The following is a 935038-nucleotide window of genomic DNA, read 5'->3' as shown; positions in this document are numbered from 1 at the left end:
GCTTTCCGTGACCGGATTCCTTGTCCTCTGCGGACAGACTGTTGGCATCTCATTTGTTCCAAATGTTGTCTCCTCTCCTGTTGTTCATTATTCGGTGCCTCTGTGGGATCTTTCTCTAGTCCTGCATGCTCTCCAATCTTCTTCTTTTGAGCGCTTGTTGTCTGTTGATCTCAAGTTCTTGTCTTTTAAGGTGGCTTTTTTGGTGTCCATTATCTCGGCTCGGAGGTTGGGTGAGCTTTCTGCTTTGCACTGTTCCCTCCCTTTTTGTGGTTTGTGGACAACTCTGTGATCTTGTGTTTGGATCCTGGTTTTCTGCTTAAGGTGCATTCTCGGTTTCATACCTCTCAGGAGTTTGTCTTGCCTTCTTTCTACCCTTTGCCTTCTTCTCCTGCTGCGCAGTTGTTGTTGCACACTCTTAATGTGAAGCGTGATTTGTCAGTGTGTGTGGACCGGTCGGCGGCTTTTTGATCCTCGGGCAGTCTGTTTGTGAAGTTTAGGTTGGCTGGTTGTGGAAAGGCTACTTCTCGCCTTACCCTTGGTCATTGGATCAAGTCCATTGTCTCTTTGGCTTATCAGGGCTCTGGTTTGCTTTTTCCTTTCCATTGCCGCGCTGGAGCGCTTTTCTGGTTGAATCCCTTGACGCGCAGGAGCGCTTTTTGCTTATTAAACCCTCGCCGCGCTGGAGCGCATCCCCCTTGTGTAACCTAGCCATCCTGTAGCGCTTTCCATCGCCTGCCTGCCAGGCTGAAGCGCTAGTGGATCAGTTCATTGACTATTGGTTTGCCTTGCTTATGATTTCTTGTTTGTGTTCACATTGCCACTCTGGGATCCTGTTCATGACTTTGTCTTGCCCACGCCAGAGAGTTGTTGGTTTTGGCACTACCGCCCTGGAGCGCCTGTGTCCTTACCTGTAACCTTGTCTGGCCTCAATTAGCGCGGGTACCTTTCCATGTCCTGGAACATTGGGGCGCTTCTTGGTACTGTTTTCTTTCCTTGCTTCCTTACCACGCAGGAGCGCTTATGTTACTTTGAATCCTCCTTGTGATAGCGCAGGAGCGCTGGTTGATTTTTAGTTGAATAGCGCATGAGCGCTTATTACTGTTCCTCGCTTTTCTATCCTGTTTTCCTGAAGATGGCAGACCTGCGACGTCCCCACATGAGGTAACCATTGACTCACGCATGAGTGCATGTTAGAGTGAGTGATAACGGGTTGTGTGTGTTGATGCTAATAGGTGTTCCCTTGTCTCCCTATCCAGCTGCTGACCACAGTTCATCAGAACAGGGACGTCCTCTACTGCTTCCCAGCATCATCCTGCCATCCCTTAACTACCTTCCCCACTCCCATCTTCATCCTAGTTTGTGGTTAAATCTAGAGTAGGGTAAGGTGGGCGTGGGGGCGATAGCTCATGTCATCTCTGCGAGATCTCTCCACAAGAAACAGGTAAACTTGTGGGGTACCGGACAGAATACAAAGCCCAAGTTAACCATCTCGCCCGGACAACATGAGCGATCCCGAGATCACTCACAAGACATTGCAGCTATGCTTGCAAACATACAGGCAGAAAACCTCAGCCTGCCCCAAGACATGACCGCCTTACAGGGTCAAATGGCGGCTGGGGTTACGGGTCCCTGGGGTCCTTCTCCTTCTGCTAGAGTGAATCAGGAGGAACCGTTACGGCCTCCCTTGTTCACCTATGGGGGCGCCTCTTCCTCTCCTCAGCCAGACAACGCCATACATGTCATAGCCCCCCACCCTGTGCAACTAGCTCCACCCGAACGCTTCTACAGCGAGAGTACCAAGTACAGTGTCTTTCTTCACCAGTGCCACCTGCACTTCATGGCCAGAGCCACTGCCTTTCCGAACGGCGCTTCCAAAATCGCTTTCATACTCTCGTACATGGGTGGCGACGCTGCACAATGGTCCATCTCCCTGGTGGGAAATGAGGTGTCTACGGCGAATGTTCGCCCGTCATACCTTTTTCCAAGTCGCGGACAACTGCTTAATCTGAAACCGGGCAACACTGACCTGCTCCATTATATTACCACTTTCAGTAGACTCGTCATAGAAGCCCACTGGCCCGAGACAAAAAAGGTATCGGTGTTCTTCAGGGGTCTATGTGATGACCAAAAGGACCTAATTTCACAGATGCCTGATCCCCCGGAGGAGATTGGCCCTTTTATCGATCTGGTGGTCAAGGTGAACTACAGATTACAGGAGCGAAGAAACGAGAAAATCAAAGGAGGTGACAATTGGTACCTGTCCTTCAAGGATAAAACCAAAGATGAGACCACCTTTTCCGGTGACGTGCCTGAACCGATGCAGATAGGCGGTATACGAGGACCTCTCACCAATGAGGAAAGAGAGAAAAGGAGACGACAAAACCAGTGCCTATACTGTGGAAAAAGCGGGCATTTTGTCAGGGAATGCCCAGTTAAACCTACCCGAGCCAAAGGAAGAAGGCCCTTTGCACTGCCGGTATCCAAGACGGACAAGGCGGGAAACAGAGGAACCCAGTAGGTAGTGGGGTCCAACTACTGGGTTCTTCGTCCAGCAAGACAACGACCCCTGCCTTTTTCAGTGACAACCATCAATTAGGAGTGGAGGTTGTCCTACGAGCCGGGACAGGGCAGGTCTGGCAGGTAACCGCCCTCCTTGATTCAGGTGCCACCGGCAACTTCATTGACACCCAGTACATGAAGACCCTGGGTATGGCCACGGTAAAAAAGCCGAAACCGGTACCAAACAGAGGACTTGGTTATGGCCCTCGACAACGACCACATGGAGTCTATTGCCTTTGATGTAATCGACGGCCCCCAGTTCCGAGTTATTCTGTGCCTGCCATGGCTAGTGCGCCACAATCCACGGATAGACTGGGCTTCCGGAATCCTAGTCTTGGATTCAACCTACTGTAATACCTCTTGTTATGGTCCTACCAACCCCTCTTGTGTGCGTACCATCCAGGCCCACACCCTATCCATGACAGGAACCGACATGGTCACGCAGGACATCGTACCAGAAGCATACCTCGACCTGGCTGCTATTTTCGACAAGAAGGTTGCCAACACCCTCCCGCCTCACCGTCCGTTCGACTGCAGGATTGATCCGATTCCTGGCTCCACGCTTCCTTGTAGCCGGATATACTCACTCACCGAAAAGGAAAACGAGCACCTCCGCTCCTACCTGGATTAATACCTGAGGAATGGGTTCATATGCCATTCTAGGTCACCTGTGTCGTCGTCCTCTTTTCTTAGTGGCCAAGAAGGAGGGGGGATCTCAGGACATGTATCGACTTCAGGGCTATAAACGCCATCACCATTAAAAATAGGTACCCGTTACCGCTGAACTCCAACCTCTGGACCAGGTAAAAGACGCCACCATTTTCACCAAACTGGATCTCAGGGGGACTTACCACCCAGTCAGAGTCCGGAAGGGTGACGAATGGAAAACCGCATTCAGGACCAAATTCAGCCTCTTTGAATACCAGGTCATGTCTTTCGGACTCTGCAACGCCCCCGCGACGTTCCAGTTCTTCCTCGACGAAGCTTTGAGGGACTTTATCGACATTTTCTGTATCATGTGTATATATATATATATAGACGATATACTGCTCTATTCTCAGACCATGGCAGACCATGTCCAACATGTACGTGCTGCCCTCCAACAGCTGGCTCGACATGCTTTGTACGTCAAACTGGAGAAAAGCATCTTTCATACCGAGTCTGTTGTGTTCCTAGGACATACCATCACCCCAGCCGGTATCCAAATGGATAGCAGGAAGGTAAATGCTATCCTGCACTGGCCATCCCCAACCACGGTGAAGCACATACAGAGGTTCTTGGGATTCGCCAATTACTACCACCGCTTCATCACAGGCTTCTCTTGGATCGTTACTCCCATCACTCGTTTGCTGCACACAAGGGGGATCAGTTCTGCTGGGATGATCAGGCCGAGCATGCCTTTAAGGAGCTAAAACTGAAATTCACCACAGCCCCTGTTCTGAGGCACCCCGACTCTGAACAACCATTCACCATGGTGGCCGATGCCTCACAGGACGCGTTAGGGAGTGTGATGTCACAGAGGGACGTTGAGACAGGGCTTCTACACCCTGTAGCGTTCTATTCGACGAAACTCCTACCAGCCGAACGCAACTACACCATCTCTGACCGAGAGCTTTTGACCATCAAGACTGCATTCGAAGAGAGGCGCCACTAACTGAAGGACGCAAAACATCCAGTGGTGATATACACGGACCACCGGAATCTTCAGTTCCTTCGCTCAGCCCGTGCCCTCACCTCCAGACAATTACTATGGACTCTGTTTTTTAATGAGTGACTTCCGCATCACGTACCGACCTGGAAAAGAAAATGCCAAGGCCGAAGCTCTATCCCGCCTTGAAGACACCAACGACTCTGTGATTACCCCTGAGCCATTGCCTATCATTCCCGAACAATGTTTCCAGGGTGTTGTGCTACCCTCTGATTTCCTCTCCCAACTCCAGGACGACATCACAAGGATAAATCCGTCTTCCCTGGTTGAGATCCACAAAGGAGTGACCACACAGAATGGGTTCTTGTATAAAGGAGACAAGTACTACCTTCCTGTTATAGCTTTTCAACAGCAGGCCCTGCAATTGTGTCATGACCATGTTTTGTCCAACCAAGACTGTGGACCTCTTACAGAGACATTTCTGGTGGCCTACATTGGAAGAAGACGTTAGGGTTCATGTCGCGTGTTGTGCCATATTTGTCCAGGGAAAGAACTTGTCTGGACCATCCGTTGGGCTGCTGCATCCCATTCCTGTTCCTCTTCATCCCTGGCATACCATTTCTATGGATTTTGTAGTAGAACTGCCGACCACCATGTCCGGGTACACTACTGTCCTTACCATAGTGGATCACCTCACGAAAATGGCACATTTTGTGCCGCTGAAGAAATTACCTTCGGCAGCAGAATTGGCGGTGATATTCCTGCAAAACGTGGTTAGACTGCATGGCATACCATCTGTGGTGATAAGACTGGGGTTCGCAGTTCGTGTCTCGTCTCTGGAATGAGGTGTGTGCTGCCATGGAATTGGACGTTTGTTTGTCATCGGCGTACCACCCTCAGACCCACGGCCAAGCCGAAAGGACTAATCACACCATGGAGCAGTATCTCGGTTGTTTGCTTTTGTCAGCACACAAGGAATGGACAGAAGTGCTTTGGATGGTGGAATTCGCCTATAACAACAACAAGCACTCTGCCATCGGTATGTCTCCCTTCTTCTGCCTCCTGGGAAAACATCCCAGAACTATGCCATGGGAAGAACCACAGAATAGTCCCTTGCCCACGATCCAGATGTACCATGCCAAGCTCTGCACACTCTGGCAGCAGGCCCGGTTTGAGCTGGCCAAAGCCAAGGAGTGCTATAAACAGTATGCAGACAAAAGTAGAAAGGAGGAACCCACCTACAAGAAAGGAGACAGGGTGTGGCTCTCTATTCAGACAATCAATTTGCACAGACCCAGGAAACTGTTGCCCCGTTTTGTTGGTCCTTTTGTGATCGAGAAGGTGATCAATTGTGTGTCCATGAAGCTCTTCTTGCCTCCTCAAATGAGGATACACCCCGTCTTTCATGTCTCCCTTCTGCCTCCTGTTCACCCTGAGTGCAATGTGTCCTCCCCTCCTGCTCCAGTTCATTCGGATGATGACATTGAATACGAGGTTAGGGTCATCCTTGGTTCACGACGTACCCGGGGTAGGCTCTTTTACCTGGTTTATTGGAAGGGGTTTGGTCCAGAGGAGAGGTCCTGGGAGCCTTTGTTGCATGTTCGCTACGCTCTCCGGTTGGTTCGCGCCGTTCATATCAGTCACCCACTCAGCCCTCACCCTGCTACTCCTGTGTAATTCTGCTGTTGCAGGCGGGGGTTCTGTTTTGGGCAGGGGTGCTGTCATGTTTCGTAGGTGCCCCCCTTCCCCTGTCACCTGATGCTTGCGTATGGCTGGTGCTGCTCATGCGGGACGCGATGTACTCGTTTGTTTCCGGCCCCTGCAGGTTAGCGGTCCAGCTTTCCTGCCGGAGCCGCTCTGATATCACCTGCACTTCCGGGGGAACCCGATAACAGCTGCGGGTTCCCCCGGTCAGGCGCTTCGTATTGACGCCGTCCTGTTCCACGTTGCTTGATATTACCTAAGGACTCTGGTGCGCATTTCAAAAGGTAACTGCCCACCCGCGCTGGAGCGCATTTTCTTGTTGCTGACCTCGCCGCGCTGGAGCGCTTTATTGCTTATTAAACATTGCCACACTGGAGCGCTTTTCTGGTTAACCCCTTGCCGCGCAGGAGCGATTTTTGCATATTAAACCCTCGCCGCGCTGGAGCGCATTCCCCTTGTGTAACCTAGCCGTGCAGTAGCGTTTTCCATCGCCTGCCTGCCACACTGGAGCGCTAGTGGATCAGTTGCATTGACTGTTGGTTTTGCCTTGCTTATGATTTCTTGTTAGTGTTCACATTGCTGCGCTGGAGCGCTGGGGGTCCGGTTCATGACTTTGTCTTGCCCACCCCAGAGAGTTATTGGTTTTGGCACTACCGCGCTGAAGTGCCTGTGTCCTTACCTGTAACCTTGTCTGGCCTCAATTAGCGCTGGTACCTTTCCATGTCCTGGACCATTGGGGCGCTTCTTGGTACTATTTTCTTTTCTTGCTTCCTTACCGTGCAGGAGCACTTATGTTACTTTGAATCCTCCTTCTGATAGCGCAGGATCACTGGTTGATTTTTAGTTGAATAGCGCAGGACGCTTATTGCTGTTCCTTGGCTTTTCTATCCTGTTATCCTGAAGATGGCAGACCTGCGATGTCCCCACATGAGGTAACCATTGACTCACGCATGAGTGCATGTTAGAGTGAGTGATAACCGGTTGTGTGCATTGATGCAAATAGATGTTCCCTTGTCTCTCTATCCAGCTGGTGACCACAGTTCATCAGAACAGAGGGATGTCCTCTACTACTTCCCAACATCATCCTGCCATCCCTTAACTACCTTTCCCACTCCCATCTTCATACTAGTTTGTGGTTCAATCTAGAGTAGGGTAAGGTGGGGGCGATAGCTCATGTCATGTCTGCGAGATCTCACCACAAGAAACAGGTTAACTTGTGGGGTACCGGACAGTCAAGGACGAGTAGGACTAAGAGTAATGAGGATTAACGACGAGTAGGATTAAGAGTAATGAGGATTACCGGTAAGTAATCTTAACATCGTTGTCTTCGCAAACATAACCAACATTCCCAAAAATACAAAGAACTGCATAGACCTATATCACAATGTAGTATTTTTCTCAAACCATTCTTTACTACATTGGCATGCCCTTGCATAAATACATTAAAGATGACAAGTATAGAGTTCTTCATCCATATTAAAACCAATTGGTTCTTTGCTATCCATCTCCAAAATAAACCATGAATCTAACCTGCGTAATTTCTTCTCCCTATCGCCTCCTCTTTTTCTCTTGGGAACTTGTGTTACACAACTCTATCTTGAAACTGAAGGGTTACTCTGAAGGTTTTGTTCGAAATGTCGCGCAATGGGATAGATTCAATCTTTGTGATTTGTCTGATGTGCTGTAGTATTCTCTTATGTACAGGTAAAATGGTACTCCCCATATATGATCTCTTGCAGGGACAAGTAAGGATGTACACCACAAAATCAGATTTACATGTTAGGCTGCCTCTCACTTTGATTTTCTATCTGAAGGGTGTCACCAACATTGAAAGGGTCTCTCCGTTCTTGCAGGCTTTGCACTTAGTGCATTTCCTGAATCCCTCTTGTTGTGCCAACCATGTCTTGAATCTTGCACTTGTGCAATATTCACTTCTGACTAAGTATTCCCTCATCGATTTAGATTTCCTATAACTTATGGGACGCCTGGGCATCTGCTTACTTATGATGGGGTCTTCTCTTAGTAGATGCCAATGTTTCTGCTTGGCTTGCCTTACACCCTGCAGTGTTCCTTGTTGTATTTTTTTATAAATCTATGTGGTCGCGTTGTGTCTTTTTTCTTTACACGTGTTTGTAAAGGATTAAACATAGAATTATTCATATATATATATATATATATATATATATATATATAATATCCCTGCATGATGCGGGGTTTGGGGCAAAGATTTGCCTGTGGGCAGGCCATGCTCTCAATCAGCTAATCCCCCTCCCCCACGGGACTCCTGTGGTACTCCTACCCTGTCCTCTTATATGGTTTTCTGTGCACAAGGACTGAGGTACCTTTCTTGAATAAACAGTTGATAAAGTAATGGGAGGGTGATACTATTTGGACTATTCTGTGGCATCAGCGTTTATTGAATAATTATGGATTTACTGGATTTGGCACATAAAGGTCAAAGTTTGCAGAAAAAATGTGTATGGCTGATATTGATGAAAAAACTGTTAGAATGTCCTACATAATTTGCATTTTTGCTGCATAATTTAGATGACCTTGGCATCTAATTTGGTCCTCCATGCTGCATAATCCTAGTAGCCCTGACAATGTTATAGCTCTCCAGAGTGGTTTGGGCACTGTCATTACGATGATGAAATCCATATTTCTCAAGTAACTGTGGGTTTTTATACACTGCATTTTGTACAATAAAAGCACCAACACATGATATATATCGCCACTGGGTAGTTATAGTTTGACCACAGTTCCATAGGAAAAGCATCTTTGGATTTGCTAATAACTTTGGCACTGTTTGATGAATGTTCGAAAACTTTCCATAAAATATTCACATCCACCTCAGCTCTTGCCTGGAAAATTTCAGGGTGATCCATCAATGGGGGACCGGGAAAAAGAGGGAGACGTTAAGCCTCAAAATCTTTGTATATTTCACGCCGCAGATGATCTACGGGACCAGCAGAACTCCAGATGAGATCTGATAGGCTGCCAGCTCATCAACCATGTGTCATGCACCACTGCAATGCCTAACTATTCTATGAAATTGGGAAAACAACCTTTACAACGCAACCATTACATCGCACTACACTCACACTGCAGGCATTACATCACAACATCCTTTACAACACATGACACTACAACGCAGGCATTACAAAGCATGACACTACATCGCATGTCACTACAACGCAGGCATTACAACGCATACTATTGGAGTTATAATAGTAATTTTTAACCCCTACATTATCCAATAACTTACCCTACTGTTGCACCCCCTGGAGTTAGAATAGTAATTTTTACCCCTATACTATCCAATACTTACCTTAAATGCAATGTAATGGTATGCGTTGTAAAGGTAGTAAGCGATGTAATTGAATGCGTTGTAATGGTAGTTTTTTTAAATGCAATGTAGTGTCATGCGATGTAATGGAATGCGTTGTAGTGGATGTTGCGATGTAAAAACTGCGTTGTAAGTGCATGTGTTGTAAATGTATGCGTTGTAACGTCATACATTCTATGAAATCTGTTTTCCCAACCCTGCCCTAAAAAAATTATTAAAAAGATATATGGGGGCAGGCTAGGGCTACCCTTGCCCCCTATCCCAAGTCCTGATCGAGAGGGGGGGGTCCCAGAGATACCTCCCCGGGACCAAAAACATAAATAGATATGTATATATTGTAAGTTTGCTGCAAATTCACAGTGGATCAGCAGCAAAATAAAAAAAGACTCGGGCTTCAGCACAATAAAAATCAAAACCCGTCCCACTCCACACCCCCGGGTTGGCCACTACCCAGAGGTGGTGCAAAAAATTCAAGGAGGGAGGCATGCAGTCCTCCCCCAAGATTTTTACAGGCCCTGGGATCCCCATCCCCTGGGGTGGCTTTGTTAATATTAAGGGAAAGGGCAAGCCTTGAAAAAGACCCCATCTCCTGGGACTGGCCAATTACAAAAGGAGAGCGATACCTGCGTGGGACTTCCTCCGGAGCCAATGATTTGCCCTGGGAGCCTCTACCCCCAGGGTCCAAAACAGCTGCTGTGTCCCTTGGAACCCATTCCCTGGGACACTGCTATTTACTGCCCAGCAAGTGCAGGCATACTGTGCCCGCACTCTCCCAGGCAGAAAACGGTACTGTGTTCCTGCCCTGCGGACGCAGTAAAATATGCTGATCCCACCCAGGGAGCGGAGAAGTGGTGCTGGCTCCCAACATTACCCAGTGTGGTTCTGGCAGGGGATGTGGCTGGGGCTGCAAGGGCTCTAGAAGTTTAAAAAAAATCACCTATTAAACATTGCACTGTGTGAATTAATAAAATATACAAAGCCAAAGAGATGTGTTTTATGTATGTTTATATGCTTTATAAAGCCAATATGCCCACTTTTTATATTTTGGTGTTGAGGCCTGTTTGGCTCCCTGCGCACCCCTGGGGAGTTGGGAGCAGGAACTGGCACCCACCTTGCGCTCACACCCCTGGGTGCAGGGTGTGGCACCCAAACTCCACTCTGCTCCCAACACCCCACAGTATACCCAGCGGGTGGTGTTGGGTAGCAGCGGGGCTTGGGTGCAGGGCCTGGCCTCAGGCCAATCCTGAGATGGAGTTGGCTGCCTGTGAGAGGTTAGATGCCTGTCCTGGCCAAAGGTCAGTCGGCCATCCTCATGCTGACCTTGGGCAAAGGCCGTGCGCACGTGAAACTGACTGTCCACGGGGGACTGGAAGCAGGCTTAGTTCTATCCAGGCCCTGAGGTCAACACCGGGTCATGCACGGCCTTTGGCCTTGTTCGGTGTGGGGGTGGATTTACTTAAGGGGATAAAATATTACTGTACATTATTAAAAAAAAGCTACAAAAGTAATAAAGGTGACATTTTAGTTAGGTGAAAATGTCAGTTAAAACGTACCTTAAATTCATGAGTTATAGTTATCTCAAATAAGTATAAATCTATACTAATATAATAAAGAGAGAGCCCAAACCTTTGAGGCGGGTAATCTCAGGAACCACAGCACCAATCACAACACCTAATACAGGTTCGGAAAGGCGTTTACAGCAGAAGGACATAGGCTATGTAATCGCCCACCATATACATTTAAAAGGTAAAAGAACCGTGCCAGCAAAGTAGTCCCTTGTTGGCGTGTCTGCGTTGTGCTGTGGGCGTGTGCTGTGGGCGTGACAAACGCTGGGGGGCGTGTGGTACGTTCCGCCCTTCAGGCCATGTCTCATATCGTGTGCTAATCCCACCCTGCTCCCTTTAAATACCCCTGCACCCCATAATCATAACCCACCCTTACTTCTTAAAATACCCCAACACCCTTAAACACTAACCCATCTTAACCCTATAAATATACCCTGTACCCCAAAACCCAAACCTATCCCTAAACCCTAAAATATGCCTGTAACCCAAACCTAGCCCTGAACCCCATAAATACCCCTGTACCTCAAAACCCAAACCTACCCCTGAACCCTAAAAATACCCCTGTACCCCAAAACCCAAACCTAGCCCTGAACCCTAAAAATACCACTGTACCCCAAAACCCAAACCTACCCCTGAACCCTAAAATACCCCTGTACCCCAAAACCCAAACCTAGCCCTGAACCCTTAATATACCCCTGTACCCCAAAACCCAAACCTAGCCCTAAACCCTAAAAATAACCATGTACCCCAAAACCCAAACCTACCCTTGAACCGTAAAATACCCCTGTACCCCAAAACCCAAACCTAGCCCTGAACCCTTAAAATACCCCTGTACCCCAAAACCCAAACCTACCCGTAAACCCTAAAAATACCCCTATACCCCAAAACCCAAACCTAGCCCTGAACCCTAAAAATACCCCTGTACCCCAAAACCCATACCTATCCCATAACCCTAAAACTACCCCTGTACCCCATAACCCAAAACTATATCTGAACCCTTAAAATACCCAAACACCCCAAAACATATACCTCAGTACCCCCAAAACATATACCCCTATACCCATACTTACCTTATCCAAACATTTAAAAAAAAAAACATGCTTTTACCATTCATGCATTTACAACGAATTTCGTTGTAAATGTATGCATTGTAAAAGCATATAAAATGTAATGGCATGCGTTATAATGGCATTGCGGAGTCATGGTACTTTCGTAATGAAAGTATGCGGAGTGATGGTATGCGGGAAGAAAGTTGCGGAATAATGGGTGTTTATCCTGCCCCGGTAAGTACATTTGTGGCACGGCGGCCCACATCTCCAGCAACATACTCATATTTTTTCACCACCCATTTGAAAAATGCACAGGTCTCTCTCATTGATGGCCAGCACCGACATACACTTTTAGACACACCTCCCGCCACAAGTTCTAGAATTGCGAACTTTAGAGCTGGAGAGCTACGTTCGAATCTCGGCATCAGCTCAACATCCTGTGATTCCAGGCAAATCGCTTTGTCTCCCCGTGCCTACCACAAATGAATGTGTTCTTCTGTAATGTAAATTGTGCTCATGCCATGTTGTCGAGTTCGCGCTATATAATATTGCAAGGAAAAATAAAGTAGGGAAACTCGAGTTCACACACTACTGAACGCGCACTCTTAAGTGCATCAGCAGTGCACTGTGAATCGGAGCGTTTCACAGGCATGTCACAGATAAGAAATGCTATCAAAACGAAATCCTACATAACAATATACTACTGGCCGGCAGCAATTCATACCCAGACAACGTCGGGACGGGCTGCTAGTTGTGCCATAAAGTAACTATAACCCGCGCTCTATCTGTGCACCGCTTATGACCTCACACATTAAGTCACTCATGACATGTTCTATGACATTGATAACATTACTGAGGACAACTTAACTGACATCATTGATGACAACACTGTGCATGGCGGGGGCGCGTCTATGTTTGCAAAGGGTGTGCCATTATAAAGTGCGCTGTAGGGTGGGGAGTATCCCTCCTTTTCAATTGTTTTTCACTCCTTTGTTTATGATTGTGGTTATTCTAATCCAAAACTCACTGCAGCATACAGTAATTCACCTCACGAGCAGTGACGGTGATGTACAGTCATGTAATCAATTCATCGCAACAAAAGGGTCGGTGAGATGCAAAAGTATAGATATGACAGATGTTAATGATATCCTCTGATGCAGTGCTTTTAATAAAAACAAGTTAAAAAAAAGTGCACTGTAAGAACACCAGATTACCACAGGTGTCGCTTACTACAATCTGTATCAAGCAAATTTCTGAGGGGCACCATACATTGTATGGCAACTACTAGGATCAGATTCTGAAGTCCTGGAAATGCCCAATAGAGATTGTGTGGGAGTGCAAGAAAGATGATTCTGAGGCTGACGACCTCCCACCTCCCTTTAATGTACACACGGACTTCTACTTGGACCTATCTCCAGAAGGTAAAGTTCAAAAATAAGTTGAAGCATTGGACTTACCCTTGTCCAATGCTGACACAAGATCCTCCTCTTGACTGAAATCTTTCAGCTTTCTTCTGCAAATACTTACCCCTTGCTGCCTTTCAGCAAGGTGCTATTCTCCCTAGTTCTGGCTGCCTGGAAGAAGCCTTTTTTGGGCACAGCAGTCAATAGATAAAAAGCTTGATCCCATAGGCGTTGGCATCCTGACCCAAAACTTATGTCCACGCATGCTTCATTGCAGAGGTTGGTGGTCATCTGCCAAATTAAACCCCGATTCTATCGCCCCTCTGGTCTGGACGATAGTTTAAGAAGCTTGGCTGTGGCAAGAAATGTCTTTACATTATGCAGCCTAGCTCTGCACTCCGCTATTACCATGTGCGTTCTTGGCCTACAACATCCACATTTCGTGTGAATTCGCATAAATGACCTTAAGTGGTCCTCCTGAACATACACACAAACCATTGTCCGGGTTGGTTTGGAAGCCTCCAAACTTCTTGAATGTTGCCTGAATTCTGTGCACAAGGAGGCTCAGTCCATGGCCCTGGTGGTTACTTTTCATCCGCATGCCTGGAAGCACTCCACAGGCTTTTGGGAGATGTTGAGGTGGCCCTAATGTGGGTGCCTTTTCATGGTGAGGGACTCTTTGAGGAGAAGGAGGACTCCTCAATAGAAGTTGTTATGAGCAGTCAATCCACAGCGTGCCCCTTCTACCGGCAGTCCTGATCTGTCTAGAACTTGTTGAAGAGTTCCCAACGAAAACCTTCCCAGCCTGGGCAGACCACACAGCAATTATTCCCTTCATGTGGGCTTGGGACTTCCTCGAAACAACTCTAAATCCTGCCCTTTCCACCACCAACATCAGGTGGAGGAGGGGTCTCCCACTTCACCCCTAGGTGGAAGACCAAACTGATGGACAACTGACTGCTCCAGCTGGTCTGCCTCCCGGGTCGACCCCCCCTCCTTCTGCAAGTAAATTGTATCAGACATTTACCACCATTCAGAGGCAGAGGTTCTCGCCCTGTTTATCAAATGGACCAAATAAGTGGTATTTTTTGAGAGTGGCATTAACATTTTACCTCATTTACTGTTTTGCGCCCCAAACATAAATGGTGGCCTCAGACCAAGGTTGGACCTACAGCTCTGAAACATACTTTTGCTGGAAGCCTTTCTTCGATCTCGGGGAGGACTATCCAAATCCGATTGGCCAACAGGGCCATTGTTCAGTTAATCAACAGATTATGAAGTGTAGGCTCCTCGGATCTTGTCTGGGTAGACTCTATGCCTGTGGCAATGAGCCTTACTGCCGGACATGTTCCCAGTGGCGATTCACCTTCGGTGCACTCTGTGTGAGCACCGACACTGGATTGACACGAATGAGAACTCCATCCAGAGGTGACAGATATGATCTCAAGATTGGGATGTCCATCCTTGGATCTCTTCACCACAATAGGAGGGCCATCATTTTGTGCCACACATTTTCCTCCTAATTTTTTTCTGGGGAATGCCATGAGAATCAACTGATCACAGGGTTTACTCTATGCATTCCAGATCCACTTCTGTCAACTCCTGTAGAAGGTCATATAGACAAAGCACGGCTGATCCTGGTCACCCCAGATTAGGCAAGCAGGATTTGTTACGCTGATCTGTTTAAAGTCTGTACTCAGGCTTCACTTTTTCTGTTGGAGCAGGGTCAAGACTGGTTTGTATATGCCTTTGCCAAACTGAGGTGGCATGGTTGGCAAAATAATTATGGGCCGTAATGCTATATGAGCGATTGCCAGTGATTAGATTTATTTTAGGCATTCCTCCTATCTCCTTTTGTGCGTTTTAAAAGTCTGCATTCAGCCCTTTCTTCTTCTCACACACAGCCGACCTGCTTTCAGAGCAGGTGGTCAGGTCCTCCACGTTGGTCCACTGACGCAGCGGGCTGCATGCATGGAGATTGAGCAGTGTCAACTAGAAAACTTCTGACTGCCATTGGAAGTGATCAGAAATGAGTGCCTCAAAAAGAAGAGCAGTGGGTGTATACGTTTTTGTACAAATTTATCTGGTTATATAGTTTTAATTCAAAGGGTACAAAACAACATTCACATAAACAATGGCAAAGATTGATTGTATTTCAAATAGAATTGTCTCAATCACTTTTGTAAATAGCCCATTTCTTTAATCTAATTACAAATTGAAATTATCATTAAATATTCAATAATTAATTCCTATATAACAATGTTTTGGCAAATGGGTTAGATATGTCGACGTTTCGGTCTTGTCTTGTGATACATCTAGTATACCATCTTCAGGACAAAAAAAATTCCTATGTGAAATGAAGACCCTCAAGATAGGATCTGCTAAGGACCTTAAAGCAATTAATCCAGGTAGATAATGGATATCTCAGAAAGATTGTTGCCAGCGGTATGTCTAAATTACAATGTGTGGCCTAGATAGAATTTTCGCCGTTTTATATTTGGCGAGTCGACGCTTGCGTTGTTAAATGTGTGTAACACCATCGGAGATCGGCTTCCGGGCTGAAACGAAACAGCTGTTGTACCCTTTGAATTAAAATGATTTTACCACATAAATGTGTGCAAAAAAGTATACACCCGCTATTGTTCTTTTTGATACACTCATCTGTGATCTCTTTAATTGATTTCTATAATTCATATATCTGAGGCCACTAATCTGGCCACTCACAATTTGTTTTTACTAAATTAAAGTTGACTATTTTTAAACAAAATCCCTTGAAGGCACCGTTACCTGTTATAAATCTTCTTTTACCCAAGCCTCCAAGGTTTTATTGGGTTGCCCAATTTCTTAGTAGTGCCATTGGAACTGGCAGACGTGATCTTGGCTACCAGGAAACACGCTACAAAATCCATATATGTGTGCCACTTGTAGAAAGCTGGCTCTGTATATGCTACACCAAGGTAAGATATAGTTTGCACAGAGTCCAGTGTATCCCCAGAGGTATAGCAGAGGCTAAAGTAGGTAATACCTTACTCTCTTTTGTGGTAGTGTGGTTGAGCAGTCAGGCTTATCAGAGGGCAGTGTTAAGCATTAGTTGTACACACTTAGGCAGGGGCGTATGGTGACATTTGAAAGTGGTGGGCGCAAACTGATTTGCATACTGCACCGTAGCGAGCGAGCTAGCCCGAATCCCATAAGGGGAGTTTGGGGGGGTTACTCCCCCCTGAGAAAATTTTGAAAAAAGAGAAGAAAAATCGTGCATTTTCAAGCAAATTTGAGAAAGCAGGAAGGTTAATAAAGCAATTGTGAAAGTGCAGTTATTACATTAATAGATGGCATAACATAGGTAGCTGCTTATTCAGTATAACCACAGAGCTTCATACATTCTGTCCTATTACGCTCAGGTGCTGAATTCAGACTATAAGACTTTCATGAAAATCTCAGCTCTAAGAGTAGAAGAAGTTGCACAGCAGTTGGGAAACAGCCTTCACAAAGCATTGGGAACCACGCCTTACCTTTACCTCGTTTCCATTAGAACGCATGTGACTTTATCACGCATGTCTTTCCACACAGATTATAGTGTTTAGGTGAAACAAGATGTACTTAATATGCCATTTGATCATTAAAATCTGTTTAGTCCCCAAATAGAACAAACACTAGAAAAATTTTAAAAACAGAGATAACCATGCATTTCTGAGTACCTCACGCAGTATTTTTTTTATTCAACAAACAAGTAGTACGTGCCATGGAATGATTAGAAGTTGCTTTTGAAAAAACAGGATTTGCTCTGCTCAGTCATTGTCATAACACATGGGGCATTTATTTCACATTATGGCATGTGGCGGTAGAAGAGGTTGCATTGTAAAGCATGTTGACAAAAGCAGTGGCATACGTCATTACACTGGTTTCATTGGAGAGCATGACACGTGCCTTTTGGTGTCTGGTTTCCTTGGCTGGATCTCGTTGCAGTCCGGGGGACCCTTCAAACTGAGGCTGCAGGCATTGAGGAGGAGTCTGGGAGAGGTCCTCCACTGGTGCAGACGAGGTCAGGATCGCCAGGGCGGCGTCTCAGGATAAGTGGTTCACTCGGACCTTGGGCGTTGGTTGCAGAATGGTGCAGTGTTGCGGATCCGCCTGGATCCAGAGACTGCTGTTGGTTTCTTTGCTGGACAAATCCGGTGTCCACAAGAGACTGGAGTCTTTGTCGAAGACAGCACAGGTCCTCTGGGGTTCTTGAGGTTGCTGGCTGCAGGCCACGCTGATTTCTGGAAGCAGGGTCGCTGGAGGACGAGACCGGAGTAGGTCAGTTGTCTTATCCACTGCTTCACTGCTCTTCTGTCCTTCTTTGGTTGTTGAATCTGAAGAGGCAAGGTTAAGGAGTTCCCTTAAATACAAGATTTATGGGGTTTACAGATGTGTCTAGGTTGGGACCACTGGGTCCCTTCCCTATGGTGTCTACACCCCTTATTATACCACCCTCCAGTGGGAGGGGGGCATAGGCCTCTTCCTGACTGGGTGAGTCCCCTCATCTTCAAGATGGAGGAGACAGATGTGTGCTTCACTTCGCCGCCCTCATCTGAGGGGTGGGGTTGGCAAAGGTGAGCACACTTCCCTTCTTGGCTAGGTTTTCCCGCCGATACTCCTGCCCAAAATGGGGGTCAGAACGTGTGGGGATCAGTTGTTGATATCAGCAAAAGGCTGGGGGTTGCTAACCAAGGCGGCAGGCCTTTCAAGCTTTCACTTTGTGGACCCTGCCCATCCTGAGGTAGGAGGCATGACACCTTGTCCTGGTTGTTTCAGGAACCAGAAGTGTAGGCTCTCTATCCAGGGTCCAGAAATCTGTCTGGTGGTGGCAGATGGCTGGTAGCCAGTCATGAACCACACCAGGTCAGTCGTTTTTCAGGGGGCATCTCTAAAATCCTCCGTGAGTGCATTTTACATTAAATCCCACACTGGCATCAAACTTCTCAGCATTCAGTAAAGCCATCATCATGGAGCTGTGGAGTTCGTAATGACATCCTCCAAACCCATGGACTCAATATGGCTTCACTGCACTTACAATGTCTCAGAATAGACTTAGACACAGTATGGGGCATATTGCTCACACAGCTATGCCCTCACGTGTGGTATAGTGTACCCTTCCTTAGGGCTGTGAGGCCTGCTAGAGGGGTGACATACCCATGCACATTTTAAACTTCTTGTTAGATTTGGGGGTCTCTAGTTGGCACCAATGTTCCCTCTAATTTTTTCCTCTGTGAGCGGGACTGTGGGGTCTAGATGCGCTGCAGCCATGGTTATGTGTGCCAGGAACCAGACCGTGCGTGTGGGTACAGCACCAAATATCACTCCAAACTCATGCTTAAACAAGTGAAAAGACTGCATTTTCACACATAAATCGCCACGTTAAGGGTCTTATGGCAGTTAATAAGTAAAGAAAAAAACGCGAAAAAAAGATAAAGGAATACTCATGAAATCTCTCATGAAAACATATTGCTTTAATTTATTAAGATTCACATCGTACTTATTAATGAGAGGATTTAAAGGTTGAGTGATCTTGCCATTGGGTGTTGCGGACATGTTCAAGCATTTTGGAGCGGGAATGTATCATTTTGGTAATCCATCTTTTAGTCTAGCACGGCAAGATGCATGCTGGGAGAAGCAGTTGTTTAACCCCTTCGATGCTCATGACGAGCTCAGCTCGTCATGAGGTACACCTCTCGTACGCTCATGACGAGCTCGTCATGAACCGCGGGTTTTTTAAAAGTGCCGCGCACAGCGGGAAAATGCGCAGCACGGATGGGGTTAAGCAACGGGTATAAGACCACGGTAATAACGTACTCAGCAGATTTAAGTTTGGCTTGAGGTGAATGTCAACACCTGAGGGTAATTTAACAGGACGGAGAGTTGTTAAAACAGGGTTTCACCGGCAGTTGAAACGCTGAGTGAAATGCAAAGCTCGTGCTGCGGCACGCTCATAAAAGCAACATGCCGTAACTGGAGAATGAGCATGTTTTTGAACTTTGTGTTTTGGATGGAGTTTGATGTTTGAAGAAAAAGCGCAGTCATGGTAAGCGCAAACTAAACCTGTTGGGTAGTAGACACGAGAACAAAGTTTAATTTAAAAGGGACGGTTTACATTATACATTTCTGTACATTAACATAGCTGCAGATACTGGAGCTCAATTGGTGATTTTTTTCAATGTATTTTTGGTAAATTCGAATTAAGTGTATACAAACGTGGCATTTATTGTTTATCCCTTTGAATACCTCTGAGTAACACGAGATGTACGTCACCTACCAAATTGCACAACATAGATGATGTTGGTCTAAACATTAATATAATGACTTTGTATTATTTTCTAGATGCCCCTGACGAAGGGATTTTTATGTCCCGAAATGCATTGGGTTCTTTTTTTAAATAAACATCATGATATGCGGAATCAACCTGTGCCTTGGAGTTTGTTTGAATATTCCTGTAGCAGAAAGTGTATGGATAAAACGAATTGAACCAACGGTTTAAAAGGATAAAGAATCAAACAGATAAAAATGTAAAAAATGGTTAAAAGGAAGATGAACATGGTTGAAATTTAATTCATTGGATTCATACTGAGGTGATGGCTGTGCAACTTGGTGGAACCTGTAAAAAAGTTCCCCCCTGTTTTTGTTTAGGTTTGCAATTTAGACACACGCCATGACATGAATTGGTTACACAGGCAAGTACACTTCGGGTTTAGAAAAGCACAAGACTCCAATGATAGTACCATTATAAGATTTTACTGCTGTAGGTCTATTGTTACTGGTTTTATTGTATATCTGGATGCACAAACAGAAAGAAGCAACAAAATACCAGCCAGGCGGCACTCGTTTTGGATTATTTTGGTAATCCATCTTTTAGTCTAGCACGGCAAGATGCATGCTGAGAGAAGCAGTTGTTTAACCCCTTCGACGCTCATGACGAGCTCAGCTCGTCATGAGGTACACCTCTCTTTTTAAAAGTGCCGCGCACAGCGAGAAAATGCGCTGCACGGATGGGGTTAAGCAACGGGTATAAGACCACGGTAATACCGTACTCAGCAGATTTAAGTTTGGCTTGAGGTGAATGTGAGTTTAACACCTGAGGGTAATTTAACAGGACAGAGAGTTGGTAAAACAGGGTTTCACCGGCAGTTGAAACGCTGAGTGTAATGCAAATCTCGTGCTGCGGCACACTCATAAAAGCAACATGCTGTAACTGATGAAGGCTGATAGCCAGAAACCGGTCCTTGGATGCTTGATTCCGGTTTTATTGTATATCTGGATGCACAAACAGAAAGAAGCAACAAAATACCAGCCAGGCGGCACTCTAGGCTAAGCAGAGAGATTTCTAACTTACGTGATACCTAAAAGAAATGCAGCAAGTCCAAAAGAACGACGTGTGCTTTACAGGTTGTTCAATTGAACTTTGGTCAGCCAACTTCAACTAGGCACAGCCGGGCCGCCTTTAACACTGGTGGCGCCCTGTGCGACAATGTTTGTTGGCGCCCCCCAATGGCCACCTCTACCACAGATTCCCTCACTAGCACCCTTTAACAGCGGCCCTCAAGTCTCCAGAACCACTGGCTCTCTGAATCATTTAGTATTATAGCACCACTCATACCAGTGTACGGTGTCAGAGCACTTTACATAATACACACGTTGCACAGAGACAATCATAGGGGTGTAAATCAGTGTACTGGAAGTGATACATCAGACAAGACTACAGGGTGTAGTGTAGGAGTTATCGATACTAGTAGGCAATATAGTTTAAGAGTGCTTATTCTGGAAAAGTACGAATTCAGAATTCAAAATGTGACACCATTGTTAGAGGTTCTCTTTAAAACAAGAATTGTTTTTTTTTATTTAAATGAACCCTTTTGGCAAGATTAGGATAATAAAAGACTGGCCAATAAAACATATTCCTCTAACATAATACTTGCAGTTAACACGCAACTGTTTGATGACAGTTAATAGCTCAATGCTCTATATTAGGATTTTGACTTACAAACCACAAGTAACAAAATGAGCTCTCTTACAGAAGCAGTAACCCACTGACCTATTTACATTTATGCACTTTGTTATCTGCATGGTACACGTTCTTTGCAGCAGGCATTTTAACCCACTGTGCGACCTTTGGATGAGTCTAAACTTCCACTAGACAAACCTCTATCTCTTTCCAGCAAGACGATTAATCACCAGAGCTATCTAGACATTTTAATTGATGCCTGAAAATTGCTGGAGGCCAGGAACATGCACGGCAGCCAACTCTTCACACGAGGACAACACCCTTATTACATGTATAGTCAACTGCATGCAGCAAAGCCTGGCAGTGGCCTTCGTCTATCTCCATGCACAGCTCACAACCTGGCAGCCAACTACTGCTGTGTGTAACTTTTAGGAGGCTTGGGTGCAGCAAGCCCAAAAGCACGATGTGTTCTTTTTGCCAACGGGGGGGGAGGGTGTTCCCAGGGAAGAGATGAAAGCAGGGGGATACAATTTACGTGTTTGGCAGTGTTATTCTCAAAGATAATCTATTTCTAAGAATTGGAAGTCAGGCGTTGCCCCGTTGCGGGCACACGTTAAAGCGTTACTATAACTGCCAGAGCCAGTCCTCCGGGGAGTGAGTAGGCTGAGACCAGAAACAGCGAGCAAAGGAAGTGCTGTGCAATTTTTCAGCAGTTACCAGCACCCATAAGGTGTGCGATGAAACAAAGTTAGGCTACCGCTGGCCAAACTCCGAAGAACGATAGGTGGTTCGGCGGAACAGTCCAAGGCCCTAGGGATGACGTCTGACCACTCTGCAGGGACAGAAGTCGCTAGACCCCCGTCACACTCTCATACATTGCACTCTGACAATATGTTACCAAGAAATGTTCCCAGACTATGTCCCCAATTGAGATATTTCAAACAGTCAGCCAGTGCGCTCTGAATAAAATTAGACATTGGTTTACCCCCTCCTTTCTTTTGTTGTAGATCAGTCAGTCGGTCAGTTAAATATCTTTATTCGATTATTTAAAATCATAAAAGAACGAGCAATACACGGGAACATTTCATCATGACACATAATATAGATCAAAATTTTGTTTAAAAAACCCTAAAAACAGATCATTAACCGACAATGTACGCTAATCTGTAGGCAACATTTTGGAACTGATTACCATATTTGGTTCAGGAAAAGAAAACTTTCCTGCCACTTAATTGTCTTCTCAGCAGCTCTACTATTTAACAATCGATAATGTACTAACGAACTAAACTTCATACATTTCAGCCCGAGTGCCCTTGTGTTTTTCTGATAGACAAGTTATTGCAGGGTGTGTTGCTCCATATACATAAGAGTTGTAATTTGGTGGCTCTGTACGTTTCATTATGAGAGACGAATTTGTTCACGGCGTATTATCCATCCTATTTAGTTTAGGGCCTCACTGTTTTTGAAGCTTTTTGACGAGAGGTCACTACGTCCCCGTAGAAATATCAATTTGCAGAAATATCCTCTCCGCGTTATCGATTATTGCTATATCAAGGTATGTTGATGTGGAGGGAAAACAGTGAATCCATACTTACATTGATAATAAAGTCATAACCGATTTTGTCAATGTGATATTTGTATTGGTCAATATTTCAATTGCGATACCCAACCACATGGTTAGGTTAACTTCATGTACTTTGAGAGTGCACTATCGCAGTATATGAGTATAGGGACGGGTGGGGAGTTATGCCCGAATGATTTACAATGGATGCGTGGAGCATGTGGAGCGTTGTCACAAGTCCACCAAGTACACACGGCCGTTTTAATTTTAAATCTTACCCCTGCTACTCATTAATAAAGGAATAACCTTTAGGCATTTCTTGAGGTAATCTTATGCATCCTGTTACAACTAGGACCTCTTAGCAGGAGCAAATTTTGGTTGGAAGCGCAATCTAAATTACGAAAACAATAACTCTTGGAAAGACCCCATACAAGTTATCTAAAAGCAAGGCAAGAACAGCAAGTATTTTAACTTTACCTCCAGTCTTTGCGAAATCGCTTGTATTTATTCCTGCTTGCTATCTGCCCATGTCAGTCTCCTGACCTCATCCTCAACCCTCCTCTCTCGCATCACAAACCACGTGGCCCTTTGTGAAAACATTTGGTAATTGCAACCCCGTCATGCGCTGTAATTAACAAACATTTTCACAATGGCTCACAATCAGCCCCCAACCGCACTCCCTTAAGAGAAGACATTTAGCAAGTTCAAAAGCACGGACTTGCTAAATGTCTTCTCTTAATGGAGCGCGGTTGGGGGCAAATTGTGAGCCATTGTGAAAATGTTTGTTAATTGCAGCGCATGCCGGGGCTGCAATTACCAAATGTTTTCACAATGGGCCACAAAGAGCCCGCAGCCACAGCCGTAATTACTGTTTTTGCGCCGCTCTCGTTTTAAAAGCGGCGGCGCGAAAGCACTCACAGGATGTGTGCGTTCTTCCCTCGGGACTCTGCGCACTCGGTGGTAAGCAAGGTGCGCGCGCGCGTTACAGGGAACACTGGTTGGCACAGGTAGGTACTTGTGACAAATAGGGACCCTCTCCTCTAGTCAGGACAAGGGGATAACACTCCTAAAATAAACCCTGCTCACCCTCTAGGTTGCGTGGCGCGAGCAGTCAAGGCTTTACTTCAGAGGCGTTGTAAGTTAAGCAGTTGTGACCACATACAGTAACCCAGTGACAACACTACAAATAGACATCACACAGGTTTTATATAAAAAATAAGTAGACTTTATATAGAGTTACCACAAGACCATAAACGACAAAAATACACACTATGATTACTTTAAGATGGAAGATTTAAGCTTAGTTCAGTTCCGTTCTTAGATGAGACACTCTGCGTCAATGTACCTTAAGTTGCGGTGCACTTCCACGACAAGCAATGTCGCAGTGAGGGAAAATGCGACAAAGTCAGGTGCAAAGAAATAAAGATGTGAATATCTTCCAGATGCAGCACGCTTCTCGGGGATGCGAGAAATCCTCGGTTCGATGGTTGGACTGCAGTGGGGACACCCATACGATGCGACAGCAACAGCTCCAGCGGCGATGCTCTTCTCCACGATGCGGGAAGCTTTCGCTCGATGCGACAACTACAGCGGCGACATCCAAGATGCGACGGCAGCGCGCTTCTCGGCGATGCGAGGTGCTCTTGGTCGATGCCGTGCAACGCGACAGTTCCAGCGGCGACACCCTCCTTCGGAGTTGAGACGCCAGGCACAGCGACGGCGACACGCTCCGACCTCATTGCGGGATTCTTCTCCTGATGTGGTGCAGTGCGACAGCTCCAGCGGCGACACCCTCCTTCTTCGGAGTTGCGACGGCAGCAGCAGGGACGGCAACATGCTTCCTCTTTGTTGCAGCACGCTTCTCTCCGATGCGGTGCAGTGCGACAGTTCCAGCGGCAACACCCTCCTTCGGAGTTGCGACGGCAGGCACAGCGACACGCTTCTTCTCGTTGAGTCGCGCTTGCAGATCCTTGCGACACGCAGTTCCTCAGAAGGCCCAAAACAGCAGCAGGCACTTCCACAAGAACTCTGGGGAACTGGGGGGGGTGAAGTCTGTTGTCCCTGAGACTTCAGCAGGAGGCAAGCTCTTTTCCAAGCCCTTGGAGATCCTTCACAAGTTGAAAGCAGAGTACACAAAGTTCCTTTCTCCTTCCTTTGGCAGTAAGCCAACCACTGCAGGGCAATCCCCCAAGCAGCACTGCAGCACTTCAGCTTGGGAATAGTCTCTCCTCAGTTTCTTCAGGTTCCTCTCCTCAGTAAAGGTTTCTTCATGTAGTCCAAAGTGATCTAATTTCATGGGATCAGGGTCCCATATTTATACCCCAAAATCCTTTGTTCTTTGAGGGGAGAGGGGCCTTTGCCCACTCCAAACCAGTTCTGAAGCCCTCTGTTTACCAGACTTCTCCTTTCCTGTCACAGTGCAGGGCAGGCACACCAGACGCCCCACAGGGGGTGGAGCCAGCATTGTGGAAGGCAAGTACAGTACTGGAGCACTTTGTTTACAGGACTCCTTCTCTTCTATCAGTGTGCAGGGCAAAGAGATCAGCCGCTCCCCAGGGGGTGGAGCCAGCATTGTGGAAGGCAGGCACATCCCTATTCAAAATTCAGGTGCAACTCCTCCCTCCCATCTAGATGCAGAACTCTCTATTCACCACTGGGTGACTCAGCCTGTCTCCTGGAATTCCCCAACCCTGTCACTCACAAAACCAGACATAGGAATACACAAACTAGCAGAGGCAGGTTTGAATGGTTAGACAAGCAAATACCTACTTTCTAAAATGGTATTTGCAAACACAGAATATTAAAATAAACTTTACTAAAATGTGTATTTTATTATTCTGAGTTCAGGCATACTAAACTTGAATTTCTACCATGTTCTCTGAGACAGTTAGGATTATAAAATGTAATAACTCTAACAGCTCATTCTAGCCTATGGAGAACAGGTAGCCTTGCAATAGTGAAAAGCGAAAATGGCTGTAATTCACTATTAGGGCATGCCACACACATCAGGGCTTGTCCTACCTTATACTTACAATGCACCCTGCCCTTGGACCTACCATAGGGGTGACTGATATGAAGACAAGGGAAGGTTTAGGGACTGGGAATTGGGTGCACTTGCCCAGTCAGCATGACGGTACCAGACTGCACGCAGGCTCTGCAATGGCAGACCTTAAACACACTTTACAAGGCTGCTTCGGTGGGTGGCACAACCAGTGCTGCAAGCCCACCAGCAGCATTTGCTTTTACACGCCCTGGGCACACTCAGTGCACTAGACTAGGGTCTGACAAGTAAACCAAATAGCCAAACATGGAACCACTGATTATTACATCAATTTACAGTAGGGAGCACTTGCACTGTGGTACTGAATAGCAGTGGCACAGTGACCAAAGCATCTAACACCAGCAAAAATACATGAGGCAACAGCAAAAATGGAAGGGAGACCCACGCCAATGGTGCCAGGTCTAACACTTCTCTAACCCAGCTATCTTAAGACAGCTGGTTTAGAGAAAGCGCAGGCCTCCAGTGCTCTTGAGAGCGCTGAGAAAGGCTGCTCCCTCTAATCCTGGTGCTTCTCTCATGCTGGTTACCAGATGAGAGCAGTGAGAGGATTGTTTGAGGGAATTCACTGGAGCCCGAGGAGACTGGAGGGAGGAGGACATCGGAGGTTGTGCAGCAAGCATGGTGGTTTTTTTTTAACTTTCTTTTACTCACCTTACATGCATGCTCACATGCACCAACACCACATATGCCCGTCCCCCCACTCTGCCTGCATGCCAGCCGCTGCTAGCTGACACTACAAAAACAACAAGTATTTGCAATGCAATTGGTCTAGCCTTTGGGACCTTATAAGTATTTGTCCATGCAGCCATAGACTGAATACAGCATTTCTAACGGACAGTGTCTACAAAAGTGCACCAATAAAAAGGAAGGGAACACTGCAAGATAATTTCAAGTGGCCTGAAAGAAAGATGACTACCTATGCCTCGACGGACCGAAAACGCAATCCAGTATTGCTAAGAGTGAGAGACCTTTCTGATCGTAGCAAATCCTCTTGAATGGCCAGATCAATTGAACGTAGCCTCTTCATAGGAGCCTTTCCAAGTCGTCTAAGGTATTGGAACTACCCTCCTCCCCCTCAAAGAAAGGACAGGGGTCCTTCGCGTACAGTTTCATCACAGCCTAAGTAGATCTGATCGGCTGGACATTGGGACAAACAGCTAACAACCTTTATGGACGCGACAACGAAGGACAAAAAAAATATTCACACGGAGAGAGTACTCATTTATCAACACACAGAAGGATTGTTAGTGAAGCAAAATCCACTGTTTTAACCCCTGAGGCCCAAAACCTGCTTTTAAATCGCAGCAAAGCGTGAAATTTACAGACTTCTTCAGTTCAGTGCCCTTCGGTTTTTAGGCGGGCAGGCATTTGAATGAGTTACCTTTTAAATGTGAGGAGAAACGGAGCACGTTTGTGAATTGGGGGTTCAAAGATGGTGGGACACTCTAGAAAGGTAAGAGTCCTGCGAGCAGTTAAAAGTAGGTTACAGCCCAATTATGAATTACATTTGCTGAAATAAGCTGCCAACTATCTGTGATTCGTGGCAAACGAGGAGACTTGAGTTGGTAAAGACCCTTTCTCCCTGCTCTGTGTCTGTACAGAGATATGATTACCATTTTAGCAAACATGGCGCTTGTTTACTTACACATCAGTTAAATCGCTGCGGCACTAGAATCGATCACATGTAGAACAGCTGAGCTGAACTTCACAAAGTATCTTGTATAAGTCGTGGATAAGTTCACTGAAACGAGAGCGAGACCTGCATACTGCCCAACGCTAAACCAATATTAAGAGTCAAATCAAATCAAATCAAATATTTCTTTATTCGGCATCTAAAAAATACCATACAAGTGCATAAAAGGGTTAAAAACTTTAAAATACATTTCAATTCATTACATTTCATTTGCACAGGGTCACTCCGTTAATGGGCAATACAATCAGCTCCTCCCTCTCGAGTTCCTTATCCTGACCGCCATCTTAATAAAATTCGTAATACAGAACAGAGTATCAGCATCATTAGCCTTTTGCAGGAACAATAAAGCTACCTTGGAGTGTTTAAACTTTGCTCTTTTCAAGATTCCGACCAGGAACTTGCGCCTAGGTAGTGTATAAAATGAGCACAATAAAACAAAATGAAGGGTATCCTGCGGAGACCTATTGTCGCAGCCGCATATTAAGAGTCATCTGAAAATCAGATGTGTGACATAGTTGCAGTTAGGGATATCCTGAACTTCTAACATGACTACAGATACAGGTGTGTGCTGCATAACTCTAGAATACATCAATATATTTTAATTCATTTATTTGGGAAAACAGACGATCATACAAGTTGACCGTTTTCCCCCAATCTGTCAAAATTATCCACAAATGTCTACATACTCTAGATAAATCAGTTGCTGCTTTAAATGTCAGCCACATCATGGTTAAATTTTCATAAAATCCCGTGCCAATTAAAAAGGGAATGAGAATACCCAAATCAAATTAATCTGAAGTGGTGCCATTTTCCAAAAACCCATTCATTCAACATAGCTGTAAGTTAAAAAAAATAACAGCCTCTTCCTGAAGGAGTGGTTTCCAGTCAAAAACAGCCAGTCAGCGCCAACAGACCGGCTTTTGCTGAGGAGCCGGCCTCAAGTTACTTCAGTGTGTGTGATCAGTGCCTGCAACACTCCGATTGATCCATTTCAAACCACGAACATCCATAGTAAGAAAACAGGGACAAGGAGGATGGTCTGTTTCCAAACCACATTTGACTCGTACTTGGCTTCATAACTCAGTGTTACTTTCAGGCCCCCAAATGAGACGTTAAAGCCGTATACAAACCCGACTCAGCAATTACACTACCCGAGATTCAGTTGCCCGTTCCTTTAATCATTTATATAATGCGTCGTACACCATCTAGTCAGTGGTCCCATGGTGCTGGTTGTGGAAAAGTAAATTTTGCCATGTTCTGTGTCCCTACGCCTCATCCATCATATGTTATGTGTGCATGATCAATATGCATATGTTATTCCCCATTTCTGATTAAAGACGCAATTACAGTTGTGTCCACCTCTGGTATGTTAGTTTCCAGTCCTCGTGAATACTACGAATATCAGGCCTATGTAAAGTAATGTTGCCACGTTTCTCAGTGTGCACGTTATTCCATTATAAAATCCCCGTTTCTAGGCCTCAAAAGGGCCCGGACCCTGGATTCAGCTCCTGTCTCCTGAAAGCCTCGCTGAGGAGCGATACAGCCCCCACCTGTATCCTCGACCCTTCACTTACTTCCTGCCTCGCAGTGCCCGGTGCAGCTTGGCTCTGCCTCTGAGTCTGCCAAAAGTATGTTATAGTTCCAGCTATCAGTTCAGTCCTCCTCTTCTGCATTCCTAAGCTACTGAACTGCATCAATAGTTTCCGTCATTGTCTAGCCTACTCGGCTCCACGTTAGAGAAATACTGTATTTAATGGTCATTTAGTATTCTTCATCACGCACTACATGTAGAATAATGCATGGTCCAGTCTTAGAGTCAAGTTAGCCTCTCCCCTCATGACTTCTAGTTCATATCAACATGTTCCCTAAATATCAGATACCAGATAGGGTTTAGGTACATGTCGCTCCGACCCTCCAGACTCTAGTCTCTGCTCCTAGCACAGAGTTCGTAGCCCCCAGCTTCTCCTAGTAATACGTCATTGCCAGTTTTCGCGCACCATTAGGTTAGAGGTCCCGGCTCCTTAGGTAGCCCCCTCCTATGTTTCCGCCCATTCATGACATATTCTGTTACGTTCGCATCACATGTCTATGTATACTCCCAGTTACACCTCTTTTTACTGTTATCTTTCGCGACTGCTACGCGTCACGCCTTCTGCTCCACCCACTGTTACGCCTACTGCAATGTAATGCTATGTGTTCGCGCTATGTATATAAGTCAATGTTTTGTTATTAAATGTTAGCGCGCTCATCCCAGACCTAGCCCCAGCAGCTGCTGGGCCTCTTTTCCCCTGCTGGGCCCCAGTTGTCCTGCTGGGCCCTGTCATTCTGTTCCTATGCAGGTTGTCCTGATCCTGTCCTTATGCTGTAATAAACCTGCAGAAACTCCTACTACCTCGAATCTTGACTCTTATTTATTGAGCTATCTGTTATGCTATAAGTCTAGTCAAAAATAGGGTATTATTTCTTTATTTACCACATAATGGCGCCCGAATAGGGACTTGCCCTTTCCCCACGCGTCGGTGAAGCCACGCCGACCCCCTGACCCTCTGCAGTCGTGACGGAACCATACCGTGCACTGGCAGATATTTCTGCTCCAAGTATCCCTCAGGCCCACGGAGGAGACGGAGGAGGCGGTCCAGCATCCAAACGAGACGGTGGAGGAACGCGGCGAGTCCCGACCAGAGCCCAAGCCGAGAGTCCAAGGTCCGAGGTATCCGGAGGCCCACCCGTAACTGAAGTCCGAAGTCCGAAGTCCGTCGTAGTCCAGTCCCGTCCGAGGTTTTCCGTTCCGTATTGCCCGGTGAGTACCATTGCTGGGGTAGTATCTAGACAGGGTCAGTCTAAATTGACTCCTGGTCCGTGGGTTGGTGGTACCCAAGCCCACAAACGAAGTGTTCACCTAGGTGGATACGGGTCTTGATGCGTTCCTTTATGGGACCGGTATGTTCCGTACTGTTATAGCAGTGCATCCAGCAACTCTAGTCTGTTCCGTTCTCGAGAATTCTGTTCTGTTTCTGTTTTCAGTATTTTCAGGTAGTATTCTGTTCGAACTGTTATGTTATGATGTTATGATATTGTTTAATGTATTTCCAATGTCGTGGTATGCCTGAATTGTTTTCCCAATTGTTATTGTTTTTCGTGTATTGTATTGCGTTCCGATTCAAGTTTAGAATGCCGCTCTTTTCCAAGTTACGTCAGTTAAAAACCAGAAAGGGTCTGTTAGAGGAAGCAGTTCCTGTCCCGCCTAGGGACAGTCCAGGTCACTTTATGTATCAGAAACATGGCATAAGCGCCATAATGTATCTAGATTTGTGGGTAGAGTATACCAAACAGTTAGAAGAAAAGTATAGATGGCCCGTATCGGGTACATGGGATGCCGAATGTATCATGCGAGTAGAAGAAGCATTATGGAAAAAGAAAGCCAGACAGTCACAGAAAGATGCCATCGAGTTATGGCGTAAGGAAGCTCATAAAAGAACGGAAAAGGAAGTCAGAAAGTCAGAGTTAAGTAGAGAATCCCAAGAACGAGCCCAAGAAAGAGAATTAATCGAGATAGGTGAACAAGTCAAAACCGAACAGTCAGACCGACAGAGGCATGCCCTTATTAAGGGTATGTATCCTCTTCTTGCCGAAGGCTTGCCAAAAGCGACCCCAGAGGCATCCAGTAATTTCCCGCCACCATTAGTTCCGACCAAGCTACGTCACAAACCGACCGCAGCTGATATTTTTATTTCGTCCTATTTGGACGACACAGTCCCCGAATATGCCAATCCTGTTCGCGCTCCGCCAGTCCCTGTAAACCAGGTAATTCATGTTCCTCCAGACACCGGAGTACCTGTTACGGTACCCCCGGTCCAGCCTATAGTTCCACTTCCCACTCTGCCAGGACGTAGAGCCTCAGTAGACGACTCCAGTTTAGGGGCCGCAGGAGGAGGTCCTCCTCAAACCCCGCCGCCACACAAGCGTTTATCAGCACTCGAATTACATGCTCAAGCATCACAGCGTACTCCTAAAAGTAATAAGTCTGTTACAGAAATCAGGCAAGCCCTTAACGAATGTGTTTATGATCCAGTTCCAGGCGAATATACTATGGTTTTATATTCCTTACGTGTAAGGAGAGTGACCGAGTATCTAGTCACCTTGCCGAATATGAAAGAAGATCTAGACAGAATATATCGTTTCATCCGTACAGGGGATGATCCAGAAAGTATTGGCGAGATTATGTCTCAAAGGAAAGCCGAGATTCAGCTCATGATATTAAAGTTCCTGATCAATTGTCTAATACGAGAACAAGATTACCCGTCTAAAGATCCCGCCAAAATGAGAATCCTGACAAGGTGGAGTGATAATATAGCCGAGGGTAAGCACAAGACCGTCAGTGCCATGGAGAGTATGTACAAGAAAATTCGTAAAGAAATAGTAAGGTTACACGAACAGCGTAAAGCAGCACAAGTAAGCGAGAAAGAAAGTATCTCTGATCCTGAAGAGGAAGAGAACGAGAATCCCGCCAGAATAGCGTATGTAGGAAAATCCAGATTTCCAGATCGCCATTTACGCCTAGAACCCAAGTCTGTTTTTCATCATCCAGCACCAGAACAAGGTTCTCTAGAACAAGTATTTCAAGCTACCGATCACATTCTGAAATCACGAGTCGGTTATAGTGAGTTAAGTACCATGCATGAACAAGAACTAGCCCGATCAGCAGTCCGATGGATTACTGATTCTACCACTTTTCCAGACGAAATAGTGGCACAAATGTTTCTGAAACTGCCCCCAGCCGAGCAACGACTGGTGGGTATGTATATGATCCAGCACCTCATTACTCTGTATGAGGGTCAACATTCTGATCCAGGCCCGTTACACGATATCCTGAACGAGTTACTCCAGTATAAATGGAGAGGTCTAGGTACCGATTTAATTATTGTCATTCTAGAACAGCGCCACAAATATAGAACGTTTTTGAACCCGCATTTTGTTCATGTCTCACCCCCAGAAAGTAAATCGTTTTACATAGACAGACAGAATCCGTTACGAGAAGTCCACCCAGTCCAAGGGGCGGGTGGCGTAAATCAACGAGTGTTTGTATACACTCCGATTTCAAAGATGGAACTTCTTGAAATGAAGAAATTAATTCCCTGTCATGACAAAGATCCAGCAGGGTTCCATAGAGAATTAAAAGACATGCTCCGTATGGGAGAATACACTTACCCAGATATCATTAAAATGTTAAAGGTCCTGTTACCCGCAGGGGTGTATGAAAAGTTAAAAGAAAAAGAATGGGAGGTGGGAGAGAAAAAGATCGATTGGGCAGCTCTAGAAGCTGAAGACAAGGCACGAGTACCAGGTACCGGTCTTGGAGATAAATGTAAAGAATTACCAGAATTATTGATTCAAGTTTTACCCAGATTATTGACAACTAGGAAAGAAGACTGGGATGCAATCTCAGCCTGTAAACAGAAGCAAGATGAAGACATTAGTGATTTTTATTCTAGATTCGAGAAATGTTTCAGTATTAACAGTGGTCTTAAGACAAGTAGTGAGTCATACCCTCATCTTTTCGTTACCAAATTAGTCGAGAATTCAAGTCCACAAATTAAAAACCGAGTTTTGAAAGTCGAAAGCACCTGGCAAGCAAATACTCCGTCCCAGATGCTCCAGATGCTCCAGTATCACCAGAATAGAATCAGAGAAGAGCAAGAACACGAGAGAAAACGTATGAAAGACACGAAAATGAAAGTGCTAGTTGCACAATCTGTTCCTCAAGACAGTCAGAAGAGGGGTCCGAATCAAGCCAGTCATCCTGCGGCTCCCGTTAAAGGGAACTGCAATTATTGTAAACAGCCAGGTCATTTTATAAACGAGTGTGCAGTTCTGAAACACAACATAGCTACTGGTAAGACTAAAGAAAGACCACGTCCGCCTAGACAAGAACAAGTTTCACAGATTCCTCAGCCACAGAATGCACAACAGACAGTTACAGTACCGCAGCCTATTGCTGCAACACAGCATGTTACATCGCAGATGTACCAGTATGCACAGTCTGAGTATCCAGAGTACCAGTCATATTCATGAAACAGCCTAGAGAGGGAGGTAGGCTTGCCTCTCATCGAGATACCTGTAGATCAAGAAGGTCCCTATGTTCACAGCCAAGTATTAGGGAAAGACAGAAAATTTTTGATCGATACAGGGGCAAGTAGGACCACAATTAGTCATGCCGAAGTTCCAGGGGCTCCGCTCTCAGGCTCAAGAAATGTTTCCCTTGGATTTTCAGGAAAACCCATCGTTAATGAGATATCAAAGCCAGTTACTCTAGAAGTAGGTCCATTGTCCCGTACTACTGATCTGTTACTTACTAAGTCATGTCCAGAAAATCTGTTAGGTATTAAGACACTGAAAGAGTTAGGTGCAGTTATTTGCTGTTCCCCAGAGGGAATACGTCTGTTCCTACGTGACTTTAAGGGTCACTATGTGTTACGAGATTTTGATTCAAGATTGTCTAATGTTCCGCAGCATTTATGGGCACAAGGTCCAACTGATGTAGGTTACATGCAAATCACACCCCATCGTGTGACTCTCAAGCCAGGTGTAGTGTTACCCCGAATCAGACAGTACAGATTGCCACCTGAGGCTGTAGCAGCCTTATCCAAAATTATTGACGAGCTCATGGCTCAAGGAGTAGTTGTAGAAACTGACTCCAATGTATGCAATTCTCCGATCATTCCAGTCATGAAACGTACTGATCCAAATGCACCCCCAGTATATCGATTAGTGATTGATTTACGAGAGCTTAATAAATGTATAATTCCTCAGTACCCAGTTGTTCCAGACATCTCTTCCCTGTTAACAGCCATTGATTCCGAAGCCATGTTTTTCACTGTCATTGACCTCAAGAATGCATTTTTTAGTGTTCCAATTCATCCAGACAGCCAGTTTCTTTTCGGATTTTGTTTAAATGGAAGGAGCTATATGTTTACACGCGCTCCTCAAGGTTTCACAGAAAGCCCTAGTATTTACAGTCAAGCACTCAAGAGACAACTAGACAATATTCACATGCCAACTGACACTGCCCTGCTCCAGTATGTCGATGATCTACTGATCACAGCCCGTTCTGAACGTGCTTGCGAGCGAGCATCACTTACAGTTCTGTATTTTCTAGCCGAGATGGGGCACAAGGTGTCACCTTCGAAGCTTCAATTTTGTGTCCAGCAAGTGGTATACTTAGGACACTTGCTGTCCAAGAGGGGTAGGCAGTTGACACCCGACCGTATCCAGTTAATAGCGAGTCTTCCCCAGCCCAGAACCCAGAAGGAGGTACGTGCCTTTATCGGCCTTACTTCTTATTGTAGACAATGGATTCCCCAGTATGCATTTCTAGCCAAGCCACTGATACAGTTAACGACACAGGAGGCAGCCGTATCGACTGTCCTCCCTTGGACATCTGAACATACACTTAGTTTCAACGAGTTAAAGAAAGCCCTATGTCAAGCTCCAGTTCTAGCTACACCGAACTACAGTAAGCCTTTTACACTTTTTGTTACTGAACGCGAAGGTACAGCATTATCTGTTCTCACACAAGATCAAGCAGGTCAATACAAGCCCTGTGCTTATTTTTCGAGCACATTAGATCCAGTCGCCCAGGCGTTGCCTGTGTGCCTCAAGTCAGTTGCAGCCACAGCACTAGCTATCAGACAAAGTGATTCCATAGTTTTAGGACATTCCCTGACAGTACAAGTTCCACATTCAGTAGAAGTTCTTTTAAACCGAACACAAACTCAGCACTTGACAATTGCACGTTTAACAGGTTATGAATTGACACTGTTCCAGCCACACATAGAAATTAGACGCTGCAACGTTCTGAATCCTGCTACACTGTTACCATCAGTTAATTCAAATCCAGACCCACATGATTGTGTGGAAGTAGTTAACATTACGACAAAGCCAAGACAAGACCTGACAGACATTCCGTTACCAGATCCTGACCTGACACTTTATGTGGATGGTTCATGTATGAGAACTAGTACAGGAGAACTAGTCGCCGCGTATGCAGTGACTACTGACACTGAAGTTATTGAAACACACCGTATTGATACTCTGTCCGCTCAAGCAGCAGAGCTAGTTGCTCTGACACAAGCCTGTATACACGCCAAGAACCTGAAGGTTAATGTTTACACAGATTCACGTTACGCATTCGGAGTTGTACACGACTTCGGAGTGCTCTGGCAGGAGAGAGGTTTTATGACTTCTCATGGAACCAAGATTCAGCATGGTCTCCTTATTCAAGCCCTGTTAGATGCCATACATTTACCGACATCTATTGCTATCATGAAATGCAAAGCACATACGAAAGTTGCTGACATTATTTCCCAAGGTAATGATCTAGCAGACCGCACAGCCAAGCTTACAGCACAGACTCCAGACATTCCAGTTAATCAGACACATATTCCAGATCTGATTACATGCATGACAGTTAAGGACCCTACTCAAGATGTCATAGATATCCAGTCACATGCTACTCCCGATGAAATCAAGAAATGGTCTGAACAAGGAGGGGTCCAGACAGATCAAGGATGGTTAACGAAGGGTAGAGCCACATGGTTTCTCCCCGATTCTATGGTTCAAGTCATTATCAATACCGCACATAGTCCAGCACATTTAGGAGAAAAAGCTATGTTAGACAGTATCCAGAACATTTGGTTCAACAAGCATTTACGAGCTGCAGCCAAGCAGAAAGTCCGTACCTGTATGATATGTTGTCAGTTTAATCCAGGTAAAAGTGTCCCGGTGGAACAAGGTGGTTTCCAGCCCCCTGACCACCCTTTTGAGGTCCTCCAGATGGATTATATTCAGATGGAGCGATGTCGAGGTTTCAAGTATGTCCTTGTAGTAGTATGCGCTTTGTCCAGGTGGACAGAAGCATATCCAGTCCCAGATTACACAGCCGCGACCACTGCCAAGCAGTTGGTTCGTGAATTTTTCCCTAGATACGGACTCCCTAGAGTCGTATATTCTGATAACGGTCAGCCATTCTCCTCCGAATTAATGAGACACGTTTCCCTGTTGTTAGGGTACCAGTGGAAGTTCCATTGTGTACGCCATCCAGAAGCAGCTGGACTAGTCGAGAGACATAATCAGACTCTGAAAATCCGTATAGCAAAAGTCTGTAAAGACAAGGGTGTGGACTGGTTAGTAGCTTTGCCAGTCGCTCTGTTTTACATGCGTATGGTCGCACATTCCAGATCAGGTCTGTCCCCGTATGAGGTCGTATTCGGCCGCCCCCCTAACATGTGGGGTACTCCTAGACCCCGAAGTATTACCGATGTTTCATGTAATATGCTGACAGATTACCTAGCTTCCTTGATGTCTGCCCTCAACTCATGTCGTTCACAGGTTGCCGCCGCATTTCCAGACAATACCGAGGTGGCACCGCACGAGATCGTTCCAGGTTCCTTGGTGATGATCAGAAATTTTGACAGATCAAGTCCGCTGGAACCACGTTGGAAGGAGCCACGTCAGGTCCTCTTGACCACCCGAACTGCCGTCAAGTTGGAAGGCAGGAAGGGGTGGGTACACCTTTCTCATGTAAAACTTTTCAAAGGACCGAAGTCAGTCTTCAAAAACATTTCCAAGAACATTTCCCAGGATTCAAAGGATTGCCAGAACATTGTTTTAAAGGACTGTCCCGCACCGGACATTATTACAACCCCTCCCTTGTTAGAGAAAACTCCGCAACAGGAGTATAAGTTAAAGCTCAGGTCTAATAAGTCAGCCAGTTTGATTGTATAAGTCCTCCCCTAGGTGAAACGGTTAAATTGTTTCTGACATGTATAAAATAGACCCCCATAGTGAGAGAGTCAGTCGAAGTTCACTTCAATGTATCGTTTTTCTGAGTTTCATATTATTTCTCAGCATAATGATTTCCTGCACCAGCTACGCATTTTTCCTGTATTTACCAGTTCCTCATGTAAATATGTCTGCTAATGCTACAGTAGAGCACACGTTTAGTGATCTGCCTCCTCACGAATATTCATACCGCCTCGCAATGCGTAATAACACATTCATCCGTATGTTACATTATTAACACCAGACCAGCAATGCCACTAATTGTTGGGTGTGTGGTCGACTCCCCCCTTTCCAGACACCGAAGGGAGTTCTGCCACTGTTTCCTTATCCATTCTCACATAATGGTTCGTGTGGAGCATGGTCCACGTTAACGTCGTCCTCAACAGATATGTCTTTTCTTAACAGTACATGTTTTCCAGACAAGCAAGGTTTTCCCCACAGGACAGGTTTAGATCTAGAAAATGAAGTATATAATTTAGGTAATTATTCGTCGAATTTCATGGTCCTGAATGTTCAGTCTGATACTACTCCAGACTTACCTACTATTTCAGTACTACCAGTCAAAGGCGAATTATGTGTCCAAAGTTATGGTTCTATACACATAGGTCATAGTGAATGTACTACTGTTATTCAGTATAGTGACAGTGGGAAATCTGTTTTCAAAGCTTCACGTCATTCTTATTTTATTTGTGGTCAAACTGCATATGTCCGTCTGCCCCTCGATTGGGAGGGAACCTGTTACATTGCCTTCCTACTGCCACCTGTTTTCCTAGCCCCATCTGATTATCACAGAAACACACATCTAGTACACATTAGACATAGAAGGGAGTCCCCAATTGTCGATTATACTGAAACTACTCTAGAACAGTATCCGCATGGGGATGGAAAGTCCTGTCCTTCCTAGGTATTGCAGTAGCGATCATATTCAGCTGCTGCCTCTGTATACAATGTGGCCCTGCGATTTGCAGCATGTGTGCTACCTCTTGTATTCCTAGTCCCAAGCCCCGTTCTAAATCCCGTTCCAAGACAATTCGAGACGAGCAAATGGTACTGTATGAAATGATAGATGGTATCATGAAAATTGATGTTTCCTGATGGAAACGTAGTGACAAGGAGGGAATGTGGAAAAGTAAATTTTGCCATGTTCTGTGTCCCTACGCCTCATCCATCATATGTTATGTGTGCATGATCAATATGCATATGTTATTCCCCATTTCTGATTAAAGACGCAATTACAGTTGTGTCCACCTCTGGTATGTTAGTTTCCAGTCCTCGTGAATACTACGAATATCAGGCCTATGTAAAGTAATGTTGCCACGTTTCTCAGTGTGCACGTTATTCCATTATAAAATCCCCGTTTCTAGGCCTCAAAAGGGCCCGGACCCTGGATTCAGCTCCTGTCTCCTGAAAGCCTCGCTGAGGAGCGATACAGCCCCCACCTGTATCCTCGACCCTTCACTTACTTCCTGCCTCGCAGTGCCCGGTGCAGCTTGGCTCTGCCTCTGAGTCTGCCAAAAGTATGTTATAGTTCCAGCTATCAGTTCAGTCCTCCTCTTCTGCATTCCTAAGCTACTGAACTGCATCAATAGTTTCCGTCATTGTCTAGCCTACTCGGCTCCACGTTAGAGAAATACTGTATTTAATGGTCATTTAGTATTCTTCATCACGCACTACATGTAGAATAATGCATGGTCCAGTCTTAGAGTCAAGTTAGCCTCTCCCCTCATGACTTCTAGTTCATATCAACATGTTCCCTAAATATCAGATACCAGATAGGGTTTAGGTACATGTCGCTCCGACCCTCCAGACTCTAGTCTCTGCTCCTAGCACAGAGTTCGTAGCCCCCAGCTTCTCCTAGTAATACGTCATTGCCAGTTTTCGCGCACCATTAGGTTAGAGGTCCCGGCTCCTTAGGTAGCCCCCTCCTATGTTTCCGCCCATTCATGACATATTCTGTTACGTTCGCATCACATGTCTATGTATACTCCCAGTTACACCTCTTTTTACTGTTATCTTTCGCGACTGCTACGCGTCACGCCTTCTGCTCCACCCACTGTTACGCCTACTGCAATGTAATGCTATGTGTTCGCGCTATGTATATAAGTCAATGTTTTGTTATTAAATGTTAGCGCGCTCATCCCAGACCTAGCCCCAGCAGCTGCTGGGCCTCTTTTCCCCTGCTGGGCCCCAGTTGTCCTGCTGGGCCCTGTCATTCTGTTCCTATGCAGGTTGTCCTGATCCTGTCCTTATGCTGTAATAAACCTGCAGAAACTCCTACTACCTCGAATCTTGACTCTTATTTATTGAGCTATCTGTTATGCTATAAGTCTAGTCAAAAATAGGGTATTATTTATTTATTTACCACATGGTGATTAAACACAATTATGCTCATACCTATGCAGGTGGGGAGGGAGGGAGAAATCCCATCACTATATAATCTGAAGCTCCGCTCCTGCCCTGCACCGGCCCTGGCACCTCCAGCTGCTGCTCTGAGCCGCTACTGTCGCCGGCCTCCCACGTCAGCGGATGGCTCCGCCTCCCTACAGCACTGCTCGGAGTCGCTGTGCCTCGCTCCGTTGGTAGAGAATGTTTTTATCCCCAAGAGACAACTGCCGTGAAATGGGAGCCGCTCTGAGAGGAAGCAGCACCGACCAACTAAGGTTTAGTTACGCTGCTGGCTTGTTTAGCTGAATGATAACAAGGAAGTAGTCCCTAAATGGAATAATAACAGCCCAGCAGCGTAACGAAACAGTAGTTGGTCGGTGCTGCTTCCTGCAAAACGGAAGCAAAGCGCAAGTGACGTTTTGCATGGTGAGCCAACCGTAAACAAGATAAGAAGAGCCATGCAATGTTAAACAAATGTCGAGCAGCAGGACATATTAGCCGCCAATAGGTGGAGTTTCACTCAACAATATAGATTACTTTAAGTCTCGGAGAGACAGCGCATGCGCTGCCTAGGCGAGACCTAAAAAGGGCCAAGTCCAACATGCCCTCCCCTCCAGCCAAATGCCAGGGTACACTAAGCAATACCTTGATGGACTTCCCTGCTTGGGTGATAGAACATGGGTGAAGGCCCTCTCAGGGAGTGGACTTGTCAGTTATATGCTCTATAAACTCAGTTGGATCCCTCTGTCCATACTCTCCTGAGCCACTGGACTCACCCATGGGGAACCCTTCTCCTCCCCTGTGGACCCCATCTGTGCAGCATCTAACCTTAACTTGCTCACAGGTGCATCCCAGCAGGATGAACCAGCATGGCCAGCAGTGTGATATGCCCAGTCCACCCCTTGGACTAAACTTCTGTCCCCATCCCAAGGAAAACTCTGCCCGTAAGGACAGCTACCAACAGAGGCCAATAACATCTGTCAGTGTCAATAGCTGGGTCCGACCCAACCAAGGACCTCTGACCTCTGAAGTTTCTCCTAGTGGGCAGCAATAGGTGGACAATAGATAGGCACCGCTTTTCCACTCCTCACCAGTCCTAGGGTGATAGACTGAGACTGGCCGCTCAGCTCAGGGTCTGTACCCTGAAGCAAAACAGGTGCCTGGCAAGCCAGAACTTCCAGGTGGGAACCGCCCCCTCCCCCCCCACCTTTGGGTGACACAAAACCTGTGTCATGCAGGGGTTGCCTGGTGCAGGTCTCCAGCCCTCTAGAAACTGTACATTCAAACTAGGTGTGCATGCTTTACCCAGTTTGATATCTCGCTTGACCCTATCTGCCTAAGTGGAGCAAAGCTTACTTTAGGGCACGTTTCTTCTATATGTATAATACAGAGGAAGCACTGCAGATTTCCCAATACGCCCTGCAGATCTATACTATGAACGTCCATTCATATTATAAGGCCTTCTACAGGTCAGCACAAATCCTTGCAGAGTCCCTCCGGCGCCAAGCTACAGATCATAACCTGTATTTGTAAAGCACACGTTCACACAGAAGGCCCTCTCGGCTCTGAATAACAGATGGTTATGGTTACCCAACAGTACTCATTTTATTGACCTCAGAAGGATGAAAGGCTGAGTGGACCCACTGGGATTTGAACCTGTGACCATGAAGTCAAACACAGACCCCTCCAGAGGGCATCTTAGTCCACTAAGACACCAGAAGCGGATATCTGTGAGGAATTACCAGGCTGCACACAATAGTAGTCGTACACGTGTGTGTACGGGTGTAACCAGCCAAGGGCCTCTTACCCTAGCTCTGCAGCAGCGGCCTTGTGTTCAAAGGTGGACACTGGAGGTAAACATGCTTGGTCTAACTATTGTGAATTTACAGTGAGTGAGGCTCGCTCACAGTAAATATCTTAAAACCGGGTAGTTGTAGACGAAAAATCCTGGTGAGCTACAGATAGGCCAAAGAAGGTATCTGCTACAAGTTCATTCAACAGGAAACTAAAGGAGAAATTGTTCAGGAGGGATCAGATATTGGAAGCAGCGATTAAAAAAGCAAAGGGTGTGGAGCACAGCAGTGTGGATTAAGGCCAAGAAATCGATACTTCTGTAGGAAAATAAAGAGAAATAGAAGAAATGAAAAGAGGTAGATTGCGACAAGATGGATAGGGGTAACAGAGCACAAACTAACAGCAGCCGGGCATGGAAGGGTGGTGCTGTGAGTCCTGAACACATCTGTCCCAGAGGCAGACGTGGAGCAGGGTGGGCGATGGCTGGGAGCTGTGGGAGAGGGGCCCTCTGCCAAGGTTTGTTGAGAGAACATTGTGTGGGGGACAAAGGAAGCAGGTGATGTGTGTCAAAATATTCAAGAAACGGTGTCAGTGAGTGGGAGAACAAAAGGTGAGCATTGCCGGGGGGGGGGCAGGAGGGGGGGGTTAAATGAGGCCCATGAGGGTTTAACAATGGACAGAGAGGGAGAGAGTAAAATAGCTTGAATGGAGAGAGGAGGCAAAGAGAGACCTCACTGAGAAAGAGAAACTGAGGGAAGGCCAATGAGGCATTCACTCACTCGGGCACTCTGCCCCAGGTGATATCTGAAGAAGACTGAATTATAGATAAAATGAAACGAAATATAGCCACATTTTCTGACCCAGGGTGAGAGCAGTTGGCTATGAAGGGAAACCCAGAGCTCCTGGGAATGTCATGAACAGAAAGAAGGGCAGGGGGTGAGTGTGTGTTTATGTCAGAGAAGAAGGCTTCAGCTTCAAGGGGGGGACATCAAAGGGATGGAAGAACCACTGATGGCCCTTGAGACCCAGAACAACCTCACACTACTGTGTCCTCACCCCCAGAGCTCTAACTCTGCTTCTCAGGTTCCCTGCCTCCGATTTTTAAATAATTAATTAGTATTTTTACATTTGAAATTGAGGTGTTTCTTTTTAATTCCTCGTTGCCAAGTTTTCAGCCAGTCCTTTCTTTCTGATTCACAGATGGGCCTTTGCACACTAGGATTTCCCACCCAATGTCTGTAAAGTGGAACCACAAGTCCCAGGATGCAGTTGTGTAACAGCCAGGCCTTGCTGGGGAGGGTCTTGGCTGCTATGCATGTGCAGCTTGGGGGAGCCTCCCCTGCCAGGCGCGTCGCTGACACTTTGTATGCACCTTGGTTCAGCCCCCCACTCCCCAGGGGGAGGGGGACAGTGGCTGGACCGGGGGTCTCAGTGGAGGCCTCCCCTGGGAAGCAGAGCCCGGGCACCAATAAGGATTGGCTGGAGATAAGGAAGGAGAAAGAGCGGGCCCACCAGAGAAGGGGCTGGGCCAGCTCAGCTGTAAATCTAGGGTTAGGAATGTGGCAGGGGATAGGGGTATTTAAAGGTGGGCACCGGGCACAAGGCCCTCTTTCTCCGGGAATTGAGTCAGGAGAAGTCCTGCCCACCCACCCGTGAAAAAAAACAAGAGTTCGGGGGGGGCTGGCCAAGGTGGTAATAATTGTCGCAGAGGCATAGTGGACTTGCAAGAGGTCCTTTGGCGGAGGAAGGATTAGCAGGGAGGACGTACAAAGCGATCCAAGAGGAATACAAAAGCAGGCTGTGAAGCGGGCACAGACCGCAAACAGGGCAGTCAGGACTCAGGGGGTCACTGGCAAGCTCCCCGAGCTCCCCGGATTCAGGTGAACCGGAAGTAAACGATTGAGGGCGGAGCCGGTGGCAGGGGGGAAGTGGGGAGACCAATTACCGGGTCACCTCGCAGAGATGGATGGGGGAACAGGAAATCAGGTTGGATGGGCGGGAAGCACATCGGCTTGCCCAGGTAACAAAGGGTACACAACGGAAGCGAAGAGTAAATGGGCGGGGGTGGGACAGACGCTTACCCGGAAGGAATGTGTGGACACCGGAAGTGAAAGGTCATCCGGCCGGGTTGGAACCCTATGGTTACCCGGGAGTGAGTGGACACCGGAAGCAATAGGGGCCGTCCGGTTGGGTTAAAGCAGACGCTTACCCAAGAGTGCGTGGCAACCGGGGGTAAAAGGTTACACGGTCGGGCTGGAAGCGGAAGCTTGCCCGGAGTGAAAGGAAAGGGTGCGTCCACAGGGGTGATGGGTTACCTGGGCAAGGATAGCTGCACTGAATGTAGGGCACAGTGCAGAGCAAATGGGGTTAAGGACGGTGATAGGTCACCTTGGCGAAGGTAGCTGCACTGGATGTAGGGCACAGTGCAGAGTTGATGGGGTGAGGAAACAGGCTTGCCAGACAAAATAATGGTGTGTAAAGGATCGCTTGTAAGTTGGAAATGCCTAATAAACTGCGGCCTCAATTCTTCCATAAAAACAAAAAAACTTGTGTGGTCTGAAGTTATTGGGATTCGGGTGGTGCGACCATGTGGGGAGTGCCTCTGCTGAGTGTGGGGTCTGTGGCTTCCGGGTTCCCTGTCAGTTTCAGAGGCGCACCCTTTCAGTCCCGGCCCCCTGTCTGTGTCCCCCGTGCGGGCGCGAGGCTGGCCCTTTAAATGCTGCAGCTTTGCTGTAAACAGGGCCGTGCTTCCTGCAGCCTGCCCCTGACAGAGCCTGCACCGCCCCCCGCACACCCTGCGCCCGCCCCCGCTGCCAGCACAGCCCTCGGAGCCCACCCGGTGCCAGCACCGCCTGCCAGGCCCCGGACCCTGCACCCACCGCGCCCAGGAGCCCCCCCTCCCCCCGCAGGACCATGGCGGGGCCCTCGCTGCTGCTGCCCCGGGCCCTCCGGGGCCCCCGCCTGCTGCTCCGCCTCAGGACCCCCTCTGCCGCCCTGCAGCGCCCCCAGGTAACGCCTGCTGCTTTGCACGCCTGGGGATAGCGCCTCGCACCAGCTGAGCGGCTTCGGAGCACTTTAGGGCGAGGGGGTGGGCAGTGGATGGGGGGATAAAGGATGGCAGAAGAGAGAAAAGTTTGTGTAGACGCGCCCCTCCCCTCTCCAATGCCTGGCAAGCCCCCCCTCCCCACCCACCGACCCGGGCTTTTCGGAACTCTCTGCAAAACCAGATGCACGACTAAAGGCACGACTAATTCAAGTCATGCACACACGTGTCTCAGCCGTGCACAGACCTGCAATGCACACACGTGTCCCAGCCGTGCACAGACCTGAATGCTAACACGTGCCCCAGCCGTGCACAGACCTGCACGCACACACGTGTGCCAGCCGTGCAGACCTGCATGCACACACGTGCCCCAGCTGTGCAGACCTGCATGCACACACGTGCCCCAGCTGTGCAGACCTGCATGCACACACGTGCCCCAGCTGTGCAGACCTGCATGCACACACGTGCCCCAGCCGTGCAGACCTGCATGCACACACGTGTCCCAGCCGTGCACAGACCTGCAATGCACACACGTGTCCCAGCCATGCAAAAACCTGCATGCACACACGTGTCCCAGCCGTGCACAGACCTGCAATGCACACACGTGTCCCAGCCGTGCAGACCTGAATGCACACACGTGTGCCAGCCGTGCAGACCTGCATGCACACACGTGCCCCAGCCGTGCAGACCTGCATGCACACACGTGCCCCAGCCGTGCACAGACCTGCACGCACACACGTGTGCCAGCTGTGCAGACCTGCATGCACACACGTGCCCCAGCTGTGCAGACCTGCATGCACACACGTGCCCCAGCTATGCAGACCTGCAATGCACACACGTGCCCCAGCCGTGCACAGACCTGCAATGCACACACGTGTCCCAGCCGTGCACAGACTTGCAATGCACACACGTGTGCCAGCCGTGCAGACCTGCATGCACAAACGTGTCCCAGCCGTGCACAGACCTGCAATGCACACACGTGTCCCAGCCGTGCAAAAACCTGAATGCACACACGTGTGCCAGCCGTGCAGACCTGCATGCACACACGTGCCCCAGCCGTGCAGACCTGCATGCACACACGTGCCCCAGCCGTGCACAGACCTGCACGCACACACGTGTGCCAGCTGTGCAGAACTGCATGCAAACACGTGCCCCAGCTGTGCAGACCTGCATGCACACACGTACCCCAGCTGTGCAGACCTGCATGCACACACGTGCCCCAGCTATGCAGACCTGCATGCACACACGTGCCCCAGCCGTGCACAGACCTGCAATGCACACACGTGTCCCAGCTGTGCAAAAACCTGAATGCACACACGTGTGCCAGCCGTGCAGACCTGCATGCACACACGTGCCCCAGCTGTGCAGACCTGCATGCACACACGTGCCCCAGCTATGCAGACCTGCATGCACACACGTGCCCCAGCCGTGCACAGACCTGCAATGCACACGTGTGACAGCCGTGCACTGACCTGTATGCACACACGTGCCCCAGCTGTGCAGACCTGCATGCACACACGTGCCCCAGCTGTGCACAAACCTGCATGCACACACGTGTGCCAGACGTGCAGACCTGCATGCACACACATGCCCCAGCGGTGCACAAACCTGCATGCACACACGTGCCCCAGCTGGGCAGACCTGCATGCACACGTGTCTACGTGCATGCACACACACACGTCCCAGCCGTGCACAATCCTGCATGCACACACGTGTCCCTGTCGTCAACAAGCCTGCATGCACACACGTGTCCCTGGCGTGCACAAACCTGCATGCACACACGTGTGCCAGCTGTGCAGACCTGCATGCACACACGTGTGCCAGCCGTGCAGACCTGCATGCACACACGTGCCCCAGCTGTGCACAAACCTGCATGCACACACGTGTGCCAGCCGTGCAGACCAGCATGCACACACGTGTGCCAGCCGTGCAGACCTGCATGCACACACGTGCCCCAACTGTGCAGACCTGCATGCACACACGTGCCCCAGCTGTGCAGACCTGCATGCACACACGTGTCCCTGCCGTGCACAAACCTGCATGCCCCCAAGTGTCCCACTCTTGCATCTACCTATCTTCACCCACGTGCCTCACCCAGGAAGCACTCTTCCTCCCGCCACAGTTACCCATCTGATGGCACACTTCCTTCTCGCCTTAGCACACCCGTTTTGCGCCCCCCACCCCACCCCCACCCCCTATGCCAGCTCCACCATGCCACCCCCCAGACCCGGCACATGGTATAGTTTCCGGCGCGCTCAGCTGGCCCGGGCATTTTCTCCGTCCTGGCACCTTTTTGTGCCTGCAGCTGGAAAGGGGCCCTTGAAACATGAGGGGCGCATGCCTCATGCCAGGGGGGACCCAGCCCGTAAGTGACGTGTAGGTTCAAGTTCAAGTTCATGCATTTATATAGCGCACTACTCACCCAGAGGGTCTCAAGGCGCTAGAGGGAGGGGTTCATTGTTTGTCGAATAGCCATGTTTTCAATTCTTTTCTGAAGGAGATGTGGTTCTGAGTAAGGCGGAGGTGGGTGGGGAGTGAGTTCCAGGTCTTTGCAGCCAGGAAGAAGGATCTGCCACCCATGGTGGATTTTCGGATGCGCGGGACTGCGGCGAGGGCTTGATTGGATGATCTTAGTTGGCGGGTGGGATAGTAGAAGGACAGTCGGGTGCTGAGGCATTCGGGTCCTAGATTATAAAGGGCCTTGTGTGCGTGGGTAAGGAGGCGGAAAGTAATTCTTTTGTTGACGGGAAGCCAGTGGAGGTTTTTTAGGTGTCCGGTGATGTGCTCTTGGCGCGGGATGTCTAATATGAGTCTCGCTGATGCGTTTTGGATGCGCTGGAGTTTTTTCTGTAATTTTGTTGTAATTCCGGCGTAAAGTGTGTTGCCATAATCCAGTCGACTCGTGACCAGAGCATGGGTGACAGTCTTTCTTGTCTCGAGGGGGATCCATCGGAAGATCTTTTTGAGAATGCGAAGGACGTTGAAGCAGGAGGACGAGACGGCGTTGACTTGTCTGGACATTGAGAGAGAGGAGTCTAGAAAGAAGCCGAGGTTGCATGCGTGGTCTGTGGGTGTGGGTGCTGAGCCCAAAGCGGAAGGCCACCAAGAGTCGTCCCAAGCTGAGGGGGAGGATCCTAGGATGAGCACTTCCGTTTTGTCTGAGTTGAGTTTAAGGCGGCTCTGTTTCATCCATTCGGCTACTTCTTTCATGCCTTCGTGAAGATTGTTTTTGGCGGTGTTGGGGTCCTTGGTGAGGGAGAGGATTAGCTGGGTGTCGTTGGCGTAGGAGATGATGTTGAGGTTGTGTTGGCGTGCGATGGAGGCGAGAGGACTCATGTAGACGTTGAAGAGGGTGGGACTGAGTGAGGATCCTTGAGGTACGCCGCAGGTGACTTCGGTGGCTTCTGAGTAGAATGGGGGGAGACGGACTCTCTGAGTTCTCCCATCGAGGAACGAGATGATCCAGTCCAAGGCTTTTCCTTGTAAGCCGATGTTGTTGAGGCGTTGTATGAGGGTGTTGTGACATACAGTGTCGAAGGCGGCGGAGAGGTCGAGTAGAATGAGGGCCACTGTTTCTCCGTTGTCCAGGAGTGCCCGGATGTCGTCGGTCGCCGCAATGAGGGCGGTTTCGGTGCTGTGTTTGGCTCGAAATCCGGATTGGGATGGATCAAGGAGGTTGTTGGCTTCGAGGAAGGCAGCGAGTTGGCTGTTGACGGCTTTCTCGATGACTTTGGCCGGGAAAGGGAAGAGGGATATGGGTCGGTAGTTTTTCAGTTCTGAGGGGTCTGCTGTGGGTTTTTTCAGAAGGGCGCTGAGTTCGGCGTGTTTCCAGATTTCTGGAAAGGTGGCAGCGTTGAAAGAGCAGTTGATGATATCGCGGAGTTGGGGTGCGATGATGGAGTCAGCTTTGTTGAAGATGTGGTGGGGACAGGGGTCAGAAGGAGAGCCGGAGTGGATTGAGTTCATGAGGCGAATGGTGTCTTCAGAGGTGATTGGGTTCCAGGCGCTGAGGTTATTAGTTGGAGGAGTGGGATCTAAAGGGGGTGGGGCGGGTTGATCACTGGGAGAATTTTTGAAGCTGTTGTGGATGTCGGCAATTTTGTTGTAGAAGAAGGAGGATAGCGCATCGCAGAGGTCTTGGGAGGGAGTGATGTCGTTGGATGCAGCGGTAGGGTTGGTGAAATCTTTTACGATATTGAAGAGTTCCTTGCTGTTATGAGAGTTGTTGTCGAGACGGTCTTTGAATGATGATTTCTTGGCGGATCGAATCAGTTGATGGTGTTTGCGGGTGGCTGTCTAGAGGGAGGCCATGTTGTCTGAGGTTGAGTTCGTTCTCCAATTCTTCTCCAGGGTGCGGCATAGCTTCTTGGATTTTTTAAGGTCATCATTGAACCAGGGAGCCTTTTTGCTGGAAGATTTCAACTGGTGCTTTTTCAGGGGTGCTAATTCGTCTGCACTGTGGGTAATCCATTGCCTGAAGTTGGTGGCCGCTTGGTTTGGGTCCATTTCAAGGGTGGGAGGGTTTTGGTTGAGAGATGTGAGGAGTTGGTCGGTGGTGATTTTGTTCCAGTTTCTCCGAGGAATAGATTGTGGGCGGTTGTGGGTCAGGGTGGTTTTGTAGCTGAAGTGAACACAGCTGTGATCCGTCCAGTGGAGAGCTGTAGTGCGATCGAAGGAGATGTGTTTGCTGGAGGTGAAGATAGGGTCGAGCGTGTGTCCGGCTGTGTGAGTGGGGGTGTCAACAAGTTGTTTGAGTCCGAGATTGGCCAGATTGTCCAGAAGGGTGGTGGTGTTGGTGTCGAGTGTGTTTTCAAGGTGATAGTTGAAGTCTCCTAGAAGAAGGTAGTTCTCGGAGACGAGGGCGTGCGGGCTGACAAAGTCTGTGATGTCGTCGCTGAATTGAGAGCGGGTGCCTGGAGGCCTGTAAATGAGGGTGCCTCTAATGGTGGTCCTGGGGTCGGTGTGGATCTGAAAGTGGAGATGTTCGGCGGTTGCAAGATTGTCGTCGGAGCTGGTTGTGATTTTGATGGTATTTCTGTGGACGATGGCGATGCCTCCTCCAGTTTGATTGTTGCGGTCCTTTCGAATAATCTTGTAAGAGTCTGGTATGGCTATGGCGATGTCGGGGGCAGAGGATGCGTTCAACCATGTTTCAGTAAGGAAGGCGATATCAAGTGACGTAGTGTCAATAAGGTCCCAGAGTTCCGTTGCATGTCTGTGGATCGAGCGGGTGTTCAGTAGGATGCATTTCAGGCGGGTGGGTTCGGAGATGTGTGTGGAGGAAGTGGGTTTGGTGAGGGTCCTGAGGCAATTGAACTTGCAGGAGAGGCAGGCGAATGGGCCGTGGGTACGTTCTGGGGTCGCTACACAGCAGGGCAGGGCAGGGCTTTAAGTGGGCCGGTGCCTAAAAACAGGTGCTGATATGGGTCTCGATCGGGCTCTCACTTTTTGCCCTCTGGGTGAAAAAAGAAAATCCTACCCCTGCAGCGGCGCCGCCTTCACTGCCCCTGATGCATCTTTAAAGAGACGCCTTAGAGCTCTTTCACCCTCTCATCAATGCAGAACTTAAGCGTTTTCACTGTTATTGTTTGTTTATCTTATGCAACTAGCAATCATTGGCAAAGCCAATAGTCCTGGCTTGTTGTGGGTGTTATGTTACTTGAAGCATTATCTGCATGCAATGATGGAAATGGCTAAGGACGGGTGGCGCACTATGCTAAGCACAGATTTTTAGCTTGAGTGTGTTTAAGCCACGCCCTTAATGACATCGGCCACACCCCTTTGAGAGACCCTCCAGTTTTTTCATCCCACTCAGTGCTTTCAATTGAAAAAAATAAGTGCAGGTACTCAACAATATGAGATGTGGACTAGGGGTGGGGGGAGGCTTGGGGGGTGATGGCAGGTCTATGGGGGCGGGGCTATTTGCAGCGCTAAGGGACCCAGCCAGGGGCATACATTTAATGTGATTGAGATTGAATTGGTGTGCAGATGTGCATGATGATACGAAGACATTTCTGGTATATTTTGAGTATTCCATTTCCCCTGTACATACAAAAGGGTACATTTAATATTAAAGTGGGCTTCTGATGGTGCAACACCTAGATCACATATGACTTGCACAAGATATTTATTTTCCTTAACATTTTTGGGAAACGTTTAACTTTGGTTAGCCCTCTGGTCTCAATGCCACGTAGCAGACACCACCAGCCCCTCCAAGGTGGCACAGCTTTGCCTCAAAGTTTCTTACCTGCTGTAATAAGTTATGGTTCCCCACCAGTCCATATTCGAGAAATAAATGAGCTGTATCAATTCAGGAAAGCCATCAAGACTCATCTATTCCCTTAAAATAACTGTGTCCTTTCTGTTCTCAGTTTTGTTTTACTCAGGATTAGCGCCGGGACGACCCTTTGCTGGGGCAGCTGTGCGCTTTACAAATTTTATAACATAACATAACATAATGTCTGATTCTCTCTTTCTGGAGGCGGGCAAGCTGCTGGAAGCTTGAGCCAGGATGCCCGGCTCTGGCTCAGTTCCAGGTCCTCTTGCCCCCTCATGCCCACCATGAACTGCCCTCTGAATGTGCATCTGCCTGCCAAGCAAATTCTAATCTCACGTGCAAAGAATAAAGACAAAATAGTGACCTTTATTGCAATACAGGAGAGAAAGAAAGATACAGCCATCTAGAGGCTGACGTGCACAATGTGAGAGAAGACTTTCTTGGATCAATCCCAGCTTCCCCACATGACCAACTGTGTGATCGTAGACAAATATTTTATCTTACCAGCCTCCTTTTTCTTCTTTAGCACAAATGATAGAATATCCAGAAGCCCGAGTTCAGGATATGTGCTGTACAATCACATCCTGTGTTAGATTCATTACACTTTGAAGTTGCTTCAATCATGAAAACAAAATAAGCCAAAGATAATGAACACCTGAAAAGTGACTTTCTTCCTCGATCACTAATGGCATTGTCGTCATGGTGGGAGCACAAACCCCTCTCAATGCGGTGATATAAGCTGGTGCACCAAGGTGAAATGCTCACAAATGAAAAAACAGACACTTTTATTTCAATGGTAATGTTTTCAGGGCTCGACTTATGTACGAGCTTTTAAGGCCTAGACTTCGTGGTTCGGCCCTGACTGGGGTCTCCTTGTTAATTTGCTGGTTCACCCACCTATACCCCTCTCAGAGCCAGCTCATTAACCCAAGAGAAAGCGGCCTCTAAAAAACAAAATACAATGGTGTTGAAACACTACGGAGAAAGCAGATCTGCACTGGAGGGAGTGTGGCCTCGGACTTGCTACAAGCAAACCCTTGACTACGGAAACACCCTCTACACCGGAACCACAGCCAAACTGCAGAAAAGACTTCAACGCATCCAGAACGCCTCCGCACAACTCATCCTAGACATCCCCCGACACAGCCACATCTCCGGACACCTGAAAGACCTGCACTGGCTCCCCGTCAGCAAGAGGAACACGTTCAGACTCCTCATCCACACACACAAGGCCCACCACGACCTGGGCCCCAAGTACCTCAACGACCGCCTGACCTTCTACACGCCCACCCGTCAACTACGATCGACCAGCCACACCCTCGCCGACGTCCCACGCATCCGAAGAACCACCGCCGGAGGAAGATCCTTCTCCTTCCTGGCAGCCAAGACGTGGAACTCCCTCCCCATCCACCTCCGTCTTACCCAAGACCACCTCTACTTCAGGAAGCAACTCAAGACCTGGCTGTTCGAGCAGTAACGGACCCCCCTCCCCCCAAGCGCCTTGAGACCCTCCGGGTGAGTAGCGCGCTATACAAATGTCATTATTGATTGATTGATTGATTGATTTCACGTGTGCTTCATGGGCAGAGTGTGCTAATGCAGGGCTTGTCGGGCGTGCAGCTATATAGCTGCTACGCTGGACAGTGCAGACACTCTCATTCAAGAACATGCACAGGGTCACAAAAGCATTCATGCACGCAGACAGAGCATTTAGTACATGTGCATTGCTACCAAGGTTTCAGATTGCTCATGTGTGACATTTTCATGTTTTCAGTGTAATTATGAGTGACATTCAACGACTATCAGTGACACTTTCTCGCCAGCAAAACCAAGCAATGAAGATGAGGGAAACATAAGCCCTCAGGATAGTGAGGACGAGGCACACGTAGTTCACAAAACCGGCCCTGGCAAACTGCTCAGCTGACACCCCCTGGGGTGAGGGAGAGTGCAGCTGAGCAGTTTGCGAGCGCCTGTTTCGGCTGAATTTGTTACTGGGGGCGATATTGCTGATCCCTGGTAACAAAACCGCCTCCACCCTAGTGGCCTACCGGGGAAACGCCCGGTGCCTGCTATGGCCAGTCTGGCCCTGGCCAGGCTATATTATTTCAAAAAGACTTCAGCTTGCTTATCTCTATGAAAACTATCAGCTATCCGCTGAGCGGTCCACCCCAGTCCGGCTCGCCGTCCGCTACCTGCCCAGCCCCGCTGGTGGCACCAGATCACACAAGCAGCCTGTCAGAGCCAACACTACACTCAGCTGACCTAGTGACCTGTGCCCTCTGGTTCATGTACCATGCAGGAGAGGCCTTACTGAAACACACTTTTCTCACCGCTCTCTAGTAACCCTGGTTTTAGGGCTAGCTATATTCCTGATGTGTATCTGCTGTCTGGTTTCTGTGTGTGACAGGGCTGGGGAATTCCAGGAGACAGGCTGGGGTTGACAGGTGGTGAATAGAGGGATTACACCAGGATGGGTGGGGGAGTGCCCCTTGACTCTGAATAGGGCTGTGCTCTGCCACCACAATGCTGGCTCCACCCCCTGGGGAGCGCTGATGATTCTGCCCTGCACCTGGTCCAGGAAGAGGGAAGACTGTCAACAGAGTGCTCCTGACTGTACTTGTCATCACAATGCTGGCTCCACCTCCTGCGGAGCGTCTGATGTCCCTGCCCTGCACACTGAAAGAAGAAGCCAGGGCCTGAAAAACAAAGTGCTCAGAGACTGACTGGATTAGGCAAAGACCCCCCTGGCTTGCGAGAACAAAAGAAATGGTGTATAAAAGTAGGAGCCCTGCTCCTAAGAAATCAGATCGTGCTCTTGTCAAGAAGAAGCTCTGCCCGAAGAGGAGGAACTGGGAAAACTACATGGAGGACTACTGTCTCTGATCCTGAGAGAATGGCCTGTGGTGGGTACCTTGCTGAGAGAAGGAGAGCAGAAGAAGACTGGAAAAGAATTTAATTCAACTTGTGCATTTTTATGAACAATCTCCAAGGGCTTGCTGGTGAACCTGCCCCCTGAACTGCGCCCCAGGAACAGTGGGCGCTACCCCCTGAAGAAAGAAGCTGCTGCTGGTGTCGCCTTTCTCTGCAGCACTGCCCACTGAAAGCTGAGGGTGTTGTGCCCCGCCATCGCGCACTTTTAAGAGCCGTGCAGCCCCCCCCTGTCCTGCCAAGCACCGTGACTCCTGCCCGCTGAGCCGCAGCTCGCAAAGTGAAGGTCAGCCCCGCCTGACCCGAGCACCGTGACTGTGCCCCTCCGAGCCGTAGCTCGCAACGCAAAGCGAAGGACCCGTCTGGCCCAAGCACTGTGGCCCCCGAGCCGTAGCTCGCATCGTGAAGAGCGGACTGCTGCCCGAGTTAGCTTTCCCCCCTGTGGCATCCTGTGCGCAGCGCCCCGCCGCTGTAAGAGACAAGCTGCGGCCCGAAGTGCAGCTTGAGGACGTCCCGCACCGTGCCACCACGGCCCTGAGAGGTATCCGTGTCACAGCGCCTCGCCGCTGTGAAAGCCTAGCTGCGACCCGTTGTGTGGCTGGAGGACGTCCCACACCGAACTACAAACGTCCGCTTCGATCTTCAAAAGACCAAAGGTACTGTAAATCGAATCACGGTACGGGTCGCATTCTATCACTACGACTCACACTGCCTGGGTGCCTTGAGGCCCCTGGTACGCCTCGACTTTTGCGCTGTGCGAGTCTTGCCTCGCACCGCCTGTTTGACCATAGGCCCCTGGTACGCATCGAGCTGTGCACACACCCTGCTGGCAATTGTAAACGTTCTTGTGCCCCTACGCCTAAAGGTACGAGTCGCACAAGCTTAGTACGACTCATACCCCTTGTTCTGTCTCACGCGAGATGGGTGAGATTCGGTAGGGCCTTTTGCCAGTGATCGTAAGAAGTGCACAGGAGCGCTCCAGAGGGCCCAGGCCTTGAACAGCAGTACCTGAAGTACAGTGAAGTTGTTTTGAACAGTATTTCACCCTTTTAAAGACTGGACATTGGAATATTAAGAACTGCGGCATCTTAAGAGTAACTGGAATTGTAAAACCTGCATTTGAAGCCTGCTTGAGAGTTTATATATAAAGCCTATATATTTTTACAAAACTACAGTCATTTGTCCCTGTGTGTTGGGTTAATGATTTATTGTGTGTGTTGCACTAAATGCTTAACCGTATGTACTCTGGAGTTTAGCCTTGTCTGCTCGCGCCATGCCGCCTAGAGGGGGAGCAAGGGTTATTTCTAGGAGTAGTCCTTTGCCCTGACTTAGAGGAGAGGGTCCCTGCTTGTCACAAGAGAATACTTGAGCCAACCAGAGACCCCCAATTCTAACAATTATCAAACCGCATGACAATACAGCTCTCCATGCCTCACTACGGGTGTTTCTACGCGCTGTAAATATAGGATGGTAGCATTATCCAATCTCATGACTCTCAGTTTACCAGCCTTGGAAAGATGTCAGGACAAGTGGACCTCACAAGGATTCAGGTTCATGAACTGCAGGTCACTGAAGAACCAGTGAGAGGCCCGTGCCCCTCCCTCCCTCCTAGAGGCCCGTGTCCCTCCCTCCCCGCTAGAGGCCCGTGTCCCTCCCTCCCCGCTAGAGGCCCGTGTCCCTCCCTCCCCGCTAGAGGCCCGTGTCCCTCCCTCCCCGCTAGAGGCCCGTGTCCCTCCCTCCCCGCTAGAGGCCCGTGTCCCTCCCTCCCCGCTAGAGGCCTGTGTCCCTCCCTCCCTCCTAGAGGCCCATGTCCCTCCCTCCTAGAGGCCCAAGTCCCTCCCTCCCTCCTAGAGGCCTGTATCCATCCCCGCTAGAGGCCCTTGTCCCTCCCCGCTAGAGGCCTGTGTCCCTCCCTACTAGAGGCCCGTGTCCCTCCCCGCTAGAGGCCTGTGTCCCTCCCTACTAGAGGCCTGTGTCCCTCCTTCCCTCCCCGCTAGAGGCCTGTGTCCCTCCCTACTAGAGGCCCGCTAGAGGCCTGTGTCCCTCCCTACTAGAGGCCCGTGTCCCTCCCCGCTAGAGGCCTGTGTCCCTCCCTACTAGAGGCCTGTGTCCCTCCTTCCCTCCCCGCTAGAGGCCTGTGTCCCTCCCTACTAGAGGCCCGTGTCCCTCCCCGCTAGAGGCCTGTGTCCCTCCCTACTAGAGGCCTGTGTCCCTCCTTCCCTCCCCGCTAGAGGCCTGTGTCCCTCCCTCCCTCCCTCCTAGAGGCCTGTATCCCTCCCTCCTAGAGGCCTGTGTCCCTCCCTATCAGAGGAATGTGTCCCTCCTTCCTAGAGGCCCGTGTCCCTCCCTCCCTCCCTCCTAGAGGCCTGTATCCCTCCCCGCTAGAGGCCTGTGTCCCTCCCTTCCTCCTAGAGGCCCGTGACCCTCCCTCTTAGAGGCCCGTGACCCTCCCTCTTAGAGGCCCGTGACCCTCCCTCTTAGAGGCCCGTGTCCCTCCCAGCTAGAGGCCCGTGTCCCTCCCAGCTAGAGGCCCGTGTCCCTCCCCGCTATAGGCCCGTGTCCTTCCCCACTAGAGGCCCGTGTCCCTCCCCGCTAGAGGCCCGTGTCCCTCCCCGCTAGAGGCCCGTGTCCCTCCCCGCTAGAGGCCCGTGTCCCTCCCCGCTAGAGGCCCGTGTCCCTCCCCGCTAGAGACCCGTGTCCCTCCCTCTTAGAGGCCCGTGTCCCTCCCTCTTAGAGGCCCGTGTCCCTCCCCGCTAGAGGCCCGTGTCCCTCCCCGCTAGAGGCCGGTGTCCCTCCCCGCTAGAGGCCCGTGTCCCTCCCTGCTAGAGGCCCGTGTCCCTCCCTCCTAGAGGCCCGTGTCCCTCCCTCTTAGAGGCCTGTGTCCCTCCTTCCCTCCTAGAGGCCTGTATTCCTCCCCGCTAGAGGCCCGTGTCCCTCCCCGCTAGAGGCCCGTGTCCCTCCCTCTTAGAGGCCTGTGTCCCTCCCTTCCTCCTAGAGGCCTGAATCCCTTCCTCCCTCCTAGAGGCCCGTGTCCCTCCCTCCCTCCTAGAGGCCTGTGTCCCTCCCTCCCTCCCTCCTAGAGGCCTGTGTCCCTCCCTCCCTCCCTCCTAGAGGCCTGTGTCCCTCCCTTCCTCCCTCTTAGAGGCCTGTGTCCCTTCCTCCTAGAGGCCCGTGTCCCTCCCCGCTAGAGGCCCGTGTCCCTCCCCGCTCGAGGCCTGTGTCCCTCCCCGCTAGAGGCCTGTGTCCCTCCCTCCTAGAGGCCTGTGTCCCTCCCTCCCTCCTAGAGGCCCGTGCCCCTCCCCGCTAGAGGCCCGTGACCCTCCCTCTTAGAGGCCTGTGTCCCTTCCTCCTAGAGGCCCGTGTCCCTCCCCGCTAGAGGCCCGTGTCCCTCCCCGCTCGAGGCCTGTGTACCTCCCTCCCTCCTAGAGGCCTGTGTCCCTCCCTCCTAGAGGCCTGTGTCCCTCCCCGCTAGAGGCCCGTGACCCTCCCTCTTAGAGGCCCGTGTCCCTCCCTCCCTCCCTCCTAGAGGCCCGTGTCCCTCCCTCCTAGAGGCCCGTGTCCCTCCCTCCTAGAGGCCCGTGTCCCTCCATCCCTGCTAGAGGCCCGTGTCCCTCCATCCCTGCTAGAGGCCCGTGTCCCTCCATCCTTGCTAGAGGCCCGTGTCCCTCCATCCCTGCTAGAGGCCCGTGTCCCTCCATCCCTGCTAGAGGCCCGTGTCCCTCCCTCCTAGAGGCCCGTGTCCCTCCCTCCTAGAGGCCCGTGTCCCTCCCCGCTAGAGGCCCGTGTCCCTCCCCGCTAGAGGCCCGTGTCCCTCCCCGCTAGAGGCTCGTGTCCCTCCCTCCTAGAGGCCCGTGTCCCTGCCTCCCTCCTAGAGGCCTGTGTCCCTCCCTCCCTCCCTCCTAGAGGCCCGTGTCCTTCCCTCCTAGAGGCCCGTGTCCCTCCCTCCCTCCCTCCTAGAGGCCCGTGTCCCTCCCTCCCTCCTAGAGGCCCGTGTCCCTCCCTCCCTCCCTCCCTCCCTCCCTCCTAGAGGCCCGTGTCCCTTCCTCCCTCTTAGAGGCCCGTGACCCTCCCTCTTAGAGGCCCGTGACCCTCCCTCTTAGAGGCCCGTGTCCCTCCCTGCTAGAGGCCTGTGTCCCTCCCTCCCTCCCTCCTAGAGGCCCGTGTCCCTCCCTCCTAGAGGCCCGTGTCCCTGCCTCCCTCCTAGAGGCCCGTGTCCCTGCCTCCCTCCTAGAGGCCCGTGTCCCTGCCTCCCTCCTAGAGGCCCATGTCCCTCCCCGCTAGAGGCCGGTGTCCCTCCCCGCTAGAGGCCCGTGTCCCTCCCTGCTAGAGGCCCGTGTCCCTCCCTCCTAGAGGCCCGTGTCCCTCCCTCTTAGAGGCCTGTGTCCCTCCTTCCCTCCTAGAGGCCTGTATTCCTCCCCGCTAGAGGCCCGTGTCCCTCCCCGCTAGAGGCCCGTGTCCCTCCCTCTTAGAGGCCTGTGTCCCTCCCTTCCTCCTAGAGGCCTGAATCCCTTCCTCCCTCCTAGAGGCCCGTGTCCCTCCCTCCTAGAGGCCCGTGTCCCTCCCTCCCTCCTAGAGGCCTGTGTCCCTCCCTCCCTCCCTCCTAGAGGCCTGTGTCCCTCCCTCCCTCCCTCCTAGAGGCCTGTGTCCCTCCCTTCCTCCCTCTTAGAGGCCTGTGTCCCTTCCTCCTAGAGGCCCGTGTCCCTCCCCGCTAGAGGCCCGTGTCCCTCCCCGCTCGAGGCCTGTGTCCCTCCCCGCTAGAGGCCTGTGTCCCTCCCTCCTAGAGGCCTGTGTCCCTCCCTCCCTCCTAGAGGCCTGTGTCCCTCCCTCCCTCCTAGAGGCCCGTGCCCCTCCCCGCTAGAGGCCCGTGACCCTCCCTCTTAGAGGCCTGTGTCCCTTCCTCCTAGAGGCCCGTGTCCCTCCCCGCTAGAGGCCCGTGTCCCTCCCCGCTCGAGGCCTGTGTCCCTCCCTCCCTCCTAGAGGCCTGTGTCCCTCCCTCCTAGAGGCCTGTGTCCCTCCCCGCTAGAGGCCCGTGACCCTCCCTCTTAGAGGCCCGTGTCCCTCCCTCCCTCCCTCCTAGAGGCCCGTGTCCCTCCCTCCTAGAGGCCCGTGTCCCTCCCTCCTAGAGGCCCGTGTCCCTCCATCCCTGCTAGAGGCCCGTGTCCCTCCATCCCTGCTAGAGGCCCGTGTCCCTCCATCCCTGCTAGAGGCCCGTGTCCCTCCATCCCTGCTAGAGGCCCGTGTCCCTCCCTCCTAGAGGCCCGTGTCCCTCCCCGCTAGAGGCCCGTGTCCCTCCCCGCTAGAGGCCCGTGTCCCTCCCCGCTAGAGGCCCGTGTCCCTCCCCGCTAGAGGCTCGTGTCCCTCCCTCCTAGAGGCCCGTGTCCCTGCCTCCCTCCTAGAGGCCTGTGTCCCTCCCTCCCTCCCTCCTAGAGGCCCGTGTCCTTCCCTCCTAGAGGCCCGTGTCCCTCCCTCCCTCCCTCCTAGAGGCCCGTGTCCCTCCCTCCCTCCTAGAGGCCCGTGTCCCTCCCTCCCTCCCTCCCTCCCTCCCTCCCTCCTAGAGGCCCGTGTCCCTTCCTCCCTCTTAGAGGCCCGTGACCCTCCCTCTTAGAGGCCCGTGACCCTCCCTCTTAGAGGCCCGTGTCCCTCCCTGCTAGAGGCCTGTGTCCCTCCCTCCCTCCCTCCTAGAGGCCCGTGTCCCTCCCTCCTAGAGGCCCGTGTCCCTGCCTCCCTCCTAGAGGCCCGTGTCCCTGCCTCCCTCCTAGAGGCCCGTGTCCCTGCCTCCCTCCTAGAGGCCCGTGTCCCTGCCTCCCTCCTAGAGGCCCGTGTCCCTTCCTCCCTCTTAGAGGCCCGTGACCCTCCCTCTTAGAGGCCCGTGACCCTCCCTCTTAGAGGCCCGTGTCCCTCCCTGCTAGAGGCCTGTGTCCCTCCCTCCCTCCCTCCTAGAGGCCCGTGTCCCTCCCTCCTAGAGGCCCGTGTCCCTGCCTCCCTCCTAGAGGCCCGTGTCCCTGCCTCCCTCCTAGAGGCCCGTGTCCCTCCCTCCCTCCTAGAGGCCCGTGTCCCTCCCTCCCTCCTAGAGGCCCATGTCCCTCCCCGCTAGAGGCCCGTGTCCCTTCCTCCCTCTTAGAGGCCCGTGACCCTCCCTCTTAGAGGCCCGTGTCCTTCCCTCCTAGAGGCCTGTGTCCCTCCCTGCTAGAGGCCTGTGTCTCTCCCTTCCTCCTATAGGTCTGTGTCCCTCCCTTCCTCCTAGAGGCCCGTGTCCCTCCCTCCTAGAGGCCCGTGTCCCTCCCCGCTAGAGGCCCGTGTCCCTCCCTCCCTCCTAGAGGCCCGTGTCCCTCCCTCCCTCCTAGAGGCCTGTGTCCCTCCCTCCCTCCCTCCTAGAGGCCTGTGTCCCTTCCTCCTAGAGGCCCGTGTCCCTCCCCGCTCGAGGCCCGTGTCCCTCCCTCCTAGAGGCCCGTGTCCCTCCCTCCTAGAGGCCTGTGTTCCTCCTTCACTCCTAGAGGCCCGGGGAGAGACACGGGCCTCTAGCGGGGAGGGGGGGAGGGGGGGGTCTGAATAGGCCCCGCTGGTTGGGTGACCCTCAGGGTAGGGGTGGGGGCGTCACCAGCAGCCTGTGACGGCGCAGCTCGCGGGGCCTTCACCCTGGTTGATGTGTAACTGCAGTAATCACTAACCAGCCTCTTAAAGGAGTCAGGACGTGCTTCACCCCATGGTCACGGGTCCTACAGCCTTTCAGCCTGCTGAGGTCGATAAAATGCCATGGAATCGCTGACAAGAGGCTGTGGAGTCGGTGCCAGGGTGCCCCGTCACGGTGTCTTCAGGCACCCTTTGGAATATGCCCCATGTGCCCTGTGCTCTGTGTCTTACATTTTAACCCCTTGCTTTCCTCACTTCTCTGCACAGGATACTCCGGTTCCTTCTCGTTCCCTCCTAGGGTGAGCACCTGGCATGGGGGCAAATTCAGGAGAGTGAGTGTAAAAAAGCAGCACAAAGGGTCAACATTCAGGACAGAAGGTCAGAACTCGGGACAAAAGGTACATTTTACAGGCACATCCGAGGAGGTCGCTCAATATCACAAAAGTAACTAGACAACCAACACAAGTGCAAATAAGTTTATATTAGGTTGAGAGAGCCTTGCACTGCATCGGTTGTGTGCCTGAGGGAATGCACCTGGGTAATATGCGCCAAAATGAAACCTCCACCCCCCCAGGGCGTGGCCCCTGGCGAGGTGACAGGAGCCCCTAAACTAAAGCAGGTTGCCTTGCCCTGGGCTCTGGCAGGAGGAGGCGCAGCAAATTCTGTCACTGCGCAGAGGCCCAATGTCATTCTGTAGGTGACAATTAACCCGACATACAGAATGATAGAGGGCCGATGGCAGCCTCTGCCAGGTGGGGGAGGGGCTGCTGCAGCCCACTGATCAGATCAGGAGCTTAACTGGCCCCTGCAGTGAGAGAAAAGCAAAACCAGAGGGGATGACGGACGGAGTGTTGAACATTGCAAGCCTTCACCCCAGTCAACTGATCTGGGTTTAATCCATCACCGTTCTTTAGCTCACTCCGCCACCCCAGTTCAGACATGGCCATATGCAAATCAGTCTGACCCTGTGCCTCATGGGAACAGCCAAAAAAATGGATTTAGGTCCAGATCTCTGCACTGGGGTGAATGTATGACATTGTTCTGCATTCTGTCCATCAATTGTTGTTTTTGCATTTGTCACCCCGAGTGGGCTGGGGATGCTCAGACGTGAGTCCCAGGCTCTCCACACCTCTGGAGTCAAGCTATCCTGGCTGATGAGGGATGAGGATGCTTGTTTCAAGTCCAGGGAGGACCTGGCTTTGGCAGTTCGGGCTGGACTGTTCCCATTGGGCGCAGGGTCAATACTGATTTGCATATGGCTGGGCTGAAACTGGAAAGGCATGGTGAGCAAAAAAACGATGGACTTAGGCCCAGATATCTGTACTGGGGTGAATGTATGACATTGTTCTGCATTCTGTCCATCAATTGTTGTTTTTGCACCTGCAGGGAGAGTGACAGGACTCTCAGTCTACCTGTAGGGGGCAGCTCGCCCCAATGTTCAGATGATAGAGGGCCGATGGCAGCCTGTGCCAGGCCGGGAGGGGCTGCTGCAGGCCACTGACCACAGCAGGAGCCGAGCGGACCCCTGCAGTGAGTGACAGGACTCTTAGGCTGCTTGCAGGGGGCATCTGGCTCTAAAGTCTGAAATTACGGACAAAAGGCGTCCATGTTAGAATTCTTCACGGACAAGAGGCCCAAATTATGGTCAGTCCGTGAAATTTACGGACTGTTGGTCACCCTAGCTGCTTTTTTACAGGTTCGTCTCTTCCTGCTTCTCTTCCTCTTGACAAAGGACGGCCGCGCCTGCTCGCAGTTACTATAAAACACCTGACCCTGCTCCTGCTTTTCAGACAACCATCTAGTGCACGCCTTCTTTCCAGCTCCGCAGCAGCAGGGCCTTTCTTCCACTTTCCACTGTTAAACTAGTTATTCATTGTCCAGGTTAGATTAGTGCGGTTCGCTTTACCTGAGCCTCCTGCAGTGCATTATTTTCTGATAACGTCACGCCATAGCGATCACCTTTCCTGTGGTTTCCTGTTGCATTACGTTGACAGTTTTATTATTTGTGTTTTTTCCTCCACACGTATTACAGGTTCTGTTCTGCCCATTGAGGTGTCTTAGGTAGCCCGCTGCCTCCTGGTGCTCTGGCCATTTTTCTTGTTGGGCCCCAAACTTTAGGGCCACCTGTTTTTGGGCAGACTCTCGGCAACTGCGGGTCTAAATCATGTTTGAAAGACCGTTCATTGGACCAGGCCTCCCTAAGGGTGACCCTTCTGGACATGGGCTTTGTCAGTGTGGGGACAGTAGAGGTCAGGATTGCTGGGGAGACGCCTCGTGGTGTTGGGCGACTCGAGCCGCGGGCGTTGAGTGCGGAGTCGCTGATATTCGGGTTCTGGCCTTGGAGTCTTTGTTGAGCAAATCTGGTGTTCACGGGAGACAGAGTGTGTAAGGTGAGTGCAGGGCAGATCCTACGGGCTCTGGGGGCTGCTGGACACAATTGTCTCTTTGCTGTAGGTGGGTCGGAAGCAGACATGCCGGTAGGGCTGGGGCCAAAGCATTAGATGTCCTCTTCTTCCTGGGTCAGCACGGCTCTTCGGTCCTTCTTCTTTCTTCCTCGAATCTGAGGAGACAAGGTTCAGGATGGCCCCTAAATACTAGATTTAGGGGCGTAAAAGGGGTGTGTAGGTTGGGACCAATGGGTTCCTTCCTTGGGGTGGGTACACCCCCTATTATCCCACCCCCCAGTGGGAGGGGGACATGAGCCTCTTCCCGATTGGTTGAGTCCCCTCATTTTCAAGATGGAATTAACTGAGATGTGTGCTTCACCTCACCTCCCCCACCTGAGGGGTGAGATTGGCAAAGGTGGGCACACCTCCTCCTCCTAGCTTGGTTTCCCAGCTGATTTCCCTCCCTAAGTTGGGGGGGGGGGGTCAGAACCGGTGGAAGACAGTTGCTGGGGGTAGCAAAAGGCAGGGACAACTCACAAATGCAGCAGGCCTTTGAAGCTTCCCCTTCGTAGACCCAGCCCATCCTCTGCCCAGAACAGGCTTTATTTCTGGACCCAGAGAGCGGAGGGGTACATAAACCTTGTGGCGTAGTTTCTATAAATCTATATAGAATCTGCGCGTTTAGAAGACATAAACTACTGGATTGGTGTCCAGACGGATTCCAGACACCTCCAAAGGAAATGTTAGCCTTTAAGACCAGCTAGGTCACAGTTGCACTATAAGCCCCCCTAACCTTAACAAGGAGCAAATAGTTTGATCCTTTAGGGATCGTGGAAACACCACAGTACTTTTCGCTCAGTCACTCGTGCTCACTTGGTCTCTGAGAGATACACAGAATAAATGATGGGGATGTTTTCAATAAGCATTTGTTGAACCAGCGTCATTCTAGTATAAAACATGTGTGCTGCAACAATCCTCAGACAGAAACAGATGTAGAAGATTACAAGCACCAACAGAGTAAATAAAAGGTAGAATTCTACCATGGTGCTAAAACAGTGAATATATGCAGGCATATAGATACAGGGCAGTAATCAAGCGTACTCCTACTGTGTGGACCCTGTCCAAGTGTACCCAAGTGTACCTAGCATGTATGTGGGTGTACATGGCCTTGGAAAGCGACAACCCTATTACCTCATGGGAGAGAATGAAGGACCCCATCTTGGTCTCCAGTTGGACACCCCACAAGGATTGTCAGACCACTGCGTGCTGGAGTTTCTACGGGCAGGAATCTCAGTGTCCTATGTCAGCGTGGAAGCTTCTCCTTTAACTATCTAGTGTTCGGTATGATTCTTTTATACCAAAAAGAAAACCTCTGGGTTCCTTACACAATTGGTATGTTGTGAGTATGATTATGCGAATGAGCCTAGAACAATACCTGCAATTATGCAAAGTAGTTCGCCCTAGGATGAAGATGATCATGACTTTTACGCAGAGTATTTTCATGCTGGGATGTAAGTCATGTGCAGGGGTCTTTTCTAAGAATCCTCATGCATAATAAATTAGGCTAGTTTCCAGGAAACTGATCGACATTTATTCAGCATATAACTGGATAAAAGGTTAGTGCTAGAACCGTTATCCACAGCAAGGTAGGACATATATAAGTAAAAGGTTGTGTAGTTACCTTGGCCTAGATTGGCTTACACTGGGGTTCATAACACCTACAGCCATTCAGGAACCACACCAGGGCTGGCCGTTTTTCAGGGGGCATCTCTAAGATGCCCTCTGAGTGCATTTTACATAAAATTCCTCACTGTCATCAGTGTGGGTTTAATGTGCTGAGAAGTTTACTACCAAACTTCCCAGATTTTAGCCTTTATGGAGCTGTGGAGTTCGTAATAACCAACTCCCAAACCATTTTCTCTTTATGGCTTTACTACACTTACAATGACTAAGAATAGACTTAGACACTGTAGCGATACAGGGCTCATGCCACTATACCCTCACCTGAGGGCTAGTGCACCCTGCTAGAAGGTGGCTTACCTAGGCCTCGTGCAGTGGGTTGCAGGCATGGCACACAGGGATGTGTGCCCTGCAGACTCTTCACTTTTCTCTGCACCAAAACACGCAGCCTGCAATGGCAGTGTGTGGGTATTAAGGTACAGGGCCCCTTAGGGTGGTACAATAGGTACTGCAGCCCTTAGAGGCCTTCTCTGTTCACAGTGCCCGTGGTACCCTTTGTACCTTTTACAAGGGGCTTACCTGTGGCCAGAGACGTGTCAATTGTGGTTACAAAGATATAGTTTTGGGAAAGAGCACATGCACTCAGAACTTGATTGGCAGGGACCCGGGGCACATCAAGTCAGGTTGCATCAGATGTCAGGCAAAAAGTGGGGGGGTAAACATGCAAAACAGGGCTATTTCCTACACAAGCCTGTTTACTGTCGTACTAATGGTTCCTCTACCCATGGTGAATCTGGGTCAGTCTTTAATGGTAAAGCATATTGGCCCTTGGCCATGTAAGGGGATTATGGGAGCATAAGGACTCGCCAAGATGGTCCAGTATTTATACAATCAATCAATCAATCATTTGTGACCGCCTGGACCTCGTCCCGAACGGTCGCTCCCCCACGCTCCCTGGCTCCAGCTCGCAATTATCTCTGCAGCGCCCACAGCTGAAGCACTTTCACTCAGCACTCGTGTGTGGTATCGTAGCTCTGTTGACTATAGCTGTGTAAATTAATAGCGCCTGTGCATCGTAGTTTATAGCGCTTGTGGTAGCGCTTGTGCATCGTAGTTTATAGCGCTTGTGGTATCGAAGCTCTGTTGACTGAATAGCTGTTTAAATTAATAGCGCTTGTGCATTATTGATTTTTGGTAAGCCCTCCTTCATTACGGGCATTGTGCTGGGTTTCGCTTTGAATCCCTCCCACCATTTTGTTGTTGTGCTTTCCCCTGGCCCGCCTCCCCGCTACCGCCTCCCAGCTGACCCTCCCACGCTCCGCCCACTCCAATATCCACTTATGACAGATGACTCAACGTGCAGCGTCCACGCGCTGCGGCCGCGCCTAAGGTGCGCCAAAGGTAAGCCCGTCTTCGCCCGTCCACGCCTGGACCGCGCCCAGCGCCTGTCCCCCTGGTCCCCGCCACACCCATCCCACTAGAGTTACTTATGATGCCGCAACTCTCCTCGCCCTCAACCCCGGACGCACACCTCATTGCTGCGTTTGCTTTCCATCCCTGGTCGTACCCACGGCCCTTTCGCCTGTCTCTCATGCAAGTTCAACTGCTCCAGAACCCTCACCAAATCCACTCCCTCCGCAAAAAGCACCGACCCTGACCGCCTGAAATGCTTACTGCTCAACACCCGCTCAGTCCACAGACATGCTACTGAACTCTGGGACCTACTCGACACTGCGTCACCGGACATCGCCTTCCTGACAGAAACATGGATGAACACTTCTTCAGCACCCGACATCGCCATAGCCATACCGGAATCATACAAGATTATCCGTAAAGACCGCACCATTCAGACAGGAGGAGGCATCGCCATCATTCATAGGAACAGCATCAAAATCACGACTAGCTCCGACGACAATCTTACAACCGCCGAACATCTCCTCTTTCAAATCCTCACTGACCCTAGGACCACACTCAGAGGCACCCTCATTTACAGGCCTCCAGGCACCCGCACTCAATTCAGCGATGACATCACAGAATTCATCACCCCACATGCCCTCGCCTCTGAGAACTACATTCTGCTAGGAGACCTCAATTACCACCTTGAAAACAAACACGACAGCAACACCACCACCCTTTTGGACAACCTGAACAACCTCGGACTCAAACAACTCGTTGATACCCCCACCCATATAGCCAGACACACGCTCGACCCTATCTTCACCTCCAGTAAGCACATCTCCTTCGACCGCACCACAAATCTCCACTGGACGGACCACAGCTGTGTACACTTCAGCTACAAAACCACCCTGAGCCACAACCGCCCACAACCTATTCCTCGGAGAAATTGGAACAAAATCACCTCCAACCAACTCCTCGCTTCACTCAACCAAAACCCTCCCACACTCTCATTGGACCCTAACCAAGCGGCCACCAATCTCAAGCAATGGATCACCCACAGTGCTGACGAATTAGCACCCCTGAAAAAGCACCAAATCAAATCAGCAAGCAAAAAAGCTCCCTGGTTCAATGATGACCTGAAAAAATCCAAGAAGCTATGCCGCACCCTGGAGAAAACATGGAGAAAAAACCCAACCAATGACAACATGGCCACCCTCAAGGCAGCCACCTGCAAACACCACCAACTGATTCGTTCAGCCAAGAAATCAGCATTGAAGGATCGTCTCGACAACAACACTCACAATAGCAAGGAACTTTTCAACATCGTAAAATAATTCACCAACCCCACCGCAGCATCCAACGACATCACTCCCTCCCAAGTCCTCTGCGATGCGTTATCTTCCTTCTTCTACAACAAAATTGCAGACATCCACAACAGCTTCGAGAATACTCCCAGCGATCAACACTCCCCACCCCCCTCAGATTCAACTCCACCAACTAACATCCTTAGCGCCTGGAACCCAATCACCACTGAAGACACCATCCGCCTAATGAACTCAATCCACTCTGGCTCGCCAACCGATCCCTGCCCCCACCACATCTTCAACAAAGCCGATTCCATCATCGCACCCCATCTCCGTGATGTCATCAACTGCTCGTTCAACTTTGCCACCTTCCCAGAAAGCTGGAAACATGCCGAACTCAGCGCCCTTCTGAAGAAACCCACAGCAGACCCCTCTGAACTTAAAAACTACCGACCCATATCCCTCCTCCCATTCCCGGCCAAAGTCATTGAGAAAGCCGTCAACAGCCAGCTCGCCGCCTTCCTTGAATCCAACAACTCCCTCGACCCCTCTCAGTCCGGATTTCGAGCCAAACACAGCACCGAAACCGCCCTCATCGCTGCAACAGACGACATCCGAAACCTACTAGACAACGGAGAAACAGTTGCCCTCATTCTACTCGACCTCTCAGCCGCCTTCGACACAGTCTGTCATAGCACCCTCATACAACGCCTCAGCAACATCGGCATACAAGGAAAAGCCTTGGACTGGATCACCTCGTTCCTAGCTGGGAGAACTCAGAGAGTCCGACTTCCCCCATTCAACTCAGAGGCCACTGAAGTCATCTGCGGAGTCCCACAAGGATCCTCACTCAGTCCCACCCTCTTCAACGTCTACATGAGACCACTCGCATCCATCGCACGGCAACATAACCTTAACATCATCTCCTACGCCGACGACACCCAGCTGATCCTTTCCCTCACCAAAGACCCCAACACCGCCAAAACCAATCTACATGAAGGCATGAAAGAAGTAGCCGAATGGATGAAACACAGCCGCCTAAAACTCAACTCAGACAAAACTGAAGTGCTCATCCTAGGGTCCTCCCCAACTGCCTGGGACGACTCATGGTGGCCCTCCGCTCTGGGCACAGCACCCACACCCACAGACCACGCACGTAACCTTGGCTTCATCCTAGACTCCTCTCTCTCGATGTCCAGACAAGTCAACGCAGTCTCATCCTCCTGCTTCAACGTACTTCGCATTCTCAAAAAGATTTTCCGCTGGATCCCCCTCGAGACAAGAAAGACCGTCACCCACGCACTGGTTACAAGTCGACTGGATTATGGTAATACATTATACGCAGGAATCACAGCAAAATTACAGAAAAAACTCCAACGCATCCAAAACGCATCAGCAAGACTCATATTAGACGTCCCTCGCCAAGATCACATCACCGGACACCTAAAAGACCTCCACTGGCTTCCCGTCAACAAAAGAATTACTTTCCGCCTTCTCACCCACGCACACAAGGCCCTCTACAATCTAGGACCCGAATGCCTCAGCACACGACTGTCCTTCTACGAACCCACCCGCCAACTAAGGTCGTCCAATCAAGCCCTCGCCACAGTCCCGCGCATCCGTAAATCCACCATGGGTGGTAGATCCTTCTCCTTCCTAGCTGCCAAGACCTGGAACTCCCCACTCACCTCCGCCTTACTCAAAACCACATCACCTTCAGAAAAGAACTTAAAACCTGGCTATTCGACAAATAATGAACCCCTTCCCCAAGTGCCTTGAGACCCTCTGGGTGAGTAGCGCGCTATACAAATGACCGAACTTGAACTTGAACTAAAGCGCACTACATACCCGTGAGGGCCTCAAGGCGCTGGGGAAGGGGGCGCTACTGATCAAACAGCCAGGTCTTGAGTATCCTCCTCTCGCCATGGAGAATCCTTGTGGCTCTGGAGGGATCAATAGACCTTTTCCACTGTAGGTGAATTAGAGCTGTTCAGAATCTTCAAAATATCACTGCCATTTCGAATTTGAATAGTCCATGATGAGAGGTTGGAAAGTTTCTAAACCTTTATTCAATTAAAGGTTAGTATCTCTGAGTATCTTTATTCAGTTTAGTAAGTTTACAGAAATAAAAAAGTTTGGTTAGAAGTCAGCATATGATCAAACAATACACAGTGTTCCATAAAGAAACCCAATAAACTAAGGACATAATCTAGATAGAACCCATGAAGAGTTCTTTGGAAAAGAGCAAGAGAGATGAACTTCTCGTAAGAGGAGTTCTGGAAACTCACCCGAGTTCCCTACAGCTGCGGTACTAACTGTATATGACGGAACGATCTCTGCAGGAGCATTGGTCTCAAAAAGCAGAAATACGTCCGCAACCCTCCATAACGAAGAGTTTCAGGTCACGAAAAATATCCAGCAGCAGGACTGCCCAGAATAAGGGATGGGGTGGAAAAATGAGAAAAAGCATTGAATAACTAGCTAGGAACACTCACTAATATAGGTTTATAGAAATGTAACAATTTTGAAGGCGTGTTCGGGTAATGTCAAATAAGGATCGTCCGTTTTGGTGGTGTCGTTCGTATGATTACTCTTCTTCCTATTCCCATAGTCTGCATTCTTGTCGTCACATTTGAAACAGTTCTGCTCCGGCACTTGCTGCATGCGATAAAGTTCTCATGAGAACTCTTACCTAAACTAAAAGATTAACTAGAAGCTCGATGCGTAGACAAAGGCTAGTTAGTAATATGAAATCAACTATCAATATTATTCAGAAGCAGCACCCATAAAGTCTCTAAATCGTCATTCCTTATGTACAGTTTTAATAAGTTCATTGTATTCTAGTGAATGAGCTAACATGGGGCGAGGAGCTGAATGAACGTGAGGTTGGAGTCAACACATTTCTAAACATCAGTAATGCGAAGCAGTTGCACAAAAATGTTTTACTGATGAAACTGTGAGCAAGAGTCGAAAGAAAGGTTTTGGAACTTATTAATATATGCAATAAGGAATGGTTTCCTGGTGCAAAAAAGTGTAATTAGTAAATATTATAGTAAGATTCTTAACTCTACATGTGATTACTAATGCATTATACACAGTTTACTTATTAAGGTTTCACACGTTATGCATTTACATTTTTCATGCAAGTTATTTCCTAGTATGAACATTTCTGCAGCATTTAAACACATTCTAAATTACAATTCTAATGCAATTGACTAGTCGGTTTTCAAACTTTGTTCTATTTCTCTCAAGATTGCGAGAGAGTCTGTGAGAGAAAGGCATCTTGAGTACTGTTGACCACAGCATCGTGTTCAAAACCCCCTCCAATTATTTATGTACTCTTCCTACCCACTCCTTTTTAGGGGTTCACTGCCACAGTACTAGTCTGTGTAGTGTTTGTGAAGTCCTCCAGCAGTCAACTCTTGCATGCGTCGCTGGTTAGTGGAGGAGGAGCCGCTCCGGGTGGTGTGGTTTTGCACGGCCACGGGCATCCTTGGCCTTCATAGACAACCCCTTCGGCCAGCAGGCACCAGTCCCTGTCCTATTCCTTTTTCCACCCGTCTAGTTGTGGGTCTTGCTCTGCACCCCAAAATTTAACAATGTTGCGTTTTGCAATGGACATGCCCAGTGTTACCCACAGTTGGCTCATACGTGGTAGCTCTGTCTCTCCCCACACATTCAGGAGGCACTATTTTGCCATTGGGTTGAGGGAGGACCCACATACCTCATTTAAGCACTTAACCACTGCTCCCCAGAAGACCTGTTACCTCGGACAATCCCATGGCACATGGTGGAAGGGGCCCGCTTGGTTGCAGTGTTGTCTACAATGGACCGTCGTGACTCTACCCATTTTGAACAGTGGTGCATGAAGCTTGAGTGCCAGTGGCGCAACCTTGGGTCAGTTAGCTAAGCTGCGGCCGCACCAGTCCGAAGGAGCTGTGCTGGAGGTCCTGAGCCCTTGATGCTTGGGTCCAAACACAAGGCCTACAGCGAAACAAGCCGGTGCCCACCAGGGGTGGCCGCGGTAAAACTCTTCGGATGCTGTTGATCTTCTCTTGGTACTTGGTTCTTAGGCAGTCATGGACGGCAGTTGGAGATCTGCTGACACTTACTGGCCGTATGTAGTGTAATGAAACTCGCGTCCTATCGAGTACTGTGATACCCACAGCCTCTGATGTCAATGCAAGCCTCTGCTGGGCAGACGCATCTGGACTCTTGGACATCACCTGAAGCATGATGGTTCACGTCTCGCCCCATGACAAATCGGCTCCTTTGTAGCCATCTCTCCTTCTGAGTAGCTTTTTTATTTTATTTTTTGGGCAAGGGCACCTCCAGTTCCCCTCCTATGCTCCCTCGAAGTGGGGTACAGGTAGCCTGACCTGGCAAACTAATTAAATGTCCTCAGGTTAATGGTTCCACATCTTGCAAGGGGAGTTTTTGGTTAGTATCCCAAACTTGAAGTACCAAGGAATCGCCTGGTTACTGTTGTGGGACTGCGGCTGCGGCTTCTGGTCAGGAGACATTGACACAGTGACTGGAAGTTGCTGTACCATTTTTATACCCTTATTGCAGTAATGCACAAAATCACAATCTTAACGCAGACTGTTCCAGTGATGGTCTTTCTTCCAGGACATGAAGACAGGGGGAAGCTGGGTGTCAATTCTCAGGAGCAGCAACTTGCTCCCACTGGTTCTGCCCCCCCACTTTGGGTGGGAAAATCAGTGGGATAACCAAGCTAGGAAGAGAAGTATGTTCACCTTTGCCAACCACACCCCTCAGGTGGGGGAGGAGAGGTGAACACATCTCAGTTCCCTCCACCATGGGGATGAGGGGACTCAGCCAGTTAGGGATTTGCGGTGCCTTGTGACTTGAAATGTGTTGGTACTGTAGTGAGAGCCTACCATTGTTATGTCACTTGTCCACATCCTTCCCAGTGGAGGGTGGCATAATAGGGCAGTGTACCCACCCCAAGGAAGGAGCCAATTGTTCCCGACCTGCACACCCTTTTTGACACCCCCTAAATTTAGTATTTAGGGGCAACCCTGAACCGTGCCATGTCAGATTTGAGGAAGATAAAAGGACAGAAGAGCCGTGCTTACCCAGGCAGAAGAGGACACCAACTGCTTTGGCCCTAGCCCTACCGGCCTGTCCCATCTACGACCTGCCTACAGCGAGAACCTCGGTGAGCCCAGCAGCCAGAAACCCCCAGAATATGGATGACCTGCCGTGCCACCATCTTACAGACTCTGACTTCTGTGAGCACAATATTTGCTCAAAGCCAAGACTCGCCCACAGAATCCTGATTCAGGTGACTCCGATTCTTCAGCACTCTGGTTCGGGTTTTAGAAGCGCAACACCACAAGGATGTCTCTCCAGTGATCCTGACCTGGGATCTGGTGATCCCCGACCTCCCTCAAGGTGATGCCTGTAGCCTCAACCTGAAGGGACACTCCGTCCGGAGCTGGTAAGAAGACCCAACACCAAAAGAAACCCCTGCACCCGACACCCCATGGCCTTGAGTGGCCCAACAGATGGTGTCCCGGCATCCCCAAGAACCCAACTTACCTCTTCAGCTGATTGTCTCCTTCAGGAAGTCTCCCTGCCCGAGCCTGTAGCAACTTTGTCGAACCGAAGGTCTCCTTTGGAAACCACGGGGTCCCGACGTCGTCCTGGCACACTGCACCAGGCTGCCCCTGTGCCACTGGTGATGCAACTCCTGTGCTGATTGTTGGCCCCTGCAGTGCTGAACTTAACTCCAGGAGCATTGTTCCCGCACCCAAGTAGCCTGCTTGTCAGCAGTCACTAATCTAATGCCCTCTTAGCCACATTGGCTAAAACTGGACACCTGCACTCTGCACCCAGCTGCCCCAGTGCTGCTGGTGGTGCAGCTTGAGTGCCTACCTAGACTTTGAGGAACCTTGGTCCTAACCCCCAAAACTCCCACTTGTAAGATGTTTACTTACCTGTGAAACCGATTGCCATTTTTTGTCATAGGAACCCATGTTATGAGATTTTGGGCCTAAAAAAGTTCTAAGGTTTGAACTGATGTTTGTATGGAGAAAAGATAACTAAACTCTATCTCTCAGTGTGGTATGTAGGCATTCCACCCCAAGTAGTCAATGTAATCTGAAAGTAGTCAAAAAATATTCTAAAACTAATCACTGTGTAATTTAAGCTGATTTTTTAAGTCATACCAACCTGTAACACTTGCAAATCCATTCTCAATTGCATTTCTGTGTAAAAGTTTACAATTGAAAGTAGATTTTACCTCCCTGTACCAAGCCCTGCTTGGTTTTAGAAACAAAATACATGTATACCCTTTTTATACCTAGCCAATTGGCTTGGATTCTGTCTCTGAGTGTGTGTGATCAGTCCTTGAGTGTGGGAATAGAATAAATGCTTAACACACCCTCTGGAAAAGCCTAACTACTCTCCAACACTACCACAAAGGGAGCCATTAGTACTTGCCTAATTTACCCTCTGCTATACCTCTCGGGACTCCCTAGACTCTGTGCACATTATACCATACTTTGGTGTAGTATATACAGAGCCAGCTTCCTACGCTCTTCACCTCAGGTTACTCTAAGCGTCTTTTGATGGATAATGTGGTGTGTGTAGCCCAGGATACACCTCGGTCTTAACCTCAGGTTACTCCAGGCATCTTCTGACTCTTCGTGTGGTCTGTGTAGCCCAGGATACACCTCTGCGTTCACCTCAGTTTGTTCCAAGCATCTTCTGATGGTTTGCTTGGTGTTTGTTGCCTAAGATACTCCTCTGTCTCCACCTCCTTTTACTTCAAATATCTTCTGACGGTTTGTGTGGTGTGTGTAGCCCTGCGTACACCTCTGTCTTCACTGTCCTCTCTTGCTCTTCACAGGCTGGTTTCTCCGTCTCCCCGCCTAATCCTTTTTTTGTTGCTTTGCAGTTCCTGGTGGGTTGTTTGCAGATACATCTCACATGGTATCCTTGTTTTACTCAATGTACTGATTAATTGTCAATACGATTAGCACGAGGTGTTGTTTTTGCACGTGCTTCTCTAGCTTCGTTTTTTCTTTACTTAAAAAAATCAAAGGTATCCGTCAATCAATTTCACGTTGTCTTTCGACAGATGAGCTGTTAGAAAGGCGATCCCAGGGGAGGCAGAAGATGTCTGACTGACCACCCCGAGACCCACCTCTCCTTCTGGAGTTGGCCGAGTGCCGTCGAGAGGCCTCCTGGGTGAGGCTCCTCTCCTAGAATCGTACAGCCGAGCAATCCCACCCCTACAAATGGACACCACACCAGAGGATGGATACTGAAAGACTTTATCCGCAATCAAGGCAGGTTTCTCTCAGCAATATGTATACAAACGGATCGAGGGATCTTTAATGTCTCGGTAATTGGGGGAATAGGGTAGCGGGACAGTCTTAGTACCAGCCTGGCAATGGAATACCCTACGCTCAGCTCTCAATCCTCGAGCTGGGGGGTTCCGCAAGGTCGAGCCGCGACGTCGTCAGCAGAGCTTCGAAGATGGGTTCAGCGAGGTCGGGCCGCGGCAGTGCCAGCAGGGCTCCGAAGATGGTTTCAGCGAGGTCGGGCCGCGGCAGCGCCAGCCGGGCTCCGAAGATGGTTTCAGCGAGGTCGGGCCGCGGCAGCGCCAGCAGGGCTCCGAAGATGGTTTCAGCGAGGTCGGGCCGCGGCAGCGCCAGCAGGGCTCCGAAGATGGTTTCAGGGTTCAGAGTAACGAGGTCTTCTCAGGGTCAGCCGCGATTCGATCCGCAGGGCTCTCGACCCCAGGATACAACTCCTGACCCATTCCAGAGCTGCCCCAGATATAGGTCTGGGGTCCTTTGATGTCCGGACCCTCGCGCCTGGGGGTCGGAGGGGCTGGGATGAGAGTGTCCAGACACCCAGCAGGGGGGTGGAGCCAGCGCCCAGGGAGGCCGGAGGGCGATCGAAACCAGGCGTCCGGGGACGGCTGGAGGGCCATCGAAACTCCCCTCCTCCTTGATCCGTCAAGTGGCCGCTTTACCACCTGGTCGGATCTTGGTGCCTCGATGTCGGGGCTTCGCTGGGGCCGCGGCCGAGGTCGGGCCGAGGCCACGTGGTCCGGACGTGGAGGGCCCAAGATGGAGTCGGGGCCTGGGATGGCGGCCCGGATTAGGGCGAGACCAGCAGTGTGGGGCGAGTAGGAGTCGCCGCGTTCCTGAGGGGGAGAGCCGGGGGTCGCCAGGAGTGGCGGCTCTCATTGAAGGCTGGAGAGGGTAGCTTCAGGGGGGAGAACAGGGGTCGATGCCGTCCAGGGCCCGCCATGCGGGGGGAGTGGGACCACGCCACGAGGCCGGTCCAGCACACGTCCCCCCCAGCTGAAGGCAGGGAGAGTCACCCATCTTCTTGGGGGTTCTCCTCGCCGAGGCGGAAGAAGCGGGACAGGCCGTCGGCGTTGGCGTGGTCGTTGCCGGGGCGATGTTCCACACTGAAATCCATCCCTTGTAGAGAGATGGACCATCTCAGCAATTTTGGATTCTCTCCCCGCATCTGCATCAGCCACCGCAAGGGCCGGTGGTCAGTTTGCACCCTGAAGTGGGTGCCAAAGAGATAGGGTCGGAGTTTCTTGAGGGCCCACACCACGGCGAAGGCCTCTCGTTCAATGGTGCTCCAGCGTTGCTCTCGGGCCAGCAGACGTCGGCTGATGAAGGCCACCGGTTGATCAACTCCTTCGGGGTTGATTTGGGAAAGGACCGCCCCGACACCGTGCTCTGAGGCGTCTGTTTGGACTACGAATTCCCGGCTGTAGTCGGGGGCTTGCAGCACGGGGGCGGTACACATCGCTATCTTCAGAGTCTCGAAGGCGGCCTGACACTCGGGGGTCCAGTGCATCTTCTGTGGTTGCTTCTTGGAAGGGTGATTTCGGTGAGGGGGCCCACAATGCTCCCATAATTCTTCACGAAGCGCCAGTAATACCCAGTGAGCCCCAGGAAGGCTCTGACGGCTGTCTGGGTGACCGGGGGCTCCCATGCCATGATGGCGTCGATCTTGGGTTGAAGGGGACCCACATGGCCGCTCCCCACTTGGTGTCCCAGATAGGTCACGGAACCTTGGCCTATCTGGCATTTGCTTGCTTTGATGGTCAGTCCGGCCCGTCGGAGGGCCGTCAGGACCTTCCAGAGGTGCTTAAGGTGCTCGGCCCAGTGGAGGCTGTACACCTCAATATCGTCCAGATATGCGGCGCTGAACTCTTCTAGCCCTGCCAGCACCTTATTCACCAGCCTCTGGAAGGTTGTGGGGGCGTTTTTCATCCCGAAGGGCATCACTCTGAAGTGGTAATTGCCATCGGGGGTTGAGAAGGCGGAGCGCTCCTGGGCGCCCGGGGTGAGTCCGATCTGCCAGTAGCCGGAGGTTAAGTCGAATGTACTCAGGTAGCGGGCCGCCCCCAGGCGGTCGATCAGTTCATCGGCCCAGGGAATGGGGTGGGCATCGGTCCGGGTGACGGCGGTCAGCCCCCGGTAGTCTACGCAAAATCGCAGTTCGGGAGTGGCGCCAGGGGTGGCGGCTTTTGGGACCAGGACGACGGGACTGGCCCAGGGACTGTCGGAGGGTTCGATTACCCCCAGGGCCAGCATCTTGGAAACCTCCGATTGAATGCAGGTCCGAACTCGGTAGGCCCGGTGTCGCACAGGCGGGCTGTCCCCGGTGTCGACATCGTGGACGCACCACTGGGTGACTCCGGGGGTGAGAGAAAACAAGTCTGGGAATTGGCAGTCCTGGCGCTGTTCTGGGGTCAGGGCGGAGGAGAGGGTGACCCCCTCTACGGAGCTGTCTTTCTCGGAGGTGCTCAGGAGGTCTGGGAGGGGTTCGGAGTCTTCTTCGGCCCCGCCATCAGTAGCCATCAGCAGGCTAAGTTCTGTTCGGACAAAGTGAGGCTTGAGCCTGTTTGTGTGGAGGACCCGGAGGGGGTTCCTGGGGGACTCCATGTCCACCAGGTAGGTGACAGGGCTCTTGCGCTCCACCACTTTGAAGGGCCCAGTCCACTTGTCCTGGAGGGCACATGGTTCGACCGGGGACATGACCCAGACCTGTTGGCCCGGCTCGAATTCAAGGGACGAGGCGTTTTGGTCATACCAGCGTTTCATCTCCTCTTGGCTGGCCTCGAGGTTGTCTTTGGCAAGTTCCCGGAACCGCCGAGTCTAGTTTCGGAGGGTCAGGAGGTACCGGTAGATGTCGGGGGGAGCATCTTTGACTGCGGCCTCCCAGCCTTCTTTGACCAGGCTGAGGGGGCCCCGGACGGGGTGCCCGTACAATAGTTCGAAGGGGCTGAACCCCAGAGACTTCTGAGGGACCTCCCAATAGGCGAAGAGAGGGCAGGGCAGCAACACATCCCACTGGCGTCGCAATGGCTCTTCCAGGCCCATGATCATCCCCTTGAGGGTTCGGTTGAAACGTTCCAGTCCATTCCCTTGGGGGTGGTAGGGGGCCGTAAACTTGTACGTGACCCCGCACTGTTGCCACAGGGACTTCATGTATCTGGAAATGAAGTTCGCACCCCGGTCACTGACGACCTCTCGGGGGAAGCCCACCCGGGAGAAGATCCCCATCAGCGCCCGGCCCACCACAGGGGCCGTCACGGTCCGGAGAGGGATGGCTTCGGGATAGCGGGTGGCATGGTCCACCAGGACGAGAATAAAACGGTGCCCTTGAGATGTTCGGGGCTCCAGAGGCCCCACAATGTCTATCCCCACCCGCTCGAATGGGGTGTTGACGACTGGAAAGGGTTGAAGGGGGGCCTTGTGCCTCCCTCCACTCTTCCTGCTGGCTTGGCAGGTTGGGCAAGTCCGGCAGTGATTGTTCACATCATTCTTCATTTTTGGCCAGTAGAAATGGGTCACCAGGCGGCTGTAGGTTTTGTCCTGCCCCAGGTGCCCGGCAAGGGGCACATCGTGTGCCAGGTTCAGGAGGAAGTCTCTGAACCGGAGGGGGACTACCAGCACCCGGCTGGCCCCCAGTTCGGCAATCTTCTGTTCGCTGTAGAGGAGATCGTTGTCCCAATAGACCCAGTGGGACCCCAATGGGTCTCCGGCGGCTTGAGCGGTGGCTTGCTGTCGGGTCCCCTCGAGGGAGGGACACGCTTTCTGTTCTTGACGGAACTGTTCTCGTGTGGGGTCACCTTCTTGGCGCCATTGGGCTAGTTCCGGGAGGTCGCCGAGCTCGGCAATTGCTTCACCAGTGGGCCTCAGTGGACCGGGCTCGGCGTCTTCGGGGTCGGAGGGCGGTGGTGGCGCGGGCCACTCCGGTTCTTCGGTCGGGGTGGATTCAGTCGGGATGGTGGCCCGGGCGGTCATGGATCGGGTGGTCGCACAGACCCACTCGGGGAGGCCTAGCATTCCCAGATGCTCTCTCCGCTCGACGTCGGCCCAGGGGAAACTTTCTAGGTCGTTCCTGAGGAGGCAGTCCACGGGGGCATCGTCCCGGACGTTCACCTTCAGCATGCCCGACACTCCCCCCCACCATTCGAGGGGATTCGGTCCGCCGACCGTACTGGGCACAGCACATTGGGCAGGATCTGGGCCGGGGTCACCAAGTGGCAACGGACGGCCGTCACGCTGGCTCCGGTGTCGCGGAGGGCTTCGGCCCGGCGCCCAATAATGGTGACCCACTGGCGGTATTTCTGAGTGTTGCCGGGAATCGGGGCCCGGGGGACCATGTCTCTTTCGACTAGACATACCAGGGACATGGCGGCGGGCTCCCACTCGGCCTGGTCTTCGTCATAGTTCTCTTCTTCGCCCCTCTCTTCTCCCAGGGCGGCGGCAGCGATCTGGCGGTTTGGAGGACCGGTGGTGCCGGGTCGTTGGTTCATCGGGCAGTGGGGGGGTCACTGGCATAGTGACCGGGCCGCTGGCATCTGTGGCAGGTAACGTTCGCGCGGGGCCCCGGCCGTGCTGGGGGGGGGGCCTCTTCTGGCCAGGGATGGCGAAGTGTGGGTCGGAGGCGGCCCCCGGGGTGGACTCTGGGGCGGCACCATGGGGAAGTCTCGGTTCCTGTTCTGGCCCCCTCCACCGCCTCGTGGGCGGTGGGACCCCTGGGGAGCTTGGCCGTAGTCGCCCATCAAGTCCCGGGGGACCCGGGTGCTCACCCATCGATCGGCCTCGACGGCGAGCTTACGGGGCTCGGTCAGCTTGCTGTCGAGGAGATGCTGTCTGAGTTCGACAAAACAGTTGTTGGCGAGGTGCTCCCATATGATGAGGTTGAACAGCTGCTCGTAGGTGGTGACCTGGCTGCCTTTGATCCACCCCTCTAGGGCTCTACTATAGAAGTTCACGTACTCCACCCATGTAGTACCGGGGATTTTTTTACAGTCTCGGAATCGCTGCCGGTACATCTCGGGGGTTAGCCCATAGCGAGTGAGGAGGGCGGCTTTCATATGTTCGTAAGAGGTCATCTCGGCGTCTGGGAGCTCTAGCAGGGCTTCTCTCCCTTCGCTGACGAACTTCCCCCACAAGCCGGCACCCCAGTCTTTTTGGGGTACTCGATGAGAGGCCATAGCTACTTCGTAGGCCTTAAACCCTTGTTGGATGTCGTCGTTTTTATAGTATTCTTTGACGACATCCTTGGGGATGTGGACCTTCGTGTCCGCAGGAGGAGGGGGGCTCCGGTTCTCGGAGGTGCTGGTCTCACCATTTTTGGCCTTGATCTCAAGCTCTTTTAAGCCACGCTCGTGCTCGAACGTGAGCTTCTTCTCCTCTAAATCCCTCTGTCTCCGTTTCTCTTCCAGGTCTCCTTGCAGCCGTAGTTGCTCAAGGGCTATTTTTTTCTCGGCCAGCTGTTTATTCTGAAGAGATCCTGCATTTTGACTGTTTGAGCTAGTTCTTGCATTTTACGATTCATTTTAAAAATGGCACGGTTTCTTGCACCATGTTTGTAAACTGGGTTGTTACCAACATTCTGTAACTTTCATCATCCCTGTCATTATCTTCTCATGGAAGGCAAAAGTGAGTGATGGGTAGGACCAATAAATGTGAAGTGTCCACTGCTTTTCATGGCCGCCTTCTCAAGCGTCTTGACTCTGTACCATCCCCGAGCCTGAAATCATTGTGTGATCTTCGTACCTGACCGCTCTGTTTTGTTTCAAAAGCTGAAGGTTTATCCCTGCCACTCCACCCAGTGCTCTTGCACATGCGTATATCCTGTTAGGTTAGGTTAGGTTTTTTCTCACTTTTTGCTAGAACTCTGACAACTGGAGCAGTGGGCTCCTCTCACCGAAGCTAGCTTTCATTTTCAATTTCAATATATTTTTGTTGTTGGGTGGGCAGATTGCCTCTCCTTTCCGGTGCTGCTTTGCTGTCTCCAGCTCTGAATTCAATGGAGTCTTTGGTCTCTGATCAAGGAGCATTGTGCATGCGCACAAACCCATCAAGGATTTATAAAGCGCTGCAAATCATCCATGGCAGTCTCAAGGCACTGGAGTTGCTGACTGCTTCATGGTGATCTGTTCAATCAATGGAAACGTGGGGGAGCAAGAAGAACACTCATCAAGCATTTGCAATGCAATAGGTCTCGCATGCACGCGAGTTTAAGCTATTGGCATTGTAAATTACAATGCCTTTTATTTATGTTTTAAAAACGAAAACAAAAATAAAAGGCATTGTTATTTGCAATGTCAATAGCTCAAACTCGCGTAACTGCGAGACCTATTGCATTGCAAATACTTGGCATGATAAGGCGACAATCCTGTTTACGTCATTACGCTTCACCGAGATGTCAGCACGGCGACGAGAACCTAGTCCACAGCCTGACGTCAAATGATCAAGTGGCTGTTACTATCTATTGTAAAGAAATATTAGGAGTGCCCAGTGAAATATGCCTTGCTTAATCTTCAGTTGTTCATGAAGGTTAGTCACTGTATGGATCATTATTTAAAACTCAATGTACTGATTAATTGTCAATACGATTAGCACGAGGTGTTGTTTTTGCACGTGCTTCTCTAGCTTCGTTTTTTCTTTACTTAAAAAAATCAAAGGTATCCGTCAATCAATTTCACGTCGTCTTTCGACAGATGAGCTGTTAGAAAGGCGATCCCAGGGGAGGCAGAAGATATCTGACTGACCACCCCGAGACCCACCTCTCCTTCTGGAGTTGGCCGAGCGCCGTCAAGAGGCCTCCTGGGTGAGGCTCCTCTCCCAGAATCGTACAGCCGAGCAATCCCACCCCTACAAATGGACACCACACCAGAGGATGGATACTTAAAGACATTATCCGCAATCAAGGCAGGTTTCTCTCAGCAATATATATACAAACAGATCGAGGGACCCTTAATGTCTCGGTAATTGGGGGAATAGGGTAGCGGGACAGTCTTAGTACCAGCCTGGCACCGGAATACCCTACGCTCAGCTCTCAATCCTCGAGCTGGGGGGTTCCGCAAGGTGGAGCCGCGACGTCGTCAGCAGGGCTTCGAAGATGGGTTCAGCGAGGTCGGGCCGTGGCAGGGCCAGCAGGGCTCCGAAGATGGTTTCAGCGAGGTCGGGCCGCGGCAGCGCCAGCAGGGCTCCGAAGATGGTTTCAGCGAGGTCGGGCCGCAGCAGCGCCAGCAGGGCTCCGAAGATGGGTTCAGAGTACCGAGGTCTTCTCAGGGTCAGCCGCGATTCGATCCGCAGGGCTCTCGACTCCAGGATACTACTCCTGACCCATTCCAGAGTTGCCCCAGATATAGGTCTGGAGTCCTTTGATGTCCGGACCCTCGCGCCTGGGGGTCGGAGGGGCCGGGGTGAGAGTGTCCAGACACCCAGCAGGGGGGTGGAGCCAGCGCCCAGGGAGGCCAGAGGGCGATTGAAACCAGGCATCCGGGGACGGCTGGAGGGCCATCGAAACTCTCCTTCTCCTTGATCCGTCAAGTGGGCGCTTTACCACCTGGTCGGATCTTGTTGCCTCGATGTCGGGGCTTCGCTGGGGCCGCGGCGGAGGCCACGTGGTCCGGACGTGGAGGGCCCAAGATGGAGTCGGGGCCTGAGATGGCGGCCCGGGGTAGGGCCGGACCAGCAGTGTGGGGCGAGTAGGAGTCGCCGTGTTCCTGAGGGGGAGAGCCGGGGGTCGCCAGGTGTGGCGGCTCTCTTTGAAGGCTGGAGAGGGTAGCTTCAGGGGGGAGAACAGGGGTCGATGCCGTCCAGGGCCCGCCATGCGGGAGGAGTGGGACCACGCCACGAGGCCGGGTCCAACATGAGCCTAATAACTGCTTTTGCTATTGTTTCCCTTGTCCACAGCTGTTTGCCGTCATTAAATACCCACACCACTGGACTGGTATGAGAGTTATATGTTAGGCTGTGAATGGATTTCATGTTAAAAAAAAGTTACATCTGCAATTCCTGTAGTTCTTGGTGTATAAGGTAGGCGTGGGCGGTAAATTCCGTTCTGCTTGCGGAATTTGCGGAATTTGCGTTCCGCGGAGAACCCGAAATTGCCCAAAATTCTGTGCTTTATTGCTTGTTCCCGTTCTCAAAATGCGTGTTCGCAAGATATTTCCCCCAAGCACGCAAACGGCAATTGCGAAGAGGAAAAAAGCATCGCGACCAAGTAATTCCGCGTGTTCACGGAATTTCTGCGTGTTCGCTGAAATTTTTTACCGTTTCACGGAGATTTGCGTAACGTGATTATCCAAATTCCGCCCACCCCTAGTATAGGGTCAGACTCCTCTTTTTCGCGGTCACAATGATGCAGTTTTTCCACACTCTTAAAAGAAGAAAAATGTAGATTAGACAGTGTGCAGTACCTGTGCCAGCCTCTCCTGTGCTCGGGCTGGGCATCTCCTGCGTTCAAAGCCCGGGCCTGGTTCATGTTGCGTGTTGCTGTGGCACACTCTTCCCGGGCTGGTTAACGCTGCTCAGTGAGTAGGGTCTCGCCCCCCAGGCCTCACCAGGCAGCCAGCTTTCTACGTCATTCTCTTCAGGGCATGAAGTATGTGACTGAAACACACATCTCCATTAAATAAGCCATATTTAGAATAATTGGTTTGGTAATTGAGGCAATGTAAACATTTTCTGCTACTTTGGACGCCCCTTTGCATTTCATACTCCTTCTTTCTTGGAGTACAATGTCTAGGTGCTCATGGGACTGGGGCTGAGATGGTGGTTGTGGCCTTGGGATAGATGACCCACCTTGGCTAGGAAGGCTGTGCTTCCCTTACATTATCCTGCAGTAGACTGTGTGATTGTGAGTCCACTGGAGGTTCACCAGCAAGGGTGTGATGCCCAAAGGATGAAGGCAACCTGTCCATCTTTGCTTTACTCCATCTCTCTTGAGTGCTCTTGTGCAAGCCGCTCAACCTTTGACAGCAGGTGTGAAAATTGCAAAATTCTCCCACCCCCCCATGCACCCCAAGGTTTATTGGTGGCCTTTATCTTTACAAATGGAATAAAGCCATAGAATGGCAGTCAATGACTGACAGAAGTGGTAGAGTAAATACATGTTGAGTTTCTAAGGTTTCAGCAGAAAAAGCTCAGAAGAATAGAACTGAGAAGTCGCACAACCAGTATGCCAAGGAATATACAGTTATATGCTGTTTATTTTGGATGTTTGAGTTCCTGTCTCATTCCATATTCTCACTTCATTTGTGCACCACCATTTCTACATTTTCTTGTACTTGCTTATTCGGTGCAGCTTTTGGTACTGATAATTCTTGTTGCAAGTGCAGGTACTTGTCCTCAATTCCCTTCCTAGTGTTGATGTCGCTCTCTTCTCTTCCTGCTAGAGATGCTATTCTGCAGCCGCTGGAGGGGACAGTGATGAGGTACTGAAGGCTCAGCAAGTGGACGAAGCCAGAAGGAAACACGCCATCAGCTCGCCAACCATCTTCTCTAAAATCATCGACCGTATCATCCCCGCGGAGATCGTTTACGAAGACGAGAAGGTGATGTTCGTTCTGGGGCAGGGGCATCCTTCAGGGGTGGTCAGGACGATCAAGTTGCATTCAGAGCCCTCTGTGATCCTGTGTAACCTGCTCACCTCACATTGAGCCAGTTCTGTGTCCAGGGTGGGGGGTCCTTCTGGTTGAGGCAGGATGCACGCGATTCAATCATGTCTTGTTCAACCAGTCTGGGGACAGCTTGATCTAAATTCACTAGGGATTCGCTGTGTATCTTTCATTTGCTCAAGATATGATTCTCCTACTTTCCTTCCTGCTCTTCATGCACACTTGTTGACTAATGCAAATGGGAACTATATTTGTCATCTTTGAGAATTTACTAAAAGTAATTGAGTACCACCAAGGTGGCTCTTGCTTTAAAAGGGATAGAGATTTGCGGTGAAGACCGAGAGCTTCAACGCCTATGGGGCCGTGGAGATCTCATTAGATCTGTTCAATCGGATCAGGAGGCGTTGGACCTACATGTCCCTTCCATGGTAAACCAGCCGCTATCCCCGCCCTGAGTGACCCGACTGCATGTGAAGATGGTGTCCTCACTTTTTCTTTGACGCAACCCGCGCAGTGATCCAGTGTGCACACTGAGGGCGAGGTCTGTCCATGAGGACTCTGAGGTCCAGAACCGGTCTTGTGACCTGGAGGGGTGCAGCTGGCATGCCCTTTGTCTTGGCATGGGACTGTTGTCCATGATCTGGGCTGTTAACACAAAGCGGAAGAGGAAGCATTACAGGTTTTTAAATTATTATACTGAACAGCCATTTTTCCTGGTTCAGGTGGAGTGCAGTGTCTACTGCCCCACTCGTTTAAAGGCCCCCTTATATGAGCTGACATCATGGTGTGTGTGTGATTGTGCTTTTGTGTGTGTGTGTGCATGCATGCGCGCATGTGTGTGTGTGTGTGTGTGTGTGTGTGTGTGTGTGTGTGTGTGTGTGTGTATGTCTGTAAAGTATGGATAGTCTCAAGACTCTGTATTGTGGTAAGTGTATGGTTGCTGGGACCAGTGGGATCCATTTAGACAGGACATACATTTTTTGTATTTTGCACTTCATTTTAATCTTTTAGATACTCCTTCTTGGAGCCAGCATTATCGCTACTGGCTGCAAGAGCCATCACCTTTCACAAAGTCTGTGCCTGCACTACAGTCAGAAATTGAAATTTGAAAGGAACTGTGGTAAATAAATAATTAATTACCGGTACTATTTTTGAATACAGTGAATAGAATAGATAGCTCAATAAATAAGAGGCAGGATCCGATGTGTCCGAGTCAGAAGGATTTATTCAGGCAAAAAGGAAGGGACAGGAACGGGACAGCCTGAAATAAAATGGAGAGGCAGCTGCAATGCTTCATCGACAGTGCAGCATATATATAGTACAATATTACATTACATTACATACAATAGGCGTAGCAGTAGGCGTAACTCGTAGCACTCGCGAAAGATAAGAACAGAGTAGGCGTGAAAAGAAGGCGTGTACTGAGACATGTGATGTGAACGTCACAGAAGTGTCATGAATGGGGCGGAAACATGGAGGGGGCTACTCGAGCAGCTGGGACCTTTAACCTAGTGGTGCGCGCAAACGGGCAAGGACGTGTTACCAGGGAGAACTGGGGGCTATGACTTCTGCACTAGAAGAGGAGACTAAAGTCTGCGGTGTCAGGACGACATGTACCTATATCATATCTGGTATCTGGTGTTTGGAGTACATGTTGATAGAATCCAGAAGTTATCAGGGCAAAGGCTACTTGACACTAAGGCTGGTGCATGCATTATTCTACATGTAGTGCGTGTGCTAGGAATATTCTATGAATATTAATACAGTATTTTCTCTTACTTGGAGACAGAAAGGCTAGACCATGGCTGAAACTGTTGATGCGATTCAGTAGCTTAGGAATGCAGAGAAGGAGGGCTTGACTGATAACTAGAAGCATAACATACTCTTGGCAGACAGGCGGGCAGAGCCAGGCCGGGCCGGGCACTGTGCTGCACGAAAGGAAGTGAAGGGTCAGGGATGCAGGTGGGGGCTGCATCGCTCCTCGGAGAGGGTTCAGGAAACAAGAGCTTGAATCTGGTGTCCGGGCCCCTTTTGAGGCCTAGAAACGGGGACATTTTACTGAATTAACGTGCACACTGTAAAACGTGGCAACATAGGCCTAATACTCGTTGCTTTCACGAGAACTGGAAACTGGCATACTAGAGTTGGACACAACTATAATTGCGTCTTTAATCGATCATAAGGGGATACATGCATATCGATCATGCACATATAACATAAGATGGGGAACACGTAGGCACATATAACATGGCAAAATTCACTTTTCCACATTCCCTCCTTGTGCCCTACGTTTCCATCAGGAAACATCAATATTCATGATACCATCTATCATTTCATATAACATCATTTGCTCGTCTCGAATTATCTTGGAACGGGATTTAGGACTAGGAATACAAGAGGTAGCACACATGCCGCAAATCGCAGGGCCACATTGTAAACAGAGGCAGCAACTGAATATGATCATTACTGCTATACCTAGGAATGACAATACTTTCCATCCCCAGGCAGATATGATACTCCAGAGCCAACCGGACCATGTCCAGGTGCCTGGATTCTGGTGTAACTGATGGGCAATTTTATGAAGTCTGGTTATAGCTGAATAAACAGACGGCGCGTTATTAGGAATGAAAACGCAGCAACTAGATCCGATGACTCTACAAGCTCCTCCTCTATCGGCCAATATGACGTCAAGAACGAGACGATTTTGGAGCACAACAAATCTCATAGCAGATTGCTCTTCAGTTAAGTTACCTAGAGCGGAAGTAGTCTCATTCACTACTGCTTCAAGGGTTCTGGTTAACCTACGTATTAACTTACTATTCTGGACAGGGCCTATAAAGAAGAAGAAACCTTTATTGAAATCTTGATACTGTTCTAGAGTAGTTTCAGTTTGATCGACAATTGGGGACTCGATCTCCCTTTTATGTCTAATGTGTACCAGATGTGTGTTTCTGTGATAATCAGATGGGGCTAGAAAAACTGGTGGCAGTAGGAAGGCAATGTAACATGTTCCATCCCAATCGAGGGGCAGACGAACATATGCGGTCTGACCACAAACAAAATAAGAATGACGTGAGGCTTTGAAAATGGATTTCCCACTGTCACTATACTCGACCATAGTAGTACAATCACTATGTCCTACATGTGCGGAACCATTCTTTCTGACACATAATTCGCCTTTGACTGGTAGAACTGAAATAGCAGGTAAATCTGGAGTAGTATCGGACTGGACATTCAGGACCATGAAATTCGAGGAATAATTACCTAAATCATATACTTCATTTTCTAGATCTAACCCTGTTCTATGGGAAAGACCCTGCTTGTCTGGGAAACATGTGCGATTCAGGAAGGACATATCAGTTGAAGATGACGTTAACGTGGACCATGCTCCACACGAACCATTATGTGAAAACGGATAAGGAAAGAGTGGCAGAACTCCCTTCGGTGTCTGGAAAGGGGGGAGTCGACCACATACCCAACAATTAGTGGCATTGTTGGTCTGGTGTGAATAGTGCAACATTCGGATAAAGGTGTTGTTACGCATAGCAAGACGATAGGATAACTCGTGAGGAGGCAGATCACTAAATGTGTGCTCTACTGTAACATTAGAAAACATATGTACATGTGAAATCGGAAAACATAAATGTAAGGCATAACTTATGCATGTAACCATAAGACTTAGGAACAATAAAAAGAATAGAACGATAATACATCTCTTAGAGTTTTGACTAACTCTCTCACTGTGTGGGTCTGTCTCATACATGTCAGGAACCTGTCTAACCGCTTCACCCGAGAGGGACTTAGACAATTAAACTGGCTGACTTATTTTACTAGACCGGAGTTTTGCTTTATACTCCTGCTGCGGAGTTTTCTCTAACAGGGGAAGTTTGAATTCAGAGTCTGTGTTTGGGCAGTCCTTGAGCATAGGGCAGTCTTTGATAAATGTCTTTTGTCGCAATCCATGGAATTTCTTGATGTGGCTGGTATGCACCCAGCCTTTGCGTCCCTCGAGCTTGACGGCGGTCCTTGTTGTTAATAACACCAGCTGGGGTTCCTTCCAACGGGGCTCCAACGGACTTGAACGATCAAAGTTGCGCACCAGGACGACATCCCCCGGAACGACTTCATGCGGTTTCACCTCAGTGTTGTCTGGAAATGCAGCGGCAACCTGTGAACGACAAGATTGTAGTGCAGACATCAAGGAAGCTAGGTAATCTGTCAGCATATTACTGGAAACGTCTGTAATCTTTCGGGGCATAGGTGTACCCCACATATTTGGAGGGCGGCCGAATACGACCTCGTACGGGGACAGACCTGATCTGGAATGTGCAACCATTCTCATATAAAAAAGAGCAACTGGCAGGGCTATTAACCAATCTACACCTTTTTCTGTACACACTTTAGCAATGCGGATTTTCAAAGTCTGATTATGTCTCTCTACGAGACCGGCTGCTTCAGGATGGCGTACACAATGGAACTTCCACTGGTACCCTAACAGAAGGGAAACTTGTTTCATGAGCTCGGATGAGAATGGCTGGCCGTTATCTGAATACACGACCCTAGGTAATCCATAGCGGGGAAAATACTCACGAACCAACTGCCTGGCAGTAGTCGCAGCTGTGTAATCTGGAACTGGATATGCTTCTGTCTACCTGGACAAAGCGCATACAACTACGAGGACATACTTGAAACCTCGACATCGCTCCATCTGAATGTAATCCATCTGGAGGACTTCAAAAGGGTGGTCAGGAGGTTGGAATCCACCTTGTTCCACCGGGACACTTTTACCTGGATTGAACTGACAACATATCATACAGGTACGGACTTTCTGCTTGGCTGCTGCTCGTAAATGCTTGTTGAACCAAAGGTTCTGAATACTGTCTAACATGGCTTTTTCTCCTAAATGTGCAGGACTATGTGCGGTGTTAATAATGATTTGAACCATAGAGTCGGGGAGAAACCATGTGGCTTTTCCCTTCGTCAACCATCCTTGATCTGTCTGGACCCCTCCTTGTTCGGACCATTTCTTGATTTCATCGGGAGTAGCATGTAACTGTATGTCTATGACATCCTGTGTAGGGTCCTTAACTGTCATACAAGTAGTCTGATCTGGAGTGTGTGTCAGTGCCGTGTTAACTGGGATGTCTGGAGTCTGAGCTGTGAACTTGGCTGTTCGATCTGCTAGATCGTTACCTTGGGAAATGATGTCAGTGACTTTCGTATGTGCTTTGCACTTCATGATAGCGATAGCTGTCGGTAAATGTATTGCATCTAACAGAGCTTGAATGAGGAGACCATGCTGAATCTTGGTTTCATGAGAAGTCATGAAACCTCTCTCTTGCCAGAGCACTCCAAAGTCGTGTACGACTCCGAATGCGTAACGTGAATCTGTGTATATGTTTGCTTTTAGGTTCTTGGCACGTATGCAGGCTTGGGTCAGAGCTATGAGCTCTGCTGCTTGAGCAGACAGGGTGTCAATACGGTGTGTTTCTATAACTTCAGTTTCAGTAGTCACAGCATACGCGGCTACTAGTTCTCCTGTACTTGTTCTCATACATGAACCATCCACATAAAGTGTCAGGTCGGGATCAGGTAATGCAATGTCTGTCAAGTCTTGTCTTGGCTTTGTCATGGTGTTAACAACTTCCACACAGTCATGTGCGGCAGGATTTAAAGTAACTGACGGTAACAGTGTAGCTGGATTTAAAATGTTGCAGCGTCTGATTTCTATGTGTGGCTGGAACAGTGTCAGTTCATAACCTGTTAAACGTGCAATTGTCAAGTGCTGAGTCTGGGTTCGGTTTAAAAGAACTTCCACGGAGTGTGGAACTTGTACTGTCAGGGAGTGTCCTAACACTATGGAATCACTCTGTCTGATAGCTAGAGCTGTGGCTGCAACGGACTTGAGGCACGCAGGCAGAGCCTGGGCCACTGGATCTAACGTGCTCGAAAAATAAGCACAGGGCTTGTATTGTCCTGCTTGATCTTGTGTGAGAACAGATAATGCAGTACCATCACGTTCTGTGACAAAAAGTGTAAAAGGCTTACTGTAGTTCGGTGTTGCTAGGACAGGTGCATTACATAAAGCTTTCTTTAACTCGTTAAAAACAAGTGTATGTTCCTGGGTCCAAGGGAGGACAGTCGATACGGCTGCCTCCTGTGTCGTTAACTGTATCAGTGGCTTGGCTAGAAATGCATACTGAGGAATCCATTGTCTGCAGTAAGAAGTGAGGCCGATAAAAGCTCGTACCTCCTTCTGGGTCTTGGGCTGCGGAAGACGTGCTATTAACTGGATACGGTCAGGTGTCAACTGCCTACCCCTCTTGGACAGTAAGTGTCCTAAGTAGACCACTTGCTGGACACAGAATTGTAATTTGGAAGGGGACACCTTGTGCCCCATCTCGGCCAGAAAATACAGGACTGTAAGTGACGCACGTTCGCAGTCACGTTCAGAACGGGCTGTGATCAGTAGATCATCGACATACTGGAGCAGGGCAGTGTCAGTTGGCATGCTGATATTGTCTAGTTGTCTTTTAAGTGCTTGACTGTAAATGCTAGGACTTTCTGTGAAACCTTGAGGAGCTCGTGTAAATTTATAGCTTCTTCCATTTAAACAGAATCCGAAAAGGAACTGGCTGTCTGGATGAATGGGGACACTGAAAAATGCGTTCTTGAGATCGATAACTGTAAAGAACGAAGCTTCAGAATCAATGGCTGTCAATAGAGAAGAAATATCGGGAACCACTGGGTACTGGGGTATGATACATTTATTAAGTTCTCGAAGGTCGATCACTAATCGATAAACTGGAGGTGCATTTGGATCAGTACGTTTCAGAATTGGAATGATAGGAGAATTACATACATTGGAGTCAGTTTCTACAACCACTCCTTGAACAATAAGCTCGTCAATAATTTTGGATAAGGCTGCTACAGCCTCAGGTGGCAATTTGTACTGTCGGATTCGTGGTAATACAACACCTTGTTTCAGAGTCACACGATGGGGTGTGATATGCATACAACCTACATCAGTTGGACCTTGCGCCCATAAATGTTGTGGTACATTCAATAGTCTTGGATCAAAATCACGTAATACATAATGACCTTTAAAATCTCGGAGGAACAGACGTACTCCTTCTGGGGAGCAGCATATGACTGCTCCTAATTCTTTTAACGTCTTAATGCCTAACAAATTTTCTGGACAAGATTTCGTTAGTAATAGATCTGTAGTTCGGGACAATGGACCAACTTCTAGAGTAACTGGTTTCGATATTTCATTAACAATAGGCTTTCCTGAAAATCCAAGGGAAACATTTCTAGAGCCTGAGAGCGGAGCCCCTGGAACCTCGTCATGACTGATGGTAGTCCTACTTGCCCCTGTATCAATCAGAAACTTTCTATCTTTCCCTAATACTTGACTGTGTACATAGGGACCATCTTGATCTACAGGAATCTCGATGAGAGGCAAGCCTACCTCCCTCTCTAGGCTGTTTCATGAATACGGCTGATAATCTGGGTACTCGGACTGTAATAATAAATTCTTTATTCGGTTAATCACGAAGATAACCATAAAAGACAACAATTTCAGCAATTATAAAATACAGTTACCCGTAAAAAAACAAGAATTTTCAGAAAAGAAAAAGAATACAGTTAATACAAATATGCATACATTAAAAAGTCATTGTTTTTGTTTGTGGATAAAGCTACAGGTTTTTCCTATGGTTCATGATAGACTTTAGAAAATTTGTGACTAAATAACAAAGTTCCTCGGACTCTAGTGATTGCAGGCGATAGAAAGCCGGTCGGCACTGTCTCAGACCCCACCTCTTGCATATCGGGAGGATCCAAATCTTTCTGTGAGGCTGGTAAAATTTACAGAACATGATCACATGGATGTTCGATTGAGTAGATGTCCCGTCGCAAGGACATGGGGGCAGGCTATGTTCCCAGGTCTTATTTGTAGGAAACACGACCAGTCTGAAAAAAAGGTTCAGTCTGAACCTAGTCAGCAACATCCTCTCGTATAACTTAGTCTGTAAAGTAAGATATTGTTGGATACCAAAGGAATGTTGGACTATATTCGCCTGGATGACTGATGGTTTTGCAGCGTCACTGGACAATCTTAGTGTTTCCAGATGTCGTAAAGCAAGTTCTTTGAGCTCTTTTTTTGGGAGGGATGAAATCGCCTCTGGTTCGAGGTAGTATTTCTCGGCCCAAGGTCAATGAAGAAAGATCTAACATAGCGTAGCCATTTCAGTCTAGGAGAGTGATCAAGTGAGGTTATATCAGTCACGATCAGTTTGGTTAGTGTGTTTGTATCCGATACCCAGATACGTCTCCAGAGCAACAAAGGTTGGATTTTGATGAGATCCTGGAGATAAGGAATTCCGAGTTCCAAGTGCATGGCATAGATTGATGTGCCCTTTGGGGTAGCAAGGAGAAATCTGATGAATTTATTTTCGATTTTCTGAAGAGCGCCAACCTCCGTATGGCCCCAGATTCCTGCTCCATAAAGAGCAATAGCCTGACACTTGGCTTTGTAAATTCTCAGAAGTTCAACTGGGCGTCTCCTACCTAGTTTCTGTGAGAAAGATTGTAAGGCCGCTATCGAGCGATTAAAAAGATGACATCTGTTTTCCACAGCTGGTTTCCATGTTAGCTTGTGGTCTATCATGATCCCAAGGTATGGGTATTGGGTAGCTGTCTCTAGAGGTTGGTTATCCAAAAAGATGTTTTTAGTATCTTTCTTCGCCCCCCCCGTGATCATAACAAAAGTTTTTTTTATATTGACCTTTAGATCCAGTGAGCTCATGAATGAGGTATACCTGTTGAGTGAGTACTGGAGTTCACGAGGGGTTCGGGCCAGGATGACAGCGTCATCCGCGTAAAGGAGCGCAGGGATTGGTCTCTGTTTCATTTTTGGGATGTCCTGAGCCCCCCTCAACATCTCTTCTTCCAGACCGTTTGTGTAGAGCGAGAAGAGGAAGGGGGCCAGGACACAGCCCTGCCTGACTCCCCGCTCCACCCGGAACGAGTCCGTCAACTCACCGCTCTTTCCAAAGCGAACTCTCGCCGAGGCCTCAGAGTATAGCTCTCTCAGGAGATCCAGCAAGGAAGGCTCCACACCCATTTCTTTTAGGACTGCCCATAATTTGGAATGTGAAACACAGTCAAAGGCGGCAGATAAGTCTACATAAACCATGTAGACCGTAGCTTTCTTGGCCTGCATATATTTAGCCATTATGAGACTAAGATTCAGTGCCTGCTCTACTGTCCCGAGGCCTTCTCTGAAGCCAAATTGAAGATCAGAAATGATGGCTTTTTCTTCACTCCACTGTTGGAATCTCTCCAAAATGACCCTCCCCATCACTTTACCGAGGGAGTCCAGAAGCGAGATAGGGCGGTAGCATTTTGGATCCTGGCGATCCCCCTTTTTGAAGATGGGGACCATGACTGATGTTGTCCAGGAATCCAAAATGCCTTCACTCGCTGCAGCTGTGCAGACTCTTGTAAGGATAGGTGCCCACAAATCTTGATTGCACTTAAAAAGATCGACTGGGACGCCATCGGGGCCCGGAGCTTTTCCTGTCTTGCTTCTATCCAGGGCAACCAGGATTTCCGAGATGTCAAAGGCTACTGGGATTGGGTATTGAACCTCGTTGTTATGACTTAGTCGATAGTCTGTGGTTTCATGTGTTTTAAATATATTCTCAAAATGGGCTATCCAGGTTCCTTCATCGATAGCCACCTCTATCTTAGGTAAGTTGTTGTCTGTTAGGTATGGGGATCTAACCGTTCTCCAGAAGTCCTTGCCATTTTTTGATAAGGCACTCTTATCTAATTCTTTCCAGAGTTTGTCTTTCATTTCCTGTAGTCTTGTCCTACGATCATTTTTATATTCTCTTCTCAAACGTTGGATGAGACCTGCGTCTCTTGGCTTTTTATGGAGAGCGGATTTCAAGTCAGTTAGGGCCCTCGTACAATTGTGATCAAACCAGCCTATTCTTTTGTGGTGTTTATTTGTAGATTTCCCTGTAAGTAGGTCCTTGGCCACGGCCAGAATTTCTCCGAAATTTGAGAGAACCTCTGCATGGCTTATCACTGGGTCCAGGCAGTTAATGATCTTCGAATATGCCTGGCTCACTAATTTCTTCGTGAGCTTTTGCGGGTCAATCTTCTCCCACTTTATGGAGTATCCGTTGTATTTCCCCAGCTGCAGGCTTTCTTGTGCGAGAGCTTTCGCTATATAGGGGGTTTTAGATTTATAATCTGGTAGATGGAGCTCCATCCTGAGGGCATAGTGGTCGCTTAATGTGTTTACCAGAACTTTGTGGTCCGTGACCATTGTAATCAGTCTTTGAGAAAGCAGGATGTAGTCCACTGTTGTCTGGTGGCCTCTACCCACATAGGTTGGATCGAATTGGTGTTCCTTCGCCTTTAAGGAGTTGGTAATCACTAGGTCAAACTCTGACAAAATGGTATTCATGGCTTTGCCGGGTTTGTTATGGGCGAAATGAGCTAGTGGGGTTTCTTGTTCGTCCACGAATCCACATTGGGAAGCTGCCGCTATGCATGGATGGAGATTGAAGTCACCTCCCCAAATGAGATGAATCAGTTTGGAGGAGGTCTCCCGCTGTAATAGAGATACTAATCTCTCCTGCATATTTTCAACGAAACTCAGGAAATCATTGTCCGAAAGATTGTTATAGGTGTTAACAAGGATGATCGTACTGTCTTCTTTTGGGAAGGAGAGAGAAAGAATCTGGCAGTTAGGATCAGTGAGAAGGTTGATCACTTTTAAGCGGGATAGGGTGTTGGCGATATAAGTCGTTAGTCCACCTTTGGGTCTACCTATTGTACTACTAATCGCTAGGGAGGAGTAGGTTTTATACCCTAATAGGTGAGCCTCCGAAGTTAGCCAGGTCTCTTGGAGACAGATAATTTCACCTTGTTCGAGGAATTTGACAGCCACAGGGTCTTTGATCTTGGATCGTAAACCTGCTATGTTCCAGAATAAAAATGGTGTTGTGTGGAAGTTAGTATTTAAAACTGAGATTGATGGAGTCGTCACGATATTGTTTGTTACCAGAGGAGAGACTGGGAGGATAGGGTTAGTATGCTGTGTATCTGTTAGTGGTCAGTCCACCATTTCCAGAGAGCTATATCTATTTGCTACAGGGATGTTATACCAGGATTCCCATCTTGGCGGTTCTCTACGAGGCATTCTCTGCTGGTGGTATCCCCATTCTCCCCAGTTTGGTCCATGATGTCGTGGGGTAATTGTAACCCAAGGGTTTTCCTGCTCTCGGGGGCGAGGGGGAGCGTAATGTCTGGCCTCGTAAGCTATGCGTTGACGCTGGGGTCGTTCTATCCAAGGAGGAACTGAGTCCTCAAAGAAGTTACTGTTTATAGTCTGAATAAAAGGATAGAAAAAGGAAAGAGGTTTGATTCTAATTCCTCCGATTTCATTGGATTGATCCCAAGAGCTAATGTAGTCTGCCGCCCAGGGATCTTCAAAAGTAATAATAATACAATCCCCTGAGAACTGTTTGATACCTTTACCCACCCATGAGGTCCTACGCAAGGAGGAGATTCTTCCGTGACAATTTGGTGGCATAGGGCGATTTGTCTGTAGCCAGTGATGTACTTTGTTTTTTAAAGACCATGGAGGTTCCACCGTATTAGGAGCTAATTCGGGGACTCCAATCATCACCGCTACGTAAGGGGCAGCCTCAGGGGGAAGATCAAGATGAGTTTTACTTTCTCCAACTCCTCTTGAAGTATTTCTTTGAGTCGGTTGGGAAAAGGGGTTAAATGCCTGTGTCTTGGGGGGTGCGTTTTTTTTTGGGGCTGATTGTGTCACAGTAATTGCGGGTGCCTGATGATGGTGGTTATCTTTTTTTGGCATAGTTGACACTGCGCAATTAGAGTTTGCAGTAACTGGAATCGACATAGCTGTCGATATAGGGGTGGGAAGTGAGGGTATCGTTATAACTGGCTGTGATGTGATAGTTTGAGGATTGGACGGTTTAGGATTTGTGTTCGGGGGATTTGGGAGAGTAGTGTGAAAAGGATTTGTACCCCCTGTCTTTTGTTGGGGAAGTCCCTGTTTGAGGTCTGGCGTGGAGATAAGCTTCGCGATATTAGTCTCTATCCTTGCTAGTTTTTGTTCTAAGGGGTGGATAAGTTGTTTAAAAAGTGCGGTCAGCTTATTTATAAGGATAGAGTTATCGTGTTGCTCTGCGCTCTTCTCTGCGGGTAATTGGGTTTGTGAGACCAATAAAATCGGAGTAAGACTTTCTTGGTGGTCGTGATGCACTGTTGCAGTGCAGAGTTGTTTCTGGGGTGGTGGTGGTGGGATGGGGATAGAAGCTGTTAAAGATGTAGTAGGGATTGTTTTTGTAGAAGTGTTTTTGCTGATTGCTCCTTCCCTCCTGCCTCTGGCATAGGTGTCCTCCCTTGATGGTATTTGGGTAGGAGATTGGCGAGGTAGCTCGGGAGTCTTCTCTAGGTCTGAGCCCAAGGGAGAGTCAATGAGCTCTGACACTGAGAGGTCAACATTGTTGGGAAGGCTACGTCTGCCTTCGCATACGATCCCCGGTGCCTTTATGTTAGTCTTCGACACAGGGGTTCTGGCTTGAGCTAGATTACCCAACGAGGATCTTTTAGCGAATTCTAGGTCTAGTGAGACTCTATTTTCCATAAGGGAAATGCTTTGATCAATGAACGTGTTTGCTTTGGTAATAAAGTCGTCCATGGGGCCCACTAGACTTCCGACGCTCCCTGGGGCTAAAGTCTTTTTCCCTCTCGTAACTACCATTGTATTAGATAAGAGGTCTTGGAAAGGGTGATGCTCTGCTCAATCTGATAAATAATACTAAAATACTGGTGTTCTGGAGTTCATATGAGGCAGGTAACTACTTACAGGAAATGTGGCCCAGCCCAGTCCCTCCAGTCCTCGAACGGCCTCAAACGGCCCGCTCTTTGCCCGGTCTTCGCCCCGGGCTGCGGCCCGCGCGCGTCCCGCGAGGCGCGTTCCCCAGGTTGGGTTAAGAGGAGTGGCTGAAGGTGGAGGCGTGGCACTGGGAGGGGGCGCGGCTGCACACGGGAAGAGGACCAGCTGGAGTTGGTGTATGCTGGTCCTCGCAGTCCCGGGGCCGGCGCCTCTCCCTCCTCTGCGGCCACGAGGTCTTCTCAGGCTCCCAGCCGGTTCCACAGGTCAAGGCGGGGTGGTCAGCGACTCCAGTCGCGCTAACAGCACACGCAAAGGAACAACAGCAGGCAGTTATTGAACGAGTGGCACCCGCGAAGCGGGTGCCGCGAGAAGTTAAAGGGCTCGGCTGGAGGCGTGGCACTGGGAGGGGGCGCGGCTGCACATGGGAAGAGGACCAGCTGGAGTTGGTGTATGCTGGTCCTCGCAGTCCCGGGGCCGGCGCCTCTCCCTCCTCTGCGGCCACGAGGTCTTCTCAGGCTCCCAGCCGGTTCCACAGGTCAAGGCGGGGTGGTCAGCGACTCCAGTCGCGCTAACAGCACACGCAAAGGAACAACAGCAGGCAGTTATTGAACTCGGACTGTGCATACTGGTACATCTGCTGTGTAACGTGTTGTGTGGCAGCGATAGGCTGCGGTGCTGTAACTGTCTGTTGTGCATTCTGTGGTGGCTGGGAAGTCTGTGGAACTTGTTCTTGTCTAGGCGGACGTGGTCTTTCTTTAGTCTTACCAGTAGCTATGTTGTGTTTCAGAACTGCACATTCACTTATAAAATGACCGGGCTGTTTACAATAATTGCATGTCCCTTTAACGGGAACTGCAGGATGACTGGCTTGATTCGTACCCCTCTTCTGACTGTCTTGTGGAACAGATTGGACAACTAATACTTTCATTTTCGTGTCTTTCATACGTCTCCTTTCGTGTTCTTGCTCTTCCCTGATTCTGTTCTGGTGGTACTGGAGCATCTGGAGCATCTGTGACGGAGTATTAGCTTGCCAGGTACTTTCGACTTTCAGAACTCGATTTTTAACTTGTGGACTTGAATTCTCGACTAGTTTAGTAACAAAAAGATGAGGGTATGATTCACTACTTGTTTTCAGACCACTATTAATAATAAAACATTTCTCAAATCTAGAATAAAAATCACTAGTATCTTCGTCTTGTTTCTGTTTACAGGCTGAGATGGCATCCCAGTCTTCCTTTTTCGTGGCTAGTAATCTTGGCAAAACTTGTATCAATAACTCGGGCAATTCTTTAGCTTTATCCCCAAGACCGGTACCTGGTACTCGTGAATTATCTTCAGCTTCTAGAGCTGTCCAATCTATCTTTTTCTCTCCCACCTCCCATTCTTTTTCTTTGAGTTTTGCATATATGCCCGCAGGCAACAGGACCTTTAACATTTTAATGATATCTGGATACGTGTATTCTCCCATACGGAGCATGTCTTTTAATTCACGGTGGAACCCTGCTGGATCTTTATCGTGACAGGGAATTAACTTCTTCATTTCTAAGAGTTCCATCTTTGTGATGGGGGTGTAAACAAATACTCGTTCTAGACCACCACCCTCTTTCTTGACTGGATGTACTTCTCGTAACGGATTCTGTCTGTCTATGTAAAATGATTTACTTTCTGGGGGTGAGACGTGAACAAAATGCGGATTCAGAAACGTTCGGTATTTGTGGCGCTGTTCTAGAATGACACTAATTAAATCGGTACCTAGACCTTTCCATCTGTACTGGAGTAACTCGTTTAATACATCATGTAGAGGACCTGGATCGGAATGCTGATCCTCATATAGTGTGATGAGGTGCTGGATCATATATATACCCACCAGTCGCTGCTCGGCTGGGGGCAGTTTCAGAAACGTTTGAGCCACTATCTCGTCAGGAAACGTGGCGGAATCAGTAGTCCATCGGATTGCTGATCGGGCTAGTTCTTGTTCATGCATGGTACTGAGCTCACTATAACCTATTCGTGATTTCAGGATTTTATCTGTAGCCTGGAATACTTGTTCCAGGGAACATTGTTCTGGTGCTGGAGAGGGAAAAACTTTCTTGTAGTCTAGATATGAATGTCGGTCGGAAAGTCTAGTTCTACCTACATACGCTATTCTGTCGGGATTCTCGCTGTCTACCTCTTCACTGGAAGAGTCATTCTCTTTCTCGGTTGCTCTACTTACTCTCTCTTTCTCGTGTATACTTACAATTTCTTTACGGATTTTCCTGTACATACTTTCTATACAACCTTGTGTCTTGTGTTTTCCCTCGGCTATATTGTCACTCCACCTAGTCAGGACTTTCATTTCTTCCTTGTCTTTATCAGGATAATCTTGTTCTCTTATTAAACAGTTAATCATAAATTGCAGAATCATACTTTGAATATCGACCTTTCTGTGTGCCATAGCTTCGTGAATACTTCCTGGATTCTCCCCTGTACGGATAAAACGATATATTCTGTCTAGATGTTCTTTCATGTCGGGCAGGGTGACCAAAAAGTTGGCGACCCGTCTTAAACGTATTGAATACAGGAGCATGTGATCCTCCCCTGGTACTGGATCATATGCGCAATCAGTAATGTTTCGCTTGAGATCTGCGTATGTAGTCACTTTTGGCGTACGCTGTAACGCTGCTTCTCTCAGCGTCATTCGTTTTGTTTGAGGCGGGGTGATAGGAGCACCTCCTACCGCTCCTCCTGAACTAGAATCGTCTTTTAAGGCTGGACGTGCTGGTAAAGTAACCGGCATCACACGTGGTGCGGACTGGTCCGGGGGTACTGGCACATTAACTTGGTCCCCGGAACCAGTGACTGGAGGAACAGGAATTACATTATTAACGGGAGCAGGCGGGACAGGATTTGCATATGCTGGGACTGTGTCGTCCAAATAGGACGAAAGAAAAATATCAGCTGCGGTCGGTTTGTGACGTAGCTTAATCGGGACCAATGGCGGCGGGAAATTACAGGGTGCTTCCGGGGTTGCTTTTGGCAAGCCCTCGGCAAGAAGAGGATACATACCCTTAATAAGGGCATTTCTCTGTCTGTCTGACTGTTCTGCTCTAACTCGTTCACCTTCTTCGATTAATTCCCTTTCTTGGGCTTTTTCTGAGGATTCCCTACTTAATTCGGTTTTTCTGAATTCTTTTTCGGTTCTTCTATGAGATTCTTTGCGCCATAACTCGATGGCATCTTTCTGGGACTGTCTGGCTTTCTTTTTCCATAATGCTTCTTCTACTCGCATGATGCACTCGGCATCCCATGTACCTGATACGGGCCATCTATATTTCTCTTCAAGATCTTTCGTGTAGTCTGACCATAAGTCTAGATATATTATGGCATCTAAGCCATGCTTGTGATACATAAAATGTCCTGGACTGTCCCTAGGAGGGACAGGAACTGCTTCCTCGAGTAACCCTTTTCTGGTTTTTAACTGACGTAACTTCGGGAACAGAGGCATTTCGGGAATACACTTGAAACACAATACACAATAATCACAATAATAATATAGCGAACAAAACTCTCATACTGTGGTAAATAAATAATTAATTACCGGGTCTATTTTTGACTGGATACAATATAAACAGATAGCTCAATAAATAAGAGTCAAGATTCGAGGTAGCTGGAGTTTGCAGGTTTTAATATAGCATAAAGGACAGGAACAGGACAACCTGCACAGGGAAAGGATGGCAGCTGCCGGGGGCAGGATCGGGATGAGCGCTAACTTTAATAACAGTGCATAACATATATATACTAAAACATATTACATTGCATTCAGTACAGTAGGCGTAGCAGTGGGCGGGGTTCATAGCAGTCGCGAAAGATAAGGCATAAAGTGGGTGTAACAAGAGGTGTGTACAGGGCGTATACATAGACATGTGATGTAAACGTAACAGAATATGTCATAAATGGGGCGGAAACATGGAGGGGGCTACCTAAGGAGCCGGGACCTCTAACCTAGTGGTGCGCGCAAGCTGGCAATGACGTGTTACCAGGAGAACTGGGGGCTATGACTTCTGCACTAGAAGAGGAGACTAAAGTCTGGAGTGTCAGAGCGACATGTACCTAAAGACTAGCTAGTATCTGATGTTTAGAGAACATGTTGATAGAATCCAAAAGTTATCAGGGCAAAGGCTAACAGACTCTAAAACTGGTGCATGCATTATTCTACATGTAGTGCGTGTTGAGGAATATTCGATGACCATTAATACAGTATTTCTCTTACATGGAGACATAAAGGCTAGACTATGACTGAAACTATTGATGCGATTCAGTAGCTTAGGAATGCAGAGAAGGAGGGCTGGACTGATAACTAGAATCATAACATACTCTTGGCAGACTGAGAGGCAGAGCCAGGCCGAGCCGGGCACTGTGAGGCAGGAAGTAAGTGAAGGGTCAGGGATACAGGTGGGGGCTGTATCGCTCCTCAGCGAGGGTTCAGGAGACAGGAGCTGAATCTGAGTCTGGGCCCTTTTGAGGCCTAGAAACGGGAACAATTCAATGAATTAACGTGCACACTGTAAAACGTGGCAACGTAGGTTTACATAGGCCTAATACTCGTAGCTGTCACGAGAACTGGAAACTGGCATACTAGAGATGGACACAACTATAATTGCGTCTTTAATCGATCATAAGGGAATACATATGCATATTAATCATGCACATATAACATAAGATGGGGAACACGTAGGGACACAGAACATGGCAAAATTTACTTTTCCACAATACCACGACATAAAAATACATGAATAACAGTTCGAACAGAAATACTACCTGATACACTGAAAACGGAACACATGAATTTCTTGAGAAAATGAAACTTACTAGAATTACTGGATGCACTGCTAAAACAGTACAGAACATACCGGTCCCATAAAGAGACACGTCAGGACCCATACCCACCTAGGTGGATACTTCGTGCTGGGTCTGCGTACCCAAACCCATCGGACCAGGAACAAACTAATGCTCCTGTCTAGATACCCCCCTGTGACGGTACTCACCGGGAAAGCAGAAACTGGAAGGCCTCGGACCGGACTGGACTGCTACGACGTCGGACTACGAACTTCGGAAACTTCGGAAACTTCGGTTACAGGTGGGCCTCCGGATACCTCGGACCTTGCACTCTCGGCTTGGGCTCTGGTCGGGACGAACCGCATTCCACACCGCTTCGTCTGGATGTCGGACCGCAGCCTCCGTTTCCTCCGTGGGCCTGAGGGAGACTTGAAGCAGAAATATCTGCCGGTGCGCAGTAGAGTTCCGTCACGGCTGTAAAGGGTCAGGGGGCCTGCGTGGCATCGCCAGCGCGTGAGGAAGGGGCTCGTCCCTGTTCGGGCGCCATTATGTGGTAAATAAATAATTAATTACCTGTACTATTTTTGAATACAGTGAATAGAACAGATAGCTCAATAAATAAGAGGCAGGATCCGATGTGTCCGAGTCAGAAGGATTTATTCAGGCAAAAAGGAAGGGACAGGAACGGGACAGCCTGAAATAAAATGGAGAGGCAGCTGCAATTGCTTCATCGACAGTGCAGCATATATATAGTACAATATTACATTACAATACATACAATAGGCGTAGCAGTAGGCGTAACTCGTAGCAGTCGCGAAAGATAAGAACAGAGTAGGCGTGAAAAGAAGGCGTGTACTGAGACATGTGATGTGAACGTCACAGAAGTGTCATGAATGGGGCGGAAACATGGAGGGGGCTACTCGAGCAGCTGGGACCTTTAACCTAGTGGTGCGCGCAAACGGGCAATGACGTGTTACCAGGGAGAACTGGGGGCTATGACTTCTGCACTAGAAGAGGAGACTAAAGTCTGCGGTGTCAGGACGACATGTACCTATATCATATCTGGTATCTGGTGTTTGGAGTACATGTTGATAGAATCCAAAAGTTATCAGGGCAAAGGCTACTTGACACTAAGGCTGGTGCATGCATTATTCTACATGTAGTGCGTGTGCTAGGAATATTCTATGAATATTAATACAGTATTTTCTCTTACTTGGAGACAGAAAGGCTAGACCATGGCTGAAACTGTTGATGCGATTCAGTAGCTTAGGAATGCAGAGAAGGAGGGCTGGACTGATAACTAGAAGCATAACATACTCTTGGCAGACAGGCGGTCAGAGCCAGGCCGGGCCGGGCACTGTGCTGCGCGAAAGGAAGTGAAGGGTCAGGGATGCAGGTGGGGGCTGCATCGCTCCTCGGAGAGGGTTCAGGAAACAAGAGCTTGAATCTGGTGTCCGGGCCCCTTTTGAGGCCTAGAAACGGGGACATTTTACTGAATTAACGTGCACACTGTAAAACGTGGCAACATAGGCCTAATACTCGTTGCTTTCACGAGAACTGGAAACTGGCATACTAGAGTTGGACACAACTATAATTGCGTCTTTAATCGATCATAAGGGGATACATGCATATCGATCATGCACATATAACATAAGATGGGGAACACGTAGGCACATATAACATGGCAAAATTCACTTTTCCACAGAACTACCCTATACCCGGTCCTGGACTTTTCACACTGGACCAAGATCCCCTGACTGGAAAATCAGTATAAAGGTGAGACCCAAACCATCACACATTGTACCATTTCCAAATTCTTCTTGACAGAGGAAGAGAGTCCTCCTCTGGGCACTCAAAGCTACTGTGAGCCAGGGCTGTTTTTTTCTTACCAGCCAGAGTCCCGGACATGAACTGGCTGAAAAGCTGTGGGTCTGTCTAGCACCCAGTAACCTGCCTGCCTCCTCAGAGTGGGAACAGGAGGGCATGGCCCTGCAGGAGAAGACACTATGGAGATGGAAAAGCTCAACTGTGCACTTATTACCGGGAATATAACGGACGCCAACCAGAACCCTTACAGGTCTGCTGCCCTCCCTGCATAGTTCATGTAGCAAACTGTGTGAAGAGTCAGCCCCTCACCCCAAGCGACATGGTGCCAACCAGCATCGCTCTGGCATGACCAGTGGGACCTCTTCTGCTGCTACCACGACATGCTGTACGTACTGTGAGGCCGACAACACCTCTGTAGAGGACGACTCCCTCCTTCACAAGACCCTCCCCAGCCCCATGTGCAGCAACTGCTAAAGGCCTGGTGTGAAATCTGTCGTCAGCAGCAAGATCCAGGAGACTGGCTGCTATCTGCAATTGTGTACCCTCTGGGAGGCATAATTGTATGACTGCACCACCGACTTATGCGCCAAACTGCGTCCCAATGAATATGAAATAATGAGTCTGTAATAAGTGAATCAGAGTCATTGTTTTAAAGCCAGAAAGACTGATGTGCATGTTAGACTTACAGTTCCAGACCAATTCTAACCACGCCCTAACCTACATGCCCCCCTGGCCTCCGCCCGCCCTTCACCGATGCTATCGTAGACCTCATCGCTTCCCAGGCTCTCGCATCCACCGATTACATCCTACTCAAAGACCTCAACTTCCACCTGGAGAGCCCCAGTGACCAGCACACTGCCTCCCTCCTGGAGAACCTCGTCAACATTAGACTCGAGCAGCTAGTCACCGCACCGACCCACACAGCCGGACACACGCTCACCCCTTTTTCTCAGTCAGCGGGAACATCACCTACAGCCACACCACCGAACTTCTCTAGACTTACAACCACTGTGTGCATCTCACCTTCGTCATGCCCACCGTATTCCACCGCCCTTGCCGCCCCCACGTTGTAGCTGGAACAAGGGCATTAAAGAACTTCTCATTGACTCTTCAGCATGACCACACTCCCAACACCAACACCGCAGCATGCAACCTTCACCAATGGATCTCCGACTACACCAACATGCTGAATACGCCAGACAAGTGTTGGACCTGGCCCTTTTTGGCAGGTTCACCCCTAAACTTTTTGCTTTTTCCTAGTCTGTTTCTGGAACCTAGTGTTGATGATTTTAGGCCTCTGCGCACTTTTTCACTGTGGTACAGTGTAAAGTGCGTGTGCTCTCTGTGTATGTGTGGTGAGTGACCTGCCCTCCCATAGGAATGAATGGGGAGTATGTATGCCCATGGTAGTTCCTGATGTGTGGGGAGTGCAGGGTCGAGTTTGATATGTGTGAACTCGTGAGATTGAATGCTGCGTAATGGTGTATGCGGCATGGTTGTGTCTAGTCTAGAAGTGCCACTTTGAGAAGTTGGCATATTTGTGTAATTTGTGCCTGGCGTGTGATTGGCTGGTGAGCCTGGCCCAGAGTGCCTGGGCCTGCTTGTGGATTGACTGTCTGGTTTGAGGGTGACAGGGGCTGCAGAGCCCCAGGAGGTTGTCTGAGTCAGCCCATGGATGAAAGGCAGCATCTGCTTTCAAGGAAGTGGGTGGAGATAGCACCTGAGAGTGAATGAGGCTGTGCCTGCCTGCCACAATGCTGGCTCCACCTCCCCGCTGGGCGACTGTCACCTCTGTCCCTGATACTGAAAGGACTTCCCTATAACCAGTTCTAGCTGGTTCTCACACTGCCTGCACAAAGACTTCAAAGACTTTTCTTTGTATAAGAAGGGGCTGTGTCCCCTTCCAAAATGTTCTTGATTTTGGACTTGAATCTGCCAGGGGCGTGCTGCTGCTTGGGCTCAGGGGAATCCCTGGGCCCTGCCCAGCCCCTGGACATCTGATGGACTTTCCTGTCCTGGGAGCTGCTGGGCCCCACCTTATGCCCTGGACTATTGAGGTCCTGGACCCCTGAAACACTTTGCAGGACTTTGTGTGCCTTTAGCGCTGGGAGCGCTTTATCCCTGCACTAAGCGCCTGGGAGCGCTTTTATTTCCACTGGGACCTTGTTGGTCCTCTAGCGCTTGGTAGCGCTTTTATTTTCGTTTATTTAGTTAATTTACGGGTGCCACCCCGTTTTTATTTAATTATTTGAAGCCGGTGCCCACCCGGCATTGCCTCGTGTTGATTTCACCGCCGCTGGCCTGGAGATCGAGAGAGAGGAGCTGCGCCCGCCTCCCTGCCAAGGGCCGCACTGCCATTGGCGGCCCTCAGCGCAGGAAGCCTGGCAGATTTTTGGTGACGTGGGCGGGGCCTCGAGGCTGTCACTTCCACTTCCTCCTGCCCGGGGGAAGCCTGCTTTGGTATTCGTTGCCGGTCTCCCGTGTGGAGAGGGAGACCGGAAAGGCTGGCCGCGTCACGAGGAAGGAAGGCTCGTGGTGCTTGCGGGGCTCCCGTGTGCTGAGGGAGCCCCGAGAACGAAGGAGAGCCGCTACCCAGCAGAGAGGCCGCCGCCCGGAGGAGCCCCGCCCAGGAGACAGCCCGGTGAGTCGGAAGGGCTGGGGGGGGGGGCTCGGTGCGGCTGCAGTTGGTGCCGGAGAGTGGCACATGGGGCGAGAGCAGAGGTAGGGCGGCCCCAGCTGGCAGTGGGCCGCCCCAACGTTTCAGCAGAGCCTGAGGCTCCAATGCCCACATCGGTGTACACGAGTCCTGAGAGGGCTCCGGGGGCATTTCTGTGTTCATGAGTCCGAGAGGGACTCGAACGACGGGGCCATATCTGTTTTGAGAGCCTGAGAGGCTCGTGGCACCATTATAGTTTCGAGTCCCCAGAGAGGGGGACTCCAACGGAGGAGCATACTATAGTGTGGTGCAATTAGGGCGGCCCCAGTTGGCAGCGGGTCGCCCCAACGCAGTCCAGAGCCCCGAGAGGCTCCCTGAGGGCATGTTTTGTGCCAATGCCTGAGAGCTCCAACGTTTGGGGCACATGTTTTAAGAGCCTGTGTGGCTCCAACGTTGGGTACGTGTTATGCCAGAACCTGTGTGGCTCCAACGTGTGTAGAGTGAGTTCAGAGCCTGTGTGGCCCCAACAGTTGGCGCAGTTCGCGCCTAAGGGTCAGTGAGGACCCTGTCGCAGTTTGGATTCTCAGCTGCCCAGCAATTAGTGGGCAGCTGCACCGTTTAGGTCTTGGGATGTTCACAGGTGCCCAGCAAGTAGTGGGCACCTGCACCGTTTAGGCCCCTGACTTTTGGACTACAGGGCGTCCTAGCCCCAACAAGGCCAGTTGGCCTAGGGACTGCCACCGGTGGTGGCTTATGTAGGTTTTGCGCAATTGTTTGGTTTTTCCTTGCACCTCTGAATGTTTTAGGTATCATGTGTCTTTGCGCTATTGAGTTGTGTTTTCCTTCCTGGCACCTCTGAATGTTTCTGATGCATCATGTGTCTTGTTATTACACTGCTGAATGTTTTAGGCATCATGTGTTTTCTTTCCCTGCACCTCTGAATGTATTTTTATGCATCATGTGTTCTTTCTTTCCTTACACCTCTGAATGTTTTATGCATCATGTGTTTACCTTTTTCCCTACACCGCTGAATGTGTTTTTGATGCATCATGTGTAATGTGTTCTTGCTGATACCCCTAAATGTATTTTATTCTTAGGTGGTTGTGTTTTGCCTAGTATAGTTTATACTAGAGAGGTTAAGTGTCCATGCGTGATCTAGACCTATGGTTATTAGTATTGCGTAGCGTGTACCTACCTTTACCAGTAGTTTACTGGTTGTGATTTATAACTGTTATTTTGTGCTACAGTGATTTTATATCCTTTTATTCTAATTTCTGACAATATTCCTATTTCTAAAAGTGTTGATTCTGACAGTGGCCCATGTGGCCCTGTCCTGTAAATAATCCCTTATGAATATTGCCCGTGCCAGTTGGCACAATGTACATGTGTGATTTTTATCTGATGTGTTTTGACAATACAAAAGTTATTTTCATATAACCTTGTGTGGAGTTCCTTTTGTGGTATGCCTAGTATGTTGTTGCTGTTGTGTGCTGGCGCAAATGCTTTACACATTGCCTCCGAGTTTAGCCTCACTGCTCGTGCCAAGCTACCAAGGGGGTGAGCAGGGGTTATCTTGGCGCGTGACTCCCTCGCCCTGACTAGAATGGTGGTTTCTGCCTGGCTTTGGCGTCAGCCTTAGCCTACCAGAAATAGCCAGTTCTAACAACAAGCAACACTCAAAGAAAGCCAGCTTGTTCACTCCCACCCTCTACAAGTCCAGAAGTACCTGCAGATGACTCTGGAAGAGATGGATGAACAACAAAACTTCAGAAACCCATGCAACCTTCAAATCTGCTGTCAAAGCACACCACCTTCAACAACAGCAAAGAAATCTTTACCATCATCAAGCAGTTTGCCAGACCTAACAGTGAGACCACAGATGTACCACCCTCCCAAGACATCTGCAACAAACTCTGCACCTTCTTCCATCACAAGGTCAGTCAGATCTATGACTGCTTCGACCCCAAGACCCTGCTGCTACTCCTGCCATCACCACACACAGCCACGTTGCACCCCAACATATAGTGCTCAACTGGACTCCACTCACCACAGACGACACACCCAAGACCATGAAGAGAATCCACTCAGGAGCCCCATCGGATCCTTACCTGTACCACATCTTCCATAGAGCAGCCTCCTCCATCGTTCCCCCATCTGCACCGCACCATCAACTGCTCCATCGAAACCACCACCTTCCCCGATGACTGGAAATGGCCTGTGAACACCCCCCTGCTGAAGAAGCCGTCCGCCAACCTGAAAGATCTCAAGAACTTCAGACTCCTCTCCTTCCTCCCCTTCCCAGCCAAAGTCATCGAGAAGGCCATCAACGCCCAACTCTCCGAGTTCATAGAAGAGAACCACGTCCTGGACACCTCCCAATCTGGCTTCTGAAGCAACCACAGCACGAGATTGCGCTCCTTGCCGCAACTGACGACATCTGCTCCCTCCACGACTGGGACGAAACCACAACCCTCATCCTACTGGACCTCTTGGCCGCCTTCGACACCGTCTCCCACCGCACCCTAATCATGATAATCATGATTTATAAAAATGGCAAATGCCTAAAACCAGTGCTTAATTTGAGCTGGTGGTTTTCAGCACCAGCACTTAATTGTCAACACCAGCTCTTATGACAGTCTGCCACAAGGTGGCGCTGTCTGTCCAATTTCCAGATGAGCACAAAAACATTTGTATAAAAGAAACCAAGAGAAAGAGGGTTGAGGCAATGGCTACCGCAACAACATTTGTATATTAGTTCAATACCATTAAAAATGGCCAATGCCTGCCGCCCAACTCATTCGTATACATCTAAATCCAGTATTTGTAAAGCGCAAACTACTTACCCCTAAGGGTCTCAAGGCGCTGGGGGCCGCCGGGGAGATTAAGTGAGCGATTGCCCAGGGTCGCAGGGTGCTGGGATGGGCTCGGCGGCCACCGGCGATCGAACCGTGGGCTCTGCGCTCCGGAGTCAGCCGCTCTGGCTGCTGTGCCATGCATCCTCTCTTATAGCTTAGAGTTCCTGGAATAGTCCAAATTGTCGCACTTGTAGCAGTGGGTTGCTTTGTAGGCACTGTCATTGGCAGCATGTCAGGGGCAATGTGTGGGGCAAGTTGCAGTGGCCTGATGAGGGCCCTGGTGCATTTTTTTTTTTTTTACAAATTAAACACTGGGTGAAACGCTTCTACATATTAAAGAAATTAATTTTGTTTATTTTAAATACATCTTCCTTTTACTTGATGTTTGGTGCTGTGTTGGTCAGGGCTCGCTGTTGGCTTGTAAAATCGTCCACCTCTATTTCCCATTGAGCTGCCTTGAGCAGAACTTCTGAGAAGTTCTGCTCTTATTCTCTGTCCCCCACCGCCATCTAGTGGTCTAAAAAATACTGCAGCCTAATAGCCTTGACCCTCCTATTGAAAGTAAATGGCGTCAAAGGGAGCTTTTCTCCCTTGAGTCCTTTGGCAGCTTCCATCGACCTTGGATGGGTTACACACGTCACTTGGGGTACCTCTGGCAGGGTTGGTGTTTTCCACTCGGCAACAACTTTTCTGATTGGCATAGTTCTTTTAATGTGATCTTCGGCCGGATTTAGTTCCTTTCCCATCAGTGTCCGAACAGTATCAGCCTGGCTGGATGTGAAAGTCAGTTCTTTCCCTATGATTGCCTCAATAAATATAAGAAAAATTACAGAAAATTCTTAATTTTAAAGAATATTGTGCTATCACAACTAGTCAACACTGGCATGACTTAAAGACTACTCCACAAGGTCGCTGCCTGCTCCCCCATGTAGATGTTTGGACATTACTGGCAGATGTTCCATTTTGCAGCACTTTAGGTCAATTATATTCGTACAATTTTTTTAGAATTGAAATACAATTTAACAAAGAGACTTGGGGCACTTTACCCCCTCATTACAAGTGGCCCAGATACTTAGAACCCCTGTGTGCCCAGAGATCCGAGTCACACGTTATGTGAATGTTATTACACCCATTCATTACTGGGTGTAATAATGTTTGGTTCCCCTGCCCTGTAAATGTCAAACCTACTGGAACTTAAGAGAGGAAGTGACTGCAAGTTACCGAAACACGTTTTTTTGCTGTTAGAAGCAACAGAATCCACTTTTCATTCTGCAGAAAGTTGTAAAAGGAGCCGCTTATCGCCCCAGATGAATTCTGACCGCTATGATGGTTTCTTCTTACATGGGGCCCCTTCAGTACTGACGACTCTTCCAGGCCAGTCCTAATGACGTCCTCGGTGGTCAATGATACAGCTGAGGACTGTGATCCCAGCAGCACAGATCAAAACTTGGAGGCTTGAAACTTGCTCCCCTTGAGGGGGAGGAGTCCTCCTATGGATGTTCCACTACATCCAGGACGAAAACAGTTCATTGCACTGGTCTGAATCTGGTTGGAAATAAACACCACTTCATGTGGAAGGGGGGAGGGGAGTCATGTTCTTCCCAAGGATGTTTAGGGCGGTACCTTGGGGAAAAGCGCTTTCTATAGTACATAGTCTGGTAAGAATGCGAATTTTTTTTAATACTGGCATCATAAAAAGGGCCCCTGGTTTCATAGTGTTTTGTTTTTTTACATTTCTTTCTGTTTTTATCCACATTTTTTTGTCAATTTTATCTACGTTTGTCCATGTTTAGTTTATACTTAGTGTAAAAAATGACACTTTAATAGGAATACTTTCACATTTATTTAACCAACAAATATTTGCTCCTGTTTAGAAGCCCAATGGATTTTAGCTGTTTAAAGTGCCATCGTCATTTGAAACCATTGCATTGTAGAACCGCGTAGACAGCTGCACTGCTGCAGTTGTTTCAGCTTCATTCGAAACGTCTTTACATTTTTTTAGCTTCCCTGCCTGTCAATCTGTACAGCTATTAATTTAGCACTTATGATTGACAGTAGTGAGTATCGCTCAAAAGAAAACCTTTTATCTGTATCTAAAAATAAATTCAGATTGGAAAATAGGTGTTTTTCTCTCTGTATTTAGCTGTAAAAATCAGTAAAAACGGAAAACTGGCAGCCTTAATCATAATGCACTTTGCAATATTCCATAATGCGCCTGCTACCACCTTAGCAAGTGTTCTCGTAGCATCATTTAGTACACAGTGCCCGGCAAGCTTTCATAATGACCACGGGATATCATGTTACTAGATTTGTAAAGCGCATGGCTGCCCCAGCATGGGGTGTCCCAGCGCTATGCCCAGAAATAACATTGCAGGGTGGGGAAACGGGAGGCAGCGACTAGACAGGGAAAAGCCAGGTTTTTATCGCTTTTCTAAAAGCCGCGTGATTCTGAGGGCTCCTGATGGTCGCAGGGAGAGAGAGCCAGAGGTCTGACGGCAACGCCCTCAAAGAGCGCCTCCCCCCCCCCCCCGCTCTTGCTCTTTTGCCTCGGGGGACACATGCTAAGTGCAAATACGCCAAGCACCGTGTGCGGCGCGTGTATAATACACGAGAAAGTCATATAGAATAGGAGACACTTGGTGGATGAAGATTTTGTGGGCGATGCATACGGTCTTGAAATGAATTCTTTTGTCCACCGGCAGCCAGTGTAATTTGGGGAAGGGGTTCGATACCGAGCAAGATTTAGGGAGCACAAGGAGAGTGCCGCTATCCAGATTGCAAATTTCTTAAGTGCCCACAGGCAAATCCACTGGCAGAATCCACTGTTTCGCTGTTGCAAATGTTGATGTAAGCAGAGTTTATCCTCAGTAGAGTTGCTGGGATCAGCGTAGCATAAGCTGCATGCCATTCACTTTGAATTATGGGAAGACACATGCTGCTCCACATGGCCCAGTTGTAACTGGCGTGGTGGACTGCACTTCCGCTATGAGCCTTAATATGCGCTAGGTTGTGATCTGAGATTTTCGTCTTGTACTCGCCTGAGACCCTGTCGTGGCAGCTCCACGGTAGCAGGAGCCCCACAGCGAGAACCAAGGGACACCGTCACAGGAGGATATGTGTGGCAGGAGTTTCATGTAGCAGGCCTCAGTCCACAGGAGAGGTCAGAATTCCAGGGGTGCCACATGAAAAAGTAAGCAGGGGAATTAACCATAGCCATATGGTTGTTTCCCCTGTTTACTTTTTCATGTGGTACCTCTGGATTTCTGACCTCTCCTGTGGATTCTCCATCTGCTTCAGTTAAGTTTCCATTATCAGCAAACACTGTTTTCCCCCAGCCAATTGCCAGCTTGCCAGTTTTTCACAAAAACTGTGACATACATGCTTCCAGTGGCGGCTACATAAGATCCAAAGCAAGAAGGGGAGGTGGGGGAGGGGGGTTTGACTGACAAAAAAACTTGAGAACTTACCTGCCGCATTGCTCCTCTCCCAATCCTGATGCCGGTCTGGTCCCGGGCTGATCACAGGCTCCCAGATGCCAATTCCTGATGCTGCTCTCATGCTGTGAATGCTATTCCCAGCATGAGAGCAGTGCTAGGATTGGTCTGAGCACCGCGATTCAGCGCTCAGACAGGGTCTGGGAGCCTGTGGCTTTTCTCCTCCAGGCTGTACAACACAGCTGGGTGGAGAAATGCTAAGTGCGCATGACAGTTTGGCTGGTGTAAGACGGCCGGCCAAACCATCATGCGCACTTAGTAGTGCCCATCACCCCTCCTGCCCACTGTTGTTTTACAGAGTGCATGGCCCTGCCCAATGACGCGCTTGCTGCCAGCCACAGGTAAGAAGAAAAATGAAGTGATAATAAAATTGGTTAATCATTTTATTGTTCAAGTGTTTAATTCTGCTGCCAACAAGTGGGGCGACGCTCCTCCTCCATAATGGAGGATCCACCCCTGCATGCTTCAGACTTTAGAAAGCTCTTTTCAGCACCACCCACGGTTTTTGCCTGACTCTCGATAGTTGGGCTGTGGCTCCGTGGGTAAAGTCACTCCACTTGGATCAGACCTTCTGTAGGTGTGCATCCAACCCAGAATCCCCCTGCCTGGTCTGCTGGCATGGAGAAGGCACGAGCACGGGAAAGACGGAGGCAGCGGGGCAGGTCTTGTGCCAGAAGCTGGAAGGAAGGAGGAGCAGAAACATTGTGCCCATCTTTGTCTCCCATCCTCTTCCATAATGCGGGAAACATCCTTTACAACAAAACTTTTTTCACACAGTACCTTTACAACGCAGGAATTACAACACAAGTCGTTACAACGACTTGCGCTGGAGGGCGCTGTAGGATAGGGAATAGTCTAATTTACTACCCAAAACCTTCCCTACTATCCACAGGGACTGGAGTTGGAATAGTAAATTCAACTATTCACTATCCAGCGCCCCCCAACGCAAGTCGTTGTAACAGCATGCGTTGTCAAACCTGCGTTGTGAAGGCATGCGTGGAAAAAGCATGCGTTTTAACACCATACATCCCCATAATGCTTTGCTCATCATCAGCCACTTGGTGGCGCCTGCCCTTTATTTTAGCACAGTGATACTCAAAGTACGGCCCAGGGGTCGTATGTGGCCCTCCTGACCTTTACTTGCGTCCCTCTGGTCAACAGTAGCACTGGGCTGGTAAGCATTTATTTAAATGTTAATTGTAGGTAAAGAGAGGAATTAACTAGGAAGTCCTGAACTGCTTAACTTTAGGAAAACTTCCATTTATAAAGAAATCTTGCAGCAAGCGGGTAAAAACATGGTAACATCTCTTCAAAATTGAAAAGTGTAATTTATGAACATGCAGAACCTTTCACCTTAGTAAATCAGATTCTATCAGTGCATTGAGAAATATATTTTTTAAAAGTGATAGTTTTCAAACTTGAATTTAAAAACATGCATTGCAGCATTTGAAGTAACTTTTGATCCATGTGAGCAAGAAACCATTTCTTCAAATCTGTTGATTATGCAGCAGATGATGGATTAAGTGACAAATACGGCAAGTCCATAATTATGCAGAAAACACTACAGCCGCAAAGTGTTGCATAATCTTAGTGGGACTGACTGTAATCTGGGAATGTGCATTGAACTGTAACAAGATATCAGAATATGAAATGCTCACATTTGTTGCCCTACCATATTGGTGAGGATTGGTGAGGCCTGCACAGTAAGTTACTTGAAATAACATGGTTATTTACTTTGCCACAGTCTCTGGCCTAGAATAGAGAGACACATGTCCTCTAGTAGGCATTATCATTTCACATTCATTCTTATTTAATGGTCTGATATTTATGATTCCCTCTTGGCTGCTTATCCAATGAGGCGTGCACTACCACTATTTGAATAGTATAATGCGTGCCCCATTCTACAGTATATGACTGCGCTCATCTTACACAGACTAAATAAACCACATAAATGCTCTCAGAATCCCCACACAGAAACATCCATAACTGAGGTGCAGATGGCTGCTCACAGCCCTGGGCCCTGGTGCCACTGCACCTGCTGCATCATTGGAAGGTAAAACCCTGTCTGCACTCCCCCAGCACACACCACCCAAGTGCAGTTTGCCTCAGACACAAGTTAGTGATGCCTCCAGGCTGTTTTGTTACTGGCATGACCAGTATTGTAATGTCTCGGCCAGTACAAAAATAGGGAAAATCACCTGTAGCCAGGATTTCCCCACTTATCGGTGCATAATCAACACAGCAATTTTTAAAACAATGCACTTATGTGTTCTCGAGGTTCCTTAATGACTCCAGAGTGATAAATAAAGCAAAGTGAAAAACCATGACAGCGTTCTGCTGTCGAGACGGAGGAAGCCCTTAACAGGTGCATTCCCTCTCCATGGCTTCTTCTGATGTGGGTTGGAGAGCCTTAAGTGATGTTTCGGTGGTCCTGGCCCACCGCTAGAACCTGGCCTGGCTGGGAAGGAGAAGTTTGTGCTGTGGCTCCGATTCTTTTGGCGCTGTAATCATCTTTTGATTTCATCAACCACAAGTCTTTACTAAAACACTGGAGCGGACTGTGCGTTCTCTCACTTGCGGATTCTCACCATTTACCATCACCCTGTGGCGGTCGACCTCCATCCTTACATCCGCAGCATTCTCTGGCTTCACTCTTTATATTTCGAGAGAGAAGTCTGGTATGATAGTTCCTCATCTATTAGGATTGGGTAATTTCTATTAGAGTCAATTTGCACGCTTCCCCATAGATTAGTATTCCAAGTGGTTTTGACAAATGTTTTATTCTTGCCTGACTTTGCTGAGGTTCGTCTTTACCGGAATTTCACTATTCGGGACACTGTTTCTACTAAAGAAAAAAACATTTGTCAAAAACACTTGGAATACTAATCTATGGGGAAGCATTCAAATTGACTCCAATAGAAATTACCCATTCCTAATACATTAGGAACTATCATACTAGACTTCTCTCTATACTTATTACAAGCCCTGAAGAAATCCCTGGATGGGACGAAACGCGTTGGCGGTTTCAAAAGTTTTTTTTTTTTGTAGAGTTTTATATAGCACGAACTAGACCAGAACCGAATCAGGTATCCGAGCGCTTTACATAGCACAAGTTACGTTTTTACATGAGGACACACACTTTCATTTTTAGGCACGGGGAGTTTAAGTGATTTGCCCAGAATCACAGGAGGTTTTGGCGTCGTTACCGAGGCTCGAACCGAGATCCCCAGGTCCGAGGTCGAGCGCCTTAGCCGTTAGGCCAACTCCTCTCCCTTTTTTACGATGAAAGATAAAGGATGAATTGGAATATAACATCGACTCGTCTTTGAAATAACTCTGCATCTCTTGATTATATAAATTGCTATATTGTGTGTATGAAGTGTGCTGGGCTATTCTATGTGTTTACATTTGGGTAAGCTGTTTTTGGACGAGCTTCCTAAACCTTTGGGGATATAGGGAATTCTGCCTCCAGCCCTTGTTTGCACCTTTAAGTTAGCATAAATAGGGGACCCCCTCTTATATACTTCTGGCCGGGGAAAAGAGAGGAAAACAACAATCCAGTAATACAAAATTCTCTCGTGGCCTAAATACTTTTCATCTTATGACATAGTTCTCATACTTCATAAGAGTCCTTCAAAGTATGACAGAAACTTTCTTCAATTATGTTTACAGTAATTTATTCATTTTTTGTATCAAAAACTATTTTCACTTTTTTTAAATATATATTTTTCATTTGGAATTCATTATGTTCTTTAGTCAATACATATAAATAGTAGAATACAAATCATCATGTTTATATTTCTCAAATTTTATATACAGAACAAAAAAGATACCCAACATACCGCACACCTACATACTTAAACACACTTGCATACTATTCATATATACGTCTACACACATCCCTTCTCATCCAGAGCAGTCTCTTTTCTTCTGTGGCTAAGGTAACACAGATTGTTATGTGAATTTCCACTCCAGGTCGACGCGCGTTTCGGTGGGCTTGTACCATTTTCCTCAGTTGCACCTTTTTGTTCCTTTGCCACCGAAAAGGGAATTTAAGACTTGGTCGGGCATCAATGCTTTTGATTCCCATTTGTATGTATTCTTTATATTTCTGCCAACAACCCCCAGATTCTATTCATAGTTGATGCTATCAGGGTTGTGTCTGCCTCCAGGCTTAGGCTCTTCCTTGGAGAATCTGAAAGAGATTCACAGGAGCAAGATGGAGATGGGTCACAGACAGGACCCGTTGGAACCAGACTTTGAGCTTTCCTAATCTGGAGCATACTCTCTTATCGTGGTCACAACGACTGCTGCGACAAAGCCTACTCATTAGACGATATGAGTTTGAGACGAGCAATCTTGTTTGATTTCTAGACCCGTAGGGTATTGCAGCGCCGGCCGGACGGTGAGCACCGCCCTATGATGAACCATGACATCTCCTGGGGATGTGTGAGGGCACCATAAACAGTCTCACTGACTGTCCCTATTCAGTACTCTGGCCCAGGCACTCTCCTCCTTTTGAGAGACTGCCTCCCTCTCTATCCTTTCCAGGAACATTAACCTCTTGTTGAAATTTGAATTCTCTTTAGGAGCATGGGCTTCTGGACCAGGCAACCAGGCTCCCTGTCCCCCGTACCTCCTCCTTGTTAGCAAGGGGTCCTTCTTGATACAACTATTTGTATCCAGACTGATCGATCGCCAGTGAAAGCCGGACGACAGTTCTGGTTTTGCCATAGGTCCACAATAGGTTCTCACAGCTTTCAGTGTAAGTGCTTTAAAAATTGAAGAGATGGAGGCATCTAAGGGGAGTGGAGCCCAGGGCCCATATATCTCACTCTGACGATGCCGCGTCATACCGTGCTGTAGAAAGCTGTGTCGAGTGCATAGAAAAATGATGGTGTTCGCTCATTGAAGCATTTACATTTTCCATCTTGGACACCAGATCTGCTGACAGGGAAATCAAGCATATGATTCGATGAACGCTACCAATGCTGGAGAAGTGTAGTCAAAGGGATTTAACTTCTCTAGATGTAGGGAAAGCAAACAAACAGGCCTGTGGTTGCAGTGGATAATCTCTTGTCATCCATGACTTGCCAGCTTGACCCAACCATGGCTGTTTCTTTTAAATACTCCATTTCAGCCACTCAACTGCCATGCTGATGGCCACTTACCTTTAAGAAAAGAGACATTAAAACATGCCATTGAGGTCTGCAGAACTTGTCCCCTGAGAACTCCCTGCATTTGCCTGAATACAATATAGTGCTTGCATCTGTTGTACAAAGTTTTTTGCACGTGTGGCACCCTGGACTCAGACTTGTTTTACAGAAAATCTTGCTTGGGTTTTAGAGCAATGGCACTCCTTGAAGGCTGTCTCTATTGCCACTGGTTGTGAAGAAGGGGTAGCTATTTGTCCACAATCACAGCAAATTATTCCCTTTAATGACTGTGGCCCTTAAAAACAATCATGTAGTCCAATACATTTTAAACAGAAGTTAAGTCTTGAAGAGTATTTTGTTTTTAAATATTCCTAGCATGTTTTGTAAATTGGCGCTGAGCTCTATGTGAATTGACTTTTTATCCTGTTCCAGTGCCTTGTGTTTCGAGATGCAAACCCCCAGGCTCCTGTTCACCTTCTACTCATCCCAAAGACTCCTATCGCAAGGATTAGTGATGTGTCTGAAGCGGACACTGGGGTGAGTAGCAGCTGGATGGCATATTTCCGGGTTCTAGGTGCTGCCAAGAGCTGGTAGATTTCCAGCGCTGTTTAAGTGCTTTAGGTACTCCAAAGTCCCTGGTCAGAGGCCTGCGGCGCTGTATGTTTTCAATGTGCCTCCGTGTCATCGAGAACCCTGGGTGGGGGTGAATGTGCCTCAGTGTCATTGAGAGCCCTGGGTGGGGTGAATGTGCCTCAGTGTCACTGAGAGCCCTGGGTGGGGGTGAATGTGCCTCAGTGTCATTGAGAGCCCTGAGTGGGGGTGAATGTGCCTCAGTGTCACTGAGAGCCCTGGGTGGGGGTGAATGTGCCTCAGTGTCACTGAGAGCCCTGGGTGGGGGTGAATGTGCCTCAGTGTCACTGAGAGCCCTGGGTGGGGGGGAATGTGCCTCAGTGTCATTGAGAGCCCTGAGTGGGGGTGAATTTGCCTCAGTGTCACTGAGAGCCCTGGGTGGGGGTGAATGTGCCTCAGTGTCACTGAGAGCCCTGAGTGGGGGTGAATGTGCCTCAGTGTCATTGAGAGCCATGGGTGCGGGTGAATGTTCCTCAGTGTCATTGAGAGCCCTGGGTGGGGTGAATGTGCCTCAGTGTCATTGAGAGCCATGGGTGGGAGTGAATGTGCCTCAGTGTCACTGAGAGCCCTGGGTGGGGGTGAATGTGCCTCAGTGTCATTGAGAGCCATGGGTGGGAGTGAATGTGCCTCAGTGTCACTGGGAGCCCTGGGTGGGGGTGAATGTGCCTCAGTGTCATTGAGAGCCATGGGTGCGGGTGAATGTTCCTCAGTGTCATTGGGAGCCCTGGGTGGGGGTGAATGTTCCTCAGTGTCATTGAGAGCCATGGGTGCGGGTGAATGTTCCTCAGTGTCATTGAGAGCCCTGGGTGGGGGTGAATGTGCCTCAGTGTCATTGAGAGCCCTGAGTGGGGGTGAATGTGCCTCCGTGTCACTGAGAGCCCTGGGTGGGGCGAATGTGCCTCAGTGTCACTGGGAGCCCTGGGTGGGGGTGAATGTGCCTCAGTGTCATTGAGAGCCATGGGTGGGAGTGAATGTGCCTCAGTGTCACTGAGAGCCCTGGGTGGGGGTGAATGTGCCTCAGTGTCATTGAGAGCCATGGGTGGGAGTGAATGTGCCTCAGTGTCACTGGGAGCCCTGGGTGGGGGTGAATGTGCCTCAGTGTCATTGAGAGCCATGGGTGCGGGTGAATGTGCCTCAGTGTCACTGGGAGCCCTCGGTGGGGGTGAATGTTCCTCAGTGTCATTGAGAGCCATGGGTGCGGGTGAATGTTCCTCAGTGTCATTGGGAGCCCTGGGTGGGGGTGAATGTTCCTCAGTGTCATTGAGAGCCATGGGTGCGGGTGAATGTTCCTCAGTGTCATTGAGAGCCATGGGTGCGGGTGAATGTTCCTCAGTGTCATTGAGAGCCCTGGGTGGGGGTGAATGTGCCTCAGTGTCATTGAGAGCCCTGAGTGGGGGTGAATGATCCTCCGTGTCACTGAGAGCCCTGGGTGGGGCGAATGTGCCTCAGTGTCACTGGGAGCCCTGGGTGGGGGTGAATGTGCCTCAGTGTCATTGAGAGCCCTGGGTGGGGGTGAATGTGCCTTAGTTTAATTGGGAGCCCTGGGTGGGAGTGAATGTGCTTCAGTGTCACTGAGAGCCCTGGGTGGGGGTGAATGTGCCTCAGTGTCACTGAGAGCCCTGGGTGGGGGTGAATGTGCCTCTGTGGTATTGAGAGCCCTGGGTGGGGGTTAATGTGCCTCAGTGTCATTGAGAGCCCTCGGTGGGGGTGAATGTGCCTCAGTGTCATTGAGAGCCCTGAGTGGGTGTGAATGTGCCTCAGTGTCACTGAGAGCCCTGAGTGGGGGTGAATGTTCCTCAGTGTCACTGAGAGCCCTGAGTGGGGGTGAATGTGCCTCAGTGTCATTGAGAGCTCTGAGTGGGGGTGAATGTGCCTCAGTGTCACTGAGAGCCCTGGGTGGGGCGAATGTGCCTCAGTGTAACTGAGAGCCCTGGGTGGGGGTGAATGTACCTCAGTGTCATTGAGAGCCATGGGTGGGAGTGAATGTACCTCTGTGTCACCGAGAGCCCTGGGTGGGAGTGAATGTACCTCAGTGTCACCGAGAGCCCTGGGTGGGGTGAATGTGCCTCAGTGTCACTGAGAGCCCTGGGTGGGGTGAATGTGCCTCAGTGTCGCTGGGAGCCCTGGGTGGGGGTGAATGTGCCTCAGAGTCTTTGAGAGCCCTGGGTGGGGTGAATGTGCCTCAGTGTTACTGAGAGCCCTGGGTCGGGTGAATGTGCCTCAGTGTTACTGAGAGCCCTGGGTGGGGGTGAATGTACCTCGGTGACATTGAGAGCCCTGGGTGGGGTGAATGTGCCTCAGTGTCACTGGGAGCCCTGGGTGGGGGGAATGTGCCTCAGTGTCACTGGGAGCCCTGTGTGGGGGTGAGTGTGCCTCAGTGTCACTGGGAGCCCTGGGTGGGGGTGAATGTGCCTCAGTGTCACTGGGAGCCCTGGGTCGGGGTGAATGTGCCTCAGTGTCACTTAGAGATCTGGGTGGGGTGAATGTACCTCGGTGACATTAAGATCCTGGGTGGGGGTGAATGTACCTCAGTGTCATTGAGAGCCCTGGGTGGGGTGAATGTGCCTCAGTGTGATTGAGAGCCCTGGGTGGGGGTGAATGTGCTTCAGTGTCATTGAGAGCCCCGGGTGGGGGTGAATGTACCTCAGTGTCATTGAGAGCCCCGGGTGGGGGTGAATGTGCCTCAGTGTCATTGAGAGCCCTGGGTGGGGGTGAATGTGCCTCAGTGTCATTGAGAGCCCAGGGTGGGGGTGAATGTACCTCAGTGTCATTGAGAGCCCCGGGTGGGGGTGAATGTGCCTCAGTGTCATTGAGAGCCCTGGGTGGGGGTGAATGTGCCTCAGTGTCATTGAGAGCCCTGGGTGGGAGTGAATGTGCCTCAGTGTCACTGAGAGCCCTGGGTGGGGGTGAATGTGCCTCAGTGTCATTTAGAGCCCTGGGTGGGGTGAATGTGCCTCAGTGTGGTTGAGAGCCCTGGGTGGGGGTGAATGTGCCTCAGTGTCATTGAGAGCCCCGGGTGGGGGTGAATGTGCCTCAGTGTCATTGAGAGCCCTGGGTGGGGGTGAATGTACCTCAGTGTCACTGAGAGCACTGGGTGGGGGTGAATGTGCCTCAGTGTCACTGAGAGCCCTGGGTGGGGGTGAATGTGCTTCAGTGTCATTGAGAGCCCTGGGTGCGGGTAAATGTGCCTCAGTGTCATTTAGAGCCCTGGGTGGGGTGAATGTGCCTCAGTGTGGTTGAGAGCCCTGGGTGGGGGTGAATGTGCCTCAGTGTCATTGAGAGCCCTGGGTGGGGGTTAATGTGCCTCAGTGTCATTGAGAGCCCTGGGTGGGGGTGCATGTGCTTCAGTGTCATTGAGAGCCCTGGGTGGGGTGAATGTGCCTCAGTGTGATTGAGAGCCCTGGGTGCGGGTGAATGTGCCTCAGTGTCACTGAGAGCCCTGTGTGGGGGTGAATGTTCCTCAGTGTCATTGAGAGCCCTGGGTGGGGTGAATGTGCTTCAGTGTCATTGAGAGCCATGGGTGCGGGTGAATGTACCTCAGTGTCACTGAGAGCCCTGTGTGGGGGTGAATGTTCCTCAGTGTCATTGAGAGCCCTGGGTGGGGTGAATGTGCCTCAGTGTGATTGAGAGCCCTGGGTGCGGGTGAATGTGCCTCAGTGTGATTGAGAGCCCTGGGTGGGGTGAATGTGCCTCAGTGTGATTGAGAGCCCTGGGTGCGGGTGAATGTGCCTCAGTGTGATTGAGAGCCCTGGGTGGGGGTGAATGTGCCTCCGTGTCATTGAGAGCCATGGGTGCGGGTGAATGTACCTCAGTGTCATTGAGAGCCCTGGGTGGGGTGAATGTGCCTCAGTGTCATTGAGACCTGTGGCTGGGGGTGAATGTACCTCCGTGTCATTGAGAGCCATGGGTGGGAGTGAATGTGCCTCAGTGTCACTGAGAGCCCTGGGTGGGGGTAAATGTGCCTCAGTGTCATTGAGAGCCCTGAGTGGGGGTGAATGTGCCTCCGTGTCACTGAGAGCCCTGGGTGGGGCGAATGTGCCTCAGTGTCACTGGGAGCCCTGGGTGGGGGTGAATGTGCCTCAGTTTAATTGAGAGCCCTCGGTGGGGGTGAATGTTCCTCAGTGTCATTGAGAGCCCTGGGTGGGGGTGAATGTGCCTCAGTGTCATTGAGAGCCCTGAGTGGGGGTGAATGTGCCTCCGTGTCACTGAGAGCCATGGGTGGGAGTGAATGTGCCTCAGTGTCACTGAGAGCCCTGGGTGGGGGTGAATGTGCCTCAGTGTCATTGAGAGCCCTGGGTGGGGGTTAATGTGCCTCAGTGTCATTGAGAGCCCTCGGTGGGGGTGAATGTGCCTCAGTGTCATTGAGAGCCCTGAGTGGGTGTGAATGTGCCTCAGTGTCACTGAGAGCCCTGAGTGGGGGTGAATGTGCCTCAGTGTCACTGAGAGCCCTGAGTGGGGGTGAATGTGCCTCAGTGTCATTGAGAGCTCTGAGTGGGGGTGAATGTGCCTCAGTGTCACTGAGAGCCCTGGGTGGGGGTGAATGTACCTCAGTGTCATTGAGAGCCATGGGTGGGAGTGAATGTACCTCTGTGTCACCGAGAGCCCTGGGTGGGAGTGAATGTACCTCAGTGTCACCGAGAGCCCTGGGTGGGGTGAATGTGCCTCAGAGTCTTTGAGAGCCCTAAGTGGGGGTGAATGTGCCTCAGTGTCACTGAGAGCCCTGGGTGGGGTGAATGTGCCTCGGTGTCACTGGGAGCCCTGGGTGTGGGTGAATGTGCCTCAGTGTCATTGAGAGCTCTGGGTGGGGTGAATGTACCTCGGTGACATGAAGATCCTGGGTGGGGGTGAATGTACCTCAGTGTCATTGAGAGCCCTGGGTAGGGTGAAAGTGCCTCAGTGTCATTGAGAGCCCTGGGTGGGGGTGAATGTGCCTCAGTGTCACTGGGAGCCCTGGGTGGGGGGAATGTGCCTCAGTGTCACTGGGAGCCCTTTGTGGGGGTGAGTGTGCCTCAGTGTCACTGGGAGCCCTGGGTGGGGGTGAATGTGCCTCAGTGTCACTGGGAGCCCTGGGTCGGGGTGAATGTGTCTCAGTGTCACTGAGAGCCCTGGGTGGGGGTAAATGTGCCTCAGTGTCACTGAGAGCCCTGGGTGGGGGCGAATGTGCCTCCGTGTCACTGAGAGCCCTGGGTGGGGCGAATGTGCCTCAGTGTCACTGGGAGCCCTGGGTGGGGGTGAATGTGCCTCAGTTTAATTGAGAGCCCTGGGTGGGGTGAATGTGCCTCAGAGTCTTTGAGAGCCCTGAGTGGGGGTGAATGTGCCTCAGTGTCACTGAGAGCCCTGGGTGGGGTGAATGTGCCTCGGTGTCACTGGGAGCCCTGGGTGTGGGTGAATGTGCCTCAGTGTCATTGAGAGCTCTGGGTGGGGTGAATGTACCTCGGTGACATGAAGATCCTGGGTGGGGGTGAATGTACCTCAGTGTCATTGAGAGCCCTGGGTGGGAGTGAATGTGCCTCAGTGTCACTGAGAGCCCTGGGTGGGGGTGAATGTGCCTCAGTGTCATTGAGAGCCCTGGGTGGGGGTTAATGTGCCTCAGTGTCATTGAGAGCCCTCGGTGGGGGTGAATGTGCCTCAGTGTCATTGAGAGCCCTGAGTGGGTGTGAATGTGCCTCAGTGTCACTGAGAGCCCTGGGTGGGGGGGGAATGTGCCTCAGTGTCACTGAGAGCCCTGGGTGGGGGTGATTGTGCCTCAGTGTCACTGAGAGCCCTGGGTGGGGGGGAATGTGCCTCAGTGTCATTGAGAGCCCTGAGTGGGGGTGAATGTGCCTCAGTGTCATTGAGAGGCCCGGGTGGGGGTGAATGTGCCTCAGTGTCATTGAGAGCCCTGGGTGGGGGGGAATGTGCCTCAGTGTCATTGAGAGCCCTGAGTGGGGGTGAATGTGCCTCAGTGTCATTGAGAGCCATGGGTGGGAGTGAATGTGCCTCAGTGTCACTGGGAGCCCTGAGTGGGGGTGAATGTGCCTCAGTGTCACTGAGAGCCCTGAGTGGGGGTGAATGTGCCTCAGTGTCACTGAGAGCCCTGGGTGGGGGTGATTGTGCCTCAGTGTCACTGAGAGCCCTGGGTGGGGGGGAATGTGCCTCAGTGTCATTGAGAGCCCTGAGTGGGGGTGAATGTGCCTCAGTGTCATTGAGAGCCATGGGTGGGAGTGAATGTGCCTCAGTGTCACTGGGAGCCCTGGGTGGGGGTGAATGTGCCTCAGTGTCATTGAGAGCCATGGGTGCGGGTGAATGTTCCTCAGTGTCATTGGGAGCCCTGGGTGGGGGTGAATGTTCCTCAGTGTCATTGAGAGCCATGGGTGCGGGTGAATGTTCCTCAGTGTCATTGAGAGCCCTGGGTGGGGGTGAATGTGCCTCAGTGTCATTGAGAGCCCTGAGTGGGGGTGAATGTGCCTCCGTGTCACTGAGAGCCCTGGGTGGGGCGAATGTGCCTCAGTGTCACTGGGAGCCCTGGGTGGGGGTGAATGTGCCTCAGTGTCATTGAGAGCCATGGGTGGGAGTGAATGTGCCTCAGTGTCACTGAGAGCCCTGGGTGGGGGTGAATGTGCCTCAGTGTCATTGAGAGCCATGGGTGGGAGTGAATGTGCCTCAGTGTCACTGGGAGCCCTGGGTGGGGGTGAATGTGCCTCAGTGTCATTGAGAGCCATGGGTGCGGGTGAATGTGCCTCAGTGTCACTGGGAGCCCTCGGTGGGGGTGAATGTTCCTCAGTGTCATTGAGAGCCATGGGTGCGGGTGAATGTTCCTCAGTGTCATTGGGAGCCCTGGGTGGGGGTGAATGTTCCTCAGTGTCATTGAGAGCCATGGGTGCGGGTGAATGTGCCTCAGTGTCATTGAGAGCCCCGGGTGGGGGTGAAGGTGCCTCAGTGTCATTGAGAGCCCTGGGTGGGGGTGAATGTACCTCAGTGTCACTGAGAGCACTGGGTGGGGGTGAATGTGCCTCAGTGTCACTGAGAGCCCTGGGTGGGGGTGAATGTGCTTCAGTGTCATTGAGAGCCCTGGGTGCGGGTGAATGTGCCTCAGTGTCATTTAGAGCCCTGGGTGGGGTGAATGTGCCTCAGTGTGGTTGAGAGCCCTGGGTGGGGGTGAATGTGCCTCAGTGTCACCGAGAGCCCTGGGTGGGGGTGAATGTGCTTCAGTGTCATTGAGAGCCCTGGGTGGGGTGAATGTGCCTCAGTGTGATTGAGAGCCCTGGGTGCGGGTGAATGTGCCTCAGTGTCACTGAGAGCCCTGTGTGGGGGTGAATGTTCCTCAGTGTCATTGAGAGCCCTGGGTGGGGTGAATGTGCTTCAGTGTCATTGAGAGCCCTGTGTGGGGGTGAATGTTCCTCAGTGTCATTGAGAGCCCTGGGTGGGGTGAATGTGCCTCAGTGTGATTGAGAGCCCTGGGTGCGGGTGAATGTGCCTCAGTGTGATTGAGAGCCCTGGGTGGGGTGAATGTGCCTCAGTGTGATTGAGAGCCCTGGGTGCGGGTGAATGTGCCTCAGTGTGATTGAGAGCCCTGGGTGGGGGTGAATGTGCCTCCGTGTCATTGAGAGCCATGGGTGCGGGTGAATGTACCTCAGTGTCATTGAGAGCCCTGGGTGGGGTGAATGTGCCTCAGTGTCATTGAGACCTGTGGCTGGGGGTGAATGTACCTCTGTGTCATTGAGAGCCATGGGTGGGAGTGAATGTGCCTCAGTGTCACTAAGAGCCCTGGGTGGGGGTAAATGTGCCTCAGTGTCATTGAGAGCCCTGAGTGGGGGTGAATGTGCCTCCGTGTCACTGAGAGCCCTGGGTGGGGCGAATGTGCCTCAGTGTCACTGGGAGCCCTGGGTGGGGGTGAATGTGCCTCAGTTTAATTGAGAGCCCTCGGTGGGGGTGAATGTTCCTCAGTGTCATTGAGAGCCCTGGGTGGGGGTGAATGTGCCTCAGTGTCATTGAGAGCCCTGAGTGGGGGTGAATGTGCCTCCGTGTCACTGAGAGCCATGGGTGGGAGTGAATGTGCCTCAGTGTCACTGAGAGCCCTGGGTGGGGGTGAATGTGCCTCAGTGTCATTGAGAGCCCTGGGTGGGGGTTAATGTGCCTCAGTGTCATTGAGAGCCCTCGGTGGGGGTGAATGTGCCTCAGTGTCATTGAGAGCCCTGAGTGGGTGTGAATGTGCCTCAGTGTCACTGAGAGCCCTGAGTGGGGGTGAATGTGCCTCAGTGTCACTGAGAGCCCTGAGTGGGGGTGAATGTGCCTCAGTGTCATTGAGAGCTCTGAGTGGGGGTGAATGTGCCTCAGTGTCACTGAGAGCCCTGGGTGGGGGTGAATGTACCTCAGTGTCATTGAGAGCCATGGGTGGGAGTGAATGTACCTCTGTGTCACCGAGAGCCCTGGGTGGGAGTGAATGTACCTCAGTGTCACCGAGAGCCCTGGGTGGGGTGAATGTGCCTCAGAGTCTTTGAGAGCCCTGAGTGGGGGTGAATGTGCCTCAGTGTCACTGAGAGCCCTGGGTGGGGTGAATGTGCCTCGGTGTCACTGGGAGCCCTGGGTGTGGGTGAATGTGCCTCAGTGTCATTGAGAGCTCTGGGTGGGGTGAATGTACCTCGGTGACATGAAGATCCTGGGTGGGGGTGAATGTACCTCAGTGTCATTGAGAGCCCTGGGTAGGGTGAAAGTGCCTCAGTGTCATTGAGAGCCCTGGGTGGGGGTGAATGTGCCTCAGTGTCACTGGGAGCCCTGGGTGGGGGGAATGTGCCTCAGTGTCACTGGGAGCCCTGTGTGGGGGTGAGTGTGCCTCAGTGTCACTGGGAGCCCTGGGTGGGGGTGAATGTGCCTCAGTGTCACTGGGAGCCCTGGGTCGGGGTGAATGTGTCTCAGTGTCACTGAGAGCCCTGGGTGGGGGTAAATGTGCCTCAGTGTCACTGAGAGCCCTTTGTGGGGGTAAATGTGCCTCAGTGTCATTGAGAGCCCTGAGTGGGGGCGAATGTGCCTCCGTGTCACTGAGAGCCCTGGGTGGGGCGAATATGCCTCAGTGTCACTGGGAGCCCTGGGTGGGGGTGAATGTGCCTCAGTTTAATTGAGAGCCCTGGGTGGGGTGAATGTGCCTCAGAGTCTTTGAGAGCCCTGAGTGGGGGTGAATGTGCCTCAGTGTCACTGAGAGCCCTGGGTGGGGTGAATGTGCCTCGGTGTCACTGGGAGCCCTGGGTGTGGGTGAATGTGCCTCAGTGTCATTGAGAGCTCTGGGTGGGGTGAATGTACCTCGGTGACATGAAGATCCTGGGTGGGGGTGAATGTACCTCAGTGTCATTGAGAGCCCTGGGTGGGGTGAATGTGCCTCAGTGTCACTGGGAGCCCTGGGTGGGGGTGAATGTGCCTCAGTGTCATTGAGAGCCATGGGTGCGGGTGAATGTTCCTCAGTGTCATTGGGAGCCCTGGGTGGGGGTGAATGTTCCTCAGTGTCATTGAGAGCCATGGGTGCGGGTGAATGTTCCTCAGTGTCATTGAGAGCCCTGGGTGGGGGTGAATGTGCCTCAGTGTCATTGAGAGCCCTGAGTGGGGGTGAATGTGCCTCCGTGTCACTGAGAGCCCTGGGTGGGGCGAATGTGCCTCAGTGTCACTGGGAGCCCTGGGTGGGGGTGAATGTGCCTCAGTGTCATTGAGAGCCATGGGTGGGAGTGAATGTGCCTCAGTGTCACTGAGAGCCCTGGGTGGGGGTGAATGTGCCTCAGTGTCATTGAGAGCCATGGGTGGGAGTGAATGTGCCTCAGTGTCACTGGGAGCCCTGGGTGGGGGTGAATGTGCCTCAGTGTCATTGAGAGCCATGGGTGCGGGTGAATGTGCCTCAGTGTCACTGGGAGCCCTCAGGTGGGGGTGAATGTTCCTCAGTGTCATTGAGAGCCATGGGTGCGGGTGAATGTTCCTCAGTGTCATTGGGAGCCCTGGGTGGGGGTGAATGTTCCTCAGTGTCATTGAGAGCCATGGGTGCGGGTGAATGTGCCTCAGTGTCATTGAGAGCCCCGGGTGGGGGTGAAGGTGCCTCAGTGTCATTGAGAGCCCTGGGTGGGGGTGAATGTACCTCAGTGTCACTGAGAGCACTGGGTGGGGGTGAATGTGCCTCAGTGTCACTGAGAGCCCTGGGTGGGGGTGAATGTGCTTCAGTGTCATTGAGAGCCCTGGGTGCGGGTGAATGTGCCTCAGTGTCATTTAGAGCCCTGGGTGGGGTGAATGTGCCTCAGTGTGGTTGAGAGCCCTGGGTGGGGGTGAATGTGCCTCAGTGTCACCGAGAGCCCTGGGTGGGGGTGAATGTGCTTCAGTGTCATTGAGAGCCCTGGGTGGGGTGAATGTGCCTCAGTGTGATTGAGAGCCCTGGGTGCGGGTGAATGTGCCTCAGTGTCACTGAGAGCCCTGTGTGGGGGTGAATGTTCCTCAGTGTCATTGAGAGCCCTGGGTGGGGTGAATGTGCTTCAGTGTCATTGAGAGCCATGGGTGCGGGTGAATGTACCTCAGTGTCACTGAGAGCCCTGTGTGGGGGTGAATGTTCCTCAGTGTCATTGAGAGCCCTGGGTGGGGTGAATGTGCCTCAGTGTGATTGAGAGCCCTGGGTGCGGGTGAATGTGCCTCAGTGTGATTGAGAGCCCTGGGTGGGGTGAATGTGCCTCAGTGTGATTGAGAGCCCTGGGTGCGGGTGAATGTGCCTCAGTGTGATTGAGAGCCCTGGGTGGGGGTGAATGTGCCTCCGTGTCATTGAGAGCCATGGGTGCGGGTGAATGTACCTCAGTGTCATTGAGAGCCCTGGGTGGGGTGAATGTGCCTCAGTGTCATTGAGACCTGTGGCTGGGGGTGAATGTACCTCCGTGTCATTGAGAGCCATGGGTGGGAGTGAATGTGCCTCAGTGTCACTGAGAGCCCTGGGTGGGGGTAAATGTGCCTCAGTGTCATTGAGAGCCCTGAGTGGGGGTGAATGTGCCTCCGTGTCACTGAGAGCCCTGGGTGGGGCGAATGTGCCTCAGTGTCACTGGGAGCCCTGGGTGGGGGTGAATGTGCCTCAGTTTAATTGAGAGCCCTCGGTGGGGGTGAATGTTCCTCAGTGTCATTGAGAGCCCTGGGTGGGGGTGAATGTGCCTCAGTGTCATTGAGAGCCCTGAGTGGGGGTGAATGTGCCTCCGTGTCACTGAGAGCCATGGGTGGGAGTGAATGTGCCTCAGTGTCACTGAGAGCCCTGGGTGGGGGTGAATGTGCCTCAGTGTCATTGAGAGCCCTGGGTGGGGGTTAATGTGCCTCAGTGTCATTGAGAGACCTCGGTGGGGGTGAATGTGCCTCAGTGTCATTGAGAGCCCTGAGTGGGTGTGAATGTGCCTCAGTGTCACTGAGAGCCCTGAGTGGGGGTGAATGTGCCTCAGTGTCACTGAGAGCCCTGAGTGGGGGTGAATGTGCCTCAGTGTCATTGAGAGCTCTGAGTGGGGGTGAATGTGCCTCAGTGTCACTGAGAGCCCTGGGTGGGGGTGAATGTACCTCAGTGTCATTGAGAGCCATGGGTGGGAGTGAATGTACCTCTGTGTCACCGAGAGCCCTGGGTGGGAGTGAATGTACCTCAGTGTCACCGAGAGCCCTGGGTGGGGTGAATGTGCCTCAGAGTCTTTGAGAGCCCTGAGTGGGGGTGAATGTGCCTCAGTGTCACTGAGAGCCCTGGGTGGGGTGAATGTGCCTCGGTGTCACTGGGAGCCCTGGGTGTGGGTGAATGTGCCTCAGTGTCATTGAGAGCTCTGGGTGGGGTGAATGTACCTCGGTGACATGAAGATCCTGGGTGGGGGTGAATGTACCTCAGTGTCATTGAGAGCCCTGGGTAGGGTGAAAGTGCCTCAGTGTCATTGAGAGCCCTGGGTGGGGGTGAATGTGCCTCAGTGTCACTGGGAGCCCTGGGTGGGGGGAATGTGCCTCAGTGTCACTGGGAGCCCTGTGTGGGGGTGAGTGTGCCTCAGTGTCACTGGGAGCCCTGGGTGGGGGTGAATGTGCCTCAGTGTCACTGGGAGCCCTGGGTCGGGGTGAATGTGTCTCAGTGTCACTGAGAGCCCTGGGTGGGGGTAAATGTGCCTCAGTGTCACTGAGAGCCCTGGGTGGGGGTAAATGTGCCTCAGTGTCATTGAGAGCCCTGAGTGGGGGCGAATGTGCCTCCGTGTCACTGAGAGCCCTGGGTGGGGCGAATGTGCCTCAGTGTCACTGGGAGCCCTGGGTGGGGGTGAATGTGCCTCAGTTTAATTGAGAGCCCTGGGTGGGGTGAATGTGCCTCAGAGTCTTTGAGAGCCCTGAGTGGGGGTGAATGTGCCTCAGTGTCACTGAGAGCCCTGGGTGGGGTGAATGTGCCTCGGTGTCACTGGGAGCCCTGGGTGTGGGTGAATGTGCCTCAGTGTCATTGAGAGCTCTGGGTGGGGTGAATGTACCTCGGTGACATGAAGATCCTGGGTGGGGGTGAATGTACCTCAGTGTCATTGAGAGCCCTGGGTGGGAGTGAATGTGCCTCAGTGTCACTGAGAGCCCTGGGTGGGGGTGAATGTGCCTCAGTGTCATTGAGAGCCCTGGGTGGGGGTTAATGTGCCTCAGTGTCATTGAGAGCCCTCGGTGGGGGTGAATGTGCCTCAGTGTCATTGAGAGCCCTGAGTGGGTGTGAATGTGCCTCAGTGTCACTGAGAGCCCTGAGTGGGGGTGAATGTGCCTCAGTGTCACTGAGAGCCCTGAGTGGGGGTGAATGTGCCTCAGTGTCATTGAGAGCTCTGAGTGGGGGTGAATGTGCCTCAGTGTCACTGAGAGCCCTGGGTGGGGGTGAATGTACCTCAGTGTCATTGAGAGCCATGGGTGGGAGTGAATGTACCTCTGTGTCACCGAGAGCCCTGGGTGGGAGTGAATGTACCTCAGTGTCACCGAGAGCCCTGGGTGGGGTGAATGTGCCTCAGAGTCTTTGAGAGCCCTGAGTGGGGGTGAATGTGCCTCAGTGTCACTGAGAGCCCTGGGTGGGGTGAATGTGCCTCGGTGTCACTGGGAGCCCTGGGTGTGGGTGAATGTGCCTCAGTGTCATTGAGAGCTCTGGGTGGGGTGAATGTACCTCGGTGACATGAAGATCCTGGGTGGGGGTGAATGTACCTCAGTGTCATTGAGAGCCCTGGGTAGGGTGAAAGTGCCTCAGTGTCATTGAGAGCCCTGGGTGGGGGTGAATGTGCCTCAGTGTCACTGGGAGCCCTGGGTGGGGGGAATGTGCCTCAGTGTCACTGGGAGCCCTGTGTGGGGGTGAGTGTGCCTCAGTGTCACTGGGAGCCCTGGGTGGGGGTGAATGTGCCTCAGTGTCACTGGGAGCCCTGGGTGGGGGTGAATGTGCCTCAGTATAATTGAGAGCCCTGGGTGGGGTGAATGTGCCTCAGAGTCTTTGAGAGCCCTGAGTGGGGGTGAATGTGCCTCAGTGTCACTGAGAGCCCTGGGTGGGGTGAATGTGCCTCGGTGTCACTGGGAGCCCTGGGTGTGGGTGAATGTGCCTCAGTGTCATTGAGAGCTCTGGGTGGGGTGAATGTACCTCGGTGACATGAAGATCCTGGGTGGGGGTGAATGTACCTCAGTGTCATTGAGAGCCCTGGGTGGGGTGAATGTGCCTCAGTGTGATTGAGAGCCCTGGGTGGGGGTGAATGTGCTTCAGTGTCATTGAGAGCCCCGGGTGGGGGTGAATGTGCCTCAGTGTCATTGAGAGCCCAGGGTGGGGGTGAATGTACCTCAGTGTCATTGAGAGCCCCGGGTGGGGGTGAATGTGCCTCAGTGTCATTGAGAGCCCTGGGTGGGAGTGAATGTGCCTCAGTGTCACTGAGAGCCCTGGGTGGGGGTGAATGTGCCTCAGTGTCATTGAGAGCCCTGGGTGGGGGTGAATGTACCCCAGTGTTACTGAGAGCCCTGGGTCGGGTGAATGTGCCTCAGTGTGATTGAGAGCCCTGGGTGGGGGTGAATGTGCCTCAGTGCCATTGAGAGCCCCGGGTGGGGGTGAATGTGCCTCAGTGTCATTTAGAGCCCTGGGTGGGGTGAATGTGCCTCAGTGTGGTTGAGAGCCCTGGGTGGGGGTGAATGTGCCTCAGTGTCATTGAGAGCCCCGGGTGGGGGTGAATGTGCCTCAGTGTCATTGAGAGCCCTGGGTGGGGGTGAATGTGCCTCAGTGTCACTGAGAGCCCTGTGTGGGGGTGAATGTTCCTCAGTGTCATTGAGAGCCCTGGGTGGGGTGAATGTGCTTCAGTGTCATTGAGAGCCATGGGTGCGGGTGAATGTGCCTCAGTGTCACTGAGAGCCCTGTGTGGGGGTGAATGTTCCTCAGTGTCATTGAGAGCCCTGGGTGGGGTGAATGTGCCTCAGTGTGATTGAGAGCCCTGGGTGCGGGTGAATGTGCCTCAGTGTGATTGAGAGCCATGGGTGCGGGTGAATGTGCCTCAGTGTCACTGAGAGCCCTGTGTGGGGGTGAATGTTCCTCAGTGTCATTGAGAGCCCTGGGTGGGGTGAATGTGCCTCAGTGTGATTGAGAGCCCTGGGTGCGGGTGAATGGGCCTCAGTGTGATTGAGAGCCCTGGGTGGGGTGAATGTGCCTCAGTGTCATTGAGAGGCCCGGGTGGGGGTGAATGTGCCTCAGTGTCATTGAGAGCCCTGGGTGGGGGTGAATGTGCCTCAGTGTCATTGAGAGGCCCGGGTGGGGGTGAATGTGCCTCAGTGTCATTGAGAGCCCTGGGTGGGGGTGAATGTGCCTCAGTGTCACTGATAGCCCTGGGTGGGGGTGAATGTGCATCAGTGTCACTGAGAGCCCTGGGTGGGGGTGAATGTGCCTCAGTGTCATTGAGAGCCCTGGGTGGGGGTGAATGTGCCTCAGTGTCACTGATAGCCCTGGGTGGGGGTGAATGTGCCTCAGTGTCACTGATAGCCCTGGGTGGGGGTGAATGTGCCTCAGTGTCACTGAGAGCCCTGGGTGGGGGTGAATGTGCTTCAGTGTCATTGAGAGCCCTGGGTGCGGGTGAATGTGCCTCAGTGTCATTTAGAGCCCTGGGTGGGGTGAATGTGCCTCAGTGTGGTTGAGAGCCCTGGGTGGGGGTGAATGTGCCTCAGTGTCACTGAGAGCCCTGGGTGGGGGTGAATGTGCTTCAGTGTCATTGAGAGCCCTGGGTGGGGTGAATGTGCCTCAGTGTGATTGAGAGCCCTGGGTGTGGGTGAATGTGCCTCAGTGTCACTGAGAGCCCTGGGTGGGGGTGAATGTGCTTCAGTGTCATTGAGAGCCATGGGTGGGGTGAATGTGCCTCAGTGTGATTGAGAGCCCTGGGTGCGGGTGAATGTGCCTCAGTGTCACTGAGAGCCCTGTGTGGGGGTGAATGTTCCTCAGTGTGATTGAGAGCCCTGGGTGGGGTGAATGTGCCCCAGTGTGATTGAGAGCCCTGGGTGCGGGTGAATGTGCCTCAGTGTGATTGAGAGCCCTGGGTGGGGGTGAATGTGCCTCAGTGTCATTGAGAGCCCTGGGTGCGGGTGAATGTGCCTCAGTGTGATTGAGAGCCCTGGGTGGGGGTGAATGTGCTTCAGTGTCATTGAGACCCCGGGTGGGGGTGAATGTGCTTCAGTGTCATTGAGACCCTGGGTGGGGGTGAATGTGCCTCAGTGTCATTGAGAGCCCTGGGTGGGGGTGAATGTGCCTCAGTGTCATTGAGAGCCCAGGGTGGGGGTGAATGTACCTCTGTGTCACTGAGAGCCCTGGGTGGGGGTGAATGTGCCTCAGTGTGATTGAGAGCCCTGGGTGCGGGTGAATGTGCCTCCGTGTCATTGAGAGCCATGGGTGCGGGTGAATGTGCCTCAGTGTCATTGAGAGCCCTGGGTGGGGGTGAATGTACCTCAGTGCCACTGAGAGCCCTGGGATGGGGTGAAAGTACCTCGGTGACATTTAGATCCTGGGTTGTGATAAATGCATCTCCCCTCCACCTTCATCCCTGCTATGGGTGGGAGGAATGTACGATAGTTCCACTGAACGCCTTTGCGGGAGAGCACTGGGGAGTGAAGTAACTACATAAAAATGCTTCTTTTCCTCTGTATTTTCAGCTCCTGGGGTACTTGCTGGTAATCGCCAGCCAGATAGCAAAGAAGGAGGGCCTCACTGAAGGCTACAGACTGGGTGAGTGCAAATAATGGGAAAGGGCTTAAAAATAATCCCATTTGTCTCTTTGTGCCTCCAATATAAACAAGCATTTGCAATGCAATAGATCTTGCATTACTGATAGTTTCAGCTATTGGCGTTGCATGATTGGTTGCAATGCCAATAGCGCAAACTTTTAGTAATACGAGACCTATTGGACTGCAAATGCTTGTTTTATTTTGTATTGTGATTATGCCGTGGCTAACTGCCGCCGATTAAATAAATGAGTGACGGGGAAATAGAAACAGTGTTGCTTTGAAGTACGGAAAAGGCATCTTTGGAATCCCCGGTTCAGGCCCGTTCCCACACATATCTACAGTAGGAGTCCCCACCCCTAATCTCAGCATGATGGCTATCGCGCAGCTGGACATTCCGCTGGGAACAGAAATGCGGGTGATCGGTCGGATCTAAGGGTGTGAGGGCATTGATTAATCCCCGTTCCTTTGAAGTGAGGCGAGGTCCTACTGTAGGGGCAATAAACTGCATCTGTTGGGCTAAGTGATGGCCTGGGATCAGGCCGGACAATCGGGCAAGGAGGAAGGGGTTATCAAAGGGCCTGTTCTAAGGGTGGGATGAAAGAGTGAGGGGGCAGAGGTTTCAGCACGGGATGTGGCTCTGAGACAGGGTCGTGTTTAGAGGTGCGTTTATGACCCAAGCAGGAGAGACCGGGGGCTGTCAGGGCGCGGGGGAATACTTGCGAGGCTGGGGAGTGAGGGGGAGAGACGTGCAGGCTATTGGCAGTGGGCAGAGCGGTCATGACACACAAAATGGCTGCTATCTATGTTCGTGATGGGGCCTAAAAAGGGGACAAGATGGCGTGGCCACTGTTTCGTGACTTTCGCTTTACTTTCAACAGTGGCGAGGGTGAACATAAATGAACGCCGCTTATGTACATATACATTGTCATTTTCCACAGTCGCCGCTTTTTAACATAAGTCAGTTCATTTCCGTGTTTATCATAACTAACAGGGTGTACATATGGTCAATGAGATAGCGTTTGTCAGTACTGGCGGATTGCATATAACTATGTGTAGCCGATGCGACATACGAGGTGGAATACATATGAATTTACATTTGTCGTGTTTAAAAGTGACCGATGAAACATTTTGAAGGCAACAAAAGTGGTTGAGGGAGGGATTTAGTCCAATACAAGCAATTAGTCAGAAAGGGGGGGTAGAAAGTTCAGAAAAAGGGGGGGGTCTTCGCCACAGTGTCTTTTTAGTAGCGAGCCATCACTGGTAGGCTCTGGTAGTTCGTTTTCTTCCGTTGGCGCTGTTGAGCACCGGCGGTGGAGCTATAGGTCCAGCTCGGATCCTTCTTTACACGTCGCAGGGTGCGATCTGTCCTCTGCTGTTAGACCACAGTCCTGTTTCCTAACTAATCTTTTTAAGGGTGCCTCATGCTGAGCACCTGCATTTCTTTCTCCTTCCGCGGCAAACCCTACTCTACCTAAATGCTGTTCTTCTTCTCTGAGTCAAAATCCACGTGAAAAGAAAAAGGGGGGGGGGGGTTTGTCGGATAATCGAGGGAAGAGAGGGCGGAGTGGGACCAGATCTTCGAGACAAACCAAGGGAGCAAAGGGTGATGAGCAGGCAGGTCCATCAATCGGGCTCAAAGGGGCGGGGACTTCTGGCACGCGTGGGTCAACAAGCAGAGGGCTTCAAGGCAGCCCTCCATCCTTTCATTTTCCCCGTTTGAGAGTGGTGCCTCGTCCCGCGTCCCGTTGCTCTGCGGCTCCACCTTAGGTCGAGGTCACACGTGCCTCATGATCTGCGGCCAGGTTGTGCGTCACGTCCGGCCCCTCTCCTCCGGTGACTGTGTATCTTTGAATGGGTAAAAAAAACAGGTTTTAGAGAACTGGCAGGAGAGGACATTTATACATTTCAATTCCGCCCCAAATCTAAGTAGTTGGGGGTACGTTCATCGGTCACGGTCAGAAGTTATCACTGTGGAGCATGTATACAGTCATGTCTACTGAGTTCATACTAAGTCTATTTGGCGTTCATTCATGACGTATAAAGAGAGAGGTCAGACTCCTATCAACTGTGTATTCCCTCAAACTCGAAATCGGATCCTTCGGTAGAGACTCGTCTCTCTAACCCAAGCCCTGGCAGTCTTCCATCATCATGAGAGAGGGGTAGAGGCTAAACATTCTTTTCTCGGGGGGCAACAGTTAATCAGGGCCATCAGTTATACTTCGGGATATGGAGCTGGGGTCAATCGGGAGGAACGGGGACGTTTTGGACATCCGTGTTTGGGTGCAGTGAGGTGGGGCAATCTGGGCATTGGGGATCGTGTTTCTAACGAACTGAGAACAGAAAGCCACTGACATATAGTCCTCCTATAAAGAGGCCAGATTAGGGGACATCATTCGTCTTACCTGTCCTTTCCTTCATAGCCAATTCAAGTTCCATCATTTTACAGAAAGGAGAGGTAGTAATATGGCAAATTACAATTGTTTTAGTTTCTGTCAATTTGCCGAACAACTTTGTGTTCGAAAACCAATTAGGCTCGTGCCGGCGGGGCACAACGTTACCACACAAAGGAAGAGGGAACAGGGGGACCCTCGGAGGGAGAGTCGTCCGCATTTTAAATGACCTATTCGGTACACGTACGACATGGAGAGAGAGAAAGAGAGAGAGAAACGTGTACAATAATAGGCCATTTAGTGCGCACACAACACAAAACAGTAGGGGTCATGTTATATAGAAACACAGACTGAGGGACGACGTAAATCCATACACTACGTACACATGAATTCAGGCGGGGGGTAGTACATGTATTATATACAAAAACCCAAGACACAACATAGAGCAGTACTTGGCCAAAGAGATTTCCTCCTGCATGCTGCGCATCCTTAGTATCCTATTTAATTCACCTGGCTGTCTTTTGCTGTTGACCTCGGTTGCAAATACTTAAACCTTTGTCAATTGTTCGGGAACTAACCTGGTCGGGCTAATACTCACGGTGGGATCTTCGAATCGTTTTTATCGAATGGGTATCCAGGCTGAGGCAACGGAGGGTGTCAGTCGGGAGAACAATGGGCAGCTTTGAGTTTCACGTCTATGAGGGTGCAAGAAGGAGGTGGTAAATCTTAAGCATTGGCAATATTCCTAGTCTTCCAGGAGGAGGGTACTTGGGTAAACCTCTCCCCGGAATATTCCTGAACCTTCCCCTATTTAGTTACCGTATGAATCTACTCATAGGTGCACGTCATTCTTGGTTGCATTATTTGGGGTGCCGGTTGGAGTCATATTTTTGTCATACTGAAATAACTCCCCAAGTTTCTGCTTCAGGCCACCCTTCCAGTCGCTGGGTTCAGAGAGAGAGAGAGAGAGACAGTCGTTTCGAAGTAAGGGAGTGTTATATCTTTGTTTGTTCGTCGTGTATAAGCACCATGTTTAGACCCCGTTTCCCCATTCCATCGGCCGTTCGATCATCACTCAAAAACATCTTTCTTATCAAGTCAAACGTGTGCAACGTGTATCCAGTCGAGTTATACACATCCGGGCATACACGCGCGCATTCATATCACACAAATTCGTCACGTTCTCAGGGGCAGTCCCCATGGATAATATATAATTTTTCCCCGCGGAACCATGGCGTGTTGTTTAGGTCTTCTCCATTCTTTAATCGATGTTCCGATGTGACCTGCAGAAAGAAGGGGAAAAGAAGGGGTGGGGGCAGCGTTTTAAAACACATCCGCGCACATAAACCCGAAAAGGCTTTTACTTACCACATACTTGACCTATCCCCACGGGATGCAGTCCCTTTCATCTCGGCGTTTTAAGCCCAGAGGGACTGGTAGTGCGGGAGAGATAATCATTGATGGACTGTGTATTGCATAGATCGCCCAAGTGTGGTATTGCGGATCGTGTGTAGGGGAGGGTCAAAACAAAAGGGCAGTCAGTGTAAAGTGGGGGTGCACGGAAATTAGAGGGGCTAGGTAGCATTCCTTCGGAGTGGCTTAGGGGCATCTGAAACAACTTCCCTGATATATGTGGCATATAAAGTAAAGGCTAAATACCGGGACCTTTATCGATTGCTTTACGTTGCACAAAAGCAAAAAAAAACACACGCAACAAACCTGGACCATTCACATTTGCAATATTTCTGTGTACTTTGCTTTTTTTAACCTTTAAGTAATCGAATTGCTTTATTGCACCTGTATTTTACGTATATCGGAAACAATGGCCATTTATTCGAAACTTACCAATCCAAGTGCTACAACTATGTTTGCTTTTCACAAAAAAAACTTTTATTTCAAAGTGTTGGCGTACAAATGCGGGCCTACAACCACGTGGGCCGGCCACGGAGCAGACTGGAACTGTACATGAGGGCATATTTATTTGAGGAAAACGTAACGGAGTCGGTAGTCGTTGATTTCATAAAGGTACGATAAGTGCAATAATATCATATCGAAAATTCATTGTGGGCAAGTACCATAAGTGTCGGAAATTCGAACTTTCAATAATACTGTAATCAATGACGCGTCAGAACTTAATATCAATTCATTGTCCGAATGTTCAATCAGTACCCATCCCCTCCCGCCATGCGCTTCAAAAACTGCATACATATCCCATGATATCAAGGCTGAGCATCCGGAACACAACAGGGAGTTGCGAGTTTCGTTTGTACCGGCGCCATTTTGGGTGGGGTCAGGCAGGTCCATGTATAGTCAAAATGTCTCCACCAACTCATGGTTGGACCAGAGCCTCTTTCGGCAGTCCAAAAGTTTCGTTAAAGGGCAACAGAAGGGACCGGTGACATGAACCATCAATCAAAAAAAAGGGGGGGGGGCAACAATCTTTCCTACCGGGTCATACTGGTGTTCCACCGGAACTGATCAAATCGATAGTCTGCAGTATTTTTGGTCATTCAAACTGAGGCTGGCGTCAGCATGAGGGCGCCAACGTCTCGTGGCTACGTCTTGGTCGTTCTGCGGGCAATCATGGCAGTCGTTCCCCATCGTGGGGCCTGGGGCCCCTGCAGGTCTCATAGAATCTTCAAAGCTGAGGAGAACGCTTCTGGACGGGGGCCCATTTTCTGGTTGACAGGCAACCAGGCCATCTTTTCACGCCAGGCCCATTCCTGCAGAGTCGACCACCATTTTTAGGAGTTCTGCAGCTACCGGCAGTCACTGGGTCGCAAGAGCAGACGGACTCCATCCTGTCGGGCCAAGCGTTGTTGCACCGCCACAGTGGATGAGACCCTGCGGGGTGAGTGGAGCGTCGCTGCACTGCAAGAGTGGACGAACCCTTGTCGGGTGAGTGGAGCGTCACTGCACCGCAAGAGTGGACGAACCCTTGTCGGGTGAGTGGAGCGTTGGGGGTGCAGCTGAGGGGCCTCCACCTGGGGAGGTGGGAGAGGCTCGTCCGCGCCGCCTCTTCCTCCCAGTGCACCCCACGCCGTCTCGCTGACATTCGTTATGGCTGGACCAGGCGATGAAAGAGGGGGGGGGTCGGAGGCATAAGCAAGACATCCCCCCCCCCCCCCCCGTGGCCTGCAAGGCGCCGGAAGAAGAGGAGTATAGGGAGACCAGAACATTCCGGGCCGGGCCATTCTCCCCACGACTTCTCCGGCCGATGGCGGCCAGCCGCTCTTTGCCATGGCCACAGGAGCGGGTCCCCTGGTCAGCCAACCGCGGGGCTCGTCGAGCGGAACGCTGGTACATCCTGGGGCAGACCTCGGCGGGTGGTGTCGCCTCCGGGCTATTTGCGCAATGGTCCTCCACCCCAGGCCGCCACCGACGCTACCTCGCCAGCTGATGGCTTTTGTAGACTTTCTAACGCCCAAAAACCTACTAAAAAGTAGCCCAAAGTAGCCCAACATTGCTACTTTGAGGAAGGAGGGACAGGAACGGCGTCAAGCAGACGGCGAAATGCATTGTGGGTTTGTGGTTGCAGCCGTTTGCCATGTAAATAGTTGCTTAATATATAGTTGTACAATAAAACGTTTTAACATGTTACTTTGCTGGAGTGTTGTATATTTATAATATTTGCGTAGGGTTTGTCGTTATTTGGGCGGGGTGGGCGGTGGAGCCGGGCTGTCTTGCAGTCATCATGGCGTTGAGTTCGGCTCTTCTCACTAGTTTCATATTTCTCCTGAGGGGTTGTTCCTAATGTTTCTATTTTATTAGGGGTGTCCTCCGGTGGAGCCAGATGATCTACCTCTAATAAATGGTCCGGGCTGAACCAACTACTGAACAATGGGGGGAAGATAGGCATGACGGGTTACAATGGGGACAAAAGTCTGCACTACCTATCCTTCACTACTTTGCGGAGACTAGGTAGAATATTTCTATTCTACAGTGTTCGCAAATAGGGAATACCCAAAGAGAGAACCAATTCCAAACTGTCAGTGTTCGGACAAATAATCAATCAATCAATATGAGGAATAAAAATAGGCGCGACGGGTTACAACGGGGGCAAAAGCCTGCGCTACCTACCCTTCACTATCTGCAAAGAGAGAGATCTTCCTGTTCCTCCCTGTTTGTAGGCAGAGAAGATCCTTTCAGAGAACCAATTCCGAACGATCAATGTTCGGTCAAACAATCAATCAATGAGGGATAAAAATAGGCACGACGGATTACAACGGGGGCAAAAGCCTGCGTTACCTATCCTTCACTATGTGCAAAGACTAAACAGAGTATTGCGACTCTGTGCTTGTTTGCAAATAGAGAATGATCCAAAGAGAACCAATTCCAAAACAATAAATGCTTGGATAACAATCAATCAAATGGAGAGGGAAGTAGGCGCGACGGGTTACAACGGGGGCAAAAGCCTGCGCTACCCACCCTTCACTATCTGCAAAGGGAGAATACTCCTATCCTTCCCCGTTTGTAGACAGAGAATCTCTCGGGACAAAACAATCAAATGCGTAATACTAGTATTTTCCAATGACAATCAAGCAATCAATTCGCAATTCGTCGTGTTACACGACCTTACCCGGACCGTATGGACAGTTTCTCGTCTTCCGCTTCCAGCGCCCGATCGTCCTCTATTCTCCGTAATTGCTGTGGCACTCCTGATGGTTCCCAGTCAGGACCGTAGATCACTCGAGAGAGGTCTGCTCGGAACCAGTGAAGTTTGGATGATCGGCTGCCAGACAAGGGTCTATCGGGCAGGAGCTCTTCCCGATCGTTGCAGTCGTTCACTCTGTCGTTGGGACCTCTCCCACTGGATCCACGTGTCGCTGATGGGCCCCACGTTTGGGACGCCAATTGATGAAAAAGGGTCAGGCAGATCAGGTCGATTACCCCTTTTCAAGATTTGCCCGGCGTTAGCCGCCTCTCACCCAACTTACTGTTACCAAATAAAGAGGCAGGCGCTGGAGACTGGAAGACAGGAAACAGGAGTTTATTCCGACGGAGCAGAACACGTCAAATCAGACAACAGGGTATCTTCTCGAGGTGCTCTAACCGCATCTCTGAGGCCTGGCCTCTTATACACAGTTTTATGGCTTTATTACATTTGTCAAAAGAGGTGGGACTGTCTCCAGTCCCCAGAAAAGCACAGCGAAACGCCACTTTGGGCTATACCTATTTACAAATATTCATTTAAACTTATTCCACATTTGTCCATAGTGATCCAATATTCATCATCTGTGTTCCAAATCTTCCACAAACGAGACAACGCACTTCGTGTACACGTTAATTTCCAAATTTCTAATATTCTCATGGTGTCACCAGGACTTAGACCAAGAATATGAAGAAGACGTGAGTTCATTTCAGGCAATATTTATTATCTCAAAACCCAATGCATTTCGGGCATCCAGCCCTTCTTCGGGGGTCACTGTAAGTTATAAAAATGCAACATGATTACCAGGCTGTTAATCCCTGTAGATACAATTAACATTATTTAAGCATGTCCGACCTTATTTATCCCTTGTTCCTCCTAAAAAAGACATCCCAATCTATTCTCAATGAAACTCCACATGTTAACATAAAAGTGCAACCTCAGACTCGAACCCCTGTTGTTTGCGCACTGTATCATGCTGCATTAGCGCGCTAAGCCACCCCTTATCCTGATAACATCCACCCATTTTTTCAAACTCAGTTTAAACTTTTTTTAGCAATATTCTATCAAAATACGTGAAAACCAAGTATATCAGATGATATAAACACTATATTTTGTACCATGAACTGTAATCATACGTATAACAGAAAACAAACAGTGAATCCTACCTTGTATCACGTTTAAAACGAACGGTGTTTAACCTGAACAGCCCTATCTAGGAGCCACTAAAAGAGGCCCCAGGTCCTTCGCAATTCATAAATAAACTGTTCTCCTTAACCCACACGTACCTGATATCTAAACGTTCATGGCTACATTGCCTCACCGCTGAAAAAAGAGTTACTGTTCCACCCGTTTTCCCTCTTTTAAAACAACATGTCTTGCGCTCCGATAGGTCCAAATTAGATGAAGGTTCCCACTTATTACATTTGTGACATCCGTGGTATTGCTTTGAAGTATGGAAAAGGCATCTTTGGAATCCCCGGTTCAGGCCCGTTCCCACACATATCTACAGTAGGAGTCCCCACCCCTAATCTCAGCATGATGGCTATCGCGCAGCTGGACATTCCGCTGGGAACAGAAATGCAGGTGATCGGTCGGATCTAAGGGTGTGAGGGCATTGATTAATCCCCGTTCCTTTGAAGTGAGGCGAGGTCCTACTGTAGGGGCAATAAACTGCATCTGTTGGGCTAAGTGATGGCCTGGGATCAGGCCGGACAATCGGGCAAGGAGGAAGGGGTTATAAAAGGGCCTGTTCTAAGGGTGGGATGAAAGAGCGAGGGGCCAGGGGTTTCAGCACGGGATGTGGCTCTGAGACAGGGTCGTGTTTAGAGGTGCGTTTATGACCCAAGCAGGAGAGACCGGGGGCTGTCAGGGCGCGGGGGAATACTTGCGAGGCTGGGGAGTGAGGGGGAGAGACGCGCAGGCTCTTGGCAGTGGGCAGAGAGGTCATGACACACAAAATGGCTGCTATCTATGTTCGTGATGGGGCCTAAAAAGGCGACAAGATGGCGTGGCCACTGTTTCGTGACTTTCGCTTTACTTTCAACAGTGGCGAGGGTGAACATAAATGAACGCCGCTTATGTACATATACATTGTCATTTTCCACATATTGTGTGTTGGAAGGTGCAGTGTTTGTTTTTCTCCCAGTGCCACTCCTGTCAGGAAGAGACAGTCAAGCCAACAGCGGTGGAGGTGAGGCACAAGAGAGGCATGGGCAACAGGTGCTTTACGGATCAGGAGGCTGCAGGGAGTGCCGCCGATCCCCACGGCTCCTTAGGATTAATGGCGGCAGCTTTGGGGCTCCAAAAACAGAAAGGAAGTGTGGGCTAGGGGAACATGCAGCTGCGACCCGAGAGGGGAAAGAGAAAGAATGGTTGGTGGAGTGAGGAAGGGAGCCGGCTGCTTTACGTTTTTTTTGGCAGGGCTGCCTCTGGTTTCCTAGGCAGGCCCCACCTCTGTAAATGTAAATGTGGGTGTACTTGTAAAGTGCACTGCGACTCCATGGAGTATCCTGGCGCTGAAGACCGCTGCGGAACCCGTCCTGGTTTTCCCTGTGAGATGGTCCCTTTCTGGGTATCTCCAAGGTGAAACCAGGCATCCCCGGCGTCTGTGGGGGGCCGTTGTAGAGATGAGGCAAGCTTAATGCCCAGAGTTGCCGAGTGTGTTCCCTGGTTAGAGTAGGCACAGAGGCGAGAATTATCGAGTCCGTTTTGACCCTGGTCCACGACCCTGCCGCGTCGGGAATTGAACCCTGATCTCGGGCCGTTCTCTGCTTACGGGTCTGCCGCCTCTAACCAGTGAGCCACACCACTCCACTTTTCTGAGAAGTCCCGCAAACACTTTAGTGTCTTGTGAAGCGATAATGAAAAGGCGGCACCTTATCCGCTCCTGGGGCCGTATTACAATCAGTGCCCCGGAGGCTCAACTAGCATTTGCACCTGCTTTGCCCGCTCCCGGGGCACCTTGGTATTATAGAAAGGGGCACAGATGCTTGTGCGTCCCCTTCTATAATACAGATTGCGATGGCCCACTTAAAGCGCCAGCGCTACCTTCAGAGGATGCTCACTCATTTGAATGGGGGCGTGCCCTATGCAAATGAGGGAATTCCTTTGACTCTAGAGACGCTGGTGCAGAGTCAAACAAGCCCTCAGGAGGAGCAGCTGCTCCGTGTTTTCACATGAATGCGCTGCCCCCAGAGCAGCGCGTGTTCGCAGCTGCCCCAGGGCCTCTCATAAATCATAATAGTGCGCATTGTGCTTGTTTGCGCCCAGCGCACCTTTTTAGGATGCAAACAATCACAATGCATAATACAGCCCCTGATGTCTATTGCTAAACAGCGGGAAACCAGATGGTCGGGCCATCTCCTGTCTGCTCAGACACGTCTCCTTGAAAAAGCAAAGTGCCTGGAAGTGCCTCGCTCGCAGGATGTGCTTGCAGCCCCTCCCAGGGGTGCAGCTGATTTACATGTGTTAATGACATTCTTACTTTACTGGTTTCAGCTGAGCTCTCTGTACAAGGGTGCACTTCATTATCAGGGCACATGTCATAAAAAAAGAAGTGGGGGAAGTAACCTAGTTAATCAGTATGCAAGTGACATCGCAGCAGGTGACATCGCAGCGCGTGACATCGCAGCACTTGACATTGCAGCGCGTGACATCGCGGCGCGTGACATGACTGCGCTTGACAGCACAGGAACTGGCTTCACAAGAAGTGACTTCAGATCTTAAGCCCTCACATATATGTTTAGCAGGTCTACCATGTGTACCTTTGAGCACATTTCGAGTATACTTGCAAACCCTCCTGATTTAGGCAGAAGATTCACACTTTTGTACGCTACACATAAAACAATGTTACCTTTTGTCAGCATTAAGCTTTCTCTAGCCATAGTGCTTTAAAAGAAAAAGTGATATTTAAATTATTACAACGCCTGCTCAGGGGTAGTAAGCGCTATATAAATGCTATTTATTTTGTGCAAATTCTGGGAAAGATCAACACATCTGACGTTCTTACAGTGAATGCAAATCTCCTAAACGGCCTGACAAAGTGAAAAGCTTCATCTTTAAAGCATGTGTGAAGTGCTAACACGGTGTGAGCCTTTGTTTCCCCTCCACCTTCATTTGCATCAGGTGTGAGGCTCCTGACTGCTGCCAGCCAGGAGACTCCAACAAAAGGAGGCCTGATGACCCCTGAGACTCGGCCTTTGTTATGGGCCCAGCAGGAGTCTGAAATGAGAAAACCCCATCCCTGCCTGCACCTTGTTGTAGATGGAAAGCAGATAACAACGTGCTGCTGAAAGTGTCTCAGTGTTTGGAAATTACACCGGGACGAATTCAGCGTCTTTTCAGTGGGGCCCAACTTCTTGGCAGGGTTAATGGCGTCCACCCTGTGAAAAAAGTGGGGGTACGCCGTCCACCCGCATGTACCCCGACTCGTGCCCTGTTCATTATGTGTTTTAACCAGGGCCCGACTGGAAACCCAAAGCAGCCCTGGCAATTTTGTCCGACCAGCAGGTGGGGGGTCGGGTGGGGCGGGCGGGGGTGCAATACTAAATTCTGAAGCTCTGCTGCCTTTGTTACGGGTGCCGATATTGCAGCGCCACTGAAAAACCAGTCCCGGTAACACAAGGATTGGTAATGCCTATGTGATTAATAATGAGCTGTTTTGGGTTTTAAGTTGTAGCTTGGTGAGCAGTTGCATAGCAATAAAGAATGGTGTAGCATTGATTAATGAATGCATCAAAACCTTCATTCAGCAGGATGTATGCTTGGTATATCAGCAAGCAGGTAGGTTTTGTTTAAAAAAAAAGTGAGGATTCCGGGGTAATGTGGACAATATCCCTCAGGCTGCTATGATTCTTAGAGCCTCGTCTTCTAAGGTAGACGCAGCCAGAAAGTTGTTTTAAAGTGTGTGTGCGTGGGGGGCATGGGGGCACACATAATGGCTAGATGAAATTATGATACAAATCTAGAGATTTGTTTAGGGAAAACGTTGCGTTGATGGCATTGTTGTGAGACACAAACTTTAGATGACAGTAAAACCTTCAGTGATTGAGGATCATTCCTTGGAATATGCATTGCAGGTCCGTGGACGCTGCCCAGGGCTCCGAATATACTGTACTAAATCAAATGCAGGCATCTGGGTGTCAGTCGTCACGCTAATATGCCTTTTTTCATCTTCCATCAAAATACATTGTTTTACAAATCTAAACTATACGGTGACCTTTTTAGGTTTCGCCCTCACATTGCTTGGGCTGTGCTTGTGAAATCTGTTGTATTCAGTATGAATCTTAAAAGGGACTTACATCCCGCCTCCTCTCTTTCCTGGCTTCTCATTGGTTCCTTGCATGCCACTGACCTTTTCTCCATTTCTATTGGCTGTAGCATATGTTCCTGCATTTACCAAGGCTTGTTCCTCATCTGCTTCTCTCATCAGTTTCCCGCTGCAAAAATACTGTTAACATCTGCTTTGGTGGAATTAAATTTTCATAACGTTTTGCCTTTTACCCTTGCAGCATATTTATATAACAATTTATCACCTGGGGCGTTTAAGTGATTTGCATAGAATCACAGGATGTTGCGCGGCACCACCGAGACTGGTAGCGGAATTCCCAGTTCTCAAGTCAGCCGCTCTGGCTGCTACGCCACATCCTCTCCACTTCTGTGTTATCTGTCAGGGAACTCTTTCCCTCTACCGGATGATGATTGATGAAAACAGGTCTTTCTGTATTACTTAGGCGAAACCGATGCATTACCAATGCTTGTTCTATCAGCAAACGGGTTGGCAGCAGCCGCTTTGACATCGAATGTTTTTTGTAACGAGGTCTTAGACTTTGAACTTTAATCTTTGTGTTTATCCAGAGAGGACCAAAAGCAGCTCATAAAAACTGAGCAGTGCTGAAAGAGGAAAATGGCGAATCATGTCACTGCAACATAGGTGCTTGACCAAATACATCTTCACAAAGCTGAACAAACACGTACATTGGAGCGTTTTGTATATATTCATGGTTAAATGCATTTTGATGATTTAATGAAAGAAAAGTAACAGCATTTTACTTTAAAGCAAAGAGCAGAAAGGACTCAATTACAGCTTTAACCCCTCCTGCGCTCATGACGAGCTGAGCTCGTCATGAGTTGTGCCGCTCGCACGCTCATGACGAGCTCAGCTCGTCATGTAACGTGGCTTTTTGAAAAAAGCCGCGCAGTGCAAAAATAGCCGCCGCACGCATGCGGTTAATATGACGGAGAGAACATCTTTGCTGTCGTTTTCATATGTGTTGAATTTTCTAAATAAAAGTGTGAGAGAAACAGAAAGTGGATAAGGAAGTAAGAATGAGGTAAAAAAAGAGGGGGCATTAGAGAGCGAGAGATGTGGTTTGAAAGAGGAGAGAGAAAAGCAGCGGGAGGGGAAGAGAGAGAAAGAGAGTGCATGTGAGAGAGAAACAGGGATAGAGATGGTGATTACAGAAAAAGACAGAGATTGTGAACCTTAGAGGGAGAGGGCAAGCAAGATTTATAGACAGACAAAGATGTGATATGTAAGAAAAGAATGGAGTGAGGATAGAGAAAGAGGCAAATAGCTATAGATAGGTGCATAATAAAGAGAAACATTGAGAGAGGGAGAAAGAAAGGTGGAGGGATATATAGAGCGAGTGGAGATGAGAGCGATTATGAGGTGCTGAGAGAGGGAGGGGAGAATGCGACAAAGAGTGAGAGAGAGAGATCAAGACAGTGGGAGAAAGATGCAAGCCAGCGAGTGTGCACCCAAACAATAAAAGCAGTGCTCCTGCGCGTGGATACCAAATAAATATTACCGCTCCAGCGCAAGCGCTGCCAAACAACAGAATGAAGCGTACCGGCGCATGGAATAACACAACAGCAATGGCCGCGCTCCAGCACTTGTCAAATTAGGCAGTAAATACCAGGTGTGCCTCTAGAGTTGCGGATAAGACACGAAGTAGAATGCTGACATGGTATTACTCACTGCGATCCGTGGTAACCAGTCGATTAGGGACTGGGCAAGGAGTGCGGCTTCACAATGCCACAATCTTGAAACTCTTGGGTCGGAACCAAGGCTTTAGAAAAGGATCATGAATCCAGGAACGTAGCGAAATACGAAGCAGACTCGCGAAGTTCAACGCAGGTTTAAATGTGCTGTAATCTAGAAGTCCATTCCACACTGCTGACCTCACACATGACATGATTGCAACAACTGTTCAGCTAACATAATAGCAAGGATCTGCTTAGGCAGTGAGTTCCTATTTGTATACAGCACTCGCAACGCCGATAAGGTGACGTTAGATACCAGTCATACAGCCTTTCCTAAGGGTTGGGAATCAGCATTCAAAGGATGGCTAATGTGCAGAAGCTTGACATTAATGCAGAGGGTGCTGAAGGAACAAGCACAGCGCAAGCGCTGTGCAGGCAATGAAAAGGAGTATTTACGCAAGGTGGATGGAAACAGTACTTGGTAGCCGGGAAACTGATAAGAGAAGTACATGAGGCAAACGCGAGTAGCAACACGAACCAGTATGCTACAGCCAATAGAAACGGAGGAAAAGTAAGCGACAAGCCCAGGAACCAATGAAAAACAAGGAAAGCAAGGGTGTGGGATGAAAGCCCCTTTTAAGATTTATATTAAATACAACAGATTTCACAGCTGTGCAGGTGAAATTTAAAAACAGCATCCACAGCTGCAAAACCGCCCCCACCCTTCCAGCCTCCTGGGGAAACGCCCAATGTCGCAAAGGCCAGTCCCGCCCCGGTTTTAACAGACATGTATGCTCTTTCCCGGATGGTTCTGGGAAGTTCTGAAGACAGTGGTTCACATTTACTATGTATTCCCACCCTTGTGGCCTGTCACACCGTCAGGCCTGCGGTGCAACACTGCAAGGCTCCTCCTTTCATCACTTGGTTCCCTTCTTTGGCTGACTCCCGCAGCACAACCTACCTCTTACGACTTCCACCCCTACCCCCATTAGTCTTGTCACAGTTCACAGTATCTGGGCTGACTGTTTCCCGTACCGACCGGTAAGTGGTGGCTGGTGGGGACCATCAGGAAGGCAACTCAGCGGTGACCAGAGCAGGAGCTGTACTCTGGTCCTGGGGCACTCTGTGAAGTCAGATCTCAGGTCACTACACAGGGTTCACTTCCGCTGAAATTCTGGAATTCCTGAGCCTTCAGCATAGCGCTTAATTTGAGCCGAGGGTATCCGGTGCTCAGCACCGGCACTTAATAATGCTCAGGTCTGGTACTTATGGCAGTCTGTCACGTGGCTGTGCTCTTTGTCTGATTTTGAGATGAGCACAGTAACAGTCATTTTAATGTGTATTTAATTAAAAAACACAACTAATACCTGCCACCCACACCATCCTTATAGCTTTGTGGGCCTCGGATGGTCTGAATTCACATACTTGTAGGAGTGCGATGGTTAGTAGTTGTGTTGGTAGCACTAGCAGGGGCAGTAGATGGTGCAAGCTGCAGTGTCCTCCTAATGAGGGCCCTGGCACTTATTATATATATGATTTCTTTTTACAAATTAAGTGTAAGTGTACCATCTCACTGTGTTTGTCTCCACCTAGATTGGTGTACCCTCCCATCCATTCTCCCCTACCTTTTCCTAGATATTCCTAGATATTTCCACCCCCTTGACTCCCTCCTCCCCCATTGCATCCATTGGTGGCTGTAGACTCTTCCACCCCCTGCGTCATTGCGCTCCCCTTGTGGTGAGTGAGACATTGGTTTGTGTACCCTTTCTTCAAACCTAATAATGCCTTCTCTTCTAATACTGCCTTTCAGTCATCAACGACGGCAAACATGGCGCCCAGAGTGTGTACCACCTGCACATCCACCTGATTGGCGGGCGCCAGATGACCTGGCCACCCGGCTAACCCAAGGCCTCCACTGCGGACAGACCACCTCGCACCGGAGGAGGCGCCCACAGCTGCAGGCCTGGAAACATCTCCCAGGACTGGTTGACCCATAGTTTGGAGGGATGCACCGGTGGTAGAAGAAGAGGCTAGCGCTTGGAGTGTGCCCGCACAGTTTCTTGGCCCCCTCTGGACAGATGGCCACATGGAGGTCGGTCTGCTCCACCGTCTTGTGCCTGTCTGAGCCCCGTGAAGACACGTACGGCCTCCTCGGACCTTCCTCCAGTTACCTGCTTGTGATTGTTGGTTTGCAGTAGAATGCAAGGGTTTCAGGTTTTACGATGCATTGTTTTGTTTCTGTTGTAGAGCACCTGTTATAAGCACGTTAAATACAACTTATTACAGTTACAAACCAAGATGGGTCAAGTGGGTCAGTTTTTATTACACCAGCAGCAGCAAAAGCTGTGGCTTTCGGTTCTCCAGGGGGTCTACTGCCACCCCAAACATGGTACTATGGCGATACATTACCCAGGGTGCTGGCGTGCGCACAGGAAAGGTGCCAAGTAAACAAAGGGGGGTGGGTCCGAGCTACTCTTATACAAAATCAAATTGGCAAATCTCAATTGTAGATTGTTAAGATAACATTTTGACTCCTAATTGCTCAAGAGAAGAAAGGCTTAAAAGACTATTTTAACAGTGTCTCTGGGAAGTTTTTCCGAAACCTCGGGCCCAAAGGGCTGGAATTGTAGCAGCCACAGCCTATTACCACTGGTGTCCCAGGACCTTACCCTACGGTTGGGCCCAAAGCTGGACACCAAGCACAGCCCTTTAGCACTTGCCACCAGGGCAGCCCGAGGCTTAATCAGGGAGGCGGTGTAGGGCAGAAGTTCAGGATGCAATGAAACCAGTATTAAGAGTCAGTAAATCAAGGTACTGCCACTGCTGTTACCTGTAAGAACAAGCACTTGCAATGCAATAGGTCTCGCATTCACGCGGGTTTGAGCTATTGGCATTGTAAATGACAAAGCTTGTTTTTTATGTTTGGGTTTAAAACATAAATAAAAGGCATTGTCATTTACAATACTAATAGCTTAAACTCTTGCAAATGTGAGACCTAGTATTGGTTGTTGTGGTATTGATGGTGGTATTAGTGGTGGTGGTATTGGTGGTGGTGGGGGTGACTTAAGTGGGGGTGGTGGTGGTGGTGGTGGTGGTGATATTGGTGGTGGTGGTAGAATTGGTATTGGTTGTGGTATTGGTGGTGGTGGTATTGGTGGTGATGTTATCGGTGTTGGTGGTTTTATTGGTGGTGGTGGTATTGGTGGTGGTATTGGTAGCGGTGGTTGTGGTATTGGTGGTTGTATCTATGGTGGTGGTGGTGGTATTTGTGGTGGTGGTGGTGTTGGTGGTGGTATTGATGGTGGTGGTATTGGTGGTGATGGTGGTATTGATGGTGGTGGTATTGGTGGTGTTGTTGTTAATTAAACAGGCTTTAGAAAACAACCCCTGTGACGTGGCTTTAGTACAGATGACATGTAACACAGATATGCTGTTGTCAACTTCAGCCCATTAGCACAGGATTATGTACTACCTGAAATTCACATGACTTAATTCGCTAATCATTTCTAAATCCATTTTACTTGGGGGGTTGAAACAGACATGAGATAATGCCGGGTTAACATGATAGAAAACAGCCGCCCGTGTTACAGGGGCGGCCGTGCTGCTTAAAAAGTGGTTTCAGCTGAAGCAGCACATGTCTGGCCTGCAGTAAGAGAAATTCAATAAAGTAAATAGTGCTTACAGACTAAATATCAGGTCCCATGTAACAACCAAAGTAAAGGGGCCAGTAGCTGTGGGAGGTTACAAATGAGACAAGGCTGTACTAAGGAGGAACTAACAAGCCTATTAACTAATCCGAAGGTAGCATTTACGGAAGAAAATGACAAAAGCAAATGAAAAATATGGAAGGAGAGTGGGCATGGCTTCTCCCCCATACTCTACTACAGCAGTCTCGCAGAGCGAGCAGCAGGTTTGACCTAAAAAGTACTTTACTTGTACCTCATAACAGAATACTTAATGTCGATACACAGTTCAGAGGGCAGCGTAACTAGCACATGCGTATCTGGATGCCTGTGATTGCTGGGGGAGACTTTTCATTCAGTACTCAGCTACTTCCCCAGTTGGGGTATCCCTCACGGTTCTGGTCTGTCCTTCCCATGGCCACTTCCGTATGATAAATGAGGGTAACACATAACACAGGTGTCCATGTTCACACTTCTCCCTACACCGCCACTCTGGTGCAGAATGAGAGTAAAAGAAGTGTCCGGCCCAAGTGTCCGAAGGACTCCATCGCAAGTTCTTGCCTGAGGAGTAAAGGGTCCCATTTTCCTTGGCACATTAATGAAGGATGCAGAGTTCTTCCTGTTTTATGTATCACACGAGCATTGGCTTTGACCGTTTGAATGACAGATGCATGCATGGCTTAACCATGCATGCCTCTACAATTAAGGACGAACAACGAATGCTTCTGAACAATGCATTCCTTTACCACATAAACCTTTACCATGCAATTTTGTGGTGAAGGCATGATTGGTAAAAGGATGTGTGGTAAAGATCACACCCCAGCCCCTCCGCCCTGAGCCCTAAAACCCTGCCCCCTGCTCTATAAACAACCTGAGTCCTAAAAACTACCCCCACGCCTAAAACTACCCCGACCCCCCGCCCTGAATCCTAAAACCCTGTCCCCTGCCTGTAAACAGCCTGAGCCTTAAAAACAACCCCATCCCTAAATCTACCCGGACCCCCATCCTGCTCTGAGCCCTAAAACATGGCACCCAACCCTATAAACAGCCCGTAGCCCTAAATATTTCCCCACCCCTAAAACTACACCCCCCCACTCCCCCAAATTCTAGCCCCGGCCCCGCTTACCAGTCTGTCTCCTATCCTGATCATTCCTCTTCCTGCGCCTGCCCATCCACATCTAGAGCGCGCACTTAACCACGCACATGCATGGTTAAGGCATATGCATGGTCAAGGCAAGCTTGGTTGCGTGGAAACGGCACGTGTGGCTCTGCCTCCGTTGTAAATGTAAATTCCCGCTTTGATCCCTGAGGCTGGTGGAGACAGCAGAATCCTGAATATTTTGGAAGCTGTCAAGAGCAATCTTAATGACCTTGTCACTGAACCTCTTCCCTTCCCGCACAACTCCGCCTGGTAGCTGCTGCCCCTGACCCTCGCAGTTCGAAGCCCTCCACCCGCTGGCACCAGCCTGCGCCTCATCCCCGGTGGTCCAGTGGGGAGCATCTCTGCTCTGCTGCTGCTCTGCCCTCTGTCTCTCTGCTTTCTATCTTTTTCCCTCTGATCTCTTTTTACCTTCCTTTCATCTTTTCTGCTTTTTGTCACTTTCTCTCACCATTTGCACCTTTTCACTCTTTGTGTCTTTTCCTCTCTGTGTCCCCGTTGCTGCTCGTGCCCCGCCCCTCTCGAGCACCGCTTTCCCACTTCCCAGCTATCCCGTCCTTCCCCTCATACTACTCAATGGTGGCCATGCCATGCCGCAGGCAAAGCTGTTCGCTCCAGGACCGCGCCCAGCTCCATGGACCCTGATCCTCGGACCATTCACCGCTACGACGCCAGCACCCTCCATGCCCTCAACACCAGCTGCCACTCTGCCTGCTACCTCGCATTGCTGAAGAACACCCAAGGCCTGTTCACCTGCCTCACCTTCCTCCGCATATCAGACCTACTGACCACATGACCCTCAAGAACCAGAGCCGACAACCTCAGATGTATCCTACTCAACAGCCGCTCCCTCATTAAAACGTACGCCATTGAGATCTGGGAACTTCACAGAAACATGGATGAACTTGAGCTCAGTCCCGCACATTGCAACTGCCATCCCCGACAGATACAAAATCATTCACAAGGACCACGTCTTACCGCCGGGAGAAGTCATCGCCATCATACACAAAGACACCCTCTGACGAGCACTCACCCGAAATGGAGCACCTCCACTTACAGATCCAGACCAAACGGAATGCCACCCTCCACGGCACTCTTGTCTACAGTCCTCCCGGACTCCACTCCCCCTTCAGCAAAGCCATAACCGACTTCATCACTCACCACGCTTTTGCCTCGATGTACTATATCCTCCTAAGCGACCTCAATTTCCGCCTGGGCAACCACAGAGACTACAACACCGCATCCCTACTGGAGAACCTCGCCACCATTGGACTCAAACAACTGGTCAAAATACCAACCCACTCAGCAGGGCACACGCTCGACCCCATCTTATTCGCAAGCAACAGCGTCTCTGTCAGCCACACCTCCAAGCCACACTCGACCGACCACCACTGCGCCCACTTCTCCTTCACTAAACCCCCGTAGGCCACCACGCCTACTGCAACTTGCAGAAGTTGGAACAAGGTCACTGAAGACCAGCTCACCACCTCCCTCAGCAAGTCCCCACCACAGACATCCACGGACGCCAACACCTCAGCACACAACTTCCACCCCTGGATCTGTGACTGCCCCAACCCACTGGCTGCCCTTAAGAAACCCTCAGGGAAGCAGCCCTCCAAAAAAGCCAGCTGGTTCTTCTTTGCCCTCCAAGAGTCCAGGTGCACCTGCAGACGGCTCAGAAAAGATGGAAGAGCAGCAAGATCATGGCAGACCACGCTTCCTTCAAATCCGCCATCACCGCACACCACATGCCTCATCAGAACAAAGAAAGCAGCCATCGAGTAACGCATCTACGCCAACTTACACAACAGCAAAGAACTCTTCCCTGTTGTCAAAAAAGTAGACATTCCTCCATCCCAAAACCTCTGCTACCACCTCGCCATCTTCTTCCACCGCAAGATCAAGGTGAGCTACGACAGCTTTGCAAACCAAGACTCACCCACCCCCCCGCAACCACTGCACCCATGTCTCCAGTCCCCTGCAGACCTTGGCCAACTGTACTACCCTCGCATCTGATGACACCTTCAGGATCATGAAGAGCATCCACTCCTGAGCCCCCTCGGATCCCTGCCCTCACCACCTCTTCAACACAGCCGGCACCTCCATCTCACCCAAACTTTGCTGCACCATCAACTGCTCCATCATGCCGCAACTTTCCCGGAAGACTTGAAGCCCTTTATGCTGAAGAAACCTTCTGCCAACCCGATGGATCTTGAGAATTACAGATCCATCTCTCTGCTTCCCTTCCCAGCCAAAGTAATTGAGAAAGCCATCAATGCCCAACTCTCCAAGTTCGTCGAAACATTATCCTGGACTTTTCCCATTCAGACTTCAGAAGCAATACCAGCACTGAAACCACTCTCCTCACAGCTACAGATGACATCTGCACCCTCCTCGACTGAGGCGAGACTGCAGCTCTCATCCTCCTTGGACTCTCGGCTGCCTTCGACACCATCGCCCACCACACCCTCTGCGCAAGACTCCACAATGCTGGCATCTGCGACAAAGCCCCAGAATGGATCTGCTCTTTGCTCACCAGATGAACGCAATAGTCAGACTTCTACCATTCAAATCAGAACCCACAGAGATCAGCTGCGGAATGCCTCAGGGATCCTCCCTGAATCCCCAACCTCCCCAACCTCTAGAACACCTACCTGCCTTCTTGCAGCCATCGTCAGAAGCCACGGACTCAACATCATCTTCTACGCCGAGGACTCCCAGCTGAATCTCTCCCTCACAGACGAACCCATAGCCGCCAAAAGCAACTTCCATGATGGGATGAAGGCAGTTATCACCTGGATGAAGGACAGCTGCCTCAAGCTTAACTCAGACAAGACCGAAGTCCTAATCCTGGGCTCCTCCCCCTCCGCCTGGGATGACTCTTAGCAGCCCGCAGTGCACAGAATCCCCCCACACCCATGGACCACACACGAAACCTCGGCACCAACCTTGACTTTTCGCTCTCAATGAAACCCCAAATCAACTCCATCTTGACCTGCTTGCACAGCTCCTCCTCCTTCGTAAGATCTTCAAGTGGATCTCCGCCGAGTTCAGGTAAAGTCACCCATGCGCTAGTCAGCAGCAGACTCGACTATGGCAACGCACACTACGCCAGCACCACCCTGAAACAAAAAAACGAACTGTAGACCATCCAGAACGCCTCCGCCCGACTCATCCTGAACAACCCATGCTGCAACCAGATCATTGGCCACCTGAGAGACTTTCACTGGCTGACTGTTAACAAGAGAATCACCTTCAAGCTTCTCACGCACCCCTACAAAGCCCTCCCCAATTCCAGACCTGCATACCTCAACTCCCGCCTCTCTTTCTACATTCCCGTCATACATCTCCGCTCTGCCCAACTGGCCCTGGCCACCGTTCCACGGATCCGCAAAACCATGGCTGGAGGAAGATCCTTCTAGTTCCTCACTGCAAAGACCTGGAACTCCCTGCCTCTGCACCTTAGGCAATAACCATTGCTGCCGCAGTTCAAGAAGGGCCTCAAGATATGGCTCTTTGACTGTACCGCACACCCAGTCCCCTCTCCCCCCCAGCGCCTTGAGACCCTCATGGGTGAGTATGCGTGCTTTACAAGATTCTGATTCATTGATTGAGTTTGACTGGAGCAAGTCTAGCTGCCGGGTCAGGGGCTACCATCAATAGATAATTTTTGAAAACATAAGGAATCGTCCAAGACCAGCGCTGTCATGTTTGATTAGGAGTTGGGAGCTGTGATGCAACATTTGGGGATTTCTTTAACATGACACCCTTGTTTCAGATTAAAAAAGAGACTGCATATTGAGATCTTCAGAATAATACAATGGAATGATAGAAGGCTTCAAAGAAAGATTTGTATTTATTATTCTTGAAAGGGATAGGCCTCATGGGCCAACACGTGTTTCACGACATGTCATTTCATCAGGGCCTATATGCACTCACAGCGCAATAACGGAGTTACATACTGCAAAATTGCTGTTCTTAAATCACAAGTGTAAACGTAAAATAAAATTCTTGATCCCAAGAAATACATAGTTCATCATCAGTTTAATGGTACGATTTAGGATCAGAGAATAAGCCTGACGAATCCGCATTCAAAGGTTGGTCATCATTGAGAAATCACAGCATGGTAATCTTTGTAGAGTGTTCTAGGGGTCTGCCTCAGATCAGATCTCCAGAAGTTTCGCTCTGGAACTTGAGTAGAAAGTGTGAAGATGTTATGATGTGAAGACACGAGGGATTCAGAAGTGTGTCATGACCAGAGATTAAGAAATTCAATCTTATGAACCGTAAGTTTTGATGGGCCCTAGTAATCCGATGATTGATAAACTAATTAGTTGGCAGAGATCTACAGTCAGTGAATGAGTCTCACACATTTGGAGGTCAGGGTGAGCTCTCATAACAGGCTTCATGTGACATGGGTGAGAAGGACAAAAAGCAGAACTCTAAAGGTGGCTTGACTCGAAGGTCTATCACTGCTGCGTAGCCGGCTTCTCCTTCTCCAACGAGTAGCTCGTAGGCTACTGATAGCTCTCCGGCTGCCTTTGAGTAGCTCTCCTGTGTGCAGCTCAGCCTACTAAACTAGAGGCTTTTGCTAGGCTGAATTAGTAAATTTATACCAACGTTGAGAAGGGATTATTCAAGATGGAAGGACGTGCATTGTCAGTACTCTTAAATGTTGTTTGGATTTTCAAAATACTTTTAAAGCCGAGTGATGAATCATGTGACGTTCAGGTGACTTATTACAAATAGTCAATCAATATAGTTATTTCAGGAACAGGTCCATACAACTATTAAATATATATAAAACAAATATTTTAAAATCAAAGTGTTTGATAGTAGTGCAAGAACATGGTAAGCAGCTACAAGTAATAACAAATAAACATGTAAATGTTAAAAGTATTAACATTAACCAAATAGTGTACATTGATAAAAAGGTTTTTTACAAACAGTATGTATGCAGACAAAACGGTAAGGAATATTATACTAGTTAACATATATTAAAGAAAAGGTGATCTAAGGAGGCTTCATCTAGTTGTGCTTACAGTAAGATTCCAAATGCTTTTCTTATACGCCTCACTTCTACGAGGTAGTAACCAAGATTTAAAGCCATCTCACTACTGCAGTCAGATCTTAGGATCCTATAAGGTTCAGCATAATGTCTTGGGCCTAAAGCAGAACATAGTAGCCTTATCCAGGACCTCCTGGGATTAATATATTCTGTGCAAAAAAAAGTAAATGTGCTATGTCCTCAGTACGACCAGACCATAGTGGACAATTTTGCGTTTTCTGTCTAGCGGGGTCCCACTTATACGTGAAATCATTTAAAAGTAACTTGCCAAGTCAAAGTTTAATTAGCAAGGTGCACGCCAGATGTAGAATAAAATAATCATTTGCAATGCAATATGTCTCGCATTTGCAAGAGTTTAAGCTATTGACATTGTAAATGACAATGCCTTTTATGTATCTGTTGTTTTTAAAACAGATAAATAAAAGGCATTGTCATTTACAATGCCAATAGCTCAAACTCTTGTAAACTGCGAGACCTATTCAGTTTCAAAGAAGCGGCAGCCACTGTCCCTGGCTGTTTGGGAAGTGAAAGCTGAATGTTGCAGGAAAGCATGTTGTGCCTTTAGTGGAAGAAACTTGTTAAAGAAAATAGTGCTCCAGATTAAATAAGATGTACCGCGTAACAGAAGTAAAAGGGCCAATACATAGAAATGCCTACATAAGTAAAACCTTAATTGATGGAAGCTTTATCAGATGAACTTACAATATATGCGAGAGTTAAATGTATAACAGCAGGAAAGCTCAGCGAGTTGAATGGTTACCACTGATAAATGCGGTTCATGACTAGCAGGTGATACAGCGGTAATTTCACGGTAATTTCTCAATGCAAAACTTCATCTACCTCTATTTTACAGCTGAAAAGGTGTTGGGCCCTTGACACCATGTATTACCTTCAGGAGACTTTACATAAAAATGAAAAGTAACAAATATTCAATTATTATTTAAGCCAATAAAGAGAGTTGTTGAGTATTTTAAAGGGTTTTATTTTCTAGTCAAAAGTAATTTTTTTTCTCTGACCCTTTATTCATTAGTCCAATGTCAATCAGGTTACAGAATGTTGAAAACAGGAAAAATAGAATTCAATACAGAACATATTATAAGTTGCATACAAAGCATTCCATAAAGGAAAGGAATAAGGCATCAAATGTCAATCAGAATTCTTTAAAGAGTTCAGGAAATATAATTCAAGAGTGAATTATGCAAGGCTAATCAATAATTAATAATTTGCAAAAATCTCCCATAAAGAGAAATAAATGCATAAGACAAACAAATCCTTAAAAAAAACTAGTTAATTAGTCAAAGCATAAACTTAGAATTCAAGTCCACAGAGGAATGTGATCTGCCTTGCCAAAAATATGACGTTCAAGGACTTCTCTGAAAAAAATATGCGCAAGAAACCCCACACCTCGCCTCGGACGCAATCTTCTCCCAGGCTGCAGCAATCTTCTCCTGTGATGTTTCTCGTACCTAACCCATATGATGTCTGGTCTAATCTGCTCCCTCTCAAGAGCTCACACGCCCCTCTAAAGCCTAAGAGCCTAAACCCAACATGCCTCCAAAGAGGTCATTATTTATACTCTAATTCTTGGCAGAGTACACCAAAAAAATTCAGATTCAGTAAAGCTTGTACTTGATTGTTTAGCATAGATGGCATGAGGGTCCCACCATTCTGTTCTCATTGCAAATTCCAAACCATACCGGTTTTAATAAAAGAAGCATTAATGATTAATACATTTATATGTTTCAGCAACATTTACTGGGAAAAAAGTTTCAGTCTATTTCCTTCTTCCTGTCACATTGCACGCAGGAAGGATACTTTAACTAACACTGGTACATTAGCACGATCACATGAATGTACAGTTCATAGTGGCCTTGACTCCTCTACTTGAGGCAAGCTGGCACAATCTGCGCATGCTCTCTTCTTTTTAATACAATTCACAGACTTGTTGGATTCACAGGCAGACATTTTGTCTTAGGCCCAAAAACAAAACAAACACAGAAATAGTATTAATTTACGAAATAAAACCCATTATGTTTTACCTTCCCCGTACTAATACCCTATAGAAATGACTACCTAGCAAAGCTATTAGTTTAAAGCAGCTTTTCTTATTATTTGTGTACAACATGCAAAAATGTGCAATGTGCAACATAGCATTATACATGCATTAGTGTACATTTTCAAAGCGCACACAGTTAATACATAGTCATAGCAACATACTTTAATGTTTTAGATAGCGTTTCATGCAAAGAGCGTTTTGCCCTACGTATAGTGTTTGGTTCATGGTTAATTAACACACATTATAAAAAGATGTGTTATGAACTGAACATGTTTTTTTAAATATGCAACAAAGCCAAAGTCTCTTCAGACAGGAACAGGGGTGTAGATTACAAGAAAAACGAGCTGGGAAGAGAGAACACATTCTATCTATGATTATCTTCAAAACTAAAAAAAAAAACACTTAAATCACAAGTTTTCTCTACACTGCAAAAACAAATGTTAATTCAGCACAACCATTTCAGACTGACTAGACTTCATTTCATGTCTCATGTGCCATGTGTTTTCACTTGCACCAAAATGTGCGTGTCAATTTAAATGCAGTCTTTTTGAAGCACAAAAGTAAAGCAATGGTTAATCTTAATGAAATCTAGCTCTATCACAGGTTCCCAACAAACAGTTGCCATTTTACACTGACAAGGCTAAGTTTATTGCCCTTTGCATCCTTTTGTGAGGGCTGACAACAGATCCTAAACAGCCTTAGGGTGGGTACCAGGCCATGCAAAGCAAATAAAGGACGGGGCGCAGCCCCAAGAGGGGGAGAGCCGGTAGAAACCGCATAGAGATGTTTTAGAGGCAAGCACGCTGAAAACAGACACTGGCAGTAGTCCATACCGAAGAAACGCAGAGCTCAAGTAAAGGTAGAGACATTCGAACACGTAGAAATTTTACTGGAATGAAAAAATAAATTGAAATATTTGTAAAGCGTTACAGTTGCCCGAAAGGGCGCCCTGGTGCTACAGTAATGTAGGAACGACAGCATGCTAGCCTAATTAATGCGTATTAACGAGCCATGTTTTCAATTTTGACAAAAGTGAGTCTGGACAGAAAAGAGACACCGGAATAGCTGTATATGTAGGCAGTCGCTGCATGATAACAAGACAAACAGACACATGGATGAAATCCACACATGTGACGAAGCAGGAGACCAACATGCGGGGGCTGCAGGTCCTATCCTCTAGTACTCACTCGCTTACAACAGCTGTAAGAGCCCTTTTAATGGTATGCTGACTAGACAAAAGAATAACTTGATTGGCCGAAGATTCTCTTACAAGTGAACATGTTGAAGAGTGAGAGAATTCTGGACAGGCAGAAGAGACACTGATACATATAGAGAAATTAAGTAATAAAGTTTAGAAAGGCAGAAGAGAGGCAACTGAAAGATAAATGGGCATTGGGAAGGGCGGAAACGAAACTCAGATGCGTGGACAGGTGGTAGTCTGATAATGCTGAATACGCTAAGGAGAGACTGACATCTGGTGAAGATATAAAGCTGTGATTTGGACAGGAAGAAGAAAGAGACTTGGACACATATGAAATACATGGGTATTTACAAAGGCAGAAGACAGACATGGATATATAAAAGCAGAAAAACAGATATGGATATAAAAGAGAGGCCGACTGAGAAATAAGGAATGTAAAAAAAGACCGCGACACATTTGAAAAGGGAGGTAAGATAAATGGGCATGTCGAAAGGTAGAGAGATGGAAATAGTGTTTTGACTGGAATGTGAATTTGGGGGCTTAGGGTGTCCCCTGTGTGGAATTCTGGGGTGGGTTCAGTTGGTAGTTGCCCGACGTTGGGAGCCAACAGCTTAATAAACTAGAAGCTCCTTACCTCAGTTTCTGACCATTTTAGGGGTGAGGGGCTGGTCTGTCAGCTCCAGCGTCTTCCACTGGATCAGTTGTGCCTCATTCATGCTGTTGAGGCTGCCCTATGAGTGTCCGCTCTAAACCAGCTGCTGCGCGCTATGTTGTAGTAGCAGTCATTGTTGGTGCATTGTTTTCTCTGCAGTTTGAGGTGGGTGAGCAGTGTCCTGGTCCTGCATCCCCTTGGACTACGATTTTGAGAAGTTGCTGTTACAGTGCACATATGTGCACACGTCTTTGCGGCAGCCATGTGAAGTTCAGCATTGGGGCACTGCACCTGATCTACTGTAGAAACACGTAACGTGTGCCACAAAGCAACGATTGTGAATATGGTTTGTGAAAGTGAAAGCGATGAACAACACCTAATTAACCAAGACCTGGAGATCCTGTTTGTGTTTTTAATAAGGAAAGCTGCCCCGCTCTTCCCCGCACACTTCCCATGCCTGCTATCGTTGGCACAAGGCGATTAAAATAAAACTAGGAGGACTGCGGCTGGCTGGTCTGTGGACGTGCTTGCATTTGCAGGGAGCAGACCTAGGCAGCATGAGGGGCGGAGAACAGCACGCCAGAGCCCGCTGGCGTAAGCTGGGAAAGCTGCCCGCTCCTCCCTCATGCCTTCAATGCCTGCTGTCTACGGCGTGGGGCCAATTAAAAAAAAAAAAAAAGGACTGCTCGCCATGCTGCGTGGTAAATATGGCGGGTCACACTCACTGAATGTAAAAAAAAAAGAAAGTGCTGCAAAGGGACTTTTAAAGCGAAAGTGGTCTGGCGTGCATAACTAATTGTGACGGCCATTGTGGAGGGAAGGTGGGGGGCGGGGCGGGGGTTGTTGTTGAAAATAATGTTGTCCTCCATTGGATGGTTACTGTTTTGTGTTACAGGCACCCTTGTCGATGCTTTGCGAGAGTTTTAAAGTTGAGACTTCTACATCCTAACATGTCCACGGCTTGTGGGGCTCGAGACAGCTGTGTGTTCGTGGGTGTGTTCAGCACATCACTGCGTTGATAGCCAGTTGTTGGAACAGCCATGAGAAGAACAGTAAGAGAGGGAGCGAGCTAGCAGGAGTAGTGCTATGGTGTGCTATTGTGTGTTAATGCTGGCCAAAATAGCTTGTGTAACAGTAAAAACAGTATCAAAGGGCATGTGTATGGCCAGATAATAACGCACAAGGGGCGGCATATTATGAAAACAGAAGGGGCCTCATGGAGACAGAGAGGGAGAGAGGCAGCGGCATGTAATGAAAGCAGAACGGGCCTCAGAGACAGGGAGGGAGCGAACGAGCAGGAGTTGTGATAACGGCGCGTGCCGTACGCGTGCACATCTCCTGTCCTTCGAGTTATGCTAACGCCGAGCCGTACAGGTGCACATCTCCTGTCTCACTTCGGCAAAGAAGTCGACAACAATAGATCTCGCCAAGGCGGGCAGCGCATGCGCTGATCGCTAGGCGAGAGCAAAAAAACATCCATGAATAATTCTAATGCAGGGACAGGCTTACAAATCAAGAAACCCTCCGTCAAACCACTAGTCTTTGTATTGCGATGGTATGACCCAACTGTAAAGGCCCAGTAGTTTTCTTTAACATTTGCCTTGAAATTAACATTCATCTGAGATGGATTTAACCAGAGCATACCCAGGCCTAGCAGATTCAGATGGGTTTTTATGAAATGTACCCAAGGAATGGTGGTACTATTCCTTAAAGATAAAACTTCCTCAAAAGCAGAACTGTATATAGGCATTTCGGGGGTGCACCATAGTCTAACCCAATAAAGTAAAGGTCTCTGCTTAAAAAGGTCCCCTGTTCTTGTAAGGCCATTGTCAAAGAAAAGAGGGACTGATGGAGTAATTTGTGGTCAACAAAACAATGATTTAATAAAAAAACTCCTTTAACGGACAGCCCATGAGTACTCTACACTCAGCAACCTTCTGCCCCCTAAGAGGCAGCTGATTGCATCTTGGCCCTGTACGTTTCAGTGACCGGGGACATATATTTAGGTGTTGAGGCTTTGAATCGTTTGGTGACTGAGGTTGCAACTTGTAACAGAGTAAATTCAGATTTTAAAATATGGCCTTCCATTTTGCCGGTTTATTGAACCTCATCCCCGGGTAGTCAAATCGGTCAATCTGCTGAAGTTCTGCTCCGCACATATAGGACCCCCGGTTACAAGTTTTTTTGGGATTTAGAATCATAATGTTGGTTTTGGAGGTGTTATCTTCCAAACCTCCAGAGTTGCAATTCGCCAAGCTGTTTACTAGGTTCAGCAGCACTCTAGGAGGGTGGTAGAGTAGCATGGTGACGTCTGCAAATAGTAAGGCGAGAATGGGGCATCCCCCACCACCCCCAGTTTTGGGCAATAATGAACAACGTTTAGTAAAAATTCCACCAGGTCATTGATACAGAGGGTGAACAGAGTGGAGGCAAGAACACATTCCTGCTGTACCCCAAGTACAATTGGTTTAGGATTGGTTAGCTCCCCCCTGCTCCCCCACCTTACTTGTACGTAGGTCTTATCCTGCAGTCTGATTAGTGTTTAATAATATTGAATCGATGTCCGTGCTGGCCGGTGATGACTATGGTAAGCTTCTCGAGACCAGGTCAAAGGCCGCCCTCAATGCAACAAAAGCAATATACCAATGATCTTTCGAGAGGGCCACGTACTTTCACCGCAGGGGATTTAAATGACTTATTACTAATACTATTACCTCCGTGCCACGAGGATTGAAGATACAGTTGTTATGTATTCCCTATGAAAAAGGATTCCAGATTGACAAAGACTTTTTAAAGTTACTGCTGCCAACCCTGCCTGATGCACTGAGGTGATCGCTGCTCGCAACCCTGCCTGATGCACTGAGGTGATCGCTGGCGGCAACCCCGCCTGATGCACTGAGGTGATCTCTGCCGGCAACCCTGCCTGATGCGCTGAGGTGATTGCTGCTGGTGACCCTGCCTGATGCGCTGTGATAGCTGCCAGTGACCCTGCCTGATGCGCTGAGGTGATCGCTGCTGGCAACCCCGCCTGATTCACTGAGGTGATCGCTGCTGGCAACCCTGCCTGATGCACTGAGGTGATCGCTGGCGGCAACCCCGCCTGATGCGCTGAAGTGATCGCTGCTGCCGACCCTGCCTGATGCAGTGAGGTGATCGCTGCTGGCAACCCTGCCTGGTGCGAACGCTGCTGGCAACCCCGCCTGATGCACTGAGGTGATCGCTGCTGGCAACCCTGCCTGATGCGCTGAGGTGATCGCTGCTGGCAACCCTGCCTGATGCGCTGAGGTGATCGCTGCTGGCAACCCTGCCTGATGCGCTGAGGTGATCGCTGCTGGCAACCCCGCCTGATGCACTGAGGTGATCGCTGCTGGCGGTCCTGCCTGGTGCACTGAGTTGATTGCTGCCGGCGACCCTGCCTGATGCACTGAGGTGATCGCTGCTGGCAGCCCTGCCTGATGCACTGAGGTGATCGCTGGCGGCAACCCCGCCTGATGCGCTGAAGTGATCGCTGCTGCCGACCCTGCCTGATGCAGTGAGGTGATCGCTGCTGGCAACCCTGCCTGGTGCGAACGCTGCTGGCAACCCTGCCTGATGCAATGAGGTGATCGCTGCTGGCAACCCCGCCTGATGCACTGAGGTGATCGCTGCTGGCAACCCTGCCTGATGCGCTGAGGTGATCGCTGCTGGCAACCCTGCCTGATGCGCTGAGGTGATCGCTGCTGGCAACCCTGCCTGATGCGCTGAGGTGATCGCTGCTGGCAACCCCGCCTGATGCACTGAGGTGATCGCTGCTGGCGGTCCTGCCTGATGCACTGAGTTGATTGCTGCCGGCGACCCTGCCTGATGCACTGAGGTGATCGCTGCTGGCAGCCCTGCCTGATGCACTGAGGTGATCGCTGCCGGCAACCCTGCCTGATGCACTGAGTTAATTGCTGCCGGCGACCCTGCCTGATGCACTGAGGTGATCGCTGCTGGCAGCCCTGCCTGATGCACTGAGGTGATTGCTGCCGGCGACCCTGCCTGATGCACTGAGGTGATCGCTGTTGGCAGCCCTACCAGATGCACTGAGGTGATCGCTGCTGGCGACCCTGCCTGATGCACTGAGGTGATCCCTGCTGGCGGCCACATATAATAATATTTTCTGATGTGCTAACTCTTTCAAAGCCAGTAGTATTAGTATCTCGGGATAACATAAGTAGCTCTTGTCACGGAAAAGCTTGAGACGCCTGCTATGGAGGATTCAGGAAGCAAGCCCTCTGCTGAGGTACCCTCATGCAGAACCATTCAAGTTCATAGTTCTGCTCCACTACTTTTGTAAACTATGGGATTACTTCAGTGAGCATTTGTTATTAATGTACTCTTTTTTTCCAAACTTTATTTTGAGTTCCTTGGTAAATAACATCATAAAACATTACAAACATACCGACCTAAAGCGTAATCAAAGAATAAGTCAAAGTGACCTATAAAGCATGAAGGAGCGAGGCAAGGAGGGTAGCTCTGCTGAAGAGTCTCGGGTGGGGCGTGGCACAGCACAAGAGACAGTGCAGTACCACAATATACAACAGACCAAGGAGGGGGGGCGTCTGTTTTTTTTATAGGACATGGGAAAACCACTGTCACTCAGTATGTAGTCTCACACATTACGAAACCTCACCAGAAGGCTGCAGACCATTCAGAGCTCTGGGCCAGACTCACTCTGAGCCTCCCATGGCGCACCCACAGCGCACCACACCTGAAGGAGCTACATCGCCTCCCCATTTACAAATGGGCACAAGCGGCTCACCCACACTTTAAGGCACTACATAACACTGGTCCTTTCTTTCTTTTGTAAGCTTTTTCGATTGTTGTTATACCAATCATAGAAGCACCATACTATAACACACATAAAAGTGTCATTATAAATTTAACAGGTTAAAATGTATTTACAGAACAACAGTAAAACCGGCGCCATCAAGAGGGACAATGCCCTTACTTTACACATCAAATACCATGCTTTTCCTCTGCTGCAGCTCCTTTTTAAAACTCAGCCACCCTCCTTGCAGTATGTTCATCTTACAAAAACGGCAACCTAATAAAAGCTGGGCGGCATTGCCTTACTCCCAAAGATTTTAAAAGTGGAAGTAACCACACTCTCCTCAACTCTGTACAGAATTTACAGAATACAACAAAATGAATCGTAGACTGCTCAGAGTGGTTATCACACAGGCAGGGTATCAGATTTCAGGTCCAGTCATTCATAGTTGGTATTGACAGTAATCTATGACTGACACCCAGTCTAAATCTCGTCGGAAGCATCCTATCGAAAGTTCCAGGAGCGAATAACAAGTAAGGCTCCATCCCCACACAGGTGAGAGTTAGTTGATGCAGCCTTACTCTAGGTTTCAACACTTCATCTGCCAGTCTTATTGAACTCAATAATTGAAGGCTGGTCCAATATACTTCTATAATCGGAAAGCAACAACCTAGGCAATCATAACTAAAGTTCAATAATCAACACGAAAATATTAAAGGAAAAAGAGCTACCAGTGAAATCAGTTTCTGATATTTATTAACATATATATTAAAAAGAGCATAAATTTCATATACATAAAAAATCATAACAAATCAATTAATCATAAAATAGGAAGTGGCAAAATAATTCTCGAGAATTATTTTGCCACCTCCTATTTTATGAACTATTTTTGTGATAGTTAATAATTGTGTGTTGTATTGGTTTAAAAACTTTTTTTCTATGTATAGTGATTAATTGATTTGTTATGATTTTTTATGTATATGAAATGTATGCTCTTTTTAATATATATTTTAATAAATATCAGAAACTGATTTCACTGGTAGCTCTTTTTCCTTTAATATTTTCGTGTTGATTATTGAACTTTAGTTATGATTGCCTAGGTTGTTGCTTTCCGATTGTTCACTTTCCCTGACCTAAGAATCTCAAACTCCATGTAATCAGGGGGTCCTTGATAACTATACACCAATATACTTCTATAACCGCATCTGTTTTCACAAACCTTCCAGACACTGCCGCTCTTCCGGACTCCTACGTTCATGAATCCCACGCTTATGGAAACCCAGATCCGGCAGTCAAGACTTGTCCTACTTCGCTCCTAAAGCGTAGGACAAGCAAATGCTACCTATAAGAGCCTCCTCCTCACTTCTTGATTTCCATAGGAATATGAAGACCTGGCTTTTCACATTTTTCATAAAGACTTTTCAGGTCACAAGATAGCTTGTGATGCTTCCGTTAACCCACCATGCACCAGGACAAAGACTCCACCTCAGATTGATTTTTACGCCATTGGGTTCATGCTTTCCAGTGCCAACTCCAGAACCCACAACATTTTCAATGGGACGACCATTGAAGATTTGGTTCCAGCGACTGCAGAAGTCAGTAGCAGAGCAGCAACCTTGTTTTGTATTCTGCTTTAAGCAGCATCGACATACATTCTGTTAGAAATGAATCCAACACCTTCCATGACCTAGGTTGTGCTAAGAATGATTGTTGGGGTGGGTGTTATTGAAAGATTGCCCTTCCAATTCTGCTCCAAATGAAACTCTAAATCCTCGTACTGCGACCTTTATTGTGTGTGCAAGCTCTGCTTGTCTACTGTGCATCTAAAGTTACCTCTGGTACCTACACAGGAGAGTCTGGGTTCACCACAAGATGGAGCGTAAGAGTTCACCTGACATATGGACATATTCGGCCCAAGGATAGCAGTGGCACAGAGGTAGAGGAGCCAGGGTCTTCAGGATCTGGGGGGAGTAAAGCCCAGAGGTTCTGTCCTCCAGTGCCTGTGAAGAGCTGTAAGGCAGCATTGTGATTGGACAGGGATTCTGGAAGGCTGTGTTCTTCACTTCCTGCTGCAGAGCGGACGGAGGAGAGGCGGTGGCTGGTGATATTAAGGTAAGTGTTTTAAAAAAACAAATGTATTCCCCACCCTCCCTTCGTCTCCCTGCCCCACCACCCCAATTGGGTAGCATCCGCTGCTGCTAACAAAGTGCATAATCTCACACGACGCGAGCAACAGAACTCATTTTATGTTTGTTTGAGGTCTTTCTGTGCTCCCGCTGTAACATTTTTACCCAAACAGAATCTCAACTACATGCCATAGCATATTGGTGTAATCTTAGGCATTTTATGTAACAAACATAATGGGAAATGCTGGAAATTACGCAATAATACACTGGCGTAAGCGACATTTCGCCCAGACCTGCTGCTCAACTCAGGAGACTGAGCAACCACTTCATCCACATGCGGTAGACCAGAATTGGCAAGACATTACACCCCCCCCCTACATATCGCATAAGCGTAGGGACTCCTGAGTGTAGCGGTGCAATAAAGAGGAAAGCTCAACCTTAAAATTCCTTGATTGTGCAGTAAGACTCAGTACTGTAGATTAAAGTGACCTTCCATACACATGATGTGAACTGGCACGAGCGGCCTGCTGTCGGACTCAGAGGCCTGTGCATGCGCACACGCGCTGTGGAAGGAGCTTCACTTGTAAATCCATGGAGGTGCTGTTGCCTTCGTTCATCATCCAATGATTGGGCTGTGAATACATTCAAATGTGATCTCTAATGCAATGTAATTCCTGGACATGTATTATGTTACAGAATCACACTGCCCCTGTTCCAGCCTATGTAATGGGGGGTGGCAAATCAAAAACCCAACCCTGAGCCAGCTGACACGGGAAAAGGAGTGACTACTCCCATGGATTTGCCGTCCCCGCCCCCTCCCCCCCACACCCAATTTCTTGGGCTGGAATATGGGCAGTGCGGTCACACACAACGAAAGGTCATATGAAGCGTATGAGAGGCAAGCGCAGGGCCGCACACTTTAAGAAACAGTTGATCGCAGTGATGTAAATGATCTGTCTCCAATCTCTGTACTGCCTCTCTTGTCTTCATTCCTTCCCTCTATTCTGCAGTCCTGCAGCAGCCCACCTCAACCTGCAATCACACTTCTGACTCTCCCACCCCAAGAAAGCCCTCTGGCATATGTCATCTATTGACCAAGACTTTTGTGTTCTTGAATCGCAGCTCCAACAGACCGAGGGCCTTGTTTAGATCTTGGCGGACGGGTTACTCCGTCACAACGGGGACGGATACCGGCCGCCTAAATCTAAATCCTATAGGATATAATGGGGTTTATATTTCAGTGCACGGGATATGCTTCACTGTTGTGATGGAGTAACCCATCCTCCAAGATCTAAATCAGGCCCTGAGTGTGTGACCAGGATCGGAGAGTGCCAGGCATGGTTTGCATTTATTGTGAGTGTGACATAATCAAATCGGCTATAATCAAATCAGTCTTAACTTTGCTCCAGTGGGAACAGTCCACCTGAACTGACAAACCAGGTCCTCCCTGAACCAGAACACAAGCAACCCATTACTGGTATCGCCCTACTGAGGGCTCACCAGCCAGATATAGCTTGGTTCTAGTGATAGTGTGTGTGCGGGATCCACATTTGGGCATACCTGTCCCACTTAGGGCGACACACTAAGGTATACAAAAAAACTGATGAACGGAATGCATAAATGAATCTCAGCCACTGGTAATCCCTCTGGCCGCATTCAGATCTATTGTTATTTTGCACACCATGCCACCTCAGTTTCGACCCAGCTATATGAAACTCCGTCTTGACCCTGCGCCAATGGGAATATTCCAACCCGAACTGCCACGTCAGGTTCTCTTTGAATCTGAACTCAAGTAACCCACGACCAGTTTCGCCAACACCAACCTAATCTCACTTAATTTCCTCATTATCCTTGTTCTGCGAATTTCCCCAAATTAAATAGTTTGCTTGGCAGCGTACTTAAATACTGTTCATGAAAAACTCTTACAGGGGTAGCACAGAAACAACTTGAAGAACCAGACCGTGAACGCTATTGTTTGCCGCATTTATGTTTTATGCTCAATTTTTTTACCATGAAATGTGTCCTGTTTCCTTAATGGATGGAGGGATACATTTCGTTCTTAACTATAGTGCTAAATGCTGGATTCAATTTTAACTGAATTTTGCTAAATTTCCTGCAGTTTTTGCGAAATTTAGTGTAATTACTCAAAATGAAATTGCTCTACTTTCGCACACCTTTAATCAGGATAGAGATACATAGTTAGAACACTACCGATTGGCCAGCAGTGCATATTTATATCATAGTGCTGATCAGAATGGAGATACATGGTCCAAGCTCTCTGGATGTCTTGGAACTGGGATAACAGTGCACGGTGAAGGTGAGACTAGTGACACAAAGACAGATATCTCAGTCCTGAGAAAGCATGCTATGGTAAGTTGTAGAGTGCACTATCACCGGGTGGGTATCTTGGCGCGGAGCAGATGCACGGCTAGCCTCACCGTGGGCGGGGGAATTAATCGAAGAGCCAAATCTTCATCTTCTTGTGGAATTCCAGAAGAGAGGAGGAGGCTCTGATGTGTGTGTGTGTGTGGTGGAGTTGTCCAATGCTTTGGGAGCGACATAAGAGAAGGCCCGTCCTCCTGATCTGTTTCTGTGAATACGTGGGATGGGTACGTGTAGGAGTCCAGCAGAGCAGGGCTGTCTGTACGGTTTGTGGAATGGGAGCCAATGTTCAGGTAGGCGAGGACTGTGTGCTTTGAACGCTTGAGTGAGAAGTTTGCACTGCGGATGTTGTGTATCGGGAGCCAGAGAAGCTCTCTGAGGTGTGGTGTGATGTGGGACCTACATGAGAGGTTGAGGGTAGTCTGGCTGCCAAGTTCTGTCTGGTCTGTAATCTTCAGTTGAGTTATTTGCTGTATCCAACATAGAGAGAGCTTCCATAGTCCAGCTTCAAGGTGATAAGGGTGTGTGTCAATGTGTTGCTGTTGTTGCCAGCATCCATTTAAAGATTTTCCTCCGCATATTCAAGGTGTGGAAGAAGGATGCTGTGACGGCATTGGCCGCAGTCATGTCCAGTTTCCCATCAATGATGATTCTGAGTTTCCTGGTGTGGGTGTCAGCTGGCCACCAGGCAGAGTCTCAGAGCGAGATGTTCTTGCCAAAGATCACAACGTCTGTCTTGTCACTTTTGCTCTTAAGACAGTTGGACTTCATCCAGTTGGCAACTTCTGTCATTCAGGTGATGAAACTGTTCTGTTTGTCCATAGTCTTGTCAGAGATGGAGAACAAGTTGTATGTCATCTGCATATGTTTATGTCTTGTGCACAGATTTAACTGGCCAGGGGTATTATGTAGCTATTAAATAGATTTGGGCTGAAAGACGAGCCTTGTGGCCCTCCACAGATGAGTTTGTGGGCTACCAATGAGAACAGGGCCAGGCTGTCCGCTTGTGTTCCGCCCATCACAAAAGATTGGAGGATGAGGGCTGCTGTGTCTCCTCTGTCCAGGAGGAGTGCTGTTTCTGTGCTGTGGTTGGGTCTGAAGCCAGATTGAGTGGCATTGAAAAGGTGATTGTTGCTGAAGTGGTTGGTGAGGTGTCTGTTAAGTTTTTCTGAGGCTTTGTACGGGAAGGGACGATCACCCAGTAGTTGGCGAGTATGAATGGGTCTGCTGAGGGTTTCTTGATAAGGGGTATGACAGCGGCATGTTTCCAGGCATCTGAGAAGGTGGCTGAGGAGATGTAGGCATTGAGTATCGGTGCTAGAGCTTCACTGATTAGGTGGACCCCTCTAGTGAAGGCATGGTGGAGGCAGTGGTCTGATGGGGCCCTGTACTATATGAATTTCATGGTAAATGATGGTCTCATCCACAGTGACTACATGACAAGAGATTTGGCTCTCTTCTTTGGTCAAGGTGGGAAGTTGAGCTGTGAGGGCAACATGATCAGGTTGAGGGTTAAAGTTGCTGTAGATAAAGACAATTTTGTCGCTGAAATATTGAGAGACTTTTTGCAAGGGTCGTGTGAGAGCGTGATGCATTTGGAGCCGGCTGCTGGAGTGGTGAACTTTTTCACAATGGTTGAGGCTTATTTGCTTCTATTTTTCGCATCGATGCAGTCAGCAAGTGCTGTGCACTTAGTGTTAAGGATCTGTTGGTGGTAGCGTGTATGTGGATTTGAAGGTGTCCTTGTCTGTATTTTCTAGGCTCGTTCTCCATTTGTGCTCTAGTTGCTTACGGTGACGTTTCGTTCCTCTCTGTACCAGCTGGCTTGTGGCTGGACTCTGCCCACTTTGTTACGCTTGAGAGGGGGGCAGGCAGAGTGTCAGCACATGCAGGGATCCAGCTGTTGAAAGTTTGAATGGTTTACTGCAGGCTGCTGTTGTGTTCACCCTTGTGTCCTGAGAGAGTGGTGGTCCAGTCCTCTTCTGGGATGTTTTTTCAGCTCCTGCAGACAGGACTGGTGGTGGTAGGTCTGTGTTGGTGCTGGACGTGCCGAATGTGGATACTGAATCTGATGAGGATGTGGTAAATAACTCGGGACCAGGATGTGTCAAGAGGCATGAGTGGGTTCCAAAACTTGTTTGGGGCAGGCCGAGGTTTTCTAACAGGGCCACTGAGTTTGAATTGGTAATGTGTTCCAGTTGAAAGTTCAGGTCTCTGTGATGGATGAAGGTGCTGGAGTCCTAGACGAGGGATGTGATGAAGCCTGTGATGTCACTGGCAACGTTTCTGTAGGGTCCTGGTAGTCTGTATACGAGGGGCTGAAGTTGGCTGTGATGTTTAGCTGATTGTGAGGTGGTCCGTGTAGCTAGTGGGTTTTTCCGCCATGGCAGTGCAGCTACTGGGTTCCTTGAATATGATGGTGACTCCACCTCCGGGATGGACCATGAGGTCCTGGCTGGCAGTCTTGTAGCCACTTGGGATGGCTGTTGGATGTCCAGTGCAGAGGCTGGGATAAGCCAAGTTTAGCAGGTCCGAGGAGTGGTTGTGCAGAAGGTTCCATATATCTGTGATATATTTGCTAAGTGAATGGGCGTTGAGGAGCTTGCATGAAAGTATGGAGTGTTGGGTGGGTGGTGTCTGGATTCTGTGAGAATCAGGGTGTGGGGTGTTGGTTGGTATTCCTGCTGTGGTGGCAGGTGCAGGGTGTGGGGGGTGCACTAGGCTGCTCCCTCTGTGGCGCGGCACCAGTGCAGCGTCTGTGGTTGAGTGCAAAGGAACAAAGCGGGGTAGCGGTGGGTGTTGGAAGGACCAGGGCGCCTGGCGCTGGGTGCGGACGGGCACAGTCGGGCTTGCCTTTGGTGCGCTGCGGTGGCCATTATTTAAGTCCTGGGCGGGGCCAGGGGCGCTGTGGGCGGGGCTGGGAGTGGCACAGAAGGCGGGAAAAAGAGGTAAGGTGAGCACATGGAGCAGCAGGAGTGTGCCGCAGCCCCGGAAGAGGAAGAGCACTGAAGAGTTGAGGAGAAAATGGCAAAAGCAAAGCAAAAATGAACAAAAGTGTTGAAAGTGCAAAAGCTGAGAAATGAAGGGCATGAGTGAGAGAGACGAGGAAAAGAGCAGAAGGGAAACAGGTAAAATGCAGCCATGAAGCAAAAAGCAAAGAATGCCAAAAAGAGGAGAGACCTGAGCAGTTGTAAAGAGCAAAAGGCAATAGAATAGGCAGACTTAAAACTGTGGCAAATGGCTCTGAAATAAATGATATTCCAAAAAGAAAAAGCAAAAACAGATGGAAATGAAATGCAAAAACAGATTAAATTGACAATAAAATTACAGCAACAGAGGCAAGAACAAACCTAAGTGAAGTGGTAGAGAGAGGCGGGGAGTGGGGTCAGAGTTGACTTTGTCTGGTCGCAGGACAGGGCACAGGTAAGTCCTAGAGGCTACGGTTATGCACCGGCCTAATTATTCTACACGTTACATAGCTGTGTGTCTTTGCACTGACCACCATAATTATGCGGCAGAGAAAGACCAAAATTAAGCAGAAGAAGTGATTAAACCACATGGTATAAAAAGCTAAATTGTGTAGCAAGGAAATGTGAGTTATATGGTATGTTAGGTGTTAACAGGTTAATTATGCAAACCATTCTCTTGCGTTATTGCCTAGCTATTTCGACATTTTAACACCCTGATTTTAACCTATATTCTTGCTACAAAAAATAGATTTCTTTAAAAAAAATCAGTATATATATTCAGGAAATCCCATTTTAAATATTATTCACCACAAAGCACTGATTTTGCTTTGCACGGAGGCTCATTTTAATAAACCAATTCTTTCTACTTCCCAGAACAAAACAGATTTGTGTACAACACATTTGGGGCCAGATGTAGGTGGCCAATTACCGGTCGGTAACGGCCGAATTCGGCCGTTACCGACCGGTAATTGGATTTTGAGATGTAGGGCATGCATTTACAGAATCGGTATTTTACCGATTCTGTATTTACCGATTCGGTAAAATTACCGAATCGGTAAATACAGACTCGGTAAAATACCGATTCTGTAAATGCAGATATAGCTGGCACATGTCAGAGTGCCACAGGGCTTTAAGAATCGGTATTTTACCACCCAATCCAATTGGGTGGTAAAATACCGAATCCAGGTGTGCATGCAGATGTGTGCATGCACACCTGTGCCATGTGACACACAGACATGCCCTTAGGGCATGTCTGTGTGCCACATGGTGCACATGCCTATTTTTGGGGTGCCAGAGGGTGTCAAAGTGACACCCCCTGCACCCTTGCTAAAATCGGTATTTACCGATTCTGTAATTACAGAATCGGTATTGCCCATTGATTCCTATGGGCTGCAAGGCCCATAGGAATCAATGGGCAATACCGAATCGGTATTTACAGAATCGGTAAATACCGAATCTTAACGATTCGGTATTTACCGAATCTGAAATACCTACATCTCCCCCCCTCTATTTTACCACTTCTTAAATACCGAATTGGTATGATTCGGTATTTAAGAAGTGGTAAAATAAAATTACCTACATCTGGCCCATAGTGTTTTACTCAGCACTAATTAAGCCTGTCTGCATATACATCTTGTATTAAGTGCATTCCTTTATTTATTTATTTATTTATTTTTAAAGTTTTGTATAGCGCTAGCTAGACCCGTAGGTATCAGAGCGCTTCACATACATATTGTGCAAAGCCGAAGGGCCTAACAATACCTAGAAGGCTGACAGTAAGTAAAACCACGGATAAAGAATACAGTATGAACAATAAATAACTGTGCAATGGAGGAGGAGAGAAAAAAAGAAAAACAAGGTGATTAGCATAGTCCGTTTGCCAACAATCCTTGAATGGGAGTCAACTCGGGATATTGAGGTCTAGGTTAGTTGACGTTGTTCAGGAAAGTATTTATTGGGGAGATGGATTTAGAGGTCTCTTTTGAAACAAGAGAAGGAGGGGTTGCATCTGAGGACTCCCGGGAGAGCGTTCCATATACTGGGAGCGTTGCCAGAAAACAATCGGTATTGGGTGGTTTTCTTTTTCATTTTTGGTGGAATGAGAAGGAGTGAGCTGGAGCTTCTCAGTGTTCTGGTTTGACCTGCTCTAACAAGTTTGTTGTTCAGGTAGTTGGGGGGCTGAGAGTGGAGGGTTGTGTGTGTGATGCAGGCCAGCTTGTAAATACATCTCCCTTCCATGGGAAGCCATTTGAGGGAGTAGAGAGCTGGAGTGATGTGATCAAATCTTTTTACTCCAGATACAAGTCGAGCGGCCATGTTCAGCACTGCCCTTAGAAGGGTTGGTGAGCTTTTGGAGTCCCTGTAAGGATGGTGTTCCCGTAGTCGATTTTAGAGAGAACCAGGGATTTGAACTACTGTCTTGAGGTCATCATGGGGAATAAAAGGTTTCAATTTCTTGAGGTGTTTTAGAGAGAAAAGAGCACTTTTTGCAGAGTTGTTGATGTGGGCCTCCATTGATAGGTTCTTGTCAAGGGTGATGCCTAGAAACTTAACTGAGTCGGATAGAACGATGTTTCCGTACTAAATCTTGTTTTCTGCTTCAAGTTTGCCAAACGTTCATAATGTACAACCACTGGAGGCCAATTTACATCCTTGCTTTGTCACATGTCTTCCAAAAATTATAACTTCAGAGTGTAATCTGGGAGAATCGGATGAAAGTAAATTAAACCTGTCCGTCCTAGATCACATGGTTAGATACAGTTTGAGAAATACAGGATTGAAGCTGTACTTTCACACTGCCCCATGTCAGTTATGATTAGTTCATTCATTCCTGGGTTATCTTTGCAGTCAGCTGCTTGCTGTGTTTTCCGATTATAAACTCAAGACTACAAGACCCAGAATGCACAGTGAATCCAAGACGGGATGACAAAAACTTGCTCCTGACAGGGAACAATATGACCGCTCTAGAAGCAGCAAGACAACAACCAGTTTTAGTTTAAATGAAATGAAAAATATATAAAGTGTTTTACCCCCGAGGGCATCGAAGCACTATACCAGAAACAGGGTGTTGTAACCGGCCTCGTGGCGTGGTCCTACCATGGTGGGCCCGGGACGACATCGGCCCTCCATCAACCGCTGTCGACCCCCCTGAACACGAACTATCGACAAGAGCAGTCCCTGGCAACCCACGGCTCTCCCCCCTGGGACCCCGGCGGACCCTGCTCGCCAACTCTGGCGGTCTGGCGACCATGCCAGGCCGCCCTTTCCGGGCCGACTCCATCTTGGGCCCATCACGTCCCGAGCACGTGGCCGCAGCCACCCCTGGCCCCGGCCCCGGCGAAGCCCCGACTTCGAGGCACCAAGATCCTCCCAGGTGGTAGAGTGGCCACTTGGCGGATCCCGGAGGAGGGGAGTTTCGATGGCCCTCCAGCCGTCCCCGGACGCCTGGTATCGATCGCCCTCCAGCCTCCCTGGGCGCTGGCTCCACCCCCCTGCTGGGTGTCTGGACACCTTCATCCCGGCCCCTCTGACCCCCCGGCGCGAGGGTCCGGACATCAAAGGACTCCAGTCCTATATCTGGGCCAGCCCTGGATGAGGACGCCAGTTGTATCTTGGAGTCGAAGGCCTGCTGACCTTGTCGCGGCTAATCCTGATCCGAACTCATGTACCTGGAACCGACGAGGCCCTGCTGACGCTGTCGCGGCCTGACCGAGCTGAACCACCTTCGAGGCCCTGCTGACGCTGTCGCGGCCTGACCGAGCTGAACCACCTTCGAGGCCCTGCTGACGCTGTCGCGGCCTGACCGAGCTGAACCACCTTCGAGGCCCTGCTGACGCTGTCGCGGCCCAACCAAGCTGAACTACCTTTGAGGCCCTGCTGACGCTGTCGCGGCCTGACCGAGCTGAACCACCTTCGAGGCCCTGCTGACGCTGTCGCGGCCTGACCAAGCTGAACCACCTTCGAGGCCCTGCTGACGCTGTCGCGGCCCAACCAAGCTGAACCACCTTCGAGGCCCTGCTGACGCTGTCGCGGCCTGATCAACGCTGAACAGTATCAAGGCCCTGCCGACGCTGTCACGGCCTGACCCCTTGAACTATCCACGCACCAGTTGGTACCAAGACTGTCCCGCTACCCCCTTTTTCCCGAAACCAAGACTTTACGGATCCCTCGATCCCTGTGTGATAACCTTACGAGAACGTGCCTTCATTTCTTATATAAAGATTCTTGAGAATATTCCTTTGTGTGGTGTCCGTCTGTGGTAGTGTGATTGCTCAGCTGTTACGATTGTAGGAGAGGAGCCTCGCCAAGGAGGCCTCCCTACGGCGCTCGGCCTATTCCATAGAGGGAGGTGGGTCTCGGGGCGGGCAGTCAGACATCTTCTGTCTCCCCTGGGATCGCCTTTCCAACATTGGTGGCAAGCGACGGGATCCGAGCCCGCGCAAATCGTACAGCGAGTAACCCGCCACTACTAACAGAGACCCACAACCACGATGACTACTAAAGAAGCCGGAACGACCACGGAATTCCAGAAGGAACTATTAGAGGAGTACACCCATAAAGAACTCAAACAATTTTGCAAAGCCCTGGGTATCGCTACCACCGGACTAAGCACCAAAGAAGATTTTAAAGAAGCGCTGCAAACGTGGGTGGAGACCGGAGCGACCCCACCCCAAGCTAACGATGACATTGTCCTAGAAGCTCCCCCGAGTACAGTCCTAGCACCAGTGGAAGAAAGAACCACCAACAGAGAACCGGGCCTCTCCCACGAAGACGCCCGGGAGCGAGAGAGAAATCGGCTCCATGAACTAGAGCTCGCCCGACTCCGGCTGGATGGAGAACTCCAATTGGCCGAAAAGAAAATGGCCATTGAGCAACTACGATTACAGGGAGATTTGGAAGAGAGGCGGAGGCAAAGAGAATGGGAAGAAAATAAACTCACGTACGAGCACGAGCGTGGCCTCAAAGAACTAGAGATCAAAGCCAAGATCGAAGAGGCGGGCGCCGCGGTAACCCAGGACCCCACACCTCCGGCCGACCCGAAGGTCCACATCCCCAAGGATATCGTCAAGGAATACTACAAGAATGACGATATCCAACAATGGTTCAAGGCGTATGAAGTTGCCATGTCCGCGCACCGCATCCCGCGGAAAGATTGGTGTGCCGGCTTATGGGGGAGGTTTGTCAGCAAAGGAAGAGACACCCTGCTGGAGCTGGCCGAGAACGTGATGTCCTCCTATGATCACATGAAGGACGCCCTGCTCACCCGGTATGGCCTCACCCCCGAGATGTACCGACAGAGGTTCAGAGACTGCAAAAAGATCCCCGGTACCACGTGGGTGGAGTACGTAAACTTTTATAGCCGGGCCCTGGAAGGCTGGATCAAGGGCAGCAAGGTGTCCACCTACGAACAGCTGTTCGACCTCATCGTTTGGGAACACCTCTCCAACAACTGCTTTGTTGAGCTCAGGCAGCATCTACTCGACAGCAAGCTGACCGAGCCCCGGAAGCTGGCCGTCGAGGCCGATCGATGGGTGAGCACCCACGTCCCCCGGAGCCCGATAGGAGAAACGGGACGGAACGGCCAGGGGCACCCCCGCCAGCGTGGCGGCGGAGGAGGCCAGAGCAGGAGCCGAGACTTCCCGTCGACCCCGGGCCGGAGTCCGCCTCGGGGGTCCCTCCAGAAGAACACCTCGCCATCCCTGACCAGAAGAGGGCCCCCTCCAGCACGGCCGGGGCCCCGCCCGAACATTACTTGCCACAGATGCCAGCAGCCCGGTCACTATGCCAGTGACCCCCTCTGCCCCATGACCCAGCGTCCCGGCACCACCGGGCCTCCGACCCGCCAGTTCGCGGCTGCAGCCCTGGGGGAAGATGGAGAAGGAGACGAAGAGGTCTACCATGAGGATCAGACCGAGTGGGAGCCGGCCGCCATGGCCCTAGCCTGCCTGGGCGAAAGAGACATGGTCCCCCAGGCCCCGCTACCGAGCAACACTCAAAAATACCGTCAGTGGGTCCACATCAATGGACGACGGACCGAAGCCCTCCGGGACACGGGAGCCAGTGTGACGGCCGTCCGCTGCCACTTGGTGACCCCCGAACAGATCATACCGAACGTACGATGCCCCGTGAGGGCGGCCGACAATTCCGAGACCCTGTGTCAGATGGCCCGAATCCCCTTCGAGTGGGGGGGGGTGTCGGGCACCCTCAAGGTGACCGTCCGGGACGACGCCCCGGTGGACTGCCTCCTCGGAAACGACCTCGAGAGCTTTCCCTGGGCCCAAGTCGAGCGGAGAGAACATCTAGGAATGATGGGACTACCTGAGTGGGTCTGCGCGACGACCCGATCTATGGCTGCCCGGGCCCCGCGACGACCGAGGTCGCCCCGACTGAAGAGCCAGAGTGGCCCGCGCCACCACCGCCAGCAATCAACGAAGAATCCGGTCCTGAGCCCGAGCCATCGGAGCACCACCAAGAAAGCAGCGCCGAACTGAGCGACATCCCCGAACTAGCCCAATGGCGCCAAGAAGGTGGTCCCACCCGAGAACAATTCCGGCAGGAGCAGAAGGCCTGCCCCTCCCTCGAGGGGACCCGGCAACAAGCAGCAACCCAAGCTGCCGGGGACACCTCGGGGTCCCACTGGGTCTACTGGGACCACGGCCTCCTGTACAGCGAACAGAAAATTGCCGAGCTGGGGGCCAACCGAGTGTTGGTGGTCCCCCTACGATTCAGAGACTTCCTCTTGAACCTGGCACACGATGTGCCCCTCGCCGGGCACCTGGGGTAGGACAAAACTTACAGCCGCCTGGTGACCCATTTCTACTGGCCGAAAATGCGCAACGATGTGCACAACCACTGCCGCACCTGCCCGACATGCCAAGCCAGCGGAAAGAGCGGGGGGAAGGTGAAGGCCCCGCTCCAACCCTTTCCAGTAGTGACCACCCCCTTCGAGCGAGTGGGGATCGACATCGTGGGGCCCCTGGACCCCCGAACCTCCCAAGGACATCGCTTTATCCTCGTCCTGGTGGACCATGCCACCCGCTATCCCGAAGCCATCCCCCTCCGAACCATAACGGCTCCCGTGGTGGGCCGAGCGCTGATGGGGATCTTCTCCAGAGTGGGGTTCCCCCGAGAAGTCGTGAGTGATCGGGGCACCAACTTTATATCAAAGTATATGCGGTCCCTCTGGCAACAGTGCGGGGTCTCGTATAAGTTCACCACCCCGTATCACCCCCAAGGGAATGGACTTGTGGAGCGGTTTAACCGAACACTAAAGGGGATGATCCAAGGCTTGGAAGAGCCCCTCCGCCGCAAATGGGACGTCTTGCTGCCCTGCCTCCTGTTCGCCTATCCGGAGGTACCACAGAAATCCCTGGGGTTCAGCCCCTTCGAACTCTTGTACGGGCACCCTGTCCGCGGTCCCCTCAGCCTGGTCAAAGAAGGCTGGGAAACTACAGTCCAAGACGCACCACCGGATGTCTACCGGTACCTCCTGACCCTCCGAAGACAGACTCGGAAGTTCCGGGCCTGCCGAGTCCAATCTTGAGGCCAGCCAGGAGGAAATGAAACGCTGGTATGACCAGAACTCTTCATCCATCGAGTTCGAGCCGGGCCAGCAGGTCTGGGTCATGTCCCCGGTCGAACCGTGTGCCCTCCAGGACAAATGGACAGGGCCCTTCAAAGTGATCGAGCGCAAGAGCCCCGTCACCTATCTAGTGGATATGGAGTCACCCCGAAACCCCCTCCGGGTGCTGCATGCCAACCGGCTCAAGCCTCATTTTGCCCGCACAGAACTGAGCCTGCTGCTAGCTACAGACGATGGGGCCGAAGACGACTCCGAGCCCCTGCCCGACCTCCTAAGGTGCTCTGAGAAAGACGGCTCCGTCGAGGGAATCTCCCTCTCCTCCGACCTGACCCACGCACAGCGCCGGGACTGCCAAGAGCTGTTGGGGCAGTTTAAGGACCTGTTCTCACTCACCCCCGGGGTTACCCAGTGGTGTGTCCACGATGTCGACACCGGGGACAGCCAGCCAGTGCGACACCGGGCCTACCGAGTTCCCGACCAAGTTCGGGCCTGCATCCAGACAGAAGTTACCAAGATGCTGGCCCTGGGGGTGGTCAAACCCTCCGACAGTCCCTGGGCCAGCCCAGTTGTCCTGGTCCCCAAAGCCGCCGCACCTGGCACCCCTCCAGAACTCAGGTTTTGTGTTGACTACCGGGGATTGAAGGCCATCACCAGAACCGACGCACATCCCATTCCCCGGGCCGATGAACTAATCGACCGCCTGGGAGCCGCCAAGTACCTCAGTACCTTCGACCTCACCGCCGGGTACTGGCAGATCGGCCTCACCCCTGGCGCCCAGGAGCGATCGGCCTTCTCAACCCCCGATGGCCACTTCCATTTCAAGGTGATGCCCTTCGGTATGAAAAACGCCCCAGCAACCTTCCAAAGACTGGTGAACAAAGTGCTGGCGGGGCTGGAAGAGTTCAGTGCCGCCTTTCTAGACGACATTGCTGTGTACCGCCTCCACTGGGCCGAGCACCTGGAACACCTCTGGGAGGTCCTGATGGCCCTCCGACGGGCCGGACTAACGGTGAAAGCCAGCAAGTGCCAGATAGGTCAACGGTCCGTGACCTACCTGGGACACCAAGTGGGGAGCAGCCACGTGGCTCCCCTCTGACCCAAGATTGACGCCATCCTAGCCTGGGAGCCCCCGGTCACCCAGACCACCGTCCGAGCCTTCCTGGGGCTCACTGGATATATCGGCGCTTCATAAAGAACTATGGGAGCATTGTGGGACCCCTCACTGAGCTGACCTCGAAGAACCGGCCCCAGAAGGTACAATGGACACCCGAGTGTCAGGTGGCCTTCGAGACTTTGAAAACAGCCATGTGTACCGCCCCTGTGCTCCAAGCCCCTGACTACAGCCGGGAGTTCGTAGTCCAAACCGACGCCTCGGAGCACGGCATCGGGCGGTCCTATCTCAAATTGACCCCGAAGGGATTGACCATCCTGTGGCCTTCATCAGCCGGCGGCTGCTGGCCAGAGAGCAGCGATGGAGCACCATCGAGAGAGAGGCCTTCGCCGTCGTATGGGCCCTCAAGAAACTCAGGCCCTACCTCTTCGGCACCCACTTCCGGGTCCAGACTGACCACCGGCCCCTGAGGTGGCTGATGCAGATGCGTGGCGAAAACCCAAAACTGCTACGATGGTCCATCTCCCTGCAAGGGATGGACTTCACTGTGGAGCATCGCCCTGGCAACGACCACGCCAACGCTGATGGCCTGTCCCGCTTCTTCCGCCTCGACGAGGAGAATCCCCAGGAAGATGGGTGACTCTCCCCGCCTTCAGCTGGAGGGGACGTGTGTTGGACCCGGCCTCGTGGCGTGGTCCTACCCCCTCCGCATGGCGGGCCCGGGACGACATCGGCCCTCCATCAACCGCTGTCGACCCCCCTGAACACGAACTATCGACGAGAGCAGCCCCTGGCAACCCACGGCTCTCCCCCCTGGGACCCCGGCGGACTCTGCTCGCCAACTCTGCCGGTCTGGCGACCATGCCAGGCCGCCCTTTCCGGGCCGACTCCATCTTGGGCCCATCACGTCCCGAGCACGTGGCCGCAGCCACCCCTGGCCCCGGCCCCGGCGAAGCCCCGACATCGAGGCACCAAGATCCTCCCAGGTGATAGAGTGGCCACTTGGCGGATCCCGGAGGAGGGGAGTTTCGATGGCCCTCCAGCCGTCCCCGGACGCCTGGTATCGATGGCCCTCCAGCCTCCCTGGGCGCTGGCTCCACCCCCCTGCTGGGTGTCTGGACACCTTCATCCCGGCCCCTCTGACCCCCCGGCGCGAGGGTCCGGACATCAAAGGACTCCAGTCCTATATCTGGGCCAGCCCTGGATGAGGACGCCAGTTGTATCTTGGAGTCGAAGCCCTGCTGACCTTGTCGCGGCTAATCCTGATCCGAACTCATGTACCTGGAACCGTTGAGGCCCTGCTGACGCTGTCGCGGCCTGACCGAGCTGAACCACCTTCGAGGCCCTGCTGACGCTGTCGCGGCCTGACCGAGCTGAATCACCTTTGAGGCCCTGCTGACGCTGTCGCGGCCTGACCAAGCTGAACCACCTTCGAGGCCCTGCTGACGCTGTCGCGGCCCAACCAAGCTGAACCACCTTCGAGGCCCTGCTGACGCTGTCGCGGCCTGATCAACGCTGAACAGTATCAAGGCCCTGCCGACGCTGTCACGGCCTGACCCCTTGAACTATCCACGCACCAGTTGGTACCAAGACTGTCCCGCTACCCCCTTTTTCCCGAAACCAAGACTTTACGGATCCCTCGATCCCTGTGTGATAACCTTACGAGAACGTGCCTTCATTTCTTATATAAAGATTCTTGAGAATATTCCTTCGTGTGGTGTCCGTCTGTGGTAGTGTGATTGCTCAGCTGTTACGATTGTAGGAGAGGAGCCTCGCCAAGGAGGCCTCCCTACGGCGCTCGGCCTATTCCATAGAGGGAGGTGGGTCTCGGGGCGGGCAGTCAGACATCTTCTGTCTCCCCTGGGATCGCCTTTCCAACACAGGGCTCAACCACAGCTGACCTAAAGAATCAAGATGAAAAGAGCCAAGTCTTAAGGGATTTTTTTATGTTTAAACTGTTTTTATTGGAATTGTTATATCAAACAGTGCTATTTATAGAGAAGTTGAAATAGCAATAAGCCTTGCACGGCACTGACGGCATTGCAAATTAAATTTTACAGTAACAGGGGTTATATCCACATTTAAGGTGGAGCGAGGTACCAATAGGTAACTATTTTGATTGCAGTTTCGATAATCAAAACATTCCGTGCTGTGTGGCGCGTGATAGTAGATGCCCCCCCACTCTTTCTACGATAGTGTTCGACCGAGTTCAGTCTCCCACCTTCGCTATCCTGGCGTGGTGGCCGCAGCATATGATAAAGCTCAGTGATAAGGTGCACGTTTGTTGTTTTCGTGTGAAGCCATTTCTCATAAGGTGTTAGCTCTCGTTGAGTCCCTGGGCGCACCAGCGGGTGTCTCACTCGGTGGAAGCGATACCTTTCGGACTCGGGCAGTGTAAATGCGATCTGAGATCCTCAAATGTCAGGGTGCCCTCTACATCGAACATATGCCCGATGGATCGACAGGCCTGAGCCTCCCAGTGGTGGAACACCTTTTGATCTAAACCAGGAGAGAAGTCCTCATTGCCAGCTATGGGGGTTAGGGATGACGGGAATGAGGTTAGGTCATGTTTGACCGCTGTAGCATCCCATGCCCTTAGGGTCGTGCAAATGATTGGTGAGTTGTATATACCTTCTGGACGCTGTGTTTTGGGCAAAAAAGGGAACCCCCTGTCAGGAACTGTCCGGGACTCTGTTGGGAACACAGCCAGGGACTTGAGCAAGGACTGTGGGCTGGGTAGAAAATGTACCGTGCGCAGAAAGACTAGTACAGCGCTCCCCAGGATCACACAGGGAGTCAGAGGAGAAAAAGGGATCCAAAGAGGAATCCTGCACAAGTGAATAAGATGGCTAAGACTCAGAAAGGAAGGGCACTCACGAGGCAATTTAGCATTCAGACTAACTACAACCAGGACAGACGTGCAAGACATATATATAAAATAACATTAATAATAAAAGGAATGTAGGGTAAAACACTCGGGAGCTGAAGCTCAGTACGTTTGTCACCCACAATTGCTGTTACAGATACTGACTGCAAATGCCCACATATAGGATAAGCATGCAAAGGCAGGGTCTGTGGAGCTTATACCTATGATGATGTTATAAATGTAACTCAAAGACAATAATCACAGTGAACAAGAAACGCCACCTAGGTAGTCAGGTGTTCCCAGGGATCCTGATAATCAAACAGGAACACGCAAGGCAGAAACAGCAAGGGGGTAGAACACAAGCACAATAGACAAGGAGCTAGCAAGGAGGAGTGCTTAACGGGAAAGGAAGGAAATGACAGGGCACGCTTGGCAGAAAGCAGGTAACACACATACAAGGCAACAGAAGCAAGACCGCAGAATAGAAAGACCGAAATCCAGAACTGGAACTAAGGAAATGAGAAGAAAAGCAGGGACTGGAAGAGGATATACAGAAGGGAGGCTACAAGGGTATACTAGAGTAATATTGAATCACGAGTCAAGAAAACAAAGTAGCATAGAAGGCAGTGCTAGGGAAGGATCAATAATTGAGCTAAGGCTCAGGAGTCAAGGTAGCACTGGAGGCATTGCTGGTTCAGGAACAAGGGAATGTGCTGCAGTTCAGGAATAAGGAATACTAAAGCTCAGGAGTCAAGGAAGCAGTACAGGCAGTGCTAATTCAGGAATAAAGAAAACAGCATGAGCTCAGGTACAAGGAATAACTAAAACTCAGGAAATACAGATATCAAAGGCTCAGGAAACACTGCAAACAAAGGATCGGTCTCACCAGTATACAGCTCCAATGCACTGAACTGAAAGGAGCTGGGGCATGAAAGAGATCACAATAATTACATGCATCATGTGTGAGCAGGCTAGAGTAGCCAGTCACAGGTGATCTGAATTCCTCCACCCATCCTTGGCCTGCAGGGGTGAAGACAGAGCAGTGAGCAGGGAATTCTAGGTAATGGAGTTTCCAGAATGAGCAGGCTGGCTTCCACAAAACCCGGCATGGATTGGGAATGGATCGCAATTTGCAAGTAGAATCTAAATGGCTGGAAGTCAGTATCTAAATGAAGGAGAGGGTCTGGAAGCTTATTAGACCACTGAAGAGGCCCACAGTTCAGGCCCCTGGTGGTGGACACGAGAACGCAGGGAGCAAGCCGTGACACCCCGTGAGCGCCCGCTCCATGAAGTGCCAATGTTTCTTTGATTCGCTATGCGACCAATCCAGCAGAACACGCATTTGAGTTGCCTAGAAATAGCGGGTCAGGTCAGGGACCCTCAGTCCCCCTTCTCTATGCGGCCTATAGCTCAACTCCCTACTCATTCAGGGCTTCTTATTGGCCCATACGTAGGAACAAATCTCCTTCCGCAATTGTTTGAGAATACCGGGGGGGAGGGGGAGGCCCTACGGGAAGATTTTGAAATATTTATAGAATTTTGGGTAAGATATTAATTTTGATCGCTGCCACTCTTCCCAGCCAGGAGAAACTGAAGGGTCCCCATCTGCCCATTTCTCTCCGCATCTTGGGACAAGAGACGCTTGTAGTTCAGGGCTGCTGTGTTAGGAGTAGACTTCGTGAGGAGAATCCCCAAGTACGGGATAGATTCTGCTCCCCATTGGAGTGGAAGCAAGCGTGCCAGACTCTCCATGGTAGCCCGGTGGAGCGAGAACCCTCTGGTCTGTGACTTTGCCACATTGATTTTTAAGCCAGAAGCCACTGAGATCCTCTCTAGCTCAGCAAAGAAAGCGGGGATGGAGATCTGTGGATCCTCCAGCATGGCAACCACATCATCGGCATATAAGTATGGGCTCCCCCCCCAAATCGCGCACCAGAGATCTGTGGGTTCTCCCGCACTTTCTGGGCCATCGGCTCCATGTTGAGCGTGAAGAGCAGCGGGGAAAGTGGGCACCCCTGAAGAGTACCCCGGGAGATCCGGAAAGGGTCTGAAGAGTGCTCATTAACCGGCACCGTAGCTGTTGGTTGACTATAGCCACTGCTTACCCATCTGGAAAAGTGGTCTCCCACACCAAACCCCGCTAGGTTGGACTTCATATATCCCCAATCCACCCGATCAAACGCTTTTTCGGCATCAATCGATTTCATGATCCGTTCTATGTTTTGGCGCTGTGCTTTATCAAGGAGATGGAGTAGCCTTTTCGTGTTGTTACTACACTGTGTGGTAGCTATGAATCCGCACTGTTCAGGGTCTTTCAACCCTGGCATCATCTCGCCTAGGCGTGCTGCTAGTATGCTCTTAAAAAGATTCAGATCGACATTTAATAAAAATATTGGTCTGTACGAGGCACAGTACCTAGCATCCTTGCCCGGATAACTACAATTGAAGCTTCGATCATAGTAGAAGCATTGACCCCGAAATCTCCTATTGCATTATATAATCTAGCGAGGATGGGGGCTAGTGAGGCACAAAAGGTTTTGTAAAATGTATTGGAAAAGCCATCTGGGCCAGGCGATTTTTGCAATTTGAGGCAGGTTATGAACGAGAGGACCTCCTCTATTCTGCTAGGAGTGTCGAGGCTAGCTGCCTGCTCTGGGGTAAGTGTTGGGAGGCTATATCCTTGTACATAGGAGAGTGAATCTTGCTCAACTAGTGATTGTGTGGAGTATAGTTTAGCGTGAAAATTCCTAAACGCCTTCGTTATAGTTTTAACATCCGTGAACTCATTACCAGCCTCATCACACACAGCGTGGACAGCAGTCAACTGATGCTGTGCTCGAAGCTTGTTGGCTAAAAGGCGCCCGCACCTGTTACCCCCAACATGGAAAGAGTGACGCAATTTAAGTGCGGCATATTCAGCCCTATCTAGATCTATACCCGTGAGTTGTTTGCAAGCCGCCTCGAGCTGTCGCCACACTCGTGGAGCCTCAGTTCGCTTATGAATGCGTTCAAATTCTTGTACTTGCTCGGAGAGATCCCTTCGCTTTTTTTTCCTGATTCTATTGTCTGTCTCGGAGACTGCTATGATTTCTCCTTTGACGCATGCCTTGAGTGTATCCCATTGTGTATTAATTGAAGTTTCATGGGTGTCATTGAATGTGAGAAATTCTATCTTAGCATTTTATCACATCTGAACGGTGTAGGAGGGTATTCCGCAGCCACCATGTGAAAGACTGTTTCTCTGAGGGGGAGAGGGGGAGCATGAGAGTCAGCGCAGCGTGGTCGGAGTGTGAGCGCGGCTCAATTACTGAAGCTTGTGCGCGGGGAGCAGGGAGCGGGAACTGATGAAGTAGTCAATCCTAGCATACGATTTATGCTCGTGTGAGTAAAAGGTGTAGTCTTGGAGCTCAATATATCCACTAGTTCCAGGTCTTGCAGCCATTCCCGTCCTGCTTGTGTAAGGGCTCCACTCACCCTGTGGTATTGCACGGAGTGGTCTAGCTGGTTATCAAATAGTACGTTTATGTCACTCCTCCAGCAATAGCAATTGGTCAGGGGCGGCGGCGAAGCTCATCACTGCCTTCTTTAGAAATGCCTCCTGGCCCTCATTAGGTGAATAGATGTAACCTAGTGTGTAGTCGCATGCGTTAATGGTGATCGTGAGGGCCAGAAGTCTTCCCTTAATCTCTGCCTGCTTTGCCCCCACTTTGCCCCTGAAAGAGCATTAAAAAAGAATAGCCATCCCAGCTGATTTAGAAGAGTATGAGGAGAAATACTGTTGAGGGAACGCCTGTGACCTAATTCGATTTGTGTCTTTGGCTAGGAGGTGCATTTCTTGCAAGAGACAAATGTGTGCTGCTGAGTGCTTTAGGTAGGATAGAACGGTCCTCCTCTTAATCGGGCTGTTCAAACCCTTCACGTTAAGGTTGAAGATCTTAAGCTTGTCTAGCGAACCGTTAAGGGCCTATAAGATCTGTGTGGTGGGCCGGTGGTCCCTGAGTGCTCCCATCTAGCACCCTCCGGGCAAGCTGGTGCAGCCACCTTGCGGTCAACCAGAACTTCATGTAAATGTAAATGTAAATGTACAGGAATTTATAAAGCGCAAATCACCAAGCGGTTTCTAAGCGCTTGCTTAGGGAACCCGTCCTGGTATTCCCCTGTGAGATAACCCCGGCAGGGTATCCGCAAGGTGAAAGCCAGGCATCCCGCCGCGAGGGGCCGTTGTGGAGATTAAGCAAGCTATTGCCCAGAGTCGCAAAGTGTGAACCCGTGAATCGAGTAGGCACCGGAGCGAGAATTGTCGAGGCCATGGACAATTTAGGACTCAAGACCCCACCGAGCCGGGAATTGAACCCTGGTCCCGGGCTGACCTCTGCTTCCAGGTCTGCCTCCTCTAACCAGTGAGCCACACTTCTCCACTTCATATAGGGCAAGAGAGGCCCACGGCCCAGGAGAGAAAACAAAATGAAGATAAGAAGAATAGAAAACCTCAACATCAGAACTCCTGCGACATAGTCTCAGGGAACTAGAGTCCAACATTTTGGAGTATGTGTGGACCAAAGCCGATGCCCCGGCTTTAAAAGGGTACAGGGAATTGGAAGGGGTACCTGTGGCCAGTGTCCCCCTACCACCCCCAGGCATTTGTGTAAAAGTTTTAGCAAAGATGAGCTCTCAAAGTCTGCTTGGAACCTCCATTTACTCCGACTGTCCATCGCCTAGTGGTTCCCGGGTCAGAGACGCCAGGACTGCCTGGTGCTCCTTGGTTATGGTTGCTAGGTCTGGTTTCAGAGATCCAGTTGAGGCTTTGATTCGAAGCCATCCATGGCCGCTGCTTCTGTTTCTATTTGGTCTGTTGGGCCATGCCTCCTCTTCCGTAGGATCTGCTATTGCTAATATCCTGCTGGACCCAGTGACCGATCTAGGTTGATCCAACTCACCATTGTAAGAGAAGATCAGTCTGAATGGGTGGCCCCATGAGTATGACACCCCGTAGGTGTGCTGTGATAGGTCGGAATGCTTTCCTTTTTTAGTAGGGTCGAGGCTGCTAAGTCCTGATACAGGGAAGGTTTCTGATCTTTATATTTGAAGGTGGTAGCATCCCTAGCCGCTTGTAGGATTCTCTCCTTCAGTTGGTAATCATGGATGCAGGTTAGAATGTTGGATGGGGGAGCGAGTTACTTCTTTGAGGACCTACTCTGTGCGTGCGGTCGAGCTTCATGGGAAAATCTTCTGGTTCCCCTAGCAGCGCACGAAACATGTCTACCACCATGGCCTCGATGTTCGCGCCCTCTAGCCCGGCTGCAAAGCCTCTGATTCAGATATTGTTATGACAGGACCTGTTTTCAAAGTCCTGTGCCTGGAGGTCTAGGTTCTGCTCCCATAGACGGAGGATATCCGGCTGTAGACTCTCGAGCTCTTCTGCTCTGTCCATCTCATGATCCTCTAGGGCATGGGTACTCACAAACGTTTGCTCGGGGGCCAAATTTACAGTGTGATTTTTTTGCCGAGGGCCGCACCGGTGGGGGCAGGGTCAGTGAGGGAGGGGCGAGGCCTAGAGCAACAAAAAAACTGTGACCATGAGGTTGAAAACAGGTCCCTGAAGCGGACGCCTTCGTCCACTCAGCCAACATACCCTGCATACACGCATCTCTCTCCCTCTCTCTCCCTCTCTCTCTGTCTCTCTCGTCTCACTCACTCTGACTGTCTCACTTCCTCTCTCTCTGTCTCCTCCCTCTCTCACTCTTTGTCTCTCTCCCTCTGTCCGTATACCTCCCTCTGGCTCCCTCCCTCTGTCCCCCTCTCTCTGTCGCCCTCCCTCTGTTGCCCTCCTCCCTCTGTCTGTCTCCCTCCCTCTGTCTGTCTCCCTCCCTCTTTCTCCCTCCCTCTTTCACCCTCCTCCCTCTGTCTCCCACCCTCTGTCTATCTCCCTCTGTATGTCACCCTCTGTCTCCGTCCCCCTCCCTCTGTCTTTCTCCCTCTGTCTGTCTCCCTCTCCCTCCCTCTGTCTCCCTCTGTCTCCATCTCCCTCCCTTCGTCTCCCTCGCTCCCTCTCCCTCCCTCTGTCTGTCTCCCTCCCTCTGTATCCATCTGTCTGTCACCCTCTGTCTCCGTCCCTCTGTCTCCCTCCCTCTGTCGCCCTCCTCCCTCTGTCGCCCTCCTCCCTCTGTCGCCCTCCTCCCTCTGTCGCCCTCCTCCCTCTGTCTGTCTCCCTCTGTCTGTCTCCCTCCCTGTCTCGCTCCCTCTGTCTCCCTCCATCTCCCTCTGTCTGTCTCCCTCTCTCTGTCTCCCTCTCTCTGTCTCCGTCTCCCTCTCTCTGTCTCCCTCTCCCTCCCTATGTCTCCGTCTCCCTCCCTCCGTCTCCCTCTCCCTCGGTCTCCCTCTCTCTGTCTCCTTCCCTCTGTCTCCCTCTGTCTTCCTCTCTCTGTCTCCCTCTCTCTCTGTCTCCCTCTCTCTCTGTCTCCCTCTCCCTCTGTCTCCCTCTGTCTGTCTCCATCCCTCTGTCTGTCTCCCTCTGTCTCCCTCCCTCTGTCTGTCTCCCTCTATCTCCCTCCCTCTGTCTCCCTCCCTCTGTCTCCCTCCCTCTGTCTCACTCTCTCTGTCTCCCTCCCTCTGTCTCACTCTCTCTGTCTCCCTCTCTCTCTGTCTCCCTCCCTCCATCTCCCTCTGTCTGTCTCCCTCCCTCTGTCTCTCCCTGTCTCCCTCTCCCTGTCTCCCTCCCAGTGTCTCCCTCCCCCTCCCTCTCCTTCCCTCCCTCTCCCTCTGTCTCTCTCCCTCCCCCTGTTTCCCACTCTCTCCGTCCCTCTCTCTCCGCCCCTCCGTCTCCCTCTGTCTGCCTCCCTCCCTCTGTCTCTCTCCCTCTCTCCCTCTGTCGCCCTCCCTCTGTCACTCCCCCTCTCCCTCCCTCCCTCTGTCTCTGTCTCCCTCTCTCTGTCTCCCTCTCTCTCCCTCTGTCTCCATCTCCCTTTCTCTGTCTCCCTCTCTCTCCCTCCCTCTCCCTCTCTCTCCCTCTCCCCCTGTCTCCCTCTGCCGGTCTCCCTCCCTCTGTCTGTCTCTGTCTCCCTCCCTTTGTCTGTCTCCCTCTGTCTCCCTCCCTCTGTCTCCCTCTCTCTGTCTCCCTGTTATTCTGTCTCCCTCTGTCTGCCTCCCTCCCTCTGTCTCTCTCCCTCTCTCCCTCTGTCGCCCTCCCTCTGTCACTCCCCCTCCCTCCCTCTGTCTCTGTCTCCCTCCTTCTGTCTCCCTCCCTCTGTCTGTCTCTCTCTGTCTCACTCCCTTTTTCTCCCTCCCTTTGTCGCCCTCCCACTGTCGCCCTCCTCCCTCTTGTGTGTCTCCTCTGTCTCCCTCCCTCTGTTTCCCTCTGTCTGTCTCCCTCCGTCTCCCTCTGTCTGTCTCCGTCTCCCTCTCTCTGTCTCCCTCGCTCTCTGTCTCTCCCTCTGTCTGTCTCCCTCCCTCTGTCTCTCTCTGTCTGCCTCCCTCCATCGCCCTCTCTCTGTCCTGTCCCTCTGTCTCTGTCTCCCCCTCCCTCCCTCTGTCTCCCCCTGACTACCTCCCTCTGTCTCCCTCTCTCTGTCTCCGTTTCTCTCTCTCTGTCTGTCCCTCTGTCTCCCTCCCTCTATCTCCCTCTGTCTGTCTCCCTCTGTCACCTCACCCCGCGTGTGTGGCAGCCTGGGCTGAGACTGCTTCCTGGGTACACACACAGCCGCACCCGAGTACTTCACAGGTCTTTAAAAGACCATTTACTTGTTAATGAGGCTCTGTTGTATTTTACTTCTTCTTAGTGCCCCTGCATCTCCACTCTGACTTTCGCGAGTCTCTCGGAGTCCGCGCTGCTGTAACCGGCAGTGTTTGCGGACACTCTTTATTTATTTATTTTTTAAACACAGGTACGATGTTTGCAAGGCCCGCTGGCTGCCAAGGAAGGCTTGCCGGGCCGTACTATGAGTACCCGTACTCTAGGGAGTTGACCCTTTCCCCACTGAGTCTATGTCACGTCGCGCCTCTCTCATATCTGCAGTTCTCACTTCATGGTGGTGAGGTCCTCCCTCAAGGAGGAGAAGAGGGATTCCAAGAAGGAGCGATTGACTGGCCCCTCTGTGTCTCCTCCTCCCTCTGTCTCCGCTGAAGGTCCCTGGGTGTGTGGATTCTCTGATTGGGGCACCTTACAAAGCATATCCTTAACTGGCCTATCTTTTTTTGGTCTGCTGGATGCAATATCTGGACGTGTCTCTGAAGCTATATTCTGGCTTCTCTGGTCTGCAACAATTGGAAGCCTCTGGATTCCACCAGCGAGCTATGCAGTTCAATTAACACTCCGGCCTCTGGCACAGCTGGTCCAGATGGGTGGACCCCACTGTTTCCTTAGTTATTAGGCCCATTCTGAGCCTGAGTCTGGCCCGCGAGACCTTAGGCTTTGAAGTCGGTGTGGCCCCCACAATCTATCAGAGGGCCGCTCTTGCTCTGGTACAGTAGAGTGTTAGTGTATGTTTGGACTTTATGGTGTCTCTTTTATCTCTCGCTCCGGAGGAGGGGCGCTATGTCTGGAGACTTCCTCCGCTTCATTGGGCCTAACTGTGCTCTGACCCTAACGTGCTACCGATCTCTGTCCACGTCTTCACCTTAGGCTCTTGCTCGCTGCGCCTTGGGCCTAGATCTCTTTTTGCCTCAGATAGGGTCTCCCACTTGTCCCAGTCGTTCCACGTGTGTCACTTAGTACTATCCACCAACACGGGGAGCCCCCTGTTGCAGCTGGGGATCTGGGCTGGTTTCAGACCGCCACTGGAGGAGGGCTCATCCTGGGGTGTGGTTTATGAGATCGGATGGCTTCACTAGAGCTCCCAAAAGACACACAATTGATAGACGGAATGCAGAACAAATCAAAACATTCACCTCCAGTCAAGAGATCTGATTAAATTCATCATTCTTTTGCTCACCATGCCACCCGAGTGTAGACCTGGCCATATGCAAATCAGTCTTGGCCCTGTGCCTATGCCCTCATGGGAACAGTCCAGCACGAACTGCCAAGCCAGGTCCTCCCTGGATGGGAAACAAGCATCCTAGGACCGGTTTCTGGGTTTCACCCCTCTTCAGCCAGGATAGCTTGATTCCAGTGGCACAGTGAGCCCAGGACCTACGTCTGGGCATACCTGGCGCACTTAGGGTGAGAAATGAAAAGACTCCCAATTGATGGACGTAATACAGAACATTCACCCCCAGTCAAGAGATCTGGGTTAAATCCATCATTCTTTTGCTCACCATGCCACCCCAGTTTAGGCCAAGCAAAAGAATGATGGATTAAGCACAGATCCTTGTGACTGGGGCTGAATGTTTGCATTGTCCAGCATTCTGTCCATCAATTGTTTCTTTTGCATATGGGGCCCTAAGGGGGCAGGGTATGCCCAGACGTGGGCCCCGTGCTCAGTACACCACTGGACTCAAGCTTGCCTGGCTGATGAAGGGTGATGCCCAAAAACCGGTCCCAGGATGCTTGTTTCCGGTCCAGGGAGGACCTGGCCTGGCATTTCGGCTGGACTGTTCCCATGAGGCACAGGGTCAAGCCTGATTTACATATAGCTAGGTCCAAAGTGGGGTGGTGTGGTGAGCAAAAGAATGATGGATTAAACCCAGATTCTTGTGGCCGGGGGTGAATGTTTGCATTGTCCAGAATTCCGTCCATTAATTGTTTCTTTTACATATGGTGCCCTAAGGGGGAAGGGTATGCCCTGCCATGGGTCTCGTGCTCACTACACCACTGGATTCAAGCTAGCCTGGCTGATGAAGGGTGATGCCTAGAAACCGGTCCCAAAATGATGGAATTTAAATGTTAAAATACATTGATTGGGAGGAGCTACGCTACGAATCAAGATGGCCGCATAAGCTCCCGGCTCTGCTGAACTCCGCCAGCAGCTCGATTATCCTGTCTTTAATCCTGACCTTACACCTGATTTCCTTGTTTATGAAGGTCTACTGCTTCCAAAGGTGCAATCCCGAGATTTCTACCTCATCGGCTGACGAAGATACGCCGTGTTTCCATTCTCGGCCTAACAACGTGTGGAAGCCGGGGCCTCGATTTCTAGACTACCCGAGTCCGAGTTGAACAACATCGGCCGTGAGACCTGGACTGAGCCCGGTCTCCCGAAGAGTGCCTGAATTGTTGACTTTTCGTGGCGATCCTTTGACCGATCTACACCCGGGACACGTCATCGTGCCACGCCGGCTGCTGTGGTGGGGGCCCGGTGCCCGGAGACCTTGCTGCCCCCTCGGGGTCGACGGGCTGGGGTCCTCTCTGACAGCGAAGGTGTGTTCTGTAAGACGAGGAGCGCCCATTATTTGTTCTCAGATTTGCGCGGCCTGCGACTCCGGAGCAGCCGGCCTCCGGGGTTCAAGTCCGGCTCTGTCGCCTATTGAGTGGAGATGGAGCGGACGGAGGGCACGCCATCGCTACAGGCCGTTTTGGCCGCCATTGGGGCGCTCCATTCGCACACAGTCGCTGTGTTCCGGACACTGATGGTGAAAGTGGACGATATCCTGGAACCTGAGGACGACACCTCGTTTAGTTTCCAGCGGTGCATTGCATATCAGAAGTCGAGGTCCCCGTGCATAACCCGGAATTCATGAACCTTGAAAGTCCCCTATCACCGGCAAGCCAGCCCGTGCTTCTCGCTAGCGTCTTTTGTCTGACCCTGCTGCCGCCTAACACATCTATAGACGGTCTTCCATGTGGCTACGAGTTCCTTGGTGATGGTTTCGGATACTCGCTGTTCTTGGACACCTTTCCTCGTTCGAGTCATGAACTTTTATCCTGTATTCGATCCTCCTGTGCTGAAAAGAACTTTTATGGACGCTTTGCCTTTTTCCTCAAAATGGCGGCTCGAGTGGCAAAGACTCTTCTGACGGACCGTACAGGCCAGGGCTGAACTTTATCGCTGGGATCCGATATACTAGCTTTCGTAATGCCGGGGTTGTGCTTGTATTGTGATGGGAATTGGGTGGTTGTTGTTTATCCTCCCCTGACTGGTTTGTATAATTGCTGAATATTGATTTTACCATGTCTCGGGGTGGTCGCTGTTGGCGGGGGGTATTGGAGACCGGGAGTGTGTTTGCTTTCTCTTCCTCCGCTTTCTCTTTTCCCTTCCTTTAGGGTAGTTCTTGGGCGACAGGCACGCTGCTAGTGGGGTTAGGCCGTAGCCATTGCAGGGGTGCAGGGTGGGGGGTTAGGGGTGGGTTTTTTTATTTTGCCTTTCTTTTGTTCTATGGCCCCTTTTGTCTTTCCTTTTCCTTCTACGAGAGATGGGCTGTCTATTTTTCATGAATCCTTTATTGTCCGGGTGTCTTCGCTGGCTTAATTATCCTGTAACATTGTGGACGAGGTCGCGCGGGTGGGATTGCTTTGATTGATTCATAGATTGCTTATTTCCTTTTTCCGTTATGTGTACCCGTGATGGGCCTTTTATTTCCTACAGTGATTATTGTTTGTATATTTCCCCCGCCTGGCCCATGTTCTGTATTTCACTGCGAAACACCTGATGTTTGTATTGCCTACTCTTGTCTTACTGTTAAAATTAAAAAATATATAAAAAAAAAAATACATTGATTGAAAAGTTAAAATGGACGGCCCTCCCTAAGGGGTGAGGTACCACTTCCTCATACACTATGTATCCCAACTTTTAAGTACTTAATAAGCGTTTTTGCCCCAAAACTTAAAAAAAAGAAAAACGGTCCCGAAATCCTTTTTTCCGGTCCACTGAGGACCTGGCCTGGCAGTTCGGGCTGGACTGTTCCCATAACGAACAGGGTCAAGACTGATTTGCATATAGCTAGGTCCAAACTGGGGTGGTGTGGTGAGCAAAAGAATGATGGATTAAACCCAGATCCTTGTGACCGGGGATGAATGTTTGCATTGTCCAGCATTCCGTCCATCTAATGTTTCTGTTGCATTCACGAGAGCTCCGGCCTCGCAGCCGCTCACCCGCCCGGGCTTGCTACGGTCGGCTTCTCTGCTGAGTCTCGGGCCTTGTGCCTCTCATGCCCCGGTGCAGTGGTGGCCTGCACTTTCCTCCCTAGGCCCCGTTCGGTGCTAGGGTGACCAACCGATCGTAAATTTCATGGACCGTCCGTCATTTCATTGCAAAGTCCGTTGTCTGTCATAATTCTTTTTATGGACTCTGTTTGTCCGTAATTCTGGGGTTTACAGGAATCTGCAATGCCCCCTTTGAGAAGCCTCAGGAGCTTTATTACAGCGCTCACTGTTGGAGGCCAACTTGCTTCAACAGCACCTCCCAGACCTTGCAGAGTGTCAATTAGCCCCATTGTCATTCTGCCTGTGGCGATTCTCTCATACAGAATGACAATGGACCATGCTGAAGTTACAGCGTGAGGTGTTTCTGTGCCTGCATTCTGCTTTTAAACATCAGTTACAGCTATGGTGAAATCCTTAACCTGTTCCATGCTCATGACAAGGTCAGCTCGTCATGCAGTACACTGGAGCTGTGCTTATGACGAGCTGACCTTGTCATGAACAATGGTAAATATCGATTTGCAGCACAGGAGAAAAATATCTTGTAGCATTGAAGGTGTTAAGCATTCGGAGACACCCATATAAGAAACGTTCTTGCTAACACACTTAATAGTAAAATTCTATCCGCTGTTCAGAGGGATGAATAAATCCCAACAAACTAGGTTCAACTTAAGTGCAGCTGAATCACAAGCCAAGCTTTGGGGTTCCCAGTGCCCTGCATTTTCAAATGAATGACAGGTCTAATGGCAAACACTTCTAAGTTTCTGTGCCAGGCTACAATTATTATGCCACTATAAACAATGTAACTGGTGATTAATGTATTTCATTGAGAGACATCTGAGCACTGACTGATCCCAGTTTTAAAGTAAAGTTGAGAAATAATGTGCCTCTTGCAAGGCACAAAGTGTAACATGCAGTTCAAAAAAATAGTTTTTAAGTAGATAGTTCAGTGGGTTGATTTGGATAATAATAACTCTGTATTAATTAGTAAGAACAACCCCAACCACTATGTTATGTTTTAAACCCTGAGTTTGTATTTCTCCAGTCCAAGCATTCTTAACATATAATTGGAGCAACTGGAATTATGCACTGTTGTGGCCTCTGTTTTCTTCTCGTAATTATTGATTTGTCGCATTTACCATATAACCCATTTTCTGTTGCATAATGTTCAGATTTAAACCCCAAAAAGTTATTAGCTCAAATGGATCAAAAGTTACTAAAAGAGTGGCAAATTATGTTCAGGCGTAGTGGAAAGCCCTTCAATGGCCATCTTTCCGTTGCCTATTTATGTATTTAGTTGTTAAGCTGGTACTGATGAGGGTAAATCTTTGCTCAGACAGTATTTCCAATTTACCATGTATTAAAATAACACAATAAACAGTCATACTAAAAAATATGTGCCGCATTATGCTGCATAATTTTCTTTTACTTGCTGTATAATTTAGTCAACCTTTTTGTATAATTCCAGTGGCCCGGCGTGTAATGCCTACCTATATGAATGACATCTAACTCATACATCTTGCAGCCCTCGTTGTCTTAAGAAGCATTTCCTCTACGTTGACGTGCACACTTATGAGTCATTGTCTCTGAATAAAATGTGTGTGATGTGAAGCGCTCTTGACACCACATTGTGATGAGTACCACTATAAAAAAAATACACATTGGGAGAAGATATATGGAGAAAAGAGGAACACTGTTGAATGGTGGTTTTGAAGAAAGAGGGAGTATGCATTCCGTTTCTATATACGTGTTATTTTGAGGCTGAATCCTGTTTTCAAAGATTCAAAGTTCCATTCAAATGACAGAGTTGCTCCAATTTAGAAAAAATACTTTATTAGTGCAAATTCGAACATTGACAGCTGACACGTGTTTCGCCCTATATGGCGAGTGGCGCCAGGGCTTTCTCAAGGCTATTCCAAATTCATTTATACATTCTGTGTGTTATTCCAATTGTCATCATTAATTAGTACACCCGGCATCAGAAGTTACTGAGGCTTAAATTTGGAGTTGAATCTCCTATGGTGTAAAATATCTTTACAGGGGTGCAGTATGTGGCAAAGAATCCCGTCGACCTGTTGAATGGTGGTACTGACGGAATCCTTGGACAATTTGACTCGGGTGCGGGGTGGCGGTACCAACAAAATTGTCACCCCGGGTGGAACCAGCAGTAAAGCTGGCTCCGCCAGGGGTGCAATTATTTGCTGAAACCACACTTCTGCACATCATTTGTGCACTATATAGTTTTAGCAGTAAAATTGCACAGTCATTTTGCTTCCATGCAATAGAAAATGTTCTGCATGTAAAAGACAGTGCTTCCTTCTGACCTACAATAATGGCTCAACAGCGTATGCAGTTTCTAGCCTGTAGCACACTTCTGTGCATCAATGATAATCTGTAGTTTAAAGCTCACAGAAATGAAATAGCCCAATCAGTATACTATTTCCCATATAAAGGTAAAATAAGGAGAGATGATATAGGCTAGTCAGGGCATTATGTAGTAATGTCAACTCTTTGCTAACCGCTCTGACCCACCGTAATGCCATACACCGAAGACGGCTGAAATGCCAGAAACCGGTCCCCGGAAGCTTGTTTCCTTCCCAGTGGAAGAATTGGCTTTTGTAGTCTGGTCTGCCCTGTTCCCATGATGCACTGGGCCAGGGACAGACTAATTTGCATACAGCCAGGTTCTGAAACTGGGATGGTGCAATGAGCTAAAAATCGGTGTTGGATCTAGCCCTGATCTCTTGACTGGGTGAGAGTACTCTGCTTAATTCAGAGACTCTGTCCATCACCACCCCTTGTTGTAAATAATTTTGTCCACCCTAAGCTTGGAAGGGTATACTCAGATGTGAGTCCCTTGCTCATTGCACCATCAGGTTTCAAGCAAGCTGGGCCGACGACGGCTGAAATGCCAGAAACCGGTCCCCGGAAGCTTGTTTCCTTCCCAGTGTAAGAATTGGCTTTTGTAGTCTGGTCTGCCCTGTTCCCATGATGCACTGGGCCAGGGACAGACTAATTTGCATACAGCCAGGTTCTGAAACTGGGATGGTGCAATGAGCTAAAAAACGGTGTTGGATCTAGCCCTGATCTCTTGACTGGGTGAGAGTACTCTGCTTAATTCAGAGACTCTGTCCATCACCACCCCTTGTTGTAAATAATTTTGTCCACCCTAAGCGTGGAAGGGTATACTCAGATGTGAGTCCCTTGGTCATTGCACCATCAGGATTCAAGCAAGCCGGGCCGAAGACGGCTGAAATGCCAGAAACCGGTCCCCAGAAGCTTGTTTCCTTCCCAGTGTAAGAATTGGCTTTTGTAGTCTGGTCTGCCCTTTTCCCATGATGCACTGGGCCAGGGACAGACTAATTTGCATACAGCCAGGTTCTGAAACTGGGATGGTACAATGAGCTAAAAAACGGTGTTGGATCTAGCCCTGATCTCTTGACTGGGTGAGAGTACTCTGTTTAATTCAGAGACTCTGTCCATCACCACCCCTTGTTGTAAATAATTTTGTCCTCCCTAAGCGTGGAAGGGTATACTCAGATGCGAGTCCCTTGCTCATTGCACCATCAGGTTTCAAGCAAGCCGGGCCGACGACGGCTGAAATTCCAGAAACCGGTCCCCGGAAGCTTGTTTCCTTCCCAGTGTAAGAATTGGCTTTTGTAGTCTGATCTGCCCTGTTCCCATGATGCACTGGGCCAGGGACAGACTAATTTGCATACAGCCAGGTTCTGAAACTGGGATGGTGCAATGAGCTAAAAAACGGTGTTGGATCTAGCCCTGATCTCTTGACTGGGTGAGAGTACTCTGCTTAGTTCAGAGACTCTGTCCATCACCACCCCTTGTTGTAAATAATACACTCAGCAGTCTGCAGCCAATTATGGCTCTTGCAGGCTGGTTAAGAACTCCCTTTCCTGCTTCAAGCTCCTACCCTCACACAAGGCCTGCCTGTTGTGGGTCTTATTCATCACTCAGTACTCTCCAGGCCCTAAACCAGTCATTACCAGCTGAACAGATAAGGAATACGTGAAGCGATCTGACACATAAAGCTGTCCACTCGGAGGAAAGTACTCTGGTCTAGCACTGCAGGTCTACAGCTTCATTCTATGCTTGCTGCTTTCCATCTCAAAATGGCACTCACATATGAGATGCTGGTAACGAAGTCCATCCTTGCAGATCTTCCATACCATTTCTTTTACCAAACATGCCTGCTGAGGACCATGAATTGTAAACGAAATATCAGACTGGACAACCCAGTGCAGTAACCATATAAATAAATTATGATCCTATGAAATACCACAAAAAGACCTGCAGAGTTGCTGAAAGCTGCGTGCATACTGAAAACTCATGAAGTGCACGATTGGCACAACATAATATCAACTTATTTTGACTGGAACTTATGTTGTTTGTCTATTTACTTATATACTATTGTGCGATCTCCTCTGATGTTTCTGTAAAAGGTATCTTTTGTCCTGAATTTTGGTCTTCTGTCTTGAAATTGTGTCCTGAATTTTGACCCTTTGTCCTGAATTTATACACTCACCGTCCTGAATTTGCACCCATGCCAGTTGGTCACCCTACTCGCTGCAGGACTCTGATCTCCGTTCAAACCCGCTGATGCCAGGGTGATCTTCTTCAGCCTCTAGGCCCCCGCGCTGGTGTGTATCGCTGGCAGGCCTCGATTGCTGTATGTGTGCCCCCCCGCGTTCACCAGGCCTCAGGTACCTCTATTACTCGTGGTGGCCGAGTCCTACCGGTCGCCTTGGGCCCCAGGCAGGTTTTCAATCTCTGGGGGGGGTAGGAGAGTTCCGCTTTCGCCTGGTTCTCTCCCCAGGCCCTCCCTGTCAGTACCCGGCCCTCCAACCTGTAGCCGTAGGAGTCCTCCCACTGCGGCCTTGCCGCGTCACACTGGCTGCACTCGCCTGGAATCCCTGTACGGGCGCCACTCCAACCACGGGGTTGCTGCTTCCAGAGGCACGCCCGACCAGCAGTGCCCCCCTGAGGGGTGGACAGGTTCAAAGCTCAAGAAATGCCCTGATTGGCCCGGCGGGAGTGGAGAGACAGAAGAACGCGTCTTACTGCGCCGCCAGCTTGGCCATGCCCCCTTTTTCAGCCATTTGTTGACAAAGTAAAAGGATCCAAACTGGTGATAAGGGTAGGCAGGGAATTCCAGAGCCTGGCAGCAGCCCCTGAGAGGGTTTTAAATCTAGGGCTGCTGTCTGTCCTACCAGAGGAGGCGCTGAGGGACCTGCCAGGGACTGACCAGTCAAACATGGCAAGCGATGTTTAGACCCTTTATAATGGAGCGCTTGGAAGCCTAAGCAGACATCCTTATAAAATAAGCGCCTCCTGGCAGGGACCCAGTGCAGCGCCTTGATGCCCTGTCTAGTCGACAACGCTTTGAGATATCAAGAATAGTGCGTGCTGCGCCTTAATGCCCTCTCTAGTCGACGACGCTTTGAGATATCAAGAATAGTGCGTGCAGCGCCTTGATGCCCTCTCTAACCAAGGACGCTTCTGGATATCAAGAATGATGCATGCAGCGCCTTGATACCCTCTCTACCTGAGGACGCTTCTGGATATCAAGAATGATGCGTGCAGCGCCTTGATACCCTCTCTAACCGAGGACGCTTCTGGATATCAAGAATGATGCGTGCAGCGCCTTGATGCCCTCTCTAACCGAGGACGCTTCTGGATATCAAGAATGATGCGTGCAGCGCCTTGATGCCCTCTCTAACCGAGGACGCTTCTGGATATCAAGAATGATGTGTGCAGCGCCTTCATGCCCTCTCTAGCCGACGACGCTTCGGGATATCAAGAATGATGCGTGCAGCGCCTTGATGCCCTCTATAGCCGACGACGCTTCGGGATATCAAGAATAATGCGTGCAGCGCCTTGATGCCCTCTCTAGCCGACGATGCTTCGGGATATCAAGAATAATGCGCGCAGCACCTTGATGCCCTCTCTAGCTGAGGATGCTTCGGGATATCAAGAATAATGCGTGCAGCGCCTTGATGCCCTCTCTAGCCGACGACGCTTCGGGATATCAAGAAGAATGTGTGCAGCACTTTGATGCCCTCTCTAGCCGACGACGCTTCGGGATATCAAGAATAATGCGTGCAGCGCCTTGATACCCTCTCTAACCGAGGGCGCTTCTGGATATCAAGAATGATGCATGCAGCGCCTTGATACCCTCTCTAACCGAGGACGCTTCTGGATATCAAGAATGATGCGTGCAGCGCCTTCATGCCCTCTCTAGCCGACGACGCTTCGGGATATCAAGAAGAATGCGTGCAGCACTTTGATGCCCTCTTTAGCCGACGACGCTTCGGGATATCAAGAATAATGCTTTTAGCGCCTTGATACCCTCTCTAACCGAGGGCGCTTCTGGATATCAAGAATGATGCATGCAGCGCCTTGATACCCTCTCTAACCGAGGACGCTTCTGGATATCAAGAATGATGCGTGCAGCGCCTTCATGACCTCTCTAGCCGACGACGCTTCGGGATATCAAGAATGATGCGTGCAGCGCCTTGATGCCCTCTCTAGCCGACGACGCTTCGGGATATCAAGAATAATGCGTGCAGCGCCTTGATACCCTCTCTAACCGAGGACGCTTCTGGATATCAAGAATGATGCGTGCAGCGCCTTCATGCCCTCTCTAGCCGACGACGTTTCGGGATATCAAGAATAATGTGTGCAGCGCCTTGATACCCCCTCTAGAGGACGACGCTTCGGGATATCAAGAATAATGCGTGCAGCGCCTTGATGCTCTCTCTAGTCGACGACGCTTCGGGATATCAAGAATAATGCGTGCAGTGCCTTGATGCCCTCTCTAGCTGATAATATTTCGGGATATCAAAAATAATGCGTGCAGCTCCTTGATGCCCTCTCTAGCCGACGACTCTTCGGGATATCAAGAAGAATGCGTGCAGCACCTTGATGCCCTCTCTAGCCGACGACGCTTTGGGATATCAAGAATAATGCTATCAGCGCCTTGATGCCCTCTCTAACTGAGGACGCTTCTGGATATCAAGAATGATGCGTGCAGCGCCTTGATATCCTCTCTAACCGAGGACGCTTCTGGATATCAAGAATGATGCGTGCAGCGCCTTCATGCCCTCTGTAGCCGACGACGCTTCGGGATATCAAGAATGATGCGTGCAGCGCCTTGATGCCCTCTCTAGCCGACGACGCTTCGGGATATCAAGAATAATGCGTGCAGCGCCTTGATGCCCTCTCTAGCCGACGACGCTTCGGGATATCAAGAATAATGCGTGCAGCGCCTTGATGCCCTCTCTAGCTGAGAATGCTTCGGGATATCAAGAATAATGCGTGCAGCGCCTTGATGCCCTCTCTAGCCGACGACGCTTCGGGATATCAAGAAGAATGCGTGCAGCACCTTGATGCCCTCTCTAGCCGACGACGCTTCGGGATATCAAGAATAATGCTATCAGCGCCTTGATGCCCTCTCTAACCGAGGACGCTTCTGGATATCAAGAATGATGCGTGCAGCGCCTTGATGCCCTCTCTAGCCGACGACGCTTCGGGATATCAAGAATAATGCGTGCAGCGCCTTGATGCCCTCTCTAGCCGACGACGCTTCGGGATATCAAGAAGATTGCGTGGAGCACCTTGATGCCCTCTGTAGCCGACGACGCTTCGGGATATCAAGAATAATGCTTTCAGCGCCTTGATACCCTTTCTAACCGAGGATGCTTCTGGATATTAAGAATGATGCATGCAGCGCCTTCATGCCCTCTCTAGCCGACGACGCTTCGGGATATCAAGAATAGTGTGTGCAGCGCCTTGATGCCCTCTCTAGCCGACGACGCTTCGGGATATCAAGAATAATGCGTGCAGCGCCTTGATGCCCTCTCTAGCTGAGAATGCTTCGGGATATCAAGAATAATGCGTGCAGCGCCTTGATGCCCTCTCTAGCCGACGACGCTTCGGGATATCAAGAAGAATGCGTGCAGCACCTTGATGCCCTCTCTAGCCGACGACGCTTCGGGATATCAAGAATAATGCTATCAGCGCCTTGATGCCCTCTCTAACCGAGGACGCTTCTGGATATCAAGAATAATGCTTTTAGCGCCTTGATACCCTCTCTAGCCGACGACGCTTCGGGATATCAAGAATAATGCGTGCAGCGCCTTGATGCCCTCTCTAGCCGACGACGCTTCGGGATATCAAGAATAATGCGTGCACACCTTGATGCCCTCTCTAGCCGACGACGCTTCGGGATATCAAGAATAATGCGTGCAGCGCCTTGATGCCCTCTCTAGCCGACGACGCTTCGGGATATCAAGAATAATGCGTGCACACCTTGATGCCCTCTCTAGCCGACGATGCTTCGGGATATCAAGAATAATGCGTGCAGCGCCTTGATGCCCTCTCTAGCTGAGAATGCTTCGGGATATCAAGAATAATGCGTGCAGCGCCTTGATGCCCTCTCTAGCCGACGACGCTTCGGGATATCAAGAAGAATGCGTGCAGCACCTTGATGCCCTCTCTAGCCGATGACGCTTCGGGATATCAAGAATAATGCTATCAGCGCCTTGATGCCCTCTCTAACCGAGGACGCTTCTGGATATCAAGAATAATGCTTTTAGCGCCTTGATACCCTCTCTAGCCGACGACGCTTCGGGATATCAAGAATAATGCGTGCAGCGCCTTGATGCCCTCTCTAGCCGACGACGCTTCGGGATATCAAGAATAATGCGTGCACACCTTGATGCCCTCTCTAGCCGACGATGCTTCGGGATATCAAGAATAATGCGCGCAGCGCCTTGATGCCCTCTCTAGCCAGTGACTCTTCGGGATATTAAGAATAATGGGTGCAGCGCCTTGATGCCCTCTCTAGCTGAGGATGCTTCGGGATATCAAGAATAATGCGTGCAGCGCCTTGATGCCCTCTCTAGCCGACGACGCTTCGGGATATCAAGAAGAATGCGTGGAGCACCTTGATGCCCTCTCTAGCCGACGACGCTTCGGGATATCAAGAATAATGAGTGCAGCGCCTTGATGCCCTCTCTAGCCGACGACGCTTCGGGATATCAAGAAGAATGCGTGGAGCACCTTGATGCCCTCTCTAGCCGACGACGCTTCGGGATATCAAGAATAATGCTTTCAGCGCCTTGATACCCTTTCTAACCGAGGATGCTTCTGGATATCAAGAATAGTGTGTGCAGCGCCTTGATGCCCTCTCTAGCCGACGACGCTTCTGGATATCAAGAATAATGTGTGCCGCACATTTTGGAGCACTTGCAGCTTATCCCATGAGGAGGTCAAGATGTTCAATTAAAGAGCATTGCAGTAGTCGAGTCTAGAGGAAACTAAAGCCGTGACCACTAGGTGACGCCATTCCACAGGAATAAAAGGAAAGAGTTTCCTACCTCTCTTGATAATATAGTTCACTTCATATAAAGGGACATCCTGGCTCGTCTCGAACACCCATTTTCACCTGTGTGTCCCTCGCCGGACACTTTGACCTGTGTTGTGATTGGCCTTTGGTGCTGGGAGAGATCTGTGACAGGCTGCTGGTGGTGGTCTGTGCTCCACGGTGGATTCGAGTAGAGGTGGGCGAACCACTGAAAGCTCGAGTTAGATGCCTGGCTCTGACTCAGCTCGAGGTCCTCTTAGATCTTTGAGCCCAAACGAAGGATGTGGCCTAGTGGCTAGAGCTGCCGACCCTGCTTCTTGGGGACCCAGATTGTAATCCAATCTTGACTCAGCAGCCTACTGATCCGGGCCAATCTCCCTGCCCGAAAAAACCTGACCTAGTTTGTGTCTGTTGTTAAGCACTTTAATGGTCTCCTAGGTTACGGTTTGTGTACTTAAAACAGCTATAAAATGTTCCTGCTGCACCTCAGCCAAGCTCTCATCTCATAAGCCAAGAATTAAAAACAAAGCATTAACCTTTGTGCAATGTAGCTATTAGATGGTTATCACTCTCTTACACAGTGTGAAATCAGAAAACCTGGGAGCAATCCTGGCTTCCCTGCTTGACCAAACTATGTGATCCTGGGCTAAAACTTCCTGTAACAAAGTCTACTTTTGTGTTCATTAGGTAAAACCTTTAAATGCTGGAGTTCAGGCTGGCTACTGCACAAAACCCTCTTCTGACTTAATATCCTAAAATGTTGCTCCATCTATGATAGGAATCTGTGCACACATAGGGTGCACATGACCCCCGACTTCACAATACAGAGCTACAATGTTTGTTGCATGATTTACTTGGCAAACAGTGTCAGTCAGGCCTCGGCTCGTGGACAGGTTCTTAGAACTAGAGCAAACCCTTGGCCCTCCCTGTTCATGTGTTGGCTCGCCCACCTCTAGGTTCAAGTGCCACCAGGTGAGAGTACTGGACCGGCCCAGCCTCCGTTGTAGCTCCCGGATGTCACCCACAGATGCACTGGTGAGAATGAGCAGTTCCGAGCAGAGGTCTGTGAAGGTAGATCCAAGGGTCCTGGCACTGGATGCAGAGATGAAGGGAGCTGGAGATGTCTGTCACAGACGCACCAGTGGGAGCAGCCATGTGAGCAGTGAAATAGTTTAAAAACACTGAAGGCAGCAGCCTGCAGGCTCTTTTTAGGTCCCGCCTAGCGACCCAGCGCATGTGCTGCTCGCTTGGCGACATCTATTGTCGTTGATTTTTTGACGGAAGGGGGACAGGGGATGTGCACGCGTACGGCTTGTTTCAGCAAAACGCGCATGGCACGCTTTCGCTTTCCCTTCCTCCCCCCAGTATTTCAGCACAACACGCGCACGCCTTTCTCTTTACATCTTTTCTCCCAAAAGCTGCACTGCCATCTTCGGCTCTCTGCTCGTCGGATGCCGTATCCATGTCCGATGAGCTCTTGATCCCATCTTGTCCTCTGCTCTCTTCCCTTTCTTTACTCCTTCCTCTCTCTGAACCTAAATGGGCACCTATCACTGTCGCCGTTACCACGACTTCCTATCCTCCATTATCAGCACCTTTTTTCTCTCTTCTTGTTGGCCAAGTTCCCTTTCTTGTTATCTGGTAGTAGTTGGCCTGCGTTTTATCACGTGCCCAAGATCTGATAAAAGGGGTTCGGAGGAAGAAATGAGCCAGGTGGATGCGACAGGCACCAGCAGGTCTCACCCCGCCCTGCCCCTTAAGGGGAGTGTTAATGAAAACACACAGCCGGTGTGCACAATGCCCTTTGTGTCAAAACTTATCTAGTGGGCACCGATGGACAGAATTTGTGATATCTGCAATGCAATTGTGTGAAAAGATGTTTGTTTTTACACTATTTTTTTAAATCTGTTTTTTCCACGGATGACCCCAGACCGGTTGCCATAGAATTTATGCATTGGAAGACAAGGGTCCTAAGCTTATCGAAATAAAGAAAGTGAATGAAATATAGGTCATAATAGGAAGCTATATTTGTCCTCTGTCCAGCCGGACAGGGTATTTATTTTAAACACAATCAAAAACACTTATATGAATAGTTAAAGGCACAGTCCTGTACCTTACTCAAGAGGGACAAACAGCAAATGGGGAAAAAGGTTTCCACAGGCAAAGAGCAATACTGGCCACTTTTACATCAGTGTTAAATTAAAGGTTTTGCAAGTCAGTGCTAAACACAACTAGGGTACAACACAATGGCTAGATTGTGGAAGCACTACTTATAGTCGACGTTTCGATCCCTTTACGCTCTAATTACATGGGATCATCATCAGGACAACGTAGATGGACGGTTTTACTTGTTGAAAGTACACTTTCTAATTCAGCCCTTGGTTATGACTTTCTTCCTCTTTTCTTTCTCTCTTCCTCCTCAACAGGCGGTCGCATTATAATTACAAACAGTCAAATGTTTTTCAAATGTTGGGATCGAAAAGTCGACTATAAGTAGTGCTTCCACAACCTAGCCATTGTGTTGTACCCTAGTTGTGTTTAGCACTGACTGGCAAAAACTTTAATTTAACACTGATGTAAAAGTGGCCAGTATTGCTCTTTGCCTGTGGAAACCTTTTTCCCCATTTGTTGTTTGTCCCTCTTGAGTAAGGTACAGGACTGTGCCTTTAACTATTCATATAAGTGTTTTTGATTGTGTTTAAAATAAATACCCTGTCCGGCTGGACAGAGGACAAATATAGCTTCCTATTATGGCCTATATTTCATTCACTTTCTTTATTTCGATAAGCTTAGGACCCTTGCCTTCCAAAGCATAATTCCCCACGGTCCTCAGCCAACTGTTTGGGTTCCCTTGTTACATTAAGAAAAAAAATAGAATTTAGGCAGGCGGAGAGAAAGAACCCAGTCTGTAAAACACTGCATATTGTGTGCTAGTCTGAGCTGTGGTTTCACATCTCTGTTTAGTTTCTAAAGGTAAATGAAGTTTAAAGACGATAAATCTTTTTGTCCGTGTAACTCAGACTGGGACTCTTGGCATTAGTTTTGTTTGCGTTTTACTCCCTGTCGTTAACGACTTTTTTCCCAGCCTAGTTTAATAAATCTTACTAATTGTTTGAATTAGTACTGTCCCTGCAGAACAAATTGTCCGCCATTCAATAGAAAAATAGTCCGATGAACAACTTTTGTTTAACTATCCCTTGCTCTCTGTACCGACTACTTTCTTCCTCCTTATGCAACTCCTCCTCCCTCCCACACCTACACACCCCCCCTCCTGACACCCTCCGCACCCCTCTCCCCTCCCTTACCAGCCCATTTTTCCCATCCCACCCCTCTTCACCTACCCAATTCCCCCCGCCCTACTATGTCCACCGAGCCCTCCCTTGCTATACTGTAAAATTGTTATTATGTAACAACATATTTGTTCTTCTAAATGGGTTTCACTATCCTCTCCTTCCCTCTCTCACTACGTACTCTAAATTTTTCATTTTACTTTTTCAGACCACCTTGTATAATTTGTTTCTCTCATAACAATTGTTGCTCTTTCCTGTTTATAACCATGCAAATGTAAAGCGCTCTGATACCCTCGGGTGGAGCTAGCGCTATATAAAACCTTCAAAATAAAATAAATAAAATACCTAGCTTTATAAAATGTTGTTCCTCTAGAAGTTGATTCAATTAATCTACACCTGGCAAGGCTGAGAACCAACTGGACCTAAACTATTTTATTAAATTGGGCAGTGCGCCGATAGCTGTCTACTTCAGACTGAGAAATGGAACACGATAATAAGAACAATATTCCATTTTGATTTTTTACTGATTGTGTTTTTTTATTGCATATTGTCATAGTGTTTCGCCATCAGGCTAGCTCAGTGACTTGAACGCCGGCCCTAAGACATGCAGTGGCTGCACAATTGAATCCTAGCAAGGCTGGTCCCCTTCCATCCGTCTGGTGCAAATAAATGGAGGAACTTCGCATTTGTAATTTATTTGCAGCACTTAAAAAAACACTCTTCCCTATGTAGCGCTACGTAAAACATTGCTTTTAAAGATGCCAGCAAACACCAGCTTAACAATAGGAGTTGCACGTACATCCGGTGACGTGCAGTCGAACTGTAACATAAGCAGATGGTGGACTGAGCAACATGTTTTAAGCTTGACCGCCACGCCCTTTACTCAAAACCTTTTATTGCAAAAACTGGGAAAAGTGGGAGAAGGTTCCAAAGTACGTTTGAAGTATTATGCTGCAGCATTGAACCAAAATAGCTTCGATAGTGGAAAGCGGTGCTTTCAATTGACAGCACAGAGATAGAGATTTCCTCTGACAGTGTGGGTGTGCTAAGAAGGAGAGGCTGAAAGTTAACATTCAGACAGATGTGCTTGAACAGGGTCTGGCAGCGGATCAGGGCCAGGCTTTACAGTATCTTGACTCGCATCGGAGTCACGGGCAGCAGTGCTTTAGCAGGTGGGGGTTGCCACAGGCTGGCTTCCTTCCTGGCTATGAACCCAGATCAGAGCAGCTTGATCTGACCCGGGTGGCCCACAGTGGCCTTCCGCATGGCGAGCTCTTCCATCAGGAGGCTGAGCAGCTTATTTTTTTTTTTTTTTTTTTTTTTTTTTCTGTATTCAACTTTATTTTTTTTTTATTTCAAAATATTTTTATTGAAAATAAATTTTACATATCCATAGAAAAGACATTCTTAATACTTGTACTGGTCTTGCAAGATTGCGGCCTGGCGGGGCCTGAGAGAGAAAAAAGGAAAAGAGAGAGAAAAAGAGGGGAGGGGGGGGGGGGGGGTAGGTTGGTTATCGTTCCAGGTATGCGTCGAGAGCTTCCCACATATTCTCCTTGGCCGTATGATTTGCCGCCTTTTGCTTGGCGGTGATATTATCTGCCCCCCTGAGGAAGGTTACCCAGTTGAACCAGCGCTTGAAAGTGGCTTTGCTGGTGTCCTTCCAGTTACCCAGAATCGTTTTCACTGCAGCCGTTAGAAGGACATCGACCAGGTCTCGTACTTCTTTGGACTGGAGTTCTGTTGCTAGGAATGCAGTGGCTGCCCCGGCTAGTCCTCTTTGTATCTTACTTCCCGTTATTGTGTCTATGACGTTGTAGACCTTGCCCCAGAAAGCTTTGACTTTGGTGCAGGGACCGCAAAAAATGGAGCCAAACCCTCGTGAAAATAACCCACCACAAAAATAAGTACTCGTGATTATATATTAATGTAACTCAACTAAATAGATTACAAAGGAGTAATAAAGATTTTTTTTTTAAAACCACTTAGATTTTAAAACAAGGTTCTTCCTAGTGAATGAACGCTCGGAGGTTCGGATTGATTTTTCCAACTATCAGAAAAATGGATGGCGAACCAGGTGAAAACGTATTGCAAACAGATGAATTTTAGCAGAACTGTGCCCAGCGTAAAAGCGTAAAAGGTGTTGTCTAGTCTGTTCCTTTTATTCACCTACATATGTTCGTCCTCAGGGCGGTGCAGGGGTTTTTGCCTGCACAAACAGCCTGAAAATAGGAACACCTCGTGCTTACATTACTTCGAAACGACAAAATGGTCGGAAAATGCGCTATAGAAAAACAAGCATTTTCAATGCACTAGGTCTCGCATTTGCGAGAGTTTAAGCTTTTGGCATTGTAAATGGCAATGCCTTTTATTTATGTTTTAAAAACCAACAAGTAAAGAAAAGGCTTTGCCATTTACAATGCCAATAGCTCAAACTCTCACAACTACGAGACCTATTGCATTGCAAATGCTTGTCTACCATGGTGACTGAGATCAGGGACAAAGTATTCCGTGGAGGTTAATAATAAACTGGAGCCTACACAGAGGTCTGGGCGGCTGGAAATGCTGTCACAGGGCAGTGCAGACCAATGACCACTAGCAAGCGAGGGGGGAGTGACATAACCGGTTCAAAGAACACAACTTCTCATGAAAAAATTAGAAAAGAATAAAAAAGGAAAGATCTTTTTTTGTATAGTTAATATATTCAAGAATGTTGTATTTCCATATTCAATAAAATGTCCCAAAATATTACAATGTACCAGTGTTTACAAATATAACCACGTCTTCCTAAATTGTATTCTCTGAATGGCTAACTGAAACTTTGATTCCTCAGACAAGTACATGAGTGTGGCGGTAATTTATACCTGTATAGGGACCATAAACACTGACTAGACCCTATAGGATCATTAATTCCAAATAGGGCCCACTGTTTTTAGTTAGGTTCGTGCACCCATAGATAACATTTGTTCCATGTAGGGCAGTACTAAACCTATTTTAATTCACTGACTCACACTCACTTTACTACCTTGACCACTTACCCTCATGCACCTTACGGCTGTCTCTTAAAAGATCTCCGGTAAAGAGCCCTCTCGCGGGAGCCTGTTGGGCATTGCAGCGCCGGCCCGACGAGGAGCACCGCCCAATGATGAAGCTTGTTTCCGGTCCAGGGAAGGCATGGCTTGGCAGTTCGGGCTGGACTGTTCCCATGAGGCACGGGGTCAGACTGATTTGCATATGGCCATGCCTGAACTGGGGTGGCAGAGTGGGCTAAAGAACGGTGATGGATTAAACCCAGATCTGTTGACTGGGTGTGAGTGTTTGATTGGTTCGGATGCTCCGTCCATCACCACCCCCTTTTGTACCGCTTTGTTCGCCACAAGTTGGCAGGGTATGCTCAGACGTGAGTCCCTTGCTCACTTTGCCACTGGATTCAAGCAAGCCGGGCTGAAGACGGATGGAATGCCAGAAGCTTGTTTCCGGTCCAGGGAAGGCATGGCTTGGCAGTTCGGGCTGGACTGTTCCCATTAGGCACAGGGTCAGACTGATTTGCATAAAGCCATGTCTGAACTGGGGTGGCAGAGTGGGCTAAATAACGGTGATGGATTAAACCCAGATCTGTTGACTGGGAGTGAGTGTTTGATTGGTTCGGATGCTCTGTCCATCACCACCCCCTTTTGTACCACGATGATGAAGCGTGACATCCTTCAGAGTGTGTGAGGGCCAGCCATAAGAGACCTGTTCAGTCCCCCAGGAACTGCATATCCTTTTCAATTACGTGATATTATGTGTGCCAGGACCCTTGCGATTCTGGGCGGACTCTAAACAGGAATTTTCCTAATCTGCTTGGAGGGGTTAAGGTGTGGTTATAAAAGTTATGACGCAATGCGTGCAAAGTGTGCTCGCATGTCGAGGAATAAAGACGCCTGTTACAGAGCTCCATGTGTCTGACATGTTCATTTACATGCTCCCAGAAGACGCAACAGTGCCGCGGTTGGTTGGCATGGAAACGCCTGTGCAGTTTGTTAGAGCTGTCTCTCTCCATACACTTCTTTAGTGCTGTTTATACACCGCATGCGCTGCAGTTTTTCATATTATACGAAGAGTCCATGGTCAGCAGAGGGAAAGTGCCATCGCCTTCTGCCTCTCAAAAGGGTTAGCCTGGTCCTGTCCATGCTTGGAAAGCCTCTCTGAGCCTTACAATTACTTCCAGGGATCTTGAGGATTACCTTAACTGCACCCCTGACCAGAGGACTCAGACACAGTTAATGGCGTCGACCTGAGTCAGCAACCGTTGCCACATATTCAGGGTAAGTTAGCAGGGGGTCCTTAGGCATGTGCAAGCTGTGCACCTGCTCAGCTTCCTGCTAGAAGAGCTCGCCATGCAGAACGCTACTGTGTGCCACCCGGGTCAGATCAATCTTCTTCTCAGGGGCTGCCTTAGGCATGTGCAAGCTGTGCACCTGCACAGGGCCACCAAACCCCAGGGGCCACCACGCCAATATATATCCTTAATATAATAATCCTCTGAGGATGGATACACATTTGTGTGGTGGCCCCTGGCAGGGATTTGGCGGCCTCCGGCTCTGTTCCACTTCCAAATGCCCTGATCCCCCCCCCCCCCCCCTTCACTGGCCTACGGGCCTGCGTTCCTACTGGTTCATGATTAGCTTCTTCTTTTTCCCTGCCCACTGCTGGCCCTCTGGTACCTTCCTGAGCTCCAGGGGGCTCTGCCCCACCCGGACTCCCTCTACCGGGGCCCCCTACCTACGCTCCCGGCCCAGGGCCGCCATGAGCCTAAAGCCACCCCTGAAGTTAGTCTAGAGATATCCCCATTTGAACCCCTGTCCATACTACTCCAGAAGGTACATGGTCTCCGGCGTTGCACCTGCTGTCGTCTGTGGTCAGTCCTAAGGACTCTGGACCTCTGAGTACCTCAGTGATTCTTCAGGTAAAGGTCCTTAAACCATTTGTGCCAATCTAGAGGACATCGCAGTGGCCTGGCACCAGCATTACTCCGAAGTGATGGCTTCTTGCTAAAGCCTCATATTGTGGTTAACGCCACGGATTTTACCACTGAATATCAAACCTATAAGTACCTCGATATGAGAATACCAAAAAAAATATATCGAGGACCACAATATCGAAAGGGAAGTGCATATAGAGAAAGTGTAGCTTTGCTCTTCCTAACTCCACATCAATACGTCTTGAAGATATCATCAAGGTATATATATGTGGAGTTAGGTATAGAAAATCTACACTTACCTTTTGATAGTTTAGTTTCAATATTTTTTCCTTGATATTTCCTTATCACGATATTCCCTCTTCGATAATAGTCAAAACTCAGAATGGAAGTTGCTCAGCTGCTCATTGGTCTCCTGGGTTTGAGGCTAGTAAATATTTTCCATTTTTCCATAAGTCCCATGATGGATGCATGTCTGAGGTTAGAAGGGACTTTCTGGGAAGATAGGCCCTGATGAGACTGGTAATAATACAGGCCAGTACACGACGGTTAATGTTCCCCATCTCAGCACTGACCCGTATCAGAAGGAGGAGACGAATATTTGGAGGAGGAAAGAATCTTGGCAGTATCCTTTGACTGATCTGACTTGAATTACAGGAAGGTTATTTTTCCACACAAATGGGTTTGTTTATGAAAGCCTTGTGTCACTTGTGCACCACGTAAAGTGGTACTTGCATGATGCAGGGCTTTGAAACAGATTTATGAAGCCATACAAAGTCACCCTGCGTGGCTTTGAGGGGCCTCATAAATCATGAGTAAGGTGACGCAGTGCAAATGGCGGTGTCGCCTTACTCCGTGCTCAGGAGGCATTCCGTAAGCTTGGTTTAAATTGGAAGTTTTTTATTTTTTAAACCACTTTATATTTAAAAAAAATAATAATAATAATCATTATCAAGTACCAATGATGCTTTTATGTGATACCACAGTTTTATCATGAATCTTGTTTTATGCAATTTTGTAATGATTTTAAATAATCACGCAATAAACTACTTTGACTATGACATGGGCTTTGCAGTAGGTTTTCCCCACGCAACACGTATTGATTTTGACGCTGCCCCAGATTTACAAAATGATGTAAACCTGGGGAAGCGTCCAATCCGTACTCATCCTAAGGTGAGACGTAACGAGGAGAAATATGTTTATTTCTTTTTACAACCCATCTTTTTGAGGGCTATTGCCATGAGAACCATCTACCAGGATCCCAGTTTTTCGAGGGCAGTGGTCACAACCCGGTGGAGTTTTGCAGTTAGGGCCTCATGGGGCTCAGCTCCAAAGACCCTAGTACTTCCACTGCATGTTAACAAGTTTAGTTGAACTTTTCTGGAAGCTGTGACTTTGTGCTGGGCTCTGCTTTGAAAACGGCAAGCTTGTACGATTCAGTCTTCTCCCATTTGGACTTACTCCTTAGAGCAGTGCTTCCCAAAGTTTTCGGAACCATGACCCATTCTTTAGAACGACAACCTTTCGCGACCCACCTAGCTTTAATGGTCATGAGGCAAGGTTTTTTTTTTAATGAAATAACAGCAACTGTTTGTAAACATCATCATCTGGACCATGCTCTTAGAGATCATTCTGTGGCCAAAATATTGACCTGCCCATAAAAGTGGCCAATGGTGAACTGTACTGGAGTCTGGCCGTTGAACACTTGTCAGATTGGGTCGCTGGCCTGTGGCATCCGTTCGCTGAATTCACAAGGCTTCAGAAATATCTTGGTATTGATACGTGTGATTTTAGCAAATCTGAGAAACGCCTTCTGCAACAGAGTAGGGGGGGTAAGCCCTCATATATATTTTCATGTTAAAATGAAGCACATTGGTGCGTTTTGGACTCTATATGTAAATGTAAATGTCATGGTACTTATAGAGCGCACTGTCACCAGACGGTCACCTTGCGGTGTCGCCTATTCGGCTTCCTGGCGCTGATACTCATACCGCTGTGGCACCCCTCCTGGCTTTCCCTGTGAAGTGTCCACTCCTGGGCACCCCCAGGGTGAAGCCAGGCATCCTTAGCGCTGTTGGGGCCGGTGTGGAGGCTAAGCAAGCTATTGCCCAGAGTTGCAGCGTGGGACCCGTGATTAGAATAGGCACCGAGGCGAGAATTAACAGGTCCGAGGAAATTGAGCCCGAGACCCCGCCGAGGCGGGAATTGAACCCTGATCCCTGGCTAGAACTCTGCATCAGAGTCTGCCGCTCTAACCATTGAGCCACACTCCTCCACATATACATATATATGTATACTTATTTCTCTCAAAAGTCTTGAACCATATGGGAAAGTATGTTGACGTTTCGACCCCCAAATCACTTGTGAGGTCTCTGAGGATACCTTACAAGTGATTTAGGGGTCAAAACGTCAACAGACTTTGCCATATGGTTCAAGAATCTCTAGGGAAATAACTGAATCATTGGGAAGTGTGCAGTTTATTATATGTCCAGTTTGTATTCATGTATATAAATATAAGCACTACGTCACCTGCACTATTTTATTCACTTTTTTCACACTTGAATATACTGTGTGTTAATACATGCGAAATATTGCAATTAATACATACATAGTGTCATTCATTTGGGAGCCCAGAAACTTTTTTGTGTGTTCTCATCATCAGGCGTCCTACAGTAATTGATTCTTGCAATTCATTTGTGGAACAGAATTCAATCATAAAGGATACAAGGCTTTTAGATTTTTAAGCATGGAGCTCTACACAACATGTGACATTTGTGATGAATTTAATATGTCATACATAGGAGGCATAGTTGTGTATGATCAAGTATAAGGAGCACATTCTCTGTTGAAATGGCTTTGTGAGTTAAAAAGGCAGCAGCAACAAATACTAAAAGGTTTAGCCGGAGTCTTGCTTGGGAATACTTGCAAGGGTTTGTTTAAAACTGGACTTAGGGACATTGTTCAGCACCTTTTGAGTGGTTCACAAACGGGGATAATCATTTTGATATATTTCATACACACAGACTAGGTGTAAGGAATTGAATTATGTGAATGAATGAATTGAAATATTGATTCAATTACTAATCAATATTCATAAAAGTCAAAATACATGATAAAATCAACAATCATAATAAATAAATAAAAAAAAATGGTAAATTGATACTTGTATAGCGCACTACTCACCCGCAAGGGTCTCAAGGCGCTTGTACGAATACCGCTGTGGAACCCATCCTGGCTTTCCCTGTGAGGTGTCCACTCCTGGGCAACCCCAAGGTGGAGGCCAGGCATCCTTAGCGTTGTGGGGGCCGTTGTGGAGATTAAGCAAGCTATTGCCCAGAGTTGCAGAGTGGGACTCCATGATTGGAATAGGCACCGAGGCGAGAATTATCAGGTCCGTGGAATTTTTGAGCCCAAGACCCGCCGAGGCGGGGAATTGAACCTTGGTCCCAGGCCAAACCTCTGCATCAGGGTCTGCCGCTCTAACCATTGAGCCACACTTCTCCAATAAACTATATAAGAAGAGATTAAAAAACCTAAAAAGCAAAAGAGCATTCCAAAAAATTTCAATCGGCTCACATCAGTATGACAAAATTGGATTCAAAACACAATTTACAAGCTCAGGGCAGCATTCAAATGCAAGGCATTTTTCAGAAAAGAGCCCACAGCAGTGACAACAGCCAGTTAAGCAAGCAGCTGCTAGTAATAGGCTAGATCCGGCGGCCGGTCTTTCAGATGCTTGGCACCTACACTATGGAACTCCCTCCCTTTTTTCATTCGCGCTGAACCCGACCATAACACCTTCAGACGGCACGTAAAAACGTGGCTCTTCTCTCAGATTTAGTTCCCTCCTGTGCTCAACGCTCTGATCTGCTCTAAGCGCTGGGACACCTTTTTGCCGAGGCTGCCATGTGCTCTATAAATACTCTAATCTAATCTAATAAAAAGCCGGTCTATACTGATGAATGAATAAGCACTTATAGAGCGCATCGCTACCCTAAGGCATCCCAGCTCTGATAGAAGCCCCAAGATTTTAATATCCCCTATGGAATTCATTAATTTTACGGAATAAGGTAAAATGTTGACGAGTCTGAGGCGAAGTCCCATCACAGGGGCATAAGGATATTGTACTAGGATCATACTGTCCTGGTGCGAAACAAAGCCTATGCCGGGTGGCCCCCGGTCGAAAAAAGACCTCTCCCATGGACTTTCAACTACGAAGAGATAAGGCTCATGGCCCACATAGGTTTGGATGCTCATACACGCTCTCGCGGTTGGCTCCTCCAGTGCTGCGTTCTCTCTCTTCTCAGCTGCTTGACTAAGGAACAGCTCTTTAACCTTAGGGACATCATTCTTACTAATCAAGAGGGGAGGGAGATACAATTCTGAGCATCCCAATGAAGCAGCAAGATTTTAATAAACTCCAGCCATGGAATTTTTTGGCCACACTCACACCACAGAAAATCTAAAATTACTGCCCTGTTAAATGCTGTAATCCACAAGAGCAGTGGGGCTAATTTGACTTGATTTTCCACATATCACAAGTCAAGCTCATCGTGTATAAAGGGGGTTGAGCTTGAAGGGAACATCCCAGTAATTTTCTATAAACATGAGTCTCCGCCTGTTGTACATTAGGGCAGCTCCAATACCCCAGATGGCAGGAACTTATGTGAGGACCGTTAAAATGTATTTTTTATACATGTGTATTAGTGGGAGAACTGGTTTGCTACCTATCCTTAGGGACAACCTCATTAAAGCCCCACAAGCCTGGTTAAAATGCTGAGTTCTATTGGCCAAGCATGGGGTACAGGTATAATGTGGTCAAAGGTAACTCCCAGATAAGAAAATGAGCTTACCCTTGAGATGACCTTCCCTTTGATGGGTATTGGCCTTGTTGTTTATCCGACATATCATATAATGGAATTTAGTGATGTTTAGATCAAGTTCAACCTCGTCCATTAAGTTAACGAATAGGTCCACCAACCCTTTGAGACCATTCAAGGTACGAGATAATAATACCACATGGTCTGCGTATAACAATGTCGGGACAAGTGAGGTTTTGATTTGGGGCACGTCCTCTCCATTCAACACCAGGAAATTATCCAAACCATTTGTGTATAATAGAAATAAAAGGGGCGTCAATACACAGCCCTGTGTAACACCCGCAGAAGGCAGATGGCATCCGTGCATTCCCCCTCTTGGCCATATCTAACAGAGGCAGCGATATCAGAATGAAGAGCCCGTAAGAAATCAATTAATTCCTGGCGCACGCCCCGACCGGCAAGTGAGAGCCACAGCTTTCAGGGCTGGACTAGGAATTGAAACAAGCCCTGGCAAACTGATTGGGATGTATGACGTTTCAACGCATACTTTTACAATGCATGGTATTACAACGCATTTTTTACAACGCAAAATCCTTTACAACGCATTCCATTACAACACATGCCATTACAACTAATTTTCTAAAAACTACCATTACAACGCATTCTATTACAAGGCATACTCCCTTTACAATGCATACCATTACAACGCATACCATTACATTGCATGTATAGTAAGTATTGGATAGTATAGGGGTAAAAATTCCTATTCTAACTCCAGGGGGTGCAACAGTAGGGTAAGTGTTGGATAGTGTAGGGTTAAAAATTACTATTCTAACTCCAGGGGGTGCAACAGTAGGGTAAGTTTTGGATAGTGTAAGGGTACTACGCGTTGTGATGGTATGCGTTGTGATGGTATGCGTTGTAATGATATGGGTTGTAATGACTGTGTTGTAATAGCATGCAATGTAATGGATCTTGTGTTGTAAAAGTTTCATTGTAATGGTAGTGCGTTGTAAAAGTTGCGTTGTAAAGGTTGTTTTCCAACTGATTGGCCAGGCTCCCCTTTGGGGGGGAAGGGGGTGCCGCCGAGCTCTTTGCTAAGGCCGGTTTTGTTACCGGGGCTGATATTGCTGGCCCCGGTCACAGAAACGGCTCCTAGGGATCCAAAACCAGCCCCCACAATGGCGGCCCACTGGGAAAACGCCCGGTGCCCGCTACGGCCAGCCTGACAGCTTTGACCCGTTAACCTGCTCAAATGTACTGCTCTGGTCCATGAATGCTAGGTCTATAGACCCTTTTTTTGCCCCTGCATATTCCTCTACCAGCAGATTGAGATTTAGGCACTGTTCTTGCGTGCCTCTTCCTTCTCCAAGCCCACACTGAGTGGGGCTAAGAATGTTATCAAGTTGGGCCCAGTCATCTGTGCTTTTCAGAACAACTCTACCCATCACTTAAATGATGGAATTTAATAGTGAAATGGGCCTATAGCAACATGGATCCTGTCTGTTTAGTATTTCAAAGACTGGTCTAATAGTGGCAGCTTCCAAGGATCTAGGGATCCCCTCTGTTTGTTTATAGAGATCCAAAGGGATCCGGTCAGGACCAGGCGCCTCACCGGACTTGCTGGCCTCTATTGCAGTGATTACCTCCTCCAGTGCAAAGCTGATGCACAGGGGAAACAATGTGCCACCTCAACTCTATCCCCAGGGAGCACCAGCCCTGGTGAATAGATCCATTCAACATGTGTTGCCCATTGCTCTGTTGGTATATATGTGCCCTAGTCATCAAACAGATATGGAGAGAACTGCTTCCCTTTATCTACCTCCCAGAACCCCTTTGCATCACCGGAGTTAGAGGATGCACTAGAAGGGCCCACACATCCTCTTTCATGGTTTGTTTCTCCTAATAAATAAAATATTATTGTTCTCGCTGGAGGACAAGCTAGTATTTCCACATATCCAGTGACATACTTTATTTTGCAACTGTGAAGTGGTCTCCTCAATGGTGGAAGCTAGACTCAGAACCCCCGCCATTATAACAACATCAGGAATGCATGTGGGTGGTAGGCTCAAAGTGGCAGAACATTCACCTCTTGGGGCCTTCCACTTAATCCTCCTACATGTCCCCTGTTCATCCCATGCTCACACTGGTTACTTAGGGTTGTTGCTGTGATGCTTTTGGCCAATATGGGTGCCCTGCTGGGGGCCCTGTTGTTGTATGAGCATTATTTGTACGGAAACCTAGGCGGAGAATGGGCACATTTTCCCCCTAATCAACTTCATTAATCCCTAAGGCAACTGGTTGGTCTATATCCTCAGAAGAAAGCCCACTAACTGAGTCACATTTCTGTAGCAGTGTGGGGATGGCTAATTCCAGACTGTGCAATGTTTCCACTATAAGGGGGACACACTGGCTATCATGGGTTTTCCATTTGTCCGAAATAGTATCCCATCTTAATGGTAATTGAAACTCAACATCTACCTTAGGCCTGGGTGGACCCTGCTTCCTTGGGTTCCTGGCAGGGGGTTTCCCTCCAACAGAATGCTTATATATACATTTTCTTTTAGCTAGAGGGGAATGATCACTAGCATTCAAGGCATCTGCATCACTTTGCCCTAATAGGACCCCGTCAGCGGGCATAGGTGAGTTGGTAATACACCTGGGCCCGAGCTATCCCCTCCCAGTGAGGTACCCGACTGAGGGGGTTATGAGCACCATTTATCTGGTAATAGTGCGAATCATGCGTACCAAGTAGGAGTCAAAAGTGTTCATTAGGGCTTTATCGTCCGCGTCCTTAGTCTTGTCCATATCTAAATGCAGTTTTTGTTGCTCATGTCCAGTCTTTCACCAAATCAGGGTTCACTCGGAAACTACAACTGAGGCAAAGATAAAGAGGGGTTGCCCAGCTCATCCTCTTCCAGGGGATGACGGGACCCAGGATAGGCTCGCCCTTGGCACAGGCTTTACCCGAGTATGTTCCTTGCAGCAGGAGCCCGCGACGCACTTTCGGGTGCAGGAAGGGGGCGTGACCTCCTCCTCCCCTGGTAGATGTCGCCTCCTGGTGCAATGAGGGCTGGGGCTCTGAGTCCCTGGATGCATATGTCAGTACTCTTTGGATCATTTGTTGGATGGGGTGACAACCATCTCAAATAATAATCACAACTCTTGTCATGGTGAAGCACAAGAATAACTAAACACACCCGTGCTTACCACTCTGGTAACCTGGCACATAGCAGTCAGACTTCAATTAGAGGCAATGTGTTAAGTATGTATACAACACGCAGACATTATTAAAGTGAAAACTTCACACAGGAAAAATTCCAAAGCAGTTTAGAAAAATGGAGTAAATGTTAATAAATAAAATGACACCAAACTACAAAACTTCAATCAGTAGAACTTGAGTTTCGTTTTTTTTTTTAATTTTAAGGTAAAAATGTTGCCAAAAGGCACAACGCACCAACTTCAGGTATTTGGTCATGCTGGACTGAGACAAAGTCACAAGTTCAGGCTGACTGCGAAGGAGCGCGGGCTGGATAAATGACTGGCTGGATACACAGCGAGTGGACAAGTTTGTGCCGCTGGAAGCTTTACCTTCTGACTTTGATGCGAAGACAGTGCGATGGGGCTCTGCGCTATCCTATGTCACACAGTGTTGGTTCCGGTGAGGCTTTCAGTCTGCGACTGCGCCTCTCTGTGGGGACTCTGTGTTGCTTGGAACTGGATCTGGTTAAGCCTTCAGTGTTGAGCTGCATAGCGTGACTCTGCAGAACCTTGTCTCGAATCCAGTGAGGTTTCCAGTCGGGAGCTGTACATCATGCATCTGTGTTGTTCCATGTCGCTTGCCGTTGGACCGGGTGAAACCGTCAGTTATTATGGGTGTTGTGCACTCTAGCTCCAGTCAAGGGTCAAGGACCTTGAGGACAGCTCTTAGGGGCCAGGACTCACTCCAGCAGAGGTGATCCAGCTGTACTCCAACAACCCTCAATACTCATCTTGCTTATTTCTACTCATCGGTGGGGCCCATAGCACCGCAAGTCACACACACACACACACACACTACTCCTGAATCAGTGAAAAAGAAGGCGAGCTGCTGGTGAGCGGGGTACCAGATTCTATACTTTATACATTATATAAATTTCTAAAATTTCCGATATGCTCACATGTTTATAAGTAAAACCATGCATCAAGGTACTCCGCTATTTGGTTGATGGCCCAACTAGTAGAAGTCAGTTGATGGCGATTAAGAGCAGCTCAATCACAGTAATCCCATAAACTTTTAACATTTCAATTCTGTCATGACGTTAAATAAATAAATTGGACTCGAGTTTAGATTTTCAATAGTTTATCTACTTCATTTAGGAATGGAAATGTAGCAATTTATTTAGAAAAGAAAAATTAAAGCATTTTATTTAGTACATGTTAAAGAAATGAAAATTAGAAACGCATATTACCCATCTGTGATAAGCAAATGACAAAGTCGCACAGGTTCCCAAAACTGTCTCTCTAGTCTCCTCAATGCCTCCCTTCCAAAATAAAAACTCTGCAATTGATCATCTCTTCTGCTCCATCAAAGTTAAAGTCCAAAAATATTTCAAAGTCTCTAGCACCATTAAATTGTCCAAACTGACAGCATGTCGTGATGCAAAATAAAATCCGTGGAACAACCTTTTTTTTCTCCCTTTTACGCAAGCTCTTTCATACCCATTTTCTCTAACTATCTAACTTCAAATTGAAACTTTTAGGGTCCACAGTTCTTTCTGATTGGTCCATTAGAGGGGTGGTGATGATCACCTCATGTACTCCTTGTTCAAACCAGTTTGCATTTTAGCAATGTCATCCTGTAATTCTTTCCCATGGCATTCATCTCAGATTTGTGCTTGTCGTTTTCCCTTTGCAATACTTTTTGTTATTATTTTTTATTACGCTTCCTTTCACACGGTCTTAGAAGCAGTCATCCTTTGGCATGCATCTGTGTCCTAGGCCACGCTGACCTTGACATCACTCACTCCGTGCACAGGCCATTCTATTCACACGTTCTGCTCTCAGCGCATGCGTGGGGGCCATCTTTCCCGAAGTGTTGTCAATAATTCAATAATCGGCCATTTTCCCTGGCCAGGCAGTGCAGGCCTCAATGGGAACTAATGCGAAAACAAACACAACAGATATTAGATTGAGAATGATAGCCCTTCTGTTTACCTCCATCCATACTAATTTTCCCAGTTAGTTGGTACCTAGCAAAACCAAACTGATAGCGTCAATTTACTTACCAATTGTATTTTCTCTTGCCACAAAACTTTTATATCAAGCACAATTTAACAAGCTTATTTTATTATAGCTCTATATTAGTATGACTTGTTCAATTTTATTGGTATATTATTTTCGCAAAACACCAATTAGTTTCTCACGTGTAATGTAAAATCTATAGGTGTATTTTTGTTGATCAGTTTACATGCTTCTCTCTGTTAATGTCGTTATAGTTATGGGAGATTAACTTTACAAGGGGTACACAAAAAATTTTGTCACTCCCCTGCTCCATCAGTCAGCAGAGGGGACCATGTCAGATGCAGTTGGTACTGGCCAGCTGGAAAGCAAGGAAGGCCTCTGGAAGCTTGTTGTGTCCTTGTATCTTAAACAGGAGGACAGCAAACAGACTTGTGGAATCTAAAACCTGGGCTTGCCGTTTTGGTTGATCAACAGTTTAGGGCAGTGAGCTGAGCACCTGGCACTGAGTTAGGGGGCGCTGAGTTGTGGGGCACTGTGTTAGAAAAGAATTTGGGGCCAGATGTAGGTAATTCATATTTACCGACTCTTAAATACCGAACTTTACCGATTCGGTATTTAAGAGTCGGTAAATATGAAGGGGGGAGATGTAGGTATTTCCAGATGTTGAAATACCGAATCTTTAGAATTCAGTATTTACCGATTCGGTAAATACCGAATCGGTATTCCCTATTGATTCCTATGGGCTGTGAAGCCCTTAGGAATCAATGGGAAATACCGATTCGGTAATTACCGAATCGATAAATACCGAATTCTGCAAGGGTGCAGGGGGTGTCACTTTGACACCCTCTGGCACCCCAAAAATAGGCATGTGCGCCATTTGGCACACAGACATGCCCTAAGGGCATGTCTGTCTGTCACATGGCTAGGTGTGCATGCACACATGTGCATGCACACCTGATTTCGGTATTTTAACACCCAATTGGATTGTGTGTTAAAATACCGATTTTGTAGGGCCTTTGGGACTCAGAAGAGTCCCACCTACATCTGGGATTTACACAAATACCGAATCGGTATTTTACAGAATCGGTAAATTTACCGAATCAGTAAATTTACCGATTCTGTAAAAATATGCCCCTACATACCATTTCTTCAATACCGGTCGGTAACGGCCGAAAATACCGATTTTTGGCCGTTACCGACCGACCTACATCTGGCCCTTGGTTTCAAAGCATCAGCTGCAGGATTCAGGCAACAATAAAAATGTCAAGAAACCGCTGGTGATCAAAGGTTCTGTTCCTGCTGGAAGGACATCAGAGTTTTGTCCAGCGATAGTTTTGACTGTAGCGCAGAAGGTTAATGCGCCTTCTGCAAAGAACGTGTCCCATGCAGATGACAGAGCAGGATTTATGTGGCTAGCTCAGTGGGTTTCTGTTTTTGTCACAAAGATCCTTCAGTTACTCGCTGGTTATATATTGCATTTCTAATATAGCACAGTGAGCTATAAACTGACCTCAGAGAAGAGCTGCATGCAAACTTTATGGTATGAGTTGGAACATTATGTTATTTCTCCACTCTTTCATTGTCATATTGTTGCTAAAAAAAGACTTGGTTTACATTCTTATAGGTAAATTCAAACCCAACCCCTGGGATGCGCTTCAATTAAATTTTATTTTATTTTATTTATTTATGCGTTTTTATATAGCGCGGACTTTACCCAAAGGCGTCAGAGCGCTTCACAAAAGGAACAGAAAATTACAAATGAACAAATTACAAAAGCAGACGATAAGTTACATGAGGTAAAAGTGACAATTGTGAGCAAACAAAATACATGAGGTAGCAAACAGTGCAATACAGGAGGAAAGAGTGACACGTGTGCAGGTTACAAGAGAAAACAAAGTACATTTAGAGGTAATATACTGCAATATATGCTAGACACAGAGGCACAAGAACAAACGTTACGTAGGCAATGGTGGCACTTGTGCAAGTATCAAAAGCAAACAAAATGTAAGAGGAGCAAACTGTGTGTTACAAGAGAAAGTGACGTGTGCATGTTACAAAAGAGAACCAAACACAGGTAAAAGGATAATACTGCAATAAATGGCATACACTCCAACCACACGAACACACTGGGAAGGCACTTCCATAGTCATGGAGAATAGAGTTTTCAGTGATGGGAGGTCTTCCTTCAGATAATAGAGAGGCCGTGAATTACTTTAGGAGGTGTCTTTGGAGGAGGAGAACTTTGAGGTCAGTTTTGAAGGCCTGGGAGGAGGTGGTGGTCTGTAGCTGAGGCAGAAGTGAGTTTCAGATTCTCACCGCGTTGCCTGAAAAGGATTGGGAGCCGAAGCTTGTGTTTCCACAATCCACTCTTAAAATATACTGCCCAGGAGTATGTTGTGCCATTCACTGGGAATCTATTATATGTAGCGGGCAGGTATATGCCAATTTGACAGGGTTTAAAGGAAAGAGTGCATGCACTTTACGCGTGTTTTTCAGCGATAAATTGCAGAGAGTCCTTAAGCCAACATTAATAGGTTCAAAAATCTGATCGTGCAGAAAGGGCAGCGCGAGGACTTTTGCAGCCACAAATCTGCTCGCGAGCCACCAGGGGGTCCCGACCCACAGAGGGGGATCCCAGTCTGAAAGCAGTTTCTCCAAGAGTCTAGTCATAATCTGGTGCCGGCCAGCTTGGCTCCATTGATGCACTGCTGGGCAGGGATGCCAGGCTGCCCCTTGTGTTCCCTGGAAGGGTCCCTGCCCCCCGAGCTGAGGCCGGCCTGCGGTGGGCAGCTGGGCAGACGGTGGCCCACATCTTGGTTGCACATGCTGCCGGGTGATGGCTTCGTCTCCAGCCAGCTTTGGGTAGACCACTTCCAACATGTTTGCTCTGGCCTCGATGAAGAACTGTCTTTTCCATCAGAAGCAGGACGAACTTTTTGCATTTTTTTTTGGTAAATTTAGAAAATGTTTGGCTCGGAAATATTCTACAGATCGGAGAGTTTCTCCTCCAGTTTCACCTTTGTCTCCTTTTTTCTTTAACAGTGCTGCACTTTTTTGGGAAATGGGGTTTGGACGTTCGGGTGAAAGTTGTTTTGCATCATCCGGTATTTTTTTAGTTTTATTGAGCCTTTGCTTCAGCCCATGTGTCATTTATGGGGCCTGAATTCTTGCAGAGTTTTCTCTTTATTGCATAGTAGGGTGGGGGCTCTTTTGATCCTCTCTTCAGTCGATGGATAGCCATTTCCTCTCTCCCATGTTGCTGAGGGATATGTATGGTAAATGTGTAGTAAACTCTTCTACATCCCTATCTTGCATCTGCCAGGAGTTACAGATCACACTGGGGTGTCCCTGGACGCTTCCGGCTTTACTCCGCCTTATGGTGCGGAAGTGACGATGAGTCCACGGTGCAGGGGGATTGGTTGACTTTGAGCTGTCATGGGTGTTGCTGCTTTGTAGGTCTCGCGCCTAGTGGTGCACTGTGCAGCAGTGCTCGTGCAGCATGAGACATTTAGTGGGTGAAAAACAGGGAATCTGAACTGACCTAGGAATCTCACACGCTCGTGCGTGTGTGTTTCCTTTTCAGCGACCCCATTGGCCCTAGCGCACGTCTTTTAATGAAAGACTGCACGCTATTGGCCAAAGGCGGGCGCATTGCTCCGCCCACAGCCTATTGGTGTCTATTACATGCTTGGTGCGCGTAATAGACACCAATAGGCCGTCATGTGGTTTCAATTATCGTGCCCAGACAGGGGCGCGATAATGGAAACCGAAACCAGGGCTCGCTGTGGCGTGTGTGCACCACTTGCGGGTTTCAAACACCCCAAATCACTTTCCCTGCCACTTATTACTTTTTGACTCTACTCCGTTGTCCTTTAATATTGACCCATGTTCCCCCGTCTTGAGCTTGTACTGACTTGTTCTATCGCTTGCTTTGCCTAATTTGTTTTGTATATAATTTTAAAGGCACATTGGTGTTTAGACAGCACGGTATGCCTATGGGTATTAACAAGTTGCACACAGATTATTGTGCAGATTTACCCAAATATCGTCCTCTCACCCGTTGTACACACCCGTCCTTCAAGCAGGCAATCTCCGCACCCCTAACTCCGTTGCGCCTCTGGAAGTCCGCTCACTCCTAACCCCACGCTCTGTCTCCTCCACTACAATGACCCCAGCTGCCTTGTCCCCCTTTTGATTTCAAGCTGCTCCCCCCGTGGTACTCCCATAATCCCCCTCGCTCTCCATCCAACTCTTTTCATGAACAACTTCCCTTCACCCAGAGTTGTCTTTTACCTTGTTCCCTCGTCTGTGGAAGGCTCTGCTCCGGTCCTACTGGTGTGGGAGCGGCGCGCGAGTGATGGGAAGCACTGGCACAGACCGCACTCCGCACCTGCAGGCACCTACTCCATCACAGACAGGAGCCGACGAGGCTCAGGAGGCCCCCGCCCCCCTCTCCACCATCTGCGGCCTCTCTGCAGGTGAGGGCATTAATACTCTTGTTCTTAAATGTGGCTGTCATTGAACAGTTTTGTCCCAACTAAATAAAATCAATTTAAGAACGCCTACCACACCTTCATGTACACCCACAGTAACCATCTAGGAGAAGCCAAGCATTGGTAAACACCCATACTTTTCTGCCCTAATACCATTTCATCTAGTGAACGCATTCTGAAAGCATTGAATCTGAGCCATGCTCTTAATATGGGCATTTGGCTGTGTCTGTATTCACAGTCCCTTTTCTAGGTCAAAAGCTGCATCCTCTCCTTGCTAGAAAGATGCAATTGTTGGACTAATCCTAAAAAAAACCTCTTTGAATCCGGCCATCCTGAGCAACGTTCAATCCGTTTCCCTTCTGCTTTTTCTCTCAAAAGTGAATAGTGCTCTTAAAAGTGCAAGAGTGTGTGGAATCAAATGCTGTCTTTCACAGGCAACAAGCCAGGTTCTGTCCAGGTTGCAGTATCAAGCAGGTTGTACTCTTGGTCTTGCACGACCTCCGTGGGATGTTGGATGCCAGAGACCTAGGGACTTGGCAGCATTTTAACATATATCGTGGAATCCTCTTGAATAGATTATCTGATATAGGTGTCAGTGGTATTGCACTATACTGGATGACTTTGTTCATGTCCAACTTGGAAACAAATGATGGGCCATATGTATCCAGCCAAATTGCATTCGCAAACGCCGAAATTCGCAGAATTTCAGCGTTTGCAAATGCAATTTTGCCAAATGGTATGTATTTAGGCAAAATAAGGAATCGCAAAATTTGCGATTCCTTATTTTGCGATTGCATTTAAGGAATCGCAAATTTTATGATTCCTTAAATGCGATGTAAGAAGCACCAAAAAAGTGCAATTTGGCCCTAAGGAATCGCAAATTACCACCAACTTCAAGTTGGTGGTAATTTGCGATTTCTTTGAAAAATTCACTTTTTTGCATTTTTCAAAGTGCAATGTGAAGCACATACATGCCCTTAGGGCATGTATGTGCGCCACATGGGCACCCATGCTTATTTCAGGGGTGCAACAGGGTGTCCTTTTGACGCACCTGCACCCTTGAAATTGCAATCTCAATTTGTGATTCGCTAATTACTAATCTCAAATTGAGAATGTCTTCCCAGTCATTCCTATGGGCCTCTAGGCCCATAGGAATGAATGGGGTAGTATTCCTTAATTGCGAATCACAATTTGCGATTCGCAATTAAGGAATATGTAGGATTCGCAAAATTTATTGCAAATCCTACATGCATAGCATTTTGCGATTCTCAAATAGCGATTCGCAAAAAATCGCTATTTGAGAATCGCAAAATGACTTTTTGATACATATGGCCCAATGTTCACACCACCTCACTTTTCATCTTCGAATGCAGGACTCTCTCATTTCACTGCTCCAATCCAACATCTACATGCAACCTTTAGCACATCTACCATCTCAGGACAACATTGTTCGTACATGCAGATGGTACCCAACTTAACTTTGACATATCCCCACATCAAGACTCAGATTCATCAACAACCTCACTTTTGCCCAACAGTCTATCAATCAATCAATCAATCATGCCATTTGTATAGCACACTACTCACCCGGGAGGGTCTCAAGGCGCTTGGGGGGAGGGGTAAGCTACTGCTCGAACAGCCAGGTCTTGAGTTGTTTCCTGAAGGCGAGATGGTCCTGGGTCAGCCGAAGGTGAATGGGGAGGGAGTTCCAAGTCTTGGCAGCCAGGTAAGAGAAGGATCTTCCTCCGGCGGTGGCTCTTCGGATGCGTGGTACGGCGGCGAGGGCGAGGCTGGTGGACCGTAGCTGGCGGGTGGGCGTGTAGAAGGTCAGGCGGGCGTTGAGGTACTTGGGGCCCAGGTTGTGGAGAGACTTGTGTGCGTGGGTGAGGAGCCGGAACATGATCCTCTTGTCGACGGGGAGCCAGTGCAGGTTCCTCAGGTGGCTGGAGATGTGGCTGCGTCGGGGGACATCCAGGATGAGTCGGGCGGAGGCGTTCTGGATGTTTTTCTGTAGCTTGGCTGTGGTTCCGGCATAGAGGGCGTTTCCGTAGTCCAGTCGGCTTGTGACGAGTGCCTGGGTGACAGTCTTCCTGGTCTCGGTCGGGATCCAGCGGAAGATCTTGCGAAGCATACGAAGGGTGTTGAAGCACGATGAGGAGACGGCGTTGACTTGTCTGGTCATCGAGAGGGAGGGGTCCAGGATGAAGCCCAGGTTGCGTGCGTGGTCGGTTGGCTTGGGTGCGGTGCCCAGGGCTGGGGGCCACCAGGAGTCGTCCCAGGCGGAGGGCGAAGATCCCAGGATGAGGACTTCCGTCTTGTCCGAGTTCAGTTTCAGGCGGCTGTCCTTCATCCACTCGGCGACGTCTTTCATTCTAAAAGTCACTTGCTTGCCGGTGTCAGAACTGTTTTTTTAAACTAATACCTGGAAAGATAAAACCTCTGTTCACTTCCTCCAGCACAAATGTGCAACACCTTCACTACCCCACCTGCATTAGGAATCCATCCACAGCCTAGGGATGTTCTTTGATTCTGACATTGATTTTGAGTATTACGTGGCCAATTTTTCAAAGTCCTGTTTTGGCATTTGAAACCTGCTATAGTACATAAAGTAATGTATTTGTGCTCTCCTAATTTCATGGTACATTTTCTATCGGCATATTGGGCCATATGTAGGTAAACTACATTTACCGATTCTAAAATACCGAATTTTACTGATTTGGTGTTTTAGAATCGGTAAATGCCATGTAGATAACAATTCGGTAAGTATTACCGAATCGGAAACGATTCGGTATTTACCAATTCAGTAATTCCTATTCATTCCTATGGGCCTGGAGGCCCATAGGAATGAATGGGAATTACCGAATCGGTAAATAACGATTCAGCAAAAAGGGGAACACATTGAAGGGTGGCAGGGTGTCACTTTGACACCCTGTTGCACCCCTGAATAGTGCATGGGTGCACATGTGGCACACATACATGCCCTATGGGCATGTATGTCTGCCACATGGCACTGGTTTATAATATGCAAAAAATCGCTTCTTTTAGGGTTTTTGATATTTACCACCAACTTGTAGTTGTTGGTAAACAACGAATCCTGAAATGGGAAGAGCACTCATTTCAGTGCTTCCTACATTAAGGATTCGGCAATTTACCGAATCCTTCTATCTGGCCTCCTACATCTGAAAAGCCTAATACCGGTCGGTAACGGCCGAAATTCAGTAATTTCGGCCGTTACCGACCAGTATTAGGCTACCTACATCTGGCCCATTATCACTAGGAGCACCAGATCTGATCTACAATCCCTTTACAGATTTCTAAAACCTGTACTCATATATACAAACATAAAGCTTTCTCGACAGCCGCAACCAAAAATTGGAATACTCTGCTCTCAGCTCTCCGCAGTCTCACCTATATTGCTGAATTCAGAAAGGGCCATAAACAAGTTTATGTTCATCGACCAACATGTAGTAGGCCCAATAAGTTCCCCTCATTCAGCGCCAAGAAACCTTTTTAATTAAAAAGTTGTGCAGTACAAGTATTCTTTAACGTTAAAATGCGCTGTAGCATCGAGGGATGCCAAGCTATGCCTTTTTTTGCCTTTCCTTAAAATTATAATCGTTTGGTTTTCTGCAGAGTGTTATCCAACATATTGTTATAAGGTGTGTGTTGCTAGGAAAAGGCCCTGTTGATGAGGAGAGTATGGCCCCTATAATGCTTGAGCGTGGGAGCTTCCATCATGTAGGAAGTGGTCTGACTATAGGAGACATTATAAAGGATGACGTGGTTCTGTGGACACAGTTCTGCGTGGTTACTATAGCGGTGCTGAATTCAGCGAGGGGCATTAGGATATGGAAAAAAGTTATATTTTAAAATGTACATTTTTGATTATCAAAGTTTTAAGTGAGTTTGGATAGTTACCTCATTGTTTGGTTGGACTAAAAGTGTAACATTTTATACATGATTTGAAGCTGGAATGATCCTTGTCTGTTTTTTTCATTTATTTATGGGGGAAAAACTAAACAATGGAAGGAGTGTGCTGGTCATTTTGTCTCCTTCGAGTTGTGCTAATACATGTAGATTTCCTTGCATAATACAGAAACCTTGGGTGAAGACTGAAATATGTCTGCTGTGCCTTGAGAGTCGACTGACCTCATACGCATCACCCACATGGCCTAATCTAATGCTTAATTAGTTTAATAAACACAAACACGAAATTAGGTGCAGAAGTCAAAGTTTTGACTGTGAGTCTGATTTCAGCTTGTCCGTCTTTCTCGTGCTGGTTCTTTTCCACCCCTTCTGTCTCCTTTCGGTGTTGTTTTCCTTCCCTGCCTCTTCCTTTCTCCACTTTTTTCCCTTCTGTTGCTCTGGGGCAAAGGCTGATGATACAAAGTGGGTCCAGACACCCTCCCACCCCCCACGAGAGTGTTGGTGCCGAAAACCCACAACCGCTGACCCCAATTAAGCGCTGGTCAGATGACTAAATTAATACATAGGGCGACCTTGACTTTTTCAGAACTTACATACTAAGAAATTGTGATATGCCATGTAGCTTCTTAGGATTGCTCAGCTGGCTAATGCACCATCAACTGCGGAGTGCTGGATGCAAGCAGTAATTGTTTTTCTCATGACATTGATTGCATGAATCCCTTTGCCTGTGGGTGACAGTGTAGTTGTTCCTCAGCGCTTGCAGACTTTGAAACACCATTCTGTATAAAAGATCATTAACTATTTTAAACAAGCATTTGCAATGCAATAGGTCTCGCATTATTAAAGTTTGAGCTATTGGCATTGCTAAATAATGCAACACCAATAGCTCAACCTTTAATAATGCGAGACCTATTGCATTACAAATGCTTGTTTTTGGATGTCTTGGCATTGATGAGGGTGCCCAGGTACAGATTTAATATGTAATGTTAATGTTAACCTATCTTAGATTTAAATTAATTAATTAATTAATTAATTACATCTACATGAATCATTAAAGAAAGTAACTCCGTGTTCACGCAGGATTCAAGAACGAAACCAAGATTTTCCTAATGAGCAAATTCCTACCGTAATCTTTGCAGAGCACCCACACGTGTCTCGCCTAAATACTCTCGCTTACAGGCACAAACGATTTTTGCTAAAGATTGATGTCTTTTGTTATTTATAGGTTCTTGCTTCCCGGGAAGACTAGGGGGTAGATGTATTTTTAAGGAATCGCTATTTGAGAATTGCAAAATGGTATGTATGCAGAAATTTGCTATTTTTTAGCGATTTCTTAAAATTCCTTAATTGCGATTAGCAAATTGCTAATCGCAATTAAGGAATAATTTCCCATTCATTTCTATGGGCCAGGAGGCGATTTTCAGTTTGCTAATCGCAAATTGAGAATAATTTCAAGGGTGCAGGAGTGTCTCAAAGACATACAGATTGAACGAGGCGTTTGTCCGGACTTCTCGAGCGTTTCTTCGTATGCAGGCTGCCGGCGGTCTTGCTGTAACTCAATACACGAGGCTAATAATACTTACCCGTGATTAAATTGAGACGCCCATAATATAAGGATTCGGGCACGTGGAGGACATTGGATATGCCTTCCAATTTTTTTGTCAGATATATACACAAGAATAAAGATACAGATTATTGAATACACAAGAATAAAGATACAGCTTATTGAATGCTGTGTGATCGCGCTGCCTGTACTCTGTGAGGAATTCCTTGAGAATCTGCAGTATCTCAAAAAGATACTCTGTATAATTGTGGGACGTGTATACCTTGTCCTGAAGAAGGTGTTGGCTTTTAAACTGTATGCCCACCGAAACGCGTCGATGCATTATCTGAGTAGTGACGCAATAAGTCTTTGAAGCAACAACTCTAACCATGATAGCAATACATGTGATGGAGTGAGATTGTACTGTTTGGACTATTGTGTCTTCCTCAGTTTTATAGGAATCATATCTTCCTTTCTTTTGTGTCCCACCTGTGATGTACATTTTTGTGTAAAAAGGTTTTTTAATGGCAATGTATTGTCGAATATGTTTTATATGTATATTTGAATACATTTTGCAAATTTTTTTTTTTAAATCAATCTAATTTTTATATTTTTCCCTTTGCTCCTACTTGATTTGAATACAGTTTTTGTTGATTTTGTACTTCTTGTTATCATAGCCCAAAGGGGAAATTCTGTTTTGACAAGTGTCTCAAAGACACCCTGCTGCACCCTTGAAATCGACATGTGTGCGCATATGGCGCACACACATGCCCTAAGGGCATGTATGAGCATCACATGGCACCTTTACAAAATGCAAAAGTGCATTTGTAAAAGAATTCGCAAATTACCACCAACTACAAGTTGGTGGTAATTTGCGATTTCTTAGTCAAAAATCGCAAAACTGAAATGCTTAATACATTTCATTTAAGAAATCGCAATATGCGATTTCTTAAATGCTTACGCAATATTAAGGAATCGCAAAATTTGAGATTCCTTAATATTGCGAGGCATTTTGCATGATACATTCCAAATCCCATTTTTTTGTCGCAAACGCTGCTATTTTGCGAATCGCAGCGTTTGCGACAAAAAAACCCTTGATACATCTACCCCTAGGTTCCTCCAGTCTTACATTCTGCGAATGTGCTAAATTAGTTTTCAAAAGAAGTAACAGGGACAACATTGTACTGGACTTTATTATATTAAATGCTATACAGAACTTTGTACTGTAAACGCAAAAGGTAACATATCATGATCAGTAAAGCACTCTGATACCCTACGGGGTCAAGTTCGCGCTATACAAAACGCTGAATAATTAAATACATTTATAAGAAATGGGGTCATCGATGCTTCTTTATTTCTTTTGGTTTCAGATTAAAAGTGAAGGCGAGGCAGACTCTGAATTTGTCTGTCCAGAGTTTGCTTTAGTTGGTGTTGTTTCCTCTTTCGTAGAATGTCTGGTGGTGGAACCGGTTCCTCTGGTTGGACTCTTGCTCTGCACAGGCTGGGCACAGGGTGCCCCTCTCTGACACTCTGGGAATGACCTGAGTGAGGTCCATGAGGGAAACCTCACCCCAGAGCTGTGGGACTCCTTTTTACGCCTCTGCTGGGCAGGCCCTGGCCAGCTCTGGTTTCACACCACCTGGAGCTGTTTGTGAATGTGTCACCTTCCCCGTTCCCGCCTTCTTACCAAGCGAGCTTGAGAGAAGAGCTGGCGATGCAACTTGACGTGAGCCTGCAGCGACCACCCCTGGGTAAGCATTGGATGAATGAATGAATGAATGAATGGGAGGGGTTTATAGTGCAGCACAGGGGGTGGAACTGTACTAGATGCTTACTGCCACACAGTGTGGTGCCTGAAGGTTGGGAGGGGTTGTTTTCAGTTTCCTTCTGAAAGCCATGCGGGTGCAGGGCACGCGTCTCCTGGGTGCTGCGGGCTTACCTCATACAGGGGATAGAATGTAGTTCTTAACTTATCTTAATAGGAATTTATAGAGCGCACGGTCACCCAGAGGTTTCATGGCGCTGATCAGGCAGGTGTCACATCGAAGAAAGATTGCGCAAGTGCTTGCTCATACAGCCAGGTTTTAATCAACCTTCTAAACCCCAGGAGATTGTTGCTCATCCGGATTGCTAGTGGTTCAAGTGCTCACTCTTCAATGGTGAGCTATAATCCTACCCTCGGGCTTGACCACGTCATCCAGTCTTGCAGAAATTGTGTTGTCTTCCTGTACTTCTTTTTCTTTACCTACAAACATTGTAAAAGCTGAGGAACTGTGTTATAACAAGGAGGCAGTCCTGGCTGAGCAGAGCAGTGTATATGTAAAAAAAAAAAAATGTAAATTGATACTTGTATAGCGCACTACTCACCCGCTAGGGTCTCAAGGCGTTTGTACGAATACCGCTGTGGAACCCATCCTGGCTTTCCCTGTGAGGTGTCCACTCCTGGGCACCCCCAAGGTGGAGGCCAGGCATCCTTAGCGTTGTGGGGCCGTTGTGGAGATTAAGCAAGCTATTGCCCAGAGTTGCAGAGTGGGACTCCATGATTGGAATAGGCACCGAGGCGAGAATTATCAGGTCCGTGGAATTTTCAAGCTCATGACCCGCCGAGGCGGGGAATTGAACCCTGGTCCCAGGCTAGACCTCTGCATCAGGGTCTGCCGCTCTAACCATTGAGCCACACTTCTCCACGTTGAAGTGCACACACTACCCCCAAAAACCCGCACCAGCCGTGGCTCAGCAGAGCACTGTATACGTTCAAGTACACCCAGGAGTGTACCTTAGTCAAAACCTTTAGGGGGAGTGAGCGTGAGATTTCCCAACTAGCAACATGGTGGACCCAACTGAAAAGAGTAGAGCGTGCTGAGGTCACTGAACGGAAATAACGGACAAGTTTAGGGCCATTCGTTTTAAGTTATTCAGTAAAGAAAAGACCATTCTTGGTCGCAATCATATAGTCATAAGCCACAACTCGTTAGCATGGAACTCAAAGTGCCTACTATGTACTTGCAAGCTGCAGTACACTATAACCAATGGAGGTGCCTAGAAGTCACAGTAGAACACTTATAATTGGAAATAAACAGCTTTTACCTGGAAAATGAATTGTATTGATTCTCTTTCAAGGGTCTGGAACTATTAACACACTGTTAATTAGCATTCAACTAGTCTGCTATCATTCTATATTAGTTAAAGTGTCCTTCGGAGTGTCCCTGGGATGCCAAGGGGAGACTTTAGGGGCCCTGAATATGCAGCAATAGTGCAGATCCTCACTCCGCAATGCTCCTAGCACAAAAGTCGATTTTGGGAAGCACTTTACTACAATGGAGGGAATTAAATGTGCAATTTCTCGATCCCCAAGGCATGTAAAACCTCTTTTATAAGGGTCCTCCTTATAGCCTCAGAGGCCTCCCCCGCCCTCCCCACCCCTGGAACACAAAGGGAAGACCCCGGGGCTACCAAATATGCCAAATATTGTAGTTTATCACTTTCTAAGTCCAACATCGACTTTGGGCACAATTTACATTGAAAAAAAGTGTTTCAACACAGAGATGATTTTAAAATGACCTCAGTCGCTCAGCAGTGCACACATGCAAGCCTCAAAGCTGCCAGGCCCTATTGTATGCTAGGGACTTAAAGGTAGTTTTAATCTTCCTGCCCTCTTCTGTACTAGGGACTTATAGGAAAGGTCATGCCAATTATAGGTGTACCCTAATATATAGTGTACCCTCATGTATGTGTGTGTTTTGATTGTGTTATATACTCAGCACCGGCCCTGGGTCTGGTTAACCAGAGCCAAGGGACAGTCAGAGTCAGTTACCACCAGTACCAGCCTGCAAAAAATGGGAGTGCACGGGGCACACCGGATGACTTTGCAACAGCATAGTAAGAGTATGAACCAGAATTGTGTTTTTTGAAGCTGTGTTTTATGACAAAGTAAAAGTATGCTCTTCAATTCTGGAGTGTGAAGCTGTGTTTTATGACACAGTAGTAGAATGCACCTGAATTCTCAAGTGTGAAGCTGTGTCTTATGGCATAGTAAGTGTAAGCACAAGAGCTCTGGATTTTCATGGGCACTCTATGCAACCGTACATGAATTTTGGAATATGAAGTTCTTTTTATGGCACAGTAAGAGCGTGCACGTCCGTTATGCAGTGTGAAGCTCTGTTTTACGGCATGGTAAGAGTATACACCTCAATTCGGGAGTGTGATGCACTGTACTAAGGCACAGTACGAGTATGTACCTCAATTCTGGAGTGTGAAGCCGTGTTTTACGGCATAGTAAGAGTATGCACCTCAATTCTGGAGTGTGAAGCTGTGTTTTACGGCATAGTAAGAGTATGCACCTCAATTCTGGAGTGTGATGCACTGTACTAAGGCACAGTACGAGTATGTACCTCAATTCTGGAGTGTGAAGCCGTGTTTTACGGCATAGTAAGAGTATGCACCTCAATTCTGGAGTGTGAAGCTGTGTTTTACGGCATAGTAAGAGTATGCACCTCAATTCTGGAGTGTGATGCACTGTACTAAGGCACAGTACGAGTATGTACCTCAATTCTGGAGTGTGAAGCCGTGTTTTACGGCATAGTAAGAGTATGCACCTCAATTCTGGAGTGTGAAGCTGTGTTTTACGGCATAGTAAGAGTATGCACCTCAATTCTGGAGTGTGATGCACTGTACTAAGGCACAGTACGAGTATGTACCTCAATTCTGGAGTGTGAAGCCGTGTTTTACGGCATAGTAAGAGTATGCACCTCAATTCTGGAGTGTGAAGCTGTGTTTTACGGCATAGTAAGAGTATGCACCTCAATTCTGGAGTGTGATGCACTGTACTAAGGTACAGTACGAGTATGTACCTCAATTCTGGAGTGTGAAGCCGTGTTTTACGGCATAGTAAGAGTATGCACCTCAATTCTGGAGTGTGAAGCTGTGTTTTACGGCATAGTAAGAGTATGCACCTCAATTCTGGAGTGTGATGCACTGTACTAAGGCACAGTACGAGTATGTACCTCAATTCTGGAGTGTGAAGCCGTGTTTTACGGCATAGTAAGAGTATACACCTTAATTCTGGAGTGTGATGCACTGTACTAAGGCATAGTAAGAGTATGCACCTCAATTCTGGAGTGTGAAGCCGTGTTTTACGGCATAGTAAGAGTGCACCTCAATTCTAGAGTGTGAAGCTGTGTTTTACGGCATAGTAAGGGTATGCACCTCAATTTTGGAGTGAGGCTGTGTTTTACGGCATAATAAGAGTATGCACCTCAATTCTGGAGTGTTAAATTGTGTTCTATGGCATAGTAAGAGTATGCACCTCAATTCTGGAGTGTGAAGCTGTGTTTTACGGCATAGTAAGAGTATGCACCTCAATTCTGGAGTGTGATGCACTGTACTAAGGCACAGTACGAGTATGTACCTCAATTCTGGAGTGTGAAGCCGTGTTTTACGGCATAGTAAGAGTATACACCTCAATTCTGGAGTGTGATGCACTGTACTAAGGCACAGTACGAGTATACACCTCAATTCTGGAGTGTGATGCACTGTACTAAGGCATAGTAAGAGTATGCACCTCAATTCTGGAGTGTGAAGCTGTGTTTTACGGCATAATAAGAGTATGCACCTCAATTCTGGAGTGTTAAATTGTGTTCTATGGCATAGTAAGCATATGCACCTCTGTTTGGATGTTTTATGTGCACTGTATTCACATGCAATAGAAATATTTTGTGTTATGGTTAGTGGCGGCACCTGAGTTCTGACATACACCTGTGTTTCATGGGCACAGTGAGCACTCGCACCTAAAATCTGCACTGTATGTTTTTCATGTGCACAGTGAATGCCTGCACATGAATTATGTGATTTGTCCTTTTTCTTGGTCACAGGATGTACTTGCACGTGCATTCTGACTTGTGTTTTGTTTCAAGGCCACAGTAAATGCATACACCTGACTTCTGACATGTATTTACGTTTCATGGACCCCGCAGGTGCATACACCTGTTTCTGACATGTGTCTGTGTTTTTAATGTGCACTCTGAGCTCCTGTGCATGAGTTATTGTGTGTATTGTGCGTCACAGATACAGCAAGCGCCTGAATTCTGACTCTGTGTTTTATGGGCACACTGTGTCTGTAACAGCGCCAGGATCCTGGCCCGTGCCCGCCATTCTTTGCCAGTCTTTCCTCCCTCTTCGTGATGCACCGTGTGATCTGAGGAATTCCAGGAAACATTGAGGTACATTCGTTTCAACGAGAACAAAAATGTCGAGTCTGGCGCCAAGAATTCTTTTCACCTGCACTCCCAGTGAAATGCTGATCTGTTTGTTTACCCGATGGCTCTCGAGGCATTGTGTGTTCTCTTCCCCTCCCCCAGCCCTCCTCTGCAGAGGGAACTGAGCCCGAGTTTCACCTGCCGTTCCTCCCACACTTCAGTCCAGAGAGAGTGGCACTTGGGCCAGATTGTTTTCATTTGAGAAGGAAGGTTAACCCCCCCCCCCCCACCCCTCACCCCCCCCCCCCCCCCCCGTTCTCACTCGGCCTCAGCTCCAATACCTCGTTAGAAGCAGTGAGTCCTTCAATGGGCCGGTACCGTCTGGTCAATTCACTGCTATATTTCCATTTAAAGTTCTGTTTAGTGTTTGAAATGTTAAGTGCAAGTCTTCAAGCCTTCTGTGCTCACAGGAACCCTGTAGGGATGTGCAGAGGTGAGAAAACGAGACGGATTTATTTGGTAAAACTTTGCTAAGTGCAAAGCTCTTTATTTTAAAAAAGCCGCATCTTCAGCTGCCTCAACGGGCCACGAGGGAGTGGGGGGGAGGACGCTGCCCCCCCCTTACAGCCCTCCCCGCACGCACCTTACATGGCTGCCCTGGCCTCTGCACCCGTGTTTTATCTCACCAGCAAATCATATATTATGAAAACATTAAAATAAAAAACTACAACTCAGGAATCTGTCTTCCTGCATTCGTGCCGTCTTCCTCAGTTGTCCGAGTTTGTTTGACTGAAAAACATGCTGGGCAGTGTCTGGGAGTGTGTATTCTAATAAATATATATATATATATATATATCACCAAAGATGCCCTGGAGCTTTCGGGAGGGCACACGCTTGCGAACCTACCATCCGGTCTTCATTTTCGGACTCCCCACAGTCGCCTTCATTTACTCGTTTTGCCTGACGCGTTTCGATGCACACGGCATCTCATCAGAGGCTTGCTTATATATTGGTTAGGCGGAATCCGCCCTCTTTTATTTTCATTAATTTGCTCGCAAATGTTAATAATTATCCCAAAATGGGTGTGCACTATTTCTGCACGTCGCGTTGCATGCCTTTAATTTGAAAAACCACAGTTCGGCAAAACAACATTTGCACCTTCAACAGTTCAAAGCGCTATGCGTTTCAAGCACTCCTGTGCTCTTGGTCACGGACAGTATTGTAGCATCCTGCTACAAGTAAACACGGACACTGGTAACAGTTCAACTAGAGCTTTATTGCTTACATCCAGTGCCTTCCCTGTCCCTACTCTAACTGCCCTCATCCTGTCCCTACTCCGCCTCTTCCTGTCCCTGACCACCTAGCTCCTCCCACCCAGCTACTAGACTGCTAACACACAACATCTCCCCCTTTCTTAACAAAACTGCTAACGTGTTCAATTATATCTCTTCAATGAGTCTCTTTGGTCGCTGAACATTGCGACGTGGCCTTACATTCATTTCTTCAGTGTCCTCTTCAATCTGGGGTGCATCCAATCTGTTCAGAGCGTCCGGATCATGTTGATCAGAGGTTCCAGGATCTGATAACACCGTGGGGTCAAGCAATGATCCGGTCGAGTCCTGGGAGCACTTCTTGAAGTGAGACACATTTCTCGTGACTCGACGGTGGTCAGACTCCGCCGTCAGCATGGTGCCTTTCTGCCGAGTGACCAGTAGTGGTTCATCACGAAAACGACAGTCTGTTTTCTTCTGTTGATCTTGTTTCACCAGTACATGGTCTCCTTCGTGCACAGAAGGTGATCTGGCTCTTCGCTTTGCGTCAGCATACGACTTCATCTTGTCCTTGTTCTTCTTGTCCATCTCTGCCATCTCCAGATGGTTGCGGGTGGGTGATAGAGCTTGCAGCGCGCCATCCCAGGTCGGGATCCGGTTTCTCATGGGGCGACCTAACATCAGTGTGGCCGGACACTTGCCAGTGGTCGAGTGGGGAGTTGTCCTATAGGCCCTGAGGACTTCGTTGAGAGCGATCTGTAGGTCCTTCTTTTCGGCACAGGCCTGCTGAAATGTTTTTTTGATTGTGGCCATGAATCGTTCAACTGTGCCATTTGCTTGTGGCCAGAGGGGAGTGACTTTCCTATGATGGAAGTCCAGGTGTCGGGCATATGCTTCAAAGTCATGTCCATTGAAGGGAGGACCATTGTCTGTCTTCACTTCTCTAGGGACACCCCAGGTGGCAAATAGTTCGTCTAGTACCTTGAGAGTACTGGAGGCGCCAGTGGAGGGTACGAACTGTGTGAATGGGAAGCGAGAGTATTCATCAACTATGACTATCACGTACTTGCCAGAAGACAATGGTCCGTAGAAGTCCACGGCAATTTCTTGCCATACTCCCGCTGGTAGGGGAGTCATCTGCAGTGGGGCTGGAGGATCGCCTTTGCTTGTCAGTTGGCAGGGGTGACAGTCTTTCAAGGTGGATTCCACCATTTGATCTAATAGGGGAAACCACACGCGCTCCCTGAGCGCTCGCTTCGTAGAGACGACTCCTCTGTGACCTTCATGGGCAAGATCAATGACACCTTGCTGCAGAGCTCTGGGAATCACGATTCGCTGTCCCCGCAGTATGATTCCGTCTGAGGTCACCGACAGTTCTTCATGTACATGCCGGAATGCTTGCAGCTCATGTTTAGTGTCCAGTTCAGTGTCTGTATCCTGAGGGTCATGCCTCCACCTGTTGGTTCGAATCTTGCTGAGAACCTTTTGCAGAATGCTGTCTTGTGCGGTGGCATCACGAATCCGATCCATTGGAATGGCAGGAGGTAGCGCCTGATCAGCTACGAAATGGATGTATTCCTCAGCAATCGAAGGGTGAGAGGCAGTTGACGCAGGCGGATGTCGAGACATGTAGTCTGCTGGGTTTTCCGACTTCCCCGGCTTGTGTACAATCGTGAAGGTATACTCCTGAAGCCTCAGGCCCCACCTCTCAATTCTTGGGGGCATTTTAGCACGGGGGTTGCCATAGATGGTGACTAGCGCTTGGTGATCCGTGATTAGGGTAAAGTGCTTGCCGTAGAGGAAGACATGAAAATGTTCACATGCCCAGACCACCGCAAGGCTCTCCTTCTCAAGCTGTGAGTACGCCTTCTCGGGGTCGGACAGACTGCGGCTGGCATAAGCGACAATCCGCCTCTGGTCGGAGTCATGATCATACTGCGCTAAGATGGCCCCCAACCCTATGGGGCTGGCATCAACAGTGACTTCAGTCATGCGTCTGGGGTTGAAGTAGGAAAGGTTATCGGCCGACTCCACGGCCCTTTTGATCTCTGTGAACGCCTGCTCACACTGAGGAGTCCATTCGAAAGGCTGCCCTTGCTTGGTCAACATGCGGAGCGGGTGGCTGATGGTCGCATAGTCCCGGATATATCGGGCGCAATAGCTAGCCATTCCCAGGAAGGATCTCAGGTCGCTGACGTCCTGAGGACACTTGGTGTTGTTCAGGGATGCCACTTTGTCTGGGTCTGGTTTCATTCCCGCTCCCGAGAAGATGTGACCGAAGAATTTAAGCGTAGATTGGTGAAATTCGCACTTGTCTCTGTTCAGGGTTAAGTTCGCGTCGAGCAGGGCATGACAGACGCGGTTAAGTGCAATATCGTGTTCACGGGTGTCACAGCCATAGACTAAGATGTCATCGCTGTAGTTGAGCGTGTTAGGGATGTTTTGGATGATTTGTCTGATGGCTTCTTGGAAACTTTCGGCGGCTGAAGACACACCAAAGCTTAGTCTTTTATATCGAAAGAGCCCCAGATGTGTAGCAAAAGTAGTGATGGGGCGTGACTGGGCGTCCAGTTCCAGCTGGTGATAGCCCTTGTTCAGGTCCAATTTTGAGAACACTTTGGCGCCGTTTAACGCCGAGATCATGTCACATAGAAGTGGCCCTGGATGGCGTTCACGTTCTATCGCAGTGTTGCGGATGCGCATGTCAACGCACAGTCTCACTTTGCTGGTGTTGCCCTTTTTCGGTACGACGACCACCGGCGAAACCCACGGGGTCGGACCATCCGTGCGTTCAATGATGTCGGCAGACAGGAGGTCATTGATTTCTTCTTCGACAGCCCTTTGAAGGTGGAAAGGAACGCGCCGGGGGTGCTGAGCAACGGGCCTAATTTGTTTGTTGACATGTAGGTGTTTCTGACGGTTCTTCAGCTTCCCTAACCCAATGAAAAGGCGAGGAAAGCGATTGACGATGTTCTGGTCATCACAAACTTTGAAGAGGATCTCCACGAGACGAAGGCGCTCCGCAGTCGGCAGGCTGAGCAAGCAGTCAGCCTCGGGTCCTTTGATAACATGAATGACTGCATCGATGGTGACGTTGTCATGTGCAAGTGTAGTTGGGAACTTGCCAAGACACTGCAGGGGTTTCTTGGACATCCAGGTGTAGACGCGGACAGGCGCATGAGCAAGTGAAGGTTTGGGGCGCATCCTCTCGTACTCGGTGACAGGGATGTAGTTCAGCGAAGCCCCGCTGTCCATCACGAATTTGGTGTCGTGATTCCCTACTTTGATGTGCAACCGAGGGTACTTTTTCAATTGATCTGGGTCTGCGATCATGTTGGCATAGTGCTTCGTGTATTCGGAGCCTCAAGACGAAGATCTGGAACTCCGGGATGGGGATCTGCGGTCCCAACGTGATCTGTGCGACTCCCTGCTGGAGTGGGGTGAGCTGGAGGACTCAGCGTCGGTGTCGTTTACGGCTCTAACATGGTGCTTTCTCGTGTCCGATCGGGACGACCTCCTGGTTCCACTACGCCTTTCTTTGTTGTATTCGCCACACATTGCTTCGAAATGATTTGTGCGACCACACTTTCTGCACCGCTGGCCCATGGCAGGGCAGACATCCACGTGAGGGTAGTCATATCCGCACCTGAAACACCTCCGTGCCCTTTCAGGTTTCTTTTCTCTCCGGCCGGTTTCCCGCCTCCTGTGATCTGAGCGTCTCGAGCGAAACGACGGTCGCGATGTCCATGGCTTGTCTCTCGAGCGTCTTCGCCCACCACCTCGGTCTTGAACTCGATGTGCCTGTTCATTGCTCACTTTGCGTCCCGATTCGATGGTGGCAGCATGCTCTTCAGCCTGATCATAGACCCGAGTCAGTTCCTCAATGTCGTCCAGTTCCTGTGGCTTTCTCAGTAGTCGTCTCCTGAGGGATTCTGAGTGACACCCCTCAATGATCTGCGATTTAATGGCGGCGTCCGTTGAAAAATTGTCGAAGTCGCAGTGCCTCGATAGTCGCCGCAGTCTAGTGATGAAGGTGCTCATTGCCTCGTCTTTTCCTTGGCGCGCCTGGTGGAAGGCATGGCGCTCGTAGTCCACGTTCCTTTTGTGGAGGAATCGTTTGTTCAGTGCGTCGCGCACTTTGTCATACGTTCCGGTGTCTGCGGCAGGTAGATCTTTGATTAGTTTGCTGATTTCACGCCCAGCTAGATTTCGGAGAGCTAGAGGGGCTTGACGTCATCTCGACGCGGTGATTGCGACATTGTGGGACACACAAGATGGTGTCGAAGACTTGTCAATGCTTGTTTGTACCTTTCTTATCAGTCCTTGTTATTTGTTCACGGCAATGCTTGTTTGTTTCTTAGCGCCAATGCTTGATTTGTTAAGTTCGCCAATGCTTGTTTGCTAAACTTGTTCGCCTGACCTTAAAATGGCCGCCTCCACTTTGCACAGGGAGGATGTCCCAGGAGTTGCCTGACTCCAAGATGGCCGCCGTTACTGCAGGCACACACGAGGCTTTCTCTCCTGTTCATACACCCCAGGGCACTCAGGACTCACCAGCCGGCAGCTCCACGAGCTATACGTCAGGATTCACTCCTCTTCGGCCTCTGCTACTGCCAGGTGAGGTTGGGGTGGGCTCCCGCCTTACTTTTCCGCCAGCATGCCGAAGCTCACGCATCGGGCGTGAGGTTTTCCGACCACAGTCGGCACTCGGGCTCCGTCTCCAGCGCGCTTGGCAGCGCTTGACACTGGGCTGTTAGGGTCAGTGTCCTCCACATCTGAGGGGTCCCTACCTCGTGCTGGGGTGCTGGACGGGGTCGGAGTGGGCTCCCGACTCCTGTTCCGTCACGGGTGCGAAATCGCACGCATCTGGCGGGAATCGCGCTTCCGGCGCGCGCCTCTTATCTTTTCTCCTTCGAGCGTTTCAGCGCTCGTTGCTGGGGTTCCCTCTTTGCTCCCTCGCCACCGCTGGGAAGGATAGGGTCACCTGCTGCTGGCCTGTCTCCTCAGGCGGCAGCTCTGCGCAGCAGCGTTTTTTCGTTTCTTTCAGCGCTGCACGGGACAGGGCACTCTTGTGGGGACCTGTGGGCTGCATTCATGCCCATCCCACCCTCGTCGCCAGTTGTAGCATCCTGCTACAAGTAAACACGGACACTGGTAACAGTTCAACTAGAGCTTTATTGCTTACATCCAGTGCCTTCCCTGTCCCTACTCTAACTGCCCTCATCCTGTCCCTACTCCGCCTCTTCCTGTCCCTGACCACCTAGTTCCTCCCACCCAGCTACTAGACTGCTAACACACAACATCTATGCAGGCAAAAAAGTTGTGTGGCGTCTCCTCATTAGGCCAATTTTCGTTGGTGGATGTTTAAGCGGCCTGGCATAGGTTGCGGAGACGCCCTGCTGCGAGCGTTCCTGATATATGTATGTATATATACCATTCTCCTAACGTTTCCTGGTAATTCACCCATCTCTGATCCTCTGATGTATAGGCGTTCGAGGGATAGAAGAATTAGAGAGGGAGGCACTGAATATCACTTCCATCATCGTCAGGGCCCCAGGTGCAGATATAGGAGGCTGTGCTTGATTCTCTGAATGTAACCAGGACACAGTCTCCTCTAATTGTTTTTCTTGTGTGTCCCACCCAGGTGACCCGTCTGACCATGAGGACATCACTAGTTATACCTTGGGGGAGGGGTCTGTGTATCGATAACCAACTGATGATTTGATTTTTAAGGGAGGCGGTCGATTCTGTGGCCATGGGTTTTAGCTCGGGCACCCCTGCTAAAATAACCGTGTAGGGAGACGCCTCTGTTCCCCTTTTGGGCTTTGCATCCGTGTCCCCTTTGACACCCTTAATTTCTAACTTCAAGGAGTCTGCTAGCTGGACTGTAGATTTTTCTATGTTAACCAGCCTCGCCTCGATCTTTATCAGACGAGCCTCAAGGGAACTTAGCAGAGACCTAAGAAGTGTACCTATATCTGCCAGTGTGATATCATCACTAGAATATTCAGTAGAAATAGTGGCTGGTGGTAAAACTATTTCCCTATCCTTGTCTAGTTGGACAGGATTAGTATCGCCAGCACTGACGTCATCCCTAACAGGATTGGGTTTGGGGGTTTTGGGTTTCCTCCCTCCCTTATTTTGACCCCCTTTCTTACTTTTTTGAATAGCTCCTTCCCTCACACCCCTTGTTGGGTCAGAGTCCTTATCGTTAGTCATAACTGCCACTGTGTTAGAGTCAGTAATTGAGAGCGGGGTTACCAATTGTGTTTGGGGTATTTGGCCTGTGGGTAGAGTCATTAGGCTCATGTCCTCAAGGTCACTAGAGGCCTCCAATGTAAAGTCTGGATTACTATGTGGGTGATTTGGTGAATCATTTGTCCTGGGGGCCCCCTGTCCGGAGTTAGTTACTTCTAGCCTTCGCTCGGGAGTCTTGGCTTGGGCCTTTGGGCCCATAGATGATCTCCTTACCCAGTCTATTTCCTGCGAGATCCGTCTTTCAAGAACTTCAATGTCCTCTATCAGGAGTGAACCTGCTTTAACAAAGTAATTGTCAATAGTACCTTTAACAGCTCCTGCCGCAGCCATGGAAGATTTACTCCGAGTTTCTCTGGTACACATTCCAGTATCTGGGTAATCGGTGCGTATGGAGATAGCCAACCAAGAGGAGTGGCCCGGTCCCGGTCTCTTCGGTCCTCGAACGGCCTCAAACGGCCCGCCCTTTGCCCGGGCTTAGCCCCGGGCTCAGTCCCGCGCGCGTCCCGCGCAGCGGGAATCGGAACCAATTAAGTAAGGGTGCAAGTTGGGGGCGGAGCACTCAGGGAGAGCGGGCCAGGTGTCAAGGCTCACGTAGCAGGGACTCCTGGGAACTGGAGTCCCTCAATACTCCGCTCGCAGCCCTGCAAGTGCTTTAGTTCCCCACAGCGGACCCAGCTGTCTTCAGTTGTTCCGGGCAAAGACAGCAGCGACGCGGGACCCGCGCAGCGGGTCCGGCGAGGTGTTGAAGGTCAGGAAGCAGTAGAATTTGGCCAGGCAATGATCCAACAAGCACAAGGAAAGCGTCCGTTCGAGTTTCAAGGGAGGGATCAGCTCCACTCTTACCGGAATAATGAGAGCGATGTAAGACCCACCCCCCCTGAACAAGCCCCTGCTCCAGGGGAACAGACAGAACCTGCACACCCCCAAAATCTTGGGCATTCCACAGTGGATACATCAGACTTTGTCGGTAATGCACAGCTGGGTCTTGGGAAACTGCCATCCTATCCCATGGCCAACAGCGGTACAAATGAGATCAATCAATCAGATACTGGGCCACTTGCTACCAGACCCCAGTCTCTGATTTTGATCTCATGGAATGTGGCTGGATTGGGCAATAAATTAGACTGTCAGGAATGGGTTTCTTTCATCAACTCAAAAAGCATTTGCCTCTTCCAGGAAACCTGGGCGAGAGAAGAGCTCACTTTTAAGGGGTTCGCAGTATTCTCTAAACCAGCCAAATGGGGGGGCCGGGAAAGACCATCTGGCGGGCTAGCAATTTGGGTAGCATCCCATCTGGGCTGCAAGGCTAGCAGTCTAACTGTAGACTCAGACGATATACTAGCTGTTCTATTGGAATGGCCAAACTCCTCTAAACTTGCGGTAATAAATGTGTATTCAAGACCTGTAGCCATGTCACGTGAATCAAATACCATCGAGGAACTCTCCGCCTTTTTAAGTGACATCATAAGCGACCACTGCGCCTCTGGCCTGGTCGCCCCCTCTGCCTACCTGCTTACCTGCTGCTCCTGATCCTCGCCGCTGACGCTGCCCCAGCCTCCGCAGGGCCGCCCTCCGAGCCTCGGCCTCCCGTTTTCCCGCCGCTGCGAGCCCGCGGCCCCGCCCCCCCGCCAGCCGATTGGTCGGCCCGCTCCCGCCTCCCCGCAGACCCTCCCTACCGGCTCCCTTCTTATGACGCCCCCGGAGCGACCGCGCAGCGGACGCGCGCAGCGGGAGCACCGAATGAGTGCCGAAGGTGCGCCAAAGGTAAGCCCGTCTGCGCCCGTCTGCGCCTGGACCGCGCCCAGTGCCAGGACACCTGGCCCCCACCGTCGGAAGCCGAACCGCCGGACCTACGACGCCACCGAACTCAATGCACTCAACACCGGCCGAACCCCGGGCTGCTACCGAGCCACACCGAGACGCACCCACGGATCCTTCAGCTGCCACTCCTGTAAGTTCACCTGCAACCGGACCCACGCCACACCAGCACCCACCAAGCCAAACACCAGCACCACCCACCTGAAGTGCATCCTGATCAACACCCGCTCCGTCCACAGACACGCCGTCGAGCTCTGGAACCTGCTCGACACCACAGACCCAGACGTCGCCTTCCTCACGGAAATCTGGATGAACGACTCCTCAGCGCCCGACATCGCCATCGCCATCCCAGAGGGTTACAAGATCACCCGAAGAGACCGCGACAACCAGACTGGAGGAGGCCTCGCCATCATCTACAGGGACACCATCCGCATCAAGACCAACACCGACGACACCCTGACAACCGCCGAACACCTGCACTTCCAGATCCACACGGACCCCAAAACCACCCTCAGAGGCACCCTGATCTACCGACCCCCGGGACCACGCACACAATTCAGCGAGGACATCGCCGACTTCATCAGCCCACACGCCCTCCCCTCCGCCGACTACATCCTCCTGGGGGACATCAACTTCCACCTGGAGAACAACAACGACCGCAACACCACCACCCTGCTCGACAACCTCGCCAACCTCGGTCTCAAGCAGCTGGTGTCCACCCCCACCCACCTCGCCGGACACACACTCGACGCCGTCTTCTCATCCAGCAAAGACATCACCTTCAGCCACACCACCGGACTCCACTCGACGGACCACAGCTGCGTCCACTTCACCTTCAGAAGAACGACGATCCACCACCACCAGCAACAGGTTGCTCGAAGAAGCTGGAACAAGATCACAGCCGACCAGCTCGCCGCTTCCCTGAGCCAGCACCCTCCCGCCAGCTCAGCGAACCCCAGTCAGGCCGCCGACAACCTCACGAAGTGGATCAGCAACTGCGCGGACGAACTCGCCCCACTGAGGACCCCGCCCAACAGACCCGGCAGCAAGAAGGCCCCATGGTTCACCGACGAACTCATGAGTTCCAAGAAGAACTGCCGAGCCCTCGAGAAAGACTGGAGAAGGGAACCAACTCCGGACAACATGACCACCCTCAAGCTTGCCACCCGGAAGCACCACCAACTGATCCGCGCCACCAAGAAAACTGCATTCAAGGACCGACTGGACAACAACGCACACAACTGCAAGGAACTCTTCAACATCGTGAAAGAGCTCTCCAACCCCAACGCCGGAAACAACGACATCACCCCTTCGCAAGACCTCTGCAATTCCCTCGCCTCCTACTTCCACAACAAGATCGTGGACATACACAACAGCTTCAGCACTCAACCGACGCACGCCACGACCGAACCACCGCCCCCCACCACCACCCTCCGCGCCTGGACGCCGATCAGCACCGAAGACACCGTCCGCATGATGAACTCCATCCACTCCGGATCTCCAACCGACCCCTGCCCTCACCACGTCTTCAACAAGGCCGACGCTGTCATCGCACCCCACCTGCGGGACATCATCAACACCTCATTCGACACCGCCACCTTCCCGGAGAGCTGGAAGCACGCCGAACTCAGCGCCCTACTCAAGAAACCTACAGCAGACCCCACCGAACTCAAGAATTACCGCCCCATCTCGCTCCTCCCGTTTCCAGCCAAAGTCATCGAGAAGATCGTCAACAAACAGCTGGCCACCTTCCTCGAGACGAATGGATCCCTCGACCCCTCACAGTCTGGCTTCCGAACCAACCACAGCACCGAGACCGCCCTCATCGCTGCCACTGATGACATCCGAGCCCTGATGGACAACGGAGAAACAGCGGCCCTCATCCTCCTAGACCTCTCCGCGGCTTTCGACACTGTCTGCCACCGCACCCTAGTGCAGCGCCTCAGCAATGTCGGAATCCACGAGAAGGCACTGGAATGGATCATCTCCTTCCTCGACGGAAGAACACAGAGAGTCCGTCTACCACCGTACAAGTCAGAGGCCACCGGAGTCATCTGCGGCGTCCCTCAAGGATCCTCGCTGAGCCCCACTCTCTTCAACGTCTACATGAGCCCCCTCGCGGCCATCGCACGCCAACACAACCTCAACATCATCTCCTATGCCGACGACACCCAGCTGATTCTCTCCCTCACCAACGACCCCGCCACCGCCAGAGCCAACCTTCACGAAGGGATGAAAGACGTAGCCGAGTGGATGACAACCAGCCGCCTGAAACTGAACTCAGACAAGACGGAAGTCCTCATCCTGGGCTCCTCGCCCTCCGCCTGGGACGACTCCTGGTGGCCCCCCGCCCTGGGCACCGCACCCAAACCGACAGACCACGCACGCAACCTGGGCTTCATCCTGGACTCCTCCCTCTCCATGACCAGACAAGTCAACGCCGTCTCCTCGTCCTGTTTCAACATCCTGCGCATGCTACGTAAGATCTTCCGGTGGATCCCCACCGAAACCAGGAAGACGGTCACCCAGGCCCTCGTCACCAGCCGTCTGGACTACGGCAACGCCCTCTACGCCGGAACCACCGCCAAGCTCCAGAAGAGACTCCAGCGTATCCAGAACGCCTCGGCGAGACTCATCCTCGACGTCCCCAGACGAAGCCACATCTCCAGACACCTGAGAGACCTGCACTGGCTCCCGATCAACAAAAGAATCACCTTCCGGCTCCTCACCCACGCACACAAAGCCCTACTCAACCAAGGCCCAGGATACCTCAACAGCCGCCTCAACTTCTACGCTCCCAAACGCCACCTCCGATCGACCAACCACGCCCTCGCCGCCGTCCCCCGCATCCGAAGAGCGACAACAGGAGGAAGGTCCTTCTCCTACCTGGCCGCCAAGACCTGGAACTCCCTTCCGACCCACCTCCGCCTGACCCAGGACCACCTCTCCTTCAGGAAGAAGCTCAAGACCTGGCTGTTCGAGCAGTAGCAGCACCCCCCCCACTAGCGCCTTGAGACCCTCCGGGTGAGTAGTGCGCTCTATAAATGTCTTTGATTGATTGATTGATTGATCTCGGGGGAACTCCATTACGTGGTCGGAGGGGATCTAAACTCGCATTATGAGCCACTATTAGGCCTTCGGGATGGACCCTCCCTTGAGGAGGATTCAAGGTGGCTGATACCTGCTCCGGTGGCACCTCCACCAAGAGCTTGGACTCCCCTAGCTCTTCAGATTACTGCCCTTATCCTAAATCAAGGACTACGGGCCTGCAATGGGCGCATTAAATCCGATATCCCGAGCAAATGCAAAGGACAAACAAAGTTTAAAGTCAGGCCTACTGTTGGAAAATAATCGAAGGAGAGTAAGGTGGGCGAAATTGGCCCCTAATGGCGACAAGCTAGCCAAACTCTATGCCAGAATTATCCCGTTGCTGGAGAGGGCTTTTTCTATTGGTGAGAAACTTGGTGATGGAACCAACAGAGTCTTGATAGGGCAGACTCACTTAGAATTAATAAACACCATGGAGCTAGATCTATTTACAAAGGGGAGGGGTAAAATTAGCAGGACAAGCAAGAAGACCTGGTATAATGCGACATGCAGGGATTCCAAACGTGAACTGCTATTCGCTATAAAGGCGGGCAGAAGCAGGGAGGAGATCCAATCTAGGAGAAGGGCACACAAGAAATTGTTGGTAAACGCCAAGGCTGAATGGGACCAACAATACTGGGAGGACCTTTCTAGCGCTCTTGTTACCAGAGATTCTAGTAAATTCTGGCGGATAGTTAATAACGGAACGGAGGACCTCACCTCCGCAATTGAGCCCAACATAGCCCCGAGTACATGGCAAAACCATTATTAGTCACTGTACGCAATAGAGGATGAGGTCACGAGCGCATCCCAAAACACAATAGTGTCTGACACTGAGGGTGAACTCTTTACGGAAAAAGAAGTTCGGGCTGCCATAGCGGGGTTGTCAACAGGGAAAGCCCCGGGGCTTGATGGGGTACCGGGTGACCTATTCAAGCAGGAACCAGGGGTATGGGCGCCCTATCTCCAGCTGATATTTAATGCGATCCTTAGGGGGATGGAGGTACCGGATACTTGGCTGGGCGCAGAGGTGGTTCCTATATTTAAAAAGGGATCCCCTCTGCTCCCAGCCAACTATCGTCCAATTAGCCTGATCGATGTATCCCAAAAGCTTTTCGGTAGGCTGATCCTGGACCGGTTGCAGAACTGGATGGAGGAGACAGATGTCTTGACCCCCTACCAGGCAGAATTTAGGAGGGGGGTGTCTACAACTGACTAAATTTTTAGACTGAACCTCATATATTGGAGGACAGCATTAATCGAGGGCGGCGCTCTGTACACGATTTTTGTGGACTTACGCGCCGCCTTCGATTTGGTGCCAAGAGCTAAATTGTGGCAGGTCATGGAACAGATGAGTGTCCCGAAAGACATTCTGGCAATCCTGATGAGATTACATCATAACAACTTTGCACGTGTCAGGTGCGGGAGAAGCGGCAACTTAACCGGAAGATTCCCCGTTCGCAGAGGAGTGAGACAGGGTTGTGTGCTTGCACCGACCCTGTTCTGCCTCTTTGTGAATGGGGTTATTACGCACCTGACCAGGATTGCCAACACTGATGCCCCAAAATTGACCGGCAGCAGGGTGCCCGCAATTATGTTTGCGGATGACACCCTGCTGCTGTCCAAATCCCCGATGGGCATACAGCGGGTGTTGGATGGTTTTCTGGAATTCTGCACAGAAAGGGGTCTCGAAATCAATCCCCAGAAAACCAAATTTATGATTCTGAACCCCATGCCCCTAAACCGTCCAAACCCCCTGCTTGGTACAGTACGCTTGGAACGGGTCAGCACAATTGAATATCTTGGGATAACCCTAAATGAGAATTTAACATGGTCGGCACATCAGTCAAAAGCAAACATCAAATTGGCACAGATGGCGGGCGGTATCATGAGATTAGCGAGTAGGTCACCATATCGCCCACTAACCCCTGTAATTCAAATTTATAAGGCTCAGGTGCGGGGGGAGTTACATACGGGGGAGAGTTGTGGGGCCACATTCCATCGTCAAAATTGCTGACCACTGAGAATAAATTCCTTAGACAGCTCACAGCTCTTCCTTTGAGTACCCCACTCCTGCCCCTAAGGCTGGACATGGGCCTTCGGCCTATAACGGAGGAATTAGGGCTCAAACCTCTAACCTTCTGGCGCCGCCTTTGGAGCAGTCCGGATCTCTCTACCTACAGTGCTGAGCTGCAGGAATTTTTACTGTTGCCCAATGCCACTAAGATACCATGGTTAAATTACATCAAGACTACCTCCGAGACAATTGGCCTACCAGGATTATGGTCAGATCCGGTAAATACAAGTAATAAGACGCCGAGAAAGACGCTGTCCAGAGCGTACTACGATAAAACGCTCCACCGAGCTGTGGACAGTACGCGCGAAGGATCTTTGTCTCATCAATTTATAAAAATTAAAGACTCATACAAACTTGAAAATGCCCTGGATGACATGACTCCGGCGTTAACCAGGAAACTATTCCTACAATGGAGGTATGGGACCCTTCCCCTGGCGTCTTTTACTGCAGCATGGTCGTCCGGGCCTTCCACAGAGACTTGCCCTGCATGTGCTCATACAAAAGAGAACGATGTACACATGGTCTTCTTCTGCAGAGTCTATCAGAAAAGCAGGAATTATTGGTTGGTCCCTCTCCTTAAAAACATGGGATTTAGAACATTTCTTCCAGCATACAGAGTTCTAAAAACTGATTTATCCCCACCCATTGTATTTGCCCTATCAAAATGTTTAACTGCAATGTGGTACGCTCGAACCTGTCTGATAAAGAGAGCTGGGGACCATTGAAAGACTTGAATCCCCTGATATGCTGGTATTGATTCTGATCATCACATGTTCCAATTTTTTAAACCCACTTTTATACTAACGATACAATGATATTTTTAGTACTTTTTAACAATTGTGACTATTTTGTACATCTTTTATGATCTTGTGATCGAAATAAAGATTTTTGAAATGAAAAAAATGTATGTATATATGTATTTATATTACCTACTGGTGGTCGCCAATAGGTAGTTATAGTTACGACTAAGTTTCCATAGGAAGAGCATTTTTTGTTTTGCTTATAACTTTGGTGTCATTTGATGAATCTTCATGAAATGTTCCAAACTAATTCTTTGTTCATATCAGCTCCTATGTTGAAAGTTTGGAGGTGATTTGTCAAGGGGGGGCCGAGAAAAAAGGGGGGTCCCAAAACGTGTTTTCTCCATGCAATTTCCATTGGGAATTATGCCATCTGATTGGCTGAGTTCAACTAGGGGGGATAGGCCCAACAGACTGGATACAGTTAGGGCCTTTATATATATTGTGCAAAACAAATTACCTAGTATCCAAATCACTTGCACTGCTACTGATTCTGCAAATAACCACGCTATATTCCTCTCGTGATTAGGTATATTTAATTACCTTATTTTTCAGAATATTTTCATTTTTTATATATAAGGATTCTGAACTTCACAAAGTTACACAAACTGCTTCAAACCAAACATTACAAACATTTAAACATGACATATAAATATTTAAATATACACTTTAACTAAAGAAAATTTCACAATTTTTTGACAAATTATGAAAAACAATACCAATGTTGTACAAAGATGAAAAGCTATTTTTTCATTATAGCTGTGCCACCTAAAACAATTTTTTGAGTACTATTCACTGTTTACAAGGTGTCTATTTATCAACTTATTATCACTTGATCCTTTATTTTTTGAAGGAACCAGCTAGATAAATCGCTGCAGAATCAGTAGCAGTGCAAGTGATTTGGATACTAGGTAATTTGTTTTGCACAATCTGATTGGCTGAGGCATTATTAGCACAAGCTTGTTGCTTATTGGCTGCGAGTGGTTGCAACTAGGAAGTGTTGGCAGCCATTTTGTGATTCCGTTGAAATGAGTAAGGGGAAAAAGTGTGAAAAGAGTAGGAAAGAGGAAGATAAGAGCACTGTAACCTCTGTGGGGGAGTGCGAAGCGAAGTAGTCACTCCTACCGGTCTGAAAGCGCGGTGTCGCTCAGAGTGACATGGTGCTGAGATGAGATGCTGCTACACTCGGGTATGAAACCGAGAGCCTAAACCGTGAGCTCATTGCTGCTCTGGTCTTTGTAGCATATGTGTCCAAGTAGTGTTAGTAGGCGTTTATACCATACAGGGAGTGGGAAGTAAACTTCTGACCCCTACTGTGCGTTTATACTATACCGGAAGTGAAGTACTCACGCCTACTGGTGTGAAGACTCGAGGATCAAACGGAGCTGATTGCTGTAAAGGGATGGGCTCTGGGCGCTATAGCTTACTAGCTGCTGTAGTATAACTGTGTAAGTAGTGTTAGTTTGCGTTTATACTATACAGGGAGTGGGAAGCAAACTACTCACCCCTACTGGTCTGAAGACTCGGGGATTAAACCGTGAGCCTAAATCGTGAGCCCATTGTTGTAAAGTGATGTGCTCTGGGTGGTGTAGCATACCTGTGGAAGTAGTGTTAGTATGCGTTTATACAATACAGGGAGTGGGAAGCGAACTACTCAATCCTAACGGTCTCAGGACTAGTGGATGAAACCATGAGCTCATTGCTGTAAAGTCATGTGCTCTGAGTAGTATTCCAATGTAAGTCATAGTAAAATGTTAGTATGTAATGCTAGTAGAATGTAAGTATGTAATGTTAGAATGTAGGGCTGTCATGAGGTGAACCTTGGGGAGTTTGTACACAGTGCTGGAGAAGACGGGTGCCTTGCTGTCTGCTCCTGTTGGTGGCTGTTTAAGCTGTCTTGTTTTCCAGCAATAAATTTACTTATCGTATCCATTGCTGTCTACCTCTTCACTACATAAATTTGGCGACGAGCGGGAGAAGGTAAAAAGAAGGCAGCACTCCCCAATATTTCGAACTTGCTTGCTTTCTGCTGAAGACCTGTTTTCTTCTTGAAGCTGTTTTTACTCACCCCAGGGTCGTTGGCTCATTGAACTATGTCATCCAACCTCTGGTAGGATTTATATTTTTGATTTTGGGCTTCCTCTGCCTCTTCGCTACACTCTGGTCGCTGTTCTACATGTGTGCAAGTAGTGTTAATATGCGTTTATACTAATTCTGTAGTTATGCAGTAACCAATGCATCATGGTCCTAGGGAGCGCCACCTCCCAGGCGCAGCTCATACAATGTCCTGGGGTGTGCATCTGCGGGACATTTATGTTTGCTATTACAGGGCGGGTGCATGGCTTCCACCCTGTGCTAGCAAATCCTTGTTGTTAGAAATGGGATTTCTGGTTGGCTGCCTAAGGCTTGCGCCAAAGCCAGGCAGAAACCACCACTCTAGTCAGGGCAAAGGAGTTACACGCCAAGATAACCCCTGCTCATACCCTTGGTAGCTTGGCACGAGCAGTCAGGCTTATCCCGGAGGCAATGTGCAAAGCGTTTGCGCAACACAGACACACCAGCAACACACTAGGCACACCACAAAAAGGAACTCCACACAAGGTTATATATAAAAAATAGCCTTTGTATTACCATAAACACATTAGATCATAATCACACACATACACTGTGCCGACTAGCACTGGGCAGTATTTACAGGGGATTATATACACAGGACAGGGCCACATGGGCCACTGTCAGAATCAGCACTTAGTAGGAATAGCACTTTAGAACATAGAATAATGGTAGAACAAAATACCAAATGTAGAACACAACCAGTAACCACTGATAAAAGGTAGGTACACACTACGCAATACTAATCACCATAGGCATAGATCACGCAGGGACACATAAACTCACTAGTATAACCTATACTAGGCAAAACAACCTCCTAAGTATGAAAACACAGCTAGAGGTATGACAGGCATAAAGGCATTGCGCATTACGCATAAGACACAGTAGGCAATTATCAGCATAAACACCAATCACCAATTACCTTGCACGGAATCACAGTAGGTACTGACCCCAGGCCAACTGGCCTTCCATGAGGCTCAAACGCCCTTTGTCCAACAGTGTCAGGGCTGGCTGCGCAGGTAGCCAAAGAAGAATGCGCAAGAGTTCAGGATCTAAACGTGGCAGCTGCCCACTGCTTGCTGGGCAGCTGTAGAGTCCCAAAGAACATTTCCCCTAAAAATAAGGAGAACCTAAACGGTGCAGCTGCCCACTACTTGCTGGGCAGCTGGGAATCACTCAACAGGGGCAGGGGCTCTCACTGGCCCTCAGAACAGATTGCGCTCAACGTTGGAGCCACACGGGGCTCTGAAGACAAATAAAGGCCCTGGAGCATTCTGGCTCCCGAAATCAACTGTGCTCCAGGAGCACCCTGGCTCCTTAAATAACCAACTATGGCCCCAGGACGTTGGAGTCCCACTCGGGGAACTAGGTAAACAATGGCCCCCTACTGGTGGAGCCTCTCAGGCTCTAAATAAAATGTTGCCCGCAATATTGGAGCCACGGGGCTCCTGACATACCACAATGCGGCACTTGTCGTGGGAGCGGCCCTCTGCCATCCGGGGCCGCTCAGGAAGTACACTTCGACGATGCCTCACTCAGGCACCAACCCTTCGCCCACACGGAGCCCGCACTCACTGGATGCTATGGCAGGGGCTCATCGTCGTCCGGTCCTCAGGAGAGCTCCCGCTCTTCGGGCCTCTCCCTCCGCACTCCCCAGCTGCACTCCGGGGCTCTCCCTCGCTCTCGGGAGCCCCGGGGGAGAGACGCCGGCTTCCTCTGGTCGCGTCGGGTGGGCTCCCGTCCTCCGACTGCACTTCCAACCGTGGCCACACAGGAGCGCGGGGTGGGCTCCCGTCCGCTTCCTGTTTCGCGCAACTGCTTCCGGGTTGTCGCAGGCAGCACGGCGGCCCGTGGGAGTGGCTCACGGCGGCAATCCGGGGTAGACTCCCGGCTCAAAAAACAAATCCCTGGTGGGGTGGGCACCCGCTAGGGCAGGGGCGCAGCACAGAGTCCCTGGCGGGGTGGGCACCGGCTAGGGCTACACTAATAAAAAGAAATACGGCAATAAGCAGGGTGGGAACCCGCGCCGATAATCCAAGGACAGGGGGGGTTCCCCACGCCGGAGCATCCCTCAGAAAAGGGATCGCCGCTCTAGCGCTATTTCTAGGGAGGGAAGACCAGCGCTTCCCAGGCGCCCAATTGTAAAATTCCAGGGAAAAGAATGAAGGCAGGTGGGGGGGGAAAGGCTGGGCCCAGGGGCCAGCTCACAGGGCCCTCCAGCAGGGAGGCAGTCCCCAGTGGCGGTTCCTCCTGGTGCCCAGCAGCAGGCGGCCCCCCTCTCAGGTCAGGAACAAGTGAGAACCCATACATGGGGTGACAGCCTCTTCTTATACACACATATCCTTTGTCTGGTAGCACAGGTTTAAGGGAAAACCAGATGCAACTGGTTTTGGAGCACTTTGTTGTGCTGAGCCCCTCTCCCCATTCACAGGACAGGCTAGGGACATCAGTCGCACCACAGGGGGCGGAGCCAGCATTGTGTAGGGAAGGCCCAGCCCTACTCAGGTCCCAGGTGCACTCCTCCCTCCCATCAACATACAGATCTCTCCATTCACCACCAGGGCAGACCCATCCTGACTCCTGGAGCCAGGCACACCAGCCAGCTCCAGCCAATCACAAGCCAGACAGTCAATTCACATTTACTGCACAGGCATGCCAAAGTTTCTAAAGCTATGGAGTTAGACCCTTCTGGGCATGGGATAGGCTGGGCCTTATAATTCAACAACACAAAAAGTGCCTGTCCCAATGTCAATTAATAAACAAAAAATTCTTTATAAAGGCAAACACACATTTTTTGTGTTTGCACTGGTATTTTTATTTAACCTTATCTTTTGAATTTTTAGTTTTCATTTTGCAACACATTTATATATGAAAAGGAATTGCTGTACAATTTACATCAAATATACATCACACATAAATCACAAAACACTATTTACATTTCTGATAATGCAAATAAAACAAAACATACATCAAAAGGATAAACAACACCTAATTTAAGCCACTACTTTATTTGTACTTCTTGGTGTTCTAATTGAATTAATCACCATCCACATGAAAGGACAAAATTACATAAGGAGCAAAGCCCACATAGGCTGTTTGAATTGAAAAATAAAAACAACAGTAGGTTGGATTCTTCAATAATGTTACTAGCTCCTTTTGGTTATGCCGACGCGTTTCAGAGCTGGGAAACCAGTTCCCAGGGTCTCATCAGGGCCTTGTCACTTTCTGTATGAAATGTAGAAAAAAAGATAACGTTTTTGTTTAGAAAAACTTTTTATGTTCCAATCTTTCTACTTGAGTTACACTTAGGTATTACCATTTATATATCTACCTTAGGTAGTTTTGGCTACTGGAGCCTTCTTGGTATTTGTTAGGGCTTGCGGCTCTGTGTTCTAATGAATGCATGAGCACAGGGGCAGGAGCAGGATTTCCTGAGAGGAAAAAACACTACTTAATATCAAGAATTGACCATCTTTATTATCAAAATGATCCGAAAAAGTGCGGAGGGTCCTACATATGATTCTCCAACCGGTACCGGCTTGTTTTCTGTATCTTTTTTTGAATCAGTGTGTCTTGGCGCATTCTAGTGAAAAATTAATAAAACGCTACCCATCAGCTCTTTGTTTTGTCATCAATGTCTTTTAAGGAATCAGGTTGAGTGAAATGTGTCACGTACCTCAAAATTGTAGCCTGTTGTCAAGACCCACTACTCGATTCGAAACTCTCTCCTATGGACAACTGTTACTGCATTGCTGCAACTTCCTTATCGTGGCAACAGAGAAAATACGCTTGTTTAAAACCTAACTAAATAATATGAAACTGCAAACGGACGTAGATCAGTCATTCCTCTACCTTTGTTGCAACTTTGTGTCCTCTTGCCAGGGGCTGGTTGTTAGGATAATCTCTGCAGGGGCAATACTGTCGCTTGTCAACTCGGTCTCTAAAATGAAACAAGCGTTTGTATAATCGGCTATTTTAAACATGCGCTCAATATTAAGGCGCGATTCATATATGGAGCAAAGACATACCGTTCAGACGTGCTTCTCTCTGTCCGCCGAACAATATAGTCTTGGCCATTTTGGAAAACTGTGGTTTATCTACTGCTACCATCCTGAGGGATTCTGGGAACCGTAGTACATAATCTAATGAATACCAAGGACCTGGCACCAATGTCTCAATTTTGTAAGTTTTTGTTGAAGATGAATGATATTCACAACTCTAGAGAACATTATTCAATTATATTCCCACATTTTCCCATATCTGTATAATGCACAGTCTGTTCGTTGTTCGTTTATATGTCAGCGTTTATCAATCGTCAGCCGTGAGGGAGCAGAGGAAAATTCGAAAAAATGAATTACAATCTGGATATTTCAGACAAGCTGTTCAATCCAGTCTGTGTACTATTGAACTTCAAAATTAAATATGCCTCCTTTTAAAGTAATACTCTGTCTACATTACCACCACGCTTGGTTGCATCAATTGTAAATAGAATCGACCATTTAAAGTCATTTTCGCTGTGTGTCATGTCGACGAAGTGCTCAACCATTGGGGCCGTCATCACTTTATTTTTGAAGCGCGATCTTTGCTGGGTGATTCTCGTATTAATTTGCTGGTTAGTCTTCCCAATGTAAATTTTGGGGCACGGACACATTATTACAGAAACTACGTTTTTGGTCTTGTAATTTGAAAAACCCAAATGTTTCCATTTTATACCTTGATGGCAAAACTCATTTCCTTCTATTGTATTTGGGCATGCCACACAGTTTCCTCATTTGTGGTGTCCCTCCACTGGTTTAAGGTTCCAATGTGATAGTAAGTCACTTTTTATTTTTGGTAGTGCAATGTCAGCTCGGACAATCTGCTGTCCTATACTTTGGTTCTTCTTATATGCAAAGATAGGTTTGGGAAAAGGACAATCCAGTTCTTGGGGGAGGTGCCAATTTTTTAATACAGTTTGTCTAATTCTATGTGTGTCTGGTCCAAACGTTGTAACACATACTAGTTTTTCCAAGTCTTTTTTCTCTTTAACTTGTAGAAGACATTCTCGCGGTGTGAAACGCCCTCTTTTAAAAGAGTGTTTAAGAAGTTTTTTAGGGTACCCTCTGTTGATCATCTCACTACAGAAGGTTAGAGCATGATTCTCATAATCGCTAACTTCTGTACAATTCCTTCTAATTCTAAGAAGTTGCCCATAAGGTAAATTAGCTTTCAGGTTCCTTGGATGAGCACTTTTATGATGTAAGATAGTATTTTTGTCAATGCTCTTTTTGAACAGTGATGTTTTTAACTGTCCTTCATGACATGTTACCTCTACATCAAGGAAAGTCATCCGTATTTTATCAGACTCTAATGAAAATGTTATATCTTCATGTCTGACATTAAGCCACTCATGGACCGCTATTAACTCCACCTGGCTCCCCTGCCACAGGAGCCAGATGTCGTCAATATAGCGTAACCATTGCTTGATGTTGTTTGCAAATGGATTATCAGTCTCCACAAACTTCTCCTCATACTGGGCCATATACAGCACTGCCATCTCTAGGGCATTAGGGCAGCCCATTGCGGTGCCCTTCACTTGCATGAAGAATTGGTCATTGAAAGTGAAATAATTCTTTTGAGGGCAATTTCAGCCAATTGAAGAATAAACAATGTTGGAACTCTATGGGGTCTCTCTCTACTCTCTAAGTATATCTCTATCACTTCAAGTGCCTCTTCCTGCGGTATTTGCGTATTTATTGATGTGACGTCCATCATCACCATTATTTGTGTTTGATCACCAAAGGGAGTGCCCTCAACTTTAGTCAAAAAATCTGTGGTGTCTCTTAAATAAGATCTGACGCCTTTGATAAATGGCTTTAAGAAAAAGTCTACATATTGTGAAATTGGTTCGAGGCAAGAATCGCAGCCCGAGACTATGGGCCGTCCCGGGGGTTCATGCAAACTTTTATGACTCTTTAGCAGAAGATATAGAACTGGGGTTCGTGGGAATTTTTTTACCAAGAAGTCAAATTCTTTAGGACCCAAGAATCCTTCCTTTCTGCCAATTTGAACAATTCTCAAAATCATGTCTTGTATTTCTTTCACTGGATCTCTTAACAATCGGTGGTACCATGTATTGTTTTCAACCTGTTTCTGACCCTCATTTAAATACATGTTGCGGGGCCAGATGACTACCGCCCCGCCCTTGTTAGCTTGTTTTATAACTACTGACGAATCCTCTTTAAGGCTCTTAATCGCTGCCTGTTGTTTAAGACTAATGTTTTGTGGTACATATTTTGTAGTCTTCTCAAATTTATTGATGGATGACAGTAGTATCTGTTCAAAGGTATATATTTGTTTAGGAATATTTTTACTTGGTACAAAATTTGATTTATTCCGTAATCCTGTTGTTTCCTTATTTTGACCAGACGGTTGATTTGCAAAAAAAGCCTTGAGTCTTATTTTCCTACAAAACTCTATGATCTCTAATTTGAGCTTTGTATAATTTGTCTGTTTACATGGCACGAACTTGATACCCAGATTCAAGACTACCTCCTCTTCACTGGAAAGTACCTTTTTAGATAGATTGACTACCGTGGTGGGGATCCCTATGAGTTGTAGAAGCGGCTGCGTGTTTTCATCACCCATGGTGCTTTGTATCGTGTTGTTTGGGGCTGGCCCTTCTCTAAAAAAGAAACTTGTTTCTTAGAGTTATTGCTTCTTGTGTCAGACCCAGAAGACTCAGATGATGATGTTTCTGAGAAAGTGGTGAACCTGTTCCTAGATCTACCTTGGTAATTGGAAAGAGCTCTTCGGGAATCAACTTAAGTGTAATAATCCTCTTTCAAAAATGGGTACACTTGTTCAATATTAAAAGCTTTTGTTTCTTTCTCGTACTTGGCACTCTTATAGTTGATTGTATTATCCTTAAAGACCTGGATGTCCTTTTCGATTTTATCTAACAATGTCTTTGCTTCAGTTACTGTTTGACTGTCCTTTATTGCTTGTATTAATCCTTCAATTTCCTCTGATTCTTTTCTGCACAACATCTGCGCTGTTTCTATAGTATGGACCATAAGGTCCCGGCTACATTTCGTTTTAATGTAACTGAACCCTTTCTTGTACTCCGTGTCTTCAATAAAAATGACCGGAATATTTTTAACCCGAAGTCCCCAAGGGATTGTGCCTCCCTTAAGGTGCTTCAGGAGAAAATATCCGTGGAGTTCTGTTCTAATATGTTTTTTATGTAACCTAACTAATTTATCAATCATCATCAATGTCTTTTAAGGAATCAGGCTACAAATTTGAGGTACGTGACACATTTCACTCAACCTGATTCCTTAAAAGACATTGATGACAAAACAAAGAGCTGATGGGTAGCGTTTTATTAATTTTTCACTAGAATGCGCAAGACACACTGATTCAAAAAAAGATACAGAAAACAAGCCGGTACCGGTTGGAGAATCATAGGTAGGAACCCCCGCACTTTTTCGGATCATTTTGATAATAATGATGGTCAATTCTTGATATTAAGTAGTGTTTTTTCCTCTCAGAAAATCCTGCTCCTGCCCCTGTGCTCACGAATTCATTAGAACACAGAGCCCCGAGCCCTAAACAAATACCAAGGAGGCTCCAGTAGCCAAAACTACGTAAGGTACATATATAAATGGTAATACCTAAGTGTAACTCAAGTAGAAAGGTTAGAACATAAAAAGTTTTTCTAAACAAAAACGTTATTGTTTTTTCTACATTTCATACAGAAAGTGACAAGGCCCTGGGAACTGGTTTCCCAGCGTTGAAACGCGTCGGCATAACCAAAAGGAGCTAGTAACATTATTGAAGAATCCAACTTACTGTTGTTTTTATTTTTCAATTCAAACAGCCTATGTGGGCTTTGCTCCTTATGTAATTTTGTCCTTTCATTTGGATGGTGATTAATTCAGTTAGAACACCAAGAAGTACAAATGAAGTAGTGGCTTGAATTAAGTGTTGTTTATCCTTTTGATGTATGTTTTGTTTTATTTGCATTATCAGAAATGTAAATAGTGTTTTGTGATTTATGTGTGATGTATATTTGATGTAAATTGTACAGCAATTCCTTTTCATATATAAATGTGTTGCAAAGTGAAAACTAAAAATTCAAAAGATAAGGTTAAATAAAAATACCTGTGCAAACACAAGAAAATTTGTGTTTACCTTTATAAAGAAATTTTGGTTTATTAATTGACATTGGGACAGGCACTTTTCGTGTTGTTGAACTTCTAGAAGGGGCACTTCTACACTAGACACATTAAATCTGTGCACACCGCCGCGCAGCATTTAATCTCACGGGTTCGCACATACCAAACTCGCCCCTGCACTCCCCACACATCAGGACCTTCCATGGACACACACATTCCCCATGCATTCCTATGGGAGGGCAGGCCATTCTCACAACACGCACTCAGACTGCGCACGCACTTTACACTGGGACACAGTGTTAAAGTGCGCTGCCAAAAGGGCCAAGTCCAACACTTGTTTACCTTGTTGAAGCGAGAGGAGGAAAACCTTGTATCGCTTTAATAGAGCGGATCCGGATGGTAAAAATGGAGAAAAAAAGTTAAGCAGGTCTCACCCGTTCATTTAAATGAGCCCGCTGGTGGGTAATGTCCTGGGGCCAATCTTTTTATCATATTGCTGGGTCTCTGCAGCACTGGGGACTTTAATCTCACATGTAAATTAGGCACAGGAGGGCACAGAGATGTTTTTCAGCCCAGGGTATCGCCACATCCCCGGGTATTGTTTACTAATTGTTCGGGGAGCTTCGAGGCCAACTCAAATCCGGGGATCGCCACCCTCCGGGGCTTTACTTAAATCTGCAGGGTGGGCCTCGCCAGTTCCTGAAGCCTCGGTGACCTTAGGCAGTGCCTTATTGGTTCTGTAATCACACGGGCAATACTCAATGTGTTGTAAAGTGATACACTCATAGAACCCTTGCAGTTGCAGAATTACGCTTCATTTATGAAATAGTCTAATGGTTTATATTTGGTAGGTGCACCGCAAAATTACAAATGTTTTCCCTCATAACCTCTTATAAACAGCCGATTTTCACAATAAAATACAGACAAGTGTCGTCAGAAAAAGAAGACCCATACACTCAATTATTTATTGGTAAAAAAAAATAACCTTTAATAAAACAAAACAAATAAAGGGAAACACAACTTTATTCGAACAAGCAACAGTATAACATGAAATGAGTGGGTGGGACTCCTCTGGAAGCAGCGCACAAAACATGCAAGACAAAAAAGAAACATAAGTATGTGTGCCATGTCCAAGAGAAAAAGAAAGGTAGTCAGAATGAAAGGAAGATAGTGAGAATGGGACAGAGAGTGAGTGGGTGGAAGGGAGAAGGGGTGGGAGAGTCAAAAGAACAGAGGGAGGAGCAGACAGATCGTCGGCCTACTGCACCCAGCCCTCACTGTTTACCTCCCGTCAATCGTGTGTCTAGGACTCTGGGGTCCGCGAGAAAGAGTGCGGTACAGCAAGTCCTTAAAATGAAACAGATATGAATGAGGCCAGAGATTACATTATTATCTACGGCAACATCGCTTGCCTGCACCTGTGCACCCTGGCTGCTGCACCCCAGCCCCTTCCCCTGCACTGTGCTCAATTGCAGCTCCTGTGCACCGAGGCTTCACTGCTCACCTTCCACAACCGATGTGTCAAACGACGTGCCGGTGCAAGCTCCGACTCCAGGGTGCCTCTCTCAGGGTGGCACAGCAGGTCTCCAGTCGGGGACGGTGTCTTGCTACCACGATGGAAGGCGTCAGAATGCCCAGGGCATCGTCACGGGGTGAGCACCCGCTCCAACCCTTTTGGTGCAAGCAACTCGGTGTCTGAAAAGGGAGAAATAATATAATGCTGGAAACGTCTTGAGGTAAATGAAGGTTTATCTCAAGCTTAACAGAGAACACCAGTTGAGTACATCCTTCCTTCTTGAAGTAGGATCTATCAACTGTTAGTGGTAATCATGGTTCAAAGAGGAGTTGGAGTGCACGAGAATACACAAGGTTAAATAATAAAATGTTATGCCAACGTTTACATACAAAGGAACAGAGCGAATGCTAGAAGCATAATGTGCGCGTGTAATGCAGTGGTGCAAGCCTGTGTGCATGTACACTTAGTAATTAACTCACTACAGTGTTCCAAAAGCAAACACCACGTGTCTGTAGGGCATAGGTGCCCGCTGGTTCAGGCTTACAGTACGGTCCATCAGGTCCTTAAAATGAGACAGATATGTGACTGAATGAGGTCAGAGATCACATCATTACAGACGGCAACATCGCTTGTTTGCATCTGCGCTCCCAGGCTGATGCACCCCACCCCTCCCGCAGCACCGTGCTTAATTGCAGCTCCTGTGCACCCAGGCCCCACTGCTCACCTGCTGTTATTGTTGTGTGTCCGAACACGACGGGCAGCAGTGTTCACAATTCATATGCAGTGTTGATTGCCTGGATGGGGTACACCTCATGGATCCCTTTCCAAACACAATGGCCCGTAGGGTTCACAATTCATATCCAGTGTTGATTGCCAGGATGGTGTACACCTCATGGATCCCTTTTTTTATTTGCGCATTGTGATATGCGAGGTGGGTGCCGCCATATCACCTGAGGCAGTGTGGAAGAACTGGGACATGTGGCATTGTTGTTATCCTATTTATACGTACGCAAAGTGGGCTGGGCTTGCTTATGCCAGGTCAGCGTAGGGTTGTAAATAATTATTCCGGGGACCTGGGCGTTGTTCAGTTCCTGCCTGGCCAGGTAGTGTACTTATGTGTGTTTCTGTTGCAGTTTTGACGTCACAGAATGCACAATTTACATTAATGTAGCATGTACTGGGAGGGCGGCAACTATCGCTAATGAGATGCTGTTCGAAAACATTGAATGGTCAACATCACATGACGTTGTCAAGCTTGCGGATATGCGCAGACACGCATGTCAATTGTGTGCGGTATTATTGAAAGTGTTGCTATCGTGAAGCGCACGCATGTGAATGTGCTCGGATGGAGGGAGGATCAGCAGCGAGGCTACGTCATACACAGTGATAATGCTCATTACAGTCAAGCAAAGCATGTCAAACGTGAATCTGAAAGTCTCACATATGACATACTACTATACTGGTAAAGTCTGACTACAGAGCACACTGCAACAAATCTACACATTACTCTTTACTGGTTGTCACATGTGATCTTGGATGTGCACTCTGCCCATTGCTGATGATACCCCTTTGAGCCACCAATACCCAGGCCAAAAGGCAGCACAATATTGCGCAAACGTACACACCAGGGGCATCGTGTAACACATTTGTTTTTTGAGGTAAAGTTTCAGATGCATTGCCGTAACACGTGGAAGGCTAATGTACAGACCATGAATATAACATAGCAAAAAACTTTTCAAAAAAGCTCTCTAAGCAGAAGGGGGGTGTCTCATCAAACGCTGCAGAGAGAATGACTAAAATGGGTGGGGTCCTCCAACTGTTACAATGGGAAATGTTATGAACTAATCAAATGCTTTTTTTTAAGGTCACTTGGCAATCGCGCATCGAGCGCGCAAGAAGGCCACACCCAACACGATTTTGAGATATATTTATCATAATAAAAGTTTATTACAGTTAGAAATATATAAATCGCTTGCTCTCATATACACTTTAAACTTATTTAGATATAGTTTTGAGACATTAAAAAAAATGAGGGAATGGCATACCTGGCACGACACCATACGTCTATGACGTAACACAGGGACTGGTGGCGTGCACTCGTCGCTTACGCAACGTCATAAGTGATGAAATATATGACGACATCAGCAGTGCATTGCGGGCGTGCGAGTTATAGTTAGCTCAACTAACTATAATGGGCGAAATTCTCTGGTTTTATATGAGTCAAATGTCCAACTGACTACAACATCCCTGAAACCTATGGTTTTTTAGTGAATATATATATAGTTTGAATCCTTTTAATCAGTCTTGCCACACATAACACTTTTCGGCTGGCTCCCCAGCCTTTCTCAAAGTAGCGAAACACCATTTTGAAAGCATATAAATACGTGCAACGTGGTCTACATTTAGAATAGACAGAGAAGAGACACTCAATTCACCTGTTATCACAGTACAGAAGCCTCGAAAATAAAGTGCATTACATTACATCGATAAATAAATAAATAGTCCTAACATTTTGTCACATGATCATTTCATTAAAAATTCCTTATAAAATGTCATTACAAATTTCATAAACAATTCTTCCTAAAAATATTCTCATAAATAGGCAAATTCATTCAAAAAGTTTCTACACACTGTTATTCCAAACTGAAATGCAAAAGAGCAAAACCTCCTTTAGAACACAAATCCTTCTGTTCCAAATGTGAATTACATCCTCTGCCTTTTACAATACATTTATTAAGCACAATTCCACCTTCAAAAAATCCATAAAAAATTCATATTAGGGACTGTTCAATAATGTATCTTGTACAGTCCACAGTCTGCATATTAAATTTTTGCCCCAGTGGGAAAAACGCTGCAAGTAAAATTGCACAAATAATATATACAATACATATTTGTTCCAGAGGTTCCAACCTATAAATATCCCCCATACAGCCAAGTAAATTGAACTTATCAGGATGTTATACTGATAGAGATCGGGGGTCACCTGACCAATAATTTCACCATATAGTTTTCGGGCCCATAAATTTCAATTCACCATATACATTAATCAGGCGACCTCACAATCTACCATCAGCACCCGATTCTTTTCTGTTGTATTCTAGTGTACCCGACTTACCATCCACCGTTACGGGTACCTATGACCACAATGGATCAGGGAGCTAGCTGTGAAGAAAGGCAGACAAAAATACAAAACCCAACTACATGAACTTTGATTTCATAAAATGACCACGGACAACTGAAAAGTTTTAAAGGTTTTATCTAGTAATCAGTATCTGCGAGTATTAGGCTTACAGTTAAAAGGCAATCAATAATCAAGATAACGGAAAGCACATAACCATATAAGAAAAGTGTAAGGGCAATCATTTAAATTTGTAAATAGTGCGACAGGGAACACGCTAAGTAGACTTAAACTGAAACTCAGGAATGGACATCTATAAATGAGCAAGCTATTTGCATGTACTGGAATTATACTATTGGGACGTACTTCATGAAAATGAGTGGGAAATTAGGAATCCTATACATCTATCAAAGGGTGGAAAGTGGAACACGCTAATATTCTAATATGATTATTTCAAAATAGAATTCAGGAGAAAAATATAAACCACATCTAATTTCATAAACAGTATGGTGAGAATTGTGCTCTAAAAGGTAAGGTAACATAGGAACATACTATGAAAATAAAATGCAATAGGTTTTCATATGGCAGACTGCGGAAAGCATGGAAAATATAACATGTGTAAGGTATGTCTTTATTGAAGCAAAGACAGAAAATAGAAAGGTGCAGTATAGAGTTTCAGCCCTATCTATATATTTACCTAGAATGGTGTGAAAACCAACCCTGGCCACGGATCAGTCAAGGACAGGAAATACCCCAAGGAATAGCAGTCATCAATGGGACAGCAGGTGCAGAATGGACACCCCAGGACAGGACAGGAAACCCAGATTAGGATCAGGACAGGACCACCAAGGCACGACCAGCACCCGCAGTTCGGAAGCAACGCCTGCGCTCCACCCTCTCTGCAGCTATCAGTCAGAACCCCGATTGGGTTAGCGAACTCCCCAGCAAAGTGCTCCGCCAGCACTTAAGGTTTAGTAAAACCTTTAAAGTCTATGGTCAAATTCGGACAGAGTGCTCCGCAGCGCTCTGTAAATTCAGTCACCTATTGAGTGCGTTGTGTCAGTGACAGGTCAGCTATTCAGACAAGTCGGACAAATTCTATAGCTAAACCTAGTCTAGATATACTGTTTTCGGGTCAGTGTACCACCCCCCAATGTTGCAAAGTGTCAGAATCCACAATTTCGATTGGTCCCAAAGTAGGCTAGGTTAACACACCAATCAGAACAGACTTTTCTAAGGCCTAATATACATTCTAGGGAACCGCCTAGCCAGTTTAGGTTTCCCACAGACAAGTAACACAGAACACAATAGAGAATTTACAATGTAGCAAGTTAGGAACACAATTTCTCCATCCTCCTGGGTCAGAGGTGGCTTTCTCAGGAGCATCTTGTCTGTGGCTGCCAGCTGGCTGAGTTCCACCGCTCAAGGCTACTGTTCCCTGGGCTGCGCGGTCATGCGCGGAAGGGACCTTCAAGATGGCTCTCGACCCATTCGGACCCCCCGTTTACCATGATACATGAAAAGTAAGCGAAAACAAATTAAAACATAGAAATAAATGAATAAACTACATAACATGATTGTGTACTTATGATTTATCACTATAAAAATATACTATGCAGTTATGTTTTAGTGCAATACACAATAACACGAGAGCATCTGCACAAGCTTCACCATATTAGTACACCAGCAGCCATCTTGTGGCTATTACGCATGCGCACCCTTTCCCTCCAAATCACAACTACGTCACGTCACGTGAGTGTGACTAACGCATGCGCAGAAGCAATCTTCTAAACGGCGACCATTTTAGAAACACAAATTAATCATATTAGTAAAACACATAGGCAAGCATCGCTAGGATACATGTATATAGAAAAAATAAAGGAAATTAGTAAAACGTACAATTTTGATTACAGAGTTATACATGAATCGAGCTTCTTGACTTCAGCAAGTCGTGTAATGTGCGAAATCTTGCTTCATCAATCCCCTCTTTGATGATATTTACTAACATCACAAATACAAATGGAACCAGATGCCAACTTTTCACACTTTATGCATCTCAATCTCTTCCAACAAACAATTCAATTTCTCTTTCACATCTTTATCATGGTGAGAATTTTTCACCTTTTTGTAAATCTGATTATTCATTTCTTCCAATTCAAGCTCATCCACACTCCGTTTCACACCCCTTCTATACACCGTGTACTTCTTTGTGTGTTTGCGACATTTGCAACAGATGAATATGAGTAGAATGAGGAGACCTATCACTCCAATTGGCATTAGTACCTTAAACAATAAACTTCTACCTAAATTAGCAAACCAATGACCTACATTGGAGAGACCATCGTCAAGTCTCTTCCAGGCACTGTCAACCTCCAGTGGTTTGAGTTATTTTTCCAAATTAGTAATGTTTTTCACATATCTTTTAATCTGTACACTTTTGTCCGGTATGTAAGTGCAACAATGTTGCGCCTTCAGCATCCGGCAGACTCCGCCCTCTTTTGCTAATAAGGTATCTAGCGCAAGTCTGTTCTGCAAAACCATTGATCTGATCGCAACCATTTGGGTATTGACCAGCAGGAATCCATGAGCTGTGTCAGTAGACAACACATCCACTATTGTGGACAATTTGCAAATTCTGTGAGTGTTCAGAACCACTCCCACTCCAGGTATCAGTGCACTAAAAATACTACCCATTATTTCACCTACGCTTTCTCTTCTACTACGCACTAAGCCATTAGTGTTTTCATTGCTTCCAGCAATTTCTTTCACATGGTATATTTTCGGGAAAACAATGCCAAAGTAGCAGCTTCCATACCAGTGATCCGGCAATTTGAAATAAGCCTTGTTTCCACATATATAATAAATTCCGGGAAACACAGGTTTTGACCCATTTTTGAAACCCCAACCTCCAATTACCTTGTAATTGTGTTCACATTGACTGGAACCAATGAAAATGTTATTATAATAACTAGTCTTCTCGCGATGAAGACAAAGTTTCCCTTTCCTTTCGAAATCCAGCAACAAAGCAGGACCACTCCCACCATTTGAGGTGCCTTCTATGCTTTCAGCCCATTTAGGAGTTTTCTGTCTCTTGTCATTTGCCTTTCTTTGGAAACTCTCCCTTCTTTTCTCTGCCATGTTTAAAAATATTTTTTCTTGTTCATGTAAAGAACAGGTCAAATTGTCTCTGTGTGCTTCATTTAAGTCTATGGTACCTATAGTCAGAAAGTATTCTCCCATATAACGTGTAACGTCACTTTTAGTATGTACAGGATTCAGATTTCCACGTATAGGAAGTTCAGAAAATATCACGTCTGAATTAGAATAGTAATACTGTAATGGTCCTCTTTTGTAAAATAAACTAGCTAATATGCTACAGGAAATTCCATAGGTCGGAGGTAGGTGATGATAAGTCACGCCTTCAGCTACAAAAGTAGGTAGCTTCATGCAGACATAGCAGTCTTCTATTTCCATAGTTTCTACATAGTGCACTAAAAGATTAGCGAAAACATTTAATTGTGTCTGGTTTCTAACTCCGTGGTAATGTAGTCCTTCCTCATCTGATGCTTCTAAGTCTCGTTTTGTTTGTCTGAGTGCTTTTTCACGTCTTTCTACACTTCGTGTTGTCAGTTCTTCAGTGTCAGTAGTCACAGTCTGAGTAGGGTCAATATTAGTATTTTTGCTTATCATAAAAGGAATGAAAACTGGTAGTCCTATCCAAATTATTATCACTATAGCTATACTACATATACATACTTTGCAGCATGTTTTGCAACAACTGCGTCTAGGCCTTCCATTCACGTTTGAATCAGACATTTTCGTTCAGAAGAAGATTTCTCAACCCCTCTCTGTACTTTGCACAGTTATCTTACTTTGCGCAATCTTCAGGTTAATTCGTCTTCCTCTTCTGTAGACTGATCAGCAATCGGTTCTCCGTCACTTTCGTCTGTTAAATCAAGATCCTCAAAATCCTCCAAAATTAAAAATGTCCATTCAGGATCTTGGTATTTCTCGTTCAGTCTTTTTATTCGATCACTCCTTCTTTTGGAGCTTTCTCCAGCTTGTTCTGCAATTCGAGGGCTTTTTCTTCTTTCTGCAAGTTTTTCTTCTACTGTTTTTATTCTCAGTCTCAGTTTCTTAATAAATCCTGGTTCAATATTTTTCTTTTTCTTGAGTCTTTTAGCTGGCACTGTGATTTGACTTTCTTCTAATACTCTTTTATTTTCGTTTGTTTGTGGCACTTCTGTTTCTGTCTCTTCCCTTCCTATCTGACTAATCCCAGGTCTTGTATCTATTTCTTTACCTGGTTACTAAGCTGGCCTGGTTCAGGTGAATTTTGATTTTGGCTTTCGAATGTCTGTTTCTGTGTCTCCTCAACACGTTCTTCTAATTCTATCTGATCCTGTTCAAGCACTTCGATCTCTTGATTTTCTTCTGCTCGAACTTTTGTACTAGTTCTAGTCTGTCCCTTTTCAATTTCAGGAGTCAGTGGAGGAGTATCGATCACTTGTTCTGTCCCTGTCTGACCTCCCTCTTCGTCCTCAGATTTGATGTGAATCTCAATGATCTGAGGGTCTTCGCCTGTGCCTATCTCTTCCTCTCTATTCCACTCTCTATCTTCTTGGCTTCGCTCTCTTGTTCTGATTGGGTCTTCCGTTAGGTCGATTATGGGTATCCAATCATCTTGGCTGGTGCTCGGTTGTTCGTCATCAGCTACTTCAGGACCGGTGTCTGCAGACCCCTCAGCTGGACAACCTTCAGCTCCAGGTTCCTTGTCTGGGGCTACTTTCTGTGTATGGCTGGCATGGATCCACTTAGGAACGCCTGCACACTTCACTGCTGTCGTGGTCACCAGTATTATCTGGCGTTTTTCTCCCCACCTCGGTTCCAGGCAACTCGAACGAGTATGCTTCTTGATTCTAACCCAGTCACCAGGAACCAATTTGTGAACTGGAGTTGTCGGGTTGGCGACGGCGTCTTCCCCAATCTGGCGAGAGATAGAACGCACTTGGTCACCCAGTTGCTTGCAGTATTCAAGTACCAAATCATCAGAAATGCTTAACAGTTTGTATCCTGGTACCCATGCTTGTCTCATCACTCTTCCCATCAGGATTTCATGGGGGCTCAGGCCTGTTTTCCGATCTGGAATACTTCTGAGTCCCATCAGAACAAGAGGCAAGGCAGTAATCCATTTCATTCCAGTAGAATCACACATTTTTGCTAATCTCGATTTTATAGTGCCATTTATTTGCTCGACTACTCCAGAAGCCTCTGGACGATGTGCACAGTGCAGCTTTTGTGTAATTCCAAATGCTTTACAGTGCTGAGCCAATATCTCATTCTGAAAATGTCCGCCTCTATCTGATTCAATCATGACTGGAACCCCGAACCTAGGTATTAATTCTTTCAGTAACAGTTTGGCTACCGTTATGGCATCATTCTGTGTGGCAGGGTAAGCTTCCACCCATTTTGAAAACAGGCAGACAATGACAAGGACATACCTTTTTCCCTCACAACGAGGCATGGTGATGAAGTCAATCTGAATTCTTACAAAGGGACCCCCTGATCTTCCAATTTTCCCTAGTTCAACTACGGTTCTTTTACCAGCGTTGAACTGTTGGCATGTCAGGCACCTCTGGCAGAGTGATTCTGCTACCTTCCTGAACTTCGGGTTATACCAAGTCTGCTGAAACACGAGAACCATGGCATCCCTGCCAGTGTGTGAACTGCCATGTATCAATCTTGCCATAGAGGAGAGCAGGTGTCTAGGTAACACAGGCATACCCTTTGGGCCCACAATGACACCATCCTCACTCCTTGGTCGACAACCAAGTTCCTTCCACTTCTCTTTCTCTTCCCAGGGCACAGCATGCTGCCATTCTCTCACTTCATCCCAGGTAGGCACTTCTTCAAACACCATAAGTTGGCAGCTGTTTCCAGCCCCTCCCAGTTTGATATTTATTGACATGCTATCCATAGCACATTGTTTTGCCACTCGATCAGCAAAATCATTTCCCAAAGATACAGCGTCAAGGCCTCTTTTATGGGCAACACATTTGACTACTGCCAATTCTTTTGGTAATTGGATTGCTTCCAGTAAATTTTGTACAATCCTTCCATTCCGAATGGGGGTACCTGATGAAGTCAGGAATTCCCTTTGTAGCCATAATTGGCCAAAGTCATGCACAACCCCGTAACAGTACTGACTGTCAGTATACACTGTTATTTTTTTGTCTTTTCCCAATTTGCAAGCACTTATCAATGCTATCAATTCGGCTACTTGTGCAGACTTTACTCCAAATAAACACGATGCTTCTTTAATGCTGTCTAAAGAGACTACAGCATAAGCAGCGCTTAGGCCTACAAGTTCGTGTCTCATACATGAGCCATCCACAAACCATTGCTCATCATGTACAGGCAAAGGGGTTTCCTTAATGTCTGGGCGGGGTTTAGTACTGAATTCTGTCAGGTCAATGCAGTCATGCTCGTTCTCTCCTTGGTCTTCTACAACCATTGAGTCAGGAAGTAGGGTGGCTGGGTTCAGTATATTACACCGAGTAATAACTACATTTGCAGCACCCACGAGAATCCTCTCGTATTTAGTCAGCCGACTAGGGGTGAGATACTGAGTCTTGGTTCGGGTCAGTAAAATTACAACTGCATGTGGGACATACACAGTTACAGGATGTCCCATTACAATGGATTCACTCTGCTCTAAGCTTGTGCAGGTGGCAGCTACTGCTTTCAGACATCCAGGTAATCCAGCAGCCACTGGATCCAAAGTGGCAGAAAAATATGCCACTGGGCGTCTAATCAACCCATGCTCCTGGGTTAAGACTGACAATGCACAATTGTCTCGTGTGTCACAGAACAGGGCAAACTCCTTAGAATAGTCAGGCATTCCTAAAGCAGGAGCTGTACACAGGCAGTCTCGTAATTTAGTGAATGCTGTTAGGCTTTCATCATCCCATTCAACTGGGTCCTTCGCTCCCTTTTTGGTCATGTTTATCAAGGGCTTTGCTAGGACTGCGAATCCCACAATCCATTGCCTGCAGTAACCTACAACCCCCAGGAACATTCTGATCTCTTTCTGAGTGCGGGGTAATTGCATCTTTTGAATTATACTGACTCTCTCGGAAGTGACTTTTCTGATGCCTTTTTCTATCTGGTGCCCCAGATATTTCACTGATTTGGAACAGAACTGCAATTTCTCAGGGGCCACTTTATGTCCTTTTCACCTAGGTGATTCAGCAAGGCAATGGTGTCAATCACACAATCCCTATGACTTTTAGACGCCACCAAAAGGTCATCTATATATTGTACCAAAACAGACTTTCCAGGTAAGACTAGGGATTCGAGGCATTTTTTCAGGATCTGATTAAAGATAGAGGGGCTTTCTGTGTACCCTTGGGGGACACGATTCCAAACATACAATACACGTGACTATTGAAAGCAAATGAGAAAAGAAATTTGCTATCTGGATGCAATGGGATCGAAAAGAATGCATGACATAGGTCAATCAGGGTAAACCACTCAGCATCCCAAGGAATCTGATACAGGATTACTGCGGGGTTCGGGGAAATAGGACAGCAAGGAACAACGATCTTGTTTACCTTTCTCAGGTCCTGCACTACTCTGTACTTGCCACTAGGTTTCTTGATTCCAATTATGGGAGAATTACAAGGGCTGCTCATCACTTCTTGTATGATGTTTGCTTCTAGTAATTTCTGTATTTCAATGGCAACTCCTGCTCTCACTTCAGCACTCATTCTGTAAGGCTTGGTATTGGGGTAAACTGCCTTCTCTTTCATGGCTATTTGTATGGGATCTACATTTGTCATTAAACCTACATCTTTTCCAGTAAAGTCCCACACTTCTGATTTCACTGTCTTTTGAAGTTCTTCGGGTAAGTCTTGTACAGTCATTCGTTTAATTTCTGAGTCAGGCCTGATTAACATTAACTTATAGATGCCATCTTCGTCAGGGGTCTGAATTTCGACGCCCTTTGGTGTGCAAAAGATAGTACAGTTCATTTTGCACAACAAATCACGTCCCAGTACGTTTACTGGACTAGTGTCACAAACGACAAATCTATACATTTCCTTAAAGTTCCCTATTGTAATCTCCATGGGCTCAGTAACTGGGGTACTAATCAATTGATTAGATACACCTACTACCTGGATTGCTTCTCCCGAGAGGGGTAGGTTTGGAACGTCCGCTGTTCTCACAGTAGAACGGGTAGCACCAGTGTCCAACAGAAAGGTGACATCATTTCCATCAACCTTTCCTTCAATGTATGGCCCTGACTGGTCTACCGGCAAGGAGGCGCCAAGTACACACTCCTTGTCCTCCCCTCTCAGGCCCCGTCAGTACTCGTCGTCACAGAGAAAAGTATCATTTAACAAATACTGCGAAGTTGCTGCATTTCTGTTCTCATTACCTCCCCAGATTTCTATGTCGTCACCCTGCGGTGATTTTCCCTTAAAATTAGGTTTTGGCGCTCGGGGCACTTGGATTGTTTTTACCTGCTGCTGTGTCTTTCTTGGTCTTTCATTCTGCGTCTGTGGAATTAAATCAGGGGTTTGGGTATTATCATGCTGTAAATACGGACACTCGTCTCGCCAATGTCCAATTTCCCCGCACTGGTGGCAGGGGAATTTCTTTTTAGCTTCTTTTCTGCTCATTTTTACTTTTGGCTTTCCCCCACCCCCAGGGCCTTGATTTTGGGTACTTTTACTCAATTTACTGAATTGCTTTTCCTGTTGTTCTGCGAGCTTTACCTGTGCCCACATCACTTTTTCCTTGAGGGCCTTTTTCTTATCTGCCATCTCGTCCTCACAGTATTTTGCATACCGTAGGACCTCGTCTATTTTCTTGGACTGCCAACAGATTTTGTTATCTTTGATCCACTGACAAATTTCGGGTCTTAAACCGTTTACAAACCTGTAAATGAAGTGGGTCATGTCCTTCATCTCGATGTTATCTATACCACTGTATGTTTTAAACACCTGTAACAGTCTTTCATAAAAGGCGTGCACAGTCTCGTCCCTTTCCTGCGTGGTTCTATCTATTTTTGTCCAATCAGTTTCCTTTGCGGGCACTTTTAGCTTCAAATGTTGGATTACTTGATCATATTTTCTCATCACTTCTTTAGAGGGTTCCCCTGTTCTAGAGTCCCTCGGGTACTCCTCACTAGGCCATGCTATGGCTATTCTACACTCGGTCCATAAGTCTACCGGAACTACGATATCAAAGAACCCATCAAATCTTTCCACAGGCATTTCTGAACCTTTACAAACCTTTCCACCTGCCTGTACCAGTCCACAGGCTTCTCTCGTAATTTTGGGAAATCATTTGTAAAAGACACAATATCCTGTCTGGACCATGGAACATGTACGTATTTTCCACCTGGCACTTCACGCATAGGACACAACTGCTCTGGTTTATCAGCTTCTTTCAGAACGAACTGAGGAGTCACTTGTTTAGATCTAGCCTCATCTTTCTTTTTGGCCCACCTGGCTTTCCATCTGTCCACATTTCCCCATTTCTGTAATACTGTCAATAACTCCTTGACCTGTGCCTTCTTCCCTGATATGTTCAGGTTTTCCAGATCTTTGTCTGAGAAATCTGCTCTGTACGGCTTTTGCAAAGGCTTTGATTTTGAGATATCTATTCCCATACTAGCTGCAGTGTCAGTTAGATTTTCATGGAGTACCCTGGCATTTCGAGTGAGGCTCTTGCAGATAAACAACAGCTCTTCTTCTGTGTAGGTATTTAATCGATCTAATCCTACATTTCCTGCCATAAGTTCTTCTATTTCTACTCTCAGTTTGTAGAGATCTAGAGGTTTTGACTGAAGAGTTTGTTTTTCTAATTCTCGACTCCATCTTTCAATTTCTTCAGGAGTTACTACCGTGACACTCTTAGTACCTGAAGTTGATTCCATTTGAATCTCCCTCACATTGAAAGGATTATGTCTTTTCTGCATCCTTTTCCCTGGTTCCCTACTGGGCAGATCTATTAGCGAAACTTCAGATTCACATTCACTTGTTAAGTCGTCTACAATTAAGGGCTCTGATCTCGGTTGGGCTATAACTGGGGTAATAACTGGAGTTCTTGGACTTCCTTGTCGGTCCCCATACAAGGGAACCACTGGTCCAATAGTGACCGGAATTGTTAAAGACTCAGGACTTGCATTTAACTGAGAAATCCTCTGAACTTTTTCAGCTCTCTGCTTAGCTAGTGCTTCTCGTTCTCTGTCCTCCAATATCCTTTCAACGGAATTGTCATGTAATACTTGTGGGGTTAAAGTTGGAGCACAACTCGGGGCAGTGGGAGGTGTCTCTCTGGGTCTTTCACCATAACTAGGTCTAGGGTGCAAAGTACCTGTACCTAGGGATCTGGGTTCCTCCTCATATGGAGGGTTTAGGAACGGTATTCCTGAACCGGATGGTCTTGCCTCACCTTCATAGGGAGCTCTAGAGCAAAAGTCTCTTTCCCGGGAGTATCTTGCGTCCCCACTAGCTGGCATTCTTGGATAAATATCCCTTGCATCTACGGGACCTAAACTCTCGGTATGGGGAGGCATAAAGCAACCCCCTCCCACACTGGCAGATCGGGCCTCTTCCTGGGGCGGAGGTCTTCGAGAATTATCCCCCTCACTAGAAGGTCGGTGTCCTTCATTATATGGAGGTGGACTTCTTAAAAACAGGTCATCTAACAATTCATCATCCGACTCTCCAATAGGCACCCAATGCTTACACTTTTCTGTCTTCTTTTCCCCTGCAGGAGGACCACCCACTGGCATCATTGGAAACAGTCCCTCTACAATCATATTCTGTCTCCACTGTTTCATCTTTTTGTCACGGGTCTCTTGTTTCAGTTTCGGATAAAATTTAGTTAACCCTTTATCCATTCAGGGCTTATCCCTTTCAAAAGCTTCAATCTCCCACAATTCTAGTGCTTCATACTGCGTTAATCTAGGTCTGGGATGTAAGTCATTTATTCGGGTTCTCAAATTAAATAAAATTCTGCCATTAAATGTACCGTCTAACGGAAAAGCCAATACTCCGTCATCCTTGGTGTACTCCACCCAATTTTCCAACCATACGCAGGTATGGTACCCTTTGTCAAACAGCATGAAAGATGCGGGAGTATTTGGTGGCGGAATGACAACACCTTCTCTGGTTCTAATCGGTTTGTCCTTTTTGAAGTAATTCTTTACTTTCTTTACAAGGGACACTTTTCTTTTGTTTCCGTACATCATGTTGTTTTTAACACCTTTCCACTGATCGTTCTCAAATCCCATATGTCGTGGATCAGGTCTAGTATGCGATCTGTACGAATGCCACATACGATTTTGTGCGAGCGGCTTTGTTTACAAGTCGCTCCCAATCCTAGTGCGTCTCTTATTTTCGTGCAACCAATGAAATGCACGAATTTAAATATTCTCGACCAATGGGTGCGCGGCCTTTCGCGAGACAGGTTCTCACGCTTCGGCACTCACCCCTCCTTTACAATTCCAGCTCCGCTACACACCCGCTGCGTCTACCAATCCCAGCGCAGCACGGAGTGACGTCAGAGCAGCTTCGCGACTGACTCCCTCCTTTACAAGGTAACGGAAACTTTATTTCTTTCTAAAGTGCTAGTGCTTGGTTATTTTACAACGAATACACATTCGCCACTGTACTCAAGTGTCTAGACAGGAAAGATTTGTTTCACTGCAAGTAAACTACTTCCATTTACTTTTCACACACTACGGATAGATCTCTTCTGCCTACCCTTCACACAAGCATTGGAGAACCTGCTACTTCCCTAGACTCATCCACCTTTCCGGGATATATCCAAGTCTAAAGTTTCACCAGCGAACCCCTTTGCTTTCACCCAAGGTCCGATGAACCTGCTACTTTTCCGGTGTGACCCTCACTAGGTTATGCCACAATAGGAATTTTGCCAATGAACCTCGTTGCTAACATTTATTCAAACATACATTCAGAAAAAACCCTAGTTAGTGCTTCCAGTTCTACCTAACCCGCACTAACCTTCCTGGAGTAAGTGACCTCAAAGCAAGTGGATTCTCTTCACCACTCGCTATTCAATTCCCCGGGGATTCCCAACAACACTGAAGACGTTTTACTAACGAATGGATAAATACATATAACAGTATAATAACAAGAATAACAATTTTAAAACATTTTATAATTTTTCAAAGCAAACATTTCAAGTGAGCGATCAATTCACCCGAACTGCCTACCCTCTTAGCAGCAACAAGGTTTGTTACTTAGCAGCATCTGACTTATCTAACTTATCTAGTCCTACCTAACTTTAACTAGTCCCTAACCATTACCTCTGCTACCAGAAATACTGATAGAGATCGGGGGTCACCTGACCAATAATTTCACCATATAGTTTTCGGGCCCATAAATTTCAATTCACCATATACATTAATCAGGCGACCTCACAATCTACCATCAGCACCCCGATTCTTTTCTGTTGTATTCTAGTGTACCCGACTTACCATCCACCGTTACGGGTACCTATGACCACAATGAATCAGGGAGCTAGCTGTGAAGAAAGGCAGACAAAAATACAAAACCCAACTACATGAACTTTGATTTCATAAAATGACCACGGACAACTGATAAGTTTTAAAGGTTTTATCTAGTAATCAGTATCTGCGAGTATTAGGCTTACAGTTAAAAGGCAATCAATAATCAAGATAACGGAAAGCACATAACCATATAAGAAAAGTGTAAGGGCAATCATTTAAATTTGTAAATAGTGCGACAGGGAACACGCTAAGTAGACTTAAACTGAAACTCAGGAATGGACATCTATAAATGAGCAAGCTATTTGCATGTACTGGAATTATACTATTGGGACGTACTTCATGAAAATGAGTGGGAAATTAGGAATCCTATACATCTATCAAAGGGTGGAAAGTGGAACACGCTAATATTCTAATATGATTATTTCAAAATAGAATTCAGGAGAAAAATATAAACCACATCTAATTTCATAAACAGTATGGTGAGAATTGTGCTCTAAAAGGTAAGGTAACATAGGAACATACTATGAAAATAAAATGCAATAGGTTTTCATATGGCAGACTGCGGAAAGCATGGAAAATATAACATGTGCAAGGTATGTCTTTATTGAAGCAAAGACAGAAAATAGAAAGGTGCAGTATAGAGTTTCAGCCCTATCTATATATTTACCTAGAATGGTGTGAAAACCAACCCTGGCCACGGATCAGTCAAGGACAGGAAATACCCCAAGGAATAGCAGTCATCAATGGGACAGCAGGTGCAGAATGGACACCCCAGGACAGGACAGGAAACCCAGATTAGGATCAGGACAGGACCACCAAGGCACGACCAGCACCCGCAGTTCGGAAGCAACGCCTGCGCTCCACCCTCTCTGCAGCTATCAGTCAGAACCCCGATTGGGTTAGCGAACTCCCCAGCAAAGTGCTCCGCCAGCACTTAAGGTTTAGTAAAACCTTTAAAGTCTATGGTCAAATTCGGACAGAGTGCTCCGCAGCGCTCTGTAAATTCAGTCACCTATTGAGTGCGTTGGGTCAGTGACAGGTCAGCTATTCAGACAAGTCGGACAAATTCTATAGCTAAACCTAGTCTAGATATACTGTTTTCGGGTCAGTGTACCACCCCCCAATGTTGCAAAGTGTCAGAATCCACAATTTCGATTGGTCCCAAAGTAGGCTAGGTTAACACACCAATCAGAACAGACTTTTCTAAGGCCTAATTTACATTCTAGGGTACCGCCTAGCCAGTTTAGGTTTCCCACAGACAAGTAACACAGAACACAATAGAGAATTTACAATGTAGCAAGTTAGGAACACAATTTCTCCATCCTCCTGGGTCAGAGGTGGCTTTCTCAGGAGCATCTTGTCTGTGGCTGCCAGCTGGCTGAGTTCCACCGCTCAAGGCTACTGTTCCCTGGGCTGCGCGGTCATGCGCGGAAGGGACCTTCAAGATGGCTCTCGACCCATTCGGACCCCCCGTTTACCATGATACATGAAAAGTAAGCGAAAACAAATTAAAACATAGAAATAAATGAATAAACTACATAACATGATTGTGTACTTATGATTTATCACTATAAAAATATACTATGCAGTTATGTTTTAGTGCAATACACAATAACACGAGAGCATCTGCACAAGCTTCACCATATTATTACACCAGCAGCCATCTTGTGGCTATTACGCATGCGCACCCTTTCCCTCCAAATCACAACTACGTCACGTCACGTGAGTGTGACTAACGCATGCGCAGAAGCAATCTTCTAAACGGCGACCATTTTAGAAACACAAATTAATCATATTAGTAAAACACATAGGCAAGCATCGCTAGGATACATGTATATAGAAAAAATAAAGGAAATTAGTAAAACGTACAATTTTGATTACAGAGTTATACATGAATCGAGGTTCTTGACTTCAGCAAGTGGCGTAATGTGCGAAATCTTGCTTCATCAATACCACCTCTAAAATGTAAAAACCATAATCATTTTGTTACAATGTCCAGAATCAATTTTCTCCATAATTCTCAATATGTACCCTTCTTGAGAGTCTCTACTAAACATTAACTAAAATGGCTACAACATGCTAAAAATAATTCTAAACATACACAATTTATTACTGCAAATTTCACTAGCTGGCTAAGGACACAGAAGAGGAGACACTGAGATAATTAATAATCATTGCTGTACATAAAGCTCTTCTTCAGTGTTAAGTCCTGTGTGTATCTTACTGTTGAAATTCAATATACCTGAACTCGAGTTTCCTCAGCTGCTGCTCCCGGTGACCTCCTCTTATACTAGGAGGTACCAAGTCAATCGCAAATTAACTCAACTTGGACACATCACCATTTTGGACTTCTTCAAAATGACGAGCTACAGGCTAACTTTGATCTCTATTATTTTTTTTTTATTTATTTATTTTTTTTGTTCCTCATCTCAACCATGGCTGGCCCATCAGTGCAAAGGGCTCGTAAAGTATGTGACCTGGAGAAAAAAGACTAGCTGTCACAGTACAGGACTGGTAGAGGTCAATCGTTATGGAGGAGTGCCAGGACCCTACAGCCTAGTCAATTTCACGCTTAGTCACAGGCCCTTAAGTACTCTTAAGACAGAACTTGCCATTAGCCAAATTACACCACTGCTTATACCACAAAGTGACCTTAACTATGAAGGACAGACATAAATAAGCGAAAGGAGTACGACATGACTTCGTAATCATTGGAACTGGGAAAAAACAAACAAAAAAAAACCCCAGTTTCAAGTCATTGAGACCAATCGAGTTTCATCCAGAAAGCTCTTTTCTCTGGTTTTCCTCCTCTGGAAAGATCAAGTTTCGATATAGAGAGCATAGAGGAACTCCAATCTTGTAGTGTCGGGGGGAGGCCTCTTTCCAACGCTTACAAATCTCACGTCGAGCTACCAAAATTGAGTAAAAGAAAAGATTGTTATTTGCAGTGCGTTTTTTATCCTGTACTCCAAGAATTGCCAGGCCTAGGTCTATATTCACAGTGGTGCCTGTAGAAGCTGTTAGTTTGTTGCTTATTGATTGCCAATAAGACGTTAAATGCGGGCAATCATAAAACATATGTGCGTCAGAGGCAGCAGCTAGACCACACCGTGGGCAAGCTACTGGTGTACCGGGTGAAAATTTGGACAGCCTTTTAGGTGAATAGTAAGCCCTGTGTAGAGTGAAAAGGTGATTTCTTTGCAGCCAAGCTGGTTTGACAATATCCCATAACACAGTAAAAGATGTTTCCCATAGTTCATTCATATTTAATGTCGGCAGAAGAGAACCCCAAAGTTGATCTGGAAGGTGGAATACTCCGTCTATTTCCTCCAGGATTAAGCTATAGAAATGGGAGACCTCTTTAGTCTTTAGGGTATTGTCAAGTAGAGAAGATTCTAGTTGACTACAGCCTCCCAGTAATCCTTTTGGACGACGAATGGTGTCAGAATTTTGTGCAATCGCCCAACTAGAGATCTGGAGAAATTTAAGTCTTGATAGATTGGGGCCTACCTTTCTCACCAAATGTTCCCAAGAGAACATTTCCCCTTCAAAGAAGAGATCTCCCCAAGTTATAATCCCAGCTTCTTTTAGCGGGCTTATCAATGTATCTTTAGTCCATTCTGGTGGGCCCGGAAGGTCCCATATAGGAGAACCGTTTGAATAGTACCCTATTTTGGTAGTTGTTCTAAGATTGTACCAAGTTCTCGCTAGGCCCTGTAGTATCTTCAACTTAATCTTCTTAAAAAATTTTGGATCTCCAAACTTGAACAAAAATCCCACCTGATTTAAACCTTCACATTTTAGTAGTGTTGAAAACATAAGGCCGACACCCTGATCAGCTAGAGTTTTAAATAAGATTCGGGCATGTGTCATCTGAAATGCCCAGGCATAAATTTGAATATCAGGGCCGGCCAAACCTCCCTTCTCCCTGCGACGCCTTAGTTTATTCCAAGAAATTCTTGCTATCTTGTTGCTCCATATAAATGAGGTGATTTCGCTCTGCATCTTTGTTATCATTTTCTTTTCAAAGTAAAGTGGTAAACTATTGAAAACAAAGGTCAACTTAGGTAAAATGGACATCTTGACTAAATTTGATCGACCCAAGAGAGTCAATGGAAGGTGTCTCCAATAATTCATTAAATTTCTACAGTCTTTGGCTACCTGTGTGAAATTTGTATGGGCGATCTGATTGATATCTTTTAAGATTTTAATACCCAAATATCTCATACTATCACAAGGTTGTACTGGAAGTAGCGTATTAATGACATTCCATGTCATAATTTCAGTTTTTGTGGCATTTATTTCGTAGCCAGAAATATTACCGAATTCTTGTGCCAGTTTAATAACTTGCGGAAACGCTGCTTTGATATCAGATGTTAAGATCATGAGATCATCAGCGTATAGAGATACTTTTTTTTCCCAATCTCTATAACTAAATGGAGTGATATTTATATCTTCACGAATCAGTTGGGCGAATGGCTCCATATAGATATCAAAGAGTTAGGGCGAAAGCGGACAGCCTTGCCGGGTGCCTCTTGTAATAGCAAAAGGCTCCGACAGTCCCCCATTAACCAAGACCGATGCTGAATGTTCGTGGTACAATAGTGCCACCGCTCTACGAAAAGCTCGACCCACCCCAAATTTTTCCAAGGCCCCCGACAGATATTTCCAATTAACCCTGTCGAAGGCCTTGGCTGCGTCTAAGGTGAGAATGGCCAAGGGCAGTGATGAAGTAGTTGCCAAATCTATTGCACTTGCGGAAACGCTGCTTTGATATCAGATGTTAAGATCATGAGATCATCAGCGTATAGAGATACTTTTTTTTCCCAATCTCTATAACTAAATGGAGTGATATTTATATCTTCACGAATCAGTTGGGCGAATGGCTCCATATAGATATCAAAGAGTTAGGGCGAAAGCGGACAGCCTTCCCGGGTGCCTCTTGTAATAGCAAAAGGCTCCGACAGTCCCCCATTAACCAAGACCGATGCTGAATGTTCGTGGTACAATAGTGCCACCGCTCTACGAAAAGCTCGACCCACCCCAAATTTTTCCAAGGCCCCCGACAGATATTTCCAATTAACCCTGTCGAAGGCCTTGGCTGCGTCTAAGGTGAGAATGGCCAAGGGCAGTGATGAAGTAGTTGCCAAATCTATTGCACCAATTAAGTCGTAGATTAACTCATAAAGTTGACGTCCCTTTACGAAACCCTTTTGGTTAGGATGTAAGATTAAGGGCGCTACCTGTCCCAATCGTTTGGCTAGTATAGATGCAAAAATCTTATGGTCCGCATTGAGAACTGAAATTGGGCGATATGAACCACAGGCCGTAGCTATTTTGCCTGGTTTCAAGATTAACGTAATGGAAGCTTTGCTCCACGATGTAGGAGGTAGATCCCCTTCTATCAGTATCAGATTAAATAACATGGTAAGAAATGGGGCGATGTTAGGTGCAATATATTTATAAATCTCGACCGGAAGACCATCAGGGCCAGCTGCCTTACCAGATTTAATATTTGATATTACTGATAGTACCTCCTCCACCGTGATTGGGTGGTCTAATATGTTCGCCTGTTCTTTAGAGAGTGCCGGTAGGGTGGTTTTGTTAAGCCAGTTCTCTACATCAATGGAGGTAATGTTGTTATCCTCTCTATACATTGCCCGGAAAAAATCTTTGAAAGTTGACCTTATTTCAAGATCCGAAGTTGCTGTACCAGAATCCGATATTATAGAGCCAATGTTGTTACGTGTTTGGTCTGTTCTGGACTTCCAGGCTAATAATTTGCCTGCCCCTTCACCAAATTCAAAATTAGCTAGTTTACTAGCTTCCCACCTCTGCAAAATACGCTCATTCAATGTAGAAGCTAATTGTCCTTTGAGTTTTGTAAGCTCCTCCTGTTTAGTCAGTATAACATGATCTGGACAGTTATTGGAATTTTCTAAATCTAATTGAGCTTTTAGTATATTGGCCTCTATCAGTGTAACCTCCTGGGTGTATTGTTTCTTACGATACAAGGTTTTATTCTTGATGATCCCTCTCAAAGAGCATTTAAAAGCATCCCATACTACTCTAGATGTTGCCGTTCCAATATTAATTTTAAAGAATTCCTGCGTCTCCACCTTTAAGTAGTCCATATCCTCAGAAGAAGTAAGAAAGGATCTGTCGATTGTCCATGACCTCGTCATGTTTTGGGATGGAAGTTCAAGGTCTAACAGTATTGCCGAATGATCGGACAGGTGTGAGGGTAAGTAAGTTATATCCCTTACTGACTTTTCCAAAGACTTGTTAACCAATATAAAATCTATCCTTGATCTATGACGGTATTTATAATTTCTAAAAGAAAAACCAGATTTCAAACCCGACCTTGCCCTCCAAATATCTATAAATCCGTATTGAAGCATATTTTTAATTAGAAGGTCTCTTGATTTAGAATGTACCTGTTGTCTGCTAGAGGTGGATTTGTCCAACTTAGGATCAAGCACGATGTTAAAGTCACCCGCTATTATCATGGGTTCAGGAAAATGTAAGAGCTCGGAGAACATCGTGGCCAGGACAGATGGATCATCACATTTAGGCCCGTAATAACCTACCAGTGTAATACTTGACCCTCCAATCATTACAGTCGCGATTGCCCATCTACCGTGAGGGTCGACCCTTTGTTTCAAGAGCTTTGTAGTGATAGTTTTTTTAAATAGTATGGCCACCCCTCTTGTATTAACTGTCTGGGAAGTGGAGACTGACAGGTCTATCCATCTATTCTTTTTTACCAAATCTAATAATTCCGCTTCTACCAGATGTGTCTCCTGGAGAATAATGACCTGGGCACCAAAGTCACGGATATATTGTACTATTGTGCTAGCTCTAGGTTTGGTGCGCAAGCCATTAACGTTCCAGGAGAGAATCTTAATGGTATTCATACTTTGCATATCTACTAAAATTTATTAAAAGTCCTGCCAATACTTTCTCCTTAATATTGCTAGAATACTTAAGATTCGCCCATTTTTTATTTATGACATTTTTAGAAATGAGAAACATTTTATTTTTTATTCCCCTAACCCCTTCCCTTGTGATCACCTCCCCCCCACCCCTGAGGAACCCTTGATTATCCAACCGGAAAGGATCCGGTTTGTGATACCCCTGATGCTCTATCTGGGCTCAGGCGGGACGTTGTTAAATTGGGAAAAATGGAGGGCCGAATTCGCTGAATTCGCCTAAATCTAATGAACCTCAGTGCTGTATTTTGACTTGATGAGTTAACTTATAATGGTGTCTATGTGTGTTATGTGGTTTTATATAAGGAGAGTGTTCATACATTCCTATTATATTTTTTTTCCCTTCTCCCTCTCTTTTTTTTCTTTTCTTTCTTCTCAGCCCTTCCCCCTTACCCCCTTTTCTTTTCCTTTTTTTTTTTTTTTAGTAAAAATGATTGTGATAGTGATCCCCCTTTCCCTTTTTTTCTTCTTACCTGAATTAAACTATTAAATTTCCTTTCTATTTTTTCTTCTGTTAGGGAGGAACTTTTTCAGTTAAGATTTTTATACAGTCACTCAAATGCAGTATACACTCTATGTATCTATGAGCTTAATTGTATAAAAGCAGCTGGAATTACTTTTTAGAGGCACCTAAAGTTAGCAATAATTCATCTGCTGCTTGTACAGTATGGACGTTGTACATTTTGTTGTTTAGCATGATCTTAAGAGCTGCGGGGAAGTTCAGCTGGACAGATGCACCTAAACCCCTGAAAGCCTCCATCCTCCGACCCAATTCCCATTGTCTGTCCAGGGTCGCCCGCGACAAATCTGAACGTACTTGAAAAGAGAAGCCGTCGCCTGCCAAGGATTTCTGTTTTAAAGCTAAGTTTAAGATATGATCCTTGAGTTGAAATGTGTGAAAGTTCACTAGTATCTTACGGGGCTTTGTACGTTGCGGGTTGCGCCTGAATGGATCTCTATGAATGCGCTGAATGTCCAGATTAAGCTCCTCCTCTGTGTTTTTTAGATTTAAGGTTTTAATTAGGAGTCGGATAATGTATGTCTTAATATCAGTGCCTTCATTTGCTTCTGGTACATTTAGGATGCGGATATTACACCGCCTTGCGTTATTTTCCAAATGCTCTATTCTTTCTGCCAATGCAGTGTCGACTTCTCTAAGCTTCAATATCTCCTCTTTGGCGTTATCCAGTTCTATGGACATTACTGCTGTTGTCTCTTCCAAGGCTCCCGTCCTTGAGTATAACCCATCAATTTTACTATCTAATGACTCACAGTAGGACCTTATCCCTCTTTGGATTTTAGATGACTCCTCAAATCCACGTTTGATGTCAACTGTTAAATTTGTAACCATAGTTAGTAATGCGGAGAGGTCTGAAGGTGGAGTAGGAACAGCAACTTCTCGTAGCTCTTGCTCTATACCGGCATGCTCTTCGGAACTTAGAGATTTGGAAAGTTGACATAATTGCTGTATATTGTCTTGAGCGTATTGATCTGGAGTCAGGAGGCCTTCAAGTTCCTGAGATATATTATCTGTTTTAGATACCTGGTTTTCATTTGTTTCAAGACTGTTACTGATAACAGAGAGGGCAGGGTCTACCTGTCCTATTTGACTTATGTTGGGTGTCAAGGCATTAATAGTGGCATTAATAGTGTCATTGTCACCTATTTGCATGCTTTCCATGACCGGGAGAGCTGAAACAGTAGCCATATTTCCGACTAAAGTTGAACTAAAGACTGCCTCAGGAGAAGTTTCTGTGGAGGAATGTGCAAGGTTCAAGATTTGGGGGATTGCCTTGAAATAAGAATGCAGAGAGGGTGTTATCTTAGTACCAGGATCTAGGACTGATTTTTTTGCCCTAGACCTCTTGGATCGTTTGGGTTTAGGTTCTACTGAAAGGTATGATGAGGACTTGGAAAGTGACTTTTTTATGCTTCCACTAGTGCCAGGGGTCCTAGTAAGTTCCTCAGCATTATTGTCTTGTGCCTCCTGCTCGGATATCTGAGAAGTGTCCAGTATTGGGGCAGAGAACAGATTAAACTTTTCTGAAATTAACCTCCCTTGGTTATATAGTGCACTCCCCCCTTTAGCTGTTTTTTGCCTCTACAACCTCTTCTTGATGGTATTGGGGCTAAATTAGTTACTATCTGGGAATGAGTAGTAACTCTACTCCTACTCCTGAGAGAGTATGGATTATTCTCAGGACCGGTAGCCTGCTCTGTAATTGTTGAATTTGTGTCCCCCTCTAGATCGAAATGTAGTGCATCAGTACTCTCAGCCTGTGATAACTGATTAGTAGTAGTGACAGATTGCAGAGCCACCGGCTCCTCCACCGTCCCTTGCAACCCCTTCACCTCGGGTGTGGACTGCTTCTGCAGACCAGGCTCCTTGTGCAGCGCTGAATCGAATGCCGAGGATGCTTCAGCGGTGTCCACGCCTCCGCCTCCTTCCACCGCTGTTTGCTGTCTTTCTGTGTCCGTTGCTATGGTCGCCGACAGAGCGTCTCTATGGAGAGAGCGAGCCAGCCTCTCTCGGCAGTGCTCCAGGGCGGCTTGATCCCACCTCCAGAAAGCCGACTTGGAAGCAGTCAGCGAACGCAGAGCCGGCTGGGTCAGCAGCGCGCGAGCAATCCCCGAGCGAGACCCGGCACAGAACACGCCCTCAGCGAGCATGGAGGGGCAACAGACCATCCGTAAACACGGTAAATGTCAACGTTTTCACTGTTACGGCTAAAACAGCAAAATAGTGTCCTCCGCCTCTAAGGAGGATTCAGCCTAGAAGCTAAACCCAAGGGTCTGGACTCTCGACCCTCGAAGAGAGTTTAAATGAAAAACGCCCGCCCGAACCCAGAGCGGAGTATCGCGGCCGCTAACCTGCCGCCGCCATGTTCCCCTCCCTCTTGATCTCTATTATTGAGTGCCCTAATTTGCTGTAGAATGCTTAAATGCACTTTCAAAATCGTGCTACCAACATAGATTTTTGAGCATGTGCACTTAAGGACATACACCACAAACTCGCTTTTACAATGAAATGCCTCTCGGATCATATAACTTTTATGAGTTAGTGGAGACTCTATTTCTTTAGTGTTGACCCCTTATAGGTAGACTTACATTTATAGCTGCGTTTAAGCCCTGGGCTCCCTGTCAACCAGTTCTCTGAAGACTGCATTTCAGGACACTTGACTACCAACTCCTGTTGCATTGCTTTAGCACAACAGAAAGGTATAAGTGGCCTGGTTGGTACAGTATGCCCTATAAGAGGATCACTCTTTACAAGATGCCAATGTCTAGAAACAATTATTTGAACCCACTGATGTCCGTGATCAGTTTTTAACTCATGTTGAGTTCCACACATATTCTCTTTTCACTTAAAAGTATCCCACCTCTGAAAGAGGACATTCTCACAAAACGTTTGATTGGCCCTGTATATGGCATATCCACTACTTCACTGCTGTATCCTCATGCTAAAAATATGTCTTTTAATTATTTTTGCACCTCTCCTAGCAGTTGTTTATCACTACATTATGCATCATAATTAAATTATATGTCAGTTGTTTATCACTACATTATGCATCATAATTAAATTCTATGCATAGAGGATATTAAACTTAAGTTTGTTAGGATGAAAGCTGCGTGCGTGTAATAAAGAATTGCCCGCAGTTGGCTTCCTATATGTTTTAGTGTGGATTTTGCCATCTTTAAAAAACCGAGTTGGATCAAAAAAATGAACCTTGCTCTTACTTATAGTAGTGGTAAAATGCAAATTCAAATAATTATTGTTAAGTCTCATAACAAAATGCTTCGCTGTTACTTCTGTTCCCCTCCAAATGACTAGCAGATCGTCAATAAAACGTGTCCAAAGGACCACGATTTTTGACTATTCCAAAGCAGTCATTAGCGAGCACCTGCTCTTCCCACCAGCCCATATGCAAATTAGCACAGCTAGGGGCAAAGCAGGCGCCATAGCTGCTCCCTTCTTCTTCCTGTAAATCACCTTATCAAATAGAAAGAAATTGTTATGCAGACACCAATGTATTATTGACAATATTATTTTGGAGTGTTGTAGAAGGTCAATCGGTCTGTTGCCCAAAAAGTACTCAATAGCTTTAAGACCATCACTCTGGGAAATACTTGTATAGAGTGATGTACCATCCAGTGTGATTTGAACATAAGATTCCGCCCAATTAACATCATATATTCTTCTAAAAAAATCCACAGTGTCCTGTATATAAGAGGATAGATTTTGTGCATGATCCTGCAAAAAGCATTCAATAAATTTGGACGTAATTTCAAAAATTCTACTGATGGCCCAAATAATTGGCCTACCCGGTGGTTTACTGATGTTTTTGGCCTACCCGGTGGTTTACTGATGTTTTTGTGGACTTTGGTTATGAGGTATAGCACTGGTGAGGTTGGGCATTACACTTTTAAAAATATATACTTTTCTTGAGTGATTAGACCCAACCCATGCCAACGCGATAACTCTGCAGTGTAATACACACACACTCCCATGATACCAGACATAGTCGCTATACGAAAACAATCACTGTTGGCCAACTACTTCAGAGTTTCATCTTTGTACATGGCGAGTGACCAGAGAACAATGTACCCTGCCTTATCAGACTTTCTAATTACCACATCTTGTCTTGCGTAATTTCTCCATAAATTTGTTATACTTAATAATGCAGTTTTCCCTCAATATTTCTCCGCTGGCAACCTCCTCCTGCCATAGATTTTATAGGGCTTGAACAATCAGCTCAGATAAAAAATCGATAGAGTTTCTTTGCAGCTTAGGCATAAACATAGACTTGAGTTTGAAAGGCGTTGGTGTATTATCATATATATCAAAGCACTGTGCATCAATTATTTCGTGCTCCATTGTTAGTTAATTTCACCCAAGAATCTTACGCTTTAATTGATCAAGTTGAATCATTATTGAAGCATCTGATACTTGGATATTAGAGGCTCTCTCATTTCTTCTTTCCATGGATGTTCCTGACATCATTTGTTTGTTCAGAAAATATTTCCGCAACTTCATTTTCCTAATATATATCCACAATTCTTGTCCTGCTGATGTATTTTCCGTGGTTCGGTCGTGGTCTCAGATTTCTGTCCAGCCATAAAAAACTGAGTTTTTCTATAACGGTAGGAAACCCCTTATTGCACACCCCTATTGTACTTCCTTCCTCCGGATCAGTGTCGACCTCAGAGCTGAATTCCGAACTGGTTTCAGTGTACCTGGGGCTGGACGCTGCTTAATGCCTTCTCCGACAACTTCTGTCTTCGTATGGTGTCAAAACGCCTCACAAATCTGGAGATTTGTCCTTTTAAATAATCATGCTTGTCTTGTGTAAAAGTTACCACTTTTCTACCTCTGATGACTAGCTAAAAATATACAAAAGAGTGTTTAAATTGCCCCATTATACCAGGGGACCCTTGGTGAGATTTTAATTTGGCCTGGAGGGCATCATATGGTCTAGTACTACCACAGATGCATCACGACAATGCCGGGTACCCTGAAATTCATTTTGCAAGACATTTTCAAACATAAAAGTCATTCCATGGTCTACTTACTTAAGGACAGCTAGAAACTCTGATCTTACCACTCTAAATACTTCTTCACTTACTGCCACTGCAATAAAAAGTGTAATGAAAAAACAGATTAAACTACTTTCTAAGACCACGGACCTGCAAAAAATTAATACTAAATCACTATTAAGGGCCCTGGCAGCGTCATACAACAATGAAAGTCAAGTCGGATTTAGGGCACAACCTTACATTAACTGCACAATAGGGAAAGCTTGGCTGACTAGAATCTTGACAGTAAGGATGCTGGAATTACAAATTAAAGACTTTAATCCCAACTGGCCGCTGTTCTTTAAAGTAGTCAAGTGTAGACTCTGCAGCTACAGATCAGAAACTCGTTTTCATCTACTGTGTAGCTGTCCGACATTGCATGACTGCCGCTGAATCTTATTAAAACCACTCTTCTTAATTCACTGTATAAGAACATGTAACCAAGCAGTGAACTGGATTTTTAGCACAATGGTCCCCCTTAAATTGGCAAGAATAGGTAAATGTTTTAAAGCAGTGCAGGACTTCCTTAAAAACTCCAAACAAAGCACAGAGACGATCATGAACTGTTAACTCTTAGCTCTTGGATCATGGACACTGATGCACAGTAGAGTTTGACCAGGCCGTAGTTGAGTTCTCTTTTTAGTTGAAACTTTTTATGCATTTTATGGAGGATCTTTTAACTTACCTTTATTCATTATTTCCATACTAGACAAGGGAAAGGGAAGAAGGTAGAGAGAATGCCTGCACACCAAGAGATTCCTCCCTTCGGGCATAACAAGCCATCCACACTATATGGTCTTGTCAGGAACCAGTATTCTCTTCTGTTTTTGTATAATTATGTTTCTTATTCTTAAATGTTTTCTATTGTTATGGTTTTAAGTAAACTACACAATAAACTTTGTATTGACTTGACTTGATGACCTGCTCATGTTTAATCAAACACATATTCATCTCCTTATCGAATTTCTCCAAAGTCTTTTTATCCACAATGGTACTCAGATCTTGTCTTAGTGCCTCTATTTCTTCAAGCAGTTTGTTCCGATCGAGTTCAGCATACTTTACGAGTGTTGTCATCATTCTACGAGATGTCCCTGTATTATTCTCCACCCACTCCCGGAGGATAGCTAGGTACGGATTTTCATACATGGGCGTGATTAGGACACGCAAGCCTCTTGGGATTCGTCCCACCTCTAGATACTTGGTAAGAGACTTACATTCCCAACAATTTGAAATTTCCTTTTTATGGAACCTTTCAAATCTCCTCAATTTGATGTAAACATCCATGGCCATGGCTGCTTCTCCTCGAATGGCACCCGTCACTTTCAGGCGCAGCTGACTCTTTGCTGAACATTTCTACAGCCGCCTCCTACCCCTCCCTTAGCCAGTCTGGGGTCATAATACCTTTTGAATTTTATGTTTCAAATCCCATGCCCGCTGCCTGTAATGTGGCAGTTCCTGCATCTGTCGCGGTTTGCATCTCTAGCTTCACAGGTCCTGCATCTGTTGCGGTTTGCATCTCTCGCCTCACAGTTCCTGCATCCGTCGCAGTTTGCATCTCTCTCCTCACAGTTCCTGCATCTGTTGCAGTTTGCATCTCTCTCCTCACAGTTCCTGCATCCGTGCGGTTCGCATCTCTCACCTAACAGTTCCTGCATCCGTTCCGGTTTGCATCTCTTACCTCACAGTTCCTGCATTTGTCGCGGTTTGCATCTCTCGCCTCACAGTTCCTGCAGCCATTGCTGTTTGCATCTCTTGCCTCACAGTTCCTGCATCCATTGCGGTTCATATCTCTCGCCTCACAGTTCCTGCATCCATGGTGCTTTGCATCTATCACCTAACAGTTCCTGCATCCGTTGCGGTTTGCATCTGTCGCCTCACAGTTTGTGCACCCGTTGTGGTTTGCATCTCTCGCCTCACAGTTCATGTATCTGTTGCGGTTTGCATCTCTCGCCTCACAGTTCCTTAATCCATTACGGTTCACATCTCTCACCTCACAGGTCCTGCATCTGTTGCGGTTTGCATCACTCGCCCACAGCTCCTGCATCCGTTGCGGTTTGCAACTCTCACCTCACAGTTCCTGCATCCGTTGCGGTTTGCATCTCTTGTCTCACAGTTCCTGCATTCGTTGCAGTTCACATCTCTCGCCTCACAGTTCCTGCATCCGTTGCAGTTTGCATGTCTCGCCTCACAGTTCCTGCATCCAGTATTTTGTAAATCCAGTATTTGTAATGCGCTACCCGGAGGCATCCCGGCGCTGGGGGCCGCCGGGAAGATTAAGCAAGCTATTGGCCAGAGTCACATGGTGCTGGGCTGACCTGCCGCCGGTGCCGGGGGTCGAACCGTGAGCCCCAGATTCCAGCGTCAGTCACCTCTTCCTGTGTATGTTCTTGCACCATCCTCTTGTTCTGGGCCAAAGCCTGCCAACGGCTGCTGGCAGGGATGCTGTCTTTTGCGGGTTGCTTAAGTAGGAGATCCACAGGGTCGCATCTGGTTGTGCTGTGAGGGGTTTGTCAATACACCCAAAGGAACCAGTGCAGCCTTGATTCCAGGTCTTCACCTTGATCAATTCCACTCCCTACTGCTTTGTTGAGGGTTCTCATGAAGCCCTCTCCCTTGGCCTAGGGCCGGACAGGCATGATCTTCCTGTCCTTCATCCCGAGGTTGTGGAGGTAGTTTTCAAACCCTAGGATCTGGAATGGAGGTCTGCTATCTGCCCTGATCATTTCAGGCAGTCCAAACAGTGCAAACATCTTCTCAAGCACTAAATGCATCACTTTATATGCTTTGGACTGGGTCACCCCCACCCCTGAGTACTTAGAGTAATCACTCATAATCACAGCAGTAAACTTCTCTTCTGCGAAGCTTCCAAATCCACGCTGAGGTGGGTCCACTGGCGTTGGGGGATTGTCTTTCTTGGTGAGTGGTGCCAGAGGAATCACACCCCGTGACTTAGCTTGAAAAGCAAATGCTGACCACGTCATCCACCATCTTGTACATCCGTGGAACCAGACTCATCTCCTGATGCACCATGCCAATGACTTACGTCTAAAGACTCCTAGTTATCACCATCCGGGAGCATCTCAGCAGAATCCCATCCTCGCTGCCAATGTAAATGTAAATGTAAATGTCAAGGTATTTGTAGAGGGCACTGCCACCAAGCGGTTTCCCGGCGCTATTACTCATACCGCTGTGGAACCCTTCCTGGCTTTCCCTGTGAAGTGTCAACTCCTTGGCACCCCCAGGGTGAAGCCAGGCATGCTAGCGCTGTTGGGGCCGGTGTGGAGGTTAAGCAAGCTATTGCCCAGAGTTGCAGCGTGGGGCCCGTGATTAGAATAGGCAACGAGGCGAGAATTATCAGGTCCGAGGAAATTGAGCCCAAGACCCGCCGAGGCGGGAATTGAACCCTGGTCCCGGGCCAGATCTCTGCATCAGGGTCTGCCGCTCTAACCATTGAGCCACACTCCTCCACTGTAGTGGCCCAAGCCCATAACACAGGGCCTTGGTCCACAGAACCACAAGACACACACATGCAACCAGTAGTATACTTTCTGGGTGTAGCCACGAGCCGTACACTGCCCGAATATTTATACCTATCGATCGTGCCTGGTCTCCAGGATTGAGGCTTACCTTTCTCACTGGTAGAGGCCGAGTGGCGCTCTACATGTTCCTAACTCACCACTGCAGGGCTTCAGACCACCCACATCTCCAGACTGCCCCAAGGTTGCAGATGCCCCTGCCTCCTCCACAGCCTTTTCCTCTAGCCCCCTCCCCCTCACTCACTCTTCATGCAACACACTGGGAGCTGCTTCCAGCTGCCGGATGTCCTGACCCATCAGTGGCCAGGAAACGGCACTGTTGTTTAGTTTTTGAGCAGGGAAGCTCCACATCAGCAAAGTTGTAAAAGTTAACTCAAATTCCTTGATGAAAAGCTCCTCAATTTTCAAAACTCAAGAGGCAAACATTTTGGTACTGACAGAAATACCACGAAGTGTACTAGAATGTGCTATCCAGAAACTACAATTTTGTAGTATCTACGGCCCACATGCATCAATGTTCCCGTTTGCGAATTCTTAATTGCGAAAATTAAGGAATCGCAATTAAGAATTCGCAAACGGCTATGCATTAAAAAATCGCAATTTTTTTTGCGATTCCTTAATTTTCCTTAATTGCGATTCACAATTTGCGAATCGCAATTAAGGAATCGCAAAATGAGAATGCAATTTCAAGGGTGCAGGGGGGGTCCAAAGGACCCCCCCCCTGCACCCCTGAAATGTACCTTAAAGTGCTTTTTTCACACACACACATGCCCAAAGGGCATGTGTGTGTTTAAAATGAAACTTTAAAAAATGCACTTTTGTGCATTTATGAAAGTTTTTGAAAATTACCAATTTACCACTTCCAATTTGCGTTTTCGCAATTTAAAAAAAATCATGCATAGCATTTAAAAAATCGCAAAATTGCGATTTCTTAAATGCTATTGCAATTTAAGAAATCGCAAATAAATTGCGATTTCTTAAATTGCGAAAAAAGCAAAAAGGTTAATGCATCCCAAAAAAGGGATTAGCATTCGCAAACGCCTGAATTTTGCGATTCGCACCGTTTGCGAATGCAAAAACCCTTGATGCATGTGGGCATTACACTTTGGTATCAAGTTACACTTTTGAGGTAAGTCCCTACCGGCATTATTTTCTATGAGAGGGTTTTGCTGTACCATAGAATGGCCATATGCAGTGCTGGACTTACTACAAAATAGCAAGTTACTACAAAAGTGTAGTTCTTCAATACCGAAAAGCAGTAAACTTACTCAAAAGTGTAGCATTACTCAAAACGGGTAAGATACCTTTGTGATTCAGGTACTGCATCTTTAACCCCTTGTCAGAACCCCTTTCACAGGGCCATGGGCGCTCAGGGGCTACTGGGCCCACTGTGGTGATTGAGGCCTTTTACTACTGATGTCTGGGGGCCCGACTTAGTATGCATCCCGCTCAACTGGGCCAAGTACCCCCTCGGCACTTGACTCTCAGTGGTAGGTGTGCGCGAGCAGTCAAATGCTTCCTTGGGGAGGGGGGGGAAGCGTAGATACAGATTAGTGAACATGACTCTTAATTCAAAGTGCACTCAGTAATGCAAATAAATGTATGCTCAGTCAAATACTTGTTTTTATGTTAAAAATTAGTATTTTAAAAATTTGTATTTTATTTCTAAGTCCACGCATTAAAAGAAGTATTATGACATTCATAAGCAATAACACAATCACCTTGAGGTCATTGCTCTAGTATTTATCTGGCAAATCCCTGTCCCACCCTCTTCCTTGTAATGTGGTCGGGGTTGTTAGCCATTCACTGGTGGCCACATCCAGGGAATGATCATTAGTAGGCCTTACTCAAGAGTCCACTCTGACTCTTAGGAAATAATCAAAAGTGTCTATGGTGCCTCAGCACCTTTAGCAGCAAGTCCCACAGGGTCCAACAGGCCTTTATCAAGTCTTACCCACTCCAGTAGCACAGAAGCGCTCGGGGTTTCATCAAGTGCACGACCGTGGGCACTTGCAATGCTCCAGTCAGACTTGATAGCGATTACAGGTGCTTTCTGCTGCCATTGGAATGGTGTGTTCAGTTTATCCTCACACAGGGCAGGGGGTTGATCTTTGTGCTCTCGATCAGATCCCATCAACAGAGCAAAGTCCTCTTGGGGCAGATCTGGGAGCTCAACTTCGACCCATACGTCACAGCTTCAGTTTTCACAGGTGATGGCGTAAGAGCTCAACTTCGACCGATACGTCACAGCTTCAGTTTTCACAGGTGATGGCGTAGGAGCTCAACTTCGACCCATACGTCACAGCTTCAGTTTTCACAGGTGATGGCGTAGGAGCTCAACTTCGATCCATACGTCACAACTTCAGTTGTCACAGGTGATGGCGTATGAGCTCAACTTCGACCCATACGTCACAGCTTCAGTTGTCACAGGTGATGCGTAGGAGCTCAACTTCAATCCATACGTCATAGCTTCAGTTGTCACAGGTGATGGCGTATGAGCTCAACTTCGACCCATACGTCACAGCTTCAGTTTTCACAGGTGATGGCGTAGGAGCTCAACTTCGACCCATACGTCACAGCTTCAGTTTTCACAGGTGATGGCGTAGGAGCTCAACTTCGACCCATACGTCACAGCTTCAGTTGTCACAGGTGATGGCCTGAACATGGCAATATTTGGTACCGGCAGCCCCTCCTGGCATTAGGGGCTGCCACTGTACCCACTGGTAAAGTATCAACTCCTCCGGTGCAGCCACCTATACCACAGCAGCTCCTCCAGGTATACAGGGTTGCTGCTAAGATGCACAAAAGTCTTGGCTCTTTGTTGGCCCAGTCACTTCTATGGTGGCCCCCCACTGTCATACAGGGTCACCGCAATGAGGCGGTATGGGCGTCGATCCCCGCATGGCACTCGATTCACGACTCAGTCCATATCCGCCCTCTCCTGGCATATGGTGGGTCACTAATTCAATCTTGAACCTGGACAACAACCCATTCAGTGCACAGCTGTCTCCTCACATCTTGAATTGAAAATCTTCTCGGCAGCGCTCCGCACTGGACTTGGCTTCCTCCAGCGCTCTCCTCTTCCTCATAGGGCACACTGTCCTTGGCTGACACTGGTGCTCCAGGCTCCAGAGCAAGTGGTCTTGGTTTCCCTGGGTGATTTCTCCTCACTCAGCTGGAAGACGAGCAGGCCTTGTTACAGGCAGAAGTTTTGCAGAGATTCCCCTCCTCGCTTTGCCCGTCTGGCTGCTTGGCCTATGGCAAATTTGGGGTCTCACCCTCCCCTTCTTATAGTCCATTTCCAGACACAAAATGTGATTTATTGTCTGAGTCTTTGCAGTTTTTATGTTCTGGTTTGGCTTCTTTTGAAGTGAACACTCTTCTCTCTGCTCTTCCTCTTCAAAAGGCTGTTTTTTACAGCAGGAGAGACTCCAAAGCTGATAGTCCAAGAACGCAGGCCATGGGAGTGACTAGAGTTCACACCTGGTTGTCAGTCACAGTGATGTGTGCATCAAAAGGGTAATCCCGGGCTCCTAGCCCTACTCTTTATGATTCCCTTATCAACCCCATCTCCTTCCTGAGATGTATCCATGCCCTTTTCTTGTGATGAATCACTAAATCAGTGAGCATCATTTGGAGGTGTACAGGGGTCTCTCTCCTCTCTCTCTCTTTCTCTCTCTTCCTCCATTTTGTTTCCACGCAGCTCACGGGAATGCAACAGTGTCGGGGAGTTTCCTCTCCTCCTCATGTCTACACCAGGCAGGCCTGGGGTTCCTAAAATGCAACCAAGGGTCCTGCTTGTAATGTACCATTTCAGGCACAGTTGCTCTCAGTATATGCCATGGTGCATACACTGTCCAGTACAGTCACCTCCGTGTATTGTGACACCCCAGACCACACACATTCAGCACACACAAGCACTCTGTGTGCACCGGTCAGAAGTGTATCTTTTCTGTAGTGTGTCATGGTGTGCTATTTGCAAACACTCAGACTGCCAGCACACGCACTCGCCATGTGCATGCTGCACAACACTTCACCCTTCATGTATTGTACTTCTCGTAAGCACACATACATCCAGCACATGCTTGCACTGCGCACGCACTGCACAAAACTACATCTCTAATGTAATGTATCCCCCATAAGTATACATATACACAGTACATGCACTCCCCATGCATGTACTGCACAGTACTGCTCTATCCCTTTACTGTACCCTTCCCAAGGGAAGCAGCCATTACAACGCAACTAAAACAACGAACTACCATTACAACAAAACGTTTACAAGACAGGATCCATTACAATGCATGCCATTACAACGCATTCCATTACAACGCAGCTGCTATTACAACGCATGCCATTACAACGTAAGTATGGGTAAGTATTTAATTACATTTTAACCCCTACACCATCCAAGACTTACCCTACTATTACACCCCCCTGGAGTTAGAATAGTAATTTCAATCCCTACACTATCCAACACTTACACTACTATTACATTCCCATTAATTAAAAAAAAAATACTTACCCATACTTACGTTGTAATGGCATGCGTTGTAATAGCAGCTGCGTTGTAATGGCATGCATTGTAATGGCATGCGTTGTAATGGATCCTGCGTTGTAAAAGTTTCGTTGTAATGGTATGCGTTGTGAAGATTTGCGTTGCAACGTCATGCATCCCTTCCCAGTACTTCGCTCTTCCCAGGCACACATACACTCAATGCAGAATTACCATTCCTGCGCTGTGCACCACTTTCCATCTACCAGATGGAGGCCAAGGGCGAATGAAGCACAAGCACACAGCAGCGGAACTTTAAAGAGTGAATGAGCCTATAGGCCTCACACCAGTGACACAGATAAATAAAAAGGACCCGATCACTACACGGTATGCTGCCACCACGGTGCTCGTGCTGCTTAACACTTGGTGAAGGTAGTAACCTTCCACCACTAAGAGGGAGGTGCTTTGGGTGCCCCTCCCGGTCCAACAAGACCACAATCTGTGAGACAGACTCCTGTCACGGGGCACACACATGATCCGTGTTTGTCTATGAAAACAAAAATCAGCATAAGGGGTCCAGACAGTAGTGCAGTTGGGCCCTTATTGCATGGGTTTGGGGAGAGGATGTGATCTAACAGGCTGGCGGCGGTCGATCTCAAATCTGGGGAACCGGGTTCGAGTCTCTGCAACGACGCTCAACATCCTGTGATTCTGGGCAAGTCACTTAATCTCCCTGTGCCTAACAAAAAAAAAAGAATGTGTCCTTGTGTAATGTACCCGGTGCTCATGTAAAGCGCTCTGATGCCTGATAACTTTGGGTCAAGTTTGCGCTATATAAAATTCTGAAAAAGAAAAGAAAATAATGGGTTCATGTCTCTTACCATGCAGAGGACTTTTCCATCCCAACACCCCATACATGAGTTAACAGGAGAGCACCTTGTTACTCGTAGTCGCCCTCACGCACAAGATCTTTGTAGATTGAGAGCTGTAAGTGCCTGGCTGTTCCCAACCACCCGACACTGGCACCCACCCAGGAACACTCCTCGGGTGGAATCACACCCCCAGAGAGTAGCGGCTGGTGATGTGGACGTTCAAGTGCAGCGCTAACCACCTCACATCCTTCCCTGTCACTGATTGGAATCAGCTCGAGTCAACAGCACCACTCAAGAGCACCCTCCTGGCTTTCACACATTGACACCCAACGGCCCCCAACGCGCTCCACATAGGTTGCACCTAGCATGCTGGCAGCGGTCCCTTCTGGGCAGGGGCGTAACACAGGCCCCCGCAGCTCCTGCGGTGCAGGGGGGCCCCGCGCTCCTCCAGGGGCCCCCTCCGTGGCTGCACAGTCAGCAATCCCTTAGCACTCCACACATGATCCGATCCTTCTCGGATGCTGGGAGTTACGTAACTTAAGTTACTTAACGCTCGCCATAGTTGCATGCGCAGCCGCATCTGCCCGGTCTTCACCTTTAAGCCAGCGTCGGATTCGTAATGCGGGCACTCGGGCAATGCCCGAGGGGCCAGTGTCCGAGCTCTAGCTGGGGGCTGCTTATTTGAGCTGCCCGGGGGGCGATTTGAGCGGTTTCTGCGTTGTTCGATGCAGCCAGTGGCCCAGTGGGTGCCTGAGTGGCATTTCTGGAGGTACATGGGGGTCCATTACCTTCCTTTTATCAACAGGCAGAGGTGTCACTCCCTTTCTCTGGCTGTGCCGGCCCATTAATATATGCATATTGATCGGTGGCAGGGGCCCTGAGCAAAAGTGGCCTCACTTGTTTTCAGGTATGTTTCACTAGTGTAAACTAATCTGTGCATTTTTTCAACATTAACCCCCCTCCACCTTTTTAAAAAAAATTCTCCGAAGCAGTGTTTTGCAGAAAGGCAATATCCAAATATGGGCCACTTTTCTTAGCGTGCCCGGGCCGATTTTTAATCCCAATCCAACCCTGCATTGAGCACACTATGGTTGGGCTGGATATTGATTCTCATGTGCATGTGCATATGCGCCACTTTGCGCACTTTAAAGTGCGCGTGACGGCATGAGGTGAGGCGGCTGAGAGGGACCCTGCGGCCAGGCGAGTCCGGAAGGCGCTGGGCGAAAGAGGACGAGTCATTTAAAGTACCGAGGACATGCAAAAAAGTCCATTCATAATAGCAAATGGAATTGAATCAATATTTATTTTAACAAGAGAGCTTTTGAGGCCTTGTCCCGGTCTCCCCCTGAGTGTGCCAGGCCCGGTATAAATGAAACGCAGCGCTGGATGGCGCCTCGGTTTCACAAAGCTGCCTTATGGCAAGTGATAAGAGTCCTTGCTTCCAGCCGCGCTAACCAACAGCACAGGGGCAGTGGTCACTGGCAACAGACTGCAGGGTTACTAATGAATTGGCGCTCTGGTTCCAAAACTAATGTATGGGTGCAGCAATTAGTTTTAAATTAGGCGATGGTATACACATATTCACGTATATCTTTTTTAAATTTTTTTTTAAAGATATTTTTATTGCAGATTCATGAAGTGCATAATCTTACATGTCAACATTCCTGTATCCGACAGTATCTATGCATAAGTCACGAAATAAAACAGTACATAGACCGTGAACCCACATCCCGGGGGACGGGCAGCGTTATCCGTAAAAAACCCTAGATGCACATTTGACAAATAATACTTGCATCTGTTCAGCAGGAAAGTCTTACATCTGCATTTTCTTTCCCCCCCCCCTCCCACCAAGTCCCAAACATATAAACTGTTATAACCCCCCGAGTCAACAGAAAATTGTCAGTACAGTCTTTATAAAACTTTTGGGCCGTTTTTCCCACAAGTCAGTATCCAGAGCATGTATGACACTATCAGGTAGTAACCCTTACATTCCTAACCCCACCTCCCACCCACGTCCGTTAGCATACAAATCCTTAGTATCTCATTCTATATGAACATCCATTACAGTTCTCCCTGTGCTTCTTGCCCAACATCCCAGGTCCCTCCACTTCCCTCCCTCTACTGGTCATCTCGTAATTGTTTTGGACCCTTCAGAGACCCCCGTCTAGGCCATGATATTGTCTCCATTTACCCCACACTCTGCGGAATTTCCTCGGACAGCCTCTTGCTTTATATGGGACTCTTTCTGCCGCCATGTAGAGGTCTAGTCCCCTTCTCCATTCCCCTATCTGAGGTGTGTCAGCCGCCCCCCACTTCCTAGCTACGTCCCTCTTAGCCACTACCAACGCCAATACTAGGAATATTAGCTGTGGGCGGGGCAGTTCCATATCGTTGGTCATTCCCAGTAGGAACAACTTCGGTTCCAGTGGAATGTCTATCCCCAGTACGGCACTCAACTCAGTGGCGCTCTCGCTCCAGTAGGCCTGTATATGCGTGCATGACCATAGTATGTGTAGGAAAGCCCCGTTCTCACGCCTGCATCTCAAGCAGCTAGGATCTGATACCCTCCCCATTTTACATAGCCGCACTCTGTCATAGTATACCCTGTGCAGGATCTTAGACTGGATTAGGCGTAAGCGTGACTTGATTGCTACTTCTCTGGGATGCATCAGTACCCCTCCCCAGTCTACATTATCCATCTCACCCACTTCCTGTTCCCATGTGTCTCGGAGGCCTGCCAGTGTGTCCGGTTTATTATTCATAATTGTTTTGTAGGTCAGTGAAACCGCCTTCCCTGGGATCTTTTCTTGCAGTAAGCGGCCCTCTAGTGGCGCATATTCGGGAAGTGGGTCCCGCAGTGTCCCTTCCGCTAAATAATCATGTCGTAATTGTATGTATTTGTAGAGTTGAGAGCGCTGTAACCCAAATTCAGTCTGCAGAGATGTAAATGGCTTCAGCGCTCCGCTTTTAATGATATCCCCTAATGTAGAGATGCCGATGTCGTCCCATTCCCGGAATCCCTTCAATTTGCGTAACTCTTTGAGCCAGGAGCATTCCCATAAAGGCGTTTGCTTCGTAGCCCTGTGTGTCCATCCAGTGACATTCATGGCTCTATTCCACGCCCCCAGTGTAATCCTCGTTGCCGCTAGTAGGCCAGCCTGTCCCTTCCCCCCATATATGTAGTGTAGATATGAATGTGAGCCCATTTGGTACCGTTCCAGAGCATATGTGGGGTGCGTGGCGGGTGCGTGTAACCAGTCGTTAATGGGGGCAAGATGTTCCGCCCAATAATAGGCCTCTAGGTCAGGAAGCGAAAACCCCCCATCATATTGATGTCTCTGTAGCGTCGTGAGGGCGACCCTGGGGTGTTTCCCCAGCCATAGGAATGACCGGAGGTCCGCCTGTATGTCTCGGAACGTCTTGGCAGGTATCTGGTAATATTCATTTTGGAAGGCGTAGAGGAATTTTGGGAGAGATATCATTTTGAACATTGCTGCTCTACCTAGTATCGTCAGGGGGAGAGACCGCCACCTATCTGCATCAGTTTTAAAATTGCGCACGATATGGGCGATATTACGGTCGTAGGAGGTGCCTTTATCAGCCGTGATGAATATCCCCAAATACTGGAAGCCTTCTCCGGTCATCTGTAGATTCTGTGGTAGTTGAGGCCATTCCTCACGTCCTCGGGGAACGTAAAGTGTCGATTTGTGCCAGTTAATCTGGTATCCTGACCGTGCGCCATAGTTTGCCAGTACAGCAAATATTGCCGGTACTGTACTTTCTGGCCGTGTAACATAGAGGAGGACGTCGTCTGCGTACAGGGATATTTTTTCATATCGTGTGCCAGTTTGGCTGATACCGAACCCCACGATCCTCTCATTTTGTCTGACCGCAGAGGCCATTACCTCGATTGTCAGGGCGAATAGCAGGGGTGACAGGGGGCATCCCTGCCGGGTTCCCCGTTGTATGGAGAAGGTCCTTGACATCCCCCCATTTACCCTTACCCGTGCCTCAGGGCCCGCATACATGTAGACCGATTTTCCTCCTGAATTTGGGTCCAAAACCCATCCGTTCCAACACTCCCTCTAGGAAGGGCCAGTGGACAGCGTCGAACGCCTTTTCGGCGTCTAGGGACATGAACCAGTGTGGGTCGGCTCTATCTTTTACCACATGTAGCCAGTTATGCGTCCTCCTCAAGTTATATCTGGTCGCCCTCTCCGGAATGAACCCTGTCTGATCCATGTGTATCAAGCCCGGGATGACCCTTCTCATGCGCGAGGCCAGTATAGTTGCATATATCTTGGCCTCCACATTTAGTAATGAGATGGGGCGGTATGAGGCACAATCCTCCGGGGGCTTCCCTGGTTTATGGATCGGGACAATCGTGGCCTGTCTAAGATATAGGGGGAACTGTCCCTCCTCCTCGGCTTCTTGAAACATGCCCAGAAAATGTCTCGGCAAGAGATCAGCCATGTTCTTAAAAAGTTCCGCAGGAAAGCCATTAGGACCTGCGGCCTTTCCTGTGCGGAGTTTGGCCAGCGCCACTCGAACCTCTTCCACAGTGACGTCTGATTCTAGATCGTCGCAGTCAGTTTCCTCAAGCGCCGGGAGGGTGATGGGCGCCATATATTGCAACGCCTCTGCTTTGGAGCCCAGATTTCGGGCCTCGTATAAAGTTTCATAACATTCGGCAAATGCATCAGCTATCTTATCGTCAGTGCAGGCCCAAGAATTCGGGCCCACCCGTATTTTCTCAACCCAGCGTTCGTCCTTCTCTTTCCTACTAAGCCAGGCCAGTAATCTCCCGGACTTATCACCTACATCATATACGCGATGTAGGGTTGCCAGTGCTTGCGTCCTGGCCTCCCCCGTCACTAGCTGCCTATACTGCGCCTGGGTATCAGCAAGGCGTCTTTGCGTCCCTATGTCTCTCGTGAGTAAATGTTCCTGTTCTAGCTGTAGTATTTGCGCTTCTAGGGTCTGTATCTCAGTGTGATTCTTTCTTCTAGCCTCTGTAGTGTAGTTCCTATCTTCCCAATAGGCTCTGCGCATTGGAATAATACCTACAGCAGTAAAGGCCTAGGCCAGACGTTAACTAGGTCTACTACTGTCGATACTAGACTTAAGTTTTGGGTTTGCCAGCGTAGCTCAGAGTTCGCTAGAAACTTTCTCGAATGTTCAGGAAAGAATTAACTCCCCTGATTAGACAAGAAGGGATTTAGTTTCTGACAACCATAGAACATGACAACTTTGCTCTCCCCTAATCAAGAGTGTATCTCCAGAGTCGTGTGAGCACAAGGCAATTATTTTACTCAGTCAGTACGTGCATTCTTAGTCTCATCAGATTGTAGAGAAAAGGAAGAGACGGGCGTGTTCAATAAAAAGGTGTTATTTATTGATCAGTCTCTTTTCTCGTACAAGAGAAATGGATCGATATTATTGCAATACTTATAGTTAAGTAAAGTGCATACATTAAAAGCAATAGTATAAAATAATACTGTAAAAACATTGATATGGTTTCTGAGCCATATGATGTTTAAGATGATTAAAATATATTTACATACACATATACATTTGACTAAACGTACTCAACTGGTGTTTCTAAATACGCCTACCCCGTGTACCTGACCTAAGTCTAATGCGTGGGCGGGAATAGAAAGTTACAGTTTAAGTTAAGTTTGTTTTTGCCAAGTGAATAACTAAAGAATTCTCTGTGAGGGGTTATTCAGTTCTGTACCTGGAAGTAAGGATGAATGAGGAATGGTATCTCTTTCTCTGGTCTCGATATTCCAGGCTGCCTGCGAGGGCTGCCCGAAAGCGCCGGTGCTGGGTCTCTCGGTAGGAGATAGCAGCGCGTCTCTCAGCGCGTCAGGAAGGCGGGGCTGCTGCCAGCGGGGTCTGCTCTGCTTCTGGGCTTCGGCAAGTATGGCTGCTCCGTCTCGTCACCACGCGTGTGTTTGCATAGGGCAAGATCGGCAATATTTATACCTTAAAGGTGCCGAGATTGACGTAAGGACGGACATAGATACGTCAATAAAGATGTCATACGACTTGCTCGTTAGCACATTCTTTTACTGAAGTTCTCTGTGAAATCAAAACAATGGCCGCACGGATTTTCCAGGTTGTCATAGGTTTGATTTGTTATGAGAACGTCGTATGCCTTATCAGGGGCTGGAGGAATGTCGCTTGTCTAATTAGATCTCAAGCGTTATGACCTAATCAGATAACACGTTCCTGCATCATGGGGGCTTTTCTTGCCTCATGGGCTGACTGTTAGTTAACTTGATAGTTAGTTTAACCAGAATAGGGTCAGGAATAGGGGGATCGATTCAGAACCTATAGGAATACATGACACCCACTCCACGCTAACTATGGTCATATTTACTAATCTATGCATAGTATAACATAGTACAACATACTATAGAGTATAGTGTATACCTTACCACCCCAAAATACATAAATGCATTTTGAAACTTTCAAATATACTGAAAAATTGCAGTCATATATATTGTATGCACTTAAGCTATGAATTAAACGCTAAAGTAAACACGCATTTGTAGACATTATTGCTTATTTAGTATATGAGAAATACACATGAAATGGCTCTTAATATGGCTATACAGAAAGAAAGTTCGAGACCATTTCATCACATAATAAAATATTTGTGAACATACCAGCGGGCAACTAAAGTTTATAAAGTATCTAAAAATAGAAATCTTAGTTCTCTAGGAATAGTTTCTTACTTTAAGCAGAAGATAAGTGTCCCGAAAATTTTGTAAAAAATAATTTGGGGCTGCTAAAAAATTGTTGTCCGTGAACTGGTGGGAAAAATTGTTCATGTGACTTTATTTTTAAAGTTGAAGGCCGAATTCAGGGAACGCCGTGTGCGAGCTTGCTCAAAAGTCTCTATTTCTGTTCTGGAGAGAACATCATATCATTAAGGCTTTCGAAAAAACTGTCAACAGCTTCATGGGAAAGTTCCACTAAGTCGGAAATAGGTGTAACCATTCATTCGTGCGCATGATTGTCTCCATTGACATTCTGATTTGCATTGCTGACAGAAGGTCGTACCTGATCAATGCTGCTTTCATCTTGAACTTCACTACTCTTCAATCGTAGTGGTGAAGATTCCACGAATGCCGTCATCAGGATTGGCAGCCTTTGAGGGCAGCACAAAGCGTGAACCTTGGTAGGAACCAACAATGTATCTGCATCCACTGGCGCATCCGATTGTAGCGTCAGACAGGTGTCTAACACGCATTCTTCTCCGCATAGCAGACATCTCAATACAGGTAAAACACATCTTTGCCACATTGGTCGAAATGATAGAAACCAAGTCATGTTCAGGTCTCTAAGCCGGGAGAGTCCCAGGATTTTTGATATCCGGTCCCGGTATCCAATGGCTAGGATTGTATCTTCCATTGTCGCGAGAGTTTGATCTGTGACATGGGTTGCCATAACGAAAAATAAGGACTAAGAATAGGATTCCTGCAATTAGTCCCAGGATCAGGGGAAGTCCGCCAAAAATCGAATGGACGAAATGTGGAAAAATACCCAGTATGGCTTTGAATGGTGTTAATGCCATCGAAAATACTGTCTTAAATACCTTTGAGACCCCAGTGGTATCAGAAATATTTAAGATTTCGCTCAGGATTTCCGCGAAATGTACGGGGGAATTAGTTGATAATAATGTATGTATCTCTGCAGTCGTCCTTGCGACTTGTAGATCATACGTTTCTTTTGATGACGAGAGCCTTGTAGGCGTCTGAAGAAGCACTGTTTTCATTCTGCTTAAAGTATCTATTCGAATAGAAGTAATTTTCAAACTGGGCCATGCCCTTGCCTCCCTGTCTGGAAAGGAGCTGGGGAACAAAGAACGTCCACAGCACTTGACCTTCGCAGTCGTAGTGACTAGATAAGGAGTCCCGGGCATAAGACTACAACATTTGCGGTCTACAATAAGAATGTAACTCCCATTATAGAGTCTTTGAAAGAATGGTTCTATTTCAGTTGCAGGTGCGCCTTGCTGGTGACATGAAAGGTTGTATGAATTCCCTTCACAGGCTCCATGCAAACTAATTCCGTTACACAGAAGCGTGCCGCTTAGTGACATAGCACAATTGTTGCCACTAAGAAACACTTTCTGTCCTTTATTACTGACACATGCATGTGAATAGGGCAGGTTCCAAGTTGTTTTAAGGTACCCCTTCCCCAATTTCTCGTACATGCCAGCCTGTATATATTTTTGGCAGTATTGAAACCTGAAGGTTGAGATTGGAATATTTATGATTCCGTGGATTATCCATTCACTGACAGGTCGTTCTGACATTGTCATTGGTAATCTTTCTAGTTTTTCAATGCTCAAGATTGTATAATCAGCACCCTTTTGCGCCATACCGATTTGTCTATCAGTAAGGTTAAAGATTTGGAATAGTGACGTTGTGTTGATTAAACGCCAAGGCACATAGCCTGAACGCAGATTTTGTAACGTCCAGCCAAGCTGTACAATAGAACGCAATTGTGACTGACCATGTTGTAATAACAGTAAGTCTTGCGATAATATATCGATTGCTGAAGACACAATGCTGTCCAATGAAAAAATTCTGGAGGACAGAGTCATTAACCCATTGTCCACTACAGAAAGTGATTTTTCCAAATTAATACGGTCAATTTCCCGTATTCTCTCTGCTGTTTCAATTTGATTAACCTTCCAGGCCTCATTGTATGCTGCATATACAGAGGCTGCTATGAAACGCTTTTGACGCTGTTTGCGTGGTCCCATTATGAAATCACGCAAGTCAGCACCATCAGTAAGTAAAGTTAGGTGTTGCTTAATTTCAGGCAGTGTGGAAGTTTGTAGCCACTGAAGGCATAATTTGCCCACACTGTAGGTTGTTATTATCCCTGGGTGATGTCTTTGAGGATATCTAGGGTCTGGCCTGGTCATTTTGAACCCCTGTGTTTTATTCAGGAATCTGTCTTGACAGTTATTTGTATCTGTGGGCCAGATCAACCACTGTTTCCAATCAGGATGTGTTCTGTTTTGGTTTAATATATGGTTTACGTCTATCTCTTCATCTGTATCAGAGCTATTGCTAAACATTGTTGGCTTTGGAATAGACGGTTTAATTAAATCTTTGATTTTGGCTAAGCCAAGACAGGTGGTTTGTTGAACAGTGTCATTTAAAAATATCATTTGTTCTGGGATCATGCAAGCTCTAAACAAAGCTTCTAAACCCTGTACTTGCCATTCTTTTGTACCCCAAACACTTTTCAAATCAACATTTTTGTCCCAATAATTAAATCCTAAAGTATTCATTTCTTCGAAGAATGAATCTGAATATATCAACTTTGTGTTGGTTATCATGGTTTTCATCCCTGTCTTGTTTGACAATTTAAAATAAAATGTTTCAGCATTACTTGTGTTAAAACCTGAAAAATATGAATATTTGTCGTAAACGGTTCTTGAGCTCCCTTTTGGAGGTGTTGCACAATGTTCCCATTGATTATAATTTAAAACATTTCTAGGTTGTGCAGATTTATGTAAAAAATGGTTACCATAGTGGTTATAGCAATACATACTATCATAATTTGTAGAACCTTGCAAATAATCATGTTTTGTAAATTTAGCAGACATTACTAAGTCAGACATCATGTTATTAATGCTTTCGAAGTCCCAATCATCAGCAAATGAGTTTGGTTTTGCAAAGTCAATCAAGGAGATCTTGATTTGGTGTGGATATTTCAGGATCTCGACCGGACCATAAATTTCATAGTCAGTGTTGTCCCAGGCTACCCCACCAGGTATAGGATTGGCTGTGAAGTTGGCTGAAGAAAGTTCTCTTTTCTCGACGTGTGAAGATGTGTGTGGTTTGAGGACCAAGTTGATGTTCTGACTTGCTGTGTCCATTTTAGCATATTTTCCCTCAATGAAGCGTCCCAAAGTTAATACCATGATGAGCCAAAGTATGAGGATAAATGCACCAAAACCCACCTAAAATTCAATCCATGGAGAAATCAGATATGTTTCTTTCAGTTGGTTCAAAAGTTCCTTAGCTTTGTCTTTAAAGGATTTTGATGATGGCTGTGTCTTTGATTCACTGAGGCTTTCAGAGGAATCATCGAAGTTGATGAAGTAGCCGGATGCAGTTCTGTCAATTGTTCCAATTGGTTCAGTATTTTTGTTTCTTGAATTGTCACCTGGTACTTCATTATAGATTGGTGTGTCTCTGCTAAATGTTTTTATTTGGGTTTTCAGAGGTCTGAGTTCTATTGCATTGTTGCATAGTCCTTGTTGTTCTTCTGTAGGCGTTTCGAATGTGATGAGCCTCTTCGTTAGGACCTCTGTACTGGTAGCAAACCTTGGTGTTCTGCTACTTATTGGGAGTCCACTTGGCCTACTGTTTGTTATCGGCCACATGTTGTGGTTTTACCAGGTCGATGGATACAACTCGGTTCTCCTTTTTACCAGCAAGTGGCGGTAGTACAACTGATCTTGTCCCGTTGACAGACAAGACAGGAACTGCTTTTCTGTAAGAAGGCCCAAATTCCTTCTTTACCGCGATCTTCTCCCTGACTAGATCCCCGACTTTTGGAATCCAGACAGGTCTTGCTGGGACAGGTGGTGATTCTTCAGTGGTTGTTGGCTGTTGTTTCAACTGTATGTTGCTCAGGTCTTTTCTTGTTTTGTTTAAGTCCTGCAAAATAGCCAAACGGTCTTTGACATCAAAGCTTTTTTCTTTAACCACTGAAGTCTGACTGTCGAGGTCAGAGATAATCATTCTAGTTCCAAATAATAATTCGTACGGACTGAATCCCTTCAGAGAATTTCTTGGCAAGTTATTTAGACTATGTTGGACACTTATTAGATGTTTGACCCACCCAGCTCCCGAACCTAATACCTTTGCCGTTATAGATTGCTTTATGTCACGGTTTTTTCTTTCAACAATTCCGTTCCCCTCAGGGTGAAATGGACAAGAGTACCGCAATTGCACGCCCATGCTGACCATGGCCTCCTTATAAGCCCGAGAGCTAAAAGCAGGACCATTGTCCGAATGCAGCATGCCAATTGCGTATGTGCCGATAAAGACTCGCAAATCTTTTTTAACAGTTCTGGCGTCAGCCGAGTGCCGGTGATCTACATTATAAGTGGAAACTAGCCTGTATATGTTAATCGCAAGCACTGCTTTTTATTGGTCATATTATCTGCCTTGATACGACGAGGTATTAAACTGTTTCTCTCCCCACTGCGATCTCTGTTGCAGTTTGGGCAGTTTTTTACAAACATGGTGTAATGCAGGCTCATGCCTGGCCACCAGTACCGTGATTGTAATTCTTCCAGAGAATCTTTTATTTTATGGTGTCTGAGACCCTCGCCCATGTGTGCGTCTGCGATTAACAAGCTTCTCTTGTCCATGTTTGGAATCACTCTATCCCCCACTCCAGGGATTCGAGCAAAAGGGACGGAGTTTGCATCGATTATGTATGTATAATTGAGTGGATAGTTGATCGGTAACGCTGAGCAGTCGCCTTTTGATGACGTTTTCACCGCCAGCACTGTTTCACCGTCAATGTATTTTAATGTACGCTTTTTTCGAACTACGGGAGCCGATTTAGTGGCTGCCGCTGCGGCTGTTTCAGCCAATGAATTCCCTACAACGTGAACGCCATCACGCTGATGACTCAGTGAGTGTGTCACGTGAGTCTTTGGTAGTTCTTTTTGTAAAAGAGCTATTTGTTCCCAGAGCAATTTCTGCTTTATTGGTGCATCTGTGTCATCTTTGTAACCGTTCTGAATCCATGTCTGCAAATCCTTGTTATATGCTTTGACGCAGTAATATGAATCTGACACTATAAGTGTCGGGAATTCGCGATACGCATTATCTAGCGCCATTTTTAATGCTATTATTTCAGTTTGTAGTTCTGAATTAGTTTCTACTGAGTGTGATTTTGTTAATAGAGGTCTTAGTTTACCTCCGCGCCACACTTCTTTTGTAATCTCACATGTGGGGTTGTATGCATGTTCTCCCCAAACGGAGGGTTGAGCATGTCCGTCTGTATAGATTACACAGGCGTAATGTCGTAGAGGCAGAATGTCGATTGGCAGAGGATACGTCTTTTCATATTTTAGATTTTTTAATTCTTCTAGATCTTTAGAAAATTGTCAACCAGGCTATACTTGATAATTCATATCCTACGTATAAGACCGTTAAATGGGCAATTCTGGATTTTTTAAAGTTGAATTTGTAACCCTCTGCTGCGAACCCAAGTATTATGGTGTTCACTCTTTTCAAGTGAGTATCCAAGTCATCGTCTGTTAAGTAAATGTCATCGACATAAGATAATGCTTCATCATCATATAGTTGTAGTAATTCTGTTACTCTCGCTGAGAATACCCCCGGGCTGTTCTTGTACCCCTGGGTTAACCGACAGAATTGTTTTTGAGTGCCATTTACTGAGAATGCAGTTAAATATCTGCTCTCTGGTGCTATGTTTTGACAAAAGAATCCATTGGAGATGTCCAAGGTTGTTTTGTATTTTTTGCGCACTATGTTATTCATTAGTGCAGCACTGTGTGAGTTTTGCACTGCAAAGGTTTTGCAACATGTGTTAAGGTGTCGGTAATCCAAAACTAGACGATATGAATTGTCTGGTTTGGAGACCGGAAACAAAGGATTGTTCATTTGTGAGGTGCAAGTTTCAATCACCCCCTGGTATTCTAGCTGATCTAGTATTTCATTTACCTGTTTTTTAGCTTCTTGCTTAATTGGGTACTGTCTTTGTGCTGTAGGTTGTGTTTTTAACTGGATTTTGTGAGGAGGAGAGTCCTCATCCCATCCTACGTGATTTTTATATAAAGCAGGTGCTAAGGCCACTGCCCACTTTCTAGCAAGTGTGTATTTTTTATGAATCGGGATTTGATTCGAGAAGGCAGGCATAATTACTTCTTCGCCATGAGGGCACTCCCTGACAAACTCTGGTGGCCAGTCTTTTTCAGCTAGAAGGATGTCATAACCCTTGGAGAGGTTATCCCAAAATAGTCCCCTTATTTTCCTAGTCTTATCTCCCTCTATACGTAATGTTATCTCGTATATCTTGTGGAGTTTGCTAACTCTGGTGTCTGCAGTTTCCACTTGAAGATATTCATTCGTGTCCACTGTCTCCAGATGATTCATAAGGACTTTGCGAGCTATGCTCACTTCTGCTGCGCTGTCTAGCATTGTCTGAGCCCACTCTCTGTTTTTCAGTTGTGTCCTCAGTATTCTCGGCATTGTTAACTACCTTGATACTGGCTACCTTCTTTTTTGGAAATTTGTAATTTCTTTTTTTGTTGAGCAGGTTCCTTGTCTTTGGACTTGGCGTGCTCTTCTCTTTGTTCTGATCGTCCTCTTCTTTCCGATTTCTGTGACGAAGTCTGAAAAGATTGAGAGGGACGTGTATCAATGTCTTGATATCTATCAGGTTTTTTTATATTATCCCTATTTCTAAGGTTATATCTTTTCCCAGAGGGGTCACTCTGGGGTGACCTGTGTCTCTGGTTCGGAGATTTCTCCCTTCGCCTAGGAGACCTTCCTCGGGACTGGAATTTCTTTTCTTTTGGATTGGATTGTTTGTTTCCATCCCAGTTCTTTTTTGGTGAATTATTAAAAAATATATTTTCTGGACTTTCAGTCAGTTGCGGTTTTACTGGTATTCCACCTAAACTATCTCTACCTAGTTCCTCATAGGATTTTTCTATGATTCTGGCAATTTCAGCTGGTTGGTCTGCTATATCTGTCTCTTTTAACCTCTGGCGGATCGCCACGTTTGCTGCTTCACCTTTTATATTGGCTAATAATATAGCCGAGACCTGCTTGAAGTCTTTCAGTAATTTCATACCAAGAGTTAAAGCAGGTTCTGGACCGTATTCATCTTGAATTTGTTTTAGCACATCTGGTATTACCGAAATGGATGGAACACCAAGCGTTTTTGTGTAGATTGAAGCAAAGACTGTACCCCAAGTGTCACAGTCCTCTATGTGTGGTGCGATTCCCATTGGGAGACATATAGTCAGAATCCTGTGTTTTTCTAGCGGGGTGGTGTCAGGAAACACCGCCTCTATTTGGGTGATTTTCTGTGCCAACCAGAATGGTATCTGTTCCCGTTTAGCCGGAACTTTACCTAGGCAGGATTGGATGTTCTGTGGTGTGATTTTATTTGTGTTCCCCTGGTGAGGGGTCAGCTGTGGAAGTTTAATCGCTGGCTGAATTGTTGAAGTCCGCATTACATACTGGACTAATTGTCTATGAATTTTTAGTAATTGTTTTAGCTGTATTAACAGCTCTCCTGTAGACATTCTTTCGATGTCTGGGTGTGGTGTGTATCCGGCTAAGACCAGCCACGTTGCTCCTGGTCCACCTAAAGGACCTAGCCTGGTGATGTGATTATTATGTATTAGGGCGCCATCAAATAAGAGCAAATGCTCTTGGAATTTGAGTGGTACTTCCACCTCCTCGAAAGGAGTGTAAATGTCGGGTGGAACCTCTATTTTGTAATAGTGGAAGTACTTTGTTACAGCATTTGCTGCTGGAAAATGTATCCATGTATAGTATACCTCTGTCTGCCGATATTCGTGTGCCTCAATTACGAATATGACTGTGCCACCTCTAGGTGTCAGTCCATTTTCTATAAGTTTTAAGGTTATAGATTTCCTTTTGGCGACCGGGATAAGTATTATATCCCCGTCCGCATCTAGTGCTGCAGTATCAGCTGCTACTATTTCAGCTGCTAATCTTACTGCCTCTCTTTCTTCATCACTGTCTCCCATTTTACCGACAGGATGGTATTATGTTTGTTTGCAGATCAGGTTTCTTTATGGAAACAGAGATTAGATGCACAATATTTTGGAACAGTGTATCCTTCAACGTTGACTAAACCAAGAACCTTACATAGGAGTTCCCTCCTGCGAGGTTTTGGAGGATATTACCTTTCACCCACTCCAGACGTCTTTGGAGTATTTGGGAAAAGGGGTCTGAGTGAGAAAGCACGACTGAGTTACTCTAAATGTCTTACGTTAGTTTTATCGCCCTTTCCAAACGCGTTGGGCGCCATGTAGTGTAGTTCCTATCTTCCCAATAGGCTCTGCGCATTGGAATAATACCTACAGCAGTAAAGGCCTAGGCCAGACGTTAACTAGGTCTACTACTGTCGATACTAGACTTAAGTTTTGGGTTTGCCAGCGTAGCTCAGAGTTCGCTAGAAACTTTCTCGAATGTTCAGGAAAGAATTAACTCCCCTGATTAGACAAGAAGGGATTTAGTTTCTGACAACCATAGAACATGACAACTTTGCTCTCCCCTAATCAAGAGTGTATCTCCAGAGTCGTGTGAGCACAAGGCAATTATTTTACTCAGTCAGTACGTGCATTCTTAGTCTCATCAGATTGTAGAGAAAAGGAAGAGACGGGCGTGTTCAATAAAAAGGTGTTATTTATTGATCAGTCTCTTTTCTCGTACAAGAGAGGATCGATATTATTGCAATACTTATAGTTAAGTAAAGTGCATACATTAAAAGCAATAGTATAAAATAATACTGTAAAAACATTGATATGGTTTCTGAGCCATATGATGTTTAAGATGATTAAAATATATTTACATACACATATACATTTGACTAAACGTACTCAACTGGTGTTTCTAAATATGCCTACCCCGTGTACCTGACCTAAGTCTAATGCGTGGGCGGGAATAGAAAGTTACAGTTTAAGTTAAGTTTGTTTTTGCCAAGTGAATAACTAAAGAATTCTCTGTGAGGGGTTATTCAGTTCTGTACCTGGAAGTTAGGATGAATGAGGAATGGTATCTCTTTCTCTGGTCTCGATATTCCAGGCTGCCTGCGAGGGCTGCCCGAAAGCGCCGGTGCTGGGTCTCTCGGTAGGAGATAGCAGCGCGTCTCTCAGCGCGTCAGGAAGGCGGGGCTGCTGCCAGCGGTGTCTGCTCTGCTTCTGGGCTTCGGCAAGTATGGCTGCTCCGTCTCGTCACCACGCGTGTGTTTGCATAGGGCAAGATCGGCAATATTTATACCTTAAAGGTGCCGAGATTGACGTAAGGATGGACATAGATACGTCAATAAAGATGTCATACGACTTGCTCGTTAGCACATTCTTTTACTGAAGTTCTCTATGAAATCAAAACAATGGCCGCACGGATTTTCCAGGTTGTCATAGGTTTGATTTGTTATGAGAACGTCGTATGCCTTATCAGGGGCTGGAGGAATGTCGCTTGTCTAATTAGATCTCAAGCGTTATGACCTAATCAGATAACACGTTCCTGTGCCGTAGTGTGACTGCGTCAGATAACGGTATCTGCATCATGGGGGCTTTTCTTGCCTCATGGGCTGACTGTTAGTTAACTTGATAGTTAGTTTAACCAGAATAGGGTCAGGAATAGGGGGATCGATTCAGAACCTATAGGAATACATGACACCTCAGCTAGTCTACAGTGGGCCCTATCACGGAGCACTACCTTGAGCGCCTCCCACAGGACTACTCGGGAGTCTACAGACCCTTCGTTCTCTCTCAAGAACACCTTCACGTCGGCCCTGAGTCCTTTCCTAATGTCCGGGTCTTGTAAATCCCAGGCCGAGAGTCGCATGGTTCTGGGACCCCTTTTCTTACGTCCACCTGTCTGAATCACTAAGGGGGAGTGATCAGATACCCCGCGTGCATGATATTCCGCTGAGTCTGTTACATGCAACGCCTGTCTTGCCATAAAGATATAGTCCAGGCGAGAGTAGACTTTGGGAGCCCCAGAGAAGAAAGAGAACGCCTGGGTGTCTGGATGTATCCAGCGCCACACATCTAGGAGGCCCAGAATCTCCATGGATCTGGCTAGAGGGGTCTTGTTCTGTGACCTATCTCGTTCACCTGTCCGGTCTACGGAGGTGCTCATCACATCATTAAAGTCCCCTCCAAGGATTTGGATCGTGTCAGATGTATTGAGAATTATGTCTGTTATCCCCTTCATAGTATCTGTCTGTAAATTGGGCGGGGCATATGCTGATATGAGTGTGTATTCCCGTCGTCTCCATGACCCCCGAACCCCTACATAGGTGCCTTGGCTATCTGTCCAGACTTGCGTTACTCTCATTGGCGGGTTCTTCCTAATGAGTATCGCCGTTCCTCTCGACCCCGAGGAGAACCCCGCGTGAGCCAAAACTTTGTATTGCCCCCTTGCTAAGAAGGCGCATCTATTACCCTGCAGGTGCGTTTCCTGGAGAAGTACCACATCCGCCCCGGACCTCTTGATGTAATTGTTCACTAGACCCCGTTTAATCTTGCAGCCTAAGCCGTTAACATTCCAGGTCATCACCTTAATGCTCTCTTCGTAGGGAGTTCCCCTTTCATAGTCCCCCATATCCATGCAGGTGCTGAGTGTATAGCGGGCCCGTCTGACATGGGACCGCAGCCAATAGTCTGTATGGTGTGATCGTTGGTGGGTCGCGTCGGGATGTGTTGCCATTCGTGTGTGTCTGCCCGCCCAAGATACAATTGTGGTATTCGACTGGAGTGCCTCCCTCCCAACTCCCCCCAACTCCCTCACCCTCCCCCATTACTCTATCCCCAACTTTCTGATTCAACAGAACTGAAATCCCCTCCATTCCCCCACCCCACCTCCCTCCCCTTTCAGTCCCATCTCTCCTCAAGGTAGAACTGACAGTAGGAGAAGGTCTATCGCCCTCCCAAAGGTCCCTCTCACTTTCAACCTATTCGAACAGGTTCAGTGCAAAACATATAGTGCATTTCCCAGTAAATAGTCTTAAAGGTCAAAGGCAAGAAATGCTTACAAAAGAGTCTGTGACCAATAGAACGAATAGGTATAAGGGGAGGGGGATAAAACAACTTGTGTGTCTTCTTAGCGACGAGCTGCACTCTCGGTGTCCCATTCTGCCCTCGTTCAAGAGTGTGAGTCTTGGGTGTCTGGACGTAGATCAGCTGGTCGCCCAGAACCGTCCTGTTCTAACTCGTGGATCGCAGTTTCCAGTGGATGGATGGAGCGTGCTCCACCCTCTTCCTCCCCAGATGAGATGACTTCAGAGTCGTCTTTCTCCTCTCCTTCTGAGCGGGAGGTTCTGTTGAGACAAATTAGTCCCGGTCCTGTAGCGCCTCTCCCTCCGGGGGGATGCCGATTGTCCCTTCCGTCGGTTCACTTGTGTGCGTCCCGGATAAGGCGTAGTCTGTGTCTGTCTCCTGTTCCTCTGTGCCTTCGGACGTTGGGTCTTGGGGCGCTCCCACTGCGGTCTGCGCGGAGTCGGTCCATCAGGCCTGCCCCTCCCGTCCTGTTCTTGTCTGCGGAGTATAGGACGTTCCTCCAGCCACTGCCAGGCATCCTCCGGATGGGTAAAGAAGTGCGCCTTATCTTTGTATATTACCTTCAAGTTCGCTGGGAATAGCAGCATATAGGTAATGCTCATGTCTCTTAGTTTTGCTTTGACTGCGTGGAAGGATCTGCGGTGCTTTTGCACTTCCTGGCTGTAGTCAGGGAAAATCATAATTGTCGCGTTCTCCATGCGGATTTCCCCAATTTTTCTGGATCTCGCAGTATCAGATCCCGGTCCGCGAAGTTGAGGAAACGCGCGATGACTGGTCTGGGCCGTGCTCCCTCGGGTGGTTTAGCCAGTAGGGCTCTATGTGCCCTTTCGATGATGAAACAGGACGAGAACTGCACCGCCGGGAAGGTTGTCGTTAGCCAAGAGTAGAGAAAGGCCACCATGTCCGTCTCTTCAATCCCTTCCCGAAATCCAACAAAGCGCAGGTTGTTGCGCCGCGCCCTAATTTCCGCATCATCCACCTTCCACAGTAGCTGGCGATGCGAGGCCTGGAGTTCCGCCATATCCCTCCTCAACGTGGAGATCGAGTCTTCCGCCTCTACTATGCGCGTCTCTGCCGTGGTCACCCGGTCTGACAGTTTTCGGAAGTCTTGTCTTGTCGCAACAGCGTCACCTCCGACCCCACCTCACCAATTTTCACCTCCAGTGCTGCCCTGGACTCCTGAATGTCGGCCCTGGACGCCTGGATAGCTGCCATCAAGAGATCTGTGTCGGACCGCGAGTTATTGGCTGTGAGTGCGATGTCTGAGTTCGGTCGTGGTGCCGCAAAATTATCCATGGGGCCCTGTTTGGCAGTTCTGGCTTGTGCTCCCAGGAAGACGACACTATATTCCATATACATCTGGACTCTTTTAGTCGTCTTGCCCAGGAACAATACCCAAGATCTATGCAACAAAATTAAACATCTCTATGTTGCAAGCACCGGTCCTATATAAATGAACATGAGTGGAATGAAAGAATACTATAGTAATTGAATTGGAATGAATGAATGTTAGAGGATGAATGTGTTGCGGTTGTTTCTGGGTACATATTTTTGATACAGGTGCAGGACCATCATTGTTTATTTTTACCCTTTTTCTATCAACTGTATTGTATACTGTATATAATGTCTATATGATTTGATACTATAAAAAAAGTATAAATAAAATCAATGTTTAAAAGAAACATATCATCTCTGAGTATGCAATGAACGGACTTATGTGTTGTGCAACATTGGCTCCTAGAAAAATCACCCTATAAAAAAATTGTTGGATCCCTTGGGGACGAACATATCATATGGGCAGGGTTGCTCTTTCTTCTATTTATAAAATTCTGGGGACCGTATCTTTCTTTCCCATGGCTACCGATGACAGGTAGCGCCTTGCCCGTGGGTCGATGCCCTCCCCCAGTCGCCGGCCTTCAACCCGCGTCTCACAGCTCGTGCCTCCAGTCCCGATCTGGTTCCCAGCCTCCGTCTGTATCTCACGTTCTCCTTACCGTTCTCCGCAGGGAACGTATGGCACAGACTCTCTTGACTGAAGCGCCGTGCACGTGTGTAGTGTCTCTGCGTATCGCGTTTCACCCCCGCCTTGTCCCAGACCTTCTAACTGCACATGTAGTGTCCAGCAGCAGGGGTAATCCAGTGATCGCCACTCAGTCTCTGCCGCCCCCTAGGTCTCCGCAGGCCCAGCTTCCACCTCCGTCCCGGATAGGACTGCTCACCTTCAAAACTTAGGACGTGACTGCAGTGAGGTCCATTCTGCGCACTCTCCACCGATCTTCCAATAGATCCGAGCTCCGGTGGCCAGAGGGGTAGGGGGGGAATAACACGTCCCGTGTCACCGTAGGGCGTGTGCCATGCCCATTCAGAGTATACGCTTTTATCCGGTCTGTATGGGATCCCTGTAAGACAGACTTGCCGAGCGTGCGTTCGTGAGCTGGGAGACCCCTTACCTCCCGGCAGTCGGCAGTATCAAGGGGTCCCGTAGGCGCCGCAGCGGCTGAAGCGTTAGTTTTTTCTGGCCCCTTGCAGCAGGCGTCGTCGGCACTTCTCTCGCACCCGTGCCTCGGGCGGGTGCAGTCCGGGTGCAGATCCTCTGTCGCCCCGAGAGTGGGGGGGGGGGGTGGGGGAGGAGGTTCAGGGGTCCTGGTCAGAGCCCGCCGAGCACCGTAGCCTTCAGGAGCTCCTCTGTTATATTCGTCCGACACTGCCGCTTACCCGTGTGGGTCACGCAGGCGATCGGAGGTGTTCAGTTGTTCTCCTGGCGCCTTTGCAGTGTTTCAGCCATTCCTCCTTCTCCGGGGCGAACCCAGGGGATTAGCGCTTCTTGACCTCCGCGGCCGAACTTGTTTCGGTACCTGCTGTCGTCGTTTTTTTCGGCCAGTTTTGATTCGGAGCTGCAGGATTACAGGTCCCAGGGGGCACAGGGGCTCAATTCCTTGTCAGGAGTCTATTTTGGGCTACGGGGAATCAGTTATTAGCCGGATTATTAGCAGCCCGTCTGGAGCTACTCGTAGACACGTCTTAGCTGGCCATGCTGCTGGCCACCTATTCACGTACATCTTAAAACGCGCATAAACATTCCTTATATTTTTTGGAAAGGCAAAGAGGGGCAAAATTAAGCACCGGGAAAGAAGGGAAGTGTGAATATTTGAATATCTCACAGTACCACTGCTGGCTGCCAGGATTTCAGGATCAGAAGGGTTTGGTCTCTACTACTGCATAAGGACACTGGATAACAGTAAAACAATATGCAAACATAGGTTGATAACGAAATGCATATGGAAAGATAGATGGGAAGGCATAAAAAGATAGACAAATAGGCATACAGGCAGAGGAGATACAGATGGACACACACATAGATGGTCAAACTACAGATTGGCACGGATACACACATAGGCAGATAGATAGCAACAGATAGATAGATACACGGAGGGCAGGCAGAAGACCGATAAATGAAGTTTAATTATATGCAAGCAGCCAGAATGTTGCAGCTGCTTCACGAGAAGGTGCCAGTTCTTTAGCCCAAAGCTCGCCCAAGCATTTCTCCAAATGATAACCTTGACAAATTCACTTTTGTGGGACATGATGAGCTGTGAACACGATCTCCAAGCTCACCTCTCTCCTTTAATTTTCGCAAGCAAAATGTGCCAGCTGTGCCATGGCACACCAGAACCGCCGGTGGGCCAGGATCAATGCCAAATGCTCTCCCGGGTGCGGGCACTGGAGGCCCAAAACTCATTTCGGGGGTCAACTTCATATTGGTTCATATCATCAACTGGGTACGTTTCACAACCACGCACCTGGAGGGAGATTGTTAAGCACCTTAGAATCATTTCATATTTTAGCAAAATTCAAAAAGGGAATAGCAAACCCAGATAGTCCCCAAAATTACTTTATTTTTACTGGGTGAGTAACATTAAGTGCAGTCAATTCAACTTCATCAAACGGTTGACACAGACACTGATAAAAGGATGGAAAAATGTAAGACGCAAGAGCAGCCAAAATCGCATGGCTCATATCAGCATTAAAACCAGATGTTTCGTTAATGGCGCCGTTTGATACAGCTGCAGAGATAGAACTCAGTACTTTCGGCAGTATTCACAAACGTTTCTTTATTTTATTCTTTAAATCAGAAAGCACTTTCTTCTCGGAAAGCAGCAAATTTATATATTTAGGGGATTGACTTGCTTTCCTGCGGTGTCTTCTATTTTCTAAAATACAGATCTAACTGCTCACGCCCCAGGACGGACGGGTGCGGCCTTAATTTAATTATTGCCAATGCTAACCTTTCCCGGTCTTCTGGCGCCTGCCGCTGAAGCTGCAGGCCAGGCCTCAGGGGAGTCCGTCTGTCACCGACACATTCCCAAGTTTGAAAAGTTGTCTCACATGGTATAATTTTCAACCTCCATTTTTTAAATGGAATTTGTGTGTATTTGTATAAAAACAGATAAGGGTCAGGTGCCTGCTGCCAGGGGAGGCAGGGGTCAGGCTCCAAAGGTGGGCCATGCGGGCGCTCCAGGTGACTGAGCCCAGGGGCGCAGGCCGCTGCCGTCGCCATTGGCAGGATACCCTCACTTTAAAATCGCTAGAGGGGCTCAGGATATCACTTGTTAGCAGGGTGTGTGCTTAACAGGCCTCTTCTGTTGCTTCTGGCCGCCTTGTTTTTAGGTCTCGCCTGTCGATGCGCATGCGCATCGAGCAAGGCGAGAGTATTGGCACTTATCCGCTCTTTATCCACACTGCAAGGAATCGTGGCGATTCCTTGCAGTGCACGAGAAATTTAAGCTCAATGCGCATGCGCATTGAGCTTAAATGCGCGTGCACATGCCCCCAGCCGCCTGCCTTGCCTACTCTCTCTCACAGCCTCCCCCAGCTCCGCCCCCTCACTACTTGATTGCACGGCCGCTAGGCCGTGCCTCCCCTACTCTCCTCCCCCCTCCTCCTCCTACTCTCCTCCCCTGCCTGCCTGCCGTGTCGCACCTCTCCCCTCTCCGCCCCCTCCCCTGCCCGCCGTGTTACGGTGAAAGGCTTGTTGTTTAACCCAAGTGTGCATATAATCCAGATATCTTCCAATAGAAATCGGTGCTCCTTTTATGGGAAGGATGTTTTTGCGTCTTGTTTTTGGAAAAGCATGTTATTTAAAAAAGGTAAAAGAACATTGGTGGTAGTTAGATACATCTGAGCCAGCGGGGTCTCTTTTCTTTCTGATTTGAATGGTCGTTTCTCTCATTATCTGCGAACCTAAGACGAGCCGAACATGTATAAATAAACCGGTTCCACAATGGATGTTTTTTTAAAGCAAAGATTGCAACACAGCGCAAGAACCGTTGAGAAAGAAAAGCGCGAGGCAAATTCCCAGCAGGCTGCTCCTGTTCTCTCTCTCCGCCCTCCCCTTTCTGAGAAGCCGTGGAGTTTTTTTAATGCAGCTTGCTCGCTCGCTCGCTCCCTTCCCTCCGCTCCCCTCCCCCGCACGTAGGCTCTTGGAGAAAGGAGGGGAAAAAAAGTTCCCAGCCTGACTCGAAAATCAGCCTCGTTTCCTCAGAAACCGCAGCTGCTGCTAGAGCAGAAAACACGTCAGGCTGGCCCTCCAACGTACACAGATGTGCCTTTGTAACTCCACATAAATGCTGGGAAAGGATTGCGCGTTGGAGCAAAAAAAAAAAAAAAACTCCCATGCAGGAAGAGGCGAATGTTTCGTGCAGGCTATGTTTTTACCCTCGATGGCGCCTTCCTTCGCCCCTCCCCTGACCTTGTGTAACAGTTACTTTTGAGCTTTAAAGTTGTATTTATTGTTGGTGACTGAAAGGATTTAGACTTGAGGAAGAAAAGGCATTCCGATTTGCAGTGAATAACAGTCCGCTTTTAAGTTTTTTACTTTCGTTTTTTTAGGTTTTCAAAGACCGAGGTAAAATGTCAAGCTGTGTTTACATGGGAAGCTTTTTATTTTGCTCTAGGCTAACTTCAAAGTGTCAGCGTTTATAGGAAAGAGGAATGCAGTATACTTGCTCCAAAGAGCCTGCTTGTGCCTTTTAAAAAAAAAAAAAACCTCACTCACCCTCAACCCCTCACCCTCACTCACCCTCACTCACCCTCACTCACCCTCACCCACCCTCAACCCCTCACCCTCAACCCCTCACCCTCACTCTCACTCACCCTCACTCACTCACCCTCACTCACCCTCACTCACTCACCCTCACTCACCCTCACTCACCCTCACTCACCCTCACTCACCCTCACTCACCCTCACTCACCCTCACCCACTCTCACCCTCACTCACACTCACCCTCACTCACCCTCACTCACCCTCACTCACCCTCACTCACCCTCACTCACCCTCAACCCCTCACCCTCACACAGTGCAATAGGTCTCGGAGCATTTGAGTTAGAGCTTTTAGAAATGTTTATGGCTTTTTTTTTTTTTATTCTTTAGCATTGGCTACAGGAAACAAAAATGCTTAAGATTTACAAAAAAACCCATAAACAATTCTAAAAGCACTAACTCTAATGCTGCGAGACCTATTGCATTTCCAATGCTTGTTTAGGCTTTTCAACAGTCTCTCTGCCTGTCCCATGTGAAAGTGTTTCAAAGAGCAAAATTTGGTCGGGAGGGATCAATACAAAAGTCTAATACAAGTCAAGGATTATCAATTCCCTAACTGGGAAGAACACAATTATCAAAGTTATTTTGAAACTATTGTACAATGATCACATACCTGGTCATCGTCGTGATTACTAATTTTATTTGTAGTACTCCGTACTTCACAAGCAATCATACTTTTTTCATATTTTTACATACTGTTATTTATCATATCAAATGCACATATATACATACATCTATATTTCAGCAAAACACCTATATACACATTTATAAATTCAAAAGCAACAAACACTCTATAATTATTTTTTCACCCGAAGAAGTACTATTAAATCAAAAGGGAGTGCCCCCCTTTTCAGTCAGGGCGTCCACTAAGAGGAAGTCGTGTACAAGCACAATCGGATCTACAAAATTCTGAACCAAAATTCCAGATTGTGATAAAGCAAACAATTCAATCAGGTACACAATATCAACAGACTTATCTTGCCGAAAACGGCATGTCGACGCGGACGCGTTTCGGCCTCCAGGAATCTTGCCCTCCTCAGGACAAGGGTGAAAAGAGTACTACTATTCCAACCAAGGCATAGTCTCCAGAAACATCCAAAAAATACATCAATTTCTCTCTTATTAACATAGGGACAATTCTTCAAAGTTAATCACTCGCGGCCCCTTACAAAAACAGATCACCTCCCGCTTCAATAATTCTTGTGGTGTCCACCAAATCTTCACATTCCGATGCGGTTACGTGTGGTAACTCGCGGCTGCTTCCATTCCAGCAAACGCTGTGGCATTTCCTGACAGTCTGGTGCGTTTGAAATGGCTGTAGTGCTGGGATGTCCATTCACAAGGGGAACACAGCTTCTGGTGCGGCCTTTCCAAATGCACAGCCGGTCAGTAAATCTTCCACTTTCTCTGGATGCCATTCCTCTACCATCAAGTGGGATATCACCCCCTCCCCCCACAGACCCTTGATTTCCTTCATGTGCTCTTTATTTGCTGGCACTCTAGAAGCAGAGAGAAGTTGTGATAGCAAAGGGTGCCTGGGCGCAGGGAGTGTAAGGCCACAGGCAGAAAGTGTGATATCCCTCCGATTAAATGGTGCATCGCATAGTATGCAAGACAGCATAGGACATGCATACCAAACAATGATCCATGCTGGGTGTGGGGAGGGCTTTGTCAGATTTTCAACGTATATACACATTAAAAACATTTGTGAGTATTCCATTTAAACAGGAATAGTTTGAATTGTAAGTGATTAGCCTGGAAATAAGAAGTCTCAAATTATCTAGGCTTGGTGAAGTGTACAAATTGCACCTACCCCTTTTTTGGCACCCATGTTAGCTTTAACTTCTTTCAATGGGTTCCGGGGCCGCCTTCCCCCGGAGGGGACTGCCTGGATTGTCATTGCAAAGAAAAAGTTGTGCTCGAAAATCTGGCATCGGTCTAGCCCTCGTGGACACAAACTGGACACTCCTGAGAAAAGCAAGCGTAGCACTGATACGAGTACGTTTTCATCCTCAGTGCACCATGAGAAGTGACCCTTCAAGGCACTAATTATTGTGCCGGGTATTGTGGCAATTGCACATAACATAAAATACCATAACATACTGTGTATTTGTATAGCGCAGGTTTTTCAATACTTTGAATTTGATTCCTGTGCCACCTGGTATAAATGAAGGAAAGAGGGCCCTATATCTAGATTTTTTTTCACCTGGGTCCCACATTATCTTTTGACAAGCCTGGGATCCCATGGCTTTGCATCATCCAAGTGATTCCACACTTCATTCCCTCTGCACCCAGGGGTTCCCTTCACCACTTTCAGTTCCTTTGCCTTCAACTCCTCTCTTTCATGCTATGGCTTCTATCAATTGTGTATTTTCTGTTCCAGACTCCTAGTCCACTAGGGAAGTCTTGAATGTCGTACAAAGGACCCAAGTGAATATTTGTGGACTGAAACATATGGGGAAAAAACAGCTCTTCTAAACGCTAACTACAGTTTTGTACTGGTATGAGGACCTGTCCTTGAAGTAAACTGATATATTGTCAACTCATGCACACAATCCAGCATTGTGAGGACCGAAGTCAAAACGTTGTGCATGTGGTGGGCCGTGACACTTGCACTCTGATGATGACCCCTGTGCTCAGCGTCTAGTTGGCCACTCTCCCAGCATATGTCTGGCCTGTAGGACAGCCCCCTTCTGCAATTCCAGTACAGAGATCCACTCAGAGTTGCATATATGCACAATCATTTCTGATCTGCAGCTGGCACTTGTAGCCCAGTGCTGGGGCACCTCACTCACTGATGCACCTCTACCCAAAAGTGCAGTGGCATAGAGTAGAGTGGCGTAGAGTTCGGGCCATCAGCGCAGTAGTTGTAGCACGCAGCTGCAGCACGGGTTCACCAGTTGCCTCATATCAGTCCTAGGGCCAGGCGGCCTGCCTCATCAATTAAATGGTGCGCTTCTGAGCCTCTCAATAGTGAAGATGGGTTGCCCCTCTCCTCTCTCCTGTTTACCAGCCCCGCATCATCGTCTTTGTTGTAGCACATTCTGATGACCAACTCATAGATAGAGCTACACAACTAAACGGGCAGCAGTTATATGTTATGGTACATTATGTATGTTTATATAATGCATTCTATGGAAAATATGTCCCACAGCCCAAATGCCGTGCCTGTGCTTAGTTAGATGTTAGCAAAATGTTCTATTTAATCTGTTGTGTTGGAAGTTTGTGTGCTTTCCATGCTGTTGAAAAGTGCTCTTCGGGGTCACATTGCTGCCAGCTGTATAGTGTAACTGCGCTATATGGGGTGAATGCAAGGTCTGTCCAGTGCGTTCTGTTCGATGCGTGCGTGTATTTTAAACTGCTTTCAATGCTCTTGGGAGATGCGTGCCATCCAGCCATATGGATTTCTGAGCTATGTGCTATATAAGCTTTACCCAGTGAGCGTTATTACATGTCAGCGTGTGATGTACATTATTGAAAAGTGTTGTCGGGTGCTACAGTGCACCACACAGTCAGCTGTACGCTCTGAGGTGCGCAGTCCACATACCTTTGTAAACTGGTAACCGAGGCTTAGCTTTTTTTCTGGTTCCGGTACTCCCTGGGCTCCCACTCTACCTATTCCTTGAATTTGAAATTTACATTTACTGCTGTAGTGTGAGAATGCATCTCATGAAAAGGAATATAAAGTAGGGTTGCATAAAGAAAAATGTCAGCCATGTGTTTAGAGAACCTGGAAAGACCGCGTCTTGGCACTTAATAGGGTTATAAATAAAAAAGTATGTATTCATTTGTAATGTGACTTTTGTTTCTTTGTTCCCTTTAATTATCTCATCATTCAGTCAACTCTATAACACAATTAAAGTGCATTCTATTTATATTTGCTTTTCGAAGTATGCACAGATCAGTGCTAAAAATATGGCTTAGGCGACTGCATATATTTGTCGGTGGGGCAAAGTGGTGGGCCAGGCCGCGGGGGGGAGGGGCCCTCATTGTGCTTTGCAAGGGGGCCCCCTCAAGTTTCGTTACGCCACTGCTTCTGGGGACCAAGTGCACACTTTTTACCTCTGACTGACTCAAGGAAGTGCTTAGCTGATAAGTGCATAATAAGCACTTGTCATGAGTACCACTCGTCATCCACCCCACTCCCACACTTCTACCAACACAAACTCAGACTGACCCCGGTGTCTTGCTGCTATGTTCTGCATTTCTTGTCAGAATGCAGCGACTGCAGTGCTTGGCTTTGGAGGGGATTGATTTTTGTTTATGAATTTTGATATAGTGCCTACCTACCTACCTCAAAGGAGCAGCAAAGCGCTTTACAGAACATGTACATAAATACATTTCAGGAGCATTTCAGACAAGATTCTATGGGACATTATGATATATGGGCAAGTGTGGAACAAATGTCCTTGCAGACCCTGTGGTGTGGGTGGGTTTGGGGTGGTGGTAGGTGCAGTGGCCTCCCATTCGCCCCAATGCCTATGAATATCTGTGAGCTATGGGGGTCTCAAGGGCCCCTCACCACATTTTGCATCACACCGCTATGTATGGAGCCTGCTTGAGTTCAGATTTGCCAGGAACCAGGATGTGTTGGGGGGAGCCCAGGCACTGGGTGAGTAAAGGGCAGCAGAATATAAAGTTGTACTTCTCATACTTGGAATCTGAGGTACAGACACAGGAGTTTGCCCAGGATCATAAACTATTTGATGCCAAGTGGCAAAGCTGGGCTTAGAGGCAGACTCTTTATGTTCCAAGATCAGCAGCTTAAACCCCTGGAGCACATCAACACTCAGCTCCAGCTTTTCATCAAATCCTCTCCCTCTAACTTTTACTGTGTTAGCACAACATGTTGACGTGCTATGCCCAGCCCATACTCCAGAAGTCCACAGAGACAGACACACTGATTTACAGTGAAGCTGCGGCTCAGGAGGTCATCATGTCCAATAAATACAGCCTCATTTTCAAAATCGAAAGGAAAAGTACATACGAGCTCCATCCCTGCCTGGACATAATGTTTAGGTCTGGCGTTAGCCAAGACTTTTTATTTTACTAAAATATATATTCTGTACTTACATACAGGGACTTTCAGCCAACTCTCTCCATCCATTGGTCTGTTGGTGTGTCAATCACATTTTGCTTCTGCCCACTACAACATATAGCATGGGGCGAGGGGTCAGCCTGCTTAAGTCACTGGTTAACGTCACTTTGAGTGATCACATTTTACTCCCTCACAAGTAGCCCATCCACACACAAGGCAGTTCCTTCAGTGCAAGGGGTTTTGTTTTAACTTTATAATTATTTTAGTGTTGCCTTTGTGTTTACAGCCTGATATGATGGCAGTGTTCTTCTGATGCACATTTCATCTTTATCAGATCCCCTTTGACTATGGTACATCATACCAGACTGTGTCCATTTGAAACTGTTCTGTATTAAGTTATCCTCTCTTTACGTCTTTCTTTCTTTCCTTCTTTCTTTCTTTCTTTCTTTCTTTCTTTCTTTCTTTCTTTCTTTCTTATGCCTTCTGCATCTTTCTTCCTCTTGCCTTCTGTCTCTTTCTCTCGCTTGCCCTCTGTCTCCTCCTTGCCTTCTTTCATTCCTTCTTTCCTTCTCTCTCATTCTTTCTTCCCTTCTCTCGCTCCTTTTCTTTCTTTCCTTCTTGCTTTCTTTCCTTCTTTCTTTCTTTCTTTCTTCCCTTCTCTCTCGCCTTCTCTTTTTCTTTCTTTCTTTCTTTCTTTCTCTCTTTCTTTCTTTCTTTCTTTTTCTTTCTTTCTTTCTTTCTTTCTTTCTTTCTTTCTTTCCTTCTTTTCTCCCTTTTTTCCTTTAGTTCTTTTCTCCCTTTTCTCTCTCCTTCCTTCTTTCCTCCCTTCTCTTTCTTTCTTTCCTTCTTTCCTTCCTTCCTTCTTGCAAGAGGCTTACAGCAAATGCCAGACTGACTGACTTTTTAGGTCTGTGTTAGCCAAGATCTTTTGATTTTACAAAAAATTATGTTTACAACATGGTTCCATATAACGTTTCAGCCAGACATCATCCATGAGTCTGTAGTTGGTGGCATTGAAATGTTTCTTCCACCCTCTCCAGCATGCATTAAGATGCAATAAGTCAGCTTACTTCAGCCACTGGCTGACTTCAGTACCAGTTGCCGTCCTTTCACAAGAAACACTCCCACACAAATTGTTCCCTTCAGTTTTAAGGACTAGGACAGTAATGTGCGCGTTGTTTTAAGACCAAAGAAACCAGTTTTTTTCCTGTAGCAAAGGATTTTGTTTTAGATTGATGCGAGCACATTCCGAAACAATAACATTTAGCAAAAACCATGACAAAACAAAACAAGAATTGTCAGAAGGCTGGCGGCCAAGGCCACACCTATTGACTTTGCTGTTGACAAATCGTCCCAGAATTGTACCTGGAAAGCAGCAGCAGGTGCGTGTTTGCAGGCTTGATCCTGGGAAGAGCAGGTCGTTTCCTGCTGCTGCTGTGCAGAGCTCTCATGAGCAGAGCAGTCTGCACAGGCGGCATAGGATGCCCTGTGAACACATGCACTCCTCTCCCTGTAGAAACCCTTTACTCTGGACCGCAGCACATCTGAACTCCCCTCCCCCACCCCGGAAGTGAGAATTAAATTACAGATGTTTCCGAACTTGTGGCAGCCAAATGAGTCGCATGAAATTCATTTACACCCCCTGGAAAACTGCGAATTCCGATCAGGAGTAACTGAGATATTTTGCCCTATTTGTGAATAGTGCTGGACGTTCCAGAACCCCTGGCAGTCTACAGGGATCTGACTTCCAATGCAGCCAAAGAGCAGTCCTTGCAATGTTTACTGTCACAAGCATGGAGATGTGCCCTGGTCACTAGGAAAGTATGGATGTTAGGGGGGCTGCTTGTCTGCAGTGACCAAGCCCTGGGAAACCCACCTTTCATCTCAACAAATGACATGGAGACAAGGTTTGGTCCATCATTCACACAAATGTATTTTATTTTATTTTCATCTTAACAAGCAAAAACCATTACTGCACACAACATTTAACCCTTTACTAACCATTCGCATCCAATCCCCCAGACACACAAGACCAGTGGATGTCACAAAACTGAGTGATATGCTGCCCAAAGTAAGTGCCATGGTGCTATGCTAAAGCAGAAATCAAGCTAACATTACAGAAGGTGAGGGCTCAATTTGAAGCCCACTGCTGGTGCTGCTCAATGCCACGTTGCCGAAAACCAAAGCTCTCTAGCCTTGATTCCACCTCATGCCTCTTTCTTCCACCACCACACACTTCCTGTCTCTTTATCTCGTGAATACCAGAGCTGCCTGGTCCTGATTTCCACCATGCCTCTTTCTTCCACCGCTCTACACTTCCGGTCTCTTTCTCATTAGTACCAGAGCTGCCTGGTCTTGATTTCCCCTATGCCTCTTTCTTCCACCGCTCTACACTTCCTGTCTCTTTCTCATTAGTACCAGAGCTGCCTGGTCTTGATTTCCCCCATGCCTCTTTCTTCCACCGCTCTACACTTCCTGTCTCTTTATCTCATGAATACCAGAGCTGCCTGGTCCTGATTCCACCATGCCCCTTTCTTCCGTCACTCTACACTTCCTGTCTTTTATCTCATGAATGCCAAAGCTCTCTAGCCTTCATTCCACCTCATGACTCTTACTTCCACCACCACACTCCCTGTCTCTTTATCTCATGAATACCAGAGCTGCCTGGTCCTGATTTCCACCATGCCTCTTTCTTCCACTGCCCTACACTTCCTGTCTCTTTATCTCATAAATACCAGAGCTGCCTAGTCTTGATTTCCCCCATGCCTCTTTCTTCCACCGCTCTACACTTCCTGTCTCTTTATCTCATGAATACCAGAGCTGCCTGGTCCTGATTTCCACCATGCCTCTTTCTTCCACTGCCCTACACTTCCTGTCTCTTTATCTCATAAATACCAGAGCTGCCTAGTCTTGATTTTCCTAGTCTTGATTTTCCCCATGCCTCTTTCTTCCACCGCTCTACACTTCCTGTCTCTTTATCACGCTCTGGGGGATTCAGTTTCATCGCTGCATTTTTCATTTCACTGTTTCTCTGCCTTTCTCATTCTGCCTCTTCTCCATTCTCTGCCTTTCTCTCTCTTGCTCTGGGGCAAAATCTGGTGATAAAAGATAAGTCCTGAAGCCCAAATATGAGTGCTGGTGCCCACAGCCTGAATAAATTAAGCTCTGTTTATGATGCTGTTTTCTCAAGTCCTATACCTCCCCATCAAGTTGGCCTTAGGAGAGACGAGGGGTGTTATCTGGTGGCCAGGATTGCTGTGGGTTGTAGTCCATGATGCCACAGACAGGCACACCTGCAGCACCTACAGAGTGTAAGGAAAGCTGTGCTTAATTTGAGCAAGTGGTTTCCGGTGCTCAGCACCAGTACTTAGTTGTCGACACCGGCACTTGTAACAGTCTGCCACAAGGTGGCACTGTCTGGCTAATTTAGAGAGGACCACAACAACAGTTAATTATTATTTCAACATACATTAAAAATGACTATTACCGTCTGCCCAGGCCATTCTTATACTTGGGGGCTTGAAATAGTCCTAATTGTCACACTTGTAGGAGTGAGATGGTTAATAGTTGTGTTGTTTCTATCTTTGTCTGCATGGCTGGGGCAATGGGAGGTGCAAGCTGCAGGGGCCACCTGACAAGAGCCCTGGCACCTTTTTTTTAATACAAATTAAGAACTGAAGTAAAGCCTTTGATTAGTTATTAAAGGCCCACAGCAGTACCCAAGGTATTGGCAGAACCTGGTCAGAGTGGCAGCTGTGGTCTCTGAGTGGCTCAGCTTGCTTTGATATAAAATCCATTGTATCTGAAGACCCTAAAATGGTGGACAGCCTCAGACTGCCTCTGACGGATACACTGGTTCAAATAAAAATAATCCATTGATAAACAACTGTACATCAATAATCTACTTTACAAAAGCATCTCAAAAATCTCATTGAATATAAAACATCATTTAATGTCAATATATACACCATAAAACATCAATGCACTAGATGTGCCTGGAAGTGGGCATTCTTTTTTGAGATTGATTGTTGTAGTAAAGCACGTGGCAGGCGTAAAGCATGCAAGGGGGATCCAAGCAAAGCCAATAAAAGCTGTTCCATGAAGTGCCAATAATACTGAATACATGGACCCTTCAAAAGAGGAAGCAGTAAAAAATTGTAAATTGTAAATGTAAATTGATACTTGTATAGCGCACTACTCACCCGCAAGGGTCTCAAGGCGCTTGTACGAATACCGCTGTGGAACCCATCCTGGCTTTCCCTGTGAGGTGTCCACTCCTGGGCACCCCCAAGGTGGAGGCCAGGAATCCTTAGCGTTGTGGAGATTAAGCAAGCTATTGCCCAGAGTTGCAGAGTGGGACCCATGATTGGAATAGGCACCGAGGCGAGAATTGTCAGGTCCGAGGAAATTGAGCCCAAGACCCGCCGAGGCGGGGAATTGAACCCTGGTCCCAGGCTAGACCTCTGCATCGGGGTCTGCCGCTCTAACCATTGAGCCACAAAAACATGCCACACCCAGGGCACCAAGGCATGTTAGGAAGAGAGCTTGTGCGGCCCCTTCTGTAATACAGATAAGGCAGAAGAACATATAGCGCCAGCGTTATCTGCAGAGGGATCCTCTTACCTCTCCCCGCGCTGTATTATAGGCATGGGTGCAAGGGTGAAGAAAGCTCTCAGGAGGCACACTGACAGTGCTCCACAAAAAGGTGGCACAGTATCAATGCGCCCATTGATGGCAACCGCTCTGGAAAGGACCCCCCAGACATCTCATGCAGGCGGGTGCAGTCACTCACTGAACCCGCCTCCAAGGGTTTCTCTCTCTCCTATGCAGGCGTGATGCTGCCTGCACAATGAACACAGAGCAGCTTTGACGCAGCCGCTCTGTATTTTACTTGAATGCGCTGCCCCCAGGGCAACACGAGTTCGCAGCTGCCCTGAGGGAAGCGCATACAGCATAATTGGGCGCACGTTCCCTGTTTGGGCGCGGCACACCTGTTTGAAGGGGCACCGTGGTGCATACAGGGAAAGTGCACTCTATATGCAATAGGGCCCCATGCCTTTTTAACAGGGGCGTAGCATGGTAAGTAAGATTGGGGGGCGGGGTGAACTTCAGATTACCCAAGAATCATATCTTGTTCATATACATTATATGAGAAGCAGGTCATAAGGGGGCTCAAGGGGCAGAACGTATATTGTTAGAAGTACTTAAAATACAATATTTTTAAAATTAACCAATATTTAAAAAAAACTTGTAAACATTTTTTAAAACTTCTAAACAGAGACACGAGAGTGTGTGTGTGTTTTTTGTCTGTGAATATATAGAAATTTCAAGTAAAATATGACAAACACCTCAAAATACCCAACAAAAAGCACTTGCACCTAACTATTTGATATAGAATATAATTGTTTTTAGGGGGGGAGTAACACCTCAAACGCCCCTCCTCTCCCCTCTCCCAGAGCTATGGCCTTTATCTTTATTTGTTTTCCTCTGAGGAAACTTTACAAGTACAGAATAATTCGAGGAAAAAAGTATAATAAAGCAGAAACAAAATGGTTGCACTTCATTTGATGACTAGAGATGTTTGTTCAGTCAGTTCCGGAATGTAAAGAGACCTGAGGCAGCTGGATTACCAAGAGGGTTTGAAAAAGCAAATGACGGAAATCCAGAGGTAGAACACACAGAAATAAATACTCAAAGTGCAGGATTAGCCTCCAGCACCCTTGAAGCCATCTGGGTTTTGCATTTGTTAAATTGGAATCTGAATTTGAATTATAGAAAGGGTGTCAGACTGTAGATTCCCCTGAATCCCAGAAACTCTGTCCTGCCCAAAAAAAATGGGTGGAGGTGTTTTCCTGTTACAATGGGTGCTGCTGAATGCAGCGCACATGGAAGGAGGAAAAAACAAGGAGAAAAAAAGTTATTTCTACTCATTACACCACCCCTGGGGAGGCGCAAGATTTTGATGCATTCCCAGATGTATGCTATGTTGTAAATCTGGGAAAATGTCAAAGTCCATAGGCGTTGAGTGGGAACACCCTCCACAACTCCCATGACACGCCTCCCCGACACAGTGTTAGGCAACGAGGTGACTTGCGCTGCGTTGCCTTACACCATATCTACCAGTCCGTGACATGCCACTCAGGGAGGCTTTCCATGGCCTCGTAGATATGTATCTGCACTCAGCGACATCAAAAAAAAAGTGATATTCCGGCGGCTCACAGGGCTTTCACATAAGCCCCAACTCTGCTCTAGTTTGCGTTGGTTGGTAACCTGGAGAAATGTAGCACATTGCAATGAGCTACCTTCCGTTACTCTGTGTGTTAGGTGGTGTAGGCACGTTCCCGTGTATCAGATATCTCTATTTGTCCTTGTTATTTCCCGTTTCATAACATGGGCTGACAGGAAACTACTCCCACCCAATTGGAATCCAGTGACTTATGATGGGAGGAAAATTGAACTGTCTGGATATTTTGAATATCACTTGAGTTTAAAACCAGAACTATTTTTGGTAAGGAATATGTTTCTAAAAAAGGTTTAAACATTCTTGGGTGGTATCATCAGGGTTTGTTCGGCATGACACGAAGGCCTGTAAGGAAGGTTCAAGTCTCTTTGGTCACGTAGGGAGTGTCAACTGAACAAGTTTGTGGTGAAACTGATCCCAAGGCCAAATTGACTGGTTTGTTCAAGTCAGTTTTCTGTGAGAAGTTAGGAAGGATTGACTGTTTTAAGCATAAGATCAAGGTCCAAAGTGGAATCACTCCTGCTGAGCATAAACTAAGAAATGTACCTTGTTTGTGAAAAACTAGCAGAAATACTCAAAGAAATTGTATCATTGAACTCATCGTAACAGCTCTTTGTTTGCCCCCTTTGGTGATAGAAAGGAAGAAAAATGGTCAATTAAGAGATTGCATAAGACCTTAGGAGTCTGAACAAGGCAATTTGGGTAGATTATCATACCCTACCCTGCATTGATGACCTCATCAGTACGTTTGCAGGCGCTAAGGTATTTTCAAAGATCCACTTACCGTCCTCATACCATCAGATTGAACTTGATGAGTCATCTCGACACCTGTCAGGTTTTGTTTCGCCTGTCGGAACATTTCAGTTTAGGAGGATACCTTTTAGCTTGGCATCAGCCGCTTCTGTTGTTCGAAGAGTGTTAGAGAATGTACTAAAAGGGATCAAAGGGATAGTAACTTTTCAGTACGATATACTGGTGGTTGGTGAGAATGACATTAGTCAAGACAGAGGTACGCATGAAGTGTTGAGAAATTTACAAAAATTTAGAGCTGTAGCCGATCTTAAAAAAATGTGAGTTTGCAAAGGAGAACATTGAATACTTAGGGCATGTAAACTCTGAGCAAGGATTTGAACCCAGGCCTGGATTGGTTGAAGCAATGATTAGACAAACAATAAGGAACATGTGGCATCTTTCTTAAGCTTATACAAATTTTATGCAACATTTATCAAAAACTTTGCTGCAAAAACAGTTCTTTTGAGGGAACTTTTAAAGAAGAATAAAACATTTGATTGGAGCGATGTGTGCCAAGGTGAATTTCCAGCACTCAAAGATGAGATTCTTTCTGCTGGTCTTTTGGCTCCATTTTATCCTTCCAGAGAATGTATCATCACCACTATGGATGCTAGCAATGATATTTTGGGTGCCACCATTGCTCAGGAGAAAGGAACCATGAAACGACTGTGGGTTTTGCATCCAGGTCTTTGAGAGACAATGAAAAGATATTTTTGGTCATAGAAAAAGATTTTTTGGGTTGTTGCCGGGCGGTGGAAGGCTTCAATGTTTCATTTGGGGAAGGAGATTTACTCTCAGGACTAATCACACGCCTTTAGTCAGTATTCTTGGGGGCACGGCCATCAAGGATCACACACCAAGGTTGGCCAGGCTCAGTTCAAAACTATTGCAATACAATTTCAATGTAGAGTACATCCCAGGGGGGAAGAACAAGAGAGCAGACTATTTATCACGATCACCAATTAATGTGGCTTAATATTCAGAGAACGGGGATGAAAGTGATGAGGATTGTTTAACTTCGACAATAGAGGTGTGTCAAGCCAACGCCTTCACAGAAGATGAGTGTAATAATGAGACAGTGAAAGATAAGAAACTTGAGTGTGCGAGGAGAATTGTTATGGTGCATGGCCTAAAACATAAGCATTGTGAGTAATGTTGGTCCGAGGTGACAAATTTCGACTAGTCTAAGAGATAAGATTATTCTGTATGGGCATGAAGGACATTTGGGTCAGACGATCACCAAGAGGAAGATTGGAGACAGTTACTGGTGGTCCGGGATGGATGCCTACATTACTGCAAGTGTACGTGCATGTGTTATATGTGCCACAAGCGATAAAGGTTTGAAAACTGAAGCTGTTCCTCTCTAGGCTATCTGTCTTCCCGAGAGTGTATGGTCTAAGCTTGCTTTTCATTTCATTGGTCCTTTTAGTACCCTTTTTCGGAAGTTAAAATTCACCATTGTGTTTGTAGATTATTATAGCAAATGGTGAGAAGTTAAATTCATGGATGAACCCAACACCTTAGGGATCATCAAGTTTTTGAAGAATTTGTTTTTGAGAGTGGGCTGTCCCAAGGAAATCATTTCTGTCGACTGAGTGCAATGCGTGTCCAGAGAAATTAGGGTTTTCTTGGACACCAATGCTATAAAACCCATGTGTATAGCCTTGTATCACCCCCAGGCTAATGGACGTGTAGAAAAAATGAACCACACACTGCGGAGTGCATTCAGCAGGCTATACAGAACAGGGTGGAGTTGTGTGAGGCTGTAGAAAGTGTGGTTTGGTCTCACCGGTCCAGTCTAAATGCTGTTACTGGATTATCTCCTTTTGAAATCATGAGGGGACATGTGCCTGCGTCAAGGTCATGTACCACATGGTTGAGAGAGTGGAAATAGAAATCTGATCGCGTGGTAAGCGTAGATAAGATTCTAAGAATAAGAGTTGAAATGTTTCACTCCAAAGTGAAAGCTGAGTATGACGCCAGACACAGAGTCAAAAGTAGTAGAGACATTATTCAAGTTGGTGATTGGTGCGTGTGAAAGATTCTACTCATGTCGCCAAAGGCAGGTCTAAAGTTAGAGCGCCTGTTAGAGTGGAGGTTGTTTCCGGAAATGCTGTCCACACAGAGGGCCGTGAATGGTGGAACAAGAGTAGGGTGGTGAACGTGAAGCAGGACAACGGTTCATGTGAAAAAAGGAATGACGGGTTCCCTCTGGTGACAGGTTTGTTGCTGGGGATTCGAGTCTTAAACCCAGTTTGAGTGATATCTCAATGAGGGTCTCATCCTGTCAAAGAAAGGAGTGAACATATTATCACTAAGCCTGTTAGATACATTGATTAGCTATTGTAACGTGCAAATTATTCACATTTTATTCATGTTATAAAGGAAAGAGTCAATTCTATATGGTATGTTTTATTTATGAAAAACTATTTTGTTTCCACGCTTCTATTTTCTCTGCGTCATGCAATCAGGGCCGTCTTTAGCGCTGGTGGCGCCCAGTGCGATAAACACTTTTGGCGCCCCACACGCCCAATGACCACCTCCTCAGATTCTCTCACTACCATCGGGCAAAAGTTCCCCTCATCTCTCCAATCATAAGATATTGCTAAACACAGCACCCCACTGAGATCAGCGCCCCCTATACAGGTCAGCGCCCAGTGCGGCCGCACCAGTCGCACGGCCCTAAAGCCGGCCCTGCGTGCAAATTGTATAAAGTTCGAGTTTGTATATTTTGTTGTTTGTGAAGAAGGGAGATATTGTGGTGATGTCATTGTTACTACATTCCACAGTCCACACCATCCTCGCTGGAGTGTGGAAGGCGGTGTGAGGAATTTGCTGTGAGTTCAGTTCTGTGAGTTCAGTTGCTGCTGGAACTCCCGACACTGTGACCAATAAACCTTAATGCGTACAGTTGACACGATTCTCGTCGTTTCACTGTGTCCGTGTCCCAGGGGCGCAACTAGGTCTTCATTTCGGGGGGGGGCTAACATGGCAAAAGAAGGGGCGTGGCTAATGTTAATCAATGGGGCGGAGCTAAAATGGTAGATAATCAGGATCGGTTAATGCTCCCTCACACCTTAAAACCCATACCCGCCCTGAACCCTAAAATTACCCCCGGCACCCCAAAACCCATACCCATCCTGATCCCTAAAATTATCCCCCCCTGGCACCCCAGAAACCATACCCATGCTGAACCATAAATTCCCCCCTTGCCCCCCAAAACCCATACCCACCCTGAACCTTAAAATTACCCCAGGCACCCCAAAACCCATACCCATGCAGAACCATAAATTCCCCTCTGGCACCCCATAACCACCCTGAACCCTAAAATAGCCCCCTAACATCCCAAAACCCACACCTGCCCTAAACCCTAAAATTACCCCTGGCACTATAAAACACATATCCACGCTGAACCCTAAAATTAATCCCATGGCACCCCAAAACCCACACCCACCCTGAACCCTAAAAGTATCCCCCCACCCCAGCACCCCAAAACCCATACCCACCCCACACCCTAAAATTACCCTCTGGCACCCAAAAACCCATACCCATGCTGAACCATTAATTCCCCCGGCACCCCATAACCCATACCCACCCTGAACCCTAAAATTGCCCGCTGACACCCCAAAACCCACACCTTCCCTGAACTCTAAAATTACCCCTGGCACACCAAAACACATACCCACGCTGAACCCTAAAATGACCACTGGCACCACAAAACCCATACCCACCCTAAACCCTAAAATTGCCCCCTGGAACCCCAAAACCCATACCCGCTCAGAACCCTAAAATTAACCCCTGGCACCCCAATTTGTAACCCACCATGAACCATAAAATTACTCACTGGCTCCCTAAAACCCACACCCACTCTGAACTCTAAAGTTACCCACTAGTACCCCCCAAAAAAAAATGAACACTACAAACTTACATTACAGTTGCATATTTGGAGGGGACTGTCCTCTTTGACGTTTCTATGCATGTAAGTCAAGAACAACATTCACAGTAACCTAGATATGCAGGCAGTAGGTAATGCTGTGCTGAAAAATGCTTTAAAGTTACTGGAACTTACATAAAAAACTGCTGCCTGCTCCTCTGATACTATACTGTGGAGTCGGGCTGATCAGCAGCACTGCGTCCTGGCATCCAGCCCCTCGAAGGTCTCAGAGTAGATAGGTCTCCTGGATTCTCCTTGCCTGGGTCCCCTCTGCTTCTTCGCTGCTGACCTTGGATGCGAAAATAGAAAGATCCATGGCCCTGTTCACCATTTATCTGGTGAGCAGTGCGGTGGATGTGAATTCCATCCAAGTGCACAGACAGCAGGGTGAAAGGGCTGGCCAGTGCAGGTGATGCTTTTCCTTTGAAAATTAATTTCTGCTGGTGTCTTAGCCCAGGGTTTGCTGTCTGTGCACTTGTATGGAATACACATCTATACAAGTGCACAGACAGCACACCCTGGGCTATGATGCCAGCAGAAATTCCCATACAAAAGAAAAGCGTCACCTGCACTGGCCATACCTTCCCCCCTGCTGTGCACTTCACACCCCATACTTATAACCCATCAAGTGCTTAGGTGAATCCCTGCCTTCAGGCAAGGATTTCACCTCGGCGGCGCCACTCTAAAGGAAATCAAGAGGTGAGGGCAGGGGGCGTTCACTCGAGGAAACTGTTCAGAGGCTGGCTGTCTGCTCGGGATGCTGGGCCTCTCAGAATGCATAATAAAAATCACATTCTCGGCTCCGATGCGCTGCGTTAGTTAGTGATTTCAGTCAGTGTCATCTTAGCCCGGGCATAGGAGGCGACGGGGGGGGGGGGGGGGTTGGGGGGCTGAAGCCCGGTGAGCCCAATGGGTGTTGCGCGCCTGCCGTGTCCCACAGTGTGGAGAATACACAGCGCACCGAGCCGCCCCAGCGCTCTCTGCCGGGGCTCAAATATCAGGCGCTATAATCGAGGTCTGGAGTGGGGCGGGGCCCCTCAGTACATTCCATTTCAGACACAAAACCTCATTCTGTTGTTCGCTGTGCCCCGCCCCGGCCCGGGGTGAAGGGCGTGAGCACGCGCCGCTCTCACTGAGGAATCCTGTTTGAGGAAACCCTGCCTCAGGTTTCGGAGGCCCTGCACTGGGCAAGGGGAGCCAGGAGGGCTGGGGCAGAGTCACTCACATCCTCGTCAGACCCGGGACCATAAGAGACAGGTAGCACTGGGGGTTTCAAGGACTGACAGGGACCTTTGTAAAGAGGGCAGGGCTGGGTCAGAGTCAGTCACATCCAGTGAGAGGCCCGCGGCACCGGGGCTGTGAACGACTGGCTGGAGTCTTTGCAGAGAGGGCAGGGCTGGGGCAGAGTCAGTCACATCCAGTGAGAGGCGGGCAGCACCGGGGCTGTGAACGACTGGCTGGAGTCTTTGTAAAGAGGGCAGGGCTGGGGCAGAGTCAGTCACATCCAGTGAGAGGCGGGCAGCACCGGGGCTGTGAACGACTGGCTGGAGTCTTTGCAGAGAGGGCAGGGCTGGGGCAGAGTCAGTCACATCCAGTGAGAGGCGGGCAGCACCGGGGCTGTGAACGACTGGCTGGAGTCTTTGCAGAGAGGGCAGGGCTGGGTCAGAGTCAGTCACATCCAGTGAGAGGCGGGCAGCACCGGGCTGTGAACGACTGGCTGGAGTCTTTGTAAAGAGGGCAGGGCTGGGGCAGAGTCAGTCACATCCAGTGAGAGGCGGGCAGCACCGGGGCTGTGAACGACTGGCTGGAGTCTTTGCAGAGAGGGCAGGGCTGGGTCAGAGTCAGTCACATCCAGTGAGAGGCGGGCAGCACCGGGGCTGTGAACGACTGGCTGGAGTCTTTGTAAAGAGGGCAGGGCTGGGGCAGAGTGAGTCACATCCAGTGAGAGGCGGGCAGCACCGGGGCTGTGAACGACTGGCTGGAGTCTTTGCAGAGAGGGCAGGGCTGGGTCAGAGTCAGTCACATCCAGTGAGAGGCGGGCAGCACCGGGGCTGTGAACGACTGGCTGGAGTCTTTGTAAAGAGGGCAGGGCTGGGGCAGAGTCTGTCACATCCAGTGAGAGGCGGGCAGCACCGGGGCTGTGAACGACTGGCTGGAGTCTTTGCAGAGAGGGCAAGGCTGGGTCAGAGTCAGTCACATCCAGTGAGAGGCGGGCAGCACCGGGGCTGTGAACGACTGGCTGGAGTCTTTGTAAAGAGGGCAGGGCTAGGGCAGAGTCAGTCACATCCAGTGAGAGGCGGGCAGCACCGGGGCTGTGAACGACTGGCTGGAGTCTTTGTAAAGAGGGCAGGGCTGGGTCAGAGTCAGTCACATCCAGTGAGAGGCTGGCGGCACCGGGGCTGTGAACGACTGGCTGGAGTCTTTGCAGAGAGGGCAGGGCTGGGGCAGAGTCAGTCACATCCAGTGAGAGGCTGGCAGCACCGGGGCTGTGAACGACTGGCTGGAGTCTTTGCAGAGAGGGCAGGGCTGGGGCAGAGTCAGTCACATCCAGTGAGAGGCGGGCAGCACCGGGGCTGTGAACGACTGGCTGGAGTCTTTGCAGAGAGGGCAGGGCTGGGGCAGAGTCAGTCACATCCAGTGAGAGGCGGGCAGCACCGGGGCTGTGAACGACTGGCTGGAGTCTTTGCAGAGAGGGCAGGGCTGGGTCAGAGTCAGTCACATCCAGTGAGAGGCGGGCAGCACCGGGCTGTGAACGACTGGCTGGAGTCTTTGTAAAGAGGGCAGGGCTGGGGCAGAGTCAGTCACATCCAGTGAGAGGCGGGCAGCACCGGGGCTGTGAACGACTGGCTGGAGTCTTTGCAGAGAGGGCAGGGCTGGGTCAGAGTCAGTCACATCCAGTGAGAGGCGGGCAGCACCGGGGCTGTGAACGACTGGCTGGAGTCTTTGTAAAGAGGGCAGGGCTGGGGCAGAGTGAGTCACATCCAGTGAGAGGCGGGCAGCACCGGGGCTGTGAACGACTGGCTGGAGTCTTTGCAGAGAGGGCAGGGCTGGGTCAGAGTCAGTCACATCCAGTGAGAGGCGGGCAGCACCGGGGCTGTGAACGACTGGCTGGAGTCTTTGTAAAGAGGGCAGGGCTGGGGCAGAGTCTGTCACATCCAGTGAGAGGCGGGCAGCACCGGGGCTGTGAACGACTGGCTGGAGTCTTTGCAGAGAGGGCAAGGCTGGGTCAGAGTCAGTCACATCCAGTGAGAGGCGGGCAGCACCGGGGCTGTGAACGACTGGCTGGAGTCTTTGTAAAGAGGGCAGGGCTAGGGCAGAGTCAGTCACATCCAGTGAGAGGCGGGCAGCACCGGGGCTGTGAACGACTGGCTGGAGTCTTTGTAAAGAGGGCAGGGCTGGGTCAGAGTCAGTCACATCCAGTGAGAGGCTGGCGGCACCGGGGCTGTGAACGACTGGCTGGAGTCTTTGCAGAGAGGGCAGGGCTGGGGCAGAGTCAGTCACATCCAGTGAGAGGCTGGCAGCACCGGGGCTGTGAACGACTGGCTGGAGTCTTTGCAGAGAGGGCAGGGCTGGGGCAGAGTCAGTCACATCCAGTGAGAGGCTGGCAGCACCGGGGCTGTGAACGACTGGCTGGAGTCTTTGTAAAGAGGGCAGGGCTGGGGCAGAGTCAGTCACATCCAGTGAGAGGCGGGCAGCACCGGGGCTGTGAACGACTGGCTGGAGTCTTTGCAGAGAGGGCAGGGCTGGGTCAGAGTCAGTCACATCCAGTGAGAGGCGAGCATCACCGGGGCTGTGAACGACTGGCTGGAGTCTTTGTAAAGAGGGCAGGGCTGGGGCAGAGTCAGTCACATCCAGTGAGAGGCGGGCAGCACCGGGGCTGTGAACGACTGGCTGGAGTCTTTGTAAAGAGGGCAGGGCTGGGGCAAAGTCAGTCACATCCAGTGAGAGGCGGGCAGCACCGGGGCTGTGAACGACTGGCTGGAGTCTTTGTAAAGAGGGCAGGGCTGGGTCAGAGTCAGTCACATCCAGTGAGAGGCTGGCGGCACCGGGGCTGTGAACGACTGGCTGGAGTCTTTGCAGAGAGGGCAGGGCTGGGGCAGAGTCAGTCACATCCAGTGAGAGGCGGGCAGCACTGGGGCTGTGAACGACTGGCTGGAGTCTTTGCAGAGAGGGCAGGGCTGGGGCAGAGTCAGTCACATCCAGTGAGAGGCTGGCGGCACCGGGGCTGTGAACGACTGGCTGGAGTCTTTGCAGAGAGGGCAGGGCTGGGGCAGAGTCAGTCACATCCAGTGAGAGGCTGGCAGCACCGGGGCTGTGAACGACTGGCTGGAGTCTTTGCAGAGAGGGCAGGGCTGGGGCAGAGTCAGTCACATCCAGTGAGAGGCGGGCAGCACCGGGGCTGTGAACGACTGGCTGGAGTCTTTGTAAAGAGGGCAGGGCTGGGGCAGAGTCAGTCACATCCAGTGAGAGGCGGGCAGCACCGGGGCTGTGAACGACTGGCTGGAGTCTTTGTAAAGAGGGCAGGGCTGGGGCAGAGTCAGTCACATCCAGTGAGAGGTGGGCAGCACCGGGGCTGTGAACGACTGGCTGGAGTCTTTGTAAAGAGGGCAGGGCTGGGGCAGAGTCAGTCACATCCAGTGAGAGGCGGGCAGCACCGGGGCTGTGAACGACTGGCTGGAGTCTTTGTAAAGAGGGCAGGGCAGGGCTGGGTCAGAGTCAGTCACATGCATTCATATCAGGCCCGTGACCAAGAGAGGCTGCTAGCACTGGGGTTGTATGAGCCTTGGTAACCAGGTAGGCCTGGGGCAAGTCAGTCACATCCACGTCAGGCCCTGGCCCATCAAAGAGTGGTAGCCCTGGGGCTGCCAGGACTGGCTGGGGAGTTTGTAAAGAGGGCGGGGCTGGGGCAGAGTCAGTCACATGCATCCATATCAGGCTGCTAGCACTGGGGTTGTAAAGACTGTCAGAAGCTTTAGTAAAGAGGGCAGGGCTGGGACAGAGTCAGTCACATTCACGTCAGGACTTGGACCGTCAAAGACTGGTGGCCCTGGGGCTGCCAGGACTGGCTGGAGAGTTTGTAAAGAGGGCAGGGCAGGGGCAGAGTCAGTCATGTACAGTGCCTCTTAAACCCTGGCAGCTCTGGGGCAGCCAGAGCCCGGCTGCAGGTTGGTAAACATCACGGCAGCGCCTGTATCCGGAGAGCCCCCGCTCACCCGCGCCTGTAAGAGGAGATTTCGGGGCCCTGGCCACAAACGTCAGGGGCCCCGCTCCGGTTTGATGGTGAAATGAAGACCACGTAGAAAATGGAAGCAATGTTCTGAGGCGGCTGTTGCACGTGGTGCCACCCAGTGGCGGCTGACACTGCATGCCACCATATCCATGATTTATTAATACATTTAGCAGTAGAGGCACAGGGCCTGTGACGGAGCCTCGGCTATTCCCTCTCCCCGGGACAGCCTTCCGTTCACTTGCCACTGAATACCATTGCTTCTGTTACCCTGGGCCAGTGGAATTATGCGGCAGGAGAAGGCCACATTGTGCGGTAGAGTTGATTAGATTATGCTGGCAGAAAAGGCAAATTACGCGACATAATGCAGCACGTTCTGTAATAGTATCACTTCATTATTTTGTCATTTTTAGGCCGAGCTGACGTTAGCATTCATGCGAAGCATGAATGCTGTCAGCTCGACAACTAATGTGATCCGTTTTTAGGAGAGTGGACACCAAAGTGTTACGAGCGTTTTCAGTGCCGGATTTCACCTCGGGAGCGCGCAGCATTGTCTGCAGTGGCAGTGTCAGTTTCGCTTTTTTATTACTTTCGTTTTTCCCGAGGCTGGCTGAGGCTGGCTTGGAATGAACAGGCTTGCCCCCGCGCATGCGCAGAGTAACTCACAGCCCTTGCTTTTACAGACGCAGGCAGCCCCCACCCCTCTGCATGCACGCACACACAGGTGAGCGCATGCACACGCAGGCACACACATACAGGCACACAGACACTCGCTCACACACACACACCCCCCTCCCCCACAGTCACACGCACGCACACATACATACAAAGCCCGCCCGCCCGCACATGCTTTCCCCGCGGCCCCCGCCTCCCCCGCGCCCCCCGCCTCCCCCTTCCCCGCTCCCCCCGCCTCCCCCTTCCCCGCTCCCCCCGCCTCCCCCTTCCCCGCTCAGCAACGCACTCACCGGCTTCTTTCGTGCGGCGGCTCTCCTCAGCTGCAGGGCCCGGCAGCAGGACTCTTCTTACCTCCTTCTGCACCGGGGCGCAGGGTAGGCTCCTGCCTGCTCCGGTGCTCCAAACACGGCGGCTCCGTCCAATCGCGGCTCTTCCGTGGGAGGCGGGGTAGGCTCCCGCCCTCCTACTTCCTGTTTCCTGTTGTCGCGCCGGCCTGCCTGACTTCCTGGTCGCAGGCCGGCAGAGTGACGGCAGTGATTTGCGGTATGTATTTAGTTAGTTATTTATGCATTTTTATACTTATCCTGGCATGCTGTGCCTTACACCCCTGGTAGTACTTCAGCACCTATATATGTTGTTGTTTGGTATGCTTTACTTTTGGTTTGGGCTAAGATATCGAGGTTTTTATTGTACTTGCATGTTCTACAATGCTAACATGGCAGTATGCCAGGATTTCTACATAACGTTTTATACCATGACCGTATATTTGTGGAAATGTCCTTGTATGTTCTGCCTTACGTGCATGGTACACACATCTTGTACGGCATACTTAACTTCTGTGACAGTATGTCAATGTTTATACATGTCTTTTTCACGTAGTGGCTTACATTTCTGGCATAATCTCAGTTTATGTATGTATTTTCATGTTCTGTCTCACATACGTGTCAGTATCTCAGCGTTTACCCATATTTTTGCATGTTGTGCCTCACGGTATTAGTTGTGTCTGAATTTTAGACATGTACTTTCATTTTGTGGTTTATATTTTTGACCATTTTCAGTGTTTGTGCAAGTCTTTGTATGTTTTGCTACACATGCGTGGTGTAGCCGTATCTCAGTGCGCACATGTCCTTGCTTGTTAGGCCCTACATTCTTAGCAATAACTCAGTGTTTATACATGTCCTTGCTTTTTGCGACTTACATTTGTGGTACTCTTTCAGTATCTCTGTGCCATACGTGCTCGACAGAATCCCAATCTTCATACATGTCATTTCATGAGGTGCCTTACAGGTGTGATCCTGGGAAACCACTGTATAAACCCCACCCCCCCCGCCTCCGTTTCTCCTATATGCCAACATTTCGGTGTTGTGGAGGGAATTATCATAATGTAAACACGTTCTTGAACTTGTCCCTTTTAGGTTTCCCTGGCAGCGCCTTGGGGTATAAAATAACCCTCTTCCTGAGCTCCATATGCACGTCTGTGTTGTGGCTATTCATACTTTTTCAGAGAGATGCAAGAGAAGCGTTTCCAGGCGGAAGTGCCCCCTGTGACCTTGAATTTGTAAAGTGTGGGGGCGGGGTGCTCTGTCTAAGGATACTTTAGAATGTGCACGTCCTGCCTCTCCCCATGGGTGCGGTGGGATTGTTGACACAGGTGGGACCTGTAAATGTGTGGCCTGGAGCGCTATACGTGGGCGTTTCTCAACACTGAGCCAGCGCTTCGAGGGGCCTACTCAGCACGCTGCTTCTTTTCTATCATTTATTGAAGGCGGCCAGATGCGTCAGTGGGATATATATACCTGTTGAAAGAATCTATAGGTTAATGGTTTAACTTCTGGGATCGCCAACGCAAATTTCTATACTTTCATGATAAATAAAACATAACTCTTTTAGGTTGGGTAATAGGACCATTTCAAGTACTATGCGGGCCGTGAGAGCACGTGGTATATAATGCAATTCACATGTAAAAAATAAACAAATAACAAACCCTACTTGCAAATGAAACACGATTTTCAGTAAAGTGCAGGCGGTGGCAAAAAGTGGTGAATGTACGTGCAGTCTGTGTGCAAAAACATCCAGGGCCAAATGTGTGTGCACTGCTTGCGAAATACTGGCAGTAATTTGTGACCAGTAAATATTTTTATGAACCGATCTATGTACCATTAGGTCGGATTGTAAAAAGAAAAAATTGGATTGCCTCCTAATTTGACCTACTTAATATTCATTAATTATAATTAAGTAATATTCAAATTGCAGCTCAGTTCAATTGACCACAAGCACACGGATAGTGGCCTCCAAGAATCAGCATGCCACCATGTCTGTCATTTATTTTCAATAAACTTATTTTTTTTAATGCAGCTCTTTTGTTTTAGAGGAAACTGGCATGCATTTAAATAAAAAGTTTGTTCAAGAGGTGGGTGTGGTCCCCTGGACCACTACCTACTCGCTAACAAACTTAATTTTTTACATTCACAAAGTAGGTGTCCCTGCGGAATCCTTGCCCTTTGTGAATCAGTTACCACCTCCTTTCAGGAGTCTTTAGCCTAGCAAGGTTTTGCGACTGAATTTGTGGTCGCAAACCATTGCAGTTTGGAAGGGATGTTCTAATCTAAACACACCCCTTCCGAATTATTTGGTACTTCTAAAACCTTTTTTGCGATTCGCTGTGCACATATTTACTTAGTTATTTGCAGTTTTATATAGCCCAAACTGGACTTAAATGTATTGTAGTACTTTTCATGAGCACCAGTTACATTACAGAAAGGCACATTCATTTTTTGTTTTGTTTTTTGGCACGGGGTGATTAAGTGACTTGCCCAGAATAACAGGAAGTTGAGCTGATGCCAAGACTCAAACCTGGTTCCCCAGTTCAACAGTCGAGAGCTCTGTAATAGCAGAATGGAGTTAATATATACTAAAAAGGCATTTAATGGTTGATAATCCGGTGATTAAAGAATCGCAGCATTGCGGCCATTATAAATGTATTTGTAGATCTGGCCCCTGGATTCCTCACCCCTACTACAGTTAAGGTGTGTTTTGATACACACTGTGCCTCCAGTCAGGATTCATTGCAACAACAACAACCAGGTGAAGGGTGGAATGCTTGAATTAATCTCAGCACACTGGCACAGGGCCTCGACCACAGTCAATTATTTTTCTCCACTATGCCACCTCAGTTTGGACCCAGCAAATCAGTCTTGAGCCTGCTCTAATGAAAACAGTCCAACCCAAACTGCCAGGCAAGGTCCTCACTGAACAAGAAAGCAAGCAACCTAGGACCAGTTTTTCCCTGATCAGGGTTTATCAACCAGGTATAGCTTGATTCCAGGTGCACAGTGAGCACGGGACCCATGTCTAAGCATACCCGACACACACAGGTTGTCACCTACAAAAACAACAAGATAATGGGTGGAATGCATGAATTAATCCAGGTCACTGTCAATCATTCGGGCCGCATCCCAGTCAATCATTTTTCGGCCACTGTGCCACCTCGGTTTGGACCCAGCCATATGCAAATCTGTCTTGAACCTGCTCCAATGGGAACAGTCCAGCCCGACTGCCAGGCCAGGACCTCCATGAAACAGAACACAAGGAACCTAGAACCTGTTTTGTCCTTTTTAGGTCGAGCGACCTATCAGCGGGAGCGAGATATATATAGGGGCTTATCGAGAGTTTACCTAACTGGCGATTTGATACTGTGCCCGTGCGCTTTTAGGTCAATGCGCAAGCGCATTGACCTAAAATGCGCGTGCACAGCATCAAATCGTCAGCCATCTGTTGCCCAGCTTGGTGTCGCTCCACCCCCTGCGGCATCAAAGGCTTTCACGGCCGGCCGGCCGTGCTTTCAGTTTGCCGCTCCACCCCCTGCGGCATCAAAGGCTTTCACGGCCGGCCTCTGGCCGTGACTCGCATTTCTCCTTCCTTCGTGCCCAGCCCCCTCACCCACTTCTATTTTCATCATTTCATAGTTGGCATTCAAAACAAATAAACATTGACCGAATTATCTATATAGCTTACAGTATGTGCAGCTGGAAAATGTGTGTGATCTTGACAATGAACAGTTTATCCCATAATATTTAGAGCCAGTAACTTGCTGCCCAGTTACCTTGCAGCCTCTGTACTTCCAGGGCCGGGGGACTTAAAGCATCGCCACCAACTGACAGGGCATCAGACTTCTATACCTTCAACAACTTTCAGAAACACACCCCCGTCTCATACTTTCTGGATTCCAGGCGCTGCATCTTGTTTTGTGTGTGCAATGTTTACAATTTTTGCATCCTTGCTTAAAAATGCGAGTATTTCAATGTTTTAGTTATGCGAAGTCTCTTCTTTCTCCGTGATTTAAAAGGAATAAAAACATTCTTAACACACGTTAACGTCCGGCGCCACTTCAGTCGCAACTAACTGGATTTTATTAAATGTTGACTATTGTTGTGCTCTCTTAACTTGCACAGCCAGGTATTGAAAGGTTGGTATGTGGTTGCTGCTGCCCCACCACATCCACCACATGCACCACCACTACATCCACCACCCCATCCACCACGACATCCACAACCACCACCGCATCCACAACCACCACCGCATCCACCATCCCCCACATCCACCACCACCACATCCACCACATCCACCACCACATCCAACACATCCACCACCACTTCCACCACCACCGCATCCACATCCACCACCACATCCACCATCACCTCCACATCCACCATGACATCCACCGCCACATCCACCACCACCACATCCACCACATGCACCACCACCGCATCCACCACCACATCCACCACACCCACCACCACACCCACCACATGCACCACCACCGCATCCACCACCACATCCACCACATCCACCACATCCACCACCACATCCACCACCACATCCACATCAACCACCACTTCCACCACCACTTCCACCACATCCACCGCATCCACCACCACCACATCCACCATCACATCCACCATCACCTCCACATCCACCTCCACATCCACCTCCACATCCACCTCCACATCCACCTCCACATCCACCGCCACATCCACCGCCACATCCACCACCACCACCACATGCACCACCACCGCATCCACCACCACATCCACCACCACCACATCCACCACCACCACATCCACCACCACCACATCCACCGCCACATCCACCACCACCACATCCACCGCATCCACCACCACCACATCCACCGCATCCACCACCACCACATCCACCACATCCACCACCACATTCACCACATCCACCACCACATTCACCACATCCACCACCGCATCCACCACCACCACATCCACCACCACATCCACCGCCACATCCACCATCACATCCACCGCCACATCCACCGCCACATCCACCACACCCACCACCACCACATCCACCACCCCCACCACCACTACATCCACCACCCCATCCACCACCACCGCATCCACCACCACCGCATCCACCACCACCACCGCATCCACCGCATCCACCACATCCACCACATCCACCACCACATCCAACACATCCACCACCGCGTCCACCACCACCACATCCCCCGCATCCACCACCACCACATGCACCACCACCACATGCACCACCATCACATGCACCACCACCACATGCACCATCACCACATGCACCACCACCACATGCACCACCACCACATGCACCACCACCACATCCACCACATGCACCACCACCGCATCCACCACACCCACCACCACCACATCCACCACCACATCCAACACATCCACCACCACTTCCACCACCACCGCATGCACCACCACCACCGCATCCACCACCACCACATCCACCACCACCACCGCATCCACCACCACCATATCCACCACCTCATCCACCACCACATCCACCACATCCACCACACCCACCACCACCACATCCACCACCTCCACCACATCCACCACCACCTCCACCACATCCACCACCACCTCCACCACCACCACATCCACCACCACCACCACATCCACCACCACATCCACCACCATCACCACCACATCCACCATCACCACCATCACCACCACCACCACATCCACCACCACCATATCCCCCAGATCCACCACCACATCTATATGTGTGTGTGTGTGTGTGTGTGTGTGTGTGTGTGTGTGTGTGTGTGTGTGTGTGTGTGTGGCTCTGTGTGTGTGTAGGTGCAAATGCAATGTTCTTGGATTTTCGTCACAATAAAATACACTGAACATAATCTTCACAAAATGTATTTACAAACGTTTAAGCTATTGCCATAATAAATTACAATACATTTTATTTAAGTATTAATTATTTACAAAATTAAAAGCCATTGTTATTTGTAATGTCAATACATGTAAGTCACGTAAATACAACACACATTACATTACAAATGCTATAGGTGTCACATTTGCGAAAGTTAAAACTATTGACATTGTAACTGACAAAGCTATTAATTTTGCTATTTTCAAAACCAACACATAAATAAAAAAAGTGTCATTTACAATACCAATCGCTCAAACTTTCCTAATGCGAGACCTATTGCATTTCCAATGCTTGTTTACACTTGTTAACACTGTCTGGGCATTGGTTATACCTCATTTGTACCAGTTTAACAAATATACCAATGTCAACAGATACTTTGCCGGTCTACTGTTGCTATGGGCCGATCACTGCATGGCAACACGTGTCGCAGGGATTTTAGTAACTTTTGATCCGTTTGAGCTAGAAACAACTTTTTTTGTTGTTGTTAAATCAGCAGATTATGCTGCAGATGAGAGATTATGTGGAAAATGTGCAAATGTGGCAAGTCTTACAATTATACACACAATGGGGAAGGAGCCCTGTTGTTCCTCCTTATAATTAGGGTGACCAGATCTTGAGAACCAAAAACCTGGACATTTGGGAAAATAGAAGAAGGACTACAGTTTTTCATCCACGGAGTGGCATAGGACAGCTCTCATCAACATAGGATCACAGAAGTTGCATTTGAAAAATAAATAACATTTAATTTCTACAACCAACATCATACCTATTAATTTAATTGCTTACTTATAACAGCTGCTAACAAGCTTAGCTTTAGAACACCTAAAACATAAGTTTGAGTCTTTCTCCTCTCCTGCAGCAGGAAGGCAACCACAGCAGGCCAATCCCTCAGGTCAGGGACAGTATTCCTCCTTACAGCTTTTCCAGTTCCTTCTCGTCGGGAAGAGGTTTCTTCTTGTCAAAAGCAGGATCTAATTTCTTGGGAGGAGGGTCCCGATACTTATACCCCTAAATCCTTTGTTCCTCTGGGCTAGAGGGGCCTTTGCCCAGCCAAAACCAGTTCTTGAGCACTTTGTTGACATGACTCTGACTTTTCATTCAGGGAGCAGGCTAGAGACATCAGACACTCCACAGTGGGTTGAGCCAGCATTGTGGTGGAAAGTCACAGTCCTATTCAGAGTCCAGGTGCACTCCTCCCACCTATCTTGATGTAAATCTCTCTATTCACCACCAGGCTACCTAGCCCTGCCCTCTGGAATTCCCCAGCCCTGTCACTCACAGAACCCAGACAGCAGATACACATCCTAGCAGAGGCGGGCTGAAATGGTTAGGCAAGCAAATACCTACTTTCTAAAAGTGGTTCTTGCAAACACAGAATATTAAAATAAACTTTACTAAAGTATGTATTTTATTATTCTGAGTTCAGCCATACTAAACTCGAATTTCTGCCATGTTCCCTGAGTCTGTTAGGATCATAGAATGTAACAATTCCACAGCCCATTCTGGCCTATGAGAACAGGTAGCCTTGCAATAGTGAAAAACGCTAGTGAATGGCTGTAATTCACTATTAGGACATGCCACACACGTCAGGGCTTGTCCTACCTTATACTTACAATGCATCCTGCCCTTGGGCCTACCATAGGGGTGTCTAATATGAAGAAAAGGGATGGCTTATGGTCTGGCAAGTGGGTGCACTTGCTCAGTCAGCATGATAGCACCAGACTGCACGCAGGCTCTGCAATGGCAGACCTTAGACACAGTTTACAAGGCTGCTTCTGTGGGCGGCACAACCAGTGCTGCAAACCCACTAGCAGCATTTGTATTTACAAGCCCTGGGCACTCCTGATGCACTGGGGTCTGACAGTAAACCAAATAAGCCAATCATGGAATCCAATCAATATATACATTTTATACAGGGAGCACTTGCACTGTGGCACTGATTGGCAGTGGCACAGTGCCCTGAGCAGCTAACACCAGCGAAAACACATGAGGCACAGTAACAAAAAGGGGAAGGGAGACCCACGCCATGGTGCCAGGTCTAACAGCTAGGAAGAGGGGAGTGAAGTGCCGTATCTAAAGAGACCTTCTCTCTCACATAACGCAGCACAGAGCAGCATTCTTTGGGTGCTGCGCTGCGTTGTGAGTACGTTTTGCCGATCTGGGTCTTATTATGTCTGTGGTCGGTGCTGCTTGTAGCTGTTAATGACTCGCCAGGTATGGCTTGTAGATGGCTTTATCATTTTTAAACTATAGGTAGCTCGTGTTTTTATGTATTGCTCTTTTGAATACCGGAAACAAAGGGGTCAATTCCCAAGGCGCCTGAACCCCTAACACTTCTAGGGCCATATTTATAGCAAATTAATGCAGCGCAGCAAGTCACCTTGCTTTGTTGCGTTACAGGAAAAGGACAGTAATGCGCTGTATTTAAAAGAATTCAACGCATTCCTGTCCCAGATCCTCCGCTGGTGCCGTTTCAGTTTCCTGGCACCGACGCAGGCGCAAGGGTACCTGCATTGCAGACAGGATTGCTTTTCTGCGAGAATGAACACCTTCCTGCACATAAACAATCTTGAGAGGCACATTCTTCTTTCTATGTGTGCTGCAGAATACAGAACTCATGAAAGATGAGATAACGAGGAGAAATAAAGATATTTCTCCTCATTAGCCCTCACCTGGGGAGGCGTTTCTGTATGGTTCATTCCCGGGTATACCAGTTCAGGTGAACCTGGGAATGCACCAAAAACTATGGGAGTTGTGAGGGAACCCCCACTGCAAAGCCCATGGGATGCCTCGTGGCGCAGAGTAATGCAACGCAGTGATTTGCTCTGCGTTACATTGCCCAGCACCACGTTGCGTGGTGCAAGAGCGACGCAATGGGGCTCGTAAATACGCGTCCTAGGACGGAAATGAAATAAGTGTGCCAATGATTTTTTAGGGTGTGTGTGTGTGCTGCATTTTGAGGTCAGGTCTGACTCGATGCACCACTTTAGAGAGCTCCAGTCAGCGCGCTTGAGTTTCAAGCAGTACTTAAAGAATGCGCCTGGTACGTGCCCTGCCCAAGTCCAGCCAAAAGGCCTCAGAGCCCTGTACAAGGTCAAAGGCAAGGACACAGTCCCTTATGCTGCTCCTTTTGCATCCCCACCCCAAAAGCAAAGCCCAGTATGTCTCTGTTTGTTGTGGCTCCGAGTCACAATAACGCCCTGCAAGAGAGCAGAGGCAACCTCTGGCTTGTTCGACTGGTTTGTGCATAACCCAGCAGGTCCGCATGTGGCCGAACCTTGTGAAATGAAAGCCTTAGGGCATGGCCTCTTGCTCTCACCTATGCGTCCATCATTGTGCCCTTTGTTACCTCCGTGGAGATGAATACTGCCCCAGCGACAGCCCCTGATTGGCTGAAGCCTGTGTGGGAGAAGCCACATCCCATCCGAGTATCATGTGACATCTCCCAGCTCCATGAGTCTCAGATGCTGCAGATATAATTGGGGCGCCTTATTTCCATGGTGCTGGACTGTAAATGAAGATGGATGCCTCTAATGTACTGCCTCCGTCCTCCAAATGTGGTTAATCAGACTCCAAGTGCCCCAGCATTGTGATTTACGATGGCTTTACCATCCAGAACCACCACCTTGTGCTAAAACATATCTTTAGCAACCAGAACCACCGCCTTGTGTTATAAGATAGGGCGGGTTTTAGTTTTGCACGTAGGCTTGGGTCTAGGGTACAAGGGGATCTCTTTAGTTTCAAGTTTATTTACTTTTATTTGCTTTGGTACTCAACTGAGGACCACAAATATTTTAAGCATAACATTCAGTTTTACACCATTTAAAATTTCTCATGTTAATACAAAGTTAAAAATGGTTTCAAAAATTTGTAAAATTTATGACAGACAAATTCATTTGGGGGAAATTTGCATAAAATGATCAGTTCCTTTGCTGAGTTGATTTTACAATTGACGTATATAGATTGCAAAAACTTTTTCCTTGCCATTACCACTTTTGGATTTGGGCATACAAACATTAAATGCTCTAAATCCTGCTCTCCGCCATTACACAAGTTACATATCGAGCTTTCCTTTAATTGCCATTTAGATGTTACGGTTTTGACTGGTAATATGCCAAACCAGAGCAGAACGATCGCTCTTCTGACACCATGATTTAGATTAAAAGCGATATACTGCTGAGGTTTCTGAAATGTTATTAATTCAATAAAATTCTTATATTCATTTAGTTTAGAGCAATGCGAGGAGTCTAGTTCAAAGCTAAATCTTGAAGTGTAATGTTTTAAAAAGAGCTTCAACTGGGCTGGTGTGCAAGCTAGCAGCAAATCGGTGTTAGTCTCTGCTAGATTAAAACCTATTGACATGTTCTTAGAAAATACATGTTTAGACGAGTCTCGGTCAAAGGTCTCAGTTTTGAGCAGGGATCTAAGAGTTCCTTCCTCCGCATGTAGGAGATTGTACGCCCACCTGATGATATTAGCGATTCCTCGAGAATAAGAGCTGGTTAATGAAAACTCGAGGCGAAGAGCTTGTACTGGGACAGCCTGAGACACCTTCATTAATCTCCGTAGTATTTTCCCTTCTTTTAGGTCTAGGAAGCTGCATTGATTTATAGGAATATATTCCAGGGCATATGATAGAACTGGTGGTATCTTGACACTGTACACCTTAAGCAGGTAAGAGAAGTGCCTGTGTCCCGAGGCTGCGTATAACCTTAAAAGAGCTCCCGCATGTACATCAGATTTCCTGATCAGGTTCACAATCTGTGGCCGATTTTGTAGAGTGTTGGAGAAAATTCTGCCTAGATAGGTATATTCCTTCACCTCTTCCACCTTTTCTCCCCCAAGGGTCCAGCAACATTTCGGGCTCTTTTTCCTCCCCGAAAACGAGACTATTTTTGTTTTAGTGATGTTAGGGATTAAGTAGTTTTGCTCCGTACATTTATGCAGTGCCTGAAGGTTGTTTTGTAGACCAAATGGGGTTAGGTCTAATATGATAATATCATCTGCATATAACAGTGTATGTATATTATGGGAGGCTATCTTTGGTGGAAAATTATGTACTTGCTGGAAGTATTGAGGCATGTCACTAAGATAGAGTGAAAATAATAGGGGGGCGAGAAGACATCCTTGTTTGAGGTCATTAGGGGTTGGGATAGGGCTAGTTAGGCCCTTTTCCCTCCCAATTTGAACCTGGCACCAGGTGTCTGTGTGCAGAGAGATTAATATTCGTAAAAGTTGATCTGGGATACCCATTTTACTAAGTTTTTTCCAAAGTATTCCTCTGTCCACTCTGTCAAACGCGGTCAAAAAATCGATAAAAGCTGCATAGACAACCTGAGATTTAATTGTCACATATTTGTCTAGGATGGTTTGCAGCGCCGCGATATTGTCCGTGACTGAATGCTTTGGCCTAAAGCCTGCCTGGTATAGAGGAATCAGTGCAGATGAAAAGGCCCAGTTTTTAAGTCGGTCGAGGACCTCTGCCGTAAAGATCTTTCCGGTGGCATCCAGAAGAGCTATTTGTCTATAGTTACCAGGTTGGAGTCTTGATCCCTTTTTGTGAATAGGAATGATGATGCTCCCCTTCCAAGACTTCGGGATTTCCCCAGTGCCAACGATGTAGTTAAAAAGGGGGGAAAGCATCTTGCTCCATCCTTTGGGGTCGGACTGGAGGACCTTGATTGGAATTTGGTCAGTGCCTGTAGCTCCTGTTGATCTCGCTTTTCTTATATGCATCTCGATGGAGAAGGGGGTAGATGTTCTACTATTTAGAGATTTAATTTCTGGGTCACTTGAGAACGTATGAGCCATTTCTGAGATGGTATTTAATTTATATAGATTAGCGAGATAAGTTTTCCATTCTTTTGGGGGAACCGGGATAGCTTGTAGTGCTTTTTTGTGCCTGTTTCTTTGGAGATTATGGACCAATAGACACGTTGATTGTAGTGCTTTGCTGCTATCTGCAGATCCACCCAGTTTTTATCTTGGGCTATTCTCTTATGTTTTTGTTTTTCCCTCCTGCGTTGGTTCTTTAGTTTATTAATTTCTACCTGTCTAGACGATGATCCTTCTAGGAACTGTGCTCTTATCAGTTTATTTAGAAGCTTTGTACTGGTGGTTAGCTCTGAATTTTTGTTTTGGATCTTTGTAGGTCTCGATTGCTTCAACTTTTCCTGCAATTTTTGCGTTAGTATATTAATGATCATTTCAAAATTGGTTATTGGGTTTGTAGAGTGCGTTGTTTGAAGAAGCTGGTTAGTGTCTATTAGGGTAGTTATCTTATTAAGTGTTGTTGAGTTCCAATGAATCCGCCTTTGCTTATGGTTTACCATAACTGTACTGTACTTGTACATGATGTGGCTAGTTGGACATAGATATATTTTCCATTCCGTGCGTAACAGCAGAATGGCATGATCGCTTCCATGGACGAAATTAATTTGGAGTTGTGAGGCGAGCCCAAACAAGTCAAGGATACATATCATGTAATCCAGAAGTGAGGAGCTGTTATTTCCCTTTCTCGTGTTTGAGGCGGGAATGTCGCCTTCCACATTCTCATTTAGCAAGATTCCATTTAACATTGGAAGTGTTGCTAGTAACATTTTTCCTCTTTTATCCGCCTTGGTCCCTATAGGAAATACCGGTACGGAAATTTCCAGCGCCCCTTCTTTGTACCAATTGGCCCATTTTATTATTTCCTCATTGGATAGTTTTCCGTTAAGGTCACCCATAATAAGAAATGATAGATAATCTTGATTTTCGATGATTTGTTCGATGTCTTCCAAAATTTCTATTAGCAGACCATCCATTTTTGCTCCAGGAGGAAAGTATACATTAAATATTAATAGGTTTTTTAAGAGATCTAAAGGGTTTATCCCGCACTTGATCTTGATACATTGATAATGACGTGATTTCGTTGGGACTATTTCTTGGGCCCAGTTATACTCTTCGCTTAGTAGGATCGCTATCCCGCCCTTCGCATGACCTCGCTCAACCCGCAGAGCAGGGATATCATATGTAAAATATCTTTCTTGATAAAAGTTTTGTGTAGTCCATGTTTCTTGTAGGGCCACAATAGCGGGTGAATTTTTTACTAATTCTTCCATTTTTTCTTTAGTTTTTCCCGCTATATTCCAGGAGGATATCACTAGACCTGTGCTAAACAGGAGAATTGGTGTCCTTAGTTTGTTTATTATTATTCAGGGTCTCAGCGATCCAATTCCATGACTGATCCCTTGTAGTTACTTCCTTGTTAAGGGTGTTTTTACTCCAGATTTCCCTTTCACCATTCTTTATAGAGATAAATATATTTGCTGCAGAGTGGTCTAAGGAATGGGTCTTTTTGTTTATAGGTTGGTACATTTTTTGAGATCCTTCAAGCGGATGCATCATATTGTGAACTTCATTTTTTTGTAATGGGATCAAGTCGTAACCACATTTGTGGAGAGTCTCACTCTCCTTTAAGATAATTCCTGGTAAGACTGGAGACCAGAATTCTACAATTGCAGTTTTTGTTTTGGCTTTATCTGGGAGCATTACTAGGTTAATTTCATTTAGCGTTAAGGATTGTAGCGGCTGAATCTGTTGTAAAAGATTAATGATTCGACCACGATTGAGTGGAGCTTCATCAGTAGGGAATAGTTCTGTGATTTGTAGATAGTTGGATCTTATCTCCTCTACTTGTAATCCTTTTCTCTGCGATTCTGACAGTCCTTTAGAGGTCCCTCTTAATGTTGGACTTACCGGACCGTATGAAAATTTAATAGCCTTTGGATTTAATGTAGACTGTTGGTAGAGATTTTTGTTTCCGGTTTTCTCCGGTGACTTCTGGTGCTTAATCCTCGGTGTAGGGGACAGTTCTGGCGTTCCTACATGATCTGATAAAGCACTTGGTAGAGGAGTTGTGTTCTGAAATTTAATTTTATTAGCCTTCTTCCTTTTAAATCTTCTTATCACCTTTCTCTTTTTTATCTTTCTTTGCAGTTGTTTCGTTTTTGTGTTTTCTAAGTTCTGTGCATCCTCGCTGTTTAGACCGGTATTGACGTTTATTTCAGGGTCAATTGCAGGACTGATCATATTAGATTTAGTTTTGTTTTTTGTAAAAATTGGGTAGTAAGCCACAAAGTGTTGGTGTGGTTCGGGATAATTTCCCTCTTTAAATAAGTTTCTAAGGGAATATGTGATGATTTCTCCCTGCTTACCCACAATTTTCCCTGATGATTTCCTTCCGGTTTGTGTTGCAATTTCTTTCTTCAGGGGAAATGGCTCGTTGTTGATTTTAATTGTTAAGTTATCACCGATTTCCCCTTTACATTTGCCACAAGTTCCTGTTCTTTTTGTTGACCTGAATTGCTCTTTCTTCTTTTTTTCCTCGACTAGAAATTTTAAGATTCCTATTTGTACGTCAAGTGTTTGGTCAGAGTTCTCCAATATGTTACCTAAATGATTAAGAACTGATTCCAGAATATTTTGCAAGGTAAACAATGACTTGGATACTGGAGTTTGGTTGTTGATCAAACCAGTAGTATTGAAGATAGAGAGATCTGGTGAATTTTCGAGGAGACCCTCTATATCCGGAGATTTTTTTGGAGTGCTCTTCTGTATGTTATCGTTCTCCGTTTGTAATCCCATTTGATATACTCCGTCCTTGTTGTTAGTATCTAGGTAAATGGAATAGCACTCAGGGGACTGTTGTATCTTAAATAAATCCGATGTTTGTAGTCCAGTAGTCATTAGATCTAAAAGTGAGTCCTCCTGGTTAATTAGGATACTTTTTTGCTCTGCTTCAGAATTTGTATGGGTTTGATCTTGAGTTAGGTATATTGCACCTTTTCCATCCTCAGTAATATCTACTATTTTCATATTTGTCTGATCTTTTACTTTTTGCTCATGTTCGTCTGAAATTAGTTTTGTGAAGTACTTTCTAATTCCAGGGGTTACTGTTGTCTTTCCATTTCTTACGGCCTTGTTGGTGCTTTTTCTAATTGCCTCATCTGTTCCCATTCTTTTCATGAAGATGGTTCTAGATCTGAGTTTCTTGTAAGCCATTACGCTGTAGTAGATCTTTTTGATTAGGCAAGTTGTTACTTAGGGGTCTTAACAGGGCGAAATCTTTATAGGTTATCCCCTTCTGCTCCCTACTTTTGACCCGCGAAAGAGGAGCAGCTCCGGCCTGTTTCCAGTTGATGTAGTCGGGAGGTTTAGGTTTCGGGGGCCGTGCCCGATGCGCCGCTCATGCAACACCGGCACTGGCACCCGATTCCGGTTCCCTAAGTCCGTTTCTTGTATGTTTATACAGTTTTATAAAACAGTTCGGGACTCCTCACAGCTCCCACTGAGACCAGCGAAACTCACACAAGAAAGGGAAAGCTAGTGCGTAAAAGGGGGACCTGCGTTCTCTCTCCGCAAGAATACACCACCTCGCCTCGCCTCACCCGGTTCCTGGGCGATTCGGTGGCGGATTCGAGGACCGCGCACCGACCCCCGTCTGGGGCCGAGTCTGGAGGGGCTAGGGGGAAGCGTCTTCGGCTCCAGTCGCCAGAGAAATAAGTGTTTATTGCTGCTGCACCGGCTACTGAGGTGAGTCAATACAACTCCTCCCAGGTCCTCGGGGTCTTATTATGTGAGTTAAATTACACCATTTAATTTACACCATTTAATGCCGCTCACAGACGTCACCCCAAACGACTCACCGAAATCGGGGCCGTGACCCTGTTCGCCTGCTGTCCTGGCGGCTGCTCTCTGAACTCCGGCTTGTCTGGTGGGGCGGCGGCGGCGGAGGGGGGGGGGGCGTCGGCCACGTTGTTCTCGCAGCGCTTTAATCAGCGCTCACGCCCGACCGCACCCGTAGCCTCCTCTCCTCTGCTCTGCTCGCACAGCGTCTGGCTGAACGCAAAACGTGGGTTGGATTCCAACAATACTGGCTCAGCAGTCCTCTGTGCAGATGCTGGTCCTATGTGCAGACCACTTCTCTGCTGATTATTCTGCTAACACCGCTTAAGTTGAGCTGAGGTTTGGTTGAGGTTCGGTGCAATTAAGTGAAGAGAAGTAAATGTCACGTTGCGCCCAGAAACAGAACCGAGCTCTAGATGGCCGCTCTGACCAGCTGAATGGACACTCTTGCTCGGCCTCCCACAGCACCACGGTGTTGTAATCCCAGCAGTCACAATCACAGTCACAAGGATCTAAACCTGTCTTTGACCACCGAATGTTCCCAAATGTTCCCAAAATGTTCCCAAATGTTTTCCAGAGCCTATCTCTGATCGGCAAATGCTCCCAGGGCAGCCGCTGCGGTACAACTCCCAATCTGCGCCCCTCACCTGTGCTTGGCTCAATCGGCCTCACCTTCTTTCAGTAGCAGCTCGCGGAGGAGGACCGAGAGCCTTAATGAGCCTTGATGAAAGCGAGAGCGGGGGGAGAGCAGGTGGTCCGAAGTAATCCACGGCCCAACGTCTGCAGCCCCCTGCAGCCTCCTGCTGATAACCGAATGGCGCCTTTCCTGCTGCGGTTACAACAGCAGCAACCCCACTCTCAGTTTGGCCACACGCCACCTCACATCGCCTCTGTCAAGAAAATGCCCACGACAACGTCAGGGCTTTGGCGGGACTTGGCGGAAATTTTCCCAAACGGGGGAACAGGGGAGCAAGCAGCAATCCGACGTCCTCCGTTCAGCTCTCGGTACAGAGCAGATCTCTTTAAAATCTATCAGGCCATGTGTATTGCACAGTTGTGGTATGGAAGTGAGGTTTGGGGTATGTCAAATTGGACAACATTTAAATAATGGAGAATCATTTTTAGCGGAAGCTGATTCAGGTCCCCCACTCAACCCCAGCATTTTCTGTACATGAGGAATTGGGTCTTGATTATGTTTCGGATCTGATAGCTCTAAGCCCGTTCCTGTGCTGGATTAAGATATGGAGCAGGGCAGACCTGAACTTAAGGCGTTTGATTCTTGAGGATTGTTTGGTGCTGAACTGGGCATCTAGTATACCTTGGATTGTTCATGTTAAAGCGGCCCTGTGTTCTGTAGGTAGGCCAGATATCTTTACCAACCCTACCTCACTCACCATCCAGGAGTCGGGGAGTGTTAAAAGGTTGTTTTTGGTGCGCTCTCGTTTGGAGAGAGAAGGTTTAGAACTCCAGAAACCTTCTAGGAGGGGTCATATGTTTTTAAAAACCGTGCGAGCGATGGAATCGAATTTGGGGTTGGTTCGCTCACAGCATGATAGGTTCTCATTGACCAGGTTCAGGTTTAATCAATTGCATCACATGTTGGCGACCCCGTGTGGCTGGGTTCGGGCTGAGGAAAGGGCACCCTGCGGCTGCGACGGTCATACTCTGCCGGATATGCTCCATTTCAGAATGTTTAGCCCTTACGACAGCTGGCCAAGGCAGCGTTTTCTAATCCCTCTTACTGAAATCTCTGAATTTCAGACAAGTTAGGCCTGCCCTGATGTATCTTCAGATGCTCCCCACTGACCAGGTGATTTTTACAGTTTTTTCTTTTTTACAAGCTGCTTGGTTGTCCAAGAAGTCGAGACCAGATGAAGTGTTTTAATGCTCTTGTTTTTATGAATAATTTTATTGTCTGTTTTTATTATGTACGATTCAATATCATTGCGATTTTGATTCATTTATGATTACCGAATAAAGATTTATTAAAGAAAGTTTTAAGATGCCTTTAGCAACCAGAACCACCGCCTAGTTTTATACGATGGCTATAGCAACCAGAACCACCGCCTTGAGTTATAAGATGTGTTTAGCAACCAGAACTACCACCTTGTGTTATGATAGCTTTATCAGATAGAACCACTGCCTTTTGTTATAAGATGGCTTTAGCAACCAGAACCACCACATAGTGTTATAAGATTGCTTTGTCAACCAGAACCACTGCCTAGTGTTATAAGATAACTTTAGCAAACAGAACCATCACCCCACCGCCTTGTGTTTTAAGATGGCTTTACCAGCCAGAACCACCGTCAAGTGTTATAAGATGGCTTTAGCAACCAGAAAAACCACCTTGTGTTTTAGGATGGTTCTTAACATTTTTTTTAAAGAGTTTTATATAGCGCAAACAAGACCCGAGACATCGGGTATCAGAGCGTTTTATGTGAGCGCCAGTTTTGTTACAGAAGGACACATTCATTATTTTTCTTAGGCACAGGGAGATTAAGTGATTTGCCCAAAATCACAGGATGTTGAGCGTCGTTGTCGAGACTCGAACCTGGTTCTCCAGCTCCGAGGTCGACTGCTCTAGCCGTAAGGCTACATCCTCTCCCCTTTAGCTTTAGTGACCAGAAATATCGCCTTGTGTTATAAGATGGCTTTACTAACCAGAATCACTGCCTACTGATCAAATGATGTCGACCGGGACCAATCGTGGCCCTAGGAATCCGATGCCAAAAGACACCCAAACACCTGATTCCCCACAGCCTTAGGTGGCCCAACCGATGGTGTCCAGGTATCCTCCCAAATCCCAATTCGCCTCCCCATTCGTTGGTCGACTTGCAGAAATCTCCTTGACCGAGTCTGCAGCATCTTCCCAAATCGACTGTCTCCTTTGAGAAAAGCAGGGGCCCTGAGCTCCACTTTGCACTCTGCACCCGGCTGCCCCAGTGCCGCTGGTGGGGAAACTCGAGAGTCCATCTGGACCTTGAGAAACCTTGGTCCTAAACGCCTAACCTCACTCTTGTGAGTCGAATACTTACTTCCAAGACTGATAACCATTTTTCCGGATGAGATTTTGAGTCTAAAAAAGTATTGAACTGCTAATTGATGAGGAAAAGTGAATACAATTGCAAATTATACAAAGCCGTACTTACCTTGTATGTAAGAATCTCAAGGTGTGGTATCTAGGCATACCACCCCAAAGCTCGAAGTAATCCAAAAGTAATTACTGTGTAATTGTTCCTGCATTTTAAAAGTATTACGAACCTGTAACAGTTGACATCACAAATATAACTGCATTTCCTTGAAGAGTCGTGAAATTACAACTATATATTACCTACCTGTACCAAGCCCTGCTTGGTTCTAAAAATAAACCATAAGTACACCTTTTTATACTTATGTAATTGGTCTGGATTCCCTCTCTCAGTGTCTGACATCAGTCTTGACTGAGTGAATTCAATACACACTTAACACACCCTCCTGCTCAACCAAACTACCACAAATAGAGCTGTTAGGGATTATCTAATTTAGCCTCTGCTATACCTCTGGGGATTCACTGGACTCTGTGCACACTATGCCTTACTTTGGTATAGCACATGCAGAGCCAGCTTCCTACAGATGCATTTAGCAATCATAACCAATGCCTAGCTTTATAAGATGGCTTTAGCAATCAGAACCATCACCTTGCGTCATAAGATGGTTTTACCAGCCAGAACCACCGCCTTGTGTTATTAGATAGCTTAATCAACCGAAACCATCGCCTTGTGTTATGATATATATATTTTTTCAAATAAATGAACTTTATTGCATTTCAGCCCACCTGGGCTTGTAGAACACAAAACTAGGTTCACACAGTTACATTGCTGAGAAAGATAAGCACTCCATACATGGCATGGCATGGCATCGAGTAGACATAGAGCAGCATACTTACAAAAGAGGCCCCAGACACAAACCCACATCCAGTTGGGCCAATTGATCCAGCCATTTCCTCCACACCCACCCGTGTTTCTGAGGGCAGCCACGGTCTACAAAAACCACCCATTCCTGCTGCACGCACCAGTCCGCTCCGTGTCTCCATCTCGACAGGGTATGGGAGCCAGGAGACATCCAACCCTTAGTGATGTCCCGTTTTGCCACTAGTAGGGCTGTGCCCAGGAATGCTTTCTCTTCCCCTGTAGCCCCAGTGCCTTCTATAACCCCCAAAACAATCATCATGGGAGAAAGGGGAAGCTCCCATCCCAGCACCTCCGACAGTTCCTGGGTATGTTATGAAAGACATAGAGGAATCGAGGAAGAATCATCATTTTATAAACTGTGATACACCCCAAGACATTGAGGGGGAGGGTACGCCACCTAACAAGATCCGACTGAGCTTTCCGGGCTAGGGGCTGAAGATTAAAGGCCCAGGTGAGTACATGGTGTAAGCAACCCATACGCCCAGGTACTTAAAACTGAGTCGACGGAGGGGAACCATTGTTTGCCAATCAAAGCAGTCCTTGGAGGGGCGCAAGAGGGACCAGCACTGGTTATAGAATGGTTTTACCAACCAGAACCACCGCCTCGTGTTAAACGATGGCTTTAGCAAACAGTAGCACTACTTTGTCCTATAAGATGGATTTATCACCTAGAACCATCGCCTTGTGTTGTAAGATGCCTTTATCAACCAGAACCACCGCCTTGTTTTATAAGATGTCTTTATCAACCAGAACCACCACCTTGTGTTGTAAGATGCCTTTAGCAACCAGAACCACCACCTGGTTTTATAATATGCCTTTAGCAACCAGAACCACCACCTTGTTTTATAAGATGTCTTTATCAACCAGAACCACCACCTTGTGTTGTAAGATGCCTTTAGCAACCAGAACCACCACCTGGTTTTATAATATGCCTTTAGCAACCAGAACCACCACCTTGTTTTATAAGATGGCTTTATCAACCAGAACCGCCGCCTTGTGTTGTAAGATGGCTCTATCAACCAGAACCACCGCCTTGTGTTGTAAGATGGCTTTATCAACCAGAACCACCGCCTTGTGTTGTAAGATGGCTTTATCAACCAGAACCAGCGCCTTGTTTTATAAGATGGCTCTATCAACCAGAACCACCACCTTGTTTTATAAGATGGCTTTATCAACCAGAACCACCGCCTTGTGTTGTAAGATGGCTTTATCAACCAGAACCACCGCCTTGTGTTGTAAGATGGCTTTATCAACCAGAACCAGCGCCTTGTTTTATAGGATGGCTTTATCAACCAGAACCACCGCCTTGTGTTGTAAGATGGCTTTATCAACCAGAACCACCGCCTTGTTTTATAAGATGGCTTTATCAACCAGAACCACCGCCTTGTGTTGTAAGATGGCTTTATCAACCAGAACCACCGCCTTGTTTTATAAGATGGCTTTATCAACCAGAACCACCGCCTTGTGTTGTAAGATGGCTTTATCAACCAGAACCACCACCTTATTTTATAAGATGGCTTTATCAACCAGAACCACCGCCTTTTGTTGTACGATGGCTTTATCAACCAGAACCACCGCCTTGTTTTATAAGATGGCTTTATCAACCAGAACCACCGCCTTGTGTTGTAAGATGGCTTTATCAACCAGAACCACCGCCTTGTTTTATAGGATGGCTTTATCAACCAGAACCACCGCCTTGTGTTGTAAGATGGCTTTATCAACCAGAACCACCTCCTTGTTTTATAAAATGGCTTTATCAACCAGAACCACCGCCTCGTGTTGTAAGATGGCTTTATCAACCAAAACCACCGCCTTGTTTTATAAGATGGCTTTATCAACCAGAACCACCGCCTTGTTTTATAAGATGGCTTTATCAACCAGAACCACCGCCTTGTGTTGTGAGATGGCTTTATCAACCAGAACCACCGCCTTGTGTTGTAAGATGGCTTTATCAACCAGAACCACCGCCTTGTGTTGTAAGATGGCTTTATCAACCAGAACAACCACCTTATTTTATAAGATGGCTTTATCAACCAGAACCACCGCCTTTTGTTGTACGATGGCTTTATCAACCAGAACCACCGCCTTGTTTTATAAGATGGCTTTATCAACCAGAACCACCGCCTTGTGTTGTAAGATGGCTTTATCAACCAGAACCACCACCTTATTTTATAAGATGGCTTTATCAACCAGAACCACCGCCTTTTGTTGTACGATGGCTTTATCAACCAGAACCACCGCCTTGTTTTATAAGATGGCTTTATCAACCAGAACCACCGCCTTGTGTTGTAAGATGGCTTTATCAACCAGAACCACCGCCTTGTTTTATAGGATGCTTTATCAACCAGAACCACCGACTTGTGTTGTAAGATGGCTTTATCAACCAGAACCACCGCCTTGTGTTGTAAGATGGCTTTATCAACCAGAACCACCGCCTTGTTTTATAGGATGGCTTTATCAACCAGAACCAACGCCTTGTGTTGTAAGATGGCTTTATCAACCAGAACCACCACCTTATTTTATAAGATTGCTTTATCAACCAGAACCACCGCCTTTTGTTGTACGATGGCTTTATCAACCAGAACCACCGCCTTGTTTTATAAGATGGCTTTATCAACCAGAACCACCGCCTTGTGTTGTAAGATGGCTTTATCAACCAGAACCACCGCCTTGTTTTATAGGATGGCTTTATCAACCAGAACCACCACCTTGTGTTGTAAGATGGCTTTATCAACCAGAACCACCTCCTTGTTTTATAAAATGGCTTTATCAACCAGAACCACCGCCTCGTGTTGTAAGATGGCTTTATCAACCAAAACCACCGCCTTGTTTTATAAGATGGCTTTATCAACCAGAACCACCGCCTTGTGTTGTAAGATGGCTTTATCAACCAGAACCACCGCCTTGTGTTGTAAGATGGCTTCATCAACCAGAACCACCGCCTTGTTTTATAAGATGGCTTTATCAACCAGAACCACCGCCTTGTGTTGTAAGATGGCTTTATCAACCAGAAACACCACCTTATTTTATAAGATGGCTTTATCAACCAGAACCACCGCCTTTTGTTGTACGATGGCTTTATCAACCAGAACCAACGCCTTGTTTTATAAGATGGCTTTATCAACCAGAACCACCGCCTTGTGTTGTAAGATGGCTTTATCAAACAGAACCACCGCCTTGTTTTATAGGATGGCTTTATCAACCAGAACCACCGCCTTGTGTTGTAAGATGGCTTTATCAACCAGAACCACCGCCTTGTTCTATAAGATGCCTTTAGCAACCAGATCCACCACCGTGTTTTATAAGATGGCTTTATCAACCAGAACCACCGCCTTGTGTTGTGAGATGCCTTTAGCAACCAGAACTACCACCTGGTTTTATAAGATGGCTTTATCAACCAGAATCACCGCCTTGTTTTATAAGATGGCTTTATCAACCAGCACCACCGCCTTGTGTTGTAAGATGCCTTTAGCAACCAGAACCACCACCTTGTGTTATAAGATGGCTTTATCAACCAGAACCACCGCCTTGTGTTGTAAGATGGCTTTATCAACCAAAACCACCACCTTGTTTTATAGGATGGCTTTATCAACCAGAACCACAGCCTTGTGTTGTAAGATGGTTTTATCAACCAGAACAACCGCCTTGTGTTGTAAGATGACTTTATCAACCAGAACCACCGCCTTGTTTTATAAGATGCCTTTAGCAACCAGAACCACCACCTTGTTTTATAAGATGGCTTTATCAACCAGAACCACCGCCTTGTGTTGTGAGAGGCCTTTAGCAACCAGAACTCCCACCTGGTTTTATAAGATGGCTTTATCAACCAGAACCACCGCCTTGTTTTATAAGATGGCTTTATCAACCAGCACCGCCGCCTTGTGTTGTAAGATGCCTTTAACAACCAGAACCACCACCTTGTGTTATAAGATGGCTTTATCAACCAGAACCACCGCCTTGTGTTGTAAGATGGCTTTATCAACCAGAACCACCACCTTGTTTTATAAGATGGCTTTATCAACCAGAACCACCACCCTGTGTTGTAAGATGGCTTTATCAACCAGAACCACCGCCTTGTGTTGTAAGATGGCTTTATCAACCAGAACCACCGCCTTGTTTTATAAGATGCCTTTAGCAACCAGAACCACCGCCTTGTTTTATAAGATGGCTTTATCAACCAGAATCACCGCCATGTGTTGTTATATGCCTTTAGCAACCAGAACTACCACCTGGTTTTATAAGATGCCTTTAGCAACCAGAACTACCACCTGGTTTTATAAGATGGCTTTATCAACCAGGACCACCGCCTTGTATTGTAAGATGCCTTTAGCAACCAGAACCACCACCTTGTTTATAAGATGTCTTTATCAACCAGAACCACCTTCTTGTGTTGTAAGATGCCTTTAGCAACCAGAACTACCACCTGGTTTTATAAGATGGCTTTATAAACCAGAACCACCGCCTTGTGTTGTAAGATGCCTTTAGCAACCAGAACCACCACCTTGGTTTATAAGATGGCTTTATCAACCAGAACCACCGCCTTGTTTTATAAGATGGCTTTATCAACCAGAACCACGGCCTTGTTTTATAAGATGGCTTTATCAACCAGAACCACGGCCGTGTTTTATAAGATGGCTTTAGCAACCAGAACCACTGCCTTGTGTTGTAAGATGGCTTTATCAACCAGAACCACTGCCTTGTGTTGTAAGATGGCTTTATCAACCAGAACCACAGCCTTTTTTTTTTATAGGATAGCTTTATCAACCAGAACCACTGCCTTGTGTTGTAAGATGGCTTTATCAACCAGAACCACTGCCTTGTTTTATAAGATGGCTTTATCAACCAGAACCACAGCCTTGTTTTATAAGATGGCTTTATCAACCAGAACCACGGCCTTGTTTTATAAGATGGCTTTATCAACCAGAACCACGGCCGTGTTTTATAAGATGGCTTTATCAACCAGAACCACTGCCTTGTGTTGTAAGATGGCTTTATCAACCAGAACCACCGCCTTGCGATTTACAATAGCTTTACCAACTAGAACCACCACCTAGTGTTATAAGATGCCTTTAGCAAACAAAACCACCACCTAGTGTTATAAGATTAATTTATCAACCAGAACCACCTCCTTGTGTTATGAGATGTCTTTACTAACCAGAACATCAGTTTACCTGCTGTGCTGTGCCTCACATTGGAGCCAAATATAGGTTTTGGGCCGAAGAAGCTCCTGCTCTGGTTGTGTCCTGAGCAGAAGAAGTTAGACTGCCACTAGCAGAGAACTTGCCTGCACCTACCATGGTGAACCCCTATGGCACAGCTGCTAGGGGCACGTGGTGTGGCCCTGCTGCTTGTAAGATGTTCCTACCACCACATTTCCAAGTCCCATTCAACCATCCCAGAGGCCGCTTCTCTGCCCTTCTCTGACAGACTCTCTTGTGAGAGAGGGTTCAACCCTGTGGTACCAAGGCCAAGAGCACATGAGGCTAAGGTCACCCACCCTCCCCCCTGTGAGGACCCTGTCCTATCTGCTGGTTGTGTAAGAGCTTGTCCTTCACTGCAGACCTGGATCATTTCTCCTCACCAGCCCTCAGTTGACCCTTCTGCTCATCCACAGCAGTGGTCGTGTGCCGCATACTGGCACCCGGACAAGATGCCCCTCTCTAACCCTCCTGGCATGTCTGTGCTTGTTCTTTGTGGTGCCTGTGTCCATCATATACTGCTGGGCCTATCTCAGCAGTAAGAGGAACAGTGGTCCCTAAGCAATAGATTAAAATTCAATATTTAAAGAAAGATAATAGTTCCTAATGATTTTTCCAATGACAATAAACACATAATTTTTATTAAATTAGAAAAAAACAAGAATAGGGAAAAAGAACAGACATAAACATACAGGCAAAGAACATGGTGTGTCCGGTAATAATATGAAAGTTGAGGGTCACTTATTTCAGAAACAAAGCACTTCTGCACCCAAACATAAATGTTATACAAAGTCTCATGTGGGTCGATGGCGTTGTGATCCCTTAACAATTTGGGATCATCAGCACAGCAGGACAGCTAATAATTTGCCTAAGCTATGACTTAATAGTACATTCAGAATTTAACACCTGTTGAGGTAAAGAAGGAGAGGAGAGAGAAGAAAGATGTTTTTAGGAAATTATTCATTTTGAGAAATATTCATGTCCATGAATTATCAGATCATAGCAATTTCCAGATAGATAGATAGATAGATAGATATATTTATTTGCACAATTAGTTAAAATCATTGCAATTCATACACCAAGCATTTGCAATGCAATAGGTCTCGCAGTTGTGAGAGGCTGAGCTATTGGCACTGTAAATAGCAATGCCTTTTATTTACGTGTTGGTTTTCAAAACATAAATACAAGTCATTGTCATTTACAATGCCAGTAGCTTTAACTCTCGCAAATGCGAGACCTATTGCATTGCAAATGCTTGTTAACCCTACTGTCATTTTAGTTTGGTGACATTATAAAATAAAATGGAGTGGTCTGAGCTAAAATGTTAACGGAGTCGCGATTACGTTTTTGGAAAGAAGGGCTAATAGCAGATTTTTCCATAAGTTCCTATTCACTTACCAGCCTCGTCCCCATTTGTATCTGAAAATGTGGCAACCCTATGTACACCTATCGTATGCCCACTTTAAATTCACCTCTCCCCTACATTCTCAGCAAAAGCCTGGAGTGATGTGGGCGTTTCCCTTTTCATTTGCAGGATACCCTGTTATTCATTCCTGGATGGGGAGGGATGGCTTCACTTCACACCTTCAACCCCTTTAACGTTGCCAGTTTCGCTGCTGTTGTAATGCGGAGACAGCGATTAAACAATGAAAGGGCCATGCAGGGGAGTCTGCTAAAAGAAAGAAAGAGGGGAAAAAGATAAACACTGGGAAAAACTGTGAACGCCAGGGCATTAGGAATGAAGAACCTTGATTACTGACTGGCAGCCTCATCTCATGCCACGGCACCTGACGGGGTGGAGCGGGGGAAGGTGGAGCTGAATCTGCATCACTCTACATCCGTCGCAAGAAAGCCTGCGCTCTCAGTAGAACAGAGGAACGAGTAGAAAAATACAGTACTAGTTGGACCCCAGGCCCCTCCTAGTGATGATTGTGACAGCAGCGTGGTGCACTAATATGTGCAGTCACTGATTTGAGAACAGCAACGCGGACTAGCGGGGTAACTTGTTCGAAGTCGATGTTTTAACTGGGTTGCACTGTTAGTGCAAGAGCGAAAACGCTCTCCAGGTGTGGTGCCGTTCTCAAGTCACCAGGGAGCGACGCCGTTTAAGTATGGAACGGCTGCTTCATTTGCACTTAAAAAATAAGCCCTTAGACCCGCTGTAGATTTTTCCATTTATAGCACCATCTTATGAACGTTATCTAAACTGCATTTTTAAAGATTACTTTTAAAACAAAGTCATTGAATTTATGGTATGAAATACAGCAAAATTACCTCCTCGTTTGCGGCTATGTCTGACTGTTCTGCTACTTCGGCGTCACTTTAGCTGATTAGATTACTGCTTCGTATTAGCTGGTCTGGCGCGGGGATAAGGGAGTTTACCTATTTGCCGCATGCGCAGAAAGTATTAGGGAGAAAAGAAAGTGAAAGCACGCCATGCACGTGTTCTGCAGAAACACCGTCCTACCGCGAGTAGGAAAAAAAACACACGTCTCCATCGCTTTAAATTTTTGTGTTCTGGTTGCCTCCTAATTTTGAGATGTAGTAATTGTTTTTGTTCCTGTTTCCGTTGTTTTATCTGCTCTGCAGCTTTCTGTGGTGAGTTTTCGGCTTTCAGTGGTTATACTTAAGTAACTGTTAAACTGGGTTAAACATGTGCCTTGCATGAGTTGCTGTGCACGTTTCTTTCCCCTGCTGCGCACTCTGTTTACCTATTCCAGTCCACCAATTCTGGTGGTATTGGTGTTGACGCCTTGTCTGTAAGGCACACACTAAAGGACACGCCATGAGCATGCACATCAGCTGTCTGAAAGAGACGCCGTGAGCGTGCACATGGCATGTCCGGGCGCCGTGAGCTGTGCATGCGTATGGTGCGAGCAGACTGTACGCGTGCATAGCTCATGTCTACAAAAGCGCGTGTTCACAGCCTATGTCTTCAAAGTCTACAAAAGTACGTGCACCCATCCTGTCCTGCATCGCTAAGCAAAGCGGCGAAAATAGATCTCGCTTACATGAGCAACGCATGGCGCTCCATCGCTAGGCGAGACCTAAAAATGACATAAAAACCACTTTCCGCTCTTGATTTTAAAGAGTTCGTGGTTTAAAAAAAAAAAAAAAGGGAACATGAGGAAGTTCATAGCTAACACAGCGGAGGTTCATGGGTGATATCTGCCGGTAAAATTGAGTTTATCTTGATCATGAATTTTACAAATCGGGCGGCCATCTGAGCTGAGTCCCCCCTTCATACACTCCTCTAAGACTTCTTGGCATGCCCGCACGTTGAGAATTCTCCAGATGGGGCGCAACTCAAAAATTCAAAAGGGGAGTAGAATTCTACAGGTGCAAAAAACGTGTATTAAGTTTTCTTCCGCGTTGTTGCAAAAACGACACTGAGAGGGCATATCTACCTTGTACCTCCGTCCATACTTGTACGCCATCAGGGGGATTAAGCCAAAGCGTAGTCTCATTAACTTGTGTTTCACCGATGACTTCATAGAGGATGACAGATAATATGGTATGGTTTGAAGATCATACAGTTTTGACACCCAGCTGCCATGGCATAGATTTTTCACGGCTGATGCATCGTGTTCCACTGAAAGAATCTTTACTTGTTTAGTCAAAACTTTAGCAGCCACCCCTATGGGCAGCGAGCTTGCCCATAATTCACGAGCTTCTAGTGCGTATAAGCAGAATATAAAAAATGTATTCCAGGAAGTGCTGGAGTTGTTTAACAGTGACCATATACAAGTCTTTAGTGTGGAGTCATGAGCCATTCCAGAGCTAACCTGGAAAGCATGCAAAGCTTGTCTCATTTACATAAGACCACTTAATACAAAGGTCCTCCTTGTAAAAACAATTCAAATGCCACAGTTACTGCAAACCCTTTCCGTCCAGGAGTGCCGCTGAGATAATATATAAATATCAAGCGTTCTGGCCAGTAGCAGGTGCTATCCATCGGGGATGGTGGGGTTGGAGGCAGACCAGAGGGGGGAATAAAAATGAATAAAAGGACTTACCTGGGTGCCACTGACCGCTGCCTCTTTCCCCGTCCTCTTCTCCGGCTGCAGGAAGGGCACAGCCTCCAAGACTTCCCCAGCCAATCACGTTGCTGCCTTACAGCAACATTGTGATTCGTCTGAGCACGTGGTTCGACGCTCAGAGGGGGATTGGAAGTGTGGAATAAAACAAATATATATATATATCCATATAAATTCATATGTATGCACTACAAAGATATCATACTTAGATATATCACACTGACAAGAGGCTCGGCGCTCCAAAGGACGTCCTATCTGACCTTGACTGGACAAGCTTCAACAGCTCTGCTGAACCACCTTAGAGGTCACTCTGCCTGTCCTGGTTCCATGTTAGTTTCCTTATCTGGTTGTGCAATTTGCTTACACAGTAGATCTGTAGTATAATTGGCACTGTGCCAGCCTTTCCTGATCTGCCCATATCTAGCTGTTCATAATTGGCATGATGCAGATCTTACACATCCCTGTTAGCCATATTTGGCTCGGTACCTTATTCTAGTTCCGCTGACATGGCATTTCTCACTGCTTATAAGACCCAGAATCCAGTCACTCTGGGAAGAAGCAGGCTTGGCACCCTTGGGTAATTGTTCGCGCTTTACAAATACTGGTATTTATTTAGAAATACTGGTTATTATCATTTTATTTTTCTGTTCTGACCTGCTCAGTGAGCAGTGGGGCAACGCTCCTCCGTCATAGCGCCGCTGGGTCTGGCTAACAGGCCAAAACAAAACCTGTTGGTAGGATTGACGTTATGTTTAGCGAAAGAGTTGGGTTCACATCATGAGACTGGACCCTCTGGTGTACTTGCTGCCCTCCCACAGCAGTGGTCATCTGCAGCACTCTGGCGCGTTGACACGAACCCCCTAACTGACCTTCCGGGCTTGTCTGTGTTTCTATGCTGTGGTGCCTGTGGTCATCATGTGATGCTGGCTGGGCCTATCTCGGGGACACCTAATGCACCCCACACACCCTGGATCTGATTTAACCCCCTGGCTGCGGCTGGAATTCCCCGCCTGTGCGGGACATTCCGATCGCGGGCGTTGTCATGACGGCTCCTGGCCGTCATCAGCACACTCCCATCGTAACTGATGACGACCGGGAGCCGTCATCAGCACCGAAGGGGTTAAAGAACCCACTTACACTGCACCATCTAATGACCCGTGTCAAGTGCGCCACCTTGTGCCCAAGAGACAGAATGTCATTCCTCGCATCCAATAGGGTACAACATGTGAACGTGGCATTGCATGGTCCCATTTTACAAACATAACACTTTGTTGTATTCGTTACTTATGGTACTGAATCCTGCTCACACGCATCGTTCATTGTCTCAAAAGTATAGTTGATATGGTGGCCCTCCTCGGATTTATGGTTGAAATGGGTCATATTGGGTCTCTTCTGCTATAAGTGAATTCATTCATTCAGTGGAAGAGGTGTGGCGCCGCGGCTAGGGCGACTGACTCCGGAATCTGGGGATCAGGGTTCGATCCCCGGCGCCGGCGGCAGATTAGCCCAGCACCATGCGACTCTGGGCAATAGCTCGCTTAATCTTCCCGAGGCCCCCAGCGCCTAGAGACCCTTACGGGTGATTGTGCGCTTTACAAATGTGGATTATTATTATTATTATTATTATTATTCTGTTCTGATGTTGCAAAGGATTTTAGACGAGGGGGAGGGGCTACTTTGAATTGGCTAGCTCCAAGCACTTGCAGTGGTGACCGGTTTGAAAATCTCAAGTCCTGACCCCCACCCCCTCTTCCTCCCATCTGATCAGAAATACATTCGCCCAGATAATGTTTTAAGTGGTTACAAATAACTCCAAATGAAGGCCTCTAACCACATATATCCAAATTGTATGTTTACCTCCCCCCATCACTCCCTCCACAACCACCAGATTGGCCCTGACCTTTTAAGTCGAAACCTGCCAGACAGTGCAGTTATCTGATTTGCTAAAGACTTCTTCAGGACACTCTGAAAACCGACCTAAGAATGCATTCCTCACATTCCTCACATTCCTTTCCATTGGCTTTCTGGTTTGCAACTCACATTTGCTTGCTTTCTATTTGCTGGCTTCATTTACTTGCTTTCTATTTGCTGGCTTCATTTGTTTTACACTATTCAACATGTCCTTGTCCTTCCCGTGGAGCTTAGCCTGTTTACTGTATTCTTCCACAAGTGTACGCTTTCTGCAACCAGGTCTTTAAATATTGTTATTATCATGTCATATTTGCTGTGCACTCAAAGACATAGGTCCAATGTCAGGCTCTGTCTTCCGAGGGAGCTTCCAGTTTAGTTTTCGTTCTCCGAATTCAAAGTAAGATGCTTTATCTGACAATCTAGAGATGTGAAAGAATGGCTTTTTTTCTAGCACACAAAAAAATATAGAGGTCTATAAAGGAACTGTGCAAATAACTCAGAATATATAAGAATTGGGAACGCACCAATGAAACACAATTGCTTTGTAATTCTGAAGTGTGCTGGAAACAAATACGATCAAAACAAATCAGTAGACTAGGTGATACCCTTTCATAACATTATCGTTTGTGCGCTTTATAGTTTTAGCAATAAAACTGTATGTCTGTGCAAATGTAATGATCATTTCAATTGAAAATGTGTTGTCTGTAATGGTAGTGCGCCATCACACCCTGTATACTACACTCTACGTCACTCCACTCTACGACACTCTACTCTACCCTCTACACTCTACCCCACTCTACAACACTGCACTCTAAGCCACTCTAGGACACTTTACCTTTCTATACCACTCCACTGAACTCCACTCTACGGCACTATAATCCCCTCCACACTGCCCTGCTCCATTTTACACCACCCTATGCCACTCTAATCTATGCCACTCCCCTCCACACCACACTACTCTACTGCACTCTATGACACTCTACTTCACTCTACGCCACTCCACTCTACTCCACTTTAAGACAATTTTCTCCATTCTACATTATGCCACTCAGCCTCTCAACTATACGCCACTTCACTCTATGACACTCTCCTCCATTCTACTCTACTTCATTCCACGCCACTCTACTCTACAACACTCCACTTTACGCGTCTCCTCTTTATAACACTTTACTTAGGCTGTCCTGTTTTCAGTTTCTATTTTTGGTAAATTCTGGTGGGGTTTTTTCAGTGTTTTCAATATGTTAAAAAACAGTTGTTATCAGTGGTTACACATTTTCACGCCACTAAAAACAACAGAAAAAGTGTTTTTCTGGTGTTTATGAAACATTTTGCTTTTATCATTGTTTGCTTTCTGCCCTGAATGAACATGGTATATAGACAGTGTACGTATAGTGTATATGAGGTCCAAAGAGATTTTTGCAAATTAATCTTATTGTAGTACACCATACAATACTTCTTCAGTGAGTCTTTGGTCATGTGCGCTCGCGCTTTCCTTCCCATGTAAACTTCTGTGAAAAGGCCCTCTCAGCATTCATAGCCCCTTGTGCTGAGAACCGTCAGCTAAGGGACACAGTTGGGATGACTCTTTCTTTGATGCCAAATAGAGCACGAAATGATAAATATTTGCATTTTAGTTCCTGGGCATAAGAAAACAGTGCACCAGAATGGACTAAAAAGTCAATAGCATCCCTCATTAACTCTGAAGATTGTAAAGATGCTTTCAGCATACCATCTAACAAGTGGCAAGGATCTCCTACAGGGAGTCACTTCAGCTCGGGTATCAATTTTGACAGGTCATCACACACATTTTTTATAAAATGATTAAACTAGACCTAAAACATGAAACTAAACCCTGCATCTTCAGACCAAAGTCCATAAAACTGAAAATAGTAAAAGGAAGAAGAAACAATATTTTAGTGGCATCCCTAAAGAACAAAACTCAAGCAGAATAATGTTAGCCAGTCTTTCTTACTGCTAGCTTAGCTTGTATAACAAAGTTACATTTTATTGACCCCTTCAGTAAGAACAAAGTGACTCTTTCACTTTCTTATTCCTTTCTTTGAATGGCATTTAATTTGTGGTTGTGCAGGTGTTTTTTCAGTGTTTATATGTTTTCACCGGTGAGAGCTATTTTTCTTTCAGTGGGGTTTTATCAGTTATTATAGGTTTAAACCTAAAACCCCACAGCCTAAGTCTTTACTCCACTCTACAACATTCCACTCTATCGCACTTCACTCTACGCCACACCACTCTAGGACAATTTACTCCATTCTATGTTACAACACTCTGCCTCTCTACATCATTCCACTCTATGGCACTCTACTCTACTCCATTCCACCCCACTATACTCTACATCACTGTACGCCACTCTGTACCACTTAACTCTAGGCCACGCTACGCCTCTCCACTCTACGAATCTACTCCACTCTGCGCCCCTCCATTCTACACCCCTCTATTCCATACCCCTTTACTCTACTCCCCTCCATTATACGCCCCATCAGTCAATAACATTCCACTCTGCACTACTCCATCCACACCAATTTAATCCACTCTACGCCCTTCTGTGCCACTCCACTCTGTGACCCTCCGCTCCATGGTACTCTAAGACACTCCACCCTTCCGTTCTACAGCACTTTACTCCACACGCCTCCACTCGACGATATTCCATGTCATTCTATGATACTCCACGCCAGGGTATGCCACTCCACTCTGGGCCACTCTACTCCACTCAACTCTTATCCACTCAACTCTTATCCACTCTATGCCACTCTGTGCCACACTATGTCACTCAATGCCATTCTATTCCACTCTAGGACACTTTACTTCACTCTATGGCACTGCACTCTACGACACTCCACTGTATGACACTCTATTCCACTCTATAACATTCTACACCCTTCACTTCAACACTTCACTACATCACACTCCATGCCCCTCCACTCTCCAACCCTCCACTCCCGGCACTCGGTGGCACTCCACGGCACTCCATGCCCCTCCACTCTATGACCCTCCACTCCCCGGCACTCTACAACACTCTACGACACTCCACGGCAGTGCACGCCACTCCACTCAAGGCCACTCTACTCCACTCAACTCTTATCCACTCTATGCCACTCTGTGCCACACTATGTCACTCAATGCCATTCTATTCCACTCTAGGACACTTTACTTCACTCTATGGCACTGCACTCTACGACACTCCACTGTATGACACTCTATTCCACTCTATAACATTCTACCCCCTTCACTTCAACACTTCACTACATCACACTCCATGCCCCTCCACTCTCCAACCCTCCACTCCCGGCACTCTGTGGCACTCCACGGCACTCCATGCCCCTCCACTCTATGACCCTCCACTCCCCGGCACTCTACAACACTCCACAACACTCTACGACACTCCACGGCAGTGCACGCCACTCCACTCTAGGCCACTCTACTCCACGCCACTCTACAACACTCCACAACACTCTACGGCACTCCACTGTATGACACTCTTTTCCACTCTATGACATTCTACCCCTTCCACTGCAACACTTCACTACACCACACTCCATGCCCCTCCACTCTACGACCCTCCACTCCCGGCACCCTATGGCACTCCACGGGACTCTATGCACCTCCACTCTACGACCCTCCACTCCCCGGCACTCTATGGCAATCCACGGCACTCTATGCCCCTCCACTCTACAAACCTCCTCTCCCCGGCACTCTACAACACTCCACAACACTCTATGACACTCCACGGCAGTCCACACCACTTCACTCTAGGCTACTCTACTCCACTCTACTCTACGCCACTCTACAACACTCCACAACACTCTACGGCAGTCCACTGTATGACGCTCTATTCCACTCTATGACATTCTACCCCCTCCACTTCAACACTTCACTACACCACACACCATGCCCCTCCACTCTACGATGCTCCACTCGCTGGCACTCTATGGCACTCCATGGCACTCTATGCCCCTCCATTCTATGACCCTCCACTCCCCGGCACTCTATAACACTCTATGACACTCCACGGCAGTCCACGCCACTCCACTCTAGGCCACTCTACTCTACGACTCTCCACTCCCCAGCTCTCTATGACACTCCACGGCAGTCCACGCCACTCCACTCTAGGCCACTGTACTCTACGACTCTCCACTCCCCAGCTCTCTATGACAATCCACCGCACTCTACGCCACTCCACTCTAGGCCACTGTACTCTGCGCCACTCCACAACTCTCCACAACACTCCACGATACTCCATGACACTCACCTTTATGCCACTCAATGCCTCTCTGCTCTAATACACTCAATGTCACTCCACACCAATAACAATCTAATACAACAATTTGATATCGTGCACTAATCACCCCATTCTTCTCTACTCTGCTCCACTCTAATCTACAACAATGCATTCTACTCCACTCAATGACACTCCATTCTATGACACTTCACTCTATGACACTTTACTTTTCGACTCTCCACAACACTCTTCTCCTTCCTATGCCACCCCACAACTGTCCTCTCCTCTCCTCGCCACTCCTTGATAATCTAAGCCATGGGTACTCACAAGCATTTTCCCGGGGGCCGCAAAGTTTGGTCTATGGTGCGACCGAGGGCCGTACTGATGTCTGCAGGGGGTGTAAAGTGGGTGCAGGGGAAGCAAAGCGTGTATATTTAGTGGCTGTCTTTGAAAATGAAGCTGTTCCTAAAGTTAGTGGCCTAGCTACCTCCTTTCCCTAACTGCAATTAACCTTTAAATAAGTGATTGCTTTATATAATTTATTTTTTTCCATGTTAGTGCTGAGTTGAGAAAACACAGCAGCCCCGAGCTGCTGCTGCTCCCCAGGGTCCGCCTGTAAAGGCCAGGAGGTCCGCATGCGGCCCCCGGGCCGTACTTTGAGTATCACTGCTCTAAGCCATTCCACTCTACCACACTCTCCTCCACTCTACTTCACTCCTCTCCACTCCTCTCCATGCCACTCTCCTCTACACCATTAACTTTGAGCCTTGCTGATTAGCAGCCACGCTGGTGTACAACATCTTAAACATTGGCAAAGCCAATAGCTCTAGCAGGGGCGAGACCTAGTGGTTTTGCCAGTGCTTGTGTAGGTCTGGTGTTAGGCAATACCTTTAGATTTTTCTAAGATTATATGAATAATACTTAAAGGAGCTTTCAGGCACCGCTTTTCGTCCATTGGTCTGTTGCTGTGCCATTCATATTTCACTTCCGCCCACTGCAGCATACAGCACGGGGCAGCGGGTCCGCCCACTTCAGGCGCTGGGTGATGGCACTTTGAGTGGCTGCATTTTGCTCTTCCACAATGAGCACAACCGCACGCACGCTAGTTCCCTTCAGTGCCAGTATATTTGTTTTTACTTTATAAATACCTTATGGTTGCCCTTGTGTATAGAGTCTGATGTGATTGCATGAAGCCTTTGGTGTGATCACAGGGCACATGCCATCTTTGTCAGTTTATGTCTCCTGCCAATGCTGCTGTAAATTCCTTTTGGAACATCCTTTCTTTATCTCAGGACTGCTATTTCGCTACTCTTAAGAAGCTGTGGCAAACCAAGCCTTTTGAAAGACAACATTAGTGCAACAAAGATTGAATGTAAGCTCGTGAGTCTGCTCTGTCTTTGTAAAGCTACCTCTGTATTCCCTTCTCTTTTCCCCTTGCTTCCTTCTTTCTCTCTTGTCTTTCTCATCTCTTGTCTGCCTTCCATCCCTCTCTCCCTGTTTCCCTCAAGAGCAAGAGGCTGGCAGCCAATGCCAGAACAATCGGCTTTTTAGGTGTGTTTGCCCAGACCTTTTAATTTTACTATAAATCTGTGTGTGACATAGTTACCTTAGGGGAATGTTTGCCAAACGTCATCCATTAGTCTGTAGTTGTGGCATTCCCATGCATTCACACCCACTCCAGCACCCTCAGGGCAGGGTGTCTGCCCGCTGGCTGCCCTCACAGTCAGACAGGGCTTTCTGCCCCTCGACAAGGAGCAGAAGCTCACACAAAGCAGCCCCCTTCAGCGCCGGGAGTACCAAGGTCATGTTTGCTTTTTGATACCAGAAAAACGCCCTCCAGCGTTCCGATCGATCATGTGTTGTGAATACAAGTACAAGACTAAACAAGAATTGTCAGCCACTGCCAGGTCTATTGGCATTACCAATGTTTGTTGGCTGTTTGTGACCAAAGTTCAGAGCCCTCCCCTCGGTTACTGACCGAGATCCGCCCCGCGTGCGCCGCCCCCGCCCTGCTGCCCTGCGCTCACCTCGAGGGAGAGAAGCGCATCTCTCTCCAGACAGCCTAGCGCCTGGACGCCCCTGCCGAGCTGCGAGGAGCTAAGGCGTCGCACGTCACCGGACGTTTCACAGTAAGATTCCCACTTGGATTGGGATAGACTTTTTAAATCCGGCCCTGCAGTCACTTCACACCGCTGTGCTGCTGCGCATGGTTAGCTGAGTGGGTCCAGGCGCCTGTTGCTCTGTCTGTCAGCAGTGTCCACTCCGAGTGCCGAAGAGCAAAGATTTCCATATTTATTGTATTGCAGCCTTTATATAGCGCTTCACACCCCTACGTGCAGCGCCGAAGCGTCTTTCTGGATGGACGAGGCGCTGCACCGTGGCGGGGTGCAGGCTGGGGCGCTGCATCAGTAGTTATCACCAGTGGGAGCCGTTTTGGTGTCTCACGTGGAGACCGCGGAGGGGCTCTCAGCTTGCCTTGGGGCGCAGCGCTTAGAAGTGTGATGCATGAGCTCTCCTGAGAGATAGGCACTACATTATAGTTGTGATTGGCTGTCAGTTTTAATTTAATTTCGTGGCCTCCGGTGTGCTAGAGGCGGGGGGGTACCGGGGTGGTCTGTGTTAGGAGTTGTCCAGTTGGGGGAGCGGGGGCCACAGCACCAGCCTACCCAGAGAGGCAGCAGCGAGCTGTGGGCACTGCCGTGGGTGCTGTGGGCACTGCCGTGGGTGCTGTGGGGCAGCAGCGAGCTGTGGGCACTGCCGTGGGTGCTGTGGGCACTGCCGTGGGTGCTGTGGGGCAGCAGCGAGCTGTGGGCACTGCCGTGGGTGCTGTGGTGCAGCAGCGAGCTGTGGGCACTGCCGTGGGTGCTGTGGGGCAGCAGCAAACTGTGGGCACTGCCGTGGGTGCTGTGGGGCAGCAGCGAGCTGTGGGCACTGCCGTGGGTGCTGTTGGGCAGCAGCGAGCTGCGGGCACTGCCGTGGGTGCTGTGGGGCAGCAGCGAGCTGTGGGCACTGCCGCGGGTGCTGTGGGGCAGCAGCGAGCTGTTGGCGCTGGCGTGGGTACTGTGGAGCAGCAGCAAACTGCGGGCACTGCCGTGGGTGCTGTGGTGCAGCAGCGAGCTGTGGGCACTGCCGTGGGGGCTGTGGTGCAGCAGCGAGCTGTGGGCACTGCCGTGGGTGCTGTGGTGCAGCAGCGAGCTGCGGGCACTGCCGTGGGTGCTGTGGTGCAGCAGCGAGCTGTGGGCACTGCCGTGGGTGCTGTTGGGCAGCAGCGAGCTGTGGGCACTGCCGTGGGTGCTGTGGTGCAGCAGCGAGCTGCGGGCACTGCCGTGGGTGCTGTGGGGCAGCAGCGAGCTGTGGGCACTGCCGTGGGTGCTGTGGGGCAGCAGCGAGCTGTGGGCACTGCCGTGGGTGCTGTGGTGCAGCAGCGAGCTGCGAAACTGCCGTGGGTGCTGTGGTGCAGCAGCGAGCTGTGGGCACTGCCGTGGGTGCTGTTGGGCAGCAGCGAGCTGTGGGCACTGCCGTGGGTGCTGTGGTGCAGCAGCGAGCTGTGGGCACTGCCGTGGGTGCTGTGGTGCAGCAGCGAGCTGTGGGCACTGCCGTGGGTGCTGTTGGGCAGCAGCGAGCTGTGGGCACTGCCGTGGGTGCTGTGGGGCAGCAGCGAGCTGTGGGCACTGCCGTGGGTGCTGTGGGGCAGCAGCGAGCTGTGGGCACTGCCGTGGGTGCTGTGGGGCAGCAGCGAGCTGTGGGCACTGCCGTGGGTGCTGTTGGGCAGCAGCGAGCTGTGGGCACTGCCGTGGGTGCTGTGGTGCAGCAGCGAGCTGTGGGCACTGCCGTGGGTGTTGTGGGGCAGCAGCGAGCTGTGGGCACTGCCGTGGGTGTTGTGGGGCAGCAGCGAGCTGCGGGCACTGCCGTGGGTGTTGTGGGGCAGCAGCGAGCTGTGGGCACTGCCGTGGGTGCTGTGGGGCAGCAGCGAGCTCTGGGCACTGCCGTGGGTGCTGTGGGGCAGCAGCGAGCTCTGGGCACTGCCGTGGGTGCTGTGGGGCAGCAGCGAGCTGTGGGCACTGCCGTGGGTGATGTGGGGCAGCAGCGAGCTGTGGGCACTGCCGTGGGTGATGTGGGGCAGCAGCGAGCTGTGGGCACTGCCGTGGGTGCTGTGGGGCAGCAGCGAGCTGTGGGAACTGGCTTTCGTGCTGTGGTGCAGCTGCGCACGCGATGTGCCTTGCAGGGTGATTCGTTGGTATCCGTGTTGTGACAGTCATGACTGTTGGCATTTCTGCGGCTCTTTGATTTAGACCATTCTTTAATTTTTTTAGCTCTAGGCAAAACATAATAATGCCATTTTCTAGAGCCTGCAGTTACACCGGAGGGCTTCGGAGTACTAAGCCTTCACACTATTCTAATAGGGACAAACAGTGAATACAGGGAGGCTCTGTTTCATTCCTGAAAAACCTGTTTTTCAGGTTTTCTGAGAGGTCTGCCGTGGAACCGCTCTCCAGGGCCGCCTAGCGCTGAGAGTGCTCAGAGGGGCGCACTTTTCTGAGGGGCGCTTGAAGACATGTTCTGCGAGCTCCGGGTACAGCTGGAGTACTCCGAAGGCACCCGTGAGACGGTGCTATGTGACCCGCCTCATGGTGGCGCTCTAAGGCTGCTGCCCATGCTCTCACTGCGGAGGGCCCCTGGCCCTTGCACCGATCCACCCTTTCCAGAGGGCGGCGCCAAGTACAGTCTTTTTCCCTTGGTATATCTGGGCATGAAGGAATGCCAGGCAAGACCCTACCAAAGGCAGGTAGCGGTACTTATGGGGTATGTGATGTATTATCTCACTGGCAGGCCGCGCCATGCGGGGGGACCATGAACCTAGGTCACTCGCATCAGGCAGAGGTGCCCAGTGGAAGCATGAGGGGGACTGCACAGAACAGGACACTGCACAGGTTAGATGCCGGCAAATTGTAGTGGCACTACTGCAGGTGGCAAAGTTATCCTGGACTGATTCACATGCGGGGCATGGTGGTGGTGGTACCTACCTCATTTCTCAGGATCACTCCCTGTTGGGCTTAGCTAATGACCATCTCAATGGGCTTTAAATTGACAGCCTCTCTTGTGCCTGTCATTCTGTGAGTAGGTTAGCCATGGACTTTAATAAGTGTTGCAATGGCCCTCTAATGCAATAGTACAGTGTAGGAACTGGGGTCACCAGTTCCCCGGGGGATAGCCTGGCACGAGCAGGTAGGCACCCGAAAGCTCAGGTGTTAAGTGACTACACAGCACACACATCCACTGAGACAATAAAACGCACGCAAAGACCGAGACCACACCAGTGAGTTTGATTTAAAACAATATGCTATTATATAAGATCAAGGTTCAGGGTAATCAAAAATCACAGTATCAATTACTCATCAAAGCATTTCATCAGAGGGGAGTAAAAGGAGCAGTTCAATATCCAATTTTACACGTCACAATAAACATTTCATTAAGGGATTAGCATCTCATTACTTCACAATAAACCAGGGTACAACATTTCATTAGGCATTAAATACCAAGGCACCCTGCGAAGGTGAGCATCTCATTAGGCATGAACAACCAGCTCATCAGGCAAGGATGAGCATGTCATGTAGCAAGAGTACACATTCCATCGTATAAGTAACCTGTTCAGTAGGCAAATGTTATGTTATGTTATGTTACAATCATTTATTGTGCGCACAGCTGCTCCAGCGAAGGAGCGTCCTGGCGCAAGACAAGATAAAACACAACACTGCTAACACAGAAACAGAAAAAAGGAACAACAGCGGGGCAAGATTAAAACAGGAAGGTTTTAATAGCCTTACGAAACTGCAAAAGATCCTCCAGCAGATGGATCTCCACCGGAAGAGAGTTCCAGATCAATTAACTTCTCACAGAGCAAGGGTGAACATTACATTAAACTCCTTAGCAGGAATAAACTGGACATCTGACAGGAAGAAACAGTTAATTTCTCAGCAATAAGCCTTTCATCTGAACTCAGGCATAAACCTGTCCTCAGACAGGGGAAGAACATCTTATTAGATAGGAATGAAGACTGTTTATCTGGTAAAGATATACTTTTCATCAGGTGAGAATAAAAACATTTCCTTAGGGTAAAACCCTCACATTACCTGATGCCTGAATAAGCAGTGCATTACCCCTATTAATCAGGCCTAACACTTCATGAGGTAAAACGAAAACATTATTTAGGCATGAAGAAATCACCATTTCATGGTAACCCCTGCAGTCTGACTGGAAAATGCAGGCAGGAACATTCCCTGTGGAAATAACCAGTTCAACGGTTAAGCAAACATTCCATTAAAGCAAGGAGCCCTTCGCTCCATTACTATGGGCATGTAGTTCACCTTCCGGCAAGCATGAATAAACATTTCCTTCAATAAGCATCAACATCTCTTCCGCCCAGAATACAACCTTTCATTAGGCAAAACTACACATCTCCTTTATCAAGAGTAAACATTTCATCACAGGTCAGGCAATATCTCCTTAGGTAGGAACAACCTTTCATTAAGTGTAGAACAGTTAATCAGCAGAGGTAAAACCTTCCAGTAAGTGTAGAACAGTTAATCAGCAGAGGTAAAACCTTCCAGTAGGCAAAGGGAGCCAGGCATCAGGTAAAGATGTGCTTCTCATTAAGGCAACCATAATCCAGGCATCAAGTGAAAAGGTGCAGTGCATTTCATTAGAGTAGCAGAGCGAACGTTTCCTCAGATAACTATAGGCATTTAGGTCACGTTTCAGCAAGCATGAACACATATTCCCTTAGGTAAACACAACCATCTCCTTAGGCAGGAATAAACATTTCGTTTAACCACATTGAGCCTATAGAACCCTGGTGCCTTGGGACCAATGAGTAGGTGGCACCTTATCAGCAAACCATTAAGTCCTGCCTAGGGCAGGTTGGAAGAACCAGTCCCCCAACGCGGTGTTCACTGTACTGTAATGCAGGCCCCCACATGGTCTTACATGGCTCCGGCTCAGTTCAGGTTGTTTTATGGGGCTAATCAGGGCCAACAGGGCCCAATCACAGTTTCCCCAGGGGAGGGGCGAACTCCGGGCCTCCTCGGGGCCTTCCGCCCTCCTCCCCGTGGGTTTACCTGGACTCTTCGGCCCCTCTCAGGGCCCTTGCGGAGGTTCGGTTGCGGGGGAGGCTCCATCTCTTCCTAGAGCCCCCCCGGTGTATCACGCTGTGGCAGGATTACACGGTGCCCCGCGCCGAGGGGCAGGGTCAGCCCCAAGGGTGAAGCTAGGCGGAGGGGGCTCCTTTGCTCCTCGGAGCACTCCGCAGGGTCGCGTCCTGTTCCCGGGCCCAAGAGCACGTCAGAGGCCCGGGAACCAATTGGCATGAAGGCGCTTTGGAGGCAGGGCCTGGGGACCAATGAGGGCGTGGGTGCTCCCGCAGCCGCCTATGGCAGCGCGGCCTGCGGGGGCACGATGCCGGTGGCCAATCCGTGCGCGGCGGAGTCACTTCCGACGCCCCCGTCACGTGAGGAGAGTTCCAGGCTTCTGGCCTAGCGAGGCCTACTGCGGCCTGACGGAGTATAGCGGCGGCCCTCTCCTGGCTCCCAGGGGCCGCCGAGGGGGGACTTGGGACCCTCTGGCGCACTGGATGGCAGCGCCTCCTTCCATCGCCCTCCCAGGTGGGCGCAGCCCACGCCAACACGGCGGCGGCCCTCTCGTGGCACGGGGGGCCGCCGGGGGCAGATGACGGAAGTAGAAGGAGTCCGGCGGCTCCCACAGTGTATCGGTAAGTGGGACAGCCGCTTCCCGGGCAGTGGTAGTGCTGGGGCAGTCCCTATAATAGCGCTTCAGTCGACAAAGCAGATCATCAAATGACAGCGCTTGGCAGAGTTAGCGCTTGAGGGATACAGCACTCCTTCAGCGCCACAGCGGGGGAGCGCTTGAGGCAATTCAGTCAGCTGTGGTAAATTAGGCGGTTCTGGGGGCTAGCACTGCGCAGTGATAGCACTTAGCAGTCCCTTCAGTGGGGCACTTTCCTCAGGACAGGACAGCAATTCAGACAGTCCAGTCAGGGGGAGTTAGGCAGGACAGCGCAGGGGCCCAGGTTGAGGAAAAGGGGCGCAGAGTGGACACACCCCTGTACCTGGTTGATCCCCAGTAGTCCTTGTTGCATAATAAAGGGGTCTTCTTCTTGGTGCTTGATGGTTCCTGCGCCCTTTGTAGATAGCAATTTCTTGGTTTCTTGAAGGGGAAGGGGGGTTGAGTTGAAGGCTTTTCAGCAGGTCACTTCAGGTGGTCCCTGGGTTCCCCTCACGCCGGGCCAGATCAGTGGGCTAGTTCAGGGTTCCTCACTCTACTTGGAAGGCAGCACCTCAGCCCTGTCACTCCCAGTGGCATAGGTCCCTGACTAGGCCCTACCTCCTAAATCTCCTGCGTGGGTCCCCCAGGTCAGTGATGCCCCAACTGACTGGAAAGTTTCCCTCCCTTTCTTTATATAGGCCCAGGTCAGGTGACCACCCTCTAAGGCGGCAAAAATAGGCTCCGCCCCTATTCTAGAAGGTGCCAGGAGCTTCCCTACTCTAACTGTGGACAGGCAAGGCAGGATGGAGTGGTAACAATGTTTAAGGGTTCCAGCCAGCTCCTGGCAACTAGATTGCGACTAAAAACACCGCGCCGCAGTAGCAGGGGTCAGTGGCAGCCATGATGGAAGTAGAGAGCACCTGCACCTTAGCATTGATTTTAATATTACACAGGGCATCTCAACCTCACAGGGCCTATACAACTTCATTACTATGGGGGGACATCCTGAATTAGGGGAGCAAAAAACAAATGGACCAGGTCCAACATACAGCATCTAGTTTACCAATGCTATATGTACCATCATGAGCATTAGCAGCAGCTCACAGGGGTATCAGTAAAGCTTCCTTTTATTTTGCCTGAGATTGGGGCTGGCAATGTCACCAAACTTTGCAGCCAGAAACTGAATAGGCAAATACAGATGTGTGTTTCTAGCTCAGGCATGTCCAAGTATGGGTTGTGGTGCCTGAAGTCTGCTCTGGGATGCAAGTTCACAGGCATGTTCAGCGGCAGAACTAAAAGTGGCTTGCGTTCGACCGCTGGTCACAGGTTCAGATCCTTGTAGGTCCACCTAGCAGTTCAGCCTTCTGAATTTGTTGGCAGCCAAGCAGGTTGTAGAAGTTGTCATCCAACAAGTGTGCTATGGGCCATAAGATTGGGGAAAGCCCTGGGTTAAACACCAATGGGCTACAAAGTATTAAAGAACACTTAGAATTCCCAGTATTTAAAATAAAAAAATAAAAATAAAGGGGAGGTATGTATACTTATGGTTCCCCTCTGGTTCACATTGTCGTGTCTGCTCCATGGTATACTAGCAGACGTTTGGGAGGGCAAGGCGTCACCGAGGGTGGCGAGTGACTGAATGCGATGGACATACTCCGACAAGTGCTATACACGGATAACTGGGTGAGAGGAAGTAAGGCGGGCTTTTTAACTCTTCCACCCGCATTGGCACTTCCTGTCAGGAGTGGCTTGCCAAAGGTATTGCTCTTCAGCCAGGCAATGTTAACATTGAACCAACACCAAACTAATGGTTTTAGGTAATCCTGAGCGCATATACATGAAGGGCTGGGCGAGGCGGGTACCATGGATACTGGGTCCCCTTCCGAGTTGCAGACTCAGCAGGACAGGCTAACCAGTGGGGCGATAGGAATCCCATGGCATGTTAGGGAACAGCCGGCTGTGTGCCACTCTGGGACGGGTGGTGTAATTGTGCAGGCACTGGAACGGCTTCTGCTGAAGCAGCGGCCCGGGCGGGGGGGATGTCTCCCCTCTCACCACTGGGGTCTGACAGCTGGGAGGCATTGAGTTGACTTTCCAGGGTAGAAGGGCCCTGCTGTCAAAATTGAATTTGAATTCCCCCTGGTGTAAGTTATGCATCCATCCCTGAACAGAGGGGGTTTGGTTTTGTCAGTCTAAAGTCCACGGGGAGTTTAGATAGGGGCACCTGTCCAGAAGGGGCAGGCTGGCCTCCGGTCCTGTATGGGCTTGGACTTGTTTTTACCAGACCTGGGAGAGGCCTGGTAATCAGCAGGATGTAGGTAAAGATTCCTACCGTGGTGGGGTGCCCGGGTTGTGACGGTGGCCACGCCCAGAGCTGTGGAGGAGTTACAGGGCGATCCAGAGTCTGCAAGGTACAGAGGGGTACTACATGCAGCAGCACATTAAGGGTGCTAAGCCAAGGATACCCAGGGATGTCTTAGCATGTCCCCTGGAAGTACGACGGCACCCCGTTCGTCTTACGGGTGGTTGTGGGCCTGAGCAACCGGGGGCTGCCTGGAACGCTCCGCCCACCTTTTGGGGGGCATGAGTAAGGGCGTGGACTGGCGGTCCACTGATGGGAGGGGTGGCCCCTCCCAAAATTGGTAACCACCGATTGGCGGCGGCCACAGTGTAATTTGGCTCAGCAGGCAGGCGGCATAGGGGCTGGCCTGCCCTTGGATCGCCCTTGAGATAACCCACCATGTTGGCATATTTGTTATGCAGATAAATCTGGAGGAATATTTTCCACTAACAAGGTGTCTTGTGGTTTATTTATGTATGTTGCTGTATGAGAACTGAGGAGTGTTGCCGATATTGGCACTATGCAGCAGGCATATGCATGCAACAGGCAGCACAAGGGGCACTTGTGCACCGCAGCAGGGCTGTGTGCAGTCATGTGCATTCATCAGGCGGCGCAAGGACACTTGTGCATCACCAGTGGGCCTGTTTGCAGTCATGTGCATTCATCAGGCAGCGCAAGGACACTTGTGCACCGCCAGTGGGCCTGTGTGCAGTCATGTGCATTCATCAGACAGTGCAAGGACAAGTGTCCCTTGTGCACCGCCAGTGGGCCTATGTTCAGTTGTGCATTCATCAGGCAGCGCAAGGACACTTGTGCACCACCAGCGGGCTGGAGTGCAGTCATGTGCATTCATCAAGCAGCGCAAGAACACTTGTGCACCTCCAGTGGGCCTGTGTGCAGTCATGTGCATTCATCAGGCAGCGCAAGGACACTTGTGCACCTCCAGTGGGCCTGTGTGCAGTCATGTGCATTCATCAGGCGGCGCAAGGACATTTGTGGACCGCCAGTGGGCCTGTGTGCCGTCATGTGCATTCATCAGGCAGCGCATGGACACTTGTGCAGCGCCAGTGGGCCTGTGTTCAGTCGTGCATTCATCAGGCAGCGCAAGGACACCTGTGCACCGCTAGTGGGCCTGTGTGCAGTCATGTGCATTCATCAGACAGTGCAAGGACACTTGTGCACCACCAGTGGGCTGGAGTGCAGTCATGTGCATTCATCAAGCAGCGCTAGGACACTTGTGCACCGCCAGTGGGCCTATGTTCAGTTGTGCATTCATCAGGCAGCGCAAGGACACTTGTGCACCGCCAGTGGGCCTGTGTGCAGTCATGTGCGTTCATCAGGCGGCGCTAGGACACTTGTGCACCTCCAGTGTGCAGTCATGTGCATTCATCAAGCAGCGCTAGGACACTTGTGCACCGCCAGTGGGCCTGTGTGCAGTCATGTGCGTTCATCAGGCGGCGCTAGGACACTTGTGCACCTCCAGTGTGCAGTCATGTGCATTCATCAGGCAGCGGACGGACACTTGTGCACCGCCAGTGGGCCTGTGTGCAGTCATGTGCGTTCATCAGGCGGCGCTAGGACACTTGTGCACCTCCAGTGTGCAGTCATGTGCATTCATCAGGCAGCGGACGGACACTTGTGCACCGCCAGTGGGCCTGTGTGCAGTCATGTGCATTCATCAGGCAGTGGAAGGACACTTGTGCACCGCCAGCGGACCGGAGTGCAGACATGTGCATTCATCAGGCAGCGCAAGGACACTTGTGCAATGCAGCAGGCCTGTGTGCAGTCATGTGCAGGCATCAGGCAGCGTTTTAAGGGTGTTTTTACCATCCTTTTTAAGCAGTTTTCATGTTTTTGTTGTTTTATTCTGTGCTTTTATGGCTTGAGGTCAGCCAGATAAAAACAACTGACTGTCTGCCTCACAACCACATCCCTCCTTACACTCCAAGAGCTCAGATCGAACTGAAACACTCCAGAGCCTACTGACACCTCATCAGAAGAACCCCAGCTACAGAACCACGAGGATGGGAAACAAGCATTGGCAAGCCGTGGACCTTGGTCAGCGGACTCGATAATTCTCGCTTCGGTGCTTACTCTAATCAGGGGTTCCACTCGGCAACTCTGGGCATTAGCTTGCCTAATCTCCACAACGGCCCCACCAATTCCGGGGATGCCTGGCTCCACCTTGGGGACTCCCAGCAGGGACCATCCCACAGGGAAAGCCAGGACGGGTTCCCCAGAGTTATACAGCGCCGGGACGCCCCGTTGCTGGGGCAGCTGTGCGCTTTACAAGTATACTACATTTACATTTACAACCAACAAATGTAAACGAAGGAAACCTGCTACCAAAGCACCTGCTAACACCCAGGGCCCCAGGCTCTTCTCTCTGTCTGGAGCAACCTGAGCCCCTGTCACTCAAGCCCTGAGGGCAGAACCTTCATGTGACCCCGAGCACTGCAGACAGGACACTCAACAGCAAACCTATAATCATGCAGGCAGGCCCAGGGCTGTGGGAATTTCCCACTGAAGCCGCGTAACCCGCAGACATTCCTGCAGTCCTGGGAGGGGCCAGACCTTTCCACCCAACACACGAGTTCAGCAGGTGAGGGTGCCTGACAGCAGCCAATGAAGGGACAGCGGGGCTGTCTCAGGTATGCATTGAATAGCCTCATACTGCCTGCTATGGTACCAGAAAACCCTGGGCAATGGGCATTATGGGCTAAGTACAAAATATAGTGCCCTGAACATCGCTCACACGAATATTGGTCCCTTGGTATTAATAATTGAAAATCTATACTCAGTGATATTTCTGTAACCAATATTTAGGCCACAATATTTATACCAGATGAGATTTGTAGGTCTCACCTAGACAGCGCTTGCGCTGTCTCTTCGAGACATATTAGGCCTCCTCGGCAGTTCTTGTGCTGTCTCTGTGAGGCATTTTCTAGTCTGCATATGGGCTTTAAACTCCGCCCATTTTCAAGGACTGCCCTTGAATTTGAATTAAAAAAATTTATATAGCGCATCATACACCATTACGGTTTCTTGGCGCTTTGGCGGCAAACAGTAAGACAGAGATGGGCCAGTTAGAGGGGAAAAGCCTGAGCGAACAAAAAAGTTTTCAGGCCCTTACGGAAAAGGGAGTATTGTTTTAAAGCTCGAAGGTGGTCAGGCAGGGAGTTCCAGAATACCGGAGCTAGAACAGAGAAGTTGGAACCTCCCCATTTTTTCCTGATGAACCGAGGGACTAGCAATAGGGACCGATCAGACGACCGGAGATGTCTGGCGGGAACATAGTTAGTTAAGAGGGAAGAAATAAAGGCCGGAGCCGTTCCCTGTCGTGCCTGAAATACCATGCACCCCATTTTAAAAAGCGAACGTTGCCGAACAGGCAACCAGTGCAGTTCCTTCAACAAAGGTGTAGAATGATGGAACCGGGGAAGGCCATAAACCAACCGGGCTGCTTGGTTCTGCACAAGCTGGAGTTTGCGTAGGCTATATGCCGGAATGCCGTTGTAAAGGGCATTGGCATAGTCTAGCCGGGAGATGACCAGGGCAGACATAATGAGTTTAAGTGCCAGGGGGGAAAAAAAAACGGGAAACAATACGAATAGTTCTGAGCATAAGAAAACAGGAAGAAACAACAGCACCGACCTGTGAGTGAAGAGTGAGCTGATTGTTAATTTTTATACCCAATGTTTTTACCGTAGAAGAGGGGAGAGGGGTAGAACCAAGAGTGAGGGGCCAAAATGCAGAGTTCCAGGGACTGGAGGAGCCACCCGTAAGCACCAACTCGGTTTTCTCCGGGTTGAGCTTCAGATGGTTGTGGCTCATCCAGTCCCTGATAAAAATCATAATAGACTGAAAATTAGAGATAGCGTGAGGGGAAGAAGAGAGGTCAAAGACCAGCTGGAGGTCGTCTGCATAATTAAACACAGCAACCTCCCGCTGCTGGAGTGCAAAAATAAGAGGGTAGATATAGAGATTAAACAATAAAGGAGAAAGAGAAGAACCTTGGGGAACACCACAAGTGACCTTCATAGGGTCTGCCCTGAACTCTCCCAGCCGGACCGCCTGAGTGCGATCCCGCAGGAAGGACGAGAGCCATACTAGTGCTGATCCCCCGATTCCCGCCGCTCCGATACGTGAAAGCAAGATGGAATGGTCCACCGTATCGAAGGCGGCGGAAAGATCGAGGAGCACCAGGGCTTGATGTTTATTTTGGTCTCGACCCTCCCTGAGTGTATTTAGGACTGACACCACCACAGACTCGGTCGAGTGACCGGGACGAAAGCCAGCCTGGCAGGATGCCAAGCCTCCCGTGGCCTCAACATGGTTGCTCAGTACCGCGGCCACGTGCCGCTCAAGCACCTTGGCCAGGTACGGCAGCAACGAGATGGGCCGGTAGTTGGAAGAAATAGCTGAATCGGCCCCTTGTTACTTGTGTTGTTACTCAGACAGTTTGTTGCACTATTTGTTTCTTTAAGATAGACCACTTTAGACCCGTGCTCGTGGTTTACAAAGCTCTGTTGTAAACAGGGATGTAAAGCTTGCTCTTATCTTACCCCATTTGCTGTAAAGATCAGGTCTGTTTTCTTTCGATCAGCAACATTTGTTCACCCGATGCTGTAACTGTGCAGGTTCAACCATTGCTTAATTCTGTTTGTTAGTTTACATTTAGTTAATGACATCAGCATATTTTTAAGTCGAGCCCTGAGCCAGCACACAAGCGCTGCTCAGGGGTTGATCTGGGTTGTTCAGTATGGGAGAGAAGCCCCGCTCACTCCCCCGCCCATATTTTTCATGGTGTGCTTGTCCTTTTAAATGCTGTCTTCTGATTGATTATGAGGCTTGTTAGTCCCTCCTTAGCACAGCCATATCGTCATCTGTACCCTCCCATGGCTGCTGGCCCCTTTACTTGGTTGTTACACCCTACGTGTTCTATTTTCTTAATTGACTTTCTTCTACGTTAGGCACGAGCACGACGCGCGCCATGCCTGCTTTCACTTTAGAAGGAGGGACATTGGCCGCAGCTTGTTTGCAACGCCATAGGTCTCGCATTTAAACACGAGACCTATAGCATTGCAAATATTTTTGTACTCGGTCACTCCCCCCCACCAACCCAGGGGCTGGATATCTTCCCAGCAGTGGTGCGTCCAGTGCTTTCCCATGTTTGGCCGGGATGTGCATCCCCACCCTCGCCTGTTGGTCTTAGAAATGACCAGGCGTGGCGGGGTCTCGGACCCCAGGAGCAGCAAACGCGGGGGAGCCTGTGCGGAGCTGTGCTCTGAGAGTGCAAAGCTGGGTCTCTCCCTTTCATTTTTGTTTTCATTCTCCTGTGAGAATTCACATACAGCGCGAGACCAGATGAATTGTTGTAATCTTGTTTTTACAAATAATTTTATAGTCTGTTTTTATTATGTATGATTCGATATCATTGATTTTCGATTCATTTATGATGATTTAGATTACTGAACATAGGTTTATTAAAGAAAGTTATAAGATGCCTTTGGCAACCAGAACCACCGCCTAGTGTTATAACATGGCTTTAGCAACTGGAACCACCGCCTAATGTTATAAGATGGCTTTAGCAACCAGAACCACTGTCTAGTGTTATAAGATGGTCTTAGCAACCAGAACCAATGTCTTGTGTTATCAGATGGCCTTTGCAACCAGAGCCACCGCCTAGTGTTATAAGATGGTCTTAGCAACCAGAACCAATGTCTTGTGTTATCAGATGGCTTTAGCAACCAGAACCACCGCCTAGTGTTATAAGATGGCTTTAGCAACCAGAACCAATGTCTTGTGTTATCAGATGGCTTTAGCAACCAGAACCACCGCCTAGTGTTATAAGATGGCTTTAGCAACCAGAACCACCGCCTAGTGTTATAAGATGGTCTTAGCAACCAGAACCAATATCTTGTGTTATCAGATGGCTTTAGCAACCAGAACCACCGCCTAGTGTTATAAGATGGCTTTAGCAACCAGAACCACCGCCTAGTGTTATAAGATGGTCTTAGCAACCAGAACCAATGTCTTGTGTTATCAGATGGCTTTAGCAACCAGAACCACCACCTAGTGTTATAAGATGGCTTTAGCAACCAGAACCACCGCCTAGTGTTATAAGATGGCCTTAGCAACCAGAACCAATGTCTTGTGTTATCAGATGGCCTTTGCAACCAGAGCCACCGCCTTATGTTTTAAGATGGCTTTAGCGCAAATTATAAAACAAGCTGCAGAAAGTCTTCGTTTTCCTTCTCCCAACCCTTTCAACCCTTGCACTAGGGGTAAAGCGTTAGAGTGTGGGAAGGTGTTTGCTACGGATGTTGGTGGGGTTCACATGCAGGAAATAGGGGTGCAGCAGTTTTGAGAGGAGGGAGTTCATGCAGAGACTCAAGTACGGCGTACGGCGGTGTTATCCTGTCATTCCATTGTTGGTGCCAGGGTGCCCCTCCCTTTTCCCACTCTTCTTGGACACCTAGCTTGTAAAAAAAGATAAAACTGTAAATAATCTTAGTCAAATTGTACATAAAACTCCACAGTTCTTCACCATTTTTCCCAGTTTCCCAGTAGAGGGTTAACCCCTCCCTCCTTGCCCGCCGGGTCAAGGTTAGGCTTGCTTTGCTTGGCTGGTAAGAAGGGTGAGAGGCCTCTGTGTGCCTGACGTCCCTCACAGCCAGAGGGCAGGGTGTTGGACTGCATGGGCAAGGACTGGGTACAAGTGTGCAGCGACTGGGCGCGCGAGTGCCAAGATGGATGGATGGATGGGTGGGTGGATGGATGGATGGATGGGTGGGTGGGTGGATGGATGGATGGATGGATGGAAGGGTGGGCAGGTGGGTGGATGGATGGGTGGGTGGATGGATGGATGGATGGATGGGTGGATGGATGGGTGGATGGATGGATGGATGGATGGATGGATGGATGGATGGGTGGGTGGGTGGGTGGGTGGATGGGTGGGTGGGTGGATGGATGGATGGATGGATGAATGGGTGGGTGGATGGATGGATGGATGGATGGGTGGATGGATGGATGAGTGGGTGGATAGATGGATGAATGAATGGGTGGGCTGGCCGGAGTGCACTCTGGGGGGGGCATTTACTTTCCCAATTGACAAGGATAGCTAGATAATCAGCCAGTGGTATTGTGAACCCCCTGCCGCCCCAGCAGCTAAAAGGGGCCAAAGTGGCACTGAGAAACTGTTCACCCACCTATGCTTTCTTCTTTATGCACCTCCTCTGTCTGCAGCAGTAGCAGCTCCTAAATAACACAGTGATGCAGTACCAGACAGGACCACCGGATGGGGCAAGAGAGCTGTCAAGGGAGCAACGTGCCCTTTTCTAAACAGAACAAGCATTGTCATAGCCAATAGGTCTCGCCTTTTGGCCTTTATAAGTGTTTAGCCATGCAGCACATTATCCTGGGTGCTGTGCAATGTGTGAATGAAGAGCTATACAATTACTACACACTGGGTCCTGCCGTCTGATTCAGGCGTACACGCTTGCCTCGGGATACATTTCTGGACACGTTCCAAGGCTTTTTAACGCACAGACAGCAAGACAAGTGCCTTGATGCAGGTCAACAGCGCTATAACATTCTGTGTGTGACTTCATCATTAGAGTAATGAACAGCCTGAAGAATCAGCATCAGGGGCACTTAGAAACATGTTAGATGGTGAAGTGATATATCACAAGGAGTGGGAAAGGATCTGGCCAGAGCTGCTGACTTGAGAAAACTGTATTTTTGAGGCCTCGTGCTGCTTCTTCACCTCACCTAGTGGAGGCGACACTTATCTACATCTGGAATAATAATAGAGCTCAAAATAATTTATTTCCAATCAAAAATATGTACACACCTATAACTCCATAGACAACCTCTGGCACTGATTTTACACTTACGTTAATGCAAAACAGCTATTTTCCTGACGTGACCACCCTAAATGTTAAATTTAATATATTTTAGTAGAAATAAATATGTGATCAACATTCTGACGCCCGAACACACTCATTGCTACTTTGACAGGTTGAGTTTTGAACATATCTATCCAACTCTTTACTTTGGAGTGAAACTGAACCCAGAAACATTACTCAAAACATTTGGGAAAAATGAGCATTGGACCCGGCTTACAGCATGATACCAGAGGTTAGAGAACAACAGACATGCCCTGGGTTAAACACCAATGGGCTACAAAGTATTAAAGAACACTTAGAATTCCCAGTATTTAAAATAAAAAAATAAAAATAAAGGGGAGGTATGTATACTTATGGTTCCCCTCTGGTTCACATTGTCGTGTCTGCTCCATGGTATACTAGCAGACGTTTGGGAGGGCAAGGCGTCACCGAGGGTGGCGAGTGACTGAATGCGATGGACATACTCCGACAAGTGCTATACACGGATAACTGGGTGAGAGGAAGTAAGGCGGGCTTTTTAACTCTTCCACCCGCATTGGCACTTCCTGTCAGGAGTGGCTTGCCAAAGGTATTGCTCTTCAGCCAGGCAATGTTAACATTGAACCAACACCAAACTAATGGTTTTAGGTAATCCTGAGCGCATATACATGAAGGGCTGGGCGAGGCGGGTACCATGGATACTGGGTCCCCTTCCGAGTTGCAGACTCAGCAGGACAGGCTAACCAGTGGGGCGATAGGAATCCCATGGCATGTTAGGGAACAGCCGGCTGTGTGCCACTCTGGGACGGGTGGTGTAATTGTGCAGGCACTGGAACGGCTTCTGCTGAAGCAGCGGCCCGGGCGGGGGGGATGTCTCCCCTCTCACCACTGGGGTCTGACAGCTGGGAGGCATTGAGTTGACTTTCCAGGGTAGAAGGGCCCTGCTGTCAAAATTGAATTTGAATTCCCCCTGGTGTAAGTTATGCATCCATCCCTGAACAGAGGGGGTTTGGTTTTGTCAGTCTAAAGTCCACGGGGAGTTTAGATAGGGGCACCTGTCCAGAAGGGGCAGGCTGGCCTCCGGTCCTGTATGGGCTTGGACTTGTTTTTACCAGACCTGGGAGAGGCCTGGTAATCAGCAGGATGTAGGTAAAGATTCCTACCGTGGTGGGGTGCCCGGGTTGTGACGGTGGCCACGCCCAGAGCTGTGGAGGAGTTACAGGGCGATCCAGAGTCTGCAAGGTACAGAGGGGTACTACATGCAGCAGCACATTAAGGGTGCTAAGCCAAGGATACCCAGGGATGTCTTAGCATGTCCCCTGGAAGTACGACGGCACCCCGTTCGTCTTACGGGTGGTTGTGGGCCTGAGCAACCGGGGGCTGCCTGGAACGCTCCGCCCACCTTTTGGGGGGCATGAGTAAGGGCGTGGACTGGCGGTCCACTGATGGGAGGGGTGGCCCCTCCCAAAATTGGTAACCACCGATTGGCGGCGGCCACAGTGTAATTTGGCTCAGCAGGCAGGCGGCATAGGGGCTGGCCTGCCCTTGGATCGCCCTTGAGATAACCCACCATGTTGGCATATTTGTTATGCAGATAAATCTGGAGGAATATTTTCCACTAACAAGGTGTCTTGTGGTTTATTTATGTATGTTGCTGTATGAGAACTGAGGAGTGTTGCCGATATTGGCACTATGCAGCAGGCATATGCATGCAACAGGCAGCACAAGGGGCACTTGTGCACCGCAGCAGGGCTGTGTGCAGTCATGTGCATTCATCAGGCGGCGCAAGGACACTTGTGCATCACCAGTGGGCCTGTTTGCAGTCATGTGCATTCATCAGGCAGCGCAAGGACACTTGTGCACCGCCAGTGGGCCTGTGTGCAGTCATGTGCATTCATCAGACAGTGCAAGGACAAGTGTCCCTTGTGCACCGCCAGTGGGCCTATGTTCAGTTGTGCATTCATCAGGCAGCGCAAGGACACTTGTGCACCACCAGCGGGCTGGAGTGCAGTCATGTGCATTCATCAAGCAGCGCAAGAACACTTGTGCACCTCCAGTGGGCCTGTGTGCAGTCATGTGCATTCATCAGGCAGCGCAAGGACACTTGTGCACCTCCAGTGGGCCTGTGTGCAGTCATGTGCATTCATCAGGCGGCGCAAGGACATTTGTGGACCGCCAGTGGGCCTGTGTGCCGTCATGTGCATTCATCAGGCAGCGCATGGACACTTGTGCAGCGCCAGTGGGCCTGTGTTCAGTCGTGCATTCATCAGGCAGCGCAAGGACACCTGTGCACCGCTAGTGGGCCTGTGTGCAGTCATGTGCATTCATCAGACAGTGCAAGGACACTTGTGCACCACCAGTGGGCTGGAGTGCAGTCATGTGCATTCATCAAGCAGCGCTAGGACACTTGTGCACCGCCAGTGGGCCTATGTTCAGTTGTGCATTCATCAGGCAGCGCAAGGACACTTGTGCACCGCCAGTGGGCCTGTGTGCAGTCATGTGCGTTCATCAGGCGGCGCTAGGACACTTGTGCACCTCCAGTGTGCAGTCATGTGCATTCATCAAGCAGCGCTAGGACACTTGTGCACCGCCAGTGGGCCTGTGTGCAGTCATGTGCGTTCATCAGGCGGCGCTAGGACACTTGTGCACCTCCAGTGTGCAGTCATGTGCATTCATCAGGCAGCGGACGGACACTTGTGCACCGCCAGTGGGCCTGTGTGCAGTCATGTGCGTTCATCAGGCGGCGCTAGGACACTTGAGCACCTCCAGTGTGCAGTCATGTGCATTCATCAGGCAGCGGACGGACACTTGTGCACCGCCAGTGGGCCTGTGTGCAGTCATGTGCATTCATCAGGCAGTGGAAGGACACTTGTGCACCGCCAGCGGACCGGAGTGCAGACATGTGCATTCATCAGGCAGCGCAAGGACACTTGTGCAATGCAGCAGGCCTGTGTGCAGTCATGTGCAGGCATCAGGCAGCGTTTTAAGGGTGTTTTTACCATCCTTTTTAAGCAGTTTTCATGTTTTTGTTGTTTTATTCTGTGCTTTTATGGCTTGAGGTCAGCCAGATAAAAACAACTGACTGTCTGCCTCACAACCACATCCCTCCTTACACTCCAAGAGCTCAGATCGAACTGAAACACTCCAGAGCCTACTGACACCTCATCAGAAGAACCCCAGCTACAGAACCACGAGGATGGGAAACAAGCATTGGCAAGCCGTGGACCTTGGTCAGCGGACTCGATAATTCTCGCTTCGGTGCTTACTCTAATCAGGGGTTCCACTCGGCAACTCTGGGCATTAGCTTGCCTAATCTCCACAACGGCCCCACCAATTCCGGGGATGCCTGGCTCCACCTTGGGGACTCCCAGCAGGGACCATCCCACAGGGAAAGCCAGGACGGGTTCCCCAGAGTTATACAGCGCCGGGACGCCCCGTTGCTGGGGCAGCTGTGCGCTTTACAAGTATACTACATTTACATTTACAACCAACAAATGTAAACGAAGGAAACCTGCTACCAAAGCACCTGCTAACACCCAGGGCCCCAGGCTCTTCTCTCTGTCTGGAGCAACCTGAGCCCCTGTCACTCAAGCCCTGAGGGCAGAACCTTCATGTGACCCCGAGCACTGCAGACAGGACACTCAACAGCAAACCTATAATCATGCAGGCAGGCCCAGGGCTGTGGGAATTTCCCACTGAAGCCGCGTAACCCGCAGACATTCCTGCAGTCCTGGGAGGGGCCAGACCTTTCCACCCAACACACGAGTTCAGCAGGTGAGGGTGCCTGACAGCAGCCAATGAAGGGACAGCGGGGCTGTCTCAGGTATGCATTGAATAGCCTCATACTGCCTGCTATGGTACCAGAAAACCCTGGGCAATGGGCATTATGGGCTAAGTACAAAATATAGTGCCCTGAACATCGCTCACACGAATATTGGTCCCTTGGTATTAATAATTGAAAATCTATACTCAGTGATATTTCTGTAACCAATATTTAGGCCACAATATTTATACCAGATGAGATTTGTAGGTCTCACCTAGACAGCGCTTGCGCTGTCTCTTCGAGACATATTAGGCCTCCTCGGCAGTTCTTGTGCTGTCTCTGTGAGGCATTTTCTAGTCTGCATATGGGCTTTAAACTCCGCCCATTTTCAAGGACTGCCCTTGAATTTGAATTAAAAAAATTTATATAGCGCATCATACACCATTACGGTTTCTTGGCGCTTTGGCGGCAAACAGTAAGACAGAGATGGGCCAGTTAGAGGGGAAAAGCCTGAGCGAACAAAAAAGTTTTCAGGCCCTTACGGAAAAGGGAGTATTGTTTTAAAGCTCGAAGGTGGTCAGGCAGGGAGTTCCAGAATACCGGAGCTAGAACAGAGAAGTTGGAACCTCCCCATTTTTTCCTGATGAACCGAGGGACTAGCAATAGGGACCGATCAGACGACCGGAGATGTCTGGCGGGAACATAGTTAGTTAAGAGGGAAGAAATAAAGGCCGGAGCCGTTCCCTGTCGTGCCTGAAATACCATGCACCCCATTTTAAAAAGCGAACGTTGCCGAACAGGCAACCAGTGCAGTTCCTTCAACAAAGGTGTAGAATGATGGAACCGGGGAAGGCCATAAACCAACCGGGCTGCTTGGTTCTGCACAAGCTGGAGTTTGCGTAGGCTATATGCCGGAATGCCGTTGTAAAGGGCATTGGCATAGTCTAGCCGGGAGATGACCAGGGCAGACATAATGAGTTTAAGTGCCAGGGGGGAAAAAAAAACGGGAAACAATACGAATAGTTCTGAGCATAAGAAAACAGGAAGAAACAACAGCACCGACCTGTGAGTGAAGAGTGAGCTGATTGTTAATTTTTATACCCAATGTTTTTACCGTAGAAGAGGGGAGAGGGGTAGAACCAAGAGTGAGGGGCCAAAATGCAGAGTTCCAGGGACTGGAGGAGCCACCCGTAAGCACCAACTCGGTTTTCTCCGGGTTGAGCTTCAGATGGTTGTGGCTCATCCAGTCCCTGATAAAAATCATAATAGACTGAAAATTAGAGATAGCGTGAGGGGAAGAAGAGAGGTCAAAGACCAGCTGGAGGTCGTCTGCATAATTAAACACAGCAACCTCCCGCTGCTGGAGTGCAAAAATAAGAGGGTAGATATAGAGATTAAACAATAAAGGAGAAAGAGAAGAACCTTGGGGAACACCACAAGTGACCTTCATAGGGTCTGCCCTGAACTCTCCCAGCCGGACCGCCTGAGTGCGATCCCGCAGGAAGGACGAGAGCCATACTAGTGCTGATCCCCCGATTCCCGCCGCTCCGATACGTGAAAGCAAGATGGAATGGTCCACCGTATCGAAGGCGGCGGAAAGATCGAGGAGCACCAGGGCTTGATGTTTATTTTGGTCTCGACCCTCCCTGAGTGTATTTAGGACTGACACCACCACAGACTCGGTCGAGTGACCGGGACGAAAGCCAGCCTGGCAGGATGCCAAGCCTCCCGTGGCCTCAACATGGTTGCTCAGTACCGCGGCCACGTGCCGCTCAAGCACCTTGGCCAGGTACGGCAGCAACGAGATGGGCCGGTAGTTGGAAGAAATAGCTGAATCGGCCCCTTGTTACTTGTGTTGTTACTCAGACAGTTTGTTGCACTATTTGTTTCTTTAAGATAGACCACTTTAGACCCGTGCTCGTGGTTTACAAAGCTCTGTTGTAAACAGGGATGTAAAGCTTGCTCTTATCTTACCCCATTTGCTGTAAAGATCAGGTCTGTTTTCTTTCGATCAGCAACATTTGTTCACCCGATGCTGTAACTGTGCAGGTTCAACCATTGCTTAATTCTGTTTGTTAGTTTACATTTAGTTAATGACATCAGCATATTTTTAAGTCGAGCCCTGAGCCAGCACACAAGCGCTGCTCAGGGGTTGATCTGGGTTGTTCAGTATGGGAGAGAAGCCCCGCTCACTCCCCCGCCCATATTTTTCATGGTGTGCTTGTCCTTTTAAATGCTGTCTTCTGATTGATTATGAGGCTTGTTAGTCCCTCCTTAGCACAGCCATATCGTCATCTGTACCCTCCCATGGCTGCTGGCCCCTTTACTTGGTTGTTACACCCTACGTGTTCTATTTTCTTAATTGACTTTCTTCTACGTTAGGCACGAGCACGACGCGCGCCATGCCTGCTTTCACTTTAGAAGGAGGGACATTGGCCGCAGCTTGTTTGCAACGCCATAGGTCTCGCATTTAAACACGAGACCTATAGCATTGCAAATATTTTTGTACTCGGTCACTCCCCCCCACCAACCCAGGGGCTGGATATCTTCCCAGCAGTGGTGCGTCCAGTGCTTTCCCATGTTTGGCCGGGATGTGCATCCCCACCCTCGCCTGTTGGTCTTAGAAATGACCAGGCGTGGCGGGGTCTCGGACCCCAGGAGCAGCAAACGCGGGGGAGCCTGTGCGGAGCTGTGCTCTGAGAGTGCAAAGCTGGGTCTCTCCCTTTCATTTTTGTTTTCATTCTCCTGTGAGAATTCACATACAGCGCGAGACCAGATGAATTGTTGTAATCTTGTTTTTACAAATAATTTTATAGTCTGTTTTTATTATGTATGATTCGATATCATTGATTTTCGATTCATTTATGATGATTTAGATTACTGAACATAGGTTTATTAAAGAAAGTTATAAGATGCCTTTGGCAACCAGAACCACCGCCTAGTGTTATAACATGGCTTTAGCAACTGGAACCACCGCCTAATGTTATAAGATGGCTTTAGCAACCAGAACCACTGTCTAGTGTTATAAGATGGTCTTAGCAACCAGAACCAATGTCTTGTGTTATCAGATGGCCTTTGCAACCAGAGCCACCGCCTAGTGTTATAAGATGGTCTTAGCAACCAGAACCAATGTCTTGTGTTATCAGATGGCTTTAGCAACCAGAACCACCGCCTAGTGTTATAAGATGGCTTTAGCAACCAGAACCAATGTCTTGTGTTATCAGATGGCTTTAGCAACCAGAACCACCGCCTAGTGTTATAAGATGGCTTTAGCAACCAGAACCACCGCCTAGTGTTATAAGATGGTCTTAGCAACCAGAACCAATATCTTGTGTTATCAGATGGCTTTAGCAACCAGAACCACCGCCTAGTGTTATAAGATGGCTTTAGCAACCAGAACCACCGCCTAGTGTTATAAGATGGTCTTAGCAACCAGAACCAATGTCTTGTGTTATCAGATGGCTTTAGCAACCAGAACCACCACCTAGTGTTATAAGATGGCTTTAGCAACCAGAACCACCGCCTAGTGTTATAAGATGGCCTTAGCAACCAGAACCAATGTCTTGTGTTATCAGATGGCCTTTGCAACCAGAGCCACCGCCTTATGTTTTAAGATGGCTTTAGCGCAAATTATAAAACAAGCTGCAGAAAGTCTTCGTTTTCCTTCTCCCAACCCTTTCAACCCTTGCACTAGGGGTAAAGCGTTAGAGTGTGGGAAGGTGTTTGCTACGGATGTTGGTGGGGTTCACATGCAGGAAATAGGGGTGCAGCAGTTTTGAGAGGAGGGAGTTCATGCAGAGACTCAAGTACGGCGTACGGCGGTGTTATCCTGTCATTCCATTGTTGGTGCCAGGGTGCCCCTCCCTTTTCCCACTCTTCTTGGACACCTAGCTTGTAAAAAAAGATAAAACTGTAAATAATCTTAGTCAAATTGTACATAAAACTCCACAGTTCTTCACCATTTTTCCCAGTTTCCCAGTAGAGGGTTAACCCCTCCCTCCTTGCCCGCCGGGTCAAGGTTAGGCTTGCTTTGCTTGGCTGGTAAGAAGGGTGAGAGGCCTCTGTGTGCCTGACGTCCCTCACAGCCAGAGGGCAGGGTGTTGGACTGCATGGGCAAGGACTGGGTACAAGTGTGCAGCGACTGGGCGCGCGAGTGCCAAGATGGATGGATGGATGGGTGGGTGGATGGATGGATGGATGGGTGGGTGGGTGGATGGATGGATGGATGGATGGATGGATGGAAGGGTGGGCAGGTGGGTGGATGGATGGGTGGGTGGATGGATGGATGGATGGATGGGTGGATGGATGGGTGGATGGATGGATGGATGGATGGATGGATGGATGGATGGATGGGTGGGTGGGTGGGTGGGTGGATGGGTGGGTGGGTGGATGGATGGATGGATGGATGAATGGGTGGGTGGATGGATGGATGGATGGATGGGTGGATGGATGGATGAGTGGGTGGATAGATGGATGAATGAATGGGTGGGCTGGCCGGAGTGCACTCTGGGGGGGGCATTTACTTTCCCAATTGACAAGGATAGCTAGATAATCAGCCAGTGGTATTGTGAACCCCCTGCCGCCCCAGCAGCTAAAAGGGGCCAAAGTGGCACTGAGAAACTGTTCACCCACCTATGCTTTCTTCTTTATGCACCTCCTCTGTCTGCAGCAGTAGCAGCTCCTAAATAACACAGTGATGCAGTACCAGACAGGACCACCGGATGGGGCAAGAGAGCTGTCAAGGGAGCAACGTGCCCTTTTCTAAACAGAACAAGCATTGTCATAGCCAATAGGTCTCGCCTTTTGGCCTTTATAAGTGTTTAGCCATGCAGCACATTATCCTGGGTGCTGTGCAATGTGTGAATGAAGAGCTATACAATTACTACACACTGGGTCCTGCCGTCTGATTCAGGCGTACACGCTTGCCTCGGGATACATTTCTGGACACGTTCCAAGGCTTTTTAACGCACAGACAGCAAGACAAGTGCCTTGATGCAGGTCAACAGCGCTATAACATTCTGTGTGTGACTTCATCATTAGAGTAATGAACAGCCTGAAGAATCAGCATCAGGGGCACTTAGAAACATGTTAGATGGTGAAGTGATATATCACAAGGAGTGGGAAAGGATCTGGCCAGAGCTGCTGACTTGAGAAAACTGTATTTTTGAGGCCTCGTGCTGCTTCTTCACCTCACCTAGTGGAGGCGACACTTATCTACATCTGGAATAATAATAGAGCTCAAAATAATTTATTTCCAATCAAAAATATGTACACACCTATAACTCCATAGACAACCTCTGGCACTGATTTTACACTTACGTTAATGCAAAACAGCTATTTTCCTGACGTGACCACCCTAAATGTTAAATTTAATATATTTTAGTAGAAATAAATATGTGATCAACATTCTGACGCCCGAACACACTCATTGCTACTTTGACAGGTTGAGTTTTGAACATATCTATCCAACTCTTTACTTTGGAGTGAAACTGAACCCAGAAACATTACTCAAAACATTTGGGAAAAATGAGCATTGGACCCGGCTTACAGCATGATACCAGAGGTTAGAGAACAACAGACATGCCATGCCAGGGCATCACACAGATTGTACAGATACATATGTTCTACCTCGCATCCTGCACAGGGCCATTGGAGTTATGTGACAAGGGAGGGCCAAATTATGTGGCATAAAAGACAAATTATGTGGTGTAATGCACATTTCGCGATAGCATGATGCATTATGTTATTTTTACATGTTACAAACTCACTGGGAAAAGGTTTTCACCCACAGTAGTAGTTTAGCACCCAAACACTGATAAGCAACTAAAAGGTGACCGGTCTCTCTTTGCCAGGGACTTCCACTGCGTCACAAAACATGCAAGCTGGAGCTAGAAGCAAGCATTGATTTGACACTGTAAATGCCGTTCCTTGCATGCAAGTGCGCATCACCTGCAGGCACTGTATAATGCAGGGCGTTCCTTGCACGGAAGTGCGCATAACCTGCAGGAAGTGTATAATGCAGGGTATTCTTTTCACGGAAGTGCGCATAACCTGCAGGAAGTGTATAATGCAGGGCGTTCTTTGCACGAAACAGCACATCACCCATCACCTGCAGACACTGTATAATGCAGGGTGTTCCTTGCACGGAAGTGTGGATCATCCATCACCTGCAGGGATTGTATAATGAAGCCCGTATCCTGCACGGAAGTGCGCATCACCCATCACCTGCAGGGACTGCCTGTATAATGCAGGCATTTCCTTGCACAGAAGTGTGCTTCAGGTGTGAGCGTACTCGGGTGAGTGTTGCAGATTAAAGGAACTGTACAAAGGACAGTTCTACTGTAGCTGTAGGCAGATTAGCACCGATTCCCATAACATCTTAATGGTAGAAAGAGTGATCAACAACACTAGCAGGACCATATATATAAACTTTTATAATTCAGGGAACAGTGACCATAGAGGATGTAATATCTCTAATTTAGATAGCATTTTAAAATTATCCAGCCAGAATACAAAGTACGACTTTGAGTATATTTTATTAGGCGATTTTAATATCCATCCATGTAACTTAGCCTGTAGGAGAAGTAGCGATGACGGGGACGAAGGACTAGAGGGTCCCCACTTTGAACACACTACTGAGGGAGAGGAGTTAGAAGAATTTCTTGCTAACTTCGACTTGCACGAACCAGATGGTGGCCCCAGATTGGCAACTTTTATTGGTGTCCACCAAGGCACAATAATAGATTATATCTTTGTTTCCCAAGGTATTTTAAACCGGGCTATGGACTATCGTACAGTACAAACACACTTTAGTGATCATAACCCGGTAGTACTCGAAGTGGCTTGGGGAGTCCATATGGGATTATCCCCAATGATAGTAAGGCCCGTACACCCTCTGAGGATTTCTGACCAAGGCAGGCGAGTGAAATGGGCAAAGGTGGTCCCGGAAAAATTTTATGCAGAAAACTTCCTTAAGATCAAGGACCAGGTTGAGATTTGTAAAAATCCTTGTGCGCTGGGCCAAGAAATTGTAGAGGCATTCGAGGCAATATGTGGCCAGGTGTCACAGGATCTTTTAGTCAAGCCAAAGAAAGGAATCCCAGGAAATAAGCGCTGGTTTGACTCAGCATGTTCTAAAGCCCACAGATCACTGCTGGCAGCCCTAAAAAATACTCCTAGGGTAAAAGATGAGATCACCAGATTAAGGAAAATTTACAAGCTAGCCTTAAAGAAACGAAAGGACACCATTAAACGTGAAGCGTGGGCAAATCTCCTCTCAGTGGCAGTCCTGAAGGATAGTAGGAAATTTTGGGAGATTATTAAACAGCCCTTCTTCTCAGATGATAATACTGAACCTATGGACTGTGTTATCCCCGACGAAAAATGGTTGTCTCATTTTAAAAATGTATACGGGGATAATGACGAAGCATTCAAAGGTGTTCCGTTGGTACCCTTAGCCGCCCGTCCTATCCTTTTTAACTATCAAGAAGTGGAAAAAGCTATTTTGGCTACTACAAAGCATAAGGCACCCGGTCCTGATGGAGTGCCTGCTGACTTTTTTATGTATTCGCCAAAACTGTGGGCAGAGGTTTTGGCAAATGTGTTCAATGCAGTCAATGGCAACCCATCACCTGCCTCATGGGACATTTCCACCATCGTCCCTATTTTTAAAAAAGGCCAGCGGGATGATCCCGCCTGTTATAGGCCTATATCCCTCTTGGATTCATCTGTAAAAATCTTAGGCAGAGTCCTTTTATCCAGATTGAGGGAAAATGTTGAGAGCTGTGGCGGGTTGTCTGGGTTGCAATATGGTTTTAGAGAAAGAAAAGGGACCATTGAACAGTGTGCTAACTTGTACTTGCTCTGCTCATCTCCAAATATACCGTGGCCAAGGAGGGGTCCGTGTTTCTCGCATTCATGGATATCTCCTCGGCCTTTGATTTGGTTAGTAGGTCAAAGCTGTGGGCCATCCTGTTGGAGATGGGCATTGATGAGGCCTTGGTTACATTCATGGCCACTCTGCACCAAGAGCTCTTTGCAGCCGTCCGTGTAACAAATGAGGGTAGATGTACCCCCCTTTTTAAATCTTTAAAGGGGGTACGGCAGGGCTGCATATTAGCCCCCTTGCTCTTTACCATTTATATCAACGGTTTGGGCGCACACCTAGGGGAGCAGGACGCCGACGTCCCGCATGCAGGAGCCGTTAAAATCCCGGTGCTCCTGTATGCGGATGACGCCGTACTGATCGCTCGCACGGGTGTTGGCCTTCAGCACCTTTTGAATGCCTTTGGTTCGTTTATGGAGCGATTGGATCTTAAGGTAAACGTAACCAAGTCACATACAATGGTGGTGGGGCGTGAGTGCAGTAAGAAGAGAAATAAAACATTTACATGTAGGGGGGACACTGTTTCCAGGGTATCTACATTTCCCTATCTAGGCGTATTGTTTGATCAGAAAGGGACCTGGGGCCCGCAGGTAAGAGCAAAGAGGCTGGCTGTCATTAGATCATCATCAGCACTCCTGGGCTTTGCTGGTAGGCTAGGGGCTAGGCCTATGGAAGCTCTGTTAAACATCTATAAGAGTAAATATGTGGCCATTGCGTTATATGGTTCCGCGTTGTGGGGGCATGTAAACTTGGAACCAATCCAGAGAGCAGAGAATAGATTCATTAGAACCCTGCTTTCTGTACCACAGTCGACCCCAACCTACTCCATCCATAAAGAAGTGGGCCTACATTTTTTGCCTGACACGCTGAGCATGGCCCCTCTGATCTTTTGGTTGAAAATGTGGATGAATGAAGAACTTCCATTAAATCACAAAATCATGTCTGACGTCCTGTCCCTGGACAAATCTAATAAGATCCCTTGGTTAGCCTACTTGGCTAAGGCATTTTTAGATCTGGGACGTCCGGAGCTTTTTTTCTCCCCCGAGAATATTAAGATACATGACATTGATTTTGTAAAGAAGTCCTTCATGGGAAGGAAGGAAGCATGCCGTGAAGAATGTGAACTGGCGAAACTGTCAGTAAGGGAACATTGCCTACTTGTTAACTCTTTTTCACTTGCACCTTACCTTGGTTTCGTTACAATTCCTTTTCATAGGTTCCTTTTAACTAAGTTTAGATTTAATTTGTTACATTTTTATTTAGGCTCTTTTAAAAGATGGCAGAAGCCGGAACTAGCCTTGCCTTGTAGCTGCGATCAGTTTTCTGTACAAGATACAATGCATTTTGTTATGTTTTGTGGGTTGTATTTAGAGCCAAGAAAAAAATACTTGTTGCCCATTCTTAAAGAGGCTGGCTTCACTCAAGTGAGACCGGCCCTGCTCTTTTTACAATCACTGCCTAACCCCCACATCACTTTTTGTATAGCTAATTTTCTGGTAGCCGCCTCAAGGGTGAAAGTTGTCTGCCTAGATTCGCCCTAAAGCAAATGTTTTACCATTTATACTCATCTTTGAATTTAATACTTTTTTTAACTGTCTGTAATATTTTTAATTGTTTGTCTGTATTTATTGTTTTTTAAGAAAAAGGAAGAAAAACCTTGTATGAAATGTTTTTAATTTTTTCCCCTCTTTGTATGGCTTTTAAATAAGTCGAATAAAGATATTCTGACTGACTGACTGACAGTTCTACTGTATTCTGTCAGTATGATTTATAGGGCATCACGAGGTTGTAACCAGTGGCATGGGCATGGTACTCATGAGCTGGTACAATACATAAAGCTGGCATGGCAGCACCTTCAGGGCACGGTACGGTGTAAGGGTTAGAAGAGGCGGCGGAGCTGCCTTTTCTGGTCTGATGGAAGACCCGACAAGAGTTGGAAGGGGGCCTTTGGGATTGCTTGAAGGACTGGCAGTGATGGGTATCATGGACCAAGAAGCAAGAGATTCAGGAGTTTGAGGGAAAGGGGTAAGACTCCCATGAAGCAGACCACTGGACTGGGCCTCTCCTCACTTACAGATGCAGAGGGCAGGCTTGGGATGTCTCCTGTCCTGCTTTGCAGAGCTGTCCTATACAAAACCCATGGGCTGGCCAGACAGGATTAGATGTGTGTGTGTCAGGTGAGGACAAGAAGCACAGTTTAGCCGGAGCAATTTATTACTATTTCACGCAACACGGGACAGCTAGTTCCCTTCCTGTGCTGTGGGCGTGAAATGGGGAGAGGAGAAGGATCCATATTTACAAACTTACGGATCATTTCTGCTTTCTCCTTGTGCTGGTGCACTGTGAGCTGCCTAGCTGCCCATTGCAAGGATGCCTGCATTACTGGCAGGATTGTTTTGTACAGGAAGGGACAACTTCCTGCACAAAAACAATCTGAAGAGACATAATCCTCTTTCCACATGTGCTGCAGAATGCATCATGCAAAGAAAGACGAAATAACAAGGAAAAAAAAAAATGTTCTTGTAGTTACGCTATCATCTGGGAGGCACAAACAGAGGGCAGCAGGTAGATAGTCAGCAGAGGGTAGCGGACTGCGGGAAACTGGATAGGGGACCTGCTCAATCGGTTTTTGCAGCGTCCTCTATGAAGTAGGTCCTGGGGGAGGGCGGGGCGGTGGGTGGGGAGGAGGGAAATTATGGGAGGAGGGAAATGGGAGGAAGAGGCAAGAAACGAGCAGAAAAAGGCAAAACAGAGGGCACAAAAACAAGTGAGCAGAAATGGCAAAACACAGGGCAGGAAAAGGAGCAGAAAGAACAAATCATAGCCAGAAAAACGAGCAGAAAAGGCAAAACAGAACAGGAGAGGGCAAAACAGAGGGCAAAAAACGAGCAGAAAAGGCAAAATGGGGGGCAGAAAAACAAACAGAAAAGGCAAAAAAGAGGGCAGAAAAACGAGCACAAAAAGGCAAAACAGAGCAGAAGAGGGCAAAACAGAGGTCAGAAAAACGAGCAGCAAAAGGCAAAATGGGGACAGAAAAACAAGCAGAAAGGCAAAACAGAGCAAGAAATTAGCGGAGGAGGCACAAACAGAGGGCAAGAGGTAGACAGTCAGCAGAGGTTTGCGGACTGCAGGCAAGCTGGACCGAACAACTGTTGCAGGGGGAGCTGGCAAAAGGACCTGAAGATTTTCCAAGAATCTGCTATTAGCAGTGCGGATGGTGACCCCTACTGTGGCCGTTCGAGCGGGGGCTGGCCACTGGGCATGAAAAGCTAGTTAACTGGGTCCACATAAATGTTAATTTGTTGTTCTTGGGTCTCTTAGCCTTGCAGACCTGCAGACAAAATGCTAATCAATAACAAGGCTAGGAAATACCGTGAGAGAGGGTAGTGGCCTTTCATCAGGCATGCACAGGGAAGGAAACGCATAAAGAAAAAAAATAGGGGAAAACGCAGAGAGATGAATATATAGGAAAACAATGAGTATGATTTAGATAGATATGAAAGGACAAGTAAGGATGAGAGAAAAAAGATGAGGAGGTAGGAAGGGAAAAAAGAACCTAGACGAGAAAGGAGGGTGACTGGAAGGAAGGGAACAGCACCAAAGATGGAAGAAAGGTCAAAGGATGGATGAAAGGGTGAAAGAATGAATGGATGGATGTGTGAAACTTTCCATGGGTGCACACAGCAATCCGAGTATGAGCATGTAGCACATTTTGTTTCTTGACGACTAGTAGAACATTCAGAAATTATGCAGACCTGAGTATTTACATCAGTATGTGCGAGCACAAGCTTAGCTTGTGTCGTACATCCAGGTAATTTCTGGCTCAGAGTACAATCTAAGAAAAACCAAAGGTGGTGATGGACGGAGCGTTGACAATACAAACACTCACCCCCAGTCAACTGATCTGGGTTTAATCCATCACCGTTCTTTAGCTCACTCCGCCACCCCAGTTCAGACATGGCCATATGCAAATCAGTCTGACCCTGTGCCTCTTTGTTCGCCCTAAGTTGGCAGGGTATGCTCAGACGTGAGTCCCTTGCTCACTTTGCCACTGGAGTCAAGCAAGCCTGGCTGAAGACGGCTGTAATGCCAGAAACCGGTCCTGGGAAGCTTGATTCCGGTCCAGGGAAGAAATGGCTTGGCAGTTCGGGCTGGATTGTTCCCATGAAGCACAGGGTCAGACTGATTTGCATATGGCCATGTCTGAACTGGGGTGGCGGAGTGAGCTAAAGAACGGTGATGGATTAAACCCAGATCAGTTGACTGGGGGTGAGTGTTTGTATTGTCAACGCTCCGTCCATCACCACCTTTGTTTTTTCTTTGTTCGCCCTAAGTTGGCAGGGTATGCTCAGACGTGAGTCCCTTGCTCACTTTGCCACTGGAGTCAAGCAAGCCTGGCTGAAGACGGCTGTAATGCCAGAAACCGGTCCTGGGAAGCTTGATTCCGGTCCAGGGAAGAACTGGCTTGGCAGTTCGGGCTGGACTGTTCCCATGAGGCACAGGGTCAGACTGATTTGCATATGGCCATGTCTGAAATGGGGTGCCGTAGTGAGCTAAAGAACGGTGATGGATTAAACCCAGATCAGTTGACTGGGGGTGAGTGTTTGTATTGTCAACCCTACGTCCATCACCACCTTTGTTTTTTCTTTGTTCGCCCTAAGTTGGCAGGGTATGCTCAGACGTGAGTCCCTTGCTCACCTTGCCACTGGAGTCAAGCAAGCCTGGCTGAAGACGGCTGTAATGCCAGGAACCGGTCCTGGGAAGCTTGATTCCGGTCCAGGGTTGAAATGGCTTGGCAGTTCGGGCTGGACTGTTCCCATGAGGCACAGGGTCAGACTGATTTGCATATGGCCATGTCTGAACTGGGGTGGCGGAGTGAGCTAAAGAACGGTGATGGATTAAACCCAGATCAGTTGACTGGGGGTGAGTGTTTGTATTGTCAACGCTCCGTCCATCACCACCTTTGTTTTTTCTTTGTTCGCCCTAAGTTGGCAGGGTATGCTCAGACGTGAGTCCCTTGCTCACTTTGCCACTGGAGTCAAGCAAGCCTGGCTGAAGACGGCTGTAATGCCAGAAAACGGTCCTGGGAAGCTTGATTCCGGTCCAGGGAAGAAATGGCTTGGCAGTTCGGGCTGGACTGTTCCCATGAGGCACAGGGTCAGACTGATTTGCATATGGCCATGTCTGAACTGGGGTGGCGGAGTGAGATAAAGAACGGTGATGGATTAAACCCAGATCAGTTGACTGGGGGTGAGTGTGTGTATTGTCAACGCTCCCTCCATCACCACCTTTGTTTTTTCTTTGTTCGCCCTAAGTTGGAAGGGTATGCTCAGACGTGAGTCCCTTGCTCACTTTGCCACTGGAGTCAAGCAAGCCTGGCTGAAGACGGCTGTAATGCCAGAAACTGGTCCTGGGAAGCTTGATTCCGGTCCAGGGAAGAAATGGCTTGGCAGTTCGGGCTGGACTGTTCCCATGAGGCACAGGGTCAGACTGATTTGCATATGGCCATGTCTGAACTGGGGTGGCGGAGTGAGCTAAAGAACGGTGATGGATTAAACCCAGATCAGTTGACTGGGGGTGAGTGTTTGTATTGTCAACGCTCCGTCCATCACCACCTTTGTTTTTTCTTTGTTCGCCCTAAGTTGGCATGGTATGCTCAGACGTGAGTCCCTTGCTCACTTTGCCACTGGAGTGAACCAAGCCTGGCTGAAGACGGCTGTAATGCCAGAAACCGGTCCTGGGACGCTTGATTCCGGTCCAGGGAAGAAATGGCTTGGCAGTTCGGGCTGGAATGTTCCCATGAGGCACAGGTTCAGACTGATTTGCATATGGCCATGTCTGAACTGGGGTGGCGGAGTGAGCTAAAGAACGGTGATGGATTAAACCCAGATCAGTTGACTGGGGGTGAGTGTTTTTTATTGTCAACGCTCCGTCCATCACCACCTTTGTGTTTTCTTTGTTCGCCCTAAGTTGGCAGGGTATGCTCAGACGTGAGTCCCTTGCTCACTTTGCCACTGGAGTCAAGCAAGCCTGGCTGAAGACGGCTGTAATGCCAGAAACCGGTCCTGGGAAGCTTGATTCCGGTCCAGGGAAGAAATGGCTTGGCAGTTCGGGCTGGACTGTTCCCATGAGGCACAGGGTCAGACGGATTTGCATATGGCCATGTCTGAACTGGGGTGGCGGAGTGAGCTAAAGAACGGTGATGGATAAAAATCCAGATCAGTTGACTGGGGGTGAGTGTTTGTATTGTCAACGCTCCGTCCATCACCACCTTTGTTTTTTCTCAGAGTACAATCTATGCAGGAGAAACATGTCCCATTATTTAAAACAGAAAATAAAAGGGTTTAAACAGGTGTGGTAGGCTGTGGCTCCAACATAGAGTGTGGGTATTGTATTTCTTAATCCACGTATGATGGTGCTACAGGTGGGGGATAACCCTGAACCCCCTAAGTGATTTACCAAGGTCATACAAAATAACAACAAGCCTGCCGCAGTATCGGTCACCGATACTGGGGCATGGCGTATATAATGTACACGCTGCCCCGGATATCCACACTCGATATCTGATCCTCCGGCTGTCTATGGGCGCTTGGAAATTCAACGTGCTGAACACACTCAGCTTTTTCAGGACTCATTCCGCACATCCATTATTGGATTAGTGCGCGTACGCTGAACCCTCTACTTTCAGCTTAACTCGAGGTCCCTACTCGGGACTGAATAATATCTTAAGAATATCCCCTTCCCTTTGCCAGCCAGGATGGAAGTGCCCGCGATTGAGCAGCACTGCATCCTTACTATCGGTTATCGTGCCAGACTATTTTGAACGTCCCTATTTTCCCGAATGTGGTCCGCCTGACGTTCTTTTACTGGCCAAACCTTGGCCCTTCCTCAGTCTTACACAAGCACATTGCTAACCGGAATCGAACCCAAGCTGACCCCAACAGGTCACAGCAACAGCCCGCCCGGAAATTCCTGTGATCGGGTACACAATAAGCCTTGAACCCCTTGGCTTCCCTCTTGGCAAATGAGGCTGCTTTACTATTAGGCATACATTAAATGTCCTGATGAGATCCGCAGAATGTGTTAAACGGATCGAAACGCCGTCGACAACTATGAGCACCTTACGCACATGGAATGATTTTATTTGTCTTTTAAAAGTGTGAAGGTGTCAATATTGTTCTGTTTTACAATTAAAACTGTGCGATTAACAAGTTTACAGAACGTTAAGCTCTTGCCTAAGCCCTTTTGTTTGTTCCCTTTAAAGGTTCCCTGTCCTGATATTTCTTGTATGATTGACTGGATACAGGCTTGTGCCCTGTCTTGTATATTGTGTGTTATTCATGTTTTACATTGACTGAAAAGTAAATACCTAGACCTCTGCCCGGCTGGGCATGTCGTTTTCAGATATAGCAACAACTTCGTCTATATTTATTGATTAAGCATTATTATTTGTAAGGGACCATTGTTGCCTTAATAATATTGACTCTCAAGGTCCTTTGCCGACTTCTTTGGGTATCCTTGTTGGTTTCAAAAAGTACTCCTAACCAGCACCAACCCTTAGGTGGAGCAGGTGACGGGGACCCCACTTTTCTAATTCCTCCATCTTGGGTTGGAGAGAATTAGCCTATCAGCGTCAGGGTTGTTCCCCTTCCCTCAGGAAGTGGTCATTTAGATGGTGTAGACAACCTAAAGGTAGGTAGCTCATTGGCTACTACCTGCCACTTCCTTTAACACCCCTACATTTAGTATTTAGGTGCCATCCATTGACCCAGAACTTCAGATTCAACAGACCTAAAGAAGAACCGGACAACGGAGACCTGCTGAACCCAAGAACTGAGTACCTTCTGCAGAACTTTGGTTTGAAACTCTGCCTGCTGCTTCAAGACTTGACCATCATGGTGTGCTGTCTCTATCTGCTACTGTGAGACCTCTAGGAACACCAGAGGACCACCAGACCTTCGCTAATCACCGAAGAACTCCCTTGGAATAGAGGAACTACTCCCCTGCAGACCTCAGCCACCGAACCCTCACACTGTGGCTTACCGAATTGCAGCTCCGCAGTTACGCCAATGCAGTAACCTAACCTGAAGAGGTACACCAGCTTTGGAGGGTTAGAGCTGTGTCCCCACCAAAGGAAGACACCAGTACCTACCAGAGCCATGCCGAAGCAATACCCAGGGTACCGGAATCCCTGCAACCTACACTGAGGTGAAGAGTCCAACACGGACTCCACCTGCTGAGGAAGTAAGCACCCATTGAGTGACTTCAGAACCTCTGAGACCCCCTTTGTCAGTGGCCCAGCTGTCCGGAAGTCATCCCTACAACCTGCTTGCCCTTGATGGCAAAGACCATCTTGACGCACAGAGCCTGTCTGATCAACCTTCTCTGCACCCAGCCCATCCCGGCCTGGATATTGACAAACCGGCTAGGCTGCTAAGGTCCTTGCGGCCTGACCCCTCATTTAAGGATCACTCAGACTTACCTGTAAGTCCCCTTGGGCAGCCTTTTATGAGGTGGTCCCCCTCCTTCAGCAGCCTGCTCCCGGCCAAATTTGTGACGCTCCTCATGTTCTGCTGGTGGAACATTGGACCTGGTCTTGCTACTACCTTAAAACCAGAAGGTGAACTCTGAGATTTTCTAAACATTTATGTGTTTTAACCCATAGGAATGCACTGTGCATAATTACGCACAGTGGTGAGGTATTTTACAAACTTTGGAAAATTCATAACAAAATAAGTACTTACCTGTGAAAGAAGTTCCTGGCCTGAAAAAGTACATAAAATGAAGTGTTCGTTTTGCAAATTGGTCTTGATTTATTCTTTGAGTGTGTGTCTCATGTATGGCCTCTGTGAGTCCTACAAATACTTAGCACCAGCATTTGATAAGCCTAACTGCTTGCTCACACTACCAGAAGTGGAGCGTTAGTATTGTCTAGTTTTTCCTCTGTATACCAATCTGGGCCTCCACAGACTCTCTGCACAGTGTACTTCATTTTAGTGTACTATATAGAGGGCCAGCTTCCTTCGATACCTATCGCCTGTCTGCTGGATCCAGGGACCTGCCTCTGTGTTTTAATCTTTTGATCCTTATTTTTGCACCAGCCACGATGATGCTGTTGTTTGGAGAACTGTGGTCAGGGCGTCGTAGGTGCCAAGAGTCTTGAATTTAATTATTTTGGAAAGAATTCATTGGAGCGACTTCAGGGCACATTTTCATTGGTCTTGTTTCCAAAGTTTATTATGTCTGGCTGGTCTGGTTTCCTGACCCTTCACTGTCTGCAGTCTGTCAGTGTCAGTGTGCATCTTGGTAGCCACATGGACACTGTGTGCCAGTGGCCAAGGTGACTCAACACCAAGGCTCTGCTAGTCCTCTCCTAAAAGGATTTTAAAGCAGGAGGATTTTCAGGAACACGGAACATGAAATGACGCCTCTTACCACTGACTTTATCTCAGCAGCCTTTGAACTCAAGATGACTCCAAGATTTGTTTTAAGTTTTACGATGTGGCTGGGGCAGCCCAAGGCGATGAGGCCATTTATAAAGGCAGGGTTTAGGTTTTGTCCCACAGAGAGCTTGGATCTTGGTGTGACCTCTCTTTAAACACAGAAAGCTTTCATGCAGTGGTGGAGGTGGTCATGGCATTGGAAGCTCTCTCATTGACTCCCTAAGTCATTGTCCAGACAGATCTGAATCTGGTTATAGTCTTCCAAAATTTGCCAACTGAGCCCAGTGTTTCCCAAGCCCTGGCGCCTGTGCCAGCTGGTGAAAGGGAGGATCCCTCCAGTGCAGCCAATGCCTCCTTCTGAGTGGAGGATGACGAAGAAGCAGTAGTTGGCATCCGTTCGCTTTGGTCATTGAGGAAGGAGTCAATTCTTTTTCCGGCAGGATTGCTCAGCTTCAACCATTTGAGAAGAATAGTGTGGTTCGCCGTGTAGTCCGGGGCTAAGAGACTGAGATGTATCTGGCCCGTGTCTTGCATTCATCAAGAGTGGTGAGGAAGACCTATTTGATTTCTGCTGGGAGTAGCTGCTGTCCTGCTTCTGCGGTTGAACTGTGGGTATTAATCAGGCGAAAGGGCATTTTTTGTTCCAGCCATTAATGCTTTTGGATTGTAAGATCTTGGTCCCAAATATTTGTGGAAATGCAGAATATTAGAGGCTAGCCAGTAGTCCATCAAGCCTTTGGGTCCACTGTTTCATTTCTACAGGAACAGAAAAATATGATGGACGGAATACTGAACATTGCCAAACATTCACCCCCAGTCACAGATCTGGGTTGAATCCATCATCGTTCTTTTGCTCAACACACCACCCCAGTTTAGACCCAGCCATATGCAAATCAGTCTTGACCCAGTGTCTCATGGGAACAGTCTAGCCCAAACTGCCAGGCCAGATCCTAGACTGGAAAACAGGCATCCTGGAACTAGTTTTGGGGCATCACCCCTCATCAACCAGGCTAGCTTGAATCCAGTGGCACAGTTAGCAAGGGACATACGCCTGGTCATACCCATCCCACTTAGGGTGAGAAGTGCTATGCAAACAAATGATGGACGGAATGCAGAACAATGTCATACATTCACCCCAGCCAAGAGGTCTGGATTAAATCCATCGTTCTTTTGTTCACCATGCCACCCCAGTTTGGACCCAGCCATATGCAAATCAGTCTTGACCCAGCTGGAGGTGGCATGATGCCGTGTTTAAATCGGCTCAGAACATGCTCTTCCTCAGGAATCGGATGAGTTGACAAGGCTGCACTGTTGGCTTCTAGAACTGGAAGAGCCTGTACATGGTTAGGCAGGAATGTTATTTGCTTATATTAGAGGAAGCCTCTTTGCCTCATTGGCTTGAATCTTGTGAGCTGAGTCTATGCATGAATAGACAATGGCGGAGAGGGAGGGGTGGGACTTTGTGTTGTACTAGGCAGATCTGCAGATTGTTGTGACTCTCAGTTCTCAGCTCCAGACTCCTCTTCCTCACAGAACTGCTTAGTCCTGATGGGGATGTTTCTGTGGGGTTCAGATTATTCTTTTGAAAATGTTAAAGATTTCTTTGATTTACCTCAACGCCTCCATGTATATTTCACAAAGCTGTCTTTTTGACTCCCTGGTGACCATGTGGTACCCACTTCTGTGTGTATTACAATGTGTCCTATCAGTTCCATTTCAGCAGAAGAGCCCTTGCTGTCTCAAGGTGCCCCGGCGCCTGTCAGCGTTTGGTGAGCCACAATTGTACCACTTATTGTAGGTCGCGGGTGGTCGCTACATAGGATAAGCTAGTGTGATACCTAATTACATGAGTGAAAAAAACAGCCAAGGCTCACACAATATGTAAAAGCAGAATGGACACTTACCATAATCATACCGAAGACAAAAAGTACTAAAAACTGAATAAACATATTAATAGCAAGAAAAGAAAAAGAGTCATTAGCAGAGGTATTTTTTGTGAAATGCAAGCAGCTGGGTTCTAGCGGACTAGTCACAAGATTAATAAAGTCTGTTGCCCACCTTAGTAGACTTGCGCATACTCCTGTGTTGCGCGCCGCATTGTCAGGCAGACAGATTTCGACCGGACACGGCTCGATTTTCCAGACTCAGCAACGACCGACAGGTCTCTTCTTCCAAAACATTTTACTCTCCGACACGGAAGTATGCGCAAGTTTACTAAGACTGTTTACTTATTATGACTTCAATGTCCAACCCGTGACAATTCACGCGTATTATTCAAATACCTGTGCCCTGAAGAAGCCATCCTTTGGGCGAAACGCGTTGGCTGGTTCTGTTCTATGCATACCAAATAACACGACTGAGAATAAAAGACAAATATCTACAAAAGACTTTCCTCGTCAATTTGATTGTACAGCTTTAATTTGAACTAAATCATTGTTGCCTCTCATTCACCAAAAAAATCAGTAGAGGTGTCCACAGGCCTACTCATGCTCACTGTCTTGTGCACACATAGATGACTGGACAGGTGCGGCTTAGGTGGTGTCTGGTCTGTTAGGGGAAAGCCCTCCTTCATGATTGATGGTAAACACTGTAGCTTTCCACAGGTTACTGCTCAGATCTGTAAACCTGTTGTTACCCTCCTCTACCACACTCACCTGATCTGTGTACACACAGCAGTAGGTCCCAGGGAGGAGACATGGCACTTAATGCAAATCTAACAAGGACTGCCAGCCAATGGCTCAATTCCACTATGCCTATGGGTAACAACAAGCATGGACAACAACATCTTGAATGTGCATCAGTTGCACATCTTACTTTAGCGAGACGCTATCGTCAGTTGCAGGTTCATGACAAAACTTATTTTTTTTGCAGCAAACCGGCCAACAACTGGACGAACCAATGCACCCGCTTTCCGTTAACATGTGTTGCCAAATTATATTTTGCTTTGTTTGATGTTTGTAACTCTGATAAATAATTTGTAAAATATGTAGTCTTTGATAGAAGATATAGGATTGCATAAGACGAGTCTGATTACTTGTTCAAAACCGCTTTACGGTTGACAGCCTTTGGAAATCTAAATCCTTGTGCTCTCTGTGGGTTGAACATATCTCCTCTATTCAACAAAATAAACAGTGCCAGTTAGGGTGACCCTCCTTCTATATACCCTTGAGCCTTTGGACCACATCCATTGAGTATACTATATAGTTAGCTGTAGCATTATGTTCTGCCCTGATGAAGGCCAAAGCTAGAAAAGACAAGTGCTGAAACTAGGCCTGGAAGTAAACTTCGCACCTTTCCAGAAGTTTGAAGAGTTTTACGCACTCTCAGATCAGAGTTTTGTCCTTGGGCACCGATGTTAAGTTGGCGAGTGATGAAAATCTAACACTAGACCACCTCCCAGCGAGATTTCTCAACTCGGGCGGTCACGGACAGTTGCGACCGCTCGTGCTAAGAAACCTGCCGCTCGCATTGAGGATTAGTAGTTATAATGGGGTTTGCCCGTAATCCTCAGAACCTGGGTCCTAAAGTGTACAAGAGAAGTGGTTCTATCAGGAGAGAGACAATTTCTTAGAACATATATATATATAAATAGTCTGTTTCTTCATACAATATATGGAAACATTCAATGCACAAACATTATTTGAAAAGGACACACCTTTGTTTAGTAGTCAAGAGTTACTTCTTATTTTGCAAGTATTGATACAATTTATGTGGTAGCTGTCCAAAAGCAAGGAGATAAAGAATCATACATAAAGTGCATGTTTTTTTTTGTGACTAGAAGTGATACGTGACATGTGATATATATAGAGATCAAAGCACATGACATAAATAATATTGAAAAGTATAAATAATCATCAGTCCATATGCGTTACATTGGTCACAACAAAATGTATTCTTTTGTTTTGCCTGTTGTAACTTTTCACTGACGGATTGATGTAAATAACTTGACGTTTCGACCCTGAGACGTGGTGCACACTTAATTGCATCCGGGGCGGGTCTTCATCAGGACAGAATAGGGGGGCGGACAGCCTGGAGGAGATCGTTATAGCGTATCCATTGCGCTATCAAGGTAAAAAGTGTCAGCCGACACCAGTCAAGGATTTCTTTTGAGTTCTTTGGGTAATCGTTTAGTGGGTAAGTATAATGCACTTCACCAGCTGGTGAAGAGTGCAGGGGAGTGTCGCAGCGACGATCACTTGTGGGTGCAGAGAAAGACGTCCGAATCTGTCATCTCGTGGCGATGAATGGGTTGCATTGAGGAAGCTGCTGCTCGAGTAGAACATCTACTCGAGCAATAGAAAGAAGCAGCGCCCTCTTGCACTGCGCATGGTGCTGTTCATGCTGATTTTCCAGCACGGGACAAACACCCAGTGCTACCTAATGCACTCTGCCACTTGCAGAACTCCGAATAGCGCGGCTGAGTTTTTGGGTCACTTCGCAAACTCCGCCCAATCCTCGCTAAACACATTGCTGACAAACACAATTTATCATTGTTATACTGTATATCCTAAATCTTTTAAACGTTTCTAGGAATAGGTATAGGATTACCTCTGTTTACAGCAGACTGTTTTGGTTACCCAAAAATGGGTTCGAATGTTGAACAAATGGTTTATACGAGAAAATTAAAGGTCCAGCTGAAAAATGAGTCCATGTTTGTACAACTTTCAACATGACATTCGATGCATGTAAAACACACTCCAAGCTTTCTAGAATAATGAATGTGCGCCTTACATTCCCTGGCCCATATTCACCAAGGTTTTACACTGGCCCACAGAGACACAAAGCGAAGTAATGCAGTACATGGTATTTACTAAAAAGTGCGAAAGTGTTTTGCTGTGAAAAAGTGTCAATTTCCACAGCAAGGAAACACTTAGTACTACTTTGCCTCTAGGGGGGCCTTACTGGGGGGGCAGGTCACTGCAAGCACCTGCAGGTTTTGATGCAGCATTGAGAAGTGGAGAAGTGTGGCTCAATGGTTAGAGCGGCAGACCCTGATGCAGAGGTTCCAGGGACCAGGTTTCAATTTCCGCCTCGGCGGGTCTTGGGCTCAATTTCCTCGGACCTGATAATTCTCGCCTCGGTGCCTATTCTAATCATGGATCCCACTCTGCAACTCTGGGCAATAGCTTGCTTAATCTCCACAACAGCCCCAACAGCGCTAGGATGCCTTGCTTCACCTTGGGGGAGCCCAGGAGTGGGCACTTCACAGGGAAAAGCCAGGAAGGGTTCCACAGCGGTATGCGTACAAGCGCCGAGATACCCTCATGGGGTCGATTCGTGCGCTATACAAGTACTACTACACTACATTGACTCTAAGGTAGCCTGACCATGCTTAGCCTCAAAAATGACTACTTGAAGCTGCAAAACAGGGGAAATGTGTTTATTTCTTTTAACAATGGACTCATTCTATGTTTGCTGCATTGTACAACACACATCCAATGCGTGAGAGCCTTCTGAGTTTGTCCAGACCCAGGAATTTATTATGTTTCCAGACAAATCTTACACAAGACAGTGCAGCCTCACTTGTGCACCATGGTGCAAGTCTGTGCATTGCATGTCTTGTTAAAGTGCCAGGGCTGCCTTCCCCCCTTGCACAATTGAGCTCATAAAATGAGGTTGCTACTCTGAACAGCTTGAAAATTGAGTAAATCTAGAGCAATGTGTACAGAAAACATTCCCTGCCTGAGGTTGTATTTTTCAAAATAGCACCCAAGGGGACCATTTTTATCCACCAATATTTCTGTCCTTAGCAGTATTGAACTGGTGAAATGAAGATATTGTTTCCTTTCCAATCAGTCTATATCACACTGATATCTGATTTTAATCTGGAAATACCACCAGAGTTTAAACACAAAACTACGACTCTACAAATGTACAGAATGGATGATAAAGAGCAACTTGTTTGAAGAGGGAGCTGCACTTGTGAGCACCTTACTTCAGATATACTTGCAGGTGGGCTCTGGCTCTAAACCTTTCCCTTCTCTCTTCCTTCTACTTGCAGTAGACATGACCTCTGTAGATCTCGAGGAGGATGAAGGCACAGAGGTCAAGCTGGCTCCGGCCGACAGCTTCTGGACAACCGAGTGTGATGGCGCTGTCCGGCTGCGCATGGACGAGACGGGTGCAGGCGCCCTGCCACCCATGACCACACTCCAGATGTTCCGGCAGACGGTGCAACAGTACAGCGACAAGGTGGCATTTGCCGTGAAGAGAGATGGGCAGTGGGAAACCACCACATACCTCCAATATTACAACCAGTGCCGGGCTGCAGCCAAGAGCTTCCTGCGGGTAAGGTGGTGCCACCAACACCGGAGTGATATAAGGACGCTTGAGGACCACCCTTTAACGTAGAGCTCAGGAGGCATGGCCAGGCTGCTTGAGATGGAGATGTCCCTTTCAGTTTCTTCTAGTTTGAGCTTGTCCTTAGGAGGGTGACAGGAAACCCCATAAGTCTGGATGACAGGAATCCACGCATGTTTGGGTGACAGGTATTCACATATGTTTGGGTGACAGGAATCCCCATATGTTTGGGTGACAGGAATCCCCATATATTTGGGTGACAGGAATCCACATATGTTTGGGTGACAGGAATCCACACATGTGTGGGTGACAGGTATCCCCATATGTTTGGATGACAGGAATAACCCATAAGTTTGGGTGACAGGTATCCACATATGTTTGGGTGACAGGAATCCCCATATGTTTGGGTGACAGGTATCCACATATGTTTGGGTGACAGGAATCCCCATATGTTTGGGTGACAGGAATCCACACATGTTTGGGTGACAGGTATCCACATATGTTTGGGTGACAGGAATCCCCATATGTTTGGGTGACAGGAATCCCCATATGATTGGGTGACAGGTATCCCTATATGTTTGGGTGACAGGAATAACCCATATGTTTGGATGACAGGTATTCACATATGTTTAGGTGACAGGAATCCACACATGTTTGAGTGACAGGTATCCACATATGTTTGGGTGACAGGAATCCCCATATGTTTGGGAGGCAGGTATCCACATATGTGTGGGTGACAGGAATCCACACATGTTTGGGTGACAGGAATCCACACTTGTTTGGGGGATAGGAATCCACACATGTTTAGGTGATAGGAATCCACACGTTTGGGTGACAGGAATCCAAATGTGTTTGGGTGATAGGAATCCACACATGTTTGGGTGTCAGGAATTCACACATGTTTGAGTGATAGGAATCCACACACGTTTGGGTGACAGGAATCCATACATGTTTGGGTGATAGGAATCCACACATGTTTGGGTGATAGGAATCAGCACATGTTTGGGCGCAGGAATCCATACATGTTTCGGTGACAGAATTCCACACATGTTTGGTTGATAGGAATCCACACTTTTGGGTGATAGGAATCCACATGTTTTGGGATGACAGCAAACTATACGTGTTTGGGTGACCGGAATCCACACATGTTTGGGTGATAGAAATCCACATGTGTTTGGGTGACAGCAATCCATAAATGTTTGGGTGACAGGAATCCCCACATGTTTAGGTAATCACAATCCACATGTGTTTAGATGACAGCAATCCATACATGTTTGGGTGATAGGAACCCACACATGTTTGGGTGACAGGAAACCACACATGTAAGGGTGACAGAAATCCAATTGTGTTTGAGTGATATGAATCCACATATGTTTGGGTGACAAGAATCCATACATGTTTGGGTGACAGCAATCCATACATGTTTGGGTGACAGAATTCCACACATGTTTGGGTGCTAGGAATCAACACCTTTTTTGGTGATAGGAATCAACACATGTTTGGGTGACAGGAATCCATACATATTTGGGTGACAGGAATCCATACATATTTGGGTGACAGGAATCCATACATATTTGGGTGACAGAATCCCACATATGTTTGGGTGATAGGAATCCACACGTTTGGGGTGTTAGGAATCCACAAATTTGGGTGATAGGAATCCACACATGTTTATGTGATAGGAATCCAAATGCTTTTGGGTGACAAGAATCCACATATGTTTGGGTGATATGAACCCACACATTTTTAGGTGTTTGGAATCCAGACGTGTTTGGGTGACAGCAATCCACACGTGTTTGGATGGCAGCAATCCATACATGTTTGGGTGACAGGCATCCACACGTGTTTGAGTGACAGGAATCCATACATGTTTGGGTGACAGAATTCCACACATGTTTGGGTGATAGGAATCCACACGTTTGGGTGATAGGTATCCACACATTTGGGTGATAGGAATCCACACATGATTAGGTGATAGGAATCCAAATGTGTATGCGTGACAAGAATCTACATATGTTCGGGTGGTAGGAATCTACACTTGTTTGGGTGATAGGAATCCAGATGTGTTTGGGTGACAGGAATCCAGAGGTGTTTGGGTGACAGGAATCCACATGTGTTTGGGTGACAGCAATCCACACGTGTTTGGATGACAGCAATCCATACGTTTGGGTGACAGGAATCCACACATGTTTGGGTGAAAGGAATCCACACATGTTTGGGTGACAGGAATCCACACATATTTGGGTGACAGGAATCCACACGTGTTTGGGTGACAGTAATCCACACGTGTTTGGGTGATTGGAATCCACACATGTTTGGGTGAAGAGGAATCCACACGTGTTTGGATGACAGCAATCTATACGTGTTTGTGTGACAGGAATCCACACATGTTCGGGTGACAGAACTCAACACATGTTTGGGTGACAGGAATCCACACATGTTTGGGTGACAGGAATCCACACGTTTTTGGGTGATTGGAATCCACACATGTTTGGGTGACAGGAACCCACATGTGTTTGGGGGACAGGAATCCACACGTGTTTGGATGACAGCAATCTATATGTGTTTGGGTGACAGGTATCCACACATGTTTGGTTGACAGGAATCCACACATGTTTAGGTGATAGAAATCCACATGTGTTTGGGTGACAGCAATCCACACATATTTGGGTGATAGGAACCCACACGTGTTTGGGTGACATGAAACCACACGTTAGGGTGACAGAAATTCAAATGTGTTTGGGTGATAGGAATCAACACATGTTTGGGTGATAGGAATCATCACATGTGTGGGTGACAGCAATCCACACTTTTGGGTGATAGGAATCCACACATGTTTGGGTGACAGGAATCCACACGTGTTCGGATGACAGCAATCCATATGTGTTTGGGTGACAGGAATCCACACATGTTTGGGTGACAGGAATCCACATGTGTTTGTCACATTTAATTATGGTTACTGGGAATTTTTGTCTTCTCTGATGGCTCATCCTTTGGGCACTGGTGGGTGCGTTGGGAGCACACCTGAGCCACTGAATTGATACTCTTGCATGGTAATAGCGGATTCAGTATTGGGCAGATCGATTGGGCTCAGGTGTCGGGGTGTGTACAGAGAGTCAGAGTTGATGACAGCCAATGGCTGCCAGGGGAATTCTGAAGACCGTATGACTCTGTTTTGGCCAACGGTTGGCGAGCAAGGTATACCGGAAGACAGAGCGAGGATTGTGCATTCGTGTTTTAATGGGTCCTGTATTATTTAAACTGTCTACTATGGCTTACACAGGATGCACAATGGTTGGTACAGACCGGCCACCAGCACGGTTACAGGCTAATGATACTATAAATATACCTAAATGGAATATTCTTGATTCCCGGCTACTCCCAAAAGTCTGAACAGTTGAGTTGGGTTTGAAACATATGGAGGTCAATGCTTATCTTTTGGTGTGTGTGTTTACCCCACAGCTTCAATAATGCCAGTATCTGCTTGTCTGCTTTACTTCCACAGCTCGGCTTGGAGCCGTTCCGCGGCGTGGGGATCCTTGGCTTCAATTCTCCCGAATGGCACATTTCTAATCTCGGAGCCATCATGGCAGGGTAAGACCCCAATGATCTATTGTGAACCAGAAAAGAGTACATTAGCAGTTGTTATATTCTGGCGCTTTTATTGCCAACATCATCACACTCTGAAGGGGTTATGTGAAAGACTAGTCTTTATTCCAGGAATCTTGAGGTTGAATGGAGCAATCTATTTTATTGGTATTTTTTATTTGATTTGATTTTTGTAAAGCACAAACCATTGCCCTGAGGCATCTTGGCGCTGTGCAACTCAGCAAGGGAGTGACCATAAGTGTTAGTTCCTGAACAGCCAGGTTTTGAAAGATTTGCCGAATGTCAGGTGAGATGGAGCGGTCTTTTTTTTGATAATCAAATTTATTGATATTTAAAAGAAACCACACAATTACATTGACAGCAAAATCAAGCACATTACCTCGATGATTATTAACAGTAGGGGTGATGACATAAACCTGTGTATCAGGCTCCAGGGTAGGTTCTTGTGCAAGCTTATCACGATACAAAGAAACACATACACCAATCAAGACAATAGATTGAACCATTTACCCCAGAACTTTTCGAACAGTTCATTGCATCCCGGGGCCTCAAAGAGGGGTTCCTCTTGGGCCCTGCACCAGTCCACCCCCGTCACCACTTCCGTGCAGCAGGGGGCTTGGCCTGTGACCAGACTGCCGCAATATCCTGTTTTGCCACACCACTGCGGTCCCAAGAAAGCGTTTTATCGACCCAAGAACCCTCCAGGCCATCAAACACAACAAAATCAAATGTAGCGGGTCATGAGGAACCACCCACCCCAAGGTCTGTGTAAGCTCTAGTTCCATACCCACCCAGAATGACGCAATGGTGGGGCACTGCCAGACCATATGGTAAAAGTCAGCTGGGGCATGGTCACACCTTGTGCAAGTCCGGGAGGGCCGCAGTCAAGCTCTATAGATGGTGCGGTCTTAATGTCAAGAGGGAGCATGTTCCAATGCTGTGTGTCATTCACTTCAAAGCTCCTACCTTCCCATGAGGAAAGTGTGTAGGAAGGAACTACAGGCTCATGGCTGAGCTGGAGTGGAGAGTTCTCATCGGAACATACTTTCTAAGTTTATCTCTCAAAAATGCTGGGCCACAGCCCTGGAGCGCTTTGTAAGTGATGCAAAAAGCTTTACAAACTATCCACATTTGAATAGGATGCCAGTGCAGGCTTGAGAAAGCCTGAGAGACAGACGGAAATCCAGGGATATTCAGCAACTTTCTTGCTGCCAAATTCTGAAGCATTTGAAGAATCTTCAGAGCTAGTTTGGGTAGATTCAGATAAAGCCCATTGCAGTAATCCACTCTGGCCATTACCAGGGCCAGAACAACCATCTTTAACAAGTTAGATGGAAGAGATTGAGCAATTTTCCTAATAATGTGAGGCATGTAGAATGATGTGGAGATCACCTTGTTTACTTGCTCTTTATAAGTCAGTCTGTTGTCACTTAGTATTTCCACTTTTTTTTTTTACTGGTACTGGGAGCGAGCCAAGCTGCTCTGGCCACCATGATGGGTTCCAAAAGGAGGGATTATCCCTAAAAAGAATGGTTAGGAATTTGGAGAACTCAACTTAAGGCAGCGGTTACCCATCCATAGACGCGTGCAGCTGGGGAAGGTGTCATTCATGCCTGGGCTTTGCTAGAAAGTGAGATTATTATCTCGGTGTCTTCGGCATATGAAACCAGCGACAACCCAAAAGATTTTACAAGGGCCGCTAGCAGGGTAACATAGGTGTTAAAGAGGGTAGGGCATAACGACAAGCCCTGGGGGACACCTCATGGGAGAGAGAAAGGTTAAGATTCCTCAAGGAAAACGATTTCTACTTGCTTCGTTAGGAAGGATCTAAGTAATGACTGGGCCGTTCGCCCTATCCTTGGTTCTTCTAGCCCGTTTATCAACAGGTCCCAGCTCACCGAATCGAAGGCCACCGTCAAATCTAGTAGGATGAGGGCAGCACAGTCTACAATCACCCGGACCATGTCGGTGGCTACAATAAGGCCAGATTCCGTGGAACGCCCCGTACGGAGCCCGAACTGGGTATTGTCCAGCATAGATGATGATTATCCACAAATGTAGAAAGTTGGCCCTTCATTTCTTGTTCAATGATTTTGGCTGCAAATGGAAGCCTGGAGATGGGTCTGTAGTTGTTGCATCTGGAGTATGAAGATTGGGTTTTTTATGTGGATTTCCAGTTTCTGCTGAATACACCTGTCCTAAAAAGAGCATTAATAATGGTAGTGATCCAGCGCAGCTCCAAACCAAACCTCCAAACCATCACTATATATCCTATGAGCTATCACACTCTATTCTTCGGTGGGGCCCATGACACCGCGAGTCATTCATTCACACAAATCAGAGATGCTGGATTTTAGCGGAGTGTCTTACTTCATCTAATTAAACTAAATTTGATACACTATATACACTTGCAGTTTATTGGATTTACCATGGTTTTACTCTTAAGAAACATTAAAACACCCCACTATTTGGTCAATGGATCAGCTAGTAAAAGTTAACTAATGGACAACAACCCTTTGGTATGTGAAAGCCCGACACATTCTCCCAAGAGCTGTGTAACAACATCTCTCAATTTTTTGAGGATAAAATCGAAACTATCTACAATAAAATCACCTCGGCCAAATGCCCTATGGACATTGAGGCCCCAAGTACCCTCCATCTGGAGACACAAAGGGACACCTTTCTTGACATTCCTGAAGCTACTGATAGTGACATTATGTCACTTTTAAACAACATGAAAACAGGCTCCCCCCTTGATCTGCTTCCTGCAAGACTAATGACCACTTTGAGCAAGACACTATGCCCAATCATTTATAAAATCTTGAACCTCTCCTTCAAAGAAGGACAACTCCCCCAGCAATGGAAAGAGGCAATAGTGAATCCCATACGGAAAAACTCAGCTTTACCTTGGACGGAACTTTCCAACCTCCGTCCCATCTCTCTATTACCCTTCCTGAGCAAACTGGCTGAGAAACATGTTAACATCCATGTCTCCAGTTTCATAGAGGCGACAGGGGGCCTGGACCATTCACAATCTGGGTTCAGGCCCAACTACAGCACCGAATCAGCACTCCTCTCCGTGACTGATAACATCAAGATGTCACAGGATAGAGGAGGCTCAATGATTCTGGTGCTGTTAGACCTGTCGGCCGCCTTTGGCCGACATACTTCTGGGCCGTTTGCAGGGAGTGGGTATTGGAGGACAGGCTCTGTCATGGCTGGAGAGCTTCCTTTCCGGGCGATCACAATCTGTCAGCTTGGGCCCCTATCGTTCCACCTCAAGGGTGCTCACGAAGGGGGTGCCACAGGGCTCTTGCCTAAGCCCCACATTGTTTAATGTGTACGTGGCCCCCCTCGCTGAGATCGTGAGGAAGTATGGATTCACACCGGTGTCTTATGCTGACGACACCCAACTCCTCTACCCTTTCCATTCTCTTAACTTGGATGTTAAGGAAAACTTTGCTGAGGGCATTAGGGCAGTGTCCAATTGGATGGCCTCCAACTGCCTCCAATGCAATGTCGGGAAGACGGAGGTAAGGCTTTTTGGGAAAGCTACCATACTCTGGTCTCCCGACTGATGGCCTCTGGACCTGGGACCAGTACCCTGCCCAAAGCTGACCGTAAAAAACTTGGGTGTGAAGCTAGACCAAAATCTAACCTTAAAGGAACATGCAAATTTCATCTCTGGGGCATGCTTCCGCACCATTGGCCTGTTAAGGCGAGTCTTCCCTCTTTTGCCTGATACGCATAGAAAGACCCTTGTACAGGCCCTGGTGATAAGCCGGCTGGATTACTGTAACGGGCTCCTGATACTAGCTAATGAGGATGCTTTAAACCGGTTACAGGTGGTCCAAAACACGGCGGCAAGACAAATCCTTAACGCTCCCACAAGAACCCCCTCTAAGCCCCTTTTGAGAGAACTCCACTGGCTACCGATACGGCAGCGCATTAAGTTTAAAATCTGCTGCACTGTCCATAAATGCCTCTTTGGAGATGGCCCCAAATACCTGGCCCAAAAATTCCAGTTCTATAAACCTGATCGCCCTCTTCGATCAAATAACCAACTGTTATTAAAAACCCCGCTCATTAAGAAGACCAGGCAAGGTGGCCGAGCCCTCTCTCTTATAGGGCCAACCTTGTGGAATAAACTGCCCCTTAGTCTCAGACAAAACACCAATCACATATCCTTCAGGAAAACGCTCAAAACAACCTTGTTCCTGGAAGAATAATGGCCCATAGCTCATCTACAGAGGTACAAACCTTACCATCCCGGCGTGCAAAGCGCGGAGATACCCCATTGGGGTCGATTCTGGCGCGATATAAAAACTAAAATAAATAAATAAACAACACCAGCTTCATTCTCCATTTATTTAAGTTTTATTAAAAGATGTATTCTCCTAGCATAACCCTATTTTATTTATCCTTAATTCAATAGCCATTAGACATTCTAAATTCACCTAAAAAAAAGAAGATCAATTTTAAACAGTTTACATTTATTAGCAGAATCGTTGAGAAAAATAAGTCAAAGACATAGTAACAAGGATCCCAGCAAATGGAACTCAGAGTAAGCATAGAAAAGTTCCCAAAAACAGCCTCTCTGTTCGTCGTTCTTGATGTTCACCTCCCATCTGGACTCCGTTACCATCAAAAGTTAAAGTCAAGAAAATATCAAAGTCTTTGCACCATGGAAAAATCAATCAGTCCGTCAGCATGTCGTGGTGCAAAAAGTAAATTCAAAAGCATGCTTTTTTTCTCCACTTCCAAACATCCTCTTTTATACCCTTTTCCCTGACTATCTATCTAAATTTTTTTACTTTTAGGGTCCACGCTCAACTTTCATTGGTCCATTCAAGGGGTGGGTAAGGATCACCTCATCTTCTCATTGTCCATATTTCCGCCAAGTCATTGTTATGATCACAATAAAGTTCTGATTGTTCATTATTAATTTTTTTTTCACTCGTGTCCTTTAACTTGTCACTTCACCTAACTTTCTCAGGATCATGACTCGAACATCTCAATCTTGGCACCATTCTGCTCTTCAGGCCACGCTGACCTTGACCCACGCTGCACAGGCACAGACTGCTTGCACATCTCTCGAGCATAGTCGTGCATGCGTAGAAACCCACTGTTTCGGAGTCTCGCAAACCCTCCATTTTATTTTAGACCACATGGGCCATAATGGGAACTATTATAGAAACAAACAAAATTAAACGTTAGATTTCGAAGTATAGCCCTTCTGTTTACCTCCCCCATCCTAAGATAACCCTTTTAATTATTACCTATCATTAAAGCTACACATATGCATTGTTTTCTTACCATTCTCCATCATTTCTGCCACAATTATACATTTAGGAAGCTTACATGCATAGCATTTCATTAGATTATAGCATTTCCGCACTATATTAGTAAAACGACTTCACATAATCAATGGATTAGATTTGCAACGCAAGCATTTTAGTATCCCGTGTGTATTTGTGTATGTGCTTTCTATTCTACGTTGGTTAATTTTAAAACCACATGATTAATACATATTACAGTTATGGCAAGCCAACTTCACGAGGGGTATACAAAAATGTTTGTTTTCACCCTCGCTCCATCAACTCCCCCCCTTGGTGATTTATCACCAAATAACACCCAAAAATGTTCATAAAACTTTCAAAACATGTTTCAAATTCTTTTAATTAGTATGAGTTATACTCTAGTTTCTTCCATTTTCTTTCAATCTTGATAAAGTTTCTCATTAAATTCTTCCATTTCAACGTTCTCTTTCTTGTCTCTCTTCAAATTCCTTTCTTATAGACCTTTTAAGGTTTCCTCTTTTTGTAAGCTTACAACTTAATCTTAAGACAAAAATTATCACTAAAATAATGTAACTGGAATTAATACTTTCCCTATTATGGATCTACCTATTTCATAAAACCATTTCTTAACTGTTATAAAACTTCTACGGTCAACCTCAGTGGTATAATTTCTTTATGCAATTCTGTAAGATTTGTAATACATCTTTCAATGTTTTGACTTTTATCAGGAATGTATGTACAACAATGCTATATCTTCCAAATTCCACAGACTCCTCCCTCTTTTGCCAAAATGATAGCAAGAGCAAGTCAATTTTGCAGCACCATAGCTCTCATAGCCACCATTTCTGTGTTTACCATTCTGTTGACAAATGATCTACTATCGTTGACTATTTCCGAATTCTGTTTATATTAAACGATATACCCACTGCTGGTATCAATTCTCCAAAAACATCACCTATTATTTCTATTACACTTTTCCTTCTTCTACGACTTAAAGGTTTACCTATCTCATGAATTCTATTAGTTCCTCTATCTACATGAACAATTTTAGGAAAGACCAAGCCTACATAACTGGACCCATACCACTGATCAGGCAATCTATAATAAGCTTTGTTCCCGCATAAGAAATATATGCCAGGGAAAACTGGATCATCACCTCGTTTAAATCCCCAGCCCCCTTTTATAATATATGTATCTTCACATTGACTTGCTCCCACAAAATAATTATCATACACAGTGTTATCTCTTCGAATACATAATTTACCTAATAATGATGTATCTATATTTATAGCCACATTCACATTATGTCCCTCTATATCATCATCCTCAAATGTTCACATTGTGGATTTATATTTCTTTCCTTTGTCCTTCCTTTTGTATTGATTCCTTCTTTCCTCTACCATATCCAAAAAGGCATTCTCCTTGATTCTCATTTTACAAGTCAAATTATGTTTGAACACATAGTCATGGGTCAGTTCTTGTGTTTCCCAAAAATATTCTCCGAAAACCTTTGCAGGTTTGATTTGATTCAATTCAGCCACAATTTTCAATGTCGCAAAAACATCATCAGAATTGGAATAATAATACTCTAATTTACCTGTTATGTAAAATAAACTATCTAATACACTAGATGTAACCCCATATGTTAATGGAAGGTGGTGGTACATCACACCCTCTGATACAGATGCTGGTAATTTCACACAGACGTAGCAATCATTAGATTCCATCGTTCTCACATATTCAGATAATAGCTTTGAAAACATATTCTTCAAATAATCACTAATTGAATTGTCTTGATGTACTTCATGTCTATACACATGCATTATTTCACCCTTTGACTCATAGGCATTTTCTTTCATACTCTCATTTGCCTTTGCTTTTACAAAATTCGGCCTAAAAGGAATTATAATAGCTAAAATCAACCCTACCAACATTAATAGCCCTGTACATATTAACCGCATTCTACACCATTTTCTAAAAATAGTACATTTCGATCTTGTTACATCACTAGAAGCCATTTTTTTAAGTATGCTATATTTACACTACTAACGTATTTGAGAAAGAAAGGAGCAAAACAGAAACTCTAAGCCCAATCAGCAGACCTGCCTTTGGGTATTTCTTGTGTATCATGCACCTTTTGTGTCGGATGTAGAAAGGAATGTGGACTTGCTCTGTTTTGCTTTGACTGCAAACTGTTCCTGAGAGTAGGCTTACAGTGCCCTCTGCTGGTTGCTTAAAGTTATCACTTCCCACCTACAGATCTCCACTTGTGTCAACAGTGCTGATTAATTAAAGACAGAGGTGGTACACATTATACAGTCTCTTTTCCTGCCATGTGTTGAGCAGCACCTTCAACGGACACCACAATTACCAGAGGCCTGCCGCCCTGGACCAGAAGTAATGACATGGAAAAAAGACAAGAACTCACTATCAACAGGGGCAGTCCATCCAACATAGCATGTCCGCTTTACTTGAAGATTGAAGGTCAAAGTTCATAAAAACGTAAACACAACAAAAAGTAACAGAAATCACAGAAGTACTCAACCAGCGTCCTCTTTTCCTTGAGGAACTTCCATAGAGCGTCCAAGACGTGTCTTCCTTCAAACACACTGTAACATATAATGTTCTTGAATCCAGTAAGTATAAATAGGTATGATTTATTGTAGATAAATCCAAGTTATAAGATCAATAAATATAATGATAAAAGTCCCACCAGGAGCAGATCTTCTCTCGCTCAGCCTGTCTGCCATCAACTGTCTCTACCTAGAGCAGTCAGGTACTTAACATTCTAGTATGACATCAGACATTCTATTACATGCAGTGGCTAAGCAATGGGGAAACTAAGTAAGGGAAATGTAAAGCATGAGCAAGATGTAACACATCCCCTTTCCTTATAAAACAATTAATAAATATATTAGAATTAAATTGCATTGTATTCATAAAATTATAACAATTGAAATATAAGATGTAATGATCAAAGGAACACATTACATTGGATTCTCAATTATTAGTTGAAATGCAAGAAGGATTTCATTTTCATATTTAATGACCTTTCAAATCTAAAGGCCCCATCTCCTTCCTTAATAAAAATTATCCACTAGAATGGAAAATATGGATAAAAGCATAACTTAATAAAATCCACTAGAATGGAAAATGTGGAATAAAAACACAATAACATCCATAAGAATGAGATGGATGGGTTATATAAATAGAAACATAAAAGCCAGATAGAGTAAACTGCGGCTTTTCACAACAAAATAAATACAATATGAACACCTCTTAATATAGAGCACTTGTGTGGTTCATAATGGCCAATAGAATAACTTGTGGCTTTAACAACATTGTAAAATGGAACTCCTCAAAGTCCATAACAATAAAATTGAGCAACTGCGGCTCTTCTAAACATCAGCAATTGAACCCCTCAGAGTCCATACAAACAATTTGAGCAATTTATTGCTCTCCATAACAATAGAACAATTGAACTTCTCAAAGTTCATATCAAACAAATGGAGCACCTCATAATGAGCACAGATGTGGCTCCGCAAATTACACATACAATAAAACCAAACTCCTCAGAGTTTATATCAAGAAAATAGAGCAACCTACCGCTCTTCACAGCCTAAAGTTAGAAAAATGGAGCACCTCAAATTGAGCACCGAAGTGGTTTCCTAGAAAGTACATATTTATAGTGGAGTGCCTCAAACATGAGCACCGAAGTGGCTCCAGCAAAATTTTATATTCAATAAATCCAACATTGGGACAACTAATTTCCTAAAATGAAAACTTCATAATAATTAAAGCACATAGTGGTTCACATCAGCATATCAGAATTAAAATTATCAGTAAATAACACGAGAATTAAAAAAAATTGAGCACTGCAACTAAAAGTATAGTATAATAATGGCTTACTCCATAAATAACTAAATCAGAAATTTGAATAAAATTGATAGGGCACCTCAACATCCGTTGAGCATAAACATGGCTCCCATATTCAATATACATGGGAAGAATTACATTGCAATTTAAAATGAAGTGGTGTCATCTCAATAAATACATAAATGAACCTTCCCTCTGAAAACGAGTTATAATAAAAATCTTAATTTCCAGAAACACCGGTGAACGATTTATCACCCGAGGACATCTCAGAATGGCTTCCTTTAAACAAGTATAAAGTTTTGCAGTATAAAGAAATACGTTGAAATTTCCTCCTTGAAAACAGTGTAAAGGTTATGAATGAAGTACCCGGAAATTCCCAGCTGAAAACTTCAAAAGCATCACCCATTCGACTTTCCTCACAGTTGACAATGGTTCATTATGTCAATTAACACTGTAAAAGCGGCTCCAAAATTGACGAAAATACATGTGTGCAAAACAGTAATTTGTCCGTTGAGTTTAATGGACCAGGGTTCCTCAATGGAGTCTACCATACTGCAAAGATCAACAAAAAAGAATAAAATATCATCCAAATACCTTCGGACTTTAGGAATATCAAGTTATCGGAACAGGAATTAACTTCCGGTTTAAGGACAAAGTGAAATGAAATTGCCGATGACATAATAACGTTGCGTTGGGTCGCGTACGTCTCATTGCGTACGCAGCTTCCATGGACGGAGAGAAGACAAACAAACTCTGCGTTGTCATGGTGATGACCACGCTCAAAGACCGTTGTGAGCGCATGAAGCATTGCACACGTAAGCTGTCGTTTTTCTTAGTTTTAAAAATCGCCCCAAGAGTTGAAAAGTAGCAAGTATGTATAAAAGAAGCATCAAAACTGTGCCATAAAACTTCGGCTTCTATATACCATAACAGTCGAATTTCCGATGTTCCTTCAGACACCGCAGTCAGTAATCTGTTCAGCAATGACAGAACATCGCTCTCAGGGGACATGGCAAAACAAAACGTCACCTTCCGATTTCTCAAACACTGTTCATTTCCCAAACGTGGCAAAACTGTAAGCACTGGGGCGCTCATCCAGAAAGTCCATATGCAGAGCGCATTAATTAGTGATCATTTAACTCTACACTTCACTGCAGCTTGCCTTCGCGCTGTCTTTCAGATTGAAATAAAAACGTTGTTTAAACGAAATTAACTTGCAGCTGTTTAGAGATTCTTTTGAATGCTGTCAACAAATTACGCAGTTTGAAATCATATACTCTGGGATGGCAGGCTGTCTTCAGGCCAAATCACGCAGTTTGAAGTCAAACACCCTGGGATGGGAGGCTGTCCAGATGAATGGGGACACTGGTGGGGCTAACCAGGGCGTTTCAATGAATTTACCTTTTCTTTTCAGCTTTAAAAGGTTCCTTAGTTGCAGTAGTAATATATTAAATCCGTCTTCCTTCCACGCATAAGTTCAGTTCTGTCCCTCGTCGCCAATTTGTAGCATATAATGTTCTTGAATCCAGTAAGTATAAATAGGTATGATTTATTGTAGATAAATCCAAGTTATAAGATCAATAAATATAATGATAAAAGTCCCACCAGGAGCAGATCTTCTCTCGCTCAGCCTGTCTGCCATCAACTGTCTCTACCTAGAGCAGTCAGGTACTTAACATTCTAGTATGACATCAGACATTCTATTACATGCAGTGGCTAAGCAATGGGGAAACTAAGTAAGGGAAATGTAAAGCATGAGCAAGATGTAACACACACCTCATGGTATCGCAGGCTGTTGTCACATTAGTCGCGATTGGCGCTAGGACTACGACACACAAGCCACTCCCACCATCGTCACGGCAGGCAGACACCTTCAGTGATGGGATAATATTCACCTCTGTGTCTTTAATACAATCAGGCTTCTGCTTCACCAACTGGCTGGGAAAAACTGACATTTTATTACAAGACAGGAGGCTCACATTGAGTAGGTTTAAAGCATATAAATAGCTGTCACTGTCACACACTAAAATGGCTTGTTGTAATAGGTCATAAATGTTGACACTTTAGATCAGGGCCGGACTGGCCCTATCAGGCACCGGGCATTTCCACTGTGGGCCGGAAGGGTGAGGGCCAGTTTTGGACTGGTGGGGGGCCGTTTTAGTTACTGGGGGCTGGTTTTGTAGCAGTGCTGCAAAATCGGCCCCTTGTAACAAAAGCGCACGCAAAAGCAGTGTTGTCCACCAGCACCCGCCTGTCCCCCCTTGGGTTAGCGATCACCCCAAAAACCCGTACTACTCCTGCAAGAAACTTTACCCTTTTAACCCATCTTCTTAGTTGCGGGTGCAAAGAGTGGATGGTTTGCATAATAAAATCAATACTCGAGGGGCCAGAAGTTCTCGGGGCCACAGTCCCCTTCACGTAATCCTTAATACACTTCACCACGCTCAGAGTTGGGCGTCTGGGGAATGAAGGCAACTCTATCAATCTAGAAGCATTCTTGTAATGCCTAATAATTGTAAAATCAATCAATCAATCATTTGTAAAGCGCACTACATACCCGCGAGGGTCTCAAGGCGCTGGGGGGGGTACTACTGATCGAACAGCCAGGTCTTGAGTATCCTCCTGAAGGTCAGCAGGTCTTGGGTCTGTCGTAGGCTCAGTGGGAGGGTGTTCCATGTTTTGGCGGCGAGGTGGGAGAAGGATCTCCCGCTGGTGGTTGTTCTTCGGATGCGCGGGACGGTGGCGAGTGAGAGGTCGGCAGAGCGCAGCTGGTTGTTGGGGATGTAGAAGGAGAGCCGTCTGTTGAGGTAGGCTGGGCGGGTCGTGTGAGTGCTTTGTGTGCGTGGATGAGGAGCTTGAAGGATATCCTCTTGTTTATGGGGAGCCAGTGCAGGTTTCTCAAGTGGGGGGTGATGTGGCTGTGTCATGGTACATCGAGGAACAGTCGTGCCGAGTGGTTTTGGATGCGTTGTAGCCGCTTGATGAGCTTGGTCGGGGCTCCCGCGTAGAGGGCATTTCTATAGTCGAGTCTGCTGCTGACAAGGGCCTGGGTGACTGTCTTTCTTGTATCTGTCGGGATCCATCTGTAGATCTTGCAGAGGATGCAGAAGGTGTTGAACCAGGAAGAGGAGACGGCGTTGACTTGCTTGATCATTGAGAGCGTTGAGTCGAGGATGATTCCCACCGAGGGAACAGAGGGCAGAAAAACAATCACAACGAGGGAACAGAGGGCAGAATCACAACGAGGGAACAGAGGGCAGAATCACAAGCACAGCGAGGGAATAGAGGGCAGAAAAACAATCGCAACGAGGGAACAGAGGGCAGAATCACAACGAGGGAACAGAGGGCAGAATCACAATCACAATGAGGGAACAGAGGGCAGAAAAACAATCACAATGAGGGAACAGAGGGCAGAAAAACAATCACAACGAGGGAACAGAGGGCATAATCACAACGAGGGAACAGAGGGCAGAATCACAATGAGGGAACAGAGGGCAGAATCACAACGAGGGAACAGAGGGCAGAATCACAATGAGGGAACAGAGGGCAGAAAAACAATCACAACAAGGGAACAGTGGGCAGAAAAACAATCACAACGAGGGACCAGAGGGCAGAAAAACAATCACAACAAGGGAACAGAGGGCAGAATCACAACGAGGGAACAAAGGGCAGAATCAAAACGAGGGAAAAGAGGGCAGAAAAACAATCACAACGAGGGAACAGAGGGCAGAATCACAATCACAATGAGGGAACAGAGGGCCGAATCACAACGAGGGAACAGAGGGCATAAAAACAATCACAACGAGGGAACAGAGGGCAGAATCACAACGAGGGAACAGAGGACAGAAAAACAATCACAACAAGGGAACAGAGGGCAGAATTACAATCACAACAAGGGAATCGAGGGCAGAATCACAACGAGGGAACAGAGGGCAGAATCACAATGAGGGAACAGAGGGCAGAATCACAATGATGGAATAGAGGGCAGAAAAACAATCACAACGAGGGAACAGAGGGCAGAAAAACAATCACAACGAGGGAACAGAGGGCAGAATCACAACGAGGGAACAGAGGGCAGAAAAACAATCACGAGAGAACAGAGGTAAGAAAAGCAAGCACTCAACAAGGAGGCACGGGGTGGAGGGAGAGCTTACCTCCGTTATCCAAGCTGCGGGCCGGGGGTCACATATGTTCCTCCCCCCCGGGATTCTGCGTGCGGGGCAATCACAGCGCTTGCAATCCAGGAAATGAAAAGGGAAAGCTTGGCCGAGCCAGCACTCGGGGCGCGGGAAGGCGCTGCGCTGGTGGACGGGGCAGTCAGCTCATCAGATCCAGTTCAGCGGCAGCCCGGGGAAATCTTAGCGCAGCCTTCCCTGGCAGCGCCGCCCGGCCAGCGCCAAGAAGCCAGACAACAATCCACACAAACAGTGACAAACTGCGCCTGCCCCGGCGCCAGTGACCAGGAGAGACTCAGCGCCGGCTCGGGCTCTGCAGGTCAGAGGGTCGCGTGCTGCACTCGCTGCTCCCAGGGTTGCTGCACCTTCCTGCCCACCTCCTTTCATTCCCCTCTCCGGTGCGTGGTGCGCTCCCAGCTCCGCAGGAAGGACAGCGACAGCAGGTCCCCCTCGGAGCTGCAGTTGCAATCTCCCCAGTAACATGGCGGCCGGCCTGAGGAGCGGGAGAGGGAGGGAGGGAGATGGGCTGCCACGGAGCAGAAGAGAGGGAGCGGGTCAAAGGGAAAGTGCTGCTCCTGCGGGGGTGATCGCCGCACGAGTCACTGGAGCTCGCGTTACCCCACCCACTCCTCTCCCACTGTGGCAGCAATGATCGCATCTGCCGCACACTTCCAGGGAGTTGTCATGACGTCAAACAGCAAAAGTTAACTCTGCAGTGACAGCCAAACAAAAACAAACACACAAAGAGGCGGGCAGACGGGCAGCAGGAGTCTGTAAGCCTTGTCCTTTTCGGATTGGGGGCGTGTTTTTCTTCAGAGAAAGAAACGAAAAAAACACGCCTCTCAATCCGAAAAGGACGGGGCTTACAGAGAAAAGAGATCGTCACAGGGACCTCTTCTCCAATGGCTGGCCGCCGTTTAGGAGGCCAGCCAATGGAGAAGAGGGGCGGGTTTAAACCTCGCTACTCTGAGACATAAGATCTCGCCAGCGAGACTGCGCATGCACAGCCTACACTAGCCGAGACCTAAGAAGGTATATTTGTATTTCTAATATCCGATCCTGCAGCAGTTCCATACATGACAATAGACCCAATTCTGGCGTAAATAGAAGTCGATGGAAGAAATAAAGTCTCCCAATTACTTTTTCTAAATATCCCACTTTCCTCTTCTAAAATGTTAGCATGTATGCATAGGTGCAACATGTACTTAACTCAAGGAGCAAGAAAAGAGGACAGGTTGGATAGACTGCCGTTACTTATAGTGGGTTGTTGTATTTTCTCTATGCTGTTACTTCCTGCCTATAGGGAGCAGGATTATGGAAAATGTAGGGTACTTTAAAGGTTGTATGCAATAAATGGCAAGAAAAGAGACTGCTTACTATGAGTCCTGTATTTTCCTAATAAAAAACTGGATGAGGTTAACAACAAACACTGTTTTACATCTAAAAACCTTATGTTCTGTGTCTCCATATGTAGTGGGTGTTTAAAGCTTTCTGGGCTGTCAGAGGCAAACCAGAGTCTTTTCAACACTGCTCTCCTAATGGAGAAATGAACAGAAAGAATAGTGACATCTGGGAAATGAGTACTCCTCAGCATTACTCCAAATCCACCTCATAGCTGGTCCCTGTTCGACATATCTCCCCGGATCCACCTCATGGCTGGTGCCTGCTCGACATTACTTAGGATCCTCCTCATATCTGGTACCTGCTCTACATTACTCCAGATCCACTTCATAACGTGTCTGCTCGACATTACTCCGGATCCACCTCATTACTGGTGCCTGCTCGACATTACTCCAGCTTCACCTCATATCTGGTACCTGCTCCACATTACTCTGGTTCCACTTCATAACTTGCCTGCTCGACATTACTCCGGATCCACTTCATTACTGGTGCCTGCTCGACATTACTCCAGTTTCACCTCATATCTGGTACCTGCTCCACAATACTCCGGGTCCACTTCATAACGTGCCTGCTCCACATTACTCTGGATCCACTTCATTACTGGTGCCTGCTCAACATTACTCCAGATCCACCTCATTTCTGGTACCTGCTAAACATTACTCCGGATCCACTTCATAACGTGCTTGCTCGACATTACTCCGGATCCACCTCATTACTGGTGCCTGCTCGACATTACTCCAAATTCACCTCATATCTGGTACCTGCTCCACATTACTCTGGTTCCACTTCATAACGTGCCTGCTCGATATTACTCCAGATCCACCTCATTACTGGTGCCTGCTCGACATTATTCCAGATTCACCTCATATCTGGTACCTGCTCCACATTACTCCGGTTCCACTTCATAACGTGCCTGCTCGACATTACTCCGGATCCACCTCATTACTGGTGCTTGCTCGACATTACTCCAGATTAACCTCATATTTGGTACCTGCTCCACATTACTCCGGTTCCTCCTCATAACGTGCCTGCTCCACATTACTCCGGATCCACGTCATTACTGGTGCCTGCTCGACATTACTCCAGATCCACCTCATATCTGGTACCTGCTCCACATTACTGTGGATCCACTTCATAGCGTGCCTGCTCAACATTACTCCGGATCCACCTAATTTCTGGTGCCTGCTCGACATTACTCCAGATTCACCTCATATCTGGTACCTGCTCCACATTACTCCGGTTCCATTTCATAACGTGCCTGCTCGACATTACTCCGGATCCACCTAATTAGTGGTGCCTGTTGGACATTACTCCTGATTAACCTCATATCTGGTACCTGCTCTACTTCATTACTGGTGCCTGCTCGACATTACTCCAGATCCTCCTCATGTCTGGTCTCTGCTCGACATTACTCCGAATCCACCTCATAACTGGCCCCTGCTCTACATTACTAGATCCACTTCATAGCGTGTCTGCTTGACATTTCTCTGGATCCACCTCATTACTGGTGCTTGCTCGACATTACTCCGGATATTCCTCATGCCTGATCCCTACTCGACATTACTCAGGATCCACCTCATAGCTAGTACCTACTCGACAATATTCCGGATCCACCTCATATCTGGTCACGGCTCAACATTACTCCAGATCTGCCTCATATCTGGTACCTGCTTGACATCACACTGGATCCCCATAATAGCTAGTACCTGCTCAACATTACTCCAGATCCACTTCATATCTGGTCCCTGCTCAAACATTTTTCCATATCCACCTCATAGCTATTACCTGCTCAACATTACTCTGGATCCTCCTAATGTCTGATCCCTGCTCAACATTACTCAGGATCCACCTCATATCTGGTACGTACTCAACATTACTCAGGATCCACCTCATATCTGGTCCCTGCTCAACGATTATTCCATATCCACCTCATAGCTAGTACCTGCTCGACATTACTCAGGATCCACCTCATATCTGGTCCCTGCTCAAAGATTATTCCATATCCACCTCATAGCTAGTACCTGCTCGACATTACTCAGGATCCACCTCATATCTGGTCCCTGCTCAAAGATTATTCCATATCCACCTCATAGCTAGTACCTGCTCGACATTACTCAGGATCCACCTCATATCTGGTCCCGCTCGGCATTACTCCAAGTCCACCTCATATCTGGTCTCTGCTTGGCATTACTCGGGAACCACCTCATATCTGGTACCTTTTTACCATTAGTCTGGATGTCTCATATCTTTCACTAAATGAGCCCTGGCTGTGATCACCAATCTGCTCCTGGAGGATCTGGAATAATGGTGAGCAGGAACCAGCTATGAGGTGGATCTGGCGAAAGGGTTAGCCTGAACCAGAGGTGTTTCAGATTCCAAGCCAACCAAGCCCCAGTGAAAGATTGAGGAATGGTGCAACGTGTAGGCACCGATACCAACAGGGCGCTGAGGCATCAGGAGATGAGGTAGAAGCCAGGAGCCAGCAGTCCTTTGAGACAGAAAAGAACAGAATTAATCTGGGTGTACGGGAGATTTCACCCTCCAGGGGTGGCCATTGGAAGCAGATTCAGGCTGTGCAGACAACTTGTTGTCGTATTCTGCGGGAAAATAGCTTCTTCCCACCACAATTGCTTCGGAATATCCTTAAATATAGGTGTGCCAGATTATTGCTTGCACTTTTGATTGATAAATGAATGAGTGGATGAGAAAACATATTTTCAATCAATCAGAGCATTTGTAAAGTGCACTACTACCCGTGAGGGTCTCAAGGCGCTAAGGGGTGCGGGAATGATGCTACTGTTCGAAGAGCCAGGTCTTGAGGAGTCTTCTGAAGGTCAGTAGGTCTCGGGTCTGCCGGAGGCAGATGGGGAGGGTGTTCCATGTCTTGAGGGTGAGGTGGGAGAATGATCTGCCGCCGGCGGTCACTCTACAGATACGGGGGACAGTGACGAGGGAGTGGTTGGCGGAGCGGAGCTGGCGGGAGGGGTGTAGAAGCTGAGTTGGTTGTTGAGGTATGCTGGTCCGGTGTTGTGGAGTGCCTTGTGTGCGTGTGTGGGGAGCTTGAAGGTTATCCTCTTGTTGAAGGGGAGCCAGTACAGGCCTCCCAGGTGGGGTGTGATGTGGCTGTGGCAAGGGATGTTGAGGATCAGGCGTGCGGAGGCGTTCTGGATGCGTTGGAGCCGTTTCAAGAGTTTGGCCGACGCTCCTGCATAGAGGGCGTTTCCGTTGTCTAGTCTTCTGCTGACGAGGGCCTAGGTGACTGTCCTTCTTGTTTCAGTGGGGATCCACTTGTAGATCCTGGGAGTATGCGGAGGGTGTTGAAGCAGGAGGAAGAGACGGCATTGACCTGTTTCGGCATGGAGAGGGTTGAGTCAAGAATGACCCCTAGGTTGCGTGCGTGGTCGGTGGGCGTTGGAGCTGTTCCTAGTGCGGTCGGCCACCAGGAGTCGTCCTTGGCAGAGGGGGTGGATCCGAGGATGAGTACCACCGTCTTGTCCGAGTTCAGCTTCAGTCTGCTGTTTCTCATCCAGTCGGCGACGGCCTTCATTCTGAAAGAAAGCGTGCCAGTGCCCGTAGCTCTGCTCAGAAACCGGCGGCCGGTACAACTAAATGCCAGTCCACCGATTACGAAGGCTGGTAGTCTTACATCCACCTTGTGCCTCTTTAATCCACTGCCAGACACTCCCTGCACCTCTATCTCACTGCTGCAGGTTCCTGATTTCTCCCTTTGTGACTGTTTTGCATTTTTCTTCCATCTTTCCATTTGTGTTTTTCCGTCTCTTGTTCCCAGTAAACATCTGATGCGGAAGAACAAGTGCAGGTCCCCAAAAATATGTGCCAGCGGCAACCACCAGCTCAAATTAAACACTGCATATGTTGCACCAACAAGTGGTCAAATAAGAAGGACATGTAAAATATTTGTTTGCTGAGCACCTTCGTGGAAGAAGAAAGTGAGGACAGCAGCCTCATTTCAGAGGGTAAGAAATTCCACAGGTGAGGGCCCCAGACTGCGCAGCTTCTGTCGGCTCCAGATTGGAACTTCAGGAGGGGAGCTGATAGTAGCACCTTACCTTGGCTCATGGGACCATTACTTTGGTACATATTGGCAAATTCTATCTGCTCAGAACAGAGAGCCCAGGCTATGGAAACCTTTAAACTAGAGAACTCTTACCTTGAGTCAAATACTTTCTCTTAGAATGCCTACATTTTGTAACTGAAACGTGGGAGATTAAAAAAAAAAATCCAGAAATGTATTTTCCCCATTGACTTATATTGGATTGGAGGAGCTTTGAGGTGTGAGACAGCTAAAATAAAGCCCTTTATTAAAGCCCAAAGTGGCCTTGCGTGGCTTGATAAATCGCATTTTAGGGTTTGCATCTCGCATGCACCGCGTTGCATGGCTCAAACTCAGCGCAAACCCTTGATAAATCGAGCTCATGGGTTTTCGTTTTTTTTTTCTACCTTTGCTAGCGCACAAGCACGTTTGGAGGCTTGTGTAGCAGCCTATGTTCACCTACAGTGTTTGGTTTTGGTGTAATCCTTCTGCACGACTCCTGTTCTCTGCTATTCACATTTTCACCGAAACCTCTAGTAAGTGTGCAATGCTGCATCGTTTGACGATAAAAGGGGAGCCGTCGTTGTGGCAGGTTTTCCATGGAATCGTTTGGTTTTTCGACTCTGAATGGCTGATGTTTGGACCTCTGGGCACTGGTGAGCAGGTGATGTGATCCCAGTCCCTAAAGGTCGGGAAACATTTTGACGCTGAAATTGTCATGATTGAGTTTTTGCCTCCTAAAGCAGCTCAACGCTTACATTTTAACGTGAGCACACATCGAAGGCATCCACACTCATGTTTGGAGAATAGCCTACCCTGGACCTGATTACGACTGGGTACTTGTTTTGGAGCCCTGCTTAAACCCCTCTTTGCGCAGGGGGTCATAATTAATACCGTGGCTGTATTTAACGCCTCCGATATCTATCAGAAATTTGTTACATTTCGGTAGGTCAAACCTGCTGAAAATTTACTTGAGAAAGTGTACAGTATTTACCATACAATGCTGTTTTTTGTGCGTTATACACCAGCGTCTGCTTAGTTATTCTCCACAGACTCGTAATAGAAGGTAATTATAGCACCCGATCGATTAATAACGCACCCCATAGCATTATTATTTATCAGGTTCGATAAATAACTAAACTCAAAATCGGGGTCTAAATGTATTGAGAAATATTCATGTCAGATCTCATGGCCACTCCTTTGTGTTGTGTGTAAAAACAAACCATTTTTGCTATTTATAAATCAGATTTACCACTTTTTAAGTTACCTGGGAGGGTGCATTTAACACATCTAAGCACAGCTGGGCAGAGGCAAAGCTAGCCTGGCCTTGGAGTCAGTGGTTGAACAAGCCGCTGCACACCTTTGGAAAGTGGTATTTTCCACTGAAAGGTATTGTCTCTCGCTCTTGAGTTTTTAACATATATGCTGCAATGGTGACGTTTATATATTCGTTATATCTCCCTCTTGGTTTGCAGGTAGGGGATATCTGCCCGGGGCTCGTACACACTTCCTTCTCCAGGAAGACAGGTGACCTCCTGTCCCATTGCAAAGACTCATTGGACAAAGTCTTTTCTATTGTATCTACTACTGGTAGTGAACATGAAGTCACACTGGCTAGAAGTCACACCCCCCACCCTTCCAGATCTAGGGTATCTTTTATACCCTTTGTACCAGAGTCAAACACACACTAGGGTCACCACAATCCTAAGCTGCTCTCACATATCAAACTGAAGGCAATTTCTCATTGAAGGTTAATTTGCTTTAGCTCAGTGTTGAAATGTTTATTGACTCCTCACTAGCATTGCCATTTGATATTAAGGCCTTCAAAGAATGGCCAAATAGAAACTGCCATCCTTCTTTTCTCTAGTACATATGATTGGTGGGTACCTTTGCCCTACCATGTGCTCTCTTCCTGTGCAAGATTTCAAGTGCTCGGGTGAATGTCACCACTCATGCATTGTACCTGGTATTCTGAGGATGCGCTAGAAAACCGAAGCAGCTGATTGTTCTACGACTCTGTTCTTTGAGGAGCTAAATTAGCAATTTTTGGCAGCTTCACTGCTTGTGCAGTGCAACAATGAAGTATGTTTTTGTTTAACACATCTGACTATGTCTCTCAGTTGATTGTTTTTTCTTTTTCTCTATTTTTCTGCAGGGGCTTAGCTGTTGGAATTTATGCCACAAACTCTCCAGAGGCATGCCAGTTTGTGGCAGAAAACTGCAAAGCCAACATCCTTGTGGTAGAGAATTCAAAACAGCTCGCTAAGATCCTGCAGGTAACTTTGCGTCTATAATTTACATCTTACGCCGAGTCTCTCCCCAAGCTCAGGTTTGCTCTTCCTGCTGACCTTTAATCCTCCACATGCACATTTAGGGAGGATCTGTTCAGTAATTTTCAGGGGGACATAGCGGCCTAGCTGGAAGATGTTTCCAAAGAGCTAAAAGAGTTGAAACATGACCTTGGAGAATTGGGTCAGAGGGTCTCTACTTTGGAAGATGCAGGGGATGCTAGGTGAGAAAGAGTTGGTCTCCTGTCACAGGGCGGTGTTGCAGCTTAGGGACCAAAACATCAATCTACAGGGCCATCTTAAAGACATGGAAAATAGATCACGATGATCTAAGATAGGAATCAGAGGCATACCCCAAGCTGCTGAAAAAGGCAATATTGAGGACTATGTTAAACACCTATTCAACTTTGTGCTGCCTGGAAGACATTCAACTTGACAAAACACACCAATTCGGAAGACCTGCCATTCCAAAAAATAACTTACCAGATGTTCTCACATGTGAGTATTACTCTAAGCAAAAAGAAGCACTTAGGGCAGAGGCACGCTCAACTAGCTCAGTCTCCTTCGAAGCAGCAACTATTTGGCTCTATAAAGACTTGTCCACAATCATGTTACAGAGAAGATGATAAATGAGACAAGCCACCTCGTTTCTGAAAGAGAAGGGATTAAAGTATTGATAAAGTGATCACTTCAGCTTAACCTTCATTGTGAACAAACAGCGCTCCCCTGCAGAGGTGCAAGCTGTCTTGGATTTGTTGGCACAGTCACAAGAATTCTCACCTACGAAGCATCAACAAATGAAAGCAGATGCCTCACGCAACCGATGGGGAAGATGGGCCATAGTTCCCTTTAAATAATATTCTCTCGGACCCTGATAGGAAGAGAAGTCAACAAGAGAGAAAGACAGAAGTAAACAAGCTGCCGTCTGATGAAGGATATAGATATATAGGTCAAAGAGGAGCTGCAAACAAGTGAGTAAGCCAACAGAAATGTCTAGAAAGATGCTTTGTTGCAAGTGAATGCTTTCTTGGACATTGCCAAAGACCCACGTCTGGGCATCCCTGTCCCACTCAGGGTGACAAATGGAAAAACAACAGTTGATGGACAGAATGCAAAACAATGTCATACATTCAGGCCAGCACAGAGATCTGAGCCTAAATCCATCATATATTTGCTCACCATGCCATTCAAGTTTGAACCCAGCCATATGCAAATCAGTCTTGACCCTGTGCCCAATGGGAACGGTTCAGCTCGAACTGCCAGACCAGGTCTTCCCTAGACCGGGAACAAGCTTCCTAGGACCCTTTACGGGGTTTCACCCCTCATCAGCCAGGATAGCTTGACTCCAAGGGCATGGAGAGCACAGGATCCTTGTGACTGGAGGTGAATGTTTGCATTGTCAATCAATCAATCAATCAATCATAGACATTTATAGAGCGCACTACTCACCCGGAGGGTCTCAAGGCGCTTGGGGGGGGGGGGGGGTGCTGCTACTGCTCGAACAGCCAGGTCTTGAGCTTCTCCCTGAAGGAGAGGTGGTCTTGGGTCAGGCGCAGGTCGGGAGGGAGGGAGTTCCAGGTCTTGGCGGCCAAGTAGGAGAAGGACCTTCCTCCTGTTGTCGTTCTTCGGATGCGGGGGACGGCGGCAAGGGCGTGACTGGTTGATCGGAGATGGCGTTTGGGAGCGTAGAAGTTGATGCGGTTGTTGAGGTAGCTCGGGCCTTGATCGTGTAGGGCTTTGTGTGCGTGGGTGAGGAGACGGAAGGTGATTCTCTTGTTGATGGGGAGCCAATGCAGGTCTCTCAGATGTCCGGAGATGTGGCTGTGTCGTGGGATGTCGAGGATGAGTCTGGCTGAGGTGTTCTGGATCCGCTGGAGTCTCTTCTGGAGCTTGGCGGTGGTTCCGGCGTAGAGGGCGTTGCCGTAGTCCAGTCGGCTGGTGACGAGGGCCTGGGTGACCGTCTTCCTGCTCTCGGTGGGGATCCACCGGAAGATCTTCCGTAGCATGCGCAGGATGTTGAAGCACGACGAGGAGACGGCGTTGACTTGTCTGGTCATGGAGAGGGAGGAGTCCAGGATGAAGCCCAGGTTGCGTGCGTGGTCTGTTGGTTTGGGAGCGGTGCCCAGGGCGGGGGGCCACCAGGAGTCGTCCCAGGCGGAGGGCGAGGAGCCCAGGATGAGGACTTCCGTCTTGTCCGAGTTCAGTTTCAGGCGGCTGGTCGTCATCCACTCGGCTACGTCTTTCATCCCTTCGTGAAGGTTGGCTCTGGCGGCGGCGGGGTCGTTGGTCAGGGAGAGGATCAGCTGGGTGTCGTCAGCGTAGGAGATGATGTTGAGGTTGTGTTGGTGTGCGATGGCCGCGAGGGGGCTCATGTAGACGTTGAAGAGGGTGGGGCTCAGCGAGGATCCTTGAGGGACGCCGCAGATGACTTCGGTGGCCTCTGACTTGTACGGTGGTAGGCGGACTCTCTGTGTTCTTCCGTCGAGGAAGGAGATGATCCATTCCAGTGCCTTCTCCTGGATTCCGACGTTGCTGAGGCGCTGCACAAGGGTGCGGTGGCAGACAGTGTCGAATGCCGCGGAGAGGTCTAGGAGGATGAGGGCCGCTGTTTCTCCGTTGTCCATCAGGGCTCGGATGTCATCGGTGGCAGCGATGAGGGCGGTCTCGGTGCTGTGGTTGGCTCGGAAGCCAGACTGTGAGGGGTCGAGGGATCCATTCGTCTCGAGGAAGGCGGCCAGCTGTTTGTTGACGGTCTTCTCGATGACTTTGGCTGGAAACGGGAGGAGCGAGATGGGGCGGTAATTCTTGAGTTCGGTGGGGTCCACTGTTGGTTTCTTTAGTAGAGCGCTGAGTTCGGCGTGCTTCCAGCTCTCCGGGAAGGTGGCGGTGTCGAAGGAGGTGTTGATGATGTCCCGCAGGTGGGGTGCGATGACAGCGTCGGTCTTGTTGAAGACGTGGCGAGGGCAGGGGTCGGTCGGAGATCCGGAGTGGATGGAGTTCATCGTGCGGACGGTGTCTTCGGTGCTGATCGGAGTCCAGGCGCGGAGGGTGGTGGTGGGGGGCGGTGGTTCGGTCGTGGCGTGCGTCGGTTGAGTGCTGAAGCTGTTGTGTATGTCCGCGATCTTGTTGTGGAAGTAGGAGGCGAGGGAGTTGCAGAGGTCTTGCGATGGGGTGATGTCGTTGCTTCCGGCGTTGGGGTTGGAGAGCTCTTTCACGATGTTGAAGAGTTCCTTGCAGTTGTGTGCGTTGTTGTCCAGCCGGTCCTTGAATGCAGTTTTCTTGGTGGCGCGGATCAGTTGGTGGTGTTTCCGGGTGGCGAGCTTGAGGGTGGTCATGTTGTCCGGTGTTGGCTCCCTTCTCCAGGCTTTCTCGAGGGCTCGGCAGTTCTTCTTGGAGCTCGTGAGTTCGTCGGTGAACCATGGGGCCTTCTTGCTGCCGGGTCTGCTGGGCGGGGTCCTCAGTGGGGCGAGTTCGTCCGCGCAGTTGCTGATCCACTTCGTGAGGTTGTCGGCGGCCCGGCTGGGGTTCGCTGAGCTGGTGGGAGGGTGCTGGCTCAGGGAAGCGGCGAGCTGGTCCGCTGTGATCTTGTTCCAGCTTCTTCGAGCAACCTGTTGCTGGTGGTGGTGGATCGTCGTTCTTCTGAAGGTGAAGTGGACGCAGCTGTGGTCCGTCCAGTGGAGTCCAGTGGCGTGGCTGAAGGCGATGTCTTTGCTGGATGAGAAGACGGCGTCGAGTGTGTGTCCGGCGAGGTGGGTGGGGATGGACACCAGCTGCTTGAGTCCGAGGTTGGCGAGGTTATCGAGCAGGGTGGTGGTGTTGCGGTCGTTGTTGTTCTCCAGGTGGAAGTTGATGTCCCCCAGGAGGATGTAGTCAACGGAGGGGAGGGCATGCGGGCTGATGAAGTCGGCGATGTCCTCGCTGAATTGTGTGCGTGGTCCCGGGGGTCGGTAGATCAGGGTGCCTCTGAGGGTGGTCTTCGGGTCCAGCATTCCGTCCACCACAGAGGAGGGATGGCAATCCCGTTCCACAACAAATTTAAAATGAAGATTCTCAGCATACAGTCTGACATACTAGGCTGACTTTTAGCAGTGAAAATCTCAATAGGCAGCCATACCTTTACCCTAGGATCCACACTCGTTCCCAATGACAATCGCTCATCGTGACATCTCTGTAGTCTGAGATTTTGGTGGAAAGGGAACATTGTAATGGACTCAACAAAAGACCGCTCCATCCAACGAATGGGCCAAGCAGGCGCCCTCTCCTAGGGGGCTTGGAGTGGATGAGGCTGCTTGGCATAGTGGACATCTGACAGGTACAGAAACTCACATGACTGGACTACACATTTTTCACAGCCCCCCACCGATATTATGCTAGTCTAAACTACTTCATATGCATGATAACAGTGCTGACCGACACACAACACAAAACCATGAAAGAGGTGCAAATTGGAAAATAAAGAAAAAAGAACTGGAGGTTATATACAAAATGTCGGGTTCTTGTAAAATATGGCTTGAGCTAATGCTGACCAAGCAACAACTTAAGCCACTAGATATTGAAAGAGTGGGCTATGTTCTACTGCGTGGATGTATGATGTTACAACGCAAACTATTACAATGGATGATTTTACAATGCGTTTTTTACAAAGCAAGCTCCATTTTAACGGATACTATTACAACACAAGACATTACAGCGCATGCACCATTACAACGTAATTTACTATTCTAACAGCGCTGGGTGCTTATCTCAGATACAGTGCTGGTCAGCTTTCTAATGGCATGCGGTGTAATAGCATACTTTGTATTGGAACTTGCATTGTATTGGCTGCGTTGTAGAGGCATTGCGTTGTAATACTTGCATTGTAATGGATGTCTCCCCTACTACGCTTAAGTCAGGATTATTATAAAGGAGGCAACAAAGCTTGAAAACTACTTGTGTGTAAACTAAGGGTGAAACATTAGAGAGGGGCAATCAACCAAATAACTACAATCCGAGGGGACAAGACTCATGACAATGTAGAGATCACAAACACTTTTAGAAAATTCTACACTGACCTATACTCATCCGAACCTCTCCCAGTCCAAAATATAAGGTCATACTCATTGACAACTTATTGCCATCTCTCCCGACTGACCAGGCTTCCAGCCTTGAGACTGAAGTTTCCTCAGAGGAGGCTGCTACAGGAATGACCAAAATGCATACCGGGATGGCTTTATGGCAGCATTTTATAAGATGATCTGCCCATCATTGCTGTGGATACTGAAACATCTGTATAAATCTTTTGCCTTCACTGGATGGTTTACACCAATGATGCGCAAGCCAGTCGTAACCGTGATGCCAAAGCCTGGCAAGGACCCCACACATTTTTTGTCATACAGGCCCATATCATTGTCAAATATCGATGCAGAGATCTTTACAGGTATTCCTGCAAGATGACTGGGGCCATGCATGCAGGGATTAGTGGCCCCGGATGAAACAGGCTTCAATACCAAACTGGGATGCAGCAAGCAACACCAAACAAATAATGAATATACCAACAAAGCATCATGGATTACAACACCCCCATTCTTGTTTTCTTCCGATGCTGAGAAGGCTACCGACTAGGCGCACTGGTCCTTCCTGCTAGGAGCCCTGAGTAAACATGGTTATGGTTAAAGCTTGGATACTAGGTGGCTGCTCTGACCCAGTGGCAAAAGTTGGAACTAATGTGACTTTGTCATGGCCCTTTAGGGTGAATACAGGGAAAGGCAGGGGTGCCCTCTGTCTCAGTTACTTCATGGCCTCTATATGGGGCCACTAGTCAAGTCAATTCAAGTCAGATGCATTTGTATCGCGCACATATCACTCCAAAGAGTTTCATGGCGCTTGCAGACGGCTCTGATATGAGAAGACAACTTAGTTTGCAAAGAGCCGGGTCTTTAGCTTCTTGCGAAAGCAGTGGTGTTCTAGAGGGGTGCGCAGACTATGGGGCATCTTGTTCCATAGGGAGGGGGGAGGGAAGGAAAAGGCTCGCCCCCATTTCTGCAAGTTTGTATTCTCAGAGGAGTGAGGAGTGACACAGAGCTAGATCTAAGTTGCTTTAGGGGTGTGTACCACGTCAGCTTATGGGACCAGTATTTTGGGCCACTGCCATACATGTGCTTGAGGACAAAGCATATGGTCTTGAACATGATTCGCTTCTTGACCGGAAGCCAATGAAGGCTTCTGAGGCATGGGGCAGACGGAGATCTCCGGGGAAGATTCAAAACCAGCCGGGCCGCGGTGTTCTGGAGAACCTGCAGTCTTCTCAAGTGGTGCTCGTTTATTGCTAAAAGGAGCGAATTCCCGTAGTCCAGCCTATTTATATTAGGCCCTGTACTAAGGGTTTTTGTGCCTCTGCTGGAATCCACTTAAAGACTTTGCGCAGACTGCGCATGAGTCCGAAATAGGTTCCCACGATGTAGTTTGTTTGGGTTTTCATGGACAGCTTATTGTCCATGTAGAAACCCAGATTCCGTACGGATTCTTTAGGGGTGGGATAGTCACCCCGCTGTTCCGGCCACCAGTCGTGGGCCCAGTATTCAGCGGCTTTCCCAAAAGCATGAACTAGCAGAGAACATTCAATCAAATCCCCGGGTTCCGTGAATAAAGATGGGAAACCAAGAGCATAAGCTTGCACCTATAAGCTTATGACGTGGTGGTCATGCTCTCTGAACCCCTGAACTCCATCCCGGCTCAAAAACACGAGTTCGAAACATTTGGCCAACACTCAAGATTCAAAATGAATGCACAAAAGTTGCAAATCATGAGCATCAACACCCCACAGGAAATGCAACACACATTACAAAGCCTGTTCCCACTTTGTTGGAAACAGCCTGATATCCCCTACATCGGACTTAAGAAATGTCCCACCAAAGAAAGGACAGTCTCTCAGGCCTGCAACGAGTTATTGGAGACAGCTCGTACAGACCTATGAAGTTGGCAAATGGGGGGCTACCCTGGCTAAGCTGCATTGAGGCAGCTGAGATGGCCCTGCTACCCAAGGTTTTATTATAGCCTTAGATCCAAGCTCGGGCCTTTAGTGCTGGAGGCCTTTGTTCACAGCAACAGCAGAACAAAACATTGGAATGTTGCTCTGGGCTTCTATTGGCCATTAGAAGCCCGGAGAGCTCCGTTGTCTTCAATGGAGCGCTCAACATTCCAATGTTCTAAATGTGCTGCAAACACAACCGCCACCAGATACAATAGACGCAAGCCAGCATATCGTGCCCTGGATGGTAGCCTGGGGACCCTTTACCTGATGCACTTTTATCTTGCCTTGCAAATGCTCCATCTTCGGCAAAACACTGGTCCTCTTTGCACCAAACGACTGCGGTTACCAACATTTGGAAGGTGCACTAGCAGGGCAAATGGTGCAGGCTGTGTGGTGCGTACTCTTTGGCGGTATTAAGAGCCACTATGGAGGCATGTTTCCTTTTCCGATGACCCCCTTCTTAGGCAACCCCAAATTTTCACCAGCTCAAGAAGGTACTGCATATATAACCTGGCAGATATCCATCTAAAAATTTGCAAGATTGCTGGCTTAGCGGGCTAATGCGTCCACTGTAGGGACCTTTGTTCCACATGGTCACAGGTTCGTATCCTGGTGGGTCCAATCCTCCTTTAATCCTTCATAGGTTGATAAAATGAGTATTATTGAGTTGGGTAACAATGAACATCTGTTATTCAGCGTCAAGATACCCTTCTGGGTGAATGTGCGCTTTATAAATACATTATGTAATGGGAGACTTTTATAATGTAGAAGGCAATCAGGCCTTCGAGCACTTGAAACGTGATAATGGCCTCCAATAAACACAATTTGAAAAATGGCTCATCACAAAACAGAATGATAAGCAACTCCTCTCAAATATTTATAAAATCCTACTGAGAGTGGCTCCTCCGCACAGGTCGCGGCACAAAAGAGGTGGGAAGCATAACTAGAAGGCTCCCTCCTGATAAAGAGGGGGAGGGGGCATCTACACCTGGCAGGGATTTCTGCTGTTCTTTCCAGATGTGTCTGTGATGCTGATTTGCTGTAATTTGATGCAATAGTGCCAATTGTGACGCCTAAGTGATCCAAATGTTATGGATGGACTCACATGGTGTGACTCACATATCTCTCCTTGTGTAGGGGGGTGAGGGTGGGGTGGGACAGGACAAGCTACTGAAATGTAATGTTATCTTGTTTTTAAAATCAATAACAAATTGGAAACACAGAACAAAAACATATTGGTATTACACACCAGAGGGAGCCCACAGATGGAATCCCTTAAGATCAGTGGATTATTGGGGAAACTGCGGAGCGGTGGACACATATATGTACACACGTGCTACGTAGAGGCTGTAAACCGCAGCACTATTGGCGTGAGATGCTCACTAAATTTGGAAAAGACATTCTGCAATTCCCTGCTTACAATTCGCTAGTTCTCCAAAATAAACAAAACTTCCCCTTGTGTTATGGCATTATCTATGACTCTATGCAAGAATTTGGGGCAGTGTATTCGATCCTTTCGGCTAAATTTAGAGACCTTGGAATCCTTCGTCTGACGCAAATTTACACAGCCTACCAGACTATCAGCTCACTGAGCAGACCCAATATGGCTTTGAAGAGAAGACTGCCTTGCCTCATTTATGGGAGTTTGATGTAGGGCAGCACAGCACGGTGCCTTGCTGCGCTGCCATACGCCAAAGTGAAAGGGCAGGAATGCACTATATTTATGCAAAACTGTGCATTCCTCTCCTTTCGTCCTGTGCTTGCGCCATTTCGGCAATCATACACCAACGCAGGAACCCTTGCCCCATTGTGCAGGAAGGGGCACCTTCATGCACAAAAACAATCCTACGAGATGGTTTCCTCTTTCTTTGTGTGTTGTGTGCTGTAGAATGCAGCACACATGGAAAGAGGAAAAAATTAGGAGAAATAACCATAATTCTTCCTGTTACGCCTCCCAGTGGGAGGCAGAAGGTTTTGACGAAGCCCCAGGTTGACATCACTTTGTAAATCTGGGGCAGCGCCGAATTCCATCAATGTTGTGTGGGAAAACCCACCGCAACGGAAGTGGAATGCCTTCCGAGTGCAGAGTAAGGCAACGTATTGATTATCGCTAAGTCCTCTTACTCATGATTCATGAGGCCACTCAAAGTCACTTAGGGCGGTTTGCGTGTCTTCATAGATATGATTCAGAGCCTTGTGTCATGCATGTGCCACTTTAAGTGATGCAAAAGTGACTCAGCGCTTACATAAATTAGCCCCCAAAGTCTAATTAAAAAACATCTCATATTCGCAGTTCCCAGATGGGATGGGGCAGGAGGATGGCAGGGGTAGCTGACTGGATCAGAATGCTGTTTATGGTCATTAGATAATTCCTTACTTTAGTAAAGATATCCCCTCCGGCCTGTGGGTCTAGGTGGGTGAATGGGAAAACTCCATTTGAAATCAATAAAAAAGATTTAAACTTTGAAAACCCAGGGCTAGGTATTTACTGGTTCAATGGTGCTGCTGTGTGCCTTGAGAGAAAGTAAGCTTGGGCTATCCTCATTGCCAACCTCTCAGCTGTGAGGGCTTAGGTCTGTTTGTTCTGTTAAGCCCTTTTACTTTTCTACCTGATGTTATATATATCCTCAGTTGTTCACCTGGACACAACTCCCCCTTTCATCATTAGGTGCCTGTGGTTGAAATCTCCATTGCTAATGCTTGAATCATGATGTGGAACCTACTGTTTAAGGATACAATGGCCAATTAGTTCCAGATCAGTTTCCAGCTCTCCGCGGCTTTGCCAGACTGGATGATCGCAGCCCGTTGCAGCACCGGGCTAGGTTGTCTTTATTTCACGTTGCCAAAGTTTCACTTCATGTCCTACACAAACAGAGTGAAAGCAGCTAGAGCTTTATTGTGAACTGCGGATAAAGCGCTCGTTTCCACAGTTCAATGCTTGGCACTACACGACGATGGCTTTGGTGGTGTGAGTTGCTACAACCGGTCCCTTTCTCTCCATAAGCTTCACTTGAAGCGCTACACAAACGGTACAGAAGCATTAAGAGCTTTATCATGGGCTATGGAGAAAGGGGGGACTTGTGCAGTCAACTACTTGGTGCTACACAACCAAAATCTTTGGTTAGGTGAGTCGCTAGGACTGGTCAAGTTGCACAGCATTTTCTGTTACCACCCAACTCTAGATCAGGCCCAAGGTGTTTTATCTAGTCTGAGTACTGGACTCACCCGGATATGATTGAACCCTATCAATGCTCATAAATGAATGAATTAAATATGGAGGTTTGGTTGTCCCCCTGCAAGCCATGCATGTGTTGTCTGCCAGCCACTGGCTTCTCCGCCTTTCAGCGGCTCCATCTCACTCTGCGACAGATCTATACTCTTCTGTACCTGGTTGAGCCCTAGAGCAGTGGTTCCTAACATGGGGTCCAGGGACCCTTTGGGGGTCTGTGAAGCCTCCTCACGGGGTCCGTGACTACTTACAAAATTAAATAATATTAACACATTAAAGAAGTGCATATAAATAAAGAGCCTAAATGTACGATTGAAAATGTTAAAACGTACTGTAAATGTGTTAGGAATTTCAGATTGGAGGTTAAATATCAAGTTAGTATCCATGGATTGAACTGCGGAAGCCGTGCAGCTGCATAAAACAGAATATGGTATGGATGATGATGGCCTCAATAGAATCTACAAAAGCTCCAACCTTTCCATTAAAACTAAAATGTAGATTTTTTTATGTATATGTGTTTACGAAATAAATAAAATAAATAATGATTTGTGTATTTGTTTGATGAATGCTTTTTTAGGTCGAGGACCGTAGGCTGCGCTTGCGCAGTCTCCGGGAGGAGATTTAATGTTTTGGAGTATTTTGGAGTATGGGGGCTTGAACCCGCCTCTCTCCTCCATTGGCTGGCTTCCTAAACGGAGGCCAGCCTTTGGAGGAGAGGGGATTCACTCCAATAAAGTCCCGTCTTTTTCGGATCCGGGGGCGTGTTTTTTTGCGTTCTTTCGACGGTGACGTCATCCGTCACTCAGAACGCCAAAAACACGCCCCGATTCCGAACGTTTGCGGCCGCCATTTTTTTTGGTGCCTTTTTTCACTCGTCTACACTTTAGTTTCGATGATAGTATCTTTACTTTTCATTTTCTTGTTAAGTAGTCTGTCTTCTTTTTCAATGTTTCGGTGGCACTTCGTCTTCCCTCCCCGTAGCCTGTACTTTCTCTATGTTTACTACTCTCCACCGGGTCCATTGTCTTCATTTCCGCTTCCTGTTCTTCGCAAGTTAAGCATGGGGAAACGCAGGGTGAAGATTGCAGCCCGTAGGGAGCTCACGTTCGACGAGGAGAAGCGACGGTGAGTGGGCAGAGAGGACTATAGGTGGCTCATTGCCGTTCTCATTTGATGGATAGTAGGGAAGGAGGAAAGGGTAGGATGAGCGGTAGTGAAGATCTTTGCCCAAAAGCATGAGAAAGGGGGGGGCTCGACACTCTGCTTTCTCCTGACTTTTCCTAATGTTGTCTTCCTTGGCGCACTTCTGCAGAGACGGCCTCATCCAAAAACGCCACAAGCCACACTATTAACCTTATTTGTGAGCACTCACACCTTCGGGTAAAGTCTGCGCTATATAAAACGCGCCAATTACATAAATAAAATTGCGCGTCCCTTCACCCTGAAACTCCGCCCCTCCCTCTTTTTTTTTTTTTTACACACCTTGTGCTCCTGACCCCCCCATCCCCTTTTGCCTCCAGTGAGCCTCCCGCTGTCTTGGAAAAGTCCCCTTTAACGGCCTCCCCTTGAGCTTAACCCTTCTGCACCTCCCTCCCCCCCATGCGACCCTTGCTTGGGCAACCTTTGGACTTGTGTTTGAGTGTCTGCCTTTTATTGCGGTATTATACCTCTACTTGTACTTTTCCGCTCCTTTGTAACCTGCACACATGCCACCTTTCCTCCCGTAATGTACAGTTCGCTGCCTCTTCTATTTTGTATGTTCCCCATTGACACTTTTGTCTCATGTAATCTAACGTTTATTCGAGAAATGTATTGCACCTTCCACCTTTCCGCCTTGACCCCTACTTCCCCCCGCTCGCGGCGCCGCCAAATGTCCATCCGGTGGTACCCATGCCCCCTTTCACCTCCACCGCCCATGCCAACCCCAATGTCCCGCGCACGACGGCACTCTAAGTCAAACCCCTCCATCCATCGCACCAACTGCACACACCTGTATATTAGGGCCTAGCTGCCGCCGCCACCCCCCCTCCACGTTCTCCCCGTGTCCAACCACCCCGTCACCCGCCACGGGCTCACACTCCACACCACGAGCATGCCTAAGCCCCTAACCATGGACTCAGTCGCCTCCTCCGTGCCAAGTGGTGCTTACCCACGCACCATGATACAACTGGAACCAATAATCACTCGAACAACCTGAACGGGGAAAGGTGGACCATAATTCACCTGTCACAAGCACCCTGCCCTCAGCCATGTAAAACTCGCCTAAGTGCTACTGCCCACCGCTGCCTCTAAGCACCTGTGAGCAAATGAATCCCGCCATTATAATCACTGCCGCCACTTTGTCTTGAAAACAGGCGTATCCCTGCTCAGTCGACTGTTGCCCTTTACTCTCCGCGCGGATGTAGTCTAACTCCCTGCCAATCCTTCCTGCTCTCCAGTCCTTTGTCCGACCGGGCGTCACTCGCTCCGGCCGCGCCCCACTGTGCCTCCTGCCTAGCTACTCCTGTCATCCTGCCCACCCCTCCATCCCCCTTCAAATCTGGCTATTACCAAATGGCACCGATGAGATGGATTTAAATAATTTTGTTGTATCACAGGGCTGGCTTACTTCTCGTGTCCTGTGGCCTCTGTTCTGCAGACCCAAGTCTTCCTTTCAGAATCTAAATCTCATAACACCGTCGCCGACCAGTTGTGGGCTGAATCCAGAAGGTACTGTGGACTCGAACCTTAGAACCCAGTAACCTACAATTAGATTCAATAATTCAATGTCCAACTGCTACATGTAAATTAAGGTCTAATGCGCCCACAACTAAATACTACAAACGGCATTGAAAGTATGTACTAAATTAAAGGGGGTAAATACATCTGGATCTCCCCGAAAGGGCTTCACGAGAATTACCAGGGTGCCATCAGCTGCCAGAAAGGTGACTAAACTCAATAAACCGGTCAGTTTCAGTAATCTGCACGTTTCCGTGACACAACATACCTGCATACCTGCCCCCTCGCTGTGCATGCTTCCCTGTACCTTGGCTGTGTTTGCTCTCCTGCCCCTTGGCTGTGCTTGCTCTCCTGCCCCTTGGCTGTGATTGCTCTCCTGCCCATTGGCTGTGCTTGCTCTCCTGCCCCCTGGCTGTACTTGCTTCCCTGCCCCCTGGCTGTGCTTGCTTCCCTGCCCCCTGGCTGTGCTTGCTCCCCTGCCCCCTGGCTGTGCTTGCTCCCCTGCCCCCTGGCTGTGCTTGCTTCCCTGCCCCCTCGATGTGCTTGCTTCCCTGCCCCCTCGCTGTGCTTGCTTCCCTGCCCCCTCGCTGTGCTTGCTTCCCTACCCCCTGGCTGTGCTTGCTCCCCTGCCCCCCAGCTGTGCTTGCTCCCCTGCCCCCTGGTTCTCATGCCCCCTGGCTGTGCTTGCTTCCTTGCCCCCTGGCTGTGCTTGCTTCCCTGCCCCCTGGCTGTGCTTGCTTCCCTGCCCCCTGGCTGTGCTTGCTTCCTTGCCCCCTGGGTGTGCTTGCTTCCCTGCCCCCTGGCTGTGCTTGCTCTCCTGTGTGTGGCTCTGGGTGTGTGTGTGTGGCTCTGGGTGTGTGTGTGGCTCTGGGTGTGTGTGTGGCTATGGTTGTGTGTGTGGCTCTGGGTGTGTGTGTGGCTCTGTGTGTGTGGGGGGCTCTGTGTGTGTGGGGGCTCTGTGTGTGTGTGTGTGTGTTGCTCTGTGTGTGTGGGGGGGCTCTGTGTGTGTGTGTGTGTGTGGGGGGGCTCTGTGTGTGTGTGTGGGGCTCTGTGTGTGTGGGGGGCTCTGTGTGGGTGGCTCTGTATGTGTGTGTGGGTGGCTTTGTGTGTGTGGCTCTGTGCGGGTGTAAATGCCATAGGTCATGCATTTGTGAGCTATTAAGCTATTGGCATTGTAAATGACAATGCCATTTATTTAACGATTAAGCTATTGGTAATGTAAATGACAATGCCATTTCTTTATGATTTTAAAAAAAAAGTCATGAGCAATGCCAATAGCTCTACCTTTAATAATGCCGAGACCATTGCATTGTAAATGCTTGTTCTGTATTTTTTTTCTGTATTGTTTTGTGGTTCAAATCCTCGACAATCCTTAGGCAGGGGTCTCTGGCTTCCAGCAATGACTCAGTGGGGGGTCCCCGGGTTATAGCAATGATTCAGTGGGGGTCCATGAGTTCCCTGTAATAATAAGGTGGGGTCACCAGAAGTCAAAAGGTTAAGAACCCCATGCCTAATGCTTCACAAGGAGTCAAGAGTTAGGTCTGAACAGGTCCACCTATTGAGAAGCTGCCACAGAGTCTTCATAATGTTGAGGTCAAACCGTAAGGCCACGGTGGTCTTGCTGATTATGCTACCTATTGCGATGTAAACAAGAAGATTATTACATTTTTAGAGCACTCTTGTATTTTCGAAAAGCCTGAAAACTTCTCTGTTCATTACGAGCACAATTGGTGTCATGGATGAAGATTCAGTAACCTCATAAACTGGCAATACAACAAGCTGTGTAGAGCAGCAAAGTGAGCCCTCCCAGCTAAGGGTCAGTACCAGACAATATAAGGAGCTCCAGAGGCAGTAAAGCATTTGTGAGCTATTAAGCTATTGGCATTGTAAATGACAATGCCATTTATTTAACGATTAAGCTATTGGTAATGTAAATGACAATGCCATTTCTTTATGATTTTAAAAAAAAAGTCATGAGCAATGCCAATAGCTCTACCTTTAATAATGCCGAGACCATTGCATTGTAAATGCTTGTTCTGTATTTTTTTTCTGTATTGTTTTGTGGTTCAAATCCTCGACAATCCTTAGGCAGGGGTCTCTGGCTTCCAGCAATGACTCAGTGGGGGGTCCCCGGGTTATAGCAATGATTCAGTGGGGGTCCATGAGTTCCCTGTAATAATAAGGTGGGGTCACCAGAAGTCAAAAGGTTAAGAACCCCATGCCTAATGCTTCACAAGGAGTCAAGAGTTAGGTCTGAACAGGTCCACCTATTGAGAAGCTGCCACAGAGTCTTCATAATGTTGAGGTCAAACCGTAAGGCCACGGTGGTCTTGCTGATTATGCTACCTATTGCGATGTAAACAAGAAGATTATTACATTTTTAGAGCACTCTTGTATTTTCGAAAAGCCTGAAAACTTCTCTGTTCATTACGAGCACAATTGGTGTCATGGATGAAGATTCAGTAACCTCATAAACTGGCAATACAACAAGCTGTGTAGAGCAGCAAAGTGAGCCCTCCCAGCTAAGGGTCAGTACCAGACAATATAAGGAGCTCCAGAGGCAGGAAAGCATTTGTGAGCTATTAAGCTATTGGCATTGTAAATGACAATGCCATTTATTTAACGATTAAGCTATTGGTAATGTAAATGACAATGCCATTTCTTTATGATTTTAAAAAAAAAGTCATGAGCAATGCCAATAGCTCTACCTTTAATAATGCCGAGACCATTGCATTGTAAATGCTTGTTCTGTATTTTTTTTCTGTATTGTTTTGTGGTTCAAATCCTCGACAATCCTTAGGCAGGGGTCTCTGGCTTCCAGCAATGACTCAGTGGGGGGTCCCCGGGTTATAGCAATGATTCAGTGGGGGTCCATGAGTTCCCTGTAATAATAAGGTGGGGTCACCAGAAGTCAAAAGGTTAAGAACCCCATGCCTAATGCTTCACAAGGAGTCAAGAGTTAGGTCTGAACAGGTCCACCTATTGAGAAGCTGCCACAGAGTCTTCATAATGTTGAGGTCAAACCGTAAGGCCACGGTGGTCTTGCTGATTATGCTACCTATTGCGATGTAAACAAGAAGATTATTACATTTTTAGAGCACTCTTGTATTTTCGAAAAGCCTGAAAACTTCTCTGTTCATTACGAGCACAATTGGTGTCATGGATGAAGATTCAGTAACCTCATAAACTGGCAATACAACAAGCTGTGTAGAGCAGCAAAGTGAGCCCTCCCAGCTAAGGGTCAGTACCAGACAATATAAGGAGCTCCAGAGGCAGGAAAGCAAGCCCTGCCAGCTAAGCATCAGTACCTGATAATACGATGAGCTGCAGAGAGCAGTAAAGAGACTCCTGCCAGCTAAGCCTGCCACAGCCCCCCATAACCCGTGTTGACTTCTGGCCTCTTCCTGGCTTGCAAACCTCAGCTGCTCATAGTCCTGAAAGTAAAGTAAAGAGTAAAGAGGTGAAGAGAGGTCCAAGGGTCATGGGTATTGGAGGAGAGAGGAGCATCAGTCCTGATACACTCCACAACCAATTCTTGATCTTTTTAAGCATGTGACTAAAGAGGCACTCAAGACCCTGGAACTCACTCATGCAGCTGGTCACACTAACACCTGCTCAGGATGGACATCCACCCTGCCCTCACTCACTGACCAATTCCTGACCATCTCCTCACCTATAGTCTGTGTATAGATGACTTGAAGCCGCGGGTGCGCGCACACAGGATACCACACTCAGCGTCTCCACCCGACATGTCCCTCTTATTGATGGTTGCAGTAGGACACTTGTGCTGTGTCTTTGGTTGTGGTGCTTCTGGGATGTTGAGGTTTCCCGTTGGTATATTTCAGGTCCAAGACCAGCTGCCCCATCTCAAGGCCATTGTGCAGTACAGCGGTGAGCTGGAAGAGGAGAGGCCCAACCTCTACACGGTAAGAAGACTGCAAAGTGCTTGATGCACGGTTGTATATATCTATGTGACTTGTATGGCATAAATCTAGCTGTGTGCACCCTGGCCACAGCATACCATAGAGAGGTGCATTGGTAGGCCCAATGTGTGCATTGTAAGAGTGATTGTATGGCTCACATGGCATCCTGGCCTCTGTCAGAAGAGGCTTGACCAGAGGACCTCTCCATCACTCTCCAACAGTGCCTGTCCTGCAGACCAGAAGCACCACTCACTCATTCACTCAGTGACCCACTCTGCGCTGCACTCATGATGCAAGTGATAGACCTGCTCAATGTGTACATAATGCCTCAGCTCCAGGCATCCGCTCCTTGCACACTGCCGCCCTGTACACTAGGTTTTACACATTTCTGTTTGTTATTTAGGTTAACTCTCCTCAAGCTCCTTTTGTTGTGTTGTTTGTCATCAGAATCATAGCTGGGATTTGGCCCTAGTCACTCAGATGTTTGCTCTGTTCCCTGATTCATTCAGACACTGGCTGGCTTCTTGGTGGAGTGGTCAGTTTATGATGGTTCGCCCATGTATCACCCTTGTGACAGTTTCAAGTTTCAAATTTAGCTTTATTTCCTTAGTTAGTTAAAACCATTGTAATTAACATTAAAATTCATCTTTCATTTTTCTAAAACTAATATAAAATAGGCATGTTCATCTGTTAAAATTCAAATTCTTATAATTAAAACTCTTAATCTGTCCAATATCCACCGGGTTAAGACAATCAGTATAAACAATTTGTGCAAAGGGGTGTTTCAAGCTCAGCATGGTCGTTCTGAAGGAGAAGAGTTTTCTGAAGTGCTTCAATATCTTTGGCCTTCTTCAGAGTAAGTTTCCAGAGATCCCTGCTACTACCACAAGACACACGCAACATAAATTAAAAGTCCATCACAGTTGATAACTAACCAACATTGGGTAAAAATTGATGCCTCTTTGAGTTGTGCACAAACGGCTGACAAGAAGTTCTCTGGCAAAGAGCCTCCATTCTGGGTGCCCGTCGGGCATTGCAGCGCCGCCCAACGAGGAGCAAACGCCCGATGATGAAGCATAACACCTCTCGGGGTGCGTGAGGGCATTTGATTCTTGCAGGGTCACGCCCACTGTGTACCCTACAGAATAGTCTTCTTCACAAACTGCATTTCCACATAGTGGCATTACACCCAGCCTGAATTTGAGAAATTGCTCATTTGTCTGGATACTATAAGCTGTTCCTAAATAGCCTTTGAGGGATAGCTTCTTATAATTACAAAGCGTCAACCAACCAGGTCTCTTCCTTGCCAAAACCTGCTTGTCCTCCGATAGGGACTTTGCTTTGGTGTTTCTTTTTATTCTTTTTTTCAGCTCATTTTGGCTCAGGTTCTGGGCCCAGGCAGTTGAAAGTGACAAGTGACCGTTGTAGGCAAGTCCACATAGTTGATCTGTCCCTCCCCTGTATTACCGGCCAGAGATGGTGACCCAACGTGCCCTCTTCCACAAGTTTGAGACTTTGGCAGAAGTGCACAAAGTCCGCCTGTCTGCACAGAGTTTGTTTGACCAGACCAAACTCCAATCCGATTTGCACTGGGGACACTTGCGCCAGAAGATGGTAAACTGCTTTATAAATTCTTGACACTGTGACTTCAAGTGTCATGCTGTCCCGACCTCTCAGAGCCTCACTCCTGTATGCTAATGTAGGCAGGACTCTGGCTTGGGCCACCTGCAAGATTTGACTAAAGGAGGAGCCCCTAATGTCCCTATGGAGCAGTCCCAGGCCAGCTCAGAGGGCTTTGCATTTTCTCTTGTGACCGCGTGTGTTAGCTTTACCTTACCCTAAGTGATGGGACAAGGTTGACCATTCTGCCTCTCTTTCATGTGTTGCCTATTGTGCTTGTTGCAACCAGAGCTGCCTCACTCCAGACAGCTATGGAGCCAGGATAGACAGCTGCATGCCTCTAGTCCATCACTTAATACTCCTGCGTCAACATGGGACGGTGGCGCCTGATTCCTAAGACATGAGCGGTCTGCAGTTGGCCACTCAGTGCCTCTTTCATGTGCCTGATACAGCAAGAGCTCTGCCTGGCTCCTGGTAACTCATTGATACCCTAGGTTTACCCTTCTTTGTGTCTTGTGTCATGTCCACTGCAGCAAGATCTAAGTCCAATTCCTGGTAACTCTTTGATATTCCAGGTTTAAGCCTTCTCTGTGTCTTGTTTGTATCTTGAGTCATGACCACTGCAGCACAGTTTGTGTCTGATCCCTGGTAACTCATGGATGCCCCAGAGCGTAACCATTCTCTGTGTCTATTGTCATGTCCACTGCAGCAAGAGCTGTGCCTGATCTCTGGGAGCTCATTGATGCACCTAGTTTAACCCTTCACTGTGTCTTAAGTCATTTCTGCTGCAGGAACAGCTGTGTCTGACCCCTGGTAACCGGTTGATCCCCTGTGCTTAACATTTGTCTCTCAGCTGTCTCACACCTTTCTTGCAGTAGGAGGTGTAGACTATGTCTGATTGGATGGAGCTGGCCGACGCTGAAGCAGTCTTGATAGTGACTAGTGTTCCTAGCTCAGCAATATTTCATCCACATTAAGGCCACTTCATGGCGCCTATTAGCCTGTAAATCTATTGCAAAAGAGTTACCTTTGCCTCAAAACAAAAGAAGGTTGTCTTTTACTCATCTAAAACTTCTTTCTATTCTTTATATACCAGGTAAGTCACTTTCCATGTTACTTTTGGATTTACAAGCACCTCCTAACTTCAATAGGGTCATGGGTAGTGAGATATCCATGATCTTTTTTGGAGTCAGCCACAGAATGCCTTGCAGATGTGACAGAAAAAATATGAAGACTCTTCTCTTTTACAACTAATTGATATTACATAAAGTATTTCTTCTCTTTCCATTCTCCATCTGGTCAAGGGCTCAGATGCTCTTAATGTCTGAGCAGCTCTGGCATGAACAGTTGATGCAATTCAACATGAACAAACTTTAGTAACTGTAGACAGGGATCAACAACCAGATGGTCCAGTTTTCAGTATATATAAGACAAAGCAGAAGTAGGTCAGGTTCCCATCTGCTCAGCTGCTTGGCTCTTCTCAGCCTGGGTAGTGGATCCAGGGTCACCAGTGGCGTGTCAGGGGCAACCAGCACTGCAATATAACAGTGCAACTACAAGGAGAAAATCAATCATCTAGGTGATAGTGGCTGCTAGAATCTGGCACCATACCCCAATGAATCTTTTTGTGCATCTAACCTGTAATGTGAAACAAACTTAGATGAAGTTACCCATATGGCTGGTTTACCTATGTCTGCAATTGAAGGTTAGCAACACAACAAGATGGATGGAGCGCTGAAGCATTTCAAACACTCAGTCAGTCAGTTCTTTATTTATTTCGGTGGTTAAAAACCATCATAAAAATCCATGACATTACATGTACACATATAATCAGACTGAACATTACAATATTAAAAACAGGTTTTAAAAGTTATTATTATTTACAAGCTTTAACCAAAAGAAGGGAGCAGTAAATTCATATCATCCTCCATCAACCCCTTGTATTTCTTAATTTGACCACAATTTTGAAAAAACTCATGATAGTACACAGGGTACGCGTCTCAGTTGCTCTTTGTAAGAATAATAAAGCAGTTTTGGCGTGATACATTTTTGATTTCTTTAAAATGTCCACCAGGAATCTTCGACGCGGCATTTTATAAAAAGAACAAAATAATACAAAATGGAGGGTGTCCTGCGAGACCTATTGTCGCAGCCGCAGGCACCCTTCTGCTCAATTGTTAATGTAAAACCTGACGGGTAAGTTAAAATATTGTGTAACAAATTGAGCCTGAAATGAGTCATTAAAAACCTGTCATGTTGGCTATGAATTAAAAAAAGATACGGTTCCATACCCATTTCATTGCTTACAAGCGACTGGGCTGCCACCGAGGATTTATTAGAATCAAGTTCATTCCTCCTATAGTCACAGCTGCTTTTGGACATGATATTTGCAAGAGCTATCCACGTTTGAAGGGTCAGAAAATAACATTTGCTGGTCAATAGACTCTAGGGTTTCTTTAATGTATTTTAGCCAGGGGATTTGCAACCATCTGTCTCTCCGGAGACAATCCTTAATGATCTGTCTTGTTAATTCAGCATCTGGGTTAAGCAAAATTCTAAGCCAGGTCAAAATTGGTCTCACTCTAATCAGGTCAGATATATATGGGGTGCCCAGCTCTTTATGTGTAACTGCTGCCGGGATGCTCTGAGGTAGCTTTAATAGTTTCTTTAAAAATTTGTCTTCCTCCACTTGTATCTGATGTGCATCCCTAAACCCCCACACCTCTGCCCCGTAGGTGGCTTTGGAGGTACTGACCGCTCTGTACAGTGTCATCACCTGCTCAGGAGACCAACGTCCCATCCTACGTGCGAAGTTTAGTATGGCCCCGTTTGCTGAAACAAGTTTCCTGGACCTTTCCTCAATCAGTGGGGCAAACTTAATCTTTTCATCAAACAGGAGACCCAGGTATGGAAAAGTGGTTACAGTGTCCAAAACGTGAGTTCCTATTTTGAACACAAATCTCTTGTGAGGTTTTTTCTCTGCCACCATGATGAAGGACTTGGTTAGATTGACAGAAAGATCCAGATTCCTCATGAATTCAGCAAAACCAGTGATTAGGAGCTGCAGACTCACTGCTGTTCGAGCGAGGAGGACCGCGTCATCGCCGTACAACAGTACCGGTATATGGCGCGATCCCACTCTTGGGCAGTCAGTTCCCAGTGTCAGCAGGGCACTCTCTAGGTCATTTATGTAAAGAGAAAATAGGAATGGAGCCAGGATACACCCCTGCCTCACCCCGCCAGAGCACGGGAAGGGATCGGTACTCACCCCCCCGCGCTATATCGGACCTTGGCAGTGGTGTTCCAATGCAGTTCCTTGAGTATATTAATCAAATCTGGATCGATTCCCAATCCAAACATAATTGCCCAGAGTTTAGCTCTATTAACATTATCAAATGCCGCTGCCAGGTCCATAAATCCCATATACAGGGTCCCGTCATCTGACTTGATGTTTTTAGCTGCTAAAAGATATAAGTTGAGACATTGGTCGCTTGTAGACCTGCCTGTCCGAAAGCCATACTGGGTGTCCACCAAGGTGTTATGGGTACCAGTCCACTTTATCAGGCGGTTGAGAATTGCCCTACCTAATACTTTGGCCGAGACATCAATCAGCGAGATTGGTCTGTAACACTGTGGGTTGTCCCTGCAGCCTTTCTTTTATATGGGGACAATCACTGCGGTTGACCAAGATCTCGGTAAACCGGATTTAATTGCGGCATTAAGTACTCGGGTCATAATCGGTGCCCATAGATCAGTATTACTTAAAAATAGGTCTGGGGGGGGGTGCCGTCCGGGCCTGGTGCCTTACTACGCGTCAGCCCTGACACTGCTTTTAGAACTTCCGACAAAGAGAATTCTAAATCGGTTGCCCTGGGTCCCTCCCAAATCCCGTCCACAATAACTACCTCCTGTTGATTGTACAGGGTTTTAAAGTGGTTAGTCCATTGGTCTGGTAATATATTGGTACTGATTACTGGTGAGCTTGAGTCTTGGTGACAGGGCCTATTTATAATTCTCCAAAATTGGGCGTAATCCCCATTTTCTCCTGCTTTTCTAAGGTCTGCCCAAACTTCCTTTTGAAGAGCACTCTTCCTTCTCTTAACCTGCATTTTGTAATTCTGTCTACAGTGGGCGATTTCATTCTTGTCTCTCGGGGCCTTCTTTAAACTCTGTTTTAATTCTCTTAATGCCCTCGAGCAGTTTGTATCGAACCATCTTGGTGAGGATAGTACCTTGATCGGCCTTTTAGTTTTTAATAGCCCATCCACTATTTTGGTTAGAGATTCATAAGCCAGAACCACTCCTCTACCCTCTATCGCAAGATCTAGGCAGGTCTCTATGTGTTCTTTCCCTTTGCCCACTAGGTTGGTGTAGAAATCTTGCGGGTTAATCATTCCCCACCTTATACGCCTCCCTTGATCCGTTGGTTGGATAACAGTACTTCCTCCCATGTTTTTTGCTGGTAGATCATTATATTTAATTTCCAGAGAGAGGGGATTATGATCGCTCCAGGGGCTCCACTCCGTTCTTGCTCTTATAATCTGATCTTTAGCAAAGGCAGAGATTACTATAAAGTCTATTATAGACGCACAGCCTCTACCTTTGAATGTGGGTATGGGAGTCTCCCCTGCTTTCAGCGGCACCAAATCCATTGTATGGGTAAGCGCAAAGCTGTCTAGAAGCTTCATCATTAATGTGCCCTCCTTATTGTGTTCAAAATGGGGTCCCTTTTCTACAGGGCAGGAAGACCAATCAGGAGAGATGGGGAGTAACTTGGGGCACAGATGACAGTTAAAATCCCCCATCAACAGGATAGTTGGTTCAAGTCCTCCCTGCCTTAGATCTGTTTCCTCGTTAAGCCTACTCTCAAGCTCTAGCAGAATAGGGAAGTTTCCATCACTTGAACCCGGGTTATAAAAGTTTAAAATCAGAAGTCTCTGCCCCTGCCCCTGCAGTAAAACTGCTTGAATTGTGTCTGACGCCCAGTCCGGTTGTGACCAGGTGCCCTTTAGGTCTAGATCTGCATATATCACTAAGCCTCCTTTTGCTCTCCCAGAATTCACTTCTTTGGCTGATCTAAAAAAACATTTATAGCCCTCCAGTTGACAGGAGTCTGAATCTCGCGCCCATGTCTCTTCTAGAGCTATAATATTAAAGCCCCTTATGTACTCATTCCACTCCTTGTTCTTAAGTTTGGCCCCTAAACCTGCTATATTCCAAGACAGAAAAGTTAGTCCGGCCCTATTCGCCTTCCTGCCCTCTGTACTGGGTACCTTTGTTATACAGTCACCTGATTCTATGGGTTCTGTGGCATTTTCAGTCTCGACCCTCTGTTTAGGGGGTTCTTCCAGCCTCAGTTTTTGCTCATTCCTTGCGCTGACAGGACCAACCTCTGTTGCAGACACTAAGAATTCTCCAGTTGCTAAAGGTATTACGGGCTCATTTTCCATCATAGGTAGTCAGTCATTTTCCTCAAGTGACTGCAAAGGGGCAAATCTATTTCTCCACTGGGAGTAATCTCGTGGAGGTAGAAACTGATCAGGGTAGCTTGTGGCTCTGACTCTTTGTGTGTTTTGTGGCATTACAGGGTGCCACCCAACATTATCAGCGTTGTTAGCGTTGTTACTGCTCCTGCTCCTTGGGTAGAAATACCCCAGCGGGAGCGCGCAGATTGTGCTAGTGAGATTTCTGTTGGGGTTCTTCAGGATATAATCCACAAGTCTAGTGTCTCTAAAATTTGCTACTGTGCAATCCCCTCTTATGTCCTTCTTTCTACCACCAAGCCAATTAACTCTTCTCACATGGACTACCTCTCTTTCCCTATTATTTAATGGTCTATGTATATTCAACCACTTGGAGATCTTCGCATGTAGTTGGGAATGAGATTCTTTATCTGAGGCCCTAATTTCCGGGACCCCTGCAAACACTATAACAAAGGGGCTGGCATCTGGAGGAAGATTTATGTGTGGAGGGGGACTGTCTCTGATAGAGAAGGGGTCAGAGTCCATGTAGGATGAGCTGTGGGGACCATTTCTTGGGTAGTGGTCTATCTGCCCCAATTGCATTAGTGGCTGTGGGGGGGCTTTATCAATGATTTTAGTGCTCATCTTGTGATTGTATCCCCTTCTCTGATCTTGGTTTGATCCCCCTCTCTGCTCTTGGGGACTTTCGGCGCATCGTGTATCTGGGCAATTGTATGTTGGGTATGGCTAACACAGTTGTTACTTGACAATGTGTTTTTATCAATGTTGTCATTAGTGGCCACATTGCTTAGTTGGTTGGGGCCAATGGGGGGTTTCTTGGTTGTGAGTTCTAGTATCTTACTTTGTTTAGACAACTCATTCGCTATTTTATCCACCTTGCTTATAATGGGTTTCAACTGAGCAATTAAAAAGGTTTCTAGATGTTTTTTGAGGTCTCCTAGGACTTCCTCGATCCATCCTGGTGGGTTTATATTTATGTGCACGTTATCATCTACCAGGATAACCTCTTGCCTAATTTTTTTAGAGCGAACATCCCTTGTGAGTGGCTTATTTTGCCTCTGTTGACCCTTAATCCTCCCCCGACGTGTTGGTTTTCTCTGGGGGGTCAAATCGCTAAGGCCTGAAATTTCTATCCCTGGGGAAGGTGGAAGTTGCGCACAGGGAACGGCCTCAGTTGCATTATTTGGAGAGGCTACATTCCCCGTCATATTTGGACTATCAGCTAATAACAGGTTTCTACAGGGTGTTGGAGTGGCTACACCGGTGTTAGGTGAGGAAGATAGGCTCCTTTCCATGTGTTCTATTTCCCCGGATACCTTCTTTAACATCAGGTCAATAGCGGTGGGTTTTTTCCCTTTACTTGGGGCTAAGTCTTTTGGTTTTGCCAATGTTTGTTTGGGGGTTTCAGTTTGGCGAGCTTTACTCATAACCGAGCGTGTTTTAGGGTGGTAGGACATATTATAGTCTAGCTCTTTACCTCTTAACCTCCCCCCAACGGAAACCACAAATCCAATAGCTCAACACTTAACATATGACTTAAAGGTCTTGGGCCTCAAACCCCCTTCTTCCTACGACAACAGCTTGGGATCACCGATTCGTTTATAGTCTTGAAACACAGGTGGTCAGTCCAAAACCACACTAAACAGTACCTGACCCAATGTGTCCGTGCCAAGGGGGGGGTGGCCCGTCCCGTCCCTGGTCGTCCCCGGACGGCCTTAGACGGCCCGCCCTTTGCCCGGGCTTCGCTCGGCGTCCCGCGAGGGAAGGCAGCCTCTCTTTTAATGCGCCTCCTGGCACTGACGAGTGACCACGCGGGTTGCGTGGACTGCTGGGAGTTGTAGTCCTCCTGCGCTCCACTCGGCGGCCGGCTCCCCAGGTGGCAGTGGGAGCAGGGCAGCGGGAGGCAGGGGCAGTTCGTCAGCAATCCAAAGGGCTGGAACACCCCACAATGCCCCGAGGGTCTCCAGGGGGCTCACAGCAACAGCGGCAAGTGGCGGCTGGCAAATGGCCTCAGGTACCCTCCCCCCGCTCAGCAAGGCAGCCTCTCTTTTAATGCGCCTACTGGCGCTGACGAGTGACCACGCGGGTTGCGTGGACTGCTGGGAGTTGTAGTCCTCCTGCGCTCCACTCGGCGGCCGGCTCCCCAGGTGGCAGTGGGAGCAGGGCAGCGGGAGGCAGGGGCAGTTTGTCGGCAATCTAAAGGGCTGGAACACCCCACAATGCCCCGAGGGTCTCCAGGGGGCTCACAGCAACAGCGGCAAGTGGCGGCTGGCAAATGGCCTCAGGTACGCTCAGGTAGCAAATCATACATGACTCAGATATTCTGTGCCAGTGATCACATTTTCAGTTGTAGAACTTAGCAACATGGAAGGCGGGGATACATCGCGGGAATATATCAAAAATCTCCTTCCTCAGGACCCGCCAGATTATCGCACAGTGTTCTCTACACCCTGGTACTTCTCCAGTAGAACCAATGCTGTAACTTATCCTATTTTTCCATAGACGACCTTCTTTGTTGTGATGGTTATGTATCCCACAGGAATCTCCGTTACCTCCAAAAAGTTTCAATGGTGGTCCAACAAGATGCCACGAATGTCTCCTAAGGATCATTTCAAACACTCACCCCAAGTCACAGATCTGGGTTTAATCAATTGTTCTTTTGCTCACCATATAACCCCAGTTTGGACCCAGTCATATGCAAATCAGTCTTCCCCTACTCCCCATGGGAATAGTCCAGCCCGAAATGCCAAGCCAGGTCCTCCCTGGACCAGAAACCAGCATCCTAGGACCGGTATCAGGATATCATCCCTCATCAGCCTGGCTAGCTTCAATTCAGTGACAATCCACTCCATCATCTTGTTGTGCTTGCTATGTTTCGCCCTAAGTGGCAAATGGTATACCCAGACGTGGGTCCCTTGCTTGCTGTACTACTGGATCCAAGCCAACCTGGCTGAATAGGTGTGGAACTCCAAAAATGATCCCAGGATGTCTGTTTCTGATCCAGAAAGGATCTGGCCTGGCAGGTCGGGCTGGGCTGTTCCCATGAGGAGCAGTGTCAAGACTTATTTGCATATGGCTGGTTTTGAACTGGGTGGCATACTGAGCAAAAGAACAATGGATTCAACTTGCATCTCTTGACTGGTGGTGGGTGGTTGACAAGTTTTGGCACTCTGTCCATCATCTTGTTGTGTTTGCTATGTTTGCCCTAAGTGGCCAAGGGTATGCCCAGATGTGGGTCCCTTGCTCGCTGTGCCACTGGATTCAAGCTAGCCTGGCTGATGAGGGGTGAAACCCTGAAACTGGTCCCAGGATGCTTGTTTCTGGTCAAACCCAGATCTCTAGACTGGGGGTAAGTGGTTGAAAAATGTCAGCACTTTGTCCATCATCCTATTGTGTTTGCTAAAATTGAAGCTTCACAAGCTTCTGCCCAAGATGCAGTCATTCCCTGTGTCCATCTACCTTGTATCATGCATGGTGAGGGTTTCCCCTCAGGAGCACAAGCAAAAGAAATCAAAGATCTGACCGGCCTACTCAAGATTGCATCTGAAGCTACTTGTCCATGTTGAAAGATACTAAAATGGACCAACAGATGCCCACACTGATTATAACACTGTGCCCTTCACACATTTTCATCAAAAATTAATTATCCTTTCTACTGCAGGTAACTGACAGGTCCACCCCAGCAGAGACTGACAATAACATTGCATTCCATGACTCATTCTCGTAGCCACACTCACCCTTCCAAGGACCAGCTCATTCACACAGGGAAAGAGAGCGCCCAAGGAACAAGATGGCGGCTCGAGGGTAAGTGTCCCGGCTGCTTAAGCTTCCCCTCTGAGCTGACAGAGATTGATTTCTCTCTGCCTCTCCCACAGAAGGATTTATTTTAATCTTCTTACAGGCCTTGGTGTCCATTTCCAGGACCATTTTTGTACACCTGTTCATGGTGAAACTGATACTTAAGGCCTTGTTAGTTTTTCATGCTGTGACTGACAGGCTTTGCACATTTTTGTTTATATTTTATTTATAAAGTATAAAATGCCATTACAACAGATTCAATTGGGCGATGAGGTGAAATGAACAAGCCGACCACATATAAAATAAATTACTAATTCTAAATTACCTACCCGAAAACAGTGATAAAAAAATCGACATATTAAAAAATCAAAAGACAAAAAAATCCAGTACCAGTGTCAAAGAACTATTTCAGATCAATTGGCCAAACTAGAAAGCAGTATTCTATTGATTTCTACAAAACAGCACATTTATCTGATGCAGTCTGAATGCACAAAAAGGAAGACTGTTGGTTTCTTAGGAAGAACAGTCGTGTAAAGGATATGAGCGGCCAACCTTAGGCCACCTTCTATGGATGTATCCGGCCAGGACTCTACATTGAGTCAATCATGTTCAGCAGGAGAGAGCTGATCCCTGGTCATTTTCCATACTGCAGCCATGACCTAACCTCACTCTTCATTGGTAACCATCCCAACTCTTTAGGGGAATGTGGAAAAGTAAGTTTTTAGTACAGATATGAGCCCAGTGGTTTGGGTTTTGAGTGTGTATGTCTATCCAGGAGGTTTTTGGATATATCTTAGATATGCTGCAGTACAGCCAGAGGGAATGGAGGTAGGGGAGGTACTGGACGCATAAGGCGGTCGTGAGCATCTGTGTTGTCTCAACGCCTACGAGGCTGCTATATACACTCCCAGCTGAACTGGCCTATCAGGCGATGATGGGCATATGTGGCTATACCTCTGTTCATGACAGTTTGAAGCTAGACCTGGTTATTTCAACCGGTGTCTCTGTGTAAGAAGCTGTGCCTCGGCCTCGGAGAGTGTTCCAGGTCAGATGAGGTTTAACTTCTTTATCCGAATCCAGTATGTTTGCTTTCCTGTCTTGCAGGTGATTGGTCACATGGTCAGGGTAGAGCCCATCTTGCCTTTCCTGGTGACCAAATTCTTGTTCTCTGACTGTAACACAAGGAGGAAAGCAACCAACTGTACATTAAAGTTCCTGAATCTGTGGGCAGTTTGTTAGTGCATGCATCTCTCAGGGGGTGTTTTCTCTTGTTTGCCAGCAAGGCTCAGATTACCAAGTGCAAAAAGAAGAATTGATGAACAGAATGCAGAACAATGTCATACATTCACCCCAGTACAGAGATCTGGGCCTAAATCCATCGTTTTTTTGCTCACCATGCCATTCCAGTTTGAACCCAGCCGTATGCAAATCAGTCTTGATCCTGCGCCCAATGGGTACTGTCCAGCCCGAACTGCCAGGCCAGGTCCTCCCTGGACTGGAAAGAAGCATCCTAGGGCTGGTCTTGGGGTTTCACCCCCCTTCAGCCAGGATAGCATGACTCCAGTAGCATGGAGAGCACAGGACCCACGTCTGGGCATGCCCGTCCCACTCGGGGTGACAAATGCAAAAAGAACAGTTGATGGACAGAATGCAGAACAATGTCATACATTCACCCAGTATAGAGATCTGGGCCTCAATCAATTGTTTTTTTGATCACTATGCCATTCCATTTTGAACCCAGCCATATGCAAATCAGTCTTGATCCTGCGCCCAATGGGAACAGTCCAGCCAGAACTACCAGGCCGGGTCCCCCCTAGACTGGAAACAAGCATCACAGGACCGGTTTCGGGGTTTCATCCCTCTTTAGCCAGGACAGCATGACTGCAGTGGCATGGAGTGCACTGACCCACTTTGGGGCATACCCGTCCCACTCGGGTGACAAATGCAAAGAGAAAAGTTGATGGACAGAATGCAGACCAATGTCATACATTCACCCCAGTACAAAGATCTGGGCCTTAATCCATCGTTTTTGTGCTCACTATGCCATTCCAGTGGGAACCCAGCCATATGTAAATCAGTCTTGATCCTGCACCCCATGGGAACAGTCCAGCCCGAACTGCCAGGCCAGGTCCTCCCTGGACTGGAAACAAGCATCCTAGGACCTGTTTCGGGGTTTCACCCCTCTTCAGCCAGGATAGCTTGACTCTAGTGGCATGGAGAGCAGAGGACCCGCGTCTGGGCATGCCCGTCCCACTCGGGCTGTCAAATGCAAAAACAATTCTCTTTGTGTTTTGCAGATTACCAAGTGGACAGAGAAAGGGGACTGGACAGTGGCGGCCAGGAGGACCAATGCAAAAGCTACCATGCTCAGGAGAACCCGAACATGGAGAACCTGTATCCAGTGGGCCGGATCAATGGCTGCAGTACTAGTAGGACTAAACAGACAAGGGAAAGATCCAGGAAGACAAACTACTCTAACCAGGAAGGCAAAGACTAAGAGGGCCAGGACACAAGTGGCCATTTGGACCAGGAACTGTTGTACCAGGGCTAGGAGGTTCAGGGTGAGAAGAACCAGGACAAGTTGACCAGGGCCTAGTGGCCAGGAAAGGGAGTGAGCCAGATGGGCCAAGAATGGTGGGACCAAGAAGGGCCATGATGGCTAAAAGACAAAGTTTCTGATAACTCGCACAATAGGACAAGAATGACCAGGATGACCCTGACCAAGAAGAGAAGGGCTTGGATGGTTGGTTAGCCAGGTCCATGAGAAGAAAGCCCAGATGAAGCCAAACTATATGGACCAGGAACTATAGGCTCAGGACCAATGGGCACATAATGTTGAGAAGGGCAAGGACTATGAAAACCAAGAAAAGTACGACCATGATCATCAAGATCCTAAGACATCGTTGATAAGCAGAGGAGGAGGGAGTGGAGGCTCCAGATATATCGTCTCAGATGTCCCAAAGAGAAATTACGTTTGTCCCGCAGATCTTTGCGATGACATTTCATGTGTGTGCATGTGTGGTGGGTAAGTAGCAAGTGCGGGATAGTAAGACTTGTTGTGTGAGTAAAGTCTAGGTGCATGAACCAGTGGGATGAATTTTGCATGGCGTGATGGAGAGTAGATACAGCTTCACTACACAGTGGGTGTGCACTGAGTGCATCCCTGTGGATGGAGGTTGGAAACCTAGAACTGAAGTGATGGAGAATGGAGAAAAGGCTTCCCAAAGTAATGCTGTGAGGTCCTTTTTAGTAAAAGGCTGCTGATTGTTTTTCAAAAACAAAGTCCCACATCCTTCAAATGTTTTGTGCACAGACAGGAACTGCCATGACAGCAGATCTTGTCAATGTCGTGAGATGTCCACCGGGCCAGTTGACAATTCTAAATTTGGATGGCGCAGTTATAGTCCTCTGCCATCCTGATGGAGGTAACTCCATCCTCCAATCTCGAAATCAGGCACATAGGTTTTCTTTCTTGTGTCATGAGATTGGAATGAAACCTCTAAATTATTCCATGTTGGTCACTTTATAAGAGCCCCTAGGCATTTTTCCTTTTTATTAAAATTACCCTAAATATTAAATGTCTATATATCTCTGAGATACAGTTACAGTCCTCCGCCATCCTGATGCATGTAACTCCATCCTCCAATCTCGAAATCTCTGAGATACAACATTTCCAGGATGCACTGATTTGCTGAAGCAGAAAAAGAGGTGTTCTAATAACATGGAGCCTTTTGGTAATCATATATCTGGCCCCTGTAAATTCCCATGGCTTTGTGAGTAAGAGCGAGTACATAATTTTAGAGCAGTAAACAGCTATAACTCGTCCTTCAAAGGTTCTAATCATCTTTATCATTAGGCACCTCTGCAGGTAAAGGAATAGGAGCATTTGTTGAACACGAGACAGCTCCATCAAGGGCCTCCAAAGTCACTATGTCTTGGTTCATGATGTAATGAAGTGGAATTCTGTGTCATGTCTGTCAAAATAACTTGGAAGCATTCAAACATTTCTGCCCTTTAGTCCTATAAGTCATTTCCTGCATCTAAGCCAGTTTTAGGACTGAAGGCCTCATGGCACAAAATCACAGGGTTTGTAACCACAAAAGTGCTTATCATTATGTTCAAATCCCTTTTTATGAGTTGGAAAATGATTTTCACTAGAAAAAGGGCTTTTGCGATCACTTCTGATTTGCAAATAGCAGGGTTCATGAAAGGGGTTTCCTCCCTCCTCCTTCTAATTTGGAAAGGAATTTATTGATGGTTTGACTACAATTGGTGTCGCAAACCATTGGTGAGCTAAAGACCTCTGAGGTGGGGTGGTTACTGATTCGCAAATGGGAGGGGTCGCCTTAGGACCCCTTTCCCTTTGGAATCATGTTTGCAGCCTCAGAGGAAGACTTTTTCCTAAACCAACAACTTTCTTTCAAAACCAGCAATGATTCCTTTAAGGAACATGGGCTACTTTAACTACAGCTAATCGCCGAAGGTCATTATTTTGCATCTGCCTCATGAATATTAATTAGGCAGACCAACAAAAGAGTATCCTGCCTGAGGTTGCAGGGATAGTAGTATATACTACACAAGACACGGGTCTTGTGTAGTATATACTACTATCCCTGTAACTTCAGGCGGGATACTCTTTTGTTGCTTTGAGTTTTACAAGAGAGGCTGTATCCCCCCACCCCTCTTCAACTGTTGAAGAGACCTCTCAACCCTCTGGGTCCCACGCTACCTGGGAGTACCCTGTTTTGTGTATCAACTATTAATTAGGCAGGTCATCTGGCAACCCTCATAACCCCAGTGATTCAGGGGCATATTATCAAGGACAGGCGATACATTATCGCCGCTTTTATCGGCAGGAAACTGCCGCTAAAGCTAAAGCGGCGATAATGGCCTTGATAATATGCTCTATGAATTCCATTCGAAGCCCATGTTAGATGTGTTCACATCTAACATGGGCTTCGATTGGAATTCATAGAGCATATTATCAAGGCCATTATCGCCGCTTTATCGGCAGTTTCCTGCCGATAAAAGCCGCGATAATGTATCGCCTGTCCTTGATAATATGCCCCTCAGTATTTTGTGAACCAAGCGAACAGTGCATATGTCAGTTTGCAAAATACTATTCTGTTCGCAAAAAGTATGTGTGGAATTTGCAACCAGTTTTGCGAACGAAATAATACAGCTGGACTGTAACTTTCATAGGGATATGAATGGCAATTGTTTTTACTCCTTGAATGCTGTTCTGTCTGGTGTAAGTACGTGTAGAAATCTACATACGGGCATAATAGAACAACATTTGAGGGGCCTCAAGCCGAAAGTGCACCAGTGGCCGAGTAAATAGTGAGGTTTTCTATTATCTGCATGGCCGTCAGTCAAACAGTGGCAAATCTCTACTATCTAGCCAGTGTCCGGGCAAATAATGAAGTTTTTCTGCTACTTGCACGGCCGCCAGCCAAAAAGTGCAGAAAATCCACTATTTAGCTCGTGGCTGGGTAAATAATGACGTTTTTCTGCTATTTTCATATATGGTTGTTCTCTGGTCTTCAGCTTGGGTGGATCTATTGCCTCAAGCACTTTGACGCATTTTTTATTTGCGGGCTTTATTAATTTGTTTCATTGTATTTTACTGTCCAGCACGACCATCACAGTCCTCTCCCTGCACACACGCTGCCCCTTAAGCCCATCCCAGGGCTCTCACAAGGTCGGCACGTTGCTTTTTTGCATTCACCACAAACTTCCCCATCGTTTTGTGTCTTACATATAATTTTGTCTCAGCATCCATCCTTCTGGAGGCCATTCAGCATCACCTACCCGGGTACCACAATTCTGTAGGGAACAGGTCAATGAGACTGGGAGCATCCCCCATGTCCAAATCAACATGGGCTACCGTGCCAGATAAACAAAACCAAGTAGGTCAGAGCAAGGGAAGGGGAAGAAGACAAAGGGCACAGCTGGCAGGATGTTGGGCACCAAAGATATTCCAATAAGTGAACACCATTTTGATTTACATATGGTTAGCACCACACACACACAACACCTCACACACACAACCCCCCCACACACAACCCCACACACACACATACCCACACACACTCACAACCACACACCCACACCCACACACCCATCACACTCACACACTGCCCACTCACACACTGCCCCCTCACACACTGCCCCCTCACACACACACAATGACAGTAACACCCATGCCCAGCAAAGTTCTTTACAATGGATTTGCAGTTGAGAGAAGACCTCTGGTCCCTGCTTGTAACCGAAGCATCTCCTTCGTCATGGTGCTTGCGAGCGGCCTGGTGGGTACCCAGGCTGAGGCGGCTTGGCATTCATTTGTGGCTGGATCCTAACTTTGGTGAGTGCTCCGCCTCTTCGTGGAGGATCCTGCTACCAGGCAACAATGGGAATCTAGAACCAGGTACCATATCTGGAGCTTTGGATCTAGACTGCAAGATGGGTCAGCATCTGGCGCTTCCTTAGCAGTGAAGCAGACACATGCTTGAGATGCGCCTGTGTCCCAATAAACCCTCTTCCCACTGAGGTCTTCTACTCTTTACTTTTCAGACTTTACTCTACCAATCGTCTTGTTTGCACCTGCAGGTGATGCTGGGTCCTGCAGCTCAGTAGACTAATGCACCCACTCCAGAGATTTGTATTTGGCCTCCTGTTCACATGTTTTGGTCCTAGCGGGCCCAGGCAGCCTTTTATCCCTTTGTGGTTGATAAAAGGAGTGCCATGAGTTCTCTGGTTTAAGGAGCAGAGGTACAAACTGCCCTGATAACACTGAGTCCAATCTCCCATCTTCCAAGGGAAATAATTGGCCTAGATCCACACCCGTTGGCCATCTGCTTGGAGCAAACACTCATTGGGGGCTTGGGCAGTTAGGAGAGAAGTGAAGTGCTCAGATTAGGTGAAGGGGGGCCCTGTACTGCTCCCTGGTTACAGAATTGGAAGAAGACATGAGGTAGGCACAGCAGCAGCCCACAGCCCTCAAAGCTCTGCAGAAACTTTTGGGCCATGTGTCTACGACGCCATAATTATTGGGTCCCGATTTTGCCCAACTAATGGTTCCAGGCAGGGGACAATGGAAAAAGTAGACGGCCTGTAAAATTCAAGTTAAAATGATGATGAAGAGGCTCCAAGTGGTTAGAAAGTAGATTAAGTTTAATGTAGTAAAAATGATCCCACCCATCCAGCAGCCAGCGTCAAATACAACTGACAGTATTCAACAGTATGATCACTACACCAGGTTCTATCACCATGGTGAAGCTTCAGGCATACACAAGATGGATACAGAACTGTGCTAATATAAGAAATAGGTAATTACACAATACTACACACCTTCCCCCTTTACACAGAATTTAAAAAATAAAACAAACACAAAGCAGATATACATTGTATCATAAAGCATTAGGATTTTTAAATAAGAATACTACATTTGATAATCATAAAATTTCAAAGGCAGTCTGGTAATTCTTTGGTCTCTCAGGTAATTCCTATTTTTAGTTTCCACTGCAGTACTTGTTGGAGAAGCATGCGAGGAAGAAACTCCATCATCAACCTTTAGCTTAGTATTCTTAATGATGATAACTCTGTTTAAGTTCCAAATGCGTGAGAGTTCGTTTTTGTTTGTAGAAAATCTGTTTTTTATTTTCATTAATAACTTTGGCAGAATAGTCAGGTTGTACATAATTACATATTACAGTTAGCAAACATAACCACAGTAGCAAATCACGTTTGATGTCTTCATATATCTGTCTGATCACAATCAATTCACCAGGCATTCCATTAAGATTTTTCCTAATACATATATTATTGCTCATCTTCTGAACTTTCTTCATCACAATCTGGCGGTGGCTCACATATATCCCCCTGGTACCTATTCCACACCCCCCATATCTTGCTCCATTTCTGGGGGCATCCTCGATTGATAAATACCACCCTTTCGGCCATCATGGCCAAGTCCATGTCTGCACACCATGTCGCCAATGGCGGCAACTCCGCCGCCCCCCATTTATGCGCTATATTACGTTTAGCATTCATTAGCCCCATTGTTGCCCATGTTTGCGCCGAACGCGTAAGATCATTGGGTTCCCATACATTTAGCAGGCACCTACGCGGTTCTGGAACTAGTGATAACCCCTCCGTCTGCGACACCGTTCTCAGTATCTTTTTCCAGTAATCAGCTATCTTGGGGCAGTGCCACATTGTGTGTAAGAAGGTCCCTTCCTCCCCACACCCTCTAAGACAGTATAGATGCTGTGCTTTGCGCATCTTGTAAAAAGTGCATCTAGTGTGATATGTGCGGTGTAGTATCTTGAGCTGTACTAGTCGTGAGGGTATACCCACCTCTTTGGGTGAAGCCAATGCCTCATGCCACTCCGTTTCATCTAGATCTCCAACGTCACCCAGTGATCTTTGGTTTTGATTGCATTTGTCAATACCTTGATTACTCTGTGAGGTTTTTAAAACACGCTTGAAGTCTTCCTGCTAAGTGGAGCTCTGATCATAACCAAATCACACACCTTGACAGGAATGACTTTAACAGCTTTTCTAAGATCATAGCAAACCTTGGGTGCTTTAATTTTTCCACTCTCTTTTAGCCTCCAATCATCACCAGAAACTTTCTCACCCCTTTTGGATTCAGCATCATTGATCCAGAAAGGAGCAACCAATGTGCTGGCACACCTGCATTTGAGTAGCTCAAATGGGGTATGACCTGTAACAGCATGAGGGGACACCCTGTAAACTTCAACCTTTCTGATAATTTCTTCTTTCCAATGAAGGCAATTCTGTTTGGCCAAGTCAATTGTTTCCTTCAAAACACGGTTGAAGTGTTCCACCATACTATTACTCTCTGGATGATGTAGCGCACACCTCTTATGTTTAATTGAACACCTCAATAAAAAGCCCTCCATTTAATTCTAAGCTAATTGCGTTCCATTATCTGTAAGTATGGTTCCTGGTAAGCCTTCTCTACCAAAGACCTCCCTGAGAAACCCTATAACTTGTTTAGAATCAATGCCTTTTGTGATTCTAACTTCTAGCCATATGGAATGTAAATCAATCACATCCATTCCCGCGAATAGGCCCCAATATGTCAAAAGCTAACTCTTCCCATTGCTTCTTGGGACGTTCTCTAATGACCATGGGCTGAACTCTGGGCTTCTGACATTTCTCACTCATGCAACAAGGTATGCAATCACTAACCCGATGTTCCACTTGCAAGTTCATGCCTGGCCACCACTAGGTAAGTCTGAGTCTCTCTTTAGTTTTAGACATCCATTGATGTCCTTCATGAGCTATCTCAAGAAGGTCTTGATGAAGGGCACCTGAGGGAACCAATCTGGTGCATCTAAAGATAAGAGCATCACTCTCAGATAATTCATCCTTAACCAACCAAAACTTCTAACACACACCTTTCACTTTATTGTTCCATCCTTTCTTGAGCAAAGAGGTTAACTCAACCAATTCTTTATCAACAGCACACTTTGCACGCCATCTGCTCTCTTTTACTCCACTACTCTCAATAGCACAAACCCATTCTTTCAAATCATCCTCTTCAGAATTGGTAGTATCATCATTTTGACGATTGCACGTTGGTGCAAGCCCTCATTCCATCACGACTCGACTATTCCAACGCGATCTATTTCGGCGCTCCACAGGGGACCATCAAGACCCTTCAGCTGGTTCAGAATTGCGCAGCACGCCTACTGCTAAAGGTGGCGAGACGTGACTCTGCTAAGCCAGCACTTCGTCAGCTTCACTGGCTTCCTGTACAACAGAGAATTGTGTTCAAATCTGTGTGTACTGTACACAAATCCCTCACTGGTAATGGGCCATCACTCCTTCTACCGATGTTTCAACGCCTGCCGGTACTTCGAACCCTCAGATCCAACCATAAAATGTTGCTGACAGTCCCAAGGATTTGCCGGGCTCACTCTGGCGGGCACAGATTTGCGCTACACGAGTCAAAACTATGGAATCAACTCCCTGAATCGATCCGTTTTGAACCTAACCACCTACAATTCAGGAAACAGCTGAAAACCTTCCTTTTCCCTTGAATGGCTATTACATTTCTGGTTATTCTAATGCCCTGGGATGCCTACGGGTAACCATGCGCAATATAAGTGCATATTCCATTCCATTCCATTCCATTTTGGACTACCAACCTAGAAAATGTGTCAGCAACATTGTTCTTAGCACCTGGTAAATATACGACCTTAAATTGTATCCCTGAAGAGATACCACCCACTTGGAAATCCTTCCAGAAATGGCATCAATTCCTTTCTTATTGAAAATTTGATATAATGGCTTGTGATTAGTGCGAACTTCAAATTTCAAACCCTAGAGAAGGTTCTTAAGTTTCTTTACAGCCCAGTGAACAGCTAAGGCCTCCCTTTCGATAACAGAGTAACGCAATTCTTCACCTCTTAGACTACGTGACAAAAACAAAATTACATTCTCTGTGTCTCCGTCTCTCTGTTGTAAAACAGCTCCCACGCCTTTCATACTGGCATCAGTAACGAGAACTGCTCTTTTAGTGGGATCAAAACTCTTTAGCTTAGGAGTATTCTTAAGCATTTCCTTAATCATATTGAACTCCTTTTCACAATCATCCGACCAAATGAAATCCACATCTTTACACAATAATTTACGCATATTCAAGCACATACCAGCAAAATTCTTCACAAATTTACTATAATATTCTGACATTCCCTGAAATGTCATCAGTTCTTCTTTGTTGGAGGGAGTCGCAAGATTTTGAATGGTACCAACTAGTTCAGCCTTGGTTTGGACACCTTGACCAGAGATGGTGTGTCCTAGATAATCTATGAACGACCTTTTGAACTTGCATTTGTCTAACCTCACCGTTAAATTATATTCTTGAAATCTCTTAAAAACATCTGAGTATGGCATAATGTTCAACTTCATTCTTACCAAAGACAAGAAAATCATCTTGGTATATTTTCACCCCCACAACACCTTATAAAACTTTTTCTAAAGCGCTCTGAAACACAGATGCCGCTGACACCAGTCCAAACAGTAATCTGATGAATCTGTAAGTGCCAAAAGGCGTAATAAATGTAGTTAAGTCTTTAGACATATCATCCAGTCTAATCTGATGATAAGCAGACTTTTAAGTCTACAGTTGAGAAAACATTGGCCCCTTGTAAGAGCATCAGCATATCCGAAATTTTTGTAAGTGGATATTTGTCTATGATGACCTGCCTGTTTAATTCTCTAAAGTCGATGCATAAGCGAAGCCTTTCATTCAATTTGCGAGCGGCTACTACCGGGGCCAACTACCTAGTCCCTTCAACTTCTTTAATTATGCCATGATTTCTAATTTTCTCCAGTTCCCCTTTCATCTCATCTCTCACCGATAAGGGCACACTACGAACTTTACCAGCTATGGGTATGTCTCCAGGAATAAGCCTTTTTTATGAGCATAACCACGCAAACAGCCTAACTCATCTTTAAAGACATTTGGAAACTCACTCTTGCCCACCCTATGTGTGTGGCTAGTGCAGTCCCGGCATCGCAAACTCTCTGTGACTCACTTGCGGATGCCTTTGAGGAGAAAATCTGTAAAATCTTAGCGGGTCTGCAGGATCCAGTTAATCCCACCACTGAGGCGGGAGCTCCGGAGGAGATGGCCAGTCGACCCCCGCAGAGGGTCGCTCACCTCTGTGTGGAAGCTCCGGCCACGCCCTCCAGTCGACCCCGTCCAGCGGATCAGCCCTCCAGCTTGGGAGCATCGTGGGAGAAGCGTGGCTCAGTGGTTAGAGGCGGCTGACCCGGAAGCTGAGATCGGCCGTGGACCAGGGTTCGATTCCCCGCCTCGGCGGGTCTCGGTCTTAAAATTCCACGGACTCGACAATTCTCGCTCCGGTGCCTACTCGACTCACGGGCTCACACTCTGCGACTCTGGGCAATAGCTTGCTTAATCTCCACTACGGCCCCTCGCGGCGGGATGCCTGGCTTTCACCTTGTGGATATCCTGCTGGGGTATCTCACAGGGGAATACCAGGACGGGTTCCCTAAGCAAGCGCCTTGATACCTTCGGGTGATACGTGCGCTATATAAGTCGCAATACATATACATACATACATACATTTACATCGGCGTTGGAAGCCAGTCGACCCCAGCGGAGTGGCTTTCCCCCCCCAGCTTTGGAGTTGGCCCTCAGTCTGGGTGCTCCGGCAGCGAGGCCAGTCGACCCCAGCTGAGTAGCTTTCCCTCTCCCTCTTTGGATTTGGCTCTCTGCTTGGGAGCTCCGGCGTTTGGGGCCAGTCGACCCCAGCTGAGTAGCTCCTCTCCTTCCTCTCTGGAGCTGGCTATCAGCTTGGGAGCTCCGGCGACTGTGGCCAGTCGACCCCAGCTGAGTAGCTTTCCTCCTCCCTCTTTGGATCCGGCTATCAGCCTGGGAGCTCCGGCGATTGTGGCCAGTCGACCCCAGCTGAGTAGCCTTTCTCTTCCCTCTCTGGAGCTGGCTATCAGCTTGGGAGCTCCGGCGACTGTGGCCAGTCGACCCCAGCTGAGTAGCTTTCCTCCTTCCTCTCTGGATCCGGCTATCAGCCTGGGAGCTCCGGCGTCTGTGGCCAGTCGACCCCAGCTGAGTAGCCTCTCTCCTCCCTCTCTGGATCCGGCTATCAGCTTGGGAGCTCCGGCGACTGTGGCCAGTCGACCCCAGCGGAGTAGCTTTCCTCCTCCCTCTCTGGATCCGGCTACCAGCCTGGGAGCTCCGGCGTCTGTGGCCAGTCGACCCCAGCTGAGTAGCCTCTCTCCTCCCTCTCTGGATCCGGCTACCAGCCTGGGAGCTCCGGCGATTGTGGCCAGTCGACCCCAGCTGAGTAGTTTTCCCCTCCCTTCTCTGGAGGAGTTTGGCAGTTTAGCCCTCACGATCTCATCTGGATCGCCTCTGGATCCTCTTCCTCCAAAACTATGGAAGGTGTTCCAAGAGGATCTCTTCCAGCCCTTGCATGCCATCTGTTGCCAGTCGTTTGAAACAGGGATTGTACCAGGCTGTTGGAAGAAGGCAGTGGTTTCTCCGCTCTTAAAAAAACCTACGCTCGACCCTGGGTGCCTCTCTAACTACCGGCCAATTTCCCTGCTTCCTTTTCCGGTTAAAATCATGGAAAAGTTGGTTACCCGCACTCTGTCCGGCTTCTTAGAAGGGAACACCTGGTTGGATGAGACGCAATTCGGTTTTCGCCCTGCTCACGGGACGGAATCCGCGTTGGTGACCGTATTAGACAATCTGCGGGCGCGTGTCGACAGTGGTCGGGCAGCATTTCTGGTGTTGCTCGATATGTCGGCCGCGTTCGACACGGTAAGTCATCCTACCTTGATTTCGAGGTTGGAAGAATGCGGGGTTAAAGACAAGGCCAGGGACTGGTTAGTCTCCTACCTGGACAGCCGTCAGCAACGGGTTTCGCTACCTCCCTTCAGCTCAGAGGAGCGGAGAGTGGGACAAGGAGTACCCCAGGGCTCAGCCATCAGCCCCATACTCTTTAATATCTACCTCCGCCCTCTAGTCCAGCTCATTAAATCATTTGGTATCTCCGCATTTAATTATGTGGATGATACCCAGCTGGTCTTTTCCCTGGAGGGACAGGATGCAGTCCCATTGGAGTCTTTTCACCGGTGCATGCAGGCTACAGCGGAATGGCTCCGTTTGAATTCGTTACAGTTCAACGGAACCAAGACAGAGGTCTTGCACTGCTCCACTGACCGAGTTCCCCGAGATCTCCCTGATGATTTTTGGCCCCTTTCCTTTTTAGAGACGGTGTCAGCCGCACAATCGGCGCGCAATCTGGGCGTCATTTTTGGGCCTAACCTGCAGCTGGATCTGCACGTGAATAAGACCACCTCAACGTGTATGATGCTGATCCGCATGCTGCGCAAGGTTTTACCCCTTCTCCCTGAGCAAGCCAGACCAGAAGTAGTGCGAAGTACCATCTTAAGTCGACTCGACTACTGCAACGCACTGCTTCTGGAGGCCCCGTTAACACTTATGGGCAAGCTTCAAAGGGTGCAAAATATGGCTGCCAAACTCACCCTTTCCCGCCCCTACCACAGCTCTTCCACGGCAGCGCTGCAGGAACTCCATTGGCTGCCGGTCCATTTACGCGTACGCTATAAAGCAGCGTGTATTGTGTTCAGGGCTATCCATGGCCTGGGCCCAATTCCTCTGCGGCGAATGTTTGCCTGGTATCTCCCATCTCGAGCTTTGCGTTCCTCGTCGTCCAGGCTACTTGTTGTCCCGCGCTTCCAGAGAGTGAGGATGGGTGGTCGTTCGTTCAGAGTAGCGGCGGCCAAACTTTGGAACTCCCTGCCTCTATCCCTGAGAGGTCTTGAGGATCTTTCAGCCTTTAGAAAGGATTTGAAAACTTACCTTTTCCCTAGGGCGGGTTGAGCTATTGCTTCTGCTTGGATCATGGGTCAAAAGCGCCAGGATGCCCTTGGTGGTGACAGGTTGCACTATATAAGTATACCACAATACAATACCAATACTCTTAAGAAGTGTGGTGAAGTCACTGTCAACATTCTGAGCCAATACAACATTAGGTTGGAAACCCTCTTTTAGAATAATGGGCGGATCAGAGTTCGGGTCTAACATAACACGAAGATCTCTCCGGTTAAACCAGCTCAGAATGCGGTCACCTTTGTATGAGACATACATTATCCCTGAAACATGTCTGCCTTTATATTCCATCAATCCTGAGAAATAACCTAACAATTTTATGGGTTCACCCCCATAGGCGCTGGGTTTAATGTCCGCTTTGAGAAGTATTAAAGCCTTTAGTCTCACCTTCAACACTTATGTCATCCAAAGGACCACTTTTTTGATTATCAGAGCATTGTGAAACAATTTGACATCAGTAAAGATCAGCCTTATCATCACTATCACTGTTGCTATTATTTGCAATGGCAAGAACTTTCTCCTTGTCTTTCCTGACATTGCACACTGAGGTAAAATGACCTATCTTTTACAATGTTGATTTCAGACCTGGGCCTTTTTTATCATTCGCCAAATGGTTTTCACTCCCACATCTATAACACTTAAGTTTTACATCCCTCGCAGTTTTCTTCTGAGCCTTCACAAAAGTATTTGTTTTTTAAATATTTACCTTTAGTACAGATTTTTACAAAATGAACAGTGTATTCTTTGTTTTCACGTTTAGAGATTATATCAACACATTTCAAAGAGTGTTCAATTTGTTTAGCAATAGATATAACTTCCTCTAGAGGCGGTTCACAATTTTGCAGCAAATCACTTCTAACCTTCTCAACATTGCACCCCAACATAAATTGGTCCCTAATTCTTTCATCAAGAAGAGCCCCAAATTTACATGATGATGCTAATTTCCTGAGGGAGGTGACATAATTCTCAACAGATTCTCCATCGTTTTGTGTCCTCCCACTAAAGTGATATCGTTCGAGAATGGTGCTGACCTTAGGTAAATAGTGCTTATCTAGTTTTAGTATTCAAATTTCGTATTTATTTAAAGTTTGATCATCAACATTGGGTAAATGATCAAATACCTCTTGTCCCTCAGAACCTATACAATGAAGGAGAAGCGCAGTTCTTCTTTCAGCACTAAGATTAGTGCCACACACCTTGGCGTATCTTCGAACACCTTCTTCCACTTCTACCATTTAATTGGTGGATCACCAGGTGAAGATAAAAACAATGGAGGTGTTGCTACATTCTGCATGATGGAGTGTGCTTCTGAGGAACACAAAAGAATAAAGTAATGACCAAAAATTGTGTGGGATTTAGTCAATACAGGAAAGTTGTTAAAAACAGAGAGGTCTATTTAAGCAAAGTTATCAATAATAAGACACAAAAAATATTGCTAATTTAGGAAAATAAATAATAAAAATGAAAAAAAATCAGCGAAGTTATACGTTACAGTAGTTGCCTAAAATCAAGCTTTAAAGATTTTACAAAATACAAAAAAATAACCATAAGAAGATTTGCTAAAAGCAAAGCAATGGTCGAAGTTGAAGCACAAATGTTGAAAACCACAAAATGGCGCTGTCGTATAGTAATAGTACTTGAGTTAATTCACTCAATGAAAATCACAATAGTCATTTGAAGGTTGAAAAGTCAGTGCTGTGAAAGATTAACACCTACTTGAAAAGTCCGATACTCCATCTAAACGCTACGTTGAGAAGACCACACAAATTATTGCCGCTGTGAAAACATGACACAATAGTGGAAGCATCTTTCAAAACCCCTTCACGCACAGAGAACCTGTTGTGCCACTTCAAGTCAAAATGTCTGCCACGTTACTCAGGCAACGTACAGTGCGTAAGATTGCGTGATACGTGATGAAGGCCGTCGCCGAATGGATGAGGAACAGCCGACTGAAGCTGAACTCGGACAAGACAGAGGTCCTCATCCTCAGCTCCACCCCTTCAGCCTGGGCTGACTTCTGGTGGCCGACATCTCTGGGAACAGCCCCGACACCCACTGACCGCGCACGCAACCTGGGGGTCATCCTCGACTCCACCCTTTCCATGACTAAACAGGTCAATGCCGTGTCCTCAGCCTGCTTCAACACCCTACGAATGCTCTGCAGGATCTTCAAGTGGATCCCCACCTAAACGAGAAGAGCAGTCACCCAGGCCCTCGTCTCCAGCAGGCTGGACTACTGAAACGCCCTCTATGCAGGAACATCAACCAAGCTCCTGAGACGGCTGCAACGCATCCAGAACACCTCGGCACGACTGATCCTCGACATCCTCGCCGCAGTCACATCACACCCACCTGAGAGACCTACACTGGCTCCCCGTCAACAAGAGGATAACCGTCAAGCTTCTCATCCACGCACACAAGGCCCTCCACAACGCCGGCCCAGCGTACATCAGCAGACGACTCAGCGTCTACGCCCCTACCCGCAAGCTTTGCTCCGCCGGCCTCGCCATAGTCCCCCGCATCCGAAGAACGACCGCCGGCAGCAGATCCTTCTCCCACTTCGCTGCCAAGACCTGGAACACCGCCCCCACCAACTTGGGGCAGACCCAAGACCTACCGGCCTTCAGAAGACCTGGCTCTTCGATCAGTAGCAGCACCCCCCACCCCCTCCAGCGCCTTGAGACCCTCACGGGCATGTAGCGCACTTAACAAATGTCCTGATTAATTGATTGATTGAGGTGTTCAACAAGAAGAACTTCCTGACAAGGGATACAGCTGGAAGGAATCGAGCGTTGGCATGTCCAGGAAACAAGGTAATGTGAGACTAAACAAACTTGTTGGCAGTTGAACTTTCATTAAACACAGTTTCACCAAACCATGCGTCCGCTGATGGCAGAAAAGGCAAACGGTAACGTGAAAAATTGACCTTTAATGTGTAAACTTGAAGGCTCAATGGTAATGACACAACCACTGACACTCCAGATAACTGATGAGAACTGACCTCTGTAAATTTTTGAATGTTCGCTAGCACCTTGCCGATTCTGATGATAGATAAAACAATATTTTGAGAGTCTCGCAAAGGTCATCTGAATGCTCGCTAGCGCTTTGCAGACTCTGATGATTGATAAAACGATATCTCTAGAGCCTCGCAAAGATCATCTGAATGCTCGCTAGCGCTTTGCAGACTCTGATGATTGATAAAACGATATTTTGAGAATCTCGCAAAGGTCATCTGAATGCTCGCTAGCGCTTTGCAGACTCTGATGATTGATAAAACGATATCTCTAGAGCCTCGCAAAGATCATCTGAATGCTGGCTAGCGCTTTGCAGACTCTGATGATTGATAAAACGATATCTCTAGAGCCTCGCAAAGATCATCTGAATGCTCGCTAGCGCTTTGCAGACTCTGATGATTGATAAAACGATATCTCTAGAGCCTCGCAAAGATCATTTGAATTCTCGCTAGCCTTTTGCAGTCAGATGATTGATGAAACAATATCACTAGCGCCTCGCAGATATCGTGAAGGTGATAAATCGCTACGTTTCTTTTTACAAATAAATAGTGCATGAGTTATCACCAAGCTGTCATCTTGCTACGCAGTACAATCCTCACTAAAAATAGCTTAATTGACCAGACAGCCTGCACCGAAGTCTTCCAACTACAAATAAATGATGAGGGTGAGACGTGCAGTGGTTGCTCTAGAAAGTGAGCTCACACAGGGATCTTGAGACCAAGAAAAGGTATGAGATGTGTGTGAATGAAGCTCAACTTAAAGTCAATCGTCTCATTAGTAAGGAAAATGTACTCACATCACAAGGGTTGAAAAGAAGAGAAATCTTGTCCAATCCACACCAAACTTGAAGAAAATAGTATGATGTAGTCGTAGATTTTGTTGTTGGATGTTTAGCTCACTTCTTATTGCAAGGGTTGTAACTGCACTTTGCCTCCAGTGTAAAATTCAAGTTAAAATAATGATGAAGAGGCTCCAAGTGGTTAAAAAGTAGATTTAGTTTAATTTAGTAAAAATGATCCCACCCATTCAGCATCAGATGCAACTGACAGTATTCAACAGTATGATCACTACACCAGGTTCTATCTATCACCATAGTGCAGCTCCAAGCATACACAAGATGGATACAGAACTGTGCTAATATAAGAAATAGGTAATTACACAATACTACACTGCCCTCCCCCAACACCGGCTTCCGCCACCTCCACAAACCCCCCCCCGGGCGCTGTTCCTGCTGCTCATCGTGGGGGGCTGAGCTGTGTAAGAATGAACATCTGTAATTTACCTGAAGGATGCCCAAGGGGTGAATGTGCTCTTTACAAACACAGGTTGTGTTAGGTTTACTTGAACTGGTTCTGATCTTTATTTGACATCAGTGCAAAGGTGTTGTTGAGTTTCTCATTGTTCTTTCTGTTTTGTCCTGATCTTGCAGTGGAAGGACTTCCTGGGGCTAGGGGAAGGCGTGCCTGACTCCGACGTGGATGCCATTATTGCTTCACAGAAGGCGAACCAGTGTTGTCTGCTCATCTACACCTCCGGGACCACGGGGCAGCCGAAGGGGGTGATGCTGAGTCACGACAATGTGAGTATGAAGGGGACCCTTCACTCGCAGAAGCGGGTGACCTACCATTCCAGTCTTTTCTGACATTCCAGTCTTTTCTAAGTTGGTGGACCCAGGTCAAGTGGGACAGGTATCTGCAAGGGAGCCGCGGCCTGTCTGTATGGGCTGAGAGACAATACCTCCCCTTTTTCCTGGCAAGAAGAGTGTCTGTCAGGCCGAACGAAGGTTAGCTTGACAGGCACTCTTCTGGTTCAGATCAGACAGGCCAGAGATAGACATGCGCTAAATGTGCAGGTTCCTGGCTGCCTGCGCTGAACTTTGCTAGGCTGAGGATTGCACAGTCCTGTAGGCGTGTCCTCCAATGCCTGCAAAGGTGTTTTGAGACCCTCATCACTGATTTTCTCTTTGCGTTTAAGTTTCAAGCCCTAGAGTGCCCAGGGGTGAGTGTCAACCAGTGACACCTCGACACAGAGTGGAGGTCACTGACCATATCCAGCTCTATGATGAGTGAGGGACTGCTGCCTTCTCTCATTGGCTGAGGGTAGGCAGTAGTCCCCATCCTCCTGGGACCTCTAAGGCTTACCACTCGGAGAGTTGCAGTCAAGGTGAGTTTTATGTATTTTTTATGTTTGTTGCATGCGTGTATGTGCGTATGAATGTATGTGTATTAGTGAGCGAGTGTTGTGTGAATGTGTGTATGTATGTGTGTGTGAATGCATGGGTGTGAGTGTCCATGTATACGTGTGCGACCTGTAGGATTAACCAATAAATCACTGGTGCTAGCCCAATAATTTCAGAAATAGGTCTTGTGAGAAGTTGGCCTGGCATATGATGTCCACTATTCTAGTGGGCACCTTGCACTAGTCCAAACGACCCTTATTGATGGTAGGTTTGAAGTCAACCTTATAGAAAGCTATCCTAGTGGTAACTGTGGAGAGCAACCTTACTTAGACTTAGAGGCGAGTTAAGCAAGTTGTTTTACCAGTTTATAATCTCTTGAATGATCAAATGAAAGTACACCACACAGGGTATATATCAAATATATATGTATTTATTCTAAACACAACCCCTCTGGACTCTTTATGAGGTCAGAGGTAGAAGTACAATACAAGGAACTTAATTAACATACGATAAGTTGCACAGCATATGTTATGCCCTTGGGGCCTCACAAACCATATACTAAACTAGTGGTATAAGAACCACGTGAGGGATAGAAGTCAGGCCTAGTGTCTGTAGAACCGCTGGGGCAACCGGGAACCACCCAAGGTAGGGACACAGGAGAGCCACGGGGGACACGTGCCGTGTCTAAACACAGCTGCAAATCACCATTGACTTTCTATGGAGAATAACAAGTTACAATTTTAAAGATTAAGGTCACTTCGAGGTGAACTATGATGGAACCCTTTTAGACTCAGACCCTTCGAGAGTCAAGATCCATGGTCGCAGCGGAGTATTCGTGATACCTCACCCACGGAAGCCGGGTGCATAGGTGTCTTTTGGTGTCGGGTTTCGTCGTCGATTCCAATGGAGAGCTGCAAAAAAGTGCTGCAGGCGACCAGAGGAAAAGTGCCTGGGAGGATCCAAGAGTGGATCGGAGATTTGAAGACCCTGAAAGCAGAGGGGACAGAGTCTGGGTCACTAGCCAGTGACCAGGATGGCGACAGGAAGGTGCCAGCTGATGTCGTGTGCTTTCAAGTGAAGTAGGCGAAGCTTGACTCGTCAGCCACGAGGACCAGGAGGCGTCGACGATGACCAGGAGCTGGATTCGAGCTGTCCCATGGAGGATGTTGAGTACTGCAGTGTCAGAATCCGGACTGGACCCAACAAGCCTTGGCAACAGCAACCCACGCAAGATGACAAGATTGGCTCCGGTGCAGACCAGCAAGGTCTGAGGGACTCACCCTTTCGAGGGGAGTCAGAGCACGTCTGGAGCAACCAGAAAAGATGAAGAAACAAAGGATTGTACTTCGTGGTGGTAATCACAAGAGATTTGGGACCCTCCCTATGGTTAATTCAGTTGACCGGGGATAAGAGAGGACAAAACACAACTAATACTAGTAGGAATCCCCCGTGGTCAATTTATAATTCTTCATATGGCATAAGCTCACAAAATTAAATCAAGACCCTTCAAAAAAGATTACAGGTACGACAAAAGTTTTTTCTTATTTCATTTTTTGCATTTTATTTCTTTTTTCATATTTGTATCAAAAATATTTTTCATTTTTAAAAGTTTTTTTTATAGTTGAATATATAACTTGTCACAAACATAATTTAATTCATGTTATGATACTCATACAATATTTTTGAAAATCTACAGTACCTTACAATAAAACATAATGCCCTGTAAATCACACACCAACCACCATACACACTAACTCATACACACCACTAGACAACTCAACACACAGATTTGGACAAAAAAACTCAAACATTTTTTTTCAGAGAGGACACAAAAGTAAACCCATTTCTACAGCTGAGGTGGCACCGGTATTAATTGTGCCAGAACAACGCCAGGTCTACGCGCGTTTCGGCAGATTTAACCACCTTCCTCAGGACCTCATCAAGTAGCGATTAACTCTACTTTCTTTACTGTGTGCACAGGGTATCTGCAATAACAAACAACATATATTGTATCTATAATTACATTTTATTTACAAAGCTCTTGTATTTGATTAATTCATTTATAACTAGTGCAAAGAGAATCATACTTCAACGATACATGATTGACATCAATTACATTAGTAGAACATATAGGACCTGTAACAGAAAACTTCATCAGAAGGGCAGCTGATCCAATCAATCATATTGGATCTCTCCAACTTATATATACATTACATTCTGAGACATCAAAGCGCACTCGAAAACAAATAGCGTCATGGGGGTAAGAGGCTTCGTCCATTTATTATACCGAACAAGGGGTCACTGGATAATTATCTCTGACAGGCTATCCAGTACTCAGCCCACGAACCTTAACTGTCTTAGGTCAAGGGAGTACTACATATCCCCCTTACTTATCAGGCTGCTAAGTCAGTCCTCAAATTGTTTAAATTCTCCATGGGTAATACAGGATTAAATCACATTATCCTGATTTATTCTTACCTACCATATATAAACACCTAGCTCTATCCACTTTCTTTTACGTATAGATGGTAGTTACTCCTTGGTAATGTACAAGAGGTATATCTTTAGCGCCTAGAAAAAATAATAAGGGATTTGTAAGGGCCTGCTATTGCATACAGCGTGCAAAGTAATAAGGACATAATAAGTTGGAACTTACCCTAGGATTATTCGACTTGCTTAATTGTAGGGACTGCCTATTCACTGGTTTGATTTACAAGACGGTTCAACGACTTTTACCGCTGGGTTCTGAAAACAGAATTAAACTCTAAGTTCAGCGCTTACAATACATTATTGTGTCTTTATATTTTAGGTGTGCGGTAGTGGTACTTACCATAAAGAGATGAACGGGTGGCTATTAGCACGTATGTAGGTAGGCGAGGCTCATGCTTTCATAAGGTTCTTGCTCTTATATTCTCTTCTAATTTCTAAGCGCGATATTGGTTGAAATCGCTTCCTTTAACACTTGTATTCTCAGGGTCTGAAATTTGGAGCAATGACAATGTCTAAAATTATTAACCTGTTTACCGATTTCTTGCAGCTTTAATATTGCAGTTTTTTTTTAAAAATAAGCATGATTAGGGCATGGCTCGCGTATCTATGTTTTCAAAGATGAAAGCCATTTAACGGGCTCTCGCTCTCCGTCCCCCGTCTAATCACTAGGTCTCTGCTGATATATCCTAAAGTTTGAGTAAGCATAAAATGCATATCCTACCCAGACCTTCTATTATCCACACAACCCCCAGGTAGCTTCCTATTTGCCACAATTCTCAACTCCTTCGCAACATTGCAATCCTCGAGTGCCGCGACGTACCTTTCTATATTTTTCATGACAGCCTACAGAATCTCCCGTCCTCGCCGACCGTGCTCCGTTCCGCTTAGCAGGGCAATATTGAATGCCTCCCCTAAATAGGTTAGACCTCGACTCCGTTGTTACCGGCGTCCCTCGCCCCGGATATGATTGTATGTAGTTCCGGTTTTTTAGTATGGGCGCCATCTTGAAGCGGGTTAATATACGAAGAATTGCATTGTACTTCTCAGTAGCGCTCTCCATTCCAGATATTTCTAACCATTTCAGAGGGAATTATGTATAATTCCAGAATCTTACCCACGAGACAAAATTATTATTACTCCTCTTGGTATAGTCGACACGTGCAAGTTGCAGCTAACTCTAGAGTTCATGTTTTAGTTTCAAATAGGATATATGATATATCCTTGACTCAGTGGTTAATTTATCACCACTACATTTAAGATATGTACGTGTAGGCTAATGAAACAATTGCATTATTTGCTACTGGGGATGTTATAATTCATTGGATATGACACTATATTATTAGTGAATAGCAACCAGACTCACTGTTTGTGCGCATGGTATAGAGATCTCCTGTCTTTCTATGCATGTTTGGTGACGAACCAAGAAATATTTTCATTTAATCCCCTACGGACACAATCAAATTGAAAAATCCAGAAACTCTCACGTTTCTTACGGGTATATTCCATAGTTTGGCCGGTTTTGTATTGCACCTTTTCCAGAATACACCACCTTAGCTCCATTTCGTTGTGGTTCTGGTCTGTGCAATGTTGTACTATGGGTGCTGTTAATTTCTTTAATCTAACCGCCGACTTATGCTCACTGAATCTAATGCGAAATTCCCTCCCTGTTTCGCCAATATAGGCGAGTCCACAAGGGCATAGAATGATGTAAACAATATTACTGCTTCTGCAGTTAGTAAGTGAATTTAACTTTATTCTAAAGTTATTATATTCCAGTGATTCAGTTGTGATTGCAGCATCACAGGCATGGCATGAACCACACCTATGGTTCCCCAATACTGGTTTAGATTCCATAAGAGACATTTGAATGTTGCCATTCTTCGGTTTTACTCTAGTGTGGACAAGGTGGTCCCTTAAATTTCTATTCCTTCTGTATGCCACCAAGGGTTTGGATGCAAACGACTCACTCTCTTCTGTTTGTAACACGCTCCAATTTTTGTTGATTATATTTTGAATTTTGTAATTGAGAGGTGAGTGGTTGATGACACACGTTATTTTGTTTGTGGGTTTCCGTCTTGATCCGATCAACAATGAGTCCCGATCGTAGTACTTCGCTCTTTTAAAGGCTTGCCGCACCAGCCGGTGAGGATAGCCTCTAGCAAGAAGCCGTATTTTAAGTGCTTCTCCGTGGCGTTGGTATTCCATTAGGGTGGTGCAGTTGCGGCGTGTCCTAAGGAATTCGCCAAACGGCATGGAATCTTTTTGGCAGTGGGGGTGGAAGCTCCCATATTGAAGGATTGTATTTTTGGCAGTGGGTTTCCTGTAGAGGCTCACTTCCAGGACCCCACTCCTGCCATTTATTTCAATATCTAGGAAGACTACCTTCTCTGTACTATAGTTAGATGTGAATCTCAGATTTGGATCGCTCAAATTTAGCCAGGATATATATTCTTTCACGTGATCTTCTGTCCCGTGCCAAACAAAAAAAATGTCATCGATAAAACGACGCCATAAAAGAACATTCTCAAAAAAAGGAGCCATCTCATTGTACACATGTTTCAGTTCCCACTCTCCCATGTAGGTATTCGCCACACTTGGCGCACAGGAAGCTCCCATGCTGGTGCCCTTCACTTGTTTGTAGAGGGCACCATCATAGTCAAAGTAATTGTTCAATAATACTACCTCCAAGCATTGTAGGATAAATCCATTCGGTCGGTTATCTGGGTACCTATGCAGCAAAGCTGACACCGATTGCAACGCTTGACACTGAGGGATGTTGGTGTACAACTCCTCAATGTCAAGCGTTACCAGGATGTCACACATTGCGTCAAAATTGACTCCCTCTATTTTTGTGATCATATCACCAGTATCACGGACAAATGAATCGTACTTCTGTGTTAGTGGGCACAAAAACTTGTCGACGTACTTTGACAGAGGTTCTGTGCTGGACCCAATCGTTGCATAGAAAGACAGGAGATCTCTATACCATGCGCACAAACAGTGAGTCTGGTTGCTATTCACTAATAATATAGTGTCATATCCAATGAATTATAACATCCCCAGTAGCAAATAATGCAATTGTTTCATTAGCCTACACGTACATATCTTAAATGTAGTGGTGATAAATTAACCACTGAGTCAAGGATATATCATATATCCTATTTGAAACTAAAACATGAACTCTAGAGTTAGCTGCAACTTGCACGTGTCGACTATACCAAGAGGAGTAATAATAATTTTGTCTCGTGGGTAAGATTCTGGAATTATACATAATTCCCTCTGAAATGGTTAGAAATATCTGGAATGGAGAGCGCTACTGAGAAGTACAATGCAATTCTTCGTATATTAACCCGCTTCAAGATGGCGCCCATACTAAAAAACCGGAACTACATACAATCATATCCGGGGCGAGGGACGCCGGTAACAACGGAGTCGAGGTCTAACCTATTTAGGGGAGGCATTCAATATTGCCCTGCTAAGCGGAACGGAGCACGGTCAGCGAGGACGGGAGATTCTGTAGGCTGTCATGAAAAATATAGAAAGGTACGTCGCGGCACTCGAGGATTGCAATGTTGCGAAGGAGTTGAGAATTGTGGCAAATAGGAAGCTACCTGGAGGTTGTGTGGATAATAGAAGGTCTGGGTAGGATATGCATTTTATGCTTACTCAAACTTTAGGATATATCAGCAGAGACCTAGTGATTAGACGGGGGACGGAGAGCGAGAGCCCGTTAAATGGCTTTCATCTTTGAAAACATAGATACGCGAGCCATGCCCTAATCATGCTTATTTTTTTTTAAAAACTGCAATATTAAAGCTGCAAGAAATCGGTAAACAGGTTAATAATTTTAGACATTGTCATTGCTCCAAATTTCAGACCCTGAGAATACAAGTGTTAAAGGAAGCGATTTCAACCAATATCGCGCTTAGAAATGAGAAGAGAATATAAGAGCAAGAACCTTATGAAAGCATGAGCCTCGCCTACCTACATACGTGCTAATAGCCACCCGTTCATCTCTTTATGGTAAGCACCACTACCGCACACCTAAAATATAAAGACACAATAATGTATTGTAAGCGCTGAACTTAGAGTTTAATTCTGTTTTCAGAACCCAGCGGTAAAAGTCGTTGAACCGTCTTGTAAATCAAACCAGTGAATAGGCAGTCCCTACAATTAAGCAAGTCGAATAATCCTAGGGTAAGTTCCAACTTATTATGTCCTTATTACTTTGCACGCTGTATGCAATAGCAGGCCCTTACAAATCCCTTATTATTTTTTCTAGGCGCTAAAGATATACCTCTTGTACATTACCAAGGAGTAACTACCATCTATACGTAAAAGAAAGTGGATAGAGCTAGGTGTTTATATATGGTAGGTAAGAATAAATCAGGATAATGTGATTTAATCCTGTATTACCCATGGAGAATTTAAACAATTTGAGGACTGACTTAGCAGCCTGATAAGTAAGGGGGATATGTAGTACTCCCTTGACCTAAGACAGTTAAGGTTCGTGGGCTGAGTACTGGATAGCCTGTCAGAGATAATTATCCAGTGACCCCTTGTTCGGTATAATAAATGGACGAAGCCTCTTACCCCCATGACGCTATTTGTTTTCGTGTGCGCTTTGATGTCTCAGAATGTAATGTATATATAAGTTGGAGAGATCCAATATGATTGATTGGATCAGCTGCCCTTCTGATGAAGTTTTCTGTTACAGGTCCTATATGTTCTACTAATGTAATTGATGTCAATCATGTATCGTTGAAGTATGATTCTCTTTGCACTAGTTATAAATGAATTAATCAAATGCAAGAGCTTTGTAAATAAAATGTAATTATAGATACAATATATGTTGTTTGTTATTGCAGATACCCTGTGCACACAGTAAAGAAAGTAGAGTTAATTGCTACTTGATGAGGTCCTGAGGAAGGTGGTTAAATCCGCCGAAACGCGCGTAGACCTGGCGTTGTTCTGGCACAATTAATACCGGTGCCACCTCAGCTGTAGAAATGGGTTTACTTTTGTGTCCTCTCTGAACATTTTTTTTTGAGTTTTTTTGTCCAAATCTGTGTGTTGAGTTGTCTAGTGGTGTGTATGAGTTAGTGTGTATGGTGGTTGGTGTGTGATTTACAGGGCTTTATGTTTTATTGTAAGGTACTGTAGATTTTCAAACATATTGTATGAGTATCATAACATGAATTAAATTATGTTTGTGACAAGTTATATATTCAACCATAAAAAACTTTTAAAAATGAAAAATATTTTTGATACAAATATGAAAAAAGAAATAAAATGCAAAAAATGAAATAAGAAAAAACTTTTGTCGTACCTGTAATCTTTTTTGAAGGGTCTTGATTTAATTTTGTGAGCTTATGCCATATGAAGAATTATAAATTGACCACGGGGGATTCCTACTAGTATTAGTTGTACTTCGTGGTGGCCCACTAGCCAATGGACTAGGAACCGGGAAGGAGCCTTGAGCTGCGGTGAAGAAAGGGGACTAACGGGTCACTGGTGGAGTGCGGGCCTCTGTACTGCGGTGCAAAAGGTGCTCGGGCAGGGGCTTCAAATCCCCCAATGCACAACTTCGGGAAACTTCGGGAAGTAGGTGCAGTCGCAAAAATGCAGGATGTCCAGGAGTTCCGGTCCCACGTCTCTCATGTCAGCTACAGGTCTCAGCTCTGTTGGGAACTCGTGTCAGTTTCAGAGATGTCTGGAAGTCCATGTCCTGTGTCGAAGATACTTCGGGATCCAGCGGGAGCCTCGAAAATGCAGACCGGCAAATATGCTTCTTTGGTGCCTGTTTGAACAGTGGGGTCACTCCTTGATCCCAAGGGAGATTCTTCAGTCTTTCAGTCGAAATGAAATGTCGAATGTCCAGGATTTCTTCTTTAGAGTTTCGTCCAGGGTAATCTGAAGTCCTAGGGACTGGGTACCTACACTTATACTAAGTTTAGGGGTTGGGCTAACTCTAGGGTCCCACCTATGGGTGGACCTGGGGAGGGGGTGGTTACACCCTTTCCCCTTTGTCCAATTTCACACCAGAGCTGGGGCTGAGTGCCCCAGCAACCGATTTGAACTGGAAAATGCATGGAGCACCTTGTGTGCCCCAGGCAGTGTCTGAAAAGAATTCACTGAATGCAACCCACCCTGCCCCAATGCACTAAAGCCTGTCTGGGGAGGTGCTGGCACCTCCCTGGACAGGAAACCTATTGTCCAGGCCTTCCCTGCCAGAGTACCATCCAGTAGCATTAGCAGTAGCATTCAGTATCTACTATCTCTTGCTACCCCTTACCTTCCTGCTAGAGAACTGCGCTCCCAGACCGCGGCACTTTTCGCAACCCCGAGATTCAAACTAGCGAGAATGGGAGGGAGATCATTCTCGGTACTTGGGCCTGCTCTTTGGAATAAGCTCCCGCTTCACATCCGCAAGGAAGATAATTATGCCAGATTTAGGAAGAACCTGAAGACCTGGCTCTTCCACAAATAATTCCTGTCACTTATCAATTTTCTTCCACTTGTTCTGATCTGTCATCGGCGCCGGGAAACCCTTTTTGGGTAGCTGTGCGCCATACAAGTTTAAAAAATAAATAAATAAATAAATAGCAGAAGGTCAGACTCGTGTCTGTGGCAACAGCATACATTTTGTGATGCTGGGGCTCTGTTTAACTGGGTACACCAATGTGTACATGTCTTTTCCCTCTTAGCCATAAGAGGGGCTTATGGTATTTCTGAACTGTGAAGTGAGTGCCAAACAAGTATGGCCTCAGCTTCTTCAGAGCCCAAACCACAGCAAAGGCCTCACTCTCAATAGCTGACCAACGTTTCTCTCTAGGGGTCAGCCTTCTGCAATAAAAGCTACTGGCTGGTCCTGACCTTCATCATTCAATTGTGACAGCACAGCCCCTACCCCCAACTCAGATGTATCTGTTTGGAAAATGAATTATTTTGACTAGTTAGGACTTTGCTGAATTGGTGCAGTGCACATGGCCTGCTTCAGGTCATCAAATGCCTTTTGACAGCTGACTGCCACTGAACTTTCTTAGGCATTCTTTTAGAAGTTGTCATTCAGGGGTGTCACTATGGAACAATACCCCTTGACAAATCTCCTATAGTACCCAGTCAGGCCCAAGAAAGCTCTGACCTGAGTCTGGGTGGTTGGAGCAACCCAGTCCATTATGGTCTGGATTTTGCTCTGCAATGGTTGAAGCTGGCCTACACCTACAAGGTGGCCCAGGTACACAACCTGACTCTGCCCTATCTGGTACTTATTAGCCTTGATATTTAGGCCTGCTTTTTGCAGGGCCTCCAAAACATTTTTCAGGTGGATCAGGTGATCCTCCCAGGTGGAGCTAAAGACAGCAATATCATCACGATAGGCTGCACAGTAGTCTTCTAGGCCTGTTAGGGCTTTATTCACAAACCTTTAAAATGTGGCAGGTGCAGTTTTCAGACCAAAGGGAATTACCACAAATTGATAATATCCACTAGGGGTTGAAAATGCTGTTTTTGGCTTTGCATCATCAGCTAGTTAGATCTGCCAGTAGCCAGCTGTTACATCAAATGTGCTAAGAAATTTGGCAGATGCCAACTTATCTATGAGCTCATCTGCTCTGGGTATTGGATCGGTATCAGTCTTAGTGGCTGCATTGAGACCTCTGTAGTCTACACAAAACATCATCTCTCTCTTACCACCCTGGGTGTGAGATTTTGGCACTAGCACTACTGGACTAGCCCAAGGGCTATCTGAAGGTTCAATTACTCCCAATTCCAACATTTTCTGGACTTCTGTCCTGATACAGTCCCTGACAGGAGCAGGTTGCCTGTAAATCTTATGTTCGAGGCGTGTGGGCTGCTGAATTCATATCTATGCATAGATCGCCGCCTAGTGTTGGGTCCGGATGATTGCGCATTGTTGTCCTGGAAGAGTCTTCGAAGTATCACGAGATAGGTGGCTCCTCCCCTGGACTACAGTGCGCATGGGCATCCTCTCCATCCTCAGATTGTTTTTTTCCGCCATTGGGTTCGGATGTACTTTCTTTACTCAAGTTCGGAAACTTTTCTAAAGGCCTTCGGGGACGTCGGTATTGTCATTTCGATCGGTGGCGAGTACTTATTCCAGTTCTTTTCGAGCAGGACGTCGAAGAGAGCCGCGTGACCTTTTCGACACCAGAGGCCCGATCGTCGATGGAACGGAGCCCGTTCAAACGATGCCCCCTTTGTAATTCTAAATACCCACACATCGATGTACACCCGGTGTGCAACAAGTGTCTATCTCCGGAGCACAATGAGGCCAACTGCCTAGCTTGTGCTCAATTCAGGTCAAAGAAGACGCTTCGACTTCGACGCGCAGCGAGGCAGACGATGACGAGGCCAGCGCCCGACCCGGTGAACATCTTCGGTGAAGAAGACGATGAGGTCGTCGAGACAGAGGATCCAGAACAGGAGTCGGATCCCGGTTCGGAGCATGACTCCAACTATTATGAAGACGAAGAAGAAAAGGTCGAGGATGAAAACGTTGTCGAGGTAAGGGACGAAGCATCGGCCATCGGAGCCGTCGATGACGACCCGAGCGATGAACCAGGCCCAACAGTGAGTACGGGGCCCAAAACAGACACGGAAAGACTTCCAAGGGCTCAGGTCGAGGCATCGCCAACAGGCCTTAGCCAAGATCATATCGAACATTCTATATCCCGCGTCTCGGCCCTGCTAAGAATATATCACACGAGCCATCGGTCGAACATTACCAGTCACTGGTTAAATCGAAACCAAAAGCCATGGAGTCAAGAACGAAACCAAAACTGCGGGAGACAATCTTCGGATCGAAGAGTTCGGATCCATCGGATTCGACAAAGAAGAAAGGTGTCGACGACCCTGCGGGGTCACAAATAAGGGGTGTCGACCCAAAGATCGGTACGCTGAAGTCCATAACTAAAGTCAGGCACGTCGAACCGACGAGGTCGACGTCGACGGACAGCGACACAAATAAGGGACTCGAGTCTCGGAAGGTTCTCGATCCGAAGCAACGAGTCGACAGGCCACAGTTCGTCAAAGGCCTCGAGCCGAAGTCCAAGAAAGGCCCGTAGCACCTCATCTAGTCGAGGCAGAAGAGCGCACCTCCAACGCAACCGGCGCCTAAGTCGACGCAAGGCCAAAAACATATTGGCGAAAAGACAATGTCGGTCGAACCAATGACGACGCCAGCCCCAAAGAAGGTCAGTCAGTCTACAAATACTATGCCACCGAAAAAATTCGGACTGCCCCCAACTGCATGGCCTAAGGCGCTCGATCCAAAGACAGGGATCGAAACGTCCAAGAAGGTGTCGATGGGGAAAAGGAGTCATTCTCTAGAAGAGGACATTGTGTACCAAGAGCCCTCCTATGATGAACAGTCGAAGCTACATATCGACTCCGACACTGGCAGACTTACTATTTATCAGAGGAAGATCAGGTCAGAAAATCCTCTTGAAACATATAAAATACCACTTAAAAAGAAAAGGGATTCTTCCACATCACCTGTCCTTTTTGAGACTGTAAGTTACCATCGCCAGGACACCTCTGCATACTCACCCACACGCAATGATGAGGATATGGGGTATAACTACAATGAAGAATTTAATTACCCTGTGGACACGGATCAGGATGACCAGACTCAAGCCTGGACAGACCCTGTCGACCCGGGGGAGTCACAGACTATTCCTGACACTCCTTCTTATCCTGTCAAGACTTCGCCAACAGAGGATACAGCTGCGTTTAACGCAGTAATGGAAAGGGCAGCACACAATCATGATGTGGAAATGCATGCTGACCCAATTGAGGAAGACTTCCTATTCGACACTTTCTCCACTTCAGAGAAATCAGTCAAAACATTGCCAATGTTGAAAGGTGTCCTTAAACACGCAGGATACATTTTCAAGGAAACCACAAGAGCAAGGGTTGTTAACCCCAGAATCGAAAGAAAATACAGACCGGCACCTGTGGACCCTACATATATTAAGGGACAGCTGCCATTGGACTCTTTGGTGGTATCAAATGCTCATAAGCGTGCCAACTCACAAACCACTGGTAATGCTCCTCCTCCAGACAAGGAGTCTAAGATATTAGAAGCTTCTGGAAAAAGGGTGGCTGCTCAAGCAGCTAATATATGGAGAATTTCTAATACACAAGCGCTATTAGCCAGATATGATAGGGCTCATTATGACACACTAGAGCAACTGCTACAACATTTGCCTGATGCCTACAAGGAGGGAGCAGAAACACTGATGGGAAAACTCATATCTAACGCATCCATTAAATGTGCGCTAGACGCAGCAGACACCGCAGCCAGGGCCATCAATACAAGTGTCATGCTCAGGAGACATGCTTGGTTACGCATCTATGGGTTCAAACCTGAGATTCAAACCACATTATTAAATCAGCCTGTGAACCCTGATTACTTATTTGGTCCTGATGTGGACACAATATTAGAGAAGATTAAAAAGGACACAGAGACAGCCAAGTCTATGGGTGCCTTGCAGTCACAACAATTCAGAGGAGGCTCCTTTCATCGCTCCGGTAACAGAGGAGCTGCACAAGGCCAGGCATCCCAGCAGACTCCATACAATAAAGGAAGCACACAGAGCACCTATAATAAAAACAATAGAGGTGGATACCGTGGCAACAGCAACAAAGGCAGAGGACGAGGGAATAACAACACCAGATCCTCCGCCAATGCTAAACAGTGACGTCTTGTCACTGCCCCCAGACCATGTAACACCGGTCGGGGGACGATTACAACAGTTCCTGCCAGTCTGGGAAAGCATTACCACAGACAGGTGGGTGAGACAACTTATCCAGTTCGGCTATTGTCTAGAGCTAACCTCCACTCCACCCAACATACCCCCAAGAGACAGTCCTATGTCCGCAGAGCACATACACTTATTGCAGCAGGAAGTCATCAGCATGCTGCAAAAAGGGGCCATAGAACTAGTACCTGTACAGCAACAGGGTACAGGGGTATACTCGCTGTACTTCTTAATCCCCAAAAAGGACGGGTCTCTCAGGCCAATACTGGACCTCAGGCCCCTAAACCAATACATCTTGTCAGAACATTTTCACATGCTCACTTTACAGCAGGTTCTACCATTGCTCAGTCAGGGAGATTTCCTCGCAACACTAGACCTAAAAAATGCATATTTCCACATACCGATACATCCAGCACACAGGAAATATCTCAGGTTTACCTTACAGAATCAGCACTACCAGTTCAAGGTCCTGCCTTTCGGGGTGACAACAGCCCCCAGAATGTTTACCAAGTGCCTAGCGACAGTAGCTGCGCACCTACGGAGGAACCATATTCACATCTACCCCTATCTAGACGACTGGCTTATCCAAGCAAAGTCAGTCCAAGGTCTGATCCTTGCGCGGCTGGACTACAGCAACATGGTATATCTGGGAGCTCCAGAAGCTACCATGGCTAAACTCCAGCGCACGCAGAACGCAGCCGCCCGGTTACTTATGAACCTCCCTTCCAGAGTATCAGCCAAACCAGCAATTAAGGCCCTCCACTGGCTTCCAATACGTCAAAGGGTCGAATTCAAGGCCCTGTGCACAGCACACAAACTGTTTAATGATCTTGGCCCTGCTACTCTGAGAGACCTGGTTACCCCTTACAAGGCCCCCAGGTCCCTTCGCTCGGATAATGAGCGTCTGGCCAACGTCCCCAGATACAGGAAGACACGTACCGGCGGCCGACGCTTTTCTGTTAAAGCATCTTCCGGGTGGAATTCACTTCCCCGCCCCCTGCGGCTGGAACCCAGTCATCTGATTTTCAGGAAAAAACTGAAAACGCTGCTATTCCCAAAATAAAGTCCCCTCTTTTTCTCCTCTGGTCTCCACAAATGTTATAGCGCAGGGATGCCTCCGGGTCACCAGGCGCTCTACAAATCGCTAAAATAAAAAATAAAACAATGTGCCAGCCACATGCCCCGCACTATTCACCTCCTACACAGCCTCGGTTTCTCATTAAACTACCCAAAGTCTCATCTTCAACCCGCCCACGTACAACAGTACCTGGGAGCAACAATAGACACTCTGGCAGCAAAGGCGCAGCCAAACTCAGCAAGAATCAACAGCATTCAATTACTGATTCAGAAATTCAGACCCCAACACTCGCTCACAGCAAGGGTGTTTATGCAGTTGATAGGCATGATGGCCTCCTGCATCTTCATAGTCCCTCACGCAAGACTACACATGCGTCCGCTTCAGGAGTGCTTAGCACGGCAGTGGAACCAGGCTCAAGGACAATTGAAAGACCTAGTGTTGGTGACCGGTCGCGCATACAACTCTCTGCATTGGTGGAACCCACAAAACCTTTGCAGGGGACGACCGTTCCAAGAGCCTGTACCACAAATAGTGCTGACGACGGACGCATCTCTCCTGGGATGTGGAGCGCATGTCCTCCATTACACAGTGCAGGGACTATGGACAACACAGCAAAAGGGGATGCACATCAACCTGCTGGAACTGATGGCAATCTTTATGGCAATGAAGGCGTTCAAAGTACACTTGTGCAACAAAGTCGTGTTGATCCGCACGGACAACATGACTGCCATGTACTACATACAGAAGCAGGGAGGGACACACTCTCCACAGTTGTCACATCTAGCGCAAGGCATGTGGAAGTGGGCCATTCAGAGGAACATATTCCTCATGGCGGAACACCTCCCAGGCAAGGACAACCAGATGGCGGATCTGCTCAGCAGACACAGCCACCAGATGCACGAGTGGGAGATACATCCCTCAGTGCTACAACCGTACTTCCAGCAGTGGGGTCACCCAGAAATAGACCTGTTCGCCACAAGGGAAAACGCAAAATGCCAAAGCTTCGCCGCCAGGTTTCCACACCCGCATTCTCAGGGCAATGCGATATGGATGAACTGGTCAGGCATATTTGCGTATGCTTTTCCACCAGCCCCGCTCATACCACTAGTGGCACGCAAACTACGACAACACTCAATGACCCTCATCCTAGTTGCTCCAACGTGGGCGAGGCAACCGTGGTACACCACGTTCCTAGAACTTTCCGTGGTGCCTCATCAAAGGCTGCAATTAACACCCAGTCTTTTAACGCAGAGCCATGGAGACATTCAGCACCCAAATCCGCAACAGTTGAACCTTGCGATCTGGCTCCTGAAGTCATAGAGTTTGGTTATCTGAACTTGCCTCCTGACTGCATGAATATTATCAAGGAGGCAAGAAGACCTACAACCAGAGCATGCTATGCGGCAAAGTGGAAACGATTTGTCATCTATTGTAACAATAATGACGTAAATCCGCTAGATGCATCAACTCAAAACATCATATGTTATCTGTTACATTTACACAGATGCAATCTAGCCTACAGTTCCATACGTGTACATTTAGCTGCGGTGGCAGCTTATCTTCAAAACAGGCAGCACCTTTCACTCTTCAGAGTACCTGCTATTAAAGCTTTCATGGAGGGACTCAAACGAGTAATTACTCCAAAACACCCACCTTCACCTGTCTGAAACCTGAACGTGGTTCTAACCAGACTGATGGGACCACCTTTTGAACCTCTACACTCGTGTGAAATACAATTCCTAACGTGGAAAGTGGCTTTTTTAGTGGTGATTACATCACTTAGAAGAGTTAGTGAGCTGCAAGCCCTAACTATTCAGGAGCCATTCATCCAAATTCACGCAAATAGGGTAGTGCTACGTACAAACCCTAAATTTATGCCAAAGGTAGTATCCCAGTTTCACATCAATCAAACAATAGAACTGCCAGTGTTCTTCCCAAATCCAGATTCAGTGGCAGAAAGAGCTCTACACACACTAGACGTTAAGAGAGCTCTCCTGTACTATATAGACAGGACCAAACATTTCAGGAAAACTAAACAACTGTTTGTTGCCTTTTCACCACAGTATAAAGGCAACCCCATTTCCAAATCAGGTGTAGTCAGATGGATTGTTAAGTGCATACAGATTTGTTATCAGAAAGCTAAACGCACATTAACAGTTCCCCCAGCGCATTCAACACGCAAGTTAGGGGCATCCATGGCTTTCCTAGGAAACATTCCTCTAGAAGAAATATGTAGAGCAGCCACATGGTCTACCATACATACATTTACCAAACACTACTGTGTAGATGTACACTCCAAGCCGCAAGCAGCTGTAGGACAGACTGTTCTCAAGACTCTTTTTCAGACTGCTGCAGCTGGCACGGGCAACCACCGCTAAGGGGGAGACTGCTATCCATTCTATGCATAGATATGAATTCAGCAGCCCACATGCCTCGAACGGAATATGCTACTTACCAGTATACATCTATTCTTGGCATGTAAGGCTGCTGACATTCATATCGCCCGCCGGCCTCCCCGGTGCCTGTCGCAGCTGTAGCACTCAGAATTAATCTCTAGCATGGACATCACTTACTGTATCATACTTCATCTCTGCCACAATGGCGAAAAACAATCTGAGGATGGAGAGGATGCCCATGCGCACTGTAGTCCAGGGGAGGAGCCATCTATCTCGTGATACTTCGAAGACTCTTCCAGGACAACAATGTGCAATCATCCGGACCCAACACTAGGTGGCGATCTATGCATAGATATGAATGTCAGCAGCCCTACATGCCAAGAACAGATGCATACTGGTAAGTAGCATATTCCTTTTAACAGGCAGACTGTCCCCAGTGTCCACTTCATGAGTGCACTAGGTAGTCTGACTGCAATCAGTGAAAACATATGTCTGTATTGTTGCAGAACTCGTCTGCAGTCAGTTTGCTGCTGATCAGTGAGGCTGTCTGCCTAGGCTACTCCATCAACTGACCCATCATTAGGGTTCTGAGAGAGCAGGTCTGGGAGAGGGTCACTCTCTTCCTCCTGCCCTTCATCAGTAGCCATGAGCAAGCCCATGTCTGCCCTGACAACATATGGTTTCAATCTGTTGACATGAAGCACCCTATGGGGGCTCCTGGGAGTTCCAAGATCTACCAAATAGGTAACCTCTCCCTTTTGTTCAAAAATAGTGTGGGGTCCACCCCACTTGTCTTGGAAAGCTGCTGGGGCCACAGGCGCCAACATCCACACCTCTGTCCTGGCTGGTAACCAGTCAGTACAGCCTTTTGGTCATGCCAGGCTTTCTGTAATTCCTGACTAGCCTTGAGGTTTTTGGATGCCTTTTTCATATACTTAGCCATCCGGGAGCGGAGACCAAGAACATAGTCCACAATATCCTGTTTAGGGGGTTTGAGATGTAACTCCCATCCCTCCTTCACCAGACAAAGTGGTCCTCTAACATAGTGCTAAACAGAAGTTCAAATGAGCTGTAGCCAACACCCTTCTGTGGAACCTCCCTGTATGTAAACAAAAGGCAGGGTAGCAGGATATCCCATCTCCACCTGAGCTTTTCTGGGAGACCCTTAATCATACACTTTAAGGTATTGTTGAACCTTTCAACTAGACCATTGCACTGTGGATGATAGGGTGTGGTGAACTTGTCATTCACTCCACACTCCTTCCACATTGCAGTCAAGTAACTAGACATAAAGTTTGCACCTCTGTCAGATACTACCTCCTTAGGGAAACCTACTCTTGAGAAACCTCCCAAGAAGGCTCTTGCCACAACAGGTGCTGTAGTGGTCCTAAGGGGAATTGCCTCTGGGTACCGGGTAGCATGATCCACTATCACCAGGATAAACTTGTGCCCAGATGCAGTTTAGTTTGGGGACCCATTGGTCCAACAATATCAATCCCTACACGTTCAAAGGTAACCCCCACCACAGGTAGTGGTATAAGGGTGGGGGCCTTTGTAGTGTCACCTGCTTTACCACTGGCTTGGCACGTGACACTGGAGCGACAAAACTCCTTTGTGTCTTGAGACATGTAGGGCCAGTGAAAGTGAGGGACAATTCTGTCCCAAGCCTTGTTCTGGCCCAGGTGTCCTGCTAAGGGAATATCATGGGCTAGTGACAAAAGGAAGCCCCTGAATGCCAAAGGTATGTCCAACCTCCTGGAAGCACCAGGCTTGAGGTCTCTACTCTCTGAATATAAAAGACCTTCATCCCAATAGATTCTATGGGTGCCACTAGCATTCCCAGCAGCATAAGCAGCAGCTTACTGTCTGAAGAGTTCAAGAGAAAGGCAGCTCAACTGCACCCAACTCAGATCTGCCCAGGAAGGGCCCCCTGTCCCTAAGAACTCAACCTGATCAGGTTCAAGCTCCTCTGGGACAGTTCCTTCTTCAGGCTCACAATCAGCTTCCTCGGAGGGCTGATCCTCACTCTGAGCCAGGGGGAAGGCACCGCCTTAACCCTACTGCTCCTTTTCCTGGGAGGCAACTGGTCCATTATTCCAGAATCCAGTGCCTGTTCATTGTTAGACTTTTTGACCTGTGACCTAGTCACTGCAAGGACATGTGCTGAGATTCCTAACATTTCAGCATGGGTCCTATACTCCACTTCAGACCAGGCTGAAGTCTCTAGGTCATTGCCAAGCAAGCATTCAACAGGGAGGTATGCTCTTATCACAACCTTCTTAAGGCCAGTTACCCCTCCCCAGGAGAAATTAACAACTGCCATACTATGAGTGGTACTGACGTTGCTAGCATTGATCACTTTGTAAGTCTCAAAAATGCAGGATGTCCAGGAGTTCCAGTCCCACGTCTCTCGTGTCAGCTATGGGTCTCAGCTCTGCTGGGAACTCGTGCCAGCTTCAGAGATGTCTGGAAGTCTATGTCCTGTGTCGCAGATTTTTCAGGATCCGGCGGGAGCCTCGAAAATGCAGACTGGCAAAGATGCTTCTTTGGTGCCTGTTTAAACAGTGGGGTCACTCCTTGACTCCAAGGGAGATTCTTCAGTCTTTCAGTCGAAATGCAATGTCGAAGGTCCAGGATTTCTTCTTTATTTAGCAATTTGTATAGCGCCTGGTGACCCGAGGGCATCCCCGCGCTGTTAATATTGAGTCCTGCTGAGGGGGTGAGAGGTGGAGGGTTTATTTAGGGAACAGAAGGGTTTTAAGTTTTTTCCTGAATGTCAGGTGGTTGAGTTCCAGTCTGAGGGAACGTGGGAGAGAGTTCCAACCGGTGGACGCATTGACAGAGAAGCGTCGGCCTCCAGTGCGTGTTCTTTTGAATTTAGGGATGTTGGCCAGGTGCTCGTTCTCCGACCGTAGGGCCCTTGGTGCAGTGTAGGGGGTGACCAGACCCCTAAGGATCGCAGGTCCCGATCCGTTGATTAGTTTATGGGCCGTGCACATGGCCTTAAACTCCACCCTTTGGCGGACTGGCAGCCAGTGCAGCGCCTTGATGGCGGGTTTGGCGGATACTCTAGGAGGTACGCTCATAATTAGGCGGGCTGCAGCATTCTGGGTTCTTTGCAGTCTCGCTAAGGTGGCTTCCGGCGCACCTAGGTAGACCAAGTTGCTGTAGTCCAGCCGTGACAGTATGAGGCCCTGTACTATTAGTTTCCTAGACACGGGCGGTAGGAGGGGGAGAATTTTGCGAACAGTTCGCAGAAGCCCCAGACAGGTTCCGGCGGTTTTGGCCGCTTGGGTCTTCATTGAGAGAGCGGGTTCTAGCCAGACTCCGAGGGTCTTGATTTCGTGTTTCGGGGTGGGGATTTCCCCGAACACGTCTGGCCATATTGCCGGGGGGATGGTCGCCCATTGTTTGCCCATGAGCATCACCTCGGTTTTGGAACCGTTGAGTTTTAATGACGATTCACACATCCACCCATGAATTTCGGTAAGACAGTTTGGTAATTTGTCTGGGTGGTCGTCAAGTTGGGAGAGGGAGACGACCAATTGTGTGTCGTCGGCGTAGCTCACGATTTTTATCCCGTATGGTGTTACCACATCTTCCAAGGGGGCCATGTACACATTAAAGAGTGTGGGGCTCAGGGAGGAGCCCTGAGGAACCCCGCTGGAGAGTGGGAGTGTGGCCGAGTGGAATTCGCCGTCCCAAACCTGGAACGTACGTTCAGTGAGAAAGGACTCTATCCATTTGAGTGCCGTCCCGGTGAGCCCTGCTTCAGTCAGTCGGTGAAGAAGAACACGGTGATTGACCGTGTCAAAGGCGGCACTCAGATCCAGGAGGATCACTGCCACTGATCCCCCTGAGTCTAGAATGCGCCTTGCTTCCTCGATGACGGCAAGCAGGGCGGTGTCTGTGCCGTGTCCCGGACGGAACCCAGTTTGGGATTGCCGCAGGATGTTATTAGTCTCGAGAAATCTGGAGAGTTGACTATTCACCAGTTTCTCGGTGATCTTGCTAATCCCCGGGAGGAGTGATATGGGCCGGTAGTTTGCCATATCAGTAGGGTCGAGCTGAGGTTTTTTAAGAAGTGCCTTCACCACTGCCTTTTTCCAGCTGTGGGGGACTGATCCTTGAGAAAGTGAGCAGTTGATAAGCTCCGTGATTGTAGGGGTGATAGCGGGGGCCACATTTTTGAGGAATCTCAGAGGTGCAGGGTCTAAAGGAGATCCACTTTTTATTTTATTCAATGTCGTTTCCACCTCGTTGGGCGTTGTCGGCTTGAATGTCTCGAGTTGGGGACGTAATCCCGTCTCATTGGGGGGTTGAATAGTGTTTCTGCGGGAAGGGGAGCTGGGGGGAGGGAGGGATGTGAGGATGCGGGCAATTTTGTTGTTGAAGTATGAGGCTAGGTCATTACTTCTATCTACCTGAGGGGTGGTGGGCGAGGAAGCGATGGGAACTTTCAGAAGCTCCTTCACAATGAGATAAGATTCCCTAGAGGAATTGGATGATTCCTTTATCCGGGTGTCATAGTGGGAGGCTTTGGAGAGCTTGATTGCGGTTTTATAGGTTTTGACTGAGGAATGGTATGCCTCTTTGCTGGCGTTGTGCCAGTCTTTTCTCCAAAGCCGTTCAGCTCTTTTACAGTTTTTGCGGAGCTGGCGGAGTTCTGGGGTGTACCACGGAGCAGAGCCGATGTTGTTGGACTTATCTTCGCGCATTCTGAGTGGGAGCACAGAGTCAAGGGAGGTCGTGATCCAATTTCTGAAGTTGCCATCGGCGTTGTCCGGGATATTGTCGAGAGTAGGGGTGGTAGATGTCAGGGTGTTGGCCCATTCTTCAATCGGTAGTTTGGACCAGGTCCTGCCTTTGGTGAAGGAGGGGGGTTTCTGAGGTTTCTTGAGAGGTCCTGGGAGTTGGAATAGGACCAAGAAGTGGTCCGTCCAGGGAAGGGGAATGGAGTCTATTTCTTGCATCGCGGGGGTGCTGGTGAACACTGGGTCCAGCAGGTGGCCTTTGATGTGAGTGGCTCCTGAGTTAATGAGACGGAGGTCCGAGGCCGCTAGTTCGGAGATTCATCCAGTTTCATCCAGGATAATCTAAAGTCTTAGGGACTGGGTTCCTATACTTATACTAAGTTTAGGGGTTGGGCTAACCCTAATGTCCCACCTATGGGTGGACCTGGGGAGGGGATGGTTACACCCCTTTCCCTTTGCCCAGTTTCACACCAGAGCTGGGGCTGAGTGCCCCAGCAACCGATTTGAACTGGGAAATGCATGGAACACCTTGAGTGCCCCAGGCAGTGTCTGAAAAGCATTCACTGAATGCAATCCACCCTGCCCCAATACACTAAAGCCTGTCTGGGGAGGTGCTGGCACCTCCCTGGACAGGAAACCTATTGTTCAGGCCTCCCCAGCCGAAGTTTAGTTCAGCAGCAGGAGTTCAGACTCGTGTCTGTGGCAGCAGCATCCATTTTGTGATGCTGGGGCTCTGTTTAACTTTAACCAGGTATACCAGTGTGTACATGTCCTTTCCCTCTAGAAGGGTCGAATGTTATCCCCGCCGCCAGAACTGGCGGGGGGATAGTATTCCAAATCGTTTGATACCTTACACAACATGTTTTGATAAAGCCAAACCAAAGTTAGCATTTAACTGCGAGGATTATAATGCACTTAAGAGTATATGGTATGGCTATATCATAGAACAGCTATAAGGATATATTTCCGAAAGCTGCAGAGGGGCTCAGCTCATGCTAGGGCACTCTCTCACATAAAACCAAGCACTCTGCCTTCAGGATTGTCAAGGCCTGCCATAGGAGTGACTTATAGGTTACTACGTGTCTATAAGGTAGATATAGGTATACTATATTTATGTAAGGGGTGCTTACACCACCTTACCCAGGCTGCAAGGGCAGACCTGTGGTGTCATTTTGGAAGGCTAAACAGGGGTGGCACAATACATGCTGTAGCCCCTGGTAGGCCTAGGGTGCACCTATGCCCTGAGTACCTAAGGTACCATATACAGGGACTCATAAGGGTGACCCAGTACCCAATCTGGTATGTACCTAAAGTGCATGGTCTCAATTTTAGAGAGAGAACAGCCAGTCTAAAGTCGAAAAACCAGTGAAACACAGCAAAAAGTGGGGGTAACAATAGGAAGCAGACTCTACTCTCCTACAGGTCCAATACCCAATTCCAAATACTATGATGCTGAAGGCGTTCACCGCCCCAGCCGCAACAATGCCCTGAGAAACATGTCCCCAATTTTTTGAAGCATAGAGGGATCTATGTAGCCCCTAATTTCATCTCCTTAAATCGCAGCTGAACGGCCTTTACTCCATATACATGTAGTAACTCAGTGACTGCCCCCCTGTTCTTTGTTTACATCTAGTGGCAGAGACTGCTGCCCGCCTCAGAATTGCAGCCACTCTTTTCCTATGCTGCTTCTAAGACAATGTAGTATCACACCAAATTCAAGAGAATCAAACTAGTTTACTGGTTATAAAATGTCCCTATGCACTGAGAAGGGGCGTTAACTCAATCCTTGGTTCCAGTATCATAAATCTAGTTTTTAAAAATCGAATACTGGCTCAGTCAAGAGTCTTGTGAATGCCATGAAGCAAGCAGGATTCTGGCTGAGGCCATCAGGTGTCCTTAACTTGTTTTTAAATAAGCTAGCAATCCAAGATTGAATTTCTAGATGACAGCGCCTCCCCTTCCACTGGGACAGGGTGGTCGCGATAATTGGCGCAAATTACAACTTGGGCAGAGGCGTGACCAGAAAAAATAATTGTTGCCAATTATCCTTGAGAGACGGTTGTAGAGACTGAGGCGCCCGTAACAGTTAGCACACAACATGCAATGAAAATCTAATCCAGACCTCATTATAAGATTGAAGGTGTAGACGCTGTGATACTGAACGTGACTCCAATAACACCTCTGATGGACTTCCACTCACAGCATTGTTGAAACATTGGAAAGCAAACTTGCCTTCTTCACTTTTTACCAAACTGAGGGCCAGATGTAGGTAAATCTATTTTACCGACTCATAAATACAGAATTTTACCGATTCGGTATTTATGAATCGGTAAAATAGAAGGAGGGAGATGTAGGTAAATCCAGATGTGCATTTACCGAATCGGAAATATTCAGTATTTACCGATTCGGTAAATACCGACCGGTAATGCCCATTCATTCCTCTGGGCTTTGAAGCCCATAGGAATGAATGGGCATTACCGATTCAGTATTTACCGAATCGGTAAATACCGAATTTCACAACGGTGCAGGGGGTGTCACTTTGACACCCTCTAGCTCCCCAAAACAGGCTCGGGTGCCATGTGGCAGGCATACATGCCCTAAGGGCAGGTCTGCCTGTCATATGGCACAGGTGTGCATGCACACATGTGCATGCACACCGGAATCGGTATTTTACCATCAAATTGAATTTGTTGGTAAAATACCGATTTGGTAAGGCTTGTGGGACTCAGAAGAGTCCCACCTACATATTAAATTTACCGAATCGGTAAAAATACCGATTCAGTATTTTACAGAATCGGTAAATTTACCGATCGGTAAATTTACAGATTCTGTAAAATAAGGGCCCTACATACCATTTCTCAAATACCGGTCGGTAACGGCCGAAAATACCGATTTTCGGCCGTTACCGACCGACCTACATCTGGCCCTGAATGTAATAAATTATTATTTTTTCTCACAAATGCACACCACACACACACACACACATGTACATATATATATATATTTGTAGCCATGCTCTACCCGTACAGTCTGTGTCATTGCACTTTACATTACAACACTTGACAGTGGCAGCATGAAGACCGTAGTAAAGGGTGAGTAGGCAGGGAGTGAAATTAAGGTTGGAGAGAACTGCGATGTGGGGAGTACAGCAGTGATGTAGCGAGGGTGCCATGGGCCTTAATGTGAGTAGTGAAAGAAAGCCTCTCATTCCCTGGTTTGATAGCAAAAAACATCCAGAATTCAAGTGCAGTGGGCTCCTCACACCCCTGGGCCCCGGTGCTCGGTGCCTGCTGAACTATTCTATTTATGGCTATGCCTCTGGATTTTTTTTTTCTAACAGGAACTTTTTTGGCAAGGGCTAGTGAGAGAGGAGCAGGGAAAAACTAGGGATGGGCGATATATTCCACTCCACCGTTGGGATTGGCGGAACTTTGGTTCCTCCGCATTGTGCTTGTAATACAGGGTTCCGGGCCAGATTCCACCAACCGATGCAGAGGTTTTTTTTTTGTATGCAGCCTGAAAATGGTAAGTTGGCGAGCAAGATTTGACTCTCTTTAGCACCTTTTTTGGCCATAAGGATGTCACCCAGGCTGATTTCTCCAACGCGGGCAGTCGCGAACTTCCGCAGTGAGAAAGTTGCTGCTTGAGTAGAAAATCTACTCGAGTGGCAGACAAATCAACTTGAAAAGCTGTGCCCTTTGCTGTGCCGCGTGGTGTCGTTCACGCTAATTTTTCAGCGCAGAACGAGCTCCCGGCGCTAAATCTCAACATGCCTATTTCTGCCCGTTTGTAGAATTCTGCAAATCTTGCGGAGTTTTTGTAACTCCTCCGAATTCCGTGGAGAGAAACTCAGCGTGCTCCGCCCAGACCTAGGGAAAAAATAACTGACAAAGTGAAGGCCTGGAAAGGTTGTCGAGAAGTGTAAAAACAGTTAAAGAGATACAGCTGGTGAGGAGAGTTAAACAATCAAGAGATACAGCTTGTTAGGAGAGTAAAATAATAATGAGATAACGATGGTAAGGAAAAGAGAGAAAAATAAGTTTTGGAGATAAAGAGGAATAATAGTGATGACGAGAAGGAAAAATCATTAGTTGTACAGATAAGGATGAATTGTGTTGGTCAAAAGGGTAAAGAAGTTGCAGTGAAAATAGTGGAGTGTTTTTATTTGATAGCAGATAAGGTCTGGAAAAATTAAATGTGAAATTTGTTGAAGAAGTAATGGTTGACAGGACTTTTTTATTTTTGTTTTGTCCTGAACTGGAGCAGATATTCTAGTCACCTGAGGCCTAAGGGAACCACTACCTTCCCTGGGTGTGTATAATCTATCACTGAGACCGCACTTCATAAACTCCCTGGACAATCTCTCTAGCTCCTTATTGAACTCCAGGTACTAACAGTCATGACGCTGCCACTCACACGTACTTCTCGAATAGGTTCTTTTCTCAATCTTCAAAATTGTTTTGTATTCTACACTGCACTCCCTTTTGCCCTTCCTGCACATAAACAAACCTAAAATTCCATTTTGTAGCTTACATGTGTGCTGCTTCATGCAGCACACATGTAAGTTACAAAATAGCATTTAAAAAAAAAGTTTGTTTATGTACAGGAAGAGACACCTTCCGCTTCATAAACAAACCATTACCTTTTGCTTTTTCCATGTGTGCTGCACAAGGCAGCACACATAGAAAAAGCAAAAACGAGGAGAATTTAGGCATTTCTCCTCATTTCACCATCTTAAGGCCAGGATTTTCCTGGTCTTAAGTTTGGCGCTGCCACCTATTATTGACTCTCCTGATAATAGGCGGCAGCGTCGTAGTGGAATGCCCACCACAACACCCACTGCACGCCCCCTTTCACGCTAATTTTAGCGTGAAAGGGGCCCTATTACCAAAGCAGCGTTAAGCCACTTAACGCGGCTTTTAGCCATGTTATGTGGTTTAACGCTGCCTTGGTAATAGGGCGCTGACCCTATCACCACCACACCGTCACAAAAAGTGACATTGTGGTGGCGACAGGTGCTTGGTAATATGCATGTTATCAAAAGAGACTAGCTTAAATATGACCAATATTGTTAGGACTCTGATTAGATTTGTCATGGGCACCTCGTTGGTGAGTTCATGAAGCCCTCACCCACCAACCTATATGCGCTTAGATTTTGCAGCCAATGCTTCCAGGAGTGAAGCGGTAAAGGGTTGACCAGCTTTTCTGGTCAGAGCCTGCCTTGTACCTGTTGCACCGTCCTCGTACTCCGGAGATAGCTTGGTAATATGCCCTATAGTATTTTAACCCTGGTCTAAGAAACACTGCTTTACTCTCCTAACTCTAGTCCAGAAAACATAGAAGAAAATAGATACATTGGATACACACTCATCCCGATGATGTAGCGTCATTAAAGCCCAATGGGATAGCTGAGCGCTTTATACATTTTATAAATCAACACATTTTATAAATAAAAAAATAACTAGTGGCTTCATTGTTACCACTGCCTTGTTTTCTCTCTGCTGCTGCAACCATTCAAAGCATTTCCTTGGTGAGCCACAGCACAAGTGGAGTAATACCACTCCTCTAACAAAGCTTGAGAATAGGAAAATATGCATTAATACTGCACTATTGCAAACTTTCGTCCTCCCTAACATAACATTACCGCTAGACTCTAAATGAGCCTCAAAGCGTAATATTTTTTTGCTTATTGCATACATATTTCCTCTTCTTATAAAATATTTCAGCACATCCTTTTTTTGCCGCATCTCGTATCTATGTGTTTGTGCCCATCTATTGTGTAACTAAATAATCATATTATTATGCTGTCATAACTGGAAATTTTATTTTTCCTTTGTATGAATTTATTGTATATCAGAAATATTTAAATCATTGATCATTATGAACAATTCAATCATGTTTATGATGTGTATGTATGGATAGGTGGATGAATGTAGGGTGTATGTGGCCTTATTTATTTTTTATTTATTTATTTTTGCATTTGTAATGCGCACAGATACCCACAAAGGGTTTCCCGGCGCCATGGCTAAAAGAACAAGGCACAGAAAGCAACTGCTGACAACACATTGACCGCTATTTGTTTAAACAGTTATTTATTAAACAGCCAGGTTTTAACTTGTTTCTTAAAACTGGCATAGTTCTCCTCTTTGCGCAGGGCTAAAGGAAGGGAGTTCCAAAGAATATAATATATAATTGTGACTTCTCTGTCCTGAAATTGTATATAATGAACAACATTCAGAGATATTATTTACAAAAATATATGTTTGTATTTTTCTAATTAGAGTGTTAGTTTTCTTCTTTCACATTTACCTCCATCAGGTATAATTAAGTAGCTTTTGAAGTTGCCCTAGGAATTTTACAGTATGTATTTCCCTGCCTAGGTGAACTTCATACTAGCAGCAAGGGGCCTGTATCTTTACAGCCCTGTATGCTCTCCACCCACTCCTGATCTTGTCCCATTTACGAGGGCATGCTCTGGTCTTATGTATCACTTTCTCTGCCCTGCAGCACCAATCTAAGTCATCCTCCCATTCCAACAGTTCCGATGGACGGCTCGCCCCTCCACATCTTGGCTATGTTCCGTTTTGCAACTATTGCCGCCACCTTAAGCTATATTGTTATGTATTTGGGCCATTATGCCTTGCCCGTCACACAGAGTTGGACCCAAAGTGGCTCTACTGGGATCTCCAATTCAGTGACATCAGACGTGACTCGTGTGACCTCCCTCCAGGAGCTGCGTATGTAACCACACTCCCAAATGATATGAAACAAGGAGCCTTCTACAACACACCCTCTGGCACAGTATCCCGATACACAGTGGCCCGACCGATACAGACACTATCTTGAGGTGTAGTGTGGTAAATAAATAAATAATACCCTATTTTTGACTAGACATATATCATAACAGATAGCTCAATAAATAAGAGTCAAGATTCGAGGTAGTAGGAGTTTTGCAGGTTTAATACAGCATAAGGACAGGAACAGGACGACCTGCATAGGAATAGGATGGCAGGGCCCAGCAGCTGCTGGGGCTGGATCTGGGATGAGCGCGCTGACTTTTAATAACAATACATGAACATATATACATAACGCAAACACATAGCATTACATTGCAGTAGGCGTGACGCGTAGCAGTCGCGAAAGATAAGGGGGGAAAAGAGGTGTAACTGGGCGTATACATAGACATGTGGTGCAGACGTAACAGAATATGTCATTAATGGGGCGGAAACATTGGAGGGGGCTACCTGGGGAGCCGGGACCTCTAACCTAGTGGTGCGCGCAAACTGGCAATGACGTATCACTAGGAGAAGCTGGGGGCTATGAACTCTGTGCTAGGAGCAGAGACTGAAGTCTGGAGGGTCGGAGCGACATGTACCTAAACAGTATCTAGTATCTGATGTTTAGAGAACATGTTGATATAAACTATAAGTCAAGAGGGGAAAGGCTAACTTGATTCTAAGACTGGACCATGCATTATTCTACATGTAGTGCGTGATGAAGAATATTAAATGACTATTAAATGCAGTATTTCTCTAACGTGGAGACGTGAAGGCTAGACAATGACGGAAACTATTGATGCAGTTCAGTAGCTTAGGAATGCAGAGAAGGAGGGCTGAACTGATAACTGGAACTATAACATATTCTTGGCAGACTCAGAGACTGAGCCAGGCTGGGCCGGGCACTGCGAGGCAGGAAGTAAGTGAAGGGTCGAGGATACAGGTGGGGGCTGTATCGCTCCTCAGCGAGGCTTCAGGAGACAGGAGCTGAATCTGGTGTCCGGGCCCTTTTGAGGCCTAGAAACGGGGACTTTATAATGGAATAACGTGCACACTGAGAAACGTGGCAACGTAGCTTTACATAGGCCTGATATTCGTAGTATTCACGAGGACTGGAAACTGGCATACTAGAGGTGGACACAACTGTAATTGCGTCATTAATCGGACATGGGGAGTGCATATGCATATTTAATCATGCACACATAACATATGATGAATGACACGTAGGGACACAGAACATGGCAAAATTTACTTTTCCACATTCCCTCCTTGTCACTACGTTTCCATCAGGAAACATCAATATTCATGATACCATCTATCATTTCATACAGTATCATTTGCTCGTCTCGAATTATCCTGGAACGGGATTTAGAACGGGGCTTGGGACTAGGAATACAAGAGGTAGCACAAATGCCGCAAATCGCAGGGCCACATTGTATACAGAGGCAGCAGCTGAATATGATCGCTACTGCGATACCTAGAAAGGACAAGACTTTCCATCCCCATGCGGAAATTATATTCCAGAACCAACCGGACCATGTCCAGGTGCCTGGATCTTGGTGTATCAGATGGGCAATTTTATGGAGTCTGGTTATAGCTGAATAAACAGACGGCGCGTTATTTGGAATGAAAATGCAGCAACTAGATCCGATGACTCTACAGGCTCCGCCCCTATCGGCCAGTATGACGTCAAGGACGAGACGATTCTGTAAAACGACAAATCTCATAGCAGATTGCTCTTCGGTTAAGTTACCTAGAGCGGAGGCAGTCTCATCTACTACAGCTTCAAGGGTTCTTGTTAACCTACGGATTAGCTTACTATTTACAACTGTACCTAAATAAGGGAAAACACCTTTATCAATATCAATGAATTGTTCTGCAGCAGTTTCAGTATAGTCGACAATCGGGAGATTTCTCTTGTGTCTAGTATGTACTAGGTAGGAATTCCTATGGTAGTCAGGTGGGGCTAGGAAAACAGGTGGCAGTAGGAAGGCAATGTAACAGGTTCCCTCCCAATCGAGGGGCAGACGAACATATGCAGTTTGACCACAAACAAAATAAGAATGACGTGAAGCTTTAAAAATAGATTTCCCACTGTCACTATACTTGACAATAGTAGTACAATCACTATGTCCTACATGTACAGAACCATAATTACGAACACATAATTCGCCTTTGACTGGTAATACTGAAATAGCAGGTGAGTCTGGAGTAGTATCAGACTGAACATTCAGGACCATAAAATTCGACGAATAGTTACCTAAATTGTACACTTCATTTTCTAGATCTAAACCTGTTCGGTGAGGGAGACCTTGCTTGTCTGGAAAACATGTACTGTTAAGAAAAGACATATCTGTTGAGGATGACGTTAACGTGGACCATGCTCCACACGAACCATTATGTGAAAAAGGATAAGGAAAAAGTGGCAGAACTCCCTTCGGCATCTGGAAAGGGGGGAGTCGACCACACACCCAACAATTAGTGGCATTGCTGGTCTGGTGTGAGTAATGTAACATGCGGATAAATGAATTATTACGCATAGCGAGGCGGTAGGACAGCTCGTGAGGAGGCAGATCACTAAACGTGTGCTCTACTGTAGCATTAGCAGACTTATTTACATGTGAAACTGGGAAACATAGGTAAAATGCATAACTGGTACAGGAAATCATAAGGCTGGAAAATAATATGAAACATAGAAAAACGATACATCGGATTGAGTTTTGACTAACTCTCTCACTATGGGGGTCTATTTTATACATGTCAGAAACAGTCTAACCGTTTCACCTAGGGGAGGACTTAGACAATCAAACTGGCTGACTTAATTTACTAGACCGTAGTTTCTGTTTATACTCCTGCTGTGGAGTTTTCTCTAACAGGGGGGGTTTTGAATCAATGTCATTTGCGGGACAGTCCTTGAGAGCAATATTTTGGCAATCCTTCAAATCCTGGGAAATGTTCTTAAAGACGGGTTTTAGTCCATTAAAAAGTTTAACATGAGAAAGGTGCACCCAGCCCTTGCGTCCTTCCAACTTCACGGCTGTACGGGTGGTGAGGAGGACCTGTCGGGGCTCTTTCCAACGAGGCTCCAGCTGACTTGATCTGTCAAAGTTGCGGACCATCACCATGGATCCTGGAACGATTTCATGCGGTGCCACCTCGGTATTGTCTGGAAATGTGGCAGCAACCTGTGAACGACATGAGTTGAGGGCAGACATCAAGGAAGCTAGGTAATCTGTCAGCATATTACTTGAAACATCGGTAATACTTCGGGGTCTAGGAGTACCCCACATATTTGGGGGGCGGCCGAATACGACCTCGTACGGGGACAGACCTGATCTGGAATGTGCGACCATGCGCATATAAAATAAAGCAACTGGCAGAGCTACTAGCCAGTCCACACCTTTTTCTTTACATACTTTGGCGATTCGGATTTTCAGGGTCTGATTATGTCTCTCAACGAGACCGGCTGCTTCAGGATGGCGTACACAATGGAACTTCCACTGGTACCCTAACAAAAGGGAAACGTGCTTCATTAACTCTGAGGAGAATGGCTGGCCGTTATCAGAATATACGACTCTAGGGAGTCCATAACGAGGAAAGAATTCACGAACCAACTGCTTGGCAGTGGTTGCGGCTGTGTAATCTGGGACTGGATATGCTTCTGTCCACCTGGACAAAGAGCATACAACTACAAGGACATACTTGAAACCTCGACATCGCTCCATCTGAATATAATCCATCTGGAGGACTTCAAAAGGGTGGTCAGGGGGCTGGAATCCACCTTGTTCCACCGGGACACTTTTACCTGGATTAAACTGACAACATATCATACAGGTACGGACTTTCTGCTTGGCTGCAGCTCGTAAATGCTTGTTGAACCAAATGTTCTGGATACTGTCTAACATAGCTTTTTCTCCTAAATGTGCTGGACTATGTGCGGTATTAATAATGACTTGAACCATAGAGTCGGGGAGAAACCATGTGGCTCTACCCTTCGTTAACCATCCTTGATCTGTCTGGACCCCTCCTTGTTCGGACCATTTCTTGATTTCTTCGGGAGTAGCATGTAACTGGATATCTATGACATCTTGTGTAGGGTCCTTAACTGTCATACATGTAGTCAGATCTGGAGTTTGTGTCTGTGTCGGATTAACTTGAATGTCTGGAGTCTGTGCTGTAAGCTTGGCTGTGCGATCTGCTAGATCATTACCTTGGGAAATAATGTCAGTGACTTTCGTATGTGCTTTGCACTTCATGATAGCAATAGATGTCGGTAAGTGTATGGCATCTAACAGAGCTTGGATAAGGAGACCATGCTGAATCTTTGTTCCATGAGAAGTCATGAAACCTCTCTCCTGCCAGAGCACTCCAAAGTCGTGTACGACTCCAAATGCATAACGTGAATCTGTGTAAACATTAACTTTCAAGTTCTTAGCGTGTATACAGGCTTGTGTCAGAGCAACTAGCTCTGCTGCTTGAGCGGACAGAGTGTCAATACGGTGTGTCTCAATAACTTCAGTGTCAGTAGTCACTGCATACGCGGCGACTAGTTCTCCTGTACTTGTTCTCATACATGAACCGTCCACATAAAGTGTCAGGTCGGGATCTAGTAACGGAATGTCTGTCAGGTCTTGTCTTGGCTTTGTCGTAATGTTGACTACTTCCACACAGTCATGTGGGTCAGGATTTGATTTAGCTGATGGTAACAATGTAGCAGGGTTCAGGATGTTGCAGCGTCTGATTTCTATGTGTGGCTGGAACATTGTCAATTCATAACCTGTTAAACGTGCAATTGTCAAGTGCTGTGTTTGTGTTCTATTCAAAAGAACTTCCACGGAGTGTGGAACTTGTACTGTCAGGGAGTGTCCTAAGACTATGGAATCACTTTGTCTGATAGCTAGTGCTGTGGCTGCAACTGACTTGAGGCACGCAGGCAAAGCCTGGGCTACAGGATCTAATGTGCTAGAAAAATAAGCACATGGCTTGTATTGTCCTGCTTGATCTTGTGTGAGAACAGATAATGCTGTACCTTCGCGTTCAGTGACGAAAAGTGTAAAAGGCTTACTGTAGTTCGGTGTGGCTAGAACTGGAGCTTGGCATAAAGCTTTCTTTAACTCGTTGAAACTAAGTGTATGTTCAGATGTCCAAGGGAGGACAGTCGATACGGCTGCCTCCTGTGTCGTTAACTGTATCAGTGGCTTGGCTAGAAATGCATACTGAGGAATCCATTGTCTGCAGTAAGAAGTGAGGCCAATAAAAGCACGTACCTCCTTCTGGGTCCTGGGCTGAGGAAGACTCGCTATCAACTGGATGCGGTCTGGTGTCAACTGCCTACCCCTCTTGGACAGTAAGTGTCCTAAGTAGACCACTTGCTGGACACAGAATTGAAGCTTCGAAGGGGACACCTTGTGCCCCATCTCGGCTAGGAAATACAACACCGTCAGTGACGCTCGCTCGCAGTCACGTTCGGAACGGGCTGTGATCAGTAGATCATCGACATACTGGAGCAGGGCAGTGTCAGTTGGCATGTGAATGTTATCAAGTTGTCTCTTAAGTGCTTGACTGTAAATACTAGGACTTTCTGTGAAACCTTGAGGAGCTCGTGTAAACATATAGCTCCTTCCATTTAAACAGAATCCGAAAAGAAACTGGCTGTCTGGATGGATGGGAACACTAAAAAATGCATTCTTAAGATCGATTACTGTAAAGAACATGGCTTCGGAATCAATGGCTGTCAATAGGGAAGAGATATCTGGGACAACTGGGTACTGAGGAATAATACATTTGTTAAGTTCTCGTAAATCAATCACTAATCGATATACTGGGGGTGCATTTGGATCAGTACGTTTCATGACTGGAATGATCGGAGAATTACATACATTGGAGTCAGTTTCTACAACTACTCCTTGAGCCATGAGCTCGTCAATAATTTTGGATAAGGCTGCTACAGCCTCGGGTGGCAATCTGTACTGTCTGATTCGTGGTAACACTACACCTGGTTTGAGAGTCACACGATGGGGTGTGATTTGCATGTAACCTACATCAGTTGGACCTTGCGCCCATAAATGCTGCGGAACATTAGACAGTCTTGAATCAAAATCTCGTAATACATAGTGACCCTTGAAGTCACGTAGGAACAATCGTATTCCCTCTGGGGAACAGCATATAACTGCACCTAACTCTTTCAGTGTTTTAATGCCTAATAGGTTTTCTGGACATGACTTAGTAAGTAACAGATCAGTAGTGCGGGACAATGGACCTACTTCTAGAGTAACTGGCTTTGAAATCTCATTTATGATAGGTTTTCCTGAAAATCCAAGGGAAACATTTCTTGAGCCTGAGAGCGGAGCCCCTGGAACTTCGGCGTGACTAATTGTGGTCCTACTTGCCCCTGTATCAATCAAAAACTTTCTGTCTTTCCCTAATACTTGACTGTGAACATAGGGACCCTCTTGATCTACAGGTATCTCGATGAGAGGCAAGCCTACCTCCCTCTCTAGGCTGTTTCATGAATACTGCTGGTACTCTGGATATTCAGACTGTGCATACTGGTACATCTGCGATGTAACGTGCTGTGTTGCAGCAATAGGCTGCGGTACTGTAACTATCAGTTGTGCATTCTGTGGCTGAGGAGTCTGTGAAACTTGTTCTTGTCTAGGCGGACGTGGTCTTTCTTTAGTCTTACCAGTAGCTATGTTGTGTTTCAGAACTGCACACTCATTTATAAAATGACCTGGCTGTTTACAATAATTGCAGTTCCCTTTAACGGGAGCTGCAGGATGACTGGCTTGATTCGGACCCCTCTTCTGACTGTCTTGAGGAACAGATTGTGCAACTAGCACTTTCATTTTCGTGTCTTTCATACGTTTTCTCTCGTGTTCTTGCTCTTCCCTGATTCTATTCTGGTGATACTGGAGCATCTGAAGCATCTGGGACGGAGTATTAGCTTGCCAGGTGCTTTCGACTTTCAAAACTCGATTTTTAACTTGTGGGCTTGAATTCTCGACTAATTTAGTAACGAAAAGGTGAGGGTACGACTCACTACTTGTCTTGAGACCACTGTTGATGCTGAAGCACTTTTCAAACCTAGAATAAAAATCACTAATATCTTCATCTTGTTTCTGTTTACAGGCTGAGATTGCATCCCAGTCTTCTTTTCTAGTTGTCAATAATCTGGGTAAAACTTGAATCAATAATTCTGGTAATTCTTTACATTTCTCTCCTAGACCAGTACCTGGTACTCGTGCCTTGTCTTCGGCTTCTAGAACTGTCCAATCTATCTTTTTCTCTCCCACCTCCCATTCTTTCTCTTTGAGCTTTTCATACACCCCGGCGGGCAACAGGACCTTTAACATTTTAATGATATCTGGGTAAGTGTATTCTCCCATACGGAGCATGTCTTTTAATTCTCTATGGAACCCTGCTGGATCTTTGTCATGACAGGGAATTAATTTCTTCATCTCGAGGAGTTCCATCTTTGTAATCGGAGTGTAAACAAACACTCGTTGCATTTCACCGTCCTCTGACTTAACTGGATGCACTTCTCGTAACGGGTTCTGTCTTTCTATGTAAAATGGTTTACTTTCTGGGGGTGAGACATGAACAAAATGCGGGTTCAGAAACGTTCGGTATTTGTGGCGCTGTTCTAGAATGACACTAATTAAGTCGGTACCTAGACCTCTCCATCTATACTGGAGTAACTCGTTCAGGATATCGTGTAACGGACCTGGATCAGAGTGCTGACCCTCATACAGAGTAATGAGGTGCTGAATCATATACATACCCACCAATCGCTGCTCGGCTGGGGGCATTTTCAGAAACATTTGTGCCACTATTTCGTCTGGAAAAGTGGTAGAATCAGTAATCCATCGGACTGCTGATCGGGCTAGTTCTTGTTCATGCATGGTACTTAACTCACTGTAACCGATTCGTGATTTCAGAATGTAATCGGTAGCTTGGAATACTTGTTCTAGAGAACCTTGTTCTGGTGCTGAATGATGGAAAATTGACTTGTGTTCTAGGCGTAAATGGCGATCTGGAAATCTAGATCTTCCTACATACGCTATTCTGGCGGTATTCTCGTCCTCTACCTCTTCAGTATCAGAGTTACTTTCTTTCTCGCTTACTTGTGCTGCTTTACGTTGTTCGTGTATCTTTATTATTTCTCTACGGATTTTCTTGTACATACTTTCCATGGCACCAATGGTATTGTGCTTTCCTTCGGCTATATTATCACTCCACTTTGTCAGAGTTTTCATTTCTTCCGGGTCTTTAGACGGATGATCCTGTTCTCTTATTAGACAGTTAATTAAGAACTTTAATATCATGCGCTGAATCTCGGCTTTCCTTTGAGACATGGCATCACTAATACTTTGTGGGTCATCCTCTGTACGGATGAAACGATATATCCTGTCTAGATCTTCTTTCATATTGGGTAGGGTGACTAGATACTCGGTCACCCTCCTTACGCGTACGGAATATAAAACCATATTAAACTCGCCTGGAACTGGGTCATAGGCACATTCGCCAAGGGTTTGCCTGATCTCTGCAACCGACTTATTACTTTTAGGAGTACGCTGTGATGCTTGAGCATGTAATTCGAGTGCTGATAAACGCTTGTATGGCGGCGGGGTTTGAGGAAGACCTCCTCCTGCGGCCCCTAAACTAGAATCGTCGACTGATATTCTTCGTGGCGGAGCGGGAAATTGAAATGCTGGCTGGACCGGGGGTACCGTAGCAGGTACTGCATGGGGTGTCCCGGTGTCTGGAGAAGCAGGATGTGCCTGATTTACTGGGACTGGCGGAGCGCGAACAGGATTTACATATTCAGGGACTGTGTCGTCCAAATAGGACGAAATAAAAATATCAGCTGCGGTCTGTTTGTGACGTAGCTTGGTCGGAACTAGTGGTGGCGGGAAATTACTGGATGCCTCCGGGGTCGCTTTTGGCAAGCCCTCGGCAAGAAGAGGATACATACCCTTAATGAGGGCATTCCTCTGTCTGTCTGACTGTTCGGCTTTGACTTGTTCACCTATCTCGATTAATTCTTTTTCTTGGGCTCGTTCTAAGGATTCCCTACTTAATTCTGATTTTCTGATTTCCTTTTCAGTTCTTTTATGAGCTTCTTTGCGCCATAGCTCGATGGCATCTTTCTGTGACTGTCTGGCTTTCTTTTTCCATAATGCCTCCTCTACTCTCATGATGCACTCGGCATCCCACGTACCTGATACGGGCCATCTATACTTTTCTTCTAACTGTTTGGTATACTCTACCCATAAATCTAGATACAATATGGCACTTATGCCATGTTTCTGATACATAAAGTGACCTGGACTGTCCCTGGGCGGGACGGGAACTGCTGCTTCCAGCAGACCCTTTCTAGTTTTTAACTGACGTAACTTGGAAAATATGGGCATGACTGAACTGTAATCTAGACACAATACAATACACAATGAACACGATACTTATACCCCATTCATACCACGACATTAAAATACATGAAAAACATTTAAAATAATCAGTTCGAACAGAATACTACCTGGAAATACTGAGAACAGAACACATAAATTTTCTCGAGAACAGAAACTGACTAGAACAGAAACTAGATGCACTGCTGAAACAGTACGAAACTTACCGGTCTCATAAAGAGACACGTCAGGACCCGCATCCACCGAAGTGGACACTTCGTTTGTGGGTCTGTGTACCACCAACCCACAGACCAGAGTCAATTAAATGGACCCTGTCTAGATACCACCCCAGTAACGGTACTCACCGGGCAGCAAGAACGGAAGGCCTCAGACTGGACTGGACTGCTACGACGACGGACGACAAACTTCGGACTTCGGACTTCAGTTACGGGTGGACCTCCGGATACCTCGGACCTTGGACTCTTGGCTTGGGCTCTGGTCGGGACTCGCCGCGTTCCTCCACCGTCTTGTCTGGATGCTGGACCGCCTCCTCCGTCTCCTCCGTGGGCCTGAGGGATACTTGAGCAGAAATATCTGCCACTGCGCAGAAGAGTTCCGTCACGACTGCAGAGGGTCAGGGGGTCGGCGTGGCTTCACCGACGCGTGGGGAAAGGTCAAGTCCCTATTCGGGCGCCATTATGTGGTAAATAAATAAATAATACCCTATTTTTGACTAGACATATATCATAACAGATAGCTCAATAAATAAGAGTCAAGATTCGAGGTAGTAGGAGTTTTGCAGGTTTAATACAGCATAAGGACAGGAACAGGACGACCTGCATAGGAATAGGATGGCAGGGCCCAGCAGCTGCTGGGGCTGGATCTGGGATGAGCGCGCTGACTTTTAATAACAATACATGAACATATATACATAACGCAAACACATAGCATTACATTGCAGTAGGCGTGACGCGTAGCAGTCGCGAAAGATAAGGGGGGAAAAGAGGTGTAACTGGGCGTATACATAGACATGTGGTGCAGACGTAACAGAATATGTCATTAATGGGGCGGAAACATTGGAGGGGGCTACCTGGGGAGCCGGGACCTCTAACCTAGTGGTGCGCGCAAACTGGCAATGACGTATCACTAGGAGAAGCTGGGGGCTATGAACTCTGTGCTAGGAGCAGAGACTGAAGTCTGGAGGGTCGGAGCGACATGTACCTAAACAGTATCTAGTATCTGATGTTTAGAGAACATGTTGATATAAACTATAAGTCAAGAGGGGAAAGGCTAACTTGATTCTAAGACTGGACCATGCATTATTCTACATGTAGTGCGTGATGAAGAATATTAAATGACTATTAAATGCAGTATTTCTCTAACGTGGAGACGTGAAGGCTAGACAATGACGGAAACTATTGATGCAGTTCAGTAGCTTAGGAATGCAGAGAAGGAGGGCTGAACTGATAACTGGAACTATAACATATTCTTGGCAGACTCAGAGACTGAGCCAGGCTGGGCCGGGCACTGCGAGGCAGGAAGTAAGTGAAGGGTCGAGGATACAGGTGGGGGCTGTATCGCTCCTCAGCGAGGCTTCAGGAGACAGGAGCTGAATCTGGTGTCCGGGCCCTTTTGAGGCCTAGAAACGGGGACTTTATAATGGAATAACGTGCACACTGAGAAACGTGGCAACGTAGCTTTACATAGGCCTGATATTCGTAGTATTCACGAGGACTGGAAACTGGCATACTAGAGGTGGACACAACTGTAATTGCGTCATTAATCGGACATGGGGAGTGCATATGCATATTTAATCATGCACACATAACATATGATGAATGACACGTAGGGACACAGAACATGGCAAAATTTACTTTTCCACAGTAGGACCTATGGAAGATACGTAGCTGAATGAGTCAAAATCAGGCCCTTATAGCTACTTCCCAAGGAGACTGAACTGCCTCCTTCCAGTCGTCCTCTTCCAAGAGTCCTAGGTCTGCCTCCCATGCCTCTCTCAAGGAGTCTATTGAATTTGGTGATTTGTATATGATTTTCTTATAAGTCAGAGAGGTCGCCCCCCCCAATATCATTGGGTCCATTAGCATTCTGTCTTCAAGGGGTGAGTTCTGAAACTTAATTAATTCTTGATGTCCTTATTTTATGGAAATTCACCGTTCTGCATGTTCTTACCAAATCCTTTGCTTAAATGGGACTGGGTTGACTGGCTTCTATTGAGCCAGGGCCCTGGGAGATGTCTTGCCATCTCTTACATGTGCCTGACCTTTAAGACATGGTAATAAAGCTAGTTTGTAATTGGCATCCCTGACTCTTTAGTAGGGCCAGAGTAATATGTTGCAAACTGTACACCAGTGGCACACAGATCATATGTTATATGTTGGCTGTTGTGAGTAGTTACACAACTCATTTGAGCAAATCCAAATACGGGGTTGAGACTGTTCCCTGATTCAATTTCTGCGATCATGGTCTTGTTTTAGTCATTACCTATAACTATATTTTAGCTACATTTATTTGGAAGTTTTACTGCTTGGTTTCTTAATTGTATTGTTGTTTTGGTTCTTTTAAGTACTCCCCTTGCTATCCTCATAGCAAAAGCCTATTGCTTTCTATCAGAGCTACCAGGGGGAGGCCTATATGTTCTCAATGAATAGTGTTCGCTTTACAAGAAATTGGCTTACTAGGTTTTTGGGAGCTCACGACCTAGGAACTCACTCTCACCCTTTAAAAAACATCCTCGGGAATAACATGTACTGCCATCCTGCCCTCAACAAGAGCACATTACCAACTAGCATCCTACTGGAGGTTAGAATGGCTCTATAAGTCACAGAAAAAATAATTTTAACTAGTTAGTCAAGAAAGGACGAATGACAGACAAACCACAAAAAACACATTGACAAACTTAAAAGTTTCCTCATGTTTATGAACCCAAAAGTATGATTCCTTTTTAGCCCTTTGGCTTAAACAGAATAATGTCATTAATGCATTGAGAGTCTTCCTCCAATCCTCTTTCCAAAGTAGTGATTTTCCTATTAGGCAGGGTTGTGTGCTTGCCCCATTTCATTTTTCTATTTACACCAATGGGGTGAAAGCTCCCCTGCTGGACTCAATACCAGACGTCCCCAAAGTTAATAATGTTTGCACTCCAATTCTCCTGTCTGCTGATGATGCTGTGCTAACTGCCCGCACAGGCTTTGCCCTTCAAAAGTTATTAGATACTTTTGTATTCTATATATCAAAACGGGGGCTAGAACCAATGAGGCCAAGTCCTTTGTTTTAAGTACTGGTTGTAAAAATAAGAAGGTCCCAATATATCAGGACCAAAAATAGCACATACTGATAATTTTTCCTACCTTGGTGTAACGTTTGATAGGCAATTATCATGGTCAAATATGCTTCCTACTAAAGGCTTATCACTTGACAGAAGCAGTATTGCCCTACATTCATTTGTTAAAAAATTGGGAGTAAAACCCATTGACATGGCAAAAAAAGTTTATGCAGCATAATTAGTCTCGGTAGCAACCTACGGGGCAGGCATTTGGGGCTACATTAACCTATCTGCCCTACAAGTCATAGAGGACACATTTTGGAAAAGCTAGTGGGCCTCCCCGTAAGTTGCTCCAGTCTCATTGCTCATGCAGAATTGGATGTCCCTTATGTGACCGATACAATTGCTTTGGCTCCGATAATGTTGTGACATTCCATTTGGAGAGGGGAATCTATCCATATTACACAAAGTTAATAGAAGACTGCCTATCCCTGTAAAATGCCCACAAGATCACGTGGATTTCCTATATTAAATCTACTTTTTCCTCTTTAGGATTAGAACATCTATTCTCTATCCCTAGCAACTGTGTGAATTTTCCAAAAAGAGATATAAAACTCTGTTTCTTCAAATTAAGGGCTGAACCAAGATTGAGAGCAAACTGTGCAAAAGTATCAGTCAAAGCATATTTAGAACGCCCAATGATACAGGAAGGGCCAACATCTTATATTTTTACTGTGACAAACTCGCGTCACAGATTTTTTCTAATTAGATTTTGTTTGAATTTTATTCCATGTATGTTTGCCCATCCAGTTGGAATTTACTCAATAAATGAATTGCCATTCTGTCCTTGCGATGGTGTTTCTGCACAATCAAACCTACATGTTTTCTTTTTTTGCAAATTTTATGCAGAACCACGTAAAAGATTTATTTTGCCCCTGATGCGTAAATATGATTTTAAACAATGTTGTGTCGCAATGTATTTTCTACAATCTTTGCTTAATCCTATGGTCTGTTTTTCTGTGTCCTTTTTAAACCAATCACGAAGAATTAGGAAATTGTACTATACACCCGAATGAATTCTAAAACTGTTCCCATCAGCTGGCTTTTACTAACTGTTCCCTAATGGTGTTTGTTATGATGTTTGTATCTTGTTTATCTTTTTATGCACATGTGTATCATGTATAGAATTTTTTTTACTGTACTTTTATGATCTTATATTGTTAGCATCGAATAAAGTAAACTGACTGGCTGACTATTAGTAGTACTTTATCATAAATAGTTGCAATAAACTACCCATAGGGGGAAGCCCAATGAATGAATCATTTCATACATTTGAACCAACAGGTTGGAAGGTGAATTTGTTATTTAAATTAGTGTGTTATAAGATTTTAGAAAATTATATAATTTCCTTAAGTGTGAAAATGTGTATTGTTAATTCTATATTTTTTATTTGTAAAATATTATATTGTAGATAAAAAGTTTTATATTTGATTTATTTAATTTTCATTTTAAGTTTTTTACACCTTCACTAAGTTTATTTACATTGGAGTGGGAATAGTGAATTTGAGTGGGAATAGAAAATTTACAAATTCCGGCCTTTAATACTTCCAGTGACTACTGACGAACTACGATGAACTCTTTATAAGTGATTTTGGTTTTCAAAGAAGACATGCACTAATCATTGGAACATACTTGTATTGTCTCTATGTTGGAAACACAAAATCTTTATTCCACTTCTCTTTTCTGTTCATGACCCTGAAGATCACATGGGTGGCAAAAGCATTTGCTAAGAGGATGCACTTGAACGAAGATGTGTTGACTGTAAGCTACCTGCCACTAAGCCACATTGCTGCCCAGATGTTGGATATCTGGTTGCCTATCTGCAAAGGAGGGGCCACCTATTTCGCACAGCCAGATGCACTGAAGGTAACATTTGTGTGAGGACTATCACTTTAGAATACCTTTCTGTGGTATGTGTCAGATATCTGATTGCACTTGACATATATGTCAGACATTCATTCATGATGTATACTGTCAGAGTGCAATATCAGTATTATGTTTCCATTTAAGCTCATGTTATTGCTCCCCAATATTGTCCACATTTGATATACTCTTTCCATCTGCATTTGTTACTAAAATACATTTGTCGGTTCTGACTTTCTTGTTCATGCTAACTTTGTTTACTTTTTATTGAAGTTTCTATTTCCACACTGTAACACATATACCGGTGAAGTTGTTTTTGTGGTAATGGATGATGCTTCACTGTATTTTCCAAAGGATTTTTTGACAATGTGCAGGTAGAATTTCTAAAGACAGTGGTCCCTAGACAATGTGAGTTAAACGAAGAAATAACATATAGACTATATAGTTTCTATAAACTTTGTCCAGCTGGACAGAATTTAATATATAATATATAGGTTAGTAGTCAATTATCCATAAAGATTCACGTGGTATAGAGCCTGTGTCCTACTACCACATATAGAACTGTTTTACATACAGAAGGGGGGTTCAGGCAAGGGCAAGGGACTGCGTACAATACATTCTTGCAGACTGATAAAACAGAAGTACACTATTGCGACATGTTATATAATACAGGCATAGGCATATAGTGTATGCAGTGTCGACGGCGTTTCGATCCCCATGTAGGGATAAAGGGATCATCCTCAGGACATTTAATTCATGCCTGTATAACATTACATTATTAACTTTAAGCCAAGGAACAAATTAAAAACATACAGTACAATTGAAGCAACACACACGAATTGGTGGATAAAAGGGGGAAGGAAAAATGAGAAAATAACAAGGTTAGTGAGGCATGGGTAACCAGGCTTTAAAATCAGAGGCAGGCTAATTTAGGTCTACACAGCAACATTCCCATACTCACATCTTGTTTGCATTTTAACATATCATTATTGACTAAAGGGCTTAAAAGGATAATCATTATGCAGAGGAGATAATATAAGTGAACCCACCATGCTCATTTGGAGTGAGAGGCAGTGAGAGGCAGTGAGAGGCAGTGAGGCCAGCGGCGAGTGCCAGTTTCCGATAGTGTAGCATGCGTTTCAGGCGGGTGAGAATCTAAGCCGGCAGGGTATCAGAATGCCTAAGAATTCAGGATCCGCGGGTGCAGTGATCTGCAAGCGGAGCTGGTTATGTATTGTATTGTATGCCGTTTTTGTAAAGCGCGTGGTTACCAGAAGGCATCCCAGCGCTGAAATTGAGAGATACTCTGAGGGGAGGGGAGTGGGACAGAAGGATTAATTGGGGAAAAGGAAGGTTTTTAGTGTTTTTCGGAAGCGGAGAAGGCCAGGTTCGGCGCGTAATTGTAGAGGAAGGGCGTTCCAGTGTGAGGCCGCCTTCACCGAGAAGCGGCGACCTCCGGTGCGAGCTTTCTTAATTCTGGGCACCGAGGCCAGGAACCCTTTGTCTGAGCGCAAGGGTCTATTGGGTTTATAAGGAGTGACTAGGTTTCTCAGAATCGGGGGTCCTTTGCCTTGCAAGATTTTGTGGGTGATGCAAAGGGATTTAAAGATAATCCTCTCTCGCATGGGGAGCCAATGAAGCGCTTTGAGGGCAGGTTTGGCTGATGATCTGAGTGGAGTACCCATTAATAGCCTGGCAGCAGCCTTTTGGGTTTGCTGTAACTTATTGATTGTGGCTTATGGGGCTCCTAGGAAGATAGTGTTACAAGGTCTAGTTCTCTCAAGACTAGATTTCAGTATCAGTAACCTCCTGGAGTGAGGGGGGAGGAGAGGGAGAACTTTGCGGGCAGAGCGGAGTAGCCCGAAGCAGGTGCCTGCTGTCTTGTTGGCCTGTGTTTTAAGAGAGAGGTCCTGATCGAGCCATACCCCTAAGCTTTTGATTTATTTTTTTTTGGGGGGGAAGGTCCCCTAAACAGGCCGGCCAGATGGAAGAGGGTATAATTGCTGCTTTGTGGCCTAACATCATGATTTCTGTTTTGGAACCGTTAAGCTTGAGTGAGGAGTCACACATCCAAGCATGGATCTTAGTCAGGCACTGATGGAGGTTATCGGGGCATTGGTGGAATTGCGACAGTGAGACAACCAGTTGGGTGTCATCGGCATAGCTAACTATTTTTATCCCGAAAGGGGCGACCACATCCTCCAGGGGGGCCCTGTACACATTAAATAATGTGGGGCTCAGCGATGAGCCCTGCGGCACTCCACACTGGAGGGGTATTGGGGCGGATTGTAAGTTGCCTTCCCAGACTTGAAAAGTACACTTGGAGAGGTAGGATGTTAGCCAAGTTAGAGCAGACCCGCATATTCCTGCTTCGGCCAGGCGCTTGATCAAGATACGATGGTTCACCGTATCAAAGGCCGCACTGAGGTCCAGGAGGATCACTGCCACTGATCCTCCTGAGTGCGCCTAGCTTCCTCAGTGACGGAGAGGAGGGCGGTGTCAGTGCCCTGGCCTGGGCGAAATCCGGTTTGAGATTTACGCAGCCGATCGTTGGACTCCAGGAAGTGGGACAGTTGGTGGTTCACCACTTTTTCAGTGATCTTGCTGAGGCCGGGGAGCAGGGATATGGGTCTGAAGTTGGCAAGCTCTAGGGGGTCGAGATGGGGTTTCTTCAACAGGGCCTTAACGATGGCCCTTTTCCAACTGGGAGGCACAATGCCCTGTGAAAGAAAGAGGTTGATGAGCTCAGTTGCCGGGGTGGAAATGGTGGCAGCTATCTGTTTCAGGAAGCGCATCGGAACGGGGTCACAGGGGGAGCCACTCTTAATACTGGTTAGGGTTTTGATGAAGTCCTCCTCGGAGATTGGATGAAAAGTATTCAGCTGAGGGCCTGTATCCGTGGGCATATTCTCATTCTCATTATCTTTCCGTGAGGGGCTTTCAGTTTGGGGAAGAGAGGATAGGATGGTTTTTATTTTCTGATCAAAGTAGGTAGCTAGATTATTGCACTTCGACCCCGAGGGGTCTTGAGGCAACAGAGGATCAGGGATCTTTAGAAGTTCTTTCATAATTTTGTAGGTTTCTCTCGTAGAGTTGGAGGCATTTTTGATTCTGTTGTCATAAAAAGAGGTTTTAGCATATCTGAGGGCGACTTTGTATGCTCTGATCGAGTCGCGATAGGTGTTTTTATTGGCAGTGTCCCAATTTCTTCTCCAGATACGCTCATGCCTTTTGCAGCCTTGCCTTAGGATTCTGAGCTCAGGGGTGAACCAGGGGGCAGAGCTCGTTCTGGTCTGCTTTTTACGCAATGTTTTTTTTGGTAGGACTAAGTCCAGTGCGTTAGAGAGCCAGTTTTTAAAATTGGTGTCGGCTACCAAGGGGTCCGAGGCAAGGGGCGGGGGAGAGCGTTCTAATGTGTCAGTCCACTTCTCCACAGAGAGTTTCGACCACATTCTGTCGTAAGTGGAAGTGTAAGGCATTTGGATCGATTTGAGGGCAACCTGCCAGGTAAAAGTCAGAAGGAAGTGGTCTGTCCAGGGGAGGGGGGACGGAGGGCTGGTTTGAAGTGACCTGATATTGGAAAGTATCGGGTCTAAAAGGTGGCCTTTGCAATGAGTAGCTCCAGTGTTCAGGAGGTGGATCTCATAGGACGAGAGATCGAGGAGCAGGTCGGTAGCTGCTTTGTCTAAGGAATCGTCAAAATGAAGATTCAGGTCGCCTGTAATGGTGAAGTTGGAGGCAGATGAAGCTAGGACGGTGACCGTCTTTAGGAGCGAGCTTGGAAAATGACCTACATTCCCTGGGGGGGCGATATATAAGGAGGCCTGTCAATGAAGAAATGGGGGAGAGTTGGAAGTGGAAATAGCAGTTTTCGGAATCCGAGATTCCGCCATCCTTCATCATGCCTGTTAAGTGATTTTTGTACAGAAAGGCTAATCCGCCTCCTTTACCTGAGGGTCTGGGCTGTGAATTGATAAGGTGTCCTGGGGGAAGGGCACGGACAATATCGGCCTCAGAGTCGGTGGATAGCCACGTTTCTGTAAGAAACAAGGTGTCCAGGTTATGGTCTTGAAGCAGGAGATTAATCTCGAGAGAATGTTTCGGGAGGGACCTGCAGTTCAGTGAGGCCATACGTAAGTCAGCGGTAGCTGGGTGGTGGTGCCGCGCTGCAGAAGAGTCTGAGCTACAGAAATCGCGGTGCGTATACATGTACTCATACTTAAGCGTCTGATGACAATATTTATTCTTAGCGATGCGAACAGGGTTTTTTAGGGGCTGAGGGAAATACTGGGCGCACAGCTCATAGGTCATACGCAGGAGATATGGTATAAATTGGAAGGTGCATGCAGGTGAGAGGCAAATCTCTAAAACCTCTCAAAGGTGTGTTGGAGGACACACCATATACAATATAAACAAAAACCCACAGCACACTACATATGAAGTATAGGCACAACAGATGTCCGCACCCGGAACCTAAATCAAGAACACTCGCACTGTCGGCGTTTCACCCCGCACTACGGGGCATATTCCTCAGAAGTCTACACGGTGTCTGCATTCCTTACACGTGGACGAGGACTCAAGATCAATTAAACGATTGTGAATATTCTTAAACAAGCGAAACTGCTAAATAAAGTATCTCCAAATAATCGCTGCAGAACTATACTTCGCAACTACGAAAGTTATAATTGTACAAAGACGTAACCCGGTCTCGAGCGGAGCCGGGTCGGAAATATCACCGGCACTGCGACCTGGGGTTCTACTCTGACCACCTACAGCCCTGAGGAGTCGCGGAAAAAGTGTTTTCTTGCGACGAAACACGTGTCGGCTGGCTATGTATGAACATTAAAAGAGGAGCCGAAACACTGGTGTTTCCCTTCTTGGTCCATGAAAACTTGAACGTTTATGTCCATTGTGACATCTGTTGTGCCTATACTTCATATGTAGTGTGCTGTGGGTTTTTGTTAATATTTATTCTTACGTGGTCTCAAAGAAAGGAGCTCACTTCGGGAGTAGCGGAAGGGGCTATCGGTAGAGAAGAGCATAGATTCTCGCCCTGAGCCCGGCAGTGCCCGGACCCGGCGCGCCATCGTCGCGCCCGCTGCGCGGACGGGAAGTGTGGTCCATTTTATAGTCCTCTGGCCCCAAATCGGCCGAAGCAACTAGCGCGCTATCCTCAACCCTCACCCAAGATGGCGGCCGCTGATTGAGCCTGGGGAGGAGGTGAGTGTAGTCCTGCTGGGCCCGTGAATCGGCCCGGGGAGGACGGCAGGAATCCCACACAGGGATGGTTCAAGTGCTCAGGGGGGCGAAACGTGAGGAGAATAGAAAACGGCAAATTTTTTAAAAGTTGCACAGTGAGTACAATTACAGGTCTGTCTCCCGGCTTCGGCCTCAGGAGTGTGTTATAGGACTCCGGTGAGAGAAGAGCAGGACTTGTGAGAAATCGCAGCAATAATAACTCAAGCTTTGAAATCTCTGAGGACGAACTGGCTGATGAGTTTAATGCCACAAGCCAGGGAGAACAAGATGCTCTTTTGGTGGAAACTTGCAAAAACACCAAGGGAGAGGGAGCGAATGTCAAGGAGTTTCCCCTCTTCCAGAAGAGGTTAGTACCATCAGTTCAACCGACTCCACCCCAGATAGTGGCAGTTGACGTGGTCAGCCCTAGTCAGATCCCATTAGATCTCAGTATATCATCTCCCCCCCCCCCAGCGCCAGCGCCTCCGCCTCCCCTGCTCCTGCACAGGTTCAAAATGCTCTTACCCCAATTTCCATGACACAAGAACGGACACAAAAACTGGATGATAATGTATTACATCCAAATCAATTGCCCGCTATTAAACCTGCACAGAGTCATAACCAGCTGATGGATGATAATACCACGGATTCTATTCCAGGACCACAGGAGCAACAACAGGATTCAGTGCAGAGCTTAAAAAATAAAAACTCAGAACCTCCACAACCAACTCTCAATTTGAAAGCGCAGTTTGTATTGGATACAGCACAACTTTCAGGTTTAGTGTCTGTCACAGTCTCAGCCCCGGAGCCAGCAGAGAGTCTCTTGGACAAACTACCAGAGGATAGAACAGAGGCATCGTCCACTAAACAGTTGGATATCAAGACGCTGCTCAATCTTATCCTCGATGAAATAAGAGATATGAAGAGGTCTCAGAAAAGCGAGACTGCTTCTCTTAATCTCCATCTAGATAAGATCGAAGAGGCGATGTCTTGTCTGCCAGTTAAAATCCAGGAAGCAGAGTCCAGGATTTCTCAGCTAGAGGATCAGATGACCGGACTGCTGACCAGAGAACGCAAAGTGATTAAAGTTAGGAGCTCGTTAGAAAACAAGCTTGAGGAGCTTGAAAATTGTTCCCGCCGCTCTAACCTGCGTATAGTGGGAGTTCCTGAGAGAATGGAAGGAGCCCAGACACCACAATGGGTTGAATCTTTCATTAGGGAAAAAGTTCTCCCCGAATTCAGTGGGGACCTCACCATCACTAGGGCTCATAGAGTTCCGTTCCACCCTCTGCCAGGTATGAGCGGCCCTCGTACCATCTTAGTCAACATTGCGGACTACCGTATAAATGAAAGGGTCCTCTCAAAAGCAATACAACAAAGGCAATTCCCAGTCAATGAAACTTCAAACTGTAGAATCTTTCCTGATATGTCCGCATCAGCAGCTTGCCGGCGCAAAGAATTTGTCAAGATGTTGTTTTTATTTAAAGCCCAAGGCGCACAGGCCTCAATGGCGCAACAATCTAAATTGCGCGTTCTTGTCAAGGGGAAATTTCATATGTTCGCTAACTTAGAAGAAGCACAAGATCTCCTTAGGGAAATTTCAAAGCCATAGTGAACTGGTGGACTAAGAATTACGCGTTTTGTTTTGCTGGGGAAGGGGAGCGATCACCTCGGGTGCAAAACATGTCACCCAAAGAAATAGTAGGGGGAACGAGAGGTGGTTAGTGTGGTGGTGGTTCCCCTCTCTAGAGGGGTGGTTTGAGAATGGGATGGGGGGTTTAGGTGGGTGTTTAAATGCAGAAAAAAATTAACAGGAAAAGAAAAATGTGTATTTGATCTTAGAGATTTGTTGTAAGGCAGGCCATGGTAATTGTGATCATTTAACCTTATATGTAAAAATATTCAAATGCAGTATGTGAAACTGATATCTTGTAATATTAATGGATTACTTAACCCACGTAAGAGGGGTGCCTTCTTAAACTGGATTACGTCTTTTTCTCCCGAGATAGTGTTTCTTTAGGAAACTCATTTTAGATCTGATGACCCAGAAATAATATGTCCTAAAAAGTACTCAGGTATTCTTTTCCTCCGCCACTCTGGCTGTTCGAGGGGTAGGGATTTTACTCTCGAGTACACTGGATTGGCAAGTGAAAGACGTTCAGCGAGATGGGAAAGGCAGATGGCTGTGGGTAAAGGTTAAACTTCAAGGTATATTGCTGAATTTGGTAAACTATTACGGTCCCATTCATGACGACACTGCAGCACTGGTCCAAATCTATCAATTAGTAAGGGGTATGGAAGGCTTTGTGGTCCTAGGTGGCGACTTTAATTTTATCCAGAATTTAACACTGGATTCATCAAATAAAACGAAGCGTCAATTGAAACCCAAAACTACAAAAATAATTCATAATTTAAAAGAAGACTTTTCATTAGTGGATCCTTGGAGATTAGCTAATCTCACCCTCTTGAAATATACATGCTATTCTGGGAGATTCAGATCAGCTTCGCGTTTGAATTACTTCCTGGTTGATAAAACAGCTGTGGGGGGTCCAGTGGAAATAATAAACAACTCCTTTTCAGATCACTCCTTAGTTTCCTTTTCTTTATTATTAAACAATACACAGGAACATAGACCTAGATGGCAGTATGATAAAACTCTTTGACAAGATATGACCTGGCTAACGGAAACTAGACAATTTATTAAGGAGTTTTTTCAAAACAATCTACAGACGGCCCCATTATTTGCGATATGGGAGGCTTTTAAAGCCACATTCAGAGGCCAGGTTATCTCATATAAAGCAAGAATCAACAAGATACGGAGACATAAGAATTCCGTACTCCAAACTGCAGTGGAGGAGGCTAGACGAAGGATAACCCTTTTGGATTCTTCAACACCCATAATAAAAGCACATCAGCAAGGTCTAGTTATAGCAAAGGAAAATCTGAAAGATTTTTTTCTAACAGAAGAAATTGCAGGAAGTAAGGCTTATCAACAAAAATTATACGAGGAGAGTCAGCATATAGGTAGATTTTTGGCTTGGACCACAAAAACACAAAGAGCTGCCCAATTAATCTCACAAATAACAAATCCTGTAACAGGTCTCCTCGTGAAGGAAAAGCAAAGAATCGGGGAGGTATTTAATTCGCATTTTATCCAGATTTATGGAAAACACAGGGGGTAGATGACCCAGATTTTGAGAGATATTTTGATTTACTGGAGTTACCGGTGCTTTCACAGCAATTCTCAGATGCTCTGAGTTCACAAATTCAAATTGCGGAGGTACAGGAAGTATTAAAAAGTATGGCGAACGCTAAAGCTAGTGGAGCAGACGGGATGCCCATAGAAATTTATAAGCTATTTCAGACTGAAAGGCTTCCCTTTTTAGTAAGTTTGTTTAATGAAATTAAAGATGGTATTGAGGTTCCTAAATGTTTCAAAGAGTCGGTAGTAATAGTATTCTGTAAAAAGGATAAGGACCCCACCGACCCAAGCTCCTATCAGCCCATCAGTCTGTTAAGTACAGATTATAAGCTGTTTATGAAAATGTGGGCAAAAAGGATAACACCTTGTGCAAGCTATCGATTACTCTTTGACTAATCAGACAGAGGCAGTGATTATGATGATGGACGCTGAAAAAACTTTTGACCTAGTAGATTGGAATGCATTGTTTTTTATTCTATCTAAGTTTGGTTTTCCTCAACAATTCATTCAGATGTTAATACGAACATATGGTGGGGCAGAAGCAACAATAATGATTAATGGTTCAGCATCTGGAAAGATTACCATCAAACGAGGTACCCGTCAGGGATGCCCGTTGTCTCCTCTTCTATTTTCATTATTTATCAAACCCCTAGCTGAGAAGATCCGGGAAAATATAGGCATAGTCCCTCCGATAGTTGGAATGTCAAAAATCAAGTTATATGCAGATGATATCATTTTATATTTGAATGCAGGATCAGATAATATACAGAATGTGGTAGATGAAATCCAAAATTTTACACAAGTCGGAGGATCTAAAGTTAATCATGCAAAAACTGAAATTTTTGCATTTAATACCACTGCCTCTGATTTTCCATCTGCTATTTAACTTAGACCGAGGCGTCCAATTAGATATCTGGAAATTTATGTTACTAATGATTTGGGGCAATTGTTTTCTTTGAACTATGTGAGTCTGCTGTCAAGAGTCAAAAAGCTATGTGATAATTGGTCGCTGTTGCAACTGTCTTTAGTGGGAAGGCTTTCACTGGTTAAAATGATGGTACTTATGTGAGTCTGCTGTCAAGAGTCAAAAAGCTATGTGATAATTGGTCGCTGTTGCAACTGTCTTTAGTGGGAAGGCTTTCACTGGTTAAAATGATGGTACTTCCATTATTTTTGTTTTTGTTTATTAATCTGCCTTTGAAAGTCCCAAGTTATTATTTTAAGGAACTTGATCAATTAATAAGGAAGTTTATCTGGAATAATAAATAACTGAGGGTTAAGCTTTCTATATTACAGCTTGATGTAAAATCAGGTGGAATGGCACTCCCACATTTCTTAACTTATTATCAGGCTTCTTTACTGAATTTATTTTCACAATTGGGTAAGGAAAATTCTGTTTTTGATCATTTTTTCTTGGTACACATGTTGGTTGAAAGTGCGATTAGACTTCCAGCTTTTTTACGGCTGGCAAAACTCCCTAAAAAAACACGCTATAAGAGTATTGTTATTCTGGTGGATAGAATGCAGTCATTTGTTAAATTATGAAACGTCCCCTTATTTCACGCTTATACCCCAATTCAGGATGGGGCAGCAGGAGGTCTTAAACTTTCTAATAGGCTTCTGCAGGATTGGCAAGAGTTAGGTTATCTCCATTTTGGAGATTTTTATAATCTTGATTCTTTAATTTCTTGGGAAATGGTGTCGGTGCAGGCAACTATACCAAATACTGCATTGGCTTTGATCTTTGCACAGATATCTAATTTCCTTAAAATAATTATGCAATTTTGGATGAGAAAAAGAAGCCAATTGTCAGGCAAATAACAAATAAACTGGTAGGGGTTGGCTGCTGGTATCAGTTGCTCAATCAAAAAGCCAATTCAGAAGAGGTCCTGATAAGGGAATTGCAAAACATTCATTCGGAGACTGGCTGTAGGTTCAATACAAAAGAATGGATACAGCTTAATGAATTAGCAAATAAAGCTCTTAGAGGGGCCAACTTTAAAAGAATGAATTTTTTATCTAGATGACTATTATAATTTACACCTTTCAAATTGTCTAAAATGTTTTCTACTTGCCCAAATACATGTATTCGCTGTAATAGAGAGGGGGAGGGTGGATGGATACATATTTCTTTGTGTGTAATGTTTTACAATCCTTCTGGAAAAGGGTTTTTCATGAAATATCCATCATTTTATCTCTGGAAATCTGTCCATCACATTGTTGGTTTTATTTGGTTCTTCAGCAGTAGTGAAATGTTGCACAAAAAATCAGCAATATTTTATATTAATCGCCATAGCAGTTGCTAGGTCTCTTGTGCTGCAAAACTGGAGATCCAGTACACAACCAAGCATTGAACATTGGTTTACTAAAATGATTAGGACGTATAAATTGGAGGCTTATGCAAAGCGTATAGGGGCGGTAGGAAGATTTAAAGGTATTTCGTGCTCTTTTTTTCTTATGGATTTGTTGCAGAAATTTGAAAATTTAGTTAACTTATAAGCTATATAGGCATGGTACTTTGTTAAAAAAAAAAGGCAGTCTCCTAGAAAGGGAGAAAAATATATAACTGGCACATGGAGCTTTCTATATTTTGCACTTGGCACTTGCACTTTGTACATTGCACTTTCAATATTTTTAACCCTATTTATTGTAATTCATTGAATTAAGTAGTTTTGGCAGGATTTTGTTAAGTTAGGCTTGTGGGACCTGATTTCCAAATGAGAAATGTAATTGTATGAATTTTTACTATGTCTTTTCTACAAATGTCTTCTTTGTCTCATGGTCAAGCCATATGTTATGTAAAATAACATTTAAAATGTTTGTCTTATTATCTTTTTCCTGTTCTAATAAAAATTGTGTCAGTGTAACCGAAGGGGGTGTGTGGAGTAACCCGATAATGCGCTTACCTAACAATTTAAGCGAGTGCTGCTTGCTGGTAGAGCGGTGGTAGTTCCCACTATCCACACCATAACCACTATCCACACCATAACCACTAGCCACACCATAACCACTATCCACACCATAACCACTATCCACACCATAACCACTATCCACACCATAACCACTAGCCACACCATAACCACTATCCACACCATAACCACTATCCACACCATAACCACTATCCACACCATAACCACTATCCACACCATAACCAATATCCACACCATAACCACTATCCACACCATAACCACTATCCACACCATAACCACTAGCCACACCATAACCACTATCCACACCATAACCAATATCCACACCATAACCACTATCCACACCATAACCACTATCCACACCATTACCACTAGCCACACCATAACCACTAGCCACACCATAACCACTAGCCACACCATAACCACTAGCCACACCATGACCACTATCCACACCATAACCAATATCCACACCATAACCACTATCCACACCATAACCACTATCCACACCATAACCACTATCCACACCATAACCACTATCCACACCATAACCAATATCCACACCATAACCACTATCCACACCATAACCACTATCCACACCATAACCACTAGCCACACCATAACCACTATCCACACCATAACCACTATCCACACCATTACCACCAGCCACACCATAACCACTAGCCACACCATAACCAATATCCACACCATTACCACTAGCCACACCATAACTAGGGTTATGGTGTGGATTGTGGTTATGGTTGTCTGTTGACGATGATACCGAGGTTGCAAGCATGGGCTGTCTGTATAAGTGCAGGCGAGTCCCGCTGGGCACCAGCTGTGGTCATGTGTTAGGGCCAGTGATTAGTGTGGCTAGGCTTTAAGACCTTCTTAGTTTCTATGAATTCCGAAAGGTGAGGGTTGACATGTCTTTCAAGCAATTTGCTTATACTGTCATATAGCTCCTGTATATCCTTATATCGTGTTAAGTTAGCATAGGTACATTTGAGGTTTAAACGCCATTTTTCTTTCTTGCAACTTCTGCACACGACACTTAATTGTTGACTTAGCTTTCAACCTAGTAGTTTGCCGTGGTGTATGTGAGAATAATATGTTATTGCTTTGATATCAGCTTTGCTTAATAAACTATGTCTGCACGAAGAGTGCTGAAGTTTCAGGAACAACACGATATGGAATTGTTATGAGGTCTGATCTCCACGCCTTTATAGTCATAACACAAGTGCAGCCTTTGCCAACTCTGGCTTCAGGCGGGATTGATATTGCTTTGCACGAGGCACATAGAACACTTGATGCGGTGCACATGCAGAGAGAGCTGGTGTATGCTGATGTGATTCCTTCATGCTAGGACACTAAGGTATGGGCCCGCCCTAAACCAACCCAAAGAGACCTTCTTAGCTAATAATATAATATATGTGTTAGGGTGGGTGAGATATAAGTGTTGTTAACTCTTATTCATTACAGTATGTTAACATGCTGTCACCATTCGCTTTTTATGTCTTAGTAACTATGCTGGTAATTTTGTTACTGATAATAAGTATACTTGTATTATCTAAGATACTGCGCCTGAGAAGACGGCATTAGTAAATAAACATTTCAAATGCACATGTGTCTTCTTTACTCCATGTTCTGGTTTGTAATGATAATATAACGAAAGAGTGTTCATGAGTTCCACGTACTCTGAGGTACAGTAAGTTCATGTTCTGGTTTGTCTAAACATTGGGAGTTTGATATGTCCAGAGAGACACTGTAGCTAGCTCGGTAAGGGGTGAGTTGGATACTAAGGTGAGTTTTGGGACACCCTAATTCGCCGAGGTTCCACTCCTCTGTGCACAGTTCTGTGTGAGAACAGAAACCCTGCGACATGGCGCCCAACGGTTTCGGTGGTCTTATATCATAACACTCGAGTAGTATATCGTTCAAACCTTAACCCCTTCACCTCCGTTTCCGGAAAGCGGGGTGTCGGTGAAACCTACCTATTTTTTGAAATAGGTCTTATTCAAGCTTGATTCTTTCTTAAACGGTTTCTTTGAATTACTACCCAGTTGTGCTACAAAGTATTCTTTGTATTTTCTTGTTTCCAGTGTTGTCGTGGCGGCGGTGGCCATTGCGCAGCATAGTCGCGTGGCGGTGCGCAACCATCTTCAGACGTACCAAGTCCCGGTGGATGGGATGGCTGTGATTTTCGTGGTATGTGCAGATCCGGCGTTCCCTTACGAGTTGTTTTACTCTTGGGTTACGTTTCCGGCTGTGGACGCAACTTCTGGTTTGTTCCACTCCTACACCGCCTCGGCTGTCCCGGCTGAATATACACCGTACAGGGCACTGGAAATACCTATTGATCATTGGCAGCATCGAGTTTGGTTTGATGGCACCCTCCCCCACTCTTTGTCCGCTGCGAGGTTAGGTCCGCTCTCGATTCCAGGTACTAACTGGCCTGCGTTGGGTGGTTTTATCCCGCACCCGAATCACGGCGCTTGTACCCTTCAGGAAATTCGCAGGTTACATGTTGTATCTATTTCCGTGATTCGAGCACTAGTGCAATACATAGGTCGTCATCTCCCGGGTGGTCCCCCGGGGGGTCAGACCGTTCAAACGGAACGTGGTGGTTTACGGCTCAATCCAGTTATGGTAAATTCGGTTTTTGGTCAACGCCCTGATAATAAAGATGATTTTCCTTTTTGGCTGGCCGAGAAATTTGACCAACTGGAAGCCGTGTTTCCCAATTCTTCTCCTGCTGACAAACATAGAATGTTGACGATTACTTTACCTAAGGATATCACTCCCGAGCTCGTTGACTGTGAACGTTGGGGTAAGACTTTTGCGGCTGTTTATGCGAGGTGTTTCGGCACCCCATCTATGGCTGTACTGCCTACGATCATAAAACGTGTTCAGGATGATCACGGTCCTGAGGCAGCGGTTGAATTGGGTATGCGCCTGTGTGGTTCTTTTGAGATTGTAAGTGATCTCATACTCTCCAACATCAAGGGAGATGCTGTGAACTTCCAGGTTTTTAATGCACTGGCAGCGTTACCCGATGCCGAAAAGCCCCGCCAGTTGGCGAAGATTGTGGTGGCCGCTTATAAAACTATCGGTCGCACAAGTAAGGGTTTGAAGTACTTCGCGGTTAAGGAGAGGAAACAACCACAAGTGCAATCTGCTACGGCAGATGTACAACCAAAGTCCAAAAAACAAAATTGGCCTCAGAAACAGAAACAGGGGAAGCAACAGCAGCAAACGCAGGAATCTTATCCTGCAACACAAGTCCCTGCGCCAGCTGAGAAAGTTTATGATTTGCGCGATCGCGCGATGATTAAATCACCTGATCGATTTCAGGTTTCTGATCAACGCTCTCCTCGTTCCTTTCAGGACTCATTGGCCCAGAAGACCGGTGGAGGAGAAGGCGGACGGGGACGTGGTGGCCAACAGGGACTTTGCCAGCCCCGCCAGACAGAAGGCGCATGGAAGCAGGAGGATTCTACGCCAAAGAGACCGCAGTTTGCGAAAAAGAAAGTCGCAGCCTTAACGGCGCATCGATATGCCACAGATAGTGAGAACGCGGCTTCGGAATCTGACGTGGGCTCTGACCTTGCTGGACAGCGCGGCGGAGATAACCATAGTCAGAGAGGCGCTCCGTCCACTACTGAGGGTGACAGCGACTGAAGTGTTCGTTGTAATAGAAACAGCCGATACGAGACTGGCTCCCCCTGAAAGACTTTTTGAAATTGTCCTGTTAATTGAAGGTGACATACAGCGTACTGTCAGAGGGGTATTTTGGGAGAACCTTTCGTCTACGTACGACATTTTGCTTTCTGAGGCTGACTGGCCCCCACCTTTTGTGCTCGCAGCGCCGCGAGGGGAGGAGGTAATCCTTCCCAGTTTCGCGCACACTGTCTCAACTGAGCATGCGCAGCATTTTGCAGAAGAGTGGGCTCGGGCTCTTGCGCCGGCTCTGTACCGCAACCAATGTGGTTGGGATAAATTGTCTCCTTGTCACGAAATTCCTTTGCGGTCTGAGCCGCAGCCTCAGCCTCAATATCCCATACGGCGTGAAGCTAAAGCTGCCGTCGCAGAAATCCTTGAACAATTGGAATATCAGGGAGTTATTGAAACGTGTGTGTCACCGATGAATAATCCCCTTTTTACTGTGACCAAACCTGACGGATCATATCGTTTGGTATTGGATTACCGGCATTTGAACTCGCATTGCCGTAACTGTGCAGTACAGAATACTCACGGCTCTGCGCTAGTGGATAGTCTGGTGCGTAAGCGTTTCAAGACAACGCTTGACATATCCAACGGTTTTTATGCCCACAGACTGGATAGCTTTAGCTCCCAATGGACAAGTTTTACGTCCGCTGGTGTGCAAAAATGCTTCCGGCGACTCCCGATGGGCTACAAAAATAGTCCTGGTGTCTTCACCTCGAGAATAGTCACTCTATTGGAGAGTATCGATACAGATGCATGTTCTTATATGGATGACATTTATCTCACAGACGACGAAATTTGGATGCATCTGTGTCGAGTGAATTCGATAATTTGTAACTTTGCAGATAGGGGTTACAAGTTTAATTTTGCAAAATCGCACATTGCAGAACACACAGTGTTGTTCCTCGGCTATGAGCTGAACAATGAAGGTCGAGGATTGGCTCCTCACTTCCTGGAGAAATGCGCACAGTTGCGCGTTCCTACAACACTGAAAAAATTACAGTCTTTACTGGGCTTCTTGAATTTCGGCAGAACTTATGTTCCGGAATATGCCCAGCGTATCAAGCCTTTGTATGCTTTGATACAACCAACTTTTTCAAAATCATGCTGGCTGCCTGAGCATTCGGCCATTTTGCAATCTTTGCAGGCCGATCTGCTCGCATCTAAATACTTACTGACTCGTGATAACCACACCAACCTGGTGATAAGAATAATTCCAGGGGCGGTGGGTTTCACGTACCTGACTTTTAATGAAGGTGACACAGTACCTATTGCTTACAAGTCACTCTTGTACACTTCGGCTGAATTGCGGTTTCCCACTGTGGAGAAAGTTTTAACTGCTGTACAGATGGCGATTCTTAAAGAACGAGCTCTGTCACAGGGGAAGCCCATGTTAGTGGTAACACCCTGTCCTCATTTGGAGGCAGTCACAAAAGCCAGTGTACCAAATTCAAAAGCTTTGCACCCTCGGTGGATTCAGTGGGCTGCGTCATTGACATCCACGGATGTCACGTTTATTTTTGACGCCTCCTTACGGTCGCAAGAGTACTTGCAGTATGAATTCGTTCATCCTGCTCCTCTGGCTATGCGACCTTTGGAGGACTTCCATTGCATCATTTACACTGATGGGTCGGCGCAGGTTGCGCATGGCTCTAAACATGCCTACGTTTCCGCATGCGCCATTGTGGTCGGTGCTATGTTGAATGATGAGTTCATTTCCAGGGAAGTGCACACGTTGCCCCTGGGCGATTGCACCGCACAATTGGCGGAGCTTCGTGCTCTCTTACTAGCGTTGGAGTACGCGGATCCAAGTGTTACTACTCTGATTGTAAGTGATTCTTACTACTGTGTCCAGTCTTACAATGAAAACTTGTTCTTTTGGATTCAAAATGATTTTCATGATTCCAAGGGTAGCACAATAAAACACAAAATGATCTGGGTTCGAGTGGCAGAGCTTAAGGCTATGTTGCCTCTCGTTTATGTGATTCATACTCTCGGTCATCAGCGCGTAGGAGTTCACGCTGTTGGCAACTCGCTTGCTGATGAAGCAGCGAAATCAGCAGTATCTACATACTTAGTTGCAGCGGTTACTAGGTCAAAAACCAAGATTGATAGCGACATCTTGGCAGCAGTTGCTGCCTCTGAGAAGGGAAGTAAGCATCCTGCGGGATTCCCTTCGAAGTACAAATACCACTTAAGTCCCGAAAAGGTTCCTTTTGTGACAATTCCTGACGTTGGGGAACGGCTGATTCCCAACTCGGATCGCAGAGCAGACTTGATTACAGCGGCACATGAAGGTGTGGCGTCTGCGCATGCGGGCGTCTCGGCCACTGTAACTCAATTACAACAACGTTTCTGGTGGCGGGGACTGTACAAACAGACGCGTGATTATGTCCTTCTTTGTGACATATGCCAGCAGATTAAACCTTCGACTGCTACCCGTCCGCCACAGACTCAGTTGTACATTTCTAATAAACCGTTAGGTTGTGTTTATTTAGATCACTGCGGTCCTTTTTCATCTGATACTGCGTATAAGTACATCTTAGTAGCGGTTGACTCATGCACACGCTTTGTGTGGGTATGGCCACATCGCAGCGCTGATTCACGGACTGTCATTAGAGATTTGCGTGTCTTTATAGGGATTTTTGCCTGTGGTACCTTCCATTCGGATCAGGGTCCGGCTTTCGCCTCTAAGGCGTATAAGGATGCCATGACTTCGTTGGGGGTCCAAGTCAAGTTTTCGTCTCCCTACAGACCTGAGGGTAACAGTGTAGTTGAGCGAATGAACCGTGATTTAAAGCAATCTTTGACAGCCCTAGTTATAGGCACTGGCAGAAACTGGCTGGCTCACCTCTATGGCATGCAGCGTGCTCTTAATAATCTCCCTAGAAGGTCTCTGGGTGGGCGGACCCCATACGAAATGCTCTTTGGCATCAAGATGTACGTCCCTGACCTTGACGGTCTAGACTGTGTGGTTCGCGCCACTTCCTTTGACGCAGATGAACATTGCAATGTTTTACAGAATCTACAAAAGACCAGAGACAGTCTTGCAAAGGAACATTTGCCCTCCACGTCGGATGATGCGTTGCAGATCCCGGTAGTTGGCTGGCTACCCCAAGTTGGCGAACTGGTTCGAGAGAAGATCGATAACAAGAAAGAATTTGGTCCCTCCTATCGAGCTCCGGTTCCCGTCCTTGGAGTGAAGGGCACAAGAACAGTCATTTTACCACCACTTCCTGGTTGTAAGGAAAACAGGTTTATTTCAATTGACAATGTCAAGATACACAGAGTGGCCGATTCTTCTTAGCATGACACCGGCTGTTTCCTGTCCTTCCATTGTGAGAAATTCAGTTATGCCCACTGCTTCTAATAATGAACCTGATGTGGCCATCGAATTACCTGCTCTTTCCAGTCCTTTATTAAATAGTTTACCCGGAACTAACGTTGATGAGACAGACTATGCCTACCCCACTGATTTGTCCATACCTGACCTGCAAGCATGTTTAGCTACGGAATCCAGATTTTCTTTTGACTCTGTTTCTCTTGCCTCAAAGAAACCCTCTCGTTTTGCAGTTAATGCAAGCCTGTTTAAAAAGCATTTTTTGATACCCCCTTGGACATACATTTGGCTGGCCCTTTTTTCAATTTACCTGTTTATGTCAATCGGTTTTGTGTTTTATTTTTTTCGAATCATGGATGGACACTATGTGGAGGAAAGAACTTGCATTACTCATCTGAATGGAACTTTGGCCCCGCTTTCCTCGTCCCATTCTACACATAGATTTTAAAGAGACTTGACTTTGGTTAACATCACAGCTTGGCCTGTCCTTGATGGTATCGTGTGGGATGCAGTTCGGTTTCAGATTCATGGCCCAACGGAAGTCGTTGATGTCCCTAATGTACTTAGAGTGAATATGGGGGATGTGGTGAAACAAAACATTCGTTCTGATGACTGGGATGTCAATGCTGTAGAAAGTTTATTTTCTGATTTGCGTTACTATGCTGCATTTGATGCTGAGGATTTATATTTAGAATCTGCAAATTATGGTGAATTATTCTGTTACCAACATTATGGCAATCACTTCCTACACAAAACATCATCCAGAAGGGATACTGTTAACTTTACTCAGTGGGAACATTGCCCAGCACCTCAACAAGGGAGTTCCGAAACGTTTCTAAAGAAGTATACTTACTTTACTGACTTTAACCAGTCCAATCCCGAGTCCTTTTATTTTAAATTTCAAAAAATGCCAATGTCCAAGGTTAGACTTACCAATACTACATTGTTGTATTCGAAGGCCTTCCTTGATCGATTAGTTACTGGAGGCTATGAGTTATGGAAGGATACAATAGACCTTAAATCGGTTTGGGGTTCAAGGGCCTGGCAGGTACAAGGCACTGAGGCTTTGCACCGTGCATGTCTCATCCCGAATCATATGTTGTTTCTGAATGAAACAATTTCCCAGACCACATGCTTTGGATTGGCTACTTCTAAAAAGTTAAACACTCCTTCTTTCCCGGAGTTGGAAGAATATGATGGTTGGAGTAATTTTACTCAGTTGTCCATTAGAGAATTACAGACTCTACTTCTTAATTCCTCCTTTAACATTTCCAGTATGAATCCTAAGGGTTGGCTGCTTTGGCACCGTAGTGCTGATTCTTGCCAACATAGATTTTTGAATTTAACTGACGGTTTTAAAACTGTTAGATCTGATCCCAGATTTAGCTTAGGTCATACTGTCACCTCATATTCTGTAGGCAAATTGTGTCAAAATTGGCTGAAACATTCAACTTTACCTGCGGTTAAGGATCACCTTTCTAAACTAAATGCAGATGTGGACTTGAATGATTTCATTAAAGGCCCGGCTAGTGGCAGGTCGAAAAGGTGGTTATATGGGGTTTACAATGAAATTTGGAAGCTATCACAGATTGAGGCTGCTACACGCCTTAGGGCTATTGATCAAGCAAATCTTGAGAAAGTGCTTGCAGTTGTTGACAATAGCATTAATGTGCTTTCCTCTAGAATTTACACATTGGATAATATTGTGTCGTCAGTCGTCGATATTGTACATGATGAAGTGTCAGTATTATACCATGGTCAAAATCAATTACGATCAATCATGCAGTTTGCATGGACCCTTCAAACTCTGAAAATGGGTAAAGTTCCCTGGGGGTACATGAACGTTTCTTCTTTATTTGCACCGTTTAATTTGACTGACAAACAACGCTTACTTTCAATGCGTGATGCTTCCTTTTCTATGTTACATATTGAAAGGTTAGAATCTTTACCTTTTTCCGTGGCGGAAGCCACTGCTGCAACGTGGCTTATCCACGGTTTAATAACGCTGCCTTTTGCTTTATATAAGTTTTCAAATTGCATGAAATATGTACCCATAGGTCGTTATGAACCTTTAGGTAGCGGTTTCCTTCATGAAGTCTGGTCACTCCCATACACATACAGATGTTTTAAGGATGACCAGGAAGTTTATCTGACAGGGGAGGAGTGCACTGAGACGCCAGATCATTCTTTAATGTGTAGACACATACAGTTACACGGTTCATGCAACAAGGACCGACCGAATATGGCTTGCGTTTTACAAGGCACGCCAGTTCCTGCTATCATCCCCATGTTTAAATTATTAGAGAATGGTAGTTATTTAATGCTCAATAATGAAAACTGTTGTGGGTTAATTAAAGGTATAGCTTTCATAGTAACAGTAAGTGAGCGGGTTATTTGCTGCAGAAATGTGCTTTATCCTCCCACACGTGAACATAGGGAGTCTTCCATCTGGCCACAGATACCAACCTTGGGAGCAGAATTCAGCGGCATGGCAAGAATAAGGGCTCTTTTGTCCCAGAAAGAGGTGGCCTTGAGCTCGGCCCGTGAAACTTTCGTGCTTCACATTGCAAACACCCGTACAGAGGTTCAGGCTCTTTTGGATACTGATTTGCCTTTGCATTTCGGAGCGATGGTTCGAACTATCTTTAACGCATCCTCCACAAAAGGCCTTGCACATTTTTTTAAAGTTGTTAGCAGTGGTCTCGTGACTTCATTTGAAAAGATTTTTGGAGTCATCCCTGCTTTCTTCCATTCTATTTTTTCATCCTTGTTTGGAGGGTTCCCATTTTTACTTGCATTAGCAGCTGGCGCGCTAGTGGTTTTTTGTCTCTTTAAATATGGATGTCCTTCCTGTGCAAGACCCCGCGCAACAGCTACTGACGCGGTTTCGCAACCGCATGCTTGAATATTATGGCACACTGCCGTTGGCGACATTGAGCACGGCATATGGATTATCTTTTCGATTCTCCTACTTCACCTGTGTCCAGCATGTATTTCACTGCCTGACCTGTGATTTCCATTGGGCCATTGATTTGTGTCTCTGCGGACCGGTTTCTCCTGACGTCGATTTTAATCAGCTGATGAGTCCTATCATTGCTCACGAGTTGGTTTGTTCTGACGAGAGGATTATGGCCTTAGCAGTGGCGCATGGACTAATGTAAATGTAAAATGTAAATTGATACTTGTATAGCGCACTACTCACCCGCAAGGGTCTCAAGGCGCTTGTACGAATACCGCTGTGGAACCCATCCTGGCTTTCCCTGTGAGGTGCCACTCCTGGGCACCCCCAAGGTGGAGGCCAGGCATCCTTAGCGTTGTGGGGGCCGTTGTGGAGATTAAGCAAGCTATTGCCCAGAGTTGCAGAGTGGGACACCATGATTGGAATAGGCATCGAGGCGAGAATTATCTGGTCCGTGGAATTTTTGAGCTCAAGACCCGCCGAGGCGGGGAATTGAACCCTGGTCCCGGGCTAGACCTCTGCATCAGGGTCTGCCGCTCTAACCATTGAGCCACACTTCTCCACTAACTAATGGGTCCCTGGGATATATTGTCGGCAGCACAGACTTTCTTGGAACTAAGTTTTCTTGAAAATCCACCGAGCTGTCCTCTGATGGTTATAGAGGATCCGGTGCTGGGAGAACACGTATGTTCCTTTCATCTTTTAAATTGGATGGCTGAACTATTTTCGGATGAGGACAGTGATTTCCTATTAGAGGCAGTTGCTGCTTACTTTTCGTATACAGTTTTATCATAGACACTGCCTCGGATTGACGTGCTGATTAATAGCATTTCATTGATTTTATTGACTTATTTGTCAAGAAATATTTTTTACTTGCCTATTGGCTTGAGCCACGTTATATTTTTGGGCTATTTTTTAGCATTACTTTTTATAGTTTAGTTTCGATTCATGCTCGTTTACTGTTGAGTTCTGCTCTCATGTGATGGCACTTCTGTTATCATATTTAGTCCATTCTCGGATCATGGGGGGGTGTCATATAGCTCCTGTATATCCTTATATCGTGTTAAGTTAGCATAGGTACATTTGAGGTTTAAACGCCATTTTTCTTTCTTGCAACTTCTGCACACAACACTTAATTGTTGACTTAGCTTTCAACCTAGTAGTTTGCCGTGGTGTATGTGAGAATAATATGTTATTGCTCTGATATCAGCTTTGCTTAATAAACTATGTCTGCACGAAGAGTGCTGAAGTTTCAGGAACAACACGATATGGAATTGTTATGAGGTCTGATCTCCACGCCTTTATAGTCATAACACAAGTGCAGCCTTTGCCAACTCTGGCTTCAGGCGGGATTGATATTGCTTTGCACGAGGCACATAGAACACTTGATGCGGTGCACATGCAGAGAGAGCTGGTGTATGCTGATGTGATTCCTTCATGCTAGGACACTAAGGTATCGGCCCGCCCTAAACCAACCCAAAGAGACCTTCTTAGCTAATAATATAATATATGTGTTAGGGTGGGTGAGATATAAGTGTTGTTAACTCTTATTCATTACAGTATGTTAACATGCTGTCACCATTCGCTTTTTATGTCTTAGTAACTATGCTGGTAATTTTGCTACTGATAATAAGTATACTTGTATTATCTAAGATACTGCGCCTGAGAAGACGGCATTAGTAAATAAACATTTCAAATGCACATGTGTCTTCTTTACTCCATGTTCTGGTTTGTAATGATAATATAACGAAAGAGTGTTCATGAGTTCCACGTACCCTGAGGTACAGTAAGTTCATGTTCTGGTTTGTCTAAACATTGGGAGTTTGATATGTCCAATGAGACACTGTAGCTAGCTCGGTAAGGGGTGAGTTGGATACTAAGGTGAGTTTTGGGACACCCTAATTCGCCGAGGTTCCACTCCTCTGTGCACAGTTCTGTGTGAGAACAGAAACTCTGCGACAATACCTGGAAGCAATAAGCAATAGCCAGCATTACCCAGCAATTATGACAATTCAACATGGTAGATTTCTTTTTAAATCACCACAACACATATTCAGCAGGCAGTGCATTAAATGTTGTTCTCTAACATGTACAACCTCTTGTAATAAAAGGTGCCCCATTTTAATTTTGACCAAGTGAGTGTTCACTTTTTTGGCTCTGCCGAAAGTACCATTTCCCAAAGAAAAAGCACTTCCTCTCAGTATTTACAGTTAAACAGTTGTATTTAATGAAAGCAAACACCAGGTTAAACAAAGTTGGCAACTAGCGCCTGCAGAACTATATTTTCCACATTTCATTCCCTGCACTTTTGACCAATTTGATCTAGGAACAAAAGAGCAGGTAAAGTAGCTTTTTGCAGAAGTCATGTTTGCAGGTCTGTCAATCAAATCATTTGTAATGCGCACTACTTACCCGTGAGGGTTTCAAGGTGCTGAGGGGGAGCTGCTGCTACTGGTCGAAGAGCCAGGTCTTGAGTCGTCTCCTGAAGGTAGCGGGCAGACAAAGTTACATGCACAACAGAGCGGATACGAACCTAAGGCCACCACTGGCCACTAGGGATGAGGCGCAGGTGGTAGTCTGCGGGTGGTGGAGGGCCTTGACTTCAGCGGCGGCAGTAGTCAGCAGGGGTGCAGGCGGAGCTGCAGGGGGGGAGCGACCTACCAGGCAAGGTCAAGGGTCTGTAGCATATGACAACAAAACTAGGAGCCCTTGAAGGCTCTGCCCCGTTGAGCCATGCGCAGGCTCAGGTTATTACTGACTAAATAAATCTATCACCTTTTCATTCACTAATCGCAAAACTCACGCTAATGACTTTGTCTGCTCACTTTCATGTGAAACTTTGCTCTGTGCTCAGCTTTGCATCAGGAATTCGTACAGAGTATATTTTGTTTATCGTCCTGTAGGCGGAAGTAAAATTTGTTTGCCTGTGACTTCTGGACATACTTAACAATACTCATTGGGATGTGGAAAATGCCATTCTGATATTGGTTCGGTGAGGGTTAAATGGTCAAGAACTGAACCTGGCTTGAAACCAAAGAGCCAGTCTGCCGGGGGTGACAGAGAACTTTAGGTCCCCCTCCTGACAGACTCCTGTCCTTCAAATGTAGTGCTCATACCTTGACAGGAACTGCCATCAGGGTGCCATCAGCCTGTCAAGGTATAAAATGCCTGGTGTACGCCTGCCATCGGATTTGACATCCATCCACCAAACTTTAACAACTTTGTTGTTTTTCAAAACCAAACTCCCACAGTGGGAGTTAGTTATTGAGAAGCCAAAAAAGTGACTATCACACCCAGAGATATTTTTTTTGGGTGTGGGGATCATTATTTGTTTTGTTCAGTCCCTCACGGACTGGAAAAAAAGGACGTCCCACCGTCCACCCTAAGTAGAGCGGGCAGTGCAATGCGATCCTCATACACTCCTACTCCAACCAGCCATTCGAGTAAGGTTACCATTGACAGCAAATAGGGTTCCTTGGAGAGAAAGCTGGTAGTCCACCAGAGCCTGAAGGGTGGCTGTCAGCGGGTACTCCTTTACACTCTGTCAGCCAGATAGCACCCATCACACGAGACAGTACAGCGCGTTTCTGTGGACTCTGTGGAATGAAGCAGTCATATGCTGCATCATGGCTCTAAATGAATAACTGGCCTTTGAAGTGCCATCATGAAAATGTGTCTGCATCCAGGCACTTCATGCGCGTCTTATTGTTTCCACAGGGCTCCCTGGTGTCCACGTTGAAGGAGGTACGGCCCACATTATTCCTGGGGGTACCGCGAGTGTGGGAGAAGTTCCAGGAGAGCATGAAGGAAAGGGGGTCCAAGGCATCCTTCGTCCAAAGGAAGATCAGCGCTTGGGCACAGGAAGTGGGGCTGGAGGCCTGGCAGCAACGCATGAACGGGTAGGTCGATCCAGGGGTACGGGTGAGGCTGGGAGTGACGAGGTCTACAAGGGGTACTTTGGTATGATGCATAATACGATGTGGAGGAAGGACTGAGATGTATACTGCAAGGGGTCATGGAGAACAAATAAACTTGGTTGGTTGGAATGCAAAAAAATAGATCCCAATAATGCTATTTAAATTTAGCAAATCCTGTTCCCCATTCCCCTTAGGGATGTCTTGTTCTTCCATACCAGCCTTCCTTTGAGCCAAAGCCGGGTGAAAGGGAGGTTATAGTTCTCATTACTTCTTCTGTTCTGAGCTGGCTCCTCTGCTTAGCAAGGGAAAATTCAAACCAGATGTCAAAGGTTTAAGCTGTGGACAGTAGATGAGTGCCTGACCTGGTCACCACACACTGGTGATTCTTGGTATAGGAACTACATATCCTACTCAGTACTTTATAGTAGATGCTGTTATCACAAACACACTCAACCCATGCTGGCGGGAGAGTCAGGAAGCACCACAGACCAACTGCGAAAGGTGACATGCAAGAGGGGGGTCACGGTAACCTGAGGAGGCCAGGACCGTAGTGATCGTGGGCAGTGAGACGAGGGCTAGTTAGAAATACGGTGATGAGGCTGGAGTGGCATGTCACACAGGGGACTACACAATGAATGCCCTGGTGGAGGTGGCAACCCTGAATATCAAACCCACGACAGCAGTGGGACGGACAGAATATAGAACACAAAATATCGAGAAAAAATATTGACCAGGAAGTAAATTTTGATTTTTATACCCAACACCCATACATGTACCTATATATTACATGTAATTTCAAGGTGCATAAATGTGGAGTTAGGAACAGTCAATCTCTACTTCCCTAGATGTACTTACCTTTTAATCTATTATCCCTTGACATCAATATTCTTGTACCACAATACTGTTGGTGTCGCTAATCAGTAGTACAACCCCTGGTGATACTATGTGGAGATACCTCTCAGGAGGACAGATATGGTGACATGGACGGGTGGTAGTGTGCAGCCCATGAAGTGAGCAGGAGCGACAAAGTGCAAGGGAGTAGCTAATCCCAGCCATGCCCTTGTGGATTGCAGCAATGAGGAAGGAAAGGGCCAGATGAAGGTAATTCTATTTTACAGACTCATAAATACCGAATTTTACCGATTCCGTATTTATGAATCGGTAAAATAGAAGGTGGGAGATGTAGGTAAAATCGGTATTTGAAATACCGATTCTGTAATTACAGAATCGGTATTTCCCATTGATTCCTATGGGCTTTGAAGCCCATAGGAATCAATCGGAAATACCGATTCTGTAATTACAGAATCGGTAAATACCGAATCCTGCAAGGGTGCAGGGGGTGTCACTTTGACACCCTCTAGCACCCCAAATACAGGCATGTGTGCCATGTGGCACACAGACATGCCTAAGGGCACGTCTGTCTGTCACATGGCATACCTGGATTCGGTATTTTACCACCCAATTGGATTGGGTGGTAAAATACCGAATATGTAAGGCCTTTGGGACTCAGAAGAGTCCCACCTACATCTGGCAGTTACAGAATTGGTAAAAATACCGATTCTGTATTTTACCGATTCGGTAAATTTACCGATTCGGTAAATTTACCGAATCGGTAAAATTGGCCCCCTACATCACAAATACCCATTTACCGGTCGGTAACGGCCGAAATCGGCTGTTACCGGTCGGTAAATGGCCTCCTACATCTGGCCCAAAAGACCAGTGGATTCCCCGCTAGTATACATCTCCACCGCTGCCCCCACTAGCAGACTGTGGTAACCTATTCGTTTTTTATAGAATGAATTGATAGAATCAGAATGTATGGCATCATTTAGAATAGATTAGTTGGTGGAATTTAGAATGCTTAGGTTTCAGTCTGAGTTGTGATTCAAGGCAGCAGCACCCTTTTTAGGTCTCGGTAATATCCGGTCGGCGGACCGGAAGTCCGAGATTTATTGTTACTTAGTAGGCTGCTTTATCCCGCCTCTGTTTTCGTCTCTCCTCCATTGGCTGGCTTCCTAAACAGAGGCCAGCCATTGGAGGAGAGAGCCGTCCCTCCAAAGAATCTCCGTCTTTTTCGGATTTGGGGGCGTGATTTTTTGCGTTCTTTAGACAGTGACGTTGTCTGTCACTCAGAACCACAAAACCACGCCCCCAATTCCGAAAAATTCAGAAGGTTCCAGCCGCCATTTTGCAGCTGTCCCTCCGAGCACCTACAGGCTCACACACAAGTCTGCTCCCCAAAAACTTGGTAATGGAATGTTGGGGTGCTGCAGGCAAGGAGCGGGGTGCACAGTTCAGCCTGTGTGGGCCCCCAGTGCTGGAACAGTACGGCCGCTGCAGTATCGGCGGATGGCGGTCCGGGGCTCTGGGCTTCACGGCGAGCTGCCTTCCTCCATCCTCCGCCGCTCGGAGCAGGTACCTCTCCCTCTCAGCCTCGAGATGTCTTTCCCTGAATCTTACAGTGTAGCCAGCCTTTCAGAGATAAGGAAAGGGTCTCCCCATGTAATCCTTTGGCACTTTTCTCGTGGTTGCTGACAGCGTGCTTTTCAATTTCCTAGTCCTGTGCAGCCCTTGCCCCTGCAGTCGTCTCGCTACAGTTGGGCCACGGGCAGAGAAAGGGGGACACCTGTGCTGTTTAGGGGGGTGGGAGGGGTCCAGACATACACTGAGCTCGAAGGGTCTGGTGCCTTGCAGAAGACGTGGGATATAGACATTTGGCGACGGTGAAACGAGGTAAGCGGTCGTTAAACGTTATACGATATCGTCCTATAGGGGGGGGGGGTCTGCGTCAGCGGTACTTTTGGCCGTGTGCAGCCGTGTGTGCTTGCATGTGCAAGTGATGCATTGTGTGCGGGGTGTATGTGTCTGTACGTGGTGAGACCTCGATGCTTTGCATGTTGTGTAGTTCAGTGTGGCAGTACATCGGTTTGCTTGTGGGTCAGCGTTAATCAATAATGCTGTAAACATATACACAGTGCCTTTTGGAGGTAATCTTGTAATGTGTCGTCAAGCCAAGCGATTTTATCGTCATTATTGCATTCTATTGTTTTTTGCCTGCATGTTGTTATGGCTTTTATTTATTAAACAATAAACGAAACAAAGCTCTATAACGCAGTGTGTGCTTTGTGTAACGGTCAATCATGTTTGTGTACGAGTGTCAGTGTCTTTAAAGTTGTTTGTGTGACTCTGTACTAGTGATGGTGTAGCTGTGCTGGTGCGCGTGTGACGCTGTGTGTGCATGTATTAGATGGCTGTGTTCCGTGTCATGCTCTCTATATGCACCCATGAGGTTATGTAGCTCCGTATAGCTGTACTGTTGTGTTAGTGTGTTTGTGTTGCTCAGTAATGCTGTGTGTGTGCATTGTGTCAGTTATCTTGTGTGTTGGTGCGCCTGTGTGAGTGTTGTGTGAAGGTCTCTTTGTACTAATGATGATTTCTAAGTTTTGGTTTGAGTGACATTGTCTATCATGTGTAGCTCTGTGAGCACGTGTTTCTGTGATAGTATGTTTGTTGTGTGTTTCAATGTGCACCAAATAGTGTGTTGGTGTGTTGGCGTGTCTGTCATCCTTTGTGTGTTGTGTAGCGCCGCATGGCAGTACTGCTGTGTGGTAGTGTGTCTACATTGCTGTATAAGGGAGCGTTTTGCCACTGACAGTTACGCAGTGTGTTGGTGCGCCTGTCTCTGTGTTGTGTGGCTCTCTCTTTGTACCAGGAAGGCTGCTGGTGTGTTGCTGTGTGCTGCGTAGTTATTTACGCACGTGAGGCTGCTTTTGTGGCGTGTCTCTTGTGGACATGCGAGGCTTTGGGTGTGTGTTGCCGTGTCTAGGAGGCGTTGCACGTCGGTATTGCTGTGCGTGGGTGTGTTAGTGCCTCTCTGTCAGCCGGCGGTGCCGTCTCCCTGCCAGCGGCGTTCTGTTGTTATTTATTGTTCATTTATGAGGCGCTCCTGCAGCTGGGGCAACCGCCCGAGCCCGCCGTGGTGCGTCGGCATCTGCTGCTGCTGCTGCGCGCGGCCTCATTCCTCTCTCCTTTTATCCTTCTCACATTTCCGTTTTCTTCGGCGGATGCCGTTTATCTTTGATGCATCTTTTCCCCTCGGGAGTCTCTGTGTGCTGCAGAGCTTCGCCTCACCCCACCCCACCTTCCTCTCATTTGCCATTTCCACTCATTCCTTCTATTTCAGCCTCTGGCTCCAGTACAGAATCCATCCATCCATCCATCTACCATTTCACTCATCCATCCATCCATCCCCACCTCAATACCCCAGTTTCTCTCTCTCCCTTTCCACCATCCCTCTCTCATCCTTTATTTGTCTCTCTATCCAACATCTTTCTCCTCCACTCTCGCTCTTTCTGACTCCCTCTCCATTCCTTCTTTTGTGTTATATTTTCCCTCTCCTTCTCTCTCCGCCGTCTTCTGCATCATCCTTAGTCTGTCGCCCCCTGGGCCCGCCCCTTTCTCTCGCCCACACCTCCATCACCGTTTCTCTATCTGTAGCCATGTTCTTCTCACTACTTTCTCTGCCTCGGAGCTGCCTCCTTCTCCCACCTCTCTCTTGCTCCCCATCAATCACGCTCTCTTTAGCAGCGCCCCCACTTCCCCTCTTTCTACTCATCTTGTTAAATTATTCCCCCTCTCCCTCTCTCCCCTACCCCGCATCTTTCTCTCGTTTACCCTTCCTCCCACTTCCTCTGTCTCTCACTTCGTTTTGCGCTTTTCTCTCTCCCTGTCTCCCTTTTTCTCTCTTTTCAGTCTCTTCACCCCTCCTTCTTTCCTGTCTTTCTGTCAGGCAGTCATGGGCCACGCAGGCTGACAAAACAACAATCTGACTCAGTGAGACTCTGACATGGTCACACAGTCAGAGAAAAGACAGGAAGATGGAAGGGCAGACTCACAGCAACAGTCAGAGGTAGGCAACATCAGACAGTCGTGGACACACTTGACCACACAAGAACAACGTGACTTCGTGACACAGGCAGGCAGGGTCACAATGTCATAGAAGAGGCAGGAAGAAAGTTACGGGTTCACATCTCCTCAAAATCAGTTCAGCCTTCTATGCTTACAGGGGTCAGTACATGGAGCCCCATTATAGCTACTAAGCTTAACTAACATCAGATATTTAATATGCAGGAAATGCTCCAAAGTGTTCTATTAAAAAAGGCACTACAGTTACTGTTTTTATTCCTCTCAGATCCCACTTCACCCACAACCTATTAGTAATTCAGTGCTTAATTTGTAAATAAAAAAGTGCCGAGTCCAAGGCATTGCTTACCAGGCCACTGCAGGGGACGCCTTTCCTTTCCGTTGTGCCATATAAGTGTGTTTGTGTGCCTGAATCTTGTTTTGTAGGTGGCTCTATGTGTGGGTGGCTCTGGCTGTGTGAGGGTGGCTCTGTGTAGGTGGCTCTATGTGAATGACTGTGGGTGGCTCTGTATGTGTGCGTGGGTGGCTTTGTGTGTGGCTCTGTGTGGGTGTAAATGCAATAGGTCATGCATTTGCGAGCGATTAAGCTATTGGCATTGTAAATGACAATGCTATTTATTTATGATTAAAAAAAAAAGTCATGAGCAATGCCAATAGCTCTACCTTTAATAATGCCGAGACCATTGCATTGTAAATGCTTGTTGTACTATCCTGCTACAAACTTGAATAAAGAAGATTTACAAGTTACCTCGTGTAAAGGGCATTACTACAATTTTGGCGACTTCCGGATGCCAACCTATGTGGGATTTCTTTCCAAGTTCATTATCTTTGGACAGCGTATGCTGGGAGCAAGTGAATATTTGGATTTAAGTGGAAGCAAGATATGATTAAAAAAAAAAAGTCATGAGCAATGCCAATAGCTCTACCTTTAATAATGCCGAGACCATTGCATTGTAAATGCTTGTTGTACTATCCTGCTACAAACTTGAATAAAGAAGATTTACAAGTTACCTCGTGTAAAGGGCATTACTACAATTTTGGCGACTTCCGGATGCCAACCTATGTGGGATTTCTTTCCAAGTTCATTATCTTTGGACAGCGTATGCTGGGAGCAAGTGAATATTTGGATTTAAGTGGAAGCAACGAACACCGCATCGCAAAGTGACAGAACTGAGGGTTAAACCCAGAAGGAGAAAAAACAGGATTTCACGTTGATCGTCTTCGTGTTCATCCTGTGAGTACCCCTCTTCCCGGCTATCCTTTAACGGTTTCCATCGTTCCGCGCATGCAGCGCTCATGTTTGAAAGATGCTTGCCCCGCGCCCCATGAGATCCATTGTATGACGCACGACTGCGACGGCCGCCCTTTCGAAAGACGCTGCATTCCTCCGGCAATATCCACGGTCTACTTTGTGTGACGTCTAGCCGCACCGTGCATGTGACGTACTGCGTGACCCTTTTCCAATAACGTTAGGGTACGCAGAGGTCACGCACAGCGGGCATTTTTTTTTTATTGGTTTTAGTAAGGAAAGCACAGTAATACAGTACATGGTTGAACGACACATTGCAGATAACATTAGAAAATCACAAGTCATCATCATCTATATACAGTTTTGTGTCAGTAAGGAATGTTGCGCAAAAATAGTGTGCATCAAATCTGTATTCTTATAAGTCAATCTAGCATATGCTCAAGGTAGAGATACAACTCCTGTCATGGGTTGTAATAATAGGTATACAAAGTATGCCAACAACTTTTTCACAACAACTCTCAACCTGAGCAACTCTAGAAAATATAAAGGAAGTCCAGTCAATAATAGCTTTCCAAAATTATGTGGTTTTCTGTGTCTTCTTTATTTCTTCCAAAATAGATCCAGTCACTGGGTACAATTTATCCAATTATCTTCATATACAAATAATCAACTGATCCTTGCCAACACGTGTTTCGTCGGGCTTTACAGCCAAAAGACTTCGTCAAGGCAATCTCTCTATATTTTCAATAGAATATCTTAAAAGTTGGTGTTCTCAGTATTAAGATCCTGCAATCGAGGTTTAACTTCCTCCGCGGTACACGATGTTAGATTATAGATATATTATAGTTCCCGAAATTTACATCCTCGATAGTAAAGCACGTTTCTCATATCGTCCTCATCGCATCTCGGCGTCGATACCGGTACATTTCCTTGCCCCATAGGGTAACACGAGGCAGGGCTCTATTTCCCCACCCTCTACCCACCTCTCTTTTCACCATTGTGTAACCCAGTGTAGTGAACTGTTGTTCGATTTCCGTTAGGTCAGTAGCCTCCCAGATATTTAGTAGTCCTAATTGTAGGGTGAGAGTTACTTCCTTTCTTATTGCAGTGGACACATGTGTCGTGGCTCCCTCCCATATGGGGCGTACCTCTGGACACCTCCATAGTGTGTGGTAAAACGTGGCTTGTTGGCCACACCCCCTTCCACACCTGTCATCAGGTTTAGCGCCTATTTTTGCCAATACTTTCCCGGTTATGTATGAGAGGTGAAGTATTCTCAGTTGGATCAGGCGGAATCTCTGAGAGATGGCCACCTCACGGGGGGACATCAGGGCTGACTGACAGTCTTCGTCTTCTATAGGGCCTACATCATCCTGCCAGCACTTCCTAAGCTTTAAGAGGACGTCTGGAAGGTTATTACTCAATTTTTTATAAGTTAAGGTAATTGCCTTCGAACTAAGCAGTCCGTCAAGCAGACGGTCTTCAAGTGGGGAGGACTCCGGTATGTCGTGAAAGGAAGCAAAGGCTGTCTATAACCAGTGTCTAATTTGGAGGTACCGGTAAATTTCTCCTGGAGCCAGCTGGTACTTGTCTTGGAGCTCAGCAAAAGTCAAAATCGCCCCCTTTTTAACCAAATCACCTACTGTGGACAGTCCAATGAGGTCCCATTTATCAAACCCGGGCTGATATCCCAGTCTCCCCAATTTCTAAGCAAACCAAAGTGGAGTGGCCAGCGTTAAGGTTTCCGCCCATCCCAGTCGTGACAACACAATGCGCCAGATGTCAAGCGTATGCTTTATCGGTCCGAAGAACTTCCCTTTGTTTTTCTTATCTGTGGTATACAAGGCGCCCAAAAAACCGGAGCGATCAGTCTGGTACCTATCTAGGGCATATGCTGGGTCATCCGGGGGGTAGTATATCAAGTCATTGACAGTCACCAGATGCGCTGCCCAGTAGTAGCGTTGTAGGTCTGGGAGGGCTATGCCCCCATCATACTAACTTTTGGTCAGTTTGTGTCTAGCAATCCTAGGTTTTTTTTCATCCCATAACAGCGTGGTGATCCCACCCTCAACCGCCTTAAAATAGGAGTCTGGAACTTTATAAGGGCAGTTATGTAGAACGTAAAGAAAGCGAGGAAGTGCTAGCATCTTAAAAAGCGCTGCTCTCCCTACAAGCATCAGAGGTAGGGACCTCCAGTGTTTAACATCTGCACGTAATCTGGCCAGCGGCGGAGCTAAATTTGAGTCATAGAACCAGGTGGGATCTGAGGTCACAAATACCCCTAGAGATATGGTGGCCATTTTAAGTCGTCTAATTACCTTTACATCAGAGCTGAGGGAGAAAGAATTACTGGAAACCAGAAGGAAATTTTTAAGGACAATCAGAAAGCGTACGGTATTTAATTTTACCATTTCTTTCAACAGTGCAAGGGTGCTGTACTGCACATTGTTTATTCAATAATCGATTAGATTGTTTTGAAGTTATTTACAAAGAACGTACACAGAGTATTTATTTTATCTGTGCTTCTTTGCTGTGATAGTTCTCCAAGAGAGTTCTTAGCAGTAGCAGGTGATCCACCTGTGGCTTGGATGAACTTAAAGGAGTACTTCCTTAAGTATATTGCGAATCTTGAGGATGCCAATGGTTCATTTTCCCCAGAAAGAAAGAAAAGAATCCTAATGTTGGGCTTCCGTCCTGAAGGCGTGCAAATCTATAACCAATTACAGAAGCAAGACAGAGTTGGGGGAGACATGGATGTTTTCAAAGCAGCTATACTTGATCTCGATGATCATTTATCCCCCAGTGTGTGTATTACTGTCCCACACATTCGGTTTTCCAAAGAAAACAAGACAAACACGAAAACATTGAGGATTATGTATCTGCATTAGGAAAATTAGCTGGCAAATGCAGATTCACACAGCTTCACAATGAACTTATACGTGATCAGATTGTTATGTATATTAAAAACAAAACAATCCAAGATAAGTTGTGGGTGGAAGGAGAAGGTTCCTTGAAGAAATTATTGCTATTGTGAACAAACCTGAGTTGTCTGAGGGATGTGCCAAAGCATCATTAGCCAGTGATAAAAAAAGAAGTGGAGGTTGTTAGTAAAATCTCTGATAGTAAGGTTAGCCATAAGTACAACAAAGATTTTAAAGCAGGAGGTTATAAGAAAGACAATGTGGAGGTCAAAAAATATTCTGAATTAGTATGTTATAGGTGTGGCAGTCGATCACACTCAGCTAATTACCCAAAATGCCCTGCAAAATTTACTAAATGTTTAGTGTGTGGCGTCATGGGGCATTTTGCTAAGGTGTGTAGAAAGAAAATGCATAAGAACTATAAGGGTAAAGTATCCTGTATTCAAGAAACAGAGCTAGATTATAGCTCATCTTCTAGTGAAGATGGTGTTGAAGTACAAACCACCATGAAAAAGAAAGTTGTTTTGAACATTTCAGATGTTTCATCCACTAAACCATTGTGTCACGTTTCTTTAGGTGGAGTTCTTATTCAATTAGCTGCGGATTCAGGTTCACCGTACACGATTGTTGCTCAACACGTATGGTAGGAACACTTTGTTTCCCAGATTGGGAGCTGTTTGGAACCTCCTGACATTGCTTCTGAAAGCTATACGGGAGAAAGAATTGATATTCAAGGTTTTAGAGTTCTAGTATTTAGATTTAAAGGCAGACATGCCACAGGGAAGTTATATATTTCCAAAGACGGATCATCCGTATTAGGATGGAAAGATCAAAAAACATGAATATTATTCTGGACCCCAATAGCAAAGAGCAGGTGTTGGTCTCATGTGAAGGTGAAGACACTAAAAAATGGGTTCTTGATGAATTCTCTTCTGTCTTTTCAAAGGAGATGGGTTAGTTAAAAGGCTTTGCCCACCATATTCGACTGAAAGATGGTGCTGTGCCAAAGATACATAAGGCAAGGAATATACCAATGATCATTACAGAAAAAATTAAGTCAGAATTGGAGAAGTTGTTAAATTTAAATGTAATTGAGACAGTAGAAGCAGGAGAGTGTGTTTCTCTGTTGGTCGTAGCACGCAAGGCCAATGGAAAGGACCGCTTATGTGTGGACTTGAGATACCTGAACAGCCAAATACTTATTGATCAATACCCTTTGCCTAGGATAGATGAAATGTTGTCCTTGACTAGAGATGCAAAGTGGGTTTCTACTTTGGACTTATCAGCAGCATATCATCAGGTCGTCCTTGATCCTGAAAGCAGACATTTAACAACATTTTGTACCCCTTTTGGCTGGTTCAGGTTCAAGCGTATGCCGTTTGGTTTAGCCTCAGCGGCCGCAGTGTTCCGAAAATTAATGTCAAGGTTGTTTGGCACATACATGAAGTCATTTTTTTCAGGATTACATATTGATCATGTGGAAAAGCAAGTCTCATCATGATACTATCCTCAGAGAAGTACTTAAAATTCTTGCATGTTATGGTTTGGTTGCTAAATTAAGCAAATGCAAGTTTGCAGAAAAGTCGGTCACGTACTTAGGGCATGAAATCTGTGAAGGAGGTATCAAACCTAAAACGAAATTGGTTGAGGCTATCATTAATTCCCCAGAACCAAAATCAAAGGTCAACTCAGATCATTTTTGGGTCTGGCATAATTTTATTCAAAGTTCGTCAACCAATTCTCTCAGAAGACATATGAAATGTGGATTTTAATGAAGATCAAGTAACCTTTTATTTGGCGTGAGGGCTGCAAGAAGGCATTTCATGAAATAAAGTCAGCGATAGCTAATGCCCCCATGTTACAAGGATTTGATCCTTCAGCTGAAACATTTCTCACTACTGATGCCAGTGGTACTGGTTTTAAGGAGTGTTCTGTCACAGATGTCTGGCACGGGGGTCCTGTCTATCACGGGCAGGGTGAGGACTTTAATGACTGTTCCTTTCCACCCCGAGAACAGAGCGCATACGGCCCCTTTAACGCCGCCTGGGCTTTCCCGGGGGTGGAAACCTCTGCTGTGACGCCACCATCATCCCACCAATCAGGGACGGAGGAGGCGGTCAAAACACTGGACCAGGAAGAAGATGGCGCGAAACCCGGAGGAGGAACAGGAGTGGAGAAGCCGGAGCCAAACATCGTTCGTATCGAGGGTCCCAGGAAGATGGAGGACGAAGAAGCCGAAGACGGCCAACCCAGCAGAACCCACATGCCAGGAGGCCACCGTCAACAGGTGTCGCCCCGCCGCACTTCTGGAGAAGTGTGGCTGGACAAGGTACGGGACTGCATACGGAGACTTGCTTTCTCACGGGGTGGGACCGGGTAGGGGTGGTTGAGGGAGGTCAAGGGGCTGCGTGTGTTGTTCGTTTCACTCACTCGTTTCTGAGCACACTTCTGTCACCTACATCTTGCGTGGCTATTTTATTTTCTGTGTATAAGACCTGGTGTCAGTCCCTGGTGATCCCCTCACTACCCGTTCCCCCTCTTCCATATCAGGAATCCAGACCCAAGCAGTAACCCCGAGATTTTTTCTTTTCTTTTATGACCTGGTTGGAGAGCTTACACGGGTGAAGCACCAAAGGCAGGAAAGAGATCCAGGATGGACTTCAGACCACGTCTTCTAAAACTCACGAAGCCATGTTTTGTTCCTTTCAACACATCAGACCGATGTTTTCTCCTTGTTTACGTTTCACACAAATAAACCCGCATAGGAAGCTCTACAAGTGGTTGAACCTTTATTCCTCCTAGACCCCCCCTTGCACTGGTCACAATGTCACACCAAGGGATTGAGGTAGTTATAGCTTTTGCATCACGCTCATTGCCACCATGTGAAGAGAAGTATTCCGTCATCGAGCGGGAGCCTTTGGCTTGCGTGAGGGCAATGGGGCATTTTCACAAATTCATTTGGGGCAAAAAGTTCACACTTCGTTCTGATCATAAACCTTTAACCAAATTGCTAACAACTGAAGGGTTATTTAGAGCGTCAGCAAGAATTGCAGGATTGTCAATGAGACTTTAAGATTATGTGTATGTAATTGAATAGCTACCTGGAGTCAAGAAAGTCATTGCGGATTTCCTAAGCAGACTTTCTTTAGAGATGTGAGAAATTGATCAGAGCTCTTGGAATGGTTGTTGCATTGCGGGAGTGTTTTCTGACTCTCAGGGTTTATCTAAGGAAGAATGGGAATGTGAGTGTACAAAAGATGTAATTCTTGAAGGTGTTAAAGAAAAAATTATGAATGGTTGGCACACGCATTCCAAGTCTGAACCTCAGTTTAGGCCATTCTGGGAAGTAAGAGGTGAACTAAGCTTAGACAGCAGTTTTGTTTGCCGTGGAGATAAACATATTCCACCTAATGGTGTGCGTACCAAGATAATTAGTATGGGACATGATGGTCATCCAGGGATTTTCAGGACCATAAAAAATATTAAGGCTTTGTACTGGTGGCCTCAAATTGATCTAAAAATTGAAAGGTCTGTACGAGAGTGTATCAGCTGTGAATGTGCAGATAAGAGTTAAAAAAACGCTTAATCCTCCAATGTCTTCTTTGGGATGTCCCAAGTTACCGTGGAAAGAATTAGCATTAGAAATAATGGGACCCATGGTATGGCAATATGGTTCTTGTAAACATATTTTGGTATTAGTGGATCTGTTTTCAAGGTGGATTGAATTAAAGGTTGTTGAGAGTGTTAACACTAATATTGTAATCAGATTCCTAGATGAATGCTTCATTATGGACGGATTGCCTGCTTCTCTTCTAACAGACAACGGGGTACAGTTCAAATCGGATGTTATGAAATAGTTCATAGAATCTACTAGTATTAAACAAAGGTTTACAGCGTTGTACCATCTCAAAGGAAAAAGAATTAACAGGGTAATAAAAGGAACATTACAATTGGCCAACAAAGGGAGGAAAGATTGGAGTTCTGAATTAGATAAATGTTATGGTTATACAGAGTAGCAGTACATGATATGTGTGGTGAAAGCCCTTTTGGTTTAATGAGAGGCAGATTTCCTTATTGTAGAATGAATCCTGTATGGATGGGCAGAAGCAGAAAATACATTTGGGATTGTACGAAAGTTAGAGAAAACATATGTAAATTTCAAGATAAAAATAAGGTGTATTTTGACAAGAAATATGGAACGAGGGAGACAAGTGTAAAATTTGGTCAGTTAGTCAGGGTCGAAAAAGCAAAGAAAGTTAGAAAACTTCAACCACGTTTCTCTGAGCCCAGGTCAGTCACCAAGGTGATGCGTAATACGGTGATGTTGGGTGATCGTACCATTCATCACATGAGCAGAATTGCATTGGCTAGGTGTTCTAATTCAGAAAGCAGTTCCAAGGAGGGAGATGTGGGTTGTGATTACTGGTGGTTGAGCCCCACTTCTGAATCTGATTCTGTTTCTGTTCAAGAAAATGTGGTTTCAAATGATAATGAGGGAGGAGAATCATGTAATACTGAATTGGACCCAGTAGCTGTTACTGTCCTAGTTTACAAGAGTCTGTACCTACATGCTCCATGAATGATTCTGTGGGTGCAATGAATAATCAACATGTTCATACCAAGAGTGGAAGGAATATTGTAGCACCTACATTTTTACAGGATTTTGTGCGTGACTAAAACATAAACCTTCCATTGTTGTTTGTTTGTTTTAATAACTTTTGTTTTCTTAAAAAAAAGTTTTTTATTAACAATGGAGATGTGTGGTAACCTATTCGTTTTTTATAGAATAAATTGTTAGAATTAGAATGTATGGCATAATTTAGAATAGAGTAGTTGGTGGAATGTAGAATGCTTAGGTTTCAGTCTGAGTTGTGATTCAAGGCAGCGGCACCCTTTTTGTACTATCCTGCTACAAACTTGAATAAAGAAGATTTACAAGTTACTTTGTATAAAGGGTATTACTACACAGACTTTCTCCACCGCCGCCCCCACTAGTATACATCTCCATCGTCACCACCGCTAGCAGACTATCTCCATCACTCCCCCACTCCCTCACTAGTGTACATATCCACCATCACCTCCACTAGCAGACTAACTCCACCGCCGCCCCCACGTGTTGACATCTCCACCATCACCTCCACTAGCAGACAAACTTCACCGCCTCTTTCCTCCTAGGTGATGCTCTCTTCCAGCTTGATGGATATTGTAATTGTAATAGTAATTGTAAAATCACTTATATAGCGCATGGCTACCCGTAGGCATCCAAGCGCTCTTGGCAGCGGTAACCCTGGGCTAGTCCGATCTACATTCCTACTGCAGGCTAATTTCTGGGGAATAGGAAGGTTTTGAGTTTCTTCCTAAACTGAAGGAAGGTCTGTTCCTGCCTCAAGTTATATGGGAGGGCATTCCATTCTCTTGCTGCTTGCAGAGAAAAGAGCCGGCCGCCTGAGCGAGTTCGCTTTATCCTGGGAATGATTGCCAGGTTGTGGTCACTCGAGTGGAGATTGAGTTGGGGCTTGTAAGGACTTATCATATTTTCCAAAATGGAAGGGCCTTCTCCATGCATGATCTTATATGTGATGCATAGGGATTTAAATCGCACCCGTTCCTTCACAGGGAGCCAATGGAGTGATCTTAGAGCTGGCTTCGCCGACATATATCGACTAGTTCCAGTCAAAATCTTGGCGGCATAGTTCTGAGCCACTTGTAGGGTTTTAAAAGTGGATGCCGGTGCCCCAAGGTATAAAGCATTCCCGTAGTCAATTCGTGATAAAACCAAGGATTGAACTACGGTCTTCTTTGCTTTTTCAGGGAGTTGGGCAAGATTTTACGCAGGGATTTGAGTATCCCATGACAAACTGCAGAGGTCTTTCTGGCTTGAGTTTCGAAGGACAAAGCGTTGTCGAGCCAGAAGCCTAAACTTTTTATTTTTGGTTTGGGTGATGGTATAGCACCCATACAAGTGGGCCAAGCTAGGCAGTCGGGGATATCCTGCTTTCCTAAGAGCATCAGCTCAGTTTTTCCTCCGTTAAGTCTGAGCTGAGACGAATTCATCCAGTTTACTACCACCTCCAAACAATTAGCCAGATTGTTCGGGGGAGCGTCTGTTTGTTGCAAGGAAAACACCAGCTGGGTGTCATCCGCGTAGCTTATTAACTGGATGCCAAACGGAGCAACTAGTTCCGCCAACGGGGCCATGTAGACATTAAACAGTGTGGGGCTAAGGGACGACCCCTGTGGTACCCCACACTGTAACGCTAACAGGCGAGAGCAGTTGTTACCCTCAAACACCTGAAAATATCTTTCCTCAAGAAAAGATCTCAACCACTCCATGGCTTTCCCGGTTACCCCGATGTTCCGGAGTCGAGACAGCAGCAGATGGTGACTTACCGTGTCGAAGGCGGCGCTGAGGTCCAGAAGGATAATGGCCGCGCTGCCACCTGCATCCAAAATCCTTCTGGCCTCTTCCACCACCCTCAACAGTGCTGTCTCGGCGCCTTGTCCCTTCCTGAACCCCGTCTGGGATGGATGGAGAATATTGTACTTCTCCAGGAATGGCGCCAATTGGATGTTTACCAATTTTTTGGTCAATTTCCCCATCCCAGGTAGCAAGGATACCGGTCGATAGTTGGCCGGATCTCCTGGATCGAGGTTCGGCTTTTTAATCAGGGATCTGACCATGGCCACTTTCCATGCCTTTGGGACCGTAGCCGATTCCAGGGAGGTGTTAACCATCTTAATTACGGGTTCGCTGATGGTTGGAAGTGCCTGGTTAAGTATTTTCATGGGGACTGGGTTTCGTGGTGATCCACTTGTGATCCACTTTTTATACTCCTCAACAGAGAGGGGAGAAGCTCTTCCGTGAGGGGGGCAAACTCTGAAAGTGTTGGACATTCACTTCTTTCCTCCGGGGGAGGTACACTATAATGTGGAGTCGGGTCCGATACCGGGATCGTCTCAAGAATTTTATGTATTTTGGTCTGGAAGTAGTTCGCCATGTCATCACATCTTGTGTCCTGGTCGTCTGCTTTTATGGGGGGATCTGGGATTTTTGTCAAGAGCTTTACAATCTTGAACATTTCCCATTCTTTGGGCACTTATGTTCTCCTGTCTTCTCAGAGACCACAGAGGAGTACCTACCGCTCAGATTCCTTGCAGGCCACCCCCAGTCTCTCTGAACTTCTGAGACTCATGACACCCCAGACCCACGTCAGGCCAAGATGGTAAGTGGGTGGAAGTACCGTATTTTCTGATGTATAAGACGACTGGGCGTATAAGACGACCCCCTACCTTTCCTTTTAAAATATAGGGTTTGGGCTATATTCGCTTGCTTATTAAATGACACCGGCGTATAAGACGACCCCCAACTTTTGAAAAGATTTTCAAGGGTTAAAAAGTCGTCTTATACGCCAGAAAATACGGTATATGGGATCTGCTTTAATGCAGCCACTTTCTGGTGCCGAAAAATAAAGAAAAAGTGTGCGGGCAAGCTCATCAGTAAAGGAGAGTTAACAAAATAGGCCTTCCTCTGAGACCCTACACGGACATGCCTGTGGGTCCATTCTGCTACATGTGGTCGGGGTTTGACCATTAGCCCTACTAACTATAGTCAAAACAATGCATGCGCTTTAATAGTTTCTGTTTTTATTATTAGTTTAATGAGACCTGGTTATTCCCTTTTCTTACATTTCCTGGTTGAATGCAGTTCATATTTGGTTTCATTGAATTGAATATGTTTTCCCGTTTGTATCGGTTATACTGACTTTCATTGCCCACACGTTTCACCCTTTGTTAATGCATCATTACCTTTTGAATATTTTGATTTTATCAAAACAGTACTTAAACATTAAAACATTTTCATCAAGGCAGAAAAATGCCTAACACAATAATCACACTAATTGTACTTTAAAAATAGTCCGAGACATACGACAAGACATTAACCGTTTACCACAAACCCAACACTCTCAAACAACCTCAAATACTAAAGAATCTTGACAGATTGGGGGGTTCGTGTACAGCCTCTGACAGTGGTTGTGGAAATTAATGACAAAAAGTTAATGTCTTTGTAGTGGCCTCGTCGGCCTGAGGCACGCGAGAGGTAGTTGGTGGCATTGGACACGGCCATTTTATGTGTACCTGGCGAATGTTATGGCATGCTGGTGGGAACTGTTAACCCCTTGCATGCTGGTGACGAACCCCAGCCATCACGCTCCGCGTTGCTCGTGTGCCGATGACGGCTGGGGTTCGTCACGGCCCCGCCCTGTTCTTTTGTTTACCGCACAGCGGCGGAAATGGGCCAGCAGCGAAGGGGTTAATAAACATTATTCTGGTTAACTTCAACCGTGCCTTCGAGTTATTACAGTCTTGTCATATCTCTCGGACTGTTTTTAATGTAACGATGGAGACGTGATGTGTGCCCTGAAACGACAGACGTGACGGGTGCCATGAAACGAAGGAGACGTGACGGTTGCCATGAAACAACAGAGACGTGATGGGCACCATGAAACAACAGACGTGAGGGGTGCCATAAAATGACGCAGACGTGACGGGTGCCATGAAACGACGGAGATGATTTTCCTGGATACTTGGTCATGACGTCACGTTCCTAGTGGACACTGCAGTGACTGTCAGCAGAGGTAGATATCTAAACTGAAGGCAGGCAAGGAGATGTGACCTGGGTGTGGCTTTTTCTCTCCATGCTGCTCCACTCCCAGCCCAGATTGTATTTGTACCAGCTTTGCTCCTTGAACTGCTTCCAATGCTCTCATCTTTCCACTTCATCTGCCTTTGTGACCACACTTTCTACCTCACCTTTTCTTCCGTCACATGCCCCAGCCCTAGCATGTGAGGCAAGATACCTCAGCATCTGGTCCTCAAGCAGTTGATTATTTACCTGATTACTGGTCTTTTAGCTGCATTTGAAGGTAAGTCCTCACCAAGTTGCGATCATGGATTGATTTCTGATATACCATTTCTGTGATTCCCTCCTCGGGGGTCAAATGATCTAGAACAGTGCTTCCCAAACTTTTGACTCCTAAGGACCCCCATTGAGTCACCAATGGAAGCCGGGGACCCCCGAGCAATTTGTATGAGTTAAATTTCAAATATTAAAACAGTAATTCGAAAGAAAATACACACGTGTGCACACAAAACAAATACTCAAAGTACTAAGGATTTTGGGGCCAGATGTACGACCATTTCATTTAGCGCCTCGCAATTGGCGACACATTGCGAGTGGCAAATTGCGAGTCGCTAAATGAAATGTACAACAGTGTGTTTAACACTGTTTGGGATTCCCAATGGGGTCGCAAATTCCGAGGTTCATTAATATTAATGAGCCTCTCGCAATTTGCGAGCCCATTGGGAATACCAGCCCTCCCAGCGATGGTGGCCTGCTGGGCTCAGCAGACCACCATGTCTGGGACTGCTTTTAAATAAAGCAGTTTTAAAAAAAAAAATGCAGCCTGTTTACCATGCATTTAAAAAAAAATGAAACATTTTCGTTTCATTTTCTAAGGGCAGGCAGAGGTCCCTGGGACCACTGCCTGTCCTTAAAAAATTATTTTGCATGCATTTGAAAAGGGGAAGGGGTCACCTTGGGACCTCTTCCCATTTGCGAATGCATTACCATCTACTTGAAGTAGGTCGTAATTGTGACTGTTTTGCGACCGCAAAACATTTGTACATGGTTTTGAGACTCGCTATTTGGAAGGGAATGCCCCTTCCAAATAGCAAATTGCAAAACCTATTTAGAGAGTCGCAAACAAATTGCGACTCGCGAAATAGGCTATGTACTTGGCCCATTAGGTTTTTGCATGCGCAAACGGGTTCGCGAACCCGTTCGCGCATATAAAAACAGATCCTACATCTGGCCCGTAGTATTTTATGTTGAAGTAATAGCCCCTCTGTCACATGTATTTCATTTGTTTTGTAGCATCTCTCCTACCATTGTAGGATGTCAGAGCACTTTACATCACACACATAGAGAGACATTGAATCATACATGTAAATCAGTGTGTATATAAAATGTTTAAAGAGTGCTTGGTCTGGAAAAGCACAAACTCAGGATTCAGAGCATAACACAGTGGCTAGCATTGACTTTAACAGATTCTAGAAGATGTTTAATATATGAGCAGATCACTTGAGCAGTGGCGCAATCACTGATTCTCTCTTCTCTGTTACAGAATTAGCGCCATGCCCTGGGGCTTCTCGCTGGCCAATATGTTATTCTTTCAGAGGGTCAAAACAGCCCTGGGACTTGACCGCTGTACCTTATGCATGACAGGAGCTGCTCCGATCACCAACGACACAATGGATTTCTTCTTGAGCCACAACATCCCACTGATGGAGGTGTACGGGATGAGTGAATGCTCAGGGCCGCATACGACATCACAACCAGATACATTCAGAATCACAAGGTCAGTGCACTCCTCTTCCACAGACTTGCTTCACCTCTGCCTGATGCACTTAGGTCTGTTTCTACAGCACTGTCATTAATATGAGGTCAGCTACATAATGGAATACAGTGAAACTTTTACAGTTCCCTATTATCTCTCTGTGCTTATTGGAGTAGCAACTTCTCAAACAGGGACATTTGCTCTATTATTTGTTAATCTGCAGAGCAGAATTAGGGTTGTCCATGATCAAAAAATAAGGCCATAAGAATTGCTTTTAGGGGCACTTTTATGTGCAGATAATGTAACCATCTGCCTGGAGGGAAACACATAGGGTCTCCTGCTGAGGAGCATGCTTTCATGCACAATCAATGAAATTACCTTAAGACCATTCCCATTAAGTCTGGACACCATTGCAGCATTTCACCTTACATGGTTTACACACTGCAGAGCATTCCACTTCCATTCCACCTTCCTTGCTTTACTCACTGCAAAGCATTCCACTTCCATTCCATCTTCCTTGCTTTACTCACTGCAGAGCATTCCACTTCTATTCCACCTTCCTTACTTTACTCACTGCAGAGCATTCCACTTCTATTCCACCTTCCTTACTTTACTCACTGCAGAGCATTCCACTTCCATTACACCGTCCTTGCTTTACTCACTGCAGAGCATTCCACTTCCATTACACCGTCCTTGCTTTACTCACTGCAGAGCATTCCACTTGCATTCCATCTTCCTTGCTTTACTCACTGCAGAGCATTCCACTTCTATTCCACCTTCCATGCTTGACTCACTGCAGAACAGTCTACTTCCATTACACCTTATTTTAACCCTGGATAGGTAGATAAGAAACCAGCAGAAACAGAATACTTTGAAGTGTCACATCCACGTAAGCCGGTTAGATCTTAAAGTCTTCTGATGCACTGGCCCAAAAGGTGGGGGCAAATAATGAATACGACTTGAACCCTTCATCTGCCTCAATTATGGCTGAGTATTTCTTGCTCCTTTCTTTAGCGCCTCACTACCTGTCCGTATTCTCACTTGTGCCCCCTTTACCAATGACTTCAGAACTGTGTTTGTGGGTTATCTTCATGGAACCCTCTGTGCAAGGTGTTTATTGTATTGTAATTGAATTTCCATAGGGCTTGCTACCCGTGATGAGGAGTCTAATCGCTTTTTCAGCGTGTAGCAGGCTACTCTGGTACCCACAATGGATTAGTGGTGAATTAGTATGCTGAAAAATGAAATTAATTTGAGTGGTGGATAGGTTAGTCAGTTATTTGGATTGAGAAGGATAGTGGAGGGATAGAAGAGGGGAAAAAGGTTTGCATTTATATAGTGCCTGCTACACCTGATAAGGTGTTAAAATGCTTTTTCGGCGAGTAGCATGCTACCCGTAAAGGATTAGTGTTGAATTTGTATAGTGAAATATGAAATTAATTTGACTGGTGGACATGTTATTTGGATTGAAAAGGATAGTGGAGGGGTAGAAGAGGGAAGGGTTTAGAATTCTTTTGGGGGAGTTCACAGCAGTAGGAGGAAGCTTGTGATGAGTAAAAGGGAGGTGGAGGGGTATGAGTCAGAGGGAAGTGTTTAGAAAGGCTTGTTTGGGATATCTGAATAGTAAAGAAATATGAGATGAGGCAAAAAGGGGAAGAGTAGGGAAGAGTCTAGAAAGGGTTATTTTGGGGATCATAGTAGTGGTATGGGGTTTGGGATGAATGAGAACATGGAGGTAGAGATTATATTAATGGAGGTATAGGGTGAGAAATAGGGTAGTGCTTTGGAAAGAGTAGTAGAATGAGGTTTAAGATGAATCTGAATTTTTATACACAGCACTACACCTATATAGCTACATATCTGTAGTGCAAATAACTGCTTATATACAAAGTTATATGCTGTACTTTTCTGTTTGCGTATGATGGTCATGTGAAGAAGAGTAAATTCTTGAGTAGTTGTCTGAAGATATGGTGGTTATCCGTGGATCTTATGTTGGGGGGCTAAAGAGGTCCATAGTTTAGTTGCTTGAACAGAGAAGGATGTGCCACTCATAGTTTTTTTCTTGTATCTTGGGATTTTTAGGCGAGATGCCAATCTAGAGTAGAGGTTCCTTTGTTTAATGTGTTTGATGAATTTATTCCTGTTGAAGAGTGGTATCATTCCATGTATCGCTTTGTGGGTGATGCAAAGCAACTTGAAGGTGGATCTTCTGGCAACCGGTAACCTATGCAGGGCTTTCAAGGCAGGGGAGATGTGGTCTTACAACTTTACATGTAGGAGTAGTCTGGCAGCCAAATTCTGAGTCCGTTGTAGTATTTTCATAGCCGTTAAAGGTGATCCTTGGTAGAGGCTATTGGTGTAATGGAGTTTGGACAGAACAGGAGAGATGGTAGCTTGGACCTTGTGTGGAAATCCCAATTGAGGGAAGATTTGGCGCAGAGTTTTTATACTAACAAAGCGTGATCTTGCTCGTTTGTCAACTTGGGCATTCATTGATAGCTTGGAATCTATGGTTATGCTGAGGTTTCTTACTTCCATTGATGATACTTTAGACGGTGTTCCCAGATCATCAGGCCTGGCAGTGAGCGGGTCATCTTGAGTATTTCCATTTAGGAAGCATTGAATTTGAGATGGCTCCACGTCATCCATTGATCCAGGTCTCTGAAACAGCTGAAAAAATGCAACTTTTCAATGTCTTTGGGGCATTCCAGTTGAAGGAGTATTTGTGTGTCATTTGCATAGTTATCGCACGTGAGGTGACATTGATTGATCAATTGAAAAACAGAAAGAGATGGCCAGGAACAAATATTGTCTGACAAATGTGAAGTGATAGCACCTCTAAGGTTTGTTAATAAAACCCTCACATACCAACCTGGTTGGTGTCATGCTTCATCATCGGGTCCCAGCCAGGCGGTCGAATGCCACCTGGCTATGCTTCTACACCTGGTTACAGTGGAGCGGGTTCTTTTGCGTGCTGCGCCATTTTGGATCTTGCTGCGGGATCCCGCGGGAGTTTGGCGACTTGCCACCTTGCACAGCACACATCGCAAGAGTTCGCAATTGCGAACACGTAGATGCGGCGGGCAGCAGCAATTTCGCACTCGCGAAATTGAAAAATTTGCAATTCTGCACAATAAATCCACCAGCAAGCAGCATAAACCTTCTGGGAATGATGATTTTTATCAGAATAACTCCTCAGGTTGACATTTGCCTGCACTTTTTTTTGCAAGGAATCCATTTTGGGGGGGGGGAGGGAGGAAGGAAGTATCCCACAGTCCCCAACTTCCTGTTCCTGTCCAGCAGGCTCCTCCCAGTGCTTTCTTCATGTGCTGGTCACTTTCATTTGGACCTTGACCTGGAAGGATTACTTTTTGTGGATGCTGCTGGATATTTGGATTTGAGGCCTTTTTGACTTTCTTTGGATCACTTTTGGATTAGAAATCAACTTTCACAAGTAAGTTTGTTTGGGGCATTACAGTTGCTGCAACTACAATTTTTGAACTTTTTCAGAACATTAAATAAAATATATTGTGGGTAGCCACAGTATCCAGTAGGGCCAGGGTTAGTTATGGGTGCATGATACAACTGTTTTGTTGAATTTAAACATCATTGAGGCCATGAATGGGCTGGGATTGTGCTGAATTTTGTGGTTTTTGTCGTTTTTTTGGGGCTGCTGGTGGGGCCTTTTGCCCAGGGGTAGTGAGTGGTGCATGGACTGAGTCTGCCTGTGGGGTCTCACTCTCTTTAATGTAAACATCCTGGATGGCATTGGATTGTGGTGATTTTTGTGTGTTTTCGTTTTTTTGGGGTGTACTGTTGATGTGGACTGGCCATGTGGGTGGTGGTGGCCATCTTGAGTGCTGGTACAGGCAACATGTGCTTGGGGCTCAAGGGGCCATTTTGAAGACATGCAGTGTCTGAGGCCTGCACCCATTGTGCCTAGCTTTCATCCATTATGCCCAGGGGTAGTGAGTGGTGCATGGGCCTAGTCTTTCTGTGGGGTGTCTTCTTGAATTTAAACATCATTGAGGCCATGGATGGGCTGGGATTGTGCTGAATTTTGTGGTTTTTGTCGTTTTTTTGGGGCTGCTGGTGGGCCCTTTTGCCCAGGGGTAGTGAGTGGTGCATGGACTGAGTCTGCCTGTGGGGTCTCACTCTCTTTAATGTAAACATCCTGGATGGCATTGGATTGTGGTGATTTTTGTGTGTTTTTCGTTTTTTTGGGGTGTACTGTTGATGTGGACTGGCCATGTGGGTGGTGGTGGCCATCTTGAGTGCTGGTACAGGCAACATGTGCTTGGGGTTCAAGGGGCCATTTTGAAGACAGGCAGTGTCTGAGGCTTGCACCCATTTTGCCTAGCTTTCATCCATTATGCCCGGGGTAGTGAGTGGTGCATGGGCCTAGTCTTTCTGTGGGGTGTCTTCTTGAATTTAAACATCATTGAGGCCATGGATGGGCTGGGATTGTGCTGAATTTTGTGTTTTTTGTCGTTTTTTTGGGGCTGCTGGTGGGCCTTTTGCCCAGGGTTAGTGAGTGGTGCATGGGCCTAGTCTTTCTGTGGGGTGTCTTCTTGAATTTAAACATCATCGAGGCCATGGATGGGCTGGGATTGTGCTGAATTTTGTGGTTTTTGTCGTTTTTGTGGGGCTGCTGGTGGGGCCTTTTGCCCAGGGGTAGTGAGTGGTGCATGGACTGAGTCTGCCTGTGGGGTCTCACTCTCTTTAATGTAAACATCCTGGATGGCATTGGATTGTGGTGATTTTTGTGTGTTCTTCGTTTTTTTGGGGTGTACTGTTGATGTGGACTGGCCATGTGGGTGGTGGTGGCCATCTTGAGTGCTGGTACAGGCAACATGTGCTTGGGGTTCAAGGGGCCATTTTGAAGACAGTCAGTATCTGAGGCCTGCACCCATTTTGCCTAGCTTTCATCCATTATGCCCAGGGGTAGTGAGTGGTGCATGGGCCTAGTCTTTCTGTGGGGTGTCTTCTTGAATTGAAACATCATTGAGGGCATGGATGGCCTGGGATTGTGTTGATTTTTGTGTGTTATTTCGACTTTTTGGGGTGTATAACTGATGTTCCTCTGTCTTCCATTGCTTTTAGGTGCACAAGAGAACCACCAGTGCCAGGAAGAAGTCCTGCTGTGGTGTGTGCAGCACAACGTCACGTGTGGCCACAGACAACTCTGCAACTTGTGCAACTGCGGCCTGCTGTTCAGAGTGACATCTGAAGAAGATGGCACCAAAAAAAGTTCCCCGTAGCTCCTCTACCAAGAAAGATGCCAGAAAGGAGCAGAAGAAGCAAGTTACCAAGCAGACTGGTCTGCCGCCCGCCACATTTTTTGGGAATAAAAAAAAAAGTACGCCTGCAGCAGCAGCGGGATCTGCTGGGGACCAAGCTGGGAGCAGCACCCCCGCTCCATTGGGCTCAGTGCCACCACCCCCACGCCAACTTAAGTCCAAGCCCTTGTGTGCTGCAGAGGCAGCCAGTCTACTTGTTCAATCACCATCGACCAGTGATGTTGGCTCATCGCAAGAAAGTAGCAGCAATGTCCCTCAATCAACACAGGTTGTTGTAACTCATCTGACGAGTGTTGAACAACCACAGCTGCAACAACAACCACATGTGCAAGTACAAGCCCAAGTACATGTGGAAGGAGAGGCAGCGCAAGGAGAGGAGCAAGCAGAGGTGCATGGAGGGGCACAACAAGTGCCCACAATAGTTGTTCCTCCAGAAGTAGGGGCACATCTGGAAATCGACAATCAAGCCGAGGTATCATTCGAGGAAGCCACTCCTCCTGATGATCATTCATTGTCTTCCACATCCCGAGCAAGGAAAAGATCAAGGGTGGTGGTGTCTACATCTTCTTCAAGCCCACCTCCTTCTGATGATATGGATCTTACTTGGGAACCAGCACCACTGCCGTCTGAGAGTGAGCCTGAGGCACACCATGATCTGACAAAGGTAGCTAAGCGTGAAAGGAAGATCGTCGAAACTCTCATAGTTATGGAGTGTGATGACGCTCAACAAGAAGTGGCGTATACTCCTGCTGCTGAAGACTCTCACAACGATGACGCAGTCATCACTAGCGTCACTGAAGCCCCAGCGGGCATGCAGCAAACAGACATTTTGACCCTAGCCCGACAAGCTGCTGAGCGTGATGATGAAGTCGACGAGGAGACAATGGGAACACCACAATCATTGAAGTTAACTAGTACACCACAACCTACCGCTTCCATATTTCTTACTCGCCAGAAGGGACCTCCATCCACCTCGACCTCAATTAGTGGTGGTGAAAGTGCACAACGTAGTAAAGTTCAGCAATACACATCCTCCACTTCATCTGGCATTAGCAGCATGACCACCACCAGTATCGCCTCCTCCGGCACCCACAGACATTTCAAGTCCGCAGTTTGGGACTTCTTTAGTGTTTGCCCAAAAAGGGAAAACCTAGCCATTTGTAGCATTTGTAAGCTTGCAGTTAGTCGTGGTAAGCTTGGTACCAACTATGGGACTGGAGGCCAGAGAGGTCATCTTGACAGACAGCACACTGTCCAATGGTTTGCGCACCTAAAGGAGATCAAGGAAGCCCGAATTGCAAGTCGAGAAAACGTTGTTGTTCCATCTGATGATGACGAGGAGGAAGAAGCGTCACACACTTCACTTACACCCTGTACCCCTGTCAGCACACCCCCTGTGAGCCACACTAAGAGTGTGGGACAGAGTGAGACACCAATGCGAAAAAGTTCATCAGCGAGAGTAACTGGGTCGAAGAAGTCATCATCATCATCCCGTAAAATGGTCCAGGGCAACATTAAAACAATGTTGTTTTCAGACGAGCCATATGAACGCAACCACCCAACGGCGCGTCTGTATAACACTAAGCTGGCTAAAATGCTAGCGCTGGATCTTCTCCCTTTTTCTTTTGTAGAAGGGGTTGGTTTTCTAGAATTAGTGGCAGCGCTCTGCCCTAAATGGAAGGTTCCTAGCCGGTTCTATTTTGCCCGAGTTGCGGTTCCAGCACTACATGAAGATGTGCTGGAGGTGATTGGGGCAGCTTTGCAGAAGAGTGCTGTTCACACTATACATCTGACAACAGACATGTGGACCAGTGGCGCAGGCACTGATTACATGTGCATCACTGCACACTGGGTCTCTTTTTCAGGGGTTAAAGCAAAGCTAAACGCAGGTGTTGACCTGGACCAAGTTTTTAAAGCTGCTCGGAAACATGCAACACTAGACATGTTTGGCTTGGAGCAACGTCATACAGCACAAAACATTTTAAATGAGTTTAACACAAAGGTCTTTCACTGGCTGTCCCCCAAAAAACGCGACATTGGTTATGTTTCCACGGATAATGGCGCCAATGTAGTTAAGGCCATGGATCTGGGTGACTATTTCAGAGTGTCGTGTTTGGCGCACTGTATAAACCTGGTTGTTAAAAAATTCTTGGATAAAGACAGTCCAGCATGCGAGTTAGTGGTCACCTGCCGAAAAATGTGCAACCATTTCAGCCATTCTTTTAAGGCCCGGAAGCATCTGAGGCGCCTGCTACATGAACGTCGAATGCCTGTGAAAGCACTCATCCAGGAGGTGCCAACACGTTGGAACTCAACCTTCTACATGCTTGAGCGTCTGTATGAGCAGTTTACGGTACTCAATCAGTATTTCTTAACACTGTTTACAGCTGTGAAGGATCTGAGGTTACATGCGGTGGAATGGGAGCTAGTTAAAAGCCTGACAGACATGCTTCGTCCTTTTGAGGTCTTCACGCGTGCAGTCAGCAGGGAGGACTGTAATTTGGGAAAAGCTATCCCATTGTTGCGCATGCTGGAGCACAAACTGAAGGCGGCGTCTTCTAAGTTTCAAAAAGATGAAGAAAAGCAAGAAGCTTTTGTTTTGGCGGAGAAATTATTAGAGCGCCTACTTGGCGATGAACGTCTTCAAAAGATCCACTCAGAACAGCATTACATTTGTGCTACTATTCTGCATCCACGCTACAAAAAGGCGCTGGCAGGCAGTGCATTATTTCCTTTTAGTGATGAAGATGTTACAAAGTACAAACATTGGCTAGCCTTGTCAGCCATGAGGTTTGAAAGAGAACGGAAGCAAATTGAAGGAAAAGGCAGTACATCAGCAACAGCAGGCCATCCCCAGTCAAAAGACTCCACTTCTGCACCTGTGGCTGTGGCAGAAGTGACCTCTCAGCCGTTAAAGACACCGGCAACCGCATCATCTGCACCAGACACAACAGAAATATCGGGTGATGATAGTGAAGAGGATTGGCTAGCTGAGCTTGGGTTTGGTTCTCAAAAGGTCCGAGCAAAACTTAAGCAAAGTGGAGGAACCATGGAGAACTTTGAGTCGATGGTGCAGGACTATCTGAATGACTCAACAGAGGTCTATGTTAATGCTGACCCATTGGCGTATTGGCATGGGAAAAAAGAATTGTGGCCAGAGATCACCAACCTGGCTATACATTACTTGTCTTGCCCACTCGCAAGCGTGTCTTCTGAACGTGTTTTCAGTGCTGCTGGTGGCATTGTAACTTGCAAACGGACCCGCCTCTCGCCCAAAAATGTGGAGAGGTTAACAATGATCAAGATGAATGAGCACCTCATACCACCAGATTTCAAAGTACTAGATCGCACGACGGAAGAAGACGAGGAGGACAGCAACGTAGATGAGGGAATTTCTTCTGTGTTAGGTGACACTGACCTACTCCTGCCTGAATTCGCAGAGTATGAGGACAAACTTTTCTTCCTTGACACCGAGCCCTGAAAATGAGCCAATGAATCCAAAATGTTCTTTTTCGTACTTATTCACTTTTATTCCTGTGTTTCTGTCTTTCTTTGTTTTGCACAGTTAATATAATTACAACTTTAATCACCTGTACTTTTGCTTTTTGGCTGTTTGGGGGTCTTCTACTTGTTTTCGCCTGGGTTGACGGCTCTGGGGCCATTGCTGGGAAGGTCTAATACCGGATAAAACTAGTTTGGACAATATCCATGAGGAAAAAGTTTTTGCATTTTCTGACTTTTCGCTCAATGTAGCGTTTTCGGGGGCCTGTTTGGGGGGCTTCCTGGTGTTTGTGGGTAGGTTTCGGGGTCTGGGAGCATTGCTGGGTATGGATACTTTTCATTGCAAGAGGTTTGAAGGGAATCCATGGAGGCAGAGGGGAGTTAGGGCCTAGCTGCAGAGCGCGCGCTGAGTGATTTAGGAAATTTTCAGGAAAGTGACTAAGTCCCAATTTTTGTACTTTTGCTTTTTGGCTGTTTGGGGGTCTTCTACTTGTTTTCGCCTGGGTTGACGGCTCTGGGGCCATTGCTGGGAAGGTCTAATACCGGATAAACCTGGTTTGGACAACATCCATGAGGAAAAAGTTTTTTGCATTTTCTGACTTTTCGCTCAATGTAGCGTTTTCGGGGGCCTGTTTGGGGGGCTTCTTGGTGTTTGTAGGTGGGTTTCGGGGTCTGGGAGCACTGCTGGGTATGGATACTTTTCATTGCAAGAGGTTTGAAGGGAATCCATGGAGGCAGAGGGGAGTTAGGGCCTAGCTGCAGAGCGCGCGCTGAGTGATTTTGGAAATTTTCAGGAAAGTGACTAAGTCCCAATTTTTGTACTTTTGCTTTTTGGCTGTTTGGGGGTCTTCTACTTGTTTTCGCCTTGGTTGACGGCTCTGGGGCCATTGCTGGGAAGGTCTAATGCCGGATAAAACTGGTTTGGACAACATCCATGAGGAAAAAGTTTTTGCATTTTCTGACTTTTCGCTCAATGTAGCGTTTTTGGGGGCCTGTTTGGGGGGCTTCCTGGTGTTTGTGAGTGGGTTTCGGGGTCTGGGAGCACTGCTGGGTATGGATACTTTTCATTGCAAGAGGTTTGAAGGGAATCCATGGAGGCAGAGGGGAGTTAGGGCCTAGCTGCAGAGCGCGCGCTGAGTGATTTTGGAAATTTTCAGGAAAGTGACTAAGTCCCAATTTTTGTACTTTTGCTTTTTGGCTGTTTGGGGGTCTTCTACTTGTTTTCGCCTGGGTTGACGGCTCTGGGGCCATTGCTGGGAAGGTCTAATACCGGATAAAACTGGTTTGGACAACATCCGTGCAGGAAAGCCTTTTGGCACTTTTTGTAACTTAGGGTTCGTTAGGGTTAGCCCTAGCAGCAGGATTGCATGTGTTTCGGGGTGTTCTTGATTTTTGCAACTGAGTTCTGGGGTCTTAGAGCACTCGTGGGAATGTGTAATTTTGGTTGCAAGTGATTTGAAGAAAATCCATGGTGGGAAAGGGGGGATCACTTACTCTGTGAGAGGCACTTAGTGTTGAAAACATTTAGCCATTTACACTTAAAGGAAGAAAATGACACAGACTTAAGTTTCAGGAAAACAAACTTACTGTTAAACCCCCACCCACCAGACTCAAAAGCAGTAAAAAACAGGTATGCTCAGATAAAGTTTCAAAAAGTATATTTGTATAGCCCTAACAAAATAATCTCCCGCAAGACCCTCCCTTACCCCAACGATTGTCCTTCAAAAGTCCCAAAAAGAACCCAACTCCCAAATCCCACCCCCCAAAAGTCTCTAAAAAAGGGGCAAGGGACACTACGGCAGGATGCTGTTCACTGTAGCGGCCAGGGCATCATACTCCTTGCGGAGGGTGGCATGGTCGGAGCGGAGGCCCTCCACCAAGTTCTTATAAGTTAAGACCTCCTGCTCCAGGTAGGACACTCTGAGGCATAAGCGGCGCTGGCGTGCCTTGCAACTCCTGTGGGGGGCAGCTGATGTCTATGCTGCTCGGCGGTGGCGGTTGGCTTTGGTAGCCCGGCTCCGTACCGCTGGAGCACTGCGCTGGCTGGCAGCCCGTGTGGGCCCGGAGGAGGATGCAGCTGTCGCAGTAGATGTAGTAGTAGACTGCGTGTCCTCCTCCTCCAGGGCCAGCAGCCGCCGATATTCTGCGACAGTAGCATCCAGCCTCAGTTGCCGGGCCATTCGAGCCTGCTCCTTCCTTGATGGTTTTTTGGATCTGGAAGGAGCAACTATATAAAGAAAGAAATACATAGTCTGTAACCAATGCTCTTAAGATTAACACAAAATGATTGAGCAGAAAGTTGTGTCACAGTACAACTAACAACTTGAAAGCACAGTACATAACTATTGAGGCCAGTATCTATCTAACCTCCCACTTCTTCATCCTTGCTCTAACATTAGTGTGAGTTTAAGGAACAAATTCTACGAGCACTATGGACTTCCATTACAGTCGACTATTACAGTACACCAGTTTTATTCTTCTTCTTCTCTCTTGTTTAGGAAAATAAGTACGTTATCTTCTGCAAGCCGGCATAATGCCAGCGCAGTGAACTTGCACCCGAGAAAAACAGACGCACACCATGATGAGTGAGACAGACTTGCGTTACTGTACCGGTACAGTACATGCAGGTGGTGAAGCTCATATTATTCCATTACAGGTGGCACTGAGAATACTCTGTTAAAAGGGCTACTGCTTAATTAATTTAACTTTCACCCTACAGTGCAAATGAGTACTAGAGAAGGAAAAAGAAGAAACTAAATAATCTGATTATCTATCACTTCACATGGGATGTATTTGATTACATATGGGATGACTTTAGTTGCTTTGCTTTTTATTGAGTGAACAGTGATACACCCACACATGAATGACGTACTACTACTAAACTAAAATTATTAAGAGAGGTAGGGAGGGTCCACCGTAATAACCGGATATATGCTGTGCTTGCAGTTGCAATACAAACTACTGCTACTATTCATGGTAGTATTTGGGCAAAATTACAACTTCTTTTCCTTGCCTTTCCTACACTGGAACGGACGTGCGGGTGCGGTGTTACATGCTCTTCAAAGTAACACTTAGTTCATCCAGTGACCGTCTACTCTCTCTAGATACACATATGCTATCTAACAGTCAGATAGTACCATGATCCAGGCATCCATCCATTCAAAGTATATGCACACATACAGTTTCTGTTTCACCCACCAAGGCTGTTCTCCTTCCACCCATTCTTGCTTCATCATTCACCCAGCCATGCACCATACCATATTCTTTCCTTCTTAGCCACCTCGGGGACCAAGCAAACACATATCATTCTTCTTTGCCAGTCATCATTAAATTTCTCGTCCTTCCACACTTACTTACACCCTTCTTTCGCTTTTCGTTCATCCCATCCATCAAGTTCATCTCAGATCTGATTGGCATTCTTCTCGCCAAAAACTTCACAGCTAAGTCGAAGTACATTTAGAGGAGGCTACTACCTGGTTGATTTATAATACATCCGTGCAGAAAGCACACTCTGCAGTCTTCAATCTCAATAAGTAAGGAATATATAGCTTACCTCTGCCCGCCACCACCGTGTGAACTCTCACAGGCACATTGGTGTTGTCCGGCACTTGCACCGCCTCCTCCCCAGAAGTGTTGTCCTCCTCATCATCCACCACCACCACCACCTCCGCGCTGGCCCCGTCACCAGATGTTCCACCTACAAAGTACATTTAAGATTGTTAGAATACACCACTCACTACTATATAATATTTGGTCTAGGAATAAAGAAATGTGAAAAAAAAAACTGAAAACAATGTAATAATTTGTGACTGTCTAATCTAAAGTAAAAATGTTCCTTTTTCCAGGGAAGGCGCAGTGCATAGAGCTATTGCTGACTAGAATGGGAGTCCAATGGAATTGCCAAATGTGCAATCTTAGTTAGCTACATAGACAGACTAGTAAGAATAATCTAGTAATACCACAGGGAGTCATAGTCGAGGCAGGATAAGAATTTAGATACAGTCTACAAGAAGATCAAAGACGATTTAGAAAAAATCGAATGAGGAACGCTAGGAAAAAATAGGTACTCTATATTAAAATGAAAACTTACTGGGGCCAGCAAAGGAGCCCTCGCCTGGCCGATCCTGGCCTTCTAGTTCAAGTTCAAGTTCATGTATTTATAAAGCGCACTACTCACCCAGAGGGTCTCAAGGCGCTGGAGGGAGGGGTTTACTTTTTATCGAATAGCCATGTTTTCAGTTCTTTTCTGAAGGAGATGTGATTCTGAGTGAGGCGGAGGTGGGTGGGGAGTGAGTTCCAGGTCTTGGCAGCCAGGAAGGAGAAGGATCTGCCACCCATGGTGGTTTTTCGGATGCGCGGGACTGCGGCGAGGGCTTGATTGGATGATCTTAGTTGGCGGGTGGGATAGTAGAAGGACAGTCGGGTGTTGAGGCATTCGGGTCCTAGATTATAAAGGGCCTTGTGTGCGTGGGTAAGAAGGCGGAAAGTAATTCTTTTGTTGACGGGAAGCCAGTGGAGGTTTTTTAAGTGACCGGTGATGTGCTCTTGGCGCGGGATGTCTAATATGAGTCTCGCTGATGCGTTTTGGATGCGCTGGAGTTTATTCTGCAATTTTGTTGTAATTCCGGCGTAGAGTGTGTTGCCATAGTCCAGTCGACTCGTGACCAGTGCATGGGTGACAGTCTTTCTTGTTTCTAGGGGGATCCAGCGGAAGATCTTTTTGGGAATGCGAAGGACGTTGAAGCAGGAGGACGATACGGCGTTGACTTGTCTGGACATTGAGAGGGAGGAGTCTAGAATGAAGCCAAGGTTACGTGCATGGTCTGTGGGTGTGGGCGCAGATCCCAAAGCGGAAGGCCACCAGGAGTCGTCCCAAGCTGAGGGGGAGGATCCTAGGATGAGCACCTCCGTCTTGTCTGAGTTGAGTTTTAAGCGGCTCTGTTTCATCCATTCTGCTACTTCTTTCATACCTTCGTGAAGGTTGTTTTTGGCGGTGTTGGGGTCTTTGGTGAGGGAAAGGATTAGCTGGGTGTCGTCGGCGTAGGAGATGATGTTGAGGTTGTGTTGACGTGCGATGGAGGCGAGGGGACTCGTGTAGACGTTGAAGAGGGTGGGAATGAGTGAGGAGCCTTGAGGTATGCCGCAGATGACTTCGGAGTAGAATGGGGGGAGTCGGACTCTCTGTGTTCTCCCGGCTAGGAATGAGATGATCCAGTCCAAGGCTTTTCCTTGTATGCCGATGTTGTTGAGGCGTTGTATGAGGGTGTTGTGACAGACAGTGTCGAAGGCGGCGGAGAGGTCGAGTAGAATGAGGGCCACTGTTTCACCGTTGTCCAGGAGTGCTCGGATGTCGTCGGTCGCCGCAATGAGGGCGGTTTCGGTGCTGTGTTTGGCTCGAAAGCCGTTCTGTGAGGGATCCAGGGAGTTGTTGGATTCAAGGAAGGCTGCTAGTTGGCTATTGACCGCTTTCTCGATGACTTTGGCCGGGAAAGGGAGGAGGGAAATGGGTCGGTAGTTTTTCAGATCTGAGGGGTCTGCTGTTGGTTTTTTCAGAAGGGCGCTGAGTTCGGCGTGTTTCCATATTTCTGGAAAGGTGGCGGAGTCGAAGGAGCAGTTGATGACATCGCGGAGTTGGGGAGCGATGATGGAGTCAGCTTTGTTGAAGATGAAGTGGGGGCAGGGGTCAGAAGGTGAGCCAGAGTGGATTGAGTTCATGAGGCGAATGGTGTCTTCAATGGTGATTGGGTTCCAGGAGTTGAGGGAGTTAGTTGGAGGGGTGGGATCTGAAGTGGGTGGGGTGAGTTGGTCATTGGGAGTATTCTTGAAGCTGTTGTGGATGTCGGCAATTTTGTTGTAGAAGAAGGAGGATAGCGCATCGCAGAGGTCTTGGGAGTTAGTGATGTCGTTGGATGCTGCGGGAGGGTTGGTGAATTCTTTGACGATATTGAAGAGTTCCTTGCTGTTATGAGAATTGTTGTCGAGACGGTCCTTAAGTGCTGATTTCTTGGTGGATCGGATCAGTTGGTGGTGTTTGCGGGTGGCTGTCTTGAGGGAGGCCATGTTGTCTGGAGTTGGTTCTTTTCTCCAATTCTTCTCCAGGGTGCGGCATGTCTTCTTGGATTTTTTAAGGTCATCATTGAACCAGGGAGCTTTTTTGCTGGGTGATTTCGACTGGTGTTTTTTCAGGGGTGCTAGTTCGTCCGCACTGTGGGTAATCCATTGCCTGAGGTTGGTGGCCGCTAGGTCTGGGTCCGTTGCCAGGGTGGGAGTGTTTTGGCTGAGTGATGTGAGGAGTTGTTCGGTGGTGATTTTGTTCCATTTTCTTCGGGGAATGGGTTGTAGACGGTTGTGGGTCAGGGTTGTTTTGTAGCTGAAGTGAACACAGCTATGATCCGTCCAGTGGAGGGCTGTAGTATGATCGAAGGAGATGTGCTTGCTGGAGGTGAAGATAGGGTCGAGCGTGTGTCCGGCTATGTGAGTGGGGGTGTCAACAAGTTGTTTGAGTCCGAGATTGGACAGGTTGTCCAGAAGGGTGGTGGTGTTGTTGTCGAGAATGTTGTCAAGGTGGTAGTTGAGGTCTCCTAGAAGAATGTAGTTCTCGGAGGCGAGGGCGTGCGGGCTGACGAAGTCAGTGATGTCGTCGCTGAATTGAGATCGGGTGCCTGGGGGCCTGTAAATGAGGGTTCCTCTAAGTGTGGTCCTGGGGTCGGTGTGGATCTGAAACTGGAGGTGTTCGGCGGTTGCAAGATTGATGTCAGAGCTGGTTGTAATTTTGATGGTGTTTCTATGGACGATGGCGATGCCTCCTCCAGTTTTTTTATTGGTGCGGTCTTTTCGAATGATCTTGTAAGTGTCCGGTAAGGCTATGGCGATGTCGGGGGCAGAAGATGCATTCATCCATGTTTCAGTAAGGAAGGCGATGTCTGGTGACGCAGTGTCGATTAGGTCCCAGAGTTCGGTTGCATGTCTGTGGACCGAGCGGGTGTTCAGTAGGATGCATTTCAAGTCGTTGGGTTCGGAGCTGTGCGTGGAGGAATTGTGTTTGGTGAGGGTCCTGACGCAGTTGAACTTACAGGAGAGGCAGGAGAATGGGCCGTGGGTACGTCCTGGGGTAGCTTCACAGCAAAGTGGAGTGCGTCCGGCGTTGAGGGCGAGGAGAGTAGCGACATCATAAGTTACTCTGGGGGGTTGGGAGCGGCATAGAGCAGGGGGACGGGCGCTGGGCGCGGTCCTGGCGCGGACGGGCGCAGACGGGCTTACCTTTGGCGCACCTTCGGCGCGACCGCTGCGCGTGAACGCTGCGCGCGAATGCATCTTTCATATGTGGATAGTGGAAGGGGAGGGGCGAGGGAGGAGCAGCAGGGAGGCGGGAGGCGGGGTGGAGAGTCGGGGAGGGAAGGCAGGACAACAACAACAATCTGCGCAAAATGGCAGTAAGCCAACAGCGATCCGGGTTGTGAATATCAGGCACAGTTCAATGAATGCAGGCAGCAGCAATAGAGGAGCGTTGCAGCGCGTTAAGGGACACTAGCGCTATGCAAATTATATTAAAGCGCACGAGCGTTAAGGGACACTAGCGCTATGCGAATTATATTAAAGCGCACGAGGGTGAAATACAAGTAAATGTAGATAAATATATAAATAATGCTTCTTAGCTGCGGTGGTCTACAGGGAGCGAAATCCGTCTGGCGTGTAGTTAGGGAGCAGCGTGGAGAGGAGCGACCGCTTCTGAGGGTTCAGGACGGTCACAGAGAGCCCTTGGGAGAGTGGAGCCTGACGATCTGTGGGAGGGAGGAGCAGCAGGGAGGCGGGAGGCGGGGTGGAGAGTCGGGGAGGGAAGGCAGGACAACAACAACAATCTGCGCAAAATGGCAGTAAGCCAACAGCGATCCGGGTTGTGAATATCAGGCACAGTTCAATGAATGCAGGCAGCAGCAATAGAGGAGCGTTGCAGCGCGTTAAGGGACACTAGCGCTATGCAAATTATATTAAAGCGCACGAGCGTTAAGGGACACTAGCGCTATGCGAATTATATTAAAGCGCACGAGGGTGAAATACAAGTAAATGTAGATAAATATATAAATAATGCTTCTTAGCTGCGGTGGTCTACAGGGAGCGAAATCCGTCTGGCGTGTAGTTAGGGAGCAGCGTGGAGAGGAGCGACCGCTTCTGAGGGTTCAGGACGGTCACAGAGAGCCCTTGGGAGAGTGGAGCCTGACGATCTGTGGGAGGGAGGAGCAGCAGGGAGGCGGGAGGCGGGGTGGAGAGTCGGGGAGGGAAGGCAGGACAACAACAACAATCTGCGCAAAATGGCAGTAAGCCAACAGCGATCCGGGTTGTGAATATCAGGCACAGTTCAATGAATGCAGGCAGCAGCAATAGAGGAGCGTTGCAGCGCGTTAAGGGACACTAGCGCTATGCAAATTATATTAAAGCGCACGAGCGTTAAGGGACACTAGCGCTATGCGAATTATATTAAAGCGCACGAGGGTGAAATACAAGTAAATGTAGATAAATATATAAATAATGCTTCTTAGCTGCGGTGGTCTACAGGGAGCGAAATCCGTCTGGCGTGTAGTTAGGGAGCAGCGTGGAGAGGAGCGACCGCTTCTGAGGGTTCAGGACGGTCACAGAGAGCCCTTGGGAGAGTGGAGCCTGACGATCTGTGGGAGGGAGGAGCAGCAGGGAGGCGGGAGGCGGGGTGGAGAGTCGGGGAGGGAATGCAGGACAACAACAACAATCTGCGCAAAATGGCAGTAAGCCAACAGCGATCCGGGTTGTGAATATCAGGCACAGTTCAATGAATGCAGGCAGCAGCAATAGAGGAGCGTTGCAGCGCGTTAAGGGACACTAGCGCTATGCAAATTATATTAAAGCGCACGAGCGTTAAGGGACACTAGCGCTATGCGAATTATATTAAAGCGCACGAGGGTGAAATACAAGTAAATGTAGATAAATATATAAATAATGCTTCTTAGCTGCGGTGGTCTACAGGGAGCGAAATCCTCTGTCCTCTTGCCCCTGGGGGGAGCTGATGTACAACATGAAAGAAAGAAAGACCCGAAAACATGGATGATTGTTGTCAACCAAATCAAACATTTCAAAAGAACAATAACAAAATATTTTGGCGAAATAGCAAATAGACAACTATTCCACGGGATATATTGACCGATCTCATGTGGTCTACTACGTTATTAGTATTGCTTGATTTGCGGACCGTCGACTTGGAAAGTTCTTATGTAACTCACTAAACAAACTACTAAAAAGGTTCGCCTAGGACTGGCAGGCAGCAGTCCGCAGCACGCGAAGTGACAGACAAAGTCCATCGTGATTGCAGATCAGTGAATACTCAAACTATCAATCCACCACCACTATTTCTTCTTATCGCCATGTGTACAAAGGAAGGACTGGACTTGAGTCTGTAGGGGCTGATTTAGAAGCCCCTTGCGGCTCTTTTGCTCCATTGTTGCGTGACTTTTGTGACGCAGCGGCAGAACAAAAGAGGCGCCATGGTGCGGCATATATTAACAACGTGACGCATATGGGAGATGCATCACGTTGTAAAGCCCTGCGCCATCAGGGGGCGTTCCGGCGCAAGGGAGGGCGTTCCTGCGCAGGAACGCATCCTAAAAGTGGCTGAGGGACATCTACAAGATTTCAATCAGTCACTTTGAGGACAATGATGCGTGACTCAAACCCTGCGCCTGCTTGAAGCAGACGTACAGCTTGACGCAGCATTGGCGAGATAGGGCACCCCAGAGCATTGCTGGAGCTGCACCATCGTTGCGACTCAACTCCAGCAATGCGCCGCCTTTACGGCACAGAAGCGTAACGCTTTGGTGACGTTTCGGGCACATGGTGCGCCGCATTGTAAATACGGCGCACCATGGGTGGTGGTGGCCTGGCGCACAATTACTGGCGCATCCCTGCTACTTTGCAGGGATGCGCCGGTAATTAAAAATCTGACCCTTAGTGTCTATCATTACGCAGTTCTTTAAACTACACTCATGCATAATTTCACATGCCAATGAAATGAACACAAAATCAAAAACAAATAAGCATAGTAGCAGCGCTACTGAGAAGGAGAGAAGAATTTGAAATATAATTTACCTACAATGTAATCAGCAGCATTATTGCTCTTGGCAAAAAACAAAAATTTGCAAGATAATAACACACAGAGCAGGAGAAAACAGAGTAGTAAAGAAATAGCTACTACTCACCAAGCCCGGGGATCTCAAGGCCGAGCAGGTCCAGCAGATCGCGTTCCCGGTACAGGATATCCGTCCAACGGTGGGTGACCTGGTTGTAGGTGCGCCGGACCCGAGAGTGTTGGTCCTTGGCCCGGCACACCTTCTCCCACCGCTTTCGGCGCTCCCGGATCCCGTACCCGCTAGCGATCCTGCCGCCTGCCATGATGGTCCTGGGGAGGTGGCGCTGAACATAAAAAACTAGTGCGCCCACCTCCTCCGTGCTGAAGATCTCCCGGGGTTGGACATCCTCCCCCCTCAAACGCCCGCACGGGAGCCGGGCACGGGGTGCGGGACCCTTCCCCTTCTCGGGATGCTTCCCGGCTCCCTTTACCAAGGTCTGGGCAGAAAGGAAGCTAAATAATAAAGAAGAAATAGAATAGGGAAGAAGAAAAGAAAAGAGTTTGAAAAAGTAGTTTAAAATTAACCAAAAGTAGCAGAAAACACAAAAATATAGAGCTAGAAAAATAGAGGGATAGATAATAAGTAAAATAGATAAAAAAAAACTTCAAACAATCAAAGGATGGCAGAGATTCAGAGAGGATACAGAAAGCATGCCCAGAACCATAGCAATGAATGAGAAACAAGATGGCCGCGCCCGTTCACGACCGCGTGGGTAAGTTCGCGCGAGATTTTCCTCGCGATCACACGCGAAATTGTACTAGCGAGCCGCACACTTTGCGAAATTACACATAGCGCCCGGATACGCAATTACGTCACGCAAACAAGATGGCCGCGCCCATGTACGACCGCTAGGGTAACTTCGCAAACGTTGCGCTACAAGCGGCTTGCGAACACGCAAAAAATCACGCGAACAAACACGCCGCAAAAAAACCAAATCCTGTATTCGCACGAATTCGCGGCTTCCGAAATCGATCTCGCACGAATTCGCGCCCTGCGAATCGCGCGAAATTGCAGAAAAACGATTTTTGCAAAACTGAAAGCACTCAGCAGGTGCAAAAGTTCAATCTTAACATTTGTAACCATTCCCTCTAGTGCTTCCTGAGGGGCCCCTCCAGAGTTCAGTTGCCTATTTGCAACTATTCTATGACCCTGCTCTGACCCTCACAGCAGGCTCATAGAATAGCTACAAGTAGGCCACAAAGGTCCTGTGAAAAAAAATTGCACTGCAACAGAAAGCAAATTACAGATAAGGAAGCAGGTGCCAGACTGGCAGTTTAAATTCAGTGACACATTAATCAACCCCAAATTAATTAATGTCAGTTGAAGCAGGGCAGGTGTGCTTGCTTTTTTTCACCCCCATAATCTACAGTGATAAGCAAACCAGAGGGTGGCAGTGATGTACCTGAGGGTGGCATGGGTGTACCAGAGGGTGGCAGTGGTGAAACAGAGGGTGCTGTGAACCTGTGATGATGAACCAGACGTAGAAACAACATAGTCGCGGCCGTTGCTAACCGACAAGTAAGTTTGCAATTGCGAACTGGTACAAAATCCTCGCGAACTGGCAGAAACCCTTGCGAACACAAAAAAAAAGAAAATTCGCGAGAGTTCGCGGATTTTGCGGATTTCGAATTTGTAAATACGCACATTCACGAACGCCAGATTCGCAAAATCCGCCCATGCTTAATTAGGTACACTCCAGATTGGTTACTGGGTTACCCTTGTGAGTCCCTAGTATATGGTACCTTAGGTACCAAGGGCATAGGTACCCCAGAGGCCTACCAGGGGCTGAAGCATGTATTATGCCACCCTTGGGAAGCCTTCCAAAATAGCACCACACGTCTGCTACTGCAACCTGGGTAAGGTGGTGTAAGTATAGTATACCTATATCTACCTATATATACAGACACATATAAACCTATACGTCACTCCTATGGCAGGCCTTGACAATCCTGAAGGCAGAGTGCTTGGTTTTGTGTGAGAAGGTGCCCAAGCATGAGCTGAGCCCCTCTGCAGCTTTCGGAATCACTTCTCTGTAGCTGTTCTGTGATACAGCCATACCATATACTCTTGAGTGCATTACAACCTCACAGTAAATGCTAACTTTGGAATGGCTGCATCAAAACATGTCTGGAGAAGACATGTACACCTTTACTCGGTGATAGTTTAAAAGAGCCCCAGCATAACAAAATGGATGCTGCTGCCACAGACATAAGTCTGACCTCCTGCTGCTGGACGAAACTCCAGCATCGGAGGCCTGGACAATAGGTTTCCTGTCACAGGGAGGTGTAAACACCTCCCAGACAGGCTTTAGTGTATTGGGGCTGGGTGGGTGCATTCAGTGAATGCTTTTCAGACAGTGCCTGGAGCACACAAGGTGTCCCTGTGCATACCCTAGTTCAAACCGGTTGCTGGGACACTCAGCCCCAGCTCTGGTGCGAAACTGGACAAGGGGGAAGGGGTGTAACCACCCTCTCCCCAGGTCCTCCCATAGGTGGGACCTTAGAGTTAATCCATCCCCTTAACTTAGTATAAGTATAGGAACCCAGTCCTTAGGACTTTAGATTACCCTGGACGAAACTCTCCAACATATATTCTGGAACTTCGACATTCTATTTCGACTAGAAGATGGAAGGATCTCCCTTGGTGTCAAGGAGTGACTCCCCTGTTCAAACAGGCACCAAAGAAGCATCTTGATGGTCTGCATTTTCGAGGCTCCCGCCGGATCCCGAAGAATCTGTGACACAGGACACTGACTTCCAGACATCTCCGAGGCTGACACGAGATCCCAGCAAAGCTGAGACCTGTAGCCATCATGAGAGACGTGTGACCTTAACTCCTGGACACCGTGCACACTTGCTAGTGCATCTACTTCCCGAGCTTTCCTGAAGTTGTGCATTGGGCTACTTGTAATCCAAGCCCTGAGCACCATCTGCACCAAAGATTGTGGGCCTACATTCCACGAGTGTTCCGTGGGCCCGCTTCTAGCATTTCTGCTCGAGGCCCCTTTGCGATCCCTGGTCCGTCGACTGTTGGGACCCCACAAAGGTAACTCTTTTGTTTCTTGGGCTTCCCTGGTTGCTCCAGACGTGCCCTGACTCCCCTCGAAAGGGTGAGTCCCTCAGACCTTGCTGGTCTGCTACGAAGCCAATCTTTGCATTCTGCGTGGGTTGCTGTTGCCAAGGCTTGTTGGGTCAAATTCGGATACGGACACTGCAGCACTACGGACACCTCGAATCCAGCTCCTGGTTGTCGTCGACACCTCCTGGTCCTCGTGGCTGGAGAGTCAAACTTCACCTTCTGCACCTGAAATCACCTGACATCTATGGGCATCTTCTTACTGCCTCCCTGGTCACTGGCAAGTGACCCAGACTCTGTCCCCTCTGCTTTCAGGTTCTTCAGATCTTTGATCCACCCTTGGATCCATCCGGACACTTTTCATCTGGTCGCCTGCAGCACATCTTTGCAGCTCTGCATAGGAAATGACGACGAAACCCGACAAGAAAAGACACCTATGCACCCGGCTTCCCTGGGTGAGGTAACACGAGTACTTCGGTGCTCCCGTTGGTCTTGACTCTCGAACTGTAAAGTACTGAAGGAGTTTTTTCCTAGTCCACTCCTAAGTGTCCTTAATCTTTAAAAATCATCACAACTTTTTCCATAGAAGTCAATGGTGATTCGCCGCTGTGTTTAGACACTGCACATGTCCCCCGTGGCTCTCCTGCGTCCCTACCTTGGGTGGTACCTGGTTGCCCCAGCAGTTCTACAGGCCCTAGGCCTTGTCTCTATGTTCACAGCGGTACTTATACCACTTTCTTAGTATATGGTTTGTGAGGCCCCTAGGGAAAAACTTATACTGTGTTAATTTACTGTCTGCTAAATAAGTTTACTTTGTGTACTTTTGCCTTTAGCCTCATAAAGAGACTAGAGGGATGTGTTTAGAATACATACATATATATTTTATGTACCTGGTGTGGTTCTCCATTCATTTGGTCATTCATGAGATTATAGACTGGTAAAAAAAGCTGCTTTACATTCCTTCAGGACTTAGCCTGAAGGCTGCTCTCCACAGCTACCACTAGGATAGCTTTCTATTAAGGTTGTCTTTAAACCTACCATCAATAAGGGTCATTTGAACTGGTGCAAGGTGCCCACTCGAATAGTGGGCAGCATATGCCAGGCCAACTTCTCACAGTCCCCATCAGACTGAGTTCAAAATCAATCCCTTTTACTATGATGCAGAAGACTATGCAAACAAAGACTAGTGATTTTGTAATAGTGTCTAGGGTTTGTGAGATGCCAAGAACTGAAAGGGCAGACAATCAGTTCTAAATAGGAAGGTTGGATGGATTGGATGGTTATATGGAGCTATGTCAACTTTTGAGGATCCTATTTCAGACCGCGAGCTCAGTAATTACCTTAGTGGTCGACACAGTGTCTGAAATCAAGTGCCGCTGTGGATCTGAGACACAGCAGAACATGGTCCATGTACTCCGGGATTGTAAGGTTCATGCCTTGTATATGTTCACCGTAAATGCAGAAAAGTGATGCGGAATAGGTTGCTCTTTGGAGGTCACAGTTAGTGTGAACATCGGAGAGGACTTAGATTACTTAATTTTGAACATTGGCTCATGGTCCAAAATCTGTGAGATGAATCATTTGAGAGCAGTTCCGTCAGAATCAAGGAGTCCTTTCACGGTCTGCAGCAGACAAAGGGTCCATTCGATCAAAGATTGTCAAGGGGACCAACCATATGCACACACAAGCTCACCCGTGTAGAGAGTACCTTTGACTGTCTGGTCAGGATGCCTTTTTGCTTTGCTAGCCCAACCTTAAACCTTATTTTTATTCCATAGAAAGCTATGATTGTGGATGAATGTGACCATATCATCAGATCTATCTATGGATTAAACTAGAGAACCGAGATTGTTGATTGCTTAAGGCACAAGTCTCAGGTGGTGTTACTGTTGGTGGTGTGGGAGGGGTCCTACTTCAGACTGTCAGGAAGTTCTTCAACAGACAGAGAGGTACTGAACAGCTGGACCAGTAAGGGACCCAGGATTTGAAAGAGCTTCTTCACTAAAGGGCGTTTTTTTATGGCTCTCTGAACCTTGATGGTTTTTGCATGGCAATGACGTTACCTTTTCAGGGGTGAAGGTACAAACTCTCAGCAAAGAAAATCTGCAAATTCAAGGTTAGACTTCTTGTGGAGGCAAACATTAGTGACAAATGGTAAATTACTATTTATTTTTTGTCTGTGATAAAACTCTCTCCATATATACTCACCCTGTTGATCACAGATTTCCCCCTCTGAAAATGTCTGGACATGGACTGCACAAAAAACCTGTCTGCGAAGCCCCAATTAGAGTCAGTGATATTGTCCTGTGTTTTTACAGCTTTGGCAAATTAGAAAGATAGATAAATTCCTTACCTTCGTTGCTCTTATCCAGGTCATTATCGCATAAGTCATCTCTAGGACAGGTTATCCAAATTCGCTTTACCTGGCCCTCCTGAAGTAATCAACAGTACACTACAACTGGCACAAAATCAGGCAGCCAGATTCAACTACCAACAGCCAAGCTTTGTCACACCACCCTTCAGGGAGAAAACTATACCCGGCTGCTGGTAAAACAGCAAGCTGCATTCAAAGCTGGATACATCCAGAACTGTGCGGCTCGCCTACTCCTTGAGATATCTCGGAGACAATCTGCAAGACCCGCACTGAGGAAACTTCACTGGTTGCCTATTCAGTCCATAATACGATTTAAGACCATGTGCCTGGCCCACAGAGCCATTTGGAAAACTGGACCCGTTATAACCCAACCTCTGGTCACTCCTTACCAACCTTCTAGGAGTCTTCGCTTCCGCTCCGCCTTCCTCGCTACCACGAGGAAAGTACGGAGATCCAGATCGGGTGGACGTTCCTTCTCTTGGAATTCCTCCACTTACTGGAACTCTCTTCTCCCTACTCTTCATAGGGAACCTAACCTACAGACTTTCCGTAAACTCCTTAAGCCACTCACCTGAATCTCCCCACTAGTCCCTCCTCTAAAAAGATGAGCCTTAGCGGTGCCAGATTTTCTGGACTCGCCGCCCGAATCTGGAACTCCTTCCCACTGGATATTAGGAGCAGTCCTTGTTATGTTAGATTTAGACAACTTCTAAAAACATGGCTCGTCAATCAAGCATATGAATGGAAGAGTGAGCAGCATGTAAGTGTTCTGTTACTCTAGCGCCAAGAAAATGTCTGGTGTGCGTGCGCTTTATAAATGTTAGTAACTTATCATAACGTAACATTGATAGGGGCTGTTGAGTGCCCTTCTAGATTGCTGGAGGAAAGGGCAACTCCTCCTTGTAGGCACGGGGCCACTCTCCACAGAATAATATTTATAAAAGGTGACAGGTGTCTCCTTTAGAGAGTCACAGTTAGGAAGAAACAACCTGCAAAGCGTGAAAAACCTCCCTTGGCAATCGTTGTGATTGTTGATTGAAGATTACGATAGTATTGTTGAAAAACAGCAAGACACGAGACCCCTTCTTACACCATGAACAAGACAAAGGAAAGATGTCTACCAGTAACGACTCAAATTTTTTATAAAAAGATAATAATGAGGAACATTGAATTAACCAAGCAGAAAATAACACATCAAAAGAAGGATACTTCACTAAGGAAGAACCAATCTTTTGAGGAAGAAATCAGGGACAAAAGTGAATAATACTTGGGCACTGAGCATGGTGAACAATCAGGAAAAGAGATGTTCAATGCATCATGGCTTTCTAAGCATTGCCTATGATATGTAACAATAAGTGACCTTAGATGAAGGTAGCCCAGCTTTATGCCAGCACTCTTTCGCACTCTCTGTCGAAGAGCTGCACACAGGTTCAGCTTGCGTAGACTCCTCCAAAGACAATGGGTCAATAGTAGCTTCAGATTTACCGGACAAAAAGGCTTAGGGAAAGTTGAGTGAGCAGCTCAAAACTGCCATTTTGCCCCAAGTCTGTCTTCCTGTTGATGCTCTATTAAAAATGTCAACTCAATAAATTCAGGAAAAGAAGGAGGGGCCTGGAATCCAACTAACTCCTTTATTTCCTGGTTTAACCCACACTCAGTCCAGGTACCTTTACAAGCCAGTTTGTGAAAGCAGTTACTGGCTGAGTGTCACACAAAGCCTCCTCACCGGAGCATGCCACGTCCGGACATTCAGCATCTTCTTAAAAGCTGACACTACAACATTGGAAAATCATGACCAGGCATCTGAGTTGGTTACGAGTAGGGCTGCTTAAGCCAGTGCAGGACCATTAAGGCAATTGATGAGATAACCCCCTTCGGCATGGGTAGGACTAAGTACCTTCTTTTTGTCTTCAAGAGTAAGCAAAGGTTTACTTTTAGAGGGCGATGTAGGTTTACATTGAAAAACCATCCAGTGTATGTATGTCTTGTGCTATGTATTCACAACAGGTTTAATAGTTTAGTACGTGTGTTGTAGATTTATAATCGATTGTTTGATTATTGGGCATTGATAACACTACATCTTTGAATTAGCAAATGTGACATCGGTGCTGCCTGTGTCATCGATCATTTCAATGTTCTGCAAGCGCTTTCGTTGAGTCATGGCCAGATGTTAAGACTACATGTGTGCTGACTGGCGACTCTGCCTACACACCTCTTCGAATCGACCTTGGTGTTTTGTACTTCATTTGATGCGTTGTCACACAGACAGCATGCAGGTGCTGTAACTTTAGTGAGAGGGCCCTGGATAGACCAGTGTGAATGCTGTGTGTCTGTAGGCTTGCGCATCGCATCCATGCCCAATTGATCATCCTTGTGAATCCCCTCTGAGTGAGGAGCAGCTGACTAAGAGCATCAGGTCTTAAGATATCCCCATTTTAAGGAGGCCACCTAACCCTGTCTCTCCACTTCCTGAATTTCCTTAATTTCTACTCTGCCTCTCTCTTGTAGCTTTTATGAACCTGTGACAAATGCATAGCTCTGTACTCCATTTGCTGATTATCAATCCACCCAAAATAAATCTTCAACCTCGATTGACGTTTTATCTCTTTTTGGGTACCTTCACTTCCACAGGAGAATTGCCATCCCCTGTTTTATGCTGTGTTGTTTGGGATCAGGTAGCAATCGCATTGCTATTGTGTTTTCAAGAGCATTGGGCATTGACACTTGTTTACTCATCACCAGCTGCATTTTTAGCTAAGGGCCATAGCACACTGTGCAGAACTAGATGTTTTTATTGTCTTGAGTAATGTTTGTGCTTTTTATTACTATTTTATTACTATTTGCTCTAATTAAAATGTTACTGTGCATATATCAAACTGTTGTGAGATGTTACAAAAGTGTTGTGCATGTCATGCATTTACAAAAACTCAGAACTCTGGCTTCACATTCGCATCTTCATTTCACCTGTGATTCCAGCCAGGTACCTCTACTCATCACTTCACTTTAGCTGGTACAGAAAAGGTCATCCACAGCAACCTGGAGAGGAAGTAGGCTTGCAACACCACCTTTCTGTTCCAAAGTACCCAGTGTCCTGCTTAGTGGGCAACACTAGCACGCTCTCCTTTGATAGTTTGGGGATGTCCCATCAACCACCACCTGTGAAATGTAACATCAGTTATCTCTATGGTATCTTTCCCAGCTGTGGGACGGAGATGGAGAGTTGCCGCACCCGCATTCACCGGCCGGAGGAGGACGGCACCGGGGAGATCTGCTTCTGGGGCCGACACGTTTTCATGGGCTACTTGAACACGGAGGATAAGACCAAAGAGGCCTTGGACGAGGAGGGCTGGCTTCACTCTGGGGACCTTGGCAAGCACGACGAGGACGGCTTCCTGTACGTCACCGGGAGAATCAAAGGTGAGAGGTGATGTGATCATCTGTCACTGCACTCAACATTAGTCTTTTGAATTTTAATATCCATGAATTTTTAGGAAATCCATTCTTTCAGATTGTTGTCCCTTTTACAGGACATTGGGTATATTTCACCATCTGTGGTTGAAGCTGATTCATATGGTTTAACCATATGTGCTCCTCTTAAAGGTATGTCTTTTTTTATTCTTCAAAGTCCTGTATCCACTCTTCTAAGTCAGCTTCCACTGGCTTATGTTATATGAGGTAGCAGCGAAGGGCAAGTTCTATGTAGGGGTGGGTGGTAAAGTTCGCTCCTCCAGCAGAGTTCGCGGAGTTCCACCCACCCCTAGTTATATGGTGCTGTGTTATATGGTGCTGTCGCGAGAAGTTAATGCCCTCCCTACTAACACTGCATGGTGCAAGAACATTCATTGGTATGTAAAATGCAATGTTACATATAATTTATAACTTTCCATTAAAGAACAAAGCTAGAACGTGCTCGGACCAGATCATTGGCAAGTTTATCCGGCACAAATCAACATGATAAAAATTATGCTCACCCTCTTGTACAGTCCTGTCTAATGATGTACACATATCAGTCCAGAATCACAATCACCCTCACTTCAGACTTTACAACTGTTATACTCTCCAACGGCTACTTCAAGGAGGCTCTCACACACAGCACACACAAATTAAATTTAATTCTGAATATTATCTGGAAACACCTTTCTCTTTCACAATACGATTCCAAGATGACTTCGGTGCCACATCCCAGGCTGATGGCCCCGGCCAAGAGCTGGCTGTACGGGTAGCTTTCCTTAGAAGCTCAGGAGGGTGGAAAGAGTGACATACATTGGAGGCAGAAGAGAGTTTATGATTGGAATTAAACATCTTGGAATTTAGTGCCATGGAACTCTGGGATAGATGTGATGACACTTGTCTAAGAGCAGAAAGAGCAGCATCTCTTTGCAGAAAATATGGGAGTAGGAAGATTGAGAATTTTGTTAGGAATGGATTAGGAATTACCATCACTTGTGAACTATTACCCTTTAAACATCATTCTGGAACCCCAGCAAGTGAGGAACCTGCTAAGAGGAGGAGACCAGAACTCCTCCCTGCCTGATACAAAGAATAATTCCTTAATACCTTCCAGGGACCTAAGAGAAATTTTCCAGAACTCGTAAAGCCTGTTTCTTGTCTCCGGGACCCCTCCTCAGAATAACCTGTGTGCTGGAGGATTCAAGATTTATTTGTGCTGTGCAGCCTGCATACTAGAAAGAGCTGCCTTTCCTTGGAGGATAGAAGAAGAGGATTCTTTCAACAGTGAAACATCCTTGATAATCAACCAAATGTTCATCTTGTTATCAAAAATGAGTATCGAAGAAGAATTGTCGGGGTTGTGGTGGCTCATCTGGGACATAGGCATGTACACAAAAGCAAAACTCTTTCTCACACATTACATTCATCAAATAACAAAATCCTACCTGCACTCTATTAAAGGGAAACCACCTTTCCCTTCTTCTGAGGGGAAAAACCTGTCTTGGGTGATGCACTGGCCAGTGGAATGGTTTCTGTATTTACTTGCACTGGCAAAAATATGTCTTCCAAACACCTATGACAAAGAAACTTGAAACTCTAACTGATGTTTTCCCATCTCCTTTGTAAAAGGATTCACAAACAGGAGACATTGAACCAGTTAATCAGTTTTGGAATGTGCACATTCTCCCAGTTTATGATCAATTTAAACAATAACCCTATACACTTAACCGAAGACATGGCCTTATTGGCACTCCCAAGAAAATAAATCAATTAAACCGGATTTATAAAGAACAGCTAATCACTTGCAAGCGTATCTAGGCACTGAGGGCCAGGCTGCTCGGGTGGCATCAGTTGCATCGCCCGGTCTTCAGTCCCCTTCTGAATTCCAGGAGGGAGGGTGAGTTCTGGAGATGGATGGAGAAGCTGTTCCAGGACTTCGCACTGAGGTAGGAGAAGGAGTATTCTCCACTGTTGCTTTGGGGGGGGGGGGTGTGTGAGCGAGGGAGAGGGTGGTGGAGCACAGGAGTCTGGAGGGTTGGTGGAAGCTCAGGCAATGGTTGATGCATGTTGGTTCCTGGTTGTGCAGGGTTTTGTAGGTATGGGTCAGAATCTAGAATTGGCATCTCTTGTGGGTGGGGAGCCAGTGGATTTTCTTCAGGTAACGGGTGATGTGTGTCTATCTGGGGATGTCGAGGATGAGTCTGCCCGTTGAGTTCTGAATGGTCTGCAGTCTCTTCAGGAGGTGTTTGGTAATTCTTGCGTAGTGTACGTTGCCTTAGTCAAAGCGGCTTGTGACGAGGGATTGAGTGACGGTGCATCTGGTGGAGATTGAGAGCCACTTGAAGATCTTTTGGAGCATACACAGAGTGAGAAAGTAGATGGGTCTGGTTCTTCATGGTGAGTTTGCTATCCAAGATGATGCAGTTGTTTCCAGGCTTGGTCTGTGGGGGTGGGGGAGGGTCACAGTTCAGCAGGCCACCAGGAGTCGTTCCATGTTATGGTATGTTATATGAGTTTATAGAGCGCACAAATTATCCCAGAGAGGATCTCTTGGTGCCTGAACACGTCAACGTTTTTATAACATTAGAAGGTAAACAACCATGTTATTAAGTATTTTTTTTAATGAAGGTAAGTTAAAGCAAGAACGTAGCTGTAGGGGTGACTCGTTCCAATGTTTGGAGTCCAAGAAGGAGATGGACAGGCCCCCATGCTAGGCTGTACCGATACGCTTAGCACATAACAGCAATTGTTCACTAGATCTAAGATGATGGGCTGGGATGTAAGGCTGCAATTTGTTTTTCAGGTAGTTTGAGCCGCTTCAAAGAAGTTTAAAAATAGCACGCTTTTTATGGAAGCCAATGAAGTGATTGTAAAATAGGTTCAGATGGAGCAGAGGAGGAAGGTTGCATCCCGGGTGGGCGGCCGTGTTCTGGTCAACTTGGAGTTTAGAAATGAGGCCTTCATTTATTTTGATTGTTAGGGCATTGCCATAGTCCAGGTGACTTACAATCAGTGCCTGAACAAGAGGTTTTCTGATCTGCAAAGGGATCCATTGAGGGTACACATCAGACCAAAACACATTCCCAGGATTGAATTCACATGCTCTTTCATGGAGGGGTTATTATCACACCCAGATTTTGTAAAGAAATTTTAGGGATTGGAATAGGTCCCCAATTCTCTTGGCCACCAATCATTGGACCAGACTGCATGTGCCTTTCCAAAAAGCAAACATTCTGTTCTACTGGATTTCCGCTGAAGGAAATTAGCTGTGATCCAGTAGGCAATGTTTATCATGCATTCCCTGAATTGGAGTAGACTGGATTTTCCAGGTGTGGAAACTATAAACCCACTTGTAAATCAGCTTTTCAACACCTTCCTTCCATCAGCTACTGTGCCCAAATTATGGAATCAGGCAAAAATTGTGCCTCTTCTTAAAAAGAGAAAACCCAGGCCACATCACAGAGCGGGCTAATTAAAGACCGATCTCTTTACTTCCAGCTCTCTCGAAAGTTCTTGACAACATGTAAATCAGCAGCTTTCTTCCTACTTAGAAACCAACAACCTGCTACATGCTAGTCAATCAAGGTTTTGTCCCAACTGCAGTACTGAGACAGCAGTGCTTGAGGTAGTCTATTTCATCAGACTTAGCTTTGATTCAGGTGATAAGGTGATTCAGGTGATCAGGCTGGCTATCCTGGATTTATCAGCCACGTTTGATACTATCTCTCACCACATCCTACTGGCCCATCTCAGTTCTGTTTGAATTAGAGGGCATGCCTGGAATTTGCTAGCATCCTTTCTTGAAGGGAGAGGACAAGAGGTATGGCACTCCACTTTCCAGGGTTATCCTCTCAAATTGAGGGTGGGAGTGCCACAGGGCTCTGCCTTGAGCCATACACTGTTTAATGTGTATCTCACCCCCTTAGCTACCCTGGCAGAATCACTAGGGGCCACAATTGTGTCATACGCTGATGACACCCAACTGCTGTTCTCCTGGAAAAAAAGGAAGTCATTTCCTGGTGAGAAAATCCAAAATTGCCTCAGTGCAGTCTTTCGCTGGATTTCATCAAATCAACTCAAATTCAATGCTGGGAAGTCTGAGCTCCTCTTGTTTGGACATGAAGCAGAGGTATCTTGGCAGTCTTTGTGGCCAACTGATGCCACCACTTCTCAAAACTCGTCAGTGAAAAACATAGGCATTAAATTAAATGGACAATTTCTGTTTCACTCCCAAGTTAACATCGTGGTGGCACTTGTTTTGTCTTACTACATATGTTGAGAAAGTTTTTGTATCTCCTGCCTTTGACGGCGAGACAGTAATTGATCCAAGCCTTGATCACAGTGTGATTGGACTATGGGAATGGACTTTACCTAGGCCTACCTGACTACCTGATTGATAGGCTACAGCGGCTCCAGAACGCAACTGTGCAAGCGATTTTTGGTCTGCCCCGTAATTTCCATGTATCAAGGCTTCTTCATGATCTTCATTGGCTCCCGATCAGGAAAAGGATCAGTTTTAAGACTTTGCTTTTCACCCAGAAAGCCTTCTACGGAACTGGACCTGGTTACTTATGAGCTAGAATTAAGTTCTATACTCCCCCTAGAAACCTGCGCTCTGCCTTCCTCTATCTTGCCAAAGTTCTGTGGGTTAAGAAGGCAAGGTCCAGGGGAAGATCTTTCTCTCTTCTGGGCCCCTCTCTGTGGAATAAACTTCCTCTAGAACTCAGATGCATTGAGGCTACCCCCTTATTTCAGAAGAAGCTCAAAACCTGTTTTTGTCCTAAATTCTAAGTCCATACCCTCATTCCCCCTCGGTTAGCGCTTCTTCTGCAGTAGTTCCAGGACACTCCTTGGAGTAACAGTTGTGCTCTAGAAATCATATACATACATTTGGCCCCATAGAGATGACAAGTAGAGCATCATTGCCATACAAAATGATATTAAAGCTACATGACCTGATAACTTTGGCCAAGGGAACCACATGTATTTTAAAAAGATTGGTATTTAAGATGGATTCCTGAGGAACCCCCTTATCTAAGGCAATGATTCTGGAGTTTAAAAAAATCCAGCTGAACCGTATGGTTTGGATCCACCAAGAAGTTGTTCAGCCAGCCCAGTGCTTTGCTTATTACATCGATCTCTGGGTACGGGTAACATGAGAGATGGTGTCGAAGGCTGCTGATAAATCCAGGAGAACCAGCAAAGCCTAATTTCCCTGGTCCAGGGCAAGTCTGATAGTATCGGTTACCTCCACCAAGGCTGTTTCCGCGCTACATGATGCGCGGAAACCAGACCGGGAGGGATCTACCAGGAAGTTAGATGGGGAGATGTTGCTCACGCAAATCAGATCTTCTGTCTTGTCTGTGTTGAGCTTGAGGCAGCTGTTTTGCATCTAGTCGGCGATGTTGGTTATGCACAGGTGGAAGTTGGTCCTTGTGGTCGATGGGCCTTTGGATGGAGAGAGGATGAGCTGGGTGTCTTCTGCATAAGAGGTTATGTTCAGTCCATGGTTTCTGACAATGTTGGCCCAGGGAGTCATGTAGGCGTTGAACAGAATATGGCTGAGGGATGAACCTTGAGGGACATCTCAGATGATGACCTTGGGCTCCAAGGTGAACTGTGGAAGGCGTATTCTCTGTGTTTTTCGGGGGAAGACGAATGCAATCCATTTCAGGGTGTCCTTCAGGTTTCTGATCTGATGATACCTCTTGATCAGGGTGTGGTGGGACACAGTATCAAAGGCCGCTGAGAGGTCCAGGAGGATCAGGACAGGTGCTTCCGCAACACTTCCTATAAGCTCAACCATATAAGGATCAATAGGATCTTCTGTTTACTTCTTCTGTTCTGTCATGTCCCGCATCTTTGTAAAAGGACCAAATCACATCTAAGAGCTTTTCTTGGAAAGACACCCAGGTTCTGTCAATGCCCTTCTTTGTATCACAGCCATATCTGGTTAAATTTGTAACCATTCAGGGATCCAAGACAGGTTTAGCTGCTACTTTTCTGGGGCTGATGGGTTTAGGACATACTGCCTTTAGCTTGGAGTAAATAGATTAATCCATAGGGAGCCTTAATCCAGTTATAAGATATTCTGCAACATGCTCAGAAGGCATCCAGATGTGGTCTGAGGGAGAGATCAAACATTGCATGACCATTAGCATCCAGTATCATGGCAGCTACCTCAACCAATCATTGTTTTATGGGGGGTGGGGAGGGGATCAATTGTTTTCTTTTTTCTACATCCGAACCCAGAAGTCATGATCATTTCGGATCACTGAAAGAATATCGACTACCAAAATATCGACTACCCAAAATATCGAGGAAAAAATATCTACAGCAAAAATATCGAGTTTGTATGTACAAACAGGTAAGTACAAAAATATCGAGTACAAAATATCGTTTACAAAAATATAGTTGTAAAAAATATCGTATTTACTAAAAACAGTGTTAAATTAAATTAATATTAATAATTAATTACTAAAATATACTTAAAATTACTTAAATGAACTTATAATAATTAAATAATTAATGAAAGTTAAATAAATATGTTTTTATTTCATATTTATTAAACATATATATATAGTAATAAAATATAATAAAATAATACCCAAAAACTGAAAACTGACCCTGAACCCTAAAAATACCCCTTTACCCAAAAACTGAAAACTGACCCTGAACCCTAAAAATACCCCTTTACCCAAAAACTGAAAACTGACCCTGAACCCTAAAAATACCCCTTTACCCAAAAACCCAAAACTGACCCTGAACCCTAAAAATACCCCTTTACCCAAAAACCCAAAACTGACCCTGAACCCTAAAAATAAAAACGATATTACTTCACTTACCTTAAAAACGATATTACTTCACTTACCTTAAAAACGATATTTTGGCTATCGATATTCTGTCCAGTCGATATTTTCTCCAAACGATATTTTGGAGTCGATATTATGTCCAAACGATATTTTGGAGTCGATATTATGTCTGTGTACCGATCATTTCTATTATCATTCTCAGAATCTGCAGCTTTGTTATTAATATCATCATTTGTCATTTTTAAAGATTTTCAGCTTTCTCAAAGCGTTACTAGATCTTTTTCATACCTTATTCCCTATTTCGAGGCAAAAAGATCAGGTGGCAGGTTTGACTGAAAGCACCATACCGACCGTGTCGGAAAGCCACGGTGCAGTAGTTGTCTGTGACAGTGAACCATATTTTGTCTTCATGGCGCCTACACAGCCTTACCTTTGTGTACAGAAATAGTGCCACCAAAGGAGTGTGTTGTGTAGTGTGACTGGCTGCGTGCAGCAGGACACGTCCTCTGTTCACATATCCCTCAGGTCACAGAGGAACTGATGTCAAAAGCTATAGTTTCAAACATGGAAGATATGTACTTTTCGGAAGAGACTGACTGACAGAATTATCCCAAGAAATATTATGGGCCTGATTCACAAAGGGCTACCGCACTTGTGGGGGAGTCTCTGCATTCGGGTGTAATTCTGATTGAGGAGATTCTGCCATGAGTGCGGAGACTCCTTTACGACTGCAGGGCCTCTGTCAGAAGTTTGGAGACTCCCCCACGAATGCTGGGCCTGTGCCACGAGTGCAGAGACTCCCCCATGACTGTGCCACTAAGTACGAAGAATACGCCACGACAGCTGGGCCTCTGCCACGAGTGTAGAGAATCCCCCACAACTGCGGGGCCTCCTCCACGAATGCGGAGACTCCCCCACGACTGCAGGGCCTCTGCCATGAGTGTGAAGACTTCACCACGACTGCGGGGCCTCAGCCACCAGTGCATAGACTCCCCTATGACTGCGGGGCCTCCTCCATGAGAGCGGAGACTCCCCCACGACTGCGGGCCTCTGTCAGAAGTTTGGAGACTCCCCCATGAATGCTGGGTCTCTGCCATGAGTGCAGAGACTCGCCAATGTCTGCGGGGCCTCTGCCACGAGTTCACAGACTGCCCCATGACTGTGGGGCCTCTGTCACAAGTTTGTAGACTCCCTTTCGACTGCGGGGCCTCTGCCACGAGTGCAGAGACTCCCCCATGACTGCAAGGCCTCTGCCACAAGTACAAAGAATACGCCACGACAGCTGGGCCTCTGCCACGAGTGTGGAGAATCCTATATGACTGCGGGGCCTCCTCCAAGAGTGCAGAGACTCCCCCATGACTGCAGGGTCTCTGCCATGAGTGTGGAGTCTTCCCCATGACGGTGGGGCCTCTGCCCTGAGCGTGAAGACTTCACCACGACTGCGGGGCCTCCGTCACAAGTGCGTAAACTCCCCCATGACTGTGGGGCCTCCTCCATGAGAGCGGAGACTCCCCCACAACTGCGGGCCTCTGTCACAAGTTTGGAGACTCCCTTAGGACTGTGGGGCCTCTGCCACGAGTGCAGAGACTCCCCCAGATCTGCGGGGCCTCAATGTGGGATCTGTTATGCTATAGCCTCAATGTGTGATCTCTGCTACACTGTAGCCTCAATGTGTGATCTCTGCTACACTGTAGCCTCAATGTGTGATCTCCGGTACACTGTAGCCTCAATGTGTTATCTCTGTTGCACTCTAGCCTCAACATGTGGTCTCTGTGGCACTAAAGCTTCAATGTGTGATCTGTATTTCACTACAGCCTCAGTGCCCCAGCGTGTGATCTCTGTTGCACTCTAGCCTCAACATGTGATCTCTGTGGCACTATAGCCTCAATGTGTGATCTCGGTTGCACTGCAGACTCAATGTGTGATCTCTGTGGCACTAAAGCTTCAATGTGTGATCTGTATTTCACTACAGCCTCAGTGCCCCAGCGTGTGATCTCTGTTGCACTCTAGCCTCAACATGTGATCTCTGTGGCACTATAGCCTCAATGTGTGATCTCGGTTGCACTGCAGACTCAATGTGTGATCTCTGTGGCACTAAAGCTTCAATGTGTGATCTGTATTTCACTACAGCCTCAGTGCCCCAGCGTGTGATCTCTGTTGCACTCTAGCCTCAACATGTGATCTCTGTGGCACTATAGCCTCAATGTGTGATCTCGGTTGCACTGCAGACTCAATGTGTGATCTCTGTTGCACTATAGCTTCAATGTGTGATCTCTGGTTTTATGCAGAGCTCATCATCACCGCAGGAGGTGAGAACATTGCCCCAGTTCCAATCGAGATTGCTGTGAAGGAGGAGCTGCCAATCATCAGTAATGCCATGCTGGTTGGAGACAAGAGGAAGTTCCTGTCTATGCTGCTCACATTGAAGGTTAGAATGGTTGTGAACACGCATGCAGCTAGGAGCATGAAAGGAGATATCTCTGTGCTATATCGGTCCGTCTTCAATAAATGACCTCTTCAGACATGTACTTACCCATGAACCATGAACTGCTCTTTAGTGGGTGCAGTCACTTGGAAAAGTTACAGACTTCTGGTACACGCTCTTCCTTTTCATCTTATTTATTTATGTTATTGGTGTTATTTATATAGCGTGGTTATTCAGTTATGCTTACGAAGAGAACTTAGAGCCTGATTATGATGTTGGTCAGACCGCCACCAATGGGCCGTCGATGGCGGTCCAACCGACCGCCAGCCCTTCGGACTGACCGCCGGATTACAATCCATGCGGTCGGACCCTAAACAGTCAGGGGAAAGACCACAGCCTCCGACAGGATCAGTGATCCTGTCGGGGCAGTGGTCGCAATCCCAAATGGAGAGGGTGCCGAGGTAGCTACTGCTGTCGAGATTACAATATCCCTTTCTGAAAGCCTTTTCATTTCGGAAAGACCGCCATGAAAAGGCTGTTGAAGCGGATTTTGAGGACCCCATACTGGGCCCCCTTCTATTGTTGGTCACTGTAAAGTTGCCCAGGGGGCACATGTAGTGCCCCCACGTACCTCCATTCTCCATGCGCCATGCACCATACGGTGCATGGAGGTGCAGGAAGTGCTCCTTTACACAGCGGCTTGTGCTGCAGCCCTTTTCCACGGGCCGCTGTGTAAAGGAGTGCTTTGCACTTGCCAGCCTGGTGTCGTATCGTATTGTGGTTGTCGGGCTGCCGACTGCTTGTCGGGCGGTCTCCTGACCACTGCGATAGTGGTCGGCAGTTTAACCGATCGATATTGTAATTAAACCCTTAATAACAACATACAGAAATCATCAATAACAACATGACTTCAGTGGGGAATATGATGAGCGAGAAGCACAGCAGTGTAGGTAAGAGAAGCCGGGGGGGGAGGGGTTGGTCGAGGACCTACAAGTTAGGAAAAGTAACTTTTTTAGAACTTTCCTGATTTGCACCAGTAACTGAGGCCTGAGGAGCAGAGGTAGGCAACTTTAGGTTCTTTTTAAGTATATTTTTGCTTTCATATTTTCAAATAAACAAACAATTGCACTAGCAGTATAAAGCATCAGTTAGGACCATAGACCATCGCTCACCCCCACACGGACAAAACAGCCTGTTTCTTTAATACACGTTCAATGTGAGAGTAGCAATAGATTGACCATTATGTCCCACCTCATGATTGTCTACAACATAGTAAGTTCTTCATGTACCTCATTACTTGCGAAATTTCTAGGCTAGCCTCGCCTCTCATATATCACCTTCTCTAACATTATACACATATTCATATCAGCCAGCCATTGCTGTTTATTAGGGCGCTGCTGAGACCTCCAGGTTATGGCAATGTCTGTTTGCTACCACACATCCCAGCAGGCCTAACATCAGCTGGGCAGATCTGGGCAGATCCTCCTCAAGATGATCCCGTGCACAGCAATTTGCAAAGTACCAGAAATAATTCTGCATTTATGTCCTCTCCCAGTACATTTGCATGTTTGGACATCCCCAAAGAGCGTGAAGGAAAGTGCTCTCCACTCAGTTGCACCTAACACATGTAGAAGTTTGATTTTTCCCTATCCTATATAGTTTGCTCCTATATAGCATACTCTAGGTTAGATTCAAAGTTGAATCAGTCGCAACTGGGATTTTATTGCCACCTCTCTCGGGTGCATCAGTGCTCCTTCCCACTCAATGTCCCCCTTCTCACCTGGATCAGTTTGCCTTCAGTTTCCGGAGATTGTCTAGTTTATTACTATGAGGCGTCCTGTATATCACAGAAGCCGCTTTTGTCTCAATATTCTCCATGATCACTCTGCCTTTCAAGGGCATATTATCTTGTTGTTCCATCCAGTCAATTCTTTCTGCACTCAAAGTGGGCCTGAGCTGCGTGTATTTGTAAAACTGTGTGTAGGAGAGATCAAATTCTTCTTATATGTAATGAAATGAATTTGGCCTCTCCCTATCCCAGCATCCCTTACCTCGGTAATCCACTCCAAGCGTTGGAAGCCTGTCAGCTTGGTGACCTCTCCTAGTGTCTCCCCTTTCCTAGAGGTGTCTCGTTATTACTCCCCGTGCTCTCACACATTTGGTGTCTTTGCTCCAGGCAGATGGAACAATCCCAGTGGTCCCAGTGGCACCCCCATCTCTTCCTTTCATAAAGGGAGTGAGAGTTATACTCCGTTGGGATTCTCTCGGTTCTGGCCATTGAGTCATCTCTTGGCATGAACTTCCAGTTGTAAATGGCCTGAAGCAGAGTGGCCCAGTAGTATGCTCTTACATCCGGTAGTTTAGCTGATCCATAAAGAGTCTGAAGTGCGATTCTTGGCTTTTTCCCTCCCCACAACAATCTTTGCGGAGTATTGTCTAGTCGATGAAACAAAGATTCTAGGACCTCAAAGGGGGCATTTACTAAAACCTATGAACGCTTAGGTGTGTTTTCATTTTGAAGATAGCCGCCCTTCCCATTGAGGTAAGGGGCAGCAAGGCGGCACAACTGGCACCTTGTGCATGCGTCTGCCTGGAACTCATGCATCTTTAACTCCAAATTCTGTCCCAAAAACTTGATTTATTGGCTATTGCATAGATACGGAAGCATTTAAATCAATCGTCCACCACCTGGAGACCTCCACCAGTCAGATCATACTCATCCAGATCCTTAGTTTTAGAAATTATAGATTTATTGCAATTCATTTTGAATCCCACATGTGTGTGCAACTCAGAGTCTTGAACCCTATGCCAAAAAAGCATGTCTGGTTGTGCTTTCTTTGGAAGTCTTCTGAATGCCAGCCTAGCAGGGGTGTGCTTCTTGTAAGAAAGTGGATTATTATTTGGAGTGGGCACTTTCCCACCTCAAAGACCAAACTATTCCATCATGATGAACGCCAAAAGTCCAATTAACCTGAGCTCCACCCCTGGTTACTGTGGCACAGAGTAAACAGGTTTAGCTCAGGGTAATGTGTAAAGTATTTAGGCCGTACCAAAACAGTAATTAAATAAAAAATACCATACAATAAGAATCTCAACCAGGATTTGACACTGATTAAATTTTATGACACCAAAATAACAAATAAAAAATCCCACAAGGGGAACTGGAGATGTGAGTTTGTAAAGCTTATCGTGAAAATAGCACCAGTAATAAATAGTCTATGGTCGCAGTAGACCAGGATCTAGGCGCACCTTGCGGATGACCACAATATATCCGATATTGGATACATCAAGCGGGACTGCCCGGGGAACGATTGTACTTTCTGCAAAAGGAAGGCAGAATCTTTCAGCGAGGCAAGGCAGCAGGCTGTATCTGGAAATGTCTCACTGAAGTCAGATAGACACTTCCATTTTCATTTACTTGTGAAATAGACTTCATCTTTCTTCTGGGAAAACACCTGGTGCCCGCTACGGCCAGTCAGGGCCTGACTGGAACTGGTCTTGGACCTCCTGTTGGATCAATCCGGCACTCCTGTTTCTGCTATGACCCAGACAGAGGCATCCCAAGTGATATCCCGTCTGATCATTTACTTATGGAACCGTGACATCTTCTCCACTCTTCTGATGGGAATTGCCCTTACTTTTCCAATCTGCATAACATGGAATCTGGAATAGATGACTCCCTCTTGAACACATCTCGAAACCCATGACTTCAGTCCTGTGAAATTGGTTTTCAATGTGTTTCCAAACATGCACCCATCTCAATATTGCTTGACTTTCATCTAGAAGCCTCACACAAAAGAATGTGGTGAATGGATACAACGCAGTATAAACTTCTTGAGGAGAAACAGAAATTCATTGATTTAACTAGGTGACTATATAGATCTTAACCCCTTCGACGCTGATGACGAGCTGGGCTCGTCATGAGGTAGCCTCCTCGCACGCTCATGACGAGCCCAGCTCGTCATGAAACATGGGAATCAACAAATCTCAGCACAGGAGGGGAATACCATCAGCATTGATGTGGATAATAAAGACTCCACCATTTCTCTTATGTTAGAGGGCTAATCATACAAGACTCTCAATAAGCCAAATGGCCAGCTATCAATTAGAAAAGGGACATGGAACACAAAGTTGAAGGAATACCAGCGCACTTTGTTACCCACTACTCTATGATGATTAACTTCACAAAGATATGAGCTAAATACTCATGGCAACAGCTAAGAAAGTGCTACTATGTCCTTGACATAGGCACTATGAACACAGGGAAAGGGCAGGCCGCCTTCTTGCTTTTCAGTTTAAACAAAGAACAGCTCACGCTCCCATCTCAGTATTGCATAACGACATTGGTGGTTTACTTACATGACCACCTACAAATCCTTCAGGAATTTTCTTGTTACTACTCAGACCTTTGTTTCTGAGTCAGCAAGGGATCTAGAGTTGGACTGTTGCTCTTTTGGTTACCTCTACCTTCCACGGGTGACCTCTGATAGTCGCCAGTATACCTGAATCACGACATAGGGAAGGAGGAGATTGTGGAGGCCATTAAGTCTGTTATCTGGCAAGGCACCTAGGGTAGATGGCTTCCAGAGAGAGTTCTACATGAACATTATCCAATAATCTATACAGCAACTATTCCAGGCGCTGTCACCTAACGATGCCCTTACTGGAATTTACCCAAGCCTCAATTTCTTTGATACCCAAACCTGACAGGGATCACCTTCGATGTGAAAACTTTCATCCAATCTAACTACTCAACTCAGATGTGAAGATTGTAGCCAAAGTTCTGGTGAACCCCTTGAAAAAAATATTCATCCTTCATTCATAAAAATCAAGTGGTATTCATATCTGGTTGTTCATCCCAGAATCACCTACACACTTTATGCAACCTCGTGTGTAAACTTTCGCCCGTGACACCAAGCAACTTGCCCTTTCCCCCAATACTGAAAAGGCATTCGACAGGGTGGAATGGGATAGAGAGCAATGGTGAAACTGCGATTGGGTCTGACATTCCAAGCTTAGACTAAATGGTTATGTCACACCCTCATAGCGTTAATATGCTGCAATGGTGTCCGTTCCATTCCCCTGTCCATTCATAGACATACTAGGCAAGGGTGCCCACTGTCCCCCCTGCTATTTCTTTTGCCACTGAAACCGCTTAGCGAATGCTGTTTGGACTTTAAGCAGGATAAAGAGAATACCTACTGCGGGGCGGGAACTAAAACATATGCTCTATGCTGATGATAAGTTATTGACCCTTTCATCCCCTGCAACCTCCATTCCAGCTGTCGTGGATATAGTGAATGACTTTTCCACATTTAGTGGCTCCCGGATTAATTGGGTGAAAAGTGAGGCATTTCCAGTCATGCAGGTTACCACGATGGCTTGCCTCTCTGGTTTGCAATTTCATTGGATACTGAGGCATTTGAAACACTCAGGAGTCATTCTTGACACCTCCCCTCAGACAGATAATGTGGATGGATAATGTTAAACTTCTTACTGACCGCCTTGAACATGATTTCTCCAAATGGGGACACCTGCAGCTCTCATTCTGGGGCAAAACCAAGACTGTCAAGATGGTAGTTGTCCCTTGGATTTGTTACATTTTGGAATGAGACCTACACCAGCCCTGACACCCCAACAAAAACGTAGACTGCCAGATTAAATGTTACGTTTGGCAGGTACAGCCTCTTAGGCTGGCAGCCTCAAATCTCTACGCCAGTACTATTGCGGGTAGGGCTCCGCCTCCTGTTCTTGGAACTGTATCACATGGCTTAAATCTCTCCCAGTTGGCATATCATTTTTACTCCTCCCTGGAAACCCTAGACTGACTACTTATGGAAAAACATCTTCAGAGAGCTTCAGATAATCTGTCTACACTCTACAAGGGAAGACTTTCTGTCCTCTCTCGCATGCTGCCATTCTTCCAGGGTACACGTCATATCTGGAACTCTGCTTTTACACTCTTGAAACAAAAAGGGTTCTGCACTCTTCATCGTCTATATGGAACAACTAGCAGCCCGTCCCGACGTTGTCCGGGAGCAAAAGGCTGCTTCTGGGCCCCCGCCCGCCCTGACGTTAAGGCTGCTTAAGCTTTTCTGTTGCCAAGCTCACGTAATCTCCCCCACAGTTCCCAGCGCCTTGAAACCTTTGAGGGGTAATATGTAAGCACTTTACAAATACCAATTTGTATCATTATTATTCATTGCACCAAGGACGCTGTTCTCCTGTCCTGGATTTTTCACAACCTAATCAACTCTGGGAGGAGTCATCCCGGTTCACGTGACGACGAGCAATCAAAGTGAACAAACTCACTCAGGCCTGGCTCGGAGATGTCTGGCTGCCTGTTGCTGTTGTGGAAAAAAAAAGTCTCGCCATGCCTTAGCTAATCTGTGATCCTCTGCACAAAGCCCCTTCTTTCGGGAATTTACCCTTCACGGGGGAATCCCCGCGCGCCGTCATCACTCCACAGGGTGCGCCTCCATATGGGAAAAGCATCTTTCATGACGTCTGAGACAATGCCTCTTTCTCGGGGTAACACCCGGTGCTCTGGGAAATGCTCTGTCTAATTAACCCTGCCATTCAGGGGCCGTCTGAGGAACAGAGACGAGTCTCTTTGCTCAGGTCTGCATGGCTAACAAACAAACATCGACAATGGGCAATCAGCATGCTCCTGTGATGACGTCTGTTTGGACTTGAAATACGGGTCGGGGACGTCATTACTGATGCCACCTGCATGGCTCAGGGTCGAACTCCGCTGTAAATGCCGGTAAATGACACGCTCGTGTTCAAAGTTCGCAATCCTAAAAAAACGTTCTGTAAAGAAATGCCTGTTATTGACACACCCACCGAGCACAGATTAACTCGCACTCGTGCACGCCTACCTTCATGAGCCTTTTTAAGGTGCATACAAGGACCCTGGAACAGGCTACCCGAGGGAAAAAGGAATTCTTTAAACTGTTCTGTAGCCACTATTGCTGAAGTAAGAAAGAGACCGCGAGAGTGTACGCCGCCCCTCCCCGCGCTCCTCTGATGTCAGCACGCATGTCGCGGCCGGCGCTTCTTCCAAGGGACTACTTTTTTTTTATATTACATTTTTTAAATAACGTATATTTGTTTTTTTAATATAGCCTATGTCCATCTGCTTGCCCTGACGTTTTCAAAGATGTATTGGGTGTTTGGATTGGTGGTGTAGTTTTCGAGTTTACCTGGCTCAAAGGACACACTTCTCTCTTTATAATAGTAGTATAGATTAGGCTTTTACACACAATGGGTAGCCATTTTTCTGGCCATCATAGATCAACAGAGGAATTTTGACTTTGGGTCATCTGCTGCAGGGAACTAACTTCAAATCCCTTGATGACCTGTAGTGGCGCGCTCTAGTCTATGCACGTCACGTTGCTACGTGACGTGCGGCGGCCATTTTGAGAGCCTGCGCGCGCAGCGCATTAGCGAGCGCGGCAGCCAAGGAATCGGAGCGCTGGCTCGGCGCTCTTCAGGGAAACTGTGTAAGGCAAATAAATAGTTGTTAACAAGCCACACTGGGTCAGTGGTTTATTTACAGAGTGCAACATTACAGTGGCGACGAGGTCGGGATTCGACCAAAACCTTCCAAACGAAAAAAAAAAAAGGAAAAATCGACGAAGAGCATCACACCCACCACGTGGCAAGGGGATCACAGCAGACCCACATCCACGCAAGCACGTGGAACCAGTGGAACCCCAGGCAACCTGTGTCGCCAAGGGAGAAGGGGACCGGACAGCTGAACAGCAAACCAGCGCAGTGTCCCTGGAGAACCACCAGGACTGTGGTCACCACAGGAGGTACTGTACCCTGAAGAGCGCGGCAGGGCCATCGCAGGGCACACGAGCAGACGGGAGCAGTGTGACCCCATAGCAGCCAGGCAGAGCGTCGCAGTTGGCCCACGTATCCACGGAGGAGCCAGACCTGGCTACCATTAAGGAGGGGGAGGGGGCTGACGCAGAAGGCCCCCCAGTACAGATTAAGGAGGAGGAGACGGACAACACCCCAGGGAGCCCCACAGGAAAAGGAAACAGAACGACAACGGTCAAGGAAGAGAAAATGAGCGCCCCAGCGGGATATGCCATTGCACCGGTCCAGTTCCTCCCGAAGCCAGGAGAACCACTGATGAAGTGGGAGGACTGGCGCGACTACATAAACAACTTAATAGAGGTCCTAGAGGACGAAAATGAAGAGTCCTTCAAACCCAACAGAAAAAAACGGATCCTATTACTCAACCTAGGGCCTGAGGGACTTAGAATATACAAAAGCCTGGTACCCAAACCGAGAGATGACTCGGACGATGATGTTTACGCCCATGCGATCGACGATTTGAATGAACACTATCGGCCCACAGTATGTGTATCAGTTGATAGATTCAACTTCCAGCAGAGGAGACAACGCGCCGGAGAGTCGATTGAGGAGTATGTAGCGGCCCTGAAGAAACTGGCGGCCACGTGCAGGTATGCCCTGTGGGAGGAAGAGTTTATCAAAGACCAAATTGTTATGCACACGACCAGCACGAATGTCCAGGACAAGCTATGGGCAAGTGGGGATACCACACTCAAGGACGTGATGGTCATTGTCAAAAGGGCTGAACTAGCACGGAGGTGCGCTGACGCAACCAAGAAAGAACCGCCAACTGCCGCCATCGTGAACAGGATACAGGAAGAGGAACCTCGCAAGGATCAGAGTTACAGAGGCGCTACATGGAAGGGTTCCAACAAATGGCAGGGCAACTCTGGATTGCAAAAGAAACTGGAAGGAAGTGGCAACAAGAAGACGTGTTACAGGTGCGGAAGCTGGTCCCATGAGGCACACGACAGAAGATGCCCTGCGTTCAGGGCCAAGTGTCTGCACTGTGGCATCATCGGCCACTACGAGAAGGTGTGCCGGAAGAAAATGTCCAAGGGCGTGGTGAAACACATAGACCAGGATGGAGAGAACCAGGAAAAGACGGGAGAAGAAGAAGTCGTCACCGTGTTATGCATATACGACCAGGTCATGAGTGTAGAAGGGAGAAGGACGACCAAACCCGTGCTGGAAATGAAGATGGGAGGAATAACCATCAGCGTAGTGGCAGACACAGGCTCTCCTTTCACGATAATACCAAGAGCAGTGTGGGAGAAAACATTCAGACCAAAGATCGGACCGGAGCTGGAGAGATTGGACATCAGACCAGTCACATATAATGGCGATCGTATCCCAATGGTAGGATATAGACTCTTGAAGTTTGAGTTCAGAGGCAGATCGGCGGAATGCAAGTTGTACATCTCAGAGAGAGGACCGTCCGTTTTAGGGTGGCTGGACCAGGGCGACCTGGGAATCAAATTAGACCCGGGAGGCAAAGAACAGATTTTGCTCACAGAACCAGAAACCTGGCCCAATCTCGAAAAATGGAAAGAGGAATACCCAAGAGTGTTTGGAGGCACAGTAGGAAAGCTAGAAAAGTTTCAACATAAGATCATACTCAAAGAAGACGCTGTCCCAGTTGCCCACAGGGTGAGGAATATACCCATAGCGGTAAGAGAAGCGGTCCAGAAGGAGCTTCAGGAATTGGAGAGTAAGGGGATAATTGAGCCTATTACCTGCGCAGAGTGGCTCGCACCCTTGGTGGTAGTCATGAAGCCAAATGGAAAGGTCAGGCTCTGCGTCGACCTAAGAGAGTTAAATAAGAACATTGTCGTTGAGAAATTTCCCCTCCCAAGGATCGACGAGATGCTAGCAAAGACCAGAGGAGTCAAATGGTACTCCACCATCGATTTGACCTCCGCGTACCACCAGGTAGTATTGCACCCAGACAGCAGGAAACTCACGTCTTTCATAACCCCATTCGGATGCTACCAGTTCCGCCGCATGCCGTTTGGACTGGCCTCGGCGGCTGCGGTATTCCAAAGGTTAATGCACCAACTGTTTAAGGACTTAACTGGCATCCAGTATTTCCAAGATGACATTCTGATAATGGGGCGAGACAGAATGGACCACGACCAGAAACTAGAGAAAGTGTTGAAGACCCTGGAAAGCAAAGGCCTCACGGCAGAATGGACCAAATGCCGCTTGGGACTAGAATCGGTGACTTACCTAGGTCACGAGATAGGGGTGCATGGCATTACACCCAAAGCAGACAATGTGAAGGCAATTGCTGAAGCTCCGCCCCCCACCAACAAGGAGGAAGTCAGGTCGTTTTTGGGCATGGCGGAGTATTACAGTAAGTTTGTGGTTCACTTTGCCTCCAAAACGCACAATATGAGGATGCTGACTAGAGAAAACACCACTTTTGAATGGACGCCAGAGGCACAACAGGAGTTTGACACCATTAAGAGAAACGTCACGGGAGCTGTGCCACTGAAAGGTTATGACCCACAAGGTGCCACGGTCCTCACCACTGATGCCAGCGACAAAGGCTTGGGAGCTGTGCTCATGCAAGTACGAGGACAAGGTCAGATGGAAACACTTAGTTTTGCATCTAGGGCATTGACGGCCACCGAAAGCAAGTACAGCGTCATCGAAAAGGAGATGCTGGCGGTAGTGTGGGCTACAGCGAGATTTAGGCAGTTCCTATGGGGCACCAGATTCTTACTCAGAACAGATCATAAGCCATTAGTTAAAGTGTTAACATCGAGTGGGCATGCCAATGCCACGCCCAGGATTTCGAAGATGTCCCTAAAACTACTTGAATTCAGGTACGACGTGGAGTACCTCCCAGGGAACCGAAATCGAGTGGCAGACTACCTGAGCAGGGCAGCAGCAATGGAGCCTGGTGAAGAAGACCCCACGGACCACACAGAGCTGGTGGCTTTGGTGGGGGATCAAGGCAAAGTCATCGACTATGAAGAGTGGGTTGAAGAATATAAGGCAGACAGAGTGTTGGAGGAAGTGAAGAAGTACATCGTAACGGGATGGCCAGAAAAGAGGCACGTGAGTGAAGATGTCAAACCCTACTATGAAGTCAGAGAAGAATTATCAGTGGGGGATAGAGGAGTGTTCACTTACAGAGGGGACAAGGTAATCCCCCCCAGGGCACTCGCAACCCAGTTACTGGACATACTACATGAGGGCCATCTAGGCATTGGGAAATTGAAGTTAAGAGCCAAACAAAATTACTGGTGGCCAGGCATGGACATAAGAGCGGAGAGGCATGTCAGAGAGTGCCCACAGTGCCAGGGAGCGGACAAATCACTCAAGCCCCTGCGCCCCGCGCTGGGACAGTTCGAGACCCCACAGAACCCGTGGGAGGAATTGTCCATAGACATTTTAGGACCCATCCTGGATAGCCAGGGCACGCAGAAGTATGTTTGTGTCCTCATAGATGGATACTCTAAATGGCCTGAGTTGAAAGTGGAGGAGACCATGGATACAGAGAACATCCTGAAGTTTCTGTCAGACACCTTCGTGAGGGAGGGCATACCCAAATCCATCTTGAGCGATAATGGCCCCCAGTTCACGTCAGAAAGGTGGAACAACTTCATGCAAAGGAACGGCATAGCCATTAAACACACAGCAATCTACCATCCCGCAGGGAACGGCTTGGTGGAAAGGTTTAACCGAGTGGTGATGGGTGCCGTACAAGCAGCGATTTCCTGTAATAAGGATTGGGAAAGGGCCATAGAGAACATGGTATGGGCTTACAGGATCACACCAACCGGAACAGGATACAGTCCATTTCAGATCCTGAGAGGACGAGAACCCTTCACCCATGACAATCGGGTTTGGAAGGAGAAAGTAATCACCAGCGAATGGTCCCCGGCGGTGGTACGGGCTAACCTAGAAAAGGCACAATCGATATACACCAACCACTACAACAAACGGAGAAATGTAAAGGGGACAAAGTTGGAAAAGGACGAGTGGGTAAGAGTAAAGTTGGCAACACTACAGAAGAAGGGAGACAGTAAATACAGCAGGCCCATGCAAGTAAAGGAGGTGTATGATCGTGCGGCCTTGCTGAGTGACGGCAACGTGTGGTCCCAAGATCGCATGGCCAGATGTAACAAAGTAGTGCAATGGAATCAACATGGAACTGAGTGGGACGACGGAGAAGAGCCGAATGCAGAAGAAGAGCAAGGAACCGGCGAGCAATGTGGAGAAGGAAGTGGTGGAGACGAACCCAGAGAGGGCAGAGAGAGCGTAGAGGAGAACATGGCGGAACCGAGAGAGGAAAGAAGCGATGAAGTACCGAGTCAAAGGTCCCAGGGAGGCTACGCCCAGGTAACCAGGAGTGGAAGACCTGTGGTGAGACCAGCAAGGTTCCAAGATTTTGAAATGGACAATTGAACTGTAAGTGACTCTTGAACTGTTTGGAAAAAGGGGAGATATGTAGTGGCGCGCTCTAGTCTATGCACGTCACGTTGCTACGTGACGTGCGGCGGCCATTTTGAGAGCCTGCGCGCGCAGCGCATTAGCGAGCGCGGCAGCCAAGGAATCGGAGCGCTGGCTCGGCGCTCTTCAGGGAAACTGTGTAAGGCAAATAAATAGTTGTTAACAAGCCACACTGGGTCAGTGGTTTATTTACAGAGTGCAACATTACATGACCTTCAAAGAGAATTTCATCTGGAACCTGCCAAATTCTTTCAGTGCAGGCAATTGAAGGCCAGGCCCTCTCAGCAACTGGGGAATGACTCTCAATCCCTGGGTGATTCCAACCTTCATAGGTACCTGGATATATGGGGTGCGCATAAAAAACGAATCTCCGGCTTGTATGATCCCCTCATTGGTCACATTCATGCGCAGCCTACAAGTAGGTCGACCTCCGTAGATGGCTGCCGCACCTTGCTGGCTCCATGGACGAGACCGAATGAAAAGAGATCCTCTGTGTCCACATTGCCAGCATTGGCCGATACGTCTTTCCATGATTGAGTGATATAGAAACTCAATGACCAGCTGGATTTTTATGTCAATATATAGGGATCCTTTCTGTCTTAGATCACTCCCATTTGCTAAATGCCCCTGGTCCGATTGATGTTATTGGGCTTCTGCTTGGGACGGGACTCTTATCAGTCTCTCGTCCTTCAGGGTGACGATGCTGGACAGGTCGGAACTGGCGAATGGAATAGACCCACTAATTAATTTTTTTACCTTTATTTAGCACTTCTTTATGACCCTTTATTGCCTTTTCCAGTACCTTGGTGGTCAATACTTCATTCCCCTTGAGACTGATTTCTTTGGGAAGACCAGTGTCTATCGCTGATCTACGTAGCCAATCCTTGGTTTCAGGAGTTTTGGGAGGGATGCTCTACCCCATGATGATCTGTTATTCATGTTCCTTGATTGGGTAAATGCTTTTGTAGTGATTAGCAATGCTTTTCATTTTCATACCCGTACATATTCACTACTGTGCAGTAAGTATGTTGATTTCATAGTATTAAACTGCTAATACTTTCATAAAGCTTTTGGAACTTTAAAAAAGAATATTGGAAAAGGAATCTTTTCAGCTTGTAGCCTTGTGATCTACAGAAAGTATAAAGTCTATCAGGTCAGTATTGTCAGAAGTGAGAAGGAGGCAGAAGGTATATAGTCCAAAAAGTCTGCAGGGACTCTACCTCTACAACCCTCAAACTTGTAATATGTCCCCTCCTTATTCACATAAATACACATATATTTACAATGAAAGCAACCCTGCTGACACCCCCTTTTATTCCTTTCAGTGCAGGGTTGATGTACAGTCTGGAGAACCACAGGAAGAACTAACTCCCGAAGCCATCCAATGTTGCCAGCAGCTAGGAAGCAGTGCCACCAGGGTGTCGGAGGTGGTGAGCTCCAAGGACCCTGCCATCTATGATGCCATCAATAAGGGAATGGAGCGGGTTAATAAGAGGGCTGTATCAAATGCCCAGAAGGTACAAAAGTGGACCATCCTGGACAAAGATTTCTCCATTGCTGGAGGAGAGCTGGGTAAGTCTAACAACCATTTCAGAAGATCTCTATAGCACTTGGTGATGGGTTAATACCGGAATTTGAGGCGTTGTACATGGACGTACACAATATTGAGTGTTATGATAAGTATTGACTTACTAATCTTAAGTCCACATCTACAGATATCGATGATGAGATACATAAATATACACCGGTTTGGTGTTATCCTATCCACAGTCAAGCGCTCCCAGCAGACAGCCATGTCCTTCATTAAGGTCCATCTCTTGATCTCTTCAGGATTGGCCCTTACCTCTAGGAATCAAGCAACAAGAAGCTTCACCATTCCAATGGAGAAGTGTCTGGGTCACTTCTGCACACAATTGTATTATAAATCGCAACGATCAGTCTTAATAATGTTCAAAGGATAAGAAAAAGGCCACGCACCACTTCCAAGTAGGAAACAAAGGTCTCCATGAGACAGAAAATAGTTATCCTCAGTAAATATACAATTTGTAGAGGTCCACAAATATGCTGTAGTAGACATGTTTTCCACTTTATTTTCAGTCTTGTACCACATCCAAAACGATAGTGTAACCAGCCCGTCTGCAAAACTGAGATCATATACTTGGTTAAAACCTTGCTAGACAGGTAGTCTACCTGCACACCCTAGCCTGTTGCTTATCTGTTGCTTGTTCGTGCTCCTGGAGCTTGTGTGCATCCCTCCTTTTTCTTTTACTATTCCCTCTGCCCCTTTTTCCTGCTTTTGGTTTTTCAAAGTTGTTTCCTCTTTGTCTGATACTCGTATCCTTGCAACCACTTTGTTAAATTGAAGGCCCTTCCCCAGCTCCTTCATCTCCATAACTAGAGATATTACTGGAAGTTTAGGCACTTTTTTCACTAAAGTAGGATGATTTACATCATCCTCGCACAGTGTCATGTTTAACTAAGTTGTTAAAGCACTTAGCATATATAAACCCTCTGCCTCTTACATAATCCAGCTCATCCTTCTTGAACTTCCTTGCCTTCCTCTGTTTAATGTCTTCCTCATACTTCTTTAGTACCTCCACCAAGTTTGTATATTTTGTCTTCGTTGCATCAGGGAAATTAAGATCTGAAATCGCCTCTAATACATCTACTTCTTGTGCTGTTTTCGTCACCTTTCTATCTGAGTTTTCTATTAGTATATTCATCAAGCTCACAGGGTTACTGATAAGGTTCTTTGTCCCAAAGTAACAACAAATCTTCCTCAAGGTCATCATAAGTGGGGAAAAATTGCGAAGGAAGACCCTGCGGGATCCTATTAAGTTTCTGATATTGCTTTAGTGTTGCTCCATCCCACAACTTTGAAATCTCACACTTCTTAAGTCTTTCAAGTCCTATAAATTATGCTTTTAGACCTTCATTTTGCTTGGAAATAAATCCTCCGCTATTCTGTCCCGATACTCTTTTGGACTCATTTTGATATCACAAATATCAATACCTGATGGTAAAAGACGATCTGCTGCAGACCCAAGTAAACAGTGTAAGGTTTATTCGGGTCTACGGCAGGTTGTGTTTCACCATCAGAACTGACCCCTTAGTTAAACAGGACACGGTGTGATCAGGAAGTCAATCCTCCTCCTCTAGTGAAGAAAGTGCCTCATATTCCAGTCATATCCCTAGTAAGGGGGATGAAGGAGCCGGGGAAGGGCCGTCAAATCAACCCATTGGAAATACTTTTATAAGGAAGATTCAAAGGATCAGGATGGGGAGTAAGGATACCAGAATCAAGCAAAGGGGAAACAACTTACACAAGCATTTGTAATGCAATAGGTCTCACATTCACAAGAGTTTGAGCTAGTGGTATTGTAAATGACAATGCCTTTTATCTATCTGTTTCAAAAACCTGCAAGCAGTGCATAAACGCTCAGTTTGTCCTTATAGTCCTTGCTTACGAAAAGCAAGGCTGGCAATAAAAGAGGCGCCGTTACTGCTAGCCTTGCTTCTCGTAAGCAATGGCTACAAGTACAAAGTGCGTGTTTACGCACCGCTTGCAGGTTTTCAAAACACAAAAAAAGGCATTGTCATTTACAATGGCAGTAGTTCAAACTCTTGCAAATGCGAACCCTATTGCATTTCAAATGCTTGTTGAGCTCTGAGATGGAGGCGGCAGCAGCCATAGGAAGTCAGGGACCGTGACGCCAGGCCGTGCACTTCAAAAACAGGAGCGAGGGGTAATTCAAAACTGACTTTGAAACAGGTCCCTACAGGGTCCTGCATTTATGTCCTTTACTTTAGAGGTAAAGCACTGTTGATTTTTATACAATGACTCTGAAAATCCGCCTGGCAGAGCATATGCAGTTTCTGTTTACATTTCACCTTTTACTTCATCTTGCATTCTGCAGGAGTATATGCTGTTCCAAGATTACTGTTCTGTCATCAGTGAGTGAGAGAGTGAGTGTGAATGTAGGGTGAAGGGGAGGCGACAAAAGGAAGTACATACAGGGGAGGTGACAAAAGGAAGTACATACAGAACGACAAAGTGAAAAATCAGTGATGAAGAGGTGAAAAAGTAAGGTTTAATATGCAGATGGAGGATTTCAGAAAGATGTGGGCACAATGTTTAGCAGAGAGATTGCAGAGGAAAGTGGTGTGATGTGGAAACGTGAGTGACAGAGGCACTCTAAAGACCACTCCTTCTTCCACAACCTTAATAATAGAAAATTCACAGAAAGGCCCCTAAATACTGATCACGTGGAGTACTGTGTAAAGAACAGGTTTTTATATCATGGTCTAATCCACTGCCTTAATTTTATAGACCACACCCCATTTTGAGACCTGTCCCCTCCCCTACCGCTTTCATCTCACTGCTTCGATGACCTGTAGGCCTAGTCTATGATACAGACACTTGTAAAACACGTAAATAAAAGGAAAGGGCCACAGTTATAAATTGCAGGTGAGCGTACCTCCATAATCTGCTTGGAGGTGACATGAAAGAGGGGTTTGAAGTAGGCCTCATTATTCCTTAACAGCTCCAACACCAACGCCTGCTCGTGTTTTCTGAATACCACAGTTCAAGGCAAGAGTAGAGAAGTGATATATTGAAACTCACTATGATCACCGCTTAATGTCTTCACAGAGCTGGAAAATCCTTGAATTAGACCATGACAACCACATGCTCCTGACTGCCTGGATGAATAGATTCATGAGACCGTATATCAGTGACGCGCCATCCCACGCAAACTAAACTTATCCCTTCCACACAAGCTTGTCTTTCGTGTTTGAGAGACGAAGTAGCAAATGTCTTAGTATCACAGGATTGTAGGTTCTCTACAATGGTTGACCAAGGGCCATATCGCACATGAAGCCCCTCTAAACGTAAACAGAAACATAGTGGAACACCTGGCTGGATTGCAGAGACGTGGTAGGCTGACAAATTATCCAAATTTGAGCTGAATTTCCCTTCAAATATCAGTCTATTTTCACGTCATAAGAATCAGGACAGAATTAAGAACAATACATGAAGATTGTGCCGCAGGTGACAGGAGTCCAAAAAATTTAATCCAATGACCGTACATCATTTCTTGCTCACGCGGAGACATCATGGTCTTTCGAGCTCACCCTCTATTGGGGGACAGTCCCACTCTAACGACCAAAGAGAAATTACACAATATGCTAAAGCTGCATCAGCGACGTGAAAGGCTTTTGTTGGAGTTGGCCCTTTTTGAGGGTCATCCCTGAACTTTTTGCCTTCCTCCTCTATTTTTTCTGACCTGTTGTTGACTGTTTTATGACTCTGGGCACTTTACCACTGCTGATCAGTGCTAAAATCCATATGCTCTCCCTATTACAAATTAATGTATGGATTAGTGATTCCATGATTGTCTGATTTGGTTTACTGGTCAGACCCTAGTACCGTGCACCAGGAGTGCCCAGGGCTGGTAATCCAAATGCTGCTAGTGGGCTTGCAGCACTGGTTGTGCCACCCACAGAAGCAGCCTGTAAAACTGTGTCTAAGGCCTGCCACTGTAGAGCCTGTGTACAGTCTGGTGCTGCCATGCTGACTGGGCAAGTGCACCCACTTGCCAGTCCCTAAACCTTCCCTTTTCTTCATATCAGACACCCCTATGGTAGGCCCAACGGCAGGGTGCATTGTAAGTATAAGCTAGGACATGCCCTGGTGTGTATGGCATGTCCTAATAGTGAATTACAGCCATTTTCGTTTTTCACTGTTGCAAGGCTACCTGTTCTCCATAGGCCAAAATAGGCAGTTAGATTATTACATTTTATAATCCTAACTGACTCAGGGAACATGGTCGAAATTCGAGTTTAGTATGCCTGAACTCAGAATGATAAAATACATCTTTTAGTGAAGTTGGTTTTAACATTCCGTGTTTGAAAATACCACTTTTAGAAAGTAGGTATTTCCTTGTCTAACTATCCAAGCCTGCTTCTGCTAGGTTGTGTGTTTCTTGTCTGGCGTTTGAGTGACAGGGCTGGGGGATTCCAGGAGACAGGGTGAGTCCGCCCAGTGGCGAATAGAGAGATCTGCATCTAGATGGGAGGGAGGAGGTGCACCTGGGACCTGAATAGGACTGTGCTTGCCCCCACAGTGCTGGCTCCACCCCCTGTGGCGTGTCTGATGTCTCTGCCCTGCACTGTGAAAGGAGAGAAGGAGTCATGTCAACAAAGTGCTCCAGGGCTGTGCTTGCCCGCACAGTGCTGGCTCCACCCCCTGTGGTGTGTCTGATGTCTCTGCCCTGCACTGTGAAAGGAAAGAAGGAGTCCTGTAAACAGAGTGCTCCAGAACTGGTTTGGACTAGGCAAAGGCTCCTCTGCCCTCAGAAGGCAAAGGATTTGGGGGTATAAATATTGGGAACCTGATCCCAAGAAATTAGATCACTTTTGGACAAACAAGAAGAAACCTTTGCTGAGGAGTGGAACCAGAAGAAACTAAGGACAGACTATCCCTAAGCTGAAAAGCTGAAGTGCTGCTTGGGGGATTGGCCTGCAGAGGTTGCCTGACTGCCAAAGAAAGGAGAAATGGACTTTGTGTACTTTCATCAACTTGTGAGGATCTCAAGGGCCTGGAACAGAGCTTGCCTCCTGCTGAAGTCTCAGGGACAATAGACTTCATCCCCCAGCTCCCCAGTGTTCTTTGGAAGTGTCTACTGCGTTTTTTTGGCCTTCTGAGGGACTGCGTGTCGCAAGGAGCTGGAAGCGCGACTCAAGTGGAAGAAGCGTGTCACTGCTGCTGCCGTCGCTTCGAGGATGTCGCCACTGTAGCTGTCGTATTGCACCGCATTTAGAGAAGCATCTCGCAAAGAAGAGGAAGCGTGTCACCGTCGCCGCTGTTGCCGTCGCATTGTGGATGTCGCCGCTGTAGCTGTTGTATTGCACTGCATCGAAAGAAGCGTCTCCAAACGAAGCGTGTTGCCGTTGCTGCTGCTGCCGTCGCGTCGTGTATGTCACCGCTGTAGCTGTCGCATTGCACCGCATCAAGAAAAGCGCCTCGCATCCACGGAGAAGCTTGCCGCATCTGGAAGATCTTCACGTCTTTATTTCTTTGCACTGGATCTTGCCGCATTTCCATCTTTGCAGCACTTTTGTTGCCCTGCGTGTCGCATCTTAAGGTACATTGACTCAAAGTTTTGTATTTTAAGAACTAAAGAGAACTAAGTTAAAACTACCATTTTAACTACAGTATTGTGGATTTATGTCGTTTGTGGTCTTGTGATAAGTCTATATAAAGAATACTTATTTTTAATGTACAACTTGTGTGGTGTCCATCAGTAGTGTTGTCACTTGATCACTGTATGTGTTCACAAATGCTTTACACACTGCCTCTGAGATAAGCCTGTCTGCGCATGCCAAGCAGCCAAGGGGGTGAGCAGGGGTTATTTTAGGAGTGTACCCCCTTACCCTGACTAGAGGCAAGGGTCCCTATTTGTCACAAGTTCCTACCTGAGCCAACTAGAGACCCCCAAATCCAAAAGCTTTGATGTCTAAACATCTGCGCCCAAAGCTGCCTTACTTATCGAATCCTATCAATCAATCAGGTGTTTGTTAAGCGCGAATACTCACCCGTAAGGGTCTCAAGGTGCTGGGGGTGGGTCACAGGTTCCAGCCCATCAAGGAGGGGGTCTGTCGAAGAGCCAGGTTTTTATGTCGGAAGCTTTATAGACTAGCTGGCGTTTCAGCTTAAAACGAGGAGCGGGAAGGGGGGTTGTTCAAAAGCGGAATCACTTGTTCTGTCTGCATTGGTACAACACGTTACTACCACTGGTGTGGGACGAGGTGTTTCATCTGCTGTGGGCATATGACTGAAAGTCATTTTCACTCTCCTCCCTAGCACTACGGCCATTCTACTGACCATGACAGTACCGTCGCATGGTACTGTACCAGGGAGTAGAGCCAAGAGCTACAGCAGCCCTGCTTCTGCGCCAACACAACAGATGGTCTGGGCGGGGAGTGTCCTCAAAAGGGAAAGATACAGGCACGCAAGCAGCGTGCATGTCCCTGCTCGCTCCTGCAGCGATACTCCATGGGAGCGAACTTGCGATAATAGGTGGGACATGCACCCACAATTAGCCATTTTCAGGCTACGATTGTTTAATGACACAGCCAATCCAAAGCATGGGAGGAGTCAGACCCCATGAAGGACAGACAACAGATTTCCTTACAGCGCCAGCGCTGTATAGGCTCAACCTAAAAACCAAGAGGAGAAAAAGGGGAAGAGGAAATAATAAAAGAAAAAGGAGGGATGCAGACATGCTCCTGCAGCAGGAACAGCAATAGGTAAGCAACAGACTAGGGTTTGCAGGCAGGTCACCTGTATAGCAAAGTTCTAACCAAGCATTTTATCTCAGTTTTACAGAAGGCATGGGTTTCTGCCCAACAATGGTGTATGATATCTCTGAGAGTAAGATTGGGCTGGTTACACTATCGTTTGGATGTGTTACAAGATTGAAAATAAGGCTGGCTACAGAATCACATTGGATGCGTTACAAGACAGAAAATAAAGTGAAAAACAGATCTACTACAGCATATTTGTGGACATTTACAAATTGGACATTTGCTCAGGATAACTTTTTTTAAGAAACTTAAACATACAGATCTGGTATGTATAGCTATTCCAACTACTACCTGAAACCAGGCAGTGTTTATTTAGCTCCAGGGGCTGCTGCAGAGTCGAACAGTAGAAGAACTTGCTTGACTTCAGAAGGTCAGCTGCCCCGAATGGAAAGCACCTTCTTTGGTGGTCCGCCTTCACAAGTTGGGGCAAACTGGTATCGGCATCCCTGAACCACACATCATGAGAGGACCTATGTGTTTAGGTAAACTGAATGTTGGTGGCTGCTCTGGGGCAAAAGAGGCAGATCTAGTGTGCTTCTGTAAGGTGAAAGTGTTTAGCACTGTGGTTTGATGGTCATTACCCACTTTTTCTAAAATATGTTTCTCCTTTCTTGGCCCCAGGTCCCACCTTGAAACTGAGGCGTCCAATTGTCCTGAAGATGTACGAGAAGCTGATCGACGAGTTCTATACGGCGTGAACTCTTCTCTTCACGGAGTCGAGGATGTGCTAGTGTTGAGTCTTTTGGAACAGCTTGATAATGCGTTGTATTTTCCAGAGACTTAACTTTTTTTTAAAACAACATGGATTAACCCACTGCATTGAAAGTTGTAAATTACTGTCAATTTTTGTAAATTAATTAGTTGTATTTTTACATTCGATTTATCAAGGACACAATACTTTTTAAAATCTGTTTTTAATGGCTTCATTAAATGTCACTCGTGGTAAGACCCATTCTATCAACCTGGCAGTGCTCCTGTCCATTTTTGTCAACTTTATTTGACAAAAGTAGCATACTTTGTAGGCAAGGGAGTAGCCAGAAAAAATAAAAAAAAAACACTTCAAGCCAAACTTCTTATGGCACTAAGCAAATGAAGTGAATCTGTCCTACCTCCACCCGTCACACCAAGAAATGTTGCCTTTTCTTTTCCATCCAATAATCTATCCATTCATCCTTTCATCCATCTAATTTCCACAATTACATCTTTACAGTCAGTCATCCATTCATCCTTTCATCTATGATTCAGTCGTTCACCATTCCATCCAGGTGCTCATCCTTATACAAACCTATCCCTCCATCTCTAGACCTCTCAATCAAACCTATCCATCCATCCATATATCCATCTACTCTTTTATTCATCCATCTCTCTATCTGCCCCTTTAACCATACACCTATTCATCCACACTTTCACCCCATCGACTCACCCTCCCTTTCACTCATCCATTCTTTCACTCTTTCTTTCACTCATCAACTCATCCATACATTTACCCATTTACTCATCCATGCGCTCACACATACACTCATGCTTTCAATCACCCACCCATCTATTCACCCTCTATTTTACTCATTGATCCATTCTTTCACTCATTCATCCATCTGCCTCCCTTTCACTCATACATTCTTTCACTCATCCATCCTTTCATCCATCTATCCATACACCTTCCCTCTTACTCATCCATCTTTCATTTATCCATCCTTCCTTTTGCACATCCATCCATCCATCCTTTTATTTCATAAATCCATCCTCCCTTTCACTCATTCCATCCATTCTTCCTCCCTTCCACTAAGCCATCCATTCTTTCATTCACTCATCCACCCATCCTCTCATCATCCATCGATCACCTTCCCTTTAACTCAGCCCTCCATCTTTGAACTCATTATCCATCCATCCTTTCTCTCGTCCATCCACAATCCCTTTCACTCATCCATCTATTCTTTCACTCATCTACCCCATCCCTTCCACTTACCTATCAATTCTTTCACTCAACCATCCATCCTTTCAATCACACATCCATTCATAGTTTCACTCACACATACAACCATCCATCCTTTCACATACTCCTGGACCTTTGTCTGCCAAGTTACAGACAGATAAGGCCAATCAAGAAGCCCACCCCTGCTGTGGCTGCTACAGTTGAGGTTTCATGACACCCCAGCTTCATCCTTTCACTCATCCATCCACCCATCCTTTTTTTCTGTCCCTCATCCACCGTTTTCTCTCCACCCATCTATTCATCCACCGTTTAGCTCTTCATCTTCATCATCCATCCACCCTTTCCCTCATTCATACATTCACCCTTTGATCCATCAATCCACTCTCCCTTTCATTCTTTTATCTATTCTTTCACTTAAACATCCATCCAACCTTTCATCCATCCTTCCACCCTCTTTTTTGATCCATTCATTCTTTCACTCACTCACCCACCCTTGTATTTATCCAGCCATCCATCTACAGATCCAGCCTTTCACTCACCCATCCACCCTTTCACTCTCTCACACACACACACACCCTTCCACCCAGCCATCCACCCTTTAAGTCAGCCATCCACCCTTTCACTCACACACCCACCCTTTCACTCACATATCCACCCTTTCACTCACCCATCCAACCTTTCATTCACCCATCTACTCCTTCCCTCACACACACACCCTTTCACTCATGCACCCTCCCTTTCACTCACCCACCCAGTTTCACTCACACGCCCACCCTTTCCCTCACATACCCACCCTTTCACTCAGACATCCACACTTTCACCCACCCATCCACCCTTTTACTCACATGCTCACCCTTTCTCTCACATACACCCCCTACACTCACCCAACCACCCTTTCACTCACACACCTACCCTTTCACTCACACATCCACCCTTTCACTCACACACCTACCCTTTCACTCACACACCTACCCTTTCACTCACACACCTCCCCTTTCACTCACACACCCACCCTTTCACTCACACACCCACCCTTTCACTCACACACCTACCCTTTCACTCACACACCCACCCTTTCACTCACACACCTACCCTTTCACTCACACACCTACCCTTTCACTCACACACCTACCCTTTCACTCACACACCTACCCTTACACTCACACACCTACCCTTTCACTCACACATCAACCCTTTCACTCACACACCTACCCTTTCACTCACACACCTACCCTTTCACTCACACACCTACCCTTTCACTCACACATCCACCCTTTCACTCACACACCTACCCTTTCACTCACACACCTACCCTTTCACTCACACACCTCCCCTTTCACTCACACATCCACCCTTTCACTCACACACCTCCCCTTACACTCACACACCCACCCTTTCACTCACACACCTCCCCTTACACTCACACACCCACCCTTTCACTCACACACCCATTCAGAAGAGGCTCATCCAGAACTCTCCCCCTGCTGTAGCTGCTAAAGTGGGTGGATGAAGACTCCCGTTTGTAGGAATAACCTTGTCACAGATTTGAGGTTTACCTGGACCCTAAATTCTGATGTATATTCATCACTAGCTACTTTTGTAATACCGGGTCAGAATCGTGATGTGTATCCAACTAGAGAGTGACACGACACACTGGCTTAACATAACAACATATCGATGCAGCCCAAACATGTGTTAGTGTAATACACAGAGGTTTTAAAAGGCCACCATTTGAGGTCAGCCATTATGTCTTTCACTTATACTTGCTTACTGTGGGTAACAGTGACTCCAAGGTTAGTGGTATGGCAAGTGGCTTCTCTTGGGAGATGCTTGGCCACCGACCACTCTGGGGACACCTAACCTAAGGTCGAACATATGAATGTTTGCCTACATATGTATCTTCATTACATTCCCAAAGAAACCGCCTATCTATACAATCATGTTCTTTTGACCAATTCTCCCCAGGCGGCGTTACGTGTCCCATCCCTGGCAGCTGGAGAAGGAACGGTTAGTTACATGTGACACATGTTCTCCATCATACATGTGTTCATTACATTCATAAACAAACCACCAACCCACATGATCATGTATGATGCCCTTCCTCCTACATGCTGCATTACATGCCCCATCCCTGGCTGCTGGAGAAGGAGCGGTTAGTTACATGTGACACATGTTCTCCATCATACATGTGTTCATTACATTCATAAACAAACCACCAACCCACATGATCATGTATGATGCCCTTCCTCCTACATGCTGCATTACATGCCTCATCCATCGCAGCTGGAGAAGGAGCGGTTAGTTACATGTGACACATGTTCTCCATCATACATGTGTTCATTACATTCATAAACAAACCACCAACCCACATGATCATGTATGATGCCCTTCCTCCTACATGCTGCATTACATGCCTCATCCATCGCAGCTGGAGAAGGAGCGGTTAGTTACATGTGACACATGTTCTCCATCATACATGTGTTCATTACATTCATAAACAAACCACCAACCCACATGATCATGTATGATGCCCTTCCTCCTACATGCTGCATTACATGCCTCATCCCTGGCTGCTGGAGAAGGAACGGTTACTTACCTGTACTTACCTGCAACTCAAGGTCCCCTCACATGTACCTGTGTTAGATCCATACACATCCCTCCCCCCTCCACCCCCCACGCCCCCTCCTCCAAGGTAGACCGGCCAGAACCAAGCCAGGATTATGAGGGCTTCTTACATCCTTCACTGGAGTCTCAAAATGAGCCCAGGTCAGCTGCCGAAGTGATGCATGCCGGGATTGCAGGAGCTCGTGACTGGGCAGGTTTTGCTTTTAAAGGAGATGATATACTATGAAAAGAGTTTTTTTAAATAATTTCTTATTAAATGGTAAAATATCTGATATTATACAGCAAGCTACCTCTGCAAATGTTTTACTATTGACTTTTTTAATGTAACGAATGCCTTTTTTTTAAAACATAAAAATGAAAATGAAACTTTGCCTTTAAATGGTCGTTCTTTGCATATGGTTGGGGACAATTGTTGTGTTTCTGTTGAATAGGTGTCCGAGATCCCACACGTGTAGGAATATTATGAATATTCATGACGATCTCATGACGTGAAACCTCGAGTGTAGGTTCAGGGCGCTGCCTTTAACCACGCGGAGGAAACGTCGAATGAAAGGATAAATGAAACCGCCAGAGATCACTAATGTATGGAAGTGGAAGAAACCTAAAAGGCATTCCTTGTTTCAGAGTCGCTCAGGTGGGCAGCTATGACGTCACATCCTACCTGTGACAGCATGGGGGGCACCGCCACGACAGCTGTTTCCAAACGCCTCCCTCATAAGCTGCTTCAAGAACACAAAGGAAATTCCAAAGAAAAATGTATGTTTGTCGCAACTTTTTAACCATTAACAGAAAGTACACAGGTCAACAACAACTGATGGACAAAAACACACAAGCAGAGAAGAATTTAGGGGCATATCATCAACGCCCAGCAATAAATATTGCTGGGCGTGTGTAGCGTGCAAAAAATGAACGCTGCATATCGCCGGATTCTATCGCCTGGTGAGCACGCTATCTGCAACGCGCATCGCCGAGGCGATAGAATCCCAGGCAAAAGCGGCAGAAAGAGTAGAAATCGCCGGAATTCCAGCGATAGAAAACCACGTTAGGGGGAAACCTTATAGATAGGGAGACGTGGACTCAGGAAAACAATCCACCTCCCATTATACATATGGCTTAGTAAGGAAAATAGCAGGCGTTACAAACCGGCGAAAAACCCGGTTAGCGCCGATTTAAATATCGCTATGCGTGTTAGCGATACACTTGAAAATAGAGAGAATCTAACGCGCCAGAAGCAGCGAGGTCACCACAGCGCTGAAGCCGAGGGCAGAGCGAGGGACACAAAAAGACAAGACAGACGGATCAGCCACACCAGACCAGAAGGGTGCACCGGAGGACACAAGAGCGAAGCACTGATACCGGCGGAGGCAACACCAAGAAAGGGGGGCTGCATAAAGGGCGGACTAAGGGAGAACCGCGCAACGCAGAAACAGCGCGCTATAGAGCCCCCAATATACAAACGCAAGCCGGGAGCGGGGGCAACACCAAGAAAGGGGGGCTGCATAAAGGGCGGACTAAAGGTGATCCGCGCAACGCAGAAACAGCGCGATAAAGAGCCCCGCAACATGCCAAGCCGCAACTGAGGCGAAGCGGGAAACAAAGCCTCAGAGAGGCAACGGGCAGGGCCAGAAGCGAGTACCCCAAGCCTGAGAAGCCCACATATCCACGAGCAACACAGAGACAGAGACAGAGACAACATACAGCGCAGCTCACAAGCCCGCTGAGCAGCAGGGGGGATGCGAAATACCTAGCCCGTCAAGACAGAAGTGCCCAGGCACCCCAGCATAACCCCCTCAAGCGAAGCCGAAATAGCAAAAAGGGACCAGCGAACCAGTGGCCGTGCAAGCCACAACTAGGCAGCCAGCACGCTGGCCGGACCCAAAGCAAAAACGAGAACAAGACACATAAGGGAGCCAAGCAGATACAGACAAGCTATCCAACCCACTGCGGCAAAGGCACAAACAACGAGTACACCCAAGGTGGTGCAAGCAGGAGGGAGGCTGATCAACATCCTGTCAAGGAGGGGCATCCGAACAATGGCAGGCAGCGACGGGAAGGTGGCAGGTGACCAGCAGAAAAAACCCAAATTTGACAACCAGGGGTCCCCGACCAAAGGAAGAGGCGAGCCGGTTACGCTGGAAACGATCCTGCGGAAGGTAAACGAGGGCAATGAGGTGGGAAGAGAGACAAAACTCAAGCTGGAGAACATGCAACTGGAGATGGCGGCCATCAGAGCGGACCTGCACAAAACAAACACAAGAATAGAAGCTGCAGAAAGCCGAGTAAGCCTGGTAGAAGATGAAACGAGCAGGAACACCAAGGCGATAACAGAGCTGAGAACAGCAACGCAGGCTGTACAAAAACAGCTAGCGGAGAAGGACGACAGGGCCAGAAGGGGCAATATAAGAATACTGGGAGTGCCAGAGGGAGCTGAAGATAAGGCAGGCTCTTGTTCCGCCATGCTGGAGGAGATGATCCCAAAACTCACAGGTATCACTTTCCAGAGAGGCTTTGAGGTACAAAAGGCCTACAGAATACCAGCAGGAAAACCAACCACAGGCAGAGGCCCAAGAGCGATAATTTGTAACCCGCTGAGACTTAATCAGACAGAGGCCATTTTTGCCTTCGCCAGGAAAAATCAGAATCTAACATGGGCTGGCAGCAAGATAGTACTGACCCAAGACTATTCGAAACCGACAGTGGAACTAAGGAAAGGCTTCCTGGCGCAAAGAGACACCCTGCGAGGAGCCACGTTCAGCTTTGTCAGCCCGACGAAATTCAAGGTGACAGACAAATGGAAGACGATGTTTTTTGAATGCCCGGAGGCCCTAAAACAATATCATCAAGGTCCAGCAGTGGAAGACATGGAAGAGAACAAAAGCCCAGGGGCAGCAAAGAGAAGCGCGTCGCCGCTAAACGAACAATTAGAGTAAAGAGGCGAACAGTGAGGACCGACAAGATGCACAGATGCAAGATGCACAGAGCAGCGTATATACAGCAAATAGGATTGAAAGACAGGCCCAGGATGCAGATAGAGACTGAGCGAATGATGGGCTAAGGACATAAAAGAGACCCGAACATGGAAGAACACAACTGCCAAAGATATAACCAACTCTACCTCAGGGATGATGCGGGCAGAGGAACTTTGTCGTCGCACACCCTTTTTGCAAGTAAGGGAGGGCGGGGGGTGGGAAGGCGAGAGTGGGGGAGGGGGGAGGAGGGGAAATGGGGCGGGGGAGGTTTCGTACATGGGCTTACTGACTATCTCTTCTTTCTCTGCATCTCTTGCATCTTTTATTTCTCTTTCACACCAGCACCAAGTAGGAGCACAAAGAAACAGGAACACATAAACAGGCACATGGCTAGAGAAGCAAATGATCCTAAGAGAAGCCCACCAGCACAGCGAACACAAACCAGCATTAATGACACATAACGGGCAGAGCAGCATAGGGTCAGATATCAAAATAGTCTCCCTAAATGTCAAAGGGCTAAATAGCCCTGTTAAAAGAAGGAAGGTACTTGACCACCTAAGGAAACTTAAAAGCGACATCTATGTGCTACAAGAGACCAGGCTAGAAGAGGCAGACATCTTGCGATTAAGAGCTAACTGGATAGGGGAGGTGGTGGGATCGCCGGCCCAGAACAAGAAGAATGGGGTAATAACACTAATCAGCAAGAGTTCGAACCTGTCTATCACTAGCTACCAAGCTGACACCCAGGGCAGAACACTAGTGACCAGCCTCAAGCGAGCAGGAGAGACCTACCACGTCGCAAACATTTACGGCCCTAACAGTGAAGACAAACAGTTTTGGGAGGGGATAGGTGCCCAGCTACACAACTTACCAATGGAAGATCTATTGATCGTTGCAGGGGATTTCAACCAAGTCCTAGATCCAGCTATAGACAAGCACCCCTGTAGACGCCACACAACCGCCAGCCCTAACATTCTCAGGAACCTGTGCTCGAAACTGAGCCTGAAGGATCCGTGGCGCCTAAGCAACCCGGACGCCAGAGAATACACATTCTACTCCAACCCCCACAACTCCTACAGTCGGATAGACTACATACTGATGTCAGGAACACACACACACCTTATAGACCACACAGAGATAGGGCCCAGGACGATATCAGATCACGCACATATAAGCCTATCACTATCAGGCAGACACAATGAGAAGCCAACACGTAAGTGGCGTTTTGATGACGGCCTCCTCCACCACACAGGAGCGAAGGCAGAGATAGATACAGCAATCCGTGAATACCTGACAATCAACGACACACCAGAGACGCCTAGAGAGGTACTATGGGATGCCCTTAAAGCAACCATACGGGGGGTGGTAATGACAATAAAAGGGAAAATGAACAAAGCAAGGAACAATAGGATCGCAGACCTAGAGAAAGAAATCAAAACACTAGAGAACAGCCACATAGCCAGCCTGGAAGACAATAACACACTCACAGAGCTAACCAAACGGAAGTATGAGCTCAACAGGATACTGAGCGAAAGAGCAGGGACCTGGATCAACAAATACAAGTCAATCAACCTCTGCACCGCCAACAAAGCGGGGAAAAACCTAGCAACTTACCTGAAAGGGAAACAAAAACAGCACACAATTGGGGCAATCAAGGACAAACACAACAAAGCCCAGACTGCCAATAAGGACATCCTCGAGGTCTTCAGGGACTTCTATGAGGGTCTATACACAAAAGATGACACGCTAAAGGAAGATGGGGGCGAGGAACTGCTCAAAAGCATAGCCACACCCACACTAACAGACAGAGAACGAGACATCCTAGAGCTCACGGTCACAGAGGATGAGATAAAGAAGGCCACGGTCGGCCTCAAAGAGAATAAGGCGCCAGGGCCGGACGGATTCACAGCCGGGTTCTATAAACAACACCTGACAACACTCCAACCCACTCTGAAACAGGTATTCGAGGAGTGCGTCCTCAAAGGACGCATGACCCCATCAATGGCTGAGGCAAATATAATAGTCATACCAAAGGAAGGGAAAGACATGACAGAGGCGAAGAACTTCAGGCCGATCTCACTCATAAATGTAGACTGCAAGATATACGCGAAGATACTATTTATTTATTTATTTATTTATTATAACACTTATAAAGCGCGCTATTACCAGTCGGTGTCCTGGCGCTGAAGTGATAATCCATAGGGGAAAGCTACAGGACCTAAGAGGAAAAGAGCCATGTTTTTAGATCCCTTCTGAATGCCAGTAGATTATCATTCTGTTTAAGGGAAAGAGGGAGGGAATTCCATGCCACCTCTGCTCCCTTAAAGAAACTCCTTCCGCCCCAACGCATCTTCCTGATCCGGGTCGTTTTGACCAGCCCTAGGTTGGCAGACCTAAGTTGTCTCCCTGGTCTGTACCATTGAAAGCGGTCCTGAAAAAACTGGGGACCAAGACCATGTAGAGCCTTGAAGACTATACAGAGGGCCTTGAACAGAATCCGCTTCCGCACCGGGAGCCAGTGCAACTTCTCGAGCTCCTTGGTAACCGAGGAAAATTTGGGCAATCCCCCAATCAGGCGGGCCGCCGCATTCTGTAGGACCTGGAGTTTATTGAGCACCCCCTGTTGTGCCTCAATGAGGAGACCATTACAGTAATCAATGCGCGAAAGTATAAGAGCAGTCACCACCGTCTTTCTACTTCCCTCTGGTAGGAAGGGGAGGATCTTCCTAATAATTTTTAAGATCCAATGTATGGAGGAGCTCAAAGCATTGACTTGGGGTTTGAAGGAGAGTTGATTATCAATAATGACCCCAAGATTCTTCACCTTCGTGGCCGGGCAAGGTGGTGGTCCCATATCAGTGGGCCACCAGCTAGGACCCCACAAACTGGTATTTGACCCAAAGATGAGCACCTCTGTCTTGGAGGAGTTAAGTTTTAAACAGCTTTTAGCCATCCAGGAGCTGACTGCAGACATACAGTCCTGAAACCTGCTTGCAACACCCACCTCTGTCCCAGGGAGCACTGAGACCACAATCTGGGTGTCGTCCGCGTAAGATGTTAGCTCAAATCCAAAGGATCTAATCACCGGGGCAAGGGATGATACATAGATGTTGAATAAAGTGGGGCTTAAGGAGGAGCCCTGCGGGACCCCCCCTGGGAGTTGAAAAGGTGTTGATTCAAACTCCCCCATCGCCACCACTTGTGCCCGGTCTGTTAAAAAGGCTTTCAGGGTATTAAGTGCTTGACCCTGGACCCCGCAGCCCTCCAATCGATCCACCAGCAAAGCATGGTGGACCGTATCGAAGGCTGCCGACAGGTCCAGGAGGATCAGCACTGCCTGGCCACCTTCATCAAGTACCTTCCGGACCTCCTCTGTAGATTTTATGAGAGCGGTCTCGGTACTGTGACCCTCCCTGAACCCATGCTGAGCAGGATCCAGGCCCTTGGATTTACGCAGGAAAGAGCAGAGCTGGGAGTTCATGATTTTCTCAACCATTTTAGCTGGCAGAGGCAACCTGGAAATTGGCCTATAGCTGTTGGGATCTACCATATCAAGGGAGGGTTTTTTAAGAAGTGGGTGAATTGAGGCCCGTTTCCATAGTTTAGGAAACTCTCCTCTCTCGAACATTAGATTGTAAATGCTGGCCAAGTGGTCTGCAATAGGGACTGCTGCTAACTTTGCAATTGCGGTCGGGCAGGGGTCTTCAGGTGAGCCCGATTTAGTGGCCAACAGAAGTTTCAATACCTCATCTGTCCCGACTGGCTCAAAAGTAACAAATTTAGCTCCCGGGTGTCCAGCCGGACTATTCCCGTGGGGCATCTCTAAGAGACTCTGGGCCACCAAAGGTTCCAGAGAAGTAAAGATCAGCTGGACTTTACTCAGAAAGAAACTTGCTAAGGATTCGCAAAGTTCTAAATTAGGCGGCGCAGTCACGGTTTTGGGAGAGGCCAAACTTGCCACTGTCTCAAAAAGTTCTTTAGATGAGTTTTTGGCCTTCTCGATTCGCTCCGAGAAATAGACACTCTTGGCTTTTCTGATGTCATCTTTGTAGGCCCTTTGACCCATTTTCAGTCTCTCTTTGTCAGTCTCCGAATAATGAGCTCGCCAGGTCCGCTCTAGTTTTTTGCATATTACTTTGGCCTCTCTAAGCGCATTGGTATACCAGGGGGCAGAAGGAGCCAACCTGGTGGGTCTACATCTTTTAGGAGGGGCTAATTTAAGACAGGCTTCATTAATCCACTCCGTATAGTTGGCGGTGGCTATATCTACCTCCACCGCGGGGCCGGGTCAGTGGCCAGGAGCAGCTCATCCAGAGCAGTCCCGTCGATATTTTTCCACGCCCTACACATCCTAGTTGCCTGCCCCTCGCCCTGAGCCGACTTAATCCGCGGGCTTGACATGGAAAACAGCACCACTCGGTGGTCAGTCCAAATGAGAGGTTCCGCCTTCAAGAATGTCAAGTCAGGATTACTAGAGAATATCCCGTCTAGTGTATGGCCGGCCTGATGAGTCGGCTCTACTACCGACTGAAACAGACCCGCCGCAGACATCACATCGACTAAGGCCATAGTGTCGGCGTCAGTGGTATCTTCTAAATAGAAGTTAAAATCACCCAAGATGGTATAAGAGTTGGCACACAAAGCTTCCTCTAGGATACTACCAACTGAATCAAGGAAACGGGCTTTCGACCCAGGGGGTCTATAAAGGAGGCAGCCTTTGAACGTACAATGGTTGGAAAGATCCAATCTAAACCCCAGGGCCTCACATGCCCCAGAGGTAGCGGGAAAGAAATGTCCCTGAATGGATGCCTGATAAATAATAGCCAAACCTCCCCCTCTCTTCCTAGGCCTGTCCAGGACATAGTGGAGATAGTTTGGCGGTGTGGCCTTCACCAAGTCAGGACCAGATGCAGCATCTGTCCAGGTCTCAGTAATAAAGGCTATTTGTGCGTTCAGATCGAGAATCAGCTCCGCACATTCCATACTATGCTTCACCAGCGATCTAACATTAATCAGGATACAGTTGAAGATTTGATTTCCTTTACTTTCCTTAGTCGTTGGAGTGCGAGTATAAGCCTTAATTTTGTCCCCCATGATGGAGGGGAATACCGTGTTACATATAGCACAACTGTGCAGCCCCACCTGAAAATCTTTATCCGGGGCCATCCTCGGGCACCTCGTCCTCTGGCAACCCCCCCCCCCCAGTTTCAAAAGCACCGTTCTGTCATAGGTGCGTCTCTCACCAGGTGCTGGGGAAAAAAGTGCATGGGTTATGGCGCTAGGCGCGGGCCCGGCGCGGACGGGCGCAGACGGGCTCGCCTTTGGCGAGCCTTCGGCGCGCCGCCGGCGCGCCCGCTGCGCCCGCCCGCTGCGCGGACGAGATGTTAAGGCCATTATGTAGGGCGGGGGGAGGGTGGGAGGCTGCGCCAACTAGTCCGCAGACCTCCCCTCCCTCCAAGATGGCGGTTCCTGTGCCCCCTTCCGCGTCAGCGCCCAATCGGCTGCGCGGCGGGGTGGGAGATGATAGCGCACCAATGCAAGGGCCCGAAGCCACAAGCCAGCAAGAAATGCGAGCAAAGTGGTACGTGCAATTTCCTTATTCAAATCACATAGTGCAGACAGTTTACATAGGATTTACATAAAAATACATTTAAAATCGTGCATTCATAAGAAATAAAATCACTCGCTCTGTTTCTAACCCTAGTCCCCCGGCTTTCCGCCTCAAGGGATTATCAGGAAGAACGCGGTGATGGACTGCCGGTTTTAAAGCTTCTGGGAGGGCGGGAGGCTGCGCCAACTAGTCCGCAGACCTCCCCTCCCTCCAAGATGGCGGTTCCTGTGCCCCCTTCCGCGTCAGCGCCCAATCGGCTGCGCGGCGGGGTGGGAGATGATAGCGCACCAATGCAAGGGCCCGAAGCCACAAGCCAGCAAGAAATGCGAGCAAAGTGGTAGGTGCAGTTTCCTTATTCAAATCACATAGTGCAGACAGTTTACATAGGATTTACATAAAAATACATTTAAAATCGTGCATTCATAAGAAATAAAATCACTCGCTCTGTTTCTAACCCTAGTCCCCCGGCTTTCCGCCTCAAGGGATTATCAGCCAATAGACTCAACGCCTACCTACCTAAACTCATACACAACTCCCAGGTAGGATACCTCAAAAACCGCATGTCCCATGACAACACCAGACTACTATGCCATATAATCAACCACTCGGCCCAGAGCAGCAAAGCGGCCGTCATGATAGCCCTAGACGCCGAAAAAGCGTTCGACAGAGTCTCATGGCCCTACCTGGATCACTGCATGGGGAAGTTCGGGCTAGGACCCAACTACAGGAGAATGGTGATGGCGCTTTACAACAACCCCAAAGCGCGAGTGGTTGTGAACGGAGGCACCTCAAACATACTAAACTTAGGCAGAGGCACACGACAGGGCTGCCCTCTCTCACCCGGCCTCTTCCTACTAGCGATAGAACCGCTCCTAACAATGATACGAACTAACGAGGACATAGCGGGGGTGCCAATAGGAGGGGAAAACTTTAAACTGGCGGCGTACGCAGATGATGTGCTAATAATGACAGAGGACCCAGAGAGATCCATCAAGGCACTGACAGACACAATTGAGAGGTACGCCCAGGTTTCAGGGTACAAACTCAACAAGGACAAATCAGAATGCAAGCCCCTCAACATCCACACAACAAAGACAGTACTCGGCACATCAGGTCTAGCGTGGCAAAATAAACCTATTAAGTACCTGGGTATCCTCTTCAAGAGGAATTTGAGCACGACACTAGAACATAATGAACAGGTTACAATCCAGAAAATCAAGGCCAAGGTAGACGGCTGGTCGCCCAAGTTCACAACATGGTGGGGGAGGGTGGAGACAATAAAAATGATGATCACACCAATGGTCAACTATATGCTAGCCATGCTACCCCTCACCAACACAGAGGACTTCCACAAAAAGATAGACAAGATACTGAACGATTTCCTATGGAAAGGGAAGAGGGCCAGAATAAGTATGCAAAAACTTAGATTATCAAAAGAACAGGGGGGGTTAAACATAACAAACTTCAAGCGATTCCACGAGGCGTGTCTGGCCAGACAGGGATTGCACTGGCTAGACCCAAGACAGGACTACACCCCGGCATGGCTAACATTAGAACAAGGGTTGCTAAACGGTATGAAACCCATCACCCTCCTCACGGCCACCAAACACCCGGCAATAAAAGATAACCCGATACTCAGAAACACAAAACGAGCTCTGCTTAAGATTGACAAACTGCTAAATACGAGCATCAAAAGGGGGCCTTTTGAATCAATCTGGCATAACCCATCCCTAAAATACAGGGGTAAGGTCCTAGACATGCATGACTGGTACAGCCAAGGCATATCCACAGCCAGTGACTTTAAGAAAAAGGGCGCCGATGTAACGTTCGACACCCTGAAAGGAGAGTACAACCTAGAGAGCGTAGAACTATACAACTTCCTGAAGATAAAGGTCGCAATAAGGAAGGCAAACCTCAACACCCAGACACCCTCGATAATACAGCTGGCTAACAGTCTGAACACACTGGGACACCAGGTAGCACACCTCTACAAGATCCTAAGCCCCAAACACACCAGACTCAATGACAAGGTCATGAACTTCTGGGGGGAGGCAGCAGGTCAAGCACTCAGTGAGGAAGCCAGAGCAGAGCTATGGAGGTCCACCAGCCGAAAAAAAGTAACGGCCACGCTGAACCAGACAAAATTCTGGCTGATACACAAGGCATACTGGACACCAGCCCGCTTAGCCACCGTAGGCATTAGAGACAGCGACGTGTGCTGGAACTGTGATGAAGAAAGGGGAGACTTAGAACACCTTTTACTAAAATGCCCAAAAATCAAGGACTTCTGGGGGAAGATCAGAACACTTATCCACGAGATCACAGGCACAGACATACAAACAGACCTCACAGGCCTAGCGCTAGGGTTTACGTCCCAGGCGATCACTAAGACGGAGGACAGGGACCTCATAGATCTCATGCTGACAGCCGCAGTCAAAGTCGTCCTAACTAACTGGAAGGACACATCAAAGGCGGCTCCACAGGCGTGGCTCAACTGGGTCACGTTCCTGAGGGGGGCGGACAACATAGCAGCAAAACACACACCGAAGACGCACAAACAGTCGACCATGTGGGGATCCCTAGATCGCTACCTGTCATCATCACACAAGCCGCCATGAACATCTGGGGTCACAGGCCGAAATAGGCTAGTGCCAACAGAACACCGAGCACATCTCCTACTCAACCTATAACCTATAACCTAGACTTCTCTCTACTGTCCCCCGGGGTGGCGCAGGGAACAAGCGGCCTGACAACAAACGCCAAGGAACACCAATGGGCGCAATATGGACCACCAGACTATGAGACCTTTGGACTATGAGACCACGAACTGGCGAATGATCTCAAGAGTATGGAATGCCCCCCCCCCCTCTCTCTTCTTTTCTCTCTTTTCTTCTTTCCACTCATGTATAAGCCTCTTCCATGTATGTAAAATTATATTTTTCTATATACAATAAAGAATTTCAGAAATAAAAAAAAAAAAAAAAAAGAAAATAGAGAGAATCCGGGTTAGTGATAATATCCCATGTTGTTTCACGGGACACGCCTCCCCTGCATCTCATTAGCGTTACAAGACGATGCGATGTTGAAGCCAGCTCCTATCCCATTTAACACGCTTTAGCGTGCTTTTGTAAATAAAGCTATATTTTTATCATCGCATTTCATCCGCAAACGGACGCAAATGCGGCGATAAAAATATCGCTAGCCCCTAAGCTATTTCAAGATTCATCGGCTCGAGATTTTTTTTAACAATATTTATAATGTGTAAAACACCTGTATACCACTGGCTGTAATGAATCATCCAGCTGCTTTCCCTTTCCTGCCTGTTGTTTTTAGAGGGAAGCAGTCTGGGTGGACATTAGGGGGCTCGTTCATAAGCATTCCTTCCTGCACACAAAAAACACCCTGAGGCATATTACTCTTTCGATGTGCGCCGCAGAGTGGGGAGAGGAAGTTCTAACATCAACTTCAAATCTGGGGAACCGGGTTCGAGGCTCGGCAAGGACACGCAACATCCTGTGCAGGGCTGGACTGGATACCGGGCTTTCCTTAATAAACAATGTAAAGCAAATGTTTTAAAAAGTAGACTTTAAAGCTATTTGTTTAGCATTGTTCATTTGGAAGCGCCTGCAGCTCCCCAGCAATAAAAGCGTCCCCTCTGCAGTGAACCTGGGCCCCACCCTGTACCCCCCCAGTAAAAAACACCGGTAGCCAATCCGGCCAGAATCCTGTGATTCTGGGCAAATCACCTAACCTCCCCACGCCTAGTGAAAATGAATTTGTCCTTGTGTAACACAACCGGTGCTCATGTAAAGCTCTCTGATACCCAATACCTTCAGGTCAAGTTTGCGCTATATAAAACTCTGTTAAAAAAAAAAAAAGAAAGAAGACGAAACAAGGACGAAATAGAGATATTTCTCCTCCTTACAGCTCTCCTGGGAAGCCACAACATTTAGGCTCATTCCCAGGGGAGTTGAGTGGGAACACCAGGGCCGGACTGGCTGTAGCGGGCACCGGGCGTTTCCCCGGTGGGCTGCCAGGGTGGGAGCTGCTTTTGGGTACCTAGGGGGCCATTTTTGTTACCAGGGCCGGCAATATATTGCCGGCACCCTGTAACAAAATCAGAGGAAACCGGCCCTAGCAAACAGCTTGCCGCACCCCATGGGGGCCGACCGAGCAGTTTGCAAGGGCCGGTTTCGGTCCCCAGTCCCGCCCTGGGGAACACCCCCCGCAACACCCATGAAACTCCTTTCCAGTGCAGAGTAATGAAACGAAGTGATTTGCGCTGCCTTGCGTTTTTCCATATTTTTTAGGCCAGTCAGAGCCAAGCAATGCAGCTTTGAGTGTCTTCAAAAGTCTGACTTCAGGTTTGGCGTGTTCTTTCATCGCATTGCATAGTGCAAGAGCGACGCAAACTGGGTCATAAACAGGCCCCTAAACGTATTGCCTATAGTGGCTGTGCCCTGTTGTACCTGAGTTTCTACTTCCTGGACTCACCCGTACACACTGTCTCTCGCTCGACTGGAGTACTAAAGGAGTATCGAGGATGCACCAAGGAAGTATCCTTGTTTCACAGTTGTAGCTCTGTAGAGTCTGGGGCCCTGCCACCAGTATTAAATATGAGCCCACTCAGAATTCACTGCTGAAAGGCTCAGAGACATGGCCTCACAAGAAGTCAAGGAAATGTCATTAGAATAAGACATTTAGGCCCAGATGTATATAAATCTTATTTACCGATTCATAAATACCGAATTTTACCGATTTGGTATTTATGAATCGGTAAATAAGATGTAGGTAGATATTCGGTATTTTTTACCGAATCGGTAAGATTCGGTATTTACCGATTCGGTAAACACTGAATCGGTATTTGCTATTGAATCCTATGGGCCTTGAAGCCCTTAGGATTCAATAGCAAATACCGATTCGGTATTTACCGAATCGGTAAAAATACCGAATTGCAAAGGGGGACAGGGTGTCACTTTGACACCCTGTTGCACCCCTGTAACTGGCTTGTGCGCCATGTGGCACACATACATGCCCCTAGGGCATGTCTGTGTGCCACACATGGCACAGGTGTACATGCACAGATGTGCATGTACACAAGAATTCGTTATTTACCATGCAATTGTATTGCATGGTAAATACCGAATCCTGAGAGCCCTGTAGCCGTGTTAAAAGTGCTACCTACATAGGGAAATACAGATTCTGTAATTTTACCGATTCTGTAAAATTACCGATTCTGTAAAATTACCGAATCTGTATGTTTTTTCTGCCCCTACATCTCCATAGCCCAATACCGGTCGGAAACGGCCGAAAATCGGTATTTTCGGCCATTTCCGACCGGTATTAGGCTACCTACATCTGGCCCTTAGTAAAGTACAAAAGAAGGCATTCAGGAATCTTAGAGGAGGTAGCTCTAGTCTTTTACCTCTTGTGAGTGACTAGTTGTGTGGAATGACTGATGAGCAAATGCAGACAGACTACATACCTACTGACTGCCCCTGTCATGTGTGGCCAGCCTGCCTCTGTGCCAGCAGCACCTGGTCTTCTGGGACTTGTAGTTCTGCTTTAAACAGACTAATGAGCTCAAAACATCACAACAGACAGGGTACTGCTGGTCAAACACCTGGATGACACTGTCACAAAAACCCAAGGGCTTCTTGGCTTCAATGTCCAGTTTACGTAATGAGGTGGGTGTGAGGAGGTGCACGTTTAACACATTTAGAGGCATTTTTATGAGCCCCTTGCATCGCTGTAGCGTCACTTTTTTGACACTATGGCAGGAAAAACTGCAAATTCATATCTGTAAGGCTACTCAAAGCCACTTTGCATGGCTTTGAATTGTCTCATAGACATAGAGTAAGACGAAGCAGCGCATATCGCTATGGGGCTTATTTACAAGCCTCTTGTGCCATCAGTGCATCACTTTCAATATGAGAAAAAGTGATGTACCGGCTGAACAAGGGGCTTGTAACTAAGCATCTATGTTTCCTTACGCTAGGGAGGTGTCCCATGGACGTTGAGGTGGTGACGCTTCCCCCAATTTACAAAATCATGTAACCCTGGGGATGCACCAAAACTTTACGCCTCCCTAGGGGAGGTGCATCTAGGAGAAATAAGTTCATTTCTCCTCGATTTTTCCTCTTTCCGTGTGTGCCGCATTTTGCAGCACACACGGAAAGAGGAAATGGCCTCCCAGGATTGTTTTGGTGCATGAAGGTGCCCCTTCCTGCACAAAAACAATCCTGCATGCAATGGAGAAACCCTTGCACCATGGTGCCTGTGCTCTACCCTTGCACCATGGTGCCTGGGCTGCACCCTTGCACCATGGTGCCTGTGCTGCACCCTTGCACCATGGTGCCTGAGCTGCACCCTTGCACCATGGTGCCTGCGCTGCACCCTTGCACCATGGTGCCTGTGCTCTACCCTTGCACCATGGTGCCTGGGCTGCACCCTTGCACCATGGTGCCTGGGCTGCACCCTTGCACCATGGTGCCTGCGCTGCACCCTTGCACCATGGTGCCTGTGCTCTACCCTTGCACCATGGTGCCTGTGCTGCACCCTTGCACCATGGTGCCTGTGCTGCACCCTTGCACCATGGTCCCTGTGCCTTTCCCTTGCACCATGGTGCCTGTGCTTTACCCTTGCACCATGGTGCCTGTGCTGCACCCTTGCACCATGGTGCCTGTGCTGCACCCTTGCACCATGGTGCCTGCACTGCACCCTTGCACCATGGTGCCTGTGCTGCACCCTTGCACCATGGTGCCTGCGCTGCACCCTTGCACCATGGTGCCTGTGCTTTACCCTTGAACCATGGTGCTTGTGCTGCACCCTTGCACCATGGTGCCTGTGCTCTACCCTTGAACCATGGTGCCTGTGCTGAACCCTTGCACCATGGTGCCTGTGCTGCACCCTTGCACCATGGTGCCTGTGCTCTACCCTTGCACCATGGTGCCTGTGCTCTACCCTTGCACCATGGTGCCTGTGCTCTACCATTTCACCATGGTGCCTGTGCTCTACCCTTGCACCATGGTGCCTGCGCTGGACCCTTGCACCATGGTGCCTGTGCTCTACCCTTGCACCATGGTGCCTGCGCTGGACCCTTGCACCATGGTGCCTGTGCTCTACCCTTGCACCATGGTGCCTGTGCTGCACCATGGTGCCTGCGCTGCACCCTTGCACCATGGTGCCTGTGCTCTACCCTTGCACCATGGTGCCTGTGCTGCACCCTTGCACCATGGTGCCTGTGCTGCACCCTTGCACCATGGTGCCTGCGCTGCACCCTTGCACCATGGTGCCTGCGCTGCACCCTTGCACCATGGTGCCTGCGCTGCACCCTTGCACCATGGTGCCTGCACTGGACCCTTGCACCATGGTGCCTGCGCTGCACCCTTGCACCATGGTGCCTGTGCTCTACCCTTGCACCATGGTGCCTATGCTGCACCCTTGCACCATGGTGCCTGTGCTGCACCCTTGCACCATGGTGCCTGCGCTGCACCCTTGCACCATGATCCCTGTGCTCTACCCTTGCACCATGGTGCCTGCCCTGCACCCTTGCACCATGGTCCCTGTGCTCTACCCTTGCACCATGGTGCCTGTGCTGCACCCTTGCACCATGGTGCCTGTGCTGCACCCTTGCACCATGGTGCCTGCGCTGTACCCTTGCACCATGGTGCCTGCACTGGACCCTTGCACCATGGTGCCTGCGCTGCACCCTTGCACCATGGTGCCTGTGCTCTACCCTTGCACCATGGTGCCTATGCTGCACCCTTGCACCATGGTGCCTGTGCTGCACCCTTGCACCATGGTGCCTGCGCTGCACCCTTGCACCATGGTCCCTGTGCTCTACCCTTGCACCATGGTGCCTGCGCTGGACCCTTTCACCATGGTGCCTGTGCTCTACCCTTGCACCATGGTGCCTGTGCGCTACCCTTGCACCATGGTGCCTGTGCTGCACCCTTGCACCATGGTGCCTGCACTGCACCCTTGCACCATGGTGCATGTGCTCTACCCTTGCACCATGGTGCCTGTGCTCTACCCTTGCACCATGGTGCCTATGCTGCACCCTTGCACCATGGTGCCTGTGCTGCACCCTTGCACCATGGTGCCTGCGCTGCACCCTTGCACCATGATCGCTGTGCTCTACCCTTGCACCATGGTGCCTGCCCTGCACCCTTGCACCATGGTCCCTGTGCTCTACACTTGCACCATGGTGCCTGTGCTGCACCCTTGCACCATGGTGCCTGTGCTGCACCCTTGCACCATGGTGCCTGCGCTGTACCCTTGCACCATGGTGCCTGCACTGGACCCTTGCACCATGGTGCCTGCGCTGCACCCTTGCACCATGGTGCCTGTGCTCTACCCATGCACCATGGTGCCTATGCTGCACCCTTGCACCATGGTGCCTGTGCTGCACCCTTGCACCATGGTGCCTGCGCTGCACCCTTGCACCATGGTCCCTGTGCTTTACCCTTGCACCATGGTGCCTGCGCTGGACCCTTTCACCATGGTGCCTGTGCTCTACCCTTGCACCATGGTGCCTGTGCTCTACCCTTGCACCATGGTGCCTGTGCTGCACCCTTGCACCATGGTGCCTGCGCTGCACCCTTGCACCATGGTGCCTGTGCTCTACCCTTGCACCATGGTGCCTGTGCTCTACCCTTGCACCATGGTGCCTGTGCTGCACCCTTGCACCATGGTGCCTGTGCTGCACCCTTGCACCATGGTCCCTGTGCTCTACCCTTGCACCATGGTGCCTGTGCTCTACCCTTGCACCATGGTGCCTGTGCTGCACCCTTGCACCATGGTGCCTGCGCTGCACCCTTGCACCATGGTGCCTGTGCTCTACCCTTGCACCATGGTGCCTGTGCTGGACCCTTGCACCATGGTGCCTGTGCTCTACCCTTGCACTATGGTGCCTGTGCTGCATCCTTGCGCCATGGTGCCTGTGCTCTACCCTTGCACCATGGTGCCTGTGCTGCACCATGGTGCCTGCGCTGCACCCTTGCACCATGGTGCCTGCGCTGGACCCTTGCACCATGGGTGCTGCACCCTTGCACCATGGTCCCTGTGCTCTACCCTTGCACCATGGTCCCTGTGCTTTACCCTTGCACCATGGTGCCTGCGCTGGACCCTTTCACCATGGTGCCTGTGCTCTACCCTTGCACCATGGTGCCTGTGCTCTACCCTTGCACCATGGTGCCTGTGCTGCACCCTTGCACCATGGTGCCTGCGCTGCACCCTTGCACCATGGTGCCTGTGCTCTACCCTTGCACCATGGTGCCTGTGCTCTACCCTTGCACCATGGTGCCTGTGCTGCACCCTTGCACCATGGTGCCTGTGCTGCACCCTTGCACCATGGTCCCTGTGCTCTACCCTTGCACCATGGTGCCTGTGCTCTACCCTTGCACCATGGTGCCTGTGCTGCACCCTTGCACCATGGTGCCTGCGCTGCACCCTTGCACCATGGTGCCTGTGCTCTACCCTTGCACCATGGTGCCTGTGCTGGACCCTTGCACCATGGTGCCTGTGCTCTACCCTTGCACTATGGTGCCTGTGCTGCATCCTTGCGCCATGGTGCCTGTGCTCTACCCTTGCACCATGGTGCCTGTGCTGCACCATGGTGCCTGCGCTGCACCCTTGCACCATGGTGCCTGCGCTGGACCCTTGCACCATGGGTGCTGCACCCTTGCACCATGGTCCCTGTGCTCTACCCTTGCACCATGGTGCCTGTGCTGCACCCTTGCACCATGGTGCCTGTGCTGCACCCTTGCACCATGGTGCCTGCGCTGCACCCTTGCACCATGGTGCCTGCCCTGCACCCTTGCACCATGGTGCCTGCGCTGCACCCTTGCACCATGGTCCCTGTGCTCTACCCTTGCACCATGGTGCCTGTGCTGCACCCTTGCACCATGGTGCCTGTGCTGCACCCTTGCACCATGGTGCCTGCGCTGTACCCTTGCACCATGGTGCCTGCACTGGACCCTTGCACCATGGTGCCTGCGCTGCACCCTTACACCATGGTGCCTGTGCTCTACCCTTGCACCATGGTGCCTATGCTGCACCCTTGCACCATGGTGCCTGTGCTGCACCCTTGCACCATGGTGCCTGCGCTGCACCCTTGCACCATGGTCCCTGTGCTCTACCCTTGCACCATGGTACCTGCGCTGGACCCTTTCACCATGGTGCCTGTGCTCTACCCTTGCACCATGGTGCCTGTGCTGCACCCTTGCACCATGGTGCCTGTGCTCTACCCTTGCACCATGGTGCCTGTGCTGCACCCTTGCACCATGGTGCCTGCGCTGCACCCTTGCACCATGGTGCCTGTGCTCTACCCTTGCACCATGGTGCCTGTGCTCTACCCTTGCACCATGGTGCCTGTGCTGCACCCTTGCACCATGGTGCCTGTGCCGCACCCTTGCACCATGGTCCCTGTGCTCTACCCTTGCACCATGGTGCCTGTACTCTACCCTTGCACCATGGTGCCTGTGCTGCACCCTTGCACCATGGTGCCTGCGCTGCACCCTTGCACCATGGTGCCTGCCCTGCACCCTTGCACCATGGTGCCTGTGCTGCACCCTTGCACCATGGTGCCTGTGCTCTACCCTTGCACCATGGTGCCTGTGCTGGACCCTTGCACCATGGTGCCTGTGCTCTACCCTTGCACCATGGTGCCTGTGCTGCATCCTTGCACCATGGTGCCTGTGCTCTACTGAGGAAAATTATATTTTGCCTTGTTATATGTGCCTACGTGTTCCCCATCCTATGTTATATGTGCATGATCGATATGCATATATCCCCCTATGATCGATTAAAGACGCAATCACAGTTGTGTCCAACTCTAGTATGTCAGTATCCAGTTCTCGTGAAAGCAACGAGTATTAGGCCTATGTTGCCACGTTTCACAGTGTGCACGTTAATTCCCCGCATTGTCCCCGTTTTCTAGGCCTCAAAGGGCCCGGACACCAGATTCAAGCTCCAGTCTCCTGAACCTACTCCGAGGAGCGATACAGCCCCCACCTGCATCCCTGACCCTTCACTTACTTCCTGCCTCGCAGCGCGGTGCCCGGCCTGGCTCTGCTTGCCTGTCTGCCAAGAGTATGTTATGCTTCTAGTTATCAGTTCAGCTTTCCTTCTTCACATTCCTAAGCTACTGAACCGCATAAACAGTTTCAGCTATAGTCTAGTCTTTCTGTCTCCATGCAAGAGAATTACTGTAATAATATTCATAGAATATTCCTAGCACACGCAATACATGTAGAATATATGCATGCACCAGCCTTAGTGTCAAGTGCCTTTGCCCTGATAACTTGTAGATTCTATCAACATGTACTCCAAACACCAGATACCAGATATGCTATAGGTACATGTCGTCCTGACACCGCAGACTTTAGTCTCCTCTTCTAGTGTAGAAGTCATAGCCCCCAGTTCTCCCTAGTAACACGTCATTGCCCGTTTGCGCGCACCACTAGGTTAAAGGTCCCAGCTGCTCTCAGGTAGCCCCCTCCATGTTTCCGCCCATTCATGACACTTCTATGACGTTCTCATCACATGTCTAGGTGCACGCCCTGTGCACGCCTTCTTCTTCCGCCCATGTGTTCTTATCTTACGTTTGTCACAAGTTACGCCTACTGTATGTAATGTATTTGAAATGTCTTACTATATATACACTGCACTGTTAATGAAATGGTGCAGCTGCCTTCCTTCCTATTTTATTTCAGGCTGTCCCGTTCCAGTCCCTTCCCTTTTGCCTGAATAAAGCCTGTTCAACTCGGACACATCGGATCCTGCCTCTTATTTATTGAGCTATCTGTTATTGTTAATATATTCAAAAATAGTACCGGTAATTAATTATTTATTTACCACATAATGGCGCCCGAATAGGGACGAGCCCCTTCCTCACGCGATGGCGATGTACGCAGGTCCCCTGACCCTCTGCAGCCGTGACGGAACTCTACTGCGCACCGGCAGATATTTCTGCTTCAAGTCTCCCTCAGGCCCACGGAGGAGACGGAGACTGCGGTCCGGCATCCAGACGAAGCGGTGTGGAATGCGGTTCGTCCCGACCAGAGCCCAAGCCGAGAGAGCAAGGTCCGAAGTATCCGGAGGCCCACCTGTTTCCGAAGTCCGAAGTTCGTAGTCCGACGTCGTAGCAGTCCAGTCCAGTCCGAGGCCTTCCAGTTTCTGCTTCCCGGTGAGTACCGTCGCGGGGGAAGTATCTAGACAGGATCATTAGTTTGTTCCTGGTCCGTTGGGTTTGGGTACACAGATCCAGTCCGAAGTATTCACCTAGGTGGGTACGGTATGACGTGTCTCTTTATGGGACCGGTATGTTCTGTACTGTTTTAGCAGTGCATCCAGTAATTCTAGTAAGTTTCGATCTCGAGAAATTCATGTGTTCTGTTTTCAGTGTATCAGGTAGTATTCTGTTCGAACTGTAATCAATGTATTTTTATGTCGTGGTATGAGTGTTTTGTTTGCCATTTAATTACTGTGATTATTGTGTATTGTGTTCCAAGTGTATTACTGAAATGCCTCTGTTCTCGAAATTACGTCAGTTAAAGACCAGAAAAAGGGTTACTCGAAGAAGCAGTTCCTGTCCCTCCTAGGGACAGTCCAGGACATTTTATGTATCACAAGCATGGCTTAGATGCCATAATATATCTAGACTTATGGGCGGACTATACTAAGGAACTAGAAGAGAAATATAGATGGCCCGTATCAGGTACATGGGATGCCGAGTGCATCATGCGAGTAGAAGAAGCATTATGGAAAAAGAAAGCCAGACAGTCCCAGAAAGATGCCATCGAGTTATGGCGCAAAGAATCTCATAAAAGAACCGAAAAAGAATTCAGAAAAACAGAATTAAGTAGGGAATCCTCAGAAAGAGCCCAAGAAAGGGAATTAATCGAAGAAGGTGAACGAGTCAGAGCAGAACAGTCAGACAGACAGAGAAATGCCCTTATTAAAGGTATGTATCCTCTTCTTGCCGAGGGCTTGCCAGAAGCAACCCCGGAAGCACCCTGTAATTTTCCGCCGCCATTAGTCCCGATTAAGCTACGTCATAAACCGACCGCAGCTGACATATTTCTTTCGTCCTATTTGGACGACACAGTCCCAGCCTATGCAAATCCTGTTCCGCCTGCTCCCGTTAATAATGTAATTCCTGTCACGCCAACTACTGTTCCCGGGGGCCAAGTTCATGTTCCAGCACCCCCGGACCAGCCCACAGTACATGCACCCATTATGCCAGTCACTCTACCAGCCCGTACAGTATTCACCGACGATTCTAGTTTAGGTGCCGCGGGGGGAGGTTCTCCTCGCACCCCGCCTCAACCGAAACGTCTGACGCTACATGACCTAGCGTTACAGCGTACGCCAAAAGTGTCTACATACGTAGATATCACGCGACTTCTTACTGACTGTCGTTATGATCCAGTTCCAGGCGAAGATCATATGGTCATATATTCATTACGTTTAAGACGGGTTGCCAGCTATCTGGTCACCCTGCCCGATATGGGAGAACATCTAGACAGAATATATCGTTTCATCCGTACAGGAGAGAATCCAGGAAGTATTCACGAAGCCATGGTTCAAAGAAAAGTCGAGATTCAGCTCATGATTTTAAAGTTCCTGATTAACTGTTTAGTAAGAGAGCAAGATTATCCAGAAAAAGATCAAGAAGAACTTAAAGTCCTGACTAGGTGGAGTGACAATATAGCCGATGGAAAACACAAGACACAAGGTGGTATAGAGAGTATGTACAAGAAAATTCGTAAGGAAATCAAAGTATACACGAGAAACGAGAAGCAAAAAGAGCAACCGAGAAAGAGTATGACTCTTCTACTGAAGAGGTAGATAACGAGAATCCCGACAGAATAGCGTATGTAGGTAGAACTAGACTTTCCGACCGACATCCACGCCTAGATTACAAGAAAGTTTTTCCTCCTTCAGCACCAGAACAGTGTTCTCTTGAGCAGGTATTCCAAGCTACCGATCACATTCTGAAATCACGAATAGGGTATAGCGAGCTTAGTACAATGCATGAGCAAGAACTAGCCCGATCAGCAGTCCGATGGACTAGTGATTCTACCACGTTTCCAGACGAAATAGTGGCCCAAACGTTTCTGAAACTGCCCCCAGCCAAGCAATGTCTGGTGGGTATGTATATGATCCAGCACCTCATTACACTGTATGAGGAACAACATTCTGATCCAGGTCCTCTACATGATGTATTGAACGAGTTACTCCAGTACAGATGGAAAGGTCTAGGTACCGATTTAATTAGTGTCATATTAGAACAGCGCCACAAATACCGAACGTTTCTGAATCCACATTTTGTTCACGTCTCACCCCCAGAAAGTAAATCGTTCTACATAGACAGACAGAATCCGTTACGAGAAGTACATCCAGTCAAGAAAGAGGGTGGTGGTCTAGAACGAGTATTTGTTTACACCCCTATCACGAAAATAGAACTCTTAGAAATGAAAAAGTTAATTCCCTGTCATGATAAAGATCCAGCAGGGTTTCACCGTGAATTAAAGGACATGCTCCGTATGGGAGAATACACGTATCCTGATATCATTAAAATGTTAAAAGTCCTGTTGCCTGCGGGCATATATGAAAAACTCAAGGAAAAAGAATGGGAGGTGGGAGAGAAAAAGATAGATTGGACAGCATTAGAAGCTGAAGATAATACACGAGTACCAGGTACCGGTCTTGGGGATAAAGCTAAAGCTTTGCCCGAATTGTTAATACAAGTTTTGCCAAGATTACTAGCCTCGAAAAAGGAAGATTGGGATGCCATCTCAGCCTGTAAACAGAAACAAGACGAAGATACTAGTGATTTTTATTCTAGATTTGAGAAATGTTTTATTATTAATAGTGGTCTGAAAACAAGTAGTGAATCGTATCCCCATCGTTTTGTTACCAAACTAGTCGAGAATTCAAGTCCACAAGTTAAAAATCGAGTACTGAAAGTAGAAAGTACCTGGCAAGCTAATACTCCGTCACAGATGCTCCAGATGCTCCAGTATCACCAGAACAGAATCAGGGAAGAGCAGGAACACGAAAAGAGACGTATGAAAGACACGAAAATGAAAGTATTAGTTGCACAATCTGTTCCACAAGACAGTCAGAAGAGGGGTCCGAATCAAGCCAGTCATCCTGCAGCTCCTGTTAAAGGGACATGCAATTACTGTAAACAGCCAGGTCATTATATAAATGAATGTGCAGTTCTGAAACACAACATAGCTACTGGTAAAACGAAAGAAAGACCACGTCCGCCTAGACAAGAACAAGTTTCACAGAATTCCCAGCCACCACAGAACGCACAACAGACAGTTACAGTACCGCAGCCTATAGCTGCAACACAACACGTTACACAGCAGATGTACCAGTATGCACAGTCAGAGTATCCAGATTATCAGCCATATTCATGAAACAGCCTAGAGAGGGAGGTAGGCTTGCCTCTCATCGAGATTCCTGTAGATCAAGAGGGTCCCTATGTACACAGTCAAGTATTAGGGAAAGACAGAAAGTTTCTGATTGATACAGGGGCAAGTAGGACTACCATCAGTCATGACGAGGTTCCAGGGGCTCCACTCTCAGGCTCTAGAAATGTTTCCCTTGGATTTTCAGGAAAGCCTATTGTTAATGAAATATCGAAACCAGTTACTCTAGAAGTCGGCCCATTGTCCCGAACTACTGATTTGTTACTCACGAAATCTTGCCCAGAGAATCTGTTAGGCATCAAAACTCTTAAAGAATTAGGAGCAGTCATATGCTGCTCCCCAGAAGGGGTCCGTTTGTTTCTCCGTGATTTTAAAGGTCATTATGTATTACGTGATTTTGATCCAAGATTATTGAATGTACCACAGCATTTATGGGCGCAAAGTCCAACTGATGTAGGTTGTATGCATATCACACCCCATCGTGTCACTCTGAAGAAAGGTGTTGTATTACCACGAATCAGACAGTACAGATTTCCACCTGAGGCTGTAGCAGCCTTATCCAAAATTATTGACGAACTTATTGCCCAAGGAGTGGTTGTAGAAACTGACTCCAATGTATGTAATTCTCCTATCATTCCAGTCCTGAAACGTACTGATCCAAATGCACCTCCAGTTTATCGATTAGTGATTGACCTTCGAGAACTTAATAAATGTATCATACCCCAGTACCCAGTGGTTCCAGATATTTCATCACTATTGACAGCCATTGATTCTGAAGCCACATTCTTTACAGTTATCGATCTCAAGAACGCATTTTTCAGTGTCCCCATTCATCCAGACAGCCAGTTCCTTTTCGGATTCTGTTTAAATGGAAGAAGCTATAAATTCACACGAGCTCCTCAAGGTTTCACAGAAAGTCCTAGCATTTACAGTCAAGCACTTAAAAGACAACTAGACAATATTCACATGCCAACTGACACTGCCCTGCTCCAGTATGTCGATGATCTATTGATCACAGCCCGTTCTGAACGTGACTGTGAGCGTGCGTCACTTACAGTCCTGTATTTTCTGGCCGAGATGGGGCACAAGGTGTCCCCTTCCAAATTGCAATTCTGTGTCCAGCAAGTGGTCTACTTAGGACACTTACTGTCCAAGAGGGGTAGGCAGTTGACACCTGACCGTATCCAGTTAATAGCACGTCTTCCACAGCCCAAGACTCAGAAGGAGGTACGAGCTTTTATCGGCAGACAATGGATCCCCCAGTACGCATTTCTAGCCAAGCCACTGATACAGTTAACGACACAGGAGGCAGCCGTATCGACTGTCCTCCCTTGGACCCAGGAACATACACTTGTTTTCAATGAGTTAAAGAAAGCTTTATGTAATGCACCTGTTCTAGCAACACCGAACTACAGTAAGCCTTTCACACTTTTTGTTACTGAACGTGATGGTACTGCATTATCTGTTCTCACACAAGATCAAGCAGGACAATACAAGCCCTGTGCTTATTTTTCTAGCACATTAGATCCGGTGGCCCAGGCGCTGCCTGCGTGCCTCAAGTCAGTTGCAGCCACAGCTCTAGCTATTAGATAAAGTGATTCCATAGTATTAGGACACTCCCTGACAGTACAAGTTCCACACTCCGTGGAAATTCTTTTAAACCGAACTCAGACTCAGCACTTGACAATTGCACGTTTAACAGGTTATGAACTGACATTGTTCCAGCCACACATAGAAATCAGACGCTGCAACATTTTAAATCCAGCTACACTGTTACCGTCAGTTACTTCTAATCCTGCCGCACATGACTGTGTGGAAGTTGTTAACACCATGACAAAGCCAAGACAAGACTTGACAGACATTGCATTACCTGATCCCGACCTGACACTTTATGTGGATGGTTCATGTATGAGAACAAGTACAGGAGAACTAGTAGCCGCGTATGCAGTGACTACTGAAACCGAAGTTATAGAAACACATCGTATAGACACCCTGTCTGCTCAAGCAGCAGAGCTTGTCGCTCTGACCCAAGCCTGCATACGTGCCAAGAACCTGAAAGTTAACATATACACAGATTCACGTTATGCATTCGGAGTCGTACACGACTTTGGAGTGCTCTGGCAAGAAAGAGGTTTTATGACTTCTCATGGAACCAAGATTCAGCATGGCCCCCTCATTCAAGCTCTGTTAGATGCAATACATTTACCGACAGCTATCGCCATCATGAAGTGCAAAGCACATACGAAAGCAACTGATATCATTTCCCAGGGTAACGATCTAGCAGATCGAACAGCCAAGCTTACAGCTCAGACTCCAGACATTCCAGTTAACACGACACCGACACACATTCCAGATCAGACTACTTGTATGACAGTTAAGGACCCTACACAAGATGTACTAGACATACAGTTACATGCTACTCCCGATGAAATCAAGAAATGGTCCGAACAAGGAGGGGTCCAGACAGATCAAGGATGGTTGACGAAGGGAAAAGCCACATGGTTTCTCCCCGACTCTATGGTTCAAGTCATTATTAACACCGCACATAGCCCAGCACACTTAGGAGAAAAAGCCATGTTAGACAGTATCCAGAACATCTGGTTCAACAAGCATTTACGAGCAGCAGCCAAGCAGAAAGTACGTACCTGCATGATCTGTTGTCAGTTCAATCCAGGTAAAGGTGTCCCGGTGGAACAAGGTGGATTCCATCCTCCCGACCACCCTTTTGAAGTCCTCCAGATGGATTATATTCAGATGGAGCGATGTCGAGGTTTCAAGTATGTCCTCGTAGTTGTATGCGCTTTGTCCAGGTGGACAGAAGCATATCCAGTTCCAGATTACACAGCTGCGACCACTGCCAGGCAGTTGGTTCGTGAGTACTTTCCCCGCTATGGATTACCTAGGGTCGTGTATTCAGATAACGGCCAGCCATTCTCGTCCGAGCTCATGAAACAAGTATCCCTTCTGTTAGGGTACCAGTGGAAGTTCCATTGTGTACGCCATCCTGAAGCAGCCGGTCTCGTAGAGAGACATAACCAGACCCTGAAAATCCGAATTTCTAAAGTATGTGCCGAGAAAGGTGTAGATTGGATGGTAGCACTGCCAGTCGCCCTTTTTTATATGAGAATGGTCGCTCACTCCCGTTCAGGTCTATCTCCGTATGAGATAGTGTTTGGTCGTCCCCCCAATATGTGGGGTACACCTAGACCCCGTACAATTACCGATGTTGACAGTAATATGCTGACAGATTACCTTGCCTCCTTGATGTCTGCACTACAATCTTGTCGTTCACAGGTTGCCGCTGCATTTCCAGACAACACCGACGTGAAACCGCACGAGGTCGTTCCGGGGGATTTCGTGCTGATCCGCAATTTTGATCGTTCAAGTCCGCTGGAGCCCCGCTGGAAGGAGCCCCGCCTTGTTCTTCTCACCACCCGGACAGCAGTGAAAGTCGAGAACAGAAAAGGGTGGCTACATGTGAGCCACGTAAAGAAATTCCATGGACTCAAAGCTAAAACTTTTCTCAAGGACTGCCCCGTTCTCAAGGACTGCCCAGAAACTGAATCTAAACTTCCCCTGATAGAGAAAACTCCGCAGCAGGAGTATAAATCAAAACTAAGGTCTAGTAAGTCAGCCAGTTTAATTGTCTAAGTCCCTCTCGGGTGAAACGGTTAGACAGGTTCCTGACATGTATGAGATAGACCCACACAGTGAGAGAGTTAGCCAAAACTCTAAGAGATGTATCATTACTCTGTTCTTTCTATTATTTTTGATTCTTATGGTTACATGCATAAGTTATGCTTTACATTTATGTTTTCCTATTTCACATGTACATATGTTTTCTAATGCTACAGTAGAGCATACATTTAGTGACCTGCCTCCTCACGAGTTATCCTTTCGTCTTTCTATGCGTAATAATACTTTTATCCGAATGCTGCACTATTCACACCAGACCAGCAATGCCACTAATTGTTGGGTGTGTGGTCGACTCCCCCCTTTCCAGACACCGAAGGGAGTTCTGCCACTCTTTCCTTATCCTTTTTCACATAATGGTTCGTGTGGAGCATGGTCCACGTTAACGCCATCCTCCACTGATATGTCCCGTCTGAATCGAACATGTTTCCCAGACAAGGAAGGTCTTTCCCATAGAACAGGATTAGATCTAGAAAATGAAGTATATGATTTAGGTAATTATTCCTCGAATTTCATGGTTTTGAATGTTCAGTCCGAGACTACTCCAGATTTACCTGCTATTTCAGTTCTACCAGTTAAAGGCGAATTATGTGTCAGAAAGAATGGTTCCGCACATGTAGGACATAGTGATTGCACTACTATGGTCGAGTATAGTGACAGTGGGAAATCTATTTACAAAGCCTCACGTCATTCATATGTTCGTCTGCCCCTCGAGTGGGATGGAACATGTTACATTGCCTTCCTACTGCCACCAGTTTTTCTAGCCCCATCCGATTATCACAGAAACACACATCTAGTACACGTTGGACATAGAAGGGAGACTGAGTCCCCAATTGTCGATCAAACTGAAACTGCCCTAGAACAATATCAAGACTTCAATAAAGGTTTCTTCTTCTTTATAGGTCCTGTCCAGAATAGTAAGTTAATACGTAGGTTAACCAGAACCCTTGAAGTAGTAGTGAATGAGACTACTTCCGCTCTAGGTAATTTAACTGAAGAGCAATCTGCTATTAGATTTGTCGTGCTCCAAAATCGTCTCGTCCTTGACGTCATACTGGCCGATAGAGGAGGAGCATGTAGAGTCATCGGATCTAGTTGCTGCATTTTCATTCCTAATAACGCGCCGTCTGTTTATTCAGCTATAACCAGACTTCATAAAATTGCCCATCAGTTACACCAGAATCCAGGCACCTGGACATGGTCCGGTTGGCTCTGGAGTATCATATCTGCCTGGGGATGGAAAGTATTGTCATTCCTAGGTATAGCAGTAATGATCATATTCAGTTGCTGCCTTTGTTTACAATGTGGCCCTGCGATTTGCGGCTTGTGTGCTACCTCTTGTATTCCTAGTCCTAAGTCCCGTTCTAAGACAATTCGAGACGAGCAAATGATGCTATATGAACAGATAGATGGTATCATGAATATTGATGTTTCCTGATGGAAACGTAGGGCACAAGGAGGGAATGAGGAAAATTATATTTTGCCTTGTTATATGTGCCTACGTGTTCCCCATCCTATGTTATATGTGCATGATCGATATGCATATATCCCCCTATGATCGATTAAAGACGCAATCACAGTTGTGTCCAACTCTAGTATGTCAGTATCCAGTTCTCGTGAAAGCAACGAGTATTAGGCCTATGTTGCCACGTTTCACAGTGTGCACGTTAATTCCCCGCATTGTCCCCGTTTTCTAGGCCTCAAAGGGCCCGGACACCAGATTCAAGCTCCAGTCTCCTGAACCTACTCCGAGGAGCGATACAGCCCCCACCTGCATCCCTGACCCTTCACTTACTTCCTGCCTCGCAGCGCGGTGCCCGGCCTGGCTCTGCCTGCCTGTCTGCCAAGAGTATGTTATGCTTCTAGTTATCAGTTCAGCTTTCCTTCTTCACATTCCTAAGCTACTGAACCGCATAAACAGTTTCAGCTATAGTCTAGTCTTTCTGTCTCCATGCAAGAGAATTACTGTAATAATATTCATAGAATATTCCTAGCACACGCAATACATGTAGAATATATGCATGCACCAGCCTTAGTGTCAAGTAGCCTTTGCCCTGATAACTTGTAGATTCTATCAACATGTACTCCAAACACCAGATACCAGATATGCTATAGGTACATGTCGTCCTGACACCGCAGACTTTAGTCTCCTCTTCTAGTGCAGAAGTCATAGCCCCCAGTTCTCCCTAGTAACACGTCATTGCCCGTTTGCGCGCACCACTAGATTAAAGGTCCCAGCTGCTCTCAGGTAGCCCCCTCCATGTTTCCGCCCATTCATGACACTTCTATGACGTTCTCATCACATGTCTAGGTGCACGCCCTGTGCACGCCTTCTTCTTCCGCCCATGTGTTCTTATCTTACGTTTGTCACAAGTTACGCCTACTGTATGTAATGTATTTGAAATGTCTTACTATATATACACTGCACTGTTAATGAAATGGTGCAGCTGCCTTCCTTCCTATTTTATTTCAGGCTGTCCCGTTCCAGTCCCTTCCCTTTTGCCTGAATAAAGCCTGTTCAACTCGGACACATCGGATCCTGCCTCTTATTTATTGAGCTATCTGTTATTGTTAATATATTCAAAAATAGTACCGGTAATTAATTATTTATTTACCACACTACCCTTGCACCATGGTGCCTGTGCTGCACCCTTGCACCATGGTGCCTGCGCTGCACCCTTGCACCATGGTGCCTGCGCTGGACCCTTGCACCATGGGTGCTGCACCCTTGCACCATGGTCCCTGTGCTCTACCCTTGCACCATGGTGCCTGTGCTCTACCCTTGCACCATGGTGCCTGTGCTGCACCCTTGCACCATGGTGCCTGTGCTGCACCCTTGCACCATGGTGCCTGCGCTGCACCCTTGCACCATGGTGCCTGCCCTGCACCCTTGCACCATGGTGCCTGCGCTGCACCCTTGCACCATGGTGCCTGTGCTGCACCCTTGCACCATGGTGCCTGTGCTCTACCCTTACACCATGGTGCCTGCGCTGCACCCTTGCACCATGGTGCCTGTGCTCTACCCTTGCACCATGGTGCCTGTGCTCTACCCTTGCACCATGGTGCCTGTGCTCTACCCTTGCACCATTGTTCCTGCGCTGGACCCTTGCACCATGGTGCCTGTGCTCTACCCTTGCACCATGGTGCCTGTGCTGCACCCTTGCACCATGGTGCCTGTGCTCTACCCTTGCACCATGGTGCCTGCGCTGCACCCTTGCACCATGGTAGCTGTGCTCTACCCTTGCTCTGCATTGGTACTAGGAGTTGCAACTGCGTCAGTGCAGGGAAAAAGGACAGGAGTGCACTGTACTGGATAAATGCTTTGCATTCCTGCCCTTTCACTTTGACAGAGGGCAGTGCAGCAAGGTCCTACGCCAAATCCCCCTAAATGAGGCCCTCATTTCTCTTGTTTATTGTGGTCTTCACTTCCCTAAATAAGTCAGCCAAGGATGAAAAGCCCCCCCTGAATGCACTGGATAGGCCCATCACCAACACCGGGAGCACGGGTCTGCAGGTGCTGGTCTGCCACCACAGTCTGCCCTCCTACTCCTATTGGCAGGTTTATGTTCTGTGTGTTCTGTGATGATCTTTTCCCTTTTACTTATGCCAGTGATAAGACTGTGCCCATTGTTGTTCCAGCAGCGGGCAGTCATACACAGTAGTAAGCAGGGTTCTTTCCATTGGCATCTGAGCTCTGCACAGTTCACACTGCTGAGAGCTGTATGTGGAGTCCAGTGGGCAACCTGCAGTGGAATCATTCCCACAGACAACTCTCTTCCCCACTTAGAGTTCTGGATGTCTGCTCCTGGGTGGGTGTTCTGGAGAAACCTCTTAAGTTGATCAATAGATGCCTAAAGCAGAGCTGAAACGCAGGCAATAATATCTGCAGGGCATGGGGCTTGGTCGTCCACATACCCCAATTTAAAAAACTGCCCACCTGAAATGTCCAAATCGCCCACCTCATGGTCCACCCACCTCCTCAACCACCGAATGAACACACGGTTCACTCACCTTCTCAATTACCGAACAAACACATGGTCCATTTACTTACTAAACCACAGAGCAGACACACAGTCCACCCACCTCCTCAACCACCGAACGGACACATGGTCCACCCACCACTCAACCAGCGAACAGAGACATAGTCCACCCACCATCAACCACCGAACAGACACACAGTCCGCCCATCTCCTCAGCGACCGAACGGACACATGGTCCACCGATCACTCACCCATCGAATGGACACATGGTCAACCCACCAAACAAACGCATGGTCCACCCACTGAACAGACACATGGTCCACCCACCTCCTCAACCACTGAACAGAGACATAGTTCACCCACCACTGAACCACCGAACAGACACACAGTCCACCCATCTCCTCAACGACCGAACGGACACATGGTCCACGATCACTCACCCATCGAATGGACAAATAGTACACCCACCGAACAGATGCATGGTCCACCCACTGAACAGGCACATGGTCCACCCACCTCCTCAACCACTGAACAGACACACGGTCCACCCACCTCCTGAACTACCGAACGAACACACGGTCCATCCACCACAGAACAGACACACAATCCACCCACCTTCTCCATCATAGAACACACAAAAAGTCCACCCACCTCCTCAACCACCGAATGCACACACTGTCCGCCCACCTAGTTACCCTCTGAACAACACATGGTCCACCCACCTCCTCAACCACTGAACGGAAACATGGTACACCCACCACTCAGCCACCGAACGGACACACGCACCACTCACCTCCTCAACCACTGAATGAACACACAGTTATCCACTTTCTAAACCACAGAACAGATACACAGTCCACACTCCTCCTAATCCACCGAACGGTCACACAGTCCACCTACCCCATCAACCATCAAATGACAAATAGTCAACTCACCTCAACCACTGAATGGACACACGATGCACCCACCTCCTCACCCACCGGACGGACACTTCACCCACCTCCTCAACCACCGAACGAACACATGGTCCACCTATCTCATCAACCACCGAACAAAGACACAGTCCCTCTCCCTTTTCAACCACAGAACAGACATACATCCACCCACCACCTCAACCACCAAACAGAGATATGTTCCACCTATCTCATCAACCACTGTGCGGACATATAGTCCACTCACCTCCATAACCACAGAACGGAAACACAGTCCACCCACCTCCTCAACCAGCGAACCAACACATGGTCCATCAACCACTCAGCCACTGAATGCACACATGGTCCACCCACCAAACGGACGCATGGTCTACCCACCAAATGGACACAGTCCACCCACCTCCTCATCCACCGAATGGACACATGGTTCACCTATCTTGTAAAACACCAAACGGTCACACAGTCCACACACCTCCTCAACCACTAAACGAACACATTTTCCATCCACCTTCACAACCACAGAACAGACATACAGTCCACTCATCAGCTCAACCACCAAACATTCATAAGCTCCACCTACCTTGTCAACCTCTGTGTTGACACATGGTCCACCCACCTCCAAAACCACTGAACGGACAACCAGTCCAACCACATCCTCAACCACCAAAAGAACACACGGACTATCCACCTTCTCAACCACAGAACATAAACACAGTCCTTCCATCTCCTCAACCACTGAATAGACATATGGTCCACCCACCTCCTCAGCCACCGAACGGACACACAGTTCACCCACCTCTTCAACCACCAAACAGACACACCTTCCAAGCACCTCCTCTACCACCAAACAGACACAGGGTCCACCCACCTCATCAACCACCGAATGGACACATAGTCCACCCATCGAAAGGACACACGGTCCACTTCTCTGCTCATCGACCTCTGAAATAAGCCATAGACACCACTGACACGTCCATGTAACTACTCCTATCTACAGAACTAGTGTCAAAGTATCAAAAGACCCATTGTGGCGTTCGTCAGTCTTGGTGTCCCTTGCCGCCCTCTGGCTCCCCTCTCCTCACCCGTATGTAACTGAATAGTTACTTGATCGTCAGTCTCTTCGCTACATTATGAAGACTGGAGTAGTGTGGCTCACTGGTTAGAGGCGGCTTGCCCGAGAGCAGAAGTCAGCCCGGGACCAGGGCTCAATTCCCGACGCGGCAGGGTCGTGGACCTTCGTCAGCGGACTCGGTAATTCTCGCTTCGGTGCTTACTCTAATCAGGGGTTCCACTCGACAACTCTGGGCATTAGCTTGCCTAATCTCCACAACGGCCCCACCAATTCCGGGGATGCCTGGCTCCACCTTGGGGACTCCCAGCAAGGGATCATACCACAGGGAAAGCCAGGACGGGTTCCCCAGAGTTATACAGCGCCAGGAGACCTATGGACGGGTAGCAGTGCGCTCTACAAGCTCAGAAAAAAGAAAAAAAAACTGATATGTACATGCACCCATACACCATACATCACCTGTGTGTATTTGTGCTATATCAATTCTCTTTGAAAGATATTGAACTACAAAAACTGAATGATTAAACAGAAAGTGATATGCTGAGCACTTAGACATGTCACCTATTTCCAAGTTATGATCAGTGTAAATAGTTGGTCTGTATGTGTGCTCCAGGCGGGGGTGAGGGAACCCAACCGTGCAGCCGGTAAATCCTCTTACTACACAATACAAACACCTTACACCACCAGGCACCTGGCCAAGTAGGATTACTTACCATGCTATTGTAAACTACGGCTTATCCGTATTAATCCATCAATGATGAATCTGGCAGCTGGTCATTGAGCTTTTCCCTTAAATTCTGCGATTCTCTCCATTGAATGCTCTTCACGCTCAGCTTGGAACTGCTTTCACTAGTTGGGTGACAGAATACTTAAAAAAAGTCTTTGAATTATTTGCCATGGATAGAGTCTGCAAAAATATCAAAGGTTTGCGTCAGGAGAGTGGGGAGCCCTGACCTTTGAGAAGTAAGCAGTTGGACTGAAACTCAGGCAGCTGATACAGTTACTCATCCCAACACAAGGACAGTACCCATTGGAGCAGAGAGAAGTAACCTCTGAGAAGTGAGACGTTGGACCCAACTCAAGAAGCGGATCCAGTGAGGCCATCCTGGCAGAGGGTCAGTACCAATTGGAGTGGAGGGTAGTGACCTCTGAGAAGTTGCCTGTTAGACCCAAACTCAAGAAGACAATCCCATCAGAGTTACAGCAACTTTCAGTTCCCCCCACAAAGAGAATCTGGAACTGAATAGACTCTCGAAAACTTACTAGAAGGGAAGATTTCCCGTAAAACAAGGAAGAAGGAAGGCAGATACGAAATCCCAGGGGAAGATCAGAGGGCGACCAAAGCTGATTGCTGTAAACACCGCTGGAGTTCATCGTAACAATGGATCCTGGTAGGTTACTTTGTGAATGAAAACTATGCGTCTCTTTTTCTTGTTGGAATTGGCATCATACCTACTACCGCATTACTCAATATCATACACGTTTTTTTAAGCACATATGACCCTCACGCAGAGAGCCCGATAGCAGTGCAAGAGACATTTTCTGCTCAAACATTTTCATGCTGGTTATGTTATGTTATGTTATGTTACTTTAATTCTTTTATAGCGCACGGCAACTCCAGAGGAGCATCCTGGCGCTTTGGCAAAGAAAGGAACAGCATAAAAAGCAACCACACAACAGAAAAGAGAAGGAATAAAGGGACTATTACCTAAAAAGCCATGTCTTCAGGTCCTTTCTAAAAGTAAGAAGACAAGGGGCCGATCTCAGGGACAATGGTAATTCGTTCCATGCCTTGGGTGTCAGATAGCGAAAAGATCGACCTCCCAGACGTGCACGGCGAATTACAGGGACAGTCAGCAAAGACAGACCCGATGACCTGAGAGTCCTGCTTGGCACATACCTGGAGAAACGTTTCCCAAGATATTTGGGGCCAATACCATGTAGGGCCTTAAAGGCCACAGTCAGGCATTTAAAAAGGACTCGCTTGGAGATAGGTAGCCAATGAAGGGTGTTCAGTAAGTCAGTGGCACCAGCTCTCCTCGGGAGTCCAAAGATGGCACGGGCTGCCGAATTTTGGACCACTTGCAAACGGGTCATAAGATATTTCGGAAGACCCACAAAAAGAGCGTTTGCGTAGTCCAGTCGCGACCCGATTAGTGCCTGAACAACTATCTTCCTGTGGTTGAGTGATAGTAGGGGAAGAAATTTCCTCAACATCCGTAGGATGCCGAAGCATTTCCCAACAGTGGACGAGATGTGAGGTCCAAAGGATAAGTCACAATCTACTATCACCCCCAAATTCTTGGCCTTAACAGCGACTTTGTCAGGAGGAAACATATCCTGTGGCCACCAGGATTTCCAGTCAAGTTCCGGTGGCTCTCGATCATCTGAAAAGCAAACTGCGCAGTCGCGGAAAAACGTATCATGCAAGGCACTGACACAACCAATTTTCACACATTTTCAGTGCTTATGACTCATGTCCTTAATATAGAGAATGATAACATAAGAGCTCACCTTTAAACCTGCTACTTTACTGTCCAAAGTCATGGGCAACCTAGGGTAGGAGAGTATGTCTTATCTTTAATTATTATCAGAAGGATATATAGGATGTCAGATGTTATTTAGATGTAATTAAGACAGGTCGAACTTTAGAAATGAAGGCCCTCATTTATCACAGTGCTGCGTCACATTCGCTCCACGCAACGGGGTGCAAGGGCGACACATCACTATAGTCCGATTTATCCTTGCCTGGACCTGGCCCTGCGTGGCTTGATAAACCTGGAGTACACAAGGCAGTACAGGTTGCTGCCTTGTGCTACTCTGCCCCAGGGACGCGTTCCATGGGTGTTCCCACCCATCTAGCCATGGATGTTGTGCAGTCCCAGATTTACCAACACTGGTAGACCTGGGAATTTGTCAAAATGTTACGCCTCCACAGGGGAGGCGTAACAAGGAGATATTTCTTTATTTCCCATTTTTTCCATTTTCTATGTGTGATGCCTTCTGAAGCACACATAGAAAGAGGAAAACACCTTTCAGAGTTGTTTTTATAAAGGATGGTGTCCCTTATTGCACGAAAACAATCCTGCTTGCAATACAGGCACCCTTTCACATTGGTGCAAGGACACCTGCGATGGCACTAGGCAGCCAAAAGTGCGCCAGCACAAGGAAAGGATAGGAATGCTCTGTATGATGTCAAATACAGCACATTGCTGCCTGTTACCTTTCACACAATGCAGCACAGCAAGATGGCTTTGCAGCATAGTGCTGCATGGAAGTATTATGAACATGCCCAAAGTGAGATCTGTGCCTTTCAGGCAGGGATAGTGGGCAGGACAAAAAGGAAAGTTTGTTCTATTATACAGTATAGAACACCCCCTCCATTAGCATGATGTCGCTATATTGTTCCAACTATTCCACTAAAATGCATAGGCCCTGTAACACTACACTGAGAAGGGCGGTAGACGTAGGGGTGTATAGGGAAGTAGGGATGCATCCCCCTAGAATAACCATGTTGGAATTCAGAAGGTGAATGAGTAAGACGCTTTGCTGCTTGTGAATTCATCCGACTGGGACTGAGCCTTTACTCCTACTTCTCGCGGAACCCGCTCCGCGGGTCCCGCATCGTGAAGGGGGACTTTGTTGTTGCCATCTGAAGGGAACGCTGAGGGAAGTGTGTGTCCACGGGGCTGCGAGCGAGTGCGTGTGCTCGACTGGGACTTCAATTCCCAGGAGCGCCCGCCAGCCAGGATCACCAACACCTGGGCCGCTCTCCCCGACCCCTCCCACCCTTCCACCGAGCAATTTAAAACCATCATCTTTTTGGTCGGTGAGCGGGACGCTTTGCTGCTTGTGAATTCATCCGACTGGGACTGAGCCTTTACTCCTACTTCTCGCGGAACCCGCTCCGCGGGTCCCGCATCGTGAAGGGGGACTTTGTTGTTGCCATCTGAAGGGAACGCTGAGGGAAGTGTGTGTCCACGGGGCTGCGAGCGAGTGCGTGTGCTCGACTGGGACTTCAATTCCCAGGAGTGCCCGCCAGCCAGGATCACCAACACCTGGGCCGCTCTCCCCGACCACTCCCACCCTTCCACCGAGCAATTTAAAACCATCATCTTTTTGGTCGGTGAGCGGGACGCTTTGCTGCTTGTGAATTCATCCGACTGGGACTGAGCCTTTACTCCTACTTCTCGCGGAACCCGCTCCGCGGGTCCCGCATCGTGAAGGGGGACTTTGTTGTTGCCATCTGAAGGGAACGCTGAGGGAAGTGTGTGTCCACGGGGCTGCGAGCGAGTGCGTGTGCTCGACTGGGACTTCAATTCCCAGGAGCGCCCGCCAGCCAGGATCACCAACACCTGGGCCGCTCTCCCCGACCACTCCCACCCTTCCACCGAGCAATTTAAAACCATCATCTTTTTGGTCGGTGAGCGGGACGCTTTGCTGCTTGGGAATTCATCCGACTGGGACTGAGCCTTTACTCCTACTTCTCGCGGAACCCGCTCCGCGGGTCCCGCATCGTGAAGGGGGACTTTGTTGTTGCCATCTGAAGGGAACGCTGAGGGAAGTGTGTGTCCACGGGGCTGTGAGCGAGTGCGTGTGCTCGACTGGGACTTCAATTCCCAAGAGCGCCCGCCAGCCAGGATCACCAACACCTGGGCCGCTCTCCCCGACCACTCCCACCCTTCCACCGAGCAATTTAAAACCATCATCTTTTTGGTCGGTGAGCGGGACGCTTTGCTGCTTGTGAATTCATCCGACTGGGACTGAGCCTTTACTCCTACTTCTCGCGGAACCCGCTCCGCGGGTCCCGCATCGTGAAGGGGGACTTTGTTGTTGCCATCTGAAGGGAACGCTGAGGGAAGTGTGTGTCCACGGGGCTGCGAGCGAGTGCGTGTGCTTGACTGGGACTTCAATTCCCAGGAGCGCCCGCCAGCCAGGATCACCAACACCTGGGCCGCTCTCCCCGACCACTCCCACCCCTCCCACCTCTTGTCCGCATACTCTTTATTAGTCATCAGTACTCCCGGAGCGCGGGAGAGCGCGCGGGAGAAGCCCGGGACAAGGGCGGGACCGTCTGTGGCCGTCCGGGGCCGCAGGAGGCCGGGCTGGGCCACAGTATTGTCATTTGTATTTTAATATTGTATGTTATCTTAACTATTTATATTTTATGGTTGCCCACCGCCTTGCGGCTGCTAGTTTATTAGCATAGCTTATCTTTGTAAATAGCGTATTAAGTTGTCACCTCCCATATTTGTTCCACCTAGAAAATATGTCATTACGTTCTGGCAAATCACGCATTGTCCAAGTTCAGACTCCTAAAGGCGTGGTCTCGGGCCCATTGGATGCGTTTATTTCTCGTGCCACAGGTATACTTGAAAAAGAAATTACTATGGTAGAAAAACGTCTTTCACTTGACCTACTTAGTGGAAAACGCTCTTCATTGGGCAGGCTGGCTACGATCCCTAGCCCTGTGACACAACCCCATGCAGCTTTTAACTGTATTCATTCAGCAACTACTGAGGCTCTAGTACATATAGATAGTGAAGGGGTTGATTCGTCTGCACATACACCAGCCCATATTGAACATAACTTAGATGATCTTGAGGCAAGTAGAGAAACCGCATCTCAAGTTAGCTTTGAATCAGATTACACCTCAGATACGCCCCATTCATCTCCCGAGTCCTCTAAAACAGTTTCCAAAAGGGTGATACAAATGAACTCAGTTGGCGCTGATACGGTAACAAGGAAGAGAAAGCACGACATGAGTTATTTAGGGGGGAGAGAACGCAAAATGCCCAAATTAAAAGTAAAAGAAACCGCCGATAATTCCCATGGCAATTCTACATCACTAGCTATGGGTAATCTTGGCGATAAAAAAAAATGTCCTAGTACTTTTCCCAATATTCCTTGCCCTTCCCTTACCTCGCTTGGATCCTCTGACCCTTGCCCTACCTGTCAAAATAGCGATGAATCACTGTTGGTTAAAATTGAGGCCTTGATGAAAAACCTCTTATTGCCTGTTCTAGAGCGGACCAGGTTAATGACCCAAAAAATCGAATCCCTTGAGGCAGTAGTAAATACTAACTCAGCCCTACTAGCATCCCTAACCGGCTTGAGCCAAGGGGGGGCTAACCCAATACTTCTAGCAAACAATGCTCAAATAAACACTCCCTCATCTCTTAATAAAAAACCCCTTGGGGTAGTAACTAATAGACCAATGAGGGGAGGAGATATTAAGGTTGCACCTAACAACACATCAGTGGCCCCATCCCAACCTATGCACAAGAAGCAGCCTGTGGCCAAACCTGATAGCTTAAACTCCGCTAGACCCCACTCAATTAGACCACCTTCCCTGGCTCAACCCAGTTTGAATACTCCTCGGCCTCTTTTCCAAGGACCTTTAGCCAATCAAAAACGTAACACGATAAAACCCCTGGTTGAAAAACATCGTAGACACACCAAGCCACGGGCCGATCTCCCTACCGAGGCTGCACTATACACAATAGTTTTGACTGGTGTAGCCCCTCTTCCATCCGGTAAGAGGGAGACTTTTGATGATCTACGCAATAAGGTGACCTTTTGGTTAAATAAAAACCGACCGTTACCCCCCTCTCTGCCAACTGAAATCTTGTTTGTGAGAAGGGTGGACTGGGTAGGCCATGGCACAAAAGATCTGGAGGGTGATTGTATTTTGATTTCGTTTAAGGATCCTTGGGTGGTGGAAATGATTAGTAGAAAAGCGAGGTTTGCCAGACAGGGGGATGTTCAAACGTTGAGCCTATCATATTTTTACCCACATAGGCAGAGTAGTACCCTGACGGGTTTCAGACATGACCAACCCAACATCAGGAGTTACCCCATCACGAGGACTCCCCAGCCCACGCTCTTCCCATTTCTTTTCAATCAATTTGGCCCATTATCTGATCTTGAGGCCAATGATTGACTCTACTCTCGGTCTTGCATAATTGACCACATAGTAAATCCTGGGTCTTTGCCAGCTAGGCCGTGTAACAAGCCTTCGCAGTTTGTAATTGTAGAGGAAGAGCGAATGGGGGCCCCAATAACAGCAAGTGCTACCATATTACCTTTAAGGGATGTAGAAGTCTCCCGGAAGACAGGGAAAATTCGGAGCACCCCTTGTTGTACCACAAATGGGTGGGATGCTGAGAATAGTCCGGATGCTTTAGTAGCCTGGACTCGGGGGTACCCCTCGTGGTCCATGCCCCAGAACTACTCACCATTGTCTCCTGGAATGTTGCGGGGGTTAAAAGTCGTATTGATTCAGATGACTGGCTGGAGTTTATAGATAGATATGATTTTATCCTACTCCAGGAAACCTGGTCAACTGAACCAACATTTCGGCAGGGATATATCAACTTTTTTAAACCTGCAATTAGAGGTCCGAAAGGGAGAGCTTCTGGGGGTTTACTGATCTGGGTGAAACAATCCCTGGGATTCCACTCCACAGAAATAACAGTACACAACCCTGACCTTCTTATCATTAAGTTGAGTAAGACTGGTTGTCGGGATATGATCTTGATTAATGTATATGCCCGAGGCTTGCCAGGAGGCCGCTCCCCTCTCCTGTTGGAAACATTGGATCCCATTCTAGACGATCTTGATAGCGATCTTGTAACCCTCCTAGCTGGAGACCTAAACTGCACCTTTGAGCCATTGCTTGACCCAGGGGACAGTTGGGGCTACGCGGAGGATGCAGTATGGGGTATTCCTGAACTGTTGCCCTGTAAACCAGTAACTGCTACTGAGGCAGCAGTAAATTGGACGGCTCTTTGCCTCAATAGGGGCTTTCGGGCTGTCAATGGCCGCGCCAAATCAGACCAGGAAGCAAATTTTACATTCGATAACGGGTTAAGAAAAAGCTGTATCGATTATATCCTATTAAAATTAGGAGACTGGCCCCTGATGATGGACATGGCAGTTCTCCCCCGCCCAGAAAGTGACCACAACCCCTTGTCCTTAAAACTAAAGTTACCAGGTTTAGTGAGATCTGAGAACCCTGGCACTTCACAGACTGGGGATGCCTTCCTAACCAATGATAGGAAGAGACTAAAATGGTCCAAAATTGTGGAGGATATTACTTTAAGGGATACGGTAAACATAAAAATCAGCAACACATATAGTGAGATGCTGGCATATGATCTTCAAGGGGACAATCCCGAAATGGCTAATAATATTATAAACCTCCACAATCGTTGTTTTGTTGACCTCAAATCCCTGCTTTCAAAACCACGGCCCCAGGTAAACCCCAAAATACCGATCTGTCCCAAGAAATGGTATAACAATAAATGTAGGGAAGCCCATACCAAACTTATCAGTGCGGTTAAGTCCAGAGTTATGATCTCAGTGAAAGAAGCTAGAGTAAATTATAAGAAAACGCAGTGGGAAGCTAAGCGGGTGTGGGAGGATAAGCATTGGTCGGATTTATTGGAGGCTACCACTTCAAATAACCCCATTAAGTTTTGGGAAAAAGTTAAGTGGGGGAAAGATCCGGATGCACGCATCCCTGTGAACCATGTGTCCCCTGTGGAATGGGTAACATTTTATTCGACCCAGTTTTGTGCCGAGAACCCCAATCCCCCCAGCATCACGGCGACGGTATCCCAGCCACCCTTGCAAACTAGGATTATTACCTTTTCGGAAAAAGAAGTCGAGCTGGCTATAGGTCTTACAATGCGAGGGAAAGCACCGGGCATGGATCTTATACCAGCCGACCTGTTTAAAACCAACCCCGCCCTATGGATACCCTACCTTACTAAAGTGGCTAATTCAATAGCCGCTGGTGCAAGTATACCAAAATCCTGGAAGGGGGCTGAGATATTACCCATCTACAAAAAGGGCAGTAGGTCAATCCCTGGCAACTATCGCCCGATTAGCCTCATTGATACAACCCAGAAACTCATTGCACGTATGATCTTAGGTAGGGTCCAAGGATGGATCGAACTAGAGGACATACTATCTCCAATGCAGGCGGGCTTCAGATCGGGAACGAGTACCATTGACCAGGTGTTCAGATTCTGTCTGATCTACTGGAAGGTGGTTCAGCTTGGCGGTGGTACAATCTACGCTGCGTTTCTCGATCTGAAGTCCGCGTTCGATCTAGTCCCGAGGGATAAATTGTGGGGAGTCTTGAGGAGTTTGGGAATGCCCGAGGAGTTATTAGTTTTAATAATTAAATTGCATGAAGACAATTTTGCGAGGGTGAGATGGGGCGGCCAGGGGCAAGTGACGGAACACTTCCCAGTAACCCGAGGCGTCCGCCAGGGGTGTGTTCTGGCACCAACCCTTTTTTTATTGTTTATTGACCAAGTGGTCAAATTTTTTAAGGATACCCCAACGGACGCCCCGATGCTAGCAGGACAGCGATTCCCGATGCTCATCTTCGCTGATGACACCCTTCTCCTTTCCCGGACACGCTTTGGCCTACAGCGGGCGTTGGACCGGTTTGGGGAGTTTTGTGTCATCAGCGACCTCAAGGTGAACGTCGGGAAAACCAAGCTTATGGTACTAACAAAGAATCGCCCTGTCCCGTGCACAGTTAGTATGGGTGGCGTTAAACTGGATCAAGTGGAGAATATGGTATATCTAGGGGTCACCCTTGACAGCCGTCTGGGATGGAAAGCACAACACCTAAAGCTTGCCCGCCTCACCGGCTGTCTATTAAGTGAACAAAAAAGATCTATCACCAAGCGGGTTTGTCCGGTTCTCAAGATTTATGATGCCAAAATTAACCCAGCAATTTTATATGGTGCAGATTTGTGGGGTTATATGGATCTGATGGGTTTGTTTAAAATACAATGCAAGTTCCTGCGCAACCTAGTGGGTTTGCCACAGTCGACCCCTTCCACCCCTCTCTGCTTGGACATGGGTTGCCCCCCAATTAACGAGATGGCTAGTTTTAGATTGGTTGCTTTTTGGAGGCGTTTGTGGACAACCCCCGAACTTACCCTATTTGCCAATGAGGTAGCAGAAGTTAGGTCACTTGGGGGTTCAGGAAAAATTAAATGGTTTAAAATGGTAAAATCTATCCTGACGGATATGGGGCTAGAGCAACTTTGGATATCCCCCTCCACCAGCACTTTTCCATCTAAATTAGCTTTCAAGGAACTGTACTGGGCCACGATTCGCCAGACTAGAGTCAATGCCTCAAGCTCCACCAATCTCACGGGTAGGTTCCTGTCATTTAAGTTGGACTTGTCCCGTGAACTTTATTGGGATTCAATCTCCAAAACATTGGACAGGAAACTCTACCATCAGTTTCGGGTGGGTGCATTGCCGGTGAATGTATTCACTAAAGGTTGGAAAACGAGTACTATGGACTATTGTAGATGGTGCCCTGGCCACAAGGAAACAATAGGACACTTCTTGTTTGCTTGCCCTAGATATCTAGTACCTAGAGCCAAATGGTTAAAGCCACTGTTCCAGCGTATGCCCATAAGAAAATCCGAAGATGCTATTCGTGTATTAACAACTAACACCTCTGAGTTCATTTCAGTGTGCCTGGCTAAATATCTGGGATGGGCTTGGACATTAAGGTCGAAACCATAGTACAATTACTGTACTGACCATGCAAATGCTTCTCCATGATGTACCGAGCTCTACCAAAATAGCTGTTCATTTCTGCTCATGCTATCGAAAACTGTTTGGAATTTAATTGTAAACTCTTCCGTTTTTTTATTTATGAGCTTAATCTTAGTAATTTTCTCCTCAGGTTTGTCTTTTTTGTTATTTAATACTAGTTTTATGAACTTAAAGTTAAGTAGTTTTAATTAAGCAATGTTTGTTAATGTTTGTCTTTTATGATTTTTTATGAATCGAAATAAAGACTTTAAAACCTGAGTAAGACAGATGCCTTTAAATTTGCACTTCTGGCTACAGACCATATCCACATTACTCTCAGTCTGAATAGGCATGGCTCGTTTGCCTTACATTTTCTTTGTGTGACGTTTGGATTTGTCAAAGTCCCTTTGACTTCAGTGATGTACCTTTGTTGGCATCACCCCCCACTCTGGAGATTGTTCATGGACCACTGGAGGCTGCAGGCTGTTAACTTTATATGGTCACTTTTAATCACCTTTAATGACTCGAGGGCATATGTATGAGAGCTTTGCATCATGCTTGCACCACGCAACATGATACATGTGTGATGCTAACTTCCAAGGCATATTTTTGAAGCCTCTCAAAGCCACTCTGCGTGGTTTTGAATAGCTTAAATAATATGAAGTAGTGTAATGCAGCACAAATCGCTGCGTTGCAATACTCTGCACAAGAGAGGCATTCCATGGTTTTTTCGCGTGGGTGTTCCCACGCAACTCCCAAGGTTTTTGATACATTCCCAGGAGAAGCATAACAAGGAGAAACATCTTTATTTCTCCTTGTGTTTTCCTCTTTCTATGTGTGCTGCAGGCACCCTTGCATCATTGTGCAAGGGTGCCTGTGTTGGCACTCGGCGTCCCATGGTGCGCCAGCACAGGGGGAAAGGACAGATTTGCTTCATATGCCTTAAGCACGGTGCATTCCCGCCCTTTCACTGTGACGCAGAACACCGCAGTAAGGCATCAGTGATGTCATTTGAGATGTCATCAGTGATGTCACTGACCATGTCATGAATGATGTAATATGTGATGTAATCAGCAGGGCATTGCGGGGGCGCGAGTTATAGTTAGCTGAACTAACTATAACAGCAGAATTTCTCTGGTTTTGTACAAGTGAAATGTCCAACTAAGTAAAACGTCCCTGAAACCTTTTGTTTTTTCAGTGAATTTCTAAGGTTTTTCAAATGCTAATTTCTAACTATAACGTGCCTGAAACCTATGGATTTTTAAGTGAATTTCTAAGGTTTTTTATATGCTAATTTCTAACTATAACGTTCCTGAAACCTATGTTTTTTTCAGTTAATATATATATATATATATATTATAACACGTACCGCTGCTACATTGAACAGACATCGACACTGCAATTTGCGAAAAATGCCCTCTTTTATTGTCAGAAAGACATATTTCAGAGGCACTCTCTGGCCTTATCCACTGGGATAAGTCCAGAGAGTGCAGCCAACACAAGTCTAGCAGTCTCTCTGACAATAAAAGAGAGCATTTTTCAGCAAATTGAAGTTTTGACGTCTGTGTAATGCAACAGTGGTACATGATTTATGTAAAATAGAGAAGGCCATCTTCGTTGTTCTACTGAGGCTCCCCCGTGGTTTGGTGTGCAGCGGCAATCACATCATTCAAGCACAGGGCGGGTCCCTGAGATAAGATCACATGATCAAAGTAATGGAGCCTTTCTTGTTCGGACCAAGAGTTATCCGTGTCATTTTATATGAACTGCTGTAATTTTTGTTCCTACCTCTGTCCTAAGTTCTGTTCTGTCCCTCATAGTCCTTGCGCCTGGTGAATGCTTGTGTCGTCCTGCAATCAGTATTGCTGGAATAGGCACTTTTATGAAAATAGATCACCCAACAAAATAATTTCCAACAGTTTTATTCGCCCCCCCAAAAAAACCATGGATCTACCACTGCACCTCAGCAGCAGTTGTTCATCGGAAGTGCGCATCACTGACACACCATGCGCAAAGGTTCTGCAATGGGTGATGCTGTTGCAGTCTGTGTTGCTTGTGCGTTTCTCTTCCACATCAGAACCAGGGTGTTACTTTTATGTTTTTTCTAGCACGATACAAAAACACTCCTTTTAAACACCACCTTTTCCAGCAGGTGTGCCAACCCACCAAACTGCCTCTGTAACTTTGCGCGTTGAATATTCAATGACTGGCCAGCCATGCAGCAATGTATGTGGTGGGTTAGCAGAAAATACAAAGAGTGGATTCCTGGGTGAGTGGTTATGTGGATGATGTCATTTGTGATGTCTAAATGATGTCACTGACCATGTTAGGAATAATATAATTTGTGACGTCATCAGCAGTGCATTGCGGGTGCATGAGTTATAGTTAGGTCGGCTAACTATAACTGCTGAATTTCTATGATTTGTACGAGTGAAATCTGGGACTAACTATAACGTCCCTGTAACCTTTAGTTTTTGCAGTGATTATATATATTTTCCCTGCAAAGAAAAAGGTTACAGGGACGTTATAGTTAGCCTCAGATTTTACTCGTACAAAACCATCGAAATTCATATATATATATATATTTTTCTTTTTTAATTGCCCTCACTTCCTTTTCATCTCTCAGTTACTCTTTCTCATATACCATTAACTGCCCCAATTCATCTTTGGATCTCATTTACCACATCTACAATCATGCCAGTATTTCAATGTATTTTTTATTTTGAACTAGAAACACATTTCTAAAGTTGTTTTCTTCCACTTGACTACATTTTTACTCTTTTATTCTCTAAAGTATATTTTCCCTTAATTCTTATTTTCACTGATTTACAGCCATTTAGATTTTTGCTCTCCAGGGTGCATAGATGTTATGAGATGTGGATTATAAAAAGTGGAAGGACAAGGTATGAATTCCAACAACGTTCTTAAAACAGCTCCTTCGTAGATATAGTCTCAGTGTGAAAGCCTGGGCCTTTGCCTGGTAGTTAAGGAACCCAAGCAGCATGTAGAGAAATATGGGTAAAGCACAAAAACACAAATAAAGTCGGGAAACCAATTAATCAAATTCCTAAATCAATTTAGGAAATAACACAAAAAAGTCAAAATTGGAATAAGGTAACCAGATGCATGAATTGTAAAGTCTGGAACGTTCTGTGGCTATCCAGCTTTATCCTTTGCGTGATGATGGAAATCTTTGTCTACCTAACTGTGCAGGTAAACCTTTCTTCTCAAGTTTAGAAAATGCCTTAAGACTTTTGGGCTATATGTACTAAACTTTGGAATTGCGATTTCCTAATTGCAATTCTTAGTGAATCGCAATTAGGAAATCGCAATTTGTGACAACATTTTTTTTTTTTTGCAATTGGGTTGCAAATCGACCTACCTCATGAATAATATGAAGATAGGTCGCAATTTGCGACCCATTATGAAATGCAGCCATCACAGGGACAGTGGCCTGGTTTGTTCATCAGACTGTACATTTCCCTTGGACTCCCCTCCCCCGTTTCTTATTTCTTGGGTCATCAGATCGCCATATCTGTGATTACTTTCAAATAAAGCATTCTATCTTTTTAAAACCCTATCTGTTTTTCTTAAAGGGAAACAAGATGCACTAAAAAAGAATACTATTAAAGTTGAAAATTAAATTTTTTTAATAAAATTGGCAGTGGTGCTTGGAACTACTGCTTGCTCTTAAAAAATATTTAGGGGCATATCCTCAATGGTCAGCTATAATTATCGCTGGCAGTGTGTAGCGTGCAAAAAATTAACGCTGCATATCGCCGGATTCTATGGCCTGTTGAGCGCACTATCAGCAACGCGCATCACCGAGGCAATAGAATCCCAGGCAAAAGCTGCGGAAAGAGTTGAAATCGCTGGAATTCCAACGATAGAAAACCGCGTTAGGGAAAAACCTTACAGATAGGGAGACGTGGAGTCAGGAAAATAATCCACCTCCCCTTATACATATGCCTTAGTAAGGACAATAGCAGGTGTTAATATCGCTATGCGTGTTAGCGATACACTTGAAAATAGAATGAATCAGGGTTAGTGATAATATCCCATGTTGTTTCACGGGACACGCCTCCCTTGCATCTCATTAGCGAAGCCAGACGATGCGATGTTAAAGCCAGTGCTAATCCCATTGAACACGCGTTAGCGTGCTCTTGTAAATGAAGCGATATTTGTATCATCGCATTTCGTCAGAAAACGGACGCAAACACGGAGATAAAAATATCGCTAGGCCTTGATAATATGCCCCTTAATTTTTCATTCTCATAGGGGAAGGGGCGAATGGGTACTACCTTCTTCAAGGAGTGGGTAAAATAGTAGCGTTTTGCAAGTGTAATTTGGTTGCAAAACATTTCTACATCCCATCCAGATTCCATATTTGGAAGCGACACCCTAGTCTCGCTCCTTCCAAATACATAATTGCAAATACAGATTGCGATTCAGCACTGTGTTAATGGATTGCAATTTGTGTTCTGTACATATGTAAAAGCATTTTTACGGTCAGAACCAGCCCGATCGGGCATCTAGAGATGGCCCTTGCTCTGTAGCCAGTAAATGACTCGGATTTGAACGTGTTTTCTCTCCGCTGTTTCATTCAAGAACAAGGTGCTGGAAAGGGTGTCTGGCAGGGGGCACTCTCCAGTGCTCTGCAGGGACTCCTCACCCAGTTTAAAAACATTCCTGTTCCCTCAGCAGCCTGTGTGGAGGGTCTGGCATGGAACCCTCCCTCCTCCCTGCTCAGGACCTGCTGGCAGGCCCAGCCTCTTGTTTCCCTACAGAGGGATTTCACAATACTTGAAAGAGTGAACTCCATTCACTGAAGCAGTAGATGTATGGGTTCCACACTGCTCTCTAAGCCAGCTCATGAAAAGTGTTGTTTTTTATCTCTAAGGAGTGTTTCCCAATAGGAAAGAGAAGCTGCAGCCTGCAGAGTGCAAGGGCACTTGTAATCTTATCACTGTGAAGTCATGCCAGCTGTAATATAAGGCAGGGTTTGCTTCTGCTAGGACCCCAGGTCCTGTGACCCCCAAGGCACATATAGGTGAGACGCAGCTCATGCTTTTCTACACATCAGAAGTGGTTTCCTGAGACCATAGAGAGCTGCTGTGGGGCACCGGGCAGACACAGACACCGAGGTATGAAGTGGGGGAGCACAGAGGTGGTGCTGCAGCTGACCGAGGCCAGAGGCTGCATCTGGCCCAATGATGCTGGTGCTTTATCAAAGGTACACATATGTTTATGGAACTCACTCTCTGTCTGTACTCAGTCCCTGAGACACGCATGCTCACCCTCACCAGCTGTCCCAGAGTTGCTTCTCTGCCATTGCTGGAGGGGTCACAACATGGCCACGTCATAATCCCAGAACAAGCATTGGAAATGCAATCGGTCTCGCATTTGTTTGTGTTGATGCTATTGGCATTGTAAATGGCAATGTATTTTACTTATGTCTTATGGCGTGTATGTATGTGGTGTTAGTGGAACTATGAAGGTTGGATAGGATTAGTCAATTGTGTAATTGTGTGGAGTGTAGTTGTGTGGTGTGGAGTGGATATGTGCAGTAGCATTATGTGAAATTGTGAGATGAGGAAATTAATGGTAATTGTTGGACCTGGCCCTCTTGGCAGGGTCATCCCTAAACTTTTTACCTTCCTCCAATACTCTCTCTGACCTGTTTTTGTTGGTTTAATGACTCTGGGCACTTTGCCACTGCTGACCAGTGCCAAAGTGCATATGCTCTCCCTGTGCAAAATGTATATGTGATTGATTTCCATGATTGGTTGATTGGATTTACTGTCAGTCCCCAGTAAAGTGCACCAGGAGTGCCAGGGCTTGTAAATGCCAATACTGCTAGTGGGCCTGCAGCGCTGGTTGCGCCACCCACAGAAGCAGCCTTTGAAAATGTGTCTAGGGTCTGCCATTGCAGAACCTGCGTGCAGTCTGGTACTGTCATGCTGGCTGGGCAAGTGCACACACTTGCCAGCCCCTAAACCTTCCCTTAACTTCATATTAGTCACCCCTATGGTAGGCCTGAGGGCAGGGTGCATTGTAAGTGTAAGGTAGGACATGCTCTGATGTGTGTGGCATGTCCTAATAGTGAATTACTGCCAAATTCGGTTTTCACTATTGTAAGGCTACCTGTTCCCTTTAGGCCAGATGGGCTGCTGGAATTATTACACTCTATAATCCCAGCAGGCTCAGGGAACATGGTAGAAATTAATGTTTAGGATGCCTGAACTCAGAATAATAAAATACTTCTTTTAGTAAAGTTTATTTTAATATCCTGTGTTGGCAAATGCTACTTTTAGAAAGCTAGCATTTGCTTGCCTAACCATTTCAGCCCGCCTCTGCTTGGATGTGGATCTGACTGTCTGGTGTGTGTGAGTGACAGGGCTGGGAGGTGACAGGTGGTGAATGGCAGGATGACACCTTAGTGGGAGGTGGGAGTTTCCCTGAACTATGCATCAGGTTGTGCTCTGCCACCACAATGCTGGCTCCGCCCCCCTGGGGAGTGACTGATGACTCAGCCTGCACCTGGCCCAGGAAGGACTGAAGCTTGTCAACAAAGTGCTCCTGGCTGCCCCTGTCCACACAATGCTGGCTCCGCCCCCCTGGGGAGCGGCTGATGTGCCTGCCCTCACACTGAATGAAGAAACCAGAAGTACCCACAACAAGTGCTCAGGGGCTGAGAGCAGTTATGCAAAGGCCCCCCTGGCCTGTAAGAACAAGAGAAACTGGGTATAAAAGTAGGAGCCCTGCTCCTTGTAAATTAGATCCTGTTTGCGCTACAGAAGAAACTCTGCCCGAAGAGAAGGACCTGGAAAGACTACAAGGAGGAGTGCTGTCTCTGGCCTGTGTTGGGTGCCTTGCTGCAGAAGGAGAGAAAGGAAAGACTGAAAGAGACTTTTACTTTATTTTCAACTTGTGCCAAACTTCTACAAAGATCTCCAAGGGCTTGCTGTGGAACTTGCCCCCTGAACTGCGCCCCAGGAACAGTGGGCGCTATCCCCCCTGAAGGAAGCTGCTGCTGGTGTGTGCTGTTTGTCTCTGCAGCGCCGAGTGAAGGAGAGCTGAGAGCGTCGTGCTTCTACGCCGCGCTCTCTACCAATTTGAGCGTCTGAGTCCCCTGAGCACCGTGACTGTGGCCTGATCGTGTGCCAGCTGCAAAGTGAAGATCAGCCCCACGCTGGTCCGAGCACCGTGACTGTCCCCGTTCTGAGCCGTAGCTCACACCGTGAAGGAGGACCTGTCCGGTCCGAGAATCGCCGCCTGCTGATCCCCGTGTTGCAGGCTGCCCAGCAAAGACGGACTCTGCCTGTGATTGTGCCCTCCGTGACCCGTGTGCTGAGACCCGCTCCCCGCAGCTGTGAAGTGAAGTGCTGCGGGGCCTCGCCTGGCTGGTGCGTTTGGTTCTGTGAATCGTGCCCCCATCAGCCCGCCTGCAGCCGCTCCCCCTCCAGGGTCGAAGCGGACACTGCGGGTACGTCTGTTTTGCCCCCACAACGCACCGTCCTTTGAGAGCCCTGCGCCTACGCCTGACGAGCCGTAGCCCGCCTTGCCCCCAAGGAGCACCGCGACGTGAGAAGAACTGACCCCCGCTGCTGGACCCTTCGAAACCCCCCAAGAAGGTACTGTAACTGTGTGTAAGTGCGTGGCGCTCAGGACCCGAAGTCCGTGAGGCATGCACTCCCTCAAGCACCCTGAGGCCCCTCCGCTGTGTGGCCGTACCTGCGAGACGTCCCCATCCTGTCTCCCAGCTCCGGTACGCCTCGCACAGCTCCAGGGCCCAGTACGCCTCGCATCCCCTTCTTCAGCGCCGTACGCTTCTCACGCGAGATGCGTGAGGTTTAGCGGGGCCGCGCTGGATTGACAGAACGAGACGATCTCAAGCTCTGTGAAGCGTACCAAAGGGAGCAAAAGGGGTACACACGCAGCGCACGGTGCCTGGACCATTGTGAGCCTGAAGTAAGCTGGGAAAGGTCATTTTTCACCCAGTGACATTGGTCCAAGAATTAAGAACTATTTTCTTAAAGCTGAATAAGAAATACAATTGCTTTGAAACCTGTGACATATTTAGAGAGTAACTGGAACCGCTTCTTGCAACCTGAAAGACTGTATTTACAAGGCACTACGTGAAGAGTATATGTACAACTTGAACAAGTAACTGGAACCATTTTTGAACTGTACAAAGACCATATTTACAAGCCTGCTTTGAATCTATATAAAAGAGATATATTTTACTAAAATACAGTTTGGTGTCATTGTGTGGTGGGTTAGTGGTGAGTGTTATGATACTGCAAATGTTTAACCCTATGTGCCCCAGAGATTAGCCTAAGACTGCTCGCGCCACACTACCTAGAGGGTGAGCAGGGGTTATTCTTGAAGGTAATCCTTTGCCCTGACTTGGAAGAGAGGGTCCCTGCTTGTCGCCAGTGCTGCACTGCACCAACCAGAGACCCCCAATTCCAACATTGGACGCAGCGGTGAGGATCGCGAATTTACATTTGCAGTGTTCATACATTAACTATTGACCATTGCACAGTGATGACAGTCCAGTAACTTAAGCCACAGACTCTTTTTTGATTTATGATTTGCGAGAAGAGATCTCCATGTGTTTTTTAAGTCATGCCTGTGTCAGTGAAAATGGAAGAGGCAGCATCCATTTCTTCTATTGACTGTGAATGGGAGAAACTAGAAAACTACACCGGGAAACAGCTCAAGAGCTTCTGCAAAAATTTGAACATTTCCATGACCGGACTCTCCAGAAGGGAGCAGTTCCAAAAGGCGCTGAGGGCCTGGGTCAAGGCAAGGAATGCCCCTGGAAAGGATTTTGAATTTGAGGATGCAGAACAGCAGCTGGAGGGACCCCTGACTCCAGAGTGGAGGGGTGCAACCTCCCCATTGGGTAGCAGTGTTTCTGGCCGAGGTCTGTCGCCAGAGGAGCTGGCGGACAGACAGGCAACCCGAGATCATGAATTGAAGTTGGCAGAGCTGGAAATAAATGGGCAACTGGAGCTAGAAACCAAGAAGTTGGCCCTGGAAGAAATGAAAATACAGCTTGCCCGTGACTTAAGAATGAGGAAACTTGACATGGAGCTCGAGCGGCTTGAGGCCAGGAGGGCGTCAGCCCAGCAACAAGAAATGTGTGTAGCTCAGAGATTGAGCTTTGCTGAGTTGGAGGTGGAGTCCAGCTCAGATGGTGGCAGCAACATTCAGGTATCTAGTGCTGACAGCATAGCGCGCGCACCTAGAGGTATGGCACCTGACTTGGAGGGGGTTAACATACACCAGGAGGTTCAAGGGCATGAGGTAGCTCCAGTAGTGCGCAGCGTCCCTGAAGGGAATAGGGTAGCTGGCGTAGGAGTTCATGGTCCTAGTGGTGGGAGGAATTCCCCCATGGTTGAGGTCCTGGTGGGTGAGTGTAAGGACCGCCCAGAAGAGTGTGGGTTGTGTGACAGAGACAGTTCGCTACTGTCTGGCCAGTCTCAGAAGGATGGTGTGGAGTATGTGTGTGAGGCGCTGGATGGTGAGGTGAAGGATAATTTGGTTAACCCTGCTAGGGGGCTGTGTAATCCAATTGTGGGAGAGCATACTTTAAGTCCCAGTTTTCCAGAGCTATGCCAACACCTGTTTGAGAGTGAGTTCTCTGACCCCAGGGAGCTCACATTGGCAGCAGACCTTGTGGTGGATTCCAGAGGGTCTGGAGAGGCATTAGGGTGTGATCCTGTGGGGAGTGGCTCAGGTATCTTCCAGCCCAGAGTGGTGGAAGTGGCGCAGAGTAGCCCAGCTAGGGCCTGTAGTAGTGAGAGGGGTGTAGGGCCTCACGTCCTGTCCTTAAGGGGAAGGAGTGAGAATGGGTTTTGTCCCGGTAGTGCCCCACCTCAGTCTCAGATCCTGGATGGTTCTTTAAGGGAACACCAGGTGGGGAGTCTAGGCTGTCCGGATGGGTCACCCGCTGAGGGGGATCCCCCAGTGGCTAGAGAACGTGGAGGCTCTGTAAGCAGAGCTCCAGTAGTTCTGGTGTCTGGCAGTACCGCTCCAGTTGGGAGGGTGCAGAGGTCCAGAAAGAGGGGCGAGAGGGGGAAAGAGTCCCCAGTGGAAGAACCAGTGGGTCAGGGGCCAGCCAGCAGGGCTTCGTCCCCAGTGAATGACCAGGGGGACACCACTTCTGTCCTGAGGGATCTTCCCACGCTGTCAGAGGGACAGGGGTTGGGAGATCTGCGCCAGGCAGACTGTCGCACCGCACATGAGCTATGTGCCACCCTCAGGGGGGCATGCGTGCTCCCCGGGAAGTCCTGGTGCGCCAGGCAATTGTTCAACTGCAGGGTTGGGTCCCTGAGTTGGAGAAGCCAGGTTCAGGTGTTGTCTGACCTGGAGGGTGGGACCACTGTAATCAGTGTCCTGCCCCATGTCACTTCTAGGGGTACCACTCCAGTGGGGAGTGGGCAGTACTCTGGAAGGGGGTGCAGAGGGAGGGAGTCCTCGCCTCTGACCCCGGTTCAACTAGAGGGTTTAGACCCTAGGTTTAAGGGCCAGGTGCAGGGTGTCCCCCCTGACCTGGTGCCCCAGTTCCAGGATAGCACCCCTGAACTGGTGGGCGAATTGTGCAGGTCACCTGCCCCAGGTGCCCTGACAATTCTGGAAGGGGGTACCACTCCAGGTGGGAGGGTACAGAGCCCCAAGGAGGAGGACCGGGTGTGGGAAAGGCCACCCCAGTCTTTGGTACAGCCACCAGGTACAGACCTAGGGCTGGTGGGTCAGGGCCAGGATGTCATACCTGACCTGACAGGAGGGAGAGTGGACAAAGGGTGCCTAGCACCTGGGGTTACTGCCCCCCACTCTTTAAGGCCACAGAGGTTTGAGAGCCCTGAGAGGCATGAGGCCTGGGTCTCCTCTCTGACTACTGTCAGTGGCCGCTATGACTTGATGTCTGTCTGTTGGGACACACCTGTGAGCAAGTTAAGGTTAGATGCTGCACAGGTGGTGTCCACAGAGGAAGAGAAGGGTGCCCCATGGATTAGCTGGGTGGACCCTGAGAGTATGGGCAGAGGATTTGAAAGAGGATCAGATTGGCATAGAACTGGAATGTGCCCCTGCTGTTGCGGGCCAGGTCCATGTTCTATCGCCCTAAGCAGGGAAGCCCATCACAGTGGTGATTGGTCTACCCTGCGTTTTGGCTGGAAGGGGGTTGTGTTGGACCTGGCCCTCTTGGCAGGGTCATCCCTAAACTTTTTGCCTTCCTCCAATACTCTCTCTGACCTGTTTTTGTTGGTTTGATGACTCTGGGCACTTTGCCACTGCTGACCAGTGCCAAAGTGCATATGCTCTCCCTGTGCAAAATGTATATGTGATTGATTTCCATGATTGGTTAATTGGATTTACTGTCAGTCCCCAGTAAAGTGCACCAGGAGTGCCAGGGCTTGTAAATGCCAATACTGCTAGTGGGCCTGCAGCGCTGGTTGCGCCACCCACAGAAGCAGCCTTTGAAAATGTGTCTAGGGTCTGCCATTGCAGAACCTGCGTGCAGTCTGGTACTGTCATGCTGGCTGGGCAAGTGCACACACTTGCCAGCCCCTAAACCTTCCCTTAACTTCATATTAGTCACCCCTATGGTAGGCCTGAGGGCAGGGTGCATTGTAAGTGTAAGGTAGGACATGCTCTGATGTGTGTGGCATGTCCTAATAGTGAATTACTGCCAAATTCGGTTTTCACTATTGTAAGGCTACCTGTTCCCTTTAGGCCAGATGGGCTGCTGGAATTATTACACTCTATAATCCCAGCAGGCTCAGGGAACATGGTAGAAATTAATGTTTAGTATGCCTGAACTCAGAATAATAAAATACTTCTTTTAGTAAAGTTTATTTTAATATCCTGTGTTGGCAAATGCTACTTTTAGAAAGCTAGCATTTGCTTGCCTAACCATTTTAGCCCGCCTCTGCTTGGATGTGGATCTGACTGTCTGGTGTGTGTGAGTGACAGGGCTGGGAGGTGACAGGTGGTGAATGGCAGGATGACACCTTAGTGGGAGGTGGGAGTTTCCCTGAACTATGCATCAGGCTGTGCTCTGCCACCACAATGCTGGCTCCGCCCCCCTGGGGAGCGACTGATGACTCAGCCTGCACCTGGCCCAGGAAGGACTGAAGCTTGTCAACAAAGTGCTCCTGGCTGCCCCTGTCCACACAATGCTGGCTCCGCCCCCCTGGGGAGAGGCTGATGTGCCTGCTCTCACACTGAATGAAGAAACCAGAAGTACCCACAACAAGTGCTCAGGGGCTGAGAGCAGTTATGCAAAGGCCCCCCTGGCCTGTAAGAACAAAAGAAACTGGGTATAAAAGTAGGAGCCCTGCTCCTTGTAAATTAGATCCTGTTTGCGCTACAGAAGAAACTCTGCCCGAAGAGAAGGACCTGGAAAGACTACAAGGAGGAGTGCTGTCTCTGGCCTGTGTTGGGTGCCTTGCTGCAGAAGGAGAGAAAGGAAAGACTGAAAGAGACTTTTACTTTATTTTCAACTTGTGCCAAACTTGTACAAAGATCTCCAAGGGCTTGCTGTGGAACTTGCCCCCTGAACTGCGCCCCAGGAACAGTGGGCGCTACCCCCCCCGAAGGAAGCTGCTGCTGGCGTGTGCTGTTTGTCCCTGCAGCGCCGAGTGAAGGAGAGCTGAGAGCGTCGTGCTTCTACGCCGCGCTCTCTGCCAATTTGAGCATCTGAGTCCCCTGAGCACCGTGACTGTGGCCTGATCGTGTGCCAGCTGCAAAGTGAAGATCAGCCCCACGCTGGTCCGAGCACCGTGACTGCCCCCGTTCTGAGCCGTAGCTCACACCGTGAAGGAGGACCTGTCCGGTCCGAGCATCGCCGCCTGCTGATCCCCGTGTTGCAGGCTGCCCAGCAAAGATGGACTCTGCCTGTGATTGTGCCCTCCGTGACCCGTGTGCTGAGACCCACTCCCCGCAGCTGTGAAGTGAAGTGCTGCGGGGCCGTGCCTGGCTGGTGCGTCTGGTTCTGTGAATCGTGCCCCCATCAGCCCGCCTGCAGCCGCTCCCCCTCCAGGGTCAAAGGGGACACTGCGGGTACGTCTGTTTTGCCCCACAACGCACCGTCCTTTGAGAGCCCTGCGCCTAGGCCTGACGAGCCGTAGCCCGCCTTGCCCCCAAGGAGCACCGCGACGTGAGAAGAACCGACCCCCGCTGCTGGACCCTTCGAAACCCCCCAAGAAGGTACTGTAACTCTGTGTAAGTGCGTGGCGCTCAGGACCCGAAGTCCGTGAGGCACGCACTCCCTCGAGCCCCCTGAGGCCCCTCCGCTGTGTAGCCGTACCTGCGAGACGTCCCCATCCTGTCTCCCAGCTCCGGTACGCCTCGCACAGCTCCAGGGCCCAGTACGCCTCGCATCCCCTTCTTCAGCGCCGTACGCTTCTCACGCGAGATGCGTGAGGTTTAGCGGGGCCGCGCTGGATTGACAGAACGAGACGATCTCAAGCTCTGTGAAGCGTACCAAAGGGAGCAAAAGGGGTACACACGCAGCGCACGGTGCCTGGACCATTGTGAGCCTGAAGTAAGCTGGGAAAGGTCATTTTTCACCCAGTGACATTGGTCCAAGAATTAAGAACTATTTTCTTAAAGCTGAATAAGAAATACAATTGCTTTGAAACCTGTGACATATTTAGAGAGTAACTGGAACCGCTTCTTGCAACCTGAAAGACTGTATTTACAAGGCACTACGTGAAGAGTATATGTACAACTTGAACAAGTAACTGGAACCATTTTTGAACTGTACAAAGACCATATTTACAAGCCTGCTTTGAATCTATATAAAAGAGATATATTTTACTACAATACAGTTTGGTGTCATTGTTTTGGTGGGTTAGTGGTGAGTGTTATGATACTGCAAATGTTTAACCCTATGTGCCCCAGAGATTAGCCTAAGACTGCTCGCGCCACACTACCTAGAGGGTGAGCAGGGGTTATTCTTGAAGGTAATCCTTTGCCCTGACTTGGAAGAGGGGGTCCCTGCTTGTCGCCAGTGCTGCACTGCGCCAACCAGAGACCCCCAATTCCAACAGTAATCAATTTTGTGGAATTCAGTGTAGTGGCATTATATGTAGTGGGATTGTGTGGAGTGGTAACTTGTACAGTTTAATTATGGTGTGCAGATGAATTTTGCAGCACAATGTGTGTGGTTGGATTGGATGTATGTGGTCTTGTGTCGTTGTTGAGTTGTATTATGTGGTTTGGTCTTAAATTATGTGGTATGGGCTGGAAATGTGTGGAACTGTATTGTGTGGCATGGAACTTTGTGTATAGCTTTGCTTTTTTGGTGACTGAAAAGTACAAATAGGTAGGAGCTAAGCATCAGATCTATGAGTTAAAAAACAAAAGGAAAGAGTTGGAGCTATTGGCATTGTAAATGTAAATGTCTCTTACCTTTGTGTTATGGATTGGAGTGAATGTATGTGGTGTGTACCAATTATGTGGGTTGGAGTTGACTTGTTAGTTGTGGGATTGTGTGGTGTGAAACTGTGCAGTGTGGATTTGTGTAGTGGAACTATGTGGTATTGTGTGCAGATGTATTATGTGGCTCGTAATTATATATTTTTGGAGTGTATTGGAATTATGTGGTGTGAGACTGTTTGTAATGGAGTGTAAGGATGTGGAGTGGTATTTTGTGTTGTGGAGTGTTATGTAGTGGAGTTTAAAGAAGACATTGTGTACAATTGAATGACCCTTTTAAAAAAAGAATTATAAAAATATGTCTTCTAGTTTTGTTTTGCCCTTGCAATGATAGCAATCTCCTCCTGCCTGTCGTAATGCTTGTTTGTTATAGCTTTTTTTTGTTATGCAGGAACATAAACAATAGGAGGGTGGAGATTGATAAATTCTACCTGAATTACAACATAAGCAGCGGATGGACACCAGGAGATGATCAACAGATGCCAGAACTTTTAAAGATATAGATCACCTATATTTTTTTATTTATATAAGTTTTTATTGTCTTTTACAATACGGCAACACATACAACATAAAACATACAGTCATCGCAGTTTTTTGATTACAGGGTTTCCGGCCCAACTTGCTGGTATGGTGGCATCTCATTACAGATTGTTCGTGTTAGGCTGACCCTTTATCCATTACCCCTGTAAGGTTAGAGAGAGGCGTGAGAGGGCAAGGGGTGAGGGTTTTGGGGAATAGAAAGAAGCGAGCAATAGAAAAGAAGAAAGAGGAGAAAGGTTACAAGAAGTTTACTATCTCTCGGTAGTTGGCGCTGGTTTGGAGTTATGTTCACCTATTTTAATTATGAGCATTATTAGGCAAAAATGTAAGAGAAAGAAAACGATTTTCTACTAAAATTATGTAATTTTGTGTAGAATACTTTTTGTAACTTTGACGGCACTGGGGGCACACTGAAGTGGTGCTGAGTGTGAGTAGTTAGCCTGGCATATGATGTCCACTAGTTCTAGTGGGCACCTTGCACCAGTCTAATCGACCCTTATTGATGGATGTTGTAAAGTCAATCTTATAGAAAGCTATCCTAGGGGTAGCAATGGCGAGCAGTCTTCAGGCTAAGACTTCAGAGAGTGAATTAGGCTAGTTGTTTTACCAATTATAATCTCTTGAGTACCAAATGAAAGCACAGCACACAAGGTATATATCAAATATATATGTATTTATTCTAAACACAACCCCTCTGCACCAACCGCGGCTGGTCGTGGGAGTACCTGCCGGGTGGTGACATGGGGAGGGGCAGGGTGGGGGGTAGTAATGTATGGATTATGCAGCTTTACAGGTAAGCAAACATATAAATAAATAAAACACATTTTGTTGCGTGCACTGCATCACCAAATGCAGTGTCTGGAAAGCATTCACTGAATGCAGCCCTCCCTTCCCCAATACACAAAGAGCCTGTCTGGGCAGGAAACCTATTGTCCAGGCCTCCCCTGCAAGAGTTTTGTCCAGCAGCAGGAGGGCAGACTCGTGTCTGTAGCAGCAGCATCCATTTTGTGATGCTGAGGCTCTGTTTAACTTTAACCGGGTAAACCAGTAACTACGTCTTCTCCCTCTAGAAGGGTGGAATGCTACCCCCGCTGTCAGAACTGGCGGGGGGTAGTATTCCAAAATGTTTGACACCTTACACGACATGTTTTGATAAAGCCAAACCAAAGTTAGCATTAACCTCTAGGATTATAATGCACTTAAGAGTATGGTATGGCTATATCATAGCACAGCTAAAAGGAGATGGTTCTTAAAGCTGCAGAGGGGCTCAGCTCATGCTAGGGCACCCTCTCACATAAAACCAGGCACTCTACCTCCAGGATTGTCGACGTCTGCCTCAGGAATGGCTTATAGGTGTATATGTGTCTATATAGGTCTATAGATACAGGTATACTATATCTAAGTAAGGGGTGATTTCACCACCTTATCCAGGCTGTATGAACAGACCTGTGGTGTCAGTTTGGAAGGAAAACCAGGGGTGGCATAATACATGCTGCAGCCCCTGGTAGGCCTAGGGTGCATCAATGCCCTGGGTACCTAGGGTACACTATACAGGGGCTCACAAGGCTGACCCAGTAACCAATCTGGTATGTACCTAAAGTGCATTGTATCAATTTAGAGAGAGATCAGCTGGGCTGTGGGCCTGATTAGCAGGTCCACAGCCACACTAAAGTAAAAAAAACAGAGAATCACAGCAAAAAATGGGGGTAACCATAGGAAGCAGACCCTACTCTCCTACACTGAGTAATGCTGAAGTGGTGCTGAGGTGGTGGTGTGCTGGTAGAGATGTGATACTCAGGTGTTGCTGAATGAAACTCAGGTAGTGCTAAATGATGCTGAGGTAGTTGTGTGCTGGTGTGGAGGTGATACTGAATGTTACTGAGGTGGTGCTGAGTGATGCTGAGGTGGTGCTGAGTGACGCTGTGGCACTGAGTCATGCTGAGGTGGTGATGCAGCGCTGGTTCTGAGGTGGTGCTGTGATGAGGTGATGCTGTACTGATGCTGAGGTGGTGCTGCATGGGTGCTGAGTTGCGACTGAGGTGATGGTGGTGCATTGATGCAGAAATGGTCCTGTGCTGATGTTTAGGTTGTGCTGTGCTGGTGCTGAGGTGGTGGTGAACTGCTGAGGAGGTGATGCTGCGGTGATGATGAGGTGGTGTTGTATGATGCTGAAGTTGTACAGAGTCGGGCTGAGGTGGTGCGGAGTGAGGCTGAAGTGGTGGTGCTGATCTGGGTCTGAGGTGGTGCTGAGCTGGTTCTCAGGTGGTGCTGGGTGATGAGCTGGTGCTGTGCTGTGCTGAGATAATGCTGCACTGGTGTTGAAGTTGTGCTGCACTTGCGCTGAGTTGCTGCTAAGGTGGGGCTTCTTTGGTGCTGAGCTGGTGGTGATGCACTGATGCGGAGATAGTGCTGTGTTACTGCTGAGGTGGTGCTGCACTTGCGCTGAGTTGCTGCTAAGGTGGGGCTTCTTTGGTGCTGAGCTGGTGGTGATGCACTGAAGCGGAGATAGTGTTGTGTTACTGCTGAGGTGGTGCTGTGTCATGCTGAGGTGTTGCTGCTACACTGGTGCTTGGGTGGTGCTGAGCTGGTGCTCAGTTGGTGCTAAGTGATGCTGATGTGGTGTTGTGCTGAAGTGGTGGTGCACTGATGTGGATACGGTGCTATGCAAATGCAGAGGTGGTGCACTGATGAGGAGGTGGTGCTGAGAGATATTGAGGTGGTGTTGGATGATATTGAGGTGGTGATGAATAATGCTGTGGTAGTGCTGAGTGATGACAAGTGGTGTTGAGTTATGCTGAGGTGGTGGTGCTGCGCTGATGAAGTGCTGAGTGATGCTGAGTTGGTGCTGCACTGATGCTAAACTGGTGCTGCATGGGACCTGAGTTGCTGCTGAGGTGGTGCTGCGCTGGTAGTGGTGCACTGATGTAGATATTCTGCTGTGATAATGCTGAGATGGTGCTGTGCTGATGTTGTGCTGCGCTGGTGCTGATTTGTTGGTGCACTGAGGAGGTAGTGCTGTGCTGATTCCAAGGTGGTGCTGCACTGGTGAGGAGGTAGTGCTGTGCTGATGCTGATGCTGAAATGAGGCTGTGCTGATGCTGAGGAGGTGGTGTTCAGGTGGTGCTGTGCTTATGAGGAGTTGGAGCTGCACTGGTGCTGCACTGATGCTGAGTTGGTGCTGCACTAGTGGTGGATCACTGATGAGGAGGTAGTGTTCATGCTGATGTGCTGTGCTGATGCGGTGATGAGTGATGCTGAGGTAGTGGTGCTGCACCGTTTCTGAAGTGGTGTTGAGCTGGTGACCAGGTGGTGCTGAGCAATGTTGAGTTGGTGCTGTGCTGAGGTAATAGTGCGCTGATGCTTAGATGGGGTTGCGTGAGGTGGTGCACTGATGCTGAGATAGTGCTGTGTAAGAATTGGCTTTTGTAGTCTGGTCTGCCCTGTTCCCATGATGCACTGGGCCAGGGACAGACTAATTTGCATACAGCCAGGTTCTGAAACTGGGATGGTGCAATGAGCTAAAAAACGGTGTTGGATCTAGCCCTGATCTCTTGACTGGGTGAGAGTACTCTGCTTAATTCAGAGACTCTGTCCATCACCACCCCTTGTTGTAAATAATTTTGTCCACCCTAAGCGTGGAAGGGTATACTCAGATGTGAGTCCCTTGCTCATTGCACCATCAGGATTCAAGCAAGCCGGGCTGAAGACGCCTGAAATGGCAGAAACCGGTCCCCGGAAGCTTGTTTCCTTCCCAGTGTAAGAATTGGCTTTTGTAGTCTGGTCTGCCCTGTTCCCATGATGCACTGGGCCAGGGACAGACTAATTTGCATACAGCCAGGTTCTGAAACTGGGATGGTGCAATGAGCTAAAAAACGGTGTTGGATCTAGCCCTGATCTCTTGACTGGGTGAGAGTACTCTGCTTAATTCAGAGACTCTGTCCATCACCACCCCTTGTTGTAAATAATTTTGTCCACCCTAAGCGTGGAAGGGTATACTCAGATGTGAGTCCCTTGCTCATTGCACCATCAGGATTCAAGCAAGCCGGGCCGAAGACGCCTGAAATGGCAGAAACCGGTCCCCGGAAGCTTGTTTCCTTCCCAGTGTAAGAATTGGCTTTTGTAGTCTGGTCTGCCCTGTTCCCATGATGCACTGGGCCAGGGACAGACTAATTTGCATACAGCCAGGTTCTGAAACTGGCATGGTGCAATGAGCTAAAAAACGGTGTTGGATCTAGCCCTGATCTCTTGACTGGGTGAGAGTACTCTGCTTAATTCAGAGACTCTGTCCATCACCACCCCTTGTTGTAAATAATTTTGTCCACCCTAAGCGTGGAAGGGTATACTCAGATGTGAGTCCCTTGCTCATTGCACCATCAGGATTCAAGCAAGCCGGGCCGAAGACGCCTGAAATGGCAGAAACCGGTCCCCGGAAGCTTGTTTCCTTCCCAGTGTAAGAATTGGCTTTTGTAGTCTGGTCTGCCCTGTTCCCATGATGCACTGGGCCAGGGACAGACTAATTTGCATACAGCCAGGTTCTGAAACTGGGATGGTGCAATGAGCTAAAAAACGGTGTTGGATCTAGCCCTGATCTCTTGACTGGGTGAGAGTACTCTGCTTAATTCAGAGACTCTGTCCATCACCACCCCTTGTTGTAAATGAGATAGTGCTGTGCAGCACTGATGTTAAGGTGGTGCTGTGCTGGTGATGCACTGATGCTGAGTTGGCACTGCACTGGTGGTGCACTGATGAGGAGGTAGTGCTGTGTTGATGCTGAGCCGGTGCTCAGGTTATAATGATGTAAGGCTGAGTGATGCGGATTCCCTCACCACTACCCTTTAACAGTGTCCCTTAAGGCTCCATAAACACTGGGAGAACTGGGGTCACCCATTCCACCGGGGTAGCTTGGCGCGAGCAGGAAGGCACCTGAACGTTTAGGTGTAAAGTAGCAGTGCAGCACACACTCCCACTGAGACCGGAAACACACGCAATAATTGACACCACACCAGCTGGTCTGTTAAAATCAATATACGTTTATCTAGATCAAATTCAGGGCTGGCAAATCATTCAGGGTAATCAATTAAGCATTAACTCATTAGCAACATTTCATTGTAAGCATATGTAAATCCATTTCATGAGGACTCAGGCAACATTTCATTATAAAAGCACAGGTAAGGAATTCATTAAAGGAGAACTCAATCAACATTTCATTAAGCAGGTTTTAGCAGTAACTTGGGACCTCAGTGGAATAAATAAAACTGGGTCTCATAAGCAATTTCTACAATAACCTCTGTGGCATGACCTCAGCATGGGCCTAAGCTAAGCCAATAAAAACAGTATGGCCTATTCAGCATTTACCTCTCAGCTCCTGCTTACGGGCAGGTTGTGTAGAACAGTCCCCTAACGAGGGGTTAAGCCTAGGGCCAACGCAGTCACCAAATGCCCAAACAGTGTTCTGGCCCAGTTCAGAGGGTTGGTAGGCCATTGCCCGCTCACCTCTATGTTCGAGGGCACACAAGGGGTTAAGCAGGGACAACAGGGCCCGGGTCCAGGTTTCCTCGGGGGAGGGGAGGTCACGGGGCTTTCTCCCGGCTCCTGGGAGGCCCCGCTACCACTTGTACCTGCTGCCCTCTTCCCCCAGCAGTGTGGAGCAAAGTGGGCCTTTGGAGCGGGTGCGGCCAATGAGAGAAGGGCTCCGGCCCTCCGGCAGCCCGCGCACACCCCTGGGACCGGTCCCAGGCCTTCCTGCAGCCAATGACGGGCCAGTGTCGATGTGGGCCGGGCCCCAGAGCCAATCCGAGGCTTGCTTTCAAAGGGCTCGGCCAAGCAACGAATCGGGATGCAGTGCTGGCGGGGGCGGGCCCGTGAAGATGCCCCATCACGTGATGGTGGTGTGGCCTCGGGGCCTAGCGCGGCCTAACGCTGCACTACGGCGGCCCTCTCCTGGCTCCGGGGGCCGCTGCGATGATACCCAAGGCTGCGGGGGCCTCCCCAGGCAAGCGCCGTGCCGCGGCGGTGACAGCGAGGCTCAGACTGCTTCCAGACGACGAGGGGGCAATGCCAGCAATCCCCAGGCCACAGCGGTGATAATGGCAGCACTACTCCCGACCAGGCCTGACCCCAGGTACCGGACTGCGGCGGTGATTGGGGGAGTAGAGGTCGCCGCAAGTTAACACTCGGGGGGGGGCACAGCGCAATGAGGCTGGATGTCGTTTCGAAGGGCCACAGCAGGAGAGCGCTTCGAGAGTACAGCGCTCGGGGCTTCACAGCGCTTCAGAAGTACAGTACTTAATGTCTCAGCGCTTCTGGGGGGCACACCAGGAGAGCGCTTTGAGGGCAGTTTTGGGCCGCACAACTGTGGCAGGACAGCACAGGGGGGCACAGGTTGGGCAGGGGAGCGCGTGGATGATACAGCGCTAATACCTGGTTGATCCCCAGCAGTCCTTCTTGTTAGTAGGCGTTCCTCTTGGCGCTTGATGGCTTCTGCGCCCTTCTCAGGTAGTTCCTTGGGGGGTAGGTAGAAGCGGGGTGTTGAGTTGGTGGCTTAGAGTCAGGCTGGTTCCCTTAGATCACTGCAGGTGGTTCCCTGTGTTCCCCCCAGGCTGGGCCAGATCAGTGGGTTTGGTGGAGTCCCTTACTCAACTTAGAAGGCAGTGCCTAGGCCCAGTCACTTCCAGTGGTATAGGTTCCTCCCCTAGGCCCTACCGCCTAAACCACCTGCAGAGGTTACCCCAGGTCCAGTGATGCCCCAACTGACAAAAAGGTTTCCCTCCTTTCCTTAAATATCCCTAGGTCAGCTGACCACTCTCTAAGGCGGCAAAGTGAGACCCCTCCCCTATTCTGAAAGGTTCCAGGAGCTTCCACAGTCTCAGCTATGGCCAGAAAAGGCAGGCTGGTGTTGCAACAGTATCTTAAGGTTCGAGCCAGCTCCTGGCTACTAGGGTGCTACTAAAAAGACCACTCCGCAGTAGCAGGGGCCTGTGGCAGCCATGTTGGTAGGAGAGAGCACCCGCACCTTAGCACTGATTAGCAGTGGTAAGGTGCCCAGAGACCTAAGTCCAACAAAAAAGGTGGTGGAAAAAACAAGACAAGGGCGAAAAAAACGGGGAAAGACCACCCTAGGGCTGACAGGTCTAACATGCGTCCCCCCCAGCCGAAAGTGGGGAGAGCTACCCAGCCTCTAGGGAGTTCTCGTCACTAAGGCGTAAAATCTGGGAGAGACCGTCAGCATTGGCGTGGTCAACTCCGGGCCGGTGTTCCACCCGAAAGTCCATCCCCTGTAGGGAAATGGACCACCTTAGCAACTTTAGAGTATCGCCCCTCATTTGCATGAGCCAGCGAAGGGGTCGGCCTCAACCAAAGAGGTATGGCCTCAACTTCTTCAGGGCCCACACCACAGCGAAGGCTTCTCGCTCTACTGTACTCCACCGTTGTTCCCTGGGGATTAGCCTTTGGGAAATAAAGGCCACAGGTTGGTCTTGGCCATCGTCGTTCAATTGAGAGAGCACAGCTCCTATGCCATGCTCAGAGGCGTCTGTCTGCACGATGAATTCCTCTGAGAAATCTGGTGTTGTAAGCACTGGAGCGGTGCACATCGCGTGCTTCAAGGTATCGAATGCCTCTTGACAGGCAGCCGTCCAGATGACTTTTCGTGGCTGCTTTATGGAGGTCAATTCAGTCAGGGGGGCTACGATGGTACCATACCCCTTGACAAACCGGCGGTAATATCCAGTGAGGCCAAGGAAAGCTCGGACCTCTGTTTGGGTTTTGGGGGGGCTCCCAGGCCATGATAGTCTCAATTTTGGCCTGGAGGGGTTGCACCTTACCCCCGCCCACCAGGTGTCCCAGGTAGACGACAGATCCCTGTCCAATCTGGCACTTGCTAGCTTTGATGGTTAGGCCAGCCCGTTGCAGAGCCTGTAGCACCTCCTGGAGATGCTGCAGATGGTCCTTCCAGCTGCTCCTGAAGACAGCTATGTCATCCAGGTAGGCAGCTGAGAAGGACTCCAGGCCAGACAGCACCTGGTTAACCAACCGCTGGAAAGTGGCCGGAGCATTCTTGAGCCCGAAGGGCATCACCCGAAATTGGCTCTTAGGGGTGGAGAACGCTGTTTTCTCCTTCGCTCCGTCCGTCATGGCAATCTGCCAGTATCCTGACGTCAGATCGATGGTACTGAGATACTGGGTTGCTCCCAGCCGGTCATTCAGCTCATCCGCCCGAGGGATTGGGTGAGCATCCGTTTTGGTCACAGAGTTAGACCACGGTAATCCACACAGAACCAAAGTTCTGGTGTAGTGCCCGGTGGGGCCGCCTTCGGCACCAACACTACCGGACTAGCCCAAGGGCTGCTAGAAGGCTCAATCACCCCCACCTCCAACATTGTGGCCACCTCACCCTGGATGCTGCTCTTGACCTTGTCGGACAGCCGGTAAGACTTGGTTTTCACGGGTGGGCTGTCCCCTGTGTCCACGTCATGGGTACACAGATGTGCGATTCCAGGCGTGACAGAGAACAACGAGGCATACTGCTCCAACACCTGGCGGCAGTCCCTCTGTTGCTCCGGGGTCAAGGACGGAGAGAGGATCACTCCTCCACCGATCCATCCTTTTCCTGGGCCGCCAGAAGATCAGGAAGAGGCTCGCTCTCTTCCTCCTTGCTTCCATCCGTCACCATGAGGAGAGCAAGCTCATATCGCTCATGGTGTGGCTTCAGGCGGTTGATGTGGAACACCCGATGGGTTGTCGGTGGGTCTTCAGATTGACAACATAGGTGGTCTGGCCTAATTTCTCCACGATCTCGTAGGGCGCAGTCCACCGGTCCTGGAGGGCGCTAAGCTCTCCAGGCTCCATGACCCACACCTTCTGTCCAGCATCCAACTCCACCGTCCGAGCGTTGCGGTTGTACCACTCCTTCATGACGGCTTCACTAGCCTCCAGGTTGTCTGAGGCTTCCTTCCACAGCTTGGCCATCTGGCTGCGGAATGCCAGCATGTAGCTGACCACCTCACGGGGAAGCTTCTTTGAAGTCTTCTCCCACCCCTCCTTCACAAGGCTGAGGGGCCCCCTAACAGGATGGCCATAGAGCAGCTTAAAGGGGCTGAATCCGACTCCCTTCTGCGGCACCTCGCGGTATGAAAACAGCAGGCAAGGGAGGAGGACGTCCCACTTCCGCCTCAAGTCCTCTGGCAGGCTCCGGATCATCCCCTTCGTGGTCTTGTTAAAGCGCTCTACGAGCCTGTTAGTCTGGGGGTGGTAAGGAGTGGAGAACCGGTAGGTCACTCCGCACTCCTTTCACATGGCCTGCATGTAGGCCGACATGAAACTCGTGTCCCTATCTGAGACCACGACCTTGGGGAATCCCACTTGGGTAAAAATCCCCATCAGGGCCCGCGCCACCACAGGTGCAGTGATGGTCCTCAGAGGTATGGCCTCTGGGTACCGGGTGGCGTGGTCCACCAACACCAAAATGAACAGGTGTCCCGAAGAAGTCGGAGGGTCCATCGGCCCGACAATGTCAATATCGACCCGCTCAAAAGGGGTCCCAACAACAGGGAGCGGTTCCAAAGGGACCTTCACTTTAGTACCAGTCTTGCGACTCGCCTGGCAAGTCTTACAGGTCTTGCAATAGGTGTCAGAGGCAACTCGCATCCTGGGCCAATAGAAATGCGGGACCAACCGTGCAAAGGTTTTGTCCTGATCCAGGTGTCCAGCTAGTGGTATTTCATGTGCCAATTCCAGTAGGAAGACCCGGTAGCATTCAGGGACCACTAAGGCCCTTGATGAACCATGCACCAGAGCCTTAGGCTAACGGTACAGGAGGCCATCCTCCCAGTACACATTGTAATTGCCGGTCTCTTGGTTGGTCGCTTGGGCTTCAGCCTGCCGCCACATGCCTCTCTCTGCACCCGACTGAATTCCTCACAGGTAGGCCCTCCTTCCACATGCCACTCGGCAGGGGTCGGCAGGTCCCCCACGGGAACAACATCCACCTCCGCGGACTCCGGGGTTACCTCTGCGGGCTCCCCATCCATCACACGGGGCGTGTCCTCCATGACATTCTCTTCTTGACCAGCATTGGGTTGGGCCATTGTCTCAGGCTCCAACCCGGGTTGAGTTCCTTGCCGGGCAGCCATGGACCTCGCGACCACACAAGTCCATCCTGGTAACCCCAGCATCGCATTGTGGGCTTCGAACTCCACTTCCTTCCAGACGGTATATTCCAGATCGTTTCCGAGCAGACACTCCACTGGCAGGACAAGGCTTACAGTAACTCTCAATGGGCCCTTGACTCCTCCCCACTCAAAGGGAACTTGAGCCACAGGGTAAAAACGTAAACGTGGTTACTTATATAGCGCACGTATCACCCCCGCAAAGGGGTCTCACGGCGCTTGCTTAGGGAACCCGTCCTGGTATTCCCCTGTGAGATAACCCCAGGCAGGGTATCCGCAAGGTGAAAGCCAGGCATCCCGCCGCGAAGGGCCGTAGTGGAGATTAAGCAAGCTATTGCCCAGAGTCGCAGAGTGTGAACCCGTGAGTCGAGTAGGCACCGAAGCGAGAATTATCGAGTCCGTGGAATTTTTAGCCCACGACCCGCCGAGGCGGGGAATTGAACCCTGGTCCAGGACCGATCTCAGCTTCCAGGTCTGCCGCCTCTAACCCCTGAGCCACACTTCTCCAGTGACTCACACTGCCATCAGCCAACACGGCCGGATGGAATACGTCAGGGATCACTTTTTCGGGGAACACCAGCCGTCTCAGCACCATAGTCATACTGGCACCCGTGTCCCTTAGGGCCTCCACTTCCTGTCTGTTAACCTGCACCCTCTGCTGGTATTTAGCAGTGTTCGATGGCAAGGGCGTCACTGGGACCATCTCTCTGTCCCCGAGTGAGACCAGGGTCAGGCCTGTCCACTCCCCTCCCTTATCTAGGGACAACTCCTCCCCCAGCACTACACTAGCCACCAGGGGGCTCTTACCTCCTGTGGGGGCTGGGGATTTCTTGTGACACTGGGGATCCCCCTTGTAGTGTCCAACTTCCCCACATTCGTATCACCAGACAGTTCTTGGCTGCTGACTCTTGTCAGGGCAAGGGGCTTTGGGGATCCAGATTGAGTTGGGGAACCTACTCCTCTCCCAGGCTGTCTATTTTGTGGGCCTTGAGAGAACGCCTTTCTTTTATCTCCCCCCTTTCTATTCTGGGGAAACCCTGTCCTCCTTTCGGGCCATCTCCCCTGGGTCCCTTGTGGGACACCCGAGTGCTAACCCAGGTATCCGCCTCCTCCGCAAGTTCACGAGGGTCGGTCAGCTTGTGGTCCACCAGATGTTGGTGCAGCTCCGGAAAACATTTATCCAGAAGGTGCTCTCTTAAAAACAAGTTGTATAGCCCTTCACGCACCCAACCATCTAAAGCCTTCCGGGCATAATCAAAGAAATCCACACAGTTTTTTGTGTGCAGCTTGTGGCTGCTATGGAACCTCTGGCGATACCTCTCTGGGGTGAGGCCAAACTTCTTAAGTAGAGCCTCCTTCCTGGCAGGGTAGATGACTTGGTACTCTTTCTTTAAGGTCAGGAGTGTGTCCCTCACTACGGGAGGTATGTATCGGTACAGGCCACCCCCCCCAGTAGCTCTCAGGAACCCCATGGGCTACCAAGGACACCTAATACGCCTCCAACCACTTATCAATGTCATCCCCCACACTGTAACTGGCTATCACCTCCTTTGGTAGATAGTACTTAGGCTCTCGTGGAACTTCTGGTATGCTGCCACCATTTGTATTCCCTTGCGCACCTATCTGCAATGCTCGCAGCTCCAACTCTTTTAGGTGAAGCTAATGCGCAAGCTTCTTCTCTTCCATTGCTAATCTCTTTTCCTCTCTCTCCTTCTCCATCTTAGCAAGCTCCCATCTCAATTGCCTCTCCTCCCTCCTTGTCTCATACTCCTCTGGCGATGCACTCCTCCTAGACACACTACGGCCTGCCCCGGAACGTCTTCCTGGCAACACATTTTCACTAATATCAATATTCAGTAGGTCTAGCTCTCCTGGTGCGCCCGCCTCCCCTGGTGCGCCCTGCCCCTCCTGTCCCCCATCTCCCTCTCCCCTCCGGGTGGGCCATTACCCATGCCCTCAAGGCTTTCCTAAGCTCCTATCCCTTGGCTCTTTGCCCAAAAGACACCCCCATCTCCTGACAGAAGTCCCTCAGCTGCACCCACGTATGCGCTTCAAAGTTGGCCAGCTAAAACTCCATCTTGACATGTGGGGACCCAGACACTTTAAAGGAAAGACACTAGGACGTAGGTAACAGGTCAAACACTTTAGACAGTGGAGGTCAATTCATTAGGCTTGCATACACAACAGGTGTCCAATTGCGGCGCACACTGAATCATTGGAGGGTGCTTTACAACCACAGGTCCTTATCCCGCCACTGAACACCAATGTGAGAACTGGGGTCACCAATTCCACGGGGGTAGCTTGGCGTAAGCAGGAAGGCACCCAAAAGCTTAGGTGTAAAGTAGCAGTGCAGCACACACTCCCACTGAGACCGGAAACACACGCAATAATTGACACCACACCAGCTGGTCTGTTAAAATCAATATACGTTTATCTAGATCAAATTCAGGGCTGGCAAATCATTCAGGGTAATCAATTCAGCATTAACTCATTAGCAACATTTCATTGTAAGCATATGTAAATCCAATTCATGAGGACTCAGGCAACATTTCATTATAAAAGCAAGGGTAAGGAATTCATTAAAGGAGAACTCAATCAACATTTCATTAAGCAGGTTTTAGCAGTAACTTGGGACCTCAGTGGAATCAATAAAACAGGGTCTCATAAGCAATTTCCACAATAACCTCTGTGGCATAACCTCAGCATGGGCCTAAGCAAGGTCAATAAAACAGTATGGCCTATTCAGCATTTACCTCTCAGCTCCTACTTAAGGGCAGGTTGTGTAGAACAGTCCCCTAACGAGGGGTTAACCCTAGGGCCAAAGCAGTCACCAAATGCCCAAACAGTGTTCTGGCCCAGTTCAGAGGGTTGGTAGGCCTTTGCCCGCTCACCTCTATGTTCGAGGGCCCACAGGGGGTTAAGCAGGGCCAACAGGGCCCGGGTCCAGCTTTCCTCGGGGGAGGTTTGGTCACGGGGCTTCCTCCCAGCTCCTGGTCTGCCCCGCTACCCCTCGTGCCTGCCGCCCTCCTCCCCCGGCAGTGCGGAGCAAAGTGAGCCTTTGGAGAGGGTGCGGCTGATGAGAGAAGGGCTTCGGCCCTCCGGCAGCCCGCGCAAGCCCCTGGGACTGGTCCCGGGCCTTCCCGCAGCTCCTGTGGCCGCGGGACCAGTTGGGACGCGGCTGCGGAGGGGAGCGGTTCCTGCAGCCAATGGCGGGCCAGTGTTGATGTGGACCGGGACCCAGAGCCAATCTGAAGCTCGCTTTCAAGGGGCTCGGCCAGGCAACCAATTGGGATGCAGCGCTAGCGGGGGTGAGGCCCGTGACGACCATCCCGTCACGTGATAGTGGTGGCGGCTTCGGGGCCTAGCGTGGCTTAATGCTGCACTACGGCGGCCTTCTCCTGGCTCCGGGGCCGCCGCAACGATACCCACAGCAGCAGGGGTCTCTCCAGGCAAGCGCCGGGCCGCGGCCGTGACAGCGAGGCCCAGACTGCTTCCAGGCGACGAGTGGCAGTGCGAGCAATCCCCGGGCCGCAGCGGTGATAACGGCAGCACTACTCTGGGCCAGGCCCGACCCCAGGTACCGGGCTGCGGCGGGGATTGGGGGAGTAGAGGTCGCCACAAGTTAACACTCTGGGGGGCACAGCGCGATGAGGCCGGATGGTGTTACTAAGGGCCACAGCAGGAGAGCTCTTCGAGAGTACAGCGCTCGGGGCTTCACAGCACTTCAGCAGGCAACAGTACTTAATGTCTCAGAGCTTCTTGAGGGCACAGCAGGAGAGTGCTTTGAGAGCAGTCTTGGGCCACACAACTGTGGCAGGACAGCACAGGGGGCACAGGTTGGGCAGGGGAGAGCGTGGATGATACAGTGCTAATACCTGGTTGATCCCCAGCAGTCCTTCTTGTTAGTAGGTGTTCCTCTTGGCGCTTGATGGCTTCTGCGCCCTTCTCAGGTAGTTCATCGGGGGGTAGGTAGAAGGGGGGGTGTTGGGTTGAGTTGGTGGCTTAGAGTCAGGCTGGTTCCCTTAGATCACTGCAGGTGGTTCCCTGGGTTCCCCCCACGCTGGGCCAGATCAGTGGGTTTGGTGGAGTCCCTTACTCAACTTAGAAGGCAGTGCCTAGGCCCAGTCACTTCCAGTGGTATAGGTTCCTCCCCTAGACACTACCGCCTAAAACTCCTGCAAAGGTTCCCCCAGGTCCAGTGATGCCCCAACTGACAAAAAGGTTTCCCTCCTTTCCTTAAATATCCCTAGGTCAGGTGACCACTCTATAAGGTGGCAAAGTGAGACCCCTCCCCTATTCCGGAAGCTTCCAGGAGCTTCCACAGTCTCAGCTATGGGCATAAAAGGCGTGCTGGTGTTGCAACAGTATCTTAAGGTCTCAGCCAGCTCCTGGCTACTAGGGTGCTACTAAAAAGACCACTCCGCAGTGGCAGGGGCCTGTGGCAGCCATGTTGGTAGGAAAGAGCACCTGCACCTTAGCACTGATTAGCAGTGGTAAGGTGCCCAGAGACCTAGGTCCAACAAAAAAGGTGGTGGAAAAAACAAGTCAAGGGTGAAAAAAACGGGGAACGACCACCCTGGGGCTGACAGGTCTAACAACCACTAATGTTCAGATGCATTTAATTAGTTATAAAGCGCCACACAGACCAGTGTAGGGTGTCAGAGCACTTTGCATCACACCCAAATCTCACATAGACAATCAATCAGAAATGTATAAATGAGTGTAAAGGAAAAGTTACATAATAAAGAGGACTACAGGCTGTAGGAGACACAAGTCGTGCATATTGGTAGGCAGCATTGCTAAAGAGTGCTTGGACACCAGAAGCACAAACTCTGAATTGAAAACAGAATACCATAGTTGGGGATTCTCTTAAATAAAAAGAATCAATTTCCATCCAGATGAACCCTTTTTGCAACTTTAATATCTCCTCTAACCTTTAATTTGCAGTGCATGCAGTTCTTTGATGACAGTTACAAATTCACTGTCCTGTTACGATTTTAATTTATAAGCTGCAAGTAACAGAAGAGCAGTAACCTAGCAGTAACCTATTGACCTATATACGTTTTATGCACTTTGTAATCTGCATGGTACTCTTTCTTCACAGCTGGCATATTAACCCTCTGTCTGCCTTGCAATTATCTCTCTAGCAAGAACATCAATCACCAGAGTTATCTTGACATTTTTATTGTCTGGAAATTGCAAGAGGCCAGGAATGTGTGGAGTGCTTTTAAAATCAAAATAAACTTGAAAACATTGCCCCTCTGAAGTCAGTATCCTGGGCGATTGCACAGCCCTTGTACTGGCCCTGTGTTCTTGTTCTGCTTTTATTTAATGTAATACATTCGAATGCACAGTTTAAAGGGGATGTTTTTCCAGAAGGAAACATTTTGGCCTCAGTGCACAACTGATGAGGAGAAACTTCCAACTTCTCAGCCAGCAGCCAAGCACAAGTCCTGGAGGTGAGGAAAAACCACTAGCAGCATGCATATTAAAGTATAATTTCTAGCTTTTGACATGATTTAGAGCTGCAATATCCACAAAGTAAGGCTGGCTGCTGCTGGGTTCGGACAGGAAGGCCAAGACGTGAATGCTGCAATACAATGTAAGCAGGTATGTCTGAGCACCCACAGTGTAACAAGAGGTTGGGAACATAATACAATAGTCCCCCCATGAGCAGATCAACAGAACAAAGTGTAATGATATTAAACTAAGTATCTGCTCCTTGGAGGAAAAAGGAGGGACAAAAAGGCAGGACTGGCCACTAGTAAGCAATGATTTTTAAAGGACATTTATTTATTTATTTATTTATTTATTTATATAGCGCACTACGACCCGAAGGCGTCTAGGCGCTAAAACAAACAAATGAGAAGCAAGGAACGGCATTTGGCCCTCAGAGATATATTTAAACTAAAGTATACAGAGGTTGTGCACTTACAGTCGACCTAAAAAAAGAGAACAGGTTGGAAAACAGGAGAGTCCTTGCCTGCCCTGCAGGTGGCAACAAGAAACCCAGCTGCCTACAGAAATATGAAGCATAAACATGTGCAGCCAGTGGGGATCTGGTCACCTCTTAATGCCTGCTGGCCTAGTGACTGCCCCATTGCAGAGCGTTGCTGCCTCTGGGTGCACACCCGACTGACACTCTGTGGGCAGGATCATTGAAAGTACCCACCAGAGCCTACTGCCAACTCCGAGCTGATGTAAGGAAGCTTGCAATAGATGAATTAGACCAGGTCTGAAGATGAGATAGAGAGGGGAAAAAACAAAACATGCACTCCTCACCTCACTGTACAAAAAAAGAAAAGAGGGGGAAGGGGGAAAAGTACAAATGTGGAAAAAGTGGAGGTGTCACTTTGTCCTCGACATAATTGTCAGACGTCTTCATCCTCTGTGCGACTTGATAGGTTTATTTACTTTGTAAAGTGTTAGCATTTAATACGAAGTCACTTCATACTACTTGTAGCCTAGGCAAAAGCAAGTGCTTTATTTGTGATAATCCAGTTCCAATCAGAAGTGAAGTAGTGCCCATAAGGTTGGGGTCACGTGTGTGTCTTCAGGTGCAGAGGTCTATGCAGCTGTGTCACTTTTTGAAAGATGGGGTGGAGGACAGGGTCAATGATATTCTGACCCAAGGATCCGAAGGGTCGGCCTCCATCAAGAGGCTTCTTTTAAGATATTTCTTGTCGGAGGTGGGGGGTGTTTTTAATGCATGGGTGACTGTTTGCACCCTGATACACAGGTGACTTTTGCACCCTTGTATAGGAACTTTGTCCTCCTTTTTGTTATCAGACTTGTATTAGCAGCATGGACACTGGACCTTTATTAGCTCCTTGGTCCCCCCTCTTTTTTGTTTATTTGGTAACTGGACAAACCCCTTTAGCAGGTCAAACCCTAGCTTTTATATTTACTCAATGCAGAGTGATATCAGTCATTGGAAACACTCCACTCTTCATCATAATCCACTTCAAACTCATTCTCTCTATGACAATACAGCCATTAACAGACCTCACTCAGCTAAACCTCCAACCAAGAGAACTCACTGCTCCCCGTGCCCCAGACCTGGTAATGTCCACAAAACAAGTCCACTAACACTTAACAGAGGCTTCCAACAAAGCGCCCCACCTCAACACAACATGTCCTCGGCTGCAGACAGGAGACAGCTGGTCTTAATATGGACGAAAAAACTAATTGGATACTAAGTGCCAGAAAATGCAATAGAATAAGATGTACAGCATCCTAAAATGTGTCATGTGTAGTGTCGAGTGAGTTTGTGATGACAGAACCCTTGTAGCTCCTGATGGACTCCGTAGAACTGTGACGTAAGCGTTAGAACGTAGTGAAGTGAATGTCGGTTTAGAATGTTGAGTTCACAGTTAGATGCAGAAGAATAAAGACATGCTATATTAATATCAGTGAGTGGCGCAGTCATTGGCGAGTACCCACGCAAGAGAGGACGCTACGCCATGAGAGGCAATAGAGAATCTATGCCTCCATGACTTTCGGCGGTATTTCATAGCTGTTGGTTGAATGAGCATCTCTGGAGGAGGTCCCCAAGACCCGAGCACTAGTGAGATCTTCTTCCAGACCTGAGCTAATCCTAATGAGTAAGTAACATAAAACATATCTAGCCGCACTGTCGCCAGCACTGGGTACATTTCATGAAGTTTCCTAGGATAGAGGTGCACTATCCTATACAGTGCCCCCGGGGGTGCACCAAGCACATGCATCTTATTTCTGCATTCCTGGGACGCAGACGTTTATGTGCCCTCTACTGTAATACAGAGAGCATAGGTACACATAGAGAGACAGAGTTATCTTCAGATGGAATTCCCACATCAGCTCAGCACTAGTGGTCTGTTATCGACACATGTGCAGATGGAAAGGGGTCATCAGGAGGCACTCTGACTGTGTGCCACAAAGAGGTGACACACAGTGTGCGCCCTTAAAAGGAGCCCTCTAGTGGGTGGAAAGGGATGTCCCACATGCCTCCCTTCAGGAGTCTGGCAATCACTAACTGCACCCATCTACAGGGGGAGCTCTGGCCCACCCTTTGAAGTAAAGATGTCTTCTGTACGCACAGTGAAAGATGGAGTGGCTGCTTGGTATTGAGGGAGGTTCTGGCTAAACTGTGAAAATAAGATGCACTTTAAGAAAGTGGAAGTGAAGATTCTTGGAAGAGGAAATTGAACACTTGGATTGCACCATCTCAGCTCAAGGAGTGAGCCTAAAGTCTGATCTGGTGATAGTTATCAAAGAAGCACCTGCTGCATGGGATAAAGAACTGGACCAGTTGTTCATGGGCCATGTTGAGTATTGCTCAAAATGTGTTCATGATTTTTCTGTTCAGACTGAACCCTTGTAAACTTTTCTATGGAAGCAGAAGGCCTTTTTGTGGATTGAATAACAGAATATTGATTTTCAGGATGTGAAGAAGCAAATTTCTTCGGCATAGGGCCAGATGTACGAAGGCTTTTGGTATTTTTTAACATGCTGAATCACCTTTTCACTTCTACAAAGGCCAAAAAACTGTCGCAATTTACAATTTCTACCCTGTAGAAATCGCAAATTGCGACTGCAATTTAGGAAACACAATTAGGGATTACCTATTTGCAATTCCAAAAGCACATGTACAAAGCATTTCCTAAATCCAAATCCAAATTAGGCATTTAGGAAAAGCTGTTACCATTTACTCAAAGTTGATGGTAACCATGTACAAAACTAAAAAATGCATTTAAAAATAATTTTTTTAATGGGAAGGGTCCCCAAGACCTGAAGCACCCAAGCCCTGAAGCACACATATGCCTCTATGGCATATGTACATGTGCACTATGAACTTTGGGGTGCCTTCAGAGGGACCTTCAAACCAGAGGCACCCTTGGGTTTGGATTTCCTAATTTGTGATTTCCTATTAGGAAATTGCAATTTCGGAAATGCAAACCATTTCCTATTTGGCCCATAGGTGTGAATGTAATACCATTTCCTATTTGCGATTTCCTAATAGCGATCGCTACTGTGTAGGAATCACTATTACGAAATCGCAAAGTTTGTACATACCATTTTACTTTTCCTAAATTGCGATTAGGAAATGCAAAATAAGAACTTCGTACATCTGGACCAAAGATTCTTGATCCATCAGAGCTCAAAAGGAAAACATTGATACCGTGAGATGCAGGCGAATGTGGGATTGTTGACTCCTTTCGCAGTTCTTTAACAGTAGTGAGTGGACTGCTGCTTTTTCTTCCCACTCTATCTGCAACTGAAAAAACTCTGTTGTCATGGAGAGGGTGGCATGCATCGAAGCAGCATGGGCTGTGCAGTATTTTTGCACTTACATTTGTGGGCTAACTGTACGTTTATGAATAGATCGCAGACTATCGTTGTGGTCTCGCGGGAACACCAATGCAATGCTAATGGAAACGCCCCCCTTGCACAGCGTAAGAAAGCGCTGTGATTGGCGCTGCATTGCATTACTCAAGATTTATGAAGCCTCTTTGGGCCATGCAAGGTGGCCTTGCGTGGCTTAAAAATCTCATTTTTAATTTGCGTCACTCTTGCATCACATTGTGCAATGCAAGAGCGACGCAAACGGCCTTGTAAAGAGGCCCGTAGATTCATACATGAACGGAGGATCAGGAGGGCACCAGGGAGGTTGTATAACTATGTATGATGATGTCACACCTCCTCTCCTTGCTGCCCCATGGCGAGGTCTGGGGTTACAGTCCTGGGCTTAACCAGGGTGGTATCATGGCAATGGTAGTTGTTGTTGTCTTTGGCATTCCTATTTGTATTGCTTGTTCTGTTATGTGCTCACTTATATTCCACATCAAGAACCAAATGGATGTCGTCTTATTTACTTGTGCTTTTTGTCAATCCTTTGTTTTTATTGTGCAAAGGAAGGAGGTGTGTTGCAGTCTCAGTTATTGAATGTCTCATTCCATTACAATCTCACTGACAATGTTGATGGGGTGTTCCAAGCTGAGCCAACTGACTCCTGGCTGGTGTGTGGACACCACCCTGATGAACTGCTGACACCAACATAAATACCTCTGATTTAGGAGCTCTCTCTGTCCTCACTGCAACCAGCCACATCCTCATCTTTGTCCACCTCTCCTCTCATACATCTTTTCTCTCTGATTATTTTTGATTGCCCAATACCTCTACTCTGTTAAGCACAATAGTATCTCCTTTTTCTCTCTTGCTCCAAAGCCCTCCATATGCTTCTATTCAACCTTCACATTCCCTGCTCCTCTACCCTTTGCAGTCTCGTCCTCTTTGTTCTTCTTTTGCCCCTCTCGCATTCTCAAATGATTCCACTAAAAATATCTCTCAAACATCTCAGCCTATCTTCCTCAGGCTTTGTACCTCTCTGCTCCACCACTCTCTTTGCCTCTGTGCTGACCACTGTCAGTCACTGCAAGTCACATAACTTGCTGGCAGTCCACACTGGTATCTGGGAGGTTCCAACCAGAAAGTGCTTTCATTTAACGTTGATGGAGGAACAGAGGAACGGAGCAGGGATGAAGGGATTTCTTTAGATGCACATGACCACATGAAGGGGCAAATTCACAAAGTTGTTTCCACTTGTAAAGCTGTGTCATGAGCACTAATGGCATTATTTATGAATGCACGTGTAAGAAATTGGGGGGCATATTATCAAGGGATTTATCTCCGCTTTTTTGGCTTTAAAAGCCAAGAAAGCAGAGATAAAATTATCCCCCTATCAGCAACAAGGTGCTAACACGCAAATTCGCATGTTAGCACCCTTTTTCTCTACGCTTCCCCTTGCATCTCTAATGAGATGCAAAGGGGGCGTTCCAGAGAAAAATATTAGGAGAAATGTTGTTAAGCGACATTTCTCCTATTATCAAGGATATCGCTAACCCTGTTCGTGATAAAAAAAGCAGAGCTAACCGCGGTTAGCGCTGCTTTTTTTACACCTGGTATTTTCCTGACTTAGCCATGATATCCCATGGAAGGTGGATATCATGGCTAAGTTTGTGAGCCCCTATCATCAAGCTAACACCAAACTTCGAGAGATTATCGTTTGTTTTCCAGCGATAATATCTCATTTGGCACTTAGCGCGAGGATTTTTATCACTTCTGAGATAAGCGTTGCTAATAGCACGCTATCTCAGTGATAAAAATCCACGCTACCCGGCGATAACTATCCTCGTGCGCTTAGCGATAATTATCACTGGGGCTTGATAATATGCCCCTGGGTTATTAGTCGTGAAGGATGTGAGCCTTTCACAAGTACTAAGTCAGAAATTGTCTTTTTTCACTGCGAACCAAGTATCACATAGTAGCACTTGACTCTCTCAGGATAGCTAAGCACATCGGTCCAAGGCCTGCTCAAGGGAGGTTATGTGGACTAGTAACCCCAGCTCACTGGTACCCAACAACAACACAATCAATAAATCATTGCTCAATCAGTGCTTTTTCTTATAAAAAGAAACACAATTTTTGTTACACACTTATTACTCAATACTACGCATTAAGTTAGAAAGCTATATACGATCACATAAATAGAAATTCTTCTGGTGACACAATTGTGATACTTTACACCCCTAAGGGGTACTTAACCCTATAATCAGAATACCGCCACCTATATCAGATGCAAGATCACAAATAATGGAGAAGGAAGGCCTACTAGCTTTGTACAGGTGTCCCCACATTAGTAAAAGCAGTAATAAGGAATATTAACCAACACAATTCATCGCAATCAATAGCGATGGTGCCGATGGTGCCACCTTAAAGAAATCAATAAGGCTTATCATGCGTCATTGTTAAGGTTTGGGTTATCAATAAAATATATCTAAAAAATATCAATGGCCATCATTAATAAACTCATGATTGGCTGTTAACTTTATGATCTTTAATAAACCCTTGATTATTTCAAAGAAAATCTATACCAGCGCATTCTCAATATTACCATTTCTCTATTTTTATTATGCTTTCACTCCAACTTTTCAACTAACAAAAAGGAGGCCCCACATTGCAGAGGTCTTGCACCAATACAGATGTGCTGGTTCTTATATCATGACAAAAGGTTTCCTGGGGTCATGTTTGCAACCCCACGGAAGACTTAGGGTGCCATTTTTAGAACATCTCCTTGGGGAAGGGGGGCTGCTACACTACTTGCTGTCCCAAAAAGTGCTCCAGAAATGTTTAGTGGTACCCCTGTCCATCTTGAGGGGGGGTTGAGGGCGGGAGTGGGTTCACCATTACAAGCAGGTTATGCAAATCAAGGGTCCATGCAAGGGCTTATGGAGCACTCCTCAGGAACAACAGATTGGGCCCTGTGCATTTTAATTAGGTGGCTTTGCCCACTCTCCTTCCTTCTAGAACTTACCTTGAGACACATTCCTTTTTTTCAAATCTTGGCACCAGGTGTGATCTTGTGTGCAGGAAGCCCCCTTCTGCACTGTTCTTCTTTGGTACCCAGGGAGAGGAGGGCCTCCAGGGACCATAACCTTTTTAACTCTGTGACTCTTGTACTTTGGTTTCTTTGTACTGCCCGGGAGATGTAGGCCCCGGGGACATGTTGTCTACTCAGGGGAGGCCGCCAATTTTGTTAAGTATTGCACCTGGGCCCATGCATGGGTGGACTCAAAATACTGTGGCGTGCCATGCTCTTCGTTCTCTCTCTGGTCCCTTAGCAGGAACAGGATGAACCTCACCCCTGATGGGCTGATTATTGCAAGAAAGGAGTTGATTTGCTCCTGATGGCAAGCTCTAGCCACCAGGAGCATCTTCTTTAGGGCTCCTAACCTCTAAATTTGACTTTTTCATTTGCGAGCCTGGTTTTAGTGCTACTCTGCCAGACTTATTCTCTGACTGTGCTTCTGGTTCTCTCTCCTACTTTGGGATATTTTTACGCACACCCTCAACAGCCAGCTAGAAGACCTTCCCTAATGCATTCCCCAGGATCACAGACTCCTGTCTTTTTTAAGGGAACCTGTGTGTCAGTGGATGCAAGGGTCAGACTGCACAAGCCCCAGTGGAACCATCCAGGGCCCCACAAAATGTCTATACCCACAAACGTTCCTCTGGGTGGCAGTACAACTGGCCTTTGAGGGACACATTCAATTCCTGGGGATCAGGTAGAGGAAACATCCTTCTATCCATACTTCCAGGGGCATCAGGTGGCTTCTCTTTCCAGTTGGGCATTCTTTCACCATTGCCGCGCCCAGGACCAGTGTCTTCTCATCTGTATCTCTCCCTTGTGCAGGAGTTTTTAAGTGAGGATTCTCATTGTAGAAGCCAGACATCCCTGTTCCTCCTAGGCTGCACATCATTGTTCCACTCCTCCAACCCAGCTGGCCGCTGCCAATGCCTGAAGATTCCCTTCTCCAACAGGATAGCAGTGCGCAGATACCAGCTGCGCAAGACAGTAGACTCAAACAAGCACAAGTGTATGCTCAGGTGTTCATGAGTGACCAACCCAGGACCTCTTACCCTAGCTGCACTGCAGTTACGCCTTCTCTTAAAAGACTGGCACTGGTGATTGACACTCTTAGGGGCATATTCTGAAGGGTCTATCAGCACTTTATTGCAGCCAAAGTCGCGATAAATTTATCGCCCCATTCACAAGCTGATGCAAACAGCCCATATCACCAGTTTTCCGGTGATAGCATCCTCAAAAAACATTGCCACAGATGACCCCGGCAACTATCACTAATGAGATGCAGAGTAGGAGTTCCTGAGCAACAAGCAGCAACAACACCACACCTCAATATTCTCAACGACCAGCCTGATCTGCGATAAGATCACAAAACAGGCAATAAGGCGCGTTAGCAGCAGGAAACTAACACCTACTCTGACCTTGTGTAAAGTCGGTAACAGCCTGCACCAGAAAAGGGAGCTCAGCCCAGAGCCACACCTGAAGGTCAACAGATGCCATGGAGCCAACGAACATGCAGCTGGGAACCCCAACAGGGCCACAACACCTACCACCACCACCCCAGGACCCCCCCAAATCCAAGAGCACCCCTCCTGGACCTTACACTGAGACAGCACAGAAAAAGACAGTGACCTTCATAAAACGCACCAGCCTTACAGACCTAACACCAGACAATGTCATTGCCCACTTCATGCTCAAAAGGACAACCATCCTACGCATCCTGACCACCATTGCCCACAGGCTTATGCTACCAACACAGCGGACAACCAACATCCCACCCCAGACAAAGCTGCTGGCCGTGCTGCCCGTGTTGGCCCCTGGTACCTTCCAACCAAAAACTGCCAGAGTCGGTGGAGTCTCACAGCCAGCCCAATCCAAGTTCCCCACAACTGTCTTGGATGCCATCATCAGCTCGGTACCACCCTACCTATCCTTCTCCCACACTGCGCAGGAACAGCTGGAGACCAAGAAAGGTGACTATGCCATAGCTGGCTTCCCGCACGTGTTGGGGGTTGGCTGCACACATGTCCTACTTGTGCCCCCTGCACACAATTACTGCAACAAAAAGCACACGCATTCCATTAATATGCAGGCAATAGTGGACCACTGGTAAATCTCCACCAACGTCGACGCAAACCACCCAGGCAGTGTGCATGATTCCTACATCTTCCGACAGTCCATCATGAACCAGCGCTTCCAGGCTGGCACCTACAGAAATGCACTGCTCGTTGGCAAGTACCAAATGAACACACCACACACCTCAACTCCACAATCATGCAACTCACAACTCTGGGAATGCACACGTTACAAACCCACACACAACATGCCAAACAACATGCACACCCACCAGACTCAACAGCACAACTTACAGTGGCAACCTCAGCCTGCCATGCACATAAGCCATCAACGGCACGGGACCTCAGCCACACAATAGCAAATTGTGAGAAGAGGTGGGGACCAGACATGTGCAAAGGAGGCAAGTGACTGATGAATGAAAATGTACACAATGACAAGTGTGGCGTGGATGTGATGGCCAGACTGCAGTATGCAGACCACACACATATCCATGTCGACACACACCGTTGGTGTTTGGAGTGTAGTGGACAGTGGACGCAACCATGTCACCCCAGCCAGTGGGGAAGATCCCGGAAATGTTACTTGTTATGTTCCCCCGTGCCTGATTGGAGTGGGCTGGCTCGGCATACACAGGTCCTGCGTGGCTGTGTGAATGATAATTGCGTGCCTCTGGGCGTGGTTCAGTACTGGAAATGTGCAAATGCATGTGTGTCTCTTGCAGTGCAGGTCTCCTTTGTGTGATGTAGGTGGTCCCTGAGGGGAATTCGACACCATGCATGTGATCTAGTTCATCTTCCATGGGTTCGGATCCCACCCGCACCTGTTCGGCCACCTCCATTTGGCATTCTAACACCTGGCATTGGAATGCCATGTGTGGCTTGGTGAAGTGTTGGGAGCCAGCCGTGCTGGCAGGTGCTTCATGCTGTGTGGACTGTGCAGGAGCTGGGTTCTCCTCTGTGTAGCTTGGCTTCCCTGGTTCTGGTGGTGGGTTGCCTGGGATGTCCATGAGCTGTTGTGGTCCATGGGTGTTGAAGGTGTGATGGTCCTCTCCTCTGATGAAATGTCTGGTCTGCTGGAGGTGTTGTTTGTCCCTCTGCAATGTGAAGGGGAGATGCCTGTTGTACCACATTGTCGTCAATGTGCTTGTGCTGTTCTTGCTATGTGTGTGTGCTGCAGTGTGCCACGGGGATCAGGGACATGATCTAGGGTCATTGTGGGTGTGCAGTGTGCTACACATTGTTGTGCATGTCTGCCAATGTGCCAAGCTTCCCCTGGCCCCCAGTCCCTGGTCTTTACTCACCCTCTTGATGTTGTGTCAGGTCCTCTCGAGCTGTGTCCGGACTCCCACCTCCTTGCACCGTCTCCACACTGATGACTGTGGCCCCCATTTCCTCCTTCTCCTTCTGTGGTTTAGGACTCCCACCTCCTGTCACCGTTGCTGCCTTCCTGTTGGCCGCAGGTTTGTGGTGGGTTTGGCTTTTCACTTCAGGTCGCGCCGCGTGGCCTCCTCCATTGCCCTCCTCAACACTTCAACTGCATTCACGTTGGTCTAATTGTGTGTCAGTTGATGGTAGTGTTCTGTCACCTCCATTACGCTGATCTGGTTTTCCTACGGATTGCGACCCGTCTTCCTCTCCCTCTTCTCCTTGGCCTTCCCCTACCCCGTTGTTCCTTGCTGGTGGTCTGTGGGGCAGGTGGGGTTCACGTTGGTCTCTGCACTCAGTCCGGGTGCATCCATGGTGCTAAGCAGTTTCTTTTTTTATCCCTTTTTTTTGTTGCTTTTACAGTACATTTTCCTGCATGACACATGGGAATTGCAGGCCTGTGGCTGATTTTCATGGATTTTTGTATTGCAATTGGCCTCATTGCAGCTTTTTTTGCGTTAGTGTTTCACATTTTTTTGGCGGCGAGTTAACTTTATCGTGGACATTTGACGCGTTATCATGAGCCTATCGCATGGTACTGCCGTGGTGAGAATGCCACGTTGACACAGAGTTATTTTCCCGAGATAGACTGCAATGTGAATAGTTGCGTTAAGCTACTTTTGCGGTAGTTATCACACGTTCTTGAGAATATCCGCCTTATTTCATTATTCATGAAATTACAGTAAGTGAGATTCAAGTAGTGATGTTCACTTGCAGTTAATGTCCAAAACTCGCTTTACAACAGTGAGGAATTGAGAAAAAGTTACATTGCAGTCTTTAATCCAGTTTCTTCTGCGTAATATTACTCCTCAACAGCCTGTTAGGCAGAGAGTGGGGAATGGAGGTTTCAAGGAGTGTTCAGGCTTGAACCTTGGTAAACATCCATAAACTTGTGAGTTAGTTGCCGGTCACGATGTGTTCTCTGACCCTATCCTATCCTGGACATGGATGGAGGTCTACACTAGTCAAGGGCTGGAGTAAAGTCCTTTCCAAGGTGGGAATGGGACAGAGCATCAGACTTTGTGGGGTGTATAGGAAAGGGGGTTCTCCACATGGAAATATTTCACCAGCATGGAAAAACATAAAATGAAAACATACCATTAATCAGAGGTACTGCTTTTCTTTGATGCAGAACTGTGTTAAGCATATCATTTGGGAAATACTAGTGTTAAAACCAGATCTCCTATACGTGAAATTCTTCCAGTTGGATGTCAGTATACCCCATCTAAGCTCTAGACTGTCTTCTCTCTTAGACTTTCCACTCTCCCAGTTGAAGCCACACTATCCCTGGAGTTCAATACCAAGAAGTACCTGGCTATCTTCCCCCAAAAGATTCAAACCAATTCACCCCCAACCTGACATAATTGACTTACTAGCAAGTTACAGTCCCCTGGTTCCCCCACACATTCTACCTTCTGTACACTCACTGCTAACCATCATCTCAGTAAACATCTCCGTCCAAAACAGGATCGTGACTATTTCCTTGACTCCTCCCAAGAACCAGACCCACCCAACTAAGGGCCCGATGTAGGTAATTAGTATTTACAGATTGGTAAATACCGAATTTTACCGATTCGGTATTTACAAATCGGTAAATGCTATGTAGGTATATTTACCGAATAAATTTACGATTCGGTAATATTTGGTAATCACCGAATCGGTATTTACTGATTCGGTAATTGCCATTGATTCCTATGGGCCTTGATGCCCATAGGAACCAATGGCAATTACCGAATCGGTATATACCGATTCGGTAAAATTACCGAATTGACAAGGGGGACAGGGGGTCACTTTGACACCCTGTTGCACCCCTGAGCCAGGCTTGTGTGCCATGTGACACACAGACATGCCCTTAGGGCATGTCTGTGTGCCACATGGCACAGGTGTACATGCACAGATGTGCATGTACACAGGAATTCGTTATTTACCATCAAATAGTATTTGATGGTAAATAACGAATCCTTAAGGGCCTGTGGCACTGTTTTCAGTGTCACCTACATGTAGATTTACCGATTCGGTAAATTTACCGATTCGGTATTTTACCGAATCGGTAAATTTACCGAATCGGTACATTTCAAGCCCCCTACATGTCACAAACCAAATACCGGTCGGTAACGGCCGAAATCGGCCGTTACCTACCGGTATTTAGTGACCTACATCTGACCCATAGTCACCAGCTAACATTATTCCTATCATACCCAGAACCCATGACACTCCTTACGCCAAATCAGTTTTATGCTGCATGATCCACAACTGCAGATCTGTAATGAAGAACAAGCTGGAAATTTCAGAAACCATTACACCCTGCAACCTCGACCTCTTGATTGTCAGAGAGACCTGCTTCAATGACACATCCTGTAACACTTTGGGGCCTCTGGTATGAGGCACCCTGCGCAGCTGTAACATCATTTTGTTGATGTTCCGTGGCACAGCACCCTGCTCCATATTTACCAGGCAGCACTAAGCCACTTTTTTGGGCTTTATGTTGCCTCGTAAATATGGTTCCCTTTAACACAGTTTTCTGCGTTAACAATAGGTGTTGCTGGGGGCATTCTGGGCAACAGCCATAGCTTTTTGGCACTGCCCCAGATTTACAAGAAATCATAAATCTGAGGCAGCGCCACAAACGTATTACTCCCCAGGGCACCTTTGCACCATGGTGCAAAATATGCCTGAGCTGGCGCACGGTAGCACGTTGTGCACTGGCACAGGGGAAATGGGGGAAATGGACAGGAATATGCCGTCTCTGATAGATATGGCACATTTCTGCCCTTTTCTTTTACAGTCGGGCATCTCAGCAGGAAGGCTTGTGGTGCTGCCCTATGGTAAAATCTCATAAATGAGGCTCTTGATCTTTAAATTCCTTCAAACTACTCCATCATCACAAAGGACCAGTTAGGCAAAGTGAGGGGAGGTGTTGCAGCCATCTGCAAAGATTCACTGCAGTGCAAGAATATACCCAACAGCTCTTCTTTCCACATTCCCATGTCTCACTGTGGATCTCCACGCTCAACAGAGTTCCCCTTAAACACAATCTACCACCCACCAAGGGCTGTGACAACCTTTGTAAAAGAATGCATGGACCTCAATAATGACAAAACAACAGAACGTATTTGTGTTGGGATTGTAGAGTAAGATATACCCAAGGGTGTCGAAGCACTAGCAATAAAGGAAGAAACTGTAAGGTGAGAGAAAAACAAAAAACAGCCCACCCATCAAGGAAGGGATAAAACCCAGGTTTTAAGTTTCTTGCGAAAAACAGTGTGGGAAGTGACAAAGCGATCTTTCTGGGAGACTTTAATTTTCACTCAGGCATCACGGAAAAGTCTGATGTGAATCCCTTTGCCTCCACTCTCTCTGAATGCAATTAGATCCAACAAAACCTAAAATTAGCACATGTAAAAGATTCCATACTTGATCTAATTATCTCCATAAATACATGCTACTAGTGGATGAACCCAAACCAGTAGACTGGTCTGATCATTTCCATATTCCCTTCACACCTCGACGCTCTCATAGAGATACCAAGAACTTGGGCATCAGAATACTCCTCAACACTGCCCATATAGTACTACCTCCAATCGACCCAGTCATAGATGTCAATGAATTGACCTCCACCAGTCTAAGATGTCTCTCTGATCTTAGTGATAATGTTGATCCACTTCCAAGCAAAAGGCATTGAGGTAAACTATCAGCTCCATGGTTCAATAAGACCTGATACGAATATGAAAAGCCTTATGAATGTGAGAGAAGAAATTGGTACAGTCAAGCTCCACCACTAGCCTCAAATGCCTCTAAAAATCTATGTCTGGTTACAGAAGACATTATCTTTTATGAGAAATCCAGTCGCTGGTGATCTCTCCTGGACTCAGCCAAGAACCGACTAAAGCAACTCTTCAATGTGGTCAAAACAGGCAACAGCCCCTTCATGTCCACAGTCATGAAATCTGATGACCCACCAACGAAAGCAGAAGAGTTTCTACAGTTCTTTGTCTCTAAAATAAAATTGCTTCTATTTCAAGACATGTCTCCTGTTGTGCAATTTGAAAGACATTCAGCAAATATTTAACACAATTATAGGAAGAAGACTTATTCCAAATCATCATTAAAACCAAACCCTCAAACCCCTTTGTGAACTCAATCCTGGATAACACTACCAAATATCTTTTTACTCACATGCTACCCTATTGGACACAATTGGTGAATCTCTCCCTCAGTCAAGGAACATGTCTTGACTGCCTCAAAACTGGACAAGTCACCCCTTTCCTTCTGCAGATACCAATGACTTGAACACTATCAACCAATCTCCAACCTGCATTTCTTCGCAAAAATCATTGAAAGGCGTGTAGAGGAGCAACTCACCCAACACATCAAAGATAATAACCTCCTGGACAAATACAAATCCACTTTCAAGAGCTACAGCACAGGTCTACCCTGCTTTACTACTGGTGGTCAATGATGCACTTTGAATCTTTGACTCAGGCAGCTCCTGTCTCCTGATCCTTCTCGACCTATCATCAGCCTTCGACACGATGAACCACTACATGCTCCTAGACACTCTCAAAAATCAAATTTGCATTGATGGCGTGGTCCTTAAATGGTATGAAACATTCCTCATGGGCAGAATCCAAAAGAAAATGTCTCCTCATCGAAATTAACACTTCCATTTGAATCCTAGATGGACAAACTCAACCTCCTCAACAGTAAACCCACTATCATTGGCAGTGCCAAATCCCTAGAATTCATTTGAGACAAGAAGCTCCATCTGCAGTCTCAAATCAGCATCATGGCCAGAAACCAGCACTATCAACTGCATGTTGTATGGGAAAAAACACCTCTACATTCCATGGGAATATCTGAAATCTGTTGCTCATACACTGGTGCTCAGCCGAATCGACTATTGTAACTCTCTCTTGATTAGTACTCTCAAAAGCCACCTCACCCCTCTGAAATCGACCCTACATTCTGCAGCAAACTTTATCTACGGGGCAAAAAGGGATGATCACACCACATCTATTCTGGTCTCACTTCCCTGGTTGCCTATTGAAGCCAGGGCTGCATACAAGACTGCTTGCATCACTCTTAAGGTTCTACAAACATCCAATCCCTGTTACCTAGAGAACAAACTCAAGCTTTCAGGAGGACAAAACACCAAAGCATTACTGCTAGAATCCCTAACCTTTAAAAGGAAACACTCCTGGCACAATCCTTCTAGGGTAGCACAACAAGAATTTGGAACTCACTACCTCCTCACCTTGGCACTACCACCTGACCTTCAAAACGGAACTGAAAGCCCTCATCCTTGGACAATAGTTTGGCTAAGAGATTGCAGCCAATCCCTTCCAGCATGGACATGTTTACTCACCTTCTAAACAGAACTGAAAGCACCCTGTTTCCTTTTTCTGTAATAATTCACCAATTTGTAATTCTAGAGCTTGTATAACAATATTTGGTAACATTTGGTAATCTTTGAACCATCTGTAACTATTCTCATAACAAAATAGTTCTACTGTAAATTCCTGTGGCACCTATGGATAATGTTTACGCTATACAAAATGCAAAAATAAATGAATACATAAATACATTTTTGTTCTTGGCAAGGTCATGGTCCAGGTCTGGCTTAACATAGCACTAAAGCCACAGAACTGACAGAATTATTTTTAGGCATTCAATATTTTTAGGTCTGGAGCTAGCAAATATCTTTTGATTTTCCCCAAAATTATATAAAGAGATATTCAAACAGATACAACAAACAGTGGTTTTCAGCCAGTCCTTTTCATCAAATGGCCTGTTGCAGTGTCATTCACATTTTGATTCCTACACCACAGCAACAGCAATGAGTCCGCCCTCTCCTTATAGTGACTGACAACATTTTGTTTGTTTGCAATCTTTAGTCTTCAATCCTTTTGTTTTGCTGACTGTTTTTGCTGGCTTTGGGCTCTACATGCTTTGTCACTGCTTACCAGTGCTAACATGCTTGTGCTCCCTCCTTAAAGCCTGGGAGAACTGGCTTACATGAAACTGCCATATTTAATTTACTTGAAGTAGTAAAGAGGCACTATATGTGTCCATGGCCTGTATATTAAATGCTCCTATTGGGCCTGCATCACTCATTGTGCCACCCCCTTAAGTAGCTCTTTAAAGATGTCTCAAGTCTGCCGTTGCGGCCTGTGTGTGCAGTTTTAAACTGCCATTTTGACCTGGAAAAATAACTTTTTGCCTGTCCCAAACCCTTTTTTTAATACATATAAGTCACTCCTACACCGCCCAAGGGCAGGGTGCAGTGTATTTAAATAGTGGACATGTACTTTTTTTTATTTTTACATGTCCTGGTAGCGAAAAACTGTTAAATTTATTTTTTACTACTGCAAGGCCTAGCTCTCCCATAGGGCAACATTAGAGTTACCTTTTCACATTTAATAAGCTGTAACTTCCAAATGGGAACAGGTACCCAGTTAACGTTTGGTGACTTTGAAATTGTAATGAAAAATCCTCTCTTAAGGTAAAGTGGGATTTTAAATTTCAATCTTGAAAATGGCACTTTTAGACAGTTGTAAAATAAAGAATATGATGATTGGAATGCCCGAATTACTCTCAGCCATTGGCAAGTGCACGGGCCGCATCCCAATACATCATTTTTTGACCACCATACCTCCTCAATTTGAATACAGCCATCTGCAAATCAGTCTTGATCCTGCTCCTCAAGGGAGCAGTCAGCCCGAACTATCAGGCCAGGTCCTCCCTGAACCTTTTACTGCAACTACAGTAACATCTGTCTTTCAGGGGTACCTGACATAAAATATTTGTTGCAACTTATTACCTGGGGTTACACTGACAAACTCAAATAAACCCCTACTTATCAAATGTGCGCCAGCATCAAATGTGGAACTCATCACTTGTAAGTCTTGCTGATTCTGGAGTCGAGAGAGAAAACAGTCTGGTCTGCCCTGTTCCCATGATGCACTGGGCCAGGGACAGACTAATTTGCATACAGCCAGGTTCTGAAACTGGGATGGTGCAATGAGCTAAAAAACGGTGTTGGATCTAGCCCTGATCTCTTGACTGGGTGAGAGTACTCTGCTTAATTCAGAGACTCTGTCCATCACCACCCCTTGTTGTAAATAATTTTGTCCACCCTAAGCGTGGAAGGGTATACTCAGATGTGAGTCCCTTGCTCATTGCACCATCAGGATTCAAGCAAGCCGGGCCGAAGACGGCTGTAATGCCAGAAACCGGTCCCCGGAAGCTTGTTTCCTTCCCAGTGTAAGAATTGGCTTTTGTAGTCTGGTCTGCACTGTTCCCATGATGCACTGGGCCAGGGACAGACTAATTTGCATACAGCCAGGTTCTGAAACTGGGATGGTGCAATGAGCTAAAAAACGGTGTTGGATATAGCCCTGATCTCTTGACTGGGTGAGAGTACTCTGCTTAATTCAGAGACTCTGTCCATCACCACCCCTTGTTGTAAATAATTTTGTCCACCCTAAGCGTGGAAGGGTATACTCAGATGTGAGTCCCTTGCTCATTGCACCATCAGGATTCATGCAAGCCGGGCCGAAGACGGCTGTAATGCCAGAAACCGGTCCCCGGATGCTTGTTTCCTTCCCAGTGTAAGAATTGGCTTTTGTAGTCTGGTCTGCCCTGTTTCCATGATGCACTGGGCCAGGGACAGACTAATTTGCATACAGCCAGGTTCTGAAACTGGGATGGTGCAATGAGCTAAAAAACGGTGTTGGATCTAGCCCTGATCTCTTGACTGGGTGAGAGTACTCTGCTTAATTCAGAGACTCTGTCCATCACCACCCCTTGTTGTAAATAATTTTGTCCACCCTAAGCGTGGAAGGGTATACTCAGATGTGAGTCCCTTGCTCATTGCACCATCAGGATTCAAGCAAGCCGGGCCGAAGACGGCTGTAATGCCAGAAACCGGTCCCCGGAAGCTTGTTTCCTTCCCAGTGTAAGAATTGGCTTTTGTAGTCTGGTCTGCCCTGTTCCCATGATGCACTGGGCCAGGGACAGACTAATTTGCATACAGCCAGGTTCTGAAACTGGGATGGTGCAATGAGCTAAAAAACGGTGTTGGATCTAGCCCTGATCTCTTGACTGGGTGAGAGTACTCTGCTTAATTCAGAGACTCTGTCCATCACCACCCCTTGTTGTAAATAATTTTGTCCACCCTAAGCGTGGAAGGGTATACTCAGATGTGAGTCCCTTGCTCATTGCACCATCAGGATTCAAGCAAGCCGGGCCGAAGACGGCTGTAATGCCAGAAACCGGTCCCCGGAAGCTTGTTTCCTTCCCAGTGTAAGAATTGGCTTTTGTAGTCTGGTCTGCCCTGTTCCCATGATGCACTGGGCCAGGGACAGACTAATTTGCATACAGCCAGGTTCTGAAACTGGGATGGTGCAATGAGCTAAAAAACGGTGTTGGATCTAGCCCTGATCTCTTGACTGGGTGAGAGTACTCTGCTTAATTCAGAGACTCTGTCCATCACCACCCCTTGTTGTAAATAATTTTGTCCACCCTAAGCGTGGAAGGGTATACTCGGATGTGAGTCCCTTGCTCATTGCACCATCAGGATTCAAGCAAGCCGGGCCGAAGACGGCTGTAATGCCAGAAAAACCGGTCCCCGGAAGCTTGTTTCCTTCCCAGTGCAAGAATTGGCTTTTGTAGTCTGGTCTGCCCTGTTCCCATGATGCACTGGGCCAGGGACAGACTAATTTGCATACAGCCAGGTTCTGAAACTGGGATGGTGCAATGAGCTAAAAAACGGTGTTGGATCTAGCCCTGATCTCTTGACTGGGTGAGAGTACTCTGCTTAATTCAGAGACTCTGTCCATCACCACCCCTTGTTGTAAATAATTTTGTCCACCCTAAGCGTGGAAGGGTATACTCAGATGTGAGTCCCTTGCTCATTGCACCATCAGGATTCAAGCAAGCCGGGCCGAAGACGGCTGTAATGCCAGAAACCGGTCCCCCGAAGCTTGTTTCCTTCCCAGTGTAAGAATTGGCTTTTGTAGTCTGGTCTGCTCTGCTCTGTTCCCATGATGCACTGGGCCAGGGACAGACTAATTTGCATACAGCCAGGTTCTGAAACTGGGATGGTGCAATGAGCTAAAAAACGGTGTTGGATCTAGCCCTGATCTCTTGACTGGGTGAAGTACTCTGCTTAATTCAGAGACTCTGTCCATCACCACCCCTTGTTGTAAATAATTTTGTCCACCCTAAGCGTGGAAGGGTATACTCAGATGTGAGTCCCTTGCTCATTGCACCATCAGGATTCAAGCAAGCCGGGCCGAAGACGGCTGTAATGCCAGAAACCGGTCCCCGGAAGCTTGTTTCCTTCCCAGTGTAAGAATTGGCTTTTGTAGTCTGGTCTGCCCTGTTCCCATGATGCACTGGGCCAGGGACAGACTAATTTGCATACAGCCAGGTTCTGAAACTGGGATGGTGCAATGAGCTAAAAAACGGTGTTGGATCTAGCCCTGATCTCTTGACTGGGTGAGAGTACTCTGCTTAATTCAGAGACTCTGTCCATCACCACCCCTTGTTGTAAATAATTTTGTCCACCCTAAGCGTGGAAGGGTATACTCAGATGTGAGTCCCTTGCTCATTGCACCATCAGGATTCAAGCAAGCCGGGCCGAAGACGGCTGTAATGCCAGAAACCGGTCCCCGGAAGCTTGTTTCCTTCCCAGTGTAAGAATTGGCTTTTGTAGTCTGGTCTGCCCTGTTCCCATGATGCACTGGGCCAGGGACAGACTAATTTGCATACAGCCAGGTTCTGAAACTGGGATGGTGCAATGAGCTAAAAAACGGTGTTGGATCTAGCCCTGATCTCTTGACTGGGTGAGAGTACTCTGCTTAATTCAGAGACTCTGTCCATCACCACCCCTTGTTGTAAATAATTTTGTCCACCCTAAGCGTGGAAGGGTATACTCAGATGTGAGTCCCTTGCTCATTGCACCATCAGGATTCAAGCAAGCCGGGCCGAAGACGGCTGTAATGCCAGAAACCGGTCCCCAGAAGCTTGTTTCCTTCCCAGTGCAAGAATTGGCTTTTGTAGTCTGGTCTGCCCTGTTCCCATGATGCACTGGGCCAGGGACAGACTAATTTGCATACAGCCAGGTTCTGAAACTGGGATGGTGCAATGAGCTAAAAAACGGTGTTGGATCTAGCCCTGATCTCTTGACTGGGTGAGAGTACTCTGCTTAATTCAGAGACTCTGTCCATCACCACCCCTTGTTGTAAATAATTTTGTCCACCCTAAGCGTGGAAGGGTATACTCAGATGTGAGTCCCTTGCTCATTGCACCATCAGGATTCAAGCAAGCCGGGCCGAAGACGGCTGTAATGCCAGAAACCGGTCCCCGGAAGCTTGTTTCCTTCCCAGTGTAAGAATTGGCTTTTGTAGTCTGGTCTGCTCTGTTCCCATGATGCACTGGGCCAGGGACAGACTAATTTGCATACAGCCAGGTTCTGAAACTGGGATGGTGCAATGAGCTAAAAAACGGTGTTGGATCTAGCCCTGATCTCTTGACTGGGTGAGAGTACTCTGCTTAATTCAGAGACTCTGTCCATCACCACCCCTTGTTGTAAATAATTTTGTCCACCCTAAGCGTGGAAGGGTATACTCAGATGTGAGTCCCTTGCTCATTGCACCATCAGGATTCAAGCAAGCCGGGCCGAAGACGGCTGTAATGCCAGAAACCGGTCCCCGGAAGCTTGTTTCCTTCCCAGTGTAAGAATTGGCTTTTGTAGTCTGGTCTGCCCTGTTCCCATGATGCACTGGGCCAGGGACAGACTAATTTGCATACAGCCAGGTTCTGAAACTGGGATGGTGCAATGAGCTAAAAAATGGTGTTGGATCTAGCCCTGATCTCTTGACTGGGTGAGAGTACTCTGCTTAATTCAGAGACTCTGTCCATCACCACCCCTTGTTGTAAATAATGAGAGAGAAAACAGAGCAGCTCTCAGGCCATTCCATGTCACTTTGAACATCACCTGGGTGTCTTCTGCATAGTTGTGGAATTGGCTTCCCAATCCCATTAGGAGATGATGAAATGGTTGACTGTAGACACTCAAAAGCAAAAGTGAGAGACAGGATCCCCTGGGATCTGCACAACTAAGCCCTCACAAGATGTAGACTGGTCCAGGCAAACTTGTGTGCATATTCTATAAAGGAATGAAGGAGACCTCTTTGTGGTGGGGTCCAGCACCCTCGCCACTTCAAGCGTCCGAGATATGATCAATGGCGTTGAACACAGCCGGCAAATCCAACCAGGTCAACATTGTGTACCATCAAAAGTGCTAGGATATGATTGGTATGAAAGACTTGTATATAAAGGTATGTCCATACTCCATCTTATTCCTCATCATATCTCACACAGAATACAAGAGTTTGGGTGCCCGTGGAAAAGAAGATGGTCTGGTACAGCTGAGCCTGGCTCCCGCAGATGGTCTCTGGACAGCCCGCAGAGATGGAGCGGTGAAGCTGCGCATTGAAGAGACGGGGCCGGCCTCGGAGCCCCCGGTCACCACACTCCAGATGTTTCAGGACGCGGTCCAGCGCTTCGGCGACCATCCAGCAATGGCGGTGAAGAGAGATGGCCGCTGGGAGACCACCACGTACTTGCAGTACCACCAGCAGTGCCGGGCAGCGGCCAAGAGCTTCCTGAAGGTCAGTCCATGGTCCAGCTTTCTTCTTTTTTCATGTGTAAGGTTAAGTCAATGTGCTGTTGAAGGGGAAAAGAGAGAGATGAGCTTGGTACATCAGATCACAACAGCATAAACAGGGCTTTAATGATTGGTCTCTCCTGTTGAACTCATTGGCAAATATTACCAGTCTAGTAGCGCGTGCATGCGCAAATCTTAGGCAATCATCACCCTGCTTGCTGCTGCTTGGTCCTGTGAATAAATGGGCAAAGCTAAGTTCAAATACTCAGTTTCACTAACAATTATTGTTATACCATTTTACCTTTACATGTATACCATTTGAAATAGCAGAATCTAGAAACGAAATGTACCCGCTTTGCTTTTCTTTGTTGTTTCTTTATAGACCTTAACGTTTTTTATTGATTTTCAACTTAACAAATCCTAAACTCAGTGGTAAAGTGAGTAATAATCTCCTTACATTTTGCTCAATCACAAGTAGTGAAGAACTGAAATATTGGCTGATACGTTTCCCTCTGTTGTCACATGAAAAGAGTGGTGTTGATAAGCATTCCTGGTGAGGGTTGGAGAAACAGGTCACTGTCCAATGAACTAACTCTCTGTACTCCAAACCCTCTATCATCCTTGAACCATGTGGAGTGGTGTGGCTCAGTGGTTAGAGGCAGCAGACCCAGAAGCAGAGGACGGCCCGGGACCAGGGTTCAATTCCAGACGCGGCAGGGTCGTGGACCAGGGTCAGCGGACTCGATAATTCTCGCTTTGGTGCCTACTCTAACCAGGGATCACACTCGGCAACTCTGGGCATTAGCTTGCCTCATCTCCACAACGGCCCCCCACATACACTGGGGATGCCTGGTTTCACCTTGGAGATACCCAGCAGGGATCATCTCACAGGGAAAGCCAGGACGGGTTCCCCAGTGGTCTACAGCGCTGGGACGCCCCATTGCTGGGGTAGCCATGCGCTTTACAAGACAACCTAACATAACATAACATGTCTGATGAGTTAAACAGGGGCCCAGAGCTAGTGGTAGTTACTGAGGATTGGTTACTAACTAGGGGTGAGTAACATACTAGTTGTAATCTTATCCGCCGCTCATCTTCATGCATTCAGGCTGGAAACTGCAAACAGTCTGGGTAACAGAGTAAATGTAGGCTGCATATAGGGGACTAGGAAACAGCATCAACATGCACTGACAAAACCAATAGGTCTAGCTTTAATGTGCTAATGCAGAAATCTCAGGCTGTCACACGTGCAGTTTTCATGCAGAGCGCATTGAAGCCAAACCTGTAAGTATTGTCGATGTTTGTGGTAACATAACACTGGTGAGACAGCTAACGCTGTTTTCAGGACAGATCATTTAGAATGAGAGTTCATGGATTCTGAATGTACTGGAATTTCGATTTTCTGTAGAGTGCATCAGTATATTATTAAAGTGAAGATATTTATTCATTTCTACACACTGCTGAAAGGTTACACTTACAAAGGTCCATGTCCAGGCGATTTAAGTAAACTTTTTATTAGTGACACTGTTGCTGCTACAACTGTACCTTAATCTAGTAGGCTGGCTTGATAAAACAGAGAGAGCCTTTCTGATGCCTCCATCTGAGAATAAAAACAGACAGCTTCTGCTTTTCATAGAACATGAGCGCGACCTCACCCCTGGGCACTGATTATGGTACGTTATCTGTGTTTGTAAAACACACTGTCAGGCGTGCGGGTACCCTACCGCTGATCAGGTGTGTGTGTGCCTAGCCCTGCGGTAGGTTGGTTAACTTAAAGTCCATGTTGTTGATACTACACATTACTGTAGCTCTAATGGGGTGCATTGTAGGGCAGCTGCTGGGGTAGAAATGACTTTGCCCTTGTACAGAATACTCCTGCTGGGGTACAGGTTACTCTTGCTGGGGATCAGATTACTGATGCTAGATGCAGATTACTCCTGCTGGTGTACAGGTTACTCCTGCTGGTGTACAGGTTACTCCTGCTGGTGTACAGGTTACTCCTGCTGGGGTACAGGTTACTCCTGCTGGGGTACAGATTACTCATGCTGGGGTACAGGTTACTCCTGCTGGGGTATAGATTACTCCTGCTGGGGTACAGGTTACTCCTGCTGGGGTACAGATTACTCCTGCTGGGGTACAGGTTACTCCTGCTGGGGTACAGATTACTCCTGCTGCTGTATAGATTACTCCTGCTGGTGTACAGGTTACTCCTGCTGGGGATCAAATTACTCATGCTAGATGCAGATTAGTCCTGCTGGTGTACAAGTTACTCCTGCTGGGGTACAGATTATTCCTGCTGGGGTACAGGTTACTCCTGCTGGGGATCAAATTACTTCTGCTGGTGTACAGGTTACTCCTGCTGGTGTACAGGTTACTCCTGCTGGGGTACAGGTTACTCCTGCTGGGGTACAGGTTACTCCTGCTGGTGTACAGGTTACTCCTGCTGGGGTACAGGTTACTCCTGCTGGGGTACAGATTACTCCTGCTGGGGTACAGGTTACTCCTGCTGGGGTACAGGTTACTCCTGCTGGGGTACAGATTACTCATGCTGGGGTACAGGTTACTCCTGCTGGGGTACAGATTACTCATGCTGGGGTACAGGTTACTCCTGCTGGGGTACAGATTACTCCTGCTGGGGTACAGGTTACTCCTGCTGGGGTACAGATTACTCCTGCTGCTGTACAGATTACTCCTGCTGGTGTACAGGTTACTCCTGCTGGGGATCAAATTACTCATGCTAGATGCAGATTAGTCCTGCTGGTGTACAAGGTACTCCTGCTGGGGTGCAGATTATTCCTGCTGGGGTACAGGTTACTCCTGCTGGGGATCAAATTACTTCTGCTGGTGTACAGGTTACTCCTGCTGGTGTACAGGTTACTCCTGCTGGGGTACAGGTTACTCCTGCTGGGGTACAGGTTACTCCTGCTGGGGTACAGGTTACTCTTGCTGGGGATCAGATTACTCATGCTAGATGCACATTACTCCTGCTGGTGTACAGGTTACTCCTGCTGGTGTACAGGTTACTCCTGCTGGTGTACAGGTTACTCCTGCTGGGGTACAGGTTACTCCTGCTGGTGTACAGATTACTATTCCTGGGGATCAGATTACTCATGCTACATGCAGATTACTCCTGCTGGTGAACAAGTTACTAGTGCTGGGGTTAACATTACTATTGCTGGGTTAAAGATTACTGTTGCTGGGGTACTGATTACTCATGCTAAATACAGATTACTCCTGCTCGTGAACAGGTTACTACTGCTTTTATGCAATATGATGTACGGTTTGTCGTTTGACTTACTTAAAAACTCAATAAACAGAACCTTAAAAAGAAAAAAAAATCTGACAGGAAACACCATAAAGCAAATGATGGACTGTTGGAAAATGACCCTCTTCAAAGCGTCACCCCTAACCTTTTGCCTTCCTTCTCCTCTTTTTGCTGAATTATTTTTGTTGGCTTTAGGACTCCGATCACTTTACCACTGCTAAGCCGTGCTAAAGTGCATGCGCTTCTCCCCTAAACATGGTGACATTGGTGTATACTCAATTGACATATTTAGTTTACTGGTAAGTCCCTTGTAAAGTGTCATACCATATACCCGAGCCTGTCACCAAATTACCTTACACTCCCTTTACATTACACCTAAGTCAAACCTAAGGTGGGCCCTTGGTAGCTCTATGGGTAAAGTGCTGTGTAATAAAAAGGTAGGATGTGTACTTTTGAATTTTATATGTCCTGGTAGTGACAAACATCTAAATTCATTTTTCACTATTGTGAGGCTTCCTCCTGTCATGGCTAACATTGGAATTTTTCTATAAGCTTTTAAGCTGTAATTATTCCTGATTATAAATGAGTAGCTGCATATGTTTCATATCTTTGGAATGGTAATATTAAATCTGCTTTACTGGGAAAGTTGGATTTAGCATTACTGTTTTAGAGATGCCACTTTTAGAATGTGGACATTTCTATGCTCTTACTGCTCTGGGTGCCTTGCAGCCTGTCTCCATTACACGGCTGGGGTGGGTGACAGCTACACATTGTGTATTCCCTCTAGAAATCCACAAACATAGGAAGAGTGGTTGTGTCTGAGTACTCATCTGCATTCTGATACCTCTTCCTGGACAGGAAGAGAGGTGGGTAGCACTTACACCTGTATAGACAGGGCCCTGCTTCCCAACAAAATGGCTGCTTTGTACCTCCTTTCTTTACATTATTAGTTTGTGCAATTTTGCAATATTCTTTTTTGGCACATGTCAGAGCAAAAACGACCAGTTTTATTCTGACACACTGACAAACAACACAGAAACAGCAAAAAGTAATATATTTTGATAGATTTATTGCGATATGTGTCTTACCTTCTGTTAGTGAATGTTTCTGGGTCTTATCTATACTCTGTGTAGAAGCTGGCTCTGTATATACTATATCAAATAAGGTATAGTGTGCATAGAGTCCAGTGGATCCCCAGAGGTATAACAGAGGCTAGACGAGATGATACCTCACTCTCTTTTGTGGTAGTATTGTTGGGAAGTCAGGCTTATCAGAGGGTAGTGTTAAGCATTTGTTATATACACTCAGGCAAGAAATGATGTTACACACTCAAAAGACTGATTCCAGACCAATTGCTTGAATACAAATTTGTTATTTTGTGATTTTATTTCTAGAACCAAGATTTAGTTAGTGTTAGAAATGTGATCCCTGGCTGGCCAGGGCTTGCACCAAAGTCAGTCAGAGACCCCCACTTCCACGTCAGGGCTAGGGAGTTACACGCCAAGACAACCCCTGCTCACCCTCTTGGTAGCTTGGCACGAGCAGTCAGGCTTATCTCTGAGGCGATGTGTAAAGCATTTGCGCACACACCCACCAGCAACAACATCCAAGGCCCCCCACAAAAGGAACTCCATACAAGGTTATGTATAAAAATAGCCTTTGTATTACACCAAAACACATTAGATAAAAACACACACTTTAAAATGTGCCAACAGGCACGGGCAGAATATACAGGGGATATGTACAAGGCAGGACCACATGGACCACTGTCAGGAATCAGCACTTTTAGGACTAGAACTTGGAATATCACTTAGAACATAGAACATAGAATGTAAAATCACCGTAGCACACATTAGAAAATGTAGCACACAACCAGTAACTACTGGTACCAGGTAAGTACCACCTACGCAACCCTAACCACCGTAGGAAAATGTCACGCAGGGAACTAGGACCTCACTAGCACCACCTGTACTAGCAAGAACAACCACGTAAGTATCACAATACCTGTAGGGGTATAAGCACATAACACATGATGCATAACATACATTCAGAGATGTAGGGAAGGAAAACACATGATGCATAAACATACATTCAGAGGTGTAAGAACAAGGCACATGACGCATTAGAACACATTCAGAGGTGCAGCACAGGAGAACACATGATGCATAAACAACACATTCCGAGGTGTAAGAACAATTGCGCAAAATCACATAAGACACCACCTGTGGCAGTCCCTAGGACAACTGGCCTCTCTAGGGCTAGGACGCCCTGTGTCCCAAATGTCGGGCAGGCTGCGCAGGCAGCCAAGAACACAAGCCTAAACGTGGCAACTGCCCACGAAGTGCTGGGCAGTTGAAAACACTGATGAAGCCAACGTTGGAGCCTCGTGGGCTTAAGAACACAATGGGGCCAAACCACTGCGTGGGAGCCTCCGGGCTCTAATGAAACAAGGTGGGCTGTGAGCCTCTCTGGGCTCTAGAACAAAGAACTGGCACTCGAGCCTCTCTGGGTTCGTAAATACGAATGTGCGCGCTGGGCCTCTCTGGCCCTAAATACACAAGATGCGGGCGTGGAGCCTCGGGGCTCGAAAACAGGAATGCCACTGAGCCTCTCGGGAATCATCGCAGATGTGCCCCGGACGTCGGAGTCCACCCCTCTGGGGACTCGGATAGGCACAAAGGGGAAAACTGCCCAGGAGTCTCTCAGGGCTCAATTACAAATGTGCCCGTGAAGTTGGAGTCCCACTCGGGGACTAGAGAAGCACCAACTGCCCCCAGAGCCTCAACAGGCTCTACACACTGGAGGGGAGGGGCGGGCACCGGCAATGTGCCCGGAACCCCTCCTCCCCGATACTGAACTTCGGGCCTCATTCATCCGGGTCTCCGTGCAGTGGCGGCTTCGCTGGGGCCGCGGGTGGGGCTCTTCTCCCTCGGGGGAGCCTCGCTAGGCTCCGCACGGCTGCTGCAGACTCCTTCTCGCCCCGAGGCTGCGGGGCGGGACTTCCGGCCGGGCCGCGCTACCATTGGCCGGCGTGTCGTCGCAGGCAGAGATTGGCGGCCCGGCGGTGGACACAGCAGCAAATGCCGGGTGGGCACCGGCTTTCCTTGTAAATAAATAAATCGAGGTGGGCTCTCGATCGGGCCAACAAAAATAGCGGCAAGGTCCCTGGCGGGGTGGGCACCTGCCAGGGGACTTTAAAATCGGCAAAACGGGTCCAATGCCGGGTGGGCACCGGCTTTTACAAATAAAGCGCTCTCAAGCGCCATGAACAAAATAAGGTGCCCCCAGGCGCTAGGGGTGAAAGAAAAGCGCTCTCAGCGCTAGTGGCAAGATAAAGCGCTCCCAAGCGCTAGGGCAAAGAACAAGCGCTCCCAGGCGCTTAGAGAAGGAATCCAGGGCCCCCAGGTGCTAGAGGAGCCAACAGTCCAGCAAAGTCCTTCAGGGGTCCAGGGGCTGCAGTAGTCCAGGGGCTGGGCAGGGCCCAGGGAGGCAAGCCTTACCCTGGGCCCAAGCAGCAGCACGCCCCTGGTAGGATTCAAGTTGGGAACAAGAACATTTTGTCAGGAGACACAGCCCCTTTTTATACACTGAAATCATTTGTCTAAAGGTGCAGGGTGGGGGGAGAAACCAGTCGCAGCTGGTTTTGGGAGACTTTGTTTTCCCCAGCCACCCTTCTCATTCACCAGGCAGGCTAGGGTCATCAGTCGCACCACAGGGGGCGGAGCCAGCATTGTGTGGGGAAAACCCAGCCCCATTCAGGACCCAGATGCACTCCTCCCCTCACATCAGCATGCTAATCTCAACACTCACCACTGGGCAGACCCATCCAGACATCCTGGAGCCAGGCTCCAGCCAATCACGTGTCAGCACACTCACTACACACGCACACCCATGTCTATAAGTGGCACTTCCACACTAGACACATTCATGCCGCATACATCATTTCGCAGCATTCAATCACATGAGTCCGCACATACCAGACTCGAGCCTGTACACCCCACGCATCATGAACTATCAGGGACACATACATTCCCCATGCATTCCTATGGGAGGGCAGGCCTATCTCACCACATGCACTCAGAGTGCGCACGCACTTTCTACTGAGACACAGTGAAAGTGGGCAGAAACCAAGAATCACCATAATTATTTAATAATACCAGGCAAAAAGTTCAGGGGTGAACCTGCCAGAAGGGCCAAGTCCAACACAACCCCCTTCCAGCCAAAACGCAGGGCAGACCAATCACCACCGTGATGGACTTCCCTGCTTGGGGCGATAGAACACGGACGCGGGCCCGCACTGCAGGGACACCCTCCGGTTCTACGCCACGTTGATCCATAAGACAAGCACATACTTTAAAAAACAGGCCCAACTAGGCTACCCCACTGGTACTCCTTAGTTGTCCACGTCTAGGACCAGGCCCTAGGCCACCCAGATACCACTGGTCCATGCCAATCCAGAGTGGGGGTTGGTAAACCCTGGCATACAATAGCCATTCGCCACTCCCTTTCTCAGTGTAGTTCCAAACTACCACTGATCCTTCAACCTAGGGTCCGCACCCTCAGGCTGACCAGAGGTCACGGGCAAGAATGCCCCACCCTACCTCTACTTCTGAAGCACCCTCCAGAACACAACTCTCCCACCTGGAGCAGTACTGCCAGACACCAGAACTACTGAAACCCTGTTCACCGATGTTCCACGTTCTTCAAACACTCTGGGAGATCTTCCTCAAATGATCTCTTGGTACAGCCTAGGCCCCCGACCTGACGTTCCCTTCAGAAACATTCCAGGCCCTGAAACTGGGTTTCGGGCACCTGGAGACACGCAGTCCCACCCACTCCTTCTCCTCTGAGACAGGACGTGAGCCCCTACACCGAGACCTAGCTGGGCTACACTGAACCTCTTCCACCACCCTGGGCTGGAAGACACCTCAGCCACTCCTTTTGCAATCACCCCATCCCCTATGCCTCTCTCCTCCCAGGACCTTACCAACTCCAAAATTCTGTCTCTAAACAGACCACAGAAATCAAAAGCAGGCTCCATTTCTGAAGACGTTCTTGGGAAAAGTTCAACACACAGGACTTAGGTATCTGAGAAAAACAAGAGCACACAAGTATTCAGCAAGCTCCCCAACCGAGGGACGTACCCTTTGGTCAGATGCCTGGCGCACCAGGACTTCCTTGAGGGTGACACATAACTAATGTGTCGCGTACAAGTCTGCCTGACACTTAGGACAGAAGTGGCATCCACATGGTCACTCCAAGGCGACACAACCCTTCTGGCTGGCCCCATACCCACTGGTTACTCCAGTGGGGAACCTATCCCTCTTGCACCCCTCCATCTGGACTTCTGCACCCTCCCAACTGGAGCGGTACTGCCAGACAACAGAACTACTAGAGCCTGCTTACAGGCGCTCCACGTTCTCTCCACGCTGGGAGATCTCCCTTAAAGGATGCTCCATACGGACATGCTAGGCTCCCTCACCTGGTGTTCCCAAAAAAAACACCCAGACTACGGAGACCAGGCTTGTGCTCCTCTGAGCCACTTCCGCCACCGGGCTGGAAGACCAGAACTTTCCTTAGGGTCACTCCCCAACAAATAACACAATGGCACAGGGGCAGGGGAAACTCCCTTGAGCTTCAGGCCCACCCATGAAATCCAACACATATCCAATTATTCAGCAAGCTCCCCATTCTTCACACCCGCCCCCCCCGACTGGTAAGGCAATTTCTACCACCCCTGATTTCTCAACCTGACCACACGTGACACAGGTACCATTACTCCAGGACAGGGACACATGTACTGGACACATTTATGCTGCCACCACTGGATCCCACCCTTCTGGTGAATCCAGAAAACACACTGCACTTAGGGGGATGATCTACCCTCCCGAGCTAGGGACACCTAACTCAAAGTGCACAAGAAACACATTTGCACAGATATGACATTTTTAGCAAACTTAAAACAATAATCCCCAAAATGTGATTTATCTAAAATGCACAGTTTTGTAGTGCGGCCAGTTGCCACTGTGGTACAACGCAAACACAAATCCGGATCATCTCCGCTGCCACCTATGTTAGAAATGGGATCCCTGGCTGGCCAGGGCTTGCGCCAAAGTCAGTCAGAGACCCCCACTTCCACGTCAGGGCAAGGGAGTTACACGCCAAGACAACCCCTGCTCACCCTCTTGGTAGCTTGGCACGAGCAGTCAGGCTTATCTCGGAGGCGATGTGTAAAGCATTTGCGCACGCACCCACCAGCAACAACATCCAAGGCCCCCCACAAAAGGAACTCCACACAAGGTTATGTATACAAATAGCCTTTGTATTACACCAAAACACATTAGATAAAAACACACACTTTACAATGTGCCAACAGGCACGGGCAGAATTTACAGGGGATATGTACAAGGCAGGGCCACATGGACCACTGTCAGGAATCAGCACTTTTAGGACTAGCACTTGGAATATCACTTAGAACATAGAACATAGAATGTAAAATCACCGTAGCACACATTAGAAAATGTAGCACACAACCAGTAACTACTGGTACCAGGTAAGTACCACCTACGCAACCCTAACCACCTTAGGAAAATGTCACGCAGGGAACAAGGACCTCACTAGCACCACCTGTACTAGCAAGAACAACCACCTAAGTATCACAATACCTGTAGAGGTATAAGCACATAACACATGATGCATAACACACATTCAGAGGTGTAGGGAAGGAAAACACATGATGCATAAACATACATTCAGAGGTGTAAGAACAAGGCACATGATGCATTAGAACACATTCAGAGGTGCAGCACAGGAGAACACATGATGCATAAACAACACATTCAGAGGTATAAGAACAATTGCGCAAAATCACATAAGCCACCACCTGTGGCAGTCCCTAAGCCAACTGCCTCTCTAGGGCTAGGATGCCTGTGTCCCAAATGTCAGGCAGGCTGCTCAGGCAGCCGAGAACACAAGCCTAAACGTGGAAACTGCCCACGAAGTGCTGGGCAGTTGAAAACACTGATGATGCCAACGTTGGAGCCTCGTGGGCTCAAGACCACAATGGGGCCAAACCACAGCGTGGGAGCCTCGGGGCTCTAATGAAACAAGGTGGGCTGTGAGCCTCTATGGGCTCTAGAACAAAGAACTGGCACTCGAGCCTCTCTGGGCTCGTAAATACGAATGTGCGCGCTGGGCCTCTCTGGCCCTAAATACACAAGATGCGGGCGTGGAGCCTCGTGGGCTCGAAAACAGGAATGCTCCTGAGCCTCTCGGGGCTCGTCACAGATGTGCCCCGGACGTCGGAGTCCCCCCCTCTGGGGACTCGGATAGACACAAAGGGGAAAACTGCCCAGGAGCCTCTCAGGGTTCAATTACAAATGTGCCTGTGAAGTTGGAGTCCCACTCTGGGACTCGAGAAGCACCAACTGCCACCGGAGCCTCAACAGGCTCTACACACTGGAGGGGAGGGGCGGGCACCGGCAATGTGCCCCGACGCCCTCCTCCCCAATACTGAACTTCGGGCCTCACTCACCGGGTCTCCGTGCAGCGGCGGCTTTGCTGGGGCCGCGGGTGGGGCTCCTCTCCCTCGGGGGAGCCTCGCTAGGCTCCGCACGGCTGCTGCAGACTCCTTCTCGCCCCGAGGCTGCGGGGCGGGACTTCCGGCCGGGCCGCGCTACCATTGGCCGGCCGGCCAACCACTTCCGGGTCGTCGCAGGCAGAGCGGCGGCCCGGCGGTGGACACAGCAGAAAATGCCAGGTGGGCACTGGCTTTCCTTGTAAATAAATAAATCGAGGTGGGCACTCGATCGGGCCACCAAAAATAGCGGCAAGGTCCTTGGTGGGGTGGGCACCTGCCAGGGGACTTTAAAATCGGCAAAACGGGTCCACTGCCGGGTGGGCACCGGCTTTTACAAATAAAGCGATTTCAAGCGCCATGAACAAAATAAGGCACCCCCAAGCGCTAGGGGTGAAAGAAAAGTGCTCTCAGCGCTAGTGGCAAGATAAAGCGCTCCCAAGCGCTAGGGCAAAAAACAAGCGCTCCCAGGCGCTTAGAGAAGGAATCCAGGGCCCCCAGGCGCTAGAGGAGCCAACAGTCCAGCAAAGTCCTTCAGGGGTCATGGGGCTGCAGTAGTCCAGGGGCTGGGTAGGGCCCAGGGAGGCAAGCCTTACCCTGGGCCCAAGCAGCAGCACGCCCCTGGTAGGATTCAAGTTGGGAACAAGAACATTTTGTCAGGAGACACAGCCCCTTTTTATACACTGAAATCATTTGTCTAATGGTGCAGGGTGGGGGGAGAAACCAGTCGCAGCTGGTTTTGGGAGTACTTTGTTTTCCCCAGCCACCCTTCTCATTCACCAGGCAGGCTAGGGTCATCAGTCGCACCGCAGGGGGCGGAGCCAGCATTGTGTGGGGAAAACCCAGCCCCATTCAGGACCCAGGTGCACCCCTCCCCTCACATCAGCATGCTAATCTCAACACTCACCACTGGGCAGACCCATCCAGACATCCTGGAGCCAGGCTCCAGCCAATCACGTGTCAGCACACTCACTATACACGCACACCAATGTCTAGAAGTGGCACTTCCACACTAGACACATTTATGCCGCATACATCATTTCGCAGCATTCAATCACACGAGTCCGCACATACCAGACTCGAGCCTGTACACCCCAGGCATCAGGAACTACCAGGGACACATACATTCCCCATGCATTCCTATGGGAGGGCAGGCCTATCTCACCACATGCACTCAGAGTGCGCACGCACTTTCCACTGAGACACAGTGAAAGTGCGCAGAAACCAAGAATCACCATAATTATTTAATAATACCAGGCAAAAAGTTCAGGGATGAACCTGCCAGAAGGGCCAAGTCCAACAGTTAGTAGCAGGTAAGTTATACTTTCAATACATAATACTTTTCAAGGTATGGTGTGTACTGGTTTTGTAGAAGCATACAAGTTATTTTGCATTAGAGAAAATGGGTTTGCTTGTAAGCTCTTTAGAATACTTGTTATTAGTGTAGATTACTTGTCAGTTACTTTTCTAGCTTAGGGCAAAACAAACTAATAACACAGTTTAGGCATTACAGTACATCAGTAAGCAGGTTAACTTAGTTGAAGACACTGCAGGCATATTTACAAGCTAGTGGCGGAGCGTGGCGTTTGCCACAAAATGCTGAAGCCACGCTCCGCCATTCTGAAAACACAGGAATGAGTCGTATTCAGCAAGATACGGCGCACCCTCGTGAATTATCCAGCCTAGCGTAAACACAGGCACTCTTGCACGATAGTGCAAGGGTGAGTGTGTTGAGGGAATAATTGTTTATGTGAAGAAAGGTGGGCCTTTCTTTACATAAACAATCCAGAATAGCAATTTGTAAATCCTATGTGAGAAGTTGCAAATCGTAACTTTTTATAATGATTGTTTATGTGTAGGAAGGGACATCTTCCTGCATAAAAAACAATATTTCATAGCAATTTTCTGTTTCTATGTGGGCTGCCTCCTACTTAGGCCACCCTTGTAAGTAGAGGAAAGCGTTAAAAACAATGGGTGTTGTGGTGAAACGCTTACCTTAACACCCATTGTTCACCCCTTTCACGCCACATGTAGCATGAAAGGGGGCCTTATTTACAAGGCGGCGTTAAGCCACGGTGTTAACGCTGTCTTGTAAATAAGGCGAAACCCCTATTGTCACAGGAACATGAAAAAGTGACGTTCCTTTGGCGATAGGGGCTTGTAAATATGCCTCTAAGTGTTGCAGTACAAGACAGGGTCATCACTTAGAGCATACCATACAATCCTAGGGGAAAACACAGAGGGCCTGATTCTGATGCGGTTAGGAAATCCTCCCGATCTAATCAGTTTGGAAATGGTTCCCGACCGACTCGTATCGGGAGAGTCCGACCGGCCCAGTATGATGCATCTGGATGCTTCCAGATACAATTTGGTTGAACTCCCATTGACTTCTATGGAAGCCTTTGTCCCTAACCGCATCATAATCTGGCCCTCGATTGGGAAGGCACATTCCCAATCCGATCTGGAAAGAGAAAATACCATTAGGAGACCTTCCTAACCACATTGTAATTGGGCCCTAGGTGGGAATGCTTTCCTAACAGGATCGGAATCAGGTCCAAAGTGTTATGTTTGCAGGTAACTAAGCGGTTTTGTAGTTCAGACTCGGTCTGGTAGCACTTACACAGGGCAGTGGTCAGGCAGGTCAAGAGAGTGCACCCTCAGCGTCACAGGGGTGCCTGGGTGCAGTGGTCAAAGGAGAGGTTAGGCCGCAAGCAATGCTATGGAGCCAGAGGCACTCGGAAGATCACCTGTCGCAGGTAGGTACCTACAGTTTCAGGGTCAGGGCCCAGGATCAAAGGTAAGCAAAAAAGGGGGACTCTAGTAGGGACCAGCAGCATACCTCCAGCGTCACTCGGGCAGCGAGGTGCAGGGTGCAAAGTAGGCGTCAGGCTCCCAAAGGAAACCAATTGAGAACATCGGTTGGGAATAAATGCTGCAGGCTTGGACAAGGAGGCTGAACGAAGGTGACCACTGGCTGGACAGGTGAGTGGGATAGCTGGGGGGCACCTGGGCACCATTAGCGGGGCTCCTCAAAGTCCAGGCAAAGGATGCAGGGTTGCCTTTTGGTGTCGGGTCTCCTTTGCTTGTTCCTGTTCCAGTCGGAGGGGGTAATCTTCGAACAGAGGCTGCAGGCGTCGAGGAGGATTCATGGAGAGGTCAGCCACTGGTGCAGGCGAGGTCAGGATTGCCGGGGAGACATCTCAGGGTAAGTGGTTCACTCTAACTCAGGCCCTGGGTTTCGGGTGCAGAGTGGAGAAGTGAAGCAGATCCTCTTGGATCTGGAGATGGGTTGGTTTCTTTGCTGGACAAATCCGGTTTCCACAAGAGACTGGAGTCTTTGTGGAAGACAGCACAGGTACTCTGGAGTTTTTGACGTTGCTGGGTGCGGGCCACACAATTTATGGAAGCAGCATTGCTAGAGGAGGAGACAGCCGGTAGAGCTGGGGCCAAGTCAGTCGTCATCTTCTTCTCCACTGCTACATAGCTCTTTGGTCCTTCTTCTTAGGCAATCGAATCTGAAGCAGCAAGGTTTAGAAGTTCCCCTAAATATTAGATTTTCAGTGTCTTACAGGGGTGTGCAGGTCAGGACCAATAGGTCCCTTCCCTGGAGTGTCGACACTCCCTTTTATGCCACCCTCCAGTGGGAGGGAGCAAAGGACTCCTTCAGATTGGGTGAGTCCCCTCATCTTCAAAATTTGGGGAAGACTGAGATGTGTGCTTCATTTCGCCTCCCCCACTTGATAGGTGGGGTTGGCAAAAGTGGGCCCACCTCCCTTCCTGACTCGGTTTCCCAGCTAATTCTCCCGCCCAATGTGGGGGTCATAATCAGTGGGAACCAGTTGCTGATTGCAGCAAAAGGCTGCAGGTAGCTAACAAAGGCAACAGGCATTTGAAACTTCCCCCTGGTGGATCCTGCCCATCCTGGGGGAGGAGGCATGACACCTCAGCCCAGGATGGGCTCCCTCTCTGGACCCATAGGGTGGAGGCTCTCTACTAAGGGGTCCAGAAACCTGTATCATGGTGTCAGATGGCTGGTAGCCAGTCAGGAACCACACCAGGGCTGGTCACTTTTCAGGAGGCATCTCTAACATGCCCTCTGACTACATTTTACATTAAATCCCACACTGGCATCAATGTGGGTTTAATGTGCTGAGGAGTTTGGTACCAAACTTCCCAGTTTTCAGTGGAGCCATTCAGGGGCTGTGGAGTTCCTAATGATAAACTCCATGCCCCTTTACTCAAAATGGATTCACTGCACTTACGTGCCTGTAATTTGCACAGACACTGTTGGGAAATAGTGCTCATGCAGCTATGCCCTCTCCGGTGGTATGGCGCACCATGCCTTTAGGGCTGCAACCCGTTCCGTGCTGCCGTCGGCCAACGGCCGACGGAGCCCCGCCCTCTCAATAGAACACCCACACCGTGGCGAAAAAAACGCCGAGTTTAAGGCGTTAAGGGCTGCTTGAGGGATGTCCTACCCATGCCATACGCAGTGTTAGGGGGCATAGCACCCAGGGAGGAGTGCCATGTTGACTCTTCAGTGTAGTCTACACCTGAACACTCAGCCTGTAGAGACAATGTGTGGGTGTTCAGGTGAGGGGTCTTGGAAGGTGGCATAATACATGCTGCAGCCCCCAGAGACCCTCTCTGATCAATAGGCCCTTGGTACCAGAGGTACCTTTTTTCAAGGGACCTACAGGTGGCTCCAGCGGTGTGCCAATAGTGGAGACAAAGGTACAGTTTTGGGGAAGAACGCAGTTCCTGGGAATCTAGTTAGCAGTGACCCAGGGCGCACCAAGCTACGTTGGCATCAGGTATCTAGAAAGAAGCTAGGAGATAACCATGCAATAAGGTGCACTTCCCTACACACTGCGACTAATGGTAAGATCTACTTATGCTCAGTGTGACCAGTGCTATGAGTTGCGGCAACTAAATAGTATTTACTTGTCCTTCCTCTCTTTCTTTCACATGTTCAGCTTGGCCTGGAGCGGTTCCACGGTGTTGGGATTCTGGGATTTAACTCCCCAGAGTGGTTCATTGCAGATGTAGGAGCCATCATGGCGGGGTAAGTGCCTGATCTACTCTTTACTTAAGGCTTCAAGTGTTCCATTTTTACAGATTTTTACAGATAAATACAGACAGAAAACAATCTATTTTCCTGCATGCATTAATTTTTAAATATGAAGAAATAGCAAACATAGGCTTTCTTTTGGAGGATTCTTCATACTGTCAGTCAAGTGCGCTGGGTCAATAACTGTGCACACTGACAGGAGTTTAAAAAAAATGAAAAGAGATTTCCTAATGAAGATTAAATAACTGCAGCAGTAGCGCTGTTTTAGCTGTTCTCTGATGCAAATGATTGTGGATGACGGTATTGTACTGTAAAACGCTCAAACTTGTTAGACATTCATGCATGAGTAAACATTTGTCAGTTAAATAAACGTGGAAATATAAGCATTTTAACCTCACTTTTTACACTAAGCACAAAATAAATATGGATAAATGCAGATAAAATTTGCAAAAATAAATATGAATAAATAGAGGGAAAAGCCAAAAAATAAATGCCATAAAACAGAGCTCTACCCTTAATACATCAGCGTTCTTTACCCTTCTCCCATGCAGAACTCTACCACTAGTGGTTAAGCTGACAGGCTCAACTTTAATTTGAATAATGTATCCAACTTCACTTGTGCATGCCTTTGTTTTCATGTGTTACCACATTCCAGCCAAATCTAAGGCTTTGCCTAGTCTTTTGTTTTGTTTTAAGTTATTGTCTTAACTACGTGTGTGTGTGTGTATGTGTAAACATATAGGTGTACATGTATTTGTGACATGTATGCAAACACATATTAAAAAACCTTCCCACCGTGGAAAAAAAACTGACTGCTTTCTGTGTACAATGGATTTATGAGACAAAGGGGCATATCAGCAACAGCCGGCGATAATTATCACTAAGCGCGCCTAGTGCGAGGATAAGTATCACCGGCTATCGCTATATTTTATCACTGAGATAGCGCGCTATCAGTGACGCATATCTCCAAAGCGATAAAAATCCAAGCAATAGCTGCTAAATGTGCGATTATCGCTGGAAATCCAGCGATAATCGCACAGCCATAGGCGAAAGCTTGATGATAGGGCATGGCAGACTTAGCCATAACATCCACCTATCATTGGATATAATGGCTAAGTCAGATTGAAAGCAGGCGTAAGGAAAGTAGCGATAAGCATGGTTAGCGCTACTTTTCTTATCGCTGTGCAGGTTAGCATGCAGATTGATCATAGGAGAAATGTCGCTAAACAGAACATGGGCTTCTATGGGAATTCACAAGGGCATATTATAAAGCCCATATCGCCGCTTTAGCGGCAGCTTCCAGCCGCTAAAGCTGCGATAATTTTAACGCCGTTTCTTGATAATATGCCCCTTGGAGAGGTGACTTTTACATTATTTATTAATTTATAGTACGTGAATGGTGAATGAATGGTTGGGTAAGCATCACCTTAGAGAACACTTTTTGCCCTTGACTGAAACTCATTACCCTGTGATCTTGTATATGCAAGGACTTGTTGTTAGCTGTGCTGTTCTTCTGAAAGATGTTGCTCGTTTCACCACTCAATGCCAGAAGTTAGTTATTGTTATAATTGACAGATGGAGAGAGGACACATTTTTAGAACTGAAATGTCTGCAAGAACAATTGAAGTTCTTGATTTACAGAGTAAAAGGGGAGCTCTTAAAAATAATGGAAAGCCCATGATGTACTCACCACTACCTTCTCCTCAAGTTTTTGAAGTACCGTGATATTTATTTATCCCCAAACTTGGTGAAAAAGTGTTTTTCTGCTGCCAGCCACATTTGTCAACAAGCACTTTAAAACTAGGTCTACACAAAGCCAGTAGACACCTGATACTTGCACAGCCAGGCAGAGGGGGGAGGCACTGTGTAAAAGACATGCTGCGCGCAACATTAACTCATTTTGCCTTGATGCTGGAAGGCGTTTGGCGCTGGGGGATGTCATTAGAGAGAACCTGAATAGTGAAGAAGGCAACACTGATGTTCTCTCATGTGCTACATAAGCCTCTTAATAAACGAAAATCATGGATTTCAGGCTGTTTCTCTCTTTTGTTTCCAGAGGTTTTCCTGCTGGAATTTACACCACAAGCTCAGCGGAGGCCTGCCAGCATGTGGCCAGCAACAGTGAAGCCAACATTCTTGTGGTCGAGAATCACCATCAACTGGAAAAAATCCTACAGGTGAGTTGACTACTTTACCTTATTCTCATGCTGTAAGATTGACAATAAGACATGATTTGCAAAATTAGAGGACTCTCACTGTGGTCACCCCAACCTTTTATATCTTATCATTCAGTGGATGATGCTTTCACAAAAGGGAAAGGTCATTCTAAGAATGCAATCTCATGGCTGAGAGATCAAAAATAACTATTTGAACAATAGCACATTCTCTTCTCTGACAATCCACCTTAAGCTTGAGTAGCAGCACCAAACTCTTCCACTATTGGAGCATTATACAAAGCTCTACTAGTCAGACCTCTGGTGAAGAGAGTGGCCTAACAATTACCAACAACTCATACTCCAGAACAGAGGATATTGTGGAAAGGGCCACCGGCTTCCTAACGTTCATGAATTATATCCAACAAATCTGTGAAAGGGAGTGTTTTTTTTATAAAAGAACATGCATTGTATGAGGTAAACCAGGAAACAACACTTATTCCTAGCAGCAAAATATTGTGTGCAAGTGCAGCAAGTAATGTTGAACCGGCAGAACCCCTCCACTCCAATGTAACTTGAAGGTATATTCTTGGGGTTCAAGTAAAAAAGTAAAAACAATGTAAATACTTGAGCAAGGAAAGGAACACTTGGGGCAATGGACTCAAAACTGAATCCGCTGTACAATTCCTGGAATAAATACTTGCTGAGTGCCAATCCAGTAGGGGAAGACATTTTCTTCATCTACAAGCAACTGACAAAGATACATTTATATCGAAATGCAACTCTCTCAAAGAGAACATACAAGGTAAATGCCCATGTATGGAACTATAAACTTTGAAATATGAGTTATGATGTAATAAACCAATTGTGCTGTTGCAGCGTGTTCACAAAAATGTTTTTAATTTGGGAATACAAAAACAGACAGTCTGTGATCCCTTGAAAGCCTCCATTCCTACATTTCCCGCCAATCAGAGGGGTCATAAATTGCAATCTACCTAATCAATATTCATTGAGCAGGTTAACTTACAATCTCATTTTGAATGAATAATTTGTGATGCATCCTATTAAAGAAGAAGCGTCTTTGTAAATAGCATCACTCTTGCAAATCGGTGGAAAGGAATCTTACATCCGACTCCTAGTTTTAACAGTACGCATCCTCTCCTCCTTCCTTTGAAAGAAGCATTGTTTTCACTGTGCACCATTCACCCAAATCGCCTCATTTATACTGACCCAATGCATGTAGTCCACAGCTAAAAGCCACTTAGCTAATCAACACTGCAATATGTGGTGTCTAGGTTTGTGTGTAGAGTCAAGTTCTTCCACATTGGCAGTGACACCCAAGAATGGATAAAAGACCAACAGACCATCTACTTAAAGTAGATGGTCCTCATTACCAGTTGGCCTTCATCGCATGAGGTAGTCATCACAAATGAAACACGTTGTTTGAAATTTACATGCAGATGTGTGGTTATTCCACTATTTACCACACATTAGTATTCCAATAAATGTTGACAGATTAGACCTGGCAATATTTAACACAAAATTAAAAGTTCTGATATGCGTGGAAAATTGAATTACCGCACAGTTCGAAATTTATCAGCCGAATTGTAATGAGGCCAGATGTGTCGTCTATCAAGCGTCCTCTATCTTGTATGATGGTTCTAGTAGGACCCATCCAAGACCAGAGACTTGCATTGGTTTCTGTCCCCAAAGGGATGGCATCTGCTTCTGCATCCTCTGAAACCCAAGAGCCTGTCAGGCCAGTATGTACAGGATTCCTCGGATGAGCTATGATGTGATCTATACCATATCAGCTGCATCAACTCGGCAGTACAATTGTTAAATCTAAGGTCAAGGGACAATCGATATTTGCCCGGCGGTATCGCCTCTTTAACCCACGAATTATTAATCAATGAAGAGGCAGGCGCTGGAGACGGGAAGGCAGGAAACAAGGTTTATTCTCTCCGGAGGAGAACACATCAGTTCAGACAGCAGGTATCGTCATGAGGTGCTCTAACTGCATCTCTGAGGCCTGGCCTCTTATACATAGGTTTATTGCTTTATTACATACAACACATCTGTGGCAATGCTTTGATGTACGGAAGGATATCCTCCGAATCTCCCCCTCAGGCCCATTCCCACACACATTTACAGTTGAAGTCCTCACCCCGGTCACAACAGGTGATGACTACCGCGCAGCTGGATATTCCGCCGATTCATGGAATATGGAATGTGGGGGTTTGGTCGGATCTCATAGGGTGAGGGCTTTGATCAACTCGGGGGTCCTTTGATGAGGGAAGCTTTCTACTGTACGGGGAGGGGCAAGGAACAGTATCGGCAGAACTAGGTGTCGGCCTGGGAACGAGGAAGACAAACGGGCACACAGGAGAAGGGGGTTTGTATCAAAAGAGGGCCTGGGACCATGAAAGGAAGGAAGGGAGGTGTCGCGCTGGGGACAGGATGGGGTTCTGAGGCAGGGCTGCGCTGAAGAGGGGTTTATGACCCAAGGCATGTGCGAGCGGGGGTTGTCAGAGTGCGGGCTTTGTGAGGGAGGAGGGCTATGCTGGGGGCCAGAGGCATGCAAAAGGGTTGTTCTGATCGAGGCGCCTAAAATGGCGGGTGCGCACGACAAAAAGTGTGGCATCGGGGAAAAAAGGCAAGATGGCGCAGTAATGTTTACCAAACCGTACTAATTTTCCACATACAGAGGTGCTACAGCAAGCATGGTGGTGGCAGGCATCCTAATGAGATGTCAGTAGTGCTTAAACAGTTTCATCTTTCGTTGTGAGCAATTGCAGAAAAGAGGCCACGCTTTACTGAGAGTCAATAAAAGAGTTCTACGTAGATGAAATTCCAAGACAAGAGGAATGTAGTCAGCTGGTTATCGATCTCTTAGTCAGTACCTAGATGGCTAAGCTGTAATTAAGGGCCAGAGGCATGACGTTCTAATATAATAGGTCTGAGCTCTGAAGTGGGATCATCTTTCACCAAAACATCCTTCTGCTCAGCCGCCGCCTCTAGCCGGGCAGGCGGTGGTTAAGATGTCAGTCCACTTATCACCTTGCAAATCTAGTGCAACGGCTGGCGCTGTAGTGGGTACCATCTTCGGGGGTATAGAGTCATCATATCGATGTTTAAATATCGATATGCTATAATATCGATGTTTAAATATCGATGTGACACAATATCGACCTGCAAGAATATCATCAACCAGAATATCGATAGGCAGGTAAGTAATATCGTTTTTGTTAATATCGAAGTAAGTAATATCGTTAGTCAAAATATCGTTGTTAATAATATAAAAATGTATGTTAGTGTTCTGTATTTTAGTATATGTGTTAAAAGTATAGTTTATTTGTCTAATGTATGTTTGAAATTTTTAGAAGTAATTAATTTTATGTTAAGCAATTTTTGCGTATATTAGTTCCGTAGTGGGTTGTGGGTTTATAGGGGAATAGGGTGGGAAGTAATTTAATTATAATATCGTAATACTTTTTTTTTTTAATTATTACATTTTAAAGAAATTAAATATTGCATTTTTGTTCCGTAGCGGGTTGTGCGTTTATAAGGGAATAGGGTGGGAAGTAATTTAATTAAAACTAATTAATTAATAATGTTAATTAATATTTTTGTATTTAATAATTTAGCTTGTTAATTGTGTTAATTTGTTGATTAGTTATTCATTGGTTATTAATAATTAATAATTAATTGGTAAATATGTTACTTGTGTTATTTTTTTAGGAGCCGTTTGTGGGTTTATAGGGGAGTAGGGAGGGAAGTAATTTAATTATAAATAATCAAATAATCATTTTATTAATTCATATTTATGTATTTAATATTTTATGTTGTTAATTGTGTTAAATATGTTGTTATTAATTAGTTGATTGGATTTTTAGTATTAATAATTAATTGGTAAATATCTTAATTGTGTTATTTTTTTAAGAGCGTGTTGTGGGTTTACAGGGGGTAGGGTGGGAAGTAATGTAATTATAAGTTATTAATTAATAATTTGTATTAATTGTTATTTGTGTATTTAATATTTCATATTGTTAATTGTGTTAAATAATGTTATTTATTAATGATTAATTGTTAAATATGTAACTTGTGTCCATTTTTTATGAGCGAGTTGTGTATTTAGAGGGTAGTAGTGTGGCAAGTAATAAAAAATTAGTATAATTTTACATTTTTCCCGATAATATTTTTGTATTGTTATTTTATAGTTTTAATAGTATGAATGGATGTATTACTGTTTTTAATTGTTTTGTACATTGTTATTAGTTAATTAATTAATGAATTGTTATGCAATTATGTTAATTTATCATGTTTTACAATAGTGGTGGTGTTATTTATAGGGGAATTTGGTGAGAGGTAAATTATTTTTTATTATTTAAGTATTTGTTCATTAATGTTAATTATTTTGCTGGACTGGGAATAGTAAATTATTCACCTCTGCTAACCGACACGTTCCCTATTTTTGCAATTGTCGGAATGGGGGAATAGAAATGTTATCCCCTCCACTATCTAACACCTTCCCTACTGTTGCACTCTGTGGAGTTGGAATAGTAAATTATTCCCTTCCGCTATTCAACACTTTCCCTACTGTTGCACTTGCTGGAGTGGGAATAGTAAATTATTGACCCTCCGAAATACAACACTTTCCCTACTGTTGCATGGTTGGAGTGGGACTAGTAATTTTATTCCGTGCGCTATCCAACACTTTCCCTACTGTTGCACACTGTGGAGTGGGAATTGTAAATTATTCCCCCCCACTCTCTAACACTTTCCCCACTGTTGCACTCCCTGGAGTTGGCATAGTAAATTATTCCCCTCCACTATCCAACACTTTCCCTACTGTTGCACTCCTTGGAGTGGGAATAGTAAATGTATGCCCTACGCTATCCAATATTTTCCCTTCTGTTTTAGTTAATGAAGTGTACAATGTTATTTTAAACATAAATATTTATTTTAATATTCTATTTTATTATATATATAATTAATTTTTATATTTATCTTACAGTTTTATGTATATATATATATATATATATATATATATGTATTTATAATTTTTAATATGTTTCTAACATTTTATAATGTAATCAAATAATTATTTATTATTAAGTAAATATATACTTTTTACATATGTATGCTTAATTTTTTTATAATACATTTATAATTTATAATTTTTAACATTTTTAAATAAAACTGTTTTTATTATTTATATTTATTATTCAAGTTATTTTATATTATTTTTAGGACATTTAAAAAAATGATATTTTGAACAACGATATTTTTTGGTTTCAATATTTGGGTACTTACCTTTGCAGAGATAGGATAGTAATATTTTGTCCAATGATATTCTTGACACAATTTTCTGGTAGGTCGATTTTGTTGTAGATATTATGTCAGTGATCCATCTTGGGGGGCTCACCTACATCCTGTGCCTCTTCACAGCCTCCTATTGTTCCAAAGGAGGCTTCCTTTTCTGAATGTATTACATGTCCTTGAGGACTGTTATCAGTGCTTTCCTCTCTAGGAAGTCTTAACAAATTGTTGAAAGGGTTAAAGATCATATTCATCCAACATTAGTCACTCCATTGTCCATTTATCTTTGTATGGTGTGACAGGGTTGTGTGAGATATTTCTGGGAATCAAAGAGGTTGTGTCCCATAACTAAGGGTCTGATTTACATGTCGGTGGTAAGGAGTATCCTTACTGCCAACATAATGGTCCTCTCGCCCTATTTAAATGCCGGTGGACCATACTCCATCACCGCCATGGACAAACCTTTCTGACGGCCTGATGTAGTAAGAGCCATCAGAGAAATGGCTATATGTCTGCTCACCCAATGAGGATGGACCGTCATACAGCCATTTTGTTACTGTATGTCACCGCCAGGCAAACCCTCCGGTGAGGGTCAGTAAAATGTTAATAATGGTTATCCCACTATGAGAATTGACTCCCATAGTGAGGGGATCATAATTTTTTTTATTTTATTTGGTTCATTGCTCATGCAGCCCTGCACCAAACAGCGAAATGCATTGGCAGGACCATTGTGACGGCAGTTCCTGCTAATGCATTATAAATGACCACGCAGTTGGCAGGCATTTATACATTTTAGAGGACAATCCCTCTGCAATGGGAATGGAATAATGAACAGATGGGTCATCCACCAAATAATAACCCAGGGCCTAAGTCCTGTAATTAAGTCTTCTTCCAGTTTTTGGTCCAAAACTCCGTAGCAGGAGGTAATTTCCTGGCAGATTATCTTTAGCCGTTGCCATTTTCTCACACACCTGCACGTTTGCATTTGTTTTGTTTACTTAAGACGCCATTCAAGGATTTTGCAGCACACTTAGAAAGAGGAAAATGCCTCTGATGATTGTTTTTGTGCAAGAAGTTTCCCTCTCCTGCGCAAAGATCCCGTCTACAATGCAGGCACCCTTGCACCAAGGACCAAGGGTTCCTGTGTTGGTGCAACACAGCACATTGTACTGGTGTGTCAAGTACCAGGCCTGTTCTGGCCACACCAGGTACATTTTCCTTGATCCTCAGACAATGCGACCATCCAGAGCGGGGAAAATAGGTGATATCCCATGAATCTATCCCATAACTGCTTGTAAGGGATCTGTGTTACAAACAGACATTACCTCCTGTATTTCGTGGGTGCCATCAAACTTTCCCAGTGTAATCAAATACGAGAAACCTTGATTAGCATAGTAGCTTTCATTAGAAGCCAAGCTAGTGCAGAGTATATGCAAAAATGTAGCACCAAATATCAAAATCATTGTCTCGATCATGGACAAATAGGAAGTGAACAATATAAATAGAGACAACATGTTATTCTGTATCTTTTCCTGTCCTGTCTCTTACTGTTTCATCACATTGCAGTTTGATTACTTTGTTAATATTTAAGTTTGTGTCTTGTTTAGGTCCAGGACCAGCTCCCACATCTCAAGGCTATTGTGCAATACCAAGATGAGCTGAAGCAGAAGGGGCCCAACCTGTACACGGTAAGGCAGCCCCACCCTCAGCCTGCCATCCCTTCTCTGGCTACCAAATATAGCGCAGTATCGAGAGGACCTGCCTAAAGGAATACAGGATGTTCATGACCGGCCCTTCCAATGATACAGTATCCACAACCACTTTAGAATAGGATGTCTTTAAGAAAATGGGTGACTGGTTGAGGGAAGTGATGTGTAAAGTGTTTATGCAGCACTTCAAACTGTAATAAAGTGAAAATACAACACAAAGAAAATACAACACTAATTTTGAAGAATGGAACAATGTAAAACTTAAAATAACACCAAAACAACAAAAATCTAATCAGTTAAACCGATGTGCGGGTTTAAAAATTTCAGGGAAAATAGTGGCAAAAAGCACACAGCGTCAACTGTGGATGCCTGGTCGATCGGGACCTGGCCACTGCAGGCCGCAGCACCCGATTCCCCTGCCAATGCTGCCAATGTCATTACTAACACAACTATTGGTCATCACACTCCTACAAGTGTGACAATTCAGACTATTCCAGGCCACCCAAAGCTATAATAAAGGTGTAAGTGACAGGTATTATTCTATTTAATGTATATCGACATAATAAACACTGCTGTTGTGCTCACCCCAAAATTAGACAGACAGTGCTAGCATGTGGTGGACTGTCACTAGAACTGCTGCTGACATTTAATTGCCAGTTCACAGCACCAGAAATATCTGGCTCAAATTAAGCACAGATGGTCATTGCCAGCAGGGTGAAGGGGCACAAATGTTTCTAAGTTCATTTTTAAAAATTCACTTTTGATAAATATTTCCCAATGCAGTGATCCATTCTGACGTAGAACGGTGAAACGCTATTGAATGTTAAATAAATACACTTGTTAAATAATATATTTGTATTGAGGTTTTCCAGTTCATACACCATATATAACATTCTCCTTGTGTAATATCTTGCCTGCTACCTTGGAAATGAGTAAAAGAATATATTATTATTCTCATCATGAAGTAAAAGTTCATTCAGCTGCTTGCCTCATGGTACATAAGCACAAAATATATATACTTATATTTGTGTAGATCTCTGCCCACACTGTGGAGTTTCCAGGTGTGGAGACCTCTACACACAGGAGTATAAGGAGTGCAGAGTCGTAACACTCTCTTTATGTAGTTTGTGCATACACACAACTAGTAAACTAACTATTAAGTGCAAGTCTACCTTTGAGAACCAGGCCGCAAGCACTCTCTCTTGCTCTCTGAGTATTTCATGAAAAGTGTTTTTTCTTACTGACTACTCTTCTGTCTACAGTGGAAAGAGTTCATGCAGCTGGGATCATCCGTTCCTGATGCAGAATTAGACGGCATCATTGCCTCCCAGAAGGCCAATCAGTGCTGCACCCTGATCTACACTTCCGGGACAACAGGGCAGCCGAAGGGCGTGATGGTGAGCCATGACAATGTGAGTACCACTTTTGGAAAACACTCCTGGCTGAGGCCATGGGTTGCCATTATCTGAAACAGTGCTTAACTTGTAGCTTCATTTGTCAAAAAAAAATAAGTGCCAGGGCCCTCAACAGGAGGCAACTGCAGCTTGTGACACTAATTGCCCCTGTCAGCGCTGCCAATCACAGTACTAGAGTAACTACTAACCATGACACTGCTACAAGTGTGACTACTCAGACTAATGTATGTCCAACTGCTAAAAGAATGTTAGGGCGGCAGGTACTTGTCATTTTTTACATTATATTGAACAACTGTTCTTGTCCTGATGTCTAAATGAGATATACAGCGCCATCATGTGGCAGACTCTCATAAGTACAGTGCTGACAATTAAGTGCAGGTGCTGAGCACTGGCAACCACAGGCTCAAATTAAGCACTGATCTGGAAGAAGATCTGCTGGTACCTGGCGGCCATCGCAGAGCTTGACTGACAGGGTGGTTGTGTGCCTCATGCAAGGCTTCTGACATTTGAGACAGTTAGTCCAATCAAATTTACATCTTTATAGACTCTTATGAGCCTGACTCCAGCAACCTGTAGTGTGAACTGGTGGAGTTTAGGCAAATACACTCTACTAGAGACATGAGACTGGGAAAAACTCAGGTGGAGTTGGGGATAAATGTTGTCAGGCAGGTGGTCCTGATGCACAAGGCCTCCCTGAAAACTCCATCAACAGCACCCACAGTGACCCTGTCGCACTGCGGAGCCCGCAAAGAGTGTTGACGCACCTCAGGACCCCCACATTACTCCAGCATTTCAGGAAAGGACTCAAGACCTGGCTGTTCGAATGAACAGAGCACTGCGAAGCAGCGAGCAACTACAACACCTTGAGACCCTCGCAGGCGATATGTTGAGCTTTATAAATCCTTGATTAATTGATTGATGCCCATTGTACTAAAAGCTGACAGTGATGTTACTCTTCATGGATGAGGATGGGACTCATGGACACGATCACAAAAAAGTAGACTTCACATTGAGGAACTGCTTGGTGAGAATTCAGATTGCTTTACCTTGGCCAGATGATCTGGGCAGTGTTTGAAGCAACTTGGCGAGGCACGATGATGCTGGATCTCAAACACTCGTCAAGCATCTAAGAAATGCTCCTTTGGAACAATAAGCCAGAGCCTGGCAACACAATTCCACACTATATTTTTATAGAGCAAGCAGCTGGGTTCTAGCGGACAGCACTACCAGAACTAGTCACAGTATTAGTAATCTATATTGCCCACCTCAAATGATCTGCTGCCAGTAGATCATAAAATAAATATAACACTTTGTGAATGAGAGGCAACATAAAAAAGACAAACCACATGTACATATTCAGACTGACGAAATCGGTCTTGTGTTGTTATTCTTCTTTTATTGTCAGATGTATTTTTGGTATGCACAGGAATGAAATCAGCCATCGCGTTTCACCCAGAAAAAGGGCTTCTTCAGGGCAAATAATGTTGGTAAGACAGATAACTCGTTGAAGGTTTCCAAGATTGCGTAAGTAGTAGAATCTGATCGAAATGTAGGTAACTCCCGTGTTGGAGAGTGTGTCTTACGGAGAACAAAAAGACCTGTAACTCGCAGTGTGAGGGTCTTCGATTAGGAGCTGTGTCCGGTATACGTTTTTCTGCCAGCTTTTCTGTTATTTTGTGTAGTGGTGATGTTATTTTGCGCAGTGTTGGTGTTATTTTGTGTAGTGGTGGTAATATTTTGCGCAGTGTTGGTGTTATTTTGTGCACTGTTGGTTTTATTTGTTCAGTGTTATTTTGTGCAGTGTTGGTGTTATTTTGGGCACTGTTGGTGTTATTTGTTTAGTGTTATTTTGTGCGGTGTTGGTGTTATTTTGTGCAGTATTGGTGTTATTTTCTTTAGTGTTATTTTGTGCAGTGTTGGTGTTATTTTGTGTAGTGTTAGTGTTATTTTGTGCAGTATTGGTGTTATTTTCTTTAGTGTTATTTTGTGCAGTGTTGGTGTTATTTTGTGTAGTGTTAGTGTTATTTTGTGCAGTATTGGTGTTATTTTGTTTAGTGTTATTTTGTGCAGTATTGGTGTTCTATGTGCAGTGTTGGTGTTATTGTGTGCAATGCTGGTATTCTTTTTTTAGTTTTATTTTGTGTAGTGATGGTGTTATTTTGTGTAGCATTGGTGTTATTTTGTGTAGTGGTGGTGTTATTTTATGTAGTGGTGGTGTTATTTTGTGCAGTGTTGGTGTTATTTTGTTTAGTGTTATTTTGTGCAGTGTTGGGGTTGTTAGTTTAGTGTTATTTTGTGTAGTGCTGGTGTTATTTTGTGCGGTGTTGGTGTTATTTTGTGCAGTGTTGGTGTTGTTTGTTTAGTGTTATATTGTGTAGTGCTGGTGTTATTTTGTACAGTGTTTTTTTGTGCAGTGTTGGTGTTGTTTGGTGTTATTTTGTGTAGTGTTGGCGTTATATTGTACAGTGTTGGTGTTTATTGTGTAGTATTAGTGTTATTTTGTGCAGTATTGATGTTATTTTGTTTAGTGTTATTTTGTGTAGTATTTTTTTTGCAGTGTTTTTTTTTTTATTGAAGGTTTTTTCACTTTTTCGTGCAGGGCACGGCAACCTGTTACAACAAAACTAAATATAATATATTTTACCTATCTTCTTTGTTGAAGATAATACAATCAAGATGGGAAACAATTATCATACTACCAGTTTTCCTAATAGATAAACAGCCTGATTCATCAAGCTGATTTGCGCTCGCAAAGGGCCAGATTCTGAGAATCTGGCCCTTTGCGAGTGCGATTTATGCATTTGGTATTCATCATCCCAAATGCAAAAATCACTATTAGCGAAATCGCATATTTGCGAGGAATTGGATTTGAGGAATCTCTAATAGAGATTCCTCAAATGCAATTCATCAACCAAATAGAAATAGCGAAATCGCAATATTTGGTCTCAATTTACCACCAGGTCTGACTTGGTGGTAAATTGCGTAACTAGTGTAAAAAGCACTTTAGTGCATTTTTTTATTTTGCATGTTACACACACACATGTCCTTTGGACATGTGTGTGCGCAATACCTGTTCAAATGTGCATTTTAGGGGTGCTACAGGGTGTCCTTTGGACACCCCTGGCACCCTTAAAATCGCTATCTGATTTGCGAGTAGCAAATTGCTACTCGCAAATAAGGGATACTCCCCATTCATTCCTATGGGCCTTTTGGCCCATAGGAATGAATGGGGAGTTATTTCCTTTTTTTGCGAGTAGCAAATTGATACTCGCAAATAGAGAACATGTAGGAATCGCTATTTATTTAGCAATTCCTACATGAATACCGTTTTGCGTGTCCTCAATAGCGAGTCGCTATGATTCGCTATTAGGGCCACGCAAAACGGCCCGTTGATGAATCAGGCTGAAAGTCTCTACCTTTTACCATCTTGTGCCAATATTGAGTAATAATTCTTACCAAACATTAAAACAAAGAAAAAAAAATAAACAAATACAGGGGATTTGAGGCATACATCAAGCGCTAACAAGAGATCTATCGAAAGGCCAGAAATAGCTATCACTCGGCATGTATGAAAGCCAAGGCAAGTTATGTGACCACTACTATAAATACAGCTGTAAACAAAGTCCAAACGCTTTTCAATACAGTGAAGGAATTGGCTGGAGAAAATTGTAGAGCAGAGGCGGCTCCACTTAACACCCAGCAATGTCAGGATTTGGCGGCCTTTTTCACTGAAAAAATTGAGAAGATCGTCTCCAATATAAATATTAACAGCTCTAACGCCCATAACCAAAATGACACTCCCTTAACCCCTAAAGGGAATTGCCATCTTGATGCCTGGCCTCCCATTAAACCAGATCAACTGAGGAAACTTCTAAAATCCATCAAATCAGGTTCCCCTCGCGACCCTATTCCCATCAGCATCATGAGCCAATTGGAGGATTCTACCCTGATGCCCATCACAGACACACTTAATGCCTCTATGGAATATGCCTCAGTTCCCGCTCTATGGAAACATGCCATAGTCAGCCCTTTGTTAAAAAAGCCGAATGCCGATCCTACGATATTGGCCAATTATCGGCCAATATCGTTACTCCCTGCCTTTTCCAAAATGTTGGAAAGGCATATCCATGAGGCACTTTCCTCATATGTGGAGAAAAATGATTTACTTCACCCTTCCCAGTCTGGTTTTAGGAGTGGATACTCCACCGAGACAGCCCTGCTTGGGACCACGGAAAAGATCAGAGAACTCAGAGATGATGGACAAACAGTGGCACTGGTTCTGTTAGATCTCAGTGCGGTCTTCGACACCATCTCTCATTCCAGACTGCTTGTCAGGCTGGAGGAGTGTGGTGTCGAGGGCAGGGCGTTAGAATGGATTAAATCATACTTATCCCTACGCACCTTCCAGATCACCTCTGCTGAGGCCTGCTCAGATGTCTTCCACTCTCCCCACGGTGTGCCACAGGGATCTATCCTGAGCCCCCTGTTGTTTAACCTGTATCTTCGTCCCCTAGCTAATCTTGCTGAGAACTTGGGTCTTATTTTAATGACATATGCCGACGATTCTCAGATTTTGTTCTCTCTTTCTAAATCTGATACGTCTGCTCCTTCCGTACTCAAAATAGGCCTCCATGAGATATTCCACTGGATGTCGGCCAATCAACTCAAATTGAATGGGGACAAAACAGAGGTCCTCCTTTTAGGGAATGATAAGGACCTTTGGAGTGATCCCCACTGGCCGACAGCACTTGGCAAGCTACCGCCTCCTGCCACCCAAGTTAGAAATCTTGGGGTCATCATTGATGACAATCTTTCCATGTCACAGCAAGCCAACAAAGTAGCGGGCATATGTTTTACTATTCTCAGATGGCTCCGTAAAATTGTTTGGATGTTGCCACTTACCACCCAGAAGACCGTAGTCAATGCCTTAGTAACCTCTCGGCTTGACTACGGTAACATCTTGTACCGGGGGGCAAACAAAGCAGTAGTAAGACGCTTACAACTGGTACAAAACGCTGCGGCCAGACTGCTTTGTAGAATACCCAGACACGCCAGGATCACAAAACATTTAAGGGACCTACACTGGCTCAGGGTTGAAAACAGGATTCGTTTCAAAACCCTGAGTTATATGTTTAAAGTTAAAGCTGGGACTGCCCCCAAGTATCTCCAAGATCTTGCCAAACTCCACTGTCCCACTCGCAATCTTCGCTCAGCTACATCAGCGAAGTTTGCGGTCCCCAGGTACAAACGGGCCAGAATGGGTGGGAGATCGTTTTCATATCTGGGCCCAACCCTGTGGAATACATTGCCCATTCAAATTCGCAAAGAGGAAAACTACAGGAACTTTAGAAAAAATGTAAAGACCTGGTTGTTTGACATATAAGTACCCTCGGACCTTCTCTCTATTTAGCTGAGCTCGTGACTCGTTTTTTTTCTCGGCGCCGGGAAACCCTTTGTGGGTAGCTGTGCGCCTTACAAATGTTATAAAATAAAATAAAATAAATAACATATATATGGTCTAACCCACAGTAAATATTTATATTTCTAAACGTTCAATCAAAATTCCCTTCTTTCCATCGAGTAATGGGACCCCAAATTTGTTTACCAAGCTTCCTTCCCTTTTTCCCCTTCCGTGCATATATCTCAATCTCTAGATTATACACTGCTAGTAGTTTGGCCAACCAGTGATGAAATGAAGGTGGTAGGGGATCTAACCACGCAGATGCTATACACAGTCTCATAACTGACAGAGCTACAAGTAAGAATTCCCCTCCTCCCTGTAATTGCCCCTCATCGTCCTTCACTCCCAATAGAATTATCACAGGAGTTAGGAGGATTTCAGTTCCTAATACCTTATTTATAAAACCCTCGATATCTTTTTAAAGCAATTGTAGATGAGGGCACATTGCAAATACATGTACCAAATCTGCATCCAAACTTCCACACCTAAAGCAACTAATTCCTGTTGTGCCTCCCCACTGAGCTACCTTTGCAGGCGTGTAATACAAATGGTATATAGTTTTATAATGTTGCGCCTGAAGAGGCGCTGAGCACAACAGTGTATATCCCTTTTCTAGGGAAATGTAAAAAATTTCCTCACTAACATCCAAATTGTTTTTCCATTTGTTTGCCCATTTTTCAATATCATCCTGCTTTGAGGTTATTAATTCAGCATAAAACCTCTTTATTGTACAGTCCTCCCCTGCTTGGATCACTTCCATAATAGGATTTTTAGTGAAGCCCGCCGGTCCTCCCTTCTTATTATATAAAAAGCTCCATATTTGTAGATATTTGGAAAAACTGCCTATTATCTAAACCAAATTTAGTCTGCAATTCAGAGAACTGAAAAACCCCTTGTTGTCCCAAAACATCCCCTACCCTTTTGACTCCCTTCCTTTCCCATTCTGTGAATATAGGTCCAGAAAAGACCTCTTCTGATAAGTTTGGATTTTCTTTCAATCTGGTGTATAAATTATACTTCCCTAGTCCAAACCTTTTAGCAAAAGCTTTCCAAACTGTATAAGCTGCGATAAGCGTCTTAAACCGTGTCCTTTTGAAATAACTAGACTCTGTATATCTTAAGAATACATTCTCAGCTTCTGAGCCCAAAATTAATCCACATATCGCTAATGAGCCAAATTCGTTCCAGCCTTCAGACTCTCCCCCCACCACCAGACCTACCATATACTGTAGAGCTGCTGCCCAGTAACATAACTTAAAATCTGGCAGTGCCCACCCTCCCCTCTCCCTTGGTAGTGTCATAAACCTAAGTGCCCTCCTAGTTTTCCCCTTTGCCCAAATAAATCTGTTAATCACATGTTCGATATTCTTAAATAACTTGGCCTCAAATAATAACGGTATTGCTCTGAAACAATATAAAAACTTGGGTAAAACCAACATTTTAACTACATTCGCCCGCCCCACAATAGAGAGATGTAAATTATCCAGTCTATCCAAGTCCTTCTGCACTTTGTTGATTAAAGGTGTTATGTTCTTTTCTACTAGACTATCCAAATCAGCTGAGATAGTCACCCCTAGATATATTCCTGCCTGTACCACTTGGCTATCTGTGCAGATAGTATGACAATTTTTGATGATCTGTGTTTTTGCCACATTTAGTTTATAGCCCGAAATCTGCCCGAACTTCAAGGCCTCGATTTCGATTTGAGCAATAGCCTCCATAGGGGTCGGTGTAATCACTGCAACGTCATCGGCGTATGCTAATATTTTACACTGGCCGATTCGTGTACGCAATGGCATTATTAGCTCACACCTCTCTATTCTACGAATCAGTGGATCCATGTACATGGCAAATAAAAGCGGTGAGCAGGGGCACCCCTGTCTTGTACCTCTCCTTATTCGAAATTGTCCTGTAGACCCCGCATTCACTCGCACAGAAGCCACTGGATTTACATATAGTGCCTGGAGCGCTTTAACAAATCGCTTTTTAACACCTGATCTTTCCATTATATGCCAGAGGTAGTCCCAGGAGACCCGATCAAAGGCTTTTTCAGCGTCTAACAACATAACCGCCATCGGGTCCCCTGAGACTGCTGTGGCATCGAATAGAGTTATCACCTTGCGTATGTGGTGAGTAGTGCCCAGTCCAGGTATGAAACCATGCTGACTCTTGCTCACCACTTTGTCTATTATCCTAGCATATCTTGTTGCTAAAGCTTTAGAAAATACCTTAGTATCCGTATTCATAAGGGTGATGGGCCTGTATGATCCAGGCTCTTCCGGGGGTTTCCCTTTTTTCAAAATTATCGCGATTTCCGCGCCTCCCCATGATCCGGGGATAGATTCCCCTAACTGTGCCTGCTGCATTGTCTTAATTATATCCCCTTCTAAGATGTCCCAAACACTTTATAAAACTCTATCGGGATTTGATCAGGGCCCGCTGCTTTCCCTGAGGGGAGGTTTAAGATAGCTTCTTTGATTTCTTCTACCTGCAGATCCTCTTCCAAACCTTCTGCATCCTCCTCCATAAACTTAACTACCGGAATCTCCTGTAAATAATCAATGAATCCCTGAGTATCTCCCCTCAAAGGTTCGTCATACAGTTCTTCATAAAAGGTTCTGAAAACTTCTCTTATTCCCACTGAATCTGCGTGAATCCTGCCTGCTGTATCCCTGATCTCCCTCACAGTGCCCGATGTTTCCTGTTGTCTTGTCCGCATAGCTAAAGTTCTCCCCACTGTTTCACTGAATTCGTGACATCTCTCTCTCTTTGTCATATATATTTTCGCAGCTTTTCTGGCAATTTCTCCCTCTGCATCCCCTTTAGCTTTCAAAAGTTCTATCTTTTTTTGCAGTGTTGGTGTTGTTTTGTGCAGTGTTGGTGTTATTGTGTGCAATGCTGGTATTCTTTTTTTAGTTTTATTTTGTGTAGTGCTGGTGTTATTTTCTGTAGTGGTGGTGTTATTTTGTGTGGTGTTGGTATTATTTTGTGCAGTGTTGGTGTTATTTTGTGCAGTGTTGGTGTTGTTTGTTTGGTGTTATTTTGAGTAGTGCTGGTGTTATTTTGTGCAGTGCTGGTCTTTGTTTAGTGGTATTTTGTGTAGTGCTGGTGTTATTTTGTGTAGTATTGGTGTTATTTTGTGTAGCGTTGGTGTTATTTTGTGCAGTATTGGCGTTGTTTTGTGCAGTGTTGGTGTTATATGTTTAGTGTTATTTTGTTCAGTTTTATTTTGTGTAGTGCTGGTGTTATTTTGTGCAGTTTTGGTGTTGTTTGTTTAGTGGTATTTTGTGTAGTGCTGGTGTTATTTTGTTCAGTGTTGGTGTTTTATTATGCAGTGTTAGTGTTATTTAGTTTAGTGTTATTTTGTGCAGTGTTGGTGTTATTTTGTGCAGTATTAGTGTTATTTTCTATAGTGTTATTTTGTGCAGTGTTGATGTATGAGTTTGAGTATGAAATAGGCTTTATTTTGATAAAAACATATCTTAAAAACATAAACATAAAGCAATACTTTAACATCATAAAAAGATTTAATTAACATGAACATGAACACCTAGGTGCCAATTTCCCGCAATTTTTCTAAAAAGTACACATATTACATCAATAATAAAACACAAAATAGAAGGATAAAAGCTACTTGCACATAAGAAAAATTATTTTGTTTAGTGTTATTTTGTGTAGTATTGGTGTTTTTTGTGCAGTGTTGGTGCCGTTTTGTGCAGTGTTGGTGTTATCGTGTGCAATGCTGGTATTGTTTTTTTAGTTTTATTTTGTGTAGTGGTGGTGTTATTTTGTGTAGTGTTGGTGTTATTTTGTGTAGTGGTGGTGTTATTTTGTGTAGTGTTGGTGTTTTTTGTGCAGTGTTGGTGTTATTTTGTGCAGTGTTGGTGTTCGTTTAGTGTTATTTTATGCAGTGTTAGTGTTATTTTGTTTAGAGTTATTTTGTGCAGTGTTGGTGTTTGATTAGTGTTATTTTGTTCAGTGTTGGTATTATTTTGTGTAGTGCGGTGTTATTTTGTGCAGTGTTGCTGATATTTTCTTTAGTGTTATTTTGTGCAGTGCTGGTGTTGCTTCAGTATGTTTTGCTATAATTGTGTGTATTTTAGCTCTAGTGTTGTGTGAATAACACATTGTTATAGGTTGGTTGGTCCCTGTCCTCCTGAAGAGCTGAGTGCTCACTCTGTTAAAGGTCTGGCAGCTGCTTCAGTTGGTTAAATGGCTCTGAGAATCTGTGTCTGAGCCACAGGTCATTACTTGCTGAAGTGCCCTTGCCTAGACAGTCATTCTCAGTTTGGGCAGTCGCCACAACGTACTCATTTCAATATAATCATAATTTCTCACCCTTTTCCTTTGGAGTTGTTTTGAAATGAGAATATGTTACCGACCTTTGGTGACATTCTTTCTGATGGGAAGGTGGGAAGGGGAGAGGAGGCTCCCGTTAATTCCCTTATGCCCCCTCTCCTTCCTGCTTGAGGATGATTTGGGTTTAGCCTCTATTGGGGTGGAAATATGAGGCAGAACTGGCTTCAGCACCTCAGGAGGTTCCTTATATGTACTTCTGATGTCATTCAAGTGGGCGCATGACCCATGCCTCATGCTCTATGGTACCTGTTTGTGCCAGTGTCCTGGAGCAAGCTTGTGCCAGTGTCCTGCTGTCAGTTCTTGCCAGGTGCTTGGTACCACTTTCTGTCAGTGTCCTGGTGCGAGTTTGTGATGGGGCCTGGTGCTAGTTTGTGCCAATGTGCTGGTGCCAGTATCCTGGTGGCAGTTTTTACCAGCGTCTTCGTGCTCATTTCTGCGAGTATCCTGGTACCATGTTGTGCCAGGGGCTTGATGCCAGCTTGTGCCAGGGGCCTGGTGCCACTTTGTGCCAGTGTCCAGCTACTGCTCAGAATACCTGAGAAGGCTCAAGGAATGCATCTGTAAGGGCAGACACGCTGCCAGGGAGAATGTTACCTTACAGAAGGTAAGTAGCTTGTTTTTTCCTAACTGAGGATTCCTTTCACTTTTGAAATAGCATGTAATTCACACCAGGCAATGTCATAGTTAATGAGTATCTTTTTATCAATGCTCTAGCCCACAACCCCAGCATCTCCAAGCAGCCATCTGCACCCCAGCCCTCTCCCCTTGGGATTTGCTAAATTGGCCTCCAGGTTTAGGAGATGCGCAGAGCAGAGGTGGTGGGAACTTGTGGGAGAAGGTACATAGGCCACATGTCCTTATGCTGAGATTGTGAGAGAAGCTACACAGGTCCTTATGCTGAGACTGTGAGAGAAGCTACACAGGTCCTTATGCTGACACTGTGAGAGCAGCTACACAGGTCCTTATGCTGAGATTGTGGGGGAAGCTACACATGTCCTTATCCTGAGATTGTGGCAGAAGCTACATATGTCCTTATGCTGAGACTATGAAAGAAGCTACACATGTCCATATGCTGGGATTGTGGGAGAAGCTACATGTGTCCTTACGCTGAGACAGTGAGAGATGCTACACGTGTCCTTATGCTGAGATTGTGGGAGAAGCTACACATGTCCTCATGCTGAGACTGTGAGAGAAGCTACACGTATCCTTATGCTGAGACTGGGAGAAGCTACACGTGTCCTCATGCTGAGATTGTGGGAGAAGCTACACATGCGCTTATGCTGAGACTGTGAGAGAAGATACACATGTCTTTATGCTGAGACTAAGAGAGAAGCTACACGTGTCCTTATGTCGTGGTGGGCCTCAGCAAGGCCTACCAGTGCTAGGGGTTCGCCCTTCTCTGCACAAAGTACTCAGACCATAGAATAGAAGTTGGCATAGAAACTGGAATATAAAACAAAGTATTAATTAAACCTCATGAGGTACAACTACATTCACACAACACCCTTCCGTAGTGTATGAAGTAGCACCCTGAACAGAAGGAGCATGCTCTTTTTATACCCACACAGGGGCTCAGCAGAAGGCGGTACAAGTACAAAATGCAGGTTTTAGGTACATATAAGGGCATATAGAAAATACACAGTCAACAAGTGGGAGGAGCTAGCAGTGGCTAATTCTAGTAAACACATCCTGACAGTTACAGACTAATAACAGCTGCATGGACAGCTGCAAGCTCAACAGAGCATGTGCGAAGTGGAAGAGGCTAAATATAGTTTGTTCCTAGGCAGAATACAAGAGTAAACAACAGAAAGGTAGGACAGAGCACGTGGTGAGCACATGGCAGCACATGGCAGACAATATGGCTGCCGGAAAACAAAATGGCTTCAGCTGATGCTAACCCCGATCGCTGCCAAATTACAACAGACGGCCCTTTTAGCATCAGCTGAAGACATTTGTTCATCTGGGGTAATCTAAATATGCATTTGTTGGGCTTTTCTTTCTGCAATACTTCTCTTAGCAGGTGCACAAGCAGTGATGCAAAAGGAGCAAAGCATGGGACCACATTGTATACATACACAGCATGTAAATAACATCACTAGTATTTTACATAGGATGGTCAATAGCTTCCAGCCCCATGTAATGAAGAGTGTCCAGAACCATTTCGAAAAATTCCATGTACCAGTCTCTGGGTGAATTTCTGCAGCAATCTTATGCAATTTGGAGATTGCATCAAACACTGAAGGAGAGTGATCCGGAATGAAAACACAACAGCTGCTGCCAATGGTGCAACATGCACCACCTCGATCAGCCAAGATCACATCTAGAACCATGCGATTTTGGAGTGCTACAATCCTCGCAACTTGCAGCTCTTCTGTAATGTTCCCAAGTGCCATAGCTGTCTGATTGGTAACAGCTTCCACAACTCTAGTCAATCGTCTTATTTTTCTGCTATTTAATGCAGCACCCACAAAGAAAAACGAGCCCAAATTGAAATCAACATATTGTTGCAAAGTGGTGTCAGTCTTGTCCACTTCATCCATACTTATTGTCCTCATATTTCTGTTTTTGGAAATATCATTGTACAATTTAAAGTCACGGTGATACGATGCAGGTGCCAAAAACACAGGGGGCAACAAAAAGGACACATAACATACTCCTGACCATCCAACTGGTAGTTGATAATATCCCTTGTTGCCACATACGAAATAGGTATTATGTGAAGATGTGAAACTGCTGTTGTTGAAACCCTCAATGATCCGAATTACAGTACACTCACTCCTTCCCACTGGGATTCTCCCAACACTGCCTATACATAAATCTGCTTTAGCCCTGGTAACAGAAATCACAAAAGGTCCATTGTTCCTAATAGTTCTCGTATTTGTGAAAACATATGGTGTAGAACTATTGTCAGGTTGGTACTCCTCCCATTCCCATTTAGTCCCTTTAGCTTGAGGGTAACCATCTTCATCGGGATAACACACTTTATTGAGATGATAATTAATCCGTCCTACTGTCATCTTTGAGAAATTAGCCCTTTCAGAAGCAAACAAAAGCGCAAACGAGGCTTGGCAAGATCCGTTGTGAGAAAAGGAAAGAGGAATGAAAGGTGTTCTTCCCTTCTTCTGGTGAGCAGGTATCATCCCACATACCCAACAGTTGGTAGTATTCATGGCATTATGAGTGTGATGCAGCATCTGAATAAACGTGTTGTTCAGGTAGGATTGTCGATGCTTCTGCTCATGGTAGGGAAGCGTAAAGTAATGATGCTCAACTGGTACTGGAGTAGTGGCGATCAGAAGATGTCGAGCAGGAACCACTTTCTCAACAAACCAGGTTATTACTGATATAGCCACCATAGCAACAACAAACCCTACAGCACAAATGATCTTTTTAGTATTGATTTTAGTAACAGCAACAGTTGATCTCTCTGCAGACATGATCAGTTCATCGTTGAAACAATAGTTGGAGCTCTTAGCCCTGGGCAGCTGTTGGTTTCTTCACCGAGGGTCAAGACGGGTGTCACTGCGCAGGACTGATCCCCCCCTTGCCACATCGGCACTCCGTTTCACCAACCCAGGGCGGAAGCTAACCAGTCTTTTTCAACAATGCAAGCTTTTTCCGTGGTCTCAGTGGTATCGCGATACTCCAGAAATTGTGTGGTCCGGGAAGACTTCCTCAGATTCGTCAGGTGATATAGCGCGGCCTTTCTCTGTTTCTAGAATATCTCGATGGTCGGTCAGCACAGCAGGTTCCACCAAGGTAGGCAACACTCGCTTACAGTGATGAGTGCTGTGGATCCAGTTCTTCCTATTCATCACTCAAACTGCTGTCCTCGTGGCTAGGAGCACTTGTTCCGGTTCTCGCCACCTCAGTTCCAAGCTGTTCGACCTCTCGAAAATTTTGACCATCACATAGTCACCAGGCCGGAGTTCATGGGCCTCACCTGTGGATTTTCTCGAACCTGTTGATGAATAGAAATCAAACTGTCAGTCAACTGTGATAGATAGTCACTCATCAGAACACATGGAACATCATGTATGGGGCATGGCTTAGGAACTCCCCAAATGTTCATTGGTCTCCCAAATACCACTTCATATGGTGTAAGCCCAGATCATGAGTGTGGCACCGATCTTATGGACAATAATGCCAAAGGTAGTGCATCAGGCCATTTCACGGACGTGGAAGCCAGTAGTTTCGCTAATTTCAATTTCAAAGTAGCATTATACCTCTCCACTAAGTCTGCTGATTGTGGTTGGAAAACTGCATGGAATTTCTGTTTGATCCCTAATCCTTTCAGGACATACTCAACAACTTGCCCAATAAAATGAGGTCCGTTGCCTTCCACAAAAGTTTGCAAACACCATATCTAGGGAAGAATTCCTTTAAAAGCACCTTTGCTGTGGTAAGAGCAGTATTATCCTTCGTAGGGTATGCCTCTATCCATTTACTGAAGGCACAAACCACCACTAGGACATACTTTAAGTTGTTACGGTGTTCAAGTTGGATGTAATCTATCTGCAAAACTTCAAAATATCCCTTTACCAGGATTATATTGCCAACAGATCACACAGGACTGTACTATCCTTTTAGCTGTGCCGGCAATTTCAGGATGCTCCCAAACTTGCGCAAGCAATTTCGTTATTGCAGAGGCTCCAACATGTGCCGGCCCATGTGCCATCTGAACCATAGGCTGTAAATAGGCTATAGACAGTTTCCACTTATCCATCTCTTTGTTCCGCCAACAGCCCTCATCATCCAATATTCCTTCTTTAGCCCGTTGCTCAAGTTCTTCCACAGAAGCAGATCTCTGTATGTGTAGCACTTCTTGTCTAGCATCATGCCAATGTTCAGCTTGTCTTTTTACTACATACATGGGAGTAGTACTTAGTTGCATCTCAGTCTCACAAGCTACGCGATCTGCAAAGGCATTGCCTCGTCCTGTCTTATCAGTCACTTTCTTGTGTGCGCTACACTTAACAATAGCTATTCTCTTCGGGTATGTCAACATAGTCAAAAGGTTATGCACTAATTCTCCATGCATTATCTGCATCCCTTGGGATGTAAGAAAGCCTCTTTCCCTCCAAAGCAGGCCAAAATCATGGGCCACTCCAAAAGCAAAGCGGCTATCTGTATAGATGTTCACATGCAAGTCAGTGCTAAGTTCACACAGTCGTGTTAAAGCTATTAGCTCAGCTGCTTGAGCTGACTTCTGAGGTATACGAGCTGTTTGCACTACTGTCTCAAGTGTCGTAATTGCATATGCAGCTGAAGTCATGCCATCCGGTAACTTCAAACAGGACCCATCAACCCACAGTTCCCCATCTACATCTGAAAGGGGCGTATCTTGCAAATCGACGCAACCCTTTGTCTATTCCTCAGTAAGGAATGTACAATCATGAGACTCCTTTGATTGAGACTGAGTCACCGGATATGGCAACAAAGTCGCACACCTCTTTAGGGTAATATGAGGGGCCAACAGTGTCAATTCGTAGCCTGTCAGATGAGCACTAGTCAAGTGCTGCGTTTTGGTCTGGTTTAGGAGGGCATCTACTGCATGGGGTACTAGCACCAATATTTTATGTGACAAAACTATCCCTTCACTCTGACGTATGGACACAGCTGCTGCTGCAACCGAATGAAAGCACCCAGGTAATGCACAAGCTACGGGATCAAGAACTGCTGAAAAATATGCACAGGGACACTGCTTGTCACCGTGTGTCAGTACTAAGACTGGCAATGCACATATTTTATGAGAGCCACTCCTTCCGGTAAAGCAAAAGAATCTTGACTGTAAATACTAGGACTTTCAGTGTATCCTTGAGGAATTCTACAAAATTTGTACGATCGGTTATTCAAAGTGAAGACGAACAAATATCTGCTATCAGGATGAATAGGCATTGAAAAGAAAGCATTCTTCAGGTCAATCACAGAAAATGTAGTAAGAAGTGTCGTTATGTCGTTATGTCAGAAACCACTGGGTATTGTGGGACTACAATCTTATTAACTTCTCACAAATCAATAATGAATCTATAAATCCTAGTGTCAGTATATTTTTTCAAAATAGGAAGAATGGGACTGTTGCAAATGTTATAAGGAACTTCTTCCACAACCCCCACTTCAATTAAATCATGGACAATGCGTATAAGTGCTTCTTCTCCTTCCTGAGAAATCTTGTATTGAGGCAAGCGTGGCAGTGAAGCGCCCTCCTTGACACTAATATGTACTGGTGGAATAACCATTTGCCCTACATCGGTGTCTGAAGTAGCCCACAAAGTACTAGGGAGTGAAGCTAATGCAGTATCCTCTTTAACAAGACAAAATCTCTCAATCTCTGGGTGGTTGTCATTCAGAATAACACATACACCTTCTGGAGAATATCGTATCATAGCCCTGAAATACTTGAGCATATCAAGACCCACAATATTGTCCGGTGTGTTCGGAGAAAGCAAAAATGGACATGGAGCAGTAAATTTGTCGACATGAAATGCAAGTGGTTGTGACAGTGGGCTAAGGGAAGGTGTTCCATCGAAACCTATCGATGTAATAGTTAAGCCAGACAGGGGAGTCCTTGGAACCAAGGGGCATATTTACAAGTCCCTTGCGCCGCTTTTGAGTCACTTTTAACATGGGAAAAGTGACGTAAAAGTGGCGCAAGGGACTTGTAAATATGCCCCTAAGTGTTTAGATAAGGCGCTACGAGTAGCTCCTGTATCAACCAGAAACTGATCAGTAGAACCCAAAACATGTGCTGTACCATAGGGACCCTTCTGATCCACTGGAACTTCAACTGATTCCTTACCCCATCCTAGGCAATCCTATGCATAAACAGAATCTTTCAAATCAGATGGCAAATAATCGGACATTTGATATTGGTTCCATCTATCACAAGTATTAACCCATCCTGTCCACGTGTATTAGTATCAAACCTAGCACGATCATCCGTGCTTCCTCTAAGCCCTGCATATCCTGAATGATTTCTCATTTGTCCCCATCCACGTGGATACTGCTGTGCACACAATGCCGGACAATCAGAAGCCCAATGTCCAAATTTCCTGCAGTACGCACACTGGTCAACAGTCAAATTTGAACGGGTATAAGAAGGAAAAGACGAACCATAAGATCCACGTCCACCTCTATCACTACCTCTAGAAGGCGGACCATAAGCCTGAGCCAACATGACCTTTGTTTTTAACTCTTCAGTCTTCTTATCCTCTTTACCCTTCGCCTCTAATTCCTCGCGTTCATAATACTGAGCCATAGTCAAAAGAGAAACCGGAGAAGCGGTAGTCTATAAACTCTCACTGGCCTTTAGGCGACTAGCTATTCCTGGCAACAAGTTGGCGACCTATTTATTGACAAACAAATGCCTGCCTGTGTCATCTGTCAATGACTGGCCACTAAAATCGTGGAATGCCTCCTCAAAGTTTGTAAAGAAGTCAGTAACCGATTCCTCTGCTTTTTGGTTACAAGATGCTAATACAGTCTAGTCTATTTTTTTAGGGGGAATAATTGTTTTTAACTCAACCAATATAGCTGAGCGAAGGTCTAAAATTAACTGACATGGTGTCTGTGCGGGTTCCCTTTCTACATCCATTTGTTCTAAGTCCTTCCATAATGCCCCAAAAGTCGCACGATCATCAACTTGTAGTGTAGTTCCTATTTCCCTTATAGGTTCTGCGCATTGGAATAACATACACGATAGGCTTGGCATAGGACTGAGGTCAGTATGCACCTAGTATGTATATTAAACTTAATTACTGTGTACCAGCTAACTCAGAGGCCACTAGAAACTTCTTGAAGACAAGAAGGGAATAGCTTCTGGCAACCACATAACATAAAACCCTGATCCCTCAGGATCATATAAACAATATACTACATTTTAATTCAGTCACTCATCTCAGAGAAGTACATAGAAGAAACAGTTGGGTGTGTTTACAATAAAATGTATTGCACAGTTGTTATTCTAGTACTGGTTATATGTACTGCAAAAACTGTTGGACAGTAGCAGAGTATTATGGCCAGCAGTGCAGTTAAATAAAAAGGCATTGTTCTACCATTTTGCAATAGTAATGAGCACATATATGAAATACAGAATGCATTAAGATAAAGCCTATACCCCTATGATGCCTAACTAGGGATACCTAAGTGTACCTAACATGTGTGTAGGTCTTTAGATAGCCAAGAATCCCCCTAGGATTTAGTCTAGCCCCATTACCTTAGTGGGACTTCATCCTGATCTCGAGCTGGACACCCACAGATGGGTGATGGACCTCGGCCAGCTGGAGCTGCGACATGATGCAGGTTGCAGTGTCTCAGGCAGAGTGTTGGCATGGAAGTCTCGGTCTCCTATGGTTTGCTTGGGCAAAGGGGGGTATATTTATACCGGATAGGTGCCTTGGATTGACGCAAAGGTGGTCAGAGGAAGATGAGTTCTTGGAGAAAGGGTCTGTTTCCAAGAATTTGTGTTCTTAGAGAAAGGGCCTGTTTCCAAGAATTTGTTGTGATGTAGGTTAGTCACTGTTGGACATGGAGATTACGTATTTAGGATGGACCGTCTTCTCTGCACAGAGCACACTGATCAGATAAGGACAGCCTCTTCTTGTTGCTCGTTATTGTGAAGGGAGGGCTAATCTAGGTCAAAGGGCCTGCCTGTGTGAAAGGGCCTGCCTGTCTCTGTGACACGAAGGATTTGTGCCTCTGAGACAGAGTACCTATGTTAGGGCCTCAATTTTGTTTATAACAAACTTTTCAAACAGTTCTCCACATATCAGGGGGTAATATCAATCCAAAGAACATGTCGATATCGGGCAGAGTCATAGTACAAGAGCTAATAGCACCCTCAACTTCCTCTTAAAAAGCTGCTGGATTCTTCCGCGGATCAGGCAATGCAGTTTTAGGAGCCATGACATCCGCTCTATTCCAAGGAGTATAAACCCAATTATAAACAAAATAACCCTTTGCATCAGCAGAATCCTTATTCTCACTTGTTCACTCGCCTCTAGGATGAACATACAAAGGTGCGTGTTTCCTGCATAGGTTTTGCATGAACTATCATAGTCTTATCTGTTCCGAAGATAGAAGCTTGTGTCACGCCGGTCTGAGATGTTTGTGCAGCTGCTTCTGCTGCCTTTTTCTCCTCTTGCAAACGGACTGCATCAGCACGCAGTTTAACCAAATGTCTGATTGTATCAGCCACCTGAGAGAAAACAAAAAGACCATCACGCATTTGCTTACTACAGTCATTTGCTACATCTTTGGGCTCTAACTCCTCAGAATGTTTCCTAAACCGCTCAAGGACCTCTGTGGCAAATACCTCGGTGAAATATATTTGCTCCCTTTCCTGCCAACTTTTTATGTTATCTATAAGCTCAGAAGCAGGGGCAACACTACGAACAGCTTTACGAGCAGCAGATCTAATGTCAGACGCACGCTCAGCGGATAACATAGAACCGGTTTCTCGTACTTTCTCCTCCTCTGTAGAAGAGTCTGCATCTGACTCATGAGAAGCAGAAGGAAAAGTATACAGAGGTGGAGAACGATCTAATAATAAGAAATCATCTTGTGATTTATTAAGGATAGGATAGAGGGGCTGCCGAACAGCGTATTGACCAGTTACCTGTAAATGGCTCTCCATATCCTCTCTCTCTTTTAGTTCTTTCATTTCTTTATTTTTCAACTCTAATGCTTTCGCATAAATATTTTTCCGTTGTTCCTTCTCGACCAAGGCTTGCTCACGCTTCATTCGTTCACGCACGTCTTTCGCCCACATTCGTACACAGTCAAACATATCTTGCCTAGTCTTTCACTTAAACATACATTGCTCCACATACTGAATCTTTCGTAAATCAAATGACCCATGCATAGGCCAACGCAACTCAGGATCCTTGCTAGTATATTTACTCCAGAACGTGCTGTACATTATAGAAGAAATACCATACTTAATTTACATGTCCCTATTCGGCGGCCCCTCCGGGGGGGCCGGTTGTGTTTCATCAAGTCTCAAACTGGTACCACTACAAAAGCAACACATCCTACGAAGTGTGCTAGAAACAGGCATGCCAAAAATAGTGCAGTACATGCAGTAGTATAACCAAAGTAGCATTTAAGGTACGCTTGTACGTTGTGCCGGTCAAATCTTATTCTAAGCACAGAAAAATCTCCTCATTACCTGCCTATATAAATTGCAATTCATATATCAACTACTTACAAATCCCAAATTGGCCAATACATTCCAAAGCCACAACAAGAGTCGCAAAAACGACCTAACCAATCCCTGGCATCAAACCAACAGCAAGTGTTGCATCAAAACAACTCTTACCAATCACTTGGTGTCCAGATTCCAACTGTCAAGTTCTCAAATCGACCAAATGGTCACTGCACGGTAGATCAACAAAAGAGATCTCAGTCGAGGACCGGCACCACCTGGATGGTCAGATCAGAAAGAGAGGAAAAACACAGTGGTTTGCCACGACGCAGGTCACCTCGGGCAATGACGTCCGTCGAGAGATTCCAATCCTTCGTTTCGACCACTCCTTCGGGCATCCGAGTCACCGATGAGCCCCACTGGTTGGGCGCCAATTTGTCATGGTGGGCCTCAGCAAGGCCTACCAGAGCTAGGGGTTCGCCCTTCTCTGCACAAAGTACTCAGACCATAGAATAGAAGTTGGCACAGAAACTGGAATATAAAACAAAGTGTTTATTAAACCTCATGAGGTGGAACTACATTCACACAACACCCTTCGGTAGTGTATGAAGTAGCACCCTGAACAGAAGGAGCATGGTCTTTTTATACCCACACAGGGGCTCAGAAGAAGGCGGTACAAGTACAAAATGCAGGTTTTAGGTACATATAAGGTCATATAGAAAATACACAGTCAACAAGTGGGAGGAGCTAGCAGTGGCTAATTCTAGTAAACACATCCTGACAGTTACAGACTAATAACAGCTGCATGGACAGATGCAAGCTCAGCTGAGCATGTGCGAAGTGGAAGAGGCTAAATATAGTTTGTTCCTAGGCAGAATACAAGAGTAAACAACAGAAAGGTAGGACAGAGCACGTGGTGAGCACATGGCAGACAAGATGGCTGCCGGAAAACAAAATGGCTTCAGCTGATGCTAACCCCGATTGCTGTCAAATTACAACACTTAGCCTGAGACGGTGGGATAAACTACACATGTCCTTATGCTGAGACTGTGGGGGAAGCTACATATGCCCTTATCCTAAGACTGTGGGTGAAGCTACATATGTCCTTATTCTGAGATTGTGGGAGAAGCTACATATGTTCTTTTGCTGAGACTGTGAGAGAAGCTACACATGTCCTTATGCTGCTACTATGAGAGAAGCTACATGTGTCCTTATGCTGACATTGTAAGGGATGCTCCTACATGTGTCCTTATGCTGACATTGTAAGAGAAACTACATATGTCCTTATGCTGATATTGTGGGGGAAGCTACATATGTCCTTATGCTGAGGCTGTGAGAGAAGTTACATATGTCCTTATGCTTTGACTGAAGAAGAGCCTGACACCTTCAGTCACAGTCTGACACAGTAGTGTGATCACCTCCAGTGAGGCGACATGTTTGTAAATGATATTTAAGACACAATAGGTATGTCTGGAGAGAGTCTAGCATACCTCTGAGATCTGGGGCCCACATGCCCATGCAGTGTACTTTTAGGCTGTGTACTGACTTGTGGGGGGCTGAACAGAACCTGAGGTCCCTGGGTGACGTCCGCTGGTCACTGACTTGTGGGACGAAGGGTCTCTAAACCTCCTCTCATCCCTTCTATAAGTGCTGACCACCAGGCAGTTCAGGGAAGAGGAACACATGTGATTCATGGATGTGTCCCACATGTTCTCCTTTCTGCAAGGTGTGCACACATGGGAGGATTTGAGGGGAAATGGGAACAAAAGCAGAATTGTTTGTAAGAGACTCATTGTAAAAGACAGGAGGGTAGTTGGAGGCTGAGATCTTCTCATAAATATGCTTGGCCTAATTTTTCTTTAAAAAAACACATTTTAAATAGTTTTTTTATCCCCGGAAAAATGCAGCTTCAGAAGAACAAACAGATTTTAATATTAACATAGTTTTACTCTTTACTTCTATTTAAAAAAAAAAAACTATCCAATCACCTACATTTAGCCTATCACTCAGATTGACCTACATTCACTGATGAGTCCAACTATGCAACCACCACACTCAAAAATAAGCCATCCCATCACTTGAAACACGTTTACTGATGAAAAAGCCAGACCTTGTGGATTTGTTAATGGTTCTTCCTTCTGCTGTCATTCTGTAGCTCACATGGTTGGTGAAAATCATTGGCAAATACACTGACTTACGAGAAAACGAGCTGGTTGTCAGCTACCTGCCCCTGAGTCACGTCGCGGCACAGTTCTTTGACCTCTGGCTCACCATGTGCTTCGGAGGGACCACCTACTTTGCAACACCAGATGCCTTAAAGGTAACCTGTCTGTGTGATATGTAACAGAATGCATAATCATGTGATCCTATATGATCCTAGCTGGTTATATTGACTGTCATTAGTGACCTGCTTACACTCACTAGGTAGATTACCAAGACCTTACCTTTAATCAGACAGTGTGCAGGGTTTGTAATCTCATCGCATCACTAGCTGGTTATGTTGTCTGTCATTAGTGAGTTAGTTACACTCACTGGGCAGATTAACAAGAGGTTAACTTCTAATCAGACAGTGTGTAGGGTTAGCAATCTCACCTCATCACTAGCTGGTTACATTGACTGCCATTAGTGAGTTAGGGGCATGTTTATGTTCCCACACAACTCCCATGGTTGTTGACGCATTCACAGATTTACGAAAAGTGGAAGACCTGGGAATGAACCAAAAAGATACGCCTTCCCAGGGGAGGCATAGTGCGGAGAAAAAGCATCTTTTTCTACTCACTACTTCCGCTTTCTATGTGTGCTGCTGCATTCTGCAGCGCAAGTAAAAAGAGGAATTTGCCTCAGGATTGTTTTTATGCAAGAAGGTGCCCCGAGGACCGGTTTGCATATGGCCATGTCTGAACTGGGGTGGCAGAGTGGGCTAAAGAACGGTGATGGATCAAACCCAGATCTTTTGACTGGGTGTGAGTGTTTGATTGATTCAGATGCCCCGTCCATCACCACCCCCTTTTGTACCGCTTTTGGCTGCCATAAGTTGGCAGGGTATGCTCAGATGTGAGTCCCTTGCTCACTTTGCCACTGGATTCAAGCAAGCCGGGCTGAAGACGGCTGTAATGCCAGAAACCGGTCCTCGGAAGCTTGTTTCCGGTCCAGGGAAGGCATGGCTTGGCAGTTCGGGCTGGACTGTTCCCATGAGGCACAGGGTCAGACTGATTTGCATATAGCCATGTCTGAACTGGGGTGGCAGAGTGGGCTAAAGAACGGTGATGGATCAAACCCAGATCTTTTGACTGGGTGTGAGTGTTTGATTGATTCAGATGCTCCGTCCATCACCACCCCCTTTAGTAGCGCAGGGACAAAGGCATGGATGCTCTGTTATCCTGTAAATGCCCTTTCTCTGTCATGCACTGCAGCACAGCAAGGTGAGGTACTGCGCTGAGTGAACATTGTACAAATATGCCTATGAGTTGCACTCGGGGGCAGATTACTAAGAGCTTAACTTCTAATGAACGAGTGTTCAGCGATGTAATCTCACCTCATCACTGGCTGGCTGCACTGACTGCCATCAGTGACCACGTTATGCTCACTGGGCGATTACAAAGAGCTTCACTTCTAATCACACAGTGCGCAGGGATTGCGGTGTCACCTCAACACTAGCTGGTTGTACTGACTTTCATTAGTATCCTGGTTACACTCACTGGGCAGATTACACAGAGTTTTACTTTTGATCAGCCAGTGTGCAGGGATTGTGGTCTCACCTCATCATTCTGTATCCTGGATTGCTGCACCGCGGGAATCAGTTAGTGAACCTTCTTGGCACAGCTGCAAACATGATATGAATAGAGCTCTTTTAACAGGCGTGGTCTCTGAGCTCCTCAAATGGTGTTTATTTGGTCACTTCTGAACAGAGCAGAGAAGGTCACCACCCTTTCCCCAATCTCTGACCTTCCATTTTTTTCATGGAGTTTTGGAGAAGTTTGTAGGCACCAGTTTAAGCACTTCCTGGATCTCTCAGGGATGGGGGACGGGGCTGATCGATCCTCATTGTCCTCTAGTGGGGCTCACCAGAGTAACTCATTTCTAAACCCAACCTGGTGTGTCTGGCCCAGGTCATATCCCCCTACTTGGACTCAGTTTTTGGAACCATAGCAACACTGAGCACGTCACAGGTGCTGTGTTAAGAAGCATGCAGGATGCAGACAGTGTACGGCTCCAATAAAAACATAAATATAATCAAAGTGCAGCTAGAGATGTCCATATTTTGAATTATACTCTGATTTCACAACCATGACCTGTGCCAATGGTTGTTAGCTGAGAGCATCATGTCCCCTGGTCTATGTTGGATTGTTGTTGTTTAGATCTTTTTTTTATTCAGATAAATATTGGTTATTTTTCTAATCTCCTGTGGACTCCTTGTGTAGTAACTGTGTGTGTGTGTATGTCCAAATGCTTTACACATTGCCTCTAAGATAAGCCTGACTGTTCGTGCCGAGCTACCAGGGGGATGAGCAGGGGTTATCTTAGCTGTGTGATCCCCTTACTCTCACTAGAGCGAGGGTCCCCACTTGTACAGGGTGTAAATCTGACAGAGATCGCAGGTCACCCAACCAATAAATTTCGCCACTCTGGCTTCGGGCCCATATATTCCAATTCACCATATACACATTGATCGGATGACCTTACAATCTACTACCAATAACCCTTGAGTCCCTTACGATTATTTCCAGTGTACCCGACTTACCATCCACTGTTACGGGTACCTATGACCACGATGGGTCAGGGAGCTAGCTGTAAAAGGAAAGGCAGCAAAATACAAACCCAACTTAATAACTTTGATTTTCATCAAATAACCACGGACAACTGGGAAGTTTTAAGACCTTTATCTAAAGTTCAAATTCAGTGAGCAGACAATTTATTGCGAGCAGACAATCAATAACTAAGATGACAAAAATAACATATCCATATAGGAAAAATGCTAAAGCAACCATTTATAAATGCAAATGTGGGAAGTGGAAAACAGGGATATACTATGTGGATTCAGAGGTGAGAGCTAAGAATGGACATTCATAAAATCATGCACGTACTAGGGTTATACTATTGGAAAAGTGCTTATACTAAGGGAAAATTCAGAGATCCTATACATCTATAGGAAGCGCGAGAAAGAGAAACACGCTATGCATCTGGGAACTACTTTAGTCAGATTTATACGAGAAAATTATAGACCACATCAGCAAATTGTAAACAGCAATGGAGAAAATGATTTCTAAAAGGTAGGGTAACATAGGAACACGCTATGAAATTAATGCAAAATGACTTTAGGATATGCAATGGTTGCGGAAAGCATGGAAAATTCTCATGTGCAAAGGTATGTCTTTATTGAAGCAAAGACAGAAAAATAGAAAGGTGCAGTTTAGAGTTTGCAGCAGTATATTTACCGAGACTGGTGTGAAAACCAACCCTGGCCACGGGTCAGTTAAGGGCAGGAAATACCCTCAGGAAGGACAGACATCAACGGGACAGCAGGTGCAGACTGGACACCCCAGGACAGGACAGGAAAACCAGATTAGGATCAGGACAGGACCACCAGGACACGACCAGCACCCGCAGTTTGGAAGCAACGCCTGCGCTCCACCCTCTCTGCAGCTATCAGTCAGAACCCCGATTGGGTTAGCGAACTCCCCAGCAAAGTGCTCCGCCAGCACTTAAGGTTTAGTAAAACCTTAGAGTCTATGGTCAAATGCGGACAGAGTGCTCCGCAGCGCTCTGTATTCAGTCACCTATTGAGTGCGTTGGGTCAGTGACAGGTCAGCTATTCGGACAAGTCGGACGATTTCCCTAGGTGAACCTAGGCTAGATATACTGTTCTTGGGTCAGTGTACCACCCCCCAATGTTGCAAAGTGTCAGAATCCCCAATTTCGATTGGTCCTAAGGTAGGATGGGTTAACACACCAATCAGAACAGACTTCTTCAAGCCCTAATTTACATTTTAGGGTACAGCCTAGCTGATTTGGGGTTCTCACGGAACAGTATCACAGAAAACAATAGATATATACATTTGTTTCAATAAGGGAGCAAATTTCTCCATTCTCCTGGGTCAGAGGTGGTTCTCCCAGGAGCATCTTGACTGTGGCTGCCAGCTGACTGAGTTCCACTGCCCAAGGTTATTGGCCTCTGGCTGCACGGGCATGCGCAGAAGGGACCTTCAAGATGGCTCTCGGTAGATTTCAGACCCCCATTTCCCGTGATACATGAAAAGTAAGCGAAAACAAATTAAAACATAGAAATAAATGAATGTATTACATATCATGATTTCACACTTCAGGTTTATCATTATAAAAATATTCTATGCCGTTATAGGTTAGAGCAACACACAATAACACGAGAGCAACTGCACAAGCTTCGCCACGTTATTACATTGAGCTGCCATCTCATGGCCATTACGCATGCGCACCCTTTCCCTCCAAACTACATCTAAGTAAAGTCACGTGGGTGTGACTAACGCATGCGCAGAATCAGATTCTAAAACAGCGGCCATTTTAGGGGCGAGGGTTAATCGTATTAGTAGAACACATAGGCAAGCATCACTAGGATACACACACACATTCAAATATAAAGGAAATTAGTAAGACGTACAATTTGTTTACAGGATTACAACAGATTTCGAGGTTCATGACTCGAGCAAGTCGCGATGCGAAATCTTGCTCTATCAATCCCCTCTTTGATGATATTTACTATCATCACAAAATAACGGAACCAGATGCCAACTTTCTTTCACACTTTGTACAACTCTATCTCCTCCAACAGGCGATTCAGTTTCTCTTTCTCATTTTTGGTAGGGTGAGAATTTTTCACCCTTTTGTAAATCTGATTATTCATTTCTTCTAATTCAAGTTCATCCGCACTCCGTTTCACTCCTCTTGCATTCACTTGATACCCTTTTGTGTGTTTGCGACATTTGCAACAGACGAATATGAGAAATAGGATAAAACCTATCACTCCAATTGGCATCAGTACCTTAAACAGTAAGCTCCTACCTAAGCTAGCAAACCAATGACCTACATTGGAGAGACCATCAACGAGTCTCTTCCAGGCACTGTCAACCTCGAGTGGTTTGAGTTCCTTTTCCAAATTAGTAATATTTTTCACATATCTTTTGAGCTGTACACTTTTGTCCGGAATGTAAGTGCAACAATGTTGTGCCTTCAACATCCGGCAGACTCCGCCCTCTTTTGTTAATAAGGTATCAAGCGCAAGTCTGTTCTGCAAAACCATTGATCTGATAGCAACCATTTCGGTATTGACCAGCAGAAATCCATGAGCTGTGCCGGTGGACAACACATCCACTATTGTGGATAATTTGCAAATTCTGTGAGTGTTCAGAACCACTCCCACTCCGGGTATCAGTGCACTAAAAATACTACCCATTATTTCTCCTACGCTTTCTCTTTTGCTACGCACTAAGCCATTAGTGTTTTCATTGCTTCCAGCAATTTCATTCACATGGTATATTTTCGGGAAGACAATGCCAAAGTAGCAGCTTCCATACCAGTGATCCGGCAATTTGAAATAAGCCTTGTTTCCACATATATAATAAATTCCGGGAAACACAGGTTCTGACCCATTTTTGAAACCCCAACCTCCAATTACCTTGTAATTGTGCTCACGTTGACTGGAACCAATGAAAATATTATTATAATAACTAGTCTTCTCGCGGTGAAGACAGAGTTTCCCTTTCTTTTCGAAATCCAGCAACAAAGCAGGCCCTGCTCCGCCATTTGAGGTGCTTTCCATGTCCTCAGCCCATTTTGGTGTCTTCTGTCTTTTGTCATTTGCCTTTCTTTGGAAACTCTCCCTTCTTTTCTCTGCCATGTTCAAAAATATTTTCTCTTGTTCATGTAATGAACAGGTCAAGTTGTCCCTGTGTGCGTCATTTAGGTCTATGGTACCTATAGTCAGAAAGTATTCTCCCATATAACGTGTAACGTCACTTTTAGTATGTACAGGATTCAGATTTCCACGTATAGGAAGTTCAGAAAATATCACGTCTGAGTTAGAGTAATAGTACTGTAACGGTCCTCTTTTGTAAAATAAGCTTGCTAAAATACTACAAGAAATTCCGTAAGTCAAAGGTAAGTGGTGATAAGTCACGCCTTCAGCTACAGAAGTAGGTAGCTTCATGCAGACATAGCAGTCTTCTATCTCCATAGTTTCTACATATTGTACTAACAGGTTTGCGAAAACATTTAAATGAGTCTGGTTCTTAACTCCATGATAATGTAGTCCTTTCTCATCTGATGCTTCTAAGTCTCGTTTTGTCTGTCTGAGTGCTTTTTCACGTCTTTCTACACTTCGTGTTGTCAGTTCTTCAGTGTCGGTAGTCTGAGTAGGGTTAATATTAGTACTTTTGCTTACCATAAAAGGAATGAAAACTGTTAGGCCTATCCAAACTAATATAACAATAACTATACTACATATACATACTTTGCAGCATGTTTTGCAACAACTGCGGCTAGGTCTACCACTCACGTTTGAATCAGACATTTTTGGCTCAGAAGAAGTTTTCAACCCCTCTTTGTGGCCTTGCACAGGAAGCTTTATGCTGAGTAATTTCACGGCGGCTCGTCCTCTTCTTCTGCAGAGTAAACAGCAATCGGTTCCCCGTCGCTTTCGTCTGTAATATCAAGATCCTCAAGATTTTCCAAAATCAAGTATGTCCATTCAGGATCTTGGTATTTTTCATTCAGTCTCTTTATTCGATCACTCCTTCGTTTGGAGCTTTCTCCAGCTTGTTCCGCTATTCGTATGCTTTTTCTTCTGTCAGCAAGTTTCTCCTCTACTGTTTTTATTCTCAGCCTTAATCTCTTAATATATCTTGGTTCGATATTTTTCCTTTTCTGAAGTCGTTTAGCTGGCACTGTGATTTGAGTTTTTTCTAATGCTCTTTTGTTTTCACTTGTTTGTGGCACTTCTTTTTCTGCTTCTTTCCTTCCTGTCTGACTAGTCCCAGGTCTTGTATCTATTTCTTCTGCCTGGTTACTAAGCTGGCCTGGTTCAGGTGAAATTTGTTTTTTGTTTTTGAATGTCTCTGTTTCTGTGTCCTTAACACGTTCTTCTAATTCTATCTGATCCTGTTCAAGCACTTCGATCCCTTGATTTTCTTCTGCTCGAACTTTTACACTAGTTCTAGTCTGTCCCTTTTCGATTTCAGGAGTTAGTGGAGGTGTGTCAATCACCTGTTCTGTCCCTGTCTGACCTTCTTCTTCGTCCTCAGACTTGATGTGAATCTCAATAATCTGAGGGTCTTCGCCTGTGCCTGTCTCGACCTCTCTATCCCACTCTCTATCTTCGTAGATTCGCTCTCTTGTTCTGATTGGGTCTTCAATGAGATCGATTATAGGTATCCAATCATCTTGGCTGGTGCTCGGTTGCTCGTCATCAGCTACTTCCGGACCAACGTCTGCAGGACCCTCAGCTGGACTGGTGCTCGGCTGTTCGTCATCAGCTACTTCAGGACCGACATCCGCAGACCCCTCAGCTGGACAACCTTCAGCTCCAGGCTCCTTGTCTGGAATTACCTTTTGAGTATGGCTGGCATGGATCCACCTGGGAACGCCTGCACACTTCACCGCTGTCGTGGTTACCAGTATTACTTGGCGTTTTTCTCCCCACCTCGGTGCAAGGCAACTCGAACGAGTGTGCTTCTTGATTCTAACCCAGTCACCAGGAACCAACTTGTGAACTGGAGTTGTCGGGTTGGCGACGGCGTCTTCCCCAATCTGGTGAGAGATAGAACGCACTTGGTCACCCAGTTGCCTGCAGTACTCAAGTACCAAATCATCAGAAATGCTTAACAGTTTGTATCCTGGTACCCAGGCTTGTCTCATCACTCTTCCCATTAATATTTCATGGGGGCTCAGGCCTGTTCTCCGATCTGGAATACTTCTGAGTCCCATCAGAACAAGAGGCAAGGCAGTAATCCAATTCATTCCAGTTGAGTCACACATTTTGGCCAACCTCGATTTTATAGTGCCATTTATTTGCTCTACCACTCCAGAAGCCTCTGGACGATGTGCACAGTGCAACTTTTGTGTGATTCCAAATGCTTTACAGAGTTGGTCCATCACCTCATTCTGAAAATGTCCGCCTCTATCTGATTCAATAGTGACTGGAACCCCGAACCTAGGTATCAATTCTCGTAGTAACAATTTGGCTACTGTTAAGGCATCACTCTGTGGGACAGGATAAGCTTCCACCCATTTTGAAAACAGGCAGACAATGACAAGGACATATCTTTTTCCCTCGCAACGAGGCATGGTGATGAAGTCAATTTGTATTCTCACAAAGGGACCCCCTGACTTTCCAATCTTCCCCAGTTCAACTACTGTTTTCTTGCCAGCGTTGAACTGTTGACACGTCATGCACCTCTGGCAAAGGGACTCTGCTACCTTCCTGAACTTCGGGTTATACCAGGTCTGTTGAAATACCAGAACCATGGCATCCCTACCAATGTGTGATCCTTGATGTATCAGCCTGGCCATAGGAGCAAGCAGGTGGAGAGGTAACACAGGCATACCTTTTGGGCTCACAACGACACCATCCTCACGTCTTGGCCGACAACCAAGTTCCTTCCACTTCTCTTTCTTTTCCCAGGGCACAGCATGCTGCCATTCTCTCACTTCATCCCAGGTAGGCACTTCTTCAAACACCATAAGTTGGCAGCTGTTTCCAGTCCCACCCAGTCTGATATTCATTGACATGCGATCCATAGCGCATTGTTTTGCTACCCGATCAGCAAAATCATTTCCCAATGACACAGGGTCAAGGCCCTTTTTATGAGCAACACATTTGACCACTGCCAATTCTTTTGGTAATTGGATTGCCTCTAGAAGGTCTTGGATAACTTTTCCATTTCGAATGGGAGTACCTGATGAAGTCAGGAATTCTCTTTGTAGCCATAATTGGCCAAAGTTATGCACTACTCCATAACAGTACTGGCTGTCAGTATACACTGTTATTCTTTTGTCTTTTCCCAATTTACAAGCTCTTATCAGGGCAATCAATTCGGCTACTTGTGCAGACTTTACTCCGGATAAACAGGATGCTTCTTTAATTCTGTCTAAAGCAACCACAGCGTAGGCAGCACTTAGACCCACCAGTTCGTGTCTCATGCATGAACCATCCACAAACCATTCCTCATCATGTACAGGCAAGGGTGTTTCTTTAATGTCTGGACGGGGCTTGGTACTGAACTCTGTCAAGTCAATGCAGTCATGCTCGTGGTCTCCCCCATCTTCCAGAATCATTGAATCAGGGAGTAGAGTGGCTGGGTTCAAGACATTACACCGATAAATGGCTATATTTGCAGCACCCACGAGAATTCTCTCGTATTTAGTCAGCCGACTAGGGGTGAGATACTGAGTCTTGGTTCGGGTCAGCAAAATTACAACTGCATGGGGAACATACACAGTTACAGGATGTCCCATGACAATGGATTCACTCTGCTCTAAGCTTGTGCAAGTGGCAGCTACCGCTTTCAAACACCCAGGTAATCCAGCAGCCACTGGATCCAAGGTGGCAGAAAAATATGCCACGGGTCGTCTGATCAAGCCATGCTCCTGTGTTAGGACTGACAATGCACAATTATCACGAGTGTCACAGAATAGAGCAAACTCCTTGGAATAATCAGGCATCCCTAGAGCAGGTGCTGTACACAGACAATCTCGTAATTTAGTGAATGCTGTTAAGCTCTCATCATCCCATTCCACTGGGTCCTGTGCTTCTTTCTTTGTCATTTTTATCAAAGGCTTTGCCAGGACTGCGAATCCCACAATCCATTGCCTGCAGTATCCTACAACCCCAAGGACCATTCTGATTTCTTTCTGAGTACGGGGTAACTGCATATTTTGAATTATTCTGACTCTCTCTGAGGTGACTTTTCTGACGCCTTTTTCTATCTGGTGTCCCAGATATTTCACTGATTTTGAACAGAACTTTAATTTCTCAGGGGCCACTTTATGTCCCTTTTCACTCAGGTGATTCAGTAGGGCAATGGTGTCAATCACGCAGTCCCTATGACTTTTGGACGCCACCAATAGGTCGTCGATGTACTGTACCAAAACAGATTTTCCAGGTAAGACTAAAGATTCAAGGCATTTTTTCAAGATCTGATTAAAGATAGAGGGGCTTTCTGTGTACCCCTGGGGGACCCTATTCCAGACATACACGTGACTGTTGAAAGCAAATGAGAAAAGAAATTTGCTGTCTGGATGCAATGGAATCGAAAAGAATGCGTGACATAGGTCTATCACTGTGAACCACTCAGCATCCCGGGGAATCTGATACAGAATCACTGCTGGGTTCGGAACAATAGGACAACAAGGAACCACTATCTTGTTTACCTTTCTCAGGTCCTGCACTACTCTGTACTTGCCATTAGGCTTTTTGATGCCCATAATGGGTGAGTTACAGGGGCTACTCATTACTTCCTGTATGATGTTTGCTTCTAGCAATTTCTGTATTTCGATGGCAACTCCTGCTCTTACTTCGGCACTCATTTTGTAGGGCTTGGTATTGGGGTACACTGCATTTTCTTTCATTGCTATTTGTATGGGGTCTACATTTTTCATTAATCCTACATCCTTTCCTGTAAAGTCCCATACTTCTGGTTTCACTGTCTTTTGGAGTTCTTCAGGTACGTCCTGTATAGTCATTCGTTTGATTTCTGAGTCAGGTCTGATTAACATTAATTTATAGATACCATCTTCATCTGGTGTCTGAATTTCGACGCCTTTTGGGGTGCAAAAGATGGTAGAGTTCATTTTGCACAGCAAATCACGTCCCAGTAAGTTCACTGGGCTGGTGTCACAGACGACAAATCTGTGCATTTCTTTAAAGTTCCCTATTGAAATCTCCATGGGTTCTGTAACGGGGGTACTAATCAATTGATTAGATACCCCTACTACCTGGATTGCTTCTCCCGAGAGGGGTAGGTTTGGAACGTCTGCTGTTCTCACAGTAGAACAGGTAGCACCAGTGTCCAATAGAAAGGTGACATCATTTCCATCAACCTTTCCTTCAATGTATGGCCCTGACTGGTCTACCGGCAAGGAGGCGCCAAGTACGCACTCCTCGTCCTCCCCTCTCAGGCCCCGTCAGTACTGGTCGTCACAGAAGAAAGTGTCATTCAGTAGATACTGCGAAGTTGCTGCATTTCTATTCTCATTGCCTCCCCAGATCTCAATGTCGTCACCCTGCGGTGATTTACCCTTAAAAGTTGGCTTTGGCGCTCGGGGTACTTGAATTGTTTTTACCTGCTGCTGGGTCTTTCTTGGCTTTTCATTCTGCGTCTGTGGAATTAAATCAGGTGTTTGGGTATTATCACTCTGTAAATATGGACACTCGTCTCTCCAGTGTCCAATTTCTCCGCACTGGTGGCAGGGAAATTTCTTTTTCGCTTCCTCTCTGCTCATTTTAGCTCGGGGCTTTCCTCCACCCCCACCCCCAGGGCCTTGGTTCTGAGTGGCTTTATTTAATTTATTTAATTGCTTTTCCTGTTGTTCTGCGAGCTTTACTTGTGCCCACATCACCTTTTCCTTCAACGCCTTTTTCTTTTCTGCCATTTCGTCCTCACAATACTTTGCGTACCGTAGGACCTCGTCCATTTTCTTGGACTGCCAACAGATTTTGTTATCTTTTATCCATTGACAAATTTCAGGTCTTAAACCATTTACAATCCTGTAAATAAAATGCGTCATGTCCATCATTTCAATGTTATCTATACCACTGTATGTTTTGAACACCTGCAACAGCCTTTCATAAAAGGAATGCACAGTCTCGTCCCTTTCCTGCGTTGTTCTATCTATCTTGGTCCAATCAGTTTCCTTTGCGGGCACTTTTAGCTTCAGATGCTGAATTACCTGATCATATTTTCTCATTACTTCTTTAGAGGGTTCTCCTGTTTTAGAATCTCTCGGGTATTCCTCACTAGGCCAAGCTATGGCGATCTTACACTCAGTCCACAGATCTACAGGGACCACAATGTCGAAGAACCCATCCAGGTCCTTCCACAAGCATTTCTGCACTTTTACAAATCTTTCTACCTGCCGGTACCAATCCACAGGCTTTTCTCTTAATTTCGGGAAGTCATTAGTAAAGGACACAATATCCTGCCTGGACCATGGAACATGCACATATTTTCCACCTGGCACTTCGCGCATAGGGCATAACTGTTCTGGCTTGTCAGCTTCCTTTAGAACGAATTCGGGAGTTGCCTGCTTAGACCTGGCCTCATCTTTTTTCCTAGCCCATCTGGCTTTCCATCTCTCTACATCTCCCCATTTCTGGCATACTGTCAATAGTTCTTTGACCTGTACTTTCTTTCCTGACACATTCAGGTTTTCTAAATCTTTGTCTGAAAAGTCTGCTCTGTAGGGTTTCTGCAAAGGTTTTGATTTTGAAATATCTATTCCCATGCTAGCAGCCGTGTCTGGCAATTTTTCTTGGAGTACTCGGGCATTTCGGGTAAGACTTTTGCAAATAAACAGCAGCTTCTTCAGAGTAGGTATTTAATCTGTCTAATCCTACATTTCCTGCCATTAATTCTTCTATTTCTACTCTTAGTTTGTAGAGATCTAAAGGTTTCGTCTGCGGAGTTTGTTTCTCTAATTCTTGACTCCATCTTTCGATTTCTTCAGGAGTCACCAACGTGACACTCTTAGTACCCGAAGTCGATTCCATTTGAATCTCCCTTGTATTAAAAGGATTATGTCTTTTCTGCATCCTTTTCCCTGTATTTCTAATGGGCAGATCCAATAGTGAGACTTCAGATTCGCACTCACTCGTCTGTTCATCTACAATTAATGGCTCTGGTCTTGGCTGTGCTATGACGGGAGTAATTACTGGAGTTTTCGGACTCCCTTGACGGTCCCCACACAACGGAACCACCGGTCCGATAGTTACTGGAATTGTCAAGGCTTCAGGACTGGTATTTAACTGGGAGATTTTCTGAATTATCTCAGCTCTCTGCTTTGCTAGAACCTCCCGCTCCTTTTCTTCCAATAATCTTTCTAAGGACTTGTCATGTAACACCTGCGGGGTCAGAGTGGGAGCATAACTCGGGGCAGTGGGATGTGTTTCACTTGGTCCTTCGCCATAATTAGGTCTTGGGAACAAACTTCCTGTGCCTAGGGATCTTGGTTCCTCCTCATAATGAGGTTGTAGGAACGGCATTCCTGAACCTGAGGGTCTCGCTTCACCTCCGTAAGGAGGTCGAGAGCAAAAGTCTTTTTCACGGGAGTATCTTGCCTCCCCACTAACTGGTATCCTTGGATAAATATCCCTCTTCTCTACAGGACCTAGACTTTCGGGGTAGGGAGGTATGAAGCAACCCCCTCCTGCACTGGCAGATCTGGCCTCCTCCGGGGGAGGAGGTCTTCGGAAAATTTCCCCTTCACTAGAAGGTCTACGCTCTTCATTATAAGGAGGTGGGCTTCTTGTAAATATGTCATCTAACAATTCATCATCCGATTCCCCAATGGGCACCCAATGTATAAATTTTTCTGTTTTCTTCTCCCCTGTAGGAGGGCCACATGCTGGCATCATTGGAAACAGCCCTTCTACAATCATATTCTGTCTCCACTGTTTCATCTTTTTGGCTCGGGCTTCCTGCTTCAACTTTGGATAAAATTTTGTTAATCCTTTATCCATTCGGGGCTTATCCCTTTCAAAAGCCTCGATTTCCCATTCCTCTAGTGCTTCGTACTGCGTCAATCTAGGTCTGGGATGTAAATCATTCATTCGGGTTCTCAGATTGAATAGGATCCTGCTGTTAAATGTTCCGTCTAACGGAAAGGCCAATACTCCGTCATCCTTCGTATATTCCGCCCAATTTTCCAACCACACACATGTGTTGTATCCTTTATCAAACATCATGAAAGATTCGGGAGTATTCGGTGGCGGAATGACAACACCTTCTCTAGTTTTAATCGGCTTGTCCTTTTTGAAATAATTCTTCACTTTGTTTACAAGGGACAATTTTCTCTTATTTCCGTACATAATGTCGGTTTTAACACCTTTCCACTGGTCGTTTTCAAATCCCATATGCCGTGGATCGGGTCGAGTATGTGGTCTATACGAATGCCACATACGATTCCTACAAGTGACTTTTGTTTACGAAATCACTTCCAATCAAAATGCGTCTTTTATTTTCGTGCGGCCAATAAAATGCACGAGTTCAAATATTTTCGACCAATGGGTGCGCGGCCCTTTCGCGAGACAGTTCTCACGCTTCGGCGCTCACCCCTCCTTTACAATTCCAGCCCCGCTACCCGCCCGCTGCGTCTACCAATCCCAGCGCGGCACAGAGTGACGTCAGAGCAGCTTCGCAACTGACTCCCTTCTTCACAAGGTAACGGAAACTTTCTTACTTTCTAAAGTGCTAGTGCTTGGTTATTTAACAACCAATACACATTCGCCACTGTGCTCAAGTGTCTAGACAGGAAAGAGTTTGTTTCACTGCAAGTAAACTACTTCCATTTACTTTTCACACACTACGGATAGATTCCTTCTGCCTATCCTTCACACAAGCATTGGAGAACCTGCTACTTCCCTAGACTCATCCACCTTTCCGGGATATATCCAAGTCTAAAGTTTCACCAGCGAGCCCCTTTGCTTTCACCCAAGCTCCGATGAACCTGCTACTCTTCCGGTGTGACCCTCACTAGGTTATGCCACAATAGGAATTTTGCCAATGAACCTCGTTACTAACATTTACTCATGCATATATTCAGGAAAAACCCTAGTAAGTGCTTCCAGTTCTGCCTAACCTGCACCAACTTTCCTTGGAACAAGTGACCTCAAAGCGAGTGGATTCTATTCACCACTCGCTATTCCATTCCCCGGGGATTCCAACAATACACAAAACGGTTTACGTACGAATGGATTAATACATATAACAATATAATAACAAGAATAACGATTTTAAAACATTTCATAATTTTTCAAAGCAAACATTTCAAGTGAGTGATCAGATCACCCGAATTGCCTACTCTCGTTAGCAGCAAATAAGGTTTCCTACCTAGCAGCATCCAACTTAGCTAATCTAATTAGTACTACCTAACCTTTAACTATTCCCTAACCATCCTCTGCGCTACCAGAAATTTACTGATAGAGATCGCAGGTCACCCGACCAATAAATTTCGCCACTCTGGCTTCGGGCCCATATAATCCAATTCACCATATACACATTGATCGGATGACCTTACAATCTACTACCAATAACCCTTGAGTCCCTTACGATTATTTCCAGTGTACCCGACTTACCATCCACCGTTACGGGTACCTATGACCACGATGGGTCAGGGAGCAAGCTGTAAAAGGAAAGGCAGCAAAATACAAACCCAACTTAATAACTTTGATTTTCATCAAATAACCACGGAAAACTGGGAAGTTTTAAGACCTTTATCTAAAGTTCAAATTCAGTGAGCAGACAATTTATTGCGAGCAGACAATCAATAACTAAGATGACAAAAATAACATATCCATATAGGAAAAATGCTAAAGCAACCATTTATAAATGCAAATGTGGGAAGTGGAAAACAGAGATATACTATGTGGATTCAGAGGTGAGAGCTAAGAATGGACATTCATAAACTCATGCACGTACTAGGGTTATACTATTGGAAAAGTGCTTATACTAAGGGAAAATTCAGAGATCCTATACATCTATAGGAAGAGCGAGAAAGAGAAACACGCTATGCATCTGGGAACTACTTTAGTCAGATTTATACGAGAAAATTATAGACCACATCAGCAAATTGTAAACAGCAATGGAGAAAATGATTTCTAAAAGGTAGGGTAACGTAGGAACACGCTATGAAATTAATGCAAAATGACTTTAGGATATGCAATGGTTGCGGAAAGCATGGAAAATTCTCATGTGCAAAGGTATGTCTTTATTGAAGCAAAGACAGAAAAATAGAAAGGTGCAGTTTAGAGTTTGCAGCAGTATATTTACCTAGACTGGTGTGAAAACCAACCCTGGCCACGGGTCAGTTAAGGGTAGGAAATACCCCCAGGAAGGACAGACATCAACGGGACAGCAGGTGCAGACTGGACACCCCAGGACAGGACAGGAAAACCAGATTAGGATCAGGACAGGACCACCAGGACACAACCAGCACCCGCAGTTTGGAAGCAACGCCTGCGCTCCACCCTCTCTGCAGCTATCAGTGAGAACCCCAATTGGGTTAGCGAACTCCCCAGCAAAGTGCTCCGCCAGCACTTAAGGTTTAGTAAAACCTTAGAGTCTATGGTCGAATTCGGACAGAGTGCTCCGCAGCGCTCTGTATTCAGTCACCTATTGAGTGCGTTGGGTCAGTGACAGGTCAGCTATTCGGACAAGTCGGACGATTTCCCTAGGTGAACCTAGGCTAGATATACTGTTCTCGGGTCAGTGTACCACCCCCCAATGTTGCAAAGTGTCAGAATCCCCAATTTCGATTGGTCCTAAGGTAGAATGGGTTAACACACCAATCAGAACAGACTTCTTCAAGCCCTAATTTACATTTTAGGGTACAGCCTAGCTGATTTGGGGTTCTCACGGAAAAGTATCACAGAAAACAATAGATATATACATTAGTTTCAATAAGGGAGCAAATTTCTCCATTCTCCTGGGTCAGAGGTGGTTCTCCCAGGAGCATCTTGACTGTGGCTGCCAGCTGGCTGAGTTCCACTGCCCAAGGTTATTGGCCTCTGGCTGCACGGGCATGCGCAGAAGGGACCTTCAAGATGGCTCTCGGTAGATTTCAGACCCCCATTTCCCGTGATACATGAAAAGTAAGCGAAAACAAATTAAAACATAGAAATAAATGAATGTATTACATATCATGATTTCACACTTCAGGTTTATCATTATAAAAATATTCTATGCCGTTATAGGTTAGAGCAACACACAATAACACGAGAGCAACTGCACAAGCTTCGCCACGTTATTACATTGAGCTGCCATCTCATGGCCATTACGCATGCACACCCTTTCCCTCCAAACTACATCTACGTAAAGTCACGTGGGTGTGACTAACGCATGCGCAGAAGCAGATTCTAAAACAGCGGCCATTTTAGGGACGAGGGTTAATCGTATTAGTAGAACACATAGGCAAGCATCACTAGGATACACACGCACATTCAAATATAAAGGAAATTAGTAAGACGTACAATTTGTTTACAGGATTACAACAGATTTCGAGGTTCATGACTCGAGCAAGTCGCGATGCGAAATCTTGCTCTATCAAATCGACTGCCAACTAGAGACCCCATTTCTAACAGGACGACAGCTGTAAGTCATTGATTAGCATCGGCATGGTGGATCAGTACGCTACATTACCATTATGTATCTTTATTCTGCATTGGCGAAATGCATTAGCATGCTGCATCAGCATAGCATCTTCATGCAGCATCAACACGGCATCTTCATGGTGCATCAGTATGACATCATCATGCTGCTTGGCATGACATTAGCATGCTACATCGGCCTGACATCAGCATGGCATCTTGATGGTGCAGCAGCATGACATCACAATGCTGGATTGGCATGACAATAGCATGCTGCATCGGCATGACAACAGCATGCTCTATCGGCATGACAACAGCATGCTGCATCGGCATATCATCAGCATGCTGCATCGACATGACATTGACATCCATGGTGCATCAGCATGACATCAGATTGCTGCATCGGCATGCTACATCGGCATGCTACATCGGCATGGCATATGCATGCTGCATTGGCATGACATCAGCATCTTGCATCGGCATGACATCAGCATGCTGCATCAGAATTAGAAATAGGGGTCCCTAGTTGGCAAGGGTTTGCACCTTTGTCCAAGTAGGGACCCTTCTTCCAATTCAGGGCAAAGGGGATGCACTCCTAAAGAAACCCTGCTCACTCCCTTGGTAGCATGGCACGAGCAGTCAGGCTTACCTTAGAGGCAGTGTGTAAACCATTTGCACATAATACAGTAATACAGTGAAAGCACTACAAAAGGACACCACACCAGTTTAGAAAAATATCCAATATTTTTATATACTCAAAACAAGACCAAAAACGATATAAATCCACCATACAGACCTCAGAAATCTTCAGTAATCAAAATAGACATGAAGACGTGAAATACAGTGCCTAGAAGTCGATAGCTCTGTCTGGGGCTATCACAGCGTCGTGAACAACAAATCCAAGCAGTTCTGGTTGACCGCGGCATTGCTGACCAGCTACGCTGTCAGGAAGACCCGCGAAACAGTACCTTCAGAAATGCAGGCCGTCGGCAAACTCTCGATGAGCCCCAGAAGGCCAGCGTCCGCAGGCATCGGTTGCAGAGGTCAGTGCAGGAATCGTTGTGGCCTTGAAGTCACATGCGTTGCAGATCCAACTCCTCACGGTTGAAGTCGAGAGCACCGGCAGGTGTTGGGACTTCGGTGCGAAGTGCAGCGGTGTGGCTTGCAGTGCCTTCAGGGCACAGTGCAGACAACGGCTCGGTGACAGTCGTCCAGCGGCATCAGTGAGAGCAGGCCTGTGGTGTGAAATGATGTGATGCTCATCGGGGTGCTGGCAGGTCACAGTGCAAGCAGCAGCAGAGTTGTTGCAGAAGCTATATTGTCAGCCGACGAACTGGAGTCAATGGTGCCGGCACGCCAAGGCTGTGGTGCGGGATGAGGATGGTGCGTCATGTAGCTTACAAGTGGTGCCCTTGAACCACGGTGCACGCAGCAGCATCGATGTCAGCCTGGAGGGGCATCATCGGGGATAACAGGGCGACCGCGTGAAGCAGGGCGGTGCAGAGTGTGGTGCCCAAGGCGTCAGGTGGCGTCACTGGTGAGACTAGGGTTGCAGTCCAGCGTTGCTTCGGTGACCTTTGCAGTGCTCTCAGGACACGAAGTCAGCAGCAGCATCGTAGATGGCATTGGGTTGCTTTGCATCTGTTACAGTACAGAACACACAGTCCCCAGCGTTGATGGCAGAAGAAATTGAAGTCTTTGCTGTTCCTGAGACTTCTTGAACAGGGGGCAAGCTCTCTCTCAAGCACTTGGAGAAACTCACAAAAAATGGAAGTTGCAGAAAGTTCAGTACAGTCCTTCACTGCCCATGACAGAAGCAGCCCCTGCAGGCGAACACAGCAAGGCTCACAGCAAAGTGGTAGTCTCGCCTCACAGCTTTTCCAGGCCTTTTTCTTGGCAGTCTTCTTAGCTCCAAAAGAGTTCTAAAGTAATGGGATCTGGGCCCCAATATTTATACCCCAAATTCCTTTGTCCTCTCAGGCAGAGAGTGTCTGTGTTTAGCCAGAACCAGTTCTGTACTCTCTGGCCCAGCTTCCAGGCAGGGGGTAGATACAGCATTGTGGAAGGCAGACCAGGCCCATTCAGGTGCAAGAAAATCTCCTCCCACTACTCTCATTGCAGCCCAGGTCTATTCAGGCCAGCCCTGACCCATCAGACTCTCTGGAGCCAATGAGTGTCCACATGCTCCTGTCACTCCAAAGCCAGACAGTCAATCCACAAACCCCGCCGAGGCACACAGGATGGCTAAGCAGGAAAATACCTACTTTCTAAAAGTTGTATTTTCGAACACAGAATGTAAAAAAACACCTTCACTAAAAAATGCATCTTTAGATTCTGAGTTCAGGCATACTAAACTTTATTTTCTTATCTGGTCAAATGAGAATGTATATTTACAAGATGTTATAAATTAACTCCCATGCTTTACTATGGGCCAGATAGCCTTTCAATAGTAAAAAACGAAATTGGCAGTATTTCACTATCAGGGCATGCCACACACATCAGGGCATGTCCTACCTTCACATATACTGCACCCTATCCACAGGGGCACCTAGGGCAACCTTAGGGGTGACTCACATGTAAGGAAAGGGAAGGTTAGGGCCTGTCAAGTGGGTGCACTTGCCAAGTCGACATGGCAGTTCTAGACTGCACACAGACACTGCAGTGGCAGGTCTGAGTTACCATTGAAGGGCTGTATAAATGGGAGGCACAACCAGTGCTGCAGGCCCACCAGCAGCGTTTGATGTACAGGCCCTGGGTACACACAGCGCACTGTACTAGGGACTACTAGTAAATCAAGTAACCAATCATGGAATCACCAATCCTTAACAACAGTTTATAACAGGAGCACTTGCACTTTAAAACTGAACAGCAGTGAGAAAGTGCACAGAGGCAGTAAACCAGCAAAAACAGATTCAAAACCGGGAGGTCAGAAAGCAAGCCTAAAAATCAGCATGGCATCTGCATGGTGCATCGGCATGAAAACAGCATGCTTCATCGGCGTGACATCAGCATGCTACATCAGCATTGTGCATCGGCATGTCTTCAGTATGCTGCATCGGCATGACATCAGCATGCTGTATCAACATGGCATCGGCATGCTGCATTGGCATGACATCAGCATCCTGCATCGGCATGACATCAGCATGATGCATCAGCATGGCATCTGCATGGTGCATCGGCATGACAACAGCATGCTTCATCGGCATGATATAGGCATGCTACATCAGCATGACATAAGTATGCTACATCGGCAAGACATCAGCATGGCATTTTGATCATGGCGCAGTGGCATGATCGCACCATGCTAAAATCAACATTTTTTTTCTAAACAGATTTTATTGATTTTCAAAGAAAATGCCAGAGGACAACGGTACAATCACATGAGAAATGCAAAGGAGCAGTTAGGTAGACAAAATACATTGCAAATACAATCATCAGTATTCCTAAGATCCTCATAGATCCAGTCGCAACCGGGTTCTCATCAAAAGGCCCTTGTGAGCTGTCAGTTGACCCCTCTCCCTCCCAGCGGTCGATATAGCCCTCAGGTTATCAATTCTCCGCGCCCAATACAGCCTAACAGCAAATTTCAACCAAAGATCCCTAAATCCCGTCCCCCCCCAGTCCTCAAACACCCCAATGCAAACCCCCTACCCCTACCACCCCCCCCCCAGGGATGCCGTTGATTCGATGAGTACCCACATGGTCAGCTAAACCCCGTGCAAACCACGCCAATGAACTTGCCGCATAGACAGCATCCTAATGAGGTCATGGGACACCAGAAGAATTCCTTGCCAAGTCAGTCCCAGACTCAAGCACCCATTATTTCATTCAGCCTCACTCAGCCTGTGCCTCCTCAGCCCCATCTGGCACTCCCTCGTCGTCTTTGATAGGTTGCTTAACTAGTTCCACAAGCGCCACCCACGCCCGCGCCATTTCCATTGATTTCTCACTCTCAGTGCGCTTAGCCTGGCAAAGATAGCAGTTCCCTTCACTCTCTGCCTCCCTCCCAAACTCCCCGCCCCAACGTGCAAGAGAAGGTCCTCTGCACGCCTTCCAACGGGTAGTAAGTTCTCTTTTTGCCAGGACCAGCCCCAAATCAATGAACTTGCTGGTGAACTTGGTCTTAGCAGTGTGTGGAAACCAATGGAGCAAACAAGCCCCTTGCGTCATGGCTATCTCCCTCTCCGTCACCGTCGTCAATTTAGTCGTCATCCCCTGCCAGTAGTCCCTCAACTGTGGGCAGTCCCAGAACATGTGTAAAAACCCTGCCCCCTCTAAAGCACACCGGGGACAAGCAGTTGACGCTCCAAAATAGTCGTTGATCTTGCCGAGAGTTAAGTATGCTCTATGTAACACATAGCATTGGATCAGTTGAAAGTGCGCATTCTGAGTGCTTTTCCATGCTCTCTCAACAACCTCCCCCTATGGTTTCTCCTCAATGGGTGCCCCCAGATCCGCTTCCCATTTAAGGCGTAGCGCTGTCAGCGGTTGACGCAGGTCCTGGGTAATCCTCCGATAGAGACAGGTCACTGATTTAATAGTTCCCGCTGCCATCACTATGTATTGACAAGCGAGAGACAGTTTAGGCTCCACCAATCCTCCCTGCCAGTGCCTTCTAATAGCCGCCGTGAGGGCCGTGTGAAATAGAAAGTCCCCCCTTGGGAGATCATGACGCTCCATGAGGTCTTTCAAGGGAAGGAGATTTCCATCCTCGTAGAGATCCCCGATTGCAATGATCCTTGCCTCCTCCCAGGTTCACAGCTTGCTCCAGTCCCCTCCATTGGGTAGCACCTCGCACATTCCCAGCTGAATCTCGGGTGCATATGGACCTCGGACTCGCGACCTCCTAGTCAGTCGCGTCCCGCACTGTCGCACCACTTGCAAATCCAGCGGCATTTCCCCATCTCTTATCGGCACCCGCAACAATACACTAGACAACAGACGCAAGCTCGGATCAGCTCCCCCTTCTTCCTCCGGCTGCCGTATACAGCCCGCCACCTGTTTTGTGAACCATTGAAGCTGTGCAGCACGATAATAGGCCTCCAGGTTTGCAGTGCAAGACCCCCTTCCGCCCTGGGCCATTGCATAGTGACCAGGACAACCCTTCTTCTCCTGTTCCCCCATAGGAACCCTATAAACATGGTTTTGAGCTGCGTAAACAACCTATGCAGTATCCAAACAGGGAGTCTCCCAAAGTAATAGAGGAATCTTGGGAGGATGACCATCTTTACCAAGGTAACTCTGCCCGCTACAGATAAAGGAAGAGTCCCCCAGTAATCGAAACAAGCCTTGGTACTGCATATCGCTCGCCCCACATTGCCTTCCAAAAGGTCCTCAGAGTCATGGTAGATCCGAGTTCCTAAATAAGGTAAACAGCGGGCCTCCCATGGGACCCCTTCTACACTCTGTAAATCCATCCTGTCTGACTTGGTAGTGAACAAGCACAACTTGGTCCAATTCACGCGGAGTCACGCAATTCTACCCAAAGTCTCCAGCAAGTCCTTTGCTCCCGTAGTGCTTCCCCCGAGTTGGCCAGGAACAGGAGCACATCGTCTGCGTTCAGTGCTATGTGCTGCATCTGCCCATCCACTATCAAGCCCGAGTAGGATCTCCCGGTCCTTGCATGTGCAGCCAGGGGTTCCACTGCCAGGGTACAAAGGGCACCCCTCCCTCGTCCCTCGAGCCACCTCACAGGCAGCAGATTTCAAGCCTCCCGTCCTACCCTGGCGGTGGAAGCAGTATATAACCTCTTAAGTTTGTCTTAAGTCTGTCTTAAGTCAAACGTAAGTCAAACTTAAGTCAAACTTAAGACAAAATCCTAACTTTACTACTACTAAATGCCTTCTGTGAATACCAAAAGTAGTAAGTTTAGGATTTTGTCTCAGATTAGTTCTGTGAATCAGCCAAAACCTGTATTATCAGTTTGCACTGCCATGACCCCAGAAGGCTCCCATAGTGCCAATGAGACCACAAGAAGTCAGCTTGGACCTGTTGGGCTGTAGTGAACCCACCGCTGTCTATGACTTATCAGTCATTCACCCTCTAACTCTTCCATCATGTCTGCTGCCCCAGCCACCTGACCTAAGGTCAGCAGTACTTTCTCAGTCTTCTGACCATGTACACTGCCCCTTACTTCATTTAGGGACCAATGTACAAAATTATTTTGCAATTGCAAGCCCTACAACTACATAATAGTGTTTTAACATGTACAAAACCTCTTCATGTTTTGGAAATGTCTTTCTGACCCGAAAATGGATTTTTTAACCCATTGCAAATTGGGGGGTGGTGTGCGAGGGGGGGCACCCTCTTATTTCAGAGTCACAATGGAATGCATCAATGCACACGTGGGTGCAAACTAGTGATCAGATACCAGCTTCTCAAAAAGGGTGCTATCTTAGTATACGATGGGAGTCGTAACTGACAGCCTCGGGGGGGGGAATAGGCAGTTGTTTAAGGGACCTCTGCCTCTTCCCCTAATGTGTTCCTACATAGGCAATAGTTTCAGTAAAGCAGCATCTGTCAGTGTTCTGGACTGAGGCTGCTTAAAAAAGGGTTCCACATTTTGGAAAACACATGCAAGGGTGGTAGTCTCATGTCGCTTGCAATACACCATCCCTGCATTCATAGCTATTCACAGGTAGATGCAAATTACAACCAACCCTATTGATATTCATGAGACAGATCAATATGACATCCCCTGCTAATGTGCAGATTACACTGCAGCATAGTAATACATGAGTTCCTTTATGTGCCCATCCACACGGAACTGAAGTGCAATACTAGACTGGTGATGCCCAAATCCAAATGCAATTAAAACATAGGCACATCTTTTGTGACTGTTTCTGATGAAAAAAGCATCACAATGTGGGTAGAGGGAAAGCAAATAGGGAATCTTACAAACCCGGGGGGAGGGGAAAAGGGGAGATAATAGGAAAAGATGGCGGAAGAGAGGAAAAAAATGAAAAGCACAGAAGAAGTGAGATGTAGCTGTAACTTTTGTCAGTGGCGGCTTCTCCGCTAAGGTGGAGGAGCGTCACCCCACTGCTTTTAAGCAGTGCGAAGCAGAAACAAAAAATTATAATTACATTGCTTTATTATCATTTTATGTTGCTTCCTGCAGCTTTGCGGGCGGGCGGGCGGGCTTCCTGCTCTGCTCTTGGAAAAGGGCAGGGAAGAGTGCATTGCCCACTCCTAATTGTGCAATTACTGTTTAGTCAGCCCTCTTGGACTGCCCAAACCAGTCATGCGCACTTTCCCCGTTTCCCATGCAGGCTGCAAAGCAGCCTGCATGGAGAAAAATCCCAGGCTCCCATTCCCTGGTTGAGCGTCCAACTAGGGCGCTTACAGGGCTGCATTGCAGTGTTGTGTTTGGTCAGTGGGGCCTGGTTGTGAAGAGCAGAGAAGAGCAGGAGCAGAGATGCAGGACCCAGCGCAACAGCAAGTTTTTTTATTTTGTATTTATTTTAATTTTTTTAAATATGCGTGACCCCAGCGCAAACCCCTCCCTCGCACAACCCACGACCAGCCCGCCCGCCACCCGCTTACCATGCCGGCCGCCGCTGACAACTGTTGTTGATGATTCCAACTAGAGGTACACAATTCATTGCTGAGTGGAAGGTGTATCTGCATCCTATACAGCTGGTGAAACCGCCTGCCCGAACGGTCTTAATAACGAAGGTAGTTGCGACGACCATGGTGCACCGTAGCCCATTGAGGTTCTGAATCATAGAGATACATGTCTCAGCTTCATCAAAAGATTTCACAAAACAAGTCAACACAAGGGTATTTTATGATGTTAACCACCTACAGATCACATAGTTAGTGAAAGAAGAATAAACCACTCTGAACCACATTGTTGGGAGTTCACCCCCTGTTTCCTCTCACTGCAGGGATCTCTCATTGATGTGCTGAAGGAGGTGCGTCCCACTCAGTTCTTTGGGGTACCGAGGACTTGGGAGAAGATGCAGGCTGCGTTGCAGGCCATGGGCTTGAAGTCATCATTTGTCGCGAGGACCGTCAGCTACGAGGCGAGAGGCCATGGCGTGGCTGCTAACCTGAACAAAATGAATGGGTATACCACATCAGCATCTCTTCTGGTAGGGTTAGTGTGTGGAGTTAGGTATTAAAAAGCAGAAGAGTGTAATATATATATTTGATATTTAAAAATCAAGGCCACTGAACTCTCTCAGAGTGAGCATATCAAAAGTACCCATGAACAGGTTCAGATGGGAAACATCCTTTACAACGAAACTTTTACAACGCACTACCATTATGACGCAACTTTTACAACGCAAACCATTACAACGCATAGCGCTGGGGGGCGCTCTAGGATAGGGAATGTATTTAATATACTATCCAACACCTTCCCTACTATCCACGGGGACTGGAGTTGGAATAGTAAATTAAATAAATCACTATCCAGCGCCTAAAAGCACTATGCGTTGTAATGGTATGCGATGTAAAAACCACGTTGTAAAGGTAGGCGTTGTAAAAGTATGCGTTGTAACGTCATACATACGGTTGAAATGTACCAAGTTTCACCCTTGTTTCAGATCCAACGTTGGAGATGTTTGAAAGAAATCAGTAAAAGGCTTTTGGGTGTTTTCTGCCTCTGGCGCTTCCTTTACAACTCCATCCATCAACAAATGCATAGTGTCAGGGCCAAGAACAGGAGTGGATGATTCTCAGATCTGTTCTTAGTTGCAGTCTCTGACATGCTCTCAGCTCCAGGGCTCCCTCTCTTCTCTCCTCTTGAGCATCAATCTTGAATAATCCCAAACTCTCTTTACTTAAATACTTCTTGTATTTCTAGTGTGTTCTAAAGCTTTTCCATCATCCATAACCAGTCCATACGCATCATCCTTTGGTGCGTGAAACTCATAAGATCATAGAGGGGTTTCACTTCCTCAACATAAACAGGTCTTTGATTCTGAGGAAACAGATTTACCACTAAGACAAGAGGAACAAAGAGCAATTATCATATTAGCAAGACTAATGGTGTGAATTGAACGTTTTACATTTGTTTTTATGATTTGTAATATTTCCCATCCACTCCGGCCACAATTCTATGTATTTTACTGAAAGTGAGCTATATAGTTTTGATTGTTTTACCAGTGATATTCTGGATTGGATTTATTTATTTAATCATCTCTTTCCTCTCTATTGTTACATCTTTGCTATCTCCCACTCTTTTATTTCTCCCCCTTCTTCCACTTTCCTCTTGCTTCAATCTGTTCATTCCTTCCTTTCCTTTTCCCTGCCCCCTTCCCATTAACTCCATACAACTCAAGCCTTTAAGTATTTTATGTGTCTCACCAGTAGTTTAATCTGGAGATTCACTTCAGGACATGCCGCTTTCCATTGGACCAAGTCATGTACTTCTGCCATCTAGAGTCAGGTAGAAACATGCCAAGGCCAAGGCTGTAGCATCCTCCCCAGCCAGGGATACTCACCAATGACTATGCCACACACAGAGCTTAGTATACCATGTATTTATTCTTCTGCGAGTAAGTGCAAAACAGCATTATAAAACAGCCTTCAATGCATTCTGCTCTAACACTGATGGCACAGGTCTATGAACTCCATCAGGAGACAAAATGGTTCTGTCAGTTTCTAACTCGCAAGCCACCACAAAGGCTATTGCAGTCCAGAGTGTGCCTTAGACACAGGATAGGCATGTCTTCGGCAGTCCCAACTCCTCTGCCTCTCTGGAAGCCTTGCTCAAAGATAGATCAAAAGCAATGAAGATATAATGGAGTGCAGAAGTCAGTAAAGAACTGATACTCTTCAGGGCAGTTCTGTGGTAGGTGCCAGTACTGGTCTCTCCTCACCATCCAGACAGATGCCACAGATGTTTGAATGGGATCCCCATCAGCCAGAACCCAAGAGATGGGAGTGAGAAACCCACTGGCTTCCTGCCTTGTACGCAATTGTCTATGATGCAAACATGATTTGGGTTCTGCAGAGACTGGCTACAGACATCTATAGCACAGATATCATTGTCCAGCTTCACCAGAATCCTTTAAATTGCTCACCCTGCCTCCTGGAAGCTGGTGTAAATCTCCAGAGGTGGTCCTCTGCACCACAGGGCACAGCTTCTCTCTGGAGCACACACCTGGAATCCAAAGGGCACCTGATGATGACCAATCACAGACTACATTTGTGAGTTAGATGTAAAGATGAGGTCTATCAGCTTCCACTGTCGCTCAGCCAATTCCGGTCTTTGTCAGTGTGATGATAAACCCGATCTGGAGAAGGCTGAAGCTTAGTACATCATTCTCAGACTTTCCCTCTGCCTTCGGAGGGCTACATGGTAGATCTGTTCCTATTCTGAGTGCGTAGTCTCTGTTAGACCTGACATCATTTGCGTGAGTCTCCCTTCTATTTTTGACGGATTGCCTCCTCTGTTTTGATATGTTTTTGCTGTTTATATGTTTTGGGCACTGTGCCACTGCTAATCAGTGCCACAGTCCCTATGTTAAGTTGATGTTTTAATTAGTGATTCCATGATTGGGTTATTTGATTTACTTGTCAGACCCTAGTACAGTACACCATGTGTGCCCAGGGCTTGTAAGTCCAATGCTGCTGGTGGGCTTCCAGCACTGGTTGTGCCACCCACAGCAGCAGTGTGTAAAGTGTGTCTCTGGTCTGCCATTGCAAGGCCTGTGTGCAGTCTAGTACTGCCATGTCGACTTGGCAAGTGCACCCACTTGCCAGTCCCTAAACCTTCCCTTTTCTTCATATCAGACACCCCTATAGTAGGCCCCAGAGCAGGGTGCATTGTAAGTATAAGGTAGGACATGCCCTGGTGTGTGTAGCATGTCCTAATAGTGAAATACAGCAATTTTAGTTTTTCACTATTGAAGGCTACCTGTTCTCCATAGGATAGAATCGGCAGTTAGATTATTATATTCTTATAATCCTAACTGACTCAGGGAACATGGTAAAAATTCGAATTTCGTATATGCCACAATAATAAAATACATCTTTTAGTAATGTTGGTTTTAATATTCTGTGTTTGAAAATACCACTTTCAGAAAGTAGGTATTTTCTTGACTAACTGTCCAGCCTGACTCTGCTAGGTTGTGCATTCCTTGTCTGGGTTTGTGAGTGACAGTGCTGGGGGATTCCAGGAGACAGGCTGGGGCAACCCAGTGGTGAATAGAGAGATCTGCATCTAGATGGGAAGGGGGAATTGCACCTGGGACCTGAATAGGGCTGGGCCTTCCCTCTACAATGCTGGCTCCACCTCCTGTGGTGTGTTCGATGTCTCTGCCCTTCACTGTGAAAGGAGAGCAGGTCTCATGTCAACAGAGTGCTCCAGGGCTGTGCCTTCCCTCCCCTGTGCTGGCTCCACCTCGTGTGGGGCAGCTGATGTCTCTGTCCTGCACATTGAAAGGAAGGAAAGAGTCATGTAAACAAAGTACTCAGGAACTGGTTTGGAACGGGCAGAGGCCTCTCTGCCTTCAGAGAACAAAGAATTTTGGGGTATAAATATTGGTATTGGGACCCAGTCCCAAGAACTTTAGATCACTTCTGGGAACAAGAAACCTTTTGCCAAGGAGAAGAACCAAGGAAGCTGCAGGAGTTTGGACTGCCCCTCTGCCAGTGTGCTGTTTGCTGGGTTGGCCTACAGTGGTGTCTTTATTGCCAAGGGAAAGGAAAAGGAACTTTTTAAGGACTTTCATCATCTGCAGAATATTCTCCGAGGGCTTGAACTTGTGCTTGCCTCCTGCTGAAGTCTCAGGGACAAAAGACTTCACCACCAGCTCCCCCTGTGAATTTCCTTGCTCGGAATTCTATCTACAGACATTTGCGTGTCGCTGGGAGCTAGAAGCGCGATGCATCGAGAGGAAGTGTGTCGCCGCTGCAGCTGAAATCGTCGCATCGCCGGAGAAGAGTGCCGCCGCTGCATCTCCCTGGATGCGTGTCTTCATCAAAGCTGCCTGCTGTCACATCACCAGAGAAGCGTGTCGTCATCGAGAGTCGCCATCGCATCACCAGAGAAGCGTGTCACAGGGCCTGTTGCTGCTCCAAAGTACAGAGTCGTCGCAAGGCTGCCAGGGCGTCTACGCATCATCATCGCATCGCCCCATCAAGGGCGCCATCTTCTCGCATCGCAACCGGATCATCGCATCGCATCAAGGCGCCATCTTGTGCACCGCAACGGGCCCGCAGGCCGAGAATCTATGCATCACCTCTGCACCGGTAAGGATCACGACGCATCCCCTACTCTGCGCAAGCATTGTGGCACGACCCATCCTTTCCCCCGGATCACGGAACCGACGCATCTCCCCTTTTGCGAGCCTTTTGTTCACTTTGCGTTACTCATCCAGGTACTTTGTTGAGAACTTTGTTGCATTTATCAACTTGAACTAAGCAATGTTTATCTTTAAGTCAACTTTAAGTATAGTATTGTATACTTATTTTTCTAAAACCTGATTGGTGTCCATCTGTAGTGTTTTCACTGTATTACTGTGCATATTCTCAAATGCTTAACACACTGCCTCTGAGATAAGCCTGTCTGTCGTGCCAAGCTACCAAGGGGGTGAGCAGGGGTTATTAAGGAGTGTAATCCCCTTATCCTGACTTAGAAGTGCCACAGCGCCAGGAAACCCACGGTGTCAGTGCGCTCTACAAATATCATCTAACATATCATAACATAGAAGTAAGGGTCCCTATTTGGACAAAGGTGAATACCATTGCCAACTAGAGACCCCCAGATCTAACATTGGCAACAGTCTCTCTGAATGATTGCAATACATCAGAGCTTGGAGGAAAGAAACAGAATGCTCTTGTTGCTGTGTTTACAGATAAAAAGGGCACCCGATATGTGACTGCTCACTTTGGGGGATTTTCCCCTTTCATTTTTCAGCTGTGGCTGACATTATCTCTCTTTGAGGGGACTAAATGATGTCCACAGAAGAAAAGAAGTGTGTGGAAAGAGAGTCCCTCCTGCCCACATTGTATAAGGAATATTCTTGCAAGGGTGCTCACTTATGAGCGAGCATTGTCCATGGATGTACGTTGTTACAACGCATGCTTTTAGCACGCATGCTGTAACAACGCGGTTTTTATAACGCATTCTTTTACAACGCATAACAGAAAGGGGTGTTGGATAGTGAATATTTTAATTTACTATTCCAACACCTGTCCCCGTTGACACTAGGGAAGGTGTTGGATAGTAAATTAAAAGTATTCACTATCCTTGAGCGCCCCCCAGAGTCATGCGTTGTAATAGAATGCGATTTAAAGACCGCATTGTAATACCACTGCGTGCTAAAAGTTGCGTCGTAAACGACGTTCCCCATGGTCCATATCTCATGGGAAAGTTTGGCAATCAGCCACTAAGCTTAAGCACCACCTACGTTTCATGAACCAGTGATGCTTAACTAGGGAACCATTCCTACAGTGGTGGTGTTGGGTGAGAGGACTTTGATTCTTTGAGTTTGCATCTGCCCTGGAAAGGTTGGAAATGGGAAGTCTTTCTCTCTCTCTAGCTCTGTCTCTCTTGCCCATGAATTTTGGAAGTATTGGAGGAAATGTGCACCTATCAGGAGATTTCAGTGCCCCAACAAATCTGATGGGCACTTTCTGCACTTATCACGTCATATGATGGTAAGATTGGTTGAGGTTTGAATAAAATATTTTGTGTTGTTAATTGATTTATTGCTTTCAATTACATAGTACTATTATTTGAAAAATATATTTCACATTATATTACATTTCCTATGATTTTAAATGTACTAATATAAAAAGCGTGATCAAGGGCTTTTCAGCTCGAAACGCGTCGTTGGTTCTGTTTCTGTAATAAATCCATCTGTTGCTGACTTTGTTGGTCCGTTCCTCATTTATGCTGGCGTGGAGGCGGTGTCTGCGAGCGCAGAGCGTGCTGAGGAGGAGCTCTAATTTCATATATATATATATATTCACTGAAAAAACCATAGGTTATAGACCATATATAGTTAGGAATTAGCATTTACAAAACCTTGAAAATTCACTGAAAAAACCATAGGTTATCGACCATATATAGTTAGGAATTAGCATTTAAAAAACCTTATTTTACTCACACAAAACCATTGAAATTCCATATATAGTTAGTAGTACTAACTATATATCGCGCACCCGCAATCCACTGCTGATGATGTCACATATTACATCATTCATGACATGGTCAGTGACATCACTGATGACATCACTGATGACATCTCAAATGACATCACTGATGACATCACTGATGACATCATCCAGTGACTGTGTGTTTCTGTAAAGTTTAAATATGTTTTACATATTGAAGAATGAGTAGATGTATAAGTGTCTGGAAGAAGGATTTAGTAGGTGCGTGACTGAATGTATGAGTGAGTGATTAAATGTGTCTCACTGAGTGCATGGGTTAGTCACTAAACTGTCTTAATTTGTGCATCATTATGTCTGTTGTTCTGTAAACTGCTGCATGTGTTGATCAGTAGCTATATGAGTAACTATATGGGTTATTGATTGATTGCCCAAGTATTTGCATGGGAGACTGAGTGTGTGTGTGGCTGGCTGGGAGGTGTGTGACTCTGTGCAGATCAATGTGTACTTGTATCAATGATTGTATAAGAGAGTAAGTATGTGTTAGTATATGGTTGAAAACGTAAGGTGCTCTATGTTTAACTGTATAGATTAGAAAATGGAAGTGTGATTGATTCTTTACAGGACTGACTAGGTGTGTGAGTAACTCCATGGATGAGTGGCAGAGTGTGAGTGTCTGTATAGGTGTATGAGTGCATATGATAGTGTTGTAAAGATGAGTGATTGTATGTATGAATGATTGTATGGGTGAATGAGTGAATGTGTGTGTAGACGTAGGAATCAGTGAGTGCGTATGTAGTAACTAGTATTGGTGTGTCAATGGTTTCAAAAATTATACTCTGTATTTAACACTGGGTGTAACAGAGGTTATATTAAAATGTGAGGAGATGCATTGTATTGTCACATGAATGATATCATCAGTGATGTGGTCATTGATATCAAATGAGATGTCATCAGTGATGTCATCAGTGATGTCATTTGAGATGTCATCAGTGATGTCATCAGTGATGTCACTGACCATGTCATGAATGATGTAATATGTGACATCATCAGCAGTGGATTGCGGGTGCGCGAAATATAGTTAGTACTACTAACTATATATGGAATTTCAATGGTTTTGTGTGAGTAAAATAAGATTTTTTAAATGCTAATTCCTAACTATATATGGTCTATAACCTATGGTTTTTTCAGTGAATTTTCAAGGTTTTGTAAATGCTAATTCCTAACTATATATGGTCTATAACCTATGATTTTTTCAGTGAATTTCATTGGTTTTTTAAAAGCTAATATCTGTAGCTGTAAAATGTATTCTTCTTTAAATCCCAAAATATATTTTATATGTTTATTAATCATTTTTTTTTTAATATTTTTTTTTGTTCGCTCCCGGTTCGCGAACCGGGAAGCTTCCCGTTAGCTCACCTTGATGCCGCGACCCAGTCCGCGAACCGGTAAACGTTCCGTTTGCGGAACTGCCGCGTTAGAAATGAACATCGTGACGCGTCGCGGAAGCGCGACGTATCACGTTGTCGCGTAATGCGTCTTATGACGCGCCGCGTTAGCGCACCCGGAAGTGCTCCGGTACGCGAACTGAGACGTGAAGTGCAGCTCCCCGGAAGCGATCCGGGGCGCGTCGCGAAAGCGCGATGTATCGCGTTGCCGCGTAATGCGTCTTATGACGCGCCGCATTAGCGCACCCGGAAGTGCTCCGGAGCGTGAACCGAGGCGCGAAGCGCAGCGACGCGGAAGCGATCCGGGGCGCGTTCCGCAGCGCGTAACATAAGCGTAAGAGGTCATGTGACTTGTTAATAAAACTTTTCATTGGTTCATTTCACTTTTGGTTTCATAATGATGTAAGGTTAGGTCAGGTGACCTAAAAATAACACTTTTCATTGGTTTAGAACTATTGTTTTTCCCAAATGATGAAAACCCCTCCTTCTTTCCTCACTCTGACTTTCATCTTTGTGAGAGGAAGACCTTATTTCATACTTGAGCAATGGCTTCAGTAGTTGCTTCAGCTGGTGCACCCCCACCACCACCTCCACCTCCTCATGGGAAGAGAGGACCACCTCCCCAGGTCATCACCAACACAGAGGAGGAAGAGGAAGAACTAGAGGAAGAGGAGAGAGAAGGACCACAGTTCTTGGAAGAGGTGCCCCGGGTTTCCCATAGGAAAGCCAGTTTCATTTGGCAATTTTTTTCAATCCCTCCAGGGCAGAAAAAAGTAAATGCGAGGTATGTCACCTGCCTCATTTGCAAAGAGAAGTTATCAAGAGGGACTGATAAAAAGTATAGCTATGGGAACTATACCATGCATCGGCACATGAACAGGTGGCATCCATTGAATTACAGCCGGGCAGAGATACGTGAGCTGCAGGAGAACCCAACAACAACTCCTGTGGCCAGGTCAACTTCTCAAATTTCGTTGTCAGGAGCAGAGGCACGGGAAACCGTACCAAACATTCAAGAGAACTTTGCACACATCAAGTTCACCTGTTTGCATTGCGGTGCATTGCTTTCCTGTGGAAACATGAGCATAACGTTAATCAACGTAGCTTATGAACATCATAATTGCCCTAACCGCCCCAGACAGTAATTTTTTTTTTGCTCCTGTTGAGCCCTTTTCAATGCCTGTTTTTTGTTGTTTCCCCCCCAAAAAAACCAAAAAAAATATAAAATTGTTCAAAAAAAACAAAAAAAACAAAAAATGTTCAGAAAAATAAAAAAAAATATAAAACAACAAAAACATTAAAAAAAAGTTCTTTTCAGAACTACCTTCCCTTTAAAAAAAAATTGCTAGAATGTTTAGCACTCTGGCAAGCTCTATTTCTTTTGGTTCGCTTCCCCGTTCGGTTTCCGGTTCGCGAATCGGGAGCGAACCAAAAAAAAAAAAAAAAAGAACAGTAAGTATAAGGAAAGTAAACAGAGAGTGATGTTAAAAGAAAGACAGCTATAGGGAGTAAACCAGAGATACTGTTTAATAGATCTATTTACCGAAGAAAAGACGGAAGAGGGTATAATTGTGAAAAACAAAATAGATAAGGAAGTGAAAGAAAAAAAAGAGAGTAGAACAATAACAAAGAAGAGTTTCTTGGAGAATGTGAGTGAATGTTCAAAATAAGATTAAAACATGGGGATTAACAGAGAGAAAAAATAGAAAACAGAAAACAAAAAATAACAGAAAAAGATTAATTGAAACAGCAAAGAAATGTAAATAACATAGAGCCATATCATCAACATAGGCAATAAAAGTTTTGCAGCTTTTATCGGCAGAAATATGTCAACAAAGCCGCTTTTGCGGCAGAAAACTGCCGCTAAAACCACTTTTGCACCAGTTTTCTGCCAATAAAAACAGCAATAATTTTATTGGCTGTGTTCATAATATGCCCCTTAGTGTGCTTCAACTACACAGAGAAAGCATTATGAACAAGTAGTGAAAGAGTGATCAGTCAAAGACACTAAGAGTAATAGAATCGGAGTGAGTGAACAAGAGTGAGGAACTATGAGAAGAGAGGGACTGAGAAAAAGAGTGGAAGGAGTTGAGTAAGAAGGTAATAGAGAAAGGAATGAGGAAAGTAGCAAAGGCAGGAAATTCAGGGTTAAAGAAATGAAGCTGTCGAACTACTAGTAGGTGAATGTGATAGAAATGTAACGAAAAGACTACAAAACATTTACCTTATAATTGTCGTTAAATTACTCACTTTTTGTTTTTATACTTTCAATCTGTGAAAGAGAGAACAAACATTTGAAAAATATTAAAACATGTATTTAAAAATTAGAAAAGACAAGGGAAAAGATTGAAGGACAAACAGTTTTTCAAAAACTTTGACACTGACAGAGGCTTCTGCTTCTCCAGGCCCCCTACACAGTCCTAAAGATATACATTTTAAACTAACAGTATCTTGATGCAGATGAAGTGAGGCCTATCTTAAAACATGGTGCATCTTTTCCACTGCTGTTGTCTCACAAAAGTGTCGCAAGACACTAACATTTTAAATGATTGCTTCAGGATGCCAATAAGATGTGTCCTATCCAGAGGTTTGTTTGAGGTGAGACCTACTCAGGGTTCCAAATGAAATTTCGAGTTGTTGAAGAGAACAGAGGACATAATACATGTGAAGGCCTACCAATGAAGTAAGTCATGTCCACTTCACTCTTGAACAAAGGCCAGACCTCTTCTGTGTCCGTGGACAGACCTAAACTTCATCTGCACAATGTCATTCATAAACTTAGGAAACACAGGTGATGTAATTGAAAAATGTGGAGTTTCTTTTCCTCATTTCACAATCACATCACCTGTGTTGCCTTTGCTTAGGTATCTCATAGTGCAGATGTGGTCCAGCATATTAAACAGTACCTAGAAGTGCAGCACTGCATGCAACAACTTTGACACTTATAAAAGCTTTTGCTTCTGCATGCCCCCTACACAATGCTAATTATATACATTTTAAACTGATGGTATCTTGCTGGAGATTAAGTGAAACCTATCTTGCAACATGGTGCATCTTTTACACAAAAGTGACCCACAATGGAGCAAAAGAGGCGCACGGCCACCATAAATCTGACCCTAACATTTTAAATGATTGTTTGAAGATGCCAATAAGGTGTAACCTATCCACAGATTTGTTTCAGGTAAGTCCTACTCAGGGTTGCAGATGGAATTTAGGTTTGTTGAAGAATACAGAGAAGATAATACATGTGGAGGCCTACCAACGAAGTGAGTAATGTCCACTGCACTCTTGAACAAATGTCAGACCTCCTCTGTCTCTAGGAACAGGCCTAAACCTCATCTACACAATGTGGTGTGTAATGTTAGGAAACACAGGTAATATAATTGAAAAACATGCAATTTTTTTTGCTCATTCCACAATCATATGACCTGTGTTTCCTTTGCTTAGGTATCTCATTGTGGAAATGTAGTCTATCATATGAAAGACTACGTAGAATATGAGCACTGTATGCAAGAACTTTGACACTTACAGAAGCCTCTCCTTCTCCATGCCTCCTACACAGTTCTAAATGTACATCATAAATGGAAACAGTACAGAATTAATTATACATGTTAAATGGTTTATTTTTGCTGTTCTCAGAATGTATCAAATTTCACTAAAAACAGTGACTTGAAGGTATTCATCATATAACAGCGGGGAAAAAAAACCACAATCAAAATGATTGTGTTTAAAAAACCCATACAACATAACAAATCAGAATTCAGAACTCCTTAAAGTTAACTTACTTTCCATGACGTCGAAGGATGTCCTATGAACAGCTTACACTCTGTTGTGCTGTTATTACTTTCAGCCCGCCACTTTCTGAAAGAAAACCTCCATCGTTTTGAAAAACATGTTACATACAATAAATGACTTCTTGCTCTCTACCACAAGTTTCCACAAGGCCAAATCTTGTCAGAGCCATTTATAACTCTTGGATTTCTTGTAAGCCAATCCCGTCCTTTGGCGTTTCCGCAACTTTCAGAATTAAAATGTTGAAGATCATTTTCTCAATCCTGGACTAGTAATATCTTCCCCTTCTTCCTCAGTCATGTTCTACATTTCCTATGAGACTGATACTGCTTACTATGAAGCAGATTTACACTACCTCTATGACTACTACAATTATTTAATTCTCTACATCACTTTTAATCACAAAGCAATATAAAACAGTAGACAGCAATGCAGACTTACATTCCCTCTACTCCATGTTTTGATTGGCTGCTTCAATTAGCTTATAAAAAGAATCAGTTTTTCTGAACTCATTCAAAGTGCAGTTATTTTTCGATGATGTCAACTGTCATGGTAAGAAGTTATGTCTCTGTACTACACTTATCCTCAAGGCCAAATTGTGTAGGAGCCATTAGAACTTCTTGAAATTCTTCAGAGCACATCCCAAGATTGTTTCCCTAAAATTTTGGTTTTAAAAACACCAGGTAAGAGTTTTTAAGGTCATATGGCAAATTTTTTTTGAAAATTAAAACAGAATCATTGCAGAATGACCAGCCATTTCTAGACTTTAAATAAGCTGTGTAATGTCCTGATGTTATTGAAGGACCGTCATGATATATAATTGCTGCAGTTACAAAAGTCCTTCCTGATATTGACAACTGTGAAGCCACAACATTTTTAATTAAAGTTGTCAATTTTGTTCCATCAGGCCTACATCGTTGGAACATTAAAATGACATACTGGCCATATGTTCGTATAAATAATGTGGACATCATTTCAGATTTACATTGGCTACACTCCATGTTGTGATCAGCTGCTTTTACTAGCTTATTAAAAGAGACTGATTTACTGTCTGGCAAAGTTAAATATATAAATCTTTCTGAGTCTACACTAGTAGTACTTGATACCCTACAGTTCTCGCAGTCATGCTGCCATTGATAAGAAAGCACAAACAGGTGATCTACATCTACACCTTCATCATGCAATACATCAATCATATACATTAAAAACTCCTGACAATCTTGCTGAATATTTTGAGAGAATTGTGTTTGGCCTGAACATCTGTCTAACAGATTTCGAATTTCAGACAAACTTTCTATGTTTGTTCTATCAGTGCTACATTTCTCTAACACAGAATTTAACAAACTGCAAAATCTTTGATCAGAATTGACTACAATCTCTTCTTTTACATTTTCTAGAGAAAACAAAACATTAACCACTACATTAGCATAGCAGTTGACACCAGAACTGTTTTCAAATTGAAAACCAACAACATCTTCAACAGAATCCTTTTTGTTTCTGCTTATAATTTCAGGTTCATCGACTTTTCGTCTTTTTGCTACAACCTCCCCAGTATTGGTCACATTTCTTCGTTTCCGGCCTACCACACGTTTCTCAAACAAAGGATACTGAGGCAAATGTGGCGCATACTCTCTTCTTAACCTATTGTATTCCTTAACACAATCTAGATCCGCACAAATGTTTGTGACATCACACTCAATCAAGTACAATCCCGATAAAGTTCTAACTCGTGACAATGCCACATATGCCATACCCTCCTTGAACACAGAACTGCCAATATTCACCAATGCACTGTCTACACTTAAACCTTGCGATTTATGGATTGTCACCGCATATGCCAAGCAAACAGGAAACTGCTTACGGCGAACATATAAGTCTTTTACAAGCAAAAATCTAGCAGAACAACGACCAATTAGCTGTACTTCCTCAATGTCATCAAATTTAATTTTTAAAAATTCAATTCCATCTCTATTTCTGTATTTCACAAAATCAACAACATTATTTATTTATTTATTTATTTATTTAATTTATATGGCGCGTTATAACCACAGGGGTCTCTAAGCGCTGTCTGTCCAGATTTACGTGATAAGATGCTACATTCACTTGAAACCAGCTGTGCACCTAAGGTCTGCTCCATGCTTGTTTAAACAATACAGTTTTTAGTTTTTTTCTGAAGGAAAGTAAATTACTTTCCTTCCTAAGCTCTGGATCCAGTTTGTTCCATAAAGCTGGGAGCGTGTTGGAAAATGCACGGCCCCCCACCGTGGTCAATTTGAAGCGGGATTGGGACAGAAGAGTGGCGTCCGACGAACGCAAAGTCCTGCCCGGTGTGTAGGGGGATAGTCGGTATTTTGGTGCTTTGCCATACAGAGCCTTGTGAGCGATACACAGTCCTTTAAAGACAATTCTCTGACGAATTGGGAGCCAGTGCAGCTCCTGCATCAGGATCCCAGGACCCATTGATCCATTTACCAGACCTCTTTCAACATGTAAATTCCTTCTTAAAATTATACGGCAGTTCAAGCACACATTCAGAGTCTTTTCAAAACCTGCAGTTTTAGATATACTCTTCTCTAATGAATCCAATTTTGTTTTCAAATTCTCAGACAAAATAATTGTTGATCCCATATGCTCTACTCTGTCAATAGCTTCCAGTTTCACAATCTCTTGCTTTTCTAAATGCAACATTTTGTTGTTGAATTTGGCACATTCTGCAAGAGTTTTCATCAAACATATTCCAGATTTGTTCTCAGTAATTTTCTGAAAAATATTCTCAGGCACAACATCTTGTTCTGGATATAAATTTGACAGTAATCGTGCATGTAAAGCTTCTTTCCCATGCTCGGTCACTTTTCCAATTCTAACATCTTGTAGAATAGTCTTGTAAACTTCATCCTTCGCCTGACGCATATTTTCATGCAGTTCAGCATAATTGAAGTTTAACCAAATATTGACGTTGCCAATGCTCCCTAGGCACTTCCTGGTATCTTCATGCGTGAGAATTTTGAACACAGGTTGCCCTTTCACTGGTGTCAGCTGCAGAAGATCTCCGAAAACAATGATGTGTTTGCCACCAAATAACACATCATACTCTGTTTTGAGAACTTCTTGCATTCTCAAATGCACAAAAGCAAGCATGACATTGGAAACCATGCTTACTTCGTCAATGATAAGAAGTTTCATTTTCCTCAAGACTCTTGAAACTTCACAACAAGCATCTCCAGATAGTTTGTGATATTGTAATTTGTTGTCATGCTCCACTGGCAGCATCAGTAAACGATGTAAAGTAATCCCTTTAATGTTATGTGCTGCCTGTCCAGTTGGAGCGGTGACAACACAAGACAGCGATGACTCTGTCCTTTCCTGCAAATAACATGAAATTGCTTTAATAAGGAAACTTTTTCCAGTTCCCGCTTCTCTACTCACGTACAGTCGGACAGGCTTCAACGACGTACATGAGCACTCTTTCTTGTCATGACTTAATCCATGATCAATTTGCATGGTAACTTCGTCATATATTTTCCTCTGCTCAACGTTGAGTTGTCTTTCCAACTCTTCTAAGTTAACCGCATCCTCCTGAGCATGTGCCATGGCTCTTTCCACTTCATTCATAGCAGTGGCAGCTTCATTTTCGATAACAGGTCCTCCTAGTGGATCCTGACTCAATGAAGCAGAACTCTGACTGTCCTGAGAACTGTCTCTGGCAATCTCGGCTGCAATCGTTGCTTCCTGCTCGATTTCCACATTCAACATTTCTACATATTTGGGAAAAGCAGGACATTCTATGGTCTCCTTGGCGGCATTGAAAGAGTCTTCATAACAGAGGAAATCTCCAAGCAGTTCCTCTTCTGCACGCCAAGGCTTGAAAAGTTGCAAAAGTGCTAAATAGAAAAACTCCTTTTTTTCAGGAGATTCGCCACTCAATTTTCGATGGTTTATCAAGTGGCATTTTCTTTGCTTGACCAGACATCCCTCACTTCCTATTACAGCATACACTCCTTTCTCAGTATCTTCTTTGATGTTCCTCTTGAATATGTAATTTTGAAGAACCTCATACAGACAAACATTCTCGAGGTGAGTGCTTCGATTTGGATAATATGTATCCAACATGTTGGTCTTCAAAATGTCGGTACTGTTTGGCTCCTTTTCCGCCAAATACTCAATTTCCGGCACAGGTTTGAGAACTCGATTACGCGTTGCAGCAAGACCAAGACTCGCCCAAACGATACTCCTGGACTTGGCATAGAGACTTGCTGAAGACAACCGGTCAGAACATTCGTAAGCTCCGATTTCTCGATGCGACAACATCTTCAGACTGAAACTGTACAACTTCTTGCTGAGGCTCTTTTCATGGGAAATGTCCTCCCACATATCCTTCAATTCTGTCTTCTCTTTTTTGGTGATGTAAGATGTCACATACCGAGCCACAGCCATACAGTTATCAGCCACAAACTGTATATCCATGTTAGCATTCCACATGGACAAAATCACCGGGTTGTAGTCGTTGATGTACTTAGACTCTTCGTTCCTCTTCAAATTGTATGTGTTTTTAGGTGATTTCTTCATCACATTATATCGCAGCGAAGACATCAAACTGTTCACTCTTCCTTTATAAATCACCGGTCGTGGAAAGCCGAAACGACATTTGGTGTAGAACTTGTCTTTGTTTCGGAATTTACGACGACAGTACTTTCCACATCGATGGCTTTGGAAACGTAGAACTTTTTCTCTTAGGCTTTTCTTCTCCTTTGCGTTTGGAACAGCACACGTAGAATACTGTTGTATGAAACTCATCACTGAGTCTTCTGGATCCGTTCCAAATTTAGGTGCATCCTTGATCCACAGCAACATATGTATATGAGGAGCACCTCTTGCTTGGTACTCCTTTCTCCAGAAGTAATCCAACACCTCTCCAAGAGGTGGATTCTTCTTATTCATGATGAAAGACATCATAGCTTCAAATCTATGATTGAAGTACCTACATACATTGACTGGATCCAAAGAGCACAGTTCTCCGGGTGTCTTGAATTCGATGTTTTCTACGTTAGCATTTGCCTCTCGTAGAAATTCAAGTAAGTCTTCCCAGCCATACTCGGCACAGCTCAGAGTGAGGAACCATGTGGGAGTTCCTAAATTCCTCAGCATAAATTTTAAATCACCATGACAACGGTACCAGTACTCATTAGTACCACGCTGACACGCCATGAGATTAATCAGGTGAGAATCCAAAATACTGTCTTGGACATTGACTTTATCCATAAAGTCACTTGCCGAGATGTTTTGCATGTGTATACCACTTTTCAAGATGTGGTTCACTGCATATGACAGTCCAGACAGATCGCTTTCAAACAGGAGATGAAACACATAAGGAATGCATTGTCGAAACCTAGCATCTCCTGCATACAATCGCAAAGTCCGGTATTCAGAAGCAGGAATTTGATGAGGTCGCTCATCATATCTTCCTCCCTGACCTGTTGGAAAAAGCTGTGGGAAACACCGAGCTTCCAAACTTTCCTCCCAAACACTAATGGGACTCCCTTTGGCTTGTTTCATTTGAAACAACTCAATAGCATTCCCCATGACTTCCTTGGAATGTAAAGGATGAACACTATAATGTTCATATATTTCTTCACTAGTAGAGGGTTCTACTTTCTCAATTTGACCAGCACACAAATCACTATCCTCTTCCTCACTTACTTCCTCTTCTGCAACATATACATTCTTATAGTATTTATTATTTTTTTTCAAATACAATGTTGCCTTTTTAACTTTCCTAACATCCACTAAATCTTGCCATATTTTCTTATTCTTTGTCGGAACCCCATTAACTAAGATAACCAGAGGTTCCTCTTCCACTTTTTCTACTCCAATTGTGTTAATGATTTTCTTCAAATCTAGAGGCAAATAAACAACTCTTCCCTTTAATCCTCTCTGTAAATCTGATGGAGGCAATTTCCCTGTCTTTGGCTCCATTCTTACAATAGCCTGAAAGGGATGGATACTTTGAATCAAAATAGATTCATAAGTATTTAAATCCTTCAATTCAGAAGGAATCTCAACCAATTCCAGATTATTATGAACTGCTCTAGCAGGCATCTGGTTTTGATTTAATTTATTACAACAATAAGTACACACACATTGATCCAATCCCAAATCAAAAAATTTTCTACCATCAAGTATGTTGCGAAATCCTTCCATTCACTATTATTTTCCCTTTCACTTTTTGCATATAAATCCACTAACTTAGTCTGATTCTTATAATAAGTGCGTCGACAACACACACAAGTAAAATTTGGCCTCTCACTTGATTTGACCTGAAACGTCGCAATTTCCCTCTGGAAATTATCTGTACTGGAAACCTGTACACTATCTTCCACATTACCCGCTTCTTCTTGGTCAATTTCAACATTCTCCTCTTTACTTCCAAAGTAATAAAACTCAATTTCTTCACATATATTCTTCACATCTATTTCAGAACCATGCAAAAGAGCAGCGCATAATTGTTTAAGCATAATTGCTGGACTCTTAGCATAATACAACATTCTAACTAATTTCCTCACTTTATTATGATGCACTGCTAGCATCCTGAAATGATGAAAAACACTCTGGCATACTCTCCTGGAAAGACAAGCCAGTGAATGACCATGCAAACCTGTCACTTCTCTCACTCTGCAAGGATCTAATTCTTGCAACAACTTAATTTTCTGCTTCAAACTTTTCTTATTAAATGACCGTACAAAATCACAAAGCAAATTGATGGAATCCTGTCGCACACTGCAAATACTACTACACTTCCAGGTGTACACAGGACCCTTAGGATGTCTTCCTAAAACCTCATTACCTAACACCTCTTCTGCCTCTGTTGTCACAAGTTTTTCTTTTTCAACTGGACAACCATCTTTCACTTCATAAGCTCGACCACTGGTGTCAACTGCATGCACCAAATCATTATCCTGGAAATAACTCTCCTCATTAAAAAATGCCTCACAGCTTGAACTATGCATCCATTCTCCAGAAAAAACTTCACAAAAATTACTACGATTAACTATTCTCTTCCATCTACTATTTCTTTTGAAATCATAAATTGCCTTGTTTAGCTTCCTAATTCTATTGATTATCAAAATAAATAACTTACGTTTAATTTCAAATGCCTGATCAATAACTTTCTCAACTTTTTTTTTTCTCTTATAAAAAACCACTTTCTGTTGACCTTTCTTAATATTTTTTAACAAATTCCCAATTATCCTGTTGCGGAACATTCGTTTACGAATGTCCCTAAACTGTTGTTTCCTTCTACTATCATGCACAGAGTTATCTCTTGCTCTAGCAGTAACATTTTTCATTGGCCTTTCCTTTCCATTTGAATTGCTTCTCTTTTTCTGGACTGAAACATTTTCTGTAGTAATATTTTTTTTACTACAGAGATTTCTTATGAATGTTTTTGTACTCTTACCCGGTGCTTTCTTGGTGACTTGACAAATCTTTTTGTTAGAGGACTGCTGCTTTTTTTCATTGACCTGCTGTCTTTGACGTTTTGCAGCCTTTCTCAGTCTTTCTTTAGTTGGCATGCTGAAATCTTGAAATGATCTGCAGTTGAATCTGTGGTAAAATATATTAAAAAATGTTATTAACCACTATTACCCAACAGTAAATCAATAACAGTAATCAAAAACTTAAAACACTACTTGACATTTTTACATAGAAGATTTTTTAGTGCTTGGCAAATTTAGAATACAGAAATAGCAGAAAAGAAATGGAATTTATATTCATTTTACCTGTGCTATTTTATATGTGAATCTGATCTAATTTTATGAGCATATTTTAATATTTTATTGAAGACACTACACATAACCTGTTTTTGAAGGTGTCTTTATTTTTAAATTAAATGGTTTACATTTTTACTTTTTATTTATTATAAATATTTAAAATAAATGTTTATAGTTCCATAGGCTCAAGCACGTCAGCTTCCCATCCTATGTCATATAATTCTGACAAATCTGCATCCTCATCACGTTCTTCTTCATCCTCAGGATTTAAATCATCCAAGGGATCAACATCCACTGATGTTTCAATTACGAGTTCAATGATGAGGTCGAAATCAACTGATTGCTGATTGTCACTCATGTTGATGTTGTCTTTATCTTTAAACAAAGATAACAACAATGAGATGTTGCAGAGTAAGAGACAAATCTTAGAGATTATTATAGTAAAATTGTTTAACAAGAGTAACATTTTGCAGCTATTATTTAGCCATGTCCAGCGATGCTGAGCAGGTGAAGCCTATGTCTAATTTTTCACTGAACAGGACTCATCTCTTCTTAACCTTGGATAAGCCTCACCGACTCTGTGTCCCCTGCACATACTTAAATGTAAAGGGGCAGATTTATGTTAACTGGCACATCCCCAGGCATGCACCAGTTAACGTGCACCGCTGCTCTGCCACCCATGGTGTGCCGCATTTACAATCAGATAGGAGAAAGCTGCGTCAAAACCCTGCGCCTGCTTGAAGCAGGCATAGGTCTTGACGCAACATTGTGGAGATGGGGCACCCCTGAGCCTTGCTGGAGCTGCATCGCACTTGTGATACAACTCCAGCAATGCGCCACCTTAACGGCACAGATGCGTCACGCATCTGTGCCATTTTTGCCCCATGCTGCGCCGCATTGTAAATGCAGCACACCATGGGTGGCGGAACAGCGGCGCAGGATGACTGGCACATCCCTGGTGATGCGCCAGTCATCATAAATCTATCCCTAAGCTTCTTATCTTGTTACAGATAAACTGCCATATGTATCATCAAAATATTTTGCATTTCCTAAATAGCGAATTTTAAGGAATAAATAGCGATTCTTTACCATTCCTAATTTGCGATGAGCAAATTGCTAATTGCAAATTACCCATTCATTTCCATGGGCCAGGAGGCCCATAGGAATGAAGGTGCAATTTGCGATTAGCAATTAGCTCATCGCAAATTAGGAATTTTTCCAAAGGTGCAGGGGTGTCTCAAGAACACCCTGCTGCACCCCTGAAAAAGAAATTTGGGGGCATATGGTGCACATACATGCCCTAAGGGCATGTATGGGCATCATATGGCACCTTTTGTTTTTTGGAAAAAAAGCTTTTTGAAAAGAATTCGCAAATTACCACCAACTAGAAGTTGGTGGTAATTTGCAAATCCTTAATGGCATTTTTTGCATATTTTTTGTTTGATACATTGCCTTTAAGGAATCGCAAAATTTGCAAATCCTTAAGTGCAATCGCAAAATAAGGAATAGCAAATTTTGCTATTCTTTATTTTGCATCAAACTTGTTTGATACATACCATTTGTCTAATTAGCATTCGCAAAGGCCGAAATTCGCAGAATTTCGGCCTTTGCGAATGCTAATTAGCTTGATACATATGGCCCCAAGTGAGGCCTGTCTTGCAACATGGTGCATCTTTTGCATCACTGCTGCATCAGTTTCATGTGGCACGGTGTTTTTTACACCATGACACATCTGCCTAAATGCATCAATTTGTAATTTTGTCGCCTCATAGCAAATCTTTTGCACCGCCGCTGCATCACAAAAGTGACGCACAGTGGCGCAAAAGAGGCATACACCTATCATAAATCTGTCCCTAGCATTTTAAATGATTAATTCAGGATGACGATAAGGTGTGGCCTATCCAGAGGTTTGTTTAAGGTGAGGCCTACTCAGGATTGCAGATGAAAGTTACGCTTGATGAAGAATACAGAGGAGATAATACATGTAAAGGTCTACCAATGAAGTAAGTGATGTCCACTTCATTGCGCCAGTCATCATAAATGTTTCCCTAAGCTTCTTATCTTGTTAGAGATGAACCGCCATATGTATCATCATACTATTTTGCATTTCCTAAATAGCGAATTTTAAGGAATAAATAGCGATTCTTTACCATTCCGAATTTGCGATGAGTAAATTGCTAATTGCAAATTACCCATTCATTTCCATGGGCCAGGAGGCCCATAGGAATGAAGGTGCAATTTGCGATTAGCAATTAGATCATCGCAAATTAGGAATTTTTCCAAAGGTGCAAGGGTGTCTCAAGAACACCCTGCTGCACCCCTGAAAAAGAAATTTGGGGGCATATGGCGCACATACATGCCCTAAGGGCATGTATGGGCGTCATATGGCACCTTTTGTTTTTTGGAAAAAAAAGCTTTTTGAAAAGAATTCGCAAATTACCACCAACTAGAAGTTGGTGGTAATTTGCAAATCCTTAATGGCATTTTTTGCATATTTTTTGTTTGATACATTGCATTTAAGTAATCGCAAAATTTGCAAATCCTTAAGTGCAATCGCAAAATAAGGAATAGCAAATTTTGCTATTCTTTATTTTGCATCAAACTTGTTTGATACATACCATTTGTCTAATTAGCATTCGCAAAGGCCGAAATTCGCAGAATTTCGGCCTTTGCGAATGCTAATTAGCTTGATACATATGGCCCCAAGTGAGGCCTGTCTTGCAACATGGTGCATCTTTTGCATCACTGCTGCATCGGTTTCATGTGGCACGGTGTTTTTTACACCATGACACATCTGCCTAAATGCATCAATTTGTAATTTTGTCGCCTCATAGCAAATCTTTTGCACCGCTGCTGCATCAGAAAAGTGACGCACAGTGGCGCAAAAGAGGCATACACCTATCATAAATCTGTCCCTAGCATTTTAAATGATTAATTCAGGATGATGATAAGGTGTGGCCTATCCAGAGGTTTGTTTAAGGTGAGGCCTACTCAGGATTGCAGATGAAAGTTACGCTTGATGAAGAATACAGAGGAGACAATACATGTAAAGGTCTACCAATGAAGTAAGTGATGTCCACTTCATTGCGCCAGTCATCATAAATGTTTCCCTAAGCTTCTTATCTTGTTAGAGATGAACCGCCATATGTATCATCATACTATTTAGCATTTCCTAAATAGCGAATTTTAAGGAATAAATAGCGATTCTTTACCATTCCGAATTTGCGATGAGCAAATTGCTAATTGCAAATTACCCATTCATTTCCATGGGCCAGGAGGCCCATAGGAATGAAGGTGCAATTTGCGATTAGCAATTAGCTCATCGCAAATTAGGAATTTTTCCAAAGGTGCAAGGGTGTCTCAAGAACACCCTGCTGCACCCCTGAAAAAGAAATTTGGGGGCATATGGCACACATAAATTTTAACAACATTCCTTTACCTCATAATTTGAAAACACTGCCCACGGGGAAATTACTTAAAATGTCCTTAAGACACATGAAAGTGTTTTTTTAAAGTCTTTGCAACTTTTTTGGGTCACTTTTAACATGGCTATGTAACTCAAACAGTCAAAATCTAAATTTACCATGCACAGGTGGGACCATATTTACAAGGAATGTGATCCACGGGGAAAGGTCTTTTAATGTAATATGGAAAAAATGACATCAGAGACACTGAAATGCCTTATAAAGAAGCATACACCATTATGTCCTTGTCATAAATTTAAAAAACATTCCTTTTCCCCAAAAACGATTTTCAAATCATAATTTGAAAACACTGCACATGGGGAAATGACTTAAAATGTCCTTAAGACACATGAAAGCGTTTTTTGATTACCTTTCCAGCATGGTTGGGTCACTTTTAACATGGCTATGTAACACAAACATTCAAAATCTAAATTTGCCATGCACAGGTGGGAGCATATTTACAAGGAATTTGCTCCACAGGGAAAGGTCTTACATTAAAATGGGAAAATAACATCAGAGACACTCAATTGCCTTATAAAGAAGCATACACCATTATGTCCTTGTCATAAATATTAAAACCATTCCTTTTCCCCAAAAACGATTTTCAAATCATAATTTGAAAACACTGCACATGGGGAAATGACTTAAAATGTCCTTAAGACACATAAAAGCGTTTTTTGATTGCCTTTGCAGCATGTTTGTGTCACTTTTAACATGGCTATGTAACGCAAACATTCAAAATCTAAATTTGCCATGCACAGGTGGGAGCATATTTACAAGCAATTTGCTCCACAGGGAAAGGTCTTACATTAAAATGGGAAAAATAACATCAGAGACACTCAATTGCCTTATAAAGAAGCATACACCATTATGTCCTTGTCATAAATATTATAACCATTCCTTTTCCTCAAAAACGATTTTCAAGTCATAATTTGAAAACACTCCACAGCTCCTATGCACAAAAAAACCCTGTCAGTACTAATACTTCACATTTTCTCCAATTACAATTTCTCAAAGAAACAAAATCTATTTGTAAAACACTTGAGACAAAGCAACATTTGAAAAACACAACTTTCTTCATAATTTTCTCCTTAAAGCACACTATTCTCTATCTAAATTAAAGAAATCTTTTCTCACCTTAGCAAATACTTTGAGTTTCAAAACAGTCTCAGAAACACACCAATTTGTCTTCAGCAGAGCAAAAGGTATGCACTCCAGAGTCTGCAGCTATCAAAAGCACAGAAATGCTGTAATTCTTCACACATATCTCTCATGTCACCCAATCAAAACTCTTCCCTCACTTTTTTTCAAATCAAAACCCTTCCCCCCTCTGCCCTCTCTGCTTTTTTTGCATAGCAACCACCTCTTGGAAGACCTCTGGTGTTTGCAAGTTCACACAACAATGTTGCAATTGAACTCTGAACTCTCAGTGCACCTGCATATCCAATGCATTCTTTCATTTAATGATTTTTTCTTGACCACTCAAAATACATCTTTCAAAGAACTCATCCATGCACCCTAACTTTCTGTTTTCAGCAATCAAAATCCACCAATCACTGTTACTGCTTCATTAACACAGAAACTCCACAGTTTTTTTCATTTTAAACTCTTATTTTTTCAACTGCCATTTCATTGCCACACTTCATCTGACTGCAGGAGAACCTTCTCTCACCATGTTTTCTGTCTGGATTGTTGGACATAGTTACATCTATTGGGCTCAGAGGTATGCTGAGAACAGGAATTTACCTAACCTCAATTTACAAGATGTGGAAATTAAGTGGTTTGGCCACAGAGGATTAAAATGTCACCAATTGATACCATTGGTGAAAACCTTTATGCATTTGCCAAAACCTGACCTGTTAATTGTGCACTGTGGAGGTAATGATTTGGGCACTTTGACTGGGGTAGGTCTGGAAATGCTTTTAAAGGACACCTTTGAGCAATTAATGGCACTTTTTCCTCAGACTGCCTTGGTATATTCAAATATATGCCAAAGACAGAAATGGAGGTGGTCAAACCAATTTTGTCCACAAATTGAGAAGTCGAGGAAGCATGTAAACAAATCTGTTTCAGCTTACATGAGAGACCATGGAATGGAATGGGCTCCGTGTACAACAATAACTTGCGTTACTACATGCAAGATATCTACAGAGGAGATGGAGTTCACTTCTCAGATGAGGGCAACAGAATTTTCATTCTGAATTTAAGACTGTGCATTGGTACCTACTTATAAGTACCTAAATGTACCATAAACCCAAAAGCTCTTCTCAGAGCTACCCTACATCTGATCACTCACAATTATTATTTTACTCTAACTTTTTTCACTAATTTTCAACAAAGTACGCTCCCTGGGGCGCTACCCGGTACGCGAACCGGGAGCTAACCTCGCTAAATTTAAAAAAAAATGTTTTTTTTTCGCACATATGGGCCTCCTCAGCCACCCTCAGAAAACCTAGGGGGTCAAGATAAGTCTACTGTGCCCCCTTCTACCCATTCTGAACATTATTTGCCCTCCATCTTGTATCTTAATTCGACCGAAACACAAAATGGTGGACTCCCGTAACGCTTAAGGTTCGCGTACCGGGGCGCTCGCCAGTTCGCGTACCGGGTCGCTCCCTGGGAAGCGCACCATCAAAAAAGGTGGGAAAGTAGTTTACAGAAAAGCGACTGGAGACAATTTCACCAAATATAGATTAGCTCATACTACATACCAATCCCTACCATTTTCACAAATTTGATTGAAATTCCATTTAACCATTTAGCCTGTAGACCTCTCTAAATACCCTGAGGTAAATTACTTCACAAAACACATCTGAAGTGTTGGAATTGACAACCAATTAAAATGTTACTTTCATTTTCTACTTTTTTTACCTGACATTTGATTGGTTATGTACCTGAATATATATAAAGGAAGAGAGAGAAACACAGCCATTTTGACTACTACTTCCTGAACTACATTGCAAGATCATTTTCACTCACAACTTAAACTTGTTTTTAGAAGGTGAGATATTATTTTATAAATTTGAAAACATTTTCAGATAGTTATATACTATCCCTCTGTAAGAGTTAGACATTGAGAAAGGCTTCTTTATTATAATTATGGATTGATTTAGGTTTCTGTGGTATAATTATGAATTTACTTAGGCTTCTTCACAGGCACTTTTTAATAGTACTACTTCACGCCTGAAACCATACAGTGCCCATAGATTACTTCTCTGTTATAAACTCACAACTACCTGTCTGAACTTAAACCCAACAGTGCCCTATCTCTACTGATATATTTATTTTTTATGCAAATTACAGCAATAAAATGGAAGGTGAGCAGAATATTTCCTTCGAAATTGTTCTGGAGAACAACACAGAAAAAGATATTGAGGACAATGATGACTCAGATTTCATGGATGAATCACGGGACCTTGAATTAGTTCAATGTGTAGAATCTGTGGATCATTTACTTCATTATGATGACGGTCAAATGTGGGAAGTTATGTTCACTCAACAAGAGGACATATCTGACAGTCAAATGTTAGACATTCTATTAAATTTTGAAAAACAATCCGAAAAATAAAATTATATGTAATATTAAAAAATTATTTGAGTCTTTAATCATTTTTATATGTAATTCATAAACTAGTGAAATGTTAGAAATGTTTTTAAATTTTGAAACACAATTACAATAATAAATAATTGCTTAAAAAATTAAAAAATTAAAAAATAATCAACAAAACCAACAATCAATTAACATACAGTATTTGAAAAGTCTATCATTCTTTTTTCCTTATAGTACGCTGCCCAGAACGCTTCCCGGTTCGCGAACCGGGCGCTACCCATGCAAAAAAACAAAAAATTTTTTTTTTTTTTTGCCCCACGGGGCCCTTTTAAAGCCTCCACATTAAACCTAGGGGGTCAGGGAGGATTTACTATGCCCCCTTATGGTCATTTCCCCCTTTGTTTTGGCCTCCTCTTGTCTCTCAATCCTACCGAGAGACAAGATGGCAGCCGCTCCGGACTGTTTAGAATGTTGACAGACACCGGAGAGCCAATCAGCTTCGCTACGCGAAGTTCCGTTACGCGTCAAGTCCGCGAACCGGAGCGCTGCCCGGTCCGCTGTTACAGATATATATCTTTTTTTGAACGTTAATTTCTCAAAATCCACTGAAGCACATATATTGAGACCTAGCAAAGGCACATCGGGCTACCAGTCCCTACAATTTTGCCAAGTTTCGTGGAAATCCATTCAGCCGTTCGGGCTAAAAGTGAGGCCAACCACCCTATGGAAAACTCAATGTTAAAAACACGTTTTGGGACCCCCCTTTTTTCTCGGCCCCCCTTGACGAACCCCCCCCAAATTTCCAGGGGCTGCTCAGAAACAAAATGTTCAATTTTCCTGAAAATTTCAGCCAATTCCGTCCACAAACGCCAAAGTTATTAGACATAGAATTTTCAAAAATCCCATAGAGAAAAAATCCTAACTATATATACCTACTGGCGACCGCCAGTAGGTAATATATATATATATATGTATATATATATATTTATAAAACATATCCTAATTTTCAAAATAATTAAACAATATATAAAAAATTTTATATATGTATGTAACGTGCGTATATATATATATTCACTGAAAAAACCATAGGTTTCACACCAGTTATAGTTAGCTGGAAATTTTACTCGCATAAAACCATTGAAATTCCCACGAGAGTGAGTAGTAGAGAGTAGTAGAGAGAGAGTAGTAGAGAGTGAGAAGTAGAGAGTGAGTAGTAGAGAGTAGTAGATAGTGAGTAGTAAAGAGTGAGTAGTAGAGAGAGTAGTAGAGAATGAGTAGTAGAGAGTAGAGAGTAGTAGAGAGTGAGTAGTAGAGAGTAGTAGATAGTGAGTAGTAGGGAGTGATTAGTAGAGAGAGAGTAGTAGAGAGTAGTAGAGTAGTAGAGAATGAGTAGTAGAGAGTGAGTATTAGAGAGTAGTGGAGTAGTAGAGAGTAAGTAGTAGAGAGTAGGGGAGAATATTCCAAAGTTTGGCACAGCCCCACTTGCACAATAAGTCCAATCAAATCATATCACTTAGAGTCCTTATTGAAGCGCTGAATCTTGGTGTATATTCAAATGATTTTATTTTCCTTAAGTTTATGTACCACAGCCAGATGACGCATTTCGTTCTGTACAACAGAACTTCTTCAGGGTGTTCTTATTTCCTTCAAGTTATGTCGGTATCCTGTTGTCATATAACTAGATATTTCTTCCAAATGTTAGACGAGACGTAAGTACATTCTTATTCAAAGTGACTAGGTATCAATTTTACCCACACAATTAGGTCAGACTTGAGTTATTTATAGCATCCTCAAAGTCAGTCTTTCAAAAATTCTCAATCGTTCGGACTTTCGGCGTTTGGGCAGATATGACCCAGGGACCCCAGTATGCAAGGGGAATTAGTCCACCCTCTGCAAACGCGCCAGTGGCCTACGTTGCAGAGAGGTGTAAAAGAGGCATAGCCTCATTACACCTCTATGCAATGCAGCCCCCTGGCGCATACTGGAGGTTCCAGGTTGGCTAGTTGGCCCCCAGGGACCCCCAGTATGCAAGGGGAATTAGTTCCCCCTCTTCAAACATGCACGGGGGCTGCGTTGCAGAGAGGTGTAAAAAAGGGTGTGGCCTCATTACACCTCTCTGCAATGCAGCCCCCTGGCGCATACTGGAGGCTCTGGTGGGCTAGTTGGCCCCCAGGGACCCCAAGTATGCAAGGGGAATTAGTTCCCCCTCTGCAAACGCGCCAGGGGGCTGCGTTGCAGAGAGGTGTAACAAGGGGCATAGCCTCATTACACCTCTGCAATGCAGCCCCCTGGCGCATACTGGAGGTTCAAGGTGGGCTAGTTGGCCCCCAGGGGCCCCCAGTATGCAAGGGGAATTAGTTCCCCCTCTTCAAACATGCACGGGGGCTGCGTTACAGAGAGGTGTAAAAAGGGACGTGGCTTCATTACACCACTCTGCAATGCAGTCCCCTGGCGCATACTGGAGATTCCTGGTGGGCTTTCAGGTCTTATATAGTTAGGAATTAGCATTAAAAAAACCTTTGAAATTCACTGAAAAAAACATAGGTTTCAGGCCTTATATAGTTAGGAATTAGCATTTAAAAAACCTTGCAAATTCACTGAAAAAACCATAGGTTTCAGGCCTTATATAGTTAGGAATTAGCATTTAAAAAACCTTTGAAAATTCACTGAAAAAACCATAGGTTTCAGGCCTTATATAGTTAGGAATTAGCATTTAAAAAACCTTTAAATTCACTCAAAAAACTATAAGTTTTAGGGGTGTTATAGTTAGCTGGACATTTTACTCATACAAAACCATTGAAATTGCTCCTATATAGTTAGTTGTACTAACTATATTTCGCGCACCCGCAATCCACTGCTGATGATGTCACATATTACATCATTCACGACATGGTCAGTGACATCACTGATGACATCATTGATGACATCATCCAGTGAATGTGGTTTGCTTCGTTATTTAAATATGCATTATATATATATAGCAATTTGCATTGAAGAATGAGTGGATATATAAAATGCCATAGATAAACAAATAAAAATATTTCATATAAATATGAAACAATATTAAAAATAGTAACATTTGTGAAAAATAGATATATTGTTTCCACTGAAATGTATACAACAGTAGGGAAAGCGCTGGACTCCCAAGGGATAAAATGCACTATTTCAACTCCATTCTGTGCAACAGTAGGGATAGCATTGGACTGCGGAAGCATAAAATGCACTAGTCCCACTCCAGTCTGTGCAGCAGTAGGGAAAGGGTTGGACAACTGAGGGGTAAAATGTACTATTTCCACTCCAGTCTGTTCAACGGTAGGGAAAGCATTGGTTTCCGGAGGGGTATACTATTCACACTATAGTCTGTGCAGCAGTACGGGGAGAGTAGTTCACTTCAAACAAATAATATATTTAAACACCTCTGTTAATTACCCAGAAATATTTTTACATTCTCAATATCAAAAGTATATGTCTACATTTTCAAAAACAATTTACCAAATTACATAATCATTTAAATTTGTAATAATTTATATCGATTAAAATGTATTTTATTAAAATGTTAATTAAAATGTTATTAATTTAAATACAATGGCACACTATATTCCCACAAACATAACAGCTGACAATTGAAATGTAACTGAAATAAAAAAGTATAACACAATTAACATATTATATTACAAGTGACAAATAAAACAATTATTAACAAATGAGTACCTAATTTAAATGTATTATTACTTAAATAACTTCCCACCCTATTTTCCACCAAACACAACAAAACACACCTAATATATAGAACAAAAAAAATTACATTCTTACATAACTAAATATTTCAATCAAAAGTAATAATTAGTAACTAATTATTACATAATTAACTTCTCACTCTATACTCCTACAAACTAAGCAGCCCACACATAAAATGTAACTTAAAAACTATAAGTACAGAATTTACATAATTATTTGCCAATTAAATAAGTGGTTATTAATTCATTATCCATTAATTATTTATTAATTAACTTATCACCCTGTACCCCTACAAATTCAACAACCCACATCAAGCACATAACTTGAAAAATATAATAATTACACGATTTACATAATATCAAACAATTATTGATACATTATCAATTGATAATACTTAATTAACTTCTCAGTCTTTACTCCTACACACCCAAAAACCTAAACCAGAAATATACCTTGACAAATGAAATAATAACACAATTTACATAATAATCAAGTAAACAATTAAAAAATATACTTAAAAAGTATGTTATTTACACAATTAACATAATTACTTATCAATTAAAGAATTTATAGTTAAAATGATTTATAAATTAAATATAATTAATTACCTTCACTATAAATTACAATTAACAATTACATTAAATGTAAAAATAATACAAAATTACAAACAGTATTAAAAAACATTAACAATTATGCAACCAAATTATAAGATACACAATTAAAATTTAAACTAAAATACATGAAGATCATTATAAAATGATCTTTTTTACAACTATATTTTTGTAAGCAATATTAACAACACAGATATTTTTGAACTTGGGTCCTATAGGCCAATAAGTTTAATGAATAGCGACTCTAAAATCTACTCGAAGATCCTGGCCAATCGCCTAAGCCTGATTATAGGAAAAGTGATATCTGTTCAGCAGCATGGTTTTATTCCAGGTAGATGAACAGCTGAGCATGTGAGGAGGGTTTTCCCCCTTCTTGATGGTACATCAGTCACGCGAGACCCTATGGCAATTATCCTGCTTGACACGGAAAAAGCGCTCAATAGGGTCTCGTGGGGCTTTCTCTGGACAGTACTGGAAAGAGTTAATATCGGTAGGGGGTGTTTAAGAGCATTACAAGTCCTATACAAAAACCCTAGGATTCGGGTTCGGGTGATGGGAGGACAAAGCTATGTTATTGATATCAAACGAGGAATTAGGCAGGGGTGTCCGTGCTCACCCCTCCTATTCGCTTTTTATATCGACCCATTTATAAGGAGAATAGTATCAAACAGACGTATTGCCCAAATACAGTTTAATGGATTTGAAACAAAAATATTGGGCTACGCTGACGATTTGGCGGTTATGTCCCCTCATCCTGCAGAGGCTTTGATTGAAATCGAACAGGAGGCAGATCTATTTGGGTCAGTCTCCGGGTACAAACTTAACAGGGGGACAACTCAGATAGTTATCAATGAGCATATTAGCTTGTTAGATTCACGCGTCACTGAATCAGCCACATACTTAGGGGTGGTAATTTCATCTAATCTAACAAAAGTCGTGGAAAAAATATCTCTCCCATAATTAAGAACTCAAGGAGGGATCTAGATAAGATGAACAACTTGCATCTGGGTAGATGCAACATTATTAAAATGCTGTTTCTCCCAAGGTTTTATATCTTTTTAGAACAATACCTCTAAAATTTGATAACAGCTGGTTCTTAGAGATGGAGAGAATGATTAATAGATTTATCTGGGCCCATGGAAGGACGAGAAGAGCATATACGTTTATGGCGCTTCCGAGGGAGAGAGGTGGGTGGGCAGTTCCCAATCTAAAATTATACTATTGGGCAACCGCACTGCAATATATGCGGGGGTTGCTGGGGGGATTTGTGACTGATGAATGGAGGGAGGATGAAACCGTGCCAGAAGTATATGGGCTCCTTTTGTGAGGCACACAAATGGCTTTTAAGGTTTCACGAGGTTAGCTACCACAAGAAGGTTAAATTCAAGACTCTAGGAGTGGCAATCTCAGTTTGGTCCTCTGTTAGAAAAATGCTAGGAATAGGCAGAATGAACTGTTATACCCCCTTATTCGGAAATCCAGCTTTCCCAGAGACGTTCCATGATAACATAATGAAGCGGTGGGATGGGTTGGGAGTTAAAACTATTGGTGATATAATGGACTCTGACGGTATAATAACGTTCGAATTGGCACAAAGTCGGTTTAACCTCGATCGAAGGGAGTTTTTAAAATTCTTACAAATATGCTCAGCCTTAAGTAAAAAGAGGGGGGGTGTAATAGGTTTATGTAAAGAAATAGTTATGGACCGGCTGCAAAACCCCCAAGGCTGCTCCATATCCCAACTATATGGCGAGCTAAATCAAAAACAAAATTATGATCTTACTAAACATACTGAGAAATGGAGGGAGAAGCTGGGCATCGATGGTAGTGAATTGGCAACCTCGCTCAAAATGGGTTGCGTGGTTTTGAAGGTAGCAAATTTGTAAGCCCAACATTTTAAAACGATTTTCAATCTTTACTATACTCAGGCGAAAATAGCCCAGTGGGGAGGGCAAACGGGAATCAATTGCCCACGCTGGGGTAGCCTGGAGCCTGATGCTCTGCACATGTTTGCAACCTGTCCAAAACTTGTACAATTGAAAAGTGCTATAGAGTCCTTTTTGGATCAATCTCTAAAAATTAAAGTAAATCTATCTAATGAATTAATGATCTTAGGCACCTGTAGGGAAGGAGCTGTAATACCGCACAGAGAGTTCTTATTCGTTGCCACGGCGATCGCCAGGATTTGTGTTGCCGCAGCCTGGAGAGATTCTAACCCCCCCCACATTCCAACAATGGGTCTCTAGGCTCTTGGCCATGTATAATTTGGAAAAAGGTCTTTATGAGAAGAAAGGGTGGAAAGCTAGGAAGGTGGGAAAAAGCATCTGGGCTCCGATAGTGGACTGGAAGAGTAGGATGTAATTACTTCAAGCATAAGTGCGGATTATCGGTGCTTGGTGTCTAAGAATCACTTATGATATGTAATACTCTTTGTTTTCTCTTTTGGGTATTATGCTATTGCCCTTTTCCGGTATTTTCTATTTTCTCTTATTTTGGCATTTTTTGTATATATTCTTTATATATTTTGAGGCTTAATCATCTTTTCTTACTTTCTGTGAAAAAACTGATGGAATACTAATAGTGAAAAATAAAAATGATTTTTTTTTAAAGTATATTTACTAAGGTTTTTATATTTTTTCCCCCTGTGAAGGGTAAATAGCACAACACTACAAGCAGTACATTTAAATTCATACAGCAAGAGAAATAAAATAAAAAAATAAAAAGAAAGAACTTCAAGAATAGAAAAAAAACAGACAAAGGAAAAAAAAACATACCAATATATAATACATCTCCATAAAAGTTCATACTACCCTACTATAATTCGAGTATAGAGTATTTCTCCTTAGGTCTAAGATGTCCAAGAAAGAGAAAGAAAACTATATGTCGTTGTTCTCATCCTTCCACCTAGTTATTGGTTCCCATATTTTTAGTCCCAGCTTCCTCCCCTTCTTTCCTTTTCTTGCATAGATTGCTTTTTCCAGATTGTATATCCTAAGTATCCTGGCTAGCCACTGTTGATATGTCGGTGGCAATGGGTCGAGCCATGCTGAAGCAATACATAATCTTAATACGTCCATTGCCACAAATATAAAATAACCTCCTTCCCTCTGAACGCCATCCGCATTCACACCCAGGATTATTATTGAGGGCGTTAGGTTAATTGATATTCTTAATGCACTTTGTACAAAAGCCTCAATCCCTTTCAATATCATGGATAGGTGGGGGCATGTTGCAAACACATGTATGATATCCGCATGCAAACTTCCACATCTTGGGCAGTTAATCCCTGTTACACCCCCCCATTGCGCAATTTTTGCCGGGGTATAATATAACCGATAGAGTGTTTTATAGTGCTGCGCCTGGAGAGCTGCAGAGCAAAGAATATTCTTGCCCAACTCTAATGACATTTTAAAGCAATCCCTTTCTATCTCCAATTTGTCTGCCCAACTGCCCCCCATTTCTCCAAATCATCCTGTTTCGTTTCTATTAATTCATAGTGAAACCTCTTAACAGTACAACTAACTCCTTCCTGTATCACCTCCATTATGGCATTTTTTTCAAACCCCGCAGGCCCCCCCATTTTATTTGCTAAGAAACTTCTTACTTGGAGATACTTGAAAAAATGTCTTGTATCTACGCCATACTTTGCCTGAATTTCGGAGAACTGCAGCAGACCCTGGGTCCCCATAAGGTCACCAATCTTCATAATTCCCTTTCCCACCCATACATTAAAAACCGCATCCGAAAAAATATCTTGAGGGAAGACTGAATTGTTCATCATTCTTGTATATCTATTATTTTTACCTAATCCATATCTCTTGCTGAAAGCCTTCCAGATCTTGTATGCTGCCATAATCGTCTTAAAACGAGTCTTCTTAAAGTAGCTTGAGTCAAAATGTCTGAGGAACACATTTTTTGCCTCTCCGACCAACAGCAGACCATATATTGCTATGGTTTCTAATTCATCCTCCCCCTCTGCCTCAGCTCCACCCATCAAACACACAATATATTGTAAAGCAGCGGCCCAGTAGTAAAGTTTCAAGTCTGGTAATGATCAACCACATCGTTCTCTTGGGAGTGCCATAAACCGTAAGGCTCTCCTAGTCTTTCCTTTGGACCAGATGAACCTGTTAATCATAGCTTCTAGGTTCTTATACCAAGTGTTATCAAAAAACAACGGGATTGCCCTGAATATGTATAAAAAATTTGGTAAAACCAGCATCTTTATAATATTGGTTCGACCAACTATCGATAAGTGCAAGTTATGGAGCCTATCTAAATCCCTTCTAACTTTAGCTATAATGGGGGTTATATTTAATTCCACTACCTTATCTAACTCTGAGGTGACTGTAATCCCAAGGTATACACCTTCCTGGACCACACGATTATCCTGACACACTACATTTTTATTCTTAATTATTTGCGTTTTAGTGGTATTTAAGGAGTACCCTGACACCCTACCAACATTTTTTGCCTCCAATTCCACATGTCTAATAGCCTCCACGGGGTTTGATGTAAGAACTGCCACATCCTCAGCATATGCGAGTATCTTACATTCCCCCCTATGCGTAATTAATGGAGCAATATTCTCATTCATTGCCATCCTCCGGATCAAAGGATCCAAGTACATAGCAAACAGCAGGGGTGAACACGGACACCCCTGCCTTGTTCCCCTCTTAATTTGGACTGGGAGAGTTACTCCTGCGTTTACCCTAACAGATGCTACCGGGTCCCTATACAATGCTCTTATTGCCTTGACGAAACTCTCCCCAAACCCTGCCCTAGTTAAAACACACCATAGATAGTCCACGGAGACCCGATCGAACGCCTTCTCGGCATCTAAAAGCAATGCCGCCATCGGGCCCCCTGTGAATTCCATGGTGTCAAATAAAGTAGTAAGCTTCCGGGTGTGGTGAGAAGTTCCGCGCCCTGGTATAAAACCATGTTGGTTACTAGTGACTAATGCCGCTATAACACTTGCGAATCTTATTGCAAGTGCATTTGAATAGATCTTTGTGTCGGCATTCATCAGGGTTATAGGTCTGTAGGAACCAGGCTCATTAGTTGGCTTCCCCTTCTTTAATATAATAACGATTTCTGCGCCGGCCCAGGAGCCTGGCACAGATGCCTGCTGTATTGTATCTACCATGTTCTTACCCAATACCTTCCAGAAGACCTTAAAGAACTCTAGTGGTATCTGGTCTGGTCCCGACGCCTTTCCAGATGGGAGACTCATGAGGGCCAATTTTATCTCCTCTGAGTCTAAGGGTGTATCCAGGCTCTGGTGCTCTTGCTCTCCTAAACCCGCCCTTGGGATATTCTGTAGATAGAGCACTATTTGCCCTAAGTCCTTCCCTTGCTGGTCATCGTATAACTCTGTGTAGAATTGTCTAAACACTTCTTTAATCCCCTGCATATCCGTAACTAATTTACCTGAGCTGTCCTTGATCGCCCTTACCTCCCCTATAGCGGCCTTTTGCCTAGCCCGTACCGCTAACGTTCGCCCCACCGTTTCACTAGCCTCATAGCATTTTTCTCTATTTGCCATATATATTTTAGCCGCTCTATTTGCTATATCCTCTTCTGCCCCCATTCTTATCCTCGCTAATTTAAGAAGTGCCTGCTCCACTGAAGTGCCAGTTCCTGCACATTCATTCAGCTCCCCCTCAGCTTGGAGTATCGCTCTTTTAAGTACCATATTTCTCTGCTGTTCCTGCTTCCGTTTGTTTACACTGTAACTCAAAGTCTCGCCCCGTACCCCCGCCTTAAAGCTGTCCCAGACGATACCCACTGCTGCACTACCCCTATTTATCGCCAAATATCCCTCAATCCACTGCATCATATGCTGGGTATAGTTCTCATCCTCCAGAAGCCCTCTCTCAAACGTCCATAATCTCAGCCCACTATTAGTTGGTGACAAGGCTAAACTTAGAACTAGTGGGTTGTGATCGGATAATAGACGTGGTAATCTCTCAATTTGAGAGATAGATAAATAAGTATTAGAAACAAAGAAATAATCTAGTCGTACACTCACCCTATGAGGCGCAGAGTAATATGTGTATCCCTTTTATTCCGGCTTTAGGCTATCCCACACATCTATTAAAGCATTATTCCTAGCCAAGGAGCGAACTGCCTGGGAAACTCTTCTCTTCCTCCCTTGATAAGGATTACGAGATCCTACCCCCAATCCCAACCCCCCCGCTCCATTAATGTTGAAATCCCCTGCAAGTAGCCCAGGTAGCTAACTCAACATCTAAAAATTCAAAGATTTCTGGGTCATCCCCCGTTGAACCATAGATTGAGCCAAAGGTTATCCATTCCCCACCAACCAAACACTCTACCAGCGCCCACCTCCCCCATGCATCTTCCAATTTCTTCCTCGTGGGGGTATCCCTACGTCTTGATAATATTGCCACCCCCCTATTTCTAGAACTCTGCTTTGAAAAGGCTAAAACTGAGAACCCCAGCTGCTCCAGAAAGTGTATTTCAGATGCCATATTATGGGTCTCCTGTAAAAGTAAAAAATCAAACCTCATATTTTTTAACAAGATGCAGACCTCCTGTCTCTTCTGCCTAGAATTCAAACCACAGACATTCCAAGACATTATCCTAATACCCATTAAAATACGTCTGGTGACTGACCCAACCACTTCCACCTACACATTTCGTTCAGAGAATGTACACTCCGAGTTTGCTTGCTACTAACCATTCATTGTTTTCTTTGTGTTTTTCTGTAGTAATCCCTTGTGTTGTGCCCTGTACCTTCCCCTTTACCCCACCCCCTCCCCTGACAGCCCACCCTGACGTGCCCTCCACCCCTACTGGCAAATAGGTCCATGAAGACCTATATGTGACAACTGTGACCCCTGGAATTGCCGCCTCCACTCGTCTCCCTTACCCCTTACCCCTATACCTTCCTTCTTACAAGTGCAAACACACCCCAAAAATATATATATATATATATATATTTTGTTTTGTTTTCTTTCTCCCTTTCTTTCTTTTTCCCTACCCTTATTATTTTACCTTTTATTTTTATTTCACCTCCCCTTACATCCTAGAACTGGCCTAATCCTTTTTTTTTCCTTTTTCCTGAGGCATCTATTGCTGTGACTTTCGATTTCCTTGCGACACCAAAGCCACCGTGCCAACCTGAGCTCTGTTCTCTTTTAGCCATACCAGATATTCTTGGGCTTTGATCTCAGAGTAGAAAACCTTAAACTGACCATTTCTAACCACTTTAAGTCAACTGGGAAACATTAAATATGCCTCGCATCCTAGATTTTGAAATGGAGTTATTAACTCCCTCATCCTCCATCTCCTTTCCACCGTCGTATGGCAGAAGTCGGGCCTTGACAAAAACTGTACATCCTTGTAACGACATTTGGCCTGAGGCTTAGCTTTTGCCATAATTTCTTCTCTCAAAAGTTAGTTCCCTACATATATCAGTATTGCTCTTGGTTTAGCTGTGGTAGTACCCTTATTTTGTGCAAAAGGAAATCTATGCGCCCGCTGTACTTCAGCTTCCCAATTCCAAACTGTTATCTCTGGCAGTGCTCCTCTAAGTAACTCAATTACATAAGCCCGCACATCCTGCCCTTCCTTCCCCTCTGCTACACCCAAAGTCTTATGTTATTCCTCCGTTGTCTGTTCTCAAAATCCTCGAGTTTCCATAATACATCTGATGTGGTCCTCTCTTGGTCCTGCTTAAAGTCCTGCCACTTGCTGACTTGGTCTTCCAAGTTTCCAGTTCTTTCCTCCACCTCTGTGACCCTTCCCGCTAAATCAGCATATAGCTTGTTCACTTTCCGCAAGGACCCCTGTATCTTCTTACTTTCTTGCCTTGCTCTGCGGCTCTCCGTTCTAGCCTCCCCCTGCATCTGTTTCAACATTGAAACATCAGGTCAAACCCAGAGGGTTGTCCTTGTCCTTGTGTCTGTGAGCGGTCTTGCGATAAAATAGCCCCTGACCCCTCTTGATACAACTGCGAGGTCGCCGAGTAATGCCAGTCCAATATTTTTACCACCTCTGACTGTGGGGGGCTTGTAGCATTTTTTTATCTATTCTGCCTCTTGTTCATGATACTTTTTGATTTGCGACGGGGAGAAGGTTTGTGAACTGTGTCCCCTTCCACCTCTGAGGTGTCCGAGTCTAATCCAGAAAGTGGCAGTTCACTTTCCATATCTGTAGACTCAGAGCCTGTCTCAGAGTCCTCCGCTCCCCCTTTCTCCTCCCCCACACCTTCATTAAGGGAGTAAAAACAATCATCACTGGGTGAGCCAGGGATTAAGACAATATCACCAATTTGTGGTTCAGACACAGGCAGGGTCCCACCAATCTGAGACTCCATTAATGAAGACACTACCTGCCCCCCTGCCGCTTGTTCCTCTACATCCAAAGTTTTAATCAAAGCATTAGTGTTGCACTGTACTGTTTGGCCCGCCCCATCAGCCCTCATCTGAGTACCTTCCTTATCAGTTATAATCACTGTTGTTGTTGTTAACCTTGCCAGTTCCAGATTCCCACACTCTTCTTGCTCTGTTCCATCAAGGTTAGGCTGCTTCTGCAATAGCTGTAATGTCTGCGGGGTCTGGGGGTCAACAATATTACAAACAGGGTCCTGAATCTCCCCCTGAGGCTTTGTATGTAATCTACTTGCCTCTATAGCTCCTGTTTCATCGTCTCTGATTTGTATCAAGCCCTGCTCACTCATCTGCTCAGTGACCACCTCGACCCCCTGTGCACCCGTAGCTCCCGTACCTCGCGCTGCAGCGCCTCGGAGAGCCGCGTCGTCCCTTTCCTGTGGGTCATCAGGTGTTTCTAGAGCCGGAGCCTGAGAAGGAAGCGGGAGCCGTACAATCACCTTAGCGTTCGCCGCCATTGCAGGGGAAAACGCCTCCAAAACGGTAGGCTGCCTCAAAGCTGCCTGTTCAGAATTCTTTGAAGTCGCGTCCTTCTTCCTGCCTTTTTCCTTTGGTTTGTCTTTCTTCTCCTTAGGATTATTTATTCCAGCACTTTTCAGAGTATCTGTGTCTTTAAAAGTTTCTCTCAGCGCAGTTCGTTCCTCCGCTCTGCGTGAGTTTAGTTTCGTTTGCAAATTAGCTGCCGGGGCATCCGAGTCACTCCAGACTCTTTTCTCTCTGTCCTCCTTTTGGTCTTTAGCGTCTTTTGGAATTTTCTGTATTTTTGGAGCCATTGCACTCCTTAGTTTATGCCAGCAATACCTGCTCCTGTCAGCAATTTCCTCTAGGAGCCGTAGAGCACGGGTCAGACTCCCTTCGGCAATTACAGCCAGCCAGTCTGCATCAAGCGGTGAGCCCACGGCAAACAAGGAGGGTGGATATAGTGCCAAATCAAATATTTTATACGCATGTATCATACTTCTCTCGTCATTATTCGTATCCGACTCGTTTTTGTATTTATCAGCCAGTCAGAACCTCGGTCCAACACACTTTTTTCTCCTGGAAGGGGAGAGAGAGGAGGTAGTGCGACTTCTCCCTACGGCCTGTCAGCGGCCATCTTGCCTCAATAAAAATGATTTTAAAATAAAATAATAAATAACATTTAAACTAAAATACATGAAGATCATTATAAAATGATCTTTTTTACAACTATATTTTTGTAAGCCATATTAACAACACAGATATTTTTGACAAGGTTATTACTTACCTTTAAAAAATTGATATTTTTGTAAACTATATTTTTGCATTACGATATTTATGTACAACAATATTAAAAGCTCAATATTTGTTTGACTCAATAGTTTGTCCAAATACCATCTGTTCTCAGCTAATCAGCCACAAAATTTCCCAGGTGCCTACCAACACACAGTAGGGAATCACTTCTTTAGTACTTGTGCCCCATATTCCTCTTCTAACAGGCTATCCTCTTAGATGTATTTACTTCCTCCTCCTTGTCCTTATTTTTATGCCTCTTTAATTGGTCAATGATCCTTTTCATCCTTTCTCAAATTGTTTATATCACCCATTTGATTTCTTCTTACACTTTCCTCCTTTTTTGAAACGTCTTCTGTCTCACCTCTCATGTGTTTGCTTTACAGTCAAGACTCTGCGCCAGCTGAAAATCAATTGCTCAAGAAGATACAAACTGGTCTTGGCCTTGATCGATGTGTCATGTGTTCAACAGGAGCAGCTCCCATCACGAAGGAGACCCTGGACTACTTCATGGGGCTGAACCTCCCCATCATGGAGCTTTACGGAATGAGTGAGAGTTCTGGACCCCATACGGCATCTATACCGAGCAGTTTCCGCTCCACAAGGTCCGTAGTAATTTTTGCCAACTCTGCCTTACTTTCTGAACCACCATCGAATAGGTCTTTCATTATTTCATTTCTTATCTTCGTCATTTGGAATTCAGAGCAGAATCATTGTACCATCTGAGACATTTTTTTCCTAGTATTGATCTATCCCTGGTCTCTCCATACTCTACTGAGGGAGGGGTGTTTACCTGCATTTTAGGGTATCTCACACAACCACCTGTGACTGATCCTGTCCTAGAGTGCTACCATGTTGGTAGTCCAGGGACTAGTGGTTTATGTGAATCACTCGAATATATACTACAGTACACATCTACAAATGACTAAAATTTGATACATTTAGTGCCTAATGTATCAAATTGCGTGCTTTGGGTGTTACTATTTGTAAAGTCGCAAAACTTTTACAGTTTTTCCAGAATTAGTAGGAAACAAGTCCAGAACTGTTCACACACATCTGAGTAGAAACATGTCTGTGGGTGTGTGCCTGTTCTGTCTCAATTAAATGTTAATATTTAGCAGATAGACAGATAGAATGACCTTTTGGGCAAACTAATGATTAGCATATACAGCAGTGCCATGCAACAATGTACCTTAGAAAGAACTACTGTAGTGTAGTTCCTATATTCCCAATAGGCTCTGCACATTGGAATAACATAAACAGCAGTTTAGACGTAGGACTGAGGTCATCTAGGTCTCTACTGACTATGTTAGACTTACTTAGGGTTGCCAGCTAGCTCAGAGGTCACTAGAAACTTTCTCGAATGTTCAGGAAAGAGTTAACCGTCCTGATTTAGACAAGAAGGGATTAGTATCTGACAACCGCATAAACATGTCAACTTTGCTCCCTCAGAATAAGAGTGTATCTCTAGAGTCGTGAAAATAATAGACAGCTATTTCACTCAGTCAATCGTGCATGCTTAATTTCACCAGAGTGCAGAGAAATAGAGAGACGGGCGTTTTCAATAAAAGTTGTTATTTATTGAGCAGTCTTCTTTCTCATGCAAGAGAAATGAGTTGCCACAATTGCAATACTTATCATAAAGTAAAGTGCGTAGAGTAAAAGGAGTATTATGAAATAATACTGTAAAAGCATTGATACGGTGTCTTAGCCATACGATACTTTAAAACGGATAAAATATATACATACATAACAACATTGACTAACGTGCTCAACTGGTGCTTCTAAGATACGCCTACCCCGGTGTACCTGACCTAAGCCTAATACGCGGGAAGGAGTAAGTAAGTTGCAGTTTAAGTTAAGTTGGTTTTTGCCAAGGATCTGAATCAAGAATTCTCTTAAGGGTTTAGTCAGCTCCGTATCTTGGTAATAGAATGTAGGAGGTCTTGTATCTCTCTCTCAGGACTCGATCTCCCAGCAACCCGCAAGGGTGACTGGAAACACCGGAGCTGGAATTTCTCGGCAGGAGAAAAGACAGCGTCTCTCTCAGTGCGTCAAATGGGAGGGTCGGCTTCCTTCGGCTCTCGCATCAGCTGGGCGTCGGGCCCCCTCCCCCCCCCTGTCTTTCCCCCCGCTCCGCGCGCCCCCTCCCCCCCCGGTGACCGAGACCGTGTGTGGCGGAGACATCCCCTGCCGCATTTGCCTTTCTGCCGCCTGTGCCCCCCCCCTTGCCTCGCAGCCGCGGCGACGCCGCCTCCTCACTTGTCCCCGCCCCTGCATGGCCCATATCGGATGCACCACACACAGTTAGGATCCTGGGTACACTACCACACACACGAATGCTAGTCCAACAGTTTTTTGGAATGTTTTTCCCTCCCCCCTGTATTAGACTTCCCAGTTCACTCTTTGGTTGACACAGAGGCCGATTATACTGTACCCCTAATCATGCCCGACCACACCTCCTCGTCTATATCTCACATGGAGCTGCTTAGATACGTCCGGGACTGGGAAGCGGACACCCAGCGACCCATGACCCATGGGAAGGTATGCTGTTGCCTCTATCCTCTGCTGCATTGTACAGGGAACTCAATTTCATGCACTGACTGTGGACTTTTCTTTTTGAACGCGCTGGGCCCTTCCTGGAGTGCTGCGAACTGCGGGCACTGCACCATGAGTCACTCCCTGGCACAGTCACTTATGTACCAATGCATTTCTACCAGCAACTGTTTATTTTCACTCATGTATAACTGCTGTGTTAACATGTGCAATCTGCTAGGTACTGTTTGTGGCAATAACTCGTTGTTCTGACACTGTATGTACACTTACTGGCTTATCTGTGAATTTAAATAAAGTTTGGGACCATTGGTCTTAAAAAAAAAAAAATCAGCCGGGCGTCGGGCAAGTAGATAGCCGCTCTGCTCCAAACCACAGTGTGTTTGCTTAAGGCAACTGTTGGTATATTTATACCTGAAAGGTGCTGAGTTTGACGTAAGGTTGGACATAAGACGTCACTAAGAACTAACAGTTCTTTCTGGACTCCAGGAGTTCATGTGCAAATCAAAACAAAAGCTGGGGGATTTCCCGGGCTGCTGGAGGCTTGGTTTGTTTAAAGAACCCGTTGTACTTTCTAGGAGTCTATGGGAGTAGCCATGCCGTATTTGGACTGCATGGGCTATGACTAGATCTGGACATGATTCCTATGCCTTTATAAGGATATGTTTTGTTATAACCATATAAGGGCATGAATATGGGATATCTTGATTAGGGTCCTAGATAGATTCACAACACTACATAACAAACAAGTTAATAATGATGTTTATTCAGCATAAAAATGCACTGAGGTCCACTGTTCATGTGCTACAAACATGTCATAAATAAAGAAAACTGTATTGCAGCCTAATGCCGGCGGCGTGAAGGAGACATCTGATACAGTAGTTGTCAACACCATCATAAATATAGGAGGGCCTTCACAACTTATAAGTCTCAAAGTCAGTTGCCTCTGGTAATACCACACATGCAGTCACTAACTTGTCGTCAAGAGACAGACAAAGGATGAGAACATGATTGCTTACCATCATACAGATAGCCCTTATATCATTGGACGATGCCCAGTACAAGTTTGTTGCATAAATGACTTCTATCTTCGTAACAGAGCTAGTTTTCTCCTCCTTGGGTAGGGTAGGCAGACTGAGGCTGAACAGAGCTCCACTGTCTGAGATGCAACTTACAAGAGTACAGTGTAAAGAGGTTAGTGGAAGAACAATGTTGAGGCTTGCAGCCGGTACCAGAGTTTGTTAGAGAGATCATGTCTAAGATGAATCAATGCAAGGACTTCACCTGCCTTCCCAATGACATGAGTTCTACAACAGGTATGGATTACCTCCCAGTATTTCTGAAAGCCATTTGATACAGTTCACCATTAGAGTTCTGCAGACACAAATTCTCACACAACAGGCAGATGTCTTTAGACACAATTTGCACATCTTGCCCACCAGGAGGCCTGCAAGAGAAGCATGGTTCCCCACCCCCAGAAGTCTACGCTGCATGTCAGGCATCTCGGCTTACCCTGGGGTTCACAGCTGCCAGAGCACACAGACATCCAGAGTAGACGTGCAGAGCAGGCTACCTTTTCACCTCTTAGGAATCAGGGACAGTCTTCAGAATCCATAAATTCTGCAAAGCTTAGAGGGTTACAGCAAGGCACTATATAGGAGTGAGCTGCAAACCGCATTGCTGCATTTTCCAATGCAGTGTCTAAACTAATCAGCACACACAGGTAGAAGAAAATGGTCTTATCAAGATCTCATGAGTTCCTTCCAAGTCACTGAATTCTGAACTGTGCTTTCCTGCACTTCTAAGATGCAAGCGTGCTTAGTATTTCAGTAATTTCTCATATAGTACCTTAAAAAGCTCTCATGTGGTGAGACAGAGTACTGGAAGGGCCCCAGGTATGTTGTAAAGTCCTACACAAACAAATGATGGAAGGAATGTTGAATAAATCATATATTCACCCCCAGTAAAGAGATCTGGGTTAAATCCATCATTCTTTTGCTCACCATGACACCCCAGTTTAGTTTAGACCCAGCCATATGCAAATCAGTCTTGACCCTAGGCCTCATGGGAACAGTCCAGACCGGACTGCCAAGCTAGGTCCTTTGGACCAGAAACAAGCATCCTGGGACCGGTTTCTGGGTATTACCCTTCATCAGCCAGGCTAGCTTGAATCCAGTGGCACAGTGAGCAAGGGACCCACGTCGGGGCATACCCATCGCACTTAGGGTGAAAACTGCTAGGCAAACAAATGATGGACGGAATGTTGAATAAATCATACATTCACCCCCAGTCAAGAGATCTGGGTTAAATCCATTGATCTTTGCTCACAGTGCCACCCCAGTTTAGTCCCTGCCATATGCAAATCAGTCTTGACCCTGTACCTCATGGGAATAGTTCAGACCGAACTGCCAAGCCAGGTCCTCTCTGGACCGGAAACAAGCATCCTGGGACCGGTTTCTGGGTTTTTTCATGTTATGTTCAAGTGACTTGTTAAGCGCAATTCAGTGACACCGAACGGTTTCTTGGCGCTGGGCTGGGACAAGCCCTAGTTTCAAACACTAGAAAGGGGGTTTAATTATAAGCCCGGGAGAATAACCATGTTTTGAGTAGTTTCCTGAACTGGGTGTAGGAAGTGCCCATGCGTAGTTCATGGGGGAGAAGGTTCCAAAATTGAGGTGCCAGGGTCAAGAATATTAGACCCCAATGTTTCTTTCATTTAAGGGAGCTGGAAATCATTACGTTATTAGAGGAACTAATGCAAAGCTCTCTCAACAAGGAGAAAGCAACTCTTAGCACTACGTGAAAGACCGACCGGTGTTATTAGTTAAATCACAAAGTTAATCTTGAAGTATACGAAAAAATCATCCAAATGTTCAAATCATTTTATTTTTCAACGATGGTTGATTCACCAATCAACGATTAGAATATTCAGTATCATATCTTCGTTGTTTGAAAAAGTTTTACAGTGATGTTAACACATCCCGATGCATTTCGGGCACCGCCCTTCCTCGGGATTACTCTACAAAAACAATCCAAAATAAAAGATGTTCAAATATGCAATTCTCATGAATGTAAAACATACTATCTAGCATTAATACACATGTAAGAATACACCTACACCTAAGGTAACCATATCTCCAAAAAAATCACCAAAGTAAAATCACCAAAGAATCATGGGTGGGATCAAAGTTCCCTCCACCAAACGAGTGAACAAAGGAAACGTGAGTGACTAATGTGAATAGAGAATTTTCATAGGAAAACAACCGAACATGTGAACAAGCCTCGGGATTGCGAGTGAATTCAAAAAGATTGATCGAGTGCGGCATGCAAACTCCCTAGCGGCGTGAGGTTCAGGCCATGTGAGTCACGAAATCTGCGTGAATTTCTAACTGGGTGAATTCAGTGCATGTAGCCAGATGTCCCGTCATAGAAATGTCGAGTTCCCCGGGGGGGTAACTTACTTGTACGGGAGTATAACAGGTTCCGCGAGTGAAAGCAGAGACCAGGAGAAGCCGGCGCTGCAAACTGGTAGTCGGTAAGGTAAGACACGAGTGAACATAGACATAAAAAGAAGACAGCGTGACTAAAGGTAGAAAACGGACTACCCGTGCGAGCAAATAAGGTGTAAACAAACTGAAACCAAGTGCAGTAAAGGTTGAGAACCCTTCAAAGAGTGGGCAACCAAAATCTAAGAGCCATTACCAGTCATATGGTGGACATGAAAAAATGCAAAAAGACAAAATAAAAAATGTTGGTGAAAAAAGGGTGTGTGGGCGTGTAAAGAAACAGTGTGAATATTACAAGATCATATGCAAACATTACAGATAACATAAAAATTCCATTCGGTCATTTAACCCATCGGGTACCATAGTGGACATGAATCGGATCCAAAAGTTCTCTCGTTTGAGCAATGTATTTTTGTTGTTGTGTGTCACTTTGACTTGTTCTAAGATCAAAAATTTCAATTGTGCCACGCTGTGTCTGTTTTCATAAAAGTGGTTAGCCACACTAGATTTTTGGTTGTGGGTGCGTATGTTACTTTTTTGTTCCAAAATGCGAACACGGATTTTACGTTCTGTATGTCCAATGTAACATTTACCACAAGGGCATTTCAACATGTAAATAATGTTGCCACTGTTGCAGGTGGCATTGACTCGGAGTTTTATCGTGTGTCCTTTCATGGGGTGGCGTGTAGTGTTGCCAGGAATGCAGTTGTTGCAGTTGCTGCAATTGTAGCAAGGTTTGAGTCCTGTATAAGTGGATATAGTGGTTGTAGACTTCGGTTGACTGAGGATTTCCTTAACATTTCTGCCTCGAGTGAATGCAAACATAGGAGGTTGACTAAAGAGTCCGTTGAAATCAGGTTCCATTGCCAAGATGGGCCAGTGTTTGCGAATAATATGCTGAAATTTGTTGGATATCATCGAGTGTTTCGAAACCACGACCATCCGGTCAGACTGTTTCTTAGGTTTCAGTTGCAGAAGATCATTCCTGCTAGTTTTTTCAGTTCTTTCAATTGCTAGATCCAATCTTTCAATCTTTCCAGAGTCATTTTCATTTGTTTCTTGCTTTCATTGTCATTGGAAACAATCCGTTTGATGCGAAGCAATTGAGCATAGGGAAGATTGTTTTTTAACCCTAAACGGTGAAAACTGGTGTAATGCAGGGTGGAATTCCTGTCGGTAGGTTTTCGAAAGATCGTTGTATGCCACTCATCATGTTCTCTGTGGATTTCTACATCCAAATAATGGACACATCTCTCGCTGAATTCCCACGTGAAACGGATTCTTTCATTGAAAGTATTCCATGTCTCAAGAAAACTCACTAAATTGTCAGCGGTTTCACTCCATAATACGAATATATCATCTATGTACCGGAGAAACAGTTTACCATGTTGAAGCCAGCTGTCATGACTTAAAATGTGGGTCTCTTCAAATGTTCTCATGTATATATTGGCGTAGCAAGGAGCTGCCGAATTTCCCATGGCGGTACCGTTAAGTTGGAGAATCCATTTATCCAGGACAGTGAAATAGCTGTGATAGAGAGTGAACATTGTCAATTGCATAAGGAAGACTTTCAAGTCGGGATCCAGATCTGAAGCGGCCAACATACGCACCCACAACCAAAAATCTAGTGTGGCTAACCACTTTTATGAAAACAGACACAGCGTGGCACAATTGAAATTTTTGATCTTAGAACAAGTCAAAGTGACACACAACAACAAAAATACATTGCTCAAACGAGAGAACTTTTGGATCCGATTCATGTCCACTATGGTACCCGATGGGTTAAATGACCGAATGGAATTTTTATGTTATTTGTAATGTTTGCATATGATCTTGTAATATTCACACTGTTTCTTTACACGCCCACACACCCTTTTTTCACCGAAATTTTTTATTTTGTCTTTTTGCATTTTTTCATGTCCACTATATGACTGGTAATGGCTCTTAGATTTTGGTTGCCCACTCTTTGAAGGGTTCTCAACCTTTACTCCACTTGGTTTCAGTTTGTTTACACCTTATTTGCTCGCACGGGTAGTCCGTTTTCTACCTTTAGTCACGCTGTCTTCTTTTTATGTCTATGTTCACTCGCGTCTTACCTTACCGACTACCAGTTTGCAGCGCCGGCTTCTCCTGGTCTCTGCTTTCACTCGCGGAACCTGTTATACTCCCGTACAAGTAAGTTACCCCCCCGGGGAACTCGACATTTCTATGACGGGACATGTGGCTACATGCACTGAATTCACCCAGTTAGAACTTCACGCAGATTTCGTGACTCACATGGCCTGAACCTCACGCCGCTAGGGAGTTTGCATGCCGCACTCGATCAATCTTTTTGAATTCACTCGCGATCCAGAGGCTTGTTCACATGTTCGGTTGTTTTCCTATGAAAATTCTCTATTCACATTAGTCACTCACGTTTCCTTTGTTCACTCGTTTGGTGGAGGGAACTTTGATCCCACCCATGATTCTTTGGTGATTTTACTTTGGTGATTTTTTTGGAGATATGGTTACCTTAGGTGTAGGTGTATTCTTACATGTGTATTAATGCTAGATAGTATGTTTTACATTCATGAGAATTGCATATTTGAACATCTTTTATTTTGGATTGTTTTTGTAGATTAATCCCCTGAGGAAGGGCGGTGCCCGAAATGCATCGGGATGTGTTAACATCACTGTAAAACTTTTTCAAACAACGAAGATATGATACTGAATATTCTAATCGTTGATTGGTGAATCAACCATCGTTGAAAAATAAAATGATTTTGAACATTTGGATGATTTTTCCGTATACTTCAAGATTAACTTTGTGATTTAACTAATAAGACCGGTCGCTCTTTCACGTAGTGCTAAGAGTTGCTTTCTCCTTGTTGAGAGAGCTTTGCATTAGTTCCTCGGATTCAACACTGCTAGGCCAGACAGTGTTCAACTCTAGTAGCACACTACACCCTTCATGTGCTGTTTTACCTGTGATTTATTTAGCTGTGCGAGTTCCTTCCTTTCATAGTTGTTATTAGAGGAACGTAATGCGCAGGAGGCAGCATGTCGCTGTATCTTTGCGGCGATAAAGGCGTGGCCGTGTCCAGAGAGGGCTTTATAAATGGTACAGCCTAACTTGAAGAGACAGCGTTGCGTCACCGGGAGCCGGTGGAGGCTCTATAACAATGGTTTTACATGGTGGTGTTTAGGTGACCATGAATAAGCCTGGCCGCTTGGTTCCGCACCAGTTGTAGCAGGCATAATTGGTATGCTGGAATGCCAGCATACAGGACGTTTGCGTAATCGATACGTGACATTACCAGTGCGAGGACAACTTGGGTCAAGACTTCAGTATTCAGAAATCTACAGATTTTCCAAATACTCCGCAGATAGAAAAAACAAGCAGAGACCACTGAGCTAATCTGGGCCTTCATAGTAAGATCATTGCTGACTACAATTCCTAGGCTTTTGACCGAGCTGGCTGGGAGTGGGGGACACCCCATTAGTGGGGCCAGAAATTAGTATTCCAGGGATTGGCTGGGCCACCGGTAAGAATCAGCTCGATCTTGTCGGGATTTAATTTTAGTTAATTGACGTTCATCCAGTTGCTAATAAAATTCATGGTAGATTGAAAGCTCCCAACTGATGATGGGGATGAGTCCATATTAAACACTAGTTGAAGGTCATCGGCATAGTTAAAAGTTATGACCTCTCTGTTTCGAAGGGCCTGAATTAGAGGTAAAATGTACAGGTTAAAAAGTTGGGGTGAAAGGGAGGAGCCCTGCGGAACTCCGCAAGTCAGTCCTCTTTTTTCAGCGTTGAAGCTAGCAAGACGGACTGCTTGGTAGCGGTTGTTGAGGAAAGAGGTAATCCACTTCAGCGCCAGACCCTGGATCCCAGGACAGCCGACATGGTAGATCAACACACAGGCCGATCAAAAGATGGTGATTGACCGTGTCAAAGGTGGCCGACAAATCCAGGAGCACCAAGGCTTGAGTGGTGCTCTGGTCGGCCCTCCTTCTTAATTCGTTGAGGGCTGCCAGGATAACTGACTCAGTGGAGTGTGCTGTTCTAAAACCTGCTTGATGTGAGTCCAAGTAATAAGATTGTTCTACAAAGGTACTGATAGAGTTCCCAACGTTGGCTTCTAAAATATTTCCCAAATATGGCAGCAGACATATGGGGCAATAGTTGGGGATACTTCATCAGCCAGGCTAGCTTGAATCCAGTGGCACAGTGAGCAAGGGACCCACGTCTGGGCATACCCATCCCACTTAGGGTGAAACGTGCTACACAAGTAAATCTCTGTATGTTGTAAAGCTGCCAATAGCTCTGAGCTCCTACAAGTTGCCTGAACGTGGGAGGCGCAATAGCATATAATTACTCCTACTCCCTATGGAGAAGGCTGCGGCAGAGCCAGATATTTGTTTTTATACTGGCTGAAGGGGTTGCTGGATTTTTAAATGAAATGTTATTTTCTCTCTAGAATAGGTAAAGTAAATATAGAAACTATTCTTATTAGCAAAGTTGAGGGTCAGCAGAGGGACCACATTGTGTAGAACAAGGCATGTTTAAGGCTTTGTGAAACACATTACAGAAGGACTTTGAAAGAGAAAAGGAATGGAGAAGGGCATGCTACCCAAAAAGATCCAAGCAGAAGGATATAATTCTTTCTAAGGCTGAATGTCAGTTGCTCCTGGCATACAGCCTCCACAACATGATGGAAACATTGGTGGTCCCAAAAACAGAATGGGGCGTGACACTGGTGACACTCAAACATGAAGCAGTATACCAAGGACGCCAACTTTGGCAGGTTCTATACCACATGACGGATAAAAGGTCCCTCGTAAAGTGGAGCACTGAGCTCTGACCTTCCGCTCCATGATTTTGCCGGGTGAGGTATAAGAGGAACTGGGCGGTGTATGGGGGTCTCCTTAATATCAAGCGATAGCCCTTTAAGGCAAGGCACAGCGATAGGCCATGAGAGCTGCCAAAACCAATACCCATCTAAAAGAAAAACTAGTGAGGTAGCAAGGATGGAAACAGACTCATAGCCAATAGACATCATGTGTGCTCTTGTGCTTGTCAGGAGCCGTCTCAGTGGCACAGGTGGAGAGAGACATGTATCTCCTGTTCACTTTACAAACAACACATTTTTGTGCAAGGGCAGACAGCCCATGTGCCCTGGTTAGCTGAATTAATGTCATTGAAACACAATTAAGCCATTATCCAGATCCCAGTAGGCATACATTCTGTCACACTCACTTGTGCTGCTGGTGTGATGTATATATGAAGCAGTGGCTGGATTGGTAAACTTATGCACATCAGGGTCTCAGGTCTTATTGGAGTAAGTGGGACTTGTGGGACTTGTGGGACACCCCCGCGCCGCACGGCCACCAGCTGCTGCGTGTGCCCCCAGTGCCTGCCTCTGTCTCAGCGCCGGCCTCGCTGCCGCCCTGAGCGATCTCCGTGGTGTTTCCCCCGTTTTTGCCTGTAATTGTGCTTGTTTTGCCTGAAATTGTGCTTGTTTTTATTTCTTCCCCAGATCGTGTGTCACTGTATTTTTCACCCGCTTTTTGCCTGAATTTGTGCTTGTCTTCTTCCCCAGATCGTGTGTCGCTGTCTTTTTCCCCTGTTTTTACTTAGATTTGTGCCTGTTCATTGCCGTTTCTCGTCGCGCTTTGCCCCCGCTTCCCGCCACCGCCTTGAGCCCCGCCCCTTTTCTCTTCTGTTTCCCTCCCCGCTCCCGCCTCCCAGCTGCTCCGCCCACCCGCGCACTTGGCCTTAAATGGCGACCGTGCGACGCAGGTGAGTGTGACCCACTTGTGGGACACCCCCGCGCCGCACGGCCACCAGCTGCTGCGTGTGCCCCCAGTGCCTGCCTCTGTCTCAGCGCCGGCCTCGCTGCCGCCCTGAGCGATCTCCGTGGTGTTTCCCCCGTTTTTGCCTGTAATTGTGCTTGTTTTGCCTGAAATTGTGCTTGTTTTTATTTCTTCCCCAGATCGTGTGTCACTGTATTTTTCACCCGCTTTTTGCCTGAATTTGTGCTTGTCTTCTTCCCCAGATCGTGTGTCGCTGTCTTTTTCCCCTGTTTTTACTTAGATTTGTGCCTGTTCATTGCCGTTTCTCGTCGCGCTTTGCCCCCGCTTCCCGCCACCGCCTTGAGCCCCGCCCCTTTTCTCTTCTGTTTCCCTCCCCGCTCCCGCCTCCCAGCTGCTCCGCCCACCCGCGCACTTCGCCTTAAATGGCGACCGTGCGAACGCGCAGCGGTCACGCGCAGCGGGCGCGCCGATTGTGCGCCGAAGGCGCGCCAAAGGTAAGCCCGTCTGCGCCCGTCCGCGCCTGGACCGCGCCCAGCGCCAGGACCCCTGGCCCCCACCGACGGAAGCCGACCCGACGAACCTACAGCGCCGCCGACCTCATCGCACTCAACACCGGCCACATCCCAGGATGTCACCGAGCCGCCCCGAAGCACACCCACGGACCCTTCAGCTGCCACGCCTGCAAGTTCACCTGCATCCGGACCTTCCCTGCACCCGCCAAGCCGAACTCCAGCAGCACCCACCTCAAGTGTATCCTGCTCAACACCCGCTCCGTCCACAGACACGCCGTAGAACTCTGGAACCTGCTCGACACCACCGCCCCCGACGTTGCCTTCATCACCGAGACCTGGATGAACGCCTCCTCAGCCCCAGACATCGCCATCGCCATCCCAGAGGGCTACAAGATCGTCCGGAGGGACCGCGACAACCAGACCGGAGGAGGCATCGCCATCATCCACAGAGATACCATCCGCATCACTACCAACACCGATGACACCCTCACCACCGCCGAACACCTGCACTTCCAGATCCACACCAACCCGAAGACCACCCTCAGAGGCACCCTGATCTACCGACCCCCGGGACCACGCACACGATTCAGCGAGGACATCGCCGACTTCGTCAGCCCGCACGCTCTCCCCTCCGCCGACTACATCCTCCTGGGGGACCTCAACTTCCACCTGGAGAACAACAACGACCGCAACACCATCACCCTGCTCGACAACCTCGACAACCTCGGACTCAAGCAACTGGTGACCACCCCCACCCACCTCGCCGGACACACTCTCGACGCCGTCTTCTCATCCAGCAAAGACGTCACCTTCAGCCACGCAACAGGACTCCACTGGACGGACCACAGCTGCGTCCACTTCACCTTCAGAAGAACGACGATCCACCACCTCCAGCAACAGGTTGCTCGAAGAAGCTGGAACAAGATCACAGCCGACCAGCTCACCGCCTCCCTGAGCCAGCACCCTCCCGCCAACTCAGCGAACCCCAGCCAGGCCGCCGACAACCTCACGAAATGGATCAACGACTGCGCGGACGAACTCGCCCCTCTGAGAACCCCACCCAGCAGATCCTGCAGCAGAAAAACACCATGGTTCACCGACGAACTCAAGAGCTCCAAGAAGAACTGTCGAGCCCTCGAGAAAGCCTGGAGAAGGGAACCAACGACGGACAACATGACCACCCTCAAGCTCGCCACCCGGAAACACCACCAACTGATCCGCGCCACCAAGAAAAATGCATACAAGGACCGGCTGGACAACAACGCACACAACTGCAAGGAACTCTTCAACATCGTGAAAGAGCTCTCCAACCCCAGCGCCGGAAACAACGACATCACCCCATCGCAAGACCTCTGCAACTCCCTCGCGTCCTACTTCCACAACAAGATCACGGACATACACAACAGCTTCAACAACCAACCAACGCAAGCCACAACCGCAACGACGCCACCCACCACCACCCTCCGCACCTGGACCCCGATCAGCACCGAAGACACCATCCGCACCATGAATTCCATCCATTCCGGATCTCCGACTGACCCCTGCCCTCACCACGTCTTCAACAAAGCCGACGCTGTCCTCGCACCCCACCTGCGGGACATCATCAACACCTCCTTCGACTCCGCCACCTTCCCTGAGAGCTGGAAGCACGCCGAACTCAGCGCTCTCCTCAAGAAACCTACAGCAGACCCCACCGACCTCAAGAACTACCGTCCCATCTCGCTCCTCCCGTTCCCGGCCAAAGTCATCGAGAAGACCGTCAACAAACAGCTGGCCGCCTTCCTCGAGACGAATGGATCCCTCGACCCCTCACAGTCCGGCTTCCGAGCGAACCACAGCACCGAGACCGCCCTCATCGCCGCCACCGACGACCTTCGAACTCTGATGGACAACGGAGAAACAGCGGCCCTCATCCTCCTGGACCTCTCCGCGGCTTTCGACACTGTCTGCCACCGCACCCTAGTACAGCGCCTCAGCAACATCGGAATCCAGGAGAAGGCACTGGAATGGATCACCTCCTTCCTCGACGGAAGAACACAAAGAGTCCGCCTACCACCGTACAAGTCAGAGGCCACCAAAGTCATCTGCGGCGTCCCTCAAGGATCCTCACTGAGCCCCACCCTCTTCAACGTCTACATGAGCCCCCTCGCGACCATCGCACGCCAACACAACCTCAACATCATCTCCTACGCTGACGACACCCAGCTGATCCTCTCCCTGACCAACGACCCCGACACCGCCAGAGCCAACCTGCACGAAGGGATGAGAGACGTAGCCGAATGGATGACGACCAGCCGCCTGAAACTGAACTCAGACAAGACGGAGGTCCTCATCCTGGGCTCCACGCCCTCCGCCTGGGACGACTCCTGGTGGCCCCCCGCCCTGGGCACCGCACCCAAACCGACGGACCACGCACGCAACCTGGGCTTCATCCTGGACTCCTCCCTCTCCATGACCAGACAAGTCAACGCCGTCTCCTCGTCATGCTTCAACATCCTGCGCATGCTACGTAAGATCTTCCGGTGGATCCCCACCGAGACAAGGAAGACGGTCACCCAAGCCCTCGTCACCAGCCGACTGGACTACGGCAACGCCCTCTACGCCGGAACCACCGCCAAACTCCAGAAGAGACTCCAGCGGATCCAGAACGCCTCGGCGAGACTCATCCTCGACATCCCCCGACGCAGCCACATCTCCGGACACCTGAGAGATCTGCACTGGCTCCCGGTCAACAAGAGAATCACCTTCCGGCTCCTCACCCACGCGCACAAAGCCCTACACGACCAAGGCCCGAGCTACCTCAACAACCGGATCAACTTCTACACTCCCAAGCGCCTCCTCAGATCAACCAACCACGCCCTCGCCGCCGTCCCCCGCATCCGAAGAGCGACAACAGGAGGAAGATCCTTCTCCTACCTGGCCGCCAAGACCTGGAACTCACTTCCGACCAATCTGCGCCTGACCCAAGACCACCTCTCCTTCAGGAAGAAGCTCAAGACCTGGCTGTTCGAGCAGTAGCGGCACCCCCCCCCTCCCAGCGCCTTGAGACCCTACGGGTGAGTAGTGCGCTCTACAAATGACCTGATTGATTGATTGATTGATTGATTAAAATATGATGCTTCACTGACAAGGCAGTCTTTTCCTGGAGAATTCTAAACAACCACCTAGCTGCTAGGGTGGTGGAGACCCAACCCCTCTGCCGGCACAGAGGCAGCCAGCTCACTATCTGTAACGCTCCCCGCTGGGCTGGTGTATCATGGAAGCACAAACAACAACTTTATTTTTTGTTTTAGTTTCATAGAAACAAACACTAAAGCTTGGGTTTTATTTTGTAAAACAGAAAAGCAATGTCATTCAGTTTTCTCCATTGCTTTCTGGTCATTGTTGTTTGTTCGTTGATTACCAACACCACCATTTCATGATGTTCACTGTTGAAAGTTTGTACTTTCTGCATGATTACCCCAGATTTGTCTTGTGCCTTTTTGCTGAATACTACATTTGCTGGCTATTGAACTCTGCTAACCAGTGGTAAAGTGTTTGTGTTCCTCATTTCAACACTGTACAATTGGTATAATCGGGGGTGTGGCCAAGGAGGCCAAGATGGCAAACTTGTTTTAGGAATGCCCATAGACCGCCTCCTCCATCCAGAGACATCCTGCTTACAATCCCCCTACAACCGAGGATGTCCTTTACCACTGGGTTCGGACCTACAGCATAAAAAAGTTGCTGTAGGCCCACCGACTGCCTGAGAGGCAATTGCACTCTGCTGCCCCTTCATGCAAGACTATGGCCACCTGACCTGGTCGGAGGCCATAGCCCATGAGGTGGGCCCCCAAGGAGAGAGCGATACAAACCCCGGCCTGCCTCCTTGCTGGGGGGTAGCGTTGGCCCACACCTGAAGTGCCCACTGCCACAGGGCGATGGCAGTGGTGAGAGTGCCTTCCGTGCCCCCCTTGCATGTGTCCAGCTGCCTGTCCTGTAGTGGGGTGAGAAGATACCCGGGTCCGACCTGTTGACGGGCTTAGGTGAAGACTTCCCAAGGGGTACATGAGTCTTGGTGGACCGGAGGCCTTGTTTCGAGGTGGCGGACCAAACTTGCCCATCTACTAGGTCTCCACACACAGTCACTGATGATCCAAGACCTGTGGGGACAGTGCTCTCGGCCCTCCCTTGACAACGAGAGGCATCCTCTACTTCCCACCCCAGATAATATTGCTGCCCAAATGGGATGTGCAACAGGTAATGCAGAAGGTTAGAGGGTCTTACAGTAGACTGTTTGGTCTGGGGTCTGCATATTACCCATTGTGCTGAGCAGGCTGAGGAAGGGTGATGCCGACTGCTTGTGCTATCTCCGGGGTAGACGTGAGGTGGGCGGGGCAGGAGAGGAAATAGTTCTGCAGCCCTGCCAAGTACCACGCATTTGGCGTTAGACTAATGCATTTAAGTGTGGTGTACCGCATCAACGCACTGAAATGCATCGTCACACATTTGTAGCGCCTCCTAAGCGAAGTCTCTGCGCTGCTTAAATATCTCTGACTGGCAATTTGGTCTTAACGCCTAGCACGCGTTGCTGCAGCAGGCGTGGGGGCTGGCTCAGCGGTTGGCGACAGTGTTTCAGTCATTGAGCAAAGCCACTGACGTCACATGACGTTGAGACTGAATCTCAGGATTTAATTTGCCCAATGAACAGCCAGCAGATGTACTTCACAGTCTAGGGCCCGGCCGCGGCACAGATTTCAGTTTGAATTACAGCAATTTATGGACCCATGCGTCGTGGCTGCCGAAGGAGAGTGGTGGTGCTTGCAGCCTGAACCCCGCCACACACTGCTGGTGCAGCCATTAATGCAGTCGGAGTCCTGGACTGCGGCCGCAGTGCTGCTCAGACTGGATGGTGCAGGGAGTTCTTGCAGCGGGCTGAGTAAGTGTCACAACACTATTAATGATGTGCAAACCAGGCCGTGCTGCGCCAGGCTTAGCTTTCCCGGTCATAAAGTGGAAGATTGCCTCACAGATAACACCATCCCCACCGGTATGGAATCCAGGAGAAGGCATTGGAGGGGATCATCTCCTTCCTCGCCGGAAGGACACAGAGAGTCCGCCTCCCCCCGTTCAGATCAAAAGCCACCGAAGTCATCTGCGGCGTCCCTCAAGGCTCCTCGCTCAGCCCAACCCTCTTCAACGTCTACATGAGCCCCCTCGCAGCCATCGCACGCCAGCACAACCTCAACATCATCTCCTACGCCGACGACACCCAGCTGATCCTCTCCCTCACCAACGACCCCGCCACCGCCAGAGCCAACCTTCACGAAGGGATGAAAGAGGTAGCCGAATGGATAAAGAACAGCCGCCTGAAACTGAACTCGGACAAGACGGAAGTCCTCCTCCTGGGATCTTCACCCTCCGCCTTGGACGACTCCTGGTGGCCCTCCGCCCTAGGCAACGCACCCAAACACACAGACCACGCACGCAACCTGGGCTTCATCCTGGACTCCTCCCTCTCCATGACCGGACAAGTCAACGCCGTCTCCTCGTTGTGCTTCAACATCCTGCGCATGCTACGTAAGATCTTCCGGTGGATCACCACCGAGACAAGGAAGACGGTCACCCAGGCCCTCGTCACCAGCCGTCTGGACTACGGCAACGCCCTCTACGCCGGAACCACCGCCAAACTCCAGAAGAGACTCCAGCGGATCCAGAACGCCTCAGCACGACTCATCCTGGACATCCCCCGTCGCAACCACATCTCCAGACACTTGAAAGACCTGCACTGGCTCCCGGTCAACAAAAGAATCACCTTCCGCCTCCTCACCCACGCACACAAAGCCCTACACAACGAAGGCCCAGGATACCTCAACAACCGCCTCAACTTCTACGCTCCCAAACGCCAGCTCCGATCGACCGGCCACGCCCTCGCCACCATCCCCCGCATCCGAAGAGCCACCACAGGGGGAAGGTCCTTCTCCTACCTCGCCGCCAAGACCTTGAACTCCCTCCCGACCCACCTCCGCCTGACCCAGGACCACCTCGCCTTCAGGAAGCAGCTCAAGACCTGGCTGTTCGAGCAGTAGCGGGGACCCCCCCCAGCACCTTGAGACCCCCCGGGTGAGTAGTGCGCTATATAAATGCTCTGATTGATTGATTGATTATGTAGACAGGAAGGGAAACCAACTAATGCATGAAATCATTGTCGAATTTCACAAATTCTTGATGACTGGCATAACATCAAACCCCGGTTTCACACAGTGTAGTCAACTTGATAACACTTTGGCTTGGTAATCAGCAGCTATGAAGCACATTAGAATGTTGGGCGGACCTCCACCACACGCATGGCGGTGGCGATCCGCCCGACATTCCCTCCCGCCTACATGCCATTTACCCCCGCCATTGTAATATGGCGGGGGGACCCCGGCGGACAGAAATACCGTCCGCGGGTTTTCCGCCCGGTTGAAGAGTCGACCGGGCGGAAAAGGTTTTAATATGGTGGCTGTGTCTGTTAGACACTGCCATCCATGTTAGGACACATGCGGGGATATGCCTTTCCGTGGCGGCATTGCCGCCACGGAAAGTCATGCGGTCCTTGCCATTGGGGGGCCGTAGCGGTCCCCCAGGTATTCTGGGGGTTGAGGGGTGCACATGGGGGTACCTATGGTACCCCCCTGCATTTGCATGTACAACATGGCAGGCGCTGCACGGTGCCTGTCATGTTGTGCATTCAAATGTACAACTTGCATTTTTGCCTTGCGGTGGGCGGTGCTTTCAGCACCACCCGCTGCAATGTTAAAAATGCAGGATGCGCCCGCCAGTGTGGCGGGCGCATCCTAATTGTATGAGTGGGACCATCGCATGCATTGCGGGCGGTTCCATTTCCCGGGGCTGTGGCAGGCGGACAAAGTCCGCCCGCCATGCTAATGATTCCCTTAGTTTTGTTTCCAATGATTCTTTCCAGCACAGTTTCTGGAGGAACGCGCCCATTTGGTGACTGTGCTTCTATAGTCTAAAGTCTTTACTCTGTACCTCTACAGAACTGTGACAGCCCCCACAGCGAAAGGTGTCCTAATGAACCGTGGCCATCAGGAGTGCCAGCCATTATGGAGAAGGACAAAGACCCTCCACAATATACCAGCCCCAAACAGACAGATACACTACTCCCTACATTGATCATATGAAAATGGCTGCCACAACCCGCCTCCGGTCAGTCGCAGGACCAGCAAGAATCAGCTCAAGTGGCAAATATTTAGCAGGAGATCCATACCTCTTATGAAGCAGTAGAAATGAAAATAGGGGAGGCAGGAGTTGACATTGCACTGCTCCATCAGGCCCTCTGTAACGTGGCTTGACGTGTGACCGTGGAAGGTAGCGTCTCGACTCTTGAGGACGACATGGCGGATCTAAAGTCAGAGGTGACCAATCTGCTATCTGCTTCCCGTATATTGTAGGCCCAGACAGAGGGCACCGAAAATCACTCCCTTCCCAACAAGCTACGCTTCGTAGGGTTCCTGGGTGGAGCTGAAACCCCAAACCCAGAATCATTCATAAAGACCTGACTCAAGTCCTGGATTTCGGGGGAAACGCTGTTCCTTGGTTTGTGGTGGAGTGGGCACATTGGTCAGTGGCTGTGTACCTCCCACCTGGGGTACCCCATTGTCCCATAGTCGCTTGGATATGACATTTCTGTGAAAATATCCTGTAAGCCACACAGGTCAAAGGAACATAGCATTTCCAGTCAGTCTGCATCATAATCTTCCCTGTTTATACCAAAAGAGTCCAGAAACAATGTAAATCCTTTGATGCGGTGGAGTCTAAACTGAGAGTAATATCTCTGAACTATATGTTGATCTTCTCTGCAAGCCTGAAGGTTTTATACATGTCCCGGGCTTACTTCTTAGATACTCTTGAGGAGGCATGGGACTGGGCAACACAGAGACAGGGGCTCCACTGTCATGATCCCCCAGGCCTCATTACCAGCACTGGGATGTAGACTGCAGCTGTTTGCCCACGAAAACACTAGCTAGCCATGGAAGGGCTCAAGATACCGCAGATTTACGGTGGATGCTCCAATACACCAATCCTTAAATGATCCCCGAAGGGATACAGAACCATATATTTATTGGTCCCAACGTTTAGGAGACCTGACGGTTGAACTTGCAGTTACTGCTATGGTGACCCATTCAGTATATCTCTGTGTTTTTTGCCCACAGCTGCGGGAAGACAGTCCCAGGATGCAGAAGCAAGATCCATATGCCGGACAAGGATGGTAACGGGGAGGTCTGCTTCTGGGGGAGACACGTCTTCATGGGCTACTTGAACATGGTTGAAAAAACAAAGGAGGCTTTCGATGAGGAGGGCTGGCTACACTCCGGTGACATTGGCAAGTTCGACCAGGATGGCTTTCTCACCATCACAGGGAGAATCAAAGGTGAGCGACACACACTTGGTTTGTGGCACTGTGGTGGTGAGTATAAAATAGCAAATCAATATGTATGTAATGGGACTTAGTAAAAGTCCAGATACAACAGGAAATGGGAGACCCTGGACCGGGGCAAGATGTGGAGGGGACAGTTGATTAATACTCTTTAGATATGTCTGTGATGCTGATCTGCTGTAACTTGATGTGAGAGTACCAATTATGCTGTTTAAGTGATCCCATGTTATGAATAGATTTATATATATTTGCACACAGAGGGACTCACATCGCTCTCCTTGTTTATGGCGTGGGGGAAGCATGGATGAGACAAGTTAATGAATTGTAATGGTATTTTGTTTTTTAAATCATTTAAAAAATATACATCTAAAAAAAATATAGATATTTCTTGAAAAGCAGGGAGATAACAGGCATTGAAGTCGGCAGCGCTTCACCGAGCCAAAGATGAACTACAGGTTGCAGGAAGCGTCACAGTTTATTCCCACCCTCTCAAAGATGGCCCAGAGCCTCAGACCAGGGAAAATTGTCCAGTGGCGCACAACCATATGGTGCAAAGATTTCAGGAAACGTTAGACACATTTGACAACGCCTTGTGTTGCTTCAATTAAAAATTGCCAAATATGCTTTGAGGTGCAAAAGAGTGTTGGAAGGTAATCTACTAAAATAGATGCACATGACATAGGTTCCAGAGCTAAGGAGCTGGTCATACTTGACCACAAAGCGCTAGGAACTGCAGTCCCAACTCCTACGTATGGTCGCTCATGAATATCTGTTTTACATGGAAGTGACAACAGTGCTCCATTTTCTCTCAATATTGGTGTCGCAACATCATTTGGGTCCACTGGACAGGTGACAATAATGGCAAAGGGAAATAGAGGTGATGGAAGGTCTAGGTCGAAGTGATGTGATTGTACATTGTAGTTAGTGATTTATCAGTGTGTAAAATATTTTTTAGTTTTTTAAAGTTTAGTCAGATCGATTGATATTTTCTATGATCAATAATCTCAAAAAAGGACTGTACTTTCAGATTGGGGAACCACACATCTTTATGTGTTGAAAAAACATTAATTAAAAAAATAGCACAAAAGAAAAGAACAAGTCATGGCAAGGCCAATAGGTCTAGCCTTTGCTCTGCAGATTCAGATATATTGTGTTTACTATTATTGTAATTTTGTTTGCATCCTTACTAGTGTCTGCTGCGGTGGCATGGCATGGGTTGAGTGTAGATAACCCGAATCCGAAAGAGACATGTGGTGCACATGTGCACAATGCCTGCACATAATTCTGGAGGGCATGTCAGGAACATTTTGAAAAAAGCATGAACCTCAAGCAGTACATACTTCTCAGTGAATCACCAGACTTTAGACTGACCAGATAGCGAGTTGATTCCAATGCTAGATATTATACTCCAGGATCGCATGCTGTGGCGTGAAGGTCCCACTCATCAATACACGTGGCACCAGTGTTGTCTCCCCAGGCTTCTGTGATCAGATATTAGATCGGTGTCCTATGGCTGAGGCAAATGTCATTATATGGAAGGAGATATGAATACCACCTTGAAGCCTGTGTTAGATGTGTCTAAACCTGCAAGGGGAAGCAAATCCCAAGCACAGAAAATGCTAACAACTATGCTTGGTGTGTTGTGACTCAAAGACCTGTAGAGAGTTAGACAAGGGGACGCGAGGGTATACTCTTACTAGTCGGCTGTTAATGGAATCTCCTCTTGGCTTGATTACTGGTTTATGTCTGCGGAAATAGTTCCTCGTGAACACTTTTGGATATCTCCCTAGGTCTTATGTCCCTGACGGGAAGACTGTATGACTCCCAGAGAGTTCCCCATATTGACCCGCCTTCTAATGATTCAGCGACACTATCTCCACATGACATACTCCACACCACAGTGGATCGGGAGACCTGGATTGCGTGCTGACTCCACATGCTCCTGTTGCCTGCACCCCGAGGCAGATTATTTTACATTCCCTGGAGATTTCCAAAGGAAGCCTTCCTTGATGCTGAATTTAGAAGGGAAAACCGTGCAGCAGTTGTTGAATTTTTCCAGCTTAATAGTGACAGAGTTGATGGCTATTCTGTATTATGGGAAGCCTTTAAGGTAAAGACCTGAGGGACATTATGCAGGCTAAGAAATGTGATATCCTCGTAGACATACGTAGACAGATGGGGAATGTGGGGCTCGGCCTGAAAGACCTGGAGACTTGATACCAACATATTAATTATAATGCATTACTCACTGAAAGACATTAATAACTTAAAGTCTAGAACTACTGATGACAGTGAAATGCAGTTTCTATGGAAATATGCCCTTGTGAGAACATAGGGTGGGAGAGAGAAGCCTAGAAGGGCCCTTGCTTAGCTGCTGAGCAGGGATGAGCCATTACACACAATCCTACAAGTCACAAGCGGAGAACGTGGTAATGAGATCGACACTTCAAACCTTGAGATACGAACAGAATGACGATTCTCCAATTGAAACGAAGAAAGAATCAGGATTTCACTAAAGACACAGGCTAGCATTATGCATTAACTTCTTTTAATGCCACTCTTGCAGCACTTTAAAGTACCACATTACATCATCAGAATCACCAATCTAGAATTGGAACCTCCTTAACTTATAAGTAATCCCCACCCAGAACCTTCTTCCTCTTTTAAATGCATTGAACATCAAAAGCTCCCATGTTTCTTCTTGTTTCTTCTATCTTAGAACAAACTTTCAAAATCTTCATCTTCACTACTTCAATGTTGATTATGTAAATACAAAACAAATGTAAAGAATAAATCCACGTAAACAATTCTCTACATCCTGCAACTTACCAACATTATATTCTCTCTCCATTTTAATTGGATAATCTGCATTTCATTACAACACCATAAAATATCACTATTTATGTTGAAAGCCTTTCAACGTCACACTTGCCATGTGTTCCACTGGTGTACAATAAAGCCTTGCAAAACAACTCGGTTTAGAGTAATCAGCCTCCTTTATAATTCCTCCAATCTCCCACCATACCTAAAAGCATTATTTTCCATCATTCCGTTCATAAGAAGAGGTTTAATCTTCCTGAACCAACTCCTGCTTGTTCCATATTCCATGTAATCGGTCTTGCAATAGTAGTAGAAGACACTGCCATACCAGCTTCAAATACAAAAGCAATAATTGATTCTCTCTATTGGGACTAAGCTCCAAAACTCTAGTATTATACTTTTGCATACACTCACCCACAAAACATTTCCTACACTCTTCAAACTGTGGAGAAAAACGATTCTGACATAGTTTTAGTCCTTCTTTGCATTTCAAACTACAGCCCTTCCAGACCATAAAAACCTACTGCGTATCCCCAAAGCCTACACATCAGAAGCCTTTCAACACGAAAATAAACATAGTAAAGTAGCCAACTTCACTGAAAATCTTTTAAAACACAAGTATATGCTGTGTGACAAGGAATTCAACAAGGCCAATACCAAGTCCACATCCCACAGAACATCATACTTACCCTAGGAGGTCTTCTTAACCTATTACATGTCTTTGTCCTGCATACCACAACCTGTTTTCCCACAGATATCCAATCAACCTAACCAATACCTTCCAAAATTGCTGACCTACAGCAATTCATAGTCCTGTAACTCAGTCCTCTCTCAAACTGTTCAACAAAAGAATTCACTATCTGCGCTAACGGCGCCGCCACAAGATTTAGACTCCAAGTACCAACAAGGTATAATACCTTTGACATTATCAAAGGAGGCTCTTCTTCATCCCTGTTGCTTCATATACCTTCCCTCAATGGAATTAAGCAAGGTATTTGCAAGCCAATTCCATTAACATGTGGAACCATGCTCACGATGCCTAAAATGGTGTCATCAACACCACCTTCAGCAAAGCCCTCTGAATCATCGCAAACAGGGGGAACAGATAGACGAGATCCGCAAACCAACTCTGTTGAAATGCATCCACTGCAGCTGCCCCGGGTCAGGCTTCACATTTTAATATTTCTTTTTATGAAATGTCAACCTGCTTGCAAATAGAGCCACTTCCACAAACCCCAATTCCCAAAATATTCTCTTGAACAATCCTGATACAACTTTCAGCCGCTGAAATGTCTCAAGTATCTCAAATTCCAATCTGCTATAGCATCCACCTGCCCCAGAAACGAATCTTCTTTCACACTTATCTTATGCTGTATATGGAAAACCCAAAGCTTCTTTACCAAATCTGATACACATTTGGACCTGCTGCCCCCTAAGTGAATTTATTATGCCACTACAGATGGATGTATGACATTACAACGCATACTTTTACAACGCCTACCTTTACAATGCAGTTTTTACATCGCATACCATTACAACGCATAGTGCTTTTAGGCGCTGGATAGTGATTTATTTAATTTACTATTCCAACTCCAGTCCCCGTGGATAGTAGGGAAGGTGTTGGATAGTACATTAAATACATTCCCTATCCTAGAGCGCCCCCCAGCGCTATGCGTTGTAATGGTTTGCGTTGTAAAAGTTGTGTCGTAATGGTATTGCGTTGTAAAAGTTTCGTTGTAAAGGATGTTTCCCCTACAGATACATTGTCTGTTCTCAATAATACTGTACTTCCCTTTTAAACACCCTTGAAACTCTTCACGAGCCGCCTGGACTATGGAAACACCCTATACGCCGGTACCACCGCTAAACTCCAGAAAAAACTCCAACGCATCCAGAACGCCTCAGCCAGGCTCATACTAGACATCCCGCGTAAAGAACACATCTCTGGTCACCTGAAAAACCTCCACTGGCTCCCCGTACATAAGAGGATAACGTTCCGCCTCCTCACCCACGCACACAAAGCACTCTACGAACTTGGACCCGAATGCCTCAACACACGACTGTCCTTCTACACCCCCACCCGTCAGCTACGATCCTCCAACCAAGCCCTGGCCACTGTTCCTCGCATCAACAAAACCACCATGGGAGGTAGATCCTTCTCCTACCTGGCAGCTAAAACCTGGAACTCACTTCCCACTCACCTTCGCCTTACTCAGAACCACCTAGCATTCAGAAAGCAACTCAAAACTTGGATATTCGACAAGTAATTCCCCACCCTTCCTCAAGCGCCTTGAGACCCTATGGGTATGTAGCGCGCTATACAAATCTATTGACTTGACTTGACTTGACTTCAACACATCCAATTCCGCTTTTAATTCTATACAACATATGTGCTGGTTCCTCTCCATACTTGTCCATAATCCACCAGTCTCCTGAACACCTAACCATGCCCCCCAACCTGGCAGACTGGCATCTGTCTCCAAAACGGTCTGGCATGAAACCAAAAATTGCTCACCCATTCAATGCCTCCAGATTCTCCAACCACCAATCCAACTCCACTTTTGTTTCCTGATTCAAACTTATCTTCTCACCATACCACAAGCCCTCTCTCAAACCCTCTTCTTTCACTCTATGTAGAGCCCTCTAAAGTAATGGCCCCTGGAAATCAGCCTGGGTTGAATAGGATAACAATACTATCGCCAGATTTTGTAAGGTCTGGTACTTTTTTCTCAATACATACTTTTTTTCCTTTTTAAACAATTTTACCTTCTTCCCCAGAAAAAAACATCACCTGAACTGTAACTATTTTGAAACTCAGAAATTCCACCCCAAGACAGTGTCAAAACCGATTTTTCTTCATTTATAATAAAACTCAAACTCTCCAGTAGATTCCTCATCATCAGCAGTTCTTTTTCTGTGACATCCCTAAAATCATCTAAATAAATTATCAACTAAATAACACTCTCTCTCTCTCAACAAAGCCACTGCTGCCCTGATCACCATAGTGATACACCGCGGTGCAGGAAATAGGCCGAATGATAAACACTGAAACTGGTACAACTGATTCCTCCAAATGTACTGCAGAAAGGTCTGACTGTACTTTTCCATGGCTATTGTAAAATATGCATCCTTTAAATCCAATTTTATCAACAAATTGTCCTTCAACAGCAAATCCCTTCAAAGAAGGATTTCGTCCATCTTGGAATATTTGTAAACTAGGAATGTGTTCAACTCTCTCAATTGTATCCCCGGTCTCCATCCAAAACTGACTACTCACAAATCCTTTGAACTCTTCCCTAAGTGGCAAAAGTTTTCCTTTCTTCAACATCAAATTTATTTCTCCATCTACTGCAACCTGGTCTTCCAGTCTCAAAATCAATTTCCTTGGCACTGTCTCTTTTCCTGGATTCTCCTTAAATTGTATTTTGGATCCCAGAAATCAGAGTACTCACTCTGGAATCCCTGAACCTCATTCACTAATTGCTCTACTCCTTGCAGTCCTTCCTCACTGGGGGAAAAAATGCTTGTTTCAACATGGTAGCCTTTTTCTTATCTTCTTTGATTAACATTATAGTTGGACCTTAGCAAACCTCAGCCAGTATAAAGTTCCTGTCTGACAGTTGTCCTAAAAACACCTCCTAAAAACACTTTCCTCATATTACTACGAGTCTTATCTAAGGATGTAAGGGTTCACACGTGTTCACTTCCGTCCTGCAGGTAGTAGATGGTCTCAAGGGTAACAGAGACCAAAATTCAATTTAAATAAAATTTCCTCATGAAGCAGATTCTATATTCGGTAATGCAGATTAGTATTCAGAATATGCAGCTACTAATAATTGTGAGACCCTATTTGTAGGGTTATGGCTGTCAGCCAGCTTTGATTGTGCTGCCGCGGGACTCCGTCCCTCTCACATGCGGGAGACTTCACCAGATGCTTCACCGTATCATTCTGAATACTCATCTGCATTACAGAATATTGAATCTGCTTCATGAGGAAACTTTAATTAAATGAATTCTGGTATCTGTTACCCTTGAGACCATCTACTACTATTTACCTTCAGGACAGAAGTGCAACCGACAATAAGGACAGTAATCATAGCAATTTAGCCCTGAAGAAATCGCTGTGTACTTCATTGCAGCGACGGAACATGTGTTGGCTAGACTAAGACTCTGTACCAAGGAGCGCACAACAAGGACACTAAATCCTGGAACCACACAGAGCAGTGGATGAACAGTGTTTCTTTTTTCCTACACTCAATACTATACTAAATTAAATCTATGTACCACTAGCGTGCGCAGGGGACCTTGCAGTTTACAGTCAAAACTCTAGGCAGTTCTGTACGTAGAGACTGCGATATTACTACCTACGCAAATTTGGAGAAAAAAAACCAAGAATATGTTCATAGCAGTTATGTTATGTTATGTTAAAATTATTTCTACCGCGCACGGTCACCAGTCAGTTTCATGGCGCTCATAGACAAAAGCAGAGAAGGTGGACAGCGAGAATTATTCGTAAGCTAACTGGAAAAGATTTTTTTGAGAAGTATACGGAAACTAGTGTAACTGAGACAGAGTCAGATAGTAGTGGGAAGGGAGTTCCAAGTTGTGGGGGCAAGGAAGGAGAAGCAAGAGCCTCCATGCTTTTTGCGTTTGAACCTGGGGACGATTAGGAGGTTATGAGTGGAAGACCAGAGATTCTTTGAGGGGACGTAACGCTTAAGACTGAGGGAGGTGAAAGCTGGCGCAAGGGCAAGGAGTGACTAGAAAACAGTGCAGCCCAGTTTGAAAATGCATCGGGAGGCTACTGGGAGCCAATGCAATCTCCTCACTAGGGGCGAGACATGCTGGTGCTTAGGCTGTTGAAAGGCCAATCTGGCCGCCTGGTTTTGCACCAGGTGAAGCCGATGAAGGTGGTAAGCAGGGATCCCCACGTACAAGGAGTAGGCATAGTCAATACGGGAGGTTACAAGGGCCATAATGACAAGTATGAGGGCCTCGGTGGTAAGAAACCTGCGAATTTTGCCGATCCTGCGCAGATGGTAAAAGCAGGGAGAAGTGATGGCATTGATTTGAGGCCTCATAGATAGGTCACTAGAGATGATAACGCCAAGGCTCTTCACCGTATTGACAGGACAGGGTGGGGGGCCTAGAGAAGGAGGCCAGAAGCTGGAACTCCAGGGGTTGGAAGACCCTCCTGTCAGTACCAATTCTGTCTTGCTGGGATTGAGCTTCATCTGGCTGAAGTCCATCCACTCCGAGATGGCAAGCATTGTGGATTGGAAGTTGGTATGGGAGGAAGGGGAGGGATCAATGGGGAAAGTTAACTGTAAATCATCCGCATAATTGAAGATGGTGACAGGGGTGTGACGAAGAAAAGCTATAAGGGGTTGCATATAGAGATTAAATAAGAGGGGCGAAAGAGCAGAGCCTTGAGGGACACCACAGGAAAGTGAGGAATAAGGGGCAGAGAAAGTGGATAAATGAACCGATTGAGAACGCTGATGCAGAAAGGAGCTGATCCATGTTAAAGCCAAGCCCTGAATGCCCGCGTTTCTTTCACGGTCGATCAAGATAACGTGATCGACCGTGTCAAAAGCAGCCGACAGATCTAATAGAACAAGGGCTTGGGCTTGGTTCTTATCGGCACCTTATCTCAGCACATCCATTACGGCCACGATGACAGCTTCCGTGGAATGGGCCGGTCTAAACCCGCCTTGCTGATTATCTAAAAAAGAAGATTTTTCAATGAAAGTGCTGAGGCAGCGGGTGACATAAGTCTCCAAAACCTTCCCCAAGTAGGGGAGGAGGGAGATCGGCCGATAATTACTCAGGACAGATGGGTCAGCGCCGTGCTTTTTGAGTATAGGTACAACAACTGCCTGTTTAAAAGCATCAGGGACAGAGCCTGTGGCAAGCGAGTTGTTGAGAAGTGCTAACGGAGGGCCCGGACAAGCCAAGAAGGCGGCTTTCAGGATTTGAGGGGGACAACAGTCATTAGGTGAGCCTGAGCTGACTGCATGTAACAAGGAGCTAAACTCAGTCTGGGAAATGGGAGGGAACTCGTTAAAGCAGCAGGAATTCATGGGAGGTAAGAAGCAAGCAGTGGACAAGGAGGGGGGAAAAATATTGTTTTTAATGTTGGTGATCTTGTCAAGAAAAAAGGAATTGAGGGAATCACAAAGGGCCTGTGAGGGTTGGGGTTGAACAGTGACGCAATCGGGCAGGGAGTGTTCTTCTACAATTGTAAAAATATCTTTGGTTTTGGAGGCTGAGCTAAGAATTTTCTGGGAGAAGTAGGAGGATTTGGCCAATAAAATAGATTTTTTGTACAGTTTTAGTAAGTCGATACAGGCAGTTTTCAATAAGGGATCATAGTTACGCCTCCAACGGCGCTCAGCTTGTCTGAGAGCTAATTTATCCAATTTTAGTTGGTCTGTGAACCAACGCTAAGCTGAAGTGTGTTTATCTAGGGACCTGTATCGATACTCCTATTCCTGACCCTTATCCGGTTATAAATCACTAATATCCATACAACGGCACAGAAACCTGTTTCATAAATTAGTCATAGCGCATGCTGTCACATTAAGCAAGCACTATTCCTCCAGCCCCCTAGAAAGCACACCGAGTTCTTAAACAAATCCAAGCCTCAGCAAACCTGAGAAATCCCCGCCTGCTATGTTTTGATTTAGTCCGAGAACTCCTGTAAAGCACTGCAAGAACGATCAGTTCTTAGTGACATCTCTATTGACGTCTTATGTCCATCCTTACGTCAAACCCAGCACCTCTCAGGTATACATATACCAACGCTGCCCTAAGTAAAGACACGGTGGTGATGAACCTGGAGCAGTGAATACTTGCCGGAGAGCCCAGCTGATGCGAGAGCCCACGGACGCTGCCCCTCCCCTTTTGACGCGCTGAGGAAGACGCTGCCTTTCCTCTTGCCGAGGAATCCAGCCTCAGCGTTTCCAGCTTGCCCTCGCGGGTAACTGGGATACCGAGTCCTGAGAAAGAGATACCAGCCCTCCTGCCTTCTAAATCCCAGGTACTGAACTGACTAACCCCTTGCAGAGAATTCTTGAGTCAGATTCTTGGCAAAAAAAAGTTAACTTAAACGGCTACTTACTTACTCCCTCCCCTGTATTAGGCTTAGGTCAGGTACACCGGGGTAGGCGTAGTTAGAAGCACCAGTTGAGTATGATTAGTCAATGTATATATGTATGTATATCTTTTATCCATTTTAAAGTATCATATGGCTAAGAAACCATATCAATGCTTTTACAGTATTATTTTATAATCCTGCTTTTACTGTATGCACTTTACTTAACTATAAATATTGCAATTGTAGCGATTCATTTCTCTTGTATGAGAAAAGAGACTGATCAATAAATAACACCTTTTATTGAAAACGCCCTTCTCTTCTTTTCTCTACAATCTGGTGAAACTAAGTATGCACGTATTGACTGAGTAAAATAGCTGTCTTTTGTTTTCACACAACTCTAGAGATATACTCTTGATCAGGGAGAGCAAAGTTGTCATGTTCTATGGTTGTCAGAAACTAAATCCCTTCTTGTCTATCCAGGGAGGTTAAACTCCTCCTCGCCTATTCGAGAAAGCTTCTAGTGAACTCTGAGCTAGCTGGCACACAAAACTTAAGTCTAATATCGTCAGTAGAAGACCTAGTTAACCTCTGTCCTACGTCTATACTATTGAAGATATTATTCCAATAAGCAGAGCCTATTGGGATAATAGGAACTACACTACATGGCGCCCAACGGTTTGGTAAGGCGATAAATCTAACGCAAGGCATTAGAGTAACTCAGTCATGCTTTTTCACACAGACCCTTTCTCCCATAAATACTCCAAAGACGTCTGGAGTGGGTCAAAGGTTAAAAATCCGCCAAACTTAGTAGGAGGAGACTCCTATGTATGGTTTTTGGTTTATTCAACGTTGAAGGATACAGTGTTCCAAAATATTGTGCACCTAATCTTTGTTTCCTTGAAAACCTGATCTGCAACAAAAACAAAAAAAAAAACCTTCCTGTCAGTAAAATGTCAGACAGCGAAGGAGAAAGGGAGGCGGCTAGAATAGCAGCTCAACTCCTAGCGGATGACACGAGTCTCCTACAGCAAGACCCGGGTGCAATACTCATCCCGGTCAACATAAGGAAAACTATAACACTTAAACTTATAGAAAATGGACTGACATCGAGAGGTGGTACAGTCATATTCGTAATTGAGGCACACAAATATCGGCAGACAGAGGTATTCTATTCATGGATAAACTTTCCAGCAGCAAACGCTGTAACAAAGGAGTTCCACTATTACAAAATAGAGGAACCACCGGATATCTACACCCCTTTCGAGGAGGTGGAAATACCATTAAAATACCAAGAGCACCTGCTCTGGTTTAAAGGCGCCCTAAAACATAATAATCACATCACCAGGCTCGGTCCACTATGTAGACCAGGAGCAACGTGGCCAGTTCTAGCCAGCTACACACCACATCCAGACATTGAAAAAATGTCAATACCAGAACTTTTAGCACAGCTAAAACAACTGTTTAAAATACATAGACAACTAGTCCAATATGTAATGCGGACTTCAACAGTCCAACCAACTATTAATGTTCCACAGCTGACCCCTCATCAGGGGAACACAAATAAAATCACACCACAGAACATACAGTCCTGTCTAGGCAAGGTACCCATTAAACGGGAACAAATTCCATTCTGGTTAGCACAAAAAATCACTCAAATAGAGGCAGTATTTCCGGATACTACCCCTGTTGAGAAACACAGAATTCTGACTATCTGTCTTCCAATGGGGATCACACCACATGTGGAGGACTGTGACACTTGGGGCACAGTCTTTGCTTCCATTTACACAAAAACACATGGTGTTCCGTCCATGGCGGTAATACCAGATGTGCTAAAACAGATTCAAAATGAATACGGTCCAGAGCCTGCTTTAACTCTGGGTATGAAATTACTGAAAGACTTCAAGCAGGTATCAGCATTACTGTTATCCAACATAAAAGGAGAAGCAGCATCTGTGGCGATCCGCCAGAAATTGAAAGAGACAGATATAGCAGAACATCCATTTGAACTTGCCAGAATCATAGAAAAATCCTATGAAGAACTAGGAAGAGATAGTTTGGGTGGGAAACCAGTAAAACCCCAACTAACTGAAAATCCTGAAAAGGTATTTATTAAAAATAATCTGAACACTCCAAAAAGAGCTGGGATGGAAACAAACAATCCACTCCCAAAGAAAAAAGATTCCAGTCCAGAGGAAGGTCTCCTCGGCGGTCCAGAGGAAGGTCTCCTCGGCGGAGAGAAAGATCTCCGGACCAAGGACACAAGTCTCCCCAGAGGGAGCCCTCTGAGAATAAATACAACCTTAGAAATAGGGATAATTTAAAGAAACCTGATAGATATCAAGATATTGATACACGTCCATCTCGATCTTTTCAGACTTCCTCGCAGAAATGGGAAAGAAGAGGACGGTCAGAACAAAGGGAAGAGCACTTCAAGTCCAAAGACAAGGAACCTGCTCATCAAAGTAAAAAATTACAATTTCCAAAAAAGAAGGTAGCCAGTATTAAAGTAATCAAACATGCCGAGGATCCTGAGGACACAGCTGAAAAACGGAGAGTGGGCTCAGACAATGCTAGACAGCGCAGCAGAAGTGAGCATAGCTCGCAAGATCCTGATGAATCATCTGGAGACAGTGGACACAAACAAATACATTCAAGTGGAAACTGCAGATACCAGAGTTAGCAAACCTCATAAAATATATGAAATAACATTACATATAGAGGGAGATAAGACTAGGAAAATAAGGGGTCTATTTTGGGATAATCTCTCCAAAGGCTATGACATACTTTTAGCTGAAAAAGACTGGCCACCGGAGTTTGTCAGGGAGTGCCCTCATGGCGAAGAAATGATTATGCCTGCCTTCTCAAATCATATTCCAATACATAAAAAATATACACTTGCAAGAAAGTGGGCAGTAGCCTAAACTCCTGCATTATATAAAAACCATGTGGGATGGGATGAGGACTCTCCTCCTCACAAAATCCAGTTAAAATCTCAACCAACTGCACAGAGGCAGTACCCAATTAAGCAAGAAGCTAAAAAACAGGTCAGGGAGATCTTAGATCAACTTGAATACCAGGGGGTGATTGAAACTTGCACCTCACAAATGAACAATCCTTTGTTTCCTGTCTCCAAACCAGATGATTCATATTGTCTAGTTTTGGACTACAGACACCTAAACTCATGTTGCAAAACTTTTGCAGTACAAAACTCACACAGTGCAGCACTAATGAATAGCATAGTGCGCAAAAAATACAAAACAACATTAGACATCTCTAATGGATTATTTTGTCAAAATATAGCACCTGAAAGCAGATATTTGACCGCTTTCTCAATAAATGGCTCGCAGCAAAATTCTGTCATTTACCACAGGGGTTCAAGAACAGCCCAGGATTATTCTCAGCGAGAGTAACAGAGTTACTACAAATATATGATGATGAGGCATTATCTTATGTCGATGACATCTATCTAACAGATGATGACTTGGATACTCACTTGAAAAGAGTGAACACCATAATACTTGGGTTCGCAGCAGAGGGTTACAAATTCAACTTCAAAAAGTCAAGAATTGCCCATCTAACTGTCCTGTTTTTAGGATATGAATTATCAAGTGAAGGCAAAAGCCTGGCTGACAATTTCTTAGAGAAATGCGCTTTAATCCAAGCACCAAAACGCTGAAAAACTTACAATCAATTCTAGGTTTCCTGAATTTCGGAAGAACTTACATTATAAATTATGCAGAGAGAGTTAAACCTCTCTATGACCTAATAAAACCAGATTTTAAAATAATCAATTGGACTCAAAAACACACAGAGATTTTGAGATCATTGCAAACAGACATGTTAGCTAAAACAAAATTGCAAACACGCGATAACACACGCAACCTTGTAATCCGGGTCATCCCAGGAAGATGCGGATTCACATACCTAACCTCTAATGAGGGAGAAACGGTACCAATAGCATACAAATCACATTTGTACACAGAAGCTGAAAAAACATTCAGCATTAAGGAAAAGATTGTTCATGCGGTTCAAACAGCTGTAGCAGGAGAAAGAGACCAAGCTGACGGCAGACGGATTACAGTCAGAACAGCAGAATCAGCTTTTGAGGCATTAACAAGCCCATGTAATTTACCTACTGTGGCACTAAATCCAAAATGGATACAATGGGAAAATTCTCTTGCTACAGACAAAGTAAAATACTATTTTGACCCGGAAATGAAAAAATTAAAAAATCTAGAATAGGAAAGAGAATACCCTCTGCCAATCGACATTCTGCCCATACGACAATACGCCTGTGTAATTTATACAGACGGACATGCTCAACCCTCAGTTTGGGGAAAACTAGCCTATAACGCCACATGCGAGATTGTAAAAAACGTGTGGCGCGGAGGTAAATTGAGACCTCTGGTAACAAAATCACACTCGGTAGAAAATAATTCAGAACAACAAACTGAAATAATAGCGTTAAAAATGGCGCTAGATAATGCCGATCGCGAATTCCCGACACTAATAGTGTGCAATTCGTATTACTGCGTCAAATCATACAATAACGATTTACAGAAATGGATTCAAAACGGTTACAAAGATGACACAGGTGCCACAATCAAGCAAAAATCGCTTTGGGAACAAGTAGTTCTTTTACAGAAAGAACTACCAAAGACTCACGTGATACACTCACTGAGTCATCAGCGTGATGGCGTTCACACTGCAGGGAATTCATTGGCTGAGACAGCCACAACGGAAGCAACTAAATCGGCTTCCGTAGCTACAAAAAAGCGTTCAGAAAAATACATTGACGGGGAAACAATGCTGGCGGTGAAAACGTCATCAAAAAACGACTGCTCAGCGCTACCCATCAACTATCCACTCAATTATACATACATAATCGATGCAAACTCTGTTCCTTTTGCTCTAATCCCTGGAGTGGGGGATAGGGTAATTCCAAACACGAACAGGAGAGTCTTGTTAATAGCAGACGCACATATGGGTGAGGGTCTTAGACACCTTAAGTTTAAGGATTCTCTGGAAGAATTACAATCAATATACTGGTGGCCAGGAATGAGCCTGGAACATCACATATTTGCAAAAAACTGCCCAGACTGCAACAGAGATCGCAGTGGCGACCGAGACGGTATATTACCATGGCGTTTCGCTCCAGATTGGATTAAACAATAAATATTTTTTTTAAAAAAACAGTATGAATAATGCGTCATATTAACATGTAGAGACTATTATCACTTATAATGTATGCCCCAGCGCTCGGCTGATGCCAGAACTGTTATAAAAGATTTGCGAGTCTTTATCGACACATACGCAATTGGCATGCTACATTCTGACCAGGGTCCTGCTTTTAGCTCTCGAGCTTATAAGGAGGCCATGACCAGCATGGGCATTGCATTGCGGTACTCTTGTCCCTTTCATCCTGATGGAAACGGAATTGTGTAAAGAAAAAAACATGACATAAAGCAATCAATAACAGCAAAGGTATTAGGTTCGGGAGCTGGGTGGGTCAAACATTTAATAAGTGTCCAACGTAGTCTTAATAATCTGCCAAGAAATTCTCTAAGAGGTCTCAGTCCGTACGAACTATTGTTTGGGACTAGAATGTTAATGCAGGACCTCGATAGTCAAACTTCAGTGGTTAAAGAAAAATGCTTTGATATCAAAGATCGTTTGGCTATTTTACAGGACTTAAATGAAAAAAGAAAAGACCTGAGCAACATAAAGTTGAAACAACAGCCAACAACCACTGAAGAGAAACCACCTGTCCCAGCAAGGCCTGTCTGGATTCCAAAAATCGGGGATCTGGTCAGAGAGAAAATCGCGGTGAAGAAGGAATTTGGGCCTTCTTACAGAAAAGCAGTACCTGTCTTAGCTATCAACGGAACAAGATCAGTTGTACTACCGCCCCTTGCTGGTAAAAAGGAGAACCGAGTTGTATCCATCGACCTGGTTAAACCACAATCATGTGGCCGATAATAAGTAGTAGGCCAAGTGGACTCCCAAGAAGTAGTAGAACACCAAAGTTTGCTACAAACACAGAGGTTCAAACTGAGAGACTAATCACATTTGATAAACCTACAGTGGATCAACAAGGACTATGCAACAAAGCCATGGAACTCAAACCTCTTGAAAACCAAATCAAAATCTTACATCAAGAAACACCAGTCTACAATGATAACCACAGACTATGCTAATGAAACAAAGCAAATTCCAAAAACAAAAAGGAATCCAGAAGCAATTGAAACAATTGACAGAACAGCATCAGGCTACTTCATCAACTTCGATGATTTTTCTGAGGATCCAAGTGAACCTGAGGAACAGCCAACAACATCAAAAACTTTTAAAGACAAAGCAAAGGAACTCAGTCATCAACTACAAGAAACCTATCTGATTTCTCCATGGATTGAATTTTGGGTGGCACTATGTGTATTTGTCCTCATACTTTGGCTTATCATGGTACTATGCTTGGGACATTTCATTGAGGGAAAATATGTTACAATGGACACAGCAAGTCAGAAAATCAACTTGGTCCTGAAACCACACAAGTCTTCACACATCGAGAAAGAGAGAACTTTCTTCAGTAAACTTCACAGCCAATCCTATTCCCGGTGGGGTAGCATGGGACAAAACTGATTACGATATCTATGGCCCGGTCGAGCTCTTGAAGTATCCTCATCAATTTAAGGTTTCATTAAGTGACTTTGTAAAACCGAGCACATTCACTGATGATTGGGACTTTGAAAGTATTAATGATATGATGTCAGATCTAGTGATGTCAGCTAAATTTACAGAACATGATTATTTGCAAGGTTCATCTAATTATGACCAAATGTATTGTTACAACCACTTTGGTAACCATTATCTGCATAAATCTGCTCAACCGAGAAATGTTTTTAATTTTAATCAATGGGAACATTGTGCACTCCACCAAAAGGCAGTTCAAAATCATTTTATGATAAATTTTCATACTTCTCAGGGTTTAACACAAGTAATGCAGAAACATTTTATTTTAGAATGTTAAATAAAACAGGAGTGAAAACCATGCTTACGAACACAAAATTAATCTATTCAGAGACATTTTTTGAAAAAATGAAAACATTCGGTTTTGATTTCTGGAACAATAATATTGAAACGAAAACAATCTGGGGTACAAAAGATTGGCAAGTGCAAGGTATAGAATCATTATTTAGAGCCTGCATGATCCCAGAACAAATTATATTTTTGAATGATACAATTCAACAGACTACCTGTCTTGGCCTAGCCAAAATTAAAGACTTGAACAAACCGTCTATTCCGAAACCAACACCAGACAGTAATCGCACTGAAGATGTTGAAATAGACGTTTCCCATATTTTAAACCAAAACAGAACACATCCTGAATGGAAAAAATGGTTGATCTGGCCCACAGACACAAATAACTGCCAAAATAGATTCCTGAACAAAATACAGGGGTTCAAATAGAACAGGCCAGACCCTAGATACTCCCAGAGACAACATCCAGGGATTATAACAACTTACAGTGTAGGGAAACTCTGCCTCGAATGGCTACAAACATCCACACTGGTTGAAATTAAGCAACACTTGACTTTACTTAAGGAAGGTGCTGACTTACGTGATTTCATTATGGGACCACGCAAACAGCGTCAAAAACGTTTCATAGCGGCCTCTATATATGCAGCTTACAACGAAGCTTGGAAAGAAACTCAAATTGAAACAGCGGAGAAAATACGGGAAATTGACCGTGTTAATTTGGAAAAATCACTTTCTGTTGTGGACAATGGGTTAATGACTCTGTCTTCCAGAATATATTCACTGGACAGTATTGTATCATCTGCAATCGATATAATAGAGCAAGACTTACTGATGTTGCAACACGGTCAGTCCCAATTGCGTTCTATTGTACAGCTTGGCTGGACGTTACAAAATCTGCGTTCAGGCTACGTGCCTTGGCGTTTAATCAACACAACGTCATTATTCAGTATCTTCTAGAGTTTTTTCTAGCGAATTTAAATCTTTTTGAATTCGACCAAGGTATTAGTGAGCCGAGAGCCCCAACTTTTGTTGGAAGAGACGCCAATACAGTTATAGACTATATATTTGTTTCAAATGGGGTCTTGGCAAAGGTATACGAGTACAGTGTAGTTGACCATATTTCATCGGATCACCATCCAGTTCTCTTGTCCTTGGATTTAGACTGTTTCCGCACTGTCAGTCCGCCAAGTATGGCAGCCATAAAGGATCTGAAATCTACAGAGCAGGGAAGGCGCCTGAAATGGGAGATGATTGTCCCAGAAGATTTCTTTCATGCAATTGCCCAAGAGTCCGAGGACAGCATGGCAGTATGTCTGGACTCAACTGCAGAGGGCCCTAAGGTCCTGATAGCCTTCGAAGACATCTGTTCGAGGATTAGTAAGAACTTGGAACGAAGGTCGGTTAGGCAAGGGAATATAAATACCCATAAATGGTTTAATAAGGAATGTTCGAGGGCCCACAGTGCTCTGATGAAAGCCATCAAGCAGAGACCTAGAGATAAATCCTTAGTGGCCAAACTAAGAAAAGAATATAAAACTATAACCCAAAAACGCAAAAATGAAATCAAGGAGGAAGCATGGAATAGCTTACTCTCAAAGGAAGCCCTGAAAGACAGCAAAAAGTTTTGGGCCATCGTAAATCAGCCCTTTTTCTCCGACAATGGGCAAATGGATTTAGACTGTGTCATTGAAGATAACAGATGGCTAGCCCATTTTGGCAAAATCTACGAGTCTACATCCCCTGCCTTAACTGACAAAATCCATGACCATACTAATCTGGTCATGGACTTTAACATCATGGAAGTTGAAAGGGCGATTAGAGAGACTAACAAACATAAGGCCCCGGGCCCTGATGGAGTACCAGCAGATCTCTATATACAGTACCCACAATTTTGGTCCAAAATGTTATCTAACGTTTTTAATGCTATCCCTACAGCTGGCTTCCCATCCTCCTGGTCCACCTCCATAATTGTGCCTATATTTAAGAAAGGAAATAGGGCGGACCCGGCCTGCTACAGACCAATCTCCTTGCTGGACTCTGCCGTTAAAATCTTAGGCAGAGTCATTTTACACAGAATGGAGGATTGGCTGGAGGAGAGCGGGATCCTTTCAGACTTGCAGTACGGGTTCAGGGCACATAGAGGGACAATCGACCAATGCTTGAACCTCCATTTAATTATTAGCAAATACACTGTGGTGAAGGGGGGGCTTCTTTACTTGGGATTTATGGACCTATCTTCAGCGTTTGACTTGGTGAATCGTCAAAAATTATGGACCATCTTACACAACTCTGGATTGGACACTACTTTGGTTAATTTTTTACATGACCTCCACTCTAATTTGTTTGCAACGGTTAGGGCATCAAGGGACGGTAGGTGTACAGCAAAGTTTAGATCAGGGAGAGGGGTCAGACAAGGGTGCATCCTGGCCCCTCTACTCTTTACACTGTACATCAACGCCTTGGGGAAATTCCTGAACACAGCCACCTTGGATACTCCGCGCATGGGGGGCCTACCTATTCCGGTCCTCCTATACGCGGACGACGCTGTTCTCATAGCGCGGACTGGTATAGGGCTCCAAAAACTTTTGGACCATTTTGGCCAGTTCATGGAAGCCCTTGATTTAAAAATTAACACCGTCAAGTCCCATGTTATGGTTGTTGGTTCGCGAAAGAAAAACATGAAGATCAGATCTTTCAGTTCCAATAATTCACCAATTTCAAGGGTGCCCTCTTTTTGTTATCTGGGCGTCACCTTTGACGAGAGAGGAACCTGGAAGCCACAAATGAAACTCAAGGAAAATGGAGTAATTAGGTCAACAGCAGCACTTTTGAGCTTTTCGAAAAAATTGGGCTCGAAACCTATGGAAGCGATGACCAAGATTTATAGAGCCAAATGCTTGGCAATTGCTTCCTACGGGGCAGATATTTGGGGCTATGTCTCGGTCCCAGGCATACAAATTGCTGAAAATAATTTTTTACGGGCCTTGTTGACTCTCCCGAAATCTTCCCCCATACATTCATTGCATAATGAACTAGGTATGGGGTACGTTACCGATCTTCTAAAAATGTCCCCAGTACTTTGCTGGATCAAAACCTGGACCAATGAAGAAATCGGTTTGAATCACTCCATCCTTAAGGATTGTACATCTCTAGATAAAGCTCTTACCATTCCATGGCTAGCATATGTTAGAGCGGCATGTGCTAGCCTAGGGCGTCCGGAAATGTACTCTCTTCCGCAACATCTTAAAAAAGAGGATGCAAAGTGGGTGAAGCAACATTTTCGATCTCTGTTGGAAGGCGAAAGAGAATCGGCCGAAATTAGTAAACCCACAGTGAGATTACTTTTTCAACTTTCCACTACTACAGAGATGGAACCCTATTTAAAATATGTTACAAAGCCCTACCATCGATTTCTGCTCATTAGGTTTAGAGTTAATTTGATCCATTTTATCCTTGGTACGTATACAGATTGGGGTACTCCAGAAAATTCTCCCCCTTGTACATGCGACTGTTTTTCAACACAGGACACTTTGCATCTGGTTATGCTGTGTGAGCACTATTTGGTCCTGCGGAAAAAATTTCTTGTGCCCATTTTAAAACCTTTAAACTTCGTTCAGGTACGGCCAGCATTACTATATTTACAGATGTTGAACTCAGTGCCAGTCGCTTATGGCGTAGCCTGTTTTTTAGTAGCTGCCGCCAGACAGAAAAGAGTAAGAAATGCTGTACTATTAACCCATGAAAACTGATCGTTTATATATACTATGGTGAAATTCATATACTGTTATCTTTAGGTGTTCCCTGTATCTATCAAATCGTTTTTTATTAACACTCCCTACCCTTTGTTTTTAAGTAGGAATGCAATCAACCCTTACTACTGATTTAATTGTTTTGTATATAAAAAAATAATAATTTTTTGTATTATGTATTGCTTTTATGGTTTTAATTAACCGAATAAAGTTTTTTTGACTGACTGACTGACTGGCATAAATCTGCTCAACCGAGAAATGTTTTTAATTTTAATCAATGGGAACATTGTGCACTCCACCAAAAGGCAGTTCAAAATCATTTTATGATAAATTTTCATACTTCTCAGGGTTTAACACAAGTAATGCAGAAACATTTTATTTTAGAATGTTAAATAAAACAGGAGTGAAAACCATGCTTACGAACACAAAATGAATCTATTCAGAGACATTTTTTGAAAAAATGAAAACATTCGGTTTTGATTTCTGGAACAATAATATTGAAACGAAAACAATCTGGGGTACAAAAGATTGGCAAGTGCAAGGTATAGAATCATTATTTAGAGCCTGCATGATCCCAGAACAAATTATATTTTTGAATGATACAATTCAACAGACTACCTGTCTTGGCCTAGCCAAAATTAAAGACTTGAACAAACCGTCTATTCCGAAACCAACACCAGACAGTAATCGCACTGAAGATGTTGAAATAGACGTTTCCCATATTTTAAACCAAAACAGAACACATCCTGAATGGAAAAAATGGTTGATCTGGCCCACCGACACAAATAACTGCCAAAATAGATTCCTGAACAAAATACAGGGGTTCAAATTGAACAGGCCAGACCCTAGATACTCCCAGAGACAACATCCAGGGATTATAACAACTTACAGTGTAGGGAAACTCTGCCTCGAATGGCTACAAACATCCACACTGGTTGAAATTAAGCAACACTTGACTTTACTTAAGGAAGGTGCTGACTTACGTGATTTCATTATGGGACCACGCAAACAGCGTCAAAAACGTTTCATAGCGGCCTCTATATATGCAGCTTACAACGAAGCTTGGAAAGAAACTCAAATTGAAACAGCGGAGAAAATACGGGAAATTGACCGTGTTAATTTGGAAAAATCACTTTCTGTTGTGGACAATGGGTTAATGACTCTGTCTTCCAGAATATATTCACTGGACAGTATTGTATCATCTGCAATCGATATAATAGAGCAAGACTTACTGATGTTGCAACACGGTCAGTCCCAATTGCGTTCTATTGTACAGCTTGGCTGGACGTTACAAAATCTGCGTTCAGGCTACGTGCCTTGGCGTTTAATCAACACAACGTCATTATTCAGTATCTTTAACCTTACTGATACACAAATCAGCTTGGCACAAAAGGGTGCAGAATATACAATTCTGAGCATTGAAAAACTTGAGAGATTACCATTGATAATGCCAGAACGACCTGTCATTGAATGGATAATACATGGAATCATAACTATTCCGATAACGACTTTCCAATTTCGATACTGCCAAAAATATATACAGGCAGGTCAGTATGAAAGGTTGGGTAAAGGATACATTATGTCAACATGGAACTTACCTTATACACACACATGTTATAGTAATACAGGACAGAGTGTATTTCTTAGTGGTAATAATTGTGAAAAATCACTAAGTCGTATACTTCTGTGTCAGGGTATAAGTTTACATGGGGCCTGTGAAGGGACTTCAAATAACCTTTCATGTCACCAGCTCGGCACACCTGCAACGCAAATAGAACCATTCTTTAGAAGACTTTCTAACGGGAGTTACATTCTAATTGTAGATCACAGATGTTGTGGCTTACTGCCAGGAAAACCTTATCTAGTAAGTGTGAGCTCCATGGTCACTTGTTGTGAGCAAGTATTGTTTCCGAATGACGCTATAGACAGGGAGGGAAAAATTTGGCCCAGTTTGAATATCTCTACTATTCGAATTTAAACTTTAAGCAGAATGAAGACTGTGCTCCTACAGACGCCAGTACACTTGATGTCATCAAAAGAAACGTATGATCTCCAAGTTGCAAGGACAACGGGAGAAATACATGCATTGTTATCAACAAATTGCCCCCTACACTTCGCAGAAATGCTAAGCGAAATCTTAAATATTTCTGATACAAATGGTATCGCGAGTGTATTTAAGACCGTTCTTTCGGGACTGTTAACTCCATTCAAAGCAGTCCTGGGAATATTTCCCAATTTTGTCCATTCTGTCTTTGGCGGACTTCCACTCCTGTTGGGACTCGTAGCAGGCATCCTATTTTTGCTACTCTTGCTTCGTTATGGCAAGCCATGTCACAGACAAGACTCCAGCAACAATGGAAGAAACGATCCTAGCTATACGCTATCGGGACCGCATAACTAAAGTCCTTGGATTAGCCCGGCTAAGAGATCTGAATATGACCTGTTTTTTTTCGTTCAGACCCATATGGCAGGATTGTGTCTTACCTGTATTGAGATGCATGCTATGTGGCGAAGAATGCGTGTTGGACACCTATCTTACACTACAATCAGAAGTACCATTGGATGCAGATACTTTGTTGGGTCCAGTAAAGGCTCATGCATTGTGCTGTCCCCAGCGGCTACCTATCCTGATGACGGCATTCGTGGAGACTTCACCACTACGATTGAAGGGTAGTGAAGTACAGGGTGAGAGCAGCATCAACCAGGTACGGCCTTCTGTAAGCAATGCTGATCGAAACATCACTGAAAGCGAACATGCGCACGACTGCATGATAGCGACATTTTCCAACTTGGTCGAACTTTCACCTGAGGCGGTAGACTGTTTTTTTGAGAGTCTGTCTGAAATGATGTTTTCACCAGAACAGAGAGAGTGACTTTAAGCAAACGTGCACACAGCGTTCCCTGAACTCTGAATTTGGCCCTCAGCTTTAAAAACAAAGCTACTGGGAACTTTTTTTCCTTCTTCCCCTGAAAACGAAAACTTTTTTCCCAAATCCAAAATATTTACCTTTTTGGCACTTATCTTCTGCTTAAAGTAAAACTATTCTTAGAGAACAGAGCTTCTATTTTTAGGAACTCTAGAGACATTACATTACCTCAGCCTCTAGCATATTTACAAGTATTTGTATTTATATGTGATGAAGTGGTCTCGCACTTTTGTTTCTGTATTAAGAGCCATTTCATGTGTTATTTTCGCGAATCATTCATGCTGATATAAATGTGCATCCTTTTCTTGAATGATTACACTGCTTGAATGCATACAGTACCTATACTCATTTTCGTGTATTTCGCATATGCCATTTTTCAAATGCAAAGAATGTATTTTGGGGTGGTCCGGTATACACATGCACTATTAGTTATGTTTACTATTGCTTAGGTTAGTAAATATGGACATGGAATTCGTGGAGTGGGTGTAGTGTGTTTATCTAGGGACCTGTATCGATACTCCTATTCCTGACCCTTGTCCGGTTATAAATCACTAATATCCATACAACGGCACAGAAACCCGTTTCATAAGTTAGTCATAGCGCATGCTGTCACATTAAGCAAGCACTATTTCTCCAGCCCCCTATAAAGCACACCGAGTTCTTAAACAAATTCAAGCCTCAGCAAACCTGGGAAATCCCCGCCTGCTATGTTTTGATTTAGTCCGAGAACTCCTGTAAAGCACTGCAAGAACGATCAGTTCTTAGTGACATCTCTATTGACGTCTTATGTCCATCCTTACGTCAAACCCAGCACCTCTCAGGTATAAATATACCAACGCTGCCCTAAGTAAAGACACGGTGGTGATGAACCTGGAGCAGTGACTACTTGCCGGAGAGCCCAGCTGATGCGAGAGCCCACGGACGCTGCCCCTCCCCTTTTGACGCGCTGAGGAAGACGCTGCCTTTCCTCTTGCCGAGGAATCCAGCCTCCAGCGTTTCCAGCTTGCCCTCGCGGGTAACTGGGATACCGAGTCCTGAGAAAGAGATACCAGCCCTCCTGCCTTCTAAATCCCAGGTACTGAACTGACTAACCCCTTACAGAGAATTCTTGAGTCAGATTCTTGGCAAAACAAAGTTAACTTAAACGGCTACTTACTTACTCCCTCCCCTGTATTAGGCTTAGGTCAGGTACACCGGGGTAGGCGTAGTTAGAAGCACCAGTTGAGTATGATTAGTCAATGTATATATGTATGTATATCTTTTATCCATTTTAAAGTATCATATGGCTAAGAAACCATATCAATGCTTTTACAGTATTTTATAATCCTGCTTTTACTGTATGCACTTTACTTAACTATAAGTATTGCAATTGTAGCGATTCATTTCTCTTGTATGAGAAAAGAGACTGATCAATATATAACACCTTTTATTGAAAACGCCCTTCTCTTCTTTTCTCTACAATCTGGTGAAACTAAGTATGCACGTATTGACTGAGTAAAATAGCTGTCTTTTGTTTTCACACGACTCTAGAGATATACTCTTGATCAGGGAGAGCAAAGTTGTCATGTTCTATGGTTGTCAGAAACTAAATCCCTTCTTGTCTATCCAGGTAGGTTAAACTCCTCCTCGCCTATTCGAGAAAGTTTCTAGTGAACTCTGAGCTAGCTGGCACACAAAACTTAAATCTAATATCGTCAGTAGAAGACCTAGTAAACCTCTGTCCTACGTCTATACTATTGAAGATATTATTCCAATGCGCAGAGCCTATTGGGATAATAGGAACTACACTACAGAGCGTCATGCAGGCGTTTAGTTTTAGTGGTTCTCAGTGGGGCGACCACATCGCACGCCTGTTTCAACCATTGATCGAGGACGTCTGTTTGGGTAGACGTCATGGTCATGTCGCTGGGGGTTGTGGTAAGTAATATGGAGTGAAATTCAGAGATGTCGGCTCGCTTCCAGTTTCGTGCAGTGAGATTGGTTGTGAGTAAGGGACAGTTGGGCAGAGCAAGCTCTAGTGAAAAGGAGATAAAACAGTGATCCGACCAGGTGCAGGGATAGACTAGGGGAGCAGTCAGGATACAATGATAATTTTACCTAAACTGTTGTATCACTTTGTTAGTATCCCACCCATGGCCAGCCTTTAAGTGCTGCAGTCTCACCTGGTGAGACTAACATGAGGGGTAGTCAGGCTGGAGTGGAGTGAAGGACGCACGTCCACCCCAGTGGCTAGGGTGGTTTTCATGTTCCAGATGTGGAGGCCGATTGTCTGGCTGCCCAAGGTCTTTATCTGCGGCAAAGATTCCTTCCCACGCAGGCACTTCTGCATTTGATACAGGAGAGGGAACAACCCAGGAAAGGAAAGCTTTGTAACGAACTTCCACGAAGGAATTCATGATCCCCATAGCCTTGGAGGGGAGACAGCCTTTACACAGCGGATCGAACAACACTGGGCCTTATTAGCGTGGTCTGCACCATGATTGTGTTCTTACAATGCATTCCTTTACCATGCAAGTCGTTACAAGATGTAATCGATTTGTATGAAATCAGCACAGCCAACACATGTTTTCACCTGAAAATACTTCTTCAGAGCTGTGAAGACAAAAGACATGAGGATGTGTACTCATTTTCAAAAGTAGTTAGTCAGTCACTCGGCTAGAAATGTGGAATTGAAGGACGAAAAACATAGAATGTCCCGGCGATAAGTAAAAAGTCAACTGATGTATAAAGCATATTGTGCACCATACTAGACCCACTAATGTGAAAAAAAGATATTTAAAGTGTAATGACATGCCAAGCATGTGTCACCATATAAAGAAAAAGTGATTGTGCAGATATAAATGCTACTAAAGGAAAAAATTATGAAGGGGCAAAACCAATCCTGGTATAAACTGAGAAATACTATCACCATAAGATGTAAAAGAACAAGAAGAGATAAGGAAATATTTTACCCGCTGTCAAGTAGCACCATAGGGCATCAATTTGTAGAGATGAACATGGATTTGGAAAATGAAAAATTATGTTGTGCTGAGATTCCACCATGAGTGCAGAGACTCCTCACTTGTAAATATGCAAGTCATGAGCCCCTTTGGGAATTGGGTCCTTCGATTGTGTTTTGACATCTTTTTAATCTACCCAGACTATCACCGATACTTCTCTGTATGTTGGAGATATATGATGCCTCAGACTGACTTTTTGCGTTTAACGACGTGTTGCCTTTCTGGATGAATGTGTTTGTTACGGTGAGGAAAATGGTTACCATCCCACTCAGGAGATCCTCAATCTTACCTCTGCGTGGCCACGTATATAAGGTTCTGTAATTTAATAGAAAGCCACGTTCTGAAAAGTACCAATGAATAGATAAAAGGCCATGTGTGCTGGTTGGCCTAAAGACGTGGCACAGTGTAGTGACTGTTCTGAGACTTACACCTCCCGCCTGCTGAATCTAGGCGCTCTGGGGGAAAGTCCACTTGTGACTCAGGAGCCCAAGAGTGACAGACATGGGCTTCGACATTGGTATTATCTGACCAGCTGGACCTAATATTGGAACATACATGTCACAGAGTACGATGCTATATCTACCTCTTACAGAGTACGATGCTATATCTGCCTCTCACAGAGTACGATGCTATATCTATCTCTCACAGAGTACGATGCTATATCTACCTCTCACAGAGTACGATGCTATATCTTCCTCTCGCAGTGTACGATGCTATATCTACCTCTTACAGAGTACAATGCTATATCTACCTCTCACAAATTACGATGCTATATCTTCCTCTCGCAGTGTACGATGCTATATCTACCTCTCACAAATTACGATGCTATATCTATCTCTCACAGAGTACGATGCTATATCTACCTCTTACAGAGTACAATGCTATATCTACCTCTCACAAATTACGATGCTATATCTATCTCTCACAGAGTACGATGCTACATCTACCTCTTACAGAGTATGATGCTATATCTGTGGAGAGTAGAGGGAGTTGGTGTCCTCTACCGGATTTATATCATCACAGGCAGTACGTGTTTTGGAATTCGCAATCTTCTTTATGTGATGTGTGCCTGTTTTTTTTCTTTTATGTTTTCTTTCCTTTTCAGGTATTGTATTTTAATGTTTCTCTAAATTAAAATAAGATAAAAAAAATACAATTAGGTCAATAAGGTGCTAAAAACTGCCCGGTTAAAAAATGGTTCAATTAAACCAACGACCTTCAAACCTCTGAACAAATTAATTACTGAACACAGCAATGTTTTAAACTTGGTGTTGATCTCTGTTTCCATGGGTATAATAAATGTCCTTCCTGTCAGAGCCTGGTGCCCGAGAACAATTATGGCCCAAGAGACACCCAGCCCATCGTTTGAAGACCTCTAAATTAAAGTGTGAAAAGTTCCATAAAAAGACATACCAAAGATAGAATTAGCCCACCCGGCTGGCCAGAGAATGAGAACCCTCATAATAGTGGCTTCAAAGACACGGAGCTCCCTTGATAGTGTTGTGCTACTATGAAATATTCAATCCTAAATATTGAGTGTCAACAATGTTTCAACTCAGTAGCAGTAACTATGGGTCATCATCAGGTTATCGTCAGGAAGGAGGAAATAAGGTCTCCAAGCCGCCTCTCATGTCTACAATCAAGGCAGGTGAGGCTGGCAGTTAACAATGCAGCAAATCCTGGTGATAACAGTACTGACTTCTAAAGGTTTGCATTTGTCAGATTTCATGAACATTGTTGGTTATCTATGAAAAAAATATTAGTGATTTAATGTCTATTGGTGTAGAGCCCGGCTCGGTGACCCTGTGGACGCATTTTAAAATGAGAAAAAATATATATTACACCACATGAAGAAAAGCTGTGTGGCCTTCAGCTTGTAGCTAAGATCATGAAATTCCATTTCCTTCAAAAATATATTTGCCAAATTGACTAGCAAACTGCACCAAACAGAGCACAGCATAGTCTCTACAAAATAACTTCAATGTCAGTATTTCCCAACCTCAATCAATCAATCAATCAGGTGTCTGTTGAGCGCGACTACTCACCCCTAAGGGTCTCAAGGTGCTGGGGAGATGCAGGGGGTCACAGATTCCAGTCCATCAAGGAGAGGGGTTTTGAGGTTTCTTGCGAAGATGGGTAGCGATGTTGTCTGTCTGAAGTGGAGCGGAATGTCATTCCAGGCCCTGGCCGCGAGGAAGGAGAAGGAGCGGCCTCCCTATCTGATCTTTCTGACTTGGGGGACCACGGTGTAGGAGAGATGAGCTGATTGTAGGGTCCTTTGGGGTGTGTGGCATTTGAGTCGGCTGTTCAGGTATGCTGGTCCAGTGTCGTGGAGAGCCTTATGAGCATGGGTTAGCATCTTGAAGGTGACTCTAGCTTCGATGGGGAGCCAGTGGAGTGTGCGCAGGTGCTGGGAGATGTGGCAATGTCTTGGCAGGTTGAGAACCAGTCTTGCGGCGACGTTTTGGATGTTCTGTAGCTTGCGGGTGACGTTTTTGTTTATTCCGGCATAGAGTGCATTGCGGTAGTCGAGACTTCTGCTGACCAGGATGTGAGTGACGGTCTTTCTGTGTTCGAGGGGGATCCATTTGATGTCTTACGTAGGAGGCAGAGGGTGTGGAAGCAGGAGGATGAGACAGAGTTGATCTAGCAGTCCATTTTGAGCTCTGAGTCCAGGATGATTCCCAGGGTGCGTGCGTGGTCTGTGGGGGTGAGTGGGCTTCCGAGGGCGGGGGGCCACCAGGTGTCGTTCCAGGCATCAGTGTTTGGGCCCATGATGAGTACTTCCTTTTTTTGGTGTTTAGTTGTAGGCTGCTGTTTTTCATCCATTTGGCGATGGCTTCCATGCCTTCTCGAAAGTTGTTTCTCGGTGTTGGGTTTGTTGGACAGGGAGAGGATGAGTTATTTGTCTTCTGCGTATGACACAATGTGGAGTCCGTAGGTTCTGACGATGGGGTCGAGCGGAGCCATATAGATGTTGAAGAGCGTAGGGCTGAGGGAGGACCCCTGTGGGACTCCGCAGGTGGTAGGTGTAGGGTCAGAGAGGAAAGAGGGGGAGTCTGCCCGCTGCGTTCTGCCAGAGAGGAAGGTGCGGATCCAGTTGAGGGCTTTGTCTTGGGTCCCTGAATTGTGGAGTCTGCGTATAAGGATGCGGTGAGAGACTGTGTCGGAAGCCACAGAGAGGTCGAGAAGGATAAGGGATGCTGTTTCTCCTTTGTCCATTAGGGTGCAGATGTCGTCTGTTGCGGCTAGGAGGGTGGTTTCCGTACTGTGGGTTTTTTCTGAAGCCGGATTGGGAGGAGTCGAAGATGTCTTGTTCTTTGATGAATGTGGCGAGTTGGCTCTTGATGGCTTTCTCAATGTCTTTCGCTGGGAAAGGGAGCAGGGAGATCGGTCTTTAGTTTTTGAGGCTGGTGGGGTCCGCCAAGGGTTTCTTCAGGAGGGGGTTGATCTCGGCGTGTTTCCAGTCGTCGGGCAGTTGCCAGGGAGCAGTTGATGGTGTGGCAGAGCATGGGTGCGATGGTGTCGGCGGCTCTGTTGAAAATGTGGTAGGAGCAGGGGTCTGTGTGGCCCCATGGTGGATTGACTTCATCGTCTTCAGAGTGTTTTCGGTGGTGAGGGCTGTCCAGTTGTCAATCGTTGGCTTCAGGGTGTTGGGGGTGGTTGGTGAGGGTTCAGTGTGTTGGTTGTCTTCATCAAAGTTGTCGTAATAGCTCTTGATTTAGTTTGTGGAAAAAGGTGCTGAGTTTATCGCTAAGGTCTTGTGAGGGGGAGATGTCAGTGGACTCGCTGGTGGGTTGGGCGAACTCCTTGATGATGTTGAAGAATTCTTTGCTGTTGTATGCATGAATCGAGATTCTGTCTTCAATCACTTTTTTTCTTGGTTCTCGGATGTGTTGGTGGTAGGCGGTGGTGGCGGCTCTGAAGTTCTTGTGGGCTTCTGTGGATTTGGTATTCCTCCAGGCCTTTTGGAGGCGGCGGTAAGTGAATCTGGACTCTCGAACTTTGGTGGTAACCCATCTAGCTTTCTTGGAGTGGGTGTTGTTGTTTTTCTTGAGCGGGGCTATGGTGTTGGAGCTGTCTGAGATCCATCTGTGCAGGGTACGGGCTGCGGTGTTGATGACGTCTTTTTCTGCGATGGTTGGGGTGGAGTTGCTGAGTGATGAGGTTAGCTGGTCGTTGGTGATGAACCTGATCATGGCTTACCGCTTGTATACTAATGTGTGAATCAGGCAGTGTACTTTGGCAAGACTAACGTCCCTCTTAAGTCTGGGATCTGTCTGAAAAACAAACATCGTGTACATACTTAAGGAACACTGAACAAGCTCCTGCACGTGTCTGTGACAGAAACACACACAGCATAGATTGCTGGAACTGTGGTGTCAAACGCTATTAGTAGTAATTGGATCAGTCATGTTACTCATCTCATAGAAGACTGATGTGCTGAATGTCAGTTGTAAACATAAGCTATCTTTGTTTAGATCAGATAAAGTTAGCACAATGTGGAACCAAACTATTTCCCTTTGAATCAGTCAAAAGACGTATTCACTTGAATTCAGTGTATCTAGTTTAAGAAATGCATACCTAGATTTACTCATTTTTCACGCAAACAACACCTTATGCAAATTTGATGCACTTCATTGCACCAGGAGAAAAACACAGCACAGTGCCATGTCTAGAAAGAATGGCCTTCTGATGGTGTCATCTCCTCTGCTGGTGCTTGCAAGACCCCATGGTGCAAAAGTGAGTGTGCACTCTCTAGCATAGGATTGGTAGAAGTAGCGGCTGCTACTGGATCCGGGTGGTGATGCGGGTCTAGGGCATGGGAGTTGAAGGGAAAAAAAGTTTTTAAAAAAACAAAACACATGTTTGGGCTGCCCGCCGCCTCACCTTCCTCCTTTTCTTCCTGACTCTGGTCCCGCAACAGGATACAGGAATTAGCAGGAAGCACCAGTCTCCCAGTCTTCCGATAGCCAATCACCACGCTGCAATGCAGCGTGGTGATTGGTCTGAGCGCCATGGAGCTCGGCCAGGGATTGAGGGCCTGGACATGTTCTTCACGCAATGCAAAGTGCGCATGAATGTAGGGCTGGGCAAATAGTCACGTGCACTTCAGAGTGGACAAACCACTCCTCCCCTGCTCCTCTGTCATTGGAGCAGCCCTACCCTAAACACAAAGCTGCAGCAGAAGGAAACATAAAATGATAATACCAGGAGTTATTATTATTTTATGCTTCCTTTACTTCACTGCTGCAAAACAGTGTGGCGACTCTCCCCCACCTTAGCGGAGGAGCCGCTACTGATTGGTAGTGGATGCATACCCTTCCGGTATAAAGTTCCATGTGTGATCAGTCTCATGCATTGGATGTGTGTTGTGCACCCCAACACATGTGCAATGTGCTTTTTTGTGAAATGATCACATCTGCTATTTGCCTGCTTCAAGGATGCATTAGTGTATGACACAACGCCCGGCAGGACTATCCTCATAGACAGGGCTTTGCGTCAAAACCAACGGATGTTTGCACTGATCCATCCCACTGATGCCCCCTTTAGGAAAAGCTGGGTAAAGTAGTCTTTGCATTATCAAAAGTGCCCTTTCTATCCCAAGACAGCCTTTGCCCAGGATAGTACAGAGTAGGTGCAGCATTGTACTGCGTTGCGTTGCACAAACACATGGCACTTCTAGGCTGCGGGGCCCATAAATATCACAACCATACTTTTGACTCAACCGGGCAAATGAGAATGTGCTACACAGACAGACATTCAATGATTGAGGTTTGAACCATTGAATCAGCAGCTCTCAAACACATTCAACAATCATAGGCTTGAATTATTCTATTTGACCCAACCAGTGTGTTGAAAGTGGAATGCATTCTGTTTTTATAGATGGAGGTGGGACTCAATGACAGATATTAGCAACACTGCAGCTAGTTTGTGACATTTCTGAACCTTTCCTTGCAATTATTGAAGCTAAGTATATGTGTTTCCCAGTAGAAATAATATGTTTGTGCTTTGAGTTTGAGCTAAAGGGGGGGTATAAATATCTCTGTGGTACCTTCTTTTTATTAAAATTGCCTGTCTATGATTCTTGAAAGCCAAAAAAAGTTATATCAAAAAATAGAAGAAGTACAGAGCTGAAAATTGTCCAGACTTATTGACAATGTATATATTCTGCAAATGTTAGGGTTAAAAAGTAAGACAGCCCAGGATTGATTTGAGTCTTTTATACATCCTGGAGGGATCACATATACCTCTGACACATGTCTCGATTGACTGCAGAAATTGTCATCACATCAGGAGGTGAGAATGTTCCCCCAGTGCCCATCGAGAATGCCCTGAAGGAGGAGGTACCCATCATTAGCAATGCGGTGTTAATCGGAGACAAAAGGAGGTTCTTGTCCATGCTGATCACACTGAAGGTGAGAAGGAGAGCTCTCACATTCTGATTACCCTGAAGGTGTCAGGGCAGAGCACTCATCCCTTCTGATCAGTCTAAAGGTAAGTGGGGACAGTATGTTCATGCAGAGTGTGCTGAAGGAGACAGTGGAGACATATTGCCCGTGCCGGTCACTCTAAATTTCAGAGGTGGTCCTCATCTGTGCTTATGAATCTGAATGTAAGAGGGAAGAGCTTGCCCCTGAGGGGCACTATTAGTGTAAGAGAGGACACTTCTCCCCATGCTAATCACTCTGAAGATGAGGGGGAGATCCTTTCCGTGCTGATCACTCTCAATGTGTGAGGGGAATGACCGCTGTGAGAGGGGAGCACTTGTTAGTCATGTAAACTATGAGCTAAGGGGGGAGTGCTCATCCATACTGAGCACTGTAAAGTTAAGAGGGGAGCACTCATTCATCCTGATCACTCTGATTGCAAGAGGGGAGAGCTTGTTCATGTTAGAGGAGAGAGTGTGTCCATGGTGTCACTATGAAGGTAAGAGGGGAGCACAAATCCATGCTGATCACTCCGAGTACAGAAGGGAAATATTTGGGCATGGTGATCTCTCTATATGTAGGAGGGAAGAGCTTGTCCATGCTGATCAGGCCAAAAGTGAGATGGGAGATCCTGCCCATGCTGATCACTAAATGTACGAGGGGACTGATCATTGTGAGAGGGGAGCGCTTGTCCATGATGTAGACTAGGACACTAAGAGGGCAGCGCTCATCCATGCTGATCACTGTAAATCTAAGAGGGGAGCGCTCATTCATTCTGATCTCTCCGATTGTAAGAGAGGAGAGCTTTTCCATGTAAGAGGGGAGAATGTGTCCATGATGTAGACAATGAAGCTAAGAGAGCAGCGCTCATCCATGCAGATCACCCACAATCTAAGAGGGGAGCACTCATGCTTTCTGATCATTCATATTGTAAGAAGGAAATAGTTGGCCATGATGAACCCTCTGAATGTAGGCGGGGAAGGCTTGTCCATAATGAACAGCCTGAAAGGGGAGGGGTCTCCCCCATGCTAATCATTCGGAAGGTAAGAGGGGGTGCTTGTCCACAATAAACACTCTGATAGAGGTAGGGAGAGATCACCCATGCCAGTCACTCTGAAGGTAAAGGATGCACGCTCAGGCGTGCTGATGACTCTATGTGGATGTATGGAGCGCTCTTCAAGGATGGATACTCTGAAGGTAAACTTTATCAATGCCAATAATTGTGAAGAGAAGTGGGAAAAGATGTCCATCCCAACCCGTTGAAGTAAGAAAGGACAGAGGGCAGAGACGGCGCTTGATGATCATGTTAAAGGTGGGGTGAGAGTTCATTCACACTGATCACTTTGAATGTAAGAAGGAGGTGTATGTCCATGCCAATCACTGTTTTCATGCTGATCACTCTGAGGACATGAAGGTTGAGGTAATTCATTCAGATCCCACTACTGGTAAGAGTTGTTGGCTTGTCCACCCCCATCAATGTAAAGGTAAAGAGAAACCGATCTCATACCGGGGAGTCGGAAGCTAAGATTCAGGAACATACTATTCAGTGTGTAGTTATGTGTCTGTGGGCTCTTCAATCTGAAGTTCAAAATGGAGTGCTCATCAGCGTTGATAACTTTGAAAGTAAGTGAGAAGATAAAACGGGCAGATGGTAAAGGATAGATTTAGAGAACAAGTGTACATGACACTCGATACAAGGAGCATTTATATGAAGATGTGTATAGTACAATCATCAGATTGTAAAGAAAGGCCACTGATGTGATGAGGTGTATTGTACAATTGGCAGACTGTAGAAAATATGTATTTATGTGAAGCAGTGTTTTGTATGATCACCAGACCATAAAGAAGGGAAGTTTACGTGATGAGGTGTACAATTGCCAGCCTATAGAAAAGGTTTAGTTATGTGATGAGGTAGACTGTACCTATGCCAGACTTTATAAATGGTGTAGTTATGTGATGAGGTATATAGTACAACACCAGACTTTAGAAAAGGTGTATTAGTGTGAAGATGTGTATAGTACATTCGCCAGACTTTAGATAATGTGTAGTTATGTGATGAGGTGTATAGTACAATTGCTGGACTATAGAAAATGTGTAATCATGTGATGAGGTGTATAATACAATCACTAGACTTTAGACAAAGTGATTTATGTGATGAAGTGTATAGTAGAATTGCAAGCCTTAGAAACGGTGTATTTATGTGAAGAGGTATATAGTACAATTGCCTGACTTTAAAAAAGTGTATTTATGTGATGAGGTGTATAGTACAATACCAGACTTTAGAATAAGTGTAGTTATGTGAAGAGGTGTATAGTACAATTGCCTGACTTTAAAAAAGTGTATTTATGTGATGAGGTGTATAGTACAATCACCAGACTTTAGAATAAGTGTAGTTATGTGATGTGGTGTACAGTACAATTGCAAGACTTTAGAAACGTTGCATTTATGTATTTGTACAGTACACTTGTCAGACTCTTTTTCTCAGCGTACGTTTTCAACCTAGTGTCCTGGGTCATGAGACTCAACTTATGATACATTTGTGAAATTAGTATTTTCCAGTCAATTATATTTTGAATCCATTTCTAAACTGTGATGCCTTGAAAACGACATTTGTACCATGTCTCATTTTCCTGGTTTTGTTTGATTTGCTCTCAGTGTACCATGGATCCAAATACACTGCAGCCAGGAGATGACCTGACCCCGGATGCCATCCAGTTCTGCCAGCAGCTGGGCAGTGATGCCAAGCTGGTATCGGAGGTGGTAAGATCCAAGGACCCGGCAATCTACAAGGCCATCCAGGAGGGCTTGGACCGGGTAAACCAGAGGGCGGTATCCAATGCCCAAAGGGTGCAGAAATGGACAATACTGGAAAAGGATTTCTCTATTGATGGAGGAGAGCTAGGTAAGTATTCATGGGAAACTAAGTGATCATTTGTAGGGTACCTTACTGAGGGAGGAAAACCTGATGAGCACATACCTGATGGGGTAGTGATCAGCTATATTCAAACTTCAAAAGGGGGAGAGCTCAGTACCTGGACAACCAAATGGAATCTGATGGTGGGGGAGGGAATGACTGTTGGGCGTGCCTTAGAGGGGGGAGCTGACCCAGTACCCACAGTACTTAAAAGTGATATTTATGATGGCAGATTGATGAGCCATAGAGGTCTTCATTGAAATTGGAACTAAATACCAAATGCACCAATGGGAATATGGATGATGGTGCAGTGACTATAAACAGGGTTTCCCATTATTAGTGAGGAGCCAAACAAGGACTGGCAGAAGCTGAGGGACAGATCCATGACCCTGGTGCTATGAAGACTGGAACACCCCACTCTTGGGAACTCTTATTGTCAACTTTCTCCTCCCAAGGCAACTCATCGTGCTGCTACCTTATGATCACAGAAGTAATTAAAGTCTCAAATGGACCCCAATTATAGTAAGAATCCTTTTCGAGATAGGCTGAATCACTTACAAAGCTTTCAATAGGGCAACTTCAAACTACCTTAGTCACAAATTGAACATCTTGGGCAGTGACAGTTCTCTGTGGTGTTGAAACAACCTGCTGATTGAGAAGGTATCTTCAAAAAGACATTAGCGTTAAAACAATCATTCTCAGGAACTTTACTTTACCCAAAGACTGGAATTCCATTCCACCAATGAGTGTCATCTTCATATGAAACATTCAAGAGAGAATTAAATAACCTGCTCTTCCAATTACTCAGCTGACAACCAACTACCTATGTGACACATAGCTAACCACAATACTGTAAATAAAAGGGTATATTTGCCAATTGTTGTCCATAGTAGCACAACAACCTCGGTTGCTTTGTTGCCTTGAGTTGCATTGGACGGAGAGAGAATTGCTGAAGCATATCAACCAAGATATGGCGATGCACCTTCCTTCCCAGGAGGGAGCAGGGCTAGCATAGGTTTTTTACTGGACAGGAATTCACCCAGTACAAAACCTATGCTTAGGTTCAAATTAATCATGGCATTAAATCCGACTTGATGCCCAAGTTAAAATGAATGTCTCTTTTAGGGAAAAGCTACTTTTAAAAGTGACCACTCTGCTGCCCATTTTACGCGGTGGCCATTCACAGTTGCTGGCCACCAGACAAACGTATGCCCTCCTGGGCAGTATTGTGAATGACTCCCAGGCTCAAGATCAATAGAGACCAGCCACAGAGAGAGGTGTTACTGCCCCTCTTCAGGAAGACACAGAGGGTGTTAGCTTAAAATGCAAGCTTCAAAGAAGAAGATGCTTTTGGTGGAAAATAGCGATCACACTGGAGTATGGCTGCCCTTTTGTGAAGGTAGATCGGCTGACGGGTGGAACAGAGAGGAGAAACCAGTTGTGAAACCATTTTTTCAGTAGGTGTGCAGCCTACCAAATTCCTAACAGCCAAGGAAGAAATCTTGGGACGGGGCAGAATAGTGCACTCTGGGATTGATAGATGCCATACAAAGCTTCAAAGTCATCACAGAGCTGGAAGGATCCTGGTAGCCCATTGGCTAGTGACCCCAACATTTCCCCAGGGCAGTTTCTGGGCCTAATTATGGCACTCCTTGCTCCATGAACCTCAAGTCACATCTGGACTGGAGAAAGGACCAAACAAGGACTGCCCTACTGACCCCTGGACCTGGCCAGAGAGGCTGCACCAACTTCTGGACTGCACCTGCTCCTTGGGCTAGTGAAGAAAGGACTGTGCCTCTGGTGCCTGGTTCTCGGAAAAGTTGCTTCAGACCCCCAACAGAAACTGAACTCCAAGGGTCAGTTGGCTGATCACCTGTTCCACCACTAGTGTCATAAAAGGTGGAGTAGCCCATTCAGTAGCCACTCTCAAACAAACGCCTCTATCCTCCTATGTGCAGCAAAGATGATCACCCCTACACACTCAAACGTTTCATCCGTGTCTGCTGGACCTGGGAGAGTCGTCAGGGTGTGTCGAGAAGATTTTATACTCGAGCAGCAGCGTTCTCATTGCGAACCGCCGCAACTGCCCCCGTTGAGAAAATCTCGCTGGGTGCGAAAAATCTGTGCTACAAGTGTAACGCGGAGTGGTCAAAATTGTGAATTCTGCCGGTGGAGCAGAATTTATGGCACACCCCTAGGCAATTCTTCAATGTTTCCCACTTCTGAGTTCAAGTCCTGTGCACCTTCACCAGCGTTAGCCATCGTACTTCCAAATAAAAATCAGCTTTCCCACTCTCAGATAAAAGCGTGACTGAAGACAATTCCGTATCTCGAGCGAGGAGCTGAACGTGTTTTAAATTATAAAGATGCTAACATAACGTGAAATAGAACAGATTTGTTGGAACCCCCTTCTTTTGCCCCCCCCCCAGTGATCAGTATCAAGGCGTTCTATAGGTTTTGATTCTAGCCTCACACTAATCTGGTGTGAGCGCAAAGGCCTAGGCCTCACCCGTTACAGGAGTGAGTGCACAACCTATACTGTGACTTGGAGGAACACACCAAGTGTGTCTTCATTTCACTGAACTACTGTCCTTGTCATGGGTTTCATATGTAGAGCAGCTTTGGCAGTGTACCGTGTTTTGTAATAGTCATACCTATTGTTTTGTGACAGTCATACCTTCTTAAGAGTTGGCAGGAGCCTTCCCTCTCTCAGCAGGCAGGCTAGTTTCTAGGCACTTCAGGTCAGACAAACAACTTCTTCCAGCCATGCAAGCGGTGGTCCCTCCGTTGGTATTAGGATGTGACTGCCACCCTGGCGGTCACATACCGTACATATAACATTGCGGCAGGTGCTGCTTTAAGCAGCACCCGCCGCAAAGTCAAAAATGCACGCTATGCATTTGCATGCACAAAGCGGCAGGCACCGCGCGGTGCATGCAACTGCAGGGGGGTACCGTAGGTACCCCCCATGTGCACCACCCACCCCTCCCTTCAACCTGGGGGCCTGCAACGGGCCCCCAAAGCAGGAAACGTATGCCTTTTTGTGGTGGCAATGCCGCCTCGGAAAGGCACATCCCCCAGCACATCCTAATATGGCTGGCGGTGTCTGATAGAAAAGCGGCGGACGGTCTTCCCCTCCGCCACAGTCCCCCCCGCCATCGTAATATGGCGGGGGGAAGAAAGGTGGCGGACGGGCAGGGATGGCGGACGGATCGCCACCGCCTGCATGGCAGTGGCGATCCGTCCGCCATCCTAATTGACCCCAAAATTCGGAAGATATTTAGCATGTTTAGGCATCTCTGGGTATGGTCGTTGTTCTTAGGATCAATCAAAGTGGGTAAAGATAAAAGGGACAGCAAAAACAGTTTCATGTGCTATTAACTTAGGTGTTTTTAAGGATTCTGCATTAAATTTGGTAGGCTGTAAGCATGTTAAACTAAGGTCGAGAAGTGGGGGCAAAGGTAAATGGAGAGGTCAAAATGTATTCTTCTGCTTAAAACTTTGGTGCAGTTTTACAGATCTGCTCAACGCTTGTTCTTGATATTTTGAGTTTCATGCAAATTTTTCAAGAGGGAACCCTTAATGAGGTGGTCAAAAAAGCGGCCTTTTCTGTTGTATCTCTCTTGGGAATCTTTGCTCTCTTTTACACAAAGAAATTAATTACAGCAAACGTTCCATGAAGCTAGAAGTTTAACCAGGGAAGTGCCTTTGCTTCGTTTTTGTGTAAATCAGTTTAGTCGTTTTCAAGTTGTTTTTGAGAAATATGAATTAAAATAAAGTGCCAGTGGGCTTAAGAGATTTAAAAGTTAGCAATCTGTGGTCTTCTAGCCTGCACGACAGCCCTTGAACCCAGGTATGTAGTCCTAGATTTAAATATAAAATGCCCCTCATTTGACAAGGAAGTTTGTAACACCTGTTGTTGGGTCATCAAACCTCTTAAAACTGAAAGCTGTTGTTGGAAAGGCGATCCCAGGGGAGACAGAAGGTGTCTGACTGCCCGCCCCGAGACCCACCTCTCGGTATAGAATAGGCCGAGCGCCGTAGGGAGGCCCCCTTGGTGAGGTTCCTCTCCTACAATCGTAACAGCAGAGCAATCACACTACTTACAGATGGACACCACACAGGGGGAGTATTCACAAGAATCTTTATATAAGTAATTAAGGCAAGTTCTTGGCAGGATAGCAGGCAGGGAGGGATCCGTAAGTCTTGGTTTCGGGGATAGGGGGTAGCGGGACAGTCTCGGCACCAACTGGTGCGTGGATAGTTCAAGGGGTCAGGCCGCGACAGCGTCAGCAGGGCCTCGAAGGTGGTTCAGTTCGGTCAGGCCGCGACAGCGTCAGCAGGGCCTCAAAGGTGGTTCAGCTTGGTCAGGCCGCGACAGCGTCAGCAGGGCCTCGAAGGTTCCAGGTGCAAGAGTTCGGATCAGGATCAGCCGCGACGAGGTCAGCAGGGCTTCGACTCCAAGATACAACTCAAGCCCTAATCCGTGGCTGGCCCAGATATAGGACTGGAGTCCTTTGATGTCCGGACCCTCGCGCCTGGGGGTCAGAGGGGCCGGGATGAAGGTGTCCAGACACCCAGCAGGGGGGTGGAGCCAGCGCCCAGGGAGGCTGGAGGGCGATTGCTACCAGGCGTCCGCGGACGGGCTGGAGGCCCATCGAAACTCCCCTTCTCCGGGATCCGCCAAGTGGCCAATCAACCACCTGGGAGGACCTTGGTGCCTCGATGTCGGGGCTTGCTGGGCCGGGCCCAGGGAAGGCTGCGGCCACGTGCTCGGGCCGTGATGGCCCCAAGATGGCGTCGGGCCGGACATGGTGGCCTGGCATGGGCGACCGTCCAGCAGCGTTGTTGAGCGGGGACCGCCGGGGTACCAGGAAGGGGGAGAGCCGTAGATTGCCGGGGAGGCTGCTCTCGCCGAGGGTTCGTGAATGTTCGTATCAGGGGGGTTGATAGTAGGTTGATGGAGGGCCGAGGTCGTCCTGGGCCCACCATGCGGGAGGGGTCGGACCACGCCACGAGGCCGTGTCCAAAACACGTCCCCTCCAGCTGAAGGTGGGGAGAGTCATCCATCTTCCTGGGGACTCTCTTCGTCGAGGCGGAAAAACCGGGACAGGCCATCAGCGTTGGCGTGGTCGTTGCCAGGGCGATGCTCCACAGTGAAATCCATCCCTTGGAGGGAGATGGACCATCGCAACAGCTTCGGGTTTTCGCCCCGCATGTGCATCAGCCACCGTAGGGGCCGGTGGTCGGTCTGCACCCGGAAGTGGGTGCCGAAGAGGTAGGGCCTGAGTTTCTTGAGGGCCCATACGACGGCGAAGGCCCCTCTCTCGATGGTGCTCCATCGTTGTTCTCTGGCCAGCAGCCGCCGGCTGATGAAGGCCACAGGATGGTCAACCCCCTCGGGGTCAATCTGAGATAGGACCGCCCCGATGCCGTGCTCCGAGGCGTCGGTCTGGACTACGAACTCCCGGCTGTAGTCAGGGGCTTGGAGCACAGGGGCGGTGCACATGGCTGTTTTCAATGTCTCGAAGGCCACCTGACACGCGGGTGTCCATTGTACTTTCTGTGGCCGGTTCTTCGAGGTCAGTTCAGTGAGGGGCCCCACAATGCTCCCATAGTTTTTGATGAAGCGCCGATAATATCCAGTGAGCCCCAGGAAGGCTCGGACGGCGGTCTGGCTGACTGGGGGCTCCCAGGCTACGATGGCGTCAATATTAGGTCGGAGGGGAGCCACTTGGCCGCTCCCCACTTGGTGTCCCAGATAGGTCACGGACCCTTGGCCTATCTGGCATTTGCTTGCCTTCACAGTTAGTCCGGCCCATCGGAGGGCCGTCAGGACCTCCCAGAGGTGCTTCAGGTGCTCGGCCCAGTGGAGGCTGTACACCGCAATGTCGTCTAGGTAGGCGGCACTGAATTCTTCCAGTCCCGCCAGCACCTTGTTTACTAGTCTCTGGAAGGTGGCCGGGGCGTTTTTCATGCCGAAGGGCATCACTTTGAACTGAAAGTGACCATCGGGTGTGGAGAAGGCTGATCGCTCCTGGGCGCCAGGGGTGAGGCCGATCTGCCAATACCCGGCGGTGAGGTCGAAGGTACTGAGGTACTTGGCGGCTCCCAGGCGGTCGATTAGTTTGTCGGCCCGGGGGATGGTATGTGCGTCGGTTCTGGTAACAGCATTCAGTCCCCGGTAGTCCACGCAAAACCGGAGTTCTGGCGGGTTGCCAGGTGCGGCGGCCTTGGGGACCAGGACAACTGGGCTGGCCCAGGGACTGTCTGAGGGTTCGACCACCCCCAGGGCCAGCATCTTGGTAACTTCTGTTTGGATGCAGGCCCGAACTCGGTCGGGGACTCGGTAGGCCCGGTGTCGCACTGGCTGACTGTCCCCGGTGTCGACATCGTGGACACACCACTGGGTAACCCCGGGGGTGAGGGAGAACAGGTCCGTGAATTGTCCCAACAGTTCTTGGCAATCTCTGCGCTGTGCGGGGGTTAGGTCGGGGGAGAGAGAGATCCCCTCGACGGAACCGTCTTTCTCAGCGCACGTTAGGAGGTCGGGCAAGGGCTCGGAGTCGTCTTCGGTCCCATCGTCGGTAGCTAGCAGCAGGCTTAGTTCTGTGCGGGCGAAGTGAGGCTTGAGCCGGTTGGCGTGCAGAACCCGGAGGGGGTTCCGGGGAGACTCCAGGTCCACGAGGTAGGTGACGGGGCTCTTGCGCTCGATCACTTTGAAGGGGCCCGACCATTTGTCCTGAAGGGCACAAGGTTCGACCGGGGACATGACCCAGACCTGCTGGCCCGGCTCGAACTCGATGGATGAGGAGTTCTGGTCATACCAGCGTTTCATGTCCTCCTGACTGGCCTCCAGGTTGGCCTCCGCAAGGGCCCGGAACTTCCGAGTTTGGTTTCGGTGGGTCAGGAGGTACCGGTAGACATCCGGCGGTGCGTCTTGGACTGTAGTTTCCCAGCCTTCCTTGACCAGGCTGAGAGGACCTCGAACAGGGTGCCCGTACAAGAGCTCAAAGGGGCTGAACCCCAGAGACTTCTGCGGTACCTCCCGATAGGCAAACAAGAGGAACGGCAGCAGAACGTCCCATTTGCGGCGGAGTGGCTCTTCTAGGCCCTGGATCATCCCCTTGAGTGTTCGGTTAAACCGCTCCACAAGTCCATTCCCCTGGGGGTGATACGGGGTGGTGAACTTATATGTGACCCCGCATTGTTGCCACAGGGACCGCATATATTTTGAGATAAAGTTCGTGCCCCGATCGCTCACGACCTCTCAGGGGAACCCCACTCTGCAGAAGATCCCCATCAGGGCTCGGCCCACCACGGGAGCCGTGATGGTTCGGAGGGGGATGGCTTCTGGATAGCGGGTGGCGTGGTCCACCAGGACAACGATGAAGCGATGCCCCTGCGATGTTTGGGGGTCCAGAGGCCCCACAACGTCAATCCCCACTCGCTCGAAGGGGGTGGTCACTACTGGAAAGGGTTGGAGCGGGGCCTTCACCTTCCCCCCGCTCTTTCCGCTGGCTTGGCATGTCGGGCAGGTGCGTCAGTGGTTGTGCACATCGTTGCGCATTTTGGGCCAATAGAAGTGGGTCACCAGGCGACTGTAGGTTTTGTCCTGCCCCAGGTGCCCGGCGAGGGGCACATCGTGTGCCAGGTTCAAAAGGAAGTCTCTGAATCGTAGGGGGACCACTAACACTCGGCTGGCCCCCAGCTCGGCAATTTTTTGTTCACTGTATAGGAGGCCGTGGTCCCAGTAGACCCAGTGGGACCCCGAGGTGTCCCCGGTAGCTTGGGCAGTGGCTTGCTGCCGGGTCCCCTCGAGGGAAGGGCAGGCCTTCTGTTCCTGCCGGAACTGTTCTCGGGTGGGACCACCCTCTTGGCGCCATTGGGCTAGTTCGGGTATGTCGCTGAGCTCGGGGCTGTTTCTGCGGTCGGGCTCCGATGGTCGGGGCTCGGAGTCGGATTCTTCGCCGTCTGCGGGTGGTGGTGGCTCGGGCCACTCCGGCTCTTCGGTTGGGGCGGCCTCGGTCGCCGCCGGGGCTCGGGCCGCCATAGATCGGGTCGTCGCGCAGACCCACTCTGGTAGTCCCATCATCCCGAGGTGCTCTCTCCGCTCGACTTGGGCCCAGGGAGAGCTCTCGAGGTCGTTTCCAAGTAGGCAGTCCACGGGGGCGTCGTCCCGGACGGTCACCTTGAGGGTGCCCGACACTCCCCCCCACTCGAAGGGGATTCGGGCCATCTGGCATAGAGTTTCAGAGTTGTCGGCGGCCCTCACGGGGCATCGTACGTTTGGTATGATCTGTTCGGGGGTCACCAGGAGGCAGCCGACGGCCGTCACACTGGCTCCCGTGTCTCGGAGGGCTTCGGTCCGCCGTCCATTGATGTGGACCCACTGACGGTACTTTCAAGTGTTGCTCGGTAGCGGGGCCTGGGGGACCATGTCTCTTTGGCCCAGGCAGGCTAGGGCCATGGCCGGTTCATATTCTATCTGATCTTCCCCGTAGACCTCTTCGTCCTCTTCTCCCCCTTCTCCCAGGGTTGCAGCAGCGAACTGGCGGGTCGGAGGCCCAGTGGTGCCGGGACGCTGATTCATGGGGCAGAGGGGGTCACTGGCATAGTGACCTGGCCGCTGGCATCTGTGGCAAGTAATGTTCGGGCGGGGCCCCGGCCGTGCTGGGGGGGTCCCTCTTCTGATCAGGGACGGTGAAGTGTTATTCTGGGGGGACCCCCGAGGTGGACTCCGGCCCGGTGCCGGTGGAAAGTCTCGGCTCTGGTTCTGGCCTCCTCCGCCGCCTCGCTGGCGGGGGTGCCCCCGGCCGTTCGGTCCTGTTTCTCCTATCGGGGTCCGGGGGACCCGGGTGCTCACCCATCGATCAGCCTCGACGGCGAGTTTTCGGGGCTCGGTCAGCTTGCTGTCGAGTAGATGCTGTCTGAGCTCGATGAAGCAGCTGTTGGAGAGGTGCTCCCAAACGATGAGGTCGAACAGCTGCTCGTAGGTGGACACTTTGCTGCCCTTTATCCATCCTTCCAGGGCCCTGCTATAAAAGTTCACATACTCGACCCACGTTGTACCGGGGATTTTCTTGCAGTCTCTGAATCTCTGCCGGTACATCTCGGGGGTGAGGCCATACCGGACGAGCAGGGCGTCCTTCATGTGGTCATAGGAGGACATCACGTCCTCGGCCAGCTCTAGCAGGGTGTCTCTTCCTTCGCTGACGAATCTCCCCCATAAGCCGGCACCCCAGTCTTTTCGCGGGATGCGGTGCGCGGTCATGGCAACTTCGTACGCCTTGAACCATTGCTGGATATCGTCATTCTTGTAGTATTCCTTGACGATATCCTTCGGGATGTGGACCTTCGGGTCGGCAGGAGGTGGAGGGTTACGGGCTACCGCCAGCCTCTTCGATCTTGGCTTTGATCTCTAGTTCTTTGAGGCCACGCTCGTGTTCGTACGTGAGCTTTTTTTCTTCCAATTCCCTCTGCCTTCGCCTTTCTTCCAGATCTCCCTCTAATCGCAGTTGTTCAAGGGCCATTTTCTTCTCTGCTAATTGGAGTTCTCCGTCCAGCCGAAGTCGGGCGAGCTCTAGTTCATGGAGCCGACTCCTCTCTCGCTCCCGGGCGTCTTCGTGGGAGAGGCCCGGTTCTCTGTTGTCGGTTCTTTCTCCTACGGGGGCTATGACGGTACTCACGGGTACTTCTAGGACAATGTCATTGTTCGTTTGGGGGGTGGCCGCTCCGGTCTCCACCCAGGCTTGCAGTGCTCCTTTGAAATCGTCTTTCGTGTTTAGTCCGGTGGTAGCGATACCCAAGTCTTTGCAAAATTGTTTAAGTTCTTTATGGGTGTATTCCTCTAATCGTTCCTTCTGGAATTCTGTGGTCGTTCCGGCTTCCTTAGTAGTCATCGTGGTTGTGGGTCTCTGTTAGTAGTGACGTGTTACTCGCTGTACAATTTGCGCGGGCTCGGATCCCGTCGCTTGCCACCAATGTTGGAAAGGCGATCCCAGGGGAGACAGAAGGTGTCTGACTGCCCGCCCCGAGACCCACCTCTCGGTATAGAATAGGCCGAGCGCCGTAGGGAGGCCACCTTGGTGAGGTTCCTCTCCTACAATCGTAACAGCAGAGCAATCACACTACTTACAGATGGACACCACACAGGGGGAGTATTCACAAGAATCTTTATATAAGTAATTAAGGCAAGTTCTTGGCAGGATAGCAGGCAGGGATCGAGGGATCCGTAAGTCTTGGTTTCGGGGATAGGGGGTAGCGGGACAGTCTCAGCACCAACTGGTGCGTGGATAGTTCAAGGGGTCAGGCCGCGACAGCATCAGCAGGGCCTCGAAGGTGGCTCAGTTCGGTCAGGCCGCGACAGCGTCAGCAGGGCCTCGAAGGTGGTTCAGCTTGGTCAGGCCGCGACAGCGTCAGCAGGGCCTCAAAGGTGGTTCAGTTCGGTCAGGCCGCGACAGCGTCAGCAGGGCCTCGAAGGTGGTTCAGCTTGGTCAGGCCGCGACAGCGTCAGCAGGGCCTCGAAGGTGGTTCCGTTCGGTCAGGCCGCGACAGCCTCAGCAGGGCCTCGAAGGTGGTTCAGCTTGGTCAGGCCGCGACAGCGTCAGCAGGGCCTCGAAGGCTCCAGGTGCAAGAGTTCGGATCAGGATCAGCCGCGACGAGGTCAGCAGGGCTTCGACTCCAAGATACAACTCAAGCCCTAATCCGGGGCTGGCCCAGGTATAGGACTGGAGTCCTTTGATGTCCGGACCCTCGCGCCTGGGGGTCAGAGGGGCCGGGATGAAGGTGTCCAGACACCCAGCAGGGGGGTGGAGCCAGCGCCCAGGGAGGCTGGAGGGCGATTGCTACCAGGCGTCCGGGGACGGCTGGAGGCCCATCGAAACTCCCCTTCTCCGGGATCCGCCAAGTGGCCAATCAACCACCTGGGAGGACCTTGGTGCCTCGATGTCGGGGCTTGCTGGGCCGGGCCCAGGGAAGGCTGCGGCCACGTGCTCGGGCCGTGATGGCCCCAAGATGGCGTCGGGCCGGACATGGTGGCCTGGCATGGGTGACCGTCCGGCAGCGTTGTTGAGCGGGGACCGCCGGGGTACCAGGAAGGGGGAGAGCCGTAGATTGCCGGGGAGGCTGCTCTCGCCGAGGGTTCGTGAATGTTCGTATCAGGGGGGTTGATAGTAGGTTGATGGAGGGCCGAGGTCGTCCTGGGCCCACCATGCGGGAGGGGTTGGACCACGCCACGAGGCCGTGTCCAACAGCTGTGCACAGAAGGAATGGCTCTCTAGAGTAAATTGAAGTTATGGTAAGATATGGTTAGGGCTACAATCCATAACTTGCATATAAAACATTAGATAATGACATCACCAATGGCCAGGCAATTAGTGCAGCACTCATGTGGCCATAACCCACTGGTCATGGCCTAGTGCTGAGAGAAGCAGAAGTTTATTACAAGGCCAGACAAGGCCACAATATGCACATAACCCACTCTCCGCGGCCTTTATTTGTCAGCAGTGAGGGTTGAGTCAGGGCCTCAATGACATCACTCCTACAATTGATTTAGAGCCCGATTTAGGGTTTAGCGGCAGCCTGCCAGCCTTATCCACCAGCCTAACATTGGGCCCTTGAGAAGCTCCTGATGTTGGTCTCTAAGTAAAGGTAAAGAGATTCTCTGCATGCAACTAAATTGAATTAATGCTGGTAGTTTGAAATCACTGGATGGTAAACTACCTGCAATTTACGGATCGATGTGTCACCAAAGAGGACATTTTAACCAAGGCCAGGCAAAGACACAGAGTTGCAAGCTTTTCATATGTGACTATGATATTTCTGGATGTACTTTGATGGGGTTTCTTCTCCTTCATCTTCTTCACAGACTTTCTCCTTCTGTTCCTCTGTATCCTAGGTCCAACACTCAAACTCAAGCGACCCGTCATCTTGACTTTGTACGAGAAGGTCATTGATGAGTTCTACTAGGCGTCAGGGACGTAGAAGAGGACCATTTCCCCAAAGAAATGAAGACTTTTTCATGGCATTGAGGATATTCTGTGATTGCTGTGGATTGAAGATAGATGTGCTCAATACATTCATTGCACCAGCCACGTGTAGTGCTCCAAAGCAACTCTCATGTCATTGTGTGTTAAGCCTGGATGTGAACAGTTGATAAAATGCTTTGAAAGTCACCCGCTGTGATGGCTTCATCTAGGTTTTCCTTCCTATTGTGG

General features: G+C 46.9%; 2 protein-coding genes across 6 annotated transcripts; both read left to right on the top strand.

The window, feature by feature from the left end:
• The first annotated feature begins 44336 nt into the window (after positions 1-44336).
• LOC144817695 (long-chain-fatty-acid--CoA ligase ACSBG2-like) lies at positions 44337-651522 on the top strand. 5 transcript variants are annotated; one of them, XM_078674444.1, is made up of 16 exons: positions 44338-44595; positions 83948-84106; positions 118360-118464; positions 134665-134737; positions 432672-432958; positions 436476-436564; positions 457541-457661; positions 474475-474555; positions 504337-504486; positions 547816-547980; positions 573084-573265; positions 592561-592794; positions 620374-620591; positions 629725-629864; positions 643520-643766; positions 651183-651522. In XM_078674444.1, the coding sequence occupies exons 1-16, from the start codon at positions 44500-44502 to the stop codon at positions 651257-651259; spliced, it is 2424 nt and encodes an 807-aa protein (XP_078530570.1). In that variant the 5' UTR covers positions 44338-44499; the 3' UTR covers positions 651260-651522. The 5 variants fall into 5 exon arrangements, with proteins under 5 accessions (XP_078530571.1, XP_078530570.1, XP_078530572.1 ...); XM_078674445.1 differs by lacking the exons at positions 629725-629864; positions 643520-643766; positions 651183-651522 and adding an exon at positions 620683-620763 and having other exon boundaries at positions 44337-44595; XM_078674446.1 differs by lacking the exons at positions 44338-44595; positions 83948-84106; positions 118360-118464; positions 134665-134737 and adding an exon at positions 237560-237807.
• Positions 651523-743119: 91597 nt separating this feature from the next.
• LOC144820054 (long-chain-fatty-acid--CoA ligase ACSBG2-like) lies at positions 743120-934790 on the top strand. The gene is made up of 15 exons (XM_078677708.1): positions 743120-743288; positions 751852-752141; positions 767955-768043; positions 770106-770226; positions 777132-777212; positions 778496-778645; positions 800768-800932; positions 825832-826013; positions 842150-842174; positions 849179-849185; positions 866459-866660; positions 886623-886840; positions 919755-919894; positions 922562-922808; positions 934720-934790. Exons 1-15 carry the CDS (start codon positions 743120-743122, stop codon positions 934788-934790), a joined length of 2157 nt encoding a protein of 718 aa, XP_078533834.1.
• The last annotated feature ends 248 nt before the right edge of the window (positions 934791-935038 follow it).

This window comes from Lissotriton helveticus, chromosome 2_1 (assembly GCF_964261635.1).
Source record: "Lissotriton helveticus chromosome 2_1, aLisHel1.1, whole genome shotgun sequence".
NCBI lineage: Eukaryota > Metazoa > Chordata > Amphibia > Caudata > Salamandridae > Lissotriton > Lissotriton helveticus.
The sequence above is the reverse complement of the archived record's forward strand: the minus strand, read 5'-3'. Positions and strand labels throughout refer to the sequence as shown.

What these genes read in the sequence shown, in the direction of transcription:
- LOC144817695 (XM_078674444.1), top strand. Translation starts at nt 44,500, where the DNA reads ATGGCGGGGCCCTCGCTGCTGCTGCCCCGGGCCCTCCGGGGCCCCCGC. An exon ending in CAGCCAAGAGCTTCCTGCGG is followed by an intron (nt 432,959 to 436,475) that starts GTAAGGTGGTGC and finishes TTACTTCCACAG; the next exon opens with CTCGGCTTGGAGCCGTTCCG. An exon ending in CTATGCTGCTCACATTGAAG is followed by an intron (nt 629,865 to 643,519) that starts GTTAGAATGGTT and finishes TATTCCTTTCAG; the next exon opens with TGCAGGGTTGATGTACAGTC.
- LOC144820054 (XM_078677708.1), top strand. Translation starts at nt 743,120, where the DNA reads ATGGTGCAAAATATGCCTGAGCTGGCGCACGGTAGCACGTTGTGCACT. An exon ending in GCTTGTGGTGCTGCCCTATG is followed by an intron (nt 743,289 to 751,851) that starts GTAAAATCTCAT and finishes TATCTCACACAG; the next exon opens with AATACAAGAGTTTGGGTGCC. An exon ending in CATCACAGGGAGAATCAAAG is followed by an intron (nt 886,841 to 919,754) that starts GTGAGCGACACA and finishes GATTGACTGCAG; the next exon opens with AAATTGTCATCACATCAGGA.